General features: G+C 43.4%; 22 protein-coding genes, 2 long non-coding RNA genes and 2 other non-coding genes across 71 annotated transcripts; 12 read left to right on the forward strand and 14 right to left on the reverse strand.

Annotated features, from left to right (window-relative positions):
- Window positions 1–29059: 29059 nt before the first annotated feature.
- TGM5 (transglutaminase 5) lies at window positions 29060–62858 on the reverse strand. Its single transcript, XM_055556487.1, has 12 exons — window positions 62849–62858; window positions 58065–58244; window positions 57673–57918; window positions 56738–56856; window positions 53416–53544; window positions 52657–52834; window positions 38683–38821; window positions 37986–38089; window positions 37640–37879; window positions 34900–35060; window positions 30027–30160; window positions 29060–29863 (listed from the first exon to the last, which is right to left on the reverse strand). Exons 1-12 carry the CDS (start codon window positions 62856–62858, stop codon window positions 29716–29718), a joined length of 1788 nt encoding a protein of 595 aa, XP_055412462.1. The 3' UTR covers window positions 29060–29715.
- Window positions 62859–66980: 4122 nt separating this feature from the next.
- Window positions 66981–93162, reverse strand: TGM7 (transglutaminase 7). The gene is made up of 13 exons (XM_055556491.1): window positions 93012–93162; window positions 79639–79821; window positions 78527–78772; window positions 77819–77937; window positions 75856–75984; window positions 75597–75774; window positions 73182–73320; window positions 71824–71927; window positions 71148–71390; window positions 70349–70675; window positions 69818–69978; window positions 67626–67759; window positions 66981–67367 (listed from the first exon to the last, which is right to left on the reverse strand). Coding segments are annotated over exons 1-13 (2124 nt in total). The 5' UTR covers window positions 93013–93162; the 3' UTR covers window positions 66981–67207.
- Window positions 93163–113102: 19940 nt separating this feature from the next.
- LCMT2 (leucine carboxyl methyltransferase 2) lies at window positions 113103–116381 on the reverse strand. Its single transcript, XM_055556262.1, has one exon. It carries the CDS (start codon window positions 116379–116381, stop codon window positions 114324–114326), a length of 2058 nt encoding a protein of 685 aa, XP_055412237.1. The 3' UTR covers window positions 113103–114323.
- Window positions 116278–140065, forward strand: ADAL (adenosine deaminase like). 2 transcript variants are annotated; one of them, XM_055556275.1, is made up of 13 exons: window positions 116278–116417; window positions 116646–116803; window positions 121001–121083; window positions 121596–121820; window positions 122046–122176; window positions 122667–122727; window positions 127563–127650; window positions 129623–129704; window positions 131479–131605; window positions 132646–132726; window positions 134514–134652; window positions 136217–136317; window positions 136837–140065. In XM_055556275.1, exons 4-13 carry the CDS (start codon window positions 121761–121763, stop codon window positions 137020–137022), a joined length of 1056 nt encoding a protein of 351 aa, XP_055412250.1. In that variant the 5' UTR covers window positions 116278–116417; window positions 116646–116803; window positions 121001–121083; window positions 121596–121760; the 3' UTR covers window positions 137023–140065. The 2 variants fall into 2 exon arrangements, with proteins under 2 accessions (XP_055412250.1, XP_055412249.1); XM_055556274.1 differs by lacking the exon at window positions 121001–121083.
- ZSCAN29 (zinc finger and SCAN domain containing 29) lies at window positions 138805–151116 on the reverse strand. 4 transcript variants are annotated; one of them, XM_055556246.1, is made up of 6 exons: window positions 150610–151116; window positions 149641–150076; window positions 149030–149234; window positions 146462–147157; window positions 144162–144629; window positions 138805–141940 (listed from the first exon to the last, which is right to left on the reverse strand). In XM_055556246.1, the coding sequence occupies exons 2-6, from the start codon at window positions 149953–149955 to the stop codon at window positions 141054–141056; spliced, it is 2571 nt and encodes an 856-aa protein (XP_055412221.1). In that variant the 5' UTR covers window positions 149956–150076; window positions 150610–151116; the 3' UTR covers window positions 138805–141053. The 4 variants fall into 4 exon arrangements, with proteins under 4 accessions (XP_055412221.1, XP_055412222.1, XP_055412220.1 ...); XM_055556247.1 differs by having other exon boundaries at window positions 150569–151116; XM_055556245.1 differs by having other exon boundaries at window positions 150548–151116.
- A 183-nt stretch (window positions 151117–151299) lies between these two features.
- Window positions 151300–189531, forward strand: TUBGCP4 (tubulin gamma complex component 4). Of its 2 annotated transcripts, XM_055556263.1 has the most exons (18): window positions 151300–151439; window positions 156987–157115; window positions 160864–160986; window positions 161252–161305; window positions 161720–161776; window positions 164830–164909; window positions 166265–166466; window positions 169124–169289; window positions 169525–169649; window positions 179414–179464; window positions 179879–179984; window positions 182089–182196; window positions 182603–182741; window positions 184858–185035; window positions 185454–185588; window positions 187050–187166; window positions 187789–187928; window positions 188541–189531. In XM_055556263.1, exons 1-18 carry the CDS (start codon window positions 151362–151364, stop codon window positions 188551–188553), a joined length of 2001 nt encoding a protein of 666 aa, XP_055412238.1. In that variant the 5' UTR covers window positions 151300–151361; the 3' UTR covers window positions 188554–189531. The 2 variants fall into 2 exon arrangements, with proteins under 2 accessions (XP_055412238.1, XP_055412239.1); XM_055556264.1 differs by lacking the exons at window positions 161252–161305; window positions 161720–161776.
- Window positions 189532–190227: 696 nt separating this feature from the next.
- On the reverse strand, window positions 190228–281440 carry TP53BP1 (tumor protein p53 binding protein 1). Of its 9 annotated transcripts, none has more exons than XM_055556227.1 (29): window positions 281317–281440; window positions 279522–279669; window positions 257835–258019; window positions 257539–257632; window positions 257225–257309; window positions 249135–249265; window positions 248309–248467; window positions 247868–247967; window positions 246167–246330; window positions 244344–244473; window positions 243539–243633; window positions 240795–241000; window positions 231266–232592; window positions 227543–227662; window positions 226572–226775; window positions 223406–223463; window positions 221367–221459; window positions 215891–216374; window positions 212205–212357; window positions 202190–202461; window positions 201380–201529; window positions 200664–201094; window positions 198302–198493; window positions 197671–197886; window positions 195768–195983; window positions 192284–192378; window positions 191598–191797; window positions 190960–191105; window positions 190228–190584 (listed from the first exon to the last, which is right to left on the reverse strand). In XM_055556227.1, exons 3-29 carry the CDS (start codon window positions 258009–258011, stop codon window positions 190397–190399), a joined length of 5886 nt encoding a protein of 1961 aa, XP_055412202.1. In that variant the 5' UTR covers window positions 258012–258019; window positions 279522–279669; window positions 281317–281440; the 3' UTR covers window positions 190228–190396. The 9 variants fall into 9 exon arrangements, 8 of the variants coding, with proteins under 8 accessions (XP_055412202.1, XP_055412201.1, XP_055412207.1 ...); XM_055556226.1 differs by lacking the exons at window positions 279522–279669; window positions 281317–281440 and adding exons at window positions 258593–258981; window positions 263103–263249; XM_055556232.1 differs by lacking the exons at window positions 279522–279669; window positions 281317–281440 and adding an exon at window positions 258182–258303.
- On the forward strand, window positions 237151–440077 carry SERF2 (small EDRK-rich factor 2). 2 transcript variants are annotated; one of them, XM_055556276.1, is made up of 4 exons: window positions 237151–237157; window positions 438327–438399; window positions 439021–439129; window positions 439718–440077. In XM_055556276.1, the coding sequence occupies exons 2-4, from the start codon at window positions 438393–438395 to the stop codon at window positions 440001–440003; spliced, it is 402 nt and encodes a 133-aa protein (XP_055412251.1). In that variant the 5' UTR covers window positions 237151–237157; window positions 438327–438392; the 3' UTR covers window positions 440004–440077. The 2 variants fall into 2 exon arrangements, with proteins under 2 accessions (XP_055412251.1, XP_055412252.1); XM_055556277.1 differs by lacking the exon at window positions 237151–237157 and having other exon boundaries at window positions 439741–440023.
- On the forward strand, window positions 281801–302595 carry MAP1A (microtubule associated protein 1A). Of its 2 annotated transcripts, XM_055556224.1 has the most exons (7): window positions 281801–282170; window positions 283424–283525; window positions 291326–291408; window positions 291674–291814; window positions 292038–300465; window positions 300603–300823; window positions 300998–302595. In XM_055556224.1, exons 1-7 carry the CDS (start codon window positions 281933–281935, stop codon window positions 301151–301153), a joined length of 9369 nt encoding a protein of 3122 aa, XP_055412199.1. In that variant the 5' UTR covers window positions 281801–281932; the 3' UTR covers window positions 301154–302595. The 2 variants fall into 2 exon arrangements, with proteins under 2 accessions (XP_055412199.1, XP_055412200.1); XM_055556225.1 differs by lacking the exon at window positions 283424–283525.
- Window positions 303775–343604, reverse strand: PPIP5K1 (diphosphoinositol pentakisphosphate kinase 1). 7 transcript variants are annotated; one of them, XM_055556242.1, is made up of 35 exons: window positions 343574–343604; window positions 341714–342058; window positions 339522–339580; window positions 338932–339168; window positions 337844–337939; window positions 337398–337572; window positions 336764–336959; window positions 336224–336314; window positions 335912–335997; window positions 335455–335609; window positions 335222–335323; window positions 334596–334757; window positions 334328–334449; window positions 333037–333138; window positions 332729–332815; window positions 332533–332608; window positions 332308–332417; window positions 332139–332221; window positions 331622–331753; window positions 331328–331449; window positions 330865–331047; window positions 329108–329249; window positions 328694–328917; window positions 328255–328382; window positions 327932–328046; window positions 327656–327763; window positions 326914–327030; window positions 326594–326758; window positions 323746–323836; window positions 320757–320882; window positions 319989–320051; window positions 316553–316735; window positions 314958–315095; window positions 308321–308434; window positions 303775–305749 (listed from the first exon to the last, which is right to left on the reverse strand). In XM_055556242.1, the coding sequence occupies exons 6-35, from the start codon at window positions 337542–337544 to the stop codon at window positions 304803–304805; spliced, it is 4617 nt and encodes a 1538-aa protein (XP_055412217.1). In that variant the 5' UTR covers window positions 337545–337572; window positions 337844–337939; window positions 338932–339168; window positions 339522–339580; window positions 341714–342058; window positions 343574–343604; the 3' UTR covers window positions 303775–304802. The 7 variants fall into 7 exon arrangements, with proteins under 7 accessions (XP_055412217.1, XP_055412211.1, XP_055412212.1 ...); XM_055556236.1 differs by lacking the exons at window positions 319989–320051; window positions 339522–339580 and having other exon boundaries at window positions 343574–343602; XM_055556237.1 differs by lacking the exons at window positions 319989–320051; window positions 338932–339168; window positions 339522–339580 and having other exon boundaries at window positions 343574–343602.
- On the forward strand, window positions 348142–354176 carry LOC129634228 (creatine kinase U-type, mitochondrial). Of its 4 annotated transcripts, none has more exons than XM_055556270.1 (10): window positions 348142–348243; window positions 349127–349415; window positions 350049–350247; window positions 350450–350545; window positions 350929–351150; window positions 351302–351387; window positions 351494–351617; window positions 353284–353418; window positions 353617–353742; window positions 353938–354176. In XM_055556270.1, the coding sequence occupies exons 2-10, from the start codon at window positions 349267–349269 to the stop codon at window positions 354049–354051; spliced, it is 1251 nt and encodes a 416-aa protein (XP_055412245.1). In that variant the 5' UTR covers window positions 348142–348243; window positions 349127–349266; the 3' UTR covers window positions 354052–354176. The 4 variants fall into 4 exon arrangements, with proteins under 4 accessions (XP_055412245.1, XP_055412243.1, XP_055412244.1 ...); XM_055556268.1 differs by having other exon boundaries at window positions 348193–348332; XM_055556269.1 differs by having other exon boundaries at window positions 348197–348332; window positions 349094–349415.
- STRC (stereocilin) lies at window positions 354311–371694 on the reverse strand. Its single transcript, XM_055556235.1, has 29 exons — window positions 371652–371694; window positions 370606–371391; window positions 370492–370516; window positions 368275–369526; window positions 366989–367051; window positions 366794–366904; window positions 366459–366625; window positions 365884–366070; window positions 365632–365747; window positions 365236–365368; window positions 364679–364861; window positions 364355–364393; window positions 364034–364201; window positions 363805–363870; window positions 363181–363306; window positions 362839–362897; window positions 361912–362035; window positions 361686–361798; window positions 359218–359353; window positions 358628–358824; window positions 358358–358448; window positions 357987–358143; window positions 357128–357297; window positions 356332–356487; window positions 355591–355733; window positions 355255–355403; window positions 354933–355030; window positions 354704–354851; window positions 354311–354535 (listed from the first exon to the last, which is right to left on the reverse strand). Exons 1-29 carry the CDS (start codon window positions 371692–371694, stop codon window positions 354447–354449), a joined length of 5295 nt encoding a protein of 1764 aa, XP_055412210.1. The 3' UTR covers window positions 354311–354446.
- On the reverse strand, window positions 376969–395590 carry CATSPER2 (cation channel sperm associated 2). Its single transcript, XM_055556280.1, has 13 exons — window positions 395473–395590; window positions 394649–394795; window positions 393725–393898; window positions 393057–393125; window positions 386433–386605; window positions 385744–385899; window positions 385344–385468; window positions 383791–383969; window positions 383478–383577; window positions 383102–383158; window positions 380119–380330; window positions 379582–379749; window positions 376969–378205 (listed from the first exon to the last, which is right to left on the reverse strand). Exons 2-13 carry the CDS (start codon window positions 394791–394793, stop codon window positions 378174–378176), a joined length of 1590 nt encoding a protein of 529 aa, XP_055412255.1. The 5' UTR covers window positions 394794–394795; window positions 395473–395590; the 3' UTR covers window positions 376969–378173.
- Window positions 395652–417815, forward strand: PDIA3 (protein disulfide isomerase family A member 3). The gene is made up of 13 exons (XM_055556265.1): window positions 395652–395957; window positions 401846–401924; window positions 403732–403849; window positions 408994–409101; window positions 410584–410713; window positions 413697–413813; window positions 413966–414091; window positions 414660–414842; window positions 415685–415793; window positions 416318–416446; window positions 416984–417063; window positions 417415–417472; window positions 417687–417815. The coding sequence occupies exons 1-13, from the start codon at window positions 395791–395793 to the stop codon at window positions 417798–417800; spliced, it is 1518 nt and encodes a 505-aa protein (XP_055412240.1). The 5' UTR covers window positions 395652–395790; the 3' UTR covers window positions 417801–417815.
- Window positions 402649–402758, forward strand: LOC129634671 (U6 spliceosomal RNA). The gene has a single exon (XR_008705840.1). It is a non-coding gene; the product is annotated as a U6 spliceosomal RNA (small nuclear RNA).
- ELL3 (elongation factor for RNA polymerase II 3) lies at window positions 419171–422516 on the reverse strand. Of its 2 annotated transcripts, XM_055556273.1 has the most exons (11): window positions 422337–422516; window positions 422068–422103; window positions 421604–421719; window positions 421270–421471; window positions 421101–421180; window positions 420894–420969; window positions 420541–420715; window positions 420403–420445; window positions 420125–420296; window positions 419860–419904; window positions 419171–419783 (listed from the first exon to the last, which is right to left on the reverse strand). In XM_055556273.1, the coding sequence occupies exons 1-11, from the start codon at window positions 422466–422468 to the stop codon at window positions 419673–419675; spliced, it is 1188 nt and encodes a 395-aa protein (XP_055412248.1). In that variant the 5' UTR covers window positions 422469–422516; the 3' UTR covers window positions 419171–419672. The 2 variants fall into 2 exon arrangements, with proteins under 2 accessions (XP_055412248.1, XP_055412247.1); XM_055556272.1 differs by lacking the exons at window positions 422068–422103; window positions 422337–422516 and having other exon boundaries at window positions 421604–422014.
- A 797-nt stretch (window positions 440078–440874) lies between the features above and the next one.
- SERINC4 (serine incorporator 4) lies at window positions 440875–445724 on the reverse strand. 2 transcript variants are annotated; one of them, XM_055556282.1, is made up of 12 exons: window positions 445596–445724; window positions 444940–445116; window positions 444590–444768; window positions 444104–444183; window positions 443782–443875; window positions 443316–443527; window positions 442896–442991; window positions 442648–442774; window positions 442188–442260; window positions 441725–441773; window positions 441438–441591; window positions 440875–441244 (listed from the first exon to the last, which is right to left on the reverse strand). In XM_055556282.1, exons 1-12 carry the CDS (start codon window positions 445695–445697, stop codon window positions 441037–441039), a joined length of 1551 nt encoding a protein of 516 aa, XP_055412257.1. In that variant the 5' UTR covers window positions 445698–445724; the 3' UTR covers window positions 440875–441036. The 2 variants fall into 2 exon arrangements, with proteins under 2 accessions (XP_055412257.1, XP_055412258.1); XM_055556283.1 differs by lacking the exons at window positions 443316–443527; window positions 444590–444768; window positions 444940–445116; window positions 445596–445724 and having other exon boundaries at window positions 444104–444121.
- Window positions 445725–446181: 457 nt separating this feature from the next.
- On the forward strand, window positions 446182–447530 carry HYPK (huntingtin interacting protein K). Of its 2 annotated transcripts, XM_055556278.1 has the most exons (4): window positions 446182–446466; window positions 446790–446845; window positions 447194–447245; window positions 447379–447530. In XM_055556278.1, the coding sequence occupies exons 1-4, from the start codon at window positions 446305–446307 to the stop codon at window positions 447472–447474; spliced, it is 366 nt and encodes a 121-aa protein (XP_055412253.1). In that variant the 5' UTR covers window positions 446182–446304; the 3' UTR covers window positions 447475–447530. The 2 variants fall into 2 exon arrangements, with proteins under 2 accessions (XP_055412253.1, XP_055412254.1); XM_055556279.1 differs by lacking the exons at window positions 446790–446845; window positions 447379–447530 and having other exon boundaries at window positions 446197–446466; window positions 447194–447253.
- Window positions 447531–448817: 1287 nt separating this feature from the next.
- MFAP1 (microfibril associated protein 1) lies at window positions 448818–460184 on the reverse strand. The gene is made up of 9 exons (XM_055556266.1): window positions 459921–460184; window positions 456157–456376; window positions 454926–455055; window positions 454469–454656; window positions 453623–453731; window positions 453359–453519; window positions 452281–452440; window positions 449591–449680; window positions 448818–449497 (listed from the first exon to the last, which is right to left on the reverse strand). The coding sequence occupies exons 1-9, from the start codon at window positions 459997–459999 to the stop codon at window positions 449315–449317; spliced, it is 1320 nt and encodes a 439-aa protein (XP_055412241.1). The 5' UTR covers window positions 460000–460184; the 3' UTR covers window positions 448818–449314.
- A 12-nt stretch (window positions 460185–460196) lies between these two features.
- On the forward strand, window positions 460197–514382 carry WDR76 (WD repeat domain 76). 12 transcript variants are annotated; one of them, XM_055556261.1, is made up of 15 exons: window positions 460197–460214; window positions 462065–462166; window positions 462382–462476; window positions 463286–463696; window positions 473673–473765; window positions 474811–474866; window positions 485289–485415; window positions 486774–486875; window positions 486963–487006; window positions 489424–489577; window positions 497191–497349; window positions 504724–504941; window positions 505515–505667; window positions 507595–507648; window positions 512835–514382. In XM_055556261.1, exons 3-15 carry the CDS (start codon window positions 462420–462422, stop codon window positions 513088–513090), a joined length of 1884 nt encoding a protein of 627 aa, XP_055412236.1. In that variant the 5' UTR covers window positions 460197–460214; window positions 462065–462166; window positions 462382–462419; the 3' UTR covers window positions 513091–514382. The 12 variants fall into 12 exon arrangements, with proteins under 12 accessions (XP_055412236.1, XP_055412230.1, XP_055412231.1 ...); XM_055556255.1 differs by lacking the exon at window positions 460197–460214 and adding an exon at window positions 460221–460368 and having other exon boundaries at window positions 462297–462476; XM_055556256.1 differs by lacking the exon at window positions 460197–460214 and adding an exon at window positions 460221–460368.
- Window positions 514383–519867: 5485 nt separating this feature from the next.
- Window positions 519868–834777, reverse strand: FRMD5 (FERM domain containing 5). Of its 3 annotated transcripts, none has more exons than XM_055555427.1 (15): window positions 834348–834777; window positions 562494–562598; window positions 558456–558498; window positions 558150–558228; window positions 548931–549028; window positions 546580–546703; window positions 543576–543663; window positions 535416–535504; window positions 532386–532449; window positions 531747–531838; window positions 529074–529148; window positions 528448–528516; window positions 527473–527579; window positions 520813–521156; window positions 519868–519942 (listed from the first exon to the last, which is right to left on the reverse strand). In XM_055555427.1, the coding sequence occupies exons 1-15, from the start codon at window positions 834447–834449 to the stop codon at window positions 519868–519870; spliced, it is 1554 nt and encodes a 517-aa protein (XP_055411402.1). In that variant the 5' UTR covers window positions 834450–834777. The 3 variants fall into 3 exon arrangements, with proteins under 3 accessions (XP_055411402.1, XP_055411401.1, XP_055411399.1); XM_055555426.1 differs by lacking the exon at window positions 519868–519942 and adding an exon at window positions 519988–520633 and having other exon boundaries at window positions 834348–834775; XM_055555424.1 differs by lacking the exon at window positions 519868–519942 and having other exon boundaries at window positions 519988–521156; window positions 834348–834775.
- LOC129633619 (uncharacterized) lies at window positions 552322–558443 on the forward strand. 5 transcript variants are annotated; one of them, XR_008705104.1, is made up of 4 exons: window positions 552322–552454; window positions 553490–553597; window positions 554377–554558; window positions 558170–558443. It is a non-coding gene; the product is annotated as an uncharacterized LOC129633619 (long non-coding RNA). The 5 variants fall into 5 exon arrangements; XR_008705103.1 differs by lacking the exon at window positions 552322–552454 and adding an exon at window positions 552830–552935; XR_008705105.1 differs by lacking the exon at window positions 552322–552454 and adding an exon at window positions 552833–552935 and having other exon boundaries at window positions 553480–553597.
- On the forward strand, window positions 584048–588174 carry LOC129633618 (uncharacterized). Its single transcript, XR_008705102.1, has 3 exons — window positions 584048–584204; window positions 587232–587319; window positions 587937–588174. It is a non-coding gene; the product is annotated as an uncharacterized LOC129633618 (long non-coding RNA).
- Window positions 834778–863888: 29111 nt separating the features above from the next.
- Window positions 863889–863995, reverse strand: LOC129634661 (U6 spliceosomal RNA). The gene has a single exon (XR_008705831.1). It is a non-coding gene; the product is annotated as a U6 spliceosomal RNA (small nuclear RNA).
- An 81281-nt stretch (window positions 863996–945276) lies between these two features.
- On the forward strand, window positions 945277–1005690 carry DGLUCY (D-glutamate cyclase). The gene is given in 18 exon segments (XM_055555898.1): window positions 945277–945373; window positions 958179–958255; window positions 958475–958560; window positions 960788–961067; window positions 962531–962650; window positions 963835–963951; window positions 963954–963987; window positions 965315–965488; window positions 969301–969329; window positions 969331–969516; window positions 973216–973229; window positions 977988–978213; window positions 986484–986662; window positions 990709–990752; window positions 990755–990850; window positions 1000396–1000425; window positions 1000428–1000543; window positions 1005446–1005690. Coding segments are annotated over 18 exon segments (2049 nt in total). The 3' UTR covers window positions 1005590–1005690.
- Window positions 1005691–1011711: 6021 nt separating this feature from the next.
- Window positions 1011712–1038990, reverse strand: GPR68 (G protein-coupled receptor 68). 2 transcript variants are annotated; one of them, XM_055555528.1, is made up of 3 exons: window positions 1038857–1038990; window positions 1013821–1015020; window positions 1011712–1012561 (listed from the first exon to the last, which is right to left on the reverse strand). In XM_055555528.1, exons 2-3 carry the CDS (start codon window positions 1014920–1014922, stop codon window positions 1012512–1012514), a joined length of 1152 nt encoding a protein of 383 aa, XP_055411503.1. In that variant the 5' UTR covers window positions 1014923–1015020; window positions 1038857–1038990; the 3' UTR covers window positions 1011712–1012511. The 2 variants fall into 2 exon arrangements, with proteins under 2 accessions (XP_055411503.1, XP_055411504.1); XM_055555529.1 differs by having other exon boundaries at window positions 1011712–1015020.
- Window positions 1038991–1052753: the final 13763 nt, after the last annotated feature.

Below are 1052753 nucleotides of genomic sequence, written 5' to 3' on the forward strand. Positions count from 1 at the left end.
AGTATCACCAACTCGATGACCATGAATTTGAGCAAACTCCGGGAGATAGAAGACAGAGGAAGACAGAAAAACCTGGCATGCTGCAGTCCGTGGTGTCACAAAGGGTCAGACATGACTTGACACCTGAACAAATCAGAACCCAAAAGTCATTCTGGATTCCCCCCTACCCTTTATTTCCTTTTTCTGACTCCCAGTTTCAAATGGCCACTAATTTCCTGTCCATTTCCTACATTCTTCTGCCACTTTGTGAGTTAGAGCCATCAATATTTTTCACTGAAACTATTGCAGTCGTCTCTGTCCTGTTACCCATTTTACAGCCTTGCCCATCTCAAAAATTTCCTCCATATTGCCTCCATCTTGATTGATTTAAAACTCAAATTTGAAATCCTTTATTACCTCCCAAGAGCTTACAGGGTAAAGTCCAAGCTCTTTGATGTGGCTTAAAAGATACCTGTATATGTGTCAGAGTGAAGTGAGTCAGAAAGAGAAAAATATTGTATTCTAACTCTTATATACGGAATCTGGAAAAATGATACTGAAGAATTTATTTACAGGGCAGCAATAGAGAAACAGACATAGAGAATAGACTTATGGACATTGGGAGAGGAGAGGAGAGAGTGAGATGTATGGAAAGAGTAACATGGAAACTTACACTACCATATGTAAAATAGGTAGTCAACGGGAATTTGCTGTATAGCTCAGGAAACTGAAACAGGGGCTCTATCAACCTGGGAGGGAGGTTCAAAAGGGAGGGGATATATGTATACCTATGGCTGATTCATGTTGAGGTTTGACAGAAAACAACAAAATTCTATAAAGCCATTATTCTTCAATTTAAAAAAAATTAAAAAAAAAAAAGATACCTGTGAGTTGGCATTTGTCCACTTTTAAGCCTCCTCTAATCACTCCTTATTTCACACATAACACCTAGTAACACTTGTATTAATAGTTCCATCAGTCCTGTGCGACTCTGTGCGACCCCATAGATGGCAGCCCACCAGGCTCCGCCTCCTTCTAAAGCAAAAGGCAGATTTGTTTCCTGACAGGATGGTAAGGTTTCTCGTGAATGTTTTAGTGAAAACTGACCTAGTAGACAAGAAATACCAGAGAACTAACCTGTAGAGGGAAGGAACCTAGTAAGAACTGAACTTACTTGTTCAGGTCCAGTAGAGAAATCCTGCAAAATTTCTGTGGAGTATGTATCTGTTTGGACCTGTATGAAGCAGATGGATCACTCAATGGGGTAATTGAAGAGAGTAATAGGAGGGTCCCTTGAAGAGAATTTAATGAAGGGAATCTTTACCAACAGAAACCATCAAGGGATGGTGAAATACCCAAGGACTAAAACCAACTGGAAGCCATTATCTCCTCTAGACCTAAAGGGAGAAGGGGAAGGAAAAGCATTCTGGAACTGGGCAAGATCTGTAACAGTGTGTGAGTACACCCACCAGTTACTATGTGTGAAAGCAGAGGAGTGCAGCCACTGCCCCCAAAAAAATTGTGGGGGTAGGGGGGAGTAGAATAAATAGCCCAATTCCTCTCTCCTTCTACCTTTTGTTCTGTTGGTTCCTCTCACAGACTGATTCCAAATGGAAGCCAAAGGCTAAGGAAGCCAAGGTGAGGCTGTCCATAGAGGTTATCTTCCCAGGGCAGGGCAGAGAGTGGTAACCGGTCGGGAGAGCCTAACAAAACAACCAGCACAGAGTGTAAACCTGTCTGCTCGTGTTCTGTGAGAGGGACAAGGCAAGAGCGCCAGGGATGTCACCTTCATTATGAAAATGTTCATTTCACCTCCTGTCTTTAGATGGCAGCTAATCTCTTAGCTTTGAGAGGTGTCCCAGGTCTTAGGCTGGGGAGGAGGTCTAGGAAACTATTTTATTAAGATATAGACTTTCAACCATTTCTTCTGTTTTCAGCTCAACTCTACACTTTGCCTTCAAATGTACCTGCAGCCTCCAATTCCTGAAACCTGCTGGGATTTGCAGTACAAATAAGTTCAGTTCTTACTAGGTTCCTTCCCTCTGCAGGCTAGTTCTCTGGTAGCTCTTGTCTACTAGGTCAGTTTTCACTAAAACATTCACTAAAAACTTTACCATCCTGTCAGGAAACAAATCTGCCTTCTGCTTTAGAAGGAGGTGGAGCCTGGTGGGCTGCCGTCTATGGGGTCGCACAGAGTCGGACAGGACTGATGCAACTTAGCAGCAGCAGCAACTTTAGAAGAAGACATCATTTTCTATCTTTCAAGACTGTTTTCCACACAAACATCCTTGAAAAAGTAGTCTGGGGCAAAAGTTGTCAGTGCCTCTTTACAACACAAGCAGAAACACAGAAGACCACTGAAAATTGACTCCTCACCATAAGGAAGAAATAGAGTCAATTCATGGATTGGCCCTTTTAAAAAAAGGAATGATTTTCTAAATTTCTGGTTGTTGAAGACCTTGTATCCATGATTTCAGAAACAGACAGTGGTGAACTATGCTTTAACTTCTAATTCCTTTTTAGGCAATCTGTTTAATGAAGCAGAATTTATGTGCTTTTTTCCAGCGAAGTTCTGTCTCATAGTAAGTATGATGTCTCTTAGACTCCAATATTGAAATGCCTTTCAGTCTTGGTTTTGGGTATTGATGAGCTTTGGTCTTTTTTGGTCACTTCACAGGTATTTATTTATTGAGGCCATGCTGTACAGCTTGTGGGATCCTAGTTCCCCGATCGCACATGTCCATTTGGGTCTCATTCTCTTCCACTTGAGCTGTTATTTGGGGGAAGATGAGCCGGCCCCTGGGTTGGTGGATTGCTTTGAGGACTCCTACGTAAGGAGAATGCTGGATACTGCCCTGCTTGCTTGCTGTGCTGTCTGTCCTTGCATCTTTTGGCTCCAAGTGTGACCTGTTCTGATCTTGTGAGACTAAATGTCTAGATGAACTCAGAGATAAGCAAGAAGAAACACTTCTGAGCATTCCTAAGAAGTTTGTACCTTTTGACTCCATTACCCATTTGCCTATCCCCCAACCCTTGCCTCTGGCAACCACCAATCTGTTCTCAATCTGTGAGCTTTTTTTTTCTTTTAGATTTCACATACAAGTGAAATCATAACGTGTGTCTTTCTCTGACTTATTTCACTTAGCATAATGCCCTCCAGCTCCTATCAATATGTTGTCATAAATGGCAAGATTTCATTCTTGTTAAGACTGAATAATATTCTGTTTATATACCATAACTTCTTTATCTATTCACACATCAGTGGACACTTGGGTTGTTCCAATGTCTTGGCTATTTTAAATAGTGCTGCAGTGAATATGGGGGTACTAATGTCTTTTTGAGTTAGTCTTTTTTTTCTTTGATTAAATACCCAGCAGTGGAATTGCTGGATCAGATGGTAGTTCTATTTTTAATTTTTTAAGCTATCTCCATACTGCTTTCTATAATGGTTACACCAATGAACATTTCTATCAACAGTGCACAGGCTTCCTTTTTCTCCACATCTTTATCAACACTTGATTTTATTTTGTCATTTTGACAATAGCTCTTTTAGCAGAGTTAAGGTGATATCTCACTGTGGTTTTGATTTGAATTTCCCACATTATTAGGGATATTAAGCATCTTATCAAAGCCTGTTGGCCAACTATATGTGTCTTTAAAAACGGGTCTGTTAAAATCCTCTGCCCGTGTTTGAATTTTTTTTTTCTTTTCTTTCCTGTAGGTTACCTTTTAATTTTGTTGATGTTTTCTTTGCAGAAGCTTTTTAGTTTGATGTAATCCTAGTTGTTTACTTCTGCTTTTGTTGCCTTTGCTTTTGGTGTCAAGTTAAATCATCACCAAGACTGATGTCAAGGAGCTTACTGCTTATGTTTTCTTCTAAGAGTTTTATGGTTTCAAGTCTTTAATCTATTTTTGGTAATTATTGTGTATGGTATAAGATAAGGGCCCAACCTAACTCTTTTACATGTGGCTGTCTGGTTTTCCCAATACTTTTTATTGAAAAGATTCTGTAAATTAATTTACTTTATGTACATGGGTTTATTTCTGGGCTCTTTATTCTTTTCCATTGACCTGTCTGCCTGTTTTTATGCCAATGTCATACTGTTTTGATTACTGTAATCCAATATATGAAACATAGTTTGAAGTCAGGGAGTATGATGGCTCCAGCTTTGTTCTTCTTTCTTAAGATTGCTTTGGCTATTTGGGGTCAAAAAGATATCACTGTAAAAGAAAAGTCTGATCTTAGTTTGTAAAGTAGTTTAGAACCATCATATTGATAGGGAAAATAAATAATCCTTGCTCATGATTTCTTTTTATTACTCATTATCTGCAGAGAAAATTCTCAGACAAATTTCAGACAGCTTTAAATTAATGGGGTGACTCATTGGGAAGATCAAGAAAATGCTAGAGTAGTATTAATGGGCTTCAACAGGACAGTTGACAAGAACTTCTTAAATCTGAGGACATGGGGTGATATGTGTACAATTTCTAAAATAACAACTGGCTGATTAAACTCCAGTACTCTTGCCTGGAAAATCCCATGGAGCCTGGTGGGCTGCAGTCCATGGGGTTGCTGAGGGTCAGACACGACTGAGCAACTTCACTTTCACTTTTCACTTTCATGCATTGGAGAAGGAAATGGCAACCCACTCCAGTGTTCTTGCCTGGAGAATCCCAGAGACGGGGGAGCCTGGTGGGCTGCCGTCTACGGGGTTGCACAGAGTTGGACACGACTGAAGCGACTTAGCAGCAGCAGCAGCAGCAGCAGTGGTTGTTTTAAAAGCTCTCCCTCTTACCTTGTAAGACTTAACATTTTTACTGAAGATATTGATGAGAATAATAAAGAAAGGCTAATCAAATGTGTCATCACTATGACTCTATGGTAAAGAGTATATGATATGATAAAATTAGGATCTAAAATATACTCTAAAAGCTTAAGTAATGAGCTAAATATACCAAATATAATTTAATTGGGATAGATATGAGTCTTGCTGGGGTAGAAATAAGGTCGTATATTTGAGTTCCTCAAAATAGTAACCAACAGCAGAAATATGATAGAAAAGTAGCATAAAAGTAATGTGTGCATCCTAAATATTCTCAGATTCTCTAGCCTTCTGAGATTACCCTTTTATTTAACAGTCAAATAAAATTAGTCTCTACTCTTTATTGTTTAACTTTAGGAAATCCAAGGATTTTGGCATGAGGAGGGAGGTGGGTATTGAGGAACTTACTTTCTTCTTATGACCTTCAATAAATTTGTGTTCTGAATTTCTGCTTTTTGCTCAGTTTTCTAATGAATTCTCTGATTTTCTTATTTCTTTTTCTTTCTTTTCCATTTTCAAGAGAAGGAGAGAAGAGAAGTCCTGATTGAGATGCCAAGTTCTCTGGAGTCCTTCTGGCTCCTGATGTGGAGCAGCTGGTTAGTTTTGCTTCTTGGACTGACAACTATTGAGGTATGTGTCTGTTTTTGTGCCAGCACCATACTGTTTTGATTACTGTAGCTTTGTAGTATAGTTTAAAATCAGGCTGTGTGATACCCTGACCTTATTCTTCTTTCTAAAGACTGTTTTGGCTATTCAGTGTTGTGTTTCCATACAAATTTCAGGATTATTTGTTCTAGTACTGTGAAAAATGTCAATGGTATTTTCATAGGGATTGAACTGAATTTGTAGATTACTTTGGGTATTATGGCCTTTTAAACAATATTAATTCTTCCAATCCATGAATGTGATATATCGTTACACTTGTCTATGTCATCTTAAGTTTCTTGCTATTTGTGACAACATAGACTAGGGGATGCTTTTAGACTGTGGTGTTGGAGAAGACTCTTGAGAGTCCCTTGGACTGCAAGGAGATCCAACCAGTCCATTCTAAAGGAGATCAGTCCTGGGTGTTCTTTGGAAGGAATGATGCTAAAGCTGAAACTCCAGTACTTTGGCCACCTCATGGAAGAGTTGACTCATTGGAAAAGACTGTGATGCCGGGAGGGATTGGGAGCAGGAGGAGAAGGGGACGACAGAGGGTGAGATGGCTGGATGGCATCACCGACTCGATGGACGTGAGTTTAAGTGAACTCCGGGAGTTGGTGATGGACAGGGAGGCCTGGCGTGCTGCAATTCATGGGGTCGCAAAGAGTCAGACATGACTGAGCAACTGAACTGAACTGAACTGAGACCTAGGGGATATTACACTAGGTGAATTAAGTCAGATAGAGAAAGACAAATACTGTATTATTTCACTTATATGTAGAATCTAAAAAGCAAAACAAATGAACAGGCATAACAAGATAGATACAGAGAACAAACAAGTGATTGCCAGAGAGAAGGGAGATAGGAGAGGATGAGTGAAATAGTTGAGAGAGATTAAGAGGTGCAAACTTTCAGTTACAAAATAAATGAGTCACAAGAATGTAATGTACACCATGGAAAATAATAACAGTCAATAGTAATGTGATATTTTCATAGGTTAACAGATGGTAACGCTTTATCATGGTGATCGTTTTGTCATGTATCTAATCACTATGTTGTATACAAGGAACTGGCACAGTGTCGTAGGTCAGTTATACTTCAAAATACAAACAAGTTGTAGAAAAATAAATAAAATTTGTGCTTACCATAAATGCGGGTAGGAGAGAGGGAATTTTGAAGGTGATCAAAAGGTACAAACTTCCAGTTATAAGATAAATAAGTACTAGGAATATAATGTGCAACATGATTAATAAACACTGCTCTGTGTTGCATATGAAAGTTATTAAGAGAGTAAATCCTAAGAGTTCTCATCATAAAAATATATTTTATTTTATTTTGTATCTGTATTAAGTGATGAATAATCACTAAACTTGTAAGTCAAATCATTGTGCTGTATACCTTAAACTTATATAGTGCTTTGGTCAAATAAAAATCTCAATAAAGCTGAAAGAAAAAGCCCACATATGTTTGGAAGCACTATCCTAAAAATTCCCAGGTGGCCCTAGTGGTAAAGAACCCACTTGTCAATGTAGGAGACAAGAAACACACATTCAATCCCTGGGTCCAGAAGATCCCCTGGAGGAGAGCATGGCAACCCATTCCAATATTTTTGCTTGGAGAATCCCATGGACAGAGGAGCTTGGTGGCCTACGGTCCATAGTGTCACAAAGAGTCAGGTGTGACTGAATCGACTCAGCACATACACATGCAAGGCTATGCAAGGCTCCTTGGATTGGAACTAGAACTAGTAAGTGGAAGCTATAGAGAGATATTGGCTAAAAAAAAAAAAAAAAAAATGTTAACAGTCAGAATTTTCCAAGAATGGAGTGCACTACCTTAAGAAACATTAAGTTCTCACATAGGGCCAAATATAGGCTAGTGATTATTTGGAGAAACTATAATATCATGAGGGTAAAATACCAGAATGGTATATGCACCAAGTAACCTTGAGTTCCTTTTCAACTATAATTCTATGATTTTCTAAAGGGTAGACCTTGTATTTTAGATTCATTTTATTCATGCATTATTAAAAAAAGACAATTTTGACTTTTTCAGGTCATAAAATCCTTCACCTGACATATACATAAAATTAAAAAACATTCTTGTTTTAAATTGTGCATTTTACTCTCACTTCGCCTTTGGTACATGTCTAACCAACAAATGAACAAATTGAGCATTGTTTGGCATTACCGTCATCAAGTCTTTTCTTTTCTTTTAATATTTATGTATTTGGCAACATCGGGTCTTAGTGCAGCACTTGGGATCTCTGGTTGTGGCATGCTGAATGTTTTTGTTTTTAGTTGCAGCATGCACGATGTTTAGTTGCAACATCCATACTCTTACTTGTGGAATGTGGAATCTAGTTCCTTGACCAGGGATTGAGGCTGGGCCCCCTGTATCAGCAGGTGGATGCTTAACCACTGGGATCACCAGGGAAGTCCCAAAGTCCTGCTTTGACTTGAAACATTTCTTTGCTAGTTTCAAGATCTTAAGATATCTCATGGTAATAATGATTGCAGTAGAAGAAACTTTTCAGTTTTCTTCTGTTAGTTATGAGTGAGTTAAAGTCTCTCAGTTGTGTCCAACTCTTTCTCCAGGCCACAATACTGGAGGGGGTAGACTTTCCCTTCTCCAGGGGATCTTCCCAACCCAGGGATTGAATCCAGGTCTCCTGCATTCCAGGTGGATTCTTTACCAGCTGAACCACCAGGGAAGCCCTCTGGTAGTTATACATTTGACCTATTTTATTACTAATCTCGAATGGTCCCTCTTATGATTAACTGGCATATTCTGAATGATAATTGGGTTTGAGTAATATTAGCAAAAGCTATGACAAACCTAGAGAGCAGAGACATCACTTTGCCAACAAAGGTCTATGTAGTCAAAGCTATGGTTTTTCCAGTAGTCACGTATGGATGTGAGAATTGGACCATCAAGAAGACTGAGTGCTGAAGAATTGATGCTCTTGAATTGTGGTGCTGAAGAAGACTCTTGAGAGTCCCTCGGACAGCAAGGAAATCAAACCAGTCAATCCTAAAGGAGATCAGTCCTGAATATTCATTGGAAGGACTGATGCTGAAGCTGAAGCTCCAATACTTTGGCTACCTGATGTGTAAAGCCAACATTTTGGAAAAGACCCTGATGCTGGGAAAGATTGAGGGCAAGAGGAGAAGGGGGTCAACAGAGGATGAGATGGTTGGATGGCATCACCGACTCAATGGACATGAGTTTGAGCAAACTCCAGGAAGTAGTAAAGGACAGGAAAGCCTGGCATGCTGTAGTTCTTGGGATCACAAGGAATTGGACATGACTTAGCAACTGAACAGCAGCAAAGTATTAGCAAGTGCGTCACACACATACCAGACTTAATAACACCGAATTAATGGCAACTTGGCCAGGGTAATGAGATACAAAGCTAAGAAATATCCATTCAGTCGTGGGAGAAAGTTGATCTCCAAAATGTTTCCTTTTACCCAGAAAAAAAAAACAGTTTATATTCATATGAAATGGATAATAATATCCATTTATAGGTTTGTGCAGGGCTGTTTTAAGTCTCTTGCCTTCCGTCATAATATAGTCTGAGAAGATACGGCCATTTTGACATTTTGCACTATATGACTTTAATTACTTACTTTGATAACATTATGTTGATTGGGTTGGATTTGCAAGAGAGTACTGTGGAGGTATTGGTAAGACATGGTGCAGGAATGTGGCTGACAAATCCTATGAAGAGTCAAGTGTCTGCCACATCTGTAAATATGTTAGAGATCAGTTGATCAGTGGTATGCCTAGATCTCTCTTCTAAAGTAAAAAAGGAATTATTGTATCTTTAAATTAAAAGGTTCAATAAATGGTGGGTGCTTGAGTTCTGGGGGAAGCATAATTCTGTAGCTAGGAATGCTTCTCCTGCCCATATGCATAAAAGGTTGACGACTTTAAATGGGATCTAGACTTCTCTGGTGACTCAGATGGTAAAGCATCTGCCTACGATGTGGGAGACCCAGGTTCAATCCCTGGGTCAGGAAGATCTCCTGGAGAAGGAAATGGCAAGCCACTCCAGGATTCTTACCTGGAAAATCCCATGGACAGAGGAGCCTGGTAGGCTACCGTCCATGGGGTCGCAAAGAGTTGGGCACGACTGAGCGACTTCACTTTAAATTGGAGTAAGACAGAGCTCAGCAACAGTCCAGGCCATGGTGCCACCTGGGTCATACAGTTGGGCAGACTGAAAAAAAAAAAAAAGTATTGGTAAGAAAAGATGCTGCATGAAGTTTGCGGCAGGCCTCAGTGGGCAAATAGTAATGTAAACTCTTGAGTTCTGGAGTGAGGTCATGCCATTTTCCATGGAGAATTATGTGCCTTTTGATATGTTCCTGGTCCCTGGTGGAGGCAGGATGCCTGGGCATGGATCATCAGATGACTTTCTATCTAGAACTGAGTCCTTTCACACTTCTCAAATGATAAGATCAGATAGGCCCAGCAACAGTATGTTGCAAGTTGGAAGTGGTACATTTGGGAGCAAGCACAAGCATGACCAGATAGCATAAACAAGCTTCATGAGCAGGTATTATAGACCCCATGGCATGGTGATATCAGTGCCCTTCCCTTGTCACATGCTTGTGATTCTTTGGGGGATTCGCTATGACTACCTGAAGGGTAACTAAAACACTCAAGCTTGGTTGATGGATAAGCAGCTCAAAATATAGATAAAATAAAAAGTAGCCTCGCTGAAAGGTCACACTGAAAGATAGAACGTCCTGGGAACCATTGTCTACTCTATTCTTCACACAAATACATTTCTGTCTGTCTCAGTAGCACCTTTCCCCCCATCCTAACCATAGCTCCTATCTCATTGTGTTTTAAAACTATTAATCTTTCAAATAATTTTATGGAATCCACTTACTTGCCTCTTTTAAGAATTAGCATCCATATTTTGTCAAGTTTCTTCATTTTTAGAGAGAAGGAACCTTATTCAACATGTAGGTTAGTTACCTTTCTGATGCAAGAAAGCTCATTGCCACAGCTCGTGAGCCTACCAGTATAATTTGTTTCTTGAGATGTGAGTGAGGTTTCTTGAGACCTGGCTACTTCAGGGTTTAATCTCTATGGTGATTAAAGAAGTAATACTGAACTCAACCCAAGAAGTACTTACTAAACACTCCATTAAGAAAAAAGAAAATTGTTTTGTGTGTGTTTTGATGGTAAAAGGAAATGATTCCTTGAAAGACAAAATAGGTTGAAACTTCATGATCAGACTTTCATTCACAAAAAATTACAGAAAGAATGGAGACTACTTACAGAGAAACTGGACCTTAAAACCAGATAGAAACCTGGGAGCAAGAATCTACTTATATTCTTGACTCTTCTGTGTAGGTACTGTGGAAGAAATGCTGGTAACTCCTTAAAAAAGTATGTTTCTTTTCTATTATTGATTATTTTCTGGAATTTTCTTTCAAGCCTGACTTAAAAATACTATAATATGGTGTGCTGCAATTCATGGGGTCGCAAAAAGTCGGACATGACTGAGTGACTGAACTGAACTGAGCATATGTTATCTTATAAAGCAGATCCTGTTTGATTAAAGGATAACTTGATATTGATGATGATCATAATTATTTTGTTCTACTACAGACCCTTTTCCTCCTATAAATCTATATGAGAAATTATATGAAGGAAATTTCTCACAAAAGATTAAAATGAACAATTCACTTGAAACCAGGAATTTGCCAGAAGTCAGAAGCAGCACTGAAGTTTAATAGGTCTCCACTAGATGGCAAGCATTCTCTTTCAATTTCTCAATGGTACCAAGATCAAAAATTCCTGCTTTTTCAAACCTAGTCTTTGCATGAGACAGTGGGACTTGTATCAAAAAATTACAAAGAACCTGATTCATAGATATAGTCAAATTTAGAATCAAGTTGTTCATACTGAAATGGAAAATATATTGTGATGTTTAAATGTTTTAATTGGAGAATATATATTCATTCATTTGACATACACACACACAAGCCTGGACAGTTTGATCAAGAGCCCATTCTCCTAACTATTATTTGTTTTTTTTTTAATTGAAGTATAGTTGATTTATAGTATTTTGGATATGCAGCAAAGTGATTCAGCCATGTATGTGTATATATATATATATATGTCTAATATATATACTCTTTTTCAGATTCTTTTCTAATATAGGTTATTACAAGTTCCCTGTGCTGTTCAGTAGGTTCTTGTTGTTTATCTGTTTTGTATATAGTAAAGTAAAGAAAGTGGTCACTCAGTCATGTCCGACTTTTTGCAACCCCATGGACTATAGCCTACCAGGCTCCTCTGTCCGTGGGATTTTCCAGGCAAGAATACTGGAGTGGGTTGCCATTTCCTTCTCCAGATCTTCCTGACCCAGGGATTGAACCCCGGTCTCCCACACTGTTAGCAGATGCTTTACCATCTGAGCCACCAGGGAAGTCCTTGTATACGGTTGTGTTTATCTGTTAATCCCAAAGTAATTTGTGCTTCCCTCCCTCCCTCCCTTTCCCTCATTCCCTTTTGGTAACCATAAGTTTGTTTTCTATTTCTGTGAGTCTATTTCTATTTTGTAAATATGTTCATTTGTATTATTTTTTGAGATTCTACATATAAGTGATATAATATTTGTCTTTGACTTACTTCACTGAGTATGATAATCTCTGGGTCCATCTAAGTTGCTGCAAATGGCATTATTTCATTCTTTTTTTTTGGCTGAGTGAGTAATATTCCATATTTTATATATATATATATATTTATGTATATGTATACACCACATTTTATTTGTTCATTCATCTATCAACTTACTAACATCCCTCCCTTTTGTCATTCTGCCTCACCCTTCCTGAAGGTTGTAGGGAGAAACCCTTGTCCTATCTCTAGGCAAAGCTGCTGCTAAACAACAGAGTGCTCAAGCAATTGACAACTTTCAGGATAAACATTCATTGTAATGTAAAACTAAAGCCTGACATTATGTTATTTCATCCATATGAAATTCATTTGGAAGGAAAGAAAACACTTGAATTGTGCAGTAATATTTTAAGTTCAGCTTTAATTCATAATTCACTTCTTACCACAGTCTAGATTAAATACAAAGTTTTCTAAAGCAAATAGAAACAGCTAAAGTAGAATTAATTACTGGCAAACTTTCTACCAGAGTAAGTAGCTGGCACTTTGTTTAAAAATAGCTTTTGAGTCCTGTTTGGAACCTGTTTTCTGACATGCTTTAATTTAGCATAATTTTAGCACAGTTTTCTCATCTCTGATAAGAGTTTGTTTTGTCTGGATAGGAGATACTCTGGTTGTCTTTTTCTCCCATGCATCTCACAGACAGCCTGTAAGTAATAGAAATGAAGTTGTATGATAGACTCCTCACCTGGCTCATAAGTGTGGTATTCTTCTTTTGCCATTTGTGCTTTTTGTCACAGTGAAAAAAGCCTCAGAAAAGTGCAGAGGGCACAGTTTCTCATGAAAGCATCATGCTGCCCCCTCTGTTGACATGTATTAAGATTCAGGCAATGGGAGACACTCCATGGTGTAAAAGAATGTTATTTGGCCTTACAAGGTTTTTGTTTTTGAGCATTTGCAACTCCCTCAGGATTATGCTTTGCACTAAAAATAAAACAAGTATAGCTTGTGATTCACCTGGTGTTCACTGAGTCAGAGTTGTAGATTGTAGGAAAGATTCAATGACATAAGAGGGTTGTAAAAATGGAAATAAAGTTGCTGAATACAAAATAAACTTAGAAGATGATCATAGTAACCTATGTATGCCAAAAAAACAAGCCTAATATCTGAAAGCTTTAACTTCTTCCAGATTTTACATAAGGAAATCATTTTAATGTTGTGTTGTTACACCTGGCATGATTACCTGGAACCCTTAGGGATTTTTTTTATGAAGAGCTGCTCACCACAGATGTTAGAATGAGAAATAATGTGCACTAGAGTTTATGTTTGAAAAAATCATTAGGTCGTATCTCCTCCAAATCAGTATCACTCAAGTCTATAATTTTAATAAATTCTCTGCGCAGTTCAATTACCATTGAGGAAAGAAGGATTAACAACCTAGTCAAGGATGCTATTAGCTAAGTATAGGCTTGTGAATAGACAGACAACTGAAATAGAAGAACTCTCCTGGTAGAAAACTTTCTCCTACAACTCTATAATTTTGCCATTAGTAATTAATTTCTACTGTTCTTCTGAGTTTTTATTTTTTTTAAGGTTTTACACTAAAATACAAACATGCTTTCAAGGCATTGTACATTAAAAACACAGGGGTTGGATTTGTAACTGGCTTGAAGTTGTGTGTATGTGCTCAGTCGTGTCCAACTCTTGGAGACCTCATGGAGAGTAGCCTAAGGAAAAATATAAGCATCTGAATGCAGAGTTCCAAAGAATGGCAAGAAGAGATACGAAAGCCTTCCTCAGTGATCAATGCAAAGAAATAGAGGAAAACAACAGAATGGGAAAGACTAGAGATCTCTTCAAGAAAATTAGAGATACCAAGGGAACATTTCATGTAAAGCTGGGCTCGATAAAGGACAGAAATGGTATGGACCTAACAGAAGCAGAGGATATTAAGAAGAGGTGGCAAGAATACACAGAAGAACTGTACAAAAAAGATCTTCACGACCCAGATAATCACAATGGTGTGATCACTGACCTAGAGCCAGACATCCTGGAATGTGAAGTCAAGTGGGCCTTAGAAAGCATCACTACGAACAAAGCTAGTGGAGGTCATGGAATTCCAGTGGAGCTATTTCAAATCCTGAAAGATGATGCTGTTAAAGTGCTGCACTCAGCATGCCAGCAAATTTGGAAAACTCAGCAGTGGCCACAAGACTGGAAAAGGTCAGTTTTCATTCCAATCCCAAAGAAAGGCAATGCCCAAGAATGCTCAAACTACCACATAATTGCACTCATCTCACACGCTAGTAAAGTAATGCTCAAAATTCTCCAAGCCAGGCTTCAGCAATATGTGAACCATTAACTTCCAGATGTTCAAGCTAGTTTTAGAAAAGGCAGAGGGAACCAGAGATCAAATTGCGAACATCCACTGGATCTTTGAAAAAGCAAGAGAGTTCCAGAAAAACATCTATTTCTGCTTTATTGACTATGCCAAAGCCTTTGACTGTGTGGATCACAATGACTGTGGAAAATTCTGAAAGAGATGGGAATACCAGAACACCTGACCTGCCTCTTGAGATATCTATATGCAGGTCAGGAAGCAACAGTTAGAACTAGACATGGAACAACAGACTGGTTCCAAACAGGAAAAGGGTGTATATTGTCACCCTGCTTATTTAACTTATATGCAGAGTACATCATGAGAAAAACTGGGCTGGAGGAAGCACAAGCTGGAATCAAGATTGCCGGGAGAAATATCAATAACCTCAGATATGCAGATGACACCACCCTTATGGCAGAAAGTGAAGAGGAACTAAAAAGCCTCTTGATGAAAGTGAAAGAGGAGAGTGAAAAAGTTGGCCTGAAGCTCAACGTTCAGAAAACTTGTGGGGCTCCAAAATCACTGCAGATGGTGATTGCAGCCATGAAATTAAAAGACACTTACTCATTGGAAGAAAAGTTATGATCAACCTACATAGCATATTAAAAAGCAGAGACATTCCTTTGCCAACAAAGGTCCGTCTAGTCAAGGCTATGGTTTTTCCAGTGGTCATGTATGGATGTGAGAGTTGGACTGTGAAGAAGGCTGAGCGCCGAAGAATTGATGCTTTTGAACTGTGGTGTTGAAGAAGACTCTTGAGAGTCCCTTGGACTGCAAGGAGATCCAACCAGTCCATTCTAAAGGAGATCAGTCCTGGGTGTTCTTTAGAAGGAATGATGCTAAAGCTGAAACTCCAGTACTTTGGCCACCTCATGTGAAGAGTTGACTCATTTGAAAAGACTCTGATGCTGGGAAGGATTGGGGGCAGGAGGAGAAGGAGACAACAGAGGATGAGGTGGCTGGATGGCATCACCGACTCAATGGACATGGGTATGGGTGAACTCCGGGAGTTGGTGATGGACAGGGATGCCTGGTGTGTTGCGATTCATGGGGTCTCAAAGAGTCAGACACAACTGAGCAACTGAACTGAACTGAACTAGATGTCACATTTTGAAATGACTTTGACCAACAAGAGTATATCAAGAGCTAAAACTACATCATACAAGGTATAGTTGAAGGGATGAAAAATGTGCACTATGGAGGAGAGAAACTTATGTGGACTTGATTCTGTCTTTAAATAGTTGAAAGATTGTCTTGTAGAAGAAGTTTATTCTGGGAAGTTTATTTTTGCACTTTCATTGTTTCTTTTATTGCAGGCATGAAGTGGGACTGATACTTAAGCAAGACATATCAGCCCAGCTCAGCTTAGACTGGGAGAAAAACAGCTGTGGCACTGAGGCAAGGTGCCTATGTCTCTATGTCTCAGTCACAAGTCAGGGCCTGAGCCCCCCTTGCAGATGCAACTCTCGGTTGTTGCTTCATTGCTGACTCAGTAGGCTTTGCATGTGCCATGGCCTTGAGAGGAGCTGAACGATTGGAGAGTATTTTGTTTTGTCATTATTGTCTCCCTTTTCTAGCACTAGCTCTCTTCTCTTTCTCATTTGGCACCCCACTCCAGTACTCTTGCCTGGAAAATCCCATGGACAGAGGAGCCTGGTAGGCTGCAGTCCATGGGGTCGTGAAGAGTTGGACATGACTGAGCAACTTCACTTTCACTTTTCACTTTCATGCATTGGAGAAGGAAATGGCAACCCACTCCAGTGTTCTTGCCTAGAGAATCCCAGGGACGGTAGAGCCTGGTGGGCTGCCGTCTATGGGGTCGCACAGAGTCGGACACGACTCAAGTGACTTAGTAGTAGTAGTAGTAGCTCTCTTCTCTTTCTCATTTAAGATTACTTTGCGTTCATCTGACCTTGACCAAGAGAGGTAGGAAACCTGAAGAATTCTGAACTTTTCCATCTTCTGATGAAATGCTTTCTTTAATTCCCATTCTCTTTACTTTTCCCTTCAGCCCCTGGGAAAGCAGAATTTAAAGCATAGAAATAAGCCTCTCTCTAGACCACTGAGGATCTTCCTCAAGGGAGAGATTAACAGCCCATTCCCTTTTCCTTTTTATCTTCTCTCATTCCCTGTCTGGAAAGAAACAAGAAAGAAAACAAGTGACTGTTTTTTGTTTTGTTTTGTTTTGAGCTTTTCAGTTAATAAGGTGTAGATTAGAATCTTACTTTACCTAAGCCTGATGAAAGTAACTGTCTTAAGTTGAGTCTAAATCAGAGAAGTTTGCATGCACATCATTATGGCATGTGCTGTTCCAGAAATTGCAGAAATGCTAAGCAGTTTTCAATATGCATAGATCTCAGTCTTGGTTCACTTATGGTTCAGTTCATATCAGTTCCTCAGTCATGTCCGACTCTTTGCGACCCCATGTACCGCAGCACGCCAGGCCTCCCTGTCCATCACCAACTCCCAGAGTCCACCCAAACCCATGTCCATTGAGTCGGTGATGCCATCCAACCATCTCATCCTCTGTCATCCCCTTCTCCTCCTGCCCTCAATCTTTCCCAGCATCAGGGTCTTTTCAAATGAGTCAGCTCTTCGCATCAGGTGGCCAAAGTATTAGAGTTTCAGCTTCAACATCAGTCTTCCAATGAACACCCAGGACTGATCTCCTTTAGGAGGGACTGTTTGGATCTCCTTGCAGTCCAAGGGACTCTCAAGAGTCTTCTCCAACACCACATCACTTAAGGTAACATAATGTATTTGGATGATTGAGGTCAGAAAGAAAAAGCAGTATCTCAGACCATTAGGTTGTGCCTTTTCACACCAACTGAGGTTGTCGTATGTATTCTTTTTCATAGCCCTTTCCATTATGGATTATTATATAATATTGAATATAGTTCCCTGTGCTATACAATAGGACCTTGTTATCTGATTTACACACAGTAGTTTGTGTCTGTTAATTCCACGCTCCTAGTTTATCTTTCCCCTCCTTCCCCCTTTGGCAGCCATCGGTCTGTTCTCTATGTCTGAGTCTTCTTCTGTTTTGTAGATAGGTTCATTTGTGTCCTATCTGTGATATTATATGATATTTATCTTTCTCTTTCTGACTTACTTCACTTAGCATGATAATCTCTAGGTCTATCCATATTGTTGCAAATGGCATTTTATTATTTTTCATGGCTGAGTAATATTCCATTTTGTATATATACCTAATCATCTTTATCCATTCATCTATTAACAGACATTTATGTTTCTCCCATATCTTGGCTATTGGAAGTAGTTCTGCTGTGAACATTGGGGTACATGTATCTTCCAATTATGATTTTCTCCAAATATATGCCCAAAAGTGGGATTGCTGGATCCTATGGTAGCTCTATTTTTAGTTTTTTAAGGCACATCCATACTCTTCTTCATAGTGGCTACACCAGTTTACATTCCCACAAACAGTGTAGAAGGTTCCCTTTTCTGTATACCTTCTCTAGCATTTGTTATTTGTAGATTTTTTGATGATGGTCGTTCTGACTGGTGTGAGGTGGTACCTCACTGTAGTTTTGATTTGCATTTCTCTAATAATTAGTGATAATGAGCATCTTTTCATGTGGCTATTGGCCATCTGTATTTTTTCTTTGGAGAAATATCCCTTTAGGTCTTTTACCTATTTTTCAATTGGGTTGTTTTTTTGTTGTGTGAGCTGTTTGTATATTGTGGAAATTAGGCCTTTGTTGGTCACATCATTTGCAAATATTTTCTCCCAGTCTGTAGGTTATCTTTTCATTTTGTTTATGGCTTCCTTTGCTGTGCGAAAGCTTGTGTTTGATTAGGTCCCATTTGTTTATTTTCATTTTTATATCTATTGCCTGGGGAGGCTGACCTATGAAAGTGCTGATACAATGTATGTCAGAGAATATTTTGCCCATGTTCTCTGCTAGGAGTTTTATGGAGTCACGTCTTATGTTTCAGTCTTTAAGCCATTTTGAGTTTATTTTTGTATATGGTGTGAGGGAGTGTGCTAACTTCATTGATTTGCAAGTGGCCCTTCAGTTTTCCCAATACCACTTCCTGAAAAGACTGTCTTTTGTCCATTGTATATTCTTACCTCCCTTGTCAAAGATTAATTGACCATAGGCGTATGGCTTTATTCTGGGGCTCTCTATTCAATGCAGTTGGAATTTGAACCTACTCCCTCTAATTCTAAGGTCCATGCTGTTATCACTAGGCTGTATTTTCTCTTTTTATTTGACTCAAATGAATTGCCAGATTAACTTTCCTAGTATACTGCATCATGTCACTTTTTCTAATCAGGTACATCCAACAGTTCCCTACTGTCAACAAATCCAAATCATTCTGCTTTTATATTCCTAATTACCTATTACAGTTCAGTACACAATACAAGTTTAATATATAATCTCAACTAATTCAATTCACATTATTGAATGAATGAATAAATGGATGAGAAAACTTCTACTATATTGATGATCTGTTTTAGATGACAGAGTCTTAATACTTGCTTTAGTATTTTCCAGTTTATCAGTCTTAACCCACAGTATGCATAAATTAAAAACTTATTAAAATCTATAATATACATAAGGCACTATCAGCTTTTAATCTCCGACCAGATAACATTATGCCTCCAAGTCAGTGACATACTAAAACTCGGCAACACCTTTGTACGTGTATACATAGATGGGTGTATACATTTATGTGGCATGTATGTAAAATACTTTATTTTGTTTTAAAGATAAAAGTACTAAAACATCTTAAAGGTTGCACATATTATATGAGCCAGAAGTGTGTTTTTTGTATCTGTGAGTCCATTTCTGTTTTATAAATAAGTTCATTTGTAAAATGTTTTTAAGATTCCACATATAAGTGATATCATGTGATATTTGTCTTTCTGTCTTCATTTTGTACGATAATTTCTAGGTCCATCCATATTGCTGAAAACAGCATTATTTCATTCTTTTTTATGGCTGAGTATTCCACTGTATATACGTACCACATGTTCTTTATCCATTCATCTGTCAACGGACATTTATGTTATTTCCCAGAGCCTCAACATGTAGCACATTCTTCCCAGACCTATTGTCCAGCAGACAGATGCCCTGGTAGAATGGATGCCCGTAGCTGCCACTGCCACTGGCTGCTCTGGCCCCTTTAATGCACTTTTAAAAGATTTATATGGCTGCACCAGGTTTTAGTTTGCGGCACCTGGGATCTTCGTTGCCATGAACAGAATCTTTCTTGTGGAATGCAGGCTCTTAGTTCTGGCATGCAGGATCTAGTTTCCTGACCAGGGATTGAACCTAGGCTCCCTGTGTTGGAAGCACAGAGTCTTAATCACTGGACCACCAGGGAACTCCCTTCACTGCAGTTTTGATTGCATTTTTCTCATAGTTAGTGATATGAAACATCTTTTCATATGCTTAAATAAATTTGGTTATTTAATTCTTGTTGTTAAGCTGTAGGAGTTCTTTATATGTTCTGGATACTAGCTCCTTACCAGATTTATGATTTATAAGTCTTTTCTCATAAACCATAGGTTGCCTTTTCACTATGTTGATTGTGTCCTTCAATGAACAATAGTTTCAAAGTTTGATGTAGTCCCATTTGTCTATTTTTGCTTTTGTTGCCTGTGCTGAAACCTTAAGTCAGCCTGGATTATGGTCCTCTGCCCTACCTTAAGTGCCTAGTAGAAGGTAATTTCTTTGGAGGATGTTAATGTTATCCAGAGCCTGTCTTTATGATTTTTATATACAATATCTAGCATTCAGTAAGAAATTACCAACCATAACAGGAAAAAAAAAAGACCAAATGACTGAGAACCAAGAGAAATATAGACAATAGAAACAGCCCCACAGAAGATCCAGATATTAAAGTTATTCATGAAAAAAATGTGATTATTATATTCAAGAAAATAAATGACAATCTGCAGATATCTGACAATAATTTTGTCAGTTATTGAAATATGTAGAAAGTAATCTAACAGAGATTGTAGTATTGAAAAGTACAATAACTAAAATTAAAAACATCATCAGATCAGATCAGATCAGTCGCTCAGTTGTGTCCGACTCTTTGCGACCCCGTCATAAATGAGTTTAAAAACAGATTAATCTCAGAGAAGATTGGTGAACTAGAAAACAGACCAATAGAAGAGAGTTCATTTAAGCATGGAGAGGAAAAGTGTGAATTGAAGAGGAGAGAAAGAGAATAGGGCAGAAGAAATGTTTAGAAGAGATAATGCCAAGAATGTTCCAGAACTAAAACCACTAATGCATGTTGTCCTAAGAACTCTAGTTAGGATTTTTTTTTTTTTTTTAATGTTTAAGTAACCAGAGAAAAGCATTACTTCCAAAGGGGTAAAATAAGATAAATAGATGATATCTCAATGAAAACAGTAGAAACCAGAAGACTAATGAAATAATAGCTTCAAAAATGCTGAAGGAAAAACTAGATAACCTAGAATTGTATAAATGAGGAAATATCTTTTAGCAAATGAAAGCATATGTTTCCAGGCAAACAAATTTTCCTTGTTATCTTTTGTTTGCCCACAGCAGCAAACACAGAAGCTCAAGAAACATTTTTGGACTGATGGCTTTAATGAACAAATGAAAAATGAGGAAAATGATCAGTGGAAGCTTCTTGATAGAAATCTATTTTCCAAAGAATTGGATAGGTCACCTTATTCCATAAAGAGGTAAAGTTTAAAAATATATAAGGAAACTGAGAGTCTAATCTCTTATCTTTCATACTGAGTTTATAACTCAGTTAATACCTACAAAATGAGTCTTAATGAGTCACTCTTTTCTTGCAGTTCAATTTAAAAGGGCTTGAAAGACCATCTGACTTTTAACATTTCCTGCAGGATTTTTCCAGGCCTGAGCAAATTGTGAGTCAATACACGGCTATTTCTTGATTTAAGTAGGATGGGAGAGTGGTCTGTCAGCTCATTAAGGGTCAGGGGCTGAGCTGGTGTTCTAGATGGAGGCACTTTCTTTATCCTTACTGTGCCCCAGCTGGACACCAAAGTGTGTGAGCAGCTAGACGTTACTGCAGAACTTCAGACGTGCTCTGCAAGTTCATTGTGTTTACATATCTATGCCTGCTATAATCTTTTTTTGTTTTGAACTATAGCCCCTTAAAATGTGGGAACCTCAACTCTCCTGCCAAATGTAACACAGTAATAAGCTAAGCAGGCATATACAAAGTAGTTCCTGGAGAATACAGACTGTACCATGGAGGAGTGGCTGTAGAACACACCATCCATAAATGAAAAATAGACCATGTCCAACTAAACTTGAAGATCAATTATATTTCAAGGTGAGAGTAACACTTTTAAGATCACATGGAGAGTGGAGGAGTGTGAAGTGGTACCCAGGCCCAGCTGTGCTCCTCACCCACAGTCTTTGGGCCAGGATTCCCCCTCTGAGGCTCAGTATCTTTAAAGTCAGAAGGTTGGATTAGTTACTTCCTATGCTGGATGTTTTTCATTTCTCCCCCCTAACCCCCTGCCCCAGATCTACTCTGCATATCTCTCTATCTTGCCCTGTGCCCCAAAGCTGGATGGGATGGACTAGTGCGGATGATACACAAAGGCTCCCAGCTCTCTGGCCCCCAGCTGTGTTCTCTGCCTAACAGGGGGCACAAGCATCAAATCAGAGGATGGAGAAGAGTGTGGTTGAAGTATCAGTTCTTCTGGTTCCTTCCCTATAGTGTCACCAAACATCAGTTTCTGGCAGGCAGCCTTCCCCACAAAGCTCTTTCTGTCTCTTGTTTCCAACAGTCTTCCCTTTGTCTCACTCTCTGAAGCCTAGAGTTCTAAGTGCCCTGCAGTTACTGTGATTCCCTACCCCTGCCCACCTCTAAACAGCCCATCTCCTCAAAATACACACACTCAAAGGAAGAATTAAGGAGAAATACTTAAATCCTCAATCACAATGGGAGATTTTAGATATACTTCTCTTAATAATTTATAGAACAAACAAAAAAATTAAGAACGATATAGAATTGAGCAAATGATTAGCAAACTTTACCTAAAGGACATATATTTAAACATGTATCACAGAACTTCAGAACACATACTCAAGAGCATGTGAAACATCTATCAAAATGAACCACATGCTGGTCCACAGCACAGGGCTCAACAAATTACAGAGGATTAGATTCAGATAGAGTAATTAATCTAGTCACATTGGAACTAGACTATAAATGAGTACCAAAAGGTGACTAGAAAATCCCGAAATACAATGAACATAAGCAATGTGTTTCTTTAAAAAAGGCTTTCATTCCCTATCTGTTATCTTGACTCTTTTCCCTCCAACTTGGTGAAGAATGGGAGAGCTCTTTCTCACAGTCCCACGGATTCCTACATTGTCCCAGCTCAAACGTTTCCTGAACCACTCTGCTATTCCCAGCACTCAGTCTGCCTCCCTTTAGGAAGCTCTGTGCTTGTGCTTGTTGTACAGTCTGAAGCCATGTCCCATCCTATGGGTCCGAGGCAAGCGGGGAGCACTTTGCAATCAAATTCTTTGTGTCTGCACTTCTAAAAAGTTCGTGACATTGTACTGGAGACAGGGATCAAGACCATCCCCATGGAAAATAAATGCAAAAAAGCAAAATGGCTGTCTGGGGAAGCCTTACAAATAGCTGTGAAAAGAAGAGAAGCAAAAAGCAAAGGAGAAAAGGACAGATATAAGCATCTGAATGCGGAGTTCCAAAGAATAGCAAGGAGAGATAAGAAAGCCTTCCTCAGCGATCAATGCAAAGAAATAGAGGAAAACAACAGAATGGGAAGACCAGACATCTCTTCAAGAAAATTAGAAATACCAAGGGAAAATTTCATGCAAAGATGGGCTCGATAAAGGACAGAAATGTTATGGACCTAACAGAAGCAGAAGATATTAAGAAGAGGTGGCAAGAATACACAGAAGAACTGTACAAAAAATATCATCATGGCCAAGATAATCACGATGGTATGATCACTCACTTAGAGCCAGACATCCTGGAATGTGAAGTCAAGTGGGCCTTAGAAAGCATCACTACAAACAAAGCTAGTGGAGGTGATGGAATTCCAGTTGAGCTATTTCAAATCATCAAAGATGATGCTGTGAAAGTGCTGCACTCAATATGCCAGCAAATTTGGAAAACTCAGCAGTGGCCACAGGACTGGAAAAGGTCAGTTTTCATTCCAATCCCAAAGAAAGGCAATGCCAAAGAATGCTCAAACTACCACATAATTGCACTCATCTCACACGCTAGTAAAATAATGCTCAAAATTCTCCAAGCCAGGCTTCAGCAATACGTAAACCGTGAACTTCCAGATGTTCAAGCTGGTTTTAGAAAAGGCAGAGGAACCAGAGATCAAATTGTGAACATCCGCTGGATCATGGAAAAAGCAAGAGGGTTCCAGAAAAACATCTATTTCTGCTTTATTGACTATGCCAAAGCCTTTGACTGTGTGGATCACAATAAACTGTGGAAAATTCTGAAAGAGATGGGAATACCAGACCACCTGATCTGCCTCTTGAGAAATCAGTATGCAGGTCAGGAAGCAACAGTTAGAACTAGACATGGAACAACAGACTGGTTCCAAATAGGAAAAGGAGTACACCAAGGCTGTATATTGTCACCCTACTTATTTAACTTCTATGCAGAGTACATCATGAGAAACGCTGAGCTGGAAGAAGCACAAGCTGGAATCAAGAATGCCAGGAGAGATATCAATAACCTCAGATATGCAGATGACACCACTCTTATGGCAGAAAGTGAAGAGGAACTAAAAAGCCTCTTGATGAAAGTGAAAGAGGAGAGTGAAAAAGTTGGCCTAAAGCTCAACATTCAGAAAACGAAGATCATGGCATCTGGTCCTATCACTTCATGGCAAACAGATGGGGAAACAGTGGAAACAGTGTCAGACTTTATTTTTCTGGGCTCCAAAATCACTGCAGATGGTGACTGCAGCCATGAAATTAAAAGACGCTTACCCCTTGGAAGGAAAGTTATGACCAACCTAGATAGCATATTGAAAAGCAGAGACATTACTTTGCCAACAAAGGTCCGTCTAGTCAAGGCTATGGTTTTTCCAGTGGTCATGTATGGATGTGAGAGTTGGACTGTGAAGAAAGCTGAGCACCGAAGAATTGATGCTTTTGAACTGTGGTGTTGGAGAAGACTCTTGAGAGTCCCTTGGACTGCAAGGAGATCCAACCAGTCCATTCTGAAGGAGATCAGTCCTGGGTGTTCTTGGAAGGAATGATGCTAAAGCTGAAACTCCAGTACTTTGGCCACCTCATGCGAAGAGTTGACTCATTTGAAAAGACTCTGATGCTGGGAGGGATTGGGGGCAGGAGGAGAAGGGGACAACAGAGGATGAGATGGCTGGATGGTATCACTGTCTCGATGGACATGAGTCTGAGTGAACCCCGGGAGTTGGTGATGGACAGGGAAGCCTGGCGTGCTGCAATTCATGGGGTCGCAAAGAGTCGGACATGACTGAGCAACTGCACTGAACTGAACTGAACTGAATCTCTCTGAACCAGATAAAGTCCTTTGAATGCAAGTAATTAAGGGAACTCCTGAAACTGATAGAAAATAGAGGACAAGGCTCAGAATCAGGGGAAGTGAGGAATCCAGGGCATCTCAGGGGGTCTAGGAAGCAGAAGCTGCTGGATGGTCTCTCTCTGGGGCTCTGCTGCCTGGGTGGTCAGCTCCAAGTCTCTGCCTCTCTCCCCTCTGGAGCCAAAGTCCTGAGAGAAGCACTGGTCCAGTGTAAGTCGCATGACCACCTCTTGGCAAGAGGAACTCAGGGAGCCTTGGCTGAGAGACCCATCAAAATTACCATGAGGAACAAAGGGATTCCTACAAAAGCCGTTGGGATGCTATCACCAAAGGAAAGGCGAGAACAACCAATGAATGTACATTCACTTTTGTGCCTTAGGTTTTTCCTGTATAAAATGGGAGTTATGATATCTACCTTACAAGACAGTGATGTGTTATGTAATGCAGGTCATGTGACTGGTATGTACAGGGGAAGGTGATGGATAGATGATTTGAAACAGTGAGGAGTGCTCAGTTATGTCCAACTCTTTGCGACACCGTGGTCTGTAGCCTGCCGGGCTCCTCTGTCCATGGAATTTTCCAGGCAAGAATACTAGAGCAGGTTGCATTTCCTTCTCCAGGGGATTTTCCCAACCCAGGGATCAAACCCAAGTCTGTTTGCATTGGCAGGTGGATTCATTACCGCTATGCCACCTGGGAAGCCGGATAGATGATAGATGCTATTATTAATTATGTCTATACCTACAACAAGGAAGTGCTGCTGGGGGGAAAAAAAAAAGACCACAGATTTGGAATTAGAAGGCCTAGGTTTGAGTTTGGGTCTGCCACTTTCAAGCTTTGAGGCCTAAGGCAAATCAATTAACTTTCTCTGACACTTAGTTTTTACTTCTACAAAATGAGGGATATTTATGTGCCTGGTCATGTGAAACTGTCTGCAGCCTCATGGACTGTGGCCACCAGGCTCCACTGTCCATGGGATTCTCCAGGCAAGAACACTGGAGTGGGTTGCCATTTTCTACTCCAGGGGATCTTCCTGATCGAGACCTTCCGATCCCTGGGTCTCAAACCCATGTCTCCTGCATTGGCAGGCAGATTCTTTACCACTGAGCCACCTGGGAGATAATAACAATATTGATCTCATAGGTATTGTGAGGTTCAACCTTGTGGAAGCACATAAAGGATTCATAATTTCCAGCATCTGCAAGTCTTTACAAGGCTCCTTTGTGCCTGTGGCTGGACGTTTATACGGGCATACCTCATTTTATTGCACTTTGCATACATTGTGTCTTTTTACAAAGTGAAGTTTTGTGACAACCCTGCATTGTCAGATAATGGTTAGCATTTTTAGCAGTAAGGTATTAATTAAAGTGTATACATCATTCCTTTACATGCAATGCTACTGCACACTTAGTGGACTACTGTATGTTGTAAACATAACTTTTATATGCACTGAGAAACCCCAAAATTGGTGTGAGTTACTTTATAGTGATATTCACTTTATTGGAGTGGTCTGGAAGCAAACCTGCAATATCTCTGAGGTCTTTCTGTGCTGAATTCCATTGGGGTTGTGAGTTGGGAATGGATCCAGGAAGACCTTATTTGCCTTGTTTACTGCTCTATCCTCTGGACCTAGAATATTCTACACATAGGTACTCAGTAAATATTAAATGAGTGGATTAAAGACATTCAAGGAAGGCCTTAACTCCAAAGAGTGACTCTGAAGGAAATTGTAAGGTCCTATGACAGACGAGGATGGAGAACTATTTGTCCTTTAAGTGCTTCTCAAATCACCTGAAGTCTGCTTGCTTTAAGCACTGACATCACAGGCAGTGACTATGAATTGAGGTTTGGAGGAAACATGCCTGAAAATGATCACGGTCCAAATTCCTTAGGCTGCCACCTGAAACTTTTGACTCCCTGGCTATTGCCACATTTTTTCCTGCAACTTGCTCCCTCCTGCTCTGATCTCTAGCCATCTCGGTGACATGCAATTCCTGACTGCTTTACTCCAGTCCCACCCCTTCAATGCTGAATCTGTTTGGCTAATGAATGAAAGTCGCTCAGTCATGTCCAACTCTGTGACCCTGTGGACTGGGGCCTGCCAGGCTCCTCTGTCCATGGAATTCTCCAGGCAAGAATACTGGAGGGTAGCCAATCTCTTCTCCAGGAGATCTTCCCAGCCCAGGGATCAAACTGGGGTCTCCTGCATTGCAAGCGGATTCTTTACCAGCTGAGCTACCAGGGAAGCCCCTGTTTGGCTAATTCCTGGCCTTCTAGTGCTCAGCTTAAATGCCACTCCCTCCAGGAAGTCTTCCTTGATCCACAGTCCTAAGACTGGACTAGTCCTTCCTATGCTCCCACAATACCCTATACTCACCCTAATGATGATTCTCACCACACTGTATAATAATCTCCTACTTACTAAATTTTTTTTAAGTCTTCATTGAATTTGTTATGTATTCCTTCTGTTTTTTTGTGTTTGTTTTTTTTTTTTTTCTTTTTGGCTAAGGCATGTGGGATCTTAGCTTCCTGACCAGGGATCAAACCCACACCCCCTGCATTGGAAGGTGAGATCTTGACCATTGGACTACCAGGGAAGTCCCCTCCTGTTTATTTTTCATTCTCAACATGCTTAATTTGAGTTCCACAAGGGCAGTTCTTGGTCCTTCTTTTATCCTAGGTGCCTAACTCAGGGCCTGGCCCCAATTAGAAACTCAGTGGATACTTGCTGATGAAAAGAGTAAATGAATATGGTGTTAAAATCAGGGTTTGTGAAAGAGTCTGAGAGTGCAGTAGCAGAAACACTCCAAGTCCTTCAAGGGTCACTGCCTCTGTAGGATGCCCCCCTCCATGATGTTTTCCTTAAACCATTTTTCATGACTGTCAGATTATAATTATAGAATGAAATAATTATAGGCTACCTCCAGCTCCATGCTGCCAGAATCCTCCTGGTTCTCAGCCCTCTCTTTAAGAGGACTATCAACCCACTCTGCAATTCCCACCACACCCCTTCCTCTCCCTCTGATTAACTGTACTTACCCTTTTGTTCATATATAATAGAAGTATTTAACTTTTTGATTTAATGCATGCATTTAATATATGCCCTAAGCAGCTGCCTCAGTCACGTAGCCAGTGCCTAGAGGGCCGGTGCATCATGCCTTTCTCCACACAGAACTTCCTGCATTGCTGTGAGAAAGCTGGTGTGAGCCAGGGGAAACAATGATCGCAGTTGCTTTGTGCTCAGTAGGACCATAAACGCCAGCAGCAACCAATAGAAAAGTCTGAGATACTTCACTCCCTACCTAAAATCTACCTCACTGTGTTATTTAGCCAGCTTTCTCTCCAGAACTCGGCCATCCAGTACCACAACGCACCAGTGGACTTTTAGCCAAGTGGTTGGGACAGTTAAGATTGAGGGACTTCTTAGATGTGATTTGGGAAGGGATTCAAAGGATGCCCAAGTGAGAGATCTCCCAGACTTTTTTCTAAGATGTAAAGATAGTAGCATGTAGAGACATCTACGTGATAAAGAATCTGCCTGTAATGCAGGAGACCTGGGTTTGATCCCTGGTGGGGAAGATCCCCTGGAGGAGGGCATGGCAACCCACACTAGTACTCTTGCCGAGAGAATCCCCATGAAGAGAGGAGCCTGGCAGGCTGCAGTCATAGGGTCACACAGAGTTGGGCACAACTGAAGCAACTAAGCAGCAGCAGCAGCAGGGACATCTACAAAGGTTTTTGTTTTCCTAACTCAGTCATGAATGATAGACCCTCTGTAAGTGCCTTCTTTTTTTATTGACATATTGATTGTCTCCCCACCCCCACGATGGAAGCTTCAGGGGGCAGGGACGTTGCTTTATTTGCTGCCTCATCCTCTACAGTCCATAGAGTCACAAAGAGTAGGACACAACGGAGCGACTGAGCATGCATGCACTTCTACACTTAGAACAGTGCCTGGCACATACCAACCACTCAGTGAATGTTTGTTACTCTCTCTTTTTCTGTTTTTGAACTCTTTATTTTGTATTAGGGTATAGCCAATTAACAGTGTTGTAATAGTTTCAGGTGAACAGTGAAGCAACTCAGCCATACATGTACATGTATCCATTTTCCCCGCAAACACCCCTCACATCTAGGCTGCCACAGAACACTGAGCAGAGCTCCATGTAGGACCTTGTTGGTTATCCATTTTAAATATAGCAGTGTGTACACGTCTATCCCAAACTCCTTGGTAAATGTTTTTTGAATGAGTGAGTGGGCTCAAGTAGTAAAACAGGAGGACACTCACTCCCAGCATCCAGAGGACAGGTGGAGCTGCTGTGGGGGAAGTGATGGGTGTCTGGGCACAAAGATGAGAATGAGAGCTGAAGTTTATTGGTACTAAGGAAGTAGCCATTGCAATGACAAAGGGACAGCTGCTCAGCCAGTCTTCTTTTCTGGACATCTGGGGGTCATTAAATCAAGTCTACAATTCTGGACTGCATGGCCAGTCTCACAATTCTGGATAGGACACCGTGGAATCCCTGGGCCCTGAGCAGAGTCCCCGGGGAGCAAAGCAAATGGCCCAGGGGGCTATCCATTGCCATTTTCTTCTCTGCTGCTCTGTTTGGGTGGGAAAAGGCACAGCTTGCATTTGAACTTGCTCTTTGCCTAAAGCCTAACATCCACACATCCAGCTTCTTGTCCCAGAATTTATAACCCAATATAGACGTTCGTGTAACCCTTGATGTCCTTAAATTTGTTGCTCCTCAGATTCGCTTGGATTTGCCTTTGGCCACTCTTGAAGGGGATAGTCTCCAGAGTGAGACTGGCTCTGTGATGGGGTTTGAGGACTCCAATGCTGCAGCAGAGAAAACAGACTGTCAGAAAACCATGGGATTATGATAACCTCAGAGCCCCTTTCTACTCAGAAGCCAGACTTCCCCTTGCCCTATGTCTAGAACAAAGGACAGTTCCACCCCGGGGATAAGATGGGAGGGAGAGTGGGCACTGCCAGCACTCACAGGACTCTCTGCTGTCTCCTGAAGAGACCACTTCCTTCCACAGTCAGCACACAGTCTTCAACCTGCTCCGAGAGGGGGTTTGAAAATACCACCTGTATAGAGAGCGGCTGGTTCACAACGGCTGCTCCTAAAACCTGAACAAGGAAATCCAGAGAGGAGAATTCATCAGACATTTATGGAGGGCACTATTCCCTAGATCTGCTTCCTAAAGAACTAGATTTCCATGGCCTGTGTTTTTCCAAGTATGGACAACTTAATGGATTGTCATTAACATTTTTAAAAAAATGAAATAGATCAGCACCACCAAACCAGCTCTTGAACAAAAGCTAAAAGATCTCTAGATAGGAAACACAGAAAAGGTTTATAAAAATGAATCCAAAACAACAAAGTAAATGGTAATGGGATCATATTTATCAATAATTACCTTAAATGTAAATGGGTTAAATGCTCCAACCAAAAGATAAAGACTGGCCGAATGGATACAAAAACAAGACCCCTATATATGCTGTCTACAAGAGACCCACCTCAAACCTAGGGACACATACAGACTGAAAGTGAGGGGCTGGAAAAAGATATTTCATGCAAATAGAGACCAAAAGAAAGAAGGAGTAGCAATACTCATATCAGATAAAATAGACTTTGAAATAAAGACTATGATAAGAGACAAAGAAGGACACTACATAATGATCAAAGGATCAATCCAAGAAGAAGATATAACAATTATATATGTGCCCAACCTAGGAGCATCTCAATACATAAGGCAAATGCTAACAAGTATGAAAGGGGAAATTAACAGTAACACAATTATAGTGGGGGACTTTAATACCCAACTCCTATGAATAGATCAACCAAACAGAAAATTAGCAAGGAAACACAAGCTTTAAATGATACAATGAACCAGTTAGACCTAATTTATATCTACAGGGAATTTCCCCCCAAAACAATAGATTTCACCTTTTTCTTAAGTGCACACAGAACATTCTCCAGGATAGATCACATCCTGGGCCCTAAATCTAGCCTTGGTAAATTTTTAAAAATTGAAATCATTCCAAGCATCTTTTCTGATCACAATGTGGTAAGATTAGATGTCAACCACAGGAAAAAAAATTACTAAAAACACAAACATATGGAGGCTAAACAAACGCTTCTGAATAACCAACAGATCATGGAAGAAATCAAAAATAAAATCAAAATGAAAATGAAAAACAACAATCCAGAACTTATGGGATTCAGTAAAAGCAGTGCTAAGAGGGAGGTTCATAGCCATACAAGCCTACCTCAAGAAACAAGAGAAGCATCAAATAAACAACCTAACTTTACACCTAAAGCAACTAAAAAAAGAAGAACAGAAGAACCCCAAAGTTAGTAAAAGGAAAGAAATAAAAATCAGAACAGAAATAAATTAAAAAGAAACAAAGGAGATTATAACAAAATCAACAAAACTAAAAGCTGGTTCTTTGAGATGATAAATGAAATAGACAGACTGTTAGCCAGACTCATCAAGTAAAAAAGGGAGAAGAATCAAATCAATAAAATTAGAAATGAAACTGGAGAAATCACAACAAACAACACAGAAATACAAAAGATCATAAGAGACTACTATGAGCAGTTATATGCCAATAAAATGGGCAACTTGGAAGAAATGGACAAATTCTTATAAAAGTATAACCTTCAAAAACTGAACCAGGAAGAAACAGAAAATCTTAACAGACCCATCAGAAGCACGGAAATCGACACTGTAATAACAACTATGCCAACAAACAAAAGCCCAGGACCAGACGGCTTCACAGCTGAATTCTACCAAAAATTTAGAGAAGAGCTAACACCTATCCTACTCAACCTCTTCCAGAAAATAGAAGAGGAAGGCAAACTCCCAAACTCATTCTAAGAGGCCGACATCTCCCTAATATCAAAACCAGACAAAGATGCCACCAAAAAAGAAAACTATAGGCCAATATCACTGACAAACATAGATGCAAAAATCCTCAACAAAATTCTAGCAAACAGAATCCAACAACATATTAAAAAGATCATACATCATGACCAAGTGGGCTTTATCCCAGAGATGCAAGGATTCTTCAATATATGCAAATCAATGTGATACACCATATTAACAAATTGAAAGATAAAAACCATATGATTATCTCAATAGGTGCAGAGAAAGCCTTTGACAAAATTCAACATCCATTTATGATAAAAACCCTCCAGAAAGCAGGCGTAGAAGGAACATACCGCAACATAATAAAAGCCATATACGACAAACCCACAGCAAACATTTTCCTCAATGGCAAAACATTGAAAGCATTTCCTCTAAAATCAGGAACAAGACAAGGGTGCCCACTCTCACCACTACTATTCAACATAGTTTTGGAAGTCTTAGCCACAGCAATCAGAGAAGAAAAATAAATAAAAGGAATCCAGATTGGAAAAGAAGAAGTAAAACTCTCACGGTTTGCAGATGACATGATCCTCTACATAGAAAACCCTAAAGATACCACCAGAAAATTGCTGGAGCTAATCAATGAATATAGTAAAGTTGTAGGATATAAAATTAATACACAGAAATCCCTTGCATTCCTATACACTAACAATGAAAAAACAGAAAGAAATTAAGGAAACAATCCCATTCACCATTGCAACAAAAAGAATGAAATACTTAGGAATAAATTTACCTAAAGAAACAAAAGACCTATATACAGAAAACTATAAAACACTTATGAAAGAAATCAAAGATGACACAAATAAATGGAGAAATATATCATGTTCATTGATTGGAAGAATCAATATAATGAAAATGAGTATACTACCCAAAGCAATCTATAGATTCAATGCAATCCCTATTAAGCTACCAGTGGTATTTTTCACAGAACTAGGACAAATAATTTCACCATTTGTATGGAAACACAAAAAACCTCGAATAGCCAGAAAGAAGAATGGAACTGGAGGAATCAACTTTCCTGACTTCAGACTATATTGCAAAGCTACAGTCATCAATACAGTATGGTACTGGCACAAAGACAGAAATAAAAATCAATGGAACAAAATAGCCCAGAGATAAATCCATGCAACTATGGACACTTTATCTTTGGCAAAGAGGGCAAAAATATACAATGGAGAAAAGATAATCTCTTTTACCAGTGGTGCTGGGAAAACTGGTCAACCACCTGTAAAAAAATGAAACTAGAACACTTTTTAACACCATACACAAAGATAAACTCAAAATGGATTAAAGATCTAAATGTAAGACCAGAAACTATACTCTTAGAGGGAAACATAGGCAGAACACTCTGACATAAATCACAGCAAGATCTTCAATGACCCACATCCCAGCAATTCTAATGAGGTGGATGAAATTGGAGCCTATTATACAGAGTGAAGTAAGTCAGAAAGAGAAACACCAATTCAGTATATTAATGTGTGTGTGTGTGTGTATATATATATATATATAGAGAGAGAGAGAGAGAGAGAGAATTGAGATGATAACGATGACCCTATATACAAGACAGCGAAAGAGACACAGATGTAAAGAACAGACTTTTGGACTATGTGGGAGAGGGTGAGGGTGGGATAATTTGGGAGAATACCATTGAAACATGTATATTACCATATGTAAACTAGAAGACCAGTGCAAGTTCGATGCATGAAGCAGGGCACTCAAAGCCGGTGCTCTGGGACAACCCAGAGGGATAGTATGGGGAGGGAGGTAGGAGGGGGGTTCAGGATGGGGGGCATTTTTGCACCTGTGGCTGATTCATGGTGATGTATGGCAAAAACCACCACAATATTGTAAAATAATTAGCCTCCAATTAAAATAATTAAATTAATTTTTTTAATGAAATAGAATAGAATATCAGTGTTTATCACACAAGATATTGTTATGTGAAACTTTTACTTCACTTACACATGTATGGACATTTGTGTAAAATATTTCTACTCAACCCATCGTATGGAAAGGTCTGATGACTCGGGAGTCTTCAGTAATATTTCCTCTGCTGCAAGGATTTCATTGAAATGTGAAATAAACAAGAGCTCCAAAGGAATCCCAGGAATAATTTGAGTGGGTAGGATCATTTGGGGACAGTTTTTGTTTTTTCTTTTCACGGTCTAACTCCATCCCTTCTCACCCTTTTATCTTCATTGGCTCAGTTTCTTTTCACACCAGTGTGGTCAAGGCCAGTGGATCATTCAGGGCTTAGAGAGAAGGAAGTAGCCTCAGGAAACTTGGAGGCACCTTTGGAAACCCTCCCTAAAATAGACTCCAGTGGCTGGGCTTGCCAGACGCACCCCACCAGGGGGCACCCCAGGCTCACTTGGCAGGATCTAGGGGGCTGCTTGGCCATGGGGAAACAGCACTGGCAGGAAGAGCCCTGTGAAGTCTCCCCACCAGAATGTCAGAGAAAGAGGAGTCCTCGGAGGCCATCTAGTCTAAGCCCATCATTGACAGTTCAAGATGCAGAAGCCCAGGGCTTGTCTAAGGATCCACAGCCAGGAAATAGCACATCAAACCTGAGCTGACCTTTATTCAGGCAGCACTCTTCCCCCACTCAGGATCCTCCCATTTGAGCCCAAGTTTCCTCATGTTGACCCTGGGGAAGGCCAACAGCAGGAGGAGACACAACAGAGGGGTCTTTCCCCAACCTCCCCATGGCAGTTGCTCAAGATGCACCCATAAGACCTCTCAGGGTACAAGAGGATGGAGACCTCATCCAGTGTTTTCTGATAAACCTGCTCCTGGTGGGGAGGTTCCTGGAGGCACCAGAAGAGGCAGGGGGAAGGAGGGGCTGCTCTCCTGAGCAAGCTCTCAGTGGTCTCTATCCCCCACCCTCAGTCAGTCCCAAGGAGCCCCCAGACCACATGCAGGGCTCTTGCCTACATTAATCACGATGCTGGGATAGGCTAAGGTGATGATCTTCTTCACCAGGATCTTTTCAGGACTGTTCTTCTCTTCACCCAGGGCACTGATGCGGATCAGCTTGTCTGTGGACAGGTACTGGCTGTACTGGGAATAGGTGATTTTGCAGGGATAGGTCTTTGCTAGGGAGAGAACACAGAATGAGGTGAGACTCGCTAGAGAAATCAGCTGGGCCTGGGTGGATCTGGGACCCTACTATGCAGAGGAGAGGCCGACCTTACTGAGCCCCCAATGAAGCAGGTACTCAGTTTTCTGTTGGAGGGGCTGAGAGGTGAAATGGCTTACCCAGGGTTATTCTACTAGTATGTGGGTGCACTGAGGCTCTAACCAAGGTCTGCTGCTGCTAAGTCACTTCAGTCGTGTCTGACTCTGTGCGACCCCATAGACGGCAGCCTACCAGGCTCCCCCATCCCTGGGATTCTCCAGGCAAGAACACTGAAGTGGGTTGCCATTTCCTTCTCCAATGCATGAAAGTGAAAAGTGAAAGTGAAATCGCTCAGTCGTGTCCGACTCTTCGAGACGCCATGGACTACAGCCTACCAGGCTCCTCTGTCCATGGGATTTTTTGCAGGCAAGAGTACTGGAGTGGGGTGCCATTGCCTCCTCAGAGGTCTGGAGGACTTCAAATCTCAGGCTTTCCTCACTAACCCAGCCCATATTCCTTGAGGTAATAAAGGAAGGATTGAGGAAAAGGAAGAGGTTAAAGGAAAGAAACGAGTAGAGGAGAGGGAGGAAGAGGGAAGAAAGGAAGGAGGAGGACTATGTGCTGGAGGAGACACTAGACAGACAATTCTCACAGGGATCTGCCCTCAAACCCTTGGCTGGCTTGACCCCCCTTATGGCATTTCCATAAGCTACTCTGTGTTCATGCCCATACCCAGAGCCCATACCTTCTTCAGGACAGAGTGTGATGTAGGCTGTGTCCTGCCAGAATGGGAGCAGGGGGCTGCCGTCATGCAGCAGAGACTGGGCACTCAGGTTCACTCTGAGGTCCTTGAACTGGGGCGACATGTTGAGGGCCAGCAGGACAAACCTTATGTCCTGGCCCATGTCAGGCGAGTCAAGCAGCTGGAATTTCAGGGAGACCTGGACAACATCACTGGGCTGGAGAGAAGGAGTAGCCAGGCTCCGTGGACTGTCACTCAGTGGCACGGACCTAGGTTGCGATTCTGCTCGGAGGGAGCCTGGGGACCTTCCAGCCTTCAGCTTCTGAAGAGCCTTCAGAAACACCTGCCTCTCCTGGAGAGAACCTGGGAGGGCAGAACACAGCACCAGTGCCCTCATTTCAAATTCCACCACCTGAGACTCTCCGTCTGAGGCTTTCTCTGCCACCAGAGCTGACTCACCTCATGCATGGAGCAGACTGAAAGCGCTAGGAAATTTACGCCCCCAAGAGCAGCCCTCAACCCCTGACCAAAAAGAGTTGGTGGATAAATAGCCTAGGCCCCTTGCCTCCTGGGTGGGATAAATCTGCAGTATTGTTCTACACTTTATACTAAATCTCTGATAGGATTGCCAAATTTAGCAAATAAAAATACAGGGCAGTTTAATTTGAATTTCAGATTAACAACAAATGATTTGGCCACAGTGAGACCACAGCATTCTTCATCCTACATTTTCTCAGCCACCCCACTGACAGGGACCCCAGCAGACTGAGCCCCAGCCACCCACCCACAGTGCTAACAGGCCTGACAAGGCTCCCGGTATTGGCTTGCTCCCCTTCCTCATCTCACTTGCTCATTCTCCTTCCCTCCTGTAGCTTTTAAATCTCCTCACTGATAAACCACTTGTCCTTGAAGTGATCCCCAGTGAAGATAGCCACAGAGAGAATTGAGGTGGAGGGATGGATTGCCAGTACCCTGGATGTGTTCAATGCTGTCTCTTAGGCTTGGACTCTGGGCCTTCTCTGTGTTGGCCCTAAAGGCCCACATAGACAAACACAAACACGCACTTTATGGCACTTCCAGGAATCTCAGGTGCTACTGCCACCAGCCCATACAGTCCTGATTCACTCTTGCTCAAATCCTGCCCCTCTCCCTGCTTCTGGCCCTCTTAGACTGCATATTTTTGCTTGGCTCCCTAGTAGTCGAAACTGGTGGTTGGTCTCAGTTTCCAGGAATCAGTCCACAGCTGACTGACATAGATGCCCCTTGCCCCACTGGCTTGGGTCAGAAGACCCTGCCAGGGATCCCATTTCTCAGAACCATCCTCTGCACGGTGTGGGTGTGGGAGTGAACATTTGGCCTTAGATCGGCTGCGGTGCTAGCTGTGGTCTGGCCTGTCCTCCAAACACCCAATAAAACACGAATCAAACAATAAGTTATATGAAATTAATAAAATTAATTAGTAGGAAAGAGTTTACTCAATCTCCTGCCCTCTTCAGTTCGATTTTTCAGGAAAGCATGGGCAAGGAGGTCATATACTATTGCTATATGATGGCTGTCGATGGCCCTGCAATCCACGTGAATATCTTGCAGAGGGTGCTCACTGCCTGTGGGGAGTGGGGTGGGGAGGGACATGAGGAAGCGAGGCAATGGGGACCCCAACTAGGCCCTTAAACCTGAAGGGCTGAGGAGACAGTGGGCCTGGGTTCCGGCTCCCCTACTGCAGAGGACTGTCCCAGCTGGCAGAGAGGTTCCCTGGGGTCTTGGGGAAGGTGCCTACAGGACTTGGATTCTGCAGGGGCCTGGCTTGGTCATACCTTCTGCATACTTGTAGTTTTCCGTGATGTCATCCCGCTCATCACTCTGGATGCTCTTGGTGCTAATAAAATTACCAACAGTACTGGTGTCCTGGTGAAGTTTCTGCTCCTTCCCTCCAAAGACCAGCCAGGCCATACAGTCAGCATTCACCATGGAGAAGGCAAAGGCTGTGTCGTAGTTCAGATCCACCTCTCCTTCTTTGATGGCTCTGACGGAGGCAGGGCCGCAGCAGTAGAGGCCTGACGGGGAACAGAGGGGCCTCGGTGGGCTGTGGCTGCAGGGCTGGGTGGGGGTGGGGGCTGTTTCTGTGGCACTGGGCTCTGCCTGTCCTCCTGAGAGTCTCACCATTGCTTGTCTCCTGAGGTGTAGCATCCAGTACCTGCCAGCCTCCGAATCCAGGTGGGAGGTCGTTCCGTGCCATCCAGCATTCATTCCAGACGTGGAAATTCCTGAGGCAGAAGCCAGAGGAGTGGGTGTCAGGTGAAGCTGAGGGAGAGTTGGTGGTGCTCGAGTTCTTTCTGGAGTAAGGCAGGGGATGATGAGTGATGGACAGCTAGATAGAAAGTCAGGGTGCTGCAGGCCTGTGCACCTCTGTGGGAGGCAGGTGACCACCCTTCCTCCTGTGAGCCTTAGCTTGCCCAGAAAGGAGCTTTCCTCTCTTTGTAAAGAGTGAAGGTTCCAGAGCCAATGGAAACCCTTCACTCTCCCTCAGAAGACTCTCGTAGCCCTTTCTTGTGTCTGCTGTCCACTCACAGAGGCGGTCACCGGCTCACCTTTGTGTCCAGAGGTGAGACTTCAGGCCATCTGTGATCAGAGCCACAGGTTGAGTATTAAATGAAGGAGGTGAAAAAGAGGAAAACTCCCTCAGGGCAGAGAGCTCCTGTGATGTGATATATTAAACTCAGAAGATGGTTGTATTTGTGTTTAGCTGCTTCTCAGCCTTAGGGTTGGGGATACCAAGCCTCAGGGCTGGTGAAATAGGGGTGGTGCATGGGAGGGTAGTAGGCTCATGCGGTTTGACCCAGAAAGAGATGTCTCTCACCAGACACTGTCCTTCTTCTTATTCTCCAAAATCCTGCCTGTGTTGTCATAATACTCATCAATGATCAGGTTTCCGTCTGTGTCGTGGCCAGAGTTGAAGTTGGTGATCACTCGGGTGGGGATCCCCAGGCACCTCATCACTGTAGAAAGGGCAGAAATCTCCTGTGGGCCATGGATTCCTAGGCTTAGCGCTCTCGACTCAGGGAAATCATACACTTGGCAGGCAGGAGCTGTCTGGGACACCAGGTTGGCGACCCGTCCGACCTTCCTCCCCACCTTCCTGAGCTCCTCTCCCTAAGGCTTCGCACAAAGGTGAGAGCTTGTCTGCTTTCTCAGACAAGCTCTCCTAGGGCCAACAGAGGGTCTTGCAGGTTTTGGGTTTCCCTGCCCTAGCCAGCAAGGTGGCAGAGGCAGGTCCCTTGGCAAAACTCAGTAGCCTGACTTGTCTCACTTCCCTCCTGGCCATAAATCTCTATCTTCAAACCAAATAGCTGAAATTTTTTCCCTCCTGTGGTAAAGATTAAGACCATCAGATTCTTAGGCAAAGGGCTCTGCTGCTTGGATTTCCCCTTCTGTGTGGTTGTACTGTCTTGGAAGCTCATTAAGGAAAGTATTTATAGATACAGCCAGGAAGTCAAGGAGGCTGTAACAAAGGCTAGAAAAGTGAGAATCTATGCCTAATGGAGAAATTCTTAAAAGAAGGTAGAATGCTGTCTTTATGATTTTTCTTGTCATTAAATAACTAGCATGAAATATATTGCTCCCTAAAAATCTTTCACCAAGTAATTTTAGCATTCCTGATCATCTTTGCCTGAATTAATGCTATGCTCAACCTTGATTGTGTGTCCAACACACAATCAGTTGTGTCCAACTCTTTGCGACCCCATGGATTGTAGCCCACCAGGCTCCTCTGTCCATGGTATTCTCCAGGCAAGAATACTGGAGTGGGTAGCCATTCTCTTCTCCATGGTGGTACCAAAATGGTTATATTCTAACAGTATCATTTTTTCCATATGTATTAGCTGGCATTCTTCTATAAAGAAAAGCATTTAAATCTCCCTCTCCCATTTTTTTGGTATTGTTATGAAGTGAAGTGAGTCACTCAGTCATGTCTGACTCTTTGAGACCTCATGAACTGTGGCCTGCCAGGCTCCTCTGTCCATGGAATTCTACAGGCAAGAATACTGGAGTGGGTTGCCATTCCCTTCTCCAGATCTTCCCAACCCAGCGATCGAACCCAGGTCTCCCGTGGCTCCTGCATTGCAGGCAAATTCTTTACCATCTGAGCCACCAGGGAAGACTGGTATTGCTATACCTCTTAGAATCTGTCTCAAGGTGGGAAAACAGAAATTGATCTACAGAGATGTCCATCACAGCATTAAAGTTAAAAAAATATATGAACCCACTGTATTGTTATTGGTTCATATACTTTTTTAAACTTTAGCAGAGGTTATTTTCAGACATTTGCTTGGTTTCTAATTTTTTCCCCTATTGTAATTAATGCTGTGATAGACATCTCTGTAGATCAATTTCTGTTTTTCCCCCTTGAGACAGATTCCAAGAGGTAAAATGACTGAGTCAAAAAATAGAGATATTTCTAATAGTTCTTCAAAAATACCACTTTCATTTTAAAATGTTTAGAATTTTTAGTTTAGATACTTATTTATAATAAGCGTTTAATTGCTTATAGATTTTAGTTTAGGGTCCTTCTTTGGCACAAAGCCTTTCCAGGCTTGGGGGGGGATACATCCCTGGATGCAGCCCAGGAAGGGGAGGAGAGAAGCCCAAAGGAGAGCCATGCACTTCCCTGGAGTGGCAGGTCTGCACAGGGCCAAGGAACAAGGGTGGGGAGTGAGCACAGCTGACAGTGAATTGTAGGTGGAGGTGACACAGGACCACCCCAGAGAGTAGGCTGAAGGTGGGAAAAGCTGCCACTGAAGGAACATGAGACAGCAGTGAGGCAAGAGCATATGAGGCAAGAGCGTGACTCAAGAGCATTACCGTGGGCACATTAATGCTAAGATTACAGGAGGGTGGATAACACTTAATGGTATTAAGAGCACTTGCCAAAGAGGGGTGGTCAGAGAGAGCAGGGAGCAAGCCTCCGTTCCTCACCCTGATTGCTAAATTCATGAAGTGTCAGCGGTGGTGTCAGCTGCTGCTGGACGTGGCCAGATAGGCGCTTTCCTACCCTAGCACAGGTCAGTGGTCTCATGGCACTCTGAGTTCCCTACTACACATGGTATATGGCATTTAACGATTTGTTTATGAGTCTCTCCTCCTGAGGGCAGGGATTGTGTGATAGTCATCTTTATCATTATATAACCATTAACAATACAAGGCAGGCCTGTTCTGCAGAAACGTGGGTGCATCTTTGCTGGAAGAGTGAATGAATGTCTCGACTCTTCTGTCCATTTTGACAATTTCCAACTGAAGGCTGTGTGCTGTGCTGTGGATACCAAGCTTGGCTTTCCACAGAGCATAAGCTTTGAGCGGTAATGGGTCTGCGCTAATCCATTCTCACCATTTCCTCATCATGCGTCATGAGAGGACTGGGATAGGGGACAATAGCTGTCATAGTGAGGCAACAGAGGGACAAGAATGGCTCTCTACTCTGGGAGGAGGCCAAGACTTCAGCTTCAGTGTCACACAAAGGAAGCAGTGTTCAGACCTGCACAGTCATGCACGTACATGTTTCACAGGGTTTTCCCTCTCTGTCCTGCTTTCTCTGTCCCCCAGCAAAGGGCTTCTGTTGTGGCTTCATCTCTCACTCTGTGCCAATGACTCCTAAATTTGAAACTTGAGCCTACATGGAGACCTTGCTGTCACTAAGCACATCCCCAAGTGAGCTTGTCTTCCATTCTTGGCTAGCTTCCTTGCCAGTTGATGACATCATCATCCTTTTAGGTGCCAGGAATGATGCCAAGCACTGCCCAGGCATAATCTCACTTAATCCCCTCCACAACCTTGTGATTATTCCACCTTTGAAGAGGAAAAACCTGAAGTTTAGAGTGGTTGAGATCACATGGCAGCAAGAGAAAAGCCATGGCAAGATTTAAACCCCCGTATCTCTAATCTCAGAGCCTCCCAGTGTTAACCACAAGCCTTCCTTACAACTTCACTAACCATTGCAACTTCACTACACATCCCAGCAACGTGTTGTTCTCAATGTGTTTTCCTTTGTGAAGTCTTCACCGATTACTCCATGCCCACTCATCCTCCTTCCTGTGCTTTCACTTAATTCCAGCCACCAATGCCACACATCTGATCACTGCATGAAGCTCTCTGTGATCTCATATACTTGTCCTATCTTGTCAGCTAGATTACAAATTGCCCTAGAGTAGGGCTCAGATCAAATACTTTTCTTGCATTTCTTCATCCCCAGCATAGTGCTGGCCAGAGTAGATGCTCATTAAATTTGTGTTGAAATGAGTTTTCTTTAGCCTCACTTCTGCAGACTGTCAGTCCTGATGACTCACAATTTGATGTGAGTCTCAGGTGACTTTGTATCTGAGATTTTCATTGATAATTTGGGAGCTGAATCCCTCATAAAAGAAAAACCACTGTGGGGTGTGCGTGTGCTTGTGCACGCACCTCCATGCACATTCACACAGCAATGCTTAGACAAAGATGGACAAGATCTCAGAGTCAGGAAAGGTCGATAGAGTTCCTGAGGTATATTACACCACACGACACTCTTGGTATTAATTACTATGTCTCTTCGCTTAGCCATTTGGCGCTCATTCAGTGACAAATGTAAAGCCCCTGTGGTAAACCAGGCAGTGGTTCTGATGCTTACACAAAGACATAAGACCATCCTGCCTTCGAGGAGCACAGCTTCACTTCTGACCAGCTGGGGACCCTGTCCTGATGGTGTGGTTAAAACATGGACTCTGTTTCAGGACTGGCCATGAAGGCTTCCCACCAGTTCTTCTCTCCTCTGCACCGCCATGTGGAAATGTGGCTCCAATTTTATAAGAGAAATCAGTGCAGAGTTTAAGCTCAATTTATCAAAATTCATTTGGTCTGCCTTGCTGCCACACTTCCATGGCATATACTGATGAATACAGTCAGAGCCCCAAGTAATAGAATTAATTGCATTTAAGTGTGATGACTTTTAGCATATTTTTGTTTCACCCTGGATTCATTAAGCTTCCACATGGTAAAAACATCATTTCCTGTTCCTCCTCCCATGCCTTTAACTGTCCCTTATAACCGAGATGGTAATATTGCTTGGTTTTTCAGATATGCCATCACAAAATCAAACAATTCTCTCTTGTCTCCAATGACAATGAAACCTAAAACTTCTCTTAAAAATAGTGTATTTTTTTTAATGTAAAAAAGCAAGAAGGTATGACTCAAAATGAGAAAAAGTGCCTATCGAACTAGATCCACAAAGGACAGATATAAGGGAATTAGCTGACAAGGACCTTAAAGCATCTATTTTAAATACTATCAGTAAGTCTAGAAAAATGGTATAGATGACCTTACTTGAAAGCAGAAATAGAGACACAGGCATAGAGAGCAAATATATGGATACCAAGGGGAAAGGAAGGGTAGGATGAGTTGGGAGATTGGAATTGACATATATACACTACTATGTATAAAATAGATAACTATTGAGAACCTACTGTATAGCACAGGGAATTCTGCTCTGTGCTCTGAGGTGACCTAAATGGGAAAGAAATTTTTTTTAAAAGGTGGGGGACATGGGCTTCCCTGGTGGCTCAGATGGTAAAGAATCTGCCTGCAATGTGGGAAACCTGGGTTGGTCCCTGGGTGGAAAAGAACCCCAAGAGAAAGGAATGGCTGCCTACTCCAGTATTCTTGCCTGGAGAATTCCATGGACAGAGGCTACAGTTCATGGGGTCGCAAAGAGTCAGACACGACTGAGAGACTAACACTTTCACTTTTCACTCATGTGTATACATATGGCTGATTCATTTTGATGTACAGCAGAAACTGACACAACAGTGTAAAGCAACTGTACTCCAATTTAAAAATATCAGTATGCTCAGTAGGAGGTAAAGGAAAACAAGGACATAAAAGAGAAATAGAAGACAGAAAAAGACCCAATGGAACTTCTAAAGATGAAAAAATATATAATACAAAAAATGTACTGGAAAAATATCGCACAAAGATAAAAATATATTTTTTGTAAGAACACATTCAAATACCATACTACATATCAAACACATCAAAACTGTTTCCCTATTGTAGAAGGAGGTGAATAAGAATGGGTTATGAGATAAAAGGGGGAAATCAATTAGTAAATAATCTTTTTAAAGAGGGATTTGAAGCAGACCTATTATGATAAATGCCATGAAATGAAGAATATGATTAATTGAAACCTAAATACTCCAAGGGAAAAAGGAGGGAAGTAAAATAAAATAGTGGTGAAGAGGGAGCTTCCCTGGTGGCTCAGTGCTAAAGAATCCGCCTGCTAATGCAGGAGACACGGGTTCAATTCCTGGTCTGGGGAGATCCCATGCCACGGAGCAACTAAGCCCGTGCATCACAACTTCTGCGGCCATGAGCCACAACTACTGAAGCCCACATGCCCTACAGCCTGTGCTCTGCGACAAGAGAAGCCACCACAATGAAAAGCCCGCACGTCACATCTAGAGAAAGGCCTACTCAGCGACAAAGACCCAGCACAGCCAAAGGAGAACTAAAGTCAGCTGGATGGCTAGAAACAACTTTTGAACAAGACCCAGCTTGACCTATGGAGCCTAAGAGCTAGGGATTAAAACAGTATCAGGCCAGTGATCATAGCAGCACTATTGACAATAGCCAAGACAGGAAGCAACTTAAATGTCCATTGACAGATGACCAGATAAAGAAGATGTGTTGACATAAGACTTCTAAGCTGTACCCAGATTCCTGAACCACAAAAACTGTGAGATAGTAAAAATTGTTTTCAACTTAAAAAAAAAGAAAAAAGATGGGACTTCCCTGGTCCAGGGGCTAAGACTCCCCACTTCCAATGCAGGGTTCTGTCCCTGATCAGGGAATTAAAATCTCATATGCCACAACTAAAGATCCTGCATGCTGCAACAAAGATAGAAGATCCTATGGGCTGCAGCCAAGACCCAGTCCAGCCAAATAAGTAAATAAATATATATTTTTTAAAGATGTGGTGTGTGTATATAATGGAATATCACTCAGCCATACAAAGAAATGAAAAATGCCATTTGCAGCAACATGGATGGACCTAGAGATTATCATACTAAGTGAAATAAGTCAGAAAGACAGGGACATTAACTAAGGTTCCATCTCTGAGAGGTAATGGTAGTTGCTCAGTCGTGTCTGACTCTTTGCAACCCCATGACTGCAGCCCGCCAGGCTCCTCTGTCCATGGAATTCTCCAGGCAAGAATACTGGAGTGGGTTGCCATCCTCTTCTCCAGGGGATCTTCCAGACCCAGGGATTGAACCCAGGTCTCCCACATAGCATCAGATTCTTTACTGTCTGAGCCACCAGAAGCCTCACCTCTTTGAGAGGTGTGCTTAGTTGCTAAGTCGTGTCCAACTCTTGCAACCCCATAGACTGTAGCCTGCCAGGCTCCTCTGTCCATGGGATTCTCCAGGCACGAATACTGGAGTGGGTGGCCACTTCCTTCTTGAGAGGTAAGGGCTCAGTAAAAACAATGAGATTAGAGTTACTATATTGAAATGGAGATAGTGAGGCATGTTATAGAGGCCACTATATAAGCGAGTGAGAAGAAATCTTAGATGACTTCTAACCCAGGGATGTTTCTGTTTTCAGCAGAGGACTCCACATGAGAACCAGATCATAAGTGGGGATCCAACATATAAAAGATGGACACATGGGGTAGTTTGGGGTGATGAGAGGAGGGCCCAGCCCTAAGCTCACAGCCTCCTCATCTCCCAGGCTGTTTCCCACCACCCTCCTCTGTGGCTCCAGGCCCCGGACCCTCCTTTACAGAGGGTCCATAGGTCTGCCCAAGGCTCGCTGCCCCCACTCCATGCCCTGCAGCTGTGGGCAGGAACAGACCAGGCACATCCCCAGGATGCCTGACTTTTCTTTTGTAAACAACTTTGCTGAGATATAATCCACATACCACAAAATTCACCCTTTTAAAGTGTACAATTCAGTGGTGTGTGGTATATCCACAGGTTGTGTAACAATCTCCACATCTAATCCCAGACCATTTCATCACCTCTGAAAGGCCCTCCGTGCCCGCTAGCTGTCACTTCCCATTCTCCCACCCCTCTAGCCCTCAGCAACTGCAAAATGACTCTCTGTCTCTATAAATTTGCCTGTTCTGGGCATTTCACATATTTGGAATCATACAATAGGTGACACCTGGCTTTGGGGAGAATTTTCAGGTCACAGGACATCGCTGTTCTCTCCGTTCCTTTGTTACAGAGCAAGGCATCCAGGCTACTTCACAGACCTCGGGGCTGAGGGGCCTAGCCTTGTCACAGGAGTGGATAGCCAGGACAGGAAATGCCTGATGACTGAGACAGAGAACTGTGGAGCAGCCAGCCCTGAGCACCGGAGGGAGGGAAGGTCAGGGATTTCTCTGAAATTCCCAAAGTAACAGCCAACTAAATTGATGTCAAGGAACCATCTATCCAAAAAATTTTAATCATATCTTTGATGCATGCAAAGTCTCTTTTTTTGTGTGATTTTTCTTTAGGAAGTAGAAGTCAGTATGCTGATGTTATTTTTTTAAATACAATATGGGATTTCCTTGGTGGTCCAGCAGTTTCCACTGCCAGGAGTGTGGATTTGATCTCTGGTCAGGGAACTAAGATCCCACAAGCTGCGTTTGGCAGCAAATATATATATATAAATACAGAGATGAGAGAAGAGGCCCTTGAACAGATTCCAGTTTCAGAAAAAAAAGGAAACACAGGGAGGCAGAGCTGCAGAGGGGAGTATGCACATCTAATTAGATGAGTTCCATGGTCACCTTAAGCCTCAGTTTTCTCATCTGCAAAATGACAGTAATATCCACCTGAGGTGTCTGTGAGCATCAGGAAGTGCCCAGCATGTGCCTTCAGCACAGGGGATGCTGATTAAATGGCAGCTGCTGACATGATTCATGCAGCAGTATAGTCTAGTGGTTAAAGCCACCATACCTGAATGTGGGACTAGCTTTGCCACTCAATTTCCTCATCAGTAAAATGGAGATAATGATAGAACCTATCTCTGAAGGTCATTTGGGGAATCAAATTAGGTGATCCTAGTTAGAACTTACTGCCATCATGATAAATTAGTTTTAGGACATTTTCATCTCTGCAATAAGACCCCTGTGATGCCCATTTATCGTTAATCCCCACTTCCATTCCCCACCCCAGGCAACCACTAATCTGCTGTCTGTCTCTATAAATGTGCCTTTTTTGGACATTTTATATAAATGAAATCATTCAATAAGAAAAAAAAAAGAACTTATTGATTGTTCACTGTAGCCTGGCATTTTTCTAAGCACCCTCCATGTATGAACTCAGTCATTCCTTCCAATAACCTTATGAGGTAGGTACTATTAATTTCCCCATCATATGCCTGAGGAAACTGAGGCACAAGTTAAACGACTTGTCCAAGATCACTCAGTCACTTAATGGTAGTACTAGTATTTGAACTCAAGTGTCACCATTATTCTAGGCTGTCAAGGTTTTAGCACAATGCCTGGCACCAATAAAGTCTCTAATAAATGTCAGCTATTGTGACTGTTAAAGAATAACAATAATAATTTTTAACAACATGTTTTGGCAACTGTATTGGGTTAAAGAGTCTGACTAAATCCTTGACATTTAGTGGAGGATTGAAGCTGGGTGTTACCCATCTTTGTAACCAAGATTGTTAGAAGCACAGTGCCTAACACAGGATAAGGACTCAAGAAGCGTTGCTGGATGAAATGATGAGTGCTCCAAACTGATAGACATATTTATCAATATACAGCATGGTGGCCCTGTCAGGGAGGGCTGGTGTTGTTGAGCTGCAGGTGAGCCAGCCACACTTGACCAACTTGGCCCAACCCTTTGCTTCCAGGGTCACTAAAGGGCCATGATACTCATAAAAATTTTAATTGGTCTGCTCTCATTGCATCATCTCCATTCACTCTCTCACCACCCAGTTCCAGACAACCACACCCAAACACCTCTCCCTCTGTACCTTGCCCATTAGACTCTAGGCTTTTCCAATCCCAGGAAGACTCCCTCTCTGTCATATACAAGATTATTCCATTCTCTGCCTTCAGTCTTGTGCCTGCTCCCTGGATGACTCAGACATCCTAGTTCACCCTGACGTCTGTGACTCTGGGCATCAAAGCTGTCAAATTTCTGGCTTCTAACCCCTAGGCCAGGGGTCGTTGAAGGTCAGGAAGGGCGGCGGTGAGGAGATACCCGTCATCCAAGATAAGGAGCAGTGGCTGCACTTTGCTGGAGCAGCCGTGAAGAGATACCCCACGCCCAAGGTAAGAGAAACCCAAGTAAGATGGTAGGTGTTGCAAGAGGGCATCAGAGGGCAGACACACTGAAACCATACTGACAGAAAAGTAGTCAATCTAATCACACTAGGACCACAGCCTTGTCTAACTCAATGAAACTAAGCCATGCCCGTGGGGCAACCCAAGACGGGCGGGTCATGGTGGAGAGATCTGACAGAATGTGGTCCACTGGAGAAGGGAATGGCAAACCCACTTCAGTATTCTTGCCTTGAGAACCCCATGAACAGTATGAAAAGGCAAAACGATAGGATACTAAAAGAGGAACTCCCCAGGTCAGTAGGTGCCCAATATGCTACTGGAGATCAGTGGAGAAATAACTCCAGAAAGAATGAAGGGATGGAGCCAAAGCAAAAACAATATCCAGCTGTGGATGTAACTGGTGATAGAAGCAAGGTCTGATGCTGTAAAGAGCAATATTGCATAGGAATCTGGAATGTCAGGTCCATGAATCAAGGCAAATCGGAAGTGGTCAAACAAGAGATGGCAAGAGTGAACGTTGACATTCTAGGAATCAGTGAACTAAAATGGACTGGAATGGGTGAATTTAACTCAGATGACCATCATATCTACTACTGCGGACAGGAATCCCTCAGAAGAAATGGAGTAGCCATCATGGTCAACAAAAGAGTCCGTAATGCAGTACTTGGATGCAATCTCAAAAATGACAGAATGATCTCTGTTCGTTTCCAAGCCAAACCATTCAATATCACAGTAATCCAAGTCTATGCCCCAACCAGTAACGCTGAAGAAGCTGAAGTTGAATGGTTCTATGAAGACCTACAAGACCTTTTAGAACTAACACCCCAAAAAGATGTCCTTTTCATTATAGGGGACTGGAATGCAAAAGTAGGAAGTCAAGAAACACCTGGAGTAACAGGCAAATTTGGCCTTGGAATACCGAATGAAGCAGGGCAAAGGCTAATAGAGTTTTGCCAAGAAAATGCACTGGTCATAGCAAACACCCTCTTCCAACAACACAAGAGAAGACTGTACACATGGACATCACTAGATGGTCAACACCGAAATCAGATTGATTATGTTCTTTGCAGCCAAAGATGGAGAAGCTCTATACAGTCAACAAAAACAAGACTGGGAGCTGACTGTGGCTCAGATCATGAACTCCTTATTACCAAATTCAGACTTAAATTGAAGAAAGTAGGGAAAACCACTAGACCATTCAGGTATGACCTAAATCAAATCCCTTATGATTCTACAATGGAAGTGAGAAATAGATTTAAGGGCCTAGATCTGATAGACAGAGTGCCTGATGAACTATGGACGGAGGTTCGTGACATTGTCCAGGAGACAGGAATCAAGACCATCCCCAAGAAAAAGAAATGCAAAAAAGCAAAATGGCTGTCTGGGGAGGCCTTACAAATAGCTGTGAAAAGAAGAGAAGCAAAAAGCAAAGGAGAAAAGGAAAGATATAAGCATCTGAATGCAGAGTTCCAAAGAATAGCAAGGAGAGATAAGAAAGCCTTCCTCAGTGATCAATGCAAAGAAATAGAGGAAAACAACAGAATGGGAAAGACTAGGGATCTCTTCAAGAAAATCAGAGATACCAAAGGAACATTTCATGCAAAGATAGGCTCGATAAAGGACAGAAATGGTATGGACCTAACAGAAGCAGAAGATATTAAGAAGAGATGGCAAGAATACACAGAAGAACTGTACAAAAAAGATCTTCACAACCCAGATAATCATGATGATATGATCAATGACCTAGAGCCAGACATCCTGGAATGTGAAGTCAAGTGGGCCTTAGAAAGCATCACTACAAACAAAGCTAGTGGAGGTGATGGAATTCCAGTTGAGCTATTTCAAATCCTCAAAGATGAGATGATGCTGTGAAAGTGCTGCACTCAATATGCCAGCAAATTTGGAAAACTCAGCAGTGGCCACAGAACTGGAAAAGATCATTTTTCATTCCAATCCCAAAGAAAGGCGATGTCAAAGAATGCTCAAACTACCGCACAATTGCACTCATCTCACACTCTAGTGAAGTAATGCTCAAAATTCTCCAAGCCAGGCTTCAGCAATATGTGAACCGTGAACTTCCAGATGTTCAAGCTGGTTTTAGAAAAGGCAGAGGAACCAGAGATCCAATTGCCAAAATCTGCTGGATCATGGAAAAAGCAAGAGAGTTCCAGAAAAACATCTATTTCTGCTTTATTGACTATGACAAAGCCTTTGACTGTGTGGATCACAATAAACTGTGGAAAATTCTGAAAGGGATGGGAATACCATACCACCTGACCTGCCTCTTGAGAAATCTGTATGCAGGTCAGGAAGCAACAGTTAGAACTGGACATGGAACAACAGACTGGTTCCAAATAGGAAAAGGAGTACATGAAGGCTGTATATTGTCACCCTGCTTATTTAACTTCTATGCAGAGTACATCATGAGAAACGCTGGACTGGAAGAAGCAAAAGCTGGAATCAAGATTGCCGGGAGAAATATAAATAACCTCAGATATGCAGATAACACCACCCTTATGGCAGAAAGTGAAGAGGAACTCAAAAGCCTCTTGATGAAAGTGAAAGTGGAGAGTGAAAAAGTTGGCTTAAAGCTCAACATTCAGAAAACGAAGATCATGGCATCTGGTCCCATCACTTCATGGCAAACAGATGGGTAAACAGTGTCAGACTTAATTTTTCTGGGCTCCAAAATCGCTGAAGATGGTGACTGCAGCCATGAAATCAAAAGACGCTTACTCCTTGGAAGGAAAGTTATGACCAATCTAGATAGCATATTCAAAAGCAGAGACTACTTTGCCAACAAAGGTCCGTCTAGTCAAGGCTATGGTTTTTCCTGTGGTCATGTATGGATGTGAGAACTGGACTGTAAAGAAGGCTGAGCACCGAAGAATTGATGCTTTTGAACTGTGGTGTTGGAGAAGACTCTTGAGAGTCCCTTGGACTGCAAGGAGATCCAACCAGTCCATTCTGAAGGAGATCAGCCCTGGGATTTCTTTGGAAGGAATGATGCTAAGGCTGAAACTCCAGTACTTTGGCCACCTCATGTGAAGAGTTGACTTATTGGAAAAGACTCTGATGCTGGGAGGGATTGGGGGCAGGAGGAGAAGGGGACGACAAAGGATGAGATGGCTGGATGGCATCACCGACTCAATGGACATGAGTCTGAGTGAACTCCAGGAGTTGGTGATGGACAGGGAGGCCTGGCGTGCTGCGATTCATGGGGTCGCAAAGAGTCGGACACAACTGAGTGACTGAACTGAACTGAACTGAACTGAACCCCTAGGCCATTAAGGCATCCAGTTCCAGATGCAGCTCAGCAGCTGCAGACTAGGAGTAGCTCAGCACTACCCCTCTTGCCACCCCATGTGAAGGCAGAAACTTCCCGATGCCCCTGTGGGCTGATGCCCCTGTGAACAGCGGGCTGACAGCCTGCTGCTTGGCAGCCTGGGGCTCTGTAGGCTTCCTCCAAGAGCCTAGTCCAGCACACACACACACACACCACACACACTCACAGATTTTACCAGCCTTTGCATACAGGGAATTTCTACACAAAAGGCCTGAGCCCTCAATAAACACTAAGCTGTGGGCAGATCTGGCCTTTCTGGATTGGCCTAGAGAGCCTTGTGAGTAAAAGTCATACCTGGCCTCTTTCCCCAGCCAACAGGAATAACTTCCTGACTGTGACTCAAGTTAGGTACACAGATAGCCTGCCCGGAGGCTGAGAGCTGGCCTAGACACTGGGGCAGTGAGAGGGCCAGAAGCTAGTTTGGACCTGGGTGAAGCAGAAAGCCTCCTCCTGCCACCTCCAGTGTGTAATCATGTCCAGGTGTTTCCTCTCTAACACTCACCCTCCCCTTCCTTCTGCTTGCTCCTCTTGCCACCTGCAAACCAGTTTCCATTTGCTTTCCTTCCCAGTACATATTTTTAGACTTTTCTTCTATTAATGTAATATCCACTCCCTATCTGAAAGGCTGATCTCTCTTATTGTTCCCCCATCCCCTGTGGGCTTGGTCAGGACTCCAAGTGCGCTTAACATGTTACACCTCCACATTCAAAGTCATTGCGCTTCGGCTGCCATCTTGCTCTGGCCCCGTGCCCCCTGCCCATGCTCAGTGGCACATTTCCCTCCCGTGAATACACCTTCAGCAAGCTCATTCTCCGTGCTCAGGAAGGACACTGACCAATTTATAAGTTTTCTAATGACTTGGTCTTTCACCTTCTTTCCTATTTGGGACCTGGACAATTCCCAGCCAGGCTTTAGGGAGGATTCTGTTAGGTTGCCCAAGTTCAGAAGGGAAGGGCACCACGTTCTGAGAAGTGTATAATGTCCACCTCAGAACTACCCTCTGAGATAAGCCAAGGTACGTGAAGCCTGAGGTCAGTGATGAGACATTCTGCTTCCTTGTAAATGTCCCTCGGTGGGAACTGTGTGAGATTTCTGGGACAGGAGAGGCTCAGAGGGCCGAGACATGAACCAGTGCCCTTTTTGTCTTTCCACGGGCCCTTTCCACTCCCTACCTGTGCATGTGACAGCAGCAAAGACCCAGCACTGCCCGTAGCGCACTGGCTGGCAGCCCGTGGCATGCCACTGCTTCAGGATGGCCACGCTGCCCATCCACTCTGCGGGGTTGGTGCCATCTGAGTAATTCTCGCCCCAGTTTCCATTGAGCACCCCACTGTCATCGTTGCTGTTGATCTGCAGAGAAGCCATAAGTAGAAGCATTAGAAGCAGCCTTTTCCTCAACAAGTGGGTTCCCTTCTGGGCTCCTGGGCCTGAGATGCAGGAAGCTTTGATCTTATTTTAGCTGGGACCTTCCAGACCTTCTGGGGAAAGGGTGAGGGTGGGAAGCCACTATTCTGACTTGTGCACCACTGTTAATTACTATTCTGTTTCTACCCACCCTCTTGACTCCTCCACCCCCAATCCCTGCAAAGCCAGAGCTTGGCTCTAAGAGCATTTGAACACACTTCAGAGGTAAGGAAATTTAAACACAAGATTATTTCCCAAACCAGAGCTTCATTTAGTCTTTCCCCAAAATGCAGTTTGTAATTAATGGAGGTGATGGTCATACCCAGCCGTTTCAGATCTCAGTTGAGAAAACCTGTTACCCAGATTCTTCCATCAGTCTCATCAAAAATGGCTTTGCCAGAGGGCTTCTGCCTCTTGACTCTTCATTCCCCGGCTGCAGTTGGCAACCGTGAGTGGGCAGAGCGCCCCTTCAGAGCTTCCTCCCTCCCTGGATACGCCCTGGGTGACAGAGCCAGACCCAAGCTCACCATGGCAGACACCACTCTGCTGATGTAGACAGGGCTGCCCCGTAGAGCGCAGTCTGTGGCTGGGTCAATCTGGAAGTTCAGGCTCTTGTCTAGCAGCTCCAGACAGATGTCTATGATATTCTCTTCAAACTACGAGAGAAGACGCAAAGAGGCAAGGTGCCCAGGCTAGGCACACGTGGATATGAAAAGAAATGCATGACCCACCCCACCCAGTTCTCCAGTGGAGTGTGTTTGTGGAATACAAGCCCATTTGGAAGGAAACTGTCCAGCAGCACAGCCATGGACGGCCCTACAAGGTCTCAAAGCTCTGGGGTCACGGCTCGCCTAGTTTGAAGTTCCTGCCTGTCAGATTCCTGGAGTTTTTTCCAGTGAGTCTGACTGAATGAAAAAAATCTGTTTCTCCTTCTTCTCCCCTTTAATCCACACTCCCAGAGCCCCTGGGATGTTTCTTGCTAAAGCCACGTTGCCTCATCTTCCACCTCTACCTGCTGACCCAGCTCGTCATTGGCAGCTAGTGCTGAGCCAATGGCACGGACTTGTCACAACACCCATGATTCAGTGAAGTTTGGGGTTGACTAATAGCATACGAGTTATGGAAAATTTTCACCAAGACAGGTTGACTCTTTGTCCTTCAGGCTTGGAATGAATGCCACTTCCTCCAAGTCTTTCCCTGAGCCGGAGCCTGGTTTCACTCCATAGCCCTGGCTATATCTCTTACTCATCAGGTTCAGTTTCAACGAGATAGCCAGGGCCTGTCCTCCCGGCCTGACTGTATGCTGTGTCCCTCCAGTTCTTCTCACAGCTCTACCCCCCAGACCCGGCATCGTGCCCAGCACATAGTAGGGATGCTGTGCTTCTTTGTTGAATGAGAGTAAATGAATACATAAACAGAACTAGAAGACTCCTCTGATCCATCTTCCCCAGGGGACAGTTTGATTGGTTGACTTTTTTGCTTTAAAATATTCAGCGGGTCCTATGGCCTGCAGGAGCAAAGCTCTAACCTCTTCAAGGCACGTAAGACCCTCCCTGATCTGCCCCTCTTCTACCTTCTCAGTCTTGTATCTCAGTAACCCTCACCACTGTGTGTGGGTTGTTTGTTTGTTTTTGCTCCAGCAACATCAGATTCCTTGTAACGCCTGTAGCAGGCCAACTCATTTCTCTCCTTTGTGTCTGCTCAAGCTTCCCTCTGCCTGGGATGGTTCCCCCTTTCCCTTCACTTGGCTAACTCAGTTCCAAAATCTCCTCTCCCAGGAAGCTTCCCCAACACCCCCATGCCCAATCAAGTGCTCTTCTTCAAGGCTCCCAGAATACCCTGCACCTGGCACTCAATCTTTGTATATCCCACTGCCTAATCAGTGACCTGCTTATGTGACTGAGTCCCCACTTCACTGTGGGCTCAGGGGCAATGTTTTATTCATTTTCATGCTTCTAGCATCTAGCCCCTTGCCTGGCACTGAGCAGATATTCAATATGCATTCACTGAAGAAGAGAGACAGAAAGGAAAAACCCAGGACTCGGGAAGCAGCATCTCCTCACTTCTGTTTCTCACAGATGACAGCCAACTCCTGTCCAGGGGCCCTCTGGGATCCCCATCTGCCCATGCTGAGTGAGGAGTTGGGGCTGTCAGTTGGGACCATTTGAGGTTTTCGTATCTCATCTTGACCGTAGCCACCCCGGGAGCCAACGTTGGGCCTGATGCCACCTGTGCTAGAGTTCTCTTTGAGCAAGTCTGGGACAGGGACCCATATCAAACTGATACAAGCACCACAAGCCCCCCACAGAAGTTTCCAGCCGCCACCCCTTCTGAGCAGCCAGAGTGGCCCCTCCCCACCGACCCCCAGAGTGTTCTGGTGCAAGGGCTCAGCCTGGCTCTGGGCTTCCTGGAGCACCTGCTGTTGGCTGAGCTTTCAGTGGGAGGCAGGCTTTCAGTAACTCAGGCCTTACAGAGCCTTGCAATTAGGATGGTGCTGTTTTTACAAACAAAAATCACGTGTTTTAGAATACGTGTAGAGAACAAAATATAAAGGAACACACACCTTGCTGGTGACTATGCCTAGACAGACTTTCATATTCTAGACACCCATTTTTGTAATGTTTCATAAAGTTTTTTTAAGCAATTATATGTTACTTTAAAAAATGTTCATACCAATTTTATTTTTTGTTTAAGTATGGTTGATCTGAGCTTCCCTCATAGCTCAGTGGGTTAAGAATCTGCCTGCAATACAGGAGCCCTAGAATCGATCCCCGGGTCAGGAAGATCCCCTGGAGAAGGAAATGGCAACCCACTCCAGTATTCTTGCTTGGAGAATCCCATGGACAGAGGAGCCTGGTGGGCTGTAGTCAATGGGGTGGCAAGGAGCTGGACACGACTTAGTGACTAAACTATCACCACATAGTTGATTTGCAATGCTGTGTTAATTTCAGGTATATAGCACAATAATTCATATATGTATGTAAACACATATATATTCTTTTTCAGAGTCTTTTCTCTTTTAAGTTGCAGATTAGGATTTTGAAATTAAAATATACATACAACTATATATAAAATAGATAACCAACAAGGACCTACTATATAGCACAGGGGACTGTACTCAATATTTTGTAATAATCTATAAGGGAAAAGAATATATATTGCTTTTTTTTTTTTTTTACTATACCACATGACATTGTGGGATCTTAGTTCCCTGACCAGAGATTGAACCCATACCCCCTCCAGTGAAAGTGTGGAGTCTTAACTAACCACTGGGCCACCAGGGAGCTCCCTGTACTACTTTTATAATGAGAAAGGTATGTGATCAAAACAAATAACTGAAGAGGTAAGAGCAGTGGGGAGGAAGACATCCTGCGGCTCATCAGCGCTGCTTCTGGCTGAGATGTTCAGGGGACAGATTTTCTCCAGTGTGACAAAATGGATCCTAGAGCCTGGCACCTGGGGTTATGAGGATGAAGGAAGCGTGGTAGCTGGGGCCCCACTGGAAACGCAGCTAACAAACAAACATCCAGCAATCATGACCATTGTCACTGCTGTCCCTGCAGCTGCACCCTCTCGGTGGACTTCCTGGGTGGGTGCCTTCAGCTGTCCTTCCCCTTTAAGTCTTATTGTCCAAATCAGATGTGATCATCTAAGAACACCTTCCACCTTTCTACGGCTGCTCCCCTAGCTCCCTGGGGTCACATCTCATATCTTGTTGGTGCCATTTAACTCCCACTTGTCAGCAGTTCTGGATGAATCTTGCATGAAGGGCACCCTCCCACCCGCTCCTGCTCCCCTCTCCCCAAGAGACCAGGGCCTGAATGGGCCATGAGCAAAGCTGAGACTCACTTGTCCATAATTCCAGGGGCAGGGGCGGATCCAGTTCTTGTTCCCTTGATAGATGAAGCCATAATCATTCATGACATATTCCTGCCTCTGGGGTTCACTCTCCAGGTAGACAGCATCCTCTGGGAATCAAAGTGGGAGGACACAAGGCAGAAAAATCACGTCGTCCTTCCTACTCTAGTCCCACTCCAGAAGGCCCAGGCCTATGGGACCTGAGCTCTGGGGAGAGGGATGGGTGACTCCAAGAGGCTCATGAGTGAGGGGGAGACCCACCCCCACCACCCATCAACACCAGCTGTACGGTCAATAGGAACAGAAGGTAGAAGCAAAAATAACCTTTGGTGGAATTTTTTGGTTTACAAAGCACCTTTACATCCTAGCCCCATTTCAAGGTTGAGGAAATAGGCTCAGGGTAATAAGTAACTTGTCCAAACCACACATAAGAGAGTGAAATGTGAGCACAGAGCCCATATTGAGTGCATGCTTTTTCTGCTACACTCAACTCATCCTCTATGGAAATGAGCAAACTGGAGCCTAGGGGTTCCTCCCTCCCTCCCTCTCTACTTACCTTCCTTTCTTCATTTTACCCTGTACTTCATTTTACAAATTTTCAATGGAATGTACTTATTAAGTCTTATAATGGAAAAACTCCAGTTAACTTTAGAATGTATGAAGAAGATAGATGTTAATAGTGGTCAATAGTTGATTATAATAGCTTTCTTTTAAAGTAAAGATGACTTGGTTCATTATTTTAAAATTCTGAGTAAGTAAATAAATAACAAGGCTTCTCTGCCCTGCTTGTTGGCTGTTGGGAGTGGATGCTGAGTGCATGGGATTGGGGAGGTTTGTGGTGGCTATGGAGAAGGGATCTGGAAACCCTTGAGCCTCGCTGTCTATGGCACTGACACAGGGGCAGAGGTGAGGGCATCTCGCCTTACCTGGGCACCAAGGATTGAAGAGCAGGATGAACTCCCCGAGCTGGTAGGCTGTGACAGGCCCCTGTAGGGATTTGATGTGAACCTTCAAGAGGTACCGACCCACAGCTGCCATAGGAGGGGCACACAGGCTCACCTCCAGGGAATTGGCCCCAATGGTCTGCAGTGAGGCAATCCAGGGGCTGGGGCCAGGGTGACCTTCCAGGCTGAACACGGCTCGAGTCCCCTTGGGCAGATCTGGCAGTGGTCCTAAGGAGGAAGCAGAGCTGAGGAACTCTGCAGTGACCTCCCAACCACTGATAATTGCCCCCAACAGACACACACACACACACACACACACACACACACACACACACACACGTGCGGGACCCCCGCAAGCCAGCCGGAGTCCTCACCAGTCTCAGTCACAAAGATGATGTTGTCCAGGCCTGGCTGGAAGGCCCGGTTCCTGAAGTACAGGGTGATGTTGAAGGCCTGGCCCCGGCGAACAAGGAGGCGGTTGGAGCTGATCTCATCTGTATGGTGCTGCACGTTGTTCCAGGAGCTCTGGAGGTCGGTGAGGGCCACCTCCAGCCCTGCGATGGGGCAGCGAGGGCAAATGAAAGAGCAGGGATGTGGGCTCTGGTCCAGTCTTGTCCACCACTTAGTAGTTGTGCGAACTTGGAAAAGAAACTGAACCTCTCTGATCTCAGTTTCCAAGTAGGTAAAAGAGAATCTATTTTACGAGCCTTTCAGGGTTTGTGTGAGGATAAAATGGACTTCCCTTGTGGCTCAGACAGTGAAGAATCTGCCTGCAGTGCAGGAGACCGGGGTTCAATCCCTGGATTGGGAAGATCCCCTGGAGAAGGAAATGGCAACCCACTCCAGTATTCTTGCCTGGAAAATCCCAGGGACAGAGGAGCCTCAAAGAGTCAGACACGACTGAGCAACTAATGGTAAATGAGGCTCCATGCATGCAAGTGTCTCTCCCTTACTTCTTTCCTCCCTACCTTCCCTGCTTCTGTGACCTTCTGTCCCTTTCTCCCATAAGGAGCACATAGTTTTCTGCCCCTCTTTGACTCCTCTTGTAGGCCTGGCCAAATCTGACTGCTCTCTTCAGTCAGATGTCTCCAGCTTCACTCCTGCATCAACTTTCTTGGACTTCACAGTTTCCCTTGTCCCTGCACCAGTCTCCAGCTCTGACAGCAAGTCCCTGGGGTAGCTGCCCCAGGTTAATTGTAGCTGCCCCAGGTTAGCTGCTATGTTTGAAGTAATTTGCTAGCTCTCTGACTACCACTAACGCTTTGTGACTTGGGAGCTGAGCGCTGAGGACGGTCTCAGAAAGTCCCACTCCCAGTCTTCTGCAGCTTCCATTAAAACACAGACTGACTTCAGTGTTCTCCAAGTGTGTCTCCCCCAAAGGGCTCCACTTCTCACTCCTGCATGTTTGGCCATGTTTCTACCTCAGTCCCCAAGCACCTGGGCTCATAGCCCTTAAATCGCAGTTGACATCTTCTCAGTCTCTATCCATTCATCTCCTTCCTTTAAAATATCAGTGGTGTTCATCTGTCCCTTTCCACATGAACACAATTCCAACCTCCTCACCTCACTACTAGTGACTGTAACAGCCTCCATCCGGTCTGCAGCCTGTTTCTCCACATCACCTGCCCCTTAACACATCACCAGATTCTCTCCCCTCAAGACAATTTGATCATTCTGTTGTCTATTTGCTTTAAAAGTCCTGAGAAACCCCCCAGGCTGCCATCCAAAAGACACACTCTTAATGTGACACTCATGACCCTGCAGACCTGGCCTTAACTTATGTTTACCTTCTCACCTGTCACCCTTCCCAGCACAGGCCCTCTCCTCCAGCCAGTCTGTCCCCAAGCAAAGCTCTACCTGTCTGTGTATTTTGGTCCTACAAGAGCTCCAACTCAGAATGTTTCCTCACTATAAAGAATTTGTATAACTCAATAATTAAAAAAAATAACTCAAATGAAAAATGGGCAACTGGTGTAAGCATTTCTCTAAAGAAGATACACAGAAGGCCAAAAAATACATGAAAAGATGCTCAACAGAATTAATCATTAGAGAAATGCAAATGAGATAGCACTTCACACCCATTAGGATACCTATAATAAGAAAAACAGTGTTGGTGGTGGGGATGTGGAGAAATTGAAACCCTCATACGTTGCTGATAGGATTGTAAAATGGTGCTTCAACTTTGGAAAACAGTTCTCAAAATGTTAAATGTTGAGTTATTATATAACCTGACAATTCCTAGATACATATCCAAGATATGAAAAATGTATGTTCACATAAAACCTGTACATGAATGTTGATTGCAGCTTTATTCATAATAGCTCAAAACTGTAAACAGCCCAAATGTCCATCACCTGCTTAACAGATAAATGAAATATGCATAGCCACAGTATGGAATAGTATTCAATCATATAAAAGGAAGGGTGAACATACTATAACATGGATAAAAGTTGAAAATACTATGCTAAGTGAAAGAAGCTAGACACAAAAGCCCACGTGTTGTATGATTCAGTTTATAGGAAATATGCAGAATAGGCAAATCCATAGACACAGAAGTAAGTTAGAGTTTGCTAGGGGCTGGGGGTAGGGGAGAATAGAGTATAATTACTAGTAGGTATGGGGTTTCATTTTTGAGGTGATGAAAATGTTTTGGAACTAGTTAGTGGTGATGCTTGTAAAACTTTGTGAATTTAGTATAAAAAAAGCCAATAAATTATACACTTTAAATGGTGAGCTTTATGGTATGTGAATTATACCTCAGTAAGGCTATTATAAAACAAATATGAATCAAATTGACTGTACCAAAATACCCTGATAAATACTAAACTTTATCTTCTTAAACTTCTTTAAGTTCTTTTGATTACGGTTAATGTGCACCTTTCTCATAAACTAGTTGTTGTTTTATTATTGTTATTATAAAAGAAATGTGAGCATAAAGACTGGCGCATTGTAGATACACCAGTGTTTACTAGGCTGAATAGAGTTCTCTGTTTTTTTATATAATCCCCCGAACTTATTTTGTGTTTCAGATTCAACTACCACCTGTTGAGGGCCTGATTACATGTGCTAGGCCATGTTCTAGACACTCTAGGCCAGTAACCTCATGGAATACTCTCCACAACATTGAGGGGTCAGTGTCGTCCACGCTTGAAGATGAGAAAACCAAGATGTAAGTAGGCTACATATCTTACCCAAGGTCAAACTTAGGGTAACTGGCCCACGTCTGGTGCTCTCACCATTACCCAACAGCTGCCACCCACTGCTGGCCTTCACTCATGTTCAGAAAGGACATCTGACCCACTGCCCCTGGGAAAGCAACTGAGCTTTTTTCCAGAAAAAAAGAAGCTCACCCTTTTTAGAAACCAGGTGCCTAGACAGGAATTGCTAACTGGCCCTGATTCAGGTTGGACACAAGACCCAGACTACTCAACAGCTGTGGCAGCATCTTCCTGACAGCCAACACTGGGGCCAGATCTCATCCTCCGGATACGTTGTGGGTCACGTTAATATCTGCCTATAACACAGGGATTATTCTTCAGCCCAAACATCAGATATCCAAATAGGAGGTACTTTAATACTGGACATTTTTATTCTCTTTGATGGGAGGGGAGAATGGGGTGAAATGATCAGGGAGGTAGAAGGGAAATTATAGGAAAACCTTTTAAAGTAATTGATCTCAAGATCTATCCTAGAGTAAAAACTCTCACAGGAGCACAGAGAGGCACAGATAAGAAAGTACACTGCAGCCTTGCTTGTGTAATTGAAAAATGGGAACAACCTAAATACCCACTGATAGAAGACTGGGTAAATAAATTACTTACAGCCATACTATGGAAATACTATAGAAAGTGGAAAATACTGACGTAAATCTTTTGGTACTCAGAGGTGTGGATAGAGGTCCAAGAGATTCTGTTCAGTGAGTAAAAAAAATCTAGCTGTAGAAAAATATGTGCAATATGATGATACCATGGATATGCCAAGAAGAAGAAGAAGGAGCCAATCAAGCTAATCCTATGCATTACATTGAGCATATATACATGAATGTGAATGTATAGACAGAAGACTAGTAACAGTTTCTCTAGAAATGAGGCTAGGTTGAAGTGGTAGTCAGGGTTTATCTGTAATTATTGCTTTATTTTACTCAAACTGTGTGTTCATTATACAATATTTATTGCATAATTAAAATTTATAAAAATTTAAAACTAAAATTTTAAACATTAAAAATCATAAATGAAGAGGAAGCTATTACATTTGTAGAGCTTTTAGCTCATTCTTATACATGGTTTGGGGGCTTCCCTCATTAGCTCAGCTGGTAAAGAATCCACCTGTGATGCAGGAGACCCTGGTTCGATTCCTGGGTCAGGAAGATTCCCCTGGAGATGGGATAGGCTACCCATTCCATTATTCTTGGGTTTCCCTTGTGGCTTAGCTGGTAAAGAATCCTCCTGCAATGTGGGAGACCTGGGTTCGATCCCTGGGTTGGGAAGATCCCCTGAAGAAAAGAAAGGCTACCGACTCCAGTATTCCGGCCCAGAGAATTCCATGAACTGTATAGTCCATGGGGTCACAAAGAGTCAGACACGACTGAGTGACTTTCACTTTTCACTTTTATACATGTTTTTGACCAACCATTTAATCTTTGTAGCAGCTTTTTCTAGAGAGAGGGAGTTGATACAGAGAGAAAGGTAGCGCTGAGAACATGAGTCACAGACCCTTTGAAGTGGAGGGATAAGAGAAGAATGAAGTTTCAGAGAATTCTGGAGCTAGAAGACAATTTTAAGATGATCTGGTCCAAGTCCCCTCATTGGTCCGGCACGGGGTCTGGGAACTAGAGAAGTGACTTGTTCAGCGTCAAGATCAGCTCTGGCAGAGAGGGTAGGAACCGTGATCCCCTAATCCCTGACCCTTCCCTGGCCCACCGGGATGTGGAAGCAGGCTTGCTGATGCTCAGCTGTTTAGCTGTTTACCTGCCAGTCTCTACCTGGTCTCCTGGTTCTCAGGCTACCAATAAATTCTGCTGTTTCTGGAACTTCTCTTCTTTCTGCCTCCATTCTTGACTTACTCGTTCCTCCCTCTGAATCCACCCTTCCCTCGACTTCCTGCAGTCTCTCTCTCTTCCTCGGCCCTGAGCTCCAGCAGCCCCGTGGGCTTTGCGTACCTTCCGCCATGGTGGCTGCCTCTGGCTCCCAGGCTGCTCCGCATAGAACAGCTGGACGACCTGCAGTGTCAGGAAACTGGTCCTGGTGTGTCTGCTTTCCCTTCCATCCTCGAGACTCCAGCAGACACTGAAGGCGGGGAGGCTGCTGCACTGCCACCTGCTTACTGGGCAGATCACAACTGGTTTTCTCACTTGCCGTCAGGTTTCTCTTGGCAGTGTTGCTTGGCTGAGAGGAAATATGGAGGCCAATGAACTGTCAGGGCCTTGTGCCATGTGGGCCTTTGGTAAGCTCTTGGGCAATGGGGCATTCCCTGGTGAGTACTGTGCTGTGACGGGGAAGCCGGGTGGGAGAGGTGGGCCGATAGGGCCTCTAGGAGGAGGGAGGAGGCCTGTGTCCCTGCAGGAAGGAATATCAGAGTCCCAAGACTACAGGTCACTATAGAGAACTCTCCAGACCAGAACTCTGCCTGGCACCTGAGCCCTCTCTTTTATCCTGAAGAGTCACTTTCTGGATATCATGTGCAGACAGAACCTACTTTTGGTATGACATGTTGGTATTCTTTTTCTGGTGAAGATACTGTCTTGAGTGAGATCTGTCTGGTCCAAAGTGAAAGTGTTAGTCTCTCAGTTGTATCGGACTCTTTGTGACCCCGTGGACTGTAGCCTGTCAGGCTTCTCTGTCCATGGGATTTCCCAGGCAATAATACTGGAGTGCGTTGCCATTTCCTTCTCCATGTCTGGTCCAAGGTGAATTGCAAATAAAAACAGTAGAAGAAAACTTGGGAAGATTCATGGAGGAGTATGGGAAATAAGAGGGTGAGAATGCCAGTGATGACCTTGATTTTAGTTAGACAAGTACAAGTCTTTGGAGGAAGAAAAACACAGATGGGAGAAGAGAAATGGAAGGAGCAGGGAAGGGCTTCTCATAGGGAGTAGGTGGGATACTCGAAGCCCCCTGCTCCCGCATTGGCCCTACATTTCCCCCTGCTTCTCTTGCTTTCTGAGTCCCTAAATTTCCCTCCTCAGGAACCTCATTTGCCAGCATCCATCCACTCTGTCAGCTCTCTCTGTCCCCAGTCAGCTACAGTGTGTGTATACACGTACATACACAGTTCACTGTCTGACACGCCTGCACCCACCTTCAGTCCAGAAAGCAACTCCTCCCCTCTCCTCTTCCTCCTGCATCTCTGGTCTTGGTGAGTGAGGACAGTGTCCACCCAGTCACTCAAGGGGAGACTCCTTATCCTTCTCTGTCTTCCTGCCCTCTCTTAGCCTAGCCGTCGCTAAGCCCTGTCCAGTCCAACTCCTGGTTAATCCTCATTAACTCCTAAAACCAGCCCCTCTCCCCTGTGCCCTTGGCCCTACCTTCATTGAATCCCCTTGCCTGAACAGCAACTCCTAGCCACTCTCCCACCCATTCTTCCGAATGAGTCTTGTGCCAAACTTCCGAAGTAAGTTTTCTGAAGTGCCGATTCAACCAGGCTGCTCTCTGCTTTAGATCCAACAGACAGTGAAGTCCAAACTTCTTAATATCACTTTCAGAGCCCTTCAAGATCTTTCCCCTCTTGCCTGAAGTCCAGGGAGGCCAACCCCCTTCAGTTCTGGCCCCCCAGTTCTCCCATGCGTGCATTGTGCTCTCTCTCTTTCTCTCTGAAATCTTCACCCCTCACTTGTCTATTTTCTGCATCCAAGCTCAAGCTTCCTGACACTCTCTTTACCACACCAGGTGCTTAGGGCTGCTTCCTTTTACATTCTCTATCAGTCTAATCCCACTTGACATTATAAATATTTACCTATCTTTCCCCCAGTTCCCCTTGAGGGCATGGCCTGTGTCTTATTGCCATACAGGGCTTAGTCATGGTAGTGGTTAATAGTAAAACCACTGGAGAACTAACTAGTAATAGCTTTCAAAGAACTGTTTTGGTTTTTCATGTGCAACTATCCCACTTAATCTTCACACAGTTATCTAATGTCTTTAATATTGTGCTTCACAACTTACAGATACACTTTCTCATTTGAACCTCGCAGCAACCCTCTGAGGGAGGTGGGCTGGCACTGCTATTATTGTTGTTAGCATTTTGCACCCGAGGGAGCCAGGACTTCTTCCCGGAGTTCTTTGCTTTGTATCCGCATGGACCCCAAAACCCCCTGCCAGAAGGCCCTGAGGACAACAGTCTCCGTGGGCGCCTCAGGCCACAGGAAGACTGGCAGTCAGGAGCCAGGGTGCTTGTCTGGTTGTGCCTCTTTGTTCCACAGCCCCAGCACTTCTTTTGCCAGTTTATCTGTGGGTGCCATTGCCTGAGCCACCTGGCCCCACAGGGAATTAGGGTGAGGACAGAGAGGCAGGGTTGCTCAGGACCTAACCTCGGGGTGAGTGGTGGCAGTGGGCATGGACGCATGTCCTGGGCATGGGACCTTTGAGACTGTCGGGCTTGTCCAAACGAGGTGGGGAAATGAAGCCAGGCAGGCTCACCACGTGGAAACAAGAAAAGAGAAGAGCATACAGAGTATGTTTTTTAAGCCAGTGTTTAGGTGGGGAGAGAGGAAATTATTTGAAAGGTCAACTGGGAAGGCCGAGGTGGCTAATGTCCCCACCCCCTCAGAGGCCCCGGGACACCCAGGAAGAAGCCAGTCTACTGTTCCCCCTCCAGTGACACAAGTGGCCCAGCCAGGGAGCCCTGTGCCCCCAGACTCCTGGGCAGGAGGGGCAATGACTAAACCAAGGGGGACTGGCACTCAGCAGCCCAGCAAGGTTTCAGAGTTCTGCAGGCGCCAGCCCAGGTTCCGGGTCCCCCGCCCCAGGGGAGGGCGGGAAGCCACCCGGAACACAGCAGAGATGAGCACTTAATGGGGACGGGTGCAGCTGGCACCAGGGTGGAGTACAGGTGTGCAGGCTCCTGCCCTACCTGCCCAAAGCAGCCTGCGAAAGCAAAATAAATAAAAAGCAGAGAGGAGGAAGCAGGGAAGGGAGGAGGGTGGTGAGAGGAAGCAAGTGAACCTGAGGAGCAGGGAGGGGCAGCAGGTCGAAGAGCCCACCCTGAGAACTCACAGGACGGTGCTCTCCTTCTCTACATTTCTGGATTTTCTCGGTTTCCCCGCGATGGAGCTTGGTCTAATTGCAATAATAACCTTAGTTTTTATTTTCTTATTGAGATATGATTGACATATAATATTGTATAAGTTTAAGGTGGGCTTCCCTGGTGGCTCAGACGGTAAAGAATCTACCTGCAATGCAGGAGACCCGGGTTTAATCCCTGGGTCGGGAAGATCCCCTGGAGAAGGGAATGGCAACCCACTCCAGTATTCTAGCCTGGGACATCCAAGGACAGAGAGCCTGGTGGACTACAATCCATAGGGTCACAAAGACTCGGACACAACTGAGCAACTAACACACACACACACACGTGTAATGATAACTTTCAAAAACACAATGATGGTGGGGAAATACCAGAAAGGTATGTGGCAAATGTTAGTAGAGATTTCTTTGGGGATGGGGAAGCTATCAGTGATTTTTGTTTCTTTTTCACTTTTCTGTTCTTTCCAAATTATCTAAGATGAGCACACATGGTCTGAAGAACTAAATGAAGAAAATACAAAAGAGTGGCTCCCTATCCTTAAAATAACAAAAACACGGCATATGAATGAAGGAAGAGAAGCTGAGGGGAGTCAGTGTGACTTGGAACAGAAAGAAAAGATTCGGGACAGTGAGCGGGTAAGGGCGGGGGAAATATGGGGCCCGGGAATGTGAGGGCCTGTTTAGGGGAGCAGCCTCTACGAAGTGCTTCCCAGTCGTCCTGGGACCGCCCTGAGTGGGCCGTACCTCACCGTCCCCAGGCTCTCAGGCCAGCAGCAGCTTCTGCCTGGTCCCCACAGCGCTGCAGTCCCTGTCCTCCCAGAATCCTCCCAGGTCCCCTCCCCCGGACCTCCCTCCAGCCTCTGCTTGCGGACTTGCTAAGATGATTTAAATGGAGAGACCTGGGATCTAGCATTCCAGAGAGGCTAATTTAGAGGAGATCACATTGCACTCTCGTGTGGCCGGGGCCTTTCTAGGAGGAGAGAGAAGACAGGAAGGGCCCAGCCACAGAGGACCATAAGCAGTAAGTAGCTTGTTAGCACAGAAAAAGAACACGGATGATAAATAAAGTATTTTTATTGTCTCTTCCCAAGATGCACAGAGCTTCCCTTCGCCCCCAGGTAGGCCAGGAAGAGGACAGCGGAGGAACAAAGATAAAATACACCTCCAGGAGGAGAAGAGAGCAAGGTGGGCCTGAGGGTGGGTAGGGGGGCTGAAAGGGCATCTGGAGGTGGGGCAGGGAAGGAGCTGGGCAACTAGAGGGCCTGAGGAGGTGAGCGTGAGGCTCAAGGAGCCCTGGCTGCAGCAACAAAGATGTCCTTGTATCCCTTGATCTCTTTGATCTCGTTGCTGCTGACAAGGACTTGGAGCTGGCGGGGTCCGGCTTTGATGGGGTAGAGGTCCACTTCAATTTCGATAGTGTGTCCGGCCACCAGAGTCCCAAGGCTGTGGGTCAGAAAGGGCCTGTTAGAGCCTGGAGTAACTGCTGGGGTGAGTGTTCTGGATTCTGCTCTTGATCAGTAAGCACCTCCCACCCCACCCTACCCCACCCACACCACCTACCAAGCTCAACCTTTTCTGGAGCAAGGTGGGAAGGTGGGGGCAAGGAGGCATCATCCAGGAGACTAAGGACCATCCTATGACCCGACAAGACTCCCCTTATCAAAGACCAGCAGGAGACAGGTGGGTGGCCACAGGACTTACTCATTTGATATCTGCCCATTGATGAGGCCACTGCCTTCCAGCACCATTGTGCAGTGACTCAGAGCCACCGAGAGGGTGTTGGTGAGCGAGATGTGGACTCTCAGTGCCTTGCCCACCTCAGCCCTCTCAGACACCTGTGTGGAGAGAAGACAAGGATATCGTGCGGACGTGGCCTCATTCCTGCACTTGGTTCAGCAAACTCCATCTATCTGTTGACCACCAGGGACTGCTTATTTAGGGGTTAAGATGCTGCAGGGGAGAGAACAGAAGCCCAGGGTATTCGTGGTTATCACATACCCTGGCCTGTCTTAGAAGCTAACAGTACTTCTGGAAGCCACCGCCAATGGGGAATTGGCACCAAGTTGAAATCTATTCCCTCCCCATCATCTAGCTCAGGATGGCAGTTAGATTTCAACTTAAGTGCCAGCTCCAATCTGTTAGTTGTGACTGATAGGAATGCTGTGTTAAAAAGGATCTTAAAATTATCCTTCAATTAAAAAATAAATATGCAAAAAAAAGGATCTTGAGGACAATCCAGAGTCAATGAGAGGCTTGTGATTGATTAGTAATGTCTGACACAGGTGTGGGATGAGGAAGTGATGTCACTGTGCCATCCATATGCCACCAATGATGTCATTCTGAGGCCAAGGTCCCAAGAAATGTTAATGGCAGAGCCCAGACCTGACCCAGGTGTCCCAGACCCCAGCCAGGGTCTTTCCCCCACTCTGCTCTGTCTCCACGTACATTAGCAGACCCACTCTGAGTTTTCTCAGGTGCGCTCAGTGCATCACACGTGAGGGCTGTGTCATAGGGCAATCACGGCCTTGGTCTGTGAGTGGGAGGCAGGGGTGCCGTCCTCCTCACCTCTTGAGCCCCAGTGCCTAGCACAGCGCCAGCCATATGATGGCTGTCTGGTGAATGAGTGTTGGGCGGAAATGACTCGACCACCCAGATCCTCCTGGGAGCGTGTTCTGGCTCAGTCAGAGAATCACAGAGAAGGAAGAACACCTTGTGGCTCCTCTGGAACTCAGAGAAAAGAAACGAGTCCTTTGTACCCTAGTGAGTGTGCCAGAGTTGAGCAAGATCAAAACAGCTTTGGTATCCAGCAGAGTCATACAAATCATGCCATGGTTCCTTAGCAATATGCTCAGTCACACCCAATTCTTTGCAGCCCCAGGACCGTAGACTGCCAGGTTCCTCGGTCCATGGAATTTTCTAAGCAAGAATGCTGGAGTGGGTTGCCATTTCCTACTCTAGACCTTCCCAACCCAGACATTGAACCTGTGTCTCCTGCATCTCCTGCAATGGCAGGCAGATTCTTTAACACTGAGCCACCTGGGAATCTCCTTCTTACCAACGGGGACCAATTAATAGCCTAGTCGGCATCTGATGTGTTTGCAGTACATCCTGCTGTAACCAGGGCTCTGTGTGGTGGGCAGGGCCTCATCTCAGCCCCAGGCTTGTGCCTGCTCTTGTGATTCTGCCCACTGTTCCGCCTGCCCCCGGCCCCCGTGGGAGGCTGCCTGGTGACCTCACAGCCCAGGAGAAACCGTCAGGTGGCCAGATGGTTTATGACGTGGAGCCACTTGGTTCTCGTTCCCGTCGGGGTGGAGAGTGCTGTTGACAAATCCTCCAGGTGCACAGTCAGGTGAGGATTAGGCAGTGGGAGAGTCTTTCAGGTAAGAGGGGAGAGTGGGGGAAGGAGGCTTCAGAGGAAGGAAAACCCTGGTAACAGGAGCTGGGCATCATCCCCGCCCTCCTCCACTGACCCTTCCTCCACCTGTACTCATTCCCTGTGCCATGGCCTCGCCAGCCCCTCAGGCCTCTGAAATGGAGAGGTGGGCTCACCTTGCATTTGTTTCCCACCTCCTTGTCACCCCTGTCTTATCAGGTGACAAGGAATTTGGCCTGAGTCTCTCTCTCCTCCGTCGTCCAGACACTGCCTTTCTTGTCTCTTTGCCTTAAAATGCATCCTTCTCTACAGTGTCTTCCTGTGCATCCTCCATAAAATGTCACCTCCTCTGGGAAGCCTTCCATTTGCACAGAGCACAGAGACCGCACCATACTGCACTCTAATCATCCGTTTGGTGTCCAGGGCAGGGACTGTGTCTTGTTAGCTGCTGTACCCCCAGCCCCTGGGTTGGCTGAGTCAGAGCCCCCCCAACAGCCCCTTCTCTGTCCAGATGCCTTACCTCAATAGATAAGTGGGGAGGCTCCAGGGAGATATCTTTTAAAACCAGCATGAACCTCCCTGTCTCCTCCACTTTGGCAATGCCAGACACACGGATCAGCTTTTCATCCGTCAGCTTGTTTCTGTAATTGTTGTAAGGTAGCGAGAGCGGCCACTGTATATCTAAGCACAGACAAAATGCATTTTGAGTCCAGGAATGGGTCTCAGAAAGAGAGTGAAAATGTGTATGTGTGTGAGAGAGAATGAGTGTGCGTCTACATGTGTGTGTGTGTGAGAAAGAGAGAGAGAGTGCTTACCCTACACCCCAGGCCCCCAAGGTCACTGCTGTGCTTCCCTGGTGGCAGCATCAGAGGTATAGTACCTGGCATTCAACCTCCTGTCAACAGCAGCTTCACTGCCCGATGTATGTGAGAATGAGTGTGTGTGTGTGTGTGTGTGTGTGTGTGTGTGTGTGTGTGTACTGGGGGTGACTTGTTCATGGCCCCAAGCTCCCTTCCCTGTAGATGCCATTCCAGGCCTGCCTCATACTCACCCTCCCCAAAGTCCAGGGTCAAGTGCACTTTTTGTCTCCAGAGGGGCTGCCGGGTACCACCGTTGTGCAGCAGAGTCTGTGCACAGAAGCCCACCACCAGGTGGATGGGCCCCTGGGGGTGGGCTCGGTCCGCCACCCTCCGGGCATGCAGCTTCAGCAGCAGGTCCTGGCCCCACTCGGGCTTCCTGGTCAGGTGAAGCTGCAGCTGTGCCGGCTGGCCCACAGCACCCCCAGACCCCAGCAGATCTAGGAAGGGTGAAGAGGTCCTCCGCACACCCAGCATTTTCTGGGAGGCCTTCATAAACACAGATCGCTCCTCAGGGGATCCTGACAGAAAGGAGAGCCAGGAAAGACATCAGTGGGGAGGATTCAAGAGGAACAATGACCTTCTTGGGGAAACAAGGCTCCCAGAAACTCCCAGACCCCCTCCCAAAGCCCCAACCCCAAGAATAGCTGCTGAAAGAGATGATACAGCCTCACAGCTGAGAACACGGGGATGGGTATTGCTGGCCGCTGGGCTCAAACCCTCACTGCATCCTGGTCCCTTCCCCTCTTGGTGCAGGGCTCTGTCACGTATAGCCCAGGGATATCTCCTTGCCTCATAGAGTTGCCAAAAATTGGGGTTAAATGAGCTCCTGAATATAAGCACTGGACGCTGTTCTTAGTCGTCTTTTGAGGAGGAGGTGGTTGGGTTAGGTGGTGATGGTTTACACGTGAGAGTCATCTTCAAACCCCTTGCCAGGCAAGCAAAGGAGGTTACAGCTGCCCCCCTCCCTGAAAACCCTGGGGTCCCAGGCACCTTCTGGGTACTTGTAGGAGCTGGTGATGTTCTGGCGCTGGTCTGACCCTACCATCTTGGTGCTGATTTCCTTCCCGATGGAACTGGTGTTATGGGCCAAGATTTCCTGGGCCTGGCCATCCTTCAGTAGCCAAACGACTTCATCAGCGTTCACCTCGGCATACACAAATGGGGTATCGTAAGGCAGGTGGACCTCCCCTTCCCTGATGGCCTTCACGGAGGCAGGGCCACAGCGAAACAGCCCTGGGCAGGGAACAGGAGTTGTGGACCACTAACTCGGCTGCTGACAGGTGGACTAGGGCCAGTGGGTCGTGGCCATGGGAGGCAGAGGAGGGAGGTGGGATGGGGAGAGGCAGTGGCATCAATGAGCCTCCTCCACAGGGTGCTCCCACTTCTCACAAATTCATCTGATGCTCACAGCCACGCTGGGAAGCATCATCCTCATCTTCCCTCCTTTACAGGGGACCAAATGTCTGAGAGGTCCAGTGACTCACTGGCCCACCCAGCCGTCAATGGCAAAGTTAGACCCCTGACCCGAAGTTGTCTCTGCTACAACTTTGGAAAGTGGACGAGGTGGGACAGGCATCGCTCCCTTTTGGCCTCCTGCTCACGGGGTCAGTCACTTTGATTGGCCTCTCCACAGAGCCCAGGCCCTTCCACAGTGGTCTTCACTCACCGCTGCTGGTTTGTTGGGGAGTGGGGTCCAGAACCTGCCACCCGTTGTATCCTGGAGGGAGATCTTTCCGGATCATCCAACACTCATTCCAGACATGGAAATTCCTGCAGAAGGCAGTAAGGAGAAAAGGGCTCACATTTTCAGAGGATTTGCCAGGTATCAGACCCTACACTGAGTGCTTTATATCATTGTTTCTTCTATTTTTTTTTACATTTGAAAGTAATTTCAAGCTTACAGTAAGTTGCAAGACTAGGATAAACACCACCCATATACCCAGTTCATCTATTGTTAGCATTTTGCTCCATTTGCTTTCGCACTGGCTTTCTTTCAGATGGAGATTTCCTAGAATAGGGATCTTCCTTTACATACTCTTATACAGTTCTCAACCTCACGCATTTAATATTTATACTTTGTCTACCTTATTGTCTGTATTTCAGTGTTGTCAGTTGACCTAATTATATCCTTTATGGCATTTGTTTCCACCCAGTGCAGGATCACACATTGCTTTTAGTTGTGCAATACCCTCTGTGTCCTTTGAACTGGAAGAGTTCCTCAGGCTGTTTTTATCACACTGACATTTTGAACATAGTCTTGATTGACTGATTTTTATCAGAGTGGCCCTCATTTTGGACTCGCCCGATGTTTCCTCATGATTAGGTTCAGGCTGTGTGTTCACAGACAGAATTCTACACGAATGTATGTCCTCCCCAGATACACTACTGCTCATTGAGCCAGTGAAGTTTCAGCCCTCGAGGAGCTCAGAGAGGGAGGGAGTGCTAGGGACAGCAGCTAATTCTCATACAAACTCAAAGGTCTTACCTGGAAACTGGCTGGAAAAGCAAAAACAGGAAATCAGATTTGGGGTAGAAGAGAGGAGAAAGGAACCAGGGGAAGCAACGAGAGATCCAAAAATAAAGGGACACACAGAGACACACACAGATGCCAGCCAGGAGAGAGAGTGGGGCAGGGAGAGGAGAGGTCGAGAGAGATCAGAGTAAGTATGCAGAGACAGCTAGTCCTGGCTTTGCCCTGAGAGAGAAACAGAGAAATGTGCAGACAGACAGAAAGGCTCAATGAAGGAAGAGTAAGATGAGGTCAGTATTCAGAGGGCTCACAATCTGTTCATTTGGTTGCCAACCTCAGAGTACATTAACTCATAGTCTTCTATGTCTGGAATGAGCTTGATGTGAAGATCTGATTAGCCGGAACAGCTTTCAAGCTGAGGACTGGCTGAGCACTGGCAACAATGTATGGGGCAGTATTTCCTTAAGGCCAGAAAGCATCGGGTCAGAAAGCATCAGAATTTTCCTGCCCTACCTGGAACGGAGCAGAGATCTGCAGGAGACAATGCCCCTTACCATATTTTGTCTCGTTTCTGAGTTGGCAGCATCTCCGCATGTTGGTCATAGTAGGTATCGATGGTCAAGTTCGCATCCGAGTTGTGTGCAGAACGGAAATTGGAAACAACACGTGTTGGAACACCTAAGCATCTCATTACTAAAGAGAGGAAAAGCATGGGGAATTACCAAATCCATTTCAAGCAGAATCACTGGTCTCACGTACATACTTTCTCACTTTTAAGCTGGAGGAGAGAAAAAGGCCAAGGTGCTTGCAGATCCATACCTACACCTCCTTTATCCTCAGAGCACCGCACCCAGGCCCAGAAACCTTGCGGCCTACCTGTCTGATCCATGGTTTCCATTCCATCAGAGAAAGAAATCACTTGAGGCTCTTAAAACAATTTACAACACTTAAAATAATTAACAACAACCCAATTGATCATTTAGGGCTTTTCCCATTCAGCAGCTTTCCAAACCAAAAACAGAGAACCTAAACATTTGATATTCTGAAAGAAAATAAAAAAATGAGACGTGTGCTGTGGTCAGAAGAGAAGCAGTGTGACCTTAAGTAGATGGCTTAACTTCTCTGGGCCTTAGTCCTTAGCTTATATGTAACAAAATGGAGTTGGACCAGATGATTTTCAGTTCTGAAATTCTGGATCTTTAACTCAATTCAAATGAAAGGGTTTGAAAGAGGTAAGAGAGAAATCAGAGTATGGATAGAAGAGCAGGATAGATTTATAGAGATACGCAGAAGATATCAGTGACAAAGGGAATCTTGCCTGGACAATGAGGGAATGACCATCTTCGATAAGACAACAGCACCCTCTTGTGGCTTCTTAGGACTCACACAAAGCAGACACTATACCATCGTCCTGGAGAAGGAAATGGCAACCCATTCCTACTGCCACCACCAGACACACCTATCAGGGGCAGATGAAATTAAGCCAAGAGCCAGATGTGACCTTTGAAACCCAGGCCCCCACCTCTACAGGCAAGATGAGGAGTTTAGAGAGAGGTTTATCCCACCCCTAAGGAGCCTGGCATGATGCAGTACATGGATGGGGTCACAAAGAGTCAGATATGATTTAGCGACTGAACAACAATCCTTCTTAGGAGCAAATGGTGCCCATTGAGGCTGCTGTGGGGATGCCAATGCTTTGAAATGTAAGAGGACTATTGAGATTGGCCAGTCTTTTTGTTTTGATTCATTCAAGAGCCCCAAAGGATACCACCAGTCTGCAATCACCTGTCCACTCCCAGCACAGCTCTTGGGCTTTTCACAAATCTTTGGCAGGGGTGAGAGTCAGACCAGGGCTGCGAGTGGCCAGAGGTAACAGCAGAAGCAGCTCTCCTCTCATGCAAAGGCTGTAGATTCTAGGGCCTGGCAGTGGAGAGGCCCAGACGTGGAGCAAAGATACAGATCCAGACCTTCTCCCTCTCTTCGCAGAGTCTAAGGGCCTAAGCCCTCCTCCTTAACTCCTGCCTGATCAGGGACATCCCAGCCTAAGGCAAATCTGGCTGTACTAAGTGCTGGCACTGTGCGGAGCATTTTCCAATGAAAACAAATGAGCACAATGAGGTCACTTGATTTCAGCACTCATATTTAAACTTCTCCGCTGTCTCAGCACCTGTACATAACTGTGAAGCTGTGTTGCCCTTCTCATAAAAGTCTAGAACTTCAGCCCCTGTCTCTGCCCTTCACATTCTGTGCTCCCTCATTCTCCAACTCAGAGTCAACATATCGGTTCAGTAAACATTTCTCGAGCCTCACAGTGGAACAGGCAGCGCTGTACCAGGTACTCCTGCCTCTTAGGGGAGGATAAACAGGCACTACAGTGCTTTCCATCTTTCCCTCATATCCACAGATAATATGATTGATGACCAGGGACTAAATTATAAATAACTGATAAATACATAAAACATGGATGCTCCTTAAGAGTAGTTAACAAAGTAGTAAATCTCTTAATTATAACTCCTCAAGAATCCCTCAGTCGTGTTTGGGAGCCAGCAGCTCTGCCTACAGGTGAGATCAGGTTTTCCTAGATCATCTGCTGGCATCTCAAGGTTCCCCCAACTTGCCCCTGACCCCAGGCTCATCTTGAGCTGAGGAGCCTGAGCTGGTGGCAGAAAGAAGCCACTTTTGCCTCCACTTTGGGACCAGAAACTCCTGTATCCTGGTGACCATTCTAGTAGCCTAACTGCTCCATCAAGGAGTCTGTGGAGTGATTGCAGCACTTCACTGGATATTGCAGGATTCCCTGAGACTAACGAGTGTGCTGTTTAAGAGCTGAATATCCACGACTCCTTAGCCGTGGGGCTGTAGACAAGCCACAATTAACCGAGGTGAAGTAGAGACAATCCCGCCCGACCTCAGAGGGTTATCATAGTCAAAAAGCCAGTCTGCATTCCCACCCCGCCCTCCTCACTCACCTGTACACATCACAGCTGCAAAGACCCAGCACTGCCCGTACTTCACAGGCTGCCCGCCCCTGGCCGCCCACTGCCGCAGAATAGCCACGCTGCCCGTCCACTCCAGGGGGCTGACCCCCCGGGAGTAGTCCTCTCCCCAGTTCCCCTGCAGCACGCCGCTGTCGTCGTTGCTGTTGATCTAAAGAGGACAGACAGATGAGTTTCCGAAGTGCCCGTGCTGGGGACGCTGGGGTGGGGCCGGGGAAGCTTCCGGTCTTACCATGGCGCTCACCACCCTGCAGATGTACACCACGTCGTTCCGCTGCGAGTAGTCTTTGGACGGGTTCTTTAAGAAGTACAGGCTCTTGTTCAGAATCTCAAAGCAGATATCTATGATGTCCTCTTCAAACTTGCCAGGGAAGTCATGGAAGAACAAAGAGAAGAATAAAAACGTCTTCAATTCTGAAGCCAACTGGTAGCACTGACGTTTAGGGATGGTGTATATGTGGTGGGGGTAGGTGCTAAATATCAGACCATGTCCTGCCTTCAAGGAGCTTATAAGTCAAGTTGGGAACGTGTCAGATTCAGGACTTGAAGAACTAACCTGTGTATTTCTGAAGGAAAATGCAAATGGAATTTAAAGAGATTAGAGTCAAATGAAAGAAGACTATTGGAGCCCGTGGGCTTGGAAAGACTAAGTAGACAGGAAGAGCTCCAGGTAGGGGTGTTCACTTGAGGTCTTTGGGTGCAATGGGTACCAGAGACAGAGGCTCAGAGATGTTCTTTCTGGAGGACTTGTGGGGTTAGGAAACGATCAGATGGAGTGAGAAGAGCATGGAGAGCCTTGAAGTCAGGGAGAGGGTCCAGCATTGATGGTGTGGCACAGAAGACGGTGTAGACCCAGGACATACAACATGTATTTGTACATGTATCCTAACCCTTTCGGCTATCAAATGCCCTGGTGGTTTTCAAAAAAGTATACAGGTTGTCAGGGAACAGGAAACTGATCTTCCTCAGCAAGGCTCCCTGCTTCCTGCCCCCACCCCACTCTTCCCTCCCAGGGTGTGTGGACAGGGCTGAGATGGCAGTGGGAGGTGGAGACAAACTATCCTAGCCAATGCTGGAGGTGGAGAGTAGAATAGTTGCCCAAAGGTCCCCGGCTGTGTACTCTAGCTGGATAATTGGTATTATTAAAGAACTGCGTTCATTATTTCAGTTACAATAATGTATTGTGGTTTAATTTTTCAGAGAGTCATCATCTTTTAGAACTACAGTTGGAAGTATTAATGAACTAAATGACGTGGTAATTTGCTTCCAAAAAATTCAGTGATGAGGTAGGAGGAATGGGGGAGAATACACCAGGGATCAGCAGTTTTTCTGTAAAGGACCAAATAATAACTTTTTTAGCCTTTGCAGGCCATAGGGTCTCAGTCTCCACACGCAATTCTGCCATTGTGGCATGAAAGTAAGTACAGATGGTACCTCAATCAATGAGCATGCCCGTGTTCCAATAAAAGGGTATTATTAGACACCGAAGTTTGAACTTCATATAATTTGCACATCACAAAATACAGTCAGCCCTCTGTATCAGTGGGTTCCGCATTCATGGATTCAACCAATAGAATCAAAAATATTAGGGGAAAAAATTCTGGAACATTCCAAAAAAGCAAAACTTGAATTTGCTGCACAATTCCAGGAGCTATTTACATTGTTTTAGGTATTATAAGTATCTAGAGACTTTAAAAGTATATGAGAAGTATATGTGTAGGTTATATGCAAATATTATACTATTCCATTTTATATAAGGGACTTGAGCATGCTTGGTTTTCGTATCTGTGGAGGCGTCCTGAAACCAATGCCCTGAAAATACTAAAGGATGACTGTGTTCTTTTTTTTTTTTAATTTGTGTTTTTTGGCAGTTTGAAAAGTATGAAAACCATTCTAACCTCTTGGGCCATGCAAAAACAGGCAGTGGGCCACAGGCTATAGTTTGTAAATCCTTGATACAGATGAAACAAGATTCGCCACAAATTGATCATTATTGAAGGTAAGAGGTTCATGGAGGTTCATTAGAGTAGCCTGTCTACTTGCATTATGCTTTAAGTTTTTCATACAAAATATTAAAAACTGAGAAGAAAAAGCATTTCCCCTTCCTTCCTTGCGCCTCTCACTCCAGCACTACACACCCTGACTTCTGTTAGTGGTGCTTCACGGGCTAACAGTTGTCTAAGGCCCACTGTTACCTGCCCGTAGTTCCAGGGCCAGGGGGTGATGAATCTTTCATGACCCTTGTAAACAAAGCCATAGTCCATCATGATATACTCCTGCAGCAGCGTTTCACTTGGCAGGTAGACGTCGTCCTCTGAGCAGTTAAGAGTAGCAGAGGGGACAAAGCCCCAAACCAAAAAATAAACAGTAATAAAATTAAAAAACAGTAACGACAGTATCTTCCTGGATAATCAGAGAAGCAATGGGTTGATGGCAATAGAAATCAAGACTGGGCTCCTTAAAAGTCTATGTGCTTTTCTAGAGGCCAGCGATATAATCTATACTTTAGAAAAAGATTATCTTCTCTTGGTTTTAAAAGCAACAAGATGGTCATAGAGATTTGGAAAATATGGATGACGGAAAGAGGACAATGAAGATCACCCCTTCCCACTACTGAGACACCCATCATTATATTTTGGTGTAACGTGTCTGCACTTTCTTTTTCTGCACATATATGTAATTAAGATCATATGTGTTCCATTTCCTAGTCGATTTCATTTAACATCAAGCCATGAACTTTTTTATCATCCCATTAAAAATTCTCTGTTAAGGTGATTTTTAGTGAGCACATGGTAACACATTGCATAGATATCCAGCAGTTTATCTTCGGGACTTGCTAAGTAGACCCTCACAGAGCGTTCCCAATGGATCAGTCAGCATTACAACCTGTGAACACGTTATACCTGCACTCCAAGGGTTAAAAAGTAGGATGAAGGTCCCCAGAGGGTGGGTCGTGCTATGACTTGGGCCCTGAGAGATCTCCATCTTCAGAGAGTAGGAACCAATGACTGCACTGGGTGGTGTGAAAAGGGAGACATCGAGCGAGTTGGCGTGAACAGTGAAGTCAGAAGCACTCCAGCCATTGCCTTGTCGGTCTTGGGTGAGCAAGAAGGTGGCTCGGGTTCCCAGCAGCTCCTTGGGTGCTGGTCCTGCGTAGGAGAGAAAGACCCTGAAGTGAGGCTCAAAATCTGTGTGACCTGATTGCAGGGGAACTGGAAGGACCCTTACCTCCTCCCACAACTCGCTAATCCTTTTACTGCCACTAGGTGTCCTCGGACAAACACTTAACATCTGTGTAGTGCTAGTCATGTCAGACTGTAACCCCATGGACTGTAGCTCACCAGGCTCCTCTGTCCATGGGATTTCCCAGGCAAGAATACTGGAGTGGGTAGCCATTCTGTTCTCCAGGGGATCTTCCCGACCCAGGGATCAAACCCAGGTCTATTGCATTGCAGGCATATTCTTTATTAAGTGCGTGCATGCTAAGTCACTTCGGTCGTTTCTGAGTCTTTGCAACCCTATGGAGCATAGCCCACCAGGCTCCTCTGTCCATGGAATTATCCAGGCAAGAATAATGGAGTGTGTTGCCATGCCCTCCTCCAGGGGATCTTCCCGACCCAGGGACTGAACCCACGTTTTTTATGTCTCCTGCATTGGCAGGTGGGTTCTTTACCCCTAGTGTCACCTGGGAAGCCCCTTTACAATGTAGACCTCAGTGTTTTTTTGTTTTGTTTTTATTCTGTAAAATGGGATCATAGTAGTACCCACCTGAAAGTCTTGTCACGGATTAAATGAGATAATGTGCGAGATAACGTGCATGAGTTTTTAGCACAGTGCCTGTTGCATATTTAAAAGTTGTCTGTTATTCTCAGAACCTTAGTTGGCTGAGTCAGCCAGATCTTAAGTGCACTAATAGGGATCTGGGGGGTCCCAGGAGAAGAGAGGGGAGGGTGGTTCAGAAAGGAGGGGCAGAGGCCCTACAGATGAACTTTGTCTCGGGGAGGGGTGGGCTTACCTGTCTCAGCCACAAAGGTGATGGAGTCCTTCTTCGAGTGGAAGGAGCGGTTGAAATGCAGCTGGATAGTGAAGGACTGGCTACGGCGCACGATGAGCCGCTGGAGGCCCATCTCCTGTGTGTGATGCTCCTGGTTGTTCTTGGCGCTCTGCAGGTCGACGGACCTGAGCTCCAAGGCTGCCACTGGGGGGTGAGATGGGGCAAGGGGACAGCTGTGGCTTCCTGGGCTCAGCATCCCCAGTACTTCTCGACATTTCTGTTGCACCTGGCTCTAACTTGGCTATGACTGCTGTCCAGATCTTAGACCCCTCTGCACCCTGCTGCCTAGTTTCAGGACTCAGAGAGCAATTCAGCACCATGAGTCCAGTGACCTCTGAACCTAGCTCAAGAACTGGGGTCCCAGACAACACAACATTCCCAGATAACTGAAACTTAACCCTTGAAGTGCCATCTTGTGGTCTTAATCACTTTGGTTGACAAGCTTTCTAAAAATTGCTCTATTATCCTGATGATAGAAGAAAGAGATACTAGAATTTTGTATGAATTAAGTCAAAGACTGGCGGCTACAGTCCACAGAGTCCCAAAGAGTCAGACACGACTGAGCAACTAACACTTTCTAAGTCAAAGAACTGACTGGAGGCTGGGACCTCAGCTACAGGCAAGTCCCTGCTTTAGTATGTGGGTGCAGGTGGGCACCAAAGGGTTATTTACAATTTAATTTCTTACTTCTCAGCCACGTTCCAGGTGGATGAAGGCACTGGCTGCTGCCTAATGTGTATACTTAGTGTATAATCTTAAAAGTCTCATGGCATAATAGGCAAGGTGCAAGATGTCGCCGTCTTGGCTGTGAGACCTTGAGCAAGTCACTTAAGGTCCCTGGACATCCGTGTCCTCGGCTGAAAAATGGTGACAGTGGTGTGCCCACCTCCTGGGGTTCATGTGGGCATTAAGTGAGGATTCACCTGTAAAGACCCTGGCATGGCGGCAGGTGCAGGGTGAGCGCTCAGGCAGCAGTAGCTGCTCTTAGCACTGTTGCCTCGGGTTGTATTTGCTTCACTGTTTTTGCTGGTGAAAAAAATGCATTCAGTCCTTTCCCCCAAGTAGTACATCAGTTATCTCAGTAATTCTAAATGGGGGAATTTTTGCCCCCTGGAGGACATGTGGCAAAATCTGGAGACATTTTTGGTTGTCACAACTGGGAGAGAGACTGCTACAGGCGTGTAGTGGGTAGTTGCTGGGGATGCTGCCAAACAGCACCCTAAAGGAAAAACTCATGTTTGCTCCCGCCAGTTTTTGTGTCATTTGCAATTTGAACTCTTTTTTCACTAAAGTTCTTTACAATTTCACTAAATGAGTTCACTCTGATGGTTTTAGCCTGTCTTTGTTACCTGGCTGAATTTTTTTTTTGAGTCCTGATTCTTTCACCCAAACACTTTCTCTTGCCATCTGGGAGCTGGCTAAACTGTGTTCCAGGTTGTCGTCCAAGTCTTTGGTCATTCAATGATTTAGGCATTAAGGGTTAAGTCCAAGGCCAGTGGAGTATTACCATTGGAGGTTCCTTCCACATTAACACTGCGCCATTGGGAAATACTCTGTAAGTAGAGTTGTTCAGCTAGCTGTGACTACATCTAATTCTTTATGTGAGGAAACTGGATTAGGTGGGTTTTTGTGTTTTGTTTTGGATTAGGTGTTTTTTAATTTTCTTCACAGTCTAAAGTCAAATCTGGCTTTCATTTTTCATCTTTTTCACAAGTTTGTCAAACATCTGGCTGAAAACAGAACGTGTACAATGCTCACTTGACCCCCTCTCCTGGTAACAAGCTTTCCTTGAGGCAGATTCAAAGGCGAATCACGGGATCAAATAGTACAAGTTTTCCAACCTTTTAAATGTCACATAGGTACTTAAATAGTTATATTATTGGAACCAGAAAATTCAGGGCACAATCCAAGACAGATGACTGTGAATAATTAAACAGCATGTTGTAAACATGTCTAACCTATTAGTAGTTTGTGAAATCAATTTAGAGAAACGTGACCAATATTTTTTTTAAAGAGTAGAATAGAAAATATCACAATGCATCCTACATTAATTATATTCACTTAATATAATTATGCATTTAGCTCACTGAAGTGTTTTTCATGTCAAGGAGACGGTGACTTCAGAGAACAAAAGGGAGGGCCTTCAAGAGAGCAGGCAAAGAAAGCCAAGAGGATCAACAAGAAGTTCAACAAAACAGGAAATCAAGCAGAATCAATTAGTAAAAAAAACTGTAAAAGAACAACATAGTAACGCCCACAAGGCTGTCTCGCCTTGGCCAGCAGCCCACAGGAGTTAATGACGAGTAAGATTAGAAGTAAGCCGAGGCTGCATGACTCCTGGTGCTTGACTAACACAAAGACAAGGATATAGAAGGATCAAAATATATCCCCAAGTATTATGAGCCTTAAAGTGAATAGAGACCTTAGAGAGAGACCTTAGAGCAGCTCTCTGCTTGCAATGAGCTCTGAGGTGCCAACCTCCTGACCTCAGAGACATCAAAACACTTAGACGTCCCATGTCCCCCTCGGGTCTTGGCTCAGATGTAACCATCACACAGGGACTTTCCTTAACCACTGAACATGATGCCCCATCCCCTGCCCTATGATCATCTGCCATCACAACAGCCTTTTGACTTTCTGCAGAGCACACTTCATAGCATCTAGAATCAGTTTCAGGAAGCAGAAACCTTGGCCATCTTCTTACCCCTGGACCCCTCCCCCATTGCCTAGAAGGAACCATTGTTCCTAATTGCTGATAATTACAACTGATATTCGCTGAACACTTACCACATGCTAGGCACTGTGTGAAGCATTTGATGTGTCTGAAATCATTTTCGTTCTCTCAGCCACTCTGGGATGGAGATGTTCATATTGTCCCTGCCATGCAGCAAGGACAGAGCTGGGCTCAAACCCCCGTAGGCTGGCTCTAGAGCCTGCCCCTTAACCTCCACAATCTCCTGCCTTCCCTGGTGGGTGCTCAGAGATGTTTGCGTGGATGGATATGTGTGAAGTACAAGGAGAATAACCTGGCAGGATGACAGCTGGGCTGTAGAGGAGGAGAGAGAGAGGTCATCGGGGGCAGCAGGGCCAGGATGAGGAGTGGCTTGACTCCAGGCTGAGATGCTATTTGCTCAGTAGTAATGTGTGCATTGGAGAAGGAAATGGCAACCCACTCCAGTGTTCTTGCCTGAAGAATCCCAGGGATGGGGGAGCCTGGTGGGCTGCCGTCTATGGGGTCGCACAGAGTTGGACATGACTGAAGCGACTTAGCAGCAGCAATGTGTGTAACTCTCCCTGATGGGAGGATAAAATGTTACACCTTTCTGAAGGCAGTTTATCAACATTTCTTATGAAATGAAAGGATGCCTTGAAACAAATTCCTTTGATCCACAAATTCCTCTTCTAGAAATTTTTCCTAAGAAAAATCATAATTTGTGTATAAAAGTAAGAACATAAGGATATTCAATGCAACCCAAATATCCTACAAAAATGATTGGATGTTGTTGTTCAAGTTACTAAGTTGTGTCCAACTCTTAATGATCCCATGGACTGCAGCATGCCAGGCTTCACTGTCCTTCACTATCTATCTCCTGGAGTTTGCTGAAACTCATGTCCATTGAGTCGATGATGCCATCCAACCATCTCATCCTCTGCCACCCTCTTCTTTTGCCTTCAATCTTTCCCAGCATCAGGGTCTTTTCCAGTGAGTCAGCTCTTCACATCGGGTGGCCAAAGTAGTGAAGCTTTGGCTTCAGCATCAGTCCTTCCAATGAATATTCAGGGTTGGGTTCCTTTAGGATGGACTGGTTTGATCTCCCTGCAGTCCAAGGGACTCTCAAGAATCTTCTCCAGCACCAGAGTTTGAGAGTATCATTATTTCGGCACTCAGCCTTCTTTATCATCCAACTCTTACATCCATACATGACTACTGAAAAAACCATAGCTTTGACTAGACGGAACTTTGTTGGCAAAGTGATGTCTCTTCTTATTAAGATGCTTTCTAAGTTTGTCATAGCTTTCCTTCCAAGGAGCAAGTGTCTTTTAATTTCCTGACCACTGTCACTATCCACAGTGATTTTGGAGCCCCCCACAATAAAATCTGTCACTGCTTCCACTTTTTCCCCTTCTATATGCCAAAAAGTGAATGTTACATTTTTAGCCAGCTTTTTCAGAATTGAATACGTAAAGTTTATCCCTCTCATCCTAATGTAATCAACAAAAGGACAAAGGATATGGGGAAATAATCCATGCAACTTTAGAAAGCAACACAGAAAATTTAAAAAAACATTATGTTAACAGATTAACTGCAGGTGGTAAAATTATGGGAAATTTTTCTTTCCTTTGAGTTTTTTTCTGTCAGCCCAGCATTTGCTTTGAACATGTATTCCTTTTGTATTTAAGGAAAAGTATTGCTTTGATTAAAGGGAAGTTTTTGAGGAGTGTCACGATCACAGCTGTGCTTCAGAATTAATCCAGACCAAAGGGAAAGAAGACTAGGCTATGAAGAGCAGTAAGAATTCTATTGCAATAATCTAGGCAAAGGCTAATGAGATCTCAGCAAAGGCATTGGTAGGAAGAAAGGAGGAACCGCCCTGGTGTATGCGAGGGACTGGTGGCCACAGGCTTGCAAGCTGGTAAACCTCTGGTGAAATACCTTGACTTCTTGGGCTTCCTAAGGCCTCGGCTAATTTGGATGCAGACTAGGGCAGGTTGAAAGAATCCACTGCCCACAACATCCCAGGCAAGCAGGCTACTAGTAAAGGACTAGAAAGCTCCAGACAGAGGTAGTGAAGGGGACAAGACGGCCCCTGGTACAGTCAGCAGAGGGAGTGGACACCTGCCGTTGAATGTCAGGTGGACTCAGTTCCTTTACTTCTCCTGCCTTTGTCCCTGCAGTTAGTCCAATTCTCCATCAATGTCTTTTCTTTTTCCACTTCTCATTGTTATTGTCAGTTTGGGACTTTGATTAACACTTCATTCTTTTTCTTCTCTTCCCTTTTAAGAAATATGAAAGGGCACTTCTGTGTGAGAGCTTACAGAGATTCCAATGTGATGAGATTACTACTGAGCATTTCTGTATAAGGAGGAAAATGTCTCACTACCTAAAGATGCAAGTCCAAATTCCTTAGCCAAGCAGTCAAAGCCCTCCACGATGGGGTCCTAACACATGTATCCAGATTTACCTCCCAACAGCCCATAAATAAACTGGACTTTCCTTGTGTGTATCGTGGCCTCCCAATAGATTGTGCCCAGCTTTACCTCTGGATGCCCCTGCCTCTTCCCAACCTGTGTATGTCTGCACTGTACCCATTCTTCAAGCAAACTCGGCATCTGCTTCCTTGTGAATCCTTCCCTGTTATTTTAGGATGGGGAGCATCTGTAACAAGTTTCATATCTCACTAACATTTACTGAGTGTTATTAAGCACCAGGCTTTATGTGTGTTATGCATTATCTCCCTCTATCCCTACAACACCCAACAAGATATTACAAATCCTGTATTACGGATGAGCAGACAGAGGATTCGGAAGGTTAAGTAACTTGCCCGGGATCACCTACCTAGTAAGTGGCAAAATTGTCATTTAAACCTAGACAGTTTGATTGTAGAACCTAGTTCTTAAGTTGGTTTGGAGGTCTTCACTTTTTTTTTTTTTTTACTTTCCAAATAAATGACTATTGTGCTTCATTCAAATAAAAACATAACCAACAGACCTGAGAGGAGCAACTCTGGTGGAAGAACTGGGGTGGGGGTTCCCTTGACTGCTCTGTAGAGCCCTATGGGTCTGAAGAACACAGTGGAAACCACAGTCCCTCTTAACCTCCTCATCCTGCAATGCCAGCAAATCGGGGAAGAACAAGCTCCGGCACCTGCCTGGCCTCTTGCCCTGCTCTTCGATTTCTTAGGCTTTGAACCACTTGTCTGTCAGTTAATCATGTACTACCATGTTGCTTCTTTGAAACATTATTTTAATTGAATGGTGTCTACATGATTATATTGTTTGATTGTTTCCACTCAGTACTCAGCAATTCAAATAGCTGCTGGCAGGAGAAAAGTGTTACTTGACTGGCTGTACAAGTTAAATTATTAGGTCTTTTACAGCAAATGTAACAAAGGATGAATATCCATTATATATAAAAGTTGCCATAAATATTAAGAAGTCTTGCTATAATCAGAGAAATGCAAATGAAAACAATAATGAGATTCCATCTTTGATCCATTCAGAAATGCTTAAAAGAATAACAATATATTTTGTGAGGGTATCTGGAAATGGGCTGTCTCCTATATTTCATATATGGTGTGAGTATAAATTCATACAGACTTTTTAGAGAAAATTGATTGATATTGAAGGGTAGCAGATTATGCCACCCCCAAATACACCACTTCAGAATAAAGATTATTTTGAGCTGAAGGCAATTGAGAGGCAGCAGATAAAAGAAAAGCTCTCTGCCCTCCCCTATTTGCCTAAAAGCAGAACTTAATTTGTAAAGGTGTCCCCCCTCCCCAGGCTTCCCTGGTGGCTCAGTGCTAAAGAATCTGCCTACCAGTGCAGGAGATGCAAGAGACGGGGGTTTGATCCCTGGGTTGGGAAGATCCCATGGAGCAGGAAATGGCAATCCACTCTGGTATTCTTGCCTGGAAAATTCCAGGGGAACCTGGTGGGCTATAGTCCATGGAGTCAAAGAGTCAGAAGCAACTGACTGAGCACGCACACTCCCCCTCCCCTCTCTACTAGGAAGGACAGAAGTTAATCACCAGAGACAGCTCTAGACCCTCATCAACCCAGAGATAGCCCCAGAGGAATCTATATAACAATGTATTAACTAACCCTTATCTTCCATTAGTTCCCTCCCTTAATTTACCTCCCAACAATCTACTGCCCTAGAAACTCAAAGTCCTTTTCTTTTGTCCTTTCTGTAAAAATGTATGTTCTCTTGTTAACGTGATGTAGAAGCCCAAGTTCTCACCACCCCTTGGAGTTTCTCATCACAGCGTGCTTCTTTGTACATGTGCAGTGCACGTGTTAAGAAACTTCTTTTTTTCTGTTAATCTGTCATTTGCTGATCTAATTTATAGGTCCCCAGCCAACAAGCCTAACTGGGAGAGGGGAAAATGATAAGTTTTCCCTCCTCTACAAATAGCCATCAAAACTTAAAGTGGATATTGTATTTGGTCCAATAGTTCTTCTTTAAGAAATATTTCACATAAGTATTTGTATACATATGCAAAGTTATATTGACAGGGGCAGTATTGTTCATAAGAGAAAAATATTGGAAACAATCTAAATGTCCAGGAATAAGGCATAGTACAAATAAATAAATTTATTAAAGAAATTGTATTTGTATGCCCAGAATGGAAAACTATAATTATTTAGACCAATTGATAAACCAATATGTACCAGCCTGCAAAGATTTCTGAGATACATGATTAAGTTTTTTAAAAAGCAAGTCATCAAATAATATATATTATATAATGTTATTGTATAAAACAATTTTATATACCTAGTGTTATTTAAAAGCAGTTAACCAAATTGTTGACAGTTCTTTCCAATGAAGAAGGAGGAGGATTGGGAGTACATTGTACGTAAAAGGGGACTTGGGGATTTTTATCCTAAAATATGAACTTTTTACATTTTATAACAAGCATATGTTTTTGTGTGTATTACTTGTTTAGTTAAAGCATAATATTTTAAAAGATAATATAACATTTTAGGCTTACAGTAATTGGGGATAGCCAAGGGGGGAAATACCCTAGAATTTAGCACAAAAGTACCCTGGAATCTAACATAAGAACAAGTCTCTGGAGAAGGCTCTACTAAACTCTGGCTTGTATAAAAATACCACGTGCATCTCTAATTCCTAATAGTTTATATAATATAGAATTTAGGACACAGCGTTAAGAAATGCACACTCCTTCTTAGTACCCTCGCCTGGCAGGCTCGGTGTGTCTGTCTGCCAGGCTGACCCGGCCTGCCAGGCCCTGTTCTTCTCAGTCCCAGCAGCAGAGTGGCTGCCGCTCTGAGGGGGCCTGAGCTCAGGGGCCCGGAAAGCTCTCTAAGGAGCAGCTGGACCACGAGAGGTCTAGGATCCTGGAGGTAGCCCTCTCTCAGCTCCAGAGTCAGCCATGGAAACGACCTCCCAAGTACCAAAGGCACCCTGTGGGCCTCCTCAGACCTTCCAAAGTCATTCCAGTCCCAGGATGTTAAAGAAAAAATTGTCCATAGCTTCAACATTAAGCTGAATCCATTCAGAAGGAAAGGAATGACTGTATGATTGTGCCAAGGTCTGATCGAAGGTGAGGAAATAGGAGGAAGGGGGCAGATTGCACAACGAAGTAACAGCATCAATTCAGGGTCTCCTGTCTCTGCTGTTTTCCTCCTCCCCTCTCCAAATGTCTCCCTTCCCTTGACTTAGCACCTCAGAAAAGTTAGATTCCCAGTACTCACCCTCATCCATCTCCCTCCTTCTGTCAGCCAAGGCCCTTCAACTAATCAGCATTAAGACTCTAGACCAAATTGCTTCTCTAAGCATTTAGTCATCTCACTAGAACCTTTCCCTTCATCCTGAGGCAGGTGGGGCTACAATTTCCTCCTCCTCCTCCTCCTAGTACTCCTCCCGTTCTTAGGTTTCCCGTTGTTCCGGGTGCATCTTAGCTTAAGGAAGAGCGCTTCTGTTGAAAGCCTTTTTTAAGATTGCTGAGGGATTTGTTTCTGAGGTCTCCTTTTTAAGCTGAGAAGATTCCACATGAAAGGCAAGGCGTGGTTTGGATCTGGCATTTTCTGCCTTTGTCACTTCAAGGCTTGGGACCCAATTCACTCTAAGTCAAGGAGAGAGATGAGGAAGGAAGGAGCTACCCTCTGGAAGGTTATTCACGAATAGCCATAGGACCAGAGAACTTTGCATCTTGTATCTTTAATGAGTATATTAAAATGGTGATTATTCTGCTGTTGGTTAAAAGTGAAGCTGACAAACTCTCCAGGAATAAGGGGGCATGCCTATAATACAAGGTTAACTGGAAGAAAAAGGCAGGATAGAAACAATGCAGCTTATTCCAATGTGGTAAAAACTGTTATTTGTGTAGGTGGACTCATTTTTAAAAGACAGAAGTAAATACCATAAACTGCTCTTTTGTGAGAGCAGATTGTGAATGATTGTGATTTCTACTTGAAATGATTTATACTTTTCTTAATTAAACAAATCCACAGTGCGAGGGTAGGGCTTCCCTGGTGGCTCAAATGGTAAAGAATCTGCTTGCAATGCAGGAGACCCAGGTTTGATCCTTGGGTTGAGAAGATCCCCTGGAGAAGGGAATGGCTACCCACTCCAGTATTCTTGCCTGGAGAATTCCGTGGACAGAGGAGCCTGGCAGGCTACAGCCCTTGGGGTCGTAAAAAGTCAGATGCAAATGAGTGACCAGTGCACACACACAGTGCAAGGGTAAGACGTTTTAATAAGGGAGGGAAATTTTTTTTTTTTTGCTGTACCGCTCAGTGTTTGGGACCTTAGTTTCCTGGCCAGGGATTAAACCCACGTCCGCTGAAGTGCAAGCACAGAATCTTAACCATTGGACCGCCAGGGATATCCCAGGAAAAAAAAATTTTTTTTTTTTTTTTTTTAAGAAAAAGTGAGAAAAGTAGGAGGACCATGGCTGGAGATCTGGGCCTGAGTATTCAACCAGACTGACAGTTTAAAGAGAGAAGCAGAGGCATCCAGTCAACAATCCTGGAGGAAGTATTTAGTTTGGTAAAATAATAGTGCTGCAGAGAAAACAGAAAGATATTTACATATTTACTGATCATTGTCCAAGGTATGTAAGAGGTGCCTAATTGCCTGGGTTAATCTGTGTGATTCATCACAAATTTCTGTGCTTATTACAACGAAAGCTTTCTGTCATATCCTTTGCCTTTTTAAAGTGTGTTGAGTGTATTTAAGGAAATAGTCCTAGTTGGATACACTGGACTCACTCGTGTTGGAGGGAGGTATACATTTTGGTAAATTTCCTTCTCGTTATTTTGTCTATGCTGAGGTGGTTTGTTTTTTCCCCATAGTTGCAATCTTCCTGTATTTTAAGATAGAACTTGTTTAAAGTGATCATTTCCATATAAGACAATTTGCCATTCTACTTGAAAATATGGCCTTAAACAATATAATGACTTTTGCCTTGTAAAATAAGCTTTTATCCTTTTAAAATTTATTTTTTTATTATTTATTCAAACCCTTCAATTCTTATTTGGGGGCTTATATGGGAAAAGAGTTTCTCCTAAAATAACTATAATATTTTTATCCAGGTAAACCAAACAAATTCCATTTTGTCAATCCTGTTGGCCCCAGTAAGACTGAGTTTCCCAATTTCCAGTACTATTTTCCCTCCCTCCTTCCTTCATTTTTATAAGAATTGATGACTGTGAGGTTGATGGCATCATGTTAGTAGTTTTGAGGCACACAAAGGTAGTAAAAGCTGATCTTTAACCTCTTGTTTAATATGTTAGTGGAGATAAAACACACACAAATATTCTCTACAGAGGACGCTTCCCTGAGTAGCAGGGTCAGAACCATGGGGGTCTTTTAGGGAGGAGCTCAGGAAAGGCTTTGTGATTTGTGAGCAGCCACTGGTCATGAAGGATGAAGAGGATTTGAGAAAAACAGAGAGACAGAGAGAGAGAGATGGTAGGAAAAAGAATTTCCAGGCCAAAGGCACAGCTTGAACAAAGGAGGAAAATGGGGAGAGCTAGGGCTTCTTCTGAAACTGGCATGGGAATTGTCTGCATCGACCAAAGAGAATAAAAGCAAAGGGTCAGAGGCTTGGAGTTTCAAAATTGTAAAAAAAAAAAAAAAGCTGTTTTTCCTTCACTGCATTAGAAATTAGAGTTTTATAGATGCTGGTGATTAGTTTTAAAACTTTAACATCCCGCATCAAATTGAGCTCTTGATTACTCCCAGCTTTATTTATTACACTAAACCTTGGTTCTTGACCAACTCCATAAACCTGTCAGCTTCTTCATCCTTTTTTTTAATTGAAGTATCATTGATTTACAATGTTGTGTTAATTTCTGCTGTACAGCAAAGTGACTCTGCTATACATATGTACATATACATTCTTTTTTCTATTATTTTCCATTATGCTTTATCCCAGGATATTAAATGTAGTTCCCACACCAGCCTCTTATATGTGCTTGTCACCCCACCTGGAATGTAGCTAGGTAACTATATTGGGCAACTAATTTTTAATTAGGTTATAATCAATTGATTAAGTTATGATCAATGTTCATTACAGTTTTTATGGCCCAGCAATACCACTCCTGCGAATATATCTGGACAAAACTTTAATTCAAAAAGATACATGCACCCCTGTGTTCATAGCAGCACCTTTCACAATAGCCGAACCATGGAAGCAACCTCAATGTCCATCAGTAGATGAATGGAGAAAGATGTGGTACATATATACAACGCAATATGGCTCAGTCATACAAAAGAACAAACTAATGCCATCTGTAGAAACATGGATGCAACTAGAGAGTGTCATACGAAGTGAAGTAAGTCAGAAGGAGAAAGACAATATCGTATGATGTCACTTAGATGTGGAATCTAAAACACGGCACAAATGAACTTCTCTACGAAACAGAAGCAGACTCACAGAGAACAGACTCATGCTTGCCTAGGAGGAGGGAGGAAGAAGCAGGATGGAGCAGGAGTTTGGGGTTGGCAAGTGCAAACTATTATATTGAGAATGGATAAACAATGAGGTCCTCTGTAGGGACCTAATGTAGCACAGGGAGCTATATGCAGTCTCCTGTGATAAACCGTAATGGAAAAGAGTATTAAAAAGAATGTATAGAGGTGTACAACTGAGTCACTTTACTGTACGGCAGAGATCGGCACAACACTGTAAACAACTATACTTCAATTAAAAAATACTCATGATGGTTTTGCAAATCATGTTCTTTGACCATATTATATTCTGTTTATAGATTTCCCCCCCCCCCCTTAAAGACTACACAGTCGTTTTACATTTGGTTTCAAGGGGGAAAAGCCCTTTAAACATAGAATCATTTCTGTGTTGATAAAAGACTAACCTCTATTAGGGTTAATCCATTCGATTTGTCCTACAAGACAGCAAGCTCTGAGATCTTTAACTCTAAAATAAATACAGACACATTATAATCCTCTCGTGGTTCCACACCCTTAATATGTGTTTACTGGGTTCTCCACTTGAAGATCCTGCAGTCACTTCAGATTCAGTATCTTCAAAATTGAACTCGTTAGCCCCGCCCATCCCCCAGAAATTCATATAATTTCTTACTCATCTTTGTAAATATTACAAAATTTCGTTAGTTGTTTGGAACCTTCTATTTGAAGGTCTTGTGACCAAATGCAGAGGACAGAGGTGTCTGAATTAGGGAACCTGGTTTAGGATACTGCTTTAGCGCTTCTGAGATTGTTTGGCTTTATTGAACCTTGATCAAGGAAGTACTGATGAGAGCTTCAGCCCTGTGTAAAATGGGGCTGAGAGTAGTGCTCAGTTCATGGAGTTCTTTTGAGGATCAAAGGGATAGTGTTTGTGGAAGTGTTAAAGTGCTCTCCAAACATTAGCCCATTTCACTGATAATAGTAATATTTATGATCCTTCAGTTGTGCGATTCATGTTGCGTGAAAGACCATGTGTCGAGATCTGTTGTTAAGATGCTCAAGGAGACATTCATGACAACAGAGAAATTGTCACAGCCAAGTCCAGCCTCTCAATCTCAGTCTTGTCAGTACACCTGGCTAGATTATTCTCAGGGGAACTGAGGAAACCATGGATAAGTGAACTGATTGGATCATACCCTTGCCTCACACTTGTCACTGGTTTGCATTGCTCCCCACATTCTGCCACCACATTCACCCTGACCACATCTCCATCTGTATTGCCCTCAGTTCTACCTCTGATTTCTGATTTTTTTGGTGGTTTGCCCAATTCCCAAATGAAAGTCTTTCTCTAAGCCATACCCTTCTCTGGTCACACTTTCTACCCACTGTCTAGGTCTCGGCAAAAATATCAGTCCCCACAGAAGCTTTTTCTAACTAGCTGAGGCCCCACATTTACTCTCTTAGAACTCTTGGATTCTTCTTCACAGCACTGATCACACTCTGAATTCATCTCCCCACTAGACTTTTCTGTCTTTCTGTGTGTCATCTGGATGATCCTACCTGATCCGACTAAGCCCTCTACAAAATAGCATTTTCTATGCTATCTGAATTAAAACAAACGCCAGTCCTTTCCCTATGAAATCAGCAGGAAGTCGAGAAATTCCTGGGATCCCCTCCCCATAAGTCCTAGAGCATCCCCAGGGTTGCTTACTGTTTTCCAGAAATCCTCCTGCTCTCCTGACAGCTGGTGCCTGCTTGAAGACTAGGAACTCAGCCTCACTCTTTTCAAGGATAAGTTAGCTGGCTCTGCCAGGCTAGAGGCTCTTGACCAACTCCATAAACCTGGAGGATGGCAAAGGCCTTCAGTTATAAGGCAGGGAGGGTGGGGCAGGAGGGCTTAGTGAAATCAGCCACACCTACCTGGGATCACTTCCTGAACCCCTGCTGCTGAGTCTGGGTTTCTATCCAGACAGCCCCTTCCTGGTAATGAGCTGCACCTGTCTTGTCCTCACTTGCCTATCTGATCTCAGTCTGGACCACCCCCGGCCATCAAACTTGTTCTAATAACAACTAAACATCCAAGGGGAGTTAGTCATAGTTGGTCCCCGGGTACCTTTTTTTCAAGGATCTTCTCTTGCCCTTCAAAAATGATGGAGGAATTTTGTCTAAACAGCTAGAATTGGGTTGGAGGTTATGCCTAGCAGACCCATCAGTTTGTCCAGCCAAAAATATTTTTATTCTTTTATTAGCTATGTTAATCCCATCAATTATACTACAATCATATTTTGTTACATCTTCAGGCTGCACATCATCTAATTTCCTCCACTTCTTTCCATTCCCACCCCAAAGCAGACATTGTCAGATCAATTCCCTGCTTAAACTCTTCCCATATCTTCTTATTCCCCTTAGAGTAAGATCCAAAGGATATAAAGCAGTCTCCAAGGCCCTGCCTGTTCCAGCCTCTGTTTTCCTTCTCCTCTCTCTCTCTCTCTGCCATAGCTATTTGTTCATGTGACAAATCTTTGCCCAGCATCTAAGTGCCAGGTGCTGGAGATACAACAGAGAACAAGACTGATGATATCATTGCCCTCGTGGAACTTAGACTTTAATGGGGGAGGGACTACATTTAAATTTAGAGTTAATGAACAATGAAGTGAATGGATAAATAGACAAAATATACTCAGGTGGGGATAACTGAAGAAAAACAATAAACAGGGGGATGAAAGAGAGAATATTTGGAGGCAAGATGCTACTTTAGATATTGATCTGAAGCTAAGTGACAAAACAAACCTAGTTGTTTGAAAATAGGGGCAGGAAACAGTAAGTTCAAAGGCCCTAGGGCTGGAAGCAGGGGTGCAGGGAGTGTGGGGGTAGAAGAGGTGACGAACTGTTGGAGGAAAAGGGCAGCCAGTGTGACAGGGATAAGAGAGGTGTGGGGAATGACTGGATGGGGTCAGAGAAAACGGAGGGGCCAGATCTCACTGTAAACTAAGGGTAGGGGTTTGGGATTTCCTCTGAGCTCCCCTGGTTCCTTGGGCACATCTGCTCAAAGCCTTCTCTCATGCATTTGCCTGGACTGTTCTCCCCTCTTCTGTTCTCCTACCTAACTTCTCCTCTTTCTCAGAACTCCAGCTTAAACATCCTTTTCTCCTGGATGACTTCTTTGATAAATGTTCATGTAATTTGCATGCATTTCACTTACTCATTCCACAAAGATTTATTGAGTGCCTGTAATGTTTCAAACATTTCATGCAAAGATAGGCACAATAAAGGACAGAAAAGGCAAGGACCTAACAAAAAGCAGAAGAGATTAAGAAGAGGTGGCAAGAACACACAGAAGAACTATACAAAATAGATCTTCGTGACCCAGATAATCACAAAGGTGTGATCACTCACCTAGAGCCAGACATCCTGGAGTCTGACATCAATTGGGCCGTAGGAAGCATTACTACAAACAAAGCTAGTGGAGATGATAGAATTCCAGCTGAGCTATTCCAAATCCTTAAAATGATGCTGTTAAAGTGCTGCACTCAATATGCCAGCAAATTTGAAAAACTCAGCAGTGGCCATCAGACTGGAAAAAGTCAGTTTCATTCCAATCCCAAAGAAGGGCAATGCCAAAGAATGTTCAAATTACTGTACAATTTCACTCATTGCACATGCTAGCAAGATTATGCTCAAAATCCTTCAAACTAGGCTTTAGCAGTACATGAGCCAAGAACTTCCAGATGTACAAACTAGATTTAGAAAAGGCAGAGGAACCAGAGATCAAATTGCCTACGTCCGCTGGATTATAGAAAAAAGCAAGGGAATTCCGAAAAGACATCTACTTCTGCTTCATTGACTATGCTAAAGCCTTTGACTATGATGATCACAACAAACAGTGGAACATTCTTAAAGAGATGGGAATACCAGACCACTTTATCTGTCTTCTGAGAAACCTGTATGCAGAACAAGAAGCAACAGTTAGAACTGGACATGGAACAATAGACTGGTTCAAAATTGGGAAAGCAGTACATCAGGGCTGTATATTGTCACCCTGCTTATTGAACTTATATGCAGAGTACATCATGTGAAATGCTGGGCTGGATGACTCACAAGCTGGAATCAAGATGGCTGGAAGAAATATCAACAACCTCAGATATGCAGATACCACTTCAGTGGCAGAAAGTGAAGAGGAACTAAAGAGCCTCTTGATGAAGGTGAAAGAGGAGAGTGGAAAAGCTAGCTTAAAACTCAACATTCAAAAAATGAAGATCATGGCATCCAGTCCCATCACTTCATGGCAAATAGCTAGGGGAAAAGTGGAAACAGTGACAGATTTTATTTTCTTGGGCTCCAAAATCACTGTGGACAGAGACTGTATCCACGAAATTAAAAGATGGTTGCTTCTTGGAAGAAAAGCTATGACAAACCTAGACAATGTATTAAAAAGCAGAGACATCACTTTGCCAGCAAAAGTCCTTCTAGTCAAAGCTATGGTTTTTCCAGTAGTCATGTATGGATGTGAGAGCTGGACTATAAAGAAGGCTGAGAGCCAAAGAATTAATGCTTTCAAACTGTGGTGCTGGAGAAGACCCTTGAGAATCCCTTGGACAGCAAGGAGATCAAACCAGTCAATCCTAAAGGAACTCAACCCTGAATATTCATTGGAAGGACTGATGCTGAAATTCCAGTACTTTGGCCACCTGATGTGAAGAGCTGACTCATTGAAAAAGACCCTGATGCTGGGAAAGATTGAAGGCAAGAGAAGAAGGTAACAGAGGATGGTTGGATGGCATCATTTACTCAGTGGACATGAGTTTGAGCAAACTCCAGGAGATACTGAAGGACAGGGAAGCCTGGCATGCCACAGTCCATGGGGTGGCAAAGAGTTGGACATGACTCAGTGGCTGAATAACATCAAATGTTTCAAAGGGTTTCCCAGGTGGCTCAGTGGTAAAAGAATCTGCCTGTCAAGGCAAGAGTCAGAGGAGAAGCTTCTTCGATCCCTGGGTCAAGAAGATCCCCTGGAGGTGGGAAATGGCAACTCACTCCAGTATTCTTGCCTGGAAAATCCCATGGACAGAGGAGCCTGGCGGACTACAGTCCATAAAGTCACAAAGTGTCAGACACGACTGAATAACTGGACATGCGTGCATGCATGTTTCAAGAGGACCTAGTGAGTCTGGTGAAGGGCGGAGGGTGAGGACAGGAAAACCAAGAGGAGGTTGTCCCAAGCAGCCAAAGAAAGAGTGTTTCAAGAAGCAGAGAGTGCTGATTGGAATGAAGTGCTGACAAGTCACCAAGTAACACAAAGCCTGAAAACTATCCATCAGCTTGTGACATAAAGACTATTATACCTTAGTGAGAGATGTTCATAGCGTGATGGGGGAGAGGAAAAGATACTGGAGAGAGTTGAGGACTGAGTAAGAGGGAAGGAAATGGAGAAAGTGAATGTGGGCAAAGTTGGAATTGACTTTCTTTCCTTTTGCCAGGCTTTACTTTTGTTCTTTTAAAAATCATCAATGAAAGAGGAATTTCAGTATGCAGGAAGGTAGAGGCCAGTTGAAGGGGATTTTTTCCACTGTTGCTTTATTTTCTATTCAAAACCATATTCAGTAATATTTAAATGTGACCCGCCTTTGTTTCAGTCCTCTGTGGATGAAAATTCATGTTTTTTCTCCCTTTCCTTTTCTGAATGTTCAAGTGGACCCCATAGTTTATGGGACAAGAAATACACAGGATTTCTTATACTAGGTGATTTCTTCAAAGAGAAAGTGAAGACAGAAATTATTTATAGATATAACATTGGATCTAATACCATCTAATTCCCTCATTTGAGACCCGTCATAGGCAAGACTTGCATTATTTGTAATTTTAACATGAAAGAGCAGGTTGGCATGATTTGGATAGAAATTTCTTACCAGAATTTTGGAGTGATGTTACATATTCTGCTTGTGGCAACATGAGAAATCTGTCATCTGAATAGATGTAGCAAATTTTAGTTTAACTTGCTTTTGATTTTTGTTTTTCTTCCAAAGAAGTAGAGAAAACTTCTCACCAAGATAAGATGATTTTCAGGAGAATATCAGGTACATAAAGGGTAATTTGACCAAGAGTGTCCCCAAATAACAGTTCTTTTAAGAAGTTTGGTTGTGAGGAAGAATAGCATCTGGAGAGGTCAAAGGAGGGATTTCCCTTAAAGTTGGAGGATTGAGCATGACTAGGTGCTAATGGGAAAGAATGAGTAGGAAAGGATTGGCTACATGATAGAGGAAAGAGAAGGAATAATCCAGGAGCCTCAAACTCAAATGTCTAAGGCGCCAGTAGGTGACCTAAATGAATGATACAGTGGACTGTAAGAAATGGAGAGTGGCAGAAACTGCAAGACTCTGGAGAGCACAGGCTCCTTCTAAATACTGGCCTGAGGCACAGGGGTGGCCTAGGGGTTGATGGAACTGTTCTTGATGGTGATGGTGGAATACACACAAATGTATGTCTTGATCAAAACTTGTGGAATTATAGACTAAAAAGGAAAGGTTTTACCTTTCATTTTCCCTTATTGTAAGTAAGATAAAAATAAAAGGAAAAAAAAAAAACAAAAATAAAAGGAAAAAACCTATATAGGTCAAGCATGGGATATGTCTGTGGGCCATAACAGTTTTATGGCCTCTGGAATGTTTGAGAGGATTGTTTGTTCTTCAGTCGCTCAGTCGTGTCTGACTCTTTGTGATCCCATGGACTGCAGCACACTGGGCTTCCCTGTCCTTCACTATCTCCCTAAGTTTGCTCAAAGTCACATCCATTGAGTCAGTGATGCCATCCAACCATCTCATCCTCTGTCACCCCCTTCTCCTCCTGCCCTCCATCTTTCCCAGCATCAGGGTGTTTTCCAATGAGTCAGCTCTTCCCAACACGTGGCCAAAGTATTGGAGCTTTAGCTTCAGCATCAGTCCTTCCAATGAATATACAGGGTTGATTTCCTTTAGGATTGACTGGTTTGATTTTCTTGCTGTCCAAGGGACTCTCAAGAGTCTTCAACACCACAGTTCAAAAAGATCAATTCTTTGGCACTCAGCCTTCTTTATGGCCTAAGTCTAACACTGAGAGGATAAGGCTTCTTAAAACATACGAGGAAGGGGACCCAGATGTCTGGTAGGAGAGATTTGCCTCAGAAGGAGGAGGGAAATGGTCTCCATGGTAACAGGAGGACCTGTAGTAAGGGAGTGAAAGCAGGCAGGTGAGTTTGTGGCAGGAATCTGAGGGATTTTGGATTTGATGACTTCAGTTTTGCCAGTGAATCAGGAAGCCCAGTCATCTGTTGACTCTGTGGTGGGAAGTGGAAAGTCACATACTGGAGAAGAGTAGGGATAGTTCGATACAGACACAGAGATTTCAAAAATGAATGGACTAGGAAAAAAATGATAGGCTTGTTAGGCAGTATTTCAAGCCCTTCTGCGGTTGGTGGTTATATTAATTAAGCTTGACTTCAGCTGTATATAACAAGAAAAACACACCAAAATAATGATGTCTTTAAAAAAAATCAAAGTTTATTTCTTTCACACAGAGAGATTATGGAGGTAAGACGAGGGCTGGTATATGACTTCATCAGGGATCAGAATAACTGCTTTTTGCTTCAGCATCTTGGCTCGTGGCTTCCATCCTTAAAGTTGCCTTATGGTTCAAGATGTCCTCGGGGGCACACTGGATGGTACGGGGTGGCATCCACACTGGATGGTACGGGGTGGCGCGTCCACTGAGTCAGCTCTCTTACAGTTTACTGCTACAGTCACACAACACTTTCCCTTGTTTTCTGTAACATAGACACTTGGCCACACCTGCGTACAAGGACAGCTGGGAAATACACTACTTTATGCCTGGCAGCAGTGTTTCCAGCTAGATATCAGTTCTCTTACATTTTAGAGCACGGAGTTGGGAATCTCTGCCACAGTGATCTGCTCTGCCTTGTGCTTTTCTTCTCTGGTGGGGATCATCTCCGGATATGGCCATGGAGAAACCTGGGTGTTGTTTTACCAGGGGCTGGAGTTTTATCAGATGAATTGTAAAAAAAAAAAAGTATAAAAGTCCTGAGGAATAAGAATCTAGAACTGCAAAAAAAAAAAAAAGAATCTAGAACTGCCTTTAGAGAGGGACTAAAATTATGAACCATAGATTCTAAACTAGATTTGGAGACAGGTGAGGGAAGGTGGAAGCTGATGGATAGAGAAATCAGAGGCCTGAATTATAGACATCCTGATGCCATGTAAGAAATGTTCCTGTGGAAGAAATTGAGTGGGGCAGGAAGTTGTGGTGGGAGGTGAATTTAGGCTGTGGACAGACAGCCGCCAATCATCATTTTAAAGAAAGGAGATGCGACAACCACACCCTGAATCTCAAGTGAATCAGGGAGTGAGAAGAGTCCACCAAACCTCTTTCCCGTTTCTGTCTCTTGCACGTCTACTTCCTGCTTCTGTGAGTCTGGATCTGTAGTATTCCAAACTGAGGGTGCGCATTCAAACACTAGCTTCCGTCTCACATTCTGCATCCTGAAGTTCACATTAGTCCCAGATCATTCTGGGACCTGTGGGACCAGGTCTAGGCTGGACAGTACGTCAGTCTTCACTGGAGAGGCATTTCAAGTACTTTGAGGAAGGCACTCCAAAGAGCAGGGCGCTCTGAGAGCCTCACTCACCCAGGTCTAAGTGTTTGAATGTGCCCTGCTTGCCACACTCCATGCAACACACTTGCTTCATTTGATCCTCGTAAGCACTTTGTAAGGTGGATACTATCATTAAACCTGTTTTACAGATGAGAAAACTGTGTCCCAGAGAGATTATGTGACTTCCCTCAGGTCACCCAGTGGGGAATCCAGGCTCTGAAATGTCTTCTCTTTCTACATCCCATATTATTTGCCCGTGAAGGGTCTTGCCTTTTCTACTTCTACTAAAAGGGCGTGTGCTATTTCTTTGCAGGAGTACAGCACTCTGCTATTTCCTCTGGTTGCTGACTGAGTACATCTCACACCCAGTTTGTGTGACTGGGTTTTGGCCATAGGCAGAAGCCCCCTCTGATCTCTTGACAGAGGGATAGGAGACCCTCCCCTGGTTTGCCTCCATGGTTTCATAGCTCCTAAACTCCTGTCTCAGGTCCAGGACTCCACCTATGCCTGACAGTCCCCTGACTGTTGTCCTGGTGAGGTTCAGCTCCCATGTGCAATAAACTCGAGCAACTGCTTGAACACTTTTAAAACCAGAGAAAGGGCCACCAGGCTTGAAGATGGAAGGTTTATTTAGTACTTGGCAGAAACTCAGGTTACAATCATTCTGTGTAAGTTGTGGTGATGTTAATTATTATTCTGGTTCGAAATCTTCATTGGTTGGGACAGACTTTGGGCAAAAATCATTTGGGTAAGGTGTGGCCATTCTCTAATCTTGGCTGACGAAACCTTGCACCTGGGCAAGAGGCCAGGTCAGAATTTAAGCACTGCTGCATAGCTAAAGCCATTGTTTCAACACTTTCACCAAGAGCTCTAAATGAGAGATGGCTTCATCTCTTGAGAGGCATTGGCTTGGGGTTAGGCAAAAGTTTTACTGCTTTTATAGATATCGTGGTCTCAATCTGTTGATCCTCCATCTTTTCCCTGACCACCATTTATGACCCCATAAATAACTATAAATAAATCAGTAAAATGGAACTCCTGTGAAGGCAGAAACTCGGGATGTTCATTAGAGGGAGGGCAATGGGAAGCCCCATCCCCTTGTTAACTCTCCTGAAGGAGAGCATCTGGACAGTGTTCAGGAATGAAACAAGGTGTCTGGAGTGTCTGGTGACTTCGGCAACCCCTCAGGGCTGGGGCAGGGGAGGTGCTGAGTGTAACCGTGAATTACAGTCCCAAAGTTCAAAACAGCAGCTGTTCCTACTCAGCCTAAAGCCAGAGAACTTCCCACAGACCCCTGCCTGAAAATGGTACTTATCTGTGATCGCAAGAAGGGGTAAGGAAGATGCCTCCCAGAAAGGTCTGGTACCAGGACAGACATCATTTTTTTCTGTATGGGTAGTTATCCCAGGATCTGCAAGTTAGTTTCCCTCTTAACTTTTTAAAAAAATATTATACATATGAAATCTGTCCTATTTTATTGATTGATTGATTGGCTGTGCTGGGTCTTCATCGTGTGCGTTGGCTTTCTCTAGCTGTGGTGAGAAGGAGCTACTCTTCCTTGTGGTGCGGGGTCTTCTCATTGCAGTGACTTCTCTTCATCCAGGGGCTTCCTAATGGCTCACCCTCTCCAGGGTTCTTGCCTGGAGAATCCCAGGGATGGCGGAGCCTGGTGGGCTGCTGTCTATGGGGCCGCACAGAATCGGACACGACTGGAGCAACCTAGCAGCAGCAGCAGCAGCAATGGTTCAGTGGGTAAAGAATCTGCCTGCAATGCCGGAGACATAGGAGACGCAGGTTTGATCCCTGGGTTGGGAAGAGCCCCTGGAGAAGGAAACAGCAACCTGCTCCAGTATTCTTGCTTGGAAAACCCCATGGACAGGGTTTTCCCTGGCAAACCCCTGGCAGGCCACAGTCCAAAGGGTCTCAAAGAGTCCGACACGACTAGGCACACAGGCATGTTGTCTCTTGGTCCAGAGCACAGCTCAAGAGCACCTGGGCTCAGTAGTTGCGGCATATGGGCTTAGTTGCTCTGTGGCATGTGGGATCTTCCCTGACCAGGGATCAAACCCACATCCCCTGTGTTGGCAGGTGGGTTCTTAACTACTGGACCACCAGGGAAGTCCTTCAATTTTTTTTTTAACTAATTTTTTTTTTTTTTTTGGCTGTGTTGCACAACATGCGGGACTTTAGTTCCCCAACAAAGGCTGAACCCATGCCCCTTGCATTGGAAGCACAGAGTTCCAGCCACCGGACAGCCAAGGAAGTCCCCCACTCTTAACTTTTGACCTATGTAGCAAATAAGATAATAGATATGAAATGAGGAGCTAAAATGAGTCTGGTTTCTAAGGTACCTGATGGAACAGAACCAAAATTTCTGGATGAGAGAGAATTGACTTCCAGGCTAACTCACTCCCCAGCACTTGTCCAAAAATTTGGCCATCCCAGTTGGTTTTCATCAAGTTATGACCTACAGATTGGGCACTTGGGGCAGTTGCCCGCGTCCATCAGCCCCAGGAAATACCACACATTTCCATCATAGTGTCACGCTTGTTTGTTCTGGACAAAAGGGCTTTGGCTCCCCCTTGATGGCTTGTCTTTGGCTGCTGCAACAGAAACCGATGTCTCAGTTGTTTGACTTCACTGGGGCATGAAATCACGGGCCTATTAAAGAAGTAGAGACCGTGAAGGGTTATGTAAGGTTTAAATCTCAAAGTCAGCAGAAATGGGTTTCAGGTTGCTGGGCTGACAATGCCAAGAAGGAAGCTTTGGCATTTCAGGGGCAGGGTTGATGCTGCCTGTACGGCCTGTCTAACCAGCAGCACATTGTCAGAGGCACTTCAGTCAAGCGCCAGAGCAATTATTCCCGTTTGGATCTGGAAAGCATCAAAGGCGTTTTGTGGTGGTGGTCGTTCTTACCAGGCAGATTAGTTCAGTGGTTTGGGATTCAGTTCACGCCTTGGAACTATCCAGAGACTGGATTACTGCAGGATTCTCAAACTTGTGTTTGAGTCCGTCTCTACCATTAGCCTGTGTCCATGAACAAATTACATCCTGGGCTTGGGACTTCCCCTGGTGGTCCAGTGGTTAAGAATCTGCTGTCCAATGCAGGGGACATGTGTTTGACCCTTGGTCAGTGAATTAAGATCCCACATGCCATGGGGCAGCTGAGCCCCTGCACCTCAATTAGAGAGCCTGTGTGCCACAAATTACAGGGCCCCTGTGCCACAACGCAGGATCCCACATGCTACAACTAAGTCCAGAAGCCGCCAATAAATAAGTAAGATTCTGACACTCCTGCTTTAATGTGTTACCACCTATAGCTGTGCCTTAGCCTCTCTGTACCTCAATTTCCTCATCTTTAAAATAGGAAAAATAAACATTAACTCCTCATAGAGTTGCTGTGATAAATAATTTTCAGCATAGTGCCAGGACATTGTAAGTACTTGATTCATTTCTGCTACTGAGTTTATTATTACAAATAGTCTAGGATGTGTTCCTTCCCACCTATTTTTATTGTAAATGCTCTATTTTAAGCTCTGTCATTTTTGGCCTGGGTTACACACTGTTGTTCACTCACTAAGTCACCTGGCTTCCCAGGTAGCGCTAGTGGTAAAGAACCTGTCAATGCAGGAGACACAGGAGATGTGGGTTCAATCCCTGGGTCAGGAAGATCCCCTGGAGGAGGAAATGGCAACCCACTCCAGTATTCTTGCCTGGAGAATCCCACAGACAGAGAAACCTGCTGGGCTACAGTCCATAGGGTCACAAAGAGTCAGACATGACTAAAGTGACTCAGCACAGTCACTAGTCATGTCCGACTCTTTTCGACCCCATGACCTGCAGCATGCCAGGCTTCTCTGTCCATCATTATCTCCCTGAGTTTGCTCAAACTCATGTCCACTGAGTCAGTGATACCATCCAACCATCCATCCTTTGTCACCCCATTCTGTCTTGCCCTCAATTTTTCCCAGCATCAGGGTCTTTTCCAGTGAGTCAGCTCTTCACATCAGGTGGCCAAAGTATTGGAGCTTCAGCATCAGTCCTTCCAATGAATATTCAGGGTTGAGTTCCTTTAGGATTGACTGGTTTGATCTCCTAGCTGTTCAAGAGACTCTCAAGAGTCTTCTCCAGCACCACAGTTTGAAAGCATCAGTTCTTTAGTACACAGCTTTCTTTATGGTCCAACTCTCACATCCATTCATTACTACCAGAAAAACTATGACTTTAACTAGACGGACCTTTGTTGGCAAAGTGATGTCTCTGCTTTTTATTACACTGTCTGGGTTTGTCACAGCTTTTCCTCCAAGAAGCAACCATCTTTTACTTTCGTGGCTGCAGTCACCATCCACGGTGATTTTGGAGCCCAGGAAAATAAAATCGGTCACTGTTTTCACTTTTTCCCATCTATTTGCCATGAAGTGATAGGACTGGATGCCATGATCTTCATTTTATGAATGTTGAGTTTTAAGCCAGCTTTTCCACTCTCCTCTTTCACCTTTATCAAGAGGTTCTTTAGTTCCTCTTCACTTTCTGCCATTGAAGTGGTATCATCTGCATATCTGAGGTTGTTGATATTTCTCCCAGCCATCTTGATCCCAGCTTGTGAGTCATCCAGCCCAGCATTTTGCACAATGTACTCTGCATATATAAGCAGAGTGACAATATACAGCCTTGACATACTCCTTTCCTAATTTTAAACCAGTCTATTGTTCCATGTCCAGTTCTAACTATTGCTTCTTGTCTTGCATACAGGTTTCTCGGGAGACAGGTAAGGTCATCTGGTATTCCCATCTCTTTAAGAATGTTCCACAGTTTGTTGTGATCCACACAGTCAAAGGCTTTAGCATAGTCAATGAAGCAGAACAAGATGTTTTTTGGGAATTCTCTTTCTTTTTCTACAGTCCAGCAGATGTTGGCAATTTGTTCTCTGGTTCCTCTGCCTTTTCTCAATCCAGTTTGTACATCCGGAAGTTCTCGGTTCACGTACTGGTGAAGCCTAGCTTGAAGGATTTTGAGCAATATCTTGCTGGCATGTGAAATTAGTACATTTGTACAGTAATTTGAACATTCTTTGGCATTGCTTTTCTTTGGGATTGGAATGAAAACTGACCTTTTCCAGTCCTGTGGCCACTGCTGAGTTTTCCAAATTTGCTGGCATAATAAGTGCAGCACTTTAACCACATCATTTTTTAAGATTTGAAATAGCTCAAATTGAATTCCATCGTCTCCATTAACTTTGTTCTTAGTAATGCTTCCTAAGGTCTACTTGACTTCACACTCTAGGATGTCTGGCTCTAAGTGAGTGACCACATCATTGTGTTTAACCACGTGGTTAACATGGTTGACATCATCGTGGGTCATTAAGAGCTTTTTCGTACAGTTCTTCTGTGTATTCTCGGCACCTTTTCTTAATTTCTTCTGCTTCTTTTAGGTCCTAGTCATTTTTGTCATTTATTGTGCCTATCTTTGTATGAAATGTTCCCTTAGTAACTCCAATTTTCTTGAATAGATCTCTAGTCTTTCCCATTCCATTGTTTTCCTCTCTTTCTTTGTATTGTTCACTTAGGAAGGCTTTCCTATTACTCCTTGCTATTCTCTGGAAGTCTGCATTCAGTTGGGTATATCTTTCTCTTTCCTTTGCCTTTCACTTCTCTTCTTTTCTCAGATATTTGTAAGGCCTTCTCAGACAACCACTTTGCTTCTTGCATTTCTTTTTCTTGGGGATGGCTTTCGTCATCACCTCCTATACAATGTTATGAGCCTCTGTCCGTAGTTCTTCAGGCACTCTGTCTACCAGATCTAGTCCCTTGAATCTATTCATCACTCCACTGTATAAGAGCTTTGATTTAGGTCATAACTGAAAGGCCTAGTGGTTTTCCCTACTTTCTTCAGTTTAAGTTGGAATTTTGCAATAAGGAACTGGTTATCTGAGCCACAGTCAGCTCCAGGTCTTGTTTTTGCTACTGTATAGAGCTTCTCCATCTTTGGCTACAAAGAATATAATCTATCTGATTTCAGTCCTGACGTCTGGTGACATCCATGTGCAGAGTCATCTGCTGTGTTGTTGGAAGACAGTGTTTGCTATGACCAGTGCATTCTCTTGGCAAAACTCCGTTAGACTTTGCCCAGGTTCATTTTTTATACTCCAAGGCCAAACTTGCCTATTACTCTGGGTATTTCTTGACTTCCTACTTTTGCATTCCAGTCCCCTGTGGTGAAAAGGACATCTTTATTTTGGTGTTAGTTCTAGAAGGTCTTGTAGGTCTTCATAGAACCATTCAACTTCAGCTTCTTCAGCATTAGAAGTTGGGGAATAGACTTCGATTACTGTGATGTTGAATGGTTTGCCTTGGAAAAGAACAGAGACCATTCTGTCATTTTTGAAATTGCCACCAAGTACTGCATTTTGGACTCTTTTGTTGACTATGAGGGCTACTCCATTTCTTTTAAGGGGTTCTTGCCCACAGTAGTAGATATATTGGTCATCTGATACTGGTGTCTTATTTTATCCTGCTTCCAGATTTCCCTCTGTTTTCCTGGTTAGTTCTTCAAGATGAGAGGACATTAATTCAAGCTGCCAATGAATGCACATCTGCTGTGCTCCTCAGGTTTATATTTTATCTCTCTTCTGCCTTGGGTAAGAGTACTTTGGTTCTTCACCTGCACATTCTTTTCCTCAGGTCTCCTGAGAGCTGATTTTATAGACGGTATTTCTCATCTTGTAAAAAGCAACATGAATAATACCATACATCTTAGTTTCACAATCTTAGTAACCTAAGGGACCTGAAGTGATTCTTACCAAATATAGCAGGAGAAGGCTCTCAGTCATCATAGAGGACATTCATCATCTGAGGAACTGTCATGCAGACACCAGCCGAACAAGAGTCATGCACAAGACCTATCCATCACTTGACTCTATGCCCCTGAAGTTAGCTTTCTTTGTGGTTATGAAAAATTTTATTCAGAACTTACAGAAAAGCATGCAATGTGACTCCAGCATGTTTAGAAAGTCCTAGAAAATAAATGTAGCAGATCTTGCTTTTTAAAATATTTCCATAATGAGCAGATGTACAATAAATAGCAACAATAAGGGTATTTTTTAAAAATCTATAACCTTTAAAAAATGGAAGTATAGTTGATTTACAGTGTTGTGTTAGTTTCTGGTGTACAGCAAAGTGATTGTTAGACATATATATGCATAGTATTTTTTCATATTCTTTTTCATTGTGGTTTATTACAGGATATTGAATATAGTTCCCTGTGCTATATACAATAGGACCTTGTTGTTTATTTCATATTTTAATTTAATTTTTATTTTAGAGTATAGTTGATTTACAATGTTGTGTTAGTTTCACTTTAGGTATAGCAAAGTGATTCAGTTATCTATTTTATGTATAGTACTGTGTATCTGAAGAAGGACATGGCAACCCACTCCAGTATCCTTGCCTGGAGAATCCTATTGACAGAGGAGCCTGGTGGGCTACAGTCCATAGGGTCACAAAGAGTCGGACACAACTGAAGTGACTTAGCAGCAGCAGCAGTGTGTATCTGCTAATCCCAAACTTCTAATTTATCCCTCCTCCACTCTCCCATTTGGTAACCATAAGTTTGTTTTCTCTGTCTGTGATTCTGTTTTGTAAATAAGTTTTTTTTTAAATCATTAACAATAAGGGTTTTTTAAATGACCTGTTGGCTAACACATAACAAGATATAGAAACTTCGATGCTGTGTGTTCTAGTTGAATTGAAACTGGTGTGAGTCTAGGTCATCACCTCAAACCAAAAGTGGCCACAGGCAAGGCTTACCCAAAATGAAAAAATCAAAGGAAACTGGGATAGAGGATGAGTTTCAGGTTCAAGTCACTACGGGGTAAATCTTCTTCATAGTTAAGATGCAGCTAATATGATTGTCTTCTACAAAAATAAGAGAAAATAATTACCAAAATAAGAAAAAAAAATCACTGTCTGTGGTTACTTATCTCTGTCACTACCCACTGGATGTCTGTGTGGAAGATGGGGGAAGCAGCAGGTCTAAGAGAGAGGTTCCCAAAAGCATATATTTATAATCACAGCTATGTTCTAACGGTTCTGGCTGATTCTTTCTGCATGTATGACCAAAAGAACAGGCTTCCGTGACAGGCTTGCATATAGGGTGTCATTGTATTAATTTTCACTAGTGCTAAGGTATAAGCTTGGACTTCCCTGGTGGTCCAGTGGTTAAGAGTTCGCCTTCCAATTCAGGAGGCAGACAGAGGTTTGATCTCTGGTCAGGCAACTAAGATCCCATATACTGCAAGGTGACTAAGCCCAAGCTCTGGAGCCTGTGCTCTACAGGAAGAGAAGCCTGTGCACCACGATGAAGACCTAGTGCAGCCAAAAAAAAAAAAAAAAAAAAGATATGAGAAAGGTCTGGCTCCAAAACATTAAACCCTGACGATGGGAGATCCTGTCCAATTCCAGCGCTGATAGTGTGCCAGGTGCTAGGAATACAATGGTGAATAAGATAACTATTCCTACCCTTAAGGAGCCAGGGTAGGGGTAATACGTAGTGAGAAGACAGATGAGAAAACAAATTACAACAAAATATGGGACTTCCCTGGTAGTCCAGTGGTAGAGAATCCGCCTGCCCATGCGGGGGACACAGGTTCAATCCTTTCTCCAGGAGGATTCCACATGCTGCAGAGCAACTAAGCCAGTGCACCGCAACTACTGAAGCCCATATGCCTAGAGTCCGTGTTCTGCAACACGAGAAGCCTCCACAGTGAGAAACCTGTGCACCGCAACTAGAGAGCAGCCCCTGCTCCTCACAACTAGAGAAAGCCTGTGTGCAGCAACTAAGGCCAAGAGCAGCCAAAAATATATAGATAAGCAATTTAAGCTGTATTAACATTAGAAAAACACAATATAGATGGTAGTTACATGGTGCTATGGCAATATAGAAAGGTAACACATTCCAGCCTGAAAGGGTGGGGGGATTAGAACCAGGGAATGCTTTCCAAAGATAAGTCTTGAGTCATGTAGGAGTTGTATGAACAAAGTTGGGATAGTGAGATTGAGAGTAAGGGAAAAGAGGCAGTACTAAGAGTCTGAACAGTAAGAACAGTGTAAGTAAAAGAATGGAAGCATGTAACAATATTCTGTCTTTGGGACCCAGGTATACCTTCTTTATAACTGGGATGTCAATAAACAGAGAAGGTATGGCAGAGGGTGCAGTTTGTGAGATACACAGTGTCAGATTCTAGCTGTATGAAAAAGCAGCTAATGAAGAATTGCATCATGTGTATAATAAATATTAATAGAAAAAAATGAAAATCAGAAAAAAGCAAGACAATGGGGAAAGTGATAGTAAAGTTTTTTTCCTCCCTAGGTTGCTGATGTATCCAGGAATAAGAGATATCAGTTTTGCTAACTTTTCCTGAGATTCAGTTCAGTTTAGTTCAGTCGCTCAGTTGTGTCTGACTCTTTGCGACCCCGTGGACTGCAGCATGCTGGGCTTCCCTGTCCATCACCAACTCCCGGAGCTTACTCAAACTCATGTCCATCGAGTCAGTGATGCCATCCAACCATCTTATCCTCTGTCATCCCCTTCTCCTCCTGCCTTCAATCTTCCCCAGCATCAGGGTCTTTTCAAATGAGTCAGATCTTCGCAACAGGTGGCCAAAGTATTGGAATTTCAGCTTCAGCATCAGTCCTTCCGATGAATATTCAGGACTGATTTCCTTTACAATTGACTGGTTTGATCTCCTTGCAGTCAAAGAGACTTTCCTGAGATAGCAAGTTTAAATGTGAATCAGAGATTGAGGCTCTTTTCATTAGAAAATCCTAAAAATGTGGACAAAGACTAGGGAATAAGAAAAGCTGTATGTAGCATAATATCCTAAAAATCATTATTATTACAATTTATTTCTCCATCTTAGTCTTCCAATTAGGTGACAAATGACTTTTCACATAAATATTAGGGCAAAGTCTTTCCTCTCCCTCTATTAAACTTACTTAGAGAGTTCCACACCAAGTCATGCCCAGTGAAGCATCAGCACATCCTAGGAAGATCCTGTGTTTATGTGCTCCCAAGCATATTTAATTGCACATTCCTACTCCCTCAGATTAGCCTTTTGGCACAGTGAGCTCATTTCATTTCCAATGAATAAGATTACCATTGTCCATTGTTGAGCAAAAAGGATGAAGATTAGCTGGAAACTCAGTCAAGGAGAAGTTTCAAGAGTATTCTGCAAATCTAGGAGTAACACAAGGAAGTCTACTACCATTACCCAGGTCAAGGCAGATGAATTTTAAACAAGGGGTGTTTAAAACTTGAATGCCTTCCAACAACACATGGTGATTAAAGGAATTCTGACATCTGCTTGTATACAGTAGGCACAATGGTAATATTCAATAAATTTATAAAATTTATTCAAAGATGAGTGTCAGATTGGACCAACAAGTATTTGTTGAGTATCTACTATGTTGGAGATAGAGAAGTGAACTAGACATAATTCCTTCTCTTAGTCAAAGAATTCCCACTTTGGGACCAGGCACTTAAGATCATTGTCCAAGAAAGATAGGTGAGTAGTCTTATAACAAACCATGGAATGATAGAACTTCTTTGTGTACATAATTATTGACATCCAAGGAAATCTCAACCTACCCTAAAGCCGATTATAATTTTCATAATTTCTGCTCTATATGTTCTTTTTCTCTCTTTAAACATCAAATCCAAATATGATTAGCAAGGTCATAAATGACCTCCAAAATCACTGCAGATGGTGACTGCAGCCATGAAATTAAAAGACGCCTGCTCCTTGGAAGAAAAGCTATGAACAGCTTAGACAGCATATTAAAAAGCAGAGACATTACTTTACCAACAAAGGTCTGTCTAGTCAAAGCTATGGTTTTTCCAGTAGTCATGTATGGATGTGAGAGTTGGACTATAAAGAAAGCTGAGCACCAAAGAATTGATGCTTTTGAACTGTGGTGTTGGAGAAGACTCTTGAGAGTCTCTTGGACTGCAAAGAGATCCAACCATTCCATCCTAAAGGAAATTAGTCCTGAATATTCATTGAAACTCCAATACTTTGGCCACCTGATGTGAAGAACTGACTCATTGGAAAAGACCCTGATGCTGGGAAAGATTGAAGGCAGGAGGAGAAGGGGACGCAGAGGATGAGATGGTTGGATGGCATCACCGACTCAATGGACATAAGTTTGAATAAACTCCGGGAGTTGGTGATGGACAGGGAGGCCTGGCATGCTGCAGTCCATGGGGTCGCAAAGAGCAAAAAGCTGAGCAACTGAACTGAACTTGCCAGCCTAATGCTACTTTATAGACCTTTCTTCATCACTGCAGTCAAAAAGCTTACTTAGTTTTAATGTCACACTGGACATCATTGGATAGCCCCTGGGATTAAGAACTTACCTGTAACTAGTTCTTCTCTTAATCATCAGACTGTCCAAAGAGCACAGGCTCCTCTCTCACAGGAAGACCGTGATTGATTACTTTTGGGGCTCACATACAGGAGTATTTTCCAGAAGATATCTAGTAGGATGGGTCCTAGAGTAGGTGTGAGTTGTTTGAGGGTGAGTTTAGAATCACAACATGAATATGGAATAAAGCAGGACTTCAAGGTCTGAGATCACTGAACGAGAAGGACATGCAGGGCCTGGGCATTGGAACACGTCTCTTACATGTCAACTTCCTAATATCAATAAGGAGGTTTAAATCTGCAGAATGATGAAAAATGGACATTCCATGGCAAAATCTAGAAAACACATAAGGAAGTGACAGTCCTGGCCTTTGAGGAACATATCCCACAAGAGTTGTTCTTAACTTCATTTTCATATCCTCACTAGTACGTACAGTGTTTTTGAAACCCTGACAGAGCAGAGATGCAAAATAAGAAATTCCCTTCCTCCTTTAACTAGTTTTCTGGTCTAAAAAGAAGCAATCATTAAATGAGGAAAAGGGCTTTTACTAACTCTCATAATTACCCAGTGTCTCCATACCAGAATTTTAAACATTCAAAGGTGAAATGGAGAAGCAAAAAGTACAGTCCACAACTTCAGTTCTTAATCTGACCCACATCTCTAACTACTGCAGATTACTCTTATGAAACTAGGATCCAGCACTACTGAGTGCTGCTCCAAAGGCACAGAATTAATGTTACTGACAAAACTCTTAAGTGTTCTAATGACTAGAGCTTGAGAAATGAGTAAGTCCTTAACTGAGTATGATGCATGTATAGGGTCAGAGGTGGAGGGCATGCTTAATCTGATAATCACACAGAAAATGTGGATAATTTCTCTGGGGAGAACAAGCCCAATTACTCATAATGCGCCATACTGGGCAGCACTTGAGAGACTAGGCATCACTAGTAATTTTGGTCTGGCACACATCCATGTTTTCCTGACACCCCCCCACTCCAACACTCCCCGCTCCCCCAGAGCTCTGTATTGCCCAAAAGTGATAATAATGATGGCTGATGGTACCATCTAAAAGATAGCATAATGGAAGGCATTTCTGGGACTTCGGTGTTATTTCTAGCTTCAAATTCTGGTACAAACTGCTACATCACTGAGAATACACATTTCATCAATGTTCTGCTTTGACCTGCTTCTGAAAGCTGGAGTTTGGCTTGTGGTGAACTTAGAAACAGTAAATACACAGCGGCTTTTTCCCTTTCTGGTCACAGTCCTGCCAAGGTATTAATACTAGCACCCAGTCCACCGACAGCCTTGTCAGATGCCTAGCCATGGCAAGCCCTTGGTTTCTCAGGACTCACTAACAACTTCCCTGAAAGGGCTTTTGCAGTCTCAGGGAAGCTGAAGTTAGCAGATAACACTTTCTTCAGCTTGTCTTCTCCTGAGAGCCTTCATGTAACAGAGCCAACAATGCCCTCTCTGTGCACTAGGCTTGTGTTTGCTAGTTGGTTTTCATAGATTACTTTATATATGAAGTTAATAGAAATATTTAGGGGAAAAGGATTGTAGGTCATACTAAGTCCATCAAGATGTTAACATTGATAGTACTTGTAGAATCTCAAGTTAAATTATTAAGATTTCAAAGATTGAAGACAAACAAGAAATACCGAAGTGGTATTTTTGAGACATGAATTCACAAGGTATACACAATTTTGATGACAAACTAAGGCTCAAGTTTTAAGAATGAATACCTAAGATGTTCTATGGATCTCAGAAGGCTCACCGGGGAAAATGGTTCATTTAAAGGAGGTAATTGAGGAGAGTTTAATGAAGATACTAATTAAAAAGGGATGAGCAGGGTTAGGTAAACCAAGTCAAAATGGTGAGGTACCTCAGTGGAGTCCAGATCTTTCTGCAGTGATGGAAATGTTTTACATCTGCAATGTCTAATTCTATAACAGTTAGTCACATGTGGCTATTGGACACTTAAGATGTGGTTAATGCAACGAAGATGCTGAATTCTTTGGAGGGATGCCGAGTCAACTTATGGCTGTGGCTTTTGACTGAAGAATGCAGCTGCTCCCAACTTACAGCCTGGTAGGGGAAACACTGGGAATACCCTGACTCACTCTTCTGTTGAACCATCCTTCTCTGGTACTTCTGACTGATGGAACTCTCCAGGAACCAGAGAACAAGAAAACTCACTGATGCAGTTCGTAAAGGTTGACCTCCTGGGGCACAGAACATAGTGAAGCATGGAGTGCAGAAATGGACCAAAACATTTTCATATCATGTACAAACTGAGAAATCAAACCGTTTTATTAGCATTTATAAATATAAATAAGTATGGAACTAGTGGCAAAAAAAATTGAACAAAAGCATGTGTCTCAATAAAGTCATATAAATGTTTTATTAAAGCTATCTGAGCTCTCTGCTGAGATAAGTGGTACAGTGCTTTAATCAAACTGCAACTGGGTTCATTTCAGGTTTTGTACATGAAGAATGAGGTCAAAACCATGTCCCTTCACCTATATTCAACCTTGTGTTCTTAGCAAGGACCTGTGTGAAACTTTTTCCAAGGTCCCATCTAAAATCACAAAGCCTGGGAGTGGGAAATTTTTCACTTTACTTAGGTGAAAGGTCATTGTAACTCAATAAATGGGTAAACTCAGATTAGAAAGTGGGAAGAACACCAGGAAATTAGATATGGGGACCCAAAGGCCCCCAAATCCTACTCTAGGACTATATGACCACTCTATTTTTGTACCATCTCTTGGAATTTTGGTGTGTTTAAAAAAAATTTTTTTTTTCCCACTTTCTGCACTGAATAGCAGTGCTAAGAAAAAACCAAAAACAAAAAAAGGAGTGGGAAGGGGCAGTGGTACTATCCAAAGCCAGAGTCAAATCCTATTTTGGAAAGCTTTACTGTCCACTCTAGTGGGTCCTGAATATATAGCAAGTCCAGTCTTTACTGTCTAGCACTTAAAGGAGAAAGGTCTAATGTCACTGTATGGGGGTTGAAGTAGGTGCCAAAAGAAAAGCAGTTCCCACCACCTCCAAGGAGCAGGAGCTGTTGCTTTTCAGGAAAGAGGATGCTGGTATGATTGTGTAACATTAATGGCCATGGCACACATGTTGTGTCAATCTGATACTCAAAGCTCAATCCTGTAGACAAATCAATAACAGTCACTCCAGGAACTGCAGAGGAATGAATCCAGACGCCTCCAACCAACAAAAGCTTCCCATTGATTACATGAGCTGTGTGGGAGTACCTTGGGGTAATGGGAGGCTGGATGGCTATGGATTCCCAGAGGAATCCACTAGTGATTGGTTTCAGAAAGAATACAGAGCTCAGTGGCTCCTCAGAAGCACCCAGACCTCCAGCAATGAGGGCTCCCCCTTGCCAGCTGCAGGCACTGTGGGAATGCCGACCTTCAGGTCCTTCTCCCTCCACTGGGATCCTAACCCAAGTCATTGTCCCCACATGGAGGAAATGCCAGTCACTTAGTACAGGTTCTGCCACACTGCGGCCCCCATACACAAACAAATATTTCTGATTCTCACAGGACACTTCTGTTGTTGAATGGCGCCAACGTGACAAGGTGGAATCTTCTTCTGGACCGAACTTCGTGACTGTTACATTTGGGTCCTCAGTGCTATTATCCTCATTCTCACAACAAAGTTGGAGTATCCCCAAGGCTGGAGTTACTGGGGACAGTCTCCCTCCTAGAACCAGAACCTGAGTATCTGAAAGTCTTGTCAGGGTGTGATAAAGGCGTCCATCCCACTGAGCTCCAGTTCCCCAACTGCCTATCTGGTTGCCTTTCCATTCAAAGTCACTGTATCTTAAGAGCATGTGAAACTTGCTCACTCGGCAATGTCGCCCCTCCTGCTCTCCAAATCCTCCTGCACTGAGAATAACGCCTGGGCTCAAAAGGACAGAGGCGTGGCCGAATCTCTTAAGGCCCAAGCCCTGGGTGTCCCCAGTGACTACACTGGCAGGGAGGACTCCTGAAGGGGAAGCAGGATCTATCCGAGGAAACGTCTCTGAGGGTGGAAACACCCGAGTCTGGGAGAGGCTGTCTCCCCGAGAAGCGGCTAGAATGAAATAGTGGGCACACTTCAGATGCCACTCTTCAAACTCGTCAAAAGGTTCAAGATTTTCCATGCGTCGGCGTTCTTCTGCGGGGAGAAAGCAGCGATAGAATTCATTCAGGTCCATGGCGCGACAGGCAGTCCAGCCGGCCTGAAGGAAGCGCTGCTGCTGGGCCTCCGCGTCGGGAAAGCGGTCCAGGCCATGAAGGGGAGAATTCAGGTGCCGAAAATGTTGCTGCATAAACTCGCCAAAGGCGTCCTGCGGCCTCATCTGCTCGTAGACGACGAAAATGGCATTAGAAAACCGCTGGGCGGCCCAGGCGATGAGGGCCGCGGCATCATCCGGCTCGAGGTAGGTGAGCACCGCCTCAGCCAGGAGCAGAGTGGGGAAGGCAGCGTCAAGACCCGCGGCGGCAAGGGCCTGGTCCAGCCGCTGCAGCTGCCGCAGATCCAGGCCCAGGATGCGGTAGTCCGAGCTCTCAAAGCACAGCGTGGACCCGGGGTCTCCACTCTGGAAAGGCCCGGTTAACGCGCATAGATCCGGCGTATCTCGAATCCTCTGCGCTTTGCGCTCGGCCACGTCCGGAAAATCCACCTCCCAGACAGCAGCCCCGGCCAGGTGGCCCGCAGTTTTGAGACGAAAATACAGTGAGTCTGAGCCGGCGCCCAGCGACAGAATCTGCGCGCGAGGGGTGCCGGGGGCCGCGCACGTCTGCTCTACGAAGGCGCGCACGCAGTGCCGCACGGCGCGTGCGCGGACGTAGTAGCCGCGGTGGATAAGCGGCGCGCGGCGCGCCGTCCCCGGAACCAGCAAGGCAGCGAAGGCGTCGTGCACGTACCCGCGCGCGGCCAGGGAGCTCTTGCTGAGCGCGCTGCTGTTGTTGGTGCTCTGCACTGCCTCAGCCCGACGTTCGCGGTTGCGCGAGCCCATGGTCAGGGGAGTCAGGAGCGGCGGTCCGTCGGGGTGGTGAGCTGCCCTTTGGTCCCGTAGTATCCAGTAGCCGCGAGTACAGCTCGCGGACTCGGTATTGGGCGGGGCGGGGGGTTGGGGAAACAACGCTCCGTTACATCTCTTCCTCGGATAGGCGGGCGTCACTTCCGGAAACGGCGCGCCTCGCCAATCAGGATTGAGTAGGCTGCAGCTGGCGCTGACAGTCTGCTGTGATTGACATTTCTTTAATTTTCTATGACCGAGGTTTCGCGGGAAGACTGACGGCTGCGAGTTTTTGTGGACACGTGGACTGTGTCGGGGAAAAGCGAATTGTCACTTTTCTACAAGCCTTCCCGGCTGAAACGAAAATTTATCTTAAGTTTTCATAAGATGACTCGGCTGTTGACAAAAATCTTTCAGAGGTGAGTCTGTGGGGACTGACAACCCAGAACTCCTTGGACCGCAGCGCCTGCATTGAGTGTCTGGTAGGGACAAAGCAGAGTTAGGACCACTAATTTTAGGGGGCAAGGAGAAGGAACGGTCTTTCCTTGGATGCTAACTACTAATATTTACGAAGAGATCCCATTTATGTCTGAAAACAAGTCAGTAAGGCCAGGTACAAAATAAAGAAACCTTTACAGAAGTTGTGATTCACTCAATCAGTGTTTCCCCATAAATGTATACTGTTGATTCCCTTGTATCCCAGGCTCTGTGCAAAGCTTACAGTAAGTAAACCACTCAGCCTCTGTTTCTCAGCTGTAAAGTGATACTCCCCTCCGTGTTCAAAGTTCTGTCTTCTTGGATAGAATTGAGTATGTCTGCGGAAGAGGGAATCACAGAAGAGAGGTGATTATTCTTTCAGAGTCTTAGCAGTTTAAAATAATCATCAAGTTTCTACTTTGAGTGTTTGAGAGTCATCACCAGTAGGAAATCACTTGCAAAGATACTTGGGGGATTTGTAACTTATTAATTAGGATTTGGTGACTGTGGGAGCCTTGATGGAGAAGGAAATCAGGATGACTCTTAAGTATGGGTACCTTGAAGCAGTATAGCATAATGGTGAAGGACATGAGTTTTGGAGTCCAGCTGATTCGGATACTGGAACTGGTGTTTAGATTTGATGTTTAAAATCTCTTAGTGACTTTCAGTTCAGTTCAGTCGCTCAGTGTCCGACTCTTTGCGACCCCGTGGACTGCAGCATGCCAGGCCTCCCTGTCAATCACCAACTCCCGGAGTTTACTCAGACTCATGTCCTTTGAGTCAGTGATGGCATCCAACCATCTCATCCTCTGTCCCCTTCTCCTCCCCTTCTCCTCCCACCTTCAGTCTTTCCCAGGATCAGGGTCTTTTCAAATGAGTCAGCCCTTCGCATCAAGTGGCCAAAGTATTGGAGTTTCAGCTTCAACATCAGTCCTTCCAATGAATATTCAGGACTGATTTCCTTTAGGATGGACTGGTTGGCTCTCCTTGCAGTCCAAGGGACTCTCAGGAGTCTTTTCTAACAGTGTAGTTCAAAAGCATCAATTCTTTAGTGCTCAGCTTTCTTTATAGTCCAACTCTCACATCCATACATGACTACTGGAAAAACCATAGCCCTGACTAGACAGAACTTTGCTGGCAGAGTAATGTCTCTGCTTTTTAATATGCTGTCTAGGTTGGTCATAACTTTTCTCCCAAGGAGCAAGTGTCTTTTAACTTCATGGCTGCAGTCACCATCTGCAGTGGTTTTGGAGCCCCCCAAAAAAAGTCTGTCACTGTTTCCGCTGTTTCTCCATCTATTTGCCCTGAAGTGATGGGACCAGATGCCATGATCTTTGTTTTCTGAATGTTGAGCTTTAAGCCAACTTTTTCACTCTCTTCTTTCACTTTCCTCAAGAGACTCTTTAGTTCTTCTTCACTTTTTGCCATAAGGGTTGTGTCATCTGCATATCTGAGGTTATTGATAGGCAGATTCTTTACTGTCTGAGCCACCAGGGAATCATCGAGTCCTGTATAAATCATTTTCTTAATTGCCCATTTTAATACCTTGGTAGCTTATTTAACCCTTCTCAGTGTCAACTGATTGATTTTTAATGTGGTAAAAATATGTATTTTGCAAAGTTCCTGTAAGAATTAAAAATAATATCATTAAAAGCACTTGCTACCTAGCTGGTAAGCTCTGAATGGAAACTACTGTTCTTATCAACATCATCATTAATATCAGAACCTGAAGGGTCAAGGTGGCTACTTTTAAAAATCACAAAATTTCATTTGAAATTTTGTCTTAATTTATAATCAACCTTCAGAGGTAAAGGGAAATTAGGATTTATTTATCATCTACAATGTGCTGGGCACTCTGCTAGGTGTGAAACTGCACTGCTTCTCAGGTGGGACCCAGCCAAAACTCAAATTGGAATTCGAACCCATGGGCTGGGACTTAAACCCATGATCCCCTGACTTAGGAAAGACTCGAACCCACTATCTTTTAATTGAAACTGCGCTTACCTGGTGTTAGGATTTGCTGATGCTCAGGTCCTTTTGTCTTATTGCAGAAAGATTTCAGTGAGAGGCAGAGTGGCAGGCAAAGAATGAGTGTATTAGCAGAGGACACTTGTGAGAAATGCAAGTGGGCGGATGAAAAGGCTCTGCCCCAGGACCACCTTCTTCCCCATTCATGGGCAGATGTCAAGACTTACATCATTAGTTTCTCCTTTGGTTCTCTGTGGTCTAACCAGGCCTGTCATGGTGCTATTTAAATCATATGTGTTTTACCAAAAGGGTGGTAACATATACTAAAATATGGTCATGCATCTCAGGTTTCGGTGTAATGTCTCCTCTCACCTAGTTTGTTTCTCCTTTCACCTATATTTCTGTCTTGGCTATGTGCAGAAATGCTGCTCTTCAAGGACTATTAACTCCCTGACTTTGTATAACAAGATTCAGACCCCATATCTATGGTCTTGTGTTTTTAACTATCAGGGTCTCTGGCTTGAGTGTGTCTGGCACTTGGATGCCCCTAGTCTTCCTTCAAGGTAAAGTAGATTGTTACCAGGTTACTGGATTCTTTTCTTGAGTGGTCTTTAGCTTACAACAGTCTCCCAAACTCCCTTAAAATTCCCTTTCTGTTTTTAATAATCCCCTAGTGGGATTTTTAAACTATTTAATGATCCTACTCTATCCCTGGAGCCTCCCCGGTGGTGCACTGGTAAAGAATCCATCTGCCAGTGCTGGAGATGAGGAGACACAGGTTTGATCCCTGGATCGGGAAGATCCCCTCGAGGAGGAAATGACAACCTTCTTCAGTATTCCTGCCTGAAAAATTCCATGGATAGAGGAGCCTGGCAGGCTACACAACATGGGGTCGCAAAGAGTCAGACATGACTAAGCAGGCACACACTCACCATATCCCCTACCAGGTGCTGGGGAGGTAGTGTAAGCCATAGTCCCTGTTTTTAGAAGTTTATATAGTTCTGGTGAGGGAGAAAGACAAACCAGTGATGTAGATCAGATCAGATCAGTCGCTCAGTCGTGTCCGACTCTTTGCAACCCCATGAATCGCAGCATGCCAGGCCTCCCTGTCCATCACCAACTCCCGGAGTTCACGGAGACTCACGTCCAACGAGTCAGTGATGCCATCCAGCCATCTCATCCTCTGTCGTCCCCTTCTCTCGCCCCCAGTCCCTCCCAGCATCAGAGTCTTTTCCAGTGAGTCAACTCTTCGCATGAGGTGGTGAGGGAGAAAGACAAACCAGTGATGTAGATACAGTGTGATAAAATGCTGACTTGACATACTCATAGAGTTATTCAGGAGGATAGAGGAGGTAAATTTAAGTTACTTTATTAATCCTCACAGCTATGCTGCTTTTTTTTTTTTGAAGGATAATTGCTTTACAGTGTTGTGGCGGTCTCAGACTTACATCACTGTGAATCTGTCATAATTATATATATATATCTCCTCTCTTCTCGAGCCTCCCTCCCCCCGCACCATCCTACCCCTTGAGGTCGTCAGAGCGCCAGGCTGGGCTCCCTGTGTTATGGAGCAGCTTCCTGCTGGTTATCTGTTTCACACATGATGGTGTATATATCCTGAGTGTTCATTGGAAGGACTGATGTTGAAGCTGAAACTCCAAATCTTTGGCCACGTAATGCAAAGAGCTGACTCATTTGAAAATACCCTGATGCTGGGGAAGATTGAAGGCAGGAGGAGAAGGGGACGACAGAGGATGAGATGGTTGGATGGCATCACTGACTCAATGGAGATGAGTTTGAGTAAACTCTGGGAGTTGGTGATGGACAGGGAGGCCTGGCGTGCTGTGCTCCATGGGGTCGTGAAGAGTTGGACACGACAGAGCAACTGAACTGAACTGAAGTGTATATATGGCAGTGCTACTTTCTCAATTTCTCCTAGCCTTTCCTTTCCCCAGCTGTGTCCACAAATTCTTTCTCTACATCTGTGTCTCCATTTCTTCAATGTAAATAGGCTCATCAGTACTGTGTTTCTGGATTCTGTATATATGCATTAGTACATGATGTTTGTTCTTCTCTTTCTGACTTATTTCACACTGTATAACAGGCTCTAGATTCATCTACTCTGCATTTTTATCGGATTTTTATTCCATTTTTTAATCCCGTTTTTACAGTTAAGGAAACTGAAGCCTGGAGTTAAAAGTGACTCAGGGCCACACACCTACTAAAGGGCAGAACTGGTTCAAGGTTAGCCTGGGTCCGTCTGATTCTGTTGCCTCTGTTCTTGCTTTATATATTTTAAACAGTTCGAAAATGTGAACTTTTGAACCCAAAATAGGTCTTATAAATTTCTAGTTTTAGACATAGTTTTGTAGAAAGTGCTAGTAGGTAAAAGTATGTACCCTACTTGTAAAGGTATACATCTTCCTGGGTTGGGAAGATCCCCTGGAGAAGGAAATGGCAGCCCACTCCAGTATTCTTGCCTGGAGAGTCCCATGGACAGAGGAACCTGGCGGGTACAGTCCATGGGGTCACAAAGAGTTGGACACAACTGAGTGAGTAATCCTTAATCCTGTACACCCTACCAAATTTCAGATTTTAATCTCCCTCTTATCAGCTTGAGGACTTTTCTTATTTCTAGTTCAGGTTGTTGGCTCACTTAAATTATTAATACCTTTGGAGAGCTTTTGTCTTTAGAGGAATAAATTAATAGAACCTGTTTCTTTGCTTTTGCGTCAACATCTAAAATGTCCACATTTGTTTAAATAGGTGAAACTGAGCCCAGAACTACATATACTGTTTATCTAATCAAAACGGGTGGAAGTAAAGCAGTCTGAAGGAAGTTCAAGGCCACCAAACTTACTGACTGAACTATATTTAGTATTCATGCTGAGAATAAGTGGCTGGGGAAAGACCTTGCTATTCTGCTAAATCATGATGGAGGCAGAAGAACAGCCATGGAAGACAACCTTTTACTCAAAATTACCTAAAGTGGTAAGAATTCAACCACAGAATTCTGGAGTGTTGCTAAGTATCATGACAAAAAGAGAAATAAATTTTATAGGTAGAATTTGTGAACTTTGTACATTTTAAAAGTTATTTAGCTACATCTCTTAGGCCATTTGCCTAGTGCAGTCTACCAGCATCAAGCACCTGCTACAATGCTGTGACTCTAGTGGACTTGAGAAGATTCTTACTGACTGTATTCTCTTATTTTAGGAACTTCATGCCCACTTGAATGGATCCATTAGTTCCAGTACCATAAAGAAATTAATAGCCAAGAAACCAGATCTTAAAATCCACGATCAGATGACTATGATTGACAAGGGAAAGAAAAGAACTTTAGAAGAGTGAGTTTGGGGGAGTTTGTGCACACACTTCTTTTTTTCTCTATTTTGCGATTGTAAATAGTATGTAAGGATTCGGATTTTTGTAGTTAAAGGAATAAGGTAGCCATCTGGTATGGAGAGTATAATTTGACAAACAGTATTTTTTCCAGCTGTCAGACTGTTGACAAATTTTAGTAATTTGTATTCTTTGTGAAATTATACTATATTGGAATATTCTTTAGACTTGCAAATATAGACTTCTTGATTTTTTTTCCCCCTATTTCCTGCTTCCACTTGAGATAGGGGTTGTGGGGGTGAAGAAGGGAAACTTGTTTTCCACTTAAAAGTAACATTTAATTTTCCATCATTTGATGATCTGTCCAGATCAGTGTAATTTTTGAGAAACCTATTCCGTTGTTCCTTATAAATATATAATTACTACTAGCCTAAAATCAATTAATTTAGTGAAGTTTTTGATGACTAAAGTATGTTAAAACTTTTCATATTGCAGGTGCCTCCAGATGTTTCAAATTCTTCATCTACTTACTACTACCCCTGAAGATGTTCTAATGGTGAGAAATGAAGCAGTTTTTAGACTGGTTTAAAAATTAGTAAGTAATTGATGCCCTTCTGTTGTTGCACATGACTGAAGAGTCTGATGAAAAATATTTGCTTTTTTTATGGTAACTTTTGAAAAATAATGTTAAGGCATTTGCCTAACAGCTAATAGACTCTATTAATTGTAAACAATATGAGGAAGGAACCAAGATCAAAATCTTCTGTTAGGTGGAAAGTTGGACAGTGCGGAGGAGAAAATCTTGTCTTTTTTTCATATATGTATAAACTGTATATATAAACATACCATATGAAATATCTGACCACAGGCTTTACCTGAATTGCTCGGGATACTTTGAACTTTCTGGGTGGACAGTATAGAGAATGAAGATGTTCAAGAGGTGCTTGGAGATGGAATGATCAATCCTTAGGGAAACTATGCCTTCCCTCTGGAGATGAAGGGCTAGAGGACTCCACTGTGTTCCCTTAGCTGGAGGACTGGCTTTGTATCAGATTTGTATCATTGATCTGATTAGGATGGCATTTTTAAATGTTCTCTTTCTAATTGGAGAGAAGCAGAATCCTATCAGTGTTCTTAACCCTTAGGGAAAAAGTGCGAAGTAAGAAATGTAATGTGTTTTTGGAGAGGTGACATTTGACTGGTCCAGAAAGAATTTTTCTCCTTGGCTGAGACTGATCCTCTTGATAATTATTAAGTAAATTAATCACCTTTTGGAGGAAGGTTAACTCTAATAAGAGTTTAGCAGAAGTTGACAGAGTGTCCCCAGTGTTCCAGGCACTCTGCTAGGGCTGAGAGACAAAAAGATCAACATGGTCCCTGCCCCTTGGGAATCCATAGTCAGGTTGGAGAGACAGACCCATAAGAGGATAAATCCAACATCACAAGGTAAGCTCTGTGTTGGAGACACGCACAGGGGTTTATAGGAACCCTAGGGAGCATTTGTCTTATCAGGCACTCAGCGGGTCCTGTTGAACCCTGCTAGGGATGTCCACCACAGGAGACTGTGTCTCATTTTCTCTTGTTGAGTGGAACAGAGCAAAACTGATTACACTTTCGATTCTGAGAGTTCCGTGGGTATAATATGCCATACTCATTGTTTCTTTTCTTTAAAAGTTGGTAAGAAGCTTTAAAAAGTGAACCTTGTGTGGGAATAAGTCAAGGGATTATTTATAGATATGGGACTGAGTGTATGAGGATCACTTAACAGTCTTAGAGTAACTGAGTGTAATCTCAAAGAGACAAGATTGAAATGTAGCTGAAAAAAGATTAACTATTGCATGTGCTAGATTCTGTGCTCAACATGACTTTTCTGAAGTGGTTATTTTTATTGCTCCCTTTTTGCAGATGAAAAAAACTGAGGCCTAAAGAGGTTAAATATAACTTGTTCAAGGTCACTCACCATGAGTAAAGTGGCAGAATTGGCTGTTTTGTCTGATTCCAGAGTCCTTGTTCTTTCTTATTTGAGAGGTACAGTCTTACCATCCCTGGAGTAAGCGGCAACTTAATTGTGAGGTACTCTATCTGAAGACAAAAGTTGAGTCGAAGTTCTCAGTCCAGAGCATAGTAGAACAAAGCCCAAAGAGCCAAGAGCTGACTGCAGTACCTATTGCTGCCTGGAGCAGAAAGGACTGAATCTGGTTGACATGGGAAGGGAAGTCACTCCCGAGAGAAGTGTTCTTGGATATGAGCTGGAGATGATTCCACAGGTCTCACTGTGGCCTAGCGAAGTCTTGCTTCCACTGCTCTCAATCAGTACTTGCCAGCAACCTTCTGTTGTTCCTTTAGGTTTCACAGGTACCTCACCACCAGGAAAAGGGATGCCCTGGACAGTAGATATGATCACTTCACACCTTCCCTTCACCCTCGTTGTCAATCCACACATTATAGACAGGCTTCTGCATTAGTCTCCTGTGAGCTGGGGTAGGAGGAGTTGGTCTTTCTGGATCTGCTTAGTTAAGGAGTGAAGATAAGATCTGAGTTCCTCGCAACCTGCAAAGACAAGGACTGTGCTCTGGTAATGGCAGTGGCAGCAACGTGGGGTTTCTGGAACACCAGCGCTACAGGGTGGTCTAGCGCCTTTGATGATGGTACAGAGGCTGCAGGGTCGTGCCTAGTGGTGGAGGAAGCAGCAGTGTCTTGCTTGGTCCAGGGGTGTCATGTGATTTTGAATGCTTTTGTGTTGTCTTTGTTACTGAGTCCAAGCTCTCTCTGCTTGCCACACAACAGTCCAGTAAATTCAAGAGATGAGGTGTTGAGGCAAGGAATATGACTTTATTGGGAAAGCTGGCAGATGGAGAAGATGGCAGACTAATATCTCAAAATAACCATCTTATTGGCGTCTGGATGCCAGTTTCTTTTATAGAACAAAGATGGGGAGAGGTGAGGGATTAAGGTTAAAAATGCTGTTAATCTTACAAATATCTTCTGGAATGGCCAGCCTCCAGGAGAGGATATGTTAATTTTTGCCTTCCTGTAGCCATCCACAGGTGGACAAAGTCCTGAACAAAGGCATTTTGGTTTGACATTAGGCAGAGGGGCATTTGGCATAATGGCCTCTGAGGCAGGCCATATTGTATGTTTATAATAATAAAAGCAACAGAAAGCAAAGGTTAAAGTCAAAGAAACAGATCCAGCATGGAGTCAAAATTGACTCTTGCCTGTAACATCCTGAGCTGTGTGATCTCTAAGGCTGATTCTCTAGACCTCCTGGTGAATCTGAGCCACCTGTTATATGCATGTTGTAATAAGTTCCATTTTGGCTTTAGTATGAAGAAAAAAGATGAGGCTCAGACCTTGGCTTGCAGTGAATCCACCAAGGTGGTGCCACCCTGTTGGGCACTGTCTGCACAGTCAGCCAGCCTTGTTCCTCTGCCCGGATACGGCATCTGTGTGCCCATGTGCATGTGGGCAAAGCGGGTGAAGAGTAGGATACCAACTGTAAGGACTAACTAGGGCTGGTTGTCACAGGATTTCTAACCTGGTCCTTTTTTCTCCTAGGCTTTTACATTTATCTTGGTCGTTTGGTAATTTTAGGATTGTTGAGTTTTCTATTAGATTGAATACAGTTTTTTAATTCAAATTTATCACCAATTTTTCTTTGCCTAAAAGAATCTTCCTAAGTACATTTGGGGAGAGTTTAACCCTGCCAAAAGAAATTCTTGCAAAGTTCAACTTATCCATAAATAACGTGAATAAGAACCTTAAGCCATGACTTTATTTTTTTTATATATTTTTAATTGAAGGATTATTGCTTTACAATATTGTTTTGGTTTCTGCTGTACATAAACATGAATCAGCCATAGCTATACATATGTCCCCTCCCTCTTGAGCTTCCCTCCCACCTCCTACCTCATCCCACCCCTCTAGCTTGTTACAGAGCTCTGGTTTGAGTTCCCTGAGTCACACAGCAGATTCCCCTTGGCTATCTATTTTATATATGGTAATGTATATGTCTCCATGCTACTCTCACCATTCGTCCCACCCTCTCCTACTCCCCACTCCCCCACCCCGTGTCCATAAATCTTGTTCTTTATGTCTGCGTCTCCATTGCTGGCCTGCAAATAGGTTCATCAGTACCATCTTTGAGGATACCACATATATGCATAAATATGTGATATTTGTTTTAGTTTCAGACTTAACTTCATTCTGTATGATAGGCTCTAGGGTCATCCACCTCATTAGAACTCAGATGCATTCCTTTTTATGTCTGAGTAATATTCCATTGTATATATGTTCCACAGCTTCTTGATCCATTCATCTGTTGACAAACATCTAGGTTGCTTCCATGCCCTAGCTATTGTAAATAGTGCTGCATTGAACGTTGGGGTACACATATCTTTTTCAGTTTTGGTTTCCTCAGGATGTATGCCTGATAGTGGGATTTCTGGGTCACGTGCTAGTTTTATTTCCTAGTTTTTTAAGGGCTCTCCATACCATCTTCCATAATGACTGTATCAGTTTACATTCCCACCAGCAGTACGAGAGGGTTCCTTTTTCTCCACACCCTCTCCAGCATTTATTGTTTGTAGATTTTTTTGATGATGGCCATTCTGACCGGTTTGAGGTAAGATCTCATTGTAGTTTTGATTTACATTTCTCTAATAATGAGTGATGTTGAGCATCTTTTTGTTTGTTTATTAGCCATCTGTATGTCTTCCTCGGAGAAATGTCTGTTTAGGTCTTTTGCTCACTTTTGGTTTGGGTTGTTTGTTTTTCTTGTATTGAGTTGTATGATCTGCTTATATATTTTGGAAATTAGTCCTTTGTCAGTTGTTTCATTTGCTATTGTTTTCTCCCATTATGAGGGTCGTCTTTTCACCTTGTTTATAGTTTCCTTTGGTGTGCAAAAGCGTTTCAGTTTAATTAGGTCTCACGTGCTTTTGTTTTTATTTCCATTACTCCAGGAGGTGGGTCTTAGAGGATCTTGCTGTGATTTATGTCATACAGTGTTGTGCCTATGTTTTCTTCTATGAGAAGCCATGACATTAAATGGTACATCAGTACTGCCTAATCATTTTAGCTGCTTATTTCTATATGTAACTTTCCAGTACTGTACACTCAGAGATGGTTTACTGGTTTTAGTTTTGCCTCATTTCTGTGTTATCAGTCTTCTTTCTCTAGGAAATAGAGAAATGGTTAAAAGGGAAGAAGAGAAACAAAAGGTGGCGGGGGGTTGTGCAGATTTGGATTTAATGTGAGAGTGAGGTGGGTAAGGGAAGCTGTTGGAAATTCATTGGGCCCCTTGCTGCCGCTGCTGCTGCTAAGTTGCTTCAGTCGTGTCCGACTCTGGGCCCCTTACACTAATGTTATCAGTATTGCTTTTATTATCAGGTGACGAAAGATGTCATTAAAGAGTTTGCAGATGACGGTGTCAAGTATCTGGAACTAAGGAGCACACCCAGAGGAGAAGATGCTTCAGGTAAAATCTAACTATTGCTACTTCTCAGCATATGTCTATCTTTTTCCTCACATGCTTTGATCATGCATGTGCCTGCAAAGTTGAGACTATGCAGCATTTACCGTTACACTGTTGTAAAAGTAGGGTCAAAGGTCCATATCTTCCGATGTACATTAATGACATATGTTTTTAACGAGTCAGTCAGTTATTCGTAAGTTAAAATACCAGGTCAGGTATTATCTGTTGAAGGGAAATTAAAGGGGCTGCAAAAATTTCGATTATTCTTGTTTGCTCTTCTCACTCTGAAAAAAGAACACTTGTTCCTTATGGCTGTGTTCTTAAATAGACGTTGGTTCGTGTTCCCTGCATCAGGCGCTTGTGACACAGTGCCCCTGAGTGGATGTGGAATTGCGTTTCATGACAGTCACTGAGTTGAAGTTATTCAGTCTCTTCTTGGGGACTGAGGGTATCTTCGGCCAGGAGCGAGCTGTGATGTGGTAAAACCTCTCTGGGTGGAGATGAGCGGATCTGGATATGGTCTGGAGAAGCTTCCTAGGGCCCTCATTCTGCTGATAAGAGCAGCATCAGGAGGTATTCTATGATGTCCTTGGGTCCCGCTTAGCATTTTATGACCAGATCATCTTGTGCCTGGATAACGTGTAGCCAGCATCATTCAGGGGGTGAAATTTTAAACTACATATAGTAAAGTAAGTGTTGAAATGAGATAAGCAGAAGATTCTTTTTTTGTTTTTGATTTTTATTAGAATATAGTTGATTTACAATGTCATGTTCTGCTGTACAGCAAAGTGAATCAGTTATACATATACATATATCCACTCTTTTTTAGATTCTTTTCCCACATAGGTCATTACAGAGTATTGAGAAGAGTTACATATATCCACTCTTTTTTAGATTTTTTTCCCATGTAGGTCATTACAAAGTATTGAGAAGAGTTCCCGTGCTATACAGTGGGTCCTTTTTAGTTATCTACTTTACATATAGTCATGTGTGTGTGTCAGTCCCAATCTCCCAATTATCCTTCCCCCAGAACAGAAGATTCTTATTTCACATTTTTAAACTTTAGGATCAGTTCCAAGTTATGCCGGTGAGGATCGTGAAAGGGAAGGAGAAAAGCAATCTGTAGATTATTAGTGCTAGTTGACTCTTCAAATGGAGATTCAAAGGGAAATGCTAACTTAAGTGTGCAGAATAGGGGAATAGTTAAAGTTTAATGGAATATTTGGTAACCATGAAAAATATTTGTAAAGGGACTTTAATGATAGGAAGACATGCTCAGAACACAGTGTTAAATGAATGAATAGGATATACATACACCTAGTAGCATCTCATCTGTTCAGAATTGTATTTTTGTTGTTGTTCAGTCGCCAAGTCATATCAGTGTGTGTGTGTGTGTGTGTGCATTTGTTGTTGTTCAGTTGCTCAGTCGTGTCTCTTTGCCGCCCCATGGACTGCAGCACACCAGACTTCCCTGTCTTTCACCGACTCCCAGAAGACTGCTCAAACTCATGTCTGTTGAGTCAGTGATACCATCCAACTGTCTCATCCTCTGTCGCCCCCTTCTTCTGAACCAGGGTCAAACTCAGGTCTCCTGCATTGCAGGCAGATTCTTTACCGTCTGAGCTGTAAGGGAAGCTCATTAAGTACAAATGGCATTTACTAAAGCCTGCATATGCAAGAGACACAGATTTGACCCCTGGGTCAGGAAGATCCCTGGAAGAGGAATCAACCCACTCCAGTATTCTTGCCTGGATAATCCCATGGACAGAGGAACCTGGGGGGCTACAGTCCATGGGGTCACAAAGAGTCTTGACATGGCTGAGTGACTGAGCATGCACACACATCCATAACTCATCTGTAACCATACACTTATCACACAGAAAGTGAAATGTAATTGTTCATATAGGAATACGATTGTTGAAGGATGAGATTGTTGATGATCTCTTTACAAATGTTTTATTTGTGTCCTTTCCAGGAATGACTAAAAAGACTTATGTGGAATCTATACTTGAGGGTATAAAACAGTCCAAAGAAGAAAACGTAGACATTGATGTTAGGTAAGAAACATTGTGCCTTAGTGGTCACCACTGAAAATACTAGAATGTGACAGTTTTACTCTTTTGAGCATGGGTATAACAGATTTTTATAAATCAACCAATAACTGACTTTTATCTTATAATAGAAAAAAGATCAAGAACTTCATTGTTTAAAGTTGAGAATACAGTTTTGAATTTTTTTTTCCAGTGGCAATAAAGTTCTGAGTCCTGTTGCTGTAGTGAAGTGTGGCTTCCCGTGGCTCTTCAACAAAAACCCAGACTTCCTCTTGGGGCCTGCAAGGTCCCACGTGCTGCCTTTCTCACTTCGGCAGCCTCGTGTGTTTCACTGGTCACGTGCCATGCACTGACCTTCCCCCTGTTCCTCAAACAGGCCAAGACTGTCGTCCCATGTCAGCACTGTTATACTTCCTGTTGCTTCTGCCTAGAGCTCTCTACCATATCCTCGCATGGCTGGCTTCTTGTTACTCGGGTCTCACGTGGCTGTCACTTCCTCAGAGAGGCCTTCCTTGACCACCTTATCTAACATGCCTCCCTACATCTTCTAGTTACTCCGTTTGTTTCCTTTATGACACTCCTCTTAACAAAATCAGAAATTTTCATGTTTTTTTTTATATATATACACATTCACCCACTGGAGTGTAAGTTCCGTGAGGCCAGGGACGTTGTCTTTTGATTCACCAGTACTTAGAGCTGGCATAAAATTAGAGCTCAGTAAGTCCTTGACGGAAGAAGATAAAGAAAGCTAGCTGGCTTTCTGGCTATACAATCTGTCTATAACATCTCTCAGTTACGCTTAACTAGACTGATACCCTAATTAAAAAACAAAAACAGGCTAAAGACAAGAATTCAGAAGAGAAAACATAGAAATGGCCAAGAAATATATAGAAAACCATTTAACTTCAATAATCAAATAATTTTCTTTATTTTTTAATATATGTTAATATAATTTGTATCAGCTATTGGGTACATGTTAGAATATTACCAGTCTTGTAACCCTTAATGAAATAAGAGATCTAAGCCTTCTGATGGCATCACTGACTCGATGGACGTGAGTCTGAGTGAACTCTGGGAGTTGGTGATGGACAGGGAGGCCTGGCGTGCTGCAATTCATGGGGTCGCAAAGAGTCGGACACGACTGAGCGACTGATGTGATCTGATCTGAAGCCTTCTGATGAAGGAACCACCTCCTATTAATTCCTCTTGCCTCAGTATTAAATCTGATGCGATTAAGCCTCTAGACTGGATCCAGTTTCCAATCCGTAGGAAATACAAGAGACAGGAGAACATGTTAGCAACATAGGGATTCAGTCAGCAAAATCAGACTGTGTGAAACTCTACAGAACAAATGATCTGGTTTCTTCAACAAATTCAAGAAGAGAGGCTGGGAAGAGGGGTGAGGTGGAGAGTGGGAGAGAGGGGCAGGAAGTGGCTATGGATTAAAAGAGACTTCAGACACATTGACCAAAACGATGTGTGGACCTTAGTTAGATTCTGAACCGAACAGACTAAAAAACAAATACATGAACAACAACAACAACAAAAAAAAAAAAACATGAAATAATCAGAAGTTTGAGCAGTAACTAGATATCTGGTGCTGTTTAGAAATTTATGTTTCACTCCCTCTGGCAAAGTAAGCTGTCAAGTCATTCAGGCTGTACTTCTGCAATAAGATACATCGCAGGTAGCTTGCTGTACCTTCTGGCCATCCTCAGAGTTGTCTTTTTCATCTTCACAATCAGCATTCGTTTTCAACTGTGTTCTTCTTTCATTGAAGGTATTTGATATCAATTGACAGAAGAGGTGGCCCTTCAGCAGCCAAGGAGGCTGTTAAACTTGCTGAAGAGTTCTTCCTTTCTGCAGAGGATACAGTTCTTGGCCTCGACCTCAGTGGAGACCCTTCAGTAAGTTATTTTTCCAAAATATGTTTTATTTCTAAAAAGTAGAATCAGTTTGTGGGATAAAGATTAGCTTGGGGCACCTTGCGTTCTCCAGAGGTTCAGCAGACGCCCTGTGTGTGTGAAGCCGTGTTCTGTCCTGGATGACCAGAATGTCCGCAGCAACTGCTCTCCAGGTTTCTGTGAAAGAGTTAAGCCCTGTAAAAAAAGGAAAAGAAAAAAAAAATTTGTATGACAGTATGATTATTTTCATTTTTCTAAAGATGGTATCCAACTAGTACCATCCTACATACATAGAGAGAGTTGATTTATTATAGTCCATGTCTAATGCTTAATTAATGCTTAACTGTGGGCAGGGCTTAATTATCTCACAGAAGCCCCAGTTGAAAAAGGCTGGCCTAGAGCTTCTTGAAGGTCATAGTCAAGCAGGGTGTCTCATCTGTGACTACTGACATCTTTGGCCAAAGAATTTTTATTGTAGGAGAATGTCCTATGTATTTTAAGATGTTTAGCAGCATCCCTGACCTCTTCCCAATAGATCCCAGCACCTTCTTAGTTGTAACAACCAAAAATGTTTGTAGACGTCACCAAATGTCCCTTGAGGGGCAGAATCACCTCGGTTGAAAATCATTGAATTAGAGTCCTATGAACCTGGTTCTTACAGCTGTAACTAAACCTGGGCTGTTCTGGCCTTGTTTCATCGTCCATTTGATAGAAGCTTTCTTTATCAGTCATACTTGTTCCTGAATCAGGTGAGTTCTCCTTAGCTCTAGATACCTAGATAACCTTCCAGAAATAAAATTTGGTGACTGTTATATCTAGCTTAGCTGATTCACCTGAGGTTCACTGATACTTGAGATTCTTGAGGGCAAGGCCAGTGGCTTTGCCAGCTTTGAATTCCCTAATTTTGTTTTATAAACAAAATGTACAAATGAGTCCATCTGCCACTTTATTTCCTGCCATTATTCCTTTGTTATTGAGACAGAATACTCAGTTCTTCAGTTTGCCTAGACTTATATATCCTCATTTTAACTTTTATCTTCAAGGCAGGACAAGCAAAAGACTTCTTGGAACCTCTTTTAGAAGCTAAAAAATCTGGTCTGAAGTTGGCACTTCATCTTTCAGAGGTAAATAATATTGTAAAATTAGGCTGGAGAGGGTAGATTACAGTGGAAAATCATTAACAGAAAATAATAATCACTTGTACATGGCTAAAGATAAACCTGGCTTGGGAAAACACTTTTAGAGAGAAAATAGAAATATTTTTGTGTAAGTTGTAACGATAAAGGCATAACTTGCCGTAGTCCCTGGAGTTACGGTTTCTGTGTTGTTATGGTTCCTGGGCTTGGCTGTTGACTTTGCGCTACAGCTGCATCCTTAGAACAGTTCAATGACAGCTTGGTGGAGAAAACGCATGAATTTTGGTCAGCAGCCTTGTTATCAGCAAACCGACACTGAGAAAAGCAGAGTTTGCCTCGCTTGTCCTTGCAGGGAAGGGACCTGAATGTATCACATACACTGGCAAGAAAGGAAGTAGCTCATCATCGTTTTATAAGGCCCAGAGGGAGATCGGGTGCCCCGTGAGCCCCAACTTGACAGCCAGAGCGCAGGGCAGGTCACGCATGGACAGTAGCTGGAGAAGAGTCACTTCCCCGGCCGGCATGTCCCTGAGGGGCAAACGAGGGCTCTCTTGCACTTTTCCATTTTATAGGTAGATTTGCTTTGTTACCTCAGTACTTCTGCCTACTTAATGCTTTCTTTTATTAACATACAAAAAGCTGTAAATAATTAAGGTATACAACTTGATAAATTTGGATTTAATTGTTTCTTGAATGCAGGAAATACTACCTACTTACTGCACATGATTATTTGGGGTATTAGATGGGGTCATGATATAAAGATTGAGGCAAAAATTGGAGCTTCTTGTCAGTACTGAGTGTTTTTCATGTCTACAAGCAGAGAGTCAGTAATCTAGTAGCAGAACTTAAAGTCTAGGATCTATGTTTCCACACTCTGATCAAAAAGATCCTTCACACACAGGGCACCCTCTAGCTGACCTAACCGATGCCAGATTGAAGCCATCGGTCAGGGTAACAGAACAGCCAGCATGAAGCCGGTTACCTCTGGTTCTGTGCACAGCATAAGAACCTGCCCTTACTTTACTTTCTCTTGTCTTATTTGATCCATTGGATGGGAAACGTTTCATTTCGACTTGTTACGGTCATTTGTCTTTTAGTCTATCTAAGAGATGAAGAGCACAGCTAGACACACATTTCCGTGGTGGTTGTGGTATGCACATAGGCAGCCTTGTCAAGATAAAGCATGAATGCACCATGTGGATGGAGGCTAGGCCCCAGAGCCAGACAGAGCCGGGTTTCACCCTTATCTCTACCATTATGCTAGCTCTGTGAGCTTGGACAGCTTTTCTTTAAAATGCTTTATATTTTTAGCTACAAAAGTTTTATGTACCTGAAGAAAATCGAAGAGTAGAGAAATAGTATAAAGTAGAAGTAAATAAATAAAAACTGGAAGGTCCCCTTCAGTTCTGCTCCTGAGCTGATCCTGTTAACAGTTTCGTTTTTATGTTTTTTTCAGTTGTTTTTCTAATATGTGTGAAGACATGTACACAACACAGAACACACGTATGCATATAGAGTTGTGGGATTTTGTTATTGAACACTTACTTTTTGAGTTTTGATTTCTTTGTCTTAATACTTTGTATAATTCTTGTGAGGTTTAAAGCAGAATGTATGTAAAAGTCAATAACTGTTGGCTCTCTAGTTATTATTATCATTGAAATGAATCCAGAAGAATATTGGGAAATGAACGGGAAGATCAAAGGCAAATAAGAAGTACTTTTAAGAACCACTGAAAGAGGTTATTGATGCCCTCTTCTCCCCTTCTTTTTTTTGAGATTCCAAACCAAAAAACAGAAACACAAGTACTCCTGAACCTGTTTCCTGACCGAATTGGGCATGGGACATTTCTCAGCTCCTCCAAGGAAGGATCCCCAGATCTGGTGGACTTTGTGAGGCAACACCAGATACCACTCGGTAAGGCTTCAGGTCCTCCAGGCAACTCTCTGACCCTTCCTCCCCTGCCTGCAGCTTGCCACCCATATGTAGAGAAGCACTGTTCTAAATACATAGATATCATTTAGAAACGAAGTGATGCTTTCTCAACCTTATCTAAGTAACAGGAAATTTTACTAATAGCTCCCATTAGAGTATAAAAGCTCCATGAGAGCAGGGCCCTTGTCTGTCTTGCTCACTGCTGCATTCCCCAGTTCCTGGAACTCGGTATTATATTGAAGTAATAAGGGTCATCTATCATTTTGGAATGACTTTAACCTGTTTACTTATATTGTAAAAATATATAACATATATTTAAAGATTAAGACGTCTGCAAAATTCCAAGTATACTTTTATATGTCTGTTAACATCACATACTTGTCTACATGTATATACCAGGAGCTATTTTTATTTAGCAACAAATATTTATGAAGTGCCTACTCTCTTCCAGTCACTATTCCAATTGCTGAGAATAGAGCAGTAAAAAAATAGACAATGTTTCTTTCTCAAGGAACTTATATTCTAGCATGGGTAAGAGAGACAGTAAGCAAATACACAAGAAAATATCAGTGATAAGTTCTTTTCAGAAAACTAAACAGGCTGGTAGAATATTGATAGCTAACCACTTTTGATTGGATGGTTGGGGAAGGCCTTTCTGATGAGGGAAAAAAGCAGGTGGCTAGAAACCTTTTTACTGAATGATGAATTCACCGAACTTACAAATTTAACAGTTTGTAGTAACACTTTTGTGGGTGTGCTTTTTTGACTAATTTAGAGAGTTTTTCAGCAATTCATAATGGGTGAGATTTTTTTTTCTTTTTAATAAAGAAAATTTTAAACATCCACAAAAGTAAAGAATCTTGGAAACCACTTGCCTAGTGATCTTACTTGGAGTGGTGTCCAGGCTCTGCAATCAGCAGGGGCAGGTTGGGTTTGCCATTTCTGGGACTGAGTGGCCCTGGGTCGCAGCCGCCTCACTGAAAGGAATGGATGCCATCAATCAAGTCAGCGAAGCATTTCACTCTGGCTGGAGAGCCGGGCACAGCATCTCAAGGCAGGAGTTTTGTAATCATAGAAGTCATTCTTAAGATAGACTTCTTTGCAGGAGGCAGTGAATGGAAGGAGTTGAGACCTTTCTTTTCATGGAAAAGGTCCATTTCCACTCTTGGAGTTTTGTAACATGCAGCCCTCAAGCATTGCTGCTGTTTCCTAACCTTTACTTCAGCCTCCACTGTGGAAGAAGTGCAGCAGCCCTGTGAAGATTCCGTCTACTCCCCTCTCACGCTTCCCTGCATTTGTCATGGTGACTGGCTTATCACGCTCCTCTTTCCTCTCCTTTTTCGTAAAAGAAAGGGGGGAGCACATGATTGTGAAGGGGACACTAATTCCCTGCCTGGTACAGTCGCTGCTGTAAACCGCAGCACATGGCAGTTTTCACATGTAAAAAAAGGCCAACTACTAAATGAGCATAGCTTGGGAAGATTTCTCATGTCTCTACTAATAGGTCTTTTAATTAGAAGCTTCTTCCATTCCCCTCTCATTCTAGAACTTTGTTTGACCTCGAACGTCAAAAGCCAGACAGTTCCATCTTACGACCGACATCACTTTGGATTCTGGTACAGCGTTGCCCATCCTGCCGTGATCTGTGTAAGGTGTTTTGCTCCCTTTTAGTCCCAGAGTTGCCGTAGGTCAGACGTTCACTGTCTAGCTGGCTGCGTTGCACACCAGGGGTGGTGCCCAAGTGGAGGAGTGAGAGAGGAAGGGAGTGTGAGAGGCTGCAAAGGTGTGACTGTGGTTTGGCTCTGCGGGGGCAGGTCCTGGGCAGGACCTGGGGGAACGACAGTACCGATGCCCAACACCCACCTCTTGAGATAATGCTTTCATTGATCAATCGGGGCTGAGTCCTGGGCACAGATGCATTTTAAAAGCTCCCTTGGTGATTTGCACATGCAGCCATGGTTGAGAGCCACTACTCTGGTGGTTTATGTTCTTAAAAAGGATAAACAAGACTGTTCAGTAACAAATGTGCCTGGATACATTTGTAGGCCCCTTTAGACTCTTAAAAGCATGGTAAATAGGAAAATAACTCTCAACAAAAGTTGAGAGTTGTTATTTTTTTTTAACAGTCATTTCCTCGTTCATTTTGAAACTTTCTTACATTGACAGACTGATGATAAGGGTGTTTTTGCAACATGCCTTTCTCAAGAGTACCAGCTGGCGGCTGAAACATTTCATCTGACCCAGTCTCAGGTGTGGGATCTGTCTTATGAATCCATCAGCTACATCTTTGCTTCTGACAGCACCAAAGCTGACCTGAGGAAGAAGTGGAGTCATCTGAAGCCCCATTTTTAAGCTGTAACGAGGTGAATACTTTTGAGTGTGTTTTACAACCTAGATCTCCCAGCCATATCCCACTTAGTAAGCCACTCCTCCCTTGGAACCATAGCAGCCAAGTGCTGCGGACTCCGACACCAGCACCTTTCTCATGGTGGGTGCTCAGTAAATCTGTCTTAAACCGCCTGAAGGCTCTGAGGTCGTCCATGGCTTACCTCCATGCTGCTTTCAGGAAGGGACCCGAATGCTGCTGCACACTGAGCTCCCCATTCTAGCAATGGTTTTGCCTTAACAGTCCCTCTTCACTAGAGATCGTGAAACTTCAAGAAAATCAAAGTAGGTTCTCATCAGGAAAAGTTCTGGAACTGCTAGTCTAAATAAGGTGAGAAGGGAATACAGATTGTTACCAAAACCTTTAATCTGTGTAGTTTCTGATGACAGCTCTGTGTTTTGTTGTGCCTACTTTAATCAGACTCCCTTAAGTATTCTCCAGAACTGGACTCCAGGCCACACTGCATACCATGGATTTTTGTGAATCCCAGTAGCCAGGGTTAACCTCCTTTGGGTGATGCTCGTGACAGATCAAGCTAGCTGCTGAGATCTATCTGCCTTTGCCCTTCTCATGATTAATCCTTCTGGAGTCAAGATACATTTTAGATTTTGAGTTGAATAATGGCGAGAGAATTGATCCATTTTTGTGCTCATATCTCATCTTCCCTTCCTTACTTTGTCACGATAAAAATAGTTCCCTATAGAGTTGACAGGACAAACCTATACTCAGGTTACAATAAAAGAGAAATGGCAGTGTTCTCTCTCTATATATATGTATGTATACACACACACACACACATATATGTATATATATGAACGTATGTATGAAGTGAAGTCGCTCAGTCATGTCCGACTCTTTGTGACCCCATGGACGGTAGCCTACCAGGCTCCTCACTCCATGGATTCTCCAAGCAAGAGTACTGGAGTGGGTTGCCATTTCCTTCTCCAGGGGATCTTCCTGACCAGGGATCGAACCCAGGTCTCCATCATTCCAGGCAGACGCTTTAACCTCTGAGCCACTGGGGAACCTATGTATATGTGTGTATTAAGTCATATGGCGTTGGCCATAGAGAATAAACAATAAAGGGAAGAAGGGATAGCATGGGGGCGGAGGGGGGGAAGAATAGCACGAGGAAAACAACTGATGAGAACAGACATGACTGTCTAGCTCCTGCCAAGATATCCTTGCTTTCTCTGCTGCACACACCACCCAGTCTGTCCCCACGGTCTTACAGGAATTAAAGGGAGGGGTGCACAGATCCTCTTGCTCTCCCAGCAGCAGGCTTGGCTTCTCCTAGAATGTCAGAAGGCTATGTATTATTTCTTGCTTCATCCATCCTCAAGAGTGGCAGATAATGGTTTGTGAGTTAGTTTGAGATAAGATTGACTTTTCCCAGGTAAGAATTTTGCCTTTGTCTTATTCATTTTGCACATTTTCTTCATCTGGAGATTGGAGGGCTGGTCCTGGGTCTTTTAAGATAGACTCATTCTCCATGCCCAATTATAATGGGTCCCAATGGATTGTCCTAAAGGATATGGATACAGATACTAAGGAAGAATTTTCATTCTGATTTGTCTTTTACCACATTCTAATTTGTTTTTCAGTCTGGAACATACAGGCATACTTGTAGCAGCCCCACACAGGGAGCCAAAAAAAGCAAGTAAAGATTTATCTTTTCTTCCCAGGAATGACTTAATCATAATTTGCATATATACATTTTTTTAAAAAAGCACTTGAAGAACCACTGGGCACTTTATAATTTTTATTAACTTTGTATCCCTGAGAGGCAGATTAAGGTGTAAACATTTTTCTGCTTTACACAAAGGGAAATGGAGGCAGGCTGACTTACACGTAAGGCATCTGGAGCCAGAATTCGTATCTGTTGATGCCACCACCAGTGCTTTTTCCACAAGACTATACATAGACATACTGAACACGGTACTCTCTTTTAAAAACATTACAGCACACTTCCTAAACTATCTCAGATCCTGAGGCATTGCTTTACACTGGTATTTCTTGTTCTCTCCCTGTCTGTTTAGGCAACATAACTGAGGTACCACCTCCCCTTAATTCCTGAGACTCAGGAAATTCCCTCAGCACCAGAACTCCAATTCATCATTGGTAGACATCATTACTGTCTACCACAGTAAGCTATGGATTTTAGAATATCCTATCTCCCCATTTCTCTCCCAGATCTCATTCCTGAGAGCTCATTAATGTGACTGTGACAGGGCTACTTATCTCAGACCTTAGCCATTGGGCATCTTCTTTCCTTTGACCTGCCAGTCGAAATATCTTCTCTCAGGATACTGGTTCCTGACCTTTGTCTCCCATAGGAGCTAGTCCCCTAAAACTTCTCATCGTTCTTACCCAGTGCCAGTCAGCTGTTGCTCTGTCAGTAAGTGCAGCACAGGACCTGATATATTAATATTTTGGGGATGGAAGCCCGTCTGTGATACTCCTGGCACTCCACGTTTCAGCTGAAGCAAGTCCCTCTCTGACCCCTGCACAGCCCTTACCGTGCTACTCTGAGCTTTGTCTCACCTTCCTTACAGTCTGTCCTTTGCCCTCTGTTCCCTTGCTCCCCAGTTTTCCCATTTCTCACCCATTCAGCATGCAGTTTTACAATTAGTTTTGGAAAGTTCATCTTGCCCAGTAAACCTTCCCTCTGAGCACTTCCTGCTTCATGAAGCCTTCCTGATTAAAGAGAAGGAAATACCTCTCATTTTTTCCCCAAACTCGAATGCTTTAGACCTTAACTTTTATGCATTGTTACTACCTAGCTTTCTAAATTTCTCTAAAACCGTTGTAGCTGTACGTGTGCACCATTTGTTCCTGTCAATGTCATCTGTTGTAGGTTGTAAGGACAAGGAGGGGGTCTGTTTAACTTGTGCTGTACAGGCTCATACTACTGTGAATATGTGGGCAGTTAATTCAATACCATCTTTATGCTATCAGAATTACACTTGTTTGAAGAGCTGCTTTTAAAAATAAATGTATACAGTTGAATGTGTGTGTGTGTATATGTAAGTATTGTCAACTCCACTGACAAATTTGTCCTCCTTACCATTAGGGTAAAGAATTTTTGGCACAAAGTGGTCTGTTTTCCCAGTCTGTGGGAACATGGCCAGTGGTTTCTGTTCATCGCACATTAGTATTGTGTCCATAGGATGCGTGACACTCATCCAGGTGTTAGGGTGTGTGGATTATGGCAGTCCCTCTGGCAGTTGTAACTGCTTTCCCTATTACTGCATCCACTTGCCTTCCTCTTTGGGCTTCTGGACCACAAGGGACAGACAAAATTTAGATGATGAGACAGACCAGAAAAAAATCACACTAGATGCTGTAAATACAATGTTACTCTATTCCAAAGCTTCTGGGGCTTTGAAGACAGTAAGAAATCCAGGGTTCACACCTCACTGTTTATATGAGGTTTACACTGTTCCCCCGTATGGCACACCTAGATTCTTGACAAAATGGTTTATAGGTCAGAACCAGACTGGACACTTAAAGGCTCCTTCTTTAAGGTAAAGGAGTGTGTGTGATAAGTATATCATTCTGAGCACAGACTTAAGTGAGCAGGAAAAAAAATCATTCTTTTTTGCATTTCCATTACTGTATAAAGAGCTAGACCCATTCAGTGAGAATCCTCACTACTTCTCCATGAAATGCTGCAGTGTGGGTTTTTCTAGTTGACATGCAACTGAATAATGTGATGAGTAAAGGGTACACATCAAATTCACAGGATCTGCTACTGTGTCCTGTTAGGGGAACAACTCAGGCTCTGAGAGGAAAGGGTGTTACCGTCAATACAAGCAAGGAGAGGGAACGATTCTTCCTTTCATTCTTACTCTAGATCCAAGAGAAACACAGGAACAAGCAGTGGGGTAAATTCTAGACTGTTTGCTTAACTAGTTGGGCACAGATTAGGAGGTGGATTTCACTACTGGAGAACTGTTTCCAAACAATTTCAATACATGTAATGAGGCGGTTTTTCTCATAGATCCTCAAGGGCTTGCTTAGGTGCTGGCTGTGACAGAAGTTTCTCTCGTGTGTGGATCTCTCGGTGCTTGTTAAGAGCGGAACTTTTACTGAAGCACTTGCCACAGTCTTGACACCTGTAGGGCTTCTCTCCAGTGTGGGTTCTGTGGTGTGCACGTAAGTCAGAACTCTTGCTGAAGCTCTTCCCACAGTCGGGACACACGTGGGGTCTCTCTCCTGTGTGTATCCTCCGATGTGCACTGAAATGAGAGCTGTTATTAAAACTCTTCCCGCACTCTTCACACTGATAGGGCTTTTCTCCTGTGTGGGTTCTCTGGTGAATGATAAGGCTTGAGCTCTGATTGAAGCGTTTTCCACACTCACCACACTCATACGGTTTCTCTCCTGTGTGGATTCTTCTGTGGGTGATGAAATTGGAGCTGTCACGGAAACTTTTCCCACAGTCAAGACATTGATAAGGTTTCTCTCCAGTGTGGATCCTCCGGTGTCTAATGAGGCGAGCGCTCCGACTGAAGCTTTTCCCGCAATCGGCACATTTATATGGATTTTCTACTTGATGGGCTAGCTGATGCATAGGGTGGGAGTTTGGACCAAAGCTTTTGCTGTATCTCAGATATTTATAGGGTCTCTCTCCCAAGTAAGGTCTCTGATGACTTGGAACTTTACCTAAACTCCTTTCAGGGAATGTTGGTTTTCCTTTTTTCTCTCCCAGGGTGTTTTCCCACTGTCTTCCAGATCTGCATTCACTCTCATTGCCTTTACTTTGATTAAGATGCCGGGGAATTTTTCTTTCAGACCTTGCAAGTAATGTCTTATGTAGTTGTACTTCCTCAGAAATATCCCGTTTTAGATTCTCTTCATTCTCAAATCCAGCCTCGAAACCTAACATAAGAATAGAAATTTAAGTTACCCATTTTCTCAATTATTATGTGTGACTGTAAAGTATCACATTAGATGACTTAACATAAAAATTAGGGAGCTCTAGATCCTAAATAACTGCTGCTGCTAAGTCGCTTCAGTCGTGTCCGATTCTGTGCAACCCCATAGACGGCAGCCCACCAGGCTCCCCCGTCCCTGGGATTCTCCAGGCAAGAGTACTGGAGTGGGGTGCCATCGCCTTCTTCGTCCTAAATAACTACTGTCTATTAAAGCCTATTTGGTAATCTGTCACATGCTTCTCATCTACAGGGGAACTGATGAATATGTTCTTTTAACTCTTTTTCCTGGATATTTGGGATCTTCAGAAAATCCTCTCAGTATACCAAGAAAAACCTGCCAGATTTAAGATAAAACCATGACTATGATTATGCAGGAAAGACACTTTCTAATGCTGTATTTTAGCCTCATCTCAGGCCTGTCACGGTTTATATTCTTTGCCAGTAACTAAAGGGATAAGAAAAGAATGCCCAGGGAAACTGGGGAACTTCTATATTGAGGAAGAGCTACTTGAGTCCTTTTCACCCTCAAATTCCATGTGTTGAGAATAAAAACAGGGTAGAAAGATACCTGTTGTCTTTCAAAGAACAAAAGGCCTTCTGAGAGAGAAACTTTGGTAGGTGCTGTCTCTTTCAAACTTTCTCTTTGCCCACGGACAAATAATCACTAGATGTTCCAAAGCACTACTCTAATGCCCAAACTAAGCTTTAATATTTGTCTAAGAGCCAAATGCCAGGCTTCCCAGGCCTAGGCTATGAGAATTTGTAGATACTTGGAAAGTTTCAGTTTGCAAATTTAGTTTGAATTTGTAGAATTTTCAGAGGTTTCAGATAAACTCTGGATCCCAATTCCCTGGACTAAATCTGAGAACATGTACCCCTTAAAGCACTATTTCTACCCAGAAGCCCAGTGTTAGGATTAGACCCATGAAATGGAGGTTCATTATATTAACTGAAATCTCAGAAACTTAAATATGTGGCTATAAATTATGAGCCTCTGAGAGGGGTACTTAGCATTTCCTAAACCTAGAAGCTGTTATTTAGTGGAACATGTTAATAGCTTCATGGAGTTGATGCTCTGTGGAGCACACTTGAAGAATGCAGATCTAAAGAATATTTTGGAAAAGAAAACTGTTGTTTATCAAATGCCCAAGTACTGTGCTAGGTGCCTCACTGTGGTACTTCAGTTACATCAGTCTTGTGAGGCTGGTCTTAATATATAAGTAAAATTACAGGGTTAAGTAACTTGCTTTAAGGTACTCAACTAATAACATAGTCCATATTCACATACATATATATGTATGACTCCAAAAACAGAATTCTTCCTGCAAGGAGGGAAGCCATAATGAAGTTTTATGTTTTTTTTTCCTAAACAGTAAATAAGATTCAAAGGGTCAGTTCCCTCAGAAATTTCAGACTTTGCATTAAGTGTGTCTGAAGAAAGAGATTATCAGGTTTTCATATATATGAATAAAGCAGGCATACAGATAGTATATAAGCTGAAACTAGAAGAAAAAAGCAGAAATGAGACTGAACTTTAAAAAAACCAACTTCATGTACTATGTGTACATGACATGCCGTTTGGGAAATGTTAGCTTTCAGAGTCCCTGCTAGGTACGCTGGCTAGTAACTGAGCAGCTCACGTGCAGATGAGGGCACATTTACAAAGTCTGCAGCCATCTCAGATTGATGCTATAGCGTGAGGAGGCAAGTCAAGTGGAAAGCTGCCTAAATAGACAGGAAACCTGGAGAAAAGAGAGGAATCCCTGAGTATTGGGTGTAGAGGCCAGTTCTCCTGGTCCTCAATCTGATAATTTTTCTCCTAGATGCCACTGCCTTCCCTTTGCTATGCTATGCTATGCTATGCTAAGTCACTTCAGTCGTGTCCGACTCTGTGTGACCCCATAGACGGCAGCCCACCAGGCTCCCCCGTCCCTGGGATTCTCCAGGCAAGAACACTGGAGTGGGTTGCCATTTCCTTCTCCACTACATGAAAGTGAAAAGTGAAAGTGAAGTCGCTCAGTCGTGTCCGACTCTCAGCGACCCCATGGACTGCAGCCTACCAGGCTCCTCCGTCCATGGGATTTTCCAGGCAAGAGTACTGGAGTGGGGTGCCATTGCCTTCTCCACTTCCCTTTGCTACTTCTACGTTAAGAAGAGGATCTTACCACTGGGGCTCTGAAATAAGACTGGAGCACGGGTCAGTGCCTCTGGAGGTATCTCGGGATCCTCGTCATCATCTTCAGAATCATCTTCTATGGCCTCGACTGCCGGGTCGGCTTGCTTTTTGGCTTCAGCCTCACTGGTCTCCTGCATGGGGCATAAGGCTATCTCTTCTTCCTGGCCGTCACTGGGCCGGGCAGCCACCCGGGCATTCACCAAAGCGTCCATCTCTTCAAAGAAGGGACAGGTCTCTGGTGCTTGGCCATTCTTGACTTTCCGATAGCTGGTCTGTAGGCTCTTAAACTTGGTCCGACACTGCTCCGGCGTCCTGAGGAAGCCATATTCCCATAACCGCTCAGCCACGGCTCCATACAACTGGCTGTTGCGGTGACAGTGCCGAAGGGCTTCGTAAAACTGAGTCTCACTAAGAATTGCAAGGTAGGTCTTTGTCTCTTCGTAGCCCCAGTGCACACCTGCCACCAGAAGAGAAGTTTTAGCACCACTTACTGCAGGGCTTTATAGCCACAATTCCTCAGTCCTAGCATCTGCATCATGAAAAGTCACCTAAGCTTGGGCTCCTAGGTGAGAAGGCAAGAACACTTCACGTTTCCAAATCAATGCAGACTCTCAGGATGTCCTGCTTCTCTGGCCTCTATCAGTTTCACAGAGACCTTGATTCCTACATTCAATTTAAAAGGCCTTTTCACCTGATCACAGTAGTGATCATTATGTACACTGAGGCAAGTATACAGAAGGCATTTCCCCATTCTTCTAGTAGTTCTGGAGTTCTTATCCTAACTAGAAAATAACTGGTTAGAAGACCTACCGTCAGTCACTGTCAGCCAGGAGCCATCCTTAAATTCTCTGATCAATGTTTTCCTACCAGCCCTACTTCCTTATAAATTAAGTCTCCCAAAGAATGTCTCAAAATCCCAAGGAACAGTCTCTTTCAGATTCATACTGCTGCCTAATGCACTCCCTTTTATGGCCCTTCTTCACCTGGCCACAGTCTCAAAAAGCCAGCCCAACAATAGCAAAGGCCTGAAGGGTACAAGATAAGAACCTGTGGTCATGCACCTTCTCCTTAGTAGCAGAGGACTGGCAGAGCCAGGAGGAGGAAGGAAGCAGAGCATGGAGTATCTCCTGGTGCCCAGCAGGGGCAGAACTTCATCAGGATGACCACAGACTCTGCTCCCTGAAGGTCCCTCAAGCTAAAGAGAAGAGAGGTTCCAAGAGCTTTCCTCCCACTTGAGAGCCAGGTGGCAATGACATTGCTTCCATTATCCTCCACTCTCTGCCAGTGAAGCAATAGGGAAATAATTGGAAGACAGAGAAAAAGCAGTGGAAAAAAATAAAAAGAACACAGATAAAGTAATAGCAACTAGCACATGGGCCATGTTTGTGATTTACCTAAATTTATTCCAGTGACAAAAAGGGAAAGAGAATTATTTTTTTTTAAAGGAAAAAGTGCAAGACAAGAAGACTAGAACAGAGCAAAAGTAACAACACATAATAAAACGTGGAAGGAACAGATAGCTGTTTGCAGTAGAACTGCAGCTTTGGAGTTAGCTCTGTCCATACCTTACAGTTGAGGACACAAACTGTGAAATGTTCCCTTAGCTGATGAGTGGGCAGGATTAGAAACAAAGCCTCCTGCTTCATATGTGGTGCTTTTCCAATAACAGCTTAGTTGTACAGATTACATCAGTAATAATGTGATATTTAAAGATGGTTCCATAGGCAAATAATATTTCAATGGAGTGTTAAACAAGATTTCTTGCTGCAAAACTGGGTCCTGTTAAAATGCCAATATGTGATGCAAATCTCATAGAGGAAACGTAGAAAATGTTTTCCCAACTTTAGACAGTCCTTCACTATGCTCTTTTAAGTAAAAAGGAACACATAATAAACTTGAGTTTGGAGGATAAAAATAAAACACCAGTTCATATAAGGCACTCAACAGATAAACTGTTTCTCCTTAAAGATACTATATTGCCAAGATTTTCTCAGCCTTCAGTGATTTTATAATCAGGAAAATATATTTTAAGGAAGAAACAGAAGGAATGGTACTCCTTTTCAGGACTCACTTGAATTTTGAGTGTATTTCTTTATAATATTTAATATTTTTCTTTACTTACTATTAACTCACTGCTTTTCCCACAAGAGAAGGAAATACATCAAGAACTGAGAAATGCCTCTATTCTCTTAAGTGACAAAGCTGGCAAGTGACGATAAGTTTACTGACTCCACACCCAACGTCCTAATTCCTCCGTCTAATCCTAAAATGCCAAGAAGAAAGGCTTACCACTTGGGCTACGGAAAAGGACAGGTGTGGTGGAGCTGTCAGGGTCCTGGGGAGTGGCCTCTTGGCCCACTTCGTCACTGTCGGACTCTTCAGCCGTGGCCTCCTCTCCCTCTTCATGGTGCCAGCCCTCTTGCTCTGGCTCCTCGGTCTCAGCATCACTGCCTCCCAGGCCAGAGTGAGAGGCCGCCTCCTCCGGGCCATTACTGGGCAGGGCAATAACCTGAGCACTCATCAGGGCTTCCATCTCTTCAAAAAAGGGACAGGTCTCAGGTGGGTGACCACTCTTGACTTTCCGATAGTTCTTCTGGAGACCTTTGAACTTGGTCCTACACTGCTCCAGGGTCCGGAGGAACCCAAACTCCCGGAGCCGCTCTGCCACAGCCCCATACACTTGGCTGTTTCGATGACAGTTTCGGAGAGCCTCATAAAACTCAGGCTGACTGAGAATTGCGAGGAGAGTTCTGGTCTCTTCATGGCCCCAGTGCACACCTGCCACCTTCTCATCCTCAAAGCCCCAGTGATCCTGGTCCACCCAGCTGCTTCTCTCTCTCCTGGACGATAACAGATCAGCAGGCATTCGTCTGTCTTCTGTGTGACTGCCTCTTGGGAGTTCCTTCTCCTTGGACCCCAGATCTGGGATCCATGGCTCTCCTTGCTCCAACCTGGAGACCATGCTGGATTTAGAACATGGAAATCCTGCTTGCAGGGAAGCAAACAAAGGACATCATAGTTTGGAATGATCATAAAAAAGTATGAATTCAGACTTGCTTTTTTTTTAATCCAAGAAGCTTATAAAGAAAAGTAAGAAAATGTTTTCAGAAAGATCAGTGGATTGAAGAAAGTGAGGAAAATACATAAAACCTCAAAAAATGAGAAATACTTTCCAGAGCAGGGTGACAGAGGAAAGTGTCCTCTTGTGTGTTCAGAGCAGATAATTCTGCTCCAAGTTACTGCTTAGCTCTCCTGACTACTTGTATGCAGGTCCTGGCACTGCTGAAAACAGTCACCTCCTGCCTCCTAGAGAGCTGACTCTTCAACGACATGGGGGTTAATCCGAGCAGAGCTCACAGTAGGCCCTCCGTATCCACGTTCCTCCACGTCTGTAGACTTAACCAACTACAGTACTGTAGTCATTACTATGGAAAGATCGCTGTGTATAAGTGGACCTGTGCAGTTCAGACTCATGTTGTTCAAGGCTCAGCTGTGCTTCTCTACTTGGGACTAGAGAATTAAACTCAAGAGTGATTGCAAGGAAGAGACTGTCTTCAACTGTTCCATTTCTCTCACACTTGGTCAGTAACTTCTAGAGGCTTTTCCCTCAGTATATATCCTTTATTCCTAATGCCACCATCTAAGTCTAGACCTCTGATTTTCCCTCACCTGGGTAACGCAGCAATCACTGCTCTACCTAACTCCGGGCTCTTGCTTCATCAGCTCATGTGCTATTTTACTGCCAAACCTTAACTTGAGTGCCTGACAGGCACAGCCCATTCATACCAGACTCCTCTCTCCAGAATGCAACACACATTCACCACTCTGCCTTGCCTTTACTTTAACTCCCTCCCTTCTATGCAAATTTAACCCATTAGTGCCCCCCTGAAGCCTTCCATACAGCCCTCCTTCGTCTCCTACTCTTTCAACCCCTATTGTACTCACACAACTGAGTAACAAGTCATTGTTTGGCACTGTTTGAATACAGTTCAGTTGACATATTTATGTTCACTTTTACATTCTCATACTATAGGCTCTCTGAGAGGCACCTTTCCTCGTTCCAAGTACCCTGCATGGTGTTAAGCATGTTGGTAGCTGTTCAAAACGGATCGATTTTGCAAGTGGGGTTGAGGGACTGCATCTGGATGACTAGACAGACCACTACCAGCCTGGCTGGGAAGGCTGGCATCTGGGATGATAACATCAGAATTCAAAACCACCTCAACAAGTTGAAGTGTTCGAGGAAAACAATGTACAACATGGAACTCAGCAGAGTACAAAGACGAAAAACAAGTTCCACAAAACCAAGTTTAAGAATAAGAACCAGGCACAAAGACAATCAGGAAGAGACCTGGGAGTATCAGGTGAATGATAATCATTAGTTGAGTTATACTGAAAGAAAGTATAATGAAATTCTGAAGTAAAATTCTTTGTCTGCCTCTACCTGCCAGACCCTCACTGGAGTAATATATATAATTTAATTCTCCACAATTAACATGATGTTTGAAGAATTTTCCAAAGGAGTGACAAAAACTTACTAGCTCTGAAGAATGGAGCTTCTGGGGAAAAGCTTAAAGAAACAAATCTAGTTTAATATGGAGAAAGAAAATGACTAAAGGGAAAATAAGCCAAGTATAGAAAAACTATAGAGAGCCATTCTCTGGCAGACTTATCAAAAGAGGAAGTATAAGAGTACTTATCGCAACAGAGAGCTAAGCTACTTGCCTTCAGGAGGTCCCCAACAGCTGCATGCTCCATTTCCACTCATTCCTGAAATCCCTTTCCCACTCACAGCTCCCAACCCTACTTCCCAACTTAGAACGGCATCCTATCTTCCCACATGAATCTACTCCTCACCGCTCCTTTGAAAAGGTCTGAGCTTCTCCTTTGGGTTCATCTGCTCCTGTGGTCCCAGGTCTGGGCTTCTTGCCCTCTCTTTCTTGGGTACACCCCTGGGCTGGGGTTCCACTGACTCCTGCTGAACACTTAATAACTCTTGTGATGATTTCAGGGGTGTCATCTTCTCCAAGCGCACTTCCTGCCCCTTCACAGAGACTGTGACCTGGAAACAACCCCCATGAATTGTCACTGCAAGGTCATAATGAGGGGTATTCCCAGAGGAGTCTAGTTAATATCCCAAAAGAGATCATCCTTTTGGGACACGGCTAGGGTTGGGGTGGTGGTAGGGTGTTGGTTAATAGAACAAGGGTCTTTCTTACTCCATTACTGTTAGCTTAGAGCAGCTGGAACTCCAGAACAAAACAGTAAACCCAATTCCACACTAAAAAAGAATTCCCCTCTCATTATGTTGAAAAGTTACTCAGGTGGCATCTCCCAATAACCTGTCTGAAAAAGTTACCTTTTGAAGGACCAGAAGTAGGAGCATCTAATGGAGACTGTGCCTTAATTTGGCCTTTTATCCTGCCCCTTCCCAGTCACATACTTCTGAATTCCCCCTCCCTGCTCACCGAACGTCCAGGTCTTCCAGGCTGTCTTTCTAAGTCTTCCACCAGAGTCACTGCCTCCTCTCCACTTTCTGGACATTGCTTTTGTACCCAGTTCTGGATCTCCCCAGGTAAGACGGTCAGGAACTGCTCTAGCACCAACAATTCTACAATCTGCTCCTTGGTGCGCACCTCTGGCCTTAGCCAACGACAGCAGAGTTCCCAGAGATGGCTGAAAGCCTCCCGGGGCCCAGCCACCTCCTGATAATGAAATTTCCTGAAGCGCTGTCGGAAGGCCTCAGAGTTAGAGCCATTCCCTCTCAGGATGGGTTTGGCCATGGTTCACAGCAGGAAGCAGCTTCCCTTCACTTAAAGGTCTAGGTTCCAGGGCTTACACCCATCTTCCCATGTCCTTGGAGAATCACCTGCAGATGAGTCTCTCTCTGTAAGCAGTTTCCTCCTAGGGCAGAGAGAGATGGCACTATCAGAAGGAATATATGTCTAGAGTCTTGTCAGAGCTGGCCTGACTGCCCATATGCTCTAAGTGGTCACCTGAGGTAGCACCAGCTTCAGGTCAGGAAGTCAAAACGGAGCATGAAGGTGAGAGACCATTCAAAGGCTGCATTTCTGGGCAACATCCAGGGCAGCCCGGAGAAGCAGCAAAGGATACAGAGTACTGTCTACTCTTCCACCGCCCCCAAATCTGACCCATGGAGCTCCCCTGACCAGTGAGTTCGAACCATTTGGGAGACCTGGAGCCGGGGAGGTTCTTAAGGCAGGTCACCATTCTGCTGAAGGTAACAAAAAGCCTCTGTCCAGCGGGTCGCAGCTGATCTCCGCCGTCCTTCCCCAGGCCCTCACAGCCCGCCCCTCTCCCTGAGACTCCACCACTACCAATTCCCACCCCAAACAAAAATCAAGTACTGAATACTGGGTCTCTGTTTTCCCTCACAGCAGAAGTAAGCGCTCAGTAAACATCCGGGAACTACTGACGGGAAACCTCGCGCATTGAGAGAAGCTGATTTTGGCTCCTGAAGCGAGGTCCGGGTGGGTTTGGGGAGAGTCACACTGAGTTGGTGGAGAGAGGAATTCCGAGGGGGCAGTAGTCATGGGTCTCCTGAGGACGAGTTCGGGTGGTGGCCAGGCGCTCCGAGGTTCTCGAGCGCGGAGCTCAGGTCTAGGAGCGGCGGGTGCGGGGTTCCGGCCTCTTTGTCTTCGTTCCCTCCGGCCAGGTCACTCTCGGAGCCGTCATGAGTCCCTCCAGAGGCCTCCGACCGGACTAAGGCGCCCTGAGAGCACCCTGTGGCCCACACCTGAGAGCTTCTTCCTCTCAGGCTATCGCTCAACCCGCTCGCATCTCTGCCCACCGGCCAGCCTCACCCAGTCAGGGTCTGGCTCCAGCCCGGGCTCGCCAGCCTCCCAGTCCAGCTTCCAAACCGGAAGTCCGAGTGGGTGACTCGGGAGCCAAAGGCGCATGCGCAAGGTCAGCTCCCGCGACTCTTGCGGGGCACCGGCTGCAGCCGGCGAGTGGGCCCAGCTGAGCTCGGCGCACTTCCGGGACGCGGCGCGCCGGCTGCTTTCCGTCCGGTCTCCCCTGCAGTTGTCTCGGCGGGTAAAGTCAGGAAGAACGGTGCGTCCCGGAGACCTGTGCGCGCATAGAGAAGGGAGCGCTCGCCTCCTTGGTCTCCAGCTGAGGCTCTGGAGGAGGGTGCGACGGATATAGGGACTCGAGGTCCGCCGTGGGAATGATCCACGAACTGCTCTTGGCTCTGAGCGGGTACCCAGGGTCCATTTTCACCTGGAACAAGCGGAGTGGCCTCCAGGTACTGTCCGGCTCGGAGCGCGGGAACTAGCGAGCTCGGAATGGGTGGACCCGAGCCAGCGCTTGGGAGGAGGAGTCTGAGGGAGCAAGAAGGCGGGGCTGGCAAGGACCGACCGAGGCGTGGGGGGCGTATCCCTGGACGGGTAACCTGAGGGCTGTGCCCTAGGGGCTTAGGGATTGTTTAGACACCTGCAGAGGGTTGGGCCTAGGCGGAAAGCGGAGGGTGGATCCCTACTGGCTCTGCCTTAGGGGAGGAGGGAATCCCGGACCAGGCCTAAGGTTGAAGTGTCCGGGCGAGAGTTGCTGGAGAACTGGATGTAAAAATGAGAGAGGCCCTTTCTCCCATCTTCATGCTTGCATAACGTTTTAAACTGAGTTTTGAAAGCTAGACCAAATACACAGTGCCAAATATACAATATGGAGAAGGAAATGGCAACCCACTCCAGTATTCTTGCCTGGAGAATCCCGTGGATGGAGACTGGTAGGCTGCAGTCCACGGGGTCGCAGAGTCAGACACGACTGGAGACTTCATTTTCAGTTTACAATAAAGATTCAGCCAGTTTTTTTGAATGAAAAAGTGAGTGTTTTCCTTATTACTCCTTGTTGGAAAAATCGCTGCACTCAGAGAATTTGGAGCAGGGGAGGCTTTTCGTGTATCCAGGGATGTTCAAGGGGGCTATGTATATACTATATATATGATTTACCTGTATGCCTTAATCTTCACAACCACCTATCTCCATATTAGAGATTAATTCCCGGTGTCAGGGATCACATAGAGAATAAGTTTAGGGTCTTGAACCCAGGTCTGTCTGACTTCAGTATTTGAACCACTCTTCTACTCCTGCTTCCAGTAATATTATCTAATCATTTCCATAACTTAGTAACTTACGTATTGTTGGCCCCAGTTTACAAAAGAGCAAACTGGAGCTCAGAGGACTTTATGGTGGCTAATCTTAAAAAGGCAAGATTTGAATCTAGCTCTGATCACAAAGTCATGCCTGTTTGTATGAGAATTGGTAGTATAAGCTGTGGAGGAGCAGAAGAATTACATTCTTGGTTTTTACAACTTATAAATCAAACAGATTCCTCTTATTATTTCTTTGCACCTGTAAAACTAGCACAATGCCAGGCATGTAGGAGGAAAAGGCTCAGAAAGTAATTGTGTGCTCTTAACTATGAAGTAAAAAGAGACAACAGAATATGGGAATAATAGCTGCCTTCCTTTTTTTCTTATAAAAAGTCTTAGTTGGATATTTTCTTCTTTAAGTTCTCAGTTTTAAAGTTACCGTCTAAGAAAAACTTTCTCTAACCACCTCTTTAAGTATACTTCTAATGCCATTATTTTCCATCACAGCAACTTATTTCCCTTAGAGGACATCATAATTCATATGATTTATTGTTGTTACCTTGGAGAAGGCAATGGCACCCCACTCCAGTACTCTTGCCTGGAAAATCCCATGGACGGAGGAGCCTGGTAGGCTGCAGTCCATGGGGTTGCTAAGAGTCGGGCTCGACTGAGCGACTTCACTTTCACTTTTCACTTTCATGCATTGGAGAAGGAGATGGCAACCCACTCCACTGTTCTTGCCTGGAGAATCCCAGGGACGGGGGAGGCTGGTGGGCTGCAGTCTATGGGGTCGCACAGAGTCAGACACGACTGAGGTGACTTAGCAGCAGCAGCAGCATTGTTGTTACCTACATATATAGTCTTTCTGTCACATAGGTTGCCTATGGGGGCAAAGGCCCCAGTGATCTTCATAGATGTTGCAGAAGCACCTAACAGTTTCTGCCACATACTGGTATTAAGATATTTGTGAGGGACTTCCCTGATGGTCCAGTAGCTAAACTCCACTGCTCCCAATGCAGGGAGCCTGGGTTCAATCCATGTTCAGGGAACTATATCCCACATGCTACAACTTAGAGTTTGCATGTCGAAGCTAAGATCCAGCACAGCCAAATAAATTTTTTTTTCATTAAAGAGAAAGATACTTAGAAAAAATTTTACCCAAACCAGCAAATATTGCATACTTTCTTCAGAACAGTGTTTTTCACATTTGGATAAAGTGTAAAATTGTCATGAATGTTCTGTGTTGATAAAAATAATTTTATTGTAATATAGAATATGTACACACATTAAGCTAAGTATAAACTCATATTGTTCTTGAACAACTGTAAACCCAATTATTTTTACAAAGTAAATAATGCTACCAAATTGATAATTCACATTGACAATCTGACTCAGCCTCTCAGTGTTGGCACTGTGACATTTTGGACTGGATAATTCTTTGTTGTGGGGACTGTCCTGTGCGTTATAGGATGTTCAGCAGCATCTGTGATCTCTACTCACTAGATGCCAGTAGGACCCCTGGCAGCCAAAAATACCTCCAGACATTACCCTATCCCTTGGGGGCAAAATTGCCCCAATTGAGAACCATTGAGCTAATGCAGCATATACTTTTGTTTTGCTAAACCTAAATTGTCAACACTTGAGTTTAATAGTAGAATGATTTTGCTGCAGATCTGGCTATTTCCTATTTTGACTTTAGTAACTCTGTTCATATAAGTAGGTTATACTAAACAGTACCAATAACTTTAAGGTATCATTTGCTGTTTCAGAATAACCAGACCTTGAACTTTTCTAAAATTCCTGCAACACTGCGCAAATGCCAATTTTAATAGTAATATCACTTAATAACTGAATAGGACTGTCCTAATAATAAGAAATATTGCTCATTTGAAAAGACCCTGATGCTGGGAAAGATTGAGGGCAGGAGGAGAAGGGGACGACAGAGGATGAGATGGTTGGATGGCATCACCAACTCAATGGACATGGGTTTGAGTGGACTCCGGGAGTTGGTGATGGACAGGGAGGCCTGGCGTGCTGTGGTTCATGGGGTTGCAAAGAATCGGACACAACTGAGCGACTGAACTGAACTGAACTGAATAATAAGAAATTGCTGACATGTATTGAGCACTTGGCTATGTGCTTGGCACATGTGATTTACATATTTAATCCTCAAAATTATTATCTCTACTTTATAGGTATGAAAGATGAGGGTATTGCTTGCCTAAGATTTCAAGGAAGTAAGAGGTGACTCAGAGATTCAAACCCAAGCATTCTGACTCCAGAGACCAGGTTCTTAAGCACTGGTCATGCTACCTCTTAAAAGTTATTAACTTGAAGATATGGTTAACATTTTGTCATTAAGTCTACTTTAAATGGATTCTTAATCAAATTATTGTGGAATCAGTAACAGAAAAATTCTTTTTTGCCTATTTATTACATTTACTATCATATAAAAATGGCTTCCACAATATATAATACATTATGAATATGAAATATTCTGAGTTCCTTGTGAGTAGTAAATATATCTGACTTTGCTCCTTATTTATGGAAAGTTAGCACAGTGCCTGGGATAAGTAGGTGGTCACTAAAAGTTGGTTGATTCTCTAAAGAAGATATTCAGTGGCCAATAAACAAATGAAAAGATGATCAATAGCATGATTCTTTAGGAAAATACACAATGAGATATCATTTTATATCCTTTAGGATGGTTATTACCAAAAAAACAGAAAATAACAAGTGTTGGTGGGGATGTAGAGAAATTGGAACCCTTGTGCATTGCTGGTGGAAATGTAAAATGGTGCAGTCCCTGACGAAAAAGATACGGCAGCTCCCCCAAAACTTAAACAGAGGATTACCAAATGAGCCAGCAGTTTTATTCCTAGGTATATAACCAAAAGAAGTGAAAGCAGAGACTCTGATAGGTATTTGTACACCATGTTCATAGCAGCATTATTGACAATAGCCAAAAGGTAGAAGCAGTTTGTCCATAGACAAAGAAAGTGATTACACAAAATACAACAAATATCAACAGAATGTTGTTGTTGTTGTTTAGTCTGAGTTGGGTTTGACTCTTTTTGCGACCCCATGGACTGTAGCTCGCCAGGCTCCCCTATCCATGGGATTTCCCAGGCAAGAATACTGGAGTGGGTTGCCATTTCCTCCTCTAGGGAATCTTCCCAACCCAGGGATGGAACCTGCATCTCAGCACTGGCAGGCGGATCCTTTAACACTGAGCTACCTGGGAAGCCCACAATGGAATATTATTCCAGCTTAAAAAGGAGAGATATTCTAACATGTGCTACAACATGGATGAACCTTGAAGACACTATGCTAAGTGAAATAAGCCAGTCACAAAAGAATCAATATTGTAAAGCAGTCAAATTCATAGAGACAGAATCAGAAGGGTACTTGGCAGGGTCTGTGTGTTAAGGAACAATGGAGAGTCGTAGGTACAGAGTTTTCATCTGGAAAGATGAAAGTTCTGGAGATGCTGGTGGTGATGGCTGCCCAACAGTGTGAATGCAGTTAATGCCACCAAACTGTACACTGGATAGTGGCTGAACTGATAACTTTTGTGCATATTTTGCCATGAATTTCTTTTTAAGTTGATTGAATGAATGTATTCTCTCACTACTATTTTTCTGCTTGAACTGCTGTGAAATCTTTATATACCATACTAAGTTATCATTTGGCCATGACTTAAATTAAAAATATGAATGAAAATATGGACAGTAAATTATATGTCCAGTTTTAAAGTGCTCTTACAGATTAAATATGCTACATTAACTTTACTTTTTTTGTTCTTTTCTTTTAAGCTTTACATTTTTACTGAAATGAAAACAAAATTTAAAATTTCAGAGAGAATTTGTAAATCCTATGAGTATGTTTGAGAAACCTCTGGAGTGTGCAGATCCAAGTTAGAGCAGTATTGCTCAAGAGACTTTGTTGCAACCAGGTCAAAAACCCCAAATATCCTTACAGATCATCCCAGGAAGAAAGATTTCATAAGAAATAGGTAATATACTCAGCCATGATAAAGAATGAAATCTTGCCGTTTGTGACAACGTGGATGGGCCTGGAGGGTATTATGCTTAGTGAAATCAGGCAAAGATAAATACTTTATGAAATCACTTACATATGGAATATAGAAAACAAAATGAACAAACATAGCAAAACAGAAACAGTTGCATAGATACAGAGGACAAATGGCCATTGCCAAAAGGAAGAGGGGTAGGGTGAGGGATGAGACAGGTGAAGGGCATTGAGTACAAACTACCAGTTATAAGTAAGTCACGGGCTTGTAATGTACAGCACAGGAACATAGTCTCTTGTAATAACTTTGTACAGTGTGTAATCTTTAAAAATACTGAATCACTACATTGTACATCTGAAACCAATATAATATTTATACCTCAATTAGCAAAAAAAGAAATAGGTGATGGTGGCTGCCTCTGAGGAGGTTGACTTATTTTTAATGTACACCATTTTGTATTGTTTAAATTCTTTACCATGCATTACCACCCATTTCAATAAGTGACTAATTAGGCTAGGGCTAGGGAATAAGGTCTTTGTAGTGACTTGAAAATTCTTTTGTTATCCAGAACTTATCGATCTTAAATAGGCATCTTGCAAAGGGAGACAGCAGTTGTGGCAAGCAGAATAGCAGGCATCAGCATTCTTAGCACTATTCTCCTCCTCCAGGTGTCACAGGACTTCCCATTTCTTCATCCCAGTGAAACCAGTGTCTTGAATCGACTCTGCCGGCTGGGCACAGACTACATTCGCTTCACCGAGTTCATTGAACAGTACACGGGCCATGTGCAGCAGCAGGTAGGTTTCTGTTTTCTGAGAATGTACACCTCCTGTGGGCAGGGGCTAAGTCAGACTTTCAGTGATTCCATTGGTAATTCATGTGACATAAGTGTTTAGAAGTAATGAATGTCTCACCACTGGAATTATTCAAGTAAAGGGCAAGGTGACTCTCCCTCCAACAAGGGGAAAATATACGTGGGGACCAATTTAGGCAGATTGAGAAAGTATGCTTTGCCCAAGTTTTAGGAACCTAAATTAAATCAGTTTGAATTGGATCAGAGTTCCAACTCCAGAGGTGAAAACACAAAGCATCATTTCCAATTCCTTTGTTGCTTTGCTTCTAACTACCGTAGTCACATCGAGGCAGGCAATTCAAATCTTCAGGCTTCATTTTTTTTATTTGTAAATAAAGTTAAACTGGAGAAGGTTCTTGGCATGAGGTGAAACTTAATATTGTTCATTAATAGGAATTGGAAGTCAATGCTTTATAGTGTAGAAGCCAAAGATTCATGTCCTGTCCGTCCCTTACTGACTATAGACTGCTCAGCAGCAACCTGAGGCTGTTTCCTCACCTATAAAATGAGGATGATAGATGGTACCTATCTCATAGGGTTGTGGGGATTAAACAAGGTAGTTCCTGTGAAGTGCCTGGTATACAGCAGACCCACAATCTTTAAGAGAAATTTTAAAGTTCTCTTTTATTTCTAACAGTCTGCAGTTCTGTCAGTGGTAAGTAAAAAGATTGCTGCATTGTGTGATTCAGTGATGACTGTTTCCCAGTGGAAAGATTGATTCTGGTCTAAGAGAAAGGCTTCTCTTCTAGAATGGGGAAGGAGGGTGCTTTTCTGAAACAAATGCAGTCAGCACCATCTGCTGCTTCTTCTGTAAGCGCTTGTCAGGCCCTTGGTGGTTTTCTATGGGGCAAAGATGTTAGAGGATAATGCCTTATAAATGTTCATTTCTGGGACAGGGATTCTGGTTCTATCAAAGAGATTTTGTTGCAGAGAAAGTACATAAGCTAAACTTGAATTCAAAATCTAATCAATGCTAGTTTGCTATGAAAACATAATAATAATAACACAATGATCATATTTGGAACCTGTGTATATCCTGATATAGATGAAAAGAGCTCTAATTTTAAGTGTTTGTAACTTTGGGGTTTCTGTGGTGGCTCAGCAATAAACAATCTGCCTATAATGCAGGAGAATGAAAAAGTTGGCTTAAAACTCAACATTCAGAAAACTAAGATCATGGCATCTGGTCCCATCACTTTATGGCAAATAGATGGGGAAACAATTGAAACAGTGAGAGGCTTTATTTTTGGGGCTCCAAAATCACTGCAGGTGGTGACTGCAGCCATGAAATTAAAAGACGCTTGCTCCTTGGAAGAAAAGTTATGACCAAGCTAGATAACATATTAAAAAGCAGAGACATTACTCTGCCAACAAAGGTCTGTCTAGTCAAGGCTATGGCTTTTCCAGTGGTCATCTATGGATGTGAGAGTTGGACTGTAAAGAAAACTGAGCACCAAAGAATTGATGCTTTTGAACTGTGGTGTTGGAGAAGACTCTTGAGAGTTCCTTGGACAGCAAAGAGATACAACCAGTCCATCCTAAGGGAAATCAGTCCTGAATATTCATTGAAAGGACTGATGCTGAAGCAGAAACTACAACACTTTGGCCACCGGATGCAAAGAACTGACTTGTTGGAAAAGACTCTGATGCTGGGAAGGATTGAAGGCAGGAGGAGAAGGGGACGACAGAGGATGAGACGGTTGGATGACATCACCAACTCTGATGGGCATGAGTTTGAGTAAACTCTGGGCGTTGGTGATGGACAGGGAGGCCTGGCATGCTGCAGTCCATGGGGCCGCAAAGAGTTGGACACAACTGAGCAATTGAACTCAACTCACAATGCAGGAGACGCGGATTCCATCCCTGGGTTGGGAAGATCCCCTAGAGAGGAAATGGTGGCCTGCTTCAGTATTTTTGACCTGGGAAATCGAGCCTTGCAGGCTACAATCCATGGGCTCGCAAAAGAGTCAGACATGACTTAGTGACTAACAACAACAATATATCACTTTAAGAAATCCTAACCTCTTCTATATTCACGTGACTACATGGATTTTATATGTGAATTCCTACTTTTCCAATTCCTAAAGCTATTTGTAGTACCTTTTATTTATTTACTTATTTATTTTTGAAAAATAAAAAGCAATTTCTCTTTCATTTTGTGATAAATGAAGACATTCTGTTCTCTGGAATGATACAAGATAGAAAAAAAAAAAAAAAACTGCCTGGTTGTAAGCCAGTCTGGTCTGTTTCACCCTATGCCCATGTTCTTATTATAGCTGTGAACATTTATCTCCAGGAACTGCCAGTATCCTTTGTGGCAACCTCTGGCTACACTGTGCCTTATAACCCCTGAGCCCAAGCTTCCTCCCACATTTTTTGCTTAATTCTCCTATGGTATCTACTGCCACCAGAGCCTGACCACCCAGAAAGGCTAGTCATCACGGCCTCTAGTCAGCTGTTAGCTGCAATTCCCCCATGTAAAAGAAGAATGCTTTTATAGAAAAACTGCAGCTTTCTTGAAAGACAAGCCATATTTGTAAATAGCCTCTTGGTGAGCATCTTCTAACTTCCCGTGTTGGCTATCAGATTTGCTAATGAATTACCACGTGAGACTGGAGAAGGGTTGTTAGGAGGAGGACTGAGGTCATTTTATTTATTCAGTAAATAGTTACCCTCTCTTCAAAGAACTGTGCTAGGAAATGAAATGCAAAGATGGACAAAGTGTGAGCCCTTGCTTCATGAAGCTGTTGGTCTAGTGAGGGAACAAATAATCAAAAGTTCAATTCCAGCACTGAAAAGAGATGCTATAAAAGCAACAGAGGGGAGCTAGTAATTCTCTGGGGAGAGTTAGAAAGGGCTTTGCAGGGAAAAGATGCTTGAGTTGGGTCCCGCAGGAAGAGTAGGTATTTGTCACAAGCATGAGTACACAATTGTAAGCAGAACACACTCAGATTCATGGAGGTGCGAGATAGAAATAAGGCACATTTGGGGAACTGTTGATTAATTTGGAAATGAGGATGTGAAGTTGAAAGCAGTGAAAGATAATTTTGGAGAGAGGGTAAAGGCCAGAATACAGAGGTCACCGTATGCTATGTGCTGCTAAGTCACTTCAGTCGTGTCCAACTCTGTGTGACCCTATAGATGGCAGCCCACCAGGCTCCCCCGTCTCTGGGATTCTCCAGGCAAGAACACTGGAGTGGGTTGCCATTTCCTTCTTCAATGCATCAAAGTGAAAAGTGAAAGTGAAGCCGCTCAGTCGTGTCTTGACTCTTAGCGACCCCATGGACTGCAGCCTACCAGGCTCCTCCATCAAGAGTACCGGAGTGGGGTGCCATTGCCTTCTCCAGTATGCTATGTAGAGGAGTTTAGATATTATTCTTGGGTAAGAGGAAGCCACCAAAGGGATTTAAGCCAGAAGTTACAAGGTTAGAACTGAGTTGTTGAAGAATCTCTAGTGACAGTGTGGAAGAATACCCAGTTTGTAAAATCTCAGCCACTTGGAAAATTAAAACATTATCACATTTTAAAAGGTCAGGACTCAAAATCTGTCTCTTCAGTCAGATTTTCCTCTCATGGAAACACTACTTTGATTGGAAATTATTTAAGCAAAAATAATGCCATTAATAAAGGATAATGTCTTCCTCGGGTTTCAGGCTGTGAGCTGAAAAGCTGACTTCTCTTTGTTATTTCAGGATCACCATCCATCTCAGCAGGGCCAAGGTGGGTCACATGGAATCTACCTCAGGGCCTTCTGCACGGGGCTGGATTCAGTTTTGCAGCCTTACCGCCAGGCACTACTTGATTTGGAACAAGAGGTGAGAAGAGACGCGGGAAGCCGCACCTCTGGGACTGCAGATGAGGGCACATTCCTGATGTGAGATGCCCTCTGATATGGTCAGGTAGCTAAGAGTGAGCTATTTTCATCGGAAAATCAGAATTAATTATCTTCTGTAAGTGATCAATTCTCAGTACCCTAAAATGAACCCTAAACCTACTCTCAGATTCCCTTCTAGTTTTCACAGATGAAATAGATTCAAGATACTATATATGGAGCCCTAATCACAGTGTTTTTTGTTGCAGTTCCTGGCTGACCCCCATCTCTCCATATCACATGTCAATTACTCCTTAGACCAGGTAACAAAATGCTTCGGAATCTGTTGATATCATTGGAATACTCTAACTCAGGATATTATTTTTGAGAACTTTTTTCCTTCTGGTTTCAGAGCTCAGCATTTGTTATTTCATATGTTTTCCTAGATCAGAACTGTTTGAAGAGTTCCACATTTAATGAAAACTTACTGTCTGATGTTAATGCTCTACATTGGCCTCAGTATTAGCAGTTATGCACCTTAGACATGGAAACTGCTTGTGTCTGCCGTTCTGTCTACAGCCAACCCCCACATCAGATTGCCTTAGGATCCTGGTTGTTCTGTGGCATTGCCATCTTTATGATAAATGGGACTGGTTAGAAACAAAGGCATTTCCTGAGTTAATTTTTTTTCCTTGTGCTTGAAATATATACCATCCTAATCATTCTCTACTTTGAAGTTCCAGCTCCTTTTCCCCTCTGTGATGGTTGTAGTAGAACAAATTAAAAGTCAGAAGGTGAGTACTTTTTCCTTTTCCTGGGGTAAGCACCAAGGACATAATCATAATTCATTTTCCTTTACATTCCTTTTTGAAGACCCTAGTTTTTGGTAGTTTTTATTTATTCATTCATTCATTCATTCAGCAATATCTGCTTGGGTATCATGCTAAGTATCAGCAAAGCAAAAATAAGTTATGACCCTGCGCTTAAGCAGCTCCTGGTCCAAAAGCTGGGGGAAATAGTAACAGATGTCCCCAAGAATGCTGCTGGGTAGAGGATAAAGCTATGGATACTTGAAGGTGAGAGTTTTGTACACTAAAGATTCAAAACTTTTGGATATGGAACTTGAGAAGAAGTAGAAAGTTAATCCTTAGAAAGAAGGTAATAGGTTTATTGTGTTGGCAGCTTTCTGAGCACTGTTTAGTCATTGGGTGAAACCCAGATGTTGATTAGTTAAATATGCCTCTTATCACAAGTTTTTATCATATGCATTGAGAAGAGGGTCTCCAGTGTCCAGAGAATGTCTTTTCTGAGTAGGATTAATAATTGAGATGCTTTGAGATTTTACATTAGAAGAATCTGCTGGTTCATAATTGGATCAGAAAGGCCAAGTGGATTAAATATGTTTAGTTAATTCCTGTTTTTAAGCTGATACATTTGTGCCTTGGATATAACTAGTTAACTAGTCAGTTTGCCAGATTGCTGCTTTTTTTTTTTTCACTGTATGCGTCTAGAAACTTACACTCTGCTGCATTCATTCTGTGGCAGCAAAGTCAGTGCTCTCTGACCCTGCAAAGCTGGTTGCCCTCATCAAATAACATCAAGCTTTTATTGTGCACTTGTTGTATACCAGGCTCTGTGCAAAGTGCTTCACATGTATTATCAAGGTCAATCTCCTAAGGAATCAAATAGGTTAAGGAATGTAATTAGAGTCACACGTGCATGCTTGCTCAGTTGCTCGGTCACGTCCAACTCTTTGTAACCCCATGGACTCTAGCCCGCCAGGCTCCTCTGTCCATGAAATTTCCCAGGCACGAATACTGTAGTGGGTTGCCATTTCCTCCACCAGGGGACCTTTCCAACCCAGGGATCAAACCTGCGTCTCTTGCTTTTCCTACATTGGCAGTCAGATTCTTTACCTCTGCACCACCTGGGAAACCCCTTAGGATCATACAGAAGGTAATAAACGGTACAACTAGGCTATAAACCCAGGGCTGTCTGACCCCAGACTGTGCTCTTAACTACTCTACTAAACTGTCTCCCAAAGCTAGAGGGGACCTTCTAGGTAAGTGGGGTTAGCGTAAGAGTCCATGCATGGCTGCACACCTCAGTTGACCCTGAGCTTCCATTGGCCCCAGGAAGGAGAGTGGAAAACGAGTGGAGGGATTGTAGATGGGCAAGGGATTCCTGCCGGGGAACGGGTAGGAAGCTGAGTGCTGAGGCTCTAAATAAATGAGGCTGTGGGTGAGAACAGGGCAGTACACACAGGCACAAGGGGTCCTTTAGAGTGTTATAACCTAAAGAAATGTTATAACCCTGGATCGTGTTGATGGTTGCACACTGCTGTAAATTTATTAAACATTGTTGAAAGTACACTTAAATTAGATGAATTTTATGGTGTATAATGGAGAAGGCAATGGCACCCCACTCCAGTACTCTTGCCTGGAAAATCCCATGGATGGAGGAGCCTGGAAGGCTGCAGTCCATGGGGTCGCTGGGGGTCGGACACGACTGAGCGACTTCACTTTCACTTTTCACTTTCATGCACTGGAGAAGGAAATGGCAACCCACTCCAGTGTTCTTGCCTGGAGAATCCCAGGGACGGGGGAACCTGGTGGGCTACTGTCTATGGGGTCGCACAGGGTCGGACACAACTAAAGTGACTTAGCAGCATGGTGTATAAAGTATACCTCAGTAAAGCTGTTTAAAAAAAATAGAGACAAAAGGACATTGAGAGAGGAAGCAGGTTTTTAGATAAGTGTGTACCTTATAAGAAGTCTGAATTAGGCCTTAATCTGAAGTAAAGAGCGTTCTTTACTTCTTTTCCTGGAATTTGAAATGATTCTGGTTTCCTTAGTGCAGTTCTCAAACTTCATTGTGCATTAGAACCTGGAGCTGATTGTTAAAAGCAGATTGCTGGGCCCCACCCCAGAGATCCTGATTCAGCAGATCTGGAACAAGGTCCAAGAATTTGTAGCTCTTAAAAGTTTCCAGGTGATGCAGATGCTGCTGGGGGAAGGTGTGGGCTGGGAAAGGACAGGGATGCGGAGGGTCCATACTTAAGAACAACTATTGTGATGTTGTGATTTATAATAAGAAAAATAGATTTGGTCTTTGTCCCATTTCTGGCGCAGAGCTCCTAAAACTCAGAATTTCCTAAGTAATAAGAGCAATAAAGACATCTTGATATGCATAGCAAACCCCTATTTACCACACCTGAGCTTGTTAACCAGGTGATTTTGGGAAAACACTGAAATATGGGCTGTTGCCCGGGGAACCAACCCTGTGATTGGAAGGTGAGAACTTGCAGTCCCACGTTTCCCACCTGACCTTTGGCAAGAAAAGCGGGCAGAGGGCAGAGAGCTGGGAAGGCTCCATAGAAACCCGAAAGGATGGTTTGGAGAGCTTCCAGATTGGTGGACCAGAGTGCCTGTGTGTGCCACCGTGCCCTGCAGAAGCTCGTTTGTCCGGGACCTCGCTGTATGTACCCTTTCATCTGGGTGTTGATTGGTATCCTGGCGTATCCTTCCTAACAAATTGATAATCTAGTGAATAAATGGGTTTCCTGAGTTCTGTGAGCTGCTCTAGCAAATAAGTGGAACCCAGGGATTGAGTTGGGTTGTAGGACCCCCAGCTGGTGTCAGAGAGTTGCTTGGTGGTGTGGGGGAACCCCACCCACCCCTACACACACACAGTGGAATTGGAGTCAGAATTGGAACTATGCATAGAGCTTACGAGTTTATCCTCACTCTCCGTGGATTTTGCCCTCTGGATTGAATATAGAATATGAGATTGGGTTACATGAACTATTAAAATGGAATTCAGCTTGACAAGGTTGTGTTTTCCACAGATTCATGGTTGTCAAATCCTGGAAACAGTATACAAACACAGCTGCGGGGGGTTGCCTCCTGTTCGCAGTGCACTAGAAAAGTAAGTCGTGGCTTCACTGGGGTAGAGAGGGGAGTGGGTGGTCAAGTGACCTGACTTGGCCCAAGTTCTGTTTCCAGGTTATCTCGGGTTTCCCTCTGGGGACAGTTGTCCCATGAGTACAGGAGCCCGTGTCAGCCTTACAGTGACTCAGAAACCACAGAAAGGGATTCTAAGGTGTTGAGCATCCAGGCTAGGACCTAGCTACCTAGATGATCTTGAGGCAATCCTTCATTTTTGGATCTCATTATCCTTGGAGAATTTCCATGAAATATTCCAGATTATGCTTAGCTGTGTCTAAATGTGTATTTTGAGTAGCTTTATAATCCTCTTAAGAATTTTACTCTAACAAAATTATCCAAAAGAAGAAAATAACCATATACACAATCATTATTCATTGCAATATTGTCTGCTATATTAAGAAATGAGAAAATCACCAGTAATAGAATGCTGAATAAAAATATATTCACTTGATAGACTATAAACCAATTAAAATTACAAATTCTGAAACAACACGTAAAAATATTTTTATAATACTAACTGAAAAAAGGATACAAAATTATATGTATTTTATGATTGCAACTATTAAATAAATGTGAAATATGATCAAAAGCTTCCTGTAGAATATTCCACAGTCTGGATTTTTCTGATTATTTCCTCATGAGTAGATTCAGATTGAACATTTTTGGCAAGGATACTACCTAGGTCATATTATTCCCTGTTAGAGCATATCAGAGTGCACACAGAGCAAGTTTGCCCCATTACTGGTGTAAAGCTTCATCACTAGGGTTAGGTGTTTTCCACCAGATCTGTTTTAGAGGAACATTTTCCACTTTGTCACTGATATGTTTTCTGAGGTGTGACCCTTTGAGGCTGTGTAACTATCCCATTCTCCAACAACCATTCTGCATTTTGTTGGATAATACTTTCTCAGGTATATCTGCCTCTCACATACTGGACCTACTCTCCTTATGTGAGTCCAACAAAAGTAAAAACTTACTTAATACTGTGTTAGCCAAAAAGAGACTCCTATAAGTCCATTTAATTTTAACAGGAATCATCCATTTTGAAACTTATTTTACTCAAAAGGAGGGAAGAAATGTGCCTCTTCTAAAAGATGATCAGAACCTTTACTGAGCATTTCAGACTTCAGTATACAGGCTACAGGTTTGGAAGTTTAACCACTTAGTTCATCTGCAGAGATTGAAGTTAAAATAGCACAATTATTTTTACCTTAATTGGTCCTTTCCTTTCTGACTGACCAAACTCTCAGGCCTCTGTTTATCCAGTTTAAAGCACGCCCTCTGTGCTTTTGTCCTGAGTGAACTTCTAAGGCTCTTGCTGTCCTCTCCACTCAGGATCCTGGCCGTGTGTCACGGGGTCATGTATAAGCAGCTCTCAGCCTGGATGTTACATGGACTCCTCTTGGATCAGCACGAAGAGTTCTTTATCAAACAGGGTCCATCTTCCGGGAATGTCAGCACCCAGCCAGAAGAGGATGAGGAGGATCTGGGCATTGGGGGACTGACAGGAAAACAACTGAGAGAACTCCAGGACTTGGTGAGAGCCCAGCAAGAAGCCTAGCCTGCTCCTGCCAGGAGCTGGACAAGTCAACAGCTAGATGACCTCCCGGTGACTTGCCCCCAGCTCAACATGGCCTGGGCACGTTCCATAAATTCTGTAGACGTAGACAGTTGGCTTAGCTTAATACTCAAACTTAATGCCTAACAGTGTGAGACTCTAAGGTAGAAAATACACTTGTAAGATCCCTTTTGTTTCCCCTTTTCCTGGTATTTGCATTGAGGAGAGTAATAAGAAGTCTTGTCCCTTTAGGTCGTCTTGTTGGTACCCAGAGCTTTTACACTGCAGGTTAGTTTTGATTTGGCTCCCCAAAGTCCTGTGCTGTTCTTATCCATTCATTTATCCTGTTACATTTTATTGAATGCCTGTTATATGCCAGGCACAACTGTTCCAGGTGCCACAACCACATAAACAAATAAAATGTAGTAGTCCCTGTCCTTAAAGAGCTTACAGTTAGTGGAAGACATATTACAATATACTAAGTGCTCTGGACCAGTGAGTGTGGGTATTCTGGGAACATGGACTAGAGTGGAATGTATGTCTTAAGTGCAAAGAGTTTGGGAGAACGACGTCTCTGGTGGTTCAATTGTTAAGACTGAGCTTCCAATGCAGGGGGCTGAGGTTTGATCCCTAGTCGGAGCTTAGATCCCATATGCCACACGGCCAAAAAAAAAAAAAATTCCAGGCAGAGGGAAGGACTGTGTACAGTACAGAGGCCATGAAGGACATGGATCATTTGGGAGAACCATCAGTAATTCAGTTGAGATGGTCAAGTAAATAAAGACTGAAATATAGAGTGTAAGGGACAGTTGGAGGGGATGTGGGAAGTGGCAGTCAGTGAAGCTTTTGAGATGAGCGGAGGTAAGATCATGAAAGCCCTTGTAAATAATGGGAAGGAATTTGGACTTGAGCCTGAAAAGAGCTGGGAACCATGAAGAATTTTAGGCAACGGGTTAACACACCTCTGTATGTTATATTAGACTTTATGATAGATCACTCTGGAAACTGCGGGAAAACGTTTTTTAAAAAATTAAGATTAGCAGCAAGTACAACAGTTAGGAGAATGTTTGGGACATTACATGTGCTCAGTTGCTTCAGTCATGTCCTACTCTTTGTGACCCCATGGACTGTAGCCTGCAAGGCTTCTGTCCATGGGATTCTCCAGGCAAGAATACTGGAGTGAGTTGCCATTTCCTCCTCCAGGGGAGCTACCTGACCCAGGGATCAAACTCAGCTCTCCAGCGTCTCCCGCATTGCAAGCAGATTCTTTACTGTTTGAGCCATCGGTGAAGCCTGTTGGGCTGAAATTTTCACATTAGCTGAAAAATAGTGGTGGCCTGCACCAAGGATGGGAACAGTAAATATGGTGAAGAAGAAAGAGGCTTCAGCGATATTTAGGAGGTGGAACAGGCAGGCCGTGGTGATTGATTGGCCAGGGGCCCAGAGGGAAGCATCAGGGATGATGCCCAAGTCTCTGCCTTTAGTGATAGGTGAGTGGTGATGATAAGGAATGTGGGCTGCTGGTAGGAGAGGGCGGGGGGAGAAGATGTGTCTAACTCTGGACACACTGAGATGCTTGTAGGAAATGATCAGTGGGCTGAGCCTGAAGCTGATGAGAGCAGTCTGGCTTAAAGATAAAGTTTTAGGAGTTATCAGCATATGAAAGTTTTTAAACTGAGGTCCATGGGTGGCTTCAGAGGTTCTGTGAAGTGTATGTTTCCATATTCTTCTGGAAGGTCCATCACTTTTATACTTGCAGAGAGTCCTGTGATGCAGAAAGATTAAAAATACCTGTTATGATCAGTTCAGCCTCAGAAGATGTGATTGTTTAGGAAGAGTGTGGAGAGCGAGAGGAAAAAAGGGTCTTGGGTGGTGCCCTGAGGCACACCAGCACCCAAGCCCAAAATTGAAATGGCGGATAGCAGAGATCAAAGTCAGGAGAATGGAGTTTGGGGTTCCTTATCCATACCCTGGATAAGGGTCAAATTAGCAGCAAGTCAGGGACCTGGCTGGCTAGACAGCAAGAATCTGGGGCTTCATGGGCTAGATTAGTGTTACTCAGACTGTAGAGTGCCCAGAATTGCCTGGAGAGCTTATTAAAACATGGACTGCTGGGCCTCATCCCCCAGGTTTTCTGTAGCTCTGGGGACGGGCCTGAAATTTTGCATTTCTAACAAGCTCCCACGTGAGGCCAATGGTGCTGGCCCAGGAGCCAGGTTATGAGAACCACATGGCTGTATGACTCAGGCCTCTGTAAAGAGCTGGGCAGAGCAGACATGCGCAAGGTAGTAAATCATAGACATGCAGACCTGGAAACAAACAGAGCAGTTATTCCACGGTACAGACAAGAAGACTGAGTTCCAGACCCACTGCACAAGTTTTTACACAGTAGTCAAGGCAGAGTGAGAATGAAAATCCTAATGTTAATAGAACCACTGTTATTTCCACTGTGCTTTCTGTCTAAAAATGGAATGTCTTTCTCTAGCACTGGTAATTTAATAATTATGCAAGTTCAGATTTAAAGTCCCTGCTTCCAGAAACTGTAAATCGTGGGTTGGGAGAGCTGCCAGATATTCCCTTGTTTCCCCTTTTTCACTTCATACGTTATCTCTGATGTGGGTTTTTTCCTTGCCCAGCGCCTGATAGAGGAGGAGAACATGCTGGCGCCATCTCTCAAACAGTTTTCTCTGCGAGTGGAGATTCTGCCGTCCTACATTCCAGTGAGGGTTGCTGAAAAAATCCTCTTTGTGGGAGAATCTGTCCAGATGTTCGAAAATCAAAATGTAAACCTGACCAGGAAAGGTAGGAATGTCCTTGCCGGGGTTCCCCCAATCCTCAGAGGCATGTCTGACATCATGTGGACCCAAAGTCGGCCCGGGCAGAGTGGGTGGCTAGGGACCTTCATGTCCTAGGGACATGGGACATGAGTGGGTGGCTAGGGACCTTCATGTTGTTCCCGGCAGCCCCAGGCAGAGAGCCCCCCGCCTGTGGTGGTTTCCTGACTCCTGCTGACCGTGAGTGCTTTCCTGTCCTACAGGATCCATTCTGAAGAACCAGGAGGACACTTTTGCAGCAGAGTTGCATCGTCTCAAGCAGCAGCCCCTCTTCAGCCTGGTGGACTTTGAGCAGGTGGTGGATCGTATTCGCAGTACTGTGGCCGAGGTTGGTCTTTCTCAATATAGATATAGTTTATTTTACTTATTTAATTGACTGCACTCGGTCGTCATTGTGGTGCATGAATTCTTTGTTGCTGCACTCAGGCTTTCTCTAGCTGTGGTGAGCAGGGAGTACTTTCTTGTGGAGCCCAGGCTCTGGGGCTCCTGGGCTTCAGTAGTTGTGGCTACTTAGGGGCACACAGCTACTCAGGGGCTTAGTTGCCCTGAGGCCTGTGGCATCTTCGTTCCCTGCACTGGCAGGCAGATTCTTAACCATTGGGCCATCAGGGAGGTCCCTTGTAGTAGAAGAAAATAGACTGGTTTCCTAGAAATTGAGTACTTGATTTATTTCCTCTTGGTGTGATTAGAACTTGACTTGCAGGGAAGTGTTTGAGAGAGTTGAAGAGCAGGAAGTAGAAAATAAAAGCATTGTTTTAACAATAGAGGTGGGACTGCCTTAGCCTTTTCCCACCTGACAGGAGTTTGATTGGTAGCTAGTCAGTTACTTAGTAATAAAGGAAGATCTTGGTTTGCATTTCAGATAGACAGCCTTTTGACTCCATTGTGTAGTTGGCAATGACTCCAGGGGACCCACTGATTCTGACTAAATTTAGTGCCTTACGGCCTTAGGATAATCTATCATAGGAAGGCAGGACAAGTAATATTTTTCCATTCTTTTTTTTTTTTTTGCACTCCAGCATTTAAAAAAATTTTTAATTGGAAGATAATTGCCCTATAGTGTTGTGTGAGTTTCTGTCCTATAACAGCAAGAATCAGCCATAATTGTATATATCCCTTCCCTCTTGAGCCGCTCTCTCTGCCTCCCCTCCCGCCCCTCTAGGTAATCGCAGAGTGCCAGGCTGGGCTCCCTGTGTCACACAGCAGCTTCCCTCTAGCTCTCTGTTTTACACGTGGTGCTGTGTACACGTCGGTGCTCCTTTCTCACTTCGTCCTACCTCTCCGTTCCCCACCGTGTCCCCAAGTCCATGCTCTCTGTCTGGATCTCCATTTCTTCTCTAAAAATAGGTTCATCAGTGCTGCTTTTCTAGATTCCATATATATGCATTAATATATATTTTTCTCTTTCTGACTCACTTCAATCTGTATAACAGGCTCTAGGTTCATCCACTTCAATACAGCTGACTCAAATTCATTCTTTCTATGGCTGAGTAATATTCCATTGTATATATGTACTATATCTTCTTTATTCATTCGTAAATAGTGCTTCTATAACATTGGGATAAATGTGTCATTTAGAATCATGGTTTTCTCAGGGTATATGCCCAGTAGTAGGATTGCTGGATCATGTGGCAGCTTTATTCCTAGTTTTTAAAGGAATCTCCATAGTGTTCACCATAGTGGCTGTACCAATTTACATTCCCATCGACAGTGCAGTAGGGCTTCTTTTTCTATACACCTTATTCAGTTCAGTCACTCAGTCGTGTCTGATTCTTTGCAACCCCATGGACTGCAGCACGCCAGGCCCCTGTGTCTATCACCAACGCCCGGAGTTTACCCAAACTCATGTCCATTGAGTCAGTGATGCCATCCAGCCATCTCATCCTCTGTTGTCCCCTTCTCCTCCTGCCTTCAGTCTTTCCCAGCATCAGGGTCTTTTCCAATGAGTCAGTTCTTCGCATCAAGTGGCCAAAGTTCTGGAGTTTCAGCTTCAACATCAGTCCTTCCAATGAATATTCAGGACTGGTTTCTTTTAGGATGGACTGGTTGGATCTCCTTGCAGTACAAGGAACTCTCAAGAGTCTTCTCCAACACCACAGTTCAAAAGCATCAATTCTTTGGTGCTCAGCTTTCTTTATAGTCCAACTCTCACATCCATACATGACTACTGGAAAAACCATAGCTTTGACTAGATGGACCTTTGTTGGCAGAGTAATGTCTCTGCTTTTTAATATGCTGTCTAGGTTGGTCATAGCTTTTCTTCTAAGCAGCAAGCGTCTTTTAATTTCATGGCTGCAGTCACCATCTGCAGTGATTTTGGGGCCCCCCAAAATAAAGTCTCTCACTGTTTCCATTGTTTCCCCATCTATTTGCCATAAAGTGATGGGACTGCATGCCATGATCTTAGTTTTCTGAATGTTGAGTTTTAAGCCAGCTTTTTCACTCTCCTCTTTCACTTTCATCAAGAGGCTCCTTAGTTCTTCTTTGCTTTCTGTCTTAAGGGTGGTGTCATCTGTATATCTGAGGTTATTGATTTTTCTCCCAGCAATCTTGATTCTAGCTTATGCTTCATCCAGCCCAGCATTTCTCATGATGTACTCTGCATATAAATTAAATAAGCACGGTGACAATATACAGCCTTGACATACTCCTTTCCCAATTTGGAACCAGTCTGTTGTTCCATGTCCAGTTCTAACTGTTGCTTCTTGACCTGCATACAGATTTGTCAGGAGGCAGGTCAGGTGGTCTGGTATTCCCATCTCTTGAAGAATTTTCCACAGTTTGTTGTGATCCACACAGTCAAAGGCTTTGGCACAGTCAATAAAGCAGATATTTTTCTGGAACGCTCTTGCTTTTTCGATGATCCAGTGGATGTTGGCAATTTGATCTCTGGTTCCTCTGCCTTTCGAAATCCAGCTTAAACATCTGGAAGTTCGCTGTTCACATACTGTTGAAGCCTGGCTTGGAGAGTTTTGAGCATTACTTTACTAGCATGTGAGATGAGTGCAATTGTGCGGTAGTTTGAGTATTCTCTGGCATTGCCTTTCTTTGGGATTGGAAGGAAAACTGACCTTTTCCAGTCCTGTAGCCACTGCTGAGTCTTCCAAATTTGCTGGCATATTGAGTGCAGTACTTTCACAGCAGCATCTTTTAGGATTTGAAATGGCTCAACTGGCATTCATCACCTTCACTAGCTTTGTTCGTAGTGATGCTTTCTAAGGCCCACTTGACTTCACATTCCAGGATGTCTGGCTCTAGGTGAGTGATCACACCATCATGGTTATCTGGGTTGTGAAGATCTTTTTTGTACAGTTCTTCTGTGTATTCTTGCCACCTCTTCTTAATATCTTCTTCTTCTGTTAGGTCCATACCATTTCTGTCCTTTATTGTGCCCATCTTTGCATGAAATGTTCCCTTGGTATCTCTGATTTTCTTGAAGAAATCTCTAGTCTTTCCCATTTTATTGTTTTCCTCTGTTCTTTGCATTGATCACTGAGGAAGGCTTTCTTATCTCTCCTTGCTGTTCTTTGGAACTCTGCATTCAAATGGGTATATCTTTCCTTTTCTCCTTTGCCTTTAGCTTCTCTTCTTTTCTCAGCTATTTGTAAGGCCTCCTCAGACAACCATTTTTCTTTTTGCATTTCTTTTTCTTGGGGATGGTCTTGATCACTGCCTCCTGTACAATGTCACAAACCTCTGTCCTTGGTTCTTCAGGCACTCTGTCAAATCTAATCCCTTGAATCTATTTGTCACTTCTACTGTATAATCGTAAGGGATTTGATTTAGGTCATACCTGAATGGTCTAGTGGTTTTCCCTACTTTCTTCAATTTAAGTCTGAATTTGGCAATAAGGAGTTCATGGTCTGAGCCACAGTCAGGTCCTGGTCTTGTTTTTGCTGACTGAATAGAGCTTCTCCATCTTTGGCTGCAAAGAATATAATCAATCTGATTTCTGTATTGTCCATCTGGTGATGTCCATGTGTAGAGTCTTCTCTTGTGTTGTTGGAAGAGGATGTCTTGTTTGAAAGAGGGTGTTTTGTAAGTAAGTTCAGTTGTATCATTTCTCTTTAGATTCCACATATAATGGATATCATATGATATTTCTCCTCCTCTGACTTAACTTCACTCAGTATGACACACTCTAGGTCCATCCATGTTGCTTCAGATGGCCGTATCTCATCATTTTTAATGGCTGAGTAATATTCCCTTGTGTTTATGTGCCACGTCTTCTTTATCTATTCCTGTCGACAGACATGTAGGTTGCTCCCACGTCTTGTCTGTTGTAAACAGTGCCGCAGTGAACACTGGGGTGTGTGTATTTTGGGGCCATGCTTTTCTCGGGATATATGCCCAGGAGTGGGATTGCACAGTCATATGGCAACTCTATTTTTAGTGTTTTAAGGAACCTCCATACTGTTCTTCATAGTGGCTGTACCAGCTTACATTCCCGCCAACAGGGCAGGAGGGTTCCCATCTCTCCACACCCTCTCCAGCGTTCATTGTTTGTGGATTTTTTGATGATTGCCATCCTGACTGGTGTGAGGTCATATCTAATTATAGTTTTGGTTTGCGTGTCTCTAATAGCTGGTGGTGCTGGGCATGTTGACCATCTTTGTGTCCTCTCTGCAGAAGTATCTCTTGCGGTCTTCTGCCCATTTTTTGAGTGGGTTGTTTTTATTCTATTAAGTGTCATAAGCTGTTTGGAAATGTTGGAGACTAATCCCTTATCAGTCACATCATTTGAAAAATATTTCTCCCAATCTGTGGGTTGTTTTTTGTTTCCTTTGCTGTGCAAATGCTTTTTGAGTTTAAGTAGGTCCCATTTGTTTCTTTTTGCTTTTATTTCCACTATTCTGGGAGATAGATTAAAAAAGATGTTGCTGTGACTTATGTCAGAGAGTGTTCTGCATATGTTTTCTTGTAAGAGTTTGATAGTGTCCAGTCTAACATTTAGGTCTTTAATTCATTTTGAGCTTATTTTTATGTATGGAATTAAGGAATGGTCTAACTTCTTTTTTTTTTTTAAAACACGTGGCTGTCCATTTTTCCTAGCACCATTTGCTGAAGAGACTGTCTTTCCAGCATTGTGTGGTCTTGCGTCCGTTGTCACAGATTACTGACTATAGGTGCATGGGCTTATTTCGGGTTTTCTATCTGCTCCATTGATCTGTATTTCTGTTGTTGTGCCGCTACCGCCCTGTTTTGATGACTGGAGCTTTGTAGTGTAGTGTGAAGTCAAGGAGCCTGATTCCTACAGCTCTGGCTTTCATTTTCAAAATTGTTTTGGTTGTTCGGGGTATATTTGGCTATTTTGTGTCTCCATATCAATTTTGAGAATTTTTTGTTCTAGTTCTGTGAAAAATACCATTGGTAATTTGATAGGGATTGCATTGAATCTGTAGATTATCTTGGGTAGTATAGTCATTTTGACAATATCGATTCTTCCGATTCACAAACATGGTATATCTTTCCATCTGTTTATGTCCTCTTTGATTTCTTTTATCAGCATCTTATAGCAAAAGAGGAATACATGTCTTTTGTCTCCTTAGGTAAGTTTGTTCCTATGTATTTTATTCTTTTTTGATGCAATGATAAGTGGAATTGCTTCTTGAATTTTTTTTTGATCTTTCGTTGTTAGTGTATAGAAACGCAACTGACTTCAGTGTATTGATTTTGTTACCTGCAACTTTACCAAATTCATTTATGAGCTCTAGTAGTTTTCTGGTAACATCTTTAGGATCTTCAGTGTAGAGTATAATGTCACCTGCAAACAGTGGCAGTTTACTTCTTTTCTAATTTGGATTCCCTTTACTTTTTTTTCTTCTCTGATTGCTGTAGCTAGGACTTCCAAAACTATGTTAAATAAAAGTGGTCAGAGTGGACATTGCTGTCTTGTTACTTTCTCCCTTTGAGTGTGACACCAGCGGTAGGTTTGGCACGCGTGGGCCTCTTATTTTTACTGCATGTATTTTACTGAGGTAGAGGCGACAGTGTTTCAGGTGCACAGCAGGGTGGTTCAGTCACACAGATACCCATGTATTCATGGAGTATTTGGGAAATTCTTTTCTACCATAGGTAACTGGATACTGACTGTAGTCCCAGTGCTATACAGTGAACCTTTTTTGCTTGTTGCATATCTGTTTTTTAATTAGAAATCTGGCATTCTATTCATACTAAGTCAAGTAGTATCAAAATGTCATAATTTCTTTAGTTAGGCAAAAATTCATAAGTTTTCTAAAATATATATTATACATATTTTTATATATGTACACAAAAGCTTTTCTACTATACTTGATGAAGACTTGAGAAAGAACATCAAAAAAAAAGAGATGGAGAAATTGAAGTACATAAACTGAATGAAATGGGAGCACTGAGTATGAAATAGAAAAAGTGAAACGAACTAGATAAAAGATCATCACTTGTTTTTAAATATGACTGCTCATTAGAAATCTGTCTGGACCTCTGGAGAAAAATTTACAATACCTGATCATTTGTGTTTTTCAAAAAATTCCAAGATAATTCTGATATGCATCTGGATTTTCGAAAGTTATTTTAGGTTTTTCTATTAGATCCTAGTTTTGGTGATATAGAGTTCTGTTATTTTTCTCTTGCCAATCATGATACAATGGTATTAAGTGAGTAACAGTTCAGTTCCATTCAGTTGCTCATTTGTGTCCAACTCTTTGCAACCCCATGGACTGCAGCACACCAGGCCTCCCAGTCCATTGCCAACTCCTGGAGTTTACTCAAATGCATGTCCATAGACTTGGTGATGCCATGCAACCATCTCATCCTCTGCCATCCCCTTCTCCTCCCGCCTTCAATCTTTCCCAGCATCAGTGTCTTTTCCAATGAGTCAGTTCTTCACATCAGGTGGCCAAAGTTTTGGAGTTTCAGCTTCAACATCAGTCCTTCCAATGAATATTCAGGACTGGTTTCCTTTAGGATGGACTGGTTGGATCTCCTTGCATTACAAGAGACTCTCAAGAGTTTTCTCCAACACCACAGTTCAAAAGCACCAATTCTTTGGTGCTCAGCTTTCTTTATAGTCCAGCTCTCACATCCATGCATAACTACTGGAAAAACCATAGCTTTAACTAGACGGACCTTTGTTGGCAGAGTAATGTCTCTGCTTTTTAATATGCTGTCTAGGTTGGTCATAACTTTTCTTCCAAGCAGCAAGCATCTTTTAATTTCATGGCTGCAGTCACCATCTGCAGTGATTTTGGAGCCCCCCAAAATAAAGTCTCTCATTGTTTCCATTGTTTCCCCATCTATTTGCCATGAAGTGATGGGACCGGATGCCATGATCTTAGGTTTATGAATGTTGAGTTTTAAGCCAGCTTTTTCACTCTCCTCTTTCACTTTCATCAAGAGGCTCCTTAGTTGTTCTTCGCTTTCTGTCATAAGGTTGGTGTCATCTGCATATCTGAGATTATTGATATTTCTCCCGGCTGTCTTGATTCCAGCTTATGCTTCATCCAGCCCAGCATTTCTCATGATGTACTCTGCATATAAGTTAAATAAGCAGGGTGACAATATACAGCCTTGACGTACTCCTTTTCCTATTTGGAACCAGTCTGTTGTTCCATGTCCAGTTCTAACTCTTGCTTCCTGACCTGCATACAGGTTTCTCAAGAGGTAGGTCAGGTGGTCTGGTATTCCCATCTCTGTCAGAATTTTCCACAGTTTGTTGTGATCCACACAGTCAAAGGCTTTGGCATAGTCAATAAAGCAGAAATAGATGCTTTTCTAGAACTCTCTTGCTTTTTCCATGATCCAGAGGATGTTGGCAATTTGATCTCTGGTTCCTCTGCCTTTTCTAAAACCAGCTTGAACATCAGGAAGTTCACAGTTCACATATTGCTGAAGCCTGGCTTGGAGAATTTTGAGCATTACTTTACTAACATGTGAGATGAGTGCAATTGTGCAGTAGTTTGAGCATTCTTTGGCATTGCCTTTCTTTGGTATTGCAATGAAAACTTACCTTTTCCAGTCCTGTGGCCACTGCTGAGTCTTCCAAATTTGCTGGCATATTGAGTGCAGTACTTTCACAGCAGCATCTTTTAGGATTTGAAATGGCTCAACTGGCATTCATCACCTTCACTAGCTTTGTTCGTAGTGATGCTTTCTAAGGCCCACTTGACTTCACATTCCAGGATGTCTGGCTCTAGATGAGTGATCACACCATCGTGATTATCTGGGTCGTGTCTTTTCATTCTCTTAAGAGGCTTTCAAAGAGCAAAAGGTGTTGATTTTGGTTAAGTCTAGTTTATCAATTTCTATTTATTTTGTGGTTCATGGTTCTGGTGTTGTGACTGACAAACCTTTGCATAACCCAGTGTTACAAAATTTTTCTATTTTCTTTTAGAAAACTTATAGTTTTTAGTTTCAATTAGGTTCATAATCATTTCTAATTAATTTTTGTATGTGGTACAAGGTATAGATCAAGTTTTAATTTTTTGTATATGGATATTCAGTTGATCCAACATCTTGGTTCTTTTTATGATTTATTTTTGTTTATTTATATTCCTGTTATCCTTGCCTCTTAAACATATTTATAAAGAGTAGTTTAAATTTGGGGGAAAAGCAAGAGGAGGGTTCCTAGTGACCTCCAGAGCAAATAAACTGTGACGCAGTTGCAACAGAAGCCTTGGCCAATCTTTTGGAGAGTTCTGAAGCTAGAATGGCCCTTCCAGGATGTCCCAAATTGAGGTTAGAGGGCTAGGCTATTGTACCTCTGCATCTATCAGAAATTGGTTCCTCAGGAGGGAACCATGGGCATGGTAGCTCCCTTTAGCCAAAAGCGCCAGTAACAGTACTCTGAACAGCTGGCGTATGGAATGTCTCAGTCTTACTGGGGAGATCTGGGTGGCTAACTATACTATCCCCTCAGGCAGTTCTAAAACTTCTCCAGTGTTATCTGCTGTTGCTGTTTGGTCGCTCAGTCTTGTCCAACTCTTTGTAACCCTCTGAACTGTAGCCCACCAGTCTCCTCTGTCCATGGGATTCTCCAGGCAAGAATATTGGAGTGGGTTGCCATTTCTTTGTTCAGGGGATCTCCTGACCCAGGGATTGAACCCACATCTTCTGCATTAGCAGGCAAATTCTACAGCTGAGCCACCTGGCAAGCCCATGTATATCTAGTCTGTTATACCTCTTTTACACCTCCCATGTCTAATTATTTTGACCTGTGTGCATACATTCTCCTGGGCAGGTCAGCTGTTTTGTCTAGCATTGTGTATTGGAGAAGGGCCTAGTCTGTGTCAGTTCCAATGAGAGAGGGCAGAGAGTAGGAACACCCAGGTAGGGATTCCAGGCACACTGAATCAACACCGATCACTTCACTGGGCAAATCCTAGTCAGGATCCTTTGATGCGGTAATGGCTATGTAGTGGATTTTTTATATTCATCATCAAGCTTGCCAAATTCTCTTACTAGTTCTAATAGTTTATGTCAGTTCTCTTGGAACTTTCTGTGCAGGTAGTGATATTATCTGACAATAGTAAGTTTTGTTTCTTCCTTTTCAATTTTTTTTTTTCTCCATATTGGCAAATCTTTAGTACAATGTTGAATGACTTTAAAAGGAATTTCTTCTAATGTTTTGCTGTGAAATAGGTTGTTTGCTGTGGGATTTTGGTATATACCCTTTATCAGAATAAAAAGATTTCCAACCATCAACAGATGTTTTATCAAATGCTTTTTCTGCATCTATTGAGGCAATCATGGTTTTTCTTTTTTAATCTTTAATATAGTTATTAAAGTTATTAACTTTAATAAGTTATATTCATATTAAATTTTTTTTTGAGATTGAAAAACACCAAAGTTAAACATTTGAGCCATTTAAAAATAGGCAGGTTCACTTTTTTTTTTAATGTTCACAATGTTGTACAACCATCACCACTGTCTAATTCCAGAGTATTTCCATCTCATATTTTCTTACCTTTTAAACTTTTATTTCTGGGATTAACCCAGTGTGGTCATGGTATGTATACTTTTTTCAATACATTGCTGGATTTTCACAAAACCATTCTTTGTAGGAGTTTTCATCGTAATGAAACTTTGACCCTGTATTGTTGGTTCTTCTCACAGCATCTCTGGAAGCTGATGGTGGAAGAGTCAGATTTACTGGGTCAGCTGAAGGTAATAGCTTAGCTCTTCTTTTAACTCTTAAAATGATGCTGGTGGTCAATGCCTTTATTCTCCAGCCTCTTCTGAGGGCACTGGTTGCCTATCCCGACTTCTAGAGTGGCTTTTTATGTCCTCATCCAGATGGGTGGGCAAACTCCATCTAACACTACAGATTTACTCTAGCACAAAGCTTCGGCTGTTTACTTTCTTCTGGCATAATTGTGTTTTTGTTGAATAAATAAGATCAAAGACACGCCAGTCACCCATTACCAAGTGTGCTCCTTTAAAATGCCAAAACCCTATGTCTTTTTGTAAGCTGGAGTGAAACAGATGAAACTTGAAACTATATGCATAAATCTCTTAGGATAGTGAAGAGCTCCTGGCCTTGCTGGTTTACTGAATTAAAAATTGAAATTCTTTCTGCAGATCATTAAAGACTTTTACCTTCTGGGACGTGGAGAACTGTTTCAGGCCTTCATTGATACAGCTCAACACATGTTGAAAACACCACCCACTGCAGTAACTGAACATGGTAATCACCCTGGGGCCTGAGAATTACCAGCTTACTGAAGTCCCAGGGCTGTAGGGGATGGCTTAGCTTGCTGCTGAACCATTTAGACCTGGTCCACATTTAAAGTAGCCTGTTGAGTTAAGAGTGTTTCCAAAGATAGAAGGCTGCTCAGGTATGCTCACACTGTTGTCACTGGGAACAGCCTCAGCTCGTGACCCTTCCTGGAAGAGGCGGTACAAGCCTTCAAACGAGTTGTTCAGTTCATCTCATCAGATTATAGCCATATATTTCTTTAAGTCTGTATTGAATTTGTGACAATAATTGCTTCTGTTTTGGTTTTTTAGCCTGGAGGCATGTGGGATCTGAGCTCCCTTACTGGGGATCAAACCTGCATCCCCTGCATTGGAAGATAAAGTCTTAACCACTGGGCCACTGGGGAAGTCCCTGTAGCCATTTATCTCTTAAGGGACATATTAGGACGTTTTGTTTTGGCTGAGCCATGCAGCATGCTGAAACTTAGTTCCTTGACCAAGGATTGATTGAACCCCTTGGTCCCTTCATTGGGAATGCATTCTTAACCACTGAACCACCCAGGAAGTCCCCATATTGGGACTTATTGCCCCTTGTTGTATTAGAACTGTTTAGGTTGTCAGTGATGGAAAACCACCTCAGTAGAAGGGGGGAATTTATTTGCTATTGTATCTGTAACTCCAGTGGGATAGGGTATTTGTTGTTGTTTTAATCACTAAGTCATGTCTCTTTTGTGACCCCATGGACTGTAGCCCACCAGGTTCCTCTGTCCAAGGGATTTTTCCAGGCAGGAATACTGGAGTGGGTTGCCATTTCCTTTTCTAGGGGATCTTCCTGACCCAGGGCTCAAACCAGTGTCTCCTGCATTGAAAGGCAGATTCTTTACCACCGGGCCAACGAGGAAGCCCATGGGGATGTAGCTGGGCCTAAGAACCAGGGACTGCCAGGATTCTCTCACTGCTAGGATTGTCTGCGCCTCTTGTGTTCTTTGATTGCCTTCCAGTCCCTTGTGGCCACATGGCCACCAGCAGCTCCCAGGAACATAGCTCACAGCGTCTGCTGGGGGAGTCAAACCTGGTCTCTCTGGTAGCAGGTTAAAGGATTCCAGGGAAGGGGTTTTGATTAGTCCAACTAGATTGTACACTTGTCCCTGTATCAAAGAGGTCAGCCATGAAGATCTGTTTATTTGGGGACTTCCCTGCGGTCCAGTGGTTAAGATTCCACGCTTCCACTGCAGGGCTTACTGGTTTGATCCCCGGGGAACTAAAATCCCACATGGGTCACAGTGCAGCCAAAGAAAACGTCTACTTCAATTAAGTGTTCACCCTTGACTAACAGGAAGGATAACCATTCCCATTCGAACTACATGAGAGTTGGGTAAGGCTGAGTGTCAAAAAAGGTGTGGGAGAGGTAGGAGAGAAAACAGGGTTACCATTTTTCTAGCTCTATAAAACCACAGATGTCCACTGTACTTACATAGGACTTTCTAGGTTGCAGGTGTCAGAAAACTCAATTCAAATCCCATCCACTTCCAATTCAAATTCACTTAAGCAAAGGAAAAAAGAATTTATTGATTCTCATAACTGAAAAAGCCACAGGTATGATGGCTCTAGGCAGTTTGCTCCAAGGCTCACCTGGCGCCTTCAGGGCTTGGTATCATTCCGTCTTTCGCCTCTGCCTTTTCTTCTGAAACAGGCCTCCTCCGTATGGTAGCAAGATGGCCTGTAACCAAGTTCACATCTTACTGACTCCGTTTATCTCAAAAAAAAAAGAGCTGCCCTCTTTCAGAATCTGAAGAGAACCTCTGGATTGGCCTGGCTTGGGTCATATTCCTATCCCTGAACAGCATAATGTAACAAGACAGCTCACCCCTGGGTCACCGGCCCCCGCTGGAACTACATGGATTGTTCTGGGCCGGGGTGATTCCTCAGGGAAAACCAGGATGCTCTTATTAGCAAGAGAAGAAGGAACGCTTGCTAGTCAGCAAAAGCAACTGCTATTAGAGCTGGGCAGGCTGGGGGAGAGGTGGAAAGCCAGAGGAGCTGGGACGTGTGGCAGAGCCAGGCCTCCACTCGGCCCGTGTCCTCCTTCGCAGACGTGAACGTGGCCTTCCAGCAGTCGGCGCACAAGGTGCTCCTGGACGACGACAACCTGCTCCCTCTGCTGCACCTGACGATCGAGTATCACGGCAAGGAGCACAAAGGTCTGCCTTGCTTTCACGCGCCTTCTCTGCTCCTACTGGTCATTGTCTTTTCTGCTTCCATCCACTTCTGCAGAAACCATATAATTTTGTACCTCAGAAATCACCTAATCCAGCGCCCTAATTTTACACAAAAGGGAAGTCAAGAGATGCTAAGAGACAGCCAGGCCATGGTTTTGTTTTCATCATGCTGCTGGAATGGTCTGTCTATAGCCGCCATTCGTTACGGCTGAAAAAAGAACCCCTGAAAGATCTCCTTCGAGAACCCCGCCCGGGCGTCTCCTTGCCCCCTACAAGCCCTTTTGTGTCCCCTCTCTGCTTCTCACACTGCCGGCTCAAGCGAGCGCTCATCTCTCACCTTGTTGAAACTCTGGTTCTAGATGAGCAAAGTCATCTTTGTTCTTAACAGATGCTGCTCAGGCAAGAGAAGGGCCTTCTCGGGAAACTTCTCCGCGGGAAGCCCCGGCATCCGGCTGGGCGGCCCTGGGTCTTTCCTACAAAGTGCAGTGGCCACTACACATTCTCTTCACCCCTGCTGTCCTGGAAAAGTGAGTATTTCTGAGTTTCTCACAGGTAATGATTATCCAACTTACTTCCACGGAAGAAAGTATCAGGAGTAGAACTGGTGGGAGCGAGAGCGCCAGCTGACAATTTAACAGTCTGTAAATCAGGGGCTGTGAACTCAGATGCCTTCAGGGGCCAGAGACAACACTAGTAAGTGAGGCTGTACCTGTGAGACGGCAGTGAATGCTGCAATGACTGGGAGGGTCAAACCCTTAAAATAAAACTTTTTTTTTACATTGCAAAGTAAGGAGCAATTTGGGTTTCCCAGGTGGTGCAGTGATAAAAGAATCCATCTGCCAAAGCAGGAGACATGGGTTCAATCCTGGGTCGGGAAGATCCCCTGGATGAGGAAATGGCAACCCACTCCGGTATTCTTGCCAGGGAAATCCCATAAATGGAGGAGCCTGGCAGGCAACAGCCCACAGGGTCGCAAAGAGCACGCACACAAGGGGCAATTTACAGGCTGCCAGTGTGTGGCCTCTCCTCCTCCTCCCCATCCCTGTACACAAGCCTCAACTTTTGGGGGCAGAGCAGCTTAGGGTACGAGACAGTATAGACATACACTGCAAAGACAGAGCTGGTTCAGGGAGAAGACACAGAGCCACAGCCCACCCAAGTGAGCTGCCCGGACTCTCTCCTGAGAGCATCTGTAGGTCCCAGTCCACTTTTCTCCTCACTTCATAGGCTCCTAACACCCTTGAAGAAATCAAGCTCAGAAGTATTTTCTTAAACATTTTATTATGAAAATTCCCGAATGTAAACAAAAGTATGGACTGTAACAAACTCTCATGGACACAGCATCTATCTCCAGTAACCAGCCATGTCATGCTGTTTGGTTCATCTCCTCTTTTTGGCCAGAGCCTTCTAAAGCAAATCCCAGTCATCATTTCACTCCACCACTATGCAATTCAAAAAAGGAACATTTTTTAACTACAATGCCATTATCACACCCAGTAAAAGTAACAATAGTTCCATATTGAAGTTTCCCTTCTTACCTAAAACTTGTCTTTCTATGGTTGGGTTTGTTCAAATCAGAATCCAAACAAGGTGTAGGTACTATTTTCAGTACATTGTTCCATTAGAAAGAAGAATGTTTTAAAGCCAGATGGAATCAGGTTCTTACGCAAGCCTCCCTAAGAATTGGTAAGAATAGGTCAATAAGCCTATTTCCACCAGGAACTGGCTGCTCTTCCCATGCATCTTCTCAACACAGGACTCAACGTCAGGCAGCTGCTTTGAGCTCAGTGAGGGGAGCCTTGACTTTTTTAACTGAAGTGTAGTTGGCCTAGTGTTGTGTTAGTGCCAGGTGTACAGCAGTGATTCGTATTTTTCCTATTCTTGTCCAGTACAGGCTTTTAAGATACTGAATAGTTCCCTGTACTATACAGCAGGACCTTTGTTGTCTGTTTTGTATACAGTAGTGAGCATCTGTTAATCCTACCCTCCTCATTTATTCCCCCCTCCCCAGGGAGCCCTTAATTTTCTTTCTCTCCTGGTCTTCAGGGAGAGAGAATCACAGTAACCAAAATCCTTGGTTCCCAACACGTTCTTATTGGTCCATGCACGGCCCTCCTCCCCTCCTTCTTACACACAACATAAAACCACTTCTGGAAGGAAATCTACTACACCGACCCTGATGTCTGTCTACCTGTGTGGACCGTCTCAGCCCTGCTCCCTTGCCTCCCTCAGCCCTAAGTGACCACTATCCTGAACGCCATGTTTTCTATCGTGTTTATAGTTTTATAACATCTAAATATGTTCCCCCAAAGTACACTTTTTTCCTACTTAGTTGTTTTAAGCATTACCAAAAAGATATCAGGCTATATGTAGTCTTTTCAGTTTCCCTTTTTTATTCACAATCATATCACTTGGAGTCATTTTCTAATGTACTGCTAAAGTTTTTTTCATTTTGATAGCTGTGCAATTTTCCATCATAGAAATAAACCAGTTTCCCTGATCACATTTCTAGCCATTCTGATGTCCTTCTTGCCTTTTGGGGACAGGTGGGCGGCACAGAGTCCTAGGGTCTGTAACGTGGGCGGAGGTGCGGGGTGCGGGGTGGTGACGTTTTCTCTTGAATGGTCTGGTGTTCCTGTCCAGGTACAACGTCGTTTTCAAGTACTTGCTGAGTGTGCGCCGGGTGCAAGCCGAGCTGCAGCACTGCTGGGCCCTACAGATGCAGCGCAAGCACCTCAGGTCCAACCAGAGCGACGCGGTCAAGTGGCGCCTCAGGAACCGCATGGCATTCTTGGTGGATAACCTGCAGTACTACCTCCAGGTCTGCGTTGTGGGATAACGAAGGGGTAGGGAAAAAACCCAGGTTGGCAGGAGTCACTGAAGAAGAATCCTGCACTTGGTGAAAAACTGGGGTCTGAAAATCCATGGATTATATCACTAGGGCTGTTTCTTGGGGAGCATTTTAGAGGAAAGTAGAAATAAGGACCTTGACTCCTCATTCTTCATCCACTCAACAGTCATGCTGTACATGCCTGTTGAACCTAGTTTGCTGTAACTTTTGGGATCCCACAGGACTTAACCAAGTCAATCAGTGGAGGGAATGAGGGATAGGAGGGATCTGCCAAGACACTGGAGGTTGGTAGGGACAAAGAATTTCTATTTCATCGCTCAGGCACCTTAATGTCCTTGAGTCCTTAGACTGAGCAGGGTACTAAAATGATTTGTGTAACTGTCTCAAGGTAGATGTGCTGGAGTCTCAGTTCTCACAGCTGCTTCATCAAATCAATTCGACCCGAGACTTTGAAAGCATCCGACTGGCTCACGACCACTTCCTGAGCAATCTGCTGGCCCAATCCTTTATCTTGTTGAAACCTGTAAGTAGAGCTGGCTGCTTCTAGCCTGATCACTTAGACACTTTGACTTGCCAGGATAGGGGGAACTATCATTCAGCAGCTTTTTGGTCTCTGTCTAAACATTTTTAACAGTTTACAATGGACAAAAACTAAGAGGGAATACTAAAAAGGAACTTAAAATGTCTTTGAATTTCTGAAATATTATACCATAGGACCTGGTGAGCAGCTATAGATAATATATGCTTACCCCTCAGAAGGAAAGATTTTTGTTTCTTGTGGCATGTAGGCTCTTAGTTCCCCAACCAGAGATCAAACCTGTGCACCCGCTGTGGTGGAAGTGCAAAGTCCTAACCACTGGCCTGCCAGGGAAGTCCCAAGACCAAGAAGAATTTAAAGAAATTTTTAAAAAGCTTTTATGACACCATAGAAAGACTAATGAAAAGCACATCGAGTTTACTTTCTTAGCAATCTTTTGGATCAGGATGGACCAGTTTGGAACTTGTTTTCAGACCGCTAGAGTAGTGTTGTCTCTTATGTATGTGTGTGTGTGCCTATGTACATACATATATCATGTATCTCCTTTAGGGAGGTTATTCTCAACCTTGGCTCCACATGAGAATCTGGGCGCTTTTTTAAAAAAAAATCTAGGCCCCAGAGCACTTACATTAGTAGAACCCAGGTTCCAGTTGGCACCAGTCTTAGAAAGCGCACAAGCTGATTCCAGTTCAAGTATAAAAAAGGCAAAATGATTAAAAGGACCCCTAGTAGGGTTTTGTTTTCCTAGTACTTTCTGATAGAATAGTTATGCCTTATCTCTGACGGGAGCTAATCGGTCTTCCTCAGTCACACTCTTTTGTTCTGGTATTTGGGGCCATTTTTAAAGGAGAGTGAGCTCTATAGATGCCACTCTAGCGGGTTCTGTGAACTGGAAACCACCGAGAACCACTGTGACAGGGAGACTGTCCTTAGGTGGTATGAGCGTCCTTGGGGAAAAGCAGAGTATCAGAGCAGGTGATCATCAGCAAATATTTATTGAGTGCTTACTGTATGCAAGGCACTGGGGATACAAAGAGGTATACGTCATGGCTGTGCCCTTAAGGAGCTCACAATCTAGTTGGAGAAACAGGACTTACATACATCACAGATCAGTAACAACACGGGGGGCCTGAACAAACGCCAAGTGAACAGTACACATAATACAGAGAGGGAGGCAAGGGGTTGCTAAGGGCTGCAGTGGGGAAGGGGGCGCCACAGGGACGGGTACAAGCAGAGGGCCCCAGGCATGGGGAGCAGCACTCAAAGCGAAGCTCAGCCTGACGCACACCTGTGGGTCCGAGAGACGACGACGGATTTATTGTGGCGCAGGTGAGGTTTCGTGCAGGGTCTTTGCCCACAAGGTGGGAACAGGTTAGCTCTTACTGTCCCGAATCTTTCACAGATGTGTCTCTCTTTTTCTCCTAATGCCAACTGTTTCCTGGGTAGGTGTTTCACTGCCTGAATGAAATCTTAGATCTCTGCCACAGCTTCTGCTCACTGGTCAGTCAGAACCTGGGCCCACTGGATGAGCGTGGGGCTGCCCAGCTCAGCATCCTGGTAAAGGTGAGTCAGCCTGGCACTGGCCAGGTGCAGCCCTGTCCAAGGGACACAGGTGGTTCTGCACGTGGGGGATCACGGTCTTTTCCCCAGTATACACACACACAAGTAACAAGATACAAAGGTAAAAAATGTTCTATCAGTTTTTGAAGCAGGTATGTATGTGCTGCTTTGGTGTTCAAATGCAGTTAAGCCCCAAATGGTTTATGAAGCCACCAGATACACACTGGCTTTGTTCCTGCTTTCTAACATTCAACCTCCTTATTTCCTTGAACTAAACCCCCTATTTCAGCGAGATTATAATTATCTGCCTGTAGCACAGGCAGGTCTATGTTATCTGAAAACACAGGTTCTCGCCAGCCTAGTACACAGCAGAATATACTCATTTAAAGCTGGCTGCTAAATTCCTACTGAGAATGAGAGTACTTTCATAGGAAATTCTGTGTTCTGTGGACTCAGTACAAAGAAGTCATTTTTGGAGTCAAGAAATGGGACTGTCGGCAGGCCAGTTAGTGCTGTAGGATTTTCAGGAAGACTTTTCCTACGAATCCCCTTTGCCCCCTTCACTCCACATGGGTAGCTGGTAGATCTAAGAGGAGTGACACAGCTTGAGCCCTTCTCTCTGCAGGGTTTTAGCCGTCAGTCTTCACTCCTGTTCAAGATTCTCTCCAGTGTTCGCAATCATCAGATCAATTCGGATTTGGCTCAGCTACTCTTACGACTAGATTATAACAAATATTACACCCAGGCTGGTGGCACTCTGGGCAGGTAAGAACAACCGCCTCTGGGGTGCTCAGTGGATTGTGTGTGGCTTTTTAACAAATTGTAGAATTCCAAAGTTGGAAGGAGACTTTAGCCATTATCTAGTCCAAAGAAAGAAAGCAAGGCTTGGAGAAGAAAAAGGCTGTGTCTGATCGTCAGCAAAGATTATTTTCCAGTAGAAGTTTAAGTAAATACTTAAATTCCTGACACTGAGATGGACTTTAAATTCTTGGCTAAGTTGCACACTGCTGTGCTGGGAGGCAGCATGGCTTCAGTTCCCAGTTCTGACGTGAGCCAGCTGCTCAGCCTTAATGCCCCATACCCCCAGCCTCCTCGACCCTCAGAGCTTTTGCTTCTGAAAGGAGGGAACCACTGCTTCACACTCTAAACTTTTAAAAAATCATAGTGATAAAAAAAATCTAAAAGATTCAGTGGTAGGTGGCTTCTCCAATGTCTGTCTCATTCAAAAAAGCACTTGCAGATTCCTAAGTGATTTTAGCAAAAAGAGAATTTTAAGATGAGATTGTCTAGATCACAGGTTGCCCCAATTCGTACTTTTTTGAAGAAAATTTCAGGAATGCATGATATTTTGATGCAGCTCTTTTTTTCTTTCTGTAGTTTCGGGATGTGAGAATTTCTGGTCCACAACCTGAAGTAATCCCACTGCATTGTGACAGAAGATTCAAAACAAACATCCCCTTTCTCTCGCCGGCCTCCATACATCTGCAGCTACTGGAAAAGCTCGGACTTCTCTCCTAGAAGCCATTACTGAACATCCACGGGTGCAGGTCATTCCCCTGGTTCCGGTGTGGGAGGGGCCTCTGCCCCACCCCCGCGGAGTTCTCAACTCGCCACGGAGGACTTGTAGCTTCGGCCCACCGCTGACCAGGCAAGGTCTGTTACGTTGGGAACGTCTGTTGGAGGTTACCTACTACATGCCTGGGCACTGTTCAAGCTTCGAGAGACAGCAGTAAGTTACACAGCTCAGAACATTGTATGGCTCATGTGAAAAAGGAATTATAAATAGGTCAAATGCTGGCTGTTACCACTGAGCAAGAAAACACCAGGTGAGCTAGGTTCCCCCACAGACCTCCTTTCCTCTTTCAGAAATTGAAATGGAGAGTCTCCCATCCTTAAGGGTCTTCAACTGTGACCCTGAAGAATTCCACCAGTAACTTCCAGTTATTTCAGACTGTTAAGAAGGTAATTCTGCTGCTGACAATGTATTTTTTTTAACAAAGAAAAAAGGGTCCTTAAGGAAAAAAAATGTTAAGATTTCAAATACTGAAAGATGCAGGTCTGATTATCCCTTATTAGAAGAACCACAGGAGTAATAAGCCCAGCCATCACCAATAACCATCAATCTTCATATCAGTATCAGCCAAAATAAATATGCATTGGACAACTGCCTCCAAACTGAAAGATAATTCTGGCTTCAGTGTGTAGCCACTCAATCTGGCCCTTGTCCATCCCTACATCTTCTACCACATATAGACGTTTATTCCCTGTAACTGTCAGCTAAAGATGACCCTTCCACTGCTGCCTCTGGAGCACAGGTTAGCATACTATGGCCAGCCTGTTTTTGTAAATAAAGTTTTATCGGCACACAGCCACGTTCATTTGCTTACCTATTGTCTACGGTTGCTCTCACGCCATCATAGCAAAGGTGAGTAGTAGTGACACGCCAAATGGCCCACAAAGCCTAAAATATTTACTGTTTGGCAGGGGGGAAAAAGGTATTAGCGATTTAAGCCTTGATTTAGAGAATGAGAAGACATTTAACAGGGATGATGCTAGAAGTAGAAAAGGAACAGCTTCCGACTGTGACAGTAATAAAATTCTGACCTCTGACTAGAGCTGCTAACATTTTCAAGTGTTATCACTGTTTCTCATGTTTATCCTTGCAGCAAGTCATCAAGTTTACAGTCACCAGCCATTCACAACAACTGGTCCTTTTTAGCTTTGAGAGTATAGCACCCACAAGTCAGCTGTAAGTAAATTCAACTCTAAAGAGATTTCTTTTTCACTGCCAGAAAACTAAGATATGTGCCCAATTCAACTCAGCTTTTGGGACAACTATAATCTGCGCCTATTATAAAATCAGATTTTGGGAAGTACTGAATTTTAGACAACCCAGATTAATCTTCTGACAGTGATACCACAGAAAACTATAAAAAATTCACTGTCTTTTCTTGGCCCACTGTCCTACAGCAAACAAGTCCACTTGAAAACAGCAGAGAAGTTACTGTTTGTCTTGCTATTTGTTCTGAGATTAAGCTCAAAGAAATGGATGAAGAAATCCCAGTTACTACAACCAAAGAGATTCAACATTTATTTTATCATAAAAGTCCAGCAAATAAAACTATATACAAGATCCATGCAAGGAATCCAATTACACACAAGACACATTTAAAACCTGGTTAAAACACAATCGCCACAACAGCAGGGAATAAAACCGGTAAGACCAAGTATCCTTAGTGAGAAACATAATCGTGTTTATATTTTGGATGCTGCTTGAATCCAATCCTCTCCCCAACAATGAGGCACTGGATCACCCACTCTTGTGACACCACAGGGAGCTGCAACGCTTCAGCACACTTCAGCACCGAGGCTGGGCACGAGGGGTCCGTCACCACCACGTCAAACACCCCTAAAGCAATATCTGCAGGGGAAGGTGGACGAGGAAAGGAGACTCAATTTAGCCCTCCAGTAAAAAGACAGGTAAGCCTTCTCACCAGTATATCCCACTCTGCCCAAATTAAATCCCTTCAAGTCAAACACGGTGCCACTGCTCACAAGCACAATGGAAAGCTGTGCTCACTGTATGCTGGCCTTCTGTTCAGCAAGTACACAGTGGACACCAAGACGAACACCGACAGCCCAGTGCTTCACTCATGGTGGCTCACCTCGTGAAAGCACTATTTTTCTTCTCTTAGACTGACTTTATGTGTGTTTCTATCAGGCCTGAGACTTAGAGCATCAGGCCTCAGAGCTACGGACATCCTTGGCTCAATAACAACACACACTTTCCAGGTACCTTTGTTATGGGCACTTGAATGGTGCTGCTTCACAGAGGCTGCCCCCCCAGTCATGAGGATCTCGGACCAGAGCTCCAGGAAATTCTGCTGTTGGTCTGATACCAAGAGTACCTTCAGATTCTGGAAAGGGTTTTCACGGGGTTGCCTATGGAGGAGTCGGAGAAACAGCACGATAAATAATATCCAACAGCCTTTCTGCAGAGAGACTCGGGTACATGTGAATGCTTTCAAAAGCCCTGCTGAGGGCATCACCCCCTTCCCTCTTTCTTTGAATGATGTGTCTTCTCCGGGATCCTGACCTTCTAATCTACCCCTTCTGATTTCCAGATTTATCCTGAGCCCCAAAAATCAGTCAAATCACATTCCTGGGTCTATATTTTTAAGCTTAAAACAGTCCCCTCACCTGACAAGTTGAGAATATTGAATCTACATGAAAATCTCACGTTTTTAAAAAGGTCCCTAGCCATATACTCTAGGAAAACAAACTAAATTACAAAAATAATCTCAAACCCAAATTCTGTCATGTATCCTATGATTGTTCCAGTTTCTAGAAATACTTACTCTCCCACAGATTCTCCCCCTCTGGAAGCTTGCTATCTTCCTGTCTGCTGTTCTAGACAGGCTCACAACTACTCACCAATCCAGAATCCTTTGCTCCTCAAGGCTGTACCCAGCTGGCAGCAGGTAATTGCGGTAATTCTGGAGCTGGTTGGCATGGCAGCTGTCATGGACCCAAACATGAGACACACAAGGAATCCCACTGGCAAGGCACAGGAAGTACTTCCGGGTTCGACAATGCTGATCCGCAATTAGGAGACACTGGTAGGCTGTGTTACACTGGAAGAAAAGGCACAACCAATGGGTCTGGTGATGACTATGGAAAGCCACTTAACAGCTTCCTTAATGAGTCACAGAATACAGAGTTGAACACCTCCCGATACTATCCAAAATGTGACTGAGTCTGTTGTCCTACCCAAGGCCTCTTCTCTCACCCAAGCAGCTTCCTGCCTCACCTGCAGCTTTCTGGGGGTCTAAGTCCTCAAGGGACAACCACACCCCATGTATTTAGCCAGTACCATGAAAAAGATTTCTGTTAAACACAAATTTTCATCTGCTTTTGTCCCAGCAACAGAACCAATGCTATTAAATGTAACCCAAGATTCTGACTTCTCTTCCTTGTACACAGTAAAAGTTCTATTTTATGCAACAACATTTTGGCAGTGTCTCAGTTCCCAAAATCTCTACCATCCAGCCGCTGCTCAGTCCAGCAAGTGGACTTGCATTACTGCCTCCCCTGGGAAGCTACACAAAGGAACGCCTTACCTGGGCTTCATTGAAGTCTTCGAGAATGTAGCCAGCTCCTGCTCGAAGCTGGCATTCTGTGTACTGCTTGTTGAAAGGAGGAATTTCTAAATATTCTATTAAAAAACATAACCAAGATAATAATCACTACCAGTTGGTTCATTTGCTACTTTGACTGCTTCTTACTGTCCTCTTTCCTACTCCCCAGTTATCTCCACAATACTGTATCCCCAAAACAGGTAAAGGGCTTCCCCATGGGCCAGAAAGACCTGTCACGAGGCCTATGAAATGCTGCTCAAAAAAGGGACAGGAGCAGGAAGGGTGGGGAAGATAAGAAATGGAGGCAGGTCCTAGGCCTGAGAACAGCGAAGGTCTCTGCACTAAGATCGCGCCTGGGGACCAACGCACCCACTCCCCACCCTGCTGCCCTCCGGCCTGAGTAACCCTTACTATCAGGAAGTTCTTCCTTCTGTCTGCCCTAATCTCTCTTGCAGACTAAGCCTATTTCCTCTAATTCTGCCTTCTGTGGAGATGAAGAATGGCCAATTAGCACTTTTTATAATAAAGCCTTCAAATGTGCCCTTCATCCACATTTTACTCCCTATCCAGTAAAACTCTGATAAACCAAAATGCTCAAAGAAAATGGGGTTTGTAAAATATAATTAACTGGAGGTTAGCCAGAAGGGCCTAATTCAACCTTTTATTGCAAACTATCTACTTTTGATGATCCTGAAGTAGCTCAGGACACTGAACATCAGTGACTGCTCTACATTCTTGAGGGTGAAGCAGCAGTTATGAGAGATGAGGCTGAAGCTGTAATGACCCCAGGCAATTAGAAATTGCTTCTTTTGACCAATATCTGAGACTTTTCTTGTCATCTGCTCTTCTCATATATAAATAACACACACACAAAAAAAGACACTAGAGATTTTATTGAATTAGAGTTTGGAGAAATTTAAGTTCTAATGGACTTATCACAAATAAAAAAATCAAATGTATAAAAAGTTCAGTGCCAGGACCACTCCCTCCCCCAACTCATACCCAAAGGAGAACCTGCTGGAACAGAACCCCCCCACCAGAGGCCGCCCCACCCTTTGGGGCCCTCCCTGCCAGAGCTGCTCAGGCAGTGCTGGGGCCTCAAACCCAAGCCTCTGCTCAGGTCTGACTGACCAGCCTATTTGCTTCCATTGTTCTTTTCTTGATTGAGCATTCTCCATATTCTTGTCAGAATGAAAACTCAAACTAGAAACTAATTGGCTGTAAGAAACCCAGAATCCAGCAAGACGATTTCTCAGTTTTGCCCTGGCACCCTTGGCCCTTATCAATAAATCATGTCACACTTTTTGGCACTAACACTCTACTGCTGAGTCACTGCCAAGACCCCCAAGGTCCTTTATTTTTCTCAAGACTTCTATTTTATGTTTGCTTATCTAGAACTGTTTCTAGTCCTGACCTGTTTAGCTTTTAATCCCCATCTATATTTCCTGCATTTGTGTAATCAAATATTACCCTACCTCAGCAGTCCATTTCTAACTTTTCTCAGTTTGGATTTAATTTTATTTCTGACTTGATGAGTGGCCCTGGTCAGAGGCTAAAATGAACAATTTTTACTGCATCATTTGAATCAAGGATGAAGGTACCTAACTCTGAAGTCAATCCCTGCAGCTGATGGGTCCCTGATAATGTGCCACCTAACGAGATCAGGTGCCGTATTCTTAACTCATTACTAAATACGTCTCACAAGATGGATTCAAATATTTTACTGAGTTCCTGATACAAATAAAAGAGATTCCTGGTTATCTGCAAGACATATCATATAGTTTCTTAAAAGCTAATTAGTAAAGGACTGTTCTAATACAAATGTCCCCTGCTTCCTGAGATCATGGAATCTCTAAAATATACTATATACCAAAAATATCAAAGATTCTGGTACTGCTGGAGCAATGTGTAAGGATAAAGGAGCAACATAAAGCAGACATTCATCGTAACTACATTTTCCACAACGAACATGGCCTGCTCCCTCTAAAAAAAAGGTCCAAATTCCTCCTCGAGACAAAACCTATCCCTCACTCATGCTTTATAAGAATGAGATTAAAAATATTTGATATATCTGCAAGAGGGGATGGAAGGAATTCTCAGGTTTGTAAGATCTCACACAGGCTCACAGATTTTTAGGGAATCTGACAGTCTGCATCTCATACCAAAGCAAGTTTTCTTAGGCATTCTGTATCAATCAACAAAACATCTGGAGAGCTGCACTGTGATGTCCCAGTCGAGGAAAGGGCTAGGAGCATGCTGGAGAATGAAGATTGGAGTCCAGCAATATTGTGAAAGCAAAAGAAAACAAGACCACAAGCATGGTTCTGATACCCTGACACACCCAATCACTTACAATCCAAATCACACTAAATCCTTGGCTAGGAAACCCTTCACATACCTGAATTCTATCTGGAAAACTAGGCCTGGATCACACTTACTCTTGAAACCCCTCAACTGGACACGTGCTCTCACACCCTAAAGCCTCAATACTAATAACCATTTATGTATCTCCAGATAGTATACACTTCAACCGCAATTCCCTGACCACCTTCCCCATGTCCCCATACAGATCTCCACAGAGCTGTGGCTGGTGAGATATAGTTTTGGTTAATTAGGAAAATCGGCCACACACCTGAAGTGCCAATCCCCGATCTGCAGCTGGTGCTGTCTTCTGATAACCATGTTCCCCAATTCGATTTCCCTCCTGCAAGGCCCAGTGTTAGTGAGCGGTCTAACTTGTAGAACATCGTTCCACTTGGGAGTGTTAGCCTCAGCAGACGCACGTGGGTGCTGTGCTGCTGTCACTTAATTACAATGTATGTTTGTACCTGCCCAGTTTTCTCACCTAGGTCACACACTCTTTAGACAGTTTAAATAATTTTTACCTCTCCCCACTGCAGCCTTCACTCAGACCCTAAGAGACAACCCAGATGCAATGTGTAAGGTTTAAGGCTGAAGAGACGTACAAGAGGTGAAAAGGCCTAGAGGCTGCTTCTCTGAAATCACCTGGGACCCTGAGCCCACCCTCCCTAGTCTGACACACAGACTCAAGGGAACAAACTTCATTCCCACATATGTCTTCTTGGGCCCAGAGAAAACCAATGGGAAGGGTGGCAGGGCATTCAGAAATCTGACTGTACTGCACAAAATGGAGTTCTAAGTCCCAAGTCCACCATTACTGTGGATAAAAAACAATTATTTGACTGCTCCTAGCTTGTTTTCTCATCTGTAAAATGGATAAGGCCTATCTCCCATCTGCCTCTCAAGGACTATTTTGAGGAACTGCTAACAGAAGTTCTCTGAGAGTAGTCTATAAACCACAAAGCAAGCGGGGTTAAACTAGTTTTCTCTGACTCTGACTCCAGTTGCCACGGGCCCTGCCTCCTCGACATGGTTTGTAAAGTGAATGGAAAGGAAGGACGAGCACATGGGTGTGAGAGCCCCCAGGGCTTCTTTAGGGCCTTACCCTCCTCTTCCTCGCTGCTTCCTGCAGGACCATCTGGCAATTTGGAGCGGCTAGCCAACTTGTCGCTGGTCGTGGCCATGGTGAGGAGGAAGGCATAGCCCAGAAACAAGGTCTTGTTGAGGGGCAGAGGCCCTCTCTGCTCTTCCAGGGCAGAGGGCTCACCCAGGTTGTCGCCACTCTCACAGGGACTCACAAACTCTCCTGCCCCCACCGCACCTGGCAAGGACAGAGGCACAGGGTACAGACCATGGCCTGGACACAACGGGGTGGGCAGGCAATGTCCTGCGGAACTTTTTTGAGCTATTAACCAAAGACCCATCCTATGGCCAACAACCTGAAAACAAACTCACAAGGCAGAGGGCAGTCCAGTGGTTAGAACTCCATGAATTCATTGCCAAGAGCCTGGTTTCAATCCCTGGTTGGGGAACTAAGATCCCGCAAGCCATGCCACTTGGCTCAAAAAAAAAAAATTTTTTTTAACAGTGCAGAGGAATTCTATGTATTTAAATTTTACAAAAAATAAATAAATAAATAAATAAATTTTACAGTCATAACAATGTATACATTGTTTTCCCAACTAGCATTGTTTTTATAGAGCCAAATCAAAAACTTCTGAAGTCACCTGAAGAAAAGGTGGTTCTAACAAAGTAAAAGTGAAAAATGACTGGAAACCTTCAGCCCACATTCCCTGCCTAGTGCTTTGAGGCAGCCTTTAAAAAGGTGGGTTCATTTAAAAGAAATGTCCCCAGCAGATACTCCCCCCCGTCCCTGACCCTCACCAGAACAGTGCACAGAATCCTTGGTATAGTGCTTTTACATGTCGACAGAACCGTATCAACCAGTTTCCAACACCTGGGAGTGGGACGTGAACCGGCCAGTCCAGGACTCCCAGAACACCCATGCTTGGTGCCCCAGGAAGTCCTCGAGGAAACAAGCAAATACCTGGCATGGAGAAGCCGAATCCTGGCTCATTGGGAGGCTAAGATGACAGTCAGGTTATGCCTCCCTAAAACAAAACCAGCAGCAAGAGAACAGTCTGATGTAGCATGCACAAGCCTGGACTTCACAGCCAGACTGCCTAAGTCTGATTTCTGGATGACTGTGTCACCTTGGGAAGTAAACCAACATTCTGCCTTAGATTCTTCAACTAGAAAATTAATTCCAGCACCTGTAACTCACAGACACTGTATGAGGTAAAATGTATGAAGCACTGAATTCCATGCCTTACATACCCTGAAACACAGCAGAGATATTTAGATACGGAGAAGACACAGGAAACAGAAGTGCCAGGCACCAGGACATGCGACGACAACCAACCTCCTCAGTTTGCTAGACTAAGACAGCGCCCTGGGGCAGACACTGCAGACTCTGCCTCTGTGTCTCCAGCATCCACAGAGGCCGCGGCTGGGTCACAGCACAGACCCAGTAAACAACAGATGGACTGAACTTCTATAAACATGCAGCTTGAGGGGCTGGAAAGGGGTTGTTTGGGGGTTAGTATAGAAAGGGGAGATACAGGCTAAGGTACCAGCTTTTAATAGGACATGTGGGAAAGCCAGAGGGCCCTGAGCATAAGGGAGGGAGCAGCAGAGCTTCCAGAGGAAGACAGTGCCAGATAAAGGAAGAGGTCCAAGAAAAACTGCACCTCCTGTGAGTCTGCCTAAAATCCATTACATTTCTTCTCCCTCCCAGAACCAACACAGGCATCGAGGGATGTTTCCCATCAAAGCCTGTCTTCCTTTCTGGTACCGGACTGGGCTCTGCTGGGAGACGGAGAGGTGGGCGTGATCAGGAAGGAGCCCCTGCTTGTGCCAGGCCCCACCTCTCCAGCAGCTGACCCTGCATTCCGAGGTCTGGGGGAGAACAGGGTAAAGGGGAGGACGGGGTAAAAGGGAGCACTCACCAGGTTTCACAGTGGCAGATTTCCGGCCTCGCTTGGCAGGGGACCGCTCCTCTTCAGAAGTGACAAGCTTTCTTTTGCCCGAGGGGACCCCCGTGGCAGCACGAGGGCTCTCTGTGACCTTTCGGGTCGGGGTTGTACTGCTGCTGCTGGAAGTGGTGGGGGTGGCTGGGGAGTTGATGTTACTTCGCCGTTTCCGTTTTCCTTCCACCAAATTGTCTGCGATACAATGAGCCAAAGGCAAGTCATCTCCCATGATGGTCTGAGGCCATGACCTCTAAGAAGCCGATTGCAGCCTGATTTAAAAACCACCACATCCTCTCCTCCACCTCCCACATGAGCAGGAAGCCTCTGCCAAGGCCACCATATTTTCTGTTTCAGCTTCTGCCATGACTAAAGTGTGTTTGGTCCTTTACAGAACTGGGGAGGCCAGAAAAATCTGAGGACTTACTATTGGGTCCTGGCAAGAAAACAAGAGATATGCAGTGGCTCCCAATATGAGAGTTCGTTTCCATCTCATAAACCACAAAGGAGTAAGACTGAGGGAAGCTTTATGAACTGCTCAAAAGCCACCACTCTGCCCACAAGCAGGCCAGGGGTCCGTTGGCAGTAGTTCAGGAAGCCAGGGTCTTACCTAAGCTGATGTCTGCTGCCTTGGTGAGGGGCGTTACTGCCTCATACGGGCCCAGGCCATACTGCTCTCTCAACCTGTTTCCTTGCTCCAAGGACAAGATGACAGCCATCCGCTTATACCACTTCCTTTGGCCCTCTTTTTCAATGCTGTAGTACAGCTCTCCAGACTCCTTCCTGTGCCCTTTTACCACTCCTGGGTGAAGGGGGGAAAAAAAACATAAAAGCAGCTTGTTTAGGCTGCTCGGCATCTATTCAGAGCAGGCCTGAATCAGGGAGTCATAGGAGGTCCAAGAGAGGGCTGAGGTTAGGACTGAGCAAACTCCTAGCCATCAAGTCCACACACCACCACCACTCAGGGATTGGAACGTGAAGGTTGCCAGCAGCAGGAACCCTCTAGTTATAAAATTAAGTTTCCTAAAGCCAGCCTTTATGGGTTGTTAGCAATTCAAATGGCTCTCAAAATGAAATGCATGTGGTTTCTTAATGGTCCCATTATAACTTACTAAACCTTTCCTTCTTCGTTTGTTTGGAGGCTGGGTGATAATTCTTGAGTTAAGTCACAGATGAAAGATGACATCATTTCAAGAGAAAGCGTGAGTCTGTGTAGCAAAATCGAAGTAGAAATACAGAGCAGAGAAAGGAAGGAAATCAATCCTGCCTCTCCTCCATTATCTGCTTCTCTGATCTTGCTCTGATTTGGGACCTAAAGACAAGGCCTCCAGACTAAAAGGAACTCAGTGTGGGGCACAAAAGCACACTGGGCTAGAATTCAGGAGACCTGAGTCTAGGCCTAATTCTGCTGCCACCAAGCTGTGTGATCGTGGGCAAGACCTGTTTCCAATACTATGAAAAAGATACCTATGTAAAGATAAATACAAATATAAAAACAGGGCACTAATGTGAATACTTTCTCATTCCTATGAAGAGAAAAATCAATGTATTCTCTCCTGCTAGCCAGTGTTTGAATGAAGAGCTAACAGAAAACCAGAGCATGTACCAAGGGGGAAACAAAAAAAGGAGAAAGCAGGCCTTGGTTCTCTCCTTATCTCTGCCACAGAGTCACTCGCTCTCCCCTTGCTTGTTCATCTCCTGGCTTAAATCTCTATCACCACACTAAATCCTCAAGAGCACAAAGAAGGCCAAGGTCAAGAATACCCTTCACACTAATGAAGAGGTCTAGTCTAACACCAGTAGACAGCCTCGATAAATGGGACCCAGAGTCCCCTTCCCCTGAATGCCACAATTCACGCAGGATAGAGAACCGGCTCTGTCTTAAGAGGGCCTAACATGGACTTCCAAGAGAGGCTTTACACTGGGAAGAGGAACAAATGCATTTGACACAAACAATGTAAGTCACAGGCCATAAAAGATCTCAATCCATGTGCTACTGGTGCTAAGTGAAGCTAAAGTGTTACCCAGAATTAGAAGGTGAGGTGGTTCGTTTAACAATGAAATAAAGCGGCAGACAGCAAACTACTGAGGAGTCCAAGCACAACAAAGTCCGAAGAGACTTCAACTGATGCATTTTTGCCCACTGTACCCAATCACTGTTCCAAACAACCCTCATTAAAGAATGTTTTTAAATGACAAACTCAATGAAACATGTATCTCCAAATCACCTCATAGAAAAGAGGCAACACATTCAAAGAATGGACACATGGAAGGTAGACACCCTCTGGCTGTCGCCCACCCCCTCCCACACACAACGCCATGAGAAGGGCATGCACTGCCACGGCATTCTTTTCAGAAACTCATTAACGCCAACCTAACCAAGAGAAAACAGCAGACAAACCCCAACTGCAGGACAGTCAAAGAACACCTGACCCAGTACGTACTCCTCAAAACTGTCAGGGTCATGAAAAACAAGAAAAGGTTCAGAGATTGTTACAGATCCGAAAACAAGAGACGTGTGAGGAGTAGAGGCAGTACAGGAATCCTGAACTGGATCCTGGAACAGAAAAAGGACGTGGAAAAGCTGGTGAAATCCATGTCAGGAACTGAGTTAATGGTATAGTGCCAAGGCAGTAAGTAGTCTTCATCCTGACAAAGGTGCCAGGTTAACGTAAAATGTTGACAACAGGGAAAGGGGAACGCTGGCTGAGGGGCACAGGGGACGTCTCTATGCTATCAGTACTCTGCATGTGGCAGATGCTGTGTGTATATACGTTTTTTCCAAACTATGGAGTTTATTCAAAAATAAACAAGGGGAACAAAGAACAACAAAGCAGCCAGGGGTGAGAGTAGGCCGTGTCGGGAATGAAATTTCTGACTGGAGGGCACAGGAGAGCACTGAGGCTGGAGTGAGTGCTGCTGGTGGTGGAGGGCCGCGGACGTGTTAGGAGGGCTCTGGCTTCTTCCAGTACCTGCACTGAAATACTCATCCTCCGAGAGGGCGGTCACTTCCGTGTCCAGGGGGATGGGGTCACACAGCAGGATGTCTTTGCCCAACACATCACACTCGTACCCATCATCAAAGAGCAACTTATACTTCCCAGCTCCGACATCTCGTGTGATTTTTCCAGAGTAAAAATAGCCATTGGATGACCACTTGGCTACAACACGCAGCCCTACAAAGCTGTTCCCTGGAGAGGAGGCATCTAAGCCATCTGAAGGGCCAGCAGCAGTCTGGAATGGAATCTCGGGAGAGTCGCTTCGACGCAAAGCACCAGCACCCGAGTCTGCCCGTCTGCTGGAGTCTGGTGCTCGAGGCACGATACGGGTGAAGGATTTATCGTCCGGCGACATGCTAGGTGAAATGTCCTCTATGCCCAAGGGGCCAGGCACAGCTGTTTCCCTAAAGTGAGATAAGAGACAGGCGAAGGCAGTGAGAATGAGCCAAGAGCAGTAGGATCTATCAATTTCCCCACTCCTCTGTCTCCAGCCCGTTCGCTGCTAACCCCATTGCAGGCAGAAGCCTGGTGTCTCAGGGGCCTCACTCTGATCCCGGCCCACTCCCCAGTCAGTGTGGGCCCCTCTTCTCCCTCCTGACACCCCACATACTCTCTGCTCCCCTCTCTTCTCTCTACTCCCTTTTTTCTGAACAAGTCACAGACTAGTGTATCTCACACTACCCGGGTACCTGGTTCCAGTGGTCCGAGAAGGCGGGCGGCCCCTTCGCCCGCGCCCACGAGGTGTGACTGGAGCCTTCCCTGCCTGTCTGATGCCAAGGCCCGCATCACCATCCTCCTCACACACTGGCGTCCCTGTCTGACTGACCCCTTTTCTAGGACTAGAGAATGAAGACAGGTTAGTCTGAGAGCACCTGCTACCGGATCCTTCTTCACAGTCTCCCCTTGGTCCTCAGACTACATGCCAGGCCAGCAAGGCTGAGCCTCCAGGGCAGCAGGAAGCTGGTCCACACACCCACCACCAAATTAGCTGGGAGCGGGAGTTAGGATACCAAGTAAAGGGCATCCTTCTACACTCCAGTCTAGACCCTCCTGACAAAGCTTCCTACTGCTGCCCTCAAAAACAGCACATCCACTCCTGCCCTGCCTTCTCTTGTACTTCAGGCTCTGGGTACCTGTAGAGGAAAACAAAAAGCTAGGGAACGTGTCAGGTTGGGGCCACTACCCCGAACTTCCTGTGCTCCCAACCAAAACACCCACAGGCTGCAGAAAGTGGGGGGCGAGGGGCAGGAGCCTGGGCCAGCATTCCCGAGGTCCCCTCACCTGTTTTCCACAGTTTCTCAGGAAGTCTACCTCCCACAGGGCGCCACCCTACCTCCCATGCAAACCCAAAACAGGAAAGGAATGAAAAGGGGTGGAAGAGGAGCTGATCGATCCTAGGAGGATGGGGGGACTTTCCGTGACTCCCCTTTTCCCGTGATATTAACACATCAGCAACCCTGCCCCTGCGGTGGCTCTCTCTCTGGAGACCCTGTCTGCACCTCAGCTTTCCTGGGCCTCCTCGGGAGCTGGGCAAGGCAAACTCGGCAGGTTCTGTCCCGCTGGTTTTCCCTTTGAGTTGTCCGGCTCCTCTCCCTGAGCTGCCGCTGCTGTGCATGGCAGACAGGCTCGTCCCACTTGACGTGCGGTGTAAGCTGGACGCCTTGGAGGAGAAGGAGCTGATGTCCCCCAGGTCACCCGAGGAGCCGCCAGTCTGTGAAGGGGAGACTTCCGTTTCACACTCCTGACACTCTACGATCGGCTCTTCGGTCTCCTGCAAGGAAGAAAGGGGTACAACGGCTTAGAAACGCCACAAGAACATAATGCTCCTGTGATGACTGGACAGTCCTAGATGGCAAGAAATTTCAGTTTAGAGAGTTGGGAATTAGGAAGGAACTTTCTGGAATAATGGAAATGTTCTGTATCTTGCTTTGAATAGTTATGACATATTGTCAAACCCACTGAACTGCACATTTAAGACCCGTGCATTCTATAGGGAATATATACTTCAATAAAATAAATAAAGATGGTACTAGATCAGGAGGAGGGGGCCTCTATTACCCGGAGCTAAGTTAAATTATCTTTTTACTGGACAAGTTCACAACCTTTGGCTGCTGAGATGCCAGCAAGGATTCCAACGCAGAGAAGAGAGGTAACGCCCTAGGTGAAGGAAGGCAGGGAAGCTGGCAGGTTAGAGGAGGAGAAAGAGTGGTCAGGAGCCCTTCTGGGTACCTGATTACAGCAGTGGGTAGCCTGACAGCGTTGTTTGAAATTAGGTATTTCAATACACGATTAAGGAAATTAAGAATCACAGGCAAAAACTGATATATAATGGCATTACTGTTTATAAAAATAAAGACCAGAAAGATAGAAAGCAAAATATTTGCATTTCTGATATCTACAGAAGAGAGGAATATCAAACTGACTCTCACTCACTCCCGTGCCTGCTTTGATGAACTGGTAGTGGTTGCCTGGAGCTCAGTCTGAAGCAGCCTCTGAAGCTAATCCCCAGGCTTAATAAGGAAAGGTTCTAGAACTGACCAGCAGTGTCCTCTCTGGGCACAGAACTGAGAGATTACAGGGCAGCTGCTGCCCACCTGCCTTCCTCCTCTAGACTGTCTGTGCATGACCGTGCTGCTGCCCGAGAGAAGATGGGAGAGAAAGAGGACAGACCACCCCCCCTCCCCTCAGAGAGTGTACTCTCTCTCTGGGAGACGGTACTCAATGTGCATAGGCACACACATTTAAATACTACTACTGACTAAATGATTATGTTTGACTACTCCTTTCTTGAAAATCTCTTCTCTAAAATCTATAAAGTCACTCTTCTTTTCATTCTACCTGTTTAGCTAGCTCTGCTTGTTTTTGACTCCTCTTCCTCAGCCTATTCATTTTAAATTAGTATTTCCCAGGAGTCTGTTCTCACTTCTCTCCTCACTCTTCGTGTTTTCCTTGGCCAGTCTTACATGACTTATTCTGACCTGTCTACCAACAATACCATGATGACTCAGCTCTAAGCTCTCAGATACAAATGCCTACTGAACTCTTACCCTTGGATATACCAGGGACACCTGTATCTTAACCCCTCTAAAACTCAAACTCCTCTCTATTTCCTTACCTTCAATGAACCTGGATGTCCCCAGTGCCTCTCATATCCCCTGAAGCTCTCTGTAGCAGGGGCTGATTTTCCTTAACCAAACCTCAAACCCTGGTTGGGGAACTGGATCCCACACGCCACAGCTAAGAGTTCACACGCCACAGCTAAAGATTCTGTGTGCAGCAACTAAGACTCAGCACAGCTAAACAGATAAATAGAAATAAATATTTTAAAAAAAAAAGAAATTGGAGATGAGAGGCCTCCTTGCTCCCCATTGCCATTAACAGATCATTTCTACCTCCCTACTTCTTGCTCCTACCAAACAAACCATTATCTGTCGTTCCGTACTCACCCACACCCTCCCAATCCCTCTCATGCATGAACACCTTACACCTGGTTCACAGCCTCCCCATCTCCCATTTCCATGATCATTTTTGAGGCTAACAACCAACAGATGACCCATCCAGCAACAAGCTTTCCTGATCTAATCACATCATTAACCTTTTCCTCTCCTCTACCCCAGCATCTGCATTCACCAGCTACATTACCAGAACCTGCACCATCTCCAGAAATCTCACCCCTCTCCACTCACCATCTCCTATCATTTATCTCCTACTCTAGCCAGATATGAGTCAGCACCATCTGCCAAGGTCACTGAACTAAAGCATGTGTTGGGAGCCCAGAACTTAAGTCAACTCCTTCTCGTGAACATAGCAAGCGAGCAGGGGCAAGACCAGTCCAGCGGGCTGGGACTCCAGGTGGCTCCTCAGTTGGAAAGGAGACCCAAAGAGCAGCAGCGACCTACACCTGCTTTTGCAACTGTTTAGAAGTTTAGGTCTTGTTCTTATAATGACTTGGGTCCAGGCTCCAAGTTGGCCTGTTAAGATCGTTTTAATGTGTTTGCTTATTCTTTTTCCTGTGTGTCCCTCTTACTAGATTCAGAGGCCACAGTAAGAGTAGCAACCATCTTCTTTCCTGGATTTATCCTCCAAACAGCACAGTGCCTGCCACAAAAGTGGCTCTAAATAAATATTTACTGAAGGAAGGATCTTCTCTTGTAAACCTGTGTCCTATTTATATTCTCCCAGTAAATGGTACCACCATCTATCTGGGTTCCCTGATGGTTCAGTGGGTAAAGAATCTGCCTACAATGCAGGAGACAGAGGAGACGTGGGTTCGATCCCTGGCTAGGCAGATTCCTGGAGGAGGAAATGGCAACCCACTCCTGTATTCTTGCCTAAAAAAATCCCATGGACAGAGGAGCCTGGTGGGCTACAGTCGCAAAGAGTAGGACATGACTGAGCAACTGAGCACACATCTATCTGCCCTAGCAGAAAGCCCAGGCATCATACATGGTTCCTCCCTCTGCCATCATCCCTGCGATCAGGAATTCAGCAGCCCATCAATTTCACCTTCTGTATGTTCTGTATGTATTTTACATCTGCTTCACTCCTCTCAATCCCTGCTGCTACTTCCCTAATTTGACACTTGCTGCCTGTGGTCTGAACTTTGCCTCTAACCTCTCCTGTTCCAATCAACTCTTACACTGCTCCAATTAGACCTTCCCAATATGCAAATCTGAGCATATCATTCCTTTCCCCCAAATTCTTTAAAGGCTCTCCATCACATAAAAGATAAAAATCTAAAAAAAAAAAAAAAATCAAAGATAAAAATCCAAACTCTTGTTCTGTGGGATACAAAGCCTCGTGCTCTGGGCCCTGAGCAACCTCAAGAGCATCCACTCTCCTCAGTCCCACCCTTTTGTTCTCGCTGCATCCTAAATATTCATTAAGCACGCCATGGAGTCTACAACATGTGCAAGCTTCTTCACTCTGCCTGCAGCGTCCTCTGCCCCTGCCCCTTCTCTGCCCCACTGCTGAGCACATGTCTGCTGAGGCCTCTCGGCCACCTTCAGGCCCACTCACAGGCTCTGCACCCTCTTTCTAACACAGCTTTCCCACCTCTCTACTGCAGCGACCACAGTTCTGGATTGCTTGCACGCCAACTGTAAGCTCCAAAGAGAATAGGGACCCTGTTTTTTTATCTTCATAGCAGTGATAGGAACACAGCAACAGAGAAGTTTCTGGTAAATAAATGAATAAAAGATGATAATCAAAGGCTACAAGAGATGAGGGAAAGTTCCCAGAATCTCTGACCTTGACCTGTGCACCTTCACATCTTTAGCCTGGCTACCAACTGGACTGTTCCCATCTGTGTTCTCTTTACATTCTGCCTCTGTGCTTTTGCCCGCCAAGGCTTCTTTTTAAATGCAATGTCCTTTCCTTGAATCTCTCAATACCTAAAACCTTCAATGTTCAACTGGCCCTCACCTGAAGGATTTGTCAAAATTCCCTTCAGACAAGTTTCTTCCTCTTCTCAACTCCTACACAGACCTTCCTTTTGACACATGTCCCTTTCACTCTAAGAGACTGCACTCTGCAGCAGTCAGGAAGGCAGGCTCTGGAATCAGACTGCCTGGAATAAATGCTACTTCCTCTGTTTACTAGCTATATAGCATTAAGCAAATGAGTTTAACTTGCTATGCCTCAGTTTCTTGAGTGCAAAATGAGAATAATATTTACTTCATACCTTAATTGTGAGAATTAAATAAGTTAAATCACTTACAAGTCCTTAGAATAGTGCCAGGTATATAGCCAGTGACCAATAAATGTTCAGTTCAGTTAGTTCAGTCGCTCAGTCGTGTCCAACTCTTTGTGATCCCATGGACTACAGCACACCAGGCCTCCCTGTCCATCACCAACTCCAATAAATGTTAGCTGCTATTATTATTGTATTTAATTACGGCAGTGTTTCCCAAACTATGTAACACAGGGATATAATAAACATTACTGTAAAAAATGTTCAATGGTCAAATAAGTTTGGGAAGTTCTGGGTTACACAGTAAAATAAATATCTTTACTCTAAGACTTCTTAAGGTCTTTAATGTAATATGCACTGTGAATTCCCACAATGGGGGAAGGCATGGTTACAGTTCTTGGTGTTTTCTCAAACTTAGTATTTATGACCATGGAATTTTTTTCCCTCTCAGAATATCTAACAAGCCTACCGTTTCCAGATATATACTTTAAAAAGCATCATAAATGAAATAATGAAGTAATATGTGTGTCACTTAAAACAGCACCTGGCAGAGACTTCAGTGTAGACTACAACAGTTACAAAAACTTGTCATGAAAGCAAACTGTTTTTCTGTAAAGCTGCTAAGTTCGTAATTTCTCCAAAATAGTAATAACACTGAAAAAAATTTTGTAAACATAAAATTGAAGGTAGCGTTCCAGTTCAAGATGGTGGAGTAGAGGAACATGCACTCATCTCCTGCGAGAGCACCAAAATCACAACTAGCTGTTGAACAACCATCAACAGGAGGACACTGGAACCCACCAAAAAAGACACCCCACACCCAAAGACAATGACGAAGCCGCAGTGAGACGGCTGGGGGGAGCACACTCACGATAAAATCAAACCTCATACCTACCGGGTAGGTGACCCACAGGCTGGAGAAAGGTAATACCAAAGAAGTTCTCCCACTGTTGTGAAATTTCTGAACCCCACGTCAGGCTTCCCAGCCTGGGGATCCAACAAAGGGACTGGGAAACCCCAGGGAATCTGAACTTGAAGGCCAGTGGGATTTGATTATAAAGACTTCCACAGGACTGGAGGAACAGAGACTCCAGCCTTAGAGAGCACACACAAACCCTTGTGTGCATCAAGGCTCAGAGCAAAGGAGCAGTGAGCCCAAACTGAACCAAAACTACCTGGCAGTGTGGCGGGTCTCCTGTGGAGGCGGGGGTCAGCAGGGGGCTCACCACAGGGACAGGGGGACTGGCAGCAGCTGTCTGGGAAGGTCCCCTTTGGCATAAACCCCCTTGGAAGTCGCCATTAACCCTACCATAGAGCCCAAGGCTGGGTCACCTCAGGACAAACATCTATCAGGGAGGAAACTCAACCCCACCCATCAGCAGATAACTGGATTAAAGCTTTACTGAACAAGGCCCTGCCCACCAGAGCAAGACTCAAGTGTTCCAACCACCAGTCCCTCCCATCAGGAAGCTTACACAAGCCTCTTAGCCTCCTCCATCAGAGGACAGACAGAAAGGCAAGAATAACCACAATCACACAGCGAGTAAAACAAAACCACATTACATAAAGTTAATCAGCATAAAAAGGCAGAAAGTTATGTCCCAGATGAAGGGACAAGGTAAAACCCCAGAAAAACAAATAAATGAAGTGGAGATAGGCAATGCTCCAGAAAAAGAACTCAGAATAATGCTAGTGAATATGATTCAGGATCTCAGAAAAAGAATGGAGGCAAAGATTGAAGAGATGCAAGAAATGTTTACCAAAGACCTAGAAAGAAAGTGAAGTCGCTCAGTTGTGTCTGACTCTTTGCAACCCCATGGACTGTAGCCCACCAGGCTCCTCCATCCATGGAATTTTCCAGGGAAGAGTACTGGAGTGGGTTGCCATTTCCTTCTCCAGGGGATCTTCCCGACCCAGGGATCGAACCCGAGGCTCCCACATTGTAGGCAGAGACGCTTTACCATCTGAGCCACCAGGGAAGCCTAAAAATCTAGAAGAACTAAAGAAAAAAACAAACAGAAAATAATACACCAGAAGGAATCAACAGCAGAATAACTAAGGCAGAAGAACAGATAAATGATCTGGAGGACAGAAAGGTGGAAATCACTGCCACAGAATAGAATATAGAAAAAGGAATGAAAAGCAGTGAAGACAGCCTAAGAGACCTCTGGGACAACATTAAATGAACCAATATTCGCATTATACAGGTCCCAGAAGGAGAAGAGAGAGAAAAGACCAGAGGAAAATATTTGAGGAAATAATAGATGGAAACTTCCCAAACATGGGAAAGGAAACAAACAACCCAAGTCCAAGAAGTACAGAGTCCCAAGCAGGATAAACCCAAGGAGGAACACACTGAAAGACACAGTAATCAAACGGACAAAAATTAAAGACCGAGATAAATACTAAAAGCAACAATGGAAAAATGACAAATAACATACAAGCGAACTCCCACCAGGCTAGCAGCTGGTTTCTAAACAGAAACTCTACAAGCCAGAGGGGAAAGGCATGATATATTTAAAGTGATGAAGGGGAAAAACCTAAAACCAAGAAGACTCTACCCAGCAAGACTGTTTTTCAGATTTGATGGAGAAATCAAAAGCTTTCCAGACAAGCAAAGTTAAGAGAATCCAGCACCACCAAACCAGCTTTATAACAAATGCTAAAGGAACTTCTCTAGGCAAGAAACACAAGAGAAGGAAAAGACCTGCAGAAAATAAACCCCAAACAATTAAGAAAACAGTAATAGGATCATACATATTGATAATTACCTTAAATGTAAATGGATTAAATGCACCAACCAAAAGACATAGACTGGCTGAGCAGATGAAAACATGTGCATGTATGCATTTCCACTTACCACATCACTTCTGCTTGACCTCCCCCGCAAATTGTATGTAATTATTTTATATTTACAGTTAATCATGTTCCCATTGGAGAAGGCAATAGCACCCCACTCCAGTACTCTTGCCTGGAAAATCCCATGGACAGAGGAGCCTGGTAGGCTGAGGTCCATGGGGTCATGAAGAGTCGGACATGACTGAGCAACTTCACTCTCACTTTTCACTTTCCTGCACTGGAGAAGGAAATGGCAACCCACTCCAGTGTTCTTGCCTGGAGAATCCCAGGGACAGGGGAGCCTGGTGGGCTGCTGTCTGTGGGGTCACAAAGAGTCAGACACGACTGAAGCAGCAGCAGCATGTTCCCATTATGGCTTTCAACTGTAATTATATTTTTTATAATTATCTTTTGATTGTGAAAAGTAATAAACATCTTTTACTATTGTGATTATGTAACTATTACTCACCTCATATCACTGTATCATGATTGGTCAACAGAAAAATTATGTAATTCTGTACCACCTAAACTACCATTTAATAGAAAAACCTGTAATCACTTTTTAAAATCCATATGCGTATCAGAATTACCTTGAAATTTTTTGAAAACTACAAATATCCAGGTATTGCTTTTTTTTTGGCCAGAGGTCCAGATATATTTCTAATGAGCAGCCATGTTTAAAAACAACTGCACTATATGAGGATCTTTTACTTTTATCTAGTTTGTTTCACTTTTTCTATTTCATATTTAGTGCTCTCATTTCATTCAGTTTATGTTTTCCAATTTCTCCATCTCCTTTTTTTGATGTTCTTTCTCAAGCCTTTATCAAGCACAGCAGAAGCTTTTGTATACATATATGTAATATATATATTTTACAAAATGTATGAATTTTTGCCTAACTAAAAACTTTATGACATTTTGATTCCACTTGTTTGATTTAGTATGACTAGAATGCTAGATTTCGAATTAAAAAAACAGATATACAACAAGCAACAAAGGTTTACTGTACAGTACAGGGAACCTAGTCAGTATCTTGTAATAACCTATAATGGAAAATAATTTCAAAAATAACATATGTGTATATGTATACCTGAATCACACACACAAAACAGAATTCTACTTTCTGAAACTTAGTAATGTTTATCTTCTTGCCAATTTTTCTAAATGTCCTATGGACATCTAATAACAATGCATGAGATACAAAATTTTAAATATATTTCTGTAGGATATGCTTAATATAAATTAAATATATATTTAAATTATTGACATTAAAGATGCTCTTATTCTTATTTTTTCTGCACTTGATAAAATATTCTCAGAGACATGTCAATATGTCTATGATTATATATTTTTTCTTTTCCCTTATATTTCTTCTGATATTTGCTTTACGTATCTTTCTTTGTTGTTAAAAGTGTCTAATGGTTTATGATGTCTATCTTCTTTGTGAAATTATACCGTTTATCATTAAAAATATTCATCTTTGTTTCATTTAAAATAAATTTTTTAAAAATTGAAGGTAAACCAGCATTTTAAAAGAAATATTTTTGGCATCTGGTGTATAATAAAGAATATAAGACAATTTCTCAAACTAAAATTAAACACTTTCTGACATGAGAGCCATAATTGCCCATTAATGAACAGCAGCAATAATATGTTCCACTTAAACTATTTACCAGTTTAATTCTCCCAGAGAACAATCTCCTATATGGCTAGCTGCCAGAATTAAAGAAAAGTGCTTGACTAAGGAATAAAATAGCTATGCCTCTTGTCAATTAGTAAAATGGTTCCTGGAGGAACTTCCCCAGTGTTCCAGGGGTTAAGAATCCACCTGCCAGTGCAGGGGACATAGGTTCCAACCCTGATCCTGAAGGATCCCACATGCTACAGAGCAACAAAGCCTGCAAGCCACACCTGAGACCACACTGTAGAGCCCTTAAGCTCCAACTACTGAAGCCCGCATGCCCTAGAGCCCATGCTCTGCAATAAGAGAAACCACCACATCAAAGAGCAGCCTCCACATGCCGCAACCAGAGAAAGCCCATGAGCGGCAACAAAGACCCCGTGCATCACATAAATGAATAGTGAAAGAGTAAAACATAATATTTTATCATCATATGTACCAAGATATTAACATATGTGGGCTTCCCTGGTAGCTTAGTGGTAAAAAAAAAAAATCCACCTACCAACGCAGATGGGTTCGATTCCTGGATCAGGAAGACCCCCTGGGGAAGGAAATGGCAACCCACTCCAGTATTCTTGCCTGGGAAATTTCATGGACAGAGGAGCCTAGCAGGCTACAGTCCATGTGGTTGCACAAGAGTCAAACATGACTAAGCGATTAAATAAGAATGTTAACATATGTACCAGATATTAACATATGTACCAAGAAAAAAAGTGCCAGATCTTTAATTCTAGAAAATCTAACCTCAGCCACTGTTAGATCTAAACAAAGTCAGCATACAACACTGTCCACTGTATCAGTCAATAAACATCAATATTCTGCTGACACTGGGAATGAGTTCATAGTGAATTCTACTAAAAAAAAAAAAGGTATACTTCCTACTAACAGGCTCATAACCACACATGGATGGAGACCAAGATCAATGAGTAAAAAATGGTAACGTGAGAAAACAGTAAGAAACAATGAGAAAATACATGCTGCTAAGCAGGAGATTCTAAACTTCATTAGTTTCAAGGATTAAAAATAACACATAAAATCTTTATACATGACAGATTTACCACTTTGTTCTCTATACATATGGAAAGCATAATGGGACTGGTTAAATAACTGACCAAAGATCAAACAGCAAACCCGTGGTTGGGAAAAACAGAACTCTAGCCCAGTTCTTAAATCTTTTTCACAGGAGGAGGAAGGAAAATGAAGCGTTAGCAGCTAGCTGCACAGGGATGAGGGATGGAGGCGGAAAACCAGGATAATTTTTCTATTGAAAGAAATCTGCCACATAGACCCAAGTATGTATTACCTCAGTTACTTTTCTCTCTACTTCTGTTCCATCCACATAATACACGTCTGTGATGACACGAGTGACAAGTGTGCGGACCTCACGGATTGTTCTCATGTGGCGATGCAAGACATGGCCGTGCGGAGGCTGAGGCATATCAAACTCTTCCTCTCCCTACGACAGAAAACAGAGAGCACAGGCATGAGTCTCACTGCAAACTGGCAGACTCACAAGTCAACTTCTTCACGACGAGCACTGTTCAGAGGGTCCATGAATCTCGTGTGATGGGATTTTCCAGCTGCTCTGTTTCTATTCACTTATGGGTAACACTAGAGATAGGCCAGCTGCCTAGTGAGAGGAGTTTATATCGGTTTCACCTAAAAACCTATTTCAGTCCAAATCAAAATCATAACATCTAGCACTTATATCTAGGATTTTTAAGTGCAATTTTGATCCCCTAAAAGCACGTTAGAGATTGTAATCCTTCTGATTCTGTTGCTGACTTAACAATCAGCATACAATTTACACTTGCAAGAAGTCTTCAAATAAAAGGAAGGCATTCTTTAGAACTTTATATAAAACAGAATAAGATCTGAAAATCTCAGTGCAGTCTGTTTTTCCTGCATTAGTAAGTGAAAACTATGGTATATTTATTCCTGGAGCAAGACAAATTGATTTCTCCTAGAATTAAGTATGAAATATTTAATGTATTCCAAATAATAGACTGTAACTAAAGAGTTGAGCTAGTGTCCACAAATAGAGGACATTAGCAAATTAGGATTTTGTATCTAGTTGTATCATAAAGAATAGTCAGCTACATAGTTTAAATGAGACCCTGCATTTTTATGACAACTATTGCATACTTGTTCTCTCATAACATCTGCATCACATTTATCCACATCCACAACCCCACCCCTTCTGCCCCACAGCTCTATAACTGTGAAAGGAAATGCATGCTTTTTTCTCCCACCTGATTTCCCCTACAGTAGACTGATACTACTTTCTGCAATCAGTGTCAAGGTCAGTGTCAGCATCAAGTGTCTTTCAGGAGAGTTATATGCACCACCGCATAATGGCGAGCCTGCTTTTTCATTGCAGTGTGGCAATATTTTACCTCAAGTAATTTACCTGAAGAATTCCCAGTCTGACTTCATGTTAGGGTGAAATATCTATGAAAATTATACAAATAAAGTACATGGAAACTTATTCAACCAATTCCTTAAAATAATTCTGTCCATACAAACAACTCTGGTTAACGAATGGTCAAGGTACTGGTCTGTCACACACGTCACCAGGGTGCCCCCGCGTAAGAACCACAGCAGCCTGGACCTGCTAGCTGCACACACGGTGATTAGACCCTCGATCACAGTCTAAAAGCTTTTGGTGTGCTTTACGTATATCCTTAAAATGCAGCCAAAAGCCTCCCTGTAGTCTTCCATTACAACAGCCAGGTAAACAATCACATCAAGAGAAATACCTAAATAAACATGTCTGATAGAGTAAGAAAGAAGAGAAGGGAAAGAAGGCGGATAAAAAGAAAGTTACGCTTACTCTCTTCAAATAATATTCTGGAAAGTTTCTGTAAAGATACGTAACTTGAGGATCTTGTTATAATTAAGGGAAGATAAAATGAAAATAAAGCCACACTTTCACTTCACAGAAAACCTGGCTCCAGGCCCACCTGACACACAAATGGAAATTTAAGGAATGTCAAAGGTAGGCTGCCTACGCTTTTCTCTGAGCCTGACCTGAATCCTACCCAGACTGCAGGAGATAAAAAAGCACCAACATTCAGAAGATGTCCATACAGCCTTATCATTTTCTAATCACTCTTCAAAAGATGGCATACCAATCCCAATTTCTGTTACCGTACCCATCATCTATATTTTTTTATTGTGGTAAAATATACTTAACATAAAAATTACTGATTTTAACCACTTTTAAATAGACAGTTTGTAGCATTATGTACATTCACACTTTCACAAACATCACTGTATCCATTTCTCCATAACTCTTTTTATCTTTCCCAACTGAAACTCTGTACCCATTCACTATTCACACTTTTGAGCACTTTTCTTTCCTTGGCAGGAGGAACAAGCTTTTAAATGTGCTGTTTCACTCTGCATGACATAGCAGTAGTACAGCGTAAGTAATGCTGTGTTGCTAACAGCTGCAGTAGTGGTATTTAAAACAACAATCAATAGGTTGTAGCAGCAGCTATATACTATATACTATATACTATATACTATATACTGAGCATTTACTGTGTGCCACACCCAGCACTAAGGGCTTTGCAAACTTCATCTCATTCAACTTTTAAGACATCTAGATGACGTCTGACTCCAAAGCCTGGGCCTTAACTAATGTTCTGGCTCTCACTGGCTCCTCACTGTCACGACACAGGAGCAGGAATTATTTCCCTAGCTGACAGAGGGAGAATCTGAGGAAGTAAAGAAAGACATAGTCTAGTGGCACTCATGTGATTGCTGTCTTTAAGATACAAGTTTTAACCCTTGTTATAAAGGCAGAAGAACCAAATTATTATGTGGCAGAATACAAGCACTTTAAGGGTAAAATAAACAGCTGCAAAATAGGGTCTGATGTGCTACAGCTCCAAAAGGCTATGTTATTTTTAATCTGTATGAATTGATAAGGTCTTTGGTCTCAGAGTGTTAGTATAAAAGGCTAATATAAACAGAATTTTTGGAGAGGCACGGATAAACAGAACAAGACTACACAAGCTATGATTAAAAAATAGAACAGCAACATAGCATAATGAAAAGAATACCGCTTCTGAAGTCAGATATGCTGAGTTCAAATTCCAGTTCTGCCACCTACTGATGGCAAAATCTTGGGCAAGTTACTTAACCTCTCTTCAGCTTGGTTTCTTTACCTGTGAAATGGGAATAACAATACCAACCTCATGGGTTGTCTTGAGCACAGTGCTGATATACTGTAGGTGTTCAATAAATAGGAACTGTATTATTTTTATAAAACAAACAACCTGGACCATTCAAATGAGAGGTACATCACTAGTAAAGCTTTCCTAGGCAGATTTCAAGTGATGATGCTCTAATGAAAAGGCAATTTAACCATGGTTACTAATGAAATTTTATGAACTTACCCCCTCAATTTTCACAAGTTCCTACACACCCCTACTCTATTTCTAAAAACCTGTTCCTGCAGTCTCACATTCATCAGCCCCAAAACTTTTCCTCCCACTGCATGTACTCTTAGCTGCTTTCTGCAGTCCCTGGTTACCTGGGAACTTTCCCTGTTACTGCTGTTTCCAATACTGTGATACACTATCCTTCACACTTCTTCTACTCCTTCCGGGAACCACAGTGAAATCAACTTGGGGGAGAAGCAACTGGCTCTGATGGTTATAAAAGAGAATGAAAAATGGCAGAAGACTGAATGTAGAAAAATACCACAGGACCCAAACTACGCTCCTGGCTTTCTCATCCCATAAAGACCTACTTGACAAACTCTAGCACCAAAGACTGCAGGAATAGTCTTTGGCTACAGCTACTCATCATTTCCACCACTCTGTCTCTTATCCTGGATAAACTGTTTTTGTCTTTTAACCACTGGTCTGTATAAAACGGTCAAGAATTATTGTTAAGTAGAAGCAGCACAACTTAAATCCTCTGGGAATCCAGAAAGGTGAGAACAGGGCCCCTGAGGTACCCTATGTGCTCTCTCACCTGGCTGTGGAGCGACTCTGTATCATCCCCAGGAGCACTGACTGCTCTCTCACCAGTCCCCTTCTCCGTCTGAACTGTGGCATCTTGTCTTCCAGAGTTCTGGTCCACTGTACTGGTCCCTTGTTCACACACATTCTGTACAGTCTGAGTTGCTGCTGAAACAGTTTCTGGGACCCACAGGGAATGTTCTATAGTCTGGATCCCCACGTTATTTTGGCTGGGCCTTTCAATCAAGGCCTTACTAGGTTTCTCCTGACTGGTACTCCATGCTCCTTTCTGGCCTTCTGGCGTATCTATCTCCATTGCTTCCCCTTGAGGACTGGATGGCTCCTGTGTGGCCATCTGCTGGGAGATAGGAGCAGCAGGCTCTTTGACAGGACTACTGGGCTTCATGGGCTGTTGACTCTGCCTGGTCCCTTGGTCACCTCCAAACTTTCCCTTCTCCTCATAGTCCTGAGTACTCGGAAAATGGAGCAAGTTTCCCCTGTAAATGAAGCACATAAAGAAACCATGTTTTAAAAAAAAAACAGAAAAACCTATCAAGTAAATGTGTGTGTCTGTCAAGGGGGAAACCATAATTTGATGATCTGAGAAATGTAGGGATGGGTGAAAATAAGGTGACCAGGTATATCACCTTACAAGATTTCTCATCATAATTTCATTCCTGTGAAAAAATAATGGTACACAGGATTAGTCCACTACGACAGTAAAATAGCCACAAAATTTCTCCACTCCATTAGCTATGAACTCTGAAACCTGACACAGGAAAATAAGGTCAACAAAAGATGTGAACCATTATTGAAGCCATAGACAATGAGGGCAATTTAGGGATCTACTTTAAAAGAGATCAACCAGGTTAAGATGTCTCATTTGGCTTTATTGATGGTTCTAACATTCCTTAAATGACTCCCAGCATTCTAGATACTGTTCATTACCCTCTTGACTAATAATTTTAGGAAAAGAAACCCAATCTTATCATATCAAAAAACCAAACAACCCAATCAAAAAGTAGGAAAAAGACCTAAGCAGACATTTCTCCAAAGAAGACATACAGATGGCTAATAAACACCTGACAAGATGCTCAACATTATTCATTACTAGAGAAATGCAAATCAAAACTACAATGAGATATCACCTTACACCAGTCAGAATGGCCAACATCAAAAAATCTACAAACAATAAATGCTGGAGACGATGTGGAGAAATGGGAACCCTCTTGCACTGTTGGTGGGAATGTAAATTGATATAGCCACTATGGAGAACAGTGTGGAGATTCCTTAGAAAATTAGGAATAAAACTACCATATGGACCTAGCAATCCTACTACTAGGCATACACCCTGAGGAAGCCAAAACTGAAAAAGAAACGTGTACCCCAATGTTCACCGCAGCACTATTTCCAATAGCTAGAACATGGAAGCAACCTAGATGCCCAATGACAGATGAATGGATGAAGAGGCTGGGGTACGTACATACAATGGAATATTACTCAGCCATAAAAAGGAACACATTTGAGTCAGTTCTAGGAACACATTTGAGGCTGATGAACCTAGAGCCTATTATACAGAGTGAATTAAGTCAGAAAGAGAAAAATAAATATTATATATTAATGCATATATGTGGAATCCAGAAAGGTGGTACTGATGAAATTATTTGCAGGGCAGCAATGGAGACACAGACATAGAGAACAGACTTATGGACACGGGGTTGGGGGAGGAAGGAGAGGATGGGATGTACAGAGGCAGCAACACGGAAACTTTCATTACCATATGTAAAACAGATAGCCAATGGAATTTGCTGTATGACTCAGGGAACTCAAATTGGGGCTCTGTAACAACCTAGAGAGGTGGGATGGGGAGGGAGATGGAAGGGAGGGGACATATGTATACCTATGGCTGATTCAAGCTGATGTTAGGCAGAAACTAACACAATTCTGTAAAGCAGTATCCTTCAATTAAAACATAAATTTAAAATCAAAAAACAATAAATAAATCACAAGTTCAGTGAGTTACTGTACCATGAAAAACTACATACTAATGTATTTTTAGATTGCATTAAATATACAGCAATCACAGGCTTCCCTGGTGGCTCAGTGGTAAAGAATCCCCCTGCAATGCAGGGGACACAGGTTCTGTTCCTGGTCCAGAAAGATCCCACATGCTGTGCAGCAACTAAGCCCATGAGCCACAACTACTGAAGCCTGGGCACCTAGAGCCCATGCTCCGCAACTAGAGAAGCCACTGCAATAAGCAGCCCACACACGTAAGCGTAGCCCCTGCTGACCGCAACTAGAGAGCCCGTGAGCAGCAACAAAGACCATATGCACACATGCATGCAAACGTGCGAGCACATACACCAGATTAAGGGCTTTCCTCGTGGCTCAGACAGTAAGAATCTGGTTGCAATGCAGGAGACCTGGGTTCAATCTTTGGGTTGGAAAGATCCACCGCCAGCACAAAGACAAAAAGAATCCATTCTGAACTAATCATGGAAAGACATCTGGAATCTTTCAGGCTGCCATGTCTGACAAAGCATAAACTGAGATATACCCAGAAGATAAATTCAGGGTGACAAACGGTCTAGAAACTATGTATCTTGCTGCTGTTAAGTGGTTGGCCACAGAAAGACAGAGCTAGCCATCTAGACAGAAAAAGCTGTCTCCAACTTGGGAGGAGCTCTCACCCTAAGAAGCTGAAGAGACCTGGGAAGACAGAAAAAGGAAGCATGAAGAGTTCTTTAGGGCATGCTCTGCATCTTGGAGAAGAAAGGAAAAAGGAGACATTTCTGAGGTTTCTATCTTGTATAACACAGCTTACCACAACAAGAGACCAAAGCAGGGTTTACAAGACAGTTCTGGCCAGAGAGCCTGGTATATTCAATGCAATTGGTTGTTAAGAGCTTGGGTCCTATCTGTCAGGAACCTCAACTGAATGAGGATATATGGCCCTGTGAAGAATAGGTAAGAGTAAAATCACCAGAAGACTGATGAGTAACACCAATCTGGTTTATAAGTGATCACACATACAAATTACTTAGCAGAGTGCTAGATACACAGCAGATGCTCAATCAGTATTAGTTGCATAAGACAAAGCATGGACCGATACACATTTGAATCTTTAAGACATCTAACATATCAACACCTAAGCAATAATAAAAGTGAGTCAAAAGCTAGAAGGGACAGGATTTGATTTACCATTTTAAGAATTCTATTGTTCCCACCCTTAAACAAGCCTAGACATTTTACCTCAGTTCAGTTCAGTCGCTCAGTCATGTCCGACTCTTTGCGACCCCATGAACTGTAGCACGCCAGGCCCCCCTGTCCATCACCAACTCCCGGAGTCCACTCAAAGCCATGTCCATTGAGTCAGTGATGCCATCCAACCATCTCATCCTCTGTCGTCCCCTTCTCCTCCTGCCCTCAATCTTTCCCAGCATCAGGGTCTTTACAAATGAGTCAGTTCTTTGCATCAAGTGGCCAAAGTACTGGAGATTCAGCTTCAACATAAGTCCTACCAATGAACACCCAGGACTGATCTCCTTTAGGATGGACTGGTTGGATCTCCTTGCAGTCCAAGAGACTCTTAAGAGTCTTCTCCAACACCACACTTCAAAAGCATTAATTCTTCAGCACTCAGCTTTTTTTTTTTTTTTTTTAGCACTCAGCTTTTTTTTTTTTTTTTTTTTTTTTAAAGCACTCAGCTTTCTTTATAGTCCAACTCTCATATCCATACATGACTACTGGAAAAACCATTTTCCCTCAGAAACTATTTAGGGCATAACTTCTGAATATAATTTCAGTTTTAAAACAAAGCTTCATTTTATTTTTGACATTTTAATTCCTAATTTGAAAAATAACAGGCTGCCTTTTCCCCCAAAACTGTTAATCAGAACAATTCCTATCTCTCTAAAGACTAAAGGTATCTCACTGCAACAGCAGCAACATTCAGCAGATTCCAGTCAAATATCAGATTTTTCTTACTTATCTTTCTTGTGTTAGCATCAAATAAAAAATGTGCAAATCACACTTTCCTCCAAGAAACATCTATCACAAAGATGTATATATCCCACAAAACAATAAAGAAGGAAATTTTAGCACCAGAAAAGAGACAGACAAAAGAAATTCAATAATTTTAAGAAGGACCACACTTCCTTTTCTTCATTAGATTAGGCTACACAATTCTACTCTGGTCACTATATGTTAGGTTTAGAAACTGATGCCAAAAAATAGCGAATTTTAGCAGAAAAAGCCTGGGTAAAATTCATCCAAAGTGAAATATGGAAGAATTAACCTCCATATTTAATAAAGGTCTAACCATTCTGTTCTGAGCGTAGGTAGGTCTGCCGGAGGGGAACTGGAATCAAGATCACCTGAATTCTCAGGCCCTTCTTCCATCAAGGTTAAACAACAATCATCAGCATCCTATTCTATTATAAACCATCTAATAAAACAGGAAGGCAATACAATGCAATCAATAAGTTTCCTAATTGCTGGGCCAAGACCACACTACTTTTGAAAACATACAAGGTGGTACTTCAGTTTCCTGATACAACAAAGGATGTGATCACAACAAAGGATGTGATCTGGACTATCTGATTCCCAAGAATACCAACAAGTTCACATGTAATCATCAGAATGTTTAGTAAAAGCACTGATGTGCTTCTCTTCAATATTTCTACCAATAAGGAACACAGAAATTATGTTGCAGGGAATTAGGACTCGAGTGCCAAGAGTCTAGGTTCAATCCCTGGTTGGAGAACTAAGACCGCCGGGCAGGCTACAAACAGCCAAAAAAAAAAAAAATGTTACAAATAACACTATTATGAATATAGCTGATGACAAAACATTATTCTAGTTCCTAATTACAAATTACTGAATTCTAGAGATATAAGATTCCTAATGAAGATACAAACTATTCCACTGCCATTACTTATTTCTCCTACACTAAATTTAAGAACCACATATTCCAAACAAGATACTTTTCTAATACAGAAGAAATACTTTGTAACTCAAAAAATTTTTCCAAGCTTCATAGCTGGTCTAAGAGATAATGGAGTAAAGAAATTATTAGAAAACTTTAATTGCATCAAGCCTGATAAACTTTAAATTTGAGCTGTCGAACATCCCATTTTGCTGTATGGGGAAACTAATGGAAAATAAAAATTCTGTTAACAGTAAACATGTTCAAAACTAAGTAAAAGAGAATAATCTTAGAAATTCAGGATGATATATTTTTATAAGTTATGAAGACTGAATAATTTTAAATTGATAAAACTAGCAGATAAAGACAAAAATTTATGAAATATTTAATAAAACTTTTCATTACATCTCATTTATAAATCTACCTAGAATATGTCACAGTCCCTCAAATAAAACAGTAAGCTCAAGTTCACAAAACAGTAGCAGTATATTCTAGATTTTGTTACCAATCATTTTGTGAATCCATATAGCCCAAAAGACGCTATGAAAATAATGCTCGCCTGATGGGTGCAGAGGAGGAATTCTGACTTCGAGCCTCATCCTCTTGCCCGGCTTCACAGACACAGCTAAACACAGACATGGTCTTCTGGGAACTAAGAAATAAAGCAATATACTGTGTTAACTGTGAAAGGAAAAGTACCTCTGAAAATTATCCTTTTAGGTACAGAGAGAATAAAATTCTTTCTCTGAATATGAAAAATCTGAATACCAAATATTTGATGACATTAGGAATCAATGGCAATTTTAAAAGCATGATAATAGTACTGTGGTTAAGTTGAAATTAAAGATTTCTTATCTTTTAGAGACAGCATTGAAATACTTAAAGATAAAAATGATACAATGCTAGAATTAGCTTTAAAAAAAATCAAGTGGAGTGGAGAGTGTGGGAAGCATTTAAAAATGAATCAAGACTAGCTGTAAGTCGTTAATTTTTGACCCTGGGTGATGAATTCATGGCAGTTCATGATACTATTCTCTTTACTTTTGTATATTCATGAAATCTTCAATAATGAAATGTGTGAGAAAGACAAGATGGAAGCAAGTAATCTGAACAGTGTCCAGCTACAGACAACACTTAAAAACAGAGTGGTATTGCTTCACCTAAACACAGAGACAGCATTTAAAATACTCTAAGAGAGTCCATCACCGACTTGATGGACATGAGTTTGAGCAAGCTCTGGGAGTTGACGGGCAGGGAAGCCTGGCGTGCTGCAGTCCCATGGAGTCGCAAAGAGTTGGACACAACTGAACAATTGAACTGAAAGGAACAGAGCTTACTTTAAACGATTACCTACGGTGAACCCAGTGGTAAAGTCAAAGATTCTTAAAATCTGGATTCTCCTATATAAAATTTGCTTCAAAACAGTATCAGTGACTCTCATTCTGTGATCCTCCAATCCAACCCTCTGCCTCAGGTTTTTCTATTTTTCCATCCCTACATTCCACCCAAAGGGTCCAGAAAGTTTCAGCAGCATACACTGTTCCCTCTTAACAAGTACATGTACAAAGTGATAACAAGTTGTGCTGGATTTTAACAATTTTGTTAAAACTGAAAGATCAAGTATAAACTCCATTTTCTTCAACACAACATTAAAGAGTCTTCAACTAATAAGGAGTCAAAGGTACTTATCTTTCAAATTAAATATATAAAATACCAGAAAATAATTACTCTCTCTAGACTTGACACAAATCAAAGGATTTAGATAGATCACTTACAACTGAGGATTAAATTTAGTCCAAAGACAACTTAGTCAACAACAATTTTAGATGACCCACCAAGCAGGAAATTTTATTTTAAAAAATTCATATTTCTCTTTAAAAATTTAAAGATTTCGCAACAGTAAGCCTGCATGGTAATGACTGGCTGGAAATGAATACGGGCTACCCTCCTTTAAAACGAGACACACCATCAGTTGGCCATCGTCGTCGACATTTCACGCTCATGCACCTAGACTGCTTTACTTACTTATAGCACGTTTCTAGACTGATTTAAGAATCCTCACCTATACTTCAACAACCACTGCTGGTATTTTCATATTGGATGACTCACACAAGAAACCAATGAAACAATTCTATTCTCACAGCCACCAGATGGCAAAGCTTACCACCAGAGCCTCAGGATGGGGTCATATTCAAACTATGACAGCATCCGTGACAAAGCGAAAACAACAGGACGGTGGCTAATTTGGCACCAGAAAAGAACACGGCCTGAGGCTTGGGCTGGCAAGGGCAGACCTCAGGAAGAATAAGGTCTATGGCTACCTCTGTTAGCTTCCTGTTTCCTCACCAAAGAAAAAAGGCACTCTCACATGAACGAAAGGAAGAAAGGGAAACACCATTAAATATCTTAGTTCTAAATATAGCCAAAGCTTTATTAAAGTATTAATAAGAAAGCCTACGATTAGATTCAACACACTGCTACATGGTTTATGCTCAAGTTTTGTTTCAAATTTTTTTCCTTTCTTGATAAATTATCTTCCCCTCATTACCAGTGGTTTTGTATATTAAACTCCTCTAAATAGCAACCAGCTCTGGTTACCTGGCAACAGCCTCAGCAACAGCAGTAGATCCATTTTTCCTTTCACCAGCTGCTGGCTCTGAATAAAAACAAAAGAAAGGAAAGAGAAAGAGAACTCAGTATCACACCTTAAGACCTCTTAAAAACCTGCTCAGCCCCAATGATACTCTAAAATAATGCTTGAATTTCTGAAGCTATTGAAGGCCTCTTTTTCACTATGACATTAAAAAAAATCATAAAAATAAAAACCTGATCTACTAGTATTTGCAACAAATAATAAAAAGGAAATGAGTAAGAATAAAAAGTGAACATGAAAAGATTTCTTATAATTTAATGACATGTCTTTCTCACTTCCACCGATTTTCTTTCAAACTCCCTACAGAAGACTACTCAGTTTCTCCATAAATACAATATAATGAATTACTAAGAAGATTTAAAAACGAAAATGAAATTTCTGAATTACCTCTTCTAAGTAAAAAAATCCTGTAGTAAAAAAAAAAATTCTATTTAAAAATTTCAAAACAAATTTAAAGAAACTTCTGAGAAAGTTTATAAATGTGAAACTAACACAACATTGTAATTCATCTCTACTTCAATAAAATGTTTTTAAAAAGAAAAAACTTTAGTAATTATGCAGGAAAATTGCACAAATTTTAAATAGCGTTAAGAGAACCCACACACAGAAGATACTCAAATTCTTTCCAAAGAGCTTTTGGGACAGATATTTGAAAAATAAAACACATTTTCAAGAAAGAACCTGTAGTAAAAAATTAAAGGTCATACTTAAAAGAATTCCATATTCTCAAAGCAATGCCACAGGATTAAAATGTGTTCCTTTACCATTAATTCTAGCCTTAGAAAAAATAATAAATACTTTAAAACATTTCTAAAACAGCCATAACCCAATATAATTTGACTAGTTCATCAAGGAGGCAGCTGAAGCTTGGTGGTAACAGGCCTGGCTCTGCAACAGAAACCTGGCTCAGGCCCTGTCTCCAGCACTTAGAGGTCCAAGCTGGGGATAAACTTCATTTTGAGTCAGTTTCCTCAAAATAGGACCAACCCAGGGACTCCCTGGAGGTCTAGTGGTTAAGACTGCACTTCCACTGCTGTGGACTGGGGTTCAACCCCTGGTCTGGAAACTAAGATCCCACAAACTACACGACCAACCCTCATAGGTTTGTTGTGAGGATAAAATGGGGAAAACTATTAGTATGGTGCCTGATTATCAGGAAAGGTAGTAAAATTTACCAATATGGTCATCTTTAACATTTAGTTCCATTTAAGGTCTTCCCAATTTTAACTTCAAATCTAAAGAATCAAAGCTATCGTGTACTCTCTTGCTAAGTTCTATCTGATTTCAGAGAAGATGACAATAATGATGAAAATGTTATACTTTATTTCTACTGAGGTTCTAAATTTTCAAATCAATAAGCACTGAGAAGTAGAACTGCACTCTAATTCAGAACCAGACTTCCGGTTCTTGGAACTACTTTGAATTCAGGCTACTTCATTTACTAGCTGTGTGACTCTCGGGAACATGCTCAACCTTTCTGTGCCTCAGTTTCCTTACCTATAAAATGAGGATAACAATAGGATCTACTTTACAGGTTTGTTATCAGCTTCAATGAGCTGTACATGTATGGCATATATATGTGGCATATAATAAGAACTCAAAATACATAGCTAAAATTTCTTTTCTTCAATCTCATAGAATCAGAAGAACTATCAGGTCCACCCACTCTATCTGCAGTCTTTGAAAACTCCCCTTTCATCTCTCTCTCTCAAGAATCTCATTTTTAACCCATTTCCCCTTTGGAGATTTCCTTTCAATCTCTAAACCTCCTTAGGTATCCCTCAGCCTGAAAAAAAAAAAAAAGAAAAATAAAACCTCCTTCAGTTCTATATTCCCCTCTAACTTGCTGTTCTTTTCTCTTCCTTTCTTACCTCAACTTCTCAAAAGTAGAATACATTTGCTGCCTCTTCTCCTCCCCTTTACTCCTCAATTACTGTCAGGACAGGTCCCACCCAACCACTGTACTGAAATAGTTCTTTCTAGAGTCACCCAATGAATCCTAACTGCCAAGTCTAATGTACATTTCCAGATATATCTTTCTAGACCTCACTTCGGCATGTGACATTTTAACTCTCCTCCTCACAGGCTTCCATGGCTTTATACTCTCCTAGCCCTCTTATCTAGGAATATTTCTTATCTAAGATAAGGAATATTCTCCTTATCTAGAGTAATACTCCTTTACAATCTCCTTGATAAAACTTTTTCCTCTCCTAACTCCATTAAACCCTATTTACAAACTTACTAGTGGACGAATTACAAGCTTTAGAGTCAGATCAAACTCCTGCTCCACCTCTTACCAATTACTGTAACAGTAGGTTTAAAACCTCTCTTAGTCTCAGTTTTCTCATCAACAAAATGGAAATAAGATCTACTACAGAGTGCTATCATGAAAACAAAATGTGGATGTAAAGTTATTCTATGTTTTTTCTTGTATTATTTCCATATTTAACTGGTCCCAAGATCCCCTCTATTCTGCTATTTATCTCTCAAATTCATCCCCTCATCTCTGAACCATTACTAATGATCCCACTTCCTGGTTAAAGACTGCATTTGCCAGGCAGCAGAATAGAAAATGGGCAAGGAAAGGAATGATGCACAGATTTTTCAAACAATCAACTCATCCTTTAAAAGAAGCAAATCTGACCATATTACTCCCCGGCTTAAAATTCTTCAGCTTTTCAGCATGATGTAAAAGGCCTTTCAGAATCCAGTCCTGACTTTGCAGCCATTCCCTTGTACCTTCTCTGTATTCCAGCCATACCAAACAACTTGCAATTAATGTGGGAAAGTCAACTTAAACCTATAACCTGAATCCACAATCCTACATTTTCTAGTCACTTCTGAACTCAGACATTTCTGACTATGAAAACCAATTACTTTATATAGACACAAGTTTAATACAGAGATACAAGCAGTACCAAAGAGATTATAAAATGGAGCATCTTCAGTAACATAACAGTGACTAGCAAAAACAAAGAATTAAAATTTATGAGAATAAGACTTGACAAATAACATTTCCAGAAGTTTCAATCATTAAAACCAGAAGAAAAAAAATAATTCCAGAAGATCTGGAGCCACTAGTTACCCAAGATTAATATAAATAAAACTTACTTTCCAGGCTAAACTGCAAAGACTCTTCACTTGCCTCAGTCTCAGGACTGACCAATTTCATTCTCAGACACAACTGATCACCCATTTCTGGGGCAGCCCCAGAATCTCCTTTTTCATTCCCAGGTATGGGATCGTTGGTCTCCACCATGCTTTCTGACATGACGTCACTGGTTGTTATGGTGCTTTCTGGATAGTTGCTAATACCTGAAAGAAGGGAGGCGGGGGAAGAAAGAAAGAACACTAAAATACAAACATGAAAAATAACAATCCAAAGTCATCAGTTTGTCTGTTTGGATCCACAGCTCTGCAGGACTGAAGAGGATTCCTAGGATAGATCCTGTCACAAGTATCAACAACTACGCACTAGTACTGACACCTGGTCTTAAGAAGAGCAACAGGATTCAGTTCCACTTCTGCATCTGGACAAAGGATGCTGCATGAGCCCTCAGCCAACCCACATCTGCCAGCATCAGGCATAGGTAGCAGGAGACTCCAGACGGCATGACTGTTACCTCCCAGCACTGACTAGAGAAAACAAATAGGTTAATGTAGAAGACTACTAGCTGCTTCAGGGAAGGAGGATCTCAATTTTCTTGCCCTGTCAAGCAGCAGCAGACTGATTAGCCAGGGTCCTAAGTAAACAGTATTTCTACCCTACCTGCTTTCCCTTCCTTATAAAACAGCTCTAAACCACTGTTTAACACTCAGATACTATGGCCTTGCAAGTAACAGAATAAAATCTTCATAGATATTCTTCCTTCCTTCCTTCACTGTATCCTTTCCTTCCTCTCATCACTGCTCACATTTCCTGGGAGTTAACTCATGGCATCAGACACCATAACCTTATTCTTCCTAAGACAAAAATCAATCTCATCAGGCAGGCCCAACTCCTCAGATATAAAAGAATCACTGGCGTATAGAATGGTATCTCAGAAATTCTGCTTTAAACATCATTACATTTAATCACTCACCAATAGGAGTACTGTGTCTCTTGGGCTCCAATTTTAGGTGCCCAATAAGAGGTGGAGTTGCACCAGTCAATGGTGGAATAATATCACCTTCTTTAGGCAAAGTAAAATGAAATGGAGTTTCTGGAGAAAGCAAGAAACAAACAAACAAACAAAAAAAACCGATGATAAACAAAAAGGAAATCAAAACATAAGTACACGAAAGGCAAAAGTGAGGAGAACTGCAAGAAATATCTCAATTACTCTTTTCCTTTGCTCCCCAATTCTGCCTCATTCCCAACCCCCCTCCCACATCAGGCCTCTCAACCAACGTCCTACTGTTCTCTCTGCTCATCAACAGAACTGACACAAAGCAGACAACTAGGCAACAGGCAAACAGAGGAAGCTCAAAAGCTCAGAGGCCCTGAGGAACATGGGGTCACAAGGAGCACAGGCACATCTGAGCCCCAAGACAGTAAGTAAGCTGGATAGTTTCAAATCTAGACATCTTAATCTTGTGTAATGTTATCTCAAGGAGTTCACTTATAAGCTTTAGCAATCTGTAGGATTTCTCTATGTTAAAGTCTGATGTTAATACTTATAATTTACAATCTACTCAAAGAGCAGACAAAGGATTTCATGAGCTAAAAGGACTTCTAAATACTCATTGGTTCTACAAGAAATATACAGGTCTCACAATTCAGCAGTACTAATCAGTTCTAGGCCATAGCAGTGCAATGGTAAAGCTCACATGTATGAGCATTCCCATTGTAGACATATTGGTCATTAACGAACATTTGTCTAGAAACAAAACTTTATTTTTTAACTAGGTCTCCATTCCAAATTTCTAATCAGAATTAGCAAATGGCCAAAATCACATTTTTTGAATTCCTAATTATTTATCTCTTTTAATAAAATGACTAAGTTTGGGAGAAAAAAAGAATTATGCCAAACTGCTGTTCTTAAATCTGGCATGTGAAAAGTTATATTTAGTTTCCTGGAATGGCTCAGAATAACTATAATATGGCTTACCTAGTCACTATTCCTTATGAACATTATTTGTCTAATGTCCTTTCCAGATCACCAAGCAATTCTCTGATTCCCAGGGGACATTTAGTGGGTGCTGTACAAAGGTAATTCTGACATTGCCTACCCAGTTAGTGTTAGTCACTCAGTTGTGTCTGACTCTTTGCAACCCCATGGGCTATGGCCCACCAGGCTTCTACACATGGAATTCTCCAGGGAAGAATGCTGGAGTGGGTAGCCATTCCCTTCTCCAGGGAATCTTCCCGACCCAGGAATCCAACCCAGGTCTTCTGCATTGCAGGCAGATTCTTTATCATCTGTGCCAATAGGGAAACACAGAGACAGCATCAAATCCCACAAATTAAAGGCTCAGGTCCACAAGACTGCCCCACTTCAGACACCAATCAGCAGTCCAGGCTTCTAACCAACTAGCTCTGTATCACAGGTTCCCACAAGGATGAAAAGTTCACATGTGCTGCTTAAGAAACTGTGAAGAACAGAGCAGAAAGTCTCAACGTCCCATCTAACTGGCAAAGAATTCCACCATAGTTATAGCAAAATGAAATGGGCTTGTAGGTAAGCATTCATTCTCTGGCAACTCTTTAAAAAGTTAAGTCCTTCAAATTACTAAAGAACTTAAAGATATAGAAATTAAAAAACAAATACACCTCATAAAGCGTCGTACACGCTGAAGACTATTTTACAGAATTTTCATTCCCAGTACAACCATCTGTTCTCTCTCTTGACAGGAACTATCCTTCACATTATGATCAACCACTCAGACTTTTGAAAATCTGTATAAAATCTTTAAGTAGAGCCTTCTCCATGACAAACCACAATATGCGAATGTAATATGCAAGCATTAATTACAGAATATCATTTATGAGAAGTTATCTTAGCACTACTGATCCAGTGCATCACTACAACCTAATAGATATTGGCTTATATGAGCAGCAGTGCCATTATCTGGTCTTCAAAGCCTCATTTCTGGATTATCACAAGAGCCTATCAATTACTTTGCCTGCCTGAAGTCTCCCTCTTTCCCCAATCCACAATTCTTTCTGAACAACTAAAGCACCCTTCCTAAAAAACGTGACTTAGATTGATAACAGTACTTAGATAAAATTAAACTATAAAAGTCTTTAATAATGTAGAATACTAGGTCATTCAGATAGTTCTTTGCCATAACTCAGCAGAATTAGAGAAACAGTATAATACAGTTTGGGGCTTCCCTGGTGGCTCAGACGGTAAACAAGTTGCCTGAAATGCAGGAGACCTGGGTTACGTTGGGAAGATTCCTCTAGAGGAGAAAATGACAACCCACTCCAGTATTCTTGCTTGGAGAATCCCCATGAACAAGAGGAGACTGGCAGGCTCCAGTTCATGGGGTCTCAGAGTTGGACACGACTGAGCGACGAAGCACATATCATACGGTTTTTACAGGAGGTAAAAGCACAGACTTAGGAATCAGGAGATCGAGGTTCTAGTCCCACTTCAATCATTAACTAGGCACAGGACTTTAGGAAGGAGAGACTGAACCCAACAGCCCTTAACCTCCTTTCAGCTACTTTTCATTTCTTGTTCTAAAAAGGAAAAAAAAAAAAAATGAACATCAAATCTAATGAAAGGGAGCAATTTTGAGATGAAAAAAGTACTAACAATCACTCCCAGACAAGAGGTATAAACTAGAACCAGGAACATCAAAAGGTATCATCACCCATACTAATAGCCATGATGCTACCTAAACATTGCTTCTCATTTCCATTATCTTTAGAAACTTGCTTTCTTAAGTCTGTATTTTGGTTTTTTGTTTTGTTTTGTTTTTAAATTATACTGACTTTGGGCATTCAGAAAGTTTGAATTCTTTTCAGCTAATGTCAGACATGATATTCTAGAAATATTTCAGAAATAAGCTATTATTCTCTTTCTGGACTGTATAAAATAGATAAAAGGACTTCCCTGGTGGTCCAGTGGTTAAGAATCTGCCTGCCAATGCAGGGGACACGGGTTCAATCTCTGGTCTGGGAAGATTCCACATGCTGCGGAGCAACTAGGCCCATGCAACACAACTATTGAGCCCACGAGCCAAAACTACTGAAGCCCAAGCAACCTAGAACCAGTGCTTTGCAACAAGAGAAGCCACCACAATGAGAAGCCTGCTCACCACAACTACATAAAGCCCAGCAAAGCAACAAAGACCAAGCACAGCCAAAAATAAATGAAACTTTTAAAAAATAAAATAAAGCACACAAACTAAAACTTTCCCAGTTAAAGGTTTAAGATGTATATACGTTGAACCAATGTTAGAAACTGAATACCCATAAGGAAGAGACCACCAAACTTTTTTTGAACATGATTTAGCTGCATAACATAATCAAAAAAGGTCCCTGTACTTCAAGGCCACTGTCCAAATATAAAAACATGGAGCAAGGCTGAGACTTAAGTAGAAAATACCAGATTGGTACAATTTTCTAAATACTTAGAAAATTCATGCTAATTACACCTGAGTTCTAAAGCTGATAAAAACCTCAAATGATCTCTGATTCCACAAATAATTAAAGCTACAAAAGAAAAAAACCCATATTTTAATTATTGGCTGCTCACAAATATAAATCCAAATTCATTTTCAGCCCTGATGTAACAAGTATGCAGTTCTCGCTTACCTTCCATTCCAAATCATACTTTGGTTGGAAACACAGAACAATTTACAATCACACTCACCACTAGAGCTTTCACAGAAGCTTTGTGAAGCCTGGGCAGAGGCTTTCTCCAGTTGCTGGGCCTCTACACCTGAGTCCACGTGCTCTGCATTAGCCACTTTTGAGTCTTCCCTTAATGTGCTATCGGTTCTCTCTTGTGGTTGGGTCTGCTGCATTTCCTGCTCAGGTCCTAGAGTACCATCTGCTCTCACTAAAGTCAAAGGAGGCTGTGGAGAGTCTGCCTCTACAGGTTCTTTTTCTGCAGTCACTGATTTCCGATCTCCTTCACACTCTGCACTCTTTTCTTCTTGGATATCTGCTCTATTCTCAGCACATGGTTCTATTTCTGGAACATCATCCTCCCACGACTGAGAATCCGAGCATTTCTCCACTCCCTCTAAAGGTTCAGAAGAGACATCAACTCTGGGAGATGGTTCCTTCACATCTACAATGACAACACTCGAGTCCTCTGAAGTAGCTTCTTCCCATGCTTCCTGATCCTTATGTTCCAATTCCTGTTCAAGTACTGGAAGCTTCTGGGGAGAATCAATACTTATCACACTGGTTTCAACTTCCATAGCTTCCTGGCATTCTTGTTTGGGGACTTCCTTCCGAAGACCCAGCCCTTGAGACTGAGTTTCAGTCAGAGAAAGATGCAATGTGACACTCTCCATATTTTCTTCTTTGGGCTCCTCTCCTTGACTTTCACATGGAGTCTCAGGGATTTCTTCCACCTCAGACCCTGAAGACCCCTCCTCTGGATGATGTTCTTTAATTTCTATAGCTTCCTCCTGATCCAACACACTTGAGAGTGCCTCAGATCGAGTAGCTGGAGAGGGAACTGCCTGACTGCCTGAATCACAAGTGAGATCAATACAAACGTCTTCCGCTACAGGTTCTTCTCTGCCTTTGCAACCGGCAGATAAAATACTAATGTCATCCCTGGTTCCGGTGTTGTCCCCCTTTGCTTTGTCATCATTCTGATTCAGTTCTACTTGGCCCTCTTGTGCAGGATCAAGCAGGATACTATCATTTTCAGCAGGAACAAGTTTAGAATTGAGAACAGGAGACATGGGTTCAGTATCCTCAATCTGCGTGTTCTCTCCATCTTCATCAAGCCTGTGAGAACTCAAGCTCTCCATCTTTGGGGACTGGCTATACTCACTTGTAGAAAGCATTAACTTACAAGAATCCCCTGTCAAAGAAAGTCCCAGATCCTCAGTGGAATTCTTTGGTTCAGTCTCTGAAGCTTTAGAACACTCAACAGTCAAAGCTGAACTATGCAAATCCCTACCCTTCTTCTCATCATTTGATCGTTCTTCCAAACTTGGAGATGGAATGAAGATATCCTAAAGAACAAAAACAGACAAATAATCATTTCTTCATAATCGTATTTCTTTTATATCTAGTCCTTCAATTCTAAAATTTCTAAATCAATTACACAAGAATTTTAAAACTCCAGGGCCATAACTTCAGAAATACAAGTCAGAATCATCAGTCTTTTTTTAATCAACACAAGTCAATGTTTAATGCTTTTCTTGAGAATCTCTGATCTAGAATAAGCACGATCCAAACAAAAACCTAGAAGTATTCAAGTAGGTAGAAAAACACTTAAATTTACTGCATCTCACTACTAAAATCATGTCATACACTGTATGATGGACTGTTAATTATATAAGAATCACATGAACATAAGCCTACACAGTCCACTTCAGTTCTCACAAAGTGGGAACACATATAGGCATAACTCAGAGATACTGCAGGTTCAGTTCCAGATCACCACGATAAAGCAAGTCACACAAGTTTCTAGGTTTCTCAGTGAACGTAAATGTTTAAACTATGGAGTCTAAGTGTGCAATAGCATTGTGTCTTTAAAAGATGTACATATCTTAATTTAAAAAAATTTTTAATGCTAAACATCAACTGACAATTCTGGATTGCCACAAATCTTCTATCTGTAAAAAAAAACAAATTATCTGCAAAGCACAAGGAAATGAGGTATGCCTATTCTTATTTCATGTCCCACTATTTCAAAACGTGCTGGCACTCACAAAGCAAATGTTAAAATTCCAAGTTTATGATAATCACATTAGTCAACAGATACCACTACGCACCAGTGTGGAAGGTGAAGGCTTAGCAGTGAGACGACATCCTGCTGCTAAGGGTGCAGAGCAACTACAACTGTCATAAACTGCTGGTGGCAACGCAAAGGCTACCACCCCGAAGGAGGACAGTTCGGTTCTATCTTACAAAGCTAAACATACATTAGTGTTACGATATGATCCAGAAATTGTATTTGTACATATTAACTCAAAAGAAATAAAATCATAAGTCCACACAAAGATGTGTACGCAAATGTTCACAGCAGTATCAAACATCCAAAAACTGGAAGCAACCCAAATGTTCATTGAGAGGTGAATAAGTATCTGTACCACAGAACAGTACTCAACAATAAAAAGGATTAAAATATTAATACATGCCAGAATGTGAATGAACCTCAAAAATTAGCTAGGCTAAAAAACTCAACCACAAAACATCAGACACTTATCATTCCAATTGTAACACATTCTTGAAAAGATAAAACTGTAGTGACAGAAGGCAGATGACTGGCTGCCCAGGGTAGAAGGGGGGAGGGCAGGTGAGGAGGGATCAATCGTAAAGGATTATAAAGAAGCTTTTTAGGGTGAGGAAACTGCTCCATACTTCGATGGCGATAATGGTTATACATTTGTATACAACTACCAAAATTCATCAAACTATATACTTAAAATGGCAGTCTCATTTTATGTAAATAACATCTTTAAAAAATTTAACTCAAAGTTTAATGTTTTTATGTAAGAATTTACATTTAGGGTGTTGTTTTGCTCTACATAAATGCTGTAAAGCTCTAGACATAGCTGATAAGGCATTCACTTCCTATGATTTTTAAGAGAATGAGGAATCAAAGTATGTTGCCAAACATTCTGTGCATTCATTAACTTCTGATATTTCAATGTTTGGTCTTACTGTTCACCCTTTCAGATTATAAAAATAGCAATAAATTTTATCTGCTCATATACTCCCAGGCATGACTGCATAAAATTGGTTCAACATTTCTAATGGCAATTTGACAATACACACAGCCTTGAAACCTTATATACTCCTTAGTCAAATAATTCCATTTCCAGGAAATTATTTGATGAAAATACACTGAGATTTAGCCACAATGCTGTTCAATACTAAAATTATTTAGAAAAGGAAACAATATGATATATCCTAAATATCTACAGATAGGAGATTCATTTAAAAATTATGATACACCTAACACGATGGAAGACTTTAAAACTTACATAAAATTGTACATGAGTATTAAAAAAATATAGAGAAAGGCAGGCTATACATTAAATAGAAACATTTTCTAAAGAAGTTTATGAATAATTTTATTGTGGTCTACACATTTTTACATAATTTCCATGTTTTTTAAGTTATTAATAATACATAAATATCATTAAAAAGTTACAAACAGTCATTTGAGATAACTGATGATCTTAGTTTCACTTATTTGTATGTTACACACGTTTTATAAGAAATTCTGTATTTTTTAATAAAAAGTCAATTCACAAAGGATTATAGATAAGACATTGCTAATAAAATTATAAGTAACAGTTGTTTTTGAAAGTCAAACTCATATAAATATAACCACCTCAAAGTGAGCATTTACAATGCGCAACCACCACCTCTATCTACTCTGAAAACATCTTCATCACTCCAAAGGGAAATCTCATACCCATTAAGCAGTTGCCCCCATTCTGAATATGCTTTAAGAGTTATCAAGGTAAATATTTATGTGATTTTTTTACAGAATTTTTTCAATATATGTATAATTTTTGTCAGCAAAGTAAAATTTCAGGGGCTAACCAGCCTAACAATAAACTTTATTTCTTAAAAGACTTCCTGGATCTAGTATCTTGCCCCTAATAATCTCTGAAGGCTTAGTCAGAATAATAAAGTTAAGTGGAAAAAAAAACAAAAAAATCCCTCAGAGCTCTGGATAAAGACTAATGAAGAATTGTCAGGACTTGCATCAATGAGTCAACCAGTCTAGACGCAATACAGACCTAAATCCATAGTATTCAAGCAGTCAAAACTGGTCTCTCACACAATTTAAAAGTCACTAATAAAATCATCTATATGTGTATCAAGAATAAGAAAGTGTTAAATATCAAACTATTTTCTACTAATCCTCTCCTCAGCCCTCACACCCTGGTGAAGGATCAAAAAGGCTATGCAATTAACAAATATATTAGGGAAAAAAAGAAATAAATACATGAAGTTACCTTTATCTCAGTTTTCTCTCGATTAGTAATGATTTTATCATAAATAAACATCTCACAACATCAAAATTAGGTTGACTTGGACTCCCGTAACCAATGTACAGGAAAAAAAAAAACAGATGTACAAAGGTGAGCCATTAAGAATAACATAAGGAGTTTGATACACAATGAAAAAGTATGGAGCTCCCAAATAAAAACAATGGATTTAATACACACATTTACTTTAACTTCTTTCAAAAATCCCACTAAGGAATGGTACATCAATTTAAAAAAAAAAAATGAATTTTCAAGACAAAGAACACGAAGAAAAGATAACCACAATAAAATTTTAGAAGAGTGATCATCTATTCAGCGGACTGTGAAAACTGAATTCCTAAGACAGCAGTAGGGAAAGCTAAGATGTAACCCAAATTACACCTCAGAATCACCATGCCCCCAAAAAGATTCAGGACTTGGCAGCAGCCCAGGTAACTCCGGAAGTGGTGATGAGGGCAGAGCTAAAATCAGGACTAACTGACTGGCTGGAAATCTATTTAAGAAGCAGTTTAATCCCCAGATCCTCTCTCCCTGAGCCTAGTCCTCCCTGGAGAGAGTGAAACGTTAACATCCCTGAACTGGAGGACAGGGGACACAGTTATCAGAAAGTACCATACTGGAAATTGGGAAATTAAATGAAAATTTAAATTGAATAGAACCTGCCCCTGTCTCTCAACATCCCCAGTCCTCTTTCATCATAGATTTCTAAAGTAATGTCAGACAAGAGGGAACCTGAACAAGATGAGATAAATCAAGATACTGACATTAGGAGACCCCAGAAATGGCCCTACAGATAACACTACAGTGAATACCAGAAACAAGAAGCACCAACCACTAATTCAGAACTCCTAATCTGTTTTCTAGGATTTCACTCTTAAAGGAGGCAGTCAATCAAGTATTTACCATCACACTCTTAAATTAGAGGAAAGCCTCTAATTTAAAACTGAAACACACAACAAAACTAAAATGTATTTGAAGAAATAGTGATCATTACAGGGAGAAAATGTCTCAAAAACTACTATCATTAGGGAGATAAGATAGTATTTGGAAAACTCAGCAGTGGCCACAGGACTGGAAAAGGTAGTTTTCATTCCAATCCCAAAGAAAGGCAATGCCAAAGAATGCTCAAACTACTGCACAATTGCACTCATCTCACACACTAGTAAAGTAATGCTCAAAATTCTCCAAGCCAGGCTTCAGCAATACGTGAACCGTGAACTTCCTGATGTTCAAGCTGGTTTTAGAAAAGGCAGAGGAACCAGAGATCAAATTGCCATCATCTGCTGGATCATGGAAAAAGCAAGAGAATTCCAGAAAAACATCTATTTCTGCTTTATTGACTACACCAAAGCCTTTGACTGTGTCGATCACAAGAAACTGTGGAAAATTCTGAAAGAGATGGGAATACCAGACCACCTGACATGCCTCTTGAGAAACCTATAGGCAGGTCAGGAAGCAACAGTTAGAACTGGACATGGAACAACAGGCTGATTCCAAATAGGAAAAGGAGTACGTCAGGGCTGTATATTGTCACCCTGCTTATGTAACTTATACGCAGAGTACATCATGAGAAAGGCTGGGCTGGAAGAAGCACAAGCTGGAATCAAGATTGCTGGGAGAAATATCAATAACCTCAGATATGCAGATGACACCACCCTTATGGCAGAAAGTGAAGAGGAACTCAAAAGCCTCTTGATGAAAGTGAAAGAGGAGAGTGAAAAGGTTGGCTTAAAGCAAAACAGTCAGAAAACGAAGATCATGGCATCTGGTCCCATCACTCCATGGGAAATAGATGGGGAAACAGTGGAAACAGTGGCAGACTTTATTTTTGGGGGCTCCAAAATCACTGCAGATGGTGACTGCAGCCATGAAATTAAAAGACGCTTACTCCTTGGAAGGAAAGTTATGACCAACCTAGATAGCATATTCAAAAGCAGAGAAATTACTTTGCCAACAAAGGCCCATCTAGTCAAGGCTATGGTATTTCCAGTGGTCATGTATGGATGTGAGAGTTGGACTGTGAAGAAAGCTGAGTGCCGAAGAATTGATGCTTTTGAACTATGGTGTTGGAGAAGTCTCTTGAGAGTCCTTTGGAATGCAAGGAGACCCAACCAGTCCATCCTGAAGGAGATCAGTCCTAGGTGTTCTTTGGAAGGTCTGAGCTAAAGCTGAAACTCCAATACTTTGGCCACCTCATGCGAAGAGTTGACTCATTGGAAAAGACTCTGATGCTGGGAGGGATTGGGGGCAGGAGGAGAAGGGGATGACAGAGGATGAGATGGCTGGATAGCATCACCGACTCGATGGACATGAGTTTGAGTAAACTCTGGGAGTTGGTGATGGACAGAGAGGCCTGGCGTGCTGCAATTCATGGGGTCACAAAGAGTCAGAGACAACTGAGCGACTGAACTGAACTGAAGATAGTATACCCATAAAATGACAAAATGCTAATCTTCTTTTAAAAGGGAGAACATTTGAGAAAAAAAAAGTATAGAAATTAAAAACCCAAGAGTAGAATAATCGCTCAGAGAAAGGTTAAAAGATGGTTAAACCTAGTAATTGCACTCCTAATTACATATAATGAGAGAAATAAATTATGACTACATATAATAGATACAACACATATTCATGGAGAAACTTGTGCATGAACGTACATAGCATTATTTATAACCAAAAAGGGGGGAAACAACCCAAATGTCCATCAACTGATAAATGGATGAATAAAATGTGGTATGTACACACACGGTTGGAGAAGGCAATGGCACCCCACTCCAGTACACTTGCCTGGAAAATCCCATGGACGGAGGAGCCTGGTGGGCTACAGTCCATGGGGTCGCTAAGAGTCGGGTGCGACTGAGCGACTTCACTTTCACTTTTCACTTTCATGCATTGGAGAAGGAAATGGCAATCCACTCCAGTGTTCTTGCCTGGAGAATCCCAGGGACGGGGAGCCTGGTGGGCTGCCGTCTATGGGGTCGCACAGAGTCGGACGTGACTGAAGCGACTTAGCAGCAGCAGCACACACACAGTATTATTCAAAATTAAAAGGAATAAAGTTCTAATACATACCACAACATGCATGAACTGTGAAAACATTACACTGAAGAAACCAATCACAAATTGTATAAGTCTGTATAATACTGTATATGAAATACCCAGAACAGGCAAAATCATAAAGACACAAAGTAGATTAGTGATTGACTAGGGCTGGGAGTAGGGGAAATGGAAATGACGGTTAATAAGCATGGGATCTTTTTATTGGAGGGGGTGTGATGAAAACGTTCTAAAATTAGATTGTCATGAATAACTGCACAATTTATACTAAAAGCCACCTGACTGTACATTTTAAAAGACTGAACAATATAGTGCGTGAGTTAAATCTCAATAAAATGGGGGCTTTTTAATTAAAAAAAAAAAAAACAAAAAAAAAACAGTTGAGGAAATCATCCAGAAAGTTAAAGAAAAGGAGAAAGGGAGATGGGAAGTAGGGCACAAAATAATAAAAGTAAAACTACAAGACTATTCTAGGAGTTTGAATATCCAAATAATAGATATTCCATGAAAAAAAAGAAATTAAATAATTAATTGTCCCTGAACTGAACAACTTGACTTTCCAGATTGAGAGAACTAATGAATACAAAATAAAAACAGACTTATGTCAAGGATCTGGAGGTTTTAGAACACTGGGGATAAAGAGAAAATTCTGTAAGATTCCAGTAAGGAAAAATAACAGCTCACATATTAAGGAACAAAATCAAACTGGACAGGGACATGCCTGGTGGTTTAGTGGTTAAGAATCTTCCTTGTAATGCAGGGGATTCGGGTTCAATCCCTGGTTGGAAAACTAAGATTCCATATGCTGCAGGGCAACTAAACCCATGTGTCACCATATAGATCCCATGTGCAACTAAGACCCAATGTAGCCAAATCAATAAATAAATACTAAAACCAAAAATCAAACTGGCCACACTTCTCAACAGCAACACTGAACTTTGAAGATGGTGAAGCTATGCTTTCAAAAAGTTTAAAAGAAAATTATTTCCAACATAAAAGTCTATACTCCTAACAAACTATGAATCAAGTATGAGAGTAGAAAGTCTGCTACTAAAGAATGTCCTCCACCAAAATGAGGGCATAGATCAAGCACAAAGACATAGAGCCCAAGAGGAATCCAACACAAAGACAGGTAAGGACAATCTCCAGACAGTGCAAGGGAGGTGACAGTCCTACACCGGGAATAGAAGGCAACAGCACAGATTAGAAAACAGGAGGCTCCCAAAAGTGTTTCTCCAAAAAGAAGTTTGAGGCCCTTGAACATCTGGAAAAGAAATTTTCATTAATAACATCTGGTAGAAAGCCTAGTGTTGATTTAGTGAGAGGTTAGTGGCGTTAAGGTAGAATAATGATTAATGCTGCCTTTCAATTTCAAAGTAACATTTCAAGAACTTTAAAGACATAGTACAAAATTTAAACATAAAAAGTACATCAGATAGTAGGTGACTCTGGAAATGTTCTAAAACTAGACCATGACAGGTGCACAAGTCTATTGCTATTGTTGTTGTTCAGTCACTCAGTTGCGTCTGACTCTGCAACCCCATGCACTGCAGCATGCCAGGTTTCCCTGTCCTTCACCATCTCCCACAAGTGTATAAATTTACTAAAATATCACTAAACCACACACAAAATGGGTGAGTTTTATGGTTTGTAAATTATACCTCAATGCTGCTGCTAAGTCACTTCAGTCGTGCCTGACTCTGTGCGACCCCATAGATGGCAGCCCACCAGGCTTCCCCCTCTCTGGGATTCTCCAGGCAAGAACACTGGAGTGGGCTGCCATTTCCTTCTCCAATGCATGAAAGTGAAAAGTGAAAGTGAAGTTGCTCAGTCGTGTCTGACTCTTAGCGACCCCATAGACTGCAGCCCACCAGGCTCCCCCGTCCCTGGGATTCTCCAGGCAAGAGTACTGGAGTGGGGTGCCATTTCCTTCTCCCAATGCATGAAAGTGAAAAGTGAAAGTGAAGTTGCTCAGTCATGTCCGACTCTTAGCAACCCCATAGACTGCAGCCTACCAGGCTCCTCTGTCCATGTGATTTTCCAGGCAAGAGCACTGGAGTGGGTTGCCGTTGCCTTCTCCATACCTCAATACAGCTGCTTTAAAACAAAGACGTTAGGAGGAAAAAAGTAATATTCTACAATACTCACATGAGAAAACTCAGGCTGGGACGGAATAGGAAGTGAACCAGGAGTGAAGACTGGTGTGCTCTGAGATACTGGTGTCGAGGCTTGTGGTGATATAGTGGGCTCAGTGGGGAGAGGGGGGTTTTCCATCTCTGCTGGCTCATCACCTTGGAGTTTCTTCTGAAAAGACTCTCCTCCTTCAGATAACACTGACATATCCATTGGCTCATCTAGTTTAAAATATGGAAAACAAAATGAGAAAGAAGCACTCATCAGTACTATTCATGTTCCAATACCACTAGTAATTATATTCAGAGATTTTCACTCCTAAAAAAAAAAACCAGTGACTTGATTTTTAGAAAAACCGATAGGTTAATAGAAGACTGAGTCCTAGAAATCTAGCAATACTTTATTCCCCCAGGGGAGGGAAGTCCACACTCCTAAAATACTCAGATATAAATTAAAACAGGGTTCATCTAGGGACACCCATCCATCTGTATAATAGCAAATTAACTTGGTTCCTCTGAGCCCCTTTCCTGATTATAGCTCAGTTTTCATACTTTGCTCAGGAACACCCAGATTAATGGCATCCAATTTAACCACAGGCCGTGAAAGGCAGTGAACTTGCTCACCACGCTCAGTACACATCTAGAGAGGTATGAACTCATTTTATTTGTATTAATGACTGTTAAGTACAGAGGTGGATGCTAGGACAAATAAAGGAGGGGGAAAATGTATCAATGTCAGTCAGTAATGATTTATCAAAGAACTAAACACAGGACACTAACCCTGGGACAAACTGCTCAGGAGGGAAACACACAAACAAAACACAAAATACTGCTTTCCCATAGTACTCTATCCACCTGTAGGCTAGCAGGACCCTCCTCAGAGGCAGCCTAGCTGGTATTTGATTCATCAAGTCTTTTCCCCTATCTTACAACTTGAAGCCCCAAATAGGCTTCCCTTTAGACCACTCTCACATACTACCCACACCATTTAGTTTTTCCCTATAATCAAACTACTAGCTCCCCCAAACCTCAATGCCTAACCTATCCTGGCTGCTTCGCTTGGTGTCACATGTACGCTCCAATCTAGACAGGTTTGGGAACTGGTGCTGTAGACCTTAATTACACTACCACAGCTGTGTTAAGTAATTTCATTGTATCTTTTGATCTTTATCACCATGACAAAGCACTTATTAAGGACTGTTCTAAGCGCTACATATAAAAAGGCTTTAGGTTAATATTCTTAGACATAAAAAAAAAAATACAAGAAGCATACACAGTCCCACAGTTATTCACATATTAAGCAAATACATTAAATCTAAAATATAACTGACAAGGGAGAATACAATATGTTACATGAAAAAAAAAAAAGAACACAGAATCATATACATAACATGATCCCAAGTGTGTAAACATCCTTCTTTATATTCATGCATAGAAAAACTCTGAAAGGAAATAAGCATATCCAAATACTAATTACATCTGGGTTGTGGTATCACAGGTGATTTTTATTCTCTTCTCATTACTTTCCCATATGCTTTCCAAACTTTCTACTGTAAGTACTAACTATGTTTACAGTGAGGGAGAAAGCATTTTTAATATATTTTTTATATATCTTCAGTGTTCACACTACAGATAGAAAAAAATAAGATCAAGGATAAACCAAATTTAATTTGCATTAACAGTATTTTTTGCATCAACAGAATGGATTCACTTTTATTTTTCACTGAAGATATCTAATCCTGTTATGCTTAGAACGGTATTAGTCCACTTGGATACACCTACACTGCTTTCAAGAGAAAATAACCAGACACAAACTCTTTGACAGAAGAAAAGTCTAAGATTAAATTTGTCACAGGTAAATTAAAGTTCATTAACACAGGCTTTGGTGGTAGGTGCCCAAGTTAAAATCCTGCCTCTGTGACAGCTGTGCAATCTCTCTGTGCCTCCATTTTCTCATCTGTAAAATGGGGATAAAAGTAACACCTACTTCTCAGAACTGTTGTGAGAATTAAAAAAAAAAACAACACACAAAGAGAGCACCTAGAACTGAAGAGAAACACAAAGAACAGTGCCTGGCATAAACTAAGCATTCAATAAATATTAGTTATTGTACCATTATTGCTATGTGAAAGAAGGAAAAGGGAAAAAACCATGAAATTCACTGGAAAAGGCTTTGTATCGGAGGAGGAATTTGAAATATCTTGAGTGACTAGAACAGGGCAAAAGAGGTTTAGATAATGACATAGGTAAAAAGGAAATCTCTCCTGTGAATAAAGTAATATAAAATCACTAGGTCCTCAAAGGAGGAAGGGAATGAAGTCAAAATTTCTACCACCTGCCCCTAACCACTCTGGCTAAAACTGCTTCGATAATAGCAAAATAACCTATAAAGAACAAAAGAAACAATTTTTGGTTCCCTCTGACTAGGAACATGTTACCATGTTGTTGGAAAGCATTAGACCAATAGTAATAAAATTCTTCACTATATTAATTCATCTGAGTTCAACTTTAACAATTTTCCCTTAAGGGTCTTTTCAAAAATTAAGTTGTCAATAGAGAACTCAGAAAAATCAGTGCGAGAAGAGCAAAAAACTGAGGATAGCACTTCACACTAGGCCACAACGCTGAAGGTCAGACTTGAGTCCTAGTGAATAGTTCCGGTCTCAGTGTTCTAACATAGAAAGAAACAATACACACTGCAGGGCAGAAGTGCTGCTCCCCTTCTCATCTGAGATCGACAGACAGATCAAGAGAGCTCACCTTTTCTCCCTTCTTGCTCTGTGGGACTGCTAGGGACGATAAAGGGGGTGGATCGGAAAGCATCAGGGGAAGGAGCAACAAGATCTGAGGAATTCCTTTATGTAAAGAGAGAAGCACAGGTTATTTCACCAGAGCCACAGTTTTCCATTTGTTTTCTACTTCTCGATAACAAAAATATCTAAGTCATTCAAACAATACTTATTAGTATTTCTCTCAAACAGCTGAGATTGGTAGAAGAGCCATGAGTAATACTTCAATAACTATTTCTCATACCAGACGTATCCAAAATCAGACTAAAAAAATAAAAAAAGATTATGGGAAAAGCCATATAATTACAAAGGAAAGTAACTGATTGGATACAAGGACATTATGACTGAAAAGCATGATGAGAAAAGTGCTTAAAAAAAACCATTCAACTGCAGATGTGAGACAAATATTCACTCCTGCACACAGATAAAGAAATCCAATTATTATCAACTCTAGCATAACCCTTCTGCACCCCTATGCCATTAAATGGGAAGAACTGTTAGTCAAATGGAGCAGCAAGCAGCTTATTTTAGACATGTAAGAGTCTCTAAATAACTGGGCAATTTCTTCCCTGGTAAAACCTTTGGGCTCCAAATGGGAAAGCAGATCTACCTGTCTTCAATAATTCCGTAAGTTCTTATTCCCCCAAATTCTTAAGCCTAGAGTTTACTTCTTTGCTTCAAAAGACTTCTGGACTACCAATTTTAGTTCTTTCAACCTTAGCCTTAAGACCATAATGCACATGTTTCCCTGAAAGGGCTATTTTTGGCTTACTCACGTGGAAAGACTCTCCTGAACAAGGGATCTCTGACCAGAGAGCTGCAGGAGGTGCAAAGTGGTAGCAGGTGTGGAGGCCAGAGAACACCCACCTTCCTCCCTTAAAGGAGTAGAGCAACCATCAGAAGCCACTGAGAAAAAAAAAATTCCAGTTGCATTTACTTCTCATACTGACATTACTGAACTGTCAAAAAACAAAAAACACTCAGTACTACAAAAAGAGTAATATTCATGTATGGTTTGATCCTCTGGAGACGGGAATGGCTACCAACTCCAGTATTCTTGCCTGGAGAATTCCATGGACAGAGGAGCCTGGTGGGCTACAGTCCGTGGGGTCAGAGTCAGACACAACTGAGCAACTGACAAAACAGAATGGCATTCTAACACAAGTCTTGAGTAACCATTAAACACCCCCCTCCCTAATAAATTATGAATTTCTTTAAAAAAGAATTCACAAGAAAAACTCCTTAGTCCTTTCCATCATGATCGAAGCTTGGAGAGGAAAAGCCAGAACCCTTAAACCTCTCCTTGGCTGCTCTTTCTTGTGACGTTTCTATTGTAGTAAGTGAGTCTTCTATTTCAAGTTCTACCTAAGGTGAAGTAAAGTTCATGCCATGATGCAGATGAGAGAAATCAAAACAATATGTATGACACCTGATAATATGAATGCAGCAATTTTCACGATTAGAACCTGGGCTCCTCAAAGGAGAGAAAAAATACTAATGCCTAAGTAAAAGGATATATGAGCAGCTATTAGTGATTTATACTATGAAGAGTCTCCTGTGGGTCCCTTCTCCTTAGCAATGAATTGAGTATCTGCTGTTTTAATTGCAAAAAAAAATTTCTTAAACACAACCTTGTAACTTTAGTGAGAGTCCAGAAAAGGCTTCATGGTGACCCTCTGTATGTCCTGCACATTCACAACACAGTAAAGGAATATAACCTTCTCTTCTTCCCTACTTACAACCAATACATCATAATTTGCTGATTGTGACTAAAGCTTTTTGGCCCTGTGAGGCTGCAGAACAGGCCACTGGTGGGGGTTAACAAAATCTGAAACAAATACCATTCTGCTTCTGAAAGTATTATGTTCTTTCTGCTAGATCATAAATTCCTATTTGTGGTATATGAACTAATAAACAGATGAGTAAGTAGACTGTTACCCAGATGAATATAAAAATCTTCACTTAATTATCATATTATTTAAGATTTGAAGACATGATAACAGAAATAGCTGCTCAGTCCACAACATTAAATCTGCTATTATTATTCAATATCTCCATTTCCAAAAGAGAAAGAAAATTATGCTAAAATGTTCAATAGCAATCATTTCCAAAAAGCCCTTCTCATTAATTAGCTAGAAATATACTTTCCTTCTGTATCACAAACAAGTCTGCATACCTACAAAGTGCCTTCTAACTTAAAACAGTAGCCTCAGAACAGAAATAAAAGTTCAGACCTTCAGAAAAAAAGAGCTACAGCAACTAATTATTCTTTGTACCGGTTTTATTGCTCTGATCCAGAGAAGGCAATGGCACCCCACTCCAGTACTCTTGCCTGGAAAATCCCATGGACAGAGGAGCCTGGTAGGCTGCAGTCCATGGGGTCGCTAAGAGTTGGACATGACTGAGCGACTTCACTTTCACTTTTCACTTTCATGCACTAGAGAAGGCAATGGCACCCCACTCCAGTACTCTTGCCTGGAGAATCCCAGGGACGGGGGAGCCTGGTGGGCTGCCGTCTATGGGGTCGCACAGAGTCAGACACGACTGAAGTGACTTAGCCGTAGCAGTAGCAATATTGCTCTGATCAAACAATTTGTACCTGTTTTATTGCTCTGATCAAACAAGTCTTCCTGGGTTGACAAAACCTCAGGCTCTGGTGACTTCTGAACCTGCATCCCACCTTCTGGAAGTTCTTGAGCAGAAGTCTGTTCTTTTGCTTCCATAGCAGCAGACACTTTGGGACTAGAAGGCATGTCCTCTGACCTAGGAAATTCATATCACCAGAAGAAAGAATTACTATGTTCAAAGGCTTTCATCTTTGAACCAAGAAGCTTTTCCTAGTCTGTGTTTTCCTTTATTAATTTCAAAACCTTCAAAAACTATTTGTTAAAAGTGAAATAAGCTACTCTTTATAATGAAGCAAAGCTCTCAGCCTCTTTCAAAGTGTGTCTCAGTCTCTCATACAGCAAAATCTCTTTCTCCATGCTGCTCACTGCAATGCTGCATGCTGTCCAAGATTTCTGATCAGTGGTTTAGGGATTTCTGCTACACATGTTGTTATCTAGATGTGCATGATGGTGTGTGATCAAGGGCACAACAATGCCAGAAGGAACAACGACCTTCCACAGAAAGGGCCTGGATGTAAATTATCCTCTGCATCATCCACACACATTATCTTCTGCTGGCCTTTTTCTCTTTTTTAAATATTTGTTTGCTTGTGGCAGGTCTTTGTTGCGTCATGAAGGATCTTTAGCTGCAGCACGTAGGATCTAGTTCCCTGACCAGGGACCGAACCCAGGCCCCCTGCATTGGGAGCATGGAGTCTTAGCTACTGGACCATCAGGGAAGTCCCTGCTGATCTTTTTGATTTGACCTACTCAACCTAAGACCCAAATCAAACCTCTCACCACAAATACTACTTACACGTGTAAGACACTCACTGCTGGCTCCTTTCCAGAGACTTATGAGGTTTACCTACTCAGCCATTCCCCAGAGTAAATAGGATAGCAAAATCAGCTAAAGAGCAATTTCCTAAAGAAGAGTGGGAAAAGTCAGCTGCAGTTTAGCTGGGTGTTTTGCATTAGAAAGCTGACCTCTCTTTATATTCAACTTTGTTCAGTACCGTATTTCCCACTGGTTCTAACTAAAGGAAGAAACAACAGAATACTAAATCTTTATTCATTCCCTCCTCCCAAACGGAAACATCCCACTTGTCCTCTGCCATATCTAAACCTGAACTACTGACTAGAGATAATGCTGTTTGGAATACAGCAATCACCACAGGCAGTAAAGAGATCAACTGGTCATTCCTACCAAGTTAAGAGACTAAAGGACATGCAGAAAGAACACTTCCCTATTTACCTTATATCATAAACTACCAGATGCAGGATACCTGAGGACACAGAGCAATCTGGGTGCTCCTCAGGTATAAAAACAGTGGACTTCCAAATACAATATTCCTGTGACTCCTATAACAGAGAAGCTAGAAAGACATCCCACAGAGACATGGTGCCTCTGCAGACAAAGAACAGAGAGGAGTAGCAAGCAACCAAGAATAAAGGGGTCATCCTTATCCTCACAATTACAACAGCAATAAATTGGATTTTTAATATGCCTAAAGATAAGGACATAATAAAAATTCATAAGCAATAAATGTTTCTACTGAACCAAAAATATGCCCAGGGAAAGGTGGGGGGGGGGGAATCAAGAATTTCTAAAAATGTTTCCACCTGGCCAAGTGAAATAAGTACAACCCGACAACAAACACCCAAAAACACTTTCTAGGAAGAAGCTGGTTTACCTTTCAGGTGGTGAATTTTGCTCTTCCACCACAGGGACATCCTTGCTGGGCTGTTCTGCCATGGGAGTATCTTCATTAGACTGTTCTTCATGCTTAATTGCTTCAAGTTTTAGAAGAAGATAGGAAGGAGATATTTAATTTTTTGAAAATACTAGAAGTAGTCCCAAATGCTTTTTAAAGGGCAAAGATTTTAAAGAAAGAAATACAAACTGAAAATAGACACAGGTATATCATTTCAAAAAGGAAAACAGCCTTTACCCACTTACCAAAAAACCTTAGTATGCAAGCCATCAACTGACACGTATTTGCCAGACAACTCTGCAACTTTACTATACTTAGGTTACCTTAACTTACATAGCCATAAAATACATGAAAAACACAACTAGCATGGGAGGAAAATACTTATAAACAATTCTAAATGCCAGAACACACATTACGTACCAATATTAGCATCCACATCAGATAGCCGAGTATATCCAGAGTTGGTGGTTACTGACTGTAGAGGCTCTCTGTCTATTTCATATGGTACAGTTTGTTCTTCAATATCCTGGCTCTGGGAGAGTTCCAGAACCCCAAAGCCCATCTGTGATGAGGCAGGATCTAGGAAGAAAACCCCAAGAAATCAGGAATCATCCCATATTATACACTATGCAAGGTGCTGCTGCTGCTGCTGCTAAGTCGCTTCAGTCGTGTCCGACTCTGTGCGACCCCATAGACGGCAGCCCATCAGCTACCCTTCAGCAAAAGCCATATTAAGTCCTTCACATCAAAGCCCTGCCCCACCTCTGCAAGTTTTTTCAAAATAAAATTAAGAATAAAAGCACTGAAAGCAAAGGGGGGGGGGGAATGCATAATGAAGCAAAAAACTGTGAACTATAAAACCTTACAAATACCTAATAAAGGCAGACTATGTCTACTTTCTAAAGGAATACATAAATGCCACACACGCACGCATAAACACACACGCACGGCAGTGTAGTTCAGATTGTATTCCACCCTACAAGGCATACATCTCCCAAATATCTGAAAAATGAATGAATACAAAAGGAGTAGGAGTCAATATGCAGAAAGGAGGCCAAACAATGAGCTAAAAATTCCTGAACAACAAATTAGGTGGAATATCTTAGACTACTAGCAAATTTCCTAATGACTATACTTAATTTAATGATGAGACATCTACAGCCTGCTAAGGAGAAATTGAGGCATTTGCAATGTTCTTGTTAAAGGGACTAGACCACTCTACTATCCTGAAAAAGGCATAAGTTACCTTCAGCACTAAGGGAGTGTGTGGTATCATCTGGAATATCTTCTTCCTTTTCCTCTTTCTCCTTCTCTTCCACCTCTTCTTCCTTCTCTTCACTTACAGGAGGAGCAGATTCCACTGACATTTCCAAAACACTACACAGCAAAAAGACACAATCATGTATTCCCATATAGGATCGGATACCCTGCTCAAAGAACTCTGAATTTTTCTGTGACTCCCCACACATCATACCACTTTTTAAGTAAATATGAAAAAGTAAAAAAACCTCACCCCATTACTGCTTCTTTCTACAGAAACCACCTAAAAGGTTAACAACTCAAAACACTGTACAGAATTAATACAAACATGAGTCAGAAGGAAGAAACAAACATACTTCATTTTTATCTTTCTCTGAAAAAAACATGAGCAGGGACAGAAAAATCTCACACTCAAGAGAATTACTGACAAAAGATGCGCATTAGATGTGCAGAGAAGGGGCTCTAAAATACAGCTGTTAAACAGAACACAATTAACAAAGGCATTTTTGCAAAAATTTGTAGAACACATAACATAGACCCACACAGCGTTTGAGGAAAAAATTCAGGTTAACATCACAGGCCAAAAAATGATAAACAAAAGTATAAGACATAAACAATTAGGAAAAAATATCTGCAACAATATAACAAAAGAATCATCTTCATAAAATACAAGGAATTTATAAGAAGCCTAAGATATAAATGCAAACAAAAGAGACAACTCACAAAAAAAAACAGAAATACAAGTATCTTAAAACACATAAGAAATCAGAGAAACCATTAGTTGCCAATCAAATTAGAAAAAAAAACCCTGTAAATATTGTCCTACTATTCAGTACTGTTGAGGTATGACTAGCATTACCACATACTCTTCGTGAGAGTGTAAACTAATAGAACCTTTCTGAAGAACTAGAAAATATGTATCAAGAGCTCTAAAAAATGTTCATACCTAGTAATTTCAATTTTAAGAAATAGCTTAAAATATGAAAAGATCCTTATACAAACTCACTTTCAAAGTTCACTGTGATTAATAACCCACTGTAAGCCCAACAGTAGGTAAATAACTAATTTCATAATCCATAAAATGGAATTTATGCAGCTGTTAAATATGTTCAAAAAAAACAAATACAATGTGTAAATTGTATATCTGGACCAGATACTGGACAAAATAGATATATATAATCCAAACAAAACAAAAAATTTATGTATATAAAGACATCTTTGAGACAACTGGGAAAATATGAACATGAACTACATTATTAGGTATTATGGAATCGATATTAGGCATGCTAAGGGTATTATGATTACACAGGATAATGTACTTTTCTTAGGGGATGAATTCTAAAGTATTTGAGGGGAACTATGATTTCTGCAACTTAATTTCAAATGATCCAGCCCCCCAAAACAGTATGTTTTATACACACACAGGAAAAAATGCATAACTTTTACAACAAAAATCATGGGCAAATGTTAGTAAGAGCTTTAATTGTCAGGGAGAATTAACTGCTCGTATTGATAAGCAAAAAGGTCAAGAAACACACAAACTTTTACCTTCCACATCTCAACTATGTAAATCAAGTGCACCAAAAAAAAAGAGAGAAAAGAAGCCAAAATATTTACAGGAATTAGCCTCTGGGTGGCAGAATTATAGATGACATTTTTTGTTTCCTTTTAACTTTCTATCCATTTAACATTTCACATAAAGACCATTAAACATAAGTTTAATAAGCATGAAAGAGATGAAAACATGGATTTGCAAAGTTGGGAACCATGATCCAAGGAAGAGAAGAAGGACTAAGTAAAGACTTTCACAAAATAAAATAGAACATTACCTACACAACTGGGAGGACCAGATGCAAGACCCTGGGAAATATAGGGAAAGTCAGTCAAGAACATGTATGACAAAAAAGTAGAAGAGCAAAAAAAGACAGCACTAATCACACACCCTGGATCTTCTTCAGCCTCTGTTGATGGTTTTCTTCACGTCCCTAACCTCTAAATGCTGCTGGGCACAATGAGTCCTTGAACCTCTTCTTCACCTGCACTCACCCCTTTAGTGATCTTATCCATGCTCATGGCCTTGAATACCATCCATACGCTTATGACTCTGCAATTTTTAATCTCCAGCTTAGACCTTCCTCCTGAGCTCTAGACTTTCACATCATCAACTGCCTCCAACTGACAACTGAAAAGGCAGCGCAACTTTAACAAGCCTGTAACTGACCTTCCTATTGGATCTTCTACATCTCAATCAACAGCAACTCCATTCTTCTAGTTTCCAAACCAAAAATGTGGCACCGCCGTTACCGCCTTCATTTCCCTCATACTTAACATCCAATTTGACTTTGAATCCTAATTTCAAAAACCCAGAAGCTCACACTTCTCATCCTACTTCTACACTGGTCCAGCCACTGTCACATTTTGCCTAAATTATTTCAAGAGTCTCCTAGTTGGTCTTTCTGCCTCTGCCCTTGCTCTCCCTTCAGATTTTATTTTTAGCTTGAATAGCTTCTTTTTTATTTTTCCCAGCTTTATCCAGTTATTAGTCTATTCTTGATCCAGCATCCAGAGTGATGCTGTTCAAATCTAAGAGCATCTCATTCCTCTGATCAAAGCTATTAAACACCTTCCTATCTCACTAAAAGTAACAGCTAAATGCCTCACAATGATCCATAAGGCCTTATATATTCTGGCTCCCCCCTTACTTCTCTGACCTCTTTTCCCACTCCTCTCCAGCACTCCAAGGCAGCCACACTAACCTCCTCGTCATTTCTCAAATATCCCAGCACACTCTTCCCTCAGGGCCTTCGCATTTGCTGTTCTCTATGTGCAGATTACATTTATTCAAATAACAGCAGAGATCACTTAAGATTTTTAGTCAAATGTCACATCAGGGAAGCATCCCCTAAGTCACCTTTTCTAAACTTGCAACTCCACTGATGTTTCCCATCCAATTCTCCACTTTATTTTTCTCTGCGGCCCTATCAGAGTGTAAGACACTATAGATTTTTACATATCTATCAGATAACTGCTATGTCCCATAAAAGAATATAAGCTACATTAAGGTCTAAAGTTTTTTATCTCTTCTGATCACTCTATATTTCCAAAACTCAAAAGTGCTTGGCATATAGGAAATACGCAATAAATATTTGTAGAATGATTAGGTGAATCAGAGCAGATCTGAAATAAATCAGATTTTGTCCAATATCCAAAACTGATGGAAAAAGAAAACAAATGTTTAAATATACCATTTAGAAATATAAATCTAGCCAATAAAAAAACTAACATAATTATTATCAAAAGTTAGGAGTGTGCTGGGATTTCCCTGGTGGTCCAACTGTTAGGAATCCGCCTCCCAATGCATGGGGTGCAGGTTCAATCCTCATCAGGGAACTAAGATTCCATACACCACAACTACAGAGCCCACGCCAGAACGAAGGCCCTACACAGCCATAAATAAATAAATATATATATTTTAAAATTAGAAAAGTGTTGTTGTGAGTTAAACCTCATCTTTCATTACAGAACTCAAATGTCTGAATCTGATTAAACAAGAAATGGCAATACTGTATCGTTACTTAGTTTTACAATATTAAAAGCTAAAAAGATAACCTCCCAGAGAAGTAAAAACAGACACTTAAAAAGGGTTACCTCTTTGGTAAAAAGGATTACTTCTGTGAAAGGGAGCTAACAGTGGGAATGGACTCTTCGATTTTTATTATGTTATTTTTAAAATAATCTATGCATTTATATTTCTCTGTTAAAAGCATTTAACAGACCTCATCAAAATTAAAAACATGCTCCATGAAAAAAAAACCTCTTAATGAAAAGACAAGCCAGAGAGAAAATATTTGCAAACCACATATCCTACAAAGAACTAGTACACAGAATATAAGAATTCTCAAAACACAATAAAATAAAACCCAATTACAAAATAGGCAAAAGATATGAACAGACATTTCCTTGAAGAGGATGTACAGATGCAAAGAAGCATGTGAAAAGATGTTCAACATCATCAGTCACTGCTGCTGCTGCTGCTGCTGCTAATTAGCCACTGCTGCTGCTGCTGCTGCTAAGTTGCTTCAGTTGTGTCCGACTCTGTGCGATCCCAGAGACGGCAGCCCACCAGGCTCCCCCGTCCCTGGGATTCTCCAGGCAAGAACACTGGAGTGGGTTGACATTTCCTTCTCCAATGCATCAAAGTGAAAGTGAAGTCGCTCAGTCGTGTCTGACTCCTAGCGACCCCATGGACTGCAGCTCACCAGGCTCCTATGCCCATGGGACTTTCCAGGCAAGAGTACTGGAGTGCGGTGCCATTGCCGTCTCTGCATTAGCCACTAAGGAAATGCAAATTAAGACCACAATGAGGGCTTTCCTGGTGGCTCAGTGGTAAAGAATCCACCTGCCAATGCAGGAGACACTGGTTCAATCCCTGATCCAGGAAGATCCCACATGCCTCGAAGCGAGTAAGGCCCTGTCGCCACAACTACTGAGCCTGTGCTCTAGAGCTCTGGAACCACAACTACTGAAGCCTTCGTGCCTAGAGTCCAGGATCTGCAGCAAGAGAAGCCACTCTGCAACGAGAAGCCCACTCACCGCAACTAGAGAAAAGCCTGCACAGCAACAAAGACCCAGCACAGCCAAAAATAAGTAAATAAACAAAATTGTTAAAAACACACACACACACAAACAAAATGAGATATCACCACACACTATCAGAATGGCTAAAATAAAAGAGCAACAACAATTATCAGAATGCCTAAAAGAGTGACAACACCAAATGCTGGTGAGAATGGACAGAAATTGGATGTCCAATGCCAGTGGAACTGTAAAATGATACAACCACTCTAGAAAACAGATCAGCATTTCTTAAAAAAATAAAAATAAAAAACATGCAACTACCATGTGACTTAGCAACTGTCCCCCTGGCCATTTATCCTAGAGATATGAAGACTTATAAAAACCTGTAGGCAAATGTTCATAGCAGCTTTATTTATGCTAGCCAAAAACTAGAATCAACCCAGATCTCCATCAACGGGTAAATGGTTAAACAAATTGTGGTACATCCATACCAGGGAACACTACTCAGCAATAAAACAAACCACTGATACATGCAACAACTCAGATAGATCTCTAGTACGCAGTTTGAAAAAATCCAACCTTCAAAAATTATATACTATATGATCTTATTTACATAAGATTTTAAGTGACAAAACTTTACCAATCGAGGATGGTCTTTAATTTTTTTTGGCTGCTCCTTGCAGCATGTAGGATCTCAGTTTCCCAACCAGGGATCAAACTTATAGCCCCAGGATTGAAAGCATGGAGTTTTAACCACTGGACCACCAGGGAAGTCCCGAGGATGGTGCTAACTACTGGTTGCCAGGGGTTCACGTGCAGGTGAAGGGGATGGATGTGGTTGTAAAAGGGCAACACTAGAGCTCCTTGTGGTGTTGGAACTGTTAGCATCTTGGTCACAGTGGTGGATAAACCTACACAGACAATTGAGCAGTATACAAATTACACACATAAGTACAAGTAGAACTAGAGAACTCTGAATCATTTCATTGAATTTTAGCAATGCTGATATTCTGGTTGTGAAATTATACTATAGTTCTGCAAAATGGTACCACTGGGGAAAACTGGGAAAAGTATACAAAAAATCTCTGTGCTATTTCTTACAAAAGCATGTAAATCTATAATCATCCCGGGACTTCTCTGGTGGTCCAATGGCTATGACTCCACACTCCCAATGCAGTGGACCCAGGTCCAATCCTTGGTCAGGGAACTGGATCCCACAAGCTGCAACGGAGGGTTTGCACACCACAACTAAAGATCCCGCACACCACCACAAAGATCGAAGATCCCGTGTGCCACAGCCCTGACGCAACCAAGACCCAGCGTGTCCAAATAAATAAAAATAAATATTCATCATCATCTCAATTTTTTAAGCGTTTAACAGAAATAAAAATATCTTCAGCATATTTTACAACGCTTCATGTTTAGGACCAAAGGCTTACATCAGCAAGACAACAGATAAAGAGAGGAAGATCTTTTGCAATTTTATGATGTATAAAACTCACAAGCAGCTTTTCAAAATGTCTGCTGTAACGAATAAAGACAACATAAAGAGATCAGTACACATGTGTTTTCTAGAGCTTTCACTGTTTTGGAATCAACCCCACATTCTTTGCAGTTTCGTGGCCTTTTCACATGCTGTTCCCTCTGTCTGGAAAGCTCCTCCTCCCACATGCCCCACTTCTCCCCATCCCTTCAACTATGCCTAACAAATTTGTATTTATAATTTACATCATCTTCTCAAAAAGGTTTTCCCTTATCCCCCAGATTAGGTCATATATCCTATTTTTTCCCTGTTTACAATGATCACAATTTTCACTGAATAACTATTTATGTAATTATTCAACATATGTCTCTCCTATTAAAGTGTAAACTCCATGATGGCAAAGATGATTTAAAACACCCGCCACAGTGCTTGCATGTTTACTGAATGTAAGCATTCAAGTATTTTTTTTTTTTTAAAGAAAGAGCAACATGTTCATGCAAAAAGGGAAAAGTAGCATGAGAATTCTCAAAACAGTACCATCCATTTATAACAATGGGTACGCACGCATTCTGTCCCCAGTGGTTCAAACCCGGGTCCTGAGCCACAAAAACATAGATAAGCCTGGCACGTGGATCCTAAAGAGGTATCAGAAAAACTTAAACGCCTACAAAAAGCAAAGAAAGGTAACATAAATGATTGAAGTGGTTGGGTTTAAGAACAAAAGTACAAGCCCTAGGAAAATGAGAAAAAAGAACAGCTGGCCTCAGTGTCCAGGTACAACAGTGAGTTACAGGCACTATGACAGACCACAGCACTCATGTCCCATCTAAGCAGAGACTGGCTGCTACTCACAGCTCTAGCCAACTGTTGCCAATAATACAGCAGTTGTGTTACTTCTGAACTAGTAATCCCAGAAACGGGAAACTGAAGTTCCATGTGAAATTTCCCTATTTTTAAATTCTATCAATTAATTCAAATATATTTTAACAACCATGTATGGGCCAACTAGAACCCACCTGCAGGCCAAAGTAACTCCACCAATTTGCGGATTGTTCTAAAGTGTCCAATTGATGATTTGAGAGAAAAATTTAAAGTGCAAACACAGAGTATTAAATAGAACACATACACACAAAAAAATATTTATTTTTGAGATAAAAATCGTAGCCTTTCACCTCAAACTAACATTCTCCTAACAACCTCCCTTTTCTATTCCACCACTCTAAAACTCTTGCGTCCTTCCTTGATCTTAGAAGAATTTAGGCGCTGAATAATCATAAAGAAAGAGAGGCACTTGAGTTACAAGGACTCAAAACCCTGGTCTGCCACTTACTAGCAATGTATTCTAGTGTAAGGTTTTTAACTTCTTTGCCCGTCACTCCCCCCTACTAAGTAACATAAATGATTGAAGTGGTTGGGTCTAAGAACAAAAGCACTCAGTAACAGAAGTAATGTAATGTGTTCATTATACAACTCTTTAAGGATGAAATTAAATGGCAGTATATATCAAACATCCGGACTAGTACCTAACAGAGAGGATAAATTCACAAATGGGCAATATTAAAGATTTACAAGAGACAAAGTAAAAAGTGAATACTGTTAAGAGTATGAATTAAACATTCTGGGTCTAAAACTTGTGAAGATTCTTTGGTTGGTAGAAACCATGCCTAACTTTTGATAATATATCTTCATTTTTTTATTATTTTTCCTATTAATAAGTCATATCCAAGCTAAGAATGAGGAATTCTTATTTATTTATTTTTTTTTTTGGAATTCTTATTCTGTTTCACACGCACAAGACAGATCACAATTTGAATAATATAGGTGCAAAAAAGTTGCTACCTTCACAAAAGAGATTCCAGCTTAAGTACCAATAGAATGCTAGTTAAAACAATCCTCAAATCAAATTTCCTGCTCCACAAAAATAAATCCTTTTATCCTAGGGCAAGACAACAGGCACAGATAAAAGAACTGATCCAGTAATACATTTAAATAAATTCCTCCAAACACTAATATACCTGCTTTTCCTATTTGGCTGAGGTAACTGTTCAATGACCTGACTGATGGAACCACGTGTGTCCAAATGAGAAGAATCCATAGAGTCTGAAAAAAATAACTGGATATTAGCACAAAAGGCATTTACCACCAAACTTTAACACAAATTCAGGAATGTGGACAATACCAATCTAATCAGCTGTATTAGAAAACCAACCTTGTGCGTACCTACTACACACCAGACATTGTGCTAGACTTCCTTACATACCTCACCACAATTACATAATATTTAAATCTACCCAACTCCAATAAGAGCACCCTTGCAAAGGGATCTCACCTGCGGCTTTGTTTTCTTTCAGATGCTCATTGAAGCCACTATTACTGTCTCCTTGTTCTTCTTCAGCTGTTTGCTCAGTATTGGACTCAACATCCTAAAAAATATACATGCACAATATATCCACTATATATGAGATAATCCAAAACGAGATATATTTTTGTGAAAATATAGATTTCATTTTCCAACCAACTTTACCCAAAAGATAGTGATCTCCTAAGTACTTACGTTTGCAGGCTGGTCTAGATTAGGGGTGGGGTGGGAATCTACTCAATCATTTCCAAGCACCTATCACTCACCAACACAGGGTTCTCTTTGTGCGTCTGAAGATTAGGAAGGTGTCGAGCTAGCACACTGAAGTGAGAACCAGAATCATCTTCTAGAACCTGGCTTTCAGGCTGAGAATCTTCAATTATCAGGCAAGGAGTGTCTTGCTGAGAGAAATCTGAATCCAACTGACTTCCAGTAGGGTCCATCTGCTCCCCTGGAATGGAATAACAAAAGATCAGTTCCGTGTAACCTACTAGCCTTCCTCACGCAGTCTGAGCTTAAAATAATGAGGCAGTTAAGTACGAGACTTGGAAAGGGGGACGAGTGTAAGACTCTTCCTATTACAACATTGTACATAAGCACTTTCCTGTCATACCTGCCAACGGCCCGATTTCCTCCTGCTTACAATCAGCCTGCCTACCCTTCTCTCCCCTTCCATCACCTTCGCGTAGACACCCTTTCCCCTCCTTCCTAACCTCTACTCTCCCCGCCCCTTTTTTCCATCCCCCACAACTCTCCCTACGTCCTTCAGGCGCCTCTACCGCTCCCCAAAAAGCATCTTTGGAAAACCTCTGATCGTCTGAACCCCTACAGCCGTCCCTGCTTCCTCACGACCACCCGGGTCTTCCTAGCGAGTGCTACCCCACCCCCTCCTTGGGGCCCTCCAACCCTTCCCCCGTCACCGCCGCCATGCTTGCCACCCCGCCCCCTCCGGTTTGCCACCCCTTCAGACGCGAAGCCCAAGCCTTCAGAGCCGACTACTCCCCCACTTTTCCCCACACGGTACCAGGCATCCCGGCGGGAGGTCCCTCGCTCTCGTCCTAGAGGTTTCCGCACGCTCCCCAGGTCCCTCCAGCTCTATCCCCAGGTCGCCGCTGTAGCCACCGCCGCCACCGGCCGCGAACTCCCCCTTTCCCGTCGCGTCACGCAGCATCGGCTCGCTCATTCGCTGCTGCTGCCCGCCACTCAAGAAAGGCTGTGGGTAACTGGCGACTGAGTCGGAGTGCCCCGCCCCACGTAAGAAAAAGGAACACGGCGGCGTGTTTCCATGGCAGCCTGGACTTTGCAGGCCCTCCCTCTAGTATAGCTGGAGAATGACAGTATCCTTGAACCGAAGGGACCTTGAGAGGGCATGAAATATAGTCCGCTGCCTCTCCAGGACGGTTGTCTGTACCACTGCTCAGACATAAGAGAAAAGACCATTTTTTTAAATTGTTCATGCACCATAAGACCCTACTCTCACCCTCTTCCGTGGAAAAGGTTTCCTGGCTTTCTAATAAAAGGGCAAAGAAGGATGGCTAGAATTTCAGAGCTAGTGAAACTGAAGAGAGAGAGGACTCTTCGGGGTTTGCCAGGTCAACCAGGATCCCCTTCTTAGGCCTCTACTTGAATTCAAGGGCACACATTAAATACGTCTCCACCAGTTCTTTTTTTTTTCCTATTTACATTGTCTGAGGGTCCTGCTAAGCCATATTTTCCCCCCATTGCCCTTTCCAGTCTGGAACATAGTTCAAGCTTCATATTTGCTTATCGGTGACCTATCTTTTGTGGAATTGCAGCCTACAGAGACCATGACCCCAGACATTTTTTGCACCTCCGTTTGAGATAACTGAGCACAGTAACTGTCGGTGATGAAGAGAACAGCTGCTGCTCTTTAACTAAATGACCTCAAAGATCCCTCCAAGCCCTGAGAGTCTATATCCTAATTATGGTGCTAGGGTCTTATAGAGGGTGTGGCAGCTGTGACTTGTATTATTGAAGGAGGTCCCATGAGGAATATATTGTTTTGGGGAGGGTATTTTTGTTTTCTGTTTTTAATTTAAAAGGTGGTTGGATCTGAGATGGAATTCTAGCCAGAGCAGCTGTCAATAGGGAAAGCACCCAGCACGCTGCCAGGCATATACATAGTAGGTATTCAATAGGAAGTAGTTTTCTCTGTCTCTACCCCAGACTCAGAATGACTTAAGCACAGTCCAACCATGATTCTCTAATTCTGGAAAATACCCAACACTTGATATAGGCTAAGCTGAAGTGGAGCTTCATATCAACCAATCTTCTCCCTCCTGTTATAAATTACATTGATCGTATTTTCCAAACAAAAATCAAAGCATGTCATCTGAGTATATGTTACTTGTGGGAACAAAAGGACAGACTCTTTGAAATGAAACTGTCCTGAAAAATCTAGAATCTACTGTTGCTATAACTAGAATATAATTAGGGTCCCCAGAATGTTTTATTAGTGGAACAAAAATGGAAAGGAGCATACAGAGACATATCCCACTTCTTAAACCTCAAATCCTTTATAACTGACTCCTGTCTTCCCTCCTACTCCTAGTGTAGCAGAAGACCAGTGACCAAATAAATGCAGTCCTACAAGAACCAGGTAAGGTCAATATTGACTACACTAGATAGACAAAGTGAATTTATCTGCTTGATTTGAGAGGACACAATCATGTCCTGTTGTATGCAAATTTTGACCTTGATTCCCATAAAAATTCTCCACAGTCACTATATTTTGGGTCTTTTCTGTCCTGCTGTTGCATCTTCCATCTCCAAGCAGGACATAAATAGGTAGACTTTCTTGATTATTTGACAAACAACTGTATGTGTTTGTCAAAACTTACAAAACTGTACTAAAAAGGGTAAATTAAACTTCAATAAGCATGGCTTCCCAGGTGACCCAGTGGTAAAGAATTTGCCTGCCAATGAAGGAGATGCAAGAGATATGGGTTTGATCCCTGGAGAAGGAAATGGAACCCCACTCCAGTATTCTTGCCTAGAAAATTCCATGAACAAGGAGCCTTCTGGGCTACACCCCATGTGGTTGCAAACAGTGGTTGTGCTCAGTTAACACAACTGAGCACAAACGTGGCTAAAAATAGATAAATAAATGAGCCTGAGCCATTCCCATTACTAAATAAAGCAAGACTTTTTTAAAAAGAACTGTGAATTCCTTGTTAAGCAGGATGATAATTAAATTAATCATTAAATTGCCCAAAGAGATCAGAAAATGCAGGCAGGATGATTACCCACTGAGGCTGTGACTGATCACAGTTAGGTGATCCAAAGGCCTTTACTGACTCTTAGACTGCAAAGGACCATCAGCATATCTGCCTGTCTACAGGTGCATCTTTACCTAAGCCACCCCCAAGAAATCTAATCTACCTCTAAAGTTCTCCCAGACAAGAAAATTTCATCAAACCCCATGTTAACTCACTTTGAAGTTTAACAAATCTCATTGTCAGAAATTTTTCTTCTAATCATATAATCTAAATTCTTTATTCTAGAACTTAGAGCCATTTTCACTCATATTGTCCTTAATTGGTAATTTTAAAACCTGGACAAATTCTCCTAAGACTAGGATCATCTCAGCTGTCCCAATAATTCTATCAATCAAACAATGAACATAAATGCTACATAAAGAGCTAGATAGTCTTTTCCTGAGGTCTCCTCACAGACTTCTCTAAGCAAAAGAACCCTAGATGGTTTAATACTACCTCACAGACACTATTCACCAGCCTTTATATTTGCTTCATGGTTTTCCCTGAAGCTCAGCGGCAGAGAACTTTACTGAAGATGAGTAAATTTAATGATAAACTAAAATATACCCCTTTTAAGCTGCAATATTAAATTATTACAAACTTACATTTAACATGTAATTGATTCTGACCTCTAGGCTGTCTTCTGTTGCACGTGGACCTATACAATCATACCCAGGCATAGACCAATAATATTGATATAATTAATAACTGTATTACAGTTTTACTGTGTGTCAGGCATGTGCTCTGTTTTACATTCACTATCTCACCTAAAAGCTTCATAACTCTGAGGGTTACAGATGAGGACACTCAAAATTAGAGAGATAACATAATTTGCACGATGTCTCACAATCTGTGAGAACCCAGTCTAACCTATATATAACCTCTATATAACCAGAGGTTTTATATATCTGATTTACATATATATATTTTATATATATGTCTGATTTATATATACATGATTGAGGAGGAACACTTAACAGAGAAATGGCAAAAGAGTTGACACAAAACTTTCTCATTTTAGAATGTATTTTTGAGTAATAAATATGGGTGTCCCTAGTGTCCTAGAAATTCATAATAATTAAAATAATATGAAGAGAAAAATAATATGGAGAAAAATGAAAAGTTGTCAACTTCCCACCCTTATGAAGAAATTAAGTCAATAAAGAGGTGATGATCAAAATGTGAAAGCAAATTGCCTAAAGTAGTCAATAATTACCTCTGATATATTAACTTCTTAACACCAGGCTGATATGCTTAGTGCTGTGCTATGCTATGCTAAGTCACTTCAGTCGTGTCCGACTCTGTGTGACCCCACAGACAGCAGCCCACCAGGCTTCCCCATCCCTGGGATTCTCCAATAGGGCCCTGCAACCCCTGCAGTGGAAGCAATCTTAACTGGTCTGTATCATCTCTACAGAAAGTCCTCCTGTTAATTTTAAGGAAGTTTTTTTTTTTTTTTTTAAGTTTAGACCAGCAGAAAAGTTACAAAAAGAGTATAATTGAAAAACAACAGTATAATGATCTCTCAGAAACCCTTTCACCTAGATTCACATGTTGTTAATATTTTACCACATGGCTATTTATCTTTTTAATTGTGGTAAAATATGCATAGCATGAAATTACCACTTTAACCACTTTTAAAGGTACAGTTTAGTGACATTAAGTACACTGATGTGCTTAGCCTCCCAAACTGAAACTCTTATCCATCCAACACTTATTTCCCCCTTCCCCTCTCCCTTCAGCTCTTGGCAACCACCATTCTACTTTCTGTCTCTATGAATCTGACTACTCTAGGTACCTCATACAAATGGAATCATACAATATTTGTCTTTTTCTGTCTTATTTCACTTAGCAAAATATCCTCAGTGTATATCCATGTTGTAATTTTAATAGCAGGTGTTAGAATTTCCTTCCTTTTTAAGCCTGAATAATATTCCATTGTAGGTATGTATCACATTTATCGTCCTTGTTCATTTTAAGCCACTTTTCAAACTTTTCCAGAACTCCAACTTTGCCACACCCAAGTACAGATGATGCCCTGAAGGCATGTTAGCAGACTTGCACCAAGGCAACAAAGAGGTTTCAGGTTGCTAATTTTCCCGATGACCAGTTAGCTGTAGGCCCTCTTACTGGCCTGAGTCTCTCAAACACACAATATTAAGCACAATTGTGACTTCAGAATTAGCTGCAATTTTCTCCCTTCCACCTTTTCAAATGTTTAACCCAAACTGCTTAATTCCACCAGAAGCTGCTTACCTGGAAACAGAGAGGTAGCTGTGGGAAACAGGAAGCTGTGGGATGAGGGGGGAACGAAATAGAATCCTCACTTATCTGAACACTGACAGGGCTTGCCATGCTCCCTTCTCTGGCTTATTCCCTCTCCTTATAGAAATATTCAAATCACCACATCCTGGAAGCACCTCCCCTCTACTCTTCTATCAAGCTCTGGACTTTTCCTCTCTCCTTTCCCTCCAAATTCTACTTTCTCCATACTTATAACTCCATAATCCTTTACAATCTGGGTTTAATCCCCACAAATCTAGTGCCTGGAACAAAGCAGTTACTCTAAAACTGTGAACAACTGATGCTGAAATTTTCTTGTCAAGTCACCTCATTAGCTTTGGTCTCTATCATGTTTGATGGTGTTGCTGATTCCCTCCTCTTTAAAATTCTCATCCTGTAAACAACCTAAATGCAAACTAACAACGGATGGATGGATAATTTAAAAAAAAAAAAAAAAAGTGAGGTAGACAGAGAGAGAGAATGCAATACTACTCAGCCATTAAAGAAAAAATGCAATCTTGCCATTTATGACAACATGGATAGACCTTGAGGGTATTATGGTAAGTGAAGTAAGTCAGATGGAGAAAGACAAATACCATATGATTTTAGTCATATGTGGGACAAATAAAAAATAAGTGAACAAATGAACAAATCAAATAAACACGTGAATACAGAGAACAGAATAGTGGTCATCACAGGGGAAGGGATTGGGTGAAGACAAAGTGGCTAAGAGGGTCAGCTCTATAATGATAGATGGAAACTAGGCTTCCCTGTTGGCTCAGACAGTGAAGAATCTGCCTGCAATGCGGGAGACCTGGGTTCAATCCCTGGGTTGGGAAGATCCCTGGAGGAGGCCATGGCAACCCACTTCAGTATTCTTGCCTGGAGAACCGCCATGGACAGAGGAGCCCAGGAAATAAGTCTCTGTTCATGAGATTTCCCAGGCAAGAATACTGGAGTAGGTTGCCATGCCCTCCTCCACGGGATCTTTCCAACCCAGGGATTGAACCCAGGTCTCTCACGTTGCAGGCAGATTCTTTACCATCTGAGCCACCAGGGAAGCCCAAAGAAATTAACTATTTTCAAAATTAAGTCACTGTAGCAAAAACTGAAGCCCCAAAATGGAAGAATGCTAAATGTTGTCTTATCCTAAAGAGCTCAATAACTATAAGACACAATAAAAGTGCTATAGGAATGCATGCTGCTGCTGCTGCTGCTAAGTCACTTCAGTCGTGTCCGACTCTGTGCGACCCCGGAGACGGCAGCCCACCAGGCTCCCCCATCCCTGGGATTCTCCAGGCAAGAACACTGGAGTGGGTTGCCATTTCCTTCTCCAATGCATGAAAGTGAAAAGTGAAAGTGAAGTCGCTCAGTCGTGTCTGACTCCTAGCGATCCCATGGACTGCAGCCGACCAGGCTCCTCCGTTCATGGGATTTTCCAGGCAAGAGTACTGGAGTGGGGTGCCATTGTCTTCTCCGATAGGAATGTATAGGAGGGAGAAATCAAAAGAAAGAATTTTAGTCATGTGGTTATAATGAATATTTAGTGAGCATTTACTGTATTCTAGGAGCCTGGCAGGCTATGGTCCATGGGGTTGCAGAGTCAGACATGACTGAAGCGACTTAGCATACACACACAAGCTCTGTTTACTCTCCCTCCTTGCTTTATCTCATCCAGTCTCATACTGTAACTACCATTTATATACCAATGACTCCCAAGTTTATATCTCCAGCCTAGACCTCTTTCCCAAATCCTGAACCTACACCTAACAGCCTATTCAATATCTCCATTTAGATTCCAACTGACATCTCAAACTCAACATGCTTAAAACTGAATTACTTGGGTTGCTTCCATGTCTTTACTATTGTAAACAGTGCAGCAGTGAACACTGAGGTGCATGTGTCTTTCTGAATTATAGTTTTGTGCAGATATATGCCCAGGAGTGAGACTGCAGGATCATATGGCAACTCTATTTTTAGTTTTTTGAGGAAACTCCATACTGTTTTTCATAGTGGCTTCTACACTTTACATTTCCACCAACAGTGTAGGATGGTTCCCTTTTCTCCATGCCCTCTCTAGCAATAAATGCCCAATCTTTTCAACTATATCCCCACCCACTTATGCCCAAATGATCATTTATAAGAAAATCCCAGATATCATAAAATTTCATGCATAAATATTTATATGTGTGTTACAGAGATTCTTTTAAACATAATTGACACACCCAAAGAAAATTAACAGTAACTTTTTAATGTTATCAAATATATAGTGTTTAAGTTTCTCCAACTGTCTCATAATATTTTTTACAGTTCCAAACAAGATTTGTACATTGCATTTGGATGACACTACCTTCAGTTCAGTTCAGTCGCTCAGTCGTGTCCGACTCTTTGCAACCCCATGAATCGCAGCACGCCAGGCCTCCCTGTCCATCACCAACTCCTGGAGTTCACCCAGACTCACGTCCATCGAGTCAGTGATGTCATCCAGCCATCTCATCCTCTGTCGTCCCCTTCTCCTCCTGCCCCCAATCCCTCCCAGCATCAGAGTCTTTTCCAATGAGTCAACTCTTCGCATGAGGTGGCCAAAGTACTGGAGTTTCAGCTTTAGCATCATTCCTTCCAAAGAAATCCCAGGGCTGATCTCCTTCAGAATGGACTGGTTGGATCTCCTTGCAGTCCAAGGGACTCTCAAGAGTCTTCTCCAACACCACAGTTCAAAAGCATCAATTCCTCGGCACTCAGCCTTCTTCACAGTCCAACTCTCACATCCATACATGACCACAGGAAAAACCATAGCCTTGACTAGATGAACCTTTGTTGGCAAAGTAATGTCTCTGCTTTTGAATATGCTTCTAGGTTGGTCATAACTTTCCTTCCAAGGAGTAAGGATCTTTTAATTTCATGGCTGCAGTCACCATCTGCAGTGATTTTGGAGCCCCCAAAAATAAAGTCAGACAGACACTGTTTCCACTGTTTCCCCATCTATTTCCCATGAAGTGATGGGACCAGATGTCATGATCTTCATTTTCTGAACGTTGAGCTTTAAGCCAACTTTTTCACTCTCCACTTTCACTTTCATCAAGAGGCTTTTTAGTTCCTCTTCACTTTCTGCCATAAGGGTGGTGTCATCTGCATATCTGAGGTGATTGATATTTCTCCTGGCAATCTTGATTCCAACTTGTGCTTCTTCCAGTCCAGTGTTTCTCATGATGTACTCTGCATATAAGTTAAATAAGCAGGGTGACAATATACAGCCTTCACGTACTCCTTTTCCTATTTGGAACCAGTCTGTTGTTCCATGTCCAGTTCTAACTCTTGCTTCCTGACCTGCATACAGATTTCTCAAGAGGCAGATCAGGTGGTCTGGTATTCCCATCTCTTTCAGAATTTTCCACAGTTTATTGTGATCCACACAGTCAAAAGCTTTGGCACAGTCAATAAAGCAGAAATAGATGTTTTTCTGGAACTCTCTTGCTTTTTTGATGATCCAGCGGATGTTGGCAATTTGATCTCTGGTTCCTCTGCCTTTTCTAAAACCAGCTTGAACATCAGGAAGTTCACGGTTCACGTATTGCTGAAGCCTGGCTTGGAGAATTTTGAGCATTACTTTACTAGCATGTGAGATGAGTGCAATTGTGCAGTAGTTTGAGCATTCTTTGACATTGCCTTTCTTTGGGATTGGAATGAAAACTGACACTACCTTAGGCCTCTTTTAATCTGTAAGTTTTTCTCTTATTTCCTGCAATTTATTTGTTGATGAAACCACATCATTTGTTCTGTAAAATTTCCAACTTTGTGGATTTTTCTTATTGCATCCCTGTGATGTCATTTACAGTATTTTATTTTTTATTTTTTATAAATGGGACAGAGAGGTATGCTTGTTCATATTTATGTTCCTTTTTTTGGCAAGAATAACTGGTATCATAAACGTCCTACTGCATCTCATCAAGAAGTATATATTAATAACATTTGGTTTAATGTATTTTTGTTCTGTTACAATTGACCATCGGGTTCAAATATTACCACCTTTTTACTTGATAGTTTAGCAGTCATTGATAATTATAACCAAGATGAATTATTTCACTAGGGGCTGTAAAAAAAAGTGATATTCTAATATTAACATACTACCTTCATTTATTAGGTGGAATTCTTCTATAAATAAGAACTTATAGATTAGTCAAGTATTTGAATATTTAGAATAGTCAAGTATTTGAACATTTAGAATAGTCAAGTATTTGATTAGTGAGGGAAAGGCAGGGCTTCCCTCATAGCTTAGTTGATAAAAGAATCCACCTGCAATGCAGGAGACTCCAGTTTAATTCCTGGATCAGGAAGATCCCCTGGAAAAGGGATAGGCTACCTGCTCCAGTATTCTTGGGCTTCCCTTGTGGCTCAGCTGCTTCCCTTGTGGCATGACTCAGCTGGTAAAGAATCTGCCCACAATGCAGGAGACCTGGGTTCGATCCCTGGGTTGGGAAGATCCCCTGGAGAAGGGAAAGGCTACCTACTCCAGTATTTTGGCCTGGAGAATTCCATGGACTGTATAGTCCACAGGGTCACAAAGAGTCGGACATGACTGAGCAACTCACTTCACTTGAGGGAAAAGCAGGACAAATGTTTCTTTTTTTTTATTTACTAGTTTTCAAAATAGTAAGTTGAGGTTCTCCATGTAATACAGAATAGTTCTCTAAATAATGAGGTTCTCCAGCATACCCCAAAGATTGCTTAAGAGAGTTTTGTTTTTAGTATCACTATGAACTGTGGGTTTTAACACATTTGGTGTGCTTCAAACCACTGCAATTATTGTTCATTTTGAAATACATACTGCCCCATCTTTGGACTATGGAAGTCATCTCAGATTAGCTCCAAAGTTCTTTTGACATGATTTCAGCACTCTTGGATGGCTTTGTTGCTTTCTGGTATAACAAGATGTTCCAGGTTCATCTTGTTTATTTCCTGCCACAGATCTAGAATCAGATGTTTCTCTAAGAAGCCTTGGTTCATTTAGTAGTAAATGGTATTTAAAGACTAAAATTTGGACAGTTGGAATACTTACTGCTACTGAGTTGATCATTGTTTGGCTTTATCTAACTAAATCTTAGGGTTTCAGGGATTTTATCCAACTTTTTTGATTCTATATCTGTATCTCTTTTTAGCATAATCAACAACTTGATTCCTAATAACATTAGCACAGTTTATTTTATTCCATTACATATATAAACTGTTTCCAAAAAACTCCCAATATTATTACTAATAAGATGACTAATAATAACAGTTTAACATTTTTTGCAGTTTCTTTCTTTCCTTAGGGTATATCCCATAAAAATGTATACTTAAGATATATGCTACAACATGGATGAATCCTGAGGACATTATGCTAAGTGACATAGGGAAGGGAAGTTGCTCAGTCATGTCCGACTCTTAGTGACCCCATGGACTGCAGCTTACCAGGTCCATGGGATTTTCCAGGCAGGAGTACCGGAGCGGGGTGCCACTGCCTTCTCCAATGCATGAAAGTGAAAAGTGAAAGGGAAGTCGCTCAGTCGTGTTCTACTCTTAGCGACCTCATGGACCACAGCCCACCAGGCTCCTCCGTCCATGGGATTTTCCAGGCAGGAGTCCTGGAGTGGGGTGCCATTTCCTTCTCCAAGTGACATAAGACAGTCACAAAAAAACAAAATACTGTGTGATTCCACTTATACAAGGCATTTAGAATAGTCAGAGACACAGAAAGTCAAACGGTGGTTACTAGGGACTAGGGGGTATGAAGGAGAATTGGGAGTTCTTATTTAATGAGTGTATTGAGTTTCAGTTTTACAAGATAAAAAGAAGTATGGAGGCTATGGCCATACTCTCTTGAGTGTGCCTGATCTCAGAAGCTAATCAGGGTTGGATCTAGTTAACATATGGATGGGAGACCACCTGGGACTACTGACTACTGTAGGTTTAAAAAAAAGGTGGGGCTATGGATTACATGGCTGGATGGCATCACTGACTCGATGGATGCGAGTCTGAGTGAACTCCGGGAGTTGGTGATGGACAGGGAGGCCTGGTGTGCTGCGATTCATAGGGTCACAAAGAGTCGGACACAACTGAGAGACTGAACTGAACTGAACTGATGGAGATGGATGATGGTGATAGTTCCACAACATTATGAACATATTTAATATCACTGAACTATACAATTAAAATGATTAAAATAGTAAATTCTATGTGTATTTTACCACAATAAAAATTTTCGAAAAAACATGCAGTTAAACTACCATATTTTAAAGTCATCTGAAAGAATTCCACCAATTTAATACAGAGGTTAATTTATTTCACTTTGATTTTTATTTTTAGTGACTTCTTTATTTTTTTATTGAGGTAAAGCTTAAATACAGTGAAATGCAAAGCTCTTTGTTTTTGCAAAGCTCTTAGTTGTATAATTTGATGTGTTTTGATAAACATATATATCTATTAAACTTACATACCAATCGATATAAAAATATCTTCCTCACTCCAGAGAGTTTTTCATGGAAAATATATTCTAATTTCTATCACTATGTATTAGTTTCACCTGCTCAACAATTTTACATAAAGGTAATCATATTGGTCATAGCAAACATCCTCTTCCAACAACACAAGAGAAGACCCTACACATGGACATAACCAGATGGTCAACACCGAAATCAGACTGATTATATTCTTTGCAGCCAAAGATGGAGAAGCTCTATACAGTCAACAAAAACAGGACCGGGAGCTGATTTGGCTCAGATCATGTCAAATTCAGACTTAAATTGAAGGAAGTAGGGAAAACCACTAAACCATTCAGGTATGACCTAAATCAAATCCCTTATGATTATACAGTGGAAATGAGTTAAGGGACTAGATCTGATAGAATGAGTACCTGATGAACTATGGACGGAGGTTTGTGACATTGTACAGGAGACAGGGATCAAAACCATCCCCATGGAAAAGAAATGCAGAAAAGCAAAATGGCTGTCTGGGGAGGCCTTACAAATAGCTGTGAAAAGAAGAGAAGAGAAAAGCAAAGAAGAAAAGGAAAGATATAAGCATCTGAATGCAGAGTTCCAAAGAATAGCAAGAAGAGATAAGAAAGCCTTCCTCAGCGATCAATGGAAAGAAATAGAGGAAAACAACAGAATGGGAAAGACCAGAGATCTCTTCAAGAAAATTAGAGATACCAAGGGAACATTTCATGCAAAGATGGGCTGGATAAAGGACAGAAATGGTAAGGACCTAACAGAAGCAGAAGATATTAAGAAGAGGTGGCAAGAATACACAGAAGATCTGTAGAAAAAAGATCTTCATGACCCAGAAAATCACGATGATGTGATCACTGACCTAGAGCCAGACATCCTGGAATGTGAAGTCAAGTGGGCCTTAGAAAGCATCACTATGAACAAAGCTAGTGGAGGTGATGGAATTCCAGTTGAGCTATTTCAAATCCTGAAAGATGATGCTGTGAAAGTGCTGCACTCAATATGCCAGCAAATTTGGAAAACTCAGCAGTGGCCACGGGACTGGAAAAGGTCAGTTTTCATTGCAATCCCAAAGAAAGGCAATGCCAAAGAATGCTCAAACTACTGCACAATTGCACTCATCTCACATGCTAGTAAAGTAATGCTCAAAATTCTCCAAGCCAGGCTTCAACAATATGTGAACCGTGAACTTCCTGATGTTCAAGCTGGTTTTAGAAAAGGCAGAGGAACCAGAGATCAAATTGCCAACATCCGCTGGATCATCGAAAAAGCAAGAGAGTTCCAGAAAAGCATCTATTTCTGCTTTATTGACTATGCCAAAGCCTTTGACTGTGTGGATCACAATAAACTGTGGAAAATTCTGAAAGAGATGGGAATACCAGACCACCTGATCTGCCTCTTGAGAAATTTGTATGCAGGTCAGGAAGCAACAGTTAGAACTGGGCATGGAACAACAGACTGGTTCCAAATAGGAAAAGGAGTATGTGAAGGCTGTATATTGTCACCCTGCTTATTTAACTTCTATGCAGAGTACATCATGAGAAATGTTGGACTGGAAGAAGCACAAACTGTAATCAAGATTGCCAGGAGAAATATCAATAACCTCAGATATGCAGATGACACCACCCTTATGGCAGAAAGTGAAGAGGAACTAAAAAGCCTCTTGATGAAAGTGAAAGAAGAGAGTGAAAAGTTGGCTTAAAGCTCAACGTTCAGAAAACGAAGATCATGACATCTGGTCCCATCACCTCATGGGAAATAGATGGGGAAACAGTGGAAACAGTGTCTGACTTTATTTTTGGGGGCTCCAAAATCACTGCAGATGGTGACTGCAGCCATGAAATTAAAAGATCCTTATTCCTTGGAAGGAAAGTTATGACCAACCTAGAAGCATATTCAAATGCAGAGACATTACTTTGCCAACAAAGGTTCATCTAGTCAAGGCTATGGTTTTTCCTGTGGTCATGTATGGATGTGAGAGTTGGACTGTGAAGAAGGCTGAGTGCCGAAGAATTGATGCTTTTGAACTGTGGTGTTGGAGAAGACTCTTGAGAGTCCCTTGGACTGCAAGGAGATCCAACCAGTCCATTCTAAAGGAGATCAGTCCTGGGTGTTCTTTGGAAGGACTGATGCTAAAGCTGAAACTCCAGTAGTTTGGACACCTGATGCGAAGAGTTGACTCATTGGAAAAGACTCTGATGCTGGGAGGGATTGGGGGCAGGAGGAGAAGGGGACAAGAGAGGATGAGATGGCTGGATGGCATCACCGACTCGATGGACGTGAGCTTGAGTGAACTCCGGGAGTTGGTGATGGACATGGAGGCCTGGCATGCTGCAACTCATGGGGTCGCAAAGAGTCAGACACGACTGAGGGACTGAACTGAACTGAACTGAATCATACAGGGAAGGGCTTCCCTGGTGGCTCAGACTGTAACGAATCCGCCTGCAGATTGGAAGACCTGGATTCAATCCCTGGGCTGGGAAGATCCCCTGGAGGAGGGCATGGCAACCCACTCCAATATTCTTGCTTGAAGAATCCCCATGGACAGAGGAGATACCTAGCAGGCTACAGTCCGTGGGGTTGCAAAGAGTCGGACACGACTGAGAGACTCATCAAACAATCATACAGTATGTGCTCTTTTGCATGCATCTTCTTTGCTCAATACACCATGTTTGAGATTCATATGTGTTGTTGCACAAATCTGCACTGCAGTATTCTATTGTATACATGTTCCACAATTTATCAATTTGCCTGTTGATGGATCTTTGGGTCATTTGGACCATTATAAATAAAGCTCCTATGAATGTTCATAAAGAAGTCTTTTTGGGAACATACATTTTCATTTATCTTAGTCTGATATCCAGGAGTGGAACTGTTGCAGTTAAACAAACAGCATTTCTTTAACTTTTAAGAGAGAAATGACAAACAGCTTTCCAAAATGGTTGTATAATTTTATACTCCCACTAACAACATATCAGAGTTTCAGGTGCTGTGCATTCTCACTAATGTTTGGTATTGGTAATGTGAAGTGGTATCTCACTGTGTTTTTCAGTAAATTTTATATATTATTTGTGTTCAACAAAGTGTACCTGTTTTAAGTGTAGCATTTGATGAGCTCAACAAATGTATATATGTGTATAACCACTACCATAATCAAGTACAGAACATTTTCATCACCCCCAGAAGTTTCCTTGTGTCCCCTTTGCAATCAATTCCCATCCCCTCCCCAGCATCAGGAAACACTTATTTGCCTTCTATCACTGTAGATAAGCTTTGCCCATTCTACAACTTCACAAAAACTTATTCATGCAGTATGTACTCATAGTGACCATGAATATGCACTACTGAAATCTTCTTTCAGAGAGTATATCTGATGATGAACCCACCTGCTGCCACTCTGGATCTACTGCCACATTTGCACCAAAGCCACACTTCCTTAGGCTGATCCCAGCCAATGCCAGAGAAGAGCAGGGCTACAAAGGCAGGCCTAATCCTGTGATTAAAAAGATTCTTCCAACAGGAATTTTGACTTTTAGACTCTTCATCAGCCTGACCAAACCTTTCTTGAACCTATGCTGCAGGACAAAACTCTTCATTTCCAATCCTCATTCTTTTCCTCTCTTCTTCCACAGATGTCAGACCTGTATCTGGGTCTGAGGCTCTCTGTGCCTTCCACTGGTCTGTCCATGTGGTGATTTAAAATATATCCACAAATTCATTGACACATCCTTCAAAAGGTAGAGTCAATTTCCTTCCTCTTGAGAATGGACTAGACTCAGTGACTTGCTTCTGTATATAAATAAAATAAAACAAGGCAGAAATGATGATACCTAACTTCAAACACTGTCATTAAAAGGCATTGTAGCTCCCTCCTTACTTTCTGGCTTTGGGAGAAGCCAGCTGCCATGTTATGAGAATACTCAAGTAGACCAATGGAGAGTCCTACATGGTGAGGAGTTGAGGTTTCAAATAGCCATTTGAATGAGCCATCTTGGAAGCAGATCATCCAGTCTCAGTCAAGCCTTCAGATTACTGTAACCCCATCTTGACATCTTGACTACAACCTCATGGTTGTAGGACTACAATCCTAAGCCAAAACCACTCACCTAATTTGCTCCTCAATTTTCAGATCCTTAAAGACCCTGTGAGCGCTACCTTGGTGGTCTAGTGGTTAAGAATCCACCTGCCAATGCAGGGGTCACAAGTTCGATCCCTGGTCCCAGAAGACCCCACATGCTGAGAAACAACTAAGCCCGTGTGCTGCAACTACTGAGCCTGTGCTCTAGATCCTGTGCTCTGCAACAAGTCACTGCAATCAGAAATCTGGGCACAGCGATAAAAAGTAGACTGCTCCCACCTCTCCCCTGCTCACTGCCACTAGAGAGAAAACACGCAGGCAGCAACAAAGACCCAGTGCAGCCAAAAATAAATAAATCATCTTAAAAAAAAAGAAACTATGTTAGATAATACGTATTTGTTATTTTAGGCTGCTGAATTTTAGAGTAATCTGTTTCAAAACAATAGATAACCAATATTGTTGTTTTAGTCACTCAATCCTGTCTGACTCTTTTGCCATGCCATGGACTGTAGCCCACTAGGCTCCTCTGTCCATGGTATTTCCCAGGCAAGAATACTGGAGTAGGTTGCCATTTCCTTCTCCAGTGGATCTTCCCAACCCCTGGAGAACTGAACCTGTGTCTCCTGCATGACAGGCGGATTCTTTACCACTGAGCCACTAGGGAAGCCAAGATAACCAATATACTCCCCTAATAAATCTCTTGCACATCTAACCACATCTTGGTATCTACTTCTCAGGAGACCAACACAACATTCTTGTATTTTGTTTCTTTTGTTTCAACATAATGTATTTTTTATTTTTCATCTATGTTGTGTATACTTGTAGTTTCTTTTTATAGCTGAGTAGTATTCTATTGCATGAAGGTAACACAATTTGTTTATCCATTTTTTAATTGATGGTTGTGTTGTTTCCAGGTTATGGCTGTTATGAATAAAGTTGCTATGAAAAACGAATCTCTTTGTGTACATATATGTGTTAATTTTTCTGGGGTAAATGCTTAGGAGTGGAATTTCTAGGTTATAAAGGTTTAGATTTAAAAAAAGCTCCAAATACTTTTTATAAAGAAATTATAACATTTTATACTACTATTAGCCATATATGAGAGTTCTACATCCTTTCTAACATTTAGTGTTATTGGGTTTTTAATTATTGCCATTTTGTGAATAAGTAATGTTACACTGTAGGTGTATATATATATATATATATATATATGTATATATTTTGTCATGCCACGAGGCTTGTGGGATCTCAGTTCCCCAATCAGGTATTGAATCCAGGGAAAGCCTGAAACCTAACCACTGGGCCACAAGGGGACTGCCCACTGTGGTTTTAATTTGCATTTCCTTGAGACTAATGATGTTAAATGGTTTTTCCTATATTTATTGGTCATTTGTGTACCTTCTCTCATGAAAATCCATTCAAATTCTTTGTCCATTTTATAGCTGGGTTGACCTTTTGTCTTTTCTGGGCTGATTTGTAGATTTTTTAAAAAAATATATTCTGGAATAGGTTATTTTTCAGATTGGTCATTTTGATTTAATTTTGTTTTATACTTCTGTAAAACATTTATATGATTCTAACGTCAAATTTACAAAATAAGATAAATTTTAAAAATCTACCTTCCATCCTTGGCTGCCTTACAATCTGTTTCTCTTTCCTCCTAGAGGTAATTTTTTTAAGTTTTTGGTTTATCTTTGGAGTCACTATTTACCTTTTCTCTCTCACTCCCCATTTGATAAGGCAGGAAATCAGATTGGCTCTAGCTTTAAAATACTGTGTATCTAGCATCCCACCATCTCCACTGACCCTGCTCTGATCTGAGCTACATCCCTGCTCACCCAGGTTACTGCAAGTTGCTTGCCCGGTTTCCCACTTTATTATTTTTAACCAGGGCCCCTCAGACCCCCAGGTGTCAAAGGTCCTGGGGTGATCAAAGTCCAGTACTGGTCATGAAGAGAGTGGTTTCCCACTTTAAACCTTACAACCTTTACAGTCTATTCTCAGTACAGCAGCCAAAGTGATACTGTAAAAATCTGTCAAATGATACCACTCCTCCATTTAAATGCCTGCATATAGGACTTCCCTGGTGGTCCAGTGGTTAAGAATCTACCTGCCAATTCAGGGAACACTGGTTCAACCCCTGCTCTGGTAAGATACCACACGCAGCCGGGCAGTTAAGCCCGTGTGCCACAATGACTCTGCCCAAAGCCCATACTCTGCAACAAGAGAAGCGCCACAACCAGAGTAGCCCCCACAGGTTGTTGCTCGTGGGAACTAGAGAACACGGGCGCACAGCAACGAAGACCCAGCACAGCTTAAAAAAAAAAAAAAGCCTGCATATGTTTCCTATTTCACTCTGCATATGTTTCCTATTTCACTCAGAGTAAAAACCTAATAGTAACTAACAATGCCAACAAGGCCCTACGTGATCTGGCCTCTATTATTACCAATCTCATCTCCTATTTCTCTTTCACTCCTCTGCTCCAGGCACAGTGGGCTCCAGCTATGCCTTGAATGTACCAGGCATACTACTACTTAGGGACTTTGAATTGGCTATCTTCTCAGCCTACAAGACTCTCTACCACATAGCCAAATGACCAAAACCCTTTGCTTCCTTTAAGTCTGCTCTAGTCTCATCTTAATAAGGCCCACCCTAACCAGCCCCTTTCAAATTGCAACCTTTCCTGCTGCTTCACCATTCTTCCCCATCACCACACCCTGCTCCAGCATTCTCAGTCACCCTTATCATGATGTTTTCTTTTTTGCCACAGTACTAATCACTTTCTGACATACTATATACCCATCTATTATTTATTATCTGTCCCTCCCCACTAGAAGATAAGCTCCACAAGAGCAGGGACCTCTGTGTTTCATTTGCTGGCACACAGTAAGTGCTCAATACACATCACTGAATGAATGACTTAAAAATGAATTCTGGGCATTCCGAGGGGAAAAGAGACAACCTGAACAGAAAGTGTAAGAATGACTGAGGGAAAGGCAAGTGGTTCAGACTGACTAAATGAAGGGGTTAATGCAAGGTATTTGGAGGAAGTATTGTTAGAAAAGGAAGTTAAGACATATGATGAAGGATCAAGAAGGGATAAGGAATTCCTTAGTGGCCTATAGGTTAAGAATCTGCCTGCCAGTGCAAAGGACATGGGTTAAATCCCTGGTCTGGGAAGATACCACATGCCACAGGGCAACTAAGCCTGTGTTGCACAACTACTGAGCTCACAGGCCTAGAGGCCGTGAGCCACAACTACTGAGGCCACCGCAGTGAGAAGCCCACCCACTGTAATGAAGAGTAGCCCCTGTTCACACCAACTAGGGAAAGTCCAAGTGCAGCAACAAAGACCCAGTACAACCAAAAAAAAAAAGGGAAAGAGAACTGATGAGAAGACACACTATTTCTGAGTTAACTTATATACCAAGTACATCATGAGAAATGCTGGGCTGGGTGAAGCACAAGCTGGCATCAAGATTTCCAGGAGAAATATCAATAACCTCAGATATGCAGATGACACCACCCTTACGGCAGAAATAAAAAAACTAAAGAGCCTCTTGATGAAAGTGGAAGAGGTGAGTGAAAAAGTTGGCTTAAAACTCAACATCCAGAAAACTAAGATCATGGCAACTGGTACCATCACTTCATGGCAAATAGATGGGGAAACAGTGAAAGACTTTATTTTGGGGGGCTCCAAAATCACTGCAGATGGTGACTGCAGCCATGAAATTAAAAGACACTTGCTCTTTGGAAGAAAAGTTATGACCAATCTAGTGAAAGTGACCAATCTAGGCAGCATATTAAAAGCAGAGACATTACTTTGCCAACAAAGGTCCATCTAGTCAAAGCTATGGTTTTTCTAGTAGTCATGTATGGATATGAGAGTTGAACTATAAAGAAAGCTGAGCACTGAAGAATTGATGCTTTTGAACTGTGGTGTCAGAGAAGACTCTTGAGAGTCCCTTGGACTGCAAGATCCAACCAGTCCATCCTAAAGGAAATCAGTCTTGAATATTCATTGGAAGGAATGATGCTGAAGCTGAATCTCCAATACTTTGGCCATCTGATGTGAAGAACTGACTCATCTGAAAAGACCCCAATGCTGGGAAAGACTGAAGGTGGGAGGAGAAGGGGACGACAGAGGATGAGATGGTTGGGTGGCATGACCAACTCAATGGACATGAGTTTTGAGTAAACTCTGGGAGTTGGTGATGGACAGGGAGGCCTGGTGTGCTGCAGTCTGTGGGGTTGCAGAGTTGGACACAACTGAGCAACTGAACTGTACTGAACTGAATGTTGTAAAGGTAACAATATTTCTGCAATCCAAATAAGTACTCCTTGAAGGAAAGTGACTCTATTATATGAAATCTTGAAAAAATGATGCAAAATTTAATTCACACACAGGCATGGCCTCAAAACTAAGTATTACATTTTGCGCCTCTTTACCACCATCCTCTTCATCATCACAAGGAAATCCTTAGAGATTCCTATAGTAAGAGCAACTTCGTTCAGACTAAAGGAAATGGTGGTTATCAGAGACCACAGCCAAACACTAACTTTCATTTCAGACACTAATCAAACAGAAAAGAGAAAATAATATGCATAAATGTTTCTTTTTTACTTTTGGATATGACTTTCTTTAAGAGAAGAGTGTGGAGAGCGAGGGAAGAAAAAGTTTCTTCAGTGTCCGTTTCAACGCTCTGCACAGGGAGGGGAAACCTAGTGCTCTGATCTTCCCATTACTTAGTGAACAAATAATAATTAGGACAATTATGCAACAAATGTTTATTGTGGGCTTCTTCTGTGTGCAAGATAGAGTAGTAATAAATGCAGACTTCTTCCCCATCTGAAACTTTTTAGAGATTATTTTACTCAGTGCCTCATTAGAGGTTATTTCACTCGGTGCCTTTGCAGATAAACCATGCAAAAGAGGTGACCCTATGGTTGCTGGTGTATATTACGATCCTAGTATTCTCCCCAAAAGCCAGGGATAAGCTTCTGACACAGCAATTCTGTAATTCAACACACCTCTCTCTTTGTAAAGAATGCTTTAATAGGCACAACTGAGTACAGGGTAGGAATGTGAGCTGCATACAGCTCCTTTTGTATATCTTGGTTGATAAGAAACCATGCAATCCAGCACAGCCAGCTGGAATTCTGCCAAATGAGCTGAGATCCCCAGAAAACTGACATTCGTTGGACTAGCAGGGAGGAGCCAGTACATTTTCTTTACGAATTATCAGAGCTAACCTAAGTCCTATGGAGACCCTAAGTATACAAAGGACGATGGCGCCTTCCTCTCTCACACATACACAATTCTAGATGAGAGTAGTTCATTCCAATAAATTTCTCATTTTCTCATGAGGATAACTTTAATAATTTAAATACCAAAAATGAAATTATTTCAAAAAAAAACATAGAAATGCCCCTCCTACTTTGTTAAGTATGTGTATAATTTACCTGTTGTGTATTTATCACTATATATTATGAACTGACAAAGGTCTGGGCGCTGAAAATCCCTTAAGTGGCTTAAACTTAGCCAAGGCTACAATTACCTTTCAAACCATTTACAATCTGTATTACCTTTTGCCTTGCGCCCACTCCCATGCATACCCAAGCAAAGAGCCTGTAATAGTGTCTTCCTTTGATATCTACCCTAACTTCCTTTTTCAGTGATAGATCCTTAGAGACCCCTTCCACAATTCAAGGATCCTTCATCACAAATAGTTTGGAAAGCACAGATTGTAACCACTATATTTGGCAATGCTATATGACAAGAAATGTGGAAGAAACTATAGAATAGCAGAATTTCCAAAAGATCATACCTGGTCAGTTTGAGGGGTAAACAGTTAAATGAAACACTACAGCAGGCTCTATAACCATCACACACTACTGAACATGCTTCACAATCCCGTATATCATAGGTTCTCAGATGGATGGGTCTTTGAATGCTCCTGCCACAGCAAACTATTCCTAAACACAAAATAGGGTTTTAAATACTTTGCAATTCATATATAAATGTATCCAATTTTTATCTATGCCTTGTACATATATGCAATCTGTTTTCTGTCTGCAGTTGCAAAATTCTGGCGCATAAATACTAACATTCCAGGTTTTTTTTTAGTCCCATCACAGTCTGTATTTAGGGACTTCCCTGGTGGTTCAGACAGTAAAGAATCCACCTGCAATGAAGAAGACCCGAGTTCGATCCCTGGGTAGGGAAGATCCCCTGGAGAAGGACATGGCCTCCAGTATTCTTGCCTGGAAAATCCTATGGACAGAGGAGCCTGGCGGGCTAGTCTATGGGGTCAGGACGTAACTGAGCGACTAACAGTTTCACTTTCCTTTACCAGTCTGTATTTGCAGCTCTAATTAATAAAAAAGCCAATTCTAGCAGGGTCTGACATCACAGGCCTGAATTGCTGCCCCTATTATCTATCAGTGTGCGGTCCTTCTTTACAGAATTCAGATCTATTGTCTAATCTCTTTGTCAAAATTGATGAAAGCAGAGTCTGTGCTTACCTGCAGATGACCATTAAACTGAGGCCCTGTGCTAGTTAAAGGCCTCGGCTCTACAGTTGCTATGGTAACTGTCCCCTTCCTCTCCCTACAACCTATTCTGGCTCTGCCTCCATGTGGCATTCTTTTCTGATTGCAGAAAAGGGGAGGCTTGCACATCCATTTGTGCTCTTTGCCAGACTGAGATTTGCAAATGGGGGGTGGGTGGGTAGAGCACAGCACTGTCTCATGTGTCATATAGGGTGAGGCATCCCCACCATTTTACATACCACTATATTATTTCTGTTACACAAAGGATTTTCAGGGCCCTGTCCATGTTTTGGTTTTTTTTTTTTAATTTGAGGTGTAACTGACATATAACACTATGTTAGTTTCAGATAGGGCCATATCCAAATTGCAGAATGGATGTTTTGCTAAACAAATGCTCCATGATAAGAACCAGGGCTACTGTGAGGTACTTAAAATGCAGACACTGTCCAACCCTCCTCAAGGCCTCCAGAGAGGAGGTGAATCAGAAGGTGGCTCACAGCCGTGCAGAATCAGGCACTGTGCTCCTTTCTTCCCTGTACCATCCGGAAAGTGTATGGCATAGGGAACCCACAAAAACCCACTGGTTTTTGTACTGCTGGAGTCCTAGGGCAGAAGGCAAGCTCTTCTCCGTGTGATACACATACAGAATGACTCAGTATCTTGGGTAAAAGAAGATACAGGAGTGCGGAGTAGGTGGTGGGGACAGGCTGAGGAAAGGAGGGGGTGGGAGTGTGGATTAGGCTTTTAGCACCACACCATTTTCACAGGATGTTCCAGGCAATCATAAAACAGTGCCAGCCTCCTTAGTCCTCTTTCACATCCTCTGGTTTTGGTTCTTTTTTTTTGGAAGGGCCAATCTCTTTCCTTGTTCAAACATTGTCCCTTCTGTTTTGAGAATTCCCTGGGGGAAGTAATACCAATGTCTCCCAAGGTTACCCAATTCACTGTGTCACAAGTAGTTGGGAAGGACTTTTCTGGGTTTTACTCAAACCCCCCTTGCTGCAGTCTGAGCTCATTGCACTCAGTAGAGATGGAGACAAGCCAACCACTATCTTCGGAATAACAACTCACCAGGGACTCAGGGCCGGAAGGTCATTCTGTCCGTCCTGATACTGCACAGCCTTCCAGAGCACACCCAGGGCCTGGGGCAATGAGGACAAAAAAAACCGAGGACGGAATCTAGGACCCTGGCAGGCAGTGACAGGAGGGAGGGGGAAAAAAAAAACCCTCCAAACAATGATAATACAGACACACCGACTGAAGGATACTTCAGAAGCAGAGAGGGACAAGATGGCTCCCCTCAGTACGGGCGAGGCTGCGGAACTGCCAGACAGCACTTATCCGGGAAAGACTACCTAGAAGCTTCTTCTGGCGCGGAGGCAAGAGACTCACCCCTCCACCCGGCCCGCAGAGACCCCACCCCTACTCTAGTCCGAGTATCAGCTCCCTCTGTAAAACGAGTGATGACGGAGGAGGAAAGCCAACCCCCGCACCTCGGTACCCGCCCCCCACGTCCAGCGACACCGCAGAGCCGGAGCGTCGCGGCCGCGGCCCCGCCCCTGCGGCGCCAGTGCTCCGCCCCCTGACAGGCAGCAGCCAATGAGCGACTTCTGCTGCCGGCCTTTAAGAACCGCGCGCACTCTCCCCGCAGCGGACGCGGCCGGCCTAGCGCGCCAACGGAGTTTCCATGGAGACCGAGGCTGGGCCCGGGCGGCCTCGCGGCGTTGCCATGGACACAAGTCCCGGGCTAGGGCTCCGCAGCCCCGGCTCTCCGCCGGCTCAGAACCCCGCGGAGCCGCTGCGCGAGGTCGGAGCCGTGGTGGCGGCGGCACGCTGGGACCTGCGGAAGCACTCTTTGCTCATCGTGATCGGCGATATCGCTACAGAGAGTCAGCTGAGGGCCGTTCGGGCCCACCTTGAACAAGGTGAGCTGCTGTCCTGGCTGCGCTGGGGACATCCTCCATCCCGTGCTTCTCTGCCGTCTGCATCCTCTATCCCTAGTGTGCATTTCCTGAGATCTGCGCATCCTGTTAATCTGAATCATCAGCCCCTGTCACCTGCATCTTCTATGTCACGCGTTCGTATCCTCCCAAACTGCCAACATCTCACAACCCCATCCTTGCCTCACACCCCACGGCGTTCCGCAATCTCCCAAAGGCAGGGGTCGGGGTAGGGGTGGGGGAGCTGGCACTGCCTGGGTGGGGATGCCCTCTGGTTATACCCCTCTCTCCCGCAGTGTCTTGGGCCAGAGGTCCTGAAAGTCCTCACCATCCCCTGAAGAGCCCATGTCCCTACCTTAGTTTCTTCTTTAGGGTTCCTGAACCAAGCACAGTGTGCTTTCTGAATGCTGCAGACAGATCTCAAATATCCCAGTGCTAGCCACCAGTCTGAAAGAGTGACCTTCGTGGCCACAAGCCCTTCAGCCCTCCACTGCCTGTGGCGCGGCGCTGCGGAGCCACCTGCGGGTGGAAGCAAGCCCCAGAGGAGTGGAGGCAAGGAGGGGGCCACAGGAGGAAAGTCTAGGGTCCTACTTAGCCGTACTGGGAAGGCAGCCCCTAGTATCTGGAAACGGAGAAGGCGATGGCACCCCACTCCAGTACTCTTGCCTGGAGAATCCCATGGACGGAGGAGCCAGGTAGGCTGCAGTCCATGGGGTCGCTCAGAGTCAGACAGGACTGAGCGACTTCACTTTCACTTTTCACCTTCATGCATTGGAGAAGGAAATGGCAACCTACTCCAGTATTCTTGCCTGGAGAATCCCAGGGACAGGGGAGCCTGGTGGGCTGCCGTCTATGGGGTCACTCAGAGTTGGACACAACTGAAGTGACTTAGCAGTAGCAGCAGCAGCAGTATCTGGAAATGGGCCCTTGGGTGTCACTTCTATCACAACTGGGCAACTGTGCAAGAAAATTCCTGCATACAAATTCACCAATGACCAAATTTAGCCTAAACTCTGCCCTCCTTCCTGTAGTTCAAGCAAAGTCCAAGAACAGTACAGGATGGGAGCTAGACATAGGACTGGCCACCTTTCTTAAATACATTAGTAAGGCTGATCATGGCAACCATCCTTATCCCCTCCCTCTCACCCCTCACCCCTTCTGTGAGCTTGGAAATGCTCCCCGAAGTCCAGTTCCTCTGACCTTATCTAGGTCCCTCTTTGTTTCTTTTTCTCTCACAGGCATTCTCTCCTGGAACATTGATTTATCATCCATTGACTTGAACCAACAATTGAGACTCTTCATTACCCGGCATCTAGCTCACTTCTCCTCAGAGGTCAAAGGTTAGGACTAGTGTTATTTGTCTCAGTGCTGTGGGTGAGGGATGGTCACAGAAGAGCAGAGGTCCATTCTCTCTGGCAGAACTGACCTTGTGGGAAGTTTGGGTTGGGGAGAAGGGAGGGGCTCCTGAGGGGAATGTTGTAGAGCTCCATAGCGATCTCCACATACCCAGGTCACTTCACAGACAAATGGTATAATTGTGGAGGAAGCCTGGAGAATGTAATTAATACCTGAGAAGGGGGTGGTTTATGGACAGCCAACATGCACTAAGGGAATGAGGTACCTCTTGAGTGATTAATCATCTCCTATGTAAAAAGTTCACTCTCTTTTTTGTGTTCCCCTTTCTGTATACCCTGAGCTCCTTGCTTCCCTTTACAGAGACCCTTGAGTTCCTCCACTCACCTTTCCAGATCCTTGCTTAGCACTTTCCCTCAGGCTGCACAGCCCATCCTCTAGCCTCTAGGGTTTCTGGTTCCTCCTTTGGCTCAGTCAGCAGATGTTCAGAACAGAGCAGAAACCTTGACCCAAAGGCTGATGAGCACCATTAAATGCACCAGGAAGCAGGGTTTCCTGGGTTCACTGCTGCAAGAAAGAGCTAGCCATACTTTGAGATTTGGCTCTGAGATCAAAGTTTGCAGGATGCAGTTTCCCATTCTGCTGTGTGGGAGAAATGGTCAGGAATTTGAGAAAAGTAACATTTTAGAAGCTATTATTCCATGACAGTATCTATGGGAAGACTTACAGAAAGCTCTACATCCCATTATAAAAATGCTTGGGCATCTGGTCATGTTATTGGTAATTGTCAGCAAACCAATTCATACACCAGTGTCTCTATGGAATATAAATCCACCCAATTCAACAGTCCTTACCATCAAATGACTGAATTCGTATCTTATGCAGATGATTCTCAGTTATCCATTATATCGGACAGTCACTTCCCCTTCTTTTTCTGCTCCTCCTGCTAACTGCCACATCGTTGGGTCATTGCCCTGATCACCTATTCCTCTAGAGCTGCTCCTGGAGAGAGAAGATAAGTTTAATGTGACTAATGCTATATTATCTTAGAACTATGTGCAGCATTTTAAAAATGTGAGGCTTGCATCTTCTTGATGTTACTGGCTTCCTATGAAGCTAACCAGTCACTGTTTTGAGACTTCCTTCTGTTTAGTATACTTACATCATGGCTTCCTTCATTAGCTCTAACGATGTGAAAATCGACAGTTTTACCACTTTATTCATCCTAGGAGCTTTGGTACAAGTCTGGAGAAAGGGATGACAGCAGATTAAATTAATGACTCAATTGAAGTTTGGGAAGTATCTGCTGATGTTATTAATTCACGCTGAATTCTCGAACCTTGTCTTTTTGGACATGGATGTAAGAGAAGGATGCTTTCTGGAATGATGTAAGAATGAACAGAACTTGAACCAAAAAACTTAGCCATTCTTCAGATGAAGATTTGGGGATGCTTGGGAAAATACTTACATGGAGATGCATAGTTACTCTCAGGGATCTCTCAGACTGATATACAAACACCTACTGGATCTTTTCAATCAAAGAGTTTTAGCATGGTATCCTCAAGGAGCTTAGGACAATTATACCCAATATCAGGGCTTACTTCTGAATTTTTTTAGGTTTGGACATTTTTCACGGTGGCCTGTCTATGTCCCTGGAGAATAGTGGATAATTTCCTGGAAAAACCCACATGGCTCAAGACAGCCACAGCCCCACCCCTGCTGGCTCCTCTTTCAGCTGTCCCCACAAACACCAGTCAGCCCAGAGCAGCTGCAGACACTGCCCCTCCCTTCAGCTTCCATTAGTGGGGAGGCCAAGGGAACCAGGCTGCTGGGATGAGCTCCATGGCATATGCTAGGAGCTTACGATTTTATCTTCTCTGCCCACCCCACAGGCTGGGCCACCATCTCTCTCACGTCTCCTCAAGCCCTAGGTCAAAATACTGAAAAGGGGGGACAAAAATGTATCTTGTAATGATAGGGAGAGAACAATCATTCCTGCCACCACCCTTTACACACACACACACACACACACACACAGAAAGGAAGGGGACCCTTTGATGGAGAGTCACACACACACACACACACACACACACACACACACACACACACAACAAGAAAGGAAAGGGACCCTTTGATGGTGAGTCAGTGGCCCAGCTCCTTCTAGTGGTCAAATGTGGTAAAGGCTTTCCAAGGTGAATTTTGCACCACTTTGGTCTCCAATGGTGACTTGGAGGCTTCCTTTCTAATTCCTGCAAAAAAAAAAAAAAAAAAAAAACTCTGGAGTTGCCAAGCATTTTAAAACAAACCCCAAAACAATTAGAACAGTGGGAAACTGAGCTTAAATAACTGTGATACTGCTTCTACTATTGAGCACATATAGGAAGGAAGAGGGTTTTGTAATTTATAATTCATGATTGATATTCCGGGACTAAAAAAGACACAGGCTGAAGGACCAGTTTGGAAGCCTTCTGTCTGATGCTGCATCACCACTGATGTGCTCAGGAAGTGTTAGTTCTGTTACTTCTGCAAACATGAAGACTTCTGAATTGATACAGCAGCTCATTGGCCCCTAGAACTGGGGTTTCACTGCTGCCAGAAAAGGGAAAGGAGGGACATGAAGAGTACGTGAAGTCCCTTCTGACAGGCACTTTGAGTCATAGCTTTACCTGGGAGCTAAGTTACTCTAGAGTTGAGATACTCTGGTTTAGGAGTTCCTGATCACCTCGGTGACCTCTCATAAATCTTCCACAAGAGGGAGACAGACTTCCAGTGGCATTTGTGCATTGTGGGTTTAAGGTTCTAGGAATGAAGCACTTTTTCATCTTTTATATCATTTACTCCTTGTGGTGCTATTGGAGGGTGGTACTAATATTATACTCATTTTGTAATTAAGGAAGTAATCTTTCAGAAACCTTAAGTGGCTTGTTTAAAAACATGATTAGTAAAATGGCAGAGTCAGATCCAGGATTTCTGATCTCACTTTGTGTCTGAGCTCAGGCCTCTCTTCCTTGGCATCTCACCATTTCATTGCAGCAGAGCCAAGGAACACAGCCGATGGAGGTGTGGTTGTGGTGGGTAGGCTGTTCAGAGGGTGAGGGCTGAAGGAAAACAACCTTGCCCAGGGTGTGGCCCTTGGGGGTGATAGCTGAGAATAAGGGTGGGCTCTGCAATGGTCTGGGAAATGTTATTTTGTTCTCAAACCACGTCTACTCAAGTTTCCCTCTTAGCACACTGGAGAGAGCTCTAGAAAGCAGGGAGGAGAGAGAAGGTTCGAGGTGGGAGAAAATAAGAACTATGAAGTTGCAGAAAGGAAGTATCTCCCCTTTGTGATGCTCGGAACTCAGCCTGGTTTGTGTTGTACGTCTCTGCAGATGGCCTCCTCTATCCAAATGGGGCTGTTGCCATGTTACTGCTTTGCATCCCCGGATCTGAGCAAAGATTCCTCCCCATCTTTAGTCCCACCCCCACCCCCACCCCCCACTGGTGACTCAGCTCCTCCTCTCCTCTGAAGGCAGTTTACGGGGGATGGGGATACTGAGAGCAGAGACTATTTTGGCTTCTCTGACCTTCAAAAGCAGCTCTTGGCAGCCAGGGGCAAGGGTGGAGCCGGTGCTGGGGAAAAGTGAGTGGATGTCACTGGGAGGAAGCAGTAGGAATTGCACAGGACTGGGGAGGGTTGATGGGAGGGAAGAGGGCAGGGAAGGACCCTGTAGGAACTTGAGCATCACAGGTTGGAACTCAGTGCTAGAGCTCCCTGGGTCCTCTCTTTGAGTCCTAGAGTACATGTCACCAAATCTGAGACAGAAGAGGCCAAGGGAAAAAGGACCAATGTTAAAAGGATTAAGACCCTATAAAATGAAGACACCAGAGAGACATAGCAAAGTACAGAGACAAGAACAGGGACCCAACACCCTACAAAGTCATTTTAAGATCTTTTTAGTCCAAAGAATACTTTATGTGACATTTAATAATTGGTCTATAGAAAGAAACTCTTATAGGCCTGGGGCCCTGCTGATCTTCCTTCATCCCTTTAACTATTTCACTGAAAGGTAGAATGTGCCCTGAAACTTCAGAAAATGCCTCTTCATACCCAGAGAACAAGAATTCCAAGTATCAGTGCCTGTGTGGTTGCAGTGCTGTGCTGCATTGGCACAGAATTGTAGGCAGTCTTAGGGCCCCTGTGCCCCACCCCAGATGGGCTAGAGATGGAGTAGGGACTGTGTGTCCACTCCAGAATTTCAAACTACCCCCCAACCTAAAATGACTTCTTTCTGCCACATTCCCTCCCTCCACGTCTACAGCTGTGGCTCAGAAGACAACAGAGCTCAGCACAACTGCCTCCTTTCTGTCATCCCTAGCCTTCTCAAGTAGTCCCTTCACTCCTACCCTAAGCTTTTAGGCCCCCAGCCTCTTTGTCTCCTGCTTCTCCAGGGATTGAAGGTCATTCCCCCAGTCTGAGGGGAGAGGCAGCAGACGGTTCCTGAGAGAAAAGGGAGGGTCCAACCTCCTATATCCCCGGCAGTGTGTAACACAGAGTGTGGGTCTTTGGCTGACACTAAAAGAATGTATCTTAACTAAGCAGGGTTGAGGGAGAGGGACCCTCCCCACCCCCGTAGGCCACTGGAGACCACCTTGACTCTGAGCTGCTAGACAACTCCTCAGCCCCCAGCCAAGCAGAAGCACTAGAGCGCCGACACTGTGAAGGCAAAGAAACAGTTAAATCTCTAGAGCCTCGTCATGGACCAGCCCTCCTTCCCCGCCCTGGCGCCGCCCTCACCATCAAGCGCCCCCACCCCCACCCCACCCCACTCCCACCCCAGTGCCGCAGACTCTTCTCTGAAGCTGCCGGCTGAGGCCGGAGCAGCAGCCTCCATGAGGGTCTCCCCACCACATCCCCGGGTAAGAACCCAACCGGGCCAAAGGACTTGGCATGGGGGATGCTGTGATGGGGAGGTGGGATGCGGGTAACGGGAAAGGGAGTTGATAACCTAATCTGCTGTGTCTGGAACTAGCCTGGCGGGGGTTGGCAGGGTGGGGAGCCGAGAAGATGAACTGACTGTGGGGCCAGCCTGGACCCAGAACCAGGCGGAGGCCAGTGGGGCCAGCACTGTGACAGGCCACCGCGCGGGCTGGGCTGAGCTGGGAGCAGCCCCAGGGGCAGCCGCAGAGGGTGGTGTCACCGGCTCTGCCCAGCGGCCTGGGGCTCTGACGGAGTTAGAGGCTGTGTCTTTGGTAGGGACAGAAGAATTAGAGGGAAAGGCGGATGTTGTGGGAATGCACCGAATGGGAGAGTCTCTGTGTGTCAGCTGCTGGATTGCTCAGCTGCTCCGATGCAGGGGGGTGAATGGGACCGCGAGTTTTTGCCAAGTAAGGGAAGGTGGGGGACACTTTGGAAAAGAAGGGAGGAAAGGGTCGTTAAGACGTGGCACGTGCCTCTTCACAGACCAGCCGGTGTGCGGTGTGTTCCCCACACCCATTCCCGGCAACCGGCAACCGTCGGGCTTGAAACTTGGACTCGAAGCCCCCTCTTTCTGGCTGCCTCCGGGGATGGAGAGGCCGCCTCGGAGATGGGGAGCGCTCGCTCCCCAGCAGCTGCCCCGCATCCCCAGTGCTGTCAACCCCGCCGGCTCCCAGTCACGGCCCCACCCCCACCCCCGCTTCTCTTCCCAAGATGGGGGCTCCGAACAGAGGAGCCCGTTTCTTCTCCCTCTCGGCGTCCCCCCTTTCCCTCCCCACCCCCCATGCAGAGGCAGCCAAGAAAATGACTTGTCATGCTGGGGTGGGGGCGGGGGCGGAGCCGGCGCCGGAGCTCAGCGCGCACACTCACACACTGCGGCACACTGCAGCTGCCCGGCCCCCTCCCGCCCGCCTCACTGCGGAGACACCTGCCCTCCCGGCTCCGCACCCGCAGCCACCCCCGCCCCCCCACTAACCCCATCCCTGGCCTAGGGATGTGCCCCTGCCTCAGAGAAGTCCTCTCCGAAGAAAGCGGGAAAACAAGTCCGTGGCCTTCAGTGGGATTGCAGGAGAGCCGAAGAGAAGCAGAGGGCTTCCTCCCGGCCCCGAAAAGGAGGGGCAAAGGATACAAACCATGTAGTAGTGGCCAGTCACAGCCAGAGCGCCCAGGGGTGAGCCATAGGGTCTTACTCCAAGACCGGAATTGGTGGTTACAAACCAGTCTAGGGGGCCGGGGTGGGGGGCAATGGCAGAATGTAGGGGAACAGAGGTAGTGGAGAGAAAGCAAGTTGGACTGTATCACATATTTTTCCTTTTCTGACCCCCTAGCTCAAGTGTGTTGACCTTGGGCGTTTGTGCCAGGGGTGAGGGAGGTGGTGGAACTGCCCTTCTAAATCTGAACTACTTATAGCCTGCCTTGGGCTAGCTGCTCCCTGAATCCTTGAAGTCCCTCATCCCTCACCTGCCCAAGCCCTGCCCCTGCGTGACTCCGAGGTGGTTCTCACCCTCTGAACTGACCTCCAAGCGTCCCTCAATTCCCAAGTTAATAGACGAGAACCCTTGAACTCCGCATGGGCCCCGCCCACCCTGCGTGGGCCTTGGTCTTCCACACCATCGGTAGTTCATTTCCCTGCAGCTGCCAGATCTGCCTGATGCTGGCACCATCGCTGTTCCGTTTAACAAAGGCTCTGGCCCCGGGGTCCTCTTGTCTGAGCCCCAGAAAGAGGAGAGAGTGCTGGGTCACAGAAGAGGGTCTGGGGGACAGGTTATGAGTCCTCCCACCAGTATCCTCCAGACAGCCCACTTCCACACCGACCACCTATTCAGTCGGTGAGGGCGGGAGGAGCCTGGGCTGGCGGCACCCTTCTTCGGGATCTCCTTTCTAACCTGGCACTTTCTTTGCTGCATTGCTTGGTGTTTCATGTGAGTCTGGAGAAGGGATGTCGAGAGGGGATTTGAGGGTGTGTTCAGTCCCCCACCCCACCCCCGTAGCCTGGGGAACACTCTGAACCTCTCCTATCTTAACTGTTTCTTGTTTGTGCACCCCAGACTCCCCTCCCTATGACAGAAGGCCCATAGGAGAGGCGCAGGAGTGAGAGGAGAAACTTGTTCTCTCAGAGAGGTCGGGTTGTGGGGAGTGAACCAGGAGCCTGGGGACACGGAGCTGAGGTGGGAGACAGGGAGTGAAACCTTTAGTGCTGGGAACAGGATGACTGTGTTTGTGAGCGCAGGCTTGGCCTCCCGAGGAACCATAAAACAGATTAAAAGGTCCTATATCTCCTCTGCATTGTAACTCCCTAGGGTTTAGATAGCTCAGACTGCTTTGAGTCCTTTGGAATGGGACATTGGGCCTGGGATGGGAGTTTGAAAGGAGGATGAGTCCGTACCCACTGCCATCTCCTTATTTCCAGGCACTCTGGCAAGAAAGCCCTGGGCAGAGGCAAGCTAGTGAGCAGGGAGCTGAGTGAGGATCAACGTCGCAGAAGCCCCTCCTCCAGCTGAGCCCCCCATCCCCAGGCAGCACCAGGAGCTTAGTGCTCCAGAGCGACAGAGAGGGACAAAAGGTTCTTGTCAGCAGGGCAGCGGGAGTTCCAGGCAGAGGGGGTGTTAGATGAGGGGAGGGAGCAGACAGCCAGTGTGGGAGGAGGAAACCCTGGAAGGGAAGGGCTGCAGCAGGTTCCAAAGTGGCAGGATCAAGGAGAGCCAGGCTACTCTTTCCCCCAGCCCCATTTTCTGATAGTGCAGTTTTTCCTCTCCTGCCCTACACAATGCCTCTCTACTTTAGTCTCTACCCACTTCCCTCAATACAAATTCCTGCATCTCTCCCTCAGGCCAGAGGACCCTCTGCCACCAGAGTGAGATCCTAGAGACTGTCATCCTCGTAAACCCCAGTGCCGACAGCATCAGCTCTGAGGTAAGGCCAAGGCCTGAGCCGCACTGGCCTCGAGGGCCTGCTGAAAGCGCCATAACCCACCCCAGCCAGTGCCAAGAATTCACAGGCTTGGCTTTGAACCAAGCTCTCTCTGCCATCTAAGCTGCCTCACAATCCCAGCCCCACCTGGAGGTGCTGTGGGGCTCCCAGTGGGGAGCGTGTCCTTGCTGTACTGAGGGAGACCTGGAACCTTCAGTGCCCTTTCCTGGGCTTCCTCCATTGAGCCAATCCTCTCCTTCTGCTGTAGGTTCACCACCTCCTCAGCAGCCCATCAGCTCACAAACTGCTGATCTTGAGTGGGCAGAGTTTAGAGCCTGGGGGAGACCTCATCCTACAGAGTGGCACCTACTCCTATCAAAACTTTGCCCAGGTCCTTCAGAACCCAGAGGTGAGTCCTATGTCCCAGTGTCCAGGAGGAACAGAACACGGGGTGTGACTAGACCTGTGGGGAGGGATCCAAGGAAGGGCAAATCCTATGGCCCTTGACCCCTGGGGATGCTGGCAGAATGGTAGATCACCTCAGAGAGAGATGGAGACTAGCAGGTTGAATCTGAGTCGGGCTGAGACATCCCCAGTGACCTGATCAGGCCTTTTGTCTCCCATTCATCCAGATTGCCCAACTGCTCAGCAACAGAGACCCTGGGATCCAGGCTTTCCTCACCGTGTCCTGCTTAGGGGAGGGCGACTGGAGCCACCTGGGACTATCCAGTTCCCAAGAGACCTTGCACCTCCGGCTAAACCCTGAGCCCACGCTGCCCACCATGGACGGCGTGGCTGAATTCTCCGAGTACGTCTCTGAGACCGTGGATGTGCCATCCCCCTTCGACCTGCTGGAGCCCCCCACCTCAGGGGGCTTCCTCAAGCTCTCCAAGCCTTGCTGCTACATCTTCCCCGGCGGCCGCGGGGACTCGGCCCTCTTTGCCGTTAATGGTTTCAACATCCTGGTGGACGGCGGCTCTGATCGCAAGTCCTGCTTCTGGAAGCTAGTGCGGCACCTGGACCGCATCGACTCGGTGCTGCTCACCCACATCGGGGCCGACAACCTGCCAGGCATCAACGGGCTTCTGCAGCGCAAAGTGGCAGAACTGGAAGAGGAGCAGTCCCAGGGCTCCAGCAGCTACAGCGACTGGGTGAAGAACCTCATCTCTCCTGAGCTAGGGGTTGTCTTCTTCAACGTGCCCGATAAGCTGCGGCTGCCTGATGCCTCACGGAAGGCCAAGCGCAGCATTGAGGAGGCCTGCCTCACTCTGCAGCACTTAAACCGCCTGGGCATCCAGGCCGAGCCCCTGTACCGCGTGGTCAGCAACACCATAGAGCCTCTCACCCTCTTCCACAAGATGGGTGTGGGCCGCCTGGACATGTACGTCCTCAACCCTGTCAAGGACAGCAAGGAGATGCAGTTCCTCATGCAAAAGTGGGCGGGCAACAGTAAAGCCAAGACGGGAATTGTGCTGGCTAATGGGAAGGAGGCTGAGATCTCGGTGCCCTACCTGACCTCTATCACCGCTCTGGTGGTCTGGTTGCCAGCCAACCCCACTGAGAAGATTGTGCGCGTCCTTTTCCCAGGGAATGCCCCCCAGAACAAGATCTTGGAGGGCCTGGAAAAGCTTCGACACCTGGACTTCCTGCGCTACCCCGTGGCCACACAGAAGGACCTGGCCACTGGGGCTGTGCCTGCCAACCTCAAACCCAGCAAAATCAAACAGCGAGCTGACAGCAAAGAGAGCCTCAAGGCCACGACCAAGACACCCGTGGGCAAGCTGGCCAAACGGGAGGAGGTGGCTGAAGAGGGAGCCAAGGAGGCTCGCTCAGAACTGGCCAAAGAGTTAGCCAAGACCGAAAAGAAGGCAAAAGAGTCATCTGAGAAGCCCCCAGAGAAGCCCGCCAAGCCCGAGAGGGTGAAGACAGAGTCAAGCGAGGCACTGAAGGCAGAGAAGCGAAAGCTGATCAAAGACAAAGTGGGGAAGAAGCACCTGAAAGAAAAGATATCAAAGCTGGAAGAGAAAAAAGACAAAGAGAAAAAAGAGATCAAGAAGGAGAGGAAGGAGCCCAAGAAGGATGAAGGAAGGAAGGAGGAAAAGAAGGATGCCAAGAAGGAGGAGAAGAAGAAAGACACCAAACCTGAGGTCAAAAAGATTTCCAAGCCAGACCTGAAGCCTTTTACCCCTGAGGTGCGGAAGACCCTCTACAAAGCCAAGGCCCCCGGCAGAGTCAAGATGGACAAGAGCCGGGCTACCCGTGGGGAGAAGGAGCTGTCCTCTGAGCCCCGGACACCCCCGGCCCAGAAGGGGGCTCCACCCCTCCCAGCAAGGGAGCTGGCCTTATCTTCACCAGAAGACCTTACACAGGACTTTGAGGAGTTGAAACGTGAGGAGAGGGAGTTGCTGACTGAACAAAGGGACGAGAAACTGCTCCCCCTGGACACTGCCGAGGAGGGACTCCCGAGCACAGCGGCCCAGGTGGCACCACCCTCTGTCCCCGGGCTGGAAGCAGAAGTACCTGTGGTGAAGGAGAAAGAGGTTGTCCCAGACGTCCCTGAGGAACGAGGCAGCAAGGACAGAGGCCCAGACTCTGGGGCGGAAACAGAGGAAGAGAAAGATACCTGGGAGGAAAAGAAGCCAAAGGAAGCCGAGGGGCTCCCTGACAGAACAGAAACCCGAGAGGAAAGTGAACCTGAGGTAAAGGAAGATGTGATAGAGAAGGCCGAGTTAGAGGAAATGGAGGAGCTGCCCCCTTCCGATGAGGAGGAAGAAGAGGAAACAAAGGCAGAGGGTTTTTACCAAAAGCACTTGCAAGAAGCCTTGAAGGTGACGCCAGGGGGCAAGGAGGCTCTCGGCGGCCGGGAACTGGGACTCCAAGGCAAGGCCCCAGAGAAGGAGACCTCATCATTCCTAAGCAGCCTGGCCACCCCGGCAGGAGCCACTGAGCACGTGTCTTACATCCAGGACGAGACAATCCCTGGCTATTCTGAGACCGAGCAGACCATCTCAGATGAAGAGATCCACGATGAGCCCGAGGAACGCGCGGCCCCACCTAGGTTTCCGACAGGAACCTATGACCTCCCTGGGCCTGAAGGTCCCGGCCCCTTTGAGGCCAGCCAGCCTGCTGACAGCGCTGTTCCCGCCCCCGCCAGCAAGGCCTACGGAGCACCAGAGACAGAACTCACCTACCCCCCCAACATGGTGGCCGCCCCTCTGGCAGAAGAGGAGCACGTGTCTTCAGCCACCTCGATCACTGAATGTGACAAGCTCTCTTCTTTTGCCACGTCCGTGGCCGAGGACCAGTCTGTAGCTTCACTCACGGCCCCACAGACAGAGGAGACGGGCAAGAGCTCCCTGCTGCTTGACACGGTCACAAGCATCCCCTCATCCCGCACTGAAGCCACTCAGGGCCTGGACTACGTGCCATCGGCCGGCACCATCTCACCCACCTCCTCGTTGGAAGAAGACAAAGGCTTCAAGTCACCACCCTATGAGGACTTCTCTGTGACCGGGGAGTCAGAGAAGAGAGGAGAGATGGTAGGGAGAGGCTTGTCTGGAGAGAGGGCCCTGGAGGGGGAAGAGGAGGAGGAGACCACCAATGTACAGATGTCGGAGAAACTGCATGGTCAGTATGGACCCCCGATGTTTGCCACCCCTGGGCATGCCCTCCACCCAGGGGAACCAGCCCTTGGAGAGGCAGAGGAGCGCTGCCTCAGCCCAGATGACAGCACAGTGAAGATGGCCTCTCCGCCACCATCTGGCCCACCCAGTGCCACCCACACACCCTTTCATCAGTCCCCAGTGGAGGAAAAGTCTGAGCCCCAAGACTTTCAGGAAGCAGACTCCTGGGGAGATACTAAGAGTATCCCAGGTGTAGGCAAGGAAGTTGCTGCAGAGGAGACCGCCAAGCCAGGGCCTGACAAGGGTGCCCTGGAGGAGGAAGGGAAGGCGTCTCCTCCCAGGAGCCCCCAGGCCCAGGAGGTACCCATCAGCATAGCCGGGGGACAGGCCGGCCGTACCATCCAGCTGCTGCCAGAACAGGACAAAGCCATCGTCCTCGAGACTGTGGAGGTGGAAGAGCCCGCAGGCCCGGTTCTGGAAACAGAAGCCCTACCCGGAGACTTGAGAACCTCACTCCAGGAACTTGGGGAACCTCAGAAAGAGGAGGTGCTCCAGATTCCTGACCGAGGCCTCTCCCCTGAAGAGGCAGAGTCCCTCTCTGTCCTCAGCGTGGTCTCCCCAGACGCTGCCAAAAAGCAAGACGCCATCCCGAGGTCTCCCTGTGACCTGATGGAGCAGCGCCTCCACACAGACCTGTGGCCGCAGGGATCTCCAGAAGACAGCCGGTCACTGTCTCTCTCAGAGGAGAGTCCCAGCAAGGAGACCTCGCTGGACATCTCTTCCAAGCAGCTGTCTCCAGAAAGCCTTGGCACCCTCCAGTTTGGGGAACTAAGCCTTGGTAAGGAAGAAAAAGGGCCTCTGATACAGGCTGAGGACACCACTCTCCACCTAGCCCCTGTGTCTATTCCAGAAGCCCGGGCAGCCACAGTGTCACCTCCCACAGATGGGACCAGTGGATACTCTGCACGGGCAGACATCACAGATGAGAGCCCTGATGGAAAATTACCCACCAGTTCCTTCTCTCCCACTGCGCTGCTAGGAGATGGGAGGCACTCACCCGGAGTGATCACAAGCCTGGGTGAACACATTCTCACACCTGATAGCTCCCTCACCAAGAGCCCTGAGTCCTTACCAAGCCCTGCCATGGAGGATATTGTCATGGAGTGGGAAGGCAAAGTTCCAAAGTTGAAAGACAGACTCCCAGAGCAGAAGGAGAAGGCACCCGAGCCCACGGATGAAGTCCTTCAGCAGCAGGGCAAAACCCTGGAACAGAGGGACACTGTCATGGAGCAGAGGGACACAGCCATCTGTCAGAAAGATGAGGTTCTGGAAGAGAAGGACAAGGCTGGGGAGCCGCAGGATCAGGCTGTGGAACAAAAAGGCAGAGACTCAGAACACAGGGAAACAGCCCCAGATCAGAAGGACCAGGCCCCGGAAAGAAAAGACAAAGACTTAGAACCTAAAGACAGAGACTTAGAACACAGGGACACAGCCCTGGAACAGAAGGACCAGGCCCTGGAAGGAAAAGACAAAGACTTAGAACCTAAAGACAGAGGCTTAGAACACAGGGACACAGCCCCGGAACAGAAGGACCAGGCCCCAGAAGGAAAAGACAAAGACTTAGAACCTAAAGACAGAGGCTTAGAACACAGGGACACAGCCCCAGAACAGAAGGACCAGGCCCCAGAAGGAAAAGACAAAGACTTAGAACCTAAAGACAGAGGCTTAGAACACAGGGACACAGCCCCAGAACAGAAGGACCAGGCCCCAGAAGGAAAAGACAAAGACTTAGAACCTAAAGACAAAGACTTAGAAGCAAAAGACAAGGCCCTAGAACAGGAGGACAAGGTCCCAGAAGGGAAAGATAAAATCTTAGAACAAAAAATCAGAGACTTGGAACATAAAGACACTGTTCCAGAAGACACGGTCGCTGAACTGAAGGGCAAGGCCTTAGAACAGAAAGATGAAGCCTCTGAACAGGACAAGGCCCCAGAACAGAAGGACAAGGCCCAGAAGGACCAGGCCCCAGAACAGAAGGACCAGGCCTTAGCACAAAAATACTGGGCCCTCGAACAGAAGGCTGAAGCACTTGAACAAACCATTAAGGCCACTGAACAAAAAGATAAATTTCTGGAAGAGAAGGACAAAACTCAGGAGCAGGAGAGCCCTGTGCAGGAGGATAAAACCATGGCACCGAAGGAGAAGATCCTAGAGGAAAAATCTCCAGAAAAAGTCAAGGCTGTGGAACAGAAAGAAGAAGCTGTGCTGGAGAAGAGCAAAGCTCCGGGGCTGGAAGAGAGCCCAGTGCAGGAGGACAAGGCCTGGGAGAAGTACCAGAAGGAGCAGGATGTGGTCCAGGAGTGGCGAGAAACATCTCCAAGCAGCAGAGAGCCGGCTGGAGAACAGAAGGAGCCTGCCCGGACATGGGAAGACACATCTCCTGAGCAGGAGGACACGTACTGGAGGGGCAGAGAGGATGTGGTCCTGGAGCAGGACACGTACTGGCAGGAGCTGAGCTGTGAGCGGAAGGTCTGGTTCCCTCATGAGCTGGGGGGCCCGGGGGCCCGGCCACGGTACACAGAAGAGCGGGAGAGCACCTTCCTCGATGAGGGGCCGGACGATGAGCAGGAAGTGCCCCCCTTGGAGCACACACCCCAGAGTCCCTGGGCCTCAGACTTCAAGGGCTTTCAGGAGCCCGCACCACAGAAGGGGCTGGAGGTGGAGCGCTGGCTTGCAGAGTCACCAGTTGGGCTGCCACCAGAGGAAGAGGACAAGCTGACCCGCTCCCCCTTTGAGATCATCTCTCCTCCGGCCTCCCCGCCGGAGATGGCTAGACAGAGGGTTCTGCTGGCCCCAGGGCAAGAGAGCCCCATCCCAGATCCTAAGCTCCTGCCACCCATGAGGGACGAGCCCACCACCCGCTCCTGGCTGGCTGACATCCCACCATGGGTGCCCAAGGACAGACCCCTGCCCCCGGCACCCCTCTCCCCAGCTCCCGCTCCCCCAACGCCGGCCCCAGAGCCACACACTCCTGCACCCTTCTCCTGGGGCACAGCTGAGGATGAGCGTGCGGTGGCTGCAGTGCAGGAGGGGGCAGCTGAGCTGGAAGGCGGGCCATACTCCCCGCTAGGGAAGGACTACCGCAAGGCCGAAGAAGAAAGGGAAGGAGAAGTGGGGGTTCCTGACCACAGCCCCCGGAGCTCGCAGGTCCCAAAGGCCGGCGAGAGCCATGCCTCTGAGGAGCTCGAGCAGTCCGAGCCAGAGCAGAGAGAGCCTACTCCCTATCCAGACGAGCGGAGCTTCCAGTACGCAGACATCTACGAGCAGATGATGCTCACGGGGCTGGGCCCCGCCTGCCCCACTAGAGAGCCTCCACTTGGAGCTGCTGGGGACTGGCCCCCCCACATCTCAACCAAGGAGGAAGCTGCTGGCCGAGACACACCTGCAGAGAAGGAGCTTTCATCTCCTGTCTCACCCCATCGCCTCCAATTCGACACTCCGGCCTTCAGCTATGCAGCTCTTGCAGGACCCACTGTGCCCCCCAGGCAGGAGCCTGAGCCGGGGCTAGGCATGGACCCCAGCCTCATCCCACCTGCGGTACCCCCCCGTGCTCCTATCCCCCGGAGCCAAGGCCCAAGCCCGCCGCTGAACGGTCACATCCTGAGCTGCAGTCCAGATCAGAGAACCCCCTCCCCCAAGGAGCCAGGCCGTGGTCCCTGGGATGACAGCCCCAGTGACTCGGAGCTGGAGAAGGGGGCTCGGGAGCAACCCGAAAAAGAGGCCCAGTCCCCAAGTCCCCCGTACCCCACGCCCGCTGGCCCCTCTGCCTTGTGGCCTGAAAGCGAGGCAAGTACCAGCCCTTCCTCGGACTCACACCTGGGTCCTGCCCGACCCAGCCTGGACTTCCCTGCATCAGCCTTTGGCTTCTCCTCACTGCAGCCAGCGCCTCCACAGCTGCCCTCTCCAGCAGAACCCCGCTCAGCACCCTGTGGGTCGCTTGCCTTCTCTGGGGACCGGGCTTTGGCTCTGGCTCCAGGACCCCCCGCCAGAGCCCGGCATGATGAGTACCTCGAAGTGACCAAGGCCCCCAGCCTGGACTCGTCGCTGCCCCAGCTGCCATCACCCGGATCTCCCGGCGCCCCTCTCCTCTCCAGTCTGCCGAGGCCCGCCTCTCCCGTGCTGTCTGAAGGCTCCTCCTCGGAGGCCACCACACCTGTGATTTCAAGTGTGGCTGAGCGCTTCCCTCCTGGTCTGGGAGCTGCAGAACCAGGGTCCATAGAGCTGGTCCCAGGAATGGAAGCTGCTGCCCATGGCCTCTGGGACCTTGCTCCTCTGAGCCCAGCACCTCCAGCGTCCCTGGACTTGGCCCCAGCTCCGGCTCCGAGCCTGCCTGGGGACATGGATGACGGCACCCTGCCCTGTCGCCTGGAGTGCTCGGGGGCGGCTGCCAAGAAGCCAAGCCCCTCCCAGGGTCCCTCTGGAGATGGTGCCACCAATGGTCCAACTGAAACCAGCCCCAAGCCCCCGGGCCCTGCCCCATCCGAGGCTGAGGCCTGCCCTTCCTGGGAGCGTGGGGCCTGGCCTGAGGGAGCCGAGAGAAGCCCCCGGCCTGACACACTGCTCTCCCCTGAGCAGCTGCCATGCCCTGGAGCGGCCCCTGGAGACCAGCCTAGAAGCGGCTCCCCCGAGACAGAGGCTGGGCCCCAGGGCTGTGCCACTGAACCCCGGCCTCACCGCGGGGAGCTCTCCCCCTCCTTCCTGAACCCTCCTCTGCCTCCGTCTATGGATGACAGCGACCCCTCAACTGAAGAGGCTCGGCTGGTAGGGAGAGGGGGGCGGCGCCGGGCAGGAGCCCCAGGAGCCACAGGGGGCCCGTGCCCCGTGGCAGATGAGACACCCCCAACATCAGCCAGCGACTCAGGCTCCTCCCAGTCAGATTCTGATGTTCCGCCAGAAACTGAGGAGTGTCCATCCATCACGGCTGAGGCAGCCCTCGACTCAGATGAAGATGGGGACTTCCTGCCTGTGGACAAAGCTGGTGGGGTCAGTGGGACTCACCATCCCAGGCCCGGCCATGACCCGCCCCCGCTCCCTCAGCCAGACCCTCGGCCAGCCCCTCCCCGTCCTGACGTGTGCATGGCTGACCCCGAGGGGCTCAGCTCAGAGTCTGGAAGGGTAGAGAGGCTACGGGAGAAGGAGAAGGCACAGGGGAGAGTTGGCCGCAGGGCCCCGGGTAGGGCCAAGCCAGCGTCTCCTGCCCGCCGTCTGGATCTTCGGGGAAAACGCTCACCCACCCCTGGTAAAGGGACTGCAGATCGAGCCTCCCGGGTCCCACCCCGACCACGCAGCACTCCAAGCCAGGTCACCCCAGCAGAGGAAAAAGATGGACACAGCCCCATGTCCAAAGGCTTAGTCAATGGACTCAAGGCAGGCCCAAGTAAGTATAACATGGAGAGTGGGAGACTGGTTTGGATCTGGGTGTGGGCTGGTCAGGGGGTCCAGTGGGAGGAAGGAAGACGGTTGCCAAAAGAGTTCTCCTCTCCCTCTACAATGAGTCCTGTGTTGTCTCTACAGCAGCCTTGGGTTCCAAGGGCAGCTCTGGTGCCCCTGTCTATGTGGATCTCGCCTACATCCCGAATCACTGCAGCGGCAAGACTGCTGACCTTGACTTCTTCCGACGAGTGCGTGCATCCTACTATGTGGTCAGTGGGAACGACCCTGCCAATGGCGAGCCGAGCAGGGCTGTGCTGGATGCCCTGCTGGAGGGCAAGGCCCAGTGGGGGGAGAATCTTCAGGTGAGTGGCAAGGAACACCAGGGAGGCGGTCTGGTCAGAGTTTGCTTAGAGCAACAGTGAACACAGTCTCTGTTCAAAGCCTTGGCTCTGGTCCTTCCTGAACCATCAGGTGCCCATCCCCCGACTTCCCTTCCCTCCGCATTCTCACCTCAGGCTGTCTTGTCTCCTACCCAGGTGACTCTGATCCCTACTCATGACACAGAGGTGACGCGTGAGTGGTACCAGCAGACCCATGAGCAGCAGCAGCAGCTGAACGTTCTAGTCCTGGCCAGCAGCAGCACCGTGGTCATGCAGGATGAGTCCTTCCCTGCCTGCAAGATTGAGTTCTGAAAGAGCCACTCTCCCTTCCCCGAGGATCCGCTCCCCCAGCTCCCCTAGAAGATGGCTACTGCTGAGTCCTTTGGGGTTGAGGGACATGGGAGTTGGGGGAGGAGGTGGGGTGGACAGGATGTCTCATGGGAACTTAGGCTGGGCTAATGGGAGGGGTCATCCTTCCCCCTCATCCACATCTGAAAGGAGTCTCCAAACCAAAGGTAACCAGGATTAGGATAGGGAGAGAATGCAAAATTAGGACACGAGGTCATCTGATGCCTGAGGACCCTGGTGTGACACCCTCTCTTAGTGCTGCCCAATGCTGGTGATGGAGTGGAGAGTGAGGATGGGCCTCAGAGAGCAGCCTCTTCCCTCATGGAGGAAGGTCATATCCCCAGCCCCAGGGACCTCTAAATCTATTTAATTTAGCATCCCACAGAAGGACTTCCAGTAGTAATTTATGTGACCTGGGGGTAGGATACTGTCAGTGAGGTGTTCAGAGCTGCGCCCTTTGGTCCATCTCCCGTTCCCTTCCCCGTCAGAGTCTGGGTTCTGGCAGGGATCTGGGGGTACGCCACTGCTACACTGTCCCACTGCTTCCCTCCGTGTCTGAATGTCTCAGTCCAAAACTTGAAGCTCTTTTTTGACCAACAGATTGGTGAGGAGAAGAAAGGAGCTTATCCTCCTAGCCCCTGCTTCATACCATTCACATCCCAGAGCCATGCCCAGACCAGGCCTGCTGGGCAGCACAAAGGAGCGAGGAGAGCCCGGCCTCACTCGCGGAATCTTTCCAAGCTCCCTGACCTTCGGAGATTTTCACCTGCCCATTCCAACTCTCCTGATCCCTTCTCATCCCTGCTTGGCTTATCTGCATGTGGTCACCTGCTGTGGCCTGGTGTGTAATGGGTTAAAAGCCACTGCCTGACATCCAAACACTTGACACCCCAGCAATGTGTGACTCCCCCAACATTCCATTCTGCCATCCTGCAGCTGAAATGGGGACGCTGGCTGCCTTTCCAGCTCCACACTCTGGGACAGAGGATCTGGGAGGCGGAGGCCATGCCAGAGGACTTGGGGATAAAGAGAGGGAGGAAGGCAAGAGGGAGAGGGAGGAAGGCAAGAGGGAGAGGAAGCTGAGCTAAGGCTGAACTCTGACTGAGGGAGATGAAAACAGGCCGAAAATACCACCCCGGGAGAGGACCTCACCCCAAGCAAGCCAATAAGAGCTCTGCCAGACTCCTGCGGGACTGAGAAATCCAGACGCTCTTGTCAGGACTCGGCTTCTCTGCCAAATGACTGTGGAAACCAGATCGAGCCCGCCTGTGTTCTTCCAGCTCCCACTCTCCCGTGCTGCTGTGCTCTGCTCCTCCCCACTCTTCCCTGCTCTAGTTCCCAGCTGCTGTAACGGAGCCGCCTCCAACTCTAACAATAAATCCAGTTCATTACAGATGCTCCAGTGAGACTTAGGCTTTTTCTGACTCTACTCATTGCTCAGTTGCTGGGCCCTGGCTTCTGCCTCTCTGCTTCTACCAGTGTTGTCATTTATCTCAGTGCCTTTGACGACTGGAGGCAGTTCCAAGACCCAGGCAGGCCTAAGAATACGGGGTGGGTGAAGGGCGAAAAAGTTACGGGAAGCCAGCATAACTTCTAAAAACCGGTGAGAGTGCCCAAGGATGGGGAATAGGAACTGAGCGTAGGGACACACGTTTGGTTTGGGGGAGGGGAGAGAAGCCAGAGCGGGTGGGGGCAGTGTCTCTGAAGAAGGGGAACTACGTACCATGGGGTCAAGAGCTTAGGGCCAAATAACCAGCATCAGACACCTTGCACAAAGTGAAGTCGCTCAGTCGTGTCCGACTCTGACTCTGTGGACTGTAGCCTACCAGGCTCCTCCATCCATGGGATTCCCCAGGCAAGAATACTGGAGTGGGTTGCCATTTCCTTCTCCAGGGGATCTTCCTGACCCAGCGATTGAACCCAGGTCTCCCACATTTGCAGGCGGATGCTTCACCCTCTGAGCCACCAGGGAAGACCCAGAACCTTGCACAGGAGAACATCAAAGAGGCAAGGAGTTGAGGGGGCTCTATGAGATCCAGAGCCTATTGAGATTGTAAACAGCTTTCACCTGTGCAGTCAGGATTTCCAGCAAGTAAACTGTTGGATTTTCCTCTACAGTGAAACCCTTTATAGTCCTGGGTATGTCAGGAGAGGCCACATTATAAGTGTGAATACATGGGGAGGGGGATATTCCAGCCTTCCTAGTGTTCCCGGCTCTCCCAGTGTAAAGACGTCAAGGGGGTAAAGAAAGAGCATAACCCCTATGTATCAACTCCTGACACTCCCAAGCATCAGAGTTAAAATGAGAGTGATTCCAACAATCTGGTGAGAAGGCATCGTACCTTTGGCACTTCACAGAGATAAAACCTCTCTTCCTGGTAACACGACTTATTTAAGAAATTTTGGGATGGTGTGCTGACAGTCATAAGGACTTCCTGGGATGCCTGATCTCCATATTTTTATAGCCCATTCCTGCTCAACTACAATGGCTTCTGACTGGTTTAGATTAATTTAGTCAACAGATATGCTTGCTTGATCTACATTCATAATCATTCTTGAATTCACAAGGACATCATCACCACCACTATGATTCTTATTATTTATTTATTGAGCACTCATAATGTTCCAGCCCTCCCCTCCAACCTCTCTTACTCATCTCCATTCCCAACCCCAGGTCTTTGGGAAAAGCTTCATAATCACACCTGGCCCTAAAGACATAATGATATAAGGACAAATCTCTTGGGGACCCTGGAGTATTTGGTCTTTGGCCAGTCTGTCCCTGGCGTGACTACAGAAATATATATATATATATAATCTTTGTTCATGTCTGTACAATAATGATCTCTGCTGATTGCTTAAAATAGAACCTGATTTTATCTACTACAACATTTCCTAAGCCATATAGCCTCTCAACAAAAGGAGGCCCAGCTTTACAGATTAGCCAAGAACCCCACTGCATTTTAAGTAGGTTACTCGGAAATTTTCACAGCAATCTAATACCTGTTTTTCCCTAGAGCTACTGCCCAGAGGAATAGGACTAGGGCTGAGAGGGCGCTTGGGGATGATAAGGAAACACCCATAAGCCCAATCTAAAAATTAGTGGTCATGATGGATGTTTGCTGGGGAAAGGAGCTCTCTTTTTCCCCCAGACGTTTCAGACAGCCATCCTGGGCCCACCTGAGGATGCTAAGACAAGTGTCCCCCAAATGCACATATAGTCTAAGGGTACCTTGAAAAGTTGTGAATACTCCCCAGAAAAGTGGAGACCTTGGAATCCCTTTTGTACCCGTAGATGGTGTCTTCAGCAGTTAAGTGGTATTTCCTTTACCAGTCTTGGATTTCCTGGGATGATCAGAGGATGTTAGGTAATGATAGACCCGTCTAACCCTTGAAGGAAATCGTATTCAAGTCTGATGGCTGGGTGAGAAGTCAATGGCTGCTTTGAACATGAAATTGGCTCCTCCCCAAGCCCAGCCCTGGCACAGATGTGCTTCAATGCCAAGAGGACTGCTTCCTCAGACACCTCTGGTGAGATTCAAGGCCTTAATGCTGGCAGGTGAGTTAGGCAACAGAACAAGTTGCTAGCTCAAATGGCTGGTGTAGTGTGACACCACTAATGAGAAAATGATGAATCACATGTTGCTGGTGGAAGGGGGGCGTTCTGGTCAGGGGCTAGAGACTGGCTCTGAGGATTTGCATTACTAGGTGGACACTGGACTTGGGGAACTTCCTCTCTGGACAGCTGGTCAATCAGCTCAGGGAACACATAGGACTGCTGCTGATTCACCCACTCTGAGACTTCCTGGGCCTGCACAGCACCCTCCCCAGGGAACTCTAGGGGAGGGTTATCAACCTCAGGTGTGTCCCGAGACAACAAATTGATTGCAGAAACCTCTTGGGCCAGCCTGCCAATGTCCACAGAGAATTCCTGGCATGATTGGCTGAGCTCCTCAGGGATCTCTTGGGTGGGCCTGCCAACTTCCCCAAGGACTTCCTGGGCCAGGCCACCAACCCCTACAGGGAACCCATGGACCAGCCTGCCAATCTCTACAGGGACCCCCTGGCATGGCTGGTTGACCTCCTCAGAGTTCTGGCAAAGTTCGCAAGCTTCCTTAGAGACTTTCTGGTACAGCTGGCTGGCATCCTCACATGGTTGGCTGATTTGAGGGGCCTCCTGGCATGTCTGGTCAACATCGTCATGGTTCTCCTCACATGGCTGGCAGATTTCAGAGACCTGCTGGCATGGCTGGTTGACCTCTTCAGGGATGTCCTGGGATGGTTGGCTGACCTCCTCAGCAACTTCCTGGCATGGCTTCTTGGTTTCCACAGGTGGTTCCTGTGGGGACTGGTTTTGTTCAAAAGGCTCTTGCTGCCCTTCTAAAGGGGGCTCCTGTGCGCCGCTCCCAGGGGCCTCCTGGAGCAGCCCAAGGCCTTGAAGTTCTTCAGTCACATGTGAGCTTACGGAGGGCTGATCACTGAAGCCAAAAGGGCAGTTACCATCCACTGCAGTAGGGGAGGAAGGACCAGCACTGGACACAGTGCTGGAAGGGCCGCTGCTGTCTGCAAAGCAAAGCCAGGAGACCAAGTCAGACAAGCTGGAAGCACTGGCTCTACTCTGTGTCTGTAGTTCAAATGCCAGAACAGATGGTCTTTATTACTCATGTCTTGGGGAATGAGGGTCTGAATTCTTCCTAAGTTATGCAGAAACTCCTAAGTTAGCCTAGCCCAGGAACTGTTGCTCTGGCCTAATGTGTACTACTGGAGTAACACTAAGAGACAGCTAAGATTTCAGAGTGAGTACTGAGGCCCACTTCATCCAGTTCTTTCATAAATGTACGCCCATTCCAACTCCAAATTCCCATGATCCCTCATTCCTACTTTGGAAGCATATGAACACTTCATATCAGTGGTTCATAATTAGGGTTACACACCAAAATTATGGGAAATTTTTTAAAAATACATATTTCCAGGTTTTATCTTCAGAAATCCTAATTCTATAGATTTACAGTAAAGGTGTGGGATGTTAAAACACTCCCAGTTAAATCTGACATACATCTTTCGTTAAGAATTATTTCTTTAAAGCTTATTTCTGGGGCAGATGTAATCATTGTTTACTACCCAAGGAACAAGTAAGCAGGAAAATGTAGAAAAACTTTGTGAATCAGAGCATTGGGAAGGAAAGTGATTTACTCCAAGGTGGAAGACTGCCATAGAACAGCAGCAGTTCTTAATTAACCTTTCTGGAGGTCACTGACCCCTTTGAAATTCTAATGAAAGTCATGGACTATCTTCCCAGAAAAATGTGCATATGGATATCCTCGGTAATGTTTACATATAATTCCTAGAGTTTGTAGACTTTACCCTGAAATCCATCCATAGATCCAGGTTAGGACCCTCTAAGTTTTGGGACACACACTGTTACAGGTTTATGGATATTATATACATATAAAATATAAAAATGAATTTCCTAGATTCTGACAGTAGTAAAATGAAAGACTTAAGTCTTTAATTACACTGTGGGACAACTCCTACCCCAACCTCTACTTCTTCATTGATCCTTACAGGGAACTAATTTACCTTTCCCTTTGTAAATACTGTATTTATTGATGGTACAATAGCTTTATATTTAAACCACTCTAATATCAACAATGATAGATTTTGGAAATAAAGGACGCCTGAATATATTGCCATCAGGAGAACTGGGAGAGTTGGTAAGCCTGAGTCTGAAAACTCAATGATTCATTAATCTTTGAATTTAAGGAATGTCAGCTATCTCTTTTCTGTAAAGGATCATAGGAGGCATGCTTCAAGCAGAAAAAAAAGAATGTGGTTTGGGGTCAACAAGGCCTATTGAGGGCAGATAGACCCCAAAGAAAATGTTTATAAGTGAACTACACATCTGATACTGAGATTTTAAAAAAAAAGAAAAAAGATGTAAGCTGAGTTCACCCAAGGATGATGAAGTAGTAGCCTTAATATTCAGCTAGTAGTTTGATTCAGACAAATCAAAGAATTCAGACAGAAAACAGAAGTTGAAGAAAGGTAAGATTTCTAGGGCACAGAACCTATAAACACTACCGGACAGAGAAAAAGGCTCAATGGCAAGGTGAGTGTAGAATAATCTGGAATTCAGGGGAAAAATTCTTGGTGCCAGGAAGGAAAGCTGCTTCTGCATAAAGGGTGTCAGAAGTGTAAAATTCTACAAGTTTACTCCAATGCTAAAATATGAATCTTTGCTTCAGTTCTATCCAAGTAAAATAATAAAAGCCATGTTTGATTTTAGGTAGTCCCTGGAGGACTCTTCCACTGCCAGTGTCTCTGCCCCTAATCGCCCAGAGATCACCACTGGTCTCTCTCTTCCTACCTACAATTACCCTAAGAATTCCTTGTGGTTCCACTGTTCACCCTGTTACCAAGGATAAATAGCGATAGGCTGAGATTATAAAGTAGAGATGGGAAAGAGCAGCACCTGAACTTGAATTAACAAATGAGAACAGACAACTGGAAAGGAGGGACATGTAGAAAATAGTAAATGTTTCTAGTTTCTTTCTCCCAGCTTTTCTATATATTCAGGGTCTCTCCCAAGTCACTTTTACTTGAGAAGGCTGTGGTCAACCAAATAGGGATCTAAGGAGAACACAGCCTTCATCTTTTCTTCCCGAAAGGACCCCCTCGGCCACTATCATTTAGGAGCCCCTCTAGTGAGATAAAGAATCCACCTGCAATGCAGGAGACCTGGGTTCATCTCCTGGGTTGGGAAGATCTCCTGGAGAAGGGAAATGACTACCCACTCCAGTATTCTTGCCTGGTGAATTCCACAGACAGAGGAGCCTGGCAGGCAACAGTCCATAGGTTGCAAAGAGTCAGACACGACTGAGCAACTAACACTTTCATTTTCTTCCCAGTAAGACAGAGGGGATGTGGAGGACAGAGGTGATGGACGAGAGAGAGGAAACAGATGTGCCCTTCATCTTGGAAGCAGCAAGCGTGACTGCCTTCTTGCCTGATTAGTTCTGGTCTTTCAGCCCTCATCTCTGTTTCCCTCCTGGGATGAGTCTCTCATTCACCAATCCCTCCACTCCCCCCATTCCCTCTCAGCCTTGCCTATGCAGTTCCAAGAGAATTACTTACACCAAGGAGGCTTTTCAGAGCGCTGTTGGAGTTGTAGGGTAGGTGAATGAAGAGTGCGAGGTGGAGAAAACGGGCTGTCAGAGGCTTGGTTGCTGTGCAGAGAGTCAAAGAGGGCTGGACAGGTGAGGGAGACAGAGGGAAGGAAAAAAAAAGCCCATGAAGAATTCAACAGCCACAGGTTCTAAATATAAGTCAAATCCGACTTACACTTCCTCAGGCTGAAAAGTAGCATGTCCTAAGGACCCTTCATACAAACCATTTTTAATATTTTAAACTGTATGTTATGAATATTTTCAAACATTTTTTCAAAATACTTGAAAGACTAGTACAGTCAATACCTATACATTCATCTTCTTTAACATGTTAACATTTTGCCATTTTTGTTTCATCTATTTCTTTATGCTAAAGTTTTTTAAAATAAATGACAAACATTATGAAACATTTCACCTCTAATACTTCAGTATTCATTTCTAAAGTACAAGACATTTTTCCTATATAGCCATACACCAGATAAACTTAAAAAATACCCTAATATCATCTAAATACCCAATCCATATTCAAATTTCCCCCAATTATTCCCAAAATGTCTTTCATAGTAAGATCCAAACATGGACCATGCATTCCATTTTATTATGTCTTCAAAGTCTCTTTTAATCTAGAATACAGCTTCCCCCTATTTATTTTTTTCATAGTGACTTTTTGAAAAGAACAGGACAGCTGTCTCATAGAATGTCATATTCCACTCTCTGGATTTGTCTGATTGCTTCCTCATAGAATCATTTAACTTGTTTCACTATCCCTATAAACTGGAAGTCAGATATAAAAGGCTTGATTTAATGATTCAAGTGTTTTTCTTTTCTGTAGTATAAACATGAATGCTTACATTTTAAATGTTTTTTTAGGTTTTGATAATTTTTTTAAAAATTGAAGCATAGTTCACTTATAATGTTGTATACAACAAAGGTATACAGCAGAGTGATTCAGTTATCAGAATATAAATATATATTCTTTTTCAGATTCATTTCCACTGGAAGTGGATATTTGTACTTCCACTGCGGATGTACTGTAATTCAATATTACAAGATATTGAATATAATTCTCTGTGCTATACAGTAGGTCCCTGTTGGTTATCTACTTCCTATATTGCAGTGTGTATACGTTAATACCAAATTTCTAATTTATCCCTCTTCCCCCTTTCCCCTTTGGTAACCATAAGTTTGTTTTCTACATCTATGAGTCTATTTCTGTTTTATAAGTAAGTTCATCTGTATCATAGATTCCATATATAAGTGATATCATATGATATTTATCTTTGACTTATTTCACTTAGTATAATAATCTCTAGGTCCATCCATGTTGCTGCAAATGGCATTATTTATCCTTTTTTATGGCTGAGTAATATTCATATATATATGAATAATATGAATATATGAATATATAATATTCATATATATATATATATATGTACACCACATCTTCTTCATCCATTTATCTGATGAACATTTAGTTGCTTCCATATCTTGGCTACTGCAAATAGTGCTGCTATGAATCCTGGGGTGCATGTATCTTTTCAAATTATGGTTTTCTCTGGATATATGCCCCAAAGTGGGATTTCTGGATCATATGGTAGTTTTATTCCTAGTTTCTTAAGGAGCCTCCATACTGTTCTCCAGAGTGGCTGCACCAATTTGCATTCCTACCAACAGTGAGGGAGGGCTCCCTTTTCTCCACACTCTCCCCAGCATTTATTATTTGTAGACTTTGAAGATTGGCAGTCTGACATTGCAGGCCGATTCTTTACCTTCTGAACCACCAGGGGAGCCCCTTGGCAAGAATACTCAAAGAATATTCTTGAATATGTCCAACATATTGGAGGCACATAATGTCTCATTATCCCACTAAGTTACGACTAAGTTGGCGTGTGTGCATGCTCAGTCGTGTCCAAAGCTTTGCAACCAGGCTCCTCTGTCCATGGGATTTTCCAGGCAAGAATACTGGAGTGGGTTGCCATTTCCTACTCCAGGGGATCTTCCCAACCCAGGGGTCAAAACAGCATCTCCTGTATCTCCTGAAATTGGTAGGTGAGGCTAAGTCTACTAATGAGGTTTAAATAGGCTCACAAGATCTCACCATTGAAAAAGTTTCCCCTTCTGATTATAGATGATACTTTGGCACAGTGGAACCTGACTTTTCGACTTTTCTTTGTGTTAGTGTTCACTGATGATCCTTAATTATTTTATTATGAGTGTCAAGTGGTGATTTTCTAATTCTATTAAGTCTTCTATATTTATTAGCTGGCATATTTTCTGTAAAGAAGAACTTTCTCTCTTCAACTGGCACCATTTGATTACATTAAAACTGCAGTTCTTACTGAACTAGGATAAGGGTTTATTTCCCTTTAATTAGTTTTCAGAAGAAAGAGTTGGTAAAAAGTATTCACCAATAGTAGCAGATGATTATTATCTTTGTTCTCTTTCTTGTAAGATTCATTATGAGCTTGTGGATGTTCACACGTTTAGTGCACTTTAATCGATTATAGTAAGTTATTCTTTTTAATACTAAAATAATCCAGTTCCGTTCAGTGGGAGCCTATTCAGGCTTGAGTGCTTCCTTGTTTTTGTTACAGCGTGCCTCAGGATCACCTTGAGCTTTCCGTGCCCTAGATAATGCATCCTCAATAAAACTGGTTCTTGGTGAAAGTGAAAAAACTTAGATATTTCATTGGTTTGTAATCCCTCAAATGGTGACATTACATTAACAGATATAAAGTAATCTGTAGTATTAAAATTTCATGTGGTGGGGAGTGACTGGAGGGAAAAAATCTAAAAATACTCTAGGATAGGATGTGATTTAAAAAAAAAGAAAAGGTTAAAAAACATGGACCTAGACCAAGAATACAACCATGGAATCCCGGTTGCTTTTAGTGGGGGATGATATGTGGAAACCAAAATCTAGGTGCTAAGAGAGCTCACTGATACTGTTTGTAATGCATTAAGTTACAAAAAGCATTAAAAAAACAATTTATATTGATATTATCAATTCAAATTTAATATTACAGCACTTTAAAAATATTTTTGAATTTTTACTTGTATCTTATTTATCTTACTTTGAAAATTCTTATTCCTAATAGGAACATAATTACTTATTTGCATTACTCTATTATATGTGTGTGTGTGCATATGACATATATGTTACAAAATAGTATCAACCTCACTATTAACAAATCACTGAATGAGGATTATAATTATTTTATAATCCTCATTTTTTTTCCACTAAAGGATTTATAGTCAAAGCACAGTACTTCAAACTTATTTGAAAAATGATTTTCCCTATGTGATTATATTACAATTTTGATATACAATTAGGGTAATTTCTTTCCTTTTTTTTTCTTTTTCAATTTTAGGATTTGCTTCTTTTGATTTAGTTTTACATTCTGAAAAACATTTACAGGTTCACAAGTCAAAGATTTATAAAAAGGCATACTCAGAGGAAGTTGCTTTTTCTTCATGCCTTCAGCTCCATTTCTGTTCCTCTTCAGCAGTAAACATTTTTATTAGTTTCTGGTATTTACTTTTAGAATTTCTCTTTGCAAGTATGTATATTTTCCCTTTATTTTCCCTCCTTATAAAATAGGTAATGTACTATCAACACTCTTCCACAACTTTTTAAGTTAACAATATATCCTGGAGATTACTTCATATCAAGACACATATATCCCCCCCAAAAAACAGACCTTCCTTACTAGTTTTAACAGAGGCACAGCACTCATTTGAGTGGACACACCACTGTTTATTCAACCATTCTTGCACTGAAGAACTTTTGTGTTGTTTCCAAAAATAATAATAAACAGCATAAAAAATGTCCCAATAACTCTATACAAATGTTATTTCAACTTTGTGAACAATACCTTCAGAATAAATTCCTAAAATTGTATTATTAGAAAAGGAAGTAACTGTATCTGTAATTCTCTGAGATATTACAAAATCTACCTTCATAGGGGTTGCACCATTTTGCACTCCCACCAACAATGTATGGAACGGCCTCTCTTGCAACAGACTTGTCAAGAGATTGTGTTATTAAACTTTGGGATTTTTTTTCCAAATTAATAGGTGAGATATGATATCTCAGTGTAGTTTTAGTTTGCACATTTCTTATGACCGAGGTTAAGCATCATTTCATAAATCTAATGGCCACTTGCATTTCTTTCTTTGTAAACTATCCTTTAAAAAAAAATCACACTTTTGGTCTTTTCCTTCTGACATGTAAGAGTTCTCTGTATTTTAGGATGATTAAGCCTAAATGTGATATAAATTGCAGAAAAAAATTTTTTCTTTGCTTATGATGCTGCTACTGGCTTGCAACATTTAAAAAAAATGTTTATATGACTTAAACATCATAATCTTTTCCTACTGTTTCCCAAATTTGAGTTTGAGTCACAATTAGGCTCTCCTTATTTTCCAGTGACAAAAGAATCTACCACCATGACCCCTGCTTACTTTTAGTACTTGCATGATTTATTTTTATTATTATTGAAGTGAAGGCCACATAACATAAAGGTAACATCTTAAAGCATATAATTCTGTGGCCTTTAACACATCCACAATGTGCAATTGCTACCTATATCTAGTTCCAAAACATTTTCATCACAGCCCCCTCCCCCAAAAAAAGAAAACCCATATCTATTAAGAAGTCACTCCCCGTTCTACCCTATTTTCAATCCCTGGAAACCACCAATTTGCTCTCTGTCTCTGTTCTGGATTTTTCATATAAATTGAATCATACAATATGTGACTTTTTCTGTCTGGTTTCTTTCACTCGGCATGTTTTTGAGGTTCATCCATATGGCAACATGTATCAGTACTTCACTCCTTCTTATAGTTCAGTACTATGAGATTATATGCATATACTGCATTTTGCTTATCCATTCATGTATACTTCAGTCATTTCCACCTTTTGACTATTAGGAATAGTGTCACCATAAACTTTTGTGTGTAAATGTTTGTTACAGTACCTGTTTTCAGTTCTTTTGAATGTGGGAGGGGAATTTCTGAGTCACACAGTAATACTATATTTAGGTTTTTGAGGAACTGTGAAACTGTTTTCCACAGAGGCTGCACCCTTTTACATTTCCACCAGTAATGTACAAAAATTCTAATTTGTTCATGCCATTACCAACACGTATTTTCTGCTTGCTTTTACTCTATTTCTCTCCTTTTTAAAATTATAGCCATCCTAGTTGGTGTGACTTTGATCTGTATATCCCTAATGATTACTGAGGGTGAGCAGTATTTCATGTTTCTTGGCTATTTGTATATCTTCTCTGAAGAAGTGTCTACTCAAGTCCTTTGCTCACTTTTAAGTTGGGTTGTTTGTCTTTTTAATTAACTAATTTTTGGCTGTGTTGGGTCTTCGTTGCTGCCCAGGCTTTCGTGTTGCGGTGAGTGGGGGCTACCCTCCATCGAGGTATGCAGGCTTCTCATTGTGATGACTTCTCTGGTTGTGAAGCATGGGCTCTAGAGCACGGGTTCAGTAGCTGTGGTGCATGGGCTTTAATGGTTCGCGGCACGTGGAATCTTCCCAGACCAAGGACTGAACTTGTGTCTCCTACTTTGGCAGGCAGATTCTTATCTACTGTGCCACCAGGGAAGTCTCTGCTTGTCTTTTTGTTGTTGAAGTGTTATATTCTGGATCTTTATCAGATATATGATTTGCAAATATTTTCTCCTTTTCTATAGGCTGTCTTTTCACTTCTTTTTTTCCCCCATTTTTATTTACTTATTATTTTTGGCTGTGGTGGGTCTTCATTGCTACATGCAAGCCTTCTCTAGTTGCAGTGAACAGGGGTTATACTTTAGTTGCAGTGCAGGGCTTCCCATTGCAGTGGCTTCTCTTGTTGGAGAGCATGGGCTCTAGAGTGCGCAGGCTCAGTAGTTGTGGCCCATGGGCTTAGTTGCCCCATGATATGTGGGATCCTCCTGGACCAAGGATTGAACCTGTGTCCCCTGCATTGCCAGGAGGATTCCTAACCACTGAACCACCAGAGAAGTTTGCACGGTTTAATTTTTACTTGCAGATCTCTGATCCCTATGGAGTTTATCCTGGTATATAACATGAAGTATGGATTTAGTTTTAATTTTTGTCAAATGACCATTCAATTGTCCCAATTCCACTCCTTAAATTCTATCTTTCCCCTAGTATTTTGAAATGCTAACTTCAACTATTTCTGGACTTACTATTTTGTTTGCTTGGTCTCTGTCCATTCATGTATCAATACTACACTGTTTTCACTATAGACGTTTTATAAAATGTTTTAAAATCTGGTAGGGCCAACATGCCTTCATTGCTCTTCTTTTCAAGATTTCCTTGGCTATTCTTATTTGTTTGTTTTATGAGCACTTCAAAGTCAGTTTGTCTGACTTTAGAAAAACAATAGTATTTTTATTGAGATCACATTAAATTTATAAATTAACTTTGGAAGGAGTGATAGTTCTATGCTTTTGAGTTGACCTATGCAATTAAACATTTTTTTCAAGTCTACTTTTTCGGAATGCCTATCTTTTTAACTTACCACTCAAGCTCTGGGGAGCATGGGAGTGGGGGCAGAGATAGTGGTTCAAGATAAGAGGATTCTCTATACCTGCAGTCGCCTGTGCTTGGGCCTCAGTGTGGCGTTGGCAGACTCTACTCAAGAATTCACTCACTTGACGCAAGGAAAGGGCATTATGCAGTGTTTCCAGGGGGTAAATAGTAGGCACCATGGAGCACCCCTCAAATCCTGTTAGAAAACAGATGGGCAAAGTCAGTGTTATTCCTGCTGGATATACTCCAACTGGCCAAGGAAGCATGGAGAGTCCCTGAGAACCATCAGGAGTGTCTGTGGCTTTTGGAGTGTGGGATATCCAAGATTCTTGGGAAAGGGAACTCTAGAGCCCCTACAGGAGTCTACTTCTGTCACCTCCAGATTTCCTAAAAATTTCCCAACTCTGGGTGAGTGAAATCACCTCTCACCCTACCTATGGAAAGCCTGCAATGTCCCATGGAAAAATCAACACAATCCCAATAAGGTAAGCACCCATACTCTTCTTATACTTTCGGGGGTGGAGGGGGGTGTGGATGGGGACTAGAACAAAGGTCCAGAGGGAAGGGGTGCAATTGTACGTCTGAATGAGAGGTATGGAGTCATGGAGCTGGGAAGAAACAGCAGATTTCAGGGATCACATACTAGAGAACCAGATTAAGGAGAAGGGTTTGGGACCTGAGGAGGGGTTCATGCAGATTTCAGATGTGGGTAGAAAGGCTAGGATATTTGGAAGCTGGATGGCATGCAATACACGTGAAGCTCAGCTCAGGAAAACCACATGCATGAACAGGTTGGGGGATGGAAGTTCTTTCTTGGTTATTTCCATCACATCAAAGCTTCTTTCCTCTGCTCTCACTGCAAACCCCAGACTTGCTAGGATTTCTCTATTCCTTTAGGAAAATGAGGCAAACCCCCTAGAAAAAAGAATAAATACTGATTCTGTGCTCTGAACCCAACAACTCCAATGTAGATCTACAATGTAGGGTGAAGGGTGAACCAACTCTAATCTCAGGGCCTGCTGATGGGAAAAAACGTCCCCATTAGAGAATCAAGAAGCATACATCTCAACCACTTTTTCAGTCCCTCATCTTTCCTATGTTTCCTTTATAGTTCTTTAGAGGGACTAAGGGTAGGCAGGACAGCAACATTTATGCAAGACATAGCCTAGAGTCTGACAATGACTAAAACCTACATAACTCAAAAGGATTGTACCTGACCATCTTCTAACCTTGGGCCCTTGGTCGCTTCAAGGGTACAACTGAAACCTCTGTGCCTCCATTAGCGGCAGGAGGGCAGGAGAGGTACAGTCCCCAGATGCTCAGGGTGGCTAGAGAAACATCTGGATTTGAAGAAGGTGATCACAGAGATAAGAACAGATTCCAGGGCAAGAGACTGCTCCTGTACCGAATAGCACCGGCCATAGGTAACACTAGGAGGCAGTGAGGGAGGAGAGCGGGAAGAGGGTGAGCAGCCAGCACCACAGCCACCAGGCAGCCTGGCCCCTAACCCATCCAAGCAACCAAACGCAAGTCGCATAACCTCAGGGCAGAGAGGAGAAAGGAGCAGGTGGGTGTTCCTGCCAGAAGTGCAAGAAGCAAAGCAATCAGTCCCAGCCAGGGCAGTGGCGGCAGCCCGCTCAGTGGCAGGGGTACCGTAGAGGCACTCGGGGTCATCCTGGCCTGAGCGCAGCCAGTTCCGGAAGAGCCGCAGGTGGTAGGAGCACTGGTGCAGGTGATGTGCCAGCGCGGCGTCCAAGGACACCGGCCGGCCCCCCGTGCAGTCAGAGGAAAAACCGCGCAGCAGCCGGACCACAGGGTGCTGGTCATCCAGCAGCTCTGGAGGGGTTGGGGGACCACGACAGGAAGCACGGAGATAAAGAGAGAGAAGAGGGAGAGACAGTGAGGGGGCGCTGGATGACAGACGCACTCCTGGGAGGCAGGGCCATTCAGCTCCAAGGTGAGCTAAGAGGGGAGCAGAGACATCAGAGCCACGGTCAGAGCCACGGGGCAGCCCTCGCAGGGGGGAAGAGTACTGGCATCATGCTAAGAGAAGTCTGGAAGAGCTGAGTCTAGAAGAACGGGCAAGTGAGACCCCATCGTGCAGCAGCCCCACCCCCGCATCTCATTGTGCAGAATTCAGTCAGTGCTTACAGACTGCAGTCACATCTTTCTGGACTGGGTGAGCTGGCCATTCTGTAGCTGGGAACTCCAGTGTCCCTGATCGTTCTTGGACAAAGCCTAGTTAGGGCTCGCTTCTCAGATGAATGTATTTGCAAGGTTGGGATAGAGATGAAAAAATTCAAAGTCACTGGGAGAAGAAGGTCAAGAATGGTATAGGTGATTGAGATAAAGCCTGAAGCTAAATGGCTCCTAAAGACTCAGACCTGGTCCTCTGGACTCTGAGCCAGCCACAGACAAGGCTGGTGTTAGTCAGCTGACACAGATGAGCAGCAAATCAGGTGACCTTTAAAACAGCATGTAAAAAATGGAATCAATATGTGAAAATGCCAATACTGATTAATCATCCTTCACTCTTGTTCAAATACAGCCTTTAAAAAGGTACAGGGTCTTATAAACTGATGATAGGATCTAGAGAAAGTAGGATCAAGGATGCTGAGAACGACTGCTCACAACTCCCAGACCAGGGGTGGGTTCCACAAGGTGACCCATGTGACTATGGTTCCCAAGACCCTAGTTCGGATGTCAAGAGATTTCTGTATCCATGCTCACGCAACTGTCTGGGTCCCTAGAAGAGAATGGGCTGGGCAGATCTGGTGGGCACACTGACGCTCTGGATGAGGGAGAGCCACAGTCTCTTTCCCACTATATTAGTTCACCTTGGTAAGTTCAGCAGGCAGTTTAGTAAGGGGCCATACTTCCATACTTGAGGCAGGCAGAGGATGTGATGGCAGCTTACCAGGAATACAGGCAGGGATGGGCGGAGGGATGTTCTCCTAACAAAGCAAGGAAGTAGCAGTGCCTGGCCTCCTTCTCAAAGCCAGGTCCAGTTTCTCCAGCTGCTATTTCAAAGCCATGTATCATGGCAAAGAGATGGTGATGATGGATGGTAGGTTGGCACACTGTTGTGAACTAAACTGCTGCAAGCAATTGTGGACAGAGCATCCACTCTGTAATTGCTGGGTCGGTCCAGTCACATTTGGCCATGGGGTAAAGCCCTCATATTGTCTTGAGGGCCAAATTAAATCTAGATAATCTCCAACAAGAGACATAAGAACTCCAAGTCTATTTCTCCTAGATCCCAGATTCTGGTTTCTCAGGCACTTTAGCCTTCAAGCTCAAGTGCAAGAACAAAGGCCAGCAGAACCCTGAAGATGCATGCAGGGTATTGGAGGGGATCTTGAAATTACTCTCCTGCATGGTAATTGTCCAGGTCTTTCTTCCTCTCCTCCTTTTGGTAGAATTAATTCTTCTTTTCTTCAATTGGTAAAGCTGCTAACCAAGGCTTCAGGAAACTACAGATACATACAGAGGCTTAAGGATCTATTTGGGGGATTTGGATCTTTTCTCACAGATTACTTAGGCGAGTTGTGATTTAGCTCTGAGGTCAGGGGCCCAAGTTCCTAGTACTATCTTCTGTACCGTCCCTAAGTAACAAGCCTCCAAGTCCAAATCCCAGGCTGTAGTGTTGGTGCATGAGGTTATACTCTGGAGATGACTGTGGCATGAAGGCCAGAAGCGCTTGAGGCTAACCTCACAGTCAGGCCACTCGGAATTGAGGCTAACCTCACAGTCAGGCCACTCAGAATGGGAAGATCCTGCCACAGGCACAAATGGGAGCAGAGGATGGGGTAGGGTGTAAACTGAAAATGTATAGACCAGTCAGACTAGGGAGACCCCAGCAGTGCTGAGTGGAGAGGTATGGCCTGAACTGGCTGAGAGCCAACAGCTGCCACTGGCTAAGGAGCAGGTGATCAGTACCTGAGTTTCTTCCAGCCAGGAGGCCAGGCTAATTTCACCTCCCTCAGAGAGTCTTAGCTCTTGAATAGAAGAAAATCATATCAAACAAAATTGGATTTACCTTGAAGATAAGATACAACTGCAGAGAGAAACTAAGGATACAAAGGATAAAGCAAAGGGGAAGTCCTGGGCTCCTCATCACACCCTACAAATGAGACCACAGCCCTTCAGTCTGGGTTTACACAGATCTCTAAACTCTCCCACCTTAGAGTGGGCAGACCCTGTTCTTCAGTATTCTTGAAATATGATTTATTCCTAAGCTCCCCCAGAATCCCCAGTAGACATCTCTCCTCTTTACCTCCCCTTCTATGAGGCCACAGTGCTACAGAGAGGCTGGGGCGACATGGAAACCACGTGTAAACCCTCAAGGCACAATTCTTTTTCCTGAACCTACCACCTCCTACTCCTCTCTTTCTCTCTTTTATCCCAAATCAATCTGGGCTTCTGTTTTGTAGGCCCAGGCCCTAGATTAGTAGTAACATAAAGCAGATGTCAGGAGCACAAGAGCCACACAAAATACACACAATGGCAGGAGACAGGAATACAGAGATGGAACACAATATGCTCAAGACTAATGCCCTTTATGAGTAGGCTTGGGAACTGGGGACCACAGCATTGTTCCACAAGCAAATTAGTTGTCCACTCCAACAAAAGAACTGGTGAAACAAATAGGAAGGTCAAAATTATATAAGCTGAGGAGTTGGGGAAAAAAAGAGAAAAGAAATGGGGATGATACAGGAAATACTACTCTCTTCCTAAGAAGGGAAACCATTACCATGTTTGTACAAAGCCTGGCAGTCATGTGATGGGAAAGGAAGAGGTGTAACTCGTTTTGGTGACAATGCTGAAAAAAAGTGACACAATGGCGATGAAGGTGACCACAGAAGACCTTGAGTTGCCCCAGGGATCAGGCAGCCAGGCTGTGGCTGAGGCTAAGGTCTGTCACAACAAGGGGTATACCCCAGAAGGGACAGTTAGTGAGTGGTTCATTCAGAGACAGCAGGGTGTCAACACAGTGGAGGGAGAGGGAAGTCAGTGTCAGAACTCAGAGGTTAAATGTCTGGCGGTGACATGGTGAGGAGGAATGACGTTGAGTCAGAAGCAAACGTACCGTTAGTCGGATGCTTTGCAAACGACACAGAAAATCGTTTTACGGCCGGGACAAACAAGAGCTCTGGGGAGAAAAGACATCACGGGGATTATACCCACCGCGGTCCCCGCCCTCTGCTCTGGAATTTGTTCACAACATACTCTGTTCCTTACTGTTAGTAACAATCTGCTCCCACCCCCACCCTGTAGGTCCCTGCTACTGTATTTCAATCTTTTCCTTTGGATAATCTCCTCTCAGGAATCCGTGTGTCATCTCTACCACAATAAGGCCCCACAAACAGCCCTAACCTCACCACCACATCCTCTTTTTGGTCATTCAGAAATAAAAACCTTTGCAGAAACTCTCATCCCTTCCCCCGATCTCTTCCCAGATTGTTTTTCCTGCCTTGGCTGAACAACTTCCCCATTCCTGACCTCCTAGATTTTCAAGGTATCACTGCATTCTTCCTGACCACGGGTCGCCCTTTTTGGTCCTTACCCCTAAAGGCCAGAATCCAGGAAAGAATACGAAGGTGGAGTAAACTGATGCGGCAGGGCTGTATGTGGGAGATTATGAAGGGATAAGCATAAATAAGTAGTATTCGTATGGCGAGAGGGAATGCGAATGGAGGGGTGGTGGGGGTCCTGGTTCTTTCTCCCCTCGATAACTGATGCAGCAAACTCATAAGGCCAGTGTCAGTGCCATTTAAGCATGAATTGTTCTTGAGCTGTGTCTTTGCTGGCAGACACATGAAGAAAATTGTTGCCCCCCCCAAACCCACCCACATACCATCTCGGTGCTTCAGACTGGCGGGTGGTAGCTTTTTGCCTTGGCTGCGGGCGTAGTCCTGAAGATTCGGGGCGCTGGAGGAGCCACCCAGCACTGTGGTGCTGAACAGCCCCGTGCACTGTGAGCCTGCAAGGCCGGGAGTGCATTAGTAGCCACGCAAAGCTGCAATTACCGCACAGAAGTACACACGACTTCACATGACAACATCCGGACACACATACACATAACCATTCAGAGCCACCACCCAGTGGCCACCTCGCACAACCACGGACAGCTGTCACTACGGTCCATAGCCACACTGGGCAAGCAGAGTGAGGAGTCTCCTGAAAGTCTGCTTGACGGATACAAGAGGCCACTACGAATACAGGGTTAGTCATATTAGGGGCGTCAAAGAGCTACTCAAGAGGGATAAACTGTGCTCTCTAGGTGGCTCCCAGGAATGTTCGAAGAACAGGTGGATTCCTCTTGCTCTCCCTAGACATAATTCAGTGCTCCTCATGCTCGAAATAGGGTTAGAAGAACCCAGAGATCGAGTCCCTTATATGTGTGAAAGGAAAGAACTTTGATTGGAACTAGAGACCAAGTTTTGAGTAGTCAACTCAAATACCAAGTTCTCATAAGTTCCAATTCCCCCTGTTTTTCATCCAACATTCCCTCCCTTCTGTTCTCCTTTAGCCTTTTTACCTTTCCCAAGAAAGTATGAGAGTCACTAAATTTTTAAAGCTGGCATGGATTTAAAGATTGTCCAGTTCAACCTCTTGATTTTAGAGATGAAGAAACTGAGATTCAAAAAGGATGTCATTTGCTCAAGGTCATACAGTTTGTTTAGAGCTAAGCTGGACTATAATCCGGGTCTCCTAACTCTTAGGATCAACTGTATTGTTAGAAAGGAAATAATGATTTTTTTCATTGGGAAGAAACAGAGCATTGTTTCTGAAGTGAAAATAGACACAGACTGAAAGGCATGTGAGGGCTCAGGTGATTTATGTAGGACATGCCTACTAACCGCTGAGCACACTACTCAGGAAAACCTGATGAGCAGAAAAACAGCAAAAATCACATGCTTTTTCTGCTCTTGAAAGTTTGTTGTCTTGTAAGTCTTATGCTCATTGCCAGATGCTCACAATGTAAGTTCAAAGAAAGCAAAGAAACCTCTTGCCAATAAGAGGAGTAAACAAAACTTGAAAAATTCCCTGAAGCAAGTAAATCAAGTGAGTCATGTCTCAAATCAAGAGTAGGGTTGGGCCCCTCCATGGTCCCCTCTCCTACCTACTACAGCCCACATAGAGACAATGCGCAGGAGGAAACAAGATTAACATCGCAATTTGTGGGATCTTCTCCTTCACTTCTAGATCCATCTTAGCCAAGACCCCGGGTTTGGCGTGGGAACTTGACATTCATATGGCAAATGGACAGAGGGAAAGGAGGTCAGTTTCCTTTGAGCCCACAGAGAAGGGATTTGCTTTCAAGGGCCCCAACACTTCAGGGTCATCACAGATATCAACAAGTTCAGATGGCTAATAACTTCCACCCTGGAACCGTGCACCATTCCTCTATGTGGCATTTTCTCCTACATTTCACGTGCAAACCACCTCTAGGATAGAGCTCAAGAGAGAGACAAGGATGGCTAAATGTCTGCTTCTCTTCAGAGAAGCTGAAGCTGGCTGGCTCCACCCCAGACCACCCCCAGGCTTTGTTCTACATTCACTTCCTCCGCTGGGGATTTTCTTGTGCAGTCCTGCCAGTGCAGTCCTGCTCAGCACCGGATCATCTCAGCGGGCAGTCTTTACCTTACCACCACCATCTGTCCACCACACTCAGATCTCTGCCCTGTTCTTGACAGCACTGCCCCTTGACTGGGCCAGACATACCCATCCTCTTTCCCAGCCCACCTGAAACCCAGTCTTTTCTGGGACATCTGGGGGAAAGAATTCCATTGCACAGATCTAGACACTAGTCATTTATTTTTCACACACCAAACCATCTACCTCTTTCTAGGGCTCCAGAAGACAATCTACTCCCATACAATTAGCCTGGAAAGTTCCCCCAAACCCTTCTTCTCCTTGCTGGTCCAAATGCTGGCCATTTGGGGGCCAGGAAATTAGGTGCCAAAGAGAAAAGTAACAGAAAAATGAAAGCAGCATAATGGGGCAAGATAGAAAAAAACAGAGTCTAGACCCCACAACATGTGTCTAACTGCCAGGTCTGGGTCCTGGCTCACGGGCACTGTCCAAAGATAGCCCCTCCCAAGGACCACTCCCCACTCCCGAAGAATACAATACCCTCTTAGGCTTGGTCCTTCCTGTAGTCTGTGTTCTTAGGAAAGGTTGAATGATGTTCTCCACCCCTCTCCAGGAATCAAAAAAATCAAGAGACATTCCCTCAAAGTCCTGAGAGAAGCCTCTGCCACTACACCAGTCTCAGATTTGTCCCTCAATTTTCAGGAAGGAAGGAAAAAAAATTACAGGATTAGGAGACGATGAAGGGGAGGGCGTGGAGGTAGGAGGGGCCAGAGCAGGGATGTAATAAACACAGGTCTCAAAGGAAGACATAGCGCAAGTTTTCCAAATGAGGAACATGACCCCTATTGAGGTGGGGGTTGGGGGAGGGGGCTCACAAGTACATCTGTTTATAGCTTTGTCTCTGATGACTCTGAACGGTCACTGTCTCTATGGACCCTTAATGTCTGGGCTAGACTGAAGGGACAGATAAGGAATAAGAAGTGAAGCCAGAAAAATGCCCTCAGTCAAAGAAATGGGGGTTGGTATAGAAAACCAAAATACAAACACCATCCTGGAATGGAGACAATCATCTGGGGTCAAAGTTCACATCTGAATATGGTTTCTCCCACTACATCCTCCCCAGCCCCATCCAACAACTCCACCAACTAGATGACCCCAACTCCCATGACTACGGTTTCCCACAATAAAACTAAAGAACAGACAGACACCCCTTCCCAACAATGGTCAGAGATGCTGGAAAGCCATACCTAGGCCGCTCTGCTTCATCTCTGTCGGTGGCCGTGAAGATGAAAAGAGTCGGTACCCACCAGGCCTTGAGGAGGAAGTCTCAGAAAGCACCTGGGGAAAGAAGACTGTGTATGACCACTGAGCCACTTCAGTGGAGAAGTCTAAAACCCAGGTCCTGAATTCCTGCCCCTATGAAACCAAGCAATGTCATAACGTTTAAGAACCAGAGTACTTTTGTGGGAAAGAAGAATACAAAGTCTAAGAACGCATTTTACAGAGGAAACTGCCCAGGGAACCCTTCTATACTAGAAAGTACTTCTGTTTCCAAGATGCCTGTCCCTGCAGCCCTCCAATCCCAAATCTGAGAAACCATCAGTCAACCATTCTCAGTTCTCAGCAGGGCATGGTTCCTTCACCTTTATATCCCTCCACAGAACTCAGAAAGCCGATCACAATAGCTCAGCCACAGTAAGAAGTAAAGCCCGGCCATGCCCACTTCTTTCCACAGGACAGTTGTGGTTACAGCAACCATACTTAAGTTTCTTTCTTTTAAAAAAAAAAAATACTTATTTGGCTTCACTGGGTCTTAGTTGCGTTGTGCTAGGTCTTCAGTCTTCATTGCAGCATGTGGGATCTACTTCTGTGACCAGGGATTGAACTCTAGCCCCCTGCACTGGGAGCATGGAGTCTTAGCCACTGGACCATCAGAAGTCTCCATACTTAGTTTCTTATTTGAACCAGAAGCCCTCCCCTCCACTCCTAGAGACATGAAATGAATTTCCAAAAAGCCTACAAGGGTTCAGTCACACAACCCCCAGCACACACCCTCCTCAGCAGCGTTCTGAGTCCCTAAGTCCCAGAAGGCAAAGACAAGGGCAATCAAGGAAGATGAGGTACACAGGGACACGTGTGTGCAGGAGGCCAGGTGCATGGTGGACACAGCCCGGGACTGTAGGCTGATGGTGGGGGAAGGCCAGGGGAGGTCCCCTGACTTCTGGTGGTGCTCTCCCCTCAAGGGCATTAGGTCCAGGCTCCCCGTGCACTGAATGTTCATGACCTGCAATCAGGCTGGGTGGAAAACCGGCCATGCCTCCTCACACCCCAGGCTCTCCAAAGCCTTAATGCCCACTGGGCAGAGACAGTTGTAGGGCCAGAGAGGACAATCACCTAGGGCATGGCTGCTATGAAGGTCACAGGTTTTTAAATTCTAAACCAGTCCAAACACATCAGGGAAGAAGGGACGAAGAGAAGGGTCATAGTTGATAAGAATAAGACTACTGATGCCTATATTTATAAAACAAGGAGAGGAACTATTACTATGAAAAGGCTGCATGAACAAGCAGCAGAGAGAAGATTTTATTGCAGAGGAGCGTATCTTGGGCAACCATCAGCCTGAAGAGCCATGGTACAAGCAGAACCAGTAACTGAGAGATAGAAATCTGATGACAACAGGAAGCTTCCTATAAGCCTGAAAGAAATCAATTTCATGAAGTCGGGAAGATAACACACTGGGAGCTCTGCTTTGCCTATGTCTCTTGACTGCTTAAATCAGAAGAAAATGGGGTCCAGCACAACAGTGCCAGAGAGGCTGACGTCAATGGAGAAGACACTGGATGTGGAGGAGCAGTCTATTACTGGACAATTACATGTCATTCTGTCCAAGTGGTCTACCCACGTGAGTCGGCAGGGTTCTAATGTACTGTGGATACTAAGTTAACATATCTTAAGGAGTGAATGATACATACCCCACCTAAAGAAACTCTGAGTATTCATGACCTCAAATCCACCTTAATGTAATCAGAAAGAAAAAGATGAGTCTAGAACAGAGGCTGTAGTTTGTCTTCTCCAAAATCTGAACCATGAACCTTTGGCTGAACCTATGTAAGCTAATCATAGATTCTTCTGATATACTTCAAAATGGAAAGGCCAGTTCCTCTAAGACAGATAACTGGTACCAAACCAAGTGAACAGATTCATCTGTCAAAGCAGGACCCACACCAGTCATGGTCCTGAGACAGGGCTAAATCATGGGGTCAAAGAGTATCAGTGAGCCAAAGAAGGAAAGGATCTCTCCAGGAAGAAAAGACCAGAACTTTGGTTTTTACCCCAGGATAAAATGTAAGATTTACAAAAATCCTTTCCTCTAGGCTAGAACCAGAGCTAGACACAAATTCCAAGCACAGCAGAACACAGGCCCAGGTTGATAAACCTCATCTGAACAAAGGGGAGACAGACAGAACTCCAGGCTTGATTCCCTTTCTGGAATGAGAGTATAGATAACTCTAAAGGGGTTAAATGAAAGTGCCATTTTCAGTAAAGTGATATTTACTACTATCAGAGCCGTAATATTTACCCAAGACAACAAGAAGATGGAGAGGGCTTGGCCTTTAATCAACTGTATTGTCCTCATTGCCAACTGTTTACTGAACATCTATATGATGAGTATTACCTGTATTCATATATTACAGATGAAAAAAATTGAGGCTTGGAGAAGCTGCCTGTCCAAGGTCACACAGCATCTATCAAACGAGATTTTAGCCCAGAGTTCATGCTGTTTCTATTACATTCTCTTCATTTTCTTTTAAAGAACTGCCTTTTCAAATGCATCCAAAGGCCTCCTCCTCAATCTCATCTCTTGAAGTCCTTGTCTCTCAGATGGCCCTCACCAGCATCTCAGAAGGAGCCTCCAGCTTAAAGGAGCTTTATGGGGAGACCAGCTGAGAAAGTGACATTAAGGATTACAAATACATCAGGGGCAGGAGGACTCTGCTTAAGGTCCCGAGAATTCCACTGAAGGGATTCAGAGATTCACAGATATTGTCCTATGAGCATTTCTACCACTTCCTTCTCCCAGGCCCCTCCCATTACCTCCATGGAGCCAGCTTTGCGGTTACGAATGAGAGGTGATCTCTTTGGGAGGCCGGGGCCCTCAGAGGGCAGAGGCGAGGTCTGCAATGCTCGGTCTGGCTCATCCGATGCCTTTCCGGGGCACAGGTCCTCCACGCTGCCTTGGTCTGCTTTCCGCTCCTCATTCTACCCAACAGCAGGCACAGAAGGGAGAGATGTTAATGGCCTCCAGCCTCCTACTCCAGTCTCTCCAATCCTTTCAACTTCCCTGTACTGTTTCTGAGTTTCCCACCACTTGGTTCCTAAATCCTCCCGTCCCAAATCCCAGTGCTCTGACCCACCTCAGAAGAGGCTGGACGGAATCCACAGCCAGTGGGGGCACTGCCTTCTTCCTCGACGCCTTTCACTCCGGGGCTGAAGTGCAATTCCACGTGGAACCGCTCCTCCGACAAGGGATCCTACGGGGCATCACCAGAGGAAGGGGAAGTTGGCGAAGCTGAGTATGGTGGTGGAAGACCAGACAGGGACAATGGAGAAACTCAAGAGGTCACATCCTCCCAGGGAGGGCTGAGGTTTCAGTGTCTCACCCTCCTCTACAGTAACAGCTCCCCACAGTCTAGTCTCATGGGATCCTCATGTCCTCACCTCCATGTGACTTTCCAACTTTCAGTTCTACAATGGAAGTAGAATGGGGAATCCCCCCCAACCATCTCCTGCAGGAATTCAGCTTTGTTACAGTACACACAGCAGCACATTTAAAGGTATCTTTGGGGAGCCAGGTGAATAAGGTATATGTATAACTGTTTGAGAGGAGAAACATTATTTTTCTCATTATAACATGGTTCAAATTCCATGCCCTCCCTAATGTCAGAGCTCTGTTCTCTGGTATCTCTCTGACCCAACATCAACCCAGACCATTTCTTTCATTCCAAGGGGAACCTCCTGGACACGCTCTGCGTGCTGCACTTAGATACCACATGTAACTGGATTCCACAGATTCTAAGGATAAGAAAGTTTTTCCCTAAAAGAGGATGGAGGAGAAAGAAGGGGCCCCCTCCTCATCCTGCCCTGTTAGCTCCTCACCCGGGTGTTGTCCTCATAGAGCATGATGACAATCTGGGTCATGTAGTTGAGCTCTGAGATGGCACTGAGATAAGCCAAAGCTCGCTGCCACTGTGTATCCTTGGTTTCCTGCCAAATGCAAGAAGAGGTGGGCCAGTGCCCAAGGACGAGGGCATCAGCAAATGGGCAGGGAGACATGGAGACTAGAGGAAGCTTGCAGTGAAAAGAATGAGGAGGAGAGTAAAAGAACGCTGGGACAGGAAGCTCATAGGCTGAGGGAAGAAGGAAGATCCTTACATCCAGAAGTCCCCCATAGCGGAAGACACTCAGTAGGGAGTGCACGTGGCTCTCACTGGTGAAGTAGAGACGTGTTCGAACATGGCGGCCTGGAGAGAGCACCCCTCGGGAGTACCTGAGACAACAGCCAGGTCACTCACACTGTCAGCCCGTTGTCTTCCCGGCCTACCACAAACTCCCTCCTCCCGCCTCAAAGCCTCTCTCCTTTCCATCCCAGAACCCCCTTCCATTCTTGGTTCCCCAAGCGTCCCGGCCTGGGTTCCTCCAGAGCTCCCTGACACGCCCCCTCCCTCCATCCAGCACCCCGCCCAGCCCTCCCTCACAGGGGATGCAGCTTGTTGACAGACTCATCCTCGTGGGTTCTCTGCAGGTCAAGCAGTATCTTCCGCAACAGTGGGAGACAGAAGCCCACGGCAATTTCCAGTTTCTCCTCCCGGCTGATCCCGTATTCCTAGGGGCCGCAGGCCAGGAATAAGCATCTCGACAAATCTCTTTTTCCTCTCGCCTCATACTCCCAGGCCCAAGGTCATGCTTGTCTTCACCTCGGGTCTCAGGCTTCTTCCCAGTTCACCGCATTCCTCCTCCCCAGGTTTCTCCCCAGTTAGCCTCTTGGGATTCCTCAGAGCCAGTACTGCAGCAACTCAACTAATCCCTTCTCCAGCTTCTGTCCCCTGGTCCCCACTGCGTGCCTCCTTTCTGCCTTTTCTCTCCTTCCTGCCCAGTGCCCCTGGCCCCAGACTCGATCCCTTCCGTGAGACTCACCTGGGGAATGACTACATCAGCCAGCGCCTTAGAGAGACGGAGCAGCTCTGCTGTGCCTTGAAGTCCCAGACTCCCATTGTGCTGTACATCATACTTGACACAGTCGTAGATGTCAGGGATCTTACTGATGTCATAGCGCCCACTCTTCTGCCGGAAGTCACGCTCCAGCTTGCTCCAACGCTGCAGCATCAGCTCTAGTGTCTCGCTGTGGTAGAGCTGCAGGTCTGGAAGGCGGACAGACAGTCAGAGAGAACCAGAGGCTTTACCTCTAACCAAAGGCCCTGGCACACCTGAAGCAGAGCCAGAGAGATGAGGATGACTTGTCTCAGACACGTAGGAGAGGGCACACGGTGGCCTGAGGAACCTATCCATACCCAAAACCCTGAAAAGGAAGACAGCAGTGTTCGAACCCACCTACAGACTTGGGGTCCTGCATCCGTTCCCGGATCTGGTGAGTGAGGTTTTCAATCAGGTCAAAAACTTGATCACAGACCTTCACAGGATTCTGGATAACAGCCATGGAGCTGAGGAGGGAAGTGCTTCCAGTGGGAGCCAGCTGTGGAGAACAGAGACATGGAGAGCAAGACAGACTCAGTGCCAACTGCCCAGGCTCCTATGCGCTCATCACAGAGATTGCCAGCAAACCGGCTCTGTCTGTCGGCTTGCTCCCACAAGCATTCCCAGGCTTCTGGGAACACTAGCAGTTCCAGTGAGGGGATTGGCCTAGCACACAGCTACCAGAGAATGGGTCATCTTAAAAGTTTTGAAGTCCGAGGAAATAAAACAGATCTAGGTCTTCTTGGGGGTTCTAAAATACTCAGAGAAAATGCTGGGGAATAAAGATTCAACCCAAATCCCCAAAGAATGTTTTCATGAGTGGATAATAGAAATGACATTATCTTATTCCTCTAAACAAGGTGCTAGCTTGAACCTAGAGCAGAGGTGCCGCTTCAGAACTAAGTCCAACTCAAGCATGTAGGATGGTCCCAGTCAATGAAGAACGGGGAGGGGGCGAGGAGACCGCAGGTGGAATGCACTCATTCTACCTCACTCCTCACAGGTTCCATTCTTGCTGGCCAAGGGTAGCAAGGCAAAAAGGAAAAGATGCCTTAGCATTTTTTGATTTGACATTGAGCAATGACTTGGAAAATAAGGTAGCAAGGTCCTGCCCCTTTATCGAGGCCTGCTCAGAGAACACAGAAAATGCTATTCTCTAGAACAGACCCTAAGCATCTGGGCAACTTTAAGAAAGACCCAAAGCCTAGAATGGTGAGTAAGAAGATAAAAATGGTTTTTGTCTTAAGTTACTGAGTTTGGGGTGGCTTTTAATACAGCAGTAGACACATTGAAAAATTATTTTATTGAAAATCCTTGGGATCAGCTGTGTTTTGGAACTGAGAATTTTTTGGACTTTAAGAAGTTAATACAGAGCATATGCCATATGTTAGATAATACCTCCAGCAGGGCCTAGGGCATAACCAAACACTGTTCTATTTCTGCAGCAAAATGTAGATGACTATTTTACACAAGATGGGATAAATAGGGATTAGAAAGAGTCTTATCATGTTGGATTTTGCTGCCAAAGGCGTATCTTCTTTTTAAATTTATTTATTTTTGGCTGCGCTGGGTCTCTGTTGCTGGGCTTTCTCTAGTTGCGGCGAGCAGGGGCTACTCTCTGGTTGTGATGCACGGGCTTCTCACTGCGGTGGCTTCTACTGTCTCAGAGCACAGGCTCTAGGCCATGCGGGCTTTAACAGCCGCAGCGCTCAGGCTCAGTGGTTGCCGTTCCCTGACTCTAGAGCATGGGCTCAGCAGTAGTGACACATGGATTTAGCGGCTCTGAGGCATATGGGATCTTCCTGGATCAGAGACTGAATCTGTGTCCCCTGCATTGGCAGGTGGATTCTTAACCACTGGACCACCAGACTTCCCTGCCAAATGAATCTTGGTGGCAAGGTTATAAAAATCTTTCTGATTTTCAAAATTCTAGATGACAGATTGTGGACCCATACTTACCTCAAAGGGTAGGCAAGGATTAAATGACTGAATGTATGGAAAGCATGTGAAACAGTGCCTGGCACATCATAAGTACCATTACTGATGGCTATTATTTAAAATTCTAGGACTTTGGGAGTGGGGTGTATTGGGCACAAAGATAGGGACAGCCTGACCTGATCGTAATCCTCAGGGCCAAAGGGCGCATCCTGCTGCAGAATGTGGTGTAGCCGAGCCTTCACACGGCGCTGGCAGCTGCTCAGGGAATCCCCATCACTGTCCAAGAGCCCGTTCATGTTGGCACTCTTCACCATTTGTACCAAAATGGGTGTCAACTCCCCTTCTAGAGCCAGAAGGCCCTGGAGGGAAAGCACGAAGTCCATCAAGTTTTCCTTCTATTCCACTTCCCCTAGGCTTCGATGGTCCCAGAGATCAAATGAGAGCTGGCTTGGGGGAGCTGGGGTGCAGATCAAGGGGCCCACCCTATTAATTATTCTCAGTAGCATAGGATGTAGTCATACACAAGCAGAAACTCCTCTGAGTTGGCACACAAATCCTCTGAAATTTCCTGACTAGTTCTCCAAACTGTGCTTCTCTACCTAATGGAAGCTGGGACTGTGGGAGAACTAGAGTGAGCACCTTAGCAAAGGCTGCAGCAGTCATCTGGACACGGCCCTCATCAGAGGCGTAAATCTTGAGATCGTGGCGGAAAGTGCTATGGAGACGAAGCAGCCCACAGCCAGGAAAACCAGCATAGTCACCTGGGGGCAAAGGGGAAGACCAGAAATGGATGGCTATGCACACCCAAGAATGTTCATTTCCCCTTTAACCTCCCCAACACCTCTGTCCCTTTGTTTCCTCAGCTTACTCTCTAATCATCGTATCTCAGCCCTGCTATGTATCTACACCTCCCCGGCCCCGCCAGACACTCACCCTGTCCTCCAGGGTACATGCAGCGGAAAGCTCGCCCCAGCTCCTCAGCCTGAACACGGCCAGCCGGGGTCAGTTCTCCACCCCACTTCAGTACCAGCAAGAGGGATGGGGCCAGAGCCTCCCGTTGTGTATCTGCAGGAATAAGAGGGAGTGAACAGGTCTAGATCTAAGGAAAACAGTGTGTGCTTAGTCACTCAGTGGTGTCTGACTCTTGCAACCCCATGGACTGTAGCCCACTAGGCTCCTCTGTCCATGGTATTTCCCAGGCAAGAATACTGGAGTGGGTTGCCATTTCCTCCTCCAGGGGATCTTTTCGACACAGGGATTGAACCAGCATTTCCTGCATTGCAGGCAGATTCTTTACTGTTGAGAAAGTGTGGAAGCACAAGGAAAACAGTGGGGACATCTAAATGTTAAGTCTTCTGAGGAGCCTAGAAAGGTAATTTGGGAGAGAGGTCATCTAAGGGTTCAAGAATAAAAGATGTGAGTAGTAAAGGAAAGAACTGTTATGTCTCACCTTGCCCCTCATTAGAAGCTTTTACTCCATGAGGGTAGTAAGTCAGCTGCACCTTCCGGTTGATGCCTGAGAAGTGACCGTACCTGCAGGATAAACTCACAGTTTGCTTTCTACCCCAGCACCCAATTCTTATGGCTATTGACACCCTCTTTCCTACTCCCTTTCTCACATCTCCAGCACAGATTTTAACTGCTCCAATTTCCCCGTCTTCTCCTCGATCTCACCACCTGGTTCTTTCTCCAGTTCAGCCAATAGCAGCCGTGTGATGTCCAGCACCTCCTGGAGGAAATAATAGGATGTCCACGCAGGAGGCCAAGTCCTGGCTGGCTAGGCTTTCATCCTGGCCTCTGTCTTTTCATAGCACTGCTCCTGCCAGCCAGATTCATCATCTTACCTGTAGCTGCTCTGGCCGCTTCAGTTTTAATTTCCCTGTCTTGTAGCCACCATGTTTTTCAAATAGACTAAAAAATCTGAAGAAAGGAGGAGAAGCTTCAGTAAGGGCTGAGAAAGGCAAAAACCTTTGGGAGGTGCCCCTCCCCATTTCCCTTACAAAAACCTATTTGTCTAGATTAGAACACTCGGCTTTTTACCTTGGGTGTGTCACCTCCATCTTCATCTTCTGCTTGGGTGTACGATCCCCATGACGAATGATTGCAATGACACAACGAAGTTCCATCCTAAGACAGGGAATGCTGTTAGAGCCACTTCCCCATCCCACCCCACACCGCCACCCATTTCATCCTACTCGCCATGTCAAAGAACACAGGAAAGACTATCTGAGATGAGGAATACAGGTAGGCTCCACCGGTCAGATGGCACAGGGGCAGGAAGTGACCACTGGTCTGACTTAGATGTCTTAAGTGGTTACTCCAAATTTTCAACTTTTACTTTTGCTCACATAGTGCCAGAAGTGGTAGGGACAATGGGAATGTCCTCAGCCTCCATGGGGATGGACCACGGGATCTGGAACTGCGGGGCAAGCTCCCGCATTATGGTATTCCTAGAAGGAGAAACATGAAGAACCCACATGAATATGAATGAACCAGAACTACACATCTGAATGAAGTTCAAAAAAACTAATAATATGTTAATATAAAATCTAAAGACATGCGAAAAAAATCCCTATATTTGTAATAAAGATTGTGTTTACCTCTGGGTGGGAGGGGAGGGGATGTTATTAGTAAGGGTTATGTAGGGGCTTCGATTCTATGTGCTTGCTTTTTTTTTTTTTTTTTTTTTGGTTGTACCACACAGCTTGTAAGATCTTAGTTCTGTGACCACGTATTGAACCTGGGCCCTCAGCACTGAAAGCGCCAAGTCCTAACCACTGGGCTGCCAGGGAATTCCCTCAACTATATTCTTAATATTTTATTTCTTAAGCTCAATGGTGAATATACCGATACTCACCATAGCCATCATTCCTTAAACATTTTTGAATGTTTTACATATTAAAAAGTCAAGTTGAAAGACAGTGTTATGGTATGATCACATTTAGTACAATAAATGGTCTGTTTATATACAGAAGAAAAAGACATATTGTTATGTCTAAAACAGTTAACAGTAATTCCCTCTGGGGAGAGCCATGTTGGGAAGGCAAGAGAGTTGAGGAGCCCTTTCTCTACTTTCCTTTTTCACTTTTAAATCATTTTTACAGCATTTAAAGTACAGGCAGACCTCAGGGACATTGAAAGTTCAGTTCCAGACCACTGCAATACAGTGAATATCTCTATAAAGTGAGTCACAGGAGTTTTCTTGTTTAGCAGTGCATATGAAAGTTACCGTAGTCTAGTAAGTGTGCAATAGTATTATGTATAAAAAAATATATACATACATTAATTAAAAAATACTTTATTGCTAAAAAGTGTTAACCACTATCTGAGCCTTCAGCAAGTTCTAATCTTTTTGCAATAGTAACATCAAAGATCACTGATCGCATATCACTATGACAAGCATAATAACAAGGAAAAATACTGTGAGAATTACCAAAATGTCACACAGAGACATGAAGTTAGGAAATGCTGTTAGAAAAATGGTGAAAATAGACTTGCTCAAAGGTTGCCACAAACCTTCAAAATGTAAAAAAACACAATACCTGCAAAGTTCAACAAAACAAGGTGTCTTTAAAGTAAAACTTTGCTATTCTCCTCTTTAAGCCCATTCTCCCCAGCCCAGACCACTGTGTCCCTTACCCTAGAATCTTGGCACAATCATCATAGTATTTCATCGAATTCTTGACAAAACTGAAGCCATTGACATCACACACAAAGGAGTGACCATTGGCACGGAGGAGATCAAAACCACAAACTGTTTGCTGCAAAGGGAAGAAGGGAAGATGAGAACAAGAGGGCCACGCTGCCTTCTCAGCTTCACCCCACCAACCTCTCCCTCATGCCACAGCCCCTCCCCTGCACCCCTCCTGCTCCTGCACAACCTCCCTACCAAGGGGCCTCCCTTCACCTTAAAAGCTACGCAGACTTTCCTGGCCACCAGCTTTTCCATGGCGGTCAGCATGACTGGATATCGAATCTCTTTCCCCTCACTGTCTCGTTCAACCTTCCCATCCAAAGCTGGAGATTTTCTGGCTTCAGCATGGGCATAGTCTGGCCCCACTGTGTACACCTGCAGGTACATAGCACCACTGAGTATGCCCACAGCTCACCCTGTACATGAGAAGGCAATATGAGCGTCATGTCTATAGGCTGGTTTCCCAGGAAACATAAACAAAACAAACAAATCCCCCGAGTATTAAGAACAAGAAGACTGACTTTTTTTTTTTTTTTAACTGAGATGGAACTTCAGTATCATTATGAAAGTTTCTCCATGGGACTCTAAAACTATCGCCTAGTCCTTACTAAGAAATAACTTACCAACATTATTCCATTTTCCACATTACCCTTGCCCTCACTCTGATAGTGACAATATAAATACCTACTTCCCCAATCCTTGTCTTCACCTGCATATGAAAGCCAATCCCATTCACACTTAATTTTCTATAACTGCTTCCCTACACTTCTACTTGCGTCACAAGCACCCCACCCAACTCAGACATTTATAACCTCTTAAATCCCCGTATCCACCATAACCTTGACATCTGTGCCATCTGTTGGCATAAACTCCTCATAGATGTATGAGCCTGTCTTTCGGACGCTGCTCTCTGGAGAGTAAACACTGCTTCGGCTGCCAATCTTCAGGAGAAAAAGGAAGGGGAAGAAAAAAAAAAGGTTGCCTCTAACTTGTCCCCAAGTCTTCCAGCTTCCCTTCCCACAAATTCATTCTTGCTCATCTACTTCTCTGCCTCCCCAGATGTCTCCCACACCTTACGGAAGAGCCGCTGGCTTCCTCCTCCAGCTGAGCTGGGGTAGTAGATGTAAACGTTGTGGTCCTCTGCACTCACAGGCTTCTCCACAAAGGGCTTGGGGAAGACGGCTCCATTTACCTCCACCTGGTCTTCACCCTCTATCAGGTTGCACTCTGAAAGGTAGGTGTGTGGTCATTCCTAGGGCCCAAGAATGCTTCCAACTCCCAACTTCTCTGAGTTTTAATCTCCATCACCCTCAAATTTCTATGACCATACTTTAATAATAGATATGGTAACTAACATCTGTATACAAGGTCTCAGGCTCTGTCCAAAGACCCATGGCTCTAGCTCTACCCGTAGTCCAGTAACCAAAGCCTCACAGAGGCAGGTGGCACATAGCTGTCTAGAGAACGGAGAACTGGGCTCAGTCACAGAAAGTGGGGCAGCGTAGGACTGGACAAGGCCAGGTACTCACCCTCGGGCCGGGCAGGGTCACGGTTGAGCACAGCGTATCGAGGCAGGTCAATACCCTCCTCCTGCAGGATCCGGTACACCTCCCTCCTGTTACCCCCGAATAAATTAGCTGGGAGAGGTGGGGGCAGGTGACGAGGGGAGAGGCTAGGGATTTCATTCACTCAGGAATTGGGAGACACCCGTGTATAGAACTCAAGAGGGTTTGGTACAACAATTCGGCATGTTTGTTTGACTCTGCCCCTCCCAGAGTGGGTTCTCTATAACAGGCATGATCTCAGGGCCACCCATCCCCCCAGTCAACAGAAAGCTATACCTATCCTGGATGTAATACTGCATAGCCAGGTCATTGATAAGAAAAGGGTTTCGAAGCTTGGAGTAAGCAACAGCTTTGTCCAGGGGAAAGCCTGGGATGGAGAGAGGAAATAGAGAGGTGGAAGAAAGAAAGAGAGAAACAGTGAGAAAACAGCAAGAGAAACAGAGAAATGTGTTAAAGCTATTCGTTGCCACTGAGCTCCACAACCCGTCCAACCCAGCACTCATCCTCCTGCCCAACTTTGCAAGTCTAGAAAATCCATCAGGAAAAAAGCAAAACAGAAACTACTTGTAGGGTCCTTCCAAAGACCGATTTTGTCAGAGATCCGAAGAAACTTACAGAGCCTTCCTGAGGTTTGAATATGGGCTTTAAACTAACCCCAGCAACTTCTCCAAGATGTAGGAAAAGCAAATCCCTTTGCACTATTCTCTAGTGTCGGGAAGAGAGGATGACTTCTTTACTATTTGACAGTAAGAGCCTCATTTCCCAGTCCAGCATTCCCAACACCACTCCTTCCCATTTTCCTTCACAGACACCAACCTTTGGAGTGGAAGGAGATGAGGCAGTGGCAGGATGGCCAGTTTTCCACAGGTTCATTGAGGATCACGTCTTCTCCCAGGATGATAACAGTCAGGTAGTCAAACCTGCAGAGTCGCTCTAGGATCTGGGTCATTGGCTTGGACTTGGATTTCTTGGTCATGGCACAGATGCCAACAATGATCTGAGGTTCAGGAGGCTACCAGGAGGAAGTGCCGTCAGGAACTTAGGAACTTCTCACCTGAACCGCCTTTATCAGGGAACACTGCCTCATCATCTCCTTAGGGCAGAGTTTCTTGTCAGGACTTTGGACTTAGGGGGTTAAGGTTGTCTCCTAACTCAGGCCTAGATTGGGGTTCCTGCAGGGATTCCTCCTGCCACAGTGGGATACGTGTACTCAGGCAGAAGAGTCAGAGAACCAATAATCATGAGACAACAGGAGGCGGGCACAAGCAGAGGGGCTTCAAGGAGCGGCAGTCTAACCAGTCTCCACTGCCCTTCCCTTTCATCAAGAGGGCCTGTTTGTGACAGGGAGTCTCAGTGTTTGGGAAGATTGGGAGGAGGTGTCTCAATCCTATGGAATCTCCACTATGGCGGGGGTCCCAACACCAAGTGACATCATGCCCCCTAATCTTACCACTTCATCCTCCTCATCCTCAAGGAGCTCGCTGTCACTCTCTTCTGGCCTCATGCCGAGTCCACGGGTGCCCAGCCCCTCATCTCCAGCTCCGAGGAAGAAGTGGGCTGTGGCACTCTCGCCCTCACTGGCCGGCAGTGACCACATCCCCGCCGGAGCACCCACTCATCCCGCCCTGAAATGGAGGGGATCCCCGTTAGCTCAGAATCCAAGTCCCACAGTAGTGGGTGGGGTTGGGGGATGGGGAATGAGAAAATAAGAGGGAACTACAAGGGGAAACAGGAAACAAAGCTACAGTGACAAGGATCAACAGGGAAGGAGGCACGTAGGCTGTGACTGGCAATGACTAAAGATGCCCAAGAGAAAATCAAGGTTTCCCTTTTTCTCCCTGCTCACCCCACCCCCAACCAGGAGCCTGGGATGAGAATTACTGGATTAACCCTTACCGTGCTGGCATGTCCCTGATTCTGCCAGCAGGAAAAATCATTAACTCCAGCAGCAAATGGGAAAGGCAGTTCTTCATGGAGGGCCACTGTTGATTCCTACCATAAGAAAAGAAGGTTAGAATGACATTTCAACTTCAGATTCATTCGAAATCTTCCCAGCCCTCCTCTACCTCCCAACGGCAAAAAGCAGAGGCATCGCCTTGCCGACAAAGATTGGTGAAGTCAAAGCTATGGTTTTTCCAGGAGTCATATACGGATGTGAGAGTCGGACCATAAAGAAAGGTGAGCATCAAAGAATTGATGCTTTTGAATTGCAGTGCTGGAAAAGACTCTTGGGAGTCCCTTGGACTGCAAGGAGATCAAAATAGTCAATCCTAAAGGAAATCAACATTCATTGGAAGGACTGATGCTGAAGCTGAAGCATGCTGAAGCTAAGCTCCAATACCTTGGCCACCTGATGCGAAGAGCTGACTCACTGGAAAAGACCCTGATGCTGGGAAAGACTGAGGGCAGGAGGAGATCTGGGGGACAGAGGATGAGATGGTTGAATGGCATCACCAACTCACTGGATATGAATTTGTGCAATCTCCAGGAGATAGGGAAGGACAGGGAAGCCTGGCATGCTTCAGTCCAGGGGGCGGTCACAAAGAGTCAGAAATGACTTAGCAACTGAATAACAACAATTCAAGAGCAGAGGAATGAGAGAGCTCAGTTGCTTTTGCTCTTCACCTCTATCTTCATTCCTACCAAGGACTAACTCAAAAAAAAACATTGATTGATTGATTGAGGGCATTGATTGATATGTTCTAAGCATTGTATAAGAACATTAAAATCCCTTTGCCCTGACTCTCCTTTATCTACTTTACCTTAAAAGAAAGACACCCAATTCCAGAAAAATCTGTTCAAGAAAAAAGGTCTAGTGCTAGTTGGGAAATTCAGGATACAGGCATCCATACAACAGGCCCCAACCCATTCTCAAACTGAAATTTCAGTTTTCTCTCTACTGTCACAGGGTACACAGACACAAGGCTGGTCTAGGCCAAGGTCCTTCATAACAGAAGTTACAATGCGAAAAAAAAGAATCCTACCTAGAGCAATTATCAGTGAGAATATTTTTTTTAATAATTTTATTTATCTGTTTTTGGCTGTGTTGGGTCTTCCTTGCTGAGAGGGCTTTTCTCCAGCTGCGGCGAGTGGGGGCTACTCTCTAGTTGCAGTTCGAGCTTCTCATTGCAGAGGCTTTTCTTGTCGTGGAGCATGGGCTCTACAGCGCAAGGGCTTCCGTAGCTGCAGCATGTGGGCTCCGTAGGTGCAGTTCCTGGGCTCTAGAGCACAAGTTCAGTTGTGACAGGCGGGCTTTGTTGCTCCGTGGCATGTGGGATCTTCCCAGATCAGGGATCGAACCCGTGTCTCCTGCATTGGCAGGCAGATTCTTTGCCACTGAGCCACCTGGGAAGCTCTGGTAATATCTTAAGAGTTAAAATTGAATTAGAACAACCTGGAAGTTCCACTTTTGTACACATATAGAAGTAGTGGTTCTTAACTAACTGTGATTATACTGTGCAATAAACAATTGTCAGGAGACACTTTTGGTTATCACAACTCGGCAGGTGCTATTGGCATCTACTGAGTAGAGGCCAAGGATGCTGCTGAAAATTCTAAAAGACATAGCATATACCTCCACAACAAAGAATTGTCCAGTCCAAAATGTGAGTGGTGCCGAGGCTGAGAAACTCCCTGTAGAGAAATTTTCCCACGTAAGAAGACATGTGCAAGAATATTCATAACCTACTGTTGGTAAGGGTAAAACCTAAGAACAATTCAGATGTCACAAGTTAAAGAATGATAAATATAATGTAGTATACACAAATGGTTGACTAATAGCAAATATTTAAAATGAATCAGGGGCAGGGTTCCCTGGTGGTCTAGGGTTAAGAATCCATCTGCCAAAGCAGGAGACTTGGGTTCTATCCCTAATCCAGGAAGATCCCACGTGACTCAGAGCAGCTGAGCCTGTGGGCCACAACTATTGAGCCCGTGCTCTAAAGTCTGGGAACAGCAACTACTGAACCCATGGGCCACAACTGCTGAAGCCCATGTGCTGTAGAACCTGTGCTCTGTAACAAGAGAAGCCGTCACACTGCAACTAGAGACAAGCTCCCACTCTCCACAACTAGAGAAAAGCAAAGAAAACCCCACACTGCCTCCCCACAAAAAAAGAGAGAATTGGGGGATAAATTAGGAGCTTTAAGATTAAGATATACATACTGCTGCTGCTATGCTGCTAAGTCACTTCGGTCGTGTCCGACTCTGTGCGACCCCATAGACGGCAGCCCACCAGGCTCCCCCATCCCTGGGATTCTCCAGGCAAGAACACTGGAGTGGGTTGCCATTTCCTTCTCCAATGCATGAAAGTGAAAAGTGAAAGTGAAATCACTCAGTCGTGTCTGAGTCTTAGCGACCCCATGGACTGCAGCCTACCAGGCTCCTCCATCCATGGGATTTTCCAAGCAAGAGCACTGGAGTGGGGTGCCACTGCCTTCTCCATACACACTACTATATATAAAATAACTAAACAACAAGGACCAACTGCATAGTACAGGGAACTATACTCAATATCTTGTAATAATCTATAATGAAGGGACTTTCCTGGTGAGTCAGTGCCTAAGACTCTGCTCGCAATGCAAATAGCCCAGGACTGATCCCTGGTCAGGGAACTAGATCCCACATGCCACAACTAAAGATTCCGAGTGCTGCAACTAAGACCTGGTGCAGCCAAAAAACAAACAAACAAATAAAAAAACCTATAATGGAAGAATCTGAAAAAAGTATATATATATGTGTGTGTGCATATATATATATATATATAGATAGATCATTTTGCTGTACACCTGAAACTAACACAACATTGTAAATTATCCTTCAATTTTTAAAAAATGAATCAAAGCTATATAAAACATGAATAGCTTCCAAATGCAAACTGCAGAAACATACATGAAGGACAATTCTACTTGTACAAATAAAAATACTACAAATGTTTATGACTGCATACATAATTAGACATATCTGCTAAAACTAAATCGTGGGAATAGAAGTACCTGTTATTCTTTTCTCCCAAAATGAAATTGAATCATATCAGCAATTTTCTACGTTCTGCAAAAGTTCTCAGAAATACTGACCAATGGATCTAATGAAAGCCACAAACTCCGTTAAGTAAATGGAATGATTTAGTCTTATAGACTTGTACAGTAGTCCTCAATAATTCCTTTCTGTATTTTTATTTTAAATCCTTACCCTTCACGTGAACTCTGAAGCTTTGATTAGAAAGCCACAGCTAATCTTTATACAGATCCTGACCTTTCTAGTCTTCACCACCTGCTTTTCTCTGTTGTTCCACCACCAGACAACACTGTCCTTAGACTTAACATTTCCAGTTGTGTACCGCAGGTCTCTACACATACACACCCCTCCTGATTACAGGCTATTTCTTTGAATTCCGTTCTAGTGACCTGACCCAATTTCCATGACTTGTGACATTCTCAAGGTCCCTGTACAGTTTAAGCAAGCCGAAGTTTGTGGCAGGCTTTATCCTTTCTCCGAAGCAGGAGCTTTTTCTATGTCTAAGATTCCTAACCCTTCACACTTTCTGCCACTAAGCCCTTCCTGGTTTGCTACTGAATGTACACTATCACATTCTTGAAGTTCTATTTTAACTCTCTAACAGGAGATGGTAATAGAATAGCAAAGGAAAATGTGTTCACAAATGTCGAGCTGAAGGAACACGAAAGGTCTAAATTCATAGTTAACAAAGCAGAAATAGAAGCCTGACAGAAATAGCCATGAAATAAGCCAGGATTTATTTAGATGTACCTCTGGGAGAAGCTGGGCTTTAACACGGTGTTCCAACAGCCACAGCCGGTTTCTGTGCTCTTCTCCCCTTCCTCCTCTCTCTTTCCTAATACTTTGTTGCAAAAGAAAACTTCAGACCCTACACTCAGCTAAAGGGCAAGTCTTACTGGGGCAATGTGGAAGGGAGAGAGGGAGGGAGAAAGGGAGGGAGGGAGGGAGAAAGGGAGGGAGGGAGGGAGGGAGGGAGGAGACAGTAGGTAAGGAGAGGGCGGGGCAGGGGCACAATCTCCTCAGGAACATCTATGTCAAACTGGATCTAGAGAAGGGATGTGGTTTCCCTGGTGGCTCAGATGTTGAAGAATCTGCCTGCAACACAGAAGACCCAGCTTTTAAGAGAGGGGATAGCAGGGAGGGTTCTGTGCTATGCTTAGTCGATTCTGACTCTTTGTGACCCTATGGACTGTAGCCTGCCAGGCTCCTCCATCCGTGGAATTCTCCAAGCAAGAATACAAGAGGGGATACCCTATCCCTTCTCCAGGGGAATCTTCCTGCATTGCAGACAGATTCTTAACCAGCTGAACTACCAGGGAAGCCCAGAAGGGAGGGTAGGTGGTTTAGTTCCTAAGTTGTGCCGACTGTTTGTGACCCCATGGACTGTAGCCTGCCAGGCTCCTCTGTCCATGGGATTTCCCAGGCAAGAATACTGGAGTGGGTTGCCATTTCCTTCTCCAGGGGATCTTCCCGACCCAGGAATCAAACCCAGGTCTCCTGCATTGTGAGCAGATTCTTTACCGACTGAGGGAGGGTAAACTGTGTTAATTTCTTTCTCCCTTAGAATTTAGGGCTGCTTGCCTAGTCCTCTAATTTCTTTAACCACCATGCACTTGTTGCAGGGCCCCATTAGTGGTGAAAGAGAAACGTCAGTACAGAGTCCAGGCAGAAATATTTCCAACACAGTTAAAACTCCTCAGACCATCAACACTGTCTTCTTCAACAGTGGACCCCTTAGTTCCTACTTGATACAGTTTTTTTTTTGTTTGGTTGGTTTTTTGGTTTTTTTTTTTTTTTTTTTTTTTTGATGCAGACTTGAATGATTCATACATACACTTTTTCTGCCACCGATGAAATGTGCTGATGCCCTTGTTCTCCATATCAACTCCCTCATATCGCTTTCTTTTTCCTACTTGCTAAAATGACTCTTCCTTGACTCCCTGAACTACCGCTCTCTCCTCTTTCACTGATCAACTGATCCAATGAACAATCCGACTAACCCTCTCCCTCACTGGCTCCCCAGCCTTAGGTAGACGTTCAAACCCCGATGAGTCACCGCCCTTGGTAACAAATTTACTTGGAACCCTCAGTGCTTTCCACCCCCCACCCCCAAAGGTTGTCTGTGGCCCACCTCTCCCCACGCGCCCTCCCTCCAGGGTCACCTCCCTCCTCTCTCCAACAATCCCCTTCCTCCAGCCGGCTCTCCGGTCCGACTCCACTCCCACCTCGCCTCACGCGGACCTGCTCACTCTGATTCTCTCCCCTGCAGACGCCCTGGCTCGGCAGGACCCCTCTTCCTCACGCAGACCTCACGCGCCCATCTCTTCTCTCGCGGACCCCCCTCCTCCGCGCTCTCCTCACTCCGCTCCCGGTCCCGATTACCACCGCCCATCCTGACTCCTCTAGCCTTTGCCCGCCCCCGCCTTCCCCGCCTCACTCTCCCTTCGCTGACATTGAGGCCTCTCCGCTGCCTCCCTTCTCAGAGCAGCCCCCCGGCCACTACCAACCAGGGCCCTCAGCACCAACGGAGCCCACTCCACCCAAGCCCACCCCCTCAGATACCGCCCCCAGCCCCCAGCCACTCCCCCACCGCCCCGGGCCCTCACTCACCCGCCTCCCCGCGCTCGCGCAGCCGAACCTGCCGGCAGCGACACCTGACAGCGGCCCAATCAAAGTGCAACTTCTCTTCGGTGCCACCAATCAGCGGAGGGCGCGCACCGGCTGCGGAGTCAGGCTGCGTTGGCCGGCGCTTCTGCGCGGAGGCGGGTGGCCTCTAGTGGCTCTAGGGAGGAAGTGCAACCTGACGTTCTTTCTCCGATTTCTAACTGCGTCGCCACAGTCCATATGCATGGTCTCGACAGAGACTTTCCAGTGAGATGAAGTGGGGGGTGGGGGGAGCAAGATGCAGAGAAAAAGGCAGAGTCTGTCGCCATTGCACCTCCTTGAGGACAAAACCAGGTCTTCTGTTTGTCTTGTAAAATAAAACGGGACATGATAGATGTGGTGGTGGTTGTTGTCGCCCAGTCGTGTCCAACTCTTTGTGACCCCATGGACTGCAGCATGCCAGGTCTCCCTGTCCCTCACCATCTCCTGGAGTTTGCCCAAGTTCATGTCCATTGCATCGGTAATGCCCTCCAGCCGTCTCATTCTCTGATGCCCTCTTCTCCTTCTGCCTTCAGTTTTCCCCAAAATCAGGGACTTTTTCAGTGAGTTGTCTGTTAGCATCAGATGACCAAAATACTGGAGCTCCAGCTTCAGCATCAGTCCTTCCAGTGAATATTCAGGGTTGATCTCCCTTAAGATTGACTGGTTTGATTGCCTTACTGTCCAAGGGACTTTCAGGAGTCCTCCAGCACCACAGTTCAAAGGCACCGATTCTTTGGTATTCTGCCTTCTTTATGGTCCAACTGTCAAAACCATATGTGACCACTGGGAAGACCATAGCCTTAACTATACGGACTTTTGTCAGCAGAGTAATGTCTCTGATTTTCAACACACTAGGGATCCAATAAATGTACATTGCAAATGTTAACAGAAGAGTGAAAGTGGTTCTGGAGACAAAAACAGAGACAGAAACAAATCAGAAATTTGAGAGATGGAAGAGAGACTTATTTATGAAGGAGACAATAAAATGGACAGACTCCACGCATTGCTTGCTCTCTCGCCTTTGGTAGCTGTGCAGCCTTGGACAAGTCAGTGAATTTCCCTCAGCCTCTCTTTTCTCACTTGTGAGAGAGTAGGACTGGAAACTCTAACTCACAGGGTACTGATTATATGAAAGCCTTTTGCATGTGTTTGTATTTTTATCTTTGCATCTTCACTCAGGTTTCCCTGGTCAAGACAATTCCAAGTTCTTTTACAAAGCAAGTTTGTGTGCCGGAAGCTCTGTGAGGCCAAACTGAAAGGCCAGAGATTGGAACAGAGAAAGTTTTATTGCAAGGCCAAGCAAAGAGAACAGGTGACACACGCCCCCAAACCCCAAATGCTTCAAAGGTTTTTGGGGAAAAGGTTTTATAGGCAAAATTCCGGGTGAGGGCTGCAGGTATGTTACTTTCCTCTGATTGGTGAGTGGTGAGGTAATAGGGCAGTGCTCCAGGAATCTGTTATTCAGCCTGAAGTTACCATCTTCCACCTGGGGGCGGGGTTGGGAGGTGGCTTGTGTGGGTACTCGGTCACTCAGTTGTGTCCAATTCTTTGCAACCCCATGGACTGTAGCCCACCAGGCTCCTCTGTCCATGGGATTTTCCTGGCACGAATACTGGAGTAGGTTGACATTTCCTCCTCCAGGAGATCTTCCCAACCGGGGAAAATCAAACCCATGTCTCCAGCATTGGCAGGCAGATTCATTGAGTCCAGTGTAATCAACTTGCCACTAGGTAACTGGCAAGGGAGGAGGCTTAGTTCCTGTAGAACTAAGCATATTGTTATGTATATTCCTTTAGGAGGAACCAGGATCCTACTTTAACTGCTGCACTATAGTTTTTATATATATATATATATTTTTTTTTTTTTTTAATTTATTTGGCTGTGCTGGGTCGTCGCTGCTATGTGGGCTGTTCTCTAGTTGTGGCCAGCAGGGGTTATTCTCTAGTTGCAGTGTGCAGGCTTCTCATTGCGGTGGCCTGTCTTGTTGGGTCACCAGGGAATGGTGGCTCAGCAGTAAAGAATCCAATGAGGGTTTGATCCCTGGGTCAGGAAGATGCCCTAGAGGAGGAAATGGCAACCCACTCCAGTATTCTTTCCTGGGAAGTCCCACGGACAAAGGAGCCTGACAGGTTACCAGTTACATGGGGTTGTGTCTAAGGGTCAGATATGACTTAGGGACTAAACCCCCACCCCTACCACCTCTTGCTGCAGAGCACAGGCTCTAGAGCAGAGGGCTTCAGTAGTTGCAGCTCCTGGGTTTAGTTGTCCTGCAGTATGTGGAATCTTCCCAGACCAGGGATCTTCCACCTGGGGGATGGGACCTTCCACCCATGTCTCCTGCATTGGCAGGCAGATTCTTTACTACTGAACCACCAGGGAAGCCCCTGTGAAACAGAAGGGAAGGAGGCAGGGCACAACCTTTAAAGAATGACATAGCCTGAGGTCACAACATAAACTGATTAGAATCAACTGCCTAAGATGGCTCTGAGAGCTGGACCTTGATCCTCAGTATGAAGTGAAGTGACGTGAAGTCGCTCAGTTATGTCCGACTCTTTGCGACCCTGTGGACTGTAGCCCTTCAAGCTCCTCAGTCCATGGGATTCTCCAGGCAAGAATACTGGAGTGGGTTGCCACTTCCTTCTCCAGGGGATCTTCCCAACCCAGGGATGGAACCCAGTTCTCCCGTATATTGCAGGCAGACGCTTTAACCTCTGAGCCATGAGGGAAGCCTTGATCCTCAGTATACACTCCCTCCTTGTAATACATCAGCAAGCTAAATGACACACCCAGAGGTTCCATGACAGTTCCAAGGTCAACCATCAAAGATCAAAAGTGGGTGGTAGCCCAATGACTGGAAATCTCCACCCCTTCCCCCCAAATAGTTGGAATAATCCTCTCATTCATTAGCCTTTGAAATTACCCAGTCCATAAAAGCTAACCAGGGGGGCGCTCCCCTGGTGGTTCAGATGGTAAAGAATTGGCCTGCAGTGCAGGAGACCTGGGTTCGATCCCTGGGTTGGGAAGATCCCCTGGAGAAGGGAATGGCTACTCACTCCAGTATTCTTGCCTGGAGACTTCCATGGACAAAGGATCCTGGCAGGCTGCAGTCCAAGGGGTCGCAAAGAGTCGACACAACTGAGCAACTAACACTTAAAAGCTAATCACACTACATTTTGAGGCTTCACTTGCCCTCTTCCGAAGGCCCACACTCAGTGGACTGTGTTTCTCTCTGAATAAATCCACTTCTTATCACTTTGTCTCTCATTGAATTCTTTCTGTGATAAGATATCAAGAACCTGAGCCTCATTAAGTGCTGAAACCAGTTCTGTGACTTCAGTTGGAAGACCATTGGCTGGGTTTGTGTCCCGGCCATGTGGGTTCAAGTCCCAGACTGGCTTTTGGCTAAGTTTGAGTCCTGGAACATGAGTTCAAGTCCCAATCTAAGGTAAACTGTTTCACCTGCACTATAGTTTTTTATTGTTCCTCCTTTGTTTCTGCTTCCCCCCCTTCCTTGACTAGCAACTATTTGGATCTACCCTTTGGAACCCGGGGAAGTTCTTGGGAGCTGAAGCCTATTTCCAACAATCAAGAAATGGGGGACACAGTAAGACTTCCATGCCCAGGACCCCTACCCCGGGTCCTGCTTGGTCTCACCTCTTTATGAGTATACAAGTACCCATAGCTTAAAAATTCACCAACTTTGCCGTTTGGGGAGACATTGCTTTGGGAGAGATCCCCAGGGTCCCACTTACTTGCAGCAAGTAATAATAAGTCCTTCCTTCTTCTGTTTTTTACCTTGGTTGTGTCTAATGGCTTGATAACCACCAAAAGGTCAACCCAGTTTTCAGGTAACACAACTGCAGAACTCCATCTAGTCCTGATAATTACTCTCTTAGCAGGAGAAGGAACTGATGGACCGAGAACAGAGGTGATTATCTTCTAAGGATACCCACAGATGAGGAAGGCAGGAAAAGGAGCACTAGGGAAGCCTGAGAGGAATGAATGAAATGAGAGGAAACAGATGGAATGGGGTCTCATCAGTGAGGCCAGAGGACAAGGTGAAGGGGATTTCTTTTTCTCAAAAACTCTCTTAAGATGAACAAATTTCTTACTGTCTTATGAATACATCAAGATAGCTGAAAGACTGGACTAATGCCGCCATGCCTACCCCACCTTAACTGAGCCTCCATACTGAAGCTCACATCTCTATTTCAGCTCCAAGCATTCATTTTCCTTCTGCCAGGACAAAGGTCAAGTCACACCCAAGTCATACTTGGAGATAAGGAACAAAACCCTCTCAAATCTGAATATGCACCATGTGAGGAGAGAGGAGGAGAAGGGACCAGGAGGAACGCAGAGATTCCTTGGTGACCCTTTGCCCTTGGACACCCCTCCTCCTTACACTCTGGATTAAAGAGCATTAGGGAGCCAAGAGAGGAAACACATGTGGTGGTTAGAGACCTGTGCCTGCCTGTTCCCTACCTACACCTCGTCATCTCACCACACCCTACACCTCTCCTTACACTCCCCTTCAGCTCAGGAACTGGGAGCTACAGAGAGGAGAGGAGGAGGAGGAGGAGGAGGAAACAAAATTCCCTGCCCAACTCCAGCCCCACGCCCAGCACAGACAGGAGGTAGGCAAGCCTGCCGAGAATACTCAGAGGGAGTCCTGTGATCAGCAAATAGGTCCCAGCCTGGAAAATTCGCTGAGAAGAGATCAAAGGTGAAGTAAGAGATGGAGAGGAGGATGGAGGAGGGGGTAAAAGTGAGGGATCCTGAGAAGCGGAGGAAGGACACAGCAGGGCTTCAGACTTGGGGGCAAGGTGGGGTGGGGGTGGGGAAAACAGCTAGATGGAGTAAGAGTTGGTGTTTCCCCGATGTCTCTCAGGGAATCTTTCCATAACCTTGTAAGGAGACTTGCACAGGTGTGACAGGGAGGAGCCTTGGTGCTCTTCCTGGTTCTAAGGAAGGGGTGACCTTGAGCCAGCGAGACTGTCTTTCTCAGTGTCTGCCTGTGTGATTTCTCTGTGTGTCTTCCCCTGGTATCTGTTTATGCCACGGGTTCCCCGAGGCCACCTCTCCTCGGGAGACAGAAAGGTTGCAGGGGCAGGCCGAAAAAAAAACGAGAACAGGTTGGGCAATGTCCCCCTCTTCCACCCAACGGGGCGACGAACGGAGGGTTCCAATGAAACCGAGAGGCTTAGGGGAAGGGTGTTAGGGTTTCGCCGGGCCCCTTGGGTGCTGTCCTCCACTTGGTGCTGAAATCTGGGCGGCCTCACCTCCGGTGGGCCCATTCCCGGGCCTAAGGCTGCAAATGGCCAGTCTCCCTAATCTACCTGGGGGGGTGGTGCCTACCTCTGCCCCCGCACACCTAGCGCGGTGGCAGGCGGGAAGGCGGGGCCTGCACGAGCCCCACCCCTGGAGACTGCAGCGCTGCCTTCTCCTGCGCCCGCCTGCCGCTAGCTCATTGCGCCTCTCCTGCAGTCTGATCGGTACCGGCTTTCACTCCCGCTCCAGCCTCCACGCCAGCCCCCATTTCGGCTCCAGCCTCGCACTCAGCTCCGGCTCTCAGCCTGTCTGCATCGCCCCCCTCCTCCCGGCTCCTGCCCTGAGCCAGCAGCTCCTGCCCTGAGATTCCGTAGGCAGACCCTCAAGCCATGGCTGGTCCCTTCTCTCGTCTGTTGTCTGCCCGCCCCGGGCTCAGGCTCCTGGCTTTGGCTGGAGCTGGTTCTCTCGCCGCTGGGTTTCTACTCCGATCAGAACCTGTTCGAGCCGCCAGTGAACGACGGAGGCTGTATCCCCCGAGGTACCAGTGTCTCAGGCGATCCGGGGAAAGGGGGGAGGGGGGAAGGTCAGGCAGGTGGTGATAGGGGTGGAGATGATAATCTGGGCAATAGAGAAGGGGTATAATCACCGAGGTTCTGGAGTGGGGCGCTGTGCAGTCTGGAAACCTCACTGGGGTGGCGGTGAGGGGAGGCCAAAACCATAAGGTGAAAGCATTCCTGGGGACTTGGAACCCGCAGTTCCCGCCCCCAAGGCCAGCTCTGGCCCTGCGAGTTCTGGCTGCACCTACTCTGCTCAAATTCCTAATTGAGAGACCAGGAACTATCCTTTCCGCTCTCCTCCATCTCCCTTTCCTGCTGTTCTCTCCGGTTTCCTGAATTCCCCTCCTTAGTCTTTCCCCTCCCCCATCCCTAATGCTGCTTCCATGGGAGAAAAGAACGGAGCAGATATGGGAGAACTGAGCCTCCAGCCAGAGGAAGCTAGAACTCTTGGGAAAGAATAGATCCTGAAAGTCCCTAATGAGATTACCAAGGTTTAGCCCCGCTCTAGCCTCCCCTCCTCCCAAGGAGCAAAGCCAGGCATGCTCCCAGCAGAGTGCACTGGGTCCAGGCCCCCTGTGCCCTCCCTCCATGGTTACTGGGTACCCCCTCCCTAGTGCTGAGTACCCAGACCTCCGAAAGCACAACAACTGCATGGCCAGTCACCTGACCCCGGCAGTCTATGCCCGGCTCTGCGACAAGACCACACCCACTGGCTGGACGCTAGATCAGTGTATCCAGACTGGCGTGGACAACCCTGGCCACCCCTTCATCAAGACTGTGGGCATGGTAGCTGGTGATGAGGAGACCTATGAGGTAGGGGGCCCCAGAGTTTCCCGGTAAAACCCTGTTCATCTTCCCAGCAATCCCAGTTCCTACCCCCTGAAGCCCCTCACTTTCCCTTAAGACTGGACCATCCATACTCGTGTTTTCCGACCCGGTGAAATCAATCCACAATGAAATCTTGGGAAGGGGTTCCCTCTCCTTAACCACCTTCTCCCTCTCAACTCCCCCTCAGGTATTTGCTGAGCTGTTTGACCCTGTGATCCAAGAGCGACACAATGGATATGACCCCCGAACGATGAAACATACCACCGACCTGGATGCCAGCAAGGTAGGTCAAATATCCCACTTCTGATTTGCATTGCCTTTTGTACAACATACTGTTTTTCTCCAGTCCCTTCCACCATAATTATTCTCTGACTCATAGTCATTATACTGCTGAGCTTTCAAGTCTCAGTGTGGGGAAAGAGTTGTATGTTAAGGAGCAGCCGCTGTGGAGAGGAGCGGGCGTTGAGAACGGCTACACCCCAAGGTGGGCAGTGTGGGGGAGGGTTCACAATGAATGCCCCTTCAGTTGGCATGCTTGCCCAATGGGCTGTCCTTCCAGTGCAGGCAATGAAGACTCCTCTAGTTCTTATGGTCTCTGCTTCCCAAGGCCCTCAGCTCCCATCCACCTTGCTTCTGTGACTTACCTTAATTTCTACCATTCCCCAGATCCGTTCTGGCTACTTTGATGAGAGGTATGTATTGTCCTCGAGAGTCAGAACTGGTCGGAGTATCCGGGGACTCAGCCTGCCTCCAGCCTGTACTCGGGCAGAGCGACGAGAGGTGGAACGTGTCGTCGTGGATGCGCTGAGTGGCCTGAAGGGTGACCTGGCTGGACGCTACTATCGGCTCAGTGAGATGACAGAGGCTGAGCAGCAGCAGCTAATTGATGTGAGAGGCTTTGAGAGGGAGCTGGGCAGGGGTGGGGCAGATGGAAAGACAAGAGAATCAAGGGAGGCTGGGCCAGATGAGGTAGATGGGCTCTGAGAACCCCGGGGGCTACTGTGTAGATTCTTAACCCAAGTCCCTTTACCCTCCTCAGGACCACTTCCTGTTTGATAAGCCTGTATCTCCATTATTGACTGCAGCAGGAATGGCTCGAGACTGGCCGGATGCGCGTGGAATCTGGTATGAGGCTTAGCTTATCCCAGGCTCCTAAAAGTGCCCCTTTTTTTCTCTATCTCTCCCTTGCCCTGCCTCTTAATTCCAGTTCCTCCCTCTCTCCTGCCTTCAGGCACAACAATGAAAAGAGCTTCTTGATCTGGGTGAATGAGGAGGATCATACACGGGTCATCTCCATGGAGAAGGGTGGCAACATGAAGAAAGTGTTTGAAAGATTCTGCCGAGGCCTCAAAGAGGTTGGAGAAGAATGTATAAGGGAACTAGGTGGGAGGACTTAAGGAAGAAACTAGAATATGTAGATGGGGATATAACTTATCAACCAACCCAGGACACTTTTCATAGTGAAAGAGATTACCACCAATCACTGTAGTCGGACAATAGGTATAAATCAGAACTGTCCAGGGCATATGGTACTGGTATACATGGACCAGGTATACATAAATCTGGGTATGGTCGTCCTAAGAATAGGAAGATAGAAAGAATGTCAGCAATCTAAGGAAGTAAACAAAGCAGTTGCCAAATAATGCAAAGAAGGAATTGAGATGGTGAGTCAGTGCCTGGGGGGTATGTTGTGGAATGTGCAGATATAAGGGGAAGGTTTAAGCTTGGACAGATATAAGGAGTGAGGGGTTGGTATGTTCGTGATTCTCATGTAACCACCCATTTCTGAGCCAAGGTAGGCCTTTACTCTAGATTCTGTCCTTCTTACTAAAGTAGTATGTCTAGATTTTAAGCTGAATGGGAGGGAAAACAGGGAAGGTGGAAGATGGAATGGTTTAAGTTCCAGACTGTGTGGCTCTACGTGAGGGGTTGAACTGAATCCTCAGTCCTACAGGAATTAGGTCTCCATATTTGAGTCTAGATTAGAAATTCCCATGAATCCAATCGTTATTGTATGGTCTCATATATACAGTTCTGTTTTGGACTTGTAAAGGGAAAGAACTCTCCTTCTTTTAGAATCTTAGCGGGAGGTTCCTATTATTTTTAGCGGGTAATAGGTAACATATCTTTGACCCACTGAAGTGGGTAAGGAAGTACTTTTTATATGTCTTAGTATTCTCATCTGTAAAACTGGGGTAAGAAGACTTCCTACATTTAAGTGGTGGGGATTAAGTGAGATAATGCATATAAAGCATGTGGCCCATAGTAAAAGTTCACAAGTGTTAGCTGCTGTTATTATTCTAGAGGGAAGGATTTCCTCTTGTTCAGCATTATAATATCCCCCATGCCATGGGTCTTTCTGAACTATGAACAGGGTCCCCCTTAGGTTACATAGTGGTCTTCACGAACATTACCCTGGCAGATCTCCAGTCTCTTCAACTCTAGTGGTCATCTTCATGATTGGGATGTTTAAGTGGAACAAGAACACGCTTCCCACACTCCTCCCCCACCCTCCACAAATATGAGTCCAGCTCTTCTGCTCCATTTTCACCTTTCTGCTTTCTCTTTTTCCACAGCTAACAGGCTCTCTTGCCTCTTCCTGTTGCAAAGCCTACACCCTCATTTTCTGGCTGAAAGAATTCTTCCAAGCTCTAGCTCATTAGCAAAGTAAAGATGTCAATGCATGCAGAACTCCCTGAATAATCAATCCTTTCTCAGTTCAGTTTACCACCTCCGTTCATCTCCCCAGATCATCCTTAGCACATCATTCCCTGAAGTTTCTCTTCTTCCACACAGGATATTTTTGCACAATCTCATCATGATGGGCTTGCAACATCAAAAATATCTTTTATGCATGATAATAATGAGCCATTTCCACCAAAAAAAAAAAAAAAAAGCAGTGTCATTCTTTCACATCCCAAATCTTTGGTTCTAGACATATTTCTAGAGCTCCTGTGGGTCCAGCTAAGGGAGGGTTTGCACAGCCCTGACATGTCACTAACGGAGGCTTTGTGCACGCAGGTGGAGCGGCTGATCCAGGAGCGTGGCTGGGAGTTCATGTGGAATGAGCGTCTGGGATACATCTTGACCTGTCCGTCTAACCTGGGCACTGGACTTCGGGCAGGAGTGCACATCAAACTGCCCCTGCTGAGCAAAGTAAAGGAGTTGGGCTAGAGAGGAGTGTGAGGGAGGAAGTGGCCATGTGGGGTGGAAGAGGGAGTGTGCGCTTTGGGAAGGAGCAGCCGTTGTAGCTCTAGAGTCAAGGGAAGGAGCTCTGGGCAGCTTCAGGGCTCTTTCGGGTAGGACCAATCTCAGACTATTGACCCTGCCTCCAAATCTCTGTCTCCCCTCTAGGATAGCCGCTTCCCAAAGATCCTCGAGAACCTAAGGCTCCAAAAACGTGGAACTGGAGGAGTAGACACAGCTGCCACAGGCAGTGTCTTTGATATCTCTAATTTGGACCGACTGGGCAAGTCAGAGGTGAGATTCTCAGGGATTATGGATAGGTCTGTGGGGGGTGATTTGACAAGGAGTGAGCCTCAAGAATGTAATGGAATCTGAAATGAAACTCAGGTTGACTGGGGGGAAACTGGCCATGAGTTCCCAGAGCAGGCAAATCAGTGCTAAAGAGAGTCAGCTTGTGGGAAGCAGAGATCAAGGGTCAGTATCACCCAGGTGGAGCTGGTGCAGCTGGTCATCGATGGAGTAAACTACCTGATTGACTGTGAACGGCGTCTGGAGAGAGGCCAGGATATCCGCATCCCTCCACCTCTCCCCAACAAGCATTAACTCTCGTCCCCAGTGGATGACTCAAGACTCCCAGGACCTCTGCCATTCTAATGGCAGCCCCTTCTTGCCCTGGGTGCCATCATCAACCCACACCCCCCTGTCCTAGTAAAGGCTCCATGCTATGCTTCAGTTGTCTGTGTTATTTCTAATGGTGGGATGAGGAGGAACTAGCTTCCAGGAGAGAAAAAAAAAAAGGCAATGGGATTATTTATGATGAAAAGAGACTCCAGATATGGCATGCCAGGAACACTGATTCTCAGGTGGGTGGAAAGCATTAACATTCTACCCATATTCCATCAGCTTCCTAGGATAATTACATTGCACTTCCATTTGCACTTTGTTCGTTTTACTTCAAATGTCTTTCCCAACAAATCTCTCTAACTGCAGAGACAGGCTCATAGCAGATTGCCAAGGAAGCAGATGGTCAATGCCAGGGCCCAGGAGGGTTGTGACCAGTCCTGGAGACCCCAGGCTGTGCTTCGACCTGTAATAAGACAGAGAATGGAAGGAATATCACAACTCTGTTCCCCAGGAACCACTGCTACTTGGAGACTATTTGCCTGGAGACCCCTTCACTCTCAGATCTCCCTGAGTTAGGGCTCTGATTCTGGGCCAGGAGGTCGGGAGTCAGTCTGTGCAGTTAGGGACTCACCTTCCTGCTCCAGGCTCTCCATCCCCTCATACTGGGCCCATGCAACTGCTCGTCGCTGCTCGGGACTCAGAAAGGCCATTTGCTCAGGAGTGACAGCCACCGCCTGAACACTGGTGAGACTAGATAGCTGGGTGGGGCTGAACACCACCTGGGGATGGGAGCAGGCATCAGGACATCCATTGTGGCCCTCTTCTATGGTCACCTCAGACCCCATCCCATCAGTGCTTACAGCAAATTTAGGAGCAGGGATGACAGAAATGGCCAGAGGGGTAAGGCCCTGGATCTGTCCTCGCAGCAGAGCGGAGAGAGCCAGGTCGGGGATTCCAGCTGTCAAGGCAAGTGGGGTGGGCCTCCAGATGTTATCCTACCCTGGCCTTCTCTAACTACTCCCAAAATATTTTTCCTCAGACCTTCCCCAGCATGTCTCTAGCCTCTTACCTAGGTGCCTTAGACGCCCACCTTAAGATTCCAGAGAAGTCCTCCACCCAGTCAATTCAGTGTGGAAACTGGCCCCTGACACCAGCCCCAGCGGTGGCCTAGTCTCCCTATACCTGCTATTGTGCCAATTTCAGTGAAGATCTCGGGCCCCCAGTTACTGACTGGGCCAAAGCCACCAGGCAGCACCAGGAGCTGGGCCAGAACCTCCAGTTGCTCTTCAGAACATGGGAGATGCAGGTTGCCCAGGAAGAGAGCTGCTTGGCTGTGGAAGAGTGTGAAGAGAAGGGAGGAGGATTCAGCCACAGTGACAGGGTCCATGGTCATGAGTTGGTGGTAGCGATGACTTGAAGTGAGATTGCTTCCTCGACAGGATCACTCCTGCATGATCCTTCCCCAGTGAGCCCACCTTCCCCACAGGACCACAGCCCACCCTCTCCTCTATGTGTGACCTAAACTCCCAACTGCTGATATGCTGTAGCTCCTCAGGCCGAAGTCCACACAGTGCATAGCCCAATGCAGTCAGGTGGAGGAAATCCAGGTGGCTCGCGTGTCGACCACTCTGCCGCAGGAAACTGGAGACCACCACCCGGAGCTGGAGTTGGGGTGGAGGTCACAGGATAAGGAGAAAAGTCATGAGGAATTCATGGATGGGGAACTAGCTGCTTAGGGAAGGGACAAGTGCTACTGGATTTTCTTATTAGTAAGACCTGAAGAGCCAATTCTGTGCTGCGCTTAGTCGCCCAGTTGTGTCCGACTCCTTGCGACCCCACGGACTGTAGCCCTCCAGGCTTCTCTGTCCATGGGGATTCTCCAGGCAAGAATACTGGAGTGGGTTGCCATGCCCTCCTCCAGGGGATCTTCCCAATCCAGGGATTGAAACCAGGTCTCCTGCACTGCAAGCAGATTCTTCACCGTCTGAGCCACCAGGGTAGCCCAAAGAGCCAACAACCATGGGGAAGGTTGAGGATCAAAAAAAGAGGACAGGAAAAGAGGCCAAAGGGAAAGGAGGCAGGAGGAAGTATTATGTGTCCAGGGCCTCAGTAAATAAATCACTGCTCTAACTTCCTACTAGTATGGAGTATTAGGAAAAGATAGAAAGCATGGCCATGTATGGTCACAAGACAGAAATTCCTTGGGCTTTAGATGGCCTGGAGGCATTTGGAAGGTGGTAGAGAGGAGGAAGATGTTACCTGGCTTGAGCTCCAGCCATCTATCTGCCCCAGGGTGCTCAGCACGCCCCAGTCCACCAGGCTCAGCTCCTGGAGTTCCCGCTCTCCTAGACCTATTAAAAGCCGACCCAGCTGCAGGATCTGCTCAGGACGGAATCCCCGGGGGGGACCCCACAACTGGAGAAAGAGAGGAATGGTATGAATGGGAAAAGCACGAAATTAGGAGTCAGAATGCCGAGGGTCAGTCTTGCCTCCGACCTGAACTGTGTAACTCGAAGCAAATCCCTTGCTTTCTTTGGGTCTTTAGTTTCTTCAACCGTAAAATGAGAGGATTGGATGAAGGTTCCTCTGACTAAGGTGTTATTGAAAGAACTCTAGAGTCTCAGTAGGAAAGAATAGCAGATTCTAGTCCACGAGTTCCAATGTGCACCAGACATGAGGTGGGGGGTAGCAGGGGCAAGATACAGATGCCCAGACCTGATCCTCAGAGCATCTTTCTTCAGTAAGTCTACAATGGGATCCTCAAGCATTTCAAACACCTGCTCCCCAGATGATTCTTTCTTTAATAATTTTTTCCCCAGATGATTTTGATACCTGCTAATGTTGATAACTTCTAGTCCCTCTAACCATTTCACTAGCTTCCTGTCCTCAGTATCCATCCTCTCAGACTTCCTACTCAGGATCCAAACCCTCTAATTCTTTTATGTCCTATGTCCCCCATCTCTCATGCAGCTATCCGTTTCCATGTGTCCCATACCACACCCAACCAGCTTCCTATGTTCAACCTCCAACCCTGACTGGACTCTCCATCACTAACCTGTTTTGCCTTGCCCATTGCTGCCCGGAGTTCCTCAGGCCCAAGTCCTGGGTCTCCTGCAAATAGTGCGAGGCAGTCCTCAAAGTCCAAGAGCTCCATCTCTGCGATCTGGGTTGCAGACCAGGCTGATGGGAATGTCCCTCGTACATCTGCACAGTTTGGCACAGGTTCTAAAGGAGGAAGGCAGGGTCGGGGGTCAGTACAGTACTAGAGCATGCCCAGAGTGGTCAGGTCCAGGGGCATGAAGGGTGGGGGCCATGGTGGGTGGGGGCCTCCTCTCAAAAAAAAAAAAAAAATCCCAGAGAGATATTTGTAGATGGAATGACCCCTCCAATCTTTAAAGGACAGGCTAATACGGGCAGTATGGCTCAAGGGATAACTGTAGTGTGAGATTCATAGGACTCAAAGATATTAGAACTGGTGACTGGGGAGGACGAGCCCCTCATTGTACAGATGGAAGACTGAAGGGCTTGCCCAGGGACTGAGTGGCTGATCTAGGTTGAAACCCGGGTTCCTAGCCTCACAGTGTCACCTTCCTCTATCCTAAGCACGTTCCCAGCAGAGAGCACCACACTTATCCAAGCCTAGAGCTGAGTCAGCTGTTAACAGGGCTAAGAGAGCAGGGAAAGGGGAGTCCTGGGCTAAAAATGTAATGAGTGATAAATTCACAGAGGTATAGAACCCTACAACTGGAAGAGGCCTTGAAGATCATCTCTCACTGCTCTGGGCTTTATAGATTAGAAAACCCCAGCCTAGAGTGACCTTGTACAAATCTGCTGAAAGGGCACAAGTCTGATTGCGTGGTAGATACTTCTTTCTGTACCCCTTGCTGGAAGTATGGGCATCCGGGCCATCTCACCCGGGAGGTTCTCTGCAGCAGGCCGCACAAGCCCAGCTACCAGCGCTGCTTTCTTGGGAGCGAGCTGTGGCCCCGCACACAGCTGTCCAGCTCTGCTCTGCTCCCAGCTCTGCTGCTTCTCTAGGAGTCGCTCCAGGGTCTCTGGGCCCAAGGCCTCCTGGGAGAGAAGGTAGAGGGAGGGTGGGCAGAGCCAGGCATGTCAGGAGCAGCTGCTACAGATGTAATTCCGAAGTCCTGTCTCTTTTCAGCAGCCTCCCCCAGATTTGGGCTTCACATCCTTTGCCTTCAACTTCCTTGGCCTTAGCGCCCCCCTGAACTAGCTCCCCAGTCCCCTCTCTGCTCTCACTCCCTCCTGTGCTCCTTCACCTCACCCTGGGGATCAAGGAAATAGCCTCGGGAGACAGAGTGAATACTAGGCGTCCTGCTTGCTCGACTTCATCCTGGCTCCATAACTCTGGTTGCCTGAGGGACAGAAAGAAGATCAGGATGCTGAATGGACTGTGAGGAAGAGGAAAGACATGCTGAGACGGGGGACTCAGGGCTCCAGGGGCCTCTGGCATACTGAATGGGCTGCGCTGAGGAGGGTGGTTGAGAGGGTGGGTGAGGATGAGTTAGAATCTGGACTTGCCGGAGGCCCATACCCAAGAACAGGCTCCTGCAGCAGCAGCCATCCCAGCTCTGTGGCAAACGGCCCTCCGAGGCAGAAGCCTTGCAGCTGACTGAGGTGGGCCAGCAGGATCTGCAGGGGGATCCGCCGTGTGCTCTCTATGCCCAGGAATCCAACCAGGGGCCCCAAGGTCTCCAGCACTTCCCTTGACACTGTTGTCTCCTTTGGGGCCTGGAGGGGGATCAGACCTTGGGACGACATCCCTCTGACTCAGAGGACCAGTCTCTTTGATCAAGACACAAAGACCTTGTCTCCCTCTAGCTCCCGATCCAAGATCCAATGAAGCTTATTGCCACTGTCCACTTTTCTAAACTATGAGCCCAAACAGGAGCAGGTGGAAAGACTGGGAGGTGGAATCTAAGGAATTTCTAATACTCCAAGGGATATGAACAAGAAACATGAAGCAGGCTATCAATGAATGGAAGCCAAAGGTAGATCTAGGGCCCTGTAGACAAAAACCTGCCTGGCAGCAAACATTTGAGTCTGGGCCTAGAAGACAGAGCATTGTCTGAGTGATGGCAGTGGCCCAGGCCACAGTTCTGAGTTTGGTGGGGGGACTCTTACCAGGTTTTGTAGTGCCCGCTCTGCCAGGGCTGCCCGGTGGAGTGGGGTCAGGGCCAGCAGCTGCTCTGGAGCACCTCGTACCAGTTCCACCACTAACATGATGGATTCATTGGACAGTCTATCCATCAACTGGACTCTGTAGCAATTTGACAACAGGAGGACTTGGAATTGAGCCAAGTTGAGAAGGGAACCACAGAATGCCCCATTCCCCAGACAAGAGGTAACACCAGACCAAACCCTGTGGCCCTGGATAGGAACTGATATTTAACAGACCCAGATCCAATTTCCACCACAATGCTTACAGGGAGAGAACAACGGGAGAGACCTATTTCCAGTCTTCTTGGGAAGAAATGATGAACAATCCTACCTCATCTAATAGAATAAAAGAGCCCAGATGTTAAGTATCATTAAATCCCCTCCCCCATTTTATGGATTAAAAAATAGGTTCATATGGACTTTCCTGGTGGTCCAGTGGTTAAGAATCCACCTTGTGACGCAGAGGACGTGAGTGTGATCTCTGATTGAGGAACTAAGATAATGCCACAGAGCAACTACTGAGCTCGTGTGCTCTGGAGCCTGAGAATGACAACTAGAGAGTCCATGAACCACAAAGAAAGATTCCACTTGACCCAGTGACGATCTCGAGTGCTGCAACTAAGAACCAACACAGCCAAACTAATTAATTAATTAGAAAAGAGGAATCCACCTTCCAATGCAGGGGATATGGGTTCAATCCCTGGTCAGGGAACTAAGATCCCACAGACCATAAGCCAAAATGAGGACCCAGCACAGTGAAAAAAAATTTCTTTAATTTAAAATAAATAAAATAAAAAACTGAAACAGATTCACAGAGACCAAATGGTGGGGTCTTACTCTCAATTCCTATTTCCCACAGGACCACCCTTCCTCTATTTATTGTGAGAAGGTCCCCTCTGATTTGTATAATACTATACAATTGACCCTGGAGGAGAGCATGGCCACCGATTTCAGCATTCTTGCCTGGAGAATTCCATGGACAGAGGAGTCTGGCAGGCTACAGTCCACAGGGTTGCAAAGAGTCAGACATGACTGAAGTGACTTAGCACTCATGCACCAAAGTTTTTTTAGGTGTTATCTCATTTGATTTTCATGGTAAAACCTGGGGGTAAGAGGTATGTTAGAGAAGGAAATGGCAACCCACTCCAGTACTCTTGCCTGGAGAATCCAATGGACAAAGGAGCCTGGCAGGCTATACAGTCCATGGGGTCACAAGAGTCAGACATGACTTAGTGACTAAACCACCATCACCACTCTTTCACAAACAGATTTGAATGGCATTTTTAAAAAGCCTTTTTGCAGAAAAATCAGAGTGATACTCTATACTCTACCTAAGGTTACCAAGTCTGGAACTGGGCCAAGTAGTACAAAAGCCCAGATCTGTGGAAAGACCTTTAAAAATGTAAGGATAGAGTCAGCTCCTTCCCAGAAATACTGACTGGAGTCAGCCTTTTCCTGCTCTGACTTAAGGTTCAGTTGGCAATGAGGTGGGGATGGAGATGATATGGGGGAAAAAAGCCTGTGAGTGAGATACTCATAAACTCCGAGTCTCTAGTTTAGGAGGAGCCTTGGGTTCATCAGTCTTCTCTCTCCTCACCCATACTTCAATCTGTTCTGTAACATTCTTGCTGTGGGGTCATCCAGACTAGGCTTGACTAGCTCAGAATTCACCACCACAATCTTCCTCATATTGTACAAAACTCTGATTTTCATTCACTGGTGCTAGTCCTGCCCAATGGGGTCATTCAGAAACATGCCGATCTATTTTCTATTTGATGGCTCCTGGGGTATTTGGACACATTTATCGCATGTTTTGGAGGAGCCTGTAGGCTACAGTCCATGGAGTCACAAAGACTCAGACATGACTGAGCGACTTCACTTTCACTTTATCACATGTTTTATACATTTTCTCTTTACTTACTCCTCTGAACATACTGAGAACACAGTGCCCTAAGGAGACTACAGTCCTGTGGGGGCAGGATTGAACCATTACTTCCCTCATTTTATATATTTAATTTTAATTACTTTTTTTGGCTACCACACAGCTTGTGGGATCTCATTTCCCCAACCAAGGACTGAACCCAGGCCATGGCAATAAAAGCCCAGAATCCTAACCACTAAGCCACCAGGGAACTCTCACTTCCCTCATTTTACATATTCTACCAGTATTAATAGGGCCTAGGTTACATTAAGACTGCTTGGCAGGTCACGTCACAATATTGCCACCTTCAGCTGCCCCATTTTGGGGGTCTTGTTGGGGGAGCCACTCAACATCTAGAGCAACTTTGAATAGCATCCTTCACTTTAGGCTGTAACTGATGTCAGGGAACAACCAGACAGAAAAGCACCACCTCTGGGGTGTTTCCTAAGAGCAGCTCTTCCACCCCAGGCTGAGCCTTCTGAGAATCCAGTATCTCCAGGTGTAGCCTTACGGTAAGTCCAGGAGGAGCTTGGTGTCCAGCCCACTCAGCTCTGGCCCCAGGGTTGCCAGCTCTGGCTCTGGCATTGCCATCCTCCGCTGTAGCTCTGCCCAGATACAGGTCCTCTGTGGGGCAGAGTAGGGAGGCAGGTTCAGGACAGAGCTCAACACCGAGCCTCGGTTCTCTACCCGGGGTTCCTGCCTCCCTGCTCCCACTAATGCCCAAGCATCCGTCTCACCAGGCTCCTTCGGACCCCAGTGGGGAGTTGATAGATCATGTGGACCACTTCAAGGAAGTCTGCCATCCAGTTGATCTGCTGCAGAAACTTACAAGACATGCCCCCTGCCAGCGTACCCAGAGCCCTGTGGGTGTGTGAGTAGGCACATGCTCATTCAACACATGCCACAGCCTGTCTGCACCTTATATCAACATTCTCAACACGAGGACAGATGTTCATTTACAGTAATTTGCAGTTTGAGAAATATTAAAAATATATATATATATATTTTCGATAGATATTCTCATAGGTCTCCCACGCCATTATTGTTTATCAGAGAAGAAAATAAAGATTTACAGAGGTCAAGTGACAGTTCAATATCATCCTACTAGAAATGTTGTCAACTGAGGCTAGAACCACATCTTCAGATGCCCATGGGTTTTTTGCTGGGGGTGGAGGTAAAGTGATCCTTGCTCCTGTTAATTCCTGCTTGGTCAGTGGCTCTGAGGGGTTAATCAGCAAATATCTATCAGAAGCTTACACTGGGCCAGGCACTGTGTTAGGTACCTTATATGCCTTATCTTGTTTAATCTTTACAACTACCTATGAGGTAGGTACCATGTCAATACTTATTCTAAAGAAGGGAAAAATGAGGCTTAGAGAGGTTGAACGTCTTGCTCAAGATCACGAAGAGGAGACAGGGCTAGGACCTGAATCTGAGTCTTCTCAAAATCCCTGAGATCCACTCAGGATGGATGTTGTGCTCTAGAAGGGCAGGAGGGTCAGGAGAAGAGGAACCAGGAGAAGACCCACAGGCTGACCTACAGGTCACTGATCCTCATACGCCTCTCACCCCCACCCCTGGATATCATATGGTGCCTGGCACACCGTAAGCGCTCAAAAAAATGTTAGTTGAATTAAACTCACAGCTCATTACAAGTTACTTACTGCAGATTCCTGAGGGTCAGGTTAGTGGGCACTTGCATCTTCTCCCAGAGAAACTGTGCCTACAAGAGAAAGAAAGAGGAGCTGCTTCCCAGCAGAGCTATTGCCCAGGAACCTAGGATGCCTTGGACCCAGGGCTGCCACTCCACCCTGTGGGTCCCACCAGCCTCCTACTCTCCCCAGTGCCCACTCCCTGGGAAAGAGAGACAAATAGGGGGAAAGGCGAGGAAGGAAAAGCGTCCTAAGGGCTGCTGGGAGTAAGGTGCCCAATCTAGGGCTGAGGGATGGGTGAAGGAGGTGGAAAATGTTGAGAGAAGGGAGTTCTAGGCTAGTGGGAAGAATCACCTGCTGCTCAGACCAGGGCAGGTCCCTATAGCGCCTTCGGTCTGCCAGCAGAGCAGCAGCGTCCAGCTGTAGCAGCTTTAGTGGGAGCAGGGGCAGCAGGCAGTCTGGCCAGATGGTGGGGATAGGCTGTCGGAGGGGTAAAGTGTAGCAGTGTAGTGACAGGTGAGAGCGTCTGGACTCAGGCCTCAGAGAAGAAGGGGAACTACGGCGGCAGGAGGGGACCTGAAACTAGAAAGGTGGAGTGGCAGGTGCCACCCTAGCAGGGCACACTCTAGAGCCCTCGCGGTTGTGGTCAAAGGTCCCTGCCATCTAGGCACCTGACGGACTAAACTCCCTTAGTCGCTCTGAGCCTCGGTCTCTTTTTCTGAAAGCAGGGTGACTGCCCTGGAAGATTCCTCAGACCCTCGGGGCTTTGATGTTCTAGGACATTATGCCTTCCTGCTTCGGGACAGAGAGAGCTACTAAGGTCTTAGAGAACACAGAGCTAATGTAGACACTCGGGCCACTTGCAGGGGGAGAATGTGAGGCAGTGCCAGCTGTGTGAGATAGCCCTAGGATGGGGAGAAGAGCTTAGTTGGCAGAAACCACACACACACCCGCACACACACACACACACACTCGTACCTGTCCGGGGATGCACACAGCTGCACCAGCTCCTGCTGCACCCGTATTTTTAACACCATCTTTCACCTGCATGAGAATTGGCTGTGTGTGTGTGTGTGTGTGTGTGTGTGTGTGTGTGTGTGTGCAAAAAGTGGGGAGGTTTGGGGGTCCTTCCCTGGCCACAGGGAAGGTGACCCCTCCCAACCAGAGCCCTCCTCCCTGGTCGGCTATCTCCCTGCTGCTCTCCTACCCGGAAGGTCTGCAGCAGCGCCGCAGTCTGGCAGGCCGAGAGGCGCGCCAGTTCAGGGGCCAGGCAGGGACAGGCCCTCAGCAGAACTCGCCTCGGGATGGCCTGGAGCGTCTGGGAGCTGAGGCCTGGAAGCAGAGGGTGCAAGGAGCAGAGTTCCTCCAAGGACAGCTGGGGAGCGAGAGAGACAAGAGGCTTGAAGAAGACGGGCCAGGTCGAAGGGAAGGGGACAATCACAGTAGAGAGAGGCAGCAGGGGTGAGAGGGAGCCAGGGAGGAGGGGGACGGAGAGCTTGGGCCGTGCGGAAAAGTTGCTGCCACTCACGTCACGCCTCGGGAGGAGCCGTCCAAGCAGCAGGACAGCCTAAAGCAGGAGGGGACAGGAAGCAACAGCACTGAGGCCCTGGCAGCCAGGTCCCCGAACAGGTCCCTAGGGCCCAACCTCCCAAACTCCCAGCTCCCGTTCCACCATTCCCGTGACCAGCCCTTCTGCATCTGAGGAAGAGGGATGAGGGGGTTCTTCTTGGGACAGAGGAAAAGGAGGCTTCGGGGCGGGGAGGGGGCCGGGCAACAGCATCCTTGAATGTAATTGTCTTGACTGAGATGCCGGGGGATGGAAGACGGAAGCCAGGGAGTGGGATAGGCCCACCTGGGCAGGGGTGATCCTGGCTCCTCCAAGGGTGGGAAGCATGGCCCTCAGCTGCGGCTCTGACAGCTCCTGCAGGAAGCGGAGCCCCAGTTGAGGGAAGAGAGGAGCCCAGACCCGGAGCTCCCGGGGGCTCAGCACCGCTCCTCCAGATGAGCGCAACACCCCCAGAAGTTCATAAGCTACCTGTAACCAAAGAAGGTTTGGGTCTGAAGAGAAAAGACAGGCGAACCTAAAGCCTCCTCTCTAATCCCACATCTGGATATTCCAAGGCCTGGGCTGTGGCTTGGAACCAGGGATAGGACAGGAGCAGTTTGGGCTCAAGTCATCAAAGGAAATGCTGGAGATGTCGTGGACCAGATGGAGTAGAGTCAGGAAGAGGTGGTAACAGGTAAACGTGGCCAAGGAGTAAGGAGATTAAGAACGAAGGTGGATGTGGTGGGATGAGGGCTGGCTCCAACTGTGCTCCAGCTTGGCTGAGGTGAGTGGGCACATCTTCCACACAGACCACCCCCCACGGGAAGCCTGGAGTTCTTGAGGGCCTGGGCCAAGGGGCTCACCCGTCCTTGTGGGCTGAGGGTCCCGTTGGCCGCACATTCCAGCAGCCCCCGTTCTACCGGCCCCATTGGATCATTCAGGGGAACCAGGCTCTGCAGCTCCTCGGGGGTCAGGAAACAGGCGAGGGGCCCCAGCCTGAGGAGGGCATGAAGCTGGCCTTCATGTGGTCACTGAGGCTGCTACTAAGGCAGGGACTGTGTGGGTACAGGGAACAAGCACTCTGACCGCTGAACTATGAAACGTGGGTGCCACAGACAGGCCTCTCTCCCAGGCCCTATGATGCCCTGGGGCCACGCCTCCTCTGTTGCCCCTTCCCTCCTGGGACCCCAGCCTGTCCTGGCAGCTGCACCTGCCTCTACGCCACTCTGGCCTTGATCACTGGCCCCACAGGCACTCACCTGCGCACCTGCTCCTCTCCATCCTGGACACTCTGGTTCACCAGGCTGCGCAGCACATGTCGGGCATGTCCTGGCCCAAGACCTGCTGCTGGCCAGCTGTCCTCCAGGGCCTGGATCTGGAGTGGGGAAGGTCAGCTCATGTTGGGATCACTGTGGGACACTTGTGGGGAGGGGCTCACTAGCAGACAGGTTACTGATGCCATCCCACCTGTCCGAAAGCTTGCTAGTCAAATAAATGAATCGTTCTCATACCTGGTGAGGACTGAGCTGCATAAAGTTCTCCAGAGGGAGATGGGGGAGCAGGGGCAGTGCTGCCCAGAGCAATTCCTGGGGCCAGGCGGGCACTTCCCCAAACAGCTCAGGGGCCAGGAGTCGCCTTGCCAGAGCCTCCTTCTGTTCAGGCCTCATTCCAGGGCTGTAATCCCGGATGGCGGCCAGGCTGGGGAGAGAGTGGGTCTCACCCCTTTGCCCTGTCCCCTGGCTCTGTGCAGCCCCGCTGCACATGGACAAGAAGGACTCCCTAGTGTTAAGAGAAGGGGCTGTTCTGGGTGTGTGGGCTTCCCTGGTGGCTCAGCTGGTAAAGAATCTGCCTGCAATGCAGGAGACCTGGGGTCAATCTCTGAGTTGGGAAGGTCTCCTGGAGAAGGGAATGGCAACCCACTCCAGTATTCTTGCCTGGAGAATCCCCATGGATAGAGGAGCCTGGTGGGCTTAAAGTCCATAGGGTTGCAAAAACTTGGACATAACTGAGTGACAAAGCATAGCACAGCTCTGGGTGGGTGGGGTTGACCCTGACAGGATCGGGAGGAGTGGTACAGAGTCCTTACACACTGTCATTGGCCAACAGGGATGGTGGGAAGCGCATCAGGTCGGAGACAGCCAAGAAGGGGATGAGTGGTGAGAGGTCAATGAAGAGCTGGGAGGTGAGGCGTGGGTACCGCTGCAGCAGCAAGGCTGTCAGGCGACCCAGGGCCTGCTCCTCAGATGGTGGCACCTGTGGGGGCATGGGAACAGATGCCAGCTCTGGAGATACCCACTCTCTTGGCCCCAGCTCCTCTTGCATTCCTCCTGCTGGAGCAAGCCTGCTGCCTGTCTGGTTCCAGGTGCTCTTGATGCCTAGATTTCCCCCGCCACCCTTGTCCCCCTCTCCCTCCATGCCCACCTGCAGCTGAGCCCAGGAACGGTGCATGAGCGTCAGGAAGCCCTGAGCAGCCTCCCTCTCTGCTGAAAGCACCAGCTGCTGGAGGTTTTCTGGCGGCATGTGCAGGTATGCCTGGGCACAGGAGGTCATGGTGGTTATGGCCTCACTGGGCACAGCTCACCCAGCCCGCCCACACACCCTGCCCCCATCTGTTACCTGCACTAGAATCTGCAGGGCCCAAACACTCTTCTCTCTCTGCAGCAGATCCCACAGCACGGGCTGGTGGGGAGACAGACAAGATGCCAGGAGAGTTGTCCCCTCTGTCCCTCCAGCAGCTTCCCCAGGTCCACTCACTAGGATGCTTGTCCTTCTTCTGAAGCTGTGTGTGTGTCTCCTTTAGGTCCGGGACCGCAGTCTTTAACTTCTTCTATAGCCTTTGCCATAGCTGGCTCAGTAAATATTTGGAGATATGAACCAAATTTGGACGAGGGCATGGCAACCCACTCTAGTATTCTTACCTGGAGAATCCTATGGACAGAGGAACCTGGAGGACTACAGTCCACAGAGTCAAAAAGAGCCAGACAGGACTGAAGCGACTTACCATGCACACACGTGAACTAAATTATTACATTTCACTGGTCCCAGGAATTGAGAAAGGTGGGCCCTACCATGGAGTAAGGACTCTTTACATTCCCCACAGCATCTAGCAAAGTGCTTCACACATAACGGGAACTCAACAAATGAACTATGGTGTTCACATATTCCAGCCCCTTCACTCTACAGAGAAGAAAACAAAGCCCAGAAAAATCAAAGTAAATTGGCTAAGACCACACCTGTGGCATAGTCAAACCTAAAACTTCTGATCTGCAGTCACCCTGAATTTTTCTCATTTCTGCCTTATCTTCCTATATTTTGCCAGTTTCCAATTCTCACTCTCTAGGGACAGAATTAGAGCCCTCTAACTTGATCCCTTTCCTTTCTGAAGCAGAAAGGAGGTAAATCAAAGAGCTAGGAAGAATAACGAGATAACATTTATTATATATTGTCTGTATATCACATACTAGCGCTAAGCCCACAGCCGGTATCATCTGATGTAATCCTTACAGCCATCCTAAAAAGAGTGGCACCATTATTCTCCACCGTTTGTTTTTCCTTTTTTTTTTTTTTTTGAGACTTTTTTTTGGCCATGCCACACGAATGTGGAATCTTAGTTCCCCAACAAGAGGTTGAGCCCGTGCCCTTGGAAAGGAAGAGTGGAGTCTTAACCACTGGACGGTCAGTAAAGTCCCTCCACCATTCATTTATAAAGGACAAAAGTATTGTTCAGAGAGGCTGAAAACTTGTCCAGGGTTGATCACAGAACTAAGGTGTGAACCCAAGCCTGGATGACTCAGAGCTGCGAGCTTAATCACTGCTCTGCTGTCTCTCAGTGAGATCGTAGAGAATTCCCATGGAGACCCTTCCCTCTGCTCCGGGAACTTTCACTTTGGCAGATCACTCACGCTGAAGCAGGCCAGCAGCTCCATCTTGCTTAAAGCGGGGCTGGAGCTGTCAGTGGGGTCAAAGCCCGGGGCTGGCTGCTCCTCCTGTTCCAGGAACTCCCCGACGGTCCGCAGCACGCTGCGCCGGCCCTCTGGGCGGAAGGCATCCCAGAAGGAGCAGTTGTCTGGGAGACTGGAGAGCATCAGGGCCTGACCCAGCATTCCCTGGGCCTCGTTCCCTCCGGCCCCTGGCCCCAGGAGGAAGGTCAGCAAGCGCAGGAGATAGTGTAGGCGTGTGGGGTGGGCAAGGGCTGGCACAGAGGACTGACAGCGTGGCAGCTGGGACAGCATGCCAAGCAGGAAGGGGCCTGGGGCCAGGCAGAGTGGGGATGGTCCCAGCGGTGGCAGAGAGGGCAGAAGAGGACCCAGTAACCCCTCCAGGAAGCAGGTGTCATTGCCCCCACGACTTATCCTGCACTGGCCAGCTAGCCAAGGCCAGGAGGGCACCAGGGCCTCATACATGGTGTCATTGGCACAGACCATCAGCAAGAAGCTGCCCCCATCTGGGCAGCGTTCCCCACACGGTCCGATGTAGCAAGGGGGGAAGGCTGTGACATCCGGGGTGGGGCCCTGGCACACGTGCTGAACCCAAGCCTGGTTGCTGGGGGGCACAGCCTGCAGACTTGCTTCCCCACAGAGCCGCTCGGCCCACAGAGTCTCATTCTCCAAGAAGCAGCCCCAGAAGATCTCTGGGGTCAGAGGGACAGGGGGCAGGCCTTCAGGGCAGCTGGTAGGGGGTTGGAGCAGGCCAGCACAGAGCCGCTTTACCAGGCGGCGGTTGGGGCCCGAGAGGGTGGAAAAGGAGAGGTTGCCACAGATGGCGTCTAGGAACTGCTCAGGAAACTGGTCGTGGCAGGCCTGGAGCCAGCCTTGGGCACCTGGCGCCCATGAGACTGCATACCACACGGCTGTCTGGCAGATGGCAGCGGTGCTGGGAGGGGGCTGCGGGGTGACAGGCTTGGCGTGCTGGCAGAGCAATTGGATGGAGAAGTTGGAGATGCTGTAGGGTGGTGCCGGGCCTGAGAGGTTCTCGCAGAGGGCCTCCACAGAGATGGCCCGCCGCTGGCGAGGGCTGATGTGGGCTGAGGGTTGGGAAGTCCTAGGCAGAGGCACCCCCGTGCTCAGGCAGTGGAGGAGGGCAGGGGGTGCGGGTGGCGATCCAGACAGAAAGCCCAGTGCCCGGGCATCCCAGGAGAGGTTGTGCCGGATGCCCCTGGGAGCAGAGGGAGGAGCAGGCAAGCAGCTGGTCAATTTGCATTTCCTCCACTTGAGGTTTCTGGCCCTGGCCCAGAGCCCCGCAGGGAGGGTGACAAGCATAGGCTTTTCCAAAAGTGAGGTCCCTGGGAGTGACGGTGTTTAAATGTTGGGATGGGGGAGGGGAGAGAGATCTGTCCCTCCAAGGCACAAAGTCACCGGAGTTGCCCAGCCAGAGCCCCTTCTGTCCACCTGGCCCCCTTCTTTCTCCTTTCTGCACATGCTTTTAGGTAGCTTAAATAAAATAAAACCTTTGGTTGGCCTCAGATCAGGACGTCTGCCCAGCGACTGAATATGTCCACCTGTGCTCTGGTACTGTTATACCCAAACAGTAAGGGGAGGAGGAATCAAACCTTGTCCTCTCTTCCCATAATCTATTAGTTAACATTTATCAAGCACTATGTGCCAGGCACGGGCTTCCCAGGTGGCGCTAACGGTAAAGAACTCGCCTGCCAATGCAGGAGACGTAAGAGGCGCAGTTCGATCCCTGTGTTGGGAAGATCCCTGGAGGAGGGCATGGTAACCCACTACAGTATCCTTGCCTGGAGAATCCCATGGACAGAGGAGCCTGGCGGGCTATGGTCCACAGGTTCACAAAGAGTTGGACGCGACTGAAGCGCCTTGGCATGCACACACTTCTTCTAGGTGGTTGACACATACAGTATCAACTCATTTAATCCCTTGTGAAAACTCCGAGGCAGTTAATATTACCCACAGTTTATGAGCGAGGAAACTGAGGCATAGAACGATACTCTAACCTGCCCAAGGTCACATGGCTAGGAGGAGGCAAAGCTGGGGCGCCGACCACCAACAGTCACCCTCCCAAACCACTAAACCACAGCCTTCTCATCCGCTTCCTCTCCTGCCCTGAAAGCTGATGGCTTCCCAGGCCCCGCCCCTCAGAACTCCTCTCTCCTTACTCACCACAAGAGCAGCTGCTGAAGGTTGCCTAGGAGGGAAAGGGAAAGGAAGAGGACTACCCCAGTCTCAACCTTGCTGGCCCTGCCACAGCCCAGCCCCGGACCTGATGGCACTCACCTCCCTGGCACTGCCCATTGGCATCGGGCTCTGGCTGCCCCAGAATGGAAAAGACCTCATCCTTCAGGGAGTCAGTGATGCGCAGCAGCCCCTCCTGGAAGGTAGCATAGAGGGGGGCCCCCACTGTGCGCAGCAGACCCCCCCAAAGAGCCTCCTCAGAGCCCAGCTCCCCCACTGGGGCAAGCAAACCCAGCAGACCCTGCAAGAGGTGGGGGGCTGGCTCCCTCCCATCGAGGCCCGTGGCGTTGGCGGGGTCCACGCTGGGCTGCACCCGCACCAGGGCCTGCCAGCGCGTGCCCTCTAATAGCAGCAGCAGAGAAGGCAACCAGTCAGCCGCCAGAACGCAGTCAGAGGGCCCATCACGGGTGCAGGGGGGCCGGGTTGGGATAGGGGGTCCCCCGGGAACTAAGGCTCCCAGCAGCACCTCCGCGAGTCCACTCAGCACACCTGCCTGGTGCCCCAGGAAGTCCCGGGGGGTCTGCTCCTGTCCCAGCAGGGCCAGCACGTCCCCTAGCAGCCCTAGCATTGGCTCCCAGTCCGGGCTGCCCCTCAGCGTCACTAAGAAATCGTGGAGCCGGAGGGCAGGGGGCTGGAGAGGTGGGGGCTCTCCCACCGGTCCCTCCCCCATTCTCCCAGGCTCAAAGGAAGAAGAAATGTTGGCCAGGAAGGCAGAGAACCGTGAGCGGCTGAGGGCCACCTGGGGAGCTTGGTCCAGAGCAGAGAGTGCTGACTTCAGGAGGGAGAGACCCGAGTCCAGAGGCTGAGACCCAGTAGGGACCAGAGTCACTGTAAGGAGAGAAACCTGAAATCACCAAGGAGGGAAAAGCCTGGGACCCAAATTCAGCCCTGGCCTGGAGCCCAGTCCCTGCCTGGATGAGGTGCAAAAGATGGTGAGCTGAGTCCCTTTCAACAACCCACATTAAGTCTTGGCCTGATTTCTTAACCTTCATTTATTTTTTTTCTCTAACCAGTTAATCTCTGCATTCTTAAGTCTCTTTCCAGCAACCATCCCCATCATGCCCAGCCCAGCCCACTGTCCCCCTCACCTGTACAGGACAGCAGAAGCAGGGGCCGGAGGCTCAGAGCCATGTTTCCAGAAGAGTGCAGGTACTAGAGGTGAGTTCTGGTTATTCTTACCTTGTGTGGGAGAGCCAGGTGAGGACGGGGCATGGCAGGCAGCCCCAGTCTCCGCTGACACCGTAGTGTGGTCTTTCAGGAAACAGTATCTGTAACCTGACAGCAGATTTGTCACCTGAGCCACTGACTACCTGATCCTTTGGCTTTGGAGAAGGAGTGCCCCTGTCAGAGGGACCAGTGATAGCGGATCCCAGGGGACCGTGGGAGGAATCTGAGGATATAGCTTCAGTTAGGAGCCAGGGTGCAGATAAGAGGAGGCAGACATAGAGATGGAGCAGTTCTGGAGATCAGGAATGTAATCTAGAAGGGTCTGCAGAAGTATATATAAATAGCATTAAATAAACAATAATATCAGAAATATAAGGGGGGAGGGCACAAGGGAGCTAAAAAGCAAGTTTAGAATTCAAGGGAATTGAGGAAGAAAGGGGGCCAGGAGAAAGGATCTGAGCAGGCAGGTGCATACAGAGAAGAGGAAGGAAGACAAAGGTCTGGTCCAAGGATGGAGCGCTTGGGAAGAGAGGGGCTTTTGATTCAGTACCCAGAGCCACAAAATGTTAAGAGTTGGGCAGGACTTCAGAGATCACACAGACCAAATCTCTCGTGCCATGGATAAGAAAACAGACCCAGAGAGGAGTGACTTGCTCATTCGGTCACTCCAGGGTTTGGATTTGTCCTCTGGCCTTCTTTCTGTGGCCTAGGTGAAAGCCCTTAGAAAATTCTGAGGTGAGAAAAGAAAGAATGAAACCAGGTTAAATTACTACGCAAAGGGGCTACTCCTCACACACACATGTGTATGCACACAGAGAGAGGGAGAAAGAGACACTGCTCTTAGATCAGAGAGATCCATCTCTCCGATCTGGTCAGGGTGAGAAGGCTTGTCTGCCGTCTGCTTATATATCCCCAAGGCCTTCACTTGACACCAGCTCTAAAGAGTAATTCAACACCAAGGCTTCACTCAAACCATATTCTCTTCTTCTTCCCTTAGAACTCTTCTTTATTCTATCGCCCAAACCCGTATGTTCAAATCCATTATGATCTATTAAGATCATAGAATTTTAGAACTGGAAAAGACTTGAGGAATCCTCTGGTAAAAACTTCTCATTTTATGGTTGAGGAAATGGAGGCCCAAAGAAATAGAATAACTTGGCCCACGGCAATCAAAGGAGGTGAGGGCGGTGCTGGGATTTTCCAAAATGAGTCAAAAAGTTAGAACCAGTGAAATGATCTATTGCCTCACTGTGCCAATATTTTCTCTTTGCTCATCAGAGTTACCACATCTAGTCTGAAAAACAGAGAGGAGAATCAGAGGAAGAATACGGCCTGGGTTCCCAACAGTTTCCTACTCCTGGTTCCAACCCATCCTGCAAGCCACTTAAATTTCTGCCCTTCGTTCTGTAACAACCCTCTTAAAAGAAATTCTCCCTTTTGCTGATAAGGTAGCAAAATATGACTCGACTGGATTCAAATCCTGTGTGTCCTGGGCAGTTTCTGTGTTGGTGTCCTTTTCTGCCAAAATGAGAAATACTAGTATAGAGTTGTCATGAGTGTTAAATTTGACAAGGCATTTAAAGTATTCAGCACAGTGCCTGGCATTCATTCAAAAAAAAAAAAAAACAAACTACCTATCATGTGCTAGGCACTGTACAGAATAAACATTCACTAAATGTGACTACTGTTATTAGTCTAGCTCAATATGATTCTTTTATTTGAAGCTACAGAGTCGTAATTAATACAGAAATTGTGACCAAGAGGTAGTGTCTTGAGTGAAAGATCTTTAGAACAAGTATGGAACTAGCTGAGTCAAGCAGAGAAAGGAACAATGAGGACTTCCTCAAACCAGAAGGGGAAATTCTTGGCAGTCCACCAGATGATGAAGCAGATTAAGCAGCCCTATTGCTGCCAAGGATTCAAACGATGTGCCAACTGAGGGTGAAGTGCTTAGGGTTTATAGCAAATATGTCAGCCTTATTCAATATAAGCAAGTTACTGCTTAGAGTCTGGTAAAAGTTCAACAAAAGCAAGACAAGTTCCGATCCATGGATAAGAGCAATCCAGAACCAACAAACTGAAGTGACAGGGGTCCAGAGCAGGAAATTAATCATGTGTTTTGCTTAAGTGAAGTGGGTTAGATTGGTGTGGTGATTGCTATGCTCTATGATCTGGCAACTGGAATGGAGATACTTGGGAGGAGCCAAGGGAGTTGAGAGATCTGAAACATCCTCAATTCCCCAAACCAACCACAGGGCGCTTTCTGATTAGAACATGGGCTTCCCTTTGTAAAGCATTTGGGATCTTAGTTCCCCGACCGACCAGGGATTGAGCCTGTGCCCCCTCCAGTGGAAGCTTGGTGTCTTAGCCACTGGACTGCAAGGAAGTCCCATTTTCCTCCCTTTCCAGTTTGCCTTTTATAACTGAAATATAGATATATACTACTAAGGACCCAAGCAACCCCCAGATCTCTTGCAGTTAGGTGGAGTCAGGTGATTAGTCTTGGCTAACGGATAGTAAATGACCAAAGAGCTTAAGAGCGAGTGAGTGATGCTGTTGAGGTAACCTGGAAACCACACGTTGAGAAGGCAGTGTCATAAGGCTAATTAGCCCCGATTTATCACGCAGCATTTAGAGTCAATTCTTATTTGTGAATTCTGTCTTTGCGGATTCCTCTGCTCACTAAAATGCATTTGTGACCCCAAAATCAGTAACCGTGGCAATCTCACAATCATTCACAGACATGTGCCGAGTGGTGAAAAATCTGAGTCGCTTGATGTGTACATTCCTAGCTGAGGTCAAATAAGGCAGTACTCGTCGGTGCCCATACTACCCTGAATGTGCTTCATCTCATCTGATCTCAGGAGCTAAGCAGGGCCAGGCCTGGCTGGCACTTGGATGGGAAACAAGGCAATACTCTACCTTCTTCTCACACTGTAAATAAGTGTCCTTTTCACCATCTATCTAGTGCAACAATTTTAGTATTTTTGTGCTTTTTGTTAGTAATTTCACTGTTTAAAATGGTTTCCCAGCTTCATGCTCCTAAGCACAGGAAGGCTGCAATGCATCTTACAAGAAAACGTGTATATGATAAGCATTATTCAAGCGCGAGTTATAGTACTGTTGAAAGGGGCCAATGCTACTGAATCAACAACATATTATAATTAATAAGGTGTCTTTAAACAGAAACACCTTACAAAAAACATCCTACAGGAGGGAAGGGGAGTTTGGGGGAGAATGGATACATGTATATGTGTAGCGGAGCCCCTATGCTGGCCACCTGAAACTGTCACATTACTAATCAGCTATAACTCCAATACAAAATAAAGTTTAAAATAAAAACACCATAGATAAAAGAAAGTTATGTATCCATCCAATGATATTTGAAGATGTGAGGGATAGTTGGAGATCAAACGGGGAAACTATGGTCCAAAATTAAAGCTTATTTCAAACAGTATGCAAAAAAATTTTAATTACATCACAACTGTATCTAAATCCTAACTTCTCTTCCAAAATGCTCTTGAGGAACCATCATAGTTACCTGGCATAGAGTTTGAATCTCTTCCTTGACTCAAGGATAGTTATAGATGGGCTTCCCTGATAGTTCAACTGGTAAAGAATCCGCCTGCAATGTGGGAGACCTGGGTTCATTCTCTGGGTTGGGAAGAACCCCTGGAGAAGGGAAAGGCTACCCACTCCAGTATTCTGGCCTAGAGAATTCCATGGACTGTATTGTCCATGGGGTCACAAAGAGTCCGACATGACCAAGTGACTTTTACTCACTAATAGCAGGGATACTAGGTCAGGGCAAGGATAAAAAGGGAGCTGGAGGAGTAATGGACTCATTGCCAGTGGGGTTTGATCCTTAGGCCCTGAAATATTTTTATTTCTTTAGAAAAAAACTTTTTTGGTCGTGCCTGTGGGGCTTGTGGAATGTAGGATCTTAGTTCCCCACCCAGGGATTGAACCTGGGCCCACGGCAGTGAGCGTGTGGAGTCCTGACCACTGAACTGCCAGGGAATTCCCTGAGCAGCCTCTTTGAGTAGTTTTTCTCAGAGTAGGGTCTGAGGACCAGCAGAATTGGCTTCACTTGTTGACGTGTTAGAAAGTACAGAATCTCAGGTCCCATCCTCAGGGCCTATTGAATCAGGTGTTACATACACACATTAAAATTTCAAAAGCACATTATAGCTATATGAGGACTGATTCCCCTTCTGGATTTTTATACCCAACCTTAAATGAAGTGGAGGGCTTCCCTGATGGCTCAGAGGGTAAAGCGTCTGCCTGCAATGCGGGAGACCCTGGTTCGATCCCTGGGTTGGGAAGATCTCCTGGAGAAGGAAATGGCAACCCACTCTGGTACTCTTGCCTGGAAAATGCCATGGATGGAGAAGCCTGTAGGCTAGAGTCTATGGTAGGCTACAGTCTATGGGGTTGCAAAGAGTCGGACACGACTGAGTGACTTCACGTTCTTAAATGAATGGCCTGTGCTTGCTACCTCATTTTTTTTAACTCCTTCTTTTATATATGTGTATATATATATATAATTTATTTATTTGGCTGCACCAGGCCTTAGTCGCAGCATGTGGAATCTCTTAGTTGTGGCATGTGGGATCTAGCTCCCTGACCAGAGCTCAAACCCGGGCTCCCTGCACTGGGAGTGTGGAGTCTTAGCCACTGGGCCACCAGGGAAGTCTCCCTCTCAGACTTCTTTTTTTTCCCTCGCAGACTTCTTCCTGGCTCCTCTTTCTCTTCCTGTCCTTCAAATGTTCCTGTTTCCCAGGCTTCTGAGTCCAGTGCACTTTTCTTCTATTTGCACTAAATGGAAATCTTTTGTCATCTCTAATTCTGGTTGATTCCTTTGGGGTTGCTAGGTACACAAGTGCATCTAAAATTGTATCTGTAGTTCTTCGTTCCAAATACTGATGCCATCTTTCTTATTATACGATTTTATAATTTTATTTATGTATTTTTGGTTGTGCTGGCTCTTCATTGCTGCTTGGGATTTTCTCTCGTTGTGGTGAGTGGGGGCCGTTCTCTAGTGGAGGCGCACAGGCTTCTCATTGTGGTGACTTCTCTTGTAGCAGAACATGGGCTCAGTAGTTGAGGTGCATGGGCCTGGCTGCTCTGTGGCAAGTGGGATCGTCCCAGACCAAGGACTGAACCCATGTCTTCTGCACTGGAAGGTGGATTCTTTACCACTGAGCCACCAGGGAAGTCCATTATTACAAGATTTTAAATACAATACTGACGTTTATTTTTCAAACATTTGTGTTTTGTTCCATATTTTATGGGAAATGACTAAAATGCTTTTCCTTGAAACATAATGTTAGTTCTTAGTTTTAGACAATCTTTACTTACTTTATTTTAAAAATTGAGAATTCATATAATATAAAATGTACCATTTTAGAGTATACAATTTAGTGTTTCAAGTATTCTTCATACATATATATGTTCATACATGTTAACACTCAACAAGTGACAGAATTTTTAATAATAAACATTTCTAAAGATTTGAGTCATCCAACAGGATCCTCTCTAGATAATGTTACCAGTAACTAGAAACATCAAACATTGGATAACCCCCTTTCAGTGATGTTCTGTAAAGTGTTGCTACTTTGACGGGAGACAGATTAATTCTGAGGTCCCTTCTAACACTAAAAATCGGTGGGACATACTGATCTGCTCTGCCCCCTACAGAGTGGACTCAATGCCCTCAGAAATAGCAATGGAAAAAAGGGACACAGTTTTGGCCCAGAAACAGGTGAAAACACTTTGATCAAAATTTTGATTAAAGTTAACGGTGCACAGGAGAAGCAATGTTCTTAGAGTAGCAATGGGAACAACTGTTGTTGCTGTTCAGTCACTGTGTCCAACTCTTTTCGACCCCATGGACTGCAGCACACCAGGCTTCCCTGTCCACTATCTCCCAGTTTGCTCAAATTCATGTCCTTTGAGTCAGCGATGCTATCTAACCATTTCATCCTCTGTCACCCCCTTCTTTTGCCTTCAGTCTTTCCCAGCATCAGTCTTTTTCCAGTGAGTTGGCCAAAGTAATGGCAACAAGAGTTCTCAATTAGTTACACTCACAGCTTCTGGGGTCGCCTCACCCCCAACCCCCAGGGACTTGTACTCACTAGTGAGGTAAATTAGGACTCTAGTAGGAAGTAGATGCTTCAGAAAAGACGGGGGCGGTAGTGGCAATGCCAAGGGAAGAGTGAGACTCAGGAGCTGTGGCAAGGGTAGCAAGCCAAGGACCGGGGCCCCCAGCGGCATCTGAACCAACTTTTCACCTGATCTTGTTATCTTTCAGTATCCCCTCTGTCTCCGAGACAGATCACTGCACAATTATCAACAGGATTTATTAGACTTTGAATTCTACATTTCCAGCTATTTCCTTCATTTATGTTGGCCAAAAATAGTGAAGCCATCCACTGTCAGCTCTACTTGTCTTCAAAGTTCATCAGTGCCTGCACTGTAAAGAAACAGACTGTGAGGCTGGAGACCTAAGAATATTCAGAACATACAAATGTTTGGTGAAGATCCTGCTTCTCTGGGTTCTAGGTTCCTACTCACATCTTTACTAATCTTTACTCTAAATTAAGCTGTATGAGTCTGTCCTCTTTGCCACAGATGAATTAATCCGTATTTAAAGAAACCACCTTGCTACCTTTACCTCCCCTTCACCTTGTTCTCCCCAGAACACATCGGGAGGCAGGGCCAGGACAACTGGAAAAATGCACCATTTTGAAGCAGGCAAAACCTGTCTGACATCCTGCTCTCAATTCCATGTTTCAATGTTACAAATTCCTCTTATTGCTCTCCTGTGCCCTCCTCTGGGGGTCACATTCCTCTTCCCTCATTGATATTTTCACTTTGGGTTGATTTTAGCCAGGTATTAGGAGGATAACACTAATAAAATGCTAATAAAAGGAGGATAGGTATTTGGAGGTATTAGGAGGATAACACTAATAAAAATGCCCCTAACTCTTCTAGTTTTTTTCTTCTTAGAGGAAAAATTCATTGATCCAAATTAATCTCCAGGTAGCAAAATCTCAAGTGAGAAAATTAGGAAAGATAATTTTGAGTAGGTAGTTCTCAGCTTAAACCAAACTCCTCTATTTCAATCACATATTGTCTCTGCGTCGGCTGACTCTAGAAAGGACTGAAAGGAAGAGAATTCATAAATCTCTTGAGGACAGCGGGCTCTTGAGAGCTTTCTGCCAACTACCCAATCCTCACAGCTATCAAACTTGAGCCTGAGGCCCTTACTGCCTGGGCCTGAAAGGTGACCTTCAAAGAGAGGAAACTCGCATTTCAAAAGCGGCTGGGCTGCCCAAACAGAGCAAAAGCCCACCTTACTATCCTAATTCTCAACAGCTGGAACTGGGTACTTTTCTCTTGGGATATCAGCTCTCAGACGTCACAGGATTTGTGTCCCCTACCAGGGAGATTCCCACGTGGCACAGTGGAAAAGAACCTGTCTGCCAATGCAGGAGCACAAGACACACAGGTTCAACCCTTGGGTCGGGAAGATCCTGGAGAAGGGGACAGCAATCCACTCCAGTACTCTTGCCTGGGGAATCCCATGGTCCATGGGGTCACAAAGAGTCAGATACAACCTAGTGACTAAACAATAACAACCAGAGAAGCCGAGTTGCCAGGTCCTCACTAGGTTAGAAGAAATCAGGACATATGCCCAGAAAGTGATATGCCAAATGCTGAATTTGCCTTTTTTAGGTGTGAGGTAGAAATTCAGAGGCTGAGATGCCACAACAGTGAACATACTCTGTCTCCCCAGGTATATATATGCTGCTCTGATGAACTTAACTCCTAGCATCCATGGCATACCTGCAAACTCTTGTAGCTGCTTACGCTCCTCCAGGTTATACTGAAGCTTCTCTAGCAACTCAAAATACCGGAAGAGTGAATCTCTAGGCCAGACAACACGTTCATCCTGATCCATGTCCATTAGCCCAGGCAGATTCTGGTGCACGTGAGTCTCCCAGTCCAGCTGACCTAGAAGGAGGAATGCTTCTTAAAAATATATTGAGATTCATGGAAGTTGGATAAAAGCTGATAAATTCTATGGGGGTGGAGGTGGAGAAAGCAGGGATGAAAGAGGATGCAGGAAGGAGAGAAGGAAAAAATGTGTAGCACCAAGAAACCACTTTTACAGTAAACAAAGAAAGCCACAACCATACTTTTAAAAACTGCAGCAGAATCACAGAGGAAATGAAGAGGTGTGAAGAAAGTAATCAAGGCCAGAACATCGGACTGGTGGAGAAAATGGGGAAATACACACAGTGGGAGAACTCCTATTAAGATTTTGGGCTGTCTCATGAAAAAGAGGGGTCTGAATTCAACTGGAAGAAACCTTCTGCTTACCGATAAGGTCACAATATCTGGAGCTAGAAGCCGACGAGCAGGAGGAAAATGAAGAGGAGGAAGAAGAGAAGGAAGATGTAGACTTTCTCCTTTTGGACAAGGACTTTGTTCTTGACTTAGATGCTTTTGAACCCTTTCTAGTGGCACCCTGTTTAGACTCTTGTTGAGAAGCTTCTGTTAAGTCTGAAGGTCTCCCTTGTTGACTGGCATCTCTGTAAGTGAAAAAGGAAATTTCATTGCTTCAAATACATCTACACGATATGACTAGTTCTATCACTATTCTAGTCCTGGCCCTGGCCTAAAAGTAGAACTTAAAGCAATGAGGCATCTCTGTTGTGGCATCTCAGCCTCTGAATTTCTACCTCACCCCTAAAAAACTGCTGTCAAGATCTAAGTTTAAGCATATCCAACCTAAATTAACCAATGGGATGCACTCCTATTAGTGCCCTTCACTGCATAACTTCTGTGCTCAATCTTATCCAGGCTTTCACATTCCACACTCCACCTTATTTTGCAGAGTTTTAGCCCCACCCACAGCCCTTGGCCCTATGTCTATTACACCACAACTATGCCCCCTGAGCCCTCGATTCCATCTCATTATTAGAGGGACAGTGGGCTCAGGTCTTTATGTTTTCTCCATTTATGGTTGCTCCTTTGGGGATCTCATCTCCTGAGTTTAAATGCCTCCTAGATCCCTGGTGGCTCAGATGACAAAGAATCGACATGCAATGCAGGAGACACGTGTTTGATCCCTGGATCAGAAAGATCCCCTGGAGAAGGGAATGGCTACCCACTCCAGTATCCTCACCTGGAGAATTCCATGGACAGAGGAGCCTGGCAGGCTACAGTCCATGGGGTCACATCAGACACGACTGAATGACTAACACTTTCACTTCAGATGCAAATTTAAGCCCCTTGTCCAGATCTCACTCCTTAAACAAAACTTGTATATATAACTTTTACTTATGTAGAAAGCTTGAATGTCTAATGGACATCTTAAATCCAATCAAAACTAAATTCTTTTCCCACCAATCTTCCATTCACAGTCTTCCCCATCTCAGCTAACTGACCCTTCCTGCTCAGGTCAGACTCTCATCCTTAATTCTTCTCTCATAACCTACATCCAACCCACCAAGAAATCCTGTTGACTCTACCTTCAAAATATATCTTTTCTCATTCGTATTGGTGCTACTCTGGCCTGAACCATCAACATCTCTTATTTGGACAGCAGCATAGCCTAACTCATCTCTACGCTTCTCTTTTTGTTCTTCTTATAGTCTATCATCAACACAGCAACCAGACCAATCCTTTTCTCTTTTGAAAAATATTTATTTATTTGGCTGCACTGGGTCTGAGTTGCAGTGTGTGGGCTTAGTTGCCCCAACACATGGGATCTTACTTTCCAGAGCAGGTATCAAACCTGCGTTCTCTGCTGCCTCTGCTGCTGCTGCTGATGCTAAGTTGCTTCAGTCGTGTCTGACTCTGTGTGACCCCATAGACGGCAGCCCACCAGGCTCCCCCGTCCCTGGGATTCTCCAGGCAAGAACATTGGAGTGGGGTGCCATTTCCGCATTGCAAGGTATATTTCTAACCACTGGACCACCAGGGAAGTCCCCAGACTAATCCTTCTTAAACATAAGTCATTACATGTCGTTACTCTGCTCTGTTCCCATTTTCACCCAAAATCAAAGCCTAAGTCCTTACAGCGGTCCCCCCAGCCCTACAGGATCAGGTCCCCATTGTCTTTCTGACCTCATCTCCTATCACTCTCCCCCCTGCTCACTCTACTTCAGTCACAATAGTGTCCTTGCCATTTCTCAAACACCACCAGGCATGCTTCTTGTTTAGGACCTTTGCACTAGCTGTTTTCTCTGCCGATAACACTCCTCCCATAGATATCCATGTAGTAATGCCCTCACGTCCTCCAAGTCTTTGCTCAAATGCTACCTTCTCAATAAGTCTACTCTGTTTAAAATTAAAACCCATAATGAATCCCTACCCTATACTCCAATCCCCCTTAACCTGTTCTACATTTTACTTTTTCATAATGCTTATCATATTTTTAAATTTGTTAATTGAAGTATAGTTGATTTGCAATGTTGGGTTAATTTCTGCTGAACAGCAGTGACTCAGTTATGCACATATACACTTTTTATATTAAATGCTTATCATATTTTAACATGTTAATTTTCTTTTTAATATGTTCATTGTTTATTGTCTCTTTCCTCCTCCTACTTTATATAAATTCTATGAAAACAGGCATTATTGTCTATTTTGTTCACTGATATGTTCCAAGCAACTAGTAAGTATTCAATAATTATTAGTTGATGCATTTCTTCTTTTTCTTTCTGCTCTCTTGTCTACTGCTGCACATTCATGGCTTTGAATAGCATCTGTTTCATGGAAGGTACTGTTACTAGTTTCCTATGGTTGTGATAACAAATTACCACAAACTTGGTAGCCTAAAACAACAGAAATTTATTCTCTCACAATTCTGGAAGCTGGAAATCTGAAATCAACATGTCAACAGGGCCATGCTCCCTTTGGAATCTCAAAGACAGAAGGTTCCTTGCTTCTTCTAGCTTCTGGTAGAAGCCTGGCATCCACTGGCTTACTTTGGCTTGTGGTTGCATCACTCCAATCTCTGTCTCTGTCTTGACAGCTTCTCCTATTCTGTGTCAATGTCTTCTCTCCCATATCTCCCATAAGTCACTGGACTTATGGCCCACCTGAATAATCCAGGGTGATCACATCTCAAGATCTTTAATTTATTTGCATCTGCAGAGACCCTTTTTTCCAAATAAGGTCATGTTCACAGGTTCCGGGGGTTAGGACATGGACATATCTTCTCGGAGGCCACTGTTCAACCCGATATAATAAGTAGTTATTGAAGGAATAGAATCCTCTCTCAAAGTCAATCTTCACCTTTGGTTTTCTACCTCTTTCACGTGTGTGCATCCCACTTCACATATACACTCCTAACCTGGCATCCAGTTTGCTAATGCTTGACCTCTGTGCCTCAGGGATTAGGTTTTGTCTCCTGCAAAGAAAAAAAAAAAAGCAAAACAGTGAAGAGAGTTACACGGAAGCAGGAGGGTAGTAAGGAAAAAATAAAAGAATTCTGATCATTAAGTGAAGAAAAGTGGGTGAGAACATGTTGTACTAAAGGAGTGAAAAAGAGTAGGAAAGCCCTGAAAGTGGATAAAGAATCGGGCAATATTTTAGAGCTGGGGAATTCTAACTCTGAGGCAAATCTGTCCCACAGGGGGAAACGGGATGAAGGCCAAGGAGTAGAAATAGAGGGTGGGATCGGGAAACCCTCGAGAACTGAAGGTGTGTATGAAGATAAGGCAGCAGACCTCTGGATAATCTGCCGCTTGAATATGTCGGCTTTGTGCTGGACCTCCAGGTGTGTCATCTCCTCGTTCAGCTCATTCCTGATATTCTGGAAGTTAGTAACTGCCCCAAAGGGCCATTAGGAGTCGGAAGGCGGCGGTGACTAGACCTGGGGAGACCGCTTGGGTGGGGAGAAACCAAGTGAAACATCCATTCCAGGGCCCACGCTTTCCTGTTACATCAGATTCTCTCCCTCTGTAATCCAGCAAACCTCGCTTTCACTCTAACTTCTTCCCAGCCCCCCTGCCCACCAAGTTTCACCTCTTCTATGCTTACCCATCATGGCTACTATGATATTTCGAAAGATAATGGAACCAAGTAACAACCAGAGGATGACATAGATGCTGCTGAAGGTGCGGCTGACCTCAGGCACCTTCCAGGTGTCCTGAAGCAGTGCATACCAGTGGTCCAGGGTGAAGAGAATGAACACGGTTACTATGGAATTCAGTAGGTCCCTAAAGAAAAAGGAGATGTGAGTACAGAGGGAGCTAATTCTCTACGAAACACTACCATTTGTACTCTCACAGCAACATACGAGCACTTCTTTGCAGTTTGCTCTGACTTTGGCTCCTTTTCTACCATACTGGTTTTTTTTTTTAACCTAATCTTCAGTTTGAAATTGCTTTACTTGCTTTTCCTTTGTTATGAATAATCTATGAATATCTCTCAGTATTCCATCAGTGCCTGGGGCACAGTAGGTACTCAATACATAGATATTAACTGAATGTTTAAAAATTGAATCACCAGGGAGGGGGGTTCAGGATGGGGAACACATGTACACCCATGGCTGATTCATGTGAATGTATGGCAAAACCCACCACAATATTGTAAAGTAATTAGCCTCCAATTAAAATAAATAAATTTTAAAAAATTGAATCACCAACTACACATTATTTTTGCAAGTTCATTCTACACTGTTCTATGGACTTCACCTGGTAGAGTCACAAATTTAGCAAACATCATGCCTACTTGGTTTGCTGCATGAATTGATAGCCAAGTAAGTGGATGGATGTGTGGCATAAACATGTGATTCCAAATAATGAATGATGATGAATATATCACAAAAGATCTCAGAAGATATCAAAAATTTCCCTCTTATCCCTCCATATACAAATTATTGAAAACATCAGAGCCTGAATAGAATGAATTCTATGACTTCCCTAAATCAATACTCTTACAAAACCACCTATTAGTCTAAGATAAGAGAGCTGAGAAGTGCTGACAAGATTGGATTCCAATTCATAAATAACTTTGTATCCTCTAAATCCAAATAGACTTTCTACTAGTAATCAGAGTTCTCTAGACAGAGATTACTAGGAGGTTTTACTTTTGAAAGAATGTAAGTGTGTTCATATGTAATTTCTACACTGAGAGATTGCAGTAAAACCAGTGACCATGCTTGAGAGTCATGGTAACATTTATTGATGTGTGTGAAATGTGTGAAATGCTGTGTAAGTGCTTAAATAAATTACATCATTTATCCCTATACTCATGAACTTATGCTACTTTTAATCCCATTTTTCAAAAGAGGTAACTGAAGCATAGAAACCAGGGCTTAACCACTGGAGTATACTACTTTTTAAAGATAGTTGATAAGGGTAAGTTTGAATTTGCAAAACCCAGAGCAAACCAGGAACTAGCTGCCCTATTCTCAAAATTGGAGCTAATACCACTCATTATTCTTTGCTTTCTCTTTCCCTCTCCCTACTGTGTTCTATTCCCATTTCTTACAATAGACTATACGTGTATTACTGCACTTTGGATTCGCTTCCCAGTCTCATGTCCAGATTCTCTCCCCCAGCCCCGAGGCTCCCCCTGGTCCTGCCTACGAGAAGAACTCATGATACTCCAGGTCCTGGCGAGTTGAACGGGTGTAATTCTCGAAGAAGTAGACACCAGCCACAGCAAAAATGTAGAAGAAGATGAGCAGCAACATCAAGAGGAAGGTCATGCTCTAAAGGTCATGACCTTGAGTCAGAGCTGGGCCAGACTAGGCTGATTTCCACCTACAGCCCAGTCAGGCCCACCCTGGAAATCCCCCACCAGACCCTCACTTCTAGCCTGAGCCCAGTCATCTCTAGAACACAGTGGCTTGTCCCCAGCCCTTTCTCATGGACAATATTTCACAGGGTCTCTTATTGCCTTCTTTCACCCACCCAGACTGTTTCATGTTATATCCCCATGTTTTTCCACTTTGCCCACCTGATAGAGCTGCAATAGTCAAATTACCTTGAGGGCTCTGACCAGGGCCAAAATGATGACTCGAACTTGATGGAATCGTGCAAAGAGTTTGAGAGACCTTAGTACCCGGCAGATCCTCAGCAACTGGAGCCATACAGGTTTGCTTGTTACCCCTGCCAGCACCACAATCTCAGGAATCAGGGACTGTAGGAAACACAGATTGTGAGTAAAATATACCCCTCAAAGCACCCAGTACAGCTGCCCTTTTTTTATCTCTTCTTTTTCATAGTTCTTTGGTCATTATCCTTTGAATAGCATTTTCTGGGGACTGTTTCCTATTCAGTCTTCCTATAAAAAATTACTTAAACTCTGCATTTCAACTTGCTCAGATGTAAAAAGGGGATTATCTCAGTGCTTATCTCATTGGATTACTGTGGAGCTCAAATGAAAAAAAAAAAAAGCAAGTAAAACAGGATAGTTCCTGACATTTAATAAGTGCCTAGTAACTGGTAGAAGTTATTGCTGAGGTTAATGTGATTAGATTCTTCCTTGCTTCCAATAACAACTCATGCAATGCCTGACTTTTAGTTTTAGAGAAGAAACAACCAAAATAAGGAAGTTAGGTACATTTCTATTTGTTTCTTCCTATACTGTAATTATCTTTTCTTGTCTTTGATTCACCTAGGCACATTTCTCCATCCAGTAAATTAATCTTCAGGATATCCATCTATCCTTACCAATACTGTGACCACAAAGTCAAAAACGTTCCAGGCATTCTTCCAGAAGAGGAAAAAGCTGGATAGCCACATAAGAAGGATCTCCAAGATGAAAACAAGCAAGATGAACCAAGCTGCCACCTCCAGAGTCAGCTTCAGTGGCTCCAATCGGGTATTTGCAGATTCGAGCAATTCTGTGAGAATAGAGCAAAGGATGAGTAGAGCTTAAAGAAGGGGGAAGTTGAATGATAGAGAATGATTAGCAACTGCTAAAAAGCCACAGTTGTGCCCACTGCTATGCCATTTTTCTTTTGGAAAATTAAGGAGTTTCTTTCCTTAATACTGTTGTTGGTTCAACCTATGAAACAGAACTGAACATGAAAAATAGCTTCAAGTCATCTCCTGTTGGTTCTGGTACGTGTTAACAGCTACAAGTTACTGCCTTCTCGCTCTGGGGTCAGAAAGTCACCAAGGAATTGCTTAACGACCACCAATGCTGTCTGCTGTCTGTTGTTTGGTGTTAGCGGAACACCAAACTTCACAAAGCAGCAACGGGCCTTCAGAAAAGAATGCAAATGTAGGGCCACGGTTTTATAACATGTCTAGGAACAAGAAACCAAATTCATGGGATGTATTAGGCTATAACAAGAAACTACATGGTTGTTATTTTTATTTATTTGGCTGTGCTTGAGTCTTCACTGGGGCATGTGGGCAGCACACAGGCTTCCCAGCGCAGGGGCCTCTCTCTAGTTGTGGCTCGTGGGTGGGCTTAGTCATGCAGGTGAGTTTACCTGCCTCTCAGGATGTGGGATCTTAGGCTCAGACCAGGGACTGAACCTATGTCCCCTGTATTGGAAGGCAGATCCTTAACCACTGGACCACCAGGAAAGTCCTTTTGTTAGTTTTAAAGCGTTCCCTTTCTATTTTGCCTAAAATTGATTTTATTCTGCAAACTGAATCCAAATTGAACCCTCTGTAGAACCTATTTGCTAACTTTGATTTCTTAACTCATCTTTCAACCCTCTTCACCTCTTCTATACATTTAATAGATGTATATCATGCTGTAAAAAAAAGCATTAAGATCAAAATAGGTTTAAAAGCTAAATAATGATTTGTTTCTCTTTGAAACAGAATAATCTGAGAACCTCCAAAGGCACTATGACTGAAATGCCTGGCGGTTAATAGAGACAAGAAGAGAATAATCAATCACCTTGAACAACACAAACTGCTGTGAAATTTTGATACATACTCAGTTATAAATTGTTATTGTTTTCAGCAATGTTTTGGCTAATTACATCTATTATGAAGTAAGGAACACTGATATTCAAATACAACTTCATGGACAGCAAAAGAATAATCCTGCAAGTTTATTTCAAGACAATCTTCATCAGATTCTATAAATTGCATTCATCTGATAGAAAATTTTATTTAGCACATAAAGATATCTCTAGAACCTCAAAAATCAGTGCTAAAATTGTGTTATACTCAGGGTTTTTTTTGTTGGAAATAAGGACTATTCACACTCATGATGTGTTATTTTCAGAGAAGGGCTTGCAAATAAGCCAAATCTACTTTCTTTTCTCACTCTCACCATTTAGAAGCAAAATATGAAAAGTATAAAAATAAGCCAATTGGTGTCTGAAGTGCGAAGAATTACCAATATCATTCTAGAAGATTAGTTCCTATTTTTTTATGCCTGAACACATAATTAAATTTTCACCTACACTTTAACATATATAACATGTATTTAACATATAATACACAATGTTGTAAACCTAAAACTAGTACATATCTAATTTTTTTGAAAGAAACAAAAACTATAAAAATATAATACATAGGGAATTCCTTGGTGACCCAGGGTCCAGTGGTTAGGAGGCACTTTTACTGCCACAGGCCAGGGTTTGATCCCTGATCAGAGAACAAAGATCCCGTTAGCCATCCAACACAGCCAAAAAAAAAAAAAAAAAAACCAATAAAGTAAATATATTTGCTACCCAAACCAAACTTAACATATGTTGTTGTTCTTCAGTTGCTAAGTCATGTCTGACTTTTTGTGACCCCATGGACTGCAGAACACCAGGCTCCCCTGTCCTTTACTATCTCTCAAAGTTTGCTCAAACTCATGTCCATTGAGTTGGTGATGCCATCCAACCATCTCATCCTCTGCCTCCTCCTTCTCTTTTTGCCTTCAATCTTTCCCAGCATCAGGGTCTTTTCCAATGAGTCAGCTCTTCACATCAGATGGCCAAAGTATTGGAGCTTCAGCTTCAGTATCAGTCCTTCCAATGAATATTCAGGGTTGACATCCTTTAGGATTGACTGGTTTGATCTCCTTGCTGTCCAAGGGACTCTCAAGAGTCTTCTCCAACACCACAGTTCAAGAGCATCAATTCTTTGGTGCTCAGCTTCTTTATGATCCAACTGTCACATCCGTACATGACCACTGGAAAAACCATAGCTTTGATTATATGGACCTTTGTTGGCAAAGTGATGCCTTTGGTTTTTAATACACTGTCTAGGTTTGTCATAGACTTCCTTCCAAGGAGCAGTGAAAGTCGCTCAGACTCTTTGAAACCCCATGGACTGTATAGTCCATGGAATTCTCCAGGCCAGAATACTGGAGTGGGTAGCCTTTCCCTTCTCCAGCAGATCTTCCTGATCCAGGAATCGAACCAGGGTCTCTTGCATTGCAGGTGGATTCTTTACCAACTGAGCTATGAGGGAAGTATAGGAGCAAGCGTCTCCTAATTTCATGGCTACAGTCACTGTCTGCAGTGATTCTGGAGCCCAAGAAAACAAACTCAGTCACTGCTTCCACTCTTTCCCCTTCTATTTGCCATTAAGTGATGGGAACAGATGCCATAATCTTAGTTTTTTGTTGTTGTTGTTGTTGTTAATTTTGTACTTTGTAGTGATCTTAGTTTTTTGAATGTTGAGTTTTAAGCCAGCTTTTTCACTCTTCTCTTTCACCCTCATCAAGAGACTCGTTCTTGTTCACTTTCTGCCATTAGAGTGATATCATCTACAAATCTGAGGTTGTTGATATTTCTCCCAGCAGTCTTGATTCCAGTTTGTGATTCATCCAGCTTAGCATTTTGTATGATGTACTCTGCATACAGATTTATAATCAGAGTGACAATATACATCCCTGTATTCCTTTCCCAATTTTGAACCTGTCAGTGGTTGGGTTCTAACGGTTGCTTCTTGGCTGGCATACAGATTTCTATGGAGAGAGGTAAGGAAGTTACCTGTTTGTTGTGATACACACAGTCAAAGATTTTAGTGTAGTCAATGAAGCAGATGTTTTTCTGTAATTCCTTTGCTTTCTCTATGATCCAACAAATGTTGGCAATTTGATCTCTGATTCCTCTGCCTTTTCTAAACCCAGCTTGTTCATCTGGAAGTTCTTGGTTCATGTACTACTGAAACCTAGCTTGAAGGATTTTGAGTATAACCTTCCTAGCGTGTGAAATGAGTGCAACTGCACTGTAGTTTAACATTCTTTGGCATTGCCCTTCTTTGGGATTTGAATAAAAATTGACCTTTTCCAGCTCTGAGGCCACTGCTGAGTTTTCCAAATTTACAGACATATTGAGTGCATCACTTTAACACCATCATCTTTTAGGATCTTAAATAGCTTACTTGGAATTCCATCACCTCCACTAGCTTTGTTGACTCAATATATAATGCCACATAAAAATTAATTTCTAGACAAATAATATACTTTATTTTAAAAAAGCATGATCACTTATAAAATGGAAAAAGTATAAATTTACTCACATTTTATGATTAAAATTATAACACTAAAATAAAATAGTAACATGTTACTTTAAAATATTTTTACTTCAATTTATTTCTCCATATCACAGAAAAAACATGATAAAATAAAATGATTATAATTACTAAGGAGGTTTTCAAAGTTATATATGTTTTCCTGGGAAGCAAAGTCATAGGACAACAAAGATTGGGGAGCTTTGATCTAGAGAACTGTTACTTACATTACTATTTTTCTCCCTATCTCTAACAGTAATATTTATGATCTGGAAAACTGCTTTTAAAAATCTAAACAAAGTCTTAATGTTTATCACACAAATTAGTCTATTCAAAAAACTGTTAGTCACAAATTATTTCCCTCTGCCAACTCCCTCCTGCCTTTCTATCATGCGTGCATGCTAAGTTGCTTCAGTCCTGTCCAACTCTTTGCAACCCTATGGACTATAGCCTGCCAGGCTCCTCTGTCCATGAGATTCTCCAGGCAAGAATATTGAAGTGGGTTGCCATGCCCTCCTCCAGAGGATCTTCCAAACCCAGGGACGAAACCCTCACCTCTTATGTCTCCTGCATTGGCAGGCGGGTTCTTTCCATGAGAAGGTATTTAATGATCTTGCCAGGTGGTTGCCACATAGGCAGTCCACCGTTTCTCTGACACAATAATCATATTTCATATTCAGCTATTTTACCAAAAAGAATGGTTAGTGTTGTTCTATTTTGATTTGCCCATTAGATCCAAGGAATTCCATATAGTTACTGCCCATTAGATCCAGGGAATCTCATATATTTACTTTATATTCTAAGGCTTAAGTCTATATCCCTAATCCTACAAGGTAAACACTTGCCAATTATCATGATTAACAAGAAATAGGAAATGTGGGTAAAATCCTCACCACTGTGGGGAGGAAATAAAAGAGTTCAAAGCATATAGTATACTGGAGTTGGCCAATGACACCAATTACTGTTGGGTCTTAAAATACTTCTGACCTGACTGCATTAAAAGACTACTGTTAAGGTGGGAAACATCCCCCAAATAGTGACGGAATGAGGAAGTGAGTACTTCTACTCTCCTTTCTGAGTGGTTTGTTTGAGACGTAATCAAATGAGTTCATTGATTTTTCAAACATTCTTTTGCTTTTAATACATTTCACAAAATTTATGACTGGTTTTAGAGTCATTTACTTTTTAAGTCATTCTTCTGGCTCATCTAACATCTTAGTTGTACCTTTACATACATTGTGAGCTTTCTTATTTGTACTTAATCTTTCTAAATCTATTTGTAAAAATGTAAATGTTGGATCACAGGCTGATAGGCACTCAGTATCTCTATTAGGAGATCCATTATATTAAAAACAAACAAACAAACAAAAAAACAAAAAAAAACACCAGTATGTCCCCTACACACGAACCTTCAAGTTGCAAACTTTCAAAGATGCCAATGTGCGTTCACATATCCAATCACATAAGTTAGCTCATGTGTCTGGTGTACACGGTCATGTGTGTGCATCCTTTACAAGTGGTTGTGCTTTCGTGTACTTTACTGTACAGTACCACATAGAGTACAGTATCTTTATTTCAAGACCAGGATGTCCAGAAGCAAGTGTAAAAACAGTGGTAATGTAGCTGGTACTGCTAAGAGGCACCAGAAATCGGAGGTCCAGAGAAAGGAACGAAGAGAGACAAGAGAAAGAAGTAACTGAAGAACCAGAGAGAGTCACAACGCAGGAAATGGCGAGGGGATTTTATTTGAGATACTTTTAGCTTTTGAGGCACAGAACCCGAACATAGAACAGTACACAAAGGTTGCAGCAGCCGTTCAGAACACAATCCAGCGCCCCCGTGTCATCGAAGACGAGAGAAAAAAAAAAAAAGAGCTACGACCCAGACATCACTGGATTGTTTCTTTCATGAGCATAGATAGAATTGAATTCGGCAAGGAACCATCAACATCAGGCATGAATGAAATTGCAGCTTGCCCTCCATCTCCTATGGTTAATGATGCTTCAGCTCTACCATCTCCCACCTCCTCTCCCTCCTCCAGTCAGTACCTCTTCTTGCTTGTTCACTCAATGCCAACTGCTGTGTGCCAAATCTTGTAGTGTACCTTTCAGGGTACTGTACTGTGAGATTTAAAATGTTTTATTTTTTTCAGTTTTTAAATTTTTAAAATTTATTTTTGGCTGTGCTGGGTCTTTGTTGTTGCATGGGCTTCCTCTAATTGTGATGAACAGGGACACTTTAGTCGAGGTGTACAGGCTTCTCCTGTGGTGGCTTCTCTTGTTGCAAAGCACAGGCTCTAGGGTACACAGGCTCCAGAGCACAGGCTCAACAGCTGTGGCACACAGGATTGTTGCTCCATGGCATGTGGTAGCCTCTTGGACCAGGGATCGAACCTGTGTCTCACGCGCTGGCAGACGGATTCTTTACCACTGTGCCATCAGGGAAGCCCTTATTTGTTTTTTCTTTACATAGTATTTGTGTGAAAAGTATCATAAACCTATTACAGTATGTTAGCACTATATAGTAGATGGTGTTGGGTACCTTGACTAACTTTGTTGGACTTATGAATACACTCTCGGAATGACTCGTTCATATGTAGGGGACTTACTGTATTAGACTAAACTAACACAAGAAATACGGGTGGTTTTCCCATCTCCAATTCCTTAGGAGCCTGCTACCCCTACCTCTAAGTGCCTGGACTACCTTAGACTACTTTTGAGAGCCCTCCCAATGCTTCTAGGTCTTAGCAGTTGCACAAATCCAGGAGACTTAATATAATTGTCACTATCACAATTCAAATAACATTCAAAAGTGTAAAGTGATCAACTTGAAGGAACAATGACCCCCATCCTTTCATTCAATGTGAGTTCTCACCTATTTCAACCATCAGTACAACTGTATTCAAGAAGATGAGGAAGATGATAAAGTTTCTGAAGATAGGACCTGTCTTCTCTTAAGAAAACATACAGAATGAAGTTCTTTCTAATTTATGCAGGGGACACAATTAGGGCAATAGAACCCTAATGAGAAGAAAATGGAGTTTGGGAAGGAAAAAATAAGTCCTTAGGCAGATGATGAGGCAAGAGTGAGTAAAATGGGATAAAAATGAGTGGCATGAGGAACCTCCCTGGTGGTCCAGTGGTTAAGATTCTGCCTTCTAATGCAGCGGGTGTGGGTTCAATCCCTGGTCCGAGAACTAAGGTCCCACATGCCATGGGGCATAACCCAAAACAAAACAAAACAAAAAAACACAACTCTTGTCGGGGGTGGGGAGTTTGGGAGGAAGGGATAGTTAGAGAGTTTGGGATTGACATGTACACACTTATATTTAAAATGGACAACCAACAGGGACCTACTGCATAGCACAGGGAACTCTGCTCAATGTTTTGTGGCAGCCTGGATGGGAGAGGAGCTTGGGAGAGAATGGATATATGTTTATGCATGGCTGAGTTCCTTTGCTGTCTGCTATCACAACACTGTCAACTGGCCATACGCCAATAAAAAATAAATGTTAAAAAAAAATAAGTGGCATGAAAGGATACGTTCAAGGACCCATCCAGCCCATAAGGAAAGAGGTGGCCTCTCGCTGCATCGCACTCGAAGGGTGCTCATTAGCCTCTGGGCATGTGTAATCCGTTCTACATGACGAGGTTTTATGGAGAAGCGTACAAGCTGGTGTTGATCTCCCAACATAAGCTTCTTCTGACGGGAAGAATCTACATCAAAAATAAAAAAGGGACAGTGGATAAACATAAAAAGAAATCTTTGGGAGTATCAAGAGCAGGTAGGGTTGAGGGGCAGAAACACTTGTTAAGTAATGGACCCCTCCAACACCCCCGAGGGCTTACCTTGCTGTTCCTTCACATAGCAACTAATACTAGTTTGAAGTAAGAGCTAACTTATTGTTTATGACCAACACTGTTCATGCCCAAGATAAGTTACAGGTTCAACCCTCAAAATTTTCAGTGTCTTTGGTGGAAACATCCAGGCCAGCCAGGGCTACTAGCTATCCTAGGCCTAAAAACGAGGGACATAGTTCTATCTCCTGGATTCAGAGCTTTATTTATTGTCTTTATCAGGTTTGGTGTAACTTTCTAAAGCTGCAACCAAACCAATCTCCCCTGAATTTTCCACCCTTAAAATTTTCTCTGCTTCCTACTCTTTGGAGGATGTGGTTACATGTGTGTGTGTATTCAGTCACTCAGCTGTGTCCCACTCTTTGTGACTCCAGGGACTGTAGCCGCCCACCCTCCCTGCCCCCCCAGACCCGGGATCCTATGTCCATGGAATTTTCCAAGCAAGAATACTGGAGAGGGTTGCCATTTCCTCCTCCAGGAGATCTTCCCCATCCAGGGATGAAACTGGCATCTCCTGCATTGGCAGGTGGATTCTTTACCACTGTGCCACCTGGGAAGGGTGTGGATGGGAGCCTTAAATGTATCTTAGTGAAGAAACAGGCTGCTGACCAAGTATCTCTCGGATTGTGTGCCGTGGCACAGCTTGGCTCAAGCCTTGCAGATGCTCGATGAGAGAGAAAGTATCAATGAGCCGGGAACGAATGGCATCAGCCCGGGGTAGTTGCATGTGTCCTGATGGGTGATAAGTGGCCATGTCTGTTAAGAAAATAAAAGTGTCATTTCATTTTTGGAGTTGCACCAAGGCTTAGAGATTCTCTTCCCTTTCTCCCAAGGTCTTCGCCCTTAAGAGGACAAATACATTGTACTCAGACTCAAGGCCTTTTGAAACAAAAGGAGACGGGAGTCATTAAAGAATCTGCGTAGCGGACTAAGCGGCCGGGCGCCTTCACCCGTGTGACAGCAGTTCCAGTTAAATGCAGCAGCCACAAAAGCTAGGAGTCCCGGGTTGGACAAAGAGGAATTCAAGCACCACCTGGACCTGAGGGAGCCAGGTAATGCAATGAGATGGGACAGAGGGAGGGCTCAGGAACTGGCTCCGAAAAGAAAAACCCAGTTCCACGAGGAACTGGATAAAAGGCAACAGCCTGACATTTTGAAAATGTGTCCGATCCCAAGCGTGACCACTCCAACGCGCTCCCTCGGGTGCCAGCTCCTTCTCTCAATTCTCGCTCCTGGGCCTCATCTCAGCCCAGGCTCTCTTCCGCCCACTCAGCCCTGACTTCAACTCCTCCGCCTCCGGTTCTGGCGCCCCCTGAGCTCGGCTCTCCGCAGGCGGGACGAATTCAGGGTCGGCTCCCAGCTCCGCAGCGCCACACGTCCGGCTCCCGCCCGGTCCCGCCCGGTCCCGGGTTCCGGCTGGTCCCCGGACCCACCCCCAGCAGCAACCAGCGACCCGGGCCCCCCTTCGCGGCCCCGGTCGCCCCGGCGCTCGCCGCCTCGGCCCCGCCCCACGCTCCGGCCACTCGGCGGTTACCAGCTGGTCCCGCCCGCCCGACGCGGGCGCCGCACAGCCAATCGGCGGCTGCCACACTGCGGCCCGAGCCGGGCTAGGGGGTTGGGACCTTCGGCTGCAGGTCCGCCTGGGCCAGACGCGCGATCGCAGGCTGAGGGTACGTGGTTGCCGGCCCGGTCTCCACAGTCCCCACCGAGCCCCGACCCTCCTGGCGGCCCCCTCGCCTTACCTCGTCGCCATGCGCCTCCGCCGCCTAGCGCTGTTCCCAGGCCTGGCGCTGCTCCTCGCCGCGGCCCGCCTCGCTGCTGCCTCCGATGTGCTGGAACTCACGGACGACAACTTCGAGAGTCGCATCACCGACACGGGCTCTTCTGGCCTCATGCTCGTCGAGTTCTTCGCCCCCTGGTGAGGCCACTCAGCCGGGGCGGGAGAGGGGCGGCCGGGTGGGCAGGGGGCGAAGGCGCGGGAACGGTTGGGCCTACGCAGCGTCGGCGCCCTCCATCATTCCGGAGAGCCCGGCTGCGGCCGGCAGGTTTTCCGCCCACGGAGACCCGAGCTGCCTCGCCGAGAGCGGAGAAGTCGGTGCTGAGCCTCCTGGAAGCGAGAGCCGAGAAGGAGAAAGCGAAGGCCCCTCTCGCGCAGGGCCACATCCTTACCTCGGTGCTCCTGCGGCACTTCCTATTTGCAGAGGGTTTAACCACCCCCTCCCCCCCAGCTTCGATGGTGTCTTTAGAGTTTCTGCGTGAGTCAGTGCTTACTGTTTTCTGTTCTACAGACTAGGCTTCGCGAGGCCTTATATTGGAACCTAACGTTTCACCAAATGCAGAGGCCCTGCGCCCCCAGGGTACTTCCTTTCTTCTTGCCCCAGGCAGCCGTTGGTTTCTAGCCAAGGTCACTCAAGTGGCTGCAGAATGGTCATTTGTGCTTTCTTAAGGCAGGCAGTTATTTTGTCCATCGCCTGGTGCACACTTTCTTCGTTCAACTGATGCTTCTCAGCACCAGCAGAATTCAGTTAGAGTAGATGGACAGAGTAATTCCACCAGAAGCTGTCTAAATGGTCACTTTCAATTAGGATTTCTGGAAAATGCCAAAGAAGACCCCAATGAGAAAGTAAGCAGTGTTGGAGAAATACTCCACTTAAGGGTGACTGAACTAGGATGTAAGTTCCTTAGGATACAGCTGACTGGGGGTGGGGGTGGGGAGAGAGCAAATAGAATTTCTGGCTCAGGAAACCTGAATGTTGGCTTTTTTTTTTTTAACCCCAAGATATTTATCATAGCAAACAATCATTATCTTAACGCTGGTGACGGCTCAGTATAACCATGCTAATTACAGTACTTAATTTTTCTCCTGCCACAGTGACCCTTAATTAAAAACTATTTGTATTAAGAAGTCTAAGTAAAAGAAAGTTAGTGGATAACTTGCATTTACTTTTGTCAGTAACTCTGGTCTTCACTCTACAGGGGCTCAGCCGACTTGAGGGTACACTAGAAATCCTGTAATGAAGACCACCTGAACCAGAAGGGTGTGCTTAACAACACATTTTCAACTTCTGATAGACTTTGCATCTAGGGTGTTCCCTCAACTAACTGGCAGTACTGGTTACACATCACAGGTGGTCTTTATACATCTCTAGAACTCACATTCTCTCAGAAACAACTGGTCTCAATCACATAACAATGCTGTTGACTTTGAGGGGGGTGTTCCTGTAATTAGAATGGCTGTATGGAGCCCTATCAAAACTGGGAGGTGCCTCTGTGACTAGAGGGGTCAATATGAAGTGAATTGCTGGAGAATTGTGGGCTATCAGACTGTTAGTTTAAAGATTTTTATTTTTACAATTGAGGTGTTTTCTGCTACTTTAAGGGCTTCCCTGGGGGCGCTAGTGGTAAAGAGCCGGCCTTCCAATGCAGGAGATACAAGAGACTCTGGTTCAGTCCTTGGGTCAGGAAGATTCACTGGAGGAGGGCATGGCAACCCACTCCAGTATTCTTCTCTGGAGAATCCCTTGGACAGAGGAGCCTGGCCGACTGTAGTCCATGGGGTTGCACAGAGTGGGACATGGCCGAAGAGCCTCAGCACGCATGCACATGCTACTTGCTTCCCTAAGACCTGCACAGCCCATTGTGCACTAAACTGTCCCTAAAGTTGGGTGGACCTCTGCTGTGGTGTCACCTTTTAACTGGTCTGGAAGGTAAAGAGTCATCCTCCGTAATGCCTGCAGGAAGGATCAGTTTGCTGAATGAGTAATTTGGAATCAAGGAAGTTACCTGTTGATGATGTCCTTATTTCTTCACATTCAGCTATTTTTATTTATTAATATTTTAGCTGAAAATATTTTCCAGCTGCTATTATTCCTTTGTACTCTTGTTACATGCAAGATAGGAACAGTTAAAGAATGCTTGTTAAGGGACCTCCCTGGTGGTCCAGTGGCTAAGACTCCATGCTCCCAATGCAGGGGCCCTGGGTTTGATCCCTGGTCAGGGAACTTGATCCCACATGCCACAACTAAGACCCAGTGCAGCCAGATAATTAAATAAAAACTTAAAAAAAAAAAAAGAATGCTTGTTAAGAGTAAAATGGACCTGTTTTGAGCAAGTTGTTTTTCTCTTTTGTCTTAGGGTATTGTTTCCACTTTCGTTTTACAAGTGAAAGTGACAAGATATCTTTGCAGCTGATTCTGTAGCCTAATATTTCCATTATGGAGTCATCATCTATGTAATTTGGAAGAATGGGAGTATCTGAATTTCTGTGGGAATAAATAGAACTATTTAAATGTGATAATTTCTGAAAATTACTGGTCAGTGTGAAGTTTTACGTCTTCAGCATCTGCGTGTGTTGTAGGTTTGTGCCCTGTCCTCTGGGGCAGTAGTATTAATTAATGATACTTGATACTGTTTTTATAGATAGAGAAAAAGACTACGTGGATAGTATAAAGTGGAATAGTTAATATTTTTCTTACACATACTGATTTCTTTCCTTGGAATTCCCTCCCCCTCTCCCTCCCCAGTTTGGTCTTTTCAATAGGATTTAGCTCAGTAGTTAATGTCTTACTTCTCTGGACCACTAACTGGTTGCTCCCTCTATTAGGACCTAATAATACTATCACCCCTGCCAGACTGATGTTTCTACAGGGTGAGGACTATATCAGTTTTTCTTCTGTCAAAAGCTAAAATAGCATATGGCACATTGCAGTCATGAAGTAATGGTTGTTGGGTGAATATATGTTGGGATTCCTAATTTAAACTACCTGGATTAGTTGCTAGGTAGCATCCCTGAAGGTGAATGGGATTATTTGTGTTTTAGTATTATCCAGTAGTAGGTGAAAGAAGTAGTGGTAAAACTTGATGATCACCTTCAAAATCCACCTAAATTCTATTCCTGATGAATTTTAAAGAGGCAGTCTCCTCCACTGGAACTTGTCAGACAGGTCCTTCCTTTGGGTATTTGATGATATTGTGGATAGCAGCAGTGCTTAAGGCAGCGGTTTTCAGTCCCAGCCCAGTCCCTCTGATTATCTCCTGGATTCCCAGAGGAATCATTCAGTAAGTCCCAGGGTGGTGCCTCAGCACAGGGTTTTGGGGTTTTTTTTTTTTTTTTTAATGCTTAATTGATATTTTGTATATGCATCTGTGTTGAGACCCACTGCTGCTACTACTGCTGCTGCTAAGTCGCTTCAGTCGTGTCTGACTCTGTGCGACCCCATAGACAGCAGCCCACCAGGCTTCCCCATCCCTGGGATTCTCCAGGCAGAACACTGGTGTGGGTTGCCATTTCCGTCTCCAATGCATGAAAGTAAAAAGTGAAAGTGAAGTCACTCAGTCGTATCTGACTCTTATTGACCCCATGGACTGCAGCCTTCCAGGCTCCTCCGTCCATGGATTTTCCAAGCAAGAGTACTGGAGTGGGGTGCCATTGCTTTCTCCGTGAGACCCACTTGTCTGGCCTAATTATTTTATACTATTCTCTTCCGATGTTTAAAGGTAGCTGAAGTGAAACTGTTCATAAATCTGTTGCCTCATTCTTTTTGGACAATTACTACATATGTATTCAACAGAAATCTCTTAATACATATAACACATTTGTTGTCTCTTATAAAAAAAAAAAGCCCTTTGTAGTTCTCTTGAATCAATCATTCTTACCAGTAATTTTACTTTTGCTCTACTATTCCCTTCTGTAAAATACCTTATCCTGTCCTGTATGAAGCCTTAAATCTTTAAGACCCAGATCAGTTCCTTAACACACATTCATTTTTAACCTTTGCACCCTCGTATTATGTTCCCAGAAGCCTAGATTTCTCAGCTAATTTGGTTATTTTATTAAATCAGTTGGGGTTTGTGTATTTTTGTTACAATGCACGTGCATGAATTTTTTTAATATATTATGGAATACAGAGGATATAATGAGTAATACCATATTTTATGTCTCACAAAGTGAGAAATGCTACCACTGAAACCATGATGTGATTGCAAGACATATCCCAGTTTCTGATGTTCTAATGCAGTAAAATGTGCATCTGTGAAATACAGTATAAGGAATACCATTAATTCACCACCTGCCCAGTCTGAAAAATAAAGCGAGTACAGTTGAAGTTTCCTGTGTGCCCTTTCCCCATGTTACACACTTCCTTGTCCTGAATTTGGTTTTTATCATTTGGTTCTTCTATATTTTTAGTAAATATGTCTGTGACCCTAGTTCTGTTCAGTCACTCAGTCATGTCTGACTCTTTGCAACCCCATGGACTGCTGTACGCCAGGCTTCCCTGTCCTTCACCAACTGCCGGAGCTTCCTCAAACTCATGTCCATCGATTTGGTGATGCCATCCAACCATCTCATCCTCTGTTGTCCCCTTCTGCCTTCAATCTTTCCCAGCATCAGGGTCTTCTCCAGTGAGTCAGTTCTCATCAGATGGTCAAAGTATTGGGAGCTTCAGCTTCAGTCATTCAAATGAATATTCAGGGTTGATGTCCTTTAGAATTGACTAGTTTGATCTCCTTGCAGTCAAAGGGACCCTCCAAGAGTCTTCTCCGACACCACAATTCAGAAGCATCAATTCAGTGATGCTGCTGCTGCTAAGTCACTTCAGTTGTGTCCGACTCTGTGTGACCCCATAGATGGCAGCCCACCAGGCTCCCCTGTCCCTGGGATTTTCCAGGCAAGAACACTGGAGTGGGTTGCAATTTCCTTCTCCAGTGCATGAAAGTGAAAAGTGAAAGTGAAGTCATTCAGTCGTGTCTGACTCTTAGCAGCCCCATGGACTGCAGCCCACCAGGCTCCTCCGTCCATGGGATTCTCCAGGCAAGAGTACTGGAGTGGGTTGCCATTGCCTTCTCCATCAGCGACCCTAAGCAACATCTAATGTTATAGTTTTTTTTTAATATTACTCTCTTTCTCTGTCAGCTTTCTAGTGATTATTTTTGAGTAGGACTTCTATGGACCTTGAAGAATATAAATTATTTTGTTTTAAACAAGTTTTGAGGGGCAAAGTGTTTCAGAGTTACTTATTCATCCATTACTAAGTAAAATGTGTGACTTTTGGTTGTGGAATATGTCAGCTCAAATTTCTTCTTTGCTTCCTTCCTTACGTTTTCTGATTCTATTTTTGCTGTCTGAGGGGAGGTCAAAGAACTACGCACCTTCTCTAAGGCATCGCTCTGCAACCTGTTGGTTTTTGAAGAGATGGTATAAGGCGGTGCTAGCTGTGTACTGATACACCGCTCCCCACAGTGCAAGTACAGTGTGCCTAAGGGGTTGATAGGGCGTCTGGGCAGAGGAGCAGGTGTTATAATGGCCCTCTGGGAAAATACTCTAATTGACACAATGCTTTATCCTCATGAGCTGTTATAGTCAGGTGAACTGTGTAGCCATAAAAATCAGGCTTGCTCCTTAGGTACATCTTTTAGATTCTTTCCCATTATAGGTTATTACAAGATATTGAATATAGTTCCCTGTGCTATACGGTAAGCCCTTACTTACCATATAGTATTGTGTATGTGTTAATTCCAGATTCCCAGTTTATCCCCCCACCCCCATTGCACTTTTAATTGAGAGGATAGATGGTGTTCTGGACTGAGCCAGTCCTATAGAGTAGATCACAGGCTTGAGATGATAGTACCTTTACTTCTGAGAGATCTGATTAACCTTATCAGTACTGGATGTTGTTCAGATGATGTGTTTTCTTTTGGAAGCAGCTATTAGTCAAAAGCAGTAGTATAATTTGAAGTCCTTCCTAGAGAAACATAATTAACAAACTTACAGGATATATAAGCTTTTTCTTTAATATATTTACATAGGTGTGGACACTGCAAAAAGCTTGCCCCAGAGTATGAAGCTGCAGCTACCAGATTAAAAGGAATAGTCCCATTAGCAAAGGTGAGTATAGGCAAATTCTTCATTAAAGGAAACAAAGTATTTTAAATAGTAACTGGTTAACAATTAACATTGATTTTCTTTGTTCATAATTGCTAAGAAGAGAGAAAAGGAGGTTCTGGGCAAATACACAACTGACTGTTGATTATGGGTTTGAAAGATTAAAAGTGGTGAAACTAAGGGAAATACTGGCATAAGAAAAAAGTAAGATATATTGTGAATAAGAAGGGGCAAATATGGAAAGTAAAATTACAGTAGACAAGGTTAGAGGAAAATTATCATTGAGTAAATGAGTTCCCTAAATTACCATACGCTAGTCACAGTGATGGGAATAGGAAGAAGACAAGAGGATGTTACGTGAGTAACTGGTCAACTGTAAACTTAGTATTTGCTTTTAAAGTAATGCTTCCAGAATTTTGTCATTGTTGTGTTGCAAACTCCTAGTTGCTCCAGTCTAAAAGTTCATATCTTACCAGCCTCAAGTAAATAATTTGTACCTGTATAGGGCTGTTTTTGAAAACTGATTTTTTTTTTTTTTTTTAATTTATTACTTTGGCTGCACTGGGTTTTAGTTGCAGCACGTGGGATCTAGTTCCCTGACGAGGGATCGAACCCAGGCCTCCAGCGTTGGGAGCATGGACTCTTAGCCACTGGACAACCAGGGAATTCCTGAAAGCTACTTTTAATCCTGATGTTCTATGGCAACTTGCCATAGAAAAAGAGTTCAGTGCTTGCTTCGGCAGTACATATACTAAAATTGGAACGATACAGAGAGGATTAGCATGGCCCCTCCTGTGCAAGGATGACACCCAGATTCTTGAAGCGTTCCATATTTTTTTACATTACCATATGTAAAATGGATAGCCAACAGGAATTTGCTGTGTGGCTCAGGAAACTCATACAGGGGCTCTGTATCAACCTAGAGGGGTGGGATGGGGAGGGAGTTTCAAAAAGAAGGGGATACATGTATACCTATGGCTGATTAATGTTGAGGTTTGACAGAAAACAGCAAAATTCTGTAAAGCAATTATCTTTCAATAAAAAATAAGTTAATTTTAAAAAGAAAAAGAGTTTCTGTCATGACTTTGTTCCTGCCTCATGTAGCTGTAGCCTACGTTACTGTAGATACTTTACTTTTTTGAACGTCAGTTTATGTTAAGGCATTGGGATCATTCCTCAGAATCTTGTGTAGGTTAAATGAGGAAATATATGCAAAGTGCTGGCCGCATTACCTTGCTTAGAAGAAGTGGCTAAATAGATGGAAAATTGTTTTTCGTCTTCCTGGTAGGTCTCACTGGATCTATCTGTCAAGTTTTAGTTTAGCCCAGATTCAGACTAGCTCAGGGAGCTTGTTTAAATATCAGTACCTTTGCTAATAACCATTTGTGACTTGCTAAATCAAATTATACCCCACCTGATGGTGATATATCAATCCATACATCCCATTGATGATAATCATTATCAAAGTAAGCCACTATTACTAATTTAAGTGATTTATCTCTCGCATATTCTGAGGGTCAGGGAAAGGGTAGAAAACATTGCTTTAGACAATAGAGACTCCCAGGGTAGAATTTAAATAGTCATTTGTGCATTTTATATGAGGCCCAGGAATCTAAATTTTAGAGTTCCTGTTAGGTGGTTCTGATGTAGCTAGACCAACACCAGACTGCCTTTAAAATCGAGTGTCTGTGGTATGTGTGTCAAGAATTGCTTGATATTTTGATTTGACCACTCTTCATGTTTTGGGAATGTGGGAAAAGCCTGCAGCAGGCTTTTGGATAACAAATGTTTCATGTATTTTCATCTTTAGGTGGATTGTACTGCCAACACGAACACCTGTAATAAGTATGGAGTGAGTGGATATCCAACCCTGAAGATATTTAGAGATGGTGAAGAATCAGGTGCCTATGACGGGCCTAGGACTGCCGGTAAGGAACCTGAATTACGTTTTGGAAACTGGAACTCTTTGGGGCCTCTCTTCTTTGTAGTGGAAATGCCATTTTCTATACAACATACTTAAAAATTCCTCATCTAAGAAGTCAGTTTGGACACTTGACAAAAGACTTCTTTAACTGAACAGATTATGTAAGTAATATAGAAAATACTTGAGGTTGATTTATAAGGTTTACCAGGCATTTTTTTATTTGACAAATATTTATTGAGTACTGACTCTGTGCTAGATACTATAGTATGATGCCCAGAGTTTATTGATGAACAAAGCAGCCATGGTTCTCACTCATGATGCTTACATTCTGGGCAATGAAGGCAGCACACAGGTTTAAAAATATACATATGTAGATAACCACATCACATCCATCAGGATAACTACTACTAAAAAAGAAAAGAACAAGTGTTGGCAAGGATGTGGCGAAATTGGAACTCTTGTAAATATTGGTGTGAACTTGACATAAAATAGTGCATGCAGCCACTATGGAAAACAGCACAGCGGTTCCAAAAAAAATAAAAATACAATTACTGTATGATCCACCGGTTCCACTTCTGAGTATATACTTAAAAGAATTAAAAGCAGAGTCTGGAAGAATTATATAAAAATTGTATATAATACAATGGAATATTATTCAGTCTTAAAAAGTTAGTTCTGATATGCTGTGACATGGGTGAACCTTGAAAACATGCTAAGTGAGATAAGCCAGTCACAAAAAGACAAATACTGTGTCATTCCACTTGTATGAAATTCCTTTGAGTAGTTAGTTTCCTAGAGACAGAGTAGAATGTGCTTCACAAGGGTGGGGAGTTGTTTATAATGAATAGACTTTCATTTTTGCAAGATGAAAGCAATTCATTTCTGCAGTCTGGAGATTAGTTGAACAATGGTGTGAATGTACTTGATGCCACAAAACTATATACTTTAAAATGGTTAAAATGGCAGATTTTATACTATGTATATTTTACCACAATTTTAAAAGTGTGTATGCCATATTATTATACACATCAATAATCTGTATGGATAAGATAAATTCAGTTAGTCATAAGAGCATTAAAAAGGAGAAAAATAAAACTGTACGATGTGATAGTGATTGGGGGTGGGAGTACCACGTTATTATAGCGGTGATTAGGGAGGTAACCTTTGAGGTGAATGCTCGGAAGGAGCTAGCCATGAGAATATGTGGACCAGAGCTTTCCAGGCAGAGGGAAAACGTGCAAAAAGACCCTAAGACATCACTGAGCTTGATGTGTTCAAAGGCAGAAGGACCTTGTGGCTGGAGTATAATTAGCAAGGATGACAGGAGAGGTTTGGGAGGTAAGTAGTTTGGCCCTGTTGGTAGGGCCCATAATGGATGAGAAAATATATTTTGGACAGTTTGATCTTGAGTCTTAACAATTGACTGGGCATATTTTAACAGCTAAGAGGAAGGTTCGCTCAGTTTGGGCATTTTAGGTGACGTGGAATTTTTTCAGCATGTATGATTGTTACTTGTACACAAAGCTCTACATAACATGGCCCCTGCCTAACTCAAATGTCACCTCAAGACTGTTTGACTTTAGGGCCTTGTCCTGGTTGTGTTCACAGTCTGAGATCATCTTCCCCCATGTTTGCATGGCTTGACTTTTTTTGTCATTCAGATCCTGGCTTAAATTTCACTTCCCAGGGAATTGCCTGGTGGTACACTGGTGCTTTCACAGCTGGGACCTGGGTTTAATCCCTGGTCAGGGAACTAAGATTCCACAAACTGGGTAGTATGCCATGCCCCACCAAATTCTCTTTCTACCAGACTATCAAACCTAAAGTAGCCAGCCAGTCATATACTTAACAGCCTCTTCATTCTCTGCATAGCACTGGTTACTATCTAATATATATATTTTAATATTCTTTATTTAATTTGTTAGCTGTGCTGGATCTTAGTTGCAACTCGTGGACTTCTGAGTTGCAGGATGCATGCGGGATCTGGTTCTCCAACCAGGGATCGAACTCCCTGCATTGGGAGCCAGAGTCTTAACCACTGAACTACCAGGAAAGTCCCACTATCTGATATTTTAAATTGCTTACTTATTTGGGGATTTAGTTGGATATTTACTTATATTGTAAGCTCCAGGAGATCAGTAATAAACTGGTTGCTCAGTACTCCCATTATACCTCTCAGAGAATTGTAAATACTCAGGGAAAAAAGTAACACTTTTCATCATACCCCTGAGGTAAAGTTCTTTGTCTGGGGAGGCCTTACAAATAGCTGTGAAAAGAAGAGAAGCAAAAAGCAAAGGAGAAAAGGAAAGATATAAACATTGAATTCAGAGTTCCAAAGAATAGCAAGAAGAGATAAGAAAGCCTTCTTCAGCGATCAGTGCCAAGAAATAGAGGAAAACAACAGAATGGGAAAGACTAGGGATCTCTTGAAAAAAATCAGAGATACCAAAGGAACATTTCATGCAAAGATGAGCTCAATAAAGGACAGAAATGGTATGGACCTAACAGAAGCAGAAGATATTAAGAAGAGATGGCAAGAATACACAGAAGAACTATACAAAAAAGATCTTCATGACCCAGATAATCACGATGGTGTGATCACTGACCTAGAGCCAGACATCCTGGAATGTGAAGTCAAGTGGGCCTTAGAAAGCATCACTACGAACAAAGCTAGTGGAGGTGATGGAATTCCAGTTGAGCTATTCCAAATCCTGAAAGATGATGCTGTGAAACTGCTGCACTCAATATGCCAGCAAATTTGGAAAACGCAGCAGTGGCCACAGGACTGGAAAAGGTCAGTTTTCCTTCCAATCCCAAAGAAAGGCCATGCCAAAGAATGCTCAAACTACTGCACAATTGCACGCATCTCACACGCTAGTAAAGTAATGCTCAAAATTCTCCAAGCCAGGCTTCAGCAATATGTGAACCGTGAACTTCCTGATGTTCAAGCTGGTTTTAGAAAAGGCAGAGGAACCAGAGATCAAATTGCCAACATCCGCTGGATCATGGAAAAAGCAAGAGAGTTCCAGAAAAACATCTATTTCTGCTTTATTGACTATGCCAAAGCCTTTGACTGTGTGGATCACAATAAACTGTGGAAATTTCTGAAAGAGATGGGAATACCATGATCTGTCTCTTGAGAAATTTGTATGCAGGTCAGGAAGCAACAGTTAGAACTGGACATGGAACAACAGACTGGTTCCAAATAGGAAAAGGAGTTCGTCAAGGCTGTATATTGTCACCCTGTTTATTTAACTTATATGCAGAGTACATCATGAGAAACGCTGGACTGGAAGAAACACAAGCTGGAATCAAGATTGCCGGGAGAAATATCAATAACCTCAGATATGCAGATGACACCACCCTTATGGCAGAAAGTGAAGAGGAACTCAAAAGCCTCTTGAAAGTGAAAGTGGAGAGTGAAAAAGTTGGCTTAAAGCTCAACATTCAGAAAACGAAGATCATGGCATCCGGTCCCACCACTTCATGGGAAATAGATGGGGAAACAGTGTCAGACTTTATTTTTCTGGGCTCCAAAATCACTACAGATGGTGATTGCAGCCATGAAGTTAAAAGACACTTACTCCTTGGACAGTTATGACCAACCTAGATAGCATATTCAAAAGCAGACACATTACTTTGCCAACAAAGGTTCGTCTGGTCAAGGCTTTGGTTTTTCCTGTGGTCATGTATGGATGTGAGAGTTGGACTGTGAAGAAGGCTGAGTGCCGAAGAATTGATGCTTTTGAACTGTGGTGTTGGAGAAGACTCTTGCAAGTCCCTTGGACTGCAAGGAGATCCAACCAGTCCATTCTGGAGGAGATCAGCCCTGGGATTTCTTTGGAAGGAATGATGCCAAAGCTGAAATTCCAGTACTTTGGCCACCTCATACGAAGAGTTGACTCATTGGAAAAGACTCTGATGCTAGGAGGGATTACGGGCAGGAGGAGAAGGGGACGACAGAGGATGAGATGGCTTGATGGCATCACTGACTCGATGGACGTGAGTCTGAGTGAACTCCGGGAGTTGGTGATGGACAGGGAGGGCTGGCGTGCTGCGATTCATGGGGTCGCAAAGAGTCGGACATGACTGAGCAACTGATCTGATCTGATCTGATAGTAATTACTGTCCCTTTGCAGGCCAAAGAATTGTTACCTGATTCAGTGTACCTATTTTTAGAATGTATTCCTTTACCTTCTGGTTGCTGCACACAGGCTTTTTCTACCTAGTGCTGGGGTTCCTCTCTAGCTGTGATGCACAGGCTTCTCGGCGCATGAGCGCGGGGCCCTACGCACAGGGGCTCAGTAGCTGCGGCTCTTGGCCCTCAAGCATGCAGGCTTTAGTAGTTGTGGTGCATGGGCTTACTTGCTCCTCAGCATATGGGATCTTCCCGGACAAGGAACCAAACCCTTGTCCCCTGCATTGGCAGGTGGATTCTCACCTACTCTACCACCAGAAGATGACATTTTGAGTGAAGACCTAAAGGAGGAGGAAGTGAGGAAGGAAGCCAGGTGGTTATCTGAAAGACTGAGGCAGTGAACAGCGTGCACAAGGGCATCGTTTATGTTGTAAACACTTCACTACATTACTGGTAGGGATATAAATAAGTACTGTCTATTTGGGAGCCAGTTAAACAGTTATAAATGCATGTCCTCTTTTTGACCCAGTGAATCCACTTTTAGGAATTACCCTATAGATACACTCAATCATGTGTAAAAGGACAGTAGTACAAAGGTTGTTTATGGCAGTATCATAGCAGCAAGAAATTGGAAACAAATGTTCATCAATTGTGGCTGGTTAAATAAATTATGTTACATCCATACAGTGAAATACTATGTGGCAATAAAGGAGATTGAGATAACTCTTTATGTTTATTGACGTAATTATCTCTAAATTGTGTTAAATGGCAAAAACAAAATACAGAACAGCATATGTGTATGCTGTCTTTAGAGGAGCAAAGAAGTATGTCTGCAGGGATATATAAGAAGCTGACATTTTATCCTGTGGGGAGGAGACTGGGTAACTAGGGACAGGAAGAAAACGTCACTATGTATGTTTTTTTAACCTTTCCAACTTTAAATCATGTGAATGGTTGGTTACTTTTCAAAAATTATAAATTTGTGTTGCTATAATCTTTTGTCTTTTAAGATGGAATTGTCAGCCACCTGAAGAAACAGGCTGGACCAGCTTCAGTACCTCTCAAGTCTGAGGAAGAATTTGAAAAGTTCATTAGTGATAAAGATGCTTCTGTGGTGGGTAAGTAGCAAGTTTGATTGTGCCACAAAATTGGCAACATGGTTTCAAAAGTCCTCTAAATCTAAGTAAACAATCAAGTTAAAACTGTTTAGGAAGCCTTGTGGGCAGTTAAAAGACAACTCGCAAAACTAGGTCAGCATTACTATTAATGTAATATGGGGGGAAAGTGGTTTTATTTGAGTGGCTTGGTATTCTTACAGATGTAAAGATTTAGTCAAAGAACTAAAAGAGGAATAGCTTTAGTTTTTCCTGTTACTTCTTAAACTCCTGAGATTTAACTCAAATAATAATATAAGACTGAAAATGGGGTTTTAAAGGGGGAGGGTATAGATAAATGATAAACCTCTGTAGCTGCTACTTCACAGTTGTAGAGGAATTTACAATTTAAGATTGAATTGCTGGCTTTGTGTGTATTTTTACAGCAATCTTTGGTTTTTCAGATGTTATCATATCTCATTATTTTTAAAATAACTTGAAGCAGTTAAACACATTCTACATCTTGAGTGTTCTTTGTTTTGTTTTAAATGTGTTGTATAATACATTTGACTTAAATTTAAACATACAGTTTTGTGCTTCTCTTAATCTCCTCGTTATTGTAATAAAACTGATTTTCTGGCAGTAGAGGATGGTTTAAGTTTGACCAAAGTCACTTCTTATCCGGATTTTATTCATTCTGTGTATGTATGTGTGTTTTATTTATTTAGGCTGTTCTCCGTCTTTGTTGCTATGTAGACTTTTCTCTAGTTTTTCCTCTAGTTGCGGGCACTACTCTCTGGTTACGGCGCAAGGACTTCTCATTGCAGTGTCTTCTCTTGCTGCAGAGCATGGGGTCTAGGGCACTCGAGCTTTAGTAGTTACGGTTCTCAGGCTCCAAAATTCAGGCTCAGTAATTGTGGTGTGTAGGCCTGGCTGCTCTGCGGCACGTGGGAGCTTCCTAGCCTAAGGATCGAACCCATGTCCCCTGCATTGTATGTGGATTCTTTACCTCTTTGCCACCTGGGAAGCCCTGAGTCTGTATTTTTTACAAGGAGTTAAACCATAAGTTGACATTTAATAAACACTTTACTACATTTGAAGTTCTAAAGATATAAGACATAGAAAAAATATGGTGAATTAATTTACATTGTATTTTGACATACTGCCTGATTTACTCCTCTGACACCTAAAATAGTCCCTGAAGCACTAAGGAGTTAAGCAATATGCTCAAAATTTTCAACTGTGAAAAACTAGAATTAAGACTTGAACCCTGACAAATTATCTCCCTCAGCTTCCTCAAGAACATTTTTTTTAAGGGTAGAGAAAGAATTGTTATCCTAAATATTTTGTTGAATATCCTCAGTAGTCATGGCAAAGCAGAACTGATCCTTCCTATCTTGCTTTGCTTATCCATAATAAAGGCTTTGAAGAATAGAGGAGTTCTAAAGTTTTGAATATGTCTCAGCACTTACTGTTTCTTCCTTGTGTTTGATGTTTTCTGTATAGGTTTTTTCAAGGATTTATTCAGTGAAGCTCACTCTGAGTTTCTAAAAGCAGCCAGCAACTTGAGGGATAACTACCGGTTTGCACACACCAATATTGAATCTCTGGTGAACAAATATGATGATGATGGAGAGTAAGTAACTGAGTTGAATGCCCTTGTAGATATACATCTTGACCAAGTACTATTGTGTGAACTGGTGTTGGTTTTTTTTTTTTTTTTTTAAGATTATTTTTTAATCTTTTGGCCATGCCTCATGGCATACGGGATCTTAGTTTCCCAATCAGGGATCAAATCCAGCCCCCTGCATTGAAAGGTGGAATCCTACCCACTGGACTGGACTGAACTGGTGGTTTTTAAGCCTAGTTTTTCCAAAAGCTTTATTGAGCACATATTAGGCAGTAAGCTAAGTTCTGGAAACTGTTGCTGCCCTTGAGGGGCATCTAGTAGCAGGAGATAGTAAATATATTTAAAAATACAAGTGTCAGTGAGCATTACAGGTATTGTGATAGAAATTAGGCAGAGTACCAGAAGTACATAGGAGGGATCAGGAGTAGTATCAGGGGAAAAAAAATCATAGAGAAACTGACTCTTGAGGTGTATCTTGAAAGATAAATTTTTCTGGGCAGGTTATGGTGGGGGATAAAGATTATTCCATGTAGAGCAGCAGGAGGGAAGGCCTTGAGATGTGAAATAACCTAGGTGTGTTGGAACCTGTATTACTGCTGAAGTATTGTTCATAGATGAGGTCATTGTGAAAGGTAAGATTGGAGAGGTCAGCAGAGACCAAATTAGAGAAGACCTAAGTGCCATACAGAAAAATGTAGATTTTATCTTTTAGACATTTGAGAGCCATTGAAAGACTTTGAGCTAGAGAGTAATGTGATGAATTTTGTGTTTCAGAGGAAAAGTCACTGGCACTCATATAGTGGAGGTTTGAAAGGGGAGGGATGGCAAGGCAGTCAAGAGAGTCTAAGAGTGGCACACAAGGAGGTTAAGCTTTACACGCTATACGTGGCAGAACTAGGGTAGAACCTTGGCTGCTAGATGATCTGGCTGCAAAGTTGTTGGGCTTTGCCATGAGGCTCTATGCTCATTAAGCACACTACATATCAGCTTGTTAACCTTAGATTTGTTCACTGTGTCCGCCTCTCACACTTGCCATTAAAGGTGGCGATCAGCCTCTGATCAGAAGTCTTATTTAGAAGACCTTATGAGAACGGTGTCCTAAGGCCTTCATGTGTATCCCAATGCCATATCGTCATTAAAGATCATATCTGGAACTGATTTCAATTTTTTGACAGCAGCTGCTCTGAAACTTGGTCAGTCAGTCAGTTCAGTCGCTCAGTCGTGTCCGACTCTTTGCGACCCCATGAATTGCAGCATGCCAGGCCTCCCTGTCTATCACCAATTCGCGGAGTTCACCCAAACTCATGTCCATCGAGTCGGTGATGCCATCCAGCCATCTCTTCCTCTGTCGTCCCCTTCTCCTCCTACCCCCAGTCCCTCCCAGCATCAGAGTCTTTTCCAATGAGTCAACTCTTCGCATGAGGTGGCCAAAGTATTGGGGCTTCAGCTTTAGCATCTGTCCTTCCAAAGAACACCCAGGGCTGATCTCCTTTAGAATGGACTGGTTGGATCTCCTTGCAGTCCAAGGGACTCGCAAGAGTCTTCTCCAACACCACAGTTCAAAAGCATCAATTCTTCGGTGCTCAGCCTTCACAGTCCAACTCTCACATCCATACATGACCACAGGAAAAACCATAGCCTTGACAAGATGGACCTTTGTTGGCAAAGTAATGTCTCTGCTTTTGAATATGCTATTTAGGTTGGTCATAACTTTCCTTCCAAGGAGTAAGTGTCTTTTGATTTCATGGCTGCAATCACCATCTGTAGTGATTTTGGAGCCTCCAAAAATAAAGTCTGACACTGTTTTCCCCATCTATTTCCCATGAAGTGATGGGACCAGATGCCATGATCTTCGTTTTCTGAATGTTGAGCTTTAAGCCAACTTTTTCACTCTCTTCTTTCACTATCATCAAGAGGCCAACACTGCTTTAAAAAGTATAAGTCTTAGATTTAGATTCTTGGTTGCCCAGCATGTTTGTATTAGGTCCTTTTTCACTATGTAGTTTCCCTGTATGCTATGAAAATACCTGTGTTTTAAAATTGACATAAAGTTCATAGTTAATGTTGGAAGAGTTGAGAGGGGGCTATAAGGACTTAAAGGTGCTGACACCTAGCCCCAAACAAATGATATAACTATATATGGGTGTGTATAGTATGGAGAGGAGGAATGAATTGAAGGGGAAGCAAAAGCAAGAGGAAAGATATTAATGGTTAGAACAGTGATATTTTCTGGGAATGTTTGTATTAGATACAAATCTGTGACTCAGAACCAAATTGGGGTTCGGTGTTAGCTGAATAAAAGAGTAGAAAGTAAAAAGGAATTTCCTTCAAATGTTCAGTGGAATGAGGAAAACTTGGCTTAGGGAGAGAGGCGCAAAGTATTACCAGCAAGGGAAAATTACGTAAACTGGATTTACTGGGATAGAAAAATCTAGAACCAAAAAATTTCTACTGATTTCAACCTAAACATTATAATCATATAGAATTATACCTATAGAATTTCTATAACTGGAAGGGATCTTAACTATATTTTCTCTATTGAAGTAATTTTCTTACTATATGGGAAAGTTGAATTTTCAAGTCGAGTGTCAGGGCAAGGTACCTTCCAATAAGAGCAAGTTCTACTTTCTCTTATTTGTACATATTAGGGCTTTGGGGTAAGTTGGGTACTTTTTTCTGTTGTTTTTAAAGGTTTGGAAATTATCTACTCTAACCCCCTTTTGTACTGATGTAAAAGCTGAAGCGCTGAAGAATTAAACTGATAGCTGGCCCAAGATCTTTGAAGTTAGTTGGTAGAACAAGAATTAGAACTAAGGTCTCCTAACTTTCCAACCTAGGTTTATTAAAACCAATTTTTGCACTTGAGATTAAAGCGGTAAGCTCCTTAGCGTTGATGAGAGGATCATGTTGTAGATAGTTTGAGCTTTAAATAATAAAAGATGGGAGATAGTTCTTCTGCTTTCTACCTACTAAATTTTTTTTTTTTAAGGGGTATCACCTTGTTTCGTCCTCCCCATCTGACGAACAAGTTTGAAGACAAGACTGTGGCATATACAGAACAGAAAATGACCAGTGGGAAGATTAAAAGATTTATTCAGGAAAACATGTGAGTACATCTTTATACTTTTTTTGGCCTTTCTTGGCTTCATTTTAGTTTTTTTAAATCTTGATTATTAAGCATACTATCAGTTACTTAATGTTAATTTCATAATATAGATAAAAACCTGCCAAATTTGATGATGGATTCTGTCATTTCAGTTTTGGTATCTGCCCTCACATGACAGAAGACAATAAAGATTTACTACAGGGCAAGGATTTACTCATCGCTTACTATGATGTGGACTATGAAAAGAATGCTAAAGGTTCCAACTACTGGAGAAACAGGTAATAAGAATAATTTTTCCCCTTTGTAGACAAGTTTACACAGTACATAAACAGTTTCTTCTAACTATCCTGTTACCATGTGTGATCATTTGAAGCTATAAGGACAAATAAACTATTTCCAAAAACTATTGGGCATATCTTCCATAGGTGTTTCTTTGCCTTATGACACAGCTGATTCCTGCCCTCCCAGAAAAGATGCAAATGCCATCTAAAATGTCCTTTAACACATTGTGCCTTGTTGCCCATTGAGACCCTCAGTGCACTTGATCCTTAGAGATTTTCATTCTGGATTAGTTATTAATGCCTGCAGTATTTTATATTATATAATATGGCAGCATTCAGTGGGAATGGACTGTTTGCTTGAATACCACTAGTTTGGCAGTGAAGTTCAGTAGGACATCGGAGTACACCATAATCCTATGTCAGTGCACAAGAATACAAGTTCAGACTGATTCCAGAGGGCTGCAGGGACTCTTAAATGTTGCTTTCTACTTTCTTGCTTCTTGGTTTCAGGAGTGATTTACCATCCTGGTGTACTCGTGGCATAAATCTTCCTTGTTTCCCACAGAGTAATGATGGTGGCAAAGAAATTCCTGGATGCTGGGAAGAAACTCCATTTTGCTGTAGCTAGCCGTAAAACCTTTAGCCATGAACTTTCAGATTTTGGCTTGGAAAGCACTACTGGAGAGATTCCTGTTGTTGCTGTCAGAACCGCAAAAGGAGAGAAGTTTGTCATGCAGGAGGAGTTCTCGTGAGTTACAAGTTAGCGTGGGTTTGGCATTTGATTCTGCAAAGACACCGTTGAAGCCTTAGACGCTACTGAGGATGTATAAAGAAGAACATTGGAATGTGAAGCTAGGTTAAGACCCATGACTGTTGTTTTTCTCAATTAGTTATAGATATATTTTTAAGGATCATGATTCTTAATAAATTTTGAAAAGCAAAAAAGATGGCAGCTTGGAATTCTTACATGACTATTTCCACCCTGCCATTAAATATAGTAAATAGAGAACACTAGATAGCCTCTTTGAGACTGATGTAATTTCAGACCAAACCAGTCCCCTCCCATCCCTACAGAATGTCTTTGTTCTTGGAATACCACATTGGCCTAAAGTAAACTCAGGAAATTGGAGACATCTTAAGACAAAACCAGACAGTTTTGACCATCACCTTCTGAGACTTCGGGAGATTAAAACAGGAGAAAATTTTCCTGTGAGTGAAGCCAGTAAAACAAGATACGATAAATAGGCTCTGTTCTCCAGAGCAACAAAGTAAGACCTGGTTCTTTCGCAGAATTGAATTTCCAGAAGGACCGATGTGTTCTTCTTTCTCTGACCTTTCTAATCCACAAAGAACACACTAGAAATACAAGAAGGTGGTGGTTTCTTATTCAGTCTGTAGTTCTGCATATTGAGAAATGAGGGCTCCCTCTTTTTTTTTTTTTTTTTTAACTTCCAGTTACTTCCTAGGGTTGAAACTTAAGCTAAAACAGAAACAATTAAGCTAAAGTGGAAACTATTCTAAAAAACTGCCTTTAGTTCTCTCATTGGTGGGAGTATGTTCACAAGCTCATCCTTGCCTTTCTAATACCAGGCGTGATGGCAAGGCTCTTGAGAGATTCCTTGAGGATTACTTTGACGGCAACCTGAAGAGATACCTGAAGTCTGAGCCTATTCCCGAGAGCAATGATGGGCCTGTAAAGGTGAGGGGCTCACAGGGTCCTCAAACCCCTACACAGCTGCCTCTCCTCACTTTTTTATTCCCAAAATGCTGGGTCTAAGTGAAGACGAGGTTGGCTATTGAGTTTCTGTTTTTGTTTGTCCTTACCTCTCTCATCATAAATTAAGCATTGGCAGAGCTCATAATGCTTAATAGGGGAATTTTATGATATTTTATTAGGGCTCGGTGACTCTTTGGGACAGAACAAGCTAACCCCTGAGAGTAGTTTTAACATTGTTGCTGTAAGATTATTTTAAGGAAGAGTTGGGTAGCACTTGTTCCCTGTGATTTCTTGAACTTAGTCTGATAGGTGACAGACATGGGAGTGAGTTGCTTTCTGGGGAAATGGTAATATCTTAATAAAGCCTGTAAGTGCAAGTTGGGTTTCAATAATGTATTTTCAGTGGCAACACAACCAATTTGAGAGGGATTGAGTCCAGAAACAAATACAGCTCATGAATGTATTCAACTGGCCTTACCAACTAAAGAATATTCTGTGTTTTCCAGGTAGTGGTAGCAGAGAATTTTGATGAAATAGTGAATAATGAAAATAAAGATGTGCTGATTGAGTTTTATGCTCCTTGGTGTGGTCACTGTAAGAATCTGGAGCCTAAATATAAAGAACTGGGAGAGAAGGTAAGTGTGAAGTATATTATACAGTTGAATTTGAGTTGGAAGTTAGCATTGGCTATTGATTAATAGTCAGAACTGTTTAATTAGTTCAGAACTTAGGCACTGGTGGATTTTCTTTCAGCTGTCTCCTATGTGCTGTCTCCTGACTGCACTCTGAGCCTACTCAGTGCCTTAGATACCTGCTTTAACTTTCCACTCCTCAGACTCAATCTAGATTATGATTAAAAGTACCTTGGCTTCTGAATTTGGTAATGGCTTATATGAATTCATTATATTCCTCCATCTTAAATCACTTGTCTTAGCTGATGTCTTCCTTAGGCCAGGTAATTTTGCAGGTGTCTGTATATAGTCTTAATATGTAGGAACCAAGAGAGAAAAGGGAAGTTTATGGGAAGTTTGATACTTGTGAAAGTATCACTACTCTTTCCATCTCAGCAGCAAAACCTATCCAGCTGTTAATGGTTTTAAGTCCTAAATTGACTGTGTCCCTCTGTCACTGAAAACTTGAAACTTTTAAAGACCTAACCTTTTTATTAACAGCTCAGAAAAGATCCAAATATTGTCATAGCCAAGATGGATGCTACAGCCAACGATGTGCCTTCTCCATATGAAGTCAGAGGGTAAGTAGATTAAAAGCTAGTTAAAGTGTCTAGGCAATTGATAGGAAAAGATGAGCTTGTAAGCCATGTTTATATTGGGCATGGCTTGGAGAGTCCTCTTTTCCAGTTGAACACAGAACCACCAGTGCCTTCCTGGCTTCAAGTTTCTGCAGCATGGGCCCTCGTGACTGCCCCAGCCCTTGTGAGCGCTCATATTCCTGTGTTCTAATAGGGTGTAACTTCGTCACTGATGGACAATAGTATCTGGTCAGATTAGAAATCATGAAGAAAAGTTATTCCTAGAAACAGTTATTAGGAAAGTGTACATTAGAATTACTCTGAAATTTTATCAACTCTTTCTTCTTTTCCCAGTTTTCCTACCATCTACTTCTCTCCAGCCAACAAGAAGCAAAATCCAAAGAAATATGAAGTAAGTGCATCGTCTTATCTTCCCACAAATACAGACACACACATACAGATCCAGTTCTTTAACTGAGTTTATATAAGTAGAAACTCAACTCTCATGGTCAATATATGTGGTTGCTAATGTGCTTTTTAAAATACAAAAGGCTTCCTATTGAGGGGGGAGAAAATCCACAGTTTTTTAAAAGGTTAAATTTTCAGAGTTATCTTTCTGTTTTCAGGGTGGCCGTGAATTAAGTGATTTTATTAGCTATCTAAAGCGAGAGGCTACAAACCCCCCTGTAATTCAAGAAGAAAAACCCAAGAAGAAGAAGAAGGCACAGGAGGATCTCTAAAGCAGCAGCCAAACATCATACCACTTTGTCAAAGGACTTTTCCACCAGAGATGGGAAAACCAATGGGGAGGACTGGGACCCGTATGGAATTACTGCCTCTCAGGGCTGAGAGGGCAGAATGGTTATAATCTGAGTCCTGTTAAATTTTCTCTAAACTGTTTCTTAGCTGCACTGTTTATGAAAATACCAGAACCAGTTTATGTTTGTGGTTTTGGGAAAAATTATTTGTGTTGAGGGGAATGTTGTGGGGGTGGGGGGAATTGAGTTGGGGGGTTATTTTCTAATTTTTTTTGTACATTTGGAACAGTGACAATAAATGCGCCCCCTTTATACTGTCTTTTCTCCATGAGGTGGGAAACCAAAGGTTCTCTAGACCAGCACTGTCCAGTAGAACTTTATGCTATGATAGAAATGTTCTATAATCTTCATTGCCTAATACCTATTGCTGTTGAGCATTTGAAATGCAGCTAGAACCATATTTTAGATTTTCATTAAATAGTTATGTGTAGGGCGAGTAACTACCATGATGGTCCGTTCAGCTGTCTGCACTGGGTCCATAGTTAATCACCTGCAAATCATGTCCAAATTTCATCTCCTTCTATCCTTATGTGTTTATTGCACAGGACCCTAGCCTGATGATTAGAACAGGTGAAGGACCTTTCTTGTTGGGCTGTTGCTGGCCTCCCATGCCCTAAGGTTGGGTTGCTATTTATCCTTGCCATGCAGCTGAGCATGTTTATACCTCCCAAGGGCTATTCCTTGCCCAGAAATGCCCTGTGTGGGTGTGGCACCAGGTTGGGGTTCATTCACGCTGTTTCAGGAATTGACACTGCCGGGTACAGCTCTCTCCCGCAAAGCCCAGGGTGTGGTCGTTAACTTCCTTCTCCAGTGGAAACGGGAAAGGCAGTGTCCTTGGTTGTGAGTGAAATATCCACTTTCTTATGCAGCAGTGAGGAACAAAAAGGATAGGACTGGCAAAAGAACTGAACCATTTCCCTCTTCCTTTTTTGGGTAAATCCAAATCCTATCTACAGTTATAGTTTTGAGTTACTGGATAATTGTAGATAGGAGCCCTAGTTGTAGGTGATCCTCATCCTTCATGTTTGGAGAAGGAGAGTTTACTAACGTTCCTAATGCAGAGGGCCCAGGTTTGATCTCCCTGTTCAGGGAACTAGGTCCCACATACTGCAACTGAGAATTCACATGCCACAACCAAGACTCGGCACAGCCAAATAAAATAATATATATTTTTTAAAAAAGACCTGGGCTGGGATCTAAGGATCTAATTTTTTAGAGACCCCAGAGATGGTTCATATACACAAGCAAGGGTGAGAACCACTACCTTGGAGGATTTAAGGAAAACATAAAACTTGACACAGAAGCAATCAGTTTTAATTTTTTTAGCCATGTTTGTAAAAGAATTCACTTCTAATACATGGGTAACGCCCAAGCCCTTTCCCATTATGTCCTGTTGTATTACAAGTTCCTTTAGCTTTGTTACCAAAGGTTTTTTCAGGGAGGCTACCAGGTAAATTCTAATGTGCTCAAGGTATCTTGTCTTGGAAACGGTGTCATTTCTCAGGATTCGAAAATGACTTGGCTGAACTAAAGGTGGAGAAGCCAAGCCTCTGCTACTTTGCCTAGTTTTCAGTTACTGGATAACTCCTGGGCACAGCTGTGGAGTCTTGGCACTGTGCCCATGCCCTAAAAATTTAAATATGGTCATAATGAAAACCAAACCTCAAGAACCTAGAGCAACTCTCCTACTTGCCATTATGGACTCAGCAATACGAACAGCAGACAACTGTCCTCTTAGTTAATAGCTGCTTTTTTCTTTCATATCACACGAGGGTAAAGAGCCGTGTGTCAGCTTCAGCTGCCCCTGTTCTTTTCCTCAAACTCCAAGATGAGACCTTTGATGTGGGACAGTTTCTGATGCAAGTACTCACAGCGGCGCTTCTCTTCCCTGTAACCTGGGTACCGCTGCAGAGAAAAAGCGCCCATGTCAAAAAAAAAGTCACTTCTGTCTTCTTGCTGCCATCCCCAGGCCCGGTCTTACCTTCCTGAACTTTTTATATTCCTGGACTATCTTTTCTTCCAGCACCTGAAACAGAAAATGTTAGCACCAAGTTTAACCTTGAGAAAAAAATCTCCAGCTCTCTTAGCGATTAAAGTAACTTCTCATAAATTAGGCAGACTAATTTTTCTCTCAAAACAGACTTGCTTGTCACTTTGGTCATTGAACAAACACACTTATGGGCAATTAGCAGGGAGTTTATGGCCAGTAGAACTTGAAAGCCAGCCTGGGTTCATCCAGTCCTTACCTTGTGTTCTGGAGTTCCACGCTGAACATTGTTCATCTCAGCTGCCAGCTCTATGAACCTCTGGCTTGCAGCCGCAACGCGAGCATGCAGGATGCGGTATTCGGCATAATCTGTCTCAAAGTCCTGCTCATAGGCACGTTGCTGTTCTGCACTGTGGATGGCCCTGTATTGCCTGCCAGGAGCAGAGTGTTGTCACCATCAGTATCATTGACCCCCAAAGCTTCCAGCTCCCAGGAATGCACAAGGCTTGAAAAAATTGGAAATGGCAAGGGACTCACAGGAGGTAATCTGGTACTTCTTCAGGGCTTGGGGATTCAGAATCTAGAAAGGAAACAAGACATGAAGGTGATGATAACACTTTTTTTTTTTTTTTTCCCCCTCCCCATTATGGCAGTTTCACCCTCTCTTTAACTCACCTGCTTGAACTGAGGGACTGTGCTCCAGCCTGGGACCCATGTCTTCATCTTTATCTTCTTGCTCCCAATCTTCCTCCTGTAAGTCCTGACTGGGCAGTCCTTGTAGGGGACTTGGAGCTAGAGTTCTGAGCCTCTTTTGTTTTAATTCTACCATAGCTGCAGGCGCTGGACGTTTCTGTTGGGAACATATCTCAGGAACATAAACAGTAATTCAGAAGCCTCCTATTCTGCCCTTCTCTCAAAAATTACTTCCATATAATGATCTGGGAGCATGAAAATGCTAAGCTCTCAGTTTTAAAATGTTAGCCTCATTGGACACAACTCTTAGAAAAACCCTTGCTATTACAACTTACCTTGTCCACGTGTTTCTGGCTGGCAGAGGGAGGCAATGCCCGATCAGGATCTCTGTTTGGAAGAAGAGTCTGGTTCCTAGGAGAGAGAATAGGAGAGATCAAGCCCAGGGTAGAAAGTAGGGCTCCATCTCTTATCACAGCATTTAGAGTGGCGATTAGAGAAGAATACCAGAGTGTCCTGGGTTAGTCCCACCCTGCCCCAAGTACCTCACTTCCCACTGTGCCATGTGTTCCCTCGAGGATCCTGGGAGTGACTGTCCTTGGCTGCTTGCCAGTGGATCTGGCACCTGGCAGGGAAAGTGGCAGGGGCACATGGCTCCCTAGGCTTCAGGCTTTGCCCCACCTTATCCTAACTCCCTGCACTTTCTGGCCTCACCTCTTCTAGTGCCATCTGTGACTGTAAAATTGTGTCTCCTTCAGGATAGTCTCCCACATGCTGCCAGCTCTCACGGTCCCTGGCATCTTCAGTCCGGTTGTGTCTCTGAAGTGAAGATGGAGCTGGGATAGAATCCATAGCTGCCCAAATCGTGAGGCGCTCCCTGAGTGGACCCAGGCAGTGGAGGCGGTTAGGCCCAGACCTGGGAAAAGGTGGTTAAAAAAACACACACACACACACACATAAAACAGGAGGGTGGAGAACTTTTAAGCAACTGTGGACATCCCCTTCCCTGACCTACCACAAATTCTTACCTGCTACCCATTTTCCTTACCTGCCTAGGCGCTGGCACACAAGGTCCAAACCTGGACCACCAGGGCCCTCCTGGCCACACTGAGACACTATGAAGGAAAAGAGGCAGGACCAGTGGGGACCTGGGAGCCTCAGGTACTGTGGGTGAAAGGAGACAGTAAACCCCATGAAAGTCAGTTCCTCCTCCCCAACCAATGCTGTTCCTCCCTGAGCCAGCGGAAGACTGAAGATGGGTCCCATGGGGCTCGTTAGCACACGAGGTGCAGCTGAGCCTGAGTTCCTCAGGAGGTTAAGTCGCCGCAGTCTCCTCAACTGCAGCCTCTTGGGACCAACCCCAGCAGCCCCGATTTCCCCCATTTTGGGTTCAGTTCTCGAAACTTCATCAGACCGTGACTGCTCTCAGCCTCCCGCCCTGACGATCCCTTCGTGAAGCCCATGTCTGTTCTCCCTGCACTTCACCTCCACAGACCCCAGACCCGTGCTTACCCCTCGGTTGCCTTGGAAAGCAATCACTGGCCGAACCTGCGGGCAGAGCACAGACTTGAGCCAAGAGCAGCAGAAAAGGCGTCCCCAGGAGCCGGCGTCGGGAGCCCAGGGTGGGGGGACTTGCCTAGCGGGCTTCACTTGGAGAGTTGGGGGAGCCAGAGCCGAGGATGCTGCTCTCCATCCCCAGGTCCCTTCGCCAAGGTCGCCGGCTGAGACCCGACCTCCGGAGAAGCAGGGGATAGAAAGGATGGGGCCCGTGCCAGCCGTACCTGTTGCCGATGACACTCTTGCAGCGCTCGCAGCGCTGCGTCGTTGAGCCTGAGCAGTAGGAGGCTGGTCCGGGCAGCCGGGGTGAAGCAGAGCCGGAGCTTCCCACTTAGAAGCTCCTGGGGTTCCTCCATGGCTGCGAGGTTCAGGGGCAGGTAGAGCGCGAGCCACAGACCTGGGCCACTACCACCTCGGCTGTGCAGGGCTAGGCTGGCACACCCTGGCGCCCAGGTAGGCCCCGCCCTCCGCCGGGACCCCACCCCGGCCCCACCCACAGCCAGCGCCACCCCTGGGATTTCCCAGTAGCTGGGGGCGGCACCTCGCTCTCCCCGAGATGTTACCAGCACCAACCCCAGCAGTTTTTTCATGGATGGGCGGGCAGCTCTTTGGGCTTTCCGAAGAGGCTCTCCCAGTTCCGGAGAGAAAGTCTGCGGCCAGCTTCAGACACCTCACCCGAGTCCCCATTCCTGCCTGTGTTTTTCTAACTAACTTGAACTCAAGAGCTGCGGTCTCTAAGTGAAGCTGAACCTGCAACCCCCTAGAGGGTTTTAGGTGCAGAAGGGCGGGAGATAGCGACTGGTTGCTGGGCAGGGCCGGCTCATCACGCCAAGAGCCCCAAGGAACCAGAGGAGGGCAGACCCGAGGGGCGATTCCCGAGGCCAGCACCTGGCGTAGCCCTTTGGCTTTTCCCAGCCAACGGTACCGCTGCTGACCCGAAACCGGCTTCTAACTAAGAATGAAGAGGAAATCGGGCCCAGTGGGTGTGTCGGCAGGAGAGAGGCTTGACTTCTCAAGCTGGAGCGCCCCCCATCGATCGGCAGAGATGCGGGCAGTGGTTGACCCGGCGGGGGGTTCCTCCAGGTTCCTTGCCTGTTGCAGGACAGACAAGAGACAGAACTCAGTCCCAGGTCTCCCTCGTGGCCTGTACACGGGAGATTGGTGGAGACTGGTGTGAAAGAGAGCTGGCTCACTCCCTCGTGAAGACCAAGAGGTGCCGCGAAGTTGCCAGACATCCCAGAGGTTCAGATCCTGCTGCAGTGAAACCCCAGGACCAATAATCTCCTGTCGGCCCTTGATGTCTCCACTTGGCCCTGTTTCCCAAAAGCCCTGGTGGTGTTCTCTTTCCTGGCCAGGATACCTCTGCTAAATCCCTGATGACCTTAATGCCCTTACATTTGTGAAAACTCATCAAATTGTACACTTAAAATGTATCTATTTTAATGTCAGCAAATATACCTCAATAAAGTTGCTTGGTTTCTTTCTTTTTTTTAAGTGAAAGCTCAGAGTTGTGACTACCAGGGAACTCCCTAACGTTGATTTTTAAATCTAACTTCAACAACAAAACACTGACCTAGCCCTCTCCTCAGGCTGTCTGCTTCTCTGGGTAATAATTTCCTAATTTGATAAACAGTTGTGGCAGTGGGTAGAGCTGGTCTCCCAGGGTCCTTTTGATTCTCAGATGATATCTGTGGCCTTCTGTTGGATTTTCCTGGATTTAAACTTTAAGTTGGTTAAAATGTCCAAAGAGGCGGGAAGAAGCAATGCTGTAAGAGGCAACTAGGGAAGACATTTGAGGAAGAGAGAGGGAAGGTGGGTATCTAACAGCGTGTCAGGGTCTCTGTATGTTACTTAATCCCCACAGTAACTTTTTAGAGTGAGTATCATTATCCACATTTTTCATTTATTCATTCAACAAATATTTACTGAGCACTTACTCTGTCCCTGACACTGTACTAGATCCTTGGGATACATCAGTGAACAGATTCTTGTTTGGGGACAGCTTATATCCTAGAGGGGAAGGAGACACTGCTGCTGCTACTGCTGCTAGGTCACTTCAGTCGTGTCCGACTCTGTGTGGCCCCATAGACGGCAGCCCACCAGGCTTCCCCGTCCCTGGGACTCTCCAGGCAAGGACACTGGAGTGGGTTGCCATTTCCTTCTCCAATGCATGAAAGTGAAAAGTGAAAGTAAAGTCGCGTCCGACTCTAGCGACCCCATGGACTGCAGCCTACTAGGCTCCTCCGTCCATGGGATTTTCTAGGCAAAAGTACTGGAGTAGGGTGCCATTGCCTTCTCTGAAGGAGACACTAGATATGCATCAAAGAAATAAACATAAGAAATAAGGTGAATATTAGAAAAAAGATAAAGAAAAATTTAAAAAAAATTTTAAAGTAAAAACAAAACAAAAAATATAGTATATGTTAAAAGGTAATAAGAGCTATAGTTAAAAAAAACAGAGAGAGAGAGCAAGGTAGAAGGTAGAAGGTTTGGAAATGGAGGAGGAAGAAGAAGAGGGTGGAGAGGGCTGACTGTATATTAAGTAAGATGATCCAAGAAGGCCTTCTGGAGAAAAGGAAATTTGAGCAATGTCTTTTTTTTTTTTTTTTTTTTAATGGCCATGTTGCGTGGCTTGCAGAATCTTAGTTCCGCAACCAGGTTTTGAACCCAGGCCCTCAGCAGTGAAACCACTGAGTTCTAACCACTGGATCACCAAGGAATTCGCCCCACACACAGGCAGTTTTTTTTTTAGTGGGAGCAATGTCTTAAGGGAAGTGAGGGGACTGGCCAAGATACACAGTTGGAGGAACTGTTTTCTAGGCATAGGAACTAAATGCTGCTGCTGCTAAGTCGCTTCAGTTGTGTCTGACTGTGCGACCCCATGGACTGCAGCCTACCAGGCTTCTCCGTCCATGGGATTCTCCAGGCAAGAACACTGGAGTGGGTTGCCATTTTCTTCTCCAATGCATGAAAGTGGAAAGTGAAAGTGAAGTTGCTCAGTTGTGTTTGACTCTTAGCGACCCCATGGACTGCAGCCTACCAGGCTCCTCCAGAAAATCCATGGGATTTTCTGGGCAACAGTACTGGAGTGGGATGCCATTGCCTTCTCCCAGGAACTAACTAGCCAGTGCAAACTCTGTATGTGTGGATAGTGTGAGGAACAGCCGAGGCCAGTGTAACAGGAACAAGGTAACTGAGGAAGAGAGTAGTGAGAGATGAAGTCAGGAAAGTAAGAAGCAGGGGTGGGTCCTTGTGGGCCACTGTAAGGACTTTGGCTTTTACTTGGAGTGAAATGAGGAGTCAAAGTAGGGTTTTGAGCAGAAGAATCACATGAAGTCACTTCTATTTTTAAAGGCTCACTGTGGCTGCTGTTAAGAATAGACTGTAGGGGACAAGGATAAAAGCAGTATGACCTGTTAGGAGACTATTGCAGTAATCCAAGCTAGAGATTGGAGAAGGAAATGGCAACCCACTCCAGTGTTCTTGCCTGGAGAATCCCAGGGATGGGAGCCTGGTGGGCTGCTGTCTATGGGGTCGCACAGAGTCGGACACGACTGAAGTGACTTAGCAGCAAGCTAGAGATGGTGGCAACTTGCACCAGGACCAGATGTGGGAGAAGGGATAGGGTTCTGAACATATTGAGGGTAGAGCCGACAGGATTCCCTGATGGATTGAATGTGATATGTGATAGAGAAATGGCATCACGAATAACTGGGACTTTTGGCCAGAACAACTAGAAGGATGAAATTGTCATCAACTGAGGTAGGAAACACTGCTGGTGGAATAGGGTTAGTTCTGAATATGTTGAGTTGTCTGTTAGAATCCACATGGGGGTGTGGAGCATGAAGTTGTATAGATAAGTTTGGAGATGGTGAGGGTTGGCTGGGCTAGAGATGTAAACTTGGTAGCATTAAACAGATAAATTGTATTAGGTTGGTGCAAAAGTAATTGCAGTTTTGCATTGTTGAACTTCACCATTTGATATTGGAACTACCAATTGAGAGACTCACTGAAGCTGATCCTCTTACAACTACATGAGAAGTTGCTCAAGAACTCAACGTCGACCATTCTACAGTCATTTGGCATTTGAAACAAACTGGAGAGGTGAAAAAGCTCGATAAGTGTGTGCCTCATAAGCTGACAGAAAATTAAAAAATCATCATTTTGAAGTGTCATCTTATTCTATCATCAACAACGAACCATTTCTTGATCAGATTGTAATGTGCAACAAAAAGTGGATTGTATACGACAAACAACAACTGGCAATGACCAACTCAGTGGTTGGACCCAGAAGAAGCTCCAAAGCACTTCCCAAAGCCACACTTGCACCAAAAAAAGGTCATGGTCATTGTTTAGTGGTCTGCCACCAGTCTGATCCACTAGAGCTTTCTGAATCCCAGTGAAACTGTTACATCTGTAAAGTATGTTCAGCAAGTCAATGAGATGCACCAAAAACTGCAACACCTGCAGCTGGCATTGGTCAACAGAAAGGGCCCAATTCTCCTCCACAACAATGCCTGACCACATGTGTCACATGCTTCAAAAGTTGAACAAATTGGGGTACAAAGTTTTGCCTCATCCGCCATATTCAACTGACCTCTTGCCAACCAACTACCACAACTTTTTTGCAGGGAAAATGCTTCCACAACCAGCAAGGAGGCAGAAAATGCTTTCCTAAAGTTCCTCAAATCCTGAAGCACATATCTTTATGCTACAGGAATAAACCAACTTATTTCTCATTGGCAAAAATGTGTTGACTGTAATGGTTCCTATTTTGATTAATAAAGATGTGTTTGGAGCCTCATTATAATGATTTAAAATTCACAATTGAAAACCACAATTACGTTTCCACCGACCTAATATTTAAAACCATAGGACAGGATGACTCATCCAAGAAGACAGAGACGAGACTAAAGGACAACACCCTAGGGCACTCCAATCTCTAGAAATAAGTCAGGGGGAAGAAAAGTAAAGGCGATCGAAAGGCAGGGAGAAAGGAGGGAAAAGAGAGTGTGATGTTCTGAAAGCCAAGTGAAAACCATGTTTCAAAGAAAAGAGAACTGTGTCAAATGCCATAGGGACTTCCCTGGTGGTCCAGTGGCTAAGACTCCAAACTCCCAGTGCAAGGGGCCCTGGCCAGGGAACTAGATCCTACATGCCACAACTAAAGATCCCAAGTGCTACAACTAAGACCTGGTGTGGCCAAACAAATAAGATATAAATTTTTTTAGAATGCCACAGACAGGGCAAGTAAAATGAAGATTAAGAACTGACCATTGTGATGAAAATGTTTTAAAACTGGCAGCAGTGGTGGTTGCATACATCTGTGGATTATACTAAAAACCATAAAATTGTACGTACACTTCAAATGGGTTAGTTGTATGACATGTGAATTACATTTCAACCATTACAGAAGGAAAAAAGAATTGATCACTGGGTTTAGCAATGTGGATTCATTGGTAACCTTCATAAGAGCAGTTCTGGTGAAATGGTAAGGGGAAAGCTGATTGGAGAAGGTTTAAAGAGAATGGTAGATAAGGCATCTACAGAGGATATAAGGAACCTAAGCTTTGCTAAATTATAGAGCAAAGAAATAGGGAGTCAATTGTTAGGGGAAATAGGATCAAGAGAAAGGTTTATGGTGGGAGAAAGTGCATATTTGTATGCTGGTGGGAATTATTTGGGGAATATCCCCCAAACTTTGATGATGTAGGAAAGAGAAGAGGGTTGCTGAAGTGGGGTTCTTGAGTAGAATAGAGGCTGCGGGATCTATTCAGGACTGGCTTTCCAAAGGAGTATTGTTGGCTCATCTACAGGAGAAGGCCACATGGACAGAGAAGGTAGGTGCAGGTGAAAAAGATTGGTAGAGGTCTGGATTTCCCTGGTGGCACAGTGGATAAAAATCTGCCTGCCAATGCAGGGGACATGGGTTCAATCCCTGGTCTGGGAAAATTTCATGTCCCATGGGGCAACTACTGAGCCTGTGTGCTACAACTACTGAAGCTCAAGTTCCTAGAGCCTGTGCTCTTGCAACAAGAGAAGCCACTGCAATGAGAGGCCCAAGCACCGCCGTGAAGAGTAGCCCCCACTCACTGCAATTAGAGAAAGCCCGTGCAAAGCAACAAAGACCCAGTGCAGGCAAATATAAAAATAATAAATAAAGTTATAAACAACAAAGACTGGCAGGTGTGGAGAAAGTCTAGGGGAGTGCTCTTCTGATTGCTTCCGTCTTCTCGGTGAAGCAGGAAGCAACTGAGAAAGAGTATGAGGATGAAGGAGGAGCAATAGGAGTGGACGGATAAAAATGGTGTGAAACTATTGCCTAGAAGGGTGAGTGAGTTAGGAATGGGCCCAATAGTAAGGACTGAAATAGAGAAGCTTATCCAGGGTCACGGGGCAGAGGTTCTAAAACTGTGTCTGCAGACCATAGAACTCAGGAATTCTGTGAGCTTGGAAAGGGGAAAATTACACCCTTTATTTTCACTAACCCTAATAAAATGTAACATTTCTTTCAGTTATGAATGTAGGCACAAACCACTTGTACTGGCAGTAATGATGTTCTTACAAAGAGAAATGAGAAGTGTTTTCATTTCATATCACATTTGTTGGAGCGATATCTAAACCCCATTTGCACTCATCAGTTCAGTTCAGTCGCTCAGTCGTGTCCGACTCTGCGACCCCATGAATCGAAGCACGCCAGGCCTCCCTGTCCATCACTAACTCCCGGAGTTCACTCAGACTCATGTCAATCGAGTCAGTGATGCCATCCAGACATCTCATCCTCTGTCGTCCCCTTCTCCTCCTGCCACCAATCCCTCCCAGCATCAAAGTCTTTTCCAATGAGTCAACTCTTCGCATGAGGTAGCCAAAGTACTGGAGTTTCACCACTTTATAATTACAATTGTTATTACCATTACAATTCTTATTGCCTCGATCTTTTATATTATGCTTTGATAAAAATGCAGTTACTATACCAGAAACATTTTAATATTTTGATAACTATATATGAATATAATCAATTATACCATTTATGATCCCATGTAGTCTTAATTTTTTATTTTAATTGTGCCAAAATACACATAACAAAATTTACCATCTTCACCATTTTTAAATGTACAGCTCAGTAGTGTTAATAGTACAGTAGTGTTAGTAGTAGGGCTTCCTAAGTGGCTCAGTGGTAAAGAAACTACATGTTAATACAGGAGACCCTGGAGACACAGGTTTGATCCCTGGGTCAGGAAGATCCTCTGGAGGAGGAAATGGCAACCCACTCCAGTATTTTTGACTGGAATATCCTATGGACAGAGGAGCCTGGCAAGGTACAGTCCACAGGGTCGCAGAGTCGGACATGACTTAGCAACTGAGCGCACACACAGTGTTAGTTGTACAGAGCTTGCACGTTGCTGTGCAACCAATCTTCAGAACACTTTTCACCTTGTAAATCTGAAACTCTGTACTTGTTAAACAAGAACTCTTCATTTCCCCCTCCTCCCAGTTCCCACCAACAGAAAGTCCCTTCTCCTTCCTGTTTCACTGAATGTGACTACTCTAGATACCTCGTAGTGCAGTCGTATAGTATTTGTCTTTTTGTGACTGGCTTATCTCACTTTGCATACTGTCTTCAAGGTTCATCCATGTTGTAGCATCTGTCAGGATTCCCTTCCTTTTTAAGGCTGAATACGATTCCATTGTATGTCTACCCCACATTTTCTATGACCATTAATCTGTCAATAGATGTCTGGGTTGCTTCTTATTGTTTGGCTATTGTGAATAATGCTGCTATGAATATGGATGTACAGATACCTTTAAAAAATATTTTATTTATTTTATTTGTGGCAGTGCTGCATCTTCATTGCTGCCCTCGGGCTTTCTCTAGTTGCGAAGAGTGGGGGCTTCTCTTTAGTGGTGCCTGGGCCTCTGCTCGGGATGGCTTTTCTTGCTGTAGAGCACAGGCTCTAGGGTGCTCAGTAGTTGTGGAGCACAGCTTTAGTTGCTCCATAGCATGTGGAATCTTCTCGGAGCAGGTATTGAACCCATGTCCCCACCATTGGCAGGTGGATTCTTAACCACTGGACACCATGGAAGTCCCCCATTGGTGTATTTTAAACCTTTTTTTAGAAGGGATCCTTAAGCTTTACCAAACTGCTTTTTGGCCTAATTTTCTGGACTATTTCTTCAACTTTTATCTTCCAACTCTTCTATCATATTTTTAATTTCCAAGAGCTGTTTATTCTCTGAATGTTTTATTTTTTTATTTTTTTGAATTTTTTTTTTTCCTAGCTCCCCTGTTTTTGTTCAATATCCTCTTCATTTCTAAGTATACTAATTATAGTCCCCTCTCCCTGCCCCTCCCCAACTTTTTTTTTTGTTCCTGGAATTGTTTCTAATCCTCTGAGAGCTTACTTTCTGTTTCTGTTTTGCTTTGACCTATTTTTATGTTGAGTGTTTTCTTCAGTGCTTGCTGATCCTCGGCTATCTACTCATCTCTACAAGGCATTAAAATCTAACTAGAAGTTTAGTATGCATGGAGAGGACTGATTGCACTTTACAATAAATTTACTGGATCATTTCATTATGTGATCCCTCCAATTAATCTATTTATTCAAGCTTTTCCCCATCTCAGGGCCTTGGCATATGCTATTTCTATTGTTTGTATATTGCTTTAAAAGTATTTGGAGGAAGTAACAGAAAACTGATTCAACACACTTTACTCAAAAAACAAATATGGTGGTTTTCATAGCAGGAAGCTCAGAGACAGAACAAATGTTACAGTTGATTTATTCAGTGGCCCAAGAGCATCATCAAGGACCCAATTTCCTTCTGCCACTCACTTTGCTTCAACTTAAGGATTGTGCTTCAAGGTCAAAGAAGCCAAAAGCAGTTAAGGGCTATGTGAATGAATCCTTATTCAAGTCAATGAGAAAGAGCTACACAGTGGAAAAAAAGTCCCTCCCTTTGGTCTTGTTACCAAAAGCTAGGCTTCTCTGTACACTGGTGGCAAATAAAATCCTTGAGACAGGGTTTCCCTCATGGTTCAGTGGTAAAAAATTCCTCTGCAATGCAGGAGAGGCTAGGTCAGGAAGATCCTTTAGAGAAAGAAATGGCAACCCACTCCAGTAATCTTGCCTGGGAAATCCTATGGACAGAGGAGCCTGGCAGGCTACAAGGGGTTGCAAAAGAGTCACACATGACTAAGCAACTTAAAAAACAGTAACAACAACAACAAAAAATCTTGGAGACAGAGTTTTGGGGTTGATTTTGTAGATCTTTTTTTCTTCTCTTGTATTTCTTGACTATATAAGTCCCTTTAACAGGACATAGAGTTTTGGATGAAGCCGAAAAGGATAGCCTTATTGATGCACTGGGCTTCTCTCTTGAAAAACTGTGTCTCCACCCCGGAGAAGTTGATGAGGGTTGTTAAAACAGTGGGTCAAAGGTGGGGTCTGACAAGATTAGGGTGTGAGCAGGGCTTGCACTCCTTTAATATCCTCTCAGGTGGTAGATCTCCTAATCTTTTTAAAAAGATCTATTTAGTGTTGACTGTGCTGGGTCTTCATTACTGGGTGGGCTTTTCTCTAGTGAGGCAGGGCTCTAGGGGCTAGTTTCAGCAGGTGGACTCAATAGTTGCAACTCCCAGGCTCTGGAGCACAGGCTCAATAGTTGTGGTGAACTAGTTGCTCCGAGGCACGTGGGATCTTCCTGGATCAGGGATTGAACCTGTGTCTCCTGCATCAGCGTGTGGATTCTTTTACCACTGAGTCACCAGGGAAGCCCCTCAATCTCCTAATCTTATGAGCTTCTCCGGTCCCTTTAATCTTACCTCAGGTGGTTTCTTGGCTTTTCCTCCCTCAATTCTCAAGTGTTCCAAACACGGAGGCTGGAGTCTTGCCTACAAGAAATGGGAAACAGAAAGGCTTCCATCTTTGGGAGCCCCAGAGGGCTCTGCTAGGTTTCACTCTGATCAGACCTATTTAGGTAACATGCTAACTCCCGAACCAATAACTGTCACCAGATGAATACCATGCACAGTTTAGGGAGGGATTCCTGAGCTAATCAAAGCTAAGAGTGATGAATTTACTTTGATTGACTTAGTGATTCAGTTCTACCCTTGGAACTTAGGGAGGAAGGTAAGAAGTTCCTAAAACTATTGCTCTTCCTTGTTAAAGGTGATATGTTAGAAGTGTTAGGGATTCAGCTGCATGGCTGGAACCCTCTTCTACTTTCCCTACAACTGGCTCCAGGCCTCAGTTTAAAAGTGACTACAGGGAATTCTTTGGTGGTTCAGTGGTTAGGATTCCATGCTCTAACTGCAGAGGCCCCAGGTTTGATCCCTTGTTAGGAAACTAAGATCTCATAAGCTGCGTGGCACAGCCAAAAAAAAAAAAAAAAGTCAACACAGAAGTGGGTTTTTCCCATTATTCTATATCCTTACACTTTTGTTTCTCTTTTAACACTTAAAGTAAGCTATAATTTCATATTGTTTGGTACTTGTAAATTGTTAAGTCTCCTCCACTAAAGTGTTGGGCTACCTTGTTGGCTCAGATGGTAAAGAATCTGCCTGCAATGCAGAAGACCTGTGTTTGATCCCTGAGTCGGGAAGATCTGGAGAAGGGAAATGGCTACCCACTCCAGTATTCTTGCTTGGAGAATTTCATGAAGAATATGAATGAACCCAGGAATCGATAGTATCTTCCTCTATAACTGAATCTCCAAATATATATATATATATTAATATTTCCTTTTATTTATTCATCTGGCTCCATTGGGTCTTAGTTGCGGCACACAGGATCTTCATCTTCATTGTGGCACGTGGGATCTTCAGGTACATCACGCAAACTCTTAGTTGTGGCATGTAGGATCTAGGTTGTGAGTTCAGAGTCTTAGCCTCTTGGACCACCAGGGCAATTTCTCCAAAAATATATTTTGAAGCTGTACACTCTTGCCATTTCTGCTGCCACCATTTCAGCCCAAGTGACTATCTCCTGTGCCCTGAGGGAATGGACATCTTTTATCTGTCTAGCATCCTCCTTTTCTGGGGAGCAAACTCTCTTTCTTTGATAAACCTGTACCTTCCCCATACTAACCAAATGGTTAGCATAAACAAATGGTTCTGCTGGGGGCTGCTCTCATTATATCTGCTTCACAACCACCTCCCCACCACAAAGGTGGGCACCTAAACCATCGGAGCTCTGACCTGGGGTTTTAAACACTGAATTTAAAGGAAGAGACTCAGAACTTCTCTCTTGGACATGGTGTGATATTTGAGGGTAGGGACCATTTGTACCCATTTGCTATCATGTCAAGGGATCTGGATCTGAGAAAACAGAGCAAAAATAAGAGATGGGGAGGCATCCCCCTGTTATTGGTTTTAGTTTCCCCTACAATCATTCATGGAATTCCAGTTGAGCCATTTCAAATCCTGAAAGATGATGCTGTGAAAGTGCTGCACTCAATATGCCAGCAAATTTGGAAAACTCAGCAGTGGCCACAGGACTGGAAAAGGTCAGTTTTCATTCCAATCCCAAAGAAAGGCAATGCCAAAGAATGCTCAAACTACCACACAATTGCATTCATCTCACACGTTAGTAAAGTAATGCTCAAAATTCTCCAAGCCTGGCTTCAGCAATATGTGATCCGTGAACTTTCTGATGTTCAAGCTGGTTTTAGAAAAGGCAGAGGAACCAGAGATCAAATTGCCAACATCCACTGGATCATGGAAAAAGCAAGAGAGTTCCAGAAAAACATCTATTTCTGCTTTATTGACTATGTCAAAGCCTTTGACTGTGTGGATCACAATAAACTGTGGAAAATTCTGAAAGAGATGGGAATACCAGACCACCTGACCTGCCTCTTGAGAAACCTATATGCAGGTCAGGAAGCAACAGTTAGAACTGGACATGGAACAACAGACTGGTTCCAAATAGGAAAAGGAGTACGTGAAGGCTGTATATTGTCACCCTGTTTATTTAACTTATATGTAGAGTACATCATGAGAAATGCTGGACTGGAAGAAACACAAGCTGGAATCAAGATTGCCGGGAGAAATATCAATAACCTCAGATATGCAGATGACACCACCCTTATGGCAGAAAGTGAAGAGGAACTCAAAAGCCTCTTGATGACAGTGAAAGAGGAGAGTGAAAAAGTTGGCTTAAAGCTCAACATTCAGAAAACGAAGATCATGGCATCTGGCCCCATCACTTCATGGGAAATAGATGAAGAAACAGTGGAAACAGTGTCAGACTTTATGTTTTGGTGCTCCAAAATCACTGCAGATGGTGATTGCAGCCATGAAATCAAAAGACACTTACTCCTTGGAAGGAAAGTTATGACCAACCTAAATAGCATATTCAAAAGCAGAGACATTACTTTGCCAACAAAGGTCCGTCTAGTCAAGGCTATGGTTTTTCCAGTGGTCATGTATGGATGTGAGAGTTGGACTGTGAAGAAAGCTGAGCGCCAAAGAATTGATGCTTTTGAACTGTGGTGTTGGAGAAGACTCTTGAGAGTCCCTTGGACTGCAAGGAGATCCAACCAGTCCATTCTAAAGGAGATCAGTCCTGGGTGTTCATTGGAAGGACTGATGCTAAAGCTGAAACTCCAGTACTTTGTTTGGCCACCTCATGAGAAGAGTTGACTCATTGGAAAAGACTGATGCTGGGAGGGATTTGGGGCAGAGGAGAAGGGGACGACAGAGGATGAGATGGCTGGATGGCATCACCAACTCGATGGACATGAGTTTGAGTAAACTCTGGGAGTTGGTGATGGACAGGGAGGCCTGAAGTGCCGCGATTCATTGGGTCGCAAAGAGTCGGACATGACTGAGTGACTGAACTGACTGACTGACTGACAATCATTCACATTGCAGCCCATGCCCTAGTTTGGTTATATAAACCAACAAATTCCCCTTTCTGCCTAATTGGTCTGAACTTCATTTCAATGATCTGTTACCGAATTAGGCCTAGCATCCTGGATGTCTGTGAGAGCCTCCTGACTGGTCTTCCCATTTCCATTTATCTGTTCTAATCCACTTTCCTCCCACAGAGTGATCTCTTAAAAAAAAAAAAACTACATCCTGATGAATATCAGTGGCTGGGTTAAATTCTCAGCCTCACCTTTTACTATCTGTGCTTCCTTGGGAAATTTATTTAACCTGACTGTGCCAAAATTTCTAAATCAGTAGAAAGGGGATAATGACACCTCAAAAGGTCATTGTAAGATCCAAATAAGAAAAGTATACTTAATATACTTAATAAGCACTCACTTAATGTTAGCTAGTAGTGAGGGGTATTAGCAGTAGTGACTCAGATCATATAACTACTCTGTCTACTTCCTGACCTAGTTTCATACCATGCTCACCAGGCATCAGTTGGCTTGCCTAATACTTGTCTCTACTATCTATTTCCTATCTAACTAACCCAGGTGGCATTAGTGGTAAAGAACCCACCTCCCAATGCAGGAGACATAAGACATATGGGTTTACACAGGTTTGATCCCTGGGCTGGCATGCAACCCGATCCAGTATTCTTGTCTGGAGAATCCCATGGACAAAGAAGCCCGATGGTTATGGTCCACAGGGTCGCAAAGAATTGAACACAACTGAAGCAACTTCGCACGCATGCATGCATACTTACATATGTATTATATATAGAGAGAGAGCTTCTTCTTTTTCTCTATCCTATATGTTCCATGAGTCTGGTGATACAAATGTTTTGTTCATCACTGTAAACCTAGGGACTAATACAATAGATCTCTGGTTCCTCTGCCTTTTCTAAATCCAGCTTGAACATCTGGAAGTTCATGGTTCATGTATTGCTGAAGCCTGGCTTGGAGAATTTTGAGCATTACTTTACTAGCATGTGAGATGAGCAACTGTGCGGTAGTTTGAGCATTCTTTGGCATTGCCTTTCTTTGGGAATGAAAACTGACCTTTTCCAGTCCTGTGGCCACTGCTGAGTTTTCCAAATTTGCTGGCATATTGAGTGCAGCACTTTCACAGCATCATCTTTCAGGATTTGAAATAGCTCAACTGGAATTCCATCACCTCCACTAGCTTTGTTCGTAGTGATGCTTTCTAAGGCCCTCTTGACTTCACATTCCAGGATGTCTGGCTCTAGGTGAGTGATCACACAATCATGATTATTTTGGTCGTGAAGATCTTTTTTGTACAGTTCTTCTGTGTATTCTTGCCACCTCTTCTTAATATCTTCTGCTTCACCTGCTGCAATTTATGGGGTTGCAAAGAGTCCGATGCAACTGAGCGACTGAACTGAACTGAACTGAATACAATAGATGATACATCCTTGGTGCTTAACACAATGAATATTTGTCCAAAGATTGAGTGCCTTCTTTGGCAATTCCAGGAAAAGTTAGATTGGAAGGAGTTGTGGCAATCAGCCTAGGTTTTGTTAGGATTGGAAATAGACTCTTGAACGGGGATAGTGTTGGGTGAGTTAAATAAGAGGAGATGGTCACAGGGTTGTTCTACTCTCTCTCTGCTGGAGCTGATAAAGAGGTAGCATGTGCCAAGAGAGAAATTGCTTCCTCATCCTGCACTATTTCACTCATCCTTGGCTAGCCAGGCTTTCTCCATGGGGCTGGCTCTGTAGTCTCTCTAAATGCAAGGGGACCATGGGAACCTGGGGCTAGGAAACCAGAGCGTCCAAATTCTTTTTATGAACTATGGTCAGTCTGTGGCTCTAGGTCTGCGATGCTGTCCCTATTCTTGAAGTCCAGTTTCCTCATCTACTCACTGTATATGTGGGATCCTTAATTATCCCACCTCACCTCCTTCTCTGCTTCAGAGCCTTGGATCTCCATTTTCTCTAATTTAGTCCCTAACTCTCAACTCCAACTTCCATCCTGAATTAAAGTGGAAGTACTTCTCTACCCTCTGACTGTTGACCAGTGACCATAGTTCTTCACCCCATGGGCCTCTCCTCCTGACATAGCAGCTGACTCTCCATGAGCCAGTGATTTAAGGGAGAGAGAGGAAAGCAAAAGTCACTGTGTCTTTTAACATCAGAAGTGATGAATCACCAGATGCCGGTGTTTTTTTTTTTTTTTAATTTACTAAAGAAATATGAATTTTGCATTATATCCTGCATTTGAAACTGATACAGGGAGTTCCCTGGTGGTCTTGTGGTAGGATTTGGTGCTTTCAGCCTAGGTTCAATCCCTGGTCAAGGAACTGAAATCCCCACAAGCCCTGCAGGGCAGCATAACTTCTGCCCTCCAAATACAAAAGTTTCAAGTAATAAATAGAAGTAGTTCAGGTGATACCTGGGTATGGAAAAACATGGGGTTCAGAGCGAGAAACGACTGAGCAACTAACACACTTCTCCTTTATCCAGTGAATTCCTCACGACTGGTGGGGAGTTTTGTAGACATATTAGTGAATCTGGGAATGAGAGGGGGAAATCTAAGCTTCCCGCCCTATTCAACTGCCAATTAAAACAGGTGTTGCTGGTAGATACAGTATAGTGGGGGAAATGCCAAAGGAGAAATGAACATAGTATGTGCATTTCCCAGTCTCTGGGTCCCTGACACAAGGCCACAGTCTGTGACTTTGGGGTCCTCAAATACTTCCAAGCTGCATATTTAGAGCTTCTGTGGGCAAATATGCAGGGCCATGATTTTTGTACATACTGGATGTGGCGGCGAATTTCTGTATTGGAGTTTGGGATGGGCGAAAAATAATGTTGGAAGGGAGTTTGTTGTTCTGGTACATGATTTTGTGCACTCAAGTGTTCAAATAGGTGGTTAGTTGTGAAGGATCCTAAGTAATACCGACGTTTTGTTCCTGTCTTGGTGACAGCACCAGTCGGACCATCTCAGCCCCCGCGAAGCCTCCCCACTCTGTTCCCCAGGCGTTCCTTCTGGGTGAGTCTGTCTCCCAAACCGTCCCCGTATGAGGTCACTCTGCCAGGTCACGTGCCGGAGCCCGCGGGAGTGCCACATCGCCAGCCGCACCCCTCCAGCCTCCGACCCTGGTCACGTGACCTGGCCTACTTTCTCTCCACCCGACCTAAAGACTTGCTCGGAAAGCCCCGCCCCACGCAGCGCGCTCGGCCTGCGAACCTCCCCTTCTCGTCCGCCGGAGTTCCAGCGTGGCCCGCGGCCACATGTGTTTCTTCCTGGCCAATAGGAATCGGCGCCCGGGCGCGAAGGGGCGGGGAGGAAAAGACGACTTCGTTACGCTGCGAGAAAGGGGCGGGGCCTGTAGCGTCGTACTGAACGAGGGGACGCAACGGAGGCAGGCCGGAGCCGTTGCCGTCGCCATGACCCGTGAGCATTGAGATCCTCTCTCCTTGCCCTTTTCTTCCCCTTTACCCTGAACACGACTGCCGAACCTCGGCATTGCCCTCCTCTTGGCTTCCCCAGGGAGACCTTTCTCTGGGAGCGCTCTTTAGCCACCCTCACACTCGGAGCCCGGAAATCGACCCTTTGCCCACCGCCACTTCTTGAGAACCTTCCCCCCCAACCCTCCCGCTCCTCGGCCTGCAAAGGTCCTCCTCGATTCTCCGCGATGTGGGAAGAGTTGCGCGCCTGTGATAGACCCAGAGCCCCCTACTCCGGATCCCTGCCCATCCCCCACAGAGACCCAGACCGTCTGCAGACACCGCCACTACCTGTCTGGGTCCTCATGCTGCGCCGAAATTCGAAACACGCCTCTAGCAGGCTCCTCAGAACGTCCTCTGTCCACTCTCCAGTTTGACCTGCCCCGTGGCAGCTCCCCCCACCTCACCTCCCCCGCCGAATCTGCAGCCCAGGCCCCAAACGGGCCGGTGTCGGCGCCCCGGGAATGAAGTGTGGGAGCCTACTGGTGTCTGGTGAGGGGAGAGGGTCGCCGGTGTGCGACCGGAAAGGCCCTCGCGTCTCATGTTTAATTTTTTTTTTTTTCTCTAGGCGGTAACCAGCGCGAGCTCGCCCGCCAGAAGAATATGAAAAAGCAGAGCGACTCGGTTAAGGGAAAGCGCCGAGATGACGGGCTTTCTGCTGCCGCCCGCAAGCAGAGGTAGCCCCAGGGAGGGGAGGGGAGGCTGGGGTGAGACCTGGGTTTAGACCGAGGGTTGTACCTGGAGAAGTTAGCTCTGAGCTTTCATCTGGACTAGCCGTGAGGGGCAGAGTGCATTGTTTCCTCTAGGGTTTTATTCCTCTCACCCTCTAAATTGTTAGTTCACAGCGTTACAGGAAGGGACTGGGACGGATGCTGCCCTCGGTCTGGTTTCTGAGTGCCCCCGGGTCTGACCTTAAGGGCAAGGGCAGGGAGTTTCACATTTCAAATGCAGTAGTGGTTGACAGCCCCGTACTTTTGGCCCTCCTTGCTGTTCATTTGCCCTCCCTTCTCCCAACCTCACTGGTGTGGCGGGGTGTGGTACTCGGCACAGTATAGCCTTGGGCCTGTGTGGCCAGACTTCTGACCCCTTGGGCAACAGCCAGATAGAGACTGATTGCCTTTTGAGCCTCAGCTCTCTTCCTCTTGTTCTCCTAGGGTGGGAATACAGCAGCCATATGCTGAATTTTGTCCCATCCACTTCCATCTTATCCTTTGTGCCCTTCATACCCCTGCATCTTGTCCTTTTTGCCCTCTGGTACCTCCCAGTGCCCCATCATCTCTACCCCTAGGGACTCGGAGATCATGCAGCAGAAGCAGAAAAAGGCAAACGAGAAGAAGGAGGAACCCAAGTAGCTTTGTGGCTTCGTGTCCAATCCTCTTGCCCTTCGCCTGTGTGCCTGGAGCCAGTCCCATCACGCTCGCGTTTTCTCCTGTAGTGCTCACAGGTCCCAGCACCGATGGCATTCCCTTTGCCCTGAGTCTGCAGCGGGTCCCTTTTGTGCTTCCTACCCCTCAGGTAGCCTCTCTCCCCCTGGGCCACTCCTGGGGGTGAGAGGGTTACCCCTTCCCAGTGTTTTTTATTCCTGTGGGGCTCACCCCAAAGTATTAAAAGTAGCTTTGTAATTCCTTGAGCGCCTGGTTTGACTGGGGATTTGGGGGGATGGGGATGGAGGAATGGCTGCCCTTTCCCATCAAAAGGGAAGGGAATTTCACACTCTAAAAGGCTGTGAATATGTAGGTTAAGTTTAAACATCACAGAAAAATTCTTTAATGTACTGCAACAGACAGGTATTGGGTATGTGGTAGAGAAATCCTCTAAGAGCCGTAGGGACTTCTTTTTTGTGGTTTTTGTCCCCCAGTCAGACCTGGAACATCATCCTAAGGATGGAGTTGAGGTCCTGAGAAGGAAGGCTGCAAGACCTAAATTTATGCTCCCTCTTCCTCATTCTTCCTCAGTTTGTTCCTATGCTTGAAAGTTGGCCCAGACCCTGCTGTTGCCAGAGTTCCCATGGTTAGCTGCTCTCAAGTGTTCACATTCTCTTCTGTCATTCCTCATGGAATGAGGGTAGATTTTGTCTTCCCATTTCCTTTGCCGTCAACATCAGGAGTAAAACTTAGGGTAGTCTCTGTGCACCTTTCTTCCTATGTCCTGGTTTGTTCTAGGGTTCTGGGCTTCTTACATCCCTGTACCCAGGGGTGGACTCCTGTTTTCCTTTTTATCACCAGAGGTAGAGCCAAGTAAGTCTTTGGTCCCCTTTGGTCTTTCCCTGCCCCCATCTCTACCATGAGAGCCAGGAGTGAGCTGGTGCCACACTGTCTGCTGGGTTGGCAGTGATTGCTGAGCTGCTGACTTGGAATCAGGCTCTTGAGCTGGGTTGAAGAAGTAACGGTAGCTCCAGTGAGTCAGATACTCTGCCCAGGGTATTAGGGTGTGTGTGGCCACTTTTTTCAAGTCAGACATACTACTGACTTCAACTTAAAGGGAGGTAACTTCCCATTGTGTCTTTGAGGAATCTCTTGGGCTGGACAGCTCCTGTGAGTTAAGACTAGGGGTACACAGTCAAGAACTCGTTTGTTGAAAGTACCTAGATTGGATATTTGTCATTTGGCAATACACGATGACAATGTCGCCTGAAGATAGGATGCTGGGGGTCCGGGGTTGGGGACCAACAGAATGGTACTAGTAGCAGCCCCAGATAGAGGAGTACACAGGCCCAGCATGAGGCAACCTTGACCCAGAAGGTAGCCCAGCTACCTGCAATGAAGGTTTTTTCCAGCTCTGCTCCCTCATAGCTGTGGAACCAAAGTCTCTGGTTAGAGAGTCGGCAGGTCCGTGACTTTCAGAGCTTAGAGCTATCCTGCTGCCCCACCAGAGAATATGGTAGACTCGTGTGTCTCGGGAGAACTCAGGACTGGCCTTGAAGTGCTCTTTTCCCTAAAACAACTAGGTTTTCGGAAGAGTATCCCAGGCCCCCCTCCATCCTACCTGAACCAGTTGGTGAGGGTAACCATGACATAAAGTGATGCAAGGAAGAAGACGAAGTGGAAGGCAGAATAGCTATAGGAAAGCTGCTGGACTTGCACTGGAGGAGCTGGAGAGGTCTCTTGGTCAGCTGGTCTCGCAGCCACACCTCTTGGTCCTGGAGAGAGAGAAAAGAACTGCTGGTAGCAGAGCTGCTGAAACACCCCTTCCCCAGCCTCTTTCACGAAGGCATTTGCACTCTTTGGCATTCTACAGAAGTCTACACTTACGGATCCTCACTTGACACTTGCCTTCCTCTGGCTCCACTGTTTCAGGGCAGCAGAAGCAGAGTGAGGGCTTCTGTGAAATGAAAGGCAGCATGTTGGAAAAAGAATGTCTGGGAAATAGTACAGGAAACTCCTCTAAAAAGATGGGTGTGGGTGACAAGTGGAGGCACACCTGGGTTCAAATTCTAGCTCCAGTATATGACTGGCTATGGGGACTTTGGTAAGATGTTTAACCTTCTGTGCCTCAATTTCTCCATTTGTAAAATGGAGCAAACACCTACCTCACAGGGTTGTTGTGAGGATTAAATTAAATGAGATTGTGTATGTAAAGTATCTAGCACAGTGCCTAGCATATTGTGGGTACTCAATAAAAGGTAACAGCAGCTAGAATCTGAGCATTTTGGGTAGAGGTTGATAGGATGTGTGTGTGTGTTGCTATGTGTGAAGGGGGTTGGGGTATTGGGGATATTGAGCTACCCATCCTCACCTGAAACTCATAGCTGTAAACCTTGACAATCCACAAGGGCCCAAATACCTCAGCCAGGTAAGAAGCCTCGTTGCTGAGAAGAGACGGTTCTCAAGTTGATACAGTCAAATAGCAGGAGGGTTACCTGACAGCATTTACTGCCAGCTGGTCCATATTAGTAACTCAGGAGGGTAGTGATCTCCCAAAGCCCTTTCCCCCAAAAATCTTGAAATTTTTTCATGTGAGGGCCCTGAAATCTTTTGTGCTTTTAAAGTTTCTCAAATCATTTCCCTTGTCCCCTTCGTCAAATACAGATCATCTGACGGGTGCTATTCTTAGAAATTGTTTTTGTTCGTGGGGAGATTTCCTCTTACCTTCCTTTAAAGTTTAAATAAACCGTGGCCCCAGACTATCTCCTAACCATCCCTGTCCTTGTGAGCATCCTCCCTTCTCACACCTTTCCCTTGACACTTGTACGCACCAAGCAAAAAGGACGCAAGCATACATGATGCCAGCACTCATCATTGCCAGAGAAGTATCTGGTGTGTGGGATTCCATTTTACTCAGGCCAGGCAGGCACAGAGTGTGATTCTGTCCTTGAAGGATTACTGAGAAAGGGCAAGGCAACAGAAGAGAAAGATAATGAGAACAAAGAGCTAGGTATTTGGCAGGAGCAAAAACGGTTTTAGCGTGGGTAAACCTTGTTAAGAATCCAGGTCCTTTCCTTACCCCTCTCTGGAGGACGGCTGGACAGTGCAGAGAATGTCAGGTACATGATATAGCAGCTGATGATAGAGGCTTGTAGAAGGCCAGAGCGAGGTTGCTCTGGGGAGAACAGAAATTGCTTTAGCCTACTTGGTACTAGTTTACTTCACCCCTACCCTCATCTGTGCTACTGTCTCCCCACCCTTTGGAGGAAGCAGAGAAGGGTTGAGATTAGGGAGGCAAATGAAATTTGCTATCTGGGCTTCCCCGGTGGCTCCATGGTAAGTCTGCCATGGGCAAATCTCATGGACAGAGGAGCCTGGTGGGCTGTGGTCCATAGAGTTGCAAAGGGGTTGTAGAGAGAGAACTGAAGTGACTGAGGATGGTGGAATTTGCTATACTAAAGGCCTCCCAAGTCTTTAATGCTGTAAGGCATGTACCCACTGAGGTGGATGCAGGGAGCGATGGAGAGGAAGGAGAGGAGGCCACAGAAACAAAGGTGCAGACTAAGCAGCATCTTGTTGAGCAGGCAGCCAGCTGGGTGCGTGTAGTGGTGGAACAGGAGTGCGGCTGCTGCGCCTGCCATGCTGTAGAATCCTAGGGTGGTCAGCAGCACAGCCAGGAACCAGCGGCAGTCTTGGGCTGCACCTGTTTGCCTAAGGGTGGGAGGTGGGCAGTGGCTTGGGGCTCCATCTCTTGTTTTTACCCATTATCAGCTATTCCCCCTCTCCCAGAAGACTGGTGAGACTTGCCTATCCCACTTGGCCTACAGCCATCATATTCCTGAGTTTTTCCATACTGCTTAATTGGAAGCTTTGGGATCATCAACCTGTCATGTCCTTTGCCCAACCTGACTGGGTCTAGTAATGTCAGATTTACCAGGAAGCCTTCAGGGTTATGTGCTCCTTACCAGTTCTTGTTCCAGGAATGAGCAAAGGCAGTAATAAGCACCAACTGCAGCAGGATGAATGTGAAGCCGCCACATATGCCAATGTAATGCCAGGCTGCAGGTGAGGCACCAGTAGGAAAATGTAACTGATCATATCATTACTCCTGGTCTTCTTCCTACCTTTTTTTTTTGGCTGTGCCACAAGGCTTGTGGGTTCTTAGTTCCCCACACAGGGATCAAATGCGCATCCCTTGCACTGGAAGTGTTTGGACTGCCAGGGAAGATTTTTTTCTTAGAAAATCTTTTAGCTTACACCTGTTGATTAGGATGAAATAGAACGTACCTGGAAAGAGATGCTCATCAGGGATGCAGAAGGCAACAGCACAGAGACCTAGCAGGAATAGCAGCTTGAGGAGCCAGAAACTGGTTAAGAGGGAAAGAAAATGTCTCAGAAGAATAGGCAAAGGAGAAAGCAGAACTATAGGAAAGGGGAGAAGAGAGACTAAGTAGAGGAAGGGAGGAACTGACAGGCTGATCACAGCCTATTCCAAATTCTGACCCTGATACCTAAATGACATCTGGACAGTGTTCTAGAGTTGACAGAGGGTTTGCATATAGTAACTCCACTGTTACCTCCATTTCAAAAAACTAGAAGATCAAAGAGGGTAAGTGTATGGCTTGTGGTTACACAGCAAGTATAGTGGAAGCAGGGACTTAAACCTGTTCTCTGTCTTTTTACAGTGCTATGACTTCCTCTGGAAATTTCCTTTACTCAGCTTGTGTCTACTTCCCTCCCTGTCCTCTCCCCACCCAAAGAGTACACACAGACCTATTATGTAGCTGTGCTCTTAGGCTGGTGCGGGAGTGGAGGTCGATCAGCAGCACAGCCTGCAGCAGGTGGAAGGTGGCAATTGCTGCACATAGGCGGTATACAGCCCCAGAGCCGCTCAGCACTGGGCAGTGAGAGTGGCCAAACAGATGGGCACACAGCCCTGAGGGCATCTGGATCTGAAGGGAAGAAGGCACATGTGAGAAATGGCTGGACAAGTCGTCATGCACAGAGAAGTACCTACTCGTGGGTGCGTCCACTCATGTGTCCCCTACCCTCAGTCCAAATCTCGTTTACCTCAGACTTTCTCCTGTTATCCTTTCCCGCTGCAGCCCAGCCCTCCCACGTACCCCATGTGCCTTGCCCCAAACTCTCTCCACCACTGTCCTTGACAGCAGGAGGCAGCAGACTGCTGAGGTCCCCATGTGGAGGAGGATGTAGAACAGGCGGCTACAGGGAGGCTCTGTGAGAGGGGGCTGCTTAGAAGGGCAGCAGCAGGTACTGGGAACAGGCCCACAGCAGGACACCTGAGGGTAGAGCAGATGCAGGGCAACAAGGTAGAGACATGCTGAGGACAGGCTTACATCAATACATTTGTGAGGTCAACCCATGAGGCTGAATTCCAAAATTTTCCCCTCCCCTCTCTTTCATTTAGGAATTCTCAAACTGTCTGGTTCCAAGCTATTTAGGATTGCTTTCCACTGACGTCAGGTAGAGCTTTCATCATAAGAGCTTAACATAACTGGCAGAACTTCCTAAGAGCCTATTACATCTGGCCTCTTAATCTTTCCCAGGACCTAAACATCTGGTACCAGGAACATGGGAGGAGAGGTTTAATGATCAGTAGTCTTAGACACAAAGCAGCAGAAGGGCCTCAGCAGTAAATGGCGGGTCTGCCATCTTTACCAGCTCCCGTGGGTTTTCCTCCACAGCTTCAGCCACCATTCCCTTCCCCTTTTCAGACAGCTCTTGCTCCGGGGAGTTCTGTGCCCACGTACCCTCTCACCTGATAGAAGGGAGGACTCACTATGACACCGTTGACTCCCCCGCGTTGCGGTGCCAGGCGGAGGGAGGTGTTGGGACTTGTGACCGCTTTTTCACCCACCATCCTTATCCCAGGGATTAAGCCCAGGTCCACCAGATGGAAGGCAGATGAGAAAGTAGAAGCTTTCTTTAGTCCTCAGCCCATTGGACTCCTGCAGTCCCGGGCTGTTTACCCAGTTTAAGGCAGAATGGGGAGGGATACCAGGAAAAGAACACCGACCCCCCGGGTCGTGGGAAATGCAGATATCCCTGTGAAACTACTTTCTTCCCAGGGCCCTTGGGCTTCTCAGGCTGTTCTCCCCAGATTAGGGAGCAGTTTGCCTATCTGGTCTGTAGATTAGCATTCTTAATTGGTTTAGGATTAGACGTCATTCATCTTGAACAGAGTTCCTTGCCGTGTGTGGGCTGAACCTAGTTTAAGAAAGGCTGGGACGGTCTGCAGTGGTGATGGGTTAGGTATGGGACACGGCCTGGCAGAAAACACTACAAGCCCAGAAGGAAGTCTGAAAAACGAACTGCTTTGCTTGCTGAAGCTTCTAGAACCAGCGCTCTAAAGAAGGTGTGGCCCAGGGCCAGCCCCGCCTCCCCGCCATCCCGGCGGAAGTTGCGAGGTAGTTGCCGGAAGTCCTTCTAAGGCGGGGCCGGCCGTGGGGCTGCGCGTTGGGATCGATATGGCGACGGAGGGGGACGTGGAGCTGGAGTTGGAGACAGAGACGAGCGGTCCGGAGCGGCCTCCGGAGAAGCCACGGAAGCATGACAGTGGTGCGGCGGACCTGGAGCGAGTCACCGACTATGCGGAAGAGAAGGAGATCCAGAGTTCCAATCTGGAGACGGTGAGGTTGGCCGGGCAGCGTGTCTGGGCTGGATGAGAGCAGACGGGGCTAGGAGGCCGACACTGCAAGCCTGGTTCCAGGAGGGGCCCGCATCCCGCAGGTGGGAGGAGGCGAGAGGGAAACTGAACCGTCATTGGGCCTCTCCGCTTGATGGAGATGGGGTTTAAAATGGGTCTCAGGTGCACAGAAGTGAACTAAACATAGGCCCGGGTTCCTAGTACGCTCGTCATTGTGAATCCACACTTCACTCGCTTGTTATTGGTATTTTAGATTGTTAGGAATTGTGAGTAGCAGAGCAGTAACTTGATATGTCTTTCCCATAGGCCATGTCCGTGATTGGAGATAGACGGTCCAGGGAGCAGAAAGCCAAACAGGAGCGGTAAGTCTTACCTACCCACCCCACTATATCCCAGACAAAAAAGGCATCGTTAGGCTTTTGTACTTCGTACTGTTGTTCTTCAGCTCTATCACCAATTTCTGAAGACCTAAGATTTACAACTTTACTGTTTTGTTGGTGGAAGGAAAGGCCTCCTGGCAACACTTGCCTGCTATAAATATTCCGGAGGATGGGGTGGGATGGGATGTTAGGCGAGGGGGAGTCCTTTTGTATTTTCAGTCAACAGTGTTTATCAAGTCATTTATTTGTAAGGCACAACTGCGCATGATCCTTTCTGGGAGTTTATGGTGGAGGTAGAAAATGAGGACTAAAGTACCTGAATATTTTCAGGGAGAAGGAACTGGCAAAAGTCACCATCAAGAAGGAAGATCTGGAGCTGATAGTGAGTAGGAATGCCTAACTACTGTCTGGGTGGGGAGTATGTCTTTTGTTTCTGAACAAGTGGAGTCTTCACGTTTTGCTGGCACCTTATTGCCCAGGAGATTTCGGTAAAATCATTGATCCTTTCCCTGCAGATGACAGAGATGGAGATCTCCCGAGCAGCAGCAGAACGGAGCTTGAGGGAACACATGGGCAACGTGGTGGAAGCTCTTATTGCCCTAACCAACTGATTTGGGTTTTCTCAGGCCCACTGGATTAACTTATTTCAATAAAGATGTCTTTTTAAGTTTCAGTTTTATCATTTTGGACCAAGTATGATACATATTTTATTTTACTGTGGGAAGTTTACATCTTGGAGTATAACCCTTAATGAACCTATGTTGAGGATCAGAGTAGAAGAGTAATTCATGTTCAGATGTTAGGTAGCAGACCAGGCTCATTCATATGACGAATTCTCAGCAATATTCAAGGTGCACTAATTGGCTCAGTAAAGTTTACCCCATGGCATGTGTCTCTAGGGTAGCTCACCAATAGCTGAAAGGCCAACACCTGTCTAGGAGTCACTGTATACAGATAAAAGTCACCAATCCAGTTCATAAGCCACTGTGAGTTACAGTAACTGAGTTACAGGGAACATGGTAACTTCAATAAATTATCAAAGGTTATGTCTTAGAATTAATTTATGAAAAGATTTTAATTGATTTAATATTTTAATTCTGAACCACAGCACTTACACCTTAAGATTGCATTTTCTAACGTAGAGAGAAAGCAGTTTAAAAGTTGATCAAGTTTGGCCAAGTCACCCTTGCTAAGCTTCTGTTTCCTCAGCTGTAAAACAATACATATCTGATAGATTCTTGTAAGAAGTGATGAGCAGGCGAGTAGCTCTGACTTGCATTTTGACTCTAGGATAATTCTTGGATTGTATCTGCTGGCACATACAACAGTGACTTATATACATCTTTGTGTTTATTACTTCATAGTAATTATTTGCACTCATTTTTATTCTAGGACGTTTAGGGATTTACAGATGATTCTCCTAGTGCGGCATTTAAAGACTGTGAAAAGACCTTGCCCTTCTCATTTTTAAATGCAATATAGAGATAAGTCTTCCCACTGGTTAAATGTCATTCTTTATAACCCCTAGGCCTCCTAATATTCTGCCGTATGCAGGGTGGTTATGTAGTACATATTAAATGAAAAATGTAACTCTGCCAGTGATGTCCAGCATGATGTCACTACATTCCAGCTCAAGAGCACTGTGCCCTCCTTGGTACATGACCCGGGCAAGCAGGTACTGGTGTGCGCTTGGATTCCGTGTTTTGTGTGTCCTATTTTGTTCTATATACAGCTATGATTTAGACAGCAGTGACAATCACATATTTGCTCATGGAATAAATCTAGGTGCCACTTACAATATAGCTTATCTTGCATCTGTGCTTATTCCTGAGATGAAAGGGTATGATTAAAATGTGAAACATCCTTTGCCTGACAACTCCCTGCTGTCTTTTATCTTAGTTAATAGATATTTGTCAGCTTGCACATTTTGTTTCTGATATGCTAAAAAAACCTCTTGGTGTATGATTTTTTTATTTCTTGACACTTGCACATAAATGGATCAAAAAGTATGTTTGCCTAGAAAAATTTACCCAAAAATGCAAAACAGGTTTTCAATGACTTTAGATTTCCTGTAAGGTAGAAATAATACATTGTCCACTTAGATGCCCATCCATGTTTCTAACCCAAGCTCAGAGCTGGTAGAAGAAACTTGGAACAGTCCCAAGTGAATATGGGAAGCCAGAGCAGTAATGACATTCAAGATTTCTCAGAAATAGTCCTAAGTGGGAGCCTCTAATCCTACCTGGACAGTGCTTTTTTGCAGGCTTCTCAGCATGAGTCCAAACCTCACAAAGCACTTTCAAACACTGGGTTTGCCCAGTGCCACAAGTATGGCAGTAGGTTCAGCAGGCCAGATACAGGGGCCATGTGAATAGTAGTAAAAACAAATCAAGGACCAGATGCTGAGATTTCCCCTTGTGTCCAACAGCTGGAAGAATAAGTAGTTGAACTCTAAGTAGTTTTCCGCTTCTTGGCAGATGGCCGTTCAAATACATCTCGTACCCCGGCTGCCTTTTGTTTAAAGAACTTTGTATTCTGGGCACTCTCTTGGCCCCATGCTGAGTCAAAGGAGGTGGTGTCTTGATCCACGAGGTGGGTGTATTTGGTACGACCAGAGCGTCCAAAGTTCTTGACCTGTATGGATAGATGATGAGTTATATCACCAGATTTATCATGGTCCGGCCTCAATATGTTCCTTTTCTCTCATGTCATTAAGGTTCCCCATACCTGCATGACTTTGGGAAGAATGGTTTTGTTGAAATGATCCTCCAGGGTAGGTGCGCTGAAATCTCTCTTGTATACTTCTTCATCCTCATCCTGTAAAAAAGAGTCTTATCAGTCTTGTGGTTTTATTTCTCATGTATCACTCATTTTTTAAACCATTTAAAATTATTTTTATTTATTTATTTGGGCAGCATATGGGAGCTTAGTTCTCTGACCAGGGATTGAACCCACATCCCACCCTACAGTTTAAGCACAGAGTTGTAACCACTGGACCCATCAGGGAAGTCCCTCAAACTACAAATTCATTAAATTGTACAACAAAGGATAAAAAGAAACCAGAGGGCATTGAACCTACTGGACCAAAAGCTTACATCAAGTTAAGGAGATGATACTCCTTGTTTTCCTTTGTGTTGTCTTTTTCCTTCTTAAATGTAGCTATTTCCTGAAGGTTGGTTATCTTCTTTTCACTCAATATGTTCATTCACTCACATGATTTCAACTTCATACAGGCCTCTCAAATCTCCAATCCTGATTCTTCTACTGCCCAATATATATCTTAGGTATTGTTGGGATTTCAAACTCACAACTAAAGTGAAAACTACATCCCTGAAATTTTCCAAATCAGCCTCTCCCTGACTTAATTTCTGTAATAGGACCAACATTCTCTCTAGATTCTCTTTATTTGGTTATTACAGTTTTTCCCTGCAATCAACCTTACACATTTCTTTAAATTAATGTGTTTTGTTTCCTAAAACACAATCTTCATTATACCTTTGTCCTGCTCAAAAACTTTCAGAGGTTCTCTGTTTTATTAAATAAGCATAATCCCTGTGTGTACTGCTGCTGCTAAGTTGCTTCAGTTGTGTCCGACTCTGTGCGACCCCATGGACTGCAGCCTGTCAGGCTCCTCCGTCCACGGGATTTTCCAGGCGAGAGTACTGGAGTGGGTTGCCATTGCCTTCTCCACCTCTGTGTACTAGTCAAGGCCAAATGCTACATAGCCTTAATGTACTCCTTGCCTTGACAGACGATACTTTCTGCCTCCATTTCTTCTGGTTCTTTTACATGGAATATCTTCCTACCACTGAATGTCAGGAAGTTTATACATCTTACATGTCATCTCCTTGATATCCTTTTCAATCCTACCAAATATAACACCTCTCTCTTCAGAAGTCCTTTAGTATGTTCATTCTTCCTTATGTTACAGTATGTATTTGCCTTAGCTCTATTATTAGATTGTAAGCCTTCTGAGGGCAAGGAGCTATGGCTGTGTTAAACAGTACTACCCTTCATACACTAAATGCTCAAAGGTTTACTTAATGAACTGTATAAAACAACTATAGAGAATAGTTTCAAATCAACATATAAATACAACTATAATGTTATGATACAGACCATAAACATATGTACTGAAAGAATTAAAACAGTACCATCTTAAGGAAAGTTTCACGGAAGAGCTGAATCCTTTAACTGAACAGTTTTGGGATACTCTCTTCCCATCAGCTCTTGAAAGGCCCAATTTAAAGGTAGGCCTTTCATGAGACCAATTTTTCTCCTTGTTAGAGCCTAAAAGTCCCTCATTTAATCTCAGACGCTATTTCCACTTCACCCTCCTCGTCCAGATGAGAAGAGTTGATATTTGAGTATGTGTACCAAAAGACTTTCACATGAACCTTTCCTTATGTATCTTAGGAATGCACTGGTTCTCTAAGGAGCTTGATTATTAAAACTGTTGAAATGCTAAAGCAATGATATTTTATGACTTTGAAGCAATCTAAGAAGTAATTAATAATCTCCACTGACTCCTATCTAGAAAGCTACGTGGGCTGGAAAACTACATAATAAGCAAATATTTCCTGCTGACTAGATAAGACTGATTTTGGTGGGAGAAGAATAAGGAATCCTCCTTATTTTTACAATTTTTTAAAGTGTTACAATTTTACTGGTATCTACAGCAAAAGGCAGGAATTTAGCTGCAGTGGAGATACTAAGGTTTGCTAAACAACATCTCAAAAAGCTAGATTACTTTTTGATACAAACTTCTTTAATATCAGGAAATAATTTAACAAACCACATGCCATTGGAGTAATAAATGTCATCAATTCTCCCATTTCCTTTCCTGCTATCTCTCTATTAAGGAATTACCACTAGTGCTAATCCAAATAATTTGGAAGCAGTCCTTTTCATTTTATACAGGGTTAACAGACTGCTGTTTTGACTTATATAAAGATCAGAGATCATGGCATTACAAATAATGGTTAGATAATTAACAACTTTTGGGTCAGATTTAGTCACTTTCTGTCCGCTGAGAAGGAAGTGAATTCAACTTAAATCACCCAAACATGAGTTAATGTAAAGCTCTTTGCAGAGCTTGGTTTTCTCATAATCAAAATCTCTCAGCTATGAAAAATGATATCTAAGTGATCTGGGGGACCTAAATCGTCTAGTCTAGTCTAGTCTAGATCACTCTCTGTTTCACTTCCTCAATTCTGCTGTTACATCATTTCCTCCTGAGAGCTGGGGCCAAAAGGGAACAGTTGCTGCCATTTCTGAAATCCTGCTGCCAATGCTTTCCTCTGATTTTATATTCTTCACAGGCAAAAAGCAAATAAGAAAGCTGACCACTGGTAAGTAGAAGTAACATCCCAGGATGAGGAAAATGGGGGTTATTCCAGTCTCTTTTCACTTCTTACCATGAAGAAGGCACCCCGGTGATAATACTTCTGTAGGAACTTATATTTGCCCTTAACAGCTTTGTTGGTAATGACTTTGCCATTTGCCCGAAGCTCAGCTCGCCTCTCTTCCTCAGTTAGGTTTCTCATTCGTTCAATTTCTGCTTTCTCCTTCTCAAGTCTGTTCAGAGAATGAAAACTATTTATTAGTTTCCTTTTAGTTTCATAAAGACCCAGTTATCTGAATATGACACAGTCCCACCTCCTTTCAAGCATTATTTATCTTCATTGATTCTAGTTACTATCTGTTAAGGAATTAAGATTGGAAGTTTAATAAATGAAAAGGTCAGGTAGTCTTCATTACACTCGCAAGACCTGGTACTGCAAACTTCTGAAAGTTTATTCTAGTCTTTTTGAGGTTCAGACATACCACTACTGCTTGATTTTATAACATTACGAATTTCCCTTCCCTGAAGAGCCTTCTTTGTTTAAAAAAAAAAAAAATCAGAATTAAATTCTGTAGAAGACTTGACTGGTATTTTTTAAATAATGTGCTTACATATCACAAACCAAGGGTCACCATCATTAACTAGATTACAGCAGTTTTAACCTTTTTTAGGGGGTAGAGAGTCATAAGTCCCTTTTCTTCAAAAAAAAAAAAAGCATTCCTAGTAGTTTTTAGGAATTGGGTGGTGCAGCTCCAAGATGATTTTGGTCTAACTGAGTGTGGTAGAGGAACTGCATAGCAACCTACAAAATTGTGAGAAATAATTGTTTTAACGTCAACTTACTTTTGGGTTGGGTTGTTATGCAACAACAGAAAACTGATTACAGGTAGTTAACTAGTTTGTGTCTACTAGGAAACTACTAAAGGGAGTATCAGCTGCACTCTTACCATGGAGAAACACTGACAAAATGTGTTTCTCTTTCCTGATTTTATTATAATAAGCCACCTTCCAGTTATGGGGAACACACCTAGCTGTAGGAACCCTAAAGAAAGCTAGAATGGAACTCACAGTAGGTGTGGAGCCTAAGAGCTACCCTACTAGGAATATGACCACCCAGTAGTATTACGCTCTAAGCTCATCCTGTTACTCACGCTTCTCTGTCTTCTCTGTCCCTCTTGATTCTCTTTAACTCCCGAACTTTCCAGGCCTCATATTCCTCCTCATCATTTTCATCATCAGTATTGAGTGCATCCAGGGCAGCCAGAGACCGCTTGTTCTCCTCCAGCTCTTTCTTGGTTTCCTCCTCTACAATCTGGATAGGGAGAACAATTCAACGGTTGGACTTCCTTATTCTCCCTCAGACAGACCGAAACACACAACTCCTCACACTCAATCCTCACAGCCACGCCCAGCACCTTGAGTGTGTACTTGCGCCTCTCCTCAGCCATGTGTTTGGCCTCCTGCTCCAGCTCCTTCTGTTTCAATGCTTCAGCCTCACGTTCTTGAACCGTCACCCGGTCCTTCCTGCAGCACAGAGGTCCTGTTAATTGCCCAAAGTCCTTAGAGTAGTGCTCTCTGTTCCCTAAATCAAGTCTCATTCAAACCAGACAAAGCCAAATGGTCTCTGGCTCTATTATTTGCAAAGAGCTAAAAGTGGGAATCATTTCCAGTCTTTAGAACATCAAAATTCCATTATCTTTGAACTGCCTGAATATCAAGAAACCTGCTGGACTGTAGGATTTCTAGCCATTAGGAAAGGAATAGGAATTTGCTCTTAAGCTTGATTTTGTATTTAAAATAAGACCTTGGCAAGTGTGTTTTCTTTAAGTGGAAAAGGAGATGTGAAAATGAACTCAGACTGCCACCAAGATGCGTGTGTGTGTGCTCAGTCGCTTCACTTGTGTCTGACTCCTTGCGACCCCATGGACTGTAACCTGCCAGGCGCCTCTGTCCATGGGATTCTTCAGCAAGAATACTGCCATGGGTTACCATGCCTCTTCCCCCTGGAAGAGGATCTTCCCAACCCAGGGATCGAACCCATGGCTTCCGCAATGGCAGGTGGGTTCTTCACCCACTGAGCCACTTGGGAAGCCCAACACCAAGATACTCCTCAGCAAATGCTCTGCTGAGCTGGGGCACTGGGCAGAAGATTTTTACTTAGTGCCTACATTTCAGAAGAGCATGAGCGAGAAGAGGCTTCCGTCTTCAGACCCAGGAAGCAGTAATTATGTGGATTCAGGCCTGGTTTGTGAAATACTTACTTCCGAATGAAGACTGGCTTAAGGCGAGGCTCCATCTCATCCTCACTGTCTGTGTACTCCTCATACTCAGACTCTGATTCGGACTCCTCCCCAGAACGTCCCTCGTCTTCCACCTCCATGACTTCCAGCTCTTCATTTTTTCTCTCCTGTGCTCTTTGGCGCATCATGCCACGGCGCCGCTCTATTTCCTATCAAGTTACATGTCCAAACCAGTCAGCCAAATGGCCTGTGCTGTGCGGTTGCTTTTTATTCTTACCTCATCAAGCTCAATAAATTCTGGTTGAGTAAATGCAACTTAGTACCACTCTATTTCAATCCTATCCAAAACAAGTAGGGAACACTGGATCAGACTTCTGCCAAAAGCAGATATCTTGCGCTTCTAAGGCCTCAACAAAGGAGCACTGGCCCTAATTTCTTCTTCCACCCAGAAAGAACTTCCCACTTTCCTTAATCATACCTCTTCATCAATCTCTTCTTCCTCTTCTTCACTGCTATCTTCTCGTTCCATGCGCCAAGGATCTCCTTCTACTTCGGAGTCACTTTCTCCAACCACTTCAGGCTCCACTATTTTCCGATGTCGAGCCAATCTGAAAGACAGTGTCCGACTGTAATACCAACTTCACAAAAAGGACATTTCCTTAGTCACAGAGCACCAGGACATTATGTTTCCTTTTATTAGTACTGAAGCCTTGAGATGAGGAAACTGAGGTGCAGATTAAAGAAACTAACTCAGTGTCAGAAGAAATAGTCAAGTTGGATCTAAAACATTACATGTATGCTGAGGCACACTGGGGCACTGTACCAAGCTTAGATGGGTGCACTGGGATATACTGTAAAGCTCAAAGTAGTTGAGTTTCAACGGCAGATCACATTATGTTTCCTTTCAATGGTATTGTGTGTTTATAAAACTTTTTTTGGGCTGCTGTGATAAAAAGCAAGTTCTGCATGAAAGTCAATATAGAACAGGAAATGAGTGACTGTGCCAATGTGACTCTAAGGTTTGAGAAGTTAGTGCCCAAGAGGCACACAAACCGCAAAAGTAATTGTGGTTATGTAAAAATGAAATAAAAATGTTTTTTCTTTTATAGGTATTAAAGTTTTTAAGTACCTAAGTTGCTAGGACATAAATATTTATTAAATTACTTAGCTCTAACTACTTAATAAAGAGAATTGTTTGGGCCCAGAGGCTCTGTGAAAAAACTCCTGAGACTATGTGAACTGTGAAAGTTGGGAACCTTTGGCTACTCTGTAAGGTAATGTCTCAGTCAATACAAAATAAAAATCCCTCGTTGGAAGGGGTCCCTTTCTGACATGAGACCACTCATCAGTCCTTTTCTCCTACTTTATCAGTATCATTTCTCCTCCTTAGCTTTTAGAATAACTACCTGGAAAAGATCAATTTCTCAAATTTTAGAAAACATCTCTGTGCAAAAAAGACCCCTCAACAAACCAACCAGCGATCTGTGCTTTCAATCCCCTTAATGAATCATTTTCCAAACCCCACTCTGCTTTAGTTTCCTGGCTTGTAAAAATGGGGATAATCATACCCTCATAAAGTCATTATGTGGATTACAACAATTAGTTAAAGTAATATACCAGGAACAGTGCCTGGTGCACAGGAAGTGCAACTCAAGTATTAGCAGTTATTGCTGGGTTCATGCCCAGGATAACATAACCCTCGTCATTACCTCTCCTCCACATCTTCACTAATACGGTTCTGCAAACGCCGCAGCCGAGGGTCACTAGATGAATCCTCCTCCTGTTCCTCGGGCTCTGCTTCTTGTTCTTTGGCTTTCTTAATGAACTGAAACTCTTCATCCTCCTCATCTGAGGACTCCATAGGGGCATAGTCTGGCCTCTTTCCCGACACATAACGTTTTACCTTCACTTTTTCCATCGAAATCTCACCTGGGTAAGAAACAGAACTTACGTTTCAGTAACCTCTTTCCCAGTGTCCCTCAACCCTTGGCCTTTCCAGGTAAAAAAGCCCTGTATTCCTGGCAAACCAAGTCCAAGCAGGAGAAGGAGCCCTGACCCAACCATCTATTCAACTACATCTTTTTCCTACAAAGGCCAAGGCATGAGAAGGCGTTCCTGTGAACACCAAAACTAATAATGAGGTTTAGCTTGGGTACAATGAGTGGAGGAAGGGTGGGCAGTGGAACAATACAAAGTCCCTCCTAATAGGGAGACTACATCCACCTGTTTATATGCTTAAGTGAATTATTTGTTTAACAGTGCCCAGCACACAGTAAGGGTGACTTCAGTCGGAATATAAAATTAAAATAGTGTTCAGTCATTCTTTTAGTTCCTCAAGGTATTTCTCTGGCAGTCTTTATATAATCTATTACCACATAATTCCATCTTCTAATCTTTATTTCTACCTTTTCTTTTAGCTTATGTGCTACCAAACCTGCAAGAGTAGATTATATTTCTTTTACAAATACCAACAATTCCAATGAACAGAAAATCAGTGAAAACTAAGCAACACATTTTCTAAGAGGAATACAACCTGGATAACCAAGCTGGACAGTTCAAGGGAAAACTTTAGGTGGACTTCACTTACAAACATAGATACAGGCAACATAAAAACTAACCAAGAAGCCCCTCTAAGCTATAGGGACATAATTAAAATTTAGCCCAGGACTACAAGGATGGCTTAACCTTAGAAAATTAACAGGGGAAAAAGTAATATACTTTTTAAAGTTTATATACTTGCAGTCACACAATCTTAACAATAGATACAGCAAACATTATATTTAATGATAAAATATTAGAAGCACTCCTTTAAAAAACAGTAGGCATCGTTAGGTTGTCCCTATCATACCTTCTAATCAACATTGTATTATGGTTTCAGGGCAATAAGAAAAGAAAGAGATAAAAGGTAAGAATTAAAAAGGAAGAAACTGCCACAATTTGCAGCCAATATGATTACTTACGTAGAAAATACAAGATAACCAGAGAAGCTTAAAAACAAGTGGAAAGGTGTATAAATGCTAGATAAAAATAAATGTACCTGTACATTGGCTACATATAATTAGAAAATACAGTTTAAAAATTCTATTTACAATAGCAACTAATCTATAAGATACTAAGAAGTAAATTCAACAAGTGATGTGTGAGGCTATAGGAGGAAAAATATATAATTTTTTTAAAGATATAAAAGATCAAAATAAATGAAGAAATGTATCATGTTCAAAGATGAGAAGATGGCAACTGTGCCCAAGTAAATCAATAAATGTGTGCTCTATAATTTTAATGTAATTTCATTAAGAGCTGTCCCCAGGCTGATTCTAAAATCATACGGAAGAACAGGAAGTCAAAAAGAGCCGAGACAATTCTGAAGAACAAGGTGAGGTAAAAGACCTTAACAGACACCTTGCCAAAGAAGATATACAGATGGCAAATAAGTATGTGAAGAGATGGTCCACATTTTATGTCTTCGTGCATGCTCTGTGGCTTAGTTGTGTCCGACTCTTTGCGACCCCACGGACTGTAGCCTGCCAGGCTCCTCTGTCCATGGGGATTCTCCAGGCAAGAATACTGGAGTGAGTTGCCATTTCCTCCTCCAGGGCATCTTCCTCACCCAGGGATCACACCTTTGTCTTCTTCATTGGCAGTATTTTTTTAAACTACCTGGGAGGCCCTTATATGTCTTCAGGGAATGCAAATTAAAAAAAAAAAAATACAATGAGATGTTGCTACACACAGAATGGCCAAAATCTAGAGCTCTGACAATACCAAATGCTGGTAAGAATGTGGAGCAACAGGATCTCTGATTTATTGTTGGTGGGAGTGCAAAATGGCACAACCACTTTGGAAGATAATTTGGTGGTTTCATACAAAACTAAGCATACTCTTACCATATGATCTAATTTCTGCTCTTTGGTATTTATACAAAGGAGCAAAACACAAAAACCTGCATAACTGCCAAAACTTGTAAGCAACCAAGGTGTCCTTCACGAGGTAAATGGATAAATAAACTATGGTACATCCAGATGATGGAATATTACTCAGCAATAACAAAACAAAAAGAGCTATCAAGCCATGAAAATACATGCAGGAACCTTAAATGCATATTACTAAGTGAAAATACTGTGTGATACCATAATGATGGATATATATCCCTATACATTTGTCCAAATCCATAGAATGTACATCAGAGTGAATCTTAATGTAAACTACCGACTGAATGATAAATGATGTGTCAATGTAGATTCACACTACCCTAGTAGAAATTTTTACACAAGTGTACTAAAGAGACATGTTTAAGCACTATTTGTAAAAGGAAAAAAAGTAACAAAACGACAACTAAATGTCCCTCAACAGGGATCAAACTGTGGTTTAATTATACAATGGAACTTATAAGCAGTTAAAGGGGCTTCCCTGGTGGCTCAGAGGTTAAGAATCCACCTGCCAATGAAGGAGACACCGGTTCTATCCCTGGGTAGGGAAGATCCCCTGGAGAAGGAAATGGAAACCCACTCCAGTAATCTTGCCTGGGAAATCCCAAGGACAGAGGAACCTGGTGAGTTACAGTCCCATGGAGTCCCAGAGTCAGACAGGACTTAGCAACTAAACAACAAGCAGTTAAAATGAATGAATAAGACCTTCATGTATCCAAAGGACACTTCTCCAAAGTCATGTTGACTTAAGAAAAAAACAACAAAAGGCAGAATGCACAAAGATAGATACTGTATATTTAAAAGATAAAAAGAACTGACATTATTTTCCAAATACTTTACTGAAAAAACTCAGACTTTCAGTCTGACTCCCCAAACAAGTACAGTTTTCCTTCATCCATCTGCACTCATTAGAATCCTACCCATCCTTTAAAGATCAAGTTAAATATTCCAATCTGAAGAGATTATTTCTTCTCTGACCTCCCAAAGCATTTCGTTTATATCACCTATGTGACAGGTTTTATAGGTGGGAAAGACCATAAACTTGTTCAGAATGTGCCTCTTCTTACACATCTCACAGACTATGAGTTCCTTAACCACTGTTTTACACCATTCTATATTCAATTTAACTAATACAGTCACTGCGATGGCTGAAAGGGATAAAAAGTTTTAAGATAGAGTTCCTGCCTCAAGTAGGTTATTAACTTACGATGTAGCAGACGGAGGTGGACACGTAATTACAGTGATACGAGTTATAAAAGCACCATAAACAGACAATGGACAACAAAATGTATGCCACACACGCCACGCAAATAGCAGGCATTCACTATATTAGCTTAACTTATTGGTGGAGGAGAGAGCACACAGGTTCTACTAACGAGATGAGTTCTAAGTAGCAACGCGATCGGATCCGATTTTGACAGGGAAAGTAGAAGAAACAGGGGCAGGGTCTTAAGGATCGCTGGGGATAAGGTGCTGGGCCCGGGGTAAGTTTGGAATATGCTGACGAAAGAGATAAGATCCGACTGGAAAACCGCTCAACACAGTACCTTTCTCATTGCGAACCGGGACGGCCCCAGCCGTTGACTGAATGGGCGGTTGTTTCATGAGTGAGCTTGGGACAGACATGTTGACGACAGCGTCGGTGACTCCCGAAAGTCGACTGATTTCAAAGTGAACAGCTACAACGTCAACGAACAGATAAAACCCTCTCCTCCTAGGACCACTGCAAACTGCGGCGCGACTGATAGAAACACCACCTACGGCTAAGCTAGAATAACCGGAAGTATACGACCAGAGGATTGTGGGATTGTGGAGGACTTCTAGACGCCTACGACTAGAAGGTGGAGTCTGTTACTGCGCATGTTCGTAGGCTGCCCTGGCATTGTCAGTCTCGCAGTGTTTGTACTCGTCGTCCCGGCGGAAGTGGGTTCCACTGGGATTTGCTGTTAAGATCCTGCGACGAGGGAAGTCTCAAGTTAAGGTTTTGTTCGTTAGGTTGGTCTAAACCCGAGTATTACAGGGTAGTGATGAATAATGAAACTCAGGAGATAATGAACTGCAGTTTGTAAAGACTGTCAAATTTGAAAGCTCAGAGTTTAATTGGAATAGAAATCCCGTTAACAGCACTTGATTAGCTCAGTTGATGAGGCTGAGCGGATTGTGGTAAGGTATTTTTTGGTCACTTGAGGGCAAGTGGTGGTAATTTAGGCCAGTGGCAAGAAAAAAAAATCCCCCAAGAGGCTTAGAATAATGTCTGAAATCCGAACACTATTAAGAAATCCGAACACTATTAAGCGTTCCAGTTCTGTCCATTTCTGGAGACTGCCTATTATAACATATTCCTGGCTGGAATGTTTGTATATGAGTCCGTAAGTAATTATTAAGCACTTGTGTTTACATCACTTAGATCTCTCTAAGGAATATGGAATATTGTTAAAAGGCTCGTGTCCTCCAGGAACTTGAATTTTATTTAGTAAGCCTTAATGGGAGGCCTGCTAAGTCGCTTCAGTCGTGTCCGACTCTATGTGACCCCATAGACGGCAGCCCACCAGGCTCCCCCGTCCCTGGGATTCTCCAGGCAAGAACACTGGAGTGGCTTGCCATTCCCTCCTCCTATGGGTGAAAGTGAAAGTGAAGTCGCTCAGTCGTGTCTGACTCTTAGCGACTCCATGGATTGCAGCCCACCAGGCTCCTCCATCTATGGGATTTTCCAGGCAAGAGTACTGGAGTAGGGTGCCATTGCCTTCTCCAATGGGAGACCTGGCATGCTGCAATTCATGGGGTTGCAAAGAGTCGGACACGACTGAGCGACTGAACTGAACTGAAAGGGTTTATAGAATAGGAACAAATAGACCCAATTTTCTGGGTGGATCGTGTTAAAAAAAACAGGCTAGTTGGTAGAACACATGCATTGTAGAAAAGGTATAACTTCTGTGTAGGGAGAGAAGGGACAGTGTGAGCAAAGTCTTGAAGTCCAGAAATATGGCATTATATCAGGCGCTGTGAAAAGTTTGATTTTATCAGTAATTTTTGAGTCTAGGAGTGAAAATTGCTGAAGTGAACTTTCCTGAAGGTACTGTTAGTAGCATTACTTCTCGAGTAGTTTCACCTGTTCTACAGTTGGGCCTCAGCTGGGAGAAGAAATAAAATTGGGCAAGTCTCAATCAAAGAACAGTGCACGACCAAGTTTTGAGCTACAAAGGACTGTAAAAGTAGCGTTGATAGAAATTTGTATCGTAAATTTATCAGCTCCAAACTATGCTATCCCGAGTGAGTAAATCTGACGGGAAGGCAATTCTTTCTGCTCTTGGCAACCCATAAAATAGAAAACCACAACAACAAAACAACTTTTAATATGGCAACGACTAAAATACAGTGTCCTAAAATCTTATTTATGGTGCTTTGTGATGCAAAAGTTATTTAAGACTTTCCCCCTGTCCTTGGGCTTTGTAAGGTCATCACTAGAATCTTAGTTAACTGGTGGGTGAAGTTTAAACCACATTATCAGCTCTTGGGGGGAAAAAAATCAAAATACTTCCCTTCCTAGGAAGAAGAGAATACGGTAGCCATAGGGCATAATTTTCTGGTGGGAGGATCACAAGGAATCATCGGGTCGAGGTAAAGCCTGCAGGTTGATTTCATTTCTTCTCTAGTTCATCTGGCCAACTAAATGCCCCTGAATCTTTTCCAGGCTCACATTGCTAGGCGAGGTGGTTTTTCTTTAGGAGAAGCCCAAGTGTTTTTCAAAGTAAGATACAGGCATCAGCAGCGTCAAAAACCACCGGGATCCAAGGTAAAAATGGCGATTCGGTCCCTTCGCTTCCCTAAAGAATTTGAGTTTGGGGTGAGGCTGGCAAGCTTGCGTACCTAGGCGAAAATGTAACGCCCCGTGCCCCTTTCCCCCTCCCGTCGGCTGGGATCAGCGCCCGCCTTCGCCGCCCGAGCCTCGCGGGCGCGGGGCTCTTCCTCGCCCCTCCCATCACCACTCTTCCCCGCCTCTCGCCGCAGTCTTGGCGGGAAGACGCCAGGGGCTACGCTGCGGAAAGATGTCTGGGTCCCGCGCGGAGGCTGAGCAGAAGGGGGACTCCAGACAGCGACTTCAGGTGAATGTTAGAAACGGCTTGTCCCTTTCGGGTGTGTTGCTGCCTCATTCTTCGTGAGGGATATGCCTGGCGTAGACCGGGGAGGACTTGCCAACCGGCACCTCCTCGCTGCAAAACTATTTCCTGCTCTTTGGGGCATCTCTCAGTGTAACGGGTTTTGGGTTTTTCCGGGTGTTGCTTCAACAGATAGGCAGGGATGCCTGTCCTGGTTTTCCTCTGTGGAAACTGGGCCCTTAGCCCCAAGGAAGATGCCTGTCAGTAACCCCAGAAATAGTGTCAGGCTGGGATCAGGAAGTCTGCGTTTATTATTGCAGTCGTTTTGGTCAGTTCCCCACTCTTGGAACAATTCCAGTTACTCAGTTTCCTAATAACAAATTGCAGTCATTTTTATTATTGGTCTGGCGGACTCATGGGTCAGTGCCCAGTATAATAATTCTATTTAGGTTAATGAATTAGGTATCTAGATTTTGGAGGGGAAAAAAGTTTCCTTACAGGCTGTCAGCTGGGATTTATGCTGTTATTTTGAAATAGGAATTAGATTTATTTACACAAATCTCGGGGACTTCTCAGGTGGTGCTAGTGCTAAAGGACCTGCCTGAGAATGCGGGAGACCAGAAGAGAAGTGGGTTCAATCCCTGGGTTGGGAAGATAACCCTGGAGGAGGGCATGGCAACCCACTCCAGTGGTCTTGCCTGGAGAAACCCATGGATTGAGGAGCCTGGTGGGCTGTAGTCTATAGGGTTGTAAAGAGTAAGAAAAGGCTAAGGACCTGGAATTTTAATACTGTTTTCCTTTATTGACCTGAATAGGTGAATGAATATAAGGAAAACCAAAACATCGCTGATATATCCCTGAGACCGGTACAGACTACAGTTTTAGGAGTAACAGCTAAGGTGTGTCTTGTCCCCTTTTCACTCAGTAACTACAATACAGGCCAACTTAAGCGCCCCAAATCTCTATTAGATAAGAATTCTAACAGTGAAGTGACATGTAAGAAATCTAAGAAAGCTGAAATAAAGAGAAGTTGCAGAAGGATTTTAACTCCAAAGATGGAAGCCACATCTTCCAAGGAAGAATCCACTCTGCAAAAATCATCCTTGGATGTTCATGCTGAAAGCAACAAGTGGCAGTACAAGAGCCCTTCAGATACTGTGGTTCTCAGTCCTGATACAGAAAGCAGCCAGGAAGGAGACAGTGACGAAGACACCACACCAGGCCTGGTAAGGATCTAATTACTAGCTTATTCAAATTTTCATGTTTAAAAATTTGGAGCTTTGTTAAGCTATGGTTATCAAGGGCCTCTTTAGCTTAAACAGATTATTTTATCATCTAATTTATATTTAAGTGAAATTTTATTTTTTAAATGTACAACAGGTAATTTCCTTGGTTTTATTTGGCTCTTGTTTTTTTTCTCTTTTGGGGGGGCTCTTGGTTTTGATTTGTGAAGGAGAGGATTGACTTTGCTTCTCTTTCTTTCTCAGTTTGCTGCACTTATTTTTGAGCTTACTCCTACTTAAGGGCGTCTTGCTCGCCTTTGCATGTTTATGCATAGTATACCAGAAGAAGTTGACTTGTAAAGGACATATAGTACTTGAGTAACTCTTGATGTTAAGGTGGGAAAATCATCATTAATTGACTGCATTGATGTGCTGAATAATTCCCTTAATTACTTAAAGGAGACAAACGATGGAGTAGAGAAGATACATGAAAAACAATAATTCTGTTTGAAATGATAGTTCGAATCAGTTTAAGGAATTAAGCATCTAATTCTTTTGGCTCTTATTGCCTACCAGGAATGTTGTACTTCATTTAAAGTGACAAGTTTTATGACCCTGTCACATGGTAAGAAGTAGATGGAACTGGAACAGAAAATGATGGTAGGGAAAGGGAGATAGGATAATTGAGGAGGTGTTGTAATGAACTAGGACCTGTGGTGGCACAGTGTGGGTTAAGTCAGAAATGCATTGGACAGGGGCTTGGAAGTCTAGGTTTTAGGCATGGCCACTCCTAAGAAACCTTGTACCTTTAAGCAAGTCACTTCTGTGGTGAGAGAATTAGATAAGATTGATAGTTCTCAAACTTTAGCCTGTGTTAGAATTACCTGGGGGGCTTGTTAAAACCCTATTGCAGGGCTTCACCACCTGTTTCTGATTCAGAAGTTTTGAGTGAGGGTTGAATTTGAATGTCTAAAATAGTTTCCTAGCGACTGGTCCAGGACTGCACTTTGAGAGCCAGTGGACTGGATTGTCTCTTTTTGCCTCTTAGACTCTAAAATTCTGAGTATTTGAGGCTTAATATAAAGCAGATTTTGTTTTGATGTAAAATAAATAGGGCTTCTGCCTATGGCTCAGCGGTAGAGAATCTGCCTGCCAATGCAGGACACTCGGGTTCAATACCTGGGTTGGGAAGATCCCCTGGAGAAGGAAATGGCAATCCACTTCAGTATTCTTGCCTGGAAAATTCCTTGGACAGAGAAGCCTGGCGGGCTACAGTCCATGGGGTCTCAAAAGAGTCAGACACGGTTCAGCAACTAAACAACAACAACAAGTAGGGTCAGAAATTAGAACGTGAGATAGTGACTACTGGAGATAGTCAAACAGGTCATAGATGCTCAGCATACATTTTCTTACAACAGGCTGAAAGATCTCACATCTTTTTTAGAACATTTCATTCTTTTTTTCTCTTCCCTTTCATTAATTATCGTTTGGGGGTAAAAATTTATGGTACCATGGTTTAGGATCAGTATTTAGTTTATAAGCTTTTTTCTTTCTAAATGAAGGATGGCTTTTGTCACATCAAAGACATATAATGATGTATAATGTCCCTCAGTTTGTGTTGTTAAGTCAGTAGGTTGTGTCTGACCCTTGGTGACCCCATGGACTGCAGCCTGTCAGCCTCTTCTGTCCATGGGATTTCCCAGGCAAGAATTACTGGGGTGGGTTGCCATTTCCTTTTCCAGGGGATCTTCCTGACCCAGGGATTGAACCCAAGTCTTCTGCTTTGGCAGTGGATTCTTTACCACTTAGCCACCTGGGAAGCCCTCAGTTTGGGTTTATCTGCTATTTTCTCATGATCAGATTAAGATTTTGCATTTTGGGGAAGGATACCACAGAAGTGAAGGTGCCCTCCTCAGTGTATCATATCAGAGTGTACATGATGTTGATATTTTACTGGTGATGTTGACCTTCATCACTGCTACAGTGGTGTCTGCCAGGATTTCCCAGTGTAAGCTTAGTATTTTTCCCTTGGTAATTACTGAATGCTTTGAGGAAGGTACTTTGAGACTATGTGAATATCCGGTTTCTGTCATCAAGCATATATTTATTTCTTTATTAAGACAGAATTCACATAACATATACTAAAGTGTATAATTCAGTGTTTTTTGTATATATACATGAAGCTGTATAGCCATCATCACTCTCCAATTTCATAAATTTTTATCACTCCAAAAAGAAACTGCATACCTGTCAGTAGTGATTATAAACCCTCCCCCTCCCTCTCTCAGCCTTGGAAAACCACTTACCTACTTTCTGTCTCTATATATTTGCCTATTCTGGACATTTCATATAAATGGAATTATACAGTATATGGCTTTTTTGGTCTGGCTTCTTACATTTAGCATGTTTTCAGGGTTCATTCATGTAGCATGTATTAGTACTTCATTTCCTTTCATGGCTAAATACTATTCCATTGTATGGACATACCACATTTTGTTTATGCATTCATCAGTTGATGGACATTTGAGTTGTTTTCACTTTTTTTTTTTTTTGCTGTTAAGAATAATGCTGCCATGAGCATTTACTTGTGAGATTTTATGTGATGTTTTCCATTCTCTTGGGTGCACACACACACCTTGGAGCGAAATAGGGTAACTGTGTTTAGGTTTTTGAGGCATTGTCAAATTGTTTTCCAAAGTGACTGCCCCATTTTTACATAACCAATAGCAATGTATATATTAAAAAAATCCAATCTCTGTATACCCTCAGCAATACTTATGTCTTTTGTAACATTTTTGAAATTTTTAATTGAAGTAAAATGCACAATGTAAAATTTAGCTCTTTGCCATTTTTAAGTGTACAATTCAGTAGTGTTATGTAAATGTATATAGTTGTAAAACCAGAACTCTTCATCTTGCAGAACTGAAACTATACTCATAAGGGTTTCCCAGGTGCCACTTGTGGTAAAGAACCTGCCTGCCAATGCAGGAGACGTAAGAAATGCAGGTTTGATCCCTGGGTTGGGAAGATCCCCTGGAGAAGAGCATGGCAACCCATTCCAGTATTCTTGCCTGGGGAATCCTCAGGGACAGAGGAGCCTGGTGGGCTACAGTCCATAATGTCTCAAAGAGTCGGACACGACTGAAGTGACTTAGCACACATGCCCATACCCATTAAAGAACTCCTCATTCTCCAGCTCTTCAGCCCCTAACCAGTCTACTTTCTGTCTCTATGGATTTGACTACTGTAGGTACCATGTATAAGTGGAAGCATACAATGTTTGTCTTTTTGTGACCGTTATTTCACTTAACGTAAAGTCCTTAACTATTTTGGTTATAGCCTTACTAGTGGATATGAAGTGGTATCTCATTGTGGTTTTGATTTGCATTTTTCTAATGACTAATGATGTTGAACATCTTTACATGTGCATACTTGCAATTTGTACTTTGGAGAAATGTCTATTTAAGTCATTTGCCTATTTAACAAATTAGGTTGTGCACATTTGAGTCAGTTCTAAAGAGGTGGATGAACCTAGAACCTATTATACAGAGTGAAGTAAGTCAGAAAGAGAAATACAAATATTGTATACTGATGCCTTGGAGAAGGCAATGGCACCCCACTCCAGTACTCTTGCCTGGAAAATCCCATGGACGGAGGAGCCTGGTAGGCTGCAGTCCATGTGGTCGCTAAGAGTCAGACGCGACTGAGCGACTTCACTTTCACTTTTCACTTTCATGCATTGGAGAAGGAAATGGCAACCCACTCCAGTGTTCTTGTATGGAGAATCCCAGGGACGGGGGAGCCTGGTGGGCTGCCGTCTATGGGGTCACACAGAGTCGGACACAACTGAAGCGACTTAGCATAGCATAGCATAGCATACTGATGCCTATATATGGAATCTAGCAAGTTGGCACTGATGAATTTATTTTCAGGCAGCAATGGAGGAACAGAGAAAACAGACCTATGGACGTTGGGGGAGAGGAGGAGGGAGAAGGTGAGATGTATGGAAAGAGCAACATGGAAATTTACAATACCATAAGTAAAAAAGATAGCCAATGGGAATTTGCTGTGCGACTCAGGGAAGGCAAACGGACTCTGTGACAGGCTGAAGGGTGGGATGGGAGGGAGGTTTAAGAGGGAGGGGACGTGGATGTACCCAAGGCTGATTATTGTTGATGTATGGCAGGAAACCACAAAATTCTGTAAAGCAGTTACCTTCAATTAAAAAATTAAAAAGAATTAAGTTGTCCTTTTTTTTCTCTCTTTTTATTGTTAAATTGTAAGAGTTCTTTATATATTCTGGACATTGGATCTTTACTAGGTATATTATTTGCAAATATTTTCTCCCATTCTAGGACTTTGTTTTCACTTTCTTGACAGTGTCCTTTGTACAAATGTTTTGAATTTTAATTTAAATTAAAAAATTTTATTTTATTTTTGGCTGCTCTATACGTTTTTGGTCTTCATTGCTGTGCGTGGGCTTTCTCTGGTTATGGCAAATGGGGACTACTCTTTGTTGTGTGTGGGCTTCTCATTGTGGTTTCTCTTGTGGGGCATCGGCTCTAGGCACACAGGCTTCAGTGGTTGTGACACTTGGCTCGGTAGTTGTGTTGCACAGATCTGGTTACTCCATGGCATGGGGGATCCTCTGGAACTAGGGATCGAACCCATGTCCCCTGTACTGGCAGACAGACTCCCAACCCCTGGACTACCAGGGAAGTCCTTAAATTTAATTGTTAAAAACGTTATCAGTAGTTTTGAGTCCAGTTTATTTTTTCTTTTGTTACTGATGCTTTGATGTCATATCTAAGAAACCATTGGCAAATCCAGGTTTATAGAGATTAACACGTCTATTTTCTGAGAGTTTTATAGTTTGGGTTTTAAATTTAAGTCTTTGATCCATTTTGAGTTAGTTTTTATATATCACATGAGATAAGGATCCAAATTCATACTTTTGCATGTGGATATACATTTGTCCTAGAGCAATTTGTTGTCAAAACTCGTCTTTCCCACTGAATGGTCTGGATTTCCTTAATGAAAATAAATTAACCATAGGTGTATAGATTTATTTCTAGACTCAGATTTATTCAGTTGATCTATCTGCCTATCTGAATGCCAGTACCACACTCTTTTAAATACTGTTAATGTTCTTTAGTCGCTAAGTCGTGTCCGACTCTTTGTGACCCCATGAACTGCAGCACACCAGGCTTCTCTGTCCAACACTTTCTCCCAGAGTTCACTCAGACTCATGTCCATTGAGTCAGTGATGCCATCCAACTTCTCATCCTCTGTCACCCCCTTCTCCTCTTGCCCTCAATCTTTCCTAGCATCAGAGTCTTTTCCAGTGAGTCAGCTCTTTGCATCAGGTGGCCAAAGTACTGTAGCTTTGTACTAAGTTTTGAAATCAGGAAGTGTGAGTCTTGTAACTTGATTCTTTTCAAGATTGTTTGGCTATTATGGGTTCCTTTCATTTCCATATGAATTTTAGGATCAGCTTATCCATATTTGCAAAACTGACATTTAAAATTTTGACAAGAGATTGTACTGAATCTATAGATCAATTTGGGGAATACTGCCATTTTAAAAATAGTAAGTATTTCAGTCTATGAACATGAGCTGTCTTTCCACTTATTTAGATTTTCTTTAATTTCTTTCAGTGTTTTATAATTTTCTGTGCACAAGTCTTGCACTTCTTTGGTTAAATTTGTGTCAAAGTATATTCTTTTTTAAAAATTTTTTCTATGTATTTGTGGCTGTACTGGGACTTTGTTGGCTGTGTATAGCTGTGGGCTTCTCATTGCAGTGGCTTGCTTTGTTGTGTCTTGAGGGCTTAGTTGCCCTGCAGCCTGTGGGATCTTCCTGCATGAGGGCTGGAACCCACGTCCCTTTGGCAGGCAGACACCCACACTGGACCACCAGGGAAGTCCCCAAAATATATTATTCTTTTTGATACTATTCTGGTATTTGTTTCTTAATTTCATTTTCTGATTGTTCATTGCTAATGTACAGAAACACAACTTATTTTTATATATTGATCTTGTATCTTACAACTTTGCTGAAATTGTTTACTCTCATTTTTTTGTGTGTGGATTCTTTTTAAGATTTTCTACAGATAAGATCATGTCATTGGCAGTAAAGATTGTTATATTTCTTCCTTTTCAATCTGGATGTCTTTTATTTCCTTTTTTGCCTAATTCCCCTGGCTAGAACTTCCAGTACAGTGTTGAATAGAAGTGGTGAGAGACATATTTATCTTGTTCCTGAGTTTAGGGGAAAAGCTTTCAGTCTCTCACTGTTAAGTATGATGTTAGCTGAGAAACGTATATTTCTTGAAATTTTTATTTCGAAGTGCTTAACAGATTCATAGGAATTTGCAAAAATAGTACAGAGTGGTTTTATTTACCCTTCACCCAGTTTTTCCCCAATGAGTACATCTTATTTTATTTTTGATCAGTTAGTTAACTCTTTTGGCTGTGCCACACAGCTTGTCGCATCTTAGCTCCCTGGCCATGAATCGAACCAGAGCAGTGACAGTGCAGAGTCCTAACCACTAGGCAACCAGGAAATTTCCCCCAGTGAGCACATCTTAAATAACTACATTGCAGTATCAAAACCAGGAAATTCATACTGGTGCTAGGTGTGTGTTCCGTTCTGTATCTTTTTATCGCATGTGTAGATTCATGTAACCACCACCACAAAAGTGATACAGAACTGTTCCATCTCTGCAAAGATCTCCTTTCGACTACCCCTTTATAGTTAAGGCTATGGCCCTCCTTCCCACCAGCCTTAACCCCTGGCAACCACTGATTTGTTTTCCATCTCTACACTTCTGTCATTTGGAGAACATTATATATGTGTTCATACAGCTGGTAAATTTTTGGCATCAGCACATTTTTAATTCAAGTTATTTTTCTTTTGTTTTCTAAAGGTAGCGTTTTCCCTCTTATTTTATATTTGCAGTAACTGCTCAAATGTCTCTGAAGATAAAACATTAATGGGATTAAAAACATTTCTATTTCCTATAATATATATTTACTTTGAGAACCCACTTTGATATTCTTTGCTTGGTCTTTGATGTTGCAAGTCCTGGAGGGGCAGATAATGGGTAGGAATAGTTTGAATGATGCATACCTCGAAAAAAGTCTTATTTTTCTTAATAAATTTTCTTATTTTTTCCTGTGGTAATTAGAATCATTTAAATTTTGTTCCTTTGATCTCCAAATGCAGCGTTTTAAGATAGATTCTTCGAAAGTCTGATGATGGTGGTAATGTTTTCCTCTGAGAGGCATTGTTCAAGGCAATGACAAAATAACCATTCACCTTTGCTGTCACTATTATGTGTGTGAGAAAAATCGTCATTTTGGTCAAATTGATACTTGTACATACCTGTTTAAGTCATAGTAAGTCATAATTCTGTGTGTGTATATATATTTGTTGTTGTTCGGTTGTTCATGTCCAACTCTTTGCAACCCCATGAACTGCAGCATGCTAGGATTCTCTGTCCTTAACTGTCTCCTGAAGTTTGCTCAGACTCATGTCCATTGAGTCAGTGATGCTATTTAACCATCTCATTCTCCTCTGCTTGCTTCTCCTGCCTTCAGTCTTTCCCAGAATCTGGGTCTTCTCCAGTGAGTCAGCTCTTTGCATCAGGTGTCCAAAGAATTGGAGCTTCAGCATCAGTCCTTCCAGTGAATATTCAGAGTTGATTTCTTCCAGGATGGACTGGATTGATCTCCTTGCAGTCCAAAGGACTCTCAAGAGTCTTCTCCAGCATCGCAGTTTGAAAGCATCAAGTTTTCAGCGCTCAGCCTTCTTTATGGTCCTACCCGTACATCTGTACATGACTACTGGAAAAACCATAGCTTTTACTGTATGGACCTTTGTTGGCAAAGTGATGTCTCTGCTTTTTAATACGATGTCTAGGTTTGTCATAGCTTTCTTCCAAGGAGCAAGCGTCTTTTAATTTCATGGTTATAGTCACCATCCACAGTGATTTTAGAGCCCAAGAAAATAAAATCTGTCACTGTTTCCACTTTTTTCACCATCTGTTTGCCATGAAGTATTGGGACTGGATGCCATGATCTTAGTTTCACACAAAGGTAATTCCATATGTGGTGGTTGTTTAGTCGCAGTGTCATGTCCAACTCTTTGTGACCCCATGGACTGTAGCCCACCAGGCTCCTCTGTCCAGGGGATTTCCCAGGCAAGAATACTGGAGTGGGTTGCCGTTTCCTTCTCCAGGGCATCTTCCTGACCCAGGAATTGAACCCGCCTCTTCTGCATTGCAGGTGGATTCTTTACCACTGAACCAGTGGGGAAGACCCAATTCCATATGCACACACATGTATGTATACACAGAACCAAATCAAAACAGCCAGCAATTTTCTGTTACTTACCTATTTGTGATCACTGCTCAACAGACAAATTAGACTTTAGGCCATTTTAGCTTTTCTCCCCCACGTCGCCTATTGCCTTACTGTAGAAGATTAAGTTTACACATGTGCTGTCTCCTCCTCCTTCCTGTGTTTTACCTTCCGTATTACATATAGTCCAAGCTTTACCTCAGGTGTAAAATTTTTCTCAGTATAAATAGATGAATTCTAATGGCTTTATATATATTATATATGTGTGTGTGTGTATGTATGTATGTATGTATGTATGTATATAATTCATGAAATGTTTTCTGGGACCCTCCATCATTCAGGACCGTTTTCTCTTTTTTGGCCTTCTCTTTACTGTTTTTCTTTAAATTTCTTTTTTCTCTCTCCTGTGTTGGACTTCTGTAGCCTGGATCCTATCTTTCTTTTTCTTGGTTTATTGTCTGATTTTGATGAAGTGCGGCTTATAGTAACTTCCTGAAAGCTGGTGTATGACAGATAGTTTTCTGCTGGCAAGTGCTCAGTCATGTCTGACTCTTTGCAACCCCATGGACTGTAGCCTGCCAGGCTTCTCTGTCCAGGGGATTTTTTCAGGTAAGAATACTGGAGTGGGTTGGCTTTTCCTTCTCCAGGTGATCTTCCCAGCCCAAGGATTGAACCTGGGTCTCTTGCATCTGCTGCATTGGTAGGTGGATTCTTCACCACTTGCACCACCTGGGCAGCCCAACAGATTGTTTGCATGTCTGAAAAAGTCTTTGTGCTTTACATTTGATTGTTGGCATTATTGGATTTAGAATTGTAAGTTGAAAATAATTTTTCCTTAACATTTTTAACATATTCTTCCTTTGTCTTCTAGCTTCCTGGATATTGTGAAGTTATCATTCTTGGTTCTTTGTGGTCTGTTTTTCCCTCTGCAAACTTTTGGGATCTTCTCTTTATTTCACTCATCTTCAGGTATTGAGAAATTTTGTGATGATATGCCTGGGCTTGAGTCTTGTTTTCATTCATTGTGTGGTATACACGTTGGGCCCTTTTAATCTGGAAACTCATTTCTTCTGTTTTGAGAAGCTTTCTTGTATTATTTCTCTAATGATTTTCTCTCCTCCATTTTCTCTGCTCCTTTCCCCGCCCTATAGTAACTATTAGTTGGATATTGGACCTCTAAGATTCTCTAGTTTAAAACTGTCTTTTCTGCTCATGTGATTCTCTTTTTTATTGAATTTCTTTAATCATCTCAGTAAATTTAAAAATTTCTGTTTTTGAGTTCTTTCTTATTTTGCTTAATAAAAAGGTCAGTTTGTGAAAGGGCCAGTAAAAAGTAATGTGCTATTCGGCTGTCCTACTTGACTTCTGATATCAGATCACTTGTTATTTAATTGGGAAGCCGTGCATATATCCTGCAATTATCCCAAACCCAAACTCCTTCTCTCAGTATCCAGTGCAGCAAAGTTTATGTGCTGTTTGGTAATATAACATAAAATAACCATAGTAGATGCAATTTGAAGGAACATATACATGTGGAGAATGCAACAACTAGTTTTGTGGGGTATTTTTGCTGTGGATTATGTAAATAATAGAATCTTTTTGGTGTGATTTTATAGGATGATTTTTCAGAATTGTCACCATATGAAAGAAAGAGACTGAAGAACATATCAGAAAATGCAAACTTTTTTGCTTCTCTTCAGTTGTCTGAGGTTTGTTTGAAGTTTCTAATCTAAACTGAGATACTATTCCTCTTGCTAGTAGGTCCATAAAATACTCATTATCAGGTTTCATAGTGTCAAATGAGGGAGGGTAAAATTAGCAAGATCTACACTTAATACAGTTTACCGTATTTTATTGATTCCAAGACTTTTTTTTTTAAACTGTTGTATTAAAGCTGTAATTGGAAGCTTCCCCTCACTCCTTTCTGTCCCTGGTCAGGGAGCTAAGACCCCACACACCTCGAGGCACAGCCAAAATAAAGAATAGAGGAAAATATGGTTAGTATTGGAAGATTTAAGGGTTAATGGCCATAAGTATGCTAATGTTTTTTAATCATTATTACTAAAGGTATAATTTACCTTGAAGGTCTTCACACTGCGGTCAAGCTTCTATGTGTGTGAGAAGAGCTGTCCAGGAGGGTGTGTGATGTTTCCCCCCAAAATACATTAAAACCCTTGGCTTTATTAAATAGTTTCTGGGCATACCAGATTCCTAAATATTCAGTGTGTATTTGCATCTTGAGGGGAGGGAGGGTGAGTTAATATAAGGCACTAAATTGCTGAGTCACTCACTAACAGTTGAAAATTCATCAGAAATGGAGACAAAAATATCTCTTATTTTGACTTTAGTTAACAGAAATTATTGATTTATGGAAGTATAACCTGTAACTTTTCTGGAAAACACCCACAAAGGGTTGCCTGAAGTATAAGTTAAACTTGGAAATTTGTAATAGTATATTTAGTAAATGTTTACTTATGTCAACGTGTTAGTAGCCTGGTGCCAGGAATCAGAATGTCAGTACTTTAGAGAGTATTATATACTTCTCTTTATTATCAATAGTGTATTTGCCTCATGTCTGCTACCGAGAGCAGTTGTCAATCCCAAGGTTCTTTACTTCCTGTAGAGATCTTGGCTTAGTGTGCATATAGTAGCAGATACTCAAATGTTTTAGAAGGTAAGCTATGTAGTTACAGTATTATTATTTTTTTAATAAGATAGTATTTTTACATGTATTATGTTTTGTGTATTTTACAGTCAGCTGCAAGGCTCCGTGAAATGATAAAGAAGAGACAGCCTCCTGAATCCAAAAGGTAAAAGATTGGGTTTGCATTTCCTATACCATGATATATTGTTGAGTTGTTTTATAATTTGAAAAAATGGTTCTACATAGTACAATAAGTAGCAGATCAGAAACAGTAATTTGGTTTCATCGTTTATATCTCTGAGGGAATACTACCTTTTAATAACTCTAAAGTTCTCATCTTCATCAAAGGACTGTAGAGGAAATAAAATCTTGAGAACTGAATTTTATTTATATTTATTATCGCTGCTAATGGAGGGAAATCTTTTTTTTTAAATATTTATAATTTTTTTTGGTTGTACTGGGTCTTCATTGCTATGTGGGCTTTCTCTAATTGTGGCAAGCACGGGCTGTTCTCTAGGTGCAGTGCATGAGTTTTTCGTTTCAGTGGCTTCTCTTGTTGTGGAGCATAGGTGCTAGGCACACAGGCTTCAGTAGTTGTGGCACACGGGCTCTGGTTACTCCATGGCCTGTGGAATCTTCTTGGACCAGGGATCGAACCCATGTCCCCTGCATTGGCAGGTGGATTCTTATCCACTGTACCACCAGGGAACTCTGAGAGAAATCTTTTTTACCACTAAATTGTTCTTATTTTTCCCTAAAAAAAAAACTATTGTTTTTTAAAGATTCCTCTACTTAATTTTTTTGTTTTTTCTTTCCCATTCCTAGAATAAAGGAAGGAAATGAACATTTGTTGCACATCTGTGAAATACAGTGCATGCATGCATGCTAAGTTGCTTCGGTCGTGTCCGAGTCTTTGTGACCCTATGGACACAGGCTTTGCTGTCTGTGGGAGTCTCCAGGCAAGAATACTGGAGTGGGTTGCCATTTCCTTCTCTGAAATACAATGCAGTGACCTAAAAAAATTTTAGGTCCTATAGATAATATAGGCCCTATATTATCTATAGGACCTAACATCCTATATTATCTCATTTAATTCTGGCAAAAATTTTGTGAGATATAAAACAGACTCAAAGAGGTAAAGTAATTTGGTCAAGGTCAAAGTAGCTCTTAAAGACTTCCCCAGCAGTCCAGTGGTTAAGAACTCCCCATTTCCAATGTGGGGGGTGCTGGTTCGATCCCTGATTGGGGAACTAATAGCCCACATCCCATGTGGCATGGCCAAAAAAAAAAAGGTAAAAAAAAAAATCAGCTTTTAAGTGGAAGCTTCAGGATTTGACCTCCAGGATGCCTTAGGTTCTCTTCTCTGCATTTTTTTTTTTTTTTCTTTTTAAGTGAGAAGCAGTTTAGTCCCTCAGTCTTGTCTGACTCTTTGCGACCTCATGGACTGGAGCCTGCCAGGCCCTTCGAGCCATGGAATTCTCCAGGCAAGAACACCGGAGTAGGTAGCCATTCCTTTCTCCAGAGGATCTTCCCGACCCAGAGATTGAACCTGGGTCTCCCCACATTGCGGGCAGACTCTTTATCGTCTGAGCCACCAGGGAAGCCCTCTTCTCTGCATTTTAACAATGCTTATGTATAAATGAAGAAACTGAAAACCTTGGCATCATTAGATCATTGTTTTAGTACTAGATGCTAATGTAACATCATTTAATTGATTTGATTCTGGTATAGGTCAACTAGCTTGAGAAAAGCTGAACCTTTAATTATGACCAGGTATTTGCAAGTGTGAAAAATTGTTACAAGAGGAACAAACAGTGTTTGACACTGGACGATAATAGCAGCTGTCCTGTTGTCAGTTGATCATTAGCTTTATATTTGCATGCATCTATATATTTTTGGCTGCTGCTCAGTGTGGCATGTGGGATCTTAGTTCCCTTTGTATATTATTTTGTTAGTAAAGATTAGTGATTTTTTTTCCCCTAAATCACCTAAGTCACAAAGTTACAGCACTTAATAGTTGTGTCAAGATAAGTATCCAGCAGCTAGAGCAGAAGTTATATAGAAAAAAGAGCATAAATTTTGAAATTTGGCAAACTTACTTTGAAGTTTCAATTCAGCAACTTATAACGGTGGTATTAACTTTGGACAATTTATATAATCTTTCCTTATCTGTAAAGTTGACGTTATGCCAATCTAGAGGGGTTTTAAAAAATTACTAAATATACATACAAAGAAGCACATATGAATATTTATGTAATTGAAACAATAATAATAATTCAAACATCCATCCTTATACCTGCCATCCAGGTCAGTAGAAATTTATAGTACCTTTTAAGGCTCTCCTCGAGGTAACAGTCATTATGCTGAATTTTGTGATAATCACTCCTTGCAGTTATTTATAGTTTTACCATCAATGAATGTATATTAATATAAATATAATATTAATAGTAATACAGTGTTTTACTTATTTTTATCTGTTTTTTATATTAACATATAATATGCCATTTTTATATTCTGGGGTTTTCTTTTGCTCACTTTTACATCTTTATATGTTTTAAAATTCGTTCATGTTGTGTGCAGCTTTACTTCATCCTGTTTTTTCTGCTCTATGAATGCACTATGTTGACTTGAATATGGACAGTTGAATTGTCTTTGTATTTCCTTTATTATAAAGACTGCTGCTCTGCTCAGTCTTAAGTCTGTTGGTGTTTATGTGTGAAGAGTTTCTCTCTGAGGAGGATTCTCTAGGAGGATTATATATTAGAACCCCAATTTTTGCATATGCTGAGGATTTTTTTTTGAAGATTAAATGAGGTATTAAATGCTTAGTATAGTTTCTACCACACAATGTACTTTAAATAAATAGTAGTTATCATTCTTCTAAACTAATGGTGGACTGTTGGTGAGCTTTATGCATGTGAATTTTTGGAAGTAATTTCAGAGGCTTCTCTTTCTCCAACATTTTTTAATGAACTACTTTTTTTTTTTAAGATTTAATTTTTTAAAGAACAGTTTTAGGTTCACAGCAAAATAGAGAGGAAGATACAGAGATTTCCCATTTATTCTCTACTCCTGCCCCTTCGAAGCTTCCCCTATAATAAACATCACGTATTAGAGCGGTTTGTAGGTTACCAAGGCTGAACCTACACTGACACATCATAATCACCTAGAGTCCATAGTTTATCTTAGGATTTGTTGTTGGTGTTGTATCTTCTGTTGGTTTTTACAAATGTCCAATGACATGTATCCATCATTAAGATAGCATACACAGTATTTTCACTTCCCTGAAAATCCTCTGCGCTCTGCTTTTTCATCCCTCCCCACCACTGCCCTCCAACAACTACTGATGTTTTTACTGTTTCCACAGTTTTGCCTTTTTTAGAATGTCACATAGTTGGAATGATACAGTATGTAGCCTTTTCAGGTTGGCTTTATTGCATTTAAGTTTTCTCCCTGTCTTTTCATGGCTTGATAGCTCATTTCTTTTTAGTGCTGAATAATAGTCTGTTGTCTGCATGCATCACACTTTACTTATTGGTTGTTTCCAAGTTTTGGCAGTTATGTGCAAAGCTGCTGGAAACAACCGAGTGTGTGCTTCTGTGCGGAGTTTTCAGCTCCTTTGAGTAAATACCAAGAAGCACGGTGGTGGCTGGACTCTATGTGACGAGTTTGCTTAATTTGGTAAGAAACCACCACACTATCTTCCCAAGTGACTGTGTCATTTTATATTTGCACCAGCAGTTAATGAGAGATCCTGCTGATACACATCTTTACCAGCATGTGGAGTCATCAGAACTCTGGATTCTGGCTATTCTAATATGGCTGTAGTGGTCTCATTGTTTCAGTTTGCATTTCTCTGATGAGATGTAATGCGAGGCATCTTTTCATATGCTTATTTCCCATCCGTGTATCTTCTTTGGTGATATGTTTGTTAAGGTCTTTGGTCCATTTATAAACGAAGTTTTCTTTGTTGTTGTTTAGGGTTTTTCAAAACAGTTTTTCATTTATTTTGGCTGTGCCTGGTGTGGGATCTTTAGTTGCAGCATGTGGGATCTAGTTCTGTGACCAGGATTGAATATGGGCCCCCTGCATGGGGAGCACATAGACCACCAGGGGAATCCCTAGTTTTAGTTTTTTAAGGAACCTCCGTACTGTTCTCCATAGTGGCTGTATCAATTTACATTCTCACCAACAGTATAAGAGGGTTCCCTTTTCTCCACACCCTCTTCACCATTTATTGTTCGTAGGTTTTTGGTGATGGCTGTTGATTGGTGCCGTCACATATTTAGAATCATACAGTATGTAGCCTCATTCAGATTGGCTTCTTTTTCTTAGTACTATGCATTTAAACTTCCCCCATATCTTTTCATGACTTAATAGCTCATTTCTTTTTTTTTTCCCCCATATATTTTTATTATGAATCTTTTGTTATTTAGATCGTTTCAGCAAAAAGACTATGGCTAAATTACATTGGAACTGCCATTGACTAAGTAATGTGACAGATCTACTTTTCTCCAACTGCTAGTCTTCTCACTTTTTTCAGAGTTCAGTTACCATAGGTCAAATCCTTTTGGAAATAAATGTCAGTTTTAGTAATATGTGATATCAGGTTTTAGTTCTGTTTATGATGCCATCATTATCTTCCTGACAAAAGATTTAGAGGACTCTGAAGTTGGCATATTACCTATAATATTTTAATACTGTGTAAATTCATAGGGATTCCCTGGTGGCTCAGATGATAAAGAATCTGCCTGAAATACAGGAGACCTGGGTTTCATCCCTGGGATAGGAAGATCCCCTGGAGAAGGAAATGGCAACCCACTCAAGTATTCTTGCCTGGGGAGTCCCAGGGAGAGAGGAGCCTGGTGGGCTACAGTCCATGGGTTCACAGAGTTGGACGTGACTGAGCAACTAACACTTTCACTCTCATGAAAGTTAATAATGAATGTTAAATCTACCAAAGACTGTTACAGGAATCTTTGGTAAATTTAACCAGTATTTAACTAAGTATATAACAAGTATACTTGGTTTTGTTTTATATTAATACTTCATTGTTAAGCTAAAGTGATAACATTTATTTTTTAAGTTATATATTTTTGACTGCACTGGATCTTCTTTGCTGCATGTGGTCCTTCTCTCACCACAGAGCTTGGAGGCTGCTCTCTAGTTGTGGTGCACGGGCTTCTCGTTGCAGTAGCTTCTTCTGTTGTGGAGCATGGGCTCTAGGCACACGGGCTTCAGTAGTGGCAGCATGTGGGCTCAGTAATTATGGCTTGCTGGCTCTAGGACCCTCGGGCTTTAGTAGTTCCAGTGCACCGGCTTAGTTGCTCCATGGCATATGGAATCTTCCTGGACCAGGGATTGAACCAGTGTACCCTGTGTAGGCAGGCAGATTCTTATCTTTTGTGCCATCAGGGAGTCCTAAAGTGGTAACATTTAAGTTAAAAGGAGCTGGTTACAGTCCTTTTAAGGCCTTGGGCAAGAAATCAGTCCAATTTTTGGACCTCATATTAGATTTCATAGCAGTACAGTTGGCTGTGCTGCGCTTAGTTGCTCAGTTGTGTCTGACTCTTTGTGACACCATGGACTGTAGCCCACCAGGCTCCTCTGTCCATGAGGATTCTCCAGGCAAGAATACTGGCTTTGGTTGCCCTCCTTCAGGGGATCTTCCCAACCCAGGGACTAAACCCAGGTCTCCCTCATTGCAGGTCTGAGCCACGAAGGAAGCCCAGCGGAACAGTTTAAGTACATATAAATAGGTCATATACTTCATTAAATCGTGAACCTCTCTCACCAGGGGGAAAAAAAGCATTACCTCTGGATCTTATTTACTCAAGATCACATTAAAATTCCCAGTATGTGCTCAGTTCCTGTTGACTGATCATAATAATGATGGGAATGAATGGGAAGCCAGGCTGCAATTGTAGTCGGTTCTCCTAGGATTTTTTGTTAATATATATGATAGTTCCATATAGATGGAATTCCAGTTGAGCTGTTTCAAATCCTAAAAGATGATGCTGTGAAAGTGCTGCACTCAGTATGCCAGCAAATTTGGGAAACTCAGCAGTGGCCCCAGGACTGGAAAAGGTCAGTTTTCATTTGAATCCTAAAAAAGGCAATGGCAAAGAATGTTCAGACTACCGCACAATTGCACTCATCTCACATGCTAGAAAAGCAGAGCTCAAAATTCTCCAAGCCAGGCTTCAATAGTACGTGAACCATGAACTTCCAGATGTTCAAGTTGGATTTAGAAAAGGCAGAGGAACCAGATCAAATTGCCAACATCCGTTGGATCATCAAAAAAGCAAGAGAATACCAGAAAAGCATCTGCTTCTGCTTTATTGATTATGCCACAGTCTTTGTATAGATCACAACAAACTGGAAAGTTCTGAAAGAGATGGGAATACCAGACCACCTTACCTGCCTCCTGAGATATCAGTATGCAGGTCAGGAAGCAACAGTTAGATCTGGATATGGAACAACAGACTGGTTCCAAATAGGAAAAGGAGTATGTAAAGGCTGTGTATTGTCACCTTGCTTATTTAACTTATATGCAGAGTACATAATGCAGATTGCAAAATGCACTTATATGCAGAGTACATAATGCAGAGTGCAAAATGCACTTATATGCACTTAACTTATATGCAGACTGCAAAATGCTGGGCTGGATGAAGCACAAGCTGGAATCAAGATTGCCAGGAGAAATATCAATAACCTCACATATGCAGATGACACCACCCTTATGGCAGAAAGTGAAGAAGAATTAAAGAGCCTCTTGATGAAAGTGAAAGAGGAGAGTGAAAAAGCTGGCTTAAAACTCAACATTCAAAAAATGAAGATCATGGCATCTGGTCTCATCACTTCATGGCAAATAGATGGGGAAACAATGGGAACAATGAGAGACTTTATTTTTTGGGGCTCCAAAATCACTGCAGTTGGTGACTGCAGCTATGAAATTAAAAGATGCTTGCTCCTTGGAAGAAAAGCTATGACCAACCTAAATAGCATATTAAAAAGCAGAGCCATTACTTTGCCGACAAAGGTCTGTCTAGTCAAGGCTGTGGTTTTTCCAGTGGTCATGTCACCCTATTTATTTAACTTATATGCAGAGTACATCATGAGAAATGCTGGGCTGGAAGAAGCACAAGCTGGAATCAAGATTGCCGGGAGAAATATCCATAACCTCAGATATGCAGATGACACCACCCTTATGGCAGAAAGTGAAGAGGAACTAAAAACCCTCTTGATGAAAGTGAAAGAGAAGAGTGGAAATGTTGGCTTAAAACTCAACATTCAGAAAACGAAGATCATGGCATCTGGTCCCATCACTTCATGGCAAATAAATGGGGAAACAGTGGAAACAATGTCAGACTTTATTTTGTTGGGCTCCAAAATCACTGCAGATGGTGATTGCAGCCATGAAATCAAAAGACACTTACTCCTTGGAAGGAAAGTTATGACCAACCTAGATAGCATATTGAAAAGCAGAGACATTACTTTGCCAACAAAGGTCCATCTAGTCAAGGCTATGGTTTTTCCAGTGGTCATGTATGGATGTGAGAGTTGGACTGTGAAGAAAGCTGAGCGCCAAAGAATTGATGCTTCTGAACTGTGGTGTTGGAGAAGACTCTTGAGAGTCCCTTGTACTGCAAGGAGATCCAACCAGTCCATTTTAAAGGAGATCAGTCCTGGGTGTTCTTTGGAAGGAATGATGCTAAAGCTGAAACTCCAGTACTTCGGCCACCTCATGTGAAGAGTTGACTCACTGAAAAAGACTCTGATGCTGGGAGGGATTGGGGGCAGGAGGAGAAGGGGACGACAGAGGATGAGATGGCTGGATGGCATCACCGACTCGATGGATGTGAGTCTGGGTGAACTCCGGGAGTTGGTGATGGACAGGAGGTCTGGCGTGCTGTGATTCATGGGGTCACAAAGAGTCGGACACGACTAAGCGACTGAACTGAACTGTATGAATGTGAGAGTTGGACTGTGAAGAAAGCTGAGCGCCGAAGACTTGATGCTTTTGAAATGTGATATTGGAGAAGACTCTTGAGAGTCCCTTGGACAGCAAGGAGATTAAACCAGTCAACCAGTCAATCCTAAAGGAAATCAACCCTGGCTATTCATTGGAAGGACCGATGCTGACGCTGAAACTCCAATACTTTGCCCACCTGATGCGAAGAACTGACTCACTGGAAAAGACCCTGATGCTGGGAGAGATTGAAGGCAGGAGGAAAAGGGGACAACAGAGAATGAGATATTTGGATGGCATCACTGACTCGATAGACGTGAGTTTGAGCAAGCTCCGGTAGTTGGTGATGGACAGGGAAGCCTGGTGTGCTATAGTCAATGGGGTTGCAAAGAGTCAGACACTGACTGAATGACTGAACTGAATTTTCTGTTGTCTGGAGATACCCCAGTTTATCTGTCCATTGGTTTGTTGAAGGATATCTTGGTTGCTTCCCAGTTTGGCAAGTTGTGAGCAAAGCTCCTATAAACATATGTGTAGGTTTTTGTGTGGACCACCCTGGAGTTTGTTTTTATTTGTTCTGTTGCATATCTTTTTTAAAATTTATTTTTATTTATTTATTTTTTTTTCTTAAGATTTTAAATTTTATTTTATTTTTAAACTTTACATAATCCGCCACAGGTATATATGTTTTTAATTAAAAAATAGAGGTATAGTTTATTTACAGTATTAATTTCAGGTGTACAACATAGTCATTTTAAATTCTTATAGATTATACTCCATTTATAGTTATTATAAAATATTGGCTATATTTCCTGTGCTATAAATATATGCTTATAGCTTATTTTTTACAAAGTAGTTTGTACCTGTTACTCCCGTACCCTTATATTCCCCCTCCTCTCTTCCTTCTCCTTACCCGTAACCACTAATTTGTTCTCTGTATCTGTCAGTGTGTTTCTGTTTTGTTATATTCATTCATTTTATATTTTAGATTCCATATGTAAGTGATAACATACAGTGTTTGTCTTTTTCTGTCTGATTTATTTCATCAAGCATACTACCCTCCAGATGCAGTCATGTTGCTGCAAATGGCAAAACTTTGTTCTTTTTTATGGCTAAGTAGTATTCCTTTGCGGAGAAGGCAATGGCAACCCACTCCAGTACTCTTGCCTGGAAAATCCCACGGACGGAGGGGCCTGGTAGGTTGTAGTCCATGGGGTCGCTAAGAGTCGGATACAACTGAGCGTCTTCACTTTCACTTTTCACTTTCATGCATTGGAGAAGGAAATGGCAACCCACTCCAGTGTTCTTGCCTGGAGAATCCCAGGGACGGGGGAGCCTGGTAGGCTGCCATCTATGGGGTCACACAGAGTCAGACACAACTGAAGTGACTTAGCAGCAGCAGCAGCATTCCCGTGTGTGTGTGACTGTGCTGGATGTTTGTTGCTTTGCCCAGGCTTTTTGGGGTCCAGTTTCTGAGAGTGGGGGCTACTCTCTAGTTGTGGTGTGTGATCTTATCATTGTATTGGCTTCTGTTGTTGCAGAATTTGGGCTCTTGGTCATGCTGGCTCAGTAGTTGTGACACATGGGCTTAGTTTCTCTGTGGCGTGAAATCTCCCTTGAGCAGGGATCCAACCCATATACACTGTGTTGGCAGGAGGAATTCTTATCCACTGTACCTCTAGGGAAGTCCAAAAGCACATTGTTTTTATTTCATAATTGCTGCATCTTATCTCTCTGAGGTTTTTTATTTTTATATTATTTATTATTTATTCATTTATTGGCTGTGCTGGGTCTTTGTTGTGCACAGGTTTTTTTTTTTTCCTCTTGTTACAGAGCATGTATTTTGGAGTGCGTGGGTTCAGTAGTCTTGGTTCATGAGTTCAGTAATTGCAGTTAACAGGCTCTAGGCTGCGAGCTTTAATAGTTGCAGGACACAGGCTTAGTTGTTGTACAGCAGGTGGAATCTTCCAAACCAGGGATTGAACCTCTGTCCCTGCATTGGCATGTGTATTCCCCACCACTGAGTCACCGTGGAATCCTCTGAACTACTTTTTTAAATGAAAAAATAATAAATAAAAAGTAGGGTATCTATGATTTTACAAGGTAAATGATGTGGAAGCAAATGCAATGAAATAGTCAAGTCTTTTTTTTTTTTTTTTTTAAGTTTAGACCTTAGTTCTCCACCCTTCTTCCTAGAGTAATCCACTGTTAATATTTTCATGGATATTCTTCCATTGGTAATCTTACCAGTTACAAATGTATATGTATATATTTTATAAAAAAACAAATGTAACTATATTCAACATATACTGTACCTTCTCTTTTGCTTCTTATATCTTAGAGTTCATGTCGTCGCACATAGAGATCTATTTCATTCTTTTTTTATGGCTGCTTAATAGTTGACTAGATATGTATGTCTTAATACCCCTTACCTCCCCATAGTGAACAGTTACCATGTTTCCAAACTTTTAATTAAAATTAGTGTAGGTATGTATATATATCTTTGCAGTGTTTGACTATATGTGTGAGATACATTACTAGAAGTTATCGCCTTGGTAGTAATAAATACATATAACTCTTTTATGAGTATAACATGATTTTCCTTCCACTCCTTAGGAAGAAACCCAAGAAAAAAGAAAATGGAACTGGATGTAGAAGGTCAATGCGATTACTAAGAGTTGATCCTTCAGGAGTCCCATTGCCAGCAGCCCCAACCCAGACAGTATTAGAAGTAGATGAAAATGTAAGAAAGAGTGCAAATATACTATATTAACTCAATAAAATACTGAAAAATTTGAAGTGTTTGAAAGTAGAGTAAAAAGTCAGTAAAGTATGTTTAATTTGTACTTCATTAATTTAATACTTGACTGTTATATGGTTTAATATGGTTGGATGGCATCACTGACTCAATGGACATGAGTGTGGGTGGACTCCGGGAGTTGGTGATGGACAGGAAGGCCTGACGTGCTGTGGTTCGTGGGGTCGCAAAGAGTCGGACACAGCTGAGCGACTGAACTAACTAACTAATATGGTTTAATGAGTAAGATTTCAAACTCATGAAAGACTGGATTATATATTTCTGCAGACTTACCTATGTCAGATTGTGGGTAAATTGCTTAGCCATTCTGAGCCTCAGTTTCCCTATTTTTAAAATAGCAACAATAACAGAAACCTCTCACAAGGGGTATCATGAGGGATAAAGGTCCTTAATTATATTGAATGTATTATATTACTTAGTAAGCAATAAATGGTAGTATTAATAATAATATGTGATAATAATGATGGGGGTCCTATACTGTGGTTTAATTTATGCTGTCAGTGAGTGGAAAGAGTGTATGTACCAAGTTTATTGTCTGAGTAAGATTATTTTTTATTCAGGAGCATCTACTGTTTTTAATACTTTATATCTAAGTGCTTAATTATAACTTGGAAGATAGTACTCATTAGCCTGGTGCTTTGAGAGCTAATTGAAAATTAAGTTGCTACAGAGAGAGTAGCTCATTTTTTGAAGCCTCTATGCATCCATGATAAGAAATAATTTACATTGAATCCACTCCACGTGCGTGTGCGTGCATATACACACACACACACACACACAAAACTGAAACAAACCTTTTGTGAAATGATACTTAACCCTTACTACATATGATGTACTTTTGAATTTTCTGGTCTATTCTTTTCTCATTCAATAAAACACCGTGTTGGTTATAACATATTAAAATGATTTCATGACTTGTGGGTTATAATCCCTGATATAAAAATGATAGAGTAATAACTTGAGTAATGAAATTGAACTGATCTGAATCAATTCCTAGCAACTCTATTTATGGTCAGTGTAACTTTGGATAAATTAACTTCTCTGTTTCATTCCACTGTTTTTGAAATGTGGTATCTCATTCACTGGATTATTAAGGGAATTAAATGAGATAATACATGTTTTTACTTTACAGGATACTTGGCATTCATTCATTGAACAACTGTTTTTGATTGCTAACTATATGTCACCCCTGTTGTAGATGTTGAAAGTAAAGAGAAACCTTAAGCTTGAATTCTAAGGCAGAGTGACAACCAAGTTTTTTTTTTTCTTATTTTTTATAACAGCCTTTGATACCTCCTGGGCCTTTAGAAATGACTCCTGAAAATCAAGATGATGACAATGCACTATTTAAAGGATTTTTGCAGACTTGGGCAGAAATGAGCAAGGTATCACTTGGGAGGGTAAACCCAAGCTTTTAAGCAAATTTCAGTGCATATGTTAATTTAGTACTTTGGTTTCTCTCATTGTTTCAGACAAGAAGTAAAAACACTGAGAAGGAATTATCTAGCATTAAAAGGTGAGTTAAAATCCCTTGCTTTTGTTTTACATTTCCTGAGATCTTTAAATTATAAAGACTATATACCATTAGAGGAAATTTGAAAATGAGGTGAAAAGAATTATCCATCATGTTTCTACCCTAACAACTGTTGATTTTGTGTATTTCCTTTCAAATATTGCTATATACAAAACCACTGGGACACAAGCTTCATGAATGCATGGATTTTATCTCAATAACCAGAAAAGTGCATGGCGCATAATATATATTTGTTCAGTGTTTAATAAATGAGTATAATTACATACACTTTTGCTTCATTATGTTTTAATATATGTGCAGTTTTGCATTATGCTTTTCCATTAACATTGTGGTTGGATGTTACTAGAGTCTTTAAATTTATGGAATAATTGAGTAATATTTCAGTAGATGAAATTTGCTTAACCTCTTGATATTTGGAGTTGTTTTGTTTAGTTTTGAGTGTTGTGTGTTTGTGTATCTGCTGAAGTTTATATTGTGATAGTGGATTATTTCCTTAGGATAGATTCCAGAAGTGAGGTCAAACATCATGGACGTTTTTATAGCCTTTCAGTTCAGTTCAGTCACTCAGTTGTGTCCAACTCTTTGTGACCCCATGGACCACAGCACTCCAGGCCTCCCTGTCCATCACCAACTCCCAGAGTTTACACAGACTTATGTCTATTGAGTCAGTGATGCCATCCAACCATCTCATCTTCTGCTGTCCCCTTCTCCTCCTGCCTTCAATCTTTCCCAGGATCAGGGTCTTTTCAAACGAGTCAGCCTCGTTGCATCAGGTGACCAAAGTATTGGAGTTTCAGCTTCAACATCAGTCCTTCCAAGGAACACTCAGGATTGATCTCCTTTAGGATAGACTGGTTGGATCTCCTTGCAGTCCAAGGGACTCTCAAGAGTCTTCTCCAACACCACAATTCAAATACATCAGTTCTTCGGTGCTCAGCTTTCTTTATAGTCCAACTCTCACATCCATACATGACTACAGGAAAAACCATAGCCTTGACTAGATGGACCTTTGCTGGCAAACTAATGTCTCTGCTTTTTAATACACTATCTAGGTTGGTCATGACTTTCCTTCCAAGGAGTAAGCGTCTTTTAATTTCATGGCTGTAGTCACCATCTGCAGTGATTTTGGAGCCCCCCAAAATAAAGTCTGACACTGTTTCCACTGTTTCCCCATCTATTTGCCATGAAGTGATGGGACCAGATGCCATGATCTTCATTTTCTGAATGTTGAGCTTTAAGCCAACTTTTTCACCGTCCTCTTTCACTTTCATCAAGAGGCTCTTTAGTTCTTCACTTTCTGCCATAAGGGTGGTGTCATCTGCATATATGAGGTTATTGATATTTTCCCCAGTAATCTTGATTCCAGCTTGTGCTTCCTCCAGTGCAGCATTTTGCATGATGTACTCTGCATTTAAGTTAAATAAGCAGGGTGACAATATACAGCCTTGGTGTACTCCTTTTCCTATTTGGAACCAGTCTGTTGTTCCATGTCCAGTTCTAACTGTTGCTTCCTGACCTGCATACAGGTTTCTAAAGAGGCAGGTCAGGTGGTCTGATATTCCCATCTCTTTCAGAATTTTCCACAGTTTGTTGTGATCCAGTCAAAGGCTTTGGCATAGTCAATAAAGCAGAATTAGATGTTTTTCTGGTATTCTGTTGCTTTTTCGATGATCCAACGGATGTTGGCAATTTGATCGCCGGTTCCTCTGCCTTTTCTAAAATCAGCTTGAACATCTGGAAGTTCACGGTTCACGTATTGCTGAAGCCTGCCTTGGAGAAATTTGAACATTACTTTACTAGTGTGTGAGATGAATGCAATTGTGCGGTAGTTTGAGCATTCTTTGACATGGCCTTTCTTTGGGATTGGAATGAAAACTGACCTTTTCCAGTCCTGTGGCCACTGTTGAGTTTTCCAAATTTGCTGGCATTGAGTGCAGCACTTTCACAGCATCATCATTTAGGATTTGAAATAGCTCAACTGGAATTCCATCACCTCCACTAATTTTGTAGTGATGCTTCCTAAGGCCCACTTGACTTCATATTTCAGCATATCTGGCTCTAGGTGAGTGATCACACCATTGTGGTTATCTGGGTTCCCCTTTAGGACATGCCAAATTGTTTTCCAAAATCTTTTTTTTTTTTAATTTCTGAAAATCTTATATGAATTTACTCTGCTGTTAGTATATATGAATGTTTAGTATATATGAATGTTTAACTATAGCCTACTAACTTTTATGAGTGAAAAATAGTACTCTGTTGTTTAATTTGATTTCCTTGGTTGCCAGGAAGTTGAATATTTTCCCACATTTATTATTACTTTTCTTTTTTGAATCACCTTTTATTGTTTTCACCATTGAGTTTGGTTTTACTTCTCAAGTTTAACTTTTTAATGTTCTCAGCTACAAAGTCAAGTTAAATGGCATGGTCATTAGTGAAGATACTGTCTGTAAAGTTACCAGAGGCTCAGTTTCCTCAATGGCCATCCATCCATCGGAAATGAGAACTTTGGTGGCAGTTGGGGCCAAATCTGGGCAAGTTGGACTTTGGGATTTGGTAAGTTACTATTAATTTTTTGAAGCTACTGAAATTCAACTAAAGGAAATAGAGTGCGGAAGAATAGCCTAGAGCCATGTGTTTCTAGGTGTTACTTGAGATATATAGTTTTGTGCTTTGTGATTTCAAATTTTAGAAACTTAGAGGAATTTAAATTTACTTTATAAAACTTCTAACATTTTTAGCTTGAATATCATTAGTCATCTGGGCATAAATGCCTGCCAGGAAACTTTATTACAGCTTTAAATGTATATATGAAAAGATCATAGCAAGTTCTTAGTTTACTAATTATGTTTAAAATATAATTTTCAAACTGGATCAAAATATCTTCCCAGGGATGATCTTAGGATGATCCTAGTCATTTTTGATGAGTCAGAAACTGATATTAAATTTCGTTCATTGCATATATAATAATGCATTGATTGCTTTTAGTGGTTACAAAATTGAATAAAGCCAAGTTAATATTCTCTGAAATTATGTATTTATTTATTTTTGGCTTTGCTGGGACTTCGTTGCTATTTGGCCTTTTCTCTAGTCTCGATGAGCCGGGGCTGCTCTCTAGTTGTGCTCAGGCTTCCTATTTCGGTGGCTTGCCTTGTGGCAGAGCATGGGCCCCAGGGCGCTCAGGTTTCATCATCTGTGGCACATGGGCTCAGTAGTTGTGGCTCCCGGGCTCTAGAGCACAGGCTCAGGAGTTGCAGTACACTGGCTTAGTTGCTCTGCAGCATATGGGATCTTCCCGGATCAGAGATTGAACTCATGTCTCCTGCACTGGCAGACCACTGAGCCACCAGGGAAGCCCTGAATTTATTTTCTAATTGGGGAAGTAGAACAAAGACATGAGAAATGCCTGAAGGACAGTTAATGGAGACGGAGAAGCCATTGTGACTTGTCAAGGGTTGGGGTTAATTTGTCGATGGTTGGGGTTAATAAATAAAATGAATTTTGTGAGAAGAGAAGAAGTAAAAACCAAGTTCTCTTTTATTTTGAGTGCCTAGGTTCTTGCTTACTTTGATAAGATGTTAGTAGGGGTAGGAGGCGAAAGGATTTGGTAAAGAAAACAGAAGCAGGGAAGTGGGACGAGGACCAGAAATAGTATAAGATTGTATAAGCTAAGAGATGAATTTCAAGCATGAGAGTCTGACAGGGCTTTTTTTCAGAGGAGTTAAGAAGAATGGGTGGCTTCACTTGTAGATCAGTTGGTAAAGAATCCACCTGCAATGCAGGAGACACAGGTTTGATTCCTGGGTTGGAAAGATCCCCTGGAGAAGGAAATGGCAACCCACTTCAGTATTCTTGTCTGGAGAATCCCATGGATGGAGGAGCCTGGAGGGCTGTAGTCCATGGGGTCACTAGAGTTGGACATGACTTAGTGACTAAACGACCACCAAAAAGAATGGGAACAGAAAAAAGGGATGTTCGTTTTGACATAGGGTATGATTAGTGAGTTGAGAGAATAGCTTCAACAATAAGGTAAGGAAGGAACAGAGACTTTTAGGAGATTAAAAAAGTATGGGGTCTTGGACTTCCCAGGTGGTGCAGTGGATGAGAATCTGCGTGTGAACGCAGGGAACATGGGTTCGATCCCTGTTCCAGGAAGAGTCCACATGCTGTGGAGCAACTAAGGCTGTGAGCCAGAACTACTGAAGCCTGAGTGCCTAGAGCCTGTGCTCTGCACCAAGAGAAGCCATCGCGATAAGAAGCTTGAGCATCCCAAGCAAGAGTATCCCCCACTCACTGCACTAGAGAAACCCGCATGCAGCAATGAAGACCCAGTGCAGCCAAAAATAAATAAAACAAAAATTTAAAAAAAAATGAAGTAGAAGAAATGAAAACAGTGGATAGACTATTTGTTGAAGAACTTAGAAAAGGAAAAACAGAATTAGCGTAGTCAAGTGAGTATCTTTTAAGGGTGCGTGTTGATATATAGCACAGAGTTGAAGACATGTAGAACAGTCCATTTGTCATGTCTTTTCTGATCTCCAAAAATCTTTTTTACTGGATGTCTGCAGTCCAGTGTTTTTATCAGCTTTCTAGTTTTTCAGGACACCTGGTTATCTCAACAGACTGAGCAAGTCTAAAGCCAGTGTCTTAGCTATCCTGTTCTCACTCCCCAACTTCCTTAGTTTTTTTTTTTTTTTTTTAATATTTATTTTTATTGTTGTGGCACATGGGTTCTTTGCTCTTAGCTGCGGAATGCGGGATCTTTAGTTGAAACATGTGAACTCTTAGTTTTGGCATGTGGAATCTGGTTTCCTGACCAGGGAACAAACCGACCACCCTGCACAGGGAGTGGGGCATCTTAGCCACTGGACAGCCAGGGGAGTCCTCCCCTAGTTTTTGTTTTTTAAATTAGTTTTGTTGAGGTATAAGTCATATTTTATAAAATCCACACATTTAAAATGTACAATTTAATGATTTTGAGTAAGTTTATTGAGTTGTGTAACTATCATCATAATTCAGTTTTAGAACATTTTCATCATTCCTGTAAGATTCCTCATGGCTATTTACATTTAATCCCTGTTTCTACCCTTACCCCTGGGCAAATCTCTACAAATTTGCATTTTTTAGATAAATTTCATATAAATAGAATCATAGAATACATGGTCTTTTATGTTGGTGTTTTTTTTTTAGTATGGTTTTAAGGTGTATCTGTGTTACTATAACATGCTTGTAGATGCTAATCTATCAGCACCTCTGTCTTTTATTGTTGAATAGTATTTCTGTGTTTGATTATACAACATTTTGTTTATGCATTTATCACCCGGTAGACATTTGGGTTGTTTCCACTTCCTGGCTGTTCTGAATAATTTGATTTTAAATATTGTGTACACATTTTTGTGTGGAAATGTGTTTTCATTTCTTTCGAGTGGGTTCCTGGGAATAGAATTGCTAGGTCATATGGAAACTGGTTAACATTTGAGGAACTGCCAAACTGCTTTCCAAAGGGTTTGCACCATCTTCTGTTCCCACCAGCAATGTATGCAGGTTCCAGTTTTCATCCATGCTCACCAACATTTATTATTGTCTGTCTTTCTGATTATAGTCTTTCAAAGTGGGTGTATTTTCCTAGTGAAGTTTTATCTCCCTGTGGTTTTGATTTGCATTTGTCTAATGAATAATGATGTTGAGGCTCTTATCCTGCCATTTGGATGTCTTTGGTGAAATGTCTATTCAGATCTTTTGTCAATTTTTTTTATTGGATTGTTTGTTTTCTTATTGAGTTGTAAGAGTTCCTTGTATACTCTAGATGCGAATCCTTATCAGGTACTTGATTTACAAATATTTCTCCTTGTCTTTTCATTTTCTTTATGCTATTGAAGTGCAAAGTTTTGAGTTTTGATGAGGTCCAATTTATCAAATTTTTAATGGATTGTGTTTTTGGTGTCATCTAAGAAATCTTCCGTGTAGCCTGAAGTCAGGAAGTTTTTCTCCTATGTATTTTTCTAAATATTTTTATAATTTAAGCTTTCACACTTAGTTCACTGATCCACCTTGAGTTAGTATTATTTTTATAATCTTTGAATTGTTTTTGTATATGCTCTGAGGTAAGGGCCCTGGTTCCTCTTTTCATATGTGTATATCCCGTTGTCCCAGCGCTGTTGAAAAGACTCCTTTGCCGCATTGAATTGCCTTGGTATGCCCTCAGCTTTCCACTTAACTTTTCTTAAGATTCCTAGTCTTGCCTAGGGTCAAAAGTTGCGTTGTCATTCATTTGGTCACCCATGTACCCATTCATTCATTCCACACTTACTGAGTATTTTGTGTTAAGTACCTTTCTAATGATGCCCCAGCCATATTTGTGAGGAAAGACTGTCCATGTTCTCATAGGGTTTGGAATTTAGTGGCAAAGGCAGCATGAATGAAGTAATTATATGTTTGATAAGTGGAGTGGATTATATACTCTGATTAATGGAGTGAAGGAAGAGTGGTATTATCACGTAACAGGTAGACTGGCCTAATTTGGAGGATCAGGGAAGGCTTCCCTGAAGAAGAGAGAATTGAGTTGAGATTTGAAAGCTAAGTAGGAATAAACCAAGCAAAGAAAGGGAAAAGAGCATTTCAGGCAAGAGGAACAGCATGTTAAGGACCTTAGGCAGTAGGGTGCCGGCTTGATACATTCAAAGACCTGAAAAAATGCCTGTGTGGCTGGAGCATGGACAACAAAGGCATAGATAGAAGGGATGAGTGGAGTAGGGGGGAAATACAGAGGTGGGAAGAGGTCAGATGTATATCTTTATAAATTTTGTTGAGAATTTTGCTTTTTATCCTAAAAGCAAGAGGAAGCATGGAAGAGTTAGGTTGTCCCTTCATTCCTTATGTCTAGTAAAATCCTTTAATGATTTTGCCCTCTCTTTCCTGTCCTGGTTAACAGCAGATTAGTGAGGGCTCCATTTTCTTTTTCTTTTCTTTTTTGGGAGTAATCGTCTTTTCTGGTGCTTGTACTTTCAGTTTTCATATTCCAATCCAGTGTGTACAGACAGTCATTTCTAGGCGCAAAACAAACTGGTCCTGGACTCATTTTGGTTTGAAGTTGTTAGATGTACACTTAACTTGGTATTTTTGGACTGAAATGAAATTTGAACTGCAGGTTTCCCTCCTTATCCAAAGTGAAAGTGAAAGTGAAGTCACTCAGTTGTGTCCAACTCTTTGTGACCCCATGGACTGTAGCCTACCAGCTTCCTCCTTCCATGGGATTTTCCAGGCAAGAATACTGGAGTGGGTTGCCATTTCCTTCCCCACCTTATCCAACAGTAGAGTATTACTATGAAACAGTTTGTAAGCTCAAATGGTGTAATGCAAGAAGCAATTACCTTAAGGTGTCTTGATAATAAATGCACAGAATAAATCAAGATAAAGTACAGATGCTGTCAGACACAGTTCAGAGCTAAGAGCGGCTTCATGCTGAGATCCTGAGGGTAAGTTCCCTGGGACAGAGCTTGGTGGTGCCACTCTTGCTGCTTGGGGTGCGCTGCCTCTGTAACAGCTTCCTGCAAAACAAATGCTGAATACTATTTTCATTTTTCACCTTTTCTCATAAAAACGAAAATCCTTTTTGGATTCCCTTCAGTTAGCGAAAATAGGTGTTAACATAGGTGTTTTGTAAGAGCGAAGTGGTGTAAAGCACAAAGCAAACTTTTGAAAAGCAAGGTTACCTGTGTTTATTTTTAAAGTAATTAAAATAGAAAATTCAGTTCTTCAGTTCTACCAGGCACATTTCAAGTGCTTAATAGCCACACATGAATAGTGGATACCATATTGGACAGTGCATACATATATCATTTTTGTCATCTCAGAAAGTTCTTTTGGACAGTGATGCTGTGGAGCAAGTTAATAACAGCATTAATTTTGGTAAAATAAGGCTCAAAGATAAGATAACAAACAACGGAATGAAGGAGACAGCAAAACTAAGGAAACAAATTGAAAATCAGTGAAACTAATAAATGAGAAGGAACAGAATAAACATTGCTGAAAATAAAATTACTGATATTAAAGGAAAGATTTGAGGTTATCTTAAATACAGATGAAAAAAGTTTTAAGGGAAAAGCCAGAATTGGATTGGCACGTTTGAAAATGTATGAAATGTTCTTGGAAGCTTTGGAGCTTAAAGGACAAAGAATTCTTCAGGTAGGAAAAACAAATTATATTCAAGGGGAGAAGCCAGGCTTGCCTCAGTTTTCTACAACATTTTATGTAATGTCTACAAAGTTCTGAGGGAGGAAGTGTGGCCTGGAATACATAGGTAGCCCAAGATATTATTCTTATGTAAAGGCAGCAGGTAGGTATTTTCACATGTGAAAAAACTCAAGAAATTCAAGACCTATGAGTTCATCTGGAAAAAACTGCTTGATAGAAAATCTCAGCCAGTTAAAAGTAAGTCAAAATTAAGAATTCACAAGTGAAGAAGCTTGACAGAAGAATCGATGATGAGTATTGAATCCATTTAAATGAAGAACTAATATTAAACAGCAATATGAATTATGGTTACAGAACTAGTTATGAATGTTGTTAACCTGGACAAAATTAACTATAGAGATGGAAAAAGGGGAGATAGGAGGGTGGGAGGAAATAGTGTCCTCAATCAATAGAAATTTAAAATTGAGACATCCATAGTTAAATTTAAAAATAAAACTTAATGACTGTAAGGGCTTTATGCTTTATACTGTTTCCTTCTTAGATAACTCTTGTAAAGAAATACTTGAAATTCAAAAATTCCTTCAGCTTGCTTTTCTTTTATTATTTTAAAGTATAGTTAAATTTAATACTATTAAAAGTGGCCTTCCCCATCCCACCCCCCCAAAAATCTTCTCTGTCCTTCTATCTATATAAGTAACTAAATGTAAAGACATCTATAATGATTGCTCAGTATTTCAGTGATAATTTTGGTCAATTTGGGGTTTTGAATGATTTTTCAGAGCTTTTGTCTGGAGCGTATTGTTTTTCTAAAAAATATATGCTATGGACAAATATGCCAAAGAGTTAACAGTGGTTAACTCTGGGTAGGAGGAGGAGTATGTGTGGTTGTAATTTTTTTCCTTTTTCTAAAAGGAATTTTTCTTTCTTTCCTTTAAAATTTTTTTCTCTTTAAAAACTTAAATAAAAAAGACAAAAACAGTGCTTGAGTATTTCAGAGCAGACTAGGCTAGATTTGGAGATGATAGTTGTTGGTTCATAGTATAACATGCGGTATAGGAATGTAGTGTGGAAATTCGAAACATGATGATTTCAGAGTTGATAATCCAGTGGTGAGAGGATAATCTTTAGAAGCAGTAATATTACTACAGAAATTCAAATACATGCATTTTTTATGGGGTATTTAGGGGATTTGTTTGTTTTTTTTTTTTTTTTTCCAGTTGCTAAGTCGTGTCTAACTCTTTGTGATTCCATGGACTGCAACATGCCAGGCATCCCTGTCCTTCAATATCTCCTGGAGTTTGCTCAAACTCACGTCCATTGAGTCAGTGATGCTATCTAACCATCTTATCCTCTGCCGCCCCCTTCTCCTCTTGCCCTCACTCTGCCACCCCCTTCTCCTCTTTCCCTCAATCTTTTCCAGCATCAGGGTCTTTTCCAGTGAGCCAGCTCTTCGCATCAGGTGGCCAGAGTATTTAGGGGATAAAATATTGTAAATACTATCATTTTGGGCCAGAACCAAACAACTTACGAAAATTGTGCTCAGGATGATATACTCATAGAGAAGCATACTTAGCAAGCAAAGTAGAAGTAACGTTCATGTATTTTAGTAGGAAGGAATTATCCTGTGTGTGCAATAAAAAGTAAATCTCACATTTCCTGAGGATTTCATGAAATTAAGTCAGAATAAGCAGTAATTATTTCCCCTCTGCATTATGAAAAATTAGTTGTCTAGTGGTAAAAAACTGGAAACTGTTAATATAAATGAGACTTAATTCTGTTGGATTGAAAATTAGGAAAATAGCTTAGAGTCTAAAGTTTCTAGTTCTGACTTTCTAATTGGGAGGTTGGGTATATAATAGACTGAGAAAAGACTGACTATAATACAGACAAAAATATTTTAATGACTTAATGACATAGAATATATTACTATTTCTCACCAGTTTTTGTCTCTCTCCCTACCCCTAACTCTCTTCCAGACTCACCAACCTAAAGAGGATGGAGTTTATCTTTTTCAGCCCCACAGTCAGCCGGTCGGCTGTCTTTACTTCTCACCTGCCAATGCGGCTCACCTGCTGTCACTGAGCTATGATGGCACATTACGCTGTGGGGACTTTTCCAGGGCTGTTTTTGAAGAGGTAAAATGTTAATGTGTTTACATATTGACCTTAGATGATATTCTAGATTCTTTATGAAATGCCACATGAATGATTATTATACCATCAGACTGGATGAGATGGGATGGAACAGGGACTTTAGAACTATTCTGCCTAAATTCATATCCCATCTGGTACTCTTTGTGTGACCTTGGCAAGTTCCTTTACCTCTTTGTGTCTCAGTTTCCTTAGTTTTGAAGTGAAACAGTAATAATATTTACCTTACAGGACTGTCACGAGGATTAAGTGAGTTAATGTAGATAAAGTACTTAAAACAGAGCCTGGCACATGAGAGATTTTTGCTCTTATTTTTTATTTTTGCAAAAATCTTTTAAAGACAATAACCTATTCTTCTGTTTTAAGGCTTAAAACTTGTCTTTTATTCAGGAAAAATATTAGAATATTATTATATTTTTGTTTATTATTTCTAGCCTTTGCAGATATGAATTTTGTGAGGCTGATTCTTAGATGTGACAGAAAAGACTATAGAGAAATTCATCACATAACAAATAGTACTATAGCACATTATATCTAAAACATATGGCAAGTCTACATTAACTCACTTAATGTATCACAGAAACTATAAAATTTGCTTTTTTGTCTTCTAGCTAAGATTTATCAGGCCTACATGCCATATATATATATCTGATAATAGATTAGCTCAGCTATTTTTATCTGGTGAAGTTAGAATGAAATACTGCAATAGGATGTGATAAAATTGTACTCTGGCAAGAAATGGACACCCAGGCGATTTCGTTCAGAACATCTTAGGCCAGGTTTATTCGTAACCACCTGTTGAGGATAAGGTCTTTTCTGGGCTAATCTAGCCTCTATGAGGTCAGATTAAGTTGAAGTCTGTTTAAGAATAGTTGAAAGACGTTAGGCTCGTACTTGTGACTATCCATCTGCTGAAAGATAACTCTACCAAGGTAAACAGCCTTTACCCCTTGAAGGTTTTCTAATCCATTTGATCTCTGGTTGGGTAGACCAGAAGCTTCCAAAGGCCTGAGGAATCCTCACAGTATTTGATGCCAGTGATTACATTTGGTCTCCTACTTAAATATCTGCTACTTAATGCTTACAACAAACATGTCATTTCAAGTGAGCTTTCACATTTGCTCATTAACCATATTAGATTTCCTCATTAAGAGAATTCTTATAAATTAAACCCTTTTTCAATGTGAATTTTAATCTTTATGAAGTTTAGGATGGTTTAGATGTAGGTTTCTACCCTTTAACTTATTTTGAATGAAACTTTTGGAGTTTTTAGACATCCTCAGTATAAGGGCAATTTTATGTGTGAAACAATGAAGAAAACATGATATCATCACTTATGGTTTATTGTCATAAATACTAATTTAATTGATCTAATTTTATGTATGCCTTAATTTTTTATGTAAGCCAGTACTCAAAATTAACACATTCTGATGTCTTTGTAATTATTCTAATGTTCTGTGTACAGATTATTCATAATTACTTATAGGATTTTTTCTTAATACATGTATTTATTGAAGTATAGTTGACTTACAATGTTTCAGGTGCACAGCAAGGTGATTCAGTTATACATATTATTTTTCAGATTATTTTCCATTATAGGTTATTAAAAAATATTGACTATAGGTCCCTGTGCTATACAGTAAACCTTTGTTACTTGTTGCATCTATTTTTTTTAAATTAGAAATCTAGCATTCTCTTCATACTAAGTCAAACAAGTAGAATCAAAATGTCATAAATTTTTTAGTTAGGTGAAAATTCATAAGTTTTCTAAAATACATATATTATGCATAACATATATATATGTATACAAAAGTTTTTCTGCTATGCTTGATAAAGGCTTGAGAGAGAGCATAAAAAAATATAGATGGAGAAATTGGAAAACCTAAACTGAATGAAATGGAACACTGAGTATGAAGAAAAAATGAAACAAACTAGATGAAAGTAAAAGATGATCATCTAGTCCAGTTGGTTTTAAACATGGCTGCTCATTAGAAACATATGTGGAGCTTTGGACAAAAAAAGCAGTACCTAGGCATTTGTAATTCTGATATGCATCTGGATTTTAAAAAGTGATTATAGGTTTTCTTATTAAATGGTAGCTTTGGTGATAGAGAATTCTATTATTTTTCTGTTGATCAGTCATGATACAATGGTATTAAGTGAGTAATAGTTCAGTTCAGTTGCTCAGTTGTGTCCAACTCTTTGTGACCCCATGGACTGCAGCACACTAGGCTTCCCTGTCCATCACGAACTCCTGGAACTTACTCAGACTCATGTCCATTGAGTCAGTGATGCCATCCAACCATCTCATCCTCTGTCATCCCCTTCTCCTCGCACCTTTGATTTTTCCTAGCATCAGGGTCTTTTCCAATGAGTCCGTTCTTCACATCAGGTGGCCAAAGTATTGGAGCTTCAGCTTCAGCATCAGTCCTTCCAATGAATATTCAGGACTGATTTCCTTTAGGATGGACTGGTTTGATCTCTTTGCAGTCCACCCTGTCCAACCTTCAGCCTTTCCCAGAATCAGGATCTTTTCCAGTGAGTCATCTCTTTGTATCAGATGGCCAAAGTATTGGAGCTTCTGCTTCAGCATCAGTTCTTCCAATGAATATATAACAGAGTTGATTTCCTTTTGGATTCACTGATTTGATCTCCTTGCAGTCTAAGGGATTCCCAAAAGTCTTCTCCAGTATCACAGTTTGAAAGCATCAATTCTTCAGTACTCAGCCTTCTTTATGGTCCAGCTCTCACATTTGTACATGATTACTGGAAAAACCATATCTTTGACTATACAGATCTTTGTTGGCCAAATGATGTCTCTGCTTTTTAATGTGCTGTCTAGGTTTGGCATAGCTTTTCTTCCAAGGAGCAAGCATCTTTTAAATTCATGGCCGCTGTCATCATTTACAGTGATTTTGGAGGCCAGGTAAATAAAATCTGTCACTACTTCCACTTTTCCCCTTCTACTTGCCATGAAGTGATAGGACCGGATGCCGTGATTTTAGTTTTGAATGTTGAGTTTCAGGCTAGCTTTTTCACTCTCCTCTTTCAGCCTCATCAAGAGGCTCTTTAGTTCCTTTTTACTTTCTGCCATTAGAGTGGTATTATCTGCATATCTGAGGTTGTTGATATTTCTCCTGGCAGTCTTGATTCCAGCTTGTGCTTCATCCAGTCTGGCATTTCGCATGATATACTCTGCATATAAGTTAAATAAGTAGGGTGACAGTATAAGCCTTGTCATACTCCTTTCCTAATTTAGAACCAGTAAGTTGTTCCATGTCTGGTTCTTACTGTTGCTTACTGTTCTTACTGGTTCTTACTGTTGCTTCTTGACCATCATACAGGTTTCTCAGGAGAGAAACCATCTCTTTAAGAATTTTCCATAGTTTGTTGTGATCCAAACAGTCAAAGACTTCAGTGTGGTCAGTGAAACAGAAGTAGTTGTTTTTTTTTTAATTCTCTTGCTTTCTCTATGATCCAGTGAAGGTTGGCAATTTGATTTCTGGTTCCTCTGCCTTTTCTAAACCCAGCTTGTACATCTGAAAGTTCTCTATTCATATACTGGTGAAGCCTAGCTTGAAGGATTTTGAGCATAACTTCACTAGCATGTGAAATGAGTGCAATTGTACAGTAGTCTGAATATTCTTTGTCATTGCCCTTCTTTGGGATTGGAATGAAAACTAACATTTTCCAGTCCTGTGGTCACTGCTGACATATTTTCCAAATTTGCTGACATATTGAGTGCATCACTTTAACATCATCATTTAGGATTTTGAGTAACTCAGCTGGAATTCTGTCACCTCCACTAGCTTGTTTGTAAGTAATGCTTCCTAAGGCCACTTGACTTCACATACTAGGATGTCTGGCTCTAGGTGAGTGACCGTACCATTTTGGTTACCTGGGTCATTAAGACTTTTTTTTGTACGGTTCTTCTGTGTATTCTTACCACCTCTTCTTAATCTCCTCTGCTTCTGTTAGGTCTGTATTGCTTCCATCCTTCATTGTGCCCATCCTTGAATGAAATGTTCCCTTTATATCTTCAGTTTTCTTGAAGAGATCTTTAGTCTTTCCTATTCTGTTGGTTTCCTCTACTTCTTTGCATTGTTCATTTAAAAAGGCCTTTTTTATCTCTCCTTGCTGTTCTCTGGAACTCTGCACTCAGTTGGGTATATCTTTCCCTTTCTCCCTTGCTTTTCACTTCTCTTCTTTCCTTATCTATATGTAAAGCCTCCTCAGACAACGATTTTGCTTTTTTGCATTTCTTTTTCTTTTGGATGGTTTTGGTCACTGCCTCCTGTACAGTGTTACAAACCTCTGTCCATAGTTTGAAGAACTGTGGCACTCTGTCTGCCAGATGGAATACCTTGAATCTATTCTTCACCTCCCCTGTATAATCGTACAGGATTTATTTAGGTCATACCTGAATTAGGGTCTAGTGGTTTTCCCTACTTTCTTCAATTTAAGTCTGAATTTTGCAATAAGGAACTGATGGTCTGAGCCACAGTCAGTTCCAGGTCTTGTTTTTGCTGACTATATAGAGCTTCTCCATCTTTGTCTGCAAAAAATATAATCAGTCTGATTGCAATATTGACTACCTGGTGATGTCCATGTGTAGAATGGTCTATTGTATTGTTGGAAGAGGGTGTTTGCTATGACCAGTGCATTCTCTTGGCAAAACTCTATTAGCCTTGCAGTGCTTCATTTTGTACTCCAAGGCCAAACTTGCTTGTTACTCCAGGTATCTCTTGACTTCCTACTTTTGCATTCCAGTCCTCTGTGATGAAAAGGACATCATTTTGTTTTTGGTGTCAAATCTACAAGGTCTTGTAGGTTTTTATAGAACTGTTCTGCTTCTTTGGCCTAAGTGGTTGGGGCATAGACTCAGATTATTGTGATGCTGAATGGTTTGCCTTGGAAATGAACCGAGATTATTCTTTCATTTTTGAGATTGTACCCAAGTACTGTATTTTGGACTCTTTTGTTGACTATGAGGGCTACTCCTTTTCTTCTAAGGGATTCTTGCCCACAGTGGTAGATACAGTGGTCATCTGAATTAAATTTGCCCATTCCCGTCCATTTTAGTTCATTGATTCCTAAGTTGTCCTAAGAGTTTTTTTTAAAAAAAGTCAGTGTTGTGAACTAAGTCATAGTTTAAAAAACATGGTGAGAGTGAAGTTTATGGTATAGGAAATACTACATCTCAGTAAAACTGTAAAAAGAAATTAAGAAGGGGGAAAAAAGAAATAGTGAGCCAAACCAAACCCACGTGCAGACTTGATTCTGTCTGACAGATGTCAACAGACAGCTGTCAGATGCCTTGAAGTTGAGGCAGAGGTGTCAGTAACTAAAGCTTTAGTCTCCTGGTTTGTGGTCTAGTAAAATGGTGTTGAGGATAAATAACACCATTTTGGGGATTCTCGATCTGTAGATCAATCTTGCCATCTCCTGCTTGAGTGTGTCCAATTTACCTTGATTCATGGACCTAGCATTCCAGGTTCCTATGCACTACTGTTCTTTATAGCGTTGGACTTTACTTTCACCACCAGACACATCCAAAACCAAGCAGCATTTCTGCTTTGGCCCAGCTGCTTCATTCTTTTTGGAGCTATTAGTAATTGCTCTCTGCTCTTCCCTCATAGCGTGCTGGACCCTTTCCGATTTGGAGGGGGCGGTGTCCATCTTCCCGGTGTTCTTTCCTTTTGCCTTTTTATACTGTTCATGAGGTTTTCCTGACAAGAATACTGGCTTGGGTTGCCATTTCCTTCTCCAGTGGACCATATTTTGTCAGAACTCTTCAGTGTGACCTGTCTGTCTTGGGTGGCCCTGCACAGCATCACTCATAGTGTCATTGAGTTAAACAAGCCCCTTCGCCATGACAAGGCTGTTGTTCATGACGGGGATTTGCTTATTAGTAATTATTGTAATTATTTAAAGAAATGTCTATTTGGATCTTTGCCTGTTTTTAATTGGGTTAGCTGTCTTTTTAGTATTGAGTTGTCAAAGTTCTCCACTTATTTTTTTAAAAGTCAGGTTTATTGAGGTATACAGTACATACTATAAAACTTACCTATTTTAGGTGTGCAGTTTTATGAATCTTGGCAAACTTATGTAACCACCATGGCAATCAAGATAGAGAAAATTTCCTTCACCTGAAAAAAATTACCTCATGACCCTCTGCAGTTAGTCCTCTCTTTTTTCCCAAGCCCCTGGAAACCAGTGATGTGATTACTGTCCATATAATTAAAAAAATTTTTTATTGGTGTATAGTGGATTTACAGTGTTATGTTTCAAGTGTATAGCACAGTGAATCAGTTATACATATTATCCACAAGATTCTTTTCCCATATAGACCTTTACAGAGTATTGAGTACAGTTCTGTGTGCTATATAGCAGATTCTTATTAGTTATTTTATATATATTAGTGTGTATATGTCAGTCCCAATTTATCCACCCGCCCCCCCCCCCCATCTCCTGGTAAACACAGTTTATTTTCTACATACATGACTCTACTTCTGTTTTGTAAATAAGTTCATTTGTACCCTTTTTTTAGGTTCCACATGTAAGCAATATATGATATTTGTCTGTATCTGATTTACTTAGAATGACAATCTATAGGTCCATCCATGTTTCTGCAAATAGCATTAGTTTGTTATTTTTTGTGGCTGACATTCCATCAGGATGTTCCTGGTGGCTTAGATGGTTAAAAAATCTGCCTGCAGTGTGGGGAGACCTGGGTTCGATCCCTGGGTTGGGAAGAACCCCTGGAGAAGGGAATGGCTATCAACTCAAGTATCCTGGCCTGGAGAATTCCATGGACTGTATAGCCCCTGGGGTCACAAAGAGTCGGACATGACTGAGCGACTTTCACTGAAACTGAATATTCCATCATATGTATGTACCACATCTTCTTTATCCACTCCACTATGGATGCACCCTTTAGGTTGCTTCCATGGCTTGGCGATTGTAAATAGTGCTGCTGTGAACATTGGGGTGCATATATCTTTTTGAGTTTCAATTTGTATTTCAATTGAGTAGAATTCAAATTCAGTGTATTTCCTAGTAAGTTTCAGGGTAGATCTGCAGCTGAGGTTTATTGGATTTAAGAGATTTGGGATGTAGCCCCAACATGGGTGGATGGGCTGTTTGATTGCAGGCAAGTCTTAGAGTTGATCAGTGCCTTCGATTCCATCTCTGCAAAAGAGGATGACCGTTTTGTCCTGTGTTTCTTGTGGGGATGATGGGAGGATAAATGAGGTATTTGGGGTAAAGTGTTGTATTACTTTTTTAACAAAGAATTTATGCATTGGCTTTTTTTAAAAGAAGAGCATTACTTAAGTTGATTGTTCCTTATATCCTTAGGTATATAGAGATGAAACAAGAAGCTTTTCCTCCTTTGACTTCTTGACAGAAGATGCCTCCACTTTAATAGTAGGTCACTGGGATGGAAGTATGTCACTAGTGGATAGGCGGACTCCTGGAACTTCTTGTGAGAAACTTATCAAAACTTCTTTGAGCAAAATAAGAACTGTTCATGTGCACCCAGTGCAGAGACAGTATTTTATCACTGCAGGGTTAAGGTATGTTCTTCATAAAAGTTTATGATACAGATGTTTTAACATTAGGAATAATGTTTTAGTTTGATTGACAAAGACTTTTTTGTGATACCCACAGACCAAATAATTTTCCTTTCTATGCTAATTTGAGGGTGGTTTTCTTTTTTTTAGTTTTTTTGTGATTCTTTAAAATGAGATTTAATACATAGTAAAAATATTGAACAAATATACATTTTTGTTTTCCCTGGTCTTGTGCATTTACTTCAGTCTTTTGAGAAGAAAATCTGTAAAAAATACAAGTTAAATGGGACCTACAATTTCTTAGTCTGTGTTAACTTTTTTCTTGAGGCGATGAGAAAACCAGCTAGAATCTTGTCTCTCTATACCCACCTGGTTACATATATATGCTATAATTTTGGAATTTTTCTAATTTTTAATCTATACCCGTGTTTTTAAAATTAATACCGAAGATTAGAGGGGCCTGTGTTAACTGTTCTTCAGCGTAGTGTGTATTTGAGTGTCTGCTTTATGCTCCAGCTGTTGTAGAGGCTTACTCTGTGTGCTGTGATGACACGAGAATTATCCCTCCTGTTACAGGGACATTCATGTCTATGATGCAAGATGCCTGAATCTCAGTGGAAACCAGCCTTTGATTTCTTTAACTGAACACACAAAGAGCATCGCTTCAGCCTATTTTTCACCTCTTACTGGTAACAGAGTAGTAACCACATGTGCTGATTGTAAGCTGAGGTAAATTGGGAAGACAGAAATACGTTGTTAAGAGTCTGTAATTACTGTGTTAACCAGTAGCTCTCTTAACTATTACTCCTTATTAAATCACTAGCGTTGATTGTTTTGTAGCCATGTCTAGGTTCCCAAAGATCAACTACTTGTACTTAATAGCATTTCAGCAGTTTTGGAATCTGTAAATTTCCTTGAGATTGGCAAGGAAGGTCTGTAGCTACCCTGGGGAATGATGTCAGGCTTTCCTTTTAGCACTGTGAAATCGGATGAAATCAGGCTTGTGATATCTTGTGTGAAAGTCACTCAGTCGTGTCCAGCTCTGTGACCCCATGGATTGTAACCTGTCAGGCTCCTCTGTCCGTGGAATTCTCCAGGCCACAATACTGGAGTGGGTAGCCGTTCAGGAGATCTTCCCAACCCAGGGATTGAACCCAGGTCTCCCGCATTGCAGGAGGATTCTTTACCATCTGAGCCACCAGGGAAGCCTAAGAACACTGGAATGGGTAACCTATCCCTTCTCCAGTAGATCTTCCCGACCAAGGATCAAACTGTGGTCTCCTGTATTGCAGGTGGATTCTTTACTAACTGAGCTACCAGGGAAGCCCTTCTGTGTGATATCTTGGACAGAAGATAATTTTAGCATAGGAAGAAGCTCTTACTCTGGGGATAGTGGGATCCCTCCCACAAGTCCAGTGCTGAATTGAAGTTGCAGAGCCCTTGGCCATGGGCAGGCAGAAAAGATAGCAAAAAATGGGGCTCTGTACAAACTACTGGATAAAATTTTATGATTTTAGCTTTGGTACCGTTCTATAGCTACTACCTAAAAATGGATTTTAAAATGTAATATAAGCCAGTTGAACAAAAATAGAAAATAATGCCAATTTTTAAAAATGTGGAGAATGTTAACACAACAATGAAGGAAATAATTTTGTTCTCTTCTAAAATCCACAATTTTGCTTAACATTGCAAGCAGTTCTCAATTTATGAGACTTTTACCTTAAGTGATTTTGGAATGTGTTCATTATTCACTCAACAAGTATCTGTTGAATGTATACTGTGGGCTGGGCTCTAGAAAATCACCTAATTTCTGTTTAGACTCATATATTGGGAAGAACATGGTTTATAGTGTGTGACAGGTGCCCTGTTATTTCCTAGTAAAGTCTGTGAGTATTACCAGGTAGTACATTAAGAGATTTCATCACTGGGCAATGACAGCCCACTGTCCCCTTTCCACCCATGCAGTTTTCTTTGTCTTAAGGACCACTTAACTTGTCCCATTCCTGTTCATTTGCACTGCAGAGTTTACTCTTGTGATTTGGCTTTCTGGTAATCTAATTAGAGTTCTAGTGCGAAGAAATGGCAGTGGGATAGCTAGGCACAAGGAGAAGGGCGAGGTGGTGATGACATGGGTACTTTCTGCCAGGGTGCCTAGTGGAGGCTTCTGAGCTCCTGCAGTTGCCCCACAGAGTTCCTCCCCTTAGTTGCTGGCCAGTCAGTCTTGCCAGAGCCTGGAAGTGACAGTAGGACTCTTTCAGTCGATAAGTCTCATGGGCAAATTGCTTGTGATACATGCCTGCACTTTTAGGTTATTTGTGCATTTTCAGACAACATCCGTTGTGTATGACCTATATTACTGTGGATCTGATTATAGAGTCTGGATTATCACTGTAGAATGTACACTTAAGTTTGGAATAATAGTGTTTAGTTTGCACACTAAACTCTAAGAACTGAATTTTACGATATTCTTTGTAACATTTATATATATATTAGCTAGCTGAGGTTTGTTAGAACCTGATCCTATATATTTTAAAACAACAACCATTTCATTATCATAAACCAATGAAAAGCTTGTTAAATACTCTGATGATATTTCAGAAAAATCTCAAGCAATAATAAAAAGAGTGCTTCTTTATTCTTGCTGTTTATTTTGCAGAATCTTTGACAGCAGCTGTATATCCTCGAAGATTCCTCTTCTTACCACCATCAGGTCAGTGCCCATATGCCAAATAATGTGGACCCTGGATTACTATGATATCTTTGTTGGACTGCATACATCAGACATCTGATTATCAAAGAGATGTATAGGTCTGATTTTATATTACAGTGTTCCTGGTTACTTGTTCCTATCCCATCCGGAAGAGTTCTTGCTTCCAGGTTGCTTGTGTCTACAAAGAGGTTCTGTCTCTTTTAGTCTGTAGCTGTTCTTTGCCTCTGAGTGGTTATTTTTGGTTAAGGTGAATGACTTTATTCAAAAACTGAATTAGTCATGTTACCATATTGAGACTGCCCTGCTCGTGAGGCTAGCTGAAGCACTCTTTATCTGTGCCTGTTTGTTCTGGGCTTAGCTTCCCCATTTTCCTATTTCTTTGTTTGGTTATCCTCTTTTTGCATCTGCTACTTTTAATATATGTATTTTACATCAAACTTGACTCAGTGTCTGCTTCCTACACATACTTCTTTATCAGCATTTATAAAGTTGGGGACAGGGTATGCAATATATGTTAACTGTTGCTTCATGAGTTTTATAGTCTGTAGCTGCTGCTGCTGCTAAGTCGCTTCAGTCGTATCCGACTCTCTGCGACCCCAGAGACGACAGCCCACTAGGCTCCTCTGTCCCTGGGATTCTCCAGGCAAGAACACTGGAGAGACTATATTTAATATGCTTATTTTCTTTTTCACAGAATTTCCCCTCTTTGTTTCCTTTTTCAAACTTTATTAACTCTAGTTAATTGACTTCTAGTGTTAATTTTTAAAAAATTATCTAGGGTGATGATTCTGGGGTCAGTAGAGATATGGTCATTGAATGGCAGTGGGAAATGTGGCTCTCCATTGTTCATCCTTCTTTAATAAGAAAGGGCTGTTGGTGGTGTTGTGATGTAGAGAATAAAAGGGCAGTGCTTTGTTTTTTTGCTTTGGAGAGCAGTGAAGAGCCCCACATATATCTAAATTGTTTTTTACCTTATTTTTAGTTGTGATTATAAACACGTAACAGTAAATCAGCACCTTAACTATTTATATGTATACAGTTCAGTAGCGTTAGGTGTGATCACGTTGTGCAACAGAGTTCTAGAATTTTCTATCTTGCAAAACTGAACCTGGCCCATGAGACATTAATTCTTCTCTCCCTCTTTTCCATATTGTGGCAGCCATCTGTCTAGTTTGTGTTTCTATGATTTTTACTACTTTAGATATTTCATATGAGTGAAATCATATTTGTTTTTTTGTGATGGGTTTATTTCACTTAGCATAATGTCCTCAATGTTCATCCGTGTTCTAGCATGTAACAGGATCTTCTCCCTTTTTAAAGGCTGCGTAATAATTCCATTGCATGTATATGCCATATTTTCTTTATCCAGTCACCTCTTGATTGACATTTGGGTTGTTTCTACCTCTTGACTATTGTGAAAAAGGCTACAGTGAACAAATGGGTGTAAAGGTATCTCTTCAAGATCCTATTTTGAATTCTTTTGGATAATATCCAGAAAGGAGATTTTAATGGATCATCTGATAATTCTATTTTCAATTTTTTGAGGAACCTCTATATTGTTTTTCCATAGCTGCCAAACCATTTTACATTCCAGGAGTGCATTGGAGTTCTAATTTCTCTTTATATGTATCAATACTTACGCTGATGATTGTGAGGTAGTATATCACTGTGATTCTGATTTGCATTTCTCTAATGATTAGTGATGATAAACATCTTTTCATATGCTTATTGACCATTTGTCTATCTTCTTTGGAGAATTGTCTATTTAGGTCTTTTGCTTATTTTTGAATTACATCATTTTTGTTGTTGAGTTACAGGAATTCCTTACATATTCTGCATATTGGTCCCTTATCAAATATATGATTTTCACATGCTTTCTACCATTTTGTGGGTTGCCTTTTCAGTCTGTTGACTGTTTCCTTTGCACAGTTTATAAGTATGATGTAGATTTGTCTATTTTTGCTTTGGTTGCCTGTACTTTTGGTGTCATATCCAAAATATCATTGCTAATTCCAGTGTACTGAAACTTTCCCCTGTGTTTTCTTCTATGTTTTATTAAGAGTTCCAAGTCTTAGGTATAGGTCTTTAATCAACTTTGAGTTGATTTTAGTATATAGTATAAGGTTATGCTTGGAGAAGGAAATGGCAACCCACTCCAGTGTTCTTGCCTGGAGAATCCCAGGGACGGGGGAGCCTGGTGGGCTGCCGTCTATGGGGTCGCACAGAGTCGGACATGATTAAAGCAACTTAGCAGCAGCAGCAGCATAAGGTTATGCTGGTTTAGTCACTACATCATCTATGACTCTTGCAACCCCATGGACTGTAGCCCACCAGGCTTCTCTGTCCATGGGATTTTCCAGGCAAGAATAGTGGAGTGGGTTGCCATTTTCTCCTCCAGAGGATCTTCCCGACCCAGGGATCAAACCCTCATCTCCTACATTGCAGGCAGATTCTTCACCACTGAGCCATGAGGGTTACTGTCCAATATTATTCTTTTGCATGTGGATATCTAGTTTTGCCAGCAGAAGGGACTCTCCTTTCCCCATTTTGTGGTCTTGGCACCCTTGTTAGTATCATTTGACCAGGAACGTGAGAGTTTCCTTATGGGCTCTATTCTGTCCCACTGGTCTGTAGCATCTGTCTTTATACCAGTACCACGCTGTCATGGTTTCTGTTGCTTTGTGTAGTATATTTTGAAATCAGGATATATGAGGCCCCCAACTTTGTTCTTCTCTTTAAAGATTATTTTGGCTGTTTGTAATCTCTTGAGCTTTCATATTAATTTTAGGATTTTTTTCTATTTCTGTAAAACACGCCCTTGGGATTGATTGCATTGGTTGAATTCTATAGATCACTTTGGGTAGTACAGACATTTTAACAATATTGAGTCTTCCAATCCACAGATAATTTATTTGTGTCTTTATTTGTTTGTGTCTTGTGTCTTTTATTTGTTTTAGTAATGCTTTGTAGTTTTCAGTGTACAAATCTTTCATATCTTTGGTTAAATTTATTCCAAAATATTTTATTCTTGTTGATGTTATTATAAATGGGATTTAAAGAAATATATTTATTTATTTTTGACTATGCTGGGTTTTTGTTGCTGTGTGCAGGCTTTCTCCAGTTGTGGTAAGCAGGAGCTACCCTTCATTGTGGCACATGGGCTTCTTCTTGTGGTAGCTTCTCTTGTTGAGGAGCATGGGTTCTAGAGCACAAGCTCAGTAGCCGTGGTGCACATTCTTTGTTGCCCCATGGCATGTGTAATCTTCCCAGACCAGGGATCGAGCCCATGTCCCCTGCATTGGCAGGTGGATTCTTGACCACTGGACCACCAGGAGAGTCCTGGAGTTGTTTTCTTATTTTCCTTTCTGGATTGGTCATTGTTAGTATGTAGAAATGCAGCTGATTTTTGTGTGTTGATTATATCCTGCAAATTTGCTGAGATTTAGTTTTAATTGTGTGTGTGTGTGTGTGTGTGTATGTGTGTGTGTAGTCTTTAATCCTACCCAGTTTTCTAATTCTACCAAATTTCCAGTGTTAAATATGTTGAATAGATGGCAAGAAAGGCATCATTGCTTTTTACCAGATCTTACAGGAAAAGCTTTCAGTCTTTCATCATTGAGTATAATGTTAGCTGTGGGCCTTTAATATATGACCCCTATTTTATTATGTTGAGATAGTTTCTGTCTGTTCCTGGTTTGTTGAGTGTTTATCATGAAAGGGTATGGAATTTTGTCAGATGGTTTTTCAGTACCAGTTGAGAGGATCTTATGATTTTTGTCCTTTGTTCTGTTTATGTGGTATGTCATTTAGTTGGGTTTTGTGTTTTGAACCTTCCTTGCATTCCAGGTATAAATTCAACTTGGTCATGGTGTATAACCCTTTTAATGTGCTGTTTGAATTTTTTTTGTGGTATTTTGTTGAGAATTTTACACCAGTATTCATCAGGAATATTTGTCTGTAGGGCTTTTTGTTTTTTTTTCTCCCAGTAGGGTCTTTGTCTGGCTTTGGTATTAGAAGTGTTTGCCTCATAGAATAAGTTCAGATGTGTTCCTTCCTCTTCAGTTTTTTGGAAGAGTTTGAGGAGCATTTGGTGTTAATTCTTACTTCAATGTTACGTAGAAATCTTTAGTGAAGCCATCTGGTCCGGGGCTTTCTTTGATGGGAAGTTTTTGGTTATTATTCTAATCCCCTTACTAGTTACAGTTCTAGTTAGATTTTCTGTTTCTTTATGATTCAGTCTTGGTAAATTTTATGCGTTTGGGAATGTATTCATTTCTTCTGGATTGTCCAGTTTATTGGTGTATGATTGTTCATAGTATTATAACCCTTTTTATTTCTGTAACATAAGTTGTAATGTCCCACTTTCATTTCTTATTTTAGTTATTTGCACTTTCTATTTTCTTAATCGAGCTTGCCAGTTTTGTTCTCGTAAAAAAACCAACTCAGTTTATTTTTTCTATTGTTTTTGTATTCTCTAATTCTTTTATCTCTAATCTTTATTATTTCCTTCCTTCTGCTGACTTTTGGTTTTGATTATTCTTCTTTCTCTAGTTCCTTGAGATGTAGTTAGATTGTTGATTTTGATATCTTTCTTCTTTTTTGATGTTTACTGTTAAAAATTTCCCTCTTAGTATTGCTTTCATAGCATCCCATAGATTTTGGTAGTTGTATTTTTATTTGTGTGCAGATATTTTCTAATTTCCCTTGTGATTTTTTTCTCTGAGCCCCCAAAGTACTCTTTACCTTAAGGTTGTAGAGACTATATAAAATGATTGCAGGGTTTGGTTATTAGGGGAATACAAATATGGGAAACAGATTCTGTTAAACAGCAATAACTTAGATTGTGTATTTCTTTATTCTAGGTCTTGTATTTGCATGTGTTAAAAAAAAGGAGGGGAGTGCACTGAGGAAGCCGAACAAAAATGTTGCCATTTCAGTGTGTTCAGTGACCATCCACTGAGCACAAACCACTGTACTCAGCACTGGAGATTCAAAAATGCAGACATCATCTCTCTCCCAGGTTTCAGTCTTGTAGGAAGGATAAGATTAGGTCGTTGATGACTCAGTAACTTGAAACTTGGCAGAGAAAACCAGCATTTAGGAGCAGTGCCATCTTTACCCTCTGCCCATGCTATTCTGAGTTATTTAACACTTACTGTCTTTCAAAAAAATTGTTTTTTCATCAGGCACAACACCATCACTGGGCGATGGCTGACCAGGTTCCAGGCCGTGTGGGACCCCAAGCAGGAAGACTGTATCATCGTTGGCAGCATGGCCCAGCCGCGGCGGGTGGAGGTCTTCCATGAGACAGGAAAGTGGGTGCACTCTTTTCTGGGTGGAGAATGCCTTGCCTCTGTGTGTTCCATCAATGCTATGCACCCAACTCGGTATATTTTGGCTGGAGGTAATTCCAGTGGGAGGGTACATGTTTTTATGAATTAAGAAAGTTGTGGAGTTTTTGGTTTGGAAACACCAATTTGTTCAAATTAATCTGTCTAAGGAGCCTAGTAATTCGTGTGGCTTAGTCTGTTTGCTTGGTAATATGTACTATTTAGCGAATATAAACTTGCTTTGTAAATAAGAATTATGAGCAGAATGTACTCTTAGGAAGAGAGAGGCCTTGAAGGTTGGTTTCTGTAGGATGTGGAGGGCATTGGAGGGGAGACTGTGATGCTTTCAGCACTTTTAACCAGGCAGAATGTTGAGAAATTCTAGCATTATAAATTACAAAGCTTTGAGTGATCATTGTTTTGGTTGTTTTTGTCGCCTTGATTCTATAGTCATATATAGATTTGTGGTTTATTTTACAGTTTGAAATACATATTTATTTCTAGACTTATATACACTGGAAGGGATCCTGAAAGGTTATCTCATCTGAGTGATTTTGAAACTTTTAATTTTTTAAACTGAGCACTTTTTCCCCCTTGCCTCTAAATTAAATCTTACATGAAATCCCAAGATAATTGCTGAGAAGCTGTGGTTCACTTGGGCAGGGCCTGGGTCCCTGTGTTGACCTTCTCCTCACTCCTCTCCGTGGCTCCTGAGACACAGCCAGGAAGTCCCAGGGCTTGTAGGCACAGGGTGGGAATATACTAACCCCTGTCACCCAGCATGAGATTACCGTCAGACCAATGTTTCCCAGACGGGGTTGTAGCTATTGATATGAGTTAAGTGACCATGACCAGTGTCTTAAAAAATGAAAAGGAGATGAATAGTAAAGAATAGCAAACATAATTAGAACAAATATTCTTTTGTGAAACTTAGTTCCATATGCATACATAGCTGTAGATGTACATGCATATATATTTTATGATGTAAAATGTATTTCTTTATTACTGTGGTAGTGGGTCATGGTTAAAGAAGTAAGAGCTCCTACCCTAGAAGGTCCCGGCCAGCTTTATGTGTCCTTGTCTTTTAAACTCTCCAGAGGAGATTTAGTAGCCTGGGAAAAGTGTTATGGAATACCATTTCTGGCGTGTATTCATTAAAAATACTTGTTTTCAGAAGCTGTGGCAACTTGAATGTGTCTGTTGTTGGACCCTACTAAATCAGCGACAGAGATTACTGTGTGTTATTATTGATCCAACTTTTTCTGTTGTTCTTCATTGCCAAACAACTACTGAAAGACTGTTCTAAATAGTTTCAGCAATATGCCTGATTTCTAAGAGGAAATACGATTTTTTCAGAATTGTATGTCACAGAAATAAAGTGATGTGTGTAATTTCCTTGAATAATATTTTTTTTCTTTTTAATATTTATTTATGCATGTGGCCAGGCCATGTCTTAGTTGTGGCATGCAGGATCCTCAGTCTTCGTTGCAATACACAGGATCTTTAGCTGCAGTATGTGGGATCCAGGTCCCTGGCCAGGGATTGAACCTGGACCCCTGCATTGAGAGCAGTGTCTTAACCACTGGACCACCAGGGAAGTTCCTCCAACGTTTTGCTTAAATAATTTCCTTCTCTGTAATTAAAGACTAAACAAGTTTTGAAGCTTATTAAAAGGTTGTGGGTATTTATAAGGAATAGGGTTTCTCTGTTTTCTTGGTGCTGGAATACAGGAATTGATAAGCAAGGTGGAAATATTCATTTATGAAATACAAAGTAAGGCTGTGTGAAGTTGTATAGGTACATGTGCTTAAATGCTCAATTCTGTCAGACTCTTTGTGACTCCATGGACTGCAGCCTGCCAGGCTCCTCTGTCCATGGGATTCTCTCAGCAAGAATACTGGAGTGGGTTGCCATTTTCTCCTCCAAGGGATCTTCCTGACCCAGGGATCGAACTAGAACTCGCACCTCTTATGTCTCCTGCATTGGTGCCACCTGGGAAGCCCTATGTGAGGTTGAGGTATGTTATAAACTGTTCTGGAAATAGTTAAATAAAGACTTTAGGCTCCCTTTCCATTTTCCACATCACTTAATTTTATAGGTTCTAGTCGTGGCTGGTTCTGTGGGAATTGTTCTTTTTCTTAACATGTTGAAAACTACTCTTAATCAAATTAGTACTGTCATTTAAGCCTTGAATACTTCGTGGTAATTACCTGGCTTCTGCTATAAATGTTAAAAAATTCTTCATGGTTCTCACTTTTGTGGTCTCTTGCCATTGACTCTTCATAAGCTGTGCTATTGATATCCATTCAAGAGTTCTGTCTTCTTGAGGCAGTGCAGGAAGGAGAGTGAGTAGGGGGCTTGTTTCTTCATGGTAAGCTCTACAATGAAGCAGCTGTTTAAATCTTGAAAGCACATAAAGGACAATTGTTCCCTTACGACGTCCTTAAGCTGTATTCTGTTGTGAAAGGCACTTTTCCCAGAGACTTGCTTAAAGCCATGTGGCTTCTGTCGTTCTGTGTATGTTGTTTGCTCTCTCTCCTTCCCGGATAAACCTTTTGTGTGTGTTGGCCTTTATAATATCTCATAACCATGTAAGCTCTGAATTCTACTGGTGTTATTTTCTTTGAGATGCCTGACTTGTTTTTTTAATGTGACATTAAGGAGGAAGGAGATGATCTCGTTTGGGGTGAATGGAGACTTGGTCAGACTAAGAGAAACTGCAAATGATTAAGGACTGATAGACTCTTAATTGCTTAAGACCTGTTTTAGTATTCTGGCTTTTGAGTTACCTTTCCACAGAGATTTTGCAAAGGCACTTCTCTAGGAAAGCAGAGAGCTTTAGGGCTGTGGTTCAAAGATTTAAATATTTCCAGCCAGTGTACAGGGGATGAGGAGGAGGGCAGAGAAGTGCCTTCTGTATCAAACTTGAAGGAAAAAATAGATGCCCTCTGTCTTCAGATTCCAGAAACTTAGGCATCTCATTTGTTAGGCTGTCCCTTCTGATTTGTTTTGTTTTTCCTTTTTAATACCGAGTTGGGCTTCCCTTGTGGCTCAGCTGGTAAAGAATCCACCTGCAATGCAGGAGACCTGGGTTCGATCCCTGGGTTGGGAAGATCCCCTGGAGAGGGGAAAGGCTACCCACTCCAGTATTCTGGCCTAGAGAATTAATTCTATGGACTGTATAGTCCACGGGGTTGCAAAGAGTCGGACACAACTGAGCAACTTTCACTTCACTGATGGCCAATCTAAGACAGCATAGACCCATAATTCTGGTTCATTTGGCTGTGTTTGACTTTTCAAATGAAAAGGTGGAATTTTGTGAGGAAGGTAACATTTAGTACAGTTACCCAGAGTGAGAAATAAAACATCTTAATATATGTTTTCCTAAAATAGAATCTATGTGAGGAAATGTTTTGTAAGTATCTTTGGGGTGTCTTACTCCACTCCATCAGCAGGTGGTAGGGGTGTATAGAGGAATCCTGTTCAGGAGCTGAAAGCAGAAATGTGTTCAGGTGCAGCAGCGTGGTGGTGGCTGAGGAACCCCAATGGACAGGGGCCCTGAGACGACGTGCACACAGGTGAGTCCTCATCAGTTATCCAGGAAGGGCGGCAGCTGTGACGCTGTAGCGTCAGGGGAAGCCACTCTCATCCAGTGGTTCTCATGCTTTTTCCTCTTCGGCTCACTTGCAGCAAAGAGTTTTGTCGATTAGAAAAAAAAAAAACTTCACTGGGGACAGGACACTGGATATCATTTTAAAGCTAATAGGAATCTCTTAAAATGTGGAGGTAATTGCTTTCGGAAGATGATCTAGTGGCAGAATGGAGGGTTGGAGGACAGGTAGAATTGAAAACAAGATTGGGTAATAAGTAGCACAGTGGACCTTAGTTTCACCTTTTATGCTCATGGAATTTAGAAGACCATTACCAGCCTGTAGCCATAGAGTGGTTACAGAATGAGATGAGCTAGCATTAAAGGAATGGATGCTGAAAGTACTTGTGAGTATGAGGTTTGTCACTGTGGTGGTGAGGTCATCCTGTTCCCTCTATAGGAGGTGTTTTCTGTTCTTTTTCTTACTCCAGGCTTAATACCAGTTCAGAAGTTGGACCGTTTAGGTTCTCCTCTGGGCTCTAAGACTATGTAACCTTGGGGAAATAATTTGTTTTTTCCTCATCAGAAAAACGAGGTCCAATTCATATTTAAAATCATTCCACACTTACAGCTTCTAAGTTCTTTTTAAAAAAAATTATTTTTTAATTGAAGGATAATTGCTGGTACAGAATTTTGTTGTTTTCTATCAAACCTCAACATGAATCAGCCATGGGTATACATATGTCCCTAAGTTCTTAATAGTATTTATCTTGGGGGGGGGGGCAGGAATAAAGATAATAGATGACTCTAAGCAAAGTGATTCTTTTAAATAACTTCAGTCACAGACAGCAGTCAGCTGTGTAAACCCCACTGGTGTCCTTTTATCTATGGGCTGTTAACTTTAAGGAGGAGAAAGTGAGACCGGCTGTCAGTTAAAAAGAAAAAAAAGAGTCCACTCTCTTCTATGATATTTAAATATTTATTTAAGTTTAAAAATAATTTTCATGGCACCAGTGATTTTATGCTAACTACATACTGCATATGTAGAAAAAAGTACATTGCTTTGAAGGAAAATGTAACTTAGAATTTTTGGCACACGAAAGGTTAACAACTATATATATATTTTAATGAAACTAAGAAATTCACATTTGCAGGTAGTTTACCTTCTACTGCTTAAAGATGCAGTACACTATTCTTCAGTAAGTTTATTTCCTCTGATAGATGAAGCTATGTAAACCATTGCTTTTTCTACAATGAGATCAAACTAATTTTGAGAGAAAATAGACATAGTGGAACACAGTAAAGCTAGGTTAAAAAACGTGAACAACTTTAGATGATGGGGGAGATAGCAAAAAAGACTAGTCACTAACAGAGGAGGTTTGTTATTCAAGCATTATGTGAAAAGCAAATTGAAGGAGACTTTTCTATCTGTATTTTGTAGGTTGGATAAGCTCAGGAAAAATATAACCCACAAGTTTCTGTTCAGAGAGCAAATCCCGCTGTTGGAAGTGGTATGGACTATTGTACCATTGGAACTCTAGATACAAGTAACATACCAAGATATGCAATACTGCATCTTCCGTTAATGTGAATATGAAAGGTCAGAGTCGAGGCTATCACTCACTGCATAGAAACACCATATTCTACAGACTGAGGTAGGAACACTACACTAAAAGGTAATCTGCTATGTTGCATAAGACAGTAGATATCCCGGGTAAAACCAGCCCCATGTCTCCTGACAGCCTTGTCCTCTTTGAGTCTACTTTTCACTCAAGTCCTCTGCTAGTAAAGCCTTTCCTGTGTAGATGACAAGTGGCAGTGGCTATCTGGTTCTGAGTGATCCCTAATCTTTACTAGGATCTCCCTCAGTTTTTGTCTTGTCACTTGGAAAACAGATGTTTGTAATTCTGCCCAAATTGTTGCTGGTATGGAAATGGTCAGACAGGCTCTTCTCTTCCAGGCTTCGATTCTGGCTGCGTATTAGCATTACAGTACTTGATCTTGCTCATCGTGGCATCAGGCATCTCTTTGCTGGTTGGTTGTTCGAGCACCCTTTAAACAAGCAAGCCCAGCGTCTCTACTGGGAAATGATCCTGGATCTTTACCTGTCAGAAATCACAGCAGAGCTGACCCTCCTGCTCACACTGCTAAGAAACAGTTCTGTTGTCTAGATCGGGGTTGGCAAATTCTGGCCTGTGGGCCAAATTGAAACTCACCATCTGTTTTTATAAATAAACATTCTATTGGAACAGAGCCTTGCTCCTTTATGTATTACCTGTGGCTGTTTTTGTGCTCAGACAGCAGAGTAGAGTAGTTGCCACAGAGTATGGCCTTCAAAACCAAAATTTAAAAATATTTACTACCTGGCACTTTACAGAAGAAGTTTGCTGACCCTTGGTCTAGATAAAAGGGCGTTTAAAATTCTGTAATAAATACCCACCTTAAAAAAGAACTCTGTTTATTCCATGGCTGTTATATTCTGTACATGGATACGGTTCTGCCACCTCAAAGCAGACCTGCACGTGCGTCTCTGTCCTGCGCCCGCAGTCTGTCCACGGGCCGCCCTGCCCACGCCCTCCAGCCCACGTGACTTGGAACTCTCTCCCTGAGATGAAAACAAGTTCTTGTGTGTGAGCGGCTGTAAGTGTTGTGGAGCTTGGGCCGCGGACCCCACACTCGCCCTTCACACTTCCGCCTGCTTCCACGGCTCCCAGCCAGGACAGCCAGCGTTTTCCTACAGCTTTCGTCTTCCTGGTGCAGATGACGACCCTAGGGGGCAGTGTTTCTACAGCTAAGTGTTGGTCTCTGCCACGTTCACCTTCTTTTGGAGGCATCTGTTAGAACTCTTATTTAAAGAGATTCTTTTCCTGGTCCCTTCTAAGGCTGTTTGGTTGATCTTGGAATTCTATTTTCTGAAGCTTTTCATTCTCAGGATCAGTTTCTTTCTTGGCATCTTTTAAGTTCATCAGGCTCTATTTTTCTTACTCCATAAAGTAAAAACAAAAGGTGAATTGATAAGAAAATAATATTTTGTTAAAATATAAATTGAAATAGTCTTTTCTAGGGGGCGAGGGGTGTACAAAATAAGTTTACTGCTGTGTGATCTCAACAGTCTCTCCGGTACCTCAGCTCTGGTTTCTGTTAACCGTACTTAGTCCAGCGTCTGACAGTGCTGTCTACCCCTGGCGCCACTGAATTCACCTACTGCTTCTGGAGCACTGTGCAAGTCTTGAGGTCCTTAGAAAAAGTCACAGGAGTCTAAGTTCATTATACAGAACTCGTGGTGGTGCTCCCTAGGATCTAGTCTAAGGGGACAGACTTACCCCACCCCTGCTGCTCTAGCTGCCGTAGCAGTGGTCGTTTCAGATCCCCACTCTGCTCAGATTTGAAAGAAAGAAAAGGAAAACAAAATCCAACTCAGACCGTCATAAGAAGCAACGTTCCATTTAATCGTTCTACATGGATGTTTACTTTGTTTTTTAAAAGCTCTGTCTGGGAAGAAAACCTAGACAGTCCACATTGTCCAGGCCCCTGACCTGCCGCGCTGAGGCTGCAGTGATGAGGCTGCTGGGCCTCAGCAGGGAAGCTCCTGCGGTACAGCCGACGACAGCCCTCTAGTCTAGTGTCTCGTCTGCTGGGTGACACTACCGTGAGAATCAGTAATAACAAAATAAATTATTTTTGATATCTTCAAAATAATACACATCTATGAAAAATCAAAATTCAGAACCAAAAATTATCCTGCAAATTGGGAGGATGAGAAACGGAGTTGCTGAGCCTTTCTTGAGAGAACCTCTGAAGGAAATGAGTTTTCCCAGTTAGTTTAGACAAGGCGTGTGCCTAGCCCCTTTCTTCTTCTGGGAAACGACCCTCCTAGGCTGTGGACTTTCTGAGTCATGAGAGGAGGACTTGGAACATGTGCCGATGGTTCCGCGATGGGCCCCATTGCTGGGAACGGGTAGCCGGGCTCCTTGGTCCACCTGGCTAGTTATTGGGAGGATTCATGCCTTCTCAGGTGTCAATGAGCAGGCTCACCACTGAGCGGATTTTGCAGGCAAACCATCGCCTGAGGGGACAAAAGTATTGATAGTGGAATTGTTCAAACTCGGGGGTCTGGCGGATATCGCGGAAAAAGGCAATGTCAAGGTCAGACTCAGTAAGGATGATCAGGAGGAGGAGCAAAACAAAGAGGAGTCCCATGGTCACAAGGAGCAAACGGAGGACACTTAAAACAAACTTATTCACCTGTTCCTCCTCCGGCCTGCCGTGCCCCTGACACAGGGCCCTCAGCTCGCCCCCAAGGGCCTCCAGCTCGGCGGCAGTCGGGGTGCTGGCCTCAGACTCCTTCTCCTCCTCGATGCTGCAGGTCGCCCCGTTGATCTGCCGGGAGAGCAGCATCAGCTCTAGGCTGTGCTCGGCCACAGGGGTGGGCAGCACGCTGTCCGCAGGGCTGTAAGCCTCGTCCGCGATCACGGCAACTCGCTCGTTGCTGTCTGCCCGGCTGCTTCTCGAGTGAGGCAGGAACGTGTCCCCGTGGGAGGAGGCACGTACTGGGGTGGAGTGCGCGCTGTCCCGCAGGGACTCGAGGCCTAGAAAGACAAAGGGCAAGTGAGCAGGCCTTTGTGTACCGGCATGCGCTTTGTGTGGTGGAGGCAGCCCCGTTCCGTTTGGTCACTGAAGTCTTTGGAAGCCCCTCTGCAGCCCCACGTGACCAGCCGCCGTCGCCCCTGCTCTCTGTTTTGATGCATCAAGAGTAGGACCAGAGAAGCAGCAGGAATCAGGGTGTCACTGGCTGTAAGTTTCTGGTTTTTTTCCTCTCTTTGCTTATAGTTTTGGCCATAGTCATTACAGATTCTGCCTTTCCTGCCTTTGGTGTCCTGGCTCAGCCCAACCTGAAAGAGAATTGCAAACTATCTCTGACCCAGAGCTGGGGTCTTGGTTCAGGGAGCTGAGGGTCTTGAGAGGCAGGAATGAAGAGAAGACTGTTTTGCCCAATGGGGCCTCATCAGTTACCTGTTCTGGAGCTGAGTGTCCTGATACCCGAACACACTGCTCCTTGAACTCGTGAGCTCATCTTTTGGGCTTCTGCAGTTGCTGTCAGTCTCTTCAGCCTCCACTCTTAGCTGTACTGACCTAGAGTGGGGTGAAAACCCAACCTGCTCTTCCTAAGTGCTCGCCCTCTCTTTTCACCTTCGAATGAGCCGACCAGAATAGGTGAAACCAGGGGAGTCAGCCTGGAGTATAGACTGGTCTCTGAGAAGAGGACCAGTGGGAAATTCTCACGTTTGTCTGGAGGAAGGGTCTTCTGGCCCTAAAACTGCTCATTATTCTCTTTCTCAGAACATTTCTCACTTTCCAGAGCTTAAGCTCTGGTAGGGAAAAACAGAAACTGGTTACTTCCCTCAACCAAACAGCCGCCACCCAGGCCTGAGGATGTGGACTCAGACTGGCCGAGCACCCTGTCACCGTGCTCCCTGTCACTGAGCTCCCAAGAAAAAGGCTTCTTGTTTCAGGTTCAGTGTCTGCATTTCCCACTCCTGGACATACTGGTGCTGCCGGAGTGGCTCTCCCTACCTTTGTGGTCCACATCAAGAGAAGCTTGTCCCTTTCTATTGCTCTGAAATTGACCTTGACTGCCCCAGACTGAACCAGATTCCCAAGTAGTAAAGGTCTGACCTAACCAGGGCTGCTTAGGGAGTTTTCTGGCTCAGGGTTAGCTTCTTTTAAAAGGTGCCAGTCACCTTTCAGAAGCAGTGTGTCTCATCTCCGTTAGCTTCCTTGTAGGGTAGCCAGTTGCAGCCAGGCCGCCTGCCTGCCCAGGCTGCTTCAGCTGTTCTCAGCATGTGCACAGTTACAGGTCCTCCAGAGGAATGAACGAGTGGCTGGGGTGCGTGGGGCAGATGGCGGCCCCCGTTCTCCGCCTCTGCTCCCCATCACATCGCCATTAGTGTACTGGCCACAGCTCTCAGCTCCTGCTTTCAGAAGCTTCATGGTCCTGGCTGTATTTCCTTTGTCCCTATGCTCTAAACTCTTAAATCTGTATAATGTTTTAAACATTTCAATGCACTTTTATCTTTCAACATTCTTCATGAAGTAGAGAGGGCAAGAGGTTATACAACTTTCCAGAGTCATGTGGTTGGTTGTGACTGGCAAAGGCGATGGTAGCGTCCTAGCATCTTTCTATTCCACGGTGCTGACGACCATCCAGCTGGATTCCGGGGAGCGGAACAGCGGGCCAGGATGAATTAAGTGAACAGACTGCACCTGCCTTAGATTTAAGTTGCCCAAGAAACCGTTATGAAATAAGGTAGAATTAAGAGCCTGTCCCTTGTTGCAGCGCCTTCGATGTTCCTCTGCTCTCTGTTCCCCGCTTCTGCCCCCACTGCACGTGTAACCTGAGAAACACGTGCCTGCGAGTGTGAAGTGGGTTCCTGATAGAACAGAAGCCTTTTCAGGCCCTGACTGCACGTGATGCTGGCTCAGCTCCTTTCCCAAATCCTCTTGTGACTCTCTGTTCTCGGGAACCTCCTCTCCCTTGCACCTCACAAGGACAGCTCTGATGGCAGATTTTTCCAGCATATGACCAGATTAGCTGCCAGAAGCCACTTCACTGCAATCTCAGCTTGGCCTACAATTCAGCTCTGAGCTTGCTGGGGAAGGTGAGAGGCAAAGGCCATGACATGAGAAAGCACAGTCAGAGAGGCCGCAGAAGCCACGTCACCGTGAGTTGTTGGTGCTCTCAGTGAGCAAGATACTGGCTACGCATGCGTTTTTTCCCTAAGGAGAGCACCCGACAGACAAAATTATTCAGTAAATATTAGTTTCTATTCCCCCAACAGCAGGCTTCCCTGGTGGCTCAGACAGTAAAGATTCCACCTGCAATGCAGGAGACCCAGGTTCACTCCCTGGAGAAGGGAATGGCCACCCACTCTCAGATCCACCTGTAAGGTGATCTTAAATCATCACTCCTATGCCACGTTAGTCCTGTACAGAGCTTCAGGTTTCAGTAGAAATCATCACCCGCCTCAAGCCTGTTGTTCTGGGATGGCTCAGGTGGGCAGTATAGCAAGACAGAGGGTGTCTCTTTACCTTGGAGGCGCTCCAGCTGATTGCCTTGCCTGGAGTCGGCTCCCAGCGGGCTGGGGGGCACAGCGGTCAGGAGCCTCCCCTGAAGCCGAGGCCCCAGCCTCAGGATGCGCACGCTCAGGGGCCGGAGGCAGTGATTAGTCAGCCGGAGCTGAACTCGGACTCGCGTGTGAATCTTAATCAGGCTCTTCCCCATGGTGGCCCAGGAAGGCAGGCACGTCTTCAGCGGAAACCAGCTGGTCTCCTCATGGGACCAGCCAGGAAGAGAAGGAAAAGGGGGCACGGATGGAAACCCAACCAGGGACGCAGGCTTTTTCACTGATCACACGCCACGGCAGCCTCTTCACAGTGCCTCCTGTGCTGGAGACAGCAGAGTGGCTCTGAGAGGCCAAGCTTATCAGGGCCCTGGATTCAGTTAGAAGCACTTAGACCCATAAAAAGTAATGTTTTCCCAGCCCGTAGAGCTGGTTCCCTGAGGCCCGTTATCAGGGCCCCAGGCCTCTCAGAGGGTTAGGGACTGAGAGGGTAGAGGTGATGCCAGAGGGTAGAGGAAGCGGGACTGCCCCAGAAAACCCAGGATGTGAAGCCACAGAGGCAGGGGGCCTTATGGTGTGAGGCTCTGATGTGTGAGGAGGGGGCTCTGCGGCTGGAAATGGGCCCTCTCCTCTGCTGGGCTCTATGCAGTCTGGTTGCTGACTGGTGCCCCCGGGGGTACAGTGAGTGACAGGAATGGACATACCTCTCTGGGTCAGGCCTGTGCTAATGTGTTATCTTGGCATCCCTGAGAGCAGAGGGCAGGGCCAACCAGTGCAGGCTTCTGTTTAAAGGTTTCAGTTCTGTGAGATTACATGGTTTCATTCAAACTGCAATGTTACATTAATGTTTTTGCTGTTTACCCCCATTTTTGGAGAAAAACAAAGCTTTCCCCTGGAAAAGGCAAATGGTTTCTGTGATAACAATTTATATGGTGTATGGACTGCAGGAAAGACAACCCCTGATGGAGCATGAACCCAGTCAAATGTCCATAACTTCCTGGGAGTTGTGCTGGTTTGTGCCCTTCCTCTGAGGCCCCCGTCACGTCCCTCCCACCCTTCCCTGCCTGGTTGGGTGGACAGTGGGGATCAGCCATGTTAGGGGCTTTAAAGGCAAAACCTGCCCTCAGAGATGATGCAGCTGAACTCCTCCTCCTGAAATGATCCATTCTTTATTTCACTAGGCTTCATGACCCCTGTACTTCCTAGGTGGCACAGTGATAGAGAGTCTGCCTGCCAGTGCAGGAAACACAAGAGATGTGGGTTCGATCCCTGGGTCGGGCGCCAGTCCATGGGGTTGCAGAGGGTCAGACGTCACTGAGTGACTAAGCACATGGCTCATACCTCTCTTCTACTCTGTTTAAGAAGCCATTTACTGTCTGGGCTTCCCAGGTGGCGCTGGTGGTAAAGAACCAGTGCCAATGCAGGAGACATGAGAGACATGGGTTCGATCCCTGGGTCAGGAAGATCCTCTGGAGAAGGAAATGGCAACCCACTCCAGTATTCTTATGGAGAATCCCATGGACAGAGGAGCCTGGCAGGCCATGGTCCATAGGGTCACAGAGAGTCAGACACGACTGAAGCGACTTAGCACGCACGCACACACTGATAAGAGCCACTTAACTGCTGAAGTCTTGTATTTTTTCCAAGGTGGATGTCCATCTGCCTCTTCTCACACTGACTTTCATTCTGCCTGTGAGTTTATTCCCACTGGGGGCAGTTCTGAGCTGCCTGCTCCCTCCTGGGTCTAAGTGGGCCCCGGGTGGGGATGAAGGCTGTGCTTGGCTGTAGGCAGCCTGGGGCCCAGGCTGTGAGGAGCAGGGCGGCTTGGGGAGAAGCATTGGGACGGAGGCCTGCTGGGCTGTCATCTGCCAGGTGTCAAGTTCTGAGGCTGAGCTTTTGAGGCCAGGCCCTGGCCTTGGGGGGAGAGGGGTTCTCTGCTCTAACGGCTTTCGTGTGGCCTCTGCCCTCTGCATCCTCCTTGGCCATTTTGCAAGCTCAGGTGACTTTTGGATGGTGAGGAGCTTACTGCTGCTACGATGGGAGGAGGCTGAAGGCATAGCCAGCGCTGGCCGGGAGCTGAGGCGGCCCCATTGCTCGTCTTGGGGAAGCCTGAGAACAGTGTCCCCACCCCTGGGGTGTTGCTAACCCTGCTTGCAGCTACTCCCGATGACCTGTATCCCCACCTGGATGGCCCCAGTCTTCCCTCTTCTGGGAATGCTGGTTTTCTTGATATTCTTCCCTATACTGGGGAGCAGTAATGCCCAAGGCTGCTCTGTGATACCTGTATCAGTGCCAGCTCCCCCTGGGGGTGACCCTTCTCTCTGGGAGGACAGCTGTCCCGACTTCCTGCAGGAGTCCTGGGATGGACCTGATGGCAAGAAGGGCCTCAGAGAGGGGAGGAAGATATGTATCCTCAAAAGATGAAAAGACGTTCCGCTTTGCTGAGATGCACGCCCCAGAATAAGAGAGCCGGGCTCAGTTCTCCACTAGAGTCAGATAGGGAAAACCTGGGGGCAGTGTCTGATGACAGCCAGAACTCAGTAATTCCATACCTGCTTGGTAGTTTACAAGGCCACCCCACCTACGACACCCATCCCCCACTACAGTGGGGCCAACAGGCTCAGGTTAAGCAAGCTGTCCCAGAAAACGCACAGGAGCTGACCTCAGCTTTCTGTCCGGACCAGGGCTCTCTACACCATGCTCGCTGCTCCCAGTCAGTGCTTCCATCTCTTTACTTGCACAGGGACTTCCCTGGTGGTCCAGTGCTTGAGAATCCGCCTGCCAGTGCAGGGGCCATGGGTTTGATCCCTTGTCCGGGAAGACCCCACATGCCTCGGAGCAACTAAACCTGTGCTCCATCCACAACAGGAGACCACCATACAGAGAAGCTCAAGCACCGCCACAACTGGAGAAAGCCCGCACGCAACAAGGAAGATCTGGCGCCACCAAAAATCATAAAATAATAAAGTACTCACCCCCAAAATCATAAAATAATAAAGTACTCGCACATACACCAGCTTCTTCACAGCCGCATGGAGTTTTACAAATGGAGCACTATGGTACTCCCATAATGAAGGCAGCTGATGGTGGCTGCCCGGCCAGGGCTCTTAACCCCTAGCCTATTTGTAGTTTTGCGCCATACTCGGGTGATGCAGTCACTGACACATCATTAAATTCTAAGCACAAGCCAGGGATCCTCCCAGAGGAGCAGCAGAACAGTGTCCTTCCTAACCTAAGGGATTCTCCATTTTCATTAACAAACACTGTTCCCACAGAAAGGGCAGAGGGCCTTCCCTCCCCAGCCTCCAGGACAGAGAGGTATGAAGCAGTCATATTCTGTGCCCTGTTCCTTGACACCCCCTGAGGCCCTACAAAACGTCATCTTCGGGAAGGAAAGCACTCAACTTTATACCCGTATCAGGCCTGTGGGGCAGCCCGGGTCAGTGACCACAGCTGACAGCAAGAGTCCTAGAGTCTCCTCACAGTATTAACAGTCCAGAGACTGGAAGAGTGTCAGCCTCAGCTTCTGGGGTGTCTGGTTTGGTGAAGATACATAGACTTTGTCTTTCTTCCCGCCTCCACCGAGAGGACAGATTTCTAAAAAGGAGAGGTGGTGGCAGCTACTGGAATGCCTCAGGACCACGCGAACGGGCTTTCATTTCCTGCTGAACTGCCTCACCCACTTTGGTCCTTTAGGCTGTAGAGACTGGGTATCAGATCTGGAACACAAGTGAAAGCCTGCAACGTGGAGGGACCCTGGGTCACCTCCAGAGCTCAGGCTCACCTTCCATGATGGAGATGTGAACAGCTCTCCTGCGGGTCCTGGGGACGCTGCTCAGCCTTGGGCCGTGGGTTATGGAGGGACAGCTGCGGCTGGGGACCATCCCCGCTCTGAGGTTAAAGAAAAAGAGAACTGTTTGACTCAGTGCACAGACAGATGTAGAGTTGACTATTCTAGTTACATAGAATTGCCTGGCTGTGTTGTGTTTTGTTTTTTAGAATCATTATCGCCTTTAGTCCCTGGATCCCAGCCAGAGACACTACTTCAAACCTGTCAACCTCCTAACATCCCAGACCCACCAGAACCTTTCTTTAGTGTGGCAACGGTGCCACCAGTCCCTGGGCAGGACTGTCAGGGGGGTAGAGCCCAGGATATGCGGCACTCCTAAAAATGTGCCTAAGACCGATTCTGCAGCCTCCCCCGACTTCCCACAGGGGCTGCTGGTGGCTGTGGCTCCGTGTGAAGGCAGGAGTAATGACCTCTCCCATTCGCAGAGGTCAGGCTGGCGGCAACCCCAGCCCTCTTAGCCAATCGTCTTCTCCCCGGGTTTCGTCAGGTTCTAGGAGATGGACTCCTGGACATGCCTGATTTACACTTGGATCCTGAAACTATTTCAGACCTAGTGTGACTGACTTCCTTTCATGGATTGTTTACAAAACCCATGAAATCTTGCTGCTTGGGCGTGTCCTCTGAGGTCTGTGACTAATTTGAGGACTTGGGATGACGCAGAGAATTACCCAGGAAGGCGGCTTCTGGGTCCCATGTATTGTCTTGGCTCCATTCACCCACCTGCCCTCATTCTCCATCAGGGCTCAGGGAACCAGGGTCAGCCTGTTCCCCAGGCCTTTGGCCGAGACTGGTCTCTTCAGTCTCCTGCCTGGTTTGGGAGCTGTCATGGCCAGAATCTTTATAGCGCTCAACTTAAGATCCTGAGATCTGATCTGGGACCTGGCTGGGGGTAAGCCCCTGGCAGCCTACCTGTGTATTTCTGGCGGCTCCCGCTTGATCTTGGCACTGGACTCCATTACTTCTTTCGCAACTCGGCCGCTGTAAGTAGTAAAATAAAACACGCAGCAGGAAGTGAGACAGTGTTCCAGGACGCGCTCCTCTCTAAGATCTCAGATAACTGGCTGCACTGGGAAGTAGCCTTTTTGGCCTACCCCATCCCAATGTTCAGGCCACTGAGAAGGGCTTGCTTGTGGGGGTAAAGAGCCCTAAGGCATCCTGACTGCTCTCTATCTGGAGACTTTGGGATCTTCCGTTCTCATTTAAAGAATGATTCTTCATTGTCCAGCATGTTCCAAAAATATTGCCTCAAAAAAAGATCTTTAGACAAAAATGAGAGGCATCACTGTTACAGTTCTTATTTTGCTGCTTTTGTAAGAGCAGGAGGAGAAGATACATATTGTCAAGCCCTACAGGCAAACAGCTGCAGAGAAGGAAATAGTCAAAGGGTTAGGAGATAGGAGAACCGGATGGAAACCACAGGCTTTTCTGGAGGTTCCCAGCATCTCTGTTCTCAAGGGTAAGGACCACTGAGCCACTGTGCTCCAGGGAAGGGTCTGAAAATAGGTCCGTAGTGGTTACTTACTGTCACTATTTACCTGTATCGGAACCGGCTCCCTTTAAAGAATAAATTGCTGCTGGACACTGTGCGCACTTGGCTTGACTTCTCCAGCCTGCAGCAAGGCAAAGTCCAGTGTGACAGATGGCCTGCGAGGCCTTAGCGCCTAAGGCAGCGCATCCCCAGCTCCTTCAAAGGCTACTTGAGGAAACCCTTTGGGAAAAGGCCCTTCACAGCCCCGCTTGTCTCTGACTCTCCTTCAGCCCCTGAGGGCCACACTCACGGCCTCAGTGCTGGGGGCGGGCAGGCTGCAACCTGCTTCCATATCAGGAGGGTACAGGCTCCTCGGGAGTGCTGGCTGGGGCTCCCCAGGGGGACCGAAAGAATAAACATTAGGGCCAGGGGCTGGCCGAGTAAAAGAATGCCACCCGCTGAATCTCAGCCAGGCCTCTGTTAGCAGTGTGCCCTGGGCGGTGTCTCTTTCCTCTCCCAGTCTTCTCTATAAAATAGTGGAGCTGGGACTGCTTGACCTCAGGAGTCCGTTCCAGACCCAGCATCTGAGAGTCCATGTGGATATCTGGGTAACTGTGGGTGGAGAAGAGAGGAGAGTCTGCCTTCCTATTCTGTCTCCTCCTTGGAGAGAGCCTTCAGTGTGGTATCACTTTAGAGACTCTGAAAAGCCCTGAAATGAAACTAGCTGAACCTTAGCACAAGTTCCACCATTTATTTGAACTCGGACCCATTCGCCCTCTCTCAGAATACCTACTAACACTGCTGCCCAGGCTGTGGACAGCCTATCTATCCTCTTGAGTGACCTCTGTGACCTCTTTAGTCCTCTCACACTTGGACAAGGAAGCTTGGGCAGAGCTCCCCAGATTGAATCTCCTAAGACCCAGCTCCACCCACAACACGCCCTGGGTGCATGTCGTGCTAACCCAGCTGGGAACCCATCTGGTCCAAAGCCTCTGTCCTGAGCGGTCAGTGAACATTTAGGGAGGCGTCCCTATATCCAGGAACAGCAGTTCCTGGGGACACCATCCCCACCTGTGTCAGGGCTCCACGAGCCTCTGAGCCTACCTGCCCTCCTGCCTAAGCACATTCTTTTTTTTTTTTTTTTTTGCTTCAAAATATTTAATACGTGTCAGATATGTAGTTACATTTTTATCTGAGCACGTTCTTGAGTCTGACCCAGCCAGCACCTTGTAAAACCCTAGGCCAGACACAAAGCAGGGATCTGAGTGCATGGCAGATGCTGAGTGAGGCCAGAGTGGCTCTTGATAGAGACTGGGCATAAGTGGGGATCGGACCCAGGATGCAGGCTTCTAATACTTAATTAGTAGTCAATGGAAAACAGTGGCAAGCAGCCCTGGTTTCCTCTGTGGGTGCTGTCAGGGTGTGGAGATCTATTCATGAAAGACTCAGAAACTGAGTTTGGTCACAGGTTCAGACCATGGCACAGAAGGAAAAGCAAAGGCAGGCCTCCAAAAACAATGGTGAGATGTTGTCCTGGCTTTCCTTGGACAGCCAGGGATTGAATAGGAGGGAAACGGGACCACATGAAAGTCTTCCGCATGCCTTCTCCATGAGAGGAAAGAAGCCCACTCAGGTGAGAGTTCAGGCTGTCAATTCAGTTCCTCCCCCCAGTTCTGGTATCAAATGCACAGAAGTTATTACACAGCTCAGAAAACCTGCCCAAGGAACAGCCTCTGGGGCCCTGGTAACAGGGAGGAGACATCCCACAGCAGGCAGCAGAGTCCTTGGAGTGGGGAGGATGGGGCCCCCTGACCCCCTCCAGCCCCCTTCCCCTGACAGGGAGAACTATGGCCTGTCAGAGGAGAAATGTACTACACATCCTGTCTTTGTTGTTGTGATCAAGATGCAGCTTATTACGGGATAAATCACTACATTCTGTTTTAAAAACAAGACCAAGAGTTTTAGTGAAACATACTTTTTCTGGCATCACCACAGTTTGTTGATGGGGTATTTCTTTGCTTCCTGATGCTTTTATAACCACTTTCTTAAAACTGGGCACAAAAGCCTCAGTATAACTTTACAAAATCATTTGGTAAGCTGTGCTCTAAGCTGGTATCTCAGTAACAGACAAGTCCTTGCTCCCTCCAGCTACCCCAACGCCAGGCTCCCGGGCGCTTGGCCTGTCGCCGGCAACATCTCTGTCAGTGACATGCCAGGAAGGGCTGGGCCTCCACTGCAGCTCAGCACCAGGCCACCCACTGGTGAGTGGGCCCCAGAGTCTCTCCAAGACTTAGCAAACTGTTCTGGGTTGTGCCCGTTCCTTCATGGAGTTGTTGTATTCTGGGCCACCCAGGCCTCTGAATGGCTCCACAGGGCTAGCTTACAGTCAGATATCCATGGACTTTCTCTGGCCCAAGCCTTCCCCTAGGAAGACACAGAAGTGCTCTGCCACGGGGGATGGGGGAGGGGGGCGGTGCGGTGCGGGCGGCTGTCCAGGGACATCACAAGGTAGACAGACCCCTTGGGCAGCTCTGCTGAGGCACTCTCCCAGACCTCAGCTTTGACCCTCCAGCTGGTACAGTCACCTGGAAAGGACTCTGGGTTTTATAAGGAAGCTCAGCTTTGTCATCTCGTGTTCGCCTTTGTCAGTTTCTTGGTTTCCTGCCCATCACTGCTCTAAAAGTTGATTCTCTGACTCTGGCCCTGATCAAGGCAGTCCCCACCCCAGGTATCCACTCACTTGTAGAAGGCTTGGTTCTCGATTCCACATTTCCAGAGGTGCTTGCAGGCTTCTGGAGTTGGAGCAAAATATGTGAGAATAATTTTCTTTTCCTACAAAAAATCCCACATAGGAACAGCTGAGTGTGGATGGAGACGCAAAGGGTGAAGTGGGCCAGGACACTGACCCTGGGGCTGTCTGAGGGTTCCCTGCCGCTCCCAGGGATCGGCTTCAGGTGGGGAGAGAAGCCTCAGCACCCACGGGCAGAGCTCAGGTCAGTGTGCAAGGGCACACCTGGCAGTCAGGTCCCGTCGGAGTGAGTCTCCGCTGGCCTAGCGTGAACAAGACGAGCCCTCCCCAGAGAAAGTGGCACTCTCATCTGGAATTTTCTTCTTCTTTTTGGGGGTATTTATTATCTTCCTGGAATTTTCATATGGAAGCAAAAGAATCTTACTTTGTACTTTCTGGAGGTATGGAACCTTAGGGGTCACCAGCGTCCCTGCCAAAGTCCCTGTGCTCCAGGGCCTAGCCACCTCCATTCCTTACCTCCATATCTTGCCCTTGGTCCTGACTTAGCCTGCAGGGGGGCTTAGCTCTACCTTGGTGGACCACCTTGGTTCAGCCCCAGCCCTCCCTGAAGAGAAGGAAACTAGCACTCACCTCTTTCTGACTTACGTATAAATAAAAGGTCTTTCCTTCAAATTTCAGCTTGGTCACCTCATTCCTAGAAGCACAAAGAGAGCGCCTGTCAGCTCGCCGTGGGCCGCCTGTTGACAGCTAAGTCTCGTAGATGCACAGCCCACCCCGACTGGAAGGGGCTCCAGGCACAGACACAGTTTTAGCCAAAATTAGAACCGAAACAAGACAGCAGCGCAGGGGCCTTAGAGAGCAGTCGCTGAAACAGTTCAACCCACAGTTTCTGGTCAATCACACTATCATAATAGGGTGATAGGAGGATTTCGGGCTCATCAACAGTGGCTGTAAAAGGGAAATGTCTGCACGGGCAGTGAGTCTAGGTAGTGGTCCTGGGCCATTTCAGGATTTGGTTCATAACACAGGTGCATTATCTAGGTGGGACTGTCAAATGTAAGGTGCCACAGGTAGCTGATGAGGCCAAAGTTCAAGATACAGCAAATAATGAGAAACAATGCAACTGGGTTCTGAGGGAGCTGAGTCTTTCAGGTGACGGTGCCACTGGATGGAGAATGCAGTTTAATGCAGACAAATGTCAGACGATCTCGGGGAGGGGGCAGGGCAACATACCAGAGAGAGGACAGATTACATGGAACAGTCATGCAGCGTACTGACCAGGAAAGGGGCTTAGGGGTTTGTGTAGAAAAATCCTTGAAGCCACCAGCCCAGTGAATGGCTGCAGTAAAAGAGGCAAACAGGATACTGGGGTACATCGCCCGCAGGACAGACACAAATCAGAAGAAGTGACATGGTTACTGTACATGGCACAGCTTCGACCTCACCTCCACATCCTGCTCTCAGCCTTGGTGACATTTACAAAGTGGGAAAACGGTCCAGGGTCTTAGCTTAGGTGGTTGTCCCTGAGAGCCAGAGGACCAGGCCTCTGCATCGACCGAGGCCTCAACTTCCCTTCCACTGATCTGCCTGACAGCTTCCCTGTGGAGCCCGAAGGCCCCCTCCTACCTCACTGGGGCAGAGTCTTTATTTTTCTACCCTCTCCCCGCGCAGGGAGGTCTGACCATGCATATCTGCCTCCACTTGGCTTCTTCCTCTTTGCGATTTCTAGGGAGCTTTCCTCAACATCCTAGAACGGCAGCAGAAAGGTGGTGAGAACAGTGTACCCGGCTTACTCCCAGACAGAACTTGCGGGGCAGAGGAAGGCCACTTGTTCCCTGGAAGCCACGGCCGGGTCAGGATGAGAGCTCGCACCACTGACCACCAGTTCCGAGCTCATACGAGCCACGTGGGGTTCCTTCCCTATGAGGCTCCCTCCCAGGCAATCCACCTCTCATACACGTACAGAATACCGTACTTATCAATCGACTGATAACATAAACAAGCACATGGATCATCTCGGCTTCAACAAGCAAGGTAGGAAAGTAGAAAATTTTCTGTTGGGAGTCAGATTGAAGTTTACATCTGTGACTCTGACGTTGAGAGAGATGAAGAGACTTCCTGAAGAAGTGGGCTGTGAGAGAAGCCAGAGAAGGAAAAGGGTCTGGGGCAGCCTGGAGAGCTGCAGGAGGGCTTCTGGAGGGTGAGGGTCCTTTAGGGACCACCGGCCCTGGTAACAGGCAAGTCCTCCATGTTTTTAGCTAAAATGTTCCCTACCAGTTGCCTCATGTGACAGCTGGCCTGGTCGGAGTGTGGCCAGGATGCGGGTGCTCTGGGAACATCAGACCACCCAGAGGCTCCACGTGGCAAGTGCCCCTCACGAGGAGAGCGGTGCCTGACTGCTCAATGTCTGAAAAGATCTGGTTGGACAGAAGACCCCAAACCCTCACCATCTTCACCTAGAGAGTGCAGTGAGTGAGGCCAACTTGGGAAGGTCGGGCAAACGGGAGTGTTGGGGTGTACCCCAGTTAGCGCAGTGCAGCAGGCCCACCCTGGGAAGGGGTTTTCTGGGGAACGCGGCCTGACTGGGCACATCTGGGGAGCAGTTTCACGAGCACTCTCATGATGACTGTGTCTCCAAGCTTCACAAAAGTCACGAGGGTTGGAAAGGGGGTGTCTGGCCTGTAGCAACCCCGGCAGAAAGCTCGCCAGGGAGAGCTCTGTCCTCGGGTTTCCCACCAGCTCTTCTGGAGAAGGCCAAGGGGATAAGCCAGGAGCAGGCTTCTGTGGCTAGCCCTGCTGGGCCAAGGAAAGCTGCTTGTCCAAGCCCCTGAGGAGCGGACCAGCTCAGACCTGGCAGCCTAAAGGGAGGTTCAGGGGTCGCAGGGGCCGAGGAGAATGTGCAGCATGGTCTGATGAGGCTGCACGGTGTCTGCGTGCACCCGAGAAAGATTCTCTTGGAGAGCCACGTGTCCATCAACAAACCAGAGTCTGTGGCTTCAGCTCACAGAGCCCTGCTGCAGAACAGACCCCGGCAGATGAGCAGGGAGGAAGCAGTCAGGGCAGCGGCAGTAGGGGCTCCTGCCTGCTGGAGACGGGAGTGGGAGGGGACAAAGAGGAGGCATGTGACTCCTGGAGGTCGAGGACCCCTAAGCCCTGAGAAGGGATGGGAGACAGCTGCATCTGTTTCCATAGGCAGTGCCCCCTGAGAGGTTCAGTCTGAGGAGAGTGTTGCGCAGAGCACCAGGGTAACTTCTGTCTGCCCCAGGGGTCACTGCAAGCCCTCCTTTGTTAGGAGAGTGGGTAAGAAGTGACCCTCCCTGAGATGCTATTGCCCCCAGTGGAGGTCAGTCCCAAGGACTTGGTTCTCATGGGAACTTTGCTTCCCTGACACTGGCTCCAGCTATCTAGACCTCATCCTACACAGGAACCAAGTATCCACACCCTTTCTCTGGAGAGGCTGATGGCTCTCAGGAACACCCCTTTGGAAGAACAGGATCCCTAGAAGAGACCACTACCTTCACCAGTTACCATTACGGACGCAAGGCTTAGGAGAGGGTTCAGAACCAGAACTCGCCCACTCACAGACAAAGGACATGGGAACCACAGCCCTCCCCAGCTGGTGAGGGGTAAAAAGCCTGTTTTGGAAATGAAGATACTCACCATTTAATGAAGTGGACCCTCTTGTTTCCTTGCAGAACAACAAACCCAAAAGGAGTGAAGGCCAGAAACGCAGCATTTCCTGACACGTCCTGTAACATAAAGGTTTCTCATAGGGTGGTGCAGGCATAAGAACACAGCTGTCCTCTGAGGATATAGGGTTAATACTTGGCAACCAGTCACAGAGGGAAGAGCTTGGCCTTTGAAAGGAACAGGCAAGTTTCTTATCCTGAGCCTCAGTGCCCTTAATTTAAGTTGTAGATTATGATACCAGTCTTACGCAACTAAGTCTCTGGATACTTAGTTGCGAGTATCCAGAGAACACATGGCTGGGGGGATTGTTCTTCAGATTGTTCCTCAGATGGTTAAATGTAGAGTTACCATATGACCCAGCAATTCCACTCCTAGGTATGTGCCCAAGAGAACTGAAAACATACATTCACACAGAAACTTGTGCATGAACGTTCAGAGCAGGATTATTCATAGCAGCTGCAAAGTGGAAATAATCTCAATGTCCGTCAGCTGAAAGATGAATAAACAAAATGTGGCACATCCATACAATGGAATATTATTTGGCAGTAAAAAGGAATGAAGTTCTGACACCTGCAACAACACAGATGAACCTTGGAAACACTGTGCCAAGTGGAAGAAGCCAGTTAATCAGAGAGCACACGGTGTACGCTTGCGTTTATATGACTTGTCCAGAACAGGCAAATCCACAGAGACAAAAAGTGTGTTTCCGGTTGCCAGAGGCTGCAGGGAAATGGGGGTGGGGGGGACAGCCAAGAGGTACAGGGTTTCCTTGGATGACGGAAACGCCCTACAATTCGATTGCTGTGACGGATTCACAATTGTTAACGGGCTAAAACCCATCAAACCGCACACTTCAAAAAGGATGGGTTGTTTTGATGTGTGAATTGTATTTCGAGAAAGCTGCTCTGAGTGAGTGAGACTAGCAGTAATCAGTATCATGACGGCCTTACACACTGGACTCCCTCAGGAAAGTTTAGCTGAAGAAAATGTAAGAAGCAACCAGCCAAGTGGAACAGTTACCGCCAGCCCTGTGTCTCCTGAACCAACCAAGAGATCACCTGTCACTTTCAGCCGGTAAACACGAGGCTTGAGGCTCTGCTGGGCAGAAAGGGGAGAAGGTGTGGCAGAAGCTGTAGGTCCTGGTTCCCTCCTATGGGAAACGGGCTCCAGAAGGCCCGGGCCTTTTTGAGGCTGGGACAGGGCCCAGAAAGCTGGATGCTGGGGTACATTCTCTCAGAGGTGCTTCCTTCCTAATAATGGCCACGGGTGAGCATCTGTTCTGCTGGGGGGTGAGGGTGTGCAGGGGGCCAGAAATTATGCCTGGATGCTGACTGAATTGGACTGGCCACAGGACAGTCATCTGAGACGCAACTCAGATGGTGCCACAGGGTCGGAGTCGGGTCCCTGATGCGTGCAAATGGGGGCTGTGGCTGTGGGGCTCTCCTAGCCTCTCCCACCTTCCAGCTTTGCCTCACTGGCGCAGACCTTCAGCCTGATCAGTCCTGAGGACAGTGGAGGCTCTGCAGGGGCTCTGCAGGGCCTCATGGGCCTTGCCTCAAGAAAAAAGTACAGTTTTGCCTTAAAACTGTCTCTTCGAGCCAGGGTTACAGGTGTGAACACTGGGCCCAGGGAGTAAACCAAATGTACATTTTGCAAACATTTAAACGAACGTACAGCTGTTACTGTCCTTTCCTCTCGGTCTGTTGTGACCCCAACACTTGGCTGCAAACACAGCATCGTTCAACCCATGGGCACAGCAAAAAGCTGTTTAAAAATAACCTGAATGGAGATACTGTGAAGCCATGGGGCTGGGCTTCCCCTTGCCTGTCATCAGGGATTGGTGGTGAGTGCTAACGGCTGAACATCAGCACTGCACACAATGCAGAATGTGCCAGGGGGCCCCAGCACTAACTGGGCGGGCTGGAGGAGTCAGACCTCTGTGAGGGTCACTGCGGTGACAGTGACGGGAAGGGCGGGCCCTCCCATGAGCTGGCTGGTGCTGGCTGGGCTCCTTGGCTGCGCTGGTCACTGCACCATCCAGATACCCCAGGGCTGGCCTCCAAGCGCAGGATGTGTTGGAGTTAGAGACAGTCTCTCCTGACCAGACTGGCTGACTAGGAACAGGAATCAAACATGCAAAGAAACCCCGATTAAACGCCAGTAAATATTACTCATCTTTCCAATAAATAATAATAGCACCTGTGCTATATCCCCATCCACCCTCTCGTTTGAAGAGAGCAATTATCCAGACTGCTTCTGATGCAACAGCTGCAGACAAAGCTGCTGCAAGGCCCTGGCACCTGATATCCACTGGGCGGGGGCCAGGCAGCTGGGGGGTTTGCTACTTGTCTCTGCACATGAGGAGCGGGACTGGAATTACGGCATGAAACCTCACACCTGGACCAGCGTGAAAACACACAGGCGGCCACACCAACACCGTCTCTGGAAGCTTCCCGGTTTCCTTCCTCTAACGAGCCGTTCTCCTTGTGAGCCTGCCCCTGGGGTTTGTATGTGAAAGGACGAGTTACTGACAAGAGAAGGAGATGAGGACAGGGAGAGAAGTGACAGACGGCCACACCCTGTCCCTCAGGCTCCCATCTCAGCCATCTTTCCTGCCTGTCCCCTCCATGCGGACGTATCAGCACCCCCCAGACCGCGCCACCAGTGGCCTGGGAAGTGGAGTAAACACCCAGGCCTCGCCAGCCACACAGCAGGCACCACCGGCCCTGCTCCACATCCGTCCTGCGCCTCATCCCTGTGGAAGGAGCTTCGGTCCTGGTTTAGGACCCCAGCGATGCTTCTTAATTTGCTCCGTCACCTCCTTGCTCCTCTGGGCCTCAGTTTCCTCATCTGTAAGATGAGGACCACCATATATACTTCAAGAAATTCTACTTTCAGGACTTCCCTGGTGGTCCAGTGGCTAAGACTCCTCACTCCCAATGCCAAGGCCCAGGTTCCATCCCTGGTCAGGGAACTAGAGCCCACACGCCGTAACTGAGAGCCCACACGCCGTAACTGAAGATCTTGCACACTGCAGCAAAGATTAAAGACCCCACGTGCCACAACTAAGACCCAGCACAGCCAAATAAGTTTTTAAAAAATCATTAGAAAAGGAAAAAAAATATTATTTCTGTCTGATTTTAGGAAGATGGCCTAAATGACGTACCGGCAGGACAAGGCCAATGGTGTTTTGGGGAGGGGATGGATTTGCAGAGTCATTCACGTGTTCATATGGAACCCACCATGAGACCTAACCTGCATCCATCAGTCATCAACTGTTCGCCCTGAGATGATCACTCTGCCCAGAAAAGGATTTTTGGAAATCAGTCTTGACAGGTTCTTGGAAATGGGGACACTGGGCCACCTTTGCCCAGACCCACCTCTGAATACAGTGAAATAGGCTCTGTCTGCCACCCCTCCAGAGGACATCCTGGGGGTGACTGGGTCAGGACCACAGCATTCTCAGTTGTTAATGCCGCTCAAGGTCACACAGCCCTTCCTCTGGACCCGACCAAAACTAATTCAATCTGGGTGGATGAAGCCTCTATTATTCTTAAAAAAACAAACAGAAAAAACCTTAGAAAAGAAGATTGCACTTGCTCTTCCAGACAGTGATGCCCATTCCTGAAAGAGCTTGGAGCTGGGGGACTTTCACACTAAGCCGATCATGAGAGTCACCCAGTTTCAACATACTTAAACATAGTCATGGTATTTTCCTGGTGGTTTAGTGGTTAAGACTGCACTTCCACTGCAGGAGGTATGGGTTTGATTCCTGGTTGGGGGACTAAAGTCCTCCAACCATGAGGCATGTCCAAAGGAAAAAAAAAAAAAAAAAATAGTAAGTCTAAACAAACAAACAAAAAACACGGCCACAAGAATGTACAGTGGCGATAAGGAGAGCAGGCAGCCCCCTCTAAGAGGCTTGGCATCCACCCATGAGAGCTCAGAAATGCAAACCTTGGCAGAAACTTGCCACTTAAGTGACTTTAGTCAAGTTTTTCATTTGGGCAATAAACCTAACACTCTCTGCATGGTAGCCAAGAGGGGCCAACCTGAGGGTGAGGCGAGTCAGCACGGATCCCTCTTGTTCTGCTTCTCTGAGGTTGGGGGGCAACGTGTCAAGATGGGGGGTGGCTTTAGAGAGGAACCTGCTGCTGCTGCTGCTAAGTCACTTTAGTCGTGTCCGACTCTGTGTGACCCCAGAGACGGCAGCCCACCAAGGCTCCCCCGTCCCTGGGATTCTCCAGGCAAGAACATTGGAGTGGGTTGCCATTTCCTTCTCCAATGCATGAAAGTGAAAAGTGAAAGTGAAGTCACTCAGTCGTGTCTGACTCTTAGCGACCCCATGGACTGCAGCCTACCAGGCTCCTCCGCCCATGGGATTTTCCAGGCTAGAGTACTGGAGTGGGGTGCCATTGTCTTCTCTGAGAGAGGAGCCTATGCAGTTGGATTATGAACATAAATGATCCCACTTTAAGAGCAAGGAAACGGCACCACCTTGCATTTGTGTGGTTGATCTAATCTAGACCCTGCTGAAGTCAACTTTTTTCTTGGTCTATACAGAACAGGCATAAAACCACCTCATCAATTTCTGTTACATTTTTCTACGATGATTTCAAGTCTCATGGGCTTTTTTGTCCTCTCTTGATCAGAGGTGGTGTGAGTCCCGCTCTGTTCCTAAATAAACGCCACCTCTCCAGGTGGAAGACCATGACGACAACTGAAAGAGCACAGCACGGAGACATCGAAGCTTTGAGTCCCAGTACCGTCCCTGCCAGTAACTCTGGACATGTTAGTCCCTCAAAGCTCAGTGTTCTTATCTTAAAGAGAAGACAAGAATGAATTCTTAGCAGAGTTGTAAAGATGAAATGAGATACTGTGTGTATGTGCCTGGCATGTGCCGGCTCTCAATAAAGGGCACCTTCAAGACTCATGGTAAGGAGGGACTCGTGATGAGTTCGACCAGTCCATGAGCCTCAGCAGGGCAGGGGGCCACAGTCTGGAGACCAGGGCAAAGCACCAGGCTCAGGCTCCCTGAAAGGAGCAAGATGGTGTCCCCTGATGTTGGAGAGGTGTCAAGCTAGGGGGGCAGGCACAAGGCTGGGCCATCAGCGGTTTGCTCCATTTTTCTCCTCCAGCAGCTGTAGGCTTGGTCTGTTGGGGGCTTCTGCCGGGAGCTGGGGCCCAGGGAAAAGGCAGAGAGCTCAGAATAGCTTTTGCGAATTCAGGGTTCGTGTATTAGTGTAAGACAGCTAGCTAGAGAGGAGCCCTCTGGCTGTTCCACCCAGAGTTGGTAGGATCTCCTCTTCCTAGTCCCAGGGCCAGGCAAGGACATCCTGGGCAGAAAGAAACCATCAGCATGGACAGGAAGAGCAGCAGCTTCTTAATCAGTCCAGGAGAACAGAGCCCAGCCAAAGCCTTGTTCTGCTCTCATTTAATTATCGAAACGATTCTTCTTCTTCTGTCGTCCCTAGGGCTGCGTGCCCCAGATTCCCAGGGCCCAGTAATTGCCTCTCTGTTAATAGAAATCATCAGTATTTATTACACCGAGCGCTCCAGCTTATTTCGGCTCCCCTTGTAGCAACGTCAAGGCGAGTGCTTGGTAGCCTATCACCAAAGTGACTCTACTTAGTGGCAAGAGTAAAAGGCTCCCAGACTGTTTTCCTTGCTCAGAAGGGCTGAGGAGATCCTGAGCTGGAGCCCAAGGAGATGAGCCGTGGGGCCTGCAGCAGGGCCCTGCGCCAGCAAGAAGTATGGAGCCCAGGAACACGGGCGTGGAAGCCCAGTGAGATGACTGCCCCCACCTTCTCCACGAGGAAGTCTCCTGGGCGCTTCTGCTCCTTAGAGATGCACAACAGGAAGGGACCTTAGTTCATATTCCTGCTCTGCCACTCAGGGCCTTGTGCACTGTGGCCTGCCGGAACCTTCATCTCCTTGTCTATAAATCAGGAAGAATAATATCCACACCCCAGTGCTGGCATGAGGATTAAATGAGAAAATAATGTGAGAGGATTCCAGTGGGCCTGCCCGGGAAGACATGCCACAAGCCTCTCCTCCCTCCCTCCTTGGAGTTGATGCCGCGGGGCTGAAATGATGTGATACATGGGACTGGGCCTCGTGCAGTGCCTGGTATGAACGCTGGTTCCTTCACCTCTGTGTCTGATGGTGGACAGGCTCAAAGACAGGGCTGAGCCAGGAGCCCCACAGTCCCAGGGTGCATGTGGATTTGGGCTGGACACCAAGCGGGCTGCTCCTTGGCTTCCAGATCTCCGGAGACAACAGGAGAGACCTTCATGCATTGCACTCAGTTGTCATGCTCAGGTTACATGCCACCAGGTGACGGCCCTGCCCAGGGACCCTCCTCTCATCACAGGGACCAAACAGATGTGGGGTTACATGCAGAGGTGACCTGGCATCTTCGGTTGACCATATGCATCTTTAGGCAGCTATGTCTTTTTTTTTCCCCAACAAAAGGCCTCGCGTGTTTATTACTAAGCCAAAAGCACTAGTGCAGAAACACTTGACACAGAGAAAAATCATTTTCCCAATAAAACACCCAGCAGGTCAGACAGTACGTGCTCTCAAAGTGATAATGATAAGACGCAAGTGACCTTGACACAGCCCAACGTGTGCCGCTTCACATGCGAGACTCCTCAGAGACCCAGCTTGGTTCTTCTCCAGTGTCTTCTGCAGTGGTACCTGATTTTATTACCAGTTTTCATTTGAATCCATTGGGAAATGGGACAATTCTGTTTTTGCTTCTTGGCCAGGAAATCGCTCAGTCCTGAAAGTCTTGTGAGAAGACGTGGAGCAAATTCAGCCGTGCACAGGGTGGTGGAGAAGAAAAGAAGGCAGCGGTGTCTCCTGAGGTCCTGAAGTGACTCAGGAGTATCTGCTGAGGGCTTTCGCATGGACAAGGCAAGGGAGGCTCAGAGAAGCCTCTGAAGGCCCCAGTAAGGAGGAGAGCAGCACTAAAACCAAGGCCGGTTGACCCCAAAGCTCTCTTCGGTCCTTTGCAGCCCTCTGCCGTTGGTATCCAAGCAATCAATGCAAGTTAAACTACGCTGGTGGTGCAGAAGGCATTATTCAGGAAGCTGTGCTAATTCACTTGCACATACCTGTATGTGTGTGTGTTTTCTGACAGTGCCCTCAGGAACACGGGTTATCTGTCAGTAGGCTGTGCTGGTGGACGGAACCGTGGAGCTGGGAGGGTGGCCAGGTTTCTGAGTGCCAGAATGTTCTCAACGTTAACTGAAGTTTCGGCATATAATCCTATGCAAGAGCATCTCTTCACCAAGGGGCCACGAGAAAGGTAATTCTGTCTTCTTTGGTTTCTGTTCTGTTCTTTCTTATTGGAAGCCTACACTGCCCCTCACTTTTTAGGAACGAGAGGTCAATGTTAAGAGTCAGTTTTACTGGGGTCTCTCTGGTGGTGGAGAGAAAGAGGCACAGATCTGGAGGACTGAGGCAGAGACCAGAAGCATCAGAGCTGGAATGAGATGACATGCGGGGGGATCCAGCCACAGACAGGCAGGGAGAGAGGGCCACGGTCTCCACCGATCTCCTCAGTGTCCACGGCTGCCCGAGCTCATCTCCCAAGTGCCAGACGCATGTGAGTAATTACAGAGAGTTTCTCTGGGCAGAGCCTCCCGGGCTGGTCCCCGTCCCGCCCTCACAGGCGCATAATGGAATTAAGTGCGACTCCACTGCAGCTCTACAGTCAATAAAACCCACTCCTGGACAGAAACTAGATTACGGGTCACGGAAGGGTGGGCCCTGCGCTGAGCTGCCTCTGATCATTCCCTGGGAGGGGCAGGGCTCCCACCTTCCACCTCTCCTCAATTCCACCAAATTACCCACGGCTCCCAAAGTGGGGCCCTGGTTTCAGATTTGTTATCTAGACGGACTGTGCCTGTATGCTTCAGCTCTGATGTGGCACAAGATTCCGCAGCATGGAATCCAGAGGAGTTTTCACAATGAGATGTTTTCTCTGCCCTCTGTCACTAATGAAGCCAATCATCCCAATATTGAAGGGGTGGGGGGTGCAGGCATGAGGTCCCTCCCTGCCTGTCATCCTCTGGTGGGCGGGGGGCAAGATCGGTGCGGTCTCCAGCCACAGGGGGGCCTTACCTTACACGGGTGGGGGTCCACTCCGTACGTCTCCAATGTCTGAGCTTTCCTTAAAAAGTTCAGCTCTGACGTTGCTGGTGTTTGACCACTGGAATAAAGAAAATGAAGCGATTCAGGATTTCCTGCTCCTATAGGTTCCCCTGAGATGAACTCAATTAAGAAGTGCCTAGGGTCTCTCACGCTCCTATTTTTTCATGGGGTGTGCTCCCGGCTCTGTCCTAGGACCGACTTCACAGACCCTTTTCCAGGGTCAAACCCTCAGATGTCTTCAGAGTGAGGCAGGCTGTGTGATGAATGACATGGGCTGAGTGTAACACCATAGGGAGTGGTGGGGACTGTGGCTAACTGGGAATGCCGCCCCATCTATAGAGGGAAGCTGCTCTCCAGCTCCAAGATGGTAGTGTTGGAAAGCACGGCCCAGCATTGCTGGGTGCGATTTTTAAAGAGAATTCAGACATACTGATTTTTATGTGGCATTTCCCAGTTTTAAATACAATGGGGGGCAGGAAAAAATACATCTACAGGCTGGCTGCAGGCCATCTGATCTGGACTGAGACACCAAGACAGGACCTGTGTATCTTGTTGCCTAACCCTCTTCCTTTACAAAAAGGGAACATGGGACTGGGGAATAGAGACGCAGTGACAGACGCTGCTGAGCTCCCCAGACTCCACAATAGCTCTCTGTCTGCCCGCAACGTGATGACTATGAAGAGGAAACAAACAGAAAAAGGAAGAAACCAGTGCTGGAACCAAGCCCTCTGAAGAAGGAGCCTTGAGCATCGTCCCCCTCCTGCTGGCTCCTCAGCAGAGGTGTGGACAAGCTCCGAACAGGACCGGGGCAGGCAGGGTCACATGGGGTCTCAGTGTCCAGCACCCTGGCAAGCTGACGTCCTTCCACTGATGTGGGGTGGGCTTCAGGGTCAGGAGGGGGCGGGCAGTTTGTGCAGTCAACAACTCCCACGGCTGCTGGAGAGGACTGGAACTCTCTAAGTTCATCATCTGCCTTAAGTCCTATGGCAGGGCAGGAAGACAAGCCCACCCAAGGAGGAACAGCCCTGGATTCCCGCTCCTGTCTTTCTGGAGAGGCAGCAATCCATCAACACCTCAGCAGCCTTTGGGCGGCCAGGTGTGAAACATACCATAGAATTTAATGCACAGCCGGGGCTCTCAAGGATCTCAGAGTCCGGGAGAGGAAATGCAGACCAGTTCTACGTGATGAAGATGAGGCTGAGCCTGTGTGAGCAGTGAGGGTTCTGTGGAATGCAGATGCGTACCTCCACCAGCGCACCAGAGACACGGGGAAGGTGTTGGGAAAACGCTGGCACAGCAGGCAGAAAGCCAGGCCCCAGATGCCATTGAGCACCGATACCCCTTCCAGGGAGGCTCTGTTCCCTGTCTGGAGGCTGCAGGGCTCCGTGGGCTCCATTCACCCCTGGAGTCAGCCCAACCCTCTGGGGTCCTCCAAGTGGGCATCATTTCCTGGGGGATCCCCCTGACTTCTGTTAGGTTTCTGGAGGACTGTCTCCACTGCTCTGACGTCTCTTAAAATCTTCCTGGCAGAGACTCCGGGCAGCCCCAGCACACCCTGGGGTCTCTCCTTTGAATGAGCCATGAGCCCTCATCATCTGTGTCTATTCTGACTTTTACCACAAGGGGCCGCTATTCGCTAAGAGTGATGGGAGGAGCCGTGGGAGGGGCTGGGATTCCACCTCTAATGGGGGTCTTCATTCCTCTAGGCGGGGTGGGGTCCAATATGGCCACACACAGCGGGCAGGAGGTCTGTTTATAAAAGTAAGGAGGCTTTGGGGACATATTTCTTGGTAAAATTTTTGAGTGAAGGTGAAGGATTTTTTGGGGGGGGGCGGGGAGCCATCTAACACTGGCAGTAATTCTGCAAGGCAGTCGTGGTTATCAGCTTACTTGGTAGATGAGAAAACCAATCCTAAATGGCTTAGTAATGTCACACGCTTGGAGAAGGCAATGGCACCCCACTCCAGTGTTCTTGCCTGGAAAATCCCATGGACGGAGGAGCCTGATAGGCTGCAGTCCATGAGGTCGCTAAGAGTCGGACACGACTGAGCGACTTCATCAGTTAGGAATTAGTTTAAGCTTAGTATTATCATTAGGAATATTTTTCTCCCCCTCCCCTTGAGCACTGTCCTTCCCCAGAAAGGTAGTTACAAAATATGTTAAAAGAGTAAAAAAAATTGTACTGTATTAATGTGCTGTATTGTATGTAAATTTTTTCTTCACAGTTTAGCAGTTGAGCGTCTGCTGCAGCATGCCATACAAAGTAGAGTCTAAATACCCCTTTGTTTTGTTTTTTTTTTTTTAAATAAAAACCTTGTAGAAAATCCTATTTCATATGGGTGAAAGGATGCATTAATACTATTTTTATGGACTTGGGTATATTCTGGGTGAACTAGGACAATCTGAGGAGGACAGTTACCTCCTGCTTCTGGCTGCTTCTCCCCTTCTTCCCTGGGTACAGCCGTGTGGGGTTGAGGGAGGCAGTGTTAAAGTCACAACCCCCGAACCAGGAATCTCCCGGCACCCAGAGCATCTGGCCCTGCTCAGTCCTATCTGCTGACCCAGAAGTCACAGACCAGGGGTGGAGGTGTGCCCATTTTCTTAACCTTCCTCTCTTCTCTCTGTTCTCTTTAGCTATTTCTTTTATTTTTCCCTTTTCCCCAGTTCATGCTTCTGCTCCACACCCCGCTACTGCCCTCCCCCGACCTCCCCCTCACTCCACCACCCTGGTCTCTCTCTCCATTTATCTTAGTGAAGCAAATACCTTTCAGAGGCAAATCCTTCACCGTTTTCCTTATAATATAGCATCTCTCTTGCCTTTAAGCCTCAGCCTACACCACTGTTCTTAGAGAGGGAGCCTTAGGGTTGTACCCACAGTGGATCACCGAGAATGGAACATCGTCACATCCTGGAGTGAGGAGGGCTAGGTCTACCGGAGCAGACAGTGGCCTGGCCTGAATCGAGGGACACGCACCTGAGCTCTGTCTTGTGAATCTCAGCAATCTTCCTTTCCAGCTTCTCTGAATGTTTAGGGAAAAACTGGAACTTGGAGCTGTAGCCTTCGGGGTGTTTTCCTGGGTCATAATCCCCGATCTCCGCTTGCAAAAGGAAAGCAGAGGAAAACAATAGGAGACAGGACAGGTAAATCGTCACTGGCAGCACAACAGGAGACTAACAGGCAGAGCAAAAGGCAAAGTCTGCACCAGATTTGCCAAGAACAGTGGATCCTGAGCACGACTGTGGGTGGCGCGGAGGGCAGGTCCTCAGGAGCAGGCCCAGCTTTGTTTTCCCTCCTGTGTCCATTGACTGGGTTGGTTTCAAGGCCATGTGGAGACAGGGGAGCTGAGCCCGTGTCCTGAGGCCACCACATGTAAAAGTGGTGTGAAAGCTCAGAGCCCTGCACCACGCCCACATTCACTCAGCCACGAGGAGAGCGCCTGGGGGCCAAGCTCTTTGTGGCAGCGAAGAAAACTGAGCTGGATCAGGAGATCAGAACCTTCTGGGCCTGTGGCCACATACAAAGTCTAAATCTCGTTTTGAAGATTTTAGCAGGGACACAGCCAAATGATGACTGAGTCATGACCCAAACTCAGAACTCAACTCTTGGTCCAAATCAGATCAAGTGAATATATTTGAGTAACTATTCACTGAGGGCTGAGCAGGTGCCAGGCCCCTTGGAGAAGCCTGCAGAGCAGGAAGACTGGCTGTAACCAGAGAGTGCCACGGAGTTCAGGAGCATCGGGTCCCAAGGCTGACTTCTCAGTTCCCTGTGGGGGTGGGGCTGGGCTTTCTCCCCCTGAAAATTTACAGAGTCCATCCCCTAACTGCTGAGACCTCAGATCAGTGAACTTCGGGGGGTCACTGGGCCCACCCTACTCCTCACAGTGTGTCTCCAGGTCAGAACCCAGCCTTCTCCACACGGAGCATCCCGCAGGGAAAGCTGCGTGTGCGTGAGGAGGAAGGGTGTTGGGCAGTTCAGCTGCTGTGCGCTTGTCTTTTCTCCTTCCCTAGTGAGAACCACAGCCAGTGCGGGTGAGAAGTCTTGAGTGAGGAGTAAATATTAAGGAAAAAAATGTGCCCTTTTTTCACAACTGAGTATTGTTCTGTGGCACTAGTCTCCTGATAGTATCTTCCAAATTACTTGGGAATTTCTATCATTTAGAAAGAGACTAAAGGTTTCCTGGGGCTTAATGTCTGAAATGACCTTGAGCCATGGGGTCATTTATTATAATTTTACTTAGAAAGCTCCCAGTGGGAAACATCAATGTTGGATATCAGTGACTTCTTTAAAACAAACAAAAAAATTTCAATATGGCTGTCAGGGTAAAACTAAAGAAAAGACTAGAGTTTAAAATTTCACTTAGATGGGACCAGGTTTTCCTTTAAAAATGAAAGGGATCTCCTTGGGTCCCTTAAAGTTGGCAAGCACCTTCTAGACTTCCTACTTGGGTGGTTTTTTAAAACAGGAGTCTCAGAAGTCAAAGTTGCAATAAAATGACTTTTACATTCATAACGCAGCTGTGACATTTTTCTTGCCGGAAGAACTTTAGTTTCTTATTGGCAAGCATTTTTTTTTTTTTAGGTTCTATTCACAAAGTAGCTTCCTGGAGTTCACAGATTTCCGATTACGAGTTCAGTTTCTTTGGGAGAAACTTCACAATTTTAGCGCTATAGTCCAAAATAACCCAGTGACAGTTTCAGGCTGAAGGACTAAGAGAAGTCCAGGAAGTGGCACTTAGGAGTCTCCTGCATCTCATGAAAGGAGAAGGGATGATGTATGAAGAGTGCATAGCTTTCCCTCTGTTTTGCAAAAAAAAAAAAAAAAAAAAAAAGCCAGTCTGGGTATTGGCTGGGTACAGCCCCAACTCTTATTTGTGTGTAGAAAATGGGTTTGTAACTTGGAAACATTTTCAACTTTGAGCAATCTGAATGGGAAAGTCTCTGAAACCGACACCAGAATCCCAAGGCACTTCACATCTTTGAGATTTGCACAAAAGGACAGGGAAAAAACAGAACAGATTCGGATTACTCTCCAGAGGCTTAGTAACTTTATCAACCAAGGGTGCAGGGAAACGCTCCCTCCCCCCCGCACAAACAGAGTCTGAATGACTTGAAGAGGCTTCCAGAAAGACCTGAACTATGGACAACTTGAGGCTGAGTGGTCAGAGCTTCTTGGATCAAGGGAGTCCAGGCAAAGCCCTTTAACTTGGACTCTGTTTCAAGTTAGATACTGTTTGTATCCAAGAAGTAGTCATCTGTGGTAACTGAAATAATGTAATCAGTACTTAGCATGAAAAGCAAATTTATCCTGTCAAAAGTCATTACCTTGAAGGATATAAGCGGCTAACAAGGCTGCATCTGATGTTTTACAGAGGAGGCGGCCATGGTAGAGATCCCTTTTGATCTGCAGAAAGACTAAATACCTGGAGAGAAAACAGAGAATGAACTATAAAGGATTTCTTTGATTGCTTTAAAGACATAAATATGTAATATCAGCCTATCAAAATCTCTGTCAGGACACTTTTACTACCTCAAAACAAAAATCTCAACAAATACATTTTTCATATCCCTGAGGACTAGACTCTTTCAAGCACTTTGCCCTGAACTGATTTTGAGGTTCAATTCCAAACAACCTTTCAGTTTCCTACTGCAGCTCAAAACAGAAATGGTATCTCCTGGTTAAAAGCACTGTGCCCAGTGTTGGGTTCTGGAAGGAGCCAACTCCAGTCTCTCAGCACCGACAAAGCAACCTGTATCATAAGAGAAGGGCTGACAGAGCCGCTCTCTTCCTTGGACTCTCGCTGATGTCTCTTAAGAAGCAGGGGGCTTCCCTGGTGATTCAGTGGCTAAGACTTGGCACTCCTCATGTAGGAGGCCCGGGTTTGATCCCTGGTCGGGCACTAGATCCCATGTGCCGCAAGTAAAGATCCCGTACGTCATAACAAACGTTGAAGATCCTGCGTGCTGCAACTAAGACCCAGTGCAGGTAGGTACACAGGTAAGTAAGTAACCAATAAACAAGCAGAAATGTGGGGAAGGAACGAGCCCATGGGAGGGATCTGCCTCTGCTTGCCAGTGGACCTGTCCTTATGTGGAACAGCCCTCGTTATTGGCAGAGGTCAACCAGATCTCTCAGAATTTGAATAAGGTGTAAGAAGAGGCACCGGTGAGGGATGGACAGAAACTTGTGACTAGCATTTCTTCAACCACAGGGAGCTCTCACCTCAGGTGGAAGTAGGCTGACTCTCAAGAGCAACTCATAGCAGCTGATGCATATTGAGCACTTACCATCTGCCAGTCCGGGGATTATACACTTTACTGCAGCCTCTCAGATAATTTGCACATACCACTCTGAGAACAGATACTGTTATTGTCCCCTTTTTATAAGCTAAACTGAGGCTTCAGTGATTTTCTCACGGGCACATAACTGGAAGATGGCAGAGCCAGGATTCAAGTTCAAGACGGAGGTCGGCTCTTCATCACTGTGTTATTCCTCCCTCTCGGCGCTGTGCTATGGCTGCTTCGTATTCTCACAAGTAGCTGGGTGGACCCTGTGACCACAGAATTGTTGACGCTCCATTTTGAAAGATCTTTGCAAGGAGTGGAGTCTCTGATGTACATTACATCACAGATCCCCTGGGAAGAGCAGAAGCCAGGGGTATCAAGCCCTTAAGTGAGTCATCCACCACAGCAATTCTTTGGCCAGGGGGCATCTGTGGTGGTTTAAAAACATGTCCACAGGGAATTCCCTGGTGGTCCAGTGGTTAGGACTCCATGCTTTTACTGCTAAGGGTGCGGGTTCAATCCCCGATTGGGAAACTAAGATCCCACAAGCCATGTGGTGAGGCAAAGAACAAACAAAAAAAAGTTGAGAAATTCCCTGATAATCCACAATTCCAGAGGTAGAGCTTAATTTACTCCAACTGAGTGTGGGTCGGACTTGGTGGCTTGCTTCAAACAAGCAGAATAAAGCAGAAGTGATAATGTCTGACATCTGAGACCAGGTCATAACATCCCTACAGCTTTCTCCTCATTCCCTCTCTCTCTTGGATCACTCATTCTGCTCGAGGACACTTAAGCAGTCCTACAGAAAGGTCCATGTGGTGAGGAACTGATGCCTTCTGCCAAAAGCTAAAAGTGAACTGAAGCTTTCTGCCAATGGCCATGTGAGTACACCATGGTGGAAGTGAATCAGTTAAGACTTCAGATGACCACAGGCCCAGCCCACCTCTTGGCTTCAACCCCAAGAGAGACCCTGAGCTGGAGCCACCTAGCTAAACTGCTCCTGAATTCCTGACCCACAGAAACTCAGAGATGAGAAATCCTTGTGATTTTAAGCTAAGTTTTGTAGCATTTTATTAAACAGTCATAGGTAACTACAGCATCCCTACAGAAGTAACGGGAATATAGTGAAAAGGAAAGTGAAAGTCACTTAGTCTTGTCCGACCCTTTGCGACCCCACGGACTATCCAGTCCATGGAATTCTCCAGGCCAGAATACTGGAGTGGGTAGCCCTTCCCTTCTCCAGGGGATCTTTCCAACCCAGGGACCAGCTGAGCCACAAGGGAAGTCCTGGGAATATAGTAAAATTCCCTTAAATTCCATGAGCTTGAACCAAAAAGAAATCCGGCTCTTCCTGGACAACTCGAGGCTTGCATCTGCTTCTGTTTTCAGTCTGAAGAATAACACCGAGGAGTCCATGCCCACTGGATCATGTGAAAATGCTCAAAAGCAAGCAGACCAGTGACAGCACAACTTCTAGGGTGAGGAGGGTCACCAGCAGGTGACTCAGAGCCCGGGGCTTGTGATTCAAGTAATTAAATGCAAACGGAGTAATCGTCATTCTCTTCTAAGCCCTGCTACCCAAAGTGTAGCCCACCTTACAGAGGTATCAGCAGCAGGTGGGAGCTTGTTGGAAATGGAGAATCAAGCCCATGTGAGACCTAATGAATCACTGTAACAAGATCCGCAGGTGATCTGGACATATATTAAAATCTATGAAGCACTGTCCCTAAGAAATTCTAAAGCATCCTTCTAACCACATTAGGGTGGACAACCCCCCTCAAACCAAAGGGAAGACGACTGCTGTAGTGTGGAAGTTAGTAAGAATTCCCCTCCTTTTCCCACCTACCATACTCCCAATCGACCCAATATTTGCCAAGGAAAACCGAAGGAAAATTACATTATGCGGTGAATAGTAATTTTTTAAACTGTAGCATTTTAAACTGTAAATTTTTTAAACTGTTTAAATTTTTAAAATTTAAACCAGCAAATCAACCCTGAATATTCATTGGAAAGAGTGATGCTGAAGCTCCAACACTTTGGCCACCTTATGTAAAGAGCCGACTCACTGGAAAAGACCTTGATGCTGGGAAAGATTGAGGGCAGGAGGAGAAGGGGGCGATGGAGGATGAGATGGTTGGATGGCATCACTGACTCAATGGATGTGAGTATGAGCAAACTCCGGGAGATACTGAAGGACCAGGAAGCCTGGCATGCTCCAGTCCACAGGGTCGCAGAGTCAGACACGAGTGAGCAAGTGAACCACCACCACCAAATCCAGTTTGTCTACACCCTGCTTCCCATGGTGGAATGTCACAAGATGTGTGGAAGGGAGGGGCTGAGCCCTTCTCTTCCTCTCACCCCTCCAGCCCCACCTGCCCCAGGCTTTGGGAAGGCGTGATAGCAAGCCTTTGGCCTCCTGCTCATGGATCACTTCCTGGACCTGAGTTCACGCATCACTCCGCCCACAGCCCTCTGCTTGTCTGGGTCAAACATTCAGGGACAGCACATACTGGACTGAAGGAGAGAGGTTTCAGAGGCCCCGGGCAGCGATCCTCAATGTGGTGGTGAGGAGAACATCCCCCGGGGCGGTGGGGAGCATGTGAGAGTCTGCGTATGAGTGGTCCTGGGTTTGAAAAGGCTTCTCTGGAGCTTCTGATTTGCTCCCCAAGGGGGACATAACCCTCCTCACAGCGAGAACCACGATTGATGCACGACAGGGACCTCGGGTGAGCTGGAGCGGAAACATGGCTTTCCACTGCTGGGCGGGCTTCCTTCAGCCTTCTGAAGGTAGAAGAGCTACAGGGAGCTCAAGGGGAAGGCTGTGGGAATACGGTCCGGTGACGGGGTCATCACAAGACAGGAGGGGCAAGGGAGGGGCAAGTCAGCATCCTAAAGCAGCACACCACAGTCTTCAGAGGACAAGAGACAAGCTCGTGAAAGAACCATATGATGGCTCCACGGAACGGAGTTCCACAGGGGTCCCCCCCCCTTCCTTTTCTGCCCCAGCGGCTTCCATCAAGCTTTGTGTTTTGTTCATTTGAGCAGGTAACCAGTGACTCAGTGTTGTCGGTCATGAAATCCATCTCACATGACTCACAGCATCCTTACACCTATCCCCAAGATGCCGTGACATGTTCTCCCCTGCCACACAAGGGCCTAAGGAAGCCTGTCTCATTGCCGGGGGCACTGTCACCAGGGCCGCTGGGCTGCCAGGCAAAGGGTCAGCCTGCTGGGCTGCCCAGACCAGCTGTCCATGACGAGCAGGCAGGTTGGGGTACCCAGGCTCAGAGCCTCATAGGAGGAGTCACACAGCCTAATTCCCACATTGTATAGCTGAGGAAACAGAACCTTTTCCTACCTGATACTTTTTCTACCCCTGTGGTAATTCAGTGAGCTATAGTTAGGGAGAGAAAGGTCCTAAATGAAGTCAGGGGAACTCCTTGTCATCAGAGAAAAATTCTCACTGGAAAAAAGAGAAATCAGCTTTAGATCAGATTTAAGACAGAAAGGCTTGCTCTTTAGCACACCTTTTTGGTTGAACTCTGCCTCTCTCCTTTTTTGCTTCAAAGAGGCTTTACCTCATGTCCAGTTTTGTTTAGATGCCAGGCTGTCCTAAACTGATGGAGGACCATGCAAAGGCAGAACGTGTGAGAGCCTAAAAGATGACGGAGGAAAACCCGAGCGTTTCTGGAACACGCACATCCAAGGTACTGGCATTGGCGTTGTGATTTCTGACATCAGAGGGTAGGGATGAATCCAGAGATACTCCCCCAATTAGAGGTTCTGAACTCTGGAAAGCACTGGTGGCCCCTGAAGAGTTTCTTCCAGAAGACCCTTTGGCCCTGTCTTCCTCTCTGCCCCTGGCTTCCTCTATTTTCTGCCCTTCTTTTCCCTGACTATGATCAAGTTTAGTATATCTTCCACCCCAATACTAGATTGTGGGCTCCTTGGAATTAGAGATTCATGTTTCATTACCTTTAATATTCTTCTAGAGAGCCTATGACTTCCCTGGTGGCTCAGACTGTAAGGCGTCTGCCTGCAATGTGGAGACCTGGGTTCGCTCCTTGGGCTGGGAAGATCCCCTGGAGAAGGAAATGGCAACCCACTCCAGTATTCTTGCCTGGAAAATCCCATGGATAGAGGAGCCTGGTGGACCACAGTCCACGGGGTCACAAAGGGTCGGACACGACTGAGCGACTTCACTTTCACTTTTGGAGAGCTTATACATCCTGTGCCTCTTCCCTCCCTCCCTCCCACCCACCCATCCAGTTCCGAGCACATGCGTGTGCCAGGCACTGCCACAGCGGCTAGGAATACAGCAGAGAACCAGAGTCCTCCTTCTATGGAGCTGACATTCCAGTGATTTACTCAGGTTTTCCTCTGTCATCTTTTAGATAGGCTGTGTGCCGTTTAACATGCACTCTTTCATTTCATCCTCACAGCAACTCAATAAGGTGATTACTGTTTTAATCCCTGTCTCATACAGGAGGAGAAGGAATGATCAGAGGCAGCGTTGCTTGCTTTGTCACATATCCAGCTAAAGAACGATCTGGGATTTGAACTTGGGTCTTCTTGATTCCTTCGCTCAGGGCTGGCAAACCAAGCCTGCCACCAGAGTCCCCAGTGAGATAAAATAACCTTTGATTGGAACACAGCCATGCTCATCATGTATGTGTTGCCTACAGCTGGTTTTGCATCACAATGGCAGAACAGAGTAGTTGTGACCGTGACCATATGGCACACAAAGCCTAAAATACTTCTGGCCTTTTCCGGAAAAAGTTTGCCAACCCATCTTAGCCTAAGCTAAGCTCAAGTGATATTCACCATTGGAATAAATTACCTATACGCTTTATTAACATTTTTAAAAAATGGCCTAAAAAAATCTATGAACATTTTTTGAGCACCTGTTCAAACATGTGTCGGGCCGTTTGCTTCCTGGGAAGGTGGGGCCCCATTTGCACTCAATCGCCTTCTATCACTTGATCTTTCAACCAGTTCGAACACCTGCAGCCGTTGTTAAAAGCTAAATCTGGTGCCTAAATCCCCATTTTCTCTGCCTTGTCTCTAGCTCAGACAAGAAAATCTATTTATTACTTTAAAAAATGACAAAAGAGATTAATCAGGATTTGGCAACTAAATTTATCATCTGGGAAGAATCCAAGAGATAAATTGAAGCACAGTTCTTTACTCCCTACTTCATCCCTCCTCTCAGCCTGGCTTTATGGGGACAGCCGAGACGGCGGTGAAATTTAGGACCAATAATGCCCGGAAAAAAAACACACTGACGGCTAAATTAGTCTGGCAGGAAGGTGGGTTGCAGGGCTCTAAGCCAGGAGTGAACTGTGGGCATTGAGTGAGGCGAGGGCAGGCACCCACTTAGGTGCAGCTGAGCCCAGGCCTCCACAGAACACCCCAGGGAGCGGGGACACAGACTCCAAAGCAGACCCAGGCGCCCTGAGAGCCACACTCCTGGCAACGCCTGGAAAAAATGTGCCCGAGGGAAGGAGGGCTGCTGAGGCGGAGAGCAGGGGGAAAACAGTAGAGCAGCGGTCCCCAGCCTTTTGGCAGCAGGAACTGGTTTCATGAAAGACAGTTTTTCCATAGACCAGGGAGGGTGGGGGGTGATGGTTTCTGGATGATTCAAGCGATCACCTTTCTTACTTTACTTCTGTTATTATTACCTGAGCTCCACCTCAGATCATAAGGCATCAGATCCTGGAGTCTGGGGGCCCCTGTGGAGGACGGTGGGCATGGATGTGTGTGGAGAGGGGTGGAGTTCACACTCTTGCCAGTGTCTTTAAAGTCTGCTGACTTGGAGAGAAGCCTGACCCTGGCTTTCTCAGGCCTCAGCTGCTTAAGTGTCAGGACACTAGCTGGGACAGAAGAGGAGTGGGGATTATCACAGCAACAAGGGGGCAAAGCCAGAACCAGGTGGACTTGTGCCCTCTGCAGAGCCGCTAGGGTCCACAGGCCATGTGACTGACCTGGCAATGAACAGTGCGCCTCAGCTCAATGCCAGGCTCCCTGGGGGTGCATTAGAAGTACAAGACCCCGTGTAGTGGTTAATCCTCCCGACAAAGCTGTGGGGACTATTACCATCCTCATTTTATAAATAAGGAACCTGAAGGTCAGAGAAGTCAAGGATTTTATGCTCAAGGCCACACAGAAGTAACAGAACAGGATCTGAGCCCCCAGGTCTCTGCTGCCTTTAGTTGGGGGGCACATTAGTATTATGCAGTGACATTTGCTTTAGAAGAGTCTATGGTTAAGACCTCCTAACGGCTGAGAGAACCGTGTACTTTCGTCCTTCAATCAAATCAGAAGGCCGTGTGTCTGCCGTGCTCTCGCGGGCAGCCCTCTGGGTTAGACCAATCCTTCTCATCCTCTCTGTTAATCCAGGGAGGTGTGGACAAGGTGATCCTAACACTGGGTGTTAGAAGGCGGGGAGTCAGGCTCTCAACAAAGATGTGTTAAATGTTTCTGCCACGAGGACAGGAGCCTGGTCTTCAGGGTGGACCCTGGCCTCCTCACCTCTTTCCAGAGGGAAGGGGGAGGGAGGGAGGGAGAGGCAAGGAGGAGGGGGAGAAGGGGGGAGAGGCAAAGAGGAGGGGGAGGGGGGAGAGGCAAGGGGGAGGGGGAGAAGGTGGGGGAGAGGCAAGGGGGAGAAGGGGGAGGGAGGGGGGAGAGGCACGGGGGAGGGGCAGGGCTAGGACAAACACTCTGGAAGTCACGAGCAGAGCGTGCTCAGTCACTTCAGCTGTGTCCGACCCTGTGGACTGCAGCCTGCCAGGCCACTTTGCCCATGGGATTCTTCAGGCAAGAATACTGGAGTGGTTGCCATTCCCTTCTCCAGAGGAATCTTCCCAATCCAGGGATTGAACCTGTGTCTCTTGCATCCCCTGCCTTGGCAGGCAGGTTCTTTACCACTAGTGCCCCCTGAGCAGGGCAGGCCAGTGCTTTGCCCAAACTCTTCTCTGCTTAAGTGGTTAAACATCATGGTTCTCCCCTCACTCTCCTGCCTGAAGCTACAGGTTTGCTCCTGAATTTGGATGAGCTTGGTTTTCAAAAGCCAAGTGGTAGCCACACCCACTTCCGTGTGGCCGAGCGGGGCCAGCACTTTGCAGGCGCCCAGTTCCGGAGCACGAGATTTGGTTCTAACTACACAGGGCACTGTCCTCAGTGCTTCAGGCTGGGCGGGTTCAGGGTTTAGAAACAGGTCTCAAGGCCTTAGAGGACAAGCAGTCTCTGCACTGGCAACAGCCTCGTCCAGTCTTGGCTGTCTCTAAGGTTTTTTGGTTTTGTTTCTCACTGCACTGCTCTGTATGTGGGATCTTAGTTCCCCAACCAGGGACTGAACCCTCGCCTCCTGCAGGGGACCACTTGGGAAGTCCCTGTTGTCTCTAAGACTTTAGGGAAGGGGTTAGAGCTGGCAGAGCCGTCTCCTCCTCGGCTCTAGGACTTCCTGGCATCACATCTTTACCGAGGGCTCCACCCTTCACAGGGAAACGTAAAGGTTTTGCTAATGTCAAAATCAGATCTTTCTAATATAAAAATTAAGAGTCTCAGTTCAGAGACTGCCTGAACCTTTGAGGCAAGACTTTTAGAGTGAATTCGGCTCCCATGTACCAAGCCCTCGAGGAAGCGGTGCCTCTCCTGCTCGCTGAGCCTCTTGTAGCGTGGCGTGGGCACAGAGGCTTTTTCTCATCAAGTGGTGCTGGATGAGACGCGGTTCATGCCATGCAGCTGCCTGCCTTCCCTGCAACATGATCCCCACAATGAAGAGTTTATCACGAGCCTGGGCCATCAGCACCCTGGAGGTCACCCACTTGAATTCAAAATCTTCAGTGTTTCCCGGCTTGTTTTCCAGTTTCCTGCTTTGCCATTTAGGCTGCTGGAGTCTATTTCAAGCTCCCCAATAAGCAGCAACACAGCCCTCTCCCAAAACATCCCCGGTGGCCACATCACTGGTGAAAGAAAAAAGTGCTTTTGAGTAACTACATTACTCCAGCTACCTTTGCAGATGGCCAGATTAAGGTGAAGCATTCACACTTCTTGAAGGAAAGAGCCTCACTTTGTTGCAGTTCTACTGAGGAGATGAGCAAAGAGAGCACACGGAAGTGAAACGCAGAAGTAAGGCTATATTTAGGAAGAATTCTTGCCTTGGCGCTTTCTAAACAGAGGACCTAAGAAGTTACGGCCCCTCTTTCCTATCCTTCCCAACAGGTCTTGGAGGCTGAGGGATGTAATAACCAGCCTTACCTGGTTATTTCTTCTTTCAGGGCCGCAGGGTCTGCAGGGTAAAACTTCACACGGAAACACATGGTGAACGGAGGCTGGGCTGCACAGAAAAAGAGGTGTCCATCAGCAAAGACCCTCCCTGGAAGACGACGGGACTCGCTGCCCCCCTGGACGCACAGGACTCTGAACCATCAGAAGATCCTCTCGTGTTTAGGGCCAACTTCTGCTCAGAACAAAGGAAGGTTCCCAAGACACACTACAATGGGGAGGTTTTCTCCCGCCCTCCCCAGGGGCGAGGCTTCTATTTTTTACATGGACAGTACTTACATCTCAATTGCTTCACCACAGACTTTGTAAACTCCAACCAATGCTGAAACAGAGAACACAGACCAAGAAAACCCTAATGAGAAGCAGTGTCAAATATATCTCGCTGTATTTGATTTAAATAGCTAGACAGATTGTAGCCCAGGGTGAACGCGGCTCAGAAGCCTGTGATATGTACGTCTGGAGAGTAGAGAGTGATAGGATTTTCTGAAATAAGTTCCCCATGGAACCAGCTGTGAAGGGGGGAAGAGTTCCAGCTTCAGATGCCATTTCTGGGGCTCCCTGGCAATGTCGCCTTCCAAGATGGGGCGCCAGAGTTCTGAGCCATGTTTCTGGTGTGCCGATGGGCAGCAGTGAATGCACGGATGTGTGCTGGGGACAGAGCTCCACTTGGCCTGAGTGGCGAATGGCTCCCTCTCATGGGCTGTGCGTGTCTGTGTGATGTGGTGGGGTCGTGAGGACACACAGAGGCTATTGGGAGCAGCTCTTGAAAGCACTGGCAGGTGGAATTTCATAAATGGTGAGAAGGCAGGGATGGCTGGTGTATGTTTCGTTTTTGTTTGAGCAACACATTGCCAGCCCTTGTGTGAGGGAATACATATTCAGACTTCCTTGGCATCCAAGGGATGTTTAAAATGTAAGTCTTGTAAGATACCCAACCACAACTAATGTAGTATCCTGTTTTCCCCGGATTTTCACAGAGGCTGGACACAGTAGCGACACATTCCTACCCCCTGCCCCCCGCCCCCCACGGTACTTCCGTTTGGGTCAGGAAGCAAGGAGACGGTTCTATATCATTTTCCCACTTCTACATGGATAACTTATAAAATGCATTATTGATGTTTGCTGCTTTTGTGCTAATCAGGAAACTTGACAATTTGCAGAGCTAGAATAGCTGATATTTGGGTCTTGATTATCGGGAAGCAGCTTAAAAGCACTGACCATAAGCTCTGGGAGGGCAGGACATTCTGCCTGTTTCCCACTGTGTCACTGGTGACCAGCTCAGCGTTCAATGTTCAGCAGCAAGACGGATGGAGAAGCTAGTCGTCACCTCCCTCTTTTCTGGTGACTTTTGCTCAGTACAGTGGAGCCTCTTGGCAGAGTCCTCTCTCTGGCAGGAGAGCAGCCGGGGCCGTGCAGACACATCCTGGCCTCCCTTGGTTTCCAGCTCTCACCTTCTGGGCTGGGCCGTGGTTCGTGCAGTTAATGGACCCACTAAGAGCCAGTTCTCCCATCAGCGCCACATGGATAATCTGAGCTGACACTCTGCTCTCTTGCTTCCCTCTGATCTGAGTTCCCATGAGGCTGGCAACTCATTATAGCCACTCAATGTGGTTAAGAGGTCCTTCTCACATTACACGGCCCACCGTGGCGTGGCTTCCCAGGGAAGGAAAGGCAAGGGATGAAATTGCATGGAAATGACTGGGGTTCCAAGCCGTGCCTGGGAAGGCGGCAGAGGCTGGCCTGTGCAGAGCACACTGGGACTGTGGACAGTGAGATGAACACAGCACATGTCTGGGGCTCAGAAGACAGAACGCCCTGGGGCACTGGACCCATAGGTTAAAATGAACAAAGGGAGATAGACACTGGGCTGCCCCGGTGGCCCAGATGGTAAAGAATCTCCCTGCGATGCAGGATCCTGGGTTCAATCCCTGTGTCGGGAAAATCCCCTGGAGGAGGGCGTGGCAATCCACTTCAGTCTTCTTGCCTGGAGAATTCCATGGGCAGAGGAGCCTGGGCTACAGTCCATGGGGTCGCAGAGAGTCGGACACGCCTAAGCGACTGACACAACAGCAACCACACAACTAAGTGCAGTGACAGATCCGTTAGCAGCAGAAGGCAGAGAGGCTGAACACAAGAGGCTACTCCTCTTGGCAATAGGTGGAGAGCAGAGTTTGTACTGGAGTGAGACTCCTGAAAGAAGTGAGGCTGGAGGAGACTCAGAGGGGTGGGCAGGCAGTGGAAAGCTTTTTCTGAGAGACTTCAAGGATCTGGCAGAAAAATCTTGACAGCATCCCCCCAAATATGGTGAGGGCCAGGGTGACCTTTTGCAGCTGTCTGGCTAAATCCAGGTCCCAGAATCACTAGCAAATTGATAACACTGGCTTGGGGAGGTGGGGTTAGGAGAAGAGTAAAAAGAAGGTTCAGAGACAGGAGCTTCCACCTGTATTTGGGTGAGTGGACCGGTGTGGTACAGTCTTCAGATTTGGGAGGCTTGAAGGGCAGGCTGAGATCAGGATGAGCCCAGGGCCTGAGGGGCAAAAGGGGATGGGGAATGAGGGTAGCTCATCCAAGAGTGGCCAGAGGAATCCCAGACCCTACAGAGACCCCTGAAAAGTGGGCAGGGACAGCATGGGTGTGAGCGCCAGGTTCTGCCTCCCTGGTGCTCAGGGGAAGGGGTCTAGGGGGAGCCAGGGAGCTCACCTCCTCCATCTCTACTGTGATCAGTAGATACAGAAGGACAATTCTCTACTGGTCCATTTCCTCACAATGCTCAACGACCCTTGCAAGCCTCCCTGCTCGGCTTAAACCCTCAACAAAGGCACAGAATCAGGTCACTTTAGAGGCCATAGAGCAGGAATTCAGCAGAGAACCCCAGAAACCACACAGGCTCTGGCATCAGGCAGGTCTGAGCAGGAGACAGGCTTTGTCATTTGCCTTGGGCAAGTTAGGTAACCTGTCAGGAGACTGTTCATTCATCTGGAGAGTGGATGGTCAACTGCCAGTACACATCTCATTCATGGGAAGGATCCAGTAACTTATGTGAAGCTCTCAGCTTCGTGCATGCTAACACCTCAGCGCTCAACATCCATCGGCTCAAAGGTCTAGGGGTGTGCCCAGTGTGGAGCCTGGCACATGGCAGCCACTCCATCAAAGTTTATTTCTCCTTTTCTTTATTTTTCTCTGTCTCCTTTTATTAAATCTCTGTAATCTCAACACACTCTCTTTTTCTCCTCAAACACATTCTAAGTGAAAAACAATGGACAGGACACACTTCACCCTTGAACAGGATACATTTTACCCTTTTTTCTTCACACGCCACTGTCTTTGGAAGGTGAAGAACTGCAGGATTTGCAAGGGCCGAAAAGCCTGTGTCAGTTGGGCTCCACCTCTGTCCTGCTCGGGGAGGGTTGCTGTGGGACTCAGGCAAGGCCCCTCCTAACCAGACCAAGGCGAGCGTGCCCATTTACCAGGGAAGGGGCAGGACAGCCTCAGCCTGTGACCTGGGCTCTGCGGCCACCACACCAGCCCAGCTGCTCTGCCTCTAACTGGGCAGCTTTGGGCAAATCTCTTGAGCTCTCATGCATATTAAAATGCAGAGATGTCATTTTGCTGACAAAGGTCTGTATGGTCAAAGCTGTGGTTATTCCATTTGTAGTGTATGGCTGTGAGAGCTGGACTATAGTCATAAAGAAGGCTGAACACCAAAGAATTGATGCTTTCAAACTGTGGTGCTGGAGAAGACTCCTGAGAGTCCCTTGGACAGCAAGGAGATCAAACCAGTCAATCCTAAAGGAAATGAACCCTGAATATTCCCTGGAAGGACTGATGCTAAAGCTGAAGCTTCAATACTTTGGCTCCCTGATGCAAAGTGCTGACTCACTGGAAAAGACCCTGATGCTGGCAAAGACTGAGGGCAAGAGGAGAAGGGGCGACAGAGGACAAGATGGTTGGATGATCATTGACTCAATGGACGTGACTTTGAGCAAACTCCAGGAGATAGCGAAGGACGGGGAAGCCTGGTGTGCTGCAGTCCAAGGGGTCGCAATGAGTCGGAGACGACTAAGCAACTGAACAGCAACAACAACTTCAGCTCTCCAGGTTGCCATTTCAGTGTCTAGCAATCGATGGAGCACGCCTGGTGAGCTCTGCTGCGGGGTGTTCTAGGTCTCACAATATGATCCGAAGAGATGATATCCAACTGCAGGGTCCAGCTGGTCCCCTGACTCGTGAGGCTAAGCTCTGAACATAGATGACGATTAGTGCCTCAGGCTTACTGACCGATGCTCTCCCCCATCCATGCTTTGAATATGGACTTACCCGCTGCTTATCAGGGTCCACAAAGCGGATCCCAAAATAGTCTTTCTCCAGTAGATTCAGGTGGTGGCAGAGAAGGTCAAACAGGTATTGGCCTTTGGCATCTCTCTGCAAAGAAAGCAAGCTCCACTGAGAAACAGTGTAATTGTGTTTTGAGGGTCATTAAAGGTCACTTGTGACAGTTCCGTGAGGATATGAAAGGGATACATGTCCATAACCATGTCCTCCACGTTGTGATGGATTCAACATTCTTGGGAATTCTGAAGCTTTTAGCACCTGGAAGGAGCCCAAGAACCCTTCCTTCCACAAAGATAAGGCAGATAGATTCAGGTAGGCCCAGTCCCCGTCGGGTGGAACATGCTGAGTCTAGCTTGTCTCCATCCCCATCACCCACCCCACAGGTGAAGACACCGTCTCTCACCGCGGCCCCGGCCAGAGCCTTCTAGCCGGTCCTCTGTTTCTGGGCTCGCCCTTGCTCCACATGGCGGCCAGGGTGACCACCATTTAGACAAACTTTTTTTTTTTTAACTGAATAAGTAATGCAGGTACATAGTAAGATATTCAACCATACAAAAGCATATACTACGAAGAGTAAGTCTCCCTTGGACCTCACTCCCCACCCCAGGAGCTTCTTGGGTATCTTTTTTTTTTTTTTTTTTGGTTTTGACTTTTTTCTTTTTTGAATTTGAAGAGGATTATCTGTAAGAGAAGCCTGATGAGGAAACTAAGACAGAAGTAAAGACGACTTCGTGAAAAATCACTAAGTCACATTTCTCAACTTTTCCACCATGAAGATCCTTAAGATATATTTTCAACTGTAACGCTTAGTTTAAAACATTTTATACTGAAAGCCAACACATGTACACATATGTACATGAATGTGTGTACGTGTCATTTATATACATGAACATGCGTTATGTATCTACACACATAAATAATTAAAACAACTTTCACAAAATGCTCTCCTTACTATGCAAGATGTAGGTTGATATTTTAAGTGCTATCTGTGACTTCACTATGGTAATTTCAGAACGTCTCCTGAGTTGTGACCTACAATTTGAAATACACTATGTTAGAAGTTCTCTTCCCAAAAGTTCATCTCAAACTTGGATCCTCTTTCTTCTTCTTTTCTTGTGTATCCTTAATGTGGTTATATTTTATACCCGAGCAAGCTGATATATACATATACATCTTCTCTTTAAAAAAAAACGTCAGCGGCATATTTTATACTGTGTTCTGTTTCTTGGGATTTTTCCCCACGTAGGGTCTCTTGTGATTCTTCCTATAGCAGCACATATACATGAGCCTCACAGGTTTGAACTGCAGTGAGCACCCCGTGATCTTTAACTATATTATCGCTCCTGCCTAACGCTGTCAGCAAGGGGCCTGTCTTGCTATCAGAACAAAATCCAAACTCTGACCATGGCCTCAAGGCCCTGCATAACCTGGTTCTGGCCTCCTCTCTGAACTCCCCCAAACCATTCTCCCTCCTCTCCGGCCACAGTCTCCCCACTCCTGAGCATGCCAAGGCTCTTCTGCATCTTTGCGTCCTCTCTGCCTGGGATGCCCTCCCTCCACTCATCTCCCTGAGGTCTCAGCTCAGATGTCTCTGGTGCAGAGAAGTCTTTCCCCTACAGAATGATCCCTCCTCGTCTCTTCATAGGTCCTTTGTTTATCCTGTTTATTTCCTTCATGGCCCTGACCAGCCTGTCAGTGTACTGTTCATTATTTGTTTACTGATGTATCATCTGCTCCCTTTCTAGACTACAGTTTTCATGAGGGCAGAAGCCATCCCCCAGAATCCAGCACAGGGCTTGGCAAATGGCAGGGACGTCCTCAATGCTTATTTGCTGAATCAATGAATAGCAGGTGGAGGGGGTGGCCAGAAGGTTTTACAGAATGTCAGGAAATTAAGTCCCTCGCTTCTAAACCCATAACCTTCTTCTTCAGGGACCTGCCTGGAATGAGCTGGGAGGAGAATGGCTTGCAGGTGAGTGTCAGGACAGCGTCTGACACTGTCCTGACACTTGAGCTCTGCAAGGCAGCGTCTCTGGGCCTCTCCCCAGTGGTTTCCGCAGCTCAGCCAAGATGCTCGTCTCTGGTGGATCTGTGTTTAGTGCTGCATCGAAATCAAGGTGGTCTTGTAAGATCCGAACCATCTCACCTGGGGCAAGGCCCAAGGCCATGGGGTGTTATGGGAGGGCCTGGCCCTGCTCCAAGAATGGGCAGATCTTCAAGACCTCTTCAGAATATTTACCCCTCAGGGACTTCCCTGATGGTCCCATGGCTAAGACTCCATGCTCCCAATGCATGGGGACCGGTTCTATCCCTAGAAGGGGAACTAGATTCCACATGCCACAACTAAGAGTTTGCATGCTGCATCCAAGACGCGGTACAGCCAAATAAATAAAAATACATTTTAAAAATATAAAAGAAAATAGTTTACCCCTCACTATTTCCCTTCTGCCAGCTCACCTGATACTTTTCAAAAAGAACTAGGGCAGGATAGCAAATCTCTCAGCGTGTATATTAAGAAGCTTATCCTTGCAGGACTGGAAGGATGAGCGAGGGGACAGCTCAACTAAGGAAGGTGGTGGCACGTGGGCACCTCTCCCTCCTCTTCTGCGGGCCTCGCGCTCCCTCCCATGACACAGCCCTGAGGCAACGTGGGCACCTCTCCCGCCTCTTCTGCGGGCCTCGCGCTCCCCCACCATGACACAACCCTGAGGCAGCGGTCCCCATTCTTACACCCTCGGGTCTCCCACCAGAAAAAGCTACTCTCACAACAGAGCCTTGTCGTGAATCACCCTGGAACTTCAGCCTGACGGGCCATAAAACCAGGTCTTTCAAAGGACTCTAAGAACAACGGTCATTGTGGGCATGGCTGTCAACTCTTACTGATCCACCTGAGGGTGAGAAGAGCTTAAACTCATTTTTAAACGGAGGAAATAGGCTTAACCCTATCTCAAGCAGCATGTCCTGTACTTATTCTCTCTCTCAAAGCAACTGAAATGGAATACTAAGAGACAGTGCATATTATGAACATTTTTCTCTACAAATTTTCCTTTGTACCAAGCTGGCTACTACACTGTGATCAGCTGGGGGAGGGGTTTCTTTTTTTTTTTTAATCAAAGTATAGTTGATTTATTAGATTATGTTAGTTTCAGGTGAACAGCAGAGTGATTCAGCATTTTGGCAGGTTATACTTCATGATAGGTTATTACAAGGTAATGGGTATAATTCTCTGCATGATGTAATATATCCCTGTTGCTTACCTATTTTATATATGGTGGTGGTTTAGTCGCTAAGTCATGCCTGAGTCTTGCAACCCCATGGACTGTAGCCTGCCAGGCTCCGCTGTCCATGGGAATTCTCCAGGCAAGAATATCGGAGTGGGTTGCTATTTCCTTCTCCAGGGGATCTTCCTGACCCAGAAATTGAACCAGGGTCTCCTGCACTGCAGGCGGATTCTTTACCAACTGAGCTATGAGGGAAGCCCTATAGTCGTCTGTTAATCCCACACCCCTCATTTGTCTATCCTGGGGTGAGTTTTTTAGATTTATTATTTATTTAGACTGTGCTGGGTCTTCATTGCTGCACCTGGGCTTCCTCTAGTTGTAGGTTTCTCATTATGGTGGCTTCTCTTGTTGTGGAGCTGGGCTCTAGGGTATGTGGGCTCAGCAGTCTTGGCAGACAGGTCTAGCTGGCCCTTGGTGTGTGGGATCTCCCTGGACCAGGGATGGAACCTGTGTCTCCTGCACTGGCAGGTGGATTCTTAACTTCCCTGGCCCTGCTGCTGCTGCTGCTGTTAAGTCGCTTCAGTCATGTCCGACTCTGTGCGACCCCACAGACGGCAGCCCACCAGGCTCCTCTGTCCATGGGATTCTCCAGGCAAGAACACTGGAGTGGGTTGCCATTTCCTCCTCCAATGCATGAAAGTGAAAAGTGAAAGTGAAGTCGCTCAGTCGTGTCTGACTCTTAGTGACCCCATGGACTGCAGCCTACCAGGCTCCTCCATCCATGGGATTTTCCAGGCAAGAGTACTGGAGTGGGGTGCCATTGCCTTCTCCTCCCTGGCCCTGAGGGGGAATTTTAATAGCTGAAGAAGTTGGCTTTTTTGCACACAACAACCATATTAGCACAGGAGCCCGAGGCAGCCATGGGGAAATCGTGCTTCTGTGATAGAAATCACATGGACTTTTAAATAAGAACCATGTCTTCCATAAAAATAACTCAGTCACATGAGTTGGTGGCTCAAATACACTTGCATGGCTCTTAGCTGGTAAGAACGTTAAGTTCAGTAGATCCAACCTTGGAGTTGTTCCACTTCACAGGAAGAAAAAGGAAGCACTGGCTTTTCTCCAGGTAGTCACAAAAAACAACAATAACAGCCACACATGTACATTGTTTATATCAGTACAAAAGAGTTTTTTCTATTTCCCAGCATCTGGTGAAAGCCCTGCTCCCCACCATGAAGTGACCCCTCCCTTGGAGCACTGGGCCTGTGGCTGGTGGCCGGGCCCCAGGCGGCCTCTGGGGGAAGTCACATTCAGGTGGAACTCGTGGTGGGTTCCCACAACAGACCTCTGGCAGGGCCTAGTGTTTGGAGATTGAAAACTTCCTGGCCTGCACTGACAGATGCCCGCCGTGTCCTAGGAGTCCCTCTCTGTGGTCTCCCCGCCTTAAGCTGGGGCTTTCTGGACTACTCTCTGGCAGCCAGCCTTCTCCTCCGGTGGGATGGCAAAGCCCAGTGAGCCCACCTCCTTTCCCCTTGGCCGCAGTCGCCCTGGCGCTACTCTCACCCGGGTGCTCTGAGCTGGATGTTGAGCCATTGATTACACTGGGGAAACAGGCGCTCACGCTGACAGGTGATTACTGTTTAGTCACAGAGTCGGGGCTCTAAGCCCGAGGCCGTTTATCTTCGGGACAAGCGAGCTGAGGCAGAGCACCTGAATCCAGCTAAATCTCGGAGGTTATTCTCCTCACAAGGACATGAGTAAGGGCAAAACAGCGCATGAAGCACCCATCTAAAACATAAATTTACATTTTATGAACCATAGTAGTACCTACACACATATTTAAAAATGTAGTGCATAGACAGGCCACCTCTTAATTCTGTCTAGACGGTGCCCAGAATGATGCATGAGCCTCTTGGAACCGCTCTGCAACTCTGAGGTCTGGAGAATTCAGGCGCCTTCCTGGAGTGCCTGGTCTGATTCTCCATGGCTTATCTATTGTCCAGTGAAGGCAGCAGGCAGGCTTGGGACAGCGACCTAACCTGTTCAAGGTTCACCACATTTTCTGCCTCACAATCAATAGCCCTGGGCAGGAGAACAGCTTTTTTTTTTTTTAACCCATCACAGGGTTGATCCCAGGGACTCTGGCCTGGTGCACTCTGATCAGAGGGGCTAACATGTAGAAAGCCCCCTACTCACTGGGCCTCACCCTGTGCAATCCCACTTACCCGGAAGGCAGGCAGACTGTAAGTGCCAACTACCTGAGTCATGAAGAGGGCAAGAGACACCACAACCTCCTCAGATCCTGGGTCCCAGGCGGTTAAGGGGAGCTGCCATGGCTTCATGGCCCTTCGAGAAGGCAGAGGGGAGATGGAGGGTTGCAGGAGGTGGCACCAGCTTCCCTGTCCCCAAAACACAAGAGTCCAGGGGTGTGGAAAGGCCATGCCAGAATGGAGGGAACAAGAGTGGATGGAATGAGCTGTCCTTGGGGTGGGATGAGGCACCAAGGGTGGGAGGAAACCCCAGCCTCTGTTCTGACCTAACTTTACATTTCTTGTGGGCCCAAGACTGGCTTTCTTATCTGTGTCCTCCAAGGGCACGCGGGCGCTGCCAGCTGCCGGGTTCAGGAGCAGATGCTGAGAGAAAGCACTTTAATGTCACAGGGGGACAGCCACGGTAGCTCATCTTCTCAGGGCTGGGGCACGAGCACGCGGAGCGGGAAGTGTGAATCAATTCCCGGGGTGCCGTTCTGCCCTGGTGTTCACACACTACAGCGGCCGGGCTTCTGGGGCACAGGGAGGAGAGGGGCACAGACACAACCAGCAGGGCACTGGATTTCTTCACCGCTGCACTTTCCATTTTCTTTGAAGGGCCCGAACTCCTGCCAAGCTCCGGGCCCAGGAGCCCACTTTTCTTGCTTAGTGGTAAACCAACAAAATATGTCCAGGAACTGCTGAGGCTGCAGCTAGACAAGCAGCCGGCTCCCTCCAAGAGGAGATGGGGGTTGGGGGAGATGTTCAGCTCCATGGAGAAATGCCGGGCAGCTCAGCGCAGGGCCGGAGAGGAGCCCTCGCTCCTGACTCTCAGCGGAGACAGACTCCAGGGCTTGGCAGCAAGGCTGGGGCCCATGTAGGCACTTGGTATCTAGACTGTAGCACCAGGAGGTCCCAGCACTGCACTGGGACCAGTGGCTATGTGGCTCCTGTGGGGAGAGACGAGGGCCTAAGGAGGGAAGTTGGAGTTCAGATGGAGAAGGAATGGCACGCACCTGGACTCCTGCAGCCACCTGCCCGGCTAGTCCTTAACAAACGCAGCGCCTTCTTGAACCAATAGCCCGCTCCTCCCCACTCAACAGGCAGGACTGAGAGAGTCAGGGTGCTTTCCATGATGCAAAGAGCTATCTGTAGGTTTCGATGCCAGGCGTGGAGCCTCAGGGAGCCCCGCTGGCAGTCCTGGCTCGGGTCAGAGAACTGGCCGAGCTCAGCACCATGAGGTGTGGTGGGCAGAGGACTTGCACACAGGGCAGGGCAAACACATTCCATCTGCAACACAGAGGTCACCGTGCCCAAGTCAGCGTCACAAGAGGGAGGGCTGCATGTTCTGTCAGCACAGATGGCCCAAGCCAGACTCCACAGGGGCGATTAGGATCTCTGAGCAGACCCCTCAAAGCGGCTGTCAGCTCGTAAGAGCAGGGTTAAGGACAGCGCTAGACTTATTGAGTTATCAGTGATGATGTTTCCACAGCCAAGGCACCCCTGCTCCTGTGTGGATTCCTTGTACTTGGGGAAGTTACCAGAAAGAAAAAAAAATCTGAGCTGAGCCTGAAAAAGAGCAAGCGTGTCCATCTTTCCTACAGCGAGGCCACCTTTATAGTAAAGTGACTCTTAGAAGTGTCATTGTTTCTTGCTGCTCATTGCATAAGTTTCAGTTGTATTTTTCCAGCCAGTTGAATATCTCAGTGGACTAGTCATGTCACAGCTATAGAATTACAAAAACTCAGCCAAGCTTATGGGGGGCGGGGGGGACAACAACTCAGCATTTTGTGTGAAGCTCATATTCTCTCTCTCTGTCTCTCTCTCACACACACACCCTCTCATAAAACTATGCCTTCTCTACAACATGACGTCAGATGTCAGATAATTTGTAAGGAAAGCCCAGCATTTGGGGGGCAAATAAACACTCCCTTGGAATGTAAACTGGTACAGCCACTACGGAAAAGAGTGCGGAAGTTCTTCAAAAAACTAAAAATAGGGTCTTCCTTGTTGGTCCAGTGGTTAAGAATTCACCCTGCACGCAGGGGACATGGGTTTGAGAAACTTAGCCCTCATGCCACAACTACTGAAGCCCATGCAGCGTAACTGGAGTCTGTGCACAGCAGTGAAAGACCCTGCACATTGCAGCTAAGACCCAGCACAGCCAAATACATAAATTATTGTAAAAAACGGAAAAAACTAAAAGTAGAGTTGCCACGTGATCTAGCAATCCCACTCCTGGGCACACATCTGTACAAAACTACAATTCAAAAGACGGTAAAGAATCTGCCGGCAGTGCTGGAGATCTGAGTTTGGTCCCTGGGTTGGGAAGATTTCCTGGAGGAGGGCATGGCAACCCGCTCCAGTATTCTTGCCTGGAGGAGAATCCCCATGGACAGAGGGACCTGGTGGGCTACAGTCCCTGGGGTCGCAAAGAGCTGGACACAACTGAGAGACTAGGCACACACAACTCAAGAAGATGACAGGCCCCCCTACACTCACAGCAGCGCTATTCACAACAGTCAAGACGCGGAAACCTAAATGTCTGCTGACCCACGAATGGGTAAAGAGGACATGCTACACATACACAAGGGAATACTACTCAGGCATGAAAGGAGGGGATTCTGCCACTTCAGCTACATGGATGGATCTAGAGATGATCATACTAAGTGGAGTCAGAGAAAGACAAATACCATACGATATTACTTTTATGTGAAATCTAAAACATGGCACAAAGGAACTTATCTATGAAACAGAAACAGACTCACAGACTGACAGAACAGACTTGTGGTTGCCAAGGGCGAGGGAGGAGGGGGAATGGGTGGGGAGTCTGTGATTAGCAGATGCAAACTGTTATATACAGAATGGATAAACACCAGGGTCCTGCTGTATAGCACAGCGAACTATATTCAATATCTTGTGATAAACCATAATGGAAAATAATATGAATAAGAATGTATATATGCATAACTGAATCACTGTGCTGTACAGCAGAAATTAGCACAACATCGCAAATCAACTGTACTTCAATAAAACAAATTAAAAAAACAAATTACTTAAAAAAAAACAGACATCCCCTTGCACCCAACCCTAAAGACAGTAAACTGACAATACATTTTATTGTCTTTTTTCCCCAAAGGACAAATGCACATGCTGTTTGTCAAGCCCAGGAATTTCTGGGGTTAAGAGGAGTGGCCTGTGTGGCCAGGGTCAGGAGCGCTGCGTCAAGCTCACATCCTCACTGGTTCTCATAATCCTGCAGCCTGTCCCTCGGCCTCTCTGACCCTCAGCGGGAAACTGTTTATTGGCTACTACCAACAAACGTGGTGAATTCTGAGCGGGACGCATCCCGTGATGAAGGAGGCCAGGATTTCTGAGTCCTGGTACAATCTCCTTTTCAATTTTCCTATCAGGTCACTTGTACTCCCTTGGAGTTGAGGTGGAGGCAAAGAGAGCAGAGAGGGGAAGGGCCCTGGGAAGAGTCACTGAGGATGAGCCCTGGGCTTGGAGCCAAAGCCCTGCTCTGACATTCCTCAGCTTGTGACCTTGGACCTGTCCCTTAATCTATCTGAGCTTCTGTTTCTTTAGCTACAAAACAAGGTTAACACTACATCTCTCAAAGGATTACTGAGACATAACAAAACCAGAGACATAACAGGCATAAGGACCCTGTGCATTTTTCCAACTAACTTCCTCTGCCTCCTGTAAGCTCTTCTTCCTTTAGGCGGAGTGGACTTGTACATGACAAGGCCTTAGAGACGAGGCTGTGTTCTCCCCAGACAAGAACACTCAGGTGGGGTCTGGCTACACGTCAACCTTTGCAGCACCCCTGAGCTGGCGGGGATGGCCACCACTTTGGAAATGTTCTCCAGGGGCTCTCAAGCCACAGATTTGCATCTTCTCCTTATCCCAAAGTTATTTCTCACAGACAAGGTCAGAAGTAGAAAATATCAAATATATGCAATTAACCCAAACCCTTCAGAGGCTTGGCAGAACAAATAAAACTCAAAGTTAGTAGAAGAAAAGAAATCATAAAGATCAGAATAGAAAGAAAGTAGAGATGAAGAAAACAATAGAATGGATCAATGAAACTAAAATCTGGTTCTTAAAAAAGATAAACAAAATTGATAAACCTTTAGCCAGACTCATCAAGAAAAAAAGAGGTCTCAAATCAAGAAAATTAGAAACAAAAAAGAAGTTACAAGGGAAGCACAGAAATACAAAAGATCATAAGAGACTACTACAAGCAACTATAGGCCAATAAAATGGACAACCTCGAAGAAATGCACAAATTCTTAGGAAGGTACAAAGTTGCAAGACTAAAGCAGGAAGAAATAGCAAATATGAACATTCCAATCACAAGTACTAAAATTGAAACTGTGATTTAAAAACTCCCCCAAAAAACAAAAGTCCAGGACCAGACGGCTTCACAGGTGAGCTCTATCGAATATTTAGAGAAGAGTTAACATCTATCCTTATGAAGGTCTTCCAAAAAATTACTAAGGAACACTTCCAAGCTCATTCTTCAAGGCACCATTACCCTGATACCAAAACAAAAGATATCACAAAAAAGAAAATTATAGGCCAATATCACTGATGAAAACAGACATAAAAATCTTTAACAAAATACTAGCAAACCAAATCCAACAACACATTTAAAGGATCATAAACCATGATCAAGTGGGATTTATTCCAAGGATGCAAGGACTCTTTCAGTTCAGTTCAGTTGTGTCTGACTCTTTGTGACCCCATGAACCACAGCACCCCAGGCCTCCCTGTCCATCACCAACTCCTGGAGTTTATCCAAACTCATGTCCATAAGGACTCTTTAATATATGCAAATCAATGAGATACACTGCATTAACCAACTGAAGAATAAAAACCATATGATCATCTCAATAAATGCAGAAAAAGCTTCTGATAAAATTCAGCATCCATTTATGTTAAAAACTCTCCAGAAAGTGGGCATAGAGGTTTCTCCAGAAATCTACCACAACATAATAAAAGCCACATACAACAGACTGACAGCTAACATTCGCAACAGTGAAAAACTGAAAGCATTTCCTCTAAGTTTAGGAATAAGACAAGGGTGCTCATTCTCACCACTTTTATTCAACATAGTTTTGAAAGTCCTAGCCATGGCAGTCAGAGAAGAAAAAAAAAAAGAAATAAAAGGAATCCAAATAGGAAAATAGTAAAACTATTAACTATTTGCAGATGACATGATACTGTACATAGAAAATCCTAAAGGCATGACCAGAAAACTACTAGAACTCATCAATGAAGTCAGTAAAGTTGCAGGATACAAAATTAATACATGGAAATCTCTGACATTCCTGTACACTAACGGTAAAAGATCAGAGAGAGAAATCAAGGAAACAATTCCATTTACCATTGCATCAAAAAGAATAAAACACCTAGAAATAAACCTAAGGAAGCAAAAGACCTGTATGCAGAAACTGTAAGATGCTGATGAAAGAAATAAAAGATGATACAAACAGATGGAGAACTATGCCATGTTTTTAATTGGAAGAATCAATATTGCCAAAACGACTGTACTACCCAAAGCAATACATAGATTCAAAGTATTGTCTATCAAATTACCAATGGCATTTTTCACAGAATTAGAACAAAACATTTTACAATTTGTATGGAAACATAAAAGACTCCGAACAGCCAAAGCAATCTTAAGAAAGAAAAAAATGAAGCTGGAGGAATCAGGCTCCCTGACTTCAGACTATACTATAAAACTACAGTGATCAGAACAGTTTGGTACTGGCACAAAAAACAGAAATATAGATCAATGGAACAGGATAGACAGTCCAGAGATAAACCCACATCCCTATGGTCAACTAATCTATGACAAAGCAGGCAACAATATACAGTCTCTTAAATAAGTGGTGCTGGGAGAATTGGACGGCTACCATGTAAAAAGTGAAGAGGAACTAAAAAGCCTCTTGATGAAAGTGAAAGTGGAGAGTGAAAAAGTTGGCTTAAAGCTCAACATTCAGAAAACAAAGATCATGGCATCCGGTCCCATCACGTCATGGAAATTAGATGGGGAAACAGTGGAAACAGTGGCAGACTTTATTTTTGGGGGCTCCAAAATCACTGCAGATGGTGACTGCAGCCGTGAAATTAAAAGACGCTTACTCCTTGGAAGGAAAGTTATGACCAACCTAGATAGCATATTGAAAAGCAGAGACATTCCTTTGCCAACAAAGGTCCGTCTAGTCAAGGCTATGGTTTTTCCTGTGGTCAGGTATGGATGTGAGAGTCGGACTGTGAAGAAGGCTGAGTGCCGAAGAATTGATGCTTTTGAACTGTGGTGTTGGAGAAGACTCTTGAGAGTCCCTTGGACTGCAAGGAGATCCAACCAGTCCATTCTGAAGGAGATGAGCCCTGGGATTTCTTTGGAAGGAATGATGCTAAAGCTGAAACTCCAGTACTTTGGCCACCTCATGCGAAGAGTTGACTCATTGGAAAAGACTCTGATGCTGGGAGGGATTGGGGGCAGGAGGAGAAGGGGACGAGAGAGGATTAGATGGCTGGATGGCATCACTGACTCGATGGACGTGAGTCTGAGTGAACTCCAGGAGTTGGTGATGGACAGGGAGGCCTGGCGTGCTGCGATTCATGGGGTTGCAAAGAGTCGGACACGACTGAGCAACTGAACTGACTGACCATGTAAAAAATGAAAATTGGAACACTGTAACTCCATACACACAAAAAATTCAAAATGGATTAAAAACCTAAATGTAAGGCCAGACACTATAAAACTCTTAAAGGAAAACATAGGCAGAACATTCTCTGACACAATTTTGCAACAGTATCTTTTTTGATCCCCTGCCTAATGAAAATAAAAACAAAATAAACACAGGGGACCTAATTAAACTTAAAAGTTTTTGCAGAGCAAAGAAAACCATAATCAAAATGAAAAGACAACCCATAGAAGAGGAGAAATATTTGCAAATGAAGTGACCAACAGGGATTAATATCCAAAATATATAAACAGCTCATGTAGCTCAATATCAAAAAACAAACCAACCAACAAACAAACAACTCAAGCAAAAATCTCTGATGAAGGTGAAAGAGGAGAGTGAAAACGCTGACTTAAAACTCAATATTAAAAAAACTAGGATCATGGCATATGGTCCCATCACTTCATAGAAAATAGGTGGGGAAAAAAATGGAAACAATGGCAGATTTTATTTTCTTGGGCTCCAAAATCACTGCAGATGGTGACTACAGCCACAAAATTAAGACATTTGCTCCTTGAAGAAAAGCTATGACCAACCTAGACAGCATATTAAAAAGCAGAGACGTTACTTTGCCAACAAAGGTCCGTATAGTCAAAGCTATGATTTTTCCAGTAGTCACATATGGATATGGGATTTAGACCATAAAGAAGGCTGAGCACTGAAGAACTGATGCTTTCTAACCATGATGCTGGAGAAAACTCTTGAGAGAGCCTTGGACAGCAAGGAGATCAAACCAGTCAATCCTCAATTATTCACTGGAAGGACTGATATGGAAGCTGAAGCTCCCAATACTTTGGCCACCTGATGTGAAGAGCTGATTCATTGATAAAGACCCTGATTCTGGGAAAGACTGAGGAAAGAAGGAGAAGGGGGCAACAGAGGATGAGATGGTTGGATGGCCTCACTGAATTAGTGGATATGAGTTGGAGCAAACTCTGGGAGATGGTGAAGGATGGGAAGCCTGGCATGCTGCAGGCCATGGGGTCACAAAGAGTCAGACATGACTCAGTGACTGAACAACAACAAACAAAAAGTAGGCAGAAGATCTAAATAGATATTTCTCCAAAGACACTCAGATGGCCAAAAAACACATGAAAAATGCTCAATAATTGCTAATTAATAGAGAAATGCAAATCAAAACTACAATAAGGTATTACCTCACACAGGTCAAAATGGCAAAAAAAACCTACAAACAATAAATGCTGGAGAGGGTGTAGAGAAAAGGGACCCTCCTACACTGCTGGTGGGAATGTAAATGGATACAACCATTATGGAGAACAGTATGGAGGTTCCTTAAAAAACTAAATACAGAACTACCATATGATCACAATCCTCCTCCTGAGCACATACCCAGAGAAAACCATAGTTTAAAAAGATACATGTACCCCAGCATTCACTGCAGCACTGCTTTCAACAGCCAGGACACAGAAGCAACCGACCTGTCCACTGACAGAGGCGTGGATAAGGAGGTGTGGTACATACATACAGTGGAGTATTACTCAGCCACAAAGAAGAACAAAATAATGCCATCTGCAGCAACACGGATGGACCTAGAGATTCTCATACTGAGTGAAATCAGTCAGAGAAAGACAAATATCATATGATATTGCTTATATGTGGAATCTAAAAACAATGGTACAGATGAACTTATTTATAAGACAGAAATTGAGTCACGGATGTGGAAAACTAACTTATGGTTACCCGGGGGGAAAGGGATAAATTGGGAGATTGGGACTGACATATACACATTACTATATATGAAACAGACAACTAAGAAGGACCTTCTGTACGGCACAGGGAATTCTACTCTATACTCTCTAATAACCTACAGGGGAAAAGAATCCAGTGGACTTCCTCCTGGAGTCTGCAGATGACTGCCCATCCTCATGGCAGGTGAAGGGCGAAGGAGGGACAAGTAGAGCTTACGGCTCCCAGTTTGGATGCCCAAGTTCCCCAGAGTTCACCCAGTCACTCACAGCTGCTGGCGTCCTTAGCTAGGACCAGACTGGTCGTTCTCACTGCTTCCCCTAAGAAGGACAGCCAGGCCTCCCTTGAAAAGTCTCTCCTCAGAGCAGACAGGACTCTGAGCGCGGGCTCTAGGGCCGGCTCTTGCTCTACGGTCCCACTGATGGATGCCCTACGCCCTTTCCCAGCGCTAAGTGGAGACAACCTCATTGCAACAATAAAACTGAAGTCCCAGGAGAGGAGTGAGACAGCTGGGGCCAGAAGACAAGCAGGTGGTGGAAAGATGGCTTACTGTGCAAATGCTGAGACCCGGGGAAGCAAAGGGCAAAGCCCAAATCTCCCAACAGCAGCTATGTCAGTGGTGGAGCGGGGTGGAGAGGAGAGGTGAGGGAGGAGGCCACGGCTAGCTCTCTTGAAAACAGAGTTTCCTTAATAAATTCAGCACCATACCATGCTCTGGACCAGCGGTGCCAACTGGAGCCTGCACTGGAATCAGAAAGTTGTTAAAACAGAATGCTGGGCCCCTCTTCTAGACTATCTGGTTTTGTGGGTCTGGAGGGGGCCTAACGAGATCCAGTGATGCCAAAGCTGATGGTCTGGGGCTCACAGGACTAGATCCGCCCTTCTCCAGCACCTGTCAGTCTCCAGCAGCTTACAGGGCAAGGCCTGCAGGAGTACGGGGGAGAGAAAGTAGGTATTGGAACTCCATGACAATCCAGCTCTGTTGGTACAATTCTCACTTTTATTTATCTTTCATGTTCTCCTGTACCAAGAGTCCCAACTTCAGTGCCCTCGGCTTGGAAATTTAATACTACAGAGGAACTCTGTCCCTCCCTGCCAGGTTTCCCAATTCTGCCTTTCATTCCAGTGGGCAGCTGCCCAATTCTGGCTGCAAAGTTCAAGTCCCCAATTACCATCTACTTTCAGTGGCTAAGCAGCACAAAATTCACTGCCCTTTTGCCATGAACTAGATCATCAGAAAATAAAGCTGGCAGGTATCATCAAACCCAATTCGGAGAAAGAGCTGCCTTCTCGCCTCAGTTCTGCCAGTGGCCAAAGTCTGTTCCAGAACAATTCTCTCTTGGCCTGCAGGACCTCTTGTCTAGGAGGTGGGCTGGGAGCCGCCCCAGACCTCTGCCTGCTGCTGCCTCCTCCCCGATCTGTGCTCCTTCAGCTTCTCAGTCCGCCCTGTGTCTGGGCTGTCATGACCAATCAGTCTTCTCCTTCCTCTTTGCTAGGCGAGGATACAGATGCTTCTCTATCAAGGGATGGGGAAGTGGATGGGTATGAGATGGGTTCCATGCCAGGGAGGCAAGTCTTCTGTGTTCAGCTTTGAGCAGGGAGCTGGGGCATGAGGGAGTAAGGAAAGGCGAATCCTGAGTGCCATCATCTCTCTCTCTGAGCCTCAGTTTCCCTCTGTCTAAATGATCTCATGTCCCCTTGTGGCCCAGAGTCTTTGATTTTCTTTTCAGTTGACCAGAGTTATCACACTCTAGGTTTGTCTTAAGTGAGGATTAAAAAAGGAAGTGGGAAAAAAAAAGGGTAATCCAGTAATTTTACAAAGTAATGTTTATTAAGACATTTATCGCTAGTTTAATTAATTTAAAAAACTCAGGGCCATTGCTCAAAGTAAATGGGAAGAGTAACTAAACAGAATTCATTCAATTCTGGAAACTGCCTCTAGCAGGTCTGAGACAGTGAAGACCATTTACGTGAAACTTATAACAGAACGAGTCTGGTCATTTTACATTCTGCTGTGAACTAGGAAAAGTCCTCTTAGATCCTTCCAGGGAAAGGGAAACACAGCTCTGCTTCCAGGAAGGTCTCTAGCTGGGTCCCTGCCATTGGAAAGGGAATTAAACGCTCAATACTGGAAAAGACTAATCATTACTTCTACATAATTATATTGATGTGAATCTCAGAGCCAAGTTCCTTTCAGGGAGCTGATGTTGGGAAACACTGCCCTGCTCCTAGGATCATGGGGAATAGGATTTAGGATGTTTTTAAGTTCTGGAAATTATCAGACATCTTCCTACGGGCAAGTTTCATGTCTCTATGTGTTTCTTCTTTCTCTCACAGTTTTTCTGATGCTCTTCCTGTCTTTCTAAAACACTTCCTGACACCTGGCCAAGATGCTCAGGATCTTTGGGCTTTAGATCAACAGGAGATAAATAACACAGGATTGAATATCTGCCTTATCACTTGTCACAGCTTACACAGGAAGTGGCTCTGGAATGGGGTTTAGTACACAGGATGTTTTTAAGGAGGGCTCGTGGAATTGACACTCATGGCAAGAAGGCTGGACTAGGCAGAGGGAGGAGGTGAACTGTGATGCAGGCCTGGTGTCAACCTGGCTGAACCACATTGAGCTCTGGAGCTAGAATGGTCCTTCAGAACCAAAACAGCCAGGCCTTGTATAGCCCTCCCTCGGCAATCATGCGATATGGACCACTGCCAATGGCAGCACCCCCGGGGGATTGGGTGGGACATCAGAATCCATTATGTCACTCTCAACACAAAACCAAAATCATAACTACTATTTCTTAAGAGAAATGTGCAAAACATTCTACAAACATTCTCTCTAGTATTAACAATTCCGTTTGAAAGGTTTCTATTAATCTTATTTTACAAAAGAGAAAACCAAGCCCTAATGAGTTAAATGACATATCTAGGCCCATACAGCTAGTATACGGGGCTTGAATTCAGGCTTGCCTTGCCCCAGAGTTCACATGCTTCCATTAGGCTGGACTCCCATCTATTGATTTTTCTCTTGTGGCCCCTGTGGAAGGAACCTACGGCTCCATCCTTCATGCACTTTGGGGTTGAATTTATAATTCTTGGACTTTATGTCCAAATGCATAGCTAAAGCCCACTGCTTGAAATTTTTTATGACTCTCAGACCTGGGCACTATTGGCCTGCTTCAAGCAGAAAACCACTCCTGGGACCTGCTCCGGTGGCCCTGTGGTTAAGAATCCAGTTTCCAATGCAGGGGACATGGGTTTGAGCCCTGGTCGGGGAACTAAGATCCCACATGCTGTGAGGAAACTAAGGCTGTGTGCCACAACGAACACCCAGCGCAATCAAAATTACAAAAAAAGAAAGCCCTTCCTGCTGGAAAAAGCGATGCCAGGCTTTTCCGTGAGGCTAACAAAAGGGGGAAAACTCTTCAAAACCTAACAGGAAACCAATAACTTAGTCGACAGTGTTTGAAAATGATGAATAAGAAATAAGCAGCATTTAAAGCCAGATTTCTTACGTTTTTTTCTTTTAGATTTTTTTTTTTTGAGGGGATCAGAACATTTTCAAATCTTCATACACAGGATGTTAGAGATCAGCTGGTAACGAACCCTGAATCCCCTAGATGGGGAAGCTGAGCCAGGGGCTGGGTGTCACACGAGAGGTCACACGTGTTCTTTCCATCCCCCTAAAGGCTATTATCAATCTTGTTATTCCTTTGCACACTCCGGATATCCTTAATCTTTAATACAAGTATAGGCCAGAGGAAGTTATCAGCTCATGGCAAGACATGTTGCTGCCCCAGAAAAATGACGCATCGATGGCAAGTTTATTGGGCTCTGTGGGTCTTTCTCCTCAGGTAAAGTGTCTAATGTTGTTCTCCAAGGTGTTCTTTTTAACTTATCAAAGGTGCCTACCTAGGAAAGCATGTGACATGAGACTGTAAGAGGACAGAGCCAATGGAATGGGGTCTAGGCAGCCTCTCTGTAAGTTCAAGTCCTTCCTGCACCTCAGGTAAGAATTCTTCTGAAGCCGTATGATTGATACCTCATCTCCCTGCCCAGGAGGACTCCAGCCATGAAGAGTGAAGGGGTGATCCTCTCCATTTTCCCTTCATAGAGGTGAACCTTATTTTGGCGAGGGGAAGAGTTTCTCACACATTACAGTGAGGAGATCGATTTCATAACAGAGGTACGTGCAGGGAAAGTGGGACGGAATGAGACTACCAGAAAGATCTCACAAAGGAAGGGACTGACACACCAGTCCCGTAGGAAGCACAGAGCTCGCCAGCCCACGAGTGGGAGAAACGCACGGGGAACGGCATGTGCAGAGCAGCGCATGTTCTAGGAATTTTACCACCTGCCATGGCACAAGATCTGTTGCAGGAGATCAAGGTGAAATACAGAGAGGAAGATAAGGGTCAGGTGCTGAACGGTTGCATATGCTATGCTAAGGACTTTATTCTGTCAGCAATGGCAAGGAGTGCCAAGATTTTGAGTGGGCATAAGATGTAAGCAGGTTTCATGTTGGTGGAGGATTAGAAGATGGTAAGACTCTAAGAGAGTGAAGTAAGTCAGAAAGAGAAAAATGAATATTGTATATAAATGCTTAATATGGAATGTAGAAAATGGCACAGGTTATCTTATTTACAAAACAGCAAGAGACACATAGAGAACAAGTGTAAGGACACCAAAGAGGGAAGGGGGTGGTGGGAGGAATCGGAGATTGGGATTGACCTATATAGACTATTGATACTCTGTATAAAACAGATAACTAATGAGAACCTACCATATAATTCCAGGAACTCAACTCAGTGCTCTGTGGTGACCCAAATGAGAAGGAAATCCAAAAAAAGAGGGGATATATGTATAGCTGGTTTACTTTGCTGTACAGTAGAAACTAACAATATTGTAAAGCATCTATACTCCAGTAAAAATTCATTTAAAAACAAGAACATGACTCTCTGTTTCAAAAGGGAAGATCAGATAGAAAGTCACTGTAATAATCCACATGAGTTGGTTTTTGTTTTTTTTTTTAATTATTTCCAAGTTTTTGTGGGCTGTGCTGCCCAGCATGTAAGATCTTAGCTCCCCATCCAGGGATCAAACCCATGCCCCCTGCAGTGGAATCACAGAGTCCTAGCTACTGGATGGCCAGGGAAGTCCCCAGATGAGCTTTGATGGACAGGCAGACTAAGATAATAATGACGAGGATAAAAATGGGATAGATCAAAGAAATATTTAGGTGGCAGGATACACAGTGTTTTAGTGACAAATTTGAAGAGAGGTAGGTGTAACTGAGAAGTAGAACTGGAAGACAAGGTCCACCATTTCAGTTCAGTAAGGAGGCTGGGAGAATAGGTTGAAAAGTTATCTTTAAACTGAGCATTATCACAACGACTTTGGTGAGTGGATCATTAATTCTTCCAAGACCCGACTACTGAGTTAATTAAGGAAATAATTAAGATTTCCCAGATCAGTCATTACATTGATTTATTTTTAGAGCACAGTGGTTTTGGAAAATCTTAGTTTAAAAAAATTAAGTTTACTAGAATACATTTCCTCCTTATAGGTAACACTGTTGAATTCAATTATTAAGGCATAGAAGTCATGTTTGTATGAACAGAGCTTTGTACACGTCTTTAAAGTTAGCTTTAGGTGCTCTCCTGTGATCTTCCATAGTATTCTGGACATACTACCCCTCTAAGACGTTGTAATGATCTACTAATTTGTCATGGGGGCAGGGTGGGGGGACAGGGACCTTGTCTTATTCCTTTGGTATGCCTAATTCTTGAAACACAGCAGGCACTCAAGAAAAGAAATCTTGACTGAATAAAAGCTGTAAAACTAAAAGTAGTAAAGTATATCTAACAAATCCCATTAAGAGTGCCTTTTCCTTAGACTGGCCTCAGCAGAACTGAGACTAATTGTGCACAAAATCCTGCAGGGATGCTCCTCTCTCGCCAGCAGCTGAGTCTCAGCACCAACTTCAAGTGTTATGTCAGTGATCACTTTCACACCAAGGAGAGTCGATTCCAGGCATGGGGAAATACAAAAACACATCTCACAATTTAGGGTTAGGGTTAGCCCATCAGCAGGCACTCTGGAGGCAATGTTTTTCTCATCGCTAAGATTCTTATTCAAGAAATATATTAAGAGACTGACTGGTATTTATATTTATCATCAAATTAGCCATGACAACTGCAAAATGTTTTCACTTTAAGCTGAATCTCAAAAGCTTCATTTGCATTTTCTCTAACTCAGGGATATTGTTAAGAAAATGCCAGGGTGGCTGGCATAGGGGTGGAGGGTGGGTGAGAGAGGATGTTTCCCCTTTGGTTCTTCTAAATTGATTTACATATTTTAAATCAGTCATCTCTGATCTGTCATTAGGTGATCTGCCCATATACTTTTTTTTTCCCCAAATTCAGTTCAGTTCAGTCACTCAGTCGTGTCCAACTCTTTGCGACCCCATGAATTGCAGCACGCCAGGCCTCCCTGTCCATCACCATCTCCCAGAGTTCACTCAAACTCATGTCCATCAAGTTGGTGATGCCATTACAGCTGCTATGAATTTACAATTTAAGAATTTGTGAAGGTCAAAAATATGGAATTCCATAATCTCTGAAATGACAGCCTCAAAGACAAGAGTCCTTTACTGCCCCCTCCCTCTCCGAGAGCAATTTAGTGCAATCTAGTACAAAGGCCACCACTGAGATGCAGGCATTTCCAAATGCAGCAACACTGAAACTCATTATAAGTTTTAACAACCAGCTTTTCAGTCTATGGGGCTTTGACAGCCTAAATTTAGGTCTCCTTAATGGAATAGCTTTGCTTTAGAGAACAGATTATGTCAAGGGCTTTATAACCCTATTCTCCCCCAAATTCATTTAACTTTACTCATTTGAAACAATGGAAGGGAGAAATAGCCAGGAGAAGGCCAGGATTACTTAGCAGAGTCTTAATTTTAAATGTTAATGATAAAATTAAACTGTTTTTACTTCTAATGACAACATATAAAAGTTAAAATATAGATGAGTCATGAGTAATTAGGTATTCATCATCATAACACACAATATACTTTCCTGAATAACAGAGTTTCATGAGATGGAGAGAGTACTTCAATATTTAAGGATTATTGAGACCCAGAACTTAGTTCTGGATATTTCATAATACTTTTTATTCACCTCTGTACTGAGTAGAAAAGAGTTCCCTTACTCCCTCAAAAATTTATGTCTAATTAAGAACCTCAGAGGGTTTCTCAGGTGGCTCAGTGGTAAAGAATCTGCTTGCCAAGCAGTAGATTCGGGTTCAATCCCAGGGTCAGAAGAACCCCCAGAGGAGGAAACGGCTACCCACTCCAGTATTCTTGCCTGGAGAATCCCATGAACTGAGGAGCCAGGTGGGCTACAGTCCATGGGGTTGCAAAGAGTCAGATATGACTTAGTGACCAAACCACCACCACCAAGAACCTTAGAATGTGACCTTATCTGGAAATAAGATCTTTGCAACTAGTTAAGATGACGTCATCCTGGATTAGGGTGCGCCCTAAATTCAATGGATCGCGTCCTTATAAGAAGGCCATGTGGAGACAGATGCGTAGACGGAAGACAGACAGAAGAGCTAGATGAAGATGGAGGCAGGGCTGCTAGTAACTGCTAGAAGCTAGCAAGAGGAAAGGACGGATTCTTCTGAGACTTCAGAGGGAGCAAGACCCAGTTGACACCTTAATTTCAAACTTCCGGTCTCTAGAACTGTGAGAAAGTAAATTTCTGTTGTTTCCAGCCACTCAGTCTGGGATTATTTATTATAGCAGCCCTCGGAAACTAATACAACTCTTTCAGGGCAAAGTCCCACTTTGTGCATGACAGACCTTTGGCTCTGAATGTGGCCTGTGTTGTTCCATGTTTACACAAATACATCCTTGTTATGCTTTCATGTGTGTGTGGAATTTCACTAATATCTGAAATGATGGTCTCAAAGTCAAATTTCAGCCATACTTAACTTGCCCCAGCACACAGCTGCACACCAAACCAAGAGCTCAATAAACCAAGAATTTACTTGCATCATTTAAAAAAGGAGATGCTACCTAGAGAAGGTATAAAGTTTTGAGTTTTTAAGGCTTAGATGGGCTCCCGGGAGTCTGTCCCAGGCATGCATACATAGTCAAGGGTCAGCCAGAGATTTGGGGAGAATTCGTGCACAGAATCTGGGGTTGCCTTATCTGTGTCTCTCCTTACTAGAATTTTCTTCTCCACTTTCCAGCTGCTGTGGTTATCCCAAACTATGACCTCTGTGGGTTTGATAGAAACCATGGTTTCTATGAGTTTTTTCTGCCTTACATGACAGTAAATGGGACATAATGCTCCAGCTAAAAGCCATAAAAGAATGGGAAGATCCCCCTCTGCTATTTCCTCCCCACCAAAGTAGACCCTCCTTGAGTTTCTGCTGCTTTCCAATCATGCCCTGGTGGCTTGAAGTGGTTGTGTTTTATACTTTGTCCAGCATCTATAGTTGTTATTTGTGGTGAGTTAGCTCAATAGGAAGTACTTGGCCATTCAAGGAAGCAGAAAATTTTCCTAAAAATTTTGACGCTGTTTGTTTTTTTTTTTTTTTAATAAAAAATTTTCCTGAAGGGCTTCCCTGGTGGCTCAGTGCTAAAGAATTTGCCTGCCAATGCAGGAGACACGGGTTCAATTCCTGGTGTGGGAAGATCCCACATGCCTTGGAGCAACTGGGCTCGTGTGCCACAACTACTGAGCCTGTGCTCTGGAGCCTGGGAACCACAGCCACCGAAGTACGTGGCCCGCAACAAGAGAAGCCACTGCAACGAGAAGTCCACGACTAGAGAGGAGCCCCACTTGCCACAACTAGAGAAAAGCCCATGCAGCGATGAAGACCCAGCACAAAAGCAAAAAATATAGGTTGCTTCTGAACCCAAAGAATAAGAAAGAGTACTACACAAAAGCCAAAGCCATTACCACTTGCAGAGGGGAACTGATTTAAATTACCACTCAGGATGTCTCAGTTTTAAAAAAAATATGAACTTAGATTTTCCTATAACATTAAATATCAGTAGGAAGGGCAGAGGCTGCTGAAACCTGAGCCTTTGATGCCTGCCACTGCTGTTTTGTGCCCACCGGGACGACACCGATACCAAAAACACCTTCAGCGTCATGTACGGTCAACTACAGGCACCCAGCTCCTAATATCCCGGAGTGTAACACAGCCCTGGTGAACATTTCTTAGGGAGTGGAGTGGGGGCTACATAGCACTACAGAGAGTAAAGCTTGCCCCAAGTCTTCTCCCAAGTCTCACTTACACAGGTAGCTAACTCAAATCCTCCCCTCTCACATCTCCCTCTTCCAGGTCCCATCCAGTCCCCTTTCCCTTCTCTCTCTTTTGGAGGTAAAACTCTCAACTGCTTCAAATCTGCAGCTCTATCCAGTTCTCTGCTCATCACAGCAAAGTCAGTGCAGTCCAGCTTTTCAACGGCAGGGTGCTCGTCCTCGTGGTGTGGTGGGGTGTGTCTATGTGTGTGGGCGTGTAGCATGACTGTAAATAGTTATCATTTAATAGCTTTCTCCTGTCACAGTTGCATATTCATAGACATGTGGAAAGAACAGGAAGGAAAGGGGAGCATTTTAGGGCGACAGAATCTGAGCTAACCATGTACCAGGCACTGAATGCACACATACCATTTCTAATCCTCTCCATCTTTCACATGAGGAATTTCAGGCTCAGAGCCCCTGTTCGTTCTCTTTTGTCCTAGCCCACAGCCTCTCCGATGTCACTAATGTATTAATGTAAGATGCAAGAGAAAACATGAAAGATACGTCTGGGAGCTGGTGGGAAGGGGAAATGGAGTAGAGGCTGGGTTGTGCTGGGCTCTGAAGGAAGGTCTGGGCGCTGGGGCAGCAGAGGGAAGAGGTTTTTTAAAGGAAGAGTCCTGCTCCATGAGGCTGGGACGGAGGGGCTGATGAGGCTCTTGGGTTTATCCTGTTCTCGTCGCTTCCCTTCATGCCCACAGGGTGGTCACACAGCCGCCTCTCTGTGCCTCAAACTCTCTCCCAGCTCATTTTTAAAGACAGAGGTACTCTGGGTGGTGACTTGATTAATTTATGCACTAAAGCTAATTAAAGTAGATACTTTGGAAGTCTCATAGGAAATTTCGGTCTTTCAAATACTGAATGACATGATTTCAAATGGTAGTTAAACTACTTCTCCTGGTTCACCACATGCTAAAGAGGACAAGTTTTTAAATTTCTAACCATCTTGTCAATTTGGGGTGAACAAGTCCAAAAGAAAACAAAAACTATAGAAGTGACTGCTTTTAAATGTATCACTTGAGTAGAATTTAATGAACACTGGTACTTAAGTGACTTTTGTTTTATTGTATGATATGCTTTAAAATCTAAATTTCCTGGCATAAATGTCTTGAATGATTCATTTTTAGCAAGCCTTCCACAGGGAGGGCTGCTGGATATTTATCTTGGATCTGAGCATATGTGTGAAGAATATTAGCTTGGAAATATACTACTGGTAGATTACAAAAAGCCACGCATGGCTACAAAAATTTCCATTTATACTGTGTTCCAAACTCCACATATTTAAAAGCTGTCATCTCAATTTCATGCTGACAACTTCAAGTTGGGCAAAATATGACAGTTAGAACTGCTTTCCCATAGAGTTTAGGTGTTGTGTGCTAAGAAGCAATTTACAAAAGAAAATCCATTTGAAATTTAAAATTCTGATTTTAAAACGATGGTTTTTATGATCTCTGATTTTAAGGAGGTTTCCAGGAATGAAGAAGGCATGAAAAAGAGGAAGAAGAATAAACAAATGATGAAGGATGATGGAGACGGAGTCAAGGGAACTGGTGAGCTGAATCACTTACAGAGCGATTCAGAAAGGCAGGGGCAGCACAGACCTCAGATCCAGGGAGAAAGCTCAGCGGCACATTATGCCAGAGAGAGAGAGAGTCGTCCTGGGGGAGTTAAAGTTTTTGATAAATTAAATTTTCTTGTTGATGAGGCAGAGGCAGCTGGGATAGTCGAAAATTAAGAGATAACTCAAACCCGAATCACATGTCAAAGCCCTTGACCCCAGCTGTTAGCAAAAGCGAAAAAGCGGCCAGGCTGATGCTCTTCAAATAGCCGCCATCTCATTTTTATCCTCCTGCAGGTGGATAAGTAAGAGAGGCGGGGAGGGAAGCACAAAGAAAGCCAGCTTGGACCGAGTGTTGTGTGTCAGGCCCCGCATTAAGCATTTCACAAGTACTGCTTCATCGTCATGGCAACTGTAAGAGAGGCATTATTATCAAGCCCATTAAACAGACGGAAAAGCTAAGGCACAGGGAAGGTTGGTGATGTGATGATTAGTACACAGTCAGTGGCTGAGCTGGTAGCTGCAATGAGGCAGTTTAACTATAGAACCCAAATACATAATCACCGTGCCATATGGCATTTTCTAAAATAACCAAAAATTGGTTGACAGGCTAAAAAGGGACTGAGAATGTGTGGTACTTTAACACCTGGCTGCCACCTGGGAAATCTGTTAGGACATCATGGCAGAAGTCCTGAGTCCTCCTGGAGGTGAGTCTCTGACCCCCACCATTATTTTTAAGTCAAGGAAAAAAAAAAAAAGAAATCTACTGGAAGCTCTTCTTCCTTCTAAAGTCAAGTATGAATAAGTGAAAGAATTTAAAATGTTTGAATTTTTGACATATTCACTTCAGTCTATTAAAATTTCTACAAAATGTCAAATACTCCTTGAGGGTAACGTTTCAGTAATTTGGTGGTTGAATCATGTAGCAATTATGAGCCTAACTTCTAAAGCAGTTTCCAGAAAGAGGGTGTCATTTTTTTTTGAAGTATGCATAAATACACACACATACCAATACTCTCTCCCTATAAGACATCTTCAAGCCAAGTTTCCGTTTCTTCAGGTTCTATTTATGTGCAAGCGGTTCTAAGAATTCTCAGCAAAGGACAGGCCCGACACTGTCCCTTCACTAACATCCCTTAGAGCAAGAGTCCTCATCCATTTTTCAGGCATTGACCCATTTGAAGGGTTCGGACTCTGTGATGAGTCACATGCATATCCTCTAAGGTCCTGGACGGGCTGCAAATGAGATGAAATGAAAATGACTGAAATGTTCAGAGTCAGCCACCTTAGTTTCCTTCCTATTTGCCATCTGCCTACAGATCATTAGGTTCAAATCACATTTTTGTAAATAAATATCTAGAATTCGGGGACACTCCTCCGGCTTCACAGCCTTACAGGCCCAGAGCAGCAGTAAGCAGCGCAGGGCTGCAGCGCTGGGAGCAAAGCCTGCAGGGCAAGGACTCCAGGAGGCTCACAGATGGGGGCGCCGCCGGCCCCAGAGTGAGCTCACCTCCTCATGCTTGTGTGGGTGATTCAGGCCTCACACAGCCCCCACAGGGCTCCTGACAAGCTCTGTGTAACTTGCTTGCTCCCGGTAACTGCAAGCTCCTTACTCCCTGCCTTCTTCCCCTCAGGCCCATCCACACACTCATGGTCCACGCGAGGCCCCTTCACAATGGCCTTTCCTTCTTTAAATCGGTCTTAAGGTCCTCCTTCTAACCTTCCACCCAGTGCTGTAACTATTCATAAACATATTCCATGTCCCACTAGACTGTAAGCTCCCTGTAGTAGGGCCCACATCCAGTCCCCTTTCTACAACTCGTGGGGCCTTGTCCAGTAGATGTTCAGGAAATACTGAATTAAACAAATGGTTCTGCAAACTGAAAAGACACTGCAGCTCAGTGGAAATCATAGCTCTGGATGGGCATCATTTGAGTTTCAGGATGTTCAATCCTTGTTCAAGGCTGGAGTTGCGGGATTACTCTGCACATGCTGATGGCATCTTCTGTACGTCTGTTTTGAATACTCACTCGCGTCCCAAAGGTGAAACAGTCCGATTAGACAATGACTGTTTAAGCACACATGAATCATGCATTAGGAGTCCTAAACTGAACAGCGTGATACACAAGGAAAATAGCTTGGACATACGGATCCATTACAGACAAGTGATCGCTCACATCCTGACGTGTACATGTTTGGAAAGTGAGTGCACTTCAGGGAGCTCTGCTTACTTGTAAGAAAAACAAAGATGAGAAAAAATAGAATACAGCTGCATGCTGCGTGGAGACCACAGCTTGGCAGGGAGGCCCAGGCGCTTTGGAACCTGTCTTGGCTGTTGTGACGATGAGCTGCTCCACGCGAGGATGCCTCAGTGTCTCTAACTGCTTCCTTCTTCCCCTCTGGTGTACAGAGGGCTAGGAGGCCATCTTATACTGCAGGTTCTGATGACCAACACCCCCACCGCTCAGGGGTCTCAACCCTTCCTGCAGAGGTAGCAGCAGCTGATGCAGACCCTGCAGAAAGCCCCTCAGATCTCCTTGAGCACACAGGGTCCAGAACCTTCTGCAGGATAGGGAGGCTGGAGGGGTGAGGGCAGGAGGAGCATGTGACCAGGGAGGGGCACATCCTCCTTGAATGAGATCCTACATCCACTCCCATTCTCAAGAAAAAGGACAGCAAGTCTTCTTAGTCTGGGGACAGACACTGGCTTCACCCTTTAAAAGATGCATCCGTGCAGATGAACACCTATGCCTGAACTACACCAGGACAGATGCTGACGACAGGTCCCTGGTGATGGATCTGTGCCCTCTCTCTCAGCTGTCTCAGGCATGCCTGGGGACAGACGTGTGCAGGCACGCACACACACACATGCGCACACACACACACACACAACCCTCTTGGCAGGGTCACAGTAAGAGAGGCATCGACTGTGCTTCTTAGCCTCAGTCACCTGCAGCTCCTAAATGACAGAGGCAGAGGCCAAGCATTTTCATCTGATGGAGCTGAGTTGTCCCACCCGCCCCACCCGCCCCACCCTCCCCACCCTCCCCACCCTCCCCAGAGCGAGCTCAGCTTGGAACCTGGCATCCTGAGATGATGAAGAGATCTTGACCAACAGGCACAGCTGGGGCATCCGTGCCAGCGACAGCCAACTCCAGATTCTTGATGGTTCTCTCCAGCTGCCTTGCTCAGCTATTTTTATAACCAGAGAGGGGAGCTGGGTGCTTAGCAGAATGCTCCCCTAACTGCCTTTTTGGTACTTTGATTATGGACCAAGCGACACTGATTTTGAACAAGAGGAATATACATGCTACGATATAATGCTCTTCATATAAACAGAGACTGAATAACCTTAGTTTCTTTCCTTTAAACATGGCATGTGACCAGATAAAATTCAAGTGGGGCCATCTGGCAACCTGTGCAGGGGAAAAGGTTAACAATATAGAACATTCTGATTACATGTACAAGAACGAAGATGAAAGCAGACTAGAAGGAAGTAAGAGCAAATTATATCAGTGTTTTAAGATGCTGAAGTTGAGAGCTTTTCTCATAATTTCTAAATGTTCCATGAGGTTGACTTTTTGTGTGATGAAAAATATTTAAAGTAAAAGAATTCATAGTGCTCTCAGACTTCAGGTATTAGATGGTTGGGGCCCTAGATAATTAAACACAAGCGACTCAGTTCTTAAAGCATGTCACACACAGGAGAGGGTACAAATATATTGGATATTGTTGCTCCTCAGTGCTTTTGAGTATTAGGCTGCCATATCAGAAAACTATGTAGAATAGCTCTTTTTTTTTTTTTTTTAATTATTTTGGACTGTGTTGGGTCTTTGTTGCTGCACACCGGCTTTCTCTAGTTGTGGCAAGCGGGGGTTGCTGTTCAGTTTCGGTGTTTGGGCTTCTCACTGCTGTGGCTTAGTTGCCCCGAGGCATGTGGGATCTTCCAGGGCTGGGGATCGAACCCATGTCCCCTGCATCAGCAGGTGGATTCCTAACCACTGGATCACCAGGGAGGTCCTAGAATGGCTCTTGTTTGTTATGGTGAGTGGTACGCAGTAGGGATAATTCACAGGCCATCAACCAAGAACATTCTTGTACTAAAAAAGAGCCTGCCCACTATACCTCTTTGAAAATCAACACTAACTCGTGACGGACGCTCTCCCGGCCGGGCCTCTCTCCCAGCCTAGAGGGAGGGCTGACCTGTGATGGCGACACGCTCGTCCAGGCCCAAGTCCATCAGGGCCTCCGTCTATGCGTGAGAGTGGTTCAGAGCCGCCGCGTGGTCGTCCTGTCCCGGCTGGCCGAGCGGCCCTGTGGGGAGGAGGAGGATCAAGCAACAATCTGCTCAGCACAGCGAGCGACTTCCTCCCCAGGTGGGAAAATCTGACTCTCTCTCATGCCCCACATACACGTGAGCTGCACTAAATATATATTCCAAAGACATTTCATCAGGAAGCCAGAGAAACATCGGCATTCGTGCTCAGGCTAATGCTCTATTACATAGATCAGAGTCAACTGGAATAAAACGAATATTCTCCACCACAACTCAACTGTTCTTTATACAGTTTTTTTTTTTTTAATGAGATTGCGCCCAGTGTCACAGTGGTACTTATGTAATGACTCTATATCACTCGGCCAGCAAGGAGGGAATGAGCATTTTGGATGGTCTGGGAGGGCAGCCATCATGCAGAGGGGACGCCTGGTGACCCAGGCTTCGGCACTGCAGAAAAGCTTTCAGGAATGAGGACTGCACTTTCCTGAAATGCCTCAGGAAAATGTTCTATGCAAATAAAGGGAGCCTGCAACCTCTGAGCTGGGTCCTCTTTCATCAGGATGGTCAAAGGGACACATGTGGCAGGGCGCACCTCAGTCGGAGGCTGCTGGAGGCAGCTGGGACCTGGACAATCCATCAGGGAAGGGGGGTGAGCGGGAGAAGTGGATGGAGTTGAAAAATAGTTTATTTGCCTCCTTGAGGAAAACTGGAGGTCAGCAGAAAGCAGAATGAAGAAAGAAAGGGCCGCTGAGAAGCACGTTAAATCTGGTCTTGGGAAGTCACCTAGATCAGGAAGATGGGTCTCTGCCTGCCGCTGCTGGGGAACCCCGGAAGCCAGGGGCTAGACCCTGAGAAGTTCCACGGAGCCTCTGTCCTGTGGTCTCAGGAATGACTTTCTTCTCTACTGCTGTTCTGCTTTGGGCCATGAGGCAGAGCCCAGTCTCGGTTTCTGCTAAAGCATTCTCAGAGCATTCCCAGGGAAGCACAACTCCAGACGCTGCCGAGGTAGAGTAAGGGAGAAGGGATGGGACAGCTGCATTAAAAGCCCTTGCTCCGGGCCTTCCTTGGTGGACCAGTAGTTAAGAATCTGCCTTCCGATGCAGGGGACACAGGTTCGATCCCTGGCCTGGGGACTAAGATCCCATGTGCTGTGGTGCAACTAGAGAACCCGTGTGCCACAACAGAGAGCTCTTGTACCAAAACAAAGACCCAGCAAAGCACCCCCACTCCCTACAAAAGTCCTTGCTCCTGCTTTCTGGGCTTCTCTCTGGTAGCATCGCCCCTGCCCCCCATCCAAGTAAGACCCAGTCCTTGGTGGCAGAGGCAAGCACGCCTAGGAAGCAAGTGCCACTTCTATGCCACAACCTAAAGATCAGCAGTGAAAAGGCTTGGTCAGGGAGCAACAGGGAAACACAAATGGAGAACCTCTACTCCTTTGGTCTACACTGCAGACACTTTGTTCTATGACTGACGTCCCTCATTAACACCACAGACCACGCTGCTCAATAAGCCTTGTAGATCCTTCTTTGCTTCCTACGCACCTGCTCTTCACACCCATTTCCCTCCCATTTCATCTTCAACTTTCCTTGCCAACAACAACAAGAACCTCACACCTTAGTTACAATCTACACTCCTGTGTAAACAGAAAGACAGCTTAGCAAGTTTCCACATCGTGCCTTTCGTTTGTTACCTGCATGGGTGTGTTATTTGCACTTAGGTGTGTTAACAGTAAGACTCCAGTAATAGCAATATTCAGCACATATTTAACCTTTCAAAGGGCATTCTCAGCTATTATGTGGTTTTACAGTCTTATGAAAAAATTCATGGTGACTGGCAAGGTGGGCATTCTTCCTAATTTATAAATGAAGAAAATGTAACTGACAGAAATGAAGTGACTTGGGCTCAGGTGGTAAAGGATCCGCCTGCAATGCAGGAGACCTGGGTTTGATCCCTGGGCCAGGAAGATCCCATGGAGAAGGGAATGGCTACCCACTCTAGTATTCTTGTCTGGAGAATTCCATGGACAGAGGAACCTGGCAGGCTACAGTCCATGGGATCACAAACCATCAGACACAACTGAGCAACTAATACTTTCTAAACTTTGTGACATGATTGAAATCAGTTCCCAGGTTTCTTGATCCTCACCCAAGGACTCGTTCTCTGGAAAAGTTCTGGGCTACCTCAGTGGAATGATCATTACAGAAGCAATCTGGCAGAGCTGAGCGGCTCGCGATGGGAAGGAAGCTCCTCAGCCAAGCCTGGTTAGTGCCCAGATTCAATTAAATATCACCAGGAAGAGGGCTATTCAGCTTGTGCACTTCTTATCCCTTCCTGCTCCCGTGCTGTCATGGGGACAGGCACAGAACCACACGGACGGTGATCCAGGACCTTCTTCTGGGCCAGAGACGCCTCCGTCCATCCACTGATGAGACGGAGGTCTGCTGGAGGCTGAAGCCCAAGGCAGATGAGCAAGATCATCAACGCAAACGGCATGGCCCCTGGCTTACCCAAGCGCTGTGGGAGACAGTGACTCAATGGCTGCCTTACAGACCCCAAATTATTCAGCTGCCCCATGTGATTCCTTATCCCAAACACAGAGGCTGAGTGAGAGGATGAAGTGAGAATCTGGGGGCCAAAGTAAGATGAGTAATATTAAAGGGTAGGCCAAAGAATGATTCCAAAAGGTACACAGTGCTGCTTTTTACTCACCCCGACACCATCCCAAAATATGTGTTGGGTGACAATGCGTGTGGGGAAGGGGAGGTGACTCATCCTGGCTTGCCATATCTGAACAACAACGATGACATTTTCCTTTGCATTCCTGTAGCACCTCTTTTCTATTGAGCTTGGCACCGGCCACATCCGCCTTCCCTTGGCTAGATGAAATAGGCTTGTCTAGCAGGGTCCCATTAACAAGACTGTTCCTACCATCCTGCTAGGCCTAACATGAATTTACCTTTCTTCATGAAGTCTTTTTAAATTCCTTCCGAATGTCAATCATATTTCCTTCCTTTAAAGGCTCAAAACATTTGTCTCTAAACTCATGTATTTTTTTTTTTTTTGGACAGACATTCATGCAGTAGACTCATTACCCCACAAGGAATAATCATTAAATTATGTTCCTGGGGGGGGGGGACTGTGTCCCACTCACTGTTTGCCCACCCTAAGGCCTGGAAGTAATGCCCTGACCATGGTGGGTACTCCGTGAATGCTGTGCAAGAGACATGGGTTAATTTTATCTCATCTACACTGGAACCTCTCTCAGTATTCCCCTGCTATTCTCCCAGGTAGTCTCAACCACACTGAGCTCACCTCTATGGCAGTAAATAAGCAGATGTAGAGTCCTCCTGTCTCAGGGGCATGGTGAAGCAAAGCTGGACAAACTGATCAGGAGTCAGGATCAGATGATTGCTGAAGTTCCTTCTAGTTATGAAACAATAAATTTAGTATGTTGGATAAATGAAAACAGGAGGTCAGTGAATGCAGAGGGGGGATAATAAATATTGAAATAATGCATAAATGAAAAAGGAGTTGTGTATGTTGTAGGGCTTCCCTGGTGGCTCAGACAGTAAAGAATCTGCGTGCAATGCAGGAGACCCGGGTTCAATCCCTGGGTCTGGAAAATCCCTTGGAGAAGGAAAGGGCAACCTGCTCCAGTATTCTTGCCTGGGAAATCCCATTGTCAGAGGGGCCTGGCAGGCTACAGATCATGGGGTCACAACGAGTCGGACACGACTGAGCGACTAATAGTAACAGTTCAGTATGTTGTAGGCTCAGGGAAAACACAAAATACTCAACAAAGACTTTCTGGGATAATACAATTTAAGATGCTCCACAAATAACGGGAAGAACAATTCCCAGAATAAGGGAGGAGTTTCTTGTAAAACAGGGTCTGGTTTAAGGAATGTCTTGAAATGAGATTAAATGCATATAAAATAGTGTTGAGTAAATCTGACAAGGAGAGTACAGGAAAGGCAATAAGACAGTCTAAAACATGACAATCTGAAAAGATAGTGAACTCAGACACTGTGTGTGTGTGTGTGTGTGTGTGTGTATGCGTGCGTGTAGGTAGGTAGGTAGATGTGATTAAGTATAGGTTTTGGAGTCATATTAGTGTGGAATCCTGGCTGCCATGCTCAGTTGCTGTGTGACAGTGGGTAAATTGTTTAAATGAAGTTTCAGTGTCTTTTATGTTTATCATGAAGATATATATGCATCTTCATGTGAAATTAAATGTGACAAATGATATAAAATACTTAGCATAGCACCTAGCACTCATTCATTTAACAGATATTTATTGAGAATCTTATATGTGTTAGGTAGCTTGCTAAGCATTTTACATGAGAAATCACCAGAAAATTGAAGCTATAATTGTTATCAGCTAAGGGGACAATGGCAACGCACTCCAGTACTCTTGCCTGGCAAATCCCATGGACGGAGGAGCCTGGTGGGCTGCAGTCCATGGGGTCGCTGTGAGTCGGACACAACTGAGCGGCTTTACTTTCACTTTTCAGTTTCATGCATTGGAGAAGGAAATGGCACCCCACTCCAGTGTTCTTGCCTGGAGAATCCCAGGGACGGGGGAGCCTGGTGGGCTGCCGTCTATGGGGTCGCACAGAGTCGGACACAATTGAAGCGACTTAGCAGCAGCAGCAGCAGCAGCAAGGAGACTATGTCTCCTCCTCCTGCATCTCCTGCTGCAAATCATGTCCCTGTTGATTCTGGAACTTAGGAGGGAAAAAATGTCATTTTATTGTATATGAGAATCCACTTATTTGTCTTTGGTATATTTTGCTTAAAAATAAAAAAAATCCAAAATTTTATCCCAAGCTTTAGGTGCACTGTAAATGCAAATTAAGTAATAAGAATTTTCTTAAAATCTCAAATTTTTAACACGGTCTCTCCTTTGTGCACAGAGGCATAATAAAAAAAAGCCAAACACAGATCCTTCCCTCCTCTTGGAAAGTCACTTCTTGACATGGTACCCAAAGAGACATCTTGAAAGAGACGTGCATGGTTATATGTCCCCTCTCAGGGGACAGTCTTCTCCCGTGGATATAAAACAGGCTTTGGCAGCTGCTCAGTATCATTAGATCAAGGGCAAGTCAACTACTCTCTCAGGCTTAAAATAAAGTTATCATCTCAAACCAAAAATGCTAAGCATTTGACCAAGCAGAGAAAGCCAGTGGAGATTCAGTTATCATGAGGGATTTTCTGTTGATCTTATGAGCTTTCTACAGTGAATGGCTGAAAGTCTGATTTCTGTTTTTGTACGTATGTACATACATATGTATGTACATAGAGTGATATGGAAAAATTGCTGAAGGAACCTGCTTTGCAAAAGGGGCTGTTTTTGTGGGTAGATCAGCAAACCATGAAACTTAAGTGAGGTTTGTCTTGCTCAGCATACAACTTCTTAATACATTTTGCAAGCAATCAATCTCTGGGGAAAATATATTTGTTTCCAGTAAAGGAACACATTATCTTTCTGTTCTATATGTTGCTTGTTTTCCAATGGGCTGTATCTACTCTGGTTATAACCAAGAATAAGGTGGCAGCTTCAAAGACTGTTTTCCTGAGATCTTGGATATATGAGAGAATCCAAATGTTTTCAGAATTTCAGATGGATAACTTGGGGTTCATTTGGAGTTCATGTATTTTGGGGGGAAGTTCTTGACAAAGAAACCAAAGATACAAGGAAAAGTAGCTGGGACATGCAAACAACAAGTCTTCAGAAAGTCACTCACAGCTACACTCATTCAAGTTTTAGATAAGAAGAAAGGATAGCACACACTATTTCACTTAATAATTTGAATATGATCCCATCACACTTAGGGCAGATCTATTTCCAAACTAATGCTTGGTTTTCTCTAATCCCTGTTTATTCTCATTTGACACAATAATCTCTAGCTAGGATAAGGTATTTTCTCTCATAAATTTATAAACCTTTACAAAGGAAATTACTTTGGGGAAATTACTTCAAATGTCAAATAACTCAAGAGACTTAAGTTTTGGAATTTGTTTCTATTTTTAATGTTTTAATCCAGACACATTTTTTTCCCCTTAATACTTGAAGGGACTGAATCAGCTCTTGTACAAAGAGCTCATCAGAAGGGAAATCAGAATTTTCCTCCTCATTTTTAGTTCTTTTAAATTCAGCTGTTTTGTGTAAAAAAAAAAAAATTAAATGAAATCAAACCAATTAAAATACACATGATGTGAGATGACATTTTCTGCTCCAAAGTTTTCAGCATCTCAGTTACTTAGAAACATCTGCTCAACTAAGAAAAATAGATCAAACGAAGGAATCTCAAGAAGCCATTCAATCTATGATGCCATTCCTGGGTCACATGTCAACTAAAACATTCCCAAATGTAATTGCCTATCTTATGGTCTCTGAACCTGAACTTGGCAACTTTCCAAAGCATCAAATAAAATGAATTTGAAGTCATTTTCATTTGTTAAAGATGCTACATAGCACTTTACTTGTGTGTGTTTGTCTCCTTCCCCAAAGGCTGGAAATTATGAATCTATGAATTTTAGGAGAGGTACAAGCAAAACTCATTAATCGCTGTCCACTGTTTGTATAACTTTATATTTAGGCCTTTTCTCTTTTGTATCTTCAACACTGACTATACTATTATCAATTCATTTCTTTCAACTCTCCCCTCTATGAAAACAAGAATTACCATCATCTACTCCTTATCTGTTCTTTTACCTGTAATATCAGGAAGGAGTTTTGACAGCCTTTTTTGGGGGGGAGTAAATATCTTCCCCTATTATCTCCTTAAAAAGTGATTCATATAGTGCTTTGCAATTTACAAAGTGCATATTTATAGAAATTATCAGAGATTTTTAAAATTATCCTTAATCTTTATAGATATGAAAATTAAGTGAGATTGTGTGTTGCCTATTAAAGCATTTGTGATAATTTCTAGTTTGCTGTTGTTGTTTAGCTGGTGAGTCATGTCTGATTCTTTTGTGACCCCATGGACTGTAGCCCACCAGCCTCCTCTGTCCGTGGGATTTCCTAGGCAAGAATACTGGAGTGGGTTGCCATTTCCTTCTCCAGAGGAGCTTCCCAACTTAGGGACTGAACCCACATTTCCTGCATTGTAGGAATCCAAATTACCCCTGGGCCACCTTAAGTGCCGAGCAGAGGTTCACATCCAGGATTTCTATGTCAAATCTTTGATTCTCTCCACTGTTCCTTATGGACCTTCCAGAAGCCATGCAGGCATTTGTATAACTTGATTTAGTTCTCTCAGGGCTTTAAAGGCTTGTAGCTTCAAACCGAACTAACACTCCAGTGATGTACAGTCACAGCATGACCACCTGATGCTGAATGCCACGTTCTTGCCAAACATCCTTTTAAAATAGCCTCTTCGCACTGATTATTAATACCACTACCAGTCTGCCTTGATTCCTTATCATTTTCCCCGTGTTTCCTGTGTTAGCAAGCAAGTAGACATCACCACCTACTTACTTAGTTTACTTTTCTTTCCAAACACAGGAAAGATTTACTGAATCCTTACTGTGAGCGAGAGACACTGTGCTTAATTCTTGTGTAACTCCACGGGGTATATATTATTATCCTATTTTATAGATGAAGAAACTAAGGCTATTTCTAGAATAGAAAATATTCTAGAATATGATGAGTCTAGAATATTCTAGAATAGATATGATCATTTCTAGAATATGTCTAAGAGGATTTGAAATTTTTATCTGATTTTTCGTCATTCCATTTATGATACAATGTATGTTCCTCTTTTTCTACATAAATTAAAGAAGCCACTTCACTCCAAAGAATGACTCACTTGTGCAGACACTAGATTCAGACTATTAGAGGGATATTCAATCAGCCAGACTCATGTTAATACAGGCTGGTACACAGATGCTGAATAATGTGCTGAGTGCTGCTCATGCTTGAGTACCATTGATGTACCGAAGTAAAAAGGTAAGGAAAAGTAATCTTGGAAGGAGAAAAAAAAGGAAAAGGTGAGAGAGGAAGAAGGGCATAGGTTTTGCATGTTTCTGTTGCCTCTGACGTGACGCTTTTTAAAAGCAGGTTTTGTCGGTTCACACTCTGTTACCGAGTTCTTATTGACACTACTGTTACTCGAGGGCCTGTTCTTTCCTGCGTGGTGGTCTCTGTGACCAAGGATTTGCAGGATGACAGGCTCAGTAGACACAGAACACCCCAGGGCTGGACTTTGCGTCTCTCTGCTGGCCACTCATGTTAATCCAAGTCACACGGGGCATACCGGCAACCCTGCCGTTGACCCCTCCATCCATTCTCTGAACAGAGAGGACATGACGAGGCCTTTATCCTAGTACAAAGCCCACTCCCCACCATCACAGAAGACTGCTTTCTTACCAATTCAAACAACTTCTAGTGACTAATTATGTAAGAAGTCTCTCTCCTTGGACCTTATAGCTCACTACCTCAGTTCCTCTCAACGGAGCCATCTGTTAGCCAAGGACTCAACATCAAAACATTCTTTGATGAGTCACAATTGATGACAAGTACAATGTGAGTACTGCCAGGATGATAAATTTAACACTATTCAAATATTCATCATGGACTAAATAAAGAGCATTTTAGGTTTTGAAAACGAAGTATTTTAAGGTTTAAAAAACTGCTTGGCTTTAAAAATAAACCAAATACAGTTCTGGCAGTTCGAAAGAAATCGATTGATACTGAGGTAGTGTTAGCAAAACTGCCATAAGTGCCTGAAAATAATTGCAATGGACTTATTTAATTGTTGATACGGAAAGCTTTGCAAATAGAGCAGTGGGATGAATGCAGGGTGAACTGGGATAGGAGACCCAAGGGTTCTTAACTCTGGTTAGGACACCAACTAGTTTATGTCTCTAAACCAGACGATGACCAAAGTCCCTACCAGGACTAATGCTCCATCATTCTGGGGGTGTGTTTAGATCCATAGACATATGGCTGCCTTTCGGGTTCCAAGGGGACCTCACTGATAGTAATATTGTGTGTTGAGATTCCTGGCAATCCTCTAAAATTTTTTTCTGGACCTTTTTGCTTGTTAAAAGACCAGCAAAATACAGTGAATGGACTTAAGTTCAATATTTCTCTTCTCTTTTAATGGGTTCTAGTTGGTAAGACCCATTGCTTGGTACTAATGAAAGAGCAAGTTATTTCTATTCACACTCACTAAAGTTCTCCAATAAGATTATTATTCTTAAAAAATGAGGTCCATATAATGGAAACCAACAGTTTTCCTTTGGTCTGTTTTACAATCAATAAAAGATGAGTAAAAAATGATCAGTGATAATGAGCAGTAGAAAAACAAATATAACTTAGAATTTGAGTCCCTTTTTATGACTCAAGACTGAGTAGCCAAAGTGGACAAATTGAAGACTAATCTTGTATCTGACAAAAATATAACCTATTTTTAAAACTGCCCTTTTAAAAGCATTTGTGAATGCAACTTCTGTTATAACCACAGATTAAATAAGATGACCACTTGCTGGTTATAGATCAATTTTAAATAGATTAGCCACAAGGGATCCATCTCAGAAATGCACTCCACACAATGGGTAGGACTCAACAATCAAAAGTCCTTATATATCATAACACGATCCTCTTATGATTCGATTTCCCCTGTTCATTTCTTTGATTAACTAATGTGTCTATGGCCATTTTTCCAGAACTTTTTTTTTTTGGTTTGTTTGTTTTCAAGCATGAAAATAATATAGTATTAAATGTTTTTAAAAATTCCCATAACAATCCTGATATTAACAAGGTTTTTCAATTATGGCATATTCGATTTTGGCCTTTTCCACGAACTGACGCTTTTTCATATGTGTAAGCAAGCACGTATCCAGAAGCATGCTCTCAAAGGAGAGAGCGTGGCCAATTTCAGATTATGATAATTCTCTTTTGACCTTGTATTCTGTTAGTTTTATATCCACAAGTATAGACAATATTGTGCTTTATGGCTGAAGACTGTCTATATCGTTGCTGCGGGTCTTGTCTAGAAGAGGCAACCCTGGATCACTAAATAAATGAAAACACGATGATTTACAGCCCATGGTTCAGACTGAGAGCTGGCAAACCTAATATAACTGCAGGTAGAAAAATGCATGAAAACTAAGTACGATTATGGTTGCTATGAAATAAAAGAGCAAGCAAAAAAAGAGGGTATAACTGAGCTATGGTTTGGGTTGAGGGGGTGCCTCCAAATAAGCACTAAGGGAACTCACCTGCTACAGAATGGGATGAAAAATGGTCTGGGGACCTAAGACTTTTTAAATTGACAATTAGGGATTCCAGCTATATTTAGCCCATAATCCTTAGGGCTGAGGATGCACAAGTGCAAACAGAGAGCATGGAGGCAAGGCTTGGAGAAGTGGGTGGAGGCTTTTTCTGACTCTGTTCTATATTTGCTGCATCCTAACCCACAAGAGTTAGATACAACCATGATCTTTCACTTTGACAATCTATCAAAACCATACGATGTGCACTAAGATTATCTGTCTTTTATTGGCCAGCCACTGTACACCTACTGTGCTCAACTGTGCAAAGCAAGTATTGCTATTGTTTCCACTTTATGACTGAGGAAGATAAGGAATAAAAAGGCCTTGTAAGTTGCCAGGATTTCACATAGCTAGTGTGTCTAGGTTGGGATTTGAATTTAGATCTGTGGAACATGTAAGACTGAGCTTTCCCCTACAACTCTACTCTATAAGGTAGCACACAAAATTTTTTTAAAATTGAGGTCATTTTTAAGATCCAAAAAAATACAAATGAGGGCAGTATTAATACGCTAACTACTGGCCACACCAGGGACTATACAGTTCTACTTCAGTTCAAGTGATATTTAAAACTGTTAATCAAAGTACCTGCTATATGCAAAGCACAGGGTCTTGACGCAGACACAAAAGTCTTAATTCTTGCCTTCTACGAGTTTGTAATCTAACTCAACAGGCTAGGAAGAAAGTTAAATAACAGTAGGTATAACTATTTAATGTAACAATGAAAGTGATATCATGAAACAATACACAATTAATTGCCAAAGCAAACATATTTAAGACTGTGAAAAAGGAGACATCATATGGTCTCAAAAGGTTTAGGAAGACTTCCTGGAGGAGGAAGGATTTAGGCTGACTCTTAGGAATTGATAAAATCTGGGCAGAATATACAAACATAAACTCAAAATGGATTAAAGACCTAAATGTAAGACCAGAAACTATAAAACTCTTGGAGGAAAACATAGGCAAAACAGTCTACAACATAAATCACAGCAAGATCTCCTATGACCCACCTCCTAGAGTAATGGAAATAAAAACAAAAGCAAGAGGGACCTAATTAAACTTAAAAGCTTCTGCACAGCAAAGGAAACTATAAACAAGATGAAAAGATGGGAGAAAATAATAGCAAATGAAACAACTGACAAAGGAATAATTTCAAAAATATACAAGCAGCTCATACAACTCAATACCAGAAAAACAAACAACCCAATAAAAAAATGGACAAAAGACTTGACCAGACATTTCTCCAAAGAAGACATATAGACGGCTAATAAACACATGAAAAGATGCTCAACATCACTCATTATTAGAGAAATGCAAATCAAAACTACAATGAAATATCACGTCAGAATGGCCGTCATCAAAAAATCTACAAACAATAAATGCTGGACAGGGTGTGGAGAAAAGGGTACTCCCTTGCACTGTTGGTGGGAATGTAAATTGATATATCTATCTGGAAGACAGTATGGAGATTTCTTAAAAAACTAGGACTAAAACCACCATGTAACCCCAGCAATTCCACTACTAGGCATATACCTTGAGGACACCAAAATAAAAGACACATATACCTCAATGTTCATTGCAGCACTATTTATAACAGCTAGGACATGGAAGCAACCTAGGTGTCCACTGACAGATGAATGGATAAAGAAGCTGTGGTACACATATACAATGGAATATTATTCAACCATAAAAAGGAATGCATTTAAGTCAGCTCTAATGAGGTGGATGAACCTAAAGCCTGTTATACAGAGTGAAGTAAATCAGAAAAAGAAAAACAAATATCATATACTAATGCGTATACTGGAGAAGGAAATGGCAGCCCACTCCAGTGTTCTTGCCTGGAGAATCCCAGGGACGGGGGAGCCTGGTGGGCTGCCGTCTATGGGGTCACACAGAGTTGGACACGACTGAAGTGACTTAGCAGCAATGCATATATATGGAATATAGAAAGATGGTTCTGATGAACTTATTTGCAGGGCAGCAATGGAGATGCAGACATAGAGAACAGACTTACAGACATGGTAGGCTGGGGAGGAAGGAGAGGGTGGGATGTATGGAGAGAGTAACATGGAAACATATACATTACCATTTGTAAAACAGATAGCCAATGGGAGTTTGCTGTATGATTCAGGTAACTCAACCAGGGCTCTGCAACAATCTACAGGGGTGGGATGGGGAGGAAGGTGGGAGGGAGGTTTAAGAGGGAGGGGACATAGGTAAACCTATGGCTGATTCATGTTGATGTTTGGCAGAAACCAACCCAATACTGTAAAGCAATTATCCTTCAATTAAAAATAAATAAATTTAATTATAAAGAAAATAAAGAGAAGATTAATGCATCCAAAGGAAAAAAAAATCTGGGCCAACAGTGAGGAAAAGGGTACTGCATTCCAAGAAGAGAAATGAGGAACAAAAGTACCACAGAGAAAGCCTGTTGCTTGGAGCTGAAGGTTAAGAGGACATGAGCAATGTGAGGCAGCTGGAAAGGGAAGTTAGAATCCAAATGTTGGAAACTTTGAGAGGGTGGTTAGGTAAACTGGATTTAATCCTAAGGGCCTGTGGGGATCCAGGAATGTTTCTGAGCAAGGAAAGCACATGATCTAAGTGGTGTTCTAGGAGGACCTTTCTGCCAGTAGGTCTCAGGAAGACTGCAGAGGGGCAGAAGGAAAGCAGGAAGATCAGTTAGGAGTTGACTAGAACAACAACTCAGGGGCTTCCCAGGGGGTGGGAGTGGTAAAGAACCTGCTTGCCAATGCAGGCGATTTAAGAGACGCAGGTTGGATCCCTGGGTCAGGAAGATCCCTTGAAGGAGGGCGTGGCACCCCACTCCATTATTCTTGCCTGGAGAATCCCACTGATAGAGGAGCCTGGTGGGCTATGGTCCATAGCGTCACAAAGAGTCGGACACGACTGAAGCGACTTAGCAGGAATGCATGCAGAACAACAGTTCAGATCTCTGATAGAAACAGAGGGAAAGAAGAAGAGATTTCAGTTTTGTTCTGCTGCTCTAGATATAGAAAACCTTGAGCTTGGTTCTAGATGGAACTAGTTTAATTAAATCTAAATTTGGGGAAAGTAATGCACAAATAACTTTGGATGGGTTTATAGTTCTATTAAGAATTATTTAACTTTACAGTTTTGGATAAATTTGCAAGTTACATAGTATTTTTAGAAATATTCATTCATTTATCCTTATGACACCCCACGAGCTAGGTAAGTTTTTCAGATGTTGAAACCATGGTTTGGAGACCTGAAGTAACAAACCCAAGGTCACACTGTTAGTATCGATACACTTTGGGGCTGACACCTGCATAAGAAGTATTGGGCTTCTGATTCCATGTTCCATCTGCTATTTACCATGCTAATCTCAAAAATTCTTTTTTATTTTGGAGGATTAATGTTTAGGTTTTTTAATGGAAAATTTCAAATATATACAAAAGTAGAGAGACTAGTACAATGAACTCCTATATGCATATCACCCAGCTTCATCAATAATAAACTCACAACCATTCTGGTCTCATCTGCAGTCTCCCATTCCAGATTATTTGCAGCAAATCCTTCAAATCACATTGTGATTCTTTTACGTTTAAGGCCCAGCTGATGTTTTAAGGAAGAACTCAAAATTGGTTGTATTCCTTACAATGGAATATTTTCTATCTTTAATTGAAAAACTGAGGAGGACGTATGCTGTCTTGCAGAGCACTTTTCTTACCGAGATGTGAGAAAGTGAGGAGCAAAGCAATTGACCCCTTTCTCAGAAGAATTTCCTGGGAATTTCATTTTTTTCAAGCCTCTGGTAGATGAAATATATTTCTTTTGTTCTCCTGACTCCCATTCTACTCTGTATGTTTCTCATTCCAAGCTGGAATGATGACAATCCATTTACTATACATAAAGTGCTTACAGCTTTCCTAAAGGCGGTTTTAACAGAATGCCTTGGATCCATCCACATTATTCTACTGTGAATGGATATGGAAGATGCAGGGTAATTTCAGGGACTAAAGGAAGCTGTTTTTCTTTCTGTACTCTGAGGGAAAAATATATTTCTATGTTTAACAAGTTTTTCCTAAAATTGCAAAAAGATTTCCTTTGCTGAGGGCATAATAACTTCATAATCATTTATTCTTACATTGCTCAGGAAAAATTCTATTTAGAATTTTAAAGTTAATAACTGAACAATACTGAAAAATCTTTGCTTTCATCCCAAATCCTGTTAGTTGTCTTTTTATTCTGAATTGGTACCTAAAGTAACATTACTTTATGCTACCAGGGGTGCAACAGGACTGTGGGTGAATAAGAACTGATCAATTTTATCCAGAGGCCTTAATACAGATTTAGAGGGAAGGATATACTTTGTTAAAGACACCCCAAAAAAGAGGTTTAAATTGCTTTGATTCTTTATTTGGAATTTGATAGCCTTGCAGATTCATTCATTTGATCCACATCTACTGTGCCCAGGTTCTGTATGAGATTCTGAGGATGCAGATAAAGAACAAGACAGATATGGTCCTTCCCCCTAGGTGGCATTTCTCCATATAAAGTACTGCTACTGCTAAGTTGCTTCAGTCGTGTCCGACTCTGTGCGACCCCATAGACGGCAGCCCACCAGGTTCCCCTGTCCCTGGGATTCTCCAGGCAAGAACACTGGAGTGGGGTGCCATTTCCTTCTCCAATGCATGAAAGTGAAAAGTGAAAGTGAAGTCACTCAGTTGTGTCCGACCCTCAGCGACGGTAGTGGGATTTCTACAAATACATACTGCAATCTTTTGATTGCAATCTACAAATACAAATTGTCTCGTATATTCAAAATCACTGAAAGGTCTTCTTTAAAGGGGCTCATTTCAAATGTCTTAGCCAATACATAACTATAACTAGGATTGAGAGGATTGTATGTGGCCTATAACCAAATCCATAAGACTTTCCAGATAGAACATATGCCACTGATAAGCCTGTGACTACGGGAGTAGGAAGGGCCTAGACTAGTTAACTGGATGTTTTCCTGGTTACGAAAAGATGAATGACACTAACACTCTCTGCTAAGATTTTCTGGAGGTAAGAGCTATAATCGTTATAGATATGCTTTTGTTGGAGCAATGTAATTTCATTTCTTCTGCTTTCTAATAGGACTACCTCCTCTCTCAGATGGGGCCTTTCATCACGAAACCTGCCAACTGGCTTTAATTATTACCAGTTTTTCTGTCCCTTCCCCACAGTGAGGGTCCTTTTTCAGTGCCAGTCAGTGGGAACTTGTGGCAAGTCTCTGTCCTGGTAGTGTGTCAGCCACTGGAACAAGCCCTGTAGCCGGCGAGGCCCCTGGATCACACACAAGAATGAAGTCAAAGCAGACTGCTGCACACACACAAAGTCACAAGCGGGTCCTGACTGAGACACCGACTGCATTTGACAAAATGCAAATCATAAAAGGGAGGGTAAGAAAAAAGGGGGAAATTGGATTCTATGCTTAATTTTCTACAATTACTCCATTGTAACGTGATTAATGAACTAGATAAAGAGAGTTCTAAAATTCAAATGGGAACTAGGTGGAGATTTAAGATAAACCTCTATTCCCAGAAACATAACAGACAACCCGGGTCGCTGGCCTGATGCTCATGGCCTACGGGCTGCCAGCACTTCTGACAAGTCACTCTCGCTAAACTGCTTCATGCTTCTTTTCTTTGTCTTTGAAATGCTCCTCTTCCAGCGTTGGACTGGAGACGGAACACAGCTTAGGAGTCAAAAGCACTGCATCGGATGTTTGTTTTCAGCTTACGCCTTCTCCTGCTTCAACATGTATGGTATCTAGGGGAACTCACTCTTCTTGGATGCACCATTTACCCCGTCTGTTTCTGAAGCTCATTTTCAGGAGCATTTCCTCAGCCGATGAGGTGTCTTTTTCTCTCAAAGATTTTAATTGCACTTTGTTTTGGTAGTACGCGGTAGTAATGCAATCAAAGAAATGAGAATGTAGAAGGTGTGAATCTCATTGGTGAGTAATCTTCTGACAGGGTGGGCGGGTGAAACCAAAATCAAATTCTGATGTGCTAGTGAGATAATTTAACTATAATTCAACAATCAGTCTAGACATTCCAACCAACCCAGTCCACCAACTCAGTATAACAGACAAGTTTGGGTCATGGGAAGTTGAAAAAGAGAAGAACATTTTTTTTTTAATATCATATGTGGAGACACAGGGTGAAATGAAATGTTTCAATGTATAGTTTTCAAAGTGAAAGAAAGATTGTTTTTTTTTTTTTGTTTTTTTTTTTTTAATTTTATTTTATTTTTAAACTTAACATAACTGTATTAGATTTGCCAAATATCAAAATGAAAGATTGTTTTAAAGTACTTGTTTTCCGTTTACAAAATACATAAATCTCACCCATTATTCCATCCTGCAGAGAGTAGATCTCTGTTACTATTTTGTTGTTTTGGTTCAAGAAAATTTCTATGCAACAGAGTTGAAGTGATACTATATGTACAATTTTATATCTTGCTTTTAAAAGTTTACACTTAAATATAAGAATTTTTAGCAGGGAACATTTGAATGGTGCTTCATCTCCAAAGAAAGATATGACCTGGCACTGGGTATGCCTCAAACATAGCAGAGCTCACACCTTGTTATTGGGAGCACTTACTAAGCATAGCCAACCATCCAGCTCCATCCTTCTAATCCCCTCCTGCGCAGCTCAGCACAGATGCTTATGGGGAGAGAGTCAAGGAGGCCTTCGAATGCATCAACATTTGAAAAGTATAATTAAATTATGCACTTTGGGGTTAAATGAAATCTATTTGCTTTTTTTTTTTTTGTTTAACTTTTTCTTCTTGAATGGTAAAAGTTATCAGGGAGTTATATGTTCTCTTACCTGATGAGAAAATCTTTCTGCATCTGCTAGGTGTGGAGTACCTTTTGGTGAACTATATAAAGGTGCCTCTTCCTCTAGGGGACCAAGGCCAGGACACATGATGTAACCACTGCGACACTGGCTGGATGCCAGCCTTAGTTGCCCCTTGCCCAGCTGCCCTGTGCACTAACCAGCCTGCACGACTGTACAGCTCGGCTCTCAGGGTGCTTTCCAGTCGCTCCTGGAAGACAGGGAAATCATCACCTCACACACTAGTCCCCTGCATCTCTGAACAGTGCTGACTGTGGCAAGTTCTTGACAATGAGAAGAAATGCCTTAAGTTCTATCCACTGATCCTAGTACTGCTTCTAAAGGAATGGAAATATCCTCTACTCAGGCTTCTTAAGATTACCCTTCAGATACTATACTATAGCATGTCTTCCCTTCCCCAGGCTGAATACCTAATTCTTGTAACTGGATTTTCACATGACTTATTTCTAGGTCTTGGTGAAAATATCCCATGTTATTTTCTAGTTTGCTCATGTTCTTTAACTAAGAAGATCATACTGAACATGATACTCCAAGAATATTAACAGCTTTCTAATACAGTAAAGCTATCAAATCTTGATCTGAACACTATAGTTCCCTTAAAAACACCCTAAACCCGTATTTGGCTTTAGAGGAACTCACATTGTTCAATTTGTGGGTATCTAGAACCCCATTTCAAGCACTCCTTTACTAAGCCAGACATTCCCAATCTTCAATTTGTGCAATTAATTGCTAGAACCAAATATGGGGCTTATTATGCCTAGTACACTTCTTTACGTGGACGTTAGCCTACTGTTTCAGTATATCAGGATCCTGTTGAAACATATCAAATTAACTTTTTTTTGGAAGTCCCTCCACAGCTCAGCCAGAGAAAGGTCATAGCTATGGTGAATCAGGCTTTGAACAAAGCATGTCACCAAGATAGACAGTCATCTCTCGGGTGAGTTTGATTTATAGCCATTTGAACAACCATTTTCTAAAAGGTGCTGCTTAATAGAGCAAGTAGATCTAGAGAGGAGCTCTATGTTTTAATCCTGTCTCTTCCAGTAGTCCCTTCATTTAGATAACGACAGAAGGCACCAGCCTACTCTCCAGGAGAGACCGTAATTCCCAGGACATGTAGGACACAACCAGGCACATAATCGGCTTTGTCTTTTCCTAACTCAAGAATATTTGATTTATATCGGAGAAGGCAATGGCAACCCACTCCAGTACCCTTGCCTGGAAAATCCCATGGACGGAGGAGCCTGGTAGGTTGCAGTCCATGGGGTCGCTAAGAGTCGGACATGACTGAGCGACTTTACTTTCACTTTTCACTTTCATGTATTGGAGAAGGACATGGCAACCCACTCCAATGTTCTTGCTTGGAGAATCCCAGGGACAGGGGAGCCTGGTGGGCTGCCGTCTATGGGGTTGCACAGAGTCGGACACGACGGAAGCGACTTAGCAGCAGCAGCAGCAACAGCACACATAATCAGTTTTTGCTAACTCTCGCCAAGTCTTTAACCTGGACTGTGGAGGAGACGGGGACCAATACCAATCAGAAGCAAAAAGAAAACAAGACCCTCCTCCACTTACTGATGCTCCCTAATAGTATCTGTCCCTCCAGTTTCAGTTCCCTCAGCCTTATTCTTATCTTTAGTCTTTTTCTTTCTTTGGGCTAAACACTCCCCCTCACCACCCTTCATCTGTTCATCATCATTCAATTACTCATCACATAGTTCACTGTTTATTCATGTCCCCATCAGACATTTAATGAGTGCCTGAGGCAGGCCTTATGCAGTGCTAGGCACAACATGGTACAATACGGTGAGCAAGACGTGTCTGTGGTCTGCTGGGAGGAGACACACAATAAGAGGCACCTTTGATGGAGCGTGGTGAACGGAACAGGGAGAGCGTATGGTAGGGTGCATGAAAGCACATAAGAGAGTCCCCTGGCTGAGGTGGGAAGCAAGCAGGAAAGCCTTCCCAAAGCAAATAAAAGCTAAGATGAGTCCTTAGGGAGGAATGGGACCTGGCCAAATGGAAAGGGTCCTAGAAAACGTTCTAGGAAGAAAAGAGTGTGAGCAAGTGTCTGGAAGCACAGAAATTGGACTGCCAGCTTCTTTCAATGTCTCTTTTTTGGTCTAACAGTCCAGTTGTCCAAAAACCACACGTTGCAGGTATTCATCTGATTCCCTAGGGCTATTCTTTCTGACCAAGTTTCTATAAGTAAAAACTCCTTACTTTTTGTGTCTCAGAATGGCGCTACTCCTGCCTTTACCTTCCCATTTCTTCCTCTGAGAAAGCACTGGAGTTAATTTCTGCCTACATTCTGGCATCTGTAAGCTAGAAGGACCATCCTGTCTTCATCCTGATAATGCAGGTCCCTGACACACTGCTCAGCACACAGTAAGTGCTCAACAAATGTTTGAGGTATTGAAAAGCAAAATTAACCGATTTATAAGCCATAATTCATATAAAGAATATTCTGTAAGACACCACCAGATCCAGGTAGCACTGATTTAGAAATCACAGAATGCCTCTTTTATAGCCTACGGAAACCAAACTTTTAAATCAAAATCAATCAATCAATGTTTGGCAATTTACAGTTCTGTAAAGCAATTATCCTTCAATTAAAAAATAAATTAAAAAAATCAATCAACACATTTTTCTTGACTAATTAGTATGGGCAGATCCCTTCCGCTGCTAAAGGCAAGTTTACAGAACAATGACTGAGGCTCTTGTGCCTTCCAATAATCACCACCCAGAGTCGCTGAGCAAGCTGCCAAGGTGCCTGTTGCCTCAAAGGTGAGAACCCCAGGCTACCCAAGTTCTGCCCAGCGACGCACAATTGTCTCTGTCTTTTAATGTCCTCGGTTGCAACAGACTTGCAGAATGTCCAGAGCAGTGAACCATGAGGAATGAACAGATTAGCTGAGCAAAGAGATAAAGTAGGCATCGCCCAAGGGACACTGACAAGTGAAGTGACCTCCTGCTTTGCTTTCAAATCAGAGTTCTCAAAAGTTATCTGAGCTAGAACATCTAGGACACAGGAGAAAGACTGAACTGGCAGAAAGTAGGAGAGGATAAAATTAATAAGCGATGAAAAGATGTAAAGAGGTATTTGCACCTAAGCCTAAATTACTATATCAGAATTGAGAGCTAAACAACAACAACAAAATTAAACAATCAATAAAAACAAAAAAATAGTTGAAAAACAGGAGACCCTAAAAATACCCAAATGGAGATATTCTTGCTAAGTATTATGTAGGGTCAACATGAAAGCAATCCAGGGAAGAGGAAACCTGAAGGACCAATAATCACTCAAAAGATGCTTGATCCCAGCATCAGGGACTTCCACTAAAACCTAAATGAGATAACATTTCACATGCAAGTGATAAGCAATATTAAAAACTCTAACAATTACACCAAAACCAACAAAACATCACTGAGAGAAATTAAATGAGGCCTGAACAAATGCAGGGATGTGTATCTGGGTTTTAAGACTCAATATTGTTAGGATATCAATTCTCTCCAGATAGATCCACAGATTCGGTGTGACTGCTGTCAAAATCTCAGCAGGCTTTCTGAAGAATAACAAACCAATTCTAAAATTCATGTGGCAATACAAAGGACCTAAAATAGGCAAAACAATTTTGCATAAGAACAAATTTGGAGGACTAATACTACCTGATTCCAAAATGTATTATAAAGCTATATTAATCAGGACAGTGTGGTTCTGACAAAAACGAACACAGCAGAACACAGAGCCCAGAAATAGACCCACACATTTTTCCTAGGTTGCTCTCAGCTTGCATCCTCCTGATTCATACACTGTTCATCACACTCTTTCTAAACCACCTTTGGAGGGAGAAAGCTAATTATGACTTCAGCCTTGTGGAGGTGGGAGAAAATTATTCTCCCCACGTTAAATATGCAATTAGTTTTACTAGGTGAAATTTGTGATTGGTTTGTACAGTGCTGTGGGCCTGTAATGATAAGGTTGATGAATAGAGACTATCATTCTTGTCAGTGCCCATAATCCTGCCAGTCAGCAGGTAGAGCCTTTTCCTTACCAGCAATCAACGGAGAGTGTCCTGGGAGTGCAGAAGGAATGGTGTTGTTCTTTCGGCCATGCCTGTGAGCACCCCCAGCCTCTCCTCATCTGTGGATAATGGACAAATACTTCTCCTTAAAGCACTCTTCCATGTCGGCTTCTGGGATAGTATTCTGGCTGGTGTGTCTCCTGTGTACTATTTCAGGCTCTTTTTCTTTTTCACCCCTTAAATGTTGCTGCTGTCCATGGTTTCTTCTTCCAATCTCTTTCTCTTTCCTTATTCTATGAAGTCTGAGATTTCCCATCCACTTCTTTTCTTTTTGGTCCCACTCTGCAGCTTGTGAGATCTTAGTTCCCTGACCAGGCACTGAACCTGGGCCTTGGCAGTGGGAGTAGAGAGTCCTAACCACTGGACTGCCAGGGAATTCCCTCCCATCCACTTCTATAGCTTCAACTGCCCCTGTAAAGAGATGACCCGTCTCTCTCCTGAACTCCAATTTAATTAATACCATCTCAGCAGTGTTTTCCTCATTCTACACATTCTTCAAAAAGAAATTAAAAATTTTTTCATCATAAAAGTAAAACACATTTACTGCTAAAGAAAAGAAAAACCTGTCCACAATTCCCACAATTTATCTTATCATACAATTTTTCCAACTCAAAACATTTTCATCTTTCCCTTTCTCCTCTTACTCTTCATTCAGCTTGTAAACACAAAGATGATCCACATTACAGCTATAAGAATAAGATCTAGTTATATGCTGGTTTCAGTAAACATGAAAGTGACATAATTTGAAGAAAGGATAAATGAAATATTAGTGAGTCGTGTATACAGCCTCTGAAAATGTCCAAAAGCCTACTTCAACATCACAGTAAGACTATCCATCAATTTCCATATCAGCCTCTGATAATGTGATTTTCACTAAGCAGCACATCAAAACTTTAAAAAACTGTATTATTCAATACTGGGTTTCATTTTTTCTTTTTTAACAAACTGTCCTGTAACTACTTGCATTTCTGCTGGTTTTCATTACAAAAAATATGGTTCATTAGTCATTCCATGAGTTCAGTGATATTTTGTGGGCTAACCTAAAAACCCCACAACCATTTACAATATTACATCTTTGGAATGATATAGGTTTCTATAATATGAACCAATTTAGAATAAAGTTTTGGAATACAACCTGTGTGTAAATGGGGGAAGTCCCTGTTCTTTCATAAGCTGTGGAAAATGACAGTATTTATTATTATATCTAATTTCATTTAAAAACTTTTATATGATCCCAAATGAAGTTTCAGGGACTATCCTTTATATAATTAGCCCTATCCAAACTACTTATTTGATGATATTTATGTCTGCTCTATAATTTATACTGATAATCTGCCTTTGAGCTGGGGTATGGGAATGTTTGCAATGACCACATTCTGATTCCTAATCCTATCTTTCAGCTACCATTTACTCCTTCTCTAAGATTTACACTTTCTAGAATTCAGAGTCTAAGCAAATTGAGATGTGGTAGGATGTGACACCATCTCCTTTCCCTTCTCTCTCCTTTTACCCTCATGTAGCCACACTAACTAATATATAACTGCAGCTGTATTTCTTTGTCCCTTAAGATTTTCTTCTTTAGATTTTCCTTCTCTTCTTTTCCTTTTTGGAGACAGTCAGTCATACCTATTGGGGGTGCCCTTCACACACCCATACAAACAAAGCAAGCAAATGGCTTAGGTTATTTTCCATGAATTTCAAGAGTAACGGCAACATGTCTCATTCCACAAATGCCTTTACAATGGGAAAGATAAGCAGACTTAAGGTGTGCCCTCTTTTATATAACATTTTCCTGAAAGAATTGTAAGTTAATCAGAAATTAACTGAATAATTTAAAATGCACTGAGAAAAATGGACACGATTCATAGTTCTAACAAGGTGGATGAACCCACAGCCAATTACACAGAGTGAAGTCAGAAAGAGAAAAACAAATATCATACATTAACACATACATATGGAATCCAGAAAGATGGTACTGATGAACCTATCTGCAGGCAGCAGCGGAGACACAGGCAGGGAGAGCAGACATGTGGTCAAAGTAGGGGAAGAAGAGAGTGGGATGAACTGAGAGAGCAGCATGGAAACATACACGTCACCACACATAAAATTAGATAGCCAGTGGGAATTTGCTTCTATGATGTAGGGAGCTCAAATCTGCTGCTCTGTGACAACCTAGAGGGGTGGGATGGGATGGGAGGTGGGAGGGAGATTCAAGAGCGAGGGGACAAAAGTATATCTATGGCTAATTCTTGTTGATGTGTGGCAGAAACCAACACAACATTATAAAGCAATTATCCTCCCATTAAAAGTAAATTTAAATTAAAAAAAAAAGAAAACAACAACAAAAAAATGGACACGGCTCAAATATAGTGTCTAGGAATGCACACTGGGGTGATCAGATGATAAAAATACAAGGGAAAGTGATTTTTACAGAAGTCAGAACAGTAGTTACTTATCAGGAAAGGAAAGGGCTATGATTGAGTGAGGGCATACGGATGAGGACATGGACTGGGTGACCTGGATGGTTGTTTTAGCTAGCTCAGGCTGCTGTAATAAAGTTCTGGCCTACACAACAAACGTTTTATTGCTCACAGCTCTGGAGGCTGGGAAACCCAAGGTCAGGGTACCAGGGTGGCTGGGAAGTGGCAAGAGCCTACTGGTTTACAGACGGCTGTCTTCTCTCTGCGTCCCTACATGGCAGAGCCAGGCCATTTCTCTGTGTCTTTTCTTATAAGGGTCCTACTCCCATTCATGAGGACCTTCCCCTCATAGCCTGATTATCTCCCAAGCGCCCCAACTCCAAACACCATCATATAGGGGATGGGGGCTTCACTCTGTGGATTTGGGGGAGGATCAAACATTCAGTCTAAAGTGGTGGTGTTCACCTTATAATAATTTACTATGCCATACATTTGGTTCACATGGTCTTCCATGTCTGTGTTTTATTTTATAATAAAAGACTATACCAGGAAATTAGATTATTAGATGAAACATTTGCTAACTTTAAAACAAAAAGTTCTTTAAAACTATACCAGGAAATTTGATTTTTGATTTTTAGATGAAACATTTGCTAACTTTAAAACAAAAAGTTCTTTAACCTTCACTATTGAATAAGCGTAGTTTTTACATATGAAGTTTGCTTAAAGGAATATGAAAGTACTGTTCCCTGAACTGCCAATAAATAAGCCTGTGCTTTCGAGGGCAACACACTCTATTTCTGACACTGTAGAAAGTGCTTCCACAAAGGGTTCAATTTATCTCCCATGGCATGTTCATGCAGCTTCTATAATCCTTGTTGCTGTTGTTCAGTCGCTAAGTCATGTCCGACTCTTTGTGACCCCTGGAGTGCAGCACGCCAGGCTTCTCTGTCCTTCACTATCTCCCAGGGTTTGCTTTATAATCCTAGGCTTTTATAGACATATTCTGACCCATAATGACTTGGATTCTATTCCCAGGAGAAGGGACAGACACTAGAGTCAAGGAACTGGGAATTAAACTCAGCCTTTCATGACTGAAAAGAGGTAACCTCCTTCTGGATTCAAAATAGTTTATTCCACATGGGTTGGGGCAGCGGTCAGGGGAGGGACAGCAAATCTGCAAACATCACCACCACTCCTGACCAGAAAGAAACCTAGACAGTGATACACAAAACTGCGGTGGCTTTGTTCTCTTGGTCCCCAAAGTCCAAAAGGATTGTCATGAGGCATTAGTGGAGGTGCTGTGAATATTTTGGATATTTTCTGTTTCATTAAGAATTTATGCAATGATCTCTGCTCACATTTACCCACTGTTCTTCACAAATGTTAGGTAAGTCTGGAAAATATCCCAGAATGATAAAATAGTGAGATAAGGCAGAATATTTCTTATTCAAAAACACAAGAATTGGGCAATGATGTAAAAACCAAGACTGAAGAACAAAACCAACCTCCAAGTGGAGAACAGAGTATTTAGGATAAGGGAACCGGGAAATATCAGCTTATGGTTGAATTCAAAGTCCATTTCACTGCTCAGAATCTTAGACTTCCATTTGAATTCCTCCAGTTGCCACTTGGAAATAGTAGTCTATAAATTTAATTGATTATTAGCATGATTTCCCAAGATACTTGTTTATTCCTTTTATGTAGCATTATATTGCTTTTATATCTTACATGCTAGCAAAGTAATACCTTTACATCTCACAGGCTAGCAAAGTAATGCTCAAAATTCTCCAAGCCAGGCTTCAACAGTACGTGAACCATGAACTTTAAGATGTTCAAGCTGGATTTAGAAAAGGCAGAGGACCAGAGACCAAATTGCCAACATCTGCTGGATCATCGAAAAAGCAAGAGAGTTTCAGAAAAACATCTACATCTGCTCTATTGACTATGCCAAAGACTTTGACTGTGTGAATCATAACAAACTGTGGAAAATTCTTTAAGAGATGGGAATATCAGACCACCTAACCTTCCTCATGAGACACCTATATGCAGGTCAAGAAGCAACAGTTAGAACTGGACATGGAACAACAGACTGGTTCCAAATCAGGAAAGGAGTATGTCAAGGCTGTATATTGTCACCCTGCTTATTTAACTTCTATGCAGAGTACATCATGAGAAACGCTAGGAGGAAGAACAAGCACCCCATGCCGTGGTGCAACTAAGCCCATGCACCACAACTGCTGAGCCTGTGCTCTAGAGCCTGGGAGTCGTAACTACTGAAGCCCATGTGCTATAACTACTGAGTGCCCTAGAGCACTCTGCAACAAGAGAAGCCACTGCAACAGAAGCCTGTGCACTGCACCTAGAGAGTAGCCCCCACCTGCTGCAACTAGAGAAAAGCCCAGGCAGCAATGAAAACCCAGCACAGCCATAAACAAACAAAATTATTTTTTTAAAAAAGAACCTTCCCTAGCTCTCTCTCAGTGCTCCCTGGCTTATGGTGTTCCACTTTGACACCTCTCTAGTCTTTTGACTTTTTTCCCTCTTACATGTGAAACAAAGTGATCATGTAAACATATAAACACCCAAACATCCAGACCATGTATCAGAAATCAGAGTCTTCTTCATCTTAAGACTGGTTCCCCGGACTTCCCTGACTGTCCAGTGGTTAAGACTCTGTGCTTCCAATGCAGGGACCCAGGTTTGATCCCTGGTCAGGCAACTACATCCCTCAGGCTGCGACTGAGTTCATATGCCACAATTAAAGATCCTGCCTATCGCAACTAAGACTCAGTGCAGCCAAATAAATTAATTAAAAAAAATAAGATTGGTCCTCAGTTGCAGGCACTCTAGGAAACTGAAGATACATGTTATTTTAATGAAGAAAAGGGGTTTTCCTGGTGGCTCAAAAGGTAAAGAATCTGCCTGCAGTGCAGGAGACCAGGGTTCGATCCCTGAGTTGGGAAGATCCCCTGGAGAAGGAAATGGTAACCCACTCCAGTATTTTTGCCTTGGAAATCCCATGGGCAGAGGAGCCTGGTAGTCTACAGTCAGTCCATGGGGTCAAAAAGAGTCGGACATGACTGAGTGGCTAACACCTTCACTTTCAGTGAATGAAAGGGTTTTGTTAAAGTTAAGATTGGAGCTGACCCTGGCTAGACACTGTGGGTGCTCATTTCATGTATTCATTATATATATACTGTATGTAAAAGGCATTTATTTATTCAAAAACATTGATTCAGCACCTACCCTGACAGGTACTGTGCTTGTGGCTGCAAACAGAATAATAAGAAAAATGGTGTAACCTCTGGTGCAACTATTATTATAGTAATAATGCACAGGTCTACAGATCCTCAAATCTACTACGAAAGTTTCATACTGGAAAACTACAGGGACAACAGAAGAGAAATAATGAGGGAGACCTGACTTGGTCTGGGGTTTAGGGAAGTCTTTGAGGAAAAGCTTTAACATGAAGGACGTACGGAAGATACCCCAGTGAGAGGAGAACGGTGAGAAGAGCCCTCCAGGCATAAAGAACAGACGTGCAAAGAGCTTGAATAGAAAAGCAATGAGGTACTTTCAAGGAGATGGAAGAGTAGGATGGTTGAGCCCTGAGTGGGGCAGATGTGGAAGAAGAGATAGAGGTCAGGTGCTACAGAGCCTTGAAGACAATGTTAAGGATCTGAGTTACTACCCTAAGAGCAAAAGAAAGCCCTGAAGAGTTGTTAAGTAAAGGAGTTGACAGGCTCAGACTATGAGTGATCACAAAGGAACAAGATTATGGAGTCTAGTTAGGAGGCTCTTTTAGGTGGTACGGAGGTAAAGAATCTGCCTCCCAGAGCAGGAGATGCAAGAGACTTAGGTTCAACTCCTGGGTCAGGAAGATCCCTTGGAGTAGGAAATGGCAACCAACTATGGTATTCTTGCTTGGAAAATTCCACGGACAGAGGAGCCTGGTGGAGGACAGTCTATAGGATCGCAAGAGTCAGACACGACTAAGCATGCACACCATCCATCTATTCAATGGCTCTGGCAAAAGATGAGAAGTAGGCAGATTTGACAGTTCTTTAGGAACTAAAATGGACAGGACTTGGTGATGGAAGGATCATGAGAGGAGATGGGGAGATGGAAGGTCCTTTTATTGAGATAGAGCTTGCCTAAGGATACGTCTATCAAGACAGGAGAAAGTACATTTTCATTCTAAAACTTATACAACAAGTCTTAATAAATATCTATATTCTACATGAACAGTAAGATTGGGTGAGCTCTTAGAATCATCTTGTATTCTGGAGAAGAAACAGAAAAATATCTCATGGTAGTATAAAAATTATCTGATAAGCATGTCAGAGAACTTTATAAAATGCCATATAATCTACTGCATTAAAGAAAGCATGGATCACAAGAATTTTAAAGTAGAGAAGAAAAGGGCTTACTTATAGAAAAATTAAATGCTTTCATGTAGGATGAAGCCAGGACACTACAGCTTTTAATCTTTTTTTTTTTTTTCCCCATGATCATTTTTCTTTGGAGACAATTTGAAAGATGCACTGGAAGACCTTTAAAGCTTCTCTGGAAAGACATCGCTTCCAGGAAAATCCCAGGCTTCCCACGTGGTGCTAGTGGTAAAGAACCCACCTACCAATGGAGGATATGTAAGAGACATGGGTTCAATCCCTGGGTCAGGAAGATTCCCTAGATGGGGAGGGCATGGCAACCCACTCCTGAAAATCCCATGGACAGAGGAGCTTGGTGGGCTACAGCCCACAGAGTTGCAAAAAGTCGAACATGACTGAAGTGACTTAGCATGCACACACTGTTTCTAAATCTTATTGAAGAAAGTCTTTGACAATAACTATTTTCTAACTCTTGAACTAGTGACCAGCTAAAAATACCAAACTGAGACTGGATTGGTCTCCGCTTCTGCAAAGTCAGGGACTAGAATGATACAGAAAACTTCAGGTGTCTAAATATAGCATAGAGATGGCAGGACTGCTGAGAACTAGACAGCATTCATAGAATGGGGTGAAGATACCTGGTTCTATATACAGTACGGGGGAGCCTAATGGGCTGCCGTCTATGGAGTCGCACAGAGTTGGACATGACTGAAGGGACTTAGCAGCAGCAGAAGCAGCATATACAGTATAGACTCTGTCTCAAAGTATATGCTATATACTTTGCTTTCTGTTTAGAGTTTTCATACTTCACTGGGAAAGAAATGGGGCTTCAGGAACCTGACTAGAAGCTCTTAAAGAACACTTTATCGTTGTTGAGTCACGAAGTCACGTCCCACTCTTTTGTGACCCCATGGACTGTAGCACGCCAGGCTGCATGGGATTTCCGAGGCAATAAAATGGACTGGGTAGCCGTTTCCTTCTCCAAGGGATCTTCCCCAACCAGGGAGCAAACCCTTGTCTCCTGCACTGGCAGGAGGAGTGTTTACAACTGAGCCACCAGGGAAACCCCAAAGAACACTTTGACTACTCACAAATTATACTGAAAAGCTTGGAAAGAAAACAGAAAATAGAAAGAAAATTATTACCTAGAATCAACTGCTAGTATGATTCCCAAAGAAGGTAATGTTTCTTTGTTTATGAGGGTATATGACTTCATGTTAAAAATATTTATTAGTTGATGCTAACCTTTACTGGGAAATAGAAAACTGAGCATTCACTTGCAAATTAAATTTCCCTAGGTTTCTTTTTCAAATCTTCTAGCTTTTTAAGATGTTCCTTCTCATCGTCCCAGGATCGGATACATCTACATATAATCAAAATAGATGTTTCTGTATATTTTGGTCTGTCTTCAGGGTGAGCTGTAACTTAAATAAGTAGTGGAATCTTTTCTACAACTTCTCAGTAGGGCCTGTGAATATTTTTAAAAGAGTATGCTATTATGAAGGGGGCTTCCCAGAGGGGGCTCGTGGTAAAGAATCCATCTGTCAATGCAGGAGATGTGGGTTTGATCCCTGGGGTGGGAAGATCCCTAGAGAAGGAAATGGCAACCCACTCCAGTATTCTTCCCTGGGAAATCCCATGGACAGAGGAGCCTGGTAGGCTATAGTCCATGGGGTCACAAGTAGTCAGATACAACTGAGTGACTGAGCACACACACATATATGTGCAGACACACACACGCGTTACTGTGAAAGGTACTCATGGATAATTCTTTATGGTTCCAGGAACTTTCTGGAAAAACTTGAGTCATATAAAAGAATGTGGAGGGTAGAGTCTGCCGCCTTAATAGTTTCAGCATGCAATCCTGACTGAGCTGGTAATGTCAGAATAAGTCAGAGACGGAACACACCAGGGACGTGGAGGAGATGACATTCCAGAACTGATTCTTCCAAGAACCAAGCAAGGGCAATGGCAGTCTATACAGGGAACCCACCCTCAGGGAAGCTGGGTGTGCTTTTAGAAGCTGAATGGTGTTTATACATCAGTTCTGGTGAAGATAGGGAAAGACAAAAAACAATTTAAAAGGGGGAAAATCACCATCACCAAGGAATACTCAATGGATTCAAACCTGATTTGCCTGTAAAACTAATCCCAGGAACACTACATTTTGGGTAAATATCTCCACCTAGAATCAACTGGATAATGAAGAACATCCTTCCTAATGTCCTGTTCATAAGTTTCTTCCTTTGCCTCTTGAACATTTTAAGCAAACTTTTTCTAAAGTTTCTTTCATATTGTTCTGTTAGCTGTAGGTTCTTGGTTTTGTCTGCAAATGGGTTTTGTTTTTTCTGTGAGCTAATCTCCAGGGAGAGCTGCCTTGTGTAAGAATCCTTCTGGTCCCCTGAGTTGAAAAGTCATCTCAGTGGAGAGGCTGTGGTCATGGCTGTTTTTTGTTTTCTCCTTTAGTCTTTGGACCAGTTTTCACATTAGTTTCCTTGGCTTGGGGCTTCCGCGCTTTACAAGTAGCCTAACTCTGGGCCCCGCCCCGAGTGAATGGCCGCTTACCAGAAACTGGACAGTCCCTTCTGGCCCCTGGCTTTAGGCAAGGAGCCCAGGTCCATCTCCCAGACAGCAGGGGCCTCGAGTCCAGTCACACAGGACACTTTCTAAATTCCATCTTCTATTCAGTAGAAAAGTACTGATGTGGTTTCTCCAGCTGTAGGAATGCAGTCCCATCTCCTCTAAAAGTCTGTCATAGAGACCAAAACTCACAACTGCCAAATCACTAGGATTTTGTATTAAAAGAAGCCTGAAAAATGTGTTTTATTATGTGCAATACGATGCAGTAAAACCACACTGGCCTGGGAGTCAGGAGCCCTGCACTAGACTCTAGTCAGGTCCAGCTCCAAACAAGTCACATGATTGTGGCCAAGTCAGTCGACCCCTTGGGCCCTCAGAGGAGAGACCTAAGAATCTGGAATTGAAACACAATGTTAACGCCTCTTCCAGCTCTAAAATGCCATGGTTCAATGAAATACTGTCTTTTTTTTTTTTTTTTAATTTTATTTTATTTTTAAACTTTACATAACTGTATTAGTTTTGCCAAATATCAAAATGAATCCGTCACAGGTATACATGTGTTCCCCATCCTGAACCCTCCTCCCTCCTCCCTCCCCATTCCATCCCTCTGGGTCGTCCCAGTGCACCAGCCCCAAGCATCCAGTATCATGCATCGAACCTGGACTGGCAATTCGTTTCATACATGATATTTTACATGTTTCAATGCCATTCTCCCAAATCTTCCCACCCTCTCCCTCTCCAACAGAGTCCATAAGACTGTTCTATACATCAGTGTCTCTTTTGCTGTCTCGTACACAGGGTTATTGTTACCATCTTTCTAAATTCCATATATATGCGTTAGTATACTGTATTGGTGTTTTTCTTTCTGGCTTACTTCACTCTGTATAATAGGCTCCAGTTTCATCCACCTCATTAGAACTGATGCAAATGTATTCTTTTTAATGGCTGAGTAATACTCCATTGTATATATGTACCATAGCTTTCTTATCCATTCATCTGCTGATGGACATCTAGGTTGCTTCCATGTCCTGGCTATTATAAACAGTGCTGCGATGAACATTGGGGTACACGTGTCTCTTTCCCTTCTGGTTTCCTCAGTGTGTTAGAGGAGAACATAGGCAAAACACTCTCTGACATACATCACAGCAGGATCCTCTATGACCCACCTCCCAGAATATTGGAAATAAAAGCAAAAATAAACAAATGAGACCTAATTAACCTTAAAAGCTTCTGCACATCAAAGGAAACTATTAGCAAGGTGAAAAGACAGCCTTCAGAATGGGAGAAGATAATAGCAAATGAAGCAACTGACAAACAACTAATCTCGAGAATATACAAGCAACTCCTACAGCTCAACTCCAGAAAAATAAATGACCCAATCAAAAAATGGGCCAAAGAACTAAATAGAAATACTGTCTTTTATCCTCTGGGGTCTAGCGGGAAGCTGGGGTGGGGGCAGCATGTGCTTGAGAAGGTAAGAAAATGTAGAAGCAAGGCCCTGGATTTCAGCTTCACAGGGATAAGCAGCAACTCCTTCTTTAAAATGGCTACCAGACACATTAACATTTCAAACGCTGTTGCCTCTGACAGGGGAGCTCAGGGAGATTAGGAGGTAGACAAATTCTGTTTTTGTTTTGTTTTTTCCATGCCAGGCTTAGAATGTAAACATTAACTGTTCACACACTCTCTTCGGCAATCCCCATTCATTTTTCATGAACTCATAAAACATATCAAAGGGATATATGCTTGACTCCTTAGTTCTTCTCTCAGAATGACAGACAGACTCAATTTCCTCTGTCAGCAAACCTGAAGACTGGAGTCTTAGTTTAGCTGTAAGAACGTCTCGTGGAAATAGAAAAAGCTTCACGGAGTAGGATATCCCCACCTCACCCTGCGTTCCTCCTCTCCTGTCAGGAGGTGTCGATAGTTACATAAACAACCTCTGGAAACAAACGCTGTGCACAATTCAAGCAGATATCTAAGCACATCAGAGGCAGAAGGCTGGGCGCCAGCGGGCAGGCACACAGCAGACAGGGTACAAGCACCAGAGCCTGAGGGAGCCGAGGCCCCCAGAGCTTCTCCAGGGCCCACAGCACCCGCGACGCGAGAAATCCCGACCTCCACCCTGCCCATCCATAACAGAGCACCTTAGTTAAGCACCTCTCCTCAGAAGCTAATACACAGACTCACTCATACCAAGAAAAAAAAAATTACCAAAGCAGAGCTTGAAGATGATAGTTAGTGATTCTGATTATGACCCAAATGATGGAAATCAGGGAGAAGGATTCTGGAATTCAGAGTCTGGAAACATGGCTTCCAGTTCCCACTGAGTCTGTAACTATGAGACTATGGCCAAGGCATTTGGCGTCTCTGTGTCTCCTACTTTTCTCATTTCTAAAATGAGTAGGTTTAACAAAATGATCTCTAATGTGTGTGTCAGTTCTATTAGTTTAGGATAAGGTCACTAAGAACTAGGAAGGCATGGCTTATATTATAGACCAAACCTTGCTAATTACATGGGAGCACAGACTCCCAGATCCTTCCCCAGACCCTCAAAGGGCTTGGGGAGCTGTTTGTAAAATTTCTTGGAAGATCCTAATGCTGAACGATAACTGGGAACCACTGGCCTTGAGCTACCAGAACTGACTAAACCGCATGACCAAAAGGATACCTCGGAACTGGCCGAGTCAATCTGGGAGGTAATAAGGAATTGACATGCTGTGAGGATAGTTAGTGTTCACATTAATGAGTGGGGAAACGTCTAATTTGCAAATGCTAGTAAACTTGGGAGGGGAATCAATTCCAAAAAACTTCAGAGACTGAAGGAGTGTTCCCTAGTAGAAACAAAAGTATGAAATCAAAGCAGAAAGACCTAATGGAATATCCCTGGTGAGAAAAGAAAACGTTACTATGATGAAGTTGGCAGGGCTGTATGTCAGAAAAAGACCTTAAATGTCAGCATGGATAACACACAGCAGGAACCAGAACATTAGCACCGACCTGGAGTACATGTAGGAACTGAATAAGGCCATTCTTATTTTGTGTGGTTCTAAAATGCCAGAATTTCAGTTATAGTAGTTTAGCTAAACAAGTCCTCCAAGAACAGGGTTCAAATGTCAGCGGCCAAGGGACAGCAGCTGTACTTGAGAAGGTACAAATTTCACTGCTCTTCAGTTCACATATCACAACATAAATAACGAATATGTGTCATGATTGGTGACAAATCACATCTCTTCTTCCAAAGTCTGTTGGTGATTGGTCACTGTGGGTCTGTTACACACAAACAACAGAGTGTCCCATGGGGTGTCTCCTTGCCTCCCAGTGATGAACTCGACAATGGAAAAACAGAACTGGTCAACAAAGATGAACATGTAGCAAAGAATAAAAAAAGGGGTGACCTCCCTGGTAGCCCAGTGCCTGAGGCTCAGCACTTCCACTGCAGGGGGCCTGGGTTCGGTCCTCGGACGGGGAATCAGATCCCACGTGCCGCAATGAAGAGTTCACACGCCACTAGTAAGATCTGGTGCAGCCAAAATAAATACATAAACGCACGTTCAAAATAAAGAAGAGGAAAGTGATAATGCTGGAATGTAAAGGGAGTTATAGGAGAGGGAGCTAAGTGGGAGCTGTTGACACTGCTGCATGAGAGACTAGGCACACGCGGCAGAGGAACTGAGGGGAGGCAAACCAATCAACGTGAGTGAGCAAAGTGGCTGTGATGAGGAGTAGAAGATGTCCCAGAGGAAGTGAAGCTGGCAAAAAACTTCACATCAAAGCAGCTCTTGGAGCTATTTCATGAAACTGATAGCACACAGGAAAATAAACGTTGGAAGCTGATCCAAACTTAGGAAGGAGTGTAACGAATTGCCAAAGTGTGCAAAGGATGTGTGCCGAGTGTGTAAGCCATACGACAAGAAGGCAAGCACTATTCAAACTACTCTGGATATGTTTTTTGGGTTTGTTTGGTTTTGCCTCTTTCAGTATTTTTTCATCTTGGCCCTATTTATTTATTTGAATTTTTAAAAAATGTTGGCCTCGCCGCTCGGAATGTGGGATCTTAGTTCCGCAACCAAGGATCAAACTCGCACCCCCTTCAGGGGAAGTGCCGAGTCTTAACCACTGGACTGCTGGGGAAGTACCAGGAAAAGTCTTTTACACAGAAGTGAAACACTTAAATTTTTAATGTTTTAAATTACAGTATCTTAATACTCGGAGAAGGAAATGGCAACCCACTCCAGTATTCTTGCCTGGAGAATCCAAGGGACAGCAGAGCCTTGTGGGCTGCCGTCTATGGTGTCGCAGAGTCAGATACGACTGAAATGACTTACCAACAGTAGCGGCATCTTAATACTAGTTAGACCATGGTTTTTTAATTTCTCTGTACATATATAACCAACAGCAACAGGTGTTTTTTTTTTAAGGTTTCAACACACATTTATGTAACAATTTTCCCAACAGTTATTAAAACCACACTCTCCAGTCTCAGATTGCATGGTCATTCTTAGTCTCACACTAATGTGCAAAGTAATAATCTCTGGTATTTAGGAACCAGAGGTGAGTTTCTTATTATACTATGTATTTGTCAGATATTTCTACGGCACTGGATTCAGTTCAGACATTACAACCAAAGACTGACATGGAGAACTTGAAGGAGAAGTTGAAAACAATAATTAGTAAGAGGCTAAAAAGCAGGCCATCAGAAAATATGTAAAGAAACCGAGATTTCTGTCTGAAAAGAAGGTTGAAGTGCTAATTTACCTATGGCTGATCTTTAGGGACTTTGTCATAAGGGATAGTGACTAGTCATTATACATCTCCAGTAAAGAACGAACCAATAAAAACCAGTTTTAACTGCAATAGGACTGATCTGGGTTCACTGAAGAATGAACTTACAAACCGTGAGAAAGGTACTACAAATCAGAACATTTTCCACAGGGAGCTGTGTCATTTTCTTCCTGGAGGGCCTACATCGCAGAATCGGTTCTTATCCATCTAGAATGGTTTAAGTTTTGAAGACAGGCCGATGGTCTGCCTGTATGACCTTTCAAGGTCTCTGCCAGAGCTAAGATGCTATGATGATTTTTACCATTATGGGACTTTATCTTACCCTAAGCGGCCAATTATTTCTGAGCACTGTAGTTAAATTGTTCTATGCTTTGTACATTCAGGGCTCTTTCTCCCAGATCGTCTCTAGTTAAAGGGTGCTAGATTATGAGGTGGAACTCTGATGGGAAAGCAAAGCTGCAGAACAATCCTGTTTTCCACGAGGCTCTATGATGGGGACTGCAGTAGCTTTGATGTATGCGGCTCCCAGAGCATCCGTGCATCCATACAAATGAGCCCTGAGTGCCTGGGACAGGTCCTTCCTGCTGCATTCTGTGCGCTCAATCCAGCACTGCTTCAGAGCCCTGGGATGGGTTTGAAGCACAGATATTCACAAAAACCGATTCCCAAGCCAGGCTTATGAACGCCCTCCCGGGACAAAGCATTCACAGTAAAGACAACAGCAGACCTTTTGTGCTCTCTTCAGTTCTGACAATTCTTGAACTATAACCCATACAACTGTTGCCACAAGAAACACAATCTCTTCACCTCTAAGAATGATCAGGCCTACCAGGTGAGGGAAGACTTGGTGTTTTTAAACAGGACACTGAGTTGTTCTTCATTCTCCCATTCTCTGATCTCCATTTAAAGATCAGCTCTGCTAAAACTTGAGATCTACTCCAGTATTCTTCAGGAGATGGCTCGATAATAAAATCTCTAATACAGTGTAATGTTCTAGCCCTGCAACCTTCTTCCAATTACTGGATTTCCAGGGGGAAAACGTGATAGACAAGACCCAAACTGACTGCCCACAGCTCCCAACAAGATGAAGTATGAGAGACACAGAACTTAATTATGAGTTACTTGAAAATAAAGTGTCTTTGATTTAAAAAATATATATATGATTGGAAGTAGAATACTTGCTTTCTATTATAAATTTTGATTCAGAAATACTACAAATATTCTCCATTCTGGAGTCTCACACCAGAATTGAAATTGTTCCTTCAGCAGACTTCTAAAGGGAGGTTTTTCTGAGTTTGCTTTTGTTTAATCTGATGTGTAGTTTCAGACTTGAGCAATGGTCCCCAACCTTTTTGGCACCAAGGACAGGTTTCATGGAGAACCATTCTTCCACAGATTGGGGGGTAGTGGATGGTTTCAGGATGATTCAAGGGCATTACATTTATTGTGTACTTTATTTCTATTATTATTATATCAGCTCCTCCTCAGGTCATCAGGCATTGGATCCTGGAGGCTGGGGACCCCTGGACTTGAGAATAGTCCCTACAGCAGAAAAACAATCCAATTTTGGCTGGACATGACCTGAGTATGACCGATCGTCTATTTGAAGAGAACGTTGTAAAAGAAAAAAATTTTAGATTATAAAATTACTTATTTTTTCTTTTATTTTTATTTTTTTTTATTTTTAAACTTTACAAATTGTATTAGTTTTGCCAAATATCAAAATGAATCCGCCACACTTACTTTTTCTTTTAAATTTAATGTTGACATGTCACCAAACACTTAAGAGTTTGACAGACAGATGTTTTAGCCCACATCCTATCACACGTGTGTAAACCTTGCTTCAACTTCTAACACAGGTATCTCTATTTATAAAGACCGGACAGCACTGATCAACCAACGTATTTTTTTACAAGCTCACAGAACATTCTACTAGGAGATAGGAGAACAGGGTTGTCTGAAAATGACTATTATAAACTAGAACAGTTTATCTGGTCTCTTTTTGGATGAAATTTGATCTTTTTAAAACCAAGAAAACAGAATGCAACAGTTTTAGAAATAAGAGCACTTCTATTTTCAGACTATTTGTTGTATAGAGCTGCTCTAGAGTTTTCGGTGCTGGCTGATAGAACTTTGCGTTAATGGAAATGTTTTATATCTGCACTATCTAAACCACTAACCACTTTGTGGCTTGATGCAACTTGAAATGTGGCTAATGCAACTGAGAAACTGAATTTTTTGTCTAATTTAATTTAAATACCCACAAGTGGTTAGTGGCTAGTAACAATGCAGATTTGGGCCTTCCCTGGTGGCTCAGTGGTAAAGAGCCCACCTGCCACTGCAGGAGATGTGGGTTTGATCTGCGGCTCAGGAAGATCCTCTGGAATAGGAAATGGCAACCCACTCCAGTATTCCTTCCTGGGAAATTCCATGGACAGAGGATCCTGGCAGGCTAAAATCCATGGAGTTGGAGAAGTGTCAGACATGACTTGGTGCCCAAACACCACCACAATGCAGATTTAGAATGAAGGGTCCCATATTTAGTTACAGAGTGGTGGAATCACTAGGGGAGCCTAAAAAATATCCATTCTTGCTAGACACTATCTCCTATTGATTCTGACTTCATAAGTCTGAGTAGGGACCATTATTGGTCTGTTTTCTAAATTCACCAGATGATTTTATAAATTTTTACAGCAGTTTTAGATTCATAGCAAAATTAAGACTAATATATAGAGATTTCCCATATTCCTCCTGCTCTCCAGTAAGCATACAATCTCCCATTATCAATATCCCCCAGCAGACTGGTACACAATTACAATTGATGAACTTCTGCTGATACATCATAATCACCCCAGATCTATATAAAAAATCCAGGATTGTTTCTCTTTGATTTGTCTGTAATGTGAAAATGATATGACTAAGGGTAGTCTTTTCTGCATTTGTCTTGCTTGGTGTTCTCTAAGCTTCCTTGATCTTTATTTTGACATTAATTTGGGACAAATTTTCAGTCATTATCATTTCAAATATTTCCTTTATTCCTTTTTAATTTGTTATTACCATTATGTGTGTTACACCTTTTGTAGCTGTCCCAAAGTCCTTAGATACACTTTTTTCCCAATCTTTTTTTTTTCTCTTTGCTTTTCAGTTTTGGAGGTTTCTATTGAGAAATCCTCAAGTTCAGAGAATCTTTCCTTAGGCATGTCTAGTCTGCTAATAAACCCTTTAAAGGCATTCTTCATTTATGCTATAGTGGTTTTTATCTCTAGTATTCCTTTTTGGCTCTTAGGATTTCTTTTGCTCTGCTTTCAATGCCCATCCACTCTTGCATGGGTCTGTTTTATCTATTAGAGCCCTTAGCAAAATAATCAGTTGTTTTAAATTTGCAGTATGATAATTCCAACAACTACTATGTCTGGTTCTGAAGCTTGCTCTCGCTCTTAAAATTGTGTTATTTGTCTTTCTGAATTCCTTGTTTTTTTTTTTTTAATTGATAGCTAGACATGATGACTGGGTACAGGGAACTGTTATAAATAAGTTTTTAGTAATATGATAAGGCACGTGTGAGGGGAAGCATACTAAACTCCTATGATTAGATCTCAGTCTTTTTGTGACCCTGTGCCTCTGGACTGTGAACTTCAGAAGTATTTCTCAGCTTTTCCCTCCCCCTCTTTAGGTGGGATAGGATGGCTAGAGTGGGTTGCAGTTGGATATTTTCTTTCCCTAGGTCAGTTAGGCTCTGATAATATCTGAGTAGGTTGCATGTGTGAGTGCTCAGTCACTCAGTCATGGCCAACTCTTTGGACCCCATGGACTGTAGCCCACCAGGCTCCTCTGTCCATGGGATTTCCCAGATAAGAATCCTGGAGTGGGTTGCCATTTCCTATTCCAGGGGATCTTCCTGACCCAGGGATGGAACCTGCGTCTCCAGCAGTGGCAGGCGGGTTCTTCACCACTGAGCCACCAAGGAAGCTCCATCTAAGAGTGTTGCTGCTGCTGCTGCTAAGTCACTTCAGTCGTGTCCGACTCTGTGCGACCCCATAGATGGCAGCCCACCAGGCTCCCCCATCCCTGGGATTCTCCAGGCAAGAACACTGGAGTGGGTTGCCATTTCCTTCTCCAATGCATGAAAGTGAAAAGTGAAAGTGAAGTTGCTCAGTCGTGTCCGACTCTGAGCGACCCCATAGACTGCAGCCTACCAGGCTCCTCCATCCATGGGATTTTCCAGGCAAGAGTACTGGAGTGGGGTGCCATTGCCTTCTCCAATCTGAGAGTGTTAGCTCTGGTTAATTAGCTTCTCTTAGGGTCAGCCTTATTAAGAAGAATAGAGTGCTCTGATGTATGTAAAAATGGTCCCTTTCTCATCCCACTTCCACCCCTCAGGCCTGCCTGCAGGAAATGTGAGGGAATTTTTCTCTGATATTTATTGTGTGAGCCTGGAGGAGCTCCTGGTGGCAAATCTCACAGTGTTATGGGAAACCTATGTATTGATCCCCTAGAGTTTAACTCTCATAGTGTCCATACTGAACTTTCTGCAATTTGTCAATTATAGTTCAGGTTTTTCTACTAGGACACTGGTCCCTTTGGCAGTTTCTGCTCTGCTAATTTGTGACTCCCTATATTTGCTAGTCTCTCCAGTCTTGGGGAGGGGCACTGATTTGCTCTGTACCATCTTCTCTCTTTTGGATCCAAGAAGAGCAGTTACATTTTCAGACTATTCAGCTTTTTTTTTTTAACTTTCAGGACAGGATGGTGACTTCCAAGCTCCTTATATCAGAACAGGATACTAGAAGTCTTTCTAGGTGATCTTGTTACTTGTTACTTGTCAAATTCTTATAACCAGAATTTGAGAATCCCTGTTGCAGAATACTGCTACTCAGAGTGTTCTGTATCACCTGGTAGCTTGTTAAAAATGCAGAAGCTCAGGCTCTAGCCTGGATCTACTGAAACCAGAAACTTCCGTTTAACAAGATCCCTAGATGACTCACTTGCACATCAAAGCTTGAGAATCACTGCTCTTGAACAGAATTCTCCACTTTGGCTACACATTAGGATCATGTGGAGAGCTCTTTAAAAAATCATACATACATCAGTATTTTTTTTAAAGCTCCCAATGATTTCAGTGTGGAGTTAATGTGAGAGACACTGAGTTAGACAGCACAAACACAGACAAGAACTGCTTGGGTATACTCTGGCCAGGGTGGGTCCAAGGAAAAGAGAGAAGGATTGAGCCCCCACTTTCAAGGGATGAAACACAGGGGACCTATCTTATGAGAAGAATGTTGCTGGTACCAGAAGGCGAAGGAGGAAACAGACAGAGCTGGACTCCATCTTAGGCCAGGCTGCGAACATCAGGCTACACGCATGGTCACCCTCCCAATGGACTCTGAACTTTGTGCCTGGTGTCTATAGAAATGGCATACCAATGGAAAACCAGACCCTCCCAGACAAAAGAGCCTCAGCACTTGGACTCTCCATTGCCTAAAAGAATATGCTAATTATCTCTGTAACAGAACAAAGTGGTAAATTCCATTATGTTTATCAGGATATGACCACAGGCCTATTGATAAATAGCCACTGTTTATCTAGTCTTGTGACACATGAATCATGGGTTAACGTTGATTGTATCTCTCTTTTACCTTGTCCAGACTAGTTTCAAGGAATCTGGGATCTGAGATGGGTTTGAGCAAATACTCTTAGGGTATATAAGGTTTTCATAAAAACTGGTCGGGGTCCTTGGCTAAGAGGAGACTCTGCCTTGGTCCCGCCGGTGTAATAAACTGCACTCCACTATCTGCATTGTCCTTCTGAGTGAGTTTGTTTCCCGGAACGCATGGCTACAACAAAGGAAAATGATCTTTGTGATAATAAAGGCCTGGACAGTGTCTCTCAAGTTTTATCTGGTTTTCATAAAAAATGGTGTATTTCACAGCATCTTTGCTCTACATCTCTACATCGTTTGCCCAGGTGTTTGCTCCTCTCCCCAAACCACACTCAAAGAGTACTCTTGACATTTCTCAAGAAAACAAACTTCTGGTTCTAGGAAAGCAGAATGGATCACAATAGAAATTCCTCATTCTTTACAGTAAGGCTGTAAAGGATATATTCTTATCAATGCATTCTCTTGTATCATTCATCACATCCCCTTCAGCATGCTTATTGGCAATGACCCAGGATGCCAGAACCGTTGATGCAACCTAGTCTTTCTCCATATAAGAAATTCTCTTCTTGCCTATGGTCTCCCTTCCCCTGCCTTTTCTTGATATAGCTCTGTTGCCCAAGTGAATGACTATATTCCCTGGGCTTGAGCTCCAGTGATAAGTCTTTATGATGCTGAAGTCTAACAGTGATAGTACTCTCCCTGTAATTTAGAGGATACTTGCCAATAATAATAAGAAAACATCTCCACTCTTTCAGAAAAAATCAGGATGGTCATATACAACACACGCAACAATCATTTCAGTTCATATGATTCTGTTGCTTCCAAACAACAACAAAAGATACATTTCTCAAGTTTCACGAGACTGAGAAGTTCCATCCATCTCCAGTAGGTCTTTAAAAGCTTTTTCTCCTCGATGTTGCTTTTTTACAAAATTAATTCTTGTTGGAGTATAGTTGCTTTACAACTTTGTGATAGGGAGTACAGTTGTGGTAGTATCTGGTACTGCTGCTGCTAAGTCGCTTCAGTCATGTCCCACTCTGTGCGACCCCACAGATGGCAGCCCACCAGGCTCCGAAGTCCCTGGGATTCTCCAGGCAAGAATACTGGAGTGGGTTGCCATTTCCTTCTCCAATGCATGAAAGTGAAAAGTGAAAGGGAAGTCGCTCAGTCGTGTCTGACTCTTCGCGACCCCATGGACTGCAGCCCACCAGGCTCCTCCGTCCGTGGGATTTTCCAGGCAAGAGGACTGGAGTGGGGTGCCATTGTAACTACTGTACCTCAAAACGAATCACGACATGTACACATATATCCCCTTTCTTAGACTTTCTTCCCATTTAGGTCACCACAGAGCACTGACTTCCCTGAGTGATACAAGAGGTTCTCATTAGTGATCTATTTTATACATAGTCTCAATAATGTGTGTATGTTGATCTCTCCTGTATGTTCTGTATGAGGTATTTCCTCCATCACATTGGAGATGATGTAATGATGTTAGATGGTTAGATTTATTAGATGATGTGATTAATAAAACTATACTTCCTCAACTGGTTCAATGTGGAAACTCAAATACATTCTATACCAATCCACCAGGGAAAAGAGAGTCACAGCTGCTTCTTGATGGTATATGATCTTAGCTATGTTTCTTTCTCTATAAAATGGGGATAAGGTGCTCTCTAGTTCTGTTGTCAAGATTAAATGAGACAATGGATGTACAAGGGCTTGTAAGTTACCAAGTGCTGTATGAGATTTATGTTTATTACTGGTTGGGTGGAAAGAATGATGCTTCCTGGAAGATAAGCACAGAAATATTTTCCAGGGCACAGTGAAGGTATCAAAGGACAGACAGAGGTTCCTCTGATGGCAAATCTTTGGACCGGTGAACAAAGGGTTCATTTCTAGTTTCTTGTCAAAAATTAGTACCAACACTACACATTGCCTTTGACATTAGTTTCAAACAAGCATACCGATCAGAGACAGTGTATACGTGACCCAGCAGTCGGCGGGGAGGATCTCTCTCAGGAATGTTAGGCTCACTGGTTCACTCACTTTAAGTACAGCACCCCAACTCCCACTGCCATTCACAGCGGTTGACACTGAGGCTTGCACACTAAAGAGGAAACAGGGGGGTGCTCTTTCAGATCTAATCACGGCCAGACGCTGGTTTCTATCTGCGGCAGCACAGCCGCTTTCTACCGGGAAACTGACGAGAGGAACTTGTGCGAAGAGGGCTGATTTCAGCATCCCAAAGTTTGCCTGGGATTTCTGAATGGAAGACTGTTTGCATTCCCAAATTCTGCCCTGCTGTGAGATAGGCAGGCCTGTTTCTACCCAGCTGCCATTCACCACGCAAGACGACACTGCTTCCTAGAACACAGATAATCTCTGTGGACAACCTGCTGGTAATCAGGCACCAAAACATCTGCGGAAAAAACTGAGCTGGGGGTCACTGAATACTGCAGATAGGAAACACACAGTAATTCCATTCCGCAGCTGTTAACAGTGTTCCTTTTAGCTTTACAACTGGCTTTTAGACAAATCCCAAGTTCTTCATCTCTGACAACCGACTAAAAGTGAAGTAAAGAGCATTATTGGAGGGAAATACAAATTATTTAATTGTTCCAGGACTCAGTCCTTGGTTTTCGTCTACCTTAACTTAATCCCTTGGTAGTCTGGTCAATTCTCATAGCCTTCAGTTCAGTTCAGTTCAGTCACTCAGTCGTGTCTGACTTTTTGCGACCCCATGAACCACAGCACGCCAGGCCTCCCTGTCCATCACCAACTCCCAGAGTCCACCCAAACCCATATCCATTGTGTCGGTGATGCCATCCAGCCGTCTCATCCTCTGCTGTCCCCTTCTCCTCCTGCCCTCAATCTTTCCCAGCATCAGGGTCTTTTCAAATGAGTCAGCTCTTCGAGTCAGGTGGCCAAAGAATTGGAGTTTCAGCTTCAATATCAGTCCCTCCAATGAACGCCCAGGACTGATCTCCTTTAGAATGGACTGGTTGGATCTCCTTGCAGTCCAAGGGACTCTCAAGAGTCTTCTCCAACACCACAGTTCAAAAGCATCAATTCTTCGGTGCTCAGCTTTCTTTACAGTCCAACTCTCACAGTCCATACATGACCACTGGAAAAACCATAGCCTTGACTAGACGGACCTTTGTTGGCAAAGTAACGTCTCTGCTTTTTAATATGCTGTCTAGGTTGGTCATAACTTTCCTTCCAAGGAGCAAGCGTCTTTTAATTTTAGGGCTGCAATCACCATCCACGGTGACTTTGGAGCCCAGAAAAATAAAGTCAGCCACTGTTCCCACTGTTTCCCCATCTATTTGCCATGAAGTGATGGGACCAGATGCCATGATCTTAGTTTTCTGAATGTTGAGCTTTAAGCCAACTTTTTCACTCCCCTCTTTCACTTTCATCAAGAGGCTCTTTAGTTCCTCTTCACTTTTTGCAATAAGGGTGGTGTCATCTGCATATCTGAGGTTATTGATATTTCTCCCAGTAATCTTGATTCCAGCTTGTGCTTCATCCAGCCCAGCATTTCTCAAGATGTACTCGGCATATAAGTTAAATAAGCAGGGAGACAGTATACAGCCTTGATGTACTCCTTTAGCCTTAAACTCCATTTATAATGGAGACCCCTCAATTGTTTATCTTCAGCCCAAACCTTTATCTCAAACTCCAGGATATGGTACTGTCTGTGTGACATCTCCATTTAGATGTCTACTACTCAAACTCCGTATGTCCAACATCGAACTTCTCTTTGTAATTTTTTGTTTTGAAATAATTTCAGATTTACAGAAAACTTGCAAGAATAATACTAAGAAATCCTCTATCCCCTTCACCAAGATTCCCTGTTACCATTTTTCCATATTTACTTAAGCATTCTTTCTCTACCCATATATGTGGCGATCTATATCAGTGTTATTTTCTGAGCCATTGGAGAGTAAGTTGCAGACGTGATGGCTCATTACTCCCCCAACACTTGTGATGTTTCCTAAGAACAAGGACATTCTTCAACATAACCACAGTGCAATTATGCAAATCAGGAAAGTAACATGGATACAATAATACTACCTTATCTACAGGTCTTATTCATATTTAAGCTAATGCTATAGTCCCAGATTTGGCCAGTGGAATCCTTTCAAGTTTGTTCCTGTGTCTTCTCAACATGCCTGTATTATTATTTGAGTCCTTCCTTACTTCCTGGCACAGTAAGATGTCCTGGGCTCATCTACCCTTTCTCTGACCCCGTCTGGAATCAGCTATTTCTCCAGAGTACCTGATCTCTCTAGTGGAGAGTGATATTTAAAAACCTAGGTGTTGTGTGCTCATTGTTTGTGAAATGCCATTCCTTTCCAGTCTTTTCAGTGATGGAGTTAAGAAAATATGTTTGAGAGTGTATATTTATATCCATTTCTATACCTATGTATCTATATATTAAAAAAAGTGAGTTCATACTGATAATTACAATTCTAATCCAACATCACATGATCCATTCCAGTCTTCCCTCTTTCCACACTTGTGACTCCCTTCTCTGACTGGGAGAGACCTGGCTCCTATTCGTCTCACCTTTACTTCTGAGCTGAATCCCAGATGCACCAGACGCAGTTGGAGAATTCCCGAGTGATGGAACACTGGGAAATTAAACTCCAGCTCTTTCATTCCGAATGGGCTCCACCACAGCCTTTTCCATCTCAGTTGACGGCAACTCTATCCTTCTAGTAGTTCAGGACAAAATCTCGTATTCATCCCTGACTCTTCCGCTCTCTCTCTCACATCAGCTCAGTTCAATTCAGTGGCTCAGTCGTGTCCAACTCCTTGTGATCATATGGACTGCAGCACACCAGGCTTCCCTGTCCATCACCAACTCCTGGAGCTTGCTCAAACTCATGTCCATCAAGTTGGTGATGTCATCCAACCATCTCATCCTCTGTCATCCCCTTCTCCTCCAGCCTTCAATCTTTTCCAGCATCAGGGTCTTTCCCAAGGAGTCAGTTCTTCGCATCAGGTGGCTAAAGTATTGGAGTTTCAGCCTCAGCATCAGACCTTGCAATGAATATTCAGCACTGATTTCCTTTAGGATGGACTGGTTGGATCTCCTTGCAGTCCAAGCAACTCTCAAGAGTCTTCTCCAACACCACAGTTCAAAAGCATCAATTCTTCAGTGCTCAGCTTTCCTTCTAGTCCAACTCTCACATGCATACATGACCACTGGAAAAACCATAGCTTTGACTAGACGGACCTTTGTTGGCAAAGTAATGTCTCTGCTTTTTAATATGCTGTCTAGGTTGTTCATAGCTTTTCTTCCAAAGAGCAAGCGTCTTTTAATTTCATGGCTGCTGTCACAATCTGCAGTGATTTTGAAGCCCCCCAAAATAATGTCTGTCATTGTTTCCCCATCTATTTGCCATGAAGTGATGGGACTGGATGCCATGATCATAGTTTTCTGAATGTTGAGTTTTAAGTCAGCCTTTTCATTCTCCTCTTTCAGTTTCATCAAGAGGCTCTTTAGTTCTTCTTCACTTTCTGCCATAAGGGTGGTATCATCTGTGTATCTGAGGTTATTGATATTTTCCCCTGGCAGTCTTGATTCCAGTTTGTGCTTCATCCAGCCTGGCATTATACCCTGTCATATCTAATGTGACATAATGTCATATCTAATATTATATCCTGTCATATCTAATATGACAGGAAACCTTGTCACTTCTGCCTTCAAAATACATTCAGAATCTAACTCCTTCCCAACACCTCCACTTCTACCAACCATGCTGATCTAAGCCACCACCGGTATCCTGGGCTTAGACTTCTCCCACCTGACCTCCTTGCATCTTAGTCTTATGTCAACACAGGAGCGAGAGTTGTCCTTTTAAAATGTAAGTCACCTATTTTAAATATAGTAGTGTGTACTTGTCAATTCCAGTCTTCCAATTTATCCCTCCCCACTTTCTCCCCTGGTAACCATAAATTTGTTTTATGCATCTGTGACTCTATTTATGTTTTGTAAATAAATTTTTTACCTTTTATTTTTTAGATTTCACATACAAGCAATATAATATGATATTTGTCTTTTTTCGTCTGATTACTTCACTCATAACTAATAAGGACCTATTCTATAGCACAGGGAACTCTCAATACTGTGTAATGACCTACATGGGAAAAGAATCTAAAAAATACTGGATATGTGTACATACATACATAACTGACACACTTTGCTGCACAGCAGAAACTAACAACATTGTAAATCAACTCTAATAAAGTTTTTTTTTTTTTTTTTAAGAAAATAAAATGTAAATCACTCTTCTGCTGCTGCTGCTAAGTCGCTTCAGTCGCATCCGAGTCTTTGCGACCCCACGGACTGCAGCCTACCAGGCTCATCCGTCCATGGGATTTTCCTCAGGCAAGAGTACTGGAGTAGGGTGCCATTGCCTCCTCCGACTCTTCTGCTAAAACCCTGCAATGGCTACCTATCTCACTCAGAGTAAAAGCCAAAGTCAATGGCTTCAAATGGCCCTACATGATCTAACAGCCTTCATTTCTCACTTTCGTCTCAATCATCTTAGCCCAGACGTGCTAGACTCTTTGCTGTCTGTCATACACTCCCATTTAAGCCCTTTGCTCTGCAAAAAACAACTCCTCGTTTTCTTCAAGTGCTGGATCTCGCTTTCTCAATGAGGCCCACACTGAGTCCTGGGTTTGAGACTACACCTCGCCCACCAGGGCTATCCTCCTTATGCTGCCCTAAGGTTTTTTCTTCTCTAACAATAGGCACCTTCTCACATATCATATAATTTACTCATTTATTATGTTAATTATTTATCATCTACTCGTGGCTGTCAGCCAGAATTTAACCTCCCTGAGAGCATGAATTCTTGTCTGTTTTGTTCACTGATGTACTCCACATGTCCAGCATGGTGCCTGGCATGCAGTGGACATTCAACAAACATTTGGTGATGTTGAATGAATAAATTAGTGAGGTTCCAGCCCCAGGAATTAGTTCGTCTCCTATTTTGGCAGTATAGCTTGATTATAGATTTTCTGTAAGCCATAATTTGATTTTTAATGCATAACAGCAGTTTGGGCCAATGATTCTCAAATTCATACTTCAAACTAATATTCTCCCCCAAGGAGGAAGGTGTTCTCACCAGAAATTGAGTAAGTAATATATCCATACCAGTGGTTCAAGGGGCTTCAAATAAATACCAAATAAGAGTTCCAGAGAAAACTGGATCACTTTTATATAACTTGTGTGACTCTACGTATAAGGCTTCTGCTTTTAATTTCTATAATAGTCTGAGGACCTAGAATTTCATTTGGAGTTAATGTACACATTTGATGAATTTTCTCATTTTGAGAGCACTATTTAAAAAATCTTCCAGTTCTCTGTCTGCTGATAAAAATGGAGATTAACATCCTAACACTGCATTTCCTAGCACCTACAAGACCTGATGTTTTTTTTAAATTCATTTTTTAATTGGGGGATAATTGTTTTACAATATCATGTTGGTTTCTGCCACACAACAACATGAATCAGCCAGAAGTACACATATGTTCCCTCCCTCCTGAACCTCCTCTGCACCCCACCCCACTTCTCTACCAGACTGTGCTCCCTGAGCTACACAGCAGCTTCCCATTAGCTAGCTATTTTACGTATGGTAATGAAGGCCAGATATTTTCACATGGGGTACATCAGTGGTTTTTGTAGTCAAAATTGTGTATGTATCCACTTTCAGGGGTGGAAGGAGAAGCTAATAATCTCATTAAATTCTCAAAGGAGGGGTTTTCCCTGGTGGTCCAGTGGTTAAGAAGCTGCCTTGTAATCCAGGGGACATGGGTTCAATCCCTGGTCAGGGAACTAAGATCCCACATACTGCAGAACAATGAAGTCTGCACGCCGCAACCAGAGAGTCCACGCGCTGCAACGGAAGGTCCTACGTGACACAGTGAAGACACTGTGAGCCAGTGCAGCCAAATAAGCAAACAAATATTTTAAAAATTCTCACAGGAGTCTCTGACCTAAACAAAGTTAAGAAACATTACATTTGACTATTTAGTGGCACTCTTCCATTAACAGTAAGCTTTCTGAGGGCGGGAACCATGTCTTTCCCATCCTCAAACCTCAGTGCCTAGCAAATAGTAAATAACATGCTTGCTGAACAAAAAGGAGTGAATAAGTGAAGAATAAATGAATGAATCACTGCTGCCTCAGCTCACACTCACTCTCCTTTCTCCAGGTTTCTGAGGAGATGAACCATAGCAGCACATCAAGGATATCTAAGTGATAATGTTTCCAAGAGTAAGAACTAATCCCAGAAGTTATCACCAGGTTTGAGCGGGGGAACTTTCATAGGAGTGGAAAAGAAATTGCAAAGATGGGAAAGACGTTTGTCTCTCTGCAGCTCTTTAAAGTTATGGTGTTTTTGGGGGGAGCAGGCAATGAGTTCCTAGGGACCTTGAGGTACTAAGGCCCAGGGTATAGTTTGCAAGAGTTTGTTTCAGGTTTTAGGTTTAAGAGGAAAAGGTGATAGATAACACGTTTACGTTCCTTTCTAAGTCATTCATGAGGATAGGAAAGAAGGCAGAAATTAAAATAAGAACCCTGTCCAGGAATAAACACTGGATTTATGATGCATTGTTTTAGAATCTGAATATATTAGTCAGGGTAAACAGGCTACTCCTCTAATAGCACACCCTGAATTTCGAAGGGACTTTGAAATATTTATTATACAATTTATGCACCATGTTGGCCACAAGGATTCATTTCTATTTATAACAGAGCTATCCACGAAGATTGATCAGATTCAATCTCTGGAATTGGCTGCATCTGTTCTGCCAAGGGAACTTTCTGCCATGGATGGCTTGGCTATGAATTACCCGAAATACTCCAGAGGGCAGCAAGTTGCCTTCTGTCCCCACCTTACACTCAGCAATAGACCAAAGTGGCTGCAGAATACGGTGGGCTGCCTGGAAATAATCATGACAGAGGCTCTACATGGCTTCAGTGATGCCTAACCTCACAGAGGAAGGAAGCCGCGCAAGAACCTCCCCCGCAACATCAGACCCCACAAACCATGTTCCTGACAGAGGCAAAGAAGGAGGTAAACCTAAGCCACATACAATGGCGAAATCTTCCATTTACCCTTTGTGCGGAGCAAAAGAGCAGTAACTGGGGGCAGGTGCAGGCAAGGTCACACTTCACTACTCAACACTTCCGTGAGTATCTACTAGGCATTAAAGCACAGTGCTGGGTTCAGTGGGGGCACTAGGTGAACAAGGTGAGAGCCCATGATCTCTCACAGTAGAGAGAAACATAAATGCTAATAACTGAAATGCAAGTGAGAGATACCCAGACACACATGTGTTTAGAGAGGTTATGAGTGTGTGTGGCCAGCGGCAGCAGAGGTCTGTTGCTTGTCCTTGGAGGATCAAGGAAGGAAGGTTGGGGTCTTGGGTGCCCAGTTAAGGAGGCCTCTTCTCCTTTCTTTCCTTCCTCCCTCCCTTCATTTCTTTCTTCTTAATACTTTATGTCCTTTAAAGTTTTGACTAGAGAATTAATGATGCTCAGAGCTACTCTCCGGAGAGATTAACCCGGTAGTAATGAAGTTTGTGGGAATGGAAATTAAGCGACAGAGGCAATGGCTATTTAGGACATATAGTCAACAGGTCCAGACTGCTGACTACTGTGGGGATCAGCAAGAGAGACGAGTCAAAGGTCACTTGGAGAATGCTGATGTCTTTCAGGAATAGGGTCCCCAGGAGAGAAACAGGAGGCTTGAGAGAACAGATGATGTGTGGTTTTGGATATACTGAAGTGCTAGTCACAAAGAGTCGGACACGACTGAGGGATTGAACTGAACTGACTGAAGCTACCTGACAGGCTGTTGGAAACATGGGACTAAAGCCCTGGGGAGAGGTCTGGATTGCTGAAGCTACAGATGAGAGAGCATCTTGCATACAAATGGGAGCTGACACCATGAAAACGGGTGAGAGCTACCAGGGAGAGAGTTTACAAGGAGGAGAGCCGAGGGTCAAGGGCAGAACCTGAGGGGATGCCTGCATACAGGATGAGAAAAAGGGCCGGAGGAGGAAACAAAAAGAGCAGTCGTCAGGGCAATAATCAGAGACTCAGCAGAATGTCACAGGGAATAACCGAGGCAAGAGGCTCGGGAAGCAGTGGGAGGTCACAACCGGAAGGGCACACCGGGATGAGAGGACAGGACTTGGGGAAATGCTGGTGGGCCTTCGAGGAGCAGTTTCACTGGACGTGGGGTAGGGTCACAAGTCAGGTTTCCACTCCAAGGGTTAAAGAGGGAATGATGGCTACCTAGTTTCTATATACAGTGGTGCATGTACGTGAATCCCAAACGCCTAATTTATCCCCCCTCCCCCACATTTTCCCTTTGGTAACCACAAATTTGTTCTCTAAATCTGTGAGTCTGTCTTTGTTTTGTAAATAAGCTGTATCATTTTCATAACTAGATTCTACATAGGAGTGGACCTACTGCATAGCACAGGGAACCAATATTCTGTAATAACCTATATGGGTAAAGAATCTGAAAAAGACTGAATATTCGTATATGCAGAAAGGAATCACTTTGTGGTACATCTGAAACTAACACAGCACTGTAAATCAGCTATCCTCCAATAATTTTTTTTTAAAAGAGGGAACAAATGAGTTGTTCAATTCATATTTGTGAGCATCCATCTGTCCTTACTGCTTGCCTCTTCTTTTCCCTCCCTGAACTCACCATCTGTCCACTTCCACACTTGTGTGCAAGTTTCTAAAGCCTCTTCCTATTAAGGATTCAATAGATACTGACAAATATTGACAAACCAAATGAATAAGTCCCTCTAGGAATCCCCAGGCTCCTAGAAGGTTATTGCTTATCTAGATTTTTGTCCCCCAGGCAAAGAAACACTGAAGACAAAGGAAATGCAGTTGTTTATTTTCACGGGCTGTGAGTCAGACAGGTCTGGATTTAAATCTTTGCAGCCCTACCACTTACTACCTGTGTAATTTCACTGAGTGTCAAATGAAAAAAAGGATGTAATCATAGTTCTCATTTCATGGAGTCGATGGGAGGACTAAACAGGATAATGTACATGGTGCCTAATACAGAGTAAGGGCTCAATAAATTCTATCACTATTATGTCCCTGGGTATTACCAAGGGCTACTTACTGAATAAGTATTTATTATGGATAGAGACAATAAGGAACACAAAAGAAGCATTTGAAATCCTTTCTGGCCTCACAGGGGTTTATGATCTCATTAGAAGACTCAAGGTTGACAGAGAAAATAAAGGAACAACACCTGATAAGTGTGGTAATGTCTGTAAGTGAAACAGAAAATGAGGGTGCGGTGGAGATCACTGGAAATTCAAAACAGAGGTGGGATGCTTTTGATAGGCTATGGAGAGAGAGAGAGAGAGAGAGAGAACATGAGAAAGAGAGAGACAGACAGAGAAAGCAGTCCAGAAGATGGGAGAACGTGTTAAAGCAGAAATGCCTATGCAGGGACTGGGGTCACTTATGACCAGCTTCCTGTACATGGAAGATAAGTGATGAGGAGTAATCAGACACGAAAATGGTTATGGCAGGACGGAGCCTGTCAAGATCTTAGCACCACAGTTCCTGGTGTTTGGTGGCTATTGTTGGGAGGTCCGTGCAAGTCTATTTGGAGGTGGGCAGAAAGACCTGGTCGGAGAAGGCGATGGCACCCCACTCCAGTGCTCTTGCCTGGCAAATCCCATGAATGGAGGAGCCTGGTGGGCTGCAATCCATGGGGTCGCAAAGAGCCGGACACGACTGAGCGACTTCACTTTCGCTTTTCACTTTCATGCATCGAAGGAAATAGCGACCCACTCCAGTGTTCTTGCCTGGAGAATCCCAGGGACGGGGGAGCCTGGTGGGCTGCCGTCTATGGGGTCGCACAGAGTCGGACACGACTGAAGTGACTTAACAACAAGAAAGACCTGGTAGGGAGACCAGCCTCACTTGGTGGAGTCGGTCAGGCAGACTAAAGTCTGATGCTCATGCAAGGCTCCAGAGGACTAAATGCTTTTTTGAATGCCAGCCAGGATTGGAAGCAAAAGAGTCATTCCAGACTGGACTTCCTCATCATGAAGCAGTAAATGTGGATTTTGAGCCTTTTGGATAAGAGGGAGCATCATGGGTGCAGGGACAGGCAGAGCTCAACACCACAACCATGCTTGTGTGCACCAGTGAATGAATGAATGAGTGCAAATTTCCACTGTCTTCCTGGATATTGCACAGACTCTAAATCTCCCTCAAGATTGCAGAGAGCATCGTTCTTTGAACACCTTTAGGTTTTGCAAAGCTACACACTTTTAATTACATTTAGTGAGGAACCATCTTAGAACTTAAGTGTATTTAACCATTTCAAGTCTGTAACAGAAAATGGCATTAAATGATAAAGCTTCCCTACCAAATTGAACATGCCTACCCATCCTATTTATAGATATAAGAAAAACATAACACAGATATACCTCTTTCAAATTCAGCGACCAATTTCCCAAACATCTGCACTGAAAAGATATGATGTTAAGAAGCGTTGGGGGAAAGAATCACAGTATATGTCCCTAGTGTCATTCACTGATCTCAATTAATAGGATGTCCACTGGCCGGGGAGATAAATTAATCCAGGTTTAACATGATCATCTTTGGGGTTTACCTAAAATACTACTCTGTAGACAGAGTGTGGGCCATCTCAAAAGGTGAGAGGTCCCAGGGAACAGGGTTGCCAGTTTTTATAGGAGTGGGTAATTTTATAGGTTAATAAGTGGGAAGGTTATTTCAACTATTTGGGGGAAGCAGGGGATTTTCTGAAATTGGGCCACCACCCACTTTTGGGCCTTTTGTGGGCTGCCTTGGAACTGTCATAGTGCCTGTGAGTGTGTCATTTAGCTAATACATTACAATGAGCATATAATGAGACTCAGGTTTAGTGGAAGTCAACTTGTCCACCATCTCAGACCTAGTTGGTCCTAACTAGCTTATGTTGTGTCCTCCGGGGCTACATCATTCTTTTAAAGGTTGTGCCCTGCCCCCTTCCTGCCTCATTCCCCACCTCAGAGATTTTGTAAAAGTTTGTTCTCCAATGAAAGCACACATTGATTTCTTTTCTTTTTTTTTTTGAATTTACTATCTAATATTTTTTTTAAATTTTATTTTATTTTTAAACTTTACATAATTGTATTAGTTTTGCCAAATATCTAAATGAATCCGCCACAGGTATACATGTGTTCCCCATCCTGAACCCTCCTCCCTCCTCCCTCCCCACACCATCCCTCTGGGTCGTCCCAGTGCACCAGCCCCAAGCATCCAGTATCATGCATCGAACCTGGACTGGCAACTCGTTTCATACATGATATTTTACATGTTTCAATGCCATTCTCCCAAATCTTCCCACCCTCTCCCTCTCTCACAGTCCATAAGACTGTTCTATACATCAGTGTCTCTTTTGCTGTCTCGTACACAGAGTTATTGTTACCATCTTTCTAAATTCCATATATATGTGTTAGTATACTGTATTGGTGTTTTTCTTTCTGGCTTACTTCACTCTGTATAATAGGCTCCAGTTTCATCCACCTCATTAGAACTGATTCAAATGTATTCTTTTTAATGGCTGAGTAATACTCCATACACATTGATTTCTGAAAGTCAATATTTTGCAGTTTGCATTTCCAACTTTTAAATTTTTCTCAAATACCAGAAGTTAAAACTATCATTACTGGAAATATCTAAATTATGAGAAAGGTATATTCCCAGAGTTTATCAGTGCTTCTCTCATAGATAATCAATTGTGCTGTGACCACTGTTTTCAACTTATAAAAAAAAAAATTTGTGCCAAATTTTCACCTAGGAATAGGAATTTTAAAATGGCATTATGAGGTTCTCAGTGAGAACCAAGCAAGTCCTACTGAGATTATTTAGGAGTGTATTTTCTTCTGATAACAAAAAATATAATTTTTTTCATTCTTTTGACATCATTGCACTATGAACAACTACTCAAAATGGGTTCCATTAAAGAGTTCCTTTCATTCCACTAAGTGAAATAAGGTCATCCTTTTTAATTTTGGAAATGTCTGTGCCCAGCCAAATGACAAATGTCATTTAAAGCCCTGGCACATAAATTGCAATAATTTTTTAGACACAAACTTCAGGGTTCAACTGCCAAGTCTACATGCTTCCTTTCATGGTGTGCCAGCACAAAGAGTTACTAGGGGAAAATGTCTGTTAAATGAAAAAGGTTACATCATATTGAAGAACTGTGTGCTTAGGAATGGCTTCCTTTTGCCCGTTATTCGAAGATCAGAGTAGCTGTCATTTCCTCCTTTACTGCAGGATTATCCTTTTAAGTAAATGAAAGGTTGATTCTTAGGTGCATTACCCTTATTATCTTGCTAGAGCACAGAAAAAGGTTTAGAATGCAACATTCGGGTCTAGGAAGTGACGAGATGTGAAGAAATTCCTTGTTGAGAGTCTGACAGAAAAGACTAGCCAGCTCACAGGACCCAAAGCAGCACTGCTCTCTGCTTTTTGGCTATGCTAGCAGTCCTCACCACTGTCTCATTCTCTACAGAGCAACTGCATTAGACAGCATCATCTGCAAACCCAAAGTGATGACGTGGCAGACCCGATCAGAGAGGGGAAAATACTAACAACCACTAAAATGGCTTAGAACACAGACCGACAAGTACCAAGCCATGTAACAGAAATTTGTTGTGCTAATGAAGTAAGAAACCATTATAGTCTTTATATAAGACAGTTAATGTTTTTATATGCAAATACTGTATTTCTTCAATATACCCTGAAATAGGTGATATTCCAATGTTTGCTTCTTTCAAGAAAAGCTGTGACCAACCTAGACAGCATATTAAAAAGCAGAGACATTACTTTGCCAACAAAGGTCTGTATAGTCAAAGTTACAGTTTTCCCACTAGTCATATATGGATGTGAGAGTTGGACCATAAAGAAAGCTGAGCGCCGAAGAATTGATGCTTTTGAACTGTGGTGTTGGAGAAGACTCTTGAGAGTCCCTTGGACTGCCAGGGAGATCAAACCAGTCAATCTTAAAAGAAATCAGTCCTGAATATTCATTGGAAGGACTGATGCCGAAGCTGAAGTTCCAATATTTTGGCCACCTGAAGCGAAGAACTGACTCATTTGAAAAGACCCTGATGCTGGGAAAGATTGAAGGTGGGAGCAGAAAGAGACAACAGAGGATGAGATGATTGGATGGCATCACCAACTTGATGGACATGAGTTTGAGCAAGCTCCGGGGGTTGGTGATGGACAGGCAAGCCTGGCATGTTGCAGTCCATGGGGTCGCAAAGAGTTGGACAGGACTGAGTGACTGAATTGACTGCCGTAATAGAGACAAAGCATGGCATTATGGAAACTGCACAGGCCCTGGAGTGTGATGACTTGGGTTCAAGTGTAGCTCATTAGAAACAGGGGGCCCTTGGATAAAAGGGATGATAATCATACCTGCTGTATCGACTTCACAGGATTTTGGAGGGGCTCAAACAGGATCACGTATGTGCAAGTACTTTGTAAACTGTTAAGACCTTTCAGATCCAGTTCTTTATTATCATGATTATATTTGTCTGCTTACTTACTATATTAATCAGTATGGATCACAGGGTATACTGTAAATCAGGCAGCATATGTATCAAGTACTGATTTTGGCAAGTCATTGATCTAATAGCATGAAGCCCTTGGGAAGTTAAACATGGCTCTCAAATCCTGCTGCAGGCTGCAGAACAAGTCCCACTGTCTAGAAAGGCTAAATGTTCATCCATTTTTGTGTAGAAGGAAAGAGCAATAAGCAAATAGAACCTTGTACATCTATATTAGCATTTAAATCAATATTTTATCTGAGAATATATTAGACAACAGGATTATTTAGGTTAATGTTATCTACTTGAAATATTTGTTCAAAGCACAGGCTGCCATCAAAGTATTTAATGTGGTTTAGATCAAGGGATTAGACTTGGAGGCTTAATGGAAATAAACTTCAAAAGACCCTTTTCACAGAAGTTAATATAAGTAGAATATATAAATATAAAATATCATTTCTGTCCCAAAGGAACAGTTAAGCAGTAAACACAAATCTGTTTGTTCCATGTCTCAGTGGGATTTAGATTTTTTAAAAGGGGAGGGCCAACTCCTTTAAATGTGGAGCTACTCTTAATACCGGTCTGTATAAAATTTGATTAAGGTTAGGCATGTGGGTAAATAACCCTTAGCAGGAAAATTTGACTGAGGTCTGTGCATATGGAACCTTGAACAGAAAGAATACAAGTTTGGGGCATATCATTAAAAATGTCCTGTCACTAACTTCTCAAATTATGTACTTGTTTAATATCAAGACCACAACCACCAGCCAGGGACTGTACCCCTAAGAGTTATAGTTTGATTTTAAGAGGTGAGACAAAGTATACAGGGGTGGAGGAGAGAGTCCTAGCTTCCTCGACCCTAATCCTCTTCTTTTCCATTATATTTTCTCATACAGAAAATATAGAGCTTTTCCCCCTGTACATCCCTTGGCCCCCCATGTTTTGGTCCTCCTGACACAGACAACTTATTCCAGGGAAATAATTTTTTTTTTTTCAGGGAAATAATTTTTGGTAGAGTAAGACAGACTGTTAAGAGGCAGAGAGATGGCTAACAGTTTGTGTGGATATATATTTCTAATGCCTCTCTGCTGTCTATTTTTATTCTCTAACAGACTGTATTTCAACCAACTTTGTAAATCATAATGTTGACATTCTTATTAGCACAGTGAGAGCACACAGCAATCACCTATTAAATGCTTACTAATGATGATCAAATACCAGCATTCAAGATGCTCTGGACAAGAAAATCTATGCTACTTCAGAGGTATTACAGAGTTTTTATAACCAGAAAAATTATACTAGCCACAGTATCTTTAGCATCTTATTAAGGGAAAAAAAAAGAATACACATTAAAATCCTTGGCAGAGTGCCTAATACCAAACATTTATTACTTAATTTTTTTCTGTTCTCCAGATTAATGTAAATTATCATTATAAGCAGATTATATACCCATTTAGTGCAAGGAATATATTTCTCTGGTATTTTCTAGAGCACCTAGAGCTGAACCAGGCAAAAGAAAAAGTTGCCAAGTATTCAGAGAAATAAAGTGAGTAATATGTGTTTGCTTTGGTTGAAACAAATGATCTGCATAAAAACCCTTATTTCATTAAAGAGTCCTTTAACCAACATAGAAAGAAAATATATACTCAATGTGTATTGTATCATACCACATCATATCTTAATAACACTACTTTACATTTGTTTAATGCTGCTTGTTTATAAAGGAGAAGGTAATGGCAACCCACTCCAGTACTCTGGCCTGGAAAATCCCAGGGACGGGGGAGCCTGGTGGGCTGCAGTCCATGGGGTCGCACAGAGTCAGACACAACTGAAGTGACTTAGCAGCAGCAGCAGCATGTTTATAAAGCACTTGCATCTTTATCATCACCTTGGCTTTCCCCTCACCCCAGTGTGACAGTAGCTTAGGAACACTGTCCTTAATTTACAGGTGAGAAATTGAGACACTGAGAAGTTAAATGTCTTCATTTGTTCAACAAGTCAGGTATTTTCTAGGTTCCCTGTTTATAGTGATGAGCAGGACAAAGTTCCTGCTCTTATGGAGCCTACTCAGTGGTGTCTGTAAATAAGGAACAGCCAAGTCTTTGAGTGTAAGTTCACCATGAAGGTATGATTTAACACTTTCCTTCACTTTCATGAATATGACAAAATTGAAATAGCAAAGTTCTATGTTGGAATGTCACTCATTTCTCAATAATCTGAGTGACTTCTTTGCTAAATTAGTAGTTTTCAAACGTTAGAAGAATATTTTCTCAATTTTTGTGCTATTCACGTGACAGTCATAGACAGTAAATCATTAACATTTTATTCATCATTTTCTTAAATTCAGATCATCAACAAAAGGATAAACCGGACCCTGATTTGTAGCGTTGGATGATTTTGGTGCTATAAATACTCCTATCAGGACCAATTTTATGCTATCGGTACAAAGTCACTGAACTCAGAGTTGGGAAAAAAAGCCCAGCAGCACACCACTGTAAAGTACTTCTGCCACTCAGATGCAGTAGATGTAAACACATGCAAGAGCACAGATAATTAGAAAATGGTAAGCTTTGAGCATTTTATATTTTTAAAATGTAAGTTAATTTTAAGCTTACATAATTTAATTTGTAATAGCTTCCATGGTGTTATTGTTCTTTTTTTTTTGTAAAAAGGCAATGGCACAGGAGAAAACATTGGCAAATCAGATATCAGATAAGGGATTAATATCTAGAATATGTAAAGAACTCTTAACACTCAACAACAAAAAAGCAAACGACCCTAGTAAATAATGGGCAAGGGGTCTGAATAGAGATTTCTCCAAAGAACACACACAAATGGCCAGTGAGCACATGAGAGGGTGCCCACTATCACTGACCATCAGGGAAATGCAGGTCAGAACCACGTGAGACATCACATCACACCCAAAGGATAACTCCTGGTACACAAGAAACTCAAAACAGAACCAGCCAGGAATAACAAGTGCTGGCAAAGGTACAGAGAAACTGCAACTCTCACACACTGTAAACAGGAATGGAAAATGGTTTAACTGTAGTGGAGAACAGTATGGTGGTCCCTCAAAAGTTAAACAAAGAATTATCATATGACCTAGCAATTCCACTTCTAGCCATATACGCAAGAGAACTGAACAATATTTGAACCACTGTTCTTGGGAGCATTATTTGCAGTACTCAAAAAGTGGAACAATGGGCAAACAATGGGAGCAGTGAGAAAGTTCATTTTTTGGGGCTCCAAAATCACTGCAGATGGTGACCTCAGCCACAAAATTAAAAGACGCTTGCTCCTTGGAAGAAGAGTTATGACCAACCTAGACAGCATATTAAAAAGCAGAGACATTACTTTGCCAACAAAGGTCCATCTAGTCTAAGCTATGGTTTTTCCAGTAGTCATGTATGGATGTGTGAGTTGGACTATAAAGAAAGCTGAGCACTGAAGAACTGATGCTTTTGAACTGTGGTGTTGGAGAAGACTCTTGAGAGTCCCCTGGACTGAAAGGAGATCAAACCAGTCAATCCTAAAAGAAATAAGTCCTGAATATTCATTGGAAGGACTGATGCTGAAGCTCCAATACTTTGGCCACCTGATGCGAAGAACTGACTCATTGGAAAAGACCCTGATGCTGGGAAAGACTGAAGGCGGGAGAAGAAGGGGACAACAGAGGATTAGATGGTTGGATGGCATCATCAACTTGATGAACATGAGTTTGAGTAAACTCTGGGGTTGGTGATGGACAGGGAAGCCTGGTGTGCTGTAGTCTATGGGATCGCAAAGAGTCAGACATGACTGAGCCACTGAACTGAACTGAAAAGTGGAAACCTGGAGGGGTGGGATGGGGTGGGAGGTGGGAGGGAGGTTCAAGAGGGAGGGGACATGTATATACCTATAGTTGATTCATGGTTATGTATGGCAGAAATGAACACAGCATTATTAATTATTAATTATAATTGTAAAGCAATTATCCTCCAATTAAAAATAAACTGATTTTTTAAAAAAGAAAGTAGCATAACTGTTACCAGGGGCTCAGGGGAAGGGAGAAGGGGAATCATTATTCAATGAATACAGAGTTTCAGTTCAAGATAATGAAAAGTTTCTGGAGCTGGAAAGTGATAATGGTTGTTCAATAATGTGAATATACTTAATGTCACAGACTTAAAAATTATTAAAATAAAAATTTTATGTATTATATATATAAACTTCAACACAATTTAAAAAAGAGCAAGAAATAAAATAAGGAATATTCTGATGCCTGAATAATTTTTTTAAAAAAGCAACAGCTGACAATGTTACGAAAATTTAACAATCAGATTTTGTGAGCCAGGACAGGCTGGCGCCAGCATATCAATGAGCTTGCCTTCCTTCTAATAGGTAGGTGTAAAAGAGACTGGCTCAGGGTCATACATGAAATGGAAGATCCAGTCCAACTCTAGATCCTCCAGTGGTCTAGCCCTATTTCTACAGTAGCAAAAGAACCTAATGCCAGGAAAGATCAGCAGCAAAAGGAAAAGAGGGTGGCAGAGGATGAGATGGTTAGATAGCATCACCCACTCAATGGACATGAATCTGAGCCAACTCCAGGAGATAGTGGACAGGGGAGCCTGGTGTGCTGCAGTCCATGGGGTCGCAAAGAGTCCGACACAACTCAGTGACTGAACGACAGCATACTGTTTTCCATATAAGCAAGTAACTATCAGATTAGTATCAGAAAGTTCCAAGGTGTATCTGTTTGTTTAGAATGGCTGCATGGAGATCAGAAAAACATGCCTCAAAGGTAAAGATGGTGAATTTGGGAAAAAGGGATGCAGCAAGTTCTGGAGAGAATAAAGATGGGAGAGTAGAACAGAAGGAGTCCGTAGGTCCAGTAGCTGCTCAGTCTGTAGATATGCAGGAATGCTGCAGTGGGGAGAAGGAAGAAGCCCCCTTCTAAATGGGTTCTGATTAAACTCAAAAGGAAAAAAAAAAATTGTAGCACAGCCAAGGAAACCATCAGCAAAACAAAAAGACAACCTAAAGAATGGGAGCGGGACTTCCCTGGTGGCCCAGTGGCTGAGAATCGCCTTGCAATGCAGGGGGCATGGGTTCGATCCCTCGTCGAAGAACTAAGACCATGCACCACAACTAGAGAACCCCTGGTGCCGTGATTCAAGAGGAGCAATGTGGATGGACCTGGAGATCATCAAAGTGAAGTGACTCACATGGAGAAGACAAATATATGCTATCACTCACGTGGAATCTAACTGTTTAAAAAGTGATGCAAATGAACTTACTTACAAAACAGAAACACAGACTTAGAGAACGAACTTATGGTTACCAGGGAGAAAGGGTGTGGGGGGTATAGATTGGGAGTTTGGGATTGACATATACACACTGCTATATTTAAATAATTTTTTGGCCACACTGCACAGCATGTGGGATCTTAGTTCCCCAGTCAGGGATCGAACCTGTGCTCTCTGCAGTGGAAGCATGGAGTCCTAACCACTGGACCACCAGGAAATACCCCATATTACTATATTTAAAACAGATAACCAACAAGAATCTACTGTATAGCCCTTGTCTCAATATTCTACAATAACCTAAATGGGAAAAGAATTTTAAAAAGAATGGATACCTGTATGGATATAACTGAGTCACTTTGCTGTAACCTGTAACTAGCACAACATTGTTAATCAATTATACTCCAGTATAAAATAAAAATTTTAAAAAGACATACAGATGGCCAAAAAGCACATGAAAAGATGCTCAACATCATTAATTACCAGAGGAATGTAAATAAAAACTATATCCTTGGAAGGAAAGTTATGACCAACCGGGACAACATATTGAAAAGCAGAGACATTACTTTGCCAACAAAGGTCCATCTAGTCAAGGCTATGGTTTTTTCAGTGGTCATGTATGGATGTGAGAGTTGGACTGTGAAGAAATTGATGCTTTTGAACTGTGGTGTTGGAGAAGACTCTTGAGAGTCCCTTGGACTGCAAGGAGATCCAACCAGTTCATTCTAAGGGAGATCAGCCCTGGGTGTTCTTTGGAAGGAATGATGCTGAAGCTGAAACTCCAGTACTTTGGCCACCTCATGCGAAGAGTTGACTCGTTGGAAAAGACTCTGATGTTGGGAGGGATTGAGGGCAGGAGGAGAAGGGGACGACAGAGGATGAGATGGCTAGATGGCATCACCGACTCGATGGACCTAAGTTTGAGTGAACTCCGGGAGTTGGTGATGGACAGGGAGGCCTGGCGTGCTGCGATTCATGGGGTTGCAAAGAGTCGGACACGACTGAGTGACTGAACTGAACTGAATGATATAATACCTCACCCGGTCAGGATGGCCATCATTAAAACGTCTATAAACAATAAATGTTAGAGGGGGTGTGGAGAAAAGGGAACCCTCTTACACTGCTGGTGGGTATGTAAACTGGTACAGTCACTATGGAGAACAGTATGGAGGTTTCTTCAGAAACTAAAAATATAATAGAGTTACCATATGACCCAGCAATCCCACTCCTGGACATCTATGTAGACAAAACTGAAATTCCAAAAATATGTGCATCCCAATGTTCAATGCAGCACTATTTACAATGACCAAGACATGGAAGCAACCCAAATGTCCACCGACAGAGGAATGAATAAAGAAAATGTGGTACATATTTACAACATAATATTATCCAACCATAAAAAAGAATCAAATAATGCCATTTCCAGCAACATGGTTGGACCTACAGATTATTATATTAAGTGAAGTTAAGTCAAAGACAAATGCCACGTGATATCACTCATATGTGGAATATAATTTTTTTTAAAAAGTGATATAAGTGAACTTATTCAAAAAACAGAAACAGACTTACAGATATTGGAAACAAACTAATGGGTATCAAAGGGGATGAACATTCACACACTACTATGTATAAGATAAGATAACCAACAAAGACCTACTATGTACCACAGGGAACGCCATTCAATATTCTGTGACAACCTACATGAGAAAAGAGTCTAAAAAAGAATGAATATATGTATAATTGAATCACTTGGCTGTACATCTGAAACTTACCATTGTAAATTAGATATACTCCAATTTGAAAAAACCCAATTAAAAAATGGGCAGAAGATCTGAATATTTTTTCAAAACAGACAGACAGATGGCTAAGAGACATACAGATGGCTAATGAAAAGACGCTCAACATCACGATTTATTAGGGAAATGCAAATCAAAACTACAATAAGAAATCACCTCATACCTGTCAGAATGACTAACATCAAAAGTCTACAAATAACAAACACTGGAGACGGTGTTAAGAGTAGGGTGCCCTTGTACACTGCTGGTGGGGATGTGATTGATGCAGCCACTGTGGAAAACAGTCTGGAGGCTTCTTTAAAAACTAAACATATAACTACCACATGACCTAGCAACTCCACTCCACAGTACATTATTTAGAAAAAAACCGAAAACACTAATTTTAAAAGAAATATGTACCCCAATGTTCATTGTACTATATACTATGAAAGTGAAAGTCACTCAGTCATGTCTGACTCTTTGCGATCCCATGGACTATACAGTCCATGGAATTCTCCAGGCCAGAATACTGGAGTGGGTAGCCTTTCCCTTCTCCAGGGGATCTTCCCAACCCAGGGATTGAACCCAGACCTCCTGCATTGCAGGTGGATTCTTTACCAGCTGAGCCACAAGGGAATCCCAAGAATACTGGAGTGGGTAGCCTATCCCTTCTCCAGCGGATCTTACTGACCCATCGAACTGGGTTCTCCTGCATTGCAGGCGAATTCTTTACCAACTGAGTTACCAGGGAAGCCCACTGAATACTATGGAAGCAATCCAAATATGCCTTGACAGATGATTTCATTTAGAAGATGTCTCTGTCTCTCTCTGTCACACACACACACACATACACACTCTGGAATATTATTCAGCCATAAAAGATCAAATACTGCCATTTGTAGCAATGTGGATGGATCTAAAGAATATTATGCTAAGTGAAATAAGTTGGAGAAAGACAAATACTGTATGATATCACTTCCATGTGGACTCTAAATATAATACAAATGAATATATATGCAAAAATGTAGACTCACAGATAGAGAAAACAAACTTGTGATTACCAGAGGGGAGAAGGAAGGGGGAGAGACAAATTAGGGGTAGCAAATGACAGATACAAACTACTGTATATAAAATAGATAAGCAACAAGGGTTTACTGCATAGCACAAGGAATTACACTTATTATATTTTAATAACTAATAATGGAGTATAATCTGCAAAAATACTGAATCACTATGCTGTACACCTGAAACTAACACAATATTATAAATCAACTAAACTTCAATTTTTTAAAAAAGCCCCTTTCTTCGGTCTTCACCAATTATGTACACTCCTAGGTTGTGATCAAGGATTTTCTGAGAGATGTCCCTGCCTTGTCAATGTAGCTACTACCAAGGATATCTTGATCTCTCCTAAATTTCCTCAGATCCCCCAGTACCTCCTATCTGGAAGGTGTCTTAGGAAATGCTGCAAATGAGGCATTACCAGTGATAGCCTGATGCGATGATGCTGAGAAAAAACATTCTGTTCAGAGAAAACGGTCTCAGAGGCAAGAACAAGAAAGCCAAGGGCTTTGGATAGAAAATAGCTTTGCCAGAACAGAGAGTTAGCAACAGGCAGACCACTGCAAAGCACTTTGAACCTTGTGATGAAGAACATGTCTTATTGTGAGAAAGAGGCTGTTTTAGCACATTTTTTCATCTATTTTCTGTAGGAAATAAATCCCTGTCTCAACATTTGTTTACATCTAGACTTAAAAAACTGTAGACCAAATTTTGAAAACCCTCTTTAAAGGAAGTTGGACTTATTTATGGTCCACACACTCCCAACAAAGCAGTGATCCTTCCAAGGAAGGATGAAAGGAAAATGAAATTATAAGGGGGATTAACAAATATGAAAGTCTTTGAGAATATACCATTGGCAGCATTTGAATTTCACTTTTTACTAATATTAAACTAGGCTCTTGGGAGAGATCAAGTTATTTGCTGATTGTAAAATATGGAACATTAATACTTTCAATATACAAAGGTAATACTTAGTGCATTTCTGAATATCAGCATGATCAAAAAAGAAGACGTACTTTACCTCCCTGGGCCTCATTTACTAGCTGGTCTAACAATCCCTGCATTGTAGGGTTGTTGGAAAAACAGAGTGTGAAGTATATATAGCACCTGGGAATAAGAAAGCATTCAGTATACTGTGACTGCTGTTGACACTGTGCACACGCATGTTTAATTCAAGAAACAATTATTAGGTGTTACAATATACAAAACTTGATCTAAAATCTAAGTTTTATTTCATCTTTTATTCTGTTATAAAATATTTCAATCACAGGAAAAAATAAAAGAAGAACCCTCCAGATATCTGGCAGACCATTTGTTTTCACTCCCTATGATTTTCAACTTTATGACAATACTACAATTTATCCAGTTCCCCAAATAATACTGGCACTGAACATGCCGCCTAGGAGAATCTCTCTGGGGTACAGATCTAAAGGTGGAATTGCTGGTCACAGGGTATGACCATCTTCCTACCACAAACTGCTCTCCAGACTGATATAGTATCCTCTTTTGCATCCAACATTGTAGGAGCATTTTCATTCTCCAACACTAGATGTCAAGCGTTTTAATATTTGCCAACACTATGGGTATGAAGTAGTATCTCATTGCTTTAACTTACATTTCCTTAATTATTAAAGAGGTTGAATATCATTTCATGTGTTTTTGTCTGTTATAGGGTTCTCCTTCAGTAAACTTCTGTTCATGTTTTTAATTAGGAAATTGGTCTTTTCCTTACTGATTATATTCTGGCTCTCAATTCTTTCCCAGTTACACATACCATAAATATCTTTCAAAGTCTATTCCCTGACTTTTTAGCTTTGTTCACTGTGAACTATAATCATCATAAATGGAGACGATAACATTACCTCATATGATAATGTACCCGAAAGCTCTGACTCAAGCATCAGGTACAGATTAAATATTTAGTACAAGTTCAGTTTCCTCCATTCTCTCTCAACTTCCAATCTTAAGAAGTTCATAACTTAGTAACAGAGGAGTGATTATAAGCACTGGTTCTGGAGTTGAAGAGACTTTGCTATATTTAGCTCTATGATCTTGGCCCACCTTGCTTAAGCTCTTTTAGCCTCAATTTCCTCATTTGTAAAAGTGAGATGATAATATACTTAACTCAGAGTTATTGTGAGGTATAAGGGCTTCCCAGGTGGCACAGCGGTAAAGAATTTGCCTGCTAATGCAGGAGACGCAGGAGACAGGGGCTCAATCCCTGGGTCAGGAAGATTCCATGGAGCAGGAAATGGCAAGTCACTCCAATAATCTTGCCTGGAAAATTCCATGGGCAGAGGAATCTGGCAGGCTCTTGTTCATGGAATCATAGAGTCAGACATGACTGAGCACACCCGTTATATAAAGTGTTAGCCCAGGGGCTGGCAACATAGGTCTCAGCATATGGTAGCTGCTATCACCACCAACACTATGAGGAGAGATACACAATGAACGCAGACAACTGTAATATAGAGCCAAATATCACTAACATTTCTATGAGAAAAACAGTGACTCAATGCTAGCAGAATGCAGAGATAAGAGTGATAACATCCAGTTGGGGTTCAGAAGAAGTGACCAAGGCTCCACAGAGAAATGGTGTGTGAACAGGCCTTGGAGGAAGATAGAAATGAAAGAGAAGGACATGCCAGCAAACAAAGCAGAGGCATGGAAATTAGAAACATCTATCTCCAGTCTGCCAAGATATAGGGACAACTGACTCAGGAAGTGAGCATTCACTTTTCTGGTTATCAGAGTATTCTATGCACTAAAAGGTAATTCATGGCTTAGGTATTTTTCTGAGTATAAATATGGAATACTGTTGGCTTTGGAATAAAATATGGTGCACAAGACTCAGTGGAAGAATTATTCAGAGAAAGGTGGGTTAGGAGAATAGGAGACAGAGCATCTGACTGGTACAGAGGCAGCAAATAGATGCAGATGGCAAATGAGTGGCAGGCTAGGGGACCGCTGGTCTAGACAGCCAGGTTTGGTGGCTGCTCACTTGCTGACTTTCAGGAGATCAGCAGGGCATGATTTTCTTTCTTAAGGTGCATTCTGAAATTTGACCCAGAAAAAATACAGCCTTTTCTCATGGCCTTTGCTTATATAGGCCCAGGAGATCATTCCCAGTCTAATTTTTTTTTTAAATAAAACAAATTTCATTAAGTATGTTTTGTTTTGAGTAAAATGTGCTCCACTTATACTTTTATCTACTTGTAATTTAAAACAGCATTTGACTATACTGGAATATACCAGAATATCTATTACTATATTTCTCATGAGCTAGTTTGTTTCTTTCCAAATTCATAGCACATGATCAATTATTTTAGAAATGATTAGGCCTTACTTTACTCTTTTCTTAAGTTTATAATTTAGTTACTCACAAGATTTGTATAGGTCAGTTATCAGATCCAGCTGTAAACTTTGTCCAGCACAACAAAGTATCTGAAGTTGGACCTCAAAAATATTAGGACTGTTATTTTTGTTGTTGAACCTAAGTTTGTGTGCCTGATGCATAGTGGGACCACGTAAATAAAAATGTTGGAGTTTGGAGCAGGGAAAGGTTTATTGCAAGAACCCAGCAAGGACCATGGGTGGCTCATGCTCAGAAGACCCGAACTCCCTGACTGTTTTCAGGAGAGAGTTTTAAAGGGCAATATTTGGGGTGGGGGCTGCAAGGATGTGACTTTCTTCTGACTGGCTGATGGTGAGGTTGGAGTCTCTAGAATCCTAACCTTCTGCTTCCAACCTCTCTGGGGTCTGTGTGCTTGTGGTCAGCATGCAGTCACCTGGGTGGGGGTCTTAGTTTCAACAGAATAACTCAGAGATATGCATCAGATTGCTATCTATATCCCTTCAGGAGGACCTAGAGGTCCCATGTGACTTTGCTATGTTGTCAATGCTTGAGTCTGCCCTCTGGAACTCACGAAGGCCTAAAAGAGAGCCTTAATGTTTTTGTTTTTGTTTTTCCTACAAACAAGAAACAGGGAACACAGAGGGGTTTTGGTATCCAGGAGGGCCCCAGTCAGTTTCCCTTTTATTTTTTTTTTTTACAAATCCCAGGTTTGAGCATGGAGAAATGCTTTTCCTCAAACAGAAAATGGTGGGCAGTTCTGTATGCAAAGCCAGAAATGAACCACAGCAGCAGGGATATCTTCTGATCACTCAAACCCAGCAGAACCCTATGCATTTCTAAAGGAAAAACCTACTACATTTTCCTACCTTTTCCAAAACTTGTCTGCTCGAGGTGATTACTGCATGCGCACAGATGCAGCCAAAATAATCACTGTGGGACCAACAGCTCTTTCCTCATTGTCTCCCAGTTCTGTCTGCCTCTGCCATAAGTAAACAAACAGCAGGTGTGTTCACCACTAAGTTAGTCTTACCTGCTTGCAAATCCCTAAAATAAAATAGAATGAAAAATGGCAAGAAGAATCCTTGCTGTTTGTTGGAATCTGAGCTCAACCAAACAATGACAGAAGTATCCTGTGGTCGGTCACAAACCGTGGACCGTAACTTTAAGACCATAGCCCAGAAGTTACCTGTCACTGTATGAGGTTTGGAGAAGGAAATAGGAGCCCACTCCAGTATTCTTGCCTGGAAAATTCCATGGGCAGAGGAGCCTGGCAGGCTATAGTCCATGGAGTCACAGAGTCAGACACAGCTGAGCACGTGCACACCTATGAGGTTAACACCCTCATCTACATATTACTTCTCTGTAACAATATCATAACCTCAAAATGTTACTTTCTATCTTTTTATAACCCCTTTCTAATTGTTGCCTGCATGCGCTATATGCACAGAATATACCATCATGTATGTATGGTGTGTATATATATATACACACAGTGGTGATTACTTCTTTCTTTCAGAGCAAACAACCCCAAAAGCAGAACACACACAAAATCAAAACAAACAAAACCCAAAATATCACAGTTTGTTTTCCATATGAAGTTTCTCTCTTTATGTAACCTGGCAATATTTTGAAATGAATTCAGATGCTTTATTCCTTTGCCTTTCTGAATGCATAACCTTCACCCTTTCTAGCTCAAGGCATCCATCTGCTTGGGGAGAGATAACAATTTATTAGAGAAGGAATATAAATAGAAAGAAGGAAGTGACATTTGGCTTTTGATATGCAAAACTTTATGGAGTATATTAGTCAGCTTTGCTATATAGTAACAAACAACCCCAAACCTCAGTGGCTGAAAGCAACAAAATTTTCTTTCCTACTTACATTAGAGCCTGGCCGCAGGCCAGGGTCAGCTTGTTCTGTGAGCCAGGCTGATGAAGAAGCTCCTGTTTTGGGGGTGCCACCCTCATGGAAGAAGGAACAGAACAAGTGGGCTGGTGGAAACCTGCACTGACAAGGCTTCTGCTCGGATGTGGCGCCTGTTACATCCTGCTCACATGCCACTGACCAGTGAAAGCACTTGTCTCAGCCCCACATCAATGGGGCAAGGCTGTGCACTCCTCTCACAGGAGGTGCTGCAAGCCACATGGCAACAGGAGCGGAGAATGAACAACGGCACACAGCAACAGAATGGACAGCATGCCTCACGACAGCAGCCTTGCAAGCCAAGTTGGCTTGCATGAGGATTTTCCAAAATCCTTTACCTTTTGCTTTGCTTTATTAACCAACAAGCCTACTGGAAAAGAGAATGTAGAGAAGATATCCCATCCAGCTCTTCAGCCACAGTAGGTCTATAGAGGGAGGAGGATATAATGTCAGAGAAAGCCCTGTCCTTGCAGAGCCTGGGAGACTTGGGGAAGGGCATCAAGGCAGCTCTGATTTCCCTATCCTGCAGGGCCTGTTAAATGAAGAGGAAACCAGTGGCTGAGTGCCTGCTCTCTCTTCCTGCTTGTTTGAGACTCTAGGACAAGATCAACTCTCAGGTGGCCTCCACTACCACATGGGGCACAGACCCGGCAAGTCAATGTCACAGTGGGGCTGGCAGAGAAGAGCCTGATGATCCCATAGGTCCCCTGAGGCTCAGAGCCTGAGAGATGACAAGAGGAAGAAGACTCAGGGGTGTGCAGCCAGTAGAAGTCAAGGTGAAGCCCAGCTAGCTGGAGTGAGCTGGGCAGGGTTCTGAGCAGGCAGTCACCAGCCACACTTCAGCCACGATGCCCGCAGAGCAGGCAGCACTCAAGTGGATAAGGGAAGGTGCCCCCAGGACCCAGAGACCGACAGGCTTGTCATCTGTGTGACACAACCTCAAGGGACGGTTGGAATCATTGTGTCCAAGCTGAAGCTTTAAAGTGGACTGGATATGTAGGTGGTTTGTCTTCCCTGCCAATCAGTGGTAGAAGTGCAGAAGGATGGACATCGTGATACTGACAAAATAATGAAGCTACTTTTTTCTCTCGGGAAGGCTCAAAGAAATAAGCTGAACAACTTCTACTTTGTCCACTGTTACATCCACAGCCCTAACACAGTGCCCGATGTAAGGATTCAATAAATATTCACTGAATGAAGGAATAAGAGGCCACACATGAGAGGAAATGGATTAAGAGGTGACGCTTTCAGCCAGGCAGACTGAATTAAGAAGACAATGCCAGTTTCTTCTTGGCATCAAACCAATGCACCACCCCCCACTTCATTCCTGAAACAAGCTTATAATCTTTATGACATAGCTCCTACCACCATATTTAACTTACATCTGCTTCCCCGTTTCAAAGCCCTTTGGATAACTGCTGCACCTTTTGCCTCAAGGGAAAAACAAAACAAAACATGAATAGCTATGTAGGATTCCACCTCGCAGTCACAACAGGAGAGCAATGAGTGTTATGGAACCCAAATGGGTGATATCTGAACCAAGAAACTAACTTTGGCATTTCATGACAACTTGATTTTACCTGCCCCAAGATAATTTCAGTGCTGGAGCTACTGAGCCTGTAGGCACCATCGTGGCTGGGATTCATACACAGAACATCACAAGGAATGACAGAGAAAACATGGTAAATAAAATACAAGGTTACACAGGATTGAGGTGGGGATGTGTGCTGACCGAAACAATCAACTACCACAACGAACTCTGCTTCTCAGGATTCTAGCTGTACACCAGAGTCACCTGTGAAGGTTAAAAATGAAACAGATGCCTGGCAGTTCTGACTACGCAGGGTGGGGCCTGAGCAATACTAATTTTTAAAAGCCCTACAGGTCATTCTGACCAGAGTGTTCTGCAAGTGAGAACGCCTGAGAACCTGATCAGCAAGGACTGCATTTATGAATGAATGAAAAAGCTCCTTGAGATTATAAATTCTTTGTGTGTATGAGCCATGTCTTATTTTTTGTGTGCTAACCTCCAATGTGTCTTGTAATGAATGAATAAATGGATGAATGAGTCACAAATACTCTGCCTTGGTAACCTGATCTCTCAGGGAATTTTGAACATGAGAAACAAATAAAGTTGATAGCAGATATATACTGTATATACTTCCTAACAGAATTCCTAGCAGAATATTAGACTAAATGAGAATGAACATATGTGGTCATTGTTCATTCTCACAGATAGTCGGACACGACTGAGTGACTAACACACACACACACATGTGGTCATTACAACAGTAATTTAAAAAAAAATTAAATGAAATGAATTTTTGTTGAACTTCCAGGGTTAAGGGAGGGGAACCAAGGAAATTGGTTTTGATAAGATTTGCATAATGCAGTTCTACACTGGGATATGACAAAGAGTAGAATCACAAAGCTGCCTCATTCTATAATTTGTGTATTTTTCTATTTACTTCTCCTTGGACAGCAGTGTAAGGTACAGCTGAAAATACCTGGTGTTACTGATACGATTTACGATATAAGGCACCAGTGTTTTTAGAAATGTTTGATGTGTTAATGACTCCAGAGCCCTGGATGAGTGAAGCAAACCCGGATGGGCTCACTGCAGTTTCGAGCTCCTTGCTGCTTTATGCTCAAGCTTTGTGGTAACAGAAGCCTATGCTGGGAAAAAGCAGCACGTTTCACTTTCTAAGCCTTCCTAGTTAGATGCTAAATCACAGGCAATTCTGCCTGTTAGCAAAGCTCAGCCACACCACGGATCCCACTCTGTCCCCTCAAAAAGAGGAGGTGAAGGTGGAGGCTGAGGAGAGGCTGACACGGTGTGACCCCGGGGAGAGTCTGAGGGCGGCTCTGCAGTCTGTCACACTGAGCTTCCACGGAAGGGATGAGGGATGCCGAACAAAAGAAGGTGAAGTGTGAGGCAGGCCGGCGAGAGAAGAAAGGCTCGGAACGGAAGCGGGAGGAGAAATCTATTCTCGGCTAATAGGACAGGAGCTTTCTGACTACAGGTTTTTCCCAAAGGGGCCAGTGTAAGGAGGGAAGGAAAGAGAAGCCCTGAGAGTGCAGGCGGGCTGTTAGTTTGACTGAGTGTCCTAATCAGAAGGCCTGGCAGAGTGATTAGACCCCCACGTGCTCTGGGCCCCGCCTGCCTGGTGGCACACGCGGCTACCTGCCCTGGCTGACACAAGCAATTACACACGGCACTGCACAGGAAGGCTGTCTGTGAATTCCTCGAAATAAGCAAGAATGGAAGTCTGCCTGGGGCCCCTCATCCGCAGGAACACAAACTGTGGATATGACAGCTATTCCATTATTTCCCTGTGAAAATACAGAAACAAAATCAATGATGTTACTGCTCCTTTGTTCTATTTCGTGTACTCCAGTATCTGGTGGCTGTATCTGTGGTATTCCTCAAACACTGTACACCTTCTTCCGCATTAACTTTAAGATCACCTGAATGTTCAAAGACATTAGAGAAACTAAAGACAGGGACGTCTTCTTTTGTTTTTCTCAACTGATGACTCTGTCCCAGTTCTACAGACAATACAGCCAGAAGCAGGCTGTATACTAACCAGGTCAGTCCCTTGAGAAGCTTTTTAAATATTCCAGCAGGCCAGAAAATAGACTATTAAAGCTTCTCAAACTGACAATAAAGGACAAATTCTCTTCTAAGTGTCTCAACAAATACCACAAACGATAGTTTTCACGCAAGCCTCTTTTTTTGATACTGTATTAGTGAGCTCTATGCTTAATATTTTCATGTGTTATAATTTGCACTGTGTATATTCAATAGAGGCTTTCATCTATCCCATTATTTCCTTTTGCTTTGTGAGATCCCCCCCCCCCTCAGGAAACTATGTAGCTAATTTCTAATATTTAAAAAATAGTTTTAATTCTGACTTAATTTCAAAAGTAGAGAGATGAAAGGCAATGGAATACAATGATTAAAATCATAGACACTGCAGTCAACCTCCTTGAGTTCAAATTCTGGTTCTTTTACTAACTTGGTGACTTTGGGCAAGTTATTTGATCTAAGTCTAGCTTTCTCTATAACATAGGGAAAATGGTTTGTCCCTAAAGATTTATAAAAAATTAAAGATCATTCATGTTTGGGGCTTAGCACAGTGTTCCATATCTAGTAAATGTTCAGTAAATGGTGATTATGATTCATTTGCACCTGCTGGATATAGAGTATAAATTTTCCTTTCAGCACTCAAAACGTACAGGAAAACACAACAGGCCACAGATACAATGTATCTGAAGCTGGTGGTTAGAAAGATTTCAGGAGTATGCCTGGTCACACAGGATTCTGGAATTTAGCCAGGCTGCAGAGTCGAAGTTTCTGCTCTTGCTTCCTTGGCAATAGTCTGGGCGTGAAAAAGATTCCAATTTTGATAATCAAAAGTCAATGAAAATATACTTTTCAGGCAGGTGTCTAATTGAATCTGGTTTACTTGAAAAGAACAGTGATAGAATTTGTCACAATAGGATCTTAAAGGTCATGCACAGAAGTTCATTCAACCCTCCTTCTCCAGCCAAGTAATTTAGGTTCTCAGGTCTTCCAGTTAGAATGATCAGACTAGTGACTTAAATGCTTTGTTAGCCTGACCAAGTAACGTCTGTGTTTTCCTTGGAGCCCCGCTGGCCTATGCTCAAGTTCACGAACTTCTACAGACAGGTAAACGGAGTCACGTTGCCCTCATTTACCACCTGCCTTAGCACCTGTTTCGGCATCAATTTCACAGTAAGGGATTAGAGAGAGAAAGCCGTATTCCCTTTCTTACTCTTTTGGGTGTTAATGGGCTTATGTGTGTGTCTATCTCAGAGAAAGTATTTCCCCCTTAGTTAGCACTCTTTGGGGCAGGGCTTGCCTACTTCCATGTCCTTCCACCCTGGCCTCAATCTCCACACCAAATCCTCAGAAACATCTGCTATCTCAAATCTAGCTCTTTCTCTAGGCTTTGGGACAGTCTGAAATTTGGGAGCTGAGAGGCAAGAGATTTAAGAAGCCCTATTCAAAGGGCAGGAATGGAAGTGCAGAGGTAGAGAACAGGCAAGTGGACATGGAGGGGGGAAGGAGGGGAAGGACGAATCTAGAGTGGTAGTGACATACACACACCACCACGCATGCAGCAGACAGCTAGTGTATGCACAGCTGCTGGCAGCACAGGGGGCTCAGCTCGGTGCTGCACGATGACGTGGGGCGTGGGGTGGAAGGGAGGCCAGGAGGGAGGGGATATATGTACACATATAGCTGACCACGTTATTGTACAGCAGAAACTAACACTGTAAAGCAATGAGATTCCAATCATAATAATAACAAAAAGAAGCCCTGGTTCAATACTAACGAGTTCTGTTATCAGGCTCAGTCGAGCTCTAACCTAGCAGGTGGCTGCCTGTAATCAGGCGTCCCTTTTCCCTGAACCCAAGTTACAGAGCCTATCTCCCCGTCATCCGCCTGTGCATCTATCCCCTCTTTTGGCGATTTCTGGCCCTGAAGACGACTCCCTGAAACACTGAATGATGCTTACTCCAAGAGTCCCCATTGCCACTGCTTTATCCTGATACCACTTCTTGCTGGAATCCTCCTCTTCCCCCTGTCCATTTTTGCCAAAACCCTGTCCTACCTCTAGAAGGGCTGAATTCCTCCCAGCACACACAACAGGTTCCAGACTCCATTCCACGCCCCGAGGAGCCGGCAGCCACACTGCCACCGGAGGCTCTCCTTGTAACTGGCTGAGAGACAAGATACAGTGCCCATCCCCAGAGGACGTACTCCATAAACCCACAGTTTACACTTTTTTGTTGTCTTGCCATGGCAAGCTGACAGAAGGCCACAGAGATGCTTAAGAAATTTATAATCACTAAGCAATGAAATCAACCCTGGAATAGGTTGTACCCCACCAAGGCTTGGGCTGAGTTCAAGTCTGGACGCATACCACACTTGGAATGCGGTCCTAACTGCTACCCCGGTGGTGTCAAGGAGGACCCCTTAGTTCTGTGCGTGTGCCTCGCTGGCTGTGAGCCAAGCACACAGCCTCCTGGCTGACTGAGACGCTGGCATTTGCTGGAATGTCTTCTGCCAAATTCTTCTGGCGTTTGCTTGGAGGTGTCAAAATGTGTTGTGTCTCCTGAAGGATATTTTACTTTCTTATCCAAAGAAGGTCTGTTGATTATTATCTGCCTACTAGTGTTGTTAGCCCACAGAAGTAACAGGATTTGGAGACTCCTTGCCATCTACACCATCAGTGATGTGCAATCATGCGGCTGCTTCCCTGGTTAGGGCTTGGTGCCTTACTCTATTCTCCTTCGAACCAACTGCCAATTGAACAAGGCTGAGCCTAAGTCGAAAGATCTATTTTCTGCCTTTGTATCACAAACCTGAGAAGCTCTGGTGCCATCTTCGAGTCTCTCAGGAAGCTGAGGTCAGTCTGGTATTTCTTATTCATCAGCCGAGAGGCTCTTTTCTGTCCTAGAGCCAACTAAACAGGATGACTCAAAACTGCCACATGGGTGCCCCTGACAGACCTTCCCCATAGTAAACCCTCTCTGAAGGCGCTGCTTGGCTGAACTAAGTGAGAAATGTGTGCTGACCTGAGAGGAGCCGCTGGCGAGAGCAGCTGAGTCACACGTCACAAAAATTACAGGCGAAGCTCCTAACACAGCACTGCCCTTCACGGCCGGTCAGAGCGCTCGTCAGCGGGGTAGAGCCCCACCAGAAACGCCTTCCTCCAAACTCTGCAGTTGGCTCAGACAGCACCACTCCTGACCGAGTGTCAACGGAGGACACCTCCTTTCTCCCCACCAAGGTCGAATGTGACCTGAGGTTCTTCTTTTTTAAAAAAAAAATCTCATTTTTTTCCTGTCTCCTTCAGACCTAAGTTTCATTAATCAGGCTCTCTCATCCCCATCACTCACACGCTCACTCAACATTCACCTATCTCTTAAAAAAAAAAAAAAAAACCTCAGAAAAACTCTCTGTGTATCCTGAGTCTCTTCTAACTCCTCTGTCCCTTGTCTTTGAGGACAGTGGGGAGTAGTGGTTAAGAGTTTGGGTCCTGCAGCTGGACAAGCCTGGACTCAAGTCCCTTACCCACGTGGCTGTGTGACGCTAGTTACTTAACCTCTCTGTACCACTACCTCATCAATAGAATAGGGATAATCACTGTACTTAAATGTAGTTACTAAGAGGAAGAAACAAGATAAAGGACGTGGAAGAAAAACCAAACTCTGATTTTTATACATTCTTGTACTCAGTAGTTTGTAGAGTCTCTTGGATGTTTTCTAGTAGGAAAAAAGAAAAATGGCATCATCTGTAACAATGTTATTTCTGTTTCTTTCTAAGCCTTCCACTTCTCTGTTTTTGTTTTGCTTTATTCATGGGCTTCCAGTGAGGAGAAGCAGCGCTGTTCAGAATCCTCGGATACTAACTCTTCTCTTCACTCCTGGTGTTTTAATGAGGACCCCTGCCCCACGATGTTACTAAAAGGTTCTGACAAAGGCCATTAATATCCTCTTTGTTGTTAAATCCAACAGGCACATTTCAATCATCATGTTCCCTGTTAAGTATCATGCAACATTGATGACTACAGCTTTTTTTTTTTAAATTCTTGATTCCTTTACTTCCCACGAACACATGCCCTGTGTTCGTCTCCTACTTCTGAATATTCTGTCTCAAACTCCTTCGATGACTACACTTCCTCTGACTGTCGCTTAAACATAACCTGCGACATACAACAGCTCACAGTGCAACTCAGATTTGGGAAGAAAAACAAAATTCCTTTATTTTGCTTAGAACAAATCTGACTTTCCTTCCAAGCCTACACTCACTGGGTAGTGGGAAAAATGAGTTGAACTATCCAGTTCAGTTTGTAGTCTTATAATTTATAAAATCCTATACCTCAGATAAGGCAGGCCCTCACCTTGGGCTTCCCTTGTGGCTCAGCTGGTAAAGAATCCGTCTGCAATGCGGGAGACCTGGGTTTGATCCCTGGGTTGGGAAGATCCCCTGGAGAAAGGAATGGCGACCCACTCCAGCATTCTGGCCTGGAGAATTCCATGGACTGTGTAGTCCATGGGATCACAAAGAGTCGGACATGACTGAGCAACTTTCACTCACTCATCAGGTAGTTAGAATTCAGTCTCTCTAGGATTGGACAGAGGTGTCCAGGAAGGCAACTGTTCTCCTCCAGGAGGATTAGAAGTGGCGTTATTGAATAATTAGCAAACTTCATCATTTGTTCCTAGATATTTTTCAATTTAACCTTAGATTTTTGGAAATTGCATGTATGGCCAGGACTCATGCTCCTGGCACATGTCTTTTCTAACAGAAGAGAAATGGCTAACACGTTATGACAGATTCACTCCCTCCTCTGGTGTGTATCTTGTATTCTGACTACGCTTAAATGATTCATACCAAAAGACTGCTCATCCCACATCAACAGTAGTTAAAACAATTTAAAATGGTAAAAGAGAATGGGAAAACAGAATAAAAAGTGGATTATGTTTACATACATATTTATCTATATGTCCTTTAAGCTCAATACAGAAAACCAGACAATTTCCTCAGAAATATCAGTGATAATTAAATTAGTAATATAGACTATTCTTCAATAGACAGTATATAGGTAGGAGGAGAAATAAAGCCGAGACAGGAAAGGTCAGAAAGGACATTTAGAGGGATAAGAAAAGGGCAGAAGGAGAAGAGTAGAAAGGAGAAATACAGGGTTTGCCATCCACTCTCTTTGATATATGAATACAATGCTATTATATCCTGAATATGAGAACAGCTGGCTCTAACATCAGGGCAAAGCACTATCTCACCCCTGGGAAATGCAGTCATTCTTCAGCTCATGATTAGGGCCTGAACAGGGTCTGCTGCCATTTGTCTCTCTGTCACAGAGAGTTCAATGGAATTATCTATTTCTCTCACCTACAACAGTCTTGTCTCTCTGCCACTACCATCATTCACAGCACTGTGATGTTGTTACATTAAACCGTGTTGCAGAGTTCAGCTTTGTAGTAATCTCCTTGACTATTTTTAGAAAAACCTGCAGCCTAGCCTAATGCCTGAACGGTCTAGTGGTTTTCCCTACTTTCTTCAAATTCAGTCTCAATTTGGCAATAAGGAGTTCATGATCTGAGCCATAGTTAGCTCCCGGTCTTGTTTTTGCTGACTGTATAGAGTTTCTCCAACTTTGTTTGTAAAGAATATAATTAATCTCATTTCGGTATTGATCATCTGGTGATGTCCATGTGTAGAGTCTTCTCTTGTGTTGTTGGAAGAAGGCGTTTGCTATGACCAGTGCATATTAAAAAGCTCAGACATTATTTTGCCAACAAATGTCCATCTAGTCAAAGCCATGGTTTTTCCAGTAGTCATGTATGGATGTGACAGTTGGACTATAAAGAAAGCTGAGCACTGAAGAATTGATGCATTTGAACTGTGGTGTTGGAGAAGACTCTTGAGAGTCCCTTAAACTGCAAGGAGATCCAACCAGTCCATCCTAAAGGAAATCACTGCTGAATATTCATTGGAAGGGCTGATGCTGATGTGAAGCTGAAACTCCAATTCTTTGGCCACCTGACGCAAAGAACTGACTCACTGGAAAAGACCCTGATGCAGGGAAGCATTGAAAGCTGGAGGAAAAGGGGACGACAGAGGATGAGATGGTTGAATGGCATCACCGACTCAATGGACATGAGTTTGAGTAAACTCCAGGAGTTGATGATGGACAGGGAAGCCTGTAGTACTGCTGTCCATGGTGTCGCAAAGAGTCAGACATGACTGAGAGACCTAACTGAACTGACTGAGCCTAATGCCTTGCAGAGAGCAGACACTCAACAAACAATTTCTGAATGAATGAATGAATGAGGATCTCCCTTCACTGAAGAAGGGAGAGAGATGTCTCATTCTTCTCTTCTTCAATGTTCTACAAAAGGAAAAGCTTTTGGCATGTTTAATTTAGCTCTGAATAGAGACCAAAGTAGGAGAGAAGTCAAAGAAAATAAAAAGAGGAAAAAATAACAAATAGTTACAAATGTACTATTCAGTTCAGTTGCTCAGTCGTGTCCGACTCCCTATGACCCCATGAACTGCAGCACGTCAGGCCTCCCTGTCCATCACCAACTCCCGGAGTTCACTCAAACTCTCGTCCATTGAGTCAGTGATGCCATCCAGCCATCTCATCCTCTGTTGTCCCCTTCTCCTCCTGCCCCCAATCCCTCCCAGCATCAGAGTCTTTTCCAATGAGTCAACTCTTCGCATCAGGTGGCCAAAGTACTGGAGTTTCAGCTTTAGCATCATTCCTTCCAAAGAAATCCCAGGGCTGATCTCCTTTAGGATGGACTGGTTGGATCTCCTTGCAGTCCAAGGGACTCTCAAGAGTCTTCTCCAACACCACAGTTCAAAAGCATCAATTCTTTGGCGCTCAGCCTTCTTCACAGTCCAACTCTCACATCCATACATGACCACTGGAAAAACCATAGCCTTGACTAGACGAACCTTTGTTGGCAAAGTAATGTCTCTGCTTTTGAATATGCTATCTAGGTTGGTCATAACCCTCCTACCAAGGAGTAAGCGTCTTTTAATTTCATGGCTGCAGTCACCATCTGCAGTGATTTTGGAGCCCCCCAAAATAAAGTCTGACACTGTTTCCACTGTTTCCCCATATATTTCCATGAAGTGATCCATTATATTAAAAATGGAAGTAGACAAATCATACATCCAGAATAAATAATGTTTGAAGAGACATGATGAAAAATGTATTATGAGCTTTATTGCTACAAGGATATTGTCAATATAGTATGCATTTCCACCTGTTTCCTTAATTCAACATCTAATTACCAAAGTCAATTCAAGGCAAATAGAAAAGTACAATGGACCACACACAAAAGTACTGACTCAAGAGGCTAATATTAATTTAATTTCCTAATTTTCCTTCTTAGCAGCTTTCCTAGCATTTGCAAGGTTGCTTGACATAGTTTCTGTTGGCTTTGGAACTGAAATACAATGTTGGTATAATTACTTTTCTAAGAATAGCAATGGTCACTACAATGTTTCTAAGCAGTTCCTAACCTTTTCACATTTTTGGAATTTGCTAATACTTGGAAACTACACAGTGTATAAATTTAATACACTTGAAAGCTGTATTAAGGTTAGCCAAATTCAATTCCCCTTAATTCTCAAATTCGAGAAGTAGAGCATCCATACAGGCTGAGAAAGGACTGCCCTGTAACTTCTGCACACCAATACTGGATGCAACCATTTTAAAGAAAACATTTAGAGTTAGCTGTACATGTCTAGCATGCCAGTACTGTCTCTGTGCTGAGGACACCAGCTTTATTGACACAGACGTGCTTCATATACTTTGTGCGTGCTTAATTGCTCAGTCATGTCCGACTCTTTGTGACCCCGTGGACTGTAGCCCGCCAGGCTCTTCAATCCATGGGGATTCTCCAGGCATGAATACTGGAGCGGGTTGCCATGCCCTCCTCATAAAACCCAGGTCTCCCACGTTGCAGGTTGATTCTTTAATTCACCATATAAAGTATATAATTAAGTGGTATTTAGTATATTCACAAGATTGTACAACCATCATCAGGATCTAATTTTAGAACATTTTGTCTCCCCTAAAAGAAATCCCATATCCATTAACAGCTAATTCTCATTCCTCCCAATAACTACCAGTCCCTTTGAATCTCTATGGATTTGCCTATTCTGGACATTTCATATAAATGGAATCATATAACACATGACCTTTGGGGGGGAATCTGGCTTCTTTTCAATTATGTTTTTGAGGTTCACCCATGTTGCAGAAGGCAATGGCACCCCACTCCAGTACTCTCGCCTGGGAAATCCCATGGATGGAGGAGCCTGGTAGGCTGCAGTCCATGGGGTCACTAAGAGTCAGACACGACTGAGTGACTTCACTTTCACTTTTCACTTTCATGCATTGGAGAAGGAAATGGCAAGCCACTCCAGTGTTCTTGCCTGGAGAATCCCAGGGACAGGGGAGCCTGGTGGGCTGCCGTCTCTAGGGTCCAACAGAGTCGGACACGACTGACGCGACTTAGCAGCAGTAGCAGCATGTTGCAGAATGCATGAGTACTTTCTTTTTAGTGACAAACAATATTTTACTACATGGGTATGCCACATTCAGTTTAACTACTTCTCAGCTGATAGACATTTGGGTGGTTTCCACTTCGAGGCTATTATGAATAATGTTGCTATGAACATTTGTGTACGAGTTTTTTTGTGGACATTTGCTTTCATTTCACTTGGGCATGTACCTATGAGTTGTATAGCTGGGTCATATGGTAACTTTCTAGATATTTAACTTTTTGAGGAACTGTCAGACTGTTTTCCAAAATGGCTGTACCATTTTTTTATTCTCCCCAGTCATACGGAAGGGTTCCAGTTACCCCACACCCTCACAAGGCTTGTATTATCTCTCTTTTTTATTATTCTATCCATCCCAGGGAGTGTGAAACAGCATCTCATTCTGGTTTTGATTTTATTTTAATTTCCCTAAGATCTAATGATCCTTAGCACTTTTTCATGTCCTTATTGGCCATTTGTACATCTTATCTGGAAAACTTCCTTGGTGGTATCATTTATACCACAAAAGTTTCTTATTTTAATGAAGTCTAAGTGCATGTGTGCTCAGCCGTGTCTGACTCTTTGCAACCTCACGGACTGCAGCCCTAGAGGCTCCTCTGTCCATGGAGTTTTCCAGGCAAGAACACTAGAGTGAGTTGCCATTTCCTACTCCAAGGAATCTTCTTGACCCAGGAATTGAACCCACATCTCTTGTGTCTCCTGCACTGGCAGGCAGGTTCTTCAACACTGTGCCATTTGGGAAGCCCAATGAAGTCTAAGGTACCTATCTTTTATTTTGTAACTTTTGGTTTTGGTGTTTTATCTACGCTAGTTGTTATTATAGCTGTATCCCTAGAAATCCACCATTAAAGTACTCTGTATTTCTTGGGGGAAAAGCAGGATGCATTATTGTTACTACTTGTAGATTAAAAACTTGGATCAAAAAATAATTTATTAAAAACAAATAAATTACAATAGTACAATGATGGAAAACCTCTTAAAAATGGCTGAGATAGCTGTCAGCTACCTCTTAAAAATCCATAGAAATGATAGAAAGAACCCATATAACAGAAATCCACAGATGATACTCAATGTGTACTTTAGGTAGTTTTAACCTCCTTCACCAGAACCCTGATCAGAGTTACTTAGAAACAGATGACTCATTTGATTTTTATTTTTCTCCCTGAATCTGTACCACTATGGTAGAAGAGTTCCACAAGCCTTAAAGTAGTCCAAAGACAGAAGGCAAACAGAAGTATAAGTAGCCTGAATAAATCTCAGCCTGTACAGTGGGCTCATGAAAAACAGAACCCTCTGATTGAACAGAGGACTGGCTCTGCTCCTCCACTCCATATCCTAGCCACTGTAAAAACCTTTGCAAATAATGTATTTGTAAATAATATATTTGTTGAGATGTAAGAATGCAAAGTGACAAAATCAAATTAACTAATTTTTTAACTAAAGAATCAACTTGGCAAAGAAAAAATAAGATACACAGAGACACTGGGCTCCTGTCACTTTGTTAGAAGCAACAGGTAGGACTATAAGGTCTTTCCTTCTGCCATCTCTGCATTTACAAAGCCTTCAGTCATCTAACAAGTGTTATTGAATACCTACTATGTGCAAGATGTATACAAATTAATAATATATAACCTCTGCTTTAGTGGAGTCTACAATTATTGCCTGGAAAATCCCATGGACGGAGGAGCCCGGTAGGCTGCAGTCCATGGGGTCGCTCAGAGTCGGACACGACTGAGCGACTTCACTTTCACTTTTCACTTTCATGCATTGGAGAAGGAAATGGCAACCCACTCCAGTATTCTTGCCTGGAGAATCCCAGGGATGGGGGAGCCTGGTGGGCTGCCGTCTATGGGGTCGCACAGAGTCAGACACGACTGAAGCGACTTAGCAGCAGCAGCAGCAGCAATTATTTAAGATCAAATCAAACTACTGTTTCTTTCATGAGTCCTATTTGGAGTAAACTCTCTTCCACTAATTATCTTGGATAGCACTTTATCTACACCTTTATTGGAAAGTTACAAACTTCTACTAAAGAATATAGTCGCTGATAAACATATCTTGTCTCCAGAACTAAATGATAAAACTCTTTGTGAGCAGGATCTGTGTATAAGTTGCATTCCTGACCACCATATCACCCTGTATATGAACACACAATCAACTTTAGTTGAGTGAATGGAGTTTTTAAAACAGCAAAGTTAGAAACACCAGTAGAAGATTAATATAAACCACATTTTCACAAAAAATTACATCCATGAATTGTTAATGCTGAAGCTTATTACCTTAGTCTGAAATACCAGCTATTCTAGTTTCCATATAAAATGGTTTCTTCTCAACTTCAGCAGAGTGCCAAAAAGAGGGTGGTTACATTTTTAGACTTTTTAAGCTCATGTGAAAGAAACTCAAAACGCTAGAAACAGAAAATTATGGGTGAGTTATACTTGAGGGATATGTGATGAATAAAGAGTATTTTCCTTTAAGAAAAACTTCCCTGAAATCTACCCCAAGTGGGCCACAGACAAACATACAAAGCAAACAATTAGATCCTAAACTGATGATTTCTTATTGACCCTGAAATTCAGAGTGTTCTCTAACTCTTCCCCATCTCCTAATTAGTTTATATATTCAGCTACATTTTAAAAAGAACATTTAAATAATTTAAAACATTTTTAGAACAGTTTTAGAGCTACAGAAATTTGCAAAAACAGTGCGTTTATCCTATACCCAGTTTCTTCTCCCATTAAACCATTCTACATTAGTATGGCACATTTATCATGATTAATGAACAAATATTGATATATTATTTTTAACCAAAAATCTACATTTTATTCATATTTTCCTAGTTTTAACCTAATGTCCTTTTTTTCTGTCCCAGAACCCCATCCAAGGAACCATTTTACATTTTGTAGTCATGTCTCCTTAAGTTCCTCTTGGTTGTGACAATTTTTAAAGATATTCCTTATTTTCTATGATCTTCCTATTTGTAGGAATATTGGTCAGGTGTTTTGCAGAATGTCTCTCAACTGGGATTTGTCTAAAGTCTTCCTCATGATCATCCTGGGGTTACAGATGTGGGGGAGGAAACCCACAGAGTTAAAGTGCCATTCTCATCAAATCATACCAAAGTGCATGTTATGAACACGACCGGTCACTGTTGATATTAATCTTTATCACCTGGCAAAGGTGGTGTTTGTCAAGGTTCCATACTATAAAGTTACTCTTTCCCTCCCTCCCATTCTGTGCTGTACCCTTTGGAAGGAAGTCACTATAAACAACACACCCTAAGTGTGGGAGTGGGGATTTATGCTCCATCTCCTTGACAGCAAAGGAGATACATAAATGACTTGGGCTCTCCTGCATGGGAGATTTGTCATTCCATCATCATTTATCTATTACAGATTTTTCTATTTTCTCCCATTTGTTGAGGTATTCATTTATTTGTATCAGTATAGACTCGTGTATATTTATTTCATACCTTGGGCTACGATACAATACTACTTTACTTTGCTGCTCAAGCTGACCATTAGGAACTCATTGCATTGGCTACTGTGTCCCTTTAATATATACCACCGATGAGTTTCTCTTGAGCACTTTCTTATTCTCCAGCACGAAAAGATGCTCCAGGCTCATCTGGTATATTTCCTGCCCCAGTCCTGGAATCAGCCATTTCTCCACGGATCTTTGGTGCTGGAGAAAGGGTTAGCTTCCAAAAGCTGTGTGCTAGTTACCCTTGTTGCTACTTGAGTGTCATTGTTTCCACAGTCACTTCTTTTTATACATTTCTCTCCATTTTCAGAATTAGAATGCTCAGGGCACCCTGCGATAGAGTCTAGGAATGATAAGCCTTCTCCTCTGAGATCTAGGAAGCCTCACTCCCATAGATCAGTTTCCATCTCAACAAAAGATACTGTTACCATTTCTTACAAAGGGTGAACAATTAGACTTCAGCAATACTTCAGTTCAGTTCAGTTCAGTCGCTCAGTCGTGTCCGACTGTTTGCAACCCCATGAATCGCAGCATGCCAGGCCTCCCTGTCCATCACCAACTCCCGGAGTTCACTCAGACTCACGTCCATCGAGTCAGTGATGCCATCCAGCCATCTCATCCTCTGTCGTCCCCTTCTCCTCCTGCCCCCAATCCCTCCCAGCATCAGAGTCTTTTCCAATGAGTCAACTCTTCGCATCAGGTGGCCAAAGTACTGGAGTTTCAGCTTTAGCATCATTCCTTCCAAAGAAATCCCAGGGCTGGTCTCCTTCAGAATGGACTGGTTGGATCTCCTTGCAGTCCAAGGGACTCTCAAGAGTCTTCTCCAACACCACACTTCAAAAGCATCAATTCTTAGGCGCTCAGTTTTCTTCACAGTCCAACTCTCATATCCATACATGACCACAGGAAAAACCATAGCCTAGTGGCATATTTCTCTGCCTCTTACAGAATCATAGGCTGTAAGGACCAGAAAAGGCTTTGGAAAGTATGTATCAAATTCCCTGGGTCACTCATTCACAAACACATATGAAGGACCTACTATGTGCTGGGCACAATCCTAGATGTGCTGATACAACACACAAAACCAGACACAGTCCGTGATATGAAAAGCTCATGGTCTGGTGAGAATGATGAATATTAATTAAAAAACATCACACGAATAAGTATAGCACTGCAACTGTGCTAGGTACATGCATACGTGCCAAGTCACTTCAGTCATATCCAATTCTTTGTGACCTTATGGACTGTAACCTTCCAGGCTCTTTTGTCCATGGGATTCTCCAGGCAAGAATACAGGAGTGGGTTGCCATGCCCTCCTCCAGGGGATCTTCTCGACCTGGGAATCGAGTCTCTTTTGTCTCCCGCATTGGCAGGCAGGTATTTCTTTTTACCACTAGCACCACCTGCGAAGCCCATGTAGTCAGGTACATGAAAAGAGAAAGAAGATAGTATGAGAGGGTAGGGAGTCTAGCTCTGCTGGGGATTTAGGATTCACAGTACTAAAACCAGGTAGAGTAGCAGGTAACTAGGTGACAGGCAGCAAGAAGACGAATTCAAACAAAGGGAAAGCATGTACCCTGGTCAGTGGCAGGAGGGGACGCGGTCTACTAAAAAGCCCAGAGAAGAGCGCTCAGGAACCTGGCAAAAGAGGAGGATGGAAGTGAAGCAGGGACTAGATCACAAGTCCTTACCAAATAAAGATTTGGCCTCTATTTGAAGAGGAAAGAGAAGTTCCTGAACTAGAACTCAATTGGGTTTTAAGCAGGGAGGAGGAGGTAGTGACATTTTGAGGTTTGTGTTTTGTAAAAATCATTCTGGATGTTGTGTGGAGAATAGATTATGGGTGGGCAAGAAGCTCTAGTATGAGGTGAACAATTATGAAGCTGCTGGAGCAGGATGAAAAAATGATGCTGGAGAGCTTGGACTGGAGGAGTGACCGTGGAAACACAGAGAAGTGGGCATATTTGAGGACTACATAGGAAGCAAAATTGAATGAACTGTGACATTTTGGGTATGAGGCAAGAGAAAGAACAGTTTCAGGGCAAGAACTTGAGTTTCTAGTTTTGCACAATTGGATGGTGGATGCTGATGTCATTCACTAATAAGGAAAATATTGGAAGAGGACCAGGTTTGACAGGGAGGCCATGAGTTCAGTTTTGGATTTGTTGACTGTGAGGTATTTATGAGACATCCAAGTAGAGAAGCCAAAAATATCATTGGATTAAAAAAACCGAGAGCTCAGGGTTAGTGATATAAATTTGATACAGTTGGGTGATAACTGAAGCCGTGAACACAGACAAAATAGCATAGAAAGGATACTGCACGGGAAAGAAGCAGCACTGGGCAGGTCAAGGTACAAAACGAGGTTAAAAATAATTCCTGTTCCAGTCTTGCAGTCAGGATTAAATGGCATCACGTACGTAAAAGCACATGGCAAACCATAAGCCCCAACTACGCTAGTTATTACTATCAATATTGTGCGTTTCATAAAAAACACTCCAATGGGATACATGCACAGGTGTTTACCTCCTTGTGCCTTAACAAGACATAAAGTGCATACAATTACTCATCACTTGAAAAACACAAAACCTCGGTAGTTATGGTAAAGGACTAACAGCTACTAATGATATGAAGAATAATATTGGCTTAATGTCATCTCATTTTCCTACTTACTGACTTATAGGTAGAAAAGGAAGCACTGAGGGAAGAAAGAATTAAGGTGCAGGAGCAGCCCACGACCCAGGCTCCATATTCTCTCTCCTTTTTTTTTTTTCAGGCTCCATATTCTCATCCCTGCAATTGTCTGCTCTCCAGAGACATTTGAAACCACAAAAATCTGAAACTCTGTAACTTGGAAAGATTGCCAGACTTTAGCTACATTCTATTCAAATACATATTAGCTAACTAAACATAAGTAACAAAGTAACATCTTCTTTATAGAAACTGATTTGAATGAACAAGAAAACATTTAGTACAAAGAATTATTTAATAAACTGTGACCATCAACTAAGTGCTATTTTCACAGGGGTGTCCTCCAGAAAATGCAATTAGCTTCTTTACAGAGAACCGGACATAGTTTTAAAAATTGGATTATACCCATATTTAATGAGATGCAAACTCTTTAGGATACAATTTTAACATGTCAGTTTTCATAAAGATAATTCCAGAATTACAAAGGTGAAGGGTACACAAAAATGTTGAGCTGCTTCCAAAAACACTGAGTAGTCTCCTAAGATTTCACACTTTGTGAATTGCCCAAGGCGCCTGGTCATGGGGGTCTGAAATTCAGCCCATGTTCCTCTCATAAAGTCTTGTGACCAGCAGAAGGGCTAGGATAGCTTCAATAAAGATAGGGTGTGTGTTGTGGGAAGGGAGCGGGAGAGGCATTTTATCTTGTTTGGCCCAGAATTGATGCTATTGACACCAATATGCTATAGAAGCACTGCAGAAGGATCATACAAGAGCAACTGCTTGAACTCCAGACAAGTATCTTTAAGATTAGATCTGGGTTTACATATGGTCTTGAAAGGAAGCTTATAAGAAAAGCAACCATTAAAATTCTTTTATTAAACTATTAATGGTCTCCTCAGCTATGAAGTTGGCTTGATTTTCTTGATGAAGCCTTTCCATTGATACTACACTGTTAGTATGAAGTCATTATATAAATTCTAAGCTTTAATGCCCAATGTATTTGGAGACATTAAAAGTAAATAAAAGACTTCCCTGGTGGCTCAGTGGTAAAGAATCCTCCTGCCAATGCAGGAGACACAGGTTCCATCCCTGGTCCAGGAAGATTCCCACATGACATGGAGCAACTAACCCATGTGCCACAAACTACTGAGCCTGTGCTCTAGAGTCCAGGAACCGCAACGACTGAGCCCACGCACTGCAACCACTGAAGCCCACATCTGCAACAAGAGGAGCCACCACAGTGACAAGACCACATACCACAACTACAGAAAAGCCCACACAATAACCAAGATCCACCACAGCCAAAATAAATAAATTGCATTTTAAAATAAATAAAAGTAAGTTAAAAGTCAAATACCCTTAATTTTACAAGGTACAGTGGTACAAAGAAAACAAAACCACCAAATAGTAAAAAGAACTCTGTAGAAGTTTTTTAGGAAAAGAAGTGTGGAACATTCTTAGAGGAGATATGGTACTTTTGGAACAACCATCAGCCTGAAGAACTGACTTCAAACCTTGGCTCTGAGCCTGTTGTTTGGTTTTAAGTCACTCAACCTCTTTCAGCCTCATTTTCTTCACTTGCATAGAGTGGATTGAACTAAATTATTTCTAAAGCCTCCTCCAGCTCTGAAATTCTCTAATTCTACAAGTGTTGTTGTTACAAAAATCTCCTTTTCTTTGTGATCTTCATTTTCTATACCACAATTATCATTTAACCACTGTTTTTGGCCTCCTTGTCATGGTATTTCTTACCATTTGTTCCCACACTGAAATAACCTCCTCTTTTATTCATTAATTAATATATGATCCTCTCATCTCCAAACCTTTCCAAGCTCACTTTAAATTTTCCATTAGCTATTATTCACTGAAAAGCTGAAAGACTCAATCATCTCTTTGTCCACTGTCAAGATTCTGCTGGACAATTTAGCCCAAACCTAGTACTCCAACCCATGTTTAGACAGTCAACAAGCATTTTAACTCTAGGCAGCAGGAGAATTTATAAAAAGCAAATGACATTTAGGGTGAAAATTAGCACAGAATCAAACTAGGAGAGAATAATTCTGAAGTGATATATAAATGAGAGAAAGTAGGGTAAATATAGTGAAAGCAAATTTTAAGAGGGCAGAGCAGAAGAAATCTCAATATAGGTTGGAGAAGAATAAGAATTTAACTGGCAGAGGAAATCTCTCCGTGTGGAACAACCTATATAGAAATCTAGGTACTGAGCAATTATAATTATGAAAAGCCTTTCAAGGTGTTTTCTGTACTGTAGAGAAGAGAGGTGGTCAATAGTACAAGTTTCCTAACTAAAGGTTTTTGTTACGGGTTTCTAAATATTCAATACTCTGAAGAGTCTCAACCACAGCAACATGAAAAAACATCTTGTTAGAACAAAGACGGTCACCATCAATCTAAATAAATCCTTCAGATGTATTAGCTCATGAATGACATCAGGAGCCTAAGCTAGGAAGGATATTATCTTGCCGAGATATAAAACATACCTTCTGTTGCGTGTTGTGTTAGGTTTGCTCAGTCATGTCTAAGACTCTTTGTGATCCCATGGACAGTAGCCCGCCAGGCTCCTCTGCCCATGGGATTCTTCAGGCAAGAATACTGGACTGGGTTGCCATTCTCTTCTCCAAGGGATCTTTCTGACCCAGGGATCAAAGCCAGGTCTCCTGCGTCGCAGGCAGATTCTTTACCAATTGAGCCACTAGCTTTTGTACCTCCTCAATTCTCCTCCAGACCACTGGCTCATTGTCCCTGAAGCCAACCAGGGACACTGTCGGGGACGGAAGATCCTCCCCATTGACTGCTAACTAGCCATGTGCTCCAAGTTTCTAGATTCTCCTACCACTTTCAAACTTGGATAAAATTCTACATGAGGGCATGGAATCTGGCTTTCCAAGTGATTATCAGTGAGGCAGGATGACATAACTCAGAACCATGAATTAACTCACCACAAGGTGACCTCTGATAATCAGAAACAACAGCAGAAAGGGTCCAGATAGATACACACCCTCTCCCTCCCTGCTCCCACGAACTGTCCATCTACCCTGTCTGAAGACACCACATAACATTGAGCATATGCACTTGTAATCCCTTTAAGGCTCATCATGACACAGTGCAATCCAATCACTTTCCTGTTTTCTCAAAGCTTCTCCCTCCTCATTGCTTTCCCCTTACTCTCACTGCTCTGGGATTGTACCTCCAAATAAATCTTCATTTAATTCCTGCCATTAGGCTCTGGCTTCTAGAGAACCCAGGCTAAAACAGCAGTCAGGCCAAAAAGAAGTAAAAGAAAGAATCTTGGATTAGTAACTGAGATACTCAGGTTCTAATCTTGCTATAACTGGCTCTATTAATTAACTAGTTGACCTTCTGAGACTGAAACATTCTGAGACCTGTGAAATGGGATAGGAGTCAGAGAAAGAGAGATTAAACCAAGTGACTGCTGGGTCGCTTCCAGCTCCAGCGCTTTATGATCCTTAGGATTACACAGTCCAAAGCCTCAAATAACCCATTAGAACATGGGTCAGTGTGAAAACCACCGAGTCTTATTGTATCCCAACTCATTTGATCACAGCAATAGTGTGAAGCAGACTGATGAAATATAACTTTAACTGAATCTTGGGCAAAATTCTCTTGGCTCTGAAACAGGGCCATTTTCAATACCATCAGCAGTCAGTGTTATTTGATGTGTGACAGTATATTTTGCAACTTAACCAAATATCACAAATGCAATAAAAGTAGGCCACCGAAGGAGTTATGAGTGTTATAAGACCACATCTGTTTTGTGGAAAGTTCTAAATACAAGAGTCTTTTTAAAAATCAGTAGTATCAAGAGAAAAAAATCAGTCACAAAAGACCACATATAGTATGATTCCATTTACATGAAATGTCTGGCATAGGCAAGTCTATAGAGACAGAAAGTAGATTCTTGATCACATTGAACTGGAAACTGGGGATATGAAGGATGACTGATAATGGGCATGGGATTTCTTTTGGAGATGATGAAAATATCCTAAAATTAGTTTATGGGGATGGTTGCACAAGTCTGTGAATATAATAAAAAACATTGAATTATTTACTTTAAATGTGTGAACTGTATAATATGTGAACTATACCTCAGTAAGGCTATTTAAAAAGTAGTGGGCCTGTTTCATTGTGGGGAGTGCATGGGCTCAGAGACAAAAAAGAAAAAAAGAAAAAAATTGTGTGAAGAACAAATGAGCATTTATCCCTAAGGACAGAGATCTGTAAAGAACTTATTTATATCTTTAAAAAGGCCATAGAAGAGGAGGTACAGAGTAACTTTATCTGGTTTCTATTTGACACTAAGTTCCCCTAAGCAGCAAAACAGCCAGACTCTTTGGAAATAGAGTGTAGGAAGAATTTAGGAATTTGGGCAACTGGCAGAGGAGACTCAGTGGGAGCAAGTGCTAAATGACGCAAATGGGAGAGGCCCTCAGCCAGCATCAGGCTCAAACTACAAAAGGCACCTGGGAGGCAGAGTGGGTTATTCACTTCAACACAACAGTTTGGGGACAGCTATTGGATCCAAGGCACTGTTTTAAGGGCAGTAGTAAATTAAAAAATGACACCAGTATATACCCATTCTCTTTTCTTCAAAGAGCCCCTAACATGGTAAGAGAGAATATGCATACTGGGAGGCCAGGTGAATAAATGCTGTGAAAGAGTCTCAACAGACACTAGGAAAGTTTAGCAAGACTCCATGGAAGAGCTGGTCTTTTCTCTGGGCCTCAAACATTTGAGAATATCAATCCAATATGCTGCCATACTTCGAAAAACTAAACGAATAGTGGAATCCATTCAAGAAGGGTTAAGAAATATAAACACCAAATTAGTCTACCTTATTAAAACAAAAGATACACTCTAGGATGACCACACTTCACAAGACATAGAGTAAAATTTCATTTATATGGAGACAAGTCTCTTGATAAGTCCATGGCTTCAAGTTCAGAAGCATCTGTTTTTCTTAACGTATTTAAGGTTCACAGGCTACAAAAACTTGGCTACAAAAACAGGCCAAAGTGCTAAAGAGCTGCAGGCTGATCAGGCTATTTGTAGGAAAAGCCTTTCTCTGATTTACTGACAATGTCATGAGCACAAAGGAGAAGAGAAAGGATAGGAAAAGACAAGAAGTAAAGGGGAAAGAGCTGTCAGACAGCTACGGAGACTGGAGGCAGAAGCAGAGATGGCAAACAATGACAGGTTAGGTGGCAAGGCTGCAAGTGGCAGACATTGGCACAGAAGAAAGCCAGTTACAGAAAGAGGCACAAACGAAATTCATTCTACAGTCTAAGCCAACAAAGAGTTACCAGCTCACCAACAGCCCGGGAAGCCAGGGGAGAAAGAGAAAGCAGAAAAAGCCTAAGGACACACACACCCATCCAGAAGCCTGTCAACCAAGGCAATTCAAGGGGCCCTGGGGAAAAGGGGCTGTTCATGGCCAGAGCTCTGTTGTTAAGTTGCTAAGTCGTGTCTGACTCTTTTGCGACCCCATGGACTGTAGTCCGCTAGGTTCCTCTGTCCATGGGATCTCTCAGGCAAGAATACTAGAGTGGGTTGCCAGGGCATCTTCCCAACCCAGGGGTCGAACCCACGTTTCCTGCTTGGCAGGTGGATTCTTTACCACTAAGGTCCACCTGGGAAGCCTGCAGAGCTTGGTAGCTGCAAACTAAATCAATCAGCTCCATGCCCCATGCCCCATAGATACACACAGCACAAAACACTGACATTCCTAAACATGACCCTGCGTCAAGAAGAGATCAAGTCAAGATAAACACTTTCTGTTTAGGGACTTCCCTGGTGGTCCAGTGATTAAAACGCTGTGCTTCCTGGCCAGGGAACTAAGATCTCACATAACTTTTGGCCAAAAAGACCTCTCTGTTTAAAAAGGCACCTCTTAGAAACAATTTCATTCAAAATTAAAGTAAAAAATTGGGAACATAAATCATCAAATCCTCAACGATACAGCAAACTTATTTTTTTAGGCCCCGAATTGTTTATTCCCTAATGAGCTGGCACAATGGAAATTTCATTCCATAAAAGAATAAGAAGATAGAAACGATCCTTCTGTGAGGAGGAGGAAAAGAAGTACGAAATGGGAGCCCACTCCCGTATTTCTGCCTGGAAAATTCCATGGACAGAGGAGCCTGGCGGGCTGCAGTCCATAGGGTAGTAAAGAGGAGAAAATGACTGAAGCGGCCTAACATGCATGTATTCTATGAGGCCGATCTAAAAAAGGCATGGTTGGAAGACATGTAACTACACAAAATAAGAAAAAAAAAATCCCTGGAATACTAACTTATTCTCCAAATCTGAATCTCAGAACACTTGGTTTAAGAGCCTGTGCTCTAGAGAGTAGATGAGACAGGCTTCTATGTGAAAACATTTTACATCCCTTTAAAACTATAAGCTCAGTGAAGGAAGGAACTATCTGATGTTTCTATCATCCATAGTTCTTGGATGTACTGTCTTGCATGTAATATAACTTTCCAAACTGCAACACTCTTCCCTGCATTTAACAACTGAAGTTTTCACTATGTACTAGCTACTGCTTTTGATTAGCTCAGAAGAGTACAACAGTATCCTCCCACATTGTCAGCTCCTGACTCAAAGATACATCAATGGGGAAATCCCACATCTCTCACCTCTCTCCTCCATGTGCTTTACAAATGTGATTTTATCATAGTGCTCTTTTCTCGCAACTCCCAAACATGCCAGCTTCTCTCAACATCACAGTGACTTAACTCTGACTCCTCCACAGTCAAAATCTAGGGGCAGATTTTGCGGACAGGTTTCAAGCCATTTGAGAGAGTTTGTAATATCAGTCTGGGATCTAAGAAGGCAAACTGTAATGTCCCTGGATATTCCCAGAGGCTCAGTCCTAAAGAGAAGTTGTGGGGTAATCCCAGGCTTCACCAAGATAAAAAGCAGTTAAGGGTGCCCATTGTCTGCCACTGTTAGTCTCGCCTTTTGTACAGTATTACCCCTGTACTCTGAATTGTCTAAGACCTCTGCCAGGTCATAAATGTGTGATCATTCATCCCGGCTGTCCCCCACTCCAGTTTACACTGGCCATCAGGGAATTCCAGAGAGTCTGATACTTGAATCAGAGTATCTACTTTTCAAAAAGTATTATTTTTTCACCACAATAAAACAAGCTTGGATAGGCTGCGGCAGGTGTAGCAGGCTCTTTGTTTCGAACTCTGCAGCCTCTTCCATGGTCTTGTCAAACAGTAAGATACATTTTCTGTATGTTGTTTAATCTGCAAGGCGGTCAGCTATCATTTTGCACCATCGTTTCCTGATACAAACAACTAACTTTGCCCTTTCAGAGACATCATGCAAGGTGTTTGCTGGTAAAATGGAATGTGCAGGAACACAGTGGCTATGCACAATTCATCCTTTCCTGTCTTGATGGTCACAGGAGAAGTATTTGATGCTGCTGCCCGCTGCCATCCACCTGGTATACCAGCCAATCATGCTGTAACCCATGCCATCCATGTGTTATGAGATACACAAAGTTGCTAGGCTTCCAGTGTCAGTGGGAAATACAATGTCACAGGCTAGATATATGTGAAGAAAACACAGTCTAAGTCCCATTGTAAAGTATTTAAACAGTAGAGCATTCCTTCTACAGTGCTTATGTCATTAATTTTCCTGGAGTAAACACTGTATTTTACTGTTTGGGGGTGCTTTTTCATTTTGCAATAAGCCCTTTCAGCAGCAATAAGCTTTTACAATGTGCATGCTTAATGAAAAATTAAGTCCCAAGTTCTTCTCGCAAGTAAGTGGATTATGAGCAGGCACCCTACACAAAATATTTGTTGACATCTTCCATCTACCAGAGGCAGGGGATAGAGATATCACTGCCCAAACTAAAACTAGAAGATATAAACTTTATGAAGAAAAATTGGCATTTACTTCAAAAGTTAGTAGCCGCACATACAGAGGAGTCGAGTGAATAAGTAAATGAATGGTGGATGGTGAGATTCAGGTTTCCTACTATTAGAAAGGAAGCAGATGAATGGATAAGAAAGCTGTGGTACATATATACAATGGAGTATTACTCAGCCATTAAAAAGAATACATTTGAATCAGTTCTAATGAGGTGGATGAAACTGGAGCCTATTATACAGAGTGAAGTAAGCCAGAAAGAAAAACACCAATACAGTATACTAACGCATATATATGGAATTTAGAAAGATGGTAACAATAACCCTGTGTACGAGACAGCAAAAGAGACACTGATGTATAGAACAGTCTTATGGACTCTGTGGGAGAGGGAGAGGGTGGGAAGATTTGGGAGAATGGCATTGAAACATGTGTAATATCATGTATGAAACGAGTTGCCAGTGCAGGTTCGATGCACGATACTGGATGCTTGGGGCTGGTGCACTGGGACGACCCAGAGGGATGGTTAGGGGAGGGAGGAGGGAAGAGGGTTCAGGATGGGGAACACATGTATACCTGTGGCGGATTCATTTTGATATTTGGCAAAACTAATACAATTTTGTAAAGTTTAAAAATAAAATAAAATTAAAACAAGTCAAAAAAATAAATAAATAAATAGAAAGGAAGCAAGGGAGGCAGGCCAAAGTAAGCCATGTAGTACTAAGTTAGAGTTAAAAATATTATGAATATTATTAGAGTCAAATACATGAGTATAAACTCATGTTCAGCTAATACAGATGAAGATAGATACAGAATAATAACATATATGTCTTAGACATTTCCTAGCTCTGTTTGCTGAGAGACCCTAGAAGCAGTCGCACTCCACTACAGTCAGCACACCTAGTGCCCAGGTCTTGGTTTTTAAATACCATTCTAGGATAAAGAGACCAGAGTCCTTGGGTAAATAAATGATTCTAAGGCTGGGGCAAGAGAGTTCCAGGAAAACATCTATTTCTGCTTTCTTGACTATGCCAAAGCCTTTGACTGTGTGGATCACAATAAACTGTGGAAAATTTTGAAAGAGATGGGAATACCAGACCACCTGACCTGCCTGTTGAGAAACCTATATGCAGGTCAGGAAGCAACAGTTAGAACTGGACATGGAACAACAGACTGGTTCCAAATAGGAAAAGGAGTACCTCAAGGCTGTATATTGTCACCCTGCTTACTTAACTTATATGCAGAGTACATCATGAGAAACGCTGGGCTGGAAGAAGCACAAGCTGGAATCAAGATTGCCGGGAGAAATGTCAATAACCTCAGATATGCAGATGACACCACCCTTATGGCAGAAAGTGAAGAGGAACTAAAAGCCTCGTGATGAAAGTGAAAGAGGAGAGTGAAAAAGTTGGCTTAAAGCTCAACATTCAGAAAACGAAGATCATGGCATCCAGTCCCATCACTTCATGGGAAATAGATGGGGAAACAGTGGAAACAGTGTCAGACTTTATTTTTTGGGGCTCCCGAATCAGCACAGATGGTGACTTGAGCCATGAAATTAAAAGACGCTTACTCCTTGGAAGGAAAGTTATGACCAACCTAGATAGCATATTCAAAAGCAGAGACATTACTTTGTCAACAAAGTTTCGTCTAGTCAAGGCTATGGTTTTTCCTGTGGTCATGTATGGATGTGAGAGTTGGACTGTGAAGAAGGCTGAGCGCCGAGGAATTGATGCTTTTGAACTGTGGTGTTGGAGAAGACTCTTGAGAGTCCCTTGGACTGCAAGGAGATCCAACCAGTCCATCCTAAAGAAGATCAGCCCTGGGATTTCTTTGGAAGGAATGATGCTAAAGCTGAAACTCCAGTGGTTTGGCCACCTCGTGCGAAGTGTTGACTCATTGGAAAAGACTCTGATGCTGGGAGGGATTGGGGGCAGGAGGAGAAGGGGATGACCAGAGGATGAGATGGCTGGATGGCATCACTGACTCAATGGACGTGAGTCTGAATGAACTCCAGGAGTCGGTGATGGACAGGGAGGCCTGGCATGCTGCGATTCACGGGGTCGCAAAGAGTCAGACACAACTGAGCGACTGAACTGAACTGAAGGCTGAACTGAACTGAACTGGCTGACTGAAGGCTGGGGCAAAAATGCAAGATAAGTCCAGAGCAAATAATAGTACCATAAGGTAAGGAAGTACCTAACAAAACAAAAGGACAAGGGCGCATCAAAGGAATTTGGAGCCAAATTCCTGAAAGAATGACTAAAGCTGAAACAATCTGAGCAATAAATAACACAGTTTGGTTTACAACACAAAGTAGAATATAAATAGGCCTGAGTTGATACTGACATAAATAGATGAGTAAATAAATAAATGGGTGAGGGAAGATAACTCTTCCTTACAAAAGAGCTCTAAATAATTTACAGAGATACTTCCCCTCCCCCACCCACTGCAGGAAGTACAGCTTCATTCTTCCCTCCTCTCTCGAGAGTGTGAGCTGGACTTAGTGAGAGACTTGGTTCCAAAGAAGTATGACAAACAGTAGTGGTAGACTGGGGTGGGGGATGGGGGCGGACTGGCAGACAGGGAAGGATAAGTTACTTCACAGTACAGAAATCTGGCAAACACTGCTTTAGTCAGGTGACAAGTTTTACATCACCAGTACCAAGTACACCTTTAAGCTATTTAATAAGAACATTTCATTTCTGGGTGGTCTTCCCCTGCCCCAGCTTTACTGAGATATTATTGACGTAGAACATTTATCAGTTTAGGGTGTACACTGTGAAGATTTCTAAAATATATACACATATATATGTGTGAGTATATATATATGCACAGTTAAATGATTACTATAATAAAGTTAGTTAACACATCCCTCCTCTCACACAATTACATGTGCATGCAATTAGTTATCTTTAACAACTTTTAAGTATATAATATAGTATTGTTAATCAGTCACCACTCTGTACATTCAGTTCAGTCGCTCAGTCGTGTCTGACTCTTTGCAACTGTATGGACTGCAGCACGCCAGGCTTCCCTGTCCATCACCAACTCCTGGAGCTGACTCAAACTCAAGTCCATCGAGTCGGTGATGCCATCCAACCATCTTACCCTCTGTCGGCCCCTTCTCCTCCTGCCTTCCATCTTTCCCAGCATCAGGGTCTTTTCTAATTAGTCACTTCTTCGCATAAGGTGACCAAAGTATTGTAGCTTCAGCATCAGTCCTTCCAATGAATATTCAGGACTGATTTCCTTTAGGACGGACTGGTTGGATCTCCTTGCAGTTCAAGGGACTCTCAAGAGTCTTCTCCAACACCACAGTTCAAAAGCATCAACTCTTTGGTATTCAGCTTTCTCTATACTCCAATTCTTACATCAATACATGACTACTGGAAAAACCATAGCTTTGAGTAGATGGACCTTTGTTGGCAAAGTAACATCTCTGCTTTTTAATATGATGTCTAGGTTGGTCATAGTTTTTCTTCCAAGGAGCAAGTGTCTTTTAATTTCATGGCTGCAGTCACCATCTGTAGTGATTTTGGAGCCTAAAATCACCTGAGTGGTTCCCAACTCAGGGATCAAACCCAGGTTTCCTGCATTGAAGAAAGATTCTTTACCATCTGAGCCACCAGGGAAGCCAAGCCACCAGCTACTAGCCAACAAGTTAGTAGATATTGTAAAAACAAAGAAAAAAAAAAAACTTGTGACTAAAAAAATTAAGTGCAGCTGCAGAAGATATATAAGATATATAATATTCAGTGATGTATGATTTTTCAGTTAGATCAATAATTATTCTACATTAATTTTTCTCATTTTCAATAGTGAAATTATTTTCATTCATTTCAGTTCTGGACAGAAAATAAGTTAATTCCAATAATGGAAGTTTGTTCTCAAGTGTGTTTTGAAAAATCTTAACTTGTGGAAAGAATCTTTCGCTGGTACACCTAATTTTAATTGGATGAATTTATGTTCTGCACTAGAATAGAATAAAATTGAAAAAGCATATAGTGTCACAGCATCTAAATTGAACATTAAAAAGAATCATAGATACAGCTTATTTATTTTGTAATAATATTTGTCTAAGAAGGTGTTCTGAATGGAGGCAAAAAGACAATGTTTATGAAAATATTTGGGCTGAAATATTTCTACTTTTAAACTGCTATAGGTGTAGTTTATTTACGATAATATTTCACACCTCGATAATATTGATGTATACATTCAATGAGTTTTGACTCACTGTATACAGTCATGTAACAATCATCACAATTAAGATATAAAGCCTTCACAACACTGCAGAAAGTTCTCTTGTATCCTTTGCAGTTAATCCTCTCAGCACTCTCCAGTCCCTGAAAACCACTGGTATGTTCTTGTCCCTATGGCTTTGACTTTTCTAGAATTTCACAAAAATTGGACAGTACAGTATATGATTCTTTGTTTCTGGTTCTTTTATCATAATGCTTTTGCAATTCACCCATGCTGTAGCCTTTATCAGGAGTTTCTGTCTTAGTAACTGCTGAGTAGTATTCTACAATATGCATTTACTGCAGTTTACCTGCTGAAAAACATTTGGGCTATTTCCATTTTGGGGCTATCATGAATAAAGCTGCTATGCACTGAACTGAACTGATGCACATTTGCATATAAATCTTTACATCAGATCAGATCAGTCGCTCAGTCATGTCCGACTCTTTGCGACCCCATGAATCGTAGCACACCAGGCCTCCCTGTCCATCACCAACTCCCGGGGTTCACCGAGACTCACATCCATTTAGTCAGTGATGCCATCCAGCCATCTCATCCTCTGTCGTCCCCTTCTCCTCCTGCCCCCAATCCCTCCCAGCATCAGAGTCTTTTCCAATGAGTCAACTCTTCGCATGAGGTGGCCAAAGTACTGGAGTTTCAGTTTTAGCATCATTCCTTCCAAAGAAATCCCAGGGCTGATCTCCTTCAGAATACTGCAGAGTCCTATTCTTAGAGTATGTTTACCTTTATAAGAAATGGCCAAACTGTTTCCAAAGAGGGTGTATCACACTGCCCTCCTGCCAGTAGTATACGATAATTGTACTTGCTCCAGATTCTCAACAACATTTGATATTATAAATCTTTAATTATAGTCATTCTGGTGTGTATTGCTGTATTATTGTGGTTTTAACGTGCATTTGCCTGATGACTAACAACACTGAGGATCTTTTCAAGTGGGTACTGGCCATTTGTATATCTTCACTGGTAAAGTGTTTAAATCTTCTGTGTCTTTTAAAAACTGAGCTTACACTCTTAATGATTTGTGCTGTCGATATATTCTGGACATAAGTCCATTATCAGACATATGTTTTATAAAGCTTTCGCTGCCTGTGACTTGTCTTTTCATTTTCTAAACAGTGTATTTCAAAGCACAAAAGTTACACATTTTAACTGAGTTCAACTTATTAATATTTTTCCTTTTATGATGTGTGCCTTTTATGTCTTTCAAACAATTCTCTGCCTAACCCATCACCATGAAGATTTTCTCCTATATTCTCTTCTAGAAATTTTAGCTCTTAAGTTTAGGTCTATGATCCATTTTAAAGTAATTTTGTATAAGGAGTGTGATAAGGTTGAGGTTTTATTTATTGTACTTACATATCCAATTGCTCCATGGTACCTGTGTTGAAAATCAAATGATTGTTTTGTGTGGGTCCATTCTAGACTCTGGACTCGGTTCCATTGATGTATATATTGATATTTATCCTTAAGTCTAAAGCATATCATCTTGATTAACTGTAACTTTATATTAAGTCTTAAAATCAAGTAGTATAAGACCTCCATCTCCATTGTTCCTTCTCAAAATTGTTTTGGCTGTTCCTGGCTCTTTGCATTTCCATACACATTTTAGCCTCGGTTTGTCAGTTTCCTTTTTAAAAAGCCACCCAGGAAGAGTTTGTATACAACTGTAAAATTTATCACTACATCTATCTAGGACTCGATTTTCTTTTTTTTCTGGTTTCAGAATTTTTAGCTATCAGTTGAATTTCTTTAAAAGATATGAGGCTACTTCAGTTATTTCTTCCTAGATGTCTCAAGAAATCTGCCATCTCATTCATGTTGTCAAACTCACTGGCAAGAATTTATTCATGTACTTTTATACACTTTAATATAAAAACAAAACCAAAAATAGTTCCCATTTAACAGAATTTGTTCTGAGTTTACCAAGTACCTCAGCACCTTGAGGAAGTATTTTTTTCAGTTAATAATATTGTGGTTTACATAGAAGAGTCAATAATGTTACATTTATGAGCCATACAATGCAACTGCGAAGATAATCATGAGCAATTTTGTAAAAACCCTAGAAACAATAAGGTCATTTTAAATATATTCTTTAGAAAAAGACCAATGACATGCTAACAGATACAGATAGAGTTAAAGTTATTAGAGTAGGTATGTCAAGAATAACTGCTTTGATTGTTATTTCTGAAAGTTCAGATAATCAATACACAGCTTTAAACATTTAATGTATATGTATTATATGTTTTAGAAAAAAATATTTTGGGAAAAAGGTTTTTGAACAGGTTATCTTACGGTCTAATGTAATAAAATCAAGTTTCAGTCAAGAAGTAAATATTTTGAAAATTATGTAACTTTAATTATCTTAAGAATCCACTTTCATTCTCAAAAATGAATTAGGATGATAAATTATATTGTCAATGTAGGCATAACCCACTGCCTCATATCAGTGTCAGGATGACTTTCTAAGCTTTTTGTATCACTTTAGTGATCTTGATAATCATCTTCAACAATCCTAAAAACACACAAACAAAAAAAAGCACAAGATAAACAAACAGGTATGGTCCTTGGCATATGACAGAGGAAAGATTTCAAAGAATCAGAGAAAGGCTGAATTGTTGAGATATGGATAACAGGCTTTTCATTTGCAAACTCACACACAAAATTATATGTGTTATAATTAGAGCCCCACCCTATATTCTACACAAAAATAAATACCAAATAGATAGAAGGGTCTAAATTTGAGGTATAAAACTTTCAAACTAATATAGGAAAATCTTTACTCAGAGTTGACTCCTTAATGGATTTCTTAAATAAGGCATATTTTAAAAGGCTTATAAAGTTGATCATATTAAATGTATAAATTTTTATACAACCAATTTACATCACAAATGAAGTTAAAAAGATAAGCAATATAAACAAGGACCTACTGTGCAGTTCAGGGAACTAAACTCAAGATCTTGCAACAACCTATAATGGAAAAGAGTCTGCAAAAGAATATATGTGTGTGTATAATTTTTATACATATATAACTGAATCACCTTGTTGTGTACTTGAAACTAACAATTTACTATACCTCAATGAAAAAAAGAAAGATAAGGAATAAACTGGGAGAAATCATTTGCAAGATATATAACAAAGAATTAATATCCAGACTTTGTGATGAACTACCACAAATCAATAAGAAAATTAAGTTATTCATGGAAGATGGAACTCATGTGGCCAGTAAACACGAAAAGATGATCAACCTCATTAGTAATTAGAGAACTGCAAATTAAATCCACCAGATCAGACTGGCAAATGTTAAAAAAGCTTGACAATTTTTAATCGCAGGTGAAATAATAGAAATAAAAGGAATCCTTGTACATGCTTGGTGGAAGAATAAACTGGCATAATCATTTTGAAAAGTAATTTGGCAATATAGTTGACCCTTGGACAATATGGGGGTTAAGGTCTCTGACCCACTGCTGCTGCTGCCGCTGCCAAGTCGCTTCAGTCATGTCCGACCCTGTGCAACCCCATAGACGGCAGCCCACCAGGCTCCCCCGTCCCTGGGATTCTCCAGGCAAGAACACTGGAGTGGGTTGCCATTTCCTCCTCCAACGCATGAGAGTGAAAAGTGAAAGTGAAGTCGCTCAGTTGTGTCCGACTCCCAGCGACCCCATGGACTGCAGCCTACCAGGCTCCTCCGTCCATGGGATTTTCCAGGCAAGAGTCCTGGAGTGGGGTGCCATTGCCTTCTCCGCTCTGACCCACTGCACGGTGACAAATGTATAGACCCCCCTGTCCCTCTATATCCACGGTTCCACAGCTGCAGGCGCCACCATCCTGAGGACGCTGTACTGCTGCAGTGTCTGTTATCTTTTTGGTTTTATTATTTATTTTCTTTTTGGTTGTGCCACATGGCTTGCAGGATCTTAGTTCCCTGACCAGGTACTGAATGTAGGCCCACAGCAGTGAAAACACAGTCTAACCACTGGACCACCAGGGAATCTCCCATTATTGAAAAAACCCCACACGTAAGTGGACCCATGGTTCAAAACCCAAGTTGTTCAAGGATCAACTGTATCTAGCAAAGCTGAAAATGAGTATATCCTATATGTATCAAGAATCTAAATAAAAGTGGATATATGTATATGTGTAACTGATTCACTTTGCTGTACAGCAGAAACACAGTGCAAATCAACTATACTCCAGTAAAAATTTAAAAATAAAGTAAGTTTGAGAGATAAGGCCCCAAAGCAGAATTTCTCAAAAGGTGTGATGTGGCAAGGTGGTCCTGGTGTGCTTAAATAATGACTCCTTCAGCCACTGGGATGGCGGCTGGGCTTAGCCAGAGACTCTGCCATTTACCTCTCTGCCATGCAAAAATTCTGTCTTTGACTTGACAGACAAAAAGTTTGGGAAGTCCTGACCTAGAAAACCTCTCACATGGGTACATAAAGGATGTCCATTGAAGAACCATATGTAGGAGATGAAAAAATGAGAGGAGCATCTAACTGTGGAAGGTGACATAAATTGTGATATATTCACATTACTGGATACAATATATATTCCTCCCTCAGTATCTGTGGGGGATTGATTCCAGGACCACAGGGATACCAAAATCTGTGGAAGTTCGTTTCCCTTGTACAAAATGACATAATCTTTGCACATAATCTACACATACCCTCCTGTACACTTTGAATCATCTCTAGATTACTTGTAATAACTAATACAATGTAAATGATTAAAAAAAGAGCTCTATATACAAAGTAAAAGGTATGCAAATAGTTGTAAGAGCAAGGCAAATTCAAGTTTTACTTGTTGAAACGTTCTAGAAAATTGTTTTCCCAAAATGTTTTTGATCTGCAGCTGGTAAGATAAGCAGATATGAAACCCACAGAAATGGAGGCCCCACCGCAGTACTAAAAATGTTTCAACTAGACCTGAAGATATTGGCGTGGCCAGATACTGATGCTAGCTGTTAACCTCAGGGAGGAAAACAAAGTAATAGAACTGGGAAGAGAACATAGGTGACTTCAACTATATAGTTTTAGTTTTGAAAAATTTCTAAAGTATGAGAAAAAAATGCCTATTTCTTTATTTTGGGTGACTGGTATATGGGAGTATGTTTTATTATGTTTGTATTTTTTTGTATTTAGACAGTTATTTTTTAAGAAAAACAAACCTACCGCAACCAAAACAGAAATAAAAGCACATATAATTTCCAATAGAATAGAAATATATAGAATTTAAAAGTTCTACTTCATTCCTTCCCCCCATCTCAATCTTTTTCCTAGAGTTAACTGTAGTTGAGAGCTTGGTGTATATTATTCCAAATAATTTTCTATACATTTACAAATATACTTTCTATATATTAATAGGCTCTTAAGGGGAAGAATATTGAACATATTTCTGGGACTTGCTCTTTTTACACTAGAAAATTATATTCTGGACATCCTTCCTTGTGAGTACATATCTATTTAAGCTCATTCTTTTTAATTGCTACTTATTATTTCCTATACAGATACTTATAATGTATTTAAAAGTATCGGTAGAAAATTGGATAACACTTTTACCTAAAGATAAAGCAAAGCTTCCTTAAGAGTCTTTAAAATTACATTTATTTTTCTCCCGTCCTATATAAGTTTGATATAAAGAAAATCTGAAAATTGCCTCTACCTCTCCCTTTGGAGAGCCATAAGTAGATAAATAGCTGAGAAGAAATCAAACCGAAATAGCATACTGTACCATTACTTTCATTTCAAATCCAACTTTTAAAAAAAGAACTATTTTGGGTCTCCAAATAACAAATATATTTTAAGCCCCAGAATTTAAAGATCACTGAATAATGAAAATTATGTAATGCCTTGTACCCAGGATGCTCTGGAAATTATTTCTGAATTCCCACACCATTATCATTAATGGACACCAGCTGTGGGCTCACAGTATCCTGGGTACATTACACAATAAAATCATAGACAGGATGTCACTGCACATATGCCGTGTGCACAGCTTGGTTCTAATTAGCATCACTGTGAACACATATTTACTGCAGAAAATGGTGCGGTGGTTGGAAGCACAGACCCTGGAGTCAGACTGCCTGGGTTCCAGTCTTGGCTCAGCCACCTTTGTAATGTGTGACCTTGAGCAAACTATTGAAGCATCATCTTCTCCTTTGAAAAAAGAGCAAAGTATCTCACAAACTTGCTATGAGAATTAAAAGGAATAATAAGTACACATCGTTTAGGAAAGTGTCTACCCCTTAGCAAGCACTCAACAGATAAAAGGGATTGTCATGATTATATGTCATTATATGTCATGTATTACTGAATAATGGCAATACCAAAGGAGTTCTGTTAGGAAAAAGGTTACCAAAAAAAAAAAAAAGAAACAGTTTCCTGGATTTCAATAGCTTACAATTTAGAAACAAATTCGAATATTCCAAAAAGATACAGTAAGAAGAGTATCACATTCCTATTCAGCCCTAAAAATGTAAATAAAATCACTTCTCAGTTATCCTATCCAAACAGGTAAATATTTAATCAATTTACCTTATTGGAATACCTAATAGATACTATTAGAAACCTAATACTCTGCATATAAAAGAGGTGTGAATACATTCTAGTGTATGGGTTGACCTAAGTTTTTCAGTATAAAAATTTGAAATTAAATTTATCCTTGAGTACACACTGATTTTGATCATATTGATTTCATGACCCACAAATTCATTAAGAGTTGCTTCAAAAGGCAGTTGAGAGACCACCACTACCCACCAACTAGCAGCATATAAAATTGACCCACACTTTGTAGGAAATACTTTTAAACTTTTAAAGGTAAATTTATATATATTACTTTATAGGTTACAAAGTTCCTGCAATTCACTACTTCTGTTCTCCATAATCAAGAAGTGACCATGACATCCTTCATAACAATTCTGGGCCATGATTCTGAACAGATGATTCAATTTGTCACATAAGGTGACTCTACATCATTCTCTACTCAATTGGTTTTACTGTATACGTGTGTGTGTGTGTGTGTGTGTGTGTGTTTGCCTGCATGTGTGTTTTACCCTTGGGTTTTTGAAAATAAAGAATACATCTGCTAAGCAATGATTAGTTTTAAAACTGACACTCAGAAAAATGAACTTTTGAGTTTGTATTCTGATTCACTGTAAAGCTAAAGCATAAATTACCTGCTCAGCTTCACCAATCCCTGTCTACCTCATGTTTTCTGCCTTATCTTTTCCAGATTTTTCTCCAAGGATGGGGATGGCCCTGGTTCTTGTTTTCAACTCAAATTTCATCAGTTCAAGAGATACTTAACTGAGTACCTATTAGTTCGAAACTCTGTCTGGTTACTAGAGAAGATCCAAAGATAGACAAGCTATTGGTCTCTGCTTACAATCCATTTTTAAAAACATTTTTTATTTTGTATGGGGGTACAGCCGATTAAAGACGTTGTGATAGTTTCAAGTGAACTTTACGTGTATCTACTGCTGCTGCTGCTAAGTCGCTTCAGTCGTGTCGGACTCTGTGTGACCCCATAGACGGCAGCCCACCAGGCTCCCCCGTCCCTGGGATTCTCCAGGCAAGAACACTGGAGTGAGTTGCCATTTCCTTCTCCAGTGCATGAAAGTGAAAAGTGAAAGTGAAGTCGCTCAGTCGTGTCTACCCTCAGCGACCCCATGGACTGCAGCTTTCCAGGCTCCTCCGTCCATGGGATTTTCCAGGCAAAAGTACTGGAGTGGGGTGCCATTGCCTTCTTCTCCCCCAAATCCCCCTCCCATCCAGGCTGTTACATAACATTGAGCAGAGTTTCAAGTGCTATACAGTAGGTAATAAGGGCCACACAGAACTTTGCAGTGCGGTAGGGCTTTAAAGATTAGAGAGTGCCCTCTGGTGGAAGGGGGAGGAGATGTTGAAAAAAGACAGGCATTTGAGTAAAGACAATTTTCATAGGAGAAGAGTAAGGAAAACAGGCATTCTGAAGAGCAGACATTAGACAGGAAACTAAAGGGCTATGTTCAGGGCAGGGTTGAGAGAATATTACAAAGACTCTGAATTAAATTAGTCTGAGGAGTCCTGGGGATAACTCAGTATTAAATGAGTCATCAAAACTTTTTAGACTGGAGAGTTAGGTGAGACGAACTTCATTTCGGGAAGATTTATATGATGTAAAGTGTGTACAATGAGTCAAAGTGGGAGACTAGGGACTTGGAGACCACTGAAAAGGTTATTGCAATATTTCAGATGAGATGAGACAGCTCCTTCAAGATGAAAAGGAAAAGTCAAAGAGGTTGTTAGGTTTAAGGGAAAAAAAAACTTGGCAATGTTCCCCTCCCTATTTTTCTTTAAAGGGGAAACAGGGAGCTGAGGTTATATGAAGGGAGAAAAGAAAGAAGAGTAGAGGAGAGATTATTTATGCTAGAAGGGAGAGAAAGGCCAGTCGCTGAATCAAAGTCTAAGAAGAGGGGATGAAATAAATAGCCCAGATGGAGGTGTTCATCTTAACAAGGAAAAGCAAAACTTTTCTCTCCAAAAGAGGATGTGACAAGAGGAGGGAAAATGAAAAGTAGAAACTTAAGAAGTTGGGACCCAGGAAGCTGGGGAATTTATGGCAAGTTATCACAGCCTTCTCAGAAAGCAGGAGGCAAGTTCATCTGCATCGACTGAAGGAACTAGGGGGAGACTAAGTATTTGCTGTGAATGGGGGCACTTGGAAAAGATCCAAGTGGGCATAATAAAGAGTAAAAGAACACTGTTTAAAAACTGCTTAAGATACAAAAGCAACCAAAGGAGAAATACTTAAAATGAACTTATTAAAAATTAACAACCTTTGTGATTCCAAGGATCATCATTAAGAAAGTGAAAATACAAGCTACAGAATGGGAGAAAATATTTGTAAATCCTCTATTTGATAAAGATCTAGCATCCAGAATATAAATATAAAACTTTTACAATGCAACAAGTTAAAAATGGCCAAAGGATGTGAATAAACATTTCTCCAAAGTAATACAAATATCCAATAAGCACATGTAAAAATATTCAACATCATTAGTCATTAGGGAAATGCAAATCACAATGGTATCATCTCACACCCATTAGAATGATCATAGATTCATGTTGATGTTTGGCAGAAACCAACACAATTCTGTAAAGCAATCATCCTTTAATGAAAAAATAAATAAATTAAAAAAATTTTAAATGGCTGTAATAAAAATAACAAGTATTGGTGAAGGTGAAGAGAAATATACTGCTGGTGGAAATGTCAAATGGTGCAGCCATTTTGAGAAAGTTTAGCATTTTCTCAAATGGTTAAACATAAGAATTACCATATGACATAGCAATTTCATTCCTAAGTATATCTCAAAAGAAGTGAAAATGTATATCCACAAAAAATTTATACACAATATCCATAGCAGCATTCTTCATAATAGACAAAGAGTGGAAATATTAACTGATCAATGGCTAAACAAAATGTGGGATAGCCATATAACAGAGTATTATTCAGTCATAAAAAGGAAAGACATACTGATATCGGCTACAACATGGATGAACCTTCAAAACATTATGCTAATTGAGAGAGGCTAGATACAAAGGGCATATATTGTATGATTGATTTGTATTAAACCTTCAGAATAGGTAAATCCACAGGGACCGATAGTAAGATTAGTGGTTTCCAGGAACTGGAGGAATGGGAGAATAGGGGAATTCAGAGTGACTGTAATAGGAACAAGGTTTCTTTCTTGCAGTGATGAAAATATCCTGGAATTACATGGCGTAATGTTCGTACAACTTTGGGGATATACTAGAAATCAATGATTTGTACAATTCAAACAAGTGAATTTTATGACATGTGAATTGTATCTAAGAAAAAAGACTGTTAGGCAGCTGTAAATTCAGACGACCTGTATTTTGTTCTACATCTGGCCAGAAAAGCCAGAATGGAATCGTGGCTTTTCTAGGCTCTAAAAAGTCACACAAGTCAGACAGTGGGAGTTACCCTGAGCAGGGAATTGGCAAGGCAGGTATGACAGAAGGAATGAAGAGCACATTGTTGAAATGGAAATCTCTATAAAAACTCAGGGTCTTCCAAACCTAACAGTAAAAATGCAAACAATCTAATCAGGAAATGGAGGAGGGGGAAGAACAGACATTTCACTGAAGAGAATACACATGTGGCAAATAAGCATATGAAAGGATTTTCAACGTCATTAGCCACGAGGGAAATGTAAATTAAAACCACAATGAGCTATCACTACACATCTCTTAGAATAAAATAAATGAGAATGACAACACCGAATGCTGGCGAGGATGCAAGGAACAGGGCTGTTTATTGATAAGATTATAAAATGGGAGTCAGTGTAATAAACATTGGGCAGTTTCTTATAAAACAAAATACCAACTTATCATATAACCTAGCAATTGCGCTCACAGACATTTATCTCAGAGAAATTAAAAAAAAAAAAGTTTACTCAAATATTTATAACAGCCTTATTCAGTAACCGAAAACGGGAAACAACCCAGATGTCCTTTAACAGGTAACGGTTAAACAACTGAGTTATACCATGGATATTTCTGGGCAATAAAAAGAAAACTACTGTTAATCTACAACAACCTGGATGAATCTCCAAGGAATTTATGCCAAGTGAAGAGAAACAATCCCAAAAGGTTATATATGGTATGATCTCACTTATATGAGATTCTTAAAATAACAAAAAGTATAGAAGTGAAGAATAGATTAGTGGTTGTCAGAGCAGGGGAGGGGAGGGGAGGGTGAAAGAGAGGAAAGTACAATAAAAGGGGCAATAAGAGGGATCCCTGAGGTAATGGAAACATTCTGTATCTTGACTATATCCCTGCCAATACCCTCCTTGTGATGCTGTGCTATAGGTTTGCAAGCTACTACTGGGGGTAAATTGGGTAAAGAGTACATTGGATATCTCTTATTATTTTTTAAAACTGCATGTGAATCTACAACTGTGTCAAAATAAAAAGTTCAATTAAAAAATAGTTGTTTGGGCTGCAGGTAGGTTAATTAAAATTTAAATACAATTTTCACATTTATAATACAGGGATTAGAACACCTACTAAGGAGAATTTTTTAAAAATACATATAAATGAATCATCATTCAAAATGAATAAATTTTGAATATCACTAATAAAAAAAATACATATAAAGTGAGTAGATTCTGAAACAAGAGTTCTCTTAACGATAAACAGGTAGTTTAATATCACATTGACCATTCCTGAAATGGCTCAGAAATTGCATATGGCTGTCCATTTCCAGAGGATTTATTATCAAGGACCATGAACGCACACAGGCTTGCAGGGCACATTCATGACACCTAAATCCCACAAGAAACCAGACCCCCAAATGCAAGCTCAGCCCTCTCACTGCGAGACTCCTTCTGTTCAAAAATGTTCTAAGTCATGGAAGAAAGGACTTAAATGGATCTAATACATATTTATGTGAGTTAGAGAACTGCAGTTAAGGGTCAGCTGCAGCACAGAAATTAGCAAAAACTGGCTCTGGAGGCAGACCGCCCTGGATTTGAATCCCACCTCACCAGTTACTAAACACGTGACCAAAGCAAAAAACAAGTGGTCCTCTGGGTCTTGGCCTCCTCATGTATTATAAGAACCAAAGAGGTAATACATATACGCTACTTCAGCACAGCACTCCATAAGCACTCAATAAATGTTAGTTCTTATTCTCAATTAAAAGTGGCTACAATAATGAACTAGTGGAACCCAACCCTTCCTGCACAGAAGGAATCACCTCTACATTCCCAGCCTTTGCTTGAACACATCTAGTGACGGGCAGCTCACTGCTTTTCAAGGCAGTCTATTTCAATTTTAGGCAGGTGCAATCACTAAGAAGTTGTTGCTTCTATTTTTATTTCAAATCTTTCCTTCAGCTTCCAAATATTGGTCTTGCTTCTGACTTTTCAAGCCAGGAAAGACATGGGCCCCCTTCCGCACAGCAGGTCACATGCCAGGCACCTGCTCTCTCATCATGTAGCACTTTTGGAAACCAGTCTGCTCCTGTCTTGCCCTGTGACCAAGGACAGTTTTCTCATGTCAAAAGAGTCCCAAATTAAATAATCTCTAGGGTTGTTTTCCCCAGAGGCAAGAACCATGATTTTACTTATGCTTTTGCCCATTCTGATTCAGTCTCTCAGGCACTTTTTAGTTCCCTCATTACCTTGCCGCCATCCTTCCAGTCTGCCTCAGTTGATCAACACCCTTCCTAAAATGTAACCTCCAGAATGGAACACAAAACTAAAGTTCTGACGATAACACTTAAGGTACTATAAAACTCTCTCCTCCCTATTTGATGCAACTTAATATAAGCATTTGGGGCTAATGTCTTACTACTTTGTTTTACAATGAGCTTATTATAATTCACTAAAATCTCTTGGGGGGATGGTTAGCCATAAAATGCTATTGTCTCCATCTTGATATACTCAGAGTTGATTTTTTGAACCTAAGTTCAGGATTTTATATTTATTTCTGCTTAAGCATCTCTTTAAGCTTTGTTCCATCATTCCAGCCAATCAAGTTTTATTTGAATCTGTGTCATGCATTGTCTTAATGAAGGTACACTAATCATATTCTTAATAATCAGAAAAAAAATTTTTTTAATCTTTTAATATTCCACTACACATACACAAGTGCTTATATGCAACAACTGTGTCTTTACTATTAATGCTGGATTTTCTTTTTAACTTTGAGATATTTCTTAAGGGTTGACTGTACAAATAGTCAGAAAACATGTTTCGGACTTATTAACTTCATCAGTCCTCTTTTAATGATTCTAAAACCTAGCAGTTCTATGTGTGACGTAAAACAGTCAGAGCAAAGAGCAGGGCATGCCTCGCAATGTGTGGGAACTGCCTGGTGGAAAAGGAGCCCAGTCCACCCCACCTTGCAAGTGTTTGAGCCTTCGTGCTACTTGTCACAACACTGCCTGCAAGACTTTCCTTTGTTAATTAAATACAGGAATTTGAAACAAGCTAGACCGTCTTGTCCTTCAGAGGTGCGAAAGGTAAAAATTATTATGAAAACTTGCTGTCATAGACAATTTAACTAGATCTAAAAAGCTTAGAATTGGTGACTGCTAACGTCCATTATAAAAACTTTCAATGAGAAGCCCTCACGTTTGCTTTTGTAGGACTCCAGAATTTGCCAGGTTATATTTCTTTTTGTCATATAACGTCCAAACGGCGATGCTCAGGTTGGAAGAGGTTCAATTCAGTAATTGAACTATGATTCTGGATGTTAGATACTGTCTCTTTCAAAGATAACATTGTCCCAAATTTTTCCTAGCAAAAAAATGATAACCTCTGCTTTTTACTGTCTAAAATTATAACAGTAACATTTTAAAACATGAAAATTGTAAAAATTTCATCTCTCAGGTAAATTTTGGTATTCCTCTCCCCATTGTATGATTTCCCCTCTATTCTCTGCATAAATAGGGACTTGTGATTAACATTTTTGATACTCAAGTTTTACTGACCATCTATGAATATGTTGACATGTGAATATGTAACAGTAAAAATGCAAAACATCACAGACACTAGAATCTTGACCCACTCCAAATCCTTGATGTTGCTTCATTGTATAGTTTCACCCTGGTTTTCTCTGTAGGCTTTATGCAAAGGCCAATGCCACAGTTCTCGAGTCGATCTGTGCTGGGGCCAACGCCTGATTCAAGTTGATGACATGTTCCCTCAAGCAAGTCCCTCTCCTGGGGCCATAAGGGGGTGTTCCTGCATCCTTCTCAGACAAAATGGGTCCTCTATGACACCCATTCAAATGAATGATTTTTAACCTTATAGAATTTTGGATCCATAACAATGAAACATTAGTATGAACTATGAGCTAGATCATGGGGATATGCAATTACGTTATATGCAACTAAGTGTGAGATAATAAAGTATGTGTTAAAATGGGATTTTATTTGTAATCTATTCTAATCAGCACAATCCAAACAGTATTCATAAAAGAGAGCCTGGAGCTTAAGCCTTCATGCTAGAATATCTTCTCTAAGCCCTAGCCTATATACCCACTAGACGCTTCACACTGGGAAATGGGAATCAATTAGTCTGACTTTGCCAATAAATCATTTCACCCTAACTCCTTCCACTTTAGAAAGTTCAAAAGATAAGTAGGTTAGACTAAATCATTAATTTTTAGTCTAGATGCTCAGATGCATAGGAGACTTTCAAAAAGTAATACTGGGCTGGAAGATATTTTTATTTTGAAAAGTTTATTTGCTGCATCATCTAAATAAAATGTCAAATTTCTTTTTTTCAGAGCTGGAACTACAATCCTAACTAACCATAATTTTCTCATGTAGACTAGAAATTCTGGTTGGCTTTGGTCAATAAAAGCAGAAAACAAATCAATTATTACTTAATCAAGGCAGGGCAGGATATCTTTTAAATTTTGGAGGCCATGGAAACAAAGTTAATTAAAAAGATCTTTGGCAAAGAAAAAAAATACAAATCACAGAACTAGGTCACTGAATGATTCTTTCAGCTAATATTCACTGTATATTTATCTGAGCCAGGTTTTCCTCTAGGCCTTAGTATTACAGGGTTAACATTGAGAAGTCCATGGTCACAACCCAATAAAGGAGATAATCTATTAGGTGCCTTCCAACTGCTGTATGCAAAGTCTATTTATCTGTTAATGGGGAAGTTGGTTGTTGGTGGTGTGGTATTTTATGATTTCCCCCTTAACTGTAGTTAGGATATAAGAAAATTTCAATTTTCTCACAAAATGTACAACGTCTCCTGCCCACTTCTCATAATGATGTCAGCTTTCACGCATTCACCAGGCATTCCTAGGTGTACATTTCAGAAATCTAGAACTTATACCTCAAACATAAAGAAATGGAGCACTGAGGGGTCCCTCATGAGGCTCAAGTCTAAACTAAAGCAAGGACTGAGGCAGTTCAGGATGACGACCAGCCAGCTTTTCTGTGTCTAGGCCTCAGTACAAGTGAATCTTGAGGGAAGAGGGTGATTCTTAGGTCCTAAATAGTATAAAACAGAACCTGCTTGCTTCTTCCCTCTACATAATAAATCTCTGAAAACCACAGACACAGACCTTGGAAGGTTACTAGATATTGATGGTTTGGTACAGAGCCATCATATGTAGGCCCAGAAAACATCATTTCCCTGGCTTAGAGAGCAACAATTTTAAAGTGCTGGGCGGAAATGTGGTCTTAGCCAAGTAGACCTCAAACTACAAATTCTAAGTGGTATCCATTTTAATGGAAAATAAATTGCTTCCAACAAGACGCTGCTCAACTCTTGAATGGCCAGAGTTTATTACATATATTAAAGGATCGAAGTTTCTTAATCCTCTCTTTCCTAATACAGAGTTTAAGCATCATAAAAGAACACGTTTCCCCTCTTAATTTAGTGAGTTTTGATCCAGTATGCTTTTTGAAACTTATAATGAAAAACGTAGTGACAAATACTCAAATGAAGATATGACTATAGAACGCTATCCTCTGACTTTAGACAGTATGTTCCTTTTACACAGCTTCTAACGTATCAAAGAAAACAAACACGTATGTATCCATGTAAGCATTCAGAATGGCTCCCCCTTTAAGTCCTCTATTTGACCCACTTCTTCTATAGAAGTCCCATTTGGAAAGTCATGGTCCCATTCACAAAACCAACTCTCTAAATTCAGTCATTCCTTCCCCTGGTGAGAGGACAGGAATCTGTTAGAACATAAGTTCTGACAGGCAGAGGAAAATGCTCTGAAAAATGAAAAACTCTATGAACAAGAATAGAAGGTTCCTGGACTCTGAGTGTAAAACAATCCCTCTTCTAGTCATCTCCCAGTCTGAGATGCCCAGATACGGGTATCTGATAGAGGCCCAGAGCTGTCACCAGAAATCTCAATTCCAGCCATCACACATACTCAGAAATGTTGGCTGCATCTGCTTGGCTGGCAGAGATTTGCTCTTGGATATAGACTGCTAGAGGGAAAAGTTGTGACGTCTGAAATCACAACACTCTTGCCCTGATTCTTTCCCCAGAAAACATTTCTTTTGCCCACTGTCCTGGAATATTTCCCCTGGGGAGATCTATAAGCCAAGGATGACAGGTTGTAGCACATCCATGTCAATGGTAACTGAACATAGTTTAAGAGTAAACTGTCATTACCTATCATGGCTTAATGTTTATGTAAATCAAAGAAGCCACCTTCTACTTAACACACACACACACACAATCATTTTTTCCTTTTCTTCTCAGGAATGATGGTGTACCACTCTGGGAGAGGAGATATTACTAGAGTAGCTAAGGTGTTGTTTGAGAAAAATCATTACAAAGGAATGGGAATTTCTTTAAAACATTCTTAAATATAGAAGAAAAATGTTCAATTGTGATACAGCAAAAATATGAATCATAACTACAAGAGATTGTAAAAATAAATAGCAAAAGACCATTCCTACGTATTGGATTGGCAAAGTTTAGAAAGCCAACACTGTTCTTGGGACAACTTTTATACTGGACATTTTGTCTATATGTTCCAAAACTTTATAAAGCTCATAATCGCCAACTCAGTAATTCTACTTAGGAGCATTTACTTTAAAGAAATGATTAGATACATTCATAAAGATTTATAAATACAAATGTTTACCTGAAGGATTATTATAATAGAAAAGTCTTTCTATTTTTTATAGGGATAGGGAGTTGGCTAAATAAAATGTGGCATAGCTATGAGAGAATATTATGCAACTATTTTTTAAAGGATATATTCTACCATATCCAATAGCATTCAAAAAAACTTTACTAAGCAGTTACTATCTGCCAGACTTAGATTTGTGTACATACACACACCCCAAATTATATATATATATACACACATAAAGAAAAAACTATAATGCAATACACTAATAATTTTATCATTGACTATTACTGTCTTGGTGTGATATGTGTAATTCAAAGTTTCATCTTGATTTCCAAGATTTCCAAAAGAAGGCACACTGCTTTTATATGTAGAAGAAACAATGAATCACAATAGTAACAAAAGTCAGATTTAATTGAATACTCATTTTGTGCCAGATTGAATAAATAAGCACTTTTCAGTAATTATCTCATTTAATTCTCACCAAAATTTTATGAGACTATAATTATTCCCATTTTGAAACTACAGTAGTGGCAGAGTTGAGACTTGAACACAGGTCTAACTCCAAAGTTATATCCTTGACTACTGTTAATCACTAAGGGACACCACATTTCTGAGTTAACTTTCCTGGAAGCAAGTTTTCCAAAAAGCACTATCACATTCAGTCTCAACTGGAAAGAGAAAAATAGAAAATAAAAGAGTTTCTGGAATTTCTCTATGCCAAAAGGACAAGGATCGTACATTAATGCCTATATAAGGAATCAAGAAAGATGGTACTGATGAACATATCTGCAGGGCAGCAATGGAGACGCAGACAGAGAGAACAGACTTATGGACACGGGGCGGTGGGGAGGGAGAGGGTGGGACTCACGGAGAGAGTAGCATGGAACATATTCACTACCATATATAGCCAGTGGGAATTTGCTGTATGACTCTGGGAACTCGAACTGGGGCTCTGTGACAGCCTAGAAGGATGGGATGGGGTGGGAGGTTGGGGGGAAGTTCAAGAGGGAGGGGGCATATATACTCTTATGGCTGATTCATGTTGATGTATGGCAGAAACTGTAAAGCAATTTTAAAATTTTAATTAAAAAAAATTTTTTTAAAAAGGACAAGGAATCCTTTTATAGGCTAAATTTGGGTACCTGACAATTTTGTAAGCCCATGATAATAATGAAACTAGCTATCTAAATTCACCAAGCAACTCAGACAAGTGGTCCAGGAATCTCTAGGGTACAGTCCGCATGCGCTTAGTTCTCCTGCATTACATATTATTGATGGTAAATAGTAATTGTTGACAATGATGATACAGGAAATTTCAGCGACACAAACCACAGTTCATTTGGGTTTTGCTAAAATTGGGAAATGTCTATGATCCAGAAGATGCACCAAGCCTCAGGCAGTGTCAGCACACTCAGTGTGCACTCAGCAGGTCTCTAAGGCCTCTGATTTGGGGGAAAGACCACATTTTTACATGGATGAACCATCCCAGACATCTAAAGCATACATTTTAGGGACCACTTCACATATTTTGAAGGAGGCACTGACACCTTTAAAAATCTACACATTGATCTTTCACTGAATATTTAAAAAAAATTTTTTTTAAGAAACCTTAAGTACACACATGTATTTAAATATGTGTCTTTTCATTTAAAAAAGTATTTTATGTTTCTTGTATCCAGATCATAGCTTTATAGCATGGTAAAGTAAATCATTTCCCATTAATTTTTGTCTTTTTTCCACTGCTGCTGTAGCCAAACTAAATCAACCATGCAGTGAGACCAGTTACTCTGCAGTAACTCATTATAATTGAAAAAATTCAAATGGTCAAATTGGACTCATAGATAACAACCTGTCTTAAATATGCTAATTACACAGTATCTATTAAAATACCTACATAATTTTGAACTTACTGGAAACTAATCAGGTAAAATTGATGTGGTTGCCACCTTCAATGAGCAAATTAAATTCCACAGTATCTTGAAAGCTGGCAAGATCTCCACAATCTCTAATTGTGAGTGAGATATGTGGATGGTCAGGCTTATTCCAAAAAGAGGACACCATGACCTGAATGGTAGAGGAGATACCAGTAAAAAGGGTAGAGATACTCCAGATTTCCCCAGCATAGATCTGTTCATACTCTACCTGCTGAAGAGGATGCAAAGAACTTCTTACATGTATTATGATCAGATAAGTAACAGCTAAATTAAAAAAGACCTGCAGCATGCTGAAGTTCAAAGCCAAAAGAAATTTGACAATTTAAATAAATTGACAGGAAAATATAAACTTCTCACTTTTTCCCAAAGTAATTAAACAGAGTCCAGAATACTCAAAAACATGATCACTAACGAATTTAATAAGTACTTTTCCTTTCAATAGGGAAGAGAGAAAACTAGACATACTGAGTAACTTCAGTCCAAAAAGTTCTTTCAAACACTGCCTATTATTGGACAGGATAAAATAGATGTGAATTTTTTTAAATTTCATTGAAAAACAATTAACAAACACCTGCTTTAGAAAATAACTATGTACACTTCATGAAGGTTATGAAGATGAGAGGAACTTATCTAAAAGTTGTCATGATTTATGTATCCTTAAACAACAAAAGGTAGCCCCTAAAGATTTAGGTAATTTTTCATAGCTTGCATATTACACACATGTGTTATAGACTGTTACAGAAAAATCTCTCAATCTTATCCATTTGCAAAGTAAAAAATAAGATTGCTGAGAAAACAGAGGGTAGAGGGAGGGGAACAGCTCTAAATTTTTCTCTCAGGGCAAATGCTAAGTATTTTCTAACTAGAGCTGTTTTTCTTTTTTAAGTCACTAAAGACATGCTAACCTCTTCTTTAATGTGTTTTTCTCTAGAAAGGAAATATATTTTCCAAATCCTATATCCTGGAACCCTTTTCTTCTAAGGGCTTAAAGAATACCATACAGCCCTATATTGGCTTAAGTCATCAGACCTTGCCATACTCTAAACTCAAATAAGCAGGAGAGGATTACCTCAAAAGGAAATTTATATAAAAATGTCAAAGAAGACTTTCTATAAAATATTTCAAAGACCATAAGGAAAAGCATGTCACTATCTTAAAATTCATATGGAAGCTCAAGGGAACTGGAATAGCCGAAACAACCTTGAAAAAGAAGAACAAAGTTGAAGACTCCATGTTTCCAAATTTTAAAACTTACTATGGGTGGTGTTAGTGGTAAAGAAACTGCCTGCCAATGCAGAAGACACAGGAGATGCGGGTTCAATCCCTGGGTCAGGAAGATCCCCTAGAGAAGGGCAAGGCAACCCACTCCAGTACTCTTGCCTGGAAAATCCTATGGACAGAGGAGACTGGCAGGCTACAGTCCTTAAGGTCGCAAAGAATCAGACACAACTTAGCATGCACGTGTAGCTACATGCTACATGCAGATCAGGAAGCAACAGTTAGAACTGGACATGGAACAACAGACTGGTTTCAAATAGGAAAAGGAGTACGTTAAGGCTGTATATTGTCACCCTGCTTATTTAACTTGTATGCAGAGTACATTATGAGAAACGCTGGGCTGGATGAAGCACAGGCTGGAATCAAGATCACTGGGAGAAAAATATCAATAACCTCAGATATGCAGATGACACTACCCTTATGGCAGAAAGTGAAAAAGAACTAAAGAGCCTCTTGATGAAAGTGAAAGAGGAGAGTGAAAAAGTTGGCTTAAAGCTCAACATTCAGAAAACTTTAAGATCATGGCATCTGGTCCCATCACTTCATGGGAAATAGATGGGGAAACAGTGGAAACAGTGTCAGACTTTATTTTTTTGGGCTCCAAAATCACTGCAGATGGTGACTGCAGCCATGAAATTAAAAGATGCTTACTCCTTGGAAGAAAAGTGATGACCAACCTAGACAGCATATTAAAAAGCAGAGACATTACTTTGTCAATGAAGGTCCATCAAGTCAAAGCTATGGTTTTTCCAGTAGTCATTTATGGTTGTGAGAGTTGGACTATAAAGAAAGCTGAGTGCCAGAGAATCAATTCTTTTGAACTGTGGTGTTGGAGAAGACTCTTGAGAGTCCCTTGGACTGCAAGGAGATCCAACCAGTCCATCCTAAAGGAAATCAGTCCTGAATATTCATTGGAAAGACTGATGCTGAAGCTGAAACTCCAATATTTTGGCCACCTGATGCAAAGAACTGACTCATTTGAAAAGACCTTGATGCTGGAAAAGATTGAAGGCAGGAGGAGAAGGGGACAACAGAGGATGAGATGGTTGGATAGCATCACCGACTCAATGGATATGAGTTTGAGTAAACTCTGGGAGTTGGCGATGGACAGAAAGGCCTGGCATGCTGCAGTCCATGGGGTCGCAAAGAGTCAGACACGACTGAGCAACTGAACTGAACTGAACTGATAGTTACAGTACAAGATCAAAACAGTGTGGTACTTGCATAAGGAACAGACCAATGGAACACAATAGACAACCCAAAAATGAACCCTCCCATATATGGTAAAACAATTTAGAACAAAGGTGCCAAGACGTCGTTCAGTGGGAAATGGATAAACAAATGATGTTGAGATATTTGTGGGTAAAAGAATGACATCAGACCTTTATCTTACACCATACACAAAAGACAATTCAAAATAGATCAAAGACCTAAGTATGAGAGCTAAAACTATAAAATCTTAGGAAAAAACACAGGGGAAAAGCTTATGACATTGGATTTGGCAATAATTTCTTGGATAGGACAACCAAACGTTCAGGCAACAAAAGCAAAGATAGATAAATTTGACTTCATCAAAATTGAAAACTTTTGTGCATCAAAAAATACTATAAATGGATTGAAAAGGTAACCCACAAAATGGGAGAAAACATTTGCAAGTCATATGTAAGAAAGGATTAATATCCAGAATACATAAAGAACTCCTACAACTCAACAAAAAAGAATCCAATTTAAAAATGGGAACAAGACTTGAATAGACATTTCTCAAACAAACAAACAAACAAAAAAACAACAGATGGCTCATAAGAACATGAAAAGACGCCCAGCAACACTTATCACTGCTGCTGCTGCTGCTAAGTCGCTTCAGTCGTGTCCGACTCTGTGCGACCCGTTAGACAGCAGCCCACCAGGCTCCACCGTCCCTGGGATTCTCCAGGCAAGAACACTGGAGTGGGTTGCCATTTCCTTCTCCAATGCATGAAAGTGAAAAGTGAAAGTGAAGTCGCTCAGTCGTGTCCGACTCTTAGCGACCCCATGGACTGCAGCCTACCAGGCTCCTCCGCCCATGGGATTTTCCAGGCAAGAATACTGGAGTGGGGTGCCATTGCCTTCTCCAACACTTATCACTAGGGAAATGCAAATCAAAACCACAATGAGATGACTTCCCTGGTGGGTCAGTGGATAAGAATCTGCCTGCCAGTGCAAGGGACACAGGTTCTTACCTGGTCTGGGAAGATTCCACATGCCACAGAGCAGCTAAGCCCATAAGCCACAGCTACTGAGCACACATGCTACAACTCCTGAAGCCCGTGCACCTAGAGTCTGTGCTCTGCAATGAGAAGCCAGCCCTATGCAACAAAGTAAGCCCTCACTCGCCACTAGAGAAAGCCCATGCACAGCAACAAAGACTCACTGCAACCAAAAATACATAAATTATATTTTAAAAAACCACAATGAGACATCACTTTACACCTATTAGAATGGCTATTATTCAAAAATCAGGAAATAAAAAGCAGAGGCAAGAACATGGAGAAATTGGAGCCCTTTTCATTGGTCATGGGAATGCAAGATGGGCAGTCACTCTGAAAAAAATATGGTTATTTCCTAAACAAATTAAACATAGAATTACCATATGATCCAGAAATTCTATTTCTAGATATATATCCAAAAGAATTAAAAAACCAGGGACTTGAACAGATATTTGTATACTCATTATTCAAAATAGCCAAAAGGTGGAAGCAAACCAAATGTCCATAAACAGATGAATGGGTAAACAAAATGTGGTATTTACATACAAGGGAATATCATTCTGACACATGCTGCAACACAGAAGAAACTTTAAGACATTATGCTAAGTGAAATAAGCCAATGACAAAAGAAAAAATATTATATGATTCTACTTATATGGGGTCCTTAGAGGAATCAAATTCAGAGAGACAGAAGACAGAATGGAGAATTATTATTTAATAGGTACAGAGTATCAGTTCGGGAAGGTGAAAAAGTTCTGAAGATGGATAGTGGTGATGTTGTCATAACACTGTGAATGTACTTAGTGGAACTTAGCTACACCCCTAAAAGTGATTAAAATGGCATGTATGTTTTACCACAGTTTAAAAAATGTAAAGCATGTATCTTAGTATGTTTGGACCGCTGTAACAAGATACCATTAACTGAGTAGCTTATAAACAATATAAATTTACTTCTCACAGTTTTGGAGGCTAGGTATTCCAAGATCAAGACGCCAGCAGATCTGGTTTCTGGTGAGGGCCTAATTTCTGGTTCACAGACTACTGTCTTCTGTGTCCTCCCATGGCAGAAGGGGCAAGGGAGCTCCCAGGGGTATCTTTATAAAGGCACTAATCCCATTCATGAAGACTTCACTCTCATGACTTAATCACCTCTCTAAGTCCCTATACTGTCGCACTGGGGATTGGGTTTCAACATAAGAATTTGGGAAGGACACAAACCTTCAGTCTATAATAGCATGTCTCTGATATCACAAGCAAATAAAATTTTGTAAATCTTTTATTTATAAAATTTTGTATGTATTTCCAAACCTAACTTTTAAATTAAGAGTTCATATATGCACTGTTTATCTTTCAAAACTTGACAGTATTTTAGAGAGTCTGTCCTTTTCATAAAGGATTTGTGTGTATAGGAGATTGTGTCTGTGTATTTGTTGACGTTTAGTCACTAAGTTGTGTTCAACTCCTTGTGACCCCATGAACGGCAGCATGCCATGCTTCCCTGTCCTTCATTATCTTCTGGTGTGTGTTAGTCACTCAGCCGTGTCTAACTCTTTGTGACCCCATGAACTGTAGCCCACCAGCTTCCTCTGTCCGTGGAATTTCCCAGGCAAGAATACTAGAGTAGGTTGCCATTTACTTCTCCAGGGGATCTTCCAGACCCAGGGAACAAACCTGGGTCTCCTGCATTGCAGGCAGATGCCTTACCATCTAAGCTCTTAGGGAAGCCATTATCTCCTGGAGTTTGCTCAAACTCATGTCCATTGAGTCAATGATGCCGTCCAACCATCTCATCCTCTGTTGACCCCTTCTTTTCCTGCCTTCAATCTTTCCCAGCATCTGGGTCTTTTTCAATGAGTTGGGTCTTTGCATCAGGTGGCCAAAGTACTGGAGCTTCAGCATCAGTCTTTGCAATGAATATTCAGGGTTGAGTTCCTTTAGGATTGACTGGTTTGGTCTCTTTGCTGTTCAAGGGACTCTCAAGAGTCTTCTCCAGTACCACAATTTGAAGTATCAATTCTTTGGTGCTTAGTCTTATTTATGGTAAAACTCTCACATCCGTACTCCAGGGGATCTTCCCAACCCAGGAATCGAACCTGGGTCTACCATCTGAGCCACCAGGGAAGCCCATATGTATATTTAATAAATATAATTTTCCAAGGATTCCCAAAAGTTTTAAATTCTATATTTACTACCCAAACAAACAAGAGCTTTGAGGAAACAAACCACTTGTGTGTGTTTTTCTAGGTTTCTAACTACCTCTGATGAAACCAGAAAATCAAAGTTTACATTTCCTTCCCTGCTCAAAAGTTAATGGCATCCACAGATGAATGGCTTAGTAAACATGGTATATATATATACAGCAGAATATTCAGTTCAGTCGTGTCCAACTCTTTGTGACCCTCTGGACTGCAGCACGCCAGGCTTCCCTGTCCATCACCAACTCCTGGAGCCTACTCAAACTCATGTCCATCACATTGGTGATGCCATCCAACCATCTCATCCTTTGTCATCTCCTTCTCCTCCCATCTTCAATCTTTCCCAGCATCAGGGTGTTTTCAAATGAGTCAGTTCTCTGCATCAGGTGGCCAAAGTATTGGAGCTGCAGCTTCAACATCAGTCCTTCCAATGAATACCCAGGACTGATCTCCTTTAGGATGGACTGGTTGGATCTTCTTGCAGTCCAAGGGATTCTCAAGAGTCTTCTGCAACACCACACTTCAAAAGCATCAATTCTTCAGGGCTCAGCTTTCTTCACAGTCCAACTCTCACATCCACACACTACCACTGGAAAAACCACACCTTTGACTAGACAGACTTTGACTAGATTACTTTGTTGGCAAAGTAATGTCTCTGCTTTCTAATATGCTGTCTAGGTTGGTCATAGCTTTTTCTTCCAAGGAGCAAGTAATTTCATGGCTGCAATCACCATCTGCAGTGATTTTGGAGCCCCAAAAAATAAAGTCTCTCGCTGTCTCCATTGTTTCCCCATCTATTTGCCATGAAGAGATGAGACTGGATGCCATAATCTTAGTTTTATGAATATTGAGTTTTAAGCCAACTTTTTCACTCTCCTCTTTTACTTTCATCAAGAGGCTCTTTAGTTCTTCTTTGCTTTATGCCATAAGAGAGGTTTTATCTGCATATCTGAGGTTATTTCTCCCAGCAATCTTGATTTCAGCGTGTGCTTTATCCAGTCCAGCATTTCGCATGATGTACTCTGCATATAAGTTAAATAAGCAGGGTAACAATATACAGCCTTGACGAACTCCTTTTCCTATTTGGAACCAGTCTGTTGTTCCATATCTAGTTCTAACTGTTGCTTCTTGACCTGCATACAGATTTCTCAGGAGGCAGGTCAGGTGGTCTGGTATTTCCATCTCTTTCAGAATTTTCCACAGTTTGTTGTGATCCACACAGTCAAAGGCTTTGGCATAGTCAAATAAAGCAAAAGTAGATGCTTTTCTGGAACTCTCCTGCTTTTTCAATGATCCAGAGGATGTTGGCAATTTGATCTCTGGTTCCTCTGCCTTTTCTAAATCCAACTTAAACATCTGGAATTTCATGGTTCACATACTGTTGAAGTCTGGCTTGAATATTATTCAGTCTTAATAGGGAAGGAAATTCTGATACATGCTATGCACATGGGTGAATCTTGATGACATTATGATAAGTGAAAGAAGCCAGTCACAAAAAGAGAAATACTGTATGATTCCACTTACATGAGGTATTTAGAATAGTCAAATTCACAGAGCAGAAAGCAGAATGGTAGTTGCCAGGGCTGGGGGCAGGAAAGAGTAGGAAATTATTGTTAAGCAGATACTGGAGATGGATGGTGGTGATGGTTGTACCATACCACTAAACTGTACACTTGAAAATGGTTAAGATGGTAAGTTTTCAGTTGCACGTACTTTACCATAATTTTAAAAATTGGAGGAAAAGTTGAAGGGAGAAGTCCAAAAGGCAGTGGACCCTTCAAATCTGGGGCTCAAGAAAGAAGACAGGACTAGAGACAAATATGTAGGAGTCTTTTGTCACTGAAGTATCATTTTGTACCTCTGCCTGGTATACTGTGTACTTGTCTCAGCCTCCATAATTGCTGCTGCTGCTGCTAAGTCACTTTAGTTGTGTCCGACCCTGTATGATCCCATAGACAGCAGCCCACCAGGCTCCTCTGTCCCTGGGGTTCTCCAGGCAAGAATACTGGAGTAGGTTGCCATTTCTTTCTCCAATGCCTGAGAGTGAAAAGTGAAAAGTAAAGTCGCTCGGTCGTGTCTGACTCTTCATGGCCCCATGGACTGTAGCCTACCAGGCTCCTCCGTCCATAGGATTTTCCAGGCAAGAGTACTGGAGTGGGTTGCCATTTCCTTCTCCACATAATAGACTGGAAACTCTTAAAGGGCAATGGAATGAACACCTTACTCAGCTCTTTGTCCCATGCAGCATTAGCACATTACCAGAAAAGGGGTTCAATAAATATTTAAAAGAATTTAACCACGTCTGAGCAATATATAGAATCTACAGTCTTTCTCCATCTGGTCTACCTAGACCTGAAATATACAGATTTCTTCTAAATCCTGGCTAATCATTCTGGGCCATTTGTAAATGGAAGGTCAGAGGTTTACACCTGGACCATAATGTCTTATTTCAGAATCCATTTTACTACGTGAACATCATTCAGGAAAAGTACAAACCAGAACCTTCCCTTTTTGGATTCACTTGGCTCAAGACTCTCCTTGTATGTCCATCTCTTCTTGAGAATACTGGCACAGGTTTTCACAGCCAAAAATAAGGCACAAGGTCAAGCATATCCTTCTGCAGAGAGGATATTCCTTCCATTCCTTCTGGAAACACTTCAACTAACCTTGTTTTAGTTTGGCTGCTTTGCCTCATTTCAAAAATATTTCATTATACTCCATAGCCCTTCCCTTGATGCCCTAGTTAATTAAGTTTACATAATTTCCTACTGATTGGGTTTGAACAGATTGCTCTGGATTTTCTCTCCTTTAATTTTCTGCCTTTACTGACTGTTTAAAATCCTCCACTATGAACCTAGAGAAGTATTTGTAGCTGCAAAATTCACTTCTACACAATGAAAAGCAAATCCATATTGTGATTCTTTAAGACATCTGAGATCATCTTTCCAGGAAACAAAGAAACTGTTAGGTGGAATCCAGCAATAAGCCAGTAATAATAAACACGAAGAAGTCACTAGTTATAATCTTTCACATACAAAAATGAACCATGGGTCGTTTCTTTATTTATAATGTATATAACGGGCTTCCCTGGTGGCTCTGACAGTAAAGAATCTGCCTGCAATGCGGGAGACCTGGCTTTGATCCTTGCATTAGGAAGATCACTTGGAGGATGGCATGGCAACCCACTCCAATATTCTTGCCTGGAGAATCCCCATGGATAGAGCAGCCTAGTGGGCAACATTCCATGGGGTTGCAAAAAGTTGGACACAACTGAGCAACTAAGCATAGCACATACTTTATTTCACATTTACTAAGATCCTTTGAGATTCCTTCTCTGTGCTTAGGAACTCAGAGGATTAATAAAAAAATTATTAGTATGTGTTTAAAAATTATTGCTCAGGCTGATTTAAGTCCCTTCTCAAATAAAACTCTGAACTGACATTTCTGTCTGTGTTTTTGTGCCATGACTGAATGGCTTATAAGGTGTTGAAAAATCCATTTATTTTGGCCATCTTAGTGGCTGCTGTGAATTGCAGCACAACCAATGAAAGTTTCCAATAAGGAACATGATCAAAATTAATGGGTCAGCTGTGCCACAAGCTGGTCTATCTGCTGCAAACACACAGCCTCAGAGGACAATGAGGAGGGAACGTGAACCCGGAACATCACCACCAGCATCCTAAGATCTTTCACAACCACAGCAGGCTTTGAAATTACTCTGAAACTTGCTTTTTCCATGAATTCTTTCATGGGAATAATGTAGGGACAATAAAACGATTTATTTTCATATTTTGGTCATTCTGAACGCTGATCTAAGGTTAATGCCATTTTCTTCTTGCTCATGTTAACTCTGAAAATCAAAGTCAAGGGCCCCCTTCCTCCACTAGCTCATATCAGAACACAGACAAGTGAGTTTTAGGGTTGCAGCAAATCTCCTTCAAATACACTCAATCCACCAATCACGAATAAGTCTGAAATGGCAAAACCAAACAAATGCATTGCTTTGAAAGTCCTCTTGGATGACTTTTCTGGTGTGAGATCGCCCCACCCTCCCCTCACCCCAGAGTCTGACCCATGCTGGGTCAGCCAGGATTCCTGCGGAGTGACAACCAGTTCTGCTCCCTGGAGGGATCAGTGCTTCATCTCTGGTGATCTTCTCTGTAACAGACAGTCAAATGTGTTGACTTTTCAGAAACATGTTTGTACAAATCTCATTCCAGTATCTTATTTCTGTTGAAGATTATCTTGTTTCATATGCCAAGAAACATTGTAAGATGGGAGTTTTCTTTAAAAATTTAAAAAAAAAAAATCAGTTTCCACATACAGCCTGAAGATTTTTTTTTTACCCAGACATTAATAATCACTTCCTGAAAGCATAGCTGAAGGTCATATTATGCAGTGATGAGATGTCAAGCAAAGGAATACATACATTTCAATTTACAAGCTCACAAACAAGTGTCGGTACTTGGAGGGAAAAAATTCATAGGCGTGGGAATGGAAGATAAGATGTGGAACACTGGCTAATTGGTTAATTCACAAGGATAGCTTCTCCTTGCAACAAGCATAATTCCCATTATGATAAGCACTTTGCAGGTGTGCTGAAAGGAGGCGAGATAAAGTTTGGCAATTAAGTTAGTGTTCTCCCCAGTGAATTCTGACTCCAACGAATGGTACCAAAGGAGTGTGATGCAATTATGAAACGAAATTTCTCAGGAGTTTGTGGCTGAACATACTCTGTCAACAATTTGCTGAAAACACTCATAATTCATGACAGGTCAAACACTTTCTGATCATACTCTTTTTAAAAAAACAAACAACACATTTTTAGGCATTGCATTATTATTATTTTAGAATTTATTAATTTTTGGCTGTGCTGGGTCTTTATTGCTGCACCAGCTTTTCTCTGGTTGCCACAAGCAGGGGCTCCTCTCTAGTTGTGGTGGCGGGCTTCTCACTGTGGTGCCTTCTCTTATCATGAAGCAGGGACTCTAGGGCATACAGGCTTCGGCAGTTGTGGCACGTGGGCTCAGGAGTTGCAGCTCCAGGGCTCCAGAGCACAGACTCAGCAGTTGTGGTGCACGGGCTTAGTTGCCCCATGGCATGTGGGATCTTCCCCCGTCAGGGATCAAACCTCCATTGGCAGGCATATCTTTACCACTGAGCCACCAGGGAGGCCCCCATCATACTCTTTAAGGGAGAGGTCAAGACGCCTTTCTTTTTACCTTTGGACCTCAGTGTCCTTACTTTGGACATACGTAAGTAGCACAGGGTATTTTATATGATAAAAAACAGTGAAAAGAAAACTACAAATATGCAAACTAATACTCTCTTTAGGATGCTTATGGGGGAGATGAAGGTATGCAGTCCCACAGAAAAGAGCAGAAGGGAATCAAGATGTCCCCAGGACCCTAAACAGCATCCATTTTAAGGGAGAAAACTTATTTGATAAACTCCTCTTAAAATATTCAAAATAATGATCAAGATTCGATTTCACTTCTCATGCCAGTCTTACACGGCTCCTAATTGTTACAATGTCTTCAGGCTCTGTGCCTAAATTTGGGAGGCAGAATTGCCATCTATTCACAGTCTGGCACAGCTGAGTGTAACCTGACCACTTTGGTGGTCCTGCACAGGCGTCCTAACTGGCTGGCAAGCTCCTAGCAGGGTTTCCTCTGAGTGCAGGATTTTTTTTCCCTCACTGTTTTTATTTCATTGCTCTTGAATGCTTTACTGTTTTTTCCTGCTATCAGTGTTAGAAGTTTTGAATCCTTTGCTGTTCAGTGCATTTGTTGTGTGTGTTAACACTTAAGGCACTCAGATAAAGGTGAACCTAGAATAAAACAAGATCCATGGGATCAAACTATGAAAATAATAGGACATTCAAAAACAATGATGAAGGCAAAGCCAGGAAAAAACATACAGACAGAGAGCACAGTTTAGAGGGCCACACCGCGTCAGATCAATGGTTCATTCAGTTCAATATCTTCTGGCAGCGGCACCAGGGTGAGTTTTGTGGTAAAGCTTGTCATTCACGCTCTTTGATTTTGCCCTCAAAAGGTTAGAAAGACATCCTGAACATATCTAGCTTTCATTAATAATACATTAAGGATCTGGTCATAACCAGATCCTTGGATCCATCGGTATTTCTATCCAGTAAGTTATTTGTGCTTTTTCTAATTGTTGACACGAATAATTCTTTTATTTATTTTAAAACAACATGGATTCTAGTCCAGATTCTGCCAGTCACTGAGCATTTGACCTTGGGTAAGGTGAATAAAGGAGAAGGCAACGGTAACCCACTCCAGTACTCTTGCCTGGAAAATCCCATGGATGGAGGAGCCTGGTAGGCTGCAGTCCATGGGGTCTCAAAGACTCGGACACGACTGAGCGACTTCACTTTCACTTTTATGCACTGGAGAAGGAAATGGCAACCCACTCCAGTGTTCTTGCCTGGAGAATCCCAGGGATGGGGGAGCCTAGTGGACTGCCGTCTCCGGGGTTGCACAGAGTCGGACACAACTGAAGCGACTTAGCAGCAGCAGCAGCAAGGTGAATAAACTCTGTATCTGTATCCCCATCTATATAATAAGGGGGTAGGCAAAGTGATTAATGAGGTCCCTCACTACTCTAAAATTTAATGATTTGGCTACCAAATTTCAAGAGGATGATCACGCACCCATCTTTACTTTACACACGCCCACTATTTCCCAGGCTGTAGTTAGCTTCCTCCACCTTTGTTTTCTCTAGATGTCAAAATAGCAGTTTCTTGTGGTTGAAAGGAACCTCAAAAATCATCTAATATAACTCACAGGATGCTGAATCACTTGAATAGAATTCCCTACTAGCAGTCATCTTGCTCCTGTTTGGATACTATTATTGATGGAGAATTATATGATCTCCCAAGGCCACCCAATTCATTTTCAACTAACTCCAATTGTCAGAAATTATTCTGATATGAATTCAGATATAAATATTGGAACACATCCATCTCCTTGTAACTTCCTGCTTCTTCCCTCTGGGACAAGACAGCCCATCTCTAAACCTTTCTTTTCTATAGGATCTACATGATAGATATTCTAATACGAAAGAAGCTACCACATTCTTCTAAGTCTTCTCTCCAGACCAATCACTGGAGAATATAACCTTTATTCCTATTTCATGGTGTTCAAGCCTTTCAGTGGCTGCTCTTCTCTGTACAAACTCTAGGTTGACAGTGTCTGTCTTAATGTACATCATCCTAAATGGAAACTAATATTTTAGCCATGGGACAGTTAAGTAGTGAGGACAAATGCATTATATCTTCCCTTGTTTCAAACACCTATTTAGATGTTTCTATTAACATAACTAAGATCACATAACTTATGAGATTGACATTTTTTAATACTTTTAATGCACTGCTATTCAGCTCTATGTCCCCCACCCCTCTATTCAGTGAATCATGGCCTTATAGGTATTAGAAGACACAACCTTTATTAGCTGTGTAACCACTGGCAAACAAGTTTAATTTCCTGTGCCTTGGTTTTCTCATTTCTAAAATGGAGAGAAGAACAATTCTAAATATCTAAGACATTATAAAAATAAGCCAGTAGATGTAAGTATTATTTTCTTAAATTAAAAGAACCATGAAAAAATAATCTGGCAGCTCCTAAAATGGTTAAACATAGAGGTATCATATGACCCAATTATATACATGAGAAATGAAAATATACATCCACCAAAAAATCCCCTTGTATACAAATGTTCTGTGGAAAATTCTGAAAGAGATGGGAATATCAGACCACCTGACCTGCCTCTTGAGAAACCTGTATGCAGGTCAGGAAGCAACAGTTAGAACTGGACATGGCCAGGTTCAATGCACGATACTGGATGCTTGGGGCTGGTGCACTGGGACGACCCAGAGGGATGGTATGGGGAGGGAGGAGGGAGGAGGGTTCAGGATGGGGAACACATGTATACCTGTGGCAGATTCATTTTGATATTTGGCAAAACATACAATTATGTACAATTTAAAAATAAAATAAAATTAAAAAAAAAGAACTGGACATGGAACAACAACCTGGTTCCAAATAGGAAAAGGAGTACGTCAAGGCTGTATATTGTCATCCTACTTATTTAACTTCTCTGCAGAGTATATCATGAGAAACGCTGAGCTGGAAGAAGCACAAGCTGGACTCAAGATTGCCGAGAGAAATATCAATAACTTCAGATATGCAGATGACACCACCCTTATGGCAGAAAGTGAAGAGAAACTAAAAAGCCTCTTGATGACAGTGAAAGAGAAGAGTGAAAAGGTTGGCTTAAAACTCAACATTCAGAAAACTAAGATCATGGCATCTGGTCCCATCACTTCATGGCACAAAGATGGGGAAACAGTGGACACAGTGGCTGACTTATTTTTTCTGTGCTCCAAAATCACTGCAGATGGTGACTGCAGCCATGAAATTAAAAGACACTTACTCCTTGGAAGGAAAGTGATGACCAACCTAGATAGCATATTCAAAAGCAGAGACATTACTTTGCCAACAAAGGTCCGTCTAGTCAAGGCTATGGTTTTCCCTGTGGTCATGTATGGATGTGAGAGTTGGACTGTGAAGAAGGCTGAGCGCCAAAGAATTGATGCTTTTGAACTGTGGTGTTGGAGAAGACTCTTGAGAGTCCCTTGGACTGCAAGGAGATCCAATCAGTCCATCCTAAAGGAGATCAGTCCTGGGTGTTCATTGAAAGGACTGATGTTGAAGCTGCAACTCCAATACTTTGGCCACCTGATGGGAAGAGCTGACTCATTGGAAAAGACCCTGATGCTGGGAGGGATTGAGGGCAGGAGGAGAAGGGGACGACAGAGGATGAGATGGTTGGATGGCATCACCGACTCAATGGACATGGGTTTGGGTGGACTCCGGGAGTTGGTGATGGACAGGGAGGCCTGCTGTGCTGTGGTTCATGGGGTTGCAAAGAGTCGGACATGACTGAGCGACTGAACTGAACTGATACAAATGTTCATAGCAGCATTACTTATATTAGCTAAAAGGAGAAATAACTTAAACAGCCAGCAATGGATGGATGGATCAACATCATGTGGAATATTCATACAATGGAATATTATTTAGCCTCTAAAAGGAACTGACACATACAACATGGATGACCCTCAAACATGCTAAGTAAAATAAGCCAGACACAAAGTACATTTTGCATAAATTCATTTTCATGAAATATCCACAACAGGCAAATTCATACAGACGTGAAGTAGATTAGTGGTGGCCAGGCTGAGGGCAGAGGAAACCAGGAAATGACTAAAAATAAATACAGATCAGATCAGGTCAGATCAGTCGCTCAGTCGTGTCCGACTCTTTGCGACCCCATGAATCGCAGCACGCCAGGCCTCCCTGTCCATCACCAACTCCCGGAGTTCACTCAAACTTACGTCCATCGAGTCAGTGATGCCATCCAGCCATCTCATCCTCTGTCGTCCCCTTCTCCTCCTGCCCCCAATCCCTCCCAGCATCAGAGTCTTTTCCAATGAGTCAACTTTTCACATGAGGTGGCCAAAGTACTGGAGTTTCAGCTTTAGCATCATTCCTTCCAAAGAAATCGCAGGGCTGATCTCCTTCAGAATGGACTGGATGGAGCATAAAATGTTCTAAAACTGATTGGGAAGATGGTTGCACAACTCAGTGGATCTGAGACACTGAATGTATGCTTTAAATGCATGAATTGTATGGTATATGTGTTATACCTCAATAGAGTTTTTTTTTTAAGAACTATGGAAATGTAAGACATTATTTTAATTATTATGTCTCTATCGAGTAACTGACAGCAATTCTAAGGGTACCTCCCTGAATATAAAACTCAGAGGCCATCGCTCACATGGGAACTGTATTTATAATTCTGAACAATTGTGACTACAGTCCGCAGTCTGGGGAAGCAGCATGTGTAAACCACATCCAGGGATTGGGCTACATAAACGCCTGTGATCTGAGTACAAAGACATCTACCCTTGGAAATCCAATACGGCCACTGGGAAATGTTCCCATATGCACAAACTTCACTTAGCAGCTGGCATTTATATAGATTATTATTTAACAACTACGGCTAGTAGATTGTTGTGAATTTTTAAAAGTGAACAAGTCTTCCAAATAAACACTGTAGCCTGGAGAATACTCATTAATTCACTAAACATATTATATAACAGTCCCAGACCCTAGGAATATAAAGATGAATTGACCCCAGTTTCAGCCCCAGAGGAGTCCTGTATGAAGGCAAAGGGAAAAGATAGGAGATGAGATGAGAACTATAAAAAGGACTTTTTATTTATGACAATAGAGGGAATCTGAAAAGCTTCCTTGAAACTATCGCAGTGAAACTCAGAATAAAATACAGTGAAGATTCTTTTAAATATATAGCCAAGTTTTCAAGGAAATAATCAAATTCTGCAGAGACCAAAATAAAACATTAAGTTTAAAAAGAAAACAGAAGAGTAAATAAATGTCTTGATGCTAAGGAAGCCCTGTGGATAGTGGGTGTATACACATGGTCATGAAAATATAAGGGTCCACACAGGACAGGAGAAGCCAAATAAGAGGGTCTCAGATTAAGTTAAGGAGTCTGAACTTTGTCTGAAAGACACAGGGAGTTTTAAAAGGACATAAAGTAATAGTTGTCAAATTATAGCTCAGTAAACCTGAAAACGGGCTTCTCTGGTGGCTCAGATGGTAAAGCGTCTGCCTGCAATGTGGGAGACCTGGGTTTGATCCCTGGGTTGGGAAGATACCCTGGAGAAGGAAATGGAAACCCATTCCGGAATCTTGCCTGAAAAATTCCATGGACGGAGGAGCCTGGTAGGCTACAGTCCATGGGGTCGCAAAGAGTCAGACACGACTAAGCGATTTCACTCAAACCTGAAAACACGTAGGAAGGCAACATAGTCAAATTTGCATTTTAGGAAAATTATTCTTGCAGCAATATGGCTAGCAGATCTGAGAAAACCAAACCTGAGGAAGAGAGACAGGTTAGAAGACTCTTGACAACAGCTACATTCTCTGAGTCCTCATGTGACAACATAAAGCTAAGAGCATGGCATATATCAATATTATCTCACTTTATTATTATTGTACCTCTATATAGAGATTCTCCCCCCACTTTATCAACAATGAAACTGAGACACAAAGGATAATTTGCTCAAGTCACATAATCAGCAATTGGTTTGGTAAGATGCATTAAGAGTCTGATAGCTTAAATGAAGTTGAGAAAACGAGTTTCAGAGGTATAATTAAGAAGACCTTCTAAGATCTCCTGCAGGAGGGCATGGCAACCCAGTATTCTTGCCTGAAGAATCCCATGGACAGAGGAGCCTGGTAGGCTGCAGTACATAGGGTCGCATGGAATGCGACACAACTGAAGTGACTTAGCACGTCCTCATGTACTAACCAATTAGCTCTAGGAAAGAAAGGGAGGTATTTAATTACAAGCAGCACTATCATATATGTAACATTACAGAAGGGATAGCGAAAATTCTTCAACAAACTAAATATAAAATAACCATATGACACAGCAATTCCACATCTAGGCATATACGCAAATGAACTTAAAAAGAGGTTCAAACAAATACCTGTACACAAATGCTCATAGGAGCTCTAGTCACAACAGCCAAAATGTGGAAAGAATTCAAGTGCCTATCAACAGATGAATGGATAAACAAAATGTGGTATATTCATACAGGGGCATGTCATTCACTTATAAAAAGGAATGATGTACTAATACAATCCACAAGGTGGATGAATCTTAAAAACATTATGCAAAGTGAAAGATACCAGACACCAAAGGCAACATATTGTATGTTTCCGTTATATGAAATATCCAAGATGGGTGAATCCATAGAGACAGAAAGGAGATTAGTGGTTGCCTGGGTAGGAGAGAACAGGAAGGGACAGCTTAATGAATAAGGGGTATCCTTTTGGGGTGAAGAAAATGTTCTAGAACTACATAGTGGTGATGCTGGTTACACAACATTGTAAATGTACTTAATGCCACTGAATTGCACATTTAACAATTATCACAATGGTAAATTTTATATGTATCTTACCACAATTTTTTAAAAGGAGGACTGGCCTGTTGAGGGAACACTTCCATGAAGATATTTAAAAGGTAGAACTGGTAGGAGTGAGGGAGGGTGGGAGTGTCATTAAAAAAGCAGTGATTATAACTTTCAAGAAACATTCATATTGCAAGAGGGATCGTGGCCTTCCAAGAGCGCTGCTCTGGAGAGGATTTCCATTCATTGCACAAAATCATCAACGCAGCACTGACAACATAAGGGCCACCCAGGGTCAAGGTTAGACAGAGATACAGTGCTAGTCCCCACCCCACAGGCTTTTAAAATCAAACTTAGTAAGTGGGGTTCACAGAAAATAATAATATGAAAATATTTATGAAAAATAACCAAAGATAAAATTTAAGAACATGTAATCAACATATACCATGAATTCAGAGGGGGAAGTACTCAGGACACAGGACAGCTCTTCTGAAATAAGCAAAGTGAAACATAAGGAACAACTTAATGCAATAGTTAAAAGCGTGGCTTTTTAGGTGGCGCGCAGAGGATTCTTAGGGCAGTGAGACAACTATGTTTGATACTTCAATGATGGAAATGTGTCCTTATACATTTGTCCAGAGCTACAGAATGTCCAGTATCAACAGTGAACCTTAATACATACTACGGGCTTTGGATAGCAATGATGTGTCCTATAGGTTCACTAATTGCTAATAGACGTTCCATTCTGTACAGTATGATACTGTAGGTAAACCTTCATATTAACCCTATTTTTTAATATACTGACATTAAAAACTCAGAATTCTAGAGAAAGTTAAAAGCTGGCTGGCTGATACAACAGAAAGAATGTACCAACAAAAGACAGAAAGACAGCGACTCTGGTCTCCAGATCTACCTATATTTCCCAGGTTTATTTTTGCCCTCAGCGCTAACCTACTTCACAATATCAGACAGGCTTTGAAATTTTTCTCTGTGGCTCCAATCTTCTAAGTAAAATATGAAGAAAGCCGACATAAAGCTATTACAAGGGTTATAAGTATATATATAATGTGGAACTGCCACTTCCTGTCAATACCAGGGATCCCAGGCGATAAACAAGCATGCTCCTGTTTGTCCTTTAAAAAGTTGATCACCTTCTAGCAGGTGGCATTTTATTGGGGTAGATTTCAACAGTCAGAGCAAGCAGAGGAAAATAATTGTGATGGTCAGGAACAGTAACACTTTCATTGGAGGATGTTCACAGTACATGCAGCCAGCTAAGTCAAGACAACAGAACTGCAGATTACAAGGCCGGAGAGATGAGAAAGCAGATGATTAGATCTAAGGGCCTAGTAACGTTTTCTCTTCTACCCTTCCTCCTCTAAAGAAAGAGCAAAGACTGCCAACACTGTCCCTCAGCAATGTACGCACGAGTGTGTTTTGCGCGCACACACACATACTCAATGCACACTCACTTTACTTGAACTAAATCTGTGAGTTAGGGAACTCCTACTCCAGTCTCCATCTCCATGTGAAACTCAGCGATTCTGGAGTTAAAGCCAGAGGCAGACTATGGTGATGCCAGGAATCCAAAAACCTGTGGTATTGGTCCATGTCAGCTACATCAGGGTACAACTTTAGACCGCCCTTCTGAGCTGCAGGGCCATAAGCAAGTTAACTCCTCTCTTAGAGCTTCAGAAGACTCACCTGTGAAATTACTGAGATAACATAAATAAAATACCTAGTGAGTATTTCTCACTTTAGACACCCACATATGTTACCAACTCTAATTATGTGTATTACAGCCAGATTTTACATTCTGATGTGTAACTCTATTTCAGCACATATAATATTTAGCCACAACAGCCAGCTCAGCCAGCTCAAGATACTTTTTTTACTAAAGACAAAATGCAGCGGAAGCCTTCTGCGAATTACCGGAGAGATGAATAACCGCAATTTTCCCCTGAAGATGTGAGTCTTTAAATTAAGTCTTATTGTACTCATTTCCAAAGAAAAGGCTATATTTTAATCACTCTACCTTCCTTGTTTTGAATCTTTAGAAAGAGCACCATGAATCCCTAGCACAACTGCTAAATTCTTTCCATTGCTACAGACGGCAAATACGCAATCTGAGAAAATAGGCAATTTGAGGCTAACACAACCAGCTCGGGGACCCTGTACAAAGGGCGCTGTAACTATGGAAACACTTGGCAATGGAGTTACAACATAAATCAAAGAACCTGTTCCATTATTCAAGTACCAAGCAATTGAGATCAATTTATAGCAACTGTAAGCTATTAATAATTGTATTCTATTTAATTTGTCAAACATGATTTTCTCTCTCAATGAGATCTGTAGGAAACCCTTAAGTGCTTTCCTTAAGGAGAAGAAAATGATAAATTAAATCCACTTAAATGGTGCGGTGTACCTGACTGGTGGTTTTGATCCATTTATGAAGCAAATGCTATGAAAACAGGCTTATTTGGCACTTAGCATATGCTCTGTAATATTATTTACCTCGTATATGTATGTTTTTCTGTTTCCGCAACCAGAATCATAAATTCCTCAAGTGCAAGAAAACCGAACTGACTTCTCATTACTAGTACCTAGCAGAGGCCCTACAATCTTTAATGAATGCTTTGCTTAGTCATTTTCCTCCTCCGTCTTAAACACAAGTGGCTTTGAAAGAAGATAAATCACAGCGCATGAATGTGAACAAGACTTTCTGAGGGGAAAAAATGGCAATCAGTGACTGAAAGCACCCTACCATACCACGTTCCAGAAGGTTATCTTTAGGAGATTTACAATCTATACCCTTATAAAAAGGGTGGCTGCTTCATTAAAAACTCATTTTTTCCACAAACATTTTTGTTGTTATTGGAGAAAGGCAACCGTAGGCCAGTTCCAACTCTTAATTTCCTTCTGCATACAGCAAGTTTTTTTAACTGACAGTTTTTGTTTTTCTTTAGAACAGTGTGCTGCCTGAGCCCTTCCTTCCCTTTCTCCTGTTCCCACCTTAGGCAAGAGAAGGGGAAAATACAGCGAGTGCCCATGTACGAAAGAATCTGAGGAAAAAGTTTGGGCCTGACATCCTCCATGGAACATCAAGGGAGAGGCTCACTCTATCGACACAGGACCACAGGCAAGAGGACTTTGAAGTATACATTTTAAAAAATTGCTTCTGGGATTTCCCTGGTGGTCCAGGGGCTAAGATTCTACACTCCCATTGCAGAGGGGCCAAGGTTCGATTCCTGATGAGGGAAAGAGATCTAGCATGCCAAAAAAAAAGAAAAGATTTCATGGGCCAAAGCTAAGAACCCAGCACGGCCAAATTTGTTGTTTTAAATCACTTGGTTGATCTAGGTTAAATGTTCTCAACTTTTAATTTAAAAAGCCAGGTGAATAAAGTATTTCCCATTTTTCTCTCATAAAACAATAATTGCAGGTTTTGCAATGGTCCTCAATCTCTTTAGGAACCCAGGCCCTTAACTGAAAAGGTCTCTTCCTTCTGGTGTGTCTGGCCCTTCAGATTCTACCTCCATGGTATCTTGCAGGCAGCCTGCATCCTTTCTGTTCTAGCTGAGAGATTTTCATCAATTCTCATCCAAACTAGTGTATTCATCTCCAAATTGCTCTTGGAGTTTCCAATCTTCTCCTGTAACTCATTCTATCTGGTGCTGCTAGATCAATGTTGCTAAAAAATGGTTTTGATCATTCATGGAGTCACGAATACTTTTTTTTTAATGAATACTTGTTAAACATACATTCTTTATATTAGATGCAATGGCAGATGCTAATAATTCAGAGAAAAGGGCACGCTGGTTTTTGACCTTACAGAGCTTACATTCTAATGATGTATTTCTTCCATCCAAAATCTGTCAATGGCGCCCTACTGCCAATGGAATTAACTGTAATTTCTTCACTCTGTGCAACTCAGATTGGGACTTGAACCCACGGTCTTTTCAATGAGATCACACACCTAGTCTCAGGATTCAGTGAAGCTCAGGTTCCTAATGTCTCATTGCGGAAAAAATTCAGTGAGAGACAAAGTGATAGGTAGTAGCGTTTTTATTTAGAGAAAAACACACTCCACAGACAGAGCGTGGGTCATTTTATAGGCTGAGTAATTTCATAGGGTAATGAATGGGAGGATTATTCTATTTCAGGGAAGGGGTGGGGGTTTCCAGGAATAGGGCCACTGACCACTTCTTGACCTTTTAAGGTCAGCCTCAGAACTCTCATGGTGCTGGTGGGCGTGTCATTTTACCCTGAAAGCAACACAATGAGTGTATAATGAGGCTCAGGGGCCACTGGGAGTGGAATATTCTGCCATCTTGGACCTAGCTGGCTCTAACCAGTTTTTGTCATATCCTATGACTATGTCCTTCTTTTAAAGGTTGTGCCCTGCCCCCTTCCCTTCTATTTCAACTCTGCCCAAAGAAGGATACCCTAAGCGACCTTTTCTAGATTATTCTCCAAATGCACCTTTACCCTCTGTTCTAGTGAAACGAATTTTGCTCACCTTGAATTCAGATACATCTATGCTTCTATTTATTCCAACCTCTGTAACTAGGATCCTCTCTCTGCTGCCACTTCAACCTCCAGAAAGTCAACTCGTATTTCAAGGTCTATCTTGAGCAAGATCCCCTTCATAGCGACTTCCAATGACCCCATATCCTTATGTTATCTCCTATACCATTCTTCTGGAACTTCAATTTTGCTTTATAGTAATTGCTGGGCTTCCTTGGTGGCTCAGCGGTAAAGAATTTGCCTGCCAAACAGGAGATCTGGGTTCAATCCCTGAGTCGGGAAGATTCCCGGGAGAAGAAATGGCAACCCTCTTCAGTATTCCTGCCTGGGAAATCTCAAGGACAGAGGAGCCTGGTGGGCTACAATCTAAGGGGTTGCAAAGAGTCAGACACGACTTTGAGACTAAATGACAACAATAGTAATTGTGCATTTGTTCTAGTTCTGTCTTGCTCTTTTATTAGCATGCAAATTTGTATAAATTAGGTAGGAAGTACAAAGCCTAGGGTTCATTTTCAAGGATATGCACATTTCTAAACTCTTTTTCCTTTCCTCCTTCAATCCAAAAATACTTCATCTCATCAGGGATATGGGAAGGGAAGGATATATATATATAAAAGCAAGGAAAACTGACTGATGAGTTCTTCTCCTAATCTGGAACATGAACAGGGATCAGTCAGATGAAGAAAGGCAGGAATGACAAAATCTGTTAGTATATGAAAAAGGACAGAGAAGCTATACCTTGGTGATAAAACACTGCCACCATGCTGATATCTTAATGGAGAAATTCAATTTAGTTCCATTGGGAAAAGAAAAGTCACAGAAATCTTCAGCAATATATATCACAGTAACTGTGTTTTGGGGTGAGCAGATCACCTCACAAGGATCCTCCTTTCTCAGGGATCACATCTCCACCTCCCACTCTGTATTTTCAGAGACATATGGACTCTGGCAGCCCTGTATCTACCATGAGCCCAGGGAGGCACCTTGACTCAAGCCAGGCCCATTAGATTTCCTCTCCTGAGAGTGCGGAGCAAGAACCACAAGAAAGTCAAGGAATGTCTCCATGAGGCTGGAACTGTAACAGGGCTGACATAGTAACTTAGGTACCATCGGGGTAGTCATTTTTGTACCAAGTGGATGGCGGTGCAGAGAAACAAATCTATACACAGATAAGAAAGCAGCAGATGTGCAAACAAAACATAGGACGAAGGGGCACAAGAACCCCAGGTCTGTGCTGGCTTCCTATTTGTCCCCCAGTGGCGGTATCTCTCTAAGGCCCAGCTGCTCTCTTGTTCTTGGTCTGCCAACCCCTATATCCTTATCACAAACCCCTCCTTCTGCTAAGGCTTGCTCAAGTTTCTTTCAAACACCTATAGCCAGCTATTCCTAAGATAAAAACAGCGTACTGAGCCACAAAATTCCTTACCAGTGTGTTGGAAACTCTCCACTGTTGATCAAGCTGCTACAACTCCTAAGTTATCTACCATCAGTGTATCGAACTCTGAGAGATTTATTTTCCATTCGATTTCACTTTTTTTTTATCATGGCAGAAATTATTTTCGGCTACACATATTTAGAAGCTGTATGTCCATAATGTAAGTCCAAAGCCTAGGATTCTTATTTCATTTTATAGCTAGTGTTCACTCAGAGGTGCTGATATAGGGACATGAATATTCTGAAAGACATTTTGGAAGAAGGGGCCATGAGTTCAGAGAAGTCATTTTTCCTGTCTTTAATCAGATCAAGTTCATCTAACAAATTTCAAGTGGGCTGATAAACAGTTCTAGGAAAATTCACTGAGGGACACATTGAATTGGCCTCTTTGGAAAGCATCAAAGGAACTATCACATCTATTTATTTAATATTACCATGATGCAGTGATTCACTGGACCCCTGAAGAGCCAGCCAACCCAGCCATCTAACAAAATAAATGTAGTCTAGCTGCAGTGTTTCCCCAAATTACCCAATCCTAAGGTTCACCTGGAGGACTGGTAAACACAGATTTCAGGTGCAGCTCTCAGATCAACGAGTCAGAATTTCTGAGGAACAGGCCGAGGACGCTACACTGAGGATCCCTAGAGGACTCCGTTTCTCCAAATGGTTAAGTGTGACTTTAAGAACGACCCCTGATTTCACATCCAAGAGAAAGCCCCGGTCAGATATGGCTGAACTGGGCTCTGACTCCCTGTACTTCATCTTCTCTCTAGCTCATGCTTTCTGACCTTCATTAAACCCTCTGGCTCCTCTCCAAGCACACCCTCCTGCAGCAAGGCTCTGGAGCTTTCCCAGAGTTCAGCGACCTTGTTTCTCCTGGTCTGCCCGACTGGAAAACCCAGTAATGAAGGACCTGCCCATTTATGCTTTGCCCTTCTTGGCAGAGACCCTCCGACTGTATGCTGCCCTCAAGGCTGCCCTGATGGGGTATGGCCTGGCCTTGACAGCCCACATTGATGCAAAACAGACCCTAGGAAGGCTGCACAGCATGCCATCCGTACACGTGAGAGTAAATGATGTCCATCGTTCCCAAAGTGATCTATTTGATCACATAAGCAGCACTCTTCCTGTATGTACACTTTAAAAATACTGACTGAAGCAAATTCCCCAGCATAGTACTGAAGAATTGATTTAGGAGTATGTTTCTTTGAAATAAATTTTGTAGACAGGAGTTTTCAAAGGGCAGTCCTCGGTCAGCCCATTTCATAAACCACAAATGTGCTTAAGGTCACTGTGCAAACAGGACTGTTTTCCACATGTCCACTACTCACTGGGACACAACAGAAGCAAGAAGAGAGGCAGCGAGGAGGAGGGGTGGTAGTGAGTGACCCTCGTCGCATCTGATCAGGCGCTCCAGACCACAAACTGCGGGGTCTGCTTTGGAAAGTGCAAAAAACACGATAGCTGAGTCAGCCGCCAAAAACTAGAGGATGGATATCAAGAGAAGTTTATTCACAGACTCGTTGATAATTGGTAATTAAATCATGTAAATTTTTATGCCATCATTTTAGTTTATGGAACACAGGATTTTCTTCCTCTCCACAAAAGATAGGGAGAGAAGAAGTCCAAAAAACCACCCTGTTGTCTAAGATGGGATTTCTGGTGGTAAAATCCACTTTGGCAGGATTGACGAGTGAGAGGGCTTCCTTGGTGGCTCAGTCAGTAAAGAATCCACCTGCAATGCAGGAGACCCAGGTTTGATTCCTGGGTCAGGAAGACCCCCATAGAGAAGGAAATGGCAAACCCACTCCAATATTTTTGCTGGGAAATCCCATGGATGAAGAGCCCAGCAGGCTATAGTCCACAGGGTCACAAGAGTAGGACACAACTTAGTGACTAAACCACCACCATCCAAGGGGAGAAAAGGGCTAGCTGTTCTCACCTGGCCAGGAACTACGGGCTTAATGACAAATTCTAAGGTGTCAATCTCCTCTGCAACTGTGCTGTCTGGAGGACACTGGGGAGGCAGTCTGGGCCGTAAGACTGACTTGAGCCCAGATTGCAACAGCTGGAATGATGTGGCCACGCAGGCAAGAAGCAGAGCACCAGCAGCCTGACACGTATACTAACCTTGGAAGAAATATCAGGTGCTGCCAGTGCCACCTAGAGAGAGGCTCTCTGAAGAAAGCAAGGCAGCCCGGGGGAGGCTCTGTCTTCAGTGCTCTATAGCGATAATACACAAGTGTGTATACAAACAAATACACCTGTGGGAATGGTCTACGTGTGTCCTGGAGATTCAGACTAGCAACTTGTCAAGTGAGTGCAAACTCCTTCTGTGGACAGAAGGACTGCTTATGTGTGTCCAGATGGGTACAAGGACAAATTACACTTGCCCAACTTCAAAGAAATCATGCCAAATATTTCCCCCAAACCACTGATTTTAGCTTGTTCTTGTTTTCCTTCAACAGCAGCCTAACACACTGTTTCAGACAGGCATTTGACTTTTCAAATATTTGCATGCAACCATGGCAAACTCAGTGAGTCCCTGTGTTCTGGGAGCTGCGGAATGGCCTTTGAATGACATGTGTCCTGCATCCTGATGTAAAATGTCATCTTCTTAAAGGACAGGAGGAAGGCCCTGAAGCGGCCCAGACCTGGTATGACTCTGTGGTATGTGCATCAGTGGGAGCCAGATGCCTAAAGCAGCCAAAACAGAAATGTCATACTCCCCAAAGTTCAGAGTAACAAAAAAACAAACCAAATCAAAAGTCTAAGCTTCAGTGTCAATTCATGTGAATCTCCCTGGTCACTGGACTTTTCACTGAACAGAAAGCATACTCTCTATAAAAGGAGACACCAACAGAAAAACAACAGGAGGGAGCTTCTGCCCAGCCTTGGGTCTCCCTCCACTCACAGGGTTGGATGACTGTGAACCCCAAATGCAAATGTACCACTTCCCCACAGATGGTCATCTGATATTTCTGATGCCTCACAAAGAGATCCTGTCACAACCGTGGGCTTCCCTGGTGGCTCAGTTGGTAAAGAATCCACCTGCAATGCAGGAGACCCAGGTTCGGGAGGTCCTTTGGAGAAGGAAATGGCAATCTGCACTAGTATTCTTGCCTGGAGAATTATATGGACAGAGGAGCCTGGCGGACTACACAACTGTGACCGAAAGCGAGCCCCTACTCCTTATCTTACTGCCCACATTTTTTTTACACCCATTTAATTCCTTTAAAAACCATATATTACAGTAATTCGGTATATGCATCAGGCATAATTAAAGGTGGCGAAAGCCACCTTTCGCCAACAAATTACATACTTAGTGCAGAACAAAACAAAACAGATAAAAATTATCTTTCGTGTTTCTAAAATCAACCATTTGTTAGAGTAAAGATGCTTGCTTTGCAGATGAAGAACAGGGAACTGCTTTCCACTTTCTCAATGTATCAAAGTAGAGCAGGATATCCAAAATATGACACTATCCTTTAGGGCAGTATCATCAGAAACAGTTTATGCTGAGTGTTACATGGCTTCTGTATGGAAGCCAATCACTCCCACATATAAACACTTTCCTCACATCAATATGTTGTAGTTCCAGTAAGTTCTGGCAAGATCACAGACATTTTAATGATCAAAAGAGGTTGGAAAGTAGTATGTTCATGATCAATAAAATAAATACTAGCCATAATTCTCTATGTCAGTACTTCTCAAACTTTAACATGCATACAAATCATTGGGAGATTTTTCTTTCCACTTTTTTTGTCACACCACACAGCGTGTGGGATCTTAATTCCCTGACAAGGAATTGAACCCATGCATGCCCCTTTCATTGGAAGCTCGGAGGCTTAACCACTAAACTGCCAGGGAAGTCCTGAGTATCTTTTTAAAAAAGCACAGATTCTGATTCAGTGTGTCTGGGAAGGGGATTATGGAGTATAACAAATTCCCAGGGGATGACGGGGCTGCTAGGATGTGGACCACATTTTGAGTACAAACCAAGGTCTCCTACCATGCCCCCTCTTGGGAGACCGATGTAATTTCTCCGGCCCACGTGAATTTTGATCATGTGACTGTCGGAAGAAAAAAATGCACTAGACAAAGTGTAGTCCAGTTCTAGGGAACAGGAGAAAGAGGCAAAGTTGGGATCTCGGGCTCTATTTTGACTCATGCCGTCATTCTATTTTCCTTTCCTCAAAATTGGCTGGGCAGCCTGACTCCCTTAGGAGAGATGGGGACTGTTTGTTGCCCAGGCTCACCAGTATCCAAGATACAAAAGCATTGTCTTTCGTTGTCTACTTGCAACAACTACAAAGAGGCTAGCCCTGGGATGGCCTCTGGCTTGCCAGGAAAGCAGCGGTAAGACTACCTCTGGCATTAGACATACATCTAAACATCCCTGAATTCTCTCTAAAGAATCACAGAGTTCTACAACATTTAAAAGGATAACCTCGTGTGAGTTTAACCAAACTACTGTGATTAAGCAATTTTTTGCTGGTTTTGCCTCTTCGTGGCTTAGCGTCTTTAACACTCTGAAACGCGTCCTAAATTCTGAGTCTAGCCACAGTAGGAACTCAACATCAGAGGATATACAAAAGTCTCATTTGAAAAGATAGAGGACTGAGGGGAAAAGTTTACATTTTATTCACTAGAGCTGAAGCCCAGTCACCCTGACTGTATCCGATGCCTCCTTATTACTATTTTGCATCCCAAACATCCACATTGTCACCTAGCAGCAAATGGAATCCAAAGTACTAGAAATAATTAGGGTACATCAGAGCACTCACAGAGGCATGAAAGTCACTAATAATGAAGCACATGCCCCTATGAACACAATATACTTCCTCCTAGTACAACTTTTAAAAATACAAGCTGTTGACAAGTTGCTCCTCGGAACTAAAAACCACCTACATTATTAATTTTACTGACCTCACACCACACCCAAGGTCTCTAGTAACCAAAGAAAGCGACAACCATGTCGATGAGACAGCAAATGAGGAGCTGATATCTCCTAAGACAGATGGGAGCCACAGGCAGCCTCACTTTTGAGCTTGAGATTCTGCCTCCTGAAGAAGGTGCCATACAGAAAGAATTCTGATTTTTCTGGATTCTTCCTACTTATTGCACTAAAAGGTCTAGACCAGAGAACTAGCTCCTGTGGTTATAAATAAGCTAGCCCTCCAGGCTTTGCAGTGCCATGTTGGAGAAGCCAGCTTTGTGACCCGGCAGCTATTCATATAACTCTGTGGGACTTTCCCCCAGAAAGGGGGAGCAAAGAGAAAGCTTGCAGATAGCAGGCAGTGTACAAAATCAAACCATATCAAGTCAGAATGTTAGAGGATATATGTTTCCCCCCAAACGCAGGCATAGTGGAGTATCTTAAACAATGTGAAACAACACTAACACCATAACCTCATTAACTAACCTACTTACTATATATTTCTTGCTGCTAATTCCCGTGGGTGCCTCTGGATTCCAGGCCTTGTACAGATGATTCTGAAACTCCTGTGAAGGCAGAAATAGACCGATAGAACTGCTGTGCCTGCTTCTGTTAGATCTTCACTATAAAGAATGGTAACGGATGTATTTGTTCCCAGGGCGAGGATGAACAAATGTAAGGTGATGAATGCTGTGTTATTTCAGAAATAGATATATTCCAGGTCCTAGGCAATTTATACCATATTTTACAAATTACCATTAGTTTTTCCTTATTCCCTAGGGATGTAGCCTATAACTAAGTGAAGTGAGGTGAAAGTCACTCAGTCGTGTCCGACTTTTTGCAACCCCTGGACTATACAGTCCATGGGATTCTCCAGGCCAGAACTCTGGAGTAGGTAGCCTTTCCCTTCTCCAGGGGATCTTCCCAATCCAGGATCGAGCCCAGGTCTCCCACATTGCAGGTGGATTCTTTATCAGCTGAGCCACAAGGGAAGCCGACTATAGAGTCCATGGAATTCTCCAGGCCAGAGTTCTGGAGCAGATAGTCTTTCCCTTTTCCAGGGGATCTTCCCAAGCCAGGGATCAAACCCAGGTCTCCCACACTGCAGGTGGATTCTTTATCAGCTGAGCCATAAGGGAAGCCCAGCTTATAACTAAAGAAAAGGGGATTGTAATACTCTTGGTTATGAGAGTGATAAATGGAACAACTGCATTAGAATCATTTGGATGTTTTTTTTTTTTAATTCAAATTCCTGGCCCCCATTCAAGAGACCATGAGTCGCAGGTTTGGAGGGAATCCAGAATTCTATTTTAAACCATTACCTTTAGTTATTCTGCACTCTCTAGAGAACCCTGACTTAAGGTACTACAGGGCTGAACGGCTCTACAATACTGACAAGTTGAAAAGCCTTGTTAATTGATTTTTCTAGTGATTGCCACATCAAACACAATGGCAGGAGCAGTCCACTTGGCACCATTATCCTTAAAAAAAATTTTTTTTTTACTGTGGTAAAAGTCACATCATATAAAACATCCTATTTCAACCATCTTTAACTGTACAGTTTAGTGGCACAAAACTGTATCGCATCATTGTGCAACTCTCACCATCATCCATCTCCTGAGATTTTCACTTTCCTCAGCTGAACTGTCCCCGTTAAACACACAGTCCTCATTCCCCATGCTCCCACCCGCAGCCCCTGGCATCTACCAGTGTACTTTCAACTCCATGAATTTGACTATTCTATATACCTCTAACAAGTGGAGTCAAACAGTACTTGCTTGCACCTGCTATATATACTGGAGTGCATGTTTTAAAGTCTGTATTGAATTTGTGACAATATTGCTTCTGTTGTGTGTTTTGGTTTTTTGGCTGGGAGGTATGTGAGATCACAGCTCCCTGACCAGGGATCAAGCCCTCAGCCTCTGCACTGGAAAGTGATGGTCTTAACAACTGGACTGCCAGGGAAGTCCCTGGAGTGCATTTTTAAGGTTAACTTACTACCAATACCCATTATTTGCAGGTATCTTTAACCTGTTGGACATACCCAGTACTCTGGACCACGAGGTCTAGATATATACAAGACGCAGTTGGTCATGCACCCATATGTAGAGCCTTAAGAGAATATTCTAATTAGGGGATGAGAGTTCATAGCAAGACACAAAGATGGATCAGTTGAAAGAAGTAAGTCTTGGTGCTTTAGTGTAAGAAAAGGTTGAATTCACTAAGCATCAGTTGAGTTCCAGTCAAAGGAAGAGCGAGTTCTGAGAAGGAGAGAGCGGTCTGGAGCATTATTACTAATGTTAAGTAGAACACAGACTGGGATTTGAGCTTAAAGGAGGTCCTCAGTTTATAAGAGTGTTATTTCCAGTAAGCAAATCTGGCAAATCAATAGAAATGAAAGCTCAATTGAAAGAGCCATGGATAAATCAGGGTAAGAAAATGAAGACTACTCTTTGATAGGAAAAGGAAAGGAAGAAATTGACCTCGCTTGAAATGAAATGTAGTTTTTATTTATTTGCGTGTTTGTTTGAAGATAAGAGACTTGCCAGAAATTCCCAAGCAATCTTCCATTCTGTCTTGCAGACACAAAAGAATCCAAAGGTAACTTTGTACGAGTTCAGAAGGTTTTCCAGTCCAATCTACCCACCCCACTAATCAAATGGATGGTTAGCCATGGACTTAGGGGCTCACTGACTCACTTGGGGATCACTTAGACAAGCAACAAGACACAGAGCTTGGCTGGGTTCCCAGCTGTCCGCTGTGTGTGCCTGAAAGACTGAACAAGTCAGAATAGCTCACCAGTCACAATCTTTTGGTGTGAGGCTTAGGAGCCTTAAAAAGAATGAAGAAGGGAAATGGATAAAAGGAGATGATGACTTTGGAACAAAACTTAGGCCTACCCTCATACCCTGGGAAACTAAAGAGGGATAGAAAAGAATTCCAGCAGATGTGGTTGGAAGGTTTTCCTTCTGTTATCCAAGAAAGAGAGACCTGGCTAGGACAAGAAGACACATATGGTCAATCAAAGAAAAACCTCCTTGTAGCCAACAGATTGGCTACCTTGTCCACATGTCATTTACCCAAACTAAATATAGCTTTGGGAGCAAAGCCAGGTCAGGTATCCGCGGCCGCAACAGTGCAAGTCTCTGAGACCTTGCTGGATCAATACAGACCTGCCAGGGTTCAAAGTTTCTCCAGAAGGAGAAAAAAAAAAAACAGGAATTAAATATTAATAAAATGACCACACAATATAGGGGCTTTTAACCTTCTATGGGGAAAATTTCTATTCAAATTATGAAGCAGTTTTATGGAATCATTTTGATGAGACATATTCCGCACTATATAGTTTTTAGCTTTTACAACATGCATTTTCAAACCCTTCAGTCTTTAAATGATCAATCTAACTGTTGAGATAAGAGAGAGATGGATAGATAGATAAAATCACTTTATTTAGATATAACTCACACTTCCCTGGTGGCTCATATGGTAAAGAATCTGCCCACAATGCAGGAGACCCACCCAGGATCTTCCTGGGTCAGGAAGATCCACTAGAGAAGAGAATGGCAACCCACTTCAGTATTCTTGCCTGGAGAATTTCAAGGCCAGAGGAGCCTGGAGGGCCATAGTCCATCATGTCACAAAGAGTCGAACATGAATGAGTGACTAACACTCTTTACTTACATACTAATTCACTTGTTTAAAGCATATATAATTCAACAAGTGTAATTATATACATAGGATTGTGCAAACTTTGCCAAAATCAGTTTTAGAACATTTTTATCATCCCAAAAGAAGCCCCACACCATTACTACTGATTTCCCAACTTCACCCTGCCTCCGCCCCAGATAACCAGTAATGGACTTCCTGAATCTACTTCCTGTCTCCATGATTTGCCTATTCCAGACATTTCATACAAATGGAGTCATACAGTATGCAATCTTCTGTGACTGGCTTTTCTCTCTTAGCATGATGTTTTCAATGCTCATCCATGCTGCAACGTATATTTCTTTTTATTGCCAAATAATATTCCATTATATGGATATGCCACATTTACCTAGTTTCTCAGTGGATGGACATTTGGGTTGGTTCTACTTTTTGACTATTATGAATAATGTTGCTAAAACATTCATAATAGCACCTTATTAAAAGTCAAGAGCCTATCACTCAATTTTTAAAAAATATTTTAAAATATTTATTTTGGCTGTGCCAGGTCTTAGGTGTGGCACATGGGATCTTTAGTTGTGGCATGCAAACTCTTAGTTGTGACATGCAAAATCTTAGTTGCAGTATGTGGGATCTGGTTCCCTGACCAGGGATGCAACCCAGGCCCTCTGCATTGGAATCGTGGAGTCTTAGCCACTGGACAACCAGGGAAGTCCCGCCTATCACTCAAATTACTTCAAAGTTCAGAAAAGCAAAATGTCTTAAACAATAAACGTGCTAGTTGTAAGAAACTGTCAGAGTTAGACTTAAATGGCTGCTAAAACAAAACAAAAAGATACAGATTTGCTAACATGTTTTGTCATTTATTGCTGAGCTGAGTTTGAGAATTTAAAGATTGGTTCATCTGTTCACCATTTATGCATCACTTGTCATTCTTTCTTTCCTGGATATCCTACTTAGCTCTCATATCAGATCAGTCACTCAGTCGTGTCCGACTCTTTGCGAACCCATGAATTTCAGCACGCCAGGCCTCCCAGTCCATCACCAACTCCCGGAGTTCACTCAGACTCACGTCCATCGAGTCAGTGATGCCATCCAGCCATCTCATCCTCTGTCGTCCCCTTCTCCTCCTGCCCCCAATCCCTCCCAGCATCAGAGTCTTTTCCAATGAGTCAACTCTTCGCATCAGGTGGCCAAAGTACTGGAGTTTCAGCTTTAGCATCATTCCTTCCAAAGAAATCCCAGGGCTGATCTCCTTCAGAATGGACTAGTTGGATCTCCTTGCAGTCCAAGGGACTCTCAAGAGTCTTCTCCAACACCACAGTTCAAAAGCATCAATTCTTCAGCGCTCAGCCTTCTTCACAGTCCAACTCTCACATCCATACATGACCACAGGAAAAACCATAGCCTTGACTAGACAAACCTTTGTTGGCAAAGTAATGTCTCTGCTTTTCAATATGCTATCTAGGTTGGTCATAACTTTCCTTCCAAGGAGTAAGCGTCTTTTAATTTCATGGCTGCAGTCACCATCTGCAGTGATTTTGGAGCCCAGAAAAATAAAGTCTGACACTGTTTCCACTGTTTCCCCATCTATTTCCCATGAAGTGATGGGACCGGATGCCATGATCTTCGTTTTCTGAATGTTGAGTTTTAAGCCAACTTTTTCACTCTCCACTTTCACTTTCATCAAGAGGCTTTTGAGTTCCTCTTCACTTTCTACCATAAGGGTGGTGTCATCTGCATATCTGAGGTTATTGATATTTCTCCCAGCAATCTTGATTCCAGCTTGTGTTTCTTCCAGTCCAGCGTTTCTCATGATGTACTCTGCATATAAGTTAAATAAACAGGGTGACAATATACAGCCTTGACATACTCCTTGTTCTCAATTTAGCCTTTCAAAAACTAGAAATATTTTTTACATTCATTAGCTTTAACAAGAAAATATATCATCATTACTGCCCATTAGAACTAAACGGATGGTGAATATTTACCACAAGATTCCTTCCTATTAAGTTCATTACTGTGTTTTTAAAGTTGTGGTTAAATTTATTTCACAGAAAAATAAAGTTAAATGCTTTCCAAAGAAAAACCACAAACTTGCAAAAGTGTTTTCCAATTTGGAGTAAAACAACTGTATCCTAAAGCTTATTTTTCTGCCTATTGTTTCAAGTATCACAGAGCCTATGAGAAACCAATATATACAAACAAACATTAAAAGACATTAAGCCCTTGATTTTAAAACAAAAATATAAACCCACATACAGACAACACAAAGCAGAGAATGCACTAGACGGTCATTGGTAGAAAAGTAAACAGAAAGACAAAGTCACGATATGGAAGAAGCTTATTTCATACACATTCACTGCAGAAATCTTTGAACTGCCACATATGCCAAGTAAGGGTTATGACCCAGTTTACACATATATCTTCATAACCCACATCTGAAGCTTCCAAGGGGTTATTTTCACAGAAGCCTATTAAGATCCCATTTGTTAAATGTCTATCAACAAATGTTAATAGAAGGGTTTTATTGTCAGAATATAAGCCAGAGACTTACTTTTATTATCTAAGTTCTATCTATAAAAGCTCTGTGCATCTCAACATAAGGATCTTCCTTTACTGAAGTATAACACACACAACCAGAAATGTCACCCCTTCAAACTGCACACTTCAGTATTTTCCAGCACATTCACAGAGCTAGGTTTCATTTTTGAGAACAGTTTTGTAACTAGCTGTTCCCCTCTCAGACCTTTCTCCTTCCCTTTTGTATGAGAGGTGTTATGGCATACTGGTGAAGAGTGCTGGTTCTGGAGGAGGGCTGCCTGCACTTAAATATCATTAACACATCCTTAACCTCTTTGAGTTTTCATTCTCTCTTATGTAAAATGAGGATGACTACAAAGTATTGATATGTGTGAAATATTTAGAAGTTAATCTGACACTCATTAGCTCTTATTAATAAACCAAACTCTTCAAGTATAGAAAAAAGCATTAAAACCAAATATGTGCTTGAAAAAATTTAAAAAGTCCTTTCCTTTCTAGGACATCCTTTCATCCTAAAAGGCCAAAAATGGCTAAGGTCTCTTTAGCCTCCAGCTGCCACCTCTCTAACCTCTCCATCCTCCTTGAGACCCGCCTGACGCACAATAAGACTGACTGACTGTGTTTGCCTGCACACACTGCACTCTGGTCTTCATTCTTTGGTTTCTGCTGCTGCTTTGAGAATGTTTATCATGTCCTCCACCTAGCTAACTTGTTCTGGTTTTTAAAATCAGTGGTTCAGTGGTCAAGTCCTCTGGGAAGCCTTAGCAGATGTGGCTGTAACTTCTCACTGATCCCTTCTACCTCCATTACTATAATCACAATTAGCTAAGTGTCCTTCTCTCTGGATCCTCATGATAGGTGAATCTGTACTTACTGCCTCCAACTATACTTATTCTTTGAAGAGTCTGTCTTCTCCACTAAACTGTAACGGTTTTTTTTTTCCGGCTTTACTGAAATATCAATATAATGAACATATAAAATTATTAGCTATTTAATTAAAGTGTACATAGGGTTGATTTGATATAGACATATATTATGAAAGGATGCCCCATCTAATTAACACACCACACCTACCACCTTACTTTTTCAATGTTTGTGAGAGAACACTTATGTTCTACTCTCTTAGCAGATTTATACTTCTAAAGCCATTTATACAGCTTAAAAATGATTAAGGATTTTAAAAGCTTTTGTTTATATGGAATATCAATAAATAACTACCATATTAGAAGTTAAAACTGATAAACTTGGAAAACATATATTAATTCAAGACATAAGTAACTCTTAGCATTACTATGAAAATAACTGACTCCCAGGACTCTCTGAAAGGGTCTCAGGATCCCCAAGGGCCTAGACCATTATTTATAGTATAGTGAAGTTTTTGTTTTTTAAATTATAAATGTATTTTCATTCATATAATAGTTACACTATTTGAGAGGAGTGAGGGGCAAATGAAAAGATGTAAGATGGGAAGGAAGAAACAACCTTATCACAGCTAGGGAAAATTACTGGAGACAAGGCGGCAAAGAAAAGGAAGAGAAATAATAAAGTATAATACATCAACACCAGTCTTTGGGGAAATAATAAAGAAGCTATAAGTAACTGCACAAACAAAACCAAAACCAAGAACAATGCTGCAGGCCAAAAGTTGAACAAAAGCTTGAATAATAATTGATCTTTTAGGCATGAAATGCACTATTTTGACTATTCCATCTCACCCATTTTCACTTCTTTGTCATTCTCAATCCTCATGTGCTCTTTTTTACAGGACTCCTCTCTGTGGAACTTTGTTCTCTCTTGCCTCACAGTCACTGGCTGAGAAAAGCTGTTCAAATGTCCTATGGTTAGGGGGGGAAATCACTGGCTGAGAAAAGCTGTTCAAATGTCCTATGGTTAGGGGGGGAAATCACTGGCTGAGAAAAGCTGTTCAAATGTCCTGTGGTTGGGGGGGGAAAGAGCGACAGCTCTGATGAAACTCCAGGATTGGAATCCAACTGATAAAATTTTTAACATCCTATTAGACCATAAAAATGGGAAGATTTTAAAATAGAAAGGCTGAAGTTATTTTTACATGCTGAAAATGTATTAAAAATTAGTGTTCTTAAAATATGCTACATGAAGGCCAGGACTGGAAAGTAATACGGACTTGGTTATACTGCTATTTCATTAACACTGTGATATTATCCTTTCTACAGCAACAAAAGCCATGGAAGTAGGACAATTAATTTTCAACTTACATTTTGCTTTTGGTCTTTTATACAAACTTTTCAGGGACATACAACTGGTTTGAATTTTGTTAAGCAGTCTTATGTGCAGAGGTCAAACACTCAAGGTCAAGGCCAGACGCAGGCCAAATACAGATTCAGGCCAAATTCAGCCTGCAGACTGTTTTTGTGTAGTCCTCAGGCTAAGAATAGTTTTTACATTTTAAAAAGTATGCAAAAACAAAACAAAATCAAACAAAAACCAAAGAGTAATATGCAAAAGAAATTGCATGTGACCTGCAAAGCCAAAAATATTTACTGTCCACTACAAAAAAGTTTGCGAATGCATTCATCACAGTGTCTGGTTCATAACATACACTAAATAAATGTTAGTTACTAGAGGAACCTGGTGGGCTATGGTCCATGGGGTCACAAAGAGTCGGACATGACTGAGCGACCAACACTTTAACTTTCACTATTCTTAATTTTGATATTGTTAATCCTGTAATTTATTATCTTTAATAAGTATGCTCCTTGAGTAATTTTAATTTCTCAATACTGAAGATATGGCTTGAACCTTATTTAATCTCATTAACCATGAAGTATTGCTGTCACTAATTTTTTTCATTCTTTTCATCCTACAAAAATGTTGATTTCTCCTTTTTTCTTAAACTGTGGTAAAATACACATTTAAAAAGTTACCAGTTTTTCCTTTAAATTTTAACTGTGGTAAGAACACTCAACATGAGATCTACCTTCTTAAATTTTTAAGTGCACAATATAGTATTGATTATAGGTACAATGTTGTCCAGAAGATCTCTAGAACTTACTAATCTTGCTTATGCAAGACTATATACCCATTGATTCACAACTCCCCAATTCTCCTTTCCCTAGCCTCTGGCACCCATCATTCCACTTTTTGTTTCTACAAATTTTGTTATTTTAGATATATCATTCAAGAGGAATCATGCAGTATTTGTCTGTTGCTAGCTTATTTCACTCAACATAATGTCCTTAAGATTCATCCATGTTGTTAATATTGCAGAATTTCCTTCTTTTTAAAGTATGAATAATAATCCATTATGGTCTTCCCAAGTGGCGCAGTGACAAAGAACTCACCAGCCAATACAGGAGACGCAAGAGACGGCGGGTTCAATCCCTGGGTTGGGAAGATCCTCTGGGGTAGGAAATGGCAACCCACTACAGTGTTCTTGCCTGGAAAATTCTATGGACAGAGGAGCCTGGCAGGTTACAGTCCATGGGGTTAAAAACAGTTGGACACTGCTGAGAGACTGAGCGCATACACACACAGTAATCCACTGGATGTATAGGATACATTCTCTTTAACCATTTACACTTCTCTGTTGATGTGTATTCAGATTATTCCCAAGTCACAGCTATTGGAAATAGTGCTGTAATGAACACAAGAGTGCCAGCATCTCTTTGAGATCCTGATTTCAATTCTTATGAATAAATATCCAGAAGTGGGACTGCTGAATCATATAGTAGGTCTATTTTTAATTTTTCAAAGAATCTCCATACTGTTTTCCATAGTGATTGCACCATTTTGCATTCCTACCAACACTGCACAAGGGTTCCAAATTCTTCACAATCTCATCAACACTTGTTGTCTTCTGCTGCTCTTTTTATAATAGCCATCCTGACATCTTATTATGGTTTTGATTTGCATCTCTCTGATGATTAGTGATGGTTTACATTTTTTAAATGTATCTATTAGCCATTTGCATGTCTTCTTTGGAGCAATGTCTATTTAAATCCTTAACTAATTTTTAATTGGGTTATTAGGTGTTTTTTTTTTTTTTTCTGCTACTGAGTTGTTGCAGTTTCTTACATATTTTGGAAATTAAGCTCTTATTAGATATATGATTTGCAAATATTTCCTGCCATTCCATACGTTTCCTTTTCACTATGTTGTTTCTTTTGCTGTGTAGAAGTTTTTTTTTTAGTTTGATATAGTTCCACTTGTTTATTTTTGCTTTTGCTATCTGTGCTCTTGGTGTCATAGCCGTGAAATCATTGCCGAGACCAACCTCATGAAACTTGTCTCCTGTTTTTCTTCCAAGAGTTTATTTATAGTTTCAGGTCTTAAGTTGAAGACTTTAATCCATTTTGTGTTGTATCTGCATAAGGGTGTTGAATTTTATTAAATGCTTTTCCTGCATCTATTGAGATGCTCATACGGTTTTTATCCTGTATTCTGTTAATATACTGCATTACATTAACTGATTTTTGCATGTTGAATCATCTTCACACTGCAGGGATAAATCCCATTTGTTCATGCTATGGGATCCTTTTAACATACCGTTGGATTTAGTTTGCTGGTATTTTGTCGAGGACTTTTCCACCAATATTCATCAGGGATACTGGCTTTTGGTTTTCTTTTCTTATGATTGTAACCTAACATGTGATCTGTCCTGGAGAAAGTTCTATGTGCTCTTGAGAAAAATGTATATTCTTCTGCTACTGGATGGAATGTTCTGTATATGACCTTATTTCCAAGATGAGTGTGGAACTATTCTCGCCTCTTCAATTTTTTGGAAGAATTTGAGAAGGCTTGGCATTTATTCTTCTTTAAATATTTGGTAGAATTCACCAGTGAAGGCATCTGATCCTGGGCTTTTCTTTGTTGGGAGGTTTTGGATTCCTGATTCAACCTCCACACTAGTTACAGGTTTGTTCAGACTTTCTATTTCTTCATGTTTAGTCTTGAGAGGTTGCATGTTTCTAGGAATTCATCCAATTGTTATAAGTTATCTAGTTTTTTGGCATGTAATTTTTCATAGTAATCTCTTATCTTTTATTTCTGTGGCATAATTGTAATGCCTCTTCTTTCATTTTGGACATTATTTACTGTTCTCTGCATTTTTCTTAGCTAGTCTAGCTGAGAGTTTGTCAGTTTATTTTAAACCAACTCTTGGTTTCATTGATTTTTTTTTTCTATTGTCTGTTTTCTATTTCATTTGTTTCTGCTCTAATCTGTGTTATTTTCTTCCTTCTGCTAACTTTGAGTTTAGTCTGTCCTAAAGTCTAAGGAGTCTAAGAATCTTTCTAGCTCTAAAAAGTATAAAGTTGTGTTGTTTGAGATTTTCTTTTTTTAATGTAGGCATGTATCACAAACTTCCTTCTTATTGGTATGTTGTGTTTTGTTTTCATTTGTGCTGGGTATTTTCTAATTTTCTTTTTTTCTTCACCCACTGGTTGTTCAAGAGTATGTTCTTTAATTTACACATATTTGTGAATTTTCAAATTTTTATTCTGCTACTGAATTCTAGTTTCATTCCATTTGATTAGAATAAATACTTGGTATGATTTCAATCCTATTTGAAGACTTGATTTATAACCTAATATGCTGTCTATCCTGAAGAAAGTTCTGCATGCACTTGGGAAGAATGAATATTCTGCTGCTGTTGGATGGAAGGTTCTGCATATGACCTTATTTCCATTGCAATCCAAATCTAATGTTTCCTTACTGATTTTCTATCTGAATATTCTATCCATTATTGAAAGCAGAATACTGAAGTCCTCCACTGTTATTATATGGTTGTCTATTTCTCTCTTCAGTTCTGTCAATGTTTGCTTTACAGATTTAGGTGTTCTGACATTAGGGGCATAAACAATTTTTCTTTCTTCCTAGAGGACTGACCCTTTATTATTTAATATCCTTTTTGTTTCCTGTGTCAGTTTTTCTTTTTTTTTTCTCTCAGCGTTTTAAAGATGTCATTCATCGTCTTCTGGCTTGCCAAGTTTCTGACTAGAAGTCTGCTCTAATTAATATCTCTGCTTCTGCATATAATGTGCCTTTTTTCTTTGGCTGCCTTCAAGATTTTCACTTCATCTTTGGTTTTCAGTAATTTGAATATGATGTCTAGCTAGGATGGGTGTATTCTGTTTGGCATTTATCCTACTTGGGATTCTCTGAGCTTTTTGGAGCCATGGTTTAACATCCTCCATTTCATTATTTTGGGGAAACTCTCAACTGTATGTCTTCTAATATTTCTTCTGCCCATTCTTTGTCTTTTTCTTCTGGAATTCCAATTATATGGCATATTAAAATGTTAGACCATGTGATATTGTCCTTGAGCTCTTGCATGCTCTGTTCTGTTTTGGGGTGTTTTTTCCCTATTCTTTCTTCTCTTTCTGTTTTTGAGTAATTTCTGTTGATCATCTTCAAGTTCACTGATTCTTTCCTCAGCTATGGAAAGTCTACTGATGAGATCATGAAAGGCGTTCATTACTATGACTGTGTTTTTAATGTTTACTATTGCCATTTGATTCTTTCTTAGAGCTTCCACCTCTGTGCTGAAACTCCTGATTTACTCATGTATATTGTCCATCTTTTCCACGAGATCCTTTAACTTATCAATCACAGTTATTTTAAATTCCCTGTATAATTAATAAAACATCTAGGTCATTTCTAAGTCTTGTTCTGTTGATTGTTTTGTCTCTTTTTTTTTTTATTTTTTTTATTTTTTTAATTGGCGGCTAATTACAATATTGTGGTGGTTTTGGCCATACATTGACATGAATCAGCCACGGGTGTACATGTGTCCCCCATCCTGGACCCCTCTCCCACCTCCCTTCCCATCCCATCCCTCAGGGTCATCCCAGTGCACCAGCCCTAAGCACCCTGTCTCATGCATTGAACCTGGACTGGCGATCTGTTTCACATATGATAATATACATGTTTCAGTGCTTTTCAGAGAGACTTATTTTAAAGATGTTTAAGGTCATCTCTTTTTGTATTGTCAGTTTTTCAGAACGCTTGGGTATGTTCCTTGGAGAATACTCCAGCTGGTCTGCCTCTGCTATGCTTTTCTCCCTTTCTTTGATGTGATATTATTGTTTTGCTTTTTAAAAAGAAAAAAAAATGTTAAGAGGATTTAGTTCATGATTCATCATAGATCACTTGGTCAAAGTTCATAGTATTAACTGTCTTTCCTCCCTTATTGAATGAGTGTGCATCTTTCATCGTTTGTGGCAATCCTTTGGTAGTTCATTAGCTGTCCTTCAGCAGTGTGATACTTTGGGTATTTTCTTTTTTCTTTTTTTTTTTTTTTAATTTTATTTTTAAACTTTACATAACTGTATTAGTTTTGCCAAATATCAAAATGAATCCGCCACAGGTATACATGTGTTCCCCATCCCGAACCCCCCTCCCTCCTCCCTCCCCATTCCATCCCTCTGGGTCGTCCCGTCCCAGTGCACCAGCCCCAAGCATCCAGTATCGTGCATCGAACCTGGACTGGCAACTCGTTTCATACATGATATTTTACATGTTTCAATGCCATCCTCCCAAATCTTCCCACCCTCTCCCTCTCTCACAGAGTCCATTAGACTGTTCTATACATCAGTGTCTCTTTTGCTGTCTCGTACACAGGGTTATTGTTACCATCTTTCTAGATTGTTTTGTCTCTTGAAAGTGGGCTGTTTTTTATTTTTCTTGCCTTTTTGTGTATTTCATAATTTTTTGTATTGAATATATCATGTAGAAGACTTTTAATGGTCTGGGTCCCAGATGGCTCCCCCTTATTCCCTCACAGTTACAAGGTATTTTATTTGCTTTTTCCCCAACCACAGTGGGTTTCTACCTGTCCACTGGGACAAACAGATGAAGGCTTTTTTTTTTCTTCTTCTTCTTAGAGAAGGGTATGAGTCGGGTTTTGTATCTTTTTCACAGCAGCAGCTGCCCCCCTCCCCAGTCCTGCAGAACTGAGGCAGTATTTCTCTGGTCTGCCACCCCTGCTCCCAAACTTTCCAAAGAATATACAAAAGAAGATCCTGATGTGAACTGTAAGTAGGCACAAACACCCTTTGTGTCTGCAACTTTTAGGTGTTCTATATGCTCATCCTGGCCCACACTCCACCTTCAAACTTGTCAAAATTTATAGCTGAGTTCTTATTCCCTTCTGTGGTGGTCCCATCCTCTTCCCATGCTCTCCCACAGGTAAGCCAGTGCTTGCATCCTATCTCTCCTTGGAGGTACCTGTATATCCCTAGATTTTAGACTAGTTGATTGCTCACAACCTCAGCTCTGTAATAGGTTCAAGAAAAATTATGGTTTTGTATATTATCTGACTTTTTTGGTTGGTGGTATGAGAGCAACACTCTTTCTAGTTTTCTACATACTAGACCCATCTATATGTCTGTCCCATCTTATTCTTGAATACTCTGGTTATGAACAGCTCATAGACACTTTATAATTACCTTTGCTCTTCTAATCTATTTTACAGATATACCAAATGTCATCATGCACCAAGAGCAAATCTGTACCATGGAGTACACATCCTATTGCAATAATAAGCAGGTATTTATTCATTATGATGCCCCAAGCTATTTTTTAAGTTGCTACTATTATTATCCAGGCAAAGCAAATTCTTTCATGTTACTTATGTTTCTAAGAATTTCATATATTTCACAGCTACAGCACAGTACAGTTCAGTTGCTCAGTTATGTCTGACTCTTTGCAACCCCATGAATTGCAGCACGCCAGGCCTCCCTGTCCATCACCATCTCCCGGAGTTCACTCAAACTCAAGTCCATCAAGTTGGTGATGCCATCCAGCCATCTCATCCTCTGTCGTCCCCTTCTCCTCCTGCCCCCAATCCCTCCCAGCGTCAGAGTTTTTTCCAATGAGTCAACTCTTCGCATGAGGTGGCCAAAGTACTGGAGTTTCAGCTTCAGCATCAGTCCTTCCAAAGAACCCCCAGGGCTGATCTCCTCCAGAATGGACTGGTTGGATCTCCTTGCAGTCCAAGGAACTACAGTACAGACAGTCCTCAATTTACTGCCATTCTGCTAAGTAAATCACTATACAACCCTCTGGGAAAGACATCCCATTATTGCTTTCAAACCAGCAAAAGCACAGACCATTTCTCCTTTTCCATTATAATCCATCTAGCCTCAGTTTTTTTCATTGCTCCTTATACCTCTCTCTGAAACTCTCAAGGAGTAAGCATTTCCTAATCCCTTTAATGAAGCCATGCTGTAGTGCTTCCTGGCCCTATGGTCTTCCTCAGATTATTGAACCTCTCCAAACTTCAGTCTGCTCATTTGCAAAATGAAGATAACAATGTGAGAAATTAAATGAGAAAATGTGTTATCTTTGAAAAGTGATTGGCCATCATTATTACAGTTTTCTATTATTAATAGCTGATTAAGTATTACAGTTATAGCCAATTCTATAAAGACTCAGGTATGCCTCCTCTAATCAAGCATATAACCCTTATAATAATGTTACGTAAAAAGAAAACTCAATTAAAATAAAAAATCATTTCCACTTAAAATGCCTTTTCCAGGAATGCAACCCACTGCAAATATAAGGTCTTCTTATGCACTACATAATATTTTTTCTTTCTTAACTTTCATATATGGGCTTCCCTGGTGGCTCAGTGGTAGACAGTCTGCCTGCCAATGCAGGAGATGCAGGTTCAAGCCCTGGGTTGGGAAGATCTCCTGGAAAAGGAAATGGCAACCCATTCCAATATTCTTGCCTGGGAAATACCACAGGCAGAGGAGACTAGCAGGCTACAGTCTGTGGGGTTGCAAAGAATAGGACATGACTGAGGATGCATGCAAACATACACACACACACACACATATATGTAGCACATACATGTGTTTCTATATATAAGCCTGATGATTGGCAACTGACTGCCCCTGCTCATCTGGCCTTCCATCTGCAACAGAGACAGTGCCAGGCACAGTGCTTAGCTCATTTTTTCTTGGACAGACTCCATTACCCACTCATATATTTCACTGACTCTAAAAGAACCAAGCAAATGATCTGATGGTTTTGGTAATTAAAAAACTTCCTGCCAGCATGCATTTTCAGAAATTGCCAAAGGTATTGCAGAGTGATAAATTGTTCCTGCAAGGGCTTGATCAGTTTTTTTCTCTTGATCTTCAGGTTTCATCTTATCTATAAACAAAGTCCCTATGAATATTTTGATCCAGCTGCTAGCAGTATCCTTGAGATACTGAGTGTGTATTCTTTCATGATAGTAATCCTAAGACTAAAAGACTATTAAAAATAAGATCTCTAGATCTAAAAATATAAAGAATTTTTAATGTCCACAGGACACTGCTTATTTACGAAGACATGTCTATTTGTCCTAGTATCATCTGGAAATGCATTCGGTAACATTTGCAGATTATTTGAAGGTTTTTCCCTTAAAATAACTTGCATGTCAAAAAGTTCCACAAGTTTGAAGGCAGTCTCAAATTTTTACTAAAGCTAAAGTATATACAAAGCTAGTAATCATTTCAGACTTCATGGACAACAAATTTTCCGTCCCTATAAAGGTTTCAGCAAAGATTATGATGATGATCTCACTGCAGTAGAGATGAGTAGTAGACTAGTAATTCTAATTATGATTTATATATATATGTGCTGAAAATAAACTAATTCAGCTATACATTTCAAAGATTTCAAATACATACCAATCAATAAAGACATACAGTTTAAGCTTCTCTGTAAATCTCAAGGTCACTAGGCCTACAGGAGCTAGATTCCAACTTTATTTCAACTCTAATAAAATATTTAGTTATTCTTAATCACTCATTCTAACATGTTGAAAAAATAAAACAAGCATCTTGTTTCTAATCTCTACAAAAGAAATAGATGCTACTTCAGTGCTCCCCCCATTCTCAGCCATTTAGGGTGTAATAATAAACTAGGAAATATATTCACCAACTTGGAAATCCAAATGCCATAAAAATGATTTGTTGAATACTTCTTCCTCCCTTTTCACACAAAAATGCCAGAGGGCCCTGGAGACAGAAATATATATCACTTTTATATTTAAAGGTTTTGCTATAATGACTATCTTAAGTGAACAGGAATTAGAATGAACTCATAATAAAATTAGTTTTATACAAAAATCTTTCAATAATTTTAGAAATAATTTTAAGAGAATAAAAAGCCTAAAGGGAATATAGGCATCCTTATAGTAGGCTTATTGTTCATTATTTTAAAATTCATAACTCAATCTTCTCAGTATCTTGAAAAAAATTTTAATGAGTAAAGAATCCCCCATCTACCATCCCATCCTTTCTGATTTGTCCCTTCTGTCTTATCTCTAAATCATCTTTTAAAATAAAAATGCTTCAGGGACAAGTGAAGCTCTACTCGTGACTATCTTTGTGTCTAGCCAGATGAAAAGAGGGTCTTTGCAGAAATGATTCTGTAAAACATGTCTCTTCAGCTTTCATCCTGCAGCTGCTCTGACAGGACCAGAGGTGCCTAATATGCAAGACTCTCACCAACAGACTGCAGCTGCCTCCCTGAGACACCCTCGTGTCGAGTTCGGTACCACTTATATTCAATCCAGAGACGCCTGCTGTCACCACAGGAGCACAAAAGACCTTCAAATGAACAATCTGCACGTTAGGATCACAGCTCCTTGTAGTTTCTGAATCACTGAGGTCACCGTCTGATTCTACTTGATCTTCTGGCCTCCAGACTACTGCTTATTTTGGAAACAAGGACTTGAAATGAGATAATCACGGTGTAGGGCTTCCCCGGTAGCTCAGCTGGTAAAGAATCCACCTGCAATTCAGGAGACCCCAGTTCAATCTCTGGGTCGGAAAGATATGCTGGAGAAGGGATTGGCTACCCACTCCAGTATTCTTGGGCCTCCCTGGCGGCTCAGCTGGTAAAGAATCCACCTACAATGCGTGAGACATGGGTTCAATCCCTGGGTTGTGAAGATCCCCTGGAGAAGGGAATGGCTACCCACTCCAGTATTCTGGGCTGGAGAATTCCATGGACTGTATAATCATGGTGTAATTCCCAACTCTATTGCATACTAGTTTTTTGACCTTAAGCAAGTCACTTACATGTTCTAATCATCAACTTCTTCATTTTCAAAAATGGGGATCATCATACTCTGAGGACTGACACAGGGACTGAAAAGGATAAAATAATATACGTGAACTATATTGGGGGGACTCTGAAGTATTAAACAAATGCTGGTTTAATCAGCACATACGAACAAAGATCACACAGAGCTTGGAAGATGAAAACTGAACACAAATCTAGAAAGGGTAAACATAAACAGATGGCATCAGTCCTGTGTAAAAGTCATCCACCATAAAAACGCCATTTGGGCCCTCTCTACTCCAAGTCCAATGAGATGATTAGGTAGCTCAGCAGAAACGATTTATTTAAAATAAAGTTGTAACCTAATGTTATTGAAATTTGTATGAAGAAAGAATGTGTCAAAAGAAGACGGCAGGGACTTTCTTGGTGGTCCAGTGGCTAGGACTCTGTGCTTCCAGCGCAGGAGCCTCGAGTTCGATCCCTGGTTAGGAAAGTAGATTCCCCAGGCCACAACTAAAGATCCCACATTCCACAACTGCTGCTGTTGTTGTTTAGTTGTTAAGTGGCGTCTGACTCTTTGCGACCCCACGGACTACAGCCTGCCAGGCTCCTCTGACCTTGGGATTTTCCAGGCAAGAAATACCACAGTGGGTTGCCATTTCTTTCTCCAAAGGATCTTCCCGACCCAGGGGTCAAACCCACATCTCCAGCTTGGCAGGCAGATTCTTTTTCTTTATCATGAGCCACCTGAGAAGCCATGATACAACTAAGACCAAATAAATTGTTTTAAAAAGAAGATGGCAGTATAAGTCGATTTTCTAGAAAGGTGAGGGAGGTGTTACAAAGAAGAATATGGCAGTATTTACCCTGACTTGACTAAGGGAAATGGATACTGACTCAGCAGGCCATTATGATTGAGAGACAGATGTTCTATATTATAAAGCAATTTTAACATGTCAGTTTCCACTGAAATATAATGTAATGTGCTTTCAAGACTACTTGGAGACAACACATACTTTCAAAACAAACCTATTGGTTACCAAAGGGGAGAGAAAGGTAGAGAGGGTGATAAATTAGGAGTTTAGGATTAGCAAATACACGTTACTAGATATAAACTGACCAACCTAGATAGCATACTGAAAAGCAGAGACATTACTTTGCCAACAAAGGTCTGTCTAGTCACGGCTATGGTTTTTCCAGTGGTCATGTATGGATGTGAGAGTTGGACTGTGAAGAAGGCTGAGCACTGAAGAATTGATGCTTTTGAACTGTGGTGTTGGAGAAGACTCTTGAGAGTCCCTTGGACTGCAAGGAGATCCAACCAGTCCATTCTGAAGGAGATCAGTCCTGGGATTTCTTTAGAAGGAATGATGCTAAAGCTGAAACTCCAGTACTTTGGCCACCTCGTGCGAAGAGTTGACTCATTGGAAAAGACTCTGATGCTGGGAGGGATTGGGGGCAGGAGGAGAAGGGGACGCCAGAGGATGAGATGGCTGGATGGCATCACCGACTCGATGGACGTGAGTCTGAGTAAACTCCGGGAGTTGGTGATGGACAGGGAGGCCTGGCGTGCTGCGATTCATGGGGTCACAAAGAGTCAGACACGACTGAGGGAGTGAACTGAACTGACAGCAAAGTATGGGGAACTCTACTGAATATTCTGTAATAACCCACATGGGAAAAGAATCTGAAAAAGAATGGATATATGTGTATGTATAAATGAACCACTTTGCTGTACATCTGTAACTAACAAAACATTGTAAGTCAACTATATAATCCCATATAAAATAAAAATTAAATAAATAAATAAAAACTACTTGCAGTCCTTTACTCTATGTTCACCAAGCTATCTTTTGGTTACTAACTGGATCAATAAAAGTAGAAACTGGAATTAAAACTGATGTGACGCCCACCAGGACACGGTGGGTGAGAAGCCAGCCTTTCTCTTGCCTTCTCTGTTGGCTCCTCTTTCTAATTTCAACTTTAACTAACTTTATTGAGGAGGTCCTTGTGTATTTTCGAGCGCATTGCTGGCGAGGCATTGCGCCTGGCGCATTACAACAAGCGTTCGACTATCACATCCAGGGAGATCCAGACCGCCGTGCACTTGCTGCTACCTGGGGAGCTGGCCAAGCACGCCATGTCTGAGGGCATTAAGGCTGTCACCAAGTATACCAGCTCCAAGTAAATATAATATGCCTTGCTGCTGTTAACAGAGAAGGCAATGGCACCCCACTCCAGTATTCTTGCCTGGAAAATCCCATGGACGGAGGGCCTGTTGGGCTGTAGTCCACGGGGCCGATAAGAGTCGGACACGACTGAGCGACTTCACTTTCACTTTTGTGTATTTATCAAGAGCCATATAACTGTTTTCATTTTTCTGAATCCATACTTTTGCTTCTAGGGTATAATGCCAACACGGAAAAAATACATTTACTAAGTTGAAAATCACAGAATTATATACACTTTAAAAAAAAGAAAGGAAACTGACAATTGTAGAATACTCACTCTACAGATATTTCATAATAATTTAAAACAATGGTTACAAAGACTTAGAGCAGGGGTCACAAACTCAAATGCCCACAGGACCAGGAAAGAAAGGATAAAAATAGAAGCAGACTGATTTAAGAGAAACAGAGAATGATGAAGACTACGGTGAACTCGTAGCTAACAAGGGCAGCCGGCACTGCCCCTCGTTCACTGCCATGGGGAAAGGAGGATCCAATGCTGCCAAATCTTGGAAGTCAAAATCTCTTTGAAATATTTTGACATTCACACATTGACAATTAATTCAATCTAAAAAAAAAACACAGAAAACACTGAGTGAGCCAATATTATGAGAGTCAAACAAACATTACAACCTGGATTTGGCCTGGCGTCTGCCACTTTGAATCCTGCCTTGCAACTTTGAAAAATGCTTGTGTTATAATGTTTAAAAGCACAAAATGGTAGGACATAAGCCAAATTATACAAATGAAATGTATTCTTCCCATAAACAGATCTATCCTAACACTGCCCATGTGTCACATGGAATATAAATCAGGAAAAGGGCTTCCCTGGTGGCTTAGTGGTGGAGAGTTTGCCTGCCCATGCAGGAGATGCAGGCTTGATCCCTGATCCAGGAGGATTCCACATGCCATGGGGCAACTAAGCCCATGCATCACTCCTGTGCTCTCGAGCCCGTAAGATGCAACTATGGAAGCCCTAGTGTCCATGATTGGCAACAAGAGAATCCACGGTGACGAGAAACTTGCACACTGCAACCAGAGAGTAGTCCCTGCTAGCTGCAACCTGAGAGTGGCCCCTACTAGCCGCAACTAGAGAAAAAGCCCACACAGTAACAAAGACTCAGCACAGCCAAATAAAAATAAATTTGTAAAATCTTTAAATTAGGAAGACAGTTTGTTATCAACATCAACTTTTATCTCCATGAAAACAGTAGTCATTTGCCCTACTCAGACATTTATGTCATGCTGCACTTTATTCTTTTAAATCTAGGACTGGCTTACAAAATCAACTTAACATATTCTATACTTTTTAATATACTTGAGCCGGAAATGTGTTCCTTTCTAGCAAAGAAAACTATAAATAATGTTCACATTTTTAATAATGTTTTCAGTCAATCACACATAGAGGGTAACACTAAGCAAAGCCATGAAAATATATGTAAAATAATAAAAACTAAGACAGGATTGAGATAACAGACCTTACACACAACAAAACTAAACCCCTTTCTATTCTAAAGCCAATGAGATGAAAGAAAATACTTTAAAAGAATGAATTTAGAATTCCAGTGAAAGCAAGGAAGAGTGCTAAGCAGATCACAAATTTTGAGGCTTTCTTAAAGGATAGGAAGCAGGTGGACTCAGATCAGAGAAACAAGATCAGAGGAAAGCTGAGTTCTAAACACTTGCAGGAAAAAAAAAAAACTGCTGTGAAGGTAGGTAGGTGCAGTTTCAGGGGGCTTCAAACTTAGAGTCAATTGAGTAAGGAGCAGATAGAGGTTCTGAGGCAATCATCATGATGAAAAAGTACACCAGGTACAGGAAGACAAGGTCTTTCCTTCTCTGGATTATGCTAATAAGATGACTGATCAAAGCAGCTAATATGATCATTGAAGTCTAGGCTACTTGATGCCAGTTCAGGTCCTCTCCCTTCACTTGTATCTGCCTTCTTCAATATGTGACATGCTAATATATGTGCTCACCAGGGGAAGTGATGGGGATAAAGAAGAGAAGGAAAGATGATTTATTTGGGAATATGGAAGAATATTTCAATATATATTTATTTTTTCTTGATAACTGGCAGAGCCTGCACCCTGACTATGAAGCTTACCAGCCAGAGGATCTGAATGTGTCGTTAGATGCGATGCTGCCAGCGTAACAGACTTCCGTTAACCAGCTAAAGGGTTAAAGCAGGAACCTGTTCCTGCAATCAAACAGGGTGGGAGAAAGGGACAACAAGCTAGCATTATCTCCTTTATGCTCCCAGTTCCCCTGTTGCTGGTTACTGCTCTCTTCTGTCTGCTTCCTTCCTCCCTTGGACCCAGAAAATAGAATTCCTGGATCCTCAAAGCAACTTATATAACCACGACAAGATTTATTAAAGTGCGAACGCACTCCTCGGAAAAGGAGGAGATGACAAAACGCATTTTGTCTCCATCCATGCAACTTGCCCCTCACCCCTTTCACAGCCATCTAAGGAAAGTTCTGTTTTGTACTGCCCACTTTGCCAGGACTTACTGTGATTCAGAATCACAAGAATGAATAGAGAAGGGCAGAAACTGGAGAGGAAACAGGGAACCATTTCTGCCTATTCTGTTAGTTTCTGGATTTATCTTTGCTGTGGACAATGTAATGAATGTACAGAATGTAATATAATGGACAAGGAATGGAGAAAAATAATTAAAGATGCTACAAAGACTAAGTCTGCCTATCTAATAAAGACTGTAGAGACTCCCTGAAAACAAAAAGAATCAGGTTGAGAAATAGCTCAGTCTTTTAGTAAGGGAGGGATGTCCGAGCAGCCCTGAGGTAAAAGATCTGGAGAAAAGAATAAAGGGGATTGCAAGAAACATAACTAGATTTTTATTTCATATTCCTTGAGAGAAGCAAGTCAAGACTGAGATCCCTTTTTAATTCCTCCTGGTTGCTGGACTGTGCTTCCATGTATGCAACTCCGCAGAGATGGTCCAGCAGTGCCTATTTCATGAAGATGAGGGACTTGGCGTGGCCAGGACAGATGAAAAGGAAAATGATGTAGGTACAGTCAGGAATTCTAGCAGCTATTTGGACTTCTTGCCCAAGACACTTATGTCACAAATATTAAAATTAAAAGACATTTCTAAATATACCAGCAGTTTTCAATCACTAATATGTCTTCTACCTTCTTCTTCAAATGTGCACACAGCTTTAATGGTCTGCTTTGAGGAATTAGAGAAGGAATAAATAATGGATTCCATTTCAATTTTTTTTGTCACTGTTCTTTGCAGAAACAAATATCTCAAAGATCAATGAAACTTGCTACGGTTAGTGATTGAGGAGGCTTCATATATTCTAGTAGTTCTCCACTTGTGATTTAGAATAAAACTATGAGGAAAAAATTAAAGAAACAATTATGAAAACTTCTTTAATAGGTCCCAGGTAACTCCATATTATTAATAGTACATAACTCTGGAGCAAGGTCTACCCTAAGCCAGATTTCAAGGTAGACCAAGTTAGTCAACAAAGAGCCTAAGTTTTTTTCTTTCTACATATATTTGCATTGCCCAAGGCCAAAGACATATTTAAAAGAATGTTCGGCCTAGTAAATGGAAAATATACTCTAAAGCAGAGGGAGGTGTCTTTCTGAAGCTCTGAAAAATCCAAAACATGTTGATGGTCTCCTCCTCTGACCACTGCAAGGCCAACTTTGCTTCATATTCTTTATTATTTTATCATAGGTGCTTCATTTACAATTTCTACAATATCTTATCTTCATATTCAATCACTTTCTTGCCACTCCCCATACTAACTTTCCCCAAAACCTCTCTTTTCTTCCGTTTCTACCCTTTTATTTTTCACTTTACCGAATTCTTACCTCCATTTATCAGCTTATTTATTTCTCTTATTCAAAATCGAATTCAAACCCAAACCCCAAGCATAAAATCTTCATAAACTAGGCAGTCACAAGCTCAGAATCAATCAGATACCCAATGGGATACACAAAGGTGTTACAGAGAACTGTGTACAGAGCCTGTCCTCTAAAAATAGTTCTAAATTATTATTGTTGATTTATTATCATTTATTAGATTTATATGGCACTTCTTCTCCCCAATGGCTTACCAACCTTCCCAAGATCCAAGAAAAGAAAGTAAACAGTATTTTTGTCCCTAGCTGACAACTAGGAATAAAGAAGCAGTATGAATGGGCTCAAGGTTCTCATGAAATAAGTCACAATGTTAAAAACTGAAGGCCACTGACTTCAGACTCAGAGTGATTACATCTTAACCTAACTGGTTCTATTTCAGGATGCCTTTTTCCTTTTCCTTTTTTTTTTTTTTTTTTTTCAGTTTTAACAGTATTGAAAGATGCAGATTGCTCCAAAATTTAAACTTGATTTTAAGCAATTTGATGCAAGTATAAGGTTTCTCTGGCCTTCTTGGAATGGAATATTCCTGGGAGGGATGGTACTTAAACTCTCTTTTTTACCCTCTATAAAAGGAGTAAGTTTTCGTTCCTTTCATGAGAACAGGTTTTGATAATGGATGAGAGAGAGGGCAATTTATGCATTAGCAGTGATGCTGTCTCCCGGGGAGGATATGAGAAGAAAGGCTCTGGATAGATATGCCAGAATCACAGAGGCTAACTTCCTCTACTTCATACTGAATTTAAGAAAAAGTTGGTTTCTTTTTTTTTTAAAGGATAAGACATTGTGAAAGGACAAAGACACCCAACCCAGTTCTAGTTCTACCAGAATGTGAAGCTCCATGAGGGCAGAGATTCTGGTCTGTTTTATTCATTACTATCTCTGACATCTGAAACATGCCTAGCACACAACAGGTAGTAAAAAAAAATACTGATTGAATGAGTGAGCTTCTCAAAGGATGTGAGTAAGTAAAGAGGAGGAAGCATATCTCCAGGGAACAGAATGTGCAGACAAAAGTAGGAATAGTCAAGAGATGTACAGATAATTCAATATGGCTGGAGCACAGGACACAATGGGCCAGGACACAATGTGGACAGGTATGGAAGACTCCAATCATTAAGGGACCTATGGGTCATGCTAAGGAGTCTGCGCTTTATTCTGATAATAATAAAACCATTAAAGGACTGCCAAGCAGAAGAATGACATTAGCATACTGAGTTTTAGGAAGATCTCTCTGGAATCACTGTATAGGTTAATTAGGAAACAGCTGTCTAGAGGCAAGGAACCGAGGTAAGAGGCTACTGAACTTCAGGCATGAATGATGAAGACCTGAAATGAGACAGTAGCAAAGAGGTACGGTGGGTGGGCCAAGTTTGAGAGAGATTTGAAGAAGAAACACAGAATGTGATAACAGGCTGATGCCTAAGTGAGACAGAAGGATTATAGGATAAGTTATACATTTGGCTTAGGTAACTAGATGGACAATAAAGATGTTCTCTCAAAACAGTGATAATGTCAGTGCAGTAGATCTTGAAGGTATGATGATGAGTTCAATTTGGACATGTTGAGTTTGAGCATACACGTCTTGTGCTTAGGAACACAACCTGAACTCAATCAACTTACAGGTCAGGTAGTCATCAGTGTCTTAAGTGGTAGTGGAAACTGAGGCCAAGGGGAAGATTACCCAGAAAGAAAATAAAGACTGAGAAACAGAAATTCAAGTACAAACCTCTGTGAATCTCCAACATGTAGAAAGTAAAAAGAACTTGCAAAAAAAAAAAAAAATAACTCAGAGAAGTAGAAAAGGATGAACAGAAAAAGAGAAATGTTTAAACTGATTTAGGGGAAAGCATCAAAGAAGAAATGGTTAGCTGTGTCATATGTTGCAAAAAGGCCAATTAGATAAGGGTTCGGAGAAGGCAATGGCACCCCACTCCAGTACTTTTGCCTGGAAAATCCCATGGACGGAGGAGCCTGGTAGGCTGCAGTCCATGGGGTTGCTAAGAGTCGGACACGACTGAGCAACTTCCCTTTCACTTTTCACTTTCACGCATTGGAGAAGGAAATGGCAACCTACTCCAGTGTTCTGCCTGGAGAATCCCAGGGATGAGGGAGCCTGGTGGGCTGCCATCTATGGGGTCGCGCAGAGTCGGACACGACTGATGCGACGCAGCAGCAGAATAAGGGTTGAAAAGTATCTTCAGCATCTAGTAGTTAGAAGATGGTGACATCAACTAGGGCTTTTCTGTAGAGTGGGGGCAAAAGCCAGATGTCAGTGGGTGTGAAGTGAATAAATGCCAAAGAAGTAAAAACAACAAAAGAAGGTGGCATTTTTCAAATTGGCTATGGAAGAAAGAACAACAAACAACCATTAGAGGGAGAAAAGCACTTTCACAAAGTGGGAAAGGCCACTAAAAAGGTTATTGCCACACTAGTGTTGAAATATCAATCTGGTTTCAATCTTCAAGCCAATGATCATTGGTCTAAATGTAGTAGGACTAAGTCTAGGAGTCTCCAATAGGTGGACAAGAGTCCAACCACCAAATCTCTAAGGCTTGTTTCTTAACTTCTTGTTCCCTCCCCTCTTTGCCTTCTGCCAGACCCTTTCCTGGTTAAATTCTATAACTTGCTGTATCTTCCCTGAATGTCTCCAGGCTTCATGGGAGAAGATTCTTAAAAAATATTCTTTATATGATGGTTAAAATAGTCTAGACAATACCATATTTTTCATTATAAGATATAAAATAAATGTATTCAAATTGCATTCCTGATTTATAGTAACATGTAACTAAAAGATGTAGAGAAAAATAAAAATTCATTAACAAAAGGTAAAAACCTTTAACAAAATTTAAGATATTTACGGAAAGAGATTAATTGTCGATGGCAGAATACAAGAAGACATTAATTAGTAAAAAGCTATACTTCAAGCTGATAAGGCTAATAAGCATTGCAAAGATAATAAAGCTCCTAAATTAAAAATAAGTTTAGTTTAATACCAGTCAAAATATTTTTGTGTTTTCATGGATTATCAGTCTGATGAAACATGGAAAATAAGATGGCAAGAAGTATTTATGGAAAAAAAAATTATGGATACAATGAAGTAAACATTAATCAAAATGATATGAAACAGACTTAATAAGTGATCCACAAAATGGGACAGATTCATCTGATATTATTTATTTAATACAGAACAAGTGAGAAATCAATAGCAACTCATCATTTGGGAAAAGAACTCACCACTTAAATGTTGGAATAACTGAATATTAGTACAATTAGTACAAAAAATTTGGAGATACACCTTGCCTAGTATATTGGTATATTTGTATGAATATTTTTTAAATAATAAAATAAACCAGAAAATTAATCATTTGTGGTGATTAAGAAAACATCTCAGAGAAAAAAATTTTTTAAAGCACATCAGTTTACTAAACTATAATAATGAGATACAGAAAGAATACAAATTAAGAAAAAGTGGTAAACATTTCTTGTCCGTAAATGTAGATGAAATATACAATAAGGACAAAACAAAAACCACAAGCGGTCAAAGAATAAAAATTTTAAAAAGGAAAATACCATACACCATACACAAAAATAAACTCAAAATGGATTAAAGATCTAAACGTAAGACCAGAAACTATAAAACTCCTAGAGGAGAACATAGGCAAAATACTCTCCAACATACATCACAGCAGGATCCTCTATGACCCACCTCCCAAAATATTGGAAATAAAAGCAAAAATAAACAAATGGGACCTAATTAATCTTAAAAGCTTCTGCACATCAAAGGAAACTATTAGCAAGGTGAAAAGACAGCCTTCAGAATGGGAGAAGATAATAGCAAATGAAGCAACTGACAAACAACTAATCTCGAGAATATACAAGCAACTCCTACAGCTCAACTCCAGAAAAATAAATGACCCAATCAAAAAATGGGCCAAAGAACTAAATAGACATTTCTCCAAAGAAGACATACGGATGGCTAACAAACACATGAAAAGATGCTCAACATCACTCATTATCAGAGAAATGCAAATCAAAACCACTATGAGGTACCATTTCACACCAGTCAGAATGGCTGCAATCCAAAAGTCTACAAGTAATAAATGCTGGAGAGGGTGTGGAGAAAAGGGAACCCTCTTACACTGTTGGTGGGAATGCAAACTAGTACAGCCACTATGGAGAACAGTGTGGAGATTCCTTAAAAAACTGGAAATAGAACTGCCTTATGATCCAGCAATCCCACTGCTGGGCATACACACTGAGGAAACCAGAAGGGAAGGAGACACGTGTACCCCAATGTTCATCGCAGCACTGTTCATAATAGCCAGGACATGGATGCAACCTAGATGTCCATCAGCAGATGAAAGGATAAGAAAGTGGTGGTACATATACACAATGGAGTATTAGTCGGCCATTAAAAAGAATACATTTGAATCAGTTCTAATGAGGTGGATGAAACTGGAGCCTATTATACAGAGTGAAGTAAGCCAGAAAGAAAAATACCAATACAGTATATTAACGCATATATATGGAATTTAGAAAGATGGTAACAATAACCCTGTGTACGAGACAGCAAAAGAGACACTGATGTATAGAACAGTCTTATGGACTCTGTGAGAGAGGGAGAGGGTGGGAAGATTTGGGAGAATGGCATTGAAACATGTAAAATATCATGCATGAAACAAGTTGCCAGTCCAGGTTCAATGCACGATACTGGATGCTTGGGGCTGGTGCACTGGGACAACCCAGAGGGATGGAATGGGGAGGGAGGATGGAGGAGGGTTCAGGATGGGGAACACATGTATACCTGTGGTGGATTCATTTTGATATTTGGCAAAACTAATACAATTATGTAAAATTTAAAAATAAAATAAAATAAAAAAAGGAAAATACAAATGGGAAAGTAATCATGTGGGAAAATACGTCGACAGAAATTAAAGAAATGCTCATTAAAATATGCTGTAAATACTACTGCTTTACTAACAAAACAGAAATTATAGAAGTCTGATGCTGAATAAACTGTTTGACTTAGTGACATCATTTGTTAGCTCCATCTTTCTGAAAAATAATCAGTAACAGGTGATCAGTAAGAATTATAAAACTGTTCACATTTTATGATCCAATAATTCCAGGTGGCAATATAAAGAACGTAAAGAAATATTCAGTACCCTAAAAAAAGAAAGAAGGGAGGAAGAAATGAGAGCAGAAAGAAAGGAAGAATAAAGAAAAATACAGTTGGCTCTCGAGACATGCAAATGCAGAACTCACGGATATGGAGGGTCAACTGTACTTTGCCATTTAATACAAAGCAGTTGAGCATCCATGGGTTCTGGTGTGAAATCAAATCCACGAGATGGACTATTTCATCTGTGTCTATGGGTCTTTCGTCCTGTTATAGAACAGGAAATGGATCTGACATGACTGATTTTCAGAGTCATTTTGATTATTGCCCTAGTACCTTGTGTTCTTGTAAGAGATAGATGATTTGTTCAGTTTCTTTCTAAATGCTGAGGTTAAGCTGACTTTTAAAAATTCCTTTACTTTACTTTGAGGCCTTTGGAACTGAGGATGAAGCTTCAGCTATTAACTTCTGAGATCTTAAAATTCTTAGACATGAGAAGGGAGAAACATGGTCTGATGAATACTAACTACTCTCGATTTGACATTCAGATGAAATAAAAGCTCTTTTCTTCTAAAGAAAGAAAAAGAATATGAAGATGATAAAATCTCACTTTTTCTCATCAAGCTTCAAAATCCCACCATCATCTTCGTGACCTCCTTTGCGTGTCAATGATCACCGGATAAAGCGCCGGGCACCAATCGTGCCATAGCAATTCTAGTTTTGCTTTCGTTTAGAACCAAGTCACCGCTACCCTGCCACCACTGACTACAGGGTAAGCACATTAACGGTGAAGCCCTGGACATCCTGGCCTTTCCCAAGTGTGTCTAAAAGCAACAGGAAGCTTCTTAAAATATAAGTGGTCTTATCAGTAAGTTCCATAAATTACCTTTCACTTGAAGAAATTCCCACAGAGTTGTAATCAGATGCTATCAAAAAAACAATATAAGTCAGGTCAGCTACTGCAATGATTTTGTGTATCATAAGGACACCAAAGTCTCATTAAAAGTTCACCTCTCTTAACCTGCTTCCCAGTGATAATCAGCACCAGGATCACTTTGTCCTTTTACCTGATATATATGTTACCATGTTAAAATGATACAATCCAGCTTGGTCAGTTTAAAAAAAGTTCTTCAAGAAATATGACTCCAACAGACAGCTCTGAAAACCAGGCTGAGTGTTAAAGATTTAACAGTATTTCCTTATGATGGGTTTTACTTTCTACCAATTTGGATTTCTCCTTCTTCTTTACTATAATAAGCACTTTAGATTAAACATTGTGATAAAAACCAAAATGCATAAATTAATACAATAAATCCTTGAAATAACCTAAGTCTGTGATTGTATCAGAGCATGCCATCTGAGACTGTATGTCAGAGTTTTAGAGACTATAATATATTCAAGGAAGTGTCATACAGCTCCTAATAAAATGTGGAAGTAAAAAAAAAAAAAACAAAAAAACACCACAGCTTCTTTTTCCTCTACACTGGTGAGATCCTTTCGTATACTTTTGCAGGAACATCATATTATCCTGTTGACCAGGAACCAATGCCTTCATCTGGGTTTCACATTCCTGCCACTGCTCTTCAAGGACCCTCATCTCTTCTTAATCTCCTATAGACTCTTTTCCTCGTTAAAATGTATTTAAACCTCATCCTCTTCACCAGTCCATCACTTTATCCTGTCTCTTGGCTGTCTCATACACTATGGCCCTCCTACTCGCAGCTGACCAGCCCTTCAACCAGCCATCTCTTAAATCACTGTGGATATCAGTCTTCTTTACAAAAATGTTTCCAAGTAACAAGGAGTGAAGGAAATAGCCAGCCACTAGACTGTTAAACTAATAAAATTCCCTCAGACCAGTCACTGGGGATGACTGCACTCATGCATTATAAACACTTTAAGTATCCATATGATGTTTGATCCTAAGGAGTGTTCCTACCATGATTGTTCACTTTAAAATAAAAGGTGTTATATTTAAAAAAATAAATAAATAAATAAAACACAAACACCCAGAAAGGAGCACTCTTTCCATACAGCACAAAACAGAACATGTTCACATACAGTCATTTAATAAATGCTTTTTTATTATGGAAGTCATAAGAGAGAAATATCCAAATCCCAATCTGGTGTGTTCAGTGCTCATTCCCAAAACTGAAAAGCACTGACTAACCATCACCACCTCCCATTTCCATGACTACTGAACGCTCCCAACTTCACTGTTGGCTCTTTTTTCCCTTAAATGAGGCCCATTAATAAAAATAACCCGCCAGATGTTATTGTCATTTTAAGAGAACTTTACGACTATGAAGGAGGCAGCTGGAGGAATCTGGCTTTCCCACTCTGCCTCCATTTTTAATTACACTTCAACTTTTAATTAATTTCTTCAGCAGCTGTGCCAAGGTACAAAAAAAGGTAATTTCACCCCCAATGTACAGATGGAATCATTGCAGTCATATTTTAATGATTCCCCTGAGGGAAAAAAAAAGGGTAATCATCCCAAATTGCCCAAGATGGACAGCTATTTTTAATAACTATTTAGTACTAAAGAATTAAGAAATTAATTTTCACAAAGAAGTATCATTGAAAAAAGAACAGGATTATAAAATTAAGACATAGAAACAGAATGTTAGTCAAGCTCTAACACTCTTACAGAGACAAAAGTCAACAGTATTGGGCATAAAACATGTCTACATTATAAAAAAATCTCAAACAAGTTTTATTTTGAGAAAGAAAACACAACTGAGACTACAGGCTAACCCTAATCCAAATAGTCCTGAAGGATCAAGGTCAGTTATGCTGGAAAAATATGCAATCTAAAATGAAAAAACAGATGCCTACTTACATGCCATTTTAAAAAGTCAGGGTGGTGCATTGGGATGACCCTGAGGGATGGGATGGGGAGGGAGGTGGGTGGGAGGTTCAGGATGGGGAACACATGTACACCCATGGCTGATTCACGCCAATGTATGGCAAAACCCACTACAATATTGTAAAGTAATTAGCCTCCAATTAAAATAAATAAAATTTTTTAAAAAAGTCAATTCAAGGGATAGAGGCCCAAGAGGGAGGGTATATATGTACACTTACGGCTAATTCACATTGTTGGACTGCAGAAACCAACCCAACATTGTAAAGCAATTATACTCCAATTAAAAAGACTTAAAAAAAAAAAATCAATTCAAGAAACTCCATCTAGTAAAAAGCAATTTTGTGTCTAAAGTAAAAACTCCAATTTTTGTGCACTTTAATAACCACTTCATAAGCTTGGAACCTGACCATTCTGATTTACCAGAAGTCAAACTCTACTGTACAAGTGCAAGAATCATTGTCCCAAAAATGTAATAAGCAAAGGAACCACAGACATTATCCCTAGGGCTATGGAACTTTAGCAACAACTCTGGGCTGTGACTGAAGGCATCCAGTGAGGAGTGACAGCGATTCCTGTAACTGCGTCTTTACCCTGCCGTCCATACCTCAAAGGCATTTTTTTTTTAATTTAAAATAAACAAAAAGTAAAAGTAATCCTTAGAGATTCCCTGCAGTCCCCAGATGACAATATAACTCAATTTCCTTCTCAATATCCCATTAGCTCCAAACAAGGAGAGACAGCTTAAAGTCATTTCCAAGGACATCAAGAGATTCTGCAGGATAAGCTTAAAGGATAAAGCTCCTCACAACAGTCCACACCACAAAAATAGACCTAACTAGAGCCCAGAATCTTTTCCTCTCCGATTTTCCCAGCACTGCTCTTCCTCCAGCAGGAAGGTCAGTCTAGAAGCTCTGACTTGCAGCATTTCCCCCAAGTGAGGGTCTAGGATTCTTCTGGCAAGGGAACAAATGAGCCATGGATAACACAAATGACTCAGCAAACTTCTGTAATAGGTGTTCCCTGAGGAACCCAGCTTGGGGAGCTCAACCAAGGATTCCCAACGTCAACGTCCCACAGTGTGGGTGCTCTCTCCCACACAAATCCCGCCCTTCCGCGTGAAGATGATGGGATGGCTTGGGCCTTGCTAGATAAGTAGTATGATCGCCCCTCCTGCAGCCAAGGGCACTAGCTCCTTGTGGGCTACACTGCTAAAAGAATCATTCTCTCGCCTCTAAATCCATCACACCTCCGCAGGGCACTTTCACCTGCCATCATTACCACACCTGTGCCCCCATGCCAAGTGAGACCCGTGACAGACTGGCATTCCCGTCAACCCCCGGAGGCAGCAGGACTTGCCCTCTGGCCCTCAACAGCAGCGCGGCTTCACCTTCACAGCCGTCTTTCCCGCACGGGCAATGCAGAGTAGAGCCCCCTCCAGGACCCTGCTACACTTCAGTCTACCTCTTTTCCCAGGGATTATACTGCTGTCTCACTACCCCAACAAAGTTCCAAGTGAGACATCCAACTTACAAAGGGAGAGCTGTTCTCAGGTGACTCCAGGAAACTAAACATAAAACAGGGAAGTGTGGTGCAGTGCGGGCAAAGTGGACCTTGTGCAAAACTCCAGCAAAAGACTCTAGGAGAAATCTTTCCATACTATGTATTACCTGTTAGAGTTGTGAAGCCTACTTGGGAATTTGTAAAATCAGCACTTCGGAAGGTACCTATTTCTTTCAAACTTTGAGTAGCTAACACAAGTTATAGGATAGAAAGTGGTTTACAACTATGGATCCACTGGAGATAAACAAAAAGGGAGAGAATACAGCCGCATCTCTTGTGTAGCTTTTCACGATCAGAACTTCAAAGCACAGGGTGCACAGACATATAGATTTATTTACAACCCTGACTCAAGCAAACAGGAAACCAGCTTGGCCTGAACGTGTTGGTGTTAACATTGAAAAGAAATTCTTATTTCAATGCTACAAATTTCACAGTAATGTCACTATCAGTAAGTAAATAAGTAAATAAGGCTTTGTTTCTTTGGCACAGATGACCTCTACTGACCAAAGGATGAATCCAAGCCAGGTGTCAGCCTTATATAGTTATCCAAACTTTATGTCTATCCAAACCCCCTTCTGGTCGAATGTTTCTAATCTCACTTCTTACTGCTGGTTTCCTTACTCCCTCCATTCTGGCCACAGTAGCCTTCTTGCTGTTTCTCACTTAGGCGTCCTGCCATCTCAGGACCTTCGCATCTGCTGTTGCTTCAGGCTGCAGGGCCTCTCTCCCAGAGCCAGCACCCCCATCTCAGTCAACTCTCTGCTCAAATGCTTCCTCAGAAAGGCCTTCAGTGTCTATCTAAATAGTATTTCTATCCTCTCACACTGCTTTATTTTTCTTTAAAGTACTATCGTCCCTGAATATTATATCCTATATTTATTTGTTGTCTATTTATACCACTAGAACGTAAGTACCTTGAAAGCAAAGGTTTTGTCTGCTTTGTTCAGTGCTACATGCTCAGCGACTAGATCAGAACCTGGGGCACAGCAGGTGCTCAATGAATGAACTGACTTAAGTGGTCCCTTACCATGTGTATGGAGTTGGAGAGTCCCCAAGTCTATATAAATGACATCTCAGAATATTTTTTTTAATGTACAGATAAGTTGTTCACAGAGCCACTGTCAATAATTTTTTACAATTAAAAAAAAATAGAGTAGTGCCAAAGCCTAGAGATAAATGTCTTCCTCGTTTTCACAAATGGAGAAGAGGAAAGGCAGGTTCCAGGAACGAGGAGTCAAAACAAGCCTACTCTGAACAAAACAACCCTGTAGAATGCATCATCTCTTTCCAATTTTTTTCATATTTCTTTCCAGTCCTTAGTCCTATGCATAAATAATTTCTCAAAGTAGTAATTATAAAGTAGACATGTTGTTAAGGCCTGATTGTTTTAGATTTCACTGTATTATAAACATTTCTCTGTGTTGTGACTCTGGCACAATTTTTTAAATAATTGCAAGGGAAATGGAACAATGAGACAAGTTGTAAATGAGGCATAACATTTAAAAGACATTTCTGCCTATTTTCCTAATTGGAGTCACAATCTTACTTAAAATGCAAACCTGGAACAGGTAAGTTTTGGTGACTACAAAGACATGTGAGAAAAATTATGAAAGGAAGATTTTCTGTCAAATGCAAGTAACGTTTTCATAAAAACAGAATGTCAGGAACTCCAGAAGAGTCTTAAAAAGATGGATAGAGTGAATATTTACTTTTGATATTTGGCAAAACTAATACAATTTTGTAAAGTTTAAAAATAAAATAAAATTTAAAAAAAAGATGGATAGAGTGAATATTTACTTTTATTCTATAAATCCTAGCTAGGGAAGAGTTTTATTTCTCTAGGTCTATAACTAGCAAACTGGCTATGATAATTATAAAAGTAGAGAGAAAACAGGGAGGGTAACTATATGGTGTTTTCTACTTTTTTGCTCATATTAATTCATCATAATCTTCAAAGAACATACCATTTCATTACCTTCCAATGGCAGAAAGACGTGCTACATCTTCTAAATGTCTTTAGGCCAATCAAACTGAATATATACTGAATATATACTTGAATATATACTGTCTTCTTTCTCCTCAAGGGTAACAGCCACCATTTTATTTCAGTTTTATAATGTTATGGTTCAGAAAACTATATAAATCAAGAGAGTTTTACATGTTGAGGACCTAAAAGAAATTACTTGGAATTGAAAAACAACACAAGAGAAAGAGTTTGAATAAGATCTTCGTGTAAGTTCACAGTTTAAGGCCACATGGCTCCCTCTACCTCCCCACCCAACCTCAGTATTCCTGCACTACTCACATAACAGCAATACACAAAAAATAAAACAGTAAAAAATGTAAAATCCTAGCTGCTATATTAGTTAGGGTTCAGTTGCAGGTATGAAAATCTTCTGGTATTTTAAGCAGAATCAGATTTCATACTTAGATGCTAACAAAGTAACTAGGAGGGTTGGAAGAAGAGCTTCTATACTAACCCTAAGGAACAAGTCTCAGAATCCACACAGAAATGGCCTGCCAAGGGAACTGCCACCTTGGCCATGATCAGTTAAGGAAGCAGGGTGCTGCTGTGCCAAGTACTGGACCAGATTCTACCTCCTTAGCCACAGTCCAGAAATTAGGCAGCCACCAGTGTGACCGCTGGCTTTAAGAACACGATGCCTCAGCTTCGGTTAGAGAGATCAGAAAGTTGCCGCCAGGAATGCCGGCTCTAGGAAACTAAGGGCTACAATGTGGGGAACATAAATAGCCGCAAAACTTAAGCCACTGGATTTGCTCCAGCAAAACGTATGTCAGATGTACTACTGTTGTTCAGTCTGCTCAGTCATGTCTGACTCTTTGGACCCCATGGACTGCAGCATGCCAGGCTTCCTTGTCTGTCACTGTCTCTTGGAGTTTGCTCAAATTCACGTCCACTGAGTCAATGATGCCATCCAACCATCTCATCCTCTGTCACCCCCTCCAGCATCAGATATCCTTTCTCTATACTATATACTACACTTAACTCGGTTCTGAATTCAAGTTTCATAGAAGTGAATATAATCAATACAATCAAAATCACATTAGGAACTCTAGATGGAAGGAAACATGTTGCAAAATATTTATTTTTCAGTCTGTGTAATAAAGGAAGGCATGCTAGAAGGAGACTGAAACGTATACTCAGTTATTTCATCTACCAGATACGCCAAATTCTCCAAGCAAGGCTTCAACAGTATGTGAACTTCGAGATGTTCAAGCTGGATTTAGAAAAGGCAGAGGAACCAGAGATCAAATTGCCAACATCCACTGGATCATCGAAAAACCAAGAGAATTCCAGAAAAACATCTACTTATGCTTTATTGACTACGCCAAAGCCTTTGTGTGGATCACAACAAACTGTGGAAAATTCTTTAAGAGAGATTCATTTTGATGTTTGGCAAAACTAATACAATATTGTAAAGTTTAAAAATAAAATAAAATTAAAAAAAAAAATACCAGACCACCTGACCTGCCTCCTGAAATATGTATGCAGGTCAAGAAGCAACACTTAGAACCAGATATGGGAAAATAGACTGGTTCCAAATTAGGAAAGAAGTACGTCAAGGCTGTATATTGTCACCCTGCTTATTTAACTTCTATGCAGAGTACATCATGTGAAATGCTGGGTTGGATGAAGCACAAGCTGGAATCAAGATTGCTGGGAGAAATATCAATAACCTCAGATATGCAGATGACACCACCCTTATGGCAGAAAGCAAAGAAGAACTAAAAAGCCTCTTGAGGAAAGTGAAAGAGAAGAGTGAAAAAGTTGGCTTAAAACTCAACATTCAGAAAATTAAGATCATGGCATCTGGTCCCATCACTTCATGGCAAATAGATGGGAAAACAATGGAAACAGTGAGAGACTTTATTTTGGGGGGCTCCCAAATCACTGCAGATGGTGACTGCAGCCATGAAATTAAAAGATGCTTGCTCCTTGGAAGAAAAGCTATGACCAACCTGGACAGCTTGTTAAAAAGCAGAGACATGACTTTGCCAACAGAGGTCCATCTAGTCAAAACTATGGTTTTTCCGGTAGTCATGTAGGGATGTGCGAGTTGGACTATAAAGAAAGCTGAGCACTGAAGAATTGATGCTTTTAAACTGCGGTGTTGGAGAAGACTGTTGAGAGTTCCTTGGACTGAAAGGAGATCCAACTAGTCAATCCTCAAGGAAATCAGTCCTCAATATTCATTGGAAGGACTGATGCTGAAGCTGAAACTCCAATACTTTGGCCATCTGATGTGAAGAACTGACTCACTGGAAAAACCCTGATGCTGGAAAAGATTGAAGGCAGGAGGAGAAGGGGACAACAGAGAATGAGATGGTTGGATGGCATCACTGACTTGATGGACATGAGTTTGAGCAAGCTCTGGGAGTTGGTGATGGACAGGGAAGCCTGGTGCGCTGCAGTCCATGGGGTCGCAAAGAGTCAGACACAACTGAGTGAACTGAACTGAACTGAAGATATGCCAAAGCCATACCTAGGGATATGACAGTAAATCTTATTACATTCTATTGTAATTGTTGCTGTTGTTCAGTTGTTGACTGGTTTGATCTCCTTGCTGTCCAAGGGACTCTCCAGAGTCTTCTCCAACACAACAGTTCAAAAGCATCAGGTCTTCGGTGCTCAGCCTTCTTTATGGTCTATTGCAATACATTAGTTAAAATAAATATTTTCAGGGATTTCCCTTGAGATTCAAGAGTTGGGACTCAGTGCTTCCACTGCAGGGGGCATGGGTTAAATCTCTGGTTGGTGAACTAAGGTCCTACGTGTTGCATGGCACAGCCAAAAAGTAAAAAATAAATAAACATTTCCAGGGACTATAAATGGAACAGAAACACAAAGCAGTAAGTGAGGTCTAATGAGCTCCAGGTCTAGAAGCAAGGAAAGAGGGCCAGGAATTCAGCTTCTGTAGGTTAATGAGAATTAAAAGTGCCTCACTTAAGGCACGGAACTGGAGCCAGGCTCATTGCTTAAAACCAGGGAATGGGCAGAACTCCAGAAGTGAGACTGAAGGAAATAAAGCAGTTTACATAAAACTCTACACCAAGAGAGGCAGGATCCAAGCCAGCCACTTGCTTGCTCGGTGGCTGTTGTACATTATCACCATTATTATGAAGATCAGGAATCCAGAGTTACCTAGTAGAACCAGATGGAGGTATCCACAAAAGCAGTAGGTTGGACTCAGTAAGGTGAAGATGGGTAATAATTCTCACTCAAGATCTCAAAGCAAAATTTAAAAATACATGAAGAAAACTGACATCGCAATTACCAACAAAATCAACTACTGAGAAATTAATTCACTCAGGACAAAATGAGAATAATAGAACAATCTGAAATGACCTTAAAATATCAGGATCCTCAAAGAGATAAGGAAAGGAAAAGCAGCCATAAAACACATTCAAAGTGCAGTCTCAGTACTAATCAGGATAAACACAAATAAATCCACACTGAGACATATCATCGTGAAACTGCAGAACATCAAGGTGCCATAAAAAATATTACCTACTCAAAAATAACAATTAGACTGACAGCAGATACTTTATCAGCAATAATAGATGCCTTGAAGAAAATGGAATTATATGTTCAAAGTGTTAAAAGAACACTCAAGCTAGAATCCAATGCCCAGGTAAGGTTCATAATAATGAGGGCAAAATAAAGACATTTTGAGACCTACAATGACTTTGAGTTTTCTACTAACAGATTCTCAGTAAGGAATTGATATATTTTAGGATGTACGTCAGAAAGAAGAGCTCAAAGAAGGAAGCAAGATATGCTGATGGTCCCACAAACTGATAAAATGCTTCATCCAATGTATCTAATTATAGATTATAAATAAAATAACTATTTTTTCATGATTAAAAAAGTGGTAATGTGAATGAACCTTTGAAAATGGGCTATGTAAAAGAAGCCAGTAACAAACAAAATTACATATTATATAATTCCAATTATATGAAATGTTCAGAATAGGTATATCTAAAAAGAAAGTAAATTAGTGGTTGCCTGGATTGGGAGGACAGAAGAGGGAATGGAGAGTAGGCTAGGAAACAGAATTTCTCTTAAGGGGGACAGAAGTGTTATAAAATTAGATCGTGGAGAAGGCTGAACAACCCTACGAATAAACTAAAAAAACACTGAATTGTACATTTAAATGTATGAATTGGAAGATATGCAAATTATACCTTAAGCAGTTTTTACAAGTGGAACTAGAAAAGGAGATGTTCAAGTATACCAAGATCCTTTTAAACTCTGATATAAAATTTTGTAGTTATGTGTGAATATTAAGGATGCTCAACATTGCTCATTATTAGAGAAATGCAAATCAAAACTACAATGAGATATCACCTCACACCAGTCAGAATGACCATCATCAAAAAGTCTACAAACAATGAATGCTGGAGAGGGTGTGGAGAAAAGGGAACTCTCTTGCACTGTTGGTGGGAATGTAAATTGAGATAGCCACTATGGAAGACAGTATGTAGATTTCCTTTAAAAACTAGGAATAAAACCACCATATGACCCAGCCATCCCACTACTAATGAGGAAACCAAAACTGAAAAAGACCCACGTATCCCAATATGCATTCATACTATTTACAATAGCTAGAACATGGAAGCTACCTAGATGTCCATCGACAGATGAATGGATAAAGAAGCTGTGGTACATATACACAATGGAATATTACTCAGCCACAAAAAGGAATGCATTTGAGTGAATTCTAATGAGGTGGATGAACCCAGAGCCTGTTATACAGAGTGAAGTAAGTCAGAAAGAGAAAAAGAAATATCGTATACTAATGTATATATATGGAACCTAGAAAGACGGTACTGATGAAAACTATTTGCAGAGGATCAGTGGAGACACAGACGCAGAGAACAGACTTACGGACATGGTGGGGGCCAGCGTGGGGCAGGAGAAAGGAGAAGGTGGGATGCATGGAGAGAGCAACATGGAAACATACACTACCCATGGAAAATAGACGGTCAATGGGAATTTGCTGTATGACACAGGGAACTCAAACTGGGGCTCTGTAACAACCTAGAGGTGGGAGGGAGGTGGGAGGGGACAGATGTATATCTATGGCTGACTCATGTTGATGTTTGGCAGAAACCAACCCAATATTGTAAAACAATTATCCTTCAATTTAAAAACTAAAAAAAAAAAAAAAAAAACCAGGAATGATCATACAAAAACAGAAATATCACCTATGGCTTTTAAAATCAGTGGAGGAACCAAAAAAAAGATACTGACAATTTTATAAATCTAAATTTCAAGAGTAGTACAAAAGAAATTAAGAAAATAAAGAGAAAATAAAAATGGCAAAAGGAGTTCAATTCTCTTTACACACACGCTCATCTATTAAAAGACAGTCTATCAGACTACTTAACAAATCCAACTAATGACATATCTAAAGCAAAATGATCCAGAAAATTTGAAAATAGATAGTGAAAAAATATATCAGGTAAATATTAAACAAAGGAAAGCTGGCAAAACAATCTTAACAGACAAAATAGAACTTAAAATATAAAACAAAAATAAGAACAAAAGAGATTATATAATGATAAAAGATATTCTACAAAGATAAAATGGACTTGTACAGTTAATAATACAGTCTCTTCAAATGTATAGGAAATGAAAACATATGCAATTAACAAGGATAAAGTAACAAAACTACAATTATGAGATTAACATTCCACTCATTGGAAAAGACTCTGATGCTGGGGGCAGGAGGAGAAGGGGACGACAGAGGATGAGATGGCTGGATGGCATCACTGACTCAATGGACGTGAGTCTGAGTGAACTCCAGAAGTTGGTGATGGACAGGGAGGCCTGGTGTGCTGCAATTCATGGGGTCGCAAAGAGTCGGACACGACTGAGCAACTGATCTGATCTGATCTGATCAGAAAATGACAAGCCAAGCAGACAAAAATCCCCTAACGATATAGCAAATTAAACACAATACAAAGTTTGATAGTGGGGCTCCTGGTGGCTCAGTGGTAAAGAACCCACCTGCCAATGCAGGAGACGTGGGTTCGATCCCTGGGTTGGGAAGATCCCCTGGAAAAGGAAATGTCAATCTACTCCAGTACTCTTGCCTGGGAAATCCCATGGACAGAGAAGCCTGGTGGGCTACAGTCCATGGGGTCACAAAAGAGTCAGACATGACTTAGCAACTAAAAACAACAACATTTGATGTTATATAGACACACACACACACACACACAACCAAACAGCAAACAGAAAAAGAATAAACACATGCATAAGACATTTAATATTGGTCTATGAATTAGGTTTCAAAGGTAGCATCAACTAATTTCTAAGAATAAATCTCATACTAATCACATTTCTCAAGTACAATATAGATAATCAAAACACAAACAGTAAATAAAGAACAACCATGTTTAGAAAATTTTAAATGTACTCAAAAATAAATTATACTCATAAATAAAATGGGTGAAATCAAAATAGAAATTACGAAATAATAGAACTGAACAATAATGAAAGTAGTACATATCAAACTTTGTAAAAATGCAGCTAAAGGAGTAAAGAGAGATAATTGAGAATGACAACGTCCATTACTACCACTTCTAGTCAACATTGTTTCTAAGATCCCAGACAGTAATGAAGAAAAAATACAAGATAAAAGAATTTAAAAGGAAATGTCAAAGCTGTCGGTATTTGCATATTATCACCACTCTCATAAAAAAATCCAAAGGAATCAGCAATCAGAATTAACGGAGAATTCAGTAAGGTTGCTGAGTATGTAATCAACTTACAAAAATTGACTGTTCGGCTTTCCCTTGTGGCACAGGAGACAGCAATCCACCTGCCAATGCTGGGGACATGAGTTTGATCCTTGATCCGAGAAGATTCCACATGCCGTGGAGTAACTAAGCCCCTGAGCCACAACTGCTGAGCCTGCGTGTTGCAACAACTGAAGCCCATGTGTCTAGATTCTGAACTCTGCAACAAGAGAAGCCACCGTAATAAGAAGCCTGTGCATCGCAATGAAGAGTAGCCCCTGCCTCTGCAACTAGAGAAAGCCCTCATTTAACAATGAAGACCCAGTGCAACCAAAAATTAGCTAGTTAAAAAACTGATGGTGTTCTTAAATACCAGTAGTAACTAATTAAAAATGTAATTTTAAAAAAGAAATCAAGTTAACAGCAATAAACACTATAAGGCAATTGGAAATAAATTCAACAAGTTATGTGTGTGAATCTGACAAAGTATAAAACTGTATTAAAGACTCAAACAAGGAACTAAAGAAAGAAATATACAATGTACATAAACAGGAATACCTGAAGGAATCGTTATCAATTCTCAAATTACTCCATTAAAAAAAATCAACACAATTCCAGCAAAAATTCTAATAGTGAATTTTTAAAGAACTTAATAAGCTCATTCTAAAATTCACATGTTAGAAGAAAAGCCAAGGATAGCCAAGATAATTTTGAAGAAAATGGTAAAATAATCAAAATCATGAGATATTAGCCCAAGGATAGACAGGCAAACCAACAGAAAGATGCTCAAGTGTGTACACCGAAACGATATTGGACAGTGATGACATTCCAAATTGAGGGGGAAAATAGATTATTCAATAAAAGGTGCTGGACTAACTGGCAATTAATGGCAAATTAGATCCCTACCATACAGCCAAGTAAAACTGATAGGAAGAAAAAAAAATTAAATGTGAAAAGCAGAACCAGAGAACTTCCGAAAGGAGTTACAACATTGTGGTTCCTTTGACTTTCCCTCCGGATTCCGTTTCTAAACTCTCAACAATCCTAGTTGATCTCCTGGAGGGCACGCTGTACTCACACTGCATTCTCCTTGTAATTTGGAAACTGTAGGGATGGAGCATCACTTTCCCAGTCCCGTTACTAGACTGCTGGTAACACAGCCTACCTAAGACCACACTAGCTTTACTTGGTTACTACAGTATAGAACTGATGGAGGCTGTACGTGCCATCTGTCAATATTCAACTTCTAAATCATTTTCATGCCTGCTACACTTAAGCAAATTGCTCCATTGGGGGTTCGTTTGCATAGGGTTTTTTGTTTCCTCAACATGCAAGGCTTTATTCTTAAATCTATTTAATGCTATCATTAATTCAGTTGTCTTTGTCTGTGGTGACCTTTTCTATATCTTCCTATGTCATCCAATGCATTCATTACCCTTTTCCATACTGTCATCCATAAAAATCTACAAGCATGCCTTTTAAGGATGGTTTCATCCAAAGAACTAATAAAAATGTTGACAAAGAAGTTCTAAACAGAGAACCCTATAGGTATGATAACAGAAAATTTCCTCCATTGACTCATTAATACTAATCCACCTATTTACATTAGCAGTCTATATTTTTCCATCTCACCTTAAAAATATTATGACATGTGGGTACATGTTCTACTGAGTTTTAGAGAAACTGTTCTTATTGCATTGCCATGATCTTTCAACCTACTAAACCTTTCTGAGAAGTAACATGAATTCTGACATAACTTGTTTTGGTGAACCATAGTAGCATCAAATAACTTGTGCTGCTTCTCTAAGATGCTCATAATTTATTAAGAATTTCATAAGCATATTCATTAGAAATTAGTATAAATTACAAAAGACCAAATTATGAGAACTCCACACTGTTACAACATAGTTACCATAATCTCTATGGAAGACATAATAAAGTGAAGTCGCTCAGTTGTGTCCGACTCTTTGCGACTCGTGGACTGAAGCCCAGCAGGGTCCTCCGCCCATGGGATTCTCCAGGTAAGAATACTGGAGTGGGTTGCCATTTCCTTCTCCAGGGGATCTTCCCAACCCAGGGATCGAACCCAGGTCTCCCGCATTTCAGGCAGACGCTTTAACCTCTGAGCCACCAGGGAAGCCCATGGAAGACATAATGTATCTCGCCAAACGTGTAGGCCAGAATCACATAATGATAACTTTAAACTAGTAACTCTAAGAAATGGAGCCCCACGGGGTAGGAAGAGTATGGGGAGGGTGATAATACAAAAGGATAACTAGTGGACTTCCTGGTGGTACACTGGGTGAGAATCTGCCAGCCAATGCAGGGGACGTGCGTTCGATCCCTGGTCCAGGAAGATTTCACATGCTGCAGAGCAATTAAACCTGTGGGCCACAACTACTGAGCCAGCACTCCAGAGCCCACGAGCTGCACTACTGAAGCCCATGAGCCTTGAGCCTGTGCTCCGCAACAAGAGAAACCACCACAATGAGAAGCTCATGCGCTGCAACGAAGAGTGGCCTCTGCTCGCCTTAACTATAAGCCCACGCACAGCAACAAAGACTCAGCACAACAACAGCACAACTAATAAAAAGATAACTGAATTAAGAAGAATTATTTTGACTAATTAGGAGAAGGTGTACTGGATTTGACTGGGCAAATTCTGTACTTCTTCCTAAGTGGAGGGCAAATGATGTGTCCCAATCCAGAAAGAGTTGGAAAACTCAGCTCCAAGATAACAGGGAATGCCCTGCCTGACCACAGAGAAAGCATCACTCACAGTGCACCCCAAACACTGAAACTGGAGATTAGAAAATACTCTGCCATCCTCATACATCCCCCAACTTTGAACCACTTCTCATTTAATCTTCCTGTTGAGTTCACACATGAGCACTTAAGAGATTTACTTCCAGCTAGCTTTCTTGGCATCTCCAAATACAGACTTGTCCACTCTGGGACTGAGAAATGAACTGTCTATAAAGGTACTGTGTATATAGAGAGGGACACACAATCAAAAGTTTCCACTTTCCATAAAGTGAGTTAGAATAAATTAGTTAGAATAAATATTTTGTTACTTAAGGCACCTTCCCAGGGGCTCCAATAATAATCAAGATGTTATCAGAGAATTATTAGAGGACAAGCAAGATATAATCAAGATATTGTTAGGGAATTATTAACTGCAAAAACCAATTCTGGAGACAAAGAAATGGGTATTTCCCAACAAACTATACCAGAGGGATCTAGTACAATACTGGATTGGAGACCGTGTTACCTTTGCCTAAAGCTCTTTTTCTTGATTGTGAATGAGAAATGGAAATACAGAAGCCCTAAAGCTAACCACAATAGCCAGTTACTATGCATGATTATGGAAGTCTCCCACAGCCTGCTAGTGTCTAATACCACAGGCATTCATAGTGTTGTACTTTGTCTGCTTCTGTGCAGCAATTTCCTTTCCACCAGGAGCTAAGCAAAATCACTGCAGATAGTTACTGCAGCCATGAAATTAAAAGACGCTTGCTCCTTGGAAGAAAAGCTATGACCAACCTAGATAGCATATTAAAAAGCAGAGACATTACTTTGCTGACAAAGGTCAGTCTAGTCAAAACTATGGTTTTTCCACTAATCATGTGTGGATGTGAGAGTTGGATCATAAAGAAAGCTGAGTGCTAAAGAATTGATGCTTTTGAATTGTGGTGCTGAAGAAGACTCTTGAGAGTCCCTTGGACTCCAGGGAGATCCAACCAGTCCATCCTAAAGAAAATCAGTCCTGAATACTCATTGGAAGGACTGATGCTGAAGTTCCAATACTTTGGCCACCTATTGAGAAGAGCTGCCTCATTGGAAAAGACCCTGAAAAGATTGAAGGCAGGAGGAGAAGGGGACGACAGAGGATGAGACGGCTGGATGGCATCACTGACTCAATGGACATGAGTTTGAGCAAGCTCTGGGAGTTGGTGATGGACAGGGAAGCCTGGTGTGCTGCAGTCCATGGGGTTACAACATGACTGAGCGACTGAACCGAACTGTGCAGCAATTTCTTTGATACCAGAAGTTAAACAAGGAAGACTGAATCATTTAGATGTCATGATTACCACACAACACTTAGTTTCTTAGAGATATCAGTAGAATCTGAGAACAGAAGGATAATCTAGAAGCCACCTAATGTAACCACCTACACTTTAAAGAGGAAACAAAAGACCCAAAGAAGTCGAGAGCCCAAAGTCTCACGATTACTTCATAACAGAACTGGAGCCAGAACCCAGGTCGTGAGGCTCCCCCGTCACAAGCAGAGTCTTGGGTTTTCCAGCGTCTCGCTCTTTTAAGTAGGACTCATTCTTGTTCATCCTTCTCAAGCTTCACCGGCCATCACCAGACACTGCAGTGACATTTCACAAACCCTTACAACTCTAGGAAGGTGCAGAATACACTGGGCTCTATGGTCATAGTATCTGGGAACTGGAGGAATCCGTAGATTGTCCCTCCATCTCTCTGCCTCTTACACATAAACAAACCGAGTTTAAGGGGTTGGTACAGACTCCCAATGTGGAGCACAAAATCAGAATTTAAAACTAACTGTACTGGTTCCCAGGACACTGTTCTTCACACCTCATTGCAGGGCTTCTCTTCTCTTTGCTTTCCCTTTAAAAAAAAAAAAGGCAAAACAAAACACACAAAAAACATAGCTTCTGCTTAAGAACAAGAGCTCTGTTATGTTGAGAATATATAGAAAGTAGTATTGTTTTTATAAATATCTTTAAAAAAAAAAAAAAAGTAAAACCCCTCTGGAAAAGGAACTTGTAAATAAATAAACAAGGCCCACTCAGCCTCTGATTCTATCAGCCTCTGGGCTGACTGCTCACTGCCTGTTATCCAACTAGACATGGACAGTGGGCAGTGCTGACACATGGGAGACACACAAGTCTGGCAATGAATCAGGGAGCAGAGGCAAGAACGCGCTTAGGAGTCTCTACTGCTTCCCTCAGGGGACTTCGTATGATGCAAAACTAAGCTATCAAGTGTCTTGGGCCCAGAGGACTTGGTGGTTCAGGCACCCTAAAGGATTCTAGACGATAACAACTTCTCTTCACAGGTACATCCTGAGCTAAATGGTTTCTGTGGATTAGCTTGAAAATGTAACCACCTTTTAGCACAAATCTATTTCAAACACATCTTCCCATAAGCAGCTTGACATTTGAATGCTTGCATAATTCATAAATATTCGACAGTTATATTTAAGACATTCCATTCGTTTTCTCCAAACAAAATCCTTCTAGAAGGGAGAACTTGCAACGCAGTGCATGCATCAAGTTCTTATGACATCCAAGCCTTCCAAACTCTGAGAAGACTGAGGAAGTCCATGCTGTTCCCTTACTGTGTGTGTGTGTGTGCACGCACGTTCACGTGCGCTCAGTCTGCTCAGTCATGTCCAACTCTGTGACCATCTGGACTATAGCCGGCCAGGCTCCTCTGTCCATGAAATTCTCTAGGCAAGAATACTGGAGTGGGTTGCCATCTCCCCCTCCAGGGGATCTTCCTGACCCAGGGATCGAACTCACATCTCTCGTGTCTCCTGCATTGGCAGGTGGGTTCTTCATTACTGTGCCACCTGGGAAGCCCTCCCTTATTGTGCCAGGCTGCAAAGAAAGCTGGTGTTTGGTGGAAGACAAGACAGGAAAGAGTTCTAGCTGAAACCAGACCAGAGTCACAGCATCACAGACTTATGAATGTATCCTAGTAAGTTGTTCTGGAGGCAGAAAGCTCTTACTCTTTTCAGTTTACTAAGATTTACGATAAAAATGTCTGGTGTAGACTCCCATGAGGATATATAAGCTACAGCAGTTTCCTTCTCTGTTACTGCTGCTTCACTGATTCTGGTTGACAGACCTACCCGTCCTCCTGCAAACATCTGTCCTGCAGCCCTAAGGCCCCAGGCCATCAGAGAGCTGGCAGATAGCAAGGCCGTACAGAGCTGAATGCACCGGCTACTCCCCACAGGCGAAGGTGGGAATGAGAAATGACCATCTGTTATGTCTCCATCACCTTGTGTGCCCAGTAACACTTAACTCTCTCAAGTCTAACATCTCTTTAAAATCATTGTTTCAGTTAGTATATTACTTCTCACTATGGTATTTGCTTGAACTCGAATGAAAGTTTCATAAATGTTGGGCTGGTAAAGCATCTGCCTGCAAGGCAGGAGACCTGGTTAGGGAGGATCCCCTGGAGAAGGGAATGGCTACCCACTCCAGTATTCTTGCCTGGAGAATTTCATGAACAGACGAGTCTGGCAGTCTACAGTCCATGGGGTCACACAGAGTCAGACACGACTGAGCGACTAACATTTCATACTGTATTTGCTTGAGCAAAAGTTTCATAAATGGAGTGTTCTTATACCACTAAACCTACCAGGGCTTAGTTGCTGGTAAGAGTTTAGAATAAAGGTTTGTCAGGACAAGGTAAATGGAAATGTATGCTACCAAACAGAAAATCTGGGAGTGAAATCCATTTCCGTGAACATTTATCTGAACAGGACTCCAGTTCTAAGCAAGCCAACCCTAGAAGTCACTACTGAGAGTCTGGGATTTGTCAGCATGTTGCTCAGTTACAGTTCTGATCATCCACTAGCAGTCCAATGATGTTTAATAAGCAGCAGGGACACATGGTTACCAAGGATAATTCTGCCAAACTGAATGAGAAAGTTCAAGATTTAATACACGTTATGTAGTGAACACATTTGGCCGCTAATATAATTGGCCCCTTGTCTTTCATTTTAATCATCTTTATTAGAAAAAATGTATATCATACTAAAGGAGTTCACCATATGGAAATGGCAACTTAAAATTTAATGCTCTATTACCATGCAGAAAATTAATACATTATGATTTTTCATAATGAGAATGGAATTGAATTATCACTTTGATGTGAACTTAACTTGAAATAATTTTGTCTTTTAACATGACTTAGAAAACGGGTGTCAAGAACAGACCAACCAATTCAGTACCCAAATTTTTGGTTTTCCCTAATTACCATGTTACTTCTTTATCTGTTTACATGTTTGGTTACTTAGGGAACCAAAAGCTTTTTCTTCAAGATTAATTCAGGTTTCAATCCTACTCAACAGTATAAAGCAGTATTTATGATTTATAATCAGAGCACATTTATAAGAGGCTTCTGAGTGAAAATGGCTTGGTATATACTGCTAATTAAGTTTTAGGGAACTGTTTTCATTGCAAAACAGGCAACACTTTATGGATAAAGCCTTTATCGCAACCAGTATATAATGTCTCTTCTATCTGTCCTGATAATTCATACTCTGATACATTATAAAAAAGGGCCTGTGTGAAGCAAATTCTATAAAGTTATGACAGTTTTAAAAGATGAAGGGCCCTAAATATCTCACAGAAAAATTACAGAAATCACAGTTCTTTGCTAATTGTTTCTTAGATCTTTTGGCTTCTATAAAATCCTTGCTGCTGCTAAGTCGCTTCAGTCATGTCCAACTCTGTGCGACCCCATAGACGGCAGCCCACTAGGCTCCTCTGTCCCTGGGATTCTCCAGGCAAGAATACTGGAGTGGTCCAATAAAATACTTATTTACCCTCAATCCCATTCCAAGAGATAACAACACTCAGTACTGACTATGGTTCCTTCAACAATGAAATTCAAACTGAAATATATTCTATGAAATGAGAATCCAATACTTAGTACTTATAACTCACTGATTCTTGGCTCCCATCTTTCTTGTCCTCACACCCCATTATACTGAAGAGCATGACCACTTAGAAATCTTTCTCAGACTGTGTTCCTTGAAACAACAGTATGCCACAAGAATGTGTGTTCAACAAGATAGGCGTTAGCAGTGTTTAAGTTTTATTTTAAATATATATCTAATCAAAAGAGTGAACACCTTTACAGAGTAATTGCTGAACGCAAATCTTTTAAGAAATAATGCACAACCCATGAGAAACAAAACCTGTTCTGGCACACAGAAACTTATATACAAATGCTCACAGCAGCATAATTCATAATAGCTAAAAAGCGAAAACAACACAAATGCCCATCAATGTTTAAAAAAAAGAATACAGTATATCCATAAAATAGAATATTACTCAGCAATAAAAAAAAGTACTGATACATGATGAAATATAGATGAACCTCAAAATCATTATGTGGAGCGAAAGCAGCCAATCTCAGAGGACTTCATATTGTATGATTCCACTTATAGGAAATGTCCAACAGGCATCTATAGAGACAGAAAGCAGATTAGTGGTTGCCATGGGGCCAGGACGGGCAGGGAGGAGTGTGCTGAGAAGGAAGGGTTGGAAGGTGACAGCTAAGGAGTGCAAGGTTTCTTTTAGGCACAAAGAAAAATTCTAAAATTGATGTGGTGATGAATGTACAATTCTGTGAATATACTAAAAGCCATTGAATTGTACCCTTTAAATGTGTGACTAGTATAGTATATGAATTATGCCTCAGTAAAGCTACATGTAAAAAGAAAAAAAAAGTATTTGAACAGATACTTCACTAAAAGGACATCCAAAAAACTATCCATAAACACATGGAAAAGGTGCCCAAATTTAGTAGGTATCAGAGAAATATAAAATAAACACCAAAATGAGACATCACCACAGACTTCCCAGAACTAAAATAAAAGATGGATAATATCATGTGTTGGTGAGAATGTACTACATTCTCACAGCAGACATATTCTACTGAAAAACATTTAAGTGGTAAACTCACGTAGGAAAGCTATTTGGTAGGATCTATTAAAGTTGAATATAAATATACTGTATGTCCTGGCAATTCTATTCCTAGGTATATATACCATGCATACATACATTAAAAAAAAAACATGCATAAGAATGTCCATAGCAGAATTATTTGTAATAGCTTGAAACTGAGAACAAAAGTTCATTATAAACTATGGTATACTTATACACTGGAATATAACAGTAATTAAGATAAAATACCAACATATACAGCAGCAGAGATAAATTGGATTAATAATATGTTGAGGAAAAAACAGATACAAAAGAACATATAATAAAGTAATTTTGAATGGGCAAAAGCAACATGTCACTATTGGGACAGTGACTACCTTTTGGTAGGAAAAGAGGTAGTAATGTGGGAGAAGCGTCAGTCATGAGGGAGGCTGCTGGGGTGTAAAGTTTTATTTCTTGATCTGGGTGCTAGTTACATGGACATGTTTACTTTGTGATTAACTCTTCTAGTTACATATTTATTATTTGCATTTTCCTTTATAAATATGTGTACATAAAAATACTATATTTTGGTTTAAAAGTTTATTTTTAAAAAGTGAGGGAAAAAAGAAATGGTACACAATAGCACAATACTTGACAATGCCAAGTGTGACCAATCATTTACCCAGAAATTTTCCAACAGTTACACACATGTATAGCCACTTCAATAAATGCTGGTCTGTGCTGTGAATCCTGTCATTCTGTTTCAGCATATATTTGTGGTATTTTATTATATTGAATATTTGTACCACATAGACCTATGGCTAGTTCATAATCCATCTATGATGACCCGAGTGACCAAATAGCCAGAACACTTCAATGTGAAGTTAATAATCACAGCACTTGGTGTGAAGTGCTTCTGCTAAGTCATTGTATCATAAATCCACAATACCACTAGTTCTACAACATGAAAATGTACCATCTAATTTCACTTTACTCTCACTTCCTTTTTCCGCTAGACACCAAACAGGAAAGAAAATGAGAGTGTAATTCAAGAGTTGAAAGAAAAAGGAAATGCAGGAACCTCAATCAGATCTGCATGACTCATGTTGTGTCGATTGCGAATTTCTAATTTCAAGCCTTTAAAAAAAGAAACTTCAAGGACCCTTCAAATTATGTTCAAGTCAGATGGCTGATTAGACAATTGAATCACTTTACTGGACTACATTTTTCTTGATTCAGATCTCCTCTCTTGCTGCCACAAATATGTTTGTTCAGTGTAAATGGAGTGATGAAGATTGACCTTTCTAGCCAAGCAGCTGGCTGAACAGGATTTTAAATGATATGCTTAGGATTTGACTCCACTCAATTTAAAGCAAAAGGAAGTGCAATAAAAGTGCATGGATGATAGATCCACATACCTAAGTTTTATTCTAAGAATTTTAGAGCCTCTGTCCCACTCATTCTGACAAAGTCAGAATTTCACATCAGAGTGAGGTTATAACCAGAAGTGCAACACTGAACTACTACCATGGAAAGTTCAGGGCTCCAAAACAGAATTGGTAGTGGCTCTGTCTTTTAAGAACTGTCCCTATCTATTTTCTGGTTCTTGAAAGTAAAAACTGAACAGAAGGGAAAAAAGCAGTTGCTGTGCCCTTAAGCCCTGCCTACTGTCTTGACTCATTCCAATGTCTTTTCTCTAAATTTCCATCCAATAACACCAAAGTAAGACGCCCATTCCTGGAGGAAGGCATGGCAACCCACTCCAGTATTCTTGCCTGGAGAATCCTCACGGACAGAGGAGCCCAGAGGGCTACAGTCCCTAGGGTCGGGCGCAGTTGGACATGACTGAAGCGACTTAGCACGCATGCAAGATGCCCATTTCCTTCTTTCATACTTCATAACTTGACAAAACAGTAGTCCTGGAAACTCACTATTCTTTTTCCCAAACGTTAAACTTTTATTTTATACTAGGGTATAGCTAATTAACAATATTGTGGTAGTTTCAGGTGAAGAGCGAAAGGACTAGCCATACATATAATACATGTATCTATTCTCCCCCAAATCCCTCCTCCCATCCAGGTTGGCACATAACATTGAGCAGGGTTCCCTGTGCTTTACAGTAGGTCCTTGCTGGTTATCCATTTTGAACGTAGCAGCGTGTACATGACCTTCCCAAATTCTCTAACTATCCCTTCCCCCCAGCAACCATCAGTTCGTTTTCTGTGAGTCTCTTTCTGGGAAACTCACTCTTCTGGATACAGAAGACCACATATACTTGCAGCACTTTGTAAAATTTTTATTCCCCCTAATTCTTAGCCCCCTCCCCCCCCACCCACTTACTGTTTACTCCTAACTCAGCCCATCACTCTCTAAAATCAACAGGAGATTGTGTGCAACTGCCTGAGAAATTACCTACTCAAAGCAGCCCTCAGAAACAAATTTCCATGAATAGCTAATGGAAAGGAGAAAGAGCCTATATTTATGAAATTTCTTTTAGACCGGCTACCTGACTTTCATTCAAAGCTAGCATGTGAGCAAGTGCTAATTTGCATAGCTGATAGGAAGCTGAGTCCAATCATTTATTCACAGCAGGTACAGTGCTGGAAGCTAAGGATGCAGAGATAAAAGACTCTTCATTCAAAGTCAGACTTGTCATTCAAAGAACTCAAAGGTCTAGTGGAAAAGAACCTCCTAAGTCAACAATCATAATATCATAGATGCATCATGACATGCGTATGTCCAGAGTGGCATGGGAAGACAAAAAAGCAAGCACCAAACTCAAGTTTAAAGAATTGGGGTAAGTTTCTCAGATGAGGTGGCATTAGATTTAAGTGTGGAGAGATACTGAGAAGGAATCTAGGTGGGAATGGTGGGGACAGGGCATTCCACTTGGAGGAAGCCAGCATGTGAAAGACACAGCAGTTCAGGGAATTCTCTGGCAGTGCAGTGGTTAGGACTCTGCGTTTTCACTGCAGGAGCATAGGTTCCATCCCTGGTTAGCAAACAAAGATCTTGCATGCCATGCAGCAAGGCAAAAAAAGATATAACAGTTCTGTTTGGGGTGATGATAAAAAAACCTGGAAATGGACAGTGGTGATGGTTACACAATATTGTGAATGTACTTGATGCCATTGAATTGTACATTTTTTAAATGATTAAAAAAAAATTATGTATGTCTTCCCACAATTATGGAAAAAAACACATACAAGGCTTCCTTGGTAAAGGAACTGCCTGCCAATGCAGGAGACACAGGTTTGATCTCTGAGCCGGGAAGATCCCACATGCTGTAATGTAACTAAGCCTGCGTGCTACAGCCATTGAGCCTGTGCTCAAGAGCCCAGGAGCCACAACCACTGAAGCCTGAGTACCCTAGAGCCCGTGCTCTGCAATAAGAGGAGCCAGCACGAGAAGACTGCACACTGCAACTAGAGAGCATCCCTCTGCAACTAAAGAAAAGTCCTCACAACAAGGAAGACCCAGCACAGCCAAATTCAATTTTTAAATGCTAAAAAATAAATAAAGACAGATGTCTGAGTGTGTAGAAACACCAAATAAGTTATCTATAGAGAAGACTGAGTGGCAGGAAAAATGATGGAGCTGTACCAGGGCTAGACCATAAAATGAAAATGAGTCGCTCGGTCGTGTCCAACTCTTTGCAACCCCATGGACTGTACAGTCCATGGGATTCTCCAGGCCAGAATACTGGAGTGGGTAACCTTTTCCTTCTCCAAGGGATCTTCCCAATCCAGGGATCGAACCCAGGTCTCCCACATTGCAGGTGGATACTTTACCAGCTAAGCCATAAGGGAAGCCCTGGGCTAGACCATAAAAGGCTATATATTCCATGTTAATGGAGTATAAAAGATAACCAGAAGAGGAGGAAGATTGGAAGATTCATGAGTGATTAGGAGGCTATTAATATAATCCAGAGGAAAAATCAAAGTCTGAACTCTGGAGAGGCAGTGTAGACAAAAAGAATGAACAGATTTCCAAGACTGAACGACAGAAGAATAAAGTAAACTTGGAGGCTAAATGTGAAGGAGTGGGAGGAGTCTGGACTGCCTCTCAGGTTTCTGGCTGGAGCAAAGGCACTTTCTGATGCCCTTCACTCAGAGTGAAAGCAGGTGGACTGGGGAGCATGGTAACTTCTGGTTTGGTCTTCCCAGTTTGAACCCTTGTGAATGAAGGATGAAGACCAGCAGTTAGAGGAACTGCAGGATTTCTTAAGCGCATCTGGGGACTTCTGCATCAAAGTCCAGCTCTGTGGAGAAAGCCACTTTTCCACATCTCTGAACAGAGCCCAGCACCTCTCTGTCATGCCAAAATTAAGGGCTTTGATAGACTCATGCGGATAGAGGCATCTGTCAAGGCCCTGAGGTTCTCAGCAGTACTTTCAGGGAGGCTCATCAAGGGCAGCATCTATTAACAAAGGTGAGTCAAAGGCAGACAACAAGGCTGCCACTTCATGGTGGCCACGGTCACATTCAGGACTCTCAGAAATAACCAGGAAGTTTCACAAGGATAGACAGGTATCTCACAGGTTGGGAAGGAAAGGGCAAGATGAGTTATTGTCATTGGGAGAACCCAGGTGGCGCTAGTGGTAAAGAACCCACCTCCCAGAACAGGAGATTGAAAAGATGGGGGTTCAATCCCTGGGTCAGGAAGTTCCCCTGGAAGAGGGCATGACAACCCACTCCAGTATTCTTGCCAGGAGAATCCCACGGATAGAGGAGCCTGGAGGGCTACAGCCCATAGGGTTGCAGAGTTGGACAAGACTTAGCACACAGCATAACAAGTACAGAACATAAAAAGGACCTGTTTTATTCTTCCTGGCTACTGAGGCTGGTGTATCAGTTAATACACATTTTAGAAAAGTGATACAATGCTATTCACTAACCCTTTTGTAGGCTACTCTTGGACATTCAGCAACATGGTGACCATCTATGTCATAACGCTCATCCATAACTTCATACTTAAGGCTAAATAGTATCTGATTATATGCCATGATTTATTCAATCAATCCCCTACTGTTGGACATTTAGGTTTGAGTGGAGCTTTTCAAACTTTTAAGTATTAAATCCATCACCTCCAATTAAGCACATTTTCATGACAACTAGGAATATCTAACCATTTTATCTGAAGATTCTTTGTCCATGAAATTCTCTTTGGATTTTTGTTAAAAAAAAAAAAAAAACCCTATATAACCGGCTAAAAACAATACATAGCAATTTACAAGGCCTGATTTTATAAGAAGAAAGTAAATTGCTCACTTGTTGCAGGTATGTTAATTTTATCAAGCCACTAGCGTACCATATTGTACAATGGAAGAGGCAGGTAATTCACTAAATGACCCCCTGGTGGCACAAAAGAATAAATGCATCTCCAGTAAGTGAACCGTGTGCTCTTTGTCAGCAGGATCAAGGGTATTGTTTTTTATGTCCTTTCCTATCTCATGGACGCTTACTGAGTTGGCTTTCCTGAGTTAGCAAATGCTTGCATGCTAAGTGGCTTTAGTCCTATCCAACTCTTTGCAACCCTATAGACTGTAGCCTCTGTCCATGGGATTCTCCAGGCAAAAATAGTGGAGTGGGTTGCCATGCCCTCCTCCAAGGGATCTTCTCTACCCAAGTATCGGACCCATGTCTCTTATGTCTCCTGCACTGGCAGGAGGGTTCTTTACTAGTGCCACCTGGGAAGCCCAAGTTGGCAATACATGTAGGCAAAGATGCCTCTGTGTCCGTGCCTTCTATCTGTAATGTCCTTCAGCTCCCTCAATTTCTGTGTTCAACCAGCTCCTACTTATTATTTGAGACTGTTATTTCTTCTAGAAAGCCTACCCTGATCACTCCATCCTGAGCCAGGTGTTCCCCAAGTGTCCTGTTTATACCTCTGAATACTCAGCACAGTTTATTAGGGTGATTTGATATTCACTCACCTGATCATAAGCCTTTTTAGGCTGAAACCTTGGCTTTCACTGTAATACTCAGGGTCCAGCACATTGTTTCACTAAATGATTGCTAAAAAAATGCTACGATTTCAAAAGTGCCACAAAGTCTCACCTGAATATCAACACTCTAACCCACCAGTAATACTTTCTATTGAGAATAACTGAGCAACATGCCTAACTGTGAAGGCTGAGTAAAATAAAATGCAACAATAATTTGACAGTGCATAATCATTGATGTGATGCATGGTAATTAAGCAAACAATAAGTGATTGTATAAATTACTACCACTGGGAATTTCCTGGAAGGCTTGGGGATGGCATATTTCCATTGGTTGGTGATGATCAACTTTTTTCTCCATCAGAGATGGGACTGATCTCAACTAGTTCTGCTTCTATTTCAATGGCCCCTCAAAATAAAATAAATGTCCCAAACTCCAAAACTGCTCCCTACTCCAACGAGGTTCAGCTGAGAGACTTTCTCCTCTGATTTTGTAATGAACTGTCTGTCACCTTTATGGGCCTTATGATCTGCCATTCTTCCCTGGGATTTTTAGGTAGAGACACTTCCTTAAAGAGTTATAAGAACCTCAGACTCCTCTCCTTTACTTCCCTACTTCAAGTGTCTTTTTTAAATAAAGAGGTGCAGTAGGTTGAGTGGTATGAATGAAGAAAACCTGACCTGCCTCAAAATCTCTCCTTTAAGATTACCAAGCATTTCCATCATTTACATCTTCATTCAGGTTCGCACATATGCACACACACACACACACACACGCACAGCCCCTTGAATGAAGAAAACCGGTTCTGCCTCAAAATCTCTCCTTTAGATTACTCTGCATTTCCATCATTTACAGTTTCATTCAGGTTAACACACACACACACACACACACACACACACACACACACACACAACCTGCCACCAAAAAGCAAACAAACTAAGCAAGATAGGTTTGTCAGTCACTTAGGTGGTTGAAACATGCTGACAATTCATCATATTGGGGCAGAGTTTCGAGGGAAAGTGAGGAAGAGGAGCACATGGAACTGTTGTCATAAAGCTCTGGTGATGAGAGAAGGAATGACAACAGAAAGAGGAATGAAACTGGGTGAAGCCCAAAAATTAACTTTAAATATCAATCTACAGCTGCCCAAGCATCCCTCCTTTTTTCCCCTCTTTTCTAAAATCCAACTTCCAGGAATTCTCTGGTTGTCAAATGGTTAGGACTCTGTGCTTTTGCACTGCAGGGGGCACGGGTTTGAGCCCTGTTCAGGAATCCCAAAGCCACACAGTGCGGCCAAAACAAATAAAAGCCAATTTCTATCCCCTGAACTTGCCGTGTAAAGAGACCTTTTAACTTTCATTGGTCTTTACTGTTATATTCATTTACTTTTCACAACAATACTTAGAGCTACACAAAGTCTTCTCATCTCCAAAATGGGGATAATACCACCTGCTCACAGGCCAAAAGAAGCAGGTGATTGCCCAGGATCACATTATCTCATCAGTCTAAGAGATGTGCTTAAAATACGAGTACAAAGTTCAGTCTTTCTCATCATGATTGAAATATTTCAGATTGAAAGTAAATTCTAGTCCACAAATGTTCACAGCAGGACATAACAGCCAAAGAGTGAAAATGATCCAGTGTCCACCAAATGATGACTGGGTGAACAAAATGTGGTATGTCCGTACAGTGAACTATTATTCAGCAAAATAAAAAAAGGAATGCAGTACAACAATGTGAATGTACCTAATGCCCCAGAACTGACCATTCAAAATTGTTAAGATGCTAAATTTTGTATTATGTATGTTTTACAATTTTTTTTAAAGAAAATAAAGTATTGATACACGCTACAAGTAGGTGAACTTTGGAAACATTATGCTAGTAAAAGAAGTCTTTCACAAAAGGCCACGTACATTAATACATGATTCTACTTATATGAAATTTCCCAAAACAGGCAAATTCATAGAAATGGAAAATAGATTAGTGGTTGCCAGGATCTGGTGATAGGAGAGAGTGGGTTGTGACAGGTAACAGGTACAGGATTTCTTTTGGGGGTGGCAAAAATAAAAAGATAAAGTGGAAACAGACTTAGGTTTTGTGAATATTCTAAAAACCAGTGAACTGTACTCCTTCAAAGGGTGAATTGTATAGAAATTGTTTCTTATATTTTTCTTTTTAAAAGACAAATGCTGGTACACAAAGTGTGCTGATATCTATCTGGGACATTTAAGAGCATTTAGAAAGTCAGAATGAAGGTAAGGCCTCAGAAACTGCATAAGCGATCTATTTGTATATTGGAAACAGCCATAAGGTACAAAGCACCACCTCGACCACCATCATGAAACTAACAACAAATACTGATATATCATTTAGAAAAATAAGACTGCCAAGATGCTAACCACACCTGCATGAAATACCCAAGTGTTCATTCTTTACCGGATCTGAAAGAGAAGAAAGCAAATGTCTAGTGAGTAACAACTTTTGCAGGGTCTCACGTAAGGGTAAAAAGCTGCTCTGCCTCCCTCTCCTCTCCACTGTGCTGGGATTTTTAACGAGGCCACCTCTCTTGCTGCATGAGGAGACTGTGCAGCTGGCTGATTAGAGGCCCTGAAGGCTGCCTAGTCAAGTGCCTCCACTTCAAGTCGTAAGAGCCAAATTAAATGTTGATAGACATCATCATCCAGTTTTAACCCCACATTCTCTACCTCCACCTTTCTTCTAACAAGAAGCTTCTCGAATCTGTGTGCTCCATTTTATGCTGCTCCTTAGCCTCTGCACCATCTTCTAGGAAAGCAAGACAAGAGGCTTCTCTGCCTCCTGCTCCTCACTGTCCTCTCCACTCTTCATTTCTGCAGCCTCACCTCCTCCCAAGCAATATCTACCCACCCTCATCGTGTATTCTTCAGTTTTCCTGAACATCCTTACTTACTAGTGCCTGTGGTGATTATCTTAGCAAATCCCTAGAAGACAAGGCCAAGATTTCTCTCAATTCGTCTTTTGATACGATAGTCTACTAATGCATTTCCAAATGATGATCTAGCTTGAGATTCCACCAATGGATCGTGGTACATTCCTTTTGTGTACTGATTATTTTTGTATTTTTAAGCACATTTTTTGGTGATAAGAAAAACATACTCTTTCTAACTTTTATGGATTTAACAACATTTACTGACTACTTGGGCTTCCCAGGTGGTGCTAGCGGTAAAGAATCTGCCTGCCAATGTAGGAGATGCAAGAGACGTGGGTTCGACCCCTGGGTCAGGAAGATCCCTTGAAGAAGAAAAATGGCAACCCACTCCAGTATTCTTGCCTGGAAAATTCCATGGACAGAGAAGCCTGGTGGGCTACAGTCCACGGAGTTGGAAAGAGTTGGACACAAATGAGTGCGCGTGTGCGCGCACACACACACACACACTGACTACTTACCATGTTCAAAGCATATATCATTGGTCATTCTTTGCAGATTCAGAACTATTCTTTAAAATCAGCCTATATTATCAGAAAAGCAAGAAATAACAAGTGTTTGTGAGGATGTAGAGAAAAGGGAACCTTCATGCACTGTTGGTAGGAATGCAAATTGATACAGCCACTATGAAAAATAATACAGAGATTCCTCCAAAAATTAAGGACAGAACTACCATATGACCCAGTTATTCCACTTCTGGAATAACCACTCCAAGATATGTTTCCGTATCTTGGTATTATAAACAATGCTACCATGAGCATAGGAATAACCACTCCTATGCTCATGGTAGCATTGTTTATAATACCAAAATACGGAAGATATGGAAACAAAATAAAAAATAACCACTCCTATGCTCATGGTAGCATTGTTTATACTACCAAGATACGGAAACAACTAAATGTCCATCAACAGATGAATGAATAAATAAGATGTGGTGTGTGTGTGTATATATAAAATGCAATAGAATACCACTCAGCCATAAAAAAGATAAAATCTTGCCATTTGTGATGATATGAATGAATTTTGAGGGTATTATGCTAAGTGAGAGAAGTCAGATGGAGAAAGACAAATCTATGATTTCACTTGCACACAGGGTATAAAAAATAAGTAAAAAATAAATGAACAAAAAAACCAAACACATACATACAAAGAACAGAGTAGTGATTACCAGGGGGGATGGGACATCAGAGGGGAGAGAGAGATTGGTAAGGGGGATCAACGGTATGGTGACAGACAAAAACTAGACTTCTGGTGGTGAGCACACTGTATAGTGTTCAAATATAATGTTGTGCACATGAAACTTCACATAATGTTATAAACCAATATTGCCTCAATAAATAAAATTTTAAAAGAAAAAAATTAGCCTTAATAATGCAGAAAGCTACACATATTTATGGGAAATCCCTCTACCTTCCTCTCAATTTTGCCATAAGCCTAAAACTGCTCTAAGATAAAAATAGAGGCTTTCAAAAATTAGCCTATAAATCAGAGATCATATATGAAACTGGACTGCAGCATACTCAAAAAGAGCATACAATAATAAAAATTAACAGAATGTTAGCCTATTCACTAGCAGAATAAGGGCTACAGAAAGTAAAGTTTAAAACTTACCCCATATTTTGACAGATGCATAGACATAATAGATTTTTCTGCCTTCTAACTTTATGAGTCTTGGTGTGGGATACTGTAGAAACTGAAATGTCAGATCTCACTTTCCTAGTCTTCCTTGTAGCTAGAATAGAGCACGTGACTTCCACTTGGCCAACCAGACACTTCTGCCCTGGACCTTGACTCTGAAGCTATGACAGTGAAGCAGCAGGGACCAAGAATACATTTTGGTGGCAGATACTGGCAGCTGAGAAGGCTGTGGCACCAATATCGAGTGTACAGGGGCAGAAGTGGCGGCAATGTGGCTCTGGTACCCAGCTTCAGTGCCCTGGTGACAGTGGGGCAAGTTGTGGCATCACAGAGGCAGCAGGGTCCTCTCCAGACAGTGTGATGGTGTTCTTCTTGGTTCTGGGTGCTGCCTACCCTGCCTTGCTGTTGTCCATTTTCCAAACCTGCTTTGCACCTTTCTTATATAAATTTTCTGAGCTAGCCAATGTCTTTTCACTATGTTTCTCTCTGACTGCTCAAATCAGCCAAAGTCAGTTCTGTTGCTTGCAACTAAAAACTTTGACACCATGGGCTAATGGTTAACAGGTAGCAGACATTAATCTAAGCGCAGTAAGTTCATTTTTTTTTTTTTGAGGACCCACTTTTAACTCTTTTTCAGTCAGATTTTTTACAAAAAGTAAAAGTCATCTTTTTAAAGTTATATGTTTTGACAAATGTTATAGTCATATAGTCACCAGCACAATCAAGATATAGAACGTTTTCCATCATCTAAAAAAGTTGCCATGTTAGTTTGTAGACAATTCCTTCTCTCTGTCCCAAATCCCTGGTAATCCCTGATGTGATTTCTGTCCCTATATTTTTGCTGTTTCCAGAATGTCGTATCATGTAGTTATGTAGCATGTAACCCTTTTGTATCTGGCTTCTTTCACTTAGCAGAATGCATTTGAAATTCATCACGTTGCTACATAATCAATGGTTAGTTATTTTCTACTGCTAAGTACTATTCCATTTTATGGCTGTTCCACAGTTTGCTTATCCATTCACTAGTTGATGAATATTTGAGCTCTCTTCTACAGTAGGAGAGAGGAGAAAATTATTTTGATAAATTTCTGTTTTTATCAAAATAGTTATACTCTACCTTCTGGAAGCTTAAATGGTAGGAATCTTAAAGACAATACAGAGGAGATAAGGTACTTTCCCCAGGATAAAATATTTTTTCAAGCATAAAACATTTTAAAGACCGACATATGCTTGGATATATATATTTAATTTCTCTTCAAGTATCCCCTTTAACGCATTTGTAAAAATAAAGACAGCATCCCTCTCAATTTCACAAGAAAATTATAAGAAAAATTGTTCAGGAAAAAATTCAAGAAATATATATATATATATATATATAAGTTCATTTTTGTTTCTCCTTTGCCAGCAGTATCATTACGGCAGGATACAATAAAAAGCAGAATGCTACTTCAGCAGTACCTTCTCTCTTAAATTAACTAGGCTCCTAACTCAACAGCAACTCCAAGCTGCAACTAGTTTTCATCTTGTGGTAATTCATTCTACAGGAGAAAAATCATTCTCCAAACCTACTTTCATGACTCTCAAGTTTATAAAAACATGGCCAAGGGCTGTTCCAATTCATTCAGCCTCTAAGTAGTAAAAGAGGTAAAGTTAAGATACATGTTTCAATATGTAGAAAAAATGCTAGCTCAGAAAAAAATCTTAACACTTCTATGTGAAATACAGAATTCTAATTCTAAGTCTGCTGACACAGTTTGAGCATGAAGGGTCGACCTCTGCACGTCTACTTCCCTCTGGTCATACTAAAAGTAAGCATCCCTGTCCTGTCAAAATCCTAGTATCTTCTGCAAGACCTTTTGAAGTTTTCAAAATTATAGATTTGCTTAACCCTATTATTTTGTGGTCATTTTGCAAGCCTGTTTCCCAAGTATTAACACACGAATTCCAGTCTAAGGCACTGATCATAATTAAATGTAATTTAATGCTTAAAATAATATTAAAACTCCCAGGCATTCAGGGTATATATTTATACCCATACTAAGGAAAGTCAACTTAAAATAGGTAGAGTTGGTGAAATAATACTGTTTTAATGGTGAATAATACTATCCATTTAAAATAGCTAGTAGTGGTGAAATAGCACTATTCTGGATAAATTATGGAGATATTATCCAATATGCATGAAATCAGGGGAAGCTAGATATTGCAGCCTATAATAAACCTCACAAATGAAATCTTGAACTTGGTTATATCACACTTACTGTTTGAGGCAGGAAATCTTCCTGCTCTGTTACAACTCTACTGTAAAATGTAACACAAATGAAATACTTGTTAAATTTTATTTTATATTTGTTATATGTGACTTGTCAATGGCCACCTTGACATTTAACAAAGCAAAATAACCTAAAGAATCAAAATCCACTCTCTACCTCACAAGCTAACCATTTTTTGTGTAGTCTCAAACCTAATATTAAAGTGCCCCCTCATTTTCTTTACTTCTTAAAAAAAGGCCTTGGGGAATTCAAAGGAGAAAAGAATAGCAGGGTTTCATAAAAGTGGCAACAGTAGCAATATTAGTAATAGAACTCTTCAGCTGGATGGGAATAATTTCAACCTTCTAGCAACCTGGGGTACCTAACTGCAGCATGATCCTGGAAATGAATGAAGATACCTTCAAGAAGTACCAAATCTGAGCAGAAATGAATAGGTCAGATTCTATTTGCACCTACGGTTATAAACACAGCTGAGTTTCCCTGTCTTTAGGTCCTAAAATTTCACATTGCTACCTGTCCATCAAAATGAAATGGAACACTTGTTTCTTTCTAAAGTTAGAAGACAGTTTAAGCAAAGTTAAAAGTGAGTTGAAGATGAAAGGTAAATTGGGATACCTAATAATATAAAAATAGAAATTCTAAATGATATCCAAAAGTTAAAGGATACTGATATAAGCAGAGATGGTTTTATCAAAGATGAAGAAACTTACAAGTTTAATTTTTGATTCAATAGTTAATTTTGTAGGTAATACTCATACTACACTTCCCTAAGACAGAGAAGAATAATTAAAATACCTACTAAAAACATTTTAAGATATAAATTCTAAGGGTGTTCTTAACCTCGAGTTCTTAGAACATTTAGGAATAAAGATGTCAATTAAAGACACTCCAGCAAAGAGAATATTAGTGATAATCTATGATGTATTTTCAATATTTCAAAGAGCCCAACTGAAATTCTATATTGACTCAAGATTTCTTTCGATTTAGTTATTCATAATAATTAGAAATTCTAGTTGACATGTACATATGTCCTTCATTAATTAAAATGGTAAAATCAATTATTACTAAATATAGTTTAGTGGTTGAAAGTCTTTAAAAAGCAATCCATGGGAGGCCAAATAATAACGGAGTTCTGTTTAACTGTCTTGATAGGGTACAACTTCCAAATCAAACCATCATAAAATTGAAGGGGAAGAGTCACACTTTTAATATTTTTAAATCCCTTCTGGACCTCCAAGTAGAGTGACCTGATAGTCAAAGAATTCAAAAAGTTTAAATCCTATCTGGTTCAGTTTAAGAAAAGCTCATGGAGTTAATATTTCCCTGAGCCTTCCTAGAAGACAAGGGTATAAGAAATAAAATTTAAATCCTCCATAATCACAACACCCAGAGATAAAAACCATTAAAATTTTTATGTGTAACCTTCTGTAATAGGCTGAATAATTGCCCCCAAAGATATCAGTGCTAATCCCTGGAACCAGAAAATGTTACTTTATTTGGAAAAGGTCTTTATAGATGTGATTAAGTCACATTCAGGAGATTATTCTGAATTTTCTAAGTGGGCCCTGAATGCGTAAAACACAAGTGTCCTTATGCAAGAGAGGCAAAGGGAGGTTTCACACGGAAGAAGAGAAGAAGGCAATATAACTGGACTGGAGTGATGCAGCCACAAGCTAAGGAATGCTGGCAGAGGCAAGGGACAAATTTTCCCTTAGGGGCTCTGGAGGGAGATACAGACTGGCCAGCATCTTGATTTCAGCCCAGTGATACTAATTTTGGATCTCTGGCCTCCAGAACTTGAGAGAATAAAGGTTTACTGTTTTCAGTCACCAAGTTTGTGATAACAACAACAGTTAACAGGAAATTAATATATCTTTATATATTTTCTATGACTTATTTTCTACAGTTCAGATAATATACATTTAAATTTTTATTATCTTCTGAATTATCAGATTTTTGCAAACATGATTCAGTTCAGTTCAGTCGCTCAGTCATGTCTGACTCTTTGCGACCCCATGAATTGCAGCACACCAGGCCTCCCTGTCCATCACTAACTCCCAGAGCCCATCGAGTTGGTGATGCCATCCAACCATCTCATTTTTTGTCATCCCCTTCTCCTCCTGCCCTCAATCTTTCCCAGCATCAGGGTCTTTTCAAATGAGTCAGCTCTTTGCATCAGGTGGCCAAAGTACTGGAGTTTCAGCTTCAACATCAGTTCTTCCAATGAACACCCAGGACTGATCTCCTTTAGAATGGACTGGTTGGATCTCCTTGCAGTCCAAGGGACTCTCAAGAGTCTTATCCAACACCACACTTCAAAAGCATCAATTCTTTGGCACTCAGCTTTCTTTATAGTCCAACTCTCACATCCATACATGACCATTGGAAAAACCATAGCCTTGACTAGACGGACTTTTGTTGACAAAGTAATGTCTCTGCTTTTTAATATGCTGTCTAGGTTGGTCATAACTTTCCTTCCAAGGAGTAAGCGTCTTTTAATTTCATGGCTGTAATCACCCAATATGTCAGCAAATTTGGAAAACCCAGCAGTGGCCACAGGACTGAAAAAGGTCAGTTTTCACTACAATCCCAAAGAAAGGAAATGCCAAAGAATGCTCAAACTACCGCACAATTGCACTCATCTCACACGCTAGTAAAGTAATGCTCAAAATTCTCCAAGCCAGGCTTCAGCAATACGTGAACCATGTACTTCCAGATGTTCAAGCTGGTTTTAGAAAAGGCAGAGGAACCAGAGATCAAATTGCCAACATCAGCTGGATCATCAAAAAAGCAAGAGAGTTCCAGAAAAACATCTATTTCTGCTTTATTGACTATGCCAAAGCCTTTGACTGTGTGGATCACAATAAACTGGAAAAATCTAAATTTTTGCTTACCGTTTAGCTTTTGCTTTTGATGCTTCTGATATGATGAAAATTTTAATTTTCATGTGATTCATCTTTTGATCTCTTCCCTTTTAACTTCCTCCATTATCCTCCTGCTTAGAAAGTTTTCCCTATGCAAAGATTAAACAAATATTTCTAATTTCTTCTAGTGACTCCTATTACCGCTAATTTAGAAATTAAAGTTTATCCAAAGTGAGAAATTGCCTTCTGAGTTTGCTTTTAGTAAACTTTGTCAGTTTGCTTCTGAGTAAACTCACTGATATTTCTGCAAGTCAATGAATCATCCCAACTGATACAAAGACCAAAGGTTTAATATCTTTTGGCCTCTTTCAGTTCAATTTACTCCATAATTTGTAACTTTTTTCTAATGAAACAGTCCTTACCAATTGGGCTTTTCAATATAATAATAAATAGACAAAAGGGCCAACAGGTTGCACTGCCAAGCAACTGGTACAGGCTGCGTAGTGCACTGGGTTAAGAAAAGTGCTCAGCAGCAGAGAGTACTCTCATTACTAACAATGGTCCAAAAAGGAGCGGACAGCAACAAGGCTGGCTCCCACAGCCACCTGGATCCTGGTGACCCTGACTTCCTTCATTCTTCATCCTCTGTACTTGGCCTAGTGTCTGGCATATCAGAGATATTTATTGGGTATCTTACCGGTGACTACATGATATTCATTCCAAGGCCCCTCTCTCTGAGGCTTTCTAAGCAATTTAATAAGGCTCTGTACTAATAAAATTTAACTTCAAATTTATAGTGAAGTCACTGAAAGTCCATGTTCAACAAAACAGAACACCCATGCTATTTAACCTCTAAGAAATCCGATGCTAATATCAATGAATAGTTCAATCTTCTAATCAAGTAACTAGAAACTCTATTGCCAATTAAAAATAGATAAACAATCTTTCATTGAAAGGGGGGGTAATTTATTTAACTACTAGGACAACTGCTAGAATAAACCAAATTGTTTACACTGAGAAAGGATACCTCTTGCAGCAAGCGATCACACTGAAAAGAACGGACCATGACGTAGTCTATACAGCTGTTTAAATATAAGTCTCAGGCTGACTGAGTGATTCCTCAATTAAGGGGAAATTAATTTTCTCATTCAATTAATATCATTTTTCAATCTCCAAAACTCTGAAGTCAGACCACATTGTGTATAAGGATCCTTCTGAGTTTAAAGTTCGTTCGCAAATACCATTGAACCCTTGAAGTCTCTCAGTCGTGTCTGACTCTTTGCCGACCCCATGGACTGTAGCCTACCAGGCTTCTCCGTCCATGGGATTTTCCAGGCAAGAATACTGGAGTGGGTTGCCATTTCCTTCCCCAACATCAAGCACTTAATTATTCTCACAAGGACTGATAGGAAAATCACGTGCATACAACTTGCTCACTGCCAAATTCAAAGAAATTTCAGAATTCTTGTGTTTGATTTTTGTGTGTTACAGCCAGTTTTATTTTTGGTGGCAAACACTACTGAAACAACAGTAGTAATGACAAGAACAGTTATTTGGTGTAAAACCTTTTTTTTGTGAACAGCTCCACTACCTGATAATGAACATAAACTATATTTTTACTACCCAATCAGAATCTAGGAATCGATTTAAATGTATTAATATATGGGAATTAATAAGAGTTAAAATTATAGACACACTTATATTTGGAGGCTGGGACAATACAAAGAATTGGAATTGACTAGTTTCCCTAAGACACTTCATTTTTGATGGTCCAGGTTTTACACTGAATCCATCTCTACCCACCCTTTATCTGATTCCCTCCTAGGTGCTGATCTTAATACCCTAGTTCCTCTTCTGCCAAGCCGGCTAAATAAGTGCTATTCCACCATACACTCACCTGCTGCTACGGGCCTCCTTTACTTCAAAGGTTTCTTGTCTCCCTGTTGTTCAACGATCGATATCATGTCAGGATCTCCTAGGCTACTCCTCCCCATCACTTACTATTTCAAATTGCTCTGTTTGATCTCTCCTGCGCTCATGTACAATCACTGGCCAGAGAATTCACATGGAGAACACACAAGCCCTGGATGAGGGAGCTTTAATATTATTCAATAGAAATTGATAAGTATAAAACATATGCACCTAATAAAAACACTTATTTCTGTGTTACAGTTGAATCTACTCCCTTCGTCTCCAATTACTCCAGGCTTCCTGTAAGGCTTTAATCATCTCTTAACACTCACTGCACCTGTAATCCTTCAGGACATGCAACATCCTTTGTCTTCCATCAGGAAAATATAAAATGATCTCCAAGATTCTCCTCCATTCCTCCAGACCCTACATGAAGATTACCTTTAACTAAATGACTCCTTTGGAACTGGAATCCCCCAAAAATATTTTGAGCAGGAGAGTCTTTTTTTTTTTTTTTAATCTCTGAGACCTAAGATCACCAAGGGGAAGGGGGAGTTTAGAGAAATCAAATTTCTAAGAAAATAGAGTTGAAAGGAAGGAAAGGAACTGGCAGAGCGCTGCTGAGAACAGTTATCCTGAAAATACTCAAGTACGCATCTCTTCCAAGTAAAGGCAGGTGTCACGTGAAGCCAACCCAGGGCCTGCTCAGTCAGTTTTATAGGGATTTACTTGACAGCAGGAGATTTCTGGAGACCCTTGTTTCATCGCCATGCATCAAAATATGTGAATTCCAATATGACACAAAGACAAAATGAGGAATTTCTTAGCCACAAGTATGGTAGCTATTTATATATAATTTCTGATAACACCAAATTTAGATTATCTGAATATACTCATTAAAAAATATGGCTGATGGCATCACTGACTCGATGGACGTGAGTCTCAAGTGAACTCCGGGAGTTGGTGATGGACAGGGAGGCCTGGCGTGCTGTGACTCATGGGGTCGCAAAGAGTCGGACACGACTAAGCGACTGATCTGATCTGATCATTATTTCCCTGTTTATATACAGTACTAAAACTCCTTTCCATACAGAATACTACAGAAAAGTAATACTGTCATTACTGAAATCCCTGCAGAGGTAGAATATTCAGTCTTTTGCCTACTGCCTCGCATACAGCAGCTGCACGCCCCTTTATGCCTGCAGAGAATACAGGATCAGTGCATAAACTGTTCCTTCTGATTTTTAAATATTACTTTTACAGATTTTCCCCTCAAATATAGATTTTCCAAAACTTACTTTTCCCACCATTTTTTAAAACTACCTAATTGCTCTCAGCTATCTCTTTAAACACGGAAATAAATCTCCATTTTCCCAAGATTTTTCCCTTTTGGTAGAGTTGGGAGTCCTTACACTTACTCATTTTCTTTTTGGCCTCCAAAGCATTTCAAGGCCCAGGATCACTGGCAAACAAATCAGGCTCTCTCTCTGACCCCTGCCAGCAACTTCTATTGGAGCTTATGCCCTTAGATAAGCTACTGGCTTTTGTCTGCTATTCCAAAAAGAGTTATCTTACCTAGCTGGTTATACAACACCTATACCATGAAAACTAGGTTGAGCTATATATTACTTTCTATATGATTTTTCATTTAACTACAGGATTTGCTATAGATTTTCGTGAATAGTTCATTTAAAAATGCTTCCATTTACAATCAGTTTTTTTTTAAAGTCATCTATTCTGTGGCTCAAGATATACTTACATTAGTTGACATATCCCATTCACATTTCTATGTTTAAAACACACACACATAACTATTAAAATCTATGGTACTCACAGCTTGGTCACAAGACACATGCCTATAATCAGAATTTCTTTTAAGAGCTCACAGAGATGCCCTATAGTCCTAAGCAGAAGAACCTGCTCTTTTTAAATTGTTAGTGTGCATTTTTTTTTTTTTGCATAAAACATCTAAATACAAAATACACTGTTACCATAAAACAGTGACACTTTTAGAATACAATTTAATGTATAGATTAGGGAAAAACATGAAAGCCGTGTTATAATTCCCACCATAACTAAGCCTAAGTGATATTTTAGAGAAGTCATTCTATTGGCAACCAAACTACTTATCAAGCTGTTCAAACTGCCTGATTTTACTGGTTATGAATTTCTCTGAGCTACTTGGTATTCAAAACTGTGAGCTTTTGGTTATAATTAAAAGGCTGTATTTTGGGATCCAGCATTTCTGGTTTTGTTTTTAATATACTATGGAGCATACAATAATGCATACTGAGAATGCTGCCTCTGTAGTATTTTTAGAAATTAGATTTCTCTAGGCCAAGATATAATTTTCCCCTAAATATGAACGATTAAAGCATATGCCAACCTTTGAATTCCCAATGAGGAATCCAACTGGCACAGGCACCTTCATCTACTCCATTCCAGGCTCTGTCTTCCCAACCCCCAAGGAAGGCTGCTGTGAACAAAATGACCCTAGAACATCATCACTGAAGAGAATTCTGCTACCTGCTGCCTTTTAACACAGTATCCCTACGTATCATTTTTCTTGTTGTTAAAGTACAGATGATTTATAATGCTGCATTAATTTCAGGTGTACAGCAAATTAATTCAGTTTCATATACCTCTGTTCTTTTTCAGATTCTTTTCCATTACAGTTATTATAAAATACTGAGTATAGTTTCCCGTGCTATAAAGTAGGTCCTTGATACTTACTTTATATATAGTATGTATAAGTCCTTGTTGTTTATCTATTTTATATATATAGTAGTGTGTTAATCTCAAACTCCTAACCTATAAATCCTTTTAAGTATATAAATGGTGTTTTCTAAAACACAAAGTGTAACATAACCCAATAGTAATTAAAATAAATTATGAATAAACTAGTATTTCTATTCCTCTGCTTTTAAAATTAAATTCCCTTTTTAAAAAAATTAGCCTCTAATTTTAAAAAATTATGTGTTATTTTTAAATTACTCCAAATGATGAAGGCAAACCTAAGAAAGAAGTGTAAATAAATCTCACAATGAAAGAGTATTTCAATAATATTTAAATTTCACAGCTTTTTAAAAATTAACTTGAATAAAAAGAAATTACTAAATCTATGGCTGATTCATGTTGATGTATGGCAAAAAAAAATCACAATATTGTAATTATCCAATTAAAATAACTTACTTTTTAAAAAAGAAAGTAATAAGACAGACATGAGTAGCCACTCAAAATGACTTTGAAAATTCTCAGGTAAAATTTTTCTCTTCTCTTAACCAGGAAGGAAAATAAAGAACACTATGACTGACAACTTCATCAGCTCAGATATCAGAAATGGAAGATACTTCCATTTCACCAACAGAGAAGACAGCTGTTTCCAGAGTCTACAGTTTCTGAAGACTGACAAAGACCCTTAACTCCATCTAAGACAGAGGAGCCAGATCAGCAAATGAAATCTCTCTTTGACTGTACTGGGGGAGTGGAAATGTACGACTCCACCATTCATGTCCATGAAGTAAATCTTGATAAGGTATCTGATTACTATTATGAACCAACAAATGGACTTAACCAAGGTAAAGGTATCAGATCAGATCAGATGCTCAGTCGTGTCTGACTCTTTGCGACCCCATGAATCGCAGCACGCCAGGCCTCCCTGTCCATCACCAACTCCCGGAGTTCACTCAGACTCACGTCCATCGAGTCAGTGATGCCATCCAGCCATCTCATCCTCGGTCGTCCCCTTCTCCTCTTGCCCCCAATCCCTCCCAGCATCAGAGTCTTTTCCAATGAGTCAACTCTTCGCATGAGGTGGCCAAAGTACTGGAGTTTCAGCTTTAGCATATACTAGGTGTCAAACACACCTTAAGGGAGCAGAGAGCCCAGAAGAAATGCAGTATTACAAGAAACTCTCCAACCACGAGGGAGGGAAATTCAGTACCAAATTTTAAAAATCTACATGCAGCTTATAGCTTTAAAACTTCAGCCAAGCTGGTTAAGCAAAATATCTGTACAAAATAAAAAATAGATCATCTTTTCCTTAAGAGGAAACTAACACAGTCATCTCTTCTAATAGAAAGCAATGAGGAAGGGTCATCTATTTGAAAGAAAAAGAGGAGGACTAAGGAAGAGGAAAACTTCCCATAGAAACTAAAGGCATGAGACAGAGGCAAAAAGAATCTAAATATTGTAATAAACAAATAGAACCTAACTAAACTTAAAAGTTTTTGCACAGCAAAGGAAACTATAAACAAAATGAAAAGACAACCTATGGAATGGGAGAAAATATTTATGAATGATTTGACCAACAAGAGATTAATTTCCAAAATATACAAACAGCATAATATCAAAAAAAAAAAAAAAAAAAAACCCAATCAAAAACTGGGCAAAAGACTTGAACAGACATTTCTCCAAAGAAGTCATACAAATGGGCAACAGGCACATGAAAAGATGCTCAACATCACTAATTATTAAAGAAATGCAAATCAAAACTACAATGAGGTATTTCCTATCCCCTCACATCAGTCATGATGGCCATCATTAAAAAGTCTACAAATAATAAATGCTGGAGAGGGTGTGGAAAAAAGGGAACCCTTTTAAATTGTTGGTGGGAAAGCAAATTAGTGCAGAAACTATGGGAAACATGGAGGTTCCTCAAAGAAACTAAAATTAGAGCTAACATATGATCCACCAATCCCACTCCTGGGCATCATCTGGAAAAGATGAAAACTAATTTGAAAAGATACATGCACCCATATGTTCACAGAAGCACTGTTTACAAAAGCCAAGACAAGGAAGGAATCTAATTGTCTACGGACAGAAGAATGGATAAAGAAGACGTAGCATGTATGTGTGTATGTGTGTGTATACACACATACACACACACACGCATATACACAAAATGGAATATTACTCAGCCATAAAAAAAGAACAAAATAATGCAATTTACAGCAACAAGGATGAACCTAAAGATTTATACTAAGTGAAGTAAGTTAAAGACAAATATCATATGCTCTCACTTATATATGGAAGTTTAAAAAATGACATAAATGAACTTATTTACAAAACAGAAGTTGACTCACAGGCATAGAAAACATATTTATGGTTAGCAGGGGCATAAATCAGGAGTTCTGGATTAATAGATACACACTACTATAGATGAACAACAAGGACTTACTGTACTCAGAATCTTACAATAATCTATAATGGAAAAGAATCTGAAAAAGAATGATATATATGAAACAATCACTTTGCTGTACACCTGACATAACAACATTGTAAATCTGCACTTCAATTTAAAAAAAATGCAAGTAACTTATGGCCAAATATCAGGAAGAAAAACCATTTAAAAATCCTGCATATATCACAATTCTAAAAGTTTTTATAATAACACTACACCTGAATAATACTTTAAAATTTACAAAGTACTTTCATAATTTTTCTTATTTTTTTTCTCTCCTTATACAACTATGAAAAGTAGGCTGGGTGGCTATCACTGTCATTCCTTATAATTGAATTAAAAAAAAAAAAACATGAAAAAGTCACAGAAGTAACTCATTCAAGGTCACAAATGTGATATGAAGCAGAACTAAGATGTGACTTTTAAGTTTTCTGAGTCCAAATATGATGCACCTTTAACAATACCTTTACTAAATAAAACTTCTACTCAAATCCACCGAAGGCATTCTAATAAATTCTGCTCAATCTAATCATGCACTGCTTACTCATCAGTCCTGAAGCCAATCTCAGACTGTCAGCATAGAATTGCTTTCACACTCTAGTAATTTCTGGAAAAATCTCAATAAAGGAAGGATTTCAGAACTGAATCCTTCTTCTAAAATATAACTTACTCTAACCATTATGATTGCACCTAATGAATTCAATTTTACCCTTTCAACATTGATGAGCCATTGCCGGTATTTGTCAAAACTGGTAACAAAATATAATGTCTGTTTCCCCAAGGTAAATCCCTTCTTGTTCCCTTACCTATTTTCATAATGTATTGTCATTTATAACCTCTGACAGTTGTGCCACATTTTCAACACCACTCAGAAACTAAGCACAATAATTTTAAAAGGTTTTGTACTAGAAATTGGTTTCCTAAAGGAAGAAGAGGAAAAAAAAAAAACCACTTTGAGTGCAGCTAACTCATGAAAGATGACTGAGTTTTGATGCACTATTTTTCAGAATAAGAGAAACCTGTTTTTTAAATATTTATGATTTTAACAAATCTTAATGAGGCTTTTTATCATAATTCTTCCTCAAGCCAATAAATACTAGAATTTTAGAGTCATGACAAGATAATACTTTGCAAAATAAAGATCACTGGATTATGAGCCTACTCCAGACTAACTATATGACCTTAAGTCAATTTACCTCTCTGGGTCTCAGTTTTGTCCTCTAGAAAAAGAATTCTTTAGCCTTCATTTTTTTTTCCCACAGAGGTATCTTTTTTCTAATAACATATTATATGGGAATTCAATATAAATATGGGAAAAGTAGAGCTCTTCTGGGCAGGGAGCTCAGATCCACACCCACTCAGAATGCTCCTCAGTTCCCCAACCTCCTAGCCCAGCCTCAGAGAGCCCATGAAATATATCTGAGGAACACAACATAAAAACCAAAAATGAACTCTTTGATGCCTATTCCGACTCCAAAAGTTTAGGATTTCATAAATCTTATGATCCATAGCATATATCATTCAGATCAGATCAGTCGCTCAGTCATGTCCGACTCTTTGCGACTCCATGAATCGCAGCATGCCAGGCCTCCCTGTCCATCACCAACTCCCAGAGTTCACTCAGACTCACGTCCATCGAGTCAGTGATGCCATCCAGCCATCTCATCCTCTGTCGTCCCCTTCTCCTCCTGCCCCCAATCCCTCCCAGGATCAGAGTCTTTTCCAATGAGTCAACCCTTCACATGAGGTGGCCAAAGTACTGGAGTTTCAGCTTTAGCATCATTCCTTCCAAAGAAATCCCAGGGCTGATCTCCTTCAGAATGGACTGGAAATGAAAATTAAAATTTCAATGAAATACCACAAACAACAACAACAACTAGTAATACCAAGTGCTGGTGAGGACCTGGAGCAAAGGAAACTCTCATGTATTGCTGGTGAGAATGCAAAATAGTATAACTACTTTGGAAAACAGTTTGGCAGTTTCTTATAAAGGCACACATATACTTATGCACAACCAGCAGTTCCATTTTTAGGTATTTACTCAAATGAAATGAAAACGCATGTTTAAATAAAAACCTACATGTGAATATCATTTACAGCTCTATTCATAATTGACAAAAAAAATAGAATTAACCCAAATGTCCATCAATTGGTTAATGGATAAACAAACTGCGATATAATCCATAAAATGGAATAGTACTTTGCAATGAAAAGGAACAAAATGCTGACACATGCACTAACATGAAGATATCTCAAAAGCACTGTGCTTACACTGAACAACTACAAAACATTGTTTTAAAAAATCAAAATAAATTGAAATACACCCCATGTTCATATATATCAGAAGACTTAACACTGTTAAGGGGATGGCAACACTCCCCAAATTGATCTATAGGTTCAGTACAAAATTCCACCTGGATTTTTTTTTTTTTTTTGCAAAATCCTAAAATCTTTGACAATTTTGACAAGCAAATCCTAAAATTCATAAAGAAATGCAATGGACTAAGAAGAGTCAAAATAATCTTTAAAAATAACAAAGTTGATGGATTCACATTTCCCAATTTCAAAACTTACCACAAAGCCAAAGCAACCCAAACAGTGAGATGGTGCGGTACTGGCATAAAGATAGATGAATGGAATACAAGAATCCAGATATAAACACATACATTTATGGTCTTACTGAGCCTTAGCCAAAGGGACCGAGACAATTTGATGGGGAAAGAATAGTCTCTCCAACCAAAACTACTGGACAATTGGATGTCAACATGTAAAAGTATAAATTTAGGCCCCTATTTCACATTACACATAAAAATTAACTCAAAGTGGACCATAAATCCAAATGTAACAGTTAACACCACAAAACTCTTAGAAGAAAATACAGGAGTAAACCCTGATCTGGAGTTAGGTCAGTGATTTCTTAAATATGATACCCAAAGCACAAGCAATAAAAAAGATTCAAGTTGGACTTCATCAAAATTAAAACCTCTGGGTCTTCCCTGGAGATCCAATGGTTAAGACTCTGCGCTCCCAATGCAGGAAGCCCAGGTTTAATCCCTGGTCAGGGAACTATATCCCGCATGCCACAACTAAGACCCAGTGCAGCCAAATAAATTCAGTTAAATAAATTAAAACCTTTTATGCTTCAAAAGATATCATCGAGAAAATAAAAGACAACCCACAAAATAGGATAAAATATCTGCAAATCATCTATCTGATAAAGGACTCATATCCATAATGAACTCTTACAACTCAGTAACAAAGACAACCCATTTAAAAAATGGCCAAAAAAGATGAATAGACATTTCTCAGAAAGACACACAAATGGCTAATAAGCACATGAAAAGATATTCAGATCTTTAGTCATCGGGGAAGTGCAAATTAAAACCACAATGAGATCCTACTTCACACTCATAGAATGGCTATAATCAAAAAGACAATAGTGAGTGGAAAGGATGTGGAGAAATTGGATCTCTCATGCAGTCACTCTGAAAAACTGCTTGGCAATTCCTCAAACATTAAACATCAAGTCACCATAGAACCCAGTAATTCCACTCCTAGGTATCTATCCAAGAGAAATAAAAACATATTTCTACACAAGAACTTGTATATAAATGTTCACAGCATATCCAAGAGAAATGAAAACATACAACCACACAAAAACGTGTACATAAATGATCATAGCATTTTTTTTATAAAAGCCAAAAAGAATACAAATTTCCATCAACCAATGAATGATAAAAGAAAATGTGATACGTCCATACAATGGAAAATCATTTGGTGATAAAAAAGAAACACCTATATAAGTCACTACTTGGATGAGCCTCCAAAACATTATGCCAAGTGAAAGAAGTCAGTTACAAAAGACCATATATAGAGTGATACCATCTATTAGAAATGTCCGGGATCTACAGACAGAAAGGAGATTGGTGTTTGCCAAGGGCAGAGAGTTGGGAGGAGGAGACCAGAAATAAGGATGACTGCTAATTGGAAGTGATATCAATGCTCTAAAATTAGACTATGCTGATGATTGTACAACTCTGTAAATATACTAAAAATTGTTTAATTGTATCCCTTAAACAAACTTTATGATATATAATTTGTATTGAGATCTCAAAAAAGCATTATATTAAGTGAAAGGAAAAAAAATGAAACTCTCTCAGTCATGTCTGAGTCTTTGTGACCCCATAGACTGTAGCCCACTCAGCTCCTCTGTCCATGGAATTCTCCAGGCAAGAGTACTGGAATGGGTTGCCATTTCCTTTTCCAGGGGATCTTCCCGAACCAGGGATCAAACCTGGGTCTCCTGCATTGCAGGCAGATTCTTTACCATGTCAGATTCAAAAGATTATATATTGTATGATCCTATTTATACAACATTGTAGAAGAGGCAGAAGTATAAGGACAGAAACCCAATTAGTGCATCACAGAGATCCAGGAAAGTGGGAGGGAAGAGACCATAAAAGGGCATGGGAAATTTTATGGGTAGTGGAAATATTCTATATATGTTGGTTATACAACTGTACATATTTGTTAAAATTCAAAGAACTGTACACTTATAAAAAAAGTGAATTTTTACTCTACGTAAAGAGTATTCCAATACTCTGACTTTTTTAAAAAGGCAAGTTTATATTGTAGGCAAAGTGAAAACGAGTATCTGGAAACTTGAGAGCAAATAAAATAGTGGAAACCTTTAAAACACATCAGAATTTACTCTTAAGTTCCACAGCATATATGGAGTATGCCTCCTATGGATATCATTGAGATTACATAGACTGTAGCCCACATGGCTCCTCTGTCCATGGAATTCTCCATACCACTCTATATGACAGAGTGGTATTTGAGGACTATGGCAGAATTCCCCCCTTAACATTTGAGATCAGCTTTTTAAAAAGGCCTCCTTCTGAAAGACAAACATAATATCAATTTCTCTGGCCAAGTCGACTAACTTAGGAGGGGAAAATGGCATTTCAGATAGAGTCTTAAGAAACATCCAGACAGAATATCATCTAGGATATACCTCAATAAAACTTTAAAAAACACTTAAGTTGTATTATTAATATATGTACAATAATCTACATGAAGTGGGCAGAAGTGGGCAAAGGGTTAAAGAGAAGACCACCAGCATTCAGTAAGCACCATTCAAGGGAGATAGAAAAGCTGATTCTGGAAGATACATAATTACTACAACCCTACTGTGGAGCAGAGACAGCTTACAAGGCTTTGGCACAACCTAGAAGAATGTCCCTCAAAAATCATCTGATTTTGTCTGCCTTCCAAAATAGCTTCTAATTTGGGTTTCCAAAGTCTCTGATCCAAAAAGAAGTATCTTCAATGGCAGAAACTAGTTTTCAGTACTTTACCATATAATTAACAAACAGATTCTGGATTACCGAAAAAAGTTCTTATGACTTGATGAGCATAAGTCAATCCCCCAGAATCTAATTGTTGAATGAGTCGAGAAAACCATATTTTGTGTTCTGCAAACACAGGGCCAGAACATAGACTGCAGCAGTCACCAAGCTCTTTTTTGACATCTCTTTCTTTAAAAGGAATATTTGCATTTATAAAGAATATCCTTCACAGAGGAACACGAAGAAAAACACTACTGAGCCATGGACAAATGTTTGTGCTAAAAGAGACTTGAGGGGTTTTCTATTTGAGTCTCATTTTGCAGATGAGAAGCTCAGTTGCGTCTTAAAGCTTAAGTTACCTGTTCAAGGCCTCAGAGTAAATCAGTCAGAGTCAGGCATTTTACACAGGGCTCCTGACTCCCCCACATCAGTGTTTTTCCCACTGGACTATACTGCTTGCTTCATCATAACCCTAACAACTCTGAGGTCGGAGACACAAGTTCAAATCCCAGCTCCTGCAACGACTAGCTATGTAACACTGGGCGAGTTATTTAACACCTCTAAGCCTTATTGTACTCATCTGTCATTAGGGGCAATAATATTTTCTATTAAATATGTATAAGTAAATGAAAGAATGCACATAAAGTGCTCATCACAGAGCCCAGAACACAGTAAGTACTCAATAAAATTTTAAATGGATCAATTAACACATATTACAATTAAGGTACATAATATGGACACTATATCAAGTAACTCTCTAACACGTAAGAATGGCACGTTATGCATAATTTGTCAGGACATTCATTTTAATTGTAATTAATCATGTCACAAAAAAATGAGGAGGAACAGAAAGTCATATGGAAAAAGGATGCAAAAAGACTACTGAGATATCATTTCTAAACCCTTAATTTGTCTTATTAGAATATAATTGAAAACATTTTATTTTCAAGTGTCATATGACAAAATGTATCTATCTGCTTATTAAAATCTCTACATAATTTTGAAAAGTAACTGGATCCTAATCAAGCAAGGAAACTTTCTAGTCATTCTAAACCATAAATCCTAACTAAACAATAAACATATTTGCTCAAGAAAACTAATTTAATCACTATAAAAACTTTTTATTATATCATGATAGAAAAAATTGTAAGGACAATATAAAGATGTCCCATGTGTCCTTCCCCCAACTTCCCCCAATAGTAACATTTTGTATAACTATAGTAAATTGTAAGAAGTTGACATGTGAATTGAGATGAAATTCACATCATAAGATTACCATTTTAAAGTGTACAATTCAGTGGCTTTTAGTATATATCTAGAGTTGTGCAGCTATCATCACTAAATAACCACCTTTTAAAGTCAGCGGAACATATCTCTAAAGACCAGAAAATCTGTTCATTTTAAAAAATCTATTTAATTCAAATCAGAGATAACCTTACATTTGCATTATTAATAATCCCCTTTATCAGAGCTAACATTTTCATCCATGCACATCTATTATCAATATTTATTGGACCCCAAGGTGAGACTTTACATACTAACTGTACAAAGATATAACCTCTACCCTTCTAACAGTTCACAGTCTAGTGAGAGGAAGATGTGTGAGTGAACATTCACATTTTAGTGTGGCAGGTCTGCAATAAGGTCCCCCCAAGGCACTACCGAGCAACTCTGGCTATCTACCCTGGAATAAGGAGGTGATGAGAGTGATTCGTGCAGGAGAGAACGCACATGGAGGATGGCAGGAGACAAGGCTGCAAGAGTGGCTGCAGAGAGGTGACAGAAGGCCTCCTATGCCCTGCCAAAGGCCTAACTAAATAACAGACCAGTAGGCAATGGGAAAAGCTCGACGGATTTGATCAGAGTTGCATTTGGAAGCACTTTCACCCTCCATAGGAGGGTGAAACCTAGACCTTTAAGACCCTGTATCTGACAAGCACAAATGGAGAGCCAGGGAAGACAATGGAGGGGCCCTAATTCCTGTCATCACTGAGGCTACCGTCCAAAGAGAAAGGCTGAATTCATCCAGAGCACTATCATGCCTCAAAAACCCAGAGCTCCTGCGGGTTCTTGGAAGTTCCAATCTCATCCCACCTAACAGAAGAAGCCTGAGGGAGTGAGGCGTGAATTCAGCTTGGCATGCTATCAATAAGACCTTGCTGATCACAGAAATGTTGAGCTCTCTCTCTACCAGTTAACAAATAGCCGCTGCCCTGAGCGGCTTCTCCTTTCTTCCCTGGGACCACCCCCAACCCCATCTCCCATGATTTAGCACTAAATATTTACTGTCTGGACCCAGCAGAGGACCCTAGACCCAACTTCAGTGCTCTTTGGCAGAGTCTTGGTCAGGCAGGTACACATCTTAAATATCACCTCTACATGGGGGCCAAGCCCAGAAGCCTCCTTTAAACCATTAAGCCTCTTCTCACATCAGCTGCAACAACAAAAAAACAGACCTCCAATATGCTTTCCTTATCCCCATCCTGCTTCCCCAGATTCTCCCTCCAAATTCTGACCAGATATTCCTGCTTAAGGCTCACCTTACTCTATCCCAACAGTTTCTCTGGTTTTCATCTTTTGTTTCTCCCCTTAGTCAACAATTTTAACTCTCTCTCCAGTTTCACCGACTTTAGCTGTCCAGTATAAAGACTTTCCTGGCCATGGACAGCCCTTCCATGTCCATCCAGTCCTCAAGAACCAGACCTGAAGTTACAGTAGACAGAGTCTCACTGGTTCTATTAATCCATCGTGAGTGTGTGTGTGTGTGTGTATGTGTGAGTGAGTCACTCAGTCACGTTCAACTCTGCAATCCTATGGACTGTAGCCCCTCAGGCTCCTCTGTCCATGGAATTTTCCAGGCAAGAATACTGGAGTGGGAAACCATTCTCTTCTCCAGGGGATCTTCGCGATTCAGGGATCAAACCCAGGTCTCCTGTGTTGCAGGCAGATTCTTTACCATCTCAGCCACCGGGGAAGCCCATTAACTATAAATAATTGCAAAAAATTAATAGAAAATCTAAACATACAATATTCAGTCCAGCCTCAAAATATCACTTTATACAATACAGACTTTCATTTGTTTGCACTGTCTCAAATTTTAATTAACCAACATACAACATTTTTGTGTTAAACAACAAAATTAAAGGATATGGATCACATTATGCTTCAGTGTATATTTACATACATTACAATCACACTTTTTTTTCCTAACACCTCCCACCACCAATAAAAGGTATGGCCACCACACAAAGAATCTGACTATACGCAAAGGTATAACTTGTCAGTGATGCCAATTAAAAGTGGTGATAAGAGAATGTATTAAATGAATGGCCTAGCGTATAAATTAGCATAAAACAAAGAACATAATAAGAGATGGACAGAAGAGCTATCATGTCAGAAAAGATGGAAGGAAAATTGTGGAAATCAAGAAGTGAAGACAAAGTTCGATTTCTTTTCCCATTTTCTTCTGACCAGAAGCTAAAGGGATCTTATATGAGACACATTATTAGTAGAAATAGTTCATAATCTTTTATGACACACTAGAAGATATAATTTGCAGCAAGACAATATAATATCATTATATCTGTCTCTTTCAAATAATCAGACTGTCTAGTACCAATATAAAAAATTGGAATACAGGTAATATGTGTTCTGCTTTACCATAAAATTATTAGAAAACAATTCCTACATGTGCTTTCTGTACTATGGCTATTCATTTAAAGAAGCTAAATTACCTAAATTAACCAAGGTGTATCTAAAATAAGCAAAGGAAATGTTGATCAGCTATTCTGCTTATAAAATCTGACATGACAGTAGTTAGCTCAGTAACTTATGTTCTGTAGTTACAGCAAGCAAATGCTCACTTTTTTTTAACCTACTTCACGAGTACTAGAATCTGAAACTGGGCATAGATTGAAGAAGACTTAGATTTTTGCTTATGGTCAAATTCTTTGTGTGGTGGCCACACCTTCTGTTGGTGGAGGGAAGTGTTAAAAAAAAAAAAAAAGGTGTGATTGTAATGTATGTAAATATACACTGAAGCATAATGTAATCCACATCCTTTAATCTATGGAACTACCTTATGTTTTGATCGGACGTTTTTTTCTCTCACAGGCAGATTCCTTCTGAGTGGCCTCCCAAAGTGCTGATGGGATATTCTGTTGTACAGAACTGTGTACAGCAAAACTGCAGATTCAAGATAACATCCCAGGCATCATTGCCAGTCCATAGGTCCTTCTGACCTATGAATCTCTAATTCCAGAACAACCTCAGGGAGTTTTAGAATTTTCTAGAGGCAAAGATCTGAAAGAGGGCAGGCTGGGTGCCTTCTACAGCCTCAGTCATCCCCTAGAAGTACTTGAGATCCTTCAGTGAATTGATTATTTCTGCTTCCTTGTGTGGTGATCAATGTTCTTACCTGCTTGGCTCCTGTGTGACAAAGTAAGAATCTTCTACCACCACCTGCCTAGAGTAACTGGAATCTTCTGGGACTCCTGGAGTCAACTCTTCCACTTAGGTGTCCTCAGAATTAGGCTAGGGCCCAGACTAGATGCCCCTGAGTTAAAATCAGGCTACAGAGAAATAGGCTTTGCATCTGTTTGGAGGCAAAGGATAATTTGCCAGACTTTGGAATGCCGGAATGGAGGACCAGACTAAGAGGGTTCGGCTGAATACCGAAGAATTGATGCTTTTGAACTATGGTGTTGGAGAAGACTCTTGAAAGTCCCTTGGACTGCGAGGAGATCCAACCAGTCCATCCGAAAGGAAATCAGTCCTGAATATTCACTGGAAGGACTGATGCTGAAGCTTAAACTCCAATACTTTGGCCACCTGAGGCGAAGAACTGACTCATTTGAAAAGACCCTGAGGCTGGCAAAGATTGAAGGCAGGAAGAGAGGATGAGATGGTTGAATGGCATCCCTGACTCAATGGACATGAGTCTCAGTAAACTCTGGGAGTTGGTGATGAACAGGGAGGCCTGGTGTGCTGCAGTCCATGGAGTTGCAACGAGTCGGACACAACTGAGCGACTGAACTGAACTGAAAGATCTGGCTTTTTCCTACCACAAATTCAATGAAAACGGCCAGACATCTGAGTGTGCCCTAGGGCATGCTGTTTTGAGGCACCACTATTTCTTTCAGGTCTTGGGCCCGTGGGCTTTTGCTAATTTATCTGGCTCCCATAACACCACTTCACAGCAAGCCTCCTTAATCTCTCCAACAATATGCAGTGCTCATATTGTCAGTCACTCCCCTATTCATCAGTCTGTAGACTATCCCTCCTTTTTCTCCTTTTCCAGAGCAAAATAACCGATTAGCATTGGCATTCTGCCGAACATTGATTGCCCAAATGCCAAACAGTGCTTTCTTGGAGGTTCCCATCCCCAAAGCTCCAGCCTGGCATTGTGTTGAGTGCTAAAAGTGCACCCTGTGTAGGGCTGGGAACTTCGGAGCTGGCAGGCAGGGGCGCATGGAAGAATCAAGGGAAGTACTCGTCTGTCCTCTAGAAAAGCTATTTGGGGTGGCCACTTGGGTAGAAATGCTAAAAAAAAAAAAAAAAAGAAAAGAAAAAGTGCCTCTTAGGGCTCCATGGGTCACATTTTCAGACTCTTAATACACGATCTAGACTACACTGTACCAGTCAAAGGATTTTCAAACATTAGCTGGATGTTAGAATTTGATTTCAGAGAAGGCAATGGCACCCCACTCCAGTCCTGTTGCCTGGAAAATCCCATGGACAGAGAAGCCTGGAAGGCTGCAGTCCATGGGGTCGCTGAGGGTCGGACATGACTGAGCGACTTCACTTTCACGCACTGGAGAAGGAAATGGCAACCCACTTCAGTATTCTTCCCTGGAGAATCCCAGGGACAGCGGAGCCTGGTGGGCTGCCATCTATGGGGTCACACAGAGTTGGACACGACTGAAGTGACTTAGCATCAACAGCAGCAGAATTTGATACCCTCTTTTTTTGTCAGGTAACAAACTGATGCCAAAGATGACATTTCTTGAAAATAAAATTCACATGTGCTTGCTGCAGCCACAGATTTAAGACTGCTACCCCAATGCACGTTTTCTTTATATGATGCCACCGCTTTATGAGGAATCTTAATTTGTGTTACAGTTTTGGAACTAGATTTAATTCAATGCCAGCTTTATGCATTTATTTTTAGTTTAGACTCACTCCTCTGAGCACGTCAAGAATGGCTGAAATTCACTGACAGTAAGTTTTCCTAGGCAAGCAGATTCCTGTTGTTTGACTCAACTGTACCAGAGCAAGTCAGATCAACATAGTAAAAGAAAGACTAAGTATATTTGGCTTTACACTTTTAGCTTTTCTACCTAGAGGGAGCCTGCTGCTACCTCAGCCTGGAATGCCCTTTACCCATCCCCATAGCCCATTTTCTGCTTTTGGCAACTTTTCATGACCCAGTTCAAGCCTCACCTCCTTTGAAAAATATTTATTAGTCTCAACTCCCCGACATTTGCACAGTCACAGCATACCACCTTGTATAAGCCCTGAATTTTGTGATGTTTTCTAGTTTGCTATTTACATGTTTGCAATCCCTGTCTAGATTGTAAGCCCTTGGACAACAGGGACCTTTACAACTCCTGTCCCTTTACAACTAGCCAAATACACCTAGTGCTTTAAGTTGTGAAGATTTCTTTGAAAAACAATATACAAAGGTTCATCTAGTCAAGGCTATGGTTTTTCCTGTGGTCATGTATGGATGTGAGAGTTGGACTGTGAAGAAGGCTGAGCGCCGAAGAATTGATGCTTTTGAACTGTGGTGTTGGAGAAGACTCTTGAGAGTCCCTTGGACTGCACGGAGATCCAACCAGTCCATTCTGAAGGAGATCAGCCCTGGGATTTCTTTGGAAGGAATGATGCTAAAGCTGAAACTCCAGTACTTTGGCCACCTCATGCAAAGAGTTGACTCATTGGAAAAGACTCTGATGCTGGGAGGGATTGGGGGCAGGAGGAGAAGGGGACGACAGAGGATGAGATGGCTGGATGGCATCACTGACTCGATGGACGTGAGTCTCAGTGAACTCCGGGAGTTGGTGATGGACAGGGAGGCCTGGCATGCTGCGATTCATGGGGTCGCAAAGAGTCGGACACGACTGAGCGACTGATCTGATCTGATACAAATATGAAATAATCATATTGACTGTAGGTCAGAGAAGATGAATAATAAAATAATCAATAATATAAGAGCATCAAATTGGAATTAAGACTCATCTTTAGACTCCTGCCCACTTGAAAATGGGTATGCATATCTGCAAATAACCTTTTACCTTTCAAAATTAGAGAATCAGTTAAAGCCATTCAGAAATAGAAAGTTAGAAATATGAGATTCACTCTTAACTTCTCCTTCTCCTGCACTTTTAATATCCAATCAATCAACAATACTTATCAATGTTCCCTCCTAAATATCTGTGTGACCCAGGAGGGATTCTCAATCCTCAGCAAGCTAAGTGTCAGCTGGAAGACTTGTTAAAACAAACAGCTAAGCTCCAGCCCCCAACTTTCTGATTCGCTGGATCCGCAGCGGAGCCAAGAATTTGCATTTCTAACAAGTACCCAGGTGAAACTGACGCTGCTCATCCAGGAACCACATTTGGACAACCACTGCTTTAAATCACCCACTCTATTCTCCTTACTTTTAACAAGGTTCACGATTTCTACAAAAAGAAAAGAGCCCCTGAGTTGTGACACAGTAAGACGGCTCAAATAAGGTAGAAGGATAGCTAGGTTTGGTCCTTATCCTGGGTCCTGGCTTCCCTGGTTAGGCAGTGGTTACCTAACTTGAAATGATCTTTAACATATGAGAACAAGTCCTAAAGCATTTCTGGAGTGGTCCAGAGTGCCTCTAAATACAGAGCAAGAGATGAGGTCATGGTAACACAGGGAGTCAGAAGTAGAGAAGGGGGGGACAAAAGCTATAATCACTTGTCAAAGGGGTGTTTTCTGTAGACAAGTGAATGGAGCTATTGTACACAAACTCAGTGGTTGCCAAGCATGTGGCCCAATTATTTTGCCTGTATGAGCATGGCACGGAAGGATCTCCTTAGAGGACTTCACACAAGCTGATGTTTAGTCCGGCAGTAGCAAGCAAAAGCCTGGAGAATCTGAACCTAAGACTCTTTTCAAGTTCCTACCTGCCAAATCTAGGATATGATACAATTAAGCTGGAAGGACCACAAAAGTAAAACACCTGAAAATAGTACAGCAATTATAACTGGTGAAAGACCAAAAAGGGGCTTATCTTGTTCAAAATATTGACAATAATGAGGATCACATGGTTGCCTTGGGAGGCAAGAGGTCCATAATTTAAATCTGGGGATTATCCTCCCAGAGCAACTGCTCACCCCAGTCTATCTCTGATGCTGCTGCTGCTACGTCGCTTCAGTTGTGTCTGATTCTGTGCGACCCCAGAGACGGCAGCCCGCCAGGCTCCCCCATCCCTGGGATTTACTCCAGGCAAGAACACTGGAGTAGGTTGCCATTTCCTTCTCCAATGCATGAAAGTGAAAAGGGAAAGTGAAGTCGCTCAGTCGTGTCCGACTCTTCGTGACCCCATGGACTGCAGCCTACCAGGCTCCCCCATCCATGGGATTTTCCAGTCTATCTCTGGCTCTACCCAAATGTAAAATGTCTGTCAAAGTTCAAAATGACCTATTGGCCACCACAGTTTAGAGTCTTAAAAGAATGGAAGGCCTGCTTCAGTAGCTAGAATGGACATATGACAAGGTGTTTTGCTTTCTTAGGAGAAACACCATTCACTCTACAACATAGGATGGAGATGCTTTGTATGTGCTAAGTTGTTTCAGTCGTGTCTGACTCTTCAAGACCTCAAGGACTGTAGCCCATCAGGTTCCTCTGTCCATGGAATCCTCCAGGCAAGAATACTGGAGTGGTTGCCATTTCCTTCTCTATGGGATCTTCCCGACCCAGGGATCAAACCTGCATCTCCTATGTCCCCTGCAACAGCAGGCAGGTTCTTTACCACTAGCGCCACCTGGATAGAGATGCTTTGAGTGAGTGAAGTTGCTCAGTCGTGTCCGACTCTTTGCGACCCCATGGACTGTAGCCTACCAGTCTCCTTCCTCCATGGGATTCTCCAGGCAAGAGTAATGGAGTGGGGTGCCATTTCCTTCTCCAAGAGATGCTTTAGTACACTTCAAATTTCTCCACTGCATGAGAAAACCATTCAGGTGGTTGGCTTGAGCCCCAGGGATCAAGACCATAAAACAAAGGAGCAACAACTGCCACGTGGCCTCTGAGAGAGCAGCACCCTCCTCCCCGAGCACCATGCAGGTGAGATACAGAAGCTGTAAGGTTGCTGCCAGTCCTTCATGACATTCGCATCTCTTGTACAAGCTCCGGCACAGCTGAGGGAGAGTGACCCATAGGAAGCTGCTCTGGGGAAAGAACGTCTGCAGAGTCCAACAGAATGTTACAGATGAGCCCATCAGAGAGAACATGAATTCAACTTGAAATAGACATAATTAGAAACAGATTGGCAAGCATGGTTCACTTCCTGTCCGGGCAAGAGGTTAGAAAATGAGACTGTGAGGAGGTTGTTTTATGTGGTGCTGACTTCGGGGAAAGGAGTGAAGGAGATTTCTGTGGCTGTGGTGATACCTATACTCAATATCTGAATTTTACCAGACCTCTATTCATGTACTACACCCGTGTACACTGAACTACACCGTATTCATGTGATGCAAGCCTTCTAAACCTGCAGAGATGGGCGAAGTGAGGGCACCTGAAAGGCTTGACATCCTAAGAGAAAAAGGAAAAAAATCAGTGGTTTTAGACTGAAGCCCACTAATTCCACAAAGGATGACAAAAAGTTATCAGGCTTCATAAAACACCACATTTACATACTGTATTTCTCATCAGAAAGGGGGGGCTACACAGCAAAATGGTTTGAAATGGAATGGGTTGGAACTACAGAAAGGGTTACATTGATACTATTGTTAAAAAATGTTTATTGTTTTCAGGTATAATAACTTTTAAAGTATCTTAGTTAACACAGCAGTCCCATAGCACAAATTAGAAAAAGTATTTACTGAACTACAACTATGTAAGGCACTGAACTAGGTGCTGTAATTCTCAGGGTTTAAGATTTACAGCCTCCACTTACTCTCTCCTTTGTAAATGAGTCTAAAGTGTGATCTATCAGAAAATAAATTTCTTAAAATAACCCAAAATATTTTAATATATCATTGGTAAATTGCCTCTAAAATAATGTCATGCTTCTTGTTATGGGTTACACATTTTAAGACCTATACATAAATCACTACAAACATGAAAAAGTACTGTTTTTGCCCCAGGTTGTCTGATTTTACTTTGGCAAACGCTTCCTTTTTAAAAGTATGACATTAATATCACAGACATGATATGTTGTCTCTGGACAATGTAACAGAGGACTCAAAAACCACATTATATTTTATTATACACTATAGTGAATTGCCTCATCTAGCATACTCATTCCAAGCTTTTAACAAAATGAAAATTCATACAAATACCCTTGAGTAAAATCTTCTGTAGTGATTGCTTCTAGGTTCCTCTTGGATGAACACTGACACTTCCTTAAACAGGATTTCTTCAAAATCAAAAAGAATGAAAGCATAAATGCATGTCTAGAATTTACCTTCTGTACCAAACTGACTTGCATTCTTTTAGTACAATAAATGTTTTAATACACTAATTAAGAAACAGAATACAAGTGCTTTTAGGATCCTAGAAGGCTCATTTTGGAACTTAGTTTTAAGAATTAGATTCTAACTGACTTGCTATCATAACAGAGATCCTGAGACCGCATAATTACTTTTTAAAATAAAGTTTAAAAAAAACAATATTCGTGAAAATACAACAGCTCTGTGTTTTCATCTGTTAAGAAAATTACCCTAATTCTCTAAGAACATCCCTTTGCATTAATGAAACCAAGGATTCCACTTACCAAGAAGTTCTTAGAAAAGACAAGCCACGGTTCAAGCAACAAACGTCCCTCTAAAGTCAAAGACCTTGTAGAGTCGAGGGAAAGCAAAGCTGAACTCTTGACTTTAAAGAAGAGTTCTAATAAAGATTTCACTTTTGCCAGCACAGGGTTTTACAATTTTATTGAAATTAATCAGAAATCATTTTAAAAGCACTTACAGCTTAACTTCATTTATTTTTCTAAAACAGTAAAACATTTCTCAATTCTATTTCTGAATTGAATCGACTAAAGCACAATGTAAGCACAGTAGTCTATTCAAATGTTCTTAATTATTTGTAGTAATTTTCCAAGTAACTTGTCTTTACTGTGATGTAAGTATTAAATTTCCATTTTATAGATGAAGAAATTAAGGTACAGACAGGTGAAGTGCCTTAAGGAGTCAGAACAGAGGGAACAAAGATGGGATTTCAAAACAAAAGGACTGGGGTTTAAATACAGTACAGTCACCTACTAGCTTTGAGCAAGTTCCTTCATCTGGGATTTTCATCTGTAAAATAAGGACAATACCACCTACCTCTCAGCGGTTGATGTAAGGCAGAAGCAAAGCGCCTGGCAGGAAACTAGTACACAGTCAGCCATTCAACAAACACAGGCTCTCCCATCAATCCACAGTCCCATTTTCTTTAGCTGGTACAATGAGTCTATGATCAATCCATAACACTGACGTGAGGAAAATGAGATAATAATACAGGCAAAGTACCTGGCAGGTGCAAGGATCGACACGTGTGTTCTCCCCCTCAATACTCCCTTCCTTACTCCAGGTCCCACAGTTACTAAGTGGCTGCTGCTGCTGCTAAGTCGCTTCAGTCGTGTCCGACTCGGTGCGACCCCATAGACGGCAGCCCACCAGGCTCCCCCTCCCTGGGATTCTCAAGGCAAGAACACTGGAGTGGCTTGCCATTTCCTTCTCCAACTAAGTGGCTGAGCCACAATCAAATCTGCATCTTGGTTCCACTTTAGAACTGACTCTGCATGTACATTTCATTTATGGTTGCACCTTATTTAACTGGAAAAACTAATCTACCCTAACTGCTTAATCAGTTGTTATTTTAGTATGTTCCCAGTAAAATCAGATTCATTTCTCATGTAGCTTTACTTTTCAGCAATAACCAAAAAAGGTGATTAATATTTCTGACTTGGCAATATATATTTTTTGAAACATACTTCTACTGGCATTTCTTCAATAGTCTTAATATTTTATAAACTATTATAACCTGAAAGATAGTTTAAAAATCTATTCTTCAGGATATTACATGCCTAAGTACGTAAATGACTCCATTTGGGGAGTTCAAAAATACTAGGTAGCCTTTTCATTTTTCCTATTTTCTCCTAAATAAAATAATAAAGTAAGGTAGTAAATGTGGTAACTAAATAAATATGTGATTAAGTAAAAGAGATATGTGAAAAATATGAACCAGATTTGCATTTATGAGGCAATGACCTTCAAAACTGGCAGGGAACTCTTAACAATGTTCTTCACAGGGAGGCAATTATACTACAACCCTTCTACGTATACTTGCATTTCTCATGGTCCACAAATACAATTGCATATCAGAAAGAATAAAAGAACAGCCTGGTAACTGTGGCAACCTTCATTGAGAGGATATAAGGAATTTTTATTACCTTAATAATCACATCATAAATGCCAGATCAGTAGAACTGCTGCAATACAAAAGGCTAGACCAACACTTCCACAGAATTTCCTACAAACTGAAATTTACCAAATGTAACTAACACTCTAAGCCAAAGATACATTTCTGGTTCTGTAATACCCTATGTGGTCTCTGATCACCTCAAGAAGCACTGAAATGTAGAAACCTTATTTTCAAGAAAAATACGGGCATACAATACTTTTAGGAAAAGGAGTTTAAACTATCACCAATTTTTTAATATAATATACGGTACTGTAATTCCTAAATGATGTAAATATTGCTTTAATTTAATAAGTGACGCACACTGATTTAAAAAAAGACCCTGTGCCCAGTATTTGACAAATAAGCACATGTGTTGCTCTCTCTAACACACACATAATAGAAATATACAAGGGGGAAAAGTTGCTAAGAAAAGCTCAATCTCTAAATGCTCAAAAAAGGTATATGCTCAAAATATTAATTTCACATAAAATATTGTCTTATCTGTATTTCCTCACATGGGTAAACACAAAAGCAATTCACAGTAGTAGAACCAAAGAATGACAATAATACATATACTTTAGAATTCCTGTGTTTTTAAATTTTCATAAAAGAAACACAATGCACAATCATTGAAACATCTTGACAGTGAATACTTACAGTATGGGCATATTACACCAGGCTTAATTTTTAAGTAGCCTAAATTTTTATAACATATTAAATTGTAACAATGTAAAATTAAGACCAGCAGGAAAATAAACACAACCACAGTAGTGCATAGAAAGCATAAATCCAATAACTCCTGCTCAACTTAAAAATATTTTCCTCAGCAGTAATAAAAACTACCCACAAGTATAACACCAATCTGCCAGCTGGGTTTTCCACTAACTGGGAAAATAACTAGTTGTCTTGTTGTGATACCTTAGAACCACAAGGTTATCACTAAATGAGAGGTGTTTTATTTGTACCTTATATCTCAGCAAAAGTTAATAATCTGCCCCAGAAATTTTATTTCACCATATACTCCAAAAGTATTTTTAAGACTCATGAAATCTAAATCTCACACTGCCCTTGATATGCTATTGTGTAAATGCTTTAAATTTTAAAATATTTTTAAAAGCTCTACACAATGTATTCAAATAGTAAACATGTCAACTCAATCCATGTTTTCTCTGGTTCCCCCCCTCCCACCAAAAACAAAAAACTTGTACATGACACATAAAGATACAATAGAAACAAAAAGTAGCATGTCACTCATTCAGTAAGGATATAATACACAACATCTCTCTATCATATTCTACTACAAAAATCCTTTCACTTTATGGCTGGCATCTTTATGACTGGTTAATCTGTATTTAAGGGTCCTGAAAAAGAGATTTTGTTCTCTTTCCCTGCCCTCATAAATCTTTGGCAGAGGTCAGCACTTATACCCAGAGCTGGGTTTTGGAGGTGGGAGGAAAAGGAAAGTGGAGAGAAGACAGAACTGAGCACGGAGTCAGCAGACAGCAGCTGCTCTCATATACTACCCAGCGTCTTTCTCACACACCGCTATTTTCCGCTATTGAGCATTGTCAGCAAAAAAAAAAAAAAAAAAAAAATTAATGGGGGTTGGAGGGAGGCGGGGAGGGAGACAAAGAGAGTAGGACCCGGGCCGACGGTTCTTGCCTGCTACATCTGAGATGAGAAGCCCTCTCGGGTTTTTGCTGCAGAGACAAGGGATCAGGTGAGACCCTCCGGGTCCAACTCAATTTGCTTCTCCAGAAAGAGCAGTTTGGGGCAGGTGAGCACAGGACCCTCTTGACTGTGAACTACACTGGAGCATTGTCAGCGGTTTCTATTTCTGACTTTATAAAGGAGGAAAGAGGGCTGCGACTGCATTCCTGGGCAAGACTACTACTCCTGACGTGCCACACAGCAGGAGGTTGTAAAAATCCCTTCAAAAACACCAGGTTCCGAGGAAATGCTGTGCAGCATTACTGTATTGTTGGCGTTTTTTTCTTTCTTTCTTTCTTAAGTCACCGATTCTCGCCAATGCCATCCCTCAAATCGCTGGGACTTGTTGCTAAATCTTTACCTCGCGCCCCCCAGAACAGCCCAGCTGAATAAGATTTGGGGAGCGAAAAGCCGGGGGGAGAAGAGGGCTAAGTCTTTAAAGCCCAAGGGGCTGGGTTCCCTTCAATAGGCCACTCTGCATGGGCTACGCGTTCAATTCTACCTTCGGCGAGCTCTGACTCACAAATGCTGGGGGGGAGATTATGACATACACCATCATCCTTCCAGCCAAAGAGATAGGGGAAAAGCCGCCAGCCGTCCTTGCCGGGTCAGAAAGCCAAAGCCTGCACCGCGCCCCCCATCCCCCTCCCCGCCCCCCGACGGGGCGGCCGAGGAAAGAGCCTCCCGCCCTCTCCGCCCCCCTCCGGACGCCCGCGGAAGGTGCTCCCCATATCGGCGGGTTTGAGGAGCCAGGATGGGGCGCCCTCACCTCGGGAGAAAGAAGGGGACGAGCTGGGGGGGTCTAGAACGCCGGGACTCGCGCCGCAGCTGCGCCGAGCTCCGGGTACCCAAACCCGGACCTGCACCGGCGGGGCCATCCGCCGCATGCAGCGGCGGACAAAGCGCTGGGGTCTGGGGCGACCCCCGGGAGGCGGCCGCTGGTCAAGCTGGCCAGACTAGGGGAACAAGGGGCTCCCGCGGGCGGGGCGGCGCGGCGCGGCACTGACCTGGATGGTGCAGGTGTACTCGCTGTCGTCCAGCAGCCGCACGGTGCAGCTGTACTCGCGCTCCAGGCTCCTGCTGCTGCCGCTCATCAACCTGCTCAGCATCTTCCCGCCCGCCCGCCTCCGGGAGAGACGCGGCGGCGCTGCGGACCCCGGACCAGGCGCCCCTCAGCCGGGCAGCTCCGCGCCGGCCCCAAGCACCTGCACCATCACCCCAACGCGATCGCCGCCGCTGCCTCCTGCCGGCCCGGCTCCTCCTCCTTCTCCGCCACCGCCTTCCCCCAGCCCAGAGCAAACGCCGGACTCGCTCTGCTCCGCGCCCCACTGCCCGTGTCCTGCTCGTGGGGCGGGGACTCGGCCGGAGGGAGGCCAATGGGGGCCAGCGCGGCGGAACCGAGTGGCAGATGGAAGAGCCAATAGAAACAGAACACTGCGATGATAGACAGGTCAGGGAAGCAATCGCGGCAAAGCAGTCGCACCGAGCCAAGTCAGACCCGCCCTCTGGCGTCCCAAACCAGGGGCTCCTTTTCTCTCTGCGGTTCGGATAGATGCTGTTTTTCCCTCCCCCGGGCCAGGTGCGGGCAATCGGTTTGATCAATGTCAGCTGTTTGGAATATATGTGGCATCGTCTTCAGGGCCCAAGTCGCACGCTCTGCAACACCGCGGTTCCCGCCTCTCTGGTGCCTGAGCGCTGAGAGCTCACAGTCCCTGCACCTGCAGAATGCAGGCACCTTCGGCTCTGGACCAGGCGGCTGCCCCCACCTGCGCTGCTGTACCCCACGACAGTTGGACGGTCTTCTCTGCTCCACTCCTCTTATTTTGGAGAGCATCTGTTTTACAGGAGCTACTTAAGTAAAAGCTTCAGGGTTCGCGGAGGGGCTGAAGCACCAGGGTTTAACCCCTAGAAACCCTCCACTCAAACACCGTTTGCCTCCTTTTATTTTCACAAGACAAAAGGAAGAGACTGAGACGTGGTCCTTCAGCCGATACCATGCAGAGGAAACGATGGGTCCATTATTTACACCTTTAGAACTAGAAGTATCATGTCTTCGTACTTCCTTAACAAAACAGCAGAGTATGTAAGGAGGTACATATCACAAAGGAAAATATTATCTCCTGCCTTCTCTGACCTCATATCTAAAGACTTCATGTTCTTTACAAAAATTTCACTGAGACAGTATTCTCCCAAAAGATTTTGGGAGTAAATGTTACAAAAGGATCAAATCAACAAAGAACATTAATAAACATATTAATTGAAAAATAATGAAATACAATAATTTCCTGTTATTTTCAATTATGCTATTGTTTGTAGGTATAGCATAACAATAATAAAACCCTACATTAACCAAGAAAAATGTTCAACCATTAAAGTATGCTGCTTCTCTAGTATCATTGGACTCCAGGATTTATTCCGCCCGCCCCCCCTTTTTTTGCATGTGACCGACCCTGTCCTCCTTTGTATCTTGGATTGCTCTCCTCATTAGTAGCATTCTCCCTAATGGCATTCAGAGGAGGTTCTTCGTGCAATTCTGGAAGCATTAGTTTAGAAACTAGAACCAGTAAGCCAAGTAGTCTCCATAAAACCAGGTGTGAGCTCTTTTATTTTGTAGCTCCAGCAGATACCCTAGTGCCTGCAGCATAATATTAATATTCAATAAATGTTTTTTAAATGAAGTAAATGGAATTGATAGATATTTTACAGCATCTAAACCCCAAGAGAAGAAACTAAGAGAATTTCAGAAAGGTCTTAGAGACAAGTGCAATTGTTAATGCATAAAAGTGATATTCTATAGAGTTCATCTTTGTCGTGTAGTTGGGAGAAGATGATGAAAGTCTTCAGACGGGCAAACTTTTATTGAAGGGAAAGTTTCTATTTGATGTAAAATCTACACAAGCAAGAAAAAATGTCCAAAAAGCTAGAGGAAGACCAGTAGTGTGATGATAGGAAAGCATCTTTAACAGGTTATGCAAATAAGCAGCTGTTAGAATAAAAAGACAAAGCACCATGAATCCAGAAAAGCTCTACAGAGCTGAATGCAGTCTTTTTTCAAAGTATGACCATAAATGCAATCGACAGGGATGAGACTGTGGCTGCTATACCAGTGCATTAAGTAACATTCCTGCCTAGCCTAAGAAAATCATGTCAGCTCACCCCATTGAAAGACCAGTCAGATACTCATCATGCTTATGCATAATATCCAGAAAAAACTTAAAACCCTCCCTTACTCTCTGATACAGAACGTTTTGTGAAGAAAATAGAGGATGGAAAAATAATGGAAGAAAAGTGAGAGTCCATCAGTTCATTTCTGGTTTCTCCTATGCCTCTACAAAAAGGCTCAAGAACCAAAGCCTAAGAGGAACAAAAAAAGAAAGGGCTCATGTAAAGTTAACTGGAGGAGTACTTTATTTACCTTTGTATTTCTCAAGCCTATTGAGCAGGATACACAGAATGGAAAGGGTTTGCTCAATAAAAGGCCTTGTATGCCCTTGAGAATCAGAGTATCATAGTGTTCATGAATTTTCGACTATAAAGGAAGTCATATTTAAAATAAAATTCCCCTCAAAAATATCCCCAGCTACAATAGCTCTGAGTTCCCACCTTTCAAATTACCAGGATGTCAGCCCACCCCCTTTGGAGTTTCCCTCTCTTCTCTACTACAGAGGAGTCCGTAGGAGAGGTGCTGGCACCCACATAATCCTGAAATAACTGAACTATTCTTGCCTCTGCTTCAGATGTCCCACACCCTGACGTTCTGGGACACTGAGCTCTCTCCAGCCAATGCCATCTTCAGCGTTGCCTTGGGATTTGGCAGGAAGGAGCACTGCCCTCTCTTCACCAGAACATCATGAACACAGGTATGACATGGCTGCTCTCAGAGCCCTGTGGACTAGATCAGGCCTGCCTTACTGTAGAGTTTCCAGCCTGGGTCCATATGTCTGGGTCCATGCAGCTCTCCTCTCAATCAAGAGTTCCCCTAGCCATGTGGAGCATCCAGGCCCAACCTCTGTAAAGCTCAGAGAAGAAAACAACCCTCTTCACCCAGTTTAAGGTCCACTTTCAAAGGCCCATTTTCTGTCCCAGGTGTACTGTCTCCCTTGGATGACAGACCATGGGAATATCTGCTCTTTCAAAGGAAACCCCATCCTCCAGCCCCAGGACTGTGACCTTGACCTCTGACCCAACTGGGCTATCACCTTAGAACACAGCAGTCCAACAACAGCGCATTTCTCACAAAGATTTACTTAGTCTTTGTAGGTAAAGTCTCACCAAAGCCAGTTTGGTAGCATGCATAATTGTTTCTCCAGGAAGCTGTAGGGATCATGCCTGTCTTTGCTTTAATGTATTCTTTAGACCTCAGCTTATGTTCTCCTAGATCCTGGGCTCAAACAAGGATATCCATATCTCTATAGAAGCAACAATATATTGACACATGAGACAGAGTTAAAGTTGCTCAGTCTTGTCCATCTCTTTGCGACCCCATGGACTATACAGTCCATGGAATTCTCCAGGCCAGAATACTGGAGTGGGTAGCCTTTCCCTTCTCCAGGGGATCTTCCCAACCCAGGGATCAAACCCAGGTCTCCCGCATTACAGGCAGAATCTTTACCAGCTGAGCCACAAGGGAAGCCCAAGAATACTGGAGTGGGTAGCCTATCCCTTCTTCACGGGATCTTCCCGACCCAGGAATTGAACCGAGGTCTTCTGCATTGCAGACGGATTCTTTACCAAGTGAGCTATCAGGGAAACCCATATTGACACATATATGGTCTAAATCAACAGAGGGAAGAAACAGTTCTGTTCTTGTCTGCATCAGTGTCTGGGGAAGCAGGCTCCTTCTCCACACCCAAAGATTTGCATATCCAAATGGAGCACTGCTTTTCAGTGTTAAAGCATCTACAATCAGGGTAATGGTTACTTTATAGTTTTCCAAGAGTAATACACGTATACTTGCTTTAATTTGAGGAGCTAAACAACTCACAGAGTTTTCCCAGAGCAGTCTACCTCTAACGACTTCTCTTTTATCAGGACAGAAAACCACAGCTTAAGAGACAGCTTTTCTACCTTTTACCAACCCTTAGGATTTTCAGTTTAGCCCTCATTGCTTAAAATAATTATTTTTACTTGTAAATGTAAGAAATGCATGTACTTTTTCAATTCCAAGCTACAGACATCCATCGAACATTTATTATGTGTCAGGCACATTCTCTGTGACAGCTTTCTAGAATACATAAGGCACAACCCAAAGAATATGGAGAAAGGAAATGTACAAACCCAAGAGGATCACGAGCGAGGAGACAGTGTTTGATATATGTACAATTAGCTTTAATATAATAAATGGAGGGGCTTCCCTGGTGTCTCAGTGGTAAAATATCTGCCTGCCAATGCAGGAGATGCAGGTTTGATCCCTGGGTTGGGAAGATCCCCTGGAGAAGGAAATGGCAACCCACTCCAGTATTCTTGCCTGGGAAATCCCATGGACAGAGGAGCTTAGCGGGCTACAGTCCATGGGGTTGCGAATAGTCAGACATGACTTAGTAACTACACAATACAATAAATGGAGCATGAGCAAAGTACTACAGAAGAACGACAGGGACGTCCCTGGTGGTTCTGTGGTTAAGAATCTGCCCTCTAATGCAGAGGACCAGGTTCAATCCCCTGTCCAGGAAATAAGATGCCATGTGCCATGGGGAAACTTACCCCTTCACAGCAGCTACTGAGCCCTCCCTTTCTAGAATCCATGCTCTGCAACTAGAGAACGCCTGAGCACCACCATGAAGACCCAGCACAGTCAAAACTTTAAAAATATAATAGAAAGAAAGAAGAACCACAAACAGTACAGTTATTTAAGCATGGGAGACAGCAAAGCCTAATAGAGAAAGTAATGGAGTTGGGTTCTAAGGAAAGGAGTAGTATCATGATGGTTGCTGACAGCAAGAAAAGAGAAGGATATGGGATGAAAAGTGACATTTTAAGTAGAGGGAACAACATGAGCAAAGATATAGACGCACAAATGTATATCAGTCAGTCAGTCAGTCAGTTCAGTCTTGTCCGACTCTTTGCAACCCCATGAACCTCAGCACACCAGGCCTCCCTGTCCATCACCAACTCCCGGAGTCCACCCAAACCCATGTCCGTTGAGTCAGTGATGCCATGCAACCATCTCATCTTCGTATATAGCATGTTCCAAAACTTGCAAGTACTCCTGAATGGATACCATGTGAGGGGCATTGGCTGGCAAGAAATGGACTGAGGCCAGATCACATAGGACCTTCAGTGCTATGCACAGGATCTTGGATTCTGTTTTGTAGACAGTAGGGGAGCATGGGAAGTTTTTAAGAAGAGATGTGACAGGATCAGAGCTGAGTTTGGAAATTATCATTCTGAAAGCTGTATGAATGATTAAATTAGAGTGAGCAGAGATTATTTACTGGGGGAAAATGCATTCTGAAAACAATAGAATGTCTTTAATGAGGCATCAGGAACATTTATAATAGGTCTATCAGATGTAGATGACAGGCTTTATCATATTCTCCAATTATGGTTCATTTTCCTTATATTTCCAGCCAGCCATTGTTCTAGCAACAAAATGTATATGAAACAAAGCAAATTAATTCATTTATTCAAAAAAATTTACTGATGATCTACTATATGCAAGTTTCTATGCCAGGTGCTGAGAGAATTCAAAGATGAATAAAACATATTCCCAATCTTCAAGAATTTACAGTCCCATGAAGTCTGCAAAATTGCCTCAACAACATTTATTAAGTATTCAGTTTATGTAGATTAATATTCAATGCATATTGGTTTAAAAAAGGATATAAAAGGGAGCAGCAGCAAAGATATGAAAAATAGCCCAAAAATATGAGCAAAGAAAATACATAAACAAAAATAAAATCAGAACAGCCCATATTTCTTGATTAATAGTGTCAATTGCTTGCTCAGCAAAATGAGGTAATTAACATTATTATACTTCCTCCCACCCTCTGTACTTCAACTCCCAATTTTTGTGGTTTATATCGTTTCTATTTTGTCAGGGTTTATAACATTTACAGCTTTTGGCAACTGTGTTTAGTTGTTTAGTCTCACTTCTGTATTCAAATGGATTCAGTGCTTACCACCAATTCTTTTATCCTAGTATCATCATTCCTGGGTTTTTTATTTTTTATTCACATCCTGAATGGGTGGGATTTCTTTGGTAGTTTTTTCAAGAATGGTTAGTGGCCACATTCCCTGAGTTCTTTTTTGTCTGCCTGTTGCCTTGAGCAAACACTTGAACAGAAATACTACTTGGGGCTCACATTTTCTTCACGTTCCTTCTCTCAGAATTTTGTAGCCATGACTCTTGTGTCTTTTTTGTTTCCCTGACATTTGCTCTGAAGAAGTCTGAGTTGAGTCAAAATTCTTCTATTATAGGTGATTTTCTTTTCTTCCAAGATTCCTGAAGGCTATATACAGTTAACCCTGAAGTTCAAGAACTCAATGAGAATATAATGTATCTCTATGTTAATTGTCAGAGAAGGCAATGGCACCCCACTCCAGTACTTTTGCCTGGAAAATCCCATGGATGGAGGAGCCTGGTGGGCTGCAGTCCATGGGGTCGCTAAGAGTCGGACACGACTGAGTGACTTAGCAGCAGTTATGTTAATTGTTCTAAATCAATTTTCCCTCGTGTAGTTGGTAGGGGTTTTGGTATAATACCTCTTATTATTTGGAATTTGTTGAGTTCTCTTCCTCTGAGACACCAATTAGCCCTGTATTGGATTATATTTGACTATATCTTTCATTTCTTTCAAATTCTTAAATCTCTATGCATTTTCACTCTTTATTCACTGTGATTGCCCCACATCTTTCCTCCATGCTATTAACCTTATTAGTTCTGCTCTCTTGTGAGATTTAGTAAAATGGTCAGTCTCAGCCCAATATAACCAAGCAGGGGTGTATTATACTCTTGTGTATTTTGTATCCGTTCTTCTGCTCAACTTGGTTACCTGGGAAGTAGAAAGCTCTAGAGGCCTTTATAAGCTCTGCTGAGGTACCATGGTGGTTTATGGAGACTTCCATTCTAAAACAATTTTCTTGCATACCCCTATTTCTTCACTCATCCCCTTGTCTACACTCTCAGAATTCTTCACAAATTAGTGAAGGCATGAGCGAGAACCTCAGAATGTTGTCAAATCCCCTACCCTCAGGGGGAGGGATAAATTGGGAGATTGTGACTGACACATACACAATACTATATATAAAATAGATAACTGATAAGGACCTTCTCCATAGCACAAGGATCTGTATTCAGTACTTTGTAATGACCTATATGGGAATAGAATCTAAAACCAGTGGATACAAATACACACACACACACACACACACCCCCCTAGTCTTTGACTTTTCATTACCTTAACGTCTTTCAAAGAACCAAAGTTTCACATTTTGATGAAGTCCTGTGTTCTAATAGGATTTTTACCCTCAATTTCCTTTTCTAAGTCTCCATATTGATAGTTCTCAAGTTACAAGACTCAATCTTTGTTTTTTAGATGAGGGAGGAAAGAAGCATGATGTCTAGATTTCACCTTCATTTGGTTATATCCACTCTATTGGAATTTGGGTTTTAGTCCAGGAGAAGGCAATGGCATCCCACTCCAGTACTCTTGCCTGGGAAATCCCATGGACGGAGGAGCCTGGTAGGCTGCAGTCCATGGGGTTGCACAGAGTCGGACATGACTGAGCGACTTCACATACACACACACACAGAGGATGAGATGGTTGGATGGCATCACTGACTCAATGGACAGGAGTCTGAGCAAACTCTGGGAGATAGTAAAAGACAAGGAAGCTTAGAGTGCTGCAATCCACAGGGTTGCAAAGAGATGGACAGGACTTAGCCACTGAACAATGACAACAACAGCAACAACAACACACACACTCACACATATATCTGACTCACGTTGCTATACAACAAAAACTAACACAACATTGTAATCACCTACACTCCAATAAAAAATTAATTTCAAAAAACCCACCCTTTTTTCCTCTTGTTCTTCTTCTGAGGAATAGGGACAGAGTGAGAAGCCACACCTGATTGCACCAGAATACTCTGTTTCTCTTATCAGTAATTTATAACATCTGTTTCATTTATGAGCAAGGTTTCATTCATTACCTTGTTTTAGCTGGTGAATTTGGGGCTTTGTAAATGTGTTTGGTTGCTGTTAATTATGTTGATGGATAGAAAAATCTGTGACCCTGCCCAATTCTTCTATCCTTACTCAGAAATTTGTCATCTAAGCTCAACTAGTTTTGGAGTAGATATTAATCAAAGATGTTTTCATTAAGAGGTTCAAATAGAAGAGAAAGGAAGAATAAACATTCCACAGTGCACATGCTAATTATTCAGTAAATGTCTGCAGAATTAATTTAAAAGTTTCCCTGAACATAGTTCAGTTAATTAAAACTGCAAATCATTATTATATCTTATCGTTTCAATTTTTCCATTATAGTAATAAGGGAGCACTCACTATATGCCAGAAGCTCTGCTGAGTACTTTACATATATTATCTAATTGAATCCTCAAAACACTGTCTTGAGGTTGTGCTATTGATATCATCCCCATTTTATTAAAATTCCAATGAGGAATTTTCACTGTAGTGAGACTAAACCATTTGTCAAAAGAATACAGCTATCAAGAGGCAAAACCCAGACTCATACCCACATCTCTAGTGCCAAAGATCGTGCTTTTAACAACGACATTATACAGCCTTCTCTTTTAGGAATTTAGTAGAAAGAGCATTGAACTTGGGGTCAAAGGACCAGAATGAATACAAGCCCTAGATCCAGAACTATATGCTGTGTAATCTTGACAAGTCATTTGAATTCTGTTTCTCCTTTAAAAAAAAAATGGGGATAATAATGTCTTCCCTGGTTGTTTGCAGAGTCATAAGACTTTTGCTTAAAAATAGTATGTTGAGCACATGCATTTACCTCTACTTTCATTCCAAATTTATTAAAACAATAGTAAGGGATTTTTAAAAAGTGTAAACCTACAAGACCAATGTGAAATGAGGGGAGCCACAGTAATACCATTCTGGGAACCAGAAAGCATATGGATGAGTTAATAATTGAGCAGACCCAAGAAAGTTGAACCCAAATCTAGCAAAGGAGAAGGCTGAGAAGCAATTTGATTTGCATGTAGAACTCACAAAATATTTAGAAACGGATGCAACAGGTGCTTTAGGAAGTGGAGACAAAACTGAAAACAGGAAGATTGTTTGAAAGTCCATTTAAGACACCGTTCTCTACCCTACTCTGTGCAACCAAGAGACTTCCTTTCTCCACTTGCTGGAAAATAATTTCCTGAAAAGGGCAAAATAGTATTTCTGAACTAGGGGTGGGATCACCAGAAATTTAAGGAGTTTAGGTAATTACTCTAACATAAAATATAGGAGCCAAAACAAAAAGGGGACAGGCAACTTGAGGATGAAAAGACTAAGCAGGAAAAAGGAAATGTTGAAAAAGCAAATTATTAGTAAATATCCTAATAGAGCGGCTTCCCAGATAGCTAAGTGGTCAAGAATCTGCCTGCAGTGTAGGAGCCGCAGGAGATGCCAGGTTTGATCCCTGGTTTGGGAAGATCCCCTGGAGGAAAACATGCCAACCCACTCCAGTATTCTTGCCCGGAGAATCCCCATGGACAGAGAATCCTGGAGGGCTACAGTCCATGGGGTCGCAGAGTCGGACACGACTGACACGACTGAGCATGAGCACAAGTATCCTAATAGAGATGGGGAAGGCGTTGCATTTTATAATAAGTATCAAGTGCCATCTAGAAAAAAACACATTCAGATAATTAAAAAGAGTCTTTCTAAGTATAAAATAAGATAGGAGACATGAAAATAGATATGAATAGACATAGGGGTAAAATGGTGGAGGGCAGGAAAATATCAAAGATATCAGCTCAGTTCAGTCACTCAGTCATGTCTGACTCCTTGCGACCCCATGAACCGTAGCACGCCAGGCCTTCCTGTCCATCACCAACTCCCGGAGTCCACCCAAACCCATGTCCATTGAGTCGGTGATACCATACAACCATCTCATCCTCTGTCGTCCCCTTCTCCTCCTACCTTCAATCTTTCCCAACATCAGGGTCTTTTCAAATAAGTCAGCTCTTCACATCAGGTGGCCAAAATATTGGAGTTTCAGCTTCAGCATCAGTCCTTTCAATGAATATTCAGGACTGATTTCCTTTAGGATGGACTGGTTTGATCTCCTTGCAGTCCAAGGGACTCTCAAGAGTCTCTCCAACACCACAGTTGAAAAGCATCAATTCTTTGATGCTCAGCTTTCTTTATAGTCCAACTCTTACATCCATACATGACCACTGGAAAAACCATAGCCTTGACTAGATGGACCTTTGTTGACAAAATAATGTCTCTGCTTTTCAATATGCTGTCTATGTTGGTCATAACTTTCCTTCCAAGGAGTAAGCATCCTTTAATTTCATGGCTGCAATCACCATCTGGAGTGATTTTGGAGCCCAGAAAAACAAAGTCAGCCACTGTTTCCATTGTTTCCCCATCTATTTGCCATGAGGTGATGGGACCAGATGCCATGATCTTAATTTTCTGAATGTTGAGCTTTAAGCCAATTTTTTCACTCTCCTCTTTCACTTTCATCAAGAGGCTCTTTAGTTCTTCTTCACTTTCTGCCATAAGGGTGGTATCATCTGAATATCTGAGGTTATTGATATTTCTCCCAGCAATCTTGATTCTAGCTTGTGCTTCACTCAGCCCAGCGTTTCTCATGATGTACTCTGCATATAAGTTAAATAAGTAGGGTGACAATATACAGCCTTGACGTACTCCTTTTCCTATTTGGAACCAGTCTGTTGTTCCATGTCCAGTTCTAACTGTTGCTTTCTGACCTGCATACAGGTTTTTCAAGAGGCAGGTCAGGTGGTCTGGTATTTCCATCTCTTTCAGAATTTTCCACAGTTTATTGTGATCCATACGGTCAAAAGCTTTGGTACAGTCAATAAAGCAGAAATAGATGTTTTTCTGGTACTTTCTTGCTTTTTTGATGATCTATCAGATGTTGGCAATTTGATCTCTGGGTCCTCTGCCTTTTCTAAACCAGCTTGAACATCTGGATGTTCATGGTTTATGTATTGCTGAAGCCTGGCTTGGAGAATTTTGAGCATTATTTTACTAGCATGTGAGATGAGTGCAATTGTGTGGTAGTTTGAGCATTCTTTGGCATTGCCTTTCTTTGGGATTGGAATGAAAACTGACCTTTTCCAGTCCTGTGGCCACTGCTGAGTTTTCCAAATTTGCTAGCGTATTGAGTGTAGCACTTTCACAGCATCATCTTTCAGGATTTGAAATAGCTCAACTAGAATTCCATCACCTCCACTAGCTTTGTTCGTAGTGATGCTTCCTAAGGCCCATTTGACTTCACATTCCAGGATGTCTGGCTCTAGGTGAGTGATCACACCATTGTGATTATCTGGGTCGTGAAGACCTTTTTTGTACAATTCTTCTGTGTATTCTTGCCACATCTTCCTAATATCTTCTGCTTCTGTTAAGTCCCTACCATTTGTGTCTTTATTGAGACCATCTTTGCATGAAATGTTCCCTTGGTATCTTTAATTTTCTTGAAGAGATCCCTAGTCTTTCCCGTTCTACTGTTTTCCTCTATTTCTTTGCATTGATCGCTGAGGAAGGCTTTCTTATCTCTCCTTGCTATTCTTTGGAACTCTACATTCAAATGGGTATATCTTTCCTTTTCTCCTTTCCTTTTCGCCTCCCTTCTTTTCACATATATACATATCAAAGGTATAATTCAAGAAAATTTTCTAAACTGAAGGACATAAATTTCCAAATTTAGAGGGTCTGTCAAGTATCCAGCACAATGGATGGAAACAAATCCACACTGACCCGCCACTGTGAAATTTCAGATCAGTGGGAACAAAAATAAACTTCCAGAGATGAAAAAGGTTATAAACAAGCATTAGGGTTACATTGCACTTCTAAACAGCAACACTGGAATCAAGAAGACAGCAAGGCAATGCCCATAAATTCTGAGAAAAAAAAATCATTTCAATCTAAAATTCTATATCTAAATTAGCTGTTAACTGGGTAAAAGGGATATTTTAGACATACAGGATCTCAACAAATTTAGCTCTTATGCACCCTTCTTCAGAAAGCTTTTGGAGGATGGCTATCCAAAAATGTGGGAGCAAGTGAAGGAGGAACACACAGTAAGATTGTGTTATGTGTTCAGAATATCCCCTGCCCTTGTCCATCAGAATTACAATTTTATTATATTTCCCTTCCCACTGACATCAAACTTGGCTATTGCATTGCTTTGAACAATTAAATGCAAATGGAAATTATGGATATCTTTGCTCTTTTCTTTCCCAAAAGGTGGGTGTGTGCTAGATCAGGACCGCTCCCGGATCCTGGAAAGACGCTGACATGGAGCAGATCTGTAGCCAGCCTACAGAGGATAGCTACTGGAAGCGAGAAAAAAACCTTTTTTATTGTTAGCCCCTGAAATGTTGGAATCATCATTGGAAAAAAAAGAAGATAAAAGAAAGGAAAAACATCAAAAGCTAAGACATGTAGGATTCTGGAAATGAGATCTGACACAAGAAAGAGACATGTAAACTATCGGAATAACGGCGAAGTTTGATCCCAGAATGACTGCTGTGAAGCAAGTCTAGAGACGCATCAAAGTCAAAACGGTGAAAACCAGAAGGCCCTCACGTGTTTCACAAGAAGGTGAAATCGACAGACTAACAATGTGAACGACTACATTGTAAAAAAATACACCTTTGGAGGTGAATTTGGCTATGAGCTGGTGATAATTGAAATGAAGTGAAAAGTAAAAGCAAAGTGTGTGTTTATAACTCTGTGTGTTGGTGCTCAGTTGCTTCAGTCATGTCTGACTCTTTGACCCTATGGACTGCAGCCCACCAGACTCCTCTGTCCATGGGATTCTCCAGGCAAGAATACTGGAGAGGGCTGCCATGCCCTCCTCCAGGGGATCTTCCTAAACTGGGGATTGAACCCACGTCTCCTGCTTTGCAGGTGGATTCTTTACCACTGAGCCACCAGAGATGCCCCATCTATAACTCCATGAAAAACAAAAAGGAAAGGTAATCATAGTATGTAGGCATTTACATAGTCATAATAATATACAGATTGATTTGATTTAACCAACAAAATGATATATCTGTATTGGAAGAGTGGATAGAAAACTGTGTAAGTGTGCAATTGGAGTGGGCTGGGGTTGAGGCAGTTGAAAGTAGCAATATAAGCATATCATTTAGAAATGCTGAAACAAATACTAAAAGAAACAGCTGAAGTAGCTGACAGTTATTGGCTCTCGGGGAGGGGGCCGAGAAAGTTGGGGCCTAGGGAACTGCTGTTTTCTTTAATAGACCTTGTAGAACTTTTTGACTTCAGAAAATTGCAGCACAGGGGCATCTTGAGGCTTAAGAATCCAAAAGATACAAGAAGCCAGTCCAGGTTTGATGCACGATACTGGATGCTTGGGGCTGGTGCACTGGGACGACCCAGAGGAATGGAATGGGGAGGGAGGAGGGAGGAGGGTTCAGGATGGGGAACACATGTATACCTGTGGCGGATTCATTTTGATATTTGGCAAAACTAATACAATTATGTAAAGTTTAAAAATAAAATAAAATTAAAAATTAAAAAAAAATTTTTACCAAATTATACCTTAAACATTGCTGCTTATTGTATGTCAATTATACCTTAATGAATTTGTTAAAACTTTGTAGATGACTGGAATAAAATGTATTCAGATGGTAAAAAAAAAAACAAAAAAAAAAAACAAAAAAAAGAAAATTAATGTAATAAACCAATGCAGTACACATTTACACACACACACAGAAGGAAGAAGGTAGGAAGGGAGGGCAGGAGGAAGAGGGAGTATGAAAACATTTGTAAACTGTAAGCACTGAGTCATTTGTTCAGACTTGATAGACCTAGAGACTGTCATACAAAGGGAAGTAAGTCAGAAAAACAAATATCATATATTAATGAATATATGTGGAATCTGAAAAACATTGTTATAGATGATCTTGTTTACAAAGCAGAAATAGAGACACAGAGAACAAATGTATGGATACCAAGGGGGAAAGTAGGGATGGGATGAATTGGGAGATTGGGATTGACATACATACACTATTGATACTATGCACAAAATAGATAACTAATGAGAACTGTATAGCACAGGGAACTCTACTCAATGCAAAAAAGAGGGCGTATATGAGTATGTATAGCTGATGCACTTTGCTGTATGGCAGCAGCTAACACAAAGTTGTAAAGCAACTCGACTCCAATAAAATTTCTTCTAAAACTATAATGTACTGGGAACATTTACAGTGACTGGAATCAAGTTAGAAGTCTGAGTAGTGTGGAAGCAGGAAAGTGTAATGGTAAGAGCATACTCTCTAGTTTCAGACAGCCCATGGTTCAAATTCTAGCTCTGCTCCATATTGCCTCTGCAACCATGAGACTACTGCTAAACCTTGGTTTTTTTCACCTGTAAAACAAAGATAATAGACCTTCTCTTATAGAGTTGCTGTGAGAATGAAATGAAGAAAATACTGGGAAACTTTTCGCTAACATTAATCTTTTGTTCCCTCATCTTCCCTATGGATTGCTGCTGCTGCTGCTGCTAAGTCGCGTCAGTCGTGTCCGACTCTGTGCGACCCCAGAGATGGCAGCCCACCGGGCTCCCCCGTTCCTGGGATTCTCCAGACAAGAACACTGGAGTGGGTTGCCATTTCCTTCTCCAATGCATGAAAGTGAAAAGTGAAAGTGAAGTCACTCAGTCGTGTCTGACCCTCAGTGATCCCATGGACTGCAGCCTTCCAGGCTCCTCCGTCCATGGGATTTTCCAGGCAAGAGTACTGGAATGGGGTGCCATTGCCAGATGACTAAAGGACAATCAGTAGGAGGGGACATTTGAAGCAAAACTCTGAGGTGATATGCAAGCTGCAGAACCAACCTCAGAATAATTAAAAACAGTGTATTGTGGTCGCTTCAGCAGCAGTAATTGTCATGCCAGCTGTCTTAGAGCTACAGCTGTTTCTTTCCTCTCCCTGTCCTTTTCCCTTTCCTTTTCCTCCTTCATTTCTAACCATTGTAATCACCATTATCTTGTAATGCACACTGAACATCTCATTCTTTCAGCAAATGTTAATTGACTGCCGAGTACACTCCTTAGAGCCTCTGATTTCCAAATGCTCAGTTTATCTGCCTACATAATTTAGACAACAGATTACGATTGTAGGTATGAAAAGGAATTCTTTTCTGCAACAAGAAATAGTTATGATCAATGATAGTTAGGGAGGATCATTAACTCAAGAGCAACCACAACGATATCTGAGCAGTATCCACCTCTCATAGTTGGAGAAGGGGGCAACAGAGGATGAGATGGTTGGATAACATCACCGACTCAATGGACTTGAGTTTGCGCAAACTCTGGGAGGTAGTGAAGGACAGAAGCTTGGTGTGCTGCAGTCCATGGGGTCACAAAGAGCTGGACATGACTGAGTGACTGGACAACAACAACAACTCTCATAGAAGATCAGTTTCCTTTGCAACTAGTACAATTCTGATTCCAAAAGCCATTGTGCTTCCCTAATCTTGGTAATCAAAAAGTGTGAACTTCCAAAGTAGATTTTTATGTCATGTTAAATAAGCCTAGTTCTCCCTTGCATGTTAGGAAGCAGTTTTTTCCTGGACATAAGAGAAAGGGAGAGAGAGAAGGAGGCTTTCAATCTCTTAGAGTTTACTGCCTGGAGAAATCTAATAATTCTGTAGGAACATAGCTCTTTTTATTTTTTTTCTCATACCTATCACTCAGACATATTGCCCGGACTGATGTAAGGTATTCTTAAAGATCACCATTCATTCATTGAGAAAATGTCCCGAAGATCAACGGTGCTTTCTGTTCCACAAAGTTTAGAAGATGAAAGAAACTACTTAAAGGACTACCTCACTCCTTCATAAACATCCTGGTATTCTTTTCTCCCTCCCCCTTCCAGTTAGACATGAAGGTTCTACACAAACCACCCCTTGGACCATCCTAACCAATCTTTACCCCAACATCCAGTGTAATTTGCCATTGCTGCTGTGCTTCCAGTAACACGCTCCAATTCTGACACAGATTACCTGGATTACCTAAGCACAATTTAGGTAAACTCTCTAACCAGAGTTATTTCTCTTCGTCATCAACTGCTTCCCCAGGACACCGTCACTTCCCTATTTCCGTGTCCTTCCAATGTGTATCAGTGAGGCAAGGATTTGCTCCCAGAACCTGCAGTTGGGTCCACCTTGTACTATCTTGACCCAGTGTACCTTGTCCACTTACTGTTAACCAGAAGGTGTTGGCCCTGTCTCAAGATAAGACAGCCATTCAGCCAACCTACTGGGAAGGATGTGTACTCATAAGAAAGTAAGACACCTGATCTTGGAGATCAGGCAGCATATACATGCATGACTCTATACCCCTCCTTACTCATACTGGTCTGCCTGTAAAAAGGCAGACATATATTTATTTCCATACTTTGAGTCACTAACTGGATTTGACAGGCTATTGCTCTAATTGGAATAATTAGCTCCACTGGCTGAAATTTTAGGAAAATAATAATATTTTGCATTTTGGGGTATAATAATGACTAATGATACTTTATGTATATACACAAACTGTATGTATGTATGCATGCATGTATGTATACTGTATGTATGTATGTATGCTGTGTGTGTTCGTCACTCAGTCATATCCAACTCTTTTTGACCCCATAGACTGTAACAGCCCACCAGGCTCCTCTGTCCATGGAATTTTCCAGGCAGAAATACTGGAGTGAGTAGCCTATCCCTTCTCCAGGGGATCTTCCCAACCCAGGAATCAAACCCAGGTTTCCTGCACTGCAGGCAGATTCTTTACTGTCTGAGCCACCAGGCAAGCTAGGCACCATATTGAGTGCTATAAACTAACTCATTTAATCCTCACCGCTAGCCACTGAAGTAGGCACTGTTTTATCCCCACTTCACAAATGAGAAGATCAAAGCACAGAGAGGTCAAGTAACTCAAAAGGTCACACAGCTAGTGGAACTGGGTGTTAAACCAAGCAATCCTCAAGGTCCACCAAGCTCTACCACCCCTAGGAAACTAAGACAGGGATCTTTATATCTTCCTTCAAAATGGTCTTTGTAATCCTTAAAATAAAGTGCAAAATGATTTCTCTCAGTGAATCAAGCAACTCCTAGTGCATCTGACTTCATCTTTACAATACATTTGCTAATGTAAACAGGAAAGCAGCCAACTACTACTGAAGTGTGTATTGTATTTATTAACAATACTATAAAATTCTGATGAAAACCCCTATTGTAATTCAGACTTGTGGGGTGTTTTTGTTGGTGTCCAGAAACTGGTCCAGCTGTTTCTCCAGCTGCCTGGTAATTCGACAGGAACAAAATCAGTGAATCCGTTCAAATTCTAAATTTTGAAAAGGACAATGCATTTCCTTTTGTCTTCGTAAGACACCTACATTTAAATTACAATGCAAAAGCAACCAGACACTGTGTGAACACATTTGCATAATTGGTGTCAGGGGTCTAAAGCAGAAGCAAAAGGGGGCCAGAAATTAATGGAACTGATAGAGCTGATTATTCTATCCACCTTAGCATCTTTTCAAACCCTTTATAATGGAGACATTAAATTGCTATGCAAATCTCCTTTAAATCTAGCTATATTATTAAGGGCTTAATTAGGTTAAAGAAGGAAAAACGCAACCATAAGGTTTTGCATGTTTGGATCTTTGCCTTTTTGTTTCGAACATGTATGATAAAACATGTGCCCATTGCTGCAAAGATTTCATGCCGTTCAGCGCTTCTTTCTGACCCATTTGCTCACAAAGCCTGCCACATGTGTTATACTAAACAGCCAGTTCATCGACCAGAAGGCTAACGTGGATAATTTAAAGCAAAATTTTAAGAAGCTGAACATCTGCAGTAAATGTGGCCTATGTCCTTCATAGATTTTAGCTGTTCGTTGTGGAGAACACTCGTAATCAGGGATAATTGCTGGAAAGGAACAGAGACCCACTGAAATTAGCTCAAGTACAAGGGGTAATGATTAAAAGGATACAGGAGTATCTTGTAGAACCAAAGATGGTGGGACAACTAGGTCTGGACATGGAACTTCACATGTCAAGGGACTTGACCTGGAACTTGAAAGTCATGGACTAAAGGTAGTCTTTTCATCTCTTCTAAGCTAAGTAATATCTTTTTTTTCTCTTGAAGATTGGCTTTCTCTACTGCACTCCATTGGTAGAAAACAGCAGTCTAGCCCCAGCTCTTTGTCACTTACTAGCTCCACTGCCCAAGATAAACTAGATAGAGATAATATCCCAATTCCAAATATCCAGGAGAGAGAATATAATTAGCCCAACCTCACTCAGGACAAGATTCTACTGCTTGCCCAGTGAGCTACGGTTTTGGGAGCAGCATCATATGACACTCAGTTGCTCTCCTCCCTTTAGTGAGTGGGGACCATAGGCATTTTGAAAAGGATTCATTATAATGTAATGTTGCCCCTCTTGTGGAATTAGGTGAATCGTCTAATTCATGAGTTAGCATTTAAACTTTCTTAGATTCACATTTTATCCCTCTCTGCATCTATCTACCCTGTCTCTATAGATAATCTTAAACATTTGATTTTCTCATTTCTGCATGTGCCTAAATCATCAACAGGGTTGACAAGCTAGTTGTGAGCATTTATCAACTTGCATAACTGATGCTGACTCTCTCCTTCTCATGAAGAATTACCTAGAAATTTTGCTTTCCAGCTTCAAGAAATTTCACAAGCAATGCCTGCAAATATCTCCGCCCTTGCCCTTAAACTAAGCGCTCTGTGGCCAAAAATAACAAGAAAGACAATCTACACCTTTTAGTCAGAACCTCCAAAAAAGTGAGACCAGTGTAAATGCCATCTTTTGTGAAGATATAGAAAAGGAAAATATAAAGTGATACCCTTTTTAATCAACACATTATAATTTTGATTTCCTAGCTGGAAATGGAGTCACTTCATTAAAATATAGACATATCACTGTCAATTCCAAGTGACATTTCAGGAAAGAATAAGTGGTGGTACATCTAATGACTGAATTCGGCCATGCTAATCCTTTGCCACTGTCATTTAGCTACCAAGATCCCTTTCTGAGAAGAAGAAAGGGCTTCATCTTCTGAATTAAAAAAAAAAATTATGTAAGTTTTAATTTTCACAATGTATGTGAAAGTGTTCCCCTGGCATCTAGAGTTCCCATGGGTATAGAGGATAAAGAAGATTCCATGCTGAATAGCTTTTTAACTCAGTAGAGAATTTAAAATTTTAGGAGCTGAAGATAGAGATGATTTCTAAATTGCATCTATGCAGAAAATGCTGACTATGGGTACTAACCCAGGAATAACTAGAGCCATATTTTTTCCCTTCTTGTGTTTTCCAAATGAGTCATAAAAGACCCTCTGCATTCAAATCGTGTGTCATGAAATGGGAAACATAAGATACAGAAATTGGACATTGCTCTCTCTCCTTGATGAATCCAGCTTTTTGTTACCTGGTGTGAGGCCAGAATAGCCCTTCTAAAATAGAAGTGAGTTGTACTCCACGCCAGCCATTTCCAGCACACCGTGCTATTTCTCTGCTATTTATGTGGCACCTCTCCCGGGGGGAGCAATGCTGCTTTGTCTTGGAGAATGTCTGGTCCAGTGGTTCTTAACCCCATCTGCGAATTAAGATTACCTGGGAGCTTTTTCAGGATGGGGAACACGTATATACCTGTGGCGGATTCATGTTGATATATGGCAAAACCAATACAATATTGTAAAGTTAAAAAATAAAATAAAATAAAAAAAAATTAATTAATTAAAAAAATAAAAAATACCAAATTGTGGATTCTACCTGTTAAATTAGAATCTCTGAGAACCACACTGGGGTATCAGTATTTTTAAAAAGCTCTCCAGGAGCTTCAAATATGCTACCAGAGTTGAGAATCTCTGGATTAGACTCTTGAAAGATAGGCTGACCATTACTTTTTGCCAACAGACCAATGTTTCTCAAGCTTTATTTCATTATTGTATTCCCATGAGCATTTTTAGACCTTTTTTCCTAGTTCTCCACCCCATGTGTTAGTCGCTCAGTCATGTCTGACTCTTTGCAACCCCACAGACTGTAGCCCCCCAGGCTCCTCTGTCCATGGGGATTCTCCAGGCAAGAATACTGGAGTGGGTTGCCATGCCCTCCTCCAGGGAGTCTTCCCAACCCAGGGATTGAAATCAGGTCTCTCGCATTGTAGGCAGACTCCTTACCGTTCGAGCCACCAGAAAAGCCTCTAGGGAAGCCCAGTTCCCCACCCCTAGCCCCGTGAAAATTTAATACCACAGATATATTGTATATTTGTTATGTATTGTATGTATATCTCTGCTTTATACATAAGAGTAAGGCCCTTCTGCCCTCTAAGAATCGACTTTTGCCCCATTGGGGGCAATATTCTTTCCTTTGAGAAAGTATGTAGTGGACTGAACAAATCAGTCCAGTTGGAAGGGCCAGTTGTGCTGCAGTGACAAGCAACCCCAAAATTTCAGTGGCTTGAAACAATAAAAGTTCACATCTTGTTTGCACAACATGGGCAATAGAGGCCAGGAAAAGAGACTCTACATCACAAACCTTTACTCCAGCACCCCGGCTGCTGGAGCAACTATTATCTGGAATATTACTGGTAATCATGGCAGAGGAAAAACTGAACATGAAAAAAGCCTGCTTTGACTCTTAAAACTTATGCCAGAGGAGCCCCCAAAGCTTCTACTCACATATCAAAGGCCAGAGTAAGACATGGTGGCTTACTGGGTTCACGAGGATGGGTAAATGTGATCCTCCCACAAGCAGGGGAACCAGATATTGATGAGCAATCTACCAAGCAGGAAATCTTCTCAGACAATGAATCATACATGCTCTTATTGGTCACTAAGAGCATCTTTCTTGGTTGCTGTGCACTTGGCTCCAGAGCAAAGAAGGGCATGACAGGACACTGGCACTGCTATTCCCTTCTTGGTTTTTACACTAATCTTGAACTTGAATTCATGTGAAATTAAGAAAACACAGTGGTCTTTTTAAAAATATTTTTTCACAGTTCTACTAACTCTGTAGTAATGATCATGGCATTCTGCCTGCATTATTGGCAAGATTCCTTTCACGGGCCTCTCCTATAGTGTCTTGGAACACATTGAGTTTTCCTCAGTGACTTCTGCTTAGGTTTCATATTTCCAATTTGAGGTTTGGGAGGACTCATTACCTACATTATACACCCTGTGCAAAACTTATTGTAGCTTCAAACCCAGAAAATGCAGGTCAATGTCTCATTTCTTTTGTTTATCAGTCAAATTTCTGCCAGGACTAGGCAGAAATCAAGATTTCTAAGCCTCATGAAGGAAATGGTCAGAATTATAAGCCATGATGACTGGACACATTGCCAACTGCCCTAACATAGAATGAAGTTTGGATACCAAATACCAAAAAAAAAAAAAAAGAATGTAACTTCATAGTTGAAATCAGGCACATCATTTGGAAATCACAAGGGGGCCCTAAATATTGTGAGTCTCATAACGTCAATTCAACTCTTCCCTGCCAAAGAATTTGCTTGCCAGTGCTGGAGATGCAGGAGACATGGGTTTGATCCCTGGGTCAGGAAGATCCCCTGGAGGACAGCATGGCAACCCACTCCAGTATTCTTGCTTGGAGAATCCCATGGACAGAGGAGCCTGATACGCTACAGTCCATGGGGTCATGAAGAATTGGAAGCGACTTAGTGCCTGAACAACAACAACTGGGGGTCCTAAAAAGAAAAATGCTTGTAGAAAGTAAGGATTTTAACTCGAATTGACGTTATCACTCACAATATTTAATATGATGCCTGTCTTGTTTCTAGTTGCACTTAGGTACAACAACAGCCACTGGTTACCAAAAGACCTTTTGAACTATAAATTGATCTAAAAGCTTGGAAGGTTTTAAAGAGTTCTTTGGTTCGGAAAAGCAAAAACCGAGTTCTTGGTCCTTGCTCTATGTTCTGTGTTAGAGAATAAACCCTTTACTCCAAAGTATCCCAAACAGATCACTATAGTTCAAAGTTATTGGAGCTTTATCTGGCAAAGTCCATCATGTGTTTCTCACATATCTCTTTACTCTGGTTTGCCTGGGTTCTCTTTGGGGATAGAATTTCCCTTCCATAGCCCTTCTCACTCATATTCCATTCCTTGCCCCAGGTCCCATCCCTGCTTCAATAATCTCAGGCTTTGAAGACATTAAAAAGAGTTTTCTTCCTAAGATCTGATCATGTTATGACTTTCTTCAGTTGCATCCCCTCCTAGGTCATGGAGAAGCCTATTTCTGAACATCACAAAGAAGGGTCATTCTCTTCTTCAAAGATGTCACCAGTTATAAACTTTTCATTCTAGAAGATACATTTTATTACATAGAAAGTCTAAAAATTATTCTCCTTATGTCTCTAGAATTTAGTGACAACGACTAGAACACGTTTGTTTATCATCTGTTTCCGGCTGGGAATCTACAAGGTTTGAGAAACCCAAACATGATCCCCTCAACACATTTTACAAAGGCACTATCAAAAGACCCAGGCTTTTTTTAGCAGCCCACGTCCTCTTGGAGCCACAGGGACACCATAGAAGCCCTTAACCGCGTCCTACAGCCTCAGATCAGTCTGTTGCAAAAGGAAATTTTTGTGCAGGACAGAGTTGGATGCACATTTTCACAAAACTGGACCCAGCCCTTTATACCTCCACAGAGAGGGGTGACCCATAGGTTTCCAGAAAGCACCCTGCCTTGTGCTTCCATTGGTTGCTTCAGACCTTGATCTATGCCTACTGTTTGTCCATACAGTTACCGCTCTGTCTGGTGTAGTTCTTTGTTCACTTCAGGTTTTCATCCTGGATCAGGAATCTTTAACGGGGCATTTTAGTAAAAGGGCCTGATTCTTCTCTGGGAGGGCCTGAGTCTTCAAAGTCCACCCTGGATAATTAGGGAAGTGTAGCTGGTGGCTCAAACATTAAAGAATCTGCCTGCAATGCAGGAGACCTGGGTTCAATCCCAGGGTCAGTTAGATCCCCTGGAGAGGGAAATGGCAGCCCACTCTTGCCTGGAGAATTCCGTGGACAGAGGAGCCTGGCAGGCTACCCAGTCCAGGGGATCTTAAAGAGTCAGACACAACTGAGCGACTTTCACTTTTTTTTGCATCAGGCCTTGGGGAGACTGTCGAAGAGTAAGCAATACTGTCGCCTTGTGGAAGATAATGGTTATGCTCTTTGGGGAGAAAATTTTTTAAAAGCAACCTTTGAAAGTGAGATTTGAAGTGGTTTTGGAGATTTGCTTGTCATTTTATATCTTTGTGCATTGCTTGGATTTTTTGTCATTTACATAATGAATCATATTCTAAAGTAAGTTTAGTCCATTGCGTGAGTTAGTCGCTCAGTCATGTCTGTCTCTTGAGACCACCATGGACTGTAGCCTGCCATGCTCCTCTGTCAATGGGATTCTCCAGGCAAGAATACTGGAGTGGGTAGCCATTCCTGTTTGCCAGGGATCTTCCTGACCCAGGGATCCAACCCTCATCGTCTGCATTGCAGGCAGATTCTTTACCATCTGAGCCATTAGTCCATCAATAAGTGAAATATATTTCAAAAAGTAAAAAAAGTAGGGTATTTTAAAATATCCAATCATTTGTCATTTAAAGTTTGTCATGGCTCTATCTCTGTGTAACTTAAATAATTTGAGTCTGTTTCCTCATTAATAAAATGTGGGATTTGGCTTTGATAACACAATAATTATTACTATTATTATAAATAATTACTTATAATAATAAATAATTATTTGGGCTTCCCTCTATTGTCTTTCAATTAATTTTTTTCCTAGTCTTCTTTTTACCAGATATAGTAAACATAAGTTGATATGTTTGAAACTCACATAACAGAAAAATGGAAATTTTTTAGTATTGAAAGTTAAATCAAGAAAGTCATTTTAATCTGGTGGTTCTCAAACCTAATATGCTAGCTACATATTAGAATCCTTCTGGGAAGCTTTAAAAATGTTAATACCTGGGTCCCACTGTGGACCAATTATATTAGAATCTCTGAAAGTGGGGTCTTGGCGATAGACATCTTTTAAAAGCTTGATTCTAATGTGCAACTAAGACTGAGAACTACTGCTTTAAGTTTTTGTTTAGTCACTAAGTAACATCTGATGCTTTGGGACCCCATGGATTGTAGCCTTCCAGGCTCCTCTGTCCATGGAATTTCCAAGGCAAGAATACTGGAGTGGGTTGACATTTCCTTTTCCAGGGGTCTTCCTGACCCAAGGATTGGACCCATGTCAACTCACTTCTTCGGCATGGGCAGGAGATTCTTTACCACTGAGCCACCAGGAAAGCCCACCAGGCAAAATTGTTCCCTGACCTAAAAAACATCTCCTTTACAGAGTTTAAAATTCCACTACCAAGTCACAAGTTAGATTAATGATTATCCTGTTTTCAAAGTAAATATACCCAAAAAGACAAAATTAAGTAAATGCTTCCATTCAAATTAGCTTAGTAAGGGTACTTTCTTCCTAACACCTAGCTAAGGTCAGTCCCATGAAGAGGTTGAGAGTTTAAATAAGGTTAGAGGAAAAGAAAACTCAATATATCATGCAATACCTTGGGAGAGATTAGGTCTGAAAAGACTGCCACAGGAAGAAATGAGCAACCAGAAATCATCATGAGGATGCCATGAATATGGAAGAGAATGAACCAGGGAGCAGCTGAAGAATGAAAAGGAGCAGACGAGTGAATCAAAGACTAATTGCAACTACTTAAAAATTTGTCTAGGTCAAAGGGTACAAACTTACAGTTATAAGATTAATAAGTTCTGGGGGTCTAAGTGTAGAGCTTGGAGATTATATTTAATAATACCATATTATATACTTGTAAGTTGCTAAGAGAGAAGATATTATATGTTCTCACAAGAAAAAAAGAAATGTAATTACGTGATGTGATAATACTTTTGGCTAAAGCTACATTACTTTGCTGACAAAGGTCTGTCTGGTCAGAGCTATGATTTTTGTAGTCATGTATGGATGTGAGAGTTGGACTATAAAGAAAGCTGAGCTCCGAAGAATTGATGCTTTTGAACTGTGGTGTTGGCGAAGACTCTTGAGAGTCCCCTGGACTGCAAGGAGATCAAACCAGTCAGTCCTAAAGGAAATCAGTCCTGAATATTCATTGGAAGGACTGATGCTGAAGCTGAAACTCCAATACTTTGGCCTCCTGATGCGAAGAACTGACTCATTTGAAAAGACCCTGATGCTGGGAAAGATTGAAGGCAGGAGGAGAAGGGGACGACAGAGGATGAGATGGCTGGATGGCATCACTGACTCGATGGACATGAGTTTGAGACAGCTCTGGGAGTTGGTGATGGACAGGGAAGTCTGGTGTGCTGAAGTCCATGGGGTTGCAAAGAGTCAGACATGACTGAGCGACTGAACCAGACTGAACTGAACTGAAGGTAATAATCATTATGCAATATATACATACATCAGTCAACATACATACACCTTAAATTTACAATGCTATATGCCAATTATATTTCAGTAAAGCTAGAAAATTTTTATCTAAAAATTTCCCTTAATCCAATCTGTAATGTAATCATTTCTTTAATAATATAAAATCTTTCAGGTTGAGTAGAGGTGATTACCTATGCACAGCTAGTATTCAGAGCATCTTAGTATTAAAGAAATTTCTATATATTATTTCATTAGTCAAATATTTATGTACTTTTTTAATATAACATTTAAAAAATTTAATATGTACAATTTCATGAAGTATAAATTATTATCCCCACTTTACAGATGAGAACACTGGGTTTAAAAGAAATGGTATCAACCTTTTTGTTTTGTCACAGTGAAAAGAAGCTTGATCGAAAGGTAATTATACGGCTTCCCTGGTGGCTCAGTGGTAAAGAATTCACCTGCCAAAGCAGCAGGAGCAACTAAGTCCTCCCCTACCCCGTGCAACGTGACTGTTGAGCCTGTGCTCTAGAGGCTGGGAGGCGTAAGAGAATACCAAGCTCTAGTAGACCTACTCTCTAGTAGGGCCTGCTCACTGCAACTAGAGAAATGCCCGTGCATCAGTGAAGACCCAGCACAGTCAAAAATAAACAAAATTATTTTTTGAAGTAATTATATTGTAATATTTGGTAACTGAAAGCATATAGATATAGATACAGCTATACCTACCAGCCGCCCTGGATAATTATGCCTTGGATAACTTGCTGTTGCCCTCTGCTCATCTTTTTAAAAAATATTCAAAACATTTTCTAATATATTGTAATTATGTCCATTTCAAGGTAAAAATGTGACAAAGAAGAAATTATCCTTGACTTTTCTTCTTGACCCACATCTATGCATACCCATTACATGCTTCCCTTTTTGATGATAAATGGTTATCTTGAAATTAAAAAAAATACTAAGATAGAAAATAATCAAATTTCACACCTGGAGTATGATTTTTTACCTTCTCAAAAGGTGAAAAGCATAGGCCGTTGTTTTTATGTAGTAAGCTAAGAGAGAGATTTTATTTGCATATTTTGAAACATTAGCAACCAAAGCAGGAGCCAGCTAATGAGAAAGTATGAGCTTCCTTCCTCAAAGCTGAAAGGAATGTCATCTCCACCAATGCATAACAACTGACCTTTGCAGGGGCGTTTCCCATAAAATGTAGCTGGCGGTCATTTTAGCTACAGCAGTTTCTTCCTGATAAGGAATCTCCAGGAATCACCTAAATAAGTAAAGTTTGCTCATCAGACTCTGGGACTCACAGACCCGAGGAGGTCAGTGGGAGAAGAATGCCTGACTGTTTGAAACACCTTCCTGACATTGTCTGGTGATTTACACGTGATGTGTCAATTAAAGGACTTCAGTTCAAGAAGCGTTTATGTAACTAACTATACTGGAAACAAGCACTTGCACTCAACATTGTGGGACATACGACGATCTAATGATCGAAATCACCATTGTCTCTTGTCTGGATTATTACCAAAAAACAAACAAATAAAACCAATCCCAACCTCTCCTCTCCCCCTCAAAAAACCCCTAAACAACTGACATTCCCACATCTACTCATGGCTCCAATCTGTTCTTCAGATTGCAGTCACGTGCACGTTTAACAACCTAATTCTGACCTCCTCATTCCCCTGATTAAAAACTCCAGGATCCTTTTCCCCACAAGATAAAATAATAAATTATTAGGACTGCATTGAGCTAGCCCCTGCCTACTTCTATAAGCCTCACATCAAGTCACACTTCCTCATTCATTAAACCCTCATAACCCTTTTTCCAGTACTTAGAACATATCATTATTTCTGGAGTTTTATATTTCTTAGATACTGTTCCCACGCACTTTTTCAATTTCCTTCCCACGTTCACCTAGCTATTTCCTACTCTCTGTTAGAATTTGCTATAAACATTATTTCTTCCAGGAAGCATTCCCTAATTCCCCAGACCGAATTTCGTCCCCATATCATATGCTCTTGTTAAAATCGGCATTTCTGGGACTTCCCTGGTGGTCTGTCTGCCAATGCTGGGGACATGGGTTCAACCCCTAGTCTGGGAAGATCCCACATACCATGCAGCAACAAAGGCCATATACCCTACAGCCCGTGCTCCATGACAAGAGGAGCAACTGCAGCAAGAAGCCTGCGCAGCACAACGGAGAGTGCCCCACCTCGCTCATCAACTAGAGAAAGTCTGCGCGCAGAAACAAAGATCCAGGGCAGTCAAAAATTTTTTATTTTTTATTTATTTTTTTGTGAGAAAAGGATAGTTTATTGTATTATGTGCCTGTATTTCTTTCCTCTCTGTGCTTGCTTGCTTTCTGATGCTCTAAGATGTCTTTTCTTTTTTTTTTAATTTTTTTTTAAATTTTATTTTATTTTTAAACTTTACATAATTGTATTAGTTTTGCCAAATATCAAAATGAATCCACCACAGGTATACATGTGTTCCCCATCCTGAACCCTCCTCCCTCCTCCCTCCCCATACCATCCCTCTGGGTCGTCCAAGTGCACCAGCCCCAAGCATCCAGTATAGTGCATCGAACCTGGACTGGCAACTCGTTTCATACATGATATTTTACATGTTTCAATGCCATTCTCCCAAATCTTCCCACCCTCTCCCTCTCCCACAGAGTCCATAAGACTGTTCTATACATCAGTGTCTCTTTTGCTGTCTCGTACACAGGGTTATTGTTACCATCTTTCTAAATTCCATATATATGCGTTAGTATACTGTATTGGTGTTTTGCTTTCTGGCTTACTTCACTCTGTATAATAGGCTCCAGTTTCATCCACCTCATTAGAACTGATTCAAATGTATTCTTTTTAATGGCTGAGTAATACTCCATTGTGTATATGTACCATAGCTTTCTTATCCATTCATCAGCTGATGGACATCTAGGTTGCTTCCATGTCCTGGCTATTATAAACAGTGCTGCGATGAACACTGGGGTACACGTGTCTCTTTCCCTTCTGGTTTCCTCAGTGTGTATGCCCAGCAGTGGGATTGCTGGATCATAAGGCAGTTCTATTTCCAGTTTTTTAAGGAATCTCCACACTGTTCTCCATAGTGGCTGTACTAGTTTGCATTCCCACCAACAGTGTAAGAGGGTTCCCTTTTCTCCACACCCTCTCCAGCATTTATTACTTGTAGAGTTTTGGATCGCAGCCATTCTGACTGGTGTGAAATGGTACCTCATAGTGGTTTTGATTTGCATTTCTCTGATAATGAGTGATGTTGAGCATCTTTTCATGTGTTTGTTAGCCATCTGTATGTCTTCTTTGGAGAAATGTCTATTTAGTTCTTTGGCCCATTTTTTGATTGGGTCATTTATTTTTCTGGAGTTGAGCTGTAGGAGTTGCTTGTATATTCTCGAGATTAGTTGTTTGTCAGTTGCTTCATTTGCTATTATCTTCTCCCATTCTGAAGGCTGTCTTTTCACCTTGCTAATAGTTTCCTTTGATGTGCAGAAGCTTTTAAGGTTAATTAGGTCCCATTTGTTTATTTTTGCTTTTATTTCCAATATTCTGGGAGGTGGGTCATAGAGGATCCTGCTGTGATGTATGTCGGAGAGTGTTTTGCCTATGTTCTCCTCTAGGAGTTTTATAGTTTCTGGTCTTACGTTGAGATCTTTAATCCATTTTGAGTTTATTTTTCTGTATGGTGTTAGAAAGTGTTCTAGTTTCATTCTTTTACAAGTGGTTGACCAGATTTCCCAGCACCACTTGTTAAAGAGATTGTCTTTAATCCATTGTATATTCTTGCCTCCTTTGTCAAAGATAAGGTGTCCATATGCGCGTGGATTTATCTCTGGGCTTTCTATTTTGTTCCATTGATCTATATTTCTGTCTTTGTGCCAGTACAAAAATACGGAACGCGTCACGAATTTGCATGTCATCCTTGCGCAGGGGCCATGCTAATCTTCTCTGTATCGTTCCAATTTTAGTATATGTGCTGCCGAAGTGAGCACCAAAAATTTTTTAAATAAATAAAAATTTAATAAATATTTTTTTAAATCTGCATTTCTCCATCATTATACTCAGCATACTTATAATTATTGGTTAATATCTGACTTTTCTGATTGACTAGAAATTTCATGAGTGCATTTAAGACAGAGGTTACCCCCATTCATTATTGAATGAATAAAATTAATTAAAAATTGGTTCACTGCTCTCAGAAGCCCATAGTGTAGTTGAGCCAACACACACACACATACACATCACTCTTAGTTTTAGTACAAGATGAGCTAAGTGTAGGCAGGATGCAATGAATATTGTAGACAATATGCAATGAAAGTGGTAGAAAAATAAGGAAGGGAGACATTAGTTCTTAGTAAGAAGATAGAAAATAGCAGTACTTGATGGGAGGAACGCCATCAGAGGGATGGTGGCAAAGGACTCCACAAGGAAGGAGGAACCAAGGTATGGAGAGAAGAGACTACAGGTAGATTTGGGCAAAGGCAAGTACTCCACTGTGACTGAGGAATGGCATTTTTGGAAGGGTGTGGTGCAAGATAAAGCTGGAAAGTTAGGCTAACTTTATCAAACTGAATATCAGACTGAGCTATTTGTACGTGACTCTACAGGCAGGAGTATCAGATCTGGCTTTGAAGAGGATATTCTCCGTTGTGTAGAATTAAATCTCTTAGGGATTGTCTAGAGATCTAGTTCCAGTAGATAGCAGTCTCTCCACACTCTCCATATGTCTGTAAACATTTCAAACACACAAACAATAAAGAAACCTCAGTCCTACTGCACATAAGCATTTCCAGGGAAATACAGGTCATCCTGTGGATACTACAGATGAGAATTCCAGGAGAAGGAGGGATCTAGTCAGCTAAATTTATGCTGAGAGGTGCAGGTTGCAATGTTTGAGTGGTTTTCTCAGGTTCTTATTTTTTCAGCTTATTGATAGATAATTGACAAAGTTGTAACATATTTTAAGTGTACATTGTAATGGTTTAATACATATATGTGTACACATTGTGAAAGCATTCCCCCCAAAGAATAAATTGACATATCCATCAACTCACCTATTTATCTTTTTGCATCTGAGAATATCTAAGTTTCACTCTCTTGGCAAATTTCAATTATACAATACAGTATTATCAACTGTAGTCACTATGCTACGTATTAGCTCCTCAGGCCTTATTCATTTTATAACTGAAAAAAAGTTTGCACTCTTTTACAAATCTTTCCCTGTTCTCCCACCAAGCAGGCCCTGCCAACCACTTTTCCACTCTCATATTTTATGAGTTTGACCTTTTAAAAAAATTTTTAGATTCTTCATATAAGTGATACCACATAGTATTTGAAACAGATGTGGGTTTTTTTGGCCGTACCGCACACCATCTGGGATCTTAGTTCCCCAACCAGGGATCAAACTCACATCCCTTGCATTGGAAGCACTGAATCTTAACTGGTAGACCACCAGGGAAGTCCCCAAACAGATTTTTATCAGGGCTAAATAATGCTATCTCCAGTAACAGTGTGGGTCTTTCATTAGAGAACAAAATGCCTCAATTATGTAAAGAAAAGAAGGTGATCTGGCTTTTGAGAAAAAAAGGAATAGTAGAGTCAAATTATTAAAAACTCTTACCCTATTTCAGGAAAATGAATTCCCATATGCAGCTGGTATAACCACAATCTACCCAAAAAACCAATTTGGCAATGTTTCCTACAAGCAAAAGACAGTTGGTAATATTTCCATATGACACAGTCCCTTATGCATGAATCCATAACACAAGCCTCTCACGAGTTTGAAATTTCTTGTATCTTTTCCAAAGAATTTGACTCTTTTTCTTACTTTCAGGTGCTTTGGTGTATGATGTGCATTCCTTTTGCATGAATGTCAATGACGGAATGTCACACAGCTTCACTTATTGTGGGGATCTTTATTTCCGAGGTCCTTATAAAGTTATTTGTGAGAAACTATGAAATTGTACTTCTTTTGAGGATGAATATGGCTTCATCTATATAAAATGTATGTTTCACTGCTTTACTGCAGATAGAATAAGCATTTATTTCAGTTCTGAATCATGATGTAATTATGATTAATTTTAAATGGCAATTAAACTTAATATACTGGAGTAGGAAATGGCAACTCCAGTATTCTTGCCTGAAAAATTCCATGGACAGCGGAGCCTGGCACACTACAGTCCATGGGGTCGCAGAGTCAGACACAACTAAACACACACACAAACTTAATATATGTATTTCAAATAATACCTACAATTAAAGCATCAGTAATATGAACGGTATGACGAAGGTCATGCACACTTGCACAGGCATTGGCAACTACGATAGGCTGCCATTTGGCTGTAAACAGTTTTATGACAATACCTTGATTTCAGAGATACATCCTGATTTCAGAGAAACTAATATGTGGGGAAAAGGAAGTAGATTGCCGAGTCAATGAAACATGGTAAGTTCTGCCTCCCCAACTAGATTATGTTTTTCAAAGTTGGAACCTGCATCCAAGTGGGATGTTCTCTGTAAATATTATAATCTCACCTTGATTCAAACTGACCTAATAAGAAAGTAGATGGGTTCACTAAACTGGAAAGCCAGAGTGATGTGGGAGAATCTTTCAGGGTTGTTTAACCCCATGGAAAAATTATGTGATCAAGGACTCAAGTTTTTTCCATAGGTCTGCTTGTCTTCCTTAATAACAGCTTCATTCTCAGGCTACCCTCTCTTCTTCTTCAGTAGTCTTAAGATGGTTGTCAATAGCTTTTGAGACTACATTCTACTTCTTAACATCCTGCCAGATCAATGAATTTCCATTTCCAGAAGCTTCCACAAACACCTATGATTTGTTAAAATTGGTTCACAAACCTCTTTTTAAGTCAATTATATGAAAAGGGGAGGGATTATCCTGATTGGGCTTCCTTTATAGCTCAGTTGAGAAAGAATCTGCCTGCAATGCAGGAGACCTGGGTTTGATTCCTGGGGTGGGAAGATCCCCTGGAGAAGAAAATGGCAACCCACTCCAGTATTCTTGCCTGGAGAATCTCATGGACAGAGGAGCCTGGCGGGCTACAGTCCATGGGGTCACAAGAGTCGGACACGACTTAGTGACTAAACCACCACCTATCCTGATTAATTAGATTAGTTAACTTAATTAATTAGATTAATCAAGTATCCAACACAGAATTTAATTTCTTTCTCCTGAGGCATATGGAAGAGTGAATTCTTGGTCAAAATCAGAGTTCTGTTAGTAAGGAAAAGCAGGATAATAATTTGTCTACTCCAGAACCCTCCTGAATACTTTTGTATCTCTACTAGTCTCTAGAATGTGACACAGTAATGGTAATTTCTTTAAGACCAAAAACTGTGCCTTATTTATCTTTTCTACTATCTTTAATTTCCTGCACATTGTTGATGCATAGTGAATTTATTATTATTGTGTGTAATAGTGGTTACGTTCCTTGCCAAAAGAATCTTGAAATGACATGTAGTTTCCTTAGCTTTTTTATTCAGTAGTAAGGCCCTGTATCAATAGAAAGAAAATAAAAATTTTGCTTAAAAAATCTAGCCCAGTAAAATTCTTGATATTCTCAAGAATATCATGGACACAGAAGATTATCTATGAAAGCAAAGTTGAAGGTGTGTAATAGATAATTAGTAAAACTTAAGAAAAAAAAAAAAGATATATTCAGCAAAGCTGTTTATCAAGAACTTTAGACAAGATTCAGGAAAGAAACTTCCCTAGTGGTCCAGTGGTTAAGATTCTGCCTTGCAATGCAGGGGACATGGGTTCCATCCTTGGTCTGGGAACAAAGGTCTCACAGGCTACTAAGCAACTACAGCAACTAAGCCCAGAGTCCACAGTGCAGCCAAATAAATCAACATTGAAAAAAGATAAAACCTCAAAGAAAAGATTCAGGGGAAGGTAACCTGACTTCTACATCAAAAGATTATCTTTTGTAGAACTCTACTCCAAGGAACATAGAAAGAGTGGATAGTCTAGCTTTTATTTTCTTTTTATTCTGATTCTATTCCAATATGAATCATTTCTTGTTCTAAACTATTCTGTTCTAAATTATTCATTTGATACCTCAGATCTAATGACTAAAAATAGGTAAGATCCTTTTGGCTAGCTAATCCTTTTCTCGTAAGTACATGGAGCTTCATGCTTTAGAGACTTTTTCCTCCTATTTTTACCATTTTAACTGTCTCAAAGACACCAGAACGTGAACTCCACAAAGGCAGGGACTCGGTATTGTTCCAGTATCTGCAGTTCCTACTAATGGGCCAAAGAAGGTGTTCACTAATTTTTAAAATAATGCAATAAATGAATGAGAAGAATATCATTAAGAAGAAGAAATGATGTTACTATATAACGAATAGTGGAATAGTAATACTATATTGTATTTTCCACCTAGGAAACTGTTAAAATTGTCATGAGAGATGTTTGGAAAATGTACAGTTAGAAATTTCACAGTAATCATTTCCCTATAGAAAATTGATATCTTCAAGGCACAGATCTGGAAAAATTCCAAATCTGATTTTCAACAAAGTAGAGATGTGTAACTCAGTCTTACATGTGGTTTATAAAAAGATCTTAGAATTAAATTAGCAAAATTTCTTGCACAAAGGAGGCATTTTAGTGACTACCTTAATCACATTGTCCCATTAACTAAGTGGTAAGAGGTCAAGAGACAAGTAGATGATTTGTTAAAGGACACTGGCATGATGAACTGGAGAGTTTTCTGCTGAAATGCCTCTGGTTACTCTATTTAAACCATGTACAGATAATGCTCCCAAATCCCTGCTACTGCTAAGTTATTTCACTCGTGTCCGACTCTGTGCGACCCCATAGACTGCAGCCCACCAGGGTCCCCAGTCCCTGGGATTCTCCAGGCAAGAACACTGGAGTGGGTTGCCATTTCCTTCTCCAATGCATGAAAGTGAAAAGTGAACGTGAAGTCGCTCAGTCATGTCCAACTCTTAGCGACCCCATGGACTGCAGCCTACCAGACTCCACCATCCATGGGATTTTCCAGGCAAGAGTACTGGAGTGGGGTGCCACTGCCTTCTCCGCCAAAATCCCTAGAGGGATTATTACGTATGCAGCCCTTAGCACTTAGGGGACAGACAGCAAATAAAGGGGAAAGTGTTGGAAGGGGACACTCATCAGTTTCATTAGTCAAAAAAATCTAATTACAATTTTAAGGAAAAGGCTTGGTACTTAATAATATTCCCAAAGTGATTTCTAGACTCTGGGAATGGCAAAGTCTATCAGAGGCTCTTATAGCCATGATATCATATACCTTCCAACACCCACAGGAGGAAAACATCTACTTCTGTGCTGCTTATTATGTATGCTGGAAGAAACCTTTAAAAAAAAATTGCTTATTTATTTATTTTTGGCTGTGCTGGGTCTTCGTTGTTGTGTGGGCTTTCTTTAGTTGTGGTACATAGGCTTCTCAGTTTTGTGGCTTCTTTTGTTGTGGAGAACTGGCTCCAGGGCTCAGGGCCTTAGTAGGTGCAACACATGGGCTCAGGAGTTGCGGCTCCCAGACTTTAGAGCACAGGCTCAACAGCTGTGGTGCACATGCTCAGTTGCTCCTCAGCATGCGGGTCTGAAATCACAGCAGATGGTGACTGCAGCCATGAAATTAAAAGATGCTTGCTCCTTGGAAGGACAGTTATGAACAACCTAGACAGTGTATTAAAAAGCAGAGACATTACTTTGCCAACAAAGGTCCATCTAGCCAAGGCTATGGTTTTTCCAGTGGTCATGTATGGATGTGAGAGTTGGACTGGGAAGAAAGCTGAGCACTGAAGAATTGATGCTTTTGAACTGTGGTGTTGGAGAAGACTCTTGAGAGTCCCTTGGATGGCAAGGAGATCCAACCAGTCCATCCTAAAGGAGTTCAGTCCTGAGTGTTCATCAGAAGGACTGATGTTGAAGCTGAAACTCCAATACTTTGGCCACCTGATGCGAAGAGTTGACTCATTTGAAAAGACCCTGATGCTGGGAAAGAGGGAAGGCAGGACGAGAAGGGGATGACAGAGGATGAGATGGCTGGATGGCATCACTGACTCAATGGACATGGGTTTGGGTAAACTCCGGGAGTTGGTGATGATAGGGAGGCCTGATGTGCTGTGGTCTATGGGGTCACAAAGAGTCGGACACAACTGAGCGACTGAACTGAACTGATGTGGGATCTTCCCAGATCAGCGATTGACTGTGTTTCCTGAATTGGCAGGCAGATTCTTTACCTCTGAGCTACCAGGGAAGCCCTTGAAGGAAGATTTTGAAAGAGGATAACCAACTCCTTTCAGTTTGCTAAGGCTTTCTCAATTATACAAGTCATGTGTCCCAAGGAATTGCCCAGTCTCAGGAAAACTGGGACAGTTGATCATGCTACTTTGAAAACTCCTTTTAAAAAATAACAGAAGACTTACTTGGACCTACCCAGGTCTCCTAATACACCTTTATCCTTCCTGTCTTCTCCCAATTTCTCTATTACAATCCTAAAATGTTTCTCCTTTATGCCTCTGCTGACTTGTCTCCCTTCAACTTATCATGGCCTTACAAGCCAGAGTTTTGGTGAATAGCTTAATATCTATTATATTTGTTAACTTCTAAGTAGTTATATGACCTCCATGAATTCTGAGTTTTCAAAAAAGGAGATGTACCTACACTGAAAGGACTTCTTTTATTAGCCCAAGCCTTTCTAATGAGGAATCCTAGAATAAAAAAAAACTAACAAAACTGTGCTTTATGGATTTAAAAATACAAGTGTATAATAATCTTTAATAGCATAAGGATACCTCTTTTTTGGGGATTCTCTCTCAGTTTTTTTAAAAAGTGATTCAACTTAAATTTTCTTCTAGCTACTATATCCCAATCTGGGGATACACTGGAGATAAATGTAAGTGATATGTGGTGATGCCATCTTAACTAACCTGGGCAATGAGAAAATTATTTCCCTTTCACCTCTCTTATAATAACACTGGTTTTGACAAGAAAAAAAAATCTCATTTTAACATCATTATGTCTTAACACCTCTCTAACATATACCGATCTGCTTCGATAACACAGAGTGAGCCAAGTAGGGCTCAGAGACCAAAAGTATCTAGCTGGAATTTGATGAGAAGGTTTTGTTTTTGTTACATTTATATTCATGGCTACATTCTACATTCAACAGAAATGGGATTTTTCTATTTTCAGGAGTAATATAGAGACATTTTTCCTTTTAGGTAAATGTATGTAAATAAAAATAATCAATTTAAAGGAAAAATAGTTGGCTAAAACCATGAGGTGAGATAAGAATTACTTAAGCACAGGCAGCCTTGCCCAGCTAGCTTCGCATATACTCAAGGAGTTATAGAGGATCACGTGGAGGAGGGCAGCATCTCAAGCTCCCCTTCCCCTAGACACATACAAGCCAAGGTTTTGGTATATAGCTTAATATCTATTATATTTGTTAACCTCTAAGTAGGTAGATGACCTCCATGAATTCTGAGTTTTCAGAAGAAGAGATGTGAGCTATTTCCCTAAGGAAGAACAAAATAAAACAGGGTAGCACTCTATGTCAAGGCACACAGCCTCAGATTTCCACCAGGGTTTGAAAGGAAAACACTTTATAGTCTTGGTATTTTTTCTCATAGCAGAATGCCCTTCTTAGCATTCAACACAGCTAGCACTGCAGTTGGACCTAACAGATTTCTCTAAATTTTCAGGTCTTGGCATGTCTGGAACCTGGACGCATCATGTGGGAGAGCAGCCATGCACTCGCCATGGTATTAATGTTGGAAGGATTGAAATGAACATCTTTGAGCTTACTTGTGGAGCTGGCATTTAGAAAGAGAAACTTCAGGTGTTGTCTGGTTTCTGTAATTTCCCATTCTCTTTTATGAAACTTTTTTTTATCGCACTCAAATAAGAAAAATATAAATCTGGGAGAGAGATTTCATCAATGGCAAACTTCGTATTCAAATAAATGATACTGAGACATTTAGTCAAGGAGATAGACAATATAATCTGACATTTGATTAAGTTATTTGGAAATATTACAGGTCTTATCTTGGATCAAGATTTGAGAAAGCTGTGTTCCCAAAACACCAACTTCATCAAGTTAGCTTCTACAGTAGTGATCAACCAAGTGTTTTTTAGCTTCTTTTATGTACTCAGCTCACTTAGACACAGAAGAACATGCAGACTTGTAACTCGTGCAGTCTTCTCTTAATGATATATGATCAAATAGGGAGACTACACTAACTAACCCACATAAAATAATTGTATAGTAATAAATTGGAGTAAACACTTAAATGGTAAGTAGAATAATAAAGATTTTATATGGAGGTTATATAAGTTTACAAGGGAGTTATATGAAGAAGACAGAAATAAATGAAGTTTCAAAAGTCCAAGAAAGTTTCATGATGGGATTCTGTTTTCTTTTTAAAAGATAGGGAGAGACTTCCCTGGTGATCCAATGGCTAAAGCTCTGTGTTCCCAATGCAGGGAGGCTGGGTGTGATCCCTGGTCAGGGAACTAGATCCCATGTGTTACAGTTCAGAGGTCACATGCTGCAACTAGGACCCAGCGCAGCCAGATAAATAAAATAAATATTTTTTTAAAAAGATGGGGAAACTTTGAAGTAAAAAGAAATATAAAAGTGTTTCGTGATTGAGACCTTCTTGACACAGGGTTTGGCATAATATCAGGAGTGGTATAAAGGTGTTTCATGATTGAGACCATCACTGACACAGGGTTTGGGATAGTATCGGGAGCGGGTGTGAAGCAAAATATGTAGAACTAGTGCTACCAGCTCAGAGTGAAGCATGGAGTTTGTGAGGGGTATTGATGAGAGAAAATACTGGCACAAGTAGAGTGAGACCAGACCGGGAAGACTTTGAAAACTAGTCTCAGAGGGTAAACTGCTACTTGTAAACTCCACAGCTTACAAAAGCACCACAAACTGTAGAGAAATCACCCTCCTAGCATTTTTGTAAGAATTAAACGAGGTAATATTTGGGCTGTGCTTTGCTGGAGCAGCCATGAAGAGATACCCCACAACCAAGGTAAGAGAAACCCAAGTAAGACAGTAGGCACTGAGAGAGGGCATTGGAGGGCAGACAGACTGAAACCACAATCTCAGACAACTAGCCAATCTGATCACACGGACCACAGCTTGTCTAACTCAGTGAAACCAAGCCATGCTCTGTGGGGCCACCCAAGACGGAGGGGTCACGGTGGAGAGGTCTGACAGAATGTGGTCCACTGGAGAAGGGAATGGCAAACTACTTCAGTATTCTTGCCTTGAGAGTCCCATGAACAGTATGAAAAGGCAAAAAGATAGGACACTGAAAGATGAACTCCCCAGGTCGGTAGGTGCCCAATATGCTACTGGAGATCAGTGGAGAAATAACTCCAGAAAGAATGAAGGGATGGAGCAAAAGCAAAAACAACACCCATTTGTGGATGGGACTGGTGATAGAAGCAAGGTTCGATGCTGTAAAGAGCAATATTGCATAGGAACCTGGAATGTTAGGTCCATGAATCAAGGTAAATTGGAAGTGGTCAAACAGGTGATGACAAGAGTGAACATTGACATTCTAGAAATCAGTGAACTAAGATGGACTGGAATGGGTGAATTTAACTCAGATGACCATTATATCTACTACTATGGGCAGGAATCCCTCAGAAGAAAAGGAGTAGCCATCACAATCAACAGAAGAGTCCCAAATGCAGTACTTGGATGCAATCCCAAAAACGACAGAATGATCTCTGTTCGTTTCCAAGGCAAACTATTCAATATCACGGTAATCCAAGTCTATGCCCCAACCAGGAACGCTGAATAAGCTGAAGTTGAACTGTTCTATGATGACCTACAAGACCTTCTAGAATGAACACCCCAAAAAGATGTCCTTTTCATTATAGGGGACTGGAATGCAAAAGTAGAAAGTCAAGAAACACCTGGAGTAACAGGCAAATTTGGCCTTGGAGTACAGAATGAAGCAAGGCAAAGGCTAATAAAGTTCTGCCAAGAGAACACACTGGTCATAGCAAACACTCCAACAACACAAGAGAAGACTCTACACATGGACATCACCAGATGGTCGACACCAAAATCAGATTGATTATATTCTTTGCAGCCAAAGATGGAGAAGCTCTTACCAGCAAAAACAAGACTGGGAGCTGACTGTGGCTCAGATCATGAAGTCCTTATTGCCAAATTCAGACATAAATTGAAGAAAGTGGAGAAAACCACTAGACCATTCAGGTATGACCTAAATCAAATCCCTTATGACTACACAGTGGAAGTGAGAAATAGACTTAAGGGATTAGATCTGATAGACAGAGTGCCTGATGACCTATGGATGGAGGTTCGTGACATTGTACAGGAGACAGGGATCAAGACCATCCCCAAGAAAAAGAAATGCAAAAAAGCAAAATGGCTGTCTGAGGAGGCCTTACAAATAGCTGTGAAAAGAAGAGAAGCGAAAAGCAAAGGAGGAAAGGAAAGATACACCATTTGAATGCAGAGTTCCAAAGAATAGCAAGGAGAGATAAGAAAGCCTTCTTCAGCCATCAATGCAAAGAAATAGAGGAAAACAACAGAATGGGAAAGACTAGAGATCTCTTCAAGAAAATTAGAGATACCAAGGGAACATTTTATGCAAAGATGGGCTCGATAAAGGACAGAAATGGTATGGACTTAACAGAAGCAGATGATATTAAGATGAGGTGGCAAGAATACACAGAAGAATTGTACAAAAAAGATCTTAGTGACCCAGATAATCACAATGGTGTGATCACTGACCTAGAGCCAGACATCCTGGAATGAAGTCAAGTGGCCCTTAGGAAGCATCACTACGAAGAAAGCTAGTGGACGTGACGGAATTCCAGTTGAGCTATTTCAAATCCTGAAAGATGATGCTGTGAAAGTGCTGCACACAATATGCCAACAAATTTGGAAAACTCAGCAGTGGCCACAGGACTGGAAAAGGTCAGTTTTCATTCCAATCCCAAAGAAAGGCAACGTCAAAGAATCTTCAACTACCGCACAATTGAACTCATCTCACACGCTAGTAAAGTAATGCTTAAAAATCTCCAAGCCTGGTTTCAGCAATACATGAACTGTGAACTTCCAGATGTTCAAGCTGCTGCTTCTGCTGCTAAGTCGCCTCAGTCATGTCCGACTTTGTGCGACCCCATAGACGGCAGCCCACCAGGCTTCCCCGTCCCTGGGATTCTCCAGGCAAGAACACTGGAGTGGGTTGCCATTTCCTTCTCCAATGCATGAAAGTGAAAAGTCAAAGTGAAGTCGCTAAGTCGTATCTGACTCTAGCGACCCCATGGACTGCAGCCCACCAGGCTCCCCTGTCCATGGGACTTTCTAGGGAAAAGTACTGGAGTGGGGTGCCATTGCCTTCTCCGGATGTTCAAGCTGGTTTTAGAAAAGACAGAGGAATCAGAGATCAAATTGCCAACATCCACTGGCTCATAGAAAAAGCAAGAGAGTTCCAGAAAAACACCTATTTCTGCTTTATTGAATATGTGAAAGCCTTTGACTGTGTGGATCACAATTAACTGTGGAAAATTCTGAAAGAGATGGGAATACCAGGCCACCTGACCTGCCTCTTGAGAAATCTGTATGCAGGTTCCAAATAGGAAAAGGAGTACGTCAAGGCTGTATATTGTCACCCTACTTATTTAACTTATATGCAGAGTACATCATGAGAAACACTGGGCTGGAGGAAGCATAAGGTGGAATCAAGATTGCCAGGAGAAATATCAATAATCTTAGATATGCAGATGACACCACCCTTATGGTAGAAAGTGAAGAAGAACTAAAGAGTCTCTTGATGAAAGTAAAAGAGGAGAGTGAAAAAATTGGCTTAAAACTCAACATTCAGAAAACTAAGATCATGGCATCCAATCCCATCACTTTATGGCAAATAGATGGGGAAACAATGGAAACAGTGTCAGACTTTATTTTTCTGGGCTCCAAAATCACTGCAGATGGTAATTGCAGCCATGAAATTAAAAGATGCTTACTCCTTGGAAGGAAAGTTATGATCAACATAGACAGCATATTAAAAAGCAGAGACATTACTTTGCCAACAAAGGTCCATCTAATCAAGGCTATGGTTTTTCCAGTGGTCATGTATGGGTATAAGAGTTGGATTATAAAAAAAGCTGAGCGCCGAAGAATTGATGCTTTTGAGCTGTGGTGTTGGAGAAGACTCTTGAGAGTCCCTTGGACTGTAAGGAGATCCAACCAGTTCATCCTAAAGGAGACCAGTGTTGGTTGTTCATTGGCAGGACTGATGCTGAAGCTGAAACTCCAATACTTTGGCCACCTGATGGGAAGAACTGACTCATTGGAAAAGACCCTGATGCTGGGAAAGATTGAAGGCAGGAGGAGAATGGGACAACAGAGGATGAGATGGCTGGATGGCATCACCGGCTCAATGGACATGGGTTTGGGTGGACTCCAGGAGTTGGTGATGGACAGGGAGGCCTGGCATGCTGTGGTTCATGGGTTCGCAAAGAGTCAGACATGACTGAACGACTGAACTGAACTGAACTGAACTGATATTTGGGCATAGAAATGGTATTTTAGGGACATTTGTATAGGGGTAACAGATAAAGTATATTAAAGTTAAAGAAGAACACTAGCTTCCTTGATAGCTCAGCTGGTAAAGAATCCACCTGCAATGCAGCAGACCCGATTGGATTCTTGGGTCAGGAAGATCTTCTGGAGAAGGAATAGGTTACCCTTTCCAGTATTCTTGGACGTTCCTTGTGGCTCAGCTGGTAAAGAATCTGCCTGCAATGCGGGAGATCTGGGTTTAATACCTGGGTTGGGAAGATCCCCTGGAGAAGGGAAAGGCTACCTGCTCCAGTATTCTGGCCTGGAGAATTCCACGGACTGTATAGTCCATGGGGTCGCAAAGAGTCAGGCACGACTGAGCAACTTTCACTTTGGGGATAGAAAGCTATTTCAATATTCTGGACACAGTCAATAAGAGTCTGCACTAGCGCGGTATGGTTAGGAAAATCTAAAAAGGAGGAGGAATCTAAAACATATAAAATAAAAATATAGCAATATTCATTCACTCATCATTCAACATTTACTGAGCAGGTACTATGTGCTAGGCACTGAGCCAGGCACATGCAGAATTGATGGAACACAGGAAGATTTTGTACATGAGAAATTCATGAGTGGTGTCAAAGGTTTCTGCACTAGGAGGCGGAATTGAGAAGGGCTGTGGATAATCAGCTCTAATTTGGCATTTGAAGTTTGAAGAGAATATGGATTGTCCATCTCCATTTATTTACCAAACACTGGGCTAGATGCTAAAGCTACAGGAGCTGTAAGACAAGGTCCTTATCTTGAAAGAGCTTACACTTAAACCAGGAAGAGAAGACAATAGGGGCTTCCCAGGTGGTTCAATGATAAAGAATCCACCTGGCACTGCAGGAGAAGTGGGTTCAATTGCTGGGTTGCAAAGATTCCCTAGAGGAGGAAATGGCAACCCACTCCAGTATCCTTGCCTGGAAAATCTGATGAACAGAGGAGCCTGGTGGGCTGCAGCACATGGGGTCGCAAAGAGTCAGACACGACTTAGAGACTGAGCGTAAACAACAATACAGAGTGACATAAGCTAACGGTCAAATAAGTGGTACAAATAACAAATGCTATTAATACAAAAGTTTAGAAGAGGGAGGTAGCACTGTACTTGGAGCAACCTGAGCCTGCTTTGTGCTTAGTAGTATTTGTGCTAAATGCAGAAGATCTGGTGGTAACAATAATGGAATAACTATTATTTGTTAACTGTTTACTTTGTTTATACTATTTCCTTCACATACATTGCCTCATTTAATCCTCACTGCAATCCTATGATATAGATACAGATGAGGAGACAGCCTGGAGAGATGAAGTACATTAACAGGAGGTCATATGGTTTTGCTAAGAAGTAGAACTGAAATGCTAACTCATGTTTGACTTAAATGACCATACTCTTAGCCACTTCTCTGCAAGGAAAAGAGAGAAGCTGTAGGAATTGAAAGTAAGAAATAGATTCAAGAAGCATGCAAGTGAAGATGTACTGAGAGCAGATTAAAAAATTCATCTAGAATCTAATAATAATGATTGTCAATATTTATATAGTATGTAACAGTTCCAGGCACCATTCTATGCATATTACATGAGTTTACTTAATCCTCCAATAATCCAATGAAGTTAAGTTCTATTATTATTCCCATTTTACATACAGGGAAATTAGGGGGCACTGCCAGTAAGTAGAAGAGCCAGGATTTGAACTCAGACATTCTGACACTAGAATCCATGCTTTTAACCAGCACACCATTGTGCCTTTTGAATTAAGCACAGGTTAAAGGTTAAGTCTTAGAATTTGGGAGGAGAAGATACAGAGGAACTAGGAAGGCACAAAAAATGAACAAGAGAATAAATACAAAGTCAGGTCAAGGACACCGCTTTAGAGTCATACACAAGCGGGGACATAAAAGAGGGAGGCAGGCTGACAAAGGAAATAATGATGAACCATTAAAAGACTGTAAAGGAGAGGTTTGCCCATCAGAGAAAGTGGTCATAAGAATATGTGCTGAAAAGAGACTATGAGCTAAATAAAACTGACAGAGAAAAAGAACACTGGTTGTCTTACAGAAAGCACTCTCAGGGATGGAAGTCAAAGTTCAAGAAGAGACTAAGAGGATAGGAGAGGATGAGGTAGGGACAGGGAGTGTGGACCACACATTTAATTTTTTTCTTTGGAATTTAATTGCTTTTTAGTTTCTGCTGTACAGCAAAGTGAATCAACTTTATGTATACATGGTTCCCCTCCCTCTTCGGTCTTCTTCCCACATGTCTCACACATTTTAGGAGTTGATGGTGAAAGGAGAGAGAGAAAAGGCCTGAGCTAATGGCGTTAGCAAGATCAGTTCACTCTGCTGCCCTTAGGGACCCGACCATAGACAGTTACCCCACTTCTTCCAACCGTAAGTTGGAAGAGAATGTCCAGAGAAGTTCCTTCTTTAATAAGTCAAATGGAAGCGATGCATTAGTAAAGGGGCAAACAGGACCTTGTTGTGAGCTCATCTGGTCCTTTCAGGGCAACTCTGTTCTGCACTCCTCATGCTGGTCCTTCTTCATATACTCTTTTCAGTTGTAGCTTATAAGACACTGCTACAAGTAGGCTGTTTCATGCCTTTGAGCTTTTCCGCTTATTTATATGTTTATATCCTCCAAGGTTTGACTCGAAGGTCACAGCCTTTTGGAGGCCCTCTCTGACCTCTGTCTGCGTGAGACTCCATCTCCCCACTAAACCCTCTTCCCACCCTATCATAGCACCTGCTGCATTTCCCTGTAACTGTTAGCATTTTTGTTGGTCTGCTAACACAGACGACAAGCTCTTGTGGGAAGAGAGTGAGGTTTTCATTGCTGGCTTCCCAGTGCCAAACACAGGCCTGACATAAAATAGGCACTTGTAAATGTTCATTGAACAAAGGGGTAAACAAAGGGAAGTAGGATGAGAAAGCATCAAGTACAGCTTCGTTCGGCCATCAGTCATCCTAGCTGATAACTGACAAGCTCAGTACTGGGCTTCTAGTAGGCATTTGACTTTTTTAATTTTTTAAAAATAATTTTATTAGTTTATTGGCTATGCTGGGTCTTCACTGCTGCTTGGGCTTTTCTCTAGCTGCAGAGAGCAGCGGCTACTCGCTAGTGGTACATGGACTTCTCCTTTCGGTGGTTTCTCTTGCTGCAGAGCACAGGTTCTAGAACACAGGCTCAAAAGTTGTGGCACACGGGCTTAGTTGCTTCTTGGCCTGTGAGATCTTCCCGACCCAGGGATCGAACCCATGTCTCCTGCATTAGCAGGCGGAGTCTTTACCAAGGAGCCATCCGGGAAGCCTAACTTTAGTAATTTTTAATTTAATATTTTCTTGAAGTATAGTTGATTTATATTACATTAGTTTCAGGCGTAATCATAGTGATTCAATATTTTTACAGATTGTACTTTACTAAAAGTTTCTGTAAAATAGGAGATCAAACCAGTCAATCCTAGAGGAAATCAACCATGAATATTGAAAGGATTGATGCTGAAGCTGAAGCTTCATGAATATTGGAAGGATTGATGCTGAAGCTGAAGCTCCAGTATGTTGGTCACCTGATGGGAAGAGCCAACTCATTGGAAAAAGACCCTGATGCTGGGAAAGAGTGAAGGCAGGAAGAGAAGGGGATGACAGAGGAGGAGATAGTTGGATGGCATCGCTGACTTAATGGACATGAGTTTCAACAAGCTCCAGGAGATAGTGAAGGACAGGGAAGCCTGACATGCTGCAATTCATGGGGTTTCAGAGTCAGACACGAGTTAGTGACTGAACAACAACAAGTCTGTACCTTTTAATCCTTTACTTCTATCTTGCCCCTGCCCCCCTTTTCCCCCCACTAGTAACCACTGGTTTGTTTTCTGTATCTGTAAGTTTATTTCTGTTTTGTTATATTCATTCATTTGTTTTGTTTTTTAGATTCCATGTGCATTTGGCTTTATAGTGGTATATCCTACCAAGTTCCTCACACGTAAGATAAAGTCTTCTTAGTCCCCAGAAACTGAAAAATAGAGATTTTTAAACCTTGTAACTTCCTTTCACCATGTCTCTGAAAGAGAATGGAGGTGGAACTAAGCATTCTCACTCCCTGTCACAGACAAGGAAAGTAAGGCAGAAAGCAGTAGAATAACTGCAAATAGCTCATCTCCTTTGCACTTAGGACCTCAGTGTCTCTCAAGAATTAGATAGTTTGCTCAGTCTGTGCTCTTTCTAGATGAGACTGGCTTGTGACTCTTTCTCTTACTCCTCCACCAGTCACCTCAATGGTCATCATCACCCCATGACTGGCTCCTACTCCCACAACCCAATATTCTGCCCTGGGCAAATCTATCCCAATGTAAGTTACATAGTTGCTTGCAAAAGCATCACACAAACATTCTCACCAATCTTCCTATTAGCCAGGGCTCTTCCCCAAACAGGCCCATTCTTGTCTTGCAGATCAGAATCTGAATCACCAAAGGCTAGGCCCTTGTCATGCAGAAGTCTGCAACAAAGTGTAGAGCGAATGGGAATTGTGACATACAAACAATTGAGTGAGTTTGTGTTTATCTGATCCATTTTCTTTAATCCATGGGAGATAAGCTAAACAAATTGTTCACCTGGTATCTGTTCCCTGAGGCTTGGGCATTCAAATATACTAAATAAATGATTCACCATAAAACTCCAGTTCTGTCCATGTGTAAACCCCACAGAAAACTTAGGTTAAGTGAGCTGTGCTCTTTGCTGATTTGAAACTTTTAAGGCAGTTGGGTGTCTGGCTCCACTTAGTGCTGAAATGTCATAGTGCAGCCTGGTTCCAGTTCCACAGCTATAAAAATCAAGGAAGGGATGAACTATCGACCACTTTTCTGTTTTAAGTAGGTATGTGGCAATCATATTCAAATTGAGAAGTTGAAATTCAAAGCCTTCAGAGTTCGTGCTGAAAACAATAAAAAAAAATTGGGGCAAGAAATATGAAGCCAGAGTTGGGATCAAGAGGAGAGGCTCTGGCTACTACGTGGTAAACCAGTTTGGGTTCCTGCTCTGTGTGCTTTGCTTTCTTGATAATGCTGCAGTTCCTTTCAAAATCACTGTTTTAATGCCACTGCTAAGACCTCATTGTTGTTGTTATTCAGTTGCTCGGTTGTGTCCGACTGTGACCCCATGGACTGCAGCAAACCAGGCATCTCTGTCCTTCACCATCTCCTGGAGCTTGCTCAAACTCATGGCCATTGAGTGGCTGATGCCATCCAACCATCTCGTCCTCTGTCGTCCCCTTCTCCTCCTGCCTTCAATCTTTCCCAGCGTCAGGGTCTTTTCAAATGAGTCAGTTCTTCGCATCAGGTGGCCAAAGTATTGGAGCTTCAGCTTCAGCATCAGTCCTTCCAGTGAATATTCAGGGTTGATTTCCTTTAGGACTAACTGGTTTGACCTCTTGCAGTCCAAGGGATTCTCAAGACTTCATGGGGGAGGGAAAAGGGCCCAGAGCAAGGCTAGAATCAGAAGCTGTAAGTTTTCAATAGTATCACTGTATTAGCCCCAATTTTTAGTTTATTATACACAAAAGATTAGATAGTATATTACCGGGTTATTTTAGATTTGCTAAACCATAAAGGGGCACCATGTGCTGCTAACAAACATTTTTTAAAGGATTAATAATGTTCTGTGTCAAACTTCTTTCAAACATTGTACCATAAAACACTTATTTGATCTTCAGAGTCATTCTCTGTCCATCAAGAATTGGATCAAGTCAAACATTAGACTTTGAAGTAGGCAATAAGACGTTGGATAAAAAAAGAGAGGAGAGGGGCTTCCCTGGCAGCCCAGCAGTTAAGCCTTCCATTGCCAGGGTGTGGGTTCCATCCCTAGTTGGAGAGCTAAGATCCCACACATCTTGAGGCCAAAAAACTAGAACATAAACAACAGAAGCAATAGTGTAACAAATTCAATAAAGACTTCAAAAAGAAAAAAGAGAGGGGACAAGAAAAGGGGCCATAAAAAAAGAGAAAACAAAGCACTTCTCCATTGATCTTGGTTTCTGGTTCACTCTGTCTTTTCCTGGCTCCCGTGTAAGTTTCTCTGTATTCACATTATATGTATTCTCTTAAGCTTTAGATTCCAACTTGACTTGAGAAAGCCCCATCAAAACTATTTCCTTCTTCAGCTTCAAGTTCCAGAAACGATGGGTAGGTTTCACTCTGGCCAAGGGCAGCTACAACTGATGCTACCTCCTGGGTGCTTGCCTGCAGCAGGTGTTCTTTGTATGTTACGGGTGCTCCATTAATCTCACCAGTTGATGAACAAGGCAGGGGTGATCGCTCTGAGCAAACAAACAGACTCCCCAGCTTGAATTGTTTCCATATGATGGTTTGTATATTGAGTGAACATATTGCATGGCTTTGGGAAAAAAAAATAATTTGATCCTGACATAAGTTTATTTTAATAAGGACAAGGGCTTCATTTTATGCCTGAAAGACAGAGGAGTCATGCTTATTACTAGCATGCTCCTTGGATTTTCTGAATGAATAGAGTTATAGACATGAAACGGCATCTGAGTAAATACTTTAATCCAGTTCCAGGCTCATTTTTTTTTTTTTTTTTTTTTGGCTCGCACAATTTCAATTGTTCATTATTCTCCCTTGAATGAACCTCTCTGTGTAATCATAAAAACATTTTCTTAACAACCAGTACCAAATAATTAAAAGGATAGGATACAGAGCTCTTGTACTATGATATAGAGATAACTTGAGATAACTCAATAACTTTTATATAAAACTTTATTAATAACAAGGTACTTTTTAAATCTTATGACATTTATCTAATCTTTATGGCTTCACAAAGCAAATATTATTACTATCATGACTATTTTATAGATGAGTAAACTAAGACTTAGAGAGGCTGGGCAATGTGCCCATGGCCATACATAAACAAAGGACTAGGAAAGCAAGCCCTGTCCACATACATCTTATCCTCTTTCCCTTCTCAGTATACTTTCCACACCTTGACCTTTCAGTGTAATTTGGGATATTCATAATGTTTGAATGATAAGAGTAAGGAAAGAAAAAAAAAAGGTTAAAATGTCAACCCAGAAGGAAATAATAAGAATTTCATGAAAAGATAACCTCCTGTCCAAGGAGCGGTGGCTGTGCAGGTGCAGGAGGGCAGAGAGGAGCCACTCCACGTTCAAGGTCAGGACGGGCGCCGGTGAGGAGATACCCCTCATCCAAGGTAAGAAGCAGCAGCTGTGCTTTGCTGGAGCAGCCGTGAAGAGATACCCCATGTCCAAGGTAAGAGAAACCCAAGTCAGAGGGTAAGTGTTGCGAGAGAGCATAAGAGGGCAGACACACTGAAACCATAATAACAGAAAACTAGTCAGTCTAATCACACGGACCACAGCCTGGTCTAACTCAATGAAACTAAGCCATGCCCTGTGGGGCCACCCAAGACAGGTGGGTCATGGTGGAGAGGTCTGACAGAATGTGGTCCACTGGAGAAGGGAATGGCAAACCACTTCAATATTCTTGCCTTGAGAACCCCATGAACAGTATGAAAAGGCAAAATGATAGGATACTGAAAGAGGAACTCCCCAGGTCGGTAGGTGCCCAATATGCTACTGGAGATCAGTGGAGAAATAACTCCAGAAAGAATGAAGGGATGGAACCAAAGCAAACACAACACCCATTTGTGGATGTGACTGGTGATAGAAGCAGGGTCTGATGCTGTAAAGAGCAATATTACATAGGAACCTGGAATGTTAGGTCCATGAATCAAGGCAAACTGGAAGTGGTCAAACAGGAGATGGCAAGAGTGAACGTCGACGTTCTAGGAATCAGCGAACTAAAATGGACTGGAATGGGTGAATTTAACTCAGATGACCATTATATCTACTACTGTGGGCAGGAATCCCTTAAAAGAAATGGAGTAGCGATCTTGGTCAACAAAACAGTCCTAAATGCAGTACTTGGATGCAATCTCAAAAACGACAGAATGATCTCTGTTCATTTCCAAGGCAAACTTTGCCAACAAAGGTCCATCTAGTCAAGGCTATGGTTTTTCCAGTGATCATGTATGGATGCGAGAGTTGGGCTGTGAAGAAAGCTGAGCATCAAAGAATTGATGCTTTTGAAATGTGGTGTTGGAGAAGACTCTTGAGAGTCCCTTGGACTGCAAGGAGATCCAACCAGTCCATCCTAAAGGAGATCAGTTCTGGGTGTTCTTTGGAAGGACTGATGCTAAAGCTGAAACTCCAATACTTTGGCCACCTCATGTGAAGAGTTGACTCACTGGAAAAGACTCTGATGCTGGGAGGGATTGGGGGCAGGAGGAGAAGGGGACGACAGAGGATGAGATGGCTTGATGACATCACTGACTCGATGGATGTGAGTTTGAGTGAACTCTGGGAGATGGTGATGGACAGGGAGGCCTGGCGTGCTGCAATTCATAGGGTTGCAAAGAGTCAGACACGACTGAGCGACTGAACTGAACTGATTAGGTTTACGTAGAAATCATATACACAGTGCCAGAAAGTAGGGAAGGGCTCCCTCACTGAAAAAAGGAAAAGAGGTAGAAGCATGTCAAAAGGACACAGAAGTGACCTGAAAGTGCTGCCAGTGGCCAGAGCTAGAATAATTTATAGTTAATAAAGTAAAAATTTATAACATTACATTAGGGCTTCCCAGGTGGCACTGTAACAGAAGGGAAAGGGGCAGGGCACAACTTTTGAAAGAATTACACAGCCCAAGGACACAGCATAAACAGATTAGAATCAAATGGGACCAAGATGTCAGACAAGACTAGATCTTAATCTTCAACAAGTGAAATGACACACCCAGAGGTGCCATAACAGTTCCACTGTTAAAAGACCAAGGAGTGGGCAGTGGCCCAAATCCTGGAAATCTCCACCCCTTCCCAAAAATAGCTGGAATAATCCTCCCACTCATTAGCATATGAAATTCAGTCAGCTCAGTTCAGTCCTTCAGTTGTGTGCAATTCTTTGCGACCCCATGAATTGCAGCATGCCAGCCCTCCCTGTCCATCACCAACTCCCAGAGTTCACCCAAACTCATGTCTATGGAGTTGGTAATGCCATCCAGCCATCTCATCCTCTGTCGTCCCCTTCTCCTCCTGCCCCCAATCCCTCCCAGCATCAGAGTCTTTTCCAGTGAGTCAACTCTTCACATGAGGTGGCCAAAATACTGGAGTTTCAGCTTTAGCATCAGTCCTTCCAAAGAACACCCAGGACTGATCTCCTTTAGGATGGACTGGTTGGATCTCCTTGCAGTCCAAGGGACTCTCAAGAGTCTTCTCCAACACCACAGTTCAAAAGCATCAATTCTTCGAAGCTCAGCTTTCTTCACAGTCCAACTCTCGCATCCATACATGACCACTGGAAAAACCATAGCCTTGACTAGACGAACCTTTGTTGGCAAAGTAATGTCTCTGCTTTTGAATATGCTATCTAGGTTGGTCATAACTTTCCTTCCAAGGAGTAAGCGTCTTTTAATTTCATGGCTGCAATCACCATCTGCAGTGATTTTGGAGCCCCCGAAAGTAAAGTCTGACACTGTTTCCACTGTTTCCCCATCTAATTCCCATGAAGTGATGGGACCAGATGCCATGATCTTCGTTTTCTAATGTTGAGCTTTAAGCCAACTTTTTCACTCTCCTCTTTCACTTTCATCAAGAGGCTTTATAGTTCCTCTTCACTTTCTGCCGTAAGGGTGGTGTCATCTGCATATCTGAGGTTATTGATATTTCTCCTGGCAATCTTGATTCCAGTTTGTGCTTCTTCCAGTCCAGTGTTTCTCATGATGTACTCTGCATAGAAGTTAAATAAGCAGGGTGACAATATACAGCCTTGACGTACTCCTTTTCCTATTTGGAACCAATCTGTTGTTCCATGTCTGGTTCTAACTGTTGCTCCTGATCTGCATATAGGTTTCTCAAGAGGCAGGTCAGGTGGTCTGGTATTCCCATCTCTTGAATAATTTTCCACAGTTTATTGTGATCCACACAGTCAAAGGCTTTGGCATAGTCAATAAAGCAGAAATAGATGTTTTTCTGGAACTCTCTTGCTTTTCCATGATCCAGCAGATGTTGGCAATTTGATCTCTGGTTCCTCTGCCTTTTCTAAAACCAGCTTGAACATCTGGAAGTTCACGGTTCATGTATTGCTGAAGCCTGGCTTGGAAAATTTTGAGCATTACTTTACTAGCATGTGAGATCAGTGCAATTGTGTGGTAGTTTGAGCATTCTTTGGCATTGCCTTTCTTTGGGATTGGAATGAAAACTGACCTTTTCCAGTCCTGTGGCCACTGCTGAGTTTTCCAAATTTGTTGGCATATTGAGCACAGCACTTTCACAGCATCATCTTCCAGGATTTGAAATAGCTCAACCAGAATTCCATCACCTCCACTAGCTTTGTTTGTAGTGATGCTTTCTAAGGCCCACTTGACTTCACATTCCAGGATGTCTGGCTCTAGGTCAGTGATCACACCATTGTGATTATCTGGGTCGTGAAGATCTTTTTTGTACAGTTCTGTGTATTCTTGCCACCTCTTCTTGACATCTTCTGCTTCTGTTAGGTCCATACCGTTTCTGTCCTTTATCGAGCCCATCTTTGCATAAAATGTTCCCTTGGTATCTCTAATTTTCTTGAAGAGATCTCTAGTCTTCCCCATTCTATTGTTTCCTCTATTTCTTTGCATTGATCGCTGAAGAAGGGTTTCTTATGTCTCCTTGCTATTCTTTGGAACTCTGCATTCAGATGCTTATATCTTTTCTTTTCTCCTTTGCTTTTCGCTTCTCTTCTTTTCACAGCTGTTTGTAAGGCCTCCTCAGACAGTCATTTTGCTTTTTTGCATTTCTTTTCCATGGGGATGGTCTTGATCCTTGTCTCCTGTACGATGTCACGAACCTCCGTCCATAGTTCATCAGGCACTCTATCTATCAGATCTAATCCCTTGAATCCATTTGTCATTTCCACTGTATAATCGTAAGGGATTTTATTTAGGTCATAAGCTGAATGGTCTAGTGGTTTCCCCTACTTATTTCAATTTAAGTCTGAATTTGGCAATAAGGAGTTCATGATCTGAGCCACAGTCAGCTCCAGGTCTTGTTTTTGCTGACTGTATAGAAATTCAGACTTAAAGTGAAGAAAATAGGGAAAACCACCTGACCATTCAGGTATGACCTAAATCAAATTCCTTATGATTATACAGTGGAAGTGAGAAATAGATTTAAGGGACTAGATCTGATAGATAGACTGCCTGATGAACTATGGACGGAGGTACATGACATCGTACAGGAGACAGGGATCAAGACCATCCCCATGGAAAAGAAATGCAAAAAAGTAAAATGACTGTCTGGAGAGGCCTTACAAATAGCTGTGAAAAGAAGAGAAGCAAAAAGCAAAGGAGAAAAGGAAAGATAAAAGCATCTGAATGCAGAGTTCCAAAGAATAGCAAGGAGACATAAGAAAGCCTTCTTCAGCGATCAATACAAAAAATAGAGGAAAACAACAGCATATGAAATTACCCAGCTTATAAAAACTAACCACTCCAAATTTTGCTGCTGCATTCGCCCTTTGCGAAGGCCCACACTCTGTCTGGAGTGTGCTTCTCTCTGTATCTGAATAAATACACTTCTTACCTATCACTTTGTCTGTCACTGAATTCTTTCTGTGATGAGACATCAAGAACCTGAGCTCCTGAAACCAGGTACTGTGGGTTTTGGCTGGGTTCAAGTCCCAAACAGGATTTTGGCTGGGTATGAGTCCCAGCCAAGTGGGTTTAAGTCCCAAAATGGGTTTTGGCTGCGTTCGAGTCCCAGCCATGTGGGTTCAAGTCCCAGTCTGAGGTAAACGATTTCAGCGCTAGTGGTAAAGAATCCACCTGCCAATGCAGGAGACGCCAGAGACCCAGGTTTGACCCATGGGTTTGAAAGATCCCCTGGAGTAGGAAATGGCAACCTGCTCCAATATTCTTGCCTGGAAAATTCCATAGAAAGAGGAGCCTGGTGGGTTGCAAAGAGTTGGACACAATTGAGCACACCACAGCATTATAACCTGAAGAATAGAATAAATATCCATGAGTACACACTGATACACATAAATGATTAAATAAGCAAATAAATGGGGGAGAAGGGACAACTCTTCCTTTCAGAAGTGTTCCAATTAATTATGTTTAAAAAATGAAGGAAATAGAAAATCACCATTAGAACACCACAGTAAACATTGCTATAGGCAAGATCATCAAATGTTAAAATCATTGAGTGAAATAGTAAAATCAAAATGAAGTATGGAGCTTACTCAACAGTAACATCAATGCTGGCTCAATAGTTGTGATAAACGTATATATAGAGAGTTAACAATAGGGGGAAATGAGTGAGGGGTATATAGGAACCCTTTGCACTATCTTTGCAACCTTTCTGTAAACTTTAAATTATTCTTAAGTATTGTGGGACATTACAAAGACAAAATTCCATTTCTCAGTTACAAAGAGAAAAAAATAGTAACCTTGCAGTAGAGAAACCTGGCAGACAGCACCTTAACCAAATAATGAAGGTTGATATTGCCAGTAATTAGACACGACAGTATCACGTAACCCTGATAAAGGATGCTCTGAGAAGGACATTGCCTCTGTGAGGTTTTTCTCCAAAATTTATAACATCAATCTAATAATGAGAGAGCATCATACAAACCTAAATTGAGGGACAGTTTACAAAATTTCTTATTAGTACTACTCGAAAGTGTCAAGGTCGTGAAAGACAAAGAAGGACTGAAGAACTGTCAGAGATTAGAGGAGACCAAAAGAGACATGACAGCTGAATGCAATGTAGGAGCCTAGATTGGATCCTGGATCAGAAAAGGTATACTAGTGGAAAACTGCTGAAATCCTGATTAAGTCTATGTTCAGGTAAAAGTATGTACAAATGTTAATATCCCAGTTTTGAAAAATGTACCATGGCTACATGCCAACATTAGGGTTGGAAGAAGGTATATAGGAATTTCTGTGTAGGTGTATAGGAAGGCTGTAAGAAATATAGATTTGTGCTATCTTTGCAACTCTTCTATAAGCTAAAATTATTTTTTGTTTAATTAAAAAACTAAAAACTGTATGTAAATAATACACAAATTAGTTCTCTTCTTCCTAGGACTGAACTGTGTCTTCTGGAAAGTCTTGTTAGGTTTTAATACTCTGTGTGGTATAACTTATGAACATAATCCCTAAGTATAAATTCTTCTCTTCAGAAAGATAAATACTATTAGATCATCAGCTCCTTGAGAGCAGGGACCATATTTTATTTATCCTGCATGCTTGATGCCTGACACATAGTAAGTACTGAATACTTAATAAATGCCTATTGAACTGAACTACACTATCTGGTCCCATCACTTCATGGGAAATAGATGGGGAAACAGTGGAAACAGTGTCAGACTTTATTTTTTTGGCTCCAAAATCACTGCAGATGGTGATTGCAGCCACAAAATTAAAGGACGCTTACTTCTTGGAAGGAAAGTTATGACCAACCTAGATAGCATATTGAAAAGCAGAGACATTACTTTGCCAACAAAGGTCTGTCTAGTCGAGGCTACGGTTTTTCCAGTGGTCATGTATGGATGTGAGTGTTGGACTATAAAGAAAGCTGAGCACCGAAGAATTGATGCTTTTGAACTGTGGTGTTGGAGAAGACTCTTGAGAGTCCCTTGGACTGTAAGGAGATCCAACCAGCCCATTCTAAAGGAGATCAGTCCTGGGTGTTCATTGGAAAGACTGATGCTGAAGCTGAAACTCCCATACTTTGGCTACCTGATGCAAAGAGTTGACTCATTGGAAAAGACCCTGATGCTGGGAGGGATTAGGGGCAGGAGGAGAAGGAAAGAACAGAGGATGAGATGGCTGGATGGCATCTCCGATTCGATGGACATGAGTTTGGGTAAACTCTGGGTGTTGGTGATGGACAGGGAGGCCTGGCGTGCTGAGATTCATGGGGTTGCAAAGAGTCAGACACGATTGAGCGACAACTGAACTAAACTGATATATACATATGGTGGATGTGGTTTAGTCACTCAGTCTGTCTGACTTTTGAGACCCCGTAGACTTTAGCCTGCCAGTCTCCTCTGTCCATGGGATTTCCCAGGCAAGAAGACTGGAGTGGGTTGGCATTTCCTTCTCCAGGGGATCTTCCTGACCCAAGGATTGAACCCACATCTCCTGCACTGCAGGGGGATTTTTTACTGCTGAGCCATGAGGGAAGCCCATATAGATACACATATACATGTATATTATATACACACACTCATACACACAAATATATATGCATTTCAAGGTAAGAGGGAAGTAAAAGATTACAGGCATAAAGACATGTGTTCCTGAAACTGAAGAGCCAAATACAAAAATAAATATCCCATGAATTAAATGAGCATGTTGTATAAGCTCTGATGCTATAAACCCATCAGTCTTTTCCTCTCTGATAAGTTTTTGGGCTACTGACAGAACACATTTTCCTGTGCCACCTGGTGACAGGAAGGCAGTAATAGCCCTGGCTGACAGCCTCTCTGCTTTTCTCCTGTGAGACTCCTCCCACAAAATGTTCAGCATTCCCTACGTCACCTAAAGGAGCATCTCTTGATGGCTCCTGTCAGCTGACAGCAACATGGAATGACTGAGAAGGGAAATACTGCAGTGGGAAATAATGAGCTGCCTTTTTGCTCACCCTCTTTGTCTCCTACCCAGCATGAATAAAAGAATAGGGACTAAAAGAGGGAAATGAGTACAAGATTGAATATTTTACCCAATTTTTCAGCGATAGGTAGAAAGGACAGATGGTGGATGGATCAGATGGAAGTTGTTTTTATCTTTTCTTTTTCTAAATCCTTTTCCTGTGTGTATATGTGTGTGTGAGAAAGAGAGAGATACAGAGAAAGGGGAAAAACTGGGATTCGTTTCTGAATGTGTATAAGAAGCCATATGCAGCCACAGTTATACACAGACACTTAGAGGTGTAGATAGAAATGGAGACAAAACCGCTTGCCTGCCAATTTTTCTAAATAAATATGTTCACAGATTTCATAGCATTAATGAGCTGAAAAAATAATCACATATTGAAGCTGGATGCAGCTGTCTATACTAAGTTGAAGAATACTTTAAGTGAGTATTAAACGAACAATATAAATTAGAGAGGCCAAATTCTCAAAGATGCTTGAATAAGGTGCCAGTTAACATAACAGAGGAGGAGTACATGATTTGGATATCAGATGTTAGATCCATGGGTATTCATTATAACTTTATAATTTCCATATATGATACTGTGTTTTATGAGTGAAAATGTGTATCCTGAGAGTATGGTAAAAAGATAATAAGAAAAGAATTTTAATTGGTTTATAAGCATCTACATATGTTTCAAGTTCAAAAGTTGAGGCACAAGCTACAGTTACGCTGCAGGAGTAATGATACTGACTGATCATTATGTTATGATCAGTGATGTTGACTGATACATTGTCTGCACGTTGTTGTGATGGGTTTGACACATTCCTAAGCAGGGCTGAGAAATATCCATTATGACGTCAACATACCTGTGCAGTGCTGAATTTTTATATTAACTTTAGTAATAAAGATATTCTTGTTATTGTGGACTAGAAGTAACAGATGGTTGATCAAGACAGACAAAAACTAGCCCAGATTCTTCTAATGGCCCAACTGATAGAAAATGGCAGAAATAAACTCCAGTTCAAATCTGACCCCACAGCCCATGTTTTCCCCACTCTATTATATCCTTTCAAAGTACTAGTGCCAGTAAATGTGCTGTGTTTAGTTGCTTAGTCGTGTCTGACTCTTCGTGACCCCATGGACTGGAGCCCACCAGGCTTATCTTTCAATGGGGATTCTCCAGGCAACAGTACTAGAGTGGGTTGCCATGCCCTCCTCCAGGGGATTTTCCCAACCCAGGGATTGAACCAAGGTCTCCCGCATTGCTGGCGGATTCTTCACCGACTGAGCCACCAGGAAAGCCCAGTGCTAGTAAAGTTCTCACTAAACATCATCCTAGAGAAGCTTAGCTGAAAGTCAGCCTTAGGAAAGAGATAAAAGCACCACTTAACACACTGATTCTAAAAGTTAAGTAGAAATACAAAGTAGCAAAAGCAACCAAGAACCTTGTAAAGAACCAGAAAAGAGAATTTTATTCTCCTGGATATAAAGACAGTATAAAACTATAAGAATTAAGACAGTGTGGTGTTGCTGCAAGGATAGACAAATGGAATGGAATATAGAGCTCGTGCATTGATAAACATCTGATTTTCACAAAGATGGTAGTGCAGAGAAGTGCAGATTGAACAGTCTTTTCAATAAATAATGCTAGAATCTTAGAAAAAAAGAAACTTAATCTTTAACTCATGCCATACATAAAGATCAGGGCTTCCCAGGTGGCGCTAGTGGTAAAGAACCTGCCTGCCAATGCAGGAGCCTAAGAGAATCCATCCTAAAGGAAATCAGTCCTGGGTGTTCATTGGAAGGACTCATGTTGAAGCTGAAACTCCAACATTTTGGCCACCTGATGTGAAGAGCTGACTCATTTGAAAAGACCCTGATGTTGGGAAACATTGAAGGCAGGAGGAGAAGGGGGACAACAGAGGATGAGATGGTTAGATGGCATCATTGACTCAATGGACATAAGTTTGGGTAAACTCCGGGAGTTAGTAATGGACAGGGAGGCCTGACGTGCTTCATGGGGTCACAAAGAGTCGGACACAACTGAGTGACTGAACTGAACTGAAGAGAGTCTAGTTCAATCCCTAGGTAGGGAAGATCCCCTGGGGGAGGGCATGGCAGTTCACTCCAGTATCCTTGCCTGGAGAATCCCATGGACAGAGGAGCCTAGTGGGCTACAGTCCATAGGGTTGCATAGAGTCAGACACGACTGAAGAGACTTAGCATACATAAAGATCAATTCAAGATGGATTGTAGATCTAAATTAAAAAGCTAAAAAAAAATTTCTAGAGAATAATACAGAACATTTTCATGATTTTGGTGTAAGAAAACATCAAAAACATGACATATAAATTTAAATACAAATTTGAAAGTTGGAAACTTTAGAAAGTTGAAAAGTTGGAAAATTTGACTCATGTTAATATTAAGAACTTCTATTCATCAGGAGAGAGAAGCCTGGCATGCTGCAGTCCATGGGGTCACAGAGTCAAACACGACTGAGAGACTAAACTGACTGAACTGATTCATCACTAGACATTATTAAGAGAATGAAAAGACAAGCAATAAAAAGATAACAGAAATGTATAATATATATCACTGACAGAGGGCTTGAATCCAGAGTATACGACTACTAGAAATCAATAAAAAAAAATGGTAAACAATCCATTTGAAAAATATGCAAGAGATTTGAATAGGCATTTCACAAAAAGGATGTAAAATAGCCAATAAGCATATTAAATTTGCCCAGGCTCATTAGTAATCAGGGAAATGGAAATTAAAACTGCAATTGGGTAATACTACATATTCACTAGTATGCTGCTGCTGCTGCTAAGTCTCACCAGTCGTGTCCGACTCTGTGCAACCCCAGAGACGGCAGCCCACCAGGCTCCCCTGTCCCTGGGATTCTCCAGGCAAGAATACTGGAGTGGGTTGCCATTTCCTTCTCCAATGCACGAAAGTGAAAATTGAAAGTGAAGTCGCTCAGTTGTGTCCGACTCTTAGCGACCCCATGGACTGCAACTTAAATAGATTAACCATAACAACGGTTGGTAAGGAGGTGAGGCCCTGGGGATTTTCATACTCTGCTGGCAGAAGTGATAACAACCACAATCTGACTTTACTAAAGTAAAGGACATATCCCATGACCCAGCAATTCAACTCTCTGACACGCAATAGAAATGTATGCACATATATACCAAATAGACATGTACATAAATGTTCATGAAAGTATTATTTGTAATCTCTCCAAACTGGAAACAACCCAAATATGACATCAACAGTGGCATGAATAAATATTTAATGTGATATATTCATATAATGGAAAGATATACAGCAAATTAAAATGAACAGATTATAACCTACATTATGGATAAATCTTGCAAACATAAAGATGAATAGAAGAAACTACTACCAAAGAATACATAATGCTTTATTCCATTTGTAGAAAGTTTTTTTTTAAAAAACAGGCAAGACTGAACAACAGTGTTTTAGAACACATGCTTGGAGAAGTCAAGAAAATGGTTACCTTTGGGAGAATAAAGGAGACAATAATTGAGAGAAGCTTGCTGGTGATGTTCTTTTTCTTGAGCTGGACAGTGGTTACATGGGACTTTGCTTTGGGATAACTTGCTGAGCTATTCATTTTTGTGTTGTGCAGTTGGCTAAATGAAAGTCCTATTTCACAACAAAAGAAGGTTTTGTTTTTTGTTTTTTAAGAGCAGAATCAAAAAAAAAAAAAAAAAAGAACAGATCTTTTTATCCCCATTATATTCTACAGGAGAGATAAAAGTATTGACTGCTTCCATGTTAGGTTTGGTGCTCCTCTAGTGACGCCAAGGGAAGGATAGGATTTAAAGATGCATGTCCACAGTCTGTTCTCCATGTTTGCATCGCCATTGCTGTCCTGCAAATAGGTTCATCAGCACCTTTTTTCTAGATGCCGTACACATGTGGGGAAGAGAGAAGGTGGGATGAACTGAGAGAATAGCATGGAAACATATGCATTACCATATGTAAAATAGATAGCCAGTGGGAATTAGCTGTGTGACACAGGGAGCTCAACCCAGTGCTCTATGACAACCTAGAGGGGTGGGATGGGGTGGGAGATGGGAGAGAGGTTCAAAGGGAGGAGACATATGATACCCGTAACTGATTCATGTTGATGTATGGCAGAAACCAGCAAAATATTGCACAGCAATTCAGTTCAGTCACTCAGTCGTGTCCGACTCTTTGCAACCCCATGGACTGCAGTACACCAGGCCTCTCTGTCCTTCACCAACTCCTGGAGCTTGCTCAAACTCATGTCCATCGAGTTGGTGATGCCATCCAACCATCTTATCCTCTGTCATCCCCTTCGCCTCCTGCCTTCAATCTTTCCCAGCATTGGGGTCTTTTTCAATGAGTCAGTTCTTCCCATCAGGTGGCCAAAGTATTAGAGTTTCAGCTTCAGCATCAGTCCTTCCAATGAATAGTCAGGATTGATTCCTTTAGGATGGACTGGTTGAATCTCCTTGCAGTCCAAGGGACTCTCAAGAGTCTTCTCCAACACCACAGTTCAAAAGCATCAATTCTTCAGTGCTCAGCTTTCTTTTTGTACCAATTCTCACATCCATATGTGACTACAGGAAAAATGAAAGCTTTGACTAGATGGACCTTTGTTGGCAATGTCTCTGGTTTTTAATATGCTGTCTAGGTTGGTCATAGCTTTTCTTCCAAGGAGTAAGCGTCTTTTAATTTCATTCTTGCAGTCACCATCTGCAGTGATTTTGGAGCCCCCCAAAATAAAGTCTGTCACTGTTTCCATTGTTTCCTCATCTATTTGTCATGAAGTGATGGGACCAGAGGTCATGATCTTAGTTTTCTGAATGTTGAGTTTTAAGCCAACTTTTTCATTCTCTTCTTTCACTTTCATCAAGAGGCTCTTTAGTTCCTCTTCACTTTCTTCCATAAATGTGGTGTCATCTGCATATCTGAGGTTATTGATATTTCTCCTGGCAATCTTGGTTCCAGCTTGTGCTTCATCTAGCCTGGCATTTTGCATGATGTACTCTTCATATAAGGTAAATAAGCAGGGTGGCAATATACAGCCTTGATGTACTCCTTTCCCAATTTGGAACCAGTCTATTGTTCCATGTTATCCTCCAATAAAAAATTTTAGAAAGAAGATGCACATCATGATTCCTGTCCTCGAAAAACTTGCAATCTTAAAAAGATGAGAGATACACAAAGCATTACAAGGTAAGATTAAATGAGCAACAAATAAAGATCAGATCAGATCAGTCGCTCAGTTGTGTCTGACTCTTTGCGACCCCATGAATCATAGCACGCCAGGCCTCCCTGTCCATCACCAACTTCCAGAGTTCACTCAGACTCACATCCATGGAGTCAATGATGCCATCCAGCCATCTTATCCTCTGTCGTCCCTTTCTCCTCTTGCCCCCAAACCCTCCCAGCATTAGTCTTTTCCAATGAGTCAACTCTTCGCATGAGGTAGCCAAAGTACTGGAGTTTCAGCTTTAGCATCATTCCTTCCAAAGAAATCCCAGGGCTGATCTCCTTCAGAATGGACTGGTTGGATCTCCTTGCAGTCCAAGGGACTCTCAAGAGTCTTCTCCAACACCACAGTTCAAAAGCATCAATTCTTCGGCGCTCAGCCTTCTTCACAGTCCAACTCTCACATCCATACATGACCACTGGAAAAACATAGCCTTGACTAGACAAACCTTTGTTGGCAAAGTAATGTCTCTGCTTTTGAATATGCTATCTAGGTTGGTCATAACTTTTCTTCCAAGGAGCAAGCGTCTTTTAATTTCATGGCTGCAATCACCATCTGCAGTGATTTTGGAGCCCAGAAAAATAAAGTCTGACACTGTTTCCACTGCCTCTTGAGAAATTTGTATGCAGGCCAGGAAGCAACAGTTAGAACTGGACATGGAACAACAGACTGGTTCCAAATAGGAAAAGGAGTTCGTCAAGGCTGTATATTGTCACCCTCTTTATTTAACTTATATGCAGAGTACATCATGAGAAACGCTGGACTGGAAGAAGCACAAGCTGGAATCAAGATTGCCGGGAGAAATATCAATAACCTCAGATATGCAGATGACACCACCCTTATGGCAGAAAGTGAAGAGGAACTCAAAAGCCTCTTGATGAAAGTGAAAGTGGAGAGTGAAAAAGTTGGCTTAAAGCTCAACAAATAAAGATACTATTTTGCTATTTGCATTAGTTGGGTTCCTACTAAATGTTACATTATCTAAAAATTCCATTATAAAAGTATCTCCACTCCTGTGTATACATCTGATTAATATTACTCACTCAGTCCTGTCCAACTCTTTGAGACCCCATGGGTTGTAGCCAGCCAGGCTCCTCTGTCCATGGGATTCTCCAGGTAAGAATACTGGAGTGGGTTGCCATTTCCTTCTCCAGGGGATCTTCCCACTCTGGAATCCAACCCAGATCTCCCACATTGCAGGCAGATTCTTTACCATCTGAACCATCAGGGAAGCCCAAGGATGTATATCTGAAAAACACTAATTTGAAAAGATACATGTACTCCAATGTTCATAGCAGCATTATTGACAATTGCCAAGATATAAAAGCAATCTAAGTGTCCACCAACAGATGTATGGACAACGAAGATATGGTGTGTGTGTGTGTGTGTGTATATATATATATATATATATATATATGTATATATATATACACAACAGAATACTACTCAGCTGTATAAAAGAATGAAATTATGTTATTTGCAGCAGCATGTATGGACTTGGAGGGTATCATGCTAAATGAAAGAAGTCAGAAAGAGAAAGACAAATACTATATAATATCACATCTATGTGGTATCTAAAATATATAAACTAGTGAATATAATGAGAAAGAACCAGACACAGATATATCAAACTAGTGGTTACCAGTGGGGAAAGGGAAAGGGGAAGGGGAAATATAGGAGAAGCAGATTATGAGGTACAAATTATTATGTATAAAATAAGTTTTAAGGATATAGGGTACCACATGGGGAATAGAGCCAATGTTTTATAATAATCATCTAGTTCTAGTTTCTAGTTCAGTTCCTCAGTCGTGTCTGACTCTTTGTGACCCCATGAATCGAAGCACGCCAGGCCTCCCTGTCCATCACTAACTCCCGGAGTTCACTCAAACTCACGTCCATCGAGTCAGTGATGCATTCAGCCATCTCATCCTCTGTCGTCCCCTTCTCCTCCTGCCCCCAATCCCTTCCAGCATCAGAGTCTTTTCCAATGAATCAACTCTTCACATGAGGTGGCCAAAGTACTGGAGTTTCAGCTTTAGCATCATTCCTTCCAAAGAAATCCCAGGGCTGATCTCCTTCAGAATGGACTGGTTGGATCTCCTTGCAGTCCAAGGGACTCTCAAGAGTCTTCTCCAACACCACAGTTCAAAAGCATCAATTCTTTGGCTCTCAGCTTTCTTCACAGTCCAACTCTCACATCCATACATGACCACTGGAAAAACCATAGCCTTGACTAGACAGACCTTTTGTTGGCAAAGTAATGTCTCTGCTTTTGAATATGCCATCTTGGTTAGTCATAACTTTTCTTCCAAGGAGTAAGCATCTTTTAATTTCATGGCTGCAGTCACCATCTGCAGTGATTTTGGAGCCCAGAGAAATAAAGTCTGACAGTTTCCACTGTTTCTCCATCTATTTCCCATGAAGTGATGGGACCGGATGCCATGATCTTCGTTTTCTGAATGTTGAGCTTTAAGCCAACTTTTTCACTCTCCACTTTCACTTTCATCAAGAGGCTTTTGAGTTCCTCTTCACTTTCTGCCATAAGGGTGGTGTCATCTGCATATCTGAGGTTATTGATATTTCTCCCGGCAATTTTGATTCCAGCTTGTGCTTCTTCCAGCCCAGCGTTTCTTATGATGTACTCTGCATAGAAGTTAAATAAACAGGGTGACAATATACAGCCTTGGCGTACTCCTTTTCCTATTTGGAACCAGTCTGTTGTTCCATGTCCAGTTCTAACTGTTGCTTTCTGACCTGTGTACACGTTTCTCAAGAGGCAGATCAGGTGGTCTGGTATTCCCATCTCTTTCAGAATTTTCCACAGTTTATTGTGATCCACACAGTCAAAGGCTTTGGCATAGTCAATAAAGCAGAAATAGATGTTTTTCTGGAACTCTCTTGCTTTTTCCATGAGCCAGTGGATGTTGGCAATTTGGTCTCTGGTTCCTCTGCCTTTTCTAAAACCAGCTTGAACATCTGGAAGTTCACAGTTCACATATTGCTGAAGCCTGGCTTGGAGACTTTTGAGCATTACTTTACTAGCATGTGAGATGAGTGCAATTGTGCGGTAGATTGAGCATTCTTTGGCATTGCCTTTCTTTGGGATTGGAATGAAAACTGACCTTTTCCAGTCCTGTGGCCACTGCTGAGTTTTCCAAATTTGTTGGCATATTGAGCACAGCACTTTCACAGCATCATCTTCCAGGATTTGGAATAGCTCAACTGGAATTCCATCACCTCCACTAGCTTTGTTCTTAGTGATGCTTTCTAAGGCCCACTTGACTTCACATTCCAGGATGTCTGACTCTAGGTCAGTGATCACACCATTGTGATTATCTGGGTCATGAAGATCTTTTTTGTACAGTTCTTCTGTGTATTCTTGCCACCTCTTCTTAATATCTTCTGCTTCTGTTAGGTCCATACCATTTCTGTCCTTTATCGAGCCCATCTTTGCATGAAATGTTCCCTTGGTATCTCTAATTTTCTTGAAGAGATCGCTGGTCTTTCCCATTCTGTTGTTTTCCTCTATTTCTTTGCATTGATCACTTTCTTATCTCTTTCTTCAAGGCTTTCTAATCTCTTCTTGCTATTCTTTGGAACTCTGCATTCAGATGCCTATATCTTTCCTTTTCTCCTTTGCTTTTCACTTCTCTTCTTTTCACAGCTATTTGTAAGGCCTCCCCAGACAGCCATTTTGCTTTTTTGCATTTCTTTTCCATGGGGATGGTCTTGATCCCTGTCTCCTGTACAATGTCATGAACCTCATTCCATAGTTCATCAGGTACTCTATCAGATCTAGTTCCTTAAATCTATTTCTCACTTCCACTGTATAATCATAAGGGATTTGATTTAGGTTATACCTGAATGGTCTAGTGGTTTTCCCTACTTTCTTCAATTTCAGCCTGAATTTGGCAATAAGGAGTTCGTGATCTGAGCCACAGTCAGCTCCTGGTCTTGTTTTTGTTGACTGTATAGAGCTTCTCCAACTTTGGCTGCAAAGAATATAATCAATCTGATTTCGGTGTTGACCATCTGGTGATGTCCATGTGTAGAGTCCTCTCTTGTGTTGTTGGAAGAGGGTGTTTGCTATGACCAGTGCATTTTCTTGGCAAAATTCTATTAGTCTTTTTCCTGCTTCATTCCGTATTCCAAGGCCAAATTTGCCTGTTACTCCAGGTGTTTCTTGACTTCCTACTTTTGCATTCCAGTCCCCTATAATGAAAAGGACAACTTTTTTGGGTGTTAGTTCTAAAAGGTCTTGTAGGTCTTCATAGAACCGTTCAACTTCAGGTTCTTCAGCGTTACTTGTTGGGGCATAGACTTGGATTACTATGATATTGAATCGTTTGCCTTGGAAACGAACAGAGATCTATTGTTTTTGAGATTGCATCCAAGTACTGCATTTTGAACTCGTTTGTTGACCATGATGGCTACTCCATATCTTCTGAGGGATTCCTGCCTGCAGTAGTAGATATAAAGGTCATCTGAGTTAAATTCACCCATTCTAGTCCATTTTAGTTCGCTGATTCCTAGAATGTTGACATTCACTCTTGCCATCTCTTGTTTGACCACTTCCAATTTGCCTTGATTCATGGACCTGACATTCCAGGTTCCTGTGCAATATTGCTCTTTACAGCATCGGACCTTGCCTCTATTACCAGTCACATCCACAGCTGGGTATTGTTTTTGCTTTGGCTCCATCCCTTCATTCTTTCTGGAGTTATTTCTCCACTGATCTCCAGTAGCATGTTGGGCACCTACCGACCTGAGGAGTTCCTCTTTCAGTATCCTATCATTTTGCCTTTTCATACTGTTCATGGGGTTCTCAAGGCAAGAATATTGAAGTGGTTTGCCATTCCCTTCTCCAGTGGACCACAAATAACCAGACATGGAGTAAAATCTTTAAAAATTGTGAATCACTATATTATACACATGTAATTTATATACTAGTTTACATCAACTCTATGTCAATAAAAAATATTTAAGTGATTATTTCAATGGGAAGAATTGAGATATAACAAAGGAAAATAATAGTTATTTTTCTTTAGAATTTTCAGTAATGAAGATGTTTTTGTTATTATGGCCTAAAAATAACAGATTGGTTGATTAAAACAGAAAAAATAAAATAAAAACAAGCCTGAACCTTTCTCATGGTCCTTTAACTTCACACACTGAAGCTTTAAAATTTCTGGTATCATCTTTGGCCCTGAAGTTTTCCAAGCACTTTTGTTCCAGAAAGATAATTTTTTTAAACTCTTATTAACATTTATTCTAATGATATGAATCCAACGCTCTAATGACATTGCATATCTTTTCAAAGATCCTATTACCCTTGACTTTTGCATAAGTCATGGCCTTTATTTTCCTAGCTCTACACAATATTATCATTAATCCAGCACTTTTATACACACTGTTATCACTTATTACCCATTGTGATGAAAGATATGACACATAAGTGAAATAAGAGGCAAAACAAATTCCAGTCCAGTTCACGAACTGAGCCGCCAGCCATTCATTAAGCCATACATTTCTACAGCAACACAAGTAGTTTCCTAGCTGCCAGGAACCTGAGCCTAGTCTAGGCACTGCAATTCACATTCTCCACATATTGAATTACATCTAGTTTGAAGTATGAAAGCCAATTGTAGGTGAAATGTCTATGTATGTAAGTTGCTATGGAAACACAGAGAGGGAAATGTTTAATTCCTTCTTGGAGGGAAATTGAAGTTCAGGGTAGTTTTCACATTTGATCTGTGTTTTAGGTAAAGAAAAAGGTGTCTGCAGGTGTTGAAGACGAATAGGCACCTCCAGATCAGGATGTAGTGGGAACCACGGCAGGAGATGTATGTTCGAAAGCCCAGAGAACAGGAATTAAAATGCACAGTTGAAATAAGGCTTTTTGAAAGCGAGTCTTCAAAATCTTTTAAAACAACACAAATGCATATCCCTCTCATTTGTAGAGCTAGTGTATCTTATTTCTGCACAATAGATGCTGTTGCTCCTCAGTCATTTCTCAAGGACTTATTTATTTAGTTGCTCTCACTCCAGTTAATTTGCATTCATTTTCTTCCCATTAGACATTTCCCCTTTATAAAAGTGATTATAATTCAAAAAAGGCATCAGCAGTCTCTGATAAAAATATATCTCTATGGACAGGCTTTAGAATGATTTATTTAGCAATGTGAATACCAAACTCTGAGTAGGATATCTTGGTCCTGGTCCTGGCGCATCCTTCAGGGAACTCTGTGATCTTGGTCAAGTCACAAAACCTGTTTTGACCTCAACTTGTGCTTCCCTGATGGCTTGGGCTTACCATCTGATGGTTCAGATGGTAGAGAGTTTGCCTGCAATGCAGGAAACCTGGGTTCAATTCCCAGGTTGGGAAGATCCCCTGGAGAAGGAAATGGCAACCCACTCCAGTATTCTTGCCTGGAGAATCCCATGGACAGAGGAGCCTGGTGGACTACAGTCCATGGGGTCACAAAGAGTCGGACATGACTGAGTGAGACTTAATCCTCATATACTTGTAAAACAAGATATCCAAGATCCCCCTTTCTTTTTCTTTTTTTGGCTGTGCTGAGTCTTCGTTGCTGCATTTTGGCTTTCTCTAGTTGTGGGGAGCAAGGGCTACCCTTTAGTTGTGGTGTGCAGGTTCTGTCACTGTGGTGGTTTCTACTGTTGCAGAGCTGGCTCTAGGGTGCCCAGGCTTCAGTGTTGCTGTGTGTGGGCTCAGTTCCAAGATCCCTTCTGTTATAATGGTCCTTATAATGGTGAGCCATGAGCTAATCAGCAGCCTAATGTCCTAATTTGAGGCTAAGAGGTCTGCCTCAAAATAGAAATTAAAATATGTGCTGGCACAAAACAGAAATTAAAATATTTGCTTCCTAAGAAATGGACTTTCAGATAGAGCTCCTTAGACAGTGCTAAGGGAAGGGACAGAATCTCAGTCTAGGTACATGACACTATAGTAGTAATGCTTATCTCATTACTGTCATTCAAGTTTTGCTAAATTAGATTCAGAAATCGCTATTCTTGACCAATACTATGCTTTCGAAAATAATCGTAGTAAAACATACAAAACATGAAGTTTACCTTTTTAACCATTGTTAAGTGAACAATTCAGTGGCGTGATACACATTATCAGTGTTGAATAAACATCACAACTCTTTATTAAATGCTATAAGGAAAGTTATGACCAACCTAGACAGTATATTCAAAAGCAGAGACATTACTTTGCCAACAAAGGTTCGTCTAGTCAAGGCTATGGTTTTTCCTGTGGTCATGTATGGATGTGAGAGTTGGACTGTGAAGAAGGCTGAGCGCCGAAGAATGGATGCTTTTGAACTGTGGTGTTGGAGAAGACTCTTGAGAGTCCCTTGGACTGCAAGGAGATCTAACCAGTCCATTCTGAAGGAGATCAGCCCTGGGTGTTCTTTGGAAGAAATGATGCTAAAGCTGAAACTCCAGTACTTTGGCCACCTCATGTGAAGAGTTGATTCATTGGAAAAGACTAATGCTGGGAGGGTTTGGGGCCAAGAGGAGAAGGGGACGACAGAGGATGAGATGGCTGGATGGCATTACTGAGTCGATGGACATGAGTCTGAGTGAACTCCGGGAGTTGGTGATGGACAGGGAGGCCTGGCGTGCTGCGATTCATGGGGTCGCAAAGAGTCAGACACGACTGAGCGACTGATCTGACCTGATAATTTTGTGTTTTTCTTTTCCCCACTAGTTTCCTTGCCTGCATGCTCAGTTGTGTCCGACTCTTTGTGACTCCATGAACTGTAGCCCTCCAGGCTCCTCTGTCTATGGGATTCTCTAGGCAAGAATACTGGAGTGGGATGCCATTTCCTCCTCCAGGGGATCTTTCCAACCCAGGGAATGAACCCGTGTGTTCTGCATCTCCTGCATTGCAGGCAGATGCTTTACCACTGAGCCACCAGGGAAGTCCTTAGCTTTTATTTTAAATACATTTTCTCTTTCTCTAAACTGAGTTAAAAGATAAAAGACATTTCATGCCTCTATTGCAGTGGTACTAATTTAGGGGTCATTTTACCCCTCAAGGGATATTCAGCAATGTCTAGAGACATTTTTTATTGTCACAATTGAGGGGAGGGGATCCTATTTACATTTAATGGGTACAGGTTGGAATATATGCACAGGACAACCCCCCATGGAGACTTAATATCCTCAAGTGTCATTAGTATCACTTTAAAAACACTTTCTCTTTCAGAATCAACATGGGATTCAATGCATCTCACTCTTGGCAATGGAGAGGCATGGTAGCAACAAAAATGGGAAAGTTTTAAAACAAAATACAGCAAGGCTTGGGCAGATAAAGAGTAGAAACCAAATAAGGATGAGCTGTGAACATTTCTCCTGGTGATGCCCTTGTGTTCCCTTCTCTGATTCTGGTTGTTGTTCAGTCGTCAAGTTGTGTTCAACTCTTTGCAACCTCATGGACTGAAGCACACCAGGCTTCCCTGTCTTTCACTATCTCTCAGAGTTTGCTCAAGCTCATGTCCATTGAGTCGATGATGCCGTCCAACCATCTCATCCTCTGTTGCCCCCTTCTCCTCCTGCCATCAATCTATCCCAGCATCAGGGTCTTTTCTAATGAGTCATTTCTTTGCATCAGGTGGCCAAAGTATTGGAGCTTCAGCTTCAGCATCAATCCTTCCAATGAATATTCAGGGTTGATTTCCTTTAGGATGGATTGGTTGGATCTCCTTGCAGTCCAAGGGACTTTCAAGAGTCTTCTCCAGCACCACAGTTCAAAAGCATCAATTCTTCAGCGTTCAGCTTTCTTTATAGTCCAACTTTCAAGGATCAAACATCTTTTAATTTCATGGCTGTAGTCACCGTATGCAGTGATTTTGCAGCCCAAGAAAATAAAATCTGCCACTGTTTCCATTTTTCCCCATTTATTTGCCATGAAGTGATAGGACTGGAGGCCATGATTTTAGTTTTTTAAACGTTGAGTTTTAAGCCAGTTTTTTCACTCTCCTCTTTCACCTTCATCAAGAGGCTTTTTAATTTCTCTTTGCTTTCTGCCATTAGGGTGGTGACATTTGCCTATTTGAGGACTGATTCTGTGGTAGTGGTCATTTTATAATCCTTTCTGTGGTAGAAGATTTATCAGTGGTACAGGTATAATATTTAAAAGGCTGGTCCAAAAGGCAAGAGAATGACAGTGTTTAATTACTTCTTCCTTTGGGATGAGTTCTTTCTTAGAGGCAATCTCTCCTTGAAATTTGGTGTCTATTGTACTTTGATTATCCAATTTCCCACCCTTAATTTACTGGTAATATGTCTGGCTCAGATTTTGACTTTTTTGAGATCTTTTTCCAAGAGGATTACAGCTAAGCCCCCTACCAGAAAAAGTACATAGTGGTTCCTTTTGTAACCTCATTCTCACTTGATTGCATTCTAATATGTTTTCATGAATGGGAAATAGATGGAACTGCAGTTGTCTGGGGAACACAGATAATCCTAGAAGAGTGTCACATCAGTGATCATCCTTTAAATGTGCCAAAGAAAAACAATAACAGAAAAGATGAAAACCATTGGCTTATTAGAAAAATTAAGCAGCATTGTAAATGAAACATCATTAAAAAGGTAAATTTGCTATTTGTAAAGAATATGCATTGTAATAAGCTTTCAATAGTATTATATGACCTGCTTTTAGAGTTGATATCCCTGTTCTCCTCTTTAGAAAAGATATGATTTAGGGGACTTCCCTGGTGGTCCTGGAGAAGGCAATGGCACCCCACTCCAGTACTCTTGGCTGGAAAATCTCATGGATGGAGGAGCCTGGTAGGCTGTAGTCCATGGGTTCGCTAAGAGTCAGACATGACTGAGCAACTTCCCTTCCCTGGTGGTCCAGTGGTTAAGAATCTGCCTTCCAGTGCAGTGGGCCTGGGTTTGATCCCTGGTCAGGGAGGTGTATCCCATATGCTCACTGCAGCCAAATAAATAAAAATAAAATAAATTTTAAAAGAAAGAAATTGATAAAAGAAAACACACTTACTTTTTAAAAAAAAAGAAAAGAAAAGATATGATTTCAAATAATCTAACCTCTTCCTGTGGTCATGTATGGATGTGAGAGTTGGACTGTGAAGAAGGCTGAGCGCCGAAGAATTGATGCTTTTGAATTGTGGTGTTGGAGAAGACTCTTGAGAGTCCCTTGGACTGCAAGGAGATCCAGCCAGTCCATTCTGAAGGAGATCAGCCCTGGGATTTCTTTGGAAGGAATGATGCTAAAGCTGAAACTCCAGTACTTTGGCCGCCTGATGTGAAGAGTTGACTCATTGGAAAAGACTCTGATGCTGGGAGGGATTGGGGGCAGGAGGAGAAGGGGATGACAGAGGATGAGATGGCTGGATGACATCACTGACTCGATGGACATGAGTCTGAGTGAACTCCGGGAGTTGGTGATGGACAGGGAGGCCTGGCGTGCTGTGATTCATGGGGTCGCAAAGAGTCAGACATGACTGAGCGACTGATCTGATCTGATCTGATATGAACCTCTTGATGGAGACCTCCCTGGTAGTCCAGTGGCTAAGACTCTGAGCTCTTAGCTAGATCCCACATGCCACAACTAAAACCAAGGACATCCAAATAAATAAATAAATTTAAAAAATAAATAAATAGAAAACAATAAAAAATAATCTAACCTCTGGAGTTTAGAGCACTACTTTGGCCACTGTGTACACTGTCAGTTCAGTTCATCCTCTTTTCCATCAAGAGTGTCTCTTAGAACAACTTTTAAATTTCAGGACTTTGACTACTCATTTAAAGAGCATAAAGCATTTTGACCACTGGTGACCCACTCCAGTACTCTTGCCTGGAAAATCCCATAGACAGAGGAGCCTGGTGGGCTGCAGTCCATGGCGTCGCTAAGAGTCAGACATGACTGAGTGACTTCACTTTCACTTTTCACTTTCATGCATTGGAGAAGGAAATGGCAACCCACTCTAGTGTTCTTGCCTGGAGAATCCCAGGGATGGGGAAGCCTGGTGGGCTGCCGTCTATGGGGTCCCACAGAGTCAGACACAAATGAAGCGACTTAGCAGCAGCAGCAGGTGTATTTTAGAAATTAACTGAAACTGTCCTGAGACACAGATACAGAGAAATGGCCAAGTTGTTAGGTTCTGTATTTGATGTTTTATGAAATCTCAAACTATTGTTGTTAGGAAACTATCGCAGCCTTTGACCCAAAGAGAAATAATTAGCTCATGAAATGAAGTTAAAAACAGAGGTAACTAGATCAGCATTTCCCAAAGTATGCTTCATAGGACATGAATTCCAAGGAAGTTGACAGGTGGCGCAGTGATAAAGAATCTGTCTGTCGATGCAGGGGACTCGGTTTCGATCCCTGGGTTGGGAAGATCCCCTGGAGTAGGAAATGGAAACCCACCCCAGTATTCTTGCCTGGAAAATACCATGGACAGAGGAACCTGGCATGGGGTCACAAAGAGTTGAGCATGACTGAGCCCACACGCGCACACACACAGAGCAAAAAAAGAGAAGAGCTTTAAAGAAAGAAAGAAAGTGAAGCTGCTTAGTTGCATCTGACTCTTTGCAACCCCAGGGACTGTAGACTACAAGGCTCCTCCATCCATGGAATTTTCCAGGCAAGAGTACTGGAGCGGGTTGCCATTGCCTTCTCCAGGGGATCTTCCCAACCCAGGGATCGAACCTGGGTCTCCCACTTTGCAGGCAGACGCTTTACCGTCTGACCTACCAAGGAAGCCAAGGATTTTAAAACCAAGACCCAAATTAATCAGTATATTCAGTAAGTGAAAGCATCAGTTTTCAAAGAGGCAGGCATTAGTTAAATGGTTTTTCAACATAGTTCTCTCTCTCTCTCTTTTTTTTTTAACTTAAGAGAGCATTAAGTAATAACTGTATATTACTCACACTGGTTTTTTAGCTATCTGTTACTGGTGATCTTTCTCTGGGAATTTTATCAAAGTTTCAAGTGGAACTAGAGATTGATCTCATGTTTTCCTTAAGAAATGACCTGATCACTGTTGCCTCCCACATGACCTGCCTTCTTCTCTTTTAATGATTGACAGTGAAGACATCCAACCACTACTTCTTTAACAAACCAAGTCTAAACTAGTACAGTATTTCCCAGTGACAGCTTAGCTCTTCAAATGGTAGTTTATGATGTCTACATATTCACGGGCATATGGCTACAACCTCATCCTGCTGTTCAACATATAAAGAGTTAATAGGTTTCCTAATACCGTACAATTACACTCATCTCACATGCTAGTAAAGTAATGCTCAAAATTCTCCAAGCCAGGCTTCAGCAATATGTGAACCATGAACTTCCAGATGTTCAAGCTGGTTTTAGAAAAGGCAGAGGAACCAGAGATCAAATTGCCAACATCTGCTGGATCATGGAAAAAGCAAGAGAGTTCCAGAAAAACATCTATTTCTGCTTTATTGACTATGCCAAAGCCTTTGACTGTGTGGATCACAATAAACTGTGGAAAATTCTGAAAGAGATGGGAATACCAGACCACCTGACCTGCCTCTTGAGAAACCTGTATGCAGGTCAGGAAGCAACAGGTAGAACCGGACATGGAACAACAGACTGGTTCCAAATAGGAAAAGGAGTATGTCAAGGCTGTATATTGTCACCCTGCTTATTTAACTTCTATGCAGAGTAGTACATCATGAGAAACGCTGGGCTGGGAGAAGCACAAGCTGGAATCAAGATTGCCAGGAGAAATATCAATAACCTCAGATATGCAGATGACACCACCCTTATGGCAGAAAGTGAAGAAAAACTAAAGGGCCTCTTGATGAAAGTGAAAGAGGAGAGTGAAAAAGTTGGCTTAAAGCTCAACATTCAGAAAATGAAAATCATGGCATCTGGTCCCATCACTTCATGGGAAACAGATGGGGAAACAGTGTCAGACTTTATTTTTGTAGGCTCCAAAATCACTGCAGATGGTGACTGCAGCCATGAAACTAAAAGATGCTTACTCCTTGGAAGAAAAGTTATGACCAACCTAGATAGCATATTCAAAAGCAGAGACATTACTTTGCCCTCAAAGGTTCGTCTAGTCAAGGCTATGGTTTTTCCAGTGGTCATGTATGGATGTGAGAGTTGGACTGTGAAGAAAGCTAAGAGCCGAAGAATTGATGCTTTTGAACCATGGTGTTGGAGAAGACTCTTGAGAGTCCCTTGGACTGCAAGGAGATCCAACCAGTCCATTCTGAAGGAGATCAGCCCTGGGTGTTCTTTGGAAGGAATGATGCTAAAGCTGAAACTCCAGTACTTTGGCCACCTCATGCGATGAGTTGACTCATTGGAAAAGACTCTGATGCTGGGAGGGATTGGGGACAGGAGGAGAAGGGGACGACAGAGGATGAGATGGCTGGATGGCATCACTGACTCGATGGACGTGAGTCTGAGTGAACTCCGGGAGATGGTGATGGACAGGGAGGCCTGGTGTGCTGCGATTCATGGGGTCGCAAAGAGTCGGACACGACTGAGCGACTGAACTGAACTAAACCCAACTCTTTCTGTTTCTTGGTATCAGACTGTCCACTGGCAACAGAAGAGTGTCAATGGGTCAATCATAACACCTCACTTCTCTGGCCACAGTGATGGGTACAAGAGGCATGCACATGATCAGGCTTGGACACTAGAATCCTTCCCTGGTCATTTTTGTACTGAAGGCTAGAAAACAAAACTCCCTTGCTTCTCAGATCATGGGACTGACAGGATGTATCCTTAAGGATGCTGGGGCTACATTTTCTGTCTACAATGAAAAAAGCCCTCTGAAGTGAGAGAGAAATAATTCAAGCAGAGGGCAGAAAAAGAAAAACCCAGTTCATGCTGCTCATCCAACAGTACTGTGAATTATCCTGGTATCTACCTATTTACACACACAAACACACACAGTTTTACTTATTTATTTATTGCTTAAACCATTTTGTTTCTTTTTTTTTCATTTTCAATGGAAACAACTTGCCTAGACATGTGTATATTTTCTATTTCTACGAGCTGCCACCTCCTCTAACCTAGTCCTACTCAATATCCTAAATATTGAAGAATAAGCAATAAAATAATCTATTTTGCTCAAATCCAGGAAGTTAAATTTTTTATGGGTCAACATATATTGAAAACAATGCATGCCCATGTTTTGAACTCAAGATAATGTCAGGGTTGTAAAAGAGAAATAAATGACATAATTTTTGCTTTTAAGGAAGACTCCATATAAAAACAAAATTCCTTTGATTTAATCTCCCTTGCTACTCTATAATAGCTTCTTACCCTTCCCTTAAATCTTAAAACATTGTTTGTCTGTGATTATACTGCCTTTCCAATTATATGAATATATTTATGTCTGTATTTGGTATCATAAAAGATATACCCCCAATAGGAACTTTTTTAAACTAATTTTTAAAATTTTATAACAATTTTAGAAATACAGAAAATCCATAAAAATATGATTTCCCATATTCTCAACATCTAGTTGCCCATGTTATTAACATCCTATAATAGCATGGTAGATTTGTGACAATCAACCAATAAAACATTATTATACATTAAAGTCCAAGCTTATTAAAATTTCCTTAGTTTTTACCTAATATTCTTTTTCCATGCCAGAATCCTATCTAGGATACCACAGAACATTCTTTTGGCTGTGAAAGTTTTTCAGACTTTCCTTCTTTTTGATGACTTTAATAGCGTGTAGGATTATTACTGGTCAGGCATTTTTCAGAATGTCCCTCAGTTGAGATTTGTCTGATGTTTTCCTTGTGATTAGATAGGGTTATAGGGTTTTGGGGAGGAAGACCACAGAGTGCTACTCTCAGCACATCATATCAAAGGTAAATACTACCCACACAACTTATCAATGTTGCTGTTTACCTTGATCACCTGGTTTAAGGAGCTGATTTTTACCTCAATTTGTTTAACACCAAATTCAGAACCATCTATGTTGTCTTGTTGTTTAGTTCCTAAGTCATGTCCAAGTCTTTTTTAACCCCCATGGACTGTAGCCCACCAGGCTCCTCTGTCCATGGAATTCTCCAGGCAAGAATACTGGACTGGGTTGCCATTCTCTTCTTCAGGGCATCTGCCTGACCCAGGGATCAAACCTACATCTCCTGCATTGCACAAGGATTTCTATCACTGAGCCCCCTGGGAAGCCCCTAAATAGAGCACTTGTACACACTGTCTTGGTCAGAGAAGGCAATGGCACCCCACTCCAGTACTCTTGCCTGGAAAATCCCATGGACGGAGGAGCCTGGTAGGCTGCAGTTCGTGGGGTCACTAAGAGTCAGGCGCGACTGAGCGACTTCCTTTCACTTTCTACTTTCATGCATTGGAGAAGGAAATGGCACCCCACTCCAGTACTCTTGCCTGGAAAATCCCAGGGATAGAGGAGCCTGGTGGGCTGCTGTCTATGGGGTTGCACAGAGTCGGACACAACTGACGCCACTGTCTTGGTAATATCTGGTTTGGGCTGTTTAATACAGAGAAGAGCTTGAAGAAGTAAGCATCAAAGCAGATTTAAAAAAAAGTTTTTTTCCCTGGGGGAAGGGTGGAAAGAGGATTGGTTTTCTAGCTTCAGCCCTGCCACTGACTAGATGTATGACTCTGGGCAAGTTACTTCCACATCTGTAAAATGGAATAATGGTAGCAAAGAGTTAAGCACCTGATGAAACAATGTATGTGAATGTGAAAGTAATAATATACTTTTACATGCTAGAATCGCATATAAAAATGAAAACACTTTCTATAAAGAAAAAGTAACATCTTAAGCAGTTAACATCACTTTACAGATTAATTTTCAACTGCTGGGCTAAGCAAACCAAGGCCAATGTGAAATTGAGGAAAGGATAGGTGTCCATTATAATCAAGGATTTCACATATTTGTTTTGCTTTTCTTTTTCTGCCAAAGTCTGGTTGTCCTTTCTTGGATCTTACAAAGCCAGAGCAAAGGACTCAAGCTAGATGTAAAGTAAATACTAAAAATTTGTGGGGTTTTTTTGTTTTTGTTTTTGTACCTATGGAAGAGAAATCATCACTCTTCGAGGGTGTAATAATTTTTCCTAGTAGTCCTAGGCTACTCTAGGACTATTAGGCAGGTAACTTTATTTTTGAAATGGATAGGAAGCACAGAATAATTATTCTATGACAAGTCTTCCTGCCTCAAAATCATACCACTCTGATTTGAATGAAAATACCAAAGTTTTTTCATTTGGGGGGTTTTATGCACATGTACGTTCTTGAACCTGATGTCTGAAAAAATAAATCAGCTCCACCTGCTCCTTAAACAGGATAGAGCCAATAACTTTTAAAACTTTCATGTAAGGACAAAGGAAATATGCAGAAAAAATAAGAAGTAGGGGCTTTTTCTGCATCACTGTAATTAAAGCCGAACATATAGCAACAGTTAGCCTGGCATAACGCAAAGAGCAATGATGTCAGATACCAGTGATCCGAATCCAAGCCTAATTCTGTCTCAAGGTATGGGTATTTGCGAAAGTTTCTGGGACATATTTGTGCTCATCCATAAAACTGTGTTGCTGAGAGGATAACATGGAAAAGGGTTTCCCTTGTGACTCAGATGGTAAAGCATCTGTCTGCCAACGCGGGAGACACTAGTTCAGTCCTTGGGTCAGGAAGGTCCCCTGGAGAAGATGGCAACCCACACCCAATATTCTTGCCTGGACAATCCCACGGACAGAGGAGCCTGGAGGGCTACAGTCCATTGGGTCCCAAAAGAATGGGACACGAATTTTCGACTAAACACCAACAAAGTACGCAGAAACAATCTGTAGAGAGCTATTATCTCTCTCCTAGAATGTGCTTGCTATTAGTGATAGCATGAGTTATTATTCATTGTGGGCAGCTTCTGGACTTTCTATTTGGAAGCCTAGCTCGAGGCAAAAGCAACAGTGCGTTTAGGAACAGTTTCTAAAAGCTCACCCATTCTGAAGTTGTTTCCCTTAGTGTGAAAGCAGTAATCTTGGAAACCAGGCTGGCACCTCCCCTTTCAGTCATAAAGCTTAGTTCTAGTTCTTCTTGCTTTTCTCTGTAATATTTGGGACACTGCTATTTCATGGTCATTTTCTTTCGGTTGTTTTTTTCTCTTCACAATGTCAGCACAAGCGAGAAAATCTAGTGAAGCAAGTACAAAATCTTTCTTGTCTCCCCTTCTGCTGCGGCTCACCTAAGTTTTCCCTACATGGCGGTCGCAGCCTCAGACGTCCTCAAAAACAAAAACTCTCATGAGGGCCTAGACCGTGGGTCAAGGTCATGCACCGGGTAAAAGCCGAAGAGTTCCGGTTCAGGTACAAAAGCTAACCCAGAGAGACAAACGGAGCCACACACTTCCACACAGAGATAAATCGCGCGAGGTAAGACTGAGAGGAGCGAGACAAGACCACTTTCTCGTGAGAAGAGGAGGCGTCGACAGTTCAGTTCGGTTCAGTCGCTCAGTCGTGTACGGCCTTTTGCGACCACATGGACTGTAGCATGCCAGGCTTCCCTGTCCATCACCAACTCCTGGAGTTTACTCAAATTCATGTCCATCCAGTTGGTGATGCCGTCCAACCATCTCATCCTCTGTCGTCCCTTTCTCCTCCCGCCTTCAGTCTTTCCTAGCATCAGGGTCTTTTCCAATGAGTCAGTTCTTCACATCAGGTGGCCAAAGTATTGGAGTTTCAGCTTCAATATCAGTCCTTCCAATGAATATTCAGGACTGATTTCCTTTAGGATGGACTGATTGGATCTCCTTGCAATCCAAGGGACTCTCAAGAGTCTTCTCCAAAGCATCAATTCTTTGGAGCTCAGCTTTCTTTATAGTCCAACTCTCACATCCATACATGACTACTGGAAAAACCATAGCTTTGACTAGACGGACCTCTGTCAGTAAAGTAATGTCTCTGCTTTTTAATATGCTGTCTAGGTTGATCATAGTTTTTCTTCCAAGGAGCAAGCGTCTAATTTCATGGCTACAGTCATCATCTGCAGTAATTTTGGAGCCCCCCAAAATAAAGTCTGTCATTGTTTCCATTGTTTCCCCATCTATTTGCCATGAAGTGATGGGACTGGATGCAATAATCTCAGTTTTCTGAATGTTGAGCTTTAAGCCAACTTTTTCACTCTCCTCTTTCACTTTCATCAAGAGGCTCTTCTTCTTCACTTTCTGCCATAAATGTGGTGTCATCTGCATATCTGAGGTTGTTTATATTTCTCCCAGTGATCTTGATTCCAGCTTATGCTTCATCCAGCCCAGCATTTCGCATGATGTACTCTGCATAGAAGTTAAATAAGCAGGGTGACAACATACAGCCTTGACATACTCCTTTCTCAATTTGGAACTAGTCTGTTCTTCCATGTCCAGTTCTAACTGTTTCTCTTGACCTGCATAACAGATTTCTCAGGAGGCAGGTAAGGCGGTCTGGTATTCCCATCTCTTGAAGAATTTTCCACAGTTTGTTGTGATCTACACAAAGGCTTTGGCATAATCAATAAAGCAGAGGTAGATATTTTTCTTCTATTCTCTTGCTTTTTCTATGATCCAACGTAAGTTGGCAATTGGATCTCTGGTTCCTCTGCCTTTTCTAAATCCAGCTTGAACATCTGGAAGTTCATGGTTCATGTCCTGTTGAAGCCTGGCTTGAAGAATTTTGAGCATTACTTTGCTAGTGTGTGAGATGAGTGCAATTGTGCAGTAGTTTAAACATTCTCTGGCATTGCCTTTCTTTGGGATTGGAATGAAAACTGACCTTTTCCAGTCCTGTGGCCACTGCTGAGTTTTCCAAATTTGCTGGTGAACTGAGCGCAGGACTTTCACAGCATCATCTTTTAGGATTTGAAATAGCTCAGCTGAAATTTCATCACCTCCACTAGCTCTGTTCCTAGTGAGACTTCCTAAGGCCCACTTGACCTCGCCTTCCAGGATGTTTGGCTCTAGGTCAGTGATCACACCATCGTGATTATCTGGGTCATGAAGATCTTTTTTTGTATAGTTCTTCTGTGTATTCTTGCCACCTCTTCTTAATATCTTCTGCTTCTGTTAGGTCCCTACCATTTCTGTCCTTTATTGAGCCCATCTTTGGATAAAATGTTCCCTTGATATCTCTAATTTTCTTGACTAGATCTAGTCTTTCCTATTCTATTATTTTCCTCTATTTCTTTGCATTGATCACCAAGGAAGGCTTTCTTATCTCTCCTTGTTATTCTTTGGAACTCTGCATTCAGATGGGTGTATCTTTGCTTTTCTCCTGCCTTTAGCTTCTCTTCTTTTCTCAGCTATTTGTAAGCCCTCCTCAGACAACCATTTTGCCGTTTTGCATTTCTTTTTCTTGAGGATGGTCTTGATCACTGCCTCTTGTACAATGTTACGAACCTCCATCCATAGTTCTTCAGGCACTTTGTCTATCAGATCTAATCCCTTGAATCCATTTGTCACTTCTACTGTATAATCGTAAGCGATTTTATTTAGGTCATAACCTGAATGGTCTAGTCGTTTCCCCTACTGTCTTCAATTTAAGTCTGAATCTGACAATAAGAAATTCATGACGTGAGGCACAGTCAGGGGAACCTAGGAAACTGCTCCCTTGGCGACCCCGACCCAGCCAATGGGCGGGACCAGAATTAAGCCCACCCGCTTCCGGCTTCTTTCCCGCCTCCTAACCCTGAGGTGTTGGGCCTGGGGTGCGGGGCTGCCGGGTTCTCCTGGTTCCGCCCAGGTGGTGCAGGGTCTAGTTGAAAGCCTAGGGAACGTGCTTTGGCAGGATTTGAAGGGGGTACGGGGAGGAGCCTCGGAGAAGGCGATGGCACCCCACTCCAGTACTCTTGCCTGGAAACTCCCATGGACGGAGGAGCCTGGTAGGCTCCGCAGTCCATGGGGTCGCGAAGAGTCGGACACGACTGAGCGACTTCACTTTCACTTTTCACTTTCATGCATTGGAGAAGGAAATGGCAACCCACTCCAGTATTCTTGCCTGGAGAATCCCAGGGACGGGGGAACCTGGTGGGCTGTTGTCTCTGGAGTTGCACAGAGTCGGACACGACTGAAGCGACTTAGCAGCGGCAGCAGCACGGGGAGGGGCCTACGGCTTGCGGCCCCGCCCCCTTCTCCGGTTCGCGGGCGGGCGCCGGCCTACAGCTTCTGTGGGCGCTGGGTCCGCGTCCCCGAGGCAACACATCAGCCGCCGCTTGAGCTTCTGCCCGCAGTTGTCGGCGCCTAGGCACCGGGGCACAGCCTGGTTCGGCCCCATGATGGGCTTCTGGGCGAACCGGCGGGCCGACCGCCTTGCCCTCCTTCGTTCTGGTGGTCCTGCTGGTGGTGATCGCGGTGGTGATCGCTGGTGATCACTGGTGATCGCTGGTGATCGCTGGTGGTGATCGCCTTGAATTACTGGAGCATCTCCTCCCGCCACATCCTGCTTCAGGAGGAGGTGACAGAACTGCAGGGCCGAGTCCTGCGCACCGAGGTGGTCCGTGGGCGCCAGGAAAACCCAATTCGGACCTCCTGCTCTTGGTGGACTCGCACAAGAAACAGATTGACCAGAAAGAGGCCGATTACGGCCGCCTCAGCAGCCGGCTGCAGACCAGGGAGGGCCTGGGGAAAAGATGTGAAGATGACAGGGTAAGGACGAACCCTTTTCCATCAACCCCCATAGTTTCTTTCAGCTCCGTGGTGGGGGTGCTTGCCTGGCCGTGGCTGCCTATGCCTTCCAGAATTGCAGTCTGGGAGGCTCCCTTTACTGCTAACAACCCTATTTCTGTCAGACTTTAACTGGTTTACCACTGCCATTTTCCGCTCCCTGCTAGACGAAACTCCAAGTTTTTGGTTCTCAAGAGTGGCATCTACGTGGATTCCGCCTTTTCTCCAAGCTCAGCTGCTGATCATCTCGCCTATATGGCCGGTCGCCTTACCTTTACAGATGCACAGATATGGAGACTGCCAGATTTGATGTGAGTATGGTTGCCTTATCCTTTATTCCGTGCACGCTGAGCATTGTTAATTTCTTTATTTAAAGAATGTGGCCTCCACTAATCCTTCTGCTTATGGCAATCACCATATATTTTTTAAGCAGTCTAACTGCTCTTAAATCTCTATAGGGCTAGAATCAGAATTACTGCCTTTTTTTGTGATCAAAATATTTTTATAGGTGGCCTATGGAGCCTTATATGAGCCACACTTGTGACTTGGATATAGGTAATTCAAAATTATGTACTCAGTTTGAATTGTTAGTGAAATTAGCTCAAAAGAATCTAAAAATACATCCTAAGCAACAAAATCTCATATCATTGTCCTAATTGATCTCAAAAGGAAATAAAAATGCAATTTTGTATGCTTAACTTTTAGGGTTAGTGTTGGGAAGCCATAACTAGGTTTAAATTGTGAAAGTTTAAGGCTAGACTGTAAGTAGACCCATGCTGAGTAGTCTTCATTCTCACCAGCATATTGGGAACTATATTATTAACTTATGACCTATGCAATTTTTGTTAATATACTAGACCTGTGAAAAGTTCTGGATGGGATAAGTATAATAGATACCTTTCTTTCTGGACTCTCTTTTGGTAATCGTTACATTGTTTTTGTGTGTGTCTGTGTGTGTTCCCATTATAAGTTTTTGTTTTGTATATCAATTATTTATAGTTAATCATTATAAATTAAAATCTCCTGAGCTCCCAACTTCCTTACTGTCACCACCCTCTACCTTGTTTCTTATTTCATGAAGATTGAGGCCCTCAGGTAAGTGCTTTTCAATAGCCTACACCTTCACCATAACATAGCTTCTGAAAGGAGCAACAGATTGGCAAACTTATGCTGCTGCTGCTAAGGCGCTTCAGTCGTGTCCGACTCTGTGCGACCCCATAGACGGCAGCCCACCAGGCTCCTCTGTCCATGGGATTCTCCAGGCAAGAACACTGGGGTGGGTTGCCATTTCCTCCTCCAATGCATGAAAGTGAAAAGTCAAAGTGAAGTCGCTCAGTTGTGTCTGACTCTTAGTGACCCCATGGACTGCAGCCTACCAGGCTCCTCCGTCCATGGGATTTTCCAGGCAAGAGTACTGAAATTCTCTTGGGTGGAATAAGCAGAAATCCATGAAATTTTGGAGTATTAAAAGAATATCTTCAGACTTGGATGGTTAGGCATTACTATTCAAATTCTCTACAATCTGAAAAGAAAGATAAGTCTTTTCTAGTCGTTTATCCTCTGGATTCCATTTCTTCCATCTCCTGGACTGTGATTATCAGTTTCTTTCAGTAGGTTTTCACTTTTACCTTCAACCATATGTGGGTGCTCGCTGTTCTAAAATTTTTTGTATTCTTCTATATACTCCGTTCTCCCAGTCAACCAATGTCTTTGTTTTTACTTTCATTGCTAAACTCTAGTTATTGGTTGGTCGGTCTATAAATGTTTCATGTATTTCTTTTTTTCATCCCCATCCTAATTTTTTTCATTCTGTATACCATCCTTCTTTCCTCCTCTTTTGTGAAGCTATTTTCTTGAAGGTCACAAACGGCAGTCTTCCTGGTCAAATCAAAAAGCATTTTTATTCTTATTTTTTTCACTTTCTCATTTGTCTCTAGCATTTTGGAAACTATCTCCTTTCTTGCTTCTTTATCATTGAATTCTCTGGATTTGCTTCCTACCTTCTTCACTATACTTATTCTTTTCTGGATATCCCCCCACCCCTGCAACTGTCTAATAATAATTGGGTCTTGGTCTTGGGTCTTTGTTTTCCCCTTACACCAGTATTTCTCAAGGTGGTGTTAAGCAGAATACTGTCCTAGAAATTGTTCATAGATGGTCAGGACAAAAAAGGAAAACTTTCTTTTTGGAGGAAAATGTTGAACAGTGTAAATAGTATATCCTCCTCTTGGAATTTATAATCCTGCTAGCATATAAAGCCTCTGAGAGATGTGTTAGTAAAGAAGTCTATTTAATTTTGTGTGACTTAGTCTCTATCAGTTAATTTGATCACAGACTACGATTTTCATGGCCTGCTTGTTACCATGGTACAGAAGAATGTAGCAAAGCACACTAGTCTGGGAAATGTTGCCCTAGGTATCTAGATGATGCATAGATGAAATTTGTCTTTTAGAGGTGTTTCCTTTATTCCTGCTGCTCCCTCAAGAGCTGAGAAGAGAGATTTATCATGTGTAAATGATCTAAAATCCTTCTGGATGGTGATCATGTTGGAGAAAGAAGTAAATTTGACAATTAAAAATGTCTTTCTTTTTAAACTAGACTTGTTTTAATGTTTAATCCTGTTAATGTAGTCTCTTTAAAGGCTCTCTCTGCCTTCCAGGGTTTTTACACACAGCACACACTGGTGCTGACCCGTTCAGTGGTCATTTGTACTCCTTTGGTTTTGTATGTATCCTTCCTGATGAGTCAGGGCTGTGTCCTGATTGGTCTAAACCGATAACAGTAATTGCATTATTCCCAGTAATTAGTTTAGGAAGGGGCTGGCTAGTGAGTTGTGAGGGGAAGCTTCCTTGCTCCTTAAAAGAGTCGTACTTGCACCTCTGTGATACTCTTCCCCCAAATCAAAAATCTCCAGTCTAATCACAAGAAAGCATCAGACAAACTCACATTCAGGGACATTCTACAAAGTACCTGAGAAGTACTCTTCAAAGAGTCACACTCGAAGAGGCAGTCTCTTCTGCCAGATGTTGTGGCTTCACCACGTGATACCTGAAATTAGGGTGACCAGAGTGCCAGAAAAGTTAGCTAAGGAATGGCTGAGGCACTGAAGATGAAGATGGCAGAGTGGACTGTTACAATAGCGTGTTGGCACAAATAAAGAAAAATTCTTAGGGGCCTCCCTGGTGGCTCAGTGGTAAACAATCTGCCTGCCAATGCAGGAGACATGGGCTCAACCCATGACCTGGGAACATCCCACATGCTTTGGCGCAACTAAGCCCGTGCAACCACAACTACTGAGCCTGTCTTCTGAAGCCCAGGACTTGCGACTACTGAGCCCACAGCTGCAGCTGCTGAAACCGGTGTGTCCTAGAGCCTGTGCTCTGCAGTAGGAGAAGCCACCGCAGCGAGAAGCCCGAGCGCTGCAATGAGAAAGCCCTGCTTGCCGCAACTAGAGAAAAGCCAGAGCAGCACTGAAGACCCAGCACAGCCAAAAATAAACAAAATTAAAAAAAAACAAATTCCTGTTGTGTAAGCCAGGCATGTTGAGAGTTCCTTAGTTACAGCCTAACTAAGTTATCCTGACTATTAAGATTCTCATTGTCACAGTGGTGTCTGAGATGTAGGTTAAATCTTCTATATCCCCAGGGTAGTGTGGGCAGTGGCCTCAAATCTAGGTTTGAGGTTTGAGGGTTCCTCAAGGGACTTTATCTTAAGATCAATAGTGGTGTTTGGATGCCTGACTTGGTAACTTGCTTCACAGTCTTTTGGAGATCAGGATCCTTAGGTGGCATCACCTCCCTATATACCTTTCCCTACTCCATGGATGTTCCAAGCAAAAACACCCTGATGAGATAGCTGCCTTAGGTATGATGTGTGTGTAGGGAGTTTTGGCAAGGCCTCCCTTGCTCAAGTTACCTTTAAAAAAAAAGTTATTTTAGAACATTTAAGATCTATGGGATTATTGCAAAGATAGTACAGACAGTTTCCTCATACCCCACACCTAGTTTTTCCTGTTTTCATGTTAACATGGCACATTTGTCATAATTAATCAACCCCTATTGATGCATTCAAAAAACTAAGATCATGGCATTGGCATCCCCATCACTTCATGGCAAATAGATGGGGAAACAATGGAAACAGTGACAGACTTTGTTTTCTTGGGCTCCAAGATCACTGCAGAAGGTGACTGCAGCCATGAAATTAAAAGACACTTGCTCCTTGGAAGAAAAGCTGTGACCAACCTAGACAGCATATTAAAAAGCAGAGGCATCACTTTGCCAACAATGGTCCAAATAGTCAAAGCTATGGTTTTTCCAGCATTCATGTACAGATATGAAAGTTGGTCTATAAAGAAGGCTGAGCACTGAAGAATCGATGCTTTCGAACTGGGGTTTTGGAGAAGACTCTTGAGAGTCCCTTGGACTGCAAGGAGATCAAACCAGTCAATCCAAAAGGAAATCAACCCTGAATACTCATTGGAAGGACTAAGGCTGAAGCTGAAGCTCCAATGCTTTGGCCACCTCATGTGAACAGCCAACTCATTGGAAAAGACCCTGATGCTGGGAAAGATTGAATGCAGGAGGAAAAGGGGACAACCGAGGGTGAGGTGGTTGGATGGCATCACCCATTCAATGGACATGAATTTGAGCAAACTCTGGGAGATAGTGAAGGACAGAAGAGCCTGGCATGCTGCATGCAGTTCATGGGGTGGCAAATAGTCGGACATGACTGAGTGACTGAAGACCACAATTGATGCATTATTAATAATTGAAGTCCATACTTTATTTAGATTTTCTCAGTTTTTCCCTAATGCCCTTTTTCTGTCCCAGGATCCCATCTAAGATTCCACATTACATTTACTTGTCATGTCTCTTTAGGCTTCCTTTAGTTTTTTTCAGACTTTAATTTTTATGATCTTGGCAGGGTTTTTTTTCATAATTTTTATTTATTTAGTTGGTTATTTTTGGCTGTGCTGGGTCTTTGTTGCTGCATGAGCTTTTCTGTAGTTGCAGCGAGTGGGGCTACTCTCTAATTGCAGTGCTCGGACTTCTCATTGCAGTGACTCCTCTTATTGGGGAGCACGGGCTCTAGGGTGTGTGGCCTTCATTAGTTGCTGTCTGTGGGCTTAGAAATTGTGGCTTCCAGACTCTGGAGCTCAGGCTTAGTTGCTCCACGGCCTGTGGGATCTTCCTGGATCAGGGATCAAACCTACCTCTCCTGCATTGGCAGGCAGATTCTTTCCTACTGAGCCACTAGGGAAGCCCTGATCTTGACAGTTTTGATGGTTACTGGCTAGGTGTTTTGTAGAATGCACTCTATTGGGATTTGTTTGATGCTTTTCTCAGGATTAGACTCAGGTTATGGTTTGGGGGAGGAAGATGGCAGAGTAAAGTACAATTCTCATCATATCAAGAGAACGTCTGTCAAAATGATATATCTCTCGATGTTGACCTTGATCGCCTGACTTGAGGTAGTGTTTGTCAGGTTTCTTCACTGTAAAGTTACTCTTTTTTCCTCCTTTTCCGTGCTGTACTCTTTGAAAGGAGATTGCTATGTGCAGCCAATGCTTAATGAGTTGGGAGTTATATTCTGTCTCCTTAAGGGCAGAGTATCTATGTAAATTACTTGCAATTTTTCTGCATGGACCTTTGTCTCTTCTCCCTTATTTATTATTCAGTTCTTTATTTATATCAGTATGAACTCATGGATATTTATTTTATACTTTAGTTTATAATCCACTGCTACTTTATTTTGTTGCTCAAATTGTTCCAGCTTTGGCCACTGGGAGCTCTTTCGTTTGCCTCCGCACAGAATACCCTTCCTTAGTTTCGGTCACTACCAGATGCTCTGGCTTATCTTGTATACGTCCTGCCCCAGTCCTAGAATCCTTCTCCCGGGAGCTCTAGTTCCTTTTATTGGAAAACAGTATTAGAGGCCAAAGTCTAGGTGCCAGGTGTACTGATAGCTACTATCAGACTATCTTTGGAAATCTTGAAATTCCTGCTCCATAGATACCAGGAAGGTGACATTGGATAGCTTCCAAGTTATTATTCTGTCTTGCCATTTTCAGTTTGTTACCCGGGTTGTTGGAACACAGAAATTCTTTCGTTTTTCCTACACTTTGAACTTTTTATCTTGTGTTGAGGTATAGCCGATTACCAGTGTTGTAATAGTTTCAGGTGAACGGTGAAGGGACTCAGCCATACACGTGCATGTATCCATTCTTCCTCCCCCCTCCCCCCAATCCAGGCTGCCACAGAACATTGAGCAGAGTTTCCTGTGCTATATGGTAGGCCCTTGTTGGTTATCCATTTTAAATACAGCAGTATGTACATGACCATCCCAAACTCTCTAACCATCCCTTCCCTCTAGCAATCATAAGAACACAGAAATTCTTTAAGGGAGCCTGAAATTGTCCTTGGAAGTGAGAAACAAGGTCCACTTCTCTGGGATTCCCCCCATATTTACCTTGTTTGTTTTTTTTTTTTTTAAACTTCCTCCCTAAAGGGTTTCAGTCTAGAGGGGTGTGTTAGTTGTCTACAGCTACCATACAAAACACCACAGATTGGTTGGCTAAAAACAGTAGAAATTTGTGTTCTGATGGTCCTGGAGTCTAGAAACCCAAGGCTGATGTGCTAGCAGGTTGGTTTCTTCTGGAGCCTCTCTCCTTGGCTTGCAGACGGCCTCCTCCTTGCTGCTTTGTCGTCACATGGTTATCCTTCTGTGCTCCTGCGTCCCTGGGGTTCTTCCTCTTCTTATAAGGGTACTAGTCATATTGGATTAGGGTCCCACCCTAATGGCCTCATTTTAACTTAATTACCTCTTTAAAGACCTTATTTCCAAATAGGTCACATTCCGAGGTACTGGGTGTTGAGACTTCAGTGTGTGGGTTTGTGGGAACACAGTTCAGCCCATGACAAGAGGGAATCTGTGATATGCACGCTACTTTTTCTTTCCTCTTTCTGTGAGAAAGACCCTTTCTTCTAATTCCTAGGTGTGGGCTATTTCTCCTATCCTAACTTGAATTCTTCCTGCCTGTATCTTGTACCGCGAAGTTATGGTGGGCCAACGCAAGCTCTTGATAAATCAAAGCTGTTTGAATATAGAAAAAGTCCTTCCCAAAACTGTTGTTTTGTTACAGATGGAAAAAAAGAAAATCAGTTTTGAGGTGTGAAGCTGAACAGTAAGTGACCTCTTTTCCCTCTAACAACCATAATCCTCCTTGAGGCTGTACATACGTTTGCTTGAACAGGGAAAAGGTCGTGTGCCAGAAAGGAGGGTGGGAAGCATGTTGCTTTTTTTTAAAAATACCCTCATTGTGTGTATATGTTCACAATGCTCATATACATAACGAATGCATATATGTAAAAACCATGGCATGGAATAAGTGTTCATTACCATGATCTCAAGTCCTGACTATGCCATCTAGTATGTGTAGAACCTTGGACAAGCCACTTAACTTCTCTGTGCCTTGGATCCACATCTGTAAAATGAGGACAATAACAGTTACCTCTCACATTCTTGTGAAGTTTAAATGAATGAATTCATTTAAATGCTTTGAACAGTGAGTACCACATTGTTTAAAAAAAAAGAAAGAAATGGTTAGTAAGTGTTATGTTAGCTATTATTCCACAACTACTTCCTTATTTCTGACCTGCCTTCTTTCCAGGATGGACTTCTATCTGTGCTCCTGCCTAAGATCCGGTCCCAGTTCTAGCCGGCCTGCCTTGCCCTTTGCTTCTGGCTGTCTGACTCTCCTCTTGCCGCCTTTCCTGCTGCTGCTAAGTCGCTTCAGTCGTGTCTGACTCTGTGCGACCCCATAGACGGCAGCCCACCAGGCTCCACCGTCCCTGGGATTCTCCGGGCAAGAATACTGGAGTGGGTTGCCATTTCCTTCTCCAATGCATAAAAGTGAAAAGTGAAAGTGAAGTCGTTCAGTCGTGTCCGACTCTTCACGACCCCATGGACTGAAGCCTACCAGGCTCTTCCGCCCATGGGATTTTCCAGGCAAGAGTACTGGAGTGGGGTGCCATTGCCTCCTCCGTCCGCCTTTCCTGGTCCGTTTCTAAATAGGCATAGTTGACTCCTCTCATGCTTGTCTCAGCTGACTCCCTAACACCTGCCTTTTTATTGTTGTTTAGCCGCAAAGTGTCCGACTCTTTGCGACCCCATGGACTATGGGCCACCAGGCTCCTCTGTCCATGGGATTTCCCAAACAAGAATACTAGAATGGGTTGCCATTTCCTCCTCCACTGATGCCTGCCTCTGTAATTTGAAGATAAGCCTTGTGCAGTTCTTCTGACACTCTGCACATGAAAATTCCTGCCTTTGCCTCCTCTTGTCATAAACTGGCCAAATTCTAGCTGTTATTTAATCGCTACTTCAAATTACTCATAAACCATACAGAGCTCATGCCTCCTTTCTAGACTGCATCTCTTTCCTACCTCCTTGGTCCCTGTAATGTAATGTATTGAGATTGAGGTTAGAAATTTTGGTATCATCTTTGATTACTTGAGCATCTCAGATTCAATGATCAACATGCAGAGGAATTACTTGATCAGATTGAGTTTAAAAAAAAATTCACTCTGGTTGCAGAATAGAGAATTGATTGGAAAGGAAGCAGGAGCTTCCTAACTAGTCTCCTTGCCCTGAACTCTATTTCTTTCAGTTTGTCCTACCCCCTTAAGCAAACCAGATCTCGCTCCAACCTTACTTTCAGAATTGTATCACTCACTGTGTCAAATCAGAATTCTGCTGTCTAACCTTTAAGGTCTTTCATGGAGGCCCTCCGTCTACTTTTGTCTTCCACTGTCTCCCGACCCAAACTGTTCCAGATGTGTTGCTTTGCTAACCTTTGTCTCCTTGCCTGCCTTTCTGTGTCATGTCAATTCCTGTTTCTGCACTTCTGTTCCTATTATTTGACTCATAGCTTCTTGCCTCTTTTCTGTTATACCAGCTGTTCGGTGCATTGACCATGAAGCCCTCTGACTTCTGACCTGGCATGTGCTTTTTTTAATATACAGTTAACATTTATTGTTTGAACCACACTAAATTATTTTGTTTTTCATTTTTCACTGATAGCTTCTTAGACGTTAACTTTGTCTTCTCAACAAAATTTTAAATTCCTTGAGGAAGGACCATATTTAAAATTTTTTCCAATGAGTTCTTGATCGTTCTTAGTGCCAACACAAAATGTTACGGGTTACAGGATTAGAGTGGACTCTAATCCAGTCTGTGTCCTTATAAGAAGAGGAAATTTGGATACATAAAGAGACATGGGGAAGAAGGCCACATGGAGATGGAGGCCTTGACTGGATAGGCCAAGGAATGCCAAGGATTGTCAGCAACCACTAGAAGCTAAGAAAAAGGCCAAGAAGAATCCTCCTTTAGGGCCTTCAAATAGAGAGCATGATCCTATAGACAACTTAATTTTAGACTTCTAGACTCCAGAACTGTGAGAGAATATTTTTGGTTGTTTTAGTCACTGGACTTGTGGTTTGTTTTGTTGTTGTTTAGTTGCTAAGTAGTGTCCAACTCTTTTTTGACCCCACGACTGTGGACTATAGGACTGTAGCCCCCCAGGCTCCTCTGTCCATGGGTTTTCCCAGGCAAGAATCCTGGTACTTTGCTATAATGGCTCTAGGAAACTAATATAAGATTCAATAAAAACTCTGGCAGACTTTTGAGAGTTATTTTATTTTTGTAGAAATTGACAAGCTGATTGTAAAATATATGGAAATGCAAATAACCTGGAATGGCCAAAACAATTTTTAAAAGAACAAAGTAGGAGAACTTAATACTCCCTGATTTCAAGACTTATTATGTAGTAATATAACACTATATAGATACAGTAACAAGACTGTGGAGTTATTGAAAACAAGAGGCATATAAATCACTGGGATGGAATAGAGTGCACAAATAGACCCACAGATATATGGTCAATTAATTTTTGGCAAAAGTGCCAAGGCAGTTTAATGGGGAAAGGGAAGTCTTTTCAACAAAAGATACTAAAGCAACTGGATATCTTTATGGTGGTGGGGTGGGTGGTGCTGTTATAAAACTTGTGCTACTTCACAACATAAACAAATAAAATTAACTTGGATCATGGACTTAGATGTAAAAGGTAAAGCTATAAATCTTCTAGAAGACAAAATAGGAGAAAATATTTGTGACTTTGGATTGGCATGGGTTTTTGAGGACACAAAAAGCTTGAACCATAAAGAGAAAAATAGATAAATTTGACTACCAAAATTAAAACCTTTTCTCCTCAAAGGGTACTACTTAAAAAAAAGAAAAAGAAAAAGCAAGTCATGGGTTGGAAGACATATTCAGAATACGTTTATCAGATAGGAGAATTGTATCAGTGCAGGCCCCTGTACCAGGACCCAGCCCACCTACCAAAAGGCCAGCACCAGCCCTGATACCCCCTTGGCCTCAGCCCTGCTGAGCATCAGGTTACCACCAGCTCTAAGACCCCAGGGCTGTACAATCAGAGACCCAGGAAGCCTGCTCAGCCTACCAGCATGTTATCACTAGCCCCTGGGACCTCTTGGGCCCCAAACTCACCTACCAGCAGGCCAATACCACCTTCAACCCCTTAGCTAGCTACCCTAGTATCCAGCCCCACTCACTAGTGGGCCAGCACCAGCTTTGAGACACCCTAGACCCTGCAACCTGCTGTGTCAGGAATTAGTCCCACCCACCAGTGGGCCAACACTAGCCCTAGGATCCCAGGCCCCTCAGCCAGTAGCCTGTGACCCAGCCTCACCAACCAGGGGCCAGAAGCCTCCACACAAGGAAAGGCCTGGAAACCAATGGAACTGGGGGCCAGCCATACCTATCAGACTGCCCACAGTAGACCACCAACAACAGAAGGACCCACACGGCCCAGACAGGGGGCTCCCCTAGAGCATGTAGCTCTGATGACCAGAGGGGAGTGTGCTGTTGGGATGCATAGGACATCTACAAAAGCCCACTTTTCCAAGGTTGGGAAATGAAACCAACCTACCAGATACTTAGAAATAAAAACAGTAAATTAGGCAAAATGAGGCAACAGAAGAGTATCTTCCAAATGAAGGAGCAAAATAAAACCCCAAAAGAGCTCAGTGAAATTGAGATGGGCAATCTGCCTATCTCCGTAGATAGTTCATGGTAATGAGCATAAAGATGTTCAAAGAACTCAGGAGAAGATTGAATGAGCAGAGTGAGAAGTTAGTTTTTAACAAAGAGTGAGAAAATATATATATAAAAAAAGAACCAAAGAGATGAAGAATACGATAACTGAAATGAAAAATACACTAGAAGGAATCAACAGTAGATTAGATGATACAAAGGAATGGATCAGTGAGCTGGAAGGCAGAATAGTGGAAATCACTGAAGCTGAACAGAAAAAGGAAAACACTTTAAGAGAAACTTAGAGCGTCATGAGAAACTAAAATTACTGCATGCCCTGCCTGTGCCAAGAGGAACACAAACTTTAGTCAAAGGGAACGTTGATTCTCTTACAAAGAAGAAGCCAAAATGCAGAAACCGTTGGTCTTCAGTCACAAAAAAATAGTTCCTTGCTTAATGAAGTTACAATTCAAGTATTCCCTGTTGCATCAGAGGACATATACCACATCGCCACATGATATGAATTGCTTCTTTTCTTCTATGGAGTGGGTGGAAGGAATCTCCTGAATGTTTTTTCAGGTTTTTCTGTTTAAATTGTAGCCAACATTTTTCAAAAATCAGTTTTATGATCTTCATGGAACTTCCTGAGATTACTCTGACCCTTATCATGGGAGCAAGAAGCAGCAGAGAAATAAGGAAATAAGAAAGGAAGACAAAAAAGAAAAGTGGATACATGTGTCTAAGATCTTTGTAGTAGGAGTACATTAACCTCTGGGAGGTTGCCCACGGATCTCACATGGCTGGCAGGTGACTGAGTTGGAATTTGAACTCAGGTTCTGTCTGACTCCAGAGACCGGAATAAATGCTCGGCTATGAAGGGGCTTCTCAGGTGGCGCTAGTGGTAAAGAACTGGGCGGCCAATGGAAGAAACATAATAGACAAGGGTTTGATCCCTGGTTGGGGAAGATCCCCTGGAGGAGGCACTCACTCCACACTGGAGGCAACCCACTCCACTATTCTGGTGTGGAAAATCCCATGGACAGAGGAGGCTGGCAGGCTATAGTCCATGGAGTCATAAAAAGTTGGACACAACTGAAGTGACTTAGCATGGAGGGTGACCTTGAATTAGGGGAAACCTTCCGCGGAGCTCTTTGGCCTTGTGGATCCCTTCCCAAAGAGAATGTCCAGCGCTCCCAGGAGAGTGCCTGATCGCTGTTGTTGGAATGAACACAGATCCTTTCTTGGGTCACCTGTGTAGACTGATGGCACCACCCCTCTCCCCTCCTGCCCACCTCTTCCCCCCTCCCCCAATACCTGAACAAGCCCCAGAGGAGTCATTTCCTGTGTGGGCTCCCCTCCACCCACAGGAATTTTATATCTGCAGCAAGTAGAGAGCAAACTTCCTGGAACCTCGGGACACATTCCCCCCAAGATGATGCAGATGCCTGCAAGCCTTTTATCTTTTTAAAGGCCACCTCCAGCATGGAAGCTGGGAATGCGAAAGGTCCACGTGAGCAATCTTAAGGTACCACAGCAGCTTCGGGAGAAGGGGACTGCAGGGAAGTGGACTCCCTGCTTTCCTTTATGTTCTGTTTTTAGCCCATGCTTTTCAGAGCGAGTAGGTGCCATGGTGATAGGTACCATAGAAATAGATGGAGCACAGCACCCAGTGCAGGGCAGTGGAGCCGGCCGTTTCCATGGAAACGCACCACCAGTGGGGAGAACCCGGGACTCAGCTGTGTTCTGGCTACAGTGCAGGGCAGGCCCCCTGAAGGACCGACTCCTGACCTGTCACCCTTGTAGCCAGGGGAGAAGATGCTGCTTTAGGGTGGCCCCTTGAGGCTTCCAACATTCTCCACATGATTGTCTGAGCTCCCTGATTGCACACCTCTCTCCAAGGGCGTCTGAGGGGCCTCTCTCTGAGTCGACCCAGAGACTGCTTATGTAGCTCTGGCTTTCATCTGGGCCAATCGTGCAGTGCTCAGCTGCTCAGACCTGTCCGACTCTTTGCGACCCCATGGATTGTAGCCCACCAGGCTCCTATGTCCATGGGATTCTTCAGGCAAGAATACTGGAGTGGGTTGCCATTTCATCCTCCAGGAGATCTTCCTGACCCAGGGATCAAACCCACATCCCCTGAGTCTGCTGCCATTGGTTGGCGAATTCTTCACCACTGAGCCACCTGGGGAGCAATCCAGGCCAATAGTGACCTCTAAACTAACACTGCCAAGGTTCCCGTCCCCACTGATGGGAGCGCCCTGTTCCCATCCTGGCTGGATGGGGAACAGCGCCTGGTTTTATGCAATGGTAATAAAGAGCTTTTACAACTGGGATCGAATCCAAGACATTTGGTGGCCAGGAATACTCATAAAATGAAATCTCAGAAGATCTCAACTAGAAAGCAGAGCGGGGAGGAGAATATTAATGTCTCAGGTTGTGCTTTCGATTTGTGAACCCTCCCTCGGGCAGTACAGACTCAGGCCAAGTCTCAGCTGTTTCTGGAGGCACTGAAACACCCTTTGAAAGAACTGGTGGAGCCATCTTGTAGAATCTATATAACCATCTCGGCATCCCTGTCTGTGAGGTACACGCTCAGTTGCTTCAGTTGTATCCAACTCTTTGAAACCCCATGGACTGTAGCCTGCCAGGCTCCTCTTTCCATCAGATTCTCCAGGCAAGAACACTGGAGTGGGTTGCCATTCCCTTCTCCAGGGGATCTTCCCATCCCAGGGATCTAACCCCCTTCTCCTGAGGCTCCTGCATTGCCAGCAGGTTCTTTACCCCTGAGATGTTGGGGAAGCACATCGCTGTCTATAGATGTATGTAAATGATCCTTTTGGAACTCAGCTTGTTTTTGTTTGGATTTAGGCCAATTATACATCTTCTGAAATATAACCCATATGTACACATGCCCTTTAAACTGAACTGTCTTATGTTAGACCTGGTATAAGAGGATTAAGTTTAAAGGACATATGTTATATGTGTCCCATCATATATTCTTCTGCAATAGGGCTCTATTATATATGTTTGTTTCCATACATTTACTCTGACAGATGGCATACATCCTTCAGGGTAGCATGTAGCAGAATGTAATTCTGGATTAAAGTATACTTCTGAGACTAGTAATTCTAAGTAATGACCAATTCAAGATAATCTTACTCTCAATTAAAGAAACACACACATACTCTTAACAAATGATTTTTTTTAAAAATTGATAATCATACCACCATCAACTCACGAATTACTGCCTAGGTAATTACAGATTATAAAAATCATAGCATTGGGGGACTTCCCTGGTGGCTCAGCGGTTAAGACCTGCGCTCCCAAAGCAGGGAGCACAGGTTCAATCCCTGGTGAGGGAACTAAGATCCCACATGCCAAACAAACAAAGAGAAAATCATAGCATTGGAAGGCTCTAAAGCAGTGTCTATCCTGGCATATCTGGGACTTGACATGAAGAGGCTGAGCCCAGTGACTTGAAGTGCTTGGCTGTTTAGCTCAGCATATCTTCTGTGGATGCAGGCAGTGTGTCTGGTCATTATCACTTGGCCAGTCCTTTCCCAAGCAGTGGACATGCACGGAGCCTTCCACTCCTCCAACTAGCCAGTGATGACCTTGAAGGAGGCTTGTAGGTCATGCCATTGGTGGAGCTGTGCAGTGGAAGGGTAGTCAGACATTAAAGCAATTTCCTGGTTTATCCCTAGGACTCATCCATGAAACCATGTGACTCCACACTCACTGTTAGTAGCATCATACGTGTAAACTGCCTCTGGGTCCCCTGTGTCCTGTTTCGTGGTTACAGGAATTTGGTGTGACTGAGCATTGCAGAGTCTCTCAACTAAATAAGCAAACATGCGTGCTCTTGTTTTTCAGGCCAAGCCAACTATGAAACAGACAGGCTTGCCTTTCCCGCCCATAGCACTGTCATACCTTGGAGTTCTGCCACCAGGTGGGATTGCTTTTTTTTTGGCTTAGTAACTACAAGCAGATTTGCTTTGAAGAACAAGGCTCTCAAATCTTCTGTAACTCTCTAAGCATGGACATTCACAGTCAGGTTTGGCAGAAAGAGTTTTCCCAGATTTTTCAGAGTGATAAAGTTAATGTTTGGCCATGTGAAACATCAACACAGAAACCTTCCTTTCCAAGATAAGATTCTTTCTATGATGTTGGAACAGGAAGCCTGAGTTAGAGACTATTTGATATTTAATTCAAGACACGCATAAACTCAGGTGTCGCTTTTCCCACCAACAATTTGAAACTAAACATTTAATGTGAATGTAACTTAGCGATTGGTTTCCCTTTTTAATTTTTATTGTGGGGAAAAAAATATATATATAACACAAAACTTAGCATCTTAACCAGTTTTATGTGTACAGTTCAGGGACATTGAGTACACACACATTGTACAACCATCCCCACCATCCACCTCCAGATCTTTTTCTACATCCCTGTCTTAAAATCCATCCCCATTAAGTGCTAATTCCCCATTCCCCCATCCCCCCAGCTCTATGTTACCAACCAGAGCTCTTGGCCTTCCTCAGTCAATGGAAATTGACTATGGGGAAAAAGTGGAAACAATAACAAATTTTATTTTCTTGGACTGCAAAATCACTGCCGAAGGTGACTACAGTCATGAAATTAAAAGACAAGTGCTCCTTGGAAGAAAAGCTATGATAAATCTAGATGGCATATTAAAAAGCAGAGATATCACTTTGCCAACAAAAGTCTGTAAAGTCAAAGCTATGGTTTTTCCAAAAGTCATGGACGGATATGAGAGTTGGACCGTAAAGAAGGCTGAGTGCCGAAGAACTGATGCTTTTGAACTGTGGTGTTGGAGAAGACTTGAGAATTCCTTGGACAGCAAGGAGATCAAACCAGTCAATCCTAAAGGGAATCAGTCCTAAATATTTATTGGAAGGACTGATCCTGAAGCTGAAACTCCAATACCTTGGCCACCTGATGCAAAGAGCCGACTCTTTGGAAAAAACCCTGATGCTGGGAAAGATTGAAGGCAGGAGGAGAAGGGGACCACAGAGGATGAGATGGTTGGATGGCATCACTGACTCAATGAACATAAGTTTGAGCGAACTGTGGGAGATAGTGAAGTACAGGGAAGCCTGGCACGCTGCAGTCTATGAAGTCACAAAGAATTGGACACGACTTAGCAATTGAACAACAGAGGCCAGACAAGAAACTGACTAGAGGCCAAGCGAGGCTTTATTGGGGCCCCTGCTACAGCAGGGGGAAGTGAGAACAAACAGCAGGATCCCTTGATTGTTTGCTCCGTGAGGGGTGGGTGAGCTGGTTCTTTATATGGAATGAGGGTAGGGGAGTGTCCAGGGGTCCAGCAGGACGGGTGGCTTAGGTATTTTGCCCACCCCTTGGGTGGTGTTGAGTGCAGGGGGCATGCACAGTACCCTATTTTAGCTCCCAACATCCTGTTTTTGTCCGAAGCTCTTCAGAAGTAGCAGGTGGGGTTTTTTGTTTTGTTTTGTTTTTGTCTGTTTGTATCTTTTTGGGTCCAGAATTTGCCCTAACTGCACAAGGAAATGGCAACCTACTCCAGTGTTCTTGCCTGGAGAATCCCTGGGACGGCGGAGCCTGGTGGCCTGCCGTTTGTGAAGTCGTACAGAGTCGGACACGACTTAAGCGACTTAGCAGCAGCAGCAGCACATACATGAAATGATTTTTAGTCTAATAATTGTTTTGTGTTTTGTTGCTCTAGAAGAGGTGTGTCCAGCTGCAGGCATTGCAGCACTGCGGCAGAGAGGCCCATGTCCCAAGCCTGTCTCCCCTTGGCAACCACTCTTCTGTTTCCTGTCTCTGTGAGATTCTCGTATCTCATATAAATAGAACCACATGGTGTTTGTCCTTTTGTGACTGACTTATTTCACTTATTTCACTAGGGCTTCCCTGGTGGTTCAGCTGGTAAAGAATCTTCCTGCAGTGCGGGAGACCTGGGTTCGATCCCTGGGGTGGGAAGATCCCCTGGAGAAGGGAAAGGCTACCCACTCCAGGATTCTGTCCTGGAGAATTCCATGAACTGTATAGTCCACAGGGTCACGAAGAATCAGACATGACTAAACGACTCTCACTTGCTCACCTGCTATTTCACTTAGCATAACGTCCTCAAAATTCACCCATGTTGTCTCATGTGACAGGGTTGCCTTCCTTTTAAAGGCTAAATAATATTCCATTGTATGTATATACCACACTTTGTTTACCTACCATTTAAATTTTCTGTATTTATTTCTTATCATTTAAAAATTTTGAAACAATCACCAAGTGACAGAAAAATTACAAGGACAGTTTGAGAATAAGATACCCTGATCCTCATCATCTTTTCATACTTTCTTGTGTTTTTCTATAAACAAAAATACTCTCCCACCTCATCAAACAGCCACCACCACCAGGAAGCTCACACAGATTCACAGCCACCGTGGAAGCCACAGACTCCACCCAGGGTTCACCAGTCATCACAGTGGGGTCTTTTATCCCAAAAGGATCCAACTCAGAACCACTCTTGCGTGAAGTGATATCTTTTGGTCTTCTGCAGGCTGGAAGAACAGCCCCTCAGTCTCTCCTTGACTTTCATGACCCTGACATTTTGAAGATCACAGGCTTTGTAGAATGTCTTTCTAAGGTTTTCTCTTGGTCAGAGTCGGTGATGCATCTGGCAGAAATGTCACAGGAATGGCACTGCATTCTTCTCCTTACACCCTGCCAAGGGGTTCAGTGGTTTGATTTGTTCCTGTACTAATGATGAGCACTTTTATCCCATGATTTAAGGTGGTGTCTACCGGGGTTCTCCGTTATAAAGTTAGTCTTTACCTCTTTGTAATTAATAGGTATTTTATGGGGAGATACTTGGAACCTAGGTACACATCCCATGCCTCATCAACTTTATTTTTTATATCCATGTGAACTTACGGATTCCTATATTAGTGAGTTATACTCCATTCCCATCATTATTTATTTTAAAGCTCACTTTATTCCCAGTTTGACTAGTGAGAGCACCTTTGATCTGCACCCTTCCTACATGGACCCATCATTCATTGAGCGCATCCTTACTTTCTGGCATGACAAGATGTTATAGGCTCATTTTTCGTCCTTGTCCCAGTTCTAGAATCAGCCATTTCTCCAAGGAGACTGAATTCATTTTAAAAATTTTCTGACATGTACGCATTGCTATATTTATTTTTTATATATTGATTTTTTACATTTTGAGAGATTTTTTTTACATTTACAATATTGTATTGATTTTGCCATATATCAACATGAATCTGCCACAGGTATACACATGTTCCCCCTCCTGAACCCTCCTGCCTCCTCCCTCCCCATACCCTCCCTCTGGGTCGTCCCAGTGCACCAGCCCCAAGCATCCAGTATCGTGCATTGAACCTGGACTGGTGACTCGTTTCATATATGATATTATACATGTTTCAATGCCATTCTCCCAAATCATCCCATCCTCTCCCTCTCCCACAGAGTCCAAAAGACTGTTCTATACATCAGTGTCTCTTTTGCTGTCTCGTACACAGGGTTACTGTTACCATCTTTCTAAATTCCATATATATGCATTAGTATACTGTATTGGTGTTTTTCTTTCTGACTTATTCACTCTGTATAATAGGCTCCAGTTTCATCCACCTCATTAGAACTGATTCAAATGTATTCTTTTTAATGGCTGAGTAATACTCCATTGTGTATATGTACCACAGCTTTCTTATCCATTCGTCTGCTGAAGGACATCTAGGTTGCTTCCATGTCCTGGCTATTATAAACAGTGCTGCGATGAACATTGGGGTACACGTGTCTCTTTCCCTTCTGGTTTCCTCAGTGTGTATGCCCAGCAGTGGGATTGCTGGATCATAAGGCAGTTATATTTCCAGTTTTTTAAGGAATCTCCACACTGTTCTCCATAGTGGCTGTACTAGTTTGCATTCCCATCAACAGTGTAAGAGGGTTCCCTTTTCTCCACACCCTCTCCAGCATTTATTGCTTGTAGACTTTTGGATCGCAGCCAATCTGACTGGCGTGAAATGGTACCTCATAGTGGTTTTGATTTGCATTTCTCTGATAATGAGTGATGTTGAGCATCTTTTCATGTGTTTGTTAGCCATCTGTATGTCTTCTTTGGAGAAATGTCTGTTTAGTTTTTTGGCCCATTTTTTTGATTGGGTCATTTATTTTTCTGGAATTGAGCTGTAGGAGTTGCTTGTATATTTTTGAGATTAGTTGTTTGTCAGTTGCTTCATTTGCTATTATTTTTTCCCATTCTGAAGGCTGTCTTTCACCTTGCTTATAGTTTCCTTTGTTGTGCAGAAGCTTTTAATTTTAATTAGGTCCCAATTTGTTTATTTTTGCTTTTATTTCCAATATTCTGGGAGGTGGGTCATAGAGGATCCTGCTGTGATGTATGTCGGAGAGTGTTTTGCCTATGTTCTCCTCTAGGAGTTTTATAGTTTCTGGTCTTACGTTGAGATCTTTAATCCATTTTGAGTTTATTTTTGTGTATGGTGTTAGAAAATGTTCTAGTTTCATTCTTTTACAAGTGGTTGACCAGTTTTCCCAGCACCACTTGTTAAAGAGATTGTCTTTAATCCATTATATATTCTTGCCTCCTTTGTCAAAGATAAGGTGTCCATAGGTGCGTGGATTTATCTCTGGGCTTTCTATTTTGTTCCATTGATGTATATTTCTGTCTTTGTGCCAGTACCATACTGTCTTGATGACTGTGGCTTTGTAGTAGAGCCTGAAGTCAGGCAGGTTGATTCCTCCAGTTCCATTCCTCTTTCTCAAGATAGCTTTGGCTATTCGAGGCTTTTTGTATTTCCATACAAAATATTTATTAAAAAAATTTTTTTTGGCTGCATGTGGCCTTTCTCTAGTTGCAGACAGTGGGGGTTACTCTCGTTGCAGTGCATGGGCTTCTCATTGCAGTGGCTTCTCTTGTTGCGGGGCACGGGCTCTAGGGACATGGGCTTCAGTAATTGCAACTTGCTGGCTCTAGGGTGCGCGGGCTTCAGGAGTTGTAGTGCCTGGGCTTAGTTGCTCCATAGCTTGTGGAATCTTCCTGGATGGGAGATTGAACCTGTGCCCCCTGGATTGACAGGCAGATTGTTATCTACTGAGCCACAAAGGAAGTTCCACATTTTAATGGAAAATGGTATTTAGAAGCCAAGATCTGGACAGTAGATGTGCTCGTTCCTATTGAGATGTTACTGCTCCCAGGCAAAGCTAAGGAATGTACATTACCCTGTGTACACTTATATACACAGATACACTCCTTACCCTCTGATACCACATTCCAGGCTACCATTCCTCAGCCTTCTGAAGAATCCCCCCCTTACCCTGGTCAGCTGGTGATACCACAGGCCAGGCCACCCTCCCTGTGTAAGTCCTCCTTGTCACTTGGGCTCTGACCCCCACTTTGGGCCTTCATGACTTCCTGCCCTCCATCTCCACCATGAACTCCTACCTCTCTGCTCTACCTAGTGACTTTAGCACTGAATTGTTCAGGAAAAAGAAGTAAAAGGGACCACTACTGACTTTGGTTCAAAGTATTGATACTTGTTAACAGTCGTTTGCATATTGGGTGTACTTGTGTCTGACCTATTAATTAGACAATACTAATCATGACTGCCAGCATTTCCCCAATCCTTTGTCTCTGCTATTGTAATGAAAAAATTTTCATGAAATATTTATACAGCTAGGATATTTATTTATATTATATTTATACAGCCTTCTTCCTTACAGCAACATCTATTTTGCAAATTTGCAGTTGTATTTAGGCAACTCTCAGCAAACACTGAGCAAGTCCTACCTCAAGAATTAATGAGTGAAGACAAGGTCTGTAAACCTATTTATTCCATGTGTTCATTATCAAGTTATAGGACTCTGGTGAAGTGATCCAGGGGACAGCTACAGAAATCAGAAACAGAGTTTTGTAATACTGTGATAGGGCTTCCCTGGTGGCTCAGATGGTAAAGCGTCTGCTTTACCCTGCAATGTGGGAGACCCGGGTTCCATCCCTGAATTGGGAAGATCCCCTGAAAAAAGGAAATGGCAACCCACTCCAGTATTCTTGCCTGGAAAGTTCTATGGACAGAGAAGCCTGTTAGACTACAGTCCATGGGGTCACAAAGAGTCGGACATGACTGAGCAACTTCACTTTTTTTTTTTTCTTTCAATACTGTGAACTATGTTGTGAATAACAAGATCTTCCTGACTACATGGTGAACATTAAGGAAATGGGCTGTGTCTTCTACTATTTTTGTACCCCTCAAGGTCAGGTCCTAAATACGATCTGTGTACAAATGTATGTGATGCTCCCCGTGCTTGTTGGCTGACAGAGCTGTGACAACATTGTCATGGTAGTAGAGTTACAAAATCTGATGGACGCCTATTGGACTTTATCCTCCCTTTTTCTATTTGGCTGTGCTGGGACTTTGTTATGGCAAGCAGGCCTCTTTAGTTTTAGCAAGAGGCTTCTCTAGTTGGGGTGCATGGGCTCTAGAGCGCAGGCTCAGTAATTACAACGTTCGGGCTTAGTTGACTTGTGGGATCTTAGTTCCCTGACCAGGGATCAAACTATCATTCCCTGCACTGGAAGGCAGATTCTTAGTGACTGGACTGCCAGGGAAGATTTTATCCTCCTTGAACCACAAATCGCTCCTTGAAGTACTTGCTTGTTTGGCTGCTGAGCCACCTGGTTTATCTCCTGCCTCCCTGGTTGCATCCTCTTGATTGCCCTTGTACATCCTATTTGCTCTGGCCATCCCCACCTCCCTGATGGTGAGTGTTTATCAGGTGCCTTCAATGTGCCAGGCCCTGTGGTTGGCACTGACAATACAGCAAGGAATAAAACAGACCAAAAGGCCTGTCCTGGCAGAACTGAAGGGAAACAGAAAGCCTTCTCCCTTGTATGTGTACGATCCCTCGTCCCCACTTCACAGGAGTAACCTCCGCTGAGCACGGGCCGGTCCAACAGGGCACACGAAGGGGTCAAGGCAGCCTCTGTCCTGCAAGGTTCTCTTCTGGGAGGGAGACTTTCTAGATGCTCATCTCTCTGATCTGGCGCCCTCTCTCATCTGCCTGCTTCCTACTTTGCCCGCCCTGCAGTCAATGGGCTACCTGCAGTCAGAGCCATCTTCATAAAAGGCAAGTCTTAACAAGTCACTCTGTTGCTGAAAACCTTTGTGAGTTCCCAATGCTCTGGGGATAAATCCAAATTCCTTCACGAGCTGGCCTCTGCTTACCCTTCCAGCCGCTGCTCCCAGCACCTCCTCCCTTGCATCATACACTCCAACAGCACCAGAAGCTAGTTCCCTCCACATGCTTCCCTGCCTTGGCTCGAGCTGTGCCCTGGCCTAGAACACCCTTCCTCCCCACCCTTCTGCTAGTCAAACCCCAACTCTTCCTTTAGGCTCAGCCACTTTTCCTCCTCCACCTGCAGTCCTTTTGGCCCAGAAGTGCTCAGTGGTGATAGTTACCTATTTATTTTTCTGTCTCTCCATTGGAGACAGACACAATAGTAATGATGTGTTTTATGTCTGCCTCCAGGGATGGTAAACCCTCTGTGCATGTGGGCTGTGGCTGTCTCATTCCTGCTGTATCTGTAGCATGCTGGGCTGGGCGAGGAGTAGTAAACACACACGATACTTGCACGGTGAGCCCAGCCGGGAATTGTTCTAAGAACCTCACAAGTGTCAGATAATTTCATCCTTACCACAACTCAATGAGGAACAAACTGTTGTTAGTCCCTGTTCATAGATGAGAAAATAGGCACAGAGGGTTAATGATCCCCTCTTAAGTGGAGAGGCAGGCTTAGCATCTAGTCAGCCCTGAAACTGTGCTCTGGACCACAATGCCTGTGGGCATGGTCCCTGGGCTCCTAGCAGGCACTCAGTGAGTGATAGCTCATGATATTCACACTCCCAGGCATACATGCCTTTCACATAGGAGTTAGGTCTGTTTTACTCACCTCTGTGTACTCAGCATACCCTACATGGTCGGGGCTAAATCAGTATTTCCTGAATGAATGAAAAAAATAAGTGAATCCTCAGAAGTATAAGGAATAACTTATTTTATCATTATGACCTGAGTACCTCCCGAGCATAAGTTCAATTTTAAATTTCATTTTATAGTAGGTAATACTTACGTGTTGTGCTAGTCAAGGTTGCAGAGTCCTTTTTCCACTAGGACCGTCTCATGGCACAACTCCAGAGGGGGCCATTCACGAAACCCGTGTGACAGTCACTACTCCTGCTCAGGCCCCCGTCCACCCAGTTCCCTCCCTGCAGCCACCACTGATAGCAAACTTCTCCATCCTTCCAGAGCTGGTCTCCGTGCATTTGAACGGATCGATTGTGTGGGTGTTATTCAGCGTGGACTTCTTCGTCTTGCCTTGTTCATTTTATACCTTTGGGAGATTGTTTCATTTGAGGTGTATAGCGTAGGCTCATTCTTTTAATTATTAAGTTACAGATATGCCGATGACACCAGCCTTATGGCAGAAAGTGAAGAGGAACTAAAAAGACTCTTGATGAAAGTGAAAGAGGAGAGTGAAAAAGTTGGCTTAAAACTCAATATTCAGAAAACCAAGATAATGGCCTCTGGTCCCATCACTTCATGGGAAATAGATGGGGAAACAGTGGAAACAATGACAGACTTTATTTTTTGGGGCTCCAAAATCACTGCGGGTGGTGACTGTAGCCATGAAATTAAAAGACGCTTACTCCTTGGAAGGAAAGTTATGACCAACCTAGATAGCATATTCTAAAGCAGAAACATTACTTTGCCAACAAAGGTCCGTCTAGTCAAGGCTATGGTTTTTCCAGTGGTCATGTATGGATGTGAGAGTTGGACTGTGAAGAAGGCTGAGCGCCGAAGAATTGATGCTTTTGACGTGTGGTGTTGCAGAAGACTCTTGCGAGTCCCTTGGACTGCAAGGAGATCCAACCAGTCCATTCTAAAGGAGATCAGCCTTGAGTGTTCTTTGGAAGGACTGATGCTAAAGCTGAAACTCCAGTACTTTGGCCACCTGATGTGAAGAGTTGACTCATTGGAAAAGACTCTGATGCTGGGAGGGATTGGGGGCAGGAGGAGAAGGGGACGACAGAGGATGAGATGGCTGGATGGCATTACCAACTCAATGGACGTGAGTCTGAGTGAACTCCGGGAGTTGGTGATGAACAGGGAGGCCTGGCGTTCTGCAATTCATGGGGTCGCAAAGAGTCAGACACGACTGAGCGACAGATGAACTGAACATATTATCTATGTATGGTATGGACAGATGGTATGGATGTAACAGAATGTAGCTATTCCTCTGTTTAACCAGTCCTCCATGTATTTAATCATCCTCTATTTGTTGTTTCTAAATTGTTTTTACTACAAATAGTGCTGCCACTTGCTGTTATTATCCCATCCACTTTTTAAACACATCTGAAGGTTATATTTGCAGAATTGGATTGCTTGGGTAAAGCAGAGGAATGACTTTCTAACAGTAGAATTTCAGTCATCTGTGACAGGCATGGATGAGATATATTTACACTGGTGCTTTGAGTATGTCAGATTCTGCTAGGAATTGATTGTCCATCCCCCTGCTTCCATATATTCCATGCTGGGGAATGATATTTGTGGATCTGATGGTTTGTTATCCATTAAAGAGAGAAGAGAGATCTCACAGGAAGCCACAGAAAGGTGGCTTCTTGGAGTCTGACCAAGGCTCACTGGTTGGATCCCATCCTGCCTCACTTCTAGAGAAAGACCTTGCTAGATAACACAGCACCTGCACCACTGAGCAGTAAGTTCACCGGAGGTCCTGAGAAGCCTGAGTTCAGGGATCGTTCCACAAAGAAACATGTTTGAACTCTGGCCCCAGAGTCACCTTGCAGGGAAGAGGGAGAAGGTCATTGCTGTTCCTGAGACTCTGAGGATGTGATTCCTATTAACACCACAAGATAGATGATGGATAGGTGGATGAATGGATGGATGGGAGGTGGGATGAACACATAGATGCATAGATACAGATAAGTAGATATCAATCAAGTAAGCATGAACTTAGACTTGTTCTGAATTTGTGCTCTGGCACTTCCTCTTTATGTGACTTTAAGTAACTTCTTTGATCTCTCTGAGCTCCAATTTCCTTGTTTACAGTGGGATTGTCTTCTTTGTGAAGCAGCGCCAGTGGTTATAAACCAATGAGGGTAAATGGCCTAGCACAGTGCCTGGCCCACAGTGGTCTCCTCTACGTGGTTGTAGTTGCTATAATTTATTTTATGACTGGACAGTCTCTGGATGGTATATTGAGGGCATCTCTTTGATAGGGGTCAATGAGCATGTACTTCATGCTCTGTTTGGCCCCTGCCTTCAAAGGAATGAACCTGTAGGGTGTGGTTCTTGGCCTTCTTTCCCTCTCAGCATGCTTGGCCCATGACATTCAAGTGCCTGGCACTCTCCCAGCATGCATTGCACAGGGCAGGATTTCTAACTACACTCATCCATCTCCAGGCTAAGAAAATAATGTTATTATAACAATTACCCAGATCCTCTGAAATTTATATTAAAACAATAAATAAAGGAAAGGCAGTTACCCTTAGATTTGGGTCTCCTGGCTATAATTTATTTGCAAAACAACATTAAGCTTGCACCTGCTGCCTTATAGTACAATGATGGGGGGTGACAGCTAACAGAAACTTGTGGGGTGTCTCCTTCCATTGGGTTTGGGTAAACTCCATTCACTCTCCAGATGTGAAGTGAGGTCGGTTATCACTGGGGTCCAGCCACTTCCCACATGACTACTGAATGGTTCTCTCTTGTAAGACATCACTTTGCTGAGTGCCTGACTTGAGGTGCTAACCCCCGCAACAGGGACCTCAGGGAACCACAGACATCAGGGCCTTAGCTGGTGCCTTGGCTGTTTGGGTAAAGGTCAGGCTTGCCAGGCCTGCCAGTCCCAGGTGGGCTCTCTCAGTCCAGCAGGTAAACACAGGTTGACCTGCCAAAGAAGCCCCTGTGTCTTCAACTAGGGTGTGGAAACCAACTTCACCTAACCCTCCCAGCACCCCAACCCCACCCCATTGGGACCTACTGTTCTCTCCTCTATGCCCTCACAGCATGTTGTTCCTGCAGCTATTAAAACACCTGCTGTAAGTTTTAAATACATCTCTACATCACTTTGCTGACAAAGGTCCGTAAAGTCAAAGCTATGGTTTTCCAGTAGTCATGGATGGATGTGAGAGTTGGACCATAAAGAAGGCTGAGTGCCGAAGAATCGATGCTTTTGAACTGTGGTGCTGGAGAAGACTCTTGAGAGTCCCTTGGACAGCAAGGAGATCAAATCAGTCAATCCTAAAGGAAATCAGCCCTGAAAATTCTTTGGAAGGACTGGTGCTGACCCTGAAGCTCCAATATTTTGGCCACCTGATGCGAAGAGCTAACTCATTGGAAAAGACCCTGATGCTGGGAAACACTGAAGGAGGAAGAGAAGAGGGTGATAGAGAATGAGATGGTTGAATGGCATCACCAATTCAATGGACACAAGTTTGAGCAAACTCTGGGAGATGGTGAAGAACAGGGAAGGCTGGCGTGCTGCAGTCCATGGGGTCTTGAAGAGTCAGACATGACTGAGCGACTGAACAACAACACCTTCCAAGGCAGTATTTTTTATATTTTGTTTGTTAGAAATTCTATAAAATCTTGAATTCTTCATGAAAATGGCCATGGGGTTTACATGATCTTCTATCTGGGAGGTTAGAGCTGAAAACAACACATGGGTGATTTGGAATTCCATTGGGCTCTTCTCTGTAGATAAAAAGAATTGTGGGAAATCAGGCTTGTACAGCTTCATTATGAACCTTCACTATGAACACTGCTCTTGAATCCCACTTTCATCCATTCTGCAGTCAGTCAGTCATTCAACAAACACCTATCAACTCTCACTTTTGTGCCAGACACTATAGTAGGCATATGGTATAATATAATTATATGAGGAAGACATGGGCTGTTCCTTGGCAGCCAACACAATGTGGCTATCTGGCCCTAAATTTTGCTAACATATTGACACCTCTTTCCAGAGTATGAGAAGTCAATTTATAGAATTACTTTTGGAGCATAATTTCCTGGAGCTTTGAAACTATCTATTTTTAAATTTACAGTATGTGTTCATTCACCAAAAATCTGTGTAAGACACTGTGTCTATAGTAGTGGTGAGAGGAGGATATAAAGAAGAAAACATAAAATCTCTACTTTCTAGGACCCAAATCTAAATAACAGAAGTAATATGTAGGCAGAAAATCCAGCCTGTTAATTCCTTTGCGATTGCATGCGGCATTGACTCATTTCTTCATTTTCTCATAAGTCTGTTTGGTGTGTGCTGTGTGCTGAAGCTGTGATAAGGGCCTGTGGAAGAGTTCTAAAATGTAGTCTTGCCCTCTAGGCACTCTGGGGTCTCCCCAGGAGAGAGAAATGGGATTCAGATTAAAGTAGAACATCCAGCCAATTGTACCGGCAGACCAAAATCAGTGGCTCAAAAAATGCTTTGGTGGCAAGGCAGCCCAGCACCAGCCAGTGTGAGCCTGCTGGATGCTTCATGGGGGCAGAAGATTCTGAACCAGTTCTGAGGAATGGAAAGGCCTTCAGGAGAGAGGCAGGGAGGACATTCCAGGCCAGGGCAAGGGCAAAAGCAGAGCTCTTGAAGTGTCAGGAATTTCTCTTTAGAAATGGAGACATGAGGGGATAGGGTAGGGCGGAAACTTGCTCCAAACAGTAGCCCATCCCAGAGCAGTGCCAGGAGCAGTCCTGGGCGGGTTGGGAGGCGGTCCTCATGCTGAATCTGCCCCCTTAAGGGGAGCTGTGAGTTCTCATCTGTTCCTCTCTGTCCATTCCTCAGGTCCTCTGTGGCCCACTCAGGGATGGCATAATGATCTTCACATTCCACTGGAAGTCCTGCCTTCCCTCTGCCTTAAGGAGTTTGCTTGTACAAAAGAAACCAAACACCAGAAACATGTCCAGCATGAGTAGGGTTGAGTGGTACTCGGTGTTAAAAAAAAGTTCCCTGGAAATACCAGCCATGTCCGTTCCCAGAAACTCTCAAGACTCCCAGCTTCTAACTGGGAGACAGAAGGTCAGAGCAGAAGGAGATTCTCCTTGGTCACTGCTTAATTGTCTAGAAGGAGCTGATGCCTTGGACCAGACTCAGGTGTGAAGTCTAGTACGACCCAGCTCTGCTTGGTACCCACAGATCCACAGGGAGAACTCCCAAGGACCTCTGATGATGAGATAGTTTTCCCTCCTGGGAGAAGTTTCCCCAGATTATGCTACATTTTAGTTTAGTTTTGATTGAGACCAAGTTTCCCCACGTGGGCTGGTCTTTTCTGGGTGGCACCCATCCCTACACTATCTCCCAGGAGTGACACCCAAGGCTCCAAAAGGTCCTGAAAGAGAAAACAGGTATCCATGTTGTCACCAACCTAAATCCCAGCAAAATTTCACAATAACAAAGACATTTCTGGTTATGGTGGAATCACCAGCAACATAGACTAGAGTACTAAAGCAGGACAATTTTCATTGTTTATGGACATATCTGTCCTCTGTTGCCATTTGTGGGCCAACAGTTATCTATTGTGACCCATCAAAGCACCCCCAAACTTGGTGGCTTAAACCATAATTCTCATAATCTACACTGAAGCTAGGCTCAGCGGGGTGGTTCTTCTGCTCCACATGGTGTCTCCTGGGCTAGCCCACCAAGCTGGTGTCTTCCTCACATGTCTGGAGTGCCCACTGACATGGCTGGAACCACTGGGACCAGCCTCACATTTCTCTCTCTAGGAAGCCTCTCCATCAGTAGAGGCCAGAATTCTTTACAGAGCAGCTCAGGCCTCCATGGGAGATATTCCAGGAGAACAAGCCCTAATGCACATATCCAGCCTCCGCTTGCTTCATACCTCATAAAGTCCTGTTAGTAAAGCAAGTCGTGTGGCCCAGGCCAGTGTCAAGGTGGAGGGGACTCCCAGTTGTGAATACTGGGAAGTGTGCTTTATAGTCAGCACGGAACAGTGGACCACAGCCCTTCATTTACATGATGTACCAACAAACACCAGCTTCACCAGATCGACCTCCACCCACTAGAACCTGGGGGAGAGGGACCAAAAGAACAGCGTGGCTCCTTACTGGCCATCTCTGGGGACAGACTGTGTGATCTCTCTAAGCCTCACCTGTTAGAAAACAACCACAGAATCTTGCCCATGGAGCTGACATAGGTGAGGTGCTGGACCCATATTAGCTGCCACCAATAACCTCAGATATGCAGATGACACCACCCTTATGGCAGAAAGTGAAGAGGAACTAAAAAGCCTCTTGATGAAAGTGAAAGAGGAAAGTGAAAAATTTGGCTTAAAACTAAGATCTTGGCATCTGGTCCCATAGCAAATAGATAGGGAAACAATGGAAACAGTGACAGACTTTATTTTGGGGCTCCAAAATCACTGCAGATGGTGACTGCAGCCATGAAATTAAAAGACGCTTACTCCTTGGAAGGAAAGTTATGACCAACCTAGATAGCATATTCAAAAGCAGAGACATGACTTTGCCAACAAAGGGCCATCTAGTCAAGGTTATGGTTTTTCCAGTGGTCATGTATGGATGTGAGAGTTGGACTGTGAAGAAAGCTGAGCACCAAAGAATTGATGCTTTTGAAGTGTGGTGTTGGAGAAGACTCTTGAGAATCCGTTGGACTGCAAGGAGATCCAACCAGTCCATCCTACAGGAGATCAGTCCTGGGTGTTCATTGGAAGGACTGATGCTGAAGCTGAAACTCCAGTACTTTGGCCACCTCATGCGAAGAGTTGACTCATTGGAAAAACCCTGATTCTGGGAGGGATTGGGGGCAGGAGGAGAAGGGGAGGACAGAGGATGAGATGGCTGGATGGCATCACCGACTCGATGGACATGAGTTTGGGTAAAGTCCGAGAGTTGGTGATGGACAGGGAGGCCTGACGTGCTACGATTCATGGGGTCACAAAGAGTCGGACACAACTGAGTGACTGAACTGAACTGAACTGATGGTGGATTCTCCAGGAGGAAAGTGGCTGTTTCTGTGGGCCAGCTGGAGCTCTCCAGCTTACAGAGCTATCTTCCAGGGCTTTAAATAAAATTAGTACTGTTAAAAGGCTTTTGCATCTTCCTTTTCTCTCTCTCATTATTAAGTTTAAAAAAAAAAATGGGAAAGCATTGCTCTTTGGGTAAAAGGACTCAGAGAACTCATTTCATTTCTCTCTGCAAAGAAAAGGCTAACATGACCTTAAATGGAGCCGGAGAGGGCAGACCGTAAAATACCCTGCCTCACGTGTCCACTAGTGACTAGTGAAGTCACTCAGTCGTGTCCGACTCTTTGCGACCCCATGGACTGTAGCCTACCAGGCTCCTCTGTCTATGGGCTTTTCCAGGCATGAGTACTGGAGTGGGTCACGTGTCCACAGCCCCTTCCAAAAGGGCACCACGGAGGCCTCTATTCCATGTCCTGTTACTGATGAGAAGACTTTCTATGATGTGGAGACTTTCTATGACCCGTGGTAGAGGTAAACAAAACCAAAACACAAAGCCTTCAGAAGTGCACTTAATTAAAAAGGAAACAGAGAAGCTTTGTGTGCATAATACCTCGTGATTTATAGTAGTCATCCAGTTTGCTCTGGAAACAGGCTTCCTAGGTAAGAGAGGGGTGGCTAGGGGCTGGGCAGCCTCCAGGCTGGCTGAATTCCCTTCCACTCACTCTAGATTATTTTTGAAACATGCTGGGCTTGCTCAAGCCATGCACCCAGGTTCCTTGGGCTTTCGGCAGCAGGGGGTGTCCAGTTTGTCCTCCTTTGGAAAGTCTGTAGCGTTGGCAGGCACTACAGGCTTTGAAATAAGGAATTCCAGGCAGTTTGAGTGGGGACCAGTCCCAGACTTGCCCTGCAGAGGATTGCATCTGCTTCATTGCTCTATTCCTGAGGAGGAAGGTGCTGGAGGTGGTGATGGACCCATCCAGGTTGGGGGTAGGGGGCATGCCTGCAGCCCAGTGGTGACCTGAGAAGACCTCAGGGGTCACTGGTCTGAGGCTTGACTCCTGACTGTGCCACATACCAGCTGTGTAACCCTGGGAAAGTCACGCCATCTCTCTGAGCCTTATTCTACTCACCTCTTGTATAAAGTACAGATGATTCCACACATAAATTTCTGAGCACAGAGAATCTGGCATATAATAAGCATTCAGAAAAATATTAACTGATAAATATTACTGCAAAAAAGAAATGTCCACACGTTGATAGAGCAAGTCTGGCATTTAGGAGATTTGTCACCAAGATTATTTCTCCAAAAGAGTACAATTATGTTTTTCTTTGGGATGATCTTCTTTTTAAAGGAAATAGCCATTTTTTATTTTTTGGAAACATAACTTTTCTTGTTTGTTTGTCCTCCAGTTACAGATTGATACCTGTTTATTGCATAATTTTTAGCATATTAAGGAAACCATAAAAAAGAAAATTAAAATCACCCACAATCTTGTCAGTAGAGATAACCATGATGAACATGAAGATATGTTTCCTTCTGGTTCTTTTTTAAAAATTAATTTATTTTTCATTGAAGGATAATTGCTTCATAGAATTTTGTTGTTTCCTGTCAAACCTCAACATGAATCAGCCATAGGTATACATATATCCCCTCCCTTTTGAACCTCCCTCCCATATCCCACACCATCTCACCCTAGGTTGATACAGAGCCCCTGTTTGATTTCCTGAGCCATACAGCAAATTCCCTTTGGTTATGTATTTTACATATGGTAATGTAAGTGTCCATGTTACTCTTTCCATACATCTCACCCTCTCTTCCCCTCTCCCCATGTCCATAAGTCTATTTTCTATGTCTGTTTCTCCACTGCTGCCCTGTAGATAAATTATTCGGTACCATTCTTCTTGATTCTGTATATATGCATTCAGTTCAGTTCAGTTCAGTCACTCATTCGTGTCCGACTCTTTGCCACCCCATGAATCACAGCACGCCAGACCTCCCTGTCCATCACAAACTCCCAGAGTTCACTCAGACTCAAGTCCATCGAGTCAGTGATGCCATCCAGACACCTCATCCTCTGGCGTTAGAATACAATATTTATTTTTCTCTTTCTGACTTACTTCATTCTGTAAAATAAGTTCTAGATTCATCTACCTCATTAGGACTGACTCAAATGCATTCCTTTTTATGGCTGAGTAATATTCTATTGTGTATATGTACTTCTTTATCTATTCATCTGTCGATGGACATCTAGGTTGCTTCCATGTTCTAACTATTGTAAATAGTGCTGCAATGAACAATGGGATATGTGTGTCTTTTTCAATTTTGGTTTCCTCAGGGTATATGCCTAGGAGTGGGATTGCTGGGTCATATGGTGGTTTTATTCCTAGTTTTTAAGGAATCTCCATACCATCTTCCATAGTGGCTGTACCAATTTCCATTCCCACCAACAGTGCAAGAGGGTTCCCTTTCTCCACACCCTCTCCAGCATTTATTGTGTGTAGACTTTTTGATGATGGCCATTCTGACCCGTGTGAGGTGATAATCTCATTGTAGTTTTGATTTGCATTTCTCTAAAAATGAGCAATGTTGAGCATCTTTTCATGTGTTTGTTAGCCATCTGTATGTCTTCTTTGGAGAAATATCTGTTTAGGTCTTTTCCCCACTTTTTGATTGGGTTGTTTGTTTTTCTGGTATTGAGTTATATGAGCTGCTTGTATATTTTGGAAATCAGTCCTTTGTCAGTTTCATTTGCTATTATTTTCTTCCATTCTGAGGGTTGTCTTTTCATCTTGCTTATTGTTTCCTTTGCTTTGCAAAAGCTTTTAAGTTTAATCAGGTCCCACTTGTTTACTTTTGTTTTTATTTCCATTACTCTAGGAGGTGGGTCATAGAGGATCTTGCCTTGATTTATGTCATCAAGTGTTCTTCCTATGTTTTCCTCTAAGAGTTCTATAGTTTCTGGTCTTACATCTAGGTCTTTAATCCATTTTGAGTTTATCTTTGTGTATGGTGTTAGGAAATGTTCTAATTTCATTCTTTTACATGTAGCTGTCCAGTTTTCCCAGCACCATTTATTAAAGAGGCTGTCTTTGCCTCATTGTATATTCTTGCCTACTTTGTCAAAAATAAGGTACCCATAGGTGCATGGTTTATTTCTGGGCTTTCTATCTTGTTCCATTGGTCTATATTTCTGTTTTTGTGCCAGTACCATACTGTCTTGATGACTGTAGCTTTGTAGTATAATCTGAAGTCAAGAAGGTTGATTCCTCCAGCTCCATTCTTTCTCAAGACTGCTTTGGCTGTTCAGAGTCTTTGTGTTTCCATATGAATTGTGAAGTTTTTTGTTCTAGTTCTGTGAAAAATGTCTGATAATTTGATAGGGATCACATTGAATCTGTAGATTGTGTTTGGTAGTATAGTCATTTTCACAATATTGATTCTTCCTACCCATGAACATGGAGTATCTTTCCATCTGTTTATGTAATCTTTGATTCCTTTCATTAGCATCTTATAATTTTCTGTGTACAGTTCTTTTGTCTCCTTAGGTAAGTTTATTCCTAGATATTTAATTCTTTTTGTTGCAATGGTAAATGGGATTGATTCCTTAATTTCTATTTCTGATTTTTCATTGTTAGTACATAGAAATGCAAGTGATTTCTGTGTATTGATTTTGTATCCTGCAACTTTGCTAAATTCACTGATTAGCTCTAGTGATTTTCTGACACTATATTTAGGGTTTTCTATGTACAGTAAGTCATATGCAAACAGTGAGACCTTTACTTCTTCTTTTCCAATCTGGCTTCCTTTTATGTCTTTTTCTTCTCTGGTTGCTAAGCTAGGACTTCCAGAACTATGTTGAATAATAGTGGTGAAAGTGGACACACTTGTCTTGTTCCTGATCTTAGGGGGAATGCTTTCAGTTTTTTCACCACTGAGAAAAATGTTTGCTGTAGGCTTATCATATATGGCCTTTACTATGTTGAGGTAGGTTCCTTCTATGCCCATTTTTTAATCATAAATGGGTGTTGAATTTTGTCAAAGGCTTTTTCTGCATGTATTGAGATTATCATATGGATTTTTTAATATAAATTTATTTATTTTAACTGGAGGCTAATTACTTTACAATATTGTATTGGTTTTGCCATACATCAACATGAATCCACCACGGGTGTACATGTGTTCCCCATCCTGAACCCCTCTCCCAATTCCCTCCCCATACCATCCCTCTGGGTCATCCCAGTGCACCAGCCCCGAGCATCCTATATCATGCTCGAACCTGGACTGGCAATTCATTTCACATATGATATTATACATGTTTCAGTGCCATTCTCCCAAATCATCCCACCCTCTCCCTCTCCCACAGAGTCCAAAAGACTGTTCTATACATCAGTGTCTCTTTTGCTGTCTCACATACAGGGTTATCATTACCATCTTTCTAAATTCCATATATATGCGTTAGTATACTGTATTGGTGTTTTTCTTTCTGACTTACTTCACTCTGTATAATAGGCTCCAGTTTCATCCACCTCATTAGAACTGATTCAAATGTATTCTTTTTAATGGCTGAGTAATACTCCATTGTGTATATGTACCACAGCTTTCTTATCCATTCGTCTGCTGAAGGACATCTAGGTTGCTTCCATGTCCTGGCTATTATAAACAGTGCTGTGATGAACATTGGGGTACATGTGTCTCTTTCAATTCTGGTTTCCTCAGTGTGTATGCCCAGCAGTGGGATTGCTGGGTCATAAGGCAGTTCTATTTCCAGTTTTTTAAGGAATCTCCACACTGTTCTCCATAGTGGCTGTACTAGTTTGCATTCCCACCAACAGTGTAAGAGGATTCCCTTTTGTCTGCACCCTTTCCAGCATTTATTGCTTGTAGACTTTTGGATCGCAGCCAATCTGACTGCCATGAAATGGTACCTCATTGTGGTTTTGATTTGCATTTCTCTAATAATGAGTGATGTTGAGCATCTTTTCATGTGTTTGTTAGCCATCTGTATGTCTTCTTTGGAGAAATGTCTGTTTAGTTCTTTGGCCCATTTTTTGATTGGGCCATTTATTTTTCTGGAATTGAGCTGTAGGAGTTGCTTGTATATTCTCGAGATTAGTTGTTTGTCAGTTGCTTCATTTGCTATTATTTTTTCCCATTCTGAAGGCTGTCTCTTCACCTTACTTATAGTTTCCTTTGTTGTGCAGAAGCTTTTAAGTTTAATTAGGTCCCATTTGTTTATTTTTGCTTTTATTTCCAATATTCTGGGAGGTGGGTCATAGAGGATCCTGCTGTGATGTATGTCTGAGAATGTTTTGCCTATGTTCTCCTCTAGGAGTTTTATAGTTTCTGGTCTTACGTTGAGATCTTTAATCCATTTTGAGTTTATTTTTGTGTATGGTGTTAGAAAGTGTTCTAGTTTCATTCTTTTACAAGTGGTTGACCAGTTTTCCCAGCACCACTTGTTAAAGAGATTGTCTTTTCTCCATTGTATATTCTTGCCTCCTTTGTCGAAGATAAGGTGTCCATAGGTGTGTAGATTTATCTCTGGGCTTTCTATTTTGTTCCATTGATCTATATTTCTGTCTTTGTGCCAGTACCATACTGTCTTGATGACTGTGGCTTTGTAGTAGAGCCTGGAGTCAGGTAGGTTGATTCCTCCAGTTCCATTCTTCTTTCTCAAGATTGTTTTGGCTATTTGAGGTTTTTTGTATTTCCATACAAATTGTGAAGTTATTTGTTCTAGCTCTGTGAAAAATACTATTGGTAGCTTGATAGGGATTGCATTGAATCTATAGATTGCTTTGGGTAGAATACTCATTTTCACTATATTGATTCTTCTGATCCATGGACACGGTATATTTCTCCATCTGTTAGTGTCCTCTTTGATTTCTTTCACCAGTGTTTTATAGTTTTCTATATATAGGTCTTTAGTTTCTTTAGGTAGATATATTCCTAAGTATTTTATTCTTTTTGTTGCAATGGTGAGTGGAATTGTTTCCTTAATTTCACTTTCTATTTTCTCATTATTAGTGTATAGGAATGCAAGGGATTTCTGTGTGTTGATTTTATATCCTGCAACTTTACTATATTCATTGATTAGCTCTAATAATTTTCTGGTGGAGTCTTTAAGGTTTTCTATGTAGAGGATCATGTCATCTGCAAACAGTGAGAGTTTTACTTCTTCTTTTCCAATTTGGATTCCTTTTATTTCTTTTTCTGCTCTGATTGCTGTGGCCAAAACTTCCAAAACTATGTTGAATATCATATGGTTTTTATCTTTCAATTTGTTAATATGGTATATCACATTGAGTGATTTGCCTATACTGAAGAATCCTTGCGTCCCTGGAATAAACCCAACTTGATCATGGTGTATGAGCTTTTTGATGTGTTGATAAATTCTCTTTGCTAAAATTTTGTTGAGTTTTGCATCTATTTCATCAGTGGTATTGGCCTTAGTTTTCTTTTTTTGTGTTGTCTTTATCTGGTTTTGTTATCAGGGTAATGGTGGCCTCGTAGAATGAGTTTGGAAGTGTTCCTTCCTCTGCAATTGTTTGAAAGAGTTTTAGAAGGATAGCCATTAGCTCTTCTCTAAATGTTTGATAGATTTCATCTGTGAATACATCCGGTCCTGGACTTTTTTTTTGGGGGGGGGGATTTTTGATCACTGCTTGCATTTCATTGCTTGTAATTGGGTTGTTAATAATTTCTATTTCTTCCTGGTTCAATCTTGGAAGATTGAATTTTTCTAAGAATCTATTTCTTCCAGGTTATCCATTTTATTGCCAGTTTAACAGCTGATTTTTCAGTAGAAACTCTTCAGGCCAGAAGGGAATGGCAGGATATATTTAAAGTACTGAAAGGGAAACATTGACAACTAAGATTACTGTACCCAGCAAGGATCTCATGCAAAATTGATGGAGAAATAAAAAGGCTTTCAGATAAGTAAAAAGAGAATTCAGTACCACCAAACCAGCTTTACAACAAATGTTAAACGGACTTATATAATCAAGAAATACAAGAGAAGAAAAAAGATCTACAAAATCAACCCCAAATAATTAAGAAAATGGCAATAGGAACATATATATCAATAATTACTTTAAATGTAAATGGATTAAATGCTCCAACCAAAAGACACAGACTGGCTGAATGGATAAAAAAAACAAGACCCATATATATGCTGTCTACAAGAAACCCACTTCAGACCAAAAGACACATACAGACTGAAAGTGAGAGGATGGAAAAATATATTCCATTCAAATGGGAAGCAAAAGAAAGCTGGAGTAGCAATCCTCATATCAGACAAAATAGACCTTAAAATAAAGAAGATTACAAGAGATAAGGAAGGACACTACATAATGATCAAGGGATCAATCCAAGAGGAAGACATAACAATTGTAGATATTTATGTACCCAACATAGGAGCACCTCAATACATAAGACAAACACTAACAGACATAAAAGGAGAAATTGACAGTAACACAATAATAGTAGGAGTCTTTAACACCCCACTCACACCAATGGACAGATCATCAAAACAGAAAATTAATAAGGAATGTCTTAAATGATGCATTAGACAAGATGGATCTCATTGATAGCTTCAGGACATTCCATCCAAATGCAGAAGAATACACCTTCTTCTCAAGTGCACATGGAACATTCTCCAGGATAAATCACATCTTGGGTCACAAATCAAACCTCAGTAAATTTAAGAAAGTTGAAATCATATCAAGCATCTTCTCCAACCACAATGCTATGAGACTAGATATCAATTACAAGGAAAAAAACTGCAAGAAACACAAGCACATGGAGATTAAACAATACGTTTCTAAGTGACCAACAGGTTACTGAAGAAATCATAGGGGAAATGAAAAAATTTCTAGAAGCAAATGACAATGAAAACACGACAACTCAAAACCTATGGGATGCAGCAAAAGCAGTTCTAAGAGGGAAGTTTATAGCAGTACAATCCTACCTCAAGAAACAAGAAAAACATTGAATAGACAACCTAACTTTACACCTAAAAGAGCTGGAAAAAGGAGAACAAAAAAAAATTAGTAGAAGGAAAGAAATCATAAAGATCTGAGCGGAAATAGATGAAAAAGAAATGAAAGAAGCAATAGTAAGATTAATAGAACTAAGTGCTGGTTCTTTGAGAAGATAAGCAAAATTGACAAACCTTTAGCCAGACTTATCAAGAAAAAAAGAAGAATCAAATCAACAAAATTAGAAATGAAAAAAGAGAGGTTACAACAGACAATACAGAAATACAAAGGATTATAGGAGACTATTGGCAACTATATGGCAATACAGGATATCCTTCTAGTTCTTTCTCTTATCTTCTTTAAAAAGGAGAATATGCTGAGAATACTATTTTCTTACTTAGTAATGTTCCTTTAATGATACATCCCAAACATCTTTTAATATCATTAAATATTTCTTCTTTACCATAATCTTATTTTATCTTATTGGCCATGCCATGTGGCATGTGGGATCTTAGTTCCCTGAGTGGGGATCAAACCTGCACCCCCTTCATTGGAACCACTGGACCCCCAGGGAAATCCTTGCATAATAATTTTAAATGTCCTTGCAAGATTCACTGGATGAATGTAACTCCAACCCCTACTTCCTGAGTACCCACATGTTGGGTAATTCACATATAGGAAAGGACTCACAGAGTTCTCTTTGAGGTATGTATGATTACTATCATCTAATCCATGGCAAAAGCAAGCCCGGGGTCATAGCACTGGTCAGAGGCAGAATTGGGATTCAAAACTGGTTTGTTTGCCTCTAGAACCAAAGGACTTCCCATTCCAGAGATGGGCTGGTTGCCCCCAGAGGAGAATGTGGCCTGCAAGTGGTGGGTATGGCAGGGTGACCTTCCTCTAAAACTATCTCTTTGGAGGGAGTCAAGGATTCTTTGAACCTGCTCAGTTAAGAACCTGCTCATACAAAAAATGTGAACCATTTCTTTCCTAAAAAGGATACCCAAATGGGCAATAAAACATACAAAAAGGCACTCATTTGCATTACTCATCGGGGCAATGCAAATTAAAATCCCCATTTGATGCCACTGGAAAGGCTGGAATGAAAAAGGCAGGCAATACCAAGTGTTGAAGTGGATACAGAGCAACCAAGAGCTCACATGCCCCTGTTGGGTATGTCAATCCGTGAAACAGACGGACTGGGACCTGGGACCCTGTGCTGAAGTGCTGGACTGCTTGCACCCGGACAGACATCTCCTCAAGCAACAACATGCAAAGAAACTACATGGGACTAAAAACAGCTGCGTGCATGCACAACTGGGGTAAATTCTGGGCAAAAAATACAAAAAAGACCAAAACACCCAACTGCCACTTCTAAAGAGCTGGGAGCAAAAATTGTGTGTCGGGAGCAAAAGCAGGGTACTGCACATGCCCCGTGCACTCAACACCATAAAGAGGTGGGCAAAACACTGAAGCCACTGTCCTGCCTGACCCCTGGACACACCCCTACTCTCACCCCATATAAGGAACCAGCTCACCCAGCCTCAGGGAGCAAGCCAAGGGACCTGTTACTTGGTTTTGCTCCCTCCTGCAACCACAGAACACCAATGAAGCCTTGCCTGAGTGTCTTGGCCTGGCCTCTTATTAATTTCTGTTGACTGGGGAAGGCCAAGAACACTGGTCAATATCACAACCACTTTGGAACCTGCTTAGCAGTATTGGCTCAGACGGTAGTGTCTGCCTACAATGTGGGAGACCTGGGTTTGATCCCTGGGTCAGGAAGATCCCCTGGAGAAGGAAATGGCACCCCACTCCAGTACTCTTGCCTGGAAAATCCCTTGGACGGAGGAGTCTGGTAGGCTACAGTCCACGGGGTCGCAAAGAGTCAGACATGACTGAACAACTTCACTTTCACTTTTCACTAAAGCTGAGCAAGTGTATTTCCTACAGTCGTAGGTGTGTGCCAAACAGCACTGGGCATGTGTGTACCCAAAACGAATGTATTAAAGTGTTCTTGGTGGCACTATTGGTAATAGCCCTACGCTGGAAAGGATTCCAATGTCCATCAGCAATAGATTGGGATAAAAGCAATATGGTAATGAGTGTACCTAAAGAAACTCAACCCTGAATATTCACTGGAAGGACTGATGCTGATGCTGAAGCTGAAGCTTCAATACTTTGGCCACCTGATGCAAAGAGCTGACTTATTGGAAAAGACCGTCATAATGGGAAAGATTGAAGGTAACAAGAGAAGGAGACGACAGAGGATGAGATGGTTGGATGGCATCACCGACTCCACGGACATGAGTTTGAGCAAACTCCGGGAGATAGTGAAGGACAGGGAAGCCTGGTGTGCTGCAGTCCATGGGGTCGCAAAGAGTCGGACATGACTGAACAACTGAACAACAATGAGTATATCACACATCAGCGAAAATGAACCCATTATTGGTGAGCAAAGAAAGGTAGCCTCAAAAGACACATACTGGATGATTCACAGGAAGAACACGTATGAAGAACAGGCAAACGTGATCTGTGGTGTTAGAAGTCAGGGTAGTGGTCACCCTTATGAGGGCTTGTGGAGGGGGCTGACTGGAGGGACATGGGGGGCAGGATCCTGGGATGCTGGTAACATTCTGTGCCTTGACCAGGAAGCTTGCTCCACGGGTCTGGTCATCTCATGAAAGTTCATTAAGCTGTACACGTAGGTGCATTTTTCTGTGTATGTTATGCTTCAATAAAAAGTTGAATTATAAAGGCTCTCCAAGAAGGAATAGACTGCATTCTTCCCTTTTCTCAGCAAATCCAGGGCTCCAGCCAGCCAGTGTGGTGGTCCCGCCCAGGCCCCTTGCTCTGGCCTTTGAAAAGCTCTGCCAGGCTTCCCCCATTTAAGTGGCACTAGTGGTAAAGAACCCGCCTGCAAATGCAAGAGACATAAGAGGCTCGGGTTTGATCCCTAGGTTGGGAAGGTCCCCTGGAGGAGGGCATGGCAACCCACTCCAGTATTCTTGCCTGGAGAATCCCATGGACAGAGGAGCCTGGCAGGCTACAGTCCATGGGATCGCAGAGTCAGACATGACTTGGCACGCATGCCAGGCCAACAGTGGCCCTCTGCCACTGCTGGGCCAAAGTGAGCCAGACAAGTGGACACTGCCCACCCTGGCCACTGTTCCAAGCACCAGGTAAAACACCTGAGTTTTGGGGTTAAAGCTTGGGAGTGGCCAGATGCTGCAGCCAGGTGCGTCTGTCACCAGGGATCGCTCTGTCCTGCCTTGGGGACCGCATGGTGCCCGGCATGGAGCCTCACTCATGACTTGCGCAGGAAGGAGCTGCCCTCCCCATGTTCCCACTCCGACCCCTGTCCTCTGCCAGGTCAAGAAATTCAGGCAAGACTTTATTGGTGTTGCCACGACTGAGAGACTAAGCACATTACCAACACCCAGAGATAAACATTGTTAATATTGTCATGAGTGCTCTCCCAGCCTTTTTTTTAAAAAATAGTTCTGTTTATTTTTTTGGCTGTGCTGGGTCTTCCTTGCTGCTGGGGCATTTCCTCTAGTTGTGGGGCGCGGGCAGGGGCTACTCTGGTTGCAGTGCCAGGGCTTTTCATTGCAGTAGCTTTTCTTGTTTGTGGAGCACTGGCTTTAGGGTGTGAGGCTCCCGGGCTCCAGAACACAGGCTGAACAGTTGTGATACAGGGGCTTAGCTGTTCCGTGGCACGTAGGATCTTCCCAGACCAGCGATGGAACCCGTGTCTCCTGCATTGGCAGGCAGATTCTTTACCTCGGAGCCACTGGTGAAGCCCTCTCCCAGCCTTTTAAAATACAACCTCTGGAATAAATGGCCCCACTGACTCTGCTTCCACGGTAGTGCTCCGGGGAGCCGTTTCTCCGGGCCTCCTGGCTCAGGCTCACATCCCTCTCCCTAAACTCTGAGGACGTCTTAATTGTTCTCCTGGTGCTACTTACTCCCTCATCCTCTCCCCCCCACCCCTCATTCCCATCTGCTTCTCTCCCACTGGAGTGATTTTGTCCGCATCTGATCACGTGACTTCCTCATTTAAAGTTCTTCGGCACCTTCTCGTGACTCGTCCTTTACCCGGTATCAGGCCAGTAGTGACCACGCCCTGGCCCAGTGCTTACCCCACCCCGACACTCTGGTCATACCTAACACTCTCCCCATAAAGAAGCCCCCAGAAGCATTCTTCTGTTATCATTTGTGGATTCCAGGAGTCGGAGGGTCCTTCAGAGCCCCCACATAAGCCCACCGTCAGCTCCTTGACTCATCCCTCCCACACTGCCATCTCAGGGGCTCCTCGGGTCTCAATGCCTCCATGCTGTTTACACGCTGCTTCCTTTGCCTAGGATGTGCTTTCTTCCTCCTCCAACTGGCAAACTCCTATTCATCCTTCAGAACCCCATCCATCTGTGGGAGAGAATGGATTTCTCCCTTCTCTAAGTCATTCCTCTATCTAGGCAGTTGGCACTCACTGCTCTGTATTGCAAGCATCTGATTTCAGTGGCGTCTCAACTGCCGATGTAGGATTTCAAGCTTCTGAAAGGCTGGCTGGTGTCCTGTCCATCCCTATAGTGGTCATCTGACCTGTGTCGGGCAGGGTGGGATGACTCAGCAAAATGGTTTTGGAGTGAATGAAGAATAGGCTTATAACCAAAGACTTTCAACCCTGCAGAGTTTTTCTGAGAATGAGAAGGTCTCTCCACTGCTGGCACTGAGAGCTTCCTCATCCCTTTGGTCTGTGGGTCCTGCCTCCATGGGAGAGAGGGCACCATTGTTTTTTTTCGTGCTGGTTTGGCTGGTTTCTGGTCCAGGTTCCAGGAAATATAATAGAGTGGAGACAGAAGCAACGTTATCTTCACGCTGATTTAATAGTTTCCAGTCTGACAAGAGTTGAAAGATACGAACAAGGCCCTCTGCTCAACCCTGTGCTCCCCGCCTTGATGCTGGTACCTGAAATTTCATACCCGGACGTCCTCTTCTCTCTGCCCAGCTCTTTTTAAAAACGCATTATCCAGTATTGTGTGATTCCGCTTCCATGAGGTTCCAGGAAGAGGCAAATTCATAGACAGAAAGTAGAACTAAGGTTACCAGGAGCCAGGGAGGGTGGTGCCATTGGAGAGTTCTTGTTTAAGCACAGAGTTTCTGTCTGGGATGATGAAACAGTTTTGGAAATGAATGGTGATGACAGTTGCAGAATTTTGTGAATGTAATTAATGCTACAGAATTGTGTACTTTAAAATGGTTAAAATGGTGAATTTTATGAGATATATATACACACACATATTGCCACAATTTTTTTTTTAAAAGCTTTCATCTGATAAATAAGAAAAAGTACATTTTCAGAGTCCATATTGAGCCTGGGGGCCTACAAGCTTTCCTTTTTGTCCCCAGGATGGGCTGTCCCCAGTTTGGGGAGTGTGAATTCAGCGTGTACACGGGTAGCCTGCCCTCGCTGGAGGAGTCCTTGGAGCAGCTGAAGGACCCGGTGACCTTCCTCCTGGGGGGCAGCTTCTCCCTGGGAGGGGTCTGGGAGGACGCGGGCCTGCCCGCATACAAGGTAGGGACTGGTCCATGGGAGCAAAGTGACCTGAAAATGTGGATTATCTTATATTTTCCTGCGGTGGGGAGAACACTGGAGGAAGGAGACCTAAGCTCTGGCCCCTTCCTAGCTGTGCAACCCAGGACAGGCAGTGAGCCTCTCTGAGCTTGTTTCCTCCTCTGGAAAATGGGAGCACCAGCCTCTCCCCTGCCCACCGCTGGGTCTGTAACGAGCACCCAGCCTGCCCCTGAACGTGGGGGTCCAGCCCTTCTGGACAGATTACTGTGCTGTGTAAACCAAGCCTGCTGGGAATTTGTCCGGCTCCTTTGACTTTGGGCATCGCAGTGAGATTTCTGAAAAAGCTCCCTGGTGTCAGGGAGATGTGCCTGGCTGGGTAAATGCCCAGGGATTTGTGGTGGAGCCTTGAGCAGGCTGCTCACTGCTGGGTGATGTTTGTCAGGGAAGCTGGTCACATTGTTGGCCGGAGGCAGCTGCTGGTGGTCACAAGCACAGCGTGGCCGTGTCTCCAGGACTTGCCTGCCATGGGCCCACCTCCCTGCTGTGTCCCTGAGGTTTCATTCCAGCCACAGCCTGTCACGGTGGGGAGAGAACCAGGTCCCTCACTCCACTAACCCCTTCCGGACACTCATGTGACGTCTGGGAATTCACTCTGCTTCTGAATGGATGGGCAGCCAGGGTCAACAGCCGGCCCCAGGTTTCTTTCTTCCTCTTTTGACATTTTTGCCACACCTCGTGGCACGTGGGATCTTATTTCACCGACCAGGGAATCAAACCCACACTCCTTGCACTGGAAGTGCAGAGTCTTAACCACTGGAGCAACCAGGAACACCCAGGTTTTTTTATGGCAGTCTCAGATTGGAGATTTCATCTTGGGTCCAAGACATTTATTAAATCTTGCCTGGAGAATTCCCTGACTAGGATCCCACAAGCTGCGTACCATGGCCAACAAACAAGCAAAATGAAACAAAAACAAAACCTATTGAGATCAAAAATAAATAAATTAAAATGAAACATGCCGGGTTTGGGCTCCTGCCGGAAGGGCCCGAGCTGCCTTGAATGAGGAACAAGTCTGCCCACAGTGATCGCTGCTTTTCATGTGTGAAAACTGTGTCTGAGCAGTTTTCTTGAAGGTTGGGAAGGATGGGGGCAGAGCTGCAGCTGCTGGCTGGGCCCGGGAACATACCACTGTTTATAGCAGGTAGGAGCTGAAAGGGGCTCGAGGTTCATTGTGGGCGGCCTTTCATTTTATTTTATTATTTATTAATTTATTTAATAAGTAAATAAATTTATATTTCATTTTAATTGGAGGATAATTACTTTACAATATTGAGATTTTTTGCCACACATCAATATGAACCAGCTGTAGGGGTACATGTGTCCCCCCCATTTTGAACCCAATCTCCCTCCCACCCTATCCCTCCAGATTGTCACAGAGCATCGGCTTTGGGTGCCCTGCTTCATGCATCAAACTCACACAGGCCTTTCATTTTAGATGCAGAAACGGAGGCTCGAGAGAGAAAGGAACCTGCCCAAATCCCAGGCTGGAACCCAGGACTCCTGGCTCCCATCTGCAGAACGCCCAGAGTGGAGGTGTGACGATTACCAAGATGCTTTGCATGGAAGTGTCCGTCGCTACTCACAGGAAGTGCTTGATAGAGCATGGCTTAGCCACACCTCAGTTCAGTGCTTACCAGGTAGCATTCTGTTTAACACTGACTCCTCTGCTGGGAGAAATGGCCAGGCTGCCATGTGGATTCAGTTGATGGCCTTGAGGGGATGCAGTGAGCACCCCCCCACCTCCCAGGGAGGTTCCTTGGCTTCAGGGAGCGCTGCCTGTCTCCTGTGAGCCTCCCTGGCATATGCCCTTCCCAAGTGCTGTTAGTCAGACCCGAGCCTGGCAAGCACACCAAGGTTTCATCCTGCTGCCGACAGGGTGCTAACAGCAAGCCCTTCAGGTGGCTGCCAGGACTGTCCCGGTGGTTTAGCCTCCTGGCCATGTACTAAATCTTTCATAAGCCCCACTTCAGGGACCAGAAACCGTTCAGGAAGAAAAAATAACAACCTCATCAGTGAAAGTCACACAGGTCACCCTGGGCAGCTTCTGCTGAGGAAGAGGAGTGAGCAGGGGTCTGTAGATGCAGGGGGGCAGAGGAGACCCTGGGTCCCCTTTGGAGGTTCCCACTCCCTATGGACTCTCTGCCTCTGATTCTCCAGGGGCCTTCATGGGCCCCTTGAGGTCTATGGAGAAAATTCAGAGGATCCATGAAATTGGGTGGGAAAAAAATTTATTTTTTAATTTTCATAGCTTCAAACTAAAATTGAGCTTTCCCTTTCATTATGAATGCAGTGAAAACGCTGCACCATGTCAGCAGACCCGGTGATTTTGTGGCTGTCCAGAGAAATCAGGCATTTTCATGTCACACTGAAGTTCCTTCCTGATATCTCAGAAATATCCTATACGCAGATCACCACTTCAAAATTCCAGGCAGAGGTCTGCCATTTTGCTCCTTGAGTTGCTAATGAAGACACATACGAATTGCCATATCACAGTTTTTTCATAATTTGATAACTGCATTTGCAACATAATTGGTTTCCTTTGTAATCCTATGCATTTCCTTTTATGCAGGTAAAAATATGACTTCCATAGCTGCATTAGACTACCAAAGGGGTCCAGGGCACATACAATGTTAAGATTCTGTTTTAGATAATTACCAGCAATCTTCCTCATCTCGACATCACATAAAAGTAGAAACTGTGTTCTCGTTGATAGCTTCTTGGACTTCTTCCTTCATTCTGCTGCCTTGAACTCAGTGCTCAGGGCTTTGATCTGTGCTGATTCTTTTTTTATATATATTTATTTCACTTGATTTCTTGGCAGACAGCTGTGTCTTATGCCATCATCGCTGGCTTTTGCTGCCCTCTTGTGGTCACAATGATGCCCGCTCCCAAGGACAAGCTGGGAAGGCTGGTGCAGGCCACTTGGTCCATGCCCGGGTGAGCAAGGACAAACCCATTCACAGTGGTGACCCAGGTCAGTGTCCACTCTCGTTCATGGTTCTGACAGCTGCACTTGGACTTCAGCCCAAGAAGACAGGAACTTGCTGTGTTCCTGAATTCCCCTGATTTGTCCTCATCTTTCCCAGAGGTCCCAGGAGTTAAGGTCCTGGACAAGACCCAGATTCCAGCAGCGGTACTAGGGCTGGGCTTACAGATGCCCTTCAGGTTTGAAGGCAATGCCCTTGGTTGTAGAGCCAGCCTCATCCATTAGTCCCTGTGAACGTCAAATGAAGCTGGGGTAGGGGAAGCAGGTGGTAGGGAATGTCAGCTGAGTTGTTTGTCTTGAGATTTGAAATCATAGTAACCACTAATCTAGGCTATTGTTTGGTGGCGTATTTGAGCAGGGGACGGCTCTTTCCAAATGTTAACTTGAACTGAAAGCCACTGATCCCCAGTGTATTAACTCAATCTGACAGCAAGTGAACAACAGATCCAAGTGTGGAATCTTCCCAGGCCTCTTGGAGGCTCTCAGAGGCCTGATAAGAGCTTGGGATTTGGGCTTGGGTGAGAGTCAGAGTTCAGCATAATTGAACTCGCTCAGCCGCATAACAAACAAAATCAGACAAAGCCCGCATTCTGTAAAAATGCAGGTGGCACTTGCCAACTCGCTCACAGAAAGATGGTCTCAGGACCACCCACAGCAAAGGGTCTGCTGAGTTGTTTTATCATTAGTAGATGGATGGTACCCAGCACACCCATCTTTGCTGTCCTTTTTGAGTACTGATGGCCATTGGTAGGGACACTGTTGGTGGTCAAGCCACAGAGTTTCTGTCTGGGTCATGTGACAGTCTCTAGCAAGATAAACTCAAGATTGCTGGTTTTGTTAGCGATCTGTATGATAGCAATGCTGAGCAAAAACTGCCCGCAAGTCTGCCCCAGAAATCATACTAGGCATTTCAGATTCCATGCTCTGAAACTGGGGCTTCCCTGGTGGCTCAGACAGTAAAGAATCTGCCTGCATTGTGGGACACCCGGGTTCCATCCCTGGGTGGGGAAGATCCCCTGGAGAAGGGAATGGCAATCCACTCCAGTATTCTTGCCTGGAGAATGCTATGAACAGAGGAGCCTGGGGGGCTACAGTCGCAACTATTCTTCTCAAAATGGATTAGAAGTCAGCACGCATCCTGGGCTGTTAAAGAGACTTCTGGCCTCCTCCCCATCCTTCTCCAATGCAATTTACAGCAATTCTGTGACTGGAGTTCCTCTTGGAGAAAGAACCATAAACTACTCAATGGGTCCAAATTGGATTGTACCAGCCAGTACAAAACCCCGTGGGATTCACTTTCTTTTTCCATCAGAAGAACTGTTGGGCATCAGAGATCTTTCCAAACCTGACTACGGGGAGGTTGTGGTGTGTCAGCCTGGGCGTGTTCCAGTGTTCTGGCCTTCTCAGCTGACCAGCTTCTCAAAGCTGTCGGCAGCTGCATTATGTCTGGGCTTAAGGGGGCTGTTACTCGGACCTAGGAGAGAATTGGGTGGGTCTCCAGTTCCTGAGTGAATAAGGCTTATGGTGCAATGACTTAGGGGCTTCCCTGGTGGCTCAGATGGTAAAGAATCTGCCTGAAATGCAGGAGACAAGTTCGATCCCTGGGTAGGGAAGATCCCCTGGAGAAGGGGATGGCGACCCACTCCAGTATTCTTGCCTGGAGAATCCTATGGACAGAGGGACCTGGTGGGCTGCAGTCCATGGGGTCGCAAAGGGTTGGACATGACGGAGTGGCTAAGCACTGACACTTAAGAAATAAAGCAAATGGCTAAGCAATGACTTAAGAAATAAAGTCATAAAACACAGGAGTGCAGCCCACAATGAAGATCTGTTTTTGTTCTTTTCACTCCAGTGCTGGGCCCCACCATAGGAGCTTGACTTTCAGCTCAAACATGGGTTTTTTTTTTCCTTTTTCTTTTTTTTAAACTGGAATATAGTTGATTTATTGGGTTGGCCAAAAAGTTTGTTTGGGTTTTTCATACCATCTTTCAGAACTGAATGCAAAATTTTTGGCCAGCCCCATACAATATCGTATTAGTTTCTTGTATATTTCTATCAGCAAAGGCTAACAGCCCATTCCAACAGAAGGACCAAAGTGTTGCTTGACCTTTGGGGACATTTTTGGACGTTGGTGGAGCTTTGAAAGCCAAAGTGAAGACAAGCAACTAAACGAAGCATTTCACATGGTGTTTGTCAGACACTGGTCAGTCCATTTTTTCGAAGGCTGAGGGTGATATTACAATAAAGTGACACACGAGGGCGCCCTAGCTAGCACACAGTTAGGTAGGGATGTGACAGAAACATTAAAAATAACTGTTGCAGCCCATTGTCCTAGACAGAAGAAAATTCTAGCCAGGTCAGCCTGGCTTATATTACAAACAATAGAATTTAGTGCTACTTTCAATTTATTTTTCAAGCTTTTATGGAAGCTTGGCTATCGGAATGACCTCATGAGAGGGGAAGATTATCTCTAAAATGGTGAGGAGGCATAAACACCAAGAAACACAGGATTCCATTCATTTGTTTATTTCATGTAAACATACTGGAAACGTACTGTGTACCCAGATCTTAGGAGTGAGATGCTGCAGGAGACAGGATGTAGTCCTCAGGGAGCCTGTGGTCGTTTCCGAGTGTGTACACATCCACCCAGTGGCAGTAAATATCTTCCCACACGTAGGTCTCAGCCCTCCCCTTCCCCCTGCCAGGGGAATGCCCTGCAGAAGGGCTCTCACTGCAGCCACTGTCCCAGCACATGGTAACCCTTCAGTTCTGGCTTTCAGTAGCATATTTGATTGTAAATGAGAACAAATGACACCACTGGTCAGGGATCACCTTGAATCTTCCTGCTGTTGTTGTTCAGACGCTAAGTTGTGTGCAACTCTTTGCGACCCCTTCGACTGCAGCATGCCAGGCTTCCCTGACTTCCACTATCTCCTGGAATTTGCTCAAACTCATGTCTGCTGAGGTGGTGATGCCATCCATCTTGTCCTCTGCTGTTCCCCTTCTCCTTCTGTCTTCAATCTTTCCCAGCATCAGGGTCTTTTCCAATGAGTCAGTTCTTCACATCAGGTGGCCAAAGTATTGGAGTTTCAGCATCAGTCCTTCCAATGAATATTCAGGGTTGATTTCCTTTAGAACTGGCTAGTTTGATATCCTTGCTGTCCAAGGGACTTGCAAGAAAATTCCTGCTCAGACTTCAGTATTTAAACTTTTATTAGCAATAGATTAAGTGCTACACATCTCACAACTGATGGATCAAAACCCAATGTCATACTCTGAACTGATTGTTCTAATGTGTGATGGCTTTAGAGTGACCAATTTTAGGTTCTGTCCAAAACACATAAAACCAATGATTGGATTCATCAAAATCCTTAGTTCTTATCCTTTACATCAAGGCTAAAAATTAATTTAGAACGCTTGATGTTCTAACTTAATTGTTAGAACCTATTGTCAATAGGTTTTCCTTCTGCAGTTTCCTGACTTTGGCTTTCTGTTAGGTCTGAGAAATTTTACTGTTTTCTGTGAGATCCAAGATGCTGTTACTTGCTCAGTTCATATCTGCATTCACTGAGCAGTTATTGTGTGCACTTGTGAAATGAAAAGGCAATGGCCCCTCTTCCCTGGAAACATACAGAGGAGTGGAGATGGAGTACTCAAGGATAATAATGACACTGAAGAAAGCAGAAGGTCTAAATGAAGTATAGTGTGGATTAAGCACCTAATGGAGAAGGCGATGGCACCCCACTCCAGTACTCTTGCCTGGAAAATCCCATGGATGGAGGAGCCTGGTAGGCTGCAATCCATGGGGTCGCGAAGAGTCAGACATGACTGAGTGACTTCCCTTTCACTTTTCACTTTCATGCATTGGAGAAGGAAATGGCAACCCACTCCAGTGTTCTTGCCTGGAGAATCCCAGGTATGGGGGAGCCTGGTGGGCTGCCATCTATGGGGTCGCACAGAGTCGGACACGACTGAAGCGACTTAGCAGCAGCAGCAAGCACCTAACAGGCCAGGGTCAAGGACATGAGAATGAATAAGATACAGCACCTGGTTCAGTGATGCAAACCATCACTTACCCAGGGCTTACACTGGGCCAGGCACTTTGTTAAACACTTTCACGTGCATTTTCCAGCTCAGTTCTTACAACAACCATATGAGGCATTATCATTTTATAGTTAAGGAGGCAGGTTTAGAGAGGACAAAGTCACATCTCAAGCTCAGGTGTGTTCGCCACGCTAAAGCCATGTTCTTAATAACTACACTACAGTGTATCGCACTGCCTGGGGTCTAGTAGGGAAGAGTTTTCAAAAGGACAAAATTAGCATAAACTAAAGCAAAATATATGAGACATGAGAAAAATAGAAGCTGTGTTCAGAGAGAGTTGCATGTGTGTGTGCTAAGGCATTTCAGTCATGTCCAACTCTTTGTGACCCTATGGACTGTAGCCCACCAGGCATCTCTGTCCATGGAATTCTCCAGGCAAGAATACTGGAGTGGGTTGCCATTCCCTTCTCCAGGGGATCTTCCCGACCCAATGATTGAACCCACATTTTCTGTGCCTCCTGCGTTGCAGGTGGATTCTTTACCACTCTGAGGGGAAGCCCCTGAGAGAAAGCTGCTGCTGCTGCTAAGTCGCTTCAGTCGTGTCCGACTCTTTGCAACACCATAGACGGCAGCCCACCAGGCTCCCCCATCCCTGGGATTTTCCAGGCAAGAGTACTGGAGTGGAGTGCCATTGCCTTCTCCAGTGCATGAAAGTGAAAAGTGAAAGTGAAGTCGCTCAGTCGTGTCCGACTCTTTGCAACCCCATGGACTGCATGCAGCCCACCAGGCTCCTCCATCCATGGGATTTTCCAGGCAAGAGTACTGGAGTGGGGTGCCATTGCCTTCTCCGTCAGAGAAAGCTACTTGTTAGCAAATCTAACATCTGCTGCAAAGTAAAGTTAGATTGCTTGAAGGGTTCAGCAATTGTAAGGGTAAGGATAATTAAGGGTTCAGCAGGTCCTTTCTGATATCCATGGGATTTTATTGAAAGAAACTACAGCCCCAGCTGTGGCGGTGGGTACCTCATTTCTTTCTGCACATTTAACGTATCATCACTTTCCTGAAACTGGGGGTCCCCTGTTAAAATGGAACTTGATTTAGCCATAAGCCAACTTGTTCTGCCCTGGTGCCAGTAATGGTGTAAGGAGTCCTAATGGGTGAGTCCAGGCGTGGGTGCCATCTTTTCCCATCAACTTGATGGAATGGACAGGTTTGATGAAATGGGCTGGGCTCAGTCACTCCTGTTGTGTGCCTTAGAGACCCCACTGGCTTTCACCAGCGCACCAAGGTCGCACAGTTACAACCAACCTGAAGGGTACAGCGACTCCAACCAGACATCTCACCCCTGAGGGAATTCCAGAGAGCCATCACATTTCCCAGGATCCTTTGCACTACAGCACGGCATCAGCTGCAGCCATTCAGAGAATCAGCGAACTGGAGATGATAATTGCCATCGACCCAGGTAACAAGCCAGTCACACCTGCAGACATAGAGAACAGACTTGTAGACACAGACAGGGAAGGGGAGGGTGGGACAAAATTGAGAGAGTAGCATTGAAACGCATATATTACCATTTGTAAAATTAGACAGCCAGGGGAAATTTGCTCTAGGACACAGGGAGCTCAAATCCAGTGCTCTATGACAACCTAGAGGGGTGGGATGTGGTGGGAGGTGGGAGGGAGGTTCAAGAGGTAGGGGACATATATTTTCCTATGGCTGATTCATGTTGTACGGCAGAAACCGGCATAATATTGTAAAACAACTATCCTCCAATTAAAAGTAAATAAATTTAAATTAAAAAAAAAAAAACAGAAACCAAGCAGTCATACCTCAGAGACCTAGAGAAATTCATCAATTATGTAATGTTCAGGGGGAAAAGCAGCATGCAAACTCTATCTACAGTATGACTTTTTAATGCTAATATTATGTATGGATCCTGAAAAGGTAAATGCACCAAAATACTAATGATGGTGATTGTGATTGTGGATGATTTTGGATCCGGATATTGTGATTGTGGATGATTTTTGTTTTCTTCTAATGTTTTTCTCCCAAATTTTCAACACTAAACACATGAGAGTTTGAGAGGCGGGCACATTCCCATCCAGAACTAAACTGGGGTTGAATAGGGAGGAAAAGGGGAGAAATGTTTCCTACATAATCAACTGCCACCGTTTTCCCAGTGTCATCGGTTATATAATATTGTCCCTAATTTTTCTCTTTTGTGTCTTTGTCCAGGGTTGGTGTAGACTAGATTTTGTGTGCCCAGCAGCTGAGACAGGACTGGAGGGTTGAGTTTCTTCTCCTTGGGGGATCCTGGTGGGGCGGGACCCTGCAGAGACAGTCTTATAACAGTTTGCAGCCAACATGTATATTGTTTATGGTGCCTCGGAGGACAGTCTTTTGAAAACTTCTGACTTTCTAGACATGATATAGCATTGGTGGAGTCCAGCAGGGGTCTGCTGGTTCCAGTTAGGAGGAGGTTTGCTGAGAGCTGATTGAGGGGCTTTGAACTCCCAGCAACATCTTCATTTAAGAGCTGAATTGCTAATCCAAGATGGCCAACAGAGGGCGCCATTGTGCGTAGAAAAATTAAATCTGTTTTGCTGGCAAAGGCTCAGGAAAGAAATAAGGTGTGGACCTCACAGCCACTCCCCACCTGCTTCCTCATCAGTGTAACAAGGGTAATGAAAATTATTCCTCCTCCTTGAGGTTGTAATAGGCAATAAGAATAATCAGTTCAGTTCATTTCAGTCACTCGGTCGTGTCTGACTCTTTGCTACCCCATGAATTGCAGCACACCAGTCCTCCCTGTCCATCACCAACTCCCAGAGTTCACTCAAACTCACGTCCATCGAGCGGTGATGCCATCCAGCCATCTCATCCTCTGTCCTCCCCTTCTCCTCCTGCCCCCAATCCCTCCCAGCATCAGAGTCTTTTCCAATGAGTCAACTCTTCGCATCAGGTGGCCAAAGTACTGGAGTTTCAGCTTTAGCATCAGTCCTTCCAAAGAACACCCAGGACTGATCTCCTTTAGAATGGACTGGTTGGATCTCCTTGCGGTCCAAGGGACTCTCAAGAGTCTTCTCCAACACCACAGTTCAAAAGCATCAATTCTTCGGTGCTCAGCTTTCTTCACAGTCCAACTCTCACATCCATACATTACCACTGGAAAAACCATAGCTTTGACTAGACAGACCTTTGTTGGCAAAGTAATGTCTCCGCTTTTCAATATGCTATCTAGGTTGGTCATAACTTTCCTTCCAAGGAGTAAGTGTCTTTTAATTTCATGGCTGCAATCACCATCTGCAGTGATTTTGGAGCCCCCCACAATAAAGTCTGACACTGTTTCCCCTGTTTCCCCATCTATTTCCCATGAAGTGATGGGACCAGATGCCATGATCTTTGTGTTCTGAATGTTGAGCTTTAAGCCAACTTTTTCACTCTCCTCTTTCACTTTCATCAAGAGGCTTTTGAGTTCCTCTTCACTTTCTGCCATAAGGGTGGTGTCATCTGCCTATCTGAGGTTATTGATATTTCTCCCGGCAATCTTGATTCCAGTTTATGCTTCTTCCAGCCCAGCGTTTCTCATAATGTACTCTGCATAGAAGTTAAATAAGCAGGGTGACAATATACAGCCTTGAGGTACTCCTTTTCCGATTTGGAACCAGTGTTCCATGTCCAGTTCTAACTGTTGCTTCCTGACCTGTATACAGGTTTCTCAAGAGGCAGGTCAGGTGGTCTGGTATTCCTCTTTCAGAATTTTCCACAGTTTATTATGATCCACACAGTTTTGACTTAGCTTTGGCATAGTCAATAAAGCAGAAATAGATGTTTTTCTGGAACTCTCTTGGTTTTTCATAGGTATCATCTAATCAGTTTCACTGTAGGTCAGGCATATGCTTAAAATATTTACATGTTTCAACTTATTATACTGCTCCAGTGACTTGATGAGGCAGCTATTATTAACCTCCTTTAACAGATGAGGAAATTAAGGCATACAAGGCTAAGAAATTTACCCAAGTCCACATACCTAGATGGTTGAGGCAGAACTTGAACCCACGCCCACTGACTCCAAGGCCCATGATCAGTAGGTATTGGATATTGCATATTAAAAAGCAAAGACACCCCTTTGCCGACAAAGGTCCATCTAGTCAAAGCTATGGTTTTTCCAGTAGTCATGTACAGATGTGAGAGTTGAACCATAAAAATGAGCACCAAAGAATTGATGCTTTTGAATTGTGGTGTTGGAGAAGACTCTTGAGAGTCCCTTTCTTGGACAGCAAGGAGATCAAACCAGTCAATCCTAAAGGAAATCAGTCCTGAATATTCATTGGAAGGACTGATGCTGAAGCTGAAGCTCCAGTACTTTGGCCACCTGATACAAAGAGCAAACTCATTGGAAAAGACCCTGATGCTGGGAAAGATTGAAAGCAAAAGGAAAAATGGGCGGCAGAGGATGAGATGCTTCGACACCATCACCAACTCAATGGGCATGCGTTTGAGCAAACTCTGGGGGATGGTGAAGGACAGGGAAGCCTGGCATGCTGCAGTTCATGGGGTCTCAAAGAGTTGGACCCAACTTAGTGACTGAAGAACAACATTGGAATCTAAGTCTAAATGCTGTGTCACAGTCTCGCCTGGGCAGTGAAAAGAATCCTCTTGGCTCATACCTCGTTTCCTCTTCTGTAGCTTCTTGTGGGCTATGGTTCCAGAACTGCGAGTTCTTTGCACTTTGAATGTTTGGAGAAGGCACTGGGGACCTCCCTGCTGGCCCACCTGACACCTGTTTCCCGAGCAGATACATGCTTGATGGTGGCGAGGGCCCTGTGGAGAGCAGAGCGGTGAAGCCAGCTGGGGAATTTGATCATCCGGGCCAGGCTCCCAGGACCCAGGCAGAGCCGACCATGGTGATGTTAGGGTGGCAGCCACTTAGAGAGACCATGCCTGTGCCGGCTTGTGGAGCAGTCAGCCTGGGTGCCCTTTGCTGTTGTCCAGCACTCGCCCAGAATCCGACGGTGCAGGTCAGCCTTAAAAATGTCTGCTCTCTAGAGAACAGACTTGTGGACATGTGGGGGAAAGAGAGGGTAGGACGGATTGAGAGAGTGGCATTGAAACATGTTCGTTACCGTATGTAAAATTAGACAGCCAGGGGAAATTTGCTATATGACGCAGGCAGCTCACGTCCTGTGCTCTATGACAACCTAGAGGGGTGGGATGGGGTGGGAGGTGGGAGGGAGGTTCAAGAGCAAGGGGACATACATATACCTCTGGCTGATTCATGTCGATATATGGCAGAAACCAACCCAATATTATAAAGCAATTACCCTCCAATTAAAAATAAATAAAATTTAAATTTGAAAAAGTAAGACCAAAACAATAAGATGTCTGCTGTCTTCTCTGGGCCTGGAAGCAAAGGTTGCCCCCCAGTTACAAGGGGTCTGCAGTAACAAAGCTTCCTGTGAAGTCACAGGGCATAGTTTTTTGCTTGTCCATTGGTTAGGTTGTTCATTCATTCATTCTGCAGAGAACACAGTTTCCTTTACATGCAAAAGCACAGTAAATTTTGCATATGTGCTCAACAAAAATACACCTTTGAGGACTCACACATAGAGAGGTCACTGCTCCTGTCTGCATAGACACAGAGTATCTGACATAGTTGGCCTTCTGGGTGAAAACATTTAGAAAATCTGCAACACTTGCTCTCACCAACATTCTCATCCAAGCTGACAGCCCTCCTGCTAATACAAGTGTCATGAGGGCAGATGTATTCCGAATCCTGCCATTGGCTCAGATTAAAAAAAAGAAAAGTAACTGGGAAGTAAATTCACTGCAGACCCAGTGCTCCGGCTGCTTAATACAAATGCTCTAGGAGGGCGTCCACAGCAACCCCCTCAGCGCTTGTGCAGACGCTGTGTCAAGGCTTGAGGGAGGCTCGGGGGAGAGGCAGATTAATGACTGTCCGGATATGCCGATACTGACTTTTACGGAACATCTTTAATCCTCAAGAACAACAGAGCCTCCCGATTCCCACTGTATTAAATAAGCAGACGTAAGATTGATGGCCGTGTACTGAACACTAGTTGCTCGGCATAATAATGGAGCCACTCAGTCATTTTTGAGAGGACATTGGCTGGCATTTGAGGTGTCTGGGGAAGATGAAGTGCCGGGTTGATCATCGTGATGTTTGTATTAATAATAACATCATCATAGGTGGAGGGACGGCTTTCAAGCTGACAAGTTTCAAGTTCCCTATTCTCTCTATTGGCACTCACCACCTCCTATGAAATGGGTTATGTTCCCATTTTTTCCCTTTAAAATGTTATATTCATCTCCCCACTTATCAACAGTGGAGAGAAATTTTAATCCATGTTTATTGTAGAAATATCAGAACCATGAAAGAAACAAAGATAACCGTGATCCCATCACAATTAATCATTATTAACATTATTATTTGTTAATGGTAACCATTAAATTACCATTATTTTATGTTTGTCCTTAAAATCTTTTTCTTCAGCCTTGATTCTATAAGACTGAGTATGTATATGTGTTGCATGTTAGTCACTCAGTCATGTCTGACTCTTTGGACCCCATGGAATATGGAATGCAGCCTGCCAGGCTTCTCTGTCCAGGGGATTTCCCAGGCAAGAATACTGGAGTGGATAGCCATTTCCTTCTCCAGGGGATCTTCCTGACCCAGGAATTGAACCCAGGTCTCCTGTATTGCAGGCAAATTCTTTCCCATCTGAGCCACCAGGGAAGCACTCACTATATGTATGTGTCTGTATATATATATGATATATATATATATATCATATATATGATATATATATATGAATATATATATCAATATGAATATATATTCATATATATACATATATATGAATATATATATCATATATATTCATATATATACATATATATGAATATATATATCATATATATGAATCATTGTTGTTATTGTTTAGTCACTAGGTCATGTCCAACTCTTTGTGACCCCGTGGACTGTAGCCCACTAAGCTCCTCTGTCCATGGGATTTCCCAGCCAAGAACACTGGAGTGAGTTGCCATTTCCTTCTCCGATAGTGGAATCACTATGATCCTATTTTAGAACTTGCTTCTATCCCTTTTAAATATATTTTAAACACCCTTCTGTATCATTAAGTAGTCTCCACAACATCCTTCATAATGTTTGCGTAGAATTCCATTTCATGAATGTTCTACCATTTTATTAATAGCAGGTTGTTTGACACCACAAACAGTGCTGCAGAGAACAACTTTCTGACCACATTTGCAGACCCATGAGCACTTTAGTAAAATAAATACCCATGAGCACTTTAGTAGAATAAATACCCATGAGCACTTTAGTAGAATAAATACCCATGAGCACTTTAGTAGAATAAATACCCATGAGCACTTTAGTAGAATAAATACCCATGAGCACTTTAGTAGGATAAATTCCTGGAAGTGAATTGCTGGCTCCAGTGGAATGTACACGCTAAGGTACAAATCACCCTCCAGGGAAATGTTCCCGTTTCCACTCCCTCGGGCGGTATGTGAGGGGCCCTGGCCTCTCAGCCTTCCTTCACCTGGAGCACTCTCTAGCTCCATGTAGGAAAACCGACATTCAGAGCGGTCAAGGGAGGAGGCCAGCGTCCCACAGCTGCCCAGGGACGAGGCCAGGGTCACAGAGCTGCGATGCATCAGCACCTGGACTTGAATGTGTGAGTTTCCAGATGCTGAACTTGGAGCTGCTCCTCTATAGCCAGGATCCACACCCTGTGCCCCTCCACGTGGTCCAGGCACCTTGAATGCAAGCCCACTGGGTTCCTCAGGCCCCTCCCCTTTCTATCAGCCGCTGCTGGGGTGGGTGGGAGTTCTAAATCACATTGCCCCCTTCCACGGCACAGATATGCCCCAAGGTGCCCCGAGCGTAGACAAAGGTGCCGCGGTGTGTTAGGAGCCTCTGGGGCTGTGCTGCCTTCTGGGGCTGGCTTGGGAGCCATGGTGACATCTGCAAGATGCAGCTGCTCCCCCTCCCGAACCCCCACGTTCACTGCAGCTGCAGTGGGTGCTCCCAGCACATGGGCTTCCCACCTGGGCCTCAGGTCTCTCTGCTCCTCCAGCAGGGCAGGCACAGCTGAAAGAGCCGGGCATCCACACCCCGACAGGCAGCCTTCACCCAGCAGCGATAGAGGTGGTGCATACAGCCCAGTCTCCCTGTCCTCCAGCAGGACCATCCCCAAGGACTGGCTTAGGTACCACACAGTTTCTTAGAAGATCTCAAGCAGGACCAAGCCCCCGTTGCATTCAGAGTTAACTCACTCACACATCCTTCAGTGGCTTTTCACCTTCTTCCACCTTCTGACTTCTTTCCTGGGCTCACTCTCCACCGAAATTCATGCCCTTAAGCCCTTGTCTTAGGGTCTGCTTCAGGGGACTCCCCAGCTGAGACACCCCTAGTTTCCTTCCTCCTTCTGTGTTCCCTGTACAGATTGTTGTTGTTGGTTAGTCGTTCAGTCGTGTCCAACTCTTTTGCGACCCCATGGACTGTAGCCCACCAGGCCCCTCTGTCCATAGACTTTCCCAGGCAAGAATACTGGAGTGGGTTGCCGTTTCCTTCCCCAGAGGATCTTCCTGACCCAAGGAGTGAACCTGCATCTCGTCCATTGCAGGCGGATTCTTTTCCACTGGGCCACCTGGGAAGCCTGTATGGGTCACAGTTTGCTACACTGCTCTAACAAATGATTCCCAAGAATCTTTGTGCAAACACAGCAGAAATGTGTGCCTCTCACACAAGAGTCCAGGGTGAGTTCTGCAGGGTGAATGTTCTAGCTCAGCAGGAAGGGGATCTGATTCCCCGTCACTCGGGGACCCAGCAGCTCTGCATCTCGTCCTGAAACCCCCAGGGGGTGCTAGTTGTCAACATCCCAGCCCCTGGAAGTGGTGGGAGCTTGGAGGAGCACCTGGAACTGTGTGCACGGCCAGGCAGGGAGGAGGCCACATGACTCTACCCATGCCCCCTTCCCGCAGCTCTCTGAGTGTCTCCAGGAGAGAACCTGGTCTTGAGGCCATGCATACATGCTAAGTCGCTTCAGTGGTGTCTGACATTTTTCGACCTTATGGACTGTAGCCTGCCAGGCTCCTCTGTCCATGGGTATTCTCTAGGCAAGAATAATGGAGTGGGTTGCCATGTCCTCCTCCAGGGCATCTTCCCAACCCAGGGAGCAAAACCACCTCTCTTAGGTCTCCTGCATTAGGCAGGCAGGCTCTTTACCACCAGCGCCACCTGGGAATCCCAGTCTCGAGGCCACACTTAACTAAAAGAGAGGCTGGTGAGCCCCTTACCAGTGATCATTCTCGACTGGACCAGGAGGGGTCTGCCACACCCCCAAATCCATTTCCCAAACAAAGAAAAAACCCGAATGAGTGTTCACATAAAATTCTACTTGAAACACAGTTGCATGATTTTGTAATTTTACAGTAAGTCTCCTACATACAAACAAGTTCTGTTCCAAGAGTGTGTTCGTAAGTCCAATTTGTAAGTCCAACAACGTTAGCCTAGGTACCCAGTTAACATGATCAGCTATTCAGTAGTGTACTATAATAGGTTTATAATACTTTTCACACAAGTAATACATAAAAAAACAAAAAATAAACATTTTTAATCTTATCGTACACTAGTCCTGTACAACAGCTGGCATACAGGGGCTGGCATTGAGTGAACAGGCAAGAAGAGGTACTGACTGAGGAGGGAGAGGAGATGGGAGATGGTAGAGCTGAAGGATCATCAACAATAGGAGACAGAGGGCAAGCTGCAATGCCACTCACACCTAACATAGATGGAATATGCGTTTGTGTCTTTGAAAGTTTGCAACTATAACATTCAAATGTAGGGGACATACTGTATTTTTTGTGTAATTTCAGGCAACGGGGAGATGGGTGAGTTGTCTAGGTGAGCTGCTGCAGGCCTCCCTGGCACGGTCCCACACCCGCTCTGTGCTCCTCACCACCGGCTTCCCCATGTATTTCAACTACCAGCCTCCAGACCACTTGCCAGGAGCCGTGGCCCTGGCCGCCTTCCTGCAGGCCTCGGGGAAGGGGGCCTCCATGGTCGTCCAGCAGAGAGACTTGAGTGTGCACAAGAAGTTTGTAGATGAGGCTACCGAGCAGGTGAAGTGAGAGGACGGGGTCCCCCCTACGCAGACAAGCCTTTGTGGATGGAAGTGGAGGGAATCAGCGTTTGCAGAACTTCCGTCCGGCACCAGGCAGAGTGCTATGCACTCGGCACCGGGCGTTTTCCTTAACACTCAGAACACCTCTTTGATATAAGCTGTATTATCCCATTTTGGGCTTCCCACATGGCACTAGTGGTAAAGAACCTACCTGCCAATGCAGGAGACATAAGAGACATGGGTTTGATTCCTGGGTCTGGAAGATCCCCTGGGGGAGAGCATGGCAACTCACTCCAGTGTTCTCACCTGGAGAATCCCATGGACAGAGGAGCCTGGCGGGCTACAGTCCATGAGGTCATTAAGAGTCAGACACAAGTGAAGCGACTTTCACTTCACTTTCATCCCCATTTTACAGATGAAGAGACTGAGGCTCTGAGAGGTCCAGGTGATTTACCTAGCTGGGGATGATGAGCTGGAATTTGAACCCAGGTCCGCCAGGCTCTATGATCCCACTTGTGCATGTGCCGCCCTATGAGAGGCAGGGGTGACCTGCAGAGGACACTCAGCAACCCAGGACAACCCTAGACCTCCAAGTTAGGTGGTAGAATAGTCGAGGATAGAGGGGTCGAAAGGCTGAGACATCCAGGGCCATAAGGCCCAAATAGGCCCAAGCTGCCCAGGTTCCTGGAGCACCCAGGTGGGCATCAGGGCCGAGAGTACCGCCCATGTGAGGCTGGGATGCTGGTGTCTGTGTGCTGGGACCACCTTGGCTGCAGGGTGGACAGCTGCCCCTCATCACTCTCCGTTCTGCGGTGATCCTTGGGCAGCAGCTGGAGGCCTGGTGACTCCAACCTGCTTCCCAATGCCTGTCTCTCTGTGTCCATTCAAAACGCATCTTTCAGACTTAGCCTCTAAAAAGGACTCCCACCCGTTGGGCATATCCTGAAGCACCTGCTACATTCATTGTTGTTGTTTTTGTTCAGTCGCTCAATCGTGTCCGACTCTGCGACCCCATGGACTGCTGCACACCAGGCTTCCCTGTCCTTCACCATCTCCCAGAGTTTGCTCAAACTCATGTCCATTAAGTCGGTGATGCCATCCAAGCATCTCATCCTCTGTCGTCCCCTTCTCCTCCTGCCTTCAATCTTTCTCACATCAGGGTCTCTTCTAATGAGTCAGCTCTAGGCATCATGTAGCCGAAGTACTGGAGCTTCAGCTTCAGCGACAGTCTTTCCAATGAGTATTCAGGACTGATTTCCTTTAGGATTGACTGGTTTGGTCTCCTTTTACCGCTACGTTAGAAGCTGCAAAAAGGCTGTGTCTGGACGTATAGAGTCCATTTCATACAACAAGTGTGTATTGAGTACCTACTATGTGCCAGGCACTATTTAAGGCTCTTGAGACCCATGGCTGAACCAGACTGTGCTGTATTCTTTTCCTATGCTGTTTATGGTCTCTATTAGAATATATACTCCATGAAGCCTTCAGCATAGGAAAAGAATACAGTACATATATAGTGTGTTGAAAGTTGAGACACTGCGGGGGAACGTGGACCAGGCCCAAGAGAATGGGGATCGATGGGCCAGGGGGTGGGACTGGGGGGTGGGCTGCTGTCTTAAACAAGAGGGTCAGGGAAGACCTCCTGGAGAGGGTGCCTCCTTGAAGTGGATGCAGGAGTGAGGCCTGGGCTGGCTGCAGGAAGAGCGTCCCTGGGTGTGACGGTGGCCATCAGGGGGAGTAGAGGCCTGGCAGGCTTCAGACAAGACAGCAGGCAGACAACTGGCCTGGAGTGGAAGAGGAGGAGAGGAGTGGATGGAGGGCAGAGGTCACAGGGTCAGATAGGGGAGGGACTTGAGGGCCACTGTAAATAGCTGGGTTGCCCCGGGAGCCACAGAGTAGAGGAGGGTGGTGCCAGCTTAGGTTCTAAAGGATCGGTGGCAACAGGGCCAAGGCGAGGGACAGGAGATGGGCCGGGTTATTGCAGGCAGGAGATGACACTGTGCCCTGTGGCCAGCCCTTCTGTTCCCTGGTGATTTCAGCCACAGCTGCGCTGGGAGCTCTGAGTCACACAGACCTGACCGGGCCCGTGCCCTTGGGGGATTCACCCAGCCAGGAAGTATGGGGGCTAATGCCTCCAGGGCTCCCTCAACCTGTGGAGGGTGGGTGCTAATGACTTGCCTCCCTGACTTTTGGAGATGGGGAACTGAGACCCCGTTGCCTGGAGCAGTGAGCTTGAAAATGCATGAACCCTCCTGTAGGCTTTTCCTCCTTCCTGCCCTCGTGGTCCCTGCTCCCTCCTGGGCTCATCTCTCAAATAAACCACCGGCACCCAAGTCTTTGTCTCAGACTCTGGCTTCAGGGGACCCCAGAGAGATGAATGGTGTGGGTGGAGGTGGTGAGAAGTAGTCGGATTGGTCTCTGTTTTTGAAGGTAGACTTGTGATTTCTAGGTGGGTTGGAGGCAGGGGTGAGACTGGAGGCGAGATTGCTCCGAGGTTCGGGCAGTTACTGAGAGGATGGGGTTGCTGTGAACTGGGATGGGGAAGACTGCGGAGCAAGCCTGAACTTGTGCCGTGTTGGTGAGGGTGTGAAAGGGGGCGGCCGCTGTGGAAATCAGTATGGCAGTTCCTCAAAAAATTAAAAATAGAAAATACCGTATGATTCAGTAACTCCTCTTCTGGGTATGCACCCAAAAGAACAGAAAGCAGGGACTCAAATAGACATTTCCACAGCCATTTGCATACCCAGCTATTGTGAACACTATAGGCAAAAGGTGGAAATGACCCAAGCGCCCATTAACAAATGATGGGTAAACACAATTGATCTATACATAGGATGGAATATTAGGCAACCTTAATAAGGAAGGGACTTCTCTGGTGGTCCAGTGGTCAAGATTGTGCTTACAATGCAAAGAGTTCAATCCCTGGTCAGGGAACTAATATCACACATGCTGTGTGGCTCAGCCAAAAAATGGGAAAAAAAAAAAAGTTGAAAAAAAAGGGAAATAAATGTTTTTTTAACAAGGAAGGAAATTTTGACACATGCTCCAGCACAACGTGGCCCACCAGGCTCCTCTGTCCATGGGATTTCTCAGGCAAGGATAATGGAGTGGGTTGCCATTTCCTTCTCCAGGGTATCTTCCTGACCCAGGGATCAAACCTGGGTCTCCCGCATTGCAGGCAGATTCTTTACCCTCTGGGCCACCAGGGAAGCCCACACAAAGTAATTAAAATCACAGGGACAGAAAGTAGAATGGCGGTTGCTGGGGACTGGGGTGGGCCGCAGGAGGTAATGTTTAGTGGGTTCAGGGGTTCAGTTTGGGAAGATGTAAAAGTTCTGGGGATCGATGATGGTGATACATTCACAATGATGTGAAAGTCCTTAATGCCAGAGAACGTACTCTTAAAAATAGATAAGATGGTAAATTATATGTTATGTATTTTACCACAATTATAATTAAAAAAGATTTTTTAAGAGTGCAAGTTGAGCTCAGGTAACTGTTAAGTGTGGGTACCTATTAGACTTGCAAGTGGGAAAGGCGGTAGGCAGTCAGATCTACAAGTTAAGTTCAGGAGAGCCGTCTGGGCTGAAAAGAGAAACTGGAGAGCAGTTGGCATATTGATGGCTTCAAAGTCAAGACGCTGGATGAGATCATGGAGGAAATGAGTGGAGACTGAGAGCAGGACCCTGATGGCACCCTGGGACACTCCATGCGCGGAGTCGAGAGTAAAAGAGGGGGGCCTTCCTCTGAGAAGCACTGAAGAGGGAGGAAAACTAAGGACCCTGTTGTCATCAAAGAGAAGGGCCGGCCGGCTGTGCCCACTGCTTCACAGGCCGGGGGGCGGGGGGTGGGGGGGTCTCTACCATCTGGCAGGGGGTTTCAGCTGCCCACTTTCTCGGATGTCACTCTGCCTTCCTGTTCACTTGACCGCCAAGGCTCAAGCTGGACGTCAGCTCAGAACTGGGTCTTGCCCAGTGGCAAGACCAAAGTGGCTTCGTACTTGGAATCAACTGTATTAGATTTTGCAGAATTTTTGTTTCATGTGGGTGGAGAAAGTGGAAGCAATTTGAGCTTTTAATGACAATGATTTCCTATCTTTTTAGAACTGAAGCCTGGGAAATGCTTAAAGAAGAAAGCTCAGGCATTGATTCCCAGCTTGAAGATAAATTGATACATTGATTCTTTGCAGCTTAGGTGTGGGGTCTCCTCTTGCCCCGACCTTCCTTGCCCAGGGTTTTTATCTCTGTGTGGCCCCCTTGGGGATATGCTATGTTCCCCATCCTGTGCAGCTCCCAGGTGCCCTGTCTTACTAGTATCCTGTATCCTCTGTTCAATGTCAAAGAAACAAAGAGCCAGGCTTTACTCAGCACCTGCTTTTTGCCAGGCCCCAGCCCAGTGCTTCACACACAGCACACAGCTGGGTCCACAGCAGTCCTGGGAGGGGGCATGATAAACCCCATTCTGCCGAGGGGGAACCAAAACTCAGAGAGGTTCCATGACTTGCCCAAGGTCACACAACCAGGAACTGTTGTTTGGCTCTGCTCAGCGCCCTTGCCAGGCTAACAGGCTCCCCCTCACAGCACACAGAGGAGCTGGGTCTTTTCAACTTATCATGAATGCCCCACACCCCCTGGGGTGTCATGTCACACATACTACTAGATTGAGCCTTGTGAGTATCCCCTGATGGACCGACTGGCCTCCTTGTCTTTCCCCCTAGAATGGAGGGAGAGGTGGAGGTGCTGGAGAGAGGGTACTTTAGGATCTCTGACAGTGATCTGACTCCTCACCCTCAGCTTGTCCCTGCTGCTGCTGCTGCTAAGTCGCTTCAGTCGTGTCCGACTCTGTGCGACCCCATAGACAGCAGCCCACCAAGCTCTGCCGTCCCTGGGATTCTCCAGGCAAGAACACTGGAGTGGGTTGCCATTGCCCTCTCCATTGTGTGAAAGTGAAAAGTGAAAGTGAAGTCGCTCAGTCGTGTCCGACTTGTACCGACCCCATGGACTGCAGCCCACCAGGCTCCTCCATCCATGGGATTTTCTAGGCAAGAGTACTGGAGTGGCTTGCCATCAACTCCCAAATGGCTTGAGGTGACGACATGGGGGAGTTGGGATGGGATGCAGCTGTCTCAAGGCCATATGGGTTTTTCTATATAATTTTAATTTATTTTTTTGGCTGTGCTGGGTCTTTGTTGCTTTGCTCGGGTTTTTCTCTAGTTGTGATGAGCAGGGCTACTCTCTCTCTCTAGTTGTGTGCAGGCTTCTTATTGCATTGACTTCTTTCGTTGCAGAGCCCAGGCTCTAGAGTGTGTGGGCGTCAGTAGTCGTGGCTCCTGGGCTCTAGAAAACAGGCTCAAGAGTTGTGGTGCACGGGCATAGTTGCTCTGCAGCATGTGGGATCTTCCTGGCTCAGAGGTCGAACCTGTGTCTCCTACACTGGCTGGATGTATTCTCTACACTGATGGATTCTCTACCACTGAGCCACCAAGGAAGTCCCAGCCACATAGTTTTAACATAGACAACATGCTTATTTGGCTTTAAGTGAGGAGGTGAGGGGCTGGTGATGGAGCTTATGGGAGTGACCAGATCTCCCCCAACCTGCCCCTTGGCAGCACTGCTGGGCCATGGAGTAGTCCAGGAGCTCCTATAGAACCAGAGGGACCATGAGTACTGGGTCCACTCTCCCATCCCAGGCCCTCACAAGCTCAGGCTGGACAAGACTTTATCCTGGGCCAGCAAATGCACAGAGATCCTGCCCCAAACAGCTATGAGGGGTTTAGTGAACGAAAACCCTATCTACCTTATTTTGGGATTTCTGTGTGTGTTCCACATATTCTACAACCATGTGTCTTATTATTATAATTAGAAAGTGTGCTATTTTTAAGAGTCAAGTTCACTTTGGAAATCACTTTGATGCCAGTAGCTAACTCAAGACCAGACTCTGAGACTTTTCCTCTATTTTCTTGAACTTCCCTGACGATAGTCAGGGGGTAGGGGTGTGGAGCAGATGAGAACTTACGTTCGGATCTAAAGTCATGACACCAACCTACATACTTGACTTCGCTCAAATTATTTAGCATTTCTGAGCCTCAGTTTTCCTCGTCTGTAAAATGAGGGAAATAATTATTCTTATACATAATTGTTGTGAAAATTAATTAGGAGCATGGATGTCACATACTTAGTAGAGAGCTGGCTCTCTGTCACTATCGGTACCTAAATGTGTCCCTGGAACTCACAACAGCAGGGGGTCAGAATAGACCTCTGGTCACATGGCTTTTTGGACATCTGTGTGCAGCATCTTTGCTCATTCACAAGACTGATGATACTAGCCTGACTCCACTTACATGCTGGCCAATTCTAGGGTTTCAGTTCAGTTCAGTTCAGTTCGGTTCAGTTGCTCAGTCTTATCCGACTCTTTGCGACCCCATGAATTGCAGCACACCAGGCCTCCCTGTCCATCACCAACTCCCGGAGTTCACTCAAACTCACATCCATCGAGTCAGTGATGCCATCCAGCCATCTCATCCTCTGTCCTCCCCTTCTCCTCTTGCCCCCAATCCCTCCCAGCATCAGAGTCTTTTCCAATGAGTCAACTCTTCGCATCAGGCGGCCAAAGTACTGGAGATCCAGCTTTAGCATCAGTCCTTCCAAAGAACACCCAGGACTAATCTCCTTTAGAATGGACTGGTTGGATCTCCTTGCAGTCCAAGGGACTCGCAAGAGTCTTCTCCAACACCACAGTTCAAAAGCATCAATTCTTCAGCACTCAGCCTTCTTCACAGTCCAACTCTCACATCCACACATGACCACAGGAAAAACCATAGCCTTGACTAGACGGACCTTTGTTGGTAAAGTAATGTCTCTGCTTTTGAATATGCTATCTAGGTTGGTCATAACTTTCCTTCCAAGGAGTAAATGTCTTTTAATTTCATGGCTGCAATCACCATCTGCAGTGATTTTGGAGCCCCCCAAATTAAAGTCTGACACTGTTTCCACTGCTTCCCCATCTATTTCCCATGAAGTGATGGGACCAGATGCCATGATCTTAATTTTCTGAATGTTGAGCTTTAAGCCAACTTTTTCACTCTCGTCTTTCACTTTCATCAAGAGGCTTTTGAGTTCCTCTTCACTTTCTGCCATAAGGGTGGTGTCATCTGCATATCTGAGGTTATTGATATTTCTCCTGGCAATCTTGATTCTGGCTTGTGCTTCTTCCAGCCCAGCGTTTCTCATGATGTACTCTGCATAGAAGTTAAATAAGCAGGGTGACAATATACAGCCTTGGTGTACTCCTTTTCCGATTTGGAACCAGTCTGTTGTTCCATGTCCAGTTCTAACTGTTGCTTCCTGATCTGCATATAGGTTTCTCAAGAGGCAGGTCAGGTAGTCTGGTATTCCCATCTCTTTCAGAATTTTCCACAGTTTATTGTGATCCACACAGTCAAAGGCTTTGGCATAGGCAATAAAGCAGAAATAGATGTTTTTCTGGAACTCTCTTGCTTTTTCAATGATCCAGCAGATGTTGGCAATTTGATCTCTGGTTCCTCTGCCTTTTCTAAAACAGCTTGAACATCCGGCAGTTCACAGTTCACATATTGCTGAAGCCTGACTTGGAGAATTTTGAGCATTACTTTACTAGCATGTGAGATGAGTGCAATTGTGCGGTAGTTTGAACATTCTTTGGCACTGCCTTTCTTTGGGATTGGAATGAAAACTGACCTTTTCCAGTCCTGTGGCCACTGCTGAATTTTCCAAATTTGCTGGCATATTGAGTGCAGCACTTTCACAGCATCATCTTTCAGGATTTGAAATAACTCAACTGGAATTCCATCACCTCCACTAGCTTTGTTCATAGTGATGCTTTCTAAGGCCCACTTGACTTCACATTCCAGGATGTCTGGCTCTAGGTGAGTGATTACACTTCTAGGGTTTACTCAGAACTAAAAGTACACATTTATGAGCTGACTCATTGGAAAAAAACTCTGATGCTGGGGAAGATTGAGGGCAGGAAGAGACGGGGGCAACACAGAGTAAGATGCTTGGATAGAATCATCAATTCAACGGAGATGAGTTTGAGCAAACTCAGGAGATAGTGAAGGTCAGGGAAGCTTGGCGTGCTGCAGTCCATGAGAGTCACAAAGAGTCAGACACAACTGAGCGACTGAACAACAAGAAAATTGAACTTAAGTATTCTCCATGTCAAATCTTGGCTTACTAGCAAAGTATTCTACAGGTTGATGTCATTCAGTAATGGTAATAATGCTTTCTGAAGAAGCTCTTGGAAAGCCAGCATGAGTTCCCCAAACGCAACCCTAGCGCTGATGGCCCCACACTTTGCCTTTATTTCCAAGGCGTTCCAGAGGTGTCGACCCCAACGTTAGCTTACCAGGGGAGATCAGTAGCAGCTGCTCAGGTGTTTCTATGCAGAGATGGGAACCCCAAGTCATCCAGGTATGTGTGTCTCATCCCAGTTTAAAAGGATGACAGTGGAGAAGACTAGCAGTGTCTCAAACTGAGTTATGACCCATTAGAGAAGTAAAATCATTTCAGTGGAGGTTAACCAGCATCTCTGGAAAATGAAATAGAAACATCGTTGTATTGCTTGTATAGTAATGGTAAGTACTCTCTTGTGAAATTCTGTGTGTGTATGTTTTCACTGTGCAGTGGCCAAACATTTTGAAAAATACTTCTTAATTATATGCTCTCTCCTGTGTGCACATGTGTGCTCACTTGTGTCCAACTCTTTGCAATCCCAGGGACTGTAGCCCACCAGGCTCCTCTGTCCATGGGATTTTCCAGACAGGAATACTGCAGTGGGTTGCCATGTCCATCTTCAGGGGATCTTCTCAACCCAGGCACCAAACCCGTGTCTCCTGCACTGGCAGGCGGGTTCTTTACCACCAGTGCCGCCTGGGAAGCCCGTGATGTGTATTAGAAATGCTTATATTCTCCAAATTGCTGGCATACAAACAAAGCTCTGGCAACTCAGAGAGAAACTAGAGAATTCTCCTGGGTGGGACCCCTGATGCCAGATAACACCAGTGTTGCTCTGTTTGCAGAGTGGAGGGAGGGGAGCCCGATCTGATAGTGGGGAGAGAAGATTTCGCTGTTTTTGGATAAGATGCATGAACTCTTCCCAGGGAGCAGGCTTCCCAGGACTGGATTACTTCCCACTGTAGTTAAATGGACCCTTATGGCCTAAAAACATCAATCCACCTTCACTTAGTATGAAACAAGTTCCCCAAAGGGAAAGTCCAGAACAGAAGATATATTCATCTCAACTAGAACTCTTGTTCTGAACTGCCTTTTCATCACCATTGATGTAAGTCTGGCCGGAATTCAGGGTCAGAGCTCCTTCCTCTTCCTGGTTCTGCTTCTCAGAAAAAGGGGCTGCCTTTTCTGACAGTGCACATGTAGCCTCAGGACCACATTGAGGTGGTAACACCTACTCAGTGGCCTGCCATCTAAGCATACATGATCCACCATCTTCCAGCACAACAAAAGGACATGGACAGGCATGTAGATTTTGTTTTTGTATTTTTTTAGTGTTGTGCTGGGTCTTCGTTGCTCAAGAGCCTTTGGTAGTCACAGGGACTGGAGGCTACTCTCCAGTTGTGGGGCAGGGGCTTTTCACTGCAGTGGAGCACGGGCTTAGGTGCCCAGGCTTCAGTAGTTGGGGCTCGTGGGTCCAGTAGTTGCGGCTCACGGGCAGAGTATCTTGCGGCATGTGGCATCTTCCTGGACCAGGGATAGAACCTGTGTCCCCTGCAATTGGAAGGTGGATTCTTTACCACTGAGCCACCACCAGGGAAGCCCGATTTTGTTCTTTTAAACATATCCAGAAAAAAGCACTCAGACTTCAGACTTTTTTGTATTGTGTTACTAGTGAAACATGCATAATGTAAATTTGTAACCATTTTTTAGTGTGTGGTTCAGTGATAACAAGGTATATTCACATTGTTGTGAACTATCACCACCATCCATCTCTTGAACTTTTCCATCTTCCCAAACTGGAGCTCTGTCCCCATTAAGGAATAACCCCCCTCCCGCCAGTCCCTGGCAACCACCATCCTGCTTTGTGTCTCTAAGAATTTGACTGTTTTAGTCTCCCACGTAAGTGAAATCATTCAGTGTTTGTCCTTTGGGTGACTCGCTTATTTCACTTAACAAAATATCCTCAAAATTCATGCATGTTACACCTTACCTGCCTCCTGGGAAAGCTGTATGCAGGTCAAGAAGCAACAGTTAGAACCAGACATGGAAGAACAGACTGCTTCCAAATTGGGAAAGGAGAGTGTCAAGGCTGTATATTGTCAACCTGCTTATTTAACTTACATGAAGAATACATCGTGCAAAATGCTGGACTGGATGAAGCACAAGCTGGAATCAAGATTGCCAGAACTTAGACATGCAGATGACACCATGCTTATGGCAGAAAGCGAAGAGGAACTGAAGAGCCTCTTGGTGAGAATGAAAAAGCTGGCTTAAAACTTTCACCAATCAAAAAGCAGATGGCATCTGGTCCCATCACCTCATGGCAAATAGATGGGAAACAATGGAAACAGTGACAGACTTTATTTTCTTGGGCTCCAAAATCACTGCAGATGGTGACTGCAGCCATGAAATTAAAAGATGACTACTCCTTAGAAGAAAAGCTATGACCAGCCTAGACAGCATATTAAATAGCAGAGACATTACTTTGCCAACAAAGGTCCATCTAGTCAAAGCTATGGTTTTTCCAGTAGTCTTGTATGGATGTGAGAGTTGGACTATAAAGAAAGATGAGCACTGAAGAATTGATGCTTTTGAACTATGGTGTTGGGGAAGACTGTTGAGAGTTCCTTGGATTGTAAGGAGACCCAAACAGTCAATCCTAAAGGAAATCGGTCTGAATAGTCATAGGAAGGACTGATGCTGTAGCTGAAGCTCCAATACTTTGGCCACCTGATGCAAATAACTGACTCCTTGGAAAAGACCCTGGTGTTGGGAAATATTGAAGGCAGGAGGAGAAGGTAATAACAGAGGATGAGATGGTTGGATGCCATACTGACTCGATGGACATGAGTTTGAGCAAGCTCTGGGAGTTGGTGATGGACAGGGAAGCATGGTGTGCTGCAGTCCATGGGGTGGCAAAGAGTTGGACATGACTGAGTGACTGAACTGAACTGAACTGAATGACATGTCAGAATTTCCTTCCTCTTTAAGGCTGAATGATGGTCCTTTGTATGTACAGACCAATTCTGCTTATTTGTTCATCCATCAGTGTACATGTGGATAGCATCCACCTTCTGCTTAATGTGAATCATGCTGCCACAGGTGCATAAATACTTCTTTGAAACTCAGCTTTCAGTTCTTTCGGGTTTCAAAGAATACTCTGGCATCTGTACATCTGTACCCAGAAGTGGAACTGTTGGATCATATGGGTTGTTTGAGTAATCTCTGTATCATTTTCCATAGCAGTTAAGATATTAAAGAATTCCATCATGGGGGTATTTAAAGAGATATAAAAGTGTAATTTTCATGTTCTTAGATGATTAAAACAGTATTTCTCCTAATCGTGATAGAAGCCACAACCACTAACACCGAGTCCTGGGTAGGTGTGGAGGGCTATGCGCTCATACTTTTTCTCACTTAACCCTTTCGACACTGTATGAGGCAGGTACTATTGTTAGGTCATCTGACCGATGCAGAAACTGAGGGTTCAAGGGTTTAACTACTAACCCAAGGCCAGCAGCATCAGGACCTAAAACCTACACAATCTGATTCCACAACCCACTTTCTTAACTCCTGTCACATCTGTGCCCCTTCTTTCTCTCTCTCCTGTCTAAAAAAGTTTATCTTGTGTTACAGTCATCTGTCTTCCATTTCAGTTCCTTTTTAGTCTTTTTTGCGGGCTTCCCAGGTGGCACCAGTAATAGAGAAACTGCCTGCCAATTCAGGAGATGTAAGAGATGCAGGTTTGATCCTTGGGTCAGGAAGATCCCCTAGAGCAAGGCATGGCAACCCACTCCAGTATTCTTGCCTGGAGAATCCCATGGACAGAGGAGCCTGGCGGGTTATGGTCCATAAGGTCACAAAGAGTCAGACATGACTGAGATAATTTAGTCTGTTTTGTGTCTGTAAAGCAAACAAGATCCTGGAAGAGGGCAAGAATGGGCCAGTAGCAGCCAACACTCGCCCCACTGGGTTTTGGCTGCCCTGCTGGTTAACAGAGACCTGTGTGGGCTACCAGCAGCGTCCACCATGGTGACCCGGCCGCCGGCCTCCCTGCTCTCACAGCCTCTGACTCTAACACAGCGCTGAAGATTCTGATGCCATTTCTCAAATTGGTCTGATAGGGTAGCCCCCAGCACAGGCTCTGGCACACAGTGGACGTTCAACCAAGTTCTGCAGGAATAAAAAAAAAAGAAGGGTCCTTCACGCACAAACACAGGAAAGTGTGATCCTGCCAGGCACCTGGCTCTCCACAAGGACCCTGTGCCCTCGCCCCCTGTCAGGTTTGACCATCTGCTGGCAATCGAGCATGTGGAAAGGGCTGCCACTGCTACAACGCGAGGAAGAGGAATGTCGAGCACTTGGGGGACCCTATTGATGACCTTTTCCTTGGTGCACACAAGATTCCTGGAATCTCGTCAACTGGCAAGCAAGGAGCACTGAAAATTCCACAAGAAAATGTCAGCACGAAATGCCTTTTTTATTGACTATTGAACAAATGACAGGAAGGAGTTATATGGGACCATTTTTTCCACTCCAGAAATGGTCTTTGTTTATTCTGGTCGGTATAGGCAGTAACGACTCTGAAATCCAGTGTTTACAAGAGAAGGAAAGGGAAATGATGTTCAACCGAGCATATTCTATTTGTCCGGCTCTAAAACATCAAAACTAATGACTACTAAAATCAAGACCTGGCATATTATTTCGGTCATACAAGATGAATGTACCATATGTGTTCTGTGTCATCTTATGAAGTATATTAATTTTAAGTATATTTTAAATTCCTGATCAGTGTGATATTTTGATAGCTAATAATGTAATGTGATCATTTGTGTTTATATAGAACTTTATAGTATTCAAAGAGGTTTCATAAAAATTATATTGATTAATCCACTTTTAAAACCTATATGGGACTTCCCTGGTGGTCCAGTGGTTAAGACTTTGCCTTTCAATGCAGGGGTGTGAGTTTGATCCCGGGTTGGGGAGCTAAGACCCCACATGCCTCATGGCCAGAAAGCCAAAATGTGAAAGAGAAACGATATTGTAACAAATTCAATAAGAATTTTAAAAATGGTCCACATCAAAAAAATCTTCAAATACTTATTTAACAAAATAAATAAATACATAAATCTGTAGGTAAGGAAGGTCCACTCCAGTACTCTTGCCTGGAAAATCCCATGGACGGAGGAGCCTGGTAGGCTGCAGTCCATGGGGTCACTAAGAGTCGGGCAGGACTTAGAGACTTCACTTTCACTTTTCACTTTCATGCATTGGCGAAGGAAATGGCAACCCACTCCAGTGTTCTTGCCTGGAGAATCCCAGGGACAGAGGAGCCTAGTGGGCTGCCGTCTATGGGGTCGCACAGAGTCGGACACGACTGAAGCGACTTAGCAGCAGCAGCAAGGGAGGTATAGTTTCCGAAAGTGAGGCCTGGGGTGGTGTCTTGCAGTTCCCTAATTAATTAGGAGTAGAGGTCAGACTCCCAGGGTCTCATCTGACATACTTCGTGGGATCGGGTTACCTTTATGAATTTCTGAAAGGCTTGATGTAACTGGAACACCAGCGTGCCTCCCCTGGGGGGATATCAGCCTGTGGGGGCAATTAAGGCGTGTTAGTCTTCCATATTTACTTGTTCTCTGCATTCAAACAGTTCTGAGTGTTTCCCAGACCCATTAGTTGCCTTTGGCTTTTTGAGGTTTTGATGAGACAATGAAAGCCTTCCTGGCTGCGTAGAGAATTTCTGCCAATCTCCTAGGTCTTTCCCAGAAGAGGCCTTGGGTGTGGCGCCCGCAGTGAAACTGGCTTCCTCCTTTCCTGCCTCTTGGGGCTGGGTGGGCGAGGACCTGAGGCCTGGGGGGAAGGAGATTCTGCATTGGAAGGGGCCCAGAGGGTCCAAAGGAGCCCTCACTTAATGGCCCCTGGACCTGTGAGATTCCCCCTAACGAGGCCCCCAAGATCCCAGAGGAAGCAGGTGGAGCCGGGTGTTGGTGTTCTCAAGCTACCGACTTTGTGGACCCTTCTCTTGGCCTCAGGATCCCCGGCCCCTCCTGTGTCTGCCCAGCCTCCTGCTCGGCCCACTACCCCTCCCGGGGTGCTCCTCTCTCTCCTCTGCTCCATCAACACCCCGATTCCTCAACCCCACAGTCAGTTGCCTTGTCGTGGAATCGCACTCAACTGAGAATCAGGACACCCACCTCCCACTCACTACCTGGGCCCTGTCCTTCTCAGAGACCCCGTGAAGTGAGGAAATCAAGGGCACCGATGGGACAGACCTCAGGAGTGAGCAAGATGAATTTAAGATGCTGAAGGGCAGAGACAGAAACAGACAAGCTAGCGATGCTGTGTCGTTCTTTTCTTTCGTTCAGTGGGCTGTCGTGGATCTAGAAAACTGTTCTGAGAAAATTCCTCAGGGTGTGGACCTGAGGCGCCTGGTCATTCACAATGAGCACGAGGCACCAGGTCTCTGAAGCCCCCGGTGAGTTGGCTCCAGACCTCTCTCCACCGTCACACAGTGAAATCTCGCCTCTGGTGGTTCTTCCACATAGTTGTAGAAACAGACACAAAAACCATCCTACGGCATCCTGTAGGCTGGGGGGTGGGAGGGGGTGCAGGGGGCGGACCATCACTCCTTGAGACACTGGTGTAACCAGGAAGGGTTCATTTTGAATTTATGCTGGCTCTGTGTGTTCAGTTGTGTCTGACTCTGTGAGCCCATCGACTGTAGCTCGCCAGGCTCCTTCATCCATAAAAGTTTCCAGGCAAGAATACTGGAGTGGGTTGCCATTCCCTTCTCCAGGGGATCTTCTCAACCCAGGAATTGAACCCAGGCTGCTTCATTGTGGGCAGATTCCTTACCATCTGAGCCACAAGCACCTTGGTGAATGGTTAGCTAGAGGCAGCTGCAACCACCTTCTGGAGCCAGGATCAGCTGACCTCTAGTCTACAAAATCCTCCAGAAATACTTGGATGCAGGACCAGATGGTGTTCGTAGGGCGCCACCTGAAAGGGTACAGGCGACAGGGCTTGTTATTAATAGATTTTTTCATTTTCTGGCAAAAGTGGCATTGCCTGGTAATTATTTTTAGCCAATTATTATTAGCCAATTATGTTTAGCCAATAATTACTTTTAGCCAGTTCACCTATCTTGAACACCATTTATTTCACCAATGAATTAAATAATTTCTAGCACTTACTTATTCTGACATATTTATTCTAGCATTTATTATGCTAATTAACAAACCTTCTGGTGCCTATCAGATGGGTCTTTCAATTGTGGTCTCTTTCAAATGCTAACCGGCCACCCGTGGGGTGTGAATTCCTGATCAGGCTACTTTACATATTAACCAGGCACCCATCTGGTGTAAATTAAAATTAACTGACACACATACATTTCACATACTTGAGACAGAAGCGTTTTAATTACAGAATTGACTTTAACAACCTAGGCCAGTTCCCGTCTGCAAATGGAATGCTGTCTGGTTGCCTGGAAAATCCCATGGACGGAGAAGCCTGGTAGGCCTCAGTCCATGGGGTCAAGAAGAGTCGGACACGACTGAGCAACTTCACTTTCACTTTTCACTTTCATGCATTGGAGAAGGAAATGGCAACCCACTCCAGTGTTCTTGCCTGGAGAATCCCAGGGACGGGGGAGCATGGTGGGCTGCCGTCTATGGGATCGCACAGAGTCAGACATGACTGAAGTGACTTAGCAGCAGCAGCAGCAAACTAATGGGACTCAGGGTCTTGCGGCCACACCCTGTTCAGGAGCCACTGGAAAGGAGACCAAGTCCTGGGTGTCACCATCTCCCATGGACCTGGCACTTTCAGCATAGAGGGCACTCCATCTGTGACTGGAGAATGTGCTCTAAAAGTGGATACAGCCACACTGTTGAGTTCCAAACCTCTGCTGCTAAGTCACTTCAGTCGTGTCCGACTCTGTGCGACCCCACAGACGGCAGCCCACCAGGCTCCCCCGTCCCTGGGATTCTCCAGCCAGGAACACTGGAGTGGGTTGCCATTTTCTTCTCCAATGCGTGAAAGTGAAAAGTGAAAGGGAAGTCGCTCAGTCGTGTCTGACTCTTAGCGACCGCATGGACTGCAGCCCACCAGGCTCCTCCATCCATGGGATTTTCCAGGCAAGAGTACTGGAGTGGGCTGCTATTGCCTTCTCCTCCAAACCTCTACTCATTTTCTATTAATTAATTAATATATTTATTTTTGGCTGAGCTAGGGTCTTCGTTGCTGTGCACAGGCTTTATCTAGTTGCGGTGAGCAGGGGCTACTCTCCAGTTAATAGTGTGTGGGTTTCTCATTCAGTGGCTTCTCGTTACTGAGCGCAGGCTCTAGTGGTGCAGGCTTCAATAGTTGGTGTTCAGGCTTAGAAGCTGTGACACGAGCACTTAGTTGCCCCAAGGCAGGTGCAATCTTCCCAGGTCAGGGATTGAACCCACGTTGCCTGCATTCAGGTGGATTCTTAACCACTGGACCACCAGGGTAGTCCATCAACTTGTTTTTGTTTAGTTTTTAATTGAAGGACAATTGCTTTACATTACTATGTTGGTTTCTGCTGTACATCACCATGAATCAGCCATCAGATCAGATCAGATCAGTCGCTCAGTCGTGTCTGACTCTTTGAGACCCCATGAATTGCAGCACACCAGGCCTCCCTGTCCATCACCAACTCCCGGAGTTCACCTAGACTCACGTCCATCGAGTCAGTGATGCCATCCAGCCATCTCATTCTCTGTCGTCCCCTTCTCCTCTTGCCCCCAATCCCTCCCAGCGTCAGAGTCTTTTCCAATGAGTCAACTCTTTGCATGAGGTGGCCAAAGTACTGGAGTTTCAGCTTTAGCATCATTCCTTCCAAAGAAATCCCAGGGCTGATCTTCTTCAGAATGGACTGGTTGGATCTCCTTGCAGTCCAAGGGACTCGCAAGAGTCTTCTCCAACACCACAGTTCAAAAGCATCAATTCTTCAGCACTCAGCCTTCTTCACAGTCCAACTCTCACATCCATACATGACCACAGGAAAAACCATAGCCTTGACTAGACAAACCTCTGTTGGCAAAGTAATGTCTCTGCTTTTGAATATGCTATCTAGGTTGGTCATAACTTTCCTTCCAAGGAGTAAATGTCTTTTAATTTCATGGCCGCAGTCACCATCTGCAGTGATTTTGGAGCCCCCCAAAATAAAGTCTGACACTGTTTCCACTGTTTCCCCATCTATTTCCCATGAAGTGATGGGACCGGATGCCATGATCTTCGTTTTCTGAATGTTGAGCTTTAAGCCAACTTTTTCACTCTCCACTTTCACTTTCATCAAGAGGCTTTTGAGTTCTTCTTCACTTTCTACCATAAGGGTGGTATCATCTGCATATCTGAGGTTATTGATATTTCTCCCGGCAATCTTGATTCCAGCTTGTGTTTCTTCCAGTCCAGCATTTCTCATGATGTACTCTGCATATAAGTTAAATAAACAGGGTGACAATTTACAGCCTTGAAGAACTCCTTTTCCTATTTGGAATAGGTATATGTATATGTCCCCTCCCTCTTGAACCTCTCTCCCACCTCCTACCCCATCCTGTTACTGGCCCAAATCTTGGCTTTCTCTGCCCACCGAAAACAAGTAAAAATTACGGAGACAGAGTTTGGAGGAAATAGAAAGGTGGCTTTAGTTCTCAGCTGGTGGAGAGGGGAACCCAGTAGGCTCATGCCTCCAGAACTGTGCCCCCGCCCCCATGAGGAGTCTAGGGGCTGATATAAGATGAGGGCTCGCAGTCAGGAGTTGGTGATGAGCAACCAAGGTGTTAGGATCTTGGTTTCCTTCTCTTTCATTGTTTCAAAGACAATCATAGGCTGGAATCAGTAACCCAGTAATTGAGTCTGGCAGTCCGGTGGCTCTGTGGCCTTCTTTCTGATACGTAACTACAAGGGGAAGGGTGTTGTAAGGATAAACATCAGAGGCAAGATGTATCTAGCATAGAGTCAAAGGAAAAATAGGTGCAAAATGTAGCTCCTACAGAGTTAGGGGACAGAAAAGCAAACTTAGTTACAGACATGCAGAGTTAGGAGCAGTTAAAGTTGGAAAAAAACCCAAAAACCAGGACTCTTCAGTCCTGCTCACTCACTGTTCTCTTTATCCTCTTTGTTCTCAGGACAGGGAAAGAGAAAACTCATTCCTCGTTTTTCTTTTCCACTGCAACAATTCCACCCCTCTAGGTTGTCACTGAGCCTTCAACTTGTCTTTACTAGAGAAGTTTCTAGAATACCGGAAGAAGTACAGCATCTCCTTGTTGTCTGAAATGTGTCCAGGCCAATCCTTTTTCTCACCCTGAGGGCACGCGGGGTAGGAGCTGCTCCTGCCTCAGCACACAGAGTAACGCCTAACATACAGTAAATGGTGTTGAAGGACTGAATGAGGGAGGCCGGAGAGGCTAAAGAACAGGGGACATCCTCGCCTGTTGCTGGGTGCCTCAAGACTCAACTCATGGAGGATAAGTTGCTGCCTGTGACATGGAGGCTGACTTTGCGGTCATCGCGGCTAAGTGCTCAGCTGGTCAGCCAGTCAGGCAAGGCTGCCCAGGGGGAGGGACCTGGCTTGGAGCCTGTCTAGCCAGAAACTCATCTCCTCCATGAGTGGAGTCTTGAGGCACCAGAGGAGAAGGGGACCTGGTTCTTAGCCTCTGGCCTCTCATTCAGTCCTTCAACAACCATTTACTGTATGTTAGGCGTTACTCTGTGTGCTGAGGCAGGAGCAGCTCCCTGCTCCACAGAGCATCTGCTCTAGTGTTGGGAGATGGACAATGAACCCTAACAAACAAATATACCAGAGTGTGCTAAACGGGTTTCCCTGGTGGCTCAGATGGTAAAGAATCTGCCTGCAAAGCGGGAGACCCAGGTTCTATCCCTGGGTGGGGAAGATCCAGAAGAACCTGGTGGGCTACAATCCATAGGGTCACAAAGAGTCAGACACGACTGAGCAACTAACACACACACACACACACACACACACATTGTCCTAAACAGAGATGAGAGCTACAGGTAGAGGAGAGACAGGCCACTTTAGATCAGTGGTCAGGACAGCCTCTCTGAGGAGGGGTCATCTCTGCCTTTATTTGTGCTTTCTGTGTGATGGAAAGGAAGAGAACAATGCAGCAAATGTTTGGAGGATGCAAGAGGCTCCGGTTCTGCTTCTGCTTTCTTCTGCCCCCGCTTTCCCTCCCCTCCCAGCAGCTGTCCTTCCCATCAGGGCCAACCTCTCCTGTGTCTGGGTCCTTCCAGGTCCCACCCTTCCTCTTTGACGGCTTCACAAGTTTCAGGAATTTTGACTGATACCTGAGAACAGCCCTCTCCCTTTCCATCATCAAAAACAGCCCCAGAGATGAGCAGAAACCTCTGAGGGGACCAGTGCCTGGGTAAGAAAACCTGAACTGTAATCAACAAATTGCTGGAAGCTTTGTGTGGGCAAGTCTGAGAGTTAGAAGATCCAGGGGGACCTAGTCATAGGGGGTTCCCACACTTCCATGAGCATTACCTCCAGGGACTCTGCCAGGTCCATGCTGAATACTAGAGAAAAGTCCCCTCATGCTTTAGGTAGAGCAGGGGGAAGGAGCCACTTGAAACACACCAGAGCACTCTTTTCTGGACAAAGCCTGCCCTCAGAAGAAATTATTTTACCAGTGCCTAGCCTGCTGGGGGGCTTCCCAGGTAGCACAGGTGGTAAAGAAACTGCCTACCAATGCAGGAGATGTAAGTAAGAGATGCGGGTTCAATCCCTGGGTCAGGAAATTCCCTGGAGGAGGGCATGGCAACCCCCTCCAATGTTCATGCCTGGAGAATTCCATGGACAGAGGAGCCTGGTGGGCTACGGTCTGTAGGGTTACAAAGAGTCAGACACAAGTTAGCAACTAAACAACAATGTCAACTACCTGTCAATAAAACTGAAGGGAAAAAATTTAAAACTTCTGCTCTGCAAAGGACCATGTCAAGAGGACGAGAAGACAAGGCATAGACTGGAAGAAAACATTTACAAAAGATGTTTTTGATGAAAGACTGTAACCCAAAATATACAAAGAACTCTTAGAACTCACCATTAATAATAAAATAAATGGCCCAATTTAAAAATGGGCAAAAGACGTAAACAGACAGTTCACCAAAGAAGATGTACGGATGGCAAATAAGGATATGAAGATACGTTCAGCATCCTTTGTTTCTGGCCTCCACCCTGGATTAGTTCTTTGGTTGGGTCACCCAGACAATTCCCACCCTCAGGCCCCTCGAGCGTGTCTTCTTATTACAAACACCTGAAGATGTTTGGGTCTACTAGAAACATGGCTTATACCACATTGAGAAAATGGGAAATTATGCTATGAGGAAATGTATGTTTCTAGAAACAGATTATTTCTAATAATACATGCAAAAATACATTATACATTATGAAATGTATTTGAAAATGCTGGTATAACAGTTTACAATTGCTTACTTCTTTGTTTTCACAAGAAATTAAGGTTTCTAAGGCTTCCCTTGTGGCTCAGATGGTCAAAGAATCTGCCTGCAATGCAGGAGACCTGAGTTCAATCCCTGGGTCAGGAAGATCTCCTGGAGAAGGACATGGCAATTCACTGGAGTGTTGTTACCTGGAGAATCCCATGGACAGAGGAGCCTGGCAGGCCATAGTCCATGGGGTCACAAAGAGTCAGACACAACTGAGTGACTTACACTTTCACTTTCAAAAGTTAAGAATTCTAATTAATATACTATTTTAAAAAAAGTAAAACGAAAGTTAGTTGCTCAGTCATGTCTGACTCTTAGTGACCTCATGGACTGGAGCCTGCCAGGCTCTTTTGTGGAATTCTCCGGGTAAGAATACTAGAGTGGGTTGCCATTCCCTTCTCCAGGGGATCTTCCCGACCCAGGGATTAAACTCAAGTCTCCTCCATTGCAGGCAGATTCCTTATTGTCTGAGCCACCAGGGAAGCCCCATATGTACTATAAAACTACTAAAATAAATAAGGAAAACATCTTCATATGTAAGGAAAAAATTTTAAAAGAATGAGTGGGAATGCATTTTGTTAAGGGCAAATAAAGTAAAAAGGTTAAAAAAAGAGGGAAAGCATAGGATAAAGTCTGAATATTGGGGGTGGGGGGCAGGGAAAGGGAGTTATAGAAAGTTTATGGGAAAGGAACCATGAGAAGAGTTCTCTGTATGATCAGGACTAGCTAAGATTAGAGTAGATTTAATCGGACTTCCCCGGTGGTCCAGTGGCTAAAAATCTGCCTGTCAATGCAGGGGACAGGGATGGGAGTCCTGATCCGGGAAGATCCCACGTGCCGTGGGGCAGCTAAGCCCACGTGCCACGACTACTGAAGCCCTCAGTCTCTAGACTGAGGCTGTAGCCTGTGCAGCAAGAGAAGCCCATGCGCCGCAACTAGAGAGTAACCCCTGCTCTCCGCAGAGAAAGCCCGTGCAGCAACGAAGACCCAGTGCAGCTAAAAATAAAATAAAATAATAAACATTTTTAAAGGTATGCTGATACAAAATTAGAATTCTGTTTTCTCTCTGTGTTAAAAAGACAAAAGTCTGCTTTTGACAAAGAATTAATAAAATGTTTTTCTTTACTTTTGAGTAGCCTGTCTAAGAAGACGTGACTTTGTTTTATCAAAACAGTTTCCTATATTGTTTTTATTAGGTCTTTGGTCATTTGTTTGGTCCCAAACCAGTGCTCCCCAAAATCTATTTTTCTTTAGCTGAAGGTGGTATTGTATGTAAGGTGAGGGCTTCAGCGGTTTTTGGTTCAGCCCTCATTTTCAGTTCTCCCGGCTTTTTCCCGTGTATATGTCTTATTAAACTTTTGTTTGATTTTTCTCCTGTTACTCTATCGCAGATCAGTTTAGAGTAGAGGAAAATTTCTTCCTCTAAGGCAAGCTATATGACCTTTCCAATCCTATGATGAAATCTTTTTTTGTTCCAGGTGATTCTAACTGGGGAGGTCATTATGCCTTGACCTGTACTTCCCGAGCTCGTGTGAGGTCCACAGGCATTAACTGAGGAAAGAGACTGGGCCCTTCAGACCACCCGGGGAGCAGAACTGGACTCAGGCCCTCCCATCTGTCACTAAGGCATCGTAGCCCAGCAAACCACTCTCGTGGATGCAACTTTTCCCCTGGATGAAGAGTGGACATGGTATTTCAAGCCGTAAGCCAGGGACCTCCACTCCTGGAAATCAGGAACCAGGTCTTATCTGCTTTCCCCAGCAACCATTGGAGGGAAACCCAGTGTTTGGTAAACCCTTTTTGAATGAAGGAATACAGTGCTTTATTAGAGTGGTGATTCTTCCAACTCTAGAGGCATCAGAATCTCCTCAGGGGCATCTTAAGCTGCCCAGGGTGGGGGGCAGGTGGGGCTCAGGGTTCCTGATTCAGGCAATCTGAGTTGGCCTGGAGAGTCTGCATCTCTGACAAGTCCCCAGGTAACGTTGCTGCCTCTCCTGCCTCGGGGACCACCCTTTGAGACCCTGGACTAGAAGGTTGGTTCCCAGGGTCGTGGAAGAGGCTGGTGTTGGGAGATAGATGGGAAGGCAAATCAGGAGGCAGGAAGGTTCCTGAGCGTGGAGCCTGGAACAGCAGCGGGGATGGGCTGGTGCTTTGCAGGTCCTCCAGCCAGCAGCTGAGGCCCCGGAGCCCCTCACCTGTGAGAAGTGTTAGCATCCAGAGGCCCTCGCTGCCTCCTTCCTGTCCTGCCTTTACACTGTCTTGTACCTCTTCTGCTCACTTTGTCCTTCCGCCTGTCTTTTTACTCCCTCTCTCTCCCTCCTGTGTGTGTGTGTATGCATGCTAAGTCGCTTGAGTCTTGTCCTGTTTGCAGCCCTATGGACTGCAGCCCACCAGACTCCTCTGTCCATGGAATTTTCCAGGCAAGAATACTGGAGTGGGTTTCCATGCCCTCCTCCAGGGGATCTTCCCGACACAGGGATCGAACCTGCGTCTCCTTAGTCTCCTGCATTGGCAGGTGGATTCTTTACCTCTGAACCACTGGGGAAGCCCCTCCCTGCTACACCTGCCCTGATTTCTCTCCAACATCTCCCTGGACTGGCTTGTTATCCCCACTTTACAGAGGAGGGGCTGAGGCACAGAGAGGGAAGGTGGCATGCTCAAAGCCACCCAACTAAGAAACAGAGCAGAGATCTGGGTCTGGATCTTTGACTCCATACTCTGGGTCCTTCCCAATGAGATGCAGAAGTTTCCAGTTTTTGGCAGTGCCAGGGTGTGGGGTGGAGGGAGGAGGAGTCAGGCAGATGAAGTGACATTTTCAGGGGAAATGCTCTGCTCTAAAGGGGCCCAGGGAGCCTTCTCTGCTTTCTCTGTACTTCCTGGATCAGAACTGGAAAAAAGCACTCAGAGAGCCATCTCGCACATGATTTCTGATTCACACAGACACAAAAGACTGAACCCAGCCAAGCAAGCTCACACAGCCCCACACTTATCCTCTGGGGATGGAAATTCTCCTTCCACATTTCCACCCAGTCTTTCTCATAAATATATTAATAATGCACCACCCTTGAAAAGAAAATGGAACATCATTATAGCAAAATTACAAACACAGTTTCATAAAGCCCTTTCTCTGGGCCAGGCCTGGGCTTGCTCTGGAGACAATGATGGAGGGGTACAGAATTCAGGGTCCACGAGGGGAGGTGATTTCAGGAGCTGGGGTAGAAGTATGCACGCTGCTTGTGAGGACACAGAGAATGGGTGCTTGGCTCGTTCCGAGAGCTCAAGCAAGCCTGCCTCTAAGAGGTGGCTCTGAACTGGGTCTTGGAGAGTGAGTAGGATATAAGAGCCAGGTGAAGAAGGGTAGGAAGGACCTTTCAGACAGCAAGACACACAGAAGCGAAGGTGCAGAGACATGAAGCAGCGCAGGGGATAACTAGAGATGTCATACTGGAGTTCTGGGGGTCACTCCGTGGGGACCCCAGAGTCATCAAGAGATGCCAGACAGAGCTGTGGCCTGAGCTTTGGTGAAGCTTGCCTGGTTAGATGCAGAAGAATGTCTCTCATCTCTCTTCTTGCATTGCTTATAAGAAGGCCCTCCCATACTCAGGGGATCTTATCGTGACTGCAGCAGGAGTGGGTACCATGTTGAAGAGCCCGAGGTAGGTGGCCACCACCATCCAGGGCACACCCTGCCCTCTCTGGCCCTTGGCTGTGCCCCAGGGGTTTTACTTGAGGGCAAAACAAATGGTTGGAGGGCATTTCCCAGAGCTTGTCAGGAACCAAGTGTGGATTGATGATGTCTTACAGGAAGGACTAAGAAAGGAAGGCAGGATGGATGGATGGATGGATAGATGGACAGACTGCTGGTGAGCTGGCTAGCTGGATGAATGGATAGACGAATAGCCTGATGGATGAATGGATAATGGTTGGATGGATGATGCAGAAAGGCAGGAATGAGGCCTCTGGCTCTCATTCTCTTCCAGCACTTTCATCCCACTCTACTTTAAATCTTTTTTTAAAAAAATTGAGATATAACTAACAACGTGCATGACCTTAAGTGTACAGTGGGTGAATTTTTACACATGTATGCACCTGTGCAGCCACCAGCAAGGTCACAATGTAGAACAGTTCAGCTTCCCAGGAGACCCCTCTCTCTCTTCTCTCCACCCGACTCTGAACAGCAATATCACCTAACTATGAGCATCAGCCCGTTATACTCCAAGCCTGAATCAATAGTGACCACCCACTATTACTCAGCCTCTAAGCCCAAAAGTCATCCTGGAGCCTCATCCCCCACCCACAATTAACCAGGCCCTGGATGCAGTCCACTCTGCCCACTTGAGTCCTCTGTCCCCCCACTCCCGTCCCTCTGTCTCAGTCTGGATTGGTGTGGAAGCCCCCAAGCTCTCTGCCTTCAGCCACTCCCTGGTCAGTTCTCCTCCTCCACCCACCCACCTGCTCTTGGCAGGGCCTCTTGAAGATGGTGTGGTCATTCGGGGATTCCCGGGAATTTGCAGGCCATCATGGTTGGTTCAGCTGGTCCTCACAGCTCTTAGAGGCTGAGTGCCAGTCAGTTCCTGAACTGTTGACTGATCGCATGCACCCTGAGGATCCCCAGGGCCGTCTCTGGACCAGAAGGATGTGAATGGTGAGGGCAGGCAGGGTGTGGGAGGAAATGGTCCCATGGTCCCAGAAGCACTGACATGTAAAGAGCAAATATGATCTAGTGGAGAAGAGAAATGGGAGAACAAAGTCCATGCAAATGACGGAAAATGCGACTCTGGGCCGGGTACCCCTGGGAAGGGGCTCTTGGACAAAGGGCTTGCCTGGAAATGCTTGTGGGCCTCCCTCCCACCTTGGTCCCTTGGGAAGAATGCACATGCAGGTTCTCAGGCCGGTTGTGAGTAGAGACAGGTCCCGAGTGACATTTGCCAATACGTGCCTCCTGTTTTGAAAAGTTTTCATGGGACTTCTCTGGTGGTCCAGTGGCTGAGACTCCATGCTCCTACTTCAGGGGGCCCAGGATTTGATCCCTGGTCTGAGGACTAGATCCTGCATGCCACAGTTAAGACCCGGCACAGCCAAATAAATTAATAAATACAAATCTTTAAAAAGAAAAGTGTTGAGTGAGTGGCCTCCATGGCCCCTGGCTTGACTCACTCCTGCTTTTGTCACCTGTGGTGCTAGCTGTCCCTCATCCAGAAAGTCTTTCTTGAGCCACTCCAATAAACTGGGTTGGGTGCCCCTACTGTGTGCCATGATCCCCACACACTGTGCTTGCCTGATCACTCATCTAGAATGTGATCCCTCTGGGAGCGGGGTGGGGGGGGGGGCAGGGGCTGTATTCACCACTGTATCCCTGCTTCAGGGCCTGGCACACAGGTGCTCAGTAAAACTTTGATGGGCAATGGAATGAATGTGCAAATGCCTGATTGGGAAGATGAGCCCCTTCCTCCTGTATGTCCTGATCTTCCTGTTATAGATCCCTTTGCCCCCTTCCTTTGTTTTTAGAGGAGAAGAAGGGTGTATTTGATTTCTTCCCCTCAGGCATCTCTCTCCTGTGTCTCCACCTAAGATCCTCCTTTCTCGGGGGAACCTGAACTATTTAACAGGGACAGACATGTTAATAACTTAGACAAGTGGTTCTCTGGGACCTTGTTTTTGGAGAGAGGTAGAAGGAAGCAAAGCAAATCACTTAAAAAAAAAATCAGCAAGTAAGTCAAAGGAATAAAGCTCTGGGCAGAAGGCCAGGGGCCCCAGCCCTGCCGACAATAATCCACCTCATTTCGTGAGCACCTACTGTGTGCCAAGGACATGTGAGGTGCTTTACTTGCATTATCTCATTTAATCCTCACAACAACCCTCCAAAGAGGCATTGTTATTATCATCCACCTCCCCATTATACAGATGAGGACACTGAGGCAGAGAGAGGTTGACACCTCTGCCAGGAAAGACCCAAGTCAGATCTGGCTGATTGCAAACCATTCTCCCTGCTGGGCCCAGGATGGGGCTGCCTTTTCTCCATGGTTCTGCTCCCTCAGCCACATGGGGGTGATACCTAGAAGGCGACGGCAGTGGGACCTGGTCCATCCCCCACTGGAGGCTAACAGTAGGGTTACAGGAGGAACAGGAGCCATCCTGGGACCAAAGCCATTGGCAGATAATGCAGAGCTGGGCAGGGCTGGCTTGGCAGGAAGTAGGCATGCTGCCCCTGCAGAAATGAATCTGTAGTGTCAAGAAAATGGAGATTTCCAGAAAAAGCATACTATTTAGTTGCATGAAGAAACAGCCCACTTTGAACAGTGGCAGCTCTGGGGAGTGGATCTGGGACGTAGGACACATTTATTTTTCACTATGGGTCTTCCAGTGGCATTAGTATTTTTACCCAAAGTTTTATTTTTTAAAAAAGAGACCATGGCAAGTCAAATGCTCTTTTTCCACTTATAATGTATGTTGTGGGGTTTTTTTTTTTTCCCATTTTTTTCTCCTCCTCCACTACTTTTATCTCTGTCCCATTTTTTTTTTTTCCAGGAAGAAAAACTGCCAGGCATCCTCGTGCAGCATGGAGTCTGGAGCAGATTCTCAAGCACCCTGGGCACAGAGGTGGACAGGCTGCTCTTCCATGGCACTCATGCCCAGATGATCCAGAAGCTGATGGGAATCACCCTGCCATAAGGGTGACCATGCCCATTACAGGTGTGGGAGGTGGGTACCAGATGGTCCCACCTGGTTCTAGGGAGGAGCTCCCTGAGGGTCCTGGTTTCCTTCCACAGGAGTCGTGCAAATAAACACTGGCCCTGGGTGAACAACGTGCTCCACGCAGTCCTGGATCACTGCATGCTCACCTCCTGGGGATGTGGGGGTCATGTAAGTGATGAGGACCAAGGAAAACAGTTCTCTGGGGTTCCCAGTTTTTGCTTTTATTCCCAAATTCTAGGAGGCCTTGATTCCAGCCTCCTCACCCCAGCTTTTTTAGGCCACCCATGTGTTCTGGAACTGTACACAATTAATTTTATTATCAAATAATAAAATTTTATTATCAAATAATTAATTGGTCTTCTGACCAATCACTAATGGGGATGCCAGTGAGCAATGAACTGCCAGGCAGACATAAAGGGCCCTGAATAATCCCTCTGGTTAATTAAGAAACAGAAAATGTACAAATGGGTGGTGTACATTACAAAGTTCAAGGGTTCACTAAAGGTTTACTCATCACTGCCACTGACAAAATATTTATACCTTGGAAATGCTCTCTTTTTCAAACAGCATTTCTTTTATTTAGGCAAAAGATTCCTCAAAACTTACATTTATCACCATTACCGCTCCTCTGCCCCTCCCTTTTCCTCACCCCTACACGTCCTAAGACCCCACCGTGGAGCCTGACACATCTCCCACCTCCTCCCCATCTGTTCACCCCCAACTCTGGAGCCAGACTCTAGCCTTCTTGCATAGGAGGGCAACCACACTCCCAGAGCCCAGGGCTGAGTGAGTCAGGACCTTCCAGGGCTTAGATCACTCACAGAGTCCTGGACAACTCATCAGCTTGTCCTTATCTCTCATACAACCTCCCACTGTACATGCCCCAAGAAAATCCAAAGCAGAGTCACTGACCACGTCCCATTACATTCACATATTGAATCAGTACAGTGTCTTGCATTGGCTCATCTAGGTGTGGTGGTGTAAGCAGTTATTTGCAAGAAAGAGCTCTCTGCAAGAGGCCCCTTTTGTCTTGTAGCTTTAGCAAAACTATATTGTAAGTAACCTTAAACCAGGCACTCACAACATTCTACTCATCTCTGACCCAAGCACACCTTTCAGATCTTTTACTCACACAATACCTTGCCTAAGCTCTTGGTTCTTCCCTAGATCAAAGAAGTAAACATGAAGAATAATTAACAGATGACCTGATCATTTCCCAGCTTCCCTTTGAGTAATCTTGAGAACAAACTGCGTCAATGAGATAGCATCTAAAGAAAGATCACAGGAGTTGGTGAGCCTTCACGCAGTGGGAGATGTCTTATGAGTCTGATCCCTTACCTCAATGATTAACTGAAATTACTTTCCCTTTTCCCTTTAAAAACTTTCAATCCTGAGCAGCATCTTCAGTGTTGGCTTTGAGGACACTAGTCCGCCTTCTCCCCAGATTGCAGGCTTTCAGATTAAAAGCAACATTTCCCGTTTCTACCAACACTTGCCTGTCCAGTATTGATTTTTGAGCAATAAGCAGCCAGATTAGAATTCAGTAACAGTTGTCCTTTCCATCTAGGGCCCCAAGTGTTTATTGTGTCTGTTTTATTTCCTTAAACATGTCAAGTTTGATTCTTTTAGGAGTATTAGTTGTAAAGCATGGAACACATACTGTAGAAATTGACTCTAAATTGTACACTGAACAGTAAACTCTAAGTGTGGAGTTCAGTGATCAGGAGTTAACTTGCAATGCTGCCTATGCAGGATGTGGCAAAGTCTTTGGCCAGGAGTAGCTGGGGTGGGGGCTGTCCTGATGTCCTTTTGTTATTCTGGCGGGGAGTCCCCACCTACATATCTGTGCTCCTGCTGGGGTGGCATCAGGGCCATTGTAATGTGCTCATAGTCCCTGTCCATCCTTGACTTCTCAGGTCAGTGGTCCCACCTCAGCTCTAAGCCTCACTGGCCAGGTCTCCAGTTACAATTTGCAAAGTCTGGGTCTGCAGAGCTCCATCTAATGGGGGCCTCTGACTGAGAGTGCACCCTGGTATTGTTAAAATCCTGATGGCTAGAGAGACAGGAAACATCATCTGCTAAGGCTGCCAGCATTCTTCTGACTCATATTTTAGGGGAATACACTAATAGGCCTTTGGTTTTGCAAAAGTAATAGCAGAATTCTATTCTGCATAGAGAAGTTTGAGGCATGACTGTGTAATAGGTTATCTTCCCTGAGGGTAGAAGTTTATGGGGAGATGATTAAGTTGTTTAGGAAAGAGACTAAGACCTAGGTGGAGCCCAGAGAAGGCTGAGAGTACAGGTCCTAGGTCTGGAGTGAAGAATCCAAAGCCCCCACCCCCACCTCCCATGCAGGGAAAGACAGGCTTGTGGACCTACAGATCCAATTTTATGCTTTTCTGTTCCACAATATGATTCCTGCTCTGGTCTTTAGTAAAGTTTTGTTCATTTCACCCTAGTCATCTTTTGTCCTTTTGGGGAGGGACCTGTGTCCACATCTGAGGTGGCATGGTGAGCATGGCTATGACCTGGAGAAGGTGGTTACAGGGAGACAAGAAGTGATCTACAGGAATGATGGGGAAGCCCAGGGTGAGGGATGAGCTAGGGTATCAACCAGTCAATCCTAAAAGAAATCAACCCAGAATATTCATTGGAAGGACTGATGCTGATACTGAAGCTCCAATACTTTGGCCACCTGATGTGAAGAGCCAATTCTTTGGAAAAGACCCTGATTCTGGGACAGATTGGAGGCAAAAGTAGAAGGGGGTGGCAGAGGGTGAGATGGTTGGATAGCATCACTGACTCAATGGACATGAGTTTGAGCAAACTCTGGGAGATAGTGAAGGACAGGGAAGCCTGGTATGCTGCAGTTCAGGGGTCACAGGGGGTCGGACACGACTTAGCAACTGAACAACAGCAACAATCCACCAGGATGGATTCCTGGGGCATATGAGCATCCCTGGGCATTTCCAAGAATATTGAGGGCAGATCCTGATAAGTAATACCTGGATCTCTGTCGGTCTTCAAGGGCAGGATGGTGAACTTCAGACCTTGGGTACATTGAGGTGCACATGCCCCACAGACTCTGCAGGTGGGATTGGAAGATAAGCGAGCCAGGAAGGGGATCAGGGCTCCTTAGCCCTCTTGGCCATCCTCTGGCCAAGTGCCATCCCATTGCTCCACTGAGCAAGGCAATCCTCTGAGGTCATTTCCTGCCTTTCATTGCATAGACTCTGATGACCACCACCCCCACCTTAGTCCAGCCCACTGCATTCTACTACTCTCCACCTATTCCATGTGGGTTCCACTGGCTCCACAAAGTCTAACTTTCAGATTCAAAAGGCCACTGCTCAGAAATTCCCCAGAAGTCTCATGGTTAGGACTTTTAGTGCTCACTGCTGGGGGCCTGGGTTCGTACCTAGGTCAGGAAACTGCAAGCTGCACGGCACAGCCAAAACACAAAACAAGACAGACCAACCCAAAAAACCACTGCTCACATAAACTCAGTATATTTCAGTGATGTGATGTGCCTGCCAGAGAGGCTGTTGCATTAGTAGAAGCATAGTGAGGTAACGGATCTATGTCTCCTCAGCACAGGTTGCACAGATCTAATCTCGCTTCAGATCCAAGCATCACATTTGAAGACGTGGGTGTTGTTCAGATGAGGTACAGGAAGGTGAACGCTTAAGGAGGTGTTAAGCGGAGCTGTTAAGTGGAGGTGGCTTGAAAAGCTGTATGCCTGTGACTGGCCAGATGCTCGCAAATTCTGCTTCTTCCTTCACACACAGGAAAACTACATTTCCCAGCCTCCCTTGTAGTTATGTTGGGGCCATGTGACTGAGATCTGGCCAATAGAGTGTGAGTAGCGGGAATACTAACCACATTGAGATTTCCCATAACCCCCATGTGAGATTCTTTTCGTCCTGCTTTCCCTACCTGTGTGGATGGAAGAGGAAGACCCCAAGATGGTAGAATCTCTTAATGCATGAATCCTGAATCACTGCCATCACTTGGGGGAAAAAAAAAAGACACACGCCAGAAAGTAGTTGCTCATCTGACCCTTGCATGAACAGGAGATAGACTTTTATTGTTTTAAGGCAGTATGATTTGGGGGTATATTTCTTATTGTAGTATAATCCAGCCTTGTCTAATACAAGCTTTGGAGATTTAACACTGAGAAGTAGGATGTGAGAGTTGTATCTAAAGGTACCTAAAGGGCTTCCCTGGTGGCTCAGATGGTAAAGAATCTGCCTGCAATACAAAAGACCTGGGTTCAATCCCTGGGTTAGGAAGATAGCCTGGTGAAGGGAATGGCTACCCACTCCAGTATTCTTGCCTGGAGAATCCGATGGACAGAGGAGCCTGGAGGGCTACAATCCATGGAGTCACAAAGAGTTGGACACAACTGAGCAACTAAGCACACACACACCAGTACCTAAAGGGTCACTTGGCTCCAGAGGCCAGAACTAAGGCCAGTGAGAAAAGTGGTTCCACTGTGGCTCATTCAGAGTTAAGATTTTCTGCCCAACCTTGGGATGACTTGTGTTGGACAGTAGTGAATTGGTATCCATGGTATTCTTTACAGAGAAACTGGGCTATCATTTTGGGGGAGATGGTGAAGGGAAGCCTGGCATGCTGCAGTCACTGGGGTCACAAAGAGTTGGACCCAACTTAGTGACTGAACAACAGGGGATAATTCACAGGTAAGGAACCGGAGATCATGACCTCTGTGGGACTTTCCAACACTGTTATCTATGTTAATCTACCAACGTCTTCCTTATATTGTTTGACCCACCATTTCCCCAGAACACTGGGCACTGTTGTGACCCCAGGGTTATTGCCATCAAAGACCATCATCTTGCCAGATGAATTCCTGGAAGCTGCAGGATCACCAGCCGCAAGAAGCACATTTTTCAAAAAAGCATTGAACCAAGAAGGGCCAGATTCTGGCTCTCTCTTGATTGTACCAGGCAGAGAAAAGCAGCAGATGGAATGTATTTTGTGCTTCAAATTTCTCCCACACTTGTCTAGCCAACCCACAGACCAGTGTGTGTAAACAGGAAGATGAGCTCTCATCTTGCTAAGCAACACTGGTGAATGAGAAAGCAATCTAATGGCTCTTGCCATCTCCAGTCGAAACCAGATGGACCTTTTCTTCCCGCCCCCGCTTCTCTTAAGAGAGGAAGAAGTCTTAATCTCCAGTAATACCTTTAGTCTGTCTGAAGGATCGATTCTTCCGAAGCACTCCAGAACTCCAGGAATTTGACCCAGGAGGGATTAAGTGACTAAAACCAAATTTACTTTTTAACATGATGCATTTAATCCTGTGATAAACACACAGCCCATCACTGTTGAAAAGATGCTCCAGCTTAAAAAATGCTGATCACTAAATGGGGGGCTCCTCAAACAAAATTCAGACTGTGAGGATAAGGAGAGCCCCCGAGAGGTGGATACAACAGGTGTTCCTGCTTTGGCAGTTTTCACTAGTGAGGAGAGGACAGTCTGATCCAGCTCTTTCTTACTGGATGTTATGCTCAGTCGCTCAGTCATGTCTGACTCTTTGCAGCCCCATGGAACGTAGCCCGCCATGCTCCTCTGTCCATGGAATTTTCCAGGCAAGAATACTGGAGTGGGTTGCCATTCCCTATTCCAGGGGATCTTCCTGACCCAGGGGTTGAATCCACATCTCTTGCATCTCCTGAATTGGCAAGCAGATTCTTTACCACTAGGGCCACCTGGAGTAGAAGGGGGTCCTGTGTCCAAGGACAGGGAATGATAGTCTCCAAACCGCAAAGCTGAGTTGCATCCCCAGAGTCAAGGGGTGACCAAGCTAAGTCCCAGAGTGGATTTGCAACAATGTGCTGCAGTGTTTAGGACACTTCATGAATCTCTAGAGAACAAAGCCTTCATTTAAGTCTTCATCCTTCTGGCCACTACTGGGTAATCGAGGGCAAATTCTCTAATTGACCTGTTTGAACTTTTTCTGAGAAAGTCAATCCCTGGACCTTTCTGACTCTGTTGGGTACTTCATGGACCCTCTAGATGTCCCTGGTGTTGGAAGACCCTCCCTCCCCACATGAACTGAAATACACTCCAACTGTGGCTGGTTAGGTTGCTTTATTTGCAGACTCAAGTTTGCTACATAAATCCACTGCATGGTCCAACACACGTATACTTGGCATAAAAGAAAGGACAATACAAAAATACAACTCTTGATAATAAATGAAACTGCCTTCAGCTCATGCCAGTTTATCCCAGTGGGAATGCCCATGTTTAAGATCAAAATAGGAGGGAATTTGAAATGAGGAGGTATGGAGGCCTCAGCCAGTGCCATTGCCTCTGTAAGATCCTGGGTTTTTCTTGGCTGTATGTTCATTTTTTCCACCTTCAGACCTGGTCACTTCCTCCTCTATGAAGGGGAAGAGAACCTCCCCAGGTTATGGAAGAACCTACAGAAGGAGCTGGGGCAGGGATTACACACAGTCAGAATCAAGTATAGACTTGGAATCCCACTTCCTTAGGGCACATCCAGCCTAGGCTATCGGCCTCTGGATGCCTCTGAAGAGAGGGTTAAGAAACTTGGGGTGGATCTATCTCTGGGAGAGGGTAAGACAGACACAAGGAGAGACTGAAGATGTTCTCTGTGGTCCCTCTTCAGCAGATTCCAGAAATGTCCCACTGATACCAGCTTCTATCTTCCCATCCCTGGTCCCTCCCCAGGCTTGAGCCCACCAAGATCCTTGGCTGTAAGAGCTCAGATTCCAGGTCTCTGAGGGAAGTCAGAACTGGTGCCGGTCCACTCCAGGAAATCTAAAGGGCTAGCATTTCTGAAAGGTGGGCAGGTCCCTGGAGTAGCAAGACGCTCTTCTGGTCCTTGGTGTATTCCCCAGGCAGAAGCTTAACATGACTGGGTGGGAAGCTTCAGGAGAGATGAGCCCTGTAACCAGTCTTCTAGGACCGAACAAGAGACAACATGTAGCCAGTGGGCCATCCCGTCACTCTCCAGGTGGGTGAGGGGGAACACTTGGGCAGAAGGGTGGAGATGGAGGACCAAGGAGGCAAGACAAGCCCAGGGTCTTTTCCTCTCTTTGTCACAGGGGCTACTTAAACCACAGTGGAGCTTCACCCCACCCTTTGGGCTGAAAGATGCCAGAGAATTCATCTCTTGTATTTGTTTTGCTGCATCTAAGACCTTGGGGTGAATGTCACGCTCTTCTCAAAGACTGCCAGGCACTCGTCTGTGTATGTGGCAAACACTATCAGCAGTCCTATGACCTTAGTTAGCCTCAGTGTCTTGGACCAGAGCAGTCACGGAGACCCTGCATTTTAACCACGGGCACACATACACATACAGAGCCCCAGACTTCTGGGTCTTGTATACTTGGGGGCAGATAGCAACAGAAGTTGAATTGGGAGGGATCTGTCGGTTGAACACACTGCTTTAGGCCTCTGACCTGACACTTGAACTTCAGTGCTGACTTTAAAGGATCATAGACATCACCCGCCAGAGCCCCATGGAGCTCTAGGATTTGCTGTGCATTAGAGCTGGGGCTTGGAGAATCCGCTCAAATCTCCCTGCCGGTGAAAACTGTGAGTTGCCTGGATCTGGGGTCTCTCCTCTGCTTGTCCTTCCCCCACTGTCCCTGCCACACACACTCTCAGGGCCTCAACCCCTCCCCACATTCCCTCTCCCCATCCAACCTCCACGGGGTGGGGCTCAAGTGGTAAGGATGAAACACACCTTCCTGCGTCATCTTCTCAGGTAACACCAGTGCATTTGGACAAGGGTCACCTCTGGCATTGGAAGGCCCCGGCAGGTGAGCACCTGGGTACCTGCCTCCTCTCCCAGGCCCCTCTCTCCACGTCCTCACACTCTGTCCCCCCACGAGCTTCTCTGAAAACCTCCTGGAGGTGAGTCTTCTTCCCACCAGCAGCCCAGCCGATGGCAGATGACCCCCCACATGCTTTCGGGGCTTATCCCCACATTCAGCTAGCAGCCCTGTTGGACTTGGCAGTCACACCAGGCTCCCTGGAAACCAGAGAGGTCCTGTTATGGCCCAGACCTAGGGGCCCACGGCCCCACCCACCGTCCCCTCCAGCAGCAAGAGGCAGCTGCCTTGGCCAAAAGGGCAGCAGCCATGGAGCAGGCTCAGGCCTCGCCTCGTCCCGCACGTGGGTGATGGGGTGACCCGGCTAGGACAGCCCACCTGGGGGGGACCCTCCCACTCCAGGTGGGTGGGGGGTCTGGAAGGCCGGGTGGAGCCTTGTCAGGACCTCGGGATCCTCGCTCTTCCCGGAGGCCTCGGGGGCACCCAGCGGGTAGGCCTCCCGGGCCCGGCCGGTCCTGGCGCAGGTGAGGAAGGCCAGGCAGGCCCCGCGGAGGCGGGCCAGGTCCCTGTGCGTGGTCTCGCTGACGAAGCAGTAGAGCACGGGGTCGGCCACGCAGTTGAAGCTGGTGAGGAGCAGGGAGAAGTGGTAGGCATTGAAGATGCCCTTGGCGAAGTCGCAGCTGGACTCCCAGAGACTGCGCACCAGCAGCAGCGCGTGGTAGGGCAGGAAGCAGGCCAGGAAGATGACCACGGTGCTGAGCACTAGCCGCTGGATCTGGTCCTTGCGGCTCTTCTGGGTCCCGTGGCTGCGGCGCACGGCCCGCAGGATGCCCCGGTAGGAGGCCAGCAGCAGGCAGATGGGGAAGAGGAAGCCCACCAGGAAGCGGTAGTAGTTGATGCCGCGCTGGCGCGGCTGGAGCGGATAATGCTCGAAGCAGACGCGGTGCCGGTCGGCGTCTTCCACCACCTCCTCGTGCATGAGGAAGTAGATGCTGGTCAGCAGCTCCTTGGCCCAGATGAGCGCACTGACGCCCATGGCGGCCTTCAAGGTGCGGAACTGGTGGAAGCGGAAGGGGTGGGCCACGGCCAGGTAGCGGTCGATGGAGATGCAGCAGAGGAAGCCCACGCTGATGTAGATGTTCTCATAGAGCAGGATCCCGCACACCTGGCAGGACAGGTCGTCATGGGACCAGTGGTCGTGCTGCAGCACGTACTGCAGCCAGAAGGGGAGGGAGCAGATGTAGAAGAGGTCGGCCACCGTCAGGTTGCACAGGTACACGCCCAGCTCGTTCCGGGCCTTGATCTGCAGGTAGCCGTAGTAGAGGGACAGGCAGTTGGCCGGAAAGCCCACCACCAGCACCATGACGTAGACCACCGGGGCCAGCGTCTGGTGGATGGTGTGGTCAATGTCACAGTTCATCGAGGCGTTGTCTGCCGTGACGTTCCCCATCTTCGGGCCTGCTGGGGCCTCACCCCCCATATGCTCAGGAATACGCCAGTCTCTCTGTGGCCATCTTATTTCTAGGATGTGGTTCAAGCTGCAGTGAAGGCTTGGCCTCACTGGTGATGCGTAAGCCCCTAAAAGTCAAAGGCAGAAAGGCTTAGGATAATAGAAGCTAACATTTATATACCACCTACCATGTGCCAGGCATTGCTCTAAGTGCCTCACTTAATTTTTTTCCCTAATGATTATCTTGATGCACACAGTTTTAACATCAATTCTTTTGATATTTTTTGCTTGTTCTGAAAAGGACACATTCATCCAAATTCCATTCAAGCATTTTTTTTCCTACTTCTCTTTAAGATAGGCGATATTGTCATTTCTGTGCAAAGCAAAACACAACACATACTTTGTTTAATGAGGAGCTATTTGGGCATCATATGCAGATAAAGAGTAAACCTTAGGACAGTATAACCTAGACAGTGCTTGAAATAACAGTCATCCTACTTGAGCTTAAATAATGGTGACAGAACAAGCATTAGCCAGGCAGAGAAAAAAGAAACTCAAGCTGACAGCTCATTCATGTCGCTGAATCCATCGCTCATTGCAGAGCAGAAGGCAGTCGAGTGGTCGTGCTTGTGCCTTTCATATTGGTGTAGTGCCTCAAAATTTAGAAAATGACCCAGCCCACGAACTCCAACTCAACTGCACTGAATATACAGAATGCACAGACCAAGACACCGACATGCGATTTCTGTCTCCCCATCCCCTTCCCTGGCCTCCTGTCCCTTATTTATTTTCCTGGTCCCTCAGTCCAGCAAGCAAGGCCTGGAGCTCTTGTGAACACCATCCCATCTCCCATCCCGAGCTGGCTCTCCAAGGTAAAGATCAAATTCAACCCACAAAACAGCACGGGCCCCAGACACTCTCTTCTGCCAACATTCAGCACCATCCACATTTTTCCTTCTTGCTCACAGGAATTTACCAGATCAGTCAACACTGAGGCCACAGCCTGTCCTGGGAGCTTCTTCAGACGGCACAAAAGAGACCCAACTTTGTTCACATCCTGCTGGGCAGTGACAGACTTTATTTTCTTGGGCTCCCAAATTACTACAGATAGTGACAGCAGCCATGAAATGAAAAGACGCTGGCTCCTTGGAAGAAAAGCTATGACCAGCCTAGACAGCATATTAAAAAGCAGAGACACTACTTTCTGACAAAGGTCAGTCTAGTCAAAGCTGTGGTTTTTCCAGTAGTCATGTATGGTTGTGAGAGTTGAGTCAAAAAGACAGCTGAGAGCTGAAGAATTGAGGCTTTTGAACTGTGGTGTTGGAGGAGACTCTTGAGAGTCCCTTGGACTGCAGGGAGATCAAACCAGTCAATCTGAAAGGAAATCAGTCCTGAAGAGTCATAGGAAGGACTGATGCTAAAGCTGAAGCTCCAATACTTTGGTCACCTGATGTGAAGAACTGACTCATTGGAAAAGACCCTGATGCTAGGAAAGATTGAAGGCAGGAAGAGAACAGAACGACAGAGGATGAGATGTTTGGATGGCATCACCGATGCGAGGGACATGAGTTTGAGCAAGCTCTGAGAGTTGGTGATGGACAGGGAAGCCTGGAGTACTGCAGTCCATGGGGTCACAAAGAGTTGGACACAACTGAGCAACTGAACTGAACTACTGTGCTCTGGCAAGAAAACAGGCCAAGCTTCCCACAGAGCACTGATATTTCTCCTCCACGGAATCAGGAACCCAGTACAGGGCACAAGGCACCGAGACATGAGCACCAGGCGAGGGTCAGCAGCTCACAGGCTGTGCAAGTCTTTACCCTTCCTCAGCTTCAGTTTCCTCATCTATAAAATGGGGATAAAGACACTTGCCCTCAGGGTCAATATCAGTTCAGTTCAATTCAGTAGCTCAGTCATGTCCGACTGTGACCCCATGAATCGCAGCACGCCAGGCCTCCCTGTCCATCACCAACTCCCAGAGTTCACTGAGACTCACATCCATCGAGTCAGTGATGTCATCCAGCCATCTCATCCTCTGTCGTCCCCTTCTCCTCCTGCCCCCAATCCCTCCCAGCATCAGAGTCTTTTCCAATGAGTCAGCCCTTTGCATGAGGTGGCCAAAGTAGTGCAGTTTCAGCTTTAGCATCATTCCTTCCAAAGAAATCCCAGAATCAGGGCCACATAAAATATGTCAAATGGCATGCCATTCTTTCTCCAGAGGCAAAGAAGCAGAATAAAAGATGATAGTCTGACTTGCAGTAGTGAAAAGTTCATATTGTTGAGAATTTAATTAAGAAAGTGCTATTGCTGGGCTTCCCTAGTGGTCCAGTGGTTGAGAAACTGCCTGCCAATGCATGGGGCACGAGTTCAATCTATGTCTGGGACGATCCCACAGGCTGCAGGGCAACCAAGCCCTTGCGCCACAACTACTGAGCCTGCGCCCTAGAGCCCATTCTCCACAACGAGAGAAGTCACCGCGGTGAGAAGCCCATGCACCGCAATGAAGAGCAGCCCCCGCTTGCTGCAACTAGAGAAAGCCCGAGCACAGCAACTAAGACCCAGGGCAACCCAAAAACCAAAGAGTTAAAAAAGAGGATAAAAGAAAATCCTGTTGCTACATATACAAATGCATTTGAACAAGAGAGAATAAAAAATTTTTGCTGTAGGCCTACCTTACAGATTGGGCTTCCCTGGTGGCTCAGCTGGTAAAGAATCTGCCTGCAATGTGGGAGACCTGGGTTCAATCCCTGGGTTGGGAAGATCCCCTGGGAAGAAGGCTACCCATTCCAGTAGTCTGGCCTGAAGAATTCCTTGGACTGTAGAGTCCATGCGGTCACAAAGAGTCAGACATGATGACGGAGCGACTTTCACTTTTCCTTTTAGATTAATATACCAAAATGAAAAGCCTGAGCAGTTCTATCGATTTAAGACTCCTGGCTCAGATGAAAAACCTCACTGTGTCTAAATCAACCTTGTTCATAATCATCCTCCCAAGGAGATTTTATAGACATTTTTTTTTTTTTCCTAATCACCTGCCCCCATGGAATGTTAATATCCTTAGATGTATAGAATATCTGTTTATGCACCATGGCCTTCTGGAGGGTGCCAAATCACTGTATTATTATATCTAAGATTATTTTCACCCCACCCTCTGAGAATGTATGGTCTATATGGCTGCAAATTCCAAGTGAACGGAGTCTGCATTAAGTTGTAGTTTTAGCAGATCAGTCTTGCCCTTTGCTCTCTCTTCACCATACATAGTCAAGCTGGGACTCATGGACCAGGAGGGAAACCCCTGCCACAATTGACAATGTCTCATCACCCTCCCTCCTGTGGGCTCCTAACTGACCCTGTGGGCACTGGAGCCAGGGCTCAGCCTGAAAACTGACAGAGCCTGCTAGGGAGGGTCCCAGAGATATCCCAGCCCAGCAGTTCCAGTCCTGGGGCTCATGGTAAACTTGAGGGGTTCCCCTGAAATCACATGCTCCATCTTGTAAATATTTAAGTATGTGCATTTTTCCTGGAAAAGGGTCCCGTGGCTTTCATGAGTCTCTAAAACAGGTGAGAGATGGGTCCAACCCAAAGCTGCACCCTCTTACCTGGATTCCCTGTGGCTCTCCCCATGGCCAAGCCACCCCCACTCCTGTGCTTAGTCGTGCTTGACTATTTGCAATCCCATGGACTGTAGCCCACCAGGCTTCACTGTTCTTGGGGACTCTCCAGGCAAGAACACTGGAATGGGTTGCCATGCCCTCCTCCAGGGGATCTTCCCAACCCAGGGATCGAACCCAGGTCTCCTGCATTGAAGGTGGATTCTTTACTGTCTGAGCCACCAGGGAAGATCAAGAATACTGGAGTGGGTAGCCTTTCCCTTCTCCAGGGGATCTTCCTGACCCAGGAATAGAACCCAGGTCTCCCGCATTAAAGGCAGATTCTTTACCAGCTGAGCTACGAGGGAAGCCAAATCCCAGCGTTCTCATTTTTCCCTGACCATTATTCCCCAGGGCAGCCACAGTGATCTTTCCAAAATCCAAACCGCATCCTCCTCTTCCTTGTTTAAAACCCACTGAGACAGTTTCACAGCGAGTTATCACACCCCCAGAAAAACCCCCAAACTCCTACAAGGCCCAATGTGACCCGACCCCAGCTCCTCCTACCTTCCTGCCACCAACATGTTGGCCAGCTTTCTGTGCCCTGGTCACCTGGCCTTGCTCCATTTGCTCCAGGAGTGCCGCCCCCTGCCAACCCCTCCCCTCCGCCTCCAGGGCAGGGCTGGTTCCCTTTGTGAGGCCCTCCCTGACCATCCCACTGGACTGGCCCCCTCCCCCAGCACCATCACTCCTTCCTATGTGCCGGCTCTGCAGAGTTTCCATCAGTATCTGAGATTTGTTTGTTTACTTGTCTGCTTGTTGCTGATCTGTCTCCTCCATGAGGATGTATTTGGTTGGCTAAAAAGTTCATTTGGTTTTTTCCATAAGATGGTACAAAAACACCCGAATGAACTTTATGGCCAATTCAATAAATTCCAAGAGGGCCGTGTGTACCTTGAACAGTGCCTGGTACATCACAGGCGCTCCTGAGGACTTCTGGAATGAATAAGTGGGTGCCACCTCCCCACCTTACAGATGAGGAAACTGAGGTTCAAAAGGGGAAGTGACGAGCCCAAAGCCAGCCTGACGAAGGAAGTATGGGCATTAGAATCCAGGTTTTCTTGTTCTAAGCCCCACCTCCCCGCCACAACCAGTCCCCACCTGGCCTTGGCCCCAAGCTCTCAGTCTCTGAAGATGAGGACTCCGGGAGGGCCCACCTCTCCAACCTTTCCAGGATATAGGCCTGGGTTTCAGTGATGGTGGTGGAGGGAGGTGCTTCTTGGTGCCATTTTCAGTTGTGGTTTAATATACATGACGGGAGCTTCCCTGGTGGCTCAGACAGTAAAGAACCTGTCTGCAATGCAGGAGACCGAGGCTCAATCCCCTGGATGGGGAAGATCCCTGGAGAAGCGAATGGCTACCCACTCCAGTATTCTTGCCTGGAGAATTCCATGAACAGAGGAGCCTGTAGGGCTACAGACCATGGGTGGCAAAGAGTTGGACATCACTGAGTGACTAATACTTTCACTTTCATACATAATATAAAATTTACCTTCTTAACATTTTTAATGTACAATTCAGTGGTAATTAAGTACACTTAAACTGTCATGCAACCATAACCACCATCCACCTCCAGAACTTTTTCAGTTTCCCCAGCTGAAAATCTGTTCCCACTAAAAACTAACTCCCCATCCTCCATTCACCCAGGCCATGGCAAATACCAGTCCATGGCAAACACCAGTCCACTGTCTGCCTCTGTGAATTTGACCACTCTAGATACCTTATGTACTTCCCTGGTGGCTCAGACAGTAAGCTGAGTGATATAGCATTTGTCTTTTTGTGTCTTATTTCACTTAGCATCATGTCCTCAAGGTGCATCCATGTTGTAGAATGTTATCAGAAGCTCCTTCCTTTTTAAGGCATAATAATAGTCCATCATACATATATACTGCATTTTATTTTTCCATTTGTCAATGGACATTTGGGTGACTTCTACCTTCTGGCAATCATGAATAGCGCTGCTCTGAGCATGTCAGGTCAGGAAGCAACAGTTAGAACTGGACATGGAACGACAGACTGGTTTCAAATAGGAAAAGGAGTACGTCAAGGCTGTATATTGTCACCCTGCTTACTTAACTTCTATGCAGAGTACATCATGAGAAACGCTCGGCTGGAAGAAGCACAAGCTGGAATCAAGATTGCCGGGAGAAATATCAATAACCTCAGATATGCAGATGACACCACCCTTATGGCAGAAAGTGAAGAGGAACTAAAAAGCCTCTTGATGAAAGTGAAAGTGGAGAGTGAAAAAGTTGGCTTAAAGCTCAACATTCAGAAAACTAGGATCATGGCATCTGGTCCCATCACTTCATGGCAAATAGATGGGGAAACAGTGGAAACAGTGTCAGACTTTATTTTTGGGGGCTCCAAAATCACAGCAGATGGTGATTGCAGCCATGAAATTAAAAGACGCTTACTCCTTGGAAGGAAAGTTATGACTAACTTAGACAGCATATTGAAAAGCAGATATATTACTTTGCCAACAAAGGTCCATCTAGTCAAGGCTATGGTTTTTCCAGTGGTTATGTATGGATGTGAGAGTTGGACTGTAAAGAAAGCTGAGTGCCGAAGAATTGATGCTTTTGAACTGTGGTACTGGAGAAGACTCTTGAGAGTCCCTTGGACTGCAAGCAGATCCAACCAGTCCATCCTAAAGAAGACCAGTCCTGGGTGTTCATTGGAAGGACTGATGCTAAAGCTGAAACTCCAATACTCTGGCCACCTCATGCGAAGATTTGACTCAATGGAAAAGACTGATGCTGGGAGGGATTGGGGGCAGGAGGAGAAGGGGACCACAGAGGATGAGATGGCTGGATGGCATCACCAACTCGATGCACATGAGTTTGGGTGAGCTCCTGGAGTTGGTGATGGACAGGGAGGCCTGGCGTGCTGCGATTCATGGGGTCGCAAAGAGTCGGCCACGACTGAGCGACTGAACTGAACTAAACATGGGTATACTACTTGAGTCCCTGCTTTCAGTTTTTTTGGGTATAGATCCAGAAGTGGAAACACTGGATCATATGGTAGTTCTATTTTTAATTTTTTGAGGAACTGCATTCTGTTTTTCCACAGTGGCTACACCATTTTACATTCCCACCGACAGTGCAGGGATATTTTCTTGTTTTTTGCTTTTCGTGTTTTGGTTTATATGTTTTCATGGCGAGATTTGGGGCGAAGGGGAAGCTGAGGACTGTGACCTCTGAACCTTGCACAGTCCCATGAGTCAAAATTTGGCCTCACTCCTCCTCTTCTTGCCAGCTCTGCTGTCCCTGAATCCCAGGCCCACACCTGAGGGTCCAAATGGTTCATGTGGCTCAAACGTGAGGAAGTCCCTGAGCGGTCCCCAGGGACACCAGCCCGGGACGTCCATGTCTCTGAATTTATCTGAGGTTCTCCACAGTCCACACAAAATTACCCTCAGGAAGATAAAAATTCATTTATCAGCACAGGCTCCCAGGCACCCACAAAAATGGGCAAAAGAAACCAAGTGAAAACACGTCCTGTCTGGTCTCAGGAATTTGTTGAGAGTCACCTGGCTGAAGCCTACTGTTTGCAGGTGGTGAGTGTATGCATGTGTGGGACAGGCTGGGGTGAGCATTGATAAGTTCCTATTTCCTAGGACAACAACAAGCAACTTCTGGCAACCAAAGTCAGAAATATTCAAGTCTGCAGAGCAAAGAAGAAACAGATGATGCTTAAGTGAAAGCACCTCCTATGTCCACTTTGGAGCCAAAAGAGGTTTGGGGGGATTCTAGAGAAGTCGTTCTTAAACTTAGGTGCGCCTGAGTCACCTGGAGGATTTGTTGAAACAGATCAGAGCCCCACCTTCATAGTTCCTGACTCAGTGGGTCAGAGGCAGGGCTCGAGAACCTGCAACCACCCACCAGATGATGCTGGTGCTGCAGGGCCATGGACCACACTCCGAGAAGCAAAGCATCCACAGGTCTAGAGGCTCTGGGGTTTCACTCCTGGCCGAGTGTCATCCATGAGTTCCCAGGTCAAAGGACAGAACAGCTGGAAGGGGAACTTAAGACCCAGCAGAACTCGATGGGCAGAACCAGGATGCAGCCCTTGGGAGGTCAGCAGCCTGACTCAGGCTCTCAAGACAAGTGAGTGCGTCTCTTTGGTACTCACACTTGGTATTTGCCAGATCTCCCACAGTTGACACAGCATTTCACATCTGCCCTCCTGTCCCCCCATTTTAGGGATGAGGAAACTGAGGCCCAGAGGGATACAGTGGCTTGTCCCTGGTACCTCCTGGTTTCATTCCACAAGTATCTCTGGAGCATCAGTTCACGGCCCCAGACTGGACATGGGGGACTTAGAGATAAAGAAGAAGAAATGGCTCCCACCCTCAGGAAGCCTCTGATCTTGAAAGGCAGGAACAAGTCAGCACCACTCAGGGTCATGTGTGGCGGGAGCTGGGGGCATCCCTCCCACTCACATTTAAAGCTGACTTGTTCTTTTCACTACATACACACACACACACACACACACACACACACACACACACACTCTGCACCTCCTCCATGGTTTCGAACCCCCAACAATGATGACTCCCATATGTCCTCCCCACCCCAGGGGGGAAGTCTTACAGAACCAGCTTCCTCCTGCCACACAGGGCATGCTCAGTGAGGCTGCCCTGCTCCCTCTGTTTCCCCTACCAGTCTGTTCTTGGAGGTAGCATCTCCACCTGCCCAGTCTCTTGTGTTGGATGGCTGTGTGGGTTGGTTGATCTTTATCTTCATCCACAGCATCCACTCAATTACTCAGTTCTACTGTTTCCAAATCTTAAATATTTCCCACATCCGTCTCCTACTCTTTAGCTCCCTCCCCAGTGCCCCAGATTGGCTTGGTCAAGCCTTCCTCCCCAGAATCAATGCATGGTCTCCTGTGGGATTCCCTGTCTTCATCTCACCATCGTCAAAGCCATCTTCTAAAACACAAATCTAAGCCAATCACTCCTGCTTCAAAGCCTTCAATGGCTCTCCAATCATCCATCCACTCACCGACCACAGCAGATACTTACTGAGTGTCTATTATATGGAAGGCACCGCACTAGACACTGGCCCCTGGGGTAGCTCACATTGCTTTTAGTCTTATGGGAGATGGGAGAAGAAAAGAGAGGATTAGCTCCTAGGGAGAGTACAAGACATTAAGTTCTGAGTTCATAGGAGGTGACTTAGCCAGAAAAGCCTTTCTAAGCAGCATGATAGTCTAAGTTCAGGAGAAGAGAGAGGGGCAGCCAGGGAAGAAAGGAGTTTCTGCCTGTGGAAACAATACATTCAACAGGCCAAAGGCCAGATAGAGAGAGAGCAAGCACCTGTAAGGAACTGAATGTGAGGAGGGTGTGACCAGAGAGGGGACAACAAGAAGTTACAGAAATGTTACCGAGTCCATACTGGCTCTGCTCGCCGCACGACAGGCCAATAAATTGGAGATGAGGTGTAGAGACAAGGAGGACGACTTTATTCAGAGATCTGGCTGACTGAGAAGATGGCAGACTAATGTCTCTAAACAACCATCTAGTCGGGGCATGGATGCCAGTTTTTTTTTTATAGAACCAGAGAGAGAAGGGCTGAGGAACTCAAGTCAGAAGGCAGAATAGAGAGGGAGAGACAGTAAGAAAGTAAAAAAAAATGGGTCTTCAGTCTTGCAAAACATCTCCGGGAAGGGGTGTGTCAATCTCTTCTTTCCTGCAGCCTTCACAGGTGGGCAAGGTCAGATTATCTGTGAGCTGCAAAGGCACTCACAGTCAGGCAGAGGGACAGGGTCCTCTGAGGCAGGCCATTATGTATGATGATAATAACAAAAGCAATGAAAAGCAAGTCAAAGAAACAGTTCCATCATGGAGTCAGAATTAGCTTCTCCCTGGAACAGGAACTGCTGACTAATTAGAAGGAGCTGAGGACAGTCAGGGACAAATCTGAGATGTATCTCAGTGCTTGGTCCTCATATTATTTGTTAAAATGGATGGATGCACGGAGAGGTAGGTGGGTTGGGTGGATGGACAGAGGAGTAGGTGGATGAATAAGATGGGTAAATAGAAGGATAAGGGGGTAGATGGACAGATGGGTGAGTAAATGGGTGGAGAGATGGGTGGGTGCATGGATGGATGGGTAGAGGGTTTTGAGGTCAGGTGCTGGGACGGACGATGGAAATATCATTAACTCATTAACGGAAACAGAAAAGTGAGAGGGAGGAATCATTATGGCCTCCTCTTCAGGCTGTGGCATCTGTTTAAGTGACCTGAGCTGGTTGCAGAGGATCCTGCTTTGTCACCCAGGCCTCATCACAGCCAGCTCTCCCTTCTGCCACTCCCAAAGGAAAGGTACCCCTCCATGGAAATTGCATTTTGCCAGGAGTGTCCCCTCTCTACCTGTACTCCACAGAAAGCCTGCTCCCCAAAATCAAAGGCACAGTGGGTGCATGGTGTTCTGTAAATAGGAACATGTGGCTGGGACAGATGGACCAGGCCATGCTAGGGAAGAGCCCTCCACATGCCAGGAACATTGCTGCACATTCATTCTCTCTCTCACCAGCACCCATTTTCCAGATGAAAAAACTGAGGCTGCTCAAGATTCTAAATCCATGTGGGGCCCTGCAGAGCTTGCAGGCACGAAAGCCTTTTTTTGTCTCCCTCTTTCTTGTAGGCCAGCCTCCAGCCTCCATGATCTTCCCTTAGGTCCGAAGGGCATATTTGAACAGTTGCTAATCAAGAGAGGGGCAGCTGAGAAACCACCTGAGGCAAGATTATACGGGAGGAGAGAAGCTCATCAATAGGAGACTGACCACCCGAGATGAAGTTAAGGGAGTGAAGGCAGGAGAAGAAGGGGACAACAGAGGATGAGACGGTTGGAAGGCATCACCGGCTCAATGGACATGAGTTTGAGTAAACTCTGGGAGATGGTGCAGGACAGGAAAGCCTGGCGTGTTGCAGTTCATGGTGTTGCAGAGAGTCGGACACAACTGAGCGACTGAATGAATGAACAATGACAACAGGCCCTGCTCATACCTAATCTTATCAGAGACCTCACCCTTGAACCACTAATGAAAAACCCTTCATCAAATCCTCTGGGGCTGCGACACATAGTTTTTCAAGGTGAGAGCCCCCAGTGACCCTCTTTGGCAGAGTAATACAGTTATCCGTTTGTGTGTTGTGGTAGTCACTCAGTCGTGTCTAACTCTTTGTGACCCCATGGACTGTAGCCCGCCAGGCTCCTCTAACCGTGGGATTTTTCAGGCAAGAATACTGGAGTGGATCGCCATTGCCTTCTCCAGGGGATCTTCCTGTCTCAGGAATCGAACCCAGGTCTCTTGCATTGCAGGCAGATGACTTACTGTCTGAGCCACCAGGGAAGCCCTTTCTCCTTTTCTACTTCATCCAAAACTCTGTCTCCAAGATTCAATTCAGCACCAGTGTATACAGAAGTTGAGCTTTCAGCAATAATTATGTGATGTAAGCCAGGGCTTCCCTGGTGGCTCAGAGGTAAAGAATCCACCTGCAATGCAGGACATGCAGATTCAATCCCTGGGGTGGGAAAATACCCTGGAGGAGGAAATGGCAACCCACTCCAGGATTCTTGCCTGGAAAATGCCATGGACAGAGGAGCCTGGTGGGCTATAGTCCATGGGGTGGCAAAGAGTCGAACTCAGCTTAGCAACTAAACAACAACAACAAATGATGCAAGCCAGGTTTTGAGCTCAGATTGGTCCACACTTTCCTTTACACCACACTTTCTGATCATCACAGTTGTTACAGAGCAACCACCCCCCACTTCCAGGCTTTGCCAGGCTCCAGTTCCCCCAGATGCCACCAGGAGGCCAACAGGCTTGGGCCTGGGCCAGCTCCACCCCCACCACCCTCCCCAACCCCCACCGCACCTGGCATGCCAACCATCTTCTCACCACTCAAGGAAAAGAACCTACTGTGTGACCAAGGCTTGGATCCCCAAGGTGGAGGAGGGGATTGGGACAAAGAATCAAAACACAGAGCCGCTGTGTCTGCCTCATGTTACCATTCAGCTAAGAAACTGAGGGGCTTCCCTGGTGGCTCAGTGGTTAAAAACAAAAAAACCCCGCCTGCCAATGTAGGTTCGATTCCTGGGTTGGGAAGAGTCCCTGGAGAAGGAAATGGCACCCCACTCCAGTATTCTTGCCTGGGAAATCCCACGGACAGAGGAACCTGGCGGGCTACAGTCCATGGGGTCACAAAAGAATCAAATACCTCTTAGTGACTAAAGAACAACAAGAAACTGAGACACTACGTGTGAAGCAACCCAACACCTAAGAGCAAACCTTCAGACAAATGCCCATCAGCATAGAGGCCTCCAAGGACTTGAACATCCAAGAGCAGTTAAATCCCCAAAGGCAGGAAGGGCCTCTGACTCGAGCTGGGAGCCCCATGCGCGTTCCAGGCCAAAAGTGCTGAGCTGGTGCCTAAACAGCGGTCGAATCTGTCACCCGTCTCTTCTGAGTGGTGGCTTGATGGCACACACACAGTCACTCATGGGCTGGGCAGCTCTGCTCAGGGACCCACCAGCACAGCGAGCTGGGGGATTTCCTGCATGCCCAGCTTCCCTTCCCTTTGGCTGGTCAAACTTCCACACGCTTTAAACACTTCCTAAAAGTGCCCTTTTCAGAGGTCGTTGAAGTCGCCTTCTGGGACAGGAGTAGAATCAGACTGCATTTTCCCCTTAGTCCCCAGCTTTTCCCTAAATAGCCTCACTCCAGCAAAAGCAAGGAGACAACCTCACTTCTAAAGCCCTCGTCACTGTTTCAACATTCAATTCCATCGGGAGCTCACAAAGGCACAGTGAGTCGGTGGGGCTGGCGCTGTGAACCTATTTCACAGAACCTGAAGCCCAGAGAGGCTAAGCTAGTTGCTCACGTCCATACAGTAAGTTGGGTGGATCTGAATCCAGAGCCCAGACCACTGGGCACCAACCCGCTGCCTTTGAGCTCTTTCCATCATAAATCACAGCAAGGAATGCACTTGACACATAGAGACACCAGAGACACATGGACCCAGAGCAGTACTTACCTTAACACTTGTGATGCACTCGGATCATTTCTACTCTATTTTGTTTTTCTAAGGGTCGTGAGCTGATAAATCGATTTTCTGACCTGCTCTTCTGTCAGGATCCCACCCCTGTCTGCCCAGGCTCCAGACCCTAGGAAGGGGACGGTCTCGCTGCTGCCAGGTGGGGAGGAGCAGACAGCGAGGCAGGGAGCCGCAGCCTCGGGAGATCTGGGTCCTCTCAGACTCTGCGGTCCCGCCGGAGCCCAGCGGTCAAACCTCCACCAGCCGGCTTCCTCCGGCGCGTGCTGAGGAAGGACCCCGCAGCCAGGACCCAAGCTCCCCCTCCAGCGATTTCCCGAAGGCCACGCCCCCGACAGGCCACGCCCCCTAGCTCAGTCTCGAAAATCCCAGCGGGAGGCTCTGCCCATTCCCGAGCTGAGGCAGGATCATGTGAACTCAGAGCTGGTGTCAGGCTGGGTGGCTGTGAGGAAAGCTCGCCCACCACAGGATGAAGGCGGCGGGACAGGCGCCCTGAGCCTGCCTTCCATACACCCCAGACATAGTGGGCGACCTTGCCGAGAATGCTAAAGCCTCCATTAGGGGCAGGGACCCCAAGGACTTGGGGGGATTCAGGAGGAGCCCGGTGTGCTAATTGTACCCACCTTTGAGCACCTGCAAGACACCAGGAGATTCAGGATGCTGAACCCCTGAGCCAGAGGTCTTGACTTGAGCCAGACAGGCTGACGCTCAGATAACTAGAAAGTATCACAGACCTACCTTCCAACGCAGGAGACTGGGCTTCAATCCCTGGGTTGGGAAGATCCCTTGGAGGAGGAAATGGCAACCCACTCCAGTATTCTTGCCCGGAAAATCCCATGGACAGAGGAGCCTGGTGGGCTACAGTCCATGGGGTCGCAAAGAGTCGGACAGGATGGAACGATGAAACAACCACCACAGACACAAGAGAGAGAGGACAGCAGACACGGCGGAGGAAGCTGACTGTTTCCACTCCACCCCCAGGCTGTCACCCTACAGTAGCCAGCATCTGGGTCAGTGGGGCACAACTACATGAGCAAAAAACTGGGCAGCTTATAACAAATAACACCACTGCCCGGGCCCCACCCCAGATGAATTAAATCATATTTTCTGGAGGTGAGGTACCAGCCTCAGTGTTTTTAAAAGCTCTCTGGGTGGTTCCAGGGGACAGTGAGGAGGAGAAGCACTGAGGTGGGAGCGAGGGGGGTGGGGGAGGGGTGGGTAACTTGTTCTGCAGAGCAACAGAAGGAGGGCATTGGAGGAAGCCTCTGGGTTGTGAGTAAGGTGGACATCAATGTTTTGTTTTTGATATTTATTTATTTGGCTGTGCTAGGCTTCCCTGGTGGCTCAGATGGTAAAGAATCTACCTGCAGTGCAGGAGACCAGGGTTCGATCCCTGGGTCGGGAAGATCCCTGGAGAAGGGAATGGCTACTCACTCCAGTATTCTTGCCTGGAGAATTCCACGGACAGAGGAGCCTGGCGGGCTACAGTCCATGGGGTCCCAAAGAGTCTGACATGACTAAGCAACTAGCACTTCACTTCAGATCTTAGCTGCAGCATTCAAGATCTTCAGTCTTCATGGTGGCATGTGGGATATTTAGTTGTGGCATGCAGAGTCCAGTGCCCTGACTAGGGATTGAACCCGGGCCCTGACTCACTGGAAAAGACCCTGATGCTTGGAAAGATTGAGGGCAGGAGGAAAAGGGGACGACAGAGGATGAGATGGTTGGATGGCATCACCGACTCAATGGACATGAGTTTGAGCAGACTTCGGGAGATTAGTGAAGGACAGGGAAGTCTGCAGGTGTGCTGCAGTCCATGGGATCACAAAGAGTTGGACATGACTTAGCAACTGAAAAACAACCCTGCATTGAGGGCCCAGAGTTTTATCTACTGGTCCACCAGGGAAGTCTCGAACATTCATGTTTTTAAACAGCGTGGCCCTGAGCAGGGAGCAAGCATGGGGCTCTGGCTTCATGGGGTCTTCTGGCTCTCAAGACCATTTCCTGAACTCCCTCAGCCCAGCAGAGCTAACAGGATCCATGGAGGTGACCTAGCCCAGTCTCTTCCCTTTACAGATGGGGAAACTCAGGCCCAAAGGGGCAAAGGCTCTAGATACGTCTTACTAAGTGATAGAGCCATGATTCTCCGAATGGTCTGCTGTGCTGTTTCAGTTTAACCTCCTCTCTCCATGGTGTCTCCTTGGAAGCTGATTGCAAGAACATTGCTGGAGCCAGAAAACCAATGTCCACTATGGGTGGGGGGCGTCGGGGGGCACTGAGGATGTGCATTCTCTATTTTGTTGGGTGATTTGTGATTTCATCTTCTCTAGGAAGTGAACTGGTACAGTCCTGCTGGGAGGCTGTACTGGTAGGGGGCCCAGCAAAAATGCCCCTCAGTGGGGCCTGGGCCTCCAAGCAAATGCTCCTCCTCTGTCCAGTACAGCAGAAGCCTTGTCACAGAGCAGCAGTGTGTGTGGACACAGAGTGGAGAAGTCTGTGGGCTCTTCCTGATGCCATATGAAAGGACAGGTGGGGAAGGAGTGCAGGATTGACCTAAGGGTGAAAGTCTGGCTGCCCCCAGGGCACACCCAGCAAAGAGAGCACCCCTGACTCTTTACAGGGTGGCCCAGCTTAACAGGATGCACACACACAGGCTGTCTATACCATCAGCATCCATACCTGCAGGACCATTGATGGCAGTGGGTACCCCGCTTTTGCCAGGGACCCCCCCCCCCACCTCCCTTCCTATTGGGCCTTTGGAACTGCAGATGGAGAGATGACACTGACTTCAGATCAGGGAGCCCAGATCCTCTGTGAAATGGCCGCTCAGGAAGACAAAAAAGAACCTGTGTGTATTCTACTTTGGTGCTGATGTTTTTTAAATATAAAACAGGAAGGAAGGACTAGAAACCACAATGACATCAAGCACCAAGCAGTGGCCTGATGCATCCTACAGACTCCATCGTAACCTCAGTCCCCCTGCAACTTCTCCAAGTAAACCTACAACCAAGTAAATGCAGTGAGCTTGTGATTAAAATACAACCTCAGGAGAAGACCACCTCTCCCCATTCAGACTTCTCTCCTTAAGCCCAAAGTGGGCAGAATGTCAGAGCTGCCACTGATGAGAGGCGGGCATCTGGTGAGGGGTGAGAATGCCTGAGTCCTCTGGGATGCTAGGGCTGCCTCTGTGGCTCTTTCCTGCCTAGAAAGACATAAGGGCCGAAATTGGGCCTGTCACCTGAAATCATTTGCTCATTCTGCTCTTCCAGCCCCATGAGAGCAGTCATGAAGCACTGTAGACCCACTGGGATGACAGCCCTGGAAACCTGGATGAGCCCCGTGCTGTGCTGTGCTTAGTCGCTCAGTCGTGTTCGACTCTTTGTGACCCCAGGGATTGTAGCCCGCCAGGCTCCTCTGTCCATGGGGATTCTCCAGGCAAGAATACTGGAGTGGGTTGTCATGCCCTCCTCCAAGGGATCTTCCCAAGCCAGGGATCAAGCCCAGGTTTCCCGCATTGCAGATGGATTCTTTACCATCTGAGTCACCAGGGATACCCAGGATAAGCCCTGGGCATCCCTATTGTGTCCTCAGCATAAACACCTGCTTCATGAACCTAGAGGCTTGGAAGGGCTGGTGGACTTTCCTGGGCTGCTCTAGAGGTCACCAAGAGGGCCACAGGGCCCCAGACCACAAGGCCTTTGGGCATCTACTGCCGACCCCCTAGAGGTCCAGACAGCTGGGGAGTCATCAGAGGGAGGGTTCTGGAGTGGGCCCTGAGCTGGTGACAGAATGCAAGTTCCTCCAGCACATGACAGTCACACAGTGCCGGGGTCCAGCCCCGGTGGATCCAGGGAATTCGAAGCGGGGATGGTGTCGGTGAGGACCAGGAAACAATTGCTTAATTAAACGTTAATTAAGGATATAAAGAGTAATAGAATAAGGATAGCTCAGTGAGAAAATTTAGTGGAGAAAAGAGGCTGAATAATTCAGGCAGAAGGTGAGAGATAATGGGGGAAGGGGTCGAGTCATGAAGTAAGCCAGGCTTTCTTCCTGTAAACTTATCATATGCAAAAGTTTAGGTGATTTGCATCATCTTCTGGCCCAGAGGCCTGTTAACATTTTAAGACCGTTTCTTCAGAAAACTTATTTTTCTCTAAAGGTGATTAGTCAGGCGCCATCCTCCAAAAACATTAGATAAAGTTGCATTCCTACAGGGCAAAAGTGTGGTGGGCTATAACAAGAAAAAAAACTAACTCAAGGGTCCAAGGTTACAAACATTAAAGCTACTACTTACATTCCTATACACCAATTATATTAATCAATACACTGCCAGGGACACAATAGGTAAGGGATATGGAAACTTAGCAGCAAACATTGGCCCAACAAGTGAAAAACCCTTCACCAATACAATTTCTAAGCAATCTTTTAACTGCTCAAAAGAATCTGTATTTAGACAGTTTAGAACATCTCATGCCTCTCACGGTTGGGAGGCTCTGAACAATCACATGTGGCCCGAAGAACCTATTCAGGAGAGAGATGGTGGTGGGGGACAGCCCCCGTAAAGTCAGAGGTGTAGGTGAGAACACAAAGCAGTAAAGTAGACAGACTCTGGTTTTGGGGGGTTGATGCTCAAGAATTTCCAGGGGGACTCCTGAGGCTCCATCCTGCCTTTGCGTATGCCGAGCCTCCTTCCTCATGACCTTTGCCATGGGCGGAGTTCCTCACGCTGGCTCCCAGCAACACGGAGCAGTTAAGAACAGAAACTCTGGGCCAGACTGTGGAGGTTAAGTCCCCGTGCTGCTACTGTCTGACTATGTGACCTTGAGAAACTCCATTCCTGGATGACCAGCTGGCACTTGTGAGAATCAAAGATGAGGTCCAGCAAGTGCCTGGCACTTAGTAGGTCAATGGTAGTGAGGATGCAGTGATGATGAGAATGGTGGTGGTGATGGCGATGGCCCCACTCCCTCGAGCTGGAAGGTCCTGCCCCTCCATCTGAGTCTCTCTAGAGAGGGTGAAGGATGGGCAGGCCAGCCTGGTAGGATGCTTGTCATAATGTGTACCGTATTCCCCACAGGTACCCTACTGATATGGGGCTAGTTGGGGTGAAGGTCTTGGAGGCTCCCCAAGGGCTCCAAAAAACAGAAGAACTCTCTATCATGAGATATCTGCTGTTTGACTGCAGGGATGACTTGTGCACTGAAAACTGGTCTTGGCCTTCCCAGCCTCACACTGCAGCACACACCTACATCAGAGGAGCTGATGCAAGGCTTCACACTGCTGCAAGTTCCAAGTGGCCAGGTATGAATTAGGATGGCTTCAAGGACCAAGAGAAGGACAAGGAGAGAACCTCCCGTAGTGCCTGGCTCTGCTGCCCTCCCTCATGGGGTCAGAAAAGAGGCGGGAGCAACTCAGGATCAGGGAGCACAGGAAGTGCCATTTTGGGAGCACGTGCTGAGTGCCTTCCAAATGTCTCCCGTTTTAAGCTTCACCTCAACTCTCTTCGATAGGCAAGGCAACTGAGACTCAGAGGGGGCCAGCATCTTGCCCAGGGTCACACAGCAGGCTAAACACAGAGTGGTTTGACTCCAAAGACAGGGCTCTAGACTAGCTTCCTGTTGCTGCTGAAACAAATTACCACAAACTTAGCTTAAGACAACACACGTTTCTTACAGTCTGGTGGTCAAAAGTGGGTCTTAAAAAAAATAAAGAGGGCTTCCCTGTTGGCTCAGTGGTGAAGAATCTGCCTGCAGGAGACATCAGTTTGATCCCTAGTCTGGGAGAATCCCACATATCTTGGAGCCACTAAGCCCATGAGCCACAGCTACTAAACTCTAGAGCCCAGGAGCCACAACTACTGAAGCCCGAGCACTCTAGAGCCCATGCTCTGCAACAAGAGAAGCTACTGCAATAAGAAGCCCCCACACCACAACTGGAGAGTGGCCCGCACAGCAACTGAAGGCCCAGCACAGCCAAAAAGACATAAATAAAATTATTCAAAAAATAAAAAAAGTTGGGACTTTCCTGGTGGTCCAGTGGTCCATTTTCCAAGACTTCGTGCTTGGAAAATGCAGGGGAACTAAGGTCCCACATATTGCGAGGTGTGGTCCAAAAAAAAAAAAAAAAAAAGTGGGTCTCGCTGGGCTAAAATCCAAGTGTCAGCAGGCCTGCCTTTCTCCTGGAGGGTATGGGGGAAAACCCACTTCCTTGCCTTTTCCAGCTTCTAAAGGCTTCTGGCATCCCTTGGCCTGTGCCCCCTTCCGCTTTCAAAGCCAGCAGTGGCAGGCTGAGTCCACTGTCATCGCACCACACTGACCTCTGCTCCCATCTTCACATCTCCTTCTCTGCCCCCCCAGCCCCCTCTTCCTATTAAGGACCCTGTGATCGCACTGGGCCCACCTAGATAATCCAGGAAAATCTCCCTATCTGAAGGTCAGCTGATTAGCAACCTTAACTCCACCTGCTGCCTTAATGTCCTTTTACCATGTAAAGTAACATATTCACGGACTTCAGGGACCAGGAACTGAACATCATTTGGGGGCCATTATTCTGTCTACAACAACCCCCATGTTGTACCTAAGGCCCTGTGAGCAGCACTTCTCAAATGTCACTAAGTCTCGTCTGACTCTTTGTGACTCCATGAACTGTAGCCCACCAGGCTCCTCTGTCCATGGGGTTTCCCAGCCAAGAATACTGGAGTGGGTTGCCATTTCCTGCTGTAGGGGATCTTCCCCACCTGCATTGGCAAGCAGGTTCTTTACCACTGAGCCACCAGGGAAGCCCCCCTGACCCCGCCCCAAGAAGCTGCACTTTGAGCAATTCCCTTGGGTTTTCCTGACACACACCAATTTGAGAACCGCTGTTTTAAGGGTGACTCAAATGCCACTTCCTCCACATAGCCCTCCCTGACACCCACGGGATGAGCAAACCTCCATCCCCATCCCATCCCACGGCATTAACCAGAGCCTTCCTTGGGTTCTTTTCATCCCTCCCTGGCCAGCTTGCCCTTTGGAGTGGAGATGCCTGGGTGTTTGATCACTCTGGCTGCCAGGGAGCTAGGACCAGAGCTCCTCATACAGACAGAAGGTGGCCTGTGAGATCTGAATGATAAATGGACACGGGACAAGGGCACTGGTGTGGGTGGTTACGTGCTCTGAACTTACCACAACGTGCAAGGCACTGCTTCCATAAGGTGCCTTGATAACGCCGCACAGCAACCCTGCCAGGAAATTATTACTATCCCACTGAAGAGACCTAGGATCACCCGGCTGGCAATGGGCAGCGCTGGGATTCAAGTCAAGGTTTGAATTAATTGTATTTTAATAATTCCCCAGGCAGTGCATGGGAATTTGTATGACTATGTCTTATGCCCATCTCTCCCTCCAGACAGCAAGCTCCGTGAAAAGGGAGGAGCTGGGTCTATTTTGTTTTCTATCGGAGAGGAGGTGGTTTGGTCCAAAATAAAGAAAAGAAAGTGAAGTTGCTCAGCTGTGTCCAACTCTTTGCTACTCCACGGTCTGTAGCCTACCAGGCTCCTCCATCCATGGGATTTTCCAGGTGAGAATACCTGAGTGGGTAGCCACTTCCTTCTCCAGGGGATCTTCCCAACCCAGGGATTGAGCCCGGGTCTCCGCATTGTAGGCAGATGCTTTACTGTCTGAGCCACCAGGGAAGTCCAAAAGGCAGAACAAAAATGTGTTGAACGTTTGAATGAATCTAAACTCCGTTTCTTTCTGCAGTCCGCCTGGAAGACCAGCGTGGCTAAAACTGAAGTTAGGAGCTAGCAAACTGGGGAAGGCAGTCAGGATATGGGATGGGGCAGCAGGAAGGTTGGTTTTGACTCCTGGGGCGTGTGTGTGGGTTGGTGTGTGAAATGCATTACAACAGAAACCCGAAAGACAGACTCTGGTCTCTCTTTGGAGAATCTGTGGTCTGTCTGAGAAGGTTTGAGCTGTCTGGGCCATCCTTCCCGTTCTGAGGCCAGAGCACAAACCACAGGCCACAAGGTTGCCATGACAACCCTCCCCGCACCTGCCTCTCCCACCAGCTTCCTGCCTTTAGCCCCAGAGTGCTCCAACCCATCAATTAATAACCTAATAATGTCTGACAACAATCACTCCAAACACCCAGGCAGCAACCCTCTTGAGAAACAGACTTCTCTAGAGAGCAAGAGCTACAAAGATGCTCCTTACAGTCAGCCAGAGCCACCTGCTAAAATCTAGTTTTCTGAATTCAAATGACTCTCTCTCTGGCTTCTTCCTCTTGTTTTAAGGGCATGGGGTTGGCAGAGCTGATGACTGAAGCCTCAGAGGTTCCAGGGAAACAGACTCTAGAGAAGCTGCCATGCAGCATGCCTGCTCCCTCAGCCCAGAATCAGATCCAGAGAAACTGATCCTGACCAAATGGGCTCTGGGATAAGGCCCTAGCCATGGATGGTTGTATCCCTGCTGGTCTTCTCCTAGGAGAAGCCTATGTCTTCTGCAAAGATTAATTAATTTGTCACCATGGCACTCAGAAAAAACAACAAAACAAAGGAAAGACTTTCAAGTTGTGGTAGACTCAAGACGGTTAGAAATTATGTGATATTCTTCTTATGGAGAGATATGTCAGTCCCCTCCCCTTGAATCTAGGTGGGCTCTGTGACTAGTGACCAATAAAATGATCCAGAAGCCACACTGTATCAGCTTCTGAGTTCAAGTCTAAAGAGACTGGGGGCTCCCTCTTCCTGTCTCTTGGGATAGTAGCTCTTGAAACCTAGGTGCCATGCTGTGAGAAAACCCAAGTAGGCTCAGAGAGGCCCACTGAGAGGAACCTAGACCCTGGGCAACAGACCCAGCTGACAGCCAGGATCAACTAGTTTACCATACAAGTGTGTGATTTTTGGAAGAAGACCCTCTATCCCCAGCTGGGCCATCTCAGCTGATGTTGCAAAGAGTAGAGATAAGCTATACCCACCAAGCTGTGACCAAATTGCAGATTCGTGAGCAAAACAGGTGAGTTATTTTAAGCCACTATCTTTTGAAGTGGTTTTTGATGTAACAAAACATCAATGGAACACGTCTTTTTTTTCCCCCTGCAAATCATGAAAGGGCTTTTTAGTGTGTGAGGTGGGCATAATAATCTCCATTTTTCCCATTAGATACTAAGGCTCAGTTTGCCAACAGAGGTCCTATAGTCAAAGCTGTGGTTTTTCCAGTAGTCATGTACGGATGTGAGAGTTGGACCATAAAGAAGGCTGAGGAGAAACTGATGCTTTTGAACTGTGGTGCTGGAGAAGACTCTTGAGTGTCCCTTGGACAGCAAGGAGATCAAACCAGTCGATCCTAAAGGAAATCAACCCTGAATATTCACTGGAAGGATTGATGCTGAAGCTGAAGCTCCAATAGTCTGGCCACCTGATGCAAAGAGCTGACTCAGGGAAAGACTGAGGTGAAAAGACCCTGATGCTGTGAAAGACTTAGGGCAGGAGGAGAAAGGGACGACAGAAGATGAGATGGTTGGACGGCATCACCAACTCGATGTACATGAGTTTCAGTGAGCTGTAGGAGATAGTGAAGGACAGGGAAGCCTGGTGCTGCAGTGCATGGGGCTGCAAAGAGTCGGACACGACTGAGAGACTGAACAACAACACTAAGGCTCAGAGAGCCAAGGTATCTTGTTTGAGACCAGCCCGATAGGAAGGATGAAACTGTTTTCCACTCTTTATTTGCTGTTAGATGAGTCTTCTTTCTCTACAATGTGTGCTGTACCCAGAAGGGTGCAATATAATAGTAATAACAAGAATACTCAGAGTATACAAGAATACTTCCTAGTGGTCCAGTGGTTAAGAATCTACCTTCCAATCAATGCAGGGGATATGGGTTTGACTCTTGGTCAGGGAATTAAGATCCCACATGCTGCAACTATTGAGCCGGTGCATGCTAGAGTCCACGCACCACAACCAGAGAGAAACCTGCATGCCCCAAGGAAGATCTCAAGGGCCACAACTAAGACCTGATGCAGCCAAATAAATAAATAAATATTTAAAAAGAAGAAGAAGAAGAATACTCAGAGCTAACATTTAGGGAGGACTGCAAAGCTTTCAAGGCAGGATCCTTACCTGCATGATCTCATGCTCTAGGAAGGATACTCTATTATCGTACCCATTTCACAGATGGTGCTACTGAGGCTTAAAAGGAGGGTATGTGACTTGTCCAAGGTAAGAGCTCTAAGTGGAAGAGCCCAGATTTGAACTCACAATGTCTCGTTCTGAAACTAGGCTCTTGTGGGCAGATAATTCTCATCTGTACAGTCTAAAGCATCCACACTGCTCCAGCCCTGCTTCCTCTGTTAGGCTCAGGAATTCTCTTCTCTCCTTCCTTCTTCTGGAAACTCATGTGCGTTGGTGAGCGTGGGGGGTGAAGCCAAACCCTAACCATATCATCTCAGCTTTGCAGAATTTTAAACCATTCCCGTATCTTTTTTTGTCCTCACAACCCTTCTGTGAAGTGGCAGCTAGTAGTCATCTCCAGTTTACAGAGGCCCAGCCACAGCAAGTGACCTTCCCAAAGCCACACAGCCTCTGGCTCCAAGTCAGTGCTCTCTCCTCGGTCCACCGCTAAACCCCAGAGAGCCTTCCCGCGTACTGCGCGGTTCTCCAGCTCCAGGACTAACTGGGCCGGCTTCACTGCAGACCGGGGCCCAGGTCAACCAGCCACCTGGCATTTATTCGGCCAATCGCGGGAAGGTTTTCCCCTTCCTCGGTGGCAGGGGGGCTTATTCTGGCCCCTATCCCGCCCTATGCTTGATGGAGCTGCCCATCGCGGAAGAGGAACCGCGCGTAGATTTGGGGCAAGGCAAGGAAAGCCTTTGTGAATCACCTGTGCCTTCCAGCTCTAGAAGGAAAAGGGTTAGCTGTCTGACTTTTTTTTTCGGGGGGAGGGGGAGGCGGCCGGGGAGGGCGGTAATTACCAGGTGGCCACGGAGCTAGCCCAGGGAGTGGCGGCAACCGCAGGCGGAGATATCCTGCCCGGCAGCCTCGCAGCTGCCGCGCCTGCCCGCCGCCGTCACGCACCCGCCGGGCCCCCGCTCTTGGGCTCCCCGCGCGCACTTGGGGCCCGGTTGCCCCCCACCCTCTCCGCGCGCTCGCGGGCCGCGCGGGGGGCGGCGCGGAGCTGGATGCCGGGAACCCTGGGCGGCCGCTGCCCGCACGCGAGCCGGCGACCCCACCGCGGTGGCGAGGAGAGGAAGGGCTCCTGGGATGGGGGCACGTACCTGCGCTGCGAGAGGCCGGGGGGCAGTCACCCGCGTCCCTCTTACAGTCGGCGCGCCGCCAGCGGGGTGGACACTGCGTCGGCGGCTGCTGATGGGGGTGGTCGCGGGAAGCCGGCGTCCTGCTTCCCGGCCAGACTCTCCTCCTCCTCGAATTTGGAGCCACAGCGTGCCCCTATGCCCCTCCCCCAGCCCCTCCTCTCGCCCCCGTCGGGCACACCCAGCCTGACCCCAGCTCCCTGCCTTTCTCTGCGACCACAGGCTTGGCGCCGGCCGGGAAGAGCCGCGGTCGGTCGCGCAGACCCGTCCTGGAGGCTCAGCTCTCTCCCGCCCTCACTATCCTGCCCCCGGGGACAGACTCCCGAGCGGCTAGCGGGGGGCTCACCCACCCTTGGCCCGGCTGTAAAAGCTCGAGGGTTCTTCTCCAGCCACATCAGGAATCCCTAGGTAAGGAGAGTCCCTGAAACGACCTTTCTGTGCTGTTCACCTCTGTGTCCCCAGCACCATGACATCAGTAGCCATCCAGTAGATTCAGGGTCCCCTGGCTGTCAAGGCCTCTCTCCACCGCGCAGGGACCTCAGAAATGAGGCCCAGATAGAGGGGTCGATGGGTTGGGGGCGGTCTGCCCTTAGGTTTGCTGTCTGGTGGATCCCTACACTGGTGCCTTAGACCGCCTGAGTGTGCCTGCAGGAGGGTGGCCAGGGACAGCTCAGAGGACCTCCTATTGGTTTTGTTGAGAATGCAAGGAGGTTTCAGGGCCCTTTGCCCTACAAGCTTCCAGACAAAAACATTAATAGTCATAACTCTGGGCTTTTGAGTATTAATACTTACTGGGTGCCAACACCGCTGTAAATACTTAAATGCATGAACTCATTGGATTCTCACTGCTCTATGAGATAGATACTCTTATTTACTCTTATTATCCCCATTTTTGGAGAAGGAAATGGCAACCCACTCCAGTGTTCTTGCCTGGAGAATCCCAGGGACGGCGGAGACTGGTGGGCTGCCATCTATGGGGTCGCACAGAGTCGGACACGACCGAAATGACTTAGCAGCAACAGCAGCAGCAGCATCCCCATTTTATGCATAGGGAAATGAGGCACAGAGAGGTCAAGTAACCTGCCAAAGGTCACTCAGTCAGTTCAGTCCCTCAGTCGTGTCCTACTCTTTGCGACCCCATGGACTGCAGCACGCCAGGCTTCCCTGTCCATCACTAACTCCCAGAGCTTGCTCAAACTCATGTCCATCGAGTCGGTGGTACCATCCAACCATCTCATCCTCTGTTGTCCCCTTCTCCTCCTGCCTTCAATCTTGCCCAGCATCAGGGTCTTTTCCAATGAGTCAGCTCTTCACCTCAGGTGGCCAAAGTATTGGAGCTTCAGCATCAGTCCTTCCAATAAATATTCAGGACTGATTTCCTTTAGGATTGACTGGTTTGATGTCCTTGTAGTCCAAGGGACTCTCAAGAGTCTTCTCCAACACCACAGTTCAAAAGCATCAATTATTCAGTGCTCAGCTTTCTTTATGGTCCAACTCTCACATCCATACATGACTACTGGAAAAACCATAGCTTTGACTAGACTGAGCTTTGTTGACAAAATAATGTCTCTGATTTTTTAAGTAGAGGCAATGAAATCCAAACCCAGGCAGGTGAGTCCAGAGCCCTCATCACCACCTGCATCCTATCCCAAGCCACCCCTTTGCTGGCCCCTCAGCATCTTCTGCTCTTTCACATCTGCGCACCTTACCTCCTGTGTCCCTGTCCACTCAGAAGACCTCCTGTCCTGCCTCCTGGACTCTTGCCCCAGTTTTAAGATCGGAAATTCACCTCCCCTATCAGGTCTGCTTGGCTGTCCCAGGCAATTCGTGCTGAGTCCCTCTCCCTGCTCACTTGGCTCCCTTCCCAGCATCCCTTGCACTTCCCATTGGGGTCACTGGCCCACAGCCATCTCTCTGCAGGACCCTCATTCCCTGCCCTGTACCTAGCTGAGAGCAGGGCACTCTGTTCCTGTTTGTGAACCGAGTGTCTGGGACTGGTCGCTGCAGGAGTCCATAGAAGCTCGTGTGGTTGGTGGTCAGATGGATGGTTGGGGGTTAGGGATGGCGGGCAGCTGGAGTGCAGGCAGAGGAGGGATAGAGGCAGTCTGATGGCTCACCTTCTGCTAACTGTTCTGGGGGCTCAAAGTTCCACACTTCGTGACTGAGCTGCTAGGTGAGTCCCTTGAAGGAAATGAACTGTGGGCAGCAGAGCAGGGAGAGGCAAGGCATTTTGCTTTTCCTGTTGGGCACGTGCCCAGCAGGCTCTTCTGCTGGTCCTCATTTTGAAATTCCTTCTTGTGAAATCTTCACAAATGGAGTCTTCTGGATTAACTACACATGCCACAAAAATGCACAGATAAACTTTTTGAAAGATTGCCATACTGAAAGTGGCTGTTAAGAGTTTGGCTTGGAGAGCCAGAGTGCCTGAATTCCAGAGTGTGAATTCTGTCTCTGCACTTGTTAGTAGGGTGACCTTGGACAGATCCCTGGACTCCTCTGTGCTGGGTTCCTGGTGTGTGAAATGGGGACTCAGCTTCAAAAGGAGGTTGAGGTGATTGCATGAGTTAAATCAAGCCCTTAGCTCAGTACCTGGCACATACTAGGGTTCAGTAGATGTTAGGTGTTATTGTTGTTCACTCCAAATACCCTCTTATATATAGCTGTTATTATGGTCCCTTCCAAATACCCTCTTGGTTCTTACCTTTTGAATACTGTGGTTTTATTCTCTGCCTTTTGCAGATCAGGAAAACAAGTTTCAGTGAATTGCCTAAGGCCACTCAGTCCTGGGTGTCTGAGCCTGGCTGTGAAGCTGCTTCCTGCAGCAATTCCATTATGCCTCATCCTATCCCTCCTGGACAGAAGCAGGGTTTAAAGCCCATCATCAGTTGCTAGGTCGAGGATTCTGACTCTCAGGGGTACAGTGCTTGCGACGTAGAAAGTTTATTGTAAAGTGAATCCTGCAAGGGCTGCCATATTGCCCATTTCCAAGGGTGGGAACACACTGTAATCTATCAGGTGGGGGCGTCTGGAGTGGGGCTGTATGGCAGTACTCGGTGATCCCATCTCCCTGCTTCTCTTTTTCTAGCCTACAGTCTCTGTTTACAGATGTCCAGATATATCTGGAACCTTTCACAGTCTTCAATTAAAACAAACTCCATTTCAACTCACACTTCATTTTTTTAGTGTGACAGAACAGCATGGTACCTATGTTGTTATTTAGTCGCTCAGTCGTGTCTGACTCTTTGTAACCCCATGGACGATAGCCTGCCAGGCTCCTCTGTCCATAGGGTTTTCCCAGGCAAGAGTAATGGAATGGGTTGCCACTGCCTTCTTCTGGGGATCTTCCCAACCCAGGGATCAAACCTGCCTCTCCTGCATTGGCAGGCAGATTCTTTACCGCTGAGCCACCAGGGGAAGCATTCATGGTACCTATACCGCTTACTTAAAGATCCAGAACAGGCCTGTGGAATAGGGGGATGGGCACCTCTGGCTCTCCCTGAGAAAATGCTAGGTTTGGAGAAGCAAAGAGATTCATTGCACCGCCTGCAGAGTCAGTGGCTTTTGGCTAGACTTTACTGTGTTTCTTGGTGTCAAGATGTCCAGACCTTGGCAGGGTCAGCAGAATTTGTAAACAAAATCTGTCATTGGCCATATATAAACAACAAAGAGCCCATTTAGTTAAAATGAGGCATGTGTTGTTTTCCAGAACCTTTTGGGACCTAGAGAATGGTAAATTATGGCCCATGCTCTTGGAATGCTGATTTGAGATGCTGTGCTAATAACTGTCTTTCTTGCCCACAGAAATCCTCCCCCACATTGGGCTGGGCTCCAGAGATGTGGTCAGAATTTCTCCATAGCTGGCGCAAGTAACGATTATGTCCGTGTCTTCTTTTCCAGTCTCTCGTAGGTTTTTGGTCTTGGCACTGGCGTTTTCCGGTGTCAAGCCCAAGGAGCATGCAGCAGGGACTTAGAAATGGCAGCTGATGGAAAGCATGGAATAGCTGGTTGTCTCAGGCTGGAAGTGGATGGAGGACTTTTTATTGGCCCGTGCAGATCCATTCTTCACCCTTCTCCATCCTACTCTACTGATTATATCACAGGGTTCCCTCACTCTCTGGCTTCTCTGTTGGGTTGGGCAAGCGGAAGCACTCACTGGGGTCAGAGGGTCGCCAGAGACTGGGATCAGGGGAGTCGGGGACACTTCAGACTGGCCGCCCCCCCTTTACTGCACTCATCAGCTCCTGTTGGAGTCTCTTTCCTGAGCTGTTCACCCCCTTCCTCCTACAGGTCTGGGGACAGTAACAGCTCCCCAGAGATGCTACCTGGGGTGCTGCACCATCCTGCGTTGTTCCCTTAATCCTCCCCAATCCCTTGAAAACCGTCCCTGAGTCACCCCCTCCCCATTCACCCTGCCAGAGTGGCCCCTTCTTTCTGCCAAGACCCTGGCTGGTACAGATGCAGGTGTTTCTACATGTGTCCTCATGGTGAGCTCATGCTAATGGAAGGATGTGTGCCTATTTAGGAATGTGTATAGACTATTTACCTTAAAAAAAAAAAAAAAAAAACTATATCATTTTTCCAGCTCCTTCTTCCAATTAGCACAGCTGGCCAGCCTCAGAGGAAATCTCTCTTTATCCCCCAAATGACGGGATTGAGTCCCTAACTTCCTCACTTGGCTCCGACACCGGCTCATCTCCGCCCAGGCCTCTTCTTGCAGACTCCCTTGCCCTGTGCTTCCTGTTGCTGGGAGCTTCCTAGCTCCTCCTTCAGGTGGGCAACTTTCCTTTCGAGAAATACTCGTCACTGCGGAATCCAGCAACTCCCAGGACGGTTTCAGGCAACAAGGGGCTGGTTTTTCTGAAAATGATCTTTCCTGGCAGCAACCACACGCCAGCAGGCTTGGACCTGAGTTGATTAATCAGTCGACCAGCCTGATTAACGCCACACTGTTGCTTCTGCTCCCGCTCAGATCATCTGTGGGCGCTCAGACAGAATGTGACTAACCTGGACACCCGAAGGCAGGAAGCTCTGAGCTCAAGTCCAGCTGAAGCATTGGCATACACATCTGGAGAGCTGGGGAACCCGTGTCACCTTCCCAGCTAGGCTGTGGACTCCTGGAGGAGGCCTGCAGGCTGGGCTTGCTCAGGCTGAGTTGGGAGCATCTGAATGTCTGGGTTCAAATCCTAAATCTGTTGTGCTCTGGTTGTTAGAGCTCTGGCAAGTTACTCAGCCTCCCAGAGGTTTCGTTTCTTCTTTAAAATGGGGTTAATAATGAAGGTTGGTGTAAGAATGAAATATAATGGTGCCCTCAAGAAATCTGGTTGACCTAGAAAGTGGGAGTCCAGCTGCGCAGGTGCAAAGGGAACAGGTTACACTGAGAATGGACAAAAGAGGACTTGGCTAACTGAAGTGGGGTGAGACAGGGCAGGCTGGAGTTGACCAGGTTCTTGCTCGTGGAGAATGGGTAAAATCCTGGCTCTTCACACTGGCTGTGTGACCTCGGAAACTTACATGACCTCTCTCTGCCTCAGTTTCCTCATCTGTGAAATGAGGATAATAAAGTACCTCACAGAGTTGTTGTATTAAATGAGTTAATATGAAAAAATCCTTTACAACCATGCTTACCTTTAGTGGGTGCTCAATAAATGTTAGGACACCCTCTTATCCAGTGCCTGTAGAAGTCTTAAGTGTGCCCCTCCGGTTCAGGTTCCACAAACTCTTCCAGACTTACCTGTCTGGAGCCCCTAAAAGGAACCCTTGGGAGCATACTTCAACTTCCCTGGATAAGCTCAGGTGCCTCTGATGGGGGGGTGAGTGTTAGGCTGGGGAGAAAGGGCTGAAATGAGAGAGAACTGGCAAAGAATTTATAGTCTATGTGATGTCTCACCCAGAAAATCTTGGTGAAAATTCTCCCTCAGTGTTGGGCTTCAGACCTTGCCTGGGCTGCTCCCAGGCTGTCGACTCATCTCCTGGGTTGATAATGGTGCCAGAGAAGGTAGCCTCAAAATTAGGAGATGCTCCCTGGAGCCAGACAGCATGGGTTCAAACCCCAGCTCAGCCTCCTGCCAAGTTATTTAACCTTTTAGGGCTTCATCCGTGAAGTGAAGTGGATAAGACTGGCATCTTCCTCACAGAATATTGGGTGATGTGCTCTGAACAGTTCCTGGCCAAGCTTAAATGCTCGGCAAATGTCAGCTATTGTTAATATACCACCACCTGCTGTGTCCTCTGCCTACCAGGGGACAGCTGTTGTAGTAGCCAGAATAAGGGCCTCTTTCGAGGATGCCCAGAACCTATAAATATGTTGCCTTACATGGGGAAGGGGGCTGTGCAGACGTGATAAAGTTAAGGATCTGGAGACGGGGAGGTTATTCTGGGCTATCTGGGTGAGCCCAATGCAATCACAAGGGTGAAAGATGGAAGAAGAACAGGGAGAATGTCAGAGTGGTGCAGGGCAGGAGAGACTGGACCAGCCGTTGTTGGCTTTGAGGATGGGAGCTGGCCAAGAGCTGGGAAATGCAGGCCACTTCTAGAAGGTGAAAAAGGCAGTGGAATGGATTTTCTCCTATAGCCTCCACAATGGAACTCAGCCATGAATCCCATTTCTGACTTCTGGAATTGTTAAGATAATCAGCTCGTGTTGTTGGAAGTCGCTGAGCTTGTGGTTAGTTTGTTACAGCAGCAATGGGCAAGTCTTACAGCTGCCGAGGCAGCTGCATCCTTGAAGGAGGCACCATGTGGAGTGACTCTGTGGTAGTTATTGAGCACCTGTGGCATCACCCCCTTCTTCTCGCCTTCTGGACATGTGGGGAACACACTGGACTCTGGAATTGAACTTCCCCTGGGCATAGGCACTGCCAGGGATGGACTATTAAAAGGCAAGATTGCCTCCTGGGGAAGCAGAGCCCTCAGCAGGGCCTTGAAGGATGGAGCATGCTGAGTTTGATAGGAGGAAGAGAAAGGAAAGGCAAGGCTGGAAGCATCCCAGTGGGATCAAAGTCAAGGAGGTCAACCTACTTATTCATTCATTATTCATTCATCTGTTCATTCACCACCTGTGCTCCAGGCCCTGTGGGGGGTACCTGGATAGAGGAATGAGTCAGACAGACCTGGTGGAAGCCAATATGCCACTGCAATAAAACATGACAAGCCTTACAGCAGGAGAAGACTGGCTTGTAAAGGGGGCATATCTTTGGGCTCTGTGTGATACCCTGCACTCAGCAGGTGCTGACTGATAGGAATTTAGCCATGTAAAGATTGCCATTCCCAGTCCAATTCTATCCTAATCCATTTTATTACACGAAGCAGAAAGTCTCAGGTGGGTGCCATTATGTCTCAAGCACCACTTTAATTCTTGCTATGCTTCCTACGTGGCTCAGTGATGAAGAATCCGCCTGCCAATACAGGAGATGTGGGTTTGATCCCTGGTCAGGAAGATCCCTTGGATAAGGACATGGCAACCCATTCCAGCATTGCCTGGGGAATCCCATGGATAGAGGAGTCTGGAGGGCTACAATCCATGGGTCCAAAGAATCGGACACGACTGAGCAACTAAACAGCAACAACAATCTCCCTTTCTAACCTAGAGAGTCAGCCTCAGGTGTATTCTGCAGGTAACAGGTGCTAATTCAAGTTTAATACCACTGCTTATTTGTTTAATTACCTTCCTTTTGTGGCCAGGGGCACTGATTTTCCACTTCTGGGAGTAGAATACAACTTCTATTAATTTTTTCTTAAATGTAAAGTATAATTTCCCTGGTGGTCTAGTGGCTAAGACTCTGGACTCCCAACGCAGGGAGATAATAGTATAATAGAACCGTGAGTAGAGGGTTCTTTCTCTTGCCCTGGAGTTGACCACTGGGGTCCAGCTGAGGACAAAGAGGCACTAAGTGTCCCTCAGTGATGGATCTGACTCTCCTTCAGAACCTCCCCATCCTAATCCCCACCCCTAACACACGCACACTCAGTACTGGGGAGGGCGGAGTAGGAACTGGGATCAGAGGTGAGCAGTGATTGGCTGTGAGATTCTCCAAAAGTCTCCTAGAGCTGGAGGGTGGGGCTGCCACAGGGAGAGGAGCCCAAGGGATGCTCTGGCAGGGACACGCTAATCTGCTCAGGATGCCTTTTGGAAGAGGAAGAGAAGAAACCTGGAGAGAGACAAGAGGCGGCCCAGTGGACAGTGAGTGGCCTAACGCCCTCCAATCATCATGCAGGGTTGTGTGGCTGAGTGGATGAGGAGGCAAGGAGCTGACATCTCCCAGGAGGACTAACAGTGGGGTGGGAGCCAGGAGCCATGGAGGAGACGGTGCTGCAGCCAAGGCTCCCACATCAGGGATCTGGCCAGCAGGGAGGCCCCAGTGCACCTCTGAAGAACTCTCGTCTTGTGCCCCTGAGGGGGCAGCAGGGCCAGTGCAGGCTGGCCGGTGAGAAGAGATGACCAAGGGCAAGGGGACCTCGGGTGGCAGGCTGCATCATGGGACACAGATGCCTGTCCCTCTCTCTCCTGTCCCCAAGGCACTGAGGGAGCCAGGCCCTGGAGGAGTGGAGAAGGGCGGGAGGCTGTCCTCTCTTTAGAATGTGGGTTCTTAGACCCTCTTTGTCCTCCGCTGGGGACCAGTTGGGGACCCTAGGCATTATTCTGAGGTATCAGGGTTTGGACCCAAGGTAACAAAAAAAGTGATGGACTCTGCCCAAGAAACTATGGAGGAGCACAGGGGAGATCTGAAAATAGAAATGGCAAGTTTCAAGTTTCTATTACTCTGAATAGAGGTTCTGCAGTAACCCAGTCTCCAGAGTAAACTATTCAAAGGAAAACAGCATAAGGGACTTCCCTGGTGGTCCAGTGGCTAAGACACCACACTCCCAGTGCAGGGGGCCCGGGGTTAGGTTCCTGGTCAGGGAACTAGATCCCAAAAGGTGCCACTAAGAGTTCGCATGCCACAACTAAAGATCCTGCATGCTACGACTAGGGAAAAAAACGTTCAAAGGGAAAACATCACGCATATAATAACATGGAACTTGAATGGCTGAGTTTTCGAAACTCTGATTCAGAAGGGAAAACTGGCACTGACACAGCAACTACAGTACTCTGATAACAGCTATGATTGGAGGGTGATGGACAGGAGGAGCCACACTGGGAGCCCAGTGTACAAAAAGCATCTGATCAAGAGGAGGCAGTCAGGGTAGCCCTCCTGGAAGAGGTGTATTCTAAGCTGAAGCCTGCAAGGGGGGACTAGGAGGTATCTTGGGAGTTCTCCCAGTGACTGGTATGCGTGGTGCTGTGGATAAAGAAGGGGCCCTTTGAGTACTGATGGTGGGGATGGGGGGCGGTTTCTAATTAGTCCAGGGGTGTATTGCTGGGGGCAGGTGTCCCTTAGTTAGCTTAGTCATCTGGCGCAAGAAGGAGAAGCAAGGTGTCCCTCCCACCAGTCACTTCTTGAATTTGAGTCTGTCTCCCCAGCTAGAGTGTGAGTGGTCTGGGCAGGAACCAGCTCCCTCCACCCGGGGTTACCACTTAGCTGACAGCCAATGTGCTGGACTAGAATGGATGTAAAGATCATCTGAGACAGCTGCAGGAGATGACGCCTCTGAAGCCAGGCACCAGCAGGCGTCACTAGATAGCAGTTGGCCCCTACTCACCTCCCTCTCAGGAAAGCGCCCAGCCTGGGACTGGGTCCTTGGACTCCTCTCCCAGGGCTCAAACCGACCCCCTTCCCGAGCCCCTCCCTCTTAGCTGCAGTTACCCAGGGTCGGGCCATGCCCTAGGGGAGTTGGATAGTGTTAGACTTCGAGATCAGCCTCCAGGGTCCCTGGGCAGGGCAACCCGCTCTGGCCCGCAGCACCCCAAACGCCACCCTCATGGCACGCCCTCTGGGCGGTAGGACCCTGGACCCCCAAAGCACTATCAATTTGGACCCCGGAATGATAAGGACCTTCCTCCTGGCCTTTCTCCTCTCTCCACGCCCCCGGCGGCCCCCCCACCCCCGCCCCCAGGCCTTTGTCGGAGACTGGATTTTGCATTTTCCTTTCCAGGTGGGCGGCGGGAAGTGGGGGTGGGGCACCGGCCTCGCTGAAGGTCGGTGGTCTCCTCGGCCGAGCGGCAGCCGCTGTCCCAGCCCTACCCGAGCCATCCGGGCGCACTCACCTCTCTCGGGTCCGGGTGCCGGAGGCCAGGCCGCGGGTCCGTCCCGCCCGGCTGGGCCCGACGCCGGCGGGCGGGAGGGAAGGACTGCCGCGCGGCCGCGGCGGGACCCGGGTCCGGCGGGGGCGTGGTGCGGACAGCTCTGCGGTCGGGCTCCGGCTCCCGCTCGCCCGCGCGCCGCGCCACCACCTGGAGGCGGAGGAGGGGGCGGAGGCTCGCGGCGGCCAGGGCAGGGTGCGGCTTCCCGGAGGGCTCCTCAGGGCCATTGCGCTCCCGTGCTGAACGCGTAGGGTCCCGGGGGCTTCTTCTCCACCTGCTCATTTGGGGTCTCTTGCGGGTAGGGGCAGTGGGGAGCAGGTGGCCCGTTTGCTTCTGCCAGAACTCAGGTTGCGTGTGTCGTGTGACTTGGTGAACTTGACCTCGGTGGGCTGGGCCCCAAAGCCCGAGCTTGGGAAGGGGAGGGCATTTCTGAGCCCTGCCCCAACCCCCACCTCTTCCCTGGTCCCTGCCAGGACCCTCCCTTTCCCCACTCCCCACCCCCGGGTTCCTGCCCAACTTCTTGTTGCCCGCTCTGCCCCACTTTACAGATGGAGAGGTACCCCATGCTGTCAACCTCCCCAGGCCTACTCCTCCTGCCCTAGCTCCAGGGAGAAGGGCAAGAAGAGAGAATGGAAGAAACGAGAAGCCGGAGGCAGCCTCCAGACTTGACCCGAGTGGCCTCTGTGTGCCCTTGTGCGGAGGAACACTGCGAGGAACTCTGCGAGGAACACTGCGAGGAACCCTGCTCACACTTGCGTCCCTGCCAGGACGGTCAGCTCTGCACACCAGCTGCTCTGCTCTTTGATGTTCCTCCTTCTTGGCCCATTCTTCTCAGTTGTTCTGTCTCTCCCGTTTTTCAGCCCATCCCTTAAAGGCTCAGTGGTGCCCTGAGCCAACCTGTACTGACTTGTGAGAGCAAGTTAGTGAATTTCCCAGAATTTTCCAAGCCAGTTGTTAAACAGGGCCATCATTAAAAATGAGTTTATGTAAAACTGCGAGTAATTTATGTTAAAAGCCATAGTAGTAAACACTCAAAATGTGTCTCTTAATTATTTTACTGTTACCTGTGCTTTTCAGGTTATTTGCACCTGTTTCCATCTGGCATGAATATGTTACAGGGTACACTGCACGTCTCCTTCCGCCTCTGTGGTTAGTAACACCATGGCTGCAGCTTGAAATCGGCCATGGCCAGAGTATTTCTGCCATAGAAATTGGCATGTGTTACCAATCAGGGCTTGATTTATGTCTTCTGCAGTGTCTAGACTCTCTAGACTTGATTGCGAAAGTGATAGGAAAAATGTGAATAGTGCAGATTAAATTTAGAGGTGTATCTTGGGTGAATATAGTATGTAGACTATATTTCTTTTATTTTTTAATGTGCTGTGTCTGTAAGCCATCACGGTGTGAGCAGCACAAAAAAACTGAGGAAATTTGGCCAGCATTCAGCAACTCCTACCTGACTGAGCATTGCTCCTGTCATCAATGAGTGAAGTTCTGATACACATCTTTTGCTTGTTTCACTTTCATCTTACTTGCTAACATAAAACATCAACTGACATTCACATCGGAACTACACTCATTCATCTCTTGCAGGCATAGGCTGTCTATAAATACATAGGCGTGGCAAAATTCAGTGAGAGCATTCTAAGAGAATTCATTGACTGTATGGATTTTATAATAAAAGTTTGTATTTTATATATAGTTTATTTGTAAATTATGTCATAGGCCTTTATATCTGTAAATATGTGCGTGTATATGTACATTCCCTCACCCTGGCTGGTTGATAAATATTTTGGCTGGATGTTTAGTGTTGGCTGGTGCTTCCCAAGGTTTGCCTTATGCTTTCTCATTTTCTCACTTTAATGTATTCCACAGAGTAGCCCCTTGTCCCACGAGCATGCGTGCTAAGTCACTTCAGTCATGTCCGATTCTTTGTGACCCTATGGACTGTAGCTCCTCTGTCCATGGGATTCTCCAGGCAAGGGTACTGGAGTGGGTTGCCATGCCCTCCTCCAGGGGATCTTCCCGATCCAGGGATCAAATCTGTGTCTCTTGTATCTCCTGCATTGGCATTTATCTCGTGTCTCCTGCATTTATCACTAGTGCCACCTGGGAGGGCCACAGATGATCCCAAGTCTCCCTCCAGGCAGCAGTGGGCATGAAAATCCAGTGTCCACTTTGATATTGCCCAGACACTGGGTCACATGTCTCCCAGGCCAGTGCAGAGAGGATGGGGCCCTGGAGCGCAGAAGCATGATTGGGATGCCCCCCTCAGCAACAAGGCCCAGGGTACCATCCAGAGGACCATCGGCAGGGGCTGGCTGTGTGAGTGAGGTGTGGAGCCAACTGATGGAGTGATGGATAGGGTGTGGGGAGGAGAGGAGGGTGTCAAAAGCTGTCTGGAGGGACGAGATGGGGGAAGGACAGGGAATTGTGTGTTGAGCACTTTGAGTTGGCAGTGTCTTGGGACTTCCCAGCTGAGAACAGATCTGGAGGTTTCCAGCAAGAGGTTGGGGCTGGAGATAATGGAACCTCTGCAAACAGATTGGAATGAAAGCCGTGGATGTGTATGAACTTGTCTGGGGCCAAAGGAGGGAGTGAGAAGAGGGCTGGGTGCGTCTTGAGCTGAGCCCAAGGGCCAACCAAACCACAAAGGCTGGGTGTGGCAGGCGTGGAGGTCATCTGGGGTGAATGTCCTGAGGTGCTATGAGGACCGAGCTGTCTGAGGCTGGCAGACTAGTTGGCAGGCTCCCGCCAATACCCAGGGGCAGGGGTGTGTGTGTGTGTGACCTAGGATGAGAACAGCTGGCTAAGACGAGGACACCAGAGTCCACAAGCTCTCTCAGGTCCAGGATGTGATCCATGAAACATGGGATGTGAAGAGACGAGGGCTCAGGCCCACATCACAGAGGGCTGTGCTCGTGTGACAGCGTGGTGTTGCTGGAGGAGCCAGGGAGAGGAGTTGAGGAAGCCTCAGGCCAGGGCTCTGAGAGGCAGTCAGCACTTGGAGTGGCCCAGGGGGCCAGCTCTGAAGAGGTTCAAGACGGAAGAGGTCTGGAAGGTGGAGCCTAGGACTTGGCACACAGGAAGCTTCCCATGAACCTCTGTGGAAGGAATAAGTGAATGAATGACGGGCTGGCAAGTCAGCGCCGAAGAGCCGTACCACAGTGCGGAGAATTGGGAGACAGAGAGTGAAGATTCCAAGGGGTGATTGGCCAGGTGTCAAAACCTGCAAAGGCCACATGGCACGAAGCCCGTAAGGTGGCCACTGTTCATATGCTAGAGGTAGCTCCGCTGAGTGGCCAGATGCACAGATCACAGAGGCTGGGGAAAGAATGGGCAGAGAGATAAGAGGAGACCCTTTGTCTAATTTTATTTTTTGGCCACACCAAGAGGCATGTGGATTCTTAGTTCCCTGAAGAGGGATCGAACCTGCGCCCCCTGCATTGGACACTCGGAGTCTTAACCACTGGACCGCTGGGGAAGTCCTGAGAGGAGATCCTCTTAAAGAAGTCTGGTGAAAAAGGAAAGGAGACACCGAGGCAGCAGCTGGACAGAAATCTACTGGAAGAAAGATTTTGATGTATGGATATTTATATGCCTTCCTTCCTTCTGACTTCCACCAACCCTCTCCCCTGCTCCCACCCCCTCACATCCATCCATCTGATTTAAGCATCTGAT

Source organism: Bubalus kerabau, chromosome 19 (assembly GCF_029407905.1).
Source record: "Bubalus kerabau isolate K-KA32 ecotype Philippines breed swamp buffalo chromosome 19, PCC_UOA_SB_1v2, whole genome shotgun sequence".
NCBI lineage: Eukaryota > Metazoa > Chordata > Mammalia > Artiodactyla > Bovidae > Bubalus > Bubalus kerabau.

Bases quoted from the DNA above. Each gene is read 5' to 3' on its own strand.
- TGM5 (XM_055556487.1), bottom strand. The intron at 57,919-58,064 runs GTGAGGACTCCG...CTTCCTCCTTAG, and splicing joins CATCTTTGTGACTGAGACTG to GACCACTGCCAGATCTGCCC. The intron at 52,835-53,415 runs GTGAGCTTGGGT...GCTTCTCTGCAG, and splicing joins GCAGAGTGGTGTCTGCCATG to ATCAACAGCAACGATGACAG.
- TGM7 (XM_055556491.1), bottom strand. The intron at 75,985-77,818 runs GTAACAGTGGGC...TTCCCTGGCAAG, and splicing joins GGCCCTGGAACTACGGGCAG to TTTGAAGAGGACATCATAGA. The intron at 69,979-70,348 runs GTGAGTATGAGG...GTCTGTGCTTAG, and splicing joins GACCCTGGACTTTGGGGAGG to ATATACAGTGGCCGCTCTCG.
- LCMT2 (XM_055556262.1), bottom strand. From the start codon at position 116,381: ATGGGCTCGCGCAACCGCGAACGTCGGGCTGAGGCAGTGCAGAGCACC.
- ADAL (XM_055556275.1), top strand. From the start codon at position 121,761: ATGATGGAGGCAGAAGAACAGCCATGGAAGACAACCTTTTACTCAAAA. The intron at 122,177-122,666 runs GTGAGTTTGGGG...TTCATATTGCAG, and splicing joins AAGAAAAGAACTTTAGAAGA to GTGCCTCCAGATGTTTCAAA. The intron at 127,651-129,622 runs GTAAAATCTAAC...TGTCCTTTCCAG, and splicing joins CAGAGGAGAAGATGCTTCAG to GAATGACTAAAAAGACTTAT.
- ZSCAN29 (XM_055556246.1), bottom strand. From the start codon at position 149,955: ATGGCCAAACCCATCCTGAGAGGGAATGGCTCTAACTCTGAGGCCTTC. The intron at 144,630-146,461 runs GTAAGCCTTTCT...TTCTGGTGGCAG, and splicing joins CCTTTTCCGTAGCCCAAGTG to GTGTGCACTGGGGCTACGAA. The intron at 141,941-144,161 runs GTAAGATCCTCT...TTCTTATGTTAG, and splicing joins CTTATTTCAGAGCCCCAGTG to GTTTCGAGGCTGGATTTGAG.
- TUBGCP4 (XM_055556263.1), top strand. From the start codon at position 151,362: ATGATCCACGAACTGCTCTTGGCTCTGAGCGGGTACCCAGGGTCCATT. The intron at 160,987-161,251 runs GTGAGAAGAGAC...TTTTTGTTGCAG, and splicing joins TACTTGATTTGGAACAAGAG to TTCCTGGCTGACCCCCATCT. The intron at 161,306-161,719 runs GTAACAAAATGC...TCTACTTTGAAG, and splicing joins TCAATTACTCCTTAGACCAG to TTCCAGCTCCTTTTCCCCTC.
- TP53BP1 (XM_055556226.1), bottom strand. The intron at 249,266-257,224 runs GTATATTAGTGT...TTTGCTGTGTAG, and splicing joins CAGCCAAATAGGAAAAGCAG to TGTTTTGGAAATGTCAGTGG. The intron at 216,375-221,366 runs GCGAGCATTATT...CTTCATTTACAG, and splicing joins TCCTCCTCTGCACCCATCAG to GGGAAACTTGCTCCATTTTC.
- MAP1A (XM_055556224.1), top strand. From the start codon at position 281,933: ATGGAGACCGAGGCTGGGCCCGGGCGGCCTCGCGGCGTTGCCATGGAC. The intron at 300,466-300,602 runs GTAAGTATAACA...TTGTCTCTACAG, and splicing joins TGGACTCAAGGCAGGCCCAA to CAGCCTTGGGTTCCAAGGGC. The intron at 300,824-300,997 runs GTGAGTGGCAAG...TCTCCTACCCAG, and splicing joins AGTGGGGGGAGAATCTTCAG to GTGACTCTGATCCCTACTCA.
- PPIP5K1 (XM_055556242.1), bottom strand. From the start codon at position 337,544: ATGTGGTCACTGCCGGCCAGTGAGGGCGAGAGTGCCACAGCCCACTTC. The intron at 335,324-335,454 runs GTGTGGGAGACA...TTTCTCCTGAAG, and splicing joins GCCAGCGGCTCTTCCGTAAG to ATTGGCAGCCGAAGCAGTGT. The intron at 320,052-320,756 runs GTATGTGGGTGG...TTTTCTCCCCAG, and splicing joins CAGTCTGAAGCACCGAGATG to AGCTCTTGTTTGTCCCGGCC.
- LOC129634228 (XM_055556270.1), top strand. From the start codon at position 349,267: ATGGCTGGTCCCTTCTCTCGTCTGTTGTCTGCCCGCCCCGGGCTCAGG. The intron at 350,248-350,449 runs GTAGGGGGCCCC...ACTCCCCCTCAG, and splicing joins GTGATGAGGAGACCTATGAG to GTATTTGCTGAGCTGTTTGA. The intron at 350,546-350,928 runs GTAGGTCAAATA...ACCATTCCCCAG, and splicing joins CCGACCTGGATGCCAGCAAG to ATCCGTTCTGGCTACTTTGA.
- STRC (XM_055556235.1), bottom strand. From the start codon at position 371,694: ATGGCTCTGAGCCTCCGGCCCCTGCTTCTGCTGTCCTGTACAG. The intron at 366,626-366,793 runs GTGGGCATGGAG...ATGCCCCCACAG, and splicing joins GTTCCTGGGCTCAGCTGCAG to GTGCCACCATCTGAGGAGCA. The intron at 365,748-365,883 runs GTATGAGAACGA...TCCCCACTCCAG, and splicing joins TGCAGCTCAGTCCTCACCAG to ATCCAGGCCCTGGAGGACAG.
- CATSPER2 (XM_055556280.1), bottom strand. From the start codon at position 394,793: ATGGCCACTTATCACCCATCAGGACACATGCAACTACCCCGGGCTGAT. The intron at 385,900-386,432 runs GTAAGGATAGAT...TGTTTCCTACAG, and splicing joins ACTTTGTGGTCACAGTATTG to TCCCTGATTCCTGAGATTGT. The intron at 380,331-383,101 runs GTTAGGAGTGTA...TTTCACTTACAG, and splicing joins ATTAGCAAACTGGATGCCAG to AGATGCCAGTCAACAAGGGA.
- PDIA3 (XM_055556265.1), top strand. From the start codon at position 395,791: ATGCGCCTCCGCCGCCTAGCGCTGTTCCCAGGCCTGGCGCTGCTCCTC. The intron at 414,843-415,684 runs GTGAGTTACAAG...TTCTAATACCAG, and splicing joins GTCATGCAGGAGGAGTTCTC to GCGTGATGGCAAGGCTCTTG. The intron at 417,473-417,686 runs GTAAGTGCATCG...TTCTGTTTTCAG, and splicing joins AAAATCCAAAGAAATATGAA to GGTGGCCGTGAATTAAGTGA.
- ELL3 (XM_055556272.1), bottom strand. From the start codon at position 421,938: ATGGGGGAAATCGGGGCTGCTGGGGTTGGTCCCAAGAGGCTGCAGTTG. The intron at 420,970-421,100 runs GTACTTGGGGCA...TCTCTCTCCTAG, and splicing joins ATGGCACAGTGGGAAGTGAG to GAACCAGACTCTTCTTCCAA. The intron at 420,446-420,540 runs GTGAGTTAAAGA...TTTCCTTTCTAG, and splicing joins CAGTCCCTCAGTTCAAGCAG to ATTCTGAATCCCCAAGCCCT.
- SERF2 (XM_055556276.1), top strand. The intron at 439,130-439,717 runs GTAGCCCCAGGG...GGTACCTCCCAG, and splicing joins GCTGCCGCCCGCAAGCAGAG to TGCCCCATCATCTCTACCCC.
- SERINC4 (XM_055556282.1), bottom strand. From the start codon at position 445,697: ATGGTGGGTGAAAAAGCGGTCACAAGTCCCAACACCTCCCTCCGCCTG. The intron at 442,992-443,315 runs GTGGGTACATGC...TGTTCTCCCCAG, and splicing joins CGCTCCCTGCATCCACCTCA to AGCAACCTCGCTCTGGCCTT. The intron at 442,775-442,895 runs GTAAGGAAAGGA...GCCCTTTCTCAG, and splicing joins CAGCCGTCCTCCAGAGAGGG to TAATCCTTCAAGGACAGAAT.
- HYPK (XM_055556278.1), top strand. From the start codon at position 446,305: ATGGCGACGGAGGGGGACGTGGAGCTGGAGTTGGAGACAGAGACGAGC. The intron at 446,467-446,789 runs GTGAGGTTGGCC...TCTTTCCCATAG, and splicing joins AGAGTTCCAATCTGGAGACG to GCCATGTCCGTGATTGGAGA. The intron at 447,246-447,378 runs GTGAGTAGGAAT...CTTTCCCTGCAG, and splicing joins AGGAAGATCTGGAGCTGATA to ATGACAGAGATGGAGATCTC.
- MFAP1 (XM_055556266.1), bottom strand. From the start codon at position 459,999: ATGTCTGTCCCAAGCTCACTCATGAAACAACCGCCCATTCAGTCAACG. The intron at 453,732-454,468 runs GTAAGTATTTCA...TCTGTGCTGCAG, and splicing joins AAGCCAGTCTTCATTCGGAA to GAAGGACCGGGTGACGGTTC. The intron at 449,498-449,590 runs GTATGGGGAACC...CTATCCATACAG, and splicing joins TTCTTCCCAAAGTCATGCAG to GTCAAGAACTTTGGACGCTC.
- WDR76 (XM_055556251.1), top strand. The intron at 462,167-462,296 runs GTAAAAATGGCG...GGCTGGGATCAG, and splicing joins AAAAACCACCGGGATCCAAG to CGCCCGCCTTCGCCGCCCGA. The intron at 462,477-463,285 runs GTGAATGTTAGA...TGACCTGAATAG, and splicing joins ACTCCAGACAGCGACTTCAG to GTGAATGAATATAAGGAAAA.
- FRMD5 (XM_055555424.1), bottom strand. From the start codon at position 834,449: ATGCTGAGCAGGTTGATGAGCGGCAGCAGCAGGAGCCTGGAGCGCGAG. The intron at 558,499-562,493 runs GTAAGTCCATAT...TCTCTGTTTCAG, and splicing joins TGGACCCTGATAAGCAGCGG to CATTGGTTGGAGTTTACAAA. The intron at 535,505-543,575 runs GTAAGGCCCCCC...TTTATGTTACAG, and splicing joins TGGACCCCCACCCGTGTAAG to GACGTGTCAGGAAATGCTGC.
- GPR68 (XM_055555528.1), bottom strand. From the start codon at position 1,014,922: ATGGGGGGTGAGGCCCCAGCAGGCCCGAAGATGGGGAACGTCACGGCA. The intron at 1,012,562-1,013,820 runs GTGGGCTGTCCT...CGGTCCTAGAAG, and splicing joins AGTGGGAGGGTCCCCCCCAG to ACTGGTTACAGGGCTCATCT.